Source organism: Pleurodeles waltl, chromosome 11 (assembly GCF_031143425.1).
Source record: "Pleurodeles waltl isolate 20211129_DDA chromosome 11, aPleWal1.hap1.20221129, whole genome shotgun sequence".
Lineage (NCBI taxonomy): Eukaryota > Metazoa > Chordata > Amphibia > Caudata > Salamandridae > Pleurodeles > Pleurodeles waltl.
Window position 1 is genome coordinate 869,905,247 of NC_090450.1, and position 1,153,433 is coordinate 871,058,679.

A 1,153,433-nucleotide genomic window follows, 5' to 3' on the forward strand; every position below is an offset into this window, starting at 1 on the left:
GGCAAGGTGCGCCTATGTATCAACAGGAGGCTACCAAACAAAGCCATCAAAAGAGAGAGACACCTAACACCAACCAAGGATGACATTATTGCTGACCTCAATGACATACAATGGTTTTCCAAGTTGGACCTGAAATACGGGTACCACCAGCTGCTCCTCCTCGCAGAAGAGAGCAGGAACATCACAACATTCTCAACTCACCTGGGGCTGCGCAGTACAAAAGATTAAACTTCTGAATCTCATTGCATGCCAAAGTATTCCAGGTGGCTATCAAGGAAACTCTCTAAGGGCTCCAAGGAGTTATGAACATAAGTGATGACATCCTAATATTCTCAACAACATCAGAGGTAGACCACAAGCATCTGTGGGTTACGGCGAAGCGCTCATGGGAACATGGGTTAACCTTACATAAAGACAAGTGCTCATTCTTCCAAAACTCCATCAAGTTTTTTGGGTATGTATTCGACCAAGAAGGCGTATAAGTGGACCTGAGGAAGTCACAAGCCATTAATCAAGCCCCAGCACCCAACACAGTATCGGAAGCCTGCAGCTTCCTAGAAATGGCTGTGTACTGTGGCCATTTCATTCTCAAACTGGCAACAATCGCTGAACCCCTGTGAGCCCTCAGGAAAGCTGATGTGGTGTGGAAGTGGGCAAGACCAAAAGAACATGCCTGCCAGAATGTCAAAGCTGCGCTATTTACCAAAGCAACTATGGCATATTTTTACCACAAACGACCGACAGAGCTACTGATAGATGCAAGGCCTGTGGGAGTCAGCACAATGTTGATGCAGGAAGTAGAACCCAGCAAGTGCGCACCACTGGCATTTGTCAGATGACCACTCAACGATATGGAGATGAGGTATGCACAGGTAGAAAGGGGGGCCCTCACGATCAAGTGGGCATGTACTCACTTCCACCTATACCTCTGTGTGAGAACATTCACTGTGGTGACAGATGATCAACCTCTCATGCCACTGTTTTGAGGCACAGCCCCTCATACGCCACTTTGAATAGAACGCTGTGCCATTTAACTGCAGCACTACAACTTCAGCACTGTGCACAGACAAGGAGCCAAGAACCCTGCTGGCTATCTCTCATGCCACCCTACAACGAAAGCGGGAGAGACAGAAGAGGATACCAAAGCATCCAATGAGTACATTCATCTAGTGACACGAAGCACGTGCTCAAGGGTGATGAGTCTAAATAAAATCTTGGAAACTCCGCAAAGTAACACCCCAATAGCCAAAGTAGCTGAGGGGACAGAGCAAGGATCATGGCGAAACTTCCTTCAAGACACCCAGCGTTGACAAGGAGAAAGTATGGAAGACCTAACACAGATATAGAGAGTACATGACAATCCCAGCACCTTTCCAGAGAGTTAGCGGTCATTAAATATTGATCCACGCAAGCCTGCAACACTGGGTGACATCCCTTGCACATGAAGGACACCAGGGCACTGAGAAAGTGAAGTCATGTCTACGAGCCAAAGTGTGGTTCCCAAACCTCCAGATGATAGTGGATGACCATAGTTCTGATAGACAGGTACTCCAGATACCCCATAGTTGACATTATAGATTTGACAGCATTTAGTAAGGTAGCAGCTGCAATGGAGAAGGTGTTTGCACTATTTGGGCTGCCAGATGAAATAAAGAATGATAACGGACCTCTGTTCCATGGGACTGAGTTTAAAGAATTCCTTGAGTGCTTGGGAATCAAGCATTGGTGCACCACCTCCCCAATGGCCATAAGCAAATGCGCACCATCAATAAAACCCTGAGGATTGCGGTGTTAGAAAAGATGGACCCCTAAGCTCAATCTCCATGGGCTCCTGAAGTAATACAGAGGAACACCGCATTGTACTACACAACACTCCATGGACCATAATGCTCCGTGGACCATAATGCTCCAAGGGAACAGGAGAGACCCAATCCCAGCTCATCCAGAGTTGAAACCCTAGAACAACCCAAAAGAACAATGCATGGGCAAGTGAAACGAGGCACTCTGTCACCCAAAAGCTGGAGTCGGGTGACAACGTAATATTGAAAGACAGGACGCCTGGCTGGAAATTCCAGACACCATTTGAGCCTGGGTTGTGGAAGGTAGTCAAAGTGGAAAGAACCACTGTGACAGCACGCAAAGGCCAGGACACTGCCACGCGAAACATCCTGGTTCCGCAAAGTGATGCGTCCTAGCACCCCAGTTGAGGAGAGACAGGCTGCGATGTGACGATGGATAGCTGGCCCATTGAAGAGGAAGAACGCCACCCGGCCCCAAGAGAGGACTCACCACCCCAAGACGAGAAGGGCAACTCAGGAGAGAGGGGGGGCAAATGGAAGCGCATGAAGCAGGAATAGCTGGGCCCGCAAACCACCCCCCTGATAAGGGTCGAGACCCAACCCTTCACCGGGCCAACGACTCAGAGACTATGTGAGCAGTATGAAAGTTTAAAGTTGATATTAAGTTGGGGAGGGATGTTGTGAGCCACACTGACACTATGCAACGGCTGTATAACCCGGATGTAGAACACACACCCTGTGGCCAGAGGCTAAAAATAAAAGTGTCGTAGACCGCTCGTGGTCTTTACGCCCATAAAATAATTGCAGAGTACTGTCCTATGTCAGATGCGCATTTCGTGCCATAGGTTTTAGCAAAAGAGTCTCAGCAGCGAGCCCATTTACAGTATGCAATGCTGCCTCTGTGACATACTCGTGAAGCTGTCAGCCGCTAGACGCAAATACATATTTAGGAAGAAATGCTTTGGTTGATGGCGGAATACTGCCATCTACAGGTGAAAAAAACAATGGAAATTCTAGTGTTTCAACTGAATCCCCTAATAAATTTAAAACGCATTTTTACATCGACTAAAGTGAAATGATTACATCAACGTTAATGTAAAAACAAACTATGTAGTCCAAAACAACCTCGAAATTAATCTCCTGAGTTTAATCTCTAAAGTAACAAATGGTCCCAAAAAAATAACATGTAAACATGGAACCCTCTTACATAGATTAATAGCGGTTTAACAGCATGTAACACAATTTGGCAGTTTTTAATACAAAACCTTTTGCGTGAGAACAATGTTTAATGCTGCCTTTTGCCCTGCTTTGTGCCCCGTAAAACTGCTTTTGTTCACGCAAGCGCAAAATTAAAGCGATTCTGGCTCATTGTGATGCGAAGGACACAATTCCCTCGGATCAGGAAGGAGTGAAATTGGCTGAGGTACTGTAGGAGGCTGGACTGGCTTGTAGTGAGTACCAAGGGGTACTTACACCTTGCACCAGGCCCAGGTATCCCTTATTAGTGTAGATGGGTGTCTAGCAGCTTAGGCTGATAGAAAAGGTAGCTTAGCAGAGCAGCTTAGGCTGAACTAGGAGACGAGTGAAGCTCCTACAGTACCACTAGTGTCATATGCACAATATCATAAGAAAACACAATACACAGATATACTAAAAATAAAGGTACTTTATTTTTACGACAATATGCCAAAGTATCTCAGTGAGTACCCTCAGTATGAGGATAGCAAATATACACAAGATATATGTACACAATACCAAAATATGCAGTAATAGCAATAGAAAACAGTACAAACAATGTATAGTCACAATAGAATGCAATGGGGGCACATAGGGACAGGGGCAACGCAAACCATATACTCTAGAAGTGGAATGCGAACCACGAATGGACCCCAAACCTATGTGACCTTGTAGAGGGTCGCTGGGACTGTAAGAAAACAGTGAGGGTTAGAAAAATAGCCCACCCCAAGACCCTGAAAAGTGGGTGCAAAGTGCACCTAAGTTCCCCTAAGAGCACAGAAGTCGTGATAGGGGAATTCTGCCAGAAACAACCACACCAGCAATGCAACAACGATGGATTTCCTGACGAGAGTACCTGTGGAACAAGGGGACCAAGTCCCAAGAGTCACGATCAAGTCGGGAGTGGGCAGATGCCCAGGAAATGCCAGCTGTGGGTGCAAAGAAGCTGCCACCAGATGGTAGAAGCTGAGGATTCTGCAGGAATGACAAGGGCTAGAAACTTCCCCTTTGGAGGATGGATGTCCCACGTCGTGAAGAGTCATGCAGAAGTGTTTCCGTGCAGAAAGACCGCCAACAAGCCTTGCTAGCTGCAAAGGTTGCGGTTAGGGTTTTGGGATGTTGCTGTGGCCCAGGAGGGACCAGGATGTCGCCAATTGCGTGAGACGACAGAGGGGGCACCCAGCAAGAGAAGGAGCCCACTCAGAAGCAAGCAGCACCCGCAGAAGTGCCGGAACAGGCACTACAAAGTGGAGTGAACTGGAGCTCACCCGAAGTTGCACAAGAGGGTCCCACGAAGCCGGAGGACAACTCAGGAGGTCGTGCAATGCAGGTTAGAGTGCTGGGGACCCAGGCTTGGCTGTGCACAAAGGAAATCCTCGGTGAGTGCACAGGAGCCGGCGTAGCTGCAAAACACACGGTTCCCAGCAATGCGGTCTAGCGTGGGGAGGCAAGGACTTACCTCCACCAAACTTGGACTGAAGAGTCACTGGACTGTGGGAGTCACTTGGACAGAGTTGCTGAGTTCAAGGGACCTCGCTCGTCGTGCTGAGAGGAGATCCAGAGGACCGGTGATGCAGTTCTTTGGTGCCTGCGGTTGCAGGGGGAAGATTCCGTCGACCCACGGGAGATTTCTTCGGAGCTTCTAGTGCAGAGAGGAGGCAGACTACCCCCACAGCATGCACCACCAGGAAAACAGTCAAGAAGGCGGTAGGATCAGCGTTACAAGGTCGCAGTAGTCGTCTTTGCTACTTTGTTGCAGTTTTGCAGGCTTCCAGCGTGGTCAGCAGTCGATTCCTTGGCAGAAGGTGAAGAGAGAGATGCAGAGGAACTCTGATGAGCTCTTGCATTCGTTATCTAAGGAATTCCCCAAAGCAGAGACCCTAAATAGCCAGAAAAGGAGGTTTGGCTACCTAGGAGAGAGGATAGGCTAGCAACACCTGAAGGAGCCTATCAGAAGGAGTCTCTGACGTCACCTGCTGGCCCTGGCCACTCAGAGCAGTCCAGTGTGCCAGCAGCACCTCTGTTTCCAAGATGGCAGAGGTCTGGAGCACACTGGAGGAGCTCTGGGCACCTCCCAGGGGAGGTGTAGGTCAGGGGAGTGGTCACTCCCCTTTCCTTTGTCCAGTTTCGCGCCAGAGCAGGGCTGGGGATCCCTGAACCGGTGTAGACTGGCTAATGCAGAGATGGGCACCATCTGTGCCCATCAAAGCATTTCCAGAGGCTGGGGGAGGCTACTCCTCCCCAGCCCTGGCACTTTATTCCAAAGGGAGAGGGTGTAACACCCTCTCTCTGAGGAAGTCCTTTGTTCTGCCTTCCTGGGCCAAGCCTGGCTGGACCCCAGGAGGGCAGAAACCTGTCTGAGGGGTTGGCAGCAGCAGCAGCTGCAGTGAAACCCCGGGAAAGGCAGTTTGGCTGTACCCGGGTCTGTGCTAGAGACCCAGGGAATCATGGGATTGTCTCCCCAATACCAGGATGGCATTGGTGGGGCAATTCCATGATCTCAGACATATTACATGGCCATATTCGGAGTTACCATTGTGAAGCTATACATAGGTAGTGACCTATGTATAGTGCACGCGTGAAATGGTGTCCCCGCACTCACAAAGTCGGGGGAATTGGCCCTGAACAATGTGGGGGTACCTTGGCTAGTGCAAGGGTGCCCACACACTAAGTAACTTAGCACCCAACCTTTACTAGGTAAAGGTTAGACATATAGGTGACTTATAAGTTACTTAAGTGCAGTGTAAAATGGCTGTGAAATAACGTGGACGTTATTTCACTCAGGCTGCAGTGGCAGGCCTGTGTAAGAATTGTCAGAGCTCCCTATGGGTGGCAAAAGAAATGCTGCAGCCCATAGGGATCTCCTGGAACCCCAATACCCTGGGTACCTCAGTACCATATACTAGGGATTTATAAGGGTGTTCCAGTATGCCAATGTAAATTGGTTAAATTGGTCACTAGCCTGTTAGTGACAATTTGGAAAGAAATGAGAGAGCATATCCACTGAGGTTCTGATTAGCAGAGCCTCAGTGAGACAGTTAGTCATAACACAGGTAACACATACAGGGCACACTTATGAGCACTGGGGCCCTGGCTGGCAGGGTCCCAGTGACACATACAACTAAAACAACATATATACAGTGAAATATGGGGGTAACATGCCAGGCAAGATGGTACTTTCCTACACAACCCCCCCCAAACGAAGGACAATAAGACTAGCCATGACCTGATGAGTCTTCATTGTCTAAGTGGAAATATCTGGAGAGTCCATCTGCATTGGAGTGGGTACTCCCAGGTCTATGTTCCACTGTATAATCCATTCCCTGTAGGGATATGAACCACCTCAATAATTTAGGGTTTTCACCTTTCATTTGTTTTAGCCAAAGTAGAGGTTTGTGGTCTGTCTGAACAATGAAGTGAGTGCCAAACAGGTATGGCCTCAACTTCTTCAGTGCCCAGACCACAGCAAAGGCCTCCCTCTCTATGGCAGACCAACGCTTTTCTCTAGGGGTCAACCTCCTGCTGATAAAAGCAACAGGTTTATCCTGGCCCTCAGAACTAAGTTGTGATAAGACTGCCCCTACCCCTAATTCAGATGCATCAGTTTGGACAATTAATTTTTTGGTGTAACAGGGGCTTTTCAGGACAGGTGCAGAGCACATGGCCTGCTTCAGCTCCTCAAAAGCTTTCTGACAGCTAGCTGTCCACAATACCTTTTTAGGCATTTTCTTAGATGTGAGGTCATTAAGAGGGGCTGCAATGGAGCCATAGTTCTTTATGAACCTCCTGTAATACCCAGTGAGGCCTAAGAAGGCTCTCACCTGGGTCTGAGTTGTAGGGGGAACCCCATCTATAATAGTTTGGATTTTCCCCTGAAGTGGTGCAATCTGTTCTCCACCTACCAGGTGTCCCAGATAAACCACTTTCCCCTGCCCTATCTGGCACTTTGAAGCCTTCATAGTGAGGCCTGCCTTCTGCAGGGCCTCCAAAACTTTCCATAGGTGGACCAGGTGATCATCCCAGCTGGAGCTAAAGACGGCTATATCATCTAGATATGCTGCACTAAAAGCTTCCAGCCCTTGCAGGACTGTGTTCACCAACCTTTGAAAAGTGGCAGGTGCATTTTTCAATCCAAAAGGCATTACTGTGAATTGGTAATGGCCTCCAATGGTTGAAAATGCAGTTTTTGCTTTTGCATCCTCTGATAACTTGATCTGCCAATACCCTGCAGTCAAATCAAAGGTGCTTAGATACTTGGCAGATGCCAGTGTATCTATTAGCTCATCTGCCCTGGGTATAGGGTGAGCATCAGTTTTGGTTACCTGGTTGAGACCTCTATAGTCTACACAAAACCGCATTTCCTTCTTTCCATCCTTGGAATGAGGTTTTGGTACAAGTACCACAGGAGAGGCCCATGGACTTTCAGAGTGCTCAACCACTCCCAGTTCAAGCATTTTCTGCACTTCTTGCTTTATGCAGTCTCTGACATGGTCAGGCTGCCTATAGATCTTACTTTTGACAGGCAAGCTGTCTCCAGTATCTATAGTGTGCTCACACCAAGAAGTGGTGCCTGGCACAGTAGAGAAGAGTTCAGAAAACTGACCCAGGAGATTTATGCAGTGGTCTTTCTGCTCAGCAGTAAGACAATCTGCCAAAACTACACCTTCCACTAGAGCATCTTGTTCTGTGGAAGAGAAGAGATCAGGGAGAGGGTCACTCTCTTCTTCCTGTCCTTCATATGTTGCCATGAGCAGGGTGAGATCAGCCCTGTCATAGTAGGGTTTCAGGCGATTGACATGGAGCACCCTAAGGGGACTCCTGGCAGTGCCTAAGTCAACTAAGTAGGTGACTTCTCCCTTCTTTTCAACAATTATGTGGGGTCCACTCCATTTGTCTTGGAATACTCTTGGGGCCACAGGCTCCAAGACCCACACTTTCTGCCCTGGTTGGTACTGAACCAAAACAGCCTTCTGGTCATGCCATTGCTTTTGGAGCTCTTGGCTGGCCTGAAGGTTTTTACTGGCCTTTTTCATGTACTCAGCCATCCTAGATTTTAGGCCAAGTACATAGTCCACTATGTCTTGCTTTGGAGCTTTTAAAGGTTGTTCCCAACCCTCCTTAACAAGTGTTAGGGGACCTCTTACAGGGTGTCCAAATAGGAGTTCAAAGGGGCTGAAGCCCACTCCTTTTTGGGGTACCTCCCTGTAAGCAAAAAGGAGGCTAGGTAACAGGATATCCCATCTCCTGCGAGTTTTTCAGGGAGTCCCATTATCATACCTTTGAGAGTTTTGTTAAATCTCTCCACCAGTCCATTTGTTTGTGGATGATAGGGTGTGGTGAACTTGTATGTCACACCACATTCCTTCCACATGGCCTTTAAGTAAGCAGACATGAAATTGCCACCTCTTTTGGGAAGCCCACCCTGGAAAAGATTCCCAGGAGGGCCTTTGCCACTGCATGAGCTGTAGTGGTCTTTAGAGGAATTGCTTCAGGGTATCTGGTGGCATGGTCCACTACCACCAAGATAAACCTGTTGCCTGAAGCAGTAGGAGGGTCAAGGGGGCCAACTATGTCAACCCCTACCCTTTCAAAGGGAACCCCAACCACAGGCAGTGGAAAAAGGGGTGCCTTTGGAGTGCCACCTGTTTTGCCACTGGCTTGACAGGTTTCACAGGACTTACAAAATTCTTTAGTGTCCTCTGACATTCTAGGCCAATGAAACAAGGGGACAAGTCTGTCCCAAGTTTTCATTTGCCCCAAATGTCCAGCTAAGGGAATGTCGTGGGCTAGAGTAAGGAGGAACTTTCTGTACTCCTGAGGAATCACCAATCTCCTGGCAGCTCCAGGTTTTGGATCCCTTGCTTGTCTGTGAGAGTCACTGACATTCCCTTTTGCTTGTTTGACAGCCTGCTGCCTTAGACCCTCTAGTGTGGGACAGGTATGCTGTGCCACACTCAGCTCCTCCCTGGCAGGCCCCCCTTCACCCAAAAGCTCAGCAGTGTCTGCTTCCAGCTCCTCTGGTGTAGGTTCTGCACAGGGTGGAAATTCTTCTTCCTCAGACATAGAATCCACTGTAGAGGGAGGGATAGTAGGTAGTGTTTTACCTTTACTAACCCTAGCTTTTGGGAGTTCTTGGTCCATTCTTCCAGGATCCAAGTCACCCTGTCCTTTTTGCTTTTTGGCCTGAGCCCTGGTTAAAGCAAAAATATGCCCTGGAATGCCCAGCATTGCTGCATGAGCCTCCAACTCCACATCTGACCAAGCTGATGTCTCTAAATCATTCCCTAGTAGACAGTCTACAGGTAAAACTGAGGCAACCACAACTTTCTTTGGACCAGTAACCCCTCCCCCCAGTTGAGATTTACAACAGCCATGGGGTGGCTAAGTGTGTTGTTATAAGCATCAGTCACTTGGTACTGGTGACCAAGTAGGTGTTGTTGAGGGTGGACCAGTTTCTCTATTACCATGGTAACACTGGCACCTGTGTCCCTGTAGGCCTGAACCTCAACACCATTTATTAGCGGTAGTTGCTTGTACTTATCCATATTAAGGGGACAAGCAACCAAGGTGGCTAAATCAATAGCCCCCTCAGAGACTAACACAGCCTCTGTGGTCTCCCTAACAAGACCAACCCCAACTAAGTTACCAAAAGTGAGCCCAGCTACTCCCTTGGATTGGCTATTAGTAGGTTTGCTCCCACCACCACTGCTAATACTAGGGGCACTAGGTGTAGCAGCAGGGGTTGTAGTGGTAGAAGGCTTGGTGCTTTTCTTTGGACAACTGGGATCTGTTGTCCAATGGCCTTTTATTTTACATAAATAGCACCATGGTTTCTTTTCTTTGTTTTGATTTGAAGAGGATTTGGGCCCACCACCCCCACCAGAATGTTTTTGTGGGCCTGATGAAGACTAATTTTTAGATTTGTCCCCACCCTTGTCAGAAGACTTACCATACTTCTTGCCATCCTTGTCACCCCCTGTATGAACTTTTCTGTTCACCCTTGTTCTGACCCATTTGTCTGCCTTCTTTCCCAATTCTTGGGGAGAGGTCCGATCAGAGTCTACCAGGTACTGGTGCAACAAATCAGACACACAATTATTAAGTATATGCTCTCTCAGGATTAAGTTATACAGGCTTTCATAGTCAGAAACTTTACTGCCATGTAACCACCCCTCCAAGGCCTTCACTGAATGGTCAACAAAGTCTACCCAGTCTTGTGAAGACTCCTTTTTGGTTTCTCTGAACTTCATCCTGTACTGTTCAGTGGTTAAGCCATAACCATCTAGGAGTGCATTCTTAAGAACTGTAAAATTATTGGCATCACTTTCCTTTACAGTAAGGAGCCTATCCCTACCCTTTCCACTGAAAGATAGCCATAGGATAGCAGCCCACTGCCTTTGAGGGACCTCCTGTACAACACAGACCCTCTCAAGTGCAGCAAACCACTTGTTAATGTCATCCCCCTCCTTGTAAGGGGGAACTATCTTGTGCAGATTCCTAGAATCATGCTCTTTTGCAGGATGACTATTGGGAATACTGCTGCTGCCACCATGGGGTCCTAACCCCAACCTCTGCCTTTCTTTTTCCAAATCTAAGGTCTGCCTATCTAAATCCAGCTGTTGCTTCTTGAGCTTCAGCCTGGATTCTTCCACTCTCAATCTATTGAGTTCCCTTTCTAACCTTCTGTCTTCAGGGAGGGTGGGTTGGGCATGCCTTGACACAGAAGAATGGTGTGAATGAACAGAGGGAGACCTGTCCCTAACAGATGGCACTCTAACATTCTGGCCTATAGAAGTCACACTCCTACTATGATGAGAGGTAACACTCTTACTGTGATGAGAAGTCACATTAGTACCAGCTATGCTAGGTGGCCTGCTAAGGGGCAGGTTGGGAAAGTTTCCTTCTAACTCTCTTACTAGGGGTGCCCCAGAATCAGAGTGGGAACCATCAGCTAATTTCTCACCAGAAGTGCCAACAAAGGTCTTATCTTGTTCAACTAGCATGTTAACTAATAGTTCTCTAGAGGGATTCTTCCCTACCCCTAAACCTCTTTCTACACAGAGACTCCTTGCTGCCTTCCAGCTAAGGTGGTCATAAGCAGTCTTGGCCAGATCCAGAGTTTGACCTGTACCAGACATAATAGAAAAGGTTTAAGGGACAGAAAAAGAAAGAAAAAGTTTTCAGAACTTTTTAAAGGACAGAAAAAAACTTTTAAAACGTTTTAAGAACTTTTTTGAAAGTTTAGAGGTACTTTTCAGCACTTAGTAAAGAAGTGAGAGAAGAAAAGCAAAACTTTTTGGTTAGGTGTACATACACTGAACTTGTTTTGTATATTTTTCTCTTATGAAAAGTACAATGACAAAAGTGGTAAGTAGTTGCAAAGTACTTATCCCACCGCTGCACAACCAATGTAGGAGGCTGGACTGGCTTGTAGTGAGTACCAAGGGGTACTTACACCTTGCACCAGGCCCAGGTATCCCTTATTAGTGTAGAGGGGTGTCTAGCAGCTTAGGCTGATAGAAAAGGTAGCTTAGCAGAGCAGCTTAGGCTGAACTAGGAGACGAGTGAAGCTCCTACAGTACCACTAGTGTCATATGCACAATATCATAAGAAAACACAATACACAGATATACTAAAAATAAAGGTACTTTATTTTTATGACAATATGCCAAAGTATCTCAGTGAGTACCCTCAGTATGAGGATAGCAAATATACACAAGATATATGTACACAATACCAAAATATGCAGTAATAGCAATAGAAAACAGTACAAACAATGTATAGTCACAATAGAATGCAATGGGGGCACATAGGGATAGGGGCAACACAAACCATATACTCTAGAAGTGGAATGCGAACCACAAATGGACCCCAAACCTATGTGACCTTGTAGAGGGTCGCTGGGACTGTAAGAAAACAGTGAGGGTTAGAAAAATAGCCCACCCCAAGACCCTGAAAAGTGGGTGCAAAGTGCACCTAAGTTCCCCAAAGAGCACAGAAGTCATGATAGGGGAATTCTGCCAGAAACAACAACACCAGCAATGCAACAACAATGGATTTCCTGACGAGAGTACCTGTGGAACAAGGGGACCAAGTCCAAGAGTCACGATCAAGTCGGGAGTGGGCAGATGCCCAGGAAATGCCAGCTGTGGGTGCAAAGAAGCTGCCACCAGATGGTAGAAGCTGAGGATTCTGCAGGAACGACAAGGGCTAGAAACTTCCCCTTTGGAGGATGGATGTCCCACGTCGTGAAGAGTCATGCAGAAGTGTGTCCGTGCAGAAAGACCGCCAACAAGACTTGCTAGCTGCAAAGGTTGCGGTTAGGGTTTTTGGATGTTGCTGTGGCCCAGGAGGGACCAGGATGTCGCCAATTGCGTGAGACGACAGAGGGGGCACCCAGCAAGAGAAGGAGCCCACTCAGAAGCAAGCAGCACCCGCAGAAGTGCCGGAACAGGCACTACAAAGTGGAGTGAACTGGAGCTCACCCGAAGTTGCACAAGAGGGTCCCACGAAGCCGGAGGACAACTCAGGAGGTCGTGCAATGCAGGTTAGAGTGCTGGGGACCCAGGCTTGGCTGTGCACAAAGGAAATCCTCGGTGAGTGCACAGGAGCCGGCGTAGCTGCAAAACACACGGTTCCCAGCAATGCAGTCTAGCGTGGGGAGGCAAGGACTTACCTCCACCAAACTTGGACTGAAGAGTCACTGGACTGTGGGAGTCACTTGGACAGAGTTGCTGAGTTCAAGGGACCTCGCTCGTCGTGCTGAGAGGAGACCCAGAGGACCGGTGATGCAGTTCTTTGGTGCCTGCGGTTGCAGGGGGAAGATTCCGTCGACCCACTGGAGATTTCTTCTGAGCTTCTAGTGCAGAGAGGAGGCAGACTACCCCCACAGCATGCACCACCAGGAAAACAGTCAAGAAGGCGGTAGGATCAGCGTTACAAGGTCGCAGTAGTCGTCTTTGCTACTTTGTTGCAGTTTTGCAGGCTTCCAGCGTGGTCAGCAGTCGATTCCTTGGCAGAAGGTGAAGAGAGAGATGCAGAGGAACTCTGATGAGCTCTTGCATTCGTTATCTAAGGAATTCCCCAAAGCAGAGACCCTAAATAGCCAGAAAAGGAGGTTTGGCTACCTAGGAGAGAGGATAGGCTAGCAACACCTGAAGGAGCCTATCAGAAGGAGTCTCTGACGTCACCTGCTGGCCCTGGCCACTCAGAGCAGTCCAGTGTGCCAGCAGCACCTCTGTTTCCAAGATGGCAGAGGTCTGGAGCACACTGGAGGAGCTCTGGGCACCTCCCAGGGGAGGTGTAGGTCAGGGGAGTGGTCACTCCCCTTTCCTTTGTCCAGTTTCGCGCCAGAGCAGGGCTGGGGATCCCTGAACCGGTGTAGACTGGCTTATGCAGAGATGGGCACCATCTGGGCCCATCAAAGCATTTCCAGAGGCTGGGGGAGGCTACTCCTCCCCAGCCCTGACACTTTATTCCAAAGGGAGAGGGTGTAACACCCTCTCTCTGAGGAAGTCCTTTGTTCTGCCTTCCTGGGCCAAGCCTGGCTGGACCCCAGGAGGGCAGAAACCTGTCTTAGGGGTTGGCAGCAGCAGCAGCTGCAGTGAAACCCCGGGAAAGGCAGTTTGGCTGTACCCGGGTCTGTGCTAGAGACCCGGGGAATCATGGGATTGTCTCCCCAATACCAGGATGGCATTGGTGGGGCAATTCCATGATCTCAGACATATTACATGGCCATATTCGGAGTTACCATTGTGAAGCTATACATAGGTAGTGACCTATGTATAGTGCACGCGTGAAATGGTGTCCCCGCACTCACAAAGTCCGGGGAATTGGCCCTGAACAATGTGGGGGTACCTTGGCTAGTGCCAGGGTGCCCACACACTAAGTAACTTAGCACCCAACCTTTACTAGGTAAAGGTTAGACATATAGGTGACTTATAAGTTACTTAAGTGCAGTGTAAAATGGCTGTGAAATAACGTGGACGTTATTTCACTCAGGCTGCAGTGGCAGGCCTGTGTAAGAATTGTCAGAGCTCCCTATGGGTGGCAAAAGAAATGCTGCAGCCCATAGGGATCTCCTGGAACCCCAATACCCTGGGTACCTCAGTACCATATACTAGGGATTTATAAGGGTGTTCCAGTATGCCAATGTAAATTGGTTAAATTGGTCACTAGCCTGTTAGTGACAATTTGGAAAGAAATGAGAGAGCATAACCACTGAGGTTCTGATTAGCAGAGCCTCAGTGAGACAGTTAGTCATAACACAGGTAACACATACAGGGCACACTTATGAGCACTGGGGCCCTGGCTGGCAGGGTCCCAGTGACACATACAACTAAAACAACATATATACAGTGAAATATGGGGGTAACATGCCAGGCAAGATGGTACTTTCCTACACAACCCCCCCAAACGAAGGACAATAAGACTAGCCATGACCTGATGAGTCTTCATTGTCTAAGTGGAAATATCTGGAGAGTCCATCTGCATTGGAGTGGGTACTCCCAGGTCTATGTTCCACTGTATAATCTATTCCCTGTAGGGATATGAACCACCTCAATAATTTAGGGTTTTCACCTTTCATTTGTTTTAGCCAAAGTAGAGGTTTGTGGTCTGTCTGAACAATGAAGTGAGTGCCAAACAGGTATGGCCTCAACTTCTTCAGTGCCCAGACCACAGCAAAGGCCTCCCTCTCTATGGCAGACCAACGCTTTTCTCTAGGGGTCAACCTCCTGCTGATAAAAGCAACAGGTTGATCCTGGCCCTCAGAACTAAGTTGTGATAAGACTGCCCCTACCCCTAATTCAGATGCATCAGTTTGGACAATTAATTTTTGGGAGTAACAGGGGCTTTTCAGGACAGGTGCAGAGCACATGGCCTGCTTCAGCTCCTCAAAAGCTTTCTGACAGCTAGCTGTCCACAATACCTTTTTAGGCATTTTCTTAGATGTGAGGTCATTAAGAGGGGCTGCAATGGAGCCATAGTTCTTTATGAACCTCCTGTAATACCCAGTGAGGCCTAAGAAGGCTCTCACCTGGGTCTGAGTTGTAGGGGGAACCCCATCTATAATAGTTTGGATTTTCCCCTGAAGTGGTGCAATCTGTTCTCCACCTACGAGGTGTCCCAGATAAACCACTTTCCCCTGCCCTATCTGGCACTTTGAAGCCTTCATAGTGAGGCCTGCCTTCTGCAGGGCCTCCAAAACTTTCCATAGGTGGACCAGGTGATCATCCCAGCTGGAGCTAAAGACAGCTATATCATCTAGATATGCTGCACTAAAAGCTTCCAGCCCTTGCAGGACTGTGTTCACCAACCTTTGAAAAGTGGCAGGTGCATTTTTCAATCCAAAAGGCATTACTGTGAATTGGTAATGGCCTCCAATGGTTGAAAATGCAGTTTTTGCTTTTGCATCCTCTGATAACTTGATCTGCCAATACCCTGCAGTCAAATCAAAGGTGCTTAGATACTTGGCAGATGCCAGTGTATCTATTAGCTCATCTGCCCTGGGTATAGGGTGAGCATCAGTTTTGGTTACCTGGTTGAGACCTCTATAGTCTACACAAAACCGCATTTCCTTCTTTCCATCCTTGGAATGAGGTTTTGGTACAAGTACCACAGGAGAGGCCCATGGACTTTCAGAGTGCTCAACCACTCCCAGTTCAAGCATTTTCTGCACTTCTTGCTTTATGCAGTCTCTGACATGGTCAGGCTGCCTATAGATCTTACTTTTGACAGGCAAGCTGTCTCCAGTATCTATAGTGTGCTCACACCAAGAAGTGGTGCCTGGCACAGCAGAGAAGAGTTCAGAAAACTGACCCAGGAGATTTATGCAGTGGTCTTTCTGCTCAGCAGTAAGACAATCTGCCAAAACTACACCTTCCACTAGAGCATCTTGTTCTGTGGAAGAGAAGAGATCAGGGAGAGGGTCACTCTCTTCTTCCTGTCCTTCATATGTTGCCATGAGCAGGGTGAGATCAGCCCTGTCATAGTAGGGTTTCAGGCGATTGACATGGAGCACCCTAAGGGGACTCCTGGCAGTGCCTAAGTCAACTAAGTAGGTGACTTCTCCCTTCTTTTCAACAATTATGTGGGGTCCACTCCATTTGTCTTGGAATACTCTTGGGGCCACAGGCTCCAAGACCCACACTTTCTGCCCTGGTTGGTACTGAACCAAAACAGCCTTCTGGTCATGCCATTGCTTTTGGAGCTCTTGGCTGGCCTGAAGGTTTTTACTGGCCTTTTTCATGTACTCAGCCATCCTAGATTTTAGGCCAAGTACATAGTCCACTATGTCTTCCTTTGGAGCTTTTAAAGGTTGTTCCCAACCCTCCTTAACAAGTGTTAGGGGACCTCTTACAGGGTGTCCAAATAGGAGTTCAAAGGGGCTGAAGCCCACTCCTTTTTGGGTTACCTCCCTGTAAGCAAAAAGGAGGCAAGGTAACAGGATATCCCATCTCCTGCGGAGTTTTTCAGGGAGTCCCATTATCATACCTTTGAGAGTTTTGTTAAATCTCTCCACCAGTCCATTTGTTTGTGGATGATAGGGTGTGGTGAACTTGTATGTCACACCACATTCCTTCCAGATGGCCTTTAAGTAAGCAGACATGAAATTGCCACCTCTTTTGGGAAGCCCACCCTAGAAAAGATTCCCAGGAGGGCCTTTGCCACTGCAGGAGCTGTAGTGGTCCTTAGAGGAATTGCTTCAGGGTATCTGGTGGCATGGTCCACTACCACCAAGATAAACCTATTGCCTGAAGCAGTAGGAGGGTCAAGGGGGCCAACTATGTCAACCCCTACCCTTTCAAAGGGAACCCCAACCACAGGCAGTGGAAAAAGGGGTGCCTTTGGAGTGCCACCTGTTTTGCCACTGGCTTGACAGGTTTCACAGGACTTACAAAATTCTTTTGTGTCCTCTGACATTCTAGGCCAATGAAACAAGGGGACAAGTCTGTCCCAAGTTTTCATTTGCCCCAAATGTCCAGCTAAGGGAATGTCGTGGGCTAGAGTAAGGAGGAACTTTCTGTACTCCTGAGGAATCACCAATCTCCTGGCAGCTCCAGGTTTTGGATCCCTTGCTTGTCTGTGAGAGTCACTGACATCCCCTTTTGCTTGTTTGACAGCCTGCTGCCTTAGACCCTCTAGTGTGGGACAGGTATGCTGTGCCACACTCAGCTCCTCCCTGGCAGGCCCCCCTTCACCCAAAAGCTCAGCAGTGTCTTCTTCCAGCTCCTCTGGTGTAGGTTCTGCACAGGGTGGAAATTCTTCTTCCTCAGACATAGAATCCACTGTAGAGGGAGGGATAGTAGGTAGTGTTTTACCTTTACTAACCCTAGCTTTTGGGAGTACTTGGTCCATTCTTCCAGGATCCAAGTCACCCTGTCCTTTTTGCTTTTTGGCCTGAGCCCTGGTTAAAGCAAAAATATGCCCTGGAATGCCCAGCATTGCTGCATGAGCCTCCAACTCCACATCTGACCAAGCTGATGTCTCTAAATCATTCCCTAGTAGACAGTCTACAGGTAAAACTGAGGCAACCACAACTTTCTTTGGACCAGTAACCCCTCCCCCCAGTTGAGATTTACAACAGCCATGGGGTGGCTAAGTGTGTTGTTATAAGCATCAGTCACTTGGTACTGGTGACCAAGTAGGTGTTGTTGAGGGTGGACCAGTTTCTCTATTACCATGGTAACACTGGCACCTGTGTCCCTGTAGGCCTGAACCTCAACACCATTTATTAGCGGTAGTTGCTTGTACTTATCCATATTAAGGGGACAAGCAACCAAGGTGGCTAAATCAATAGCCCCCTCAGAGACTAACACAGCCTCTGTGGTCTCCCTAACAAGACCAACCCCAACTAAGTTACCAAAAGTGAGCCCACCTACTCCCTTGGATTGGCTATTAGTAGGTTTGCTCCCACCACCACTGCTAATACTAGGGGCACTAGGTGTAGCAGCAGGGGTTGTAGTGGTAGGAGGCTTGGTGCTTTTCTTTGGACAACTGGGATCTGTTGTCCAATGGCCTTTTATTTTACATAAATAGCACCATGGTTTCATTTCTTTGTTTTGATTTGAAGAGGATTTGGGCCCACCACCCCCACCAGAATGTTTTTGTGGGCCTGATGAAGACTCATTTTTAGATTTGTCCCCACCCTTGTCAGAAGACTTACCATACTTCTTCTTGCCATCCTTGTCACCCCCTGTATGAACTTTTCTGTTCACCCTTGTTCTGACCCATTTGTCTGCCTTCTTTCCGAGTTCTTGGGGAGAGGTCCGATCAGAGTCTACCAGGTACTGGTGCAACAAATCAGACACACAATTATTAAGTATATGCTCTCTCAGGATTAAGTTATACAGGCTTTCATAGTCAGAAACTTTACTGCCATGTAACCACCCCTCCAAGGCCTTCACTGAATGGTCAACAAAGTCTACCCAGTCTTGTGAAGACTCCTTTTTGGTTTCTCTGAACTTCATCCTGTACTGTTCAGTGGTTAAGCCATAACCATCTAGGAGTGCATTCTTAAGAACTGTAAAATTATTGGCATCACTTTCCTTTACAGTAAGGAGCCTATCCCTACCCTTTCCACTGAAAGATAGCCATAGGATAGCAGCCCACTGCCTTTGAGGGACCTCCTGTACAACACAGACCCTCTCAAGTGCAGCAAACCACTTGTTAATGTCATCCCCCTCCTTGTAAGGGGGAACTATCTTGTGCAGATTCCTAGAATCATGCTCTTTTGCAGGATGACTATTGGGAATACTGCTGCTGCCACCATGGGGTCCTAACCCCAACCTCTGCCTTTCTTTTTCCAAATCTAAGGTCTGCCTATCTAAATCCAGCTGTTGCTTCTTGAGCTTCAGCCTGGATTCTTCCACTCTCAATCTATTGAGTTCCCTTTCTAACATTCTGTCTTCAGGGAGGGTGGGTTGGGCATGCCTTGACACAAGAATGGTGTGAATGAACAGAGGGAGACCTGTCCCTAACAGATGGCACTCTAACATTCTGGCCTATAGAAGTCACACTCCTACTATGATGAGAGGTAACACTCTTACTGTGATGAGATGTCACATTAGTACCAGCTATGCTAGGTGGCCTGCTAAGGGGCAGGTTGGGAAAGTTTCCTTCTAACTCTCTTACTAGGGGTGCCCCAGAATCAGAGTGGGAACCATCAGCTAATTTCTCACCAGAAGTGCCAACAAAGGTCTTATCTTGTTCAACTAGCATGTTAACTAATAGTTCTCTAGAGGGATTCTTCCCTACCCCTAAACCTCTTTCTACACAGAGACTCCTTGCTGCCTTCCAGCTAAGGCGGTCATAAGCAGTCTTGGCCAGATCCAGAGTTTGACCTGTACCAGACATAATAGAAAAGGTTTAAGGGACAGAAAAAGAAAGAAAAAGTTTTCAGAACTTTTTAAAGGACAGAAAAAAACTTTTAAAACGTTTTAAGAACTTTTTTGAAAGTTTAGAGGTACTTTTCAGCACTTAGTAAAGAAGTGAGAGAAGAAAAGCAAAACTTTTTGGTTAGGTGTACATACACTGAACTTGTTTTGTATATTTTTCTCTTATGAAAAGTACAATGACAAAAGTGGTAAGTAGTTGCAAAGTACTTATCCCACCGCTGCACAACCAATGTAGGAGGCTGGACTGGCTTGTAGTGAGTACCAAGGGGTACTTACACCTTGCACCAGGCCCAGGTATCCCTTATTAGTGTAGAGGGGTGTCTAGCAGCTTAGGCTGATAGAAAAGGTAGCTTAGCAGAGCAGCTTAGGCTGAACTAGGAGACGAGTGAAGCTCCTACAGTACCACTAGTGTCATATGCACAATATCATAAGAAAACACAATACACAGATATACTAAAAATAAAGGTACTTTATTTTTATGACAATATGCCAAAGTATCTCAGTGAGTACCCTCAGTATGAGGATAGCAAATATACACAAGATATATGTACACAATACCAAAATATGCAGTAATAGCAATAGAAAACAGTACAAACAATGTATAGTCACAATAGAATGCAATGGGGGCACATAGGGATAGGGGCAACACAAACCATATACTCTAGAAGTGGAATGCGAACCACAAATGGACCCCAAACCTATGTGACCTTGTAGAGGGTCGCTGGGACTGTAAGAAAACAGTGAGGGTTAGAAAAATAGCCCACCCCAAGACCCTGAAAAGTGGGTGCAAAGTGCACCTAAGTTCCCCAAAGAGCACAGAAGTCATGATAGGGGAATTCTGCCAGAAACAACAACACCAGCAATGCAACAACGATGGATTTCCTGATGAGAGTACCTGTGGAACAAGGGGAACAAGTCCAAGAGTCACGATCAAGTCGGGAGTGGGCAAATGCCCAGGAAATGCCAGCTGTGGGTGCAAAGAAGCTGCCACCAGATGGTAGAAGCTGAGGATTCTGCAGGAACGACAAGGGCTAGAAACTTCCCCTTTGGAGGATGGATGTCCCACGTCGTGAAGAGTCATGCAGAAGTGTGTCCGTGCAGAAAGACCGCCAACAAGCCTTGCTAGCTGCAAAGGTTGCGGTTAGGGTTTTTGGATGTTGCTGTGGCCCAGGAGGGACCAGGATGTCGCCAATTGCGTGAGACGACAGAGGGGGCACCCAGCAAGAGAAGAAGCCCACTCAGAAGCAAGCAGCACCCGCAGAAGTGCCGGAACAGGCACTACAAAGTAGAGTGAACTGGAGCTCACCCGAAGTTGCACAAGAGGGTCCCACGAAGCCGGAGGACAACTCAGGAGGTCGTGCAATGCAGGTTAGAGTGCTGGGGACCCAGGCTTGGCTGTGCACAAAGGAAATCCTCGGTGAGTGCACAGGAGCCGGCGTAGCTGCAAAACACACGGTTCCCAGCAATGCAGTCTAGCATGGGGAGGCAAGGACTTACCTCCACCAAACTTGGACTGAAGAGTCACTGGACTGTGGGAGTCACTTGGACAGAGTTGCTGAGTTCAAGGGACCTCGCTCGTTGTGCTGAGAGGAGACCCAGAGGACCGGTGATGCAGTTCTTTGGTGCCTGCGGTTGCAGGGGGAAGATTCCGTCGACCCACTGGAGATTTCTTCGGAGCTTCTAGTGCAGAGAGGAGGCAGACTACCCCCACAGCATGCACCACCAGGAAAACAGTCAAGAAGGCGGTAGGATCAGCGTTACAAGGTCGCAGTAGTCGTCTTTGCTAGTTTGTTGCAGTTTTGCAGGCTTCCAGCGTGGTCAGCAGTCGATTCCTTGGCAGAAGGTGAAGAGAGAGATGCAGAGGAACTCTGATGAGCTCTTGCATTCGTTATCTAAGGAATTCCCCAAAGCAGAGACCCTAAATAGCCAGAAAAGGAGGTTTGGCTACCTAGGAGAGAGGATAGGCTAGCAACACCTGAAGGAGCCTATCAGAAGGAGTCTCTGACGTCACCTGCTGGCCCTGGCCACTCAGAGCAGTCCAGTGTGCCAGCAGCACCTCTGTTTCCAAGATGGCAGAGGTCTGGAGCACACTGGAGGAGCTCTGGGCACCTCCCAGGGGAGGTGTAGGTCAGGGGAGTGGTCACTCCCCTTTCCTTTGTCCAGTTTCGCGCCAGAGCAGGGCTGGGGATCCCTGAACCGGTGTAGACTGGCTTATGCAGAGATGGGCACCATCTGTGCCCATCAAAGCATTTCCAGAGGCTGGGGGAGGCTACTCCTCCCCAGCCCTGACACTTTATTCCAAAGGGAGAGGGTGTAACACCCTCTCTCTGAGGAAGTCCTTTGTTCTGCCTTCCTGGGCCAAGCCTGGCTGGACCCCAGGAGGGCAGAAACCTGTCTGAGGGGTTGGCAGCAGCAGCAGCTGCAGTGAAACCCCGGGAAAGGCAGTTTGGCTGTACCCGGGTCTGTGCTAGAGACCTGGGGAATCATGGGATTGTCTCCCCAATACCAGGATGGCATTGGTGGGGCAATTCCATGATCTCAGACATATTACATGGCCATATTCGGAGTTACCATTGTGAAGCTATACATAGGTAGTGACCTATGTATAGTGCACGCGTGAAATGGTGTCCCCGCACTCACAAAGTCCGGGGAATTGGCCCTGAACAATGTGGGGGTACCTTGGCTAGTGCAAGGGTGCCCACACACTAAGTAACTTAGCACCCAACCTTTACTAGGTAAAGGTTAGACATATAGGTGACTTATAAGTTACTTAAGTGCAGTGTAAAATGGCTGTGAAATAACGTGGACGTTATTTCACTCAGGCTGCAGTGGCAGGCCTGTGTAAGAATTGTCAGAGCTCCCTATGGGTGGCAAAATAAATGCTGCAGCCCATAGGGATCTCCTGGAACCCCAATACCCTGGGTACCTCAGTACCATATACTAGGGATTTATAAGGGTGTTCCAGTATGCCAATGTAAATTGGTTAAATTGGTCACTAGCCTGTTAGTGACAATTTGGAAAGAAATGAGAGAGCATAACCACTGAGGTTCTGATTAGCAGAGCCTCAGTGAGACAGTTAGTCATAACACAGGTAACACATACAGGGCACACTTATGAGCACTGGGGCCCTGGCTGGCAGGGTCCCAGTGACACATACAACTAAAACAACATATATACAGTGAAATATGGGGGTAACATGCCAGGCAAGATGGTACTTTCCTACACAACCCCCCCCAAACGAAGGACAATAAGACTAGCCATGACCTGATGTGTCTTCATTGTCTAAGTGGAAATATCTGGAGAGTCCATCTGCATTGGAGTGGGTACTCCCAGGTCTATGTTCCACTGTATAATCCATTCCCTGTAGGGATATGAACCACCTCAATAATTTAGGGTTTTCACCTTTCATTTGTTTTAGCCAAAGTAGAGGTTTGTGGTCTGTCTGAACAATGAAGTGAGTGCCAAACAGGTATGGCCTCAACTTCTTCAGTGCCCAGACCACAGCAAAGGCCTCCCTCTCTATGGCAGACCAACGCTTTTCTCTAGGGGTCAACCTCCTGCTGATAAAAGCAACAGGTTGATCCTGGCCCTCAGAACTAAGTTGTGATAAGACTGCCCCTACCCCTAATTCAGATGCATCAGTTTGGACAATGAATTTTTGGGAGTAACAGGGGCTTTTCAGGACAGGTGCAGAGCACATGGCCTGCTTCAGCTCCTCAAAAGCTTTCTGACAGCTAGCTGTCCACAATACCTTTTTAGGCATTTTCTTAGATGTGAGGTCATTAAGAGGGGCTGCAATGGAGCCATAGTTCTTTATGAACCTCCTGTAATACCCAGTGAAGCCTAAGAAGGCTCTCACCCGGGTCTGAGTTGTAGGGGGAACCCCATCTATAATAGTTTGGATTTTCCCCTGAAGTGGTGCAATCTGTTCTCCACCTACCAGGTGTCCCAGATAAACCACTTTCCCCTGCCCTATCTGGCACTTTGAAGCCTTCATAGTGAGGCCTGCCTTCTGCAGGGCCTCCAAAACTTTCCATAGGTGGACCAGGTGATCATCCCAGCTGGAGCTAAAGACAGCTATATCATCTAGATATGCTGCACTAAAAGCTTCCAGCCCTTGCAGGACTGTGTTCACCAACCTTTGAAAAGTGGCAGGTGCATTTTTCAATCCAAAAGGCATTACTGTGAATTGGTAATGGCCTCCAATGGTTGAAAATGCAGTTTTTGCTTTTGCATCCTCTGATAACTTGATCTGCCAATACCCTGCAGTCAAATCAAAGGTGCTTAGATACTTGGCAGATGCCAGTGTATCTATTAGCTCATCTGCCCTGGGTATAGGGTGAGCATCAGTTTTGGTTACCTGGTTGAGACCTCTATAGTCTACACAAAACCGCATTTCCTTCTTTCCATCCTTGGAATGAGGTTTTGGTACAAGTACCACAGGAGAGGCCCATGGACTTTCAGAGTGCTCAACCACTCCCAGTTCAAGCATTTTCTGCACTTCTTGCTTTATGCAGTCTCTGACATGGTCAGGCTGCCTATAGATCTTACTTTTGACAGGCAAGCTGTCTCCAGTATCTATAGTGTGCTCACACCAAGAAGTGGTGCCTGGCACAGTAGAGAAGAGTTCAGAAAACTGACCCAGGAGATTCATGCAGTGGTCTTTCTGCTCAGCAGTAAGACAATCTGCCAAAACTACACCTTCCACTAGAGCATCTTGTTCTGTGGAAGAGAAGAGATCAGGGAGAGGGTCACTCTCTTCTTCCTGTCCTTCATATGTTGCCATGAGCAGGGTGAGATCAGCCCTGTCATAGTAGGGTTTCAGGCGATTGACATGGAGCACCCTAAGGGGACTCCTGGCAGTGCCTAAGTCAACTAAGTAGGTGACTTCTCCCTTCTTTTCAACAATTATGTGGGGTCCACTCCATTTGTCTTGGAATACTCTTGGGGCCACAGGCTCCAAGACCCACACTTTCTGCCCTGGTTGGTACTGAACCAAAACAGCCTTCTGGTCATGCCATTGCTTTTGGAGCTCTTGGCTGGCCTGAAGGTTTTTACTGGCCTTTTTCATGTACTCAGCCATCCTAGATTTTAGGCCAAGTACATAGTCCACTATGTCTTGCTTTGGAGCTTTTAAAGGTTGTTCCCAACCCTCCTTAACAAGTGTTAGGGGACCTCTTACAGGGTGTCCAAATAGGAGTTCAAAGGGGCTGAAGCCCACTCCTTTTTGGGGTACCTCCCTGTAAGCAAAAAGGAGGCAAGGTAACAGGATATCCCATCTCCTGCGGAGTTTTTCAGGGAGTCCCATTATCATACCTTTGAGAGTTTTGTTAAATCTCTCCACCAGTCCATTTGTTTGTGGATGATAGGGTGTGGTGAACTTGTATGTCACACCACATTCCTTCCACATGGCCTTTAAGTAAGCAGACATAAAATTGCCACCTCTTTTGGGAAGCCCACCCTAGAAAAGATTCCCAGGAGGGCCTTTGCCACTGCAGGAGCTGTAGTGGTCCTTAGAGGAATTGCTTCAGGGTATCTGGTGGCATGGTCCACTACCACCAAGATAAACCTATTGCCTGAAGCAGTAGGAGGGTCAAGGGGGCCAACTATGTCAACCCCTACCCTTTCAAAGGGAACCCCAACCACAGGCAGTGGAAAAAGGGGTGCCTTTGGAGTGCCACATGTTTTGCCACTGGCTTGACAGGTTTCACAGGACTTACAAAATTATTTTGTGTCCTCTGACATTCTAGGCCAATGAAACAAGGGGACAAGTCTGTCCCAAGTTTTCATTTGCCCCAAATGTCCAGCTAAGGGAATGTCGTGGGCTAGAGTAAGGAGGAACTTTCTGTACTCCTGAGGAATCACCAATCTCCTGGCAGCTCCAGGTTTTGGATCCCTTGCTTGTCTGTGAGAGTCACTGACATCCCCTTTTGCTTGTTTGACAGCCTGCTGCCTTAGACCCTCTAGTGTGGGACAGGTATGCTGTGCCACACTCAGCTCCTCCCTGGCAGGCCCCCCTTCACCCAAAAGCTCAGCAGTGTCTGCTTCCAGCTCCTCTGGTGTAGGTTCTGCACAGGGTGGAAATTCTTCTTCCTCAGACATAGAATCCACTGTAGAGGGAGGGATAGTAGGTAGTGTTTTACCTTTACTAACCCTAGCTTTTGGGAGTACTTGGTCCATTCTTCCAGGATCCAAGTCACCCTGTCCTTTTTGCTTTTTGGCCTGAGCCCTGGTTAAAGCAAAAATATGCCCTGGAATGCCCAGCATTGCTGCATGAGCCTCCAACTCCACATCTGACCAAGCTGATGTCTCTAAATCATTCCCTAGTAGACAGTCTACAGGTAAAACTGAGGCAACCACAACTTTCTTTGGACCAGTAACCCCTCCCCCCAGTTGAGATTTACAACAGCCATGGGGTGGCTAAGTGTGTTGTTATAAGCATCAGTCACTTGGTACTGGTGACCAAGTAGGTGTTGTTGAGGGTGGACCAGTTTCTCTATTACCATGGTAACACTGGCACATGTGTCCCTGTAGGCCTGAACCTCAACACCATTTATTAGTGGTAGTTGCTTCTACTTATCCATATTAAGGGGACAAGCAACCAAGGTGGCTAAATCAATAGCCCCCTCAGAGACTAACACAGCCTCTGTGGTCTCCCTAACAAGACCAACCCCAACTAAGTTACCAAACGTGAGCCCATCTACTCCCTTGGATTGGCTATTAGTAGGTTTGCTCCCACCACCACTGCTAATACTAGGGGCACTAGGTGTAGCAGCAGGGGTTGTAGTGGTAGGAGGCTTGGTGCTTTTCTTTGGACAACTGGGATCTGTTGTCCAATGGCCTTTTATTTTACATAAATAGCACCATGGTTTCTTTTCTTTGTTTTGATTTGAAGAGGATTTGGGCCCACCACCCCCACCAGAATGTTTTTGTGGGCCTGATGAAGACTCATTTTTAGATTTGTCCCCACCCTTGTCAGAAGACTTACCATACTTCTTCTTGCCATCCTTGTCACCCCCTGTATGAACTTTTCTGTTCACCCTTGTTCTGACCCATTTGTCTGCCTTCTTTCCCAATTCTTGGGGAGAGGTCCGATCAGAGTCTACCAGGTACTGGTGCAACAAATCAGACACACAATTATTAAGTATATGCTCTCTCAGGATTAAGTTATACAGGCTTTCATAGTCAGAAACTTTACTGCCATGTAACCACCCCTCCAAGGCCTTCACTGAATGGTCAACAAAGTCTACCCAGTCTTGTGAAGACTCCTTTTTGGTTTCTCTGAACTTCATCCTGTACTGTTCAGTGGTTAAGCCATAACCATCTAGGAGTGCATTCTTAAGAACTGTAAAATTATTGGCATCACTTTCCTTTACAGTAAGGAGCCTATCCCTACCCTTTCCACTGAAAGATAGCCATAGGATAGCAGCCCACTGCCTTTGAGGGACCTCCTGTACAACACAGACCCTCTCAAGTGCAGCAAACCACTTGTTAATGTCATCCCCCTCCTTGTAAGGGGGAACTATCTTGTGCAGATTCCTAGAATCATGCTCTTTTGCAGGATGACTATTGGGAATACTGCTGCTGCCACCATGGGGTCCTAACCCCAACCTCTGCCTTTCTTTTTCCAAATCTAAGGTCTGCCTATCTAAATCCAGCTGTTGCTTCTTGAGCTTCAGCCTGGATTCTTCCACTCTCAATCTATTGTGTTCCCTTTCTAACCTTCTGTCTTCAGGGAGGGTGGGTTGGGCATGCCTTGACACAGAAGAATGGTGTGAATGAACAGAGGGAGACCTGTCCCTAACAGATGGCACTCTAACATTCTGGCCTATAGAAGTCACACTCCTACTATGATGAGAGGTAACACTCTTACTGTGATGAGAAGTCACATTAGTACCAGCTATGCTAGGTGGCCTGCTAAGGGGCAGGTTGGGAAAGTTTCCTTCTAACTCTCTTACTAGGGGTGCCCCAGAATCAGAGTGGGAACCATCAGCTAATTTCTCACCAGAAGTGCCAACAAAGGTCTTATCTTGTTCAACTAGCATGTTAACTAATAGTTCTCTAGAGGGATTCTTCCCTACCCCTAAACCTCTTTCTACACAGAGACTCCTTGCTGCCTTCCAGCTAAGGTGGTCATAAGCAGTCTTGGCCAGATCCAGAGTTTGACCTGTACCAGACATAATAGAAAAGGTTTAGGGGACAGAAAAAGAAAGAACAAGTTTTCAGAACTTTTTAAAGGACAGAAAAAAACTTTTAAAACGTTTTAAGAACTTTTTTGAAAGTTTAGAGGTACTTTTCAGCACTTAGTAAAGAAGTGAGAGAAGAAAAGCAAAACTTTTTGGTTAGGTGTACATACACTGAACTTGTTTTGTATATTTTTCTCTTATGAAAAGTACAATGACAAAAGTGGTAAGTAGTTGCAAAGTACTTATCCCACCGCTGCACAACCAATGTAGGAGGCTGGACTGGCTTGTAGTGAGTACCAAGGGGTACTTACACCTTGCACCAGGCCCAGGTATCCCTTATGAGTGTAGAGGGGTGTCTAGCAGCTTAGGCTGATAGAAAAGGTAGCTTAGCAGAGCAGCTTAGGCTGAACTAGGAGACGAGTGAAGCTCCTACAGTACCACTAGTGTCATATGCACAATATCATAAGAAAACACAATACACAGATATACTAAAAATAAAGGTACTTTATTTTTATGACAATATGCCAAAGTATCTCAGTGAGTACCTTCAGTATGAGGATAGCAAATATACACAAGATATATGTACACAATACCAAAATATGCAGTAATAGCAATAGAAAACAGTACAAACAATGTATAGTCACAATAGAATGCAATGGGGGCACATAGGGATAGGGGCAACACAAACCATATACTCTAGAAGTGGAATGCGAACCACAAATGGACCCCAAACCTATGTGACCTTGTAGAGGGTCGCTGGGACTGTAAGAAAACAGTGAGGGTTAGAAAAATAGCCCACCCCAAGACCCTGAAAAGTGGGTGCAAAGTGCACCTAAGTTCCCCAAAGAGCACAGAAGTCATGATAGGGGAATTCTGCCAGAAACAACAACACCAGCAATGCAACAACGATGGATTTCCTGACGAGAGTACCTGTGGAACAAGGGGACCAAGTCCAAGAGTCACGATCAAGTCGGGAGTGGGCAGATGCCCAGGAAATGCCAGCTGTGGGTGCTAAGAAGCTGCCACCAGATGGTAGAAGCTGAGGATTCTGCAGGAACGACAAGGGCTAGAAACGTCCCCTTTGGAGGATGGATGTCCCACGTCGTGAAGAGTCATGCAGAAGTGTTTCCGTGCAGAAAGACCGCCAACAAGCCTTGCTAGCTGCAAAGGTTGCGGTTAGGGTTTTTGGATGTTGCTGTGGCCCAGGAGGGACCAGGATGTCGCCAATTGCGTGAGACGACAGAGGGGGCACCCAGCAAGAGAAGAAGCCCACTCAGAAGCAAGCAGCACCCGCAGAAGTGCCGGAACAGGCACTACAAAGTGGAGTGAACCGGAGCTCACCCGAAGTTGCACAAGAGGGTCCCACGAAGCCGGAGGACAACTCAGGAGGTCGTGCAATGCAGGTTAGAGTGCCGGGGACCCAGGTTTGGCTGTGCACAAAGGAAATCCTCGGTGAGTGCACAGGAGCCGGAGTAGCTGCAAAACACGCGGTTCCCAGCAATGCAGTCTAGGGTGGGGAGGCAAGGACTTACCTCCAACAAACTTGGACTGAAGAGTCACTGGACTGTGGGAGCCACTTGGACAGAGTTGCTGAGTTCAAGGACCTCGCTCGTCATGCTGAGAGGAGACCCAGAGGACCGGTGATGCAGTTCTTTGGTGCCTGTGGTTGCAGGGGGAAGATTCTGTCGACCCACGGGAGATTTCTTCAGAGCTTCTAGTGCAGAGAGGAGGCAGACTACCCCCACAGCATGCACCACCAGGAAAACAGTCGAGAAGGCGGCAGGATCAGCGTTACAAGGTCGCAGTAGTCGTCTTTGCTACTTTGTTGCAGTTTTGCAGGCTTCCAGTGCGGTCAGCAGTCGATTCCTTGGCAGAAGGTGAAGAGAGAGATGCAGAGGAACTCTGATGAGCTCTTGCATTCGTTATCTAAGGCTGAGGGATCCCTGAACCGGTGTAGACTGGCTTATGCAGAGATGGGCACCATCTGTGCCCATCAAAGCATTTCCAGAGGCTGGGGGAGGCTACTTCTCCCCAGCCCTGACACCTTATTCCAAAGGGACTGGCTGGACCCCAGGAGGGCAGAAACCTGTCTGAGGGGTTGGCAGCAGCAGCAGCTGCAGTGAAACCCCGGGAAAGGCAGTTTGGCAGTACCCAGGTCTGTGCTAGAGATCCGGGGAATCATGGGATTGTCTCCCCAATACCAGGATGGCATTGGTGGGGCAATTCCATGATCTTAGACATGTTACATGGCCATATTCGGAGTTACCATTGTGAAGCTATACATAGGTAGTGACCTATGTATAGTGCACGTGTGAAATGGTGTCCCCGCACTCACAAAGTCCGGGGAATTGACCCTGAACAATGTGGGGGTACCTTGGCTAGTGCCAGGGTGCCCACACACTAAGTAACGTAGCACCCAACCTTTACTAGGTAAAGGTTAGACATATAGGTGACTTATAAGTTACTTAAGTGCAGTGTTAAATGGCTGTGAAATAACGTGGATGTTATTTCACTCAGGCTGCAGTGGCAGGCCTGTGTAAGAATTGTCAGAGCTCCCTATGGGTGGCAAAAGAAATGCTGCAGCCCATAGGGATCTCCTGGAACCCCAATACCCTGGGTACCTCAGTACCATATACTAGGGATTTATAAGGGTGTTCCAGTATGCCAATGTAAATTGGTTAAATTGGTCACTAGCCTGTTAGTGACAATTTGGAAAGAAATGAGAGAGCATAACCACTGAGGTTCTGATTAGCAGAGCCTCAGTGAGACAGTTAGTCATAACACAGGTAACACATACAGGGCACACTTATGAGCACTGGGGCCTTGGCTGGCAGGGTCCCAGTGACACATACAACTAAAACAACATATATACAGTGAAATATGGGGGTAACATGCCAGGCAAGATAGTACTTTCCTACAGGTACTGTGAGCCAGGCGACACTTCACAATTGCTCACAATAAAGTGCAACATTTGCACAAAATCACGTTACTGCAACACTACGAATTCCACTTAAACGCGCACAGAGTATGAAGGCAGACACTGTGTGATTGATGTTACTAATTACTGAGTTTTTTTTATTAAATTAAATGGATGAAGGACCCCTTCTTAGGCGACATGTGTTCCTTGTGTCTCAGAGGCTTGGTCCTGACCTCCGAGTCCTTATATCAATCATCTATATGCAGGGCCACTGGAATTATGCGATTGTGTGGCCGCAGCACTTTTTACATAATTATAGATTTGCCACTTTTGCCGCATAATCCACCATCTGGTGCATAACGTGCAGATTTGAACTTAAGAAAAAGGTTTCTAGCTCAATTCTTCCAAACGTTAACAAAAATACAGCAACAGGTGTTGCCGTGCAGTGAAAAGCCCTTTGCAAACCTGGACTTGTCACCTTTTTTGTTGCTTAGTGCAATATTTGGGTATTAGCCTGGTACTAAGAAGGTGCAACCAATGCCCAGAGAAGGATTACCAAATTTAAAAAAAATGAAATAATGAATACTACTACAAAATGTGCTGCATTGTGCAGCATAATTTGCCTTTATCGCTGCTTAATTTACTCAACCCTGCTGCATAATTTAGGACTCGATGGTTATGAGAAAAGCCATCAACAAATTTGGAATTTCAATTCCTGTCAAAACAAGATGAAAGGCAGTCCAGATCCATGTTACCTAGAAACTATAGGATAAGGATTAAAAGCCCTATCAGAACTACCAATTACAAATTAACATCGATTGAGAAAAGCCTGGTTGACACATACACTTTATGGCCTGGACAATGCGTTTGGTGTTTTTGTAATCAAGTTGTACAGATATCTAAATTGCTAGATACTTCCTTGTCTACCAGAACAGAAATAACACAAATCTCCTGGTTCAAAACAATATAAATAGGCAACAAATATGCTCAATGATCAATAAACATGCCTAAGATAGAATGAGTACTGACAGACACACATGGCACAACCACAAATGAGATCAACCTTAGCACTTTGACGTCTGTGCTGATGTGTGAAGTAAGCTTTGAGATTAGGCCCTGCTTGTTTTGGCCTCTGATGAGCCACAGTTATTGCAGCAGCCAGGCTCCACCTGAGCTGATCTGACCCCATGGATTTGCAGTGCTGCATGCTTTAATAGAGATTTTGATCATAACGTCTTCTTTCTTGCCCACCACCATCTTGCTTTCAGCAAGGGTCATGCTAGCCGAGAACAAGGTGCTACCAGGGCAAGAGGGTGGCAACAGGTGTTCTTGGCTGAGCAGGCATCATTAGGGTTGTGGGACACGAATCCCCAAATAATGCAGTGTTGCTCCTGATCAGCCCTTAGTGCAATGCTTCAGGGAGGCATGGTGGGTAGCCCAAGGATGACTCTGACTCCCCCTATATATTAACTTCTTGACCTGTGACATAGGACGTTCTGCCCGACCATAAAGCACAAAGTTTTTGCAGTTTAATATTGACACTTCTCTTTTTCAACACAGTTGTATGTAAGCTCTCTCATATATTGACAGCGGTGGCAATGTAGTATTCTGAAGCTCTGAAACTGACAATAGTATACCTGGGAGGGTAAACTCTAAAGGGGATACCGCTGAGATGCCACTGGAAATGGTGAAGACTTTTAGATGAACACCATGTCCTTCAGGTTTTATCTTTCTTCCAATTCCTTTAGTGTGTCTTGCTTTGTAGGACTGTTGCTGTTTTTTAGCAGGCCTGAAGTTGCGTCGTGTTTCAGAGATAACTTTTGTGGTTTATCTTAGGAAGAAAAAAAATAATTGTGCAAGCCCTTGAAGACATTCGTTATGCAGTGACCTCTTTCTGGATGACCTGGCATTTAATTGATTAACTTTTTTTGGTATTAGTCTTCACGACCTTAGTTTTCTGACAGTCATTGTGAAATAAGTAGGTAGCTCACTACTGGAGACAGGGGTTTGAATAGATCAGAGTACTTCTAGAGTAATAAATAAATAGATAAGTAAATACATAGTCAGGGATTATATGTGCAAGGAATATAGTAATGGGTATAAGAATATGAGAAGAAAATTTGTATTGTATAAACACAGACTTTCAGCACTTCCCTGCTCTACTGCATCTAGCTCACCCCAAACCTCAGTTTACTACTAGGATTACCCAAACAACCCTGCTAAATTCTCCCTCATTTATCTCCCCTTTGACTCATCCAAAACCCTGTCTACTAGTATGATCCCACTAACCACTTTCCACAGACTCTTCCCTCCTCCATCTCTCCTTTACTCATCCCAAGCCTCATCCTATTACTATAAACTCCCAATTAACACTTCTGGATTCTTCCCTCCTCTATCCCTCCCTTACTCTAGTCAATCCAACTAACAAACTCACATATCCTCAGTTCAAATTAACTCATACTAATACTGCACTCATATTTCCCTATACTAAAACACCACTAATTCCTCTTGGTTTCTAGAGTAGCGTGCTACTCGCTGAAAAGCGCTTCGATTCCTCGTCAGGGGTAGTATGTGCTATATAAATACAATTACAATAGTGATTCAGACTTTCTTTTTTAAAAATGTGGCAAGTTTAAGCAGCTATTTTATGGGATGGACCCCTTCAAACCCTTTCCTTCACTGCATCATCTAGGTAGGTTTTTTGCTCCAGTGTTTATTCTGAATGGGACTAATTATATTGTCTGATATATGTTTGTGAAACATACTGATCATTGGGACGTGCTATGGCTCAATAGACTTTTTGAGCACTTTATGCTATTGCGCTTTTAGCCTTATGGAGCTATAGCATGAAGTGGTATAGGGATTTGTTGTTTTTTGTGCTACACTGTAAACTACCTTTTCCCTGAAGAAGGCCCAATAATGTATGTTCTGAGCTGAAATGTATGCTGACTAATCAGAGACTATAAATCAAGATTAAGGGGGTCATTCTGACCCCCGCCGGCGGCGGAAGCCGCCGGCCTGGCAGGAACCGGCAGAAGACCGTACCGCGGTCAAAAGACCGCGGCAGTCATTCTGACTTTCCCGCTGGGCTGGCGGGCGACCGCCAAAAGGCCGCCCGCCCGCCCACCGGGAAAGCACAAGCAACGAGGATGCCGGCTCCGAATGGAGCCGGCGGAGTTGCTGGTGTGCGACGGGTGCAGTTGCACCCGTCGCGATTTTCAGTGTCTGCCAAGCAGACACTGAAAATCTCAATGGGGCCCTGTTAGGGGGCCCCTGCAGTGCCCATGCCAGTGGCATGGGCACTGCAGGGGCCCCCAGGGGCCCCACGACACCCGTTCCCGCCATCCTGTTTCTGGCGGTGAAAACCGCCAGAAACAGGATGGCAGGAAGGGGGTCGGAATCCCCATGGCGGCGCTGCTTGCAGCACCGCCGTGGAGGATTCCCTGGGGCAGCGGGAAGCCGGCGGGAAACCGCCGGCTTCCCTTTTCTGACCGCGGCTTTACCGCCGCGGTCAGAATGCCCCCGGAAGCACCGCCAGCCTGTTGGCGGTGCTTCCGCGGTCGTTGGCCCTGTCGGTCCATGACCGCCAGGTTCAGAATGACCCCCTAAATGGCTTAAACCATTTGGAACTAATTAGACCTGAGTATACCAGATTAGATGATTAACGATTAGACTTTTCAGCTTGTTTGAATTGGCACATTCATTGTAACTTATTATAAGAATAGTTACACGGCGCCCGTGAGCTTGTTGTTATTGTTTTTGTACGTTTGATTTAATGTTTCGCCACCTTTTTTCTTGCGTTTTCTTTCTTTCTAGTTGACTTTTTCTTCCCCTTTTGCTATTTTGACCATTTGGGTCCAGTGGCTTTGCCTTAGACTTCAATTAGTTATGGGCATCTATAGAATTATAGGAAATAGTTTATGTACTGCCAACTCCATTTGTTTTATTGCTGATTTAGATGCAAGTTAGTAGCGAAAATGTGAATTAACTGAATAAATGCATCCTCTCTTACAGGCGTGATGTTATATTTTGGTTCGTTAATCAAAATAAAGGGACAGCTTCTATAAAAACTTGAAAAAAGAATTATGATTAATCAGAATGCGACGAAGAAGAGTTTGTTGTATTGAGAAGAGGGTGTAATTTTTGATACACTGAATGTCCCCGTGTTTTTGAGCGGACAATATTTGAGGCATATCGTATACCACTAATTACATAGTTCCCGAGTCTGGTGTTGGTGGATTTCGTTACATGACTCATCGTTCTTCAAAACCACAATGGCAGCAACCTGCTGTATTCGCACATGGGCCATCCACGCAGACAATCCACAAAGCGTCGATTTCTTCCACAAAAGAACACGCGGCAGCCCTGCGATGGTGTCCAAATAGTGCCCTGTTAACTTTTGTCCAAAATCTTTTTTCCCTCCATTAGAATTTTGTAATCTGCATTGTAATCTGCAAAATGAATCATTTGCGATTTCAAATTCAAATGCACTGCAACATTTTTCAGTGATATTTACGTGTCCCCAATTAATGTAGTGTGCGACCCAGCAGAACTCTTTTTCTCTCAGGGACCAATTGAGGTGTTAAAACGTTTCCCACTGGAATGCGCAGGAGAAATGTATCCCGCTGCCCGCCTCTTTTCTGCGCCTTGGCTTCTCGGTATCACACTTCCCGCTGCCGCTCAATGGCGGCCGCTCGGGTTACAGCCGAGGAGGACGAAGGCTTCCGGCTTCCTTCTCACGGAGGAGGAACGGGCGGCGGGTGTGAGTGAGAGACCCCTCCAGCAGGTGAGTAGGGTAGGAGTGACGGGAGGAAGGGTCTGTTTCCCCGGAAGGAAGGGTTGATGCCTGGCGGATGGATCTGAGGAGACAGGTGAGTGATGGCTACGACGGAGAGCTTGTCCCCCAGGTAGGACGGGGTGATGATGGAGTGTGCGTGCTGGAGGGACCGGAGAAGAGCGACGAGGTTGACCTATAGGGTGGTCGGAAAACGGAGCACAATGGGTGAGAGAGTACCGGGGCAACCAAGCAGTAGTGGTGTGAGGTGGAAGTTGCCCCACAGAAAGAAAATGGGTCTAAGGCCCATGTTTATACTTTTTTTGTGCCGCATTTGCGTCATTTTTTGGCGCAAAAGCGCAAACACAAAGGCACATATTTATACTTTTTTAGTGCTGCAATTGTGCCCCTTTTTGATGCAAAAACTGCGCAAACGTACAAAATATAATAGTATTTTGCAAGTTTGTGCCGTTTTTGGTCAAAAGCGGCACAAATGCGGCACTAAAAAGTATAAATATGGGCCAAAATACAATTATGGTCCCTATTTATAATTTTTTTGCACCTCATTTGTGTTTTTTTTGACGCAAAAGCGGGGCAAACGTACAAAATACTACTATAATTTGCAAGTTTCCGTCAAAAAATTACACAAATGCAGCGCAAAAAATGTATAAATATGGGCCCATATTTTGTAAGCTTGTGCCGCTTTTGCGTCAAGAAATGGCGCAAATGCGGCGCAAAAAAAGTATAAATATAGCCCTAAGTGTATCCTCATTCCCGAAGCGCAACAATACCATTAGACACTGCTTCAAGGCAGGTGTCGGGTATGTTGCCATGGAGGCAAATTCAGGACGGGGCTGTTAAAAATTCAGGGCAAAGTGTAAAAGTTGAGGGAAACATTCAGGAAAAGAGGAAAAAAAATCAGGACAAATATTCAGGATAAAAAGAGGACCCACTGGTTTAGCAATGCAAGTATTTACTAGTTTTTATATTGCATTACTTATCCACTGTGCCGTGTATGAGATTGCCTCTAGCTATGCTACAGTCGAATGGCGCATTATGCCCTTCTTCAGGAATGAATTGATGCCCTTGGCACAGTGTCACGTGCATCACGCCTATCAAAATATACACAGTATTTCTTGGAGAAACAAGAAACAGCAACATTTTCATTATGTTTCTAAACATTTCAGTACCCATGGCAAACAGTTTGGGAATCATCAAGGCAAGTGACTTTTTGCAGAGCAGAAGGTGTGGGTGACAATCTCATCCCAAATGTCAGACTGTGAGGCACCCACAACGTGTCTGTAGTCTCACAGCACCAAGAAGGCCCAACAATTGCGTTAGAATGTGCATCAAGAAATCTATATTTATCTTAGAACTGGGAGCCCGATCATCAGCGAGAGAATTACAGAGCAGGATGAAGTGAAGATCAGATGGAAAATCCAGTGAAGATCAGATGGGAAATCCACAGCAACTGTTTTAAATAGTCATTGCTAAGAATCGGATTAATAAGAAAGAGAACAAGAAGGCAGGACAATTCCTAAAATCAGATGGGCCCTCCAGGAGTACTAGTACGTGTTGCATACCTGGAGAGTAGTCTCAGCAGAGAGGCCAGAAACTGAAGAGGCATTGTCAAGTGGTTGAATAAGCAGCACCTTCTCACCCTGGCAAACTCACCTGATGCGATGGTCCCTTGGTGGTGCTTGTGGAGAGCGGGCAGGGGCCAGGCCCCTTCGAATGTTGGGCCCTGGACAATTGCCCACTGTGTCATTGTCTTAAAATGGGTCTGCGGTTAAGCCAAGACTGAGCCAGTGGTCTGGCTTATCCCTAAGTGCCAAAGAGCACGCAGAACCTTCAAAAAATTTTGGATACAAATTACGCAACAAACAAAATACAAGAACATGATAAAGACTTTAAAATGTAGGATGGGTTTCTTTAACACATGGAAGTGTTTCAGGATCACAACATTGTATTGACATTTATTTGAATTGGAAGTTTCTAAACATGACCTTTAAAACATTTAATAAGCCTGCCTTCTGACAATCCCATGAGTGAATAAAAGTGTACCAATTGTCAGGTGTCCCTTCTGCCATGGGCAATATTATTTTTATGGATGGAGGAACATTACAGGATATTGAAGCATATACAAGTGAGACTTTTACACAGGATCCATCTTGAACTGAAATACTCAAATGTGTTCTCAGATGTCATTATCAAGTAAACTGGACACATGAAGTAAATTGATTTGACTTAAATCACACACTTTACTCATGCGGTAGAGCTGGGATTGGAACCCAGGTTTCCTGGTCATATGTACTGCAATTAAGCAACTGACTGGATTACTTTCTTTTTCTCAATTCCCTTTAGCACCAGATGACAGTGGTTTTGTACAATCCTGTCAGATGAATAGTATACCGTGTATTAAGTAAATACAGATCACAGGTTAATTTGACACAATGTCTAAAATAAAAGGTGCATAGTGAAGGTGAGGGATTGCGGGACAACATATGCTAACATCTCTGACTGTCGAATTGCATACAAAAATTATGCATATTGTGATCCTTAGTAGAGTGAGGATGTGGACAGTGAGCGTGGGGGTGGAATCGAAGGCATAGCTAAAATGAACAACATATTCTGTGACTATTTTTTGATCTTTCACCATCAGGTAACTGCATATAAAATAATGCACACTTTAAATGAAAAATAAATGCATGTTTAAACAAATCAGTGGAAATACACCATTTTATGTTATGAAAACTGTTGGTTAATGTGATCACTGCAGATGTATGTGTGTGCAACCAGAAACCCAAAGGTCTGACTTCTATTTGGTTCAGCAGGGAATACTAACTTGAGTATTTTTAGTGCTAGGAGATCCCTGCCCATCACCGAAAGTACTGTGAATGTGTAAGTCATTATTTAAATTTACATTTAAAACAGTAAAAGATAGGCTGCTGCAAAATGTGGACATAGATTTAGGTTAAAATCAAAATGTGTTGTTTCAAAGTGTACATTTTAGTAATATGGGGCTTGCACCTAGTGGAAACAGTTTCATAACTGTCCATTAAAAAACACACTCCACATCTCAGCTTGGAACACCCCCTACAATACCTCTCAAAAAGAATGAACCTGTCTTCAGGAAGCTCAAAGTGTCTCCATCAATTAATGCCACCTCTGCTGGATCCCAAGCTGCTGTTCCATTAACCATCTGCACATATCTACATTTATTTTCAGGCAGCTGACACCTTGGTGAGAATGCTTGTTTCTTGTTTATGTGTCTGCCTCGCCTCAGTAACACAGGAGACCTTCCACTTCTGCTGAGGCATTTAAAAAAGAAGATAGGTCTTTTGGCACAAATTGGTGGTATTTTATGGACATTCTGTGAAAATTACAGAAGGGTGGTCACCCTTGAGTCGGGTGGGTGAGTAGAATGGATGTGAGTCACACCCATCAGTCCTTAGTACAGAGATGGTGGACTGGCCATAAGGGACACATGGAAAATCCCTGTAGGCTGATGATCTTCAGGGCTGCTTTTAGGAGTGTCAGAGGGAGGGATCATCAGCACCCCATCCCAGCAAGCAGTCCAGAGGGAATGCACACTCATTTCTTGGAGGAATGTGTCTCTTGGAGATAACCTACTCACTAAGAACACTAGGTGCTGGTATGAGCACATTTCCCAGGGCTGTTCTTAGCTCCCAACTCTCCAATGACAGGGCGTGTGTGAGGGAGTGACTTGAAGAGGAAGGAGGGGAATCAGAAACATGTGAGGACTTCGTCTGGTGCTAAAGAGGAGTAAGTTTGGAGTAGCATCAGAGAGAGCGAGTCGAGTGGTGGTGTACATGGGGGGAGTAGGCAGAGAAAAGTACAGGTCCATGGGGCTTCAGGGTGAGACAGAGGAGGGTAGCGTGGGCTGCACAGGAGTGTCTATTGTAGAGTTAGGATGAGAGGAATGGTTGTTCCCATGTGGTACAGAGGTGAGTGATAGGCATGAGGAATTACTCCACAGAGGGATTAAAGTCTGACAGAGAGTGACCCTACGCGGCAGATGTGAGTTCACGCCTATTAGCTCTGGTTAGTGCCTATTTTATTAATAGAATCTGTCTGATACACACCTGTTAGAACAATACTGTCAAATCCAAAAACCCACAGTTCTCACCTGGATCCTGTAGGTGTCACTTGTAGTTGCTTAACTCAAGTGTCCACCAAGACGAAGATACACAGGGTAAGAATCCAGGTGGAATGGCCTATCTGCTTAGGGAAAAAGTCGAACATGTCTCTGAATGAGGGCTACCAGGATGGAGGCATGAGGAGAGTGGGGTCAGATGCCAGGTGGTAGTATTTCAACCTGGAAAAGAGGAGATGGTGTCAGCGAGGTTAGAGATGGGGCCGGTCTTTTGACTGTTGGCCAGGTGCTTTGGGGTTGGTGAGTGGAGTTGGAAGCCACTAGCTGGTGAAATGCTTTGCTGACGACTTCCCACCTCATAATTCTGTAGTACACATATTCGCTGGTGAATTGTTATGTTTTTGGTATTTGTATAGCTTACGATCTGTTATTGTTATGGCATTGCAGCACATTCTGTGTCTGGAGTGACTTTCCAAATAGTTAACAGGTTTCCATTGCACACCAAATTTAGATTGGGTTTGTGAAGAAATGCAGTCAACAGGGTGAATTAGCGTGTTTGTAGGTGAAGTTAATGTGTGAACTCCAGTGATTTATGTGGGGTGTGTTTCTGGTTTCTGCTGGGAGAGATGGAAGGGCTATATTGTGTCACTCACACGACTTCTAGGATGGTTAGCAGGCCTATTTCCTAACAGAATATGTGTGTTTAAGACAGTGGCATATTACGACTGTGTTTGATGTATGGAGTACATAGTGTGACCTGATGGAGTATGCTGTAGTATTATTCAGATGCACTAATTGTAATATGCTATTTATTACGATTGTTGAGTGTGGGTCAATACCTAAAAGAGGCCTTCTGATGACATACACAAACCTCATAGCTTTTGGGCTGGTGCCTAATGACATCACCAGAACAGCAATATGGCAATATTCATTGGATTATATTACACATTTCCCATTATGTGTACTCTCTCTCTTTAAATACATACATATTTTTTATGTATAAATTGATGTTTTAATAATGGTTGCATATTTTTATGTATCATAGGTATACACTGTTACGCATCTAACCTAAGTATGATAATCTTTAGCTCTTTTGCAAAAAAAGTTAATAATCTGAAAATAAATTTGAATATTAGTATTAAGATATTAAAGATGCATCTTATATGCATTGCATCTTCTCTTTGAGTATACTACCACGTTTTATGTGTATGTAGTCATAGTGTCATGTTTGGGGGGAAAGAAAATTGTGGACAAAAACGTGCAGCACTGTATAAATGTGCAAGTTCTAAGATGTTATGTACTTAATTTAATTTTCTGGTGAAATATGACTGTAGTGTTCCACACAAACTGTATATTTTCCATATCATATTGCTTTTATGTATTTATATATTATAGAGTTGCTTTGATTATTTATTTTTTTGCATTGTTTGATGTGCGCTCACCTCCAAAGGTTTGAGAAGGACCAAGTGAGCTACACATCAGTCGTGTAGCCTTTTATTGAGAGTGTGTGTGGGGGATTTCTTCCCTGCTTGGCTTTGCCTAAAGTCCAGGGGGCTTTAATTCTTTTGTACTGCCACCTCACATTGCCTAGGGGTGGCGCCTTTTCAGCACTTTGTCCAGTGACAGGGGAATTAGCCCTAAACCATCCCACATTGCCAAGAGGGGTGACAAGGTGGACATTTTTTGCACTTTCTTCCCACGTTGCCCAAGGGGCGGGCCACGGAGAAGCAGGGCATTTCACACCTGCCCTTACTCCCTGATCTCAGTTCCAAACACAGGCTGAGGAAGCTGTTCTCCAGTGCCCTGCAGCCAGTGACAGCTGGTTCATAATGGGTGAGAGGGCTCTGCCCTACCAGTTATGAACTGCCAGCTAGAGCAGTATTATAAAAAACATTCAGATAAACAGAATTGTTAAGTGTGAGGAAACAGTGCGAGGGAAGATCACCTCTCTCCCGCTGTTTAGCAAGATATGATGATGACCAGTTGGTACAATTCGCAACCTGGACTTCTTAGATGAGTGTGTGTATCATGTGGCACAAAGGAGGAGAATTAGTGGGTTAATTTTGTAACCATTGGTCCTGGGTCTAATAACTGCTTCCCCTCTTGAACAAATTGTGTGATCCTAGGCAAGTCACTTTAAAGCCCCAGCACCTATTATCTAATTGGAAACAAATGTGTGCCTACAAACAACCTAAACATCAGAGTTAATCTATGTATATAGACTAGATGTTGGTTATGCTGCTGCTGATTTGCTGTAGTTAAGATTGTATGACAACTTTGAGAGAGTCAATGGCCAGTGTCTTTTACTTTACAGACATTCACCTAGTACAGCCACTAGCCAACAACATATTGTTTTCTGAGACCTGCAGTTCTCTTCTTTGATGTCCCCTCTTTAACCCCAGCATGCAAAGTGCAATTGGCTCAAAAGTGTCACAAACGATGTGGGGTCTCTTGACAACCCACACGTACAAGGCCATACACAACGCAGGACCAGCCTACCTGAACCACTGCGTCGCCTTCCACACCCCGGCCAGATCCCTCCGCTCCACCCAGATGGCCCTAGCCACCGCCCCTCGCATCCGCAAAACCACCGCCAGAGGACGATCCCTCAGCTACACTGCAGCATAGAGCTGGAACAACCTCCCCCTGCACCTCAGACAAAGCCCTTTGCTCACCAGCTTCAGGAACAACCTCAAGACATGGCTCTTTAGATGAAGCCAATCTCCCCCCCCAGCGCCTTGAGACCCTGCCGGGTGAGTAGCCGTGCTTTACAAATATTGATTGATTGACTATGCCTCTGTAACATTACTTTATAGTATTCCACAAAAACACAGTGCAGCCAAACTGCTTTAATCATAGCCTGCCTGAAAGGTACTTGAAATTCATACAGCCATTGCAAATGTCCTTCAAACCGACTGGCACCAACGAATCCGTAATATGGCTCCTTCATAATAAAAGGCGGGTTACATGTTTTAATCATCTCAGCGTTGCTGACTGTTACCATCGCACAAAAATGAAAGGGCGAGTCAGTCAAACCATGAGTGACTCTGTAAAGAAAATGCCTTAAAATCCTGCAGTGGCAACCTTTCACCTGGCGACTACACGTTTAAACAAATCTCACTGTCGTAGGTGCATTGACACCCCACTCTGTATCACTTGATTGTAAAAATCAACTTTTGCAACAGATGTATGCAGCAAGTGCATTAACCACCTGAGTTGTGTTTGAGTATAATCTCTCATTCATACTTAAAGGTACAATGATCCCATGAAACATTTCATTTGTGACTCCTAAAATGCAACAAACAGTGTACATTTTAATAGCGTTTTAGAATGTGTGTGTTCAAGTCGAGCCTAGTCACTGTGCAACCACTATCTCTCAACATGTTGTAATCTACATCTGTAGGCTTGCAACATGCTATTTTTATTATGCTGTCCTCTATGAGCTGTTCTGATCATTAGATACAAGATACTACAATATTCGCTGCACTTGGAAACTTGCCCCATAATGCTTTGAGGGGCATTCCTTTTACAAAACATTTTTGCCCATAACTCACCGCGTGGTGGTCCTAGGGCAATGCAACAACCAACAAAACGTTCAGCACAACGTCTCTTTCTGTGTAGGTCATCTTTAGATCCCCACACTAGGTTGGGGGTGGGAGGGAATAGTAGCCTCTCCCACCATTCAATGTTTTTTTAAGCTTTCTCATGGCTTTAACTTTTGTTTTACAGCTGGGAGCAGTTTGTGCTTTAAGTGCCTTGTTTGTAATAGTATTGCAGTTGGCCTGCTAGGCCTGAAAATGTATAAGGCACTATGGGGGTCATTATGACCCCGGCGTTCTGCTGTAATATGGAGGAAGCTACTGCCAACAGGCTGGCGGTAGTTTCCTCCATATTATGACATTGCCAATGTACCACACCAACCGCCACGGCGGTAACAGCCGCCGGGCTGGAGACTTCACTCTCCAGTCTGGCGGCTGTCCCTTGCCCGCCTGCGGGTTATGACCCCGCCTACCCCGCCTACCGCCATGGTTTTCATGGCATCCTTACCGCCACGAAAACCATGGCGGTAGGCACTATCAGTGACAGGGAACCCCTTCACTGTCACTGATAGGGGTCTTCCCCGCCCCCCTAGCCCTCCATAGGTTTCCTCCCCACTTCCCCTTCCCCTCCAGACCCCCTCTTTATACACGCCCCTCCCTTCACACACGCATACACACACATACACACATCCATTCCCACATTTATCCATGCATGCATACATCCATTCACACACACATCCACACACACTTACATACATACACCCAGACACGCATTCACACAACTCAACATACACACACTCACACCCCCCAAACATGCACACACATACAACACGCAACGCACATCCGCATACACGCACGTACAGTCATACACACGCCCCCTCCCCACACACGTGCACACAACACCCCCTCCCCTGTCAGAGCACCCACTTTCCTGGATCCAGGGGGTCCTCCGGCAGGAGACGGGACGAGGCGCTGCCAGCAGCAGCGTCTGCCAGCAGAACACTGCCAGGCCGTATTAATTCTCATGGCATGGCCACAGCCGGATTTCCGCCATCCTTCTGGTGGAAATCCGGCTCTAGTCATGATACGGCAGATGGCTGGTAACCGTGGCGTCGCGGCGGTAGGCGGTATATACCGCCAAGGTCCAAATGAGGGCCTATGTCCTCTAGGGCAGTGTTGTCCAACCTTTTTATCGCCGCGGACCGGTAAATGTTTGATAATTTTTCCGTGGCCCGCTTGTCCCATTGTGTGACAAGCGGGCCACGGAAAAATGATCAAACATTTACCGCCCGCCACAGTGGGGCGGCCCGGTGCCGATTGATCCACGGACCGGCACCGGTCCGCGGCCCGGGGGTTGGGGAACACTGCTCTAGGGGCTACATATATGGTTACACTGCATTACTTTCTGTCATTCTGTTTTCATGTCATTATGCCCTACGGGGACTGCCTACATGGTTGAATGACCATGTTTCTTACAAGTGCTATTTTTATTATGGTCTCCTCTAAGGGCTGTTCTGAATATTACAATCAAGATACTACAATATTTGCTAGACTCACAAAACATTTTTACCCATAACTCACTGTATGCTGGTCCTAGAGCAAAGAGACCACCATCAAAATGTTCAGCATGACACATTCTTTCTGTCTGGGGCAACTCTGGGTCCCCACCCTACTCTTGGTTTGGGGAAACACAAAATAATAACCCCTCCCAACCATCAATGTCTTTTTAAGTTCTCTCATGGCTGGAACTTTTGTTTCACAGCTGGGAGTAGTTTATGTTTTAAGGGTCTTGTTTTCAATATTATTTTAGTAGGCCTGTTAGGCCTGAAAATGTGTAATGACTACACCCTGTAGGGGCTAAATATATGATTACACTGCATGACGTTTTGTCAATCTGTTTTCATGTGGTTATGCTCTTTAGGGGCTGGCTATATGGCTACATGACCATGTTTCTTACAAACGTTATTTTTATAGTGGTGCTCTCTAGGAGATGTTCTGAGCATTACAGTCAAGATACTACAATATTTGCTGCACTTGAAACTTGCCCTATAAAGCTTTGAGGGGCATTCCTTCTACAAAACACTTTTGCCCATAACTCACCAGGGACCCCAAAATAATAATGTAACAAATATAATAAATAACAGCAATATTTTCATTTTTTGCTGGAGCTAGAGGAAGAAGGTAAATGAAAGGGCTTTAATTATATGCAGGGCCACTAGAATTATGTGGAAGAGAGGACCAAATTATGAAGTAGGGTTGATCAATTTATGTGGCAAGAAAAGTCCAGTTATGCATTTACAAAGCCAGTAGCTCTAACTCAAGCAAATGTGAGAACTATGGCTTTAGAAATGCTTGTTTGTTTTAATAGTTTTATTTACCTACTGAAACACCTTTTTTCACAACAGAAAGTCATAGTTCATGCTCAGGTTTGCAGTGTGTAGCAGTAACTGTATTTTCCCGCAAGGAATCAGCATCTTCACTAAACCACAGAGTAGAAACTAAGGTCCTCATTTATAAGGAACTGGTGCATCGGCTCTGATGCGTCAGTTTCCTTCTGTTCCCCTGTGCCCCCCCCCCAACGACACCATGGGAGCGCTGTATTTACAATACAGCGCACCATGGCGCTCATTAGCACAACTGTGTCAAACGTTTTGAAAATGTTGACGCTAGTCAAGCAAAGCACGAGGAGGGCCATTGAAACGAGACAAGTGTCAGTTTAACACCTGTCTCGGGCAAACGTTAAAAAATTGCATTAGAAAGGGAGAGTGAAATCATGTAGCTTTCACTGTGCCATGTTTTCTGGGCCTCATTGCGGGGGAACTCCTCCCTTGCATACATTATACGTGGAACAGGTCTAATGTGGCGCAAAGGGTACAAAGTGGCGCAATGCTGACATTGTACAAGTTTGTAAATACGCCGTGGGGTGGGGGATATTTTTGCCCCACCATAGCATCAAAAAATGTGATTCGACAGTGGCACAAGTGACTTGTAAATGAGCGCCTAAAATGTTCTAAAGTTGGTAGGAAAACACAGTGGGCCAGTGCTCCTACTCTCATGCACAGAATTCCACCATCAGGTAATTGCTGTAATCCTGGCGGGTGTAATCAAGTGTTCCTTATTGAGGGGGTGATCAAATGAGTACCACAGAGGTAGTGTTAAATGACAAGTCTCACCTGCAGCAACATAGTTGTAAGACTGCGAGCACAAGTTGTATCTGAAACTATTCTATATTACTTAAAATGCGAATTTCTTGCTAGGGCGCTCAACTGAGGCTTGTGCCTCATTTTAGTTCAAAGGTGACACGTGCAAGTAGTCTTTTTGCTGGGTACAAGTGAAACCTCGCCCAGGCATTGTGCAAAGACCGGCCTGTTAGTGTGCAGGCTTACTCGTATCTGCATGTTCTGGTCAGATATTAGAGCATGCACCGCTTACAGCGGGCAGGGACTGTCCGGTATTGATTACCTGCAGTTGTTGAATTTGAAAGGGAGAGTAGCTGCACTTATCTGCACTGTAGCAATGCATTTAACAGGAGAGTACCAGTACTTCTCTGAAGCAGGTGCTCTAAGGAGTGAGTGCCTGCACTGCTGTGTCTCCGTTTAAACCACAAAACATGGAGAGAAAAACAGCTTCAACATAGGGGTGCTGGCATAAAACAAGACAGGAAGGAACTTAAGGGCGCTACCCAGTTGATGGTACTGACTTGGTGTTGAAAGAGTATGGGGAGCATTCAGCGATGAAATTTCTATTTTGCCTGGAGCGCTAAAATTCATCACACTCTTCCTGTAAAGGCATGCCGTTCGAGGTTCTTCCCTTAAACATTTACTTTACTGCCGGGGTTTTAACAGGGTGAGGCTGTTTGCATGAAGCAGGGGGGCTCTTTACACTGGACACCCCATGCACTAATACCTGATTACAGGGTACACAATGTCGGCTTCCAATAAGAAGAGTGTGTCAAGGCTGCAGAGTAGCAAGGCCCCAGCTAGGTCAGCAGAAGTCTAGGATATAAGAAAGGCTGGACTGGGGTTACAGTGGTTACACATCTATGTAGTGAGCCTGACCATCCAGCAAGGTTGGGGGTGTCTCCCTTGCATAACCCCTCTGAGACTTGTAACTGTGGGGGAGGCAGCTTAATCAATAATGTTAGGGGAGTGTGACTCTAAGACTTCCCAGCAAACGACATGGGGCCTGATTACGAGTTTGGCGGTCAGACCACCATACCGCCAAGGCGGTGGTCCCAAAAAGACCGCCAAGTCGACGCTCGCCCACCCTATTACAATGTTACCTCTGGCCCAGCGGACGTGTTCTTGACGACGGTGGACCGGCGGGGGACGCAGTCAGCAATACAAGGTTTATTTTTACATTTGTGTCAATGCTGATGTGTATATTTCGACCAAAATGTACACATCTGCATGACACGTGTAAAAATACTTTGTACATGTACCATTCTATTGTTGGAGACTGGGCCATATATGCCCAGTCCAATCAATGGCAGCAAAATGCAAACTTACTTTATTTTTTGGTCATTTTTGGGGGGTAAAGTTGCTACTGTGAAGGGGGGCCTGGACGAAGGAGTCTATGTTGCAGACTGAAGAGAAAAGAAAGAAATGGGGAAGCAGGCAGTCTCCCCGCCACAGTGGGCTTGACGGAAAAGCATATCCTAATGTGGAGGGCGGTACCCTTGTCTATACTGACCTTTGACAGATGCTTTTTCCCAGACGCCAATGGCTCATACTGTTTCTAACTAAAAAGGGCATGGGGTGGCGAAGTTAGGGAAATTATTTTGGAGTCTGAAAAAAAGAAAGCATATTTTAGGTAGCATTAATATATAGATAGAATCATCCACAGGTGACAACAACTTTGCACACCCCTAAGTCATAACATACTACAAAGCCCAGTTGAATAATAACAAAATGCTAGATAATACAATAAGCAAATGGCAGTGTTGCATTCCAAAGTGGCACAATGCAATGCCCCATATACATGGCATACATCAGTATGTGTGAACATGAGGCATCACATTGTGCTATTTCAGTACTATGTTATGTGCTTAGCCTTGGTCACTGAACTGTGATTTTTCTTCAACTGGGTTTTTTAAATCCACCCCTAGTTAAAAAAAAAAAGCCAAATGCAAAGTTCCAGGCCAAACAACTATGCAGGGAACTTTCAGGATCCAGTTGAAAGAAACACAGCAAGTACACATGGCACCGTTTCTCTGTTGCCCTCACCCTACCACCACCAGCACTTTTAAAGATGGTAGGTATTGAGCCAGGTGTTCAGTCCTCCCTGATATTTATGGTAGTTGTATCTGGAGGCAGGACGGTGTACTGTTCTCTTGCCTTCACTAACACTGTTTATGGGCATTCCACACCCAAAATCAGAGTTTGATGGTGGAAGAGCCAGCCAGGAAAGCACCAGAGTGAAATGGTAGATGATAGTGGGCGATGACGGACAATGTTGTCCACTCGAGTCCTGTTCCTCGACACAGCATTGTAGCACAAAAAGGACAAGGAGAGCAGCCCTAGCACAAGTCCTGGTCTACCAAGAGTAGAACGACCTGAGGAAGTATAGAGGTATGGGCAGCAACAGCAGGTTTAGTACCAGCCCAAATCAGCAGCAGACCAGGCATTGAGACAGGGACCCAGGACAACAGGCCCAGCAATAGTGTCACACTTGGCTGATGCAGGGAAGACTTTCAATCACTAAATGAGAAATAACAGTTACAAACTCTGCTAGGTGAAAACTGTCAGATAGCAGGAAAAGCCGATGAATACCAGCAACATGAAACAATTAGTGTCTTACAAGTAGTTTAGCCAATAGTCTCCAGACATACATTGCACCCTCTACTATTCTAGTCTTTATTATCATTAGGCCTGGGTGAAATTTAAATCGCACAGACATAATTCGTGTAATTTTGGACATTTCATATTATGCTTATCACGTGAAATTCCTGAAACAAAACCATGATGCCATTTCATGTAATTACGCACCACTCACGGAAAAAAATACTACAAATGTGCTGTTCAGGCTAAAAATTTCGCACAAACCCATGCGAACAGAGCATGAGCAGCTGTTGTTCGAGATGCTCTTTTTGAGATGCTATTGATTTTTTACCATATTTTTTAGCACAAAATTGACAAGGGGCGCATTTAGTGTTAGAATGTAGGGCAAATGGTGGATATTTTAGTTCACATATTTTCGCCAGAATTTCAAGTAATTATGAAAAATCAAATTATGTGAATTTCGCAACCCCTAAATTTGACATACATACATGTACACTACCAGTGCACGTATCACCCAACTCGGAGAAGTCATTCATTTAGCTATTTGTGGCTGACACACTAATGTTTCTCACAATGCACTCAATTTGAAATGCTGGGTGCTGCTTCACCCACTGTTCACAAACCGACACAGACACTTGTGCACACACATACAGACGCAATGCTCATGTGTACACACCCACTCACATGTACACATAAAAAAAGCATGATACCCACTTGGGGTATCTCAGCACAGATCAACATATGTTTACTATTACCTAGCTCAATTATATTCATTTTATCGACCTCATAAGAATGAAAGGCTGAGTAGACGTACCCAGATTTGAACCCGTGACCACAAGGTGTAACTCAAATTCCTGCACTCACAGACTATAATGTGCATACACAGTTATGGGTACACTTGTTTATGTTCACACTCTCACATGCGCACACACTTGTGCACCCACATATGTAGATACATACATACTCACACATTGATGTGTACACACACTCAAGTGAACACACTAGAACTCATACACGCACATTTGTTTGCTTACTTTAGTGGTTAGGCTTTATCTATGGGAGCCGTCCCCAAGCACCCTTAGGCAGGCTCAAACTACTTGAAAGCAAAGGGACCTTCGGGAGGCAGACAACCGAGTGAATGCTGTCTCGATAGGCTGCAGGAAAGACTAAGCAGAACATATCAGTCTTCAACCCCTTAAATCCGATGCAGACAGGAGACAACCTTTCTGACTAGGGTTGGACTGGGACAGAAAATAGTCACAAGCACGAAAATAAAAGTGGCCCCCATTAGTGAAATAGAAAGCTAAAAAGCAGCCCATGTTTGCAAATTGGGTAAGTTTTGAACTTGTAAAGACATGCTGTATAACTGTTTTGTAAGGTGTAGAGGGCTGCATGGATTTGAGCTTGCTGCAGGCTACGATTGTTTAAATATTAGAATAATCAACAGTAAAAACTGACCCTGTTGACTATAAAACAAACCCACAATCAGCCAAAAAATAACCCACTCACTCATGTGTCTAACCAGCCCATTGGGCACTGCTGTTAGCCCTACAGTAGACTCCGACCCTGTTTCTGACTCCTGTCACTATAAAGCATCATGCAGGCCCGCCTCTTGAATCACAGTCAAAAGTATTGCAGTGAAGGTTAGAGTGAGAGTTAACCCTAATTAATGCTGTCATAGTGACAAAAGCAAACAAACACAAATGATGGACGAAATGTGGAACCAGTCCAACATTCACCCCTAGTCACAGATCTGTTGTTTTTGCCTTTGTCACCCTAAGTGGGAAGGGTATGCCAGACGTGGGTCGCGTGCTTGCTATGCCACCAGATTCAATCTGGCCTGGCTAATGAAGGGTGATACCCTGAAACCAGTCCCAGGATGCTTGTTTCTGATCCAGAGAGGACCTGGCCTGGCAGTTTGGGCTACACTGTTCCCATGGGGAACAGGGTCAAGACTGATTTGCATATGGCTGGGTCCAAACTGGAATGGTATGGCAAGCAAAACATCTGATGGATGTATCCCAGATCTGTGACTGGGGGTGAATGTTTGATTTGTGCTGCATTCTGTCCATCATCTGTTGGTTTTGCAGTCATAGGGACAGGGGCACCGTTTCAAAAAGAGCACACACAATATATTTTAAAGGCTCGAGAATTGGTGACATAAGACATCAAACATCATAATAGATTCCCGCTAGCCTTTTTAATTCTTACAGGGAATACATCTGCAATGACTGCTAACCCATCAATTATTTCAAAAAAGTTTCTTTTGTATTTAATTAATTACAGTTTTTCATGAAACATTCATATTTATAATATAAGAAACATCATTAATTAATACAGCCAACATTATTACTTAAAACAATATTTGGTCATAACAATTTTATCAGCACCAAATAAAATGACATAACATAAACCCCAATAAATTCTCAAATCCATACCAAGCATACACAATACCACACTCCCAAGACATCAAGACACTCCTCCCTTCTCCTCCCTCCTCTCCAATGTCTTCTTAGCAACACAACATTGAGACGATTCTTCATTCTTCCATCGCTGAGTGTTAGCCAGAGGGTTCAACTGATGCAAGTTTTTGTAGACTAGAAGACTCATACCCCTCTTCTCCAGGATCTCTCTTGTAATATCCTTTTTCTCATTAGGTTAGGTTGTCAAACACTGTAGTCCCTGTGCACAACACCAGGGGTGGCTCCTCTATTAGGGCAGAGGAGTGTTGCCTTCCGCCAGAAGCGGCAGCTGTAAAACCTTTAAAAGAAAATGGTAAGAAACTTTGTTTATTGTCATTTTCTTTTAAAGGGGTGGGGCCACGGGGGTGACGAGCAGTGAGAGGGAGTGCACAGCACTCTCCCTCACTGCGGATGTGTGTTTGGCCGGCCGTCTCGGGCCGGCCAAACACACATGCGCAGTAGGCTCTATCCAGCCCAGCAACATAGTTTCCGGGCTGGAGAGAGCCTGCACAGGCTCCCAGTCTGCCTGGGAGCACCCTGGCTGGGTGCTCCTAGCCAATCCTGATGCTGCTGTGAGCAGCATCAGGATTGGCCTCAGGGCAGGCTGGGATCCTGTGCCTGCAGCAGCGTCGGAGGAGCAGAGCAGTGCAGCGGTGAGAGAAGATGTTTTTAAAATAAAATAATTTATTTGAATGTTTATTCCCCCCCGTGTGCCACCCTGCCCCTTCTGTGTCCCACGAGCCACTCCCGCATAACACATATCATCAACTGATCACAATCTTCAAACTTTGCCAATAGTGCTCACAGCCCTCCTATCGAATGGTAGTAAATAAGACCTTGTGCGTTCCAAAGTCCTGTACATCAGAGATTCATAGAGCACATGTGGGCTTCACTCACATCCTTTCCAAGTGCCACAATCGGAGATTGGCAATGCATTTAGGGCCATATGTACGAACACATTTTCCCATAGACACAGAATGGGTAAGTTCCTTTCGTACATCTGACCCTTAGTCATTTAAACAGCGACCTAAAACGTCATTGTGTTGTCCTCGTTGGTAACAGTAGTTCTCCACTAATGATTTTGTAGATCATGGCAGAGTGACAGGGGCACGCAAGTGGAAAGTATATGCTTCGTCTGTTGGGAAAAGGCCTAAGACGGGGCCCTCCTATAACATCCTACTCTGTGGTCAGGGAAATAGACCACAGATTAGCTGATCTGACTAGCCAGTGAACTGTGCATGTTACCCAACTTAAAGTAAACATTGAGGGGTGTTCCACCCCACACTCCACCCCTGAGGATGCGCCTCTGGCATCCATACAGAAAGGAGAGTTAGACCCACCCATTGGTCAGTTGCAGTTGTCATTCACAATTAATGGGTTTTCCTTTTTGCACTTTGGCATATGGCCATTTCATTGAGGCAGCACATGACTTCACATTGGGAGGGTTAACTGAAAAAATCTATATCATGTCTTGGAGAGCTATAATAACGGATAATAATATTATATACCTAATAGGGTGCTTATTTTGATAGCAGGGTGACGACATTGTGTGTCAGCTCAGTCTCCTTTTGAGCCTGTGTCTGCAGAGTGTGCACAGAAATCTGCAGTTAATGCCCAGAAGCATTAGCAAAGCCAGTAGGTCTGGCTTTATTGTGATAATATATGCAAATATACCTATATACAAAAGCTTTATCCGTGCACCAGCATATGCAGACAGTCCTGTTGGCTTTGTCACTGGTAGTTATTGTAGATTCCCAAGCATGAGGTGCTGAATAAGCAACAGAATCCTATCTAGGTTACAAATACAATGTTTGATGAGTAACATGTAATTCCGACATTACACGTTTACATTTTCAGGGACATAAAGCGATTTCCGAGTATCACACGAGTGTTTGGGGGCAGGTATCGGAATTAGAATCTGGATCACTGACTACAAGTTCAGCATCTTATTTCTAGAATATGTGAAGAAAAACCCACAAGTCCTCTGAGGTGAGGTGGAGCGGTGCAAACTCGGGCAGGAGGGACAGACATTTACATTCCTAGGTGAGGGACTAGGCGTAGGTGCATTCTGCAGCAGAAGAGTATTCTTAAACTCCTGAACGGTCGCCATTAAAAAAAATAGGAGCGGTGAGGGCCAGACTCAAGATTAATATTAAAAAAAGATGCTTTTGTGTCAATAGACAAACAGCCCCTTCCTCCTCCCTAATATAAAATAGGCATTTATATTAACAGTGATGAGCAATCTTACCCCAAACACTCCCTCTCTCCCACACACTCTTGTACACCAATACAGGGTGCCACTCTGAAATGCACATACCTAGGACTTAGACTATAATCATGGGTTAAACGAAGGCTTATGGCTTGAATTAATTTAGATATTTTCGTTTGCAAAAGTCTTTTATTTGTCCTGGTTTACGATTAGCTGATGCGATGTATAACGTTCTGTAGCCTGCTTGTTGCCTTCCTTAGCAGTGATATTTTTTGATGTTACTAAATTAATCTCTTCCAAAATGCATTTCATGTTCACAGCCTCTTTGCACTTTGATTTAACATTTAGGGTAGGTGTTCCTAAAGCTTCCCACCTGCCTCTGGATGTGACGTCCACCCGTAAACTCTGGTTTTAAACATCTGTCCTTAACACATATGTTAAACCTTCATCTGCCTCCCTGTCAAGAAGCTTTCGTCCCAGTTGTAGAGCATCCAGAAAGGCCTGGAAGCCGCCTCTGACCTAGAACCAATGATGCACATATTTCTTGTCCGGTGATGGTTAAGCTTTCTTATATTCACAGCACTTATCATCTACCAAGCTTTATCTGGCCTGTATCCAATGATGTATCAATTTCTGACCAGATTCCGGTCACGTACTCATCTATGGTGAGTAACTAATCATGTTACCCCTTTCCGGCATGAACAATTCTTATCGCTCACCTGGCAAGCCATCTCTGGCCTGTATTCAGTAACCATTTAAATCCCAATCATACCCATGTAGAAGGATTCTTAACTTTATCCTGTTCAGTTCTCTACAGGCAGATGGAAAGACCATGTCCTGAAATGAAGGGATCTCAAAACACGGGAAGCCACAAGTTCTGAGATGTACGCTTTTAGCTTACCGGTGCCAATGCTTTCTTTGGAGCTCCTGTCATGATTCTGACTATCCCTGACAAAGTGCTAGAGGTTGACAAGCCAACAAATTTATAGGGAGAGAAGAGCCAGAGCCGAACAAAGGGTCTGACAAGGATCTTAGAGCCCATGCACGAGCTGAGCCCTGAAACTATTTTCTATATATATATCACACCACAAACATCTTGTAAATTATAATAAAGCCCTTCCAAGTTAAAAAGGTGGATTTCTTTAACATGCGAAGCTTTGACATTAATGTGGCACGTTATAGCGGTGCACTGAGAAGTACTTATTAAAAATGAAAGTGCACTAATGGTTTATGGTTAAAAACTAAAATGCAAATCACTTGTCATGTAAAGCATGTACGTGGCCCAGATTATTGTAGAGCAACATTACCTCACATTTTTAAGTGCTTTCTTAGGTGATAATGAAGAAAAATGAGTTTTAGTTAAAATAAAATATTTGTTTAAGATCGCACAATGTAAGTTGGAGAGCTGCAATTTATCAGGTTTTCTGGTTTTACTTTGTCTAAATCAGCCAGAAAATGGGAGTCTATTTTTCTTTCCTTATGTTAAGGCTCTGTTTTTACCTCTTTGTGCATTTTTCTGCAGTTTTTATATAGAGCTTTACATGAGCATCAATTGCATTACATAACATCCCATCCATTGCTTATAAGCATGGGGAAATTACGTGATTTGCCCAGAATAACAGAATGTTGAGCTGACTCCGTGACTCAAACCTGGTTCCCCAGTTCCAAAGACAGCTGCACTGGCCATAACACCACTTCCTGGTTAGAGAGTGGGAGTCAGGTTGAAGCCACATGAAAGCTCTGCTTGGAGCGACCCTTGACCCTGCTTCTGGCAGGCAGGTCGCTCCATACACCGCTGCCCCGTACCTCCTCCACTCAGCTGCCACTGTTCTTGCCCGTTCTCCTGAGTGCTTCCTGAGCGCTTCCGAGCAACCTGCAGCTGAGCCCCGCGGCCCCGCCACCCTCCCTCCTCCTCGAATCTCTGTCCATTTTGCCCATTCCCGCTGCTGAGCCCTGCAGCTTCACCCCCCTCCATCCTCCTCATATCTCTGTTCCTTTTGCCTATTCCCGCCGCTGAGCCCCGCGGCCCCGGCCCCTCCCTCCTCCTCGTATCTCTGTCCATTTTGCCCATCCCGCCGCTGAGCCCCGCGGCCCCGCACCCCTCCCTCCTCCTCCTATCTCTGTCCATTTTGCCCATTCCCGCCGTTGAGTGCCGCGGCCCCACCCCCACCCCCCCTCCCTCCTCCTCGTATCTCTGTCCATTTTGCCCATTCGTGCCGCTGAGCCCCACGGCCCGCCCCCCACACATTCCCATTAGCCGATCCCTCCCTCCTTCCAGCTGCCACTCCCACCAACCTCCCCAACGGCAAGCCCGTCTGTGCCCATCCACACCTGGACCGCGCCCAGTGCCACTTCCCCTGGCCCGCAAGGCCCCCACACCTCCCCATGCCGCTATACTGCCAGTGACCTCCACGCCCTCAATCCAGGGCGCCCCCCCCACCTGCTTTCAGTCCTCCCCAAAGAACACCAAGGGACCTTTCTCCTGCCAAGCCTGCCGCTTCACCTGCACCCTAAAGCACCGCAACAGACCTGCCAACAACCACCTCAGCTGCATCCTACTCAACACCCGCTCTATCCACAAACACGCAATTGAACTACGGACATCGCCTTCCTCACCGAAACCTGGACAAACTCAGGCTCAGAACCCGACATAGCCATAGCCATCCCTGAAAGCTACATAATCACCAAGAAACCAGGAGGAGGAATCGCCATAGTCCACAAAAGAACCATCAAAGTCTCGAGCAGCACCCTCAACCTCGCCGAGCACGTCCACTTCAAAATCCACATCAATGCCAACACCACCCTCAAAGGAACTCTGATCTACAGACCCCCAGGCCCTGTTCTCAATTCTGCGACGCCATCGCCGACATCGTAAGTGCCAACGCCCTCGACTCCACAGAATACATCCCCCTCGTCGACCTGAACTTCCACCTAGAAAACAACGACACGAACACCACCAACCAGCTGGACAACCTCGCCAACCTCGGCCTCAAACAACTCGTCACCACACCCACCCACTCCGCAGGCCACACACTCGATCCCATCTTCTCAGCCAGCAACCACATCTCCTTCAGCCACACCACTGAACTCAGCTGGACAGACCACCGCTGCATCCACTTCTCCTACCAGAAACCAGTCACTCACCACCACCGCACACAACCCCCCGACGCACCTGGAGCAAAATATCAACGGATCAACTGATTTCCACCCTCGCCCGGGCCCCACCCCCTGGGACCGCGGACCCCAACACAGCTGCCACCAACCTGCATCGCTGGATAGAAGACTGCACCAACACCCTCGCACCGCTCAAAAAAAAACCAAACACCCTCCACAGAATCAAGGCCAGCTGATTCACCCCAGACCTACAGGAATCCAAACGGCTATGTTGCAGAATGGAAAAAACCTGGCACCTTGAACCTACCAACTCCAACCACAACGTTTTCAAGGATGCCATACGCAAACATCACCAACTGATCCGCACCACCAAAAGGACCCACTTCAAAAACAGCATTGACACCAACGCTCACAACAGTAAAGAGCTCTTCGGCATCATCAAAGAGCTCTCCACTCACAGGACCTGCTCCAATGAACCCCCGCCATCACAGGAGTTCTGCAACTCACTCGCAACCCACTTCCATCGAAAGATAGAAGAAATGCACAACAGCTTCAACCCCCAGACCCACCAGCTGACTACAAACACCCAAGAACCCAACGCCCCAAGCAACACCCACCTCCTCAGCATGGAATGACTCCTGGTGGCCCACCTCCCTAGGATCCACACCCTCACCCACCACCCACGCACGCAACATGGGATTCATCTTGGACTCCACAGTCAGCATGACTCAGCAGGTCAATGCCGTCTCCTCTTCCTGCTACAACACTCTCCCCATGCTCCGCAAGATCTTCAAGTGGATCCCCGTCGAAACCAGGAAAACCGTCACCCACGCCCTGGTCAGCAGCCGGTTGGACTACGGAAATGCCCTATATGGAGGAACAACAACCAAACTCCAAACAAAGCTGCAAAGAATCCAGAACACATCCGCCCGCCTCATTCTTGACATCCCACGCCGCAACCACATCTCCCCCCACCTCAGAGACCTACACTGGCTACCAGTATCAAAGAGGATCACCTTCAAACTCCTCATCCACGCACACAAAGCCCTCCACGACACAGGTCCAGCCTACCTCCATGACAGACTCACCTTCCACATCCCCACCCGCAATCTTCACTCTGCCAGCCTCGCCCTCGCCTCCGTCCCCTGCATCCGCCGCACCACCGCCGGAGGACGATCCTTCTCTCACCTAGCCACCCAGACCTGGAACTCCCTACCGCTCCACCTTCGCCAGACCGAAGACCTCTTGACGTTCAGGAAAAGCCTCAAGACATGGCTTTATGACCAGTAGCTCCCCCACCCCTCCAGCGCCTTGAGACCCTAACGGGTTAGTAGTGCGCTTTATATATCCTTTGATTGATTGATTGATTATGGACTTGATGTTTCAAGAGGACCTCGAGCTGAGCCAGGCTTCAGGCTCGAGCTTTGCTCGAGCTTTTATTGGCTCGCCCACCTCTACGAAGTGCTGGTGGAAATCCCTGCCACATGTGATTAAAAATGAGCATGAAAGACAGAATCTGGCCATGGGTGACAGTAAAACATGAGAGTACTTGGTTCAAAATGGTGCGCTGGTGTTTTGAAAACAGGCTTGTATTCTCTAAAAAACATGAAAAGCCGGTATTTTGGGAAACAATGTTTTTTCTATTGTTTAGGTTTATTGGGCTTACTTATTGTAATACGTGTAATAGCACTATGTGGGAACTTAAAGAAATGGGCAGGCTCATATTGGAGACAAATTTACAGCTTTATCATGATGTGTTTTGTAGACTTATTGCTGGTCTTGGTCATTTATGAGCTATGTTTGTATTTTCATTTCAAGTGTGGTTTATTGTATCATCTTTATTGATAGCCTGTTTTTACATTAGTATTACTTTTAATTGAGGTCTGAGCATGTAAAATTTGTGTACCCTTTCTGATCCTGGAAGACTAATCTAATTAAGCTGAAGCACTGATTTATTGCTGTCTGTTGCATGTAATGATGAGAAGTGCTTATGTTCTAATTTTACATCCTGACTTGTCCAAATAGATTCTCATGCATAACATACTAAGAAACTACTTGGAAGTGGCATTCTTTGAAAATGAACAAAAGTATAACACAGAAGTGAATATAAATTCTGCATTTTGAAAAATAACAGCTGAAGTGAAATTTCATACTCAGACTTTTTAAAATTCCTCTAATAACAGTAGATCTTTTGTTTATGGAATGTGCTGAATAATGGATTTTTTTGCCACTATTTTTCCCAAGATTAACTTGGGAGAGTGAACCATCAACACTCCTGATAATGATAGAAACATTAGTTCCCGTTTAGAATGTCTAGATTGTAAGTAAGTTTGTATGCAAATCATTTGGAGAAATAAGACCTAACCATGCATTTAGGGCTTTAAGTGGGCAGGGTCCTTCTGGGTCTCAGACTTTGTAGCAATTAAAAATAGATATTCAAATATGTCCCTATCCGGTCTTATATTGATGTCCTTAACTTTACTACAAAAACAGTGATTGACTTCTGAACAATTAAGGTAAAAATAAATGAAAGGTTATTCATGTCAGCTACTTAGGTCCTGTTTATAGTTCACATGCTTTGTTTTCTTAGAGAACGCAAGATTAAGTAAGCTATTTCCAGTAGGTTGTGTTTCTGATTTTTTTTCTGTGTAGCATATCACTCTTATATGGTGTATACTTTGAACTTAGTCTCCTCCGGGTGTTTACAACGGGCCACGATTGAGATCTCTGGAGTAGAGGCTGAAGGCAGCAAGATTTTCTCACAGTGCATGGCAGTGGGTCAAAAAGTTGTTTAGAATACATGGGCATCCAATCATTGGCCTCTCCGCAAAGCACACCGAGCAATAGTGACATATTCAAGTTACAGCTGTGATTCTGTGCAAATATGTCTGGAGGAGGTACACAGTTGTTGAAATATTTACAAGGAAATAGTAAAAGAAAATGCGGTGCTTACAGGTGAGTGGGCGTGTTATGTGTTTAGGAGGTGGTAACTTGAAGGAGATGCTAGAAAGTACACTCAGGACAGGGCGAAAACAGGGTGCTGAAGGGGAAAGAGATTAGGTGTAAAACAGATGGATTAGATTTGTAGAGAAAAAGGGTGTACAGGTCTAACAGTGAATGGAACTGGAGTGATGAAATACTCTGAAGGCCTCAGTAATTATTAATTTATAGGCTCAATTTCAGAACTGAAACATTTTCAGTTTTATTTACAACAGAATAATTGTTGTTAACCATTATCTTAAACAGCTAACCACCACTGACTAAGTCAATAATCTTAGCAGGTTTTAGATGTATGTCAGTTGTTGTGATATGCACCTGGAAGCAACAGTTGAAGTTCATTAAAAAAAAAAGCATGAGAACTGTCATCCTTGATGTAATGGGGTGGGTCTAGTAAGTGTTGGGGCGGGATCAAAAGCATGGCTAAAAAGAACAAAATATTCTGTAGCTATTTTGTTGATCTTCCACCATCAGGTAACTGTATATAAAATAACCCACACCTTAAATGAAAAATAAATGAATGTTAAACTAATCAGTGAGAGATGCACTATTTTACGTTATGAAACCTCTGTTGGTTAAGGTGATGACTGCAGATATTTGTGTGTGTTACTAGAGAGACACAGAATTGAATTCTGGTTGGTGTAGTGGGGAATTGTGATGTGTGTTTTTAGTGTGATGAGTGTCCAGATTTTGTCAGAAAGCACTGTAAATATGCAAGTCATTATTTTAAGCTTGCATTACACACAGTATAAGATAGGCTGCCACAGAATGCGCAAAAAATGATTGAGGTATAATATTTAAAAAAGTGCTTTCAGAATAAAGATTTTAGAACCCACTGTGCACATTTTATGATGGTATATTCCAAGCACGCACTCCACAGATCAGTTGGTAACACCCTTGCAGAATTACTCAAAAGACTACATCTTTTCCCTTAGGAAGCTTCAGGTAAACTCAGCCACCTAAAGCCAATGTTGACTTCCAAGAACCCTTTACATTTGTAGATTAACTAAGTGTACACATTTACATTTCTTTCATCTACACCAATTAAGGAAGCCCTTATAACCCACTTAAAAATAATTGGTATACAGTGGGGATAAATACATGTACATTTCATATCAAAGTGAAAATATTACTTAATCACTAAACACATATTAATCATTTAATCATCATTCTTAATGCAAAATAACGTCAGTCTCCATTTGTCTCACTCTATTGTTACAAAAACATATAACCAATCAGACATACATTTAACATATCACATATATACAACATCTACAGATAAATATATATATACATCTAATCACACAGCACATAATAGCTTGACATATATTACTCGATAATGTGTGCTCAAAAAGTCTCTTGCACTAAAAGCTTCCAAACTAGTTTTTTTATATATCTATGGGCTGCTGAACCTTTTTCCAAGCAAGCAGTCTTCCAACTGAGGTAGTAGTGATTAATACCCTCACTCGTGGACACATATTCCTGTAAATTATATGCGGTATAATCCCATATCATAGTCTCATAAATCAAAAATTTGCATTAAGAATGATGATTAATTATTAATTAATTATATTTCTTTCAGGCAGCGGACACCCTGGCAAGAAGGCTTGTTCCTTGTTTAGCTGTCCGTCCAATCCTCAACTTCACAGCACTGGAGACTTCTTCGTGTTAGCTGAGACATCTCAACTTTAGGAATGAATCATCCAGGAACAGTTGCCTTCTAAGAAAAAGAAGGGGAACTGTTTTGTCAAGTTAAAAAACTATGGCCACATTGTGCCTCTCAGATCACTCCTACTTCTACCTCTGTCTGGAAGCAACAACAGGAAGCTCATAGAAGAACCAAAATACCAGTCAGGTGGCACACTTTGGAAATAACAGAGATGTGGTTTATTGCATTTACGCCACAGCCTTAAATACATAAGCCACGCTCCCTTTAAAGACCTCCTACACACTTTTTTCATCCCAATTAGAAGCCCTGCACTTTGTGCACAACTGCAAAGAGGGTGCAAGGGCAGCGAGTAGCTGCTTTACTACATCATGACATGTAGCATGGTGCAGGTGACAGAGGACCTGCAGTTTACAGGTGTTCCAGTGCTATGTTTCAAGTTGAGAAAAGAGTGGTGGACAGGTGTGAACTGCTCTGCTTCTCAATAGCCCGCAAAAAGGCTTAAAGCCAATGTGAAGTGTGAGAAAGCTCTGCCAGCACTCAGGTAAGAGCTGTCATCTGACCACAGACCTAGGAGGACAGATGCCATCTGACAGGTTCCTCTTTTGCCTGAAAAATGCTAGATATGGGTGAGCTGCTGAAAGCTCGAGACAGGCTCAAGCCTGAAGCATGGTTTGGTTTAGCTTGAGGTTTTGCTGGTATCTTGAGCCAATAATAAGCTGAGCTTTCATGTGCTTTCTGCCTGCCACCCCTCCTCTACCCAAGATGTGGAGTAATGGCCAGAGCTGCCGACTCAGGAACTAGGGAACCAGGTTTGAGTATCAGTGTCTGCTCAAAATCCTGTGACTCTGGGCAAATCACTTTGGCCCCCTTTTACAACTTTGGCAGTCTTTTCTGAAGACTGCTGTGGTGGTGGCCTCCAAAAGACCACCAGTGTTGGTGGTCTCACGACCGCCGTGTTACGAGTCACAGGCAGAAGACCGCCCAAAAACAGGCACAAATCTGACACCGCCAGGCTGGCCGAGGGCCAGGTGGCGTGGTGGTCCCACTACCAGCACTGCCACGCCGACAACATTCCGCCCTCCATATTATGACCCACAAATCAGCACAGCAGTCCTTCAACGGCAGTTAATTATTGGTGGTGTGAACCTCTGCACTCAAAAAGTCACATCTAAAAGAACCCAAAGCCACACTGGACTGTACAAACACCCCACACCTGAGACACATACATACATCAGACACACCCACACACACCAATATAAAACACACTCCCACACATCCCACAATACTTTGCAAAAGGAACGATTCACAGAAAGACCAAGAAACTGCATATACACCATTGGCACACTCACCCGTCACACCCAGCACCACTGTACACAAATACCACAACACACTACCACACCAACCGAACCACCCACACACACCATCAAGCACCAAACACACCACCATTGCGCACAACACCCCCCACCTCATTCCACTCCACTACCACCATGTCCCCTCAAAAGCACCCACAATTCACTGATGAAGAGTTGAGGGTCATGGCCGATGAAATCATCAGGGTAGAGCCACAGTTGCTTGGAACACAGGTCCAGCAAACATCCATAGCCAGGAAGATGGAGTTATAGTGGAGGATCGTCGACAGGGTCAATTCAGTGGGAAACCATCCACACACAACGGAGAATATCAGGAAGAGGTGGAATGACCTGTGGGGGGAGGTGGGTTCCATGGCATCACTACACCACGTTGCCATCAACAAGACTGGCGGTGGGCCCCCAGAGTTTACATCATGGGGGGAGACGGTCTTGGCCATCCTGCATCCTGAGGGCCTGACTGGAATAACCGGAGGACCGGAGTCTGGTAAGTCACTAACACCCACCTGGCACCAACGACTCCTGTACAGCATGCGTCCCCACCACCCTATCACTCCCCAATTCAACCCACCTCTCACTTCCTCCTCCCACCCAATCACCCAATGGCCCTCCCCTGCAAGCCGCACCACCCCACTAACACCATCCCCACACAGTCCTCCCCTATTTCACAAATAGCACTCACAATCGCAAGCACCACAACTCCCACAATGCATCACTCCCTACACATGAAAAGCTACTAGCTCCACTTCACTGTGGAACACCTGCACCTAAAACCATCGCACCAGCTACAACAACTGGATGGTTTGACTGCATACCACTACATGGCAATGACAGCAATGCTATCCACAATCCGCAACCCACCATCGAACATGGAACCAATTCCTCAATCCATCACCCAAAACAATATCTGCAGTGCCGCATCTGTCATTGCCATTACGGGGAAGCAAGTGAAGCCACTGTTTTCACCAGAATATGACAGGAACAAGTACATCTCCACAATGTAACTCTCCCCCTCTCTATCCACATGTACCCCTGCCAGTGCCACCCTGCAGAGAATGCCAGAAACAGACAGCACTCCCCAGGATGAAGGTCCCAGTGAGGACTACAGCTGCTCTGGATGTCTGGACATTGATGACTTTCCAGGCCCATCTGGGACAACTGGCCAGACCACCACCACCAGCCTCACCCTGCCCACATCTGAGACCCCCACCCCTTTGGCAACAACAACAACACAGCCAACCCCTTGTCCCCAAACCTGTGTCCCAAGGACTGGCCAATCAGCCATGTACCCCACAGTACAGGGACCTGAGTCTACCTCTCACACCCAGGACGATGAAGGACCTGGTGTAACTGGGAGTGGGCACACTGTGCCAGGGGCACAGGCACAGGGGACCAGGGGCAGTGGGGGGGCACATGTGGGCCGAAGGATGGGGCCCCCAAGGGAGAGGACTGCCAGGAGGCCATCTCCCAAGTCCTAGGAGCATACCAGCAAACCCCGAGGACAAGATGGACCAGATACTCTCCACCTTGCAGGAGAACCAGAGGCTGCAGAGGGAATCCCACCAGGAGGCCATGCAGCAGTGGCAGGCTCACAATGCAACCATGGCCTCCATTGCAGGGGTGCTAAAAGAACTCACTACAATCCTGATTGCGTCCTCCTCCCACCAGCAGGCCCCTTCCACTAGCCACATACCATCTGTGCCATCCACTTCTGCCTCAGCTAGTGGAATGGAGGCCCAGCCTGAGGACCCACAGGCCACTAGCACCCCTCCCTCTGTAACTGAGGAATCCCCTGCAAACAAGGTCATCCATCCAGACATCCTGCAGGAGCTGATACCAAGACCATTGCCTGGGAGTGAGACTCTCCTGAACATTTTCCCTTGTGTGCCGCTGACACACCCTGTTGACTGTCCACTGTCATCTCTCCATTTTCCCAATGCCCTTGGATACTGGACCTGTACTACCTACCACAGGGCCAACTGCTCTGATGATTTCATCCACCATGACCCCACTCATCACCCACTGCACTTGTAAATCACAATAAACACCATTGAGCACAGCTAATGCTTTTGTGTTTTTATTGTAACATGTATGAATTAACTGTTGTACAATATGTCAGCTTACTTAAACCATTGACCTGTAAGAGTCAGTAAGATGGACAGAAGGGGAGCCAAGTGTAGCAAGTGTGGTTGGAGAACAGACTCATCCTCAAATCCAGTGTCGAGGGAGCCACTAATCAAGGCAGGAACCAGAGCAGCACCACCCAAACTACCCGCAAATACATCTAGGTAGGGACAACCATCAAGATAGGAGTCAATGTTGCCCAGTGAACACACATGCAGTACATTGTTGTCCTCCCTAGTGCGATGACCCAAGTGGCATGTGAACACAAGATGCCATAGCAGACTCACATTTTCAATAAATAAATTCCCAATGATCCATACCTCACAGTTCACAGTACCCAACTAAAGCCAAGTTCCACTGTCAACATGAGTCAGCTTCCATATCCATCCATTGTGTACAGTGAGGATTAGTTGCTATACGGTTAACACAACTGTGCTTGCCAGTCCTTTTGCAGTTGACACTCTATTACTGGGACCATACAACATGGCCAATCCCTTGCAGATGTGATGACAGCCAACAGCACAGTAAACATATCACTGACACATGAACAGTAACACCTCCCCTGATGGGCAATATGTTATTGCCACAAACCCACACAGAGGGATAGCTGCACTTAACAGCTCCACTGATGGCACACACCAGGAGGAGCTATGCCACAAGGCACACAGGAGTACAGTTCAGATACATGACACTTAACACATACCTGTAGGTCATTGGAAGTATTGTTGGATCAACTCTGTCCTAGAGTCAGCTACATCCTCTGCCTCTTCATCAGTGTCCATGTCACCATCATCAGCCACAGGGCCGGCTGCCCTCTCCTCAACATCCAGTAATGGTATGTGACGTCTCAGAGCCAGATTGTGTAGCATGCAGCTGGCAACTACGATCTGGCAGATCTTCAGTGGTCTGCAGAGCAGGGCATCTCCTGAGACGTGTAAACACCAATATCTGGCCTTTAGTAGCCCAAAGGTCCTCTCAATGACACGCCTCATCCTGCCATAGGCCTCATTGAACTGGTTTTCTCGATCTGTTGTTGAATATATCACTGGTGTCAGCAGCCACGGAAGGTTCGGATAGCCAGAGTCCCCTGTGCTCACAAAGATTGGACCTATCACAATACCGGTAGGGACACAGGGTAGAATGTGAAGAGGGGTGTCATTACAGTTGCACATATACTTTTGGATACATATCAAAGAGCCAGGCCCTCTCTCACTGTAGTTGCGCCATCATGTGTGACATTGCTGTTCCTCAAGGTGTACGAGTCATACACATATCCAGGAAACTTGACCTTCACTTGGGAGATGTATCGGTGAGCGAGACACACCACCTGGATATTGATGGAGTAAAAGCTTTTCTTGTTCCTGTACACTTGCTCATTGGCCCTAGTAGGTAACAGAGCAATGTGGGTGCCACCTATGGCCCCTATCACATGAGGGACATGTGCCACAGCATAGAAGTCAGATTTAACAATGGCCAAATCTACACATTGGGGGAAGCTGATGTAGCTGTCCAGGTGTTCGAGTGAAGCACACAGTACATCATTCAACACAATACTGAACATAGGCTGTGACATCCCTACTGCTAAGCCCACTGTCATCTGGAACGAGCCTGAGGTAAGGAAGTGTAGTACAGATAGACCTGTACTGTGGGAGGGATGGCATAGGGATTACGGCTGGCTGGCAAGAGATCCGGCTCCAACTGGGTACACAGTTCCATGATGGTCTGACGGTTCAGACGATAGGTCTGAATGATGTGTCTCCCAGGGTAGCAAGGTCGACTAGCGGCCGGTACACGGGTGCATGTCTCATTCTCCCCATTGCACGATATCTAAATATGAGAGAGAGGAAAAGCCACATGTTGATGTCGACATTTCAAATGCCACCTAACACTATACATGTAGCTTGGTTACACACATTTGGTTAGGCCGTCTATGAGGCAGCAAGTGACTGCACATGTTGTGTCATAATTATCATACACTAACTACACTATCCATGACTGTCACATGTGTGAAGCTTGCTTTGATATGTGTACATGGCTAATCTATGCACCTCACTAAAAATCATACATGACGTACTTAGTAGTCACCTACAATCCACTAGCTACATGTAAAATGGCAGCCGCCTGTTCTGGAAGCACAGGACAGATGGAACTGACATAATTCTGCCGGCGTTAGTCATCATGGCAGTAGGCAGTTGCAACCGCCGTGCAACTCCGCGTTAACTGTCATGTACTCAGCGGCTGTGACTACCATTTTATGTTACATAGCTCACTTGACTCCGGACACTTGTGCAGGCAAGACCTCCACTGCATGAGCTGCTGTGTTCTGTCTCTGGAAGCCATTATGCCATGTCCTGCAGGAGATAGGGCCCCTGCCTTCACCCAGTAGGAACTGGGGAAGCTTGTGGATGGGGTCCTACGCCTGTATGGACAGTTGTATGGGGCACCAGAGCAGCAGGTGAGTCCAATGTTCCTGTCTTGCCTGATGGTGATGTGTGTGGGGTTGAAAGGCGTGGAGACGATGCACACAGAGTGGATGCATGAAGATGGCAAAGGAGTAGGTGCGGAAATGATGTAAAGACATGTTTGTGTGGTCATGAGATGTGTCTGATGTGTGAAGTCCACTGCTGTTGCTGTGATGCCACTCTACATGACTTTCTCCTTCTGTCTGTGTCACCCATGCAGATCAGCGCCCATCAGAAGAAGGGGATTTGGAGTGCCATTGCCAAGCAAGTGCAGACCCTTGGGGGTGACGCCCCGTGAAGCACCCACTGCAGAAAGCAGTGGGAGGACCTCAGACGCTGGGCCCGGAAGACTGCGGAGGCCCAGCTGGGGACGTCCTCCCAATGAGGGAGGGGTGCCAGTCAAACCCTGACCCCCCCAATGGCCTGCATTTTGGTGGTGGCCTACCCTGGGGTGGATGGGCGCTTGAGGGCAGCACAGCAGCAACAAGGGGGTAAGTACACACTCATACCTCCCTAATGGTAGGCATGGATGGGTTTTGGTAGCCTACTCGTGGGTAGATGTAGTGTAGATCATTGGTAGTTGCATATCGGATAGGGGTATGAGCCACCATGGCTGGATTTGTATTGTTATGTGTGCCAGAACCATGCAGACAGTGACTCATGATGGTCGGAACTTCAGTATTGGATATTGCCTCCTGACATTTGTCATCTTTTGAGTAACCAGCACCTTTCATCAGCATCAGTATACCTAAGGTGTCAGGGCATTGCCAACAGAAATACTCAGCCACTATGACAGTGGTAATTGGTGTGATCTTAATCAGCTGCCTCAGACTGTAGGTGTAGATTGATGCAGGGGACAAAATGTTACTGGCCACATTGTTTATGGATTACTTGGCATGCTACCTTGCCATGCAGGAATTGGTAATGTAAGGAGTACAGGGTAGGTCTGTGTAAATGACCAGTACTGTGCTTACTGCGTATTTTCTGACCCTTCATGTAGTCAAAGGTGCTAATGCTCCCACATTAGTTGGATTAGTGTGCATAGCTTCTGTTTCCCCTCTGATTTCCCAAAGTTGAGCATTTCAGTGTAAAGGCATGCAATGACATGGCATACCAACAGATTTTTTAGGTTGTCAGTCTGTGTGAATGATGTGTAGGTATTGACCCGTGGCACTGTTTCTTTCTCTCCCACTCTCTCTCCCTCTCCCTCTCCGTCTTTGTGTGCATCAGCATCATCAGGCAAAGGAGAAGGGGCACTGGCAAGTGAGGAAGCAGCAGCCCACGGGACCGAGGAGGCTGACACCAGTGGAGCTGAGGGGACCAGTGGGACGGAGGGTGAAGGGAGTGCCACGGGGGAGACCAGATCTACAACATCCTCTTCGGATTTCTCCTTTGATGGACACTCCCTGGCGGTAGCAGACCCATCTGGGACCATCCCAGCACCATCCTTGTCTGCCACACCCCTTACCAGCACCACCCTCCCTGTAGCTCCCCACCCAGTTGCCTGTGCACATTCGCCCAGGAGAGTGGGCGTTTCCTTCGCCGCAGGCACCTCTGCCCCAGTCAGATCTACTGCCCTCAGTGAGGAGGCTATTGACCTCCTGAGGTCCATCTCTGTGGGACTGTCAATCATCGTGAATGCCATCCAGGGTCTGGCATCACAGATGCAGCAGACCAATGCCTTCCTTGGAGGCATTCACAGTGTGCTGACTGGCCTGCCTCATTGACGGTAGCCAGTGTCCCTTCGTCTTCCGTCCCCCCTCCAGCTGCTTATTCCCAATCACACACCCTTCTCCCCACACCCACCCAGAGCACACAGTCAGACCAGCATTCATCCACGTCATCAGACACAGTTCACAAAGACAAACACAGGCACCACAATTCCCACCACTGCCATGCACACAGACAACCGATACATGCAGACACAACAATATACACTCCTTACACAGACTCCCCCACTACCTCCTCCCTCACGGACATGACACCACTCACACCTGCCTTCACCACATCAACACTCCCAGATCCATCCACAAGTCCCCCCATGCCCACCATCACCACAATAGCAGACCTGCATACATCCACCCTATTCACCACATGCGCACTCACCACAGCTACCAACACCCCCACATGCAGTACAACCACCTTACCTGCAGGAACCACCCCAACAGACACTCACACATCCACTCTGTCATCTCCCTGCATTTCTTCCCCCCCTCCTCCCAAGACACCTAAATGCCCGCACTCACCCACCCAACATACACCTAGCACACACATGGCTTCCACCACGCACCTGCACCCAAGGCACCTATCAAGACACACCTCTCAACCACTCACTGTCCCTCCACTCCCACCCTTTTTTCCCATGACCACCCTTGTGTCCCTAAAAAATGATTCCTTTATGAGTTTTCCCTGTTCCCTCCCACTAACCATGTCCCTGTTTCTCCCAAGCACCCTCAGCCCTCCCCAAACCCAGTCTTTCCTCCTCCCACTCCTTCCATGGCACCCCTGGTACTGCCCATGCCCCTCCCCCTCTCCCAACAATGACTGCCACCCCTCCAAAAGGCAAGGACGCTCCTCCAAAGGGCCATATGAAGGGGAAAGTCCCCCTCCAAATCAAGATCTAAAGAACCCCCTCCCAATTCCAAACCAATGGACCCCCCAAATCCAAACCTAAGGAGCCCCTCCCAAACCCAAAACAAAGGACCCCCCTCCAAAACCCAATCCCCCCATCTCACCCCCCCATCGCCCCTGAGGTGCCTGAATGCCCCGTTGATGCCCTGCCATGTGGAGACCACTTTGCAGTCAGGAGTCAAGTTGGGGCCAGAAACTCAGCCCAGTGTGTCTCGGGCAATGGATACTTTTGGACTGGCCAGTAGGTCTATGATGTATATACTTTATTTATATTTACATGAAGAGATGAGTTGAATATATCTGCACCAGTCACCCGTTGGTGTTGAGGTTTACATACTTGTCCTGCCTTTCCTTCCAGGTGTATGTGTTGTATATCTGTGATTTAGTGTGTGTCTTCTGTGTATGTGATGTGTTTGTGTAGCAGCATGAGTTGTGTGGGTGAGTTGTGCTATAGACTTGTTGTGATGTGTTGTGTGGCATTGTGTGGTAGTGGTGTGTGTGTTGTGATGCATCTGTGATGTAGCTTGTGTGTTGAGTGGATGTGGCGTGTGATGTGACATGTTGTGTGGCAGTGTTATTGTTTGTATTGGTTGTGTGCTGTTGTTATGTGTTGCTGCCAGTATATGTTTTCCTGTGGAGGTGTGTGTTGTGCCTCTCTGCCGATGTGTCTATGTGGTTACGATGGTGTTGTGGTTGTGTGACTCGGTGGTGTTGTGTGTGGATGTGTCTGACAGTGGCGGTGATGTGTGTGGCAGTGTGGAGTGTGTATGACACGTGTATGTTTGATGTGGTATTTGTTGTTTGTGCGTATGTATGTAGATGTGTTTGTGTCTTGGTACGGGTGTATGTTTACGTGTGTGTGGGGGCGTGGCTCACTGTGGCGGGGTTGTTTGTTGTGTGGGGGTGTGTACTAATGGCCTTCCCTCCATTGTGTGCTAGGTGTGTATACTTACAGGTGTTTTACTTGTCGCTGGTTCTGGAGTTGTATGGCCAGCAGGAGCAGTGGGAAGATTTACAATTTTGGTTCCATGGCGGCTGCGGACCTGTCTGTGTTCCTGAAGGTGAGTGTCTCCTTTTATGTTGCTTGTTTCCGCTAGGCTTTTCATGGCGGTGAGCCCGCCCCGGAGATCGTGGTGGTGTACTGGGTTGTAATATGGTCGGTGGAAACATGCTCCCCGCCGGCCTGGAGATGCCTACCCCCAGCCGTTGATGTCCACCCGCAGTGGTGGTACTGATGATTTTGGCTGTGTTCTGTTGGGAACATCGCCATGGTCATAATATGGCAGTCTTCTCCGCCGGCCCAGCGGCAGTGCAACCGCCATCGCCACTGCGGTGGTCCTCGGACCGCCAAAGTTGTAATGAGGGCCTTAATCTCCCCATGCCTATAAATAATTAATGTGTCCTTGTGTACTGTAACTGGTGCTCATTTTAAGCCCTCCGATATCCTTGTATTGGGTCCACACTACATAAAAACTGAAGAAAAAATGCACAAAGAGGCAAGAAGAATGGGTTACTTAAGGAAAGGCAAATAGATACCCATTTACTGGCTGATTTGTAAATCCTACTTAAATTGTGTGATCTTAAGCAAATATTGTATTTACCAAACCTCTTTTATCTTCATTTTTGTGTATTAAATCACTTTTAAATATGTAAATTCAGAATACCAGCTGTACAAAACCTTTTATGCTTGATTTAATAGACTACATAATGTTACTTTTTAATAATCTGATCCATGTGCATGGGCAATATGACAACAGTCTTACCTCTTAATTCACCAATGGTTCATTTTTAGCAATTATTATTTTTAGTAAATACGTCTCAGTGCAGTAGTATAAAATTATGTATTAATGTCAAAGTGTCCACGTTAAAGAAATACACTTTGAATTTTGAAGAGACTTCATATTTTACGTGATGTTTGTTGCATAATGTTCATAGCTTGCATTTTCAGGGCTCAGTTCGTGTACTCAGTTCGGCCCGGCTTGACTCTTTCTGTTAATGTGTTGGCTCGCCCACCTCTACAAAGTGCTGCCACCCACGGAGCAGCTCATAGTTCTTCAGTTGTGAACTGAGCTCCGGAGAAAGCTGTGAGCTGACCCACTGGTCTCCGTCCTGCAGCATTATCAGCTTTTTACGGGCCATGGAGGGCAGGGCATCTGGCAGCAGCCACTTCCTTTTTAGGTTTTGAGGCGCTGCTTTTCCGACGTGTTGGCATGGGTCTGTGCTTTTAACGACACCCACCTAGGGTGACCAGACGTCCCGTATTTCCCCAGATTTCCCCGACAGTCCTGGTTTTCAGAGGACTGTCCCGGGGTCCTGACGCTTTTGTTCATTTTAAATAAATGCCCCGGTTTTTGGGGCAAAGGTAAAGTTAATCTGTGAACGCTATGTTAATTTTAAATAAATGTCCTGGTTTTTGAGACAAAGGTCAGGTGTGCCTGCGAGGCAGAAGTGAAAGGCGTTCTCTCCTTTCACATGCAGCTCTTAAGTCTTAAATAACTGACAAAGTAATTTATTGGCTTCTGCCTGTCTGCTGCTGCCTGCTCACATATACACACACACATTTACAGGACAGTTCATAAATAAAAGTAAGACTAAGGGCTTAAGTCCTACTTTTATGTCTGACCTGTCCTGGTTTTTCCTTGTCAAAATCTGGTCACCCTACGTCCACTGCATGCCCATTACTATCACTGGTTTGTGAGGTTGCCTTTCAAAAATACTTTCTTTTTGTTGGGTAACTGCTTTATGTTTGTCCCTTGTTAGGGCGGTTTTGTTACCGCCTTGACGATCGACCCTGTTACATGGATAATTGCATGTTTGCCAATAACTTTGACTACGAGCGAACTTCTTTTTCCTTTTGTGTGTCTCCTGCACGCTCATGGCGGAGGTTTGAATCAGCTTGCTTATGTGAAACTGTTTTACTTTTTAGGGTCGAGCCTGCGTTGCATGAGCTCGCGCATGCGTATCGCAGCGAGACGCTTTAGTTCTTAGAAAAGGGCTCGGAGCCCTGTCGGCATCACGTCAGTGTGTTTCATTGCTTCGTGGGCTTGCCTAGTAAAATCTGCTTGCTTTCATTAGTGGAAGGCATGCACACGTCATGCCTTTTCCGGTGGTTAACCCTCCTCGAGCGCAGCGACCAAGTACAGAAAACATGCGAGGCTCGCTGTTTTCTGTCGGATCGTGGACTACTTTTTCCTCTATTTTCCTAGCGCGATTTCGCTTGGCAGAAGTCGAGCACTTTACACAGTTAATTTCACTTTTTTGGGTTACGTACATAAAAGCACTTTTGCCGATAGATGAAAAGTCGGGTTAGGAGTTTACAATGCGATCAGCTCTAATATGAGCAAACGTGAGACCCGTTGCATTGCAAATGCTTGTTATATTCAGTTTGTGTGGCAAGAAAAGTCCAGTTAGTAATTTATAACACTAATAGCTTTAACTCGAGCAAAAGCGAGACCCATTGCATTGCACATGCTTGTTTTCATTTTTTAACTCCACTGCGCGCTTTGGGCAAGGTGAGGGTGGGAGTTGGGGGAAATCTATCCCTTGTCATCCTTGGGTGCAATAGGGCACAGAAGATAACCGCCCTTGGCGATCCGGAAGTAGTTAGAAAATGGTGTCCCCTTGCGTAGGACAAGGTGGGGTGCTTTATTCCCCTAATGACCCTCTCGCCATTGAGCAATATGAGGAGTGGCTAAAAATACCCCTGCCAATTGTTTTATTTGCGGGCATCAGGAGAGATAAAAAAAAACGTTACACCCCCACCCTACGTCCTTATGTAAATGGAAGTGGGGGAAACGGGCCTTCACTCCTGTGCAGTTTGGGCAGCATTTCTTTTCCAAAGAAAGTGGAGGTTTGAAAATACAGTATGTTGGGGGGCGTGGCCAAGATGGCGACCGGAGCGGCAGCATAAACTGCAGCTCCGATCCCTGGCCCGGTAAATTATCCTGTTGGAGGCGCCCGGGCCCCCCCGAGAGCGGGTCCGACTGCCGCTAAGAGGGCTGCCCGGGGGCGGCATCGTTAATCGCGGCCGGAGACGCGCTACTTGCATGGCTGGCGATCGGCTGGATTGAGGCCGTGATCGCGCTGCAGACAACGCGCTCGCGGCGAGCGCTACATGGAACCACCCGCGACCCGGTCCCAGAACACGGGTTCGCGTTATGCTGAGGCGACATAGCACCTTCGTTTTTACCCGGTGGTGAGAGGCGCCGGGGTGCGCGCTCTGGAGGGGCGGTGCCGTCCAGACCACCTACGGTACAGCGCCATCTTAGCGAGATAAGCCCTGCCGGAGCAGGCTTACCTGTTTTACTCCCGGTGAATGGGGCTTCCCGTACTGTGACTCTCCTGCTGTTCTGCGGTAACACACCGTTCCGCGGCCGTCCTGGAGGTCGGACCGCACGGAACACGCCTCCTGTTGGTGTGGCCTGGGGATTGCGCCGCATGCACGGAAGGCGCCATCGTGAACTTTACGCGGAACTGTGCTGGCTGGAATTTATTTTATTCACTGCGGCGAAGCCCCTCGGGGGCCGAATCCTGTCAAGGTAGGCCCTCCCCGCACCATAATCATCGAGATGAGAAGCCGGTGTGGATGTTCTGGTTTCCTCTGCCCACCCACAGCTGCATAGCGCCCCGCGCTCTGGCTACTGATTAATCCATCGCATCAATAGGCCCAACAGGCGGCGGCCAATACGTAACACCTCTGCATCCTTTGCAAACAATAGTGCCTAACTCTGCCATAAAAGGCCCGCTGGCGCGTGGGTGGCGCTGTGCAATAGCGCGTCGCATCGGGGCACGCACCCCGTAAACTCACTCTGTGTTGTCGCTGTGGGGCGGCATCGACCTGTGGCATCCCTGCTCCCTGCACGGAGCAGTCCGGGAAAACAGGCTCACTAAATAACTGGCTCCAGTGTCGCAGGCCACGTTGGATGATAAATTGTGGCCAACTAAACGTACTGAATCAATGCGGATTGCTACACCAGCACAGGGGACCACAGCCGCAGCCCCTACTGTACGTATCCTTGTCCTGCATTGGCCCGTGCTTCACTTCTGGGAGACCGAGGCATTAGGAAGTCAGCTATCTGGGAGAGGGGTAAACACATAATGGACCTGGCTGTTTATAAGGGAAGTGCCTATTGATGACAGTTACCGTGTGGTAGTGCGCACACGCATGAATCATCCCTCTTGGGACACTAGTTCCCATGTGCTGCTGTAACTTCTGTCACAATGCACAGCGTATTGCTCCCTATTCCACCAGTCTTATAAATTCATACCAGCCCTGTCATTATTAAGTGACACAAGTGATAGCAAAAATACCATCCAAAGCCTTGCTTGTTCCTGGCCTTGCTCCTTTTCAACGTCTAGGCTCGAACTGGCGCGACACTTGACTAGATCGTGCATACTGCTTCGCGTTTTCTCAGCACGCTAACGTCTAAGAGCTCCTGTACTTGCCAAATGGTCAAACCAAAAATCCCACGTGCACCTCTGGGCAAGATGGAACACGCCACCTCATCCTCCTCAGAGCCCTACGCCAACACACAAGTGGCACTTCAGAAACTAGAATTGACCCTACAATCACACACATCACAATTCGAAAAGATACTACAAGCCATTCTAGACACTAAAATTACTCTGGAAGCTAAAATAGGTTCGGTAACAGAAGATCTTAACATACTTCGCACTGACCAACACGCATTGGCAGATAGGGTATCGGAACTTGAAAGAGATACTGTGGCTATCCCCCGCTCTGTGAAAGATCTCCAATTGCAACTAGTTCACTTATCGACAGAGGTGGACTCTTTAAAACGCAGAGCTGAGGATGCAGAAGGCAGATCTCGCCGCAACAATATCCGTATGGTGGGATTCCCCGAGCGTGCCGAGGGCCTCAGTGCTGAACTATTTATAGAGAAATGGCTTACTGATACTATTCTGAAGGATAATATCCCGAAGTTCTTTTCTGTCGAAAGAGCACACAGGATCCCTGCCAGGCCTCCCCCTCCTGGCTCACAACCACGTCCGCTTATAGTAAGACTCCTTAATTACCGTGACAGAGATCTTATCCTACAGGTATTCCGCAAATCTGGCCCGGTAAGCTTCGAAGATGGTGTGATTACAGCCTACCCAGATTTTACAGCAGAAGTACAGAAGAAACGCAACTCTTTCTACCATGTTAAGGCGTGTCTCCGAAAACACAACATCAAGTATGCGCTGTTGTTCCCTGCCAGACTCCGGATACAAGATGACACTCGCACACTCTTTTTTACCTCTCCAGAGGACGCCTGGACCTGGCTACATGCCAAGGGGCTAGCCGATCCGTTAGACACAAATGCTCTGGGAGCCGATAGACCCTCCTCCACGTCAGGTCGCAGACAGCGCAAGAAACAAGGCGCGAAGCCCTCGCCTGAACAAGCGCAAACTGAACGCTCCCGACTTCTGCGAGCCACATCCAGATTTGTTAACGCGTCACCTACTGCCTCCTCTACACAAGCGGACGTTGAGCAGGAACAGGATGCAAACTCTGACTCAGCTGAATCCACACGTGGCCCTACCCTCACACCACGCACAGCAGATGATGTCTGCTAAACAGCTGGGCCCTACTGGTTCTTACAGATCGTGGACAGTATCACAATACTATTACACCTCCTTCTGAGCGCCATCGGCATCCACCTGCTATGCCGCGTGATTCGATTGTGCCCCTGGGCGGCACACTCTTCACCACAAGTGAACAGGGCAAGGTAAACCCTAGACTCTGTATCAATGCTGCCCGACACCCCCCTGCTCCATATGGACCATTCTCTCATGCCAGCAAATGCTGGAATAGATTTCTATTTTTCAATTCAGTTGTTATTGTGTGTTGTTTTAGTGTGCTCCCTTTTATTTAATCGTTGGTTTTATCACATGTTAGTTAATTGCAAATGCAGCAGCAAATGTACATGTCATGATTATCATAGCAATAGGACTGCAGCTCGCAATGTCGCTGGTGTGGGTCGCCCAACCTTAGTGTGCGCATGTCACAATGTTTTTATGTCATGGTCAGCAGACAATCATTCCCTTGGGCATACGAAGACCACAACAATATCATGGCCACTCAAACTCATCAGAGTATAGCAAAATACAAAGTGCTCACATGGAATATTAGAGGCATGGCAACCCCACGGAAGCGTCAGAGGGTTTACGCCTTTCTTAACAGACATCAGATACATATAGCATTATTGCAAGAAACACATCTCTCTAAAGCTACGCTAGAAAACACACGCTCAAAATGGAAGGGGCAATTGCATGGCACAACTTCTTCATCATTTGCCCGTGGGGTAGCGATTTGGATCGCCCCCGGGGTTCCATTCACTGTGTCTCGCACACAATGTGACTCAAATGGTCGCCACGTGATAGTTGAGGGCATACTAGATGGATCCCCTTTAGCCCTAGTTGCACTGTACTCCCCAAATGCAGACCAGCGAGATTTCCTATCTACACTTTCAACCGGCAACCTTAATGACCCTACGTTGGAATGCGTTTGGGGAGGAGACTTTAACAGTGTCTTAGACACTCAAAAGGACCGCTCGTTCCCCCCGCTTACCTCAGCTCCTTCCAATCGTGCCTCTCAAGCACTAGCAAGCTGGACTTTAAACAATGGCCTGAGCGAAGTATGGAGGACGGCCCATCCTGCCCAACGGGAATACTCTTATTATTCCCCTGTACATAAGCTGTATACCAGAATAGATATGGTTTTTGTATCTGCAACAGTGATTCAGAAGGTGTGCGGATCTGAATACTTAGCGCGCACTATATCAGATCATAATCCTTTATGTGTAACAATAGCTTGGGGTCACATGCACACCCGCATACCAACGTGGCGTTTACAGCCGGAAGCCCTTTTAGATCCCCCCTTTCAAACAGAGATAGCTAAAATATTAGCTGATTATTTCCTGCTAAATAAAAACTCGTCATCATCCCGCTCTATAGAGTGGGATGCCCACAAAGTGGTGATAAGGGGACACTGCCTTGCAGCCACGGTAGGGGTGAGAAAAGTACTCACTAAAGAGCTACAAACATTAGAGGTAAAAATCCGTAATGCGGAGGCTGCGGTTGTTGGGGACGAGTCCATACTAACAACACTGAATTCGCTCAGGGCCGCTCATAACGAAGCAGATACTATGCTAGGCAAACATGACTACAGACATTATATAACAAGACAGCACGCTGAAGGAGACAGATCCGGTAGATTGTTAGCTTGGCTGACTCGACAGCCCTCACAGCCAACGCCTATCGGCGCGATACGTTTAAACCCCAACGTTATCGTTAACACTCAGTCTGGCATTAATGAAGCCTTTTTCACATATTATCGTACACTTTATACGTCTCCTCCCCCTCCGCCGGAATCACACCTAACTGATACACTACAACTTGTCTCTCGAAACCAACTTATCCTCGATAACACCCATATTCTAGATGGCCCCATTACCATTGAAGAACTGCGCTCAGCTTTGGCACAAATGGCGCGCAGTAAAACCCCCGGATCGGATGGACTCCCGGTGGAATATTTTAACTCTCATGCGAGTCATCTCCTGCCCCCGCTCGTAGAAGTGTTCAATGAGGCGTACCATAATTTGCAAATGCCAGACTCTTTGCGCGAAGCTTTAATAGTGGTCCTTCCAAAAGCTGGTCGAGACCCACTTGATGTTAAATCATACAGACCGCTCTCCCTCCTAAACACAGACTGCAAATTACTAGGGAAAATATTAGCGAATAGGCTCCTCCCCTACCTACCGAGTCTGATACATCAAGACCAGTCCGGCTTTATCCCCGGCAGGAGCACCTTCCTAAATATTAGGAGACTGCTTCATATAATGCATAACAACACAAACACCGAAGCGGTCGCCCTCTCCCTAGATATTGAAAAAGCGTTTGACACACTAAGCTGGAATTATCTTATTTGCACACTCAGGGCGTTCGGCTTCGGACCTGGCTTCATAAACTGGATCAGGACGCTGTACTCTAAACCCACAGCACGTGTAAAAAATGGTCGCATTATCTCCGAAGCATTTGCCATAAGTAGAGGCACCAGACAGGGTTGCCCATTATCCCCCTTGCTGTTTGCCATTGCCATGGAGCCACTGGCAATCAAACTGCGTAGCTTCGCGCATATGTGGGGTATCCCACATATCTAACACCTATCATATCATATCTCTATATGCAGATGATGCCCTGATTTATCTGCGTAATCATTCTACCTCCATGTCAGAGGTGCTGAAATTGCTGGACTCCTTCGCCCTCGCCTCTGGACTTCACGTCAACTGGTCCAAATCCAGTATTTTTCCTCTTATCTCCATTCCGACTGATGCGCATATAACACTTCCGCAATATAAACTACCGTGGTCATATACAACCATTAAGTACCTCGGGTGCAGATTTACCACTCTGTTACAGATTTAAAAGAGGGCAATATTGACAGAGTGGTGAGATCCACTCGCGGCTCGATACCATTCTGGAGCTCACTCCCTTTATCCCCGTTGGGCCGGGTAGCAATAACCAAGATGATTATCCTCCCGAGGTTCCTATATTATTTTACTGCCCTGCCAGTGTGCCTGCCACGCTCCTTCTTTAATAAATTACATTCAATATTAACCGACCTACTCTGGGGCAAAGATAGACGTAGAGTAGCGTTGACCATAACACAACATCCGCAGGAAATGGGCGGGTTGGGCATGCCTAACCTCGAAAGATACTACGCGGCCGCTCAACTGTCGTGGCTGGCTGGATGGCTGCATGATGCCCCTTCCGCTGAGGGCGCACTGCTGCAGTCATGTATGGCCCCCAAGGGGCTGCTGCTCACATTGTTATCTACCCCTCACTCCTTACCCTCGAAACACATACTGATGGAAGCAGCTCGCTTTTGCTGGTACAGATATGTCCATGGCAAGTCCCCCTCCCCCCCTTACTCACCCTTGATACCGCTGTTTCAATTGCCGGGCACCCAAATTATTTCAATACATCATAACACACGGGATATAAATACACTGAAGGTGGGCGATCTATACTCCCATTCCGCGCTGTACTCCTTTACGGAACTGGTGTCTGCCGGGGTGATGCACAATGGGGCCTTTTTGACATACAGCGCCATTAAACGACTGCTAAACAAGACCTGGGGCCTCGGCAATAATGTACCCCCTGAGTCCCCATTATTCACTACTATCCTTACAGTAGGTAGCGCAAAAGGTACCATAACTAAAATATACAAAATACTATTAGCAGCAGTTTGCACTACCCTGCCGCACGCTAAAGCACGCTGGGACATGGTCCTTCCTACGCCATTACCACTAAGAACCTGGACCGCAGCTCTTGCAACAATCAAATCAATATCCCGTAATCCTCGCTTACGCTATACCCAATTTAATTATATTCACCATGCTTATTTATCCCCAGCCCGCATTCTAAGAATATACCCGAACACAACTCCGTCGTGCCCAAGATGTGCTACCCCGGCAGCTGACTTTTACCACATGGTTTGGAGTTGTCACTCAATAAACTCAGCCTGGCACCGAGTTACAAACGTTACAGCAGACATCTCATCCCTCGCATTATCCCCCATACCAGAGTCCTGCTTACTGGGCATACGTCACCGCACTAAGGGAGATAAACAGACACACAGATTCATAGACTTAGCGTTTGTTGTCTTCAAACGTCTGATTGCAACACATTGGAAGGCTCCACATGTTCCGTCCCTTTCGGTTTGGCTGCGCGACTTACATAGTCGCTCGCAGGCCGAGGCGCAGACACTTAATCTATTGCAACGTAAAGGTCTCATCGAAGTGGGCCCTGAAGTCTGGAATACCTTTGTGGTGGCAATAGAAGTGCGTGATGACCTTCACCCCCTGTGAATAGTGCAACATACACAAATCTTACAGCAAGGTGGATACGATCAGCAGGATACTTGAACTGCCTCAATCTTAATTATAGACATTGCTGACACTCTCATTCTAATCCTCAAAGTATTAACCTAACAAACCAGGCTGTTTCCACTGCGTACAAGACTCTACGCAGGTCAAACCCAGTTCGATCAATGCCAATTAGGCTCAGCATCCAGCTGAACCCCACAAAACACAATCCTTGCCCCACCTCTGTCCTTCGATCTAAACACACTTACATATATTAGCTGCATTCCTTCCTCTAGCCTCTCCCTACCTCGGCTTGAGGTTGCAAATATTATCAATGACATTGGTCGTGCTTAGCTGCATTGATATTCGGCAAGTAGTTGCCGCACAGTATTTAAGCTGTATGTTTCCTTTTTTCTTGCTCTGTTGGCATTATCCTATGTTTGTTTATAATTTGATTTTTCTCTTTCTCTTTCATACCAGTTAATATGCAAAGAGGCTGTGCAAGATTATTTATGCAAGCAAATAATTCGATAAATTGTAAACAGCCAATGTACTGGTATGTGAATGTTATGTTTAATAAACAGATTTTTTAAAAAAAAAAAAAGAAAATACAGTATGTTTTCAAACCAAAATTGCCAATTCTGCAAAAATGTTACCATTGGTGGTAGAGGGACCACGACAAACACAGAGATTTGGGCAGGAAAAAAGAGATAGGGGCAGGAGGACAGGGACATTAGGTCAGGCAGGGGCATGTGGTCAGAGATGGACGGAGATAAAAGCATGGGGACAAAGGCACATGCAGAAGGTGCGAGAGAAATATGAACAGAAGCATTCAGGGGAGGTGTGGAGAGACAGGCAGAGGGAAAATGGGCAGAGAGAGACAAGGGCATGGGGCGCGTACAGAAAGACGGAAGGGACAGGGACAGCGCGACAGGTAAGGACAGGGAGAGCCACAAGCGGTGGGACACAGGGTCGGAAGTCGGGACAGAGAAAGGGTTCCTGGAGAGCGAGAGACCTAACAGTACGCCCTGTTACTGGGTGGGTGTTTCAGGAGGGTTTTCTGAGGGATGTGGATTCAGCAGGTGGTGTGTGGACGGGTCACGTGACACAGGGGAGCAGTATCACCTAGAGAGAAGTGTCAGGGTGGGGACTCTGCCTGCGTGTGGGGATGCGGTGGGAAGGCGGTTGACCCGTGGGACCCTATTTGCTAAGAGTAGTCACCGTGGGAGAGGCAGGCGCTTCCTGCTGGCTGGGGCTCTGCTCTGGAGACAGGCCTGTGTTTGTCGGGGGTCTGTCTGCCTCTGAAGGCGTGGTGTGTTTGCTCAGGAAGCAGGAGGTGGTCTGCCGGTGGTGGGGTGAGGGAAGGGAAGTTTAGCAGTAGGTCGGCGGACTGAGGCACGTTACAGACGGACTGAAGGGAGCTCCCAGGGCACGGCAGCGGCATCAGAGCCTCCTCCCCTGACACACCACAGGCCGGCAGTGTGCCAGCCTGAGCCGGCGGAGCTCCCCACCAAGTCTCGGCTCACCGAGGAGCAGCATCGAGCCAGCCTGGCGTCCGGGGGTAGATGGTCAGGACTCCGGAGCCCGCAGCACCGGTAAGGAGCAGCTATTGGAGGTGTGGGTACCGGGTAACCAGGCGGGCCAGCCGGCGAGCGCTCTAGTGAAGTGAATGCTTTGTTTTCAGCTGCTTATAGCTTGGCCCTTGGGATGCAGGTGTTCTTTGGATCAGTGACTCCGTTTCCAATGTCTGATTTCACGTGGTGTGTCTGCCTTTTCAGCGGTCCCAAGCCAGGATAGTTTGTCGCTCCATCTCGTTGGCGAGTCAGGGATTTGGACGCAGCGTGCACTACAAGTGGCCGGGGAGCTGTCCTTCTCACCCAGTTATTGTGTTCTGTGCCCAGCCCTGCAGGCTTGGCACTGGTTGGACTTTTACTCACGTCTCTCTCTGGCTGCTGCTGCGATGTCAGTCGTTCGTGTGTTGAACCGTGACAGCTTCTAAGCCGTGCAGAACGGTAGAGAGTTTGTACATGTTCTGCTGTAGTGTATGTTTTATAAATACCCCGAGGAGCTCTGCACCCCTTGCGCGGTTTCAGCCCCTGAGGGGAAGTGGGAAGCAGGTTTCAACAAGTGCCGGAGTGGGGAGGGGGAGGCTGCTTAGCTCACGGTGACTGTGCTGAAGATTATTCCGCCTGTGTGAACCCCGCACTGTTTGGCCAACACATGATTTCCCCGGTAGTGGGTGGCGCGTGTCCTCATAGGGCGAGAGCGTGGACCGCTTGCACGCGCGTTTATTTATTAATTGTGCATTCTGTTGCGCCGGTGTTAAACTTTTCTAGACTCCTAACTAGAGGTGGCCAAGCTAACAAAAAAGAGAAGGAGAACCGAGCCCGGGGGGAGGGGGAGGGGGGGAGATTCTGACTTGGCTCTAAGAGCCTTTGCACGAGCCGAACACTGAAATGTAAATTACTTAACAAACATCATGTACAAATGTCACAAAGCCCCTTCGAAATTAAATTACGAGGACCCGTTTCACCTTAGTACATAACATGAAATCACTTCAGTGAGAGGTATTTACGAAAAGTTATAGTTTTTAAAAATGCGCTTAGAAGAATTCATTCCTCCCTGTCGTCCCCGTCTTGATGGCCTTGTCATTAGTGAAGAAGCAGTTCAGTTGTCACGTATACCCTAAATGAGGCCTAGATTTACTTATTATATATGGAGCAACGTTATAGTCTATTACATCACGCACGAGCAGTGAAACAAGCCCCAGCGAATGAAGTTCGCCGCAGAGGGCTCCCTCACGAGGTGTGAGTGGTATCCCTTAGAGGAAACAGCCCCAGACAACTAAAGTGTCACAGGGGCCGAACTTACAATTATTATGCCCACATGAGGGCAGCAGAAGAAAGCTCCTCCAGTTGAAGTAAAAGGGGAATTGCCCATCCAAACCCCGACAGGCAAAATAAATATCCCCCCCAACCGTTCACCACCTGCTCCAAACAGGGGCAGATTGGACCTGTTGTTTCCCCTGGAACTGAGAAAAACGTGCAGAACCTGACCTGGTATTCTAGGGTCTGCATATGATCACCCACTCCGGGGAAGCAGCTTGTAATTCTCGTTACCTGCTAGGAAGACTCCTGACCGGTATTGTAATTCTGGCCCCGGTATTTTCCAGCTGAGATAACACTGATCTTGTAACTGAGGCCCTAATGTACTTCAGCTTTATATTTGGGATACAAAACATAAACTTTTTCATTTAAATCATGCCGATTAAAGTGTGCAACTGAGATTTTCAGATCAAAACACGTGCTAAACACCAACTTTTCTAGTACAAGGTTTTCATTTCACAATTCAATGTGGTCCGGCAGTTGCTGTTGGACCCAATAGAACTAAAACATTTCATAAAAGTAATTGTGATAGGAAATCTCACTGCTAGGTAGTGCTGCTAGTTGTGCATAGAACATTCTAGTAGTCCTAACTTTGGCATGCATTAGTCACAAAGACATGCAGGAGCTGGATTCAAATAGGCATGTAAAGTGCACTATATAGTCAAAGAAGCCAAGGATGGAATGGGAGTTCAAAGTGCACTTCATTGTGAACTATGAACATAGATGGTATGGTGATCAAAATCCTCCACCAGCGAGTGTAACTCTTTTCTCCAAGGAGATGCCAGAGTCTAAATGGGTATTGGTACCCCCTTATTTTCTCCACCTTAAATGTGCCCCCCCCACCCGCAGAGGGGTTTGATATCAAGTGACACAAAGCATGAATCCCACCACAACTAATTAAGTAGACCCTCTTCAGTCCAAAGTTCAGCTGTCTGTACTTTCAAGTCAAATATGTATTTCTTAAAAATTAAATTACAACTATGCCAAGGGCCTGTAGTGTGGAATGTGACAGAAGGTAAACCCTTGTAGATCCATCAATTTCTGTCTGCTCTTGACTCATTGGCTTTGCATGGTCTTGAGATTTGCCTTTGTTGCCTCAGTACTATTTTTCCCACATAAGTGTATAGAGGCACCTTCAAAAATAATCATTTTTATTCTTCTTCTCATTCCTTTCCCATTCAGTACAAACAAGTTTCACAGTAAGACCTGAGGCTTCTGTTCCTATTGTTTTGCCTGGTTCTAGTACACTACTAGTAAAAATACAGCAAACATAGCATAACATAAAATAACATTTATTTGCAAAGTGCACGTTCACCCTTAAAGGTACCTTGGCACTGTCAATGGTTACCCAACTCACTAGTGTGCGTACATTCTCACTTGTAGAGCGACTGTCTCCGGTCTGTACTCACCCCTTACTATTCCTCATGGCATGACAAGATTTGCCTCTGTCTCTTAGTCCCTGGGTGTGCTTGGATTTTCCGCCCATCACTTGGTAACGGTACAAGTGCGAGAGCATCTAGTGAGTAAGAACTGACATGTGAAATGTAGTGACTGCAGCGTTTTCTGGATAATTATGGATGTTCTGCATTTGCCACATAATCGTGCAGCATATTTAGCAGATTTTAACAAAAAATGATTTAAGATCAAACTGATTACAAGTTACTAATAAAAATGCAGTGACACCTGTAACAGCACAGTGAAAGGCCATTTGCAACCCTTCATTGGCCCCCTTCGTGTTCCTTTGTGCTGTATTTGGGAGTTAAATTGGCAGTAATGACGTGAAACCTTTGCCAGAAAATGTTAACCTGTACAAAAATGACAAAATAAGGAACCAATATGCGCTACACTATGCAGTATACCTTGCAGCATACCTTGCCGTTTCTTGATACAGAATTTAGTAAACCCTGCTACTTAATCTGGTCCTCCTCTACCGCATAATTCGTGGCCCTGACTATGACGTAGTGCTACCAGTCTACTTCCTCAGGGACTTGTTTTGTTGACGTCACCTGCTTTCTTTTCATACTTCGATGAGTGAATGGGTATCCAGTCCTAAGAATTCCAACCCTCAAGAAGTGACCAGGGTTTGAATAGTGATTGACACTTTACGCTCGCTGGTTTACATCCGAAATATTGTATTTTCTGCACAAGGTGAATTACGTGGACATGAAGCATGTGTCCAAATGTCCTCCCATACTCTTTTTCAGCAGACATGTGACCCTGGTACCAGCCTCCCTAGGACACGTGTTTGTGTGAATGCATGGTGGCCTGTAGAGTTGTGGGTATGGGTACCCCTTTCTCTGGTGATTTGTGTGGGGCCGGTGTCTGTAAGGCTGCTAGGTTGTGCCTGCATGGATATCTGTAAGTGTGCTGTTGTTTGTGTGGCCATGTCTGTAAGTCTGCTTAATGTGTGTGCATGGATGTTTGTAAGTGTGTGCTATATATGTGCATAGATGCCTGTATCTGTGGTGCTGTGTGTATTCACGTAGATGCATGTATGATCTGTGTCAATGAATGAAAGCATGTTGTGTGTATCTCGGTGCATATTCCCTACAAAAACAAATCTGCTTCTTTAATGCAGGTGGAGGGGGACACAATTTACTGTCCATCAACAAACAGATATTTAGTCACAGACTACAGAAAATCTTGCGGTGCTCCATGCTGAGCTCTTCTTGTAGCGCCCTGAAGCACTGACCTCCAGGTGCATATCCTTTTGCTCGTTGGTGGGCCTGGACCGTAAGACCTTGCAGGCCTTTAGAGGTTTTGGCTGTCATTCATGCAAAGTGGTTTTACAGGGTACGTTTTGCATCCCAGGGATTTGATCTGGCAACTATTTGCATGTTTGGTACTCCTGAGATCAAGACTGGTTAATAGGTTCGCAGGGTTGGGTTTCTGCCCCCAGGGCGAGTTAGCAATGCTCTGCAGCAAGGCTGCGCCCAGTACTGCAAATCTGAAGTATTTAGTAATTTACTCTGCTAACCTACAAGTGGGGGGTGGGGTGATTAAAGCAAGAAGAGGCCGCGTCACGAAGCACCGTCGATGCCAGTCGGTCTTTGTTCCAGTCAGTACGTATAAAGTGTGACATTAAAGCTGTTACAACTTACCTTTTTGGTGTCATATAGACCAGGTTGGCTGTTAAGATGCTTGCTGCAGAGACCTTTGCATAGCTATCAATTTTCTAGGTTTAATATTTATAAGATAACTTACTGGGTTAATGGGCCGGCAGCAGATGACTGTGTGTGATCTTCTTCTTACTGGTTTCAGCAATCTTAAAAAAGCTGTTGCAGAGATCCTTAAGTAACTTGCAGGTTATAAGATCACATCCTGGTCCAGTGGCCTAGTGGGCGATGAGGCCGCTGCAAACAAATGCATGCACCTTTCAGCAGCATGAATTCGAATGATTGTGTGTTTAATTCACTCGATCTATTGGCCTCATAATATTGGGTAGTAACTAAAATCACATTCTAAATGAAAGCAACAATTTACTTTTTTATTATCCTATGTTTGTATTGTATTTATTTTTATTGTGTGCTACTTGGCCTGCCATTTTAAGTGTAATTACTTTGTATACCTTACGTATAGACCATCAGAACTTAAAATCCTTACATACATTACTTTATCTTTAGACCAGTTACTGCAGCAGGGTACATCTTTAGTAACTGCAGAGTACTTATTTGCTCCCCCGGTGGGCTGCTCAGTCTGGAGGCAAGCATAGCAGTGTTCACCTGCGCTACATTTGACTTCAGACAGTTGGTTAGGCCCAAAACCAAATTCAGACCAAATACATATTTGGAGTGAAGTATGTGGTGCTGGTTGCACTGTTAGGTGATGGACTGCTGGTGGGATAGAGATGAGGAGAGGTGGGGAAGAGCCAAGTATCACCCCCCACATCCACCCCCTCGGTCCCTTTGCAGTCTGAAGCGCCTGCAGATGGGCAAGACCAGAGTCTGGAAGCTCTCTCTGCTTTAACCCCTCGCTATGACACAGGAGGAGGGCTGCTCCATGATGATCTTGATGACTGCTGATGTTCATGAACCTCTACGAAAGCCCTCCAGGTACCTCACTAGCGACAGGATGTTTAATGATCAACTGCTTCATGAACAGTTGAGACTGAACGGTGTTTGCCAGGCAAGCCTACACCTGACTGCCACATTGGCACTCATCTCTGTGAGCCCTGGCCCTGGCATTGTGCACCTTGACACACTTGGGGTGAGTTTTTGGAATCAGAACCTGGCTGGTATCCATCTAATCCTATGGGCTGCAGCTTCGTTGAGTGTAGTAGTATTTCCACATCATTATTAGAAATTGCAATTGCAACAAAGTACATATTTAATACATGCCATCATATTTGTAGACAAAATGATTTGGTGGATCCAGAAGAAAAAAGGTTGTTAATACATTTTCACAACCTAGCACTGGGTCTAAAGCTGGGCAATCACTTGTCAATACATATTGAATATACAGCTTGCTTTGAAAGCAGTAAAACAGCTAACAATATTGGAAAGTGACACCTTCACTAGACAGGCACTATTTTTGTACTCGTTTTTTAGGGCACCATATGTCCTTTCCTACACACAAATAACAGTTCTCAATTTTACAGAACCTGAGAGGTCTCTATTTTGGTTTATTGTTGGCAGCGAGATTGTACTTTTAAAGTACGCCTTTCAGGAAGGAAAGAGACAGAGGTAGAAAATGTAATGAAGCAGGTTAGAGGAGCGTGTGGGAGAGTGGACATTGCTAGTAGAGCTAGAAGAACGGGTGATGTGCTTTAAACATGTTCTTTGGAGGTATTTCTTAGTGGGTAGCGGTAATCCATAACAGCTGTTGGTTTCGGAGGGGACTGAGAGGTTGTGGTCAGAGACAAAAGCATAAAAATGGGATGGTGCCAAAAGGAAATATCTTTATCGTTGGGTACCACGGATATAATTAAATAGAAAATGAGAGAGCGAATGAATAGGGTATATTGCCCCATTGCACAGAGAACCACTATAATAAAAGAGTGATCAGGAGTGGCCAGTGGTAGATCAGACTGCAGAAGCGAGATGGTAGGATAGTATTGCTGGAAAAGCTTTGGAGTAAGGGTGTTACAAGAGTGCCTTGACTATACTTTCCATGGTGGTGATATATGATTTGAGATGCTTGTAGTTTACGTTGTGAAAAAGCAAACTTCTTTGTGTGTTAGAAAACTTCTGTGATAGTATGGGCTCTTCCTTTCACCTGAGTGCCACTAGTTAAAATGACAAAATCCATAAATAATGCAGTCAGAGAAAAGGATAGACAAAGCTCTCCGTGATACAAAAAAACTAGTATCACAAATGCCTCTTGTGATCCAGTAACGCACAGCGAATACTTCACAAGTAATAAATAAAGGTCTCTTTATTGTTAACACTCCATCTGAACTCCATCAAGGAAATATTAGGTGCTGCAGCAGCTGGAGGTAGGAGCGATTTAATGTTGTGGCTGAAAGGGGTAATGCAAAGCAGGGTATGCTGCAGGCTAACATTTTTCATGGGATTAGGAGATGGAAAATGGCATGCAAACAGGAAATGGAGAAGTAGGGCCTTTGGAAGAGAAGGGGAGGGCTAGAGCGGGGTCGGGATACATATGTGGTGTTGAAAGTGAATGGTTAGCACTGTGTTGACATTTGGCCTTGTGGTGGCTGTGGTTAGGTTCAGTCAGGGGTCATGTGGGGTTTGGGAATGAGGGTGTTCATAATTTACTTGCAGACGGTAGGGATGTCCAAGAAGAATGCAGTGCTGTGGGAGATGTTGAAAAGCAAGAAGAGTCAAGAAAGCCAGAGACCATATTCAAGTCACTGAGCCGTAGGGGTGGAAATTTGGGGGCTGATGAAGGATGTTCCAAGACTGCACATCTTTGAAGGACAGACAGCCCGAAGGGTACTTATGGCACCATATCATCCAATGGAATTTTGAGGAGAGGACTACCAATGGAACAGGCTGGAAACAAGAGAGGCAATGATTCAGGGGTGTACTAAAACAATAATCTGGATGGATTAGATGGCTTGTCCCAGGGCCAGGCACTTACTCAAGAAGTAGCAGTAAGAGGCCTAGGAAGTGTATCGGAGCCCACACCACAAGAGAACAGATACGTGATGTTTGCAGGTAGGATATAGGACCTTAGCTGGCAGTAATCACTAGAGTAGGGTTGGTGCAACCAATGTGGTAATTGTGCAGTGGAAGTAAATTCTATTGCCAGGAGGAAGTGTAGCAGAGCCAACTCATAATGTCATCCTTTAGGGGGGCAATATTAGGGGTGCCATTGAGACAGGTAACAATACCTATCACTAAGTGCATATTGGCATTGTTGCCATAAAGGACATGAGTAGGGGTTGCATAGCAGGCTGTTAAGTATAATGCACAAAGAAGAGGTGCCCTGTTCACCCTCACCCCCAGGGATGCAAGGGCTGCAACTCAGAGGAGAAGCAGAGGCAGTAGTTTTTAACCCCTTTATAGAAAATTCTTGAATATCAATAATTGTGAAGATGCTGTGGGATGGAATTCCACAGTTTGGACCGTGGTACGTGAGAGGACCGCCTACTGAAATGAAAAGGTTGACTGTTTGGGGAGGTTGACCACAAGCTTCTGCGATTGTGGATAAAAAAGTTTGGAAGATTCCAGAACAAACATCATGCACTTTTATTCATATTGTAACCAAAGGCATAATTCTCTTTACGCCACAGGAAATTGTGTATATTTTTCTTTATGCCCCTGATTGTTCCTCTGAATATCAACACCAACTATATAGGGGTATAAGAATATCGAGGACAGAATATCAAGGAACAAAATATTGATGGATAAGTGCATATAGGGAAGTATAGATTTACTAATTCTAACCCCACATCTACATACCTTGAAGATACATGTACTGCATAGGCACATGTGTGTGGAGGAAGGTCAAGAAGATCTACACTTAGGGCCTGCTTTAGATATTGGTGAACGGGTTACGCCGTCACAAAGGTGATGGATATTCCGTCCCCCGAAATCTAAATCCCATAGGAAATAATAGGATTGAGATTTTGGCGGATGGGATGTCTGTCAAGGATATATGAGGTGCCTCAGCAGCCCGAGGTAACATGGCCACCAATATCTAAATCAGGCCCCTGGTTACTTGATGTTTTTTCCTTGATAGTCTACCCCACCCATAGTGTAGGTTCGCTTTTTAGCGGCATACTTACGCCAGCCTCTGATCCTTGATAGGGGCTCGGTCCTTGCCTTTGATGTGTGCACGTCTGTAGTTTCTTTTACGATTTTAACTGAACAGTGCGCCGTTTAGGCGCATTCGGAAATCATTTGTTATTCCCCACAGATAGGGTTACAACCTTTCTTTAAAAAATTACCAGTCACTTGTTTATGTTTGGCTACTTTGGCAGAACCAACCGGCCAAGAGCTGGTTTGTGAGAAATAAAATGTGTATAACTTTAATTCTTCTTTTGTGCCATGACAATGATCTCTTTTTGCTTTATTGAATAAACAACTCTCAAATACTTTTCATTAAGTTCTTCATGTGTTTGCCGTTTTGGGTTTATATTTAAAAAAGGGAAAGATACCGGAGTTCGCTGCTTTTGATAAAGTCCAGGCTGGTAAAATACAGGCCAGATGGAAACCATAGCAGTTTTATCTTTTAACTTAAATTTCGATTCATACGCAGCTGGGTGAACATGCAGAGCCAACATGAATGGATTGCGGTAGATGTGTGTGGGTGGGGGTGTAAACATATTGACCTTGGAATTAAAGGTGTCTCGCACTGTGAATTAGTTATGGTAAGGCACAGGCACTGTGGTGCGCGTGGTACGTGACCTGTCTGCCCTTCCTGCACGACTGCATGAAATAACTCCACATTCCTCTGACTTCACACCGCCTAGGGATACTTTTGTGGGAGATGAACTCCAATGTTGTTGTTTCATTTCAGGACACTCCCCTCCAACGCGAAGAATTTCGAGGACGGGGCAGTCCTCGCGACCATAAGTCCTGCCCCCTTCGCAGGGGCGTAGCTTGGTTAGCAAGATTGGGGGGTGTAAGCTTCAGATTTCCCAACAATAACGCTAGTAAATAATGTTTAAATACTTTATAGGACAAACAGGGTGCATGAGAGAGACTTGAGGGGCAGCAAGGGATTGGTAGGGGTACCAAGTGAGAAAAGCAGATTAGTTTGTGAAATAATCAACCTTTTTGAAGCCTTTCCAAGCACCGAGAGGGAGAGACTTTTTGTCTGTGTTTTGGTGAAATCTGACCGACCCCTAACTATACCGATTGAAAGCACCTGCATGCATCCAACTATCACAAAATACTTTTATCATGGGGGTGTAACACTCCAAACACCCCCCACTGAATTAACACCTTCGTAGACCCTTTGCAATTATTTCAAGCATTCAGCACTAGAGTACTTTTATAATTACAACTTTCAAAATGCTTGACTCCATCGTGCGTCTGCAAACACATTTACTTGTTCACGAACAGGTACCTTCATTTTTTAGCCAAACACGGAGTGGAGGGTAAGCGAGATTGCAAAATATTTTCCTCACATAACAGGCAACTTTTTGTGCACGTTAGGTATATTAATGCAAAATACATTTCATCAGTGGATTGCTTGAGAATTGTATGCAGGGGCACAGGCAGAGCATGTCTTGACTTTGCAGGTTCCTGGTGCTCAGTCCAGATGTAAATCAACTGTCGATGTTATCTCAGGAAACTAGTACAGCATGGGCATTTCTCCCGGGATAGGCTCAGAACACACTGTTTAATCAGTTAGTATTACTTTTTGTTCAACTAATTTTCTCGTCCTGGCAATGGCTGTACTACAGGTTAAACTTATTTAGACTCGAATCCTCCTAATTTTTGACCGTCGCCACTGTTTTCTCCTAATTATATATATTTGGTCCTAAACTGTTTCCCGCCTCTTCCACTAAATCTAGTGTTCACTCAGACTTCCTGTATGTGTTTTACAGACCACAATGAAATCCCAGAGGCCCAAGCCTCTTTCATTAAGTTTGATGGAGCTCCAGAAAATGTTGCCACTGCAGTGCCCTAAGTTTAGATAAATGCTTGTTGTACGTTTCTCAAAGAGCTCTTCCCCTCAGACCAGAACTGGAGATTCGGATAAAGAGACTTTCATCATTCTGGGGGGTCCATACTCTCAGTGCCATAAAACTGGGTAATACTAACAATTGCTATTTTGCAGCACCTAAAAAAAGACTGTACGTAAATAAAATCAGTTTTGACTTTCAGCAGTATGAATGATTATACCAGGACTTGGCATTGTTTAAGTTAGTGGTTATTATGAATGCTTTTTACAGTTTTTCAGTAAATATATTTAGTGAATTTTTCACGAGCAGTGGGGATAAAATTATTATTCTGTTTGCTTGACTGGGAATATTATAATAACATACAAGCTATATTTGTATTGCAAACGATTGCCATGACAGAGATGGATCGAGCAATGCTGGGTTTGTGAATTGTTTTATATGCATATACCAAGAGAAAGGCTCATAGTGCAGGCGCATCAATAAATCGAATACTCGCTAGTGACACAGGTGTGTGATCAGGGTGTTAAAAGTTAGAACTCTGGCAGTTCTGACTACTCTCTTCAGCCTTCCAAGATTGATACAGTGTAACACGCATTCATCCATTCACACTGTGTTGCTTTAGCGTTGTGTCTTGTTTGAAGTCTAGAATGCATTAATAATTTTCTTGTTTCTGTCAAGTACTTCCTTTGTTACTTTCAGGGCCTTTTCTAAGACATAGCAACTTTAGGTCCTAATATGGAGCCCCTTCCAGAAGGGCCTTAGTTTGGTCTCACAAAGCAGCAATATGGCCCCATTGCTGCTGGAGAGGCTGCAACATTTCACTTCATGTAGAGTGGCAAAACTCCTTTTGTTACTGGCGGGTTTGGGTTGGGGGCGGTCACCTGCCAGGAGAGGAGAAAGATGAAAAATGCTGAACTGTGGGTGCACACCTTTAAAAAATGGGTCAGTACATTTGGGAGGTAGGCCTGATTACGAATCACTTGGGATGTAGACCAGGTCATTTGAGAGATTTGTCAGGTTTATTGAGAGATAAGTGAAATCACGTGGGATGTTTGTCTTATATAACTCTGGAGACAGTCAGATCAGTGAAGACTTAAGTGGATGAAAGGACACTTTACAAATAGTTTTAAACACTTGGCGGATAGGTCAGAACACTTGAGAGATAGATTAGATCAGGACTCTTGGGCGATAGGACAGGTCAGTGCGCTTGGGAGATAGGATAAGTCAGGGCACTTGGGAGATAGGATAAGTCAGGGCACTTGGGAGGTAGGATAAGTCAGGGCACTTGAGAGATAGGATAAGTCCGGGCACTTAGGAGATAGGATAGTCTACAGCACTTGGGAGATAGGATAGGCCAGGGCACTTGGAGATAGATCAGGATACTTTGGGGGCACCTGGCAATAAGTTGGGGCACTTTAGAATTTTATCAGGACACTCTGAAGATAGGTCAGGGCACTTTGGAGGTAGAACAGGAGACCAGGTAGACACCAGCATAGCAATCCTCTATGCTTTATTATGGATGACCTCTTTATTACATCTGTTCATTTATTTCTAGAAGTGCTTGTCTGCAACCATGCAATCCCTGCACTACCCTAATCTGGGAAGACCTGCTCCTTCCCACAGGAGTGGTATTGGAATAGACAATAATGTTGTGTCCTATGTACTTCTCCTATTTTCTAAATTGGTGTTTTTTTGTTTTATTTCCTTTTATGATATTTTATGAAGTTAATAATTTGCGTTGTTTTGTGGGGGGTTGAATGCGGGTATTGATTTTTATTAAAAATCTTTTAATTTGAATGAAACATTTGAACCAATGTGTTCAGAAACTGGTTGTGTATTAAAGGAAGTGTTTCTATTTCCTACATCTAAACGGTTGTCATCCTAATATTGTTGTGGTACTACTGGTTGATATCTCACTAGGTGGAGTGGTTATGTGGTTTTATGTGTAAGGTGGATTTGGTGCGTATGATTGTAACGAGAACACTCAAAGGGAAAACAACTTTTCCTTAATAATTACGGTGCTATGTCCCATTGTAGTGAGGGGCCCACTCTCTGTCTTGACAAAAACTCATGAGCCAAATACATTTTAGGGAGCACGTTTTCATATGAGAAAGTGTCTCTCGTCTGTCACCCAGAGAGCATTGGGAAGTTCACAGTGTTCCAGAAGTGACAGAGAAGTAAAAGTTTTGATACGAAATTTTGCATACTTCTTGCTGCTTTAGTGCAAAAGTCCATGGTCTGCTCCAAAACCCTTGAGTGCAGGAGGCAGAGACGTGAATCTAGTAAGAACAGGTTAGCAGCAGAATTTGTAGTTGAATTTATTTGAAGGCATATTAGGGGCAACAATGGGTGAAAAAGATTTATCAAAGGAAAGAAACAGAGTTGTGTGGGGGTAAAGAGATACATTGGTGACATCTGATAACTCGCTTTAAGTGAGGGAGAGAGGCAAATCCAACTCAGCATCAAGGTTAGAGAGCATCAAAAAACGGGCCCCGTTTCTTGGTTATGTTATACTATGGTATGAAAGGCTGTGCATGCACATATAATGTGCACTGCTTTGCTTTTGTGCTATTCTCGCAGGTTGCATTCCTAATTTGGACTGCTATGTTTTGCTACATCATTGAGAAATTCTTTAATAAGTTATACCTTGCATATTATCATGTATGTGCTTATCGGCATACTGTATACTACACTGTTGTGCTATGCTGCTGTGATGATTCTTTCTTGTGTTGTTCTACTGTGTTGCTATTTTATGTTTTTTGTTACGGTACCCCATAACTAATGAAATTACACTACACCATTGGTGTGTGTTTTGTATCGTATATTACAAATTACGTTTATGGTGTGTGTTAATTTGTGCTGCTGTTGGCCAGTCATGAAATGCTGGATTGCACTATGGACCCCCAGCCCTAGCAGCCAGAGGGCAGCCTTGAGGGAGCCAATCAACTTCTTTTTAGGTGGAGTGCGCAAGCAGTCTCACCTGTTATCTATCTGTGGGCTTTTAGCCACTCCCACCGAACGCCCATCACTATCACTCGTTCATGGGCTTCCCTTTTAAAAATCCTTTATCATTGGTGAATACTTTACCTTTGTCCGTCATTGGGGCAGTTTTGTTACCGTCCTGGCCATCAACCCTGTTGCATGATAATTGCACGTTTGCTGATACGTTTGAGTGCGAGCAAACTTCTTTTTCCTTTTGTGTCTCTCCTTTGCACTCAGGCTCATGGCAGCTATGGCGCTTTATCTCGGCTTGCTTATCTCAACTGTTTTACTTTTCATTTTTAATTTATGTGGCAAGAAAGGTCCTGTTAGGAATTTACAATGCCAATAGCTCTAAATCAAGCAAACGTGAGACCCATTGCATTGCAAATGCTTGTTATAAACATTTATAGGGTTTGCTGCTGCTTAGAAATGACACTCCTGAGTTTTGGGGCAGGTTCTGAAGCATTAAACAATTTCACTCTCTGGAGCATTAAACTATTTTCCTTGTGTCCCTTCAGAATTGCCTGCAAGCCCTACTGCTTTTTATCATATATATATATATATATATATATATATATATATATATATATATATATATATATATATATATATATATATATATATATATATATGGGAAGTGAACCGGTAAATGTAACTACTTGAACCCATTTTGTTATTAAAAATAGTTTTGGGGGGAGTGTGGGCAACCTTAACACACTTCCTGACCTTCCTAGAGGGTGTCAGACTTGTCTCCTATGCTCAATCACTCGGTGGGGCTGAGGCCTGCTATTACAGCCTAATCTGAAGTGTTTTTCACAATCGCAGTCCAGCCTTTTACTGGATTATTGCTCTAATATACTGCAGTAGACCCCCGATGAGACCCTAAATCTTTCTGAGGGGAGAGGTAAAATGCTACTTCGTTTGCTGTGGGTGGCTGGTAGAAGTGGTTGTATACACTGGCCTGTGTGGGAAGAGTTCCGGTGTGATGTGCGTGGTTCGGTGGCATGCTTCAAGAGTATCTCTTAAACCTGTAAATGCCTGTAAGCATGGAGCGAAGCACAGAGGTGTAAGAGATACAGTTGCATTTTGTGCGGCCTTCACCGCCTATCAGTAAAAAGTTACTGTATTCACCGTGCATGCATTTTTATGTGGCCTTGCAAAAAAACAATGGGGCCAAACGCAAGGAAGGAAGAGGTGCTGTCTATCCCCTTCTTGGGTAATAAGTCAGTCATAATTGGGGGCACTAAGGGAGGCTCTTTTACTTCTAGTACCTGGCAGGCCTGCCAACGCAGCCGATGATGTCCCTGTGTGACGCACCGTGGCTTCACTCGCTACACGGCAGCCCGGAGAAGGGCCGCTCTCACAGAGTGAGACGGAAACCCTTGCACAGAATAGGTTTCCAGCTCGGGTGTGAGCGCCATTTCCAATTACAACCTCCCAGGATAGAGGTGGTGGCTCCAGACGAGTTTGGTCGTACTGCGGGGAGGGCAGGTGTGAATGCAGCGCGGGGGGGGGGAGGGGGGGAGGTCAAAACACCATTCTCTAGGACCCAGTCCCTTCTCAAAGTCCTCCCTCGCTTTTCCCAGTGCGATCAACTGTGAAGGTTTATTCAACGGTTAGGAGGGAGGTCTGCCTGATGCCACTGTACCTTCTGCCCTAACATAGCTAATCCTCAGGGTTTAACTGCTGGAAGTGAACCAGGCGCAGTGACAATGTGTGAAGAGTTTTTGATTTTTTTTTTGTCTCATAATTATTTATTTCGGTTTTGCAATTAAAGAAAACATAACAGGAAATATGGTATGGCACATGATACAATGCTGCAGTAGCTCAGCAAACCCAGGACACGTGGGCATTATAGGAGCGCAGTTGGAATGTTCCTTTGTTGGACCCAGTGATGCACATGGCAATGATGGTGCTTGCCGTTAGGTGACCTGGTAGTGGCATGAGTCCTCCATCTCTTCTCTGTGTGATCTTCTGCTCTTGCACATCTGTGGTCGTCAGGTCTCCCAGTGTAACAGGTCTTGTCACACCGTCTTCTCTTCCTTTCCTTCCTTTGCAGTGTGGCGTCACACCATGCTCTCAATTTGCTTGATGTAGTGTGGTGTTCGACCACATGTCTTCTTTTTGCGCAGTTTTGTAGTGGAACAAGCTTGCCACTTAGGATGTGCCACTCTCCTCTTGCCTGCTTTGGGTCCCTGGCAACTCCATCTTGAAGCAGTGTGAGGGAGGACACTCCCTGATCAGTCTCTGGCCCACTGCGGGGCAGTGATGGTGGGTCACTTCCTTTCCGCCTTCTCTTTGCTTGAGGACGCAATGCTTGTACTTCAGGGTTGCCCTGTCATGGTGTCTGGTCCTTCCTGGTATTATGCTGGCTTGGCAGGGTTGGCACTCCTTGTGACAATCTTATTGATGGGCCAGCGGTGACCATTTGGTGCTGAGGCGGCCACTTGATACGGTCTTCTAGACCTTGTCCCTTTTCTTGCAGTGATGAGGTAGTGGCCATTGGGGCAACAGCAGTATAGAGTCACTGAGCGTTCAAAGGCAGCACAGCTGCTGTGGGAAACGGTCCTCGCTCCTCCCCAAGTATCAGCACGCATTCTTGAGGGAGTGGGGGGTGCATCACAGTCACAGTCTCTCTTTTGTTTTCCCCATGCCTTGGGTACACCTTCGGCTCTGGTGTCAGTGTGGGAGCATGGGAGATGGGGAGTTGTGCTATTACTTCCCGTCTCTGGTGGGTCTGTGCAGGTGGAAAATGTGGCCACAATACAGGTTTGCAGTTTATATTAATTTCATTACACTCTTTCAGTGTCAGCCATTCTGGGCAGAGATATGGGTTGGAAGCCTCCTGGCCGGAACTCTCTCTTTCTGCCAACTACAGCAGTGTGTTATAGTACCTCGGGCCTTTTAATGTGTTGGCTGCCAGGGGTGAAATCATGGGGCACTGTTGGCTCATTGGTGACGGGCGGCATGTCTTGTACAAATGTATACTCTCGTTGAGGCCGCCTCAAAACCTTTTTGGACTAGTGCAGGTGCGGCGTACCGGATGGCCACCGGGTGGTGCTGGTGACACCTCTCTGGTGACACCTCTCTTCATGGGCCATGGCAGTCTTTCCTCAGACCCTGGGCCCAGTCTGTCTTTAGAGATGTCGGTGTGGGGCAGCACTCAAATGCAGATGTGGTAGGGCGCTTGATCTTGCAGCCAAGTGTTCCTTTCTTTCATTTTTTTCTTTCAAAATGGGGATTTTCCCTTACAAAGTTACTTCACATCTCCCAGGCCAGGGTGCAGTGCAGGGAAACTAGCTGTAGTCTCTTGCTGCACAGGCGCACGTCTCTCACCGGCTCTCTCAGCGTAGCCACAGCAGGATTCTCAGAAGGGCACACCACACCACATGGGCCCAGACACAGCAGCTCACCCTGGCAGCCAGTCAGTAAGGCAGGCAGCACGAACGGATGAGGGTCCCCCTCACCAGCAAGTAAGGAATCATGGTATCGGCCATTTGCTGGAGGACGCCATGGCTTCTTGGTTCTTTTCCTTATGCCGGACAGCAAGGCTGTTTGTCCTCTATTAGCATTGGTTCATGGGTTTCACACATGCAGGGGTGGCTGGCGTGCCCCCCTCCAACTTTAGTCCTGGCCTGGGCCATCACGGTTTAGTTCTTTACAGGACACAACAGCTCCCTTAACAATGGGGGTCGTGCTGCTCTTGTTTCTCCTACGGGCGACAGTCTTTGCAGTGGAGCATCAGTGCCGCCAGGAATGCATCAGGGGTGTAGGCTCTTCCCTCACTGCAGCATCCCCTCCTCCTAATATGACTGGTGGCAGTTGGATCGGGCACCTTACGGGCACCTGTTTTGCTAAGGGGCATGGAATCTTGAACACCCTGCCATACCTTGAGGTGTGTCCAGAGCATGTACTGTTTTTGTCACCGACTCCTTTTATCTTGCTGCCCATCAGTTCTTGCGGTCCCTCAGCAGGTGAATGGTAGCAAGGGCATCAGACTGTTGACGAACAGTCTCTTCTCTCTCCTGGCACCACAGATGGTTCTGCCTCTTCTTGGGTTGATGTGCCCGCTACACCGGGCTGGCTACAGCAGCAATGTTGATACTTTTCTCCCCAGCACGGCAGAGGAGGCAGCATAGCTCGTGGGGTCAGGCCCCTCATCACCTTGTAGGGTTATGGGCCCTTGGCCCACATGCTACTTAGAATGAAGACACGGACACCAGTATGCATGGTTACTGAACTGGCCTCAAGCACATGCACTTGGGCCCCTTTATTGGCAGGGTCACCTGACCGGTGACACCTGTGTTGGATGGGTGTGGGTGTAAAGTCCAGCCCTCAGGGAGTGGCTGGCAAAATACTATGTGCAGTGGTGCATGTGTGCCCAGCAGGGCATTATAGGGTGTTGACTGAAATGACATAGCAAAAGAAGAAGAAGAAGAAAGGGGGAGGGTAATGAGCAGATAGGGGAGGGATGGAAGGATGCAGTGGGAGAGAACAGGTGGGTGAAAAGAGGTCCTGGGACCATGCAAGGATGATCCTTTCTATCCTGTGACTGCTGCTGCGGGGTAGAAGGGACCAAAAAAAGAGTCAGGCTGCGGGGGCCAGAGCAGTCCAGAAGAGCCACAGTGGCCCCTTGGGAGGGGGGGCAAACACCCGGCAGGCGGCAGGCGGCACTGACTGCTCAAAAGCCATCATCCTGAAAGAAAGGCGTCCAGATTAAGAGGAAGGTTTCAGCTTTCTCCTGTATGTTATAAATGATACGTTTGCTTGAGGCTGTCTGGTACATTGCCGAAAGCCACTCCTCATGCGTTGGGGGGGGGGGGGGGGGGCACCTGTGCCAGAGGACACCGTTCTTGCCTGTAGCGAGTGCCATGTGGAGCAGCTGGCCCTCACTGTAAAGTGACTAATAATCGAGTGAAACTTGGCAAGAGCTTTGGTGGTATAAAAGTAGTTCTCACAGCAATTCTTGTTCTCCGTCTTGGTGTCTGTGCTGGGGAGTAACCAAGGATTTTATCCTCAGGCTGTCAGGCAACTCTCTCTCCAAGTGACCGCCACATTTAGCACTTAGGTGGTATATTTTCTATCAAACAAAAGCAGTAGCAAAAAGTAATGTTCATCCTCACTTCTATTTGAAGAACCTGCTTTAGGAATGTGGAGCTAACCTGTGTGTTATAGCATGCAGTACGTCATTTCTCTGTCTGTTGTATTTTCTCATATATATATATATATACATATATATACATACATATATATATATATATATATATATATATATATACAGGAATGTTATAGTTAGGCTTACATTTGGAACGTACAAAACCACAGAAATTATACTGTTATAGTTGGAGTTATCAATCAATCAATCAATCAATCAATCACGATATTTATGTGCTACCTACCCGTTAGGGTTTCAAGGCGCTGAGCGGGGTGGGGAGGTGCTGCTATTGGTCGAAGAGCCAGGTCTTGAGGAGTCTCCTGAAGGTGAGAAGGTCCTGGGTCTGCCGCAGGGGGGTCGGGAGGGTGTTAGGCGAGGTAGGTAGGTATCTCAAGTAACTATAACTTGTGTCCTAAGGTAATTATAACTCGCACCCCCGCCATGCACAGTTTTTTCATCAAACATTTTACTGCAAATATTACATTGATATTATCAAAGATGTCACGAGTGTCGTAATTTGTGGGGTAATTAGCAGTGCATGGTCAGGGCTTGAGTTATAGTTACCTTAGGGCATGAGTTATAGTTACTTGAGATAATGCTAACTATAACAGGTACATTTCTGTGGCTTTGTTCTTTTAAAAATGAGCATAACTATAACCTTCCTGTAATCTTTTTTTTTTTGGAGTGAATTTCTATGTTTTTTTAAATAGCATTTTCTAACTATACCGTCTCTGTAACCTTTGTTTTTTTTTTTCAGTGGATTTCTAAGTTTTTGTTTTTTAACGTAAAGTAATTTTTATTACTATATGTTAATCCAACCTTTGCCGATCCACAGCGACAGTTGACTGCAGGACCTGGCCTGTGGCCAGGCCCTGCAGGCAACCCCCTATAACTACCCAACCTAGTGCCACACACGGCCTTTGGCTGTGCTTGGTGTGGTTGGCTGCAGGTCCTGGCCTGCAGCCAGCCCCTGTGGCCAACCCCCCTAACCATTCAGCCTCACGCTGCGCACAGCATTTGGCCATGGACAACAGGAGTTGACTGCAGGTCTGCGTGCCCCCCCCTCTCCCGGCCAATTTCAGCCCCTGGGACTCCATTTCCTGGGGCCCACTAGAATTCCATTGTGGGGCTCTCTGCCCACCCCTGGCTGATTTCGACCCCGTGGACCCCATTACCCAGGGCCCAGCTTTCATATATTATTTCATTTTTTGGGACGGGGAGCGTGCTGCCCCCCACCCCAGGCCAATCCCCCATTCCCCGGGGCCCGGCTTAAGCATTTAATTTTTTGGGGTGGAGGGGAGTCATGCGGCCCCACTCACCAGGTTGATCTCATCCCATCCCCCAGGGCCCAGCCATGTTAACTGGGTGCCCCCCAGGGCACCCTTTCAAAATGAAATGGTTGGGGACCATGCGGGGAGCCTGAAGGCCCACACGGTCCCAGCTGGCTCCCTGTCTCCAGCAGGAACCAGCATTGCAGTCACATAGAGGGAGCTACTAAAGATGCAGCTCCCTCTCTGCGAGAGCAATGGTTCTCAGAGGGGCCCTCCCTGGGGCTGCATTTAAGTGCAGAAGCCAGCACTTGTTTTTTTTTTTTTTTTTTGGCAGATCCCGCTGAAAAATTTAAAGAAAATAGTTTTTGCCCTGGGGGGTCCCTCTGGGACTCCAGCACCAGAGCTAATGGGGCAGGATGTTCCTACCCTGGTCCCTTTATTTTTTTAAAATATTTTTTTCTGGAACTCGGCTTGGCTGCCAACACTTGCATGTTGAAGTTTTGTCAGCCAGTCAGACCTTGGCACAAGATCGGGAGAGTACACAAAGCCTTTTCGTCCCTATATATACAAATTAGTTTTTTCTTTAATTACTCAAAAAATATTGAAACTGATTCACACCAAATAACAAAAAGGTCACTTTCTGGACCAAGAGCTACCTTTCTGCCAAATTTAGTGTAATTCACTCCAGTGGTTTGAGCGCTATCCCTAAAGAAAAATGCACATGGGTACAAACATTTTGGGACCCTCCCCTTTTTCTTGGTCCCCACTTGAAGGATCACCCGATAATTTCCAGACAGAAGCTAAAGTGAGCGTCACATTTTTGGGGGAAATTGTGTTAAGATTCATCAAATGGCACAAAAATTATTAGCCAAAAAAACCAAAACCGTTTTCTAGGTCCTAACTATAACTATCTTGTGGCAACCATATAATATATACATATAAACACACACACACACACACACGTATGTATATGTGTGTTTGGGGTGGACTGCGTTTTTTTAGCTTAGCTGCACATGAAAGGTACTGAGTTGGAAGGGCAGCCACTGCTTACTTTGTGACAGTTATTTAGTGGCGTGGATAGCAGCATCGATTTGTAGGTCCCAGGGCTTACATTTTACCATCGGACCCAGAGTAAGAGAGTGAATAAAAGACAAAAAACAGCCACCAAGGGTAGAAAGCAGGGGTGAAAAACAGCCTGCAAGAGTAAGATAAGGGGACATGTAGTGTAAGAAAGAGGCATAAGCTACAACCAAAACTAGATAGTGGCATTCCGTAACCCCGGCATTCTGGAAACCATGGCATTTGTCATAACTGGTGTCTGATTTCTAAGAAAAGCTTTGGGCATTTGCACTATTTTGAAGCTCTGATTTCCATGCTCAGCGTACGCAAGAGCTGTTCTCATTGTCTGTGGTTCAAAAGAGCACTTAGTTGCAGTTTGACTTTCACGCTAAATCTGTTTGCAGTTCTGGTTGTTTTTCACAGCTCCTTTTATGATGGAAACCTTTAGAAATGTGATGTTTGCTCTGAATTCCTTGGTTGTAGGTCATAATACCTACACTGCTATGCCTAAAAACAGTTATATAGGAAAAATAGTGAATTTAAATCCAGAAACGAAATGCAATGCCTGTAACTAACCCCGTAAACATAATCACACAATGAAACAAATCTAATCAATCAAAGGTGTACCTAAGCCTGTAAAGGCCCATCTTTAACCTAAGCCAAATGTACTTTTAAACCCAAGCCTTACCCTAAGCCGAAATCTAATGCTCAACCTCTACTTTTCTTTTTAGGTTGTGCCTTACAGAGGGTTGATATTTCTTAGTTTCTTTGTCACTCTCATTTGCATCCTTCTTATTGGTCAGCTGCCCTAGGCTTCCTTCCTCTTCATGTGTTTTTTTTGTCCCTCCCAGGGTTTATTGACACATTACTTGTGTCCTTCCACTGCCTTTGTTTTAGACACTACTTTTTTCTTTGTGTTTAAGCTCTGTACCAGAGTATGCCTCTTTTTTTAGCTGGCTCCCTTGTTTACTTCATCATGTCTGTTCCTCCATCCCTCCCTGTGTGTTACTTGCCCCCAAAATGTAGCTTTTCCCCACGAACCCCAAAAACCCTCTCTCCCTCACTAAACGGTGTTGCTTGACCCCACATACCTTCTCTCATGTTGCTTACTTCCACCTTCCCTCCCCTGCGTTGTATGCCCTCAATAATGTACCCACCGATGTGTGGCTTGCTTCCTACTGCTCTCCCATTTCCGTGCTGATTTCCCCACCCGCCTTCTGCCTGTGTTGCTTGTCAACTCCTACCTCTAAACTCCTATGTTGCTTGACTTTGCACATCCTCAGGCATTCACATTGCTTGCCTCCATCTGCCCTGTGTTGCTTGCCCTAACAATGTTTCTTGTCCCCACCTACCCACCAGACTCTGTGTTGCTTGCCTTTAACCTGCCCACCCGTGTTGCTTGCTGGCAGCTGTCCTCCCTCTCCTGTACTGCTTACCCACACCTTCTCTTCCTCCGTTGTCTATGTTGTTTCATGCCCCCCTCTCACAGTGCTGGCCGCTTCATAATGCTTTTTTAAAGTTTCAGCCTTTCAACAAGGCAGCCATGCTCCTGTACAACATGGCTAAAAACATTGACATATCCAATGGCTTTTGTCTCATAAGTGAGACCAATTGGCTTTAGCAATGCTTGTTTCTTGTAGTTATGATCTTCCTTTACCCTCCTTCTGACGTTTTCCAATACTGTGTCCCAGTAGTCCAAGCTTGTACCTACAAATTGTCCTAGCCTTCTATGTCCTTTTGTCTTATTCTTATTGAGCATCGCATCCCACATACCCACTTAAAATTACTCTTAACATGTTTGAGCCACATCATATATTTCTATGCACGTGTATATGAACATGCCTGACCTGCCTTGTAACATAAGTCCATGTGTATATCAATTTTCTACTGTATCTTCAGATCCACTGTGAAGCCTAACTAAGTTTGTATGATGCTCATCCTGTAGTCTTGGTCACAGGTATATAGCCGCACTTTCCATACCTTGCAACAGCAAATATTCGTTCCATAACTATTGATATTATTATTTAAGTATTATTTTATCCTACATAGCTACTTTCAAATATTCCTGTTTTACCTATTTTTGTTTCTGTAAATGTTGATGGACATACCTGCCTTGCTTCAACAGTAATCAACATCTGTATATAAATTATATATTTTTGAAATGCTACTGTCAATGTACAATTACATTTTGGTGTTATTGTGCAGTGTACATCTGTCAAGGACAGGGGTGTGAGAATGTCTGCTGAACGCCCATTCTGATTTCCCAAGGAAAAGGTAACTGTACGGGATTCCACAGTGCCATTCAGCACAGAATAATATTTGTGAAAGGTGTGTCGAGTAACTCATTTAGAGGGTCACAACTGGAAGGAAACACACACAAAGGGTAAAAACCTATTCTGGCAAATTCTTAGTTGAAGATGAAGATATCTTAGAAGAAATCATTAAGGCGCCAAATTCCTCTTGGCAACAGTAAGGAGAAAGGATCAACCTACATTAGGAGTGAAATCCAGTAGGAAAATGATACAGCCTGTTAAAAAGAAAAACCCACAAATAAATTAAAAAGAAATGAGCAGACAGTGTGGCCATGAATCCAAGCATGGTGGCAACTCTTTGCTGAGCTCCCCCAACACCTTAACAAATCCAAGAACGAGCCACGGGAGATAGTTCAGGTGGCCAATCTATTCTTGCAGCCTTAGTCTGTAATGGTAAGGTTAAACCCTCATTAGAACTCTGTCATAATATGCCAGATGTCTTTTAGGACAAAGTAAAAAAATCTACAAGACTATATATACCTGGATCTCTCAATAGTCACAATTTCTAAAAGTAATAATTCTTTGTCAGATTTTAAGGAACTCAGCCTGCTGCAAACAGAATGGGCAGTCAAAAACGGTAAGACGTGATCTCAGACAGATCCATGTCTTCCTAGCATGTTGGCCAGAGCCATTGGTGTTCTAAATTCTGTGGTCAATGCACTGTTTAACTCATTGAGTATAGGGACTGTCCAACTCCTTGGAAACAAGCAAGGATCAAACCTTTGTTAAAAAAAAAACCCTCTGCTAAGTGCATGGTGGTTACAGGACACTGAATCTCTCATGCATTACCTGACAGACAATGCGAACTCAGTCCCCTTCCCTGGACACTCTGGGAGGTACTCAAAGCCTCATTCCATGGCGAACATCATCAGCCATATATTGCATAGATGTAGGCGGAGACAGCATTGAGTGCAACTCTTAGAAGTGCATATCCTGGAACTAGAAAGAGAAGCAGTGGCATCATACTCGGCTGTTCCTCTGAGATTCACTACACACAGACCCTCTAGTCAGAAGCAAGAACAGCATGGCTGGTCATGCAGAGCCATATTTATCAGTGGGGTGACAAATCCAGCAAGACCCTACACTGGCTTTATGTGAACACCTCCCGCTATGAGCCAATCACCTACTTCTTAGATGCAAAAGGAAACAAGAGAAGCGGAGGCGCTATTATAGCTAACTGCTTCGCACCTATTATGCAGACCCCTTCTCACCAATAGATGTGGCAGACATAACTATGCTGTGGGGGTTTGTGGCAGTACTACAAACCTGAACCCTGACATAGGAAGACAAACAATTCCTTGAGGAAGATGAAACGGGGAACTGGCAGAGGTCCTGGGACATATGCAGATCAGCAAGGCGCGGGCCATAACGGATTCCTGGTGGAATTCTTCAAAACATAAAAGACCTAACTACTAGAACCACCGTCTGCAGCCTTTGCGGAAACCCAGAAAACAGGACGATTCCCCCACATCTCAGACTGGCGGAGATAGTCGTTCTCCTCAAGCCTAGTGGCCTACTCGAGAGCTGCTTCTCCTACAGTCCCATCTCGCTTCTAAATATTGAGATAAAGATATGGCCAAGGTACTAGCTGCGTGCCTCCTAAAGGTCATAAGCTTCGTGGTACACTTGGATCAGTCTGGCTTTTTGCCCTAGCATGCCACCAGGCACACCATATGTCACGTTCACTATGTGCAGTCCCTATTTGAAAAACGGCCTGTAGCCCACACACTTCTGTCGGAGGATTTCCATAAGGTCTTTGACTCAATTAACAGAGAATATCTATTTTTCCTCTTGTCCCCCCAAAAATTTGGCCAGACGTTCCTCAGTGGTGTCCGACTATTGACTTGGTGGCATGAGTGCGAGTAGGTACCACTTTCGGTTCAATGTCCGGTGTATGGGGGAGCAAGGCAGGGATGTCTTTTGTTACCTTTACAAATTGCCAGTCCAATCAAACCTGTGGTGGCATGGATAAGGGTGGATGCTCTGATCTGGGGGCTGAAGTGGACACTGGGTATAGCGAACAGAAACACACTATGGCCCTCATTATGACTTTGATGTGCGACGGAGGCCGCCCACCAATGCCACACCATCTGTGTGGCCTGAGCCCGCCAGCCCTATTATGGTTTCCCTGCTGGGCCGCCGGCCCAGTGGGGAACAGGGCCAAGTGCATGGACAGCGCAGGGGCCCCCATTTCCCCAGCCTTTCCATGCCGGTGTTTACCTCCATGGACAGGCTGGTGGATGGGGACTCGTAATCCCCAGGGCAGCACTGCTTGCAGATTCCAACCGCCAGGATGCAGGCTGGCGGCAGCCTGGTGTGGTCTGCGGTTGGACCGTGGTGGCTCCGCCACGGTCATAATGTGGCAGTTGGACCGCAATGACTGCGGCGGTCCGACCGCCACTGTGACCTAGTGACTGCCAGGGTCATAATGAACCCCTATATGCTCATCTTTCGGGATGACTCATGGGAGTCCGGACCTAGGTCCCTTCACATATTTTGGTAGTTTCTCAGGGCTCACAGTAAACAGGGCCAGATCTTCAATATACCCAATAAAGTGCCCGACATTGGCCCTAGAATGGGCTGTCAGCCTACAGGTACTCACAAATGTTTTTCTAAATCTAGGGGTCTATGTGACAGATAATCCTCAGAGGGCATGGAACAGGAACATACATCCTGAGTTAGACTGCCTTTCGTGTGAACTAGAAATCTGGTCGACTTTCCTGTTGTCCCTCTTGGGCAGGTCATGAATGTATAAGATGGTAGCCTTGCTCCCTCTCTTATACCAACTGCAAAACTATCCCTTCCCCTGCCACATACCTTAGTTAAAAGACAGATGTGATGCTGTAGAAATTATTATGGAACCATCAAACCCCTTGGATCGCCCTGGCCAACTGCTTCAATTTGCATTATGAGGGTGGAATAGCACTGCTGGACCTCTGGTCATACTATCGGGCTTCTCACCTAACCATCATCAACAAATGGTGGTTTGACTCCCTAGGAGAGCTGTCATTCGCAACAGAAAGGTGGGCGATGAAAGACACATCATAGCAATAGCCACTACACGAGGAAGCATCTCCAAAGCTTCTCCCCCGGCTACAGAAGTGGTGCTCCAGGTCTGGAAAGATACAAATAGAACCTTACAATGGCAGAGGTGGTTGACCAAAAAGCCACCCCTGTGGTCCAGGACTGTACTGACACAGGTAGCAGTGCTACAGGGCTTTAAATCCAGGGACACCATAGGTATTACTAAGTTGAGTGATGTCACATCCGGAGTGACAATGACGCCCTTTACAGATCTCCAAACAGAATTTGACCTGCATCACAGGAAATTCTATAGATATCTACAGCTCTGACATGCTCTCACACCATATATAAAGGACTTGGGGATGTTACCTGACTTCAGCCTCATTGAGGCCAAGGTTCTTTTAGACTAGTTGACCCACAAGATATCAAATATATACCGCTCATTAGTAAAGAATTCCGAAGATACGTTTGACTACCTGAGAAAGGCATGGGCCAGGGACTTGTGAGAGTTTGAACTGGAGAGAGGTATGGGGCTTCCCCTAAGAGGCACCAATTGCCACGCAGTTCTGACTCATCCAACTGAAATATATGCATCAAATATATTACACATGGGACAGACTGTGGAAAATGGAAGGATAGACAGACACACTGACCTGTCTGAGATGTGGAGCTCTGAGAGGTGACTGACTGCACAGTGTACAGGCATGTCATTGATTGGTGCCCTTCTGGGAGGGAGTGCTTGCATGCATGGGGCAAGTCGTGGGTCGGACAATCCCCAGGGATTCCAGGTTTGTCCTACTACATGTGACTGTTGTCATGGACTGCACTAGATATCAAACCATGCTACTAAGGTTGGGGTTGGTTTTGGCAAAAAGGGACATAGCCAAGAAATGGAAAAGGGTTGATCCTCCATCGCTGGAGGGGTGGAAGAGAGGCCTGAACCATTTCATGAGTTTAGAGATTCCTGCCCAGAGAAACACAACAAAATATGGTCTGAATGGTGCCAGTACAGGGGTAATCATCATTTTCCTGAGGGGGACACCATCACAAACTCTGGATGAAGAAGTCAGAGCATTCGGCAGATAGACTACTGTTTCAGTGGGGATGGTGGAATAAGGAGACTGCTGGTGGAGTAAAGGTTTGCTTTGATGTTAACAAATGCCCATCCTTGTTGTTCTATCATGTTTAACTGCCGGGTTTTATAAGCATTGGTGTATTGATGGCTGAAATGTCTGAAACAGCAGTCAATAATATGTGTTATAAAAAAATAGCAAAGCTGTATCTCTAATCCTGTGTCTAATCCTAAACGTGACCGTAAAATCAAAAATAACCATTAAGGTAACCTCAGCCCTTTGCCTGTTCCAAAGATGAATAGTAACCTAAGGCCGTGAACCTCGGCCTGCTGGCAACCATATGCTAAAGTCTAACTCCAACTCTGAGCCAAAAGTTAATGGTAACCCTGTATCTAACTTAGCCGTGACACTTAGGATATGATTCATTAAGGTAACCCTACACTTTTATGTAAGTTTATCACTTTTCAGTATTCAGAACCAGTGCAGAGTTGTATGATTCCGCACTCTCTATACTTATGTGTGTGGAGTTCTCCACCCCAATTGTTGAGTCTTCGGATGCCGAGAAATCTGCACATATAAGGATAGGGAGTGCAGAATTGTAAATCTCTGCACTCAGCTTGTGAGTATTAGAAAGCTGTAAATTTACATAAAAGTGTATGTTTACCTCTGTGAATCAGGCCGTAAGCGAGATGTTATCCCCAAAAGAAAATCCTAAATTCACCCTAAACATAATGTTAAGCCTAATACTAATCTTTTAAAATTGTAGCAATATTATTTAAAAAAAGACTACATGTTTAAAATTGATTAATTTCCGCTTCTACCTCTACAGCTTCAATATTTGTGTTTTAGGTGTTTTCTGTTATCTATTATAACCGCATACTGAATGCCACATGGAAAGTATGGGCCTGATTTCAACCTTTGTGGATGGGATACTACGACACAAAAGTGACGGATATCCCACCTGCTGTTTTACAAGTTCCATAGGACATAATGGAACTTGTAATACGGCGGGCAGGATATCCCGCCCGCCAATGTCATAATAAGACCATATTTTCCCTGGGATCAACATTTAAAGAACTTTTCTGTGCCACCCCCTTCCATTAGAAAGTGTAATATTGCCATTATAATTTTCTCACAGTTGAGCATAAAAGTATAAAACTAAACAATTGAGAGCTGCTTGAGGGTATTTTATGGGAAGGGGTGGCATCTCGAAAGCTGGTGTAGTCCAGATTTTGAGCTGTACTAGCTTGCTTCCCTGCATGGACATTTTTATGGACTCTTTTAGTTTTTTCTAGCACATGGATATTTAAGGGCTAACACCTGGCACAATCAGTAAACTTAGCTGGCCCTCCTGAACAGTGACGTCACTTGTGGGCTGGTACGTCGAACATTATCTTATGAGATACCTTGAAATATTTGATCAAGATCTCAGATATATAATCGGAGGGAATCTGATGTTAGTGCTCTTTCAAATAAACAGCACCAGTCGTGATGATTTACCATTTTCTGGATCAGTAACTATGATTGGCTTTTAACTAGCAACATAGACATTGATAGGGATGACCTTTTCTGGCACAGTTTTTAATAGTGATGTAATTTTTCCTTTAGGGTTGCCATTTGCTTCGTGGTGGCAATTGCACTGGTACCGGCCACATGATTTGGCAGAAATATATGTCTGCTGTGTGACCAATGTTTCTTTGGGACACACGATTTTCTACCACAAAGACACAACAATTCTTGATTCCTTGCCAGACACTGAAGTGAAGGAATATTTTATGGTTTCCTCTTCATAATTGCTTGTGACATTTTTGGAATTATATATTTTTTTTAATCCGATGTGAATATGCACCCATTTTTTCAAACATAAAATTCACTTGGGTGTGGCAGGGTATCGACTAGCAACCACGTTTGACGCGAGCACAGATTTAGTGGTTATGCTCAGTGACCTATGGGACAGGCATTTACAGCCAATCTGTTTCAAAGTTCGATAGAGACCTCTGCAGGGCATTACATCATTCCTTGAGAGATCTGCTGATTTTATAAGAACTTGGAATTAGTTATGAAAAAAGTAAGACCGGCATTGAAAACGTATTACTTGTCATCAGAAAGATTTAAAAAATACTTGGCTGTCCTCCGCCGACAGATGAGGAAATAAAAAGATGTAATAACATTCTTTCGTTATTACTCGGTTTCATTGTTCGACTTCCTGACTGCTTTATATTAGCAGGGTTAAATTCCGTAATCTCAGAGCGTTTCGCATTGTCTGCTGGAAACCATCTTTCCCGGACAGCAAGCAGAGATTTGGAACACTTTGAGTATGCAATACATGCGCTGTCAGCAAAAACTGGAATAAAAACTTTAACTGTTCGTGCTTCCAGCGTTTTCATTCATACAGAGTTCAGAGTTTAATGGCAGCATGTAATGTTAGAACTCGGCCCTTTGAAAGGAACGTGTCAATAATTTTGTAGACAATAATCGCTTCCCGCCTAGCCTTCCCATAATATTTTTGCATTCGTTTTTGTATAGTGAGATTCATACACAGCTTTGAAAGTTACTTCCCCGTACCACATTTCAGCCACATTACATTAAAGTTTGTCTAGGGTAGTGCTTCCCAAACTCTTCAGAACACAAACTTTCTCGAACTTTCTAGCTTTAATAGACAGGGCCAACTAATGAATTGTAACGTACCAATAGTATTGGTACGAAAAACAGGGTATTCAGAGTAATGAGACTTACCAGTAAGTAACGATTCATTACAGCCTCAACTCTTTTTCTCCTCCCAAGACTTACTTATATGAGGATATACCAAAGCAAGCATAGACCAACCGGACTCCAAAGAAAGAATCTGCAAACCTCTGGATAATGCGTAACAAATGTATTGAAAACCAGAAGGACCACAGACAGGAGACCAAGCTGATCACTGAACAACAGCAGCCAATACACAAGAGTTGAAGGCCACAGAATCATGTACATCCAACCTGTAATGTGAAACAAAAGTAGAGGGAGTGGCCCAAGTGGCAGCCTGACAAATGTCTGGAATGGAAATGCCCTGAGCTTCCACCCAAGATACTGCCATGCCAGTCGTGGAGCACCCCTGGATACCACCAGGGAGACTAGCATGTTGGGAATCATAAGCCAGTGTAATCAAGGAGCAAATCCATCTGCTTAATGTGGGAGTAGAAGCTTTCAGTCCATGGTGAAAGACACCAAAGTTCACAAAAAGGGATTCACATTGATAAAAATCCCTTGTTCGAGAAAGATAGACACCGCTCTCACCACATTCAAAATATGTAAGGCCTCCTCCTCAGGACTAGCAGGCTCTGGAAAAAAAAAAGAGAGAAAAGTTATCTCCTGGTGTTGGTGAAAAAAGAAGTAACAAGCTTGGGAAGAAAGCCAGGACCCAATTGTAAAACATGTCTGTCAGAAAAAAGCTATAAATGGGGGGGTCTGATAGACAAAGAGCCCAGTTTGCCTAACCTTTGGGTGGAAGTTATGGCCACCAAGAAGAACACCTTCAAAGAAAGAAATTTCAGGCACACACTATCCAGGGGTTCAAAAGGAGCAGCCTGAAGGGTCCAGAGTACCAAAGGCAATTCCCAGGCAGTAACCAGGGAACAAACTTGAGATTTCATCAAAGAAAAACCCCTATGTAGGCAGGATCCCAAAAGAAGCAACTCAGGAATGCCAAAAGGGGAACTAATTGCCCTAGTAGCAGCCGATTGGACCCTCAATGTACAGCCTGCCGGATCCTTCTGAAACCCCCCCTGCAGAAACTGAAAAACCTGAGAGGCGGGACAAGATGCAGGATCCAATGATCTACCCATGTACCATCAAACATAGGAAGGCCAGTGATGAGCATATGCCTTGCTAGTGGGCCCCTTTCAAGAGTACTGAATGAAGGCTGCCACCAGAGTGGAAAGACCCTGCAGCATCAAACCCCTCCTCTCAAGAGCCAAACCATCAGAAGCATCCTCTGACAAGTGGCAGGGGGAAAAATGGGTGTTTGGAGGGGACACGGATGGAACAAAAAGTATCCATTCTGGTGCAGTCTCCATTAACCTCAACAGAGGAGACCAACCCATCTAAGGCCAAAATTGGGCCACCAGCATGAGACATGCCTGCTCTCTCTGAGCATAGCCAAGAGCTTGGGAAGAACAGAGAATGGAGGGAAGGCATACAGAAGAACAGGAGGCCAGGGAAGGGACCGAGCATCCGTCCCCCAACACATGGGTTCTGGTGACCTGGAGAAGAAGCAGGGAAGGCGGGTATTCTCTGTTGAGGCAAATGGGTCCACCAGGGGAGTTCCTGTGACATAGTTGGGCGAAAATAGAAGGAGCCAGACAGAAGTCGAGGGAAGAAGGAAAAGCCCTACTTAGTCTGTCGGCTACAACATTGTCCTTCCCACGAATGTAAGATGCTGACAGGGAAAGGAATTCTGCCCAACACCCCACATGAAAAGCAAGAAAGGCCAGAGAGCAAGACCCCATGTCTGACTGCCGGTTGATATAAGACTTGGCGACCGTGTTGTCCGTCCTCACGAGAACCACCTGATTGCTGAGGCTGAGGAACGCTTAGACAGACTGGAAAAATCCAGAAAAACCCCAAGATCATTTCTTAGAAGGAACATTCTGTGAAGGGTCAACCCAGTGAGGAGACTGAAACAGCTGGGCATGTTTGTTATTCTTGAAGGCCTTATGAAGCATTGCCACTAAGTCATCACCAAAGAGCTGGCTGCCAATAAAGGGGATATGCAATAACCCTCACTTCTGAACAGAGTTCACCTTCCACTCACGAAGATACACATGGAGTCGAGCAGGCAGAGACAGAAGAAGCCATAGCGGAGGCGGAAGCCTTCAAAACATCACATGGCACATCTGCCAGAAATTTTGCCTGAGTCTCCATAGTAGAAAACAAAGATGAACAGTCGACACCCTCTTAAAGAGCCATAGTCAGGGACTGGAAGTATTTAACCAAGGCCTGAAAGGTATACACTGCATAAACAGCGGCTCAAAGGACCAGGTTGAGGCCAAAAAAGCATTTCTTCACGGATACCTCTGCTGGACGATCCACAAAATCTGAGATGGGACCCTCTTCAGACATAATGGATGGATGACCAGCTAAATGAGAAAGCAGAGGATCAACCTTGAAAGAAGAGTGGAACTTTTAGCCAGAGGATATAGGTGAGTCAGAAAACCTTTGGTAGGTCTGCCTTTTCTGGATCCTTCCACTCATATAGGAGAAGATCCAACACCTCTTTGTTGATTGCCAAACAAGTAAGCAGGTGAGAATGAAACTGTCGGAAAAGGCAAGAACTCGTACCAGGAACATTGTCCTCCATAGGGATACCCAGGTTGTCCCCCAAGTATCTGAACAGGGCCAAAAGATATGATTTTTGAAGAAATTTGGATCTGGGCAGTGCTTCTGACACTGGAGAGTCGACATCCTCATCATAGTCTGGTGAAGGCCATGAAGAAGAAGAGGAAGGAGAGGACACCACTAAAGAGGAGACTGAAGAGGTGAGAGAGGAGGGAGAAAAATGTGATCCCTCAGAATCCTGAGACTTCAAAAAAGCTTCAGAGAGGGAGGCCAAGAGAAGCTAAAATTGATCTTTGGAGCGACTCAAGCCGTGAGAGGATCTGTCATAGTTGGACTCTTGCCCTAGGCAAGCCTGCTGGTTTAAGGATGACAGTACTTAAATTTGTAGGCGACTATGCCAGTCTTAGAAAAAGTCGCAACTGTCGTCCCAACCCTCCTGGCTCACAAGCAGCACCTCACCAGAAACCCAAACAGTAAAAGGTGATTTGTGGCAGCCTTTACGCATGGATTCAAGAGTGTGACATCTCAGGGAGTGTCATGGTTAAACAGCGATTACCCCTTTCTCACATTAACAACATGTCTCAATCACACACCAGCAATGAAGAAGATGCAGTAAAGTTCCAATAGGTTTTATTTTAGCAAAACTGCAACCTGCGATAAGTTGCATGGGCTGCAATGATTAAGAATGAGCAGTGCAAGAAATAGAATGGTAAAGACAAGAGTCATTTATACAAAGACCCCCACCATCTTGCAATATCATGAAATAACATGAAGTGTGTAATATGTCTTAATACCCTAGCATGATAGGCCTAACCTCTAACCTAAAGGAGAGCTAGGTATGTTAAACCTTAATCTGCCAATGGCATGTCCATGGGAAGAGCTCCCAACCCTCTTTACCTTGGAATGAGGTCTCTAGCTCAGATTCCGTAGTCTCTAGCTCAGACTCCGTAGGGACACAAAGACAGGGTCAGCATCAAGGCGACGTGCAGCATCGATAGCAGCGATGGCATCTGGTCGGAATCCCTCTGACTATCTGTTTAAGTGAGGAGTATTTATACAGATCTACTTGGACCCCTGATGTAGGTTTGTTCCCAAACAATAGATAACAAGGCGTGCTTGGGACGGTAAAATATAAACAATTCCCTCGAAAGCATGAAGAGGGAAAGTACCTAAAGTGAACACCTACAGTTTGTTTATCTTTGTCGCTTGATCTTGACGGCTTAGCGCGGTGACACTGATAAAGCAAACTAAAACATGGGCCTAACTCAAAACAAGGCAGCCATATTAAAAGATTTAATTAAATAAATGCGCTAAAACAGAGCAAGCTAAATAGTGTAAAAGCCACTGGGTGACAGGGCACAAGTCTGCAAGCCAAAGGGTAAGCTTACTCCTATATCTCATTAAAACAATCTAGGATTCACTATAGATCCAGGAAAAACCTCCTCTGCCCTAGGAGGCTTCCACTCTTCCTGTGCATCACTCGAGCAATGATGGTGCTTTGCAGCCCTCTTCCTGTGTTCCATTCCATGTTGAATGAAGCCAAAAGGAGGGGTGCCCTGAATATCTGGACAAAAATGACCTCAAGTACACCAAGCAAAAGCCTGAAAAGAAAAAACACACAAAAAGACACCATTCCAGAAGCAGTGCAACACAGAAGTAGCGTAAAAAGGGAATCATGCTTTATTAATGCATCATTGTTTTTCATACCCTGGTGTGTGTGTGTGTATGTGTGTGTATATATATAATATTTTTTGTTTTTTCTAAAATTACATCCCATCTTACATGAAAAATAGGAAAAGAAGGACATAAATGACAACAGATGCCAAGAGGAAACGTGTGTGTGAAATGGAAACAAAGAATAGTATTTCTCCCAAGCAAAATGTCAAGGTGAATCTGAACCTGCAAATCGCCAAGAAAAATGCAGCACAACGAGAAAGGGGAGCCCCTTTATATGGCAATTGGAAACAATTATCCTCCATCCTCCCACCACACGAAGGAGCTAAGAACAGGAAAAAGCCTTGATGGGCTCAAAGACACCAGAGTGTCATATGCCGGAAGCTCGCATCGCCGAAAGGCGGTACAGGAACACATTGAGGGATGATGGGAGTCGGGCCCACCCAAGACTGCCAAAGACACCCTTCCTACCAAAACTGCGCTCCCCCCGAATGCTGAAACACCGCGAAAAAAGAACATGCACACGCCAATTATTGTGCAAGAGTACAGTGCAGCAAGCGGTCAGAGCGCTCAGCCGACCACTGGGATCTGGCAGGAACTGACAGACAGAGACAAGACAGGTTAGCCTAGCCAACCCCAGCACCTTCAGGTCCCAGGGCCCTAGCCACAAGCACACTGCCCAACACAACGCCAAACGGGAAAAGGGGAATACAATTAACCCCAATAAGCACAGCCCTTTATGGCTTACCTGAAAGGAATGGCTCACGGACCGACGTGAGAAATGAGCAGACAAAACAAACAGGTTGTTTCCTGGGCTCTTTGCCTTTCTTTTACTAAATTGGTACAGAGGGAGGAGAAGAGACTACGTGGAACTTTCTGATTAGTTGTGGCAAGGGCACGTTGGCCTGGGTAGAGGTGAAACACCTCATGTAAGTAAGTATTGGTACGAGAAATAGGGTTGAGGAGGTTATGTGTCTTAATTTGCTTTGTTCCTATTAAGGTTTTTGCTTCCTTCGTGCTTTAGAATTACCAAAAAATTGCTTCACTTTTGCTTTCTTAACTATTAAATGTGTACATTTCCTTTACAGATTTTTACAGTCTGTTATGTGTTACAAAAATGACACCCTACAGCCTTTCCTTTCTCGCCCTCTGTACTCCAGCAATATTGTCGCATAATTCATTTTCCTTTCCTTTCTCTGACTGCAAAGGGAGAGGACTTTGTAAACACCAATCACCATGGTAAACAAGCATTGGCAAAAGCATTGGTAAAGCATTGGTCTCGCCTGTACAAGAGCTATTGGCTTTGGCAATGTATTTTTGCCATGTTGTACACCAGTGTGGCTGCTATTAAGCATGGTTAATAATTAGTGGTGTAGAGTGGAGTGAGGGAGTAGAGTGTCGTAGAGTGCATTTGTTGGTGTAGAGTGCAGTATGGGGAGCTGAGTGTTGTTGAGTAGTGGGGAGCAGAGATCAGTGGCAGAGAGCGCCGTAGAGTGTAATGTCATAGAGTGGAGTAGCATTCAGTGGGGTGGAGTATGATGGAGTGGATTGTAGTGGATTGAGGTAGTGGGGTGGATTGGAGGAGAGTGGGAAGATTGAGTAGAGGCAGGTTGATTGGAGTGGGTGGACTGGATGGGTGTCGATTGGAGTGTGGTCAATTGAATTAGTGTGAGGTGGATTGGCTTGGAGTGGCTTGTAGTTGCAGTGGCTTGGAGTGGGATGGATTGAACTGGAATGGGGTGGGATGGATTGGAGTGGGTGGATTGAATTGGAATGGGGTGGAATGGATTGGAGTGGGTGGATTGAATTGGAGTGGGTTGGATTGTAGTGGTGGTAGGTTGGAAAGGGGTGGAGTGTGGGGGGTTGGATTGTAATGGGGTGGTTTGTACTGGGGTGGGCTGGAGTGGGATGGTTTGGATTTGTGTGGGGTGGATTGGACTGTAGTGGGGTGGTTTGTGGTGTGGTGGATTGGATTGGGGTGGAGTTGGGTGACTTGGGGTGGACTGGACTGGGATGAGGTGGATTGGATTGGAGTAGGGTAGATTGGACTGGGCAGGATTGGAGTGAAATGGATTGGATTGGTGTGGAGTGGATTGTGGTGGACTGAAGTAGGGTGAATTTAGATGGAGTGGTGCAGATTGGAGTGGGGCAGATTGTTTTGGACTGGAGTGGGGCGGATTGTTTTGAATTGGAGTGGGGCATATTGTTTTGAATTGGACTGGGGCAAACTGTTTTGGATTGGACTGGGGCAGTTTGGAGTGAGGCAGAATGCTTTGGATTGGAGTGGGGCAGACTGGTGTGGGGCAGATTGTTTTGGATTGGATAGGGGCAGATTGGATCAGGTCAGCTTGTTTTGAGCTGGAGTGGGATGGGTTGTGGTGGATTGGAGTGGAATGGAGTGGAGTGAATTGGGGTGGATTGGATTGGTGGGTGGATTGGATTGGTGTGGGGTGGATCGGATTAGAGTAGGGTGAATTGGGATGGATGGGCAGATTGGGTTGCAGTGATGTGGATTGGATTGAAGTAGTGCAGACTGGAGTGGGGCAGACTGTTTTGGACTGGAGTGGGGCAGATTGTTTTGGACTGAAGTAGGGCAGATTGTTTTAGATTTGCATGGTCTGGATTGGCGTAGGGTGGATTGGCATGGGGCCGATTATTTTGGGTTGGAGTGGAGCAGATTGAAGTGGAGCAAATTGTTTTGGATTGAGTGGGGCAGATTGGAGTGGGCAGATTGGAGTAGATTTGTTTGGATTGGAGCGGGGCAGATTGGAGTAGGGCAGATTGGAGTGGGCTTATCGGAGTGTGGTTAATTGTTTTGGATTGAAGAGTGGCAGATTGAAGTGGGACAAATTGTTTTGGATTGGAGTGGGGCAAATTGTTTTGGATGGGAGTGTGGGAGACTGTTTTGGATTGGAGTGGGGCAGACTGTGTTTGATTGGAGTGGGGCAGACTGTGTTTGATTGGAGTGGGGCAGACTGTGTTTGATTGGACTGGGGCAGATTGGTTTGGATTTGAGTGGGACAGACTGGTTTGGATTGAAGTGGGGAAGACTGGTTTGGATTGGAGTGGGGCAGACTGTTTTGGATTGAAGTGGGCAGACTGTTTTGGATTGAAGTGGGACAGACTGTTTTGGATTGGAGTGGGACAGATTGTTTTGGATTGGAGTGGCGCGGACTGGAGTGGGGTAGACTGTTTTGGATTGGAATAGGGCCGATTGGCGTGGGTCACAAAGTTTTGGAGTGGGGTGGATTGTGGGGGATTGGATTGGAATGGAGTGGATTTGTGTGGGGTGGGGTGGATTGGGATGGATTGGATTGGGTGGATTGGGGTGGATTGGATTGTGTGGGGTGGATTGGAGTTTGGTGAGATGGGATGGAGTGGGTGGATTGGATTGGGATGAGGTGGATTGGATTGGAGTGGGGCATATCGGAGTAGGGCATATCAGAGTTGGGCAAATTGTTTTGGATTGGGGGGAGGCCGATTTTTTTGGATTTGGGGTGGGTGAGATTGTTTTGGACTGGAGTAGGGCATATTGTTTTGGACTGGAGTGGGCTAGATTGTTTTGGACTGGAAGGGGACAGAATTGTTTTGGACTGGAACGGTGCAGATTGTTTTGGACTGGAGTGGGGCAGATTGAAGTGGGGTGGGTTGGGAAAGAATGGTGCATTGGAGTGAACTGGATTGGAGTGAGTGGTTTGGGTTGAGTTGTGGTAGATTGGAGTGGGGTGGATTGCTATGGGGTGAGGTGGAGTGGATTGGTGTGGATTGGAGTTGGGCAGATTTGATTGGATTGGGGTGGACTGGGGTGCCCTGCACAAATATGTATTAAAGCATACATTCCGAAATTACACATAAGAAAGAAACAATGTTGCTTTAATAGTCCTTATCTTTTGAAAACAGTGCCCATGAGCAAAAACTCAAAAACAAAAAACATGAGTGCAAAGTGAGAAAAGAAGGCTCAGCAAAATAAAAGAAAGTTAACTATAGAAAATAGAACTTTGTAATTTTGTTTTGTTTTGTGGACAGCAGTGTCTCGCAAGCGAAACGCATGGGCTAACACATGCTCTTGCAGGCTGGACTCTAAAAATAAGCAGCCATTTGTCAGAAGACATAGCCTGACATTTAACACGAGTCATCAAAGGACATCAAATATGACAAGAAAAGTACAGAATTTAATGGCATTTTTATTTATTGCTTCGACTTTCGAAACTGACCAAACATCAGCTCGCAACCCACATGTGTTTGAACCCACAGTTTGGGAAACACTAGTCTAGGGGTTCATGTTAAAAGTATGTGAAGGGTTTAGAAGCAAGAATAGGAAATTTTAACATTTGGCACATCACCCTCATAGAATGAAGTCAACGTTTACTCTTGAAGTTCCAAGGAAGAAAAGTGCTTCGAACAGAATCTGATTGTTGCCTACCTTTAAATTATATTTTTCCTACAATGGATGAATAGAGAAGTCTAAACAAAAGGAGCCAAGGATGTCGATGGGGGGTGAAAATCCCGTAGTGCAAAGCCATTGTTCCGTGGGAGGGTTCTTTAATTTTGTTTCCACAGTGATGCAGCCTTGCAGTACCAAACAAGGACACGAGGAAGGAGAATCCTTCTGGAGGAGACCAGCAACACATCAAGCTGAGTCCACAAGCCTCCTGAGGAAGGGCTCAGACTAGAGGCTCATTCTAGAAGAGGATCGATATGATGGCCTGGACAAGGTAATCAGAAAGCAGCTCATCGCAGGCACCTCAGTATGGAAAAGTGCTATAAGCCCTTTCAGGCTATAAAGACATATTGCAGCACAAGTAACAGTCCACTTACAGAATCAGTGGGCTTGGAAACTATAAACAGAAAAGACACTTGAAGAACCAGATAAGCCTATGGAAATTGAAGTTTGAAATCCACTTTGCAAGCTACACCCATGTGGATAAACTCTACTCACATAGCAGCCAAACTACAGGAAATATGCATAAAGGACCTTATTTGTCCAGCAGAGGGAAGGGCAGGGTCTTAGACAGAGAACACTCAGTTGACAAAGGGTGGTGAACAGAAAAAAGCTATGGTGACAGCCTTACAGAAGAAGTGAGGAAAAGAAAAGGCGAATCCACAGTATGTGATAGAGGTAGAGGGCATGCAGAGAGACTATCACCTTAGACAATTGGAAAATCAAAACAGGATTATTCAACTGCAGTGAGTAGAAGTAGATTATCCTGTGCAGCTTCTGTGGATGTATCACTAACTCTTTCAGCTCCTCAAATGTTGACAGTATCCACAAAAACAGAGCAATAGAAAGATAATGAAGTATGCCCGCTGTTTTTTAAAAAGTCATGCGCTCCCACCATGAAAGGCTAATCTAACAAGTAGAACAACTGTGAAGATGGCACCATCCAGCTATCGACCAGTGAAACAAGAGCTACTATTTCCACGAGATTTAAGGAGAAACAGCCAAATAAAACAGGAGACCTGGAAAAAGGCAGTAATCCTGTTTCATATGCTGGTTCTTCTAGTAAATGCTCTGAAATAAAGGGAAGAGCTTTAGAACAGTGTCAAATGGAGAAACAGATGCAAAGTCCTTACCTCCATACCCATTGAAAACACAAATTCACCAGGAAGTAGGAAAGAAGTGTTCAATGTAGTTGCTCTCGCAACTTTATAACCTCTAGAAGAAACCAGTAGTAGCAGGATGAATACATCCTCAGTGCTAGGTTCATCAGAAGAGAGTGGCGTGTAGCACAAAAGACGGAGGTTACCCCTGCTCCCGGCAAGAAAGATATAGATCATTAATCCTGAAATATGGGAGGAAAAAATTAAATCAGATAAAGACCTTTAATGGAGCAGAAGAAGTTAAAGACACTCACAAAATATAAAAGAGCTTTCACTAAAAGATGTTTGTAGTCTACTACAAGCATTTAAGCAAGGATCACTATGATGTAGTAAGGGACGATGAAAGGCGATGCCAAAGTTCCTAAAGGGGCAAGTAGTAAAGTAGCCCACCATTAACTTAGACCCAAACTAATTATGATTCCTGGGAGGAGGGGATTCAAGAACTAGGATACTGAGTATCATCTAGTGTAGATAAGAAAGATGCTGACTTTGACAGCTCTTCCACATTACAAGATACTGATGAAGATAATGAAAAATTAAAAACTGGAACAGAGGGAAGAAGTTCTGTACACCCAGTACCAAATGCTTAAAACTATTCTGAAAGAATTAAACAAATAAATGAGCGACAGTAATATTTTAAATGAACTTGGAGAGATAAAGTCACACTAAGGGAAGATAGATCTACAAATACGGTGGTTCTCTCTGAAGATAATGATAGTTCACAAAGAGATAAATACAATGGAAAACGTCTGCTCCACCCAAAATGAAAAAAATGATGCTTCTCTATAGAAGCTACAGTGCAAAACAAGATCTAAAAAAATGTGTTCTCACTTGTCAGACCTGAGGCGTCTTGGCATCCCTGAAAGATCTGAAGACAAATCCACAATGAAAGATGTTCAAAACTGAAAAATGAAACTCCATTTGCAGATACCTGTTGTGACCCCGGTGGACTTAATTATAGCCAGTGCTATTAAAAATTAATAAAGGATTAAGTAAATGGAGGCAGTGTCAACAAAGTCAGGGTGATGAGGAGTGAAACAGGACAAGTTGAGCCTGAGAAAAAGTAGAAGTGAATCTGTTGCTGGAAATATGGAGGAACGGGACTTGGGGAAGTTCATGGTGAAGTGCTGAGGCTGTTAACACTAACTATGAACGGTTTACCAGAATCCAGGAAATGGAACATGATTAGGATCTTCCTTAAGAAGACTAAAGCACAAGTTTAAGATAGGAGCTCACATTTCTATAAAAAATAACAGATTTTAAACAGATACTGTTTGGTGCAAGAAATCAGACAATTAAGTACCTCTGCCACTATCCATGGAATAGCACTTCTGATTAGGAAAAGCAGAGGATTAACAATCACCAATGAAAAAAAGAGATAAGTCGGGTAAATAGTCCCGATGATAGAACAAAGATCAGATTGTCTGTGGTTAGTATGGTCCACACCCATTGGAGAAACCTTAGCTTCTATTGCCCACATTTTCTAACCCATCAAGAGTAGAAGCGGACTTAAATGTTGCTTTAAAAACTATAGACAGACAGCAGAATCTCTAATCTACTGAGAAACCCCCATATGACAGAGACCCCACAGCTGCTGTAATCTGGGTCTGATTGATGTCTAGCGCAAAGCCTACCCGAGCTCCCAGGGGTTGACATATATTATGCCCAGATATCAAAGAAACACCTGATTGGATTATTTTTTCTGCTTTCATAATCGCTAAATAGTATGGACAGAAATGTTTCCCCTGGCCCTCTCGGTTCATGGTCAAGTAAGCATCATAATTGTATTGTAGACGTTTGGCAGCGGCTGCTGCTGGCGGGGGAGAGGCGACGCACCACCACCCCTGGTCATCTTTAGGGGATGCATAAAGTGTGTTGCCTCCAGTTCTAGATATTACTTCTGGAGTGTTCTTTCCAGCCTTGTGGAGCTCCTCTCGAGCATTATCTAATCTGTTTATATTCCCATGTTCTGAATCTAATTTTATATACCAAGTCTTGTGATTGATTTTGAATAAAGCACAAGCAACCACAATAAAGGAAATCTAGTAAGGAAATATAAATTCGCCATCATGTGCTTCTTTGCAGCTTCACAATTATCACCTAATGGAAAGAAAACGTTGACCCACCCAAATCTCTCTTCACTCAACATGGTTTAATAGGCCAGCTTCTAGACTTTACCTGAAACTATTATTAATTTTTCTTTCTTCTCAATACAATAAAAAGAACCCCAGCATACAAAAAAGAAACATTACCTCATTACTTACTGTCCTTAAGCCCTTACCATGCAAGCATCAGGTGCATCGCTCTTACTGGAGTAAATTCATCACTATCTAATTCGGTGGGTATTCTGAATTCAGAAGCTCCTAGGACATTTCATTAAACAGCAAATTTCATGTTCTCTTAAAATTCATGTGCCTCCCATTTAAATTGTTACACAGATGTTCCAATGTGAATAGGGACCCACGCCTATGGTACCAACAGGTCATCATAGGTGCCAGAGACAGCGCATGTTTGCAAGATGTTTGTTATTTAAAAGGGGCTTAGGGCCTGTCTACTGCTTACCATTTGCTGACTTCATTGTCTCATTTTCTTGCTTCTCAATAGTCAGAGCATGCTGGTTGCACTTTTCCTTTGTGTGCTTGTCCCTTGTCGGGAGCATGGACTAAGTACTGATCAAACATTGCTTTATTAGTGCCCTTTTACTGCTCGCACCTTGAACTGAGGTACTTTTTATCTGGTTTTATTCCCCATAGTTGTTGCTTCTTCATCGCCCTTGTTTGCACCTGTTTACCTAACATCGTTGCTGTTTTACCCCCTTGCGCTGTTGCTGCTTGCCATCCAGTCATTGTTGTTTCCACACCCTCCCCTCATTGTTCCTTGCATCCACCCTCTCCATTTGACATTGTTGTTGCTGGACTTGCTGTTGTTGTTTGCAACCCCTCCCCTGTTGTCATTGTTACTTGCCTCCCCTCCTTCACCTTCCCATCATTGCTGCTTTCCCTACTGTTGTTGATGTGTGTTCCCTTTCTGTTGTTGCTTGTCTCCTCCCCTCCTCCTGTCATTGTTCATTCAATCAATCATTATTTATAAAGTACAGCTTATCACCCATGGGTCTCAAGGTGCTAGCTGGGGATGGGGGTCAGTCGAAGAGCCAGGTCTTGAGGTCTGTCTTGAACTGAGCCAGCGATGGGGACTGCCTGAGTTGGAGCCACATCATGTTCCATGTGTGCATGGCAAGGTAGGAAAAGGATCTTCCTCCAGCTGTGTTCTTCTGGATCCTGGGGATGGTGGTGAGGGCCAGTTGAGCTGAACGGAGTTGCTTGGAAGGAGTGTAGAAGGAGAGGCGATGGTTGTGGTAGGCATGTCCGATGTTGTGGAGGGCCTTGTATGTGTGGGTCAGGTGTTTGAAAGTGATGCGTTTGTTGCCAGGGAGCCAGTGTAGGTCTCTCAGGTGGACAGAGATATGGCTGTGGTGGGGTTGTCCAGGAGCACTCTGGCAGTGGTGTTCTGTATTCTTTGGCATCTTGATTTGAGTTTCTTGTTGATTCCGGCATAGAATGTGTTGCCGTAGTCGAGTTTACTGCTGATGAGTTCCTGGATGACTGTTCTTCTTGCGTTGATGAGGATCCACTTGAAGATCTTCCAGAGCAGGCAAAGAGTGTGGAAGCATTAGGATTAGACGCCGTTGACTTTACTAGTAGTCGAGTTTACTGCTGATGAGTGCCTTGGTGACTGTTCTTCTTGCGTCAATGGGGATCCACTTAAAGATCTTCCAGAGCAGGCCAAGTGTGTGCAAGCATGAGGATGAGACAGCGTTGACTTGGCGGGCCATGGACAATAATGAGTCGAGAATGAAGCCAAGGTTGCGTATGTGGTCAGTTGGAGGAGATGGGGCAGTTCCGAGGGCACTGGGCCACCAGGAGTTGTCCCAGGCGGTAGTGGTGGAGCCGAGGATGAGGAGCTCTGTCTTGTCCGGGTTGAACTTGAGACAGCTGTCCCGCATCCAGTCGGCGACTGCCTTCATTAAGTTGTGAAAGTTATTTTTGGCTGTTGATAGTTTGTCGGTGAGGGAGACAATGAGCTGTGTGTCGTCAGTGTATGAGACGATGTTGAGCCCGTGGTGTCTGACAATCTCGGAAAGTGGGGTCATGTAGACATTGAAGTGGGTGGGGCTCAGTTAGGAGCCCTGGGGAACTCCGCATCTGGTTTCCGTCGGCTTTGAGGTGAAAGGTGGGAGCCTGATTGGGAGCCTGATTCTCTCTGGGTTCGACCGGTGAGGAAGGAGCAGATCCACTCCAGGGGTTTGCCGCAGATGCTGGCATTGTGTAGTCTGATGCACAAGGTGGTGTTCGAGTCGGTGTCGAAGGCAGCGGAGAGTTCGAAGAGGGTGAGGGCAGCTGTCTTGCCACCATCCAGTAGGGTGAGGATGTCATCCGTGGCTGCTAGGAGTGCGGTTTTAGTGCTGTGGGTGCTCCTGAATCTCGATTGCTGCTGCCCCCCCTTACTGCCTGGCAGAACAAAATAGGCAAAGATCTGGCCAGTGCCCGCCGCATCTTAGCACTTGTGATGTCACTGCCCTCCCTCTCATTGTTGTTGCTTGACCACTCCCTTCCACCAGACAAAAGGCAATGTTAAAAGGCTATATTACACAGCCAGTGCTGCTTGTGTCATAGGACTTATTCTTCTATTTTTTAGCCATGTTGCATAGCACCCAATCTGCTGTACAACATGGCTAAAATACATTGACACTGCCAGTAGCTCTTGCTTAGGCAACATCTATTGGTTTTGTCATTGCGTGAAAAATTAAATGCTATGGTTGTCCTGTGTCTAATTTTTGATGCTTCACCTAGAGCGAGCTTTACCAACAAGTAGCTTGTGAGCTACTGGTAGCTCTCCAGCTACCTGTACATAGCTCTCCTGTGCTCATTCCAGCCTACTAAATTACAGGCATTTTCTTGTTTGAATTAATACGTGTATACCCAAACTGAAAAGTTTATTTGAGATCAAATTTGTGTTTTTCAGAACTCTTAAGCTGATCTTTGGAGAAAAAGTGGTTGAATCAAAACTAATTTAAAACTAGTATTTGAGGGATGAATCATGCAGCGTTGGGGAGACGTATTACTAATACTATTGCCTTAATGTCCAGGGCATTGCAGCTAGCTAGCTGTTATGCAATATCCATGTAGAGGCCTTTCACATTAACAGAGCCTTTTTTATATTATCACTGGCAGAAATGCCTGATGCACTGAGGTGACCTCTAACGGCAATTTTCTATATGGTGGCCACTAATGTATGATGTGATAATTTTTACAACACTAGCATTCAGAGCTTGGGATGATTTTCATTGAACATAAGTAGCTCTTACTTCAGAAAAGGTTTGAGATTCTTGACTTAGAGCTTCATTCCTAATTTTCAAGACCACATCTTGCATGTTTTTATTCCTATCTGGATGCCATCTCTGCCTTGTATGTGCCCGGTTTCAGAGGCCACGTCTGTGTATTTTATCTAGTTCTGAAGGCCTTGTCTGACATGTTGTGTTCAGTTCTAGAGGACCTTCTGATGTACTGCTTCTAGTTCTAGAAGTGTTTTTTTTGGCATGGTATGTTCAGCTCTGGAGAGCAGTTATAATGTATTATGTCCAACCCTGAATTCAGAACTGGAGTGCTCTGTCGGGTTTTGGAGACATTAATATCAGCACTAATATTCAAACTCATTAAATAGTGGTATTACACATGTGATATAGCCTTCCCTTGACAGCACAGATCTGCGTTATTTTCTGAGTTGTCACATGATATTGTTGCCATGTAGGAGGAGCAGCATGTCGTTCTTTAGTTTAACAAGTGTTTACAATTGGTACCCACATCAGTAGAGCCTAAAACTGTTATTAATCTTGACACAGAGACTGTGGATATGGATCTCCCCCTAACGTGTTGTTTTGAAACATTATGATTATCCTCCAAAATATACCAAAAAAATGGCTTGTGTCAAAAACGAGTCATTTTGCAAGAAAATGTGTGAGTTTTGACCTAGTAGAAAATGAAGTAGTGGGTCAAATTTCATATTAAACCTTACATGCAAAGCATCCTGAGTCAGTAAACAGTAATAGGCATGGAACTAGCGGGTGAGGTGAAATAGGGTGGGGGTGGGGCAGTTAGGGCAAGGCAACAGAGGAGGAACAAAGAAGAGTGAGTTTGAAGTGATCTTGAGGTTAGATGGGTCTGAAGTAACAGATGAGGTGAAGCTAGGTTGAGGAGGCAGAGTTGAGATGAGGGTTGGAGTGGGGTGAGGCTGAAGAAAGACCAGTTTAATGCGAGGTTGAGGGATGTCAGGTGAAATGTGATGACGCTGAGATAAGATAGAGGTTGAAATGTTTTTGAGGAGACATCCGCTGAAGTAAAGCTAGGGTGAGGTGCGATTAAAGTTGTTATGCCTCCGTGCTCTCCATGGGTCTGTGGACACTTGGCGGACAGTGTGTTTTTCTAATGCAAAGTTTGCTCTTTCATGCAGGAGATGTTTGTTGGCTTTTCTTTCAGTGCATCTGCTTGGGTAAGGATGCTGCAAGGCGAGTTCAGTCTTTAACATATTCAGACCCTCACATTAACACGTTTCTTTTAGAGACTTGTCCGGGGAGATGGCCTTGATGTTCCACTTCCAACTCTGTGTCTGTGCTCTGAAATAGCTCACTTACCAAGCATCTTTCATCTAACACCATTCCTGAAGTTTCTTTTGATTCATGGACTCAACACAAAATGGCCTCTATCCCAGTTCTCTATTTTTCTAGAACGGGAGGTTACGTATTTTGTTTTGCCCAATCCTTCATGGCTTTCAAACTTTCATGATGCAACAGTCCTTTCCCCAATCAATCATGAATGAGTAAACTCCTACGTAACTTGCTGCTGCTTCTTCTCCATTTTTCCTGTCTATATAAGAAACTGAAGTCACCAGCAACATATGTCACAAATGCTCCAGCAACTCCAGCTCACTAGTGCTCCTTGCTTCTTCTTTTTCCTTTCCATAAGAGTCGAATACTCTTGAGGAACGCTGAATTGAAATTCCTTCAGCTGCATCTCCTGAAATCTTGCTTCAGTTGGATCCAGTCCTCATCGAGTCTGATCTGGGGTTTTGAACAGCCAGGTTCCTTTACCATTGTCTTTCTTGCATTCTCCGGCATGCCTGGAGGTTTTTATGATGCTTGGCTGTTTCTTCTATCAATGGCCCTTCTGAGAATTACCTGTTGCTTCCATGTGATAGTCATAAGGGTTAAGGAATAGATCTGTAGTATTAGTGCAAGAGGCGCCACATCTCTTACAGTAAGATTTGCCAGATTACTCCATGTTGATAGGACAGCATTTTCTGTTACATGCTTTCTCTTTACAACTCCTAAGGGTAGAGCAGCAAAGATCCCATACTTGACACACACATAGGAACTTGCTGTAATAGAGGCACCGTGCATAGTAACACTTGTGCCAGCACTGTTCACTGCATAGCTTTCAAATCTTCGGAGTCCATGCATGAATATACTCTCCTAGCCAGGATTTTTCTTTGCATTCTGGAACTTGCATCCCAATTTTCTAATGAGATTTTAAAAATCACATTGATTTGTATTGTAACAGTATTTGCATTTTTATAGCGCTTACTACCCCGGTGAGGCAAGCAGCATTTTACATGGGAACTCAAGATTATTGGTTAATCCAGTAGCTATTGTTGGTTATTGTTCACTGTGATTAGCATTTGTCTATAAAGAAAACCTTGAGGTGCATTCACTCCAGTTTCTTTGTGGTTGATGAAATTAATAGGAGTTAGTGTGATCATTAGTTGCGGGTATATGAGTCCACATTAGTTCATCTAATGGTTGGTGGATGAAAGGATAGGCAAGAGATTCGGTTTTGTTGCAGGGTAATATTTCAAAGAAGGAGATTGTGATCTATAAGGAGTGATGTAGGCACATTATAGAATCACAATAAAAGAAACAAGCATTTGCAATGCAATGGTTCTTGCATTTGCTCAAGTTAGAGCTATAAGCATTGTAAACTAGAGGACACATGGCAATGCATATGTGCAGCGGCGGCCACCACAAATCTCAAGGGGAGGGCGGGTAGGAGGGGTGGATGGGGACAGGGGAAATTTATTTTAAAATATTTTAGAAAAAACTAGCATGATCTCGCTGAGTAAAACCCAGCGAGATCGCACTGTGTAGGAAATAAAAAGAAAAAGTAGTCCTGAAACCGTGCGGAAAACAAGGAGCCTCATATGTTTTTAGTAGCTAGCCGGTGCGCTCAAGTAGGGCTAAACACCGGAAAAGGCATGACGTATGCATGCCTTTCACAAATGAAATCAAACTATTTTTAAAGGCCAAGCTCATGAACCAATGAAAGTAACGGACGTGACATGGGCGTGGTTAAAAGCCCACAAAGAGATAACAACAAAGACCAGAGCTTGCTCGATCCTAAAAAGGCAGACAAGCATGGTTTGGGAGACCCGATGACTCCATATCTACGGGACACCAGTTTTCCAGTCCTGTAATTTAATTTAACAAACTGGTGCTTTCTGGGAAGTAGAGGAATAATTTGATTCCCTCAAGCCAACTACACCAAGGCACATGGAAGTAATTGCTTGTAAATGGAAAGTGCTTGGCTGGAAAACTGGTGCCCTGGAGTCATCTGGTCACCCTAGGCATGCGGCTTACAGTAGACTACATTCAGAGAGAGCAAGGTATGTAGAGAATGAGGAGTAAGTAAATGGTTAATTGATAGACAGGAAGCAGAGAGATACAGTAGCTAGTTTTAAGTGAAGGTCACTTTTTAGGTCAAGCTAACTATACAGTCTGTTGATAGGCATATGGTGGCTTACCAAGAACGTAGATGGATTTGGTACCTCCCAGTTGCTCACTGTTGGTTGACTTTTCTCGTCACTCTCATTTGCCTGCTTCTTATTCATGTTCCAGCTTTTCAATCTTGTGTTTGTCACTCCCATGGAGTATTGCCTCTTTACAGTTGTCTGATTGGCTGACATTGCTGCTTCCACTGCTTGCTTGCTTCACACTGATAAGTATTTTTAAGGTCCCCACTTTGCTTCTGCTCCCCACGCACTTTAAAAAAATGCTTTTGTGCATTATATTTTCTCAGATCGGTAACCAAAAATAAAAAAAAAGTATTAGCATCATTTTGTAGGCGCGTGCTTGTGTGGTGCATGTGCCTATAAACGATGTGGGCTTTTTTTAAAAGCACTTTAGCCAGGCTTTACAGCATTGTGGACTCAGTGCAGCAGGAATACAAACTATTGGTGAAGCCAGTGGGTCACAAAGGCGAGACCTATTGGCTTTACCAAGGCTTGTGCATGTACGGTTTTCGAAATGTAGAAGAGCCTCTTGCATATCAACACCACCTTATCTTCTAAGAAACCTATTTCCTGCCTGGATGATTTTGTTTCCTTAGTTTTCCCAATGTACATTTCCCTGGACATTGCAATTTTTTACCAAGGTTTCAGGCTAGCATTATCTCTGTTTTAAAGTGTTTGATTTTAACAGGGCTTTAAGTGGGCTGGGTCCTGTCTGGTCTCTCTCAGGTCTGAACACCTGCAGTAATTAAAAAGTGCAAATGATTCAGGTCCCTTTTGGGCTCTATATTTAGCCGGTTAATTTACTCAGCTGAAAAACGGCGGAAAACGCACACTGAAGATGGGTAGGACAAACAAACAAAACCTTTCCCTACGTGACTGGCGGCAGTTATCTGGTTCATTGTTGCACTTCACAGGCCTGCACTGAAAAGAAATAAAAACAGGAGGGAGACGCCCGGGATGCTTCTTTTATGTTCTTGTTGAAGACAGGGATGTTCTTCATCCCAAGAGACTCACCTCTTGGGCCTTTGTATTCCACACAGTACTGGAGGACCCTGTCATCTTATGGTCTTGTATCAGCTCCTCACTGAGTGAACATCTCGTTCTGCACGCACACTGCGATAGTAAATGGTGAGCCATGGAGCCTGCTGGGAGTCCGACTGATAAATATTTTTAGGTTTCGCCTGCAAAGCAATGTGCTTGCGAAGTCTTATGTTACTAAAAAAAAATGCTTTAACTGGACTTAAAACCCGCCCCTACTTCGCCCCATACTTACCTGAACTTCCTGTTTGTTCACTCAAACGTCGCTTGAATTTACTTTCTTTTTATTGGCTAGCAGGTCACTTCCTGCTCTTCTGCTTTCGTTCTTCTTTTGCTGCTGCGTGGAGCATGGCCGAAGTACACTTTCTGGGTTTTGGTGATTGGTTACTTGTTAGTGTTTGTACTCGAAAAGATGAACTGAATGCAAGTCAATTTACGATGAAATGTGTGTAAACATGTTGGCCATCTTGCAGTGGAGTACGGAGTGCAGATGTAAAGCAAGCAGCGAGTGGGCTCATTATGTTGTGTTTTTCATTGCTTAATAATTATATTTCTGATGAATAATACTGGTAAATATTACAATTATTTGTGTGTTCCTTTCTTAAATTACCACTCACTGATTTTTAAAGAAAAGTCATTTGTATAATTGGGTGACATTTTATTTCAAATTGTTATTCTCTCAGTGACTTATTAACAGGCAGCCACAAGTGCTGTTATCTTGCAAGCACTAAGGTCATCATTTGAATGGTGCAACAGGTGCAGTGGCACTGGAGCCAAAAGCTTTATATACCTCACTAAACACAAGTGCGGTTATCTTGCAAGCTCTCCATGATTTTAATGGTGCAGCAGGTGCAGTGGCACTGGTGCCACAAGGTGTCAGAACCCCTTTAGGCACAGATTATTGCTCAATTTCACTACTAAACAGGCAGTCACAAGTGCAGTTACCTCCCAGGCATTAGAGTCATGATTTGAATGATGCAGCAGGTGCAGTGGCACCATGCCCAAAAGCTCTAGGAACCCCACTGAACACAAATTATTACTAAATTTTACTTCTAAACAGGCACTCAAAAGTGTAGTTATCTTGCTGGTCATGATTTAAATGGTGCTGCAGGTGCCATGGCACCAGGGCCATAAGTTGTCGTAGCTCCTTTAAACACTAAATAAAGCTATATTTTACTACTAAACAGGCAGTCATGATTGTTTCTTGTGGTTAAAAAGGGCATGATTTGAATGGTGTAGCAGGTGCAGTGGCACTTTACTAACTACACATCACTATACTCTGATACAATGCCATACTAAATAAGGTACAAATTACGAGATTGGAAACCTGGGATATTATTTCAACATACATCACAACATAAACAACTATTAACAGTTTATGAAATTTAGAACAAACATTATTATAAACTTTTTCTAATATTTATAATCCAATTACTAAAATAGAATACAAAAGAAAAAATAAAGGTGAAACCTATTGGCTTTGCCAATGCTTGTTTCATTATTTGTTTGCAGCTACAGGGGCAGTTAGCCCTTTAGCCATTCTGGTCCCTGCATTGGGTGGGAGGGAACTAATAATGTATTTTTGAAAGAAAGAGCAATGCCGGGTCCCATACAAAGATGCGATAATGGGTTTAAAAAGGAAAGAGCAAAATGTGAATATGATTCTCTCAAATGGGACAAGGGACATTTCCTCTGTGATCGCTTGATGTGTTTTTTCAATCCGCCTTATAATTAGTGTCTTTTTTTTCATTTATTATTATTATTATTTTTTTTTTTTGTTTTTTTTGCTCGGCTGAGACGTGGTATTCTTGCACCTTCCACTCAGGTAAATGCTCACTTTGGAATTTATGAGACAGAAAATTCGAAATTCACTAGATTTAAACCACGCCCTGAATTGCATAGGACACGCCCCTTGCAAATGACTCCTTGTCAGCCTCTTTGCCCATGCTGCATTTAGAGGCACTTCTTATTATTCCACTAAAAGCCCTTGATTTAAATGACAATGCGATAGAAAAAATATAAACTGGGTGAGCCGCTCCAGGTGCACCTGGAAAACTTGTTTACTGTGCATCACAGTTGTCTGCTGTTAGTAAACCTGGGTGGGAGAGTGGGAGGAGAGCAGAGCAGTTTGTAGGAAGCCCTTAAAGCGCTACGAGAAATGCATTTGCACCGAGACACTTAATTTTTCTTCTCAGCATGCCGTAGAAATGATGGGACTCGAGCGCTTTTTGGTTTGTAACTTTGGTGGGACAGTAGACGTTTCATTGAAAGCTACGTGCCGGCCCACAAGTACCAGAATTCACCAGCCGTCCTGATTCACAACTTGCGCTCCGTGTGTGTGTGTGTGTCACCCGTAACGCAAATGGCGTTGGCTGAAGCAGCACGCGCAACAAAGCATGGGTAAGTAGAAAGAAATACGCTTAAAATGTATATTTACTTTATGCCGACATCAGTAGAGCCCATATGTACCTCTACTTATATTCAGGGATGACTCCAATGACGCCGTATTTTCACTTTCCTGTTTTCTTGTAGGCCTCTCCACTCGACGCGAAATACTTTGTCACCGAGTTATCAACTACGAAGGCCTACTCCAATTGGCACACTGGTGATGCAAAAATAGATACGCACACACATCTCATTACTTCGCCAAAGAATGCTTTGGTGCAATCGTTGTAATGGCAAAAATGTGCAGTATTCTTTGTAGATGGAAGATTTTTGTTGCGCGATGAATTCCGATAAAGTTCCTTTGATAATCACGTTAGAACTGAAAATAAAAACCAGTGACGTGATTGCGTTTGGAGTAGCGCATTATCATTTCAAACCACAGCTGTACTCGTGGAAGGCTGTTGTGGGGGTAACTGGACACCACCACTCCCCCTTTCTCAGAACTGGGAGGCGGCGATGACGCTCTCACCTGTTCTGCGAGTTTCTTGTGTGGTGTTTTTTTTAATTAGGTTTGAGAGGATTGCACTATTTTCTTTCCTGCAGCCTCAACGCTGAACTGTAGTCCTAAAATCAAAGTTCATATGCGTATATCCCCTTGGCCCTGCCTTTGCAAACAACCCCTTATTTAAAAACAAAACAAACGTGCACTTAACCTGTAGCCGTTTCTTAGCAGTTCACTTTTTGTATTAAATGAGAAGCCATGTGGTCTGCACTGCCTGTGTCTTACTCTCTCACCTTCTAATTGAACTTCAGTGCTGGTAACAGTAAAACAACCAGGTTACTTGAAAGAACATAAGTTAGAAAATTAGAGCATTTTGTCCATCGTCTATAATGTCAGATACTAACCTTCTATTTAAATGCATTGAGAAAACATATATTGCCCCTCAGTACGGTCATCAGCGTAGGCAGAGTTAATTGCATGGTGTCAAAAATCACTAAATCCACATCAAAGGAAAATGTGTCTCTTGCAGTCTGCTCTGTGTTGAATATAGGTTGTTGATTCTTAGTTTATTTAAACAAATGGTTCTCTGGAAAACAACATATTGGACAGCACATGCTGCTTTTAGGTCTGGATTGACATTTTGTGCTCACCACGAAACAAATTTAAGAAGCAGTACTGAGAGAGGCACTTAAGTTCTGCCAATATGTTGATAAACTTTAGGTCAAGTCTACTAGATGACACGTGCTGCCTATTGCTTGCATATTGTGGCTGACAGAGTGCATAAAGGGGCTTTGAGCCTGCTCATTGCCTATCAATGGTAGCCTTCTTGTCACTCAGATTTGCCTCATTTTTATTTGTGTCCCAGTTTGTCCGTCTTGTGTCTCTCTCTCCCATGGAGCATTGCCTCTTTAGTCTCTTTGGGCTGGCTCGCATGTCTGCTTACACTGCTTTTGAAACTCTATATATATTTCTTTTGCGTAAGGCATTCAATGAGAGTGCCTGTTTCGTCGATTTGTCTCCTCCGTGTACTTCTTTTCCTCTGCACTCCATGATGCTTTCTATCATCTGTGTGCTTCTCCCTACTGGACTCGATCATGTGCTTCCTCTCTCCCCTACCCTCCTTCTCTCACTTTTTTTATTGCTTCCCCCTGACACCGAGCCCCATGCTGCTTCCATCTCTCGTTGTTCCACTATATCTACTTAAAAAAAAACAAAAAACGTTTTTGTGCATTTTCTTTTGTTTATAGTTACTGATCACATCATTTTGTATTGTTTAAACAACAAGGAGAACCCTATCTGCCCTTGTGGACCAGGGTAGGTATATATTATTATAACAATTGCCCAGTGGGACTCTTTCAAAAGTGGTACCTTCTTATGTGCCTTAGAAGGAACCCAAAATAACTCATACTTACTCATTGGGCCAAAATTAGTTACAAAGAAGACCAAACACAGGACTGATAGTTTGCATCTTGTCACGTTTTGACTCCAGTGTCAAAACATGACAATGCCAATGTGACAATCAAAAAACATGTGATCATAGTGCAGACAACGCAGTGCTCCAATGCTGATTATATATGCACACAAAGAACATAGATAAGACGCTGTACATCTCACAATAGTTGTATGCATTGATTGATAAAATTTATAACCGGTTTTGCATATGTCAGTGTGGAAGATCTTGAGGTTAAATTACAAGTACAACCAAGAGGGTGGGGGGTCGTCGACGTTTGGCCCTCTGTGACTGTTAGAGTCTCTTCAGGATGTAGTCATCTGACTACCAGGCCTATCACTGTCAAGTGTTGCAGTGCTGGGGCATTTACTTCAAGAACCAGTACCAATACTTTTCATACCAAATGCAACGAAGCTGGTCCCAAACAGATCGAACACATATCAGTATTGGGGCAAAATTGCCCAAATGGTAATTTCACTTTATTCTTCAACAAGAACGCAGTTGAACTAATCTCACTCCTTTAGGCACCATTTAAGTGTGGAGACTCTCCACATAGTGAGATTAGATCCACAGTGTTCATTTGAAGAATAAATTGAAATGACAATTTGAGCAATTTTGCCTTTATATTGGGACTGGTTCGAGGTACCACTTTTGAATGAGTACCCTGGGACAATTGTTATATTCATGCACGTCATTTGGAGGCGTTTGCAGACATCGTTTAAAAACATTAACTTTGCCGCACAGCTTCGGGATGCAGTGCACCGTAGCTAAAAAAGACATTGGCAAAGCAAATAGGTTGCAAAAGCACGACCCATTGGCTAGTTTCTAAAACATTTGATTAGTCCGAAGGTGCATGCCTGTGTGCTGAAGGAGACTGCTTGCGTTGGAGGGATTATGTTCAAACAGTAGGCTTGAGTTGGCTTTGGTGGCACACGAATGATGAAGTCTATAGCATAATAGGTGTACTCTGAAAAGATAGGTCAGAGGTCATATGCCAAGTCTTTTTAGGCAACGTTATATATTGTTTTACTAACTGTAATTTCGAATAGATTTGTTATTGTATGACTGGAGTGCTGATAGTTACCTTGCAGGAAGGCATTTACTCAATACAGAAGGCCTGAATTGGTTATTTTTGTGAGCAATTTACCTGATTGGTTCTTTGCAGAACACATGACCTGATCTTTTAATTTCGAAACGTTATGACAATAGACCTGACTTATGTATTCTGAAAAGCATATGTTGAAGCCAATATGCATTAAAAGGTGTATTGTTGCTGCACTTTGGTAAAGGTGACAGGTTTTTGTTACATCGCATCTCAAAGATTACCATATTATGTAAGGGTTTTGGTGTTGGATTCACCTATTGACTAATCCTGGGAGAAGAAAATTTGCACTGTAAAAAATGCTTGGTAAGTCTTCCTAGGATGGGCTGTATATTGCTTCCCAACTGAAATTCTAAACATATTTGTAATTTAACTATATGTGTACATTAAATAACATTTAGATATGGCATGAAAGCTTTAGATGTCTGGCAAGCATTTGTAATTAAAATTAAATCTTAAAGTGCAAGGGTATACACAGAAGGGCAGTGTTTCCTATTTTCTATTGTTATTTTTTATTTTACCTGGAATATACTTGTTGATTCAGTGTGTTTGTTTTACTGTATTTAGTTGGTGGGAGGATGAATGTATGCATGACTGCAAAGATGAGTAACAGAAAGTAAATCTCAGTGACTGAGCGGCTTAACTCCCCAGTGACTGAAGAGGCACTTTCATTTAGAGGTTTCACCTTTTATCGCTGCAAGTGCTTGTTTGGTATAATATGTCTATGCGCTCAGTCAACTGTACTGCTACCTTAGCACTTAAGAGGTGATTTGTTATTTAGTGCTACTCCAATTAAAAGGTTTCCCTGTTAGAAATCCACCATTCTTATTTGAAGAAGAGGTGACTGTGTGGTGCACCTCCACAATTTCAGTCATACAAATTAATGTATCAAGAAGTCCGTCCGTATATAGGTAAGGTGTTTAGGTTAGGGTTATATGTGTGTTAATATATATGTATATATGTGTATGTATGCATTGTATGTATTAGTATTTGTAGAGCGCATTCCGGCCGTAGCATCGAAGCATTGAATCGCAAAAAGTGAGAGTGACAGAAGCACAAAAAATATGGCAGACAGCTGCCAGGAACTAAAGAGAATAAATTGGGGAAAAGACAAGTTTTTAGCTTATTCGTAAAGGACAGGAAGTTATCGTCCTTCCTAATGGACAGAGGAAGAGTTCCAGCATTTGGCCGCTACCACTGTGAAAGCTTTGTTACCCCACTTAGCCTTGCGGCTGCGGGGGACAAAAATCAAGCGGAAACCCAATGATCTGAGCCGACGGCTTGGCACGTACCATTGTAAAGAAGAACAAAGGTACTCGGAGCCTTCAGAGTGAAGTGCCTTATGAGCCATTCAAAGAGCCTTAAACGTAATGCGCATCTCGACAGGTAGCTAATGCAATTGTCTCAGGCTGCCGTTAGCCGGAACTGAGCGTGGAAGATCTAATATCAAGCGGACAGCAGTGTTCTGAATCAGTTGCAACTTGACGAGAGAACCTTTATCGATAGTCAACATCAGCGCGTTGCAGTAGTCTAGTTTAGAGATCGCCAGAGTCACCGAAATTCTAAGTTCCTTCTGGAAATAGGGGAATATTTTCTTCAGGGTTTTTGGAATCCAATAACAAGCTTTAGTGGTTGAATTTACTTGGAACTTGAAGGATAGAGAATTGTCAAAAGCAATCCCAAGGTTTCTAGTTGATGCTATGGGGACACCAACCAGAGCTCCACAAATCACTGCTGGAGCCAAAGAATAGGATCTCCGTTTTGTCGCCATTCATTTTAAGCCAGTTATGGCCCATCCATTTATTAATTTCGCTCATGCAGTGATGGAATTTTCTATCTGCTACCTCCTCCCAGTTTTTGTTAACAGGAATGATGAGCTGATTGTCATCCACATAGCATAGGAGGCGGCTAAAAAGCAGAAAGAGCAGATAAGTCTAGCCAGTGGGGCCAAATAAAGATTAAGCAGAGTGGGGCTAAGAGAGGAGCCCTGAGGAACCCCACAAGGTAGTTGGAACTGGGCAGCTCTGAAGTCACCCCAACTTACTATGGTGGATCTCTCACATAGAAAGGACTTTAGAATACTCAAGGCTTTCTCTCTGACTCTCACTTGGTGAAGATGTACCATCAGATGCGACAAAATGGTACAAACGCGGTAGACAAATCCAATAGCGCTAAAACTGCTCCATTCCCTTTATCAACCAGTCCACGAATAGAATCTGAGGTGGTGATGAGGGCAGATTCCGTGCTATGAGCTTTCCAAAAGCCGTCCTGAGAGGGATCTAGGCAGCCTGTTTCTTGTAAGAATTGTGCCAATTTTGCATTGAGATGCTTTTAAAAAACATTTGCCTGAAAGGGCAGCAAACCTATAGGATGGAGATTCTTGAGATCATTAGGGGCACCACTTTGTTATTGCTCTGAAAAAAAAAAAAAAATCACTTTCTTCCACGAGGGTGGAAGCACTCCAGTGTTCAAAATCTCCTGATACACAGGCACAAGGGCCGAGGACACCAAATCCGGAGTGAGCTTCAGTATATGGTGAGGACAGGGATCGCTGGAGGAACTAGACTTAACTCTCCCCAGCAGTTTCCTAATCTGCTCCATCTGCAAAGACTAGAAATTAGTGAGAGTAGGGGTATCATTATTTACTGAGACATTTAAGTGCTCAAAAGGGTCCAGCACCCTGGAATGCTGTACACAATTAGCTTGAATTTGGATGACTTTATTTTCCAAAAAGTCGGCAACCTTGTTACAAAATGCTTATGAATTTACAATTCCAGGGGGGAGGAGGGGGGGGGGGGCAGTTGGAGCAGTGAGGGAGCACAACCCTCTAAAAAGTTCTCTGGGGGCATTTTTTGCTTCCTTGTTTTTCACAAATAAAAGTCAGTTTTGGCTTTATTAATCGCGAGTTTGTAATCATTGAGCACATATCTAAGCTTCTCTTTTTCCACAAAGTTCTGATTTAATTTCCACCTGCTTTCCTGACGTCATTATATTCTCTGTAAGTCTTTAATTTCCATAGTATACCAGGGTAAGGATGATTTCTTCTTGGCCAGGGGATGGGATATCCTTAGGTGGGGAAGATGATCAATAGCCGATTTGACCCCATAATCAAATCTTTCAATGGCTGAAAGAAACTGTAACCTGGCTTGCTCCCAGCCTAACATCCAGGCCGGGATGAGATTCTGCTCCTTTATTCTATTCCATTGTCTAGTTCGCTTTAGGGGAAAGGAAGAGTGGGTCAAAGCCAAAATGTCTGTCACCCTAAAAGTAAGAAGGTGATGATCCGTTCACTCGAGTGCCCTATTCTCCAGAACAGCGCAACTGTTGTGACGAACAAATATTCCATCTAATAATGTCCGGCATGATGGCTGGCTGATGTGAACTTCAGGTGCCAGTCGAGATTTGCCATGAGATTAAGGAACTCACCAGTATCGGGGTCCTGAGTGTACTCAAAATGAATATTAAAATCTCCCAATACAATAAACTTGGAGTCTGTGGTAATAGGCTCAATAATGGCCAGCCAGTGTTGGGGAAAATAGTTTTTTTAGGCCTGGAGGGCGATAAGTCAAAAGATCCTCAACACACACAATATTTTTCAGGGACCTTAAAAAAGGCACATTCACAGATATCTGGTCTAACATTTATGGGTTCCAAATGACAACAGTATTTCGACTTGAAAATAATAGCCAACCCACCTTCTCTGCCACCAGTTCTGTCAAGCCTAGAGAAAGTGTAGCCACGTGGAGAGGCTGCTATAAAATTGGGGCTAGAATGTTCTCTGGCCCAAGTCTCAGTGATGAATAAGCAGTCCAAGCTCAAGCACTCAATCATGTCTTCAATTTCAATCCTGTGTTTAATCAGAGAGCGGGCAATAACAAGGCCACATGTAAACTGTTTCGCGCTAGCATCCCCTTTCCCATTCAAACTCCGCAAGAAGTCTTTCTGAGGGACACAGATACAGCTTGTGCAAGGCATAATCCCGGGATCCCAAGATCACAAACTGCAACTCCACCCCTCTATCTGATCAGGGGAGACTAGAACACCGCTCCTACAACTCTGTCTCCCAGAGATATATATATATATATATATAAGTGCGAAAAGAGAGATGTAGCCATCTGATAACTGGAATATATATATATATATATATATATATATATATATACTGTACTGTGTGGTGTACCTCCACAATTTCGGACATACAAATTCATCTATCAAAAAAAATAAGAAAAAATATATATATATATATATATATATATATATATATATATATATATATATATCAAAAACGAAGTTGTCCTCTTGTGAAAGCGCACTCTCAACAGGTTAATATAAACGGGAAGAAAAAGCAAAGCCAGAAACTCACAGTGAATTCTTTAAGCAGTTTCATTATTCCAGGCCTTAAGTTATAAAATCATCTCTGGACACGTGTTTCAAGGTCAATCCTTTCTTCAGCAGAGAAAAATATAAAAGTGTTTCACCCTCGTAGGTGAAGCCAGTGCTGGAGGTGTTCCAGGCATCTCTTTCTTACTGCAAAGAACGGCATGGCTTCAGCTTGTCTAATTACAGGCACCTGATTAGTCTCTTTAAATACTAGTCCGCCCCAGTGGGCCTCTCAAGTGAGCAGTGCATGCTGGTTGTGGTGGTCCTGCAATTTTTTCATTTTGCCCCAAGTGGGTTGCTGGAGCCAAACAAAATAATGACCCAAAGTGCAAAACCTTTGTAGGCGAATCCAAAGTAAAATTGTCAGATTTGCTGTGAATAACCCAACCTGATTGCTCTTATGTGACAATCCATTTTTAGTCACACAGACCTGCTTCGATGTGCAGTGGTGCTGCCTTCCCGGCTGTACAGGCCGGTTAATTATCAAAAACGAAGTTGTCCTCTTGTGAAAGCGCACTCCCAACAAGTTAATATAAACGGGAAGAAAAAGCAAAGCCAGCAACTCACAGTGAATTCTTTAAGCAGTTTCATTATTCCAGGCCTTAAGTTATAAAATCATCTCTGGACACGATTTGCTTTTTCTTCCCGTTTAATTAATCAGGTTGGGCTATTCACAGCAAATCTGACAATTTTACTTTGGATTCGCCTACATAGGTTTTGCACTTGGGTTCATTATTTCGTTTGGCTTCAGCAACCCACTTGGGGCAAAATTAAAAAAATGCAGGACCACCATAACCAGCATGCACTGTACTCACTTGAGAGGCCCACTGGGGCGGACTGGCAATTAAAGAGATTAATCAGGTGCCTGCAATTAGACAAGCTGAAGCCATGCCGGTCTTTTCAACAAGAAAGAAATGCCTGGAACACCCAGCACTGGCTGCACCTACGAGGGTGAAACACTTCTATATATTTCTCTGCTGAAGAAAGGATTGACCTAGAAACACGTGTCCAGAGATGATTGTATAACCAAAGGCCTGGAATAATGAAACTGCTTAAAGAAATTCACTGTGAGTTGCTGGCTTTGCTTTTTCTTCCCGTTTAATTAACCTGTTGGGAATGCGCTTTCACATGAGGACAACTTCGTTTTGGATAACTAACCGGCCCGTCCAGTCAGGAAAGCAGCACCACTGCACATCGAAGCAGGTCTGTGTGACTAAAAATGGATTATCACATAAGAGCAATCAGGTTGGGCTATTCACAGCAAATCTGACAATTTTACTTTGGATTCGCCTACATAGGTTTTGCACTTGGGTTCATTATTTCGTTTGGCTTCAGCAACCCACTTGGGGCAAAATTTTAAAAAATGCAGGACCACCATAACCAGCATGCACTGTACTCACTTGAGAGGCCCACTGGGGCGGACTGGCAATTAAAGAGATTAATCAGGTGCCTGCAATTAGACAAGCTGAAGCCATGCCGGTCTTTTCAACAAGAAAGAAATGCCTGGAACACCCAGCACTGGCTGCACCTACGAGGGTGAAACACTTCTATATTTTTCTCTGCTGAAGAAAGGATTGACCTAGAAACACGTGTCCAGAGATGATTTTATAACCAAAGGCCTGGAATAATGAAACTGCTTAAAGAAATTCACTGTGAGTTGCTGGCTTTGCTTTTTCTTCCCGTTTAATTAACCTGTTGGGAGTGCGCTTTCACATGAGGACAACTTCGTTTTGGATATATATATATATATATATATATATATATATATATATATATATATATATATATATATATTTTCTTAGTCTCAGCTTGATGGATCAACACAAAAGGTTCCATGAAGAATAGTCATGACTGTGTTGTTTATAGTTAGGTCAGAATTTCCATATGAAAGGCATTTTTTGTTTTATTAACATTGGTGCAGGTTGACAAATTTGCATGAAGCGTTTCAAGAAACAGTTAATCCACTTTGGCTCCTTCATGGAACGTTTTGTGCTGATCCAGAGACCAAGGAGTATGGGGTAGGGCAAAAGTGCTATTTCACATGTTCATTTTCAGAGGAAAGGTTGCTCTTTTATACAAAAATGGATGAACCGATGTATATCAAATTTTGGCAGAAAGTTAGAACTTTATTCAGAAAACATGTTTTCTGTTATTTGGTGTAAATTCGTCCCACCGTTATTTGGGAACTTTAAAAAGATGCTTGGGTGGCATGAGGGGATTAACACTGGTATAAAGTTACAGATATCAGCACCATTGGTGCCTAAATATGCTCTGACTGGTTCAATTCAAAGTGGCTGGGCAGATCCTGATGTGCTGGCAACAACATGGAGAATATGTTGTAGTAGCCATTAAAGGACTTAAACACTCAGTTCCTGACTCCAGAATAGGTTTCATGCTGTTCAGGTTGCAAGGCCATGCAGGTTACAAAAGTGACCCAAAAATCTATTGCCCTATTTTTTTAACAGGCATCATGGACCAGTAGACTAGTATTCTAAGAGTTGTTCCTGGTTTTATGCAGTATCCTTTGAATAGCAACCTACCCTTTCCCCCCTACCCCCCCATGCAATGCTACCTGTTTTGTTTAGCCTCATAAGGGAAAAAACCTCAGGTGGAGGGGGTGGGGGCTGGAAGAGGGGATGGGTTTGGGGTGCCGCAGAGGGTTTAGAAAAAAAGGTTTGTTTTCTTGTTTAGTGCTCCTATGAACATTTTACTTGCAGGTACATCAAAAACGATTTACAGCATTAAAAAAAAGGAATGGAAAATAAAATCATAAAGAAGATATATATAGTTATAGTTAACACTTAAATATTACTAGGTAAATAAAATATTTCATTTTGAAAAAGATAACATTTTGGATGTGAAAAATTGGATTATTATTTGTAGTAGGTGATGACTCGCCTCAAAGAACAGACACAAACCTTGTCAGGGTGATACCTCAAAGTCACTAAATTACCTGAGCTCAACTCCCTGGGGGCTACGGCACCTAGGAGACAGACTAAACTTAGGGCAATCTGTACAGTATTTGTGCAGTATCAAAACAGCTCTAAAGTAAAAATGCAAAACAATACAAATCCCAAACTGAATTAGATAAAAGAGTAAAATTTAATAAATGACGTGACACCAAAATGACAGAAATCCAATAAGCGGAACTAAAGCTATGAACATTTAATATTTTAAGTAGAAATGGCAGCCCAAATCACCAATGATAGTCATTGATCTTTGTAGATCTAGGCGAAAGTTAAGACTGACAGCGATTGAGCATGGGTCAGATATATCAATCAGGTTCGCCCTGCTCAACGAGTTTACCTTGTGACTTAGTCTTTTTAGTCCCAATCCAGCACAGGAGTATACTTCTAAAGCCTCCTAAGACCTAAGGGGAGGCACTTAGAGACTCACCGTGTCAGGCGCAGGCCAACTCAGAGTGGCAGGCAAGTTGCTATTGGTAGCTGGGTCCTTTCAAATAAAGGCCTCTTGCAGCTTGTTGTCTCCCTGTAGCCACACAGTAAATCAGCCAACTGACCCTTGATTCTACTTTTTTGTCCTGGATAAAGGAGGCAGCAGGTCCAGTCCTTTAGGCTCCTCTTAGATCACATACAGCAGGTCCAGTCCTCTAATGATCTTCTGCAGGTCCAAAAAGTGTACTGAAATGGGCATCTGGAGATACCACGTTTATGCATGGCTTGAGCTAGTGAGTGGGGTGACTCCTACCACTGTCCTAGCCAAAAAGTTCCTAGGCCCTGGCCTTCCTACGTTTGCAGTAGTCCATGTTTGCCTTACTTTAAAGAGGCCTAAAATGCAATGTGTCAGGGCACATCCAAGATGGTGAAAGTCTTCTGGCACACTCAACTTGGGCTCTGAGGGCCAGTGATGTTAGAGGGAAGTGTGCTATTGTAATCCTAATGTCCTCACACATCTAACACTAAAGTTCAGTTGGAGACGGGCATTGTACCCACAACAAACCGAAAGGCTGAGGTCTGGTAGGACACAAGCAGCAGCCAGAAAGACAATACAGAAGAATTGTCTTGGCACCCTGCTCTCTCCCATTCATGTGCACCCCAAGTGTTACATGTGGCTCAACAGACCTGCCAAGCAGGAGTTGATGCTGTGCTTTCAAAAGGAAGCCCGCGGCTAATTGCTCTGCATATTCTACTGAACTCAGGTGTGTCGTGTCCTCTCTGACCATTGAGGTCAGCTTATTGTTTGCTTCTGGGAGGCTTTTCATATCTTTGTCACACCTATTCACTTGTTGGGAGAAACTGGAGAGACTATTTAAATTGGCATCCAAGAATTTCAGGCAGCGAAAAGATAACTTTTAAAAAGTTACTTTTGCTTAGTATTTATCAAGACTCCGACTTCACGGTTGACTTGGATTTTTAATAACTTTTAAAAGTAGTTATATTTTTCTAGAAGGTCCAATTGCCGACATACAGTATTTTGATTTAATACTGCTTCCAAGTGTTTCTTTATGGGCAAGCCAGCCTTCCTACGTGAAAATAGCTTTTGGGTTTTAGAAACTGTATGGACAAGTAAGATTACATTTCTACATGTTCGACTTTTAAAATACCCTGTGCCCTGCTTTCAAGGGTACAATGACTGATTGGGGGATATTGTTTAACATTAAAAAGGGACGTTTTAACTTGTCAAATGGGTTTATTTTGACAGGTTGAATTGCAATTTTTACACTGCTGCATTCAGACTACAATAGCAGGCCTGAAACCATACTTGGAGTCAGCAGCACCATAGGTTCTGCAGTCCACTAGTGTTATTTACCTTCCAGGCCCTGGGTGGTTTTTTTTTTTTACCATGTACTAGGATCTTCGAGGCAAGATAGATATACCAGTTAAGAGTATACACATTTGACGAAGTGTATGGGCAAACACAGGCACTTTACCACTGGTTGGCAGGGTTAAAGTGCATAGAGTTGCAAAGCTAGCAAAAATATAGAGTCCAGCAAAAGGTGAAAAATCTGGGGTGACCCCACACAAAGAGTATTTCCTACTTTGTCTTTCTTCCAGATCATCTATATCCTTAACACTGTGCTGGACATAACATCTGAGCCCGCCAGCTGTTGACCTCCAGGTCCCCTTCTGCTCCACAGTGCTAGTGAAAAAAAGATTGTGCTCAAACTGACAAATGATTACCATCACTCCATATCTACACTCCTGTTACTTCCATAAATATTCCCTCAGTCTGGTAATCCCTGTGACAGACTCAAGATACATGTCTGGCTTTTAAAGCCGAAACGTCATTGAATTACCTCTTTTCGTAATCTTTCTGATTATGATCCCTGCTAACTCTGACCCAGTAATGTGCCGCCACTTCACTCAGCTTTAGCTGTATACATAACTTTCTGTATAGTCTTTCCTGGCGTTTATTCACAGATCTGCTCCTAGTTTGATATGTGGCTTTTTCTCATCCCGATAAGCAGCCATCTTTTTTGGCCATCATGTGGGTGGTATACAACTGTTTCATTTCTTTCACAACTCTTCATCCCTCCTTCTCTCCCTCCCTCATTCTTTATATATACTGCTTCTAACTTGTTTTTGGAAAACAAGAAAGTTTACAGATCGTGGCCAAAATCACCCAAGGTCTACTCTGCAAAGTGCTCTGTCTACACTTCAGCTACTGCACAGGTGGTTGCATTGAAAGCAGTAAGATACATGATAGGCAGGCAGGGCTCTTATCGTAAAGTGGGTGGTCCTCCACTAGGATAGATGAGACCAGAGCCTGTGCTGACTTGACTGGCTTTTGTGCAGCCCATCAAACTGTAAATGACACAGAAAATCTTTCACCACTCAATGCTATCTCTACAAAGGGAGAAAAAAAGCTACTGGAAACTTCAAGTTTTGAAGGATGCTGACTGTGGGAAGGAGCATGGACATCAAGGGTCATAAATTAACCAACTCACATTGAACTAGATGAGATTGACATGCCATGTCATTCACATCATTTTCAACCATATGACTAGGTGACGAGCATGTTTTAAGTCACAAAGAAGACCTGCTGAAGACACTTCGTAGGTTGGTGTATAGCCACAAAGCTTATCCCTTCTCCTTTTAAGATATCCACTGGGGAAAAACACAACTTTGAAACAAGGATTTTTGAAACTTTGAAACTGTTGCGTAGTTAATTGAAATTACATGGTAGGGGGATTCTCTATCCCATCCTACGTGATTTCTGTATAATGCAGGTGCTTGTGCTAAAGCCCATTAAATGGAATAGGATTCAACGAGTTCCTCTGGAACAACAGGCGAGAAGGAAGGCTTAATGACATCTTCTCCATATGGGCAGGTACGGACAAAGTCAGGCGGCCAATCTTGTTTGGCCAACAAGACATCATATACTTTTACTATGCGATCCCAAAAGATTGCGTCTATTGTGCGTTCAGTGTCTCCTTCTAACTGTAGCGTTACTTTGTACACCCTATCAGGCGTGGAGACGCGCATGTCCGCAGTTTCTACTTGTATAAAGTCATCAGTTGCTTTCACCTCCAGATGCTCTAGAAGATTCCGGCGAACTATTGTGACCTCTGCCGCGCTGTCTAGCAAGGCTAGGGCCCAATTCTTGTTCTTCAAGAGGACCCTCTTCCTGTGTGGTATGCCAGACTGCGACTGCTGCCACTTTTTTCTTTTTAAATTGTTGTTTTTGTTGGGCGGGTTTCTCTTCCTTTTTTATCAGAAACCTCCGAAGAGCGTTGTTATTCCTGTCTCGGTTTCACGTACTCTGTTCTTCGCTCTGATCGCCCACCTCTCTCATTTCTTTTTTCCGATGAGTCCTGAAAGGAACGAGATTGGCGTGTATCAGTATATTGATATCTATCAGGCGTTTTTATATTATCTCTGTTTCTGAGATGATACCTATTTTGTGGGGTCTCCATACGCGGAGATTCTCCCCTCTCTTTCTTTTCTCCGGACTTTGTTGCTTTTTATCCCCGCGTTTCTTATTACCCTCAGGTGCTTGCTTGGGGGTATCTTTGTTTGATTTACCCTGAAATTTAGTTTTTTTTGGTCTGGCCCCTAAGCTATCTCGACCAATACTTGAATAGGTCTCCGCTATTATTTTAGGCAGCTCTCGTTCTTGATCCTGCTGTGGAACGTCACAAAGCTGCATGCGCACTGCAAGTGCGACTACTTCCCCTTTAAGGTTACTTAAAATGATTGAGGACACTGTGGCAAAATAGCCTATCAATTGCATCCACAAATCCAGGGTCGGGGCAGCCCCATATTCATCTTAAATTTGTTTTAGTACTTCTGGTAAATTGGCAAGTGCTGGTGTACCATGTGCGGTAGTGTAGAGCGCGGCAAATACCGTGTCCCAAGTATTACAGTTTTCTACTGTAGGGACCATCCCAAAGGGCAAGCACATCGTTAGTATTCTATGTTTATCCTGATGTCCCGTATGGGGAAACACTGCCTCCAGCGTATTAATTTTCTGTGCTAACCAAAACGGAGTTCCTTCTCGTTTGGCGGGTACTTTACCCATAATCGAATGTACAGTCGCATGATTAATACCTGGCATTACTGCATATGCATGTGCTGGAGCATCATGCGCTGGGTTAGTATTTAGTGTTTGCATCACAAATTGTACTAGTCGTCTATATATTGCTATTAATTCAATATATAAGTGACGAACCTCAGCTACTGCTAAATTTGCAACCGCAGGATGTGGTGTATAGGTGGCCAATAAAGGCCAGGTAGGACCGTCGTTACTTAGTGGACCTAACCTTACTTGTAATATTGTGTGGGGTAGGGCGCCATCAAGCCAATTATTATGTTCTTGATAAGATAGCGGTATCTCTAAATATGCGTATGCTCTGTATTGTCCAGGCGCATTCGCAGATATATATTGGTGAAATGTATTTGTGTTCCCATCAACTGCTGGAAATGTGACCCAAGAGTGAAAAAATTCTGTTCTATAAGCTGCATGGACATCCACCACAAATGTGACTGGACCTCCATGGGCCGTTAGGCAATTTGCTAGTGAGTGTGCTGTTAGAGGTTGTCTCATATTAACAGCTATTTGTACCTGTTGGGGATTCGCCATAATAGTAACACTATGAGTTTAGAGAAGGCACACCAAAATGGTGTTTCCTTTTAAAGTTCAAGCTTGAACAACCGCCAGTTGTAGTAGGATTACTTACGCAGCTGTGGTGGAAATCCTCAGCACCACGGACGTCTTCGCATACGGCATTGAGGTGTCATTATATATAATGAGACAGAGATACTCCGGAGGACCCGAAAATTAGAGCCTGACCAAACGTTGGTGACGCCATGTCGCAGAGGCTATCATTATTCCAATGAGACTACTGGATTTTGAGCAGCAAGATCGTCCACGGCGTGGGAGACTGAGTCTGACCCACTGTGGATGACACCTGTCGCTCTAAATCTGAGTTTTGCTCTGGCTAACTAGCAGTGCCTCATCTCTACCAAGAGATAGGGATGAATGGGCAGCCGAGCGCATTACATATTAGGCTTCTCAGGGAAGTCGTGGTCGCTCAGGTGGCATCCGGTTCTCTCATTCACAATTCGGTCTCATAAATGACAGACAGAAGCAGTATATGTTCTAATAATTGGTTTAATAAAACAACTGCAAAGCGTGAGCTGCAATAACCAGGACGACACAACATGACAATATTAAAATTGTGACTAGGAGAGTGAAGCACAAGGATAACGCTATCATATTGTCAGTAGAAATGTATGGATTATTTCCTTTCTAAATCATAATCTGAGCACAGCATGTTAATCTTTAATTCTGCCTTTCAGGTTCCCCCGGGAAGACATCGACCCTCAAACCTGAGCAATGGCCTGTATTCTGCGTTAGCATCTGCAGCGAAGCAGTCAGCAATCAGCATACAGTCGTGGTTCCCTGGCTGGAATCTCCTTAACGTGTAATGGAACTAGGAAGTGTTTTTATAATAACACAGCTGATGTTCTAAGAAAATGTCCATACGTAAGGCTGTGTGTTTTCTACGAATGTTGGAGACTAAACTTCTACCACGTTCACCGGCAATGTACCAAACTGTAGCCTTGACTGAAGCACAAAGTGATCAAGAATGTCTTGTTTGAGAACACAGTGCTGGGCTAAGCAAAAACAGTTAGATAGATGAAAATAAAACAAGACCGTAAAAGTGGTTATTGTAAAAATAACAATGCGAAGACGAATAAAATATATCTGGGTCAAAGTGCACAGCTGACTAGTGTGTTAATCTAACGTGCATGGAGCTATAACTAAAATGGCTACGCAACAAAACAAGCCTTGAGAGTGAATATCACCCCCATGGTGCCCTGGCCCTGGTGATGTATATCTCCAGACAGGTGCTGTAGCGCTTCTAAAGTTTAGAGAAGTAAAAAGAACTGCCTGTTTGTGTCCATTTCAGGGGCACTAGTAGGAAGCCATAGACAGTTCAAAAGTGTGTCTTGTGCAAAAGCCATACGTCTTCTCAACCAGAGATGAGCGTGGACTGTCTCCCTAAAGGAGGCATGGAAGTAAGCAGTAACTGGTCAAAGGAATGTGTATTGTTGAGACATCATGTAGACTTTCTAAGTGTGATCTCTGTGATTTCCAGACAAGGCAAGGTCACAGATGGTCTCCAGGTCATTAATCCAAGGGGGCACAGACCATTTTAGGAAAGGGTATGCTCTTCTCTGGGAACATCTGCAGGCATTGCTGGCAAGTAGAAAACCAGCATTGGCAAAACTGATAGGTTTTGCCAATGCTTGTTTTTGTTTTTTATAATGTTTCTGAAACATTACTGTTGGACAAGCTGTTGGTTCCTCACATTATTAAAAAACAAATTGCTGAAAGCAAAAATTTGTATTCCTAAAAACGCAAGCATTGTCATAGCAGTATCAGGTATTGAACCGAACCCCTGTATGTGTTCCTTCTGAAAAAGCAGAATGCCATCAGAAACACTGAAGTTATCCAGTGGATAAAGTGTGCTGACCTTTTGACCCATGAAATGTGCTGTAGTGGTCTGAAGATAAATGTGAACAACAACACAACAACAGACAAAGACCTGGGGCTGGCTGAAAGTCTCTTCTAAAGGTTTATTTTGTATATCATTTAGTAAAAGCAAAAGGCTAATAGGGACTACTGGGCACTTCAAGTGGAAACTACATGAAGCACGTCATGTCTTCGAAAGGAACATGGGACTGTTCCTCCGGTTTATGCTTCAGTCAGGAAACAGTGATGGATGGAATGCTTGAATTAATCTCAGCTACTGGTAATTACTCGGGGCCCCATCCCAATCCATTGTTATTTTGCACACCATATCGCCTCAGTTTGGGTCCAGCTATATACAAATCAGTCTATACCCAGCCTAACCTGACAAACCAGATTCTTCCAGAACACAAGCACTCAGGGCTGGTTTCTAATTCATCTGAAACGAAGGCATCCACACAACATGTTTATACCCAGCCCCATGAAAGTTAAAGACGCCATTAATGGAGGCCTTCATAATGTTTTCTCTTAAACTAACCAAAAATATATAAGTACAGGGACCTAAAGTTTTTCCTCTGGAACCCTAAGCTGATGAATACCAGTGCTTGCCCAATGCCCAGGGTGCCTAGTCTTTTCTCCATCTCGTGACTTGCTTTCACCACCCTGCATTTCCTTCTTCATTAGTTCACATTTGCAAGCTTAATCCCTGCATTCTCCTCTTGTCTTCAATTCTCACCGACTTCCTGTCGTTCTCTTCATTCCCAAAGTCTGATAATGAAAAGTAAGAAATGAGTACTGGTACCCGCAGACACCCTCACAAATTAAGCACTAGTGCATGTATTGTACTTGCCTCCCTTTGAGTTACGTTCGTTGAACCTGATTTCAGTTCAACTGACATTTTGCACATCATTTCCACACCCTTTGTCATGTCAGCAACAGGCCCTCATTGTAGCACAGTTCTCTGTGAGGGGCGCCTTCTGTTGCCTAGTTCCCTTCTGAGATGCTGCGTGCTGCTGCCCACAAAATCACAGGGTTGCTCCGGTGACATATGGCAGTACAAAACCACGGAGAACGGGCTCTTTTTGGTAACTGTTCGTATAGTAAATGTTTATTGTAATTACAAAGTTCCACGCTTCTTCAAAGTCTGGAATTCGTACCAGTGGACGCCATTGCAGAGAAGGCCTCGCATTAAACCGGGTGCCTGTAGTTTCACGGAGTACAAAATTGCAGGTTGAAGCGCTCCTTCTTGTATTTATAGTAGCAATGAAAGGCGGGCCTGTTATATTCGCCGCGCCGAGCCCTGCCCTTGAAACCACATCTGGGCTGTACATGGTTTGTGGATTTCGGAGCACTCCATCACAAAGAGGCCTTGAAATGCAAACTGAAAGGCAACACCGCTCTGCGGAATAGCTGTCCATGTGAATATTGCTCTACTCTGGGCAGCGAGCAGTCGCTGCCTATCTCCATGAAGGCGCTTATTATGGCAGCATTTCTACTAAAATCGTGTTTATTTAGGGTTTTTGTTCCTGTGCACGCTTGCGTGTGGCAACTGGGAGCTTCACCAGAAATATCTGGGCTGTCCCCTAACAAGCCAAGGAGCTATTTTTGGTCACTACTTCTGCTTTTAATAGAATATAATCAAAATGGTGGCAGTGTGTTTAAGCAGGAGCAGAGCATCTTCCACTTAGAGTGGGGGAGATGTGCAGTTTGCTGCTATTAGTCTAGTTTGTGGGGCTCCCTACTGATCATGTTAGCCTTCACCGGCAGCTGTAACATTAGAAAACTGACTACAAGGGGGTTTAGAACTTGCCTTACCTATCCCCCTTGGCATGTGGTCTGAGGAAGGTAAATGTAAGGATGTGTATTGCAACATCCGTATATCAGGTAGCATTATTATTCGCACCAGCCACACGTTTGGCCTCAGATGGAGCCTGCAGATACACTCTGAGAGGTATTATGGTTTAGACAAGGTTTTGAGTTGATAGCAGATGCAGATGATAGACACTTGTGCAGTGGTTTCAGAGATCCATGACAGGTCATCATTGTGGTGCCCTTATCGAGGGACATTGACCCCATAGCCATCAAACACTGTTTTTTGCAGTGCATGGGGGATATTTGATTCCCTCTCTTGCTCTCTCTTATTGATGCTACAACTCCTTCCTCCTTTGTGTCCCCTCTCTATTTTTCTGCTTTTCCACCCCCAGCCCACATGTTCACTCTATGCCGCTGCCCTTCTTCCCTGCTGTCCCAATAAGACCCATACTTTTGTCTATCATACCCAACTCTGTGTGCCCCCCCTCACTTTTTCGTTTCCCTGACCCCTTTGGCTTTATTCTGCCACATACATCTTGCAGAGATTACAAAAGCCTATGCAAAGGTAGTGGCAGTGGGTGGTCATCTTAAAATTGTACTTAAAAAAAAAAAAAAAAACACTAGTACCACACTTTGATGGTTGTCTTGTGATGTGTAAACGTAGTAGGCAACCATCTACTAATGCAATTCTTTTGGTATAGTTGTAGCATTTCAAGACGTTTGTCATGTTGCGTCTGACCGTGGTATGGACTCTCAATGGGACAGCCATCTTGGAATGGTATAAGCATACAAACTGCTACCTCAAGGTAGCAACTCATTGCACTGCTAGCTTTGCCAATGCTTGCGCCGTAATTGGACAAGCATTGGTGAAGGTAACACCAGAGTACAGCTGGCAACCTAAGTAAAGACCAAAAAAAAAGCATTGACAAAGCTAATTCGCCAGGCAAGACCTATTGTGTTTGACAATTCTTATGCTGAGGAGGTGTTTACGATTGCGGAAATATTCCAAGGAGATGGTATATGTACACGTTTGTTTATCTCACCTTGTGTGCTGCTGCCTTTTTTTTTTTTTTTTTGCACAAGTAAATAGTGGAAGGTTGTGATCCTTTAAGTCACATGCTTGTTGTAGCATTCATCTTCACTCCGGGCTGTTTAATAGTGTCCAGTTACTGTGTAAAATTGATTGTGGTGTCATAAGCGTAGCCCACCCTAATTTTCCCCATCCAGTCACAGTATTGGTATGCTATTTTGGATGTTGATAATATCGATGGTAGTACAAGAATGTTTGCTACCTCAACTGAAGGACATGATCAGCTTCTTCCCTGCCACAATTTGAGGGTAAAATTGGATGCTGCTGGGACATTAAGGATCCTCCTGGAGAAAACACCCTCCATTGCTGCCTACTGTAGTCTCACCCTCCAGTTGTCTCAGAATATTCCTGTCTTTGGGTGTCTGTGTACTCTACAAGGACATAGATCAGTGGTTCTAAACTTGTGGTCCTGGGATCCCTGAGGGTCTGCAGCACCCACTCAAGAGGTTTGTGACTGCTTTGAAAAGTAAAAAATATTAACATATTAATAAAGTGAATATAAAAAAAGCGAAATGTATAATTAAAAAATGTAAAATGTTCTGCAAACGTGAGGTAATTTAAAGTTGGGGGCTAAAAATTAAGTTGGTAATCGTCTCAGATTGATTTGTGGGAGCAATGCAATTGCCTCGAACAGAATAACACATGGAAGATGTGTGGCCTCATTTGAATTTAGAAAACTCCCAAACTAAAATGACAATTGTATTTTTTAAACATTTTTTCTGAATTAAATAAAATATTTAATCATTTTTGTATTTGTTTGATAAATGCTTGTTTCTGAAATTCTGTGTATTCTTTTGAGGTTCAAATACTCATAATTTCTTAAGCCAGGGTCACCAGCTTCCACTAATGAGGGCAGAACAATTTTTTTTAACTTTTTTTTTTATCATAAAGGTGATGGTCTTTGAAAAGTGTGTTACTTTCTGATTAGCAACATATGTATTTATGTATCGCTTCTTGTTTTATAGAATCAAACTCTTTGTTACTCGATGACTCTCTTAACTCTTGCGAGTTCCTGATATAATTTATTTTCTCACCGAGTCTGAATAGATAAACGTTTTTAACACTATAGATGTAAAATCTAACATGCCATTTTGAGGAGGTTTCGGAGTGCCCTGGAGCACTAAATATACAGAGGTGCATAAACAATAAGAAAAGAATATGATGTAGGCACACAGAGTGTTTAAGGCATGTGAGGACAAGAAGACTGGGGGAGGGGGACATGGACTTTGGGACCGGTGGACAGAGCCGGGGACTGGAATAGGAAAAGGGGAAACTTGGAGAAAGAGACACTGGTAGCTGGTGAGGACAGGCCCAGGTAGACGTCTGGGTGGAGACAGTGACGATGAGACATGGACAAAGAGTTCTTGGGACAGATGGGTACAGTAACTGCCAATGGGACAGGTGGACACTGACGCTGGAAGAAGGAGAACCAGGAAGCCTGTGACATGGAGAGCTAGTTAACAGGACAGGTGGACGTATGAATATCTGATCAAGAGAAGTCAAATGACGAGGAGAAAGAGAAGCCTTAGAGGCATGGAAAAATGCTCACTCAGACAGGTATACAGAAACAGACTGGGTCTAGGAGACTCCAGCTTGGAACACTAAGACAAACACACAAGGGATATGGAGACCTCTGAGCAAGGAGACAATGATTTCCAACACCGTATAATTGAGACCCCCTTAATTTCCAAGGGACTTAGGGCCAGATGTAGCAAAGGGTTTTTCCCATTCTGTGTCAATTGGAAAATGTGTTCGTACATATGGCCCAAAATGTTGGCAGATGTTTTCTAGAACCAAAGCTATGGTCAAACCTGAAGTGCTCCCTTTTAATCGATAATGATAGAAGAGGTAGCCCACCTGGTCCTTCGTCTGGTCTTTTCCGCTCCAATTTTACCACCTACATTGATCTGTTTTTATAAACTGCATTTCAACTTTGATCCCAACCTAACATGAAGTATTAAAGGCAAAACTAAGAGTAACATTGTGAAGTGACCTCCATAAGCCGTTAAAATGTGCATCATTCATTGATATTCCTATTTTCAGTACTTAATACCTGGCCTTTTCGTTGAAGAAATGAGAGTTGAAAGCTGCTGCTGGCGTGAACAATTCCTTATTGCAGGTATCATTGGTGGAGTGAAAGTTGTTCAAAGTAATATGGTCCAGTGTGCGCGCACCTATGTTTCTATATTTTGAATGAAAATTCTATTTAATATTTAAATCTGCCCTGTTTGGTGGGAAAAAGTGATCTGTGTTGCCTGGGGAAATTCAAGAAGGCCACACTGAAGGGCAGTATTGCTTTTAAAAGAATCATATTCAGTGTGTAAACCGTTTATGTCACACACATGTACAAAATACAACGGACCCTAATCAACGGACGCAGCATGGCTCGGGTTATGATTCGTGGAGAAACTATGAAACTGTTATCTTTTAAATACTTTTTATCCAGTGCTCCATATGTCATTTTGAGGAATTTGATATTCTCTTCAGTTGGATAAGGTTATGTTAAGTTGCATTTCTATAACTGCCGGTCTAAATGACTCGAGCATTAAAATATTCACTTGCAGGTCCTTGAGGAATGTGTTTAGCAAAAAATGACTATTCCATGTAATAAATAGGATTTATATTTTAGATCTGGCCTAAAGAGAACAGAGCTGTTCTATCAGCCACATTTAGTAATGAAAAACGTGCACAAATATAAGCATGCATAGAGGAGGTGTGGTACAGCTCTAATCATACATTGGAGTAATCAGCTATCATTAACATTTTGGTTTAACCTATTATAGCATGCAGAATGTGGCAGTGGGTGTCAGCCCACTTAAGCCATTGGCTATATTGTTCTGAGTGATGGCATTGTCACTGATCACATATGCAAATCTGCAGATGTAGACTCGAACGCTAGAGCTTTGGGTCAATACTTTAATTTCACAATAACTTTCTGTACCGGCTGTATTTATTTTTACTTTATTTTTGTAGTCATTGTTGTGTGTTTAAACTGTCTCCAGTTTACTACAATGTAAAGACAGTGTCTTTTCTTGGTGTCAGTAAAACTAGAAATAGTTTATGTACCTGTTCGAGGTGTCCTTGCCTGCTTGGAAGCACTTATTCATGTGTATTTAATTTACACGAGGTGTTCATTTTTTCCTTAAATTAACGTTTTATTGCAGACGTTTATCTGAAGCATTTAGGTTCTACCACGTTTTCTTTTTCTTGTTTCCTTTCCTCTTATTTTTTGTCACGCGTGCAGAAAGAGTAACCATCACGCCAGCTTGCTAAGGCCAGATCTAGGGGCTTTTCAGTGCTCATTTGCAGTGAAATCCCAAGTAACCAAAACTGTCTGGAGCCTTGTGAAGCATACGCAAATCCCATTTTAGTACATGATTGTAGCAATATGTTTGCATCATGCACAAAACCACGCAGAGGAGCAGGGCACTTTGTACATCTTTCAGTACAATTAATGTCAACAGACTGTTCTGTCCATACGCGATGGTAAATCCACACCTATTAGAGTCGAACCTGTGATCTTCAGGTTAATACAGGACCAGACATGTTAACTAGCTGAGCTATACTTTCGTGATGCGTGACGCACGTAGGCCTGACCTGTAGAGCTACTTTGAGGTCAACCGAGGTGTAATCCAGTGGCAGGATGTATAGAAAGTGACCGTTGGGTGGAAGGCTCATGTGCCCTTGAATCGACTTTTTATTGAGTTTTTGTTTAGTATAGAAAACCTATAAAGTTTTCTGATCTTAACTTTATCTACGAATAGACTTGTTTAATAAATTTATAAATGGATTGTGTTCTACAGGAGCCCCGCAAGCGCAATTCTTTATTTTCACATTTATAGAGTGCTTGACTGAAGCAAGGGCCTTAGTGCATTTTCCCTCTGTGCATTTCAGGAATTTCAGGAACTGTGGGAGCTTCATTGTGATTTTCCTGGGGCAGTTCTGCTATTTAATGGATGGCGAAAATTGCTAAGTAGCCTTTTGGAAACCATGTGAAGTGTTTTTTTTAATCTTTCGTGTAAATCTAGCACATGAAACGTCCCATGAAGTCTAAGATTTGCTGGAAAAAAGAGACACACGCATTCTTATTTCTCTGCAGAAAAATGGTCCTAGAGGAAAGGATTTTGTGGGCAGAATCTCCCTTAGAACCTTTAATTTCACTCGCACACGAAATTTTCAACCAGTTTGTAGTTGCATAATGTTTATAATCTTCTCAAAAGTTTGTGGGTGAAATCATAGTTTTACTCACATCCTGCTTTTAGTGTGAATGTTGTTTGCTCCTTATCAACTCACCCCTTATGTTAGGAATTCATGACATTCTCTACTATTGTTATCATTATTATTATGATGTTTTGGTCTTGCCTACTGTCAAATGTAGCTGTTTGTTGACAACAGATCTATTGTATTCAAATGTAGACTTCAAGCAGGCTTGTGTCCGCCCCTTGCTCATGATTCACTGGCTGTCTTGTCTATGATAATTCCCTGATATTGATTCAATGGTTTTCCTCTCTATTCTTGAGATTGTCCCTCCGAAGGAGCATTTTGGTCTCACATTGTTTTGACCGGGTGAGTTTTAGCCTTCTGCTGCTTGAGACCTTTCATTGAAGTGCATGATCTGCTATTTTCTTTCCCTCTGTCTGTCAGAGCCTGCTCCCCAGCTCATTTTCCACCCCCAAAGACTGTTATTGAAAAATTAGGCCCCCAAGGCACCTGCTTGGTCCCAAGTCCACTTACCTGTTGCAATATTGTTTGGCGGCAATCTTTAAATGTTTTTGAAACCATTCTAAGATGACTGCCTGCGGGACCCCGTCTTGGAATGATATTAATTGCAGTGTAAGAAAAAACATCCCAAGATGACTGCTGTGAATCCATGTGTGCGTTAGCGCCTTCTTAATGCAAAGAAAAAGCACTGCACAATTTCTGAGATGCCCATATATGCGGCAGCCATGGTCCAATGTTTTTTTTTTTTTTAAGGAAAAGAAAAACCATTCCAAGATGGCGACAGCGCATGTTCATACGCGCACGACTGCCACGAGGAGGTGGGGGGTGGGTTGCATAGAATTGAGCTTTGTCAACGCCAAAATGGTGCACCCTGATGTCAAGAGTGAGACCCATTGGCTTTGCCAATACTTGTTTGAACATGTTTTTAGAACACCGTTTTGCACCCTGTGCCCCTCTTAAACTAGGTGAAACATGTTTTGAATTTATTCATTAAAAATAATAACCAATCTGAGTGAGAAGTTCCAAAGTGGGACTGCAGTATCTGTACTTTAAAGCCTTACAAACTTCAATTGATAATAGTAAAAACATGTTTCCTAATTGTTAGATGTGTTTCAGGCTCTCAAGAACACAGTCTGTGTGTAACCTTGGGTGTCCAAAGTTGTGAAGGTTTTTTCAAACTTTGCAATCCTTTTTCCTTTCACAAACGTAGAGTAGTTTAACAAAAAGAAATAACACGAGTAAACTTTATTTTACATAGGGTTGAGTGTGAAAAACCCAGCAAGAATTTATACTTCACTGTTTTGAGTAGGAGCCTGCAATTTTTGCCATTTCTTAGCGCTGCCTGGCCTTCATGTCTGGGTGTTTATATTATGAGGGATTTTCACTGACTGCCATTCAGTGCACAATCTTGCATGTTATCTTAATGAGCTAGTGTTTTGCAGCAGCCACGCTATATCGCAACAGAAGTTCATTAGGTTTTCCAGTCCAGATATAATGCCTGTGCCTCCTGCATTTCTACACCTCTGGCCAGATTGTTGTTTTTTTAACCTCTCAGATGGGAAAGAAAATGTGTCTTTCCTGTGATGGAATCCTAATCCATTTTTGCTACTTATGATCCCTTATTTTTTGGGAGATTAATGCTAATTGTGTTTTCATCTCTTTCAGGCAAGACTCAAAAATTCGTGGAATTTACAGAGTCGTCATGGCGGATTCCGATGAGCCAGCAAAATTCAACAGCTCCATTGATGTGAACGATTCTCCAAATGATGATGGGAATCCCTCAAATGAATCCTTCCCTCTGTCCTCTTTGGCCAACTTGTTTGAGAATGATGACGGTACGCCGGCCATTGAGACAACAAAAACTCCCCATGCTGCGGGGGACAACAAGCAGAACTTCAGAACCAAGTTCCAAGGGGCCTTCAAAAAGGGCATGCCCAACCCGATGGACCTCCTAGAATCCACCATTTATGATTCTGCGGTGGCTCCAGCTGCCAGGAAAGCACCCATGGATTCACTGTTTGACTATGAGACATATCATCACCACCCCACAGAGAACAAACGAAGAAGGAAAAAGATCAATGCAGAGTGAGTATTGTTTAGATATTTCCTTCTGTGTAGTGCCATATCAGCAATGCAAATCATTGTGTAAAAGAGTACTTTGTTTAGTGTATATATAACTTATGTAACCACAATGATGCTGCTCCTAGTAAACTAAAGTGCTAAAGGTGCACACAACCTTTTTATTTAAAAATAGTGTTGATGTGCCAACTGTGTACTTCAACACCCAAAACAACTACCAAGGTGTGACTACAAATGAAACTAGGAATTAAGTACTCAAAAAAACATGAAAATAGAGAAACCAAACAAGGGAAAGTAACATTGAAATAGTATAGGCAGAAATCTTTTATTCCACTACACTAAATTTCATCCAACGTTTTTAGGCTTCCTTTCAATGTAGAATCAATTTAATTCAGGGATTTCATTGATTAAAATCCAGTATATGTATCAGGTTTGCGTAAATTCCCAGAGAACGTGAACTGTTGTCATAATGCATGTTTCGATACCATGGTCTACTTTGCTGATAATACATTGTGTATGGCCATTTTAAATGCTTGGTGGTGTTATGGAAATACACCTTTCTAATGTGGTGCTCTTGTACTCTGGGCCTAATTTCAGGAGGTGGTTACCAGTGGGGGGGGGAAGGGGCTCCTGAAATTAATTTTGGGGCGCAGCACTTATTTTTCTGCACTGAGAGCAAGAGACAGGAAAACAGGCAAAGCGGGAAGACAGAGAACGAAAAAAACAGAAAAATTGTCATAAAAGGAGAAAGCAGGAGGGAGCCTGTAAGAGTGAGATAAAGGAGCAGAGAGTGTCTGGTATTGGATTAAAGAGGGCTGAGGTAAATTCAAGATTTTGTAACCTTGGAATTCGGTGCGTCTACATTTGATTGCACCGACTGTGGGTATCAGAGCTGAGCTTTCGGCACAGGCACTCATTCCATTACAAATTAAGCACTGCTTGTACTCAAAAGCAGCAAACATACAGTATGGTTTAATCAGAAAAGGATATTTAGCTATAATGTAAGTTTACAACCAAAAATACCCCTTTTATGACTGCTATGAATTCACAAAGGGTCTCTGGGAGGCATAAATGCCTTTAGTACTGAGGGTTTCTCTGTCATGTGTGCCGAGACGTTTGCAGCAGTAAATCCCACTTAATTATTTTCATCCAAAAAATGGTGAGATATTTACTCCAGCCAAGCGCTTTGGCCAAAGTCCCACTTACCATCCTGAAAAGTAACTCACTTTCTAGGCTGTAAAGGGAAATATAGCCTATTTTTATTTAATTCTGGTACAGAATACCAAAACTTTTAGTGTCTGATACAGTTGAGCAACAGCAGCATATAGTTCACATGAAATATAATATTTATATATCTTAAAATTGCACGAGGTATGTTTGTAGTAGCTAATGAGTCCATAGATGCTACTAATATAGTAAGCATTTAAAATGTAGTTCGAGGACAGGACCTTTACACAAGGGTCAGGAGCCATTGAGGTAGGAAGTAATTTTGTCATATTCTGTGTTAGGCTCTTAGGTTACAACTACAGCTTGTTGGACCCTGTTAGGGCTTCATTCTCCTGCTATCTATAACCAGCTGAAAGGCGTCACATGTCACACTCGCCATCATCACATTCTCACAACATCTACATATGACAGGACGCCCAATCAGCCCATGCATGCACAGACACATCATTTTACTACATTAACCTCTTTTCTTAAACACAGGACAAGCCAGACATGCCATGTCATTACATTTTTGTAATACATAATGAACTAAACACAATATTAGGACAGTAAGCGTTTCTTCAATAATAAGCAGTCATACTGCCCAACCCTATTAATAGATTTATGTGATGGAATAAATATAGGTTCTGTTTTTGCTAATGATCTATTCTCCCTACTAAGTTTAATTATTGGCAGAGTGTGCCAAAAAGTGTTCCCAGATGTACTTCGGTCTGGATGCTGATGGGAGCGTTGCTTCATATATTATCAATTGCTCATTCCAGTAAACTTTGTCTTTTATCCAGTTTTGTAGTTGGTGCTGGACCTTGTTCCCTCTGCAAGCTATCTTTATGCTGACAGTAGTGTGAGTGCTGTATATTTCTTGGAATTCATAGTAAAAGCTTTCATACAAACAAGAAGAGCTAGTTTAAGTAATTGTGGGATGGTCTGGTTTTTCATGTTAGAAATGCCTGTGAACACTGTCTACCACTATGTGTTCTCCAGAGGGCAAGACCAAGCCAGGTGAAAGAATCCTGCAGCCGAGGCACCACATCTGTTACAGGAGGAGACCCCCTTTAAGCCATGTTTCTTTCAGCCTCTCAGGGGTAAAATTTGCCAGCAGTCTGTGTCAGTTGGAGATAGTGTGTCTATTTGACCACAGCAGTATCTCTACTCATCACCAGGCGTCTAGGAATATAGGTCTGTATTCCATTTATCCCTGGCACATGGACAAATGGGTGCTTCTTCTTGCTTGGAGTTACATAATTGGAATATTAATCATCTCAAAGCAGGGAATCTCCCGTGAATGGATCCTCATTACATTTGATGGCCGCATATGGGAAGAACCTTTTCTTCACAAACAATTTTTTTTCCCTAGGTAGAAAATAAAAAGAAAGAACATCCTGTGTATTTGTACAGGAAGCTCTGTTATCCCTGAGCAAAGTTTTACTTTATGTAGAGATCTGCAGAGAGAATAGGAGCTCTTGGAAATTGTCATATGCCATTCCTAGTGTTATTCCTGGAAAACTGTAGCAGATGCTGCTTTCCAGGCGTTCAACTAGGAATGTTTGTGAATAACAAGAAGTAATACATTTTCACCCAAAAGTAGGAGTACTTTTAGGGGTTGAGATTTACAGATTTTTTTTGTGAATAGAGCTCTTTCTGTAGACTGCTAAATTCTGCTTTTTAATTCATCATAAGTATTCTGATTTCTAAGTCGGTCATCCATTTTGATGTGGAGGCTGAGGATTTCTTAACCATCTTGTCATTGAATCCCAAGGGATCACTGTTAATTCATGGTATAATGAAGTAGCAGATCACATTATTAAGCGTGCATAGAGATTTGAAGAGATCCGTTCAGAGCTGCTGCATCTTGGCATTGGAATCAGGGGGCTTGTTTCACAAAGCTTTTCCCCAGATGTAGGTTTAATTTATAAGTATGCATGTGTACTCTAAGCAGGATTCAAAGAAGCATCTGTGAGTTCCATGGGCATGATGTACACAATGCATGACTCTCGTGTTTGTCCTCCTTGTCTCTAGCAATGTTCTTATACGATTGGAAAACTAGGCATTCTTGTTGCAGGTTTGAGGAGTGGCAAATGCAAATCAGATACAAACCTACAAAGTGGCAACGTTTCTGTATTAACTAAGCTTAAGGCATGCATATTCACTGAGCTGCACAGAAAGGGCACATAAATACACCATTCCCTTCAACCATTTCAAAGATGGTAAGCATGGCGTGGCATGCTTCCATTGTGCTCACTTTGTCAATGAGTGTATGTAAGGTAACAAAATGGCGTCTCCGTACTTCTGCATCAGACTTTAACAGTCTGTATAAGTAAATTAATATTCTGTAGTGGGGCAGAGTAGACCGCTGCTGCGGCCAAGTCTCGGGAGGGTTGTGTTTTGCATGTTGTACATTAAACGGATTCTTAAAATGGAGCCTTTTTTATTTTGTTTTGGGAAGTGTAGACTGCTGCTAGATAAACAGCACCTACCTTAAACAGCTCTATTAGGTTTGAAAGAGGCTGTTCAGGAGCTCGCTTTTTTATCGTAGTAACTTTGTGCCAGGAAAGTTTGTATTACGAAAAAAAACAGGGCTCAGCCCAGTATATGTTGGGAGTGTCTGTGAGGGGCCCCACATATTAAGACAAGGAACGTCAGTTTTCAGGCAGAGCACTGAAACTAGTAATCTGTAAATGCTTTAGTCTAAGCTCGGAATACGTAAATGCTTTATTTTAAAATTGCAGTATGATCTATATCCCTGTTTTAAAGCAGCCCTTTTTACATGTTGCACTCTTGGTTCTTAATGCAAGTTTCTGCCATGAACTACTACAATGCTTCTATTACTTACCGGTAATTGCATTACTCCGTGTCCTTCTCTAGTTTATCTCCATTACATAACGAGGCCCCCATGCCTCGTCCACACCTCCCTACCAATATAAAAAGCGCCCATGCCCATCATACCTCCTGGACCCACCGTAGACACAGTTGGCTTGAAAACCGGGAGGGAGGGCTGTAATGGCAATAAGTGAGAGTAGGACATGGGGTAATGCAATTACTGGTAAGTAATAAAAGCATTACTTCCTCGTCCCTCTCACCTGTCTCCATTGCATAATGAGACATAACAAACCAAAAAAGACCAGGCCAACTGAACAAGTCTCTGCCTAGACATAACTAAACAAAGCTGCATAGTCATGGACAAATAAACAGTAAAGAAAGCCCAGCTCCAACACAGCAGACAGAACTTTGAAGCCAAAACCCAACCCCCCAAAACACAAAATAAAGTAGACAGATAAGACAAAGAACAGAGTTCCCCCAGCCTTCAAGCAGACAGTACCGCCAACCGTAATAAAAAAACAAAAAAAAACATGCCAAGTCAGAAGGAGTAACTCCCACTGATGACAGACACAGTCGGGGTACACTGGATGTAAAAACCCAGAATACACACACAACCGTAGGAAACAGACATAGAACGGACAACCCCTCAAAGAACTGGAGACTAGATTGACTACTAGATGCCTTCCAGGTGTCTGGAAAGCCTGAACAAGCCCACCCTGAAGGAAATCCAGCACTAGAGGCGTAGAAACAGAAATCAGAAGCACAGGCACACCGAGCCTGAAACAACACCCAAAACCAAGCAGAAGTCCTGGCAGACACCCTCCAGATGCCAGCCCAAAAGAGGAGACCTTGCAACATGAAGCCCCTCCACTCAATCGCCAAGCCACCAACTTGGGAATCGCCAGGGATGGCTCCTCCATCAATAGAGGAAACAAACAGTACTGGCCACCCTGGAGACACCAGAACAACCAACCAGATCCCTTAGTAACAAGGCAAGCAAACAGTAGGCCCACAGGCCAAGGACCCGTCAGGGCATCCAACCTCAAAACCGATCCTTCCCCTACCCTGTAAACAAACATCAGGGAAGAAGTGTAATGCCAGAGCATGAAAACAGGCCCATCCAGGGGTGGACCACAACCAACCACCTTGGCAAACACTGGAGGCAAAAGACACAAGTCCTGAGAGGACGAAACCCCCGCATAGGTGAATGGCCTGACAATCCAGAACATTGTGAGCAAGAAGGGCCTGATGTAACCACTGGCGACTGAGCCCAATGAAACAACAGCCTTGCAAATACCAAAAAGCCCTTAGATGCCAGAACAGCCATCAGGGGAGCCCACACCAAGGCAAAAATCAGTAGACCAGCCCACAGCCTGAAGGGCAGGACCTGGAAAAGCCTTGACCCCACTGCAAGCCCCAGAAACATTAGACGACATGCACAAATGGGAATGTGTAGGAACGGAACCTGCAAAATGATCACAGTCACGAAGACCCCAGGAGACCTCAGGGGAAGTAGCCGCTGTAAGGAAAACAGGAGAAAGGAACAGACGACACCCAGTAGATTAATCACCAGAGACCCCAACTGAAAAACCCCAGAAACCTACATGACCAGGAGAAGGACCGCATACACCCCTCTGACTGACCTGAATTAGCAGGGCCGGGATCATATGCCTCGGGACGGGAGCAGGGTGGTACCCCGTAATTGGAGGAAGGAAGAAGATGATAAGAAGGCAGCTCCAATGAAGCTAGACGGAAAGGCAAGCACCCATGCAGGAAGGAACAACATCTGTTACCACCCACAGGTCATGTGCCCACCAGAAAACCCAAGGTAGGAACGCCGCCTGAGGGACCTGCATCGGGGAGGAGATCCTGCTGTGTAACCCACCTGGGCAGAGATTGCCCCTACGGAAACACAGGAATGGGGGACTGCAGGTAGGAAACCCCTTGGCCTGCTGCAGCTGCGCTAGAAGCAGCACTGTGAGAGGACCAGGCATGCAACTAATCCACGAAGAACAGCTGGGTAAATCACCCAACCGCTCACTGAACAGCCAGGCACTACCAACAACAATCTAAAATATGAAGAAAGGACAGCCAGGGCCGCTAACAGTCCCACAACCAGAGGAACTGGCAGACCACGATAGCTGAGGAGAACACCACAGACACCGGTAACAAGAACAGCCAACATAACTAGGAAGGCAATATGGTGATGCATATGAACCCAATCAGGCAACACGCGCTCCCTCTGGAATAGCCCCTGTCAGAGCCCCAAAAAATCAGTCACCAGAGAGTACACTGGCAATGCCCCATATGATGCTGTCCTTGGCACCAAACTAGAGACTGTGAAAGAGTCCACCAGGCCACCATCCACCCAGCGAACTACAGGAACCAAAGGCCCTGTCCCCAGTGAATGAATGAATGAAGCTGTGGAGACAAAAGGGGCCAAGAAGGAACCTATCAGGAGGAATGCGGCTATGGCCGACCCCTTCCTACAATGTACAGGTGAATCAGGAGACAGAGACCACCTCCTCAACACGTGGCAGAAAGTGCTGTAAGCCCTAACCTAACCTTAGAAAGCCCCAAAACTCCATACACCAGTAGCAAACATAGAACACCATAATACAAGGGCATAATTAGCGGCCCATACACAACAAGACGAAACACAATCAGTCATGTAATGGCTGGAGCGAGGTGTCACAGACCCCGGGCCAGAGAGCAGTGGACTAGGAAAAGCCAGCCGCACCCCGTGCCCATGCCGCTCCACTTGCTGGCCCGAGGAAAATCAGCACTAACACACTGCCAAAAACTATAATGCCGATATCTGCACCACTATGGGTGAATGCACCAAAAAAACTAACCTTGACCAGCAAGAAAACTACACATACCCAGACAGGTTGAAGTCACCAAACCACGAGGTTCGCCTCAACACAGAGAGCCCTGCAGGCCAATCAGCTGGTAACCGAGGAGACACCGCCACCCCAGCAACCCAGAAATTTCCACCCCTGACTGGAGGAAGGCACCGCAGCCCACGGTCTGGATGCAAGCAGCATAAACCTAATCCTCAGAGTGAGATCGTAAGACCATTCTACGAGGCCCCACTTAACCAACACCAGGAATGGGGCTGCATAAACACCAAGGCACAAACACTTATCACCACCTTGAGAATTGAAGACCTTAACCACTAGGTCACAATGACCAAACCAAAGGATCTGATCTAAATATGCCGGAAGTTTGACAGAGTTGATCAGTCATCAGACAGACTGGCGAAGGAATGCTTCGACCTCACCAGCAAAGAGACCAAACCCCGTATCTAACAATTTCATTAGCTTTTGATAGTGCAGTTAACAGAGAGAGAAAACACAGCCTAAGGGCATGGAAGTGCCAACCAGGAGCTCCAGACCACACGACACGAGGCCAGACCCATGTACTGTAACCACAGGGAAAGCATAGATGCACCCAGTATCATTGTAAGTCAAGCAGATGTCATGTAACATCAGTCCAGAGGAAAAAAATCAGCAGACCCGAACAACAGGCCTCAACACTGTCTGATATAAAAAAAAAAACAACAGGAGCCCCCAAATGCCCCATGAGAGTACAGACAGGAACGAACCCTCGCAAAAAGTAGGAAATGCCAAAACAAGTTCCCAAGACCATGACCCGTACATACCCACCCTAGCTGGAGGAAGGCACACCAGCCTTCTGGCCGGACAAAAGCAGATCAAAGAAGCTATGCTCGAGGCTGCCGTACAGCATTCAGCCTAACAACTATTCCCATCTCTGACCGCACATAATGGAAAGATGCCGGCTCCCACTGTAAACATACTACTTAATGCCACGGAGCAAGCAAGGAGAGTGCCAGTAAAAACATAAGCCCACCAGCAACCACACAATCGTAAAAATGCCACCTTTCAGTGAGAGCACATCCCCACCTCCCCTGCAGTAGAACCAAAAGAAGCCAGAAGCATGTCAATCCAGCAACATATCCACAGCCCAGTGACACCTCCTTGGGTGGAGAAAGGCCCCTCCGACCCCTGGCCAGAGGAACTCGGCCCACAGTCAGAAGGCCACACCCACCCTGGCCGGAGGAAAGCACAGCAGACCTCTAGCTGGGAGAAATAGCAGATAAGCAGGGAAAAGTCTGCTGCACTGTGAGCAGATGCAGCTCCCCATGCGAGTCACAGGAGACGCACCACACCAACCCAGGCACTGGGTTACGGATTTCATAACAATCCTGCCCCTTGACATGCAGAAATCCTCCAGCCGTAAAATACTGCTAAACCAGAAGAGACGGAAAGACTAGCTGAGAGCGCTGCAACACAGCCACCCACACCCCAGCCAAAGAAAGTCACAGCAAACCTCCGGCCGGTGGAATACAGCCCCAGCAACAGGCCATACCCACCCCAACTGGAGGGAGGCACTACTGACCTCCAACCTGGTGCATGCAAACATCTCAAGGGATAGAAGAACTCACTGCAACAATTGGAACAACAGTTGCCTGCATCCCACCAGGACCAACACCAACATGCACGTGGTGAAAAGGAAGCCGCCATCACTGCCACCATCACACTCACCCTTCAGTGTCCACAGACACAAATGAACAGGAGGTGTGGTGGGTATAGGCACAGGGGCCTCATTATGTAAGGGAGATAAGTGAGAGGGACGAGGAGGTAATGTTAATACCTTTGCCAGTTTTGTATTCCTGGAATTGTAGCCAGTTCAGTTTTTGGGATGTGTGTAATTTGCTTTTGGATAATTATGTGAATTGTTGCAAAAATTATGCGAAATGCAAAACCAACACTCAGTGCTGTATGTTAGCGCAAATGCATCCTTGTATCCATTTTGGAGATAAGGACTCAATTTGTGCAAAAAACTGTAGCACAAAAAACTCAAGTGCTGTGAGCAAGAACCACAAGCATTTTTTGTTGTTTGCATTGTTCCTTTGCCAAATAAAATTACTCTACATGGCATAGTAGTGTAATTTCCGGAATTTCGCATAGGAGTCGTGAAATGAAAGTCCTGAAATTAGCAGGGTTATGTCAGTGTACCAGAAATTTTACCCGGGCATAGTCATTTACATTAAAGGTCACATTTCCACCAAGGGGTTCTGGTTGACCTCATAGAAAACACCCATCTTGTTAATTATTATACATAATAATATTGACTTTCAGTCTGATGCAGCCTTCCTCAGTGAACTGAGTCTACCTGTGGGTACTGCCTGCCCACACCAAGCTTCCTTTGGCAGCCTTTGAATTACAGGATGGGCGTAGGGAGTAGCCTTGCAGCACCTACTAGCACTGCTGTATATATACATATTACTGTTACCACTCATGCACTTACTAATAGTACTTCACTTATTTTTTTGCTATTATTGAGCTAAACATACATTTAAATAGGCATATGTTATGAACGTCAGAAGAGAGGAACAAGCTTTCATAATTTGCTTTAGGAATGTAGTAATTCTTATCAAGACCTTCTATGAAATGCTAGTATTAGCACAGCAAACTAGAAAGTTTGGTATGCGGTCTTTGACTACTGCTGTTTTCCTGCTTTATAAATTCACAGTGTAAAGAAGCGACATAAATACACACAGCGGATGGGGGTGAGAAAGATCAAATTTTACTAATAAATTAGTGGCATACGAGTTAGCATATGGTGATGAATTAACCTACATTTAAGGGCCTAACAGAGAAAATAACATGAGTTGTAAAATGTGCACGTTTGAATTATGGTGAACCATGTGGCCACCATTCATATTGTGCAATATGTTTTAACATTAGAGTTTTGTATTTTATTAAAGTACTAAATTGAGTTAATGTTAAAGAATGTTAATTAAAATATAGATAAAGAACTGAAAGTATTAAGTTAATATAAATGACCCATACTTATTTTGAATTAAATGAATTTTATTATTGCAAGTTACATGTGTGCAGAAAAATAAATGTACGTTTAAATAAGTACTACCCTGTCTTGAGTAACATTTGCATTTAAAAAAAAGTGAAATCATTCAATGACAGTGTACTTTTGCTGAGAAGGTTCAGAATAGTAACAGATTTCTTTGGTGCCATCTTCAATGATTGGATGCTGAAATTGACGCCCGAAGTGCACCCACCTGAGGGACCAATGAATGGATTGTGCATACTTCTAATTATTGAGGAACTTTGGAAATTGAGAGTTAGTTTGTGTGGGTTTGAGTTGGTCCTGACATACTGAAGATGTCCAGCTGCTCTCTGCTTCTTCTGGATCATTTTTAACCCCTAGCTGTCTCCTCATGAATAAAGTTTTAGTCTTAAATGTGCTATTCTGTTACGTGGATCAGTACTAATAAGGCCACATAATTCTGAACTGCTGATCTGTCTTATGTGCAGCCCGTGTTCTGCACTATCCTGATGCAGCTATCAACTGACACTGGAAGAAGGCGGCTGTCCTGCCTGATGAACTACTGCTGTCTGTTGTCCCACTAGATGTGTTTTCTTGTTTCCCTTTCAATTAGTTATTTACACCAGCATATTTTTATATAGTAAGTTACCCTAGTTAGATGTTTCAAATTATTTTTGTCCTTCTTTTATCTTCATGTTAGCCCATTCCCACACATGCAAGTCCAAATTTATGTTCGAGTTGGGAATGGTCCAGTTCTGAAACCTGAAATCTGAAATTGAATGTTAATTGTATTTCGATGATTTACTGATGTCACCATCATCTGCTTTGAATTCTAACAATAATGTGTATATTGTATTGTTGCTAATATATATTATTCTTTTGGAGTGTCTAACAGTATTGGTGTTTAGTAGGCTAAGTCTTTCCGATATTTTGATCAGCCTATGGTTTTCATGTATGTTTATAACTCTGGGCCTTACTACAACCTTGACAGAGGGATGTCCTCCATCACAAATGTGACGGATATCCCGTCTGCCATATTATGATCTCCATTGAATAATATGGGATCATAATACGGCAGGCGGGATATCTGTCAAATTCGTGATATAGGAAACCCCTCCAACAAGGCCGAAATAAGGCCCTTAGTCTTGCGCACTATATATGTGACATTGGTTTTGGAATTGTAATAAAGCTTTGAAACGTTATTCTGTTAGGAGTTTGTTTTAGTGTTTAAATTGTTTATGTAGTTTGGTATTGTTTATGGTATAATGTAAATGATTTGTGACGGAGTGATTCTGACCACTACACTCTTCGCCAAGTCCAAAGGTTCATTTGACAACTATCAGTGCGACTGGTAATGGTATCCCACCGCAGCGCTAGTGGTTGTTGAACCTGGAACCCGGGAGAAGCAATTCCTACTCTGGGGCCCCAGTGCTCCATTAGTTTTGCTTGCAGAGTTATGGTTTTGTCTTGTGAGGAGGAGAGCCAGAATTTCCCCACATTGTAAGTGGTTCTTGATGTAGTGTAAAGGTTGATGGAATTCTTTGTGTTACAGGTGAACTGTATGTGTTTTGAGTAGGGTTTGTACTTGTGTGAAGTATGAAGTGAAGTAAGGAGCAGGGGTACTCCAATGTAACTGAGTAGGGAGTTTGCGTACTCCAAGTAAGAGAGTGGGGAGTTGGCGTGCTCCAAGTGAATGTTGTGATTTGTGCCAAAAAGTGCCCATGTAGTTGTCGTTGCTAACGGGTCCTGCGAGGCCTAAGACTCCGGAGAATTGTTCAGTGTACGGAGACCCTTGGTTAATTTATTGTCTGCAGGTAAGGTGTTGGTCGATTGAGCGCTGTCAACAATACCAGTAGTATTTCCCTTGACTGTGTGAGTTGGTTGATATTAGGTGAATCCTGAGTGCACATGAAGGATCCATACCAATCAGAGTGAGGTTTGTGGGTCAAATCTTTCTTGCGTTTATGAGAAAGCCACAGCCGGAAGAGTATCTGTTTGTGCGAAAGGCCACAGTAAAAATTTCCTTACAGCTTTCAAAGCGTTTGAGTCCTATCCATAGTGAGCAGACAGATTTTGTTTTTTTTGTGCTCGCAATATTTGCATTGAGGTTCTGTGTGAGAGGTGTATGAGGTGGCTCTGAAGCAAGTCGCAGCTGTTGCGTGAAGTGAGTGTGACATCATTTGGTTCGCGCTGGGATAGGTCAGTTGCTGAGAAGAGCCCTGCACAGATTAGTGGACAAGACTGCACCGCTAAAGGTTGAGAACAGCTTGTGAAAAGGATTGGGATTGAAAATTACTTCCTGGTTTTGTAGACTTTGTGTTTGTGAATTAGATTTGTGTCAAAATGAAGTTTTTTTAAAGCTTTAAGGAGAGCGTTGCATGTTTATTCTAGTTAGGGATGGTGAGTCTACTCCACTTGAAGGTACACCAGTATTCGAAGTAATGGAAGAGAGAGGAGATTCAGTGGTGTTTGGGCAAAACAGTGGTGTCAAATAACTGAGAAGGAAGGTACCTCTAGCTTTTCCCTGTTATGGTTATTTTAATTTGAGAATTTTGGAGAATCTGAGGAGGGTGATGTATGAGTCAAAGCCTTTTCCTAGACCTGCACAATCTGAAGCAATTGCTATTTGGCAATTAGTTGTGAGATAGCAAGAAGCTCAGAAATTCGATAGGCGAGTGAGGAAAGCAGAAAAGATGCTAGGTGGGATGCAGAACAGAGAATTTGGAGAGCAGGTACGTTGCATGCAGTGAAATTGTTTCCAGCAATTACACAGGAAGGTGATGGAAGGGTTAAGCCGAATGCCAAAAATAAATCTAAGGAAGATTCAGAAAAGAAATTGGGTGAAATTGAAAGGGTAGCAGACGTTGAGTGATTCAGATGATGAATTTGTAACTCAGTTGTTGCAGAGTCGTCTCACACTGTATAATGCAGTTAAATCTGTAAACCAGAACGGAGTGTTGCCATGGTCCCAGTTGCACAAAGTCCGGTTCAGATGATTCCAAATGTACCTACTGCAAATGTTGCAGAGATGCAAACGGTTTATCCGACAGTTCCAAATGTTTCTACGGTTCAGAATGTTGCAGCCCAAGTTATACCACAGCCAATTCAGAATACAGGAATGACTCAGTTTGAGTCCACACCTAATGTACAAACACCTGCACTGTTGTGAACCACAGACAGACCATGCCAAAGTATTCCCCAGTAACTACACCACAGAATATTGCCTCAAATCAGTAACATCAAGCTTTTGGTACAGTATTGACTGGCCCAGTTAGAGGATTGATGTTCCTGCAAAGTCAGTCAAATTTGTCAGGTCCAGAAGCTTTAACAGTTCCTGTAACAATAGGTCCCGTAGTAGTCCAATTGTATGCCCAGGGTAATAATGAGAGTGGTCCCCAGATTCCAAATCCAGTATCAGCAGTGAATTCACCTTTTGGAACTAATACAGAAACGGAGAGATTCAACACTGTTGTGCCAGCTATGACCCCTGTGAATTCCTTTGGTTCGAACCAGATACATAATGGAATTGATCGACTGATTGATGTGACATGTCCCCTACACACCATGGGATTATCTGTGATGGCTGAAGAGCAGGTTATGAGAGCCCCGTGCAATATGCCACACTTTATGCCCTAGGATAGAGGAAATAACATTCATTTTCAAGGATTATCAGCACAACAATTGACCAAATGGTTAGACAATTTCAGCAGAGCATCTATTCCAGGAAACCTGCCTGAGGGAGAAAAGACGTTGAACATGGCTATATTAAAATTGGAATTATTTAATGAAGTGATTGAGGGAACCCTTGAATTGAATAGATAAGATTCTTACAATGAAAATGAATTGCACTTCATGTGCAAGGATGTCACTCTTAGAGCAGGACGTTTATGAGAAATTAGCTAATTTGGCTGGGAAGTATGAAAATGAGATGAATAAATCCAAACAGTTGAAGAAGAGTTACAGATTAGAATTTGATGTGAGAAACATTGCAAACAAGATCATCTGGAATGAAAATTCACATGAAGGAGTTGATTCAAAGCATCCAAGCATGGGGAGCATTAGATAAATGGGAAGGCAGATGGGCAAAGAAAAGAGTGAAATGAGAGAAAAGAAATGATGTACAGCAGGCTGAAGGAACTGTAAAAACTATGCAATGAGAGACATTTTTCAAGTGAATTTTGTTCATGTTTCTTGGAACAGATGTGACAATCTGTCATTTGCAAATGAATACCCACAGTTGAGGGAGAAACCAGTGGAATTGCACCAGCAAAAACATAGGTTTGTCAAGTTTGTGAAGTGTTTGTGGGAATATCTGAACACTTTGTTTGAAATTGTGGGTCTAGCAGATTTATGGGTAGAGTGTAAGAGGAGTATTGATTGGACAACATGTGAGCTACAGAGAGATGCAGTAACAGGTGAGCTGTCTGAGGAGGTGATGAAAGCTCATTACAAGGTGACTGAGTTTCTGAAAACTAGAGTTTCCCGTAAAGATATTGATTGGCAAATGAATGACAGGATATCTCAGGAGATAAAGCAGTCTGTTCATGCTTATTATGAGTGACTGCGGAAAGCATTCAGACGGTACAGTGGCACAGAAATTATTGAGCCGAGAGACGTGATTCATTTACTGTTTAGATTTGTACAAGGATTGAAACCTGAAATTAGCAATATGATTAAGAATAATTTGATTTTGCTGACAAGGAAAGCCGATTGATGAGGTGTTGCAATACGCAAAATACTGTAGTGATGAGATTGATTTGAAGCAGAAAATGTTGAAGGAAAAGGCAGTGGTGATGCAAATTAAGTCTGCCCAAGCAGCAGTTATGCAGAGTCTGCAGGGAATGGTGAATGTAGGAGGAATGCAGGGAACTCAACAGCAAGGCAACATGGTGCCTCAGTGAAGCAGTTGGGTTATGAAATTAGAGTAGATCCAAATGCAGATGTGGCTGCAGAAAATGCTTTCTTGTCATGCGTGTGTAATGTATAATGTGATGCAAGGTGGTGGTGCTGTGCAGATGGGTTGACAGGAGTCGATTTCAAAATCAGAGACTTCAAAGGTCCGAAATCAAAACATGAATGTTCCTACTGGAGCAGTCCAAATGCAGGTTCCACAGCAACAAGTGAAATTTCTCCAACACCAAACCCAAGTCCCACAGCAAATGAAGATACCACAATCTCTGATGGCACAATAACCGGTGATGGTTTCTCAGCAGAATGTGAACGAAAAAGCAAATGTAAATCAGTTATTCACACAATACCCATTGATTGATTTCAGTGACAGTGAGATGAGTGAAGAATGCATGGGCGAGAGTTCAGAAGAGAAAGTGTGTGTGTGTGTTGGCTGTCTCATCGGAAGTAGATCAGCTTGGTACGTATGTGAATGCAAGTGTTCTAGGTCATGATGTTTAATTCCTGGTTGACACTGGAGCAAATTGTTCCACTGTCAAATCTACAGAAGTCCCTAATTTGCCCGTTACAGGAAGGGCAGTCAGTTTGTAGGAGTAGCAAATCAGCATTAGGTAAACCTTGTTACAGAGCCCATTCCAGTTAAGATACGTACATTTGAGGGTTTGCACCAATTTCTAGTTTGCCATTCAAGTCCTCTGAGTCTGTTAGGAAGAGACTTGTTATGCAAATTAAAATGTTCTGTCACGTGCACAGGAAGGGATAGCAATGCACACCAATAGCGATGATGAAACTTCCAGTCAAACTGATGAGATGTGTCCTCTCATTGCATTGTTTCCTGCCAAGACTTGAGTGATGAATTACAAGAGACAGTAACGCTGAAAGTTTGGGATCTCTCTGGAAATATTGGATTCATTGAATGTGTTGATCCAGTCAAAGTGACTGTTAAATCAAATGCAGTTTCCCCTGAACAGCAAAGTATCACATGGCCCCAGAAGTGTTTGGAGGTATTACCCCAGTAACTGCAGACTTTGGTGAGCAGGGGATTCCAAAAGAAGTGATTGGCAGCCCATGTAATTCACCAATTATGGGTCTGCGAAAGCCAGTTGGAAATATTGCATAGTACAGGATTTGAGAAAGGTGAATGGAATTGTGGTATCCTCTTGTCCCATAGTGTCAAATCCAGCAAATTTTATTTCAGATTCCATGTGAAGCAGAATGGTTTACAGTTATTGATTTGTCACAAGCATTTTTCTCAGTGCCCTTGCATGAGGATAGTCAGTTCCTCTTTTCATTCTGATTCGGCAACAGAGTGTGTTCATGGTGTCGTAGTCCACAGGGATTTTTGGAATATCCGCCTATTTTTAATCAGATCCTGAAGAAGAATTTATAGACCTTGAACATGCTGTTTCAGTCTGCTTTAGTGCAGTACATTGATGAACTGATGGTTGCATCCAATACACGAGAAACGTGCAGACAAGATACCATAGCGTTATTGAAACATTTGGGAGAAAACAGATATAAATTACAGTATTGTCAGAAAGAAGTAAATACTTGGATCACCAAATTGAGAAAGGTGCGAGGAAAGTATCCCCAGAGAGCGTTACAGTAATAATGCAAATGAATCCCCCAGTTACACGGAGAGATGTCAGAATGTTTTTGGGCACGGTGAGCTATTGTGCCAATAGACCCCATATTTTTCAGTAATTTCCAAACCATTGCAGAAGTTGACACATAAAGAAGTCACAGACCCAGTCCCCTTCAATGGAGAATCCATACAAACTTTCATTGACTTGAGAGAAAGTTTGTGCAGAGATCCAGCTTTGGGAATGCCTGATTACATGAAACGTTTTGCACTGTTTTGTTATGAACGTGATGGTTGTGCTCTTTCTGTTTTGATGCTGATGCATAGAGGACTGAATGGACCAGTGGTATATTTTTCTGCCACATTGGATCCTGCCGCCGCTGCTTTGCCCGGCTGTTTGAAAGCCATGGCTAGTGCTGGTGTGAGCATTAGTCAATGCAAAGGCATTGTGATGGGATACCCTGTAACTGTTTATGTCCCACAGTCATTTGAAGTTCACGTCCAAGACCCAATATTTGACCAATGCCCCTCTTAACGGTTATGAGATATTGATCCTTGAATCTGCAAATGTAACAGTCAAGAGGTGTGCAGTTTTAAATCCTGTCACATGAATGCTTGTAAATGTTGATGATTCAAATGATGTTATGAAATAGAGGGTGACTGATGCAATGTCACTGAACTGTGCACCAAACCCAGACCTGATATTCAGAATACTCTTTTAGAGGAGAATGACCAACTTGTATTTGTTGATGGCTCCTGTTTAAGAGACAGTGAAGGTACTCTGAGAGCAGGTTATGCAGTTTGCACCCTCTCTGCGTATCAGAACAGTTCAAAGTGACCATATTTGCAGATAGTCAATAAGGATTTGGTGTTGTCCATGATTTCGGAAAGTTATGGCAGCAGAAGGGTTTCATGACTTTGTCTGGGTCACCCATCAGAAATTGTGAGATAATTCATAGCCTGTTGAACACATAACAATTACCTGAGAAGATTGCCATTGATAAGTTGTAGCCCACCAGAAGTCTAATGACTTTGTAATGTTGGGCAATGCCAATGCTGCCCAAATTACCAGATATTGTGCACTTCGTTGTGTCACCTTCTATGAAGAGTAGAGTAATGAAACTGACAAATCAAATCTGATGTCATTGGTTGATACCTGGGATTAAGAGATTGCAGAAAGATGCAACAGAGGAAGAACACAGAGGTTGGATAAAAGCAGGTTGTGCTCAAAGAGAGGGAGATGATATCTGGATTTCAAATGAAGGGACGTTTGTGTTGCCAGGTTGTTTATTGAACTTGTTGGCTAGATATTATCATGATCAGGTCCATCTGGGCATAGATGCAATGATTTGCACTTTCAAACAGAGGTGATACAACCCTAGATTTAGGTTGGTTGCAGAAGTGATTTGTCAAAGATGTGTTACATGCCAACAAATGAATCTAGAGAAGCGTACAGTGGTGAATTTGAGCCACATAAGTAGATCAGGAGGTCTATTTCACAGAATGCAACTTGATTTCATTGAAATGCCTGCCTGTAATAGATTGAAGTATGTATTGGTCATTGTGTGTGTGTGTCCCTATTGGGTTGAGGCTTATTCAACACATAGAAATGATAGTGTCACTGTAACTAAGCTGCTGCTCGGGGAACTAATACCAATGTATTGATTCCCAGCTTCATTGGAATCAGATTGAGGAACTCATTTTAATAATGAGATCATAAAGTTGTTGTGTGCAGTGCTGAACATTGAGCAAAAAGTGTACTGCAGTTACAGACTAGAGGCATTTGGATTGGTAGAACAGATGAATGGAACACTGAAAGCTCGATTGGCAAAGGTTTGTGCCGCTACAGCATTGAAATGGCGTGATACATTAACACTTGTCCTGATGAGCATGAGTAGCACACCTGACAAGACTGTCTCCCCACAAAATTCTGATGGGTCATGCAATGAGGCTCCTAGCAGTACCTGCAAATGCACTTGTGACCATAACTGATGACTTGGTGCTGGATTATTGCAATGGTCTGGCGGATGTGGTTTGCTCTTTGTCTCATCAAGTTGAAGCAGCAACAGTTCAAATGGCCCAGGAACAGTGTCACAGCTTGAAATCTGAAGAATGGGTTGTGGTAAAGAAACATGCGGAAGACTTGCTTAGAGCCAATGTGGAAAGGACTGTTTCAAGTTATCTTGGTGACAACAACAGCTATGATGTGTGCTGGTCTTCCAAACTGGATACATGCAAGCCACACACGCAAAGTTCTGTGTCCTCTTGAAAACAGAGTCTGATCCCGCAAATGCTGATGAAGGGGTTCGGCTTGACCAAGCTGTGTGGACGGAACCGGTGGCTGAAGCAGAATACGTGCAAAGTGGTGAAGGTACAAGCGACCTGCATACAGACAAAAAGTGTAGGAGAGCAAAGTCAAAGTCAACTGATTCCTGCCAGTACAGTAAACGTTGTGAAAACAGTTGCACCAGGAAAGAGAACGGTAAAAGGAGACAAATAGCCTGCAGCTGCACATGAACTGGTTGCTGATAAACTCCCATAAATAACAGAAGCAGTCGAAGAGTCAAATCTAAGTGAAGATGAAGATGGTGCTGTAAGGAGAACGAAAAGGAAACGAGTGGCAAGTTGCATATATTCTTCACCTGAATGGATCTATCTTGTCACAAATGAATGGGAGAGTGAGTTTATGGCCTTTTGTTTTGACTGTGAGAATTCAGTTGAACATTCTGGATCTTGAAATCACATTTGAACTGAGCTTTGAATTAAGCTTGACAATTGATCAATAAAGACATTAAACACTGGAAGTAATAATCATCAGACTATGCTCTATAGAAACTGGACGGTGAACTAATTTGAAAGCTTTTAGTTGAATCTTGAAGAACTGTCTTGAAGATCTAGAACTGCTGGAAATAGTGCAAATACTTTGAAAGTCACTTTATTTTTCGATTGTTGCTCGCTTTTGTTTTTATATTTTTCTTCTTCTTTTCTCCTCTGATTCTACAGAAGCCATGAGTCCGGGGCAGGGCAAGCGCAGTAGGTGTAAATATGTGTGCAATGGTTTGATGACATGTATGATTGTGTGCATTTTGTTAATTGCAAGAATGAGTGTCTCAATGAAAGGAAAGGTGCAAAGTACAGCAACTCCAGTGCTGAGAATGACAGCATCCAAACAGGGTAAGTTCTATAAAGATGAGGGATTGCTTCATGTAGATGACACAAAGGGAGATTTGTCTTCCAATATATATTATAGTTTGCTGTATGAGTACATGCACACAGTGAATGTGTGTGATTGTTATGTGTGTACACAAATTCCTTAGTCAGTACAAGAATCACTTATAACAGCTTACCACTAAGTTATGGGATTAGTTACAATCTTTTATTAACACGGTGATCCTACAAAGAAAAGTGAGGAAAACGTGCTTTATTAAGCATATTTTGAGGTTTGCAGAGGCGTGTGGGTAAGAAAATGTTGGGGGATCCACACCTCCCTGGACTCCACCGGGTGTCTGTTTTTTGAAAATGTCTGGGTTTGGTAGGTTTCCCTAGATGACCGTCGCACCCAGGACCAAAAGCACAGGTATCCCCACTCCACAAAAACAGGTAGTTCTGTAATAGAAAATGTTGATGTGTCCACATCCTTTTGTGATGTTCCAAACATTCAAATTATGAAAAGAAACACCCTTAAGTTATGGGAAAATAAAACCCTCACCCACCAACCTAGTTGGTGGCAAGCTTCATCATCAGGGTCGCACCAAGAAACTTAGCATGTCACGGTTGTGCTCCAACGCCTGATTACAGCGGAGCGTGTTTTTTAATTTTTAATTTTACCACACATACTGGTTGGATTTGGCACGAGGGTGAGTGATGGTTCAGTAGTTCAAATTTTATTAACAAGAGATTTCACAAAAAATGAAATGCACTGTTGATCACTGAAAGGCCAAAAAACTGAACCAGTGACTCACAGCTTGTGAGCTGTAAAGCCATGACAAGGCACCAACTGCTTTACAGTCCATTCACACACCTTTCATACATGAAATGCACAAGACCATTCACGCCGCCAGCCGCGGGCCCAGCACTTTACAACACCCGCATCAACAGACAGCGCCATTCAAGGGCCCATCACTTTCATATGCCCATATGCCTGACACAGCAGTCACACCAGCTGACGTAGTCTGTGCACTGGCGTTTGGCTAGCAGTGTCACTATTTACACTGCTAGCCAAGCACCACACCACGCACACTGCCATCACTTTTGTTTTTCTTTTTTTTACAAAAAAGAAAACACTAACTAATTATAAGTAAGTACAAAACTACAAACACAAAGGCTGTAACTAAATACATGACAGTAATGCCTATTGTGAAACTGAACAAAAAATATGCAACAATATAGAACAGGCAGTTCACCCTCACAGTAGTTCCTAATAATTCTTTTGGGTGTGGTAACTCCTGAAACAGCCGGCCAAACACAGCCCAGGCTTAGAAGGACAATCTGGGCAGGACATACTAGTCTCCCTTCGGATAGCTCTTCGGACACAGACTTTACATTTCTTAGTGAGAAAGTCTTTTTTTGGGAGTGGGAGGAATCTGATCAGGAAAGTGGCGATCTTTCAATCTAGGCACATCCTCCACCACTGCTACTCTAGGAACTCTTGCCTGTTCCACCACAACTAGGCTCTCTATCACTGACTCCTGAAATTTAATAAATTTCATCCTTGACTCAGGGGAACAATCCTTGAACACATTAAAAGCATTAAAAGTTGCTAAATGGAACAAATGTATAGCCAACTTTTTATACCAAACGTAAGACTTATGAACAGCAGTGTAAAGTTCCAACCTCTGATCTACTTTATCAATACCACCTATGTGCTTATTGTAGTCCAAAATGCATGAAGGTTTGCGCATTTTGGCAGCCTGTCCCCAAACAGTCACAGGGGAAGTATGCTCATCATGGATGTTAGTCAGCATGTACACATCCCTCTTGTCTGCAAATTTCAGAGCTAGCATCTCATCATTACGCAGAGAGGGGGCAGATGAGCCTAAAAAAACTAGGCTATTCTGCCCCGGAGGGGGTCAGAAATGGCCAAATGTTGTGTCCCCTTTGAGGGGGGGGGTCAACCCTTTGCCAAGGGACTGCCCCCTACACAAAAAAAACGAAACAAAAACAATCCCTGGTGCCTTATTGGATTCTGGCAAAAATAGGCAGATCTGCCCCCAAGGGGGGCAGAAATGGCCAACAATGGTGTGCCCCCTTTGGGAAATGACCCTTGTCGATGGGGTTGCCCCCCCCCCCCCCCACAAAAAAATTAAATAAAAAATATAAAAACTCTGGCGTCTTTGTGGCTTCTGCCCTTGGGGGCAGATGGGCCTTTATAAAAATACGCCAAGGGTTTGCTGCCCTAAAACATAATTATAATTTCATAACTGGTGTCTATAGGGTTTCAACACGCCCTCGCTGAGGGGGCAGAGCGACAAATAAACGGCTGATATAGCCCCCAGGGGGTCCAAAACATCGATCGGATATTACCCCCCTGGGAATGACCCTTGCCTAAAGGGTCGCTTGCCAAAATAAATAAAAAAACATCCCTGATGTCTAAGTGGGTGGATTCCTGCTCGGAGCATTTCTGTGTTTATTATGTAATAAAGGTGCTCGCTGATTCGCCGCTCATTAAAACCTAAGTTCCTGTCCCTTAATTTACAAATGCAGAAAATCCACCATGCAGGCGAAGGTTCTGTAAATGCATTTTGTGAACAAGATTTTCCAGTAATCCTGTCTTTGTGACTGGAGATGCAATTCTTTGTTAGCAAACTTAATTTTTTTGTGCACTTGGGCGTGTTCAACTTAGGTACTTGAAAACTATGGTGAATCGGGCTGAAGACTTTAGAAAATTAAACAGTATTAGTAGCTTGCAATGATCTAAGTTTTTCTCTGAAGGTATGTAGCCATTTGATTTGAAGTCCAAGCCTAACGATTTCTCTTGAAGTGGCCATGTTTTTTTCCAATCTGAAAAGTCTGGCCGATCATTTTAATGCAAGCTTTTTCAATTCTGGCTAAGTTACAGCTTTCTTTTAGGTCCATTAATAGTTAAATAATGCATGTTTTTTTTTTTTAGACAAGCAGCAAAGGCTTTCCAGCTAGCATGACCCCAAACCAGCTAGTCCATTTGAAGCAGCGGGTTGGTAGCTGGTTGTCAGAAAAGCGTTAAGTCATCTGTATAGAAAGAAGCTGGATTATTATTTTGGGCAGCCCAGCCACTGCCACTGCTGCCAAATGTCAGTCACAGCAGTAATGGTCTGCTAGATTTAAAAAAAATATTTTTTAATGACCAGTGAGGAATTGTGGTAAAAACAAATAGGCACACGGCACCATATGGTGAAAAAATGTGTGTCAGTGTTTAGAAAAAGGTGATGAGGCTGAGCCTGGCAAACACTGTCACAAATTATGCACTGGACTGTCCATCTGAAAAAATAATCACAGACCTTGTCAAGGTGAACCTTCAAAATCACTAAATTAATCTGAGTACAACCCCTTGATCGCTATGGCACAGTGCAGACAGGCCTACCTTAGGGTAATGTGTAAACTGTATTTATGCAGAATCAAAAGTTATAAAGTCAAAATGCAAAACAATAAAAATACCAAACATAATAAAAAAAATAATAGTAAAATGTATTACACAAAACGACAAAAATCCAATTGGGGGAACCTGAAATATGAATTGTTATAGTTTTAGGCAGAAATAGTGCCAAAAAGCACAAAATGCCAAATTTAGTCAATGGCACTATATATGGGTACATAGGTGCAATTTGAGGCTCACCACGTTGCAGAGCAGATCTGATAATCCAACCAAGCTCATTCTGTTCAAAGATTTTACCTTCTGATTTAGGGCCTGATTTAGAGTTTGGCAGATGGGTTTCTCTGTCACAAACATGATGGATATCCTGCCCTCCATATTACAATTGCCATTAGATATAATGCACTCATCATATAGTGGACAGGATATATGCCACATTTGTGACGGACTAATCCATTTGTCGAACTCTAAATAAAGTCCTTAGTTCCTTAAGTCCCAATCCATCACAGGACTTCTAAAGCCTCCCCCAAGGCTGCAGAAGAGGCACTTACAGACTCACTGGGTGTCAGACAGAGGCCAACAGCAGGGTCCTGTTCAGGGGCCACTGGTCAGCCAGTTACTTCCAAGAAAAGGCCTCCTGTAGCTTGTTGTGCCCCTGAAGCTTGAGAGGGAGATTAGCCATATGACCTTTGGAGTACATTTCTTTGTTCTGAGTACAAGAGCGGGCAGGTTCAACCCTTCAGGGCTTCTCTCTGGTCACAGACAACAGGTCCATATGTCTGATATTCCGCAGATCCAGGACGTGCTTTGAAGTGGATGCTACATTTATGCCTGCCACTATCTAGTGGGTGAGAATGATTAATAGGAACATCCTAACCAATGGGGCAAGAGTTCCCTTGGCCAGTCCTCTATGCCTTGGCAATTTTCAAGATGGCATATTTCTTGGGCCACACAAAACGTGGGCTTTAGGGGCCGGTGTTGGGAACTAGAACATGGTAATCCTAGTGTCCTCCCACATTAACACTTAATTCAGGTTTGAGGCAGCCACTGTATCCACCATACATCCAGAGAGGGAATTCTGGCAGGGCAAAAGTAGAGTCCTTCATCAGCCAAACAGTGGATCCACAAGAAATGTCTTGGCATCCTGTTCTCTCCCATTTCAAAAGTGAACCCAGCATTCTTGTCCAGCAGGAGTTGACACTTATGCAGGATTTGAATCTGTAGTGTCATAAAGGATGCTGTTGGTCCCCATCCTGTATATTCTGTGGAGTTCTGATGAGTCATGTCTATCCATTTAGGTCAGCCTGTTGTTTGCTCCTGGAAGGCATTTCACAATTATTCCCACATATTCAAGGCTAGTTAATGACTGGGAGGAACTAGAGAGGTGAAACAACTTAGGAACATCAGGAAGGGAAATGGTAACTTTCTAAAATTTACTTTTCCTTAATATTTATTAAAACTCAGGCTTTTGTAAATGTTTTTTTCAATTGTCACAAGATATCTAACAACTGAATTTGATTATGTTTTTAGTCTTTTGATGATCCTCTGTGTGTCTGGCAAGGTTATGAAGGGCTTTCTTAAATATTTCTCTAGTTGCGGCCATCCAAGACATCTCTCTACAGCTTCAACTGCTTCAAAATGAGATCTTCCTAATAATTACTAAAGTTGAAAATCTCCAACTTCTCCATCTTTGCAGTTTACTAAGGGCAATTAGTTTTACACCTGCCTACAGCACTTTTGTACAGAGTTTTGAAAAATGTGCCTGGGAAGTCTGTGGTAACATGGATGGAGCATAACTGGCCTGAAGTGCATTTACAAAGATTTGTAGCTGCTTCCGCAGTAAAGTACACTATGCCCCATCTTCTTATGTGTTCCCTCTCTAGCATCACCTCATCATTATTCATAATTTCTGAAGGAGGGTTCTTGAAAATGTAACACACAACATTTCAGTGTATCTTGATTAAGGAATAGTTGAAATTGAGTCATTTCTGGTCAAGGTGCAGTATTACAAATCAAAATCCTGATTAATATTCAAGAGCGCCTGGAAATGGATGAGTACAATATCTGACAAGGCTAGAATTGAGCATTTAGACTCAGATGGAAACAAAATGATATAATTAGTTTAGGCCACATATGGGTTTTCTTTACTATGTCTAATTATTCTAGTAAGCATTACTCTAGGCCTAATTTTTTACAGTTTAGAACATATGATGAACGATATTGAAGGTGGCAGATATTCGTTCTTTGTACCACATTGTAGGTGGAAGTATTTGGATTAAATCCCACTTGTGTAAATATGGCACCTACTTGGGCTTCACAGCACTAACATTTTCAGTAAATCTGACATATATCCAAGTTCAAAAGCCTTAAACAAATACCACTGCTTCAGTTGGCCAAAAGCCTTTTGCAGATCCAGACTAGCTGAAACCGGATATTGACCATTCCTCAACAGAGTCTGATATTGGTAGTGCCACAATGGCCTTTGTTAACAAACACTGGCAAACCAATAGGCCTTTACTACCAGTACAAGAACAAGTAGGCAAGACCTTTTAGCTTTACAAATGCTTGTTGTTACGTATACGGTTATTTTCGTTTGGCAAGTCTGGAATGTATTCATATAGTGCAATGTATTTCAATGAGAAATTGAAGGTAAGAGTGGATTAAATGCTGCAGGACACCCATTGCAACAGTAAATGGGAACCATATTGCTGCATACTCTGTCCCCGGAGGTGATGGTGTGGTTGCAATATGGGTCTGCCGTATCGCTATCTAGTGAAACAAGTTATAAGAGCTCAACAGCAGAATATGATTATTGAGGAGCAAGGCAGAACCGAAAGCAAGTCACTTAATGGTGACACAGTGCAGAAAACGTGGAATGGTCAGTTTAGCTCCCTTGCATCCACGAATCCACCACTAAGTAGCTAAGTTGGTTAACAGTGAACAATGTGCCGTCACCCGAAAGGGGTGTCTAGTCATTTTCTACATCTTTTCAGGTGACACAGTTGCTTTCAGGGGAGGGTGAACATAGTGGAATACCAAACAGCACATCAACATCTTTCCAACCGGTGTGAAGATGCAGCCCTGAAATACTCTTGATTAAGAATTGAATTGGGTAAGTGTTAGCAAGCATGTGAAAGCACCCATGCAGAATAATGATTGTGAGGTGAGCAAGCAGATAAACAGGGGAGCATTGAAGGGAGGGAGGACAGGGAGCAAGCACACGGACAAGGTGGGGATGCTCTGGTGGCAAGCAGGCTGACAACTTAAGGTTGCAGGATGGGGCTGGAGGCCAGCAGATGAACAGTAGATGGAGTAAGCAGCAACACAGAGGGCAGGAGGGGGGAAAGCAGCAACATGGAGGGGGTGACTTGGAAGGGGAAGGGTGGGAAGAGAAGCATATGAGGCAGATGGCCCGGAAACACATGCGCTCCTGAGGAGTACAATGACAAAATTAAAAAAGTGGCTCTCAATTACTTGGGACATGCTCTAGGGGAGGGAAAAACACATGAAGAGAAAATTAAGCTGGCACTCACTGACCAAAGATAAGTAAGCAAACGAGAGTGACTGATAAGAGTCCATCCGTTGCTTAGAATTGGTTTGCTTCAAGCCCACATTAAGCTAGCAAATGTCTTACAAGTGACTGTGCATGTGCAGTCCTAGACGAGACATAAAAATGGTCTTATCTTATTTTCTGTATCAGTTTAAATTCCATATTGATTAGAGATACATGTCTGTCTCTCCAGCTTGTCAGGAGTTCATTGTTGACACAGGGAATTAAAATATCCTGTAAATCCGGTGAGGTTCTGGCTTACATGGCATTACATTGGACTGAGTTTATAGAAAAGCACAAAATGAATGAACTCTGTTAGCAGTTTGTTGATTTCAGATTCAGAGGTCAGTGCTTCCAGATTCTCGGGTAAGTAACACCTGTCTATTCAGAATGTAGGATTTTGGCCCCAGCTATTTCATGATTTTAGCCTATTCTTGTTTATACCGAATAAGAGGGAGTTTCATTCCTCTAAGTTTGTACAACACGATGATTCTGGTTTCATTCATAGTTTCTTGTTTTGTTATCTTGTAGCGAAGAGGGTATGAAGGGAGATGAATATAGATTTACTATACTTAAGTCCACATGGATGTAACAATGATTTTATATATTTTACTTACTTCCAGTATTTTCTGGTAGACAAAACTCCGGGTACATTATTTTGGAGCACAACAGTTTTGTGCTTGATATTGTGGCATCTGTAGATATTAAGCTCACCACCGTAAGCTAGTTTCTTTTAACAACCAGCAAATACATGTATTACAATGTTTAAACACAAGATGATAAGCTTTATAGCCCAGAACAATATCTTTATGAAGAACAAACTCATTTTATTTTCATATTAACTAAAATGTGACAACTAGAGATTGAACAAATCCCTACAAACCACAAATACCTAAATACAACCAATTGAAAAGGTTGCTCAGACTGTGAAAGTGGTATTTGAATGATATAAGGCACTTTGCAAATGTTGGCAACATTTGATTCCATATAAAGCAAATAACATCATATGAAAAACCCTTGTAAACTTGGTAAAATAAGAATAAGAGACCAGAAAAACAAAGAGTTACACTATAGCTAGTAGAAAAAATTAAAATGATGTAAGAAAGTGGGTTAGTGTTTGAGGGGAGTGAAACCCTTCTTAAACAGCAGCCACAATTCTTCTCAGGCTGAAGTCATAAGCAAAAATTAACCTGTGCTCAACCCTCGGGAAGTTTGACACTGAGCAGTCAGGCGTAACTCAAAGGCAATGTGTAAAGTATTTGTGCAACACTTCAAACAGAAACACAGTGAAAACACACCACAAAAGGCACCCACAACAAAGTTAGGATAATAGAATAATTTTCTAATGAATACAAGAAAACCACAACAACAAAAATCGAATCTGAAAGACTGAAGATATTCAACTGTAAAGATTTAAGTAAAAATAGTGCCAAAAGGTGTACATTGCCAACCGTAAATAGGTTGTCGTGCTGGACCAGGCAAAGTCACAAGTTCAGGCTGACCACGACGGAGCACGGGCCAGCTACAGGGACCCAGTTAAGCCTGCTGACCAAATTACCTTAGATCCTGGGGTGTGGAGCATTGTGAGGATCTGCATCAAGGATGCGCTGCACAGCTGAAATGATGCATCAATTCCAAGATGCCGCAAGGTTGTATTGCGAGGTCCTGATACGTCATCGTCGAAGATTCTGTTGACGAGGGCTTGCAATGCGATGTCCAGAGTCAAGGATGTGTTGGGCAGTTGGGGCAATGCATCTGTTTCGATGAGCTACGATGAGGAAACTGGCATCATCTACAAGACTGCATTTGACGAGCGATGCGAGGACATGTGCTAAAGATACGTTGTGCAGCGGCGCTTCTGAAGGCAGTGCAAGTTTTTACTACAGGTCCAATCTACAAAGCAGCTGAATGTGTTTGTTCTGCTTGGAGTTGCGCAGCACAGCTGACGAGATGCATCAGCTTTGTTAGATCCACAGAGGCTGGCAGAGCACCTTAAGCCTGCTCCCAAGGGTCCAGGTCTAGAGTGGCACCACATGGCACAGAAGACTCACAGAAGGTAGAGTCCAGCTGCCGATGCTAGGTTGTTGGAAGCCTGTTGTGTCTTTGAGTCTTCAGATTAGGAGTCCAGCCAACTAGACTTTGGAAGCCCTCTTGATTTCTAGGTTCAAGAGATGCAGTCCCAGGCCTTCTCAGCCAAGCAAGAGGGTAACGGGTCAGCACAGCCGGGTAGCAGTTCCTTCAGAGCAGCAGTTCAGCAGAGTGGCAAGACTTGTAGCAGCACAGGAGTCCTTCTTCCTGGCAGAGGCACAGGTCCAGAAGTATACTCATGTGGTGGTGTCTGAGATCCAGTATTTATAGCCTGTTGTGCATTTAAAGTGTGGTAGATGCTTATATAAGTTTCCCTTTGAAGTTCCCAGGCATCCTGTCTTCCCTGTCTTGGTTCCAGACTAACTACAGGGGGTATGGAGCCCTTTGTGTGGAGGCAGGTCAAATCTTTTTCAGGTGTAAAGGTGTGGCTGTGCCAAGCTCCTACCACCCATCCTGCCAGTAATAGCCCATCCAGGCACACCTAAGCTCCCTTTTGTGTATGGCTGTGCAGGAGGAATACACAAAGCTCAACTGTCAGCTATACCCACTGGTTAGCAGTTGCAAAGTATGCAGAGTCCTAAGGCCAGCAAAGAAGAAGAAGGAAGGCAAAAACATTTTGGGGAAGACCACCCCAAGGCTCACAAGTTTAACAATAGAATTATGCAAACACGCTGCCGATTAAGTTTAGTTATAATCTTCAAAATATGGATTCGAAAATATGCAAAGACACGCAATACAGGTCTACTCTACCAGTAGCCCTAGTAAAAATGATTTTCCACGTTTAAGTAATTCAAGCACTCTAAAATTGTATATTTGAACTCCCAAATATTATGCTCAAGGTCGCCACTAAGATCTATTCTATGGCAGGGTGAACGTCCGGGACTAGTTGCAGAAATTATTCTATAGATCTCAATGTTGTTCTGCAGTGCTGTTCTTGTAAGATGACATTTCTACTGAGTTTTTTTTTATTATTTATTAAGAATAGTTGACAGATGTCTTCGCTCTTTGGCTGGCCTTTCGTCCTGACTTGGATCTGACTTGGATCTGGAAGAAGCATAAGCTGAATGCATGCCAGGATGTTGCAGTGTAGCCAAGTTTCAAATGCATTCAAACACTTTTGGCTGACAGCCATTGGTGTCACAGAACACATGTCAAATACCAAAAACATGAAACTCACATAATAATAAACGTTATCACATGGTTTACTGACTGTGATTAGAAGTACAGAAGGGTAAATAGTTTGGTAAGGAGTGGCATAGTTTGTGCATTTCTTTGCAGAAGGAATTGATACAATCAGTGATCAGAGTTTATAGATACCAACATAGGCACTGTTTGGGATAAATTTAAAAAAATGAAGTGGGGGAGTCAGGGGGGCTGATGAGCAGGTAAGGCAGAGTGACCTGCAGCTGTTCATCATCGTTTTGTCACAAAACCATTTTTAGCGTCACAGGCTAATTTTTCAAGAGCGTGTTAATGAATCGCGTTTTTGTAACACTCGTGGGCCACATGCCTAGACATTGGCATGGATTCTTACATTTCTGGCCAGTTGAACCTGTCGATCTATTCATACGAACAAAGCGAGACCCTTTCTTGAGGTCTTGGGGCAGTATGGTGTGTGGGTGCTGTTATTTGCGACCGGTGTCCCAACCGAGGTGCTGTCTCTGGGCACATAACCCTATCGCAGCCTTGCTTTCTGCCCCCACCCTATAACTACCATGTGCTCTTTCATCAGTGTAGTGATGTATTCGGTACCTCCCGTGTTTGATGATGGGTTGAATGTTGGTACTGTTTCTAGACGTCTGTTTCCGATCTAGAAAAGCAATAGTTTGCATTTGGACTTTTTATTTTAAACTTCCCTTTAAGCGAACCAGACGTACAGTTGGGCTTGTGATTGATGACAAGCGGGGTAACCCTGGCTGTATTCTAACTTTCCTGGCTTTCCAAATAATGAAATTCTGAAACATTATTTGACAGCACACGAAGGTGCCGAAGGGAGTTGCACATTTATTTAAAAAACAAAAAAAACAAAAAACTTTTGAAGGCAAAAGCAATTTTCAGTGAAAATTGGAGATTATATTTTGCCTTTGTTACTGAGGTCAGTGGTGATATAAAGTAAATTCCCCCTAAAGCGCCTTCTATTTGAGTACATCTCCATCTCAGGAAAAGATGGTCCTAGCTGGAGGACGTCTTTGCTAGTTTACCTGAATATTAGTCAATACCATTCTAATTTTGAAAGTATTTTAATACCTGAAGAATGGTATTGAAGGTACAACATTGTAAAAACCCTATTGTTGCCAGAATAAACGTTTCCCTTTCCCTGCCAAGAACAGAAATGTTAAGTAAATTAAGATTAAAAGGGATGAAGAGATTATGGAGGTGGTTCTTTCTTTTTAAGCTCTTGAAGGATGTAGCTGCGTTACTGGGATGTTTTTTACCAACTGTGGTGCAACCTCTGCCTGTGTTATTATTTTCCTATATCCAGGTGCAGTCATATAGCCTTAGAACCCGCCGTAGCGGGCTCTACCGGCTATTAAAGGCCTGCTTCCCGCGTCGGCGAGGGCATTTAACAAGGGAAAAGGACTTTAATAGCCGGTAGAGCCCGCTACGGCGGGTTCTAAGGCTATTAGAACATTCTGCCACTCAGGGCAGAATGTTCTATTAAAAAAAAAAATGTTCACAGATCCCGAGGGGATTAAAATCCCCTCGGGCTCCGTGAGGCTTTGTTCACAGCTGCTGCTGTGAACAAAGCGAACATTGGAATGTTGGTGCCGCGGGCTTTTACCGGCCAGTAAAAGCCTGCAGGACTCCATTGTTTTCAATGGAGCCCCCAGCATTCCAATGTTCTAATAGTTGTTACACCCTGTACTTGGAAATTCATTTCGGAGTTTAATTACGGTTTCTACACCTGTGCAGTATTTCCGAGAATGAAGTCGTCATGTGTAGAAACTGCAACATTTATTAGTTACTCGGAATAGCAAATGAATGCAACGACGTCCGAGAAATAGCTGTTCACAACAGATATACCAAGATTTCATAACACAACTTCATGTATTATAATTATTTAATGTGAGGCTCTTATCAGGGCAGTACCGACGGACCAACGAAGCAGGCTGCACTGGTATATAGAGTTCCATCATGCGGAAGTACGTAGAAACGTAACTGGCCTCCAGTAGTTGCCGTTAGCGGCATCTTCCCTGTGCATTTTTGGTAGGAGGGCTGTCACATGTTCTATGACATCACAGTAAGTGTGTCATCCTTCAGTCACTAACTAAAAGGCAGCGTCTGAACATGCGTAAATGGATACTTCTTTTTTGAAAAGAGGAAGTAAAGTCTTGGTGAAGTGTGGCGTAACATAAAATGATGGTGACTCCCTGCAGAATGTGAAGAGAGACCCTTAGTCTTCCATATCCCATAAATATTTAATAGCCTTGGACGGAATGGCCCCCAGGACCCTCCTAATGGGTTTGAGGGCCCCTGAATGGGGGAGACCCTGCAAGCGCTCTGTAGATGACTGCATTATGCTGCTCTCTTTTGTCGCCATAAGCTTTCTCCCCCAAATCGGCATCCTTTTATTCAAACATGCTAGAGATTCTAAAGGTACCAGCAGATTTCGGATTTCCCCTGGAAGGAAGAGATAAATAAGCCAAAATATAGCTAAATTGTGTTTCTTTTCGTAGAAATGTTTTTGTCCCACAAATGGTATTAACGAAAGGTTTGAGGTGCTAAATTCACTATCTTCCCAGCTTTCAGGAACAGGCAGACCATTCAGAAAACCCCATGTTCTAACCCAGTTTTGGCATTTTACTGTGAGGCAGCCCATTTTTCCTAATTTATGTGCTTTCAACTTCCTACCAGTTTGTGGTGAAATGGGTGTGAACCCCTTAGTGGATCCTGGAAAGCTATACATTTCTGTAAACTAGACAACATTCTGAATTCAGCATGGGGTCGTTTGTGTAGATCCTTCAAAGTTTTCCCTAAGAAACCAAATTGGTAGGAATAAATGGGCATTTGTGATGTTTTCATTTGCAACGTCTCATCGAGGTGGCTGATTCACAAAAGCTATAGACCATTGCATCTACTAGACCCTTCTGGTTGTGGGGATATATTGGGTTTGTGGGTTTTCCAAGAACTCAGGGTACCTAGAGCCAATAACTGAGTTGCGCCTTGCAATGGTTTTTCATTGTCTACTGGGTATAGAGCAATTCATATGGTAAAATATAAATAGTGAAAATTAGGTATCAAGGAAACCTTTTCTTTCCAAAATAGGCACAAGTTATGGAGTTTAGAAGAAGGGGTTATTTGCACGTCATTGAGATTTTGGATACCTATACTTTCATGCCAATTAGAGGGTATTTTTCTAAATTACATCTTTCTTACATTTCTTGCATTTGAAAGGTGCAAATGAAGAGAAATGCAATTAGTAATAGTCGTTGTTCTACTATTCTGTGTTTCCCTAAGTCTCGCAATAAAATTGATACTTCACTTGTGTGGGTAGGCCTAGTGCCCGCAACAGGAAATGGCCCAAAATGGAACATGGATACATCAAATTTTTCTATGCATAACTGATTCGTTTTTTGCTAAGTGTGTAGCTGTGGTTTTTGGGTCTTAGCTTACCTGACATCTAGGAAAAACTAGCAAACTTGTTTTTTAAAATTCTTTTTATTGCAAGTGAACAACCAGAAAAACAAGAACAAAGGTGCACCGTGACATAAACCTATTATGTTGTTTACATCTAGTAATTAGAAACTGTGCAGAAGAACCCCTCTTCCCATCCCTCGCCCCATTAAAGGCCACCTCTGTTGTTGTTTCACTTCCCCCAGATCTTAGTCCATTTGTGGGGGCAGCACCTTCTCTCATAGACTGACCTTTTGGCCAGCATGGACCAGTCCATATTCTTCAAATCCCGCAGCTGGGGCGCTTGTTCGACATACCACATTCACACTATATTGCACTTTGCAACTGTCAGTCCCAGGTCATCCACAGGTGGTTCACCTTGGAAAGGTTGGACGCCTCCCACACACTTAACAGTCACCACTTTGCAGATGCCACCTGGTTGCCACCACATACCCCATTCAAACAGGTGACCATTGTTGCCCAGTTCTGCTGGACAACTGGCTAACTCTAAAACGTGTTGACGAATGTCCTCTCTTGACCACATTTCCTCAAGCAGAGAGGGGAGGTGGATTTGCCCATCTTGGCCAGGGTAGAATGGGCATAGTATTGTCTGTGTAAAAGTTTCAATTGAATAAGGCAGAATCTGAAACGAATGGCCACCTCCTGGGGTGGTTGGGTGGGGGGAGCCAGTGCCTCAAGCCACTCATCATCATCCAGTCCCTCCAGGTCCTGATCCCTTTTTCCCCTCAGGTGTAGGAGTATATCAGGGGAGTTGTTAATCAGCTTACAATATGTAGGGGAGATTGACTATTTGGTCATCCGATTATCTAATAGCTTGTCCTCGAGAGGCGAGGAAGCAGGGAGTTCCTCACCCTTGGGTATTGCCTGTTGTAATGTATGGTGACTTTGCAATTCACAAAAGACCTTGGTGTGTGCTAGTTAGTACTCATTTTGGAGGTTGGTAAATGGGACACCCCATCCGGAGTCCACAGGTCTCCACCCTGGAGAGACCGATGAGGTCCCACTTGTCAAATCCAGGCTCTGTACCTAGTGTGCGCTAAGAAGACTTACCTCAAAGGGGTGTGTCCTGTGTGATCCTCCCCTGCCATCCCAAGGCCCTAAGTGTTGTGTGCCAGATTGAAAGAGTGATCAACATTGGACCAACATTGGAATAGGCAAGGCAGAAGTGTGTGGCTTTCCACATATGGCCATAATGTAGTCTCCGGGTCCCATGGCCTACCTATCCATACGGTAGGCAGGCTCCCCTGGGTAGATAGGCCCAGTGATTCAGGACAATGAGTTGTGCCTCCCAGTAATACCTTTGCACATCGGGAAGTGCAATGCCCCCATCGTACCAGCTCAGAGTCACACTTTTAAGGGCTATCCGGGGTGGACATATGTCCCAGAGTGATGTCTGAAGTTCCGAATCAATCGCTTGGAAGTATAAGTGTGTGACTGGGTATAGTGTGTTTTGTAGGACGTGCAGGAATCAACGAAGGGCCATTGTTTTATAAAGGGCAGCCTTTCCGAGCATTGACAGGGGTAATGTTCTCTAGTGGCTGACATCTTGGCAGAGGCGCCCAAGACCCAGCGTGGATGGATCAAATTTTTCAGCGCAAAACTGACCCGTTTCTTGCAAAGTGGGAAGCTGTGGTCTTTGGGCCCTAGTGTAGCTGGCACCTAGGGAAACCCAGCAACCCTGTACATTTTTTAGAACTAGACACCTAGGGGAATCCAGGATGGGGTGACTTCCATGGCTCTCACCAGGTTGTTTTACCCATAATCCCTTGCAGACCTCAAGCTTTGACTAAAAAACATATTTTTCCTCACATTTCTATGATGGAAAGTTCTGGAATCTGCACAGAGCCACAATCCTCCTTTCACCTTCCACTGAGCATTCTCTCAAGTCTCCCAATGAAAATGGTACCCCACTTGTATGGGGAGGCCTAGTCCCTGAGGCAGAAAATGGCCCAAGTTGCAACATGGATACAATACATTTTTCCATGCAAAGCTGTCACATTTTTGCAACATGGGTAGCTGTGGTTTTTGGGCCCTACCTCAGTTGGCAGCTAGGGAAACCTAGCAAACCTGTGTATATATATTTTTTAACTATATGCCTCGTGGAGTCCAAGATGGGGTGACTGCAACTATACAAGTGGCCAAGCATTTTTATTGGCAAAGGTGGGGCAATGCTGGGTGGTGGGAATTTAGCAGATTCCTGCGGATTCTGCAGTTTACCATCAGAGGAATGTGAGGAAAAATGTGTGTTTTTAGTCAACATTTGAGGTTTGCTGGACATTATGGGTAAGAAAATGGTGTAGAATGGATGCGAAGTACACCACCCTGGACTCCCCCAGATGTCTAGTTTTAAGAACTGTCTGGGTCTGGTAAGTTTTTCCAGTGGCAGCGTACCCAAGCCCATTTTACCATTGCAAGTGGGATGATACTTGGGGTTAGCCAAACTCTCCTGGTCCATTTGTAAAAACAACACCCAATAGAGTCATATATCCTCTTGTTTTGAGATGTTTTCATCTGCAGGGCAGCACAAAGGCTGGTTACCTATTTCTGAGGGGGTGGGGGCATGGCCATGCCCATTCAGGGCAGCCCCCACCCCTACAAAAAAGTAGTCCCTGGTGTCTAGTGGGCATTCTGCCCCCCCCCCCCCACCAAGGGCACATGGGTATAATTGCCCCAAACTGCCCCCCAAGGGGGAAGGGGGCAGAAGGACTTTACTTTTTTGAAGGGGGCATGGCAATGCCCATGCTTGGCAGCTCCCACCTATACAAAAAAAAAAGTAACCCATTGTGTCTAGTGGTTTTTCTTCTCCCCCCTCCAGGGGGAAAGATAGGGTAATGGAGGGCGGGTGAAATTCTCCCCTTTCCAATGATACCTCTCACGTTGGTGCTCTGGGTCTGGCCCCATGAACACCGAAGCAGTGAAAGTGAAATAAGCTCATTGGTCATGCTCGCCGATCATCATTACACTGAGAAAAGAAAAACAAAATACCTCAGGCGGTAGGGGAAGCTCTTCCCCTGCTCCAGAGGCTAAAAGATAAAAAAAGGAAATCTCTGCTGTGAACAGCAGAGGGATGTCCTACGTATGTGCACAGGACAGAATGGTTCTCTCCTCAGTACATGCCTACTGTGGCTGCTTACGGAACCATTCTGTCCTCAGCACCAAAGTGGTTAATCCCCCAAGGGGCTGTTAACTTTTATACATATGGAAAATGACTTCACACCCTATCAATGAGCACTCCACTGCTCACTGTACATTTAATGATGGACCAGACAGACAAGTGTCACTTTGAGCTCTTTGAAATGACCTTTAATTATGGGGACCGTAGAAGGCCTCTATATTATTTTTTGAAATAGTTGATAAAATATATTGAGCCTGTGTGGTGCCAAACTTCCATTATCACTTTTCAGGACACTGTTAGAAGGCATTTGTTGGCTAGTTGTAAACAACCATTTGCACACCAAGGGCAGTGACTTGACCCCACAATATGTATACCAATAACAAACAAGACCTAAAGGCACAACATAATTAAGTAGCAGCACATACTCAAATCACTAAATTTCTCAACAGTTATAGTTGTCTCTTTTATAGTGTTAAGGGTAATGTGATTTTTAATCTTACTTCTAAGGTTTGTAAGGTTAATTGTGATATTTATAATTGCATCTCATGTCAAGGGTGAGGTTATGCACATTTTATTTGGCGTGCGAGTTATGATTTGCTGTCTGTTGTGTGAGTTATGGATTGTGAAGCTAACCATAACTTGCAAATTTCAGTAGTTTTTCGATTTTAATTCCTAACTTTACCTCTTTTTTTATATGTATGTATGGATATGGTATTTCTATAGTGCAGACTGTGCCAAATGAAAGAGGAGTATCGTAGCATAAAAGGCCAGATAAAGTCAAGGAGTCGTAGGATATGTTGTTGGATTGTCAACCGTTAATGCATTAAGATGTAGTGTTCTTTAACAATTATTGTTTTTGTTTTTTTCCTAACTTGGAGTAGAGCTGGGGCAGTCCTGATGGGTACGGGTTGTTGTTCCAGATTCCGAGTGCACAGATGGAAAAGGCCTGCTCCCCTTTTTCATTTTTTATATTTCTTAGTCTGCAGTCTGATAGTGTCCTGCCTGCGGGTGTGCCAAGAGCCACCAGACATGATGAGATTTTCTGCAAGACCAGAGTGGATGCTGGTCATGATGGCTTTGTACATGATGCAGCTGATTTTGAAGATGGTAGGGGCTGGCAAGATGGTGTGGGTGATGTCATAATTCCTCGGGCCTGGGTGAAATGTGCAGCTGCATGTGCCTAAAATATGCCAGTGTGGCGTCTGAGTGGGTGTGGAGCAGGCATTACCACCATTCAAGTGCAAGAGTATGAAATCTTGAACAGCAGTTCCTGAAGTAGCTTTCTGGAGGAAACTGTTTCACTTTGTTTAGAAGAGAGAGCGGTTACCAAACCATCTTTGTGTTTTTGGCATTGTGTTACTTGAGATTGAGGATGGTATCCATAGTAATTCCAAGTGACTAGGCCTTTGGTAAAAGTTTGGGTTTGAAGTGTCAAGCTTCATCATTTAGTCAAGTGTGAACATTTTCTTGGTTGGTGTTAATTGACAAATAACAAAAAATCTGTCATGGCTGGGTTAAGCTTCAGCTAGGTGCTCGACCTGCACATTTGGGTGATGTGCAAGCAGTGTTTGAAGCGTTGGAAGCAGAGAAGAATTTGAAGTAGAGTTGTGTAGTCAAAAACATATTGGTGGATCTTGATGCTGGTATCTGTGAGTAGTTCGAAAGGAAGCGCACTACTCTGTAGATGCATTTGTGCAGTAGAAGAATATCGATCTGCAATATACCACCATCGTGCAGCCACTGGCTATAATTGATTGCAATGCATGCCTTCCTTCACTGCGGTACAATCATTCTGGGAGTGAGGTATGGGTGAAGAAATGTAATCTGAGACCAAGTGGGAGTGGCAACTGTCTTCAATCACACCAGTGGATTCTAGCTAATACTTTTGTTGAAGCTTTAATCTTTTCTGAATTCATATGCGGCTCATTAGTCCACCACCTAGTGTTCGGAATTCTCCCATACAGTAGTAATCCTCCTTCTTTCTCCTGCTTTTTTGATTTTTTTTTTTTTTTATGTTGGGCATCGACGGTCCCACCATTTGGTGTCTCATTCAGTCTCCTCTGATGTCATATGCCCTCCCTGGAATCTCCCCCTCATGGTTGCTATCTTCAGATTCTTTTTTCTGCCTTTGGTTTTGGAAGCATAGCTGAACGCTCTCCAATCACTGAAAAAAATATTTTTTCATGAAATTCGTATAGGAAAATGTGAGTGAGACACCAAAGAGAGCTACTGGAGATGGTTACTATCTACAGCCGGATAATTAGAGACCACATCAGACAATACCCAGACAGGGGGGGACTTGTTCTGCATGATGGAGAAGACTCCTTTCTAATTCTGCTCGAAGTGCTGCCACAAATGTGCGCAGAAGGATTAACATCAGGTGTGTAACCTCTCTGTTACTTGACCATAGGAGCGACAACTGTGTAGCCTGTGGGGGGTCCAAGTCAAAAATGTTGAGGGCAAGAGACAGAGGCAGGCACATTACGACATGCAGGGACAAAAAACAAACTCCATCACTTAAAATCCTGGGTTTGTCAAGCGAAGAGGAAAATAACATTTCTGAAATGCTGAAGGAGAAGGATTGGATGTTGAGATGAGGATCTGCGACATCAAGAGGAAACTGCACAAGAACAAGGAAAAATGAGCTCAGGTAACTCTGAAAAACCTTTCAGGGGCAGAAACTCTGACACCAGACAGTAAAACACAGAAGGCTGCCTCAACATTGAAAAGGTCGATCATCAAAGAAAAGCAAATAATGAAAGAATCCCTAGGATCCGATGGCAGGTACACTGCATGCGACCATACCCCCGAAAACATGACATCAATCAATCAGGAATTTGTAAAGCGCACTACTCACCCGTGAGGGTCTCAAGGCGCTGAGGAGGGGAGGGGGGAGAAGAAGGGAAGGTGCTGCTACTGCTCGAATAGCCAGGTCATGAGAAGTTTCCTGACGGTAAGGAGGTCTTTGGTCTGGCACAGGTGGGTGGGAAGAGTGTTACACGTTTTGGCGGCAAGGTGCAAGAATGATCTACCGCCAGTTGTAGTTCTGTGGACGCGTGGGACAGTTGCGAGGGCGGCGGAGCGGAGATGCCAGGTCTGGGTGTAGAAGGAGAGTCGTCTGTTAAGGTATTCTGGTGCGGTGTTGTGCAGTGCTTTGTGAGCGTGGGTGAGGAGTTTGAAGGTGATTCTCTTGTTGACAGGGAGCCAGTGCAGGTCTTTTAGGTGGTCTTTAGGGGATGTCCAGGATGAGACATGTGGAGGCACTCTGGAAGCGTTACAGCCTCTTCTGGAGTTTGGCCGTGGTTCCTGCGTAGAGTGCATTGCCGTAGTCCAGCTTGCTGCTTATGAGGGCTTGGGTGACTGTTCTTCTGGTTTCAGTGGGTATCCATTTGTAGATCTTTCAGAGCATGCAGAGAGTATTGGAGGAGGAGATGGCGTTGACTTGCTGGGTCATGGATAGTGAGGGGTCCAAGATGAATCCTAGGTTGCGTGCGTGGTCGGTGGGAGTCTGAGTGGTTCAGAGAGTGGCAGGCCACCAGGAGTCCTCCCATGTGGTGGGGGTGGAGCCAAAGATGAGGACTTCCGTCTTGTCGGAATTGAGTTTGAGGCAGTTGCTCTTCATCCATTCGGCGATGGCCTTCATTCCTTCGTGGAGGTAGGTCTTGGCGGAGTCCTTGGTGATGGAGAGGATCAGCTAGGTGTTGTTAGCGTATGAGATGATGTTGAGGTTGTGGGATCAGGTAATGTTAGTGAGTGGGGCCATGTAGACGTTGAAGAGGGTCGGGCTGAGGGACGAACCCTGGGGTACGCCGCAGATGATTTTGGTGGCGTCCGAGCGGAATGGGGGGGGAGTCAGACTCTCTGGGTTCTGCCGGTGAGAAAGGAGGTGGCCCAGTCCAGGGCCACTGTCACAGATTCCAGCATTGCTGAGGCGTGAGCGGGGGTGTGGTGGTAGGCGGTGTTGAACGCGGCCGAGAGGTCCAGGAGGCTGAAGGTCACGGTTTTGTTGCTGTCCAGTATGGTTCTGATGTCGTCGTGGCAGCGATGAGGGTGGTTTAGGTGCTGTGGTTTACCATGGAATCCGGATTGGGAAGTGTCCAGGGTGCGGATCTCCTCGAAGGCTGTTGAGGGCCTTCTCAATGACTTTTGCCGGGAAGGGGAGCAGGGAGATAGGCCGAAGGTTCTTGAGGTCCTTTAGGTCTGCCTTGGGTTTTATGAGGAGGGCGTTGATCTTGGCATGTTTCCAGCTCTCTCGGAATGTGGCGGACTCGAAGGAGCTGTTGATGATCTTCCGTAGTTGGGGTGCGATGACGGAGCTTTCTTTTCGGAGGATGTGGTAAGGGCAGGGTCAGATGGAGAGTCGGAGTGGATTGTGTCATGATTTCAATGTTGATGGGGGTCCAGGAGAGCAGGAGGTTGGTCGGAGGTGAATCTGTGGTGTTGGTGGTTGCCGGGGGGGGGTCTGGGTGCTGAAGCTGTCATGAATGTCTGCAATCTTGCGGTGGAAGTAGGAGGATAGGGAGTCGTAGAGGTCTTGGGATGGCGGGATGTTGTTGGCATTGGAGCTGGGTTTGGAGAGTTCTTTCAAGACGTTGAAGAGCTCCTTGTGGCTGTTTGTGTTGTTGTTGATTCGGTCTTTGAAGGCGGTTCAAAAGACATCAAAAGACTATTGAAGTTGAAATGTTTCAACAACGAAAGAAGAAAGAATTTGAGAGGTGTAGAAGATAACAGTGATCGATAATTTGTCAAAAGAGAAAATCAACGCTAATGCTCGATCCCGAAGAGTGTTTGGCAGAAATCAAGAGGAAAAAAAGATGTCTTGAGGCAAAAATGTCAGCTTTAATCCAAAAGATATGGGATTTTGATGCATCCCTTTGGAAAGTCCAAATCCCTCAAAAGACTTTGACACCAAAAGAGCAAGTCAAGAAGGAGGTTGAAGAATTAGACCCTCCGATGACATCAGAGCCCCACAAAGAAGATGACCCAGAGTACATAGGTGTGTTTTAGGAGTCTAAAAATCAGAGTGCACCAAAACGCAGTGGCAGGAATTGGAAACAGCTTCCCCTAAGGAGGGGATTGACACTGATCCATCAAGGGGTTCGCCTATGGTGGATAATGCGATGTATGGCCAAATCATCAAATAAGCAGCAGAAAAATATGGAGTGCAACTGGAAGAGGAAAAACCCAATCCTGCTTCCTTTGGAAATGTTTATGCATTCACAGACAAAGAATCAGTTCAACCTAATGCTGCCCAGTACCTGAGAACAAGGAAGAGAGGCAATCAAAGAGCCTGAAACATGCAGAGCTGAGACACAGAGGGCAGAGAAAAAGTTCAAAAACATGTCTAAGGACCCTCTATGCATAAGGGGTCCCTCTATGCATAAGGGGTACAGTCCCAGCTGATTCCATTATTGCATCCACAGCCAGAAAAAGGGCAAACATTCCTTCAACGTCTGGACCCCCGCCAGACAAGGAAAGTAAGAAAATGGATTTGAAGGGCAGAAAATTTGATAGAGGCACAGCAAATCAATGGAGAATGGCCATCTGTAATGCTCTCCTAAATAGAGATGCTTACAATAACACTGGGAAGAGATGGCAGAGCTAATGAAACACTTGGCAGATCAGTATAAAAAAAGAGTGGCAAATCTGGCAGAAGAGGGCAAGAACATCGCCAATACATGCTTCAAGGCTGCTTTAGATGCAGCAGACACTGTAAGTCACCAATTGACGGCCGGAACAACACTAAGGCATCATGACTAGATAAGGGTGTCTGGTTTCAAACCAGCATGGTGAATGAAACCCTGCATCATCTCAAAACCGATAATGAATCTGCTCAATCATTGGGAGCACTGCAATTCAGAGGAAACGTGGAGAGGAACAGCACCAGTCCTATGGCTGGCAGGAAGAGGTAGTTTACTTAGTACCACCTCACATCAAGGGTTTCAAGGTACAAGTCAAACACAGACACCCCCACAGCACTGACAATCCTTTTGAGGATGTGCATGAGGAAGAGCACAGCCTCACAGAGGTGGTGTAGCCCTTTACCAGTAAGTGACTTTTCATCCATTAAAACCTTTTTCACACAACACTAGTGGGAGGCAGAATAAAACACTTCCTTCAGGAGTGGAGTAAGGTGATGTCAGACAGTTGGATATTAAGCATCATAAAATTTGATTATGAATAGATCTTACCGCAACACCAACACCAAGGGTGTCTACCAAGTGCGTAGCAGCAGTGGCTGCACATTTGAGAAGACAAGAAATACATGTTTATTCCCACCTAGATGGCTGGCTACTAAGAGCAAACTCTTTAAGCAAATGCAAAGCAGACATACAAAAGGTGATAACACTTTTCAACTTGATATTCTCAATAAATATAGAAAAATCATCAGCTAAACCAGAAGAAAAGATCTTTCTGAGAGCAAGCATCAAACCAATAGAGGCAAAGGCGTATCCCAGTGAGAAGAGGATAACGTCAATACTTCAAGAAACTCACCTTTACCAGAAGGGGCAGTCTCTGCTAGTGAGTACCAGGGGAAATTTCTGGAGAAGATGCCCTCATGCATCCCTTTCATTCCATATACAAGTCAACATATGAGACCAATTGAGGAATGGCTACAAAACCACGGGTCACAAGCTACACAGAGTTGGGAAAATCTAGTGGTTGTCACATAGAAAATACAGGAGGAAATGGCATGGTGGAACAGATCACATTTAGCAGGTTGAAGACCATTCAGACAACCAGCTCTAACAGATGCCTCAAATATGGGTGGGTGTGGTCATATGTGCTCACTCAGGGTCAAAGGGTTATGGAAGGAACGAGAAGCGGTCCAGTATATCAATGTCTTGGAACTCAAAAAGTGTTCCTAGCCTTGAAAGTCTTTCAGAAAAATCTATGGGGAAATAAATAATAATTCAAACAGACAACACTACTACAATGTTTGTATATCAACAAGTAGGGAAGCACACAATCCTTTGTTCTATCAAGATTAGGTCTGGAAATCTGGAAGTGGGCCAGTTGGAGGTAGATATACATAATTCATTTTCCAGGGAAGGACAAACTATACAGGCAAGCATCATCCTCCCACGTATGGGAACGTAATCAAGCAGTACTCAAACAGGTATTCAAACAATGGGAAACACCAGAAATAAATATACTTGCAACGTCATCAAATGAAAAACGTGCCCAGGCATCCCACCACCCATCCCTAGGGAACGCTATGTTGATTTATTGCTCGAGGATATTTGCTCACGCTTTACCTCCGATACCACTGCTACACAGAGTAATCAACAAACGCAAGCAGGACAAAATGACGCTAATTCTTATTGCCACTCAGTGGGCAAGACAGACGTGCTCAGAACTAGTGGAAATGGCACAGGGCAACATTCAGAAATTAACAAGACCTACTGTCAGTAGAGGGAGGGAGAGTTATCCATTTGGAATCAGAGAGGTTCAATTTGGCAGCATGTTCCTGGAGACTTAGAATTTGGACACCTGGGTTTACTGGAAAATGCAGTGTCGGTAATCAGAGAAGCAAAAAGGCGAACAAAAAGAAAGTGATGCAAGAAGAGTGATCATGTACTACATAGAAAGAACAAAGACAAGAAGAAAAAGAAAGCAATTATTTGTGTCTTTTGCAGACAACAACACGGGTAAACCAGTCAAAAGGGACAATCTCTTTAATGGATCTCACAAACGATTCAGCTGTGTCACTCAAGTGCAGGAATACAGTTATATTACAAACCAAAATCGCACTCAACACTCTAATGGAGCTGCAGTAGCTTTTCTAGAAAATATACCTTTGCAAAATATTTGCATGGCAGGTACTAGGTCATCAGTCCACACGTTTACAAAACATTATTGCATTGGTAGTCAAATGAATAAGGAAGCTCAGGTCGGACAAAAAGTATTAAAACATTTATTTACAAATTTAAGCTTCCATCCACCTCCACATTAAAAAAAAAAAAAAAAAAAAAAGCTGCAAAATCAATGCACAGCTAGTGAATTCATAAAAGATTCACACTTCAAAATGAAATGGTTGATTACCTGTAGGTGTAGTTTCACAGTTGAATCACCCACCTCCCCATGGCGATAGACATTGAAAAAAAAGAATCTGAAGATGGCAACCATGAGTGGTAGCTTCTGTGGAGGGCGTATGGCATCAGAAGAGGCTGGATAAGACACCAAATGGTAGGGTTCTTAATAGCCAACAATACAAAAAGAGAAGAAGGACTCTGACTATATTGGAGCATTCTTGACCCAACAACTAGATGGCGGAATAATGCACATGTGAAGGTAGACATTTTTTAAGCTGCAAAACGACTCCTTTAGGTAAGAATACATTTCAACATTCTCTGCCTGCTTTTTTCATAGGCATCCTTATAATATGCACTTAGAAGGCCTAAACTGATGAGGCTGAATTGCACTTACTTTTTTTCAAAAGTACTTTACTGTTTTAATCACAACAAACGATATGCTTGGTTTAAGCTAAGAAAGAGAGATAAGTTGCTAAAAAAGATGTGCTGCAGCATTGCTTTTTTACACCTGGAACTACCACTACCAAAATTATGTGATGACACTTATAGGAAAAAAAGTTAAATGACAAAGGCTGTGTATTGCCTTCTGGGAATACAAACTGAGGCCCTCATTATGAGTGTGGTGTCTAAAGGCCGCCACACTCGCAGTGGTGGTTGGACCGCTGCCATAATACGATTGTGGCAGAGCTGCCACCGTCCGACCGCCAGCACTGCCATGCAAGGGCTGTTGGAAAGGGGGCATTAGGGGCCCCTGGACTGCCCATGCACTTGGCATGGGCAGTGCGGGGGCCCCATGGAGATTCCCATCACGCTTTTCACTGCCTGAATTATGGGCAGTGAAAAGCGCGATGGGTGCTGTCACACCCAATGCATCTCAACATTGCAGCTGGCTTGATTGGTGAGTTTCCCGCTGGGCCAGCGGGACACTCGTAATAGGGCTTGCAGAGGGACAGCTATATAGGTGGGCATCGCGACTCAGGACTCTGGTGGGCGGCTTCTGCCGCCCGCCAAAGTCGAAATGAGCCCCTGAGTGTTTCATGCAGTAACAACCAGATGACTTACCTATGCGATCTGTAAAGTAAAATGTGTTCTTGATTGATTCTAACAGATTCACAATCCTGTACTTTGGCTATATTGTATAAAAGAGTGGTGCTATTAATGTTTTACAGAGTGGTTGCTGTAACTTAAGTACCTTCTGAGTCTATTCCTTCTTTTTAGCGAACCCTCTTTTCCGTAACCTTTCTACTAGATCCCAGGTTCCTGAAGGTTATTTAGTCTAACCCTGATAACCGTTATTTGCGAGTAGAGCATCAAGCGACTCCATGTAGAGGTTGAAGATGAAAGGAGAATTCTGGAGGACTCCGCAAATGATCAGGATCTTTTGAGACCTGGAGGTGCCCAGATTAACAAACTGGTGTCAGAAAGGTAGGAGAGAACCAGTGACGGACATTGTGGTAAATCCCGTTAAAGATTCTGGGATGCATATGAGAGTGAGAGGGTCGACTGTACAGAAAGCAGCTGAGAGATCTAGCAATATTAGTAGGCAGAAGTGGTCTTTGTCTATGGTGACAAGAGCATTGTCTTTGATATGTATGGTAGCGGTCTGTAATGAAGAAGTAATCATTTGCAGGTCATGTTTTAGTAGAGGGTATTTATTTCAAGTGCCAGGGATCACACCTCACACAGCTCCCCCTTCCACCTTCAGCTGCATTCTCATCTACATTATTAGAATCCACCAACCTTTCATAGAATACTACTATTACCTAGGTTCCATGCGCATGCATGGAACATCAACAAGATACCACACCCTCTTAGTAATACAAATCAAAACTATATACAATACTTATACGTAAGTGCTATACAGCAACATATAAACTAAATATTGCATCACATTTACTATAATTTTCATCCTTCAATCAGTGAGAGTGTGGGAAAGCCCCAAATTTAATGAATTTGTCACAAAGTCCTTCAAATAGGTTGGTACAACAACTTTTCTTGAGCTCCTCCTTGTACCATCCATGACAGCCTCACTTTTCATCTTTGTGGGATGCTTCGCTTGGTCCAGTTCCACATTCTTTTCACTCCACTATGCTACTCCATTCAATTTCTTTTGTCTTAATCGGATTTTTAAACAATTTTATCACTTTCATTGGCACACTGTATTTAGATCCATCTGACCCTCCCCCACCCCACCCCCACCCCCACCGGAGAATCAGATTTTTACCTAATCTCCCACTTTTACAAGTGTTGCTTTTACTCTTATCAAGCTCTGTTCTCATCTTTGCCATTTTGCCATCAACTCTTACTTTCCACGCCGACTTGTTCACCATATTTCCTTTACCATCATCTTTTTTTGCTCTCACCCAACTGGGACACATCAAACTATTGGGTCTCCTTCCCCTAAATAGTTTAAACAATGTCACACCAGTGGTGTAATTAGGGGTTAATTTATACACCTTTACTTTGTTGCTCATTTCTTTCAAAACATTATTGAATCTTTCAGTAATGCCATTGAGTTCAGCACTATATCATGCAGATTTTTTTATGCACTAAAGCCATCTTTAAGAAAAGTCTCCATCTCTCTTGAAGTTAACTGCACTCCATTGTTGTTAAGAAGAGCAGATAGATATCCTTCATGATCAAAGTCTTTAAAAATAGTATCACCACTCATGACTCTACCAATTTCACAATTGCTACTTTGGGCCACCTAGAGTAAAGATCCATACAACTCATCAAGAAATGATCTACAATCGATATGCAGATTGGACCACTATATCCAATATAATCTCCTTCCAGGAACCATTCGGCAATTTCCCTATGATCAGTGGCTGAGTCCTACACTTCAATATTTTATCACTTTTCAGACACTCAACACACTCCCTCACCTTTCTCTCCACCATCAAATCACCTCCGGGCCACTAATAATCTGACCTAACTCACATTTTTGTCTTTGAAATCTCAGGTGACTCTCGTTGAGTTAGAGAGAGAATACGGACTCAAAGCAACAGGAGTAATTCACCTACTCCCTCTTGGCAGTAGACCATCCATCACCATTAATTCTCCTCTCACTTCCCAGTAATCACTTGTTAAACCATAATGATCTTGCTTGCTCCACCATCCAGAATTAACTAACCTCATTACTTGTTGCAACTCTATATCTTTCCCTAGCTTTTACATCCACTCATCCTTCAGAATAGCTCCACCTGCCACATTGCATACTTTGATCTCATCAAACGTTTCACCTCCAAACATATCTCCTGCAACTTCACTCATATCTTCTTCACAGCATAAATGAGACACAGCCAAAATGTTCTTAATCCTAGGATCATGAATCATCTTATAGTCAAATGCTTGCAATGCAATCACCCATTTACATATTCAGCTGGAAATGGTGTTTACACCCTAATGCATAAGGCTTCTGATCGTTCCTAATCACAAAGTTAGAACCCTAGAGAAACTTACTCAATTTTCTTACAGCCCAGTACCCACCCAATGCTTTGTTTTCAATGATAGAATATTTCATTTTTTGCTCCTTTTAAACTCCTAAAGGTGAACAAAATGATTTTTTTCTTGTCCATCTAGCACTTGTATAAGCACCGCACCTAAACCTTAGGAGCTGGCATCCGTCATCAAGAGTGGTTTCTCACCTGGCTCAAAACGTGACAGACTAGGGTCCTCCCTCAGCACTGCTTTTAATGGATTAAACGCTTAATCTAATTCTTTAGATCACACATACTCCATTCCTTTTTTAGTACATGCGCATACTTTTGCTTTTCTCCATGAAATTTGCTATAAATTTTCCAAACTATTCAGCCATGCCAAGAAATGTCACTAGCTCAGCCTCAATTGTAGAAGCAGGCACATCATTAATGGCAGCTACCAAGACCTTTTTCAGGTTGAATGCCTCGTGCATAGATTTGATGCCCCAAGTAATGTATGCGGTCAATCAAGAGCTAGCATTTGTCCAATTTTGGGGAAAGTCCACATAAGTTTAAGTTTTTCTAACACCGCACTCAATCGTTCATCATGCTGTACAACCGAGCTCCCAAACACCAATACATCATCCTAAGATATATAGACTCCTGGAACACCTTTTAAAACATGTTCCATCATCCTTTGAAAAACTGAAGAGGCCAAAATTTGTCCAAATGGCATTCTTGCATACTTGAATGTGCTATTAGGAGTAATAAGGGCCATCAGATCCTGAGACAAAGTATGTAATTTAATTTGATGATATGCGGAGGTCAAGTCCAATGAAGAAAAATACTTGGCATCTCCCAATGAACTCAGCATTTCAATGGATATCTGTCTACTACCACAAGTTGATTCAGTGTTCTCAAATGGATACAGAGTCTTACACCTCCATTCACCTTCTTTGCCGTAACCATTGGAGACAACCGCTCTGATCCTTCCACTGTCTGAATTATCCCCTCATATTCTAGTCTTTCCAACTCACAGTCCATTTTATCTCTTACCCTTAATAGACATTCCTCACTTTCCAAGTTTTTGGTATTGATCCCGGTTTGATAAAATGAGAATAATGGTTAGAGGCAAATAAGTATGACAAATGGGTAGCAACAAATTTTGCGGTTAATATGGAAAAAGCTTTTGATAGGCTAGTATGGGCCTACTTCTATAAGGTAATGACGCATTTTGGCCTTGGAACAGACTTTGTATCTTGGACCCGATTATTGTACATGGATCCATAGGCCAGAGTTCCCACAGGTCGGGGTATATCTGACGGTTATGGAGTGGAATGGGGTCTGTAACAGGGTTGCCCTCTGTCGCTTCCGTTCTATGCCCTGGCCATGGAACTGTTGGCTTGTCAAGCCAGGATGGGAAAGGCATACAGAGGTATAGTGGTGGAAACACTGAATTATGATAAATTGATGACATTTCTTGCGTTGGCCTCTAGAGAGCCTCCGATGGAGTTGGGTGGTTACAGTCAGAGCTCCACTGTTTGCCCTGTGTAGGAGTCTTTATCTATTGTGAACCAGGTGACCTAATCGAGAGGAATGCAGGTAAGCTCACGAAATGCTTTTTTTTCATTGGTGAGATTTGGAAAACACTGCCCGTCTTGGTGGCAGGCTGAGGGGCCTGGTAGAAAATGGTGGCCCTTCCTCAGTTGCCATACTTTTTTGTAGTATTACTGATATGGATCCCTAAAGCCTTTTTTGGGAAACTCAACAGGTCAGTAACCGGGTTTTTGTGGGCATCTAGTCATCGGAGAGTGGCACTAACTACACTTCAAAGACTGAGGGTGAGTTGGCTATTCCCGACTTCAAAACCTATTATTTAGTGGGCCAGATGCAGTGGCTGACTTAGTGGATAGCGGGCAGGCTCACGCCTGACAGACAGGTGGACCCTTTTGTCCTTGATATCCACAAACTTGCAAAATACTTCTTTAGCTACACTGCCACGGTGGGGAAGATGCCACCAAGCTTAAAGTGCAAAGCCGGTGCTGGACCTGAAGCCTGAGGAGGCCTCAGGTGACAGTACCATATTCCCCTGACATCCCGTTAAGATTTCTGGAAGAACACCCGCATGGCAGAGACTAGTGGAGGTTAACGGACTGGGTGACAGTGGGGGCGATGACCCTGGGTGTTCTATTTTAGGTCGAGGGGCTCCTCCCGTTTGATGAGTTCTGCTTGAAATATGACTTATTCCAAAGGCACTTCCTCCTTCATGGAGCAGTGACAGAGGCCATCCATGGGCACTAGGGACAAGGACTGACCGAACTTTGTCAGACCAAAGGCTGCCAATACTTGGGCACATCATCTGGAACCTTTAAAGTGGTCACTTGCCTGTAAGGAGTTCACGGGGAGACATGATGTTGCCCTTAACTGCCCTTAAAGCCTGTTGGGAGAAGGACTTCGGGGTCCATATCTCAGAGGAGCACTGGGAGCACATGCTGGAGTGAGGTATCCAGGAAAGCCAGGTTTAAACTCCTTAATCTCTACCTTGCACTGAGCCATTCTCACCCCGGGAAACTTAATAGATATTTTGCAATGGAGAGCGCCAAACGTCCGAGGTGTGGCGAGGTGGGAGTTGAGTTACTTAACATGTTTTGGACTTGAGGGGGTATTAGTTGATTACTGGAGGAGCATTGCAGACATAATGGTTGAGGTTACGAGGTAGGACATACTATGTACTCCGGGATCATGTTTTTTAAGCTGGTCCCCACGTACAGCTAAAGCTAAAATAGCAAACCAGTTCTTGTACTTTACATTCATCATGGCTGAGAGAGAAATCTCAAGAAACTGCTAAGATCCAAGGGCACCCCGGATATCAGTGTGGCGGAGGGAATAATTAAGATGGGCGGGCTATAAGGGTGCAATAAAGTTTCGAGATGCCAGGTGAGGTCAGGGGTGGCTGGCTGGGGCTAAGACCTGGGAGACATTGTTGGGGGGTATTACAGAAGATGGACCCTAATACCCCTGAGGAACAGCAACTGCTCACCACCTAGATGTGGGATATAAATAGTGAGCAAGCAGTCCCCCCACAGAGCCTGTGCATATGAGAATAGGAGGAGCAGACATTTATGAGGAACCAAGTGTAGCACGCAGGTATAAATGAGACCACTTCTACATGGCATGGCACATACTGTTTTGAGTCTTGAGAACACACAAGGCATGTAAACAGGGAGGGAGGGGTTTGAGAGGATGGCATGTTCTAATATAGTTTTGTTATGAGTTTAGGGTGGACTAGACTGTGAGACCTCGAAAGCTCAGGGATAACGCACTGCTGTCGTAGAACATTCTTGTACCATTCCACTGAATACTGTAATGTGCTGGTTGATTTTGTGAACTTCTGATGATAAGGTACTTGCTGTATACATGGAGTAGTGTGACACCCTGACTGTTGAAGTTTATGTCAATGGAAAACCTAATAAAATATGTTTGAAAAATAAAATGAGAATTATGCTTTAAATAACCTAACTCTTTCCCAAATACATTAGTACAAGTAAAAAACATACATTAGAATACAATTCTTGTATTTATTTCTGCAGCCATGTGACACCTGAATCGGTGACCCTATTTTAAGAACACCCTCACTTGAATCATTTGTCTTTACTTCATCAATAGTTTCCTTCAACCTGACCATTGGAGATTCATTAGGGTCAAGATATACTCCAAACTCCTTCTGATAAATCCAGCTAATGAGGGAGAGTCACTCCTTAGAGAAATATGTCTTTTCAGCAGTAAACCTCCCACCAAACTCAATTACACCCTCAAAATATCTGAGGAGTTTAATGGGTTCACCACATAATCTCTTGCTCTAGCGTCGGGTTTAAACAAGTTTACCTTTCCACTTATTTCTTTATCATGATATAACTTTGGTATAAGTGTACATTTAGCACCTGAATCAAAAGTAATTCTCACCCTTGACACCCCTACGGACACTTCTTCCATTGGCTCATCATCATTTGTGGCTCTTGCTTGTAAAATAACATATCACAATCATCTTCTTATTCATACCCCACCCCTCTCACTTTTCCTTTACCGTTCCTAGATCTGCAATTTGTTGTATAATGACCCTTTTTACCACTTAATTTACAAATTTACTTCCATGCTGGACAGTCTTTACAACGGATTAAGGGCAAAGTACAAATGCATCAAAGATGTGTTTCAAATTATTTACAATCATCTTCCTTTATTGAACTTATAGCACCATCCGTTCTTAACAACTTTATCTTCACATTCCTAAGTTTGTCATCATCCCCTTTCTCTTGTAAGACAGAAACCTTTTTAAAGTGTCTAAAGATGCCCTAGAATGCTCTACAGTTTTTGCAATGCTAAACACGTCATCTAAAGACGGATTGTCTTTTTGCTATAGCAATTCTCTTGCTTTGTCACAGCTACCTTTAATTGACCTCTTAAAAGTGAAGCCCCAAAATTACATGTAGATGCTAATTTACGTAACAGTGTTATGTAATACTCTACAGATTCCATTGCCTTCTGTATCCATCTTCCAAAGTGATAATGATCAAGTACTGTAAAGATTTTGGGCAATAATTTAGATCAAGTTTTCTCTTACAAATTTTGAATTTATTTAAATTAGCTACCTCGCTATCTGCTAAATTCGGTAAATGGTCCTACACGTCTTGTCATTCAGGACCTAAACAATGCAATAGTAGAGAAGTTTTTCTTTTGGCCCTCTGAGGTGCCACAAACCCTTGAATAATGATTGAACACTTTTTTCCATTTTGACATATATCAAATCGTTTCACCACGGGTTGATAGAAAAAACGGGGGAGGACTTATGTTCTGCATTACGGCAAAAACTGGTGGTACTAGCTAATTTATGAGTTAGAATTCTATTCATTTATGTGTGACACCGGTATATAATGAATACCTTTTAAGCAAATTGCTGCAGGCACACAGTGACACTGCTATACAGGTTCTTGCTCAAATTAAAATGGAATACACAGCCAGCATCTTGTCTGAACAAGATAACCTCCTCCCGCGAATGAAGCAGAGAGCTGCAGGAACCCACTGACAACACAAGCTGATGCTTCGGGTGGATGCAGGAAGAGGGTCCCGCTGAGACCACGCCTGAGAGCAACGACTTCCGCTGCATAGCCTCGCACTGATGTAGCCGTCTCAGTAGACAGCGCTCCTTGCGCTGAAATCATCAGTCACACCAGTCAGCATGGGCTTTACTGACAGAGCACATTCAGTTAAAGATCTTCCCATAATAACTGACCTGAACCACGTTGTCCACAATGCATAAAAGCAACATAGAGTTCAAACATCATGAAGTGGTCACAGAAAGTATGTTTTTGACAAAAATTGCTGATCTTTGCTAAATGAATTGCTGTTGAGGTGAATCCATTGTAGGTAGTTTCCACTCATCACCAGTGAATTGAAGCAGGAATCATACTCAGGTCTTGTTTTAGTAGAGGATATTTATTTACAATACAAGGGATTACATCTTCCCAGCTCCTTCTCTCACCTTCAACTGTCTTCTCCCCCCCAAATTCTTAGAAGCCACCAACCTTTTATAGAATACTACTCTTACCTGAGTTCCACGTACATGCATGAAACATCCATAAGATACCACAGTCTCTGTGCAGCGTCATTATCTGAAGTAAGACTGCTAGTCTTAAAGGAGATGGCTAACACTGATATGAGCCTGGAGTTTAACATTGTTTACTTTTTCAATGATCTTATCGATGAGTGGCCGATAAATGACAGGGCTGTATTTGTTGAGATTATCGGGGTCTAATGTATGTTTCTGGCCTGTCTCGAGAGCTTCTGGTAAGATGCATTGAGTGAAGGAGGCATTGACTCTGGTTAGTAGGGTTGAGCAAGAATCTTCAAATACAGCTTTGATGAAGGACAGGGATAAGACATTATCTTCATAAGAAGTTGCTTTGAGGGAGTTAAGTGTGTTGGTGGGATCTGCTGGAGATATGGCTTTGAAGGCTGGCCACTGTGGGATTCTAAAGGGAGATGGTGGGCATAAGAGTTAAAGCAGGCTTGGTGTTATCGATGTGCTGTGGAGTTTACTGTATTTTTGTTTCACTGAAGAGGTTCATGATATTGTTGTGGAGTGATGAATAGGTGGGCCTGGTAGGGGGTTGATGCAGTGAGTGATTGTCCTGAAAAGTGTTGTGCTTCTGTTAGTGGCTTTATTGATAGTGTTATCAGGAGCGTCAACACTCTCCCTCCCAAACGCCCCCCCCCCGGAGCCAAAAGATAAAACACTATTTAATCAGGGAGGGGTGGGGCTGGGCCAAGGTAGATGGTGGAAGGAGGGATGAGGAGAGGATGCACCTGAGTGCACATGTGTGTTTGGCTGGCCGTCTCAGGCACTTAGGTTTTTCCAGCCCGGCTGTGTTGAACAGCCAGGCTGAAGAAACTGCACTGGCCCCAGGGTTGTGTCTGAGCGGCAATCCAAGCCGCTCAGACCGATTGCTGGGGATCCTGTACCACTGAATGGTGGGACAGCAGAAGGAGAGGAATTACGAGCAAGACGGCAATGACAGAAGAGGTAATTTTTTTTTTTACATTTTATTATTTTTATTATTGATATCATTTTCAGGTTCCACTACATTGTTCAGTTTTTATTGCAAAGTATGTTAACTAAGGTTACCTTTTAATAGTATAATAGATGTGTCTTGCCTAAAATTGCACCATGAAGTAACAGAGGAACTACTGCTCCTGAAATATCTCTCCTTCATACATAATGGCACTTGCAATCATTAAAAATGTATATTAATGTTTCTGGGGGGAGGAGCCAAGATGGCTACCGGGATGGACGCCTAGTACGAGCGCTCCATCCCGGCCCTGCTACAAATATCCTGCAGGACGCCCCCGGGGAGACGGGGGCGCGGTGGCGGCCTTGATTTGATTGCCGCACCCCGACTGTGCTTGGAATCGACGGGAGGAGCCTCCAATTCGAGCTCTCCTCCCGGACTGGGTGCCGAGGCGTGGAGCGCCCGCCATTTTGTCTTGGCGGAGGTGCAGAGCGCGGTCCGGGGCCGCGAGCCGCGAGTGTTCGGCCCGCGACCTGGAGTGCTGCCGCGAGACCTCCCGCACCCGTGCGGCACGGTAGAACGCGGCACATTGCGAGGCCGGGGAGCGCCTCTCGCCCGGACTGGCTGCCAGCGAGCCCATCGCGGCCTGCCCCCTCCCTCTGCAACGGGGACAGGGGGCACCATCCCGGGGCCGAAAAAGTAACAGGCGGCGCCCAGAGTCCAGGGGCGCTGGTGGCCAGCCTGCGGGAGGAGGGATCGCCGCGGGGAAAATGAAAAAAACAACAACTTAAAAACAAAACAAAAACTAAAGTAAGCGCTGCTCTGGACTCGAGGGGTGCTCCCCCCCACCGCCTGGACCCGTGGGGGACGCTGCAACTGCGGAGGCACCATATTTGTATGGGCAGAACTGCCTGGCGCAGGCGGGCACAGACGCCTAAAGACTTGCTCCCCTCCAGGCTGACGGACTGCCCTGCATAACGCGGTGCGGCAGAAAGAGAGGGCTTGGGGAAAAATTGCTGTGGCCTGCCAACCACGGGTGAGGCGGAGAGGCTGGGCCCGCGCCTCCCCTCTCCCATCTCCTCCCCCCCCCCTGCCCCCGCACCCCCCTGGAGGGCCGCCCCACCTGACGCCGGACCCGCCTTGGATGTGCGCTGGTGAGGGGGGACCGGCGGGAGCGGACTAGGGCATTGCAGGTACAAAGGCTGGCATAATTAGCCTCCACCCAGTCTGGATCAACTGAGACCGGACGGCCCCCCCCTCAGCGCCCCGATAGTCAACAGGGGAAGGCCATGAACATTAGGCTTGCAAACTAGGTCCAACTAAAGCCTGCCCTCTGTCATGAGATCTGGCGACAAGGAATCATAATTTGAGCCAGCGAAGAGGGACAAAAGGGGGGGGAAACACGCCACAATTCAACACCGAGGAGTGCCTTGCCGTGACCCGCGGAGCCCCCCGCCGGGCGTGCACGATGGCAGGCAGACTGAAATCAGCCAAGAATCAAGATCGAACCACGCAAAGGCCAGCGGCCACCGACCAACAGCCAAGCCCGACTCTACAAACGTTGGAGAGTACGCTTGCGTCACAATCCGTGCAATTGGAGAGGGTACTACAAGCGATAATGGACACTAAAACCTCCCTGGAAGGTAGAATAGATGCGGTATCGCAAGACTTGAACCTTCTTCGAGTGGATCACCGCAAGCTATCGGAAAGAGTCAAAACAGTGGAGGAGGGACTGACCGAGCTATCTCCCACGACCCAGGATAACCAAAAACAGATTCAACGCACGGATGCGGAATTGAAGGCGCTATGGAAACGAGCGGAAGAAGCTGAGAGTAGAACGCGCCGGAATAACATTCGCTTTCTGGGATTTCCCGAAAATATGCAACAACAAAGCATGGAAATATCCCTAGAACAATGGCTAATCAACGAGGTGCTAGGCGGGCCCCATCTAAGTTTATTTACTGTGGAAAGGGTGTACAGAATACCGGGCAGGCCCCCGCTCCCTGGGCAACCACCCAGACCATTGATCGCCAGATTCTTAAACTTCCGGGACCGTGACGCAATTCTACAACAATTCTGCAACAAAGGCCCATTCAACTATGAGGAAGCAACCATCAATGCATACCCAGATTTCACCCAAGAGGTGCAAAGAAAACGCAACTCATACGTCAAGGTCAAACAACGCCTGCGTGAAACCAACATTAAATATGCATTACTCTTTCCCGCCAAGCTGAGAGTGATAGCAGATGATCGTACCCACATATTTAACTCCCCGGAAGACGCCTGGACGTGGTTACATGCCAAAGGCCTGGCGCGCATGACCGACGAAGCGGAGGAGGGAGAAGAATGGTTGCCCTCGACAACAAGGAAACGATCCAAAAGGCATACTAGGGTTCAGCCATCTGCCCAACAGGTAGCGGAAGAAAGAGCAAAAGTGAAAGAAACCCCCCTGCTGACACGAAATAACTTTGAAGTAATCAGGGAACTACCTGAGATCAACTCGGACACGACCAGCTCCGCTTCTACTATAATAGATGACTCAAAAGGGCCGAGGGTCATCCCCAGAGCGGCGGATGATCTCTGACCACTCCCAAAGGCACCATCTTTGTTCTGTTACTCTGGGAGATGTGCCCGGGCGTTTCGGAGGTCCTAGGCGTGCATTGATCCCCGGAGAAGCAGCATCCTATTCAACAAATGTGTATCTTTTGCATAATCTTATCCTTGCTTGGCGGGGCTGCGGGCTGGGGGGTGGCGGGGCACGGTGGGGGGACCAGGGGTGGAGACACACACTCCAGGGGCGCCCACCAGTATTAGCAGACAAAGTCCACGGTCCGATGTGAGCCCCACAAATGAGCCACATTAGACCGTCATGACAACACCACCATGGTTATCCAGCAGGATACAGGTTTTTTTATACATATACGAGTTAAGTAGTTCCATATCAATAGATAAGAGTGAGAGGGGATTAGTTGGGGGGGAGGGTAGTAGTAAATCAATAGAAACACACACCATAGATCCATCACAAATATGCAAACGCTGCTGGGATAGGCAAACATACTCAATGGCCCAATCGGAGGGGCAACCCAGTGGTAGACAAACTAGCAAGACTGAGGCACAGAAGTAGACCCACCCCACGCTTTCTCATGTCACCACAAAATAACCGCAACAGTAATCAATACGACATATTGACATGGAATGTGAGGGGTATGGGCACAAGAAATAAAAGAGCACGCATCCACGCACGCCTCAAGCGACTGGGAACACACATTGCTATCCTCCAAGAGACACACTTATTGGAACCAGACTTGCAGGAGCTCCGTGCGAAATGGGGCGGACAACTGGTAGGCACAACATACTCCGCGTTCGCACGGGGAGTATTGATATGTATTGCAGGTAGAGTCCCATTTCACCAAACAGCACATAGAGTAGACTCGGGAGGTAGATTTGTGGTGATGGAGGGCCAGCTAGACGGTAGACAACTTTCAATAATAGGTATAAATGCCCCAAATGGTGGCACAGCGGGATTTTTGGGCACCCTCACACCGGCATTACTAACAAACCCATCAGCTCCGGCAGTTTGGGGCGGGGATATCAATAGTATACTAGACACCACTATGGACAGATCCAGCGCCCAAGCGAGCGCTGTAGCAAGGAGAAACATCATAACCCCACTGCAACATTGGGCGGGTGACCTGAGGCTTTACGATATATGGCGTACAAGACACCCCCTCCAAAGGGATTATTCATTCTACTCAGCCCCTCACAGAACACATACTAGAATAGATATGATGTGGGGCACCCAGGACATAGTTGCCTTAGTAACTGGAACGGAATACCTAGCGAAAACACTTTCAGACCACTCACCGTTGAGAATATCATTAGGCTGGGGCAGGAGTCGACGGGAGATTCCAAACTGGAGATTACAAATAGATGCGCTTCAGGACACGGCTTTTGTGGATACGTTAAACACCACACTACGACAGTATTGGGAAACAAACGATCTAACTGCAAACTCACGCGCCGTGGAATGGGACGCACATAAAGCAGTGATCAGAGGACAGTGCATCAATACAAGCTGGGGAGTAAGGCGCACACTTCACTCGGAAATTAATAAAATTGAAAAAGATCTAAGATCGGCGGAAATAGCAACTGCACGGGGGGAAACCCCCTACACAACATTAAAAGCAATCCGCATAAAATATAACGAAGCAGACAGCAGACTCCTGTGTCACGACTACAACTATCACTTAATGCGCTTGCAAACGGAGGGCGACAGGTCGGGCAGAATGCTGGCTTGGTTACTCCGTGAGGATAGACAGCATTCTCCCATAGGAGCTATCTGGGTGGATGCCCACACCATGGCCACCACACAAGTAGAGATAAATGAAAAATTCAGGGACTACTACATGAAGTTATACACCAAGTGCACCTCGTGCACAGTCACACAATTTGAGTCTTTCTTATGGGGCTCCCCTCTACCGCAACTATCCCAAGTAGACAGGGACACACTAGAAGCCCCCATCACAGCGGGGGAAATAGACCTAGCTCTATCACAGATGCCCAGGAATAAATCGCCCGGAATAGACGGCCTCCCAATAGAGTATTACTCCACATTCTCGCCCCGCTTGAAACCCCAACTACTGAAGGTGTTAGAGGAAGCCTGGACCACTGAATTGCTGCCCCCTTCCCAGACGGAGGCCATGATAGTGGTACTTCCTAAACCGGGCCGTGACCCTACGGACGTCAAATCCTATAGACCACTCTCACTTCTGAATTTAGACTGTAAGATATTGGGTAAAATACTGGCCAATAGACTCGCTCCCATCATCCATACCCTAATCCATGAAGACCAGAACGGCTTCATCCCGAAGAGAAACACTTTTTTAAATATCCGAAGACTCTTGAGTGTAATAGGGGATACCCCCCCTGAAGCATATAACGAAATGGTGATGTCATTAGATATTGAAAAGGCGTTCGATACGTTGGAGTGGGATTTCCTTTTGACTACAATGAGACAGATGGGAATAGGTCCTAACTATGTGCCCTGGGTCCGTACACTATACTCCAACCCGCAAGCCAGAGTGAAAACGGGTACAGTGATTTCTGACAGCTTTTCCGTATCAAGAGGCACGAGACAGGGCTGCCCTCTCTCCCCGTTATTATTTGCGATCGCAATGGAGCCACTAGCAGCCAAAGTGCGCTCCATGGCAGATAAATGGGGAATAATCAGGAACAGAACATACCACGCAATCTCGCTATACACAGACGATGCTCTTATATATACCCGGAAGGGCACGGAGTCGTTATCCTCTATAATGGCACTCCTAGCGGAGTTCGTAGGATATCTGGCCTAGCAGTAAACTGGGACAAATCGTGCGTGTTCCTACTATCAAGATGGCCACTAGTAAGGCAGGAGGTGGCACCACGTGGGCGCCTGATATGGTGCTTTGAAACATTTAAATACCTGGGGGTCCACATATACCACAGCTCGGAAGACCTCAGAGATGGTAACCTGGGGAGAGCACTAGCCTCCATGAAAGGATCCTTACGCTTCTGGAATAAACTACCGCTCTCCCCACCGGGCAGGGTAGCGATCGCAAATATGCTGATTCTGCCTAGGTTATTATATTACTTTGCAGCACTACCAATCATCCTCCCACACAGCTTTTTTAGTAACCTAAACACAACGCTGCTACAGCTCATATGGGGGGGGTAGCAGAGCGCGGGTGGCACTATCTACATTGCAGCTACCGGTGGACATGGGCGGACTGGGGGCCCCCAACTTCGAGCTTTATTACGCAGCGGCGCAACTACAGTGGCTGCAGTTATGGCTCCACAGACCGTTGGCTGCTGAGTCTGTATGGATGCAGAATCAGATCAAAGGAGCTCACCTGTTAACATGGCTGGCAAATAAATACCCCAAAAATGAATCCACCAACCCACTACTGGCTGTGCACATACATGCTGGGCGAGGTATGTCCAGAAAGGGCACGGGGCGGTCCCATACACACCATATGTCCCACTGGAGTATCTCCTAGACCAACAGACACCAACGTTGCACCCATCTCGGGTGTGGTCAAATGCGGGAATACGGCTGGTGGGTGACTGTTTTGAAGATGGCAAACTAATGCCATTTGAGGCCATCCAAGCCCTTACGGATGTGAACCCTGGTCAATTCTTATCGTATCACACAATATGCCACGTAATAAAAAAAACTTGGGGAACAGGAGCCCTAGAACCAGAGACGTCCCCCACAATACACCACATACTACAGGATGACGCCCAAATAAAAGCAGTCTCTAGGCTATACAAAATCCTAAGCAAATCTTCAAAACCCTGCCTAGAAAGAGCCAGGGAGAGGTGGAACAATGTTCTTCCCGTCCCGATACCTCCAGAAGACTGGCAGAAAGTACTGAGTCACGCCCGGGGGATATCGAGGAACCCCAGATTCCGGTATACCCAGTTCAACTACATACACCAAACTTATCTGTCACCGGCCAGACTGAAACGCATGTTCCCCGACACAGCACCGACATGCCCAAGATGCACGGAATCAGCTGCCCACTTTTACCACATGGTCTGGGAATGCCCCCGGGTGCAAATAGAATGGAAAAGGGTGGTGGAGCTACTATCAGACTGGACGGGACTGGTGCTGGAAGCGGACCCCAGATCTTGCTTATTGGGAATGAGGACAAGGGCAAAAAAACATAGACATCTACACAAATTTGTAGACTTAGCCTACGTGATGTATAAAAGGCTGATAGCAATGCACTGGAAAGCACCTAACGCCCCAGACCAGAAATTCTGGCATACCCTCACATTGAAGTGGGCCCGCACAGAACACCAAGTGCTCATAAAACTGACACAAGAAGGTCAGACACACACGGGATGCGACACCTGGGAAACACTGGTATTCAAACTTGAAGCAAAAAACGACGACAAACCTCCATGATGGGGCCCCACACTCACAGGAACATAACCAGTTGTAATAGTAAAGGTAATGACTAAGACAAGCACACCGTATTGAAGAGCTCATCCCCACTCCCCTAAAAAGGGGTCAAACCTTATATGCACACCGACATAGGAGTAATAGTAAAAACACAGGACACACCAGGTGCTCCCACTGATAACGTGTGCAAAAAGGTACACCTCAGGTCCCCACTGGGGAGCGACCATAAACAGCAGATGTCCCATAGCAATCATAGGGGGAGCCTTTCCGATAACCAGCTCAAGCCTAACATCATGTGCAACGCAGCAGAAAACAATAATATTGTAAATGATACATGGTTAGTTAAGTGTGTAAATAGGGAGGTTTGGTTGTTTAAACGAAAATTTAATTCAGATAAATGTGATCCTGTAGTATTTCTGACTAATGCTTGTACTGTTATCTGTTATGTAAAACCAATAAAAAATGTATAACAAAAATAAATATTAATGTTTCTGCAGCCTTATTCCATTGTACATCAACTAGCATGAAACAATAAACAATATACAGATAGACACCCACTGTCTCACATGCCCTCTCGAACACACCACAAAGCAGTCAGAATAACTATATACGCATTCGCTATAAATCATGAAACACTCACTATCCAATTACAACAAGCCTCACAAAATTGTGTAACATAACAATATGAACAGCGCCACAGAAGAAATAATTTCAAAAATTGAACCCTGAATAAAAGTAGAACAAGCATGAAAAATCAAATCCTGTTATTTTTTAACATAAGTAACACATACACCACGATATGGATCCAATTGATTTGTCAAAAACCTACACACCTACCTCAGTATTTAGGCAATATATAGACATGCAATTACTATTCTTAAACTAGAAACATTAATTAAAAACACGAATATCAAATGCAGATATATCCAGCACTTAAAAAATACTGAAGCAAAACATTAATTCCAAAGCAGTTCATTGTAAAAAATATTCTAATACAAGAGAGAATGTGAAATAAAATAATAATTTACATCTGCGCAGAAAACAAAACTGTGTTCAGCAATATCACAGATAATGTCATCATTGCTGTAATCAATGATGTCATTTTATCCGTTTTTTTATCTGTCAGTTACAATAATTTGTCTTCAAACCTTAAATTCACTAACTGTGGCTTTTTACAGTGAATTCATTTTTTAACTGTAAGATATAGTATTTTATATGACTTCTAACCATAACAGTGTTTTTAGTGAATTTCTTTTTTTATGTAAGTTGTAATATTTCGTAAGAGATCCAATCATAACTTTGTTTTAATTGTGATTTTTCTTTCAGCTAGTATATATTATATTCAAAATTGTCTTGAAATATTTCATACCCTGTTAAAATTGTGTCAAGCTGTCATCAAAGAGGTAAAATGTCTATATATCTTGATTCCTAAGAAGATGTTTTTTTGATTTGCTTATGAATTTGCCACCATTTGACGAAAATTATTGAAATACGGCAAATATTCAGCATATTAAGCTAACTCTTCCAAATTTTACCTGCATGAAGATCTAGCAAGGAGGGGGCACTTTTTATTAAAAAGTTAAAACCAGTCTATGAATCCTAGGTTTCACTCACATCAGTCAGGAGAGGCAAAAAGAGATTTAAAAAAATCTTTAATTTGCTAATAACTTATGTGCAATTTCATTAATCTGTTTTAACCTTTGAAGACACTTACCATGTTTGGCTTACTCTTCATATTTTTTGTTTCATTGCTATTTAATGAGTCTGCATGACTTTTAGAAGATTGTTAGCCAGTTAAGTCCCGAGCAAGGCTCTCTGGTTTCAGCAAAATCAGGCAAGCCACAAAAAGATAAATGGGTTGCAAAGGGGGTTAAAAACGAATTAATCAATGTGCAATGGTGGCTGGCCACAGGGTCTAACCTGAGGCCAAACTCTGTTGTGAGCCTGCTGAAGGCAGCCAACCACTTTTGTGCCGCAGAGACTGGTTCCTTTTATATTTTATTATATCTATTTTGTATTACTATGTTTTTTTTTAAATGTTTTGGAATATTAATGTGTGTTTGCAAACCCTTAAGGACTCATAGGCCTTGGTTGGACTTCCCGCTTCCGTGCTGGATTTTCAAGCCTGGAACCAGAGACTAGTATGGGTCCATCACCTGAGGAGCAGAGTTTATGAATCTCAGAGTCTCACTCAGCAGTTTGAGAACCCTGGCCAAAGCTCCAGAAACCCCATTGCAAAATTTCCTTAGTTTAGATTTCATTTTAAACAGTTATACCACCCCACATGAGCCAATAATAATAATAATAATCAGTTAGAGCCTTTGGATCCATTGACCAAACTTTGGGACATCAGACAAAAAATAAATGACAATAAGATGGGGTAAGGTATTGGGAGGGGTGTTGTCCAGTTGGCAAACTTTTATTTTCTGATGCAGCGATCACTAACTTCTGACCCGTCTGACACATCTGGTAACTCTAAGCTCTCAAAACCTACTGAAAACCTACTGACATAGAAATTCAGCTGTTATAGTTGGAGTTCTTTTAAGTAACTATAGCTCGCGCTCTAAGGTAACTATAACTTGAGTCCTTGCCATGCACAGTTTTCTTATCAATATTTTTATTGCAAATGTTGCAGTGATAATATCTAAGATGACATACAAGATCTCATCAATGACATAATATGTGGAGTAATTAGCACTACCTGGCAAAGGCGTGAGTTATAGTTACCTTAGGGCAGAGGTCTTCAAACTGGGGGGCGGGCCCCCCTTGGGGGGCCTCAAGTGATCCCAGGGGGGGCGCCAAACTCTGGCCAAAAGAAATATTATGCAGATAACATGCCTTTGTTTTAAGCAGAAGCCTGTTATTGCAGTTTTAGAAAGGTAACAGTACTTAACTGCAATGTTTAAATAGGTTTAGACCTATTTAAACATTGCCATCTTTTTAAAATAATTGTGAAAAATTCTGAGAGGGGGGCCCAAGGATTTTTATTTTTCAACTGGGGGGGCGCTGCATTAAAAAGTTTGAGGACCACTGCCTTAGGGTGTGAGTTATAGTTACTTGAAAGAACTCAAACTGACGAATTTCTATGGTTTTGTACGAGTAAATTCAGAACCTAACTATAACGTCCCTGTAACATTTGTTTGTTTGAGTGAATATCTACGTTTTTTTAACGTAAGATCATTTTAATTACTATAAGTTATTTCAACCCAGCTAGGCCTTGCACCCAAGCCTTTATAACCATCGAACCGCATGCCACGCACGGCCTTTGGCCATGCACAGCACAGTTTGGCCACAGGGCCTGTCTGTCAGTGGATCTGTGAGTGAGTGTGTGAATGTCTGAGTGGGTCCGAAAGTGGGTGTGAGAGTCTGATTGGTGGGTGTGTGAGTGGGCACATGAGTCTTTGAGTACATGTATAAGTGAATAAATTATTGTATGAACAAGTCAGTAGGGATTTTTTCAATTTTTTTCACGTCCGCGAATATTTTGCAAATAGTTTGTGAAAATTTATTAATTTCTGTGAATACCATGCGTGGTGATGCAAAATTATTTTAAACCCATAATTTGCCTATAAAACACACCTATATCACAATCCTGGGGGCAGGGTGTCTTTACCCTGACCCCTTATGCCACTTTCAATGAGGATTTTCACCCCAGGGAACCACGCCTTGTGAAATAAAATGTCGACTGCAACTTTCTAGTCATGTTGTGGTCTGCTAATTACAACACTTCTTTTTGCATGTGCATTCATGAAAATTCGCAAACGTTTGTGATTTATTCATGAAATAATTGCAAAGTTGCAGCGGCCAGAGATATACAAATTTGTTTTCCCTTTAATTTCTCAAAAACTACTGAACGGATTTACACCAAATAAACAAAAGCACAGTCTGCGTACTGAAAGATAGCTTTCTGCCACATTTGGTGTAAATCCGTCTAGTGGTTCAGCTGTAGTCGTGTTCAAAGGTCCTGTGGGAATTAACATGGGAAACGCATGTTTTTTTTTTCACTCCCTCTTTTTCTCAGCCGCTTCTTGACGGATTATCCCGAAACTTTCTGTGTGCAGCAAAAATTACCAGAACACTTTTTTGGGAGGGAAATTTTGTGAAGATTCGTCAAATAGTGCCAAATATATAGGCAAGTCAAAAATGCTTTTACTTTGGAAACATGGTCCTAACTATAACTACCTCACTGGCTACGTAACTACTGACAACGGTTCCAGGTACAGGGCCGCAGCAACCTCCTAGGATACTTATCCATGCGTGGTGCACTATACACAGAAAGACTGACTTTCAAGTACGCTTTAGTGGCAAGCAGCCTGAAAGAACCAGTTTTTAAGCAATGGTCTGGCTCTTACTTAATGTTCCTAGGAGGTCATTGCGGCTCTGTCCCTGGAACCTCTTTCAGTAGTTATGGGGCCCGTGAGTTGGTAAAGACGTAAACTTTTAAATATATTACAGTCGCCTTTGTGAGAGCAGAGTCTGGGAGTGTTTAAAAGCCTGAATGAGAAATAATACAAGCCGGGTATGACATGGATTGAAATGTATTCTGGAAATGGCAGGCATTGAGCCGAGTGAAAGTACCAGCATGATCAGAACCGGGTATTAAGAAGGCTAGACTTTAGAAAGCAAAAGTTGCCATGAGATTATGCCCAGCATGTTACATCAGGGAAATAGGATGTTACCACAACTCCTAGAGGGCTTGGCAATAACTATAAATAGCACAGCACAATTGAAGGACTGATCTGACTTACTTTGAAATCCTCTTGCAAAAGACGTATTGTCGAAACGCGTTGTAGACAAAGATGTGATGCAGATGGTGACTGTTCTGAATAAATGGAAGAATTGTCAACTCCTGGAAGTGCAGCAGAATTTTTGCATTGACAAATCGAGTAGGAAAGGTTTTACATTGTAAACTCTGTGGCAAGTGGCAAATGGCACAGAACGGAAGATTACATTGTGACCTCTGTGACAAACATTATGAAGTATTGGACAAATACAATAGGAATGGGTTTTACATTGTCTGCTATGCAACTGCAACCCTATCGGCCCTTTGTCCTGCCAGGACGGAAAGATCCTTGTATTTGGAGAGCGTTAGGGTGCAAGTAAGACTGATAACATTATCTGACCACGTTAAATGTTTTATTAGATCTCACCCATAACATTTCTCAATATAATACTTTTCAGCCAATGAATATCTTTAAAACTTTATTTAATCGGTGTTGGAAATAAACATTCTGTTTCAAGTTTGGTTACATGAATCATTTGTTTTCGCATTTTGGAACATTCATGGAAAGCTGCATTAGTCACCTAATTAGCAAAGTGATTGCAGTTGTCGTTTTGCAACTGCGTCGAGGAAAAGTCCAAGCAAGAAATGCGTGCTTGCGTAGAAAATGTGTTCCCTCGATAAAGGTCAATGAGTTAGGTTTTAGTCTAGTCACGCATATCCTGTAAAACAAGTTTGGTTGGTTTGAATTTACTGCCTATTTAAACTACTCAAACATTGTACTTTATTAGACTGCTGGAATGCAGTATGGTTTCCATCCCTCAAATCAGACGGCAGATACCCGTCTAGTAAACACTTACAGGATTTTCATGTATTTGCCATTGTTGAAGGTTGCATTCCACTGAAGATTCTTAAATTGGTTCCCCGAGTTCAGTCTCAAAGGATTTGTTTTTGACAGTCGCCTGGAGAGGTAGGAGTTAAAACATAATGCCCTGGGTGCCCATTCACGAACATGTTCGCAAATATTCAGTGCACACATAGTAACATTTATTAGCGAGATGCCAATTCACAAAGCATAATTTAAAATTCTCAGAAAGCTAGCTTCCTTCAGTGTTGTGCTGGCCCTCTGATGAATATTCGTGGCCTGGAGAAGCACATGGCTTTTGCAAATTTATGGAATTACCCTCCACCATGCTGGTACAGGGGCAAAGGCTTTCTAGGCGCAGAAGGCATGCATTCCTCTGGGCCTTGTCCTAGGTTATTGATCATGTCCCTTAAATGGTCCATCCGAGGGATTTCCTTGGATGTATTGTTTATGCTGCTTTCACGTGGAAAAAATCTAGCTAGCTGCCTTCATACATGACAAAACCACAGCTTAATTTCACGAGCTAGGTGGCCGCTACCCCCAGTGTTCAATAGTGTGTGTCTGGATCACCATGAAATAGTGACAAGTGCTTTGGGCCACATATCAACGGACAACAGTGTTTCCATTTGTGAATGATGGATGTGCTGATACTACCCCAGTCAGTGCCATCAAAATGCCTCTATTTTATGCAAGTGCACACACCTCGTATGTGCACACGTCCTTGGAAACATTTGTCCAAGGATTGGTTGTGAATGTTTAGTTTGCACTGCATATGTCTTGTGAGTCATCAGAAGTTAAAGGGAAGATTTAACATTCGGTGATTTAAACTGCAGCTCCACTCTAGTGATTAGGTTTATTTGTTTTTAGAAAGTATGAAATAATTTGGGATACAGATATGGAATTAAACATTTTAAAACAAATTACATATCGCAAAATGTACCAAATTCTGTACGCTATTGAAGGCCTCTTTGGCTGATTCACGACTGTGTTTTCTAAGTGTGTCCTGGTCGGTTGATATAACAAAACCCTCATCATTTTACAGCAAACAGAACCAAAGTCCAAAATCCCAAGCGCCGGACCCGCCTCTGGTCATCAAGGTGTTCAACCGGCACATCCTCTTTGACGTTGTGTCGCGAGGGTCAACGGCTGACCTGGACGGATTGCTTACTTACCTGCTGACTCAGAAGAAGCGTCTGACCGATGAGGAATTTCGAGGTGAGTTGAGAGCCTAGCATGAGCAGAAGGAACACAGACTATATATATATGCAAAGGTCCAGAAGGAAATTCCAAAATAGTTATCATATTTATGGCAGCAGGGATGAGCTTTTACAAGGGCAACTTTCCTTTCACTGGGTGCAGTGCTTAATTTGAGCTGGTGGTTATTTTTGAGGGCCGGCACTTATTCTTCTGCCTCAAGTCTTTCCTGCGAGCAAAAGACACATATGGGAAAGACGGAGGAAGAAACAAACGAAAAATCGTCACAAAGGGAGAAAGCAGAAGGCCGCAAGAGTGTAAATGAATTAAAGAGGCCCTGCATGGCTTCAGGATTACCTGCCTCAGTATTAATTGCTCGTACACTTTAATTGCGGCAGCAACGAGTTTCGGAGGAGGGCTGTGGGCACGGGCACGTTTTTATTTACAAATTAAGCAGTGACAGGGTGTATTTGGGGAGGGGGGGTATAAGTGGTTTAGAAAGTAGCAAATTATGCTGTGTTCTAAAGAACATTGATGACCTGTTTCTGAAAGTAGTCTTGAATATGTAATAAATAGTATGACACATTTAAACATCAAATTGATGATTATTTAAATATCTGCATGCAGCCCTTGTAATTGTGTAGCACAATGCTGATCTGCCTGTGCATCACACAGCAATATATACACCATTTATGTCTAAAATGTGGTACCTTATTAGTCGTACTTTCCTCACCTTCATATTTTCGTTTCTCTCTAATGACTACGTTTAGAACCCAAGTATGTGGGATACGACCTTAATCATGCAAGAGGTCGTATCTTGCATAACTAAAACAACCATTGCAGTTTTGTGCTGACCTTGAATTCGCGTTATTGCTTTGACAGTTTCATGTTTCATCTGTAGAGATGGTGAAATGCTTAAATGTATAAACCCGTTGTACTACTTACAGTTTTTGTGTCTGTGTATTTTTGTTGATGTGGTAACAATCACGGTTTGCTATGTATTCTAGTTTTTATTTTCCATTCGAATCTTTTAACTGTTACAATTTAGTAGCGTGCTAGTCATTGTTTTTTATTCAAACACCATTAGTATTGCCGTAAATGATGTCTATACCTATGTGAATAATAATCAAATCTATCAAATTCTCCATAAATTGAGTTCCATTTAATTGGGTAGTAACACGTTATTTAAAGCTATTTTAAGTAGCTGTGTTAAGTACTACATCAAAAAAGTTTTATAATTATTGTTGCTTTATAGTTTTGATAGCCACTCCAGTTTATAGAAATTGCTACCCCTTCTTCCGAGATTGATAAAGTGAGTACCATTCTATCGGGTGATATATTGGAGATGGCAGGGGTCAGTTTACTTTGCTGTGAGCTCTATATAGAGACAATATTCCTGAATATTACATGAAGTAAATACTTGCATACAAGCAGGTCACAAATGAAGTGTCCAGGGATTGCTTTTAGAAGTCACATCAGTGGGGCAGTGCTTAAGGAAGGGAGGGGAATTTGCACAATTAGTGTGAATTGTAGGTCATGGTGAAAGCCGCAGCGGTAGCCTGACAGTAGGATTGGTGAACATTTGACCTATGCTGATGTGATACAGTGGACTCTGGGCTGGTTTCCTATTTACTCAAAAGTTGGATTCGCCCTTGACCCACTGATGATATGGGATCCCGGACTCCAGGAGGAGAACAGTACGTGAGCAGGTATGCTGGGTCAGCACATATGGCCACTGACTCTGTATGCGCATCTTGGTTTCTGAGCGCTAGAAAGTTCTGTATGTAAATCTTAGGTGCCTGTTTAGATAGAATCCTAGTTTAACAGTCCCTTAGACAGGCAGCTTGTGTGCTCTATGAGGTCTCACTTTAGACCCACAGACCCTGCACTCTGAACTGTCCAGACAATAGAGTGCCCTTCATTTCTTCTAGTCCAGGGAGGTGTCCCAAATTAGGGACGCTACAGGGCCCTGGGCTCAGAAGCCCAGAGCAAGAACATTGACAATCCAGATGCTAACTTGATATCACAACTGTATCTTCTGAGCATATACATTGCTGCTAACATGAGCTAGTGTAAATGCAGCCTCCTCATATGAGCGTGCAGAATGCTTGAATTCAGACTTGATCGAAATGTCTTCTCCTCCGAACGAATGGACTCCTCATATGGAGTGTCTCCATAGGAGCTGTTGACACCCACATCCATGTAACCTTCTAATATAGAACTGTGATTTCATTAGTCCGATATATGCAACACAAGCTCCTCCCATAAAAGAAGGACCAGAACACCTTTAAAGTGCTGAAAAAAATTATTTACTCAAGGATCACAGGCTCTCACACCAATGTGTTTTGGCCGTAGCCTCACCAGAGTTAATGGGTCAGGATGTCCCCACCCTGTCCCCTTTTTTTTTTTATGATGTTTTTTTTCTGTAACTCGGCTGAAGTCAAGTCCCAACACGGCTGCCAACATTTCCTTGTTGAAGTGTTGGCAGCCAATCAGATCGCAGCACGAGATCGGGAGGGGTCACGGATCCTTCGCGTCCCTATATATTTTCTTTAGTTTCTCTAAAACTACTGAAGGGATTTAAAGCAAACATTAAAAAGGTTCTTTTATGGACCACAAGCTACCTTTCTGCCAAATTTGGTGTAATTACATCCAGTGGTTTCAGCGCTATCGCTATTCAAAATCCCTATGGAAAAATGAACAGGGTAAACTTATCTTGGGACCCCTCCTTTTTCTCTACCCCTGTTTGACGGATCACCCCAAATTTTCCAGCCATTCAAAAGGCGTGATTTTTTTTTTCTTTCTGCCAACTAAACATTTTTGGATTAAAGATTTAAATTAGGAGTTTGGTTACTCCTTTGGAGCAACAGAATGTTTTACTGCATCCCCCTTACGGAATAATAACTGTACTCAAACCTCACTCCCCTTCATGTGGAACCCTGGGACAACACAATTGGCAACTTTCAGTGAGCACAGGGGAAATGTGAGGATAGGGAAAAACAATACATGATTTGGATATAAGCAGTGCATGGTTTTATCTTTGAAAGGGTTAAGCTGAAGGGGACGTATGCAGATGTTGAGCAGGTTGGATGAGCTGCAGCATGATGAATCAAAGAGATACAGTTTGCTGCTAAAGTGGACTTCTGATTTCTTTTTCTCACAATGACATCTGCTTTATAGAGGCTGGTGACTCCTGTCAGTAACAGTATCTCCAACAGTACCATTGACATTTGCATATGCCGTGATACACTCATGCGAATGCTCGATGTCCTCCACATATTTAAATCCTTTAATACCACAGCATCAGTGTCAAAATATGATTCAGGTTTCTTTTTATCATTCGAGTTGGAACCAATTCCTCAAACTCTCCCAAGCAGTTACGGACAGGAGAGATGCAGGAAAGTTAATGATCCAATGTGGAATAGACACAACAGGCTCACTGGGGAGAGTGTTTGCTTCGACGGTGCCCCCAGGCGCAACGCCTGGTTGAATACCTCTGGCTTTTTGGGGGTGTTCAAGCAAATCTTTTGGACATACCCTTTAATGGCACCCATCTCTTTGGAGAGAAAGCAGACTCTGCGCTTGAAGGATTCTCCTGCTATGGCCAGGTCCCTGGGCCTTGTGACAGCCCCTTGTCCCCCCTCAATCTAGTTTTGGCCTGTTTCATGGCTACAGAAGGGGTGCCCAGCCACGCCTGAAGCCACTGTTGCTCAAGCTGCCCAGCTTCTGTACAGCCAAGGATGTGAGATCCAACGACCTTGTGGGTCAGGGAGCCAGCGTTCCACCTCTCCCTCCTGCAACTGCCACCAAACCATCCTAGTCTGATTCTTCCCCACCAGTGTCCAGTTGAATGCAGGATATGCCATCATCTGTTCCGCTAGCAGTCCATCACGTCAGACAGGTGGGTTTTCAGGTAGTCCGAAGGGACTACATCCTCCCCTTCGAGACTGCCTCCTCCATCCATGCCACCATCTTACGATTGGATGGCAGAGGATCACCAAGGGAGCTATAAAGAGGGTTCCTGTGCCAGAAGTAAGTCGTGGTTTCTATACCCACTACTTTCTGGTACCCAAAAAGAACAAGGACCTCCGCCATTTCCTGGCCCTGCATCCCTCAATCTCCTCCTCAGGAAGGAGACATTCTAAATGCTCACTCTGGCTCAGACCTTATCTACCTCAGAAACAGGATGGTAGCGTTGGACTTGCAGGACACTTATTTCCATATTCCCATCCTGCCTGACCACAGACATTACCTGCGGTTCACGGTAAGGCATGAGAACGTTCAGTTCACCGTGCTCCCGTTTGGCCTTACCAGCTCCCCTCGGTGATCACCAAGGTGATGGTGGTGGTTGCAGCCCACCTGTGCAGGTCAGGGGTTTCACTCTTTCCCTACCTCAACGACTGGCTGTTGAGAGTGAGCATGCCTCAGCCTCTATCCTGGATTTCAGTGAGAATGACACTAAAGCTGCTTGGCCTCATGGCCTCCTACATCCTACTAGTGACACATGCCAGATGACATATGAGGGCTCTTCCAGTGGGCGCAGCATCAGTGGAATCTCTCCATCATGGTCCAGATCTCGAAGGGAACTATGCAAGATCAGCAATGGTGGTTAATGAACCGCGATTAGGTCAGAGGCAGATCCCTCTCCCTTCCCCAACCATAAGTGAGAATACCACCGATGCGTCACTCCTGGGATGGGGTGGCCACCTGGGAGAGGTGGCGATCGGAAGCATTTGGTCTTTGGAAGAATCCAGACTTCATATCAACCTGATGGAGCTCCAGGCGGTCAGACTGGCATCAAAAGCATTTCTTCCCACTCTCAAGAGGAAGGTAGTGCAGATGTTCACGGACAACACCACCCCTATTTGGTATTGCAACAAGCAGGGCGGAGTGGGGTTGTGGCCCGTTGTCAGGAGGCTCTGTGCCTATGATGATGGCTGGAACATCAGGGCATTTCCCTGGTGGTTCAACATCTGGCAGGCTTTCTGATTGCCAGAGCAGACAAACTCAGCTGAAAATGTTTAGTCGATCACTAATGGCATCTCCATCTAGAAGAGGTGCAAAGTCTGTTTCTGCAGTGGGGAGAACCTTGGCTAGATTTGTTCACCTCAGCAGAGAACGTACAATGTCAGCAGTACTGCGTGTTGGAGTTTCCACAGCAGCACTCGCTCTGTGACTCTTCATCTCGAGTAATGCTCAGGCCTCCGGTACACCTTTCTGCTCATTCCACTTCTGCTCAGAGTTCTCAGGAAGATCAAGCACAACCAGCCCCAAGAAATCCTTGTGGCTGTGGACTGGGCGCAAAGAGTTTGGTATCCCGAGCTATTGAGCATGGACATCGATCCTATGATCAGACTATCCCTTCGGGAGGATCTTCTGTTACAACAGCAGGGGAGGGTTCTGCACCCAAGCCTGTCCAGTCTCCTCCTTGCATGGGAATTGAGCAGCTGTAGTTGAATTTTTTTGGCCCAGCAGGGCTCTGCCGTGGGCACTCCAGAAGGTTATTTATCTGCTATTTCTGGGATTACCTGATCAACCTTCTTTGTTTAAGTCTCCTATTGATAGTAGGTTATTTAAAGGTCTTACCCACATGTTTTCTTCATCCTCATTCATCTTGCCCTAGTGGGATTTGAATCTGGTTCTGACATTCCTGATGTGTGCTCCTTTGGAGCCTCCTCTCAATTGTCCTCTCGGGCTTCTGACATTAAAAACAGCCTTTCTTGTGGCCATTACCTTTGCCGGCAGGGTGAATGAGCTCCAAGCATTGTCACCTAAGCCGTTCTACCCTTCCATCTATCCTGACAAAGTTTATGCTTTGCACTAGAGCTTCCTTTTTGCCTAAAGTGGTCACATCCTTTCATGTAGGCCAATCCATCACCTTGCCTACATTTATGAACCCCCACATCCTTCTAAGGAAGAGGAAAGACTCCACCGCCTGGACCCAATAAGAGAGTTAGCATTCTACCTTGATCATACCACAGAGTTCTGGGTGGATTATCAACTCTTTGTTGGTTATGTGGGTGCGAAGAATGGTCAGGCAGTGCAGACGAGAACCATCTCCAGATAGGTTGTTCTCTGCATTAAAATGTACTATTCATTGGCTAAATAAGCAACCCCCTGAGGGTTTGCAGGCTCTTTCTACCAGAGCTATCTACGCAAGAAAAGGGTCCCTGAAGCTAATACTGTAGCTCTCCCAGGGAATTGGAAGCTACAGCTGAAATAGACATAAGAGCTACCCTAGAACTACACTTTGTGTATTAATATACTACAAAGAATCACAGTTTCAACGATATTTGCCTTATAATGTATGCCAACAATAAAAACTTGATGGCTATATGTCTAATCCAAAACTATAATAATATGACAACCTCCGTAATGATACATTTCATAACATCAAAGGATACAATAATTTCATCCATATTTTATTAAATCTTCTCTGATATGTTATGTGACGAAGAGTCATATTTGGAGTTTGCCAGATGTGGAACATCTGCCAAAAAGTGGCAGATATTCGTCCACCTGTTTAAAAATGCATTGATGACAGACGTATTCCACATACGTCTGGTTGGACATTCACCCCTTTTATGGTGGATGTTCTGCATCTACCAAACTCTGAATAAGGTACCCCAAGTCCTTTTGAGTTACGTTTTTCCCTCCGCCTCCTTATTGCCAGAGCTTCACAAGACAGCAAACTTGAGGGGGGACCTGTTGTTGAATTGCTACTATGCGTAACTGCTGCAAACAATACTTTTCCCACCAAGAATGCATCATGGAAAAGTAATGCCCGAAACAAAATCACGTGAAGCAGGCAGGTGAGGAAGACATGCATTGTTTTCCAAAACACAGGACCTTTCAAATGAAAGAATTATTTTAAAGGCCACCACAATAGATGCGCTTAAGGTGTTAAGACTGACTACAGCTACGGGGCTCGAATTGCCTCTGTCTTGTAGTTGTAACCAGGTCAGTTGGAGACCCAATTGTGTTAGCTTTTCTGAGTACTTTGAGAGTACACATTAATTCTACATTATAATGGGGACATCAAGTGAGAAGGACTCGTTCTTTCTGTAGTGTAAACGGACAACATTTGAACCATAAGTTTTATTTATTTTAGTTCTGTGATGTATTATGCACCTAGCTTCATTGAGCAATGTAGCGATGTATCGAGCACATTTTCATTGTACGATAAGCATTTCAAGTAATGTGATTTACTCAGTGTGGTGGGTAGTGTCCAACTAAAAACAGATCACACAAAAAAATGATTCGATTGGAAAGGAGAACACATGCAACTGGTTCTGTGTTACGTAGCACACAAAACTTTTTGTCCTTTCCTTACAAGACCAACCACAGCCTCTTGTGCACAACATCACAACTTATCTATCTACCTGGCAGGGAGTGTTTTCTAGAAAACAATCTACAAAGTCTGATCTATGGACAAAAGGCCACCTAGCTCAGTGAAAGTGGCCTTTATCGCGCCCATCCATGCACATAAAACTCTACAAATATTTTGAGCAGGCTCAGCATAATTTTCACTTTGACATAGACCAACACAAAACATTAAAATGTCTCTTTTACCCATACACAACCGATTAATGGATAACCTAAAACCTTATGAAATTGGCACCTCCAGAAAGGTTAAGAAGGATGAAGAAAGCACTACAGAGCCACATTAGTGGTAGAACTTCTACATAAAAGATAATACCAGAACAAAACATAACTTATTTTGGTTATAACAGCAGGAATTCAGGTATTACCTTTAACAGGTAACTATTCAGAATATCGGTATTATGAACACATTGATATTTCCTCACCTCACTTCCAGAATAGAGCTGTTAATGACGTTTACATATGTCTGCATTTTGTATTTCTGCAATTTATGATTTTGATTCTTGTCATTGTTTTCATAAGAACGACTCCTACTTGTCTCACTGATGATTTGCTCTTCACAGAGGCATCAACAGGGAAAACATGTTTGCCAAAAGCATTGATGAACCTAAGTGGAGGGAAGAATGATACCATCCCCATGCTCGCGGATATTGCAGAAAAAACAGGAAACCTACGGGAGTTCATCAATGCACCATTCCGAGATGTTTACTATCGAGGTAGGTATCAGATTTATTTGTCTGGCATTGAGTAAAAGATTCCAGAGCGAATATGTAGAAGAAGAAATTCTAATCCCTGATGCCTTTTTCAATTAATCTCTTTCATCATGTGTTATCCTTACTTTGGTATATGGTTGGTAAACACATTCAGCAATAAATTACATAGATCTGTTGTAGCAAATGTAATGGTTTTGCATAGTTGTAACCTGTAGACGCTTGTCTCTCATCCTGATCGCAGTTCATTAGCTCACTCCTCTGGCCTGCATCATCTTCAATTCAAGATACATCCAATAAGGCAAAAACTACCAATGCCTCAGCCTTGCTGGTATTAGGAATAGGCCACTGTAAAAACGAACGTAAAGCAAGGAATCAAAGTCAGATACGATCAACCAAGAAAAAAATAAAGTATTGGCATATCCAAAATCTCTGGCTGGTGCAAAGGTTAATTAAAAAAAAACGATTGCAAGCATATCCATAAAAATATGCTGCTACATAATATGGCCATCATATACATGCAATAGTTATTGAAATGACCAAAAATATGTACTAGTAATGTTTTTAAACAATTAGCTTTTCAGTTGTGTCATGCATTGTATTCTTCTTATTATTTGTGGAGGATACAAGAATAAACACATAAAAATCTAACATAACATTAAAGTCACAGCTAGCTACCATGTCACTTAAACAATTTGTATGAGCAGCTTTAAAAAGGAACAAACAGTAAATCTCCGTTTAAGAAAAAATAAATTGCTGCTATTTATATATAACCAAAAATAAATAAAAATCGCATTTGAACCAGGTTTGTCACATACGAGAAAGGGACTATTTTTAAGTTGATGTCAGGAGTGTGCACAGACTTTATAGAGTCACTGAAAGTGAAGGAAACATATGGATAAAGTGGGTTGATCCAATGCTCTGTACTTTAGGCTGTGGTGGATGAAAGCACAAGGTGAATGACAGTTTACCACAACAAAGATAAAGCCTGCTGACTAAAAGCTGCTTAATGTTTGTATATTAGCAGAGGCAGCCCCCAGCTAATATGCCCCCCAAAATGCCCATAGGACAGAAAAATAAAATAGCAAACTTTATTTATTACCATTTTACTTTTCAGCGCCCCATTCTGAAGCGAGTGTCAGGACGGGGCAATTGCTGCAGAGCGGCAGCAGGGAGCTGTGCACTTGTTTAAAGTGCACATGTCTGAAGACAGCTGGGTTAGAGAAGGCACAGGTCTCCAGCGCTCTGGTGAGCGCTCAGAGAGCCCTCTCCCACCAATCCTGATGCTGCTTTCATGCTGGTTAACCAGCATGAAAGCAGCACCAGGATTGGCTAGTGCAGTTTCCTGGGTCCCATCGCGCGTTGGACCCAGGAGAGAAGGAGAGACTTCGAGAGGAGGATGTCCGTCCTAAGATAAGTACCTTTTTTTTTTTTATTTTTTTATTTTTTTATTATTGTACTCTCTTCCTGGCCCCCAATACAAATAAGATCCAGCCGCTGCTGTATGTTAAGCATGAATGTTTTGGAAAACTATAGTCTGGTAAAACAGCTGAGGCTATCTCAAAGGCCAAACCTAAAAAAACAATTAATACAACAAGAGACAAGTCATCTTCTCCCCTTCATCCCTTTGTCTTTGCAGGCAAAATTCAATTATTTCATACTAGTCTGTAGAGTTCATGGCACAGTGCTCACTCCCTTCTTTTCTAGCGGTGGTCGCGCATCAGGCATCCTATAAAATACACACTTAATAGTAGCTGGCCACACCAAATCTGTCTGAGAGGCAGATGTTAGAGCTTTGTGAAGGGCAGATTAGATGGTTGCCTTCAACAATTTAAATACAAAGACACTAAGTCGGAGAAGAATTTAATACAGTAAAATGAGAGAATTTAGCTTGTAACTGATAGAAAAAGCACGTTGCCACGTAAAAGTCAGAATTGTCTCTTTACGCTCTTTGGGAAATAGGCAGCTCATAAAGAATTCTGAATACATGAGAAGATGCCCCAATTTATTTATTTTGAAGTTTTGTATAGCGCAAACTTGACCCAAAGGTATTGGAGTGCATTAAATGAGCATCACTTGGTTACACAAGGACACATTTATTCTTTTGAAAGGTACGTGGAGATAAAGTGATTTGCCCAGAATAACAGGATGTTGAGCCAACGCTGAGACTCAAACCTGATTCCCCAGTTCCAAAGTCTGCAGCTATGGCCGTTATGCCACACCCTCTCTTCTCCTTATGTCTTAGCTTTAATAGATTTCTTGTTTGACCTCATGCTGGACAGAGGTTAGAGTTTGAGGGAGTAACTTTTAGGGACATGTGTTATTAACTGTGTGCTTTGGGAAATTAATTCATCGATTCACATAAAAAGCGTTAGGAGTTTAACTCATCATTTTTGTTAAAAGAAAATCACACTAGAAAACACTTAAACATGTTTTCTGTCTGAAAGAACATGGCCTGCAGCTGCACGTTGGCGGTTGACTTTTAAGCCAACTCCGCGGCCCATGATCCTGAATACATTGCTGCCGTTCATGCCCAGCGAGCCCCAACCTCTGCGGGATATTGATGTGGTACCCGAACGGCAGTTGGGGAGCTGCTCCCTGGCCACGGAGGTTCCATTTTACCCAGCACACCGTCAAGAATGTGGCCTGCTGTTAACGTGCGGACCCACGGCCCATGGCGGTGCATTCAAGACCTCGATTGGTCTGAGGACGTTGGTGGGGGATTGGGAATAGACCCCAGTGGCACCATCTTGGGCCTGATGGATGGTGCTCCTGGAACAGGGAGCCCCCTTTTATGCAAAACAGTGGGGGAGCGGCCTAACAATTGGACCACAGCGCACATCTCGGTGTGAGTAACCCTGCTGATGCGGACTGTAACAAGGGCCCTGATAGGCTCCCACATGGATTCCTGCCTTAAATGCCGAGACTTTATGCCCCCTTCCTGAGCCTCCGATCCTACCCAGGTATGCGGATCAGCCATAGACAGTGCTCCTCTGGAGGCATACCTATTCGACCCCATCTTCTCACTGCTTCCTCTCTGGGGCCGACTTAGCCGGTGGCTCAGTACCCCTGATTGCCCGCAAGTCATGGGTGGCCCATACTCGCAGTGGTTAGGGACGCGGGCTCCCCTTTGCCCCAACCACTCTGTAATATAACATGGGATGGATACAGCTTAGTGCGGTCAAAACTGGATGGAGGGGATGACGGTGACAGAGCCCCTGTTCCTCCTTGCCTCAGGAGGCTCCTGGTACCCACTCATCCCACTTAATTGATATAGTCCGTGTATGTAAAACTGTTGAAGATAGAGATGATTGTGTGATGCACCTCATGGAGCCCTGTTTGCTGCCCACTGTTTCTTGTTGAATGCCTGCATGCTGATGAATGCTCCCCCACCCTTGGATGTATTGTTAAAAACACTTTACCTCCTCCTTCACTGGCCTCGGCGGCGACACTGAAGTGTGTCCTGGGCTGCTCGTGCCCCTGTTGGTTCCTGGTACTCATAGATTCAGGGGTGTGGTGGGCCCATTCACACTGCCATTTACAGCGGCCTTGGGTTTCGCGGAGGACCTGGGCAGGACAATGCCACCAGATGTTATCACCCCCTTTTTTTCCTCCCTGTAAGTCTACAATCTCATTGAGTTAGGACACCGACCTTCTGTAGATGTCTCGGCTGCCCCGAGCCCTACCCTCTGGCAATTGCTCGTGCTGCCCCATAAAGCAGATTCAGCAGGTAATACGGGGGACTGGCGAGTCTGCTGAGAGCCATGCATGACTGGATGCATGATGTTAACCACCAATTGAGGACAGTGCACCAGCCTGCCTAGTTGTACCCCCACTTACTCCACTGCCTGCGAGAGCCTCATCATGGGGAAGAAGGGGGATGTGGCTCTCCATCTTCAGGGCACCCGCTAATGACGTAATAGAACGCCTATCCCCCGATCCACCCCTGGATGCATTGACTTCGGCTCTCTTTGATACGAAAATGGACAAAATCCTTGAAGCCATTGCGGATACAAGACAAGACCTACGTCATAGAGTTGACACCATGGTAATTGGGGTGGGACTTCAAAGGGACAGTCAGAGAAAGCTTTCCACCCATGTTGTGCACATGTAGAGTGAACTCAGTGACTTCCGTCTGACATTGTCAGGCCTGGAGGAACAGGTTTAATCTCTCACTGCGAAGGTCCGGGAGGTGGAGAACAGAGTGGAGGATTCAGAAGGTCATTATTGAAGGAACAACCTTCATATTGTGTGTTTCTTGGAGGGCCAGAGGGTTCCGAACCTGCGTCGTTCATTAAAACATGGCTGGCGCAGGTGGCAGGTTCATTTGGCCTCTTCCCCCAATATGTAGTGGAACGGGCACATTAAGTACCAGTGAGGAGCGCTCCTCAGACCAGTGGTGGTCTGGCTCCTCAACTATAGGGACAGAGTCCATACTGCACTCGACGCATAGCGCAGAACCACTCATGTATGGAAACGCTCACACGTATTTAATCCCAGAATACACCCTAGAGGTGCAGCGCCGCAGAGCATCAGAGTGAAGAAGCACCTCTGACAGGCTGGTCTAAAATACTCGCTACTGATCCTGGCCATTCTTAAGGTAATGTTCAACAAAACAAGCTATTTCTTCACAGAACCAGGTGGCACCTGGTACTGGGTGGAACAGCGGCGGTATGGGACCTCGGCCTCTATATCCCCAACCCTGTGGCCTTGTCAGGATAAGATAAAACAATGTGGGAAGATCAAAATCCAACAAGCTAAATCCACCAGACTGCAGGGCGAGCCCGGCCTGGCTCTGGCTAGAGAGGAACAGATGTAGACACTCTGCTGCAACTTTGTTGTGGACTGACAGGCGCACACCGCCCTCCCAAGCCTGAAAGATATGCCCTCGTAGTCTGAATCGGACACGGGTGCCAGCGGGACTTTGTCCACGATCCTCCTGGATGTGACCCTCCAAACAGCGGGCACTTTACTGTAATTTGCACCTCCAGTACTGCTTCGGTGATAGAGACTACGATATACCCAACGAGGCCAGCACCGTCCGCTGGTCGCCATTGGTCATGTATTTAGAACACAGAATGCAACAATGATAATGCAGAAATGGGTAGAACAGTTCATCTAACACACACCATCATCGCAGATCTTCACCTGCTCCAGACTGTGTCCTCCACACTGAACCTCACATCCCTCATCCTACTCCTGGGCAGCCACCGTCTTTGCTGAAGAACACACAGGAGGACCCCATATTTGGGATTGCTTGTTTACAGTTTGGCAGCACTCGACCATTGACTGCTGTGGGTTGGGAGTTGGGGTTTATTGTTATTTTGTTTACAGAGGTCGTACATCAGACTTTGTCTCCTCTTTCTGCAATGCATGTCCCGCAGTCCACTACTCATGATGCCCGCCACACCGTGCACTTCCCCCCTTCCACATCTCATATTCTTTTTGACAGGTCCACTATTCAGGTTTAAAGTTTTGACATGGAATGTCCAAGGGCTGGGTTCAGCACGCAAGCAACATGCTGTACAACACTACATTAGGCTTAGGGGCACCCAGATGATGTTTCTACAGGAAACGCGTATAGCTGGAGGGGAGAATGACAAACTGCACTCATGAGGGGGGGGGTCAGTGTTATTGTACAACATATTCTTGCTTTGCCCGGGGGGCCTTTATCTGGATCCGTCCTGGAGTTCCTACCACAGCACTGCTGTAGAGGTTGACACGGAGGGGCGTTGTGTGCTGACAGAGAGACTGGTAGAAGATAGGCTTGTCCTGTTAGAAAGTATATATGCCCTCAATGTCTCACAATTAGCCTTATTTTACACATCTTTCGACTATCCTGACAAGGAGGGCACACTTTCCATGGATGTTTGGAGGTTACTTTAATAGTGTATTCAACCCACAACTAAATCGCTCACACGTCCCCCCGCGAACCTCCCCTCTTTTAACAAGTGCTGCTCATTTCACAGAATGGTTAGTGCATTGATCACTGCAGGATAGCTGACGCACGCTCCACCCAGATACTAGAGAATACTCCTTTTATTCATCCCCACTAGACTTACATGTGAGGGTTGACTACATATTCTGTCACTCTTACTTACACCTGCGGATCACTACAGCTGAATATTTAGGGAAAACCCACCCACTCTTGATACAGTTTGATTGGGGAGGAGTGCATCCACATGGCGTTTATAGCCCTTCATGCTGGAGGACCAAGTGTTCAGGGATACTACACTCAAATCTTTTAACACGTTACCTAACTGAGAACTGGGGCACTGTGCCTTCTCACACTGTTAAATGGGAAGCCTTAAAGGATATGCTACAGGTCCACTGTATCTGTACCATGGTTTGCGTGAGAATGTAGCTGCATAGGGAAATGACAAGTATGGAATCCACACTTAGAACTTCTAAAGTCACTGCTCTCATTGACCTGGAGCGACATTTTGCATTCCCCACGGCTTCAGAGGCTCGCGCCCGATTGGTGGAACAGCTGCATTGTCTAGATTTCAGGACATACCAAATTCGAATGCATGCAGAAGGGAACAAGTCAGGTAACTTACTGGCATGGCTCCTATGCAGTGCTCTCCGCAGGATGCCTATTACCATTATTAGGCACACTTCGACTCAGCTACTCAGTAACCAAGTAGACATATAAGAGGGATTCACCTCCCACCACCAAACCTTATATGATCCCCCTCCTGTCCACAGGACACAACATAGTTACGCTTTCCTTAGGGGACATCACATTGCCCATCATTGAGCCCCTGGCCAGGGAGGAACTCAACACCCCCATCATGATCAAGGAAATTCGGGGTGTGATTAGAGATGCGGCTTCCTGCAGGACCCCTGGGCTGGGTGTTTATCCTATAGCACTGGTTCATCCAGGCCGGAACGGCTTTATCCTTATTAGGTCCACCACCCTTAATAACCGGCATTTACACAAAGTGATGGAGACCACTCCTTCCCAGTTGCCATACACTACCTGCATGGTGTTAGATGTAGAAAAAGCATTTGACACCTTGGACTGGGAATACCTGTCAATGCTCCAGGTATATCGAGCCACCATCAGTGACTGATACGCCTTGTATGGAGACCTCAAGGCCAAGATGAAGATTGGAGTATGTATCCTCCATCCTTTTTTGTTGAGTTGAGGGACTCTCTGCCCTAGCATGGAGGCACTGGCTCAAAGGCCCCTGCAACAGGGTGAGGTTTGGCCCATACTACAAAATGGAGAAAGTCATGCAGCCTCACTGTATGCAGATGATGTTTTAATTTACATACTACACATCAGGGACATGATATCTGACATTACAGCTATACTCTCGGAATTCCATGCAGCTTCTGGCCTGGGCGTAAACTGGGCTAAGTCTTGTCTGGTTCTCATTACTGCCCAGCACAGCGCTTGCTTATAAGCACCCATTTGCTCCATTGAGAGTCCCACACACTCTGCTATTTAGAGATACACATTTATCACACCACCCAGAATCTCATAGATGGGAACCCAGGGCCTTAGCTAGGGGCATAGGTTGTGGGGGCCCGTAGGGGGCCTGGCCGCGTGAAGAAAACAACATAAAAGAAGTAAAGAAAGGGTTCTAAAGCAGCCTTGATTGGGGTCCCATGGATGGGGTCTTCAAAATGCAGGGACATTTTTAAGATCTACTGCGAAGCACTGCATTTTCTACTGTATATATCAATTGTGATCTTAATATCCTGAGGACATGACTTACAAAATTCGCAGACATTGTGACTAAATTTTAACACACATCTATTATTTGCAGTTGGACTTATAGATTTAGATATGTTTCTCCCCAGCAGATATTTGGGTAAATGCATGCAACTTGTTGCATTTTAAGCACATTTGTCAAATATGAATGGCATGCATCTTAAACAAAATGGTTGTATTATTGTGGTTTTGGGCTTTTTTATTCTCAGCTTGACCAACACACTGTTCTGGACAAATCACTTTTTTTTTATTCCAATTGCTTAAATTGTTAATATATACAAGTGGATAATACAAAATGTGAAAATAAGAGCTGAACATGGTATTGTCCAAATCACAATGCCCTCTTTCCTCTCCCACTCAAAACATTCTGGTCTCTGTATTCTGGCCTTCTCTTGACCCCCATCACGTGTACAAGACCTAATTTTTTTAGATGCACCAACTTTGTAAAAACATGTTCATTGCAAAGCCCTCTACTGCTTCCTGCAGTTATATCTGGGCTCCATCAAATATCTAAAAAAAAAACTCAATTTATTTGTCATCTCCCTCTGACATTCTTCGTCACCCCAGTGGAACTCACTGAACAGATACAGACTCACCCTCTCTCACTCAAACACTCTCTCTTGAGATTTACAAAATGGAATATATTTTGTCTCCAAACGTCTTGTTCGTTGGCCTGTTAAGACAGGCCAATAGCACTCTGGGCATACAGATGACCGAGTTGGTGTCACTGGATGGGTCTCGTGCTGTAACTCCATTAATCTGCGCAGTTTGTGCTGGCTATGCAGTCAAAAATGCATATTATGCAGCAAGGTCTTTAGTACGTGAACGGTATGCATGCTGCGGATTTATGGAAGTGTGTACAGCCTCTGGCAAATAAACTGTTTACAGCTTTCAGTATAAGTCCAGTATATTCAGGAGGTCTCTGATATATGCAAAGGGTGCACAGCTTCTGGCCTATAGACAGTATGCAGGGCTTTAATATTTATCAGTTGTGTGATAAATGTGTTGTTCGTGCCTCAGATCATTTCTGCATATTATACATATAGCAACTAACAGGTTATAGTGAGTTAACACTCACCCCGACATCTGTTGTGATCTGCTGATGACAAATTTGAATTTAGCAGTGCCAATTCAGCCTCCAATCTTTCCTAGGTCAAGCAAGTAACTACCAGTAACTTGGGTAACAGGATTACCTGTTAATTATAGTAAGTAACCTCTATAGCAATGGGGTATGAAACGCTATATAAGAGTAAGATATTATTAGTATTATCCATCAGATATGTGGGCACTATCAATATATCATAGGCATTCATATTGTTTTGTATCTAAGGTTTACATATCATAATTACTTCAGATGTCTGCATACTGTGCATAAATGTAAGACTGGTTCACTATACACAGACACGTATCTTACGTACAAGAATATGCTGGCATATTGTCTGAATATCCGAATCAGGATTCCAATATATACACATTCCATACACACATTAATCTGTAGGAAAAACGTATTAGAAATAACAGCAAGAAAAGGTTCTTCCCTAAAAAGAGGGAAGAAGTCCTTCGGGCAGAAATATTGGAACAAGTACTACATACATTCATTGTCTAGAAAGCACATTGAATTAGAGTCTGGATTTTGTTAACCTGATATTTCAGTTGCACCTTTTAAATGCTTGCCATTTGAATCTGCAGATGATTGTGTCACAATCTAATGCAGGCACCAACAGTAGGCATCTCTACCAATGTCTTCATGGCCGCTTACATCAAGTTGATCACTAGCAACCAATCTGCAACAGGCCATTCTTGGCAAACTCATCGACAAAAGGCTTGGACATCCTCTCTGGTTCTCATGCACAATACCAAAACTGTTTCCACTTAGGCAACACTATAATCCCAAACTCTGTCATTTTGTACAACAAATGGAAGAGGAGTGATAAGTTCAAATTCAAGGAAGACCGACTCAGTCTTCCAGCATTCAGAGGTCAGTAAGTTGAGTACTTAATTGTAAAGACCTCCTATTTACAGTGCTTAGAACCAGTGCTGTATGAATTGCTATCTAGAAACGAATTTTTAGTATTTATTATTGAGGGACAATATATGTCTAACACCGGGTTAAAAATGAAGTTACACATCACTACCCCTTTCAGGTAGGTTAATATATTTCCCCTCTTTGATATGGCCCCATGGATCCCCCACCTCTGTACAGACCTGGCACCTGATTCATATGCACAAGTATTGGGTTTTTATGCTGCTGCTGCCGCCACTGAGATGTTCTTCATTTGTTTTCATGAGGAACAGTTTTCAGAAACATTCAGTGTACCAATACCATTCAAAGGGCCTTTTAAGTTCAAAGCTAATAGGGTAAGGTTTTTGTAGAGAAAGCAGCAACATAATGTAGGATCCAATGTAGTCACCAATCAAATGACTATCCATCCAAAGGGATGCATGTTTTTTTGGGTCCCTATATCATACTCGACAACCTTCTTATTTTGGGTAAATACTGAAGTCTTACAACATATCATAGTGCCGCCTCCTTTAACTCTGCTTGATACTCATAGGTTACTGAGCAGACAGTCCACCTAACTCAAGGTGTTCCATGGACAATGAAACGATGACCAGGCATGTAATGATGAACATTATCTCCTCCAGGAACACGAGGATCAACTTCAGAGTTGCAATTGGGGCACATATGCTTGCACATTAACTCACAAACATAGCAAATATCAGTCCGCTGTTTCCTGAAATGTTCAATGGCACAGGGCTATGTCGAGACGACACTGGCCTTGGCAGGTATATCTCAAAAGATCCTTCGACTGGGTCAGGGATTTACTTGCATGGTTGCTGAAAAGGTACACATATGGCTTTGCAAGTTTGTCAGGTCTTCATCAGAATATTTGAAGTTCCTTCAGTTGCCATTTTCTGGGGCTGCCATCGTCTGTAATATTTTAGAGATAGTCTTCATCTCTTTACTGAGGATGAAGTAGAGGATGCCATAGGATGATAGAAGTTTGCTCTCCTCTCAAATGACAGTGTTAATCAGGGTCGGTCTTTCTAACAGTTTTGTTCATATTATTCCTTTGATTGGCAATGGAGCAAAACGTGACCTTGTGACACCCGAGCTCACTTGTGTTATTTCGTTTCATTTCCGGCTGATGTTGATTTGCTTATTCCTGAGCATAATATTCATCTGAAAAAAGTGGTGATTTTACCACTTTTTTCAGATGAATATTATTTGGTTATGCACCACAACCATATTTTTGGACACTTGCGCTAAAACCATCCAGCTGTACCACATGTACAAACATGGATAGTGTGGTGGTTATGAAAATCCTTAAGCCAGCCCAGGTGGGAAAAAGGCGCAAAAGAAAGGGCCCATTTCCCACACACTAAAGCTAATTTTGTTATAATATAAATAAGGCCCAAGTATTAAGGTAACATTGCCTGGCAGTTCCATACTTTGTCGCACACTTGCAAGGTGCCCAAGTGCCTTTTAGATTGTGATGGAAAAGAACTGTGGAGTACCATGTACAACGGAGGGGAAAATCCTTGGTGTGTTCCAGTAAAGATGGGATAGCCCTGTGAAGTACACTGCATGACCAAATAGGATGATAGGTCCTTTGGCTACCTGGTATTGAGATAGGATACTGCCAAAGGGCACTCTAAATTGTGAGCAGCCAGATCAGTATGCTAATCCACATGGTGATGGAATAAAACTTTGGGCTACCAAGTGTAGTGACAGGCTACAACTGCTGGGTATTCCATCCGGTGCTAGGATACTGCAGTCCGTGTGACACTTATGATCTTTATTTAACTGAACATTAAGCTCTCAAATGAGAAACAAAAGAGCTTTGGGGTTCTCAATCTGGAAATAGGAAAATACTGTGTACAAAGTCTTTAAGCATTTTGTTCTGAGATAAGATATAGGCTTAGAGTGCTCTGCTTAAAATTCAGTTGAGACTTGGGCTATTCTATTGTTATAGGAAAGTGCCTTGGCATATTCTGCACTCATAATTGACACAGCCTTTGTGTACTTTGTATTGAGGTACGATTGAGACTCGGGGTACTCAGTATTTTCATAAATAGGTGCTTCAGGTACTCAGCATTAAGATGTATTGGGGGCTTGATGTATTACGTCTTTGAGTAAACACTTCAATATCCTTAGCCTCTGTGCACTTGACTGTAATGATGTCACAGATGGTGGCACTCAGAAGTAAGTGAGTCTGCAAGTAAGGCAATGCAATGTGACAAAACTTAGACAGATGAATAAGCTGAAACTGCCAAAGTCTTTTGGTTGCACAAGAGTTCCTGAAGATGGTTAGCTAAATTCAACCCATTACCTGTCTTCCTGATTACAGAAGCATACTTTGATATGTTCTAAGGACAAATCATGATTCAAAGTTTGAAAACTTTAAAGTTTGAAACTAAAAGTGAGAACACTTTACCTGAAAAGTAATGAAAACTGTGCAACTATGGTTTTAGTTGAAAGGATGTAGTTCAGTTTTTTCAAATATTTTTTCAATGGTGGTCAGTTGATGTCTGCACTCTACCATACAGTAAACCTTTCTGCTCTACTCAGATTGCTGCTGCTCATGAAGGGCACTCCCTGAATCTGTGGGTTTCAGAATTTCCCTTGTATTAGTCAATTCAGATGCTAATGGAAGTACCGTCTCCCCTTCTTCTCATCTGTTCTGATACTAACTTTCAAGAAAACCAAATATTACTGTTATAAAACTCCCCCTACAATCCACTCGACTTCCCAACCCATCCCTCACCCTGCTGCACCGCTATATGGCAGAAAAGCAAGTGTAGAAAAGAAAGGTAAGGTAGCCCCTCCATTGTGTTTGTTTGCTTTTGTTTGTTAAAAGTATCTGTGATTTTTTTTTTTTCTTATTCTAGTAATGCAATGAGGGGCAGACCTTTATGCCTAAAACTTGAGCAAACAGGGGTAAACAGAAAAGTGGCTTCTTCTGAATATATTTTAAACTGATTTAATTAGTTATGTAGTGCATTAGACATACACACTAAAGGGTATGTAGGCTATGCCAGCAAGCCGTGTAAAACATAACACTGCCACTATTAGTAAAAGAGTGTGTTTATGAGTACAGACAATAAGACATTGTGCTTTTCAATACAAATGTTTCCAAACAACAATGGAAGTGCTACATTGAGTAAACTATAGTGAAGGCACAGAACTCATTATTAGTTCATGTGGAAGATGACAACTGAGAACCAACAGACAACTTCAAGAGTTGTTTTGGGCATAATGCGTTTGGCTTAACACATATCAAAACGTGTTTGTTTTGAAAAAAGAATCTGCTTGTCTGATTGAATGATGAGAAAAAGTCAGCTCAAAACATTAATAGTTGTCGATACATATTTCAACCCCAACTGAACCATTAAGAGGGGCCTTCATCATGACTTGAGGCAGTGCCAATGGGCAGTAGCATCCCAGTTCAAATGAACGTGCATAGTTCAGGTTTGAATAGAATCATGAAGTGGGAGGAAAGATGACACAGAAGTGAAAGGTATCCACTAGTGTGTGTGGGGGGATGGAGAAACAGGATAAAGCATCCCTGTCAGCAAATGCCTGAAGCAGCAGGATGAACAGTCCATATTTCTTTATATTCTAACCCACTTTAACAATATATCAAATTCTTAATGTGAATTACCATTCTAACTTGTATCAAACTTGAAGTTTTTTCTTAACTTTTATGCTTGTAAACTAAAGGATTTTCAAATTTCAAATAAGATGTCTTTCAAGTTATTTGTTTTAAACTTTTGATCCCTCGGAGTTCTCTGCACTATGGATAGAGTTGCATGCTATTCTCCCCAAAGAATAAGACTTTGCACTTAATACTATAGACAGGCAGAGGTTACACCAGAGTACAAAAGTATAATAGAGTTGCACAACATAACGAAACACTGGCAAGGCAATTAGACATCATGATTATACTCTTTTTTCGTACCAGAAAGGCACACATTAGCAATCTTTTAAATTATCAAAAATGGCTGTGGCCTAGGGCACACTCAAGAGTAAGAACTGAAACTGAGTTGACCTTTCCCAAAATCATTAGCAAGCAAAAAATCAATGGCTACATGCAACAACAACAATAGATGACTTCCAGCCATGAGCACAACTGGACCGAATTGCATGTTACACCTTCAGCCAATCCTAGCCTTTAATCACTTTGCATTCAGAGGCTTGAAATGCCATCTATAGAATGGCAAAAAGTAAACTCCAGCTCCCAGAAATACTTTGGTTTTGGGCAAAAAGCCAGGACTGGCCGATGGTGCCGCTCATGACTTGGGCACCAGCAGTTAAGAACAAACATATCTTGGCACATCACCAAAATACGAGTGAAAGAAAGTTCAGCAACAGTGCTGCTGCTGTGTTCATAGCATGTCCTGGACTGTCACCCTCCACTCCACAGCAGACCTATCAAGTGGTAAGTATAGTACACCTCACAGACAGCTGCACCGTTAGCCTAAGCAAGGAGGAGACACTTCAATAACACAACATCAATTACATTCAGTTCTGCATCTGGGGTTTAAGTGCCAATGCCCATTTTCTGGTCTGGTATTGTATTGAGGACCTTGTAGTAGTACACTTTGTGTTGGGTTGACACCTACTTTCAACATAATACGATTATATCACTAAAATACTTTTTAAAAGGTGCTTTTGAAGGTAACAGTGGTTATACTTGCAGACGGATCTTCTGTAGAAGCCTTGTAGTCATATTTCAGTGGGCCAACAATGCATACCCAGAGATCACTGACATCAAAATCATGACCCTGCTAGATCTTAGACCTGGCAGTATTTAAATACTGACTTTGAAACAGAACCATTTCGTGCCATATACTCATGTCCTTAACTTTATAGGCAAAAATACTGATTGATTTTTCAATGACTGGAAAAACCCCTTAAGGTTATCCTTGTCAGAAAAGCAGTCTCTGTTTACATTTGACATTTTGTAATTCATGTTACAGCCCCCGAGTTCTTTCATTTTTCAGATGTTGTGTTTCATGTATAAGGTTTTTTTTTTATCAAGCGACATATAACTTTGGTATAGTGCATAGTGTGAGCTGAGTTGCCTCCAGTTTCCTGCTGAATTCAGGTTGTGGGCGGGTGTTTGACAGGGCATGATTTAGAGCTGTGCTGCTGAAGCTGAAGGCAGTGGAATTTCTCATGGTGGATGTCAGTACCTCATAAAGGTGCACAAACAATATTTGGCCTCTCAACAGAGCGCGCATAGCGATGGTCAGATATGTGCCAATTGTATTTGTGTTTCTATGGCAAAGTGTATGAAGGGGTGTTCAACTGTGGAAATATTGACAGCACCAAAGAAAACTAAACTACAGTCCTTACAGGTGAGTGGGTAGCTTATATTTGTGGGCGAGAGGGTGAAGTGCGGAAGATAAATGGAATTACAACCAGGAGAGTGCGGAATGGTGCTGAAAAAAAAGAGACTGCATGTTTGATATGTAGATGGAGGATTTCACATAGATGGAAGTAGAAAAGGGTGTTGGTGCTTAATAGAATGAGAGCCTGCAGAGGAAAGTACAAGGGCTCTGTGGCAAGTTTGTTTGTAGATCTCTGCTGCTCGGAACACAACACTCACATCCTAAAAAAGAATTGGTTAAAGGAAAAAAAGAAAAGCAATATTTAAGAGTCACGTAGATATGGGGCCCTCTGTCCTAAATTGATCCTTTGGGACATTCTTCCCCTCACGGTCCAGGGTAGAATTTCATTGTCTTAAATGTTCAAGCTTCCTGGGTTATTGTGTTTTTTTCACTATCGCCCAGTACACAATCCCCTGAAAAGTCTTTCACATGCTCTATGCCTCCCAGGGTAGTTTTATCTGGATTAAAGGTAGATGCTGTGTCACCATGCGTAGACCCTAAATTTCGACCATTATTACTTAGCTGCACAGCTTCAGTGCACATTGGCTTTTATGGCGCTTGCTGGAAGAGGCCTTACCTGAAAGTGCACAACGGATGGTACAAGAAGCATTTCCCCCCCAAGCAGCGGCCCCCCTTCATACCAATGACTTGATGCGTGTTGCCTATGATCCCTGCAGACGAAGTCAGCGACTCCTGCCTCCATCCCACAATATTTTTCTGAAATAAGGCTTTCCTCTATTAGCCCATTTCATACAATGTTTAGACAGGAGTGCCTTCACTTATGGGAGACAGCTGGTGTGTGCACACTTGGGGATCTGTTTGATGATGCAGCCCTCATACCCTTTGCATAACTGCAGGCTGACAGTGGCATCCCAGCTGGACATTTCCTAGCATATGGTCAACATCTAGCTGCTCTAGCACAAATATGGTACATCACTGACATGGAGCCAGATCCGAATCCGCTGGTGCATATGCTCCACGCAATTGGTAGTGGCCATCACTAAATCACATGGTTTACCCGGGCTCTCACATACACCACCGGAGATCCCCTAGTAACAACTCAGATGTTGGGGGCGAGATGTAGGTATGGAATTCAGAAATAAGGAATGGGAGAGACCGCTATTATATCCCAGGAAAGTATCGCGCATACTGCATAGTGCCATGCATCCCTCCATAAAATGTTTGGTTCTTCACCTGCATGCCCCCGATGCCAGATCCCTCATGCAGACCTGGCCCATATGTTCTGGAACTGCCCGGTGGTGCAACAGTTTTTGAATGGTATTGCTGGAGCAATAACAGAAGTGACAGAGCAGACCAGTGTATACCCTATTGAGGGCTCCTTGCTTGGCCTTTAAAAACACCCAAAGAGCGAAAAGGCATCTAATCGCTTTATCGATCTTGCCGTATTACTAGTCCGCAGAACTAGTGCCGTGCACTGGAAAGACCCGTCTCTTCCACGTATGCAATATTGGTGCACCGCGTTGCTGATGTGGGGCAAGGCAGAGTCAGTGACGCTCAGGCTAGAGAAGCGTGAGGTTTGCGCACGGTTCCCCTGGCAGCGGTCTGGGAGGTTCTACTGCAAGACCTCCATACTTCCAAAGAAGAGCTCTCCAGCTACGCTCATATTCCACCATATCTGTTACACGCCAGTAAGCTCCCTCAGTATAATAATATGGGAACTCCCTGGCTACCTTGGTCTTCAGGCGGAGGGACTGGACATCCATGATTATAACACTGTTGTAGTATCTAGTTTCCAACAAAGGGTTAGCGGTGTGGAAGGCTGCAAAGAAGGGGAATACCACCATCAACTACTGTGCATATATATTTTTCCTTTATGTTTTATCATTGTGTAGAAATATAGCTGATCTTTTTTTACTTCTATGTTTTGGTATGACTGTTCAAATATTGCACTGAACCGATAGCTCCGGACACAATTATAATGTTTATGCATGTATATGCCTTGAACGCACAGACTGTGTACCTGCTGTCTTTGGTCTGTGTACCTTGTCTAATAAAAACAAAAAAAATGGCTGAAAAAAATGGTTTCCATCTGAAAAATGTAGACAATTTTTGCTAAAGATCTGTGTTGTGCTTAATATAAGTTGTACAATACTAAAATACAGTATTGATCGCACTTATATGTATTTTACATATATGTATTTTACATACACTAAGGGTGCGCTGGCAATGAGATCAACGGAGTGAGGATACTTTTTCACTTGGCGGAGGCCATGTAGTGTTCTTTTTAATTATATAGCACAATGGGGTGTGGGCCAAGGTTATTTATACGCTGTTGAGAATTTTGCCAAAATCTGAGTGGGTCAGGAGTGGAAATCTGCTGATGTAGGCCAGACGTTTCTGAAATTTGTCTTATAATGGTGAGTACCCAACCCGTGAAAAAAACGAATCTGAACATTTTGCCTGGAAGTCGTATTGTCTTTAGGTTTGGCACAGAAATACTTTGAAACCTACCAACAATGTGTCTAGACATGGATCACATATAAAATAAAAGTCGTATGGCTCAAATAAACATAGATAATGGTAAGAAAATATGCTAAATTTGTGGAATCTGTGGTGTATCTTCGGAAAAGGACGAACTCTGTGCCGATTCACAAAGGTAAACTTACACTTTTGTGTAAAACTAACTGGATTTTAGGATTAACAAGCTACCTGTGGAGTTTTAGGACACCTCACTGCCTGTACTTGTTTCTACAGAGTTCTCCTCCCCGACTGTGGAGTCTCCGGGCGCGGAGAACTCCTCACGAATAAGTATAGGGTGTGGAGTAATACAACTCAGTACGTATTTTGTGAATACTAACAAGTAGTAAACTTTCACAAAAGTTTATGTTTACCTTTGTAAATCAGGCCCTGGAAGTACTCTTTGTAGGTTTCACAAAAACATGCGAACGCACATTTCGACATCCTGGCACATAAGATACATTGGGCCTCTTGGGGCCGAGTTAGCACCAGGGGCAGATATTTAGCTGAAGTGAATTCCAGGGTCTTCAGTAAAATGCAGAGTGCATCATACCTTGGTCTCAAAAAGAATAGAGCCATTTTCCTGCTCATACTGGTTGTTCCTTGCAGTTTCTCTCTTTCAAAGCAGGAATGCATTCTTCTAGATTTCGAATAGGAGGAAAGCGAATACAGTTTCACTCTTTTTGGAAATGTTCTAGTCTTTCAACCAATCCCTGGAAAGGCCACATGGGTATTTGGGGGAAGCGTGGAGGAATATGCAAAAAACCTACATTTATCTTAAATCATATTTTTACAGGTTTTTACACTTTTTTGGTGTTTGGGGAGGGGAAAAGAGTTAGAGATGCCAGTCTGTCTTTTAAAATAGATCACTCTAGCCGACTGTTATTGATGTAGGTGAAGACACAGCCTGAGGCCTATTCCCATGACTGTCCATTTTCTTCCCCTTTTATGTAATTAGGAAAATAGCCCCTCTTCATCCTTGGCTGTCTGTGTAAAAATATCAAGCAATAACCAGGGCTCAGATTTCCAGTGTTTTAAAAGCTCATGATTGGGAATGGGATGAGTAATACAGTCTTTGAAAGACCAGACCATCGACTGCACCCTCCTGACCTGATGCAGGCACACTGCACCAGGCACCTGTAATCAGCAGATCTACAAGTTTTCCTCATGCTTCCTCCCCTTACAAACACAACTCTTCACCTAATTGTCTTGTACGGCAAAGCTCCTCTCTGTCAAGTCAAAAACTCGATTTCATTCAGTGGTAAAAAAAATACATACAGAGTTGAAGTCCAGCCTCCCCCACAATCCTTTAGTATCACTCTAGCAGCTACATATTGAGACAAGTTATATGTCACATCCGCACCAGACCGCCTGGCATGCCACAGATTGCCTGTTCTCATTCCTTTCACTTCTTCCTTTCATTTCTTTGCGAACCACTTATATATTTTCATTATCTCACTATAAAGTGTCTTCACACATTTATGTTAGCATCTAACTGTACACTTTAGACCTTAGGATATGTACCCATTTTCATTAAGTTTGAAAACAGTTAAAAAAAGGTGGATTGAAAACATATCAAGCTTATGGTCTGATATGATTACCCTGTTTGTTAACCAGTATAATGCCCAAATGTGTGCATAAAATGTTTTTCCAACTGCGACTTTCCTGTGAATACTTTCATCTTTCAATGCGACACAATTATGTTACCATTCTTCGGTTATCACTCTTGTAGCCCACCCAGCCTGCTGCTCTCCACACCGCCCTTCACCAGCTGCCCTCCTTCACAGACTTGCTACGGAGGGCCAAGCAGACCCCCTGACTTGCACCAGCCTTTCAGTTGCTTCTTGTGCACCTACACACAGCCTCAGACCGTCCTTTCTTTAGGGCCCAGGACTATCACCAGCAAACCAGCTCACCATCAGCAGCCTGGTATTTTCACATTGCCACTGGGCTCTAAGGCATTCTCTCAGGCCACACACTTCTCTGTCTAGTGGGGGCTGCTGGACTACCACTCATCCAGTCTCCAGCTGTCCGTGCTGGCCTCAGCACTGTACCACCTAACACCACACTTCCTTTCCCAGGGACTCTGGGGAGACAGGTTCTTTTCAAGTGGAGCTCTGATGGCAAGTTTCCTATTTTCCAAGCACAGATCCCCCCCCACCCCTCATTGGCAAATACTGTTCATGCCCAGTGCCGGCCCCGTGTGCTTATAGAATAGAAAGCGTAATGAGGGTCTTACCTTGGTCTGGCTCCCAGGGTTCACGTTGCCGGCGGCCTGGCTCTCTGCTTCCCTCTGCACCCTGATCCTGGGCTGCTGATGACCGCGAAAGGAGGGAGGCCTGGGTCAGAGCTGACACTGGTGCAGCCCCGCAGCTTGCAGCAGTTCCACGCTGCCGACGTTTGGCTCGGTGCGCACTGCAGCCCAGTTATGGGCCACGCAGCGCAAGCGCAGACTGTTGGGTCTTGTGCTCTGTGGCCTATTGACTTTGCCAGTGCTTGTTAATTTCTTAAACTCATTAGTGGTTTCCACATTAACACATTTCTTTATTATATACCTGGTTGATCCCACCTGGTGACAGTAGACACGAAAAAGGTATAAGCAGCTCTTTGGTTTAACGTATCATCATTGAGTCCTAATGACTCTCACAATTTTAAGGTGCTCAGCACACCAGCTATTGTTTTCGGTTTCAGATAAGTAACACCTTACCCTGCGATCACGTTGTGCTTTATGGATGTTTTAACTCTTAGTAGGTAGGTGTTTGATATGACGGAAGGTCTGGGTCTTTTCTGGTAAACTTGTCAGATTTACACTGCATTGGAGTCGATAATACTGGTATTACTCTTAGTTATCCACCTCTGCAGCTTTCAGGAACATTATCCATAGTATTTTCAGTAATTGGCTCCTTGTAGGGGGCTCAGTGGTACCTCACTTGTCTTGTTCAAGCTTTTTTCAGATAGCACCAGTGCTTAATGTGTAAAAGAATGAGTCCAGGTGCCTAAACCTCTGATGAGAAGCCTGCGACTGGTGCTATTAAATGTCAGTGCGCTGTTAGACCTGACAGCCTAAGGGTGGTCACCCCTAACTTTTTGCCTTCCTCCCTCCACTTTTTAGATACTGTTTTTGCTGGTTTTAAGACTATGCACACTTTACCACTGCTAACCAGTGCTAAAGTGCATATGCGCTCTCCCTTTAAACATGGTAACATTGGATCATACCCAATTGGACTATTTAATTTACTTATAAGTCCCTAGTAGAGTGCACTATATGTGCCCAGGGCCTGTAGATTAAATGCTACCAGTGGGCCTGCAGCACTGATTGTGCCACCCACTTAAGTAGCCCTTTAACCTTGTCTCAGGCCTGCCATTGCAAGGCTTGTGTGTGCAGTTTCACTGCTAATTCGACTTGGCATTTAAAAGTACTTGCCAAGCCTAAAACTCCCCTTTTTCTACATATAAGACACCCCTAAGGTATGCCCTAGTTAACCCATAGGGCAGGGTGCTGTGTAGGCAAAAGGCAGGACATGTATCTGTGTAGTTTACATGTCCTGGTAGTGTAAAACCTATAAATTAGTTTTTAAACTGCTGTGAGTCCTGCTCCCTTCATAGGCTAACATTGGGGCTGCCCTCATACATTGTTTGAGTGGTAGCTGCTGATCTGAAAGGAGTAGGAATGTCATATTTAGTATGGCCAGAATGGTGATATAAAATCCTGCTGAATGGTGAAGTTGGATTTAATATCACTATTTTAGAGATGCCACTTTTAGAAAGTAAGTATTTCTCTGCACTTAAATCTTTCTGTGCCTTACAATCCACGTCTGGCTGGGTTTAGTTGACAGCTCCCTTGTGCATTTACTCAGACACACCCCAAACACAGGATACGTAGCCTCACTTGCATACATCTGCATTTTGAATGGGGCTGGGAGGGTGGAGGGCCTGACACTTGCATGTTAAAGGACAGTAGCCTGCCCTCACACAAAGGACTGCCACACCCCCTACTGGGACCCTGGCAGACAAGATTGAACTGAAAGGGGACCTTGTGCATTTCTAAGCCACTCTTTGATTTCTCCCCCACTTCAAAGGCACATTTGGGTATTTAAACAGGGCCTCTGCCCCTACCAACTCAGACACTTCCTGGAGAAGAAACGTGAACCAGAACCTGCATCCTGCCAAGAAGAACTGCCTGACTGCCCAAAGGACTCACCTGTCTGCTTTCTGTGAAGGACTGCTGCCTTGCTGTTGCCTTGCTGCTCTCTGGCTGAGGTGAAGAAGTGCTCTCCAAGGGCTTGTATAGAGCTTGCCTCGTGTTCCCTGAAGTCTCAGGACCAAAAAGACTTCATCTCTACAAGAAGGACTCCTTGTGCGGTGAAATTCGACGCACAGCCTGCCAGAAATGATGCACAGCCTGCACCGTAGTGAAACTTTCACGCACGCTGAACCGGAACGACGCAGCCCGACTTCGCAACGAGAAGATTGACGCAGCGCCAGCGTAGCAACCAGAAATTAGACGCACAGCCCACTGGATCGACACACAGTCAAGCCAGAAAGACGCAGCCTGACTTCCAGAGAGAAATCGACGCAGCGCCTGCCGTGCGGTAGAAAATTCAGCACAACGCCCACTGGATCAACGCAACTCCTGTGACTTCATCCTGCCAGCCCAGGAAATCCACGCATCATCCCTGGGTCGTCTGAAAACCCCGCAACCCGAAGAGGATCCACGACTGAACGCGGTAAATCAATGCACAGCCTTCCCTGTGTGAAAACTAAATGACGCATCGCTGTGTGCGGCCCAAGAAATCGACGCACACCCCTTTGTTTCCACGCATCTCCTCCTTGGCGGTTCTTTGTGGAGATTGTTTACGCGAACCAGGTACTTTGTGCTTGAAAGAGACTTTGTTTGCTTTTAAAAGACTTAAGACACTTTATATCACTTTTCAGTGATATCTCAACATTTACTTATTGCATTTTAATCGTTTTGACCCTCATCTTATCAGATAAATATATTTTTCTAAACACTGTGTGGTGTATTGTTTTGGTGCTATATGGTGTTATTGTACGATTTATTGCACAAATACTTTACACATTGCCTTCTAAGTTAAGCCTGACTGCTCAGTGCCAAGCTACCAGAGGGTGGGCACAAGATAATTTGGATTGTGTGTGACTTACCCTGACTAGAGTGAGGGTCCTTGCTTGGACAGGGGGTAACCTGACCGCCAACCAAAGACCCCATTTCTAACATGCGCCAAATACTGAGGCAGAGTTGTCTTAAAACCACCTCAGTCCTATTCATTCCACTACCAGACACATCCTGCCCCCTTATCTCAATATTGTAGGTTCCTGCTTTCTTCTTTCGTAAAGTTTTTACTTCTTTCTCTTCTTCCTTTTTTATGCTTTGTGTTTGTTTTTCTCTCTTGCTCTCAGAAAATGTCTGCTGTGGAAAAATAGGTACTGGCCCTCAAAAATATGCTGGTGCCCCCCCACTGATAACCACCAGTTCAAATTAAGCACTGGATAACACCAGGTTTAGTTTCTTCCTTCATAGTTGTTATAAAGCGTTATGGAGTGCCTTGTAGATTTTTTCCTTTTTATTATCATGTTTAACATTTATGTGAAATCTTTGCTACTGTATTAGGTGAAATGAGCACAGACAGACAACTAACCCTCTTCTTATTTGTGAAAAAGGCTGCTTTATTAAAACTGGTGTGCATCACAATAAAATCCTGGGCATACTGCCTTACAAAATTACATACCTCACTAGACATTGAATAACCCCCTAACATCTATCTCCCCACGCCTAAAGTTCCACCTCCCCTATAACCTTGCAAAACCATACATCATGATCTACTGACTTCTGATAATCAAAGCACTTGAACTCCCCCTGCTTAACATTAAAGATGTGAACATGACTACATATAACTTCTTGTGATATAACCTTAAGTCCTGCTCTCTTTTTGTTTTGAACTTGTTGTGGTCCTCTCTTAGAGCCTGGTTCCCTCCTGTCAAGTACAATAACCTTCTTTAAAGCCCTGCAAACTTTATGGCCACCCACCACCAGAAAAATGCATCAGTATTTTTTTCTGTCCTTGCCAACCCCCTATTTCTACAATCCAGACTTAACCCGTAACGTATGTGCTAAGAATTCCTTAATCTCCAGTTGGTATAGCCTCATACGGAACCTGGACAAATGCACTCCGTAACTACAAAAGAGCCCCACAGTCTCATAACACAAATTTGGGTAAGCTATACAACTGATAGCTATGTCCCCTGCAAAATCGCCTCACCTCCCTATTTATTTTTTGTTGAGTCCTATCTATAGCCACTGGCTTAAAAGCACCTCTCCATTCTCTCCAGGGTACAAATTATGTCCGGACCAAAAAAAAGAGAAGCACTGTTCCTTAACCTCCCTTAAGTCCCGCTTCATGACATGTAGCAATGACAAACCTTTTTCCTGCACTAAGTCATTTTCACCTAGGTGAATCAGTAATATGTCCGGGCACAATGATCTCCGTTTCATCTTATTCTTTGTCAAAAAGAGTTCCCTCCATTTCATGACCCCTTTACCATGCCAGAACACCACACAAATGTACTGTCCAGCCTCAAGTTGGCAGCTTAGCTGCCCATTTGATGAATGAATGTCCTATAATCCACACATTAAGCTTGGAGTACAATAGGTCTGGCACCGAACCTGCAAGAAAAAAGGGGGTTAGCATTAAACCATGAATTATATCCTCTCTATCTCCGCACTTGCCTGCCTGACATGTCTCTGAAAACAATCTTAAGACAACCTCCCCAACTCCTTGATACCCTCCTGTGACCTCCCTCTCTGACCTGTCTATGCAGCCACCCCAGTCCTAAAAGAGTGGGTGCCATACTCCTTCCCTGATAGTTACTGGCCTGCCATTCATATGTACAGAAATCAGTCCACTCACTCATAAGACAAACCCCTTAAGTCTTTTTCCCAACTCCAAAGGTCAAATCTCCCCCTTGTTTTTTGCAGGGAGCAACACAGTTGATCCTCAAGACCCCTGGTCTGTTTTGGAAGTACGTAAAAAGATTAATACTCCTTGAGGCTTCAGCGAAACATTCTCCCACAACAACCCTTTTCCCTGTTTAGACTCTATTAACTCTAAAAGTTCCAAAAAACACCCATGCCATTAGTGTAGAGCATAGCACCATCTCAGGAGGGGAATGATAAACTTTTAGTAATGATATTACCACTCTCCATAATAATCCCAGTATCAAAGGCTTCCTTGAGGATCTCCCTTGTTCGCTGGCCCAACCTTCCAATATACGTGCCCCTAACTCTCCTGCAGGTGGCGTATAACCAAATAAGAGGTTGCCCAGAAAAGCCACACCTGCTTGCTTGCCCGCTATTGTCAGTCGTTAAAGACCCCTGTCTGTGATTCCCAATATAAAGTGCACAGCATCCTCCACCCTTTCCCAGTCTGAACTTCTCTTTTGTGCCCCTGAATTGTTGAAATCCACCCAGGCCTGTTCGTATGACCTCCTTGTTGACCCTGCCAAAGACCTAACCGCCAGCTGCAGCATCCTTTCTCTCCTGTTGTCCAAAACCGTTATGACAGGTGGGTCTGTCGCCATTTAGCCTCCATGGCATACCTATGGAACCCCTCCCACTGTGAATGGGACAAAGCATCTGCAAGGCCATTGTCCACACTGGGTACATGTCCATCCTTAAATAATATGTCATGCCGCAAACATGCCAAGACATATAATCTTAGTAGCTTAATTACCTGTGGATCTCTCTCAGACTTTGATGACCTACACCTTTGCCTCGTTATCAACTTGAAATAGTACCTTCTTATGTTGTAACAAATGACTCCACAGATGCAACGCCACCACCAAAGGGAAAAGTTCCAAAAATACAATGCTACAGCCCCCTCCTTTTCTCTCTTGGGGCCATTCCTTAGCACACCACTTCCCTTGCCAGTATATACCGAAACCTATCACCCCCGACGCATCAGGAAAAACTTGCATCTCCCCCTCCATCTCCACAGCGGTATGTATAGGAATACCATTTAAAGATTCCAAAAATACACACCACATTCGCAAATCCTCCTTCACACCAACGGATAATCTTAAATAATGATGAGGCAATGAAAGACCTGACAATGCTAAGCTCAAACGTCTACAAAAGGTCATCTCAGTCTTCACTATTTCACAAGCGAAATTCAGATGACCCAAAAGCACTTGTACCTCCCTGACCATCACCTTAAGCTTTGCCATCATGGCATCCAATAGCACTTGCATTGCCGCTTTCGTCTCCACTGGCAGACAAGCATCAATTTTTTGTGAGTTGAGCTCAATACCTTGGATTGAAATAGATGTACTTGGACCTACTTTTTTTAACGGAGCCAAAGGCACCCCCAAGTCTTTCATGAGCTCCAGAAAACTTACCGGTAACTCCTGGCAGTCCACGGAACCCGAGGTTGTGACAAAGATAAAGTCATCTAAGTAATGTGTCACCTGTGCACCGTGTGAATAACCATTGAAGAAATGAGGTGAAGCACGTGAAAGGCCATATGAAATGCAGCAACCCATTGGCAAAGCCTTATTGACATACCATTGTCCTGGCTCCTTCTTTGGGACCACCCCGATTGGGGATACAATCAATTTATCCATAGGCCAGTCATGAAACTGTCCTGCCATCTTCCCCTCCTTAACTTCTTTTGTAAGATTTTCCCTCACTACCTGTGTATGTGCTTTGGCTGATTTTAAATTCTCAGCCCAATGCCTCGCCTTTGGCCCCTCGTAGCCTAGTCTGAAGCTTTGAGTGAAACCCTCGGACAAGAGCGTGACATCACCCTCTTTAGGGCATAGCTTAGCCAAGTCAATAATCTGTCCACTTTAACCAGCTCTTGAGGCTTTTCCTCCAGCCCCTTGTCTTCCCCTGCCCGCCCTTTAACCGGTTTTTGATGCCAGCCCTGACTCCCTGATTGCTGCGGCCCTGCACCAGCATTGTACCCCGGTGGGATAGGCCTGAAAGGGCTGGTATTCATTTGGTAGGCTGCTAGCCATGAAGATTGTCTTGTCAATTTTTGCTGGGTCCAGGGTCTGCTACCATAGATCAGTGTCTATTTCCCCTTATTTTGCCTCTGGTTCCACTGCCATGCACGCTCTGAACTCATCATCATATTCTGCCTGAGGGCTACAGCTGAAGCAGAGCTGAGCCTTCTTTATCACATCTATGTACTTGAATAAGGCCACTTTTCTCTCCAGATACTTTTCACAGAGTACGCTTGCATAGATGATGAAAGCAGACGTCCAATTCTCAATAGTTACTGGCACCTGTGGGCGTTTTGCAAGCCTACATTCCTCCTCCTTCGACCCCTCTTTAGCCCTCAATTCCCTGTGAAACATCTTCAATATTTCAGTGTACTTCCCTTTCCATAGTCTATCCTTTGTGGCTAACATCAAATGAGCTCCCAAGGGCTTAGTCACCCCTATGTATTCTTTACTTTCCTTACTATCTGCTCCAGCCTTACCTTTGTCCTCTTCACTCACCTTCTCATTTCCTCCTGCCTCCTTTGACTACCCCCATGAAGATCCCCTTCCCTCCTCGGTGCAATGCTTTCCCTCGTCTTTCCGTATCAGGTTAACCTCTTCTGTACCGATCTTACTTTCTGTCCCCACCACAGTATCTTTAACATACCTGCCTTTTACAAGGTGTAATTTGTCTATGCTGTTACCGCAGCCTGTGTCGACCCCCTGCGAAACCAAATTAGAACCCATGTACTCCTGTGTGTATGCTTACCTGGCGTTAAGTTTGGCGCCCACACCAAAGCTTGCCGCCTTGCCAGTGTTTGCAATGACATCTGCGCCTTGCTCCCATGCTGAGGCTCCAGTTTCCCCCGCAAGATATTACTACAAGAACCATTAGCTGTCCCTCCTCCCACACCCTGCTCCTCAAAGGTGACCCCCACCCAGCAGCCCTTCAACTTTCACAATCTCCCCCTCCTCTGGACTGTCTTTGTTGTAATCCAGTTCCATGTCCTCCAACCAGCACTCCAGGGCTGACCTCTTATTACCCGCCATCCGTTGTGGCACTCCACAGTGCCTCCCTCAGAGTCCCTTAGACATGTTTTCTGCCTGCTTATACCCACCACACCATGTGGCGCCTCATACCCCACCAGAAGGGTTACCAACTGACTAAGCTAGAGGGGCTGTACCATACCCACTCGAGCCCCCATTGTGCGCTGTCCTTGTGGTTTCTGCAGAATGTGTTCTGTGCCGACCGCTTGTCCCCACCAGTGAGGATGGTCCCAATCTACGTGGGGTGCTTACTGCAGTTTCCCACAATGGTACCCGGTTGGCTGTCCCATACCATGACTCTTCTCCCGGGGGTAGGTGAGCCGCCCACTGCTCTCCCGAGGAAGTGACTCCCTCAGTGCAGTGGACCTGCAAAGGTGTAGGTGAGACTGGTTTGCAGCACCCCTTGTCCCCCTAAAATCCTGTTTACCATCTCCTTCAAGACCCACTTGTTTGAACTGTCTGGAAGCCCTGGACTCTTTCTTATGAGACTACACCTGCTTTGCCCGGAATCTCACACCCCTGGCAAGAGGTAGAACATCCTCCTCATCACTCCACGCTAGGTTGCTGATGTGAGACGCCATGAGAATACATGACATCTCCTTCGCACCTTGATACCCTTGCACTACCATCAGTAGTGGACCCCTGACTCCCAATAGCCCCCTGTTGTTGCCCATGCTGTCCTTCCTACAAAAAAACACACCTGACATTTGGTCCCACATTGCCCGGGGATCCCTGTCCAACCACCCCCACTCACCCAGGGATATGCACATCTCCTGGCCCCCAAAGTGGTTAGGTTTCCTCCAAAAGAATTGCCCAGGGGCTTCCACCCCTGCCCTTTCATGCTTCCATGGTTCCTCCCTAAAGGAGTGGGGCACCACTGACCCCCACCTGCCTGAGGCCTCCTCTTCTGCCATCACGTAGGAAGCTGGCTCTCTATATGGTGTACTAAAAAGTAGTACACTGTGCAGAGAGTCCATTTAATCCCCAGTTGGTTTACAGAGGCAAAAGTAGAAAGGACTAATGCTCTATTTTGTGGTAGTGTGGTCGTACAGGCTTATCAAAGGGTAGTGCTAAGCATTTGTTTTACTCACAGAGGCAATAAATGAGACACACACTCAAAAAATTTATCTGAGGTCAATTTAGAAAAATAACACTTCTTTTTATACAAGTTTCAAACCCAAGAACTTTGTAATCAGGTAAGTAGACTTTTAAGCATAAATACTTTGCAGTTTCCGAAATCAGCACTTAGAGTTCTTCAGTGTTCACCTATGGAGGAAAACAATGTTCAGCAAACACAGGGTTTGACAACCACTTACGAGGCCAATCTCATGGAGTTAAGGTAAATACTGGGCACTGAACAGAACCAAACCAGCAGGTTACTCCGGGCAACACTGGGTCAGCCGGGTGCAGGGGTGCAGTAAGGCATCGGCTGCCCAATGATTTTCTATGGGCGTTTTATCCTAGTGAAGACACCTGCAGGCTCTGGCTAGGAAATCAGTCGGGGATAATAATCAGGTAGGTGATAGGTTTGGGGTGCTTGGGGGCTTTGTCCGGGAGCACTTGCGGTCAGTGGGTCGTGCGTGTTGAGGCTGCAGGCGTCATCGGGGATCCAGGGTGGACTTGAGCTCAGAGCAGCTGGGGGACTTTGTAGGCACCAGTGACCCACCTCAGACGGGGTCAGAGGGACGGGTGCAGTGGTTGCTGGAGGTGTTAGATTTTCTCTCACCACAAGATTGCGGGAGAGGGGGCCTGCGTGCAGAGGCTGCAGGGGTCTTGGGTGAGTCCAAGATGGGTAAGACCACACTGGACTCAGTCTGTGGGCAGCTGTGGAACTATGTTGACACCGTTGGTTGGCTTCACCTTGGGTCGTGAACTTCGGGTACAGTGGTCACTTCAGGTGTCAGGTCTTTGGGGGTTTCAGCAGTTGCAGAGTCCTTTTCTTGAAGTTTTTGTTGCAGAGCAGGTCCGCTGCTCAGGGGAGACTTGAGTCTTTATAGAAGGCAGGATGAGTCTGCTTTTTGGGTAAACTCCTTTGAGGTCAGCGGGCAGTCCGGCGTGGCCAGCTCCTTCTTTTCCTCTTCTGCAGGTGCAAATCTTCTTTGTCCTTGTTTTCTGAGGTTGTGAGTGTAGGAAAGTGCCATCTTGCCTGGCATGTTACCCCCATATTTCACTGTATGTATGTTGTTTTAGCCCTTGTGTCACTGGGATCCTGCCAGGCAGGACCCCAGTGCTCATAGTATGTGCCATGTATGTGTTCCCTGTGTGGTGCCTAACTGTATCACTGAGGCTCTGCTAACCAGAACCTCAGTGTTTATGCTCTCTCTGCTTTCCAAATTTGTCACTGCAGGCTAGTGACTAAATTTACCAATTCTCATTGGCACACTGGTACACCCATATAATTCCTTTGTATATGGTACTGAGGTACCCAGGGTATTGGGGTTCCAGGAGATCCCTATGGGCTGCAGCATTTCTTTTGCCACCCATAGGGAGCTCAGACAATTCTTACACAGGCCTGCCACTGCAGCCGGCGTGAAATAACATCCACGTTATTTCACAGCCATTTTTCACTTCACATAAGTAACTTATAAGTCACCTATATGGCTAACCTTCACCTGGTGAAGGTTAGGTGCCAAGTTACATAGTGTGTGGGCACCCTGGCACTAGCCAAGGTGCCCCCACACCGTTCAGGACAAATTCCCCGGACTTTGTGAGTGCGGGGACACCATTACACGCGTGCACTATACATAGGTCACTACCTATGTATAGCGTCACAATGGTAACTCCAAACATGGCCATGTAACATGTCTAAGATTATGGAATTGTCACCCCAATACCATTCTGGTATTAGGGGGACAATTCCATGATCCCCCGGGTCTCTAGCACAGAACCCGGGTACTGCCAAACTGCCTTTCCGGGGTTTCCACTGCAGCTGCTGCTGCTGCCAACCCCTCAGACAGGATTCTGCCCTCCTGGGGTCCATGCAGTCCTGGCCCAGGAAGGCAGAACAAATGATTTCCTCTGAGAGGGTGTTACACCCTCTCCCTTTGGAAATAGGTGTGAAGGGCTGGGGAGGAGTAGCCTCCCCCAGCCTCTGGAAATGCTTTGATGGGCACAGATGGTGCCCATCTGTGCATAAGCCAGTCTATACCGATTCAGGGATCCCCCAGCCCTGCTCTGGCACGAAACTGGACAAAGGAAAGGGGAGTGACTACCAGCAACATTGTAGCGCCTCATCCTGCCGGCTTTCTCGACTGTTTCCTGGTGGTGCATGCTCTGGGGGTCGCCTGCCTTCACCCTGCACCAGAAGCCAAAAAGAAATCTCCTGTGGGTCGACGGAATCTTCCCCCTGCTAACGCAGGCACCAAAAGACTGCAACACCGGTCCTCTGGGGCCCCTCTCATCCTGACAAGCGTGGTCCCTGGAACACAGGAACTCTATCCAAGTGACTCCCACAGTCCAGTCATCCTTCAATCCAAGTTTGGTGGAGGTAAGTCCTTGCCTCCCCATGCTAGACTGCAAACCTGTGTACTGCGTGATTTACAGCTGCTCCGGCTTCTGTGCACTCTTCCAGGATTTCCTTCGTGCACAGCCTAGCCTGGGTCCCCAGCACTCCGTCCTGCAGTGCTCAACCCACTGAGTTGGCCTCCGACATCGTGGGACCCTCTTTTGTAACTCTGCATGGACTCCGGTTCACATATCTTCCAAGTGCCTGTTTAGGTACTTCTGTGGGTGCTGCCTGCTTCAAGTTGCTGAGCACCCCCTCTGTCTCCTCCTCCAAGGGGCGACATCCTGGTCCTTCCTGGTCCTCAGCAGCACCCAAAAACCTCTACCGCGACCCTTGCTGCTAGCAAGGCTTGTTTGCGGTATTTCTGCGTGGGAACACTTCTGCAACCTTCATCGCGACGTGGGACATCTTCCATCCAAAGGAGAAGTTCCTAGTCCTCTTCGTTCTTGCAGAATTCCAAGCTTCTTCCATCCGGAGGCAGCTTCCTTGCACCTTCATCCGGGGTTTTCTGTGCTCCTGCGTCAGGTCCAGGAATCCGTTTTCAGTGCACTGCTGGTGTTTGTTGTTCTTGCAGAATCCCCCTATCACGACTGTTGTGCTCTTTTGGGGTGGTAGGTGTACTTTACTCCTACTTTTCAGGGTCTTGGGGTGGGGTATCTTGGACACCCTGACTGTTTTCTTACAGTCCCAGCGACCCTCTACAAGCTCCCATAGGTCTGGGGTCCATTCATGATTCGCATTCCACTTTTGGAGTATATGGTTTGTGTTGCCCCTAAACCTATGTCTGCCTTTTGCAATCTATTGTAATTCTACACTGTTTGCATTACTTTTCTGACTCTTACTTACCTGTTTTGGGTTTGTGTACACATAACTTGTGTATATTACTTACCTTCTTACCGAGGGTACTCACTGAGATACTTGTGGCACATTGTCATAAAAATAAAGTACCTTTATTTTTAGTAACTCTGTGTATTGTGTTTTCTTATGATATTGTGCATATAATATAAGTGGTATAGTAGGAGCTTTGCATGTCTCCTAGTTCAGCCTAAGCTGCTTTGCCATAGCTACCTTCTATCAGACACTTACTGTGTCTGAGAATTGACAAAGATATAGCAGTGGCATATCTGCTCATGCCAATATGCCTTCACATGTAATATAATGCACCCTGCCTTCGGGCTGGAAGGCCTGCTAGAGGGGTGACTTACATATATTACATGCAGTGTTAAGGGACATGGCACACAGACTGTGTGCCATGATGTTTTTTCAATTTTGGGAGCACCTTGTCACGCAGCCTGCAATAGCAGTCTGCATAAGGTTAGTGTTCCAGGAGCAAGAACCCTCATGCATCACAATGGATGACTGGCATCATCATTGGGAAAGCTCCTCATCAGGATGGTGCTGCAATGCCTGACGGGCTCCCCCGACGGGGTGCTCTTAACCAGAATGCTCAGATAGTAGCAAAAATGAAAACAATAAATAAATTAGTTTTCAAATGGGTACCTATTCTTTGGCACCCAAGTATTAATGGAGAGAGAGGGAAATTTTTTTTAATTAAAATTGGTTCACCATCACAAACCATGAGTCATTATTTTAATCAGCAATTGATATGATGGGGACCAAGATTAAAAACACAAAAGAGGAGTACTGGGTGAATATAATGTTCACCTACTCACACTATATGAAGGAGGAGAAAACCAATTATGGAACCTCACTCTACTTAGTCTACATGTTTCGCGTCTGGGTGGTCCAGCCGGATCCAGTGACGCTTCATCAGGACAAAAACTTCTCCAGAGTGAGGTTCCATAATTGGTTTTCTCCTCCTTCATATATTCACTTCAGTCGAAGTTGCATCTAAGAAACAGGCACAAAATGTGTGTGTGTGGGGGGGTGGGGGTAACTGCAACCAGAACCCATCTTCCTACACATCTCTTTGTTCCTCTTGTAAGCTATGGGACCTGGTGTTTCAGAAATACTGTTGCCTGGAGGATCATCTCCCCGCTGCCCTTCCACCCTTCCCCCCCCATTGACTGACGTTGTCTATCGCCTTGGATAGAGAGAAGGCCCAGGACCCTCCCTCCCCCTCATCTCCCTCAGCTCCTACCCCGCCCCTCCCATATTCCCCTTGTCCTCATCATCCTTCGCCTCCCATGCCGCTTATGTCCCACGGCCCAGACCGCAGCCGACCTCTCGCCCCTACCTGAGACACTGTCAAAGCTCCAGCATGGGTCTGAGGTGGAGAGCACCTGCTACACTTCTGGAAGCGTGCCTCGCTGGGCAAGTAGGTGCACCCACTACCAGGTCCATGCGGCTGGCTTCGGCCAATACCTGCAGGGCCTCCTGCACTTTGAAGTCTGCGTTGGACATGGTAAGTGCACTCCGCGGAAGCAATGCAGCCGAAATCACTAAATGCTGACTAAGATCACGCAAAAGGGGGGAAACTACTGAAAACTTACAGCACAGTGCCTACGTAGCGAGGGGCTGCCACGGGAGTGTGCTCACCATAAAATAGAGACCAGCACTCTTAAATGGCCGCTTAAATACCCATGCACTACATCCTTTAACAGATGTAGCCTAAAAGTAGCCCAGTCTTCTAGACTGCACTACCTTCCCCCAACAATTCCCCCCCCCACCTGAACAGACCGACCTCTCGGTCGGCTGTTCCCCAGAACCTTATTCGCTAATTCAGATCACATTTTTATTATAGCTGATGTATGGTATTTTAATGCTTATCACTACCTTCATACGGTCTCTTAGCACTGGTCTTAAATAATCAGCTAGCCAATAAACTGTATATTAATTTCTGTTTAGCAGATTATGACAATGTCGTACATATGGGGATGCCGAGTGGAAATGCAGCTCTAGTGGAAAGCGGCAGCTCCTCTGTTTTGACGTCAGAAGGTCAGCCACATTTTGAAAGCACGCGGTTTCCCTCATTGGCTCCCTGTGCAGCAGGGAAACCTAAGGCCTATGTCTGGCCCATCTGCCTTTTTATCATACTCTTTCTCCATCGAAACTAGCAAACCTGGGACCTTACCTCACATAGCGTTTTTTATAGTCTATCAAGAGCTTTCTCATTTAAGGCCATCCTTTTAAGAACAAACATAATTTGGTTCATGATAGACCTTCGTGGCCCTCTTCTTTCTGTCTGGTCTATTTTAAACCACTCAGCGTTCTGGAAGGTAGTAGGCCCAGCCCTTTCTGGGTCTTTTGACACTAGCCTACGTGCTTGCTTTCTCAGGTGTGAGTGCCTCTGGCAAATATACAATCTGTGTGGAGAGTAAGTACTTTTCCTTTACAGCTCTCTACTCTTCCCTACGTCAGTTCCGCCTCGTGGCATTTAAAAGACACAGAGAGGATTTAGTTAAAAAGTGCTAGTATTTCACCGTTATTTGTCTTGGTGCTGCACGTGTGTCCATGAAACAAAATAATGTAAAACGAAAGTTTCATATCTGTATTATTAATTTTACGTGTTTCTTGCTCATAGTCTGCAGAACTTTAGCGCACCTACATCCTCTACAATGCCGAGTATCCAGTTTTCAAGTATTCCGTTGCGCAAGAGCAGTGCTTCTGAGGAAGTGCAGCTGCGTGACAGCGACGAGAGACAGACGTGCATCACGTGGTTCACCACAGCAGAAAACAGTCTGGGTTTGAGCAACCTAGTTTCATTTTTAGAGAAGCAGCCTCTCGCCTCCGGTTTCGGTGTGGTGAAAACATGCGTATCATTCTACAGATGTATTAACTCGCTTCCAAGCAGAAGGCAAATCAAGTTAAATGGAATGAGATGTGGAAGTTTAACTTTTATTTTTTGTCAACAAACGCGAGGTCCCCCTTTCGCCATTATTCAGAATTTAAGTTGCTCATTTCGTTTTGCAGTGGTCATCAACCTTTTGACTTCTGTGGACGCCCGCTTTATCATTACTGGAATTCGGGGCCCCCACGTAATCATTGGGCTCAGGGAACCCCCACTAAGTCATTACTGAAAGCTGGGGACCTAATCTGTTAATATTATGTAATTTTCTAAGCAGTCTCGCCCCCCCTGAGAATTCTTTACGGACCCCCAGGGGTCCCCGGACCACAGGTTGGGAGCCACTGGTTTAGAGGGCAGTGTCAGGCACCGCCAGAGGTGTCTGCACTTACGAAGTCTGCTCAGTAGGACGCAAAATCGAAAATCAAGACGGACTTCACCATTTTCGATGCTAAATTACTCCTTTACTATCTTTATGTAGTTGCTTTTTCGTTTTTGTCTTTCCACGAATCGACCTGAATTCCAGATGGTTGTTGGTACCATTTTTTCCAAAATTATATTTCAAGCCCTTTAAATTTCTTTGTAAATGATAACATCCCGTATTTTTGACGTCTTAACAAATATGTGCATTATTTTATTTTTTCCCCAACACCCTTCGTGTTTGTAGATTGTGCACTGGTTTGTAATTTATTATGACCCTTCTGCGGCCTTTGGTGGCGTATTCAGATATTCGGTATGCTTATGATAATGCGCCCATTACAGGATATGTCATTCGCACTACAAAACGGTGTCCAAACTTAATGAAATATAAACAAAAACATGGTGAGATCAGGTTGGAGCGACCTGGCTTGTAAAGGGGACCTAAAAATGCAAGATTATGTAGCCTGTGCTTACATTGTGCAGGTCTCTACACGTGCTGGTCGCGGGCACCCATTTATAGGCCTGGCCTCTGTCTCACCAGACCCGATTTTCCACAGAATTCTTACATAATATATACACATAAAAAGACCTTGTGGTCAGTGGGCTTCAGCCATTTGTTAGTTCTCATTCAGATTTTGTTTCCGTTCTCTAAGCATGCGGTCTGGGCAGTGAGTCAGCCCACTATACCTAGTGGCTCCTTTCACTTTGAGTGACTGCGCAAAGCCTATGCACATTATTCACACGCATGTAAAAATAGTTGCTTTTTTTCAGTGTCAACGCTAGTTCAAAGTGGGCTCTTGTTTGTATTATGTTAGTTATTATGTTGCCATAAATATTAACTATTTATTTTATATGCTTTTTGGGTGCTGTTAGAAATGGGGTCTTTGGTTGACAGTCAGGTTACCCCCTGTTCAAGCAAGGACCCTCACTCTAGTCGGGATAAAAGGGAATCACCCTCAGCTAACCCCTGCTTACCCCCTTGGTAGCTTGGCAGAGCAGTAGGCTTAACTTCAGAGTGCTAGGTGTAAAGTATTTATACCAACACACACAGTATCTTAATGAAAACACTACAAAATGACACAGCACCAGTTTAGAACAATAGGAAATATTTATCTAAACAAAACAAGACCAAAACGACAAAAATCCACAATACACAAGTCTAGTTATCAATAAAAATGCAAAAAGAGTCTTTAAGTAGTTTTAAACACACACTAGCGCTTCTAGAGTGAAAATGTACCTGGTGTGCGTCAAAAATAACCCCGCACGGGCAGGTGTGCGTCAAGAATAACTCCGCACGGCGGTACGTGAGTCGAAAATCCAGCCGCACGATGATCCGAAATCCCCGCAGCGCAGGTTGTGATCTCCCAGCCTCTGTCAGCGAAGCTGCGCGTCATTTCTCCTGCTCCGTGCGTCGATTCTTCGGTCGTGTTTCCAGTGAGTGTCGTTTTCTCAGCTGCGGAGCCGGCGGTGCATTGTTTTTTCAGCCGCAGATTGGAGTTGCGTCAATCTTTTCCCCGCACAGTGCTGTGTGCGTGGATTTCCTTATCTTTAGGCTGCCAGCTTCTCCTTTCAGGGTCCCAGGAACTGGATGGGCACCACAGGGCAGCGTAGGAGTCTCTCCAGAGACTCCAGGTGCTGGCAGAGAGAAGTCTTTGCTGTCCCTGAGACTTCAAACAACAGGAGGCAAGCTCTAGATCAAGCCCTCGGAGATTTCTTCTCAAGATGGAAGGCACACAAAGTCCAGACTTTGCTCTCTTACTCTGGCAGAAGCAGCAACTGCAGGATAGCTCCACAAAGCACAGTCACAGGCAGGACAGCTCTTCTTCCTCAGCTATTCAGCTCTCCTCCAGGCAGAGGTTCCTCTTGGTTCCAGAAGTGTTTCTAAAGTCTGTGGTTTTGGGTGCCCTTCTTATACCCAATTTCTCCTTTGAAGTAGGCCTACTTCAAAGTAAAGTCTCTTTTGAATGTGAAATCCTGCCTTGCCCAGGCCAGGCCCCAGACACTCACCAGGGGGAGGAGACTGCATTGTGTGAGGGCAGGCACAGCCCTTTCAGGTGTGAGTGACCACTCCTCCCCTCCCTCCTAGCACAGATGGCTCATCAGGATATGCAGGCTACACCCCAGCTCCCTTTGTGTCACTGTCTAGTGTGAGGGGCAACCAGCCCAACTGTCAAACTGACCCAGACAGGGAATTCACACACAGGCAGAGTCACAGAAATGGTATAAGCAAGAAAATGCACACTTTGTAAAAGTGGCATTTTCAAACACACAATCTTAAAATTAACTTTACTAAAAGATGTATTTTTAAATTGTGAGCTCAGAGATCCCAAACTCCACATGTCCATCCGCTCCCAAAGGGAATCTACACTTTAATCAGATTTAAAGGTAGCCCCCATGTTAACCTATGAGAGGGACAGGCCTTGCAACAGTGAAAAACGAATTTAGCAATATTTCACTGTCAGGACATATAAAACACATTACTATATGTCCTACCTTAACCATACACTGCACCCTGCCCTTGGGGCTACCTAGGGCCTACCTTAGGGGTGTCTGACATGTAATAAAAGGGAAGGATTAGGCATGGCAAGTGGGTACACTTGCCAAGTCGAATTTACAGTTAAAACTGCACACACAGACACTTCAGTGGCAGGTCTGAGACATGATTACAGAGCTACTTGTGTGGGTGGCACAACCAGTGCTGCAGGCCCACTAGTAGCATTTGATTTACAGGCCCTGGCACCTCTAGTGCACCTTACTAGGGACTTACTAGTAAATCAAATATGGCAATCATGGATAAACCAATCAACATTACAATTTAGACAGAGAGCATATGCACTTTAGCACTGGTTAGCAGTGGTAAAGGGCTCAGAGTTCAAAAGCCAACGGCAACAGGTCAGAAAAAATAGGAGGTAGGAGGCAAAAAGACTGGGGATGACCCTGCATAAGCAAAAAAGTCCAACAGGTGCCTAGTTAGATTGTGATTTATTTTCTGTCTCCTTTTCGGTCTGGCGTTAGCCAAGCCCCTTTGATTTTATTAAGAATATATTTATAGGGTACTTTTTTATGGCACTTCATTAAGGGGGTTTTCAGCCAGCTCTCTTAATTCATTGGTCTTTTGTTGCCATTCACTGTTTTTGCTGCTGCCCAGTACAGCATAAAGCATGGGGCAGTAGGTCAGCCTACTTAAGCCACTGGCTAACTTTACTTTGACTGCATTCAGCCCTTGTACAAGAAGCACATCCACACCCCGGTAGTTACCTTCAGTATCACTGTTTTTTGTTTTTACTTTGTTATTACTTTATTGTTGGGTTTGTTTGTAGAGCTTCATGTGATAGCAGGATGCTTTCTGCCAATAAAAGTACACAGCACATTACAGCTTCCCAGTTCTTGTCTCCTGCCAGTGCTGGTGTAATTTCCCTTTGAACTGGCCTTCGTGTGACTGCTGCTTCTTCACTCCATGCCAGAAGCTCACATGAACTCTGAATATAGGCTCATGAGGGTGCTCTCTTTGCACCCTGTCAGCTGTCATTCTTTTTTCTGTCTTTTCTTTGTGCTCTTTCTTTCTTGCTGCCATCATTTTTTCTTTCTCAACTCTCTCTTTGCCTCTTTCGTTCTTGCCTCTTTCTTTGTGTATTTGTCTTTCTTCACTTCTTTTCTTCCTTTCTTGTTTTTTCCTTCATTATTGACCTCCTTTTATTCCCTCTTTACTTCTTTCCTTCTTTTGCTTTTCATCTTTCTTTCTTACCTTCTTTCCCTGAGGCAATAGGCTGGCAGCCAATGCCAGACTGATGTTAGCCAAGATCTTTTTTTCACTATAATTATGGTCCTCATTATGATCATGGCGGTCCAAACAGTGGACCGCCGAGATCACCGCCGCGGCAGGACCACCAGTGCTGGCGGTCCTATGACTGCCATATGACACCTGGTGGCACACCGCCATTGATGGTGGTGTGAACAGCCAGACGCCATATTGGCGGTCGATGGCCGAGGTGGATGCTGCTCCACCCTCACCGCCACGTCAGCCAGACACCGCCACGACTATTATGACGCAATAATAGGCGCAGCGTTGTATGGAGACGAATCGCTGCCGGCGGAGCAGCATCCAAGGAGCTCGTTCCCTCCCAGAGCAACACCACGGAAAAGGTAAGTTCTGTCCGAGAGGGAAGGGGGTAGAGAGGGGCCCTGAACGGAGGTGGGGGGATGGTGAGGGGGGAGTTAGAGAGAGAGAGCCTACAGGGAAATAAGGGGGATGAGGGGGTTTGATTTTTTAGGTTTGGGGGGGTAGGAGGGGTCTAGGGGCTTGGTGGGTAGGTTTTGTTGCTGAGGGGGGGAGGCTGGCGTGTCACATACTGGTGACAGGAATGACAATTCCTGTCAACAGTATGCTTTCCGCCAGGGATTACTTGGTGGGGTATCCCGCCAGGAAATCCCTGGTGGAAATAGGATCATTATCCCACGGCGGTCTTCGGTCGACCGCCGGGTCGAATATGTTTACCTTCGGCCCGGTGGTCGACTCAGCCCTGGCGGTGGGTGATAGTGAACTGGCTGTTCACTACTTGCATCATTATATGGCGGTCAAGCACTGCCATGCCGTCGGCGGTTATACCGCCACCGCCGGTGTGGCGGTGCTCGACCGCCAAGATCATATTGAGGGCATGTGTGTATAACATAGTTATCTCTAGGGTTTTTCAGACAAACTTCGTCAGTTAGTCTGTGGTTCTGTCATTCACATTGTTCTACCGATTCCATCACAATGTATCAGCCCACTTTAGCCACTGGCTTACTTCATTAGGTGTTATGGCTTTCAGAAGGAGCACATCAACCCACGAAGTAGTTCTCTTCAGTGTCAGGGAGTGCTAAGGCAATGTGTGCTTTTCTGTTATAGACCAAAACAACATTTATGGCTTTAACAAATGTTTTTGGTTTAGATTGATGAGGGCCTGGCAGCAACCTGAACAAAAAAGTTTTGATAATAAACCCATGGCAAAATAAAAATTGCCAAAAGGCTGGTGGCCAAAGCCTGACCCATTTGCTTTTCCAATGCTTGCTGAAAGGTCTACTTGTAATGTGTTAAATGACATAACTTTAAAGTTGGCTATGATTTGAGCACTTTGGTGGTGATTATTCTTGTTTCCTTCAAAAATGATGTTAAAATGCATTGCAGAACTGAGAGAGTTATTACTTAAAAATACATCACTAGTAAAATATCCACATCTGGACTGTTTTTTCATTTTACATTTTAATGCAAGCATATGTCAGCCAGGTTTAGGTGGTGACACATGTTTTTTCTTTTTATGTTGCATGCGTGCAGTAAAAAAAACTGCTGCAATGATTGGCCAAGGCCAGATCTATTGGCTTAACTTTGCCAATTCTTATTGGAGAATTGGACTTACTTTTCATCATCAGAACATTAGTGAGTAAGGCAGAAAAGAGAGAAGGAAGTGAAAGATAAGACAACTGTAGAAGAGAGGGATGAGAAAGATCCTGCAAGAGTGAAATGATGAGATAGGAAGTGTTTGATTGTGGAATCTAGACGTGGAAGCTTTAATATACAGCAGCTCTGACATTGGATAGCACTGGTAATGAGCTTCTAGGAAACATTATGTGCCTCTGCACTTAAGTTTCTTTTTTTTTAATTTATAAATTCAGCACTAATTATAATTGCCACAACCAGTACATGACGATCCAGTCTTCCTTCACCAGGAGTCAGTGAACAGCATTGAGAACTGGAGCATCTGATGCACTAACGGTGCTTGTGATCACAAATACAGATGGCTGCGAGCAAAGTGAAAAGTTGCTCTAGAGTGTAAATTAGGGATTTCTTATAATATAAATAAGAGAAAAATATTGATGAGATCCACTGCAGGTTAATCTGCTGGGGTCAGGGAGGAGAGGATCCACCCTTGCAACCTTAGATGCTGATGATTTGTTTGAGTGGAGATAAGGTTCAGCCAAGACAGATTCCAAGGCTTTCAAAAATGTCTTTTAAAGGATGGATTGTGTCCGAAACGTCTCTGGCTTGTATTTGCCTCTTTGGCTGGAGAAATGCAATAATCTTACCTAGGGCCGGCTTTACTGCTAGTGGTTCCCTGTTCGACAGTCTCATTTGGCGGCCCCCACCTCATGACCACCTCCACAGATTCTCTCACTACCACCTGGCAAATGTGCCCCATATCTCTCCATAGTCTCCCTTTCACATACATTCATTTGTTTTAAAAGTGCCTGTAAATGCTGGCTTTACTAATCCACTCAGCTTTCCACATAAAATATAGTTCTGTTTTTTGCAGTAGGCTTATTAACCCTTTACGCTACTTTATAGCGAGTCAAAGCTGCCACTAGACAAAACTCCCATCTCTCTCCCAGCAGGAACATTAATCACAAGAGGTATCTTGACATTTTAATTGCTTCCTGAAGGCAGAACGCACAAGGAACTTTTTAGGAGGTGCTTTTAAATCACAACCTTCTATCTTATTGCTAAACACAATGCCCCCTGAGGTCCGCGCCCCCAATCCAGGTCAGCTTCCTGTGTGGATGCACCACTCGCACCGCCCTAAAGCAGCTCTGATCTTACCTACCTCTAACTTCACTGCACCATCCAGTATGCACCATAAAGATTTATCATATCAGGGTGCCAGACCTGGTTGCCCTCTAGATCTCGAAATTGTTTAAGTCCTCTTGCAGCCAGCTTCCTGTTCCCTGGAGTCTCATGCCTTATGGCTGTATGAAGATATTCAACAGAATTAATCTGCGCGGGGGAGATTTTCTTTTAGTATTTTGAAGTATGTGCTTTTATGTGGATTTGAATGAAAAGTGTTAGCCAACTGCCTCATCAAAAAGCTTTAGTGCCCCTTCAAAGTGAGCTGATTTAACATTTACAGTATTATATGGTGACACTGTATTCTTTTTCCAGGTCAGACGGCGCTGCACATTGCGATTGAGAGGCGCTGTAAGCATTACGTTGAACTGTTGGTGGAAAAAGGGGCAGATGTACATGCGCAGGCCCGTGGCCGCTTTTTCCAGCCGAAGGACGAGGGGGGATACTTCTATTTTGGTAAGGATGAATGCCTGCTGACTTGTGACCCTAGGCACTTTTTTAGCCCACATTGTGGAGTTAGTAGTACTTGATGTAAAAATGAACAGAAGTAAGTAATACAAAAAACAAAAAATGTACTAGACAGCGAGACCAAACCCAAGCATTGTGATACCTTGTTACTTAATAGAATGTGTTCCTCTGACGAGAATTGGTGTTTTACACACCCAAAAAAACAATTTAGGTACTGCTGTTACTGCAACTGTAAAAGCTACATAATGCAACTGAACCACTATCTTAAGGATCATTGCCTTCGCATCTTCAGAAAACATCCCTTTCATCGAGACACTGGATACTGTCTTCTTAGAATTCTGTAAGGAAATAAAGATGTGTACTTTTAACTTGCGATAAATGCTGACATTTAGACAGTACAATGCACTCTAAAGCATGAGACAAGCCTATGGTTGTGCAAAATTGCAAACCTTCTTGGTGAAATACATGTAATTTTAATGATGATTACATTCAATTATATGTATTACACAAAATGTACATGGCTCGGATCTCGCGTGGAAATTTGCCGCAAGGGCACACCTCATGTTAAAGTAGTTACTACCAGATACTGACAGGAGACGGGTTTGAGCGGAGAATGCCAGTTTTACAGTTCCAGTGAGATACCCATGAGATACTTTCTGCTTAAACTAGTCTGCAGCAGCCAAGAATTTATCAAAATTCACAAACACAAAATGGAAGAAAATAGCCGTGGAGAGTTAGAGCAATCTCTCAATATTTTGTATGCCTAGACAAAATTTCATCCATGCTTAACTATGTCATGCATTCAAATTATTCCTCAGACATGCATCCGTTCCCCCATCATTCCCGAAAGGGAGGGGGCTGACTGGGCTAACGCCCTAGCAGGGTGCCTCCAAAGGTAGAACAAGAATTACATAAAATGACAGGCATTTTGCCTCTTCTTTTTGAAGGATGTACCTGCATCATCAGAGGCAGGGCAAGCAAAGTTTTTTTAACCCCTTTGTTGCCTTGTGCTACTCCTCTCAGCAAGTTCAGACTGACTGTGCTGAGCGAGCTGTTGTTGTGTTAACACATCGCAGCTCGTCTGCCAAGAATGACATAGTGTTGACTATATCTACATAATTTCTTAGTACAGAGCTCATAAAGGGTCACACATTTGCCCGGGAACCTTCGTGTGTCTGTTGTAAATCTCAAGATTTAGACTTCTTGTTTTTTTTTGTCACTAAATTAGACTTCTTGTAAAGGACTTCTTCGCTGTTAATCAAGTACCAGTTTGCACATGATGGAGCCTTGAGCCTCAGAACGGCCTCTCGAAATGTCTCACCTCTATGCTTCTGCTGACTGCCCCCTAGCTGATAGGATGGGAGAGTTGGTACTGGGATCTCTGTAACTTAAGAGCCTTTTGTTTGGGCTCCAAATGTTCGACTGAGTCTTTCAGTCTATCATGGTTGATAAAATGCCTCCGCTAGTAGTGTGTTAGTTCATTTTTAAAGTATTCATTTTTATTGGATTTTATGTAGCACCTCATAGAGAAAATTCCCCCTTTAAGGCGCTTTCCAGTAAAGATAATAAACTAAAAATAAAGAGCAAGTCCTGCCGTGCATCATGCACTCTATTCAGATGTTGACATTTTGGGTATTAGACGTTAGGAAATCCCGAGACTTTTCATCACTCACGTGCTACAGATTCATTTGCATTAACATGGTTCGAAGTTGGAAGCTACTTCCTTTTATATCATGGCTACTTACCCCAAGGGCTTGTATTTAGCAAGAAGTATGCGTAAATAAAATTAGCTTGTGAATCTGTAGCATCTAGCTGGAATGTGCTATTGGAAGAGTTTGCACTATTATTGCGAGGCCTTTATTGTATATCCTTTATGTATTCAGCACACAGTATTAAGTTAGTAGAAAAGGTAAAAACAAAAAAGAGACATTTACAACTGCGAATTTTTATTTGATTTGTGAGTTAAACTTCTAAAGCTTTATTTCTAAGAATGGAGTGATCTATATATAAAGATGCGTGGAGCTACTGCACAATAAGTAGGGTTGTGACACAGAAATGCTATGAAATCCATAAAAATGAATGGAGTAATGAAGTTGTTTCAGGTTAGCGTCACTCAACACTACACATTGGCCATTGTTAGGTTAGCAAATGATCAAATTCCACCTGGGCTTGTGGGTCCACTGGTCAAACACATAGAGCGCAGTGTGGAAATATGGAAAGGAAAGCAGTGTTGACATCTGTTTCTTTCCTTTTCCTAGGCAGAGATGTACAATCTGCTGGCCAAATACCACAGCAGAAACCATTATAATCTGACATTATGTTAAGAAATGCCTACCCGGCATCTCAGTTGTAATTATTTGTACACTTGGGCACTTGTACTTCCTTAGCAGATCAAGAGAACATGCTGAAAAGATCCTAAAAGTCCACAAATATATTTTATGATTAAAGCTCTTCTTTTCCATTACTTGTTATGTCTAATGCTGTTCACAGAATGAGCAAATATTTAAGTCGCTGAGCATCTAGAAATAGCATATTTACTCTCTGATTTTTGTTATAATTCGTATGCACAGTATCTAAAGTGGTACATATTATAAGGAGTAAACTACTCCCCCATGATGGTGATAGAACAAGTCGCTTCAGAATTCTCTTCCCTTCTTTAGCCACGTGGTCTCCAGTTTTGTGCCACTTGATGGTCATGGAACTCCTCTGTGATTTGCAGTCTCTTGAATACATACAATAGAGGGAACCTTATCATGTATATTTTATACTTCTCACTGTATTCAGCAACTTGCAAACCAGCCTGTATTGGTATGTCTGTTGAAGGTTGTCTTTCATCAGGGGATGACACAGTTCCTCCACTTCTGAGCCCCATGTGGTTGTGAATATCTCAAAGTTAGTTTTACGTATACCTTAGACGTGAGCATTTTCTTTAATATTGCCCATTTCTTATGCCCTCTGTTCTTCTATTCACAAATGTTTTTCTACAATTTCATTGCGGTCACCTCTTTCTAGTTTTTTTATGTCGTGAATTTCCATGAAAGTATATTGAGTTCCACGTTTAAATGAAGACTAAAAACAATATAGTTCGCACAAAGTCTCATAAATGTTGATTTAAAAAATAAAGACCATACAAAAATATCGTCTTTCAGAAATGTCAACTTGTCAAAAATTCTAATTCCAAGAAAACTCGATTCTCATCTCTGTAGGAATGAAGTGGTGCACTCTGGTCCCTCCCGCCCCCCCCCGTCCATATTTCTATTGTGATTCCCACCTGTTAGCTGTATCTGCTACATCGGACTGTGGCACAGTTTTGTACATCATAAATTCCATCATGAACGTATTCATATGTTTATAAGACTAACGTGGATAGTTCTTCATCCATGGATACTATTATTGTCTTCTTTGGTTCTTTGGGAGGACAATGGATGTGGCTAAGTGTCTTCATTAACAGTGGCTTTATTATTTTTATACACAGCCAAAGACACACAATATTTTAATCTTCAGGAGACTTCTTTTATACTGACTGGTTGAGTTTCCCCATAAGTTGGTGTCATATCTTACATCACATACATTTGTGTGCAAATCACCTGTTAACCATTATGTCTACAGCCCCTTCCTCTGTTAGCATCAATAGCATGGCCAATGTGCAACATAGCGGAAAGTAAAGAAAAATATAAGCACTATGACGCAGTCAATGCTTGTGGCGTCATATTGTTTTTTTCTTTACTGTCAGCCATGCTGCACAGAGGCAGCACTGCTCTGCAACATGACTAAAAACCACATTGGCAATGCCAGTATATCCTATGTAGATGAGACAGACCTGTTGACGATGTCAGTGCTTGTTTTTGATTTGGCAGGGGAGTGTTCCCTCGGCAATGGTCAGCTGAATGTCCGCACAATATTAAGAAGAAACTAATATTTGGCTCCTCAGTTAGCAAAGAAAGATAATGATAAATAGAGAGACAACAGAGATGATATCTACCAGAGTCATAGACAGGGTGGAAACCTATATCCAGTAAGAATAAAACAAGTGATTATTGAAATTGCTGTCTACTAGGCTTGCTTTTAATACCAAGAAAAACAAATCTATGCACTCAAAACAAATTCCTTTCTTTAAGATTATTTCATTTGGGCCATGGCTCTGTCTATGCACCTGTAAATAAACTTATTTCCTTCCAGTGGTTAAAATTGGCTGAATCGATACCCTGGTGAGCCATGACTCTAGTTGCTTGTGGTCACCACAGGACCACAGTGAGGAGGCTGGGCTGCAGGCAGGGAGTGTATCGGAATGATGTGCATCAGGCTGAGCTTTAAACAGTAGAGAGATGTGCCAAAGTTATTGTGACCTCCACAGGCCATTATGCTGTTTAGGTGCGATAGAGATTGAATAAGACCCTGACACTGTGCATTCCCCTTCAAGATGGTGGCAGGGATGATTTGGCGATTTGTAGGGCCTGACTAAAGGATGGCGAGGAGATTGCTATTGGCCCTCTGTTGCCTGGACTTCCTCTCACAGGTAAGGAGAGTAGTCATCCCGTGGCCAGAGGTGTTGCAGCACATTGTTTTCTCCCCACTTCGTGGTTGTAGGCAGTCTGGGTCTGACTTGCTGAAGATCCCTGCCAGCTACAGTGCAAGGAAACGTTTGGTGTTCCAACAGCACCACATTGCGAGCATGCTTATTGCCCTGGCACCAGATATCTGACTGCTTATGCTCTCTGTCAGGGAATCTAGCAATGAAAGGCCATTTTGATTAACTGCTAGTCTCTTGTGGGACCTGGGTCTACTGGTGCTGGAAGTGTCTGCAACACAAATTCTGCGGGGCTGCCTAACATGGACATGATCCTCCCACACATTCCCGGAACCACTAACTCAGAAAAAGAAAAGGCCTAATCAGTGGCCCCTCTTATTCACTGGCAAGGATTTTGAAGCTGCCCTAAGAGATGCTGAATACCGGATCCACCCCGCGGGTAGGACTGGTGTCCTGAATCTGGCGAGTGTGGTGAGGGCATCACCTTTTGTGTGCTTGAGAGACGGAGCAGGATGGTGTTTACTTTCTGTCAATGGTGTCCCATGACACGTGTAACTGGTCACCCCTTCCTAGCACAGCTAATCCCTGAAAATATCCGGGTGCTGCTCTGAATAAGTCTTCCCATCTCCCCAAATATCTAGGTGGAAGAAACCTAAATAGATATCAAGATGGGGAGTTGCAATGGCCAAGGACTATATGTTGTATCCCTAATCAAGGGAACGTGCCAAATGTGCGACTCCTTGGGGCTGGATATACCCTATGATTCCCGGATGGGCCCTTGATCCTCCACCAATGCCAGTTCTTTTGATTTGCTGTGTATAGAATACATAGCAATACAATTATTTGTGTTTTAAAAATATTATCTATCTGTTACTCAGATAGGATGCATTTGAATTCACCAACCCAGACTTTAGAAAATCTGAAAATGTGCCACAAGACCAGCACATAGGTGCACTAGTGGGATAGGCTCATATGTCAATAATGTGATAAGGAATCAGTTAAATGGTCACATTTAAAGGGTCATAGTGAATGTATCAAGTTGTCACTGAGAGAATGGAACAAGACAAATTACACTAAAACAGACTAAGATGAGCTCGGGTTGATACCAATTAAGTTATTTTTACTCAAAAAATATCTGAAACCATTGCATGTAGGACGTGGCATGCTCAAATATAATAAAACTGTGATATTACATGGATGAAATGTATACCTTGGAAACGTTTTTGCTGTAATTCGGACAAAAATGTTATTACGAACCCAAAGTCCGCATGAGTCAGAAACAAAAACCATCTAATGTATTTCTAGTTATGTAAAAGAGGAATTGTGAGTATAAAAAGAGAAGTTATAATTTCCAATTTTGATGATAAAACCACGTTTAAGACACCACGTTAATTTTTTTTGTTACCACGATAAAAAAATAATTTCAAAAGTGACAAAAATGTACAGAAACCAAGAAGCTTGCGGAAATAGTAAAGTCGTTGCCTTGAAGGCCTAAAACAAATTAGTAACATTGTACAACTTTGTGCAAAACGAAATCTAGAAAGAGAGACAAACTCCAGTTGGTGCTAGTAACCAAGATATAAAAAAATATTTAAACAGTACTCAGACTTCAAAAAAATTTGTCTATTGGCTACATTTTCATGAACACAAAATTAGTTAGCACTAAAATCAACGTATTATCAAACCGCCCCCCATTTAGAGCTCAGTGCGTGATCATGGCTGAAATCCTGATACCTAAATTACTTAACCGCAGATGGGATGGGTGGTGCCCCTTTTTTGTAGTTAGATTTTTTGACGCATGTCCTGGGAATAACTAGTGGTAATCATTTGAATTGCTACGTTTCTTAATTTAGGTGGCGAGCAGTTACCTCTATCCCTTTGCTGGTAGGAATGTGGTATTGCCCTATTTACAGAATGCACGAAATAAGCGGATTGTGTCAACTGTTCAATGATTTTAATCACCACACATTTACCACGTTTTCTGTCACTTTAATTGATTCTGACTCTCAAAAGATAAGGATTACTGGATTGTGAAACAGAATATTGGAAAGCCATGTTAAAATATACCTCGGAATTCAGAGTAGCTAAATGCCCAACAGGTGTGGCAGAGTGTTAGAGAGCTTTTCCTCTTTGGCTCAAGTGTTCAAAATGGGGTTGGCTGGTAGAGACCGTGCCTGTTAGACAGGTGCCCACCTTCACACATGAAACCAGCCAGCACAATTTAGTCACGTGGTGATGGACTCGCCTGTTAGGCTTATTGAGTAAGCAATGTTTCCTCCACTTCTGAAGACACTTCACCTATTGTTTCTAAGAATACACAGTCTTTTTTGATGAAACAAAGTTCAGAATCGATATTCATCCAATGCTTCTTTCAAAAGGAAAGTATAGTATAACAGTTTCTTGTTCTCCAAATATTTGTTCTTATTGATCTTATATTGTTTTTTAGAAGAATAACTGGACTTAGTTTTTGTAGTGAATTTTATCACATGGTATTAAATTTGGTATGTTTTGATCTACTTTATTTTATTTATATTATATGGATGTCGATTGGTGCTATCCTGTATATTTTACTTGCTCTTATGATTGTGAGTTACAGTCGAATAAAGTATTTTTGATTGAAAGTATGGTAACACACAACTAAATATGGGAGGTAAATGTCTTTGTTTGCAACTAAACCTTTTTTCGTGAAACAGAGGAGAAGCTGTTTCCATCATTGCACTTTTGAACAGATGACTCTCTTTTGTCAGGGTACCATGTTTCCAGTGCTGGAGCCAGCATTTAAAAAGCCATACATGCAATTTTGGTTCACTTCAGTTGACCTAAATGTACTGACCCAGCATTTATCTGTATTATCGAAAAATAGAAGAGGCTTGGACTGGAAACTGTGGTTCCTATTGAGGAGTGAAAAACTGTAAAATTACAAATGATAAGCTTCCATGTGCATCAGATTCAAGAAGTCAATTTAAGGAATCCAGCCCGTCCTTGCATATTGGTTTACTATTGGCTTTTTATTAATAATAGTTATATTAACTTTAACAAGAGTTATTTTTAATATTCATTTCAAGTTAGCATTTTAAAATTTTAGATTAGAAAAGTATATATGGCAAAAAACCTTTGGTGCTATTGCCAGAAAAAATGTCCACCTTTCAAACATCATCCATCTTGTATTGAATTCCAAGAAGTTAAAGCTCTTGATTTATGATATTAAGTAGAAGTACTTCATCTGAAATCATATTACACATCCTGTATGCAGTTAATGCAGTCTAATTTGCTCATACCTTCGTCATGTGTATTGAAGTAAATGTGTCCTTAATATTGGTGTGATTCAGAAGAGTTTATTGTGAGCTGTAGCTTTAAACTCGCACATTGGATTCACTGGAAAAGCTTCTTATTTTGGGGGCAGATTGACGAGAGCTTACTTATTGTGGGGGTTAGTTCTCAACTCCATGTGCAACATCGTTCATTCATTTTACTTTGGGCTACAACAAAGGCAAGTTTAAAGACACTGCGACCCCCACCCCCAGCCAGGTGTTACTGCCAGCACAAACAGCATGACAGACTGGCAAGGGTGCAGTAGGCCTGAAAGTCTACTTCAAGAGAATATGAAAATTAGAGACAGTCTGGTCCTGGCTGTGATTCTGTACACTGAATCCTTTGAAGTATACAAAAAGTGATGGAATGCTTGAATTAATCTAATCCACATTAATTACTCGGGCCACATCTTAATCCATTGTTATTTTGCACAGCATCCCACCTCAGCTTGGACCCAGCCATATGCAAATCAGCCTTGCCTCTGCTCCAGAGGGAACTTTCCACCCGAGCTGCCAGGCCCTCCTTGAACTGGAACACAAGCAACCCAAGAACGCTTTTTTCCCCGATTGGTTGTCTTCAAGTGGGTACAGCTAGGTTCCAGTGGCATAGTGAGCATGAGACCTTCATTGGCCATACCCATCGCATTTAGAGCATTGTCCTGAAGTGTACAAAAAAGGGAGGGAGGAGGATCTAGTTTAGTTAAAAAACATCAAAAAATCTGGAAAGCCCAAAATTCAAGAGGTGTTATCCCAATCAGTTTCAGAATTATATACTCCTGCCTGGATCTTCCTAACTTAAGTATAAGAGATTCTTTCCTTTGTAATGTTCTTCCGGAAATAATTCAAATATGTGAAATAGCCTGAAATATATCCTTGCCATACTGAAATTGCAGTGCTCACCATGGACATAGATTCATCAAAATGGCAGGGGTAGTGGAAGTGACATTGCATACCCTATGACCATAATGACATCACAGGAAGCAACATCATATGACCCCACTATCACACTAACACTCTTACAACTGTTACACTCACTCTCATTCATCTCTCTCGCTCACTTACATTCACTCTAAATCTTACTCATACTCACTCATACTTACTGTCTTTCAGACCCAGGTTTACTTACTAGTGCTTTGCACTGTTTGTGTCACTTTTGTTATGCAAACATGGTGCAAACTGTTGGTGTGGGATTTACTATCCAACACACATCCTAATTTGCGTTGCATACTATACCAAAGTAATGCAAATTGAGCTATGTGCTGCTTTGCATTATTTTGCATTAAGGGGCTCATTTCATGGGTGGTGATGGGCATTCCCAAGCAACCACCTATGGGTTTTTGGTGGGAATCCCAACCTACAAACATTAGTAGACCGTAATCAAGGTAGGCGAAACGGGGACAAATGTTTTCATTTCGCCTTCTTTTTCCAACTTTGCATGCGTTCTCCGTCGTACTGTACACAAACAAAGTAAGAAATGCCTTAAAGCATAGTTTTTATACTGACCTCTTCAAATACAAAAGCCAGGCTTCGGAGAACGAACACACTGTTGCACTACAACGCAAGGGTGTGTGCATTGTCTGCCAAAAGTGCACCAGTGCACATGAAGAGAAAAATGTACCATATCGTAGCAGCATTTTTTCTCTTTCCCTTTGGTACAAGGCAGCGCAGCAACCTTGGTTCAGCATTACCTTACCACAAAGAATAGTAAAGGTAGGCCTCAATATAACACAATCGCACTCATTACCTGCCACTGACTCACATTCACCTTCACATGCTTTCACGTACAGATGCATGATCACACATAAGCAAACTCTCACCTGCAAGCAGGCTCACAACATACATTTGAAACCTTATTTAGTGAATAATAGAGTAATATAGAGTAGTATAATAAAAGTGGACAGCAAATAAGGAATGCGGAGTTCTCGGCACTGATTTTGCTACCTCTGAGGCCAGAGGTTGCAAAGGCAGTGCCAGGTAGGGCCGGCTTCAGTGCTAGTGGGGCCCTGTGCAATAGTATTTTTTTGGGCATCCCCACCCCATGAGAACCACCTCAGATTCACTCACTACCACCCGGCAAATGTGCCCCTCATCTCTCTATAGCCCCCTCCCCTTCACATACATTTGTTTTCAAGCGCTTGTAAAGCCTAGCTGTACTAATCCACTCAGCTATTCATATAAAATATAGTTCTGTTTTTTGTAGCAGGCATCTTAACCCTCTGTGCTACTTTATGGCGAGTCAAAGCTGCTGCTGGTCAAAATCGCTGATCTCTCTCCCCAGCAGAAACATTAATCACAAGAGATATCTTGACATTTCAAATGTTTCCTGAAGGCTGGATGCACAAGGAACTTTTCAGCAGGTGCTTTTAAAACGCAAGTTTCGTAAGTCATTGCTAAACACAGCACCCCCCTGAGGTCAGAACCCCCCAATCCAGCTCAGCACCTGGTGCAGCCGCACCGCTCGCACCACCCTCATGCTGGCCCTGGTACCAGGGTTAACCAGGGAGAAGAGAGGAGCCGCTCATGCGACCCCTAAATAATGTCCATGGTGTTTACTGAACTCCCCCATACTGTTTTGACTCTTTAGCCTTTCTCCTTACTTCTACCTGTTTTTTGTATATATATTTGAATCTGTTTGTTGACTCGTATTTTGATTAGCTGTTTTCCTTCTACATTTATCCCTGTACGAGCCATGATGCTCATCTCCCTTTCTCACACTGTTCCTTGTAAAGCTCTCTGGTGCTGTCTTGCCCAGCTTGAACAATAAGACATTAGTGATCTAGTAGTGTCTCTAGTCAATGATCTTTTTTTGCTTTATAGAAGATAAAATAACTTTTCAGTTGACTAATATAACAAAGCCTCTGCCTGAGCTTGGCGTCAGGCCAGCAGTGGGGAGTGGTGCAGATGAGGGTATGGAGCGGAGTTCCTTCGGTCCTTTGTAATGCCATGGTGGCTGGTTCTGTATTCATAACAAAGACTTGGGTCACTGAAACAAGGCCATCCACTCCAGTTCTCCTATCTTGAAGCTGAGCTGGGTTACCATGCTTTTTCATTCACCTTGCTTCTAGTTGTGCCAAATGTCTTTTGCTTGCATGCTTCATCTCCAGTTAGTACAGCCTGCAAGCCTTTCAAGGGTAAATATACAGCTAGGGCCTTTTTAGACAAATGTAACCAGAACATGTGCACATCCATTGTTAAAAACTGTTCTGTTAAACCATTACTATTACCAACTGAGACGTGTGTGTGTTGGTAGAAGGGGGATGGTGGTCTGGGTATTGACATTGGGCATTGCATGTCCCCTGAAAGGTCAGGCATTTAGTATTGCTAAAGAACTTTTAGAATCAGTAATACTATTTAGGTTGTAATAATTGTGGGTAGTCTGGTGTGAGCTGGAATTATGTCCAGACACAGCCCACAATTTCAGGGCAATGCATGATAGCTACCTCATTAGATGAGGTCATCTCATTAAATAAATAAAAAAACTAGAATTGTTTTTGGAAGTACCAATATCATTATTAAATGGAAATAAACACATTGCTAAATTAATTCTAAGTCATTCTAAAAAGTGCCCCTAGTTTGAATTGGAAAGACTCAATATAGGACTTTCTTTGAACTAAACAGAGACGACTTGGCAATCTGAATTACTTAAGAAGGTCATTGGAACCTCCGCACACTGAAAATAATTTGAAGGAAGTTGATAAAACCTGTGAGTAGAGTTATTATAGTATCAAAGCCCTTGGTTCTAAAAAAATACTTTGTGATTCATGAACATGACGTGATGAAGAGGCAGCAGCTTGTTCCTCTGGAGTTATCACTGAGCGATCTTTATATGTGATGAGCAAAATTTCATCTATCATGATTATGCAACGTTATCTATTGTTACTGCCAACTTTCTAATTATGCCTCAAACATTCTCTTAGGCTTATTTTGTTCTGGAACCCAAAAGCTGTTTGCGCACTTATTTTATTAAATAGCTCTTTAAGGCGAACTTCATGTCTCTTGAGCTAAACATAAAGAAAACAAACAATATGTTAACTAAACACGCAACCCTTGCTTTATTCCCTAGAGACCAGGCACCTTAGGCCATGCCTGATTGTGTAAAGGCACCCTGATGAGTGAGTACCCTCCCCACCCTGGATGCCCGACCCCGTGGGCCAGAAAAATCCAGTGGCAACCCTGCGGTAGACTCTGCCCATAAGCACAATACACTTGACATTGTTTTGTGTGGATCTTCCCCCGTCAATACTGTCTGCTGTATCAACTAAGGGGAGGTCAAGTTTGAGTCCCCAGGAGTAACCAATGAATCTGTAGTTAAGGTGGCCTATGGTTAAATCCTGCATCTAATTTAAAAATAAATGCGTCCCAAACAACTATTTCCATTGTCTGCCCCTTCTGTCTGCGTGAACTGTGAATAGATGATTGCTCAGCCATTGCCCACTTTTTGAGATCCCTTAGCCATTATGTCACCAGCGGGGGCACTTGTGCCTTCCAGGTCATCGCAGTGCCGAGTCTAACACTAGTGCCAGGCCGATAATTGTACACTCCAGTTTATACTTTTTGGCCCGGGCATCCATCTCCATAAGCAGAAACCAGGATCTAGACACAGATACCATTGAAGTTGTCTGGTCTGGTAAAAAAATAAGGTATTTCTCACCAAGCCTGTGCTGCTTTGAGGTGCTCCCACACCGTGTGGTAAAGGTTAGCCTCTGGCTCACCACACCTGGAAAATTGAGAGGATGCATTCAGGAACAGGCGTCCAATTAGCTTCAGAGAGAGGTAGGTTTGATGGAAGTAATTAAACGGAATACATTTGAACCTGGAGTTGCAAGGGTCTTGCTTAATATATGCCTTAGACATGACCTACAGTTTATCCAAGATCACTTGATTTAGGTATTGTGCCCATTTGATTTGTCCTTGACATCCTCGAAGCGGTGTGACAGTTTTGACTGCAGAGCAGGGTGCGGTGTCATGACAGCCTTACACCCACCTCCATGCATCAGTGGGCAGTGTACCATTACTGGGTGGCTCAGGCTGGCCCCACAGAGAGTGTGTTCCGTGCACCAGTGCATCATATATCATAAACTGGCCCCGCCTAAGACCAGATCTTTCAATTATGGTAAAAAATGGGCAGTTTACCCAGTTCGTATAGATCCACAACTTGGGAAATTCCAGCGTCTGTCCACAGTCACCATTGTTACAATCTCCCTAAGTTCTGGCAGCAATGACAGTGGTAAATGTGCAGCATATGGGCACAGACCGCCTCATAGCTATACATATCTGTTCCAATAGGACTTTGCAAGTCTGTGGAGCCTGCTCATCCCCAGTGCACTTAGCCTGGATGCAAACAACCATTCAAGGATCTGGTTGAGTCCTAATGTATTCACCAATTTCATCCTTTCCTATTTAATCCCTTCTCCCAGACACCTCATGGGCCACTGGATCTGTGCCCCCATGTAATACCACTCAAAATTCAGGGTGCTAAGGCCACCCTCTTCCAGTGGGAGTTGCATTTTGTACTCTTCTGCTTCCTGCCCCAGAGTCGTTCTGAGAGCATGACATGCACTTCTACAAAGAAGAGCCTTTTAAGCACCGTGGGGATGAGAACAAATAGACTAACTGTAGGAAAATCCGCATCTTAGCTACAGCCATCCGGCATGATGAAGATAGTGGGAGAGTGCACCAGAAAGCCACAGACTATTACCTATAGCACCCTTCCCAGTTTTCCCCCTCACCAGATCATCCTTATTGTGATTACCCCTAGATATTTGAAGATATCGGCAAGTCTGATGAGAAGGAGCTCTGCCTGCTTTAGAGTCAGGCACTTTTTAACTGAAAAGGGCACAATTTGTCCAAATTTATCTTGAGCCCTGAGAACATTCTATATCTGTCAAGCTGAGACATTAGCTCAGATAAGGACTTACTTGGACTGCAGGGATATACAAGAGCATCATCCTCATACAACTAGAGCACATACCACACTCTCCCAAAAGGAGTCCCCCAGTCTGGCGCTCTCTGGTAAACAGACATGCCAAAGGCTCCAATGCCAAGGTAAATGTAATGGGAGAGGAAGCGCAACACTGCTGTGTGCCGCATGTGAGCTCGAATCCCTTCAATATAACCTTACCAATTCATAGTCTGATAGTGGACTTGTATACAAGAGCTGCACCCATCATGGTAACTCCGGCCCCAGTCCCCACCTCAGAAGTACCATCTGGAGATCGGGCCACCCAAGAGTGCTGAAGGCCTTTCAGTGTCTAAAGACACCGCTACAGCAGTCTTCCCGTTAGTTCCCACTGCATATCCTTGCTGTAGAGACACCACCTTGATCCGCTCTCTTTCTAACATAGATTATCTCTGTATTAGATTATCATTGATACATATCTATTCGTTTACTTATTGTGTATTGTCTTCATATGTGTGTATTTATTGTACCGTTCAAGTATTAGTATATTAATGTTGTCATATGTGTAAGAAACTAAAATATATATATTTTTTTGATTTGATTATATTATTAATTGTTGTCTAGTCTGATTGTGGTGTGTTTGTACTAGAATATTAATGTTGTATTAATTTACATTGTTATATTTCATTATTATTATTTGTTTATTATTGTATTCTATTAAAGCTTTCTTTGTTGTGATCTTGTCCCCAGTGTCCCCCTGTCATTATTTGATTCTGCTTAGCAGTCCGGCATCACTTTCCTTAATGATTTTAACTCATCAGTTTCTACTTATCAGTCCCTATAGGGTTCTATTTCTGAAGATTAATTGATCTTCAGTCAATATATCATTATTGTAGCTCACGCTGTAGTTTTTTCCTTCCCCTCAACCCAATCTGCATCCATCAGGCCGAATAGTCTCCAAACATTCATGAAGGTTTTGTAGGAGGAAATACATCCATTTAATTTACATGGATCACCATTGGTAATGTTGGCAGGAATCTGTTGGCCAGAATGAGGCTCAGGACTTCATAGTCATCATTCAAGAGGGGACCTCTTTGCATACTTAGCAACTGCTCTATCAGCACGGACACCTTCCCAGAGAACTGGAAACATGCCGAAATATGCCTTCTCCTGAAGTTACCTTTGGCGTGCCCATCAGAACTAAAGAATTTCTGGCCCATCTCGCTGCTACCCTACCCTGCCAAAGTACTAGAGAAAGCAATCAACGCACAACTACAGAATTTCATTGAGGCCAACAACTTCCTGGACAGCTCCCAGTCCGGCAGCGATCACAGCACTGAGACAGCACTCCTGACAGCCACCAATGACATCTGATTACTCCTAGACCGCGGCCACACCGCAGCACTCATACTCCTTGACCTCTCAGCATTCGACATGGTCTCCCACAGCACTCTGTGCACCTGACTCCACGACATAGGAATCGACAGAAGAGCCTGGAATGGATCCACTCCTTCCTCTCCGGGAGGATGCAGAGGGTCAGACTCCTGCCCTACATAGTTGACTCTTGTGGGTCTGGGAGTCCCCCAAGGATCCTTAATGAGTCCCACACTGTTCAACAAATACATGGCCCCTCTTGCTGCTATCGTCAGAAGCCACGGTATGAACATTGTGTCATATGCTGATGACACACAAATCATCATTCCCCTCACCGAAGACCCAGACACGGCCAAAAGGAACTTTCACTCAGGAATGGAAGCCATCGCCACCTGGATGAGAGAAAGCTGCCTCAAGCTCAACTCCGACAAGACGGAGCTCATCATCTTCAGAAACGCCACCTCCGCTTGGGACAACTCCTGGTGGCCCACATCCACATCCCTCAGCGCTTCCTTGCACTGAGCATGCCAGCAACTTAGGAATCATCCTTGACTCCTCCCTATCCATGACCCGCCAGGTAAACTCTGTCGCCTCCTCGTGCTGCCACACACTTTGCAAACTACGGAAGTTCTTCAGATGGATCCCAGCAGACTGTCACAGGACAGTCACCCGCGCTTTAGTCACTAGCAAGCTCTACTACAGCATCGCCCTCTACACTGGAACCTCAACTAAGAACATCAAAAAACTTCAGTCACCCAGAACGCCACCGCCAGACTCATTCGGGACCTCTCTGGCCGAGAATACATCTCGCAACACTTGAGGACCCTCCACTCACACATATAGTTGTCTAATGCTCTTCTAGCAGTTTAAAGACTACCAAGTGACACTGGAATACTACACTGTAGTAGTACTGATACAGTTCAGGTTTTACTTTCAAGGAGCAGATCTCAAGCAACCATTTATCTTATAATCTCATGGAAGGCTCTTTGTTGACCTTGCACATGAAATTAAAAACTGACTTTCACACCAGATGATGCAAAAACAACCCATTTTAGAGTCCATTACAGAAGACATAAAAAATGTTTTGACCATGGCCCCATAAGAGTATAATATAAAGCCACCTTCACACAAAGACCTTCTTAGCATTTCCCAGGGTCCTACCAGTCTTAGTTATTGACTTATTTTGGATTTTTAAAAAGTGCTGCTTGTCCCTTTTCAAGAATTCTATAAGCTGCAATTGAGAAAGTCTGATCGGTGAGTTGGTGAAGAAAGACCAAGTGAATTCAGCATTAGGGAGACTCCTGTCCTGCAGCCTTCAAGTGGTCCACTCATTTATGAGGAGTTTAGAGAAACATAGTCCAGAACAGATCGTTTTTCAGACCTTCTCTGAAATTGTTAGGTTGGCTTTGCCATCGTTAGGCATAGGGTTCGGTGCATTCCACAGCTTCGGGTTCTGCATGACTGGCGATATTTCTATACGTTGAAGATGTTTTTAACATTCTTTGCATGATGTGTTTTGCTGTGGTTGTGTAGATTTTCAAGGTTTTCTGTTGTTTGCTTCATTGGGCCTTGACGAGGGAATGGATGATTTTTAACTTCGTGTTTGCCTCCACAAAGAGTCAGTGTAGGACGTTCAATACCGGTTTGATGTGCTTAAGTGTTTTCAAGTTCAGGCGTAATATGGCTGCCTGATTTTGGATCATTTTTGGCAACTCAGTCTTTTTGGTGAACCCAGTTTTGATGATGGGGCACTAGACCAGCCATACTATTACCAGGTCTCTTGTTACCCCTGACCAATGTTTGTTTAGGGATCATGGGAGGAATTTCCAGAGAATGGAGACTTATTGTCAAGACGCCCTTCATCACTGCTTTGCCTGGATAATTGAAAGGCATCTCTTCGCTTCTAAGTATTATGACTTCCAGGTTAATTACTGTGTGGTGCAAAGTGTCATACCAGGGCTGGGCGGGCCATTTGAATGGGACAGAAGTCGATTACGTTCTGCATCAGGACCATGATTTTAACTCCATTCAAGCAAATGCAAAATCTCTTTTACTGCCAGAAATGGATTTGATAGTCATCAGCATTTATTTTAAGGCTCATCTGATAATGCAGGAATTGTCCTGGGTGCAGACACTCATATTGAAGTCAGGTAGGTTAAGGTGGTGGTATTTAGGATGTCATGGCGCACAATGAGGATTCTATAGACCCTTTGTAAACTACTTTGCTGGGTAGAAGTATGTTATCCACCCCGACCCCCCAAGTGCACGCCCCTCAACTCCATCTGAATCTTTGTGTCTTCTCTGCAGGCTTTCATGGTTTATGGTGTTGTAGACCGCTGAAAGGTCAAATATTATCAGAGCTGAGTTTCTGTTTTTATCTAAAGACAGGAGGAATTTCTCCTTTTTCTCCTGAGACCCAAACCATTGTCAGATGGCACACTCTCCTTTGAATACTGCTGTTAATGGACATGAAAGGTGAGACATAGTGGTTAGAGGTCACCAGTCTTTAGTAAATTGAATCATCTGATGATTATGCTGCCAGGCTTGCCACTTGATTAACATATGACACTGGACATTTTGTATTTGTATAATTTGTGCCTGACAAACTTAGCAATGCCTTCCAATTTACGATCAGGGAAATTCTATAATACAATACATCGTGTAGGCAAGCAACTAAAGATGTGTAAGATTTGCCATTCCAGTTTTTTTTTTTAGCAAACTCTTTAGCTGACACTGTTAAGTGTTTGAGACTTAGGGGGTGATTCTGATTCTGGCGGGCGGCGGAGGCCGCCCGCCAGAATTCCGCCCCCATTATACCGCTCCGCGGTCAGAAGACCGCGGAGGGTATTATGAGTTTTTCCCTGGGCTGGCGGGCGGTCTCCAAAAGACCGCCCACCAGCCCAGGGAAAAACTCCCTTCCCACGAGGATGCCGGCTCGTAATCGAGCCGGCGGAGTGGGAAGGTGCGACGGGTGCAGTGGCACCCGTCGCGTATTTCAGTCTCTGCAAGGCAGACACTGAAATACTTTGCGGGGCCCTCTTACGGGGGCCCCTGCCGTGCCCATGCCATTGGCATGGGCACGGCAGGGGCCCCCAGGGGCCCCGCGACCCCCCCTACTGCCATCCTGTTCATGGCGGCTTTCCCGCCATGAACAGGATGGCGGTAGGGGGGGTCAGAATCCTCATGGCTGCGGAGCGCGCTCCGCAGCCATGGAGGATTCAAACGAGCAGCGGAAAGTCAGCGGGAGACCGCTGACTTTCCGCTTCTGACCGCGGCTGAACCGCTGCGGTCAGAATGCTCGTTGGAGCACCGCCAGCCTGTTGGCGGTGCTCCCGTGGTCGGTGGCCCTGGCGGCCATCGGCCGCCAGGGTCAGAATGACCCCCTTAGTGCCTGATTACAACTTTGGCGGAGGGGGTTAATCTGTCCCAAATGAGACAGATATCCCGCCCGAGGTATTACGAGTCCATTATATCCTATGGAACTCGTAATACGGTGGGTGGGATATCCGTCACATTTGGGACGGATTAACCCCCTCGGCCAAGGTTGTAATCAGGCCCTTAGTCACATGTTCTCCAGCACCATTTTGACGGCTTCAACAAATTATATAGATTCTTTTGCTCCAAAGTAAGAGAGCGACTGTAAGGATACTCCTATTAATATTTGGAGATGTCAGCAATGCTTATGCAGACATTAGAAGTGTTGGTACAAAGGACTGAACATCAGCAGAAAGTAGCACCTCACCTTATTTGGACCTGGCACCTGTATTTGGTGATAGCACTCTTTGTTCCCAACAAGCCTTTAACTGGGTGAAGCATGGAATCAGAATCCTGGAAGTCCAGGGCTCCAAGTGGGTAAGTGCACGAACACCTACACTAAGGGCAGTATCAAATTAGTTAAGATTAGTGAAAAGTCTTAAAATAGAACTGTTTTGTCTTTTAAACAACCAACCTCCATGTGAATAACACTGAATAAGGCTACCCCTGTCTCTCAAAATACAGACTAATATAATTCTAGCTTAATGAAGTGGTAAGGGATGGTTTGCAGCACTCTAAATCTATTCAATAATTAAACAAGTACATGCATATACCCTGGTTATTATATCTATGAGATAAGAAGCTTAGCCACCTTGTTCACTCCTTGGTTTCTGCACGACTACGTTTATAGGTGTTGAGATCAAGAGCCTCCATCAAATCGAACTAGATCAAAAGCGAGCACAAAGTTTAGTATCAAGATTGAAAATGTCAAATCACATTAACATGGACTTTTTAAAGGGAACACTGTCCCATCACAGAGGGGGTGCTCTTCATCATGCTTTGCATTACTCTCAGAGCACACTGATCTTGAGGCCTAACTATCTAGCTAAACTGTTCATTTACAACAGCCCCCTTGCCTCCCACCTAACTTTTAGAAACAGCTTATCCCTCTCCTCTTTGACAACAGCAAGACCTTCTCAAAACCAGAAGAAACCTGAGCACGATCTTCTTCTGACAGCTTTCCCAGGTACCATATCCCATTCTCTCTCCCACTGGACGCAGAAGCAATTTGATCACCTACCTATTACCTACACAATTATTGTCTCTTTTGACCAGGTTAGAACAGCCTTTTCCTAGATTGGCATTAATTGAACTACTGGCAACAAAGACTCTTAGAAAAGTACCCTCACTGTATTGCAGGAGCTTAAATGCTTACTTCTGGATGCTGCACTTCCTCCTCTGCTCCCTTCCATTCCCCCCCCCATCAAACCTACTTGGCACTCAGAATTGGCCTCCATGTGGCATGTAGCACCTTGTAAATCACCACTTAATAAATAGGTTTGTGGTGACAGAAAAATTGCTATTATTCACCAGTTATTTTAGTCTGAAATAGGCGTTATCTTGCTGACAACCGTCCATGTTCTACAATTGGGTCTCAACAGCAAGAGTTTGAAATAACTTACCTTTGTTTCCACTGACCCTTTGAATCTCCCTCCTGACTTTACAGTTTTTTTAGAGATAGAAAGTGATCTTGGCCGGCTGTATATCTTCCTGTAATCTAGCAGTGACAGGCATTGGCACAAATGACTGTAATATTTACAAAATGTGACTGAATTGTCTAATAAACGACCAGTTACATATGAGTTGCTGTCACTGAGTTAGTTCCTTCCGGAGTTCATGACTGAGATACAGGGGCAGGTCCTCTGCAATGGTGAAGGAGTGTCACCCCACTGGCTAAGAGCCAGCAGCTGAAAAATTAAACAATATTTTACCGTTGTTTTATTTTTTAGCTGTTGGCTCAGCCAGCATGTGCAGAGAGGGGTGAGGCTGGAACGTGGGAGGTGGGAGGAGGAGTGGCGTGCATGTAAGTGTGCATGTCAGTTTGGCCGGCCATCTTGACACCTCGGCTATCTTGCACAGCTGGGTTGGAGAAACAGCACAGACTCCAATGCACTGTCTGAGCGGTAGATGAAGGTGCTCAGACCAATCCTGGTGCAGCTCTGATGCTAGGTTTAGCATGAGAGCAGAGCGAGGATTTCTTGGGGAGCCTGAGTTGGTGTCACAGGGACTGCTGGAACACCATTAGGAGAGAAGAGCAACGAGTTGGCTGGTGGCAAGCAGCAGTACAAGTAAATAAAATAAAAAAAGTTTTATTAATATTTAACCCCCAATCCCCCCCCCCCCCCTCCCCTTGAGATTTGCAGTGGCTGCTGATGAGATATTGGAATGTTGGTTTTTTAACAAACCAATTACCTAACATAATACAAGATAGCCCTAGTTTTACGGTCTCTTTTGTAACCCTAAAAAGGTACTCAAGTAAATCTCCATTTGTGTGCAAAGTAAATTAAACAAAACAAAACTGATTTTTAAGGATCAAACACTCAATAACTGAGACAGTCGTTTTGGCTTTTGTTTAGTGAAAATATTTTTTATCAAGGGTTACTAATGCAAAACTGGGTGCTGCGTGGGCAAAAACAGTGCAAGTTTCCTTAACCAAACAACAGTTACAGGACGCTACAGATGACAGCTCTACAAGGCCCTCTTCCTTCCGGTCACTCACTTTCACATTCACAAAAACTCAGTCGCACAAAATATTACACAGGCTTTTGCTAGTCCATGCTTCTTGACACGTTCAGATCATAGGCAGCTCCAGTGCAAGCTTCATTCACTTAAGCAGAACAGTCACTCACCAGTGCCTCTTCGTCACATGTAGAGCAGATAGAGACAACAGTCCAAGTTTCACTCATATATAGTGCATTTCTGTGCACAGTCAACTGCAGAGTAAGCTTCTTTTACATCCTGTGTGTGTATGTGATCGGCTGGTGGTTTAGGATTTGATGGGTGCAGTTTTTTGTTGTGTGTGTGTCTGTGTCTCAGAGGTGTTCCCTTTCTAGTTACTATAAAAAGCCTTTCCCTGATCTACAAATGTCCTACACTGTCCCCCAATCCTTGAAGTGAGAAGCAAATAGAGTGGGGGATGCAGGGCAGTGAGCTTGGCATCAGGTGTATTTCAATCTTCATGCCAGGGATTTAGTCAAATTATAGGTGCTTTTCACACCATATTGTGATAGTTCAATTCAATTGTTCTTGTACTACATCACAGGTGAAGATTGCTAAGATTATTTTACATAAGGAGATCACTCAGGTTTCTTGTGCACCTTGTATTTACAGAAAACAAACAGCTTACTCTGCATGAAATGGAGAAAAAAAAAACGTTTCTCCAGTTGCTCAACCACGATAACGCTCCACATTTCGGGTCATTGTAAATAATTTCTGGTAGCACTGAGAGAAAAGTAAACAACATTTGAAAATGTCAATAATTCTGGCTTTAAGCATACGGATACAGCTAGGCACAATTGTTCTTTGCACATGTTGCATGCATAAATGTTACTTTGCATATTTAAGTCAGATATTTTGGCTGGGGAAAAGTAGCAAAAAATTATTGCTTTCTTTTTAGAATGTGTAGCCTATAAAGGAACTGACTGTAGCAAACAGTGTGACTATTGAATGTACTTTTAAGATGTAAAATAGTCCCTAATGCATTCCAGTGGAAGCAATTCCTAGGAGGTGGAATGATTCACCAAACAGCCAGTAGAATGTGGTGAAAGGGAAATAATCCCCTTGTTGGAGCTAAGGCCTGCTCTATGTATATCTAAAATAAGTAGTAACAATAGGTCTTATAGTTGTCAAGCCAAACTAAAAAAAAAAATGTGAACAGGTGTTCCATCTGTTGATGATTCACTTCCACCCCACAGCCTCTGGTGCACATTTGAACATTGTGTGTATGTGCACTAGCATACCCATTTTGTAACCTACTGTGCTTTCCAAGAGGTACAGCAAAGCTCCCAAAATACTCTTTTCCTAAAAATTTGAGGAGTAGAGATGGAAAAGTAAATCTTTCTCTGTGTTTCTATGCCTCACCACTGATTTTGAGGGAAACCAAGAAATATGTCTAGTTCGGCGTGGTACAGTCAAATGGGTGACCCTCAGCGGCTTCAACACCAACCCTGGCAGTGTGCTTCCAGTGGCATAGAATGGGCACACTTGGACCAGCAGGGTTGCCCTGTTAAGTGCTAGGAAGAAACTTGCCAAACTGCACATGATTTACACGTTTAACATTTCCATGTATTGAACATTAACCTCTTGAGTGTGGGCATCGGCCCGATGCCCACACTACCTCCATGGTGCAGGTCACGACTAGTTGCCGACACCAGGGAGGGGGTTAAAAAAATCCTCTGGTGCGTTGCACGGGAGGATTTTTTTAAATTGAATTACCCATGGGGAGACATGGAAGAGGTTCTGAATCTCCCCCTGAAGCCCCCCCCCCCCACCCGGCCCTTTGCGACGTCAGCGCACTGCGAGGTGCGCTGACGTCACAATCTGTTTTCCCCACCGGTGCAGGGAGCGGAGGTAAGGCGGCTTCCGGCTCCAGTTTTGGCCTCCCCACCATTCAGGAAGGCCTCATTTGCAAGGGGAGATTCTCCCCTTTCAAACGAGGCCTTCCTGAAAAGGTTTCCTGGACCTCAATCGTAGCACAGCAAACCCCACTAGACACCAGCCAGGGGTTTCACAAGGGGTGGTCGGCCCTCTCTGGAAATGCCGCCCCCCACCCCCTCACTCTCTTGGGGGCATTTCTTTTTTTTTTTTTTTTTAAAGTTTACCCCTGGGGTAAAAATAAAATGAAATTGACAGGGGGTCGCCCGTGAGCAGGGCAACACCTAGTGGGGGCAATTATTTTTTTAATAGCATTATGGCCCCCAGGGAAACCATACAGCTATTAAAAAAACATATAGATATATATATGTATATATCTATATATAGATACGAATATCTATATATAGCTAGATATATGGCTCTATATATATATATATATATATATATATGTATATATCTATATATGTAGATATATACGTATCCATATATATAGATACGTATATCTGTATATAGATATGTATGTTTTTTTTTTTTTTTTACAGCTGCATGGTTGTCCCGAGGGCCATAGAGTCCCCCAGGGAAACCATACAACTATAAAAAAAAAAAAATATTGCTCCCTGCTCTCTTGTGAGTTTCCCAATTTAGTTCAGCCCCAAATTCCACCGCTCAAATCGTATTGTGGAGACATCAAAATTATATATCACAAAACAACCTGATTTTGTAAGGCAGGCATCTACGTTTTTGGTCCCGGGCTTGGCTTCCATATAGGGAAACCTACCAAATCCAGGCATTTCTATAAACTAGACACCCGGGGGAGTCCACTGAGGTGTGACTTGTGTGGAGTCCCCAAAGTTTTCTTACCCAGAATACCCTGCAAAGGTGAAATGTTGAATGGAAACTTTTTCTTGCATTTCTGTCAGAATAACTACAGGAGTATTCTGGGATCCTACCTAGTGTTTCTCTACCGGTTCTGATAAAAACGCTACCCCGCTTGAGTGCCTGTACCTAGTGCCTGTGTCAGGAATGGATCACCCCAGGGTCAACAGTTGCCTTCATGTAAGGACTAACATTGACCGTTGTGTGAACCATTTTTGACTTGGGCACTAGGCCTACCCACACAAGTGAGGTACCATTTTTATCGGGAGACTTGAGGGAATGCTGGGCGGAAGGAAATTTGTGGCTCCTCTCAGATTCCAGAACTTTCTATCAACGAAATGTGAGGAAAGGGTGTTTTTTTTGCCAAATGTTGATGTTTGCAAAGGATTGTGGGTAACAGAACCAGGTGAGACCGCAACAAGTTACCACATCCTGGGTTCCCCTAGGTGTCTAGTTTTTTTTTTTTTTTAAATGCACAGGTTTAGTAGGTTTTCCTATATACCGGCTAAGCTAGAGACCAAAATCCACAGCTAGGCACTTTCCCAAAAAACACATCAGTTTCAATGTAAAAATGTGATGTGTCCATATTGCATTTTGGGGTGTTTCCTGACACAGGCACTAGGCCTACCAACACGAGTGAGGTACCATTTTTATCGGGAGACTTGGAGGAATTCTGGGTGGAAGGAAATGTGTGGCTCCTCTCAGATTCCAGAACTTTCTATCACCGAAATGTGAGGAAAAAGTGTTTTATTTCCCAAATTTTTAGGTTTGCAAAGGATTCTGGGTAACAGAACCTGGTGAGAGCCCCACAGGTCATCCCATTCTGAATTCCCCTAGGTGTCTAGTTTCCAAAAATGTATAGGTTTCTTGGTTCCCCTTGGTGCCGGCTGAGCTAGAGGCCAAAATCCACAGCTAGGCACTTTGCAAAAAAAGAGGTCAGTTTTCTTTGGGAAAATGTTGTGTGTCCACATTGTGTTTTGGGGTATTTCCTGTCGTAAGCAGTAGGCCTACCCACACAAGTGATGTACCATTTTTATCGGGAGACTTGGCGAAATGCTGGGTGGAAGGAAATTTGTGGCTCCTCTCATATTCCAGAACTTTCTATCACTGAAATCTGGGGAAAAAGTGTTTTATTTGCCAAATTTTTAGGTGTGCTAAGGATTGTGGGTAACAGAACCTGTAGAGAGCTCCACAAGTCACACTCTAGGTGTCTAGTTTTCAAAAATGCACAGGTTTGGTAGGTTTCCCTAGGTGCCGGCTGAGCTAGAGGCCAAAATCCACAGCAAGGCACTTTCCAAAAAACACGTCAGATTTCAATGAAAACATTTGATGTGACCATGTTGCGTTTCCTGTCGCGTGCAGCAGGCCTAGCCACAAAAGTGAGGTACCATTTGTATAAGGAGTCCTGGGGGAATACAAACTAGAAGAACAAGTGTTATTGCCCCTTGTTTTTCTCTAAATTGTTTCTTTCCAAATGTAAGGCAATATGTGAAAAAGATGTCTATTTGATAAATGCCCTGTAATTCACATGCTAGTATGGGGACCCCGGAATTCAGAGATGTGCAAATAACCACTGCTTCTCAACACCCTATCTTGTGCCCATTTTGGAAATACAAAGGTTTCCTTGATACCTATTTTTGACTCTTTATATGCCACCAAATGAATTGCTGTATACCCGGTATACAATAAAAACCCATTACAAGGTGCAGCTCATTTATTGGCTCGGAGTACCAGGGGGTTTTTGATGAACCTACAAGCCCTATAAGCCCCGCAACCAAAAGAGTCCAGCAGACATAACGATATATTGCTTTCAAAAGTCTGCCATAGCTGGAAAAAGTTATTGAACAAAACGTGGACAGAAATGGCTCTTTTTTTCACCTCAGTTTAGCTGTTACTTTCTGTAGGAAACCTTGAAGGATCTACACAAATAAACCCTTGCTGAATTCAGAATTTTATCTACTTTTCAGACATGTTTAGTTGTCTGGGACCCAGCATTGGTTTCACACGCATTTCTGCCGCTAACTGGAAGGAGGCTGAAAGCACAAAACATTGTAAAAATGGGGTATGTCCCAGTAAAATGCCAAAATTGTGTTGAAAATGTGGTTTCTGATTCAAGTCTGCCTGTTCCTGAAAGCTGAGAAGATGGTGATTTTAGCACTGCAAACCCTTTGTTGATGCCATTTTCAGGGGAAAAAACACATGCTTTCGTCTGCAGCCCTTTTTCCCATTTTTTTGAAAAAAACTAAATTGTAGCTGTATTTTGGCGAATTTCTTGGTCTCCTCCAGGGGAACCCACAAACTCTATGTACCTTTAGAATCCCTAGGATGTTGGAAAAAAGGATGCAAATTTGGTGTGGATAGCATATGTGGACAAAAAGTTATGAAGGCATAATCGCGAACTACCCCAAATAGCGAAAAAAGGGCTCAGCAGTGGGGGAGGCAAGGGGCAAGGCTCAGCAGCTAAGAGGTTAAGAAGTGGCTGTCGTGCTTACCACTTAAAAAGACACACAGGTTGATATAGACATTGGTTAGTTTAACAAGAATTGGGAGAGCCAGTGGATTTGACCTTGGCAAGCTGGTGTGTTTATTTTTTATTTTAAGCATATCCAACGAGTAACAAGGAAGACAAAAGATATTGATGCTCACACGTGGCAGGCATATTTCAATGGATTTTTAAATTACAATTTAGCTGTCACGTCTATTTTTTTATAAAATGATCAGGGTTGGAAGGGGAAGGGTTTACATTATTCCTAAAAATGTGTTCCATACTAATTAGTTGGGTACAAGTGCTTTAAGTTGGGTAATGCAAAGTGTTTGTCGGATTTCACGTGTGATTTTCCTCATGTCCCTAAAATTGTATTCTGTACTAAATAGTTGGGTATAACAAGTGCTTTTAGTGGGGTAATGTGAAGTGTTTGTCGGATTTCACCTGTGATTTTTTTACATGTCCTCACTGACGAAAATACACACTCTCTCTCCTATATTTTGAAGGCCTTAAAAATGTTTTTTAGTTTGAAAAATATTGTGTTTTAAATATCCCTAACAATCCACACTCTTTCCACTGCCTCCTAAACCCCCATCGTGTTCTGCTTCTCATATAATGTGTTTTAACAATATGTCCCAGCGTGATTGCTGGGAAATCTTAAGCTCTTCCATCATCCAGCCCCCATTCTTACTGACCACGCCACACCCATGAGAATGATAAAGCTGCGTTAGCACGTTTGTGGATGTAGAATAGGTATAGAAACACTTTATAATTTAAATGAACACCAACAGAAAATGTGATTGATGGAAAGAAAATGTACTTTTGGCTTAGTATTACTGTAAATAAAAAGGGATAAAAAAAGAAAATTGCGAATGTAAGGTATTGGCCCATCTGCCCCAGACTCTTCTTTTTAGGCAGATGTGGAGGTAATCAGGCAAATGCCATCACTCCCAGTGCAAGAGAGCCAGTGTCTGAATTGGCTGACACTGCCCTATGTTGCATGTAATGAGCGGAAGCAAAATGTGAATGACAGTTCAACAGACCAATGGATAAGAGTGTTGACCCAAGCCAATGTTGTGTCTGTATACATATATGCTTTACTTATGAATGTCTTTGATGCATGAGACAAAAAAAAACAGTCCTTTAGCCATACAAAAAAGTTATTTCTTAGTACCAGGTTTCCTTTGCATGGCACAGAGACGTGAAATACCCTCTTATGCTATTAAAAAGAAATATACAGCCTCACTTAAATTGTGTAAGATTGTCTGTTGGAATTAGTCACAAAACATTGAGTAGTGGCTATATAATTCTGATGTTGCCCATACAATTCAATTTTGGGAAATCTGGAAAGTGTATGAAGAAATTTAGCCTTCTCTGTAGCACAACATCCAAGTGAAAATGAAGTATCTTTTAAAACAGAGCCAAATGTGAAATTGTAGGCATTCTGGGCTCAAGCACAGAGTCTGGTCACAGCACAGTTCTTGGCATTGTGTTGCGATCAGTTTTATTTTTTGTGGTTTTATGGTTTCTCAAATCCCTTGCGGACAAAGGGACTCCTTGCAGTGAAGTACAAACTGCCTGCCTTTTAAAGTTGAGCATAGCAGCAAGCAAGCGATGATCGTCTTGATATGTTGTAATCTATTCTGTGGGCTTTAACCACGCCCATTTCACACCCATCACTTTCATTTGTTCCTGGGCCTGCCTTTCAAAAATCCCTTCATGTCGTTGGGAAATGCCTTTGTTTCTCCTGCCTTGTTGCAGTTTTGTTACCGCCTTGGAGGCTGACCCTGTTACATGGATTATTGCACAATCGGTGAGATATCTTAGTGTGGCACACTATTTATTTTTTTTCCCCTCACTGTGCTCATGGCGGTATGTTGTTTCTTCCTTGGTTTCGGTTATCTTGCTGTTTCTTTGCGATGTCTGTGGGGTCTTTTTTATTCATTTTTATTTTTGTTATTTTATATAGCACAAACTCGACATGAAGGGATTGGAGTGCTTTATTTTTTTGCAGTTTTATATAGTGAAAGCTCGATACAAAGGTATTACAACGCTTTACATGAGCACCAGTTACATTACACAAGGACACATAAATTTTTGGTTGCAAGGGGAGATTAAGTGATTTGCCCAGAATCACAGGATGTTGAGCCAGCGCTGAGACTCGAACCGTGTTCCCCAGCAACAAAGTCGACAGCTCTGGCCATTACGCCACATCTTCTACCCTAGGGTTCTTTGTCTTGTGCTTCTTGGGGCAGTCTGGGAATAACTCATTTTTATATATATCGCTTCGTCATACAGGTTCTGCCATTTCATAGCACTGCAAAGCAGGTGCCATTCTTACCAAAATCTTTATAATTAATTTGCATCGACCTTGTAGATATGAAAAAGCCATATCAGGATTGTAATCTGTGATATTCGCGTTCTGTCAAGACCTCTGTAGTGGATGCATTAACTAACTGGCTTGAGTAAAGCTTACCACTAGGGGATAGCACGTGCTCTTGATAACGTCCGGAGGGTCACCAACCAAGCACATAGTTTAGTTCCAGGCAATAGCATGGCGGAAGGTGTTGTCTCCAAAATGGAGGAAAAGAAGTTGTGACTCCAGAACCAAGCACTTCACGGCTTCAAAGTTGATAGCAAAAACATCTACCCTTTGGATGTAAAATTGGGCCTCTTCAAAAAGAGTTCAGTTAGCGTGACCTCGATACAAAGGTATTTCAGTGCTTTACATGAGCACTGATTGCATTACAGAAAAACACATTCATTTTTGGTAGCAAGGGTAGATTAAGTGATTTGCCCAGAATCACAGGATGTTGAGCCAGCACAGAGACTCAAACCGTGTTCCCCAGCTCCAAAGTCGACAGCTCTGTCCCTTAGGCCACATCCTCTCCCCTGGGGTTTTTTAACTGGTGCATGATGGGAATAACAATAGCTAATAGCTCTAGCTCTCACAAATGCGAGACCTGTTGCATTGCAAATGCTTGTTAATACTAATAGGAAAGAAATCCGCTTGCAACTCGATGCAAATACTGGAATGAGGGGGCGTGTGACTGCAGGACTCCACCTCACATTTGCTATGTCCTGAGATAGCAACCCCTATGGTCTCTGAAGGGAAAGCAGTCACAATACCACATTCACTAGGTCACTATGAGTTTGAAGTTAGCAAGAACATCCAGAGCCCGTGGGCCGTAATGTTTGGACCTTAATAGCATGCACAAGTACAGTGCAAGTGCAGGTTGTCAAATATTGAGGCCTTACTCTTTCTGAATTGTTTATGTCTGCCATTGGCAGTCGTTAACCAGTCTTTTTCTAACATCTCTTTAGGAAAATAATGGAACCACAAATGATTTGTGCATTCTATTACGACTTTCAATGGATAACAAAGTTTGCATTGCAATTTGTAAAGGCAAATACGATTTCCAAAACATATTTGTGCATGCAAAGTGGAACTTTGCATTCACTAAGTTAGTTGCACTGGCTTTGTGAATGTATATTCATTTGTGCATAAAGTCCCTCGTCTGTTATGAAAACAGAATGCAACCAAATTAAATTGCCTGGAAGGAGGGTAGCAGGACAGCTTACATACCAGGTCTGTAGTACCTAGGGTGGTTTATGGACACAAACATTAGTGTTAAGTGCCCAATGCAGAAACGTACTCATAAGTTGATAGAAAGTCACAGCATTGAATTCCATTCCAGCATGCAGGAAGTATTTGCATACAAAAGACTGTGCCATACTACAACGTGTTGCGCTGCAATTAAGAAAATAGGACTACTTTCTGAGAGTGCTAATTTTACTGGAGGACAAGAACAATGGATGGTTCATTTAGGTGCCTGCTGTCACCTGTAAATCGTACTCCAATGCATTATATCTCTGACGTTTAGCTGCTGCACCACCAGATGCCTAAACATAAAAAGTGTGAAAATAAAGCCAACAATTATTTGAGAGGTGGGTCGCCTAAGAAGATGAATCGCACTGGCTCATTTTGGTGCTTGGATCCTAAAACGCAAACTATGTCCCGTATGCCTGCCTAGCCAGCAGACAGAGAAATCACAATTTTCAGTCATATATTCAAATTTAAAAGCTCACACCTCTGTCTTTGAGGAGTTGTGCTTAATATTACCCCTTTCCCTTGAGGCAAGGCCTCAAAGGAATGTGTAAAATCATCGGTTAATGATTGGATACCAATAGATCCTATTAAGCATGGCTCTATTAGGCCCCTGTTCTTACTGAAAACTGGCAATGTTGTCCTGAAACGTGAAAAGCTCCACGTGTCATCATTGGGCCTTATTTTAACAAGCATTTTCATTGCCAGTAGTTCTGGGTTTATATGCTAATGCGGACATCCAGGAGGGAATTGCAGGAGCAAACAGACAGGGCTATAGTTATGAATGAATCCCACATGTATTTCAGTGCAAACACTTGAGTGGAGGTGGAATGGTACCTCCAAACATCCAGTAGTATTTGGTGAGAGATGAATACCCCATTGGCCTGAGCTAGGATGCGACTGACAAAGTCTAAAGTCATTGCCTTTAAAGAGGCTGGTTGAAGTAAGCCTGTGGCTGAAAGGGGTAGACCCTAACCCTTTCTATATATATTGTTACAGTTGTTCTGTTTGACAGCTGTGCTGTCAAAACCCATTCTTAAAAATGGAGACACTGGGTTATTCATAAATTATCCCCAATATCTCATTTGGATACAGTAGGGAACATGCCAAGCATATGTTGATGCCACTCAGCTGCTACTTAAATTGGATGGTAGCTCAGTACAACATAAGTTATTAAATCCATGCCTTCCTCTAATTGAATAATATACTGGCTAGTCAATTCCAGCTGGATTTGGGTAAAATACTCAACAGCTGAAGCCCCAAAGCAAGAACTTACAGCTTTTTATTAATCTGGACTATTCACGCTGTCTTTTTCTAGACAATCAAAGGAAAGCTTGGTTGAAAGCTTAGGCATCTATGGTGTGTTCATGGAGTCCCAGATGCCGTACCTCTGTAAAGCACTACTTTCCTGTTGTCAAGTGCATATGGATTATACTGGCCATCTAAAGTCATCTTTGGCCTATTTTAGTTGGATCCATCATGAACCTATGCCCATCCTCTGCTTGTGCACTTTATTTCAGGCTAGAGAAAGCACACAAAGGAGGTCCAAGTTCTGCAAAATCAAAGGGCACTGTTGGCCCTCCGATTACACTTGGGATTGTCCTTAAAATTCTTAAATTAAGCACAAGGATTTAAATTTGAGAAGTGGGTGTAATTGTAGTAACTGTTTGATACCTCAACTTTCCCTCATTGCCTTTGAAGAAGTTTCACGTGTCCTCCTATGGCAAAGCTCTTAGTTCTTCTGACAGAGCTGTCTTACCCAATGGTGGTTAAATTTTCCTATGGAGACGAAACCGAATCTGCGTCTCAGGATCAAAGGTCTGGGACATTCTATTAGTGGCTATTTAGGAGGCATTGTAGTGACCGAAATGTAAGCAGTTAAACCCTAACCTTTCTCAACCTCAAGCAGAGGGTTTAACTTCTTTCCTAAGTATACATTTTCAGGCAATAAGTAGCGCAGCACTTAGAGACTCGTTCTGATTAGGGCTCCATCCAAGTGCTTTTATCATTTAATTCATTATTTTAGGTGGTACTAAACTGCCAGAAGCCCAGTGAGATAAAAAAAAAATTGCTACTTCTGTAAACAACGACTTACTGCATCCTCTTCCTCTTTTTCTTTAACTAGCTTCAAACTTCAGAAAAGTCCCTATCTGAATGGTTTACCGTGCTGATGAAGGCTCGTATGGCGTACAACACCGAATTTTTTAGACAAGCTTACAAAATAGTATAGTGTTTAAATCATGAGACCTTAGAGGACCGGTTAATGAATTTAAATATATATTCAAAAGGAGAACTGAGTTTAGAACAGAGACCACTAAATTCCAAAATAGAAACAGGCAGAATAAGCAGGAAACACTCAGTAGAAGTCAAATCTGTTTTTTAATAACAAAATATTTTTACTTTTCGGATAGAAAAGAACAAAAGTTATTAAACATGTATAGCCAGTGTTGCAACTAGTCGCATTGCACTCGTACGTAGAATACCAAAGTGTGGAAGATGTTGTACAGCCACAATTGTCACCTCACTCCCATCCCCCTACAACTTACACTTACCCACTGTTGGTGACTATTAGCCCAGTCCAAAGAGCTTAAGCCAGGGTCCCATATTTTCTCATGTTCATCGATGTAGCCCGAACTCTGTATAGTTCTTGCTCTAATTTCGCACATCTATCCGTCCCACTGAGAATGGTGGTATATTCTTGCACAGCCAACAACGGGCAACGTTTCTTTTCGGAATTAAACAACCTAACCCGATCAGCATCTGCTTATTTTGACTATGTGCCCTCTCACCTGTGAGCCCCAGCAGCCCTCTCTGTGTGTAAGTGTGACCGGGACCAAGAAGCAATAGCGGCTCGCGGGGCGCTGAAGGGGCGGGGCGACCTGTGGGAGAAAGGGGGGAATAAACATTAATTTCATTTAATAAAAAAAAAAACGTACCTTTCCTCACCGCCGCGCTGTTCCTCTCCGTCGCCGGATGCTGCAGGCACAGGCTCCCAGCCTGCCCTGCGCCAATCCTGACGTTGCTCAGGGCAGCGTCAGGATTGGCTGGGAGCGCCCAGCCTACTGCGCATGTGTGTTTGGCCGGCCCGAGTTGGCCGGCCGAACATACATGCGTAGTGAGAGGGAGTGCTGAGCACTCCCCCTCACTGCTCTTCATCCCCGTGGCCCCGCCCCCTGTACCAGAAAATGATCATAAACAAAGTTTATGATCGTTTTCTGGTAAAGGTTTTGCTGCTGCCGCTGCTGGCGGGAGCTACACTCCTCCATCCAAATGGAGGAGCCGCCACTGCCAAGAAGCCCTGAGTAACTGTTGCATGAGGTTGGCCCAGTATTTCTTAATGTGTGCGTAGTCCCAAACAACATGGAGAAAGTTACAAGACTCTACATTACATCTCCGGCACTGTGCATTTGATAACTTCCCTATTTTATAGTGGTGTGTTGTCGTCTAGTTATGTGTCTGGGAGATCTTGAACTGTATCAGCCTCAAGCGTGCAGAAGTAACTGGCTCGCTGGGTGCCATTTTCTCCTCAAGCCATTCTTGGTTCTCTTTGTAGAAGACCTTCTTAGAATACAGGGCATATTATGAGACTGGAGCAGGGGTGTAGCTACCAATAGTGCAGCGGGTGCAGGGACACTGAGGCTCAATAATCGGGTGGGTCAACTGCAACCAAATTTACCTTTTTTGGTAACAAACCAGGGAAGGGAGGCCCATTTTCCTTGCTTGTGTCTATTTCACCCTTGATACTGCACTGGACTGAATGTGATGTGATGTCTGGGGTATCTGTGGTAGGAGGCGATGCAAGGAATGCCTGGAAACCCTCTAAAATGATAAAGTGTGACTGGCACACAGGAGGAAGCTTACTTAGTAGGCATGGGTAAAAGCTAGCAGCCACATAAAACATGGGGTAGGAAATGGGCAGTGTAGGTGGGCCTGGTCTTCGTTATCTACAGGCAGCATATGTTTCTGTGTTGAATGTACAATTATGTGTTTGAGTTCAGCTGCCCTAAATATGATTTATTGCTCTGCTGAGTGGTGACTGCACTGCTTATTCTTAGTTTTCCAATGTTGGACATTTCCTAACAATGAATGATTCGTTATCTGATGACATCACAACGAGGAACAGTCACACCAATCGGTAGTTTTAGAAAGATAACAAGACAATTTGAATCTTGAAGCTTGGATGCAGGGTCAACTTTTAAATATCAGAACTTCCAAGTCCCAGAGTATGCATGATAAGATAACCATTGACTCTTCCAGTACTGCAAACAAGAAGAAAGCAAGAACTCTTAGTTTACATAAGCCTTTTTATTTTGTACCTTGACGATAAGGCCTGTGCTGTCGCTTTTTAGCCAAAAGGCTAAACCATCTTACTCTTAGCATTTGGAGCCCTAATCATAAAGGTAGAGTTCTGCTCATGGAGAACCCCTTATGGATGGCATTCACAATTTCCAGGCGGAGCTCCCCGCCTAGATTTAGATCTGGGGACCAAGATCTCTTGAATGTGGGCCTGGAAATGTTTATGACATAATTTATTGTCATAAATTTGTTAGTTACATTCAGGCTTTTTGTGGGGATCTCAACACCGGGCAGTGATATCACGGTGTAGAAAGGTGAATATGTTAGTAATAACACAAACATTTTGAGCTAAAAATACCACATAAATTCACCAGTTATAGTTAGCAAACCTAACTATAACTTGTGTCTTCACCATGCACTGCTTATGACCTCACGTTTTACACGACTAAGGATATGTTCTATGAAATCATGTATATCACTGATGATATCTCAAGTTATACCGTTGATGACATCACTGTTGACATCATCGAGGCTTTTGTTCACATTGGTATTGCATTACAGCTATGAAAGTAAAAACCGAGAAAAATTGGCCAGAGCACACAGAATATTGTGTCCAATAGTGTTGCAAGGATGAAAATCCCTGATGGTGTGTTGAAGGTAAGAGAAAGTATAAGGTTGAAGAAAAAGTCCAGAATCTTGTTAGTAGATGATGCCTTTATTCGTGGGTGTTGTAGAGCATGATAATCATCATAGATAAACAGCCAACACGTGTTTCGTCACACAAGTGACTTCATCAAGGCTGGGCCGTCCGGCCAGAGGAGTCAATGTTATTTAGATCTGTGGGCTAGAATAGGTGATATTGATCTTAATGGATTAGTGAAAATCAGAGTAGTAAGGCTGCCCGAGCAGCAGCAGGGTGGTTGAGTAGTTTGAGCACGTAGGTAAAGACAGGTATGGCAGGCCCTGATAAGCCGTGAGACAAGACCTTAAAGAGTCAGGCCGGAGAGGCGCGGTGAGCAGTCAAGGAGCTATGAAAGTAAGTTCAAAATAGTTTAGAATAATTTGAAGCATCATTACTGCTATCATATATACAACCCCCATAGGTAAAGCCAGCTTGAGTTATGTGCAACATTAAACCAGCACCATATGCGTCATGGATAGCTGAGTTCACGTTGACTATAAACCACATATGAAAGGGTAACCTACCCTGCACACGGTTAAACAGAAACAGATCTTTTTATCATACCTAACTATGTTAATTTAATCTATGGGTTTTCCAGTGAATTTCTAGTTTTTGTTTTTGTTTTTTAAAGGGTAGGTGGACTATGTGGCCCCCCCTTCCTGAGTCTTATTAAGCCCTGGTGACTCCATCCCCAGGTCCCTCTGTAATAGAAGGGTGGCTGTGCACCCCCACCCCTGAGCCTTGTTAGGCCCTGGGGACCCAATCCCCCAGGGCTGTGTTTTTTTTGTTGTTGTTTAAATTAAAGAGGAAGGGCCACTACTAAAATGAAAGTGAACAGCCTCTCTCCCGCAAGACTTTTCCAGCCACGGGCAAAGCATCCCCTGGCTCCAGCACTGTTAAAGGTGGGTACCCACTGAGGGCACCCATTATATACCAGCTGGGAGCCAACAGAGGAGCCCCAAGGCCCCCGCTGCCCAGCTGGCTCCCCGCATGCAGTAGGAGCTGACCTTGCTCCCACCCGCAGGGAGCAGCTACTAATGCCGCTCCCTCCAGGCAGGAGCAATATTTTGATCTGTTTCCCTACCAGCTTGAGTGCGGGCAGGGAAACAGATCAGAAGTCTGCTCCCAGTCGACTGGAGCATTTTTTAAAGCTCCTGCTGACTGGGAGCAGACTTTGTGTTTGCTCCCGCTTAGTGGGAGATTCAAAAATGCTCCTGCCAACCGAGACACACACATTTCCATGCTTGCGCCAGTGCGGGCAGGAAAACAGCTATGTGCTTTTGGCGGGCTCCCTGTAACAGGGCATGTGAGCTGGTGCTGGGGGATGGGTTGCCTGGGGCCATTAATGGGTCAGGGAGCGTGACCACACAGACCACCTCCCCAGTTTTTACATTTTCGGCCCTGGGGGTGGGCTTCCTGGGCCTGTCTTGGTTTGGGGAGCGGCCCCCCCTGCACTTGTTTGATTATTTTGACTCCGAAGGTAGACTCCCTGGGGCTTCAGATGGCTCAGGGAGGGGAGTTGTGCACCCTCTCTCCCCATATACAATGTTTTCAACCCTGGGGTGGATTCCCCTGGGCGCCTGATAGCTTGGGGAGGGAGGCTGTGCATCGCTCCTCCCAATATACAGGTTTTAGCCCTGGGGTGGGCTCCACAGGCCCTCTGATAGCCCAGAGAGGAGAACCACGCTTCCTCCTCCCCATATATAAGTTCGACCCAAAGGGGTGCATTCTCCTATTTAAAAAAAAAAAAAAAAAAAAAGCAGGCCTAGCTGCCATTTTTTTTTGTCAGGATCGTGGTCATTAGTTGCCTTTTTTTGGCCCAGGGTGCTCCCTATGGGTATTCTCATGGGGCATAGCGGGTCAGGCCATCCCTACCTTTTCCCCCCTTATATATGTTTTTTTTTTTTTTTTTTTAACATTTTCAGGACAGGGGGCTAAGTCCTGAATCCTGTAATGACTGCCAGCAACATTTTTCTCATGTTGCTTGCAGTCAATCGGAGCGCTCACTCCCACAGGAGTCTGACTCCTGAGGAAGCAAGATGGCCCAAGGATAAAACTTCCTGAGCCAACTGGAATGCTTTGTTTTTAAATTGGCTCTCCTGTGAGAGTCTCTCAAGACTCTCACAGAACCAACCGTCCGGATATACAATTATTTTTTAATCTTAATTTCTCATAAACTATTGAACAGATTTACACCAAATCACTAAAAGCATAATCTGTGGACTAAGATCTAGTTTCCTGCCAAATATGGTGTATTCGCGTTCAGCAATTGTTGCTGTAGCCTTGTCTAAAGAATTCTGTGGAAAATGAATGCAGATTTTGTGTTTTGGGCCCCCCCTTTTTTCTCAGCCCCCACTCGATGGATCACCCCGAAAATTTTCATGCACAAACTAGTCCACAAATAGCACATATTTGGAAATTTTTAGAGACATTTGTGTAATGGCGCTAAAGTTATTAGCAATATGAAAAACGCTTTTCCTGTGGAACCTCTGACCTAATTATAACTAACCATTGGCAACCACCACTTGGTAATTTATTTATATTAAATTATATATTTCCTGAAAAAAACAAAGATTAAAGTATTGTTATAGATAGGTGAGAATATCAGTGACAACATAACATTGTAATCAAACAAAATGACAGAAATTGACCAGTTGTCTCTGGCAACTATAACTCATGCTCTAAAGTAGCTATACTTTGCCCCCGCCAGAGACCGTTTTCTTTTCAATAATTTCATTGTAAGTGTTGCATTGATGTTATCAATGATATCATAGAAGATGCCATGAGTGACGTCTGTGGAATAGACTGTAGTAAAGTGGCATACACTGGAGTGGCATACAGTGGAATAGTGTACACTGGAGTGGGATAGAGTGGCGTGGCAGATTGGGGTGGCATACAAAAGAATAGCATACAGTGGAGTAGCATACAGTAGAGTAGCATAGAATGGACTGGGGTACAGCAAGGTGTGGTAGAGTGGAATAATGTAGACTGGAATGGCACGGAGTGGTGTACAATGTAGTGCGTAGAGTGGAGTGAGGTAGAGTGTAGTGGGATAGACTGTAGTGGCCTATAATATAACAGTGTTCTGTGGAGTGGCATAGAGTGGAATGGTGTATAGTGGAGTGGTGTAGAGTGGAATAATGTTGAGTGTTACTGGTGTACAGTCAATTGGTGTAGAGTAAAATGGCATACAGTGGAATTGCAACCAGTGCAGTGGTGTATACTGAAGTGGCGTATGGTGGAGTGGCATAGAGTGGAATGGCATAGAGTGGAGTCGCATTCAGTAGAATAGTGTACAGTGGTGTAGCATAGAGTGGAGTGGTTACAGTGTGGAGGCAAACACTGGAGTGTCACAAAATAGACTGGCATAGTGTGTAATAACATACAGCGTAGTGGCATGTAGTGGGGTAGAGTGGAGTGGCATACAGTGGAATAGCACAGAAGTGGAATGGTGTATTGTGGAGTGACGTGACATACAGTGGTGTGCAGTGTAATAGTGTGGAGTGGAGTGGCGTGGAGTGTGGTAATTGAAACAGATGTAGCATGAAAGTGTGTGAACAGATGTAATGTGGCAAGAAAATACATTATTAGGTGTAAATGGTCATTTTTGGTAGTATGTGTGAATAGTGTAAGTAGTGTTAAAGTTATATGTTTTAAAATTATTCATTTTATATTGTACCTCTGTTTACAGCCATAAGTTTGTGGTATGACGCAGTACATGCCATGATAAGGTAGTATGTGATTGGCTAATGTATGTGTTCGATCAAACAATGAAAAGTTTTAAATCACCTTGAGACAATTTTAAGTCACCTTTTCTCACTTGATTTTCCTAAACACAAACCTGTTCTGCTGTAATCCAGGTGTTGTAGCACACCCAGATGCATCAGGCGTGTGGTGTGGGAGCCCTGTGATGATGCATGCCACAAACTAGTGTTGGTGGGTGAGAGTTCCTTTTAAAAATGCTTATGGTTCCTCTCTTTCTTTGAGCAAGGGACATCCCATGAGGTAGGGAGATTGTTTTCATTGTTTGATCATATTTAGATAGGGAAGACAATCAAGTTCTCTTCTCACTTTCTAATTGTGTTATTCAGTTAATGTCTGTGTTTACCAAATGTAAAATGAGGCGAAGTCATTTTCAGTCCAGTTTGGCTACATTCTTCATTCATCATTTAGCTGTGTTTTGGATTAGGTTCTTACATATAAGCAAGTAGTAGGTTTTATTGTTGTTCCCTACCTATTGCCACTTTATTAAAGTGAGAGAAATGTATTTATAATTGTCTATGCATATTCTTACAGCAGTTTAGGGAGAGCTGTACATATTTTTGAGTAGCCTGCTAATAGGCTTTTTTGTGAAGATTTGAATATGTTAAAAATAGAAAATACATTGTAGAATGCTATATTTTTATACTCTAGGGTAGCACAGGGTGTTTTAGTTGTTAAACATATATTTTATTTTCATTTATTTTTGGTACTGTGTTTCTCCTGAGGCCGTGCCACAGCACTCCATACTTTTTGTTTTTAAATATATAGAAACCCATGAATATTCTTCCCTATTACCACTTTAATTATGTGCTAATGGTAGGGGAAATATATCAAACCTACAACTTACTACAGGGAGTGCAGAATTATTAGGCAAGTTGTATTTTTGAGGATTAATTTTATTATTGAACAACAACCATGTTCTCAATGAACCCAAAAAACTCATTAATATCAAAGCTGAATATTTTTGGAAGTAGTTTTTAGTTTGTTTTTAGTTTTAGCTATGTTAGGGGGATATCTGTGTGTGCAGGTGACTATTACTGTGCATAATTATTAGGCAACTTAACAAAAAAAAATATATACCCATTTCAATTATTAATTATTACCAGTGAAACCAATATAACATTTCAACATTCACAAATATACATTTCTGACATTCAAAAACAAAACAAAAACAAATCAGTGACCAATATAGCCACCTTTCTTTGCAAGGACACTCAAAAGCCTGCCATCCATGGATTCTGTCAGTGTTTTGATCTGTTCACCATCAACATTGCGTGCAGCAGCAACCACAGCCTCCCAGACACTGTTCAGAGAGGTGTACTGTTTTCCCTCCTTGTAAATCTCACATTTGATGATGGACCACAGGTTCTCAAAGGGGTTCAGATCAGGTGAACAAGGAGGCCATGTCATTAGATTTCCTTCTTTTATACCCTTTCTTGCCAGCCACGCTGTGGAGTACTTGGACGCGTGTGATGGAGCATTGTCCTGCATGAAAATCATGTTTTTCTTGAAGGATGCAGACTTCTTCCTGTACCACTGCTTGAAGAAGGTGTCTTCCAGGAACTGGCAGTAGGACAGGGAGTTGAGCTTGACTCCATCCTCAACCCGAAAAGGCCCCACAAGCTCATCTTTGATGATACCAGCCCAAACCAGTACTCCACCTCCACCTTGCTGGCGTCTGAGTCGGACTGGAGCTCTCTGCCCTTTACCAATCCAGCCACGGGCCCATCCATCTGGCCCATCAAGACTCACTCTCATTTCATCAGTCCATAAAACCTTAGAAAAATCAGTCTTGAGATATTTCTTGGCCCAGTCTTGACGTTTCAGCTTGTGTGTCTTGTTCAGTGGTGGTCGTCTTTCAGCCTTTCTTACCTTGGCCATGTCTCTGAGTATTGCACACCTTGTGCTTTTGGGCACTCCAGTGATGTTGCAGCTCTGAAATATGGCCAAACTGGTGGCAAGTGGCATCGTGGCAGCTGCACGCTTGACTTTTCTCAGTTCATGGGCAGTTATTTTGCGCCTTGGTTTTTCCACACGCTTCTTGCGACCCTGTTGACTATTTTGAAGGAAACGCTTGATTGTTCGATGATCACGCTTCAGAAGCTTTGCAATTTTAAGAGTGCTGCATCCCTCTGCAAGATATCTCACTATTTTTGACTTTTCTGAGCCTGTCAAGTCCTTCTTTTGACCCATTTTGCCAAAGGAAAGGAAGTTGCCTAATAATTATGCACACCTGATATAGGGTGTTGATGTCATTAGACCACACCCCTTCTCATTACAGAGATGCACATCACCTAATATGCTTAATTGGTAGTAGGCTTTCGAGCCTATACAGCTTGGAGTAAGACAACATGCATAAAGAGGATGATGTGGTCAAAATACTCATTTGCCTAATAATTCTGCACTCCCTGTATATGTAAGAGTGAACCGCAGAACACAGCCAAAGTGTACCTAAAAACAACATGGCTGCCTTTAACTTTGTAAAGGCAGTCATTAGCCAGTACAAAAACAAGGTATACACAGTTCCACAACGTAAGTATAATCAGGAAAACCACATTGGGTCCTGATCTAAGGAAAAGATCGTAAAAAAGAGAGAAGAAAGAAGAAAGAAAGCCAGGTCCCTGGGAAATTAATTATTTTGGAACAAGAGCCCTCACTCACCAAAGGTGACATGCTTCATCCTCGGGCTTTGCTCCACGTCAGGCCGGCGCTGCAATGCCTGACGGGCCCCTCAAGGGGGGCTCTTTGCCGGAGATCTTTTGAGATATATGCCCGGTTTAGAAAGAATAGGGTATAGGATTGGAAAAATTCTATTTAAAAATAACTAGAGGTTAGGCAAATTTTATTAAATAATCCAACCACTGTCATGATTAAAACCAAAGAGCGGGGAGAGAAAAGAACAAGGTCTACGCTCCCCAAAATATTATTCACTTCCTCACTCAATTTGAGGTTAGGAATTGTACGCACAGGATCCCCTGTACGATTCACCAGAAGGTCAACATGTTTCTCGCTATTGATGTCCTATGGATCTAACGCGATTCTTCAGGACCTAAACTACCTAATCCTATGTGTAAATATAACCTATAATAAGGAATATTAGTACAATGCAGGGACCCTCCTCATACTAGTGGATGGGCCGCATCAGGTAAAGCACCAAGTAACGGAGGTCCTACTGAGTTGGGACCTGTCCGAAGTTTGCGGCATCACCTGCCCCGTCTCGGTGTTCCTGGAATAGCCAGTCACATAATGCCTTGTCATCGCTATGTACTGCAGTACCTTCTCGAAATTTGGCAAAAATACAGCAACAACAGATATAACTAAGCTCAAATGCCTTCAGACTTACAAAACATCCTACTTACCTGAATTTTCCTAAAAGGATGATCTGTGCATCATAATCTCAACCTCACAAATGTCATGTAAAGCTGTTCAGCTGTTTTCACGCTACACTAGATACAAAAGTCTGTGAAAAATGCATTGGCTGCAAAACGTGTTTCAACCGCCCTCTCTTTATTTGCACCACGTTGACCAATCATCTGCCAATGCTGAAAAAGCTATAAATCTGGAAAGTTTTGTGGAGATTCATCAAATGGGGGCAAAGGTATTAGCAATAAAAATTCCAAGGAATTCTGGGAATCCCAACTATAACTACATAATGGCTTCTGTATGTATGTGTGTATATATATATATATATATATATATATATATATAAAGAAAGTGAGAACTCTAGATTTTCTCACCTCAAATGTCTGTTCATCTAGCAAAGTTTTTAAGCATAGGATAAGTACAGTGACAAAAGCCATTTACCATTTGTTTTGACTTATACTGGGTGCTCCCTTGTGTCTGGACAAAGCTAAACCTCTCTGATGAGCTTTAATGAGAGCGAAACATGTGTCAAGGGTTGCTTTTACTCATTCCAGGTTGGTTTGGATGGTATTTTACCAGTCCAAAGCTGTAATACTGTGCCTGAAGTGGTAAATGGCTTTTGTCATTTTACAGCTCCACAAGGTTGACATTGGGTTAAACCTATACTTAAAGACTTTGCTGTACAAATGGCAAAAGACTTTGTCACTATCTATCTTGGCGTGGATAGCACTGTACTTAACCTATGCTTAACAACTTTGCTAGATAAACAGACATTTGAGGTGAGCAAATCTAGAGTGTCGCTGGTGTTGCAGGGTGCTCCTTACTGGAGCTTCTCTCCACCTAAACTTGGGAACTACCCAGAGTTCTCTCTTTCTTTTTGCATAATTTATGCGTCACACTAACCCTGAAAGGGATTTGTTTTGAGATATATATATATATACTCATTCATTCATTTAAATAAAAATTTACAAAAACATGCTTCCCTACCTTCACCTGTGACTATCAGACTACTAAGTCTAATTATCTTTTAAATTAATGTTAACATTTTATTTCAACACATTACAGGGATCTCTCCTTTAAAGTATCACTTGTATGTATTACAAGCTTATTTTCAAGTTATGTTAATATTATTTTATTGAAGTTGCCATTAAAATTAAATTCAAATGCAATTAAATGGGGGAAAATAAATAATTTAAATTACAGTGAAACAATTTAAAACACATTTTCTAACTTTTAAAATATTATAGAAATGAAATATAAATGTAAATTTATGTTATAGGTATTCTTATATTTTGTTGTTCCCTGTCTCCATTGTTTCCAATAGTGGTATTTTGTAATGCCAGTGGCTGGCCACGTGCGGTGAGTGGTTTATTTCAAGGTGCGACTGCGATGCGTTTAACCATGTTTGTCAGTAGCACTTAAGAAATAGATGTAGGTGTGCCTTTTGTGAATGAGGTTTGCCATACTCATTTGTGGGTGTAATTAGTTTTTACATGTCCCTCCCTAAATCCTCCTTTTATTTTTGCAAATCCCCAGCCATTTTTGCAGCAATGTTTCCCCAGTTCCCAACGCCTCTGCTACATATGCAACTAAAACCTAAACCTTCACGTGTGGAGATCGTTGCCACCGAAGCAGAGATCTCCATACAGAACAGACATGATCCAGAGGCGGATGTGTAGATAAATCTCCGACCGTAGGTTTCCGCAACCGCTTTTGTGAACGTCAGTCAGGACTGTGCAATACGTGCATACATATAGATTTCAGTATTTGAAAAAAGCATACGCCTGGCTATGCGGTCCCTATGACAGACGTAGAAAGGTGAACATTCTTGGAAGCCGACCGAGTATGTTCCCTGAAATTCAGCGTGTTCCTGAAGAGCGTCCAATGTTTTCAATATTCGTCATCACACCACTAGTTTGAGGGACAAGTCCTCCTTTGTGCGCGCCGCAGTGGTGACGCCTTCTTGAACTGGTGCCAGCCTGTTTGTGTTGGTTTTCAATCGTTTGACGTTCAGGGCGTGCTTTAAAAATAATTACCGGCAACAGCCAGTAACTAAACCTCACCAAACAACTGACGCTCCCATCTGAAGCCTGCCAATAGTCTTTCTGCAGCGAATTATGGAGTAAATAATGCAGCCTTCTGGGGTCTGGTTACTAGGAAATCTGGGCGTAGGTGTCATGTCAATACAGCAGCGCGTTCTTTCTTCACCAGAATAAAAACTGGTTTTATAAATTTAGTCTGCAGTTTATTTTTTGTGTTACTTGTTTAAACATTTCTCTTTTGTGTAGTGTTTTTAGAGCTAGTGAAATTATTGTGCACTTCATTTCAATCGATATTATCCTGCATCGACAGCGTTAGTGTAAGCTTGCCCAAGCTCTCTTCTGACGATGTGCGCCTCAAGAGAATGCAAGGGTTGTTTTTTTTTATTATTGCAGAACCATTCATTTCTTGGCCTCTTTGCAGGGGCTGCCAATAAACACAGGAACAACTGACGATTGTGGCCCGAGCTTCAGTGGACATCTGGTCGCTGTAAACTGGGTTGCCACTACTTAAAATCGTAATGCCGTTCTGTTGGGTGAAAAATTATGCCCAGCCTTCATTAACTTGGGCTGTGCAAAAGCCAGTATCTTCGAGATAAAAGATACTCTAACTGACGCAAATTGATTGATCTGCCAGTTACCCAACTAGGACTCTTGCATGTGTAAAGCCAGTGGTGACCTACATAGGTGTGGACAAGTCGGATCTATGACAGATGTTCAGGATAACTTCACACTATGTGCACGATCCATTTCATTTCAATGAATTGTATGGAAGTGTGTCTTGTGTGGAAATGCTAAAACTCGGGAATGAATCTGGCCCTTTTGGACCAGCAATGGGCCCTGTATTGAGCGCTTGATTCATCAAGCACCCTAATCAGTATACCTCCGTGCCAGAGACAACAAGATCCCCAAACAGGAAGCTTATATAAATGTTTTCATCTTTATGCATTTGTACCAAACCATAGATCCAGGTAGCCCTCTGATTAGGACCCATTTATAAGTGGAGCTTTCATCCTATATGTGTGTCTCTGATGAGGAAGCTTACACATCGGAAAGCATCACTATACACTATGACAGTCTTTGATGAGCGGGCAATCGTACTCGTATGATTGTTTTTTGTAAAGCTCAACTTTACCATATTTTATGCAGGACTTGAATACTCGACCACCCTACCCAAAGTGAGAACCTGGTGCCCAGGATTTATTTTGTTCAGTATGTCTTTGCTGTACCTCCAGCTGAGCCATGACGTTGCTTAACAGGGATAATGTACCCTTACGAACATAAAATTAGGTTATTTTTCACCGTGCTGCAGTGTGACTTTCCATACACGAAAACAAGATTAACCGATTTTGAAATGAAATATTGTGTATTTATAGTTTTTGAATCAACTGTATTGAGTTGAAACACATGCTGGTTGCTCTTTCTGAAACTTCGGATATCAACTTTGGAAATACATCACCGATTACAAAAACTGCCCCATCAAAACACCTTTGATCGAAAGCAAGCACTTCTGTTTGTCGTTAATACTATGTGCACACAGTCAGCCTCTCTGGCTGGTGTCAAGTAATGGACAGAGTACATTGGTATTCTGTGGCAAGGGTGGGCGGGACTTGACGATTATGGAGAAAACGTGTTTTTGTTGCTTTAACATTTTACACTTTACTAAATTGCTTCATAGCAGCAGAAATTAAATCAGCACAAGTCACGTCTTATAGCGCTTTTTTGTATCACAGCAGCATCCTCATGGCACACTGGCGGTTAGCTGAGCATTTTGTGATTACACTTACAGTCAACATTTACCTTTTGTTACCCACGCGCTTCTTATCAGCTGCATTCGCTTGTCTTTGTTTTAATGGCAGTGAGTGGTGCCTGTGGCTTGCATTGAATGTTTAATTTACATTTTGAGTCATGACAAATCTGGCTTATCAGAGTAATGGAGTATATGAAGTGGGTAAATATTTAAACGTAGATTACACAATTTAATGTGTCCTTGTGAACACAGCTGTAACATTTCAGTAACTATGGTGTCATGATAAAATTACTCTGACCAAAAGGCGTCAAAGTTAGACTTTTTTTTAATTCAATATTGTCTTTTAATTGATTTCTCTTATTTCTGACCATAGGCAATTTCTTTAAATCTCTGATGTTTTTTTCCATACGATTGTGATGCCGTCTAGCCATGTTACAGTGACGACTGTCATACTGTAGCTGTCAGCTCGACCTATTGTTACCAGTAACATATACATAGAGTGGGGTTTGACTTCTTGGAGAAGACTGAATCACCTCACGCTACTATCTGTTTGGTGTGTCAGTTTCACTTTATGCACTGCTTGTTATGCAGTTCACGATGGACTATTTTTCATCAAGAAGTATGCTTGATTGTCACACATTAAACTATTTGATTCCAGTCCGGCACTGAACACAGAAAGAAATGGTTTATTTTTATTTGACCCCAGCAGGCTCTTTTGGCTGGACAGCACATTTGCCTTCTTACCTTATGTGAACATAAAAATAGCCTCCAGGGTGACTACAGAGAAGACCTGTGGTTCTGCTTAGATCTTGGTTTGTCTGTGAACAGCTTTTGATTTGTCAAAAGCTGTGTACTTCCACAAAAAGTGCTTACCTTCCAAACAGCTGTGAGTATTTTGTTTATCCAGCTGCATGAGCCAGGCTCTTTATCAAGCAAAGCTATTGTGTTTGACCTATCAGTTAGACACACAACACAGTGATGGATAGAGCTTGTCTTTTGCAGTCATACAAATACCACTGCAATGCTATTAAACAACTACTAGACAGTTAGGTACATATGGTGTTTGTTGTTCTCTGGTTGCCATTTGTAAAAGCTTATGCACAATACAGTAGGACTTTGTTGGTTATGGTGGCCAGACAATAACAAGGCTAGAAGCAGGGACACTGGAATTATGTGGCAGAAGAGGACCAAATAATATGGCAGAGTTGACTAACGTGGCCCAGAAAAACAAGTTATGCAGCTAAATGTGTAGTACATTCTGTGACCGTATTACTTCTGTATTGTGTATTTCTTACTCGTTTTAACACTGTCTTAACAAATGTTTTACTGCATTAGTAGCACTTGATCACTCAAATACAGCATTAATCTACTGAAAAGTAATCATTCAACCTTCAAAATTACCTAATTCCAGTGGGCTTTGCTATAAACTAAATCTGTTTATTATAAAGTGAGTAGGCCTGACTTATTTATTGTGAAAAGGATCTGCTAGAGTCAGTAGTCATTTAAGGGTTGATTGTTGTTACTATGTTAAAATTTGCAGACAGGTATTTGTTATATGGAATCCTACAATTTGCCATAACAGGCAGGAATGCCAGTGTTGGTTGGCACCTCTCATAAACAATGGGAATACATTTGTACTGTGATAATCCTTGTTAGGTTCTCTTAGGAGACTTAGGGCCTGATTCTGAGTTTAACGGACAGAAACATCTGTCCGCCAAACCCCCGATGGGGAGGTCGCCTGGGTGCTGGCGACTTCCCTGCCGGCCCCCTCGTGAGTTTCCCATTGGGCTGACTGGCGGAAACCAATGATTCCACTGGTCAGCCCAGTGGGAAAGGTGCAGCAGCCTTGTTGATGGCTCATAATTGAGCCGGCCGCAATGCTGGTGCACACAGGGGGCACCAGTACCCTCGAAATGCGCACTGTCTGCACAGCATACTGTGCGCATTTCAAGGATGCTGTGCAGGGGCCCACCTACAGCCCCCCTGCACTGATTCTCTGCCACCGTTTTTATGGCAGTGAAACCGCCATGAAAAGGCTGGCGGGAGAACAAGATCATAATCAGCAGTGCGCTGAATACAACCAGCACCGGCCTCAGCCCGTCAGGATCACTGATTCTGGCGGAGACGGCAGTAGGTTGGCGGATCTGCCCACCAACCTCGTAATGTGGCGGCCGGACCACCACAGCCACGGCAGACTGACTGCCATCACGAGGCTGGAGGTCTTCAGACTGCCAGCCCCGTAATAAGGCCCTTAGTATTTTTACTTGCTAATTGTATTGTTGTTTACATTTTTTATTATGTGACTGTTTGCCTTATGGATTTCTGTATTGGAATGCTTAAACTCAATACAGTAGGCCAGTTTATGGTTAGAAGGGTGCAGTCCTGGTTTATTCGCTGGTAAAAGTTATGGCTGAAGTCATAGCTCTTTATTATAAAATATTATAGCAAAGGCAGAAGGCTTGGTTATTTATTGTGAAAAGCATTTGTTATAGCCAGTAGACCTCTAGAGTGGATTGTTATCACACTGTTACAGGCTGTAGACAGGTATTTTATTATAAGTTATCTCACAAATTACTTTAGTAGGTAAGGGGTTTGCTGTTGGTAAACTACTCAAACAAGCTGTAGGGGTAAAAGACTTGTATTGTGTCAATTCTTATTAAGACCTTTTAGAGGGTTTTCATATGGTTTTGACTATTGTAATTTTATACATGTACATTTTTGTAATGTTATTGCATGTGTACCTGGTGGCTGTCGTGTGAGAGAAAGCTTAAGTGCAATGCAGGTCTGTAGACCTGCTTGGTTTCATTAAAAAAGTTATGCATTCTGGCATAGTTCTGACCTGTTTTTATAAAAGTTAAAAAGAAAGGAAATAGTCCTAATTTATTATGACTCGTCTGTTAAAGCCAATAAGCTCTGAAGGGTTGATTACTATTGTACTATTTTAAGCTTGAAGACATGTATTTTGTTACATTAAAACTCACATATTGCCTTTGTAGGCACGGATTTTTATGTTGATAACCCCCTCTGACAAACCCTAGGAGGTAGAAGATTTGCACTGTGATAATCCTTGACCTGGGTTTGACAAGGTACATGTGTAACAATATAAATAGTGTGATAATAAGAAATGCAAACATACTGGCTTATAGCTATTGGCATAAGTCACCATTAGCTATAATCAAAGTAAATGAATGTCATAAAATATTTTAAATAAAGCTTTTTTTAAAAAAAAGACAGTAACCTGTCTTTGATTCTTTTGTTTTAACGTTTTTCATGGCACCAAGTGCAACCATAGTACCAACCTCTAAAGTTCCCCGCACTTCAGCTGCAGAGCATACAGCTTGGAATGCGTGAAAAATATGGTAAGCTCTCCTAGGGTTATGGATTCAATTACCCAGGAGTCCTATTGTGTTTTTTAAATGTTGCTGGGCACTCCCTGCACTCCCTGAAGCCTGTCGCAGTATTACAAAAATGTCTGGTGATGCTCCTGCCGCTTCTAGCATTGCCACCTGCAAGAAAGTGTGTCCTTTAAAAAAGCCCTAGAGCACTATGGGTTGCTCCTTGCTGGAGCAGTGATTGATATTTTAGTATTCATTTGTTTTAAAAACAATTTTGGGGTAATCTGGTGCCCACCCAAGGGGGTGTGGGGGAGGGGAGTGGGAATTAGTGTCTGAGGGCCTCCCTGGCCCCAGCCGACTTCCAGCCTGCAGTCATCATGGGTGCTGGCTGGAGCCGGAATATTTATAACTGACAGCTCTATTTTTTATTTTTGTTGGGGTCCCCAATGGAGCCCAGTGGTCCTGCAGCCCCAGCTGCCTCCTCTGACAGGAGCTGGTGTCTTCAACTGTTAGTGGGTGCCCCAGACTCAATGTTGTTGGCTGAGGGTAGAGCCCTTGCGACCCCTGCCGGCACCATACTGGATGGTGGAGGAAGGCAGTACAATTCCTTTGCTCTCTTCTTGACAGTTTTGTTCCCTGCCCAGGAGAACATGGGCAGGTTATGGCTGCACTCTCCCTGGCAGGGAATAGCATTGTCTTATGGGGTGGAGTCCCCAGAACACTGCGATTGTGCCCCGGCGGGTGGGGTCCCAGAGCTGATCTTGGGGAAGGCAAGGTCCTGTGCTAACTCCTCCTCCCAGCAAAAATGCACTGGACCTGGGTAATGGGGGCCCTAGGGCCTCTTCAAGACTTGGGGAGGGGACCCGCAAGTTATAGGTAATGGACTGAACTGTAAATGGTGTAACATCTGTGTCACCACCTGCCGACAAGCATCATCCCGCCTATATATGCATCACTGCCTTGCAGAGCTCCGGTACATGTAAAGCCCTGACATGTACAGGAGAGATGTTAATACCAGACATTATTTAGCTCCCCCTCTCCCTGCACCATTGAACTGTTCATGAACAGTAGCTGCGCACAACAGTGGGTCCTAGTCAGAAGCTGCAAGGTGTTGAGGTCTCTGAGGAGGATGAGGGAGCTGGAGTCGAGGACCAGGTGCGGTGGAGCCAGAGATGCAGTTGCCAAAGTTGGATTGTAGGCCTGGAGGTGAATAAATGAGGGTTGAATGAGCAGTAGTGCAGAGAGTGAGAGGAAAAATGTGCAGAGGCAAAAAAAAGTTGAGTGAGAGGAAAGATGGATAAAGAGGCAAAAGAGAGTTAAGAGAACAAGTTGAAAGAGCTGAAAAGGATAAGTTCCAGCCTGAGAAGAGAAACAAAAGCATCAGGCTTGGAGCGTCAGGATCAGTGCTCAATTTGATCCGGTGGTGGGGATGGCACTAATGTTTTTCAACAGATATTTGCCAGGGAAAAACAGAAAGATTTGAAAGACAAAAGAAAAGAAAGAGAGTAAAACCTTCAAAAAGGGAAAAAGCAGGTACCTGTATGAGTGAGGTTAAGGGGCAGGGAGTCTGGCAGGGGATTAAAGAGGCATGAGGTGGATTTAAGACTACCATCTTTGGTATTCAGCACTCTGACGGTTGGTAAACAGACCTTCGGGGACCTACTTTGTTTACGAATCAAGCACTGCTCAGGACAGCGTTGGCGCTGGGTCCAGCCTGGTGGGAGGACAGCATACATGTGAAGCAGGTAGGCAGGGCCAGGCTATGTTGATTAACGTCGAGGAATGATGTTTAAAATCTTTGTAATGTTCAGGCACGGCTCCTCCGCTAGGACGGATGAGCGCCACCCCTCCCCCTCTACCAGCAGCAGCAGCTGCAAACCTTTTATTACAAAACGATAATAAACTATGTTTATTATCGTTTTGTAGTAAAAGGGGCGGGGGATTGATGACGAGCACTGAGGGGGAGTGCACAGCACTTCTCCTCATTGCGCATGTATGTTTGGCCGGCCGTCTCGGACCGTCCAAACACATATGCGCACTGTGCTCTCACCAGCCTGGCACTGTTTTGCCAGGCTGGAGAAAGCAGGCACAGGCTCCACAGTCTGTCAGGCAGTCTCAGCCAATCCTAACGCAGCATCAGGATTGGCCGCAGGGCAGGCTGGGGACATGTGCCTGCAGCAGAGGAGTGGCGCAATGGTGGCAGCTGCGACAACGATGAAGGTAAGTGTACTTTAAAAAAAAAAAAAAAAACTACCACTTCCTTCTTACTCGCCCCTCACGATGCGATGCCCTGCCCCTCAAAAGTACCGCGAGCCACTCCTGGTAATTTTCACATGAAACATCCAACTACAGTAGGGTGACTATCATACCTTTTTGAAATTCTTACCCAACTTTTTAAAGCCATAAAAGGCAGCACCCCTCACATAGCCTCACCTACCACATGCTTGAAATCCCTACTCCGGGGTACCCCAAGCATTTTCCCTGCCTGAAAACCACCACCTTCAAAGTCCAGGTTTCAGAGAAGTAGGTCTCCTGCACTAGAACATACTCCCTGCTGACCTTCAAGCCGCCACCATCCTCGAACATTATGAAGTCACCCTAGCAACCCACATGCTTTGCTTCCTCTCCCATCTCTCCGGGTTACTATACACATTGAAAATACAGCACCATAAGTGTAGCTTTACATTTATTGATATGGCTTCTCACTCTGTTTAGTGTCCTTTCAATTATTGTAATTGTTTTGTTTTTTATATGTAAAATATTTTTCATGAAATGGTCAGTTTTCTCCTTCCTTTCGCAGAAGATAATAGTAATTTAATTTATTTACGATTGGTAGTTTACTTTCTCGTAGAATGTCATTGTGCTTGTGCTGATCCTGCACTACTTGCATATGTCACTGTGATGGCACAGTGAGATGAGACGATGTCCCACAGTGACGTCAAATAGAGATACTTTCCATTAAGAGCTGCCATAAAACCAGTCTCAGCACAGAGGCTGTTAATGGAGGTGGACACGTTGATCATTTAAAAATTTTGGTTGTAGCTTTTTTTCCATATTTAAGATGTTCACTTATATCTTGCTGGCACCACCCATGTTAACTTCATTGACGCAACATCAAGTCTTGCTAACTTTCAGTATCAGTCAAATCAAGTTTCTGAAATGTCATTGGCAGAGCAAGGCTTCTCTCTTCAATAATTGTCACTCCTTTTCTAAGGTTACATCTGCAGAGGCAGGTTGTTTTGCGTGCAAAATGTTATGTTCGGGTATGCTTTTATCAAATATGGCGGCAGAACAAACACCAGTGATACAGGAGATGAAAATGAAACACAAGTAGAATTCAGGAGATCTTCTGAAACTTAACACAGCATCGAGCTTTCAAACCCATTAAAAAATTGTCCTTATCATTTCAGGAATACTAGGCTGTATCTAATGTTTTGTTCAGCTAGTTGAAAGCTGAGACAATATACAGTATGTTTAGCAGAGTTTTCACCATTGCAAAAATGACAGAATGTTTCCCTAAGGGAAATTTTATGGGGAAGACATGTTTTGGGAATTCCTCTTTTTCTCACACCCCCCCCTCTCCCCCCCCCCACCACACACACTTGATGGATCACCCAAAACTTTCCAGACAGCAGCTTAAGTGACTGGCAAACTAGTTTTGAAATTCGTGAAGATTTGTCAAACTGAGGTAAAAAACTCTTCATATGGAAACGAAGTCCTAACTATATCTAACTATTGGTGACTGCCAGTAGTAGGTAATGTGTGTGTGAGCGTATATATATATATATATATATATATATATATATACACACATATATATATATATATCTCAAACCAAGGCCCTTTCAGGGTTAGAGTGACACATAAATTATGCAAAAAACAAAGAAGAACTCTGGGAAGTTCCAAATTTTAAGTGGAGAGCTGCTCTAGTAAGGAGCACCCTGCAACACCAGCGACACTCTAAATTTGCTCACCTCAAATGTCTGCTTATCTAGCAAAGTTTTTAAGCATAGGATTAGCACAGTGCTATCCTCGCCGAGCTAGATAGTGACAAAGTCTTTTGCCCTTTGTACAGCAAAGTCTTTAAGCATAGGATTAACAAAGTGTCATCCTCGCCGAGCTGTAAAATGACAAAAGCCATTTACCACTTCAGGCACAGTATTACAGCTTTGGACTGGTCAAATACCGTCCAAGCCAACCTGGAATGAGTAAAGCAATCCCTGACACGTGTTTCGCTCTCATTAGAGCTCTTCAGAGGGGTTTAGCTTTGTCCAGACACAAGGGAGCACCCAGTATAAGTCAAATCTTCAACAGATGGAACGATAACCATCTGACGGCTGCACCAATCCCATTAGTTAACTCCTGACCATTTGAACAGAGTTATAGTCAACAATGCCGGATTCAATTGCATCGAATTTATTTCTTGTAATGGTTTCACAGAGTCCTGCAATGAAATGTCAACCCGTTTCGGCAGAACGCCTTCTACTGGACAAATCCGGCCAACAAGCCGGCACCATATATATACTAGTTAAAATCCATCATTTGTTTTCATAGCATTCTAATGTGATCTACTACAGCGGCCATCTTAAAACATGCAAAAACCTAAAGTTTTAAAAGTTTTTAACTCTACAATCTTAACATAAATTGCTTTCAGTGGTTTAGACATAGAGGCATCATATGTACCATATACATTTCATGAATACATAATACATATCCTTAATTAGATGTGATAAAAATAATAATAATAGTAATACAATTATATGTTAATATATAATTATTTAGACCAGTATCATCAATCTTTCTGATCAACAACCATCACTCTAATTAATCAAGTATCTGTAGGATATATTCTCCAATGTGGGTTTTTGTATATAAATATAAATATTTCAAACATTGCAATTATTATAACTATTACAAAATGCTATAAAATGTTATAAATAATTAGTTATAAATAATTAATTAGTACATATGAACCAATCAGCAAAATAGCTATTGTTCTATGATTCAATGTACAAATGACATCCAATGTGGTTACAATTTACAATAAATGAGATCTTATTCATTATTAAATTCAAAAATTTGAAACCAGTTGTAAAGTGTCAAATGTATCACATATAAATAACTAATTACAATATCAAGCTAGACCCCATTGGAATTCGATCTTCTGTATAGTTTACATCTTAAATGTCAACCTATACTTTAACCCCTATGTGCAATCAGTAAGTTCATTGAACCATAATTTTACCTTGTTCTATCATGATATATTGCATGAATATCCAAAAGGCAATACATTTATTTTATAGATTAAGTCTTCTTTGTTTAGATCTGTATTGTAGGTTTCCTAATTTTTGCATGTATTCGAAATAGAATTAGAAAGAGGCCACAGACCAAAGTGCAAAGTGCTAATTGGACAAGGATATTTCTCTATTAAGTAAAGTGTCTATAACGAGTGCAAAAAAGTGATAAAAATTCATTTATATGTTTCCACTCTTTTATAAGTATTGGTTTCTAAGGAAAGAAAAAAACTAAAAAGATGTAAAGGATAAAAAGTTTTTTTCTGAAAAATTCAATGAATATCAATTAGAGACAAATACATATTCCTACAGTTTCTGCAAAATCGCTTATATCATTTATAACGTTAAAATCACCCCTTGTAAATGGCAGTTATGAAGATAGTGTTATAAAGATAGTGTTATATCCACAGTTATATATGAACAAAGTTTCACAACACTCTAGATCCCTCTACTATTCTTAGATGAATGCAATAAACGTTCTGTGTTTTATCTAAGATGGACATGTAGTTCAGCATCAAGATTATGTCCCCAGGGAGAGTCAGAACCCAATAATAGGATCATCTTCGATTCCATTTGTCTAAGCTCCAATGTTCTCTCACCAGCTCTGGGGTTATTTTTAATAGATTTAATACCATAAAATGATAATGTGCTGGAATCCCCTTTATGTATGTCCCAAAAATGTTTAGCCAGGGGATATGTTCTATCTTGATTTTTAATGGCTCTAAAATGTTGTACAAATCTGACTTTTAACTTGTGGATAGTGCTGCCAATGTGTGTGTGTGTGTGTGTGTATATATATATATATATATATATATACACTACCTAGTGGTGGTCGCCCTAAGTAGTTATAGTTAGGTCTGTTTTTCTATAGGACGAATGTATTTTTATTGCTAATATCTTTGGCTTCGTTTGATGAATCTCCACAGAACTTTAAAAAAAAGTGAATTCTTTTTACTAAGTTGTGCATGGAAAGTTTTGGGGTGATCCGTCAAGTGGGGCTGAGATAAAAGGGGGGTCCCCATGCATTTTTTTATAGACTTCTTTAGGCAGGGCTGCAACAAAAGCTGCTGAACAGAATAACATCAAATCCATCAGGAAACTAGATCTTGGTCCACAAACTGCTTTTTTGATTTGCTGTAAATCAATTCAGTATGTTTCTTAATTGTGCCAGGGGTGAAATCTGGAGGGGGACCACGTGCTACCCCCTCCTCCCCCTCCCCCCCCCATTTCATGCACTGAATCAGCCCAGGGAGGTAGGCTCTGTGTTCCCTTCAAAATTGTGCCATGCCCCATGGGTCACCCCAGATTTTTGCTTTCCTTTGCTGAACCCATTTTTTTGCTGTTTAGGAATATGTGCTCTTTCTCCTTGCTAATCAGTGGTAAAGTGTTTGTGATCTCACTTGGAAACATTGTAAACATTGATCTACAGCTGATTGAGACATTTAATTTACATATAAGTCCCTAGCTGTAGTAGTGTATGTATCCAGTGGCTGTAAATTAAATGCCACCAGTGGGCTGCAGCACACATTGTGCCATCCACCAAAGTAGCCTTTTAAAACATGTCCCAAGGCTCCATTTCAGATTGTAGTGCAGTTTTAACCTGCAGTTTATACCTGGCAAAATAAACGTTTTCCCAGGCCTGAACATTCTTTTTTAATGCTTACAAGCCAACCTTAATGTTGGCTTTAAAGGGTCATAGAGCAGGGTGCATGGTGTTTAAAAAGTGTAACATGAATGTTTAAGTTTTACATGTCCTGACAGAGGAAAAACTCTTATTTGTTTTTCACTGCTGTAAGGCAGTGTAGTCTATCACTGGGTTACCTTATTCCACATAATAAGTGACAACTTCAGTTTGAGACCAGATAGAGAAAATATGTTTATTCTCAAATGAATTGTAATTTAAAACGTTCCTTAGTGGTAAAATTAGATGTTAAGTTACAATATTGATAATGCCACTTATAGAAAGTTAGCATTTGTCGGCCCAAACCAGCTGTACCTTAATGCCAATACCCTGTTTCATAAATTGTGAATGGCTCTACGTTTGTTGGCTCTCTATTGGGTCCAGACTTTGAGACAAAAGAGGCCTAGATGTGAGGAGAGAGGATTTTCCTGACAGGATGGCTGGGGAGGAGTTGTACCCTGCCCTGATTACACTTTATAGGAGCCTGCCTGCAGCTTACACACAGGAACCTGACTCCAGGCCTGCCCTTGCCTTTGTCACACTAGACAGTTTGGAGCCAATCCCAGGGAAGGGGAAGAACTGACAATAGCCAGTTTTCGGGCTAGTCCAGGAAGTTTCCAACACAGAGGCTGGGATCAGGTATAAAAGTGGCATCTTCAGCCCCTCTCATCACAGTGCTCTTAGCCATGTGACAGATTCAAAAGGATTGCCCTGCTTTCTAAAGAAAGAATGTACTTGCTTGACTTGAACTCAGGCTCTCCAAAAGTGAATCATTTTATCAGTTGGCTGACCTCCTGTTTGAGCTACAGGGCCACAACAAGCTTCCAGAGGCCTGCCTGCGCAGCTGACTAGCACCAACTGGACCTGCCTGGACCCTGTTGCTGGTCTCTGCTGGAGTGAGTCTTGATCCTCAAACAGTGCCGCCAGGTCCTCAAATCTTGGCTGGCACTAGAGTATACTTTGCCTGAAGAAAAGGTGAAGATACAAGGATTTGGGCTCCTTGCGATCGCAAAGTGACCGCTTCCTGGGGAGAAATGACCACCAACGATGACCGCCAAAATTGAAACAACCTCCTTGCAGCCCGCACCAGTATGGACAGAAGTTCCTCGCCCAGTCTTGAGAAGGTAACTCTTCAGCAGGACAAACCTTGTTTCTTTATCAGACCTGTTCTCCATTACAGTCAGCCTGAACTTGTGACATTCCCCCCACTCCAGGGTGACCAGATAACCGTGAGGGGCACCTTGTGATTTTTGGTGCTATGTTCATCAGAAAATGTTAAAATCCTGAAGTCTGTTTCTACTGATTGGAATTTTGTCATTTTTATATCATTTTATTGATTAAATTATACTCTATTTTACTAAATTGGTTTGGGTTTTTTCTTGTGTTTTGTTTTCACTTTATTGCTATTTGCATGCTGCATAAATACTTGCCACAGTAAGTCTGACTGCTTTTGTGCCAAGCTACCAGAGGATTAAGCACAGGTTTATTTAGTGACTTTTGTAGTTCACTTGACAAGGACTGTGTTTATAACTTGAGTGGGGCTTGCAGTGCTCTTAACTAATAACCCGCTTTCTTATACCCCATCACAGAGTGATTAAATGCTTGTTGTTTTAATCTTGGAACAAATACTTATATTCACCATTAAATTGGATGAACTAGCCCATTTGGCTATACAAGTGATTGGAAAATGCTACACAAACACTAGCGTAATGAAATACCAGCAAGTTCAGCTGTACATACTCCCCACACTTCGAACTTACTTATCTCCGTCCCTCACTAGATGTACGTTGTTTTGGTTTCTAGTGACTATTTGCACAATTAGGCAGGCGATTAAGTTGGTTTGCCCAGCAGGGTACATCTGCACCACACCTAATAAGGTATTCTATAGTAGGAATTTCAAACATTATGTATCACAGACTGCTCCATTGCTTTAAAAATAACGAACAAGGGCAGACTGCATTCCTCATTTATGAAGAACAATGAATTGATTGCCTCCTTGGAAAATGTTTATAAAAACACCGCATGTTGCGCGACCACTGGGTCATAATAAATTATGCGGCAAGAAAAGGCACATTATGGCCATAATGTGGCACATTTACTTCATTATTTTGTCATTTTTACATCTTGCTACATTATCGGAGAAAAGAGTTCACCTTAATTAGTACAATTTTAACACCCAAATACCGCAATTAGCAACTGAAAGACAACCACTCAACCTTAGCTAAAAGCCTTCCGGTGCACAGGAACTCGAGTCGGCATATTTTTTGTAACTTTGATCCTTTTGAGCCAGACACAATCTTTTTTGTTGTTAAAACATGTGGGTTATGCGGCAGATAGTGTATCATGTGGCAAATCCATAATTATGTGAAAAATCGCCGCAGATTCGCATAAATCCAGCTTTGCACTTAGCTGCTGTAGCACACATATTCTGCATTGACCTTATTATGCTTTAGTTTATGCCCTCTTCTGGAGTCAGATATCCCAATTTTCTTTGCGATTGAGTTGTGCCTGCCTCTGCAGCTTTTTCAACCACTTCTAACACCTGGCCTGTGCCCACCAGTATCGCCCATTCATCCATCCCTTATGAAAAATGAACATATCCACATCTTTGTCATCCCACAGTAGTACACGATTTATAATCTATGTAATACCCTCTCCATCAAACGCTGTATAGTTGGCTGCTTCTGCGATCTTACTGAATGGAATAGTAATTCTGCGGTGCATTGGTGGGCACATGGGTGATGTTCAACAATCCTTGACAAGTATCTGTTTTACTGATCTTTAGAACTGGATTGGAAGGTCGAGAGTCTAAAGTCTCAACATTGAATAAGTTGTTCTGCGATGGTCAATGATCCATAGGGCAGTGAAGAGTCTCCCACAGCCAAGTGTCTCCAGAAACCCTAGAGCCTCTGAGGCACATCTATCTGCTTTGAGGGGAAGTACCCTCTTATAATGGGAGCGGTAATGATTTTGAGGGGGTGGATTCTGGTTAAGGTAATTTTTCCACACAGTTGTGCGCCAAATGAAAGGATGCATTCTCCTTCATACGGTGTGAAGGAGCTGGATGTCTGGGCATTTTGAGTCCCAGAATTTAGAAAAATTACGTGGTGTTTCCACAACTGGAGAGCAGTGTTTTAGTAAATACTAATGTGTGTGCGCATTAAGTGCTAAGGAAATGAGGATTACCTTGAAGTAATTGGTTGGAATGCCCACTACCTGTGGAAAAGTCAAGTCAGTGAAAGCGTTTGTGGTGTGAGTGGTCATACTCTGGCTTCGAGTCCATTGCCTGGGCAGGTGAATAGTGTTATTCATGGGGTGCCAGGAGAGGCTTCGAGATGCTCACAGTGGGTGAGGGGAATGCTGTAATTCATGGATAAACAGAACCCCACCCTACACATTTTCCTACGTTGTTGATTCTTGAGTCCGTGAATGTTTTGCAACAGTCAATGAAATACTTTTTTCCACATATTTTGCTGCACCCATCCGTGTGTTTCGTTCGACAGAAGACTTGTTGAATGTTCGTGTTTAACTGCCAGTCACAGGGTATGGAGTTCCTGCAACTACCACAGTTAATAAAGAAAGGAAACCAGCAATGGGCAAGTTGGTTCTCACATTCTGTGTTTCACTGTCACAATGTCTACTTCATACTCTCCCTTAGCAAGTAGGGTAATATAGTACAGGTTATCTGCACCGCATGAGAAAGAAGTCATTCCAGGGCTACAGAGAGGTTTTTTTTCTTTCATCTGTTTTATGTACTTGTTTGTATTTCCATGAGAAGAGAACCTTTCTGATCCTTGTGGTCATGGGATACTATAGTCATGTTTACATAATGTTGTGATCAAATACACCTCACTTACACTTGTCAGGAATTCCCACTGGGGTTCCTGGGAGGGGTAAAGCCCTGTTACATATGTTGAGATCTCTACCACAAATGTGGAGTCCTCCTCGCCCTTAGATCCAACATTCAAAGAATTGCATTGAGGGTGTTCCTCAGTGGTCCAAGCCTTGTCTTGGAAGTCTGTGAACTCCCACAAACGAATACATTTGTGGGCATTGACATACTCCTATAATTCCCATTTCCAGACTGAAAGGTGTCTTGATCTTACTCCAGTCAGATGCTGGTTTAAATTCCCTGCTTGGGTGGAAAGGGCAATGGATCATGACCACATTTGGTGGAAGTGTGCAGAAAGGGGTTTCTTCTTGGTCTCTGCTAGGAAAACGGAAACAAAACAAACATTGGCAAAGCCAAAAGGTCTCTGCGATGCAAGAGCTAATGGCTTTGTCAATGTTAATTTCTTTTAGCCATGTAGCCCAAGAGTGCACAGTTTAAACAGGGAACCCTTGATTTATCCCCGTTTACTGTTCTGCCTCTTTATTTTTGTGCATTTATTGTTTCGTACAGATCTCATTAAGGCAGCTGTAAAAACACAAGTAGACATCATCAAAATACATATTAATTTAATGTGGACTGTCAGCTACAGCAAAAGTATCACTAAAATGATCTCATAAGACTTTCCCTCTGCTTTTAGCCTTCTCTCTCCTGCTCCCACAATTCTTGTCATAAAGGTCTGGAGGACGGCCCAATTTCAAAATATTTTGATTTAGAGGGACTCAAAGCAAAATAGTTTGAATACCTCTGCCATACACTCACAGGCTATAATGACTGATGGGTGATAGACAGAATGTGTGGCCCAAGCTCTGCCTCTGGTAATTACCTGGGACGCACTGTACTCCATCTTTTTTCCCGCTGCGATGCTTCAGAGACAAGCCATCTGCATGTCATGTTTGGTCCTGCTTGAAATAGAAACCATCTAACCAAAAACTGCCAGGCCATGTTGCCTGAGAACAGGAAAACAAGCAACCGCAGAGTGGTTTCATCCTGTTGGACATCGTGAGGTGCAACTATATGCCTTAAATCACAGTGACCACAGGACCCCCATCTGGTCATAATAGTTGCACTAAGGAAAATAAGAAAGTGAAAAGTAGAAGGCTCGAATCAATCTCAGTCACTAGTAATGGTAAATAGTTTGTCTGATTACTTAAAATCTTTACAATATTGTACAATATTAACAAATAAAAAGCGTTGCAACGCCACCAATTTTAAAAAGCATACATCTACAAGTTGGGTTGCTATTTCACTCTGGGTAGAAGGGCCCAATATTCTGTTGCTATGGTCGCACTGCTAAACCTTATATGTTTCTGGAGCTGCAGACTCAGTTTTCTTCCATTTGAATAACATCATTGTCTCTCCCAGCCTTAGTTGTTATGCAGCTACATGTGTGTGACGTCTTTAGCCAATTCTGGCTTTCGAGTCAACAGCACTTTGCAGGGTGGGATGTTTGCACAGCTAAAAATGTTAATAGCAAAACTGAACATTCTAGAAAACAAAAACTGAGTGTATAAAAAAGCCACCACTAGATGAAACATCACACACGGTATGACTGCAATTAAAACTGCAAATAACCAAGAGATAGGCAACTGAGAAAAGAACCTAGTCACTGAGTTACATTTGTAAATCTCTGTATATACAATAATCACATGGGTGAATAATAAAAACGTACACGATATGCGAAAACGCTCAACTGTAAACAGCAAGATGTGCTGATTAATGCTAACATTAAACAAATCCGCACCGGAGAGAGGATTCGAGAGAGAGCAGTTTGGGATAGCAGTGCTTGCTGCCTCAAAAGATTCTCTAACTGTCCGCGAGGAGGTCGCCCAGAAAAATGCGCACTAGAGGGAAAAGAGAGGCGAAAGCCGTATTGGCTCCAACTGTGGGACTCCAACGACCACACGTGATGAACCCCTAAAACCAACTTCAAATGGCCAGAACAATCCCAAGACTGGGGCGGCAGCAATGACACTCAACATGCAAGGCTTGTGACCCTGAGATCAGCAACTAGGATTTAAGCAAACCAAAAGAGGGCTTCGTTTATTGGAAAACTTCAAAACAACTTCAGATACAGATCTTGGCGCTTTGCTCACCTCGGCTTATGCACTGATGCCATGTAGTGCAGACACAGGATTTTTCCAGCCCCGCATGCACTGGAGTGCCAGGAAGATGGCGGCGCTTGTACTACGTTCAGATGCGAGGGCAATCTGGCTGGGGATGAGGCAGGTGGGAAGGGTAAGGAATCAACCGTGTACAGAGCGAATGAAAACACGAGCACTCGTGTGGAGTGCTCAATAACAGAGGAAAAAAGTAGCTACTAAAACAGGAGCATGGATGCACACAAGTAACTTGGTCCATGCTGCAGGGGGCTAAGCAGGAGAAGAAGCATGACACATGCATGCCATGGACAAAAGGGCACGTAGGATATGAGAACGACGATACAGTGAGCAAATGCTAGACTTATGGGCGGGCTGAAACCCACAGATTGAACACAGCATGTCTCTTCCAAGCAGTTAATGCACTGAGTAGCCGAAACCTAAAAATTTGCATTTGCACCAAAGAATCAATTTCCTGTGTTCAGTTCTGCTCTCTGGAGAACTTCACTTAATGGGAATGGATTCCAGGCTTGGAACTCAAAACGAATCCATATGTAAATCTGCACCAAGAACAGCTTGCAAGTTGGATTCTAGTCAGGGTTCGTAAATTATAAAAAGTAGTAAAACTTCTCAAACATTGAATATGAAATATGTTTTTGGCTTAAAATTACACCTTATTGTTAATTCGTTTGATTTATGTTTGTTTGTAAGGCATTATCACTCTTTTTAAGCACAGAGTTGTTCTTCAAGTTACTGTATATCTTCTGCCCTCGAGACGGTTTTTGCCACCTCTAAGGCCAGGGGTCTCAAAGGCAGTGCCTGAGACTGCAGAAGGCAAGCCAGGGGTTCACAGCTGCAACCCCTAAATTAGTTCATGCTTCCTTCAGTAAAGCTGCAATTTTTTTACTTTTTTGGAATACTGATATTCCTATCAAAATAAAAATGAAAAAAGTCACACTTTCCTCCTCCCTCCCTGGCCCCACCCCTTTGACATATACACAAAACTTGCCAAGCTGAATCTAAACGTTGGAAACCTTTTTTCTATTTTTTTGGAACTTTTTGCAGATTTGTTGAGACGGCATCAAAATTATTAGGGTTACAAAAATGCTTTTTCAATCAAAACTATAACTACAGAGGGACTATTGCTTGCCGCTACTCTAACATCAGGCAACCTGCAGAGGAACTTCGGTTATATTGTATGAGATTTGACATAGAACATTACTTGTAAGTGTGAACAGGTTACAAAAACTGCACAATCGTAGCAGTTGTGGCTTGGAATATTTGCCTGTAACCCGAGGCTCTTCTGTTTTTCCTGAGAGTGCTGGCTCCAGGGAAATGAGATAAGTGCAGCAGACTGTGTTCCCTTGGCAGCCACCGAGTGACATCCCATCGGATGCAGCTTGTGTCTTAAATAGCAGCTAATTACTGTAGCAGGGAGGCCAGTGCTGCTAATACATTCAGCTCAGCGACTAGAACTTCTTGCTATATGTAGAATGGCATTGTGGCACATAATAAAATAGATCTTCTTTTCACACATCCTCAGAAACATGCAATGGGATATGTGGCACTACACCCGTGATCTCACAATGCTGCGCTTGGTCAGGTAGCCCTCTTCACCTCCTAGCAACAAGGAGTACTCGGAGCTGCAGACACAACAGTCTTGGCCACCAGTAGCCAGATACAAGTATTTTTGTTTGCACAGCGCATGCGTGTGAATAATCAAGATCTCCTTCCTCTTAATTCTTCTTGCACTCCCTTTAGCTCCCTACAATACCACTGCCACATTTGTTATACCCTCCCCAGGGCTATTGCATGGTGAGAGCAGGTTGAACACTTTGGCTGGCCTTATCAGACAATTGTTTTTTGGATTTTCTCTCTTTATTTTAAGTAGTGCAGGTGAGAGCAGTGTTTGAAGATGAAGGGTTGGGGCAGTAGTTAAGAAGTGTATGCATCCAATCTATGCAATGCTGCCAAATTTAGTCATGCCCAGAAAATGTTTTCTTTGCATTTGGTACGTATTCTAGTGCATTTAGGAAGGAAAACTGCAAGTACGAGAAAGCATGGAAATCGAGGACAGAATGACCTAGGTATAAGTGGACACAGGAATGTTGGGATTCCCACATTCTGGCACACTCACTCATGCTTAATCTTCTCGCTCGTTCAATGACAGGAAATGCTAAAGTGATCTCACAATATTTCATGTCGGATAGAAAAGCTTATCTAATCATTGCTTTGTTCATTAAGTTACTTGTGGTTCTGCTGCTTTAAAGGTTCAACTAAAACTGAAAGTGCAAAGTAATTTTACTAAAATTAACCAATCAGGGGGTACTACGCTCAGCTATCGTGAAGTTAATCTTGACCTGCTGCCATCTGCATTGCCTCTGCTATGTATCAATGAAGCATTTGTGGACTTAAGACTGTCCCTATGTCAGTGTGTTTCAAAGGGACCTGCACAGCATATGTTTGTGTTGTAATTGTTCTGTGAACGAGAAAGCCTTATGCTGATGGCTCCTTGTGAACTGCATACCTCAGTCAATCAAATTTGCTCAGAGGTCTCCAAGAGGAGTCCACGTTCCAAGTCCATTCAAAGATTCGTAATCTGTATTAACCGTGCTCAGAGGTTTTTACACTGCCAAATTAAGCAGAAGTTCCGAAACTGTTACTCAGAAGTTCCGAAACTGTTTTCATGAGAATATAGCATCTCTGCTGAGATGGTCTAACAGTGTCAGTATAAAGGTTTAGCAGCCACACTGGGGCGTTCTGATACATACATGCATATTAGGGCAGCCAGTGGTTGTTGGTAATGCCTCGATAAAAGTACATCAGTTTCGTTTTCCAGCTTTCTCCTTGCTTATTAGGAAATGAACCTACTTTCTTGCAAAATATTGCATTGGATCAAATGGAGTAAGTGAATTAAAAAAAATATATATATATAGGAAACACTATCCACTGCAAAGGCATGATAAACAGAGAAAAAGTGTAAGTACTTTGTAAACCTGGTAACGGGCAGCTGAAGCATCAGCTGCCTTAGGATGGCATAAAGAGCTATTCGTCAAACTCGAACAAAAAGGAGATCCTATTATATAGGTGCACAGGTAGCACAGTGTAAGTGAAAAGGTCCTTGAAAATTGAGGACTCCCTGTTTTTTCCACCTTTCCCTGTGGATTTCTGCAGTAGTCACTGTAGTATTCATCCATTTATGCAGCAATTATGGATATTGGGGCTCCACAAGGGGGTACTTTCTGGTCCCTCGTTTGATATTGTCTAAGCAGTACTGCCCACTACCTGTTTTAGTCACTTAATCTGCAGCTTTTCAGGAGGCCCAGATCAGCCTGTACAAATCACTGCCTTTCCTCTATTTAAATAGAAAATGTAGTGCTCAGGGAAAGCACTTCCAGAGAAGAGCAGTCCCTAGAAAGTGTAACTAAATTTATCTTCATGTTTAAGAGGAAAGCGGGCAGTGAAGGGCTACGCATCTTTAAAGTGAAAGCTCACTCATTTTTGGATCTTGCCTGAGACTGCACACCACTGTCTCTTGCCAGATTTATTGGTTACACACAAAAAAAACTTAAAGGGCTTGGAGTCAGTTCATTACTTACCATTGGTTGCCTTCATCGTCACTCTCATATCTTTGCTTCTCATTGGTCAGTGCGTGCTGGTCTCACTTTCTTCTCTTTGTGTGCATTTCCCATCGATGGAGCATTGACCAAGTACCAATATATTTCTTTATAGGTGTCGTTCTGGGGTCAGATTCAGGTACTTTTTTCTACCAGTCACCCCCCTTGTTGCTTTCATCTTCTGGGCCCTTCGTCCCTCCCCCTCCTGCCCGGTCCTTGTTCACCCGTCTGTTTCATCCTCCCTCCAGCCTGTGGTTTGTTTCTCCACCCCTCCCGCCCCTTTGCTTTGCTGGAGAATTCCATGTCAGCTTGGACTGGTTGGAGCAGATGGAATAATTTTTCTGGTCTTATGAGGAAAATTATAGCCGATTGTTCAATTATCTTGAAATTATTAATTTTTCTTTGCAAGTAGATGGCCGCAGCATTTAAGCATTAGCATGTTTTCTCTCTAGTCTGCTCTGTAGTATTACTACGTATATCTGTAGTAACAAAATGAAAAAAATCTTATCACTGGACCAGCTTGCAAAGGCCAAAACTATTGTTTTTTTCTGGGCGCGGCTATGACAAGGTTTTTTAGAAAGGTATGTGATGCCGGCCACCACCGTCTGCCTCATGTGAAGGGCCACAAGGGCTCCTTCCTCAGTGTCATGATGTATCTTACATTGATGTCATTACTGTTGGAAAAAACGCACACATATGATATCATTTGCAGTGTTGTTCACATTAGGCTAATAATCAGTTTCTAAACGTGAAACATCCTGCCTCTTTTAGTTCACATACAGTTGGCAAGTACATCAGCAAAGGGCAGCTGGAGCAGTCCAGGTTTTAAGATTGAAATTATACGACTATATTGCAAGTGGAACCTCATGAAACCCTGCATCACCAGTGTGCTTAGCACATGCAGCTATGGCTCCATTATAGCTGTTGTACACATGCAGTGAGCACAGGTGTAGGGCTGGAGGAGGTTGAATGGAAATAGATGCTCAGGGGAATACTTGTAATTATGGTCTGTTGGAGGAAAATTTCCATTGTGCGTTTATTTTCTACACTAGCCTTCTCCCTCCACACTGCCCCCACCCACACCTGCATTTTTGATGAGACCGAGAACCATTAGGAAGGAATTAATTAAATGCATTCTTTTGGGTCCCACAGCAACCAATCTAAATAACTGTGTTAATCTGTACTAGTTCATTGTTAAATAATTAAATTGACATTTTTTGATGCAATAATGAGAAAAAAAAAAAAAAAATGCCTTTTTTCACTGCTTTGATATCATACCATAGAAGAACCAGGCCAGTGAAGGTGCTCTGACAGATGTTGATTGGCATTATCCGCCAGTCTCTAGAGGAGGGGTGTAGTAAAAATGGTGGTATAGTCTGCTCTCTCATTTGCCTCTCTTGGCTCATTGTCTGGACTCAAGCAAACGCTGCATACGTTGGGACCAGTAGTTTACATTTCTTTAAAATCATGCAGGTGTTGGAGCCTACATTTTAGTAGTGCTTTTAGTGACCCAGAGGTCAGCAAAAGGTGACAAATTATGTGTCATGTCTAGCAGCCTAAAGTAGGAAGCTGTACTGACACATATTTTAAAAAGTGCTCATGTTTTCATTTGTATCAGTCACAGTTGTGCCCACTTGATTTAATAGTATGCTAACAAGATTTAATTGATGACAAAGTATATTTTAGACTCTAGATTAACTGCTAGTTAACAAATTTGTATTCCCAATGTTTAATGTGTGATGTATGAGTTTAAATAGACATGCACATAAATTAAATGCACTTCTACCATATCTAACGTGATGCCTTAACAAGTTTTGTAATTTATAATGAAATATTTTATTCTTTCTGATGGTATATTATTAATGTTGAATTGATAAGTTTGCATATTATGTGTGTGTGTGTGTATATATATATATATATATATATTTTATAATACTTGTATTTATTAAATGTTCAGCCACAGACAAAACATACATAATACAGAACCAAAGACATTCTCCAAAAAAATCACCAATATACTTGTGTGTGTCACAAGACCTAGGTACAATACACCAAAAAAGGGAAAATCACATTTGATGGGTGGGAGAAAAAGCAAGAAAGAGCAAGGCCACCCACATTAACAAACACACAAAGCAAAAGTATTGTTGACTTAATGGTACTCCATTTACCAAACTTGGAAGGATTTAAGCCTCAGTCGCCTTTGCAGGGATTGGAACATGTGACCTGAAGATCCTTCATGCTAGTTCTAGCCCTCTAGGTTTGTGATTGACACACTGCAAGGTAAAGAGCTGTGTAGCTATGCATGGGCTCTATGCGAAGAAATGGAAAGTATTACCATAAAATCTGCTATGATCATAGCCAGTTTACAAAAGGCCTCAACTCGGTACTTGCTTGTTGCCATCGTTTATTTTTAATAGTGTTGAAAATGCTTTCACTGGTAGGCAGTTATGGAGACAATCACTCACTTGTGTTGCCTGTTTTCTTTTCAGGTGAATTGCCTCTCTCTTTGGCTGCCTGCACCAACCAACCCGACATTGTACACTACCTCACTGAAAATGCCCACAAAAATGCTGACCTGCGTCGTCAGGACTCCCGCGGCAACACTGTCCTTCATGCACTTGTCGCCATTGCTGACAACACCAAGGAAAACACTAAATTTGTCACAAAAATGTATGATCTGTTGGTGATCAAATGTGTCAAACTTTTCCCGGACTGTAGTCTGGAATCTTTCCTCAACAATGATGGACTCTCTCCTCTGATGATGGCGGCCAAACTGGGCAAAATCGGGGTAAAAATGGTTTATGTTATTTTGTCATTTGAAATTTATATTACCTTTTGTTGCTATTCTCTAATTGACACTTTCTTTGCTTTCTATAGCTGTAACACTCAGTGAGACTTTTTTTTAGCCATGTCTTGCTGATGGAATCTTTACTTGCTACCAAACATATATAGCATAAGCCCTTCCCACCATGCTGCTGGACCCTTGCTTGATTATGAAAACAAGATTCCTTCTGCTGTGTTTATGAAGCATCTACCCTCCTACCTTGCTGATGAGGCCTATGCCCCTCCTTTCAATTGATCCTCTCCCCTTCATCCTGCTGATGAAGCCTCTGTCCTTCCACCTGTTTTGATAGAATTCATGCCCTTCTGTCCCTCCCGTCCCTCTTATGACGCCTCTGTTCTTTAGAATCCGTGCCACTTGTGATGCCTCTGTTCTCTCTTCTTAGAAGTCGTTCATCTTTCCTAATAAGCTGATTGAGGCTTTATCAGGCTTGTTCTGACAGTGAGGCTTCTATTGCTTGTGTTCTGCTAACAAAGCTCTATCTCTTCTGCAGGCCAAAAAAAACTCCCTCCCGACTGGTATTTTGCTGATTTGCCCTTTATCCTTCCAACTATGTTGATGAAGGTTGTATTTCCCCTACCCTCTTGAATCTTCCACAATCATTCTTGTCAAACTGGTCAGCCCTTTATCCCGCGGATACAGACTCTTCTGCTCCTTCCCTGCTGATGAGCTCCTGTCCCTTCTGCTCTGTGGATGATATATCTATCCCCCTGCTATATTGATGAAGCCTTTTACATCCCTGTGATACTTTAGATATCACTATCCATTTTGCCCTGCTGATGAATCCTTTATACCTACTGACCTGCAAATGAAATGTCTGTCCTTCCTGCGTTTGAAGGCTGTATCCTTCCTACCTTGATAATGAAACCTCTGTTCCTCTTGCCCAGCTGATTATATTTATATCCATTGTACCCACTGCCTCTGTCCTCTCGCTTCTGATGAAAACCTTTGCTTCCTGGCGTGTGAATAAAACCACTATTCCTCTAATCCTGCTGGAGCCTCTAATTCTCTTGCAGCTCTGATGAAGGCATATTCCACCCAGTAGCCAGGAATCGAGAACCGATTGGATAGTGACTGAATATGGTTGGTCTGACAAGGATAGGAACTCCTGTCAGGATACGATTGAAAAGTACCCTTTGAGGTGGATATATGAGTTATCCCTTGGGATATTTATGTGTAACATAGTGGGAATGTTGGAATTTAGAGGTCATTTGGACACTATCCTCGGTCATTAATACAGGTTTGTTGTATAAACGTATAGGGACTAGAGGGGGCTTTGAGTTTTTGCTCAAGGGTTTCTTAGGAATGTATTGCAAATGGATTGTTTTAAAGCATAGTGTGCCTGTAATGTAGGGGGAAACTGGATAAGCTTTTAAAATAGTTTTACAAGGATATTCCCCCCCCATTGTATTTTTAGAAATCATATATGCCACAGTATATTTAACGCACATTAACATAGGTTGATCTTGTATATGCTTCAAAAGTGATTTTGTAAGTGAGGTGAGTTTTTGTCTTACCCCCAAAAGATTATTTAGGCAGTGTGTATGGCATATGTGCACACTGAGCCTGTAACATTGATCATGAAGGGACTCACATCACTACTTGGCTGTAGCAGCGATGACCTCCATAGACACCTCTGCCAGTGCTATGTGGCCCTTACCCAGAGTATTCCTTTGATTCTACACACACTGGGATTCACTCAAAACCCATGATGCACCTTAACCCTAAGAAGCACTAGCCCCTTGCTGTCTCAGTAGTAGAGCCCATAGCTATGTCTGCCAATGACACTCAATCCTGACCTGGGATACCACCAGCTCTTTCAGTACTGGGAATCACTGATCACAGAAACAGCTGTGCCAAGTATTCCTAGTCCAGATCTGCAAGACACTGTTCTTCTCACCAAAATGGGACCCATGAACTCCCCTTGTAATGCTCAGCTGCGTTGACCTGCGTCACCAACCCTATCTCCCAAAATTCACAAACTGGTTTGCCACTGGTTTGGAGCTGTTGCAGTCCTTGCTATGCCAAAGCTTCTTACTAAGTTCCAAACACCTCTCTGCCAAAGATCCCCCAGCCTTCATCTGCTGTACTCCTTTGCTGCAGGTACTGGTACACGCAGACAGCTCTGCTGCTGCACCTCAGCCCGGTACTGCAGCATTGTCATCATAATACTGGGGTACATAACACCTGTGCCAACCTGTTGCAGAGGAGACCAAGACCCCTCAGCTGGTCTCCTCTGCAACCAATGGGACATGATATCTCGCATTCTGCACTCCCCGATCCATGTGTCTATGAGGTGGGGGGGGGGGTTGTCTCTTGGCCTGCAGACTTGAGCAAGCACGCCACCCTCCCTAACCCTGTCCACTGCTCATTTGGTGTACTGCTTCTGCCTACCATAAGTTAAAGGGTGTCTGACAATATAGTGTTATATAACGTGTTCTTGCACGTGGGACTCAGGTCAGTGTGGTTGGCAGCATGGGGGTGCGATGCTCGTTCCTATGTGTTTCGGTGTGCGCTGAGGCCACTGCTTAATTTGTAAATAAAAACGTGCCGGTGCCCGAAGCCCTCTTCTTTTTTTTTTTTTTTTTTTTTTTTTGATAAACAAGGTTTATTGTTTTGAGAAAAATAATAAACCAGCAACAATGAACAAAAACAGAGATAGGTCAGGCAGAGCGCAATTACAGTTCCATATGACATTGTATACGAGGTTAAGGACATTAGTGATTATCAAACAGATAGATACCATACGGGAAGTCAAAGTTTAGAACTGTGGGATTTGTCCATTGCCTTGTTTCCAGTACTGCCGTCTTGGCCAGGTTCCCATCTTCTATTATAGTAGCAGGTCTACCCATCTCCCCCATATCTTTTCATATTTCCGGGGACACCCTCTAGAATCATAGACCACCTTTTCTTGGGTCGCACACCAGTCTACCCCTTTCTTCCATTTATGGAGTTTTGGGCCCTTGGGGGAGATCCATGTTGCTGCTATGTCCCTTTTAGCTATCAACAGGGCTGTGGCTACCAGTGCTCGGTGAGCCCGTGTTCCTCTCATGCCCTCCATCACGCCCAGCAGGACTAATTTGGCAGTTCTTTGTATTTCACCATTTAAGACTTTCTCCAGCACTCGAAACACTGATTCCCAATAGGACTGAATCACTTGACATGACCAGACCATGTGGAAAAAATCCGCAGGTTCAAGCAAGCATCTTGGGCATTGGGCCGAGGGCCGTAGACCTGCGCGGTATAGCCTAGCAGGAGATAAGTACGCACTGTGCAGGTAATAGAATTGCACTGTGCGGAGCTTGGCCGACACTACTAAGGACCTGGGTGCCATCAGTGCTTCCCTCCATTCTGTGTCTTCTAGGGCTCCCACCCATGCTTCCCATCTGGGTCTAATGAGGTTCACGTCTCCAGGGGCATTGTTAACTAACATTTTATAGAGTTGGGAAACCCCTTTTCCTCCCAGGTTTCCCATGAGTAGTTTGGCTTCTAGCGGGTTAGATTCTGGTAGAGAACTTGCCGTCGGTATGTGGGTTTTTAAAGCATGCCTGAGTTGGAGATATCAGAAGAATTGTGTTGGGGCTAGTTGAAAATCTCTCCTTAAGTCTTGAAAAGATTTCATGGAGTCCCCTGCCCACACGTCACCAACCAGGGAGATGCCCACCAGATCCCATTCCCGGAATCCCTCTAGAGCTGCAGTTGCGCTTAACCATTTCCCTCTCCACAGTGGTGTTTGGTGTGTAACAGTGGTATTCCAGTGGGTGTATCTCAGGGCAGCTCGCCATGTCTGGAAAATCACTTTGGTAACTTCTCCCATCTCTCGGGGCAGGGGATTCCCGTACATGATGTCTAGAAGGCGGGGAAACCCTAGGGTCTCCAATTCTACTCGGTAGGCTGGGTCTCCCCATCCCCCATTAAACCAGTCGTGTATCACTATTAATTGGGAGGCTAAGTAGTAAAGGTAGGGGTCTGAGGCACCCAGGCCTCCATCGTAAATCCCTCTTCGGCAGTGGTGGGCCCCTACGCGGTGTCTGGTACCCCTCCAGAAGAACAACCCTGTAGCTCTTTCAAGGGCCTTGAACCTTGAGCGGGGGATGGGTAGGGGGAAGTTTTGAAAGGTGTAGAGGAGCCTTGGCAAAATCATCATCTTGTATAAAGCTACTCGGCCCATTATGTTTAGTGGTAGAGTTTGCCATTTCTGGAGATCCGTTTTTATGCGTGACAGTAAGGGGGTCAAATTTTTAGCCCAGGTCAGTTCTGGCAGCAGTGATACCCAGATGCTCAGATATTTAAAGCTCAGTCGACGCAATGGTATATGTTCCTGCCAGTCAAAACAGTCTTGTGAGTGTGCCAACGGAATTAGTATGGATTTAGCAGGGTTCATTTTCAGACCTGAAGCCGCTTCATAGCGTTCCAGTAGTCTGAGGCATCTCGGGCCTGTTACACTAGGTTCCTCCATGTATAGCAAGATATCGTCTGCATAGAGTCCTTCCATCTCCAGCCGCTATATATTGGGTCGGATCTCACCATCTGCGCCAGAGGCTCAATGGCTAAGGTGAATAAAAGGGGGGATAGAGGACAACCCTGTCGTGTGCCCCTGTGAATCTCTAATGTTGACGACAGAGAACCGTTATCCTGCACCCGGGCAGTGGGGTTGGTGTATAGTGCCTGAACCAAGCGGCAGAATCTAGGGCCCAGGCCCGCGCGTCGGAGTACCAACCGGAGAAAACCCCAATCAACAGAATAGAAGGCTTTTTCAAAGTCAATGAGTAAAAGGGCAAGGTCTCGGGTCAAACGGCCGCGTTCGGCTAATGCTATGTGTAACCGGCGGATGCAATGCCGAGTGCTGCGAGTGGCCATAAAGCCGCATTGATCTGGGTTTATAAGTAGAGGAAGGATCTTTTTAAGACGGGTGGCAAGGATGGTTGCAATTTTTTTTATCTCTGTATTGATTAGTGAATTTGGCCTCTAGTCGGCACAGAGTATTGAGGGGGGTTGAGTCTTAGGTAGCACCACAATGGTAGCTGTGTCTAGTTCTCTGGGGAAGACACCACTGTTGTCCACCTCCGCGAAGAGGTTCAACAGGTGTGGTATTAACTCCACTCTAAAGACCTTGTAGTATTCTGCAGGGAGTCCGTCGGGTCCCGGTGTTTTCCCCGCGCCCAGGGCCGAAATGGCCATTTGGATTTCTTCTGTGTCGACAGGTTCGTCTAAGGCCTTTGCTTCTGTCTCTGACAACCGCGGGAGGGGAGTTTCGTCTAGTAACTGTCTGGCTACATTCATATTGACCCATCCCGACGCTTGATAAAGAGTTTGGTAATATGTGGCAAAGGCATTTGCGATTTCTGTGTGTTGAACGACAGTGTTTCCCTCGCCATCCCGAATTTCGGGGACTATCCTGGAGGCTTGGTGGTGAGATACCAGCCAATGTAGCATTTTACCGGTCTTGTCTCCCCAGCCGTAGATTTTTGCAGTACTAGCTCTCCATATGTATTTAGCCGATTCTAGGGATTGGTCTCTTATTTCCTCTCGGAGCAAGCTTATTTGTCTTGTCATTTTATCTGTCGGGCTTACATCATTCTTACTTTCCAGGGCCACGACTCTCAGCTCCAACTTTTCAATGTGTTGGGTTCGAGTACGTTCTTGGATCCGTATCAGGTGTTTGGCCCTTCTTCTTAGCACCGCCTTACCCGCCGCCCACAAAGTACCTGTGGATGACACCGACCCTTCGTTCAGCTCAAAATATTCTTTTATCTCCTCACGCAACTGTTCCACATAACCTTGGTCTTGGAGGTACCATGCATTTAGTCGCCACATTGGACGAATCTGGGATTGAGTGTGACCTATACTGAATCGGAGTGGAGCGTGGTCAGAGATTCCCCTCGGCAGTAGTTCAATGTTGGAGAGAGCTGCGCAGTCAGTGCCCGGAAGAAGGACCAGGTCTATCCTGGATTGTGAACCGTGAGCGGCTGACTTGTGGGTAAACTGACGCCGTCTTGGGTGCCATACTCGCCAGGCATCACAGAGCCCCGTCGCCGAGAGCCACCCCCTGAGCCCTGTTGCCATTGTGTGTCTATGCGTGGAGATTGGGCCTGTCACATCCATTGTTGGGTCTGGGGTGGAGTTAAAGTCCCCTCCTATCATTGTGAGCCCTGGTGGTAGATTTAGAAGCAGTTGGGAGATATCATCTAAAGTTTTCCGGACCAAAGTGGGGGGGACATAGGTGCTGACCATATTGATCGTATTCCCTTCAATTTTCCCTGTAATAGCTATGAATCGCCCATGTTGATCTCTTCGTGTTTGAATATTTGTCATGGGGAAGGATCTATGAAGAAGAATAGCCACTCCCCTAGAGCCACGGGTGAACCCGGCGTGATAAATTCTGTCAAAACCCCTACGAGCCAGGAAGGGACATTTGTCTCCCTGAAGATGAGTCTCTTGTAAGAGAAGCACATCTGGCCTGTGTCTATGTACGTACGTGAGTACGGCGGTGCGTTTTATTTTATCTAGGAGCCCGTTGACGTTCCATGAGAGAACCTGTGTTTGTCTCATGGGGGGTGTGTATCTAAAAGGTGTTCATCATATTCGCTTGGGCCTATCTCCAGTGGACCCTGAAACATGGGAGAGCCCTCGCCTAGTCTCTGGCTTTGTGGAGTGTGTGTTTTCCCATGGTCAGTTGAGTCCTTATGGTTTTTCTTCTGTCTGCTAGACCTAAAAATTAAACGTGTTGGTGACCTAAACGCGGCACCGGTGACCTGTACATCTCGGCCTGAACTTCCTGGCCCCCCAACTACCTCCCCACCCCATACTTCCCCCAGAAGCATCTGTCGCCCATATAACCACCTCCCGTCTAGAACTGGTGAGGTGTACTCTAAACTGATGAGGTAGCGGTAACTGTAGTGATGGTGGACCCCTCCACTTTCGGATTGATTCTAAAAATGTGATAATATTAATAATAAGATTGTCTTGATTTCTGTGCCCCGCTAGTCTGTTAAAGACTCCCCTCCAAGTGTCTCTCAGCACTAGCGGCTTCATAGCACCGGGCTGTGCGACAAGTCTGAGTCCCCCAGGGGCCCAGGCCTGGTCCGCCTCTCGCCCACAGAAACTGGGCTGTTTCCGGAGCCCCCAGGGCTGTGGTCAGTACGTAGATCTCGCTGTTCTGCCCGGTGGGATCCGGGCGGTGATTTTGCAGGGGACCCCGTCGGTGCCCCACGCCGCCGAGATCTTGTGCGGCGACGTCGGTCCAGCCGCCGTCCCCCGGGCCGGCCTGGCCCCGGATCCCGGGAGGGGCGCACGCCTCCCCCGGAGAGGCCCAGGGGGATCTCCTCTGTCAGCCAAGTCCAGGCAGCAGTCGGACGGTCAAAGAATTGGGTTTGGTTGTGATATACCACACGGAGTCGCGCTGGGAACAGGAGTCGATATTGGATATCCATGGCTTTAAATTTTTGTTTCACCTCCGTGAATGAGCGGCGTTGTTGTTGAACTTCTCGCGTATAGTCCGGGAACAGAAGGACCTTAGCACCGTTGCAGGTGAGGTCTCCTTTTGTACGTGCCTCTTGTAGAATCACATCCCTGTCTTTGAAGTTAAAGAGGCGTAGTATCACTGACCTGGGTGAGGCACCCGGCGGGGGTTTAACTTGTACGGCCCTGTGGGCTCGTTCAACAGCGAACCATGGTGTGAGACGGTCGGTGGGGATCCAGGAGTGGAGCCAGTCTTCTAGATATTGGACAAGAGAGTTTTTTTCTGTGTTTTCAGGAAGGCCCACCAGGCGAAGGTTGTTTCGTCTTGACCTGTTCTCAGCGTCTTCGGCTCTCCTATGCAACTCTGAGGTACGAGCGGTCAGCGTGGAGACCTGGGCCTTGAGGGCGGCCACATCGTCCTCTACCGTGGAGATCCTAGATTCGGCCTCTGTGATACGAGCTGTGGCATTGCAGAGGTCTTGTCTGACCAGGGCCACGTCCACTCTAACTTCCCCAATTTTAGATTCGACGGCTGCTTGGGAAGCCTGGATTGCCTGGAGTATTGTTGCTAAGTCCCTGGATGCCACCTGATGTTCGTTGCCTCCACCCGGGGTCCGGTCCTCCGACCGAGGCCCGGCGGCACCCGTGGTGAACTGGTCCATGCGGGTCTGGGCCGTCGTTTGTCGCGCAGGTCTGTCTTTGCCCATGCTGAGTCCGGTGTGGCCCCGGTTTGAGGTTTCAATATCTGGGTACGCTGGTTTTTTTTGTGGGGTTCCTCCGTGAAATTTAGCAGGATCTAAGGCTATCTCTCTAAGGGGGCTCCGACTTTTGCCGACCCGTTGTCTCTGGCCCCGGCCCTGGCCCCAAGCATTCCCGGGATGTCGGACCCAGGTTCTCGGGCGTGCCGAAGAGAAGGTGGAGGAGGCGGTCTCAGCTGTCCCCCTTCAGCAGCCACTAGGCCCAAAGCATTTCCAAGCAGTAGGCCAGGCCCCGATCTTCCTCCCTGGGCCCAGTTTGTGTCACTGCCTCCCGATGTTCCGGCCTCGTGTACCGCTGGTCGGGGGACCATCTGTTCGCCCCTCAACGGGCCTTTCCCACCTATGTCATTCCTCAAAGCGGGAAGGGGGAGAGAAGAAGGATTCTGGTTCAATGGTCTCTGGATGACATTCTCTGGCCTCACACACAGATCCGGGCGGAAGGTAGGGGCGAGCGCGGGCCGGCGTCCTCAGCGGCTTTGGCCTTAATTATTGCTGGCCGGGCCGGCCCAAGACTCACCGTTTGTCTCTCGACGGGGTTCCCCCCTAGATGTCACGTTCCACAGGAGAGGGGGGGGAACGAAGGAGGGCTCCGGTCTCTACGGTGTTCTTCCAGGCTGCGAGGGCTACCCCCGGAGGGGCTGCACGCCCGACCGGGTCCCAGGGCGCATCAGGAGGCGCGTCCACAGCGCTCATCCAGGCGGGGGAGAAGTCCCCCGAGGAGCACCGGCTCACCTCCGATCCAGCTGTAGAGGGGGGGTAGGGGTCTAGCGCCCCAAGCCACGGGGGTCGCCCCAGATGATGCGGGCCCCCGGCCCCAACTCCGGGCTCGCCGCCGATCCGCAGCGAGCGGTCACCGCCGCTCGTCTCTTCCCCTGAAGGCCCAGGAACGCGGCCTCAGCAGTCCTCTGCCATTTTGGGTCCCTCCAGCCTGGGTCTCGCGGCCCGCAAAAATCGGCCCACAAAGCCCCTCGACCCCACAAGGGGAGCGGCGACAGTGTTTCAAAAAGACCACAGGGCCAAGAGGGTCATCCGACGGGGCTGGATGGTGTGTCAGTTAGAGGCGGATGATGGAGGGGTCCGGAGCACAACAGAAGTGCGTCCGCCATCTTGACGCCTCGGCCACGCCCCCCCGAAGCCCTCTTCTTAAACACACAACTGCTGCATTTAAATGTGCGAGCACGAAGTAGTGAGGCAGCGAAATCCTGAAGTCATCTCGGACCTCTTCAATCCATTTAAAGACACTCCCTGTCCTTCAGCTTTCTGCATTCTCCCTTTGTGACGCTTTTTCGTTTTTCTCTTTCTCCGTTGTCCCCATATGTGTTTTTTTGCTCGCAGCAAATGCTTGACGCAGAAGAATAAGCCCCGGCCTTCAAAAATAAGTGCCGGTGCTCAGCACCGGAAACAACAACCACAAATTAAGCACTGGCTGAGGCACCAGCTGTGTCTTAGAAAAAATGAGTTCCTGAAATCCCAGGCTGTTGCGTGATGATGCACCATGCTGGTGCCGCCCCTATCTGAGTTCTAGTCTGTATCAGTCCTGCGAAGTGTGGGCGAAGGTTCTGGAACTGCTCCCAAGCAGCCCATGTCGCTGCCGTCGTTGCCTGTCAGCATCAGGCTCTGTAATTGGCCAATAACGATAACTAAGCTGGGCTGATCAATATGTGGGAACAGCCCAGTCCCCCCTCGCCATCTATGTGTCGATGACACAGCAAATGAGTATTGCATAGGGGAATGTTTATCAGCAGTGGGGTAGCTAGTGAACCCATGCCATGTCTGACTCGGAGCCAGTCCGGGTTCTTTATCCGACAGCGTCGTACATGCTGGGTTTCTTGGCCTGGACAGGGTGAAACATGAACCTTGCTAAAAGGCCAGGAAGGCTGACCGTGTCACATGAGGAATGAGGCTGCCTTGTGAGGAGATTGTGTAGTGAGTGCTGTCGGTTACATTTACTGAGAGTCGTCATACTATTAGCAAGATGCACATATTGTAGCATTTGTGCAGAGTAACTTAGTGTGCGATTTCAGTGAGAGAATTTGCAGCTAGGAAGCACTCGACCTCTATACATGGCCCTTGAAGTGTTCATAACACGAGGGGAGCAGGGTTCTAGCTGTCTTGAATTACTCAAGTTGTCCTGAGCTCATTCTTTAATGGTGTAATGGATATATAATACCCCACAGTGCAAATGAATACTGGAGTGACTCACTTAGAACAATGTGCAGTTCCTTTTCTTAATACCTCACATACGAGGTGTAGTGTCTACACCCTGTCAAATTACCTTTTGTTTCTTCACCATGTATTTTGGGGGGTGGCATTGTACGTATTTACTAACCGAAGATAAAAATCTCATTAATTCCACAGACTGGGTCACCTCTCAAACCACAAGCTTCTGTGCTCTTATGAAATCTGTGACATACAATTAATTTATTTGAGCAATCATCAGATAAAAGTCGTGAGTTTAAATAAAATAAGTGTCTCATCAGTAGATTGTTTGTTAGCATGTATCAAGTTATCTTTGTGGCTATTAAAACCAGGCAGGGTTCACCTCCTCAAGCTTTTGGCAAACTACGCTGATGCGTTATCCTTCAAAGCAAACACATACTAAAACATATTGGTTGTAGAAACGTCATTATTCTCTAAAGCAGAATGTTTTTGTCACGTGGGAGAGAGTTTCTAGAGAATGCTTGCTTTTTGCGGTGTGTGTCCAAAACTTACTTCAACAAAGACTAAGAAGAACATGAGGGGAGGACACTAAGAGGGTCATAAGCGGTTGAGGAGGAAAGGAGGCCCATCTGTGTATGTAAGGTCACTTAGTCAAGGTGGCTAGTAAAGTTAGAGGTGGCGATTTTGTAGAGATCGAGGGACAGTGTGGAAGGAGAAAGTTAACCAAGGACTGTAGGCTACATTTTAAGCAGTGACTTTAGTGCTTTGAGAACTTGGAGTCAGTGTATACGGGCGTTGCATTTTTATATATATATATATATATATATATATATATCTCGGAACATGACTATTCTAGTGCTACACAGACATAATTGCAACTAAGAGTAACCTATTTTTGTTAGGCCAATCTGCCCCCAAAGGGGGCAGAAACCTCTAGACACCATGGATTGGTGTGTGTGTTGTGTTTGGGGGAGGGGGGGCAGCTCCTTGGGCAAGGGTCGCTCCCCATGGGGGCACATTACTGTTGGCCATAACTGGCCTATTTTTGGAAGGCCCATCTGCCCCAAAGGGGGACAGAAAGCCCACCAGAGACCAGGGAAGATTTCTTTTTTCAAAATAAGAGGTTGGGATATGGCCATAACCCCACCCCAAATAAATGGGGTCAAAGTTGTTCTGCCCACCAGTGGGCAGATTGGGCAATTACCCCCGATCCACACCCCCGGGGGGAAAGAAAGTCTGCTAGATGCCAGGGAGTAAAAAAAATAAAAGAAAATAGTGGGATGGTGTCTCCCAACCAGTATGGGCCTGGTTATGCCCCCACCCGAACTGAAGGGGCTAACAGTCTTTCAGCTCTCCCCGAACACTAAAACATCTTATCCCATGGCAAGCAAGAGGACATTTGATTATTTTAGTTTTTTGTTTTACATTTGGGCCATGAGAGCTTGGTAACTATCAAAATCGTCCCACTTGGAATGGTAAGGGCTGCACTTTTTTTTTTTTTTTTTTACTTTGGGACGCTGCCATGTAGAAAAATCCACAAGACCTAGATACATCTGAAAACTAAACATCTAGTTGATTCCAGGGTGGTGTGCTTCACATGTACCCCGCACCATTTCCTTACCCACAATGCCCTGCAAACCTGCAACTTTGCTGGAAAGCACACATTTTTCCCACATTTTTGTGATGGAACCTTCCGGAATCTGCAGGAATCCACAAAATTCCTACCACCCAGCATTGTCTCATCTATACCGATAAAAATTTCTGCTGCACTCGTGGGCCTAAAAATGTTTTTTTTCAAACTGCCCTTTTGGACCCACTTTGGTTCCCCCTCAATTTTGACGTGTTTTTGGCTCTTCCTTGTCACAAACACTTGGCCCACCTACACAAGTGAGGTATCATTTTTACCAGGAAACTGAGGGGATCGTTGGGTGGTAGGAAATTTGTCCCGGTGCAGTGATCCCACACAGAAATGTGGGAAAAATTAGATTTTTTTTAGCTAAATTTGAGGTTTGCTGAGGAGTCCGGGTAAGAAAGCATTGGGGGATCCACGCAAGTCACACCTCCCTTGACTCCCTCGGGTGTCTAGTTTTCAGAAATGTCTGGGTTTGGTAGGTTTCCCTAGATGGCTCCTGAGCCCAGGACCAAAAACGCAGGTGCCCCCCGCTAAAACAGGCAGTTTTCCATTTGATAATTTTGATGTGTCCAGATAGCATTTTGGGGCATTTCCTGTTGCGAGCAGAAGGCCTACCCACACAAGTGAGGTAACATTTTTATCGGGAGACTTGGGGGAACACTGGGTGGAAGGAAAATTGTGGCTCCTCTCAGATTCCAGAACTTTTGTCACTGAAAAACGAGGAAAAAGTGTTTTTTTTTTAGCCAAATTCTGAGGTTTGCAAAGGATTCTGGGTAACAGAACCTAGTGAGAGCCCCACTAGTCACCCAGTCTTAGATTCCCCTAGGTCTCTAGTTTTCAAAAATGCACAGGTTTGGTAGGTTTCCCTAGGTGCCGGCTGAGCTAGAGGCCAAAATCCACAGATAGGCACTTTGCAAAAAAACACCTCTGTTTTCTTTGGGAAAATGTGATAGTGTCACGTTGTGTTTTGGGGCATTTCCTGTCGCGGGCGCTAGGCCTTCCCACACAAGTGAGGTACCATTTTTATCGGGAGATTTGGGGGAAACATAGAATAGCAAACAAGTGTTATTGCCCCTTGCCTTTCTCTATATTATTTCCTTCCAAATATAACACAGTGTGTAAAAAAGACATCTATTTGAGAAATGCCCTGTAATTCACATGCTAGTATGGGCACCCCAGAATTCAGAGATGTGCAAATAACCACTGCTCCTCAACACCTTATCTTGTGCCCATTTTGGAAATACAAAGGTTTTCTTGATTCCTATTTTTCACTCTTTGTTTCAGCAAATGAATTGCTGTATACCCGGTATAGAACGAAAACCCACTGCAAGGTGCAGCTCATTTCTTGGCTCTGGGTACCTAGGGTTCTTGATGAACCTACAAGCCCTATGTATCCCCGCATCAAGAAGAGTCCAGCGGACGTAACAGTATATTGGTTTCAAAAATCTGACATTGCAGGAAAAAGTTACAGTAAAACGTAGAGAAAAATTGCAGATTTTTTCACCTCAATTTCAATCTTTTTTTATTTCAGTTGTTATTTTCTGTAGGAAACCCTTGTAGGATCTACACATTACCCATTGCTGAATTCAGAATTGTGTCTACTTTTCAGAAATGTTTAGGTTTCTGGGATTCAGCATTGGTTTTACACCCATTTCTGTCACTGACTGGAAGGAGGCTGAAAGCACAAAAAATCATAAAAATGGGGTATGTCCCAGTAAAGTGCCAAAATTGTGTTGAAAAATTGGGTTTTTTTGTGATTCATGTCTGCCTGTTCCTGAAAGCTGGGAAGCTGGTGATTTTAGCATCGCAAACCCTTTGTTGATTCCAATTTCAGGGGAAAAACCACAAGCCTTCTTCTGCAGCCCTTTTTTCCATTTAAAAAAAAAAAAAAAAGTCTGGGTACCTCTAGAATCCCTAGGATGTTGGAAAAAAAGGATGCAAATTTGGTGTGGGTAGCTTATGTGGACAAAAAGTTATGAGGGCCTAAGTGCGCCCTGCCCCAATTAGCCAAAAAAAGGCCTGGCACCTGAGGGGGTAAAAGGCCTGGCAGCGAAGGGGTTAAAGAGAAAACTTGAACTCTTTGTAAGTGATTTGCCAAGCATTGGGTGATCGATGCAAGAGCATGGTCGTCGATTTTGATTTTAGAAAGTTGGTACAGCAAAATCTCATATGGCAAGACATCAAATATGGCAAACAAGTCGAGGAGGATAAGGGCAGCAGTGCCTTCCTGATCCACTATTAGTCTAAGGGTTGTCCGAGGTCATGACTAGAGCAGGTTCCACTGCTGTGTTGGGGTCGGACCAGATTGGTAGGAGTCTTAAATGTTGGGCATACATTCAGTGTGTTCAAGGTTTTGTATGAGGTGAGTGGAAGAAGTTGTCTACAGTCATTAATGGTGCGTATGTCTTTTAAGGTATGGTGCAGTGGCCAGTGTAGTGCACACAATCGGGGATTCTCTGCAGTCAGTGAGCAAGTGAGTACACTGAAGTTGAGATTGAGGTAGGTCATGTAAACAGTCACACTTCATATGAGTGTGTGCAGTGAACAAAAGCTTGTGCATTCAGAAGGTCTCAATGTCCGATTCAGTGATGGACAGCACCAGTGATGGAGCGTTAGTCCATTTGGGGCGTGTGTGCTAGTAGGGAATGTGCAAAACCATACAGGTGCTGAAGATGGTGCACAAAGATAGTGAGTACCTGCAAATAGTCTGTGGTTGTGATGGTGGACGAATGTTGTTTAATCAACCACATGTGTACGTCCATTGTGGCTTTCTTTGAGTTAAAGTATTACGTCACAGTAGATTTCTTGTTGTAACCCGGCAGCTCTTAACCCAGTAGTTTTTTTTAAGTATATACACATAGCTAAAGTGTATTACTTTCTGTAAATGTGAAGGGATTTGAAATTGGAGGCCAAAAATTGAGTTGATTTCTTGGAAAACCGCAAATACAGCAAACAGTAGTATGGAGATTGGCGGTCTCACTGAAGCGCTAGTTTACTTCCATAAAAATAGGCTGTGTTAGGAGTACAGAAGACAAACCGATATGTGAGAGTTTAGTAGATCATTTTGTCTTATAAAAATAAAAGCACACTTGAAAAAGCTACAATTTTCCATTAAAATTAGGGCTCCCAGTTTGTCATTTTTACAGATAAATATAGACAGAAAACTATTTTCCTGTCTGTATTTATTTTTAAATACAGAAAAAATATGGAAAATAGGCCTTCTTTTATTTTATTTTTTACCGTCAAACACGAGTTCCAGGTCTGTGGGTGTACAGATTGAGAGTAGCGGAGGTGAAAAACGTCAATAGATATCCTAAATTAGCTTATTTAATTGCTGATTAATTTATTACAGATATACAGTTGTTTAATGCTATTCAGATTGCAAGTGTTTTCAGATAAAGCTATTGCACTGTATACTTCTGAATCCTTTTGAAAATTTAAATGAGTGTACACACTTATTAGTTAAATAAATATTGGAAAATAACTTGTAGCTTCATTTATACAGTAAGCACAATATAAAAATGGATAAATACAGAAAAAAATAACAAAAAATAAAAATGGATATATACAGACAAATGTAGAAAAAAAGAATACCATAAAACTGGGAACCCTAATTAAATTAACATTTCATATTTTGTTTGTATAATAAAAAAACATATTTTTTTTGGTTTAATGTATTTTTGTTTTTGTAGTTGTGGGTATTTTTGAGTTTAATTTCGTAGAAATGGTTTCGGTGGGGGTTCCGCGACTTTCAGTCGTGATTTAGTGGGAGTTCACAAAGTCAAGGTTAAGAACAGCTGTCAAAACTGAAGCAAAGGCACTTGGAGCTGTACCTTTATGTCACAGTCAAACGTTGAAAAATATGCTGGCTGGTTTGTAAATCTACTTTCCAATAACAAGAGGAACTATGTCAAAGATAAATAGGTTATATTGACAAACACGGTGCTTATCTAGAGAGCCGGTATGATTGTCTTGTCCTTTGTGATGTCTAAGGTTTAATATTTTGTTTTTTTTTATGTGAGTGGAGTGCTTCTGCCATCTTGTGGTCAAAGCAGTGCTCCAACATAACATTGATGCATCGGTCTGAGTCCTGTTTTTGTTAGAAAGTAATTTTAGCTTTCCACCTCTTGGTATCCAGTACAGGGCTAAGAATATTCTTTATCATTATTTCCGCTAAGTTTTATGCTGCAAAGTTTCATCCCTTTAAAAAACATTATCCCGCCATTATTAGTTGCATGAAAAAATATAGTTTATCAATTTTGATGAGCGCGGTTGTGGAAGGAGGTGCAGCCACTCATGCTTCTTACATTGTTTTGCTGCTCAGGCGTCCAGAATTTACAAGGTCAGGCAGGGCTTGTGCACAGTGAGCAGTGGCTAGTCTGCTGTCGCTTACCAGCAATTATTTTATATACTGATAAAGGCTGCTAAAACAGGACCTGTTTTGTAGGTATTCCCTTGTTGTTTTTCTCTGGCGCACTTTAAATAATTGATTTAAAAAAAAAAAAAGAAATTTGAAGATTTCACGTTGCATTATGCCGAAGACCGTATGAGCTCTTTGCGTATAACAACAGTAAAAAGCGTAAATTATAGTTGCTATTGCATATGAAATCAAAAGGCAAATGGACACCGACAAGTTCATTGATCGAAAATGACAAGTATTATGAATATTATGAAACGAAGTGACTAGAAATGAAAGCGGAGCAAAGGGGAAGTTCATTAATACTGGAGATTAAGTTTGGAGTTTATTTATTTGAGTAGCCGTTTTTTTTGTTCAAAATCATTCACTGAGTTTTGAAGTTGCATGGTATCAAAAAGTACAGACAAAGTATGGGGAGAGAGGGATACACAGAAGAGAAAAATTCTTGACCAGACATGTACGTTGTAAACCTAAGTTTGTGTGATGAGAGATCGTATCGTCAAGATGAGCAATTATAGCAATCAGGTATATCACTATTAGTGCGGTGCCACTGTGGTTAGGGTAGGTGAAGTGTACGTGCCGTCGTAGATGCAAACAGATTTTCTGTATAGAGACAGGTGGGATGGGGGAAGGGCCGTGCCATGTTTTGGAGGGGGAGGGTACTGACCATCACTTAGGGGCAGAGGGTGTTGAGGTGGCATCTGGGTTACATAAAGAAAGGATTTCCTCAAGCAGGTTGGTTCTGCATAAAGAAGTCAAGCTTTTTTCAGATACGATGCAGTGTGGTTGGTTGGGTTCTGACCTCTGATTGTGTAATGTGGGTGCTTATTAGATAAGTATCCCAGGCCCACCAGATGTGTCGTATGAGACATTTTTTATTGGATTTGCATTCTAATAGAATTACTTTATTGGCGATGGTGAGCAGAAGGTCTAAGAGCGAGAGATCCGTGTCTGTAAGTTCAGTGGAGGGCTTTGCCAAGAGTGGGTTCAGAACAATAACTGGGAAAGAAAGGTGTATAGGCTGTTTAAAAATCATTTGAAGTTGTGTCGTTATGGCTTGCCAGAATTCTTGCAAATTCGGACGGGAGAAAAACATATGTTCGACATCACTGTTGGGTAGATCACATGACCAACATGCATTAGTGCTTTTAAGTTTAAGTCCGAACAGTTTCTTTGGGGTCCAGTACATGAAGTGCATCGCGAAGAATTTAGTTTGGGTGAGAGGTGGTATTAGTTTATTCTTGAATAAGTCAGGTCCTACTTTTGACCAGAAATCAGCATTGGGAGGGATTAGGTTCTTGGATGAAAAATAGATGGACCATTTTTGTGCGAACGGTGATTGGCGTGTTTTTTTTATTCGAGGTGAGTAGTTTGTACACTTTTGAAGTGGTGTGGGCACTCTGGAGGAGTACTTGGAACTTGGGTATTATGGGTGAGATATGAACAGGTCAGAGTTTTAAGATTTTAGCTTTAATTTTTAGAAAAGCATAAAAGTCCCTGTTAGAGAGGTTGTGTTTATGCTGAAGAACAGCAAATGGTAGTGCTCTGAATTGTAGTAGAGGTCAGCTATCGTGGAGATCCATTTGGTGGCCCAAGATGGACCTACCTCTAGTGATTTGGGATTTGGAGTTTCTTATTGAACCATAGTGATGTGGAAAAGTATTTGTGAATATTGGGATCCAGAGACGAATCTAGTGATAAGAGGGCTGAGACAGTGTCCTTAATGTTTTTCTGGGAGTGCTTGCGGGGAACATGAGTCATCGTGAGGATGGACGTCGGTGGGGAAGAATGACAAATGTAGATTTCAAAAGGTAACCAGTTAGGAGCGTTTAATGAATTGGTATGAAACCAACGGACTGGGTGGGTGGCCAAAAAGCTGTCTGATGAGCTGTACATAGAAAGTAGGAAACTATTTGTCAATGTTATGAAAGAATTTTAGTGATATGCGTGTTGGGATCATGCTGGCTAGGAAGTTTATTAGCGGTGAGATCATCATTTTGATGGTCTCCGGTCTACCCCACCATGATATGTGTTTCGGGGACCATGCTGCTAGCAGGTCTTTTATTTTATTTAGAGTTTTGTGTTGATTGGAGGAGAACAATTCAGCAACATTATTGGAAAGTCAGATACCAAGATATTTAATGGAGTACCTCCATTGGAAGTTGGAGGAGGCGAGCATGGAGGGGTGGCAATGGACGTTAGGGGGAAGTGTTAGACTTTTCATCCTTGGCGTGGTCTCACTTAACTTTTTTCCTCTGTTCCCCAGGTTGTTGATGTGTGCTGGACTCTGATTTTACTGTTTTTGTTACTCTGGGCACTTTACCACTGCTAACCAGTGCTAAAGTGCAAGTGCTCCTGTTTAAAATGTTTACGTAATTGGTTCTCCATGATTGGTTTATTTGTTTTACTGTTAAGTCCCTAGTAAAGTGCACTAGAGGTGCCCAGGGCCTGTAAATCAAATGTTACTAGTGGGCCTGCAGCACTGGTTGTGCCACCCACACAAGTAACCCTGTAATCATGTCTCAGACCTGCCACTGCAGTGTCTGCAAGTGTATTTTTACACTGTAAATTCGACTGTACCCACTTGCCAGGCCTAAACCTTCCCTTTTCTTACATGTAAGGCACCCCTAAGGTAGGCCCTAGGTAGCCCCAAGGGCAGGGTGCAGTGTATGGATAAGGTAGGACATATAGTAATGTGGTTTATATGTCCTGACAGTGAAATACTGCAAATTTCGTTTTTCACTGTTGCAAGGCCTGTTTCTCTCATAGGATAATATGGGGGCTACCTTTAAATATGATTAAAGTGTAGATTCCCCTAGAGAGTAAATGGACATGTGGAGTTTGGGGTCCCTGAACTCACAATTTAAAAATACATCTTTTAATAAAGTTGATTTTAAGATTGTGTGTTTGAAAATGCCACTTTTAGAAAGTGAGCATTTTCTTGCTTAAACCATTCTGTGACTCTGCCTTGTTTGTGGATTCCCTGTCTGGGTCAGTTTGACAGTTGGGTTGTTTTTCACCTCGCACTAGACAGTGACACAAAGGGGGCTGGGGTGTAACCTGCATTTCCTGATTAGCCATCTCTGCTAGGAGGGAGGGGTGGAGTGGTCACTCTCATCTGAAAGGACTGTGCCTGCCTCTGACAATGCCGGCTCCAACCCCCTGCTGTGTGTCTGAGGCCTTGCCTGGGCAAGGCAGGATTTCACAAGTAGGTGTGAGTCCCCTTTGAAGAAAGGTGACTTCAAAGACTAAAATGGGTTTAAGAAGGGCACCCAAATCTACAGACTTTAGAAACACTTCTGAAACCAAGAGGAACCTCTGCCTGGAGAAGAGCTGATAGCTGAGGAAGAAGTGCTGCCCTGCCTATGACTGTGCTTTGTGGAGCTTTCCTGCAGTGCTGCTTCTGCCAGAGTAAGAGGGCAAAGACTGGACTTTGTGTGCCTTCCATCTTGTGAAGAAATCTCCAAGGGCTTGATTTAGAGCTTGCCTTCTGTTGTTTGAAGTCTCAGGGACAGCAAAGACTTCTCTCTGCCAGCACCTGGAGTCTCTGGAAAGACTTCTGCTTTGACAAGTGGTGCCCTATCCAGTTCCTGGGCCCTTGAAAGGAAAGCTGGTGGAAATCCAAGGAAATCGACTTCGGCCGACTTCGGACCGACGCCGTTGCTGAATCCGGTAACGCCGCCTGCACCTGACGCGTGACCTTCGCTGGAACGCGACGCTCTTCGCAGGCCCGACGCCGCAGCAGTCCCGCTGAAGTCCGCGACTCCGTGGAAGTCGCCGCACCATGTCGTGACCGACGCCGCTCGAAGTGCACGGATTCAATGTTTTGCACAGACGCCGCGATTCCCGACTTCGCGCATCGGCTTGTTTTCACCCTTCACCAAAGGTACTGTACTTGGGGGTCTACACAACTCCGTGTCCGGCGCCGCTGGTGTCGGCTTGTTGGGAACGACTCCGTCACGACGCCGTGTTATCATCTCATCAAAGCATTTCCTAAGCGCTATTTTTGAGTTTAATCTTTAAAAATTCATAACTTGACTTGTGTATGTCGGATTTTTGTCGTTTTGGTCGTTTTGTTTAGATAAATATTTCCTATTTTTCTAAACCGGTGTTGTCATTTTTTAGTGTTTACATGAAGTTACTGTGTGTGTTGGTACAAATACTTTACACCTAGCGCTCTGAAGTTAAGCCTACTGCTCTGCCAAGCTACCAAGGGGGTAAGCAGGGGTTAGCTGAGGGTGATTCTCTTTTACCCTGACTAGAGTGAGGGTCCTTGCTTGAAGAGGGGGTAACCTGACTGTCAACCAAAGACCCCATTTTTAACAGGAAGGATTTCTGTTTTATCTTTGTTCAGTGAATAGCCAGAGTATTAGGCAAAGCTATTGATGTTAGACAGAATTGCTGATGTGGCAGAACCAGGGGAATCTGTGAATATCAAAATGTTATTGGCCTAGGCAGCTGTTTTATAGCGCAGATTGTTGGAGATGCCAGGGATATTGGATGCTCCATTGAGCATTAGGAGGAGGGGGTCAATTGCAAGCAAGAACAGGTGTGGGGATAGGGGGCAGCCTAGGCATGCCTCTTGTTGTAGGGGGAACAGTTCAGAGAGTAATTTGTTGATCCTCATTCTGTCTGTGGGGTTCTGGTATAGGGCCACAGTAATGAATTCTGGTCCTAAGTCGTGTTTAACAAGAACAGCTTCAAGGTAAGGCCAGGAGACCTTAATTAAGGTCTTCCCAGCATCCAGGGCAATAGCTGCAGCCACAGGAGAAAGTGGGTTAGAAGTCTTTTCAATAATATGCAAAGAGAGACGAATGCCGTTGCTTGCTAAACAACCTTTGATGAAACCGGTTTGTGTGTACTATTTTAGGAATCATGAGAGCAAGACGTGCAGCAAGTCTTTTTTCATATATCTTTGCCTCCATATTAATGGGCGACATAGGCCTGTGCATTTTGGGATCTGAGTGGTCCTTTCCATCTTTGGGAATGACTACAATAATGGCTTTGGCAGCTGATCCTTTGACCGTGCCCTTGTTAGCAAAATGGGATAGTGTCTGATTTAGGGTCTCAAGAATGGTGTCTGTAAATGTTTTATAAAATTCAATAGATAAGCCGTCTGGGCCTGGGACTTTCCCCAAGGGAATGGATTTAATTATGCCGCAAATGTTGTCTCCTGAGTTTGGTTCTGCTAGCTTTTGCTGTTCGGTTTTGGATATTTTCTTGATTGTTAAGGAGTTCAAAACTTCTAAGCAGTCGGGGTGGTATCAGACGATGAATACAGTTTGGTGTAAAAGCGTTGGAAAGCTTTGAGAATCTCAGCAGTAGGTGATTGTAGTTTGTTTTGTTCATCTTTGATCGAATGGATAAGATTACTGTTGTGTTTGTATTTAGGTAAGTTCCCAGTGATTTGCCAGCTTTGTTAAGGTAGAACTAGCTGCGTCTGTTTACTTCCCATGGTATTAAACTCATACTTAAGGAGCTTTAAAAGTGCCAAGGTGGTGGGCTCATTTTTTTGACGGTAAAGTATTTCATTGGATTCTGTTGATAACTGATCAAGTTTTAGTTTGATGAGTTTGTTTTTCCGAGCCATACGGGTAATGAATTGGCCTCTCATATAACATTTGAGGGAGTCCCAAAGAGTAATCCATGAGGTTACTGAGTTTTTGTTTATTCTAATAAATGGAGAGAGCCCTTCTTGAAGTTCCTTTCCTTGTCTCTGGGTCTTCCAGAACTTCCAAATTCATACATCAAGTCTTAGATTTTGGGGCACAGGGAGGATTTGAAGGCACTGTGTTACAGCTGCATGGTACAAAATTATAAAATTGAGGTTGATGCGGTGTAGCGTAGAAGTGTGGATTCAACTAAAAGATAGTCAGTTCTGGAGAACGAGTTATGCGGGGGAGAAGAAAGTACAATCACTACCTTTGAGGTTATTAATTCTCCAGACGTCAATTAGTTTATGCACTGAGCATGCATCACTTTATGTGAATTTGGTATTCCGTATTTAAAGGCAGATTGTCTATCTAATAACGGGTCCAGAGGCAGGTTGAAGTTGCCCCCTAATATAATCTCCAAATCTGATGGGAGGAGAGCTAATTTGACTGATAGAGAGTTCCAGAATGACGGATTATCTGAGTTGGGTGCATAAATATTGACTGTGTAAATGTTTGTAGAGGGGAGTTTGTAGAGGCCTGATTAGCCCTCTACCTTCATTGTCAGGGATAGACTTAATAATGGAGATTTTAAAGGATTTTGAAATCAGGGTAAGGACCCCATTCTTTTTCGAGGTAGCAGGGGGGCAGGCAATGTCTGAAATCCAACCTGTACGGAGAGATAGGGCTGCTTTTTATCCAGTTATGGTTTCTTGTAAGAAGACGAGATCACCCACAATACTCGCGACAATACTCAGAGAAGTTTCTCCGTTTCACTAGTTGATTAAGACCCGCAGCATTAAGGGGAATTACTTTCATCAAACTCGTGTTTGGGTTAGTCATTGCTGTGGACTGAGAGAGTAGTTGGTTTAGTGTCTCTGTAGATAGGGAGGTGCGACCTGTCCCGGGTCAGTCTGCAGGCAGTATATAGCACAAGGTAGGAGAGTTCGAAATTGATTTTACATGTAGCGGGATAGAGGTTAGGGGTCATAGGTGGGGACAGACAGCACCTATGAAGTAGAGTAATGGATGAAAAGATGAGGTATATCGAGTGGGCAATGGGTGTCACATGCAGGACACAACAACCAATCAGCATGCACAGTTCAACCATATAGAATGAGTTTGAAAAACTGGAGGGCAGAAGACCGCCGCAGCTTGCAATTGGCATAATTTCTCATAAGGCCATTGTCAACGTTGGCGTGGAACAAAACTTTGGTTCACATTTTTAACTCTTTGTTGTTACTAAGTCTGAGCAGTTAGGAATCACAGTCATAGTTATTATTATTTTTTTAATTATTTTTTATTATGCTTTTACATATACAAATGAAGCAGTACAGTAAGATTATATATTTGCAAACTAATACAGTTCAAGCATCATACTACATTTTATCTGTAGACATTTTCTCTTTCTGAAGTGCTTCAGCATTGAGTTTCGTTGTTATGGTTACAGGTCCCCAGCGGTCTCGAACCCCTCCTCCATTTATGATCACACTTTGCTTATTCATCAGTAGTCTCGCCCTCCGCCTCCCCCGTTTCCTTCCCTATAAGGTACTGTTTGTATATTTCCCAAAATTTCGCTGGCTTGTTTGTGGGAGAGAGTAATTCATTATAATCTGTTTGTGTGGTGCAATAAGTCATATCTCTGTGCCATTCATCTATTTTAGGGATCGGTCCCCGGTCCCACCTCATTGCAATTCTACGCTTAGCTAATAGCAGACCCATCACCACCAATTTTCGAATAGTTTTTGGCAAGTGTGCATCCCAGCCCACGAGTGCCAAAAGTGGCTCAGCGTCTATTTGTGTACTAGTTATGGCTGTCAGCTCATTGCTTTCCAGAAAGTTTGCACACTTTCACACTCCCATGCCATATGCAAAAAATCGGCTTGTTCTACTCCACATCTGGGGCAGTCTGAATTTTCACGCAAACCATATCTGTGTAGACTGGTTGGGGTGTAGTAGATTCTATTAAGGAATTTAAAGTGAATGAGAATCACAGTCATAGTTGCAATGAAAAATCAGGTCCCAAACCTGTGTACTAAAGTATCTAAGAGCGTGCATAGGAGAATGTTTCCATTTGTATGTTTGGGTGGTCTAGATGTCTATATCTGCATGCATGCGCAGGCAAGCATCAACCAAGGGTTGGGTGTAAAGGAATGTGCAGGAAAGCACATAGTCCCGTGTAAGTATTTCTTTATGTTTGCTCACACTCCCCAAGTTCACAAGGAGTTGTATGCGTCCCCGTGTATGTGGTGGTGAATGAATTTATAAAAGGGGGCGGGGTGAGCCTAAAATTTTGAGACAAGACACAAGGGAGGGGTTAGGGGTGATTGGAGAAGTCAACAGGCATTTATAAGGTAGGCCCGTATATGGATGCATGTATACATACCTGCTCATACAGACAAGCATTAACAGAGGTCCAGCTGTACCCGCACATGCAGGTAAACACACATCTTTGTGCATGTTTTCTCAATTACCGTTCCGAACTGCCCCTGTCTGTGCCCACCAATGTACTCAGTGATCAAGGCGCTAAAGGTGCTCAGTGTGTGTGGGTGAGCGGGGAGGTCATTATACAGGTCAATAACATACATGTGTGATAGTGTTAACAATATACATATGTGATAGTGTTTAACAAGATATTAAGGGCATTACAATACACCAAGAGCCCCTTAAGAACCTAATCTGACACAAACAGTAGAGATAAAAGTAATATAGTCTGTCAGTAAAAAGTAAGGTAAGCTTGGGGTTGTGTCACATCATAAAGACTAGTAAGGATAATGGCATCTGTGAGTATTGATAAAAGATCATCATTCAAGTATGGGTATTTGAAGAATCATCCATCTGGGTATTATTTGTGCTGTCCAAGAATACGCGTAGGTCCGAGGGCTCTGAAAAAACATGCGTATTTCCTTGATGAATTATCTTGAATTTGGCTTGGCCAATGGAAGAGTGCTGAATTGCTCTGTCTAGCAGGGAGCGTTTTAGGGCCAGGCAGCCCTTCCTTCTTATGACTGTATGTCTGGCATAGTTCTGGGTTATCCTAATCCTTGCTCCCTGCCAAATGAGGGATTTCATCTTCTTCATGTGGTTAATGGCTAGTTCAGAATGTTGAAAGCGCAAGGGTCGAAAAATTAGCGCTCGTGTCAAGTGTTTGGGTTTGTGAGTTTTCGACCCTTGCGCTTTCGAATCGATTTCGAAGCCCTTAACAAAGTTGATGCCCAGGGTTGACGGAATCCAGGATTCGAGGAAAGCCACTCTTGGAGGGTGATTTATCCTCTATTCCTTCTGGTAGTCCAAAAAATTCTCAGACTCTCTGTCCTGTTGTGACCCTCCAATTCTGTAGTTCGCGCTTGAGAGTTTGACTGACATTGTTTTGAGGAGAGTTTTGTCTTGTGTTAGTAGGCGATCTTCAGCCAAGCTTATCCGGTTTTCGGCATTTGTAACCCTCAAACGCAGGTCCTTGAGACCTTGTCTGATAGCTGAGACCTCTGTTTGTAACATGTTGGTCTTGGTGCGTTGCACTATATCATGAACGTCATTAAGCTGTTTAAGGATCATTTCAAGGGTGGACTGATTTTCTTGTTTTTCCTTGACAAGAGAGTCTGGGACCAGTGCTTTGTGTTTCGATCTCTTAAGAGTAGTTTTGGTTTCTCTGTCTATGGGTTGTTTGCTTTCCCTCTGTTCTGCCATTTTGCCGTGAGTTTGATGAGTAAGGTCGGCGGAAAAGGGAGGCCAAACCAACAGTGCAGATGGGTGCTGGTTCACATTATAGAAATTTCCGACAGTCACAAATAAACACAGATAGTCACAAGTTAGTGCTGCGTGATTATGTGATGTTACATAGTCTGACCTTCTTGTAGACCAATATTAGAAGGTGAGAGGCAGCGACACCTTGGGTCTTAGTTGTAGAGACTTGGACGTCCTGTTAGGTTGACTGTATTCTATAAAGAATTAGGGAGCCCTCTCTAGATTTGTAGAGAAGCACAGGCAAGACCCTAGCATCGGATTAAGGAACTCTGGGTGCTCCGGGTAATCTTGATAAGAGTGGTAAATCACCAAGTACTCATAAGACGTGAGGCCTGCAGGGTCACATATGGGGTTGGATGACCACGAACAACGCAGTATGTTTGGCACTTTGAGAAGGGTGGGCATAAATGGCTACCATTCCGCGTTGAGGAACATTGCTGGAATTGAGGGAGGGCTAGCCTTGCCTTCATCAGCTATATCATTTCTCAGACCCATCATAACAGTCATTGTGTGGAAAAACAGAGCAGGCTCCATAAACATTCATTCTTCGAAGCGCACGTGCTTTCAGGAGTGCACACAGAATTAACAGTGTACCTGTTTTTTTTTTTTTGTGGGTTGTATGATTCCTTTATGATGCAGGGTAATTCATTGGTGGCAGTGCGGCTGAAAATTCAGCTCCGATCCGTCTGGGAGCTCTGAGCGTTTTCAGTGCGCTGCCATCTTGGATGCCGAGGTGGTGTGTGTTCTCGGGTAAAAAGTGGCTTTCCCGATCGACCGTAACTTGTGTAGTGGGCCGGCTTCTAGGAATAACGGGACACACACACAGTGGTTGAGGGTACTGTGGAAAACTGCGTCAGCGCTGCCCCGTCTATATTTTATAGCCTCTGTTCTGCGCTCCGCCCGGACGTGTGGAATAGGATACAATGTATGGGAGAGTCCGGATGGCTCTCTACATCCCTCCTATGTTTTACTTCACACAGAAAAGCAAGGGATTACATAAAATAAAACGTAACAAACTGAGAGTATCCAATACCGGATTGGTTGAGACCGAAACGAAAATAAAAGAGAACGGAAGCATAGAGAGTAGAAGAAGAACGAACAGAGAACAGAAGAATATCAGTGTTCACATGAGCACCAGAGTGGCGCGCACCCGGCTTGCTCACAGTAGTCAACTGGTCACTCCAGGTCCCTGGAGTAATTCTCTGGTCGCTGACTCGTGACGCCACAGGGGTCCAGCAGATAGGTAGTGATGTTGAGATATAGTTCATGACTGATCTAGATTACAGACAAAGTCCTTTAGCTGACTTTTGGCGCTGGGTTGGGACGCAGATGATACTTTCCACTTCGGGTGAGCAATCCTTCATGGCTGGTGTCTCCAGACGGCGGGTCACGCGCACAGGGCACCGCTACCGGAGCACTCCCTGTCCCTTCATCGCCGCTCTTAGACACACCCGTCGCTTCGTCTATCTCTCCTTCCTCTTCAGAAGGGGCCGAGACTCCCGCTTTCCTGAAGGGTGACGCGTTCCTGGTAACCCTGTGCCTGCCTTAGGCTGCTGTTATCATAGCGCCTTGAATGCTGATGACCTGCCATGCTTCAGGCTCAAATGGTGTTTGGAACTTTCCTACTGCCCGACGACTCTTCACTACCACCCTATCACCTTCCTGAAAGTCCCTATGTCTACTTAGCTGTTTTTCATTGGCCTTCTGATTAGTGAGTTCTCAGCGTCGCTGGGTGGCTTCTACATCTAGTTCTGGTGACACCCAGTGAGGACCAGCCATAATGCAATCTTGTGGTGGGGCTTTGAACATCAACGCTGCGGGTGCACACCCGGTGGTACTATGTGGTGTCTGGCGATAAGCGCTCAGGAACTGCTTTAGCCATTGTTCCCCATCTTCTCTTTGTTCCACACCTATCCTGAGGGCTCGGTTCAGAGTTCGCATAAATCTTTCAATGTCACCATTTGCCTGAGGCCAGTATGGCATGATCTTGCGATGACGTATGGCCAACCCATCCAGGTAGGATCGAAACTTTTGTCCATGAAACGGGGGCCCCTTGTCTGTCCTGATCTCGTCAGGGAGCCCAAACATTGCAAATGTCTTTTGAAGTACTGGTTGTACATTCTCAAATGAAGTAGATGATATGACCTCAACAACAGGAAACTTAGTACATGAGTCCATAAGGATGACTGTCAGCCGCCCATCTGGGAAACTTCAGAAATCCATGCTCACTTTCGCCCATGGCTTCTGACTGGCAGGTTCGGTGATGATGGGGCAGCTGGGTGGTTCTCCAGATGGGATGACGCATGAATGACACTTCCCCACCAATTCGTCAACCCGGCTGTCCATGCCGGGGAACCACACCTTGGCGCGCAGCCTCGCCTTGGTTTTTGCATTACCTTGATGACCCTGGTGTGCTAGCTCCACCACTCAAGCCCACAAGCTCTGAGGCAGTACAATTCTCCTTCCCCGAAGAATCAGTCCTTGACTATCCGTGGACAGCTCATCTTGCACCCTCCACATCCCCTGCATCCCCATCTTGTTTTCATGGTTGGACACTTTCGTCTTTTCTAGGAAGTGCTTCCATTTCCTGTGATCTAATGCTTCCTTGACCTGGTTCAGTACCACATCCGCCTTGGTGGCATTCACAATGTCTGCTACAACAAGGGCCTTGGGACATGCTGTTTGTACGACCATGCTGACGAACACTTCGGTGCTCTCCTCATCTTGCTCTTGGTATTCATCTGTTGTTATCGGGGATGGGTGATGAGATAAGTAATCAGCTGGGTTGTTGCCCCCCACCCTCCGGTCGATAGACAACTGTGAACCGGTAGGGTTGAAGCAAGACGGTCCAACGTTCTATTCGGGGAGGCGCCAGACGCGGGCTTCCGGCGAACAGTGACACTAAAGGCTTATGATCAGTCACCACTTGAAATTCTTGCCCATAGATATACAAGTGAAAGTGTTTGCATGCCCATCGGATCGCTCAGGCCTCCCGCTCAATCTGGGCGTAGATAGTGCCCTGCTGGCGTACATAACCGGAACCCACTCCTGATGGTTTTGCTCCTGGAGAAGAATGGCACCAAGACCCACTGGGCTGGCATCTACCACCACCTCCGTCCATTGGTGAGGGTTGAAGTAGGCCATGGTTGACTTATCCAGTAGCGCTGCTTTGATGTCCGCAAATGCCTTGTCTGCGGCCGGGCTCCACTCCCAGCGGTACGCTCCTTTGGTGAGCTGTCGGAGGGGTTCCGCCATTGTGGCAAGCTGCGGAATGAACCTTCCGCAATATGTCGCCATGCCCAAGAAACTTCTTACTTCAGTGGGGTTTTTGGGAATCGGGGCTTGACGAATGGCATCAGCTTTGCGTGGGTCCACCTCTAGACCATCCTTCGAGAAAACATAACCAATGAACTCCACCGATGTTTGATAAAATGCACATTTTTTCGTGTGGAGTGTCAGCCCCGCATCCGCTAGTCTCTGCAGTGTGGCCCTCAGATGGCGATGATGTTCGTCTCTAGTCCTGGAGTGTATGAGGATGTCATCACTCAAGTTGATCATCCCCGGCAGCCCTGACAAAGTCTCTCTGATGGCGTTCTGGAACACTTCAGCTGCCGAAGATACCCCGAAGCTCAGTCTCTTATACCGCCGGAGCCCCACATGTGTTGAGAAAGTGGTGATGTTTCTGCTATCAGGGTCCAGTTCCAGCTGATGATAACCAGCATTAAGATCCAGTTTCGAGAACCATTGCGCCCCATTCAGGTCTGCTATGATGTCATCCATCGTAGGTGTTATATGTCTCTCTCTTCGGATGGCTTTGTTGGGTATGCACATGTCGACACAGAGGCGAATTGGTTTCGGCGCTATCACCAAAGGCGAAATCCACGGTGTTGACCCATCTACCTTTTCTATTACTTCCTTGTCTTCGAGCAACTGCAGTTCTTTTTCCACCATTGGTCGTAGGTGGAACGGTACACAGCGGTGTCTTAGGGCGACTGGAGTGACACCTGGGTCTATGTGGAGTTTGATGCGTTTCCCTTTTAGCCGTCCCAACCCTTCGAAGAGCTGCGGAAACTCACTAATGAGATGTTCAACATGGGAGTCGTATACTTGGCGTGTGATACCCCAACAGAGTGCCTCGGTCTCCAGTTACCACATAACATTTTGCTTGTGTCGAGAATTTTCCACTGGTTACTGACACCTCCACCGTGCCGTTCAGAGGAAGCGGCTCTCGACCCCCATAGTTGTGTATTTTGGTGGTGGTTGGGGTAAGAGATGGTGTAGGGGTTAACTGTTGGAACAGGGTGTCATCCATTACGTTGACTGACGCCCCCGTGTGTGAGTACTGTTGCTGATGTGCCGTTGACCTGTATGTTGCTCATGGGGGGCGGTCGCTTCTTCTGTTGTCTCCCGCCGGTGAATGAGATTACAAAGATGTCTTCATCCTCATCTTCTTCAAAGATGGGCATTCCTGGAGCTGTGTTTTCTCTAGAGTCGTCATTTTCTTTGATTACGCTCCTGACCTTGGCGTCCTTTCCCTTTTGGTCTCCTTGCCTGTTTCTTCCTGACTTGCACACTTTTGCAAAAATGATTATTTTTGCCACACCGGTTACATGTTTTCCCTTTCACCGGGCACCCCGTCGTTAGTTTGTGTTCATACCCGCAGCTTCCGCAGGTGCGTTCACTGGGTCTAAGAGAGTTTGGTCTGCATCCTGGTGATTGACAGGTTTCAATGGCATCTATCTGCTCTTCTTTCACCTGGACTGGATGTGTGGTAGAAGCAGCTGCCAACGATTGTCCTCTCACCGCCGCCATGGCATCCGCCCGGACCGCTGATAGTTCGTGTGAGCGTGCCAGGACCAGGATTTAGTCGAGGGAGATGCCTTGCTGGCGTAGGATGAGTTTTCTCAGAGCATTGGACCGGCATCCCTGAATAATCTGGGCTCTAATCTCCTCTTGCTGACTGAGTCCTACGCATGAGATTGCTAGCTTTCTCGGTCGTGCGTAAAACATGTCCACTGACTCGACATCCGTTTGTTGTGCCTGGCGAAGTTTGAAGCGTTCATAGTCTGGATTCAGTTGGGGATCAAAGTGTTTGTTCAGGGCTGCAACTGCCGCATCAAAGTCTGATTTGTCGCCTGTGTCTGGGAGTGAATCAAATAATTCTTGTAGCTCGTCTCCGCCTATCAGCAACATGAGGGACCTGCGCACCGCTCCATCTGTTTCTCTTGTGGCGCAGAAGTAGTTATCTAGTCGATTTAACCATAGGCGCCATCTTGGCACTGCTGTGGCCGGGTCAATCAGGTGGCTGAACGAAGGCAGTGCAGTAATTGAGGAGTGAGCACTGGTGTTCAGTTCTGAAGGCAGCTGGGGATTTTCTTGCAGTGGTGCACTCATTTTGTCACCCCTTGTGTGTTCACTTTTTTTTTCCTTGCTGCTAGGATATAGGTTTATTATTTTTCTCCTTCTCTTTGTTTTTGTGTTTTTCAGTGTTCTTGTTGTGTGTATGTATACTTTTCTGACTATTTATGTCCTTATATATGCGTTTTCTTCTCTTTTTTTTTCTTTCTCTCTCTGGGAGCTCCCCGAGGGTATATCTTTTAATTACACTGGGCACTTGCGCCTTCAGCTCTGCTCTGCACGCTCCCTCCTCCAGGGAACCCGATCTAGGCCTTTTGTTGCCGTTGCTTGGCAACAGGGTGTGCGCGAGTCTCTCAGCACGCACCCCTCCCCCACGTGGTGTTGACACGCCTCTGACGGGAGCGCAGGGCTGGGCTCACCGCCGGAGGCAGGACGGCCTCTTCGTTCCTCCAGGCCACACCTGGGGAAACCACGAGACGCCGAGCAGCACTGACGGCTCAGGTGAGGAGGCAGCTGCGAGCGCGCGGCAGCTCTCACCGATGGAGACACGAGGCGCGCTTCTTCCGGTGGAGACGCGAGGCAGGCTTCTTCCTGTCCCTCGGCTGGCGCAGACCGGGGGAGTGTGGGTCCGCCGCAGGTTCATTCAGTGTGGCTCCAGATGGATGTCGTCTCCTTGCCCCTTCCGCACGACACCATTCACTAGTGCTTGACGATGCGCAGCGCGGGTGTTCATAGGCCCACTCGTCGCCAATGTAGTGGGCCGGCTTCTAGGAATAACGGGACACACACACAGTGGTTGAGGGTACTGGGGAAAACTGCATCAGCGCAGCCCGGTCTTTATTTTATAGCCTCTGTGCCGCGCTCCGCCCGGATGCGCGGAACAGGATACAATGTATGGGAGAGTCCGGATGGCTCTCTACAACTTGTAGTGCTGATAGACTTGTTCGGCCCAGCTTGCGATTGCGTCTTGTGGAGGGCTCACAGGAGCTCAAGGAGAAGCCCCCATCCTGTGTGAACGCTGGCTACGTGCACCAACCATTTGAGAAGCCTTGTAAAAACATGTGGAACAACAGAACATTTTCAGCTTGGAAGGCTTGGTAGAGTGGTAAAGGTGAGACAGTAAAGTGTGATGCGTGAGACATAATCCTTTCAGATACATACATATTTTGCTTCTGTGACAATATTTGGACCCAGAAAGAGGTATATTTTGGAAAACATCAGGGAATGTCATTTCACCATTAAATTGCATTGAAGTGGGAGACATTTGTTGTGAAAGACCAAAGTAAAGCTGTGTTTTGTACTTCAAAAAGCACATATTTACCGCTGAATCAGTAGTATTGCGATGCATGTTATGCATGGCATGTTATTTGAGCCTGTATGTCAGGCTAGTATGAGCAGTGGGCTGTGATTTAAAGTGAGATAGTAACCCGTTTTGTATACTCTTCAAACTCTCAATTCAAATAAGCAAGTGAAGTCTGGCATTTAAAAGGGTGAACCCTGTAATCTAAATGGAGATTAAACACTTTGTATTTGTTTTTAACTCACATTATCTCAATTAAATTCTGTGGAGTTATTTTGTTTATCACACGGGTGGATAGAGGTATAAAGAGGGTTAGGTTATAGGTGCTACATGCGGGTGTGCTCACAATTGATTTTGGTGTTCGACCTACAGAAGGCTGGGTTTTTAGGAGCATTTTAAATGATGGTATGGAGGCTCACAGGGGGTGAGTGCCAGTGAAAGGGTCGCAAAAGAGTGGACTGTTCTTTGCTTCACAAGGAGGTTCACATTTGAGGATTGTAGATTGCCGACAGGAGTGTATCTAGCTAATGTTCGTGAGCAGTACGTCGGGTAGCACCATGGATCACTTCAAAGACCAAAGACAGTTCAGGGATTAGCAGACAATCAGTCAGCTTGGTGATTCTGAGCTGTCTGCTTGTCTGGGGTGGTTAAAGAAATTGTGAACAACAAAGTTAAAAATATTATCTGGGGAGATGGATGAATGTATTTTTATTTGTAGAGTGCAAGCATAGCTCAAGAACAAGAGTGCTAAACAGGAGGCATGCCCCGCTGGCAAAATACAATCATGGGGGAAGGTCAAGGGTAGACCATCAGGTTAGGTATAGTGATCCTTGCAGCTTTTCTATGCCCCAAGTGGGCTTCAGCCTTGTTGGACCCCATCAGCGACCTACAAATTGAGTTAAATGGCACAGTGAGCACTGGACCAAGGCCTGGCCACACCCATTACACTTAGGATGCTTCACTGAGAAGACAAAATGATGGTAGGTGGAATGCTTAAATTAAACTCAGCCACCGCTAATTGATCACGGTGGCATTCCAGTCTACATAAGGGTGGTAAAAATGAAGATATCATTTTGCCATGGGAGGTGGATTGTAGGGGAAGATGAGGCCCCAAGACTGACTGGACCTTCTGGTACACCCCTGATATAGAAGGTGGGTGTTGAAAAAGAGGACGTTTGGGATTGGGAAGGATGGGTTGGAGAGATAAGGTGAGAACCAGCCCAGTGCAGATCCATTCCCGAAATGACACAGATGTTGTAACTGATTCAGGATGGTCGACCATGTTAAAAGCAGCAGAGCTCAGGAGAATTTAAATGTAGCATACATGACTCTGGTGGGCAGAAGTGAAAAAGTTGAGGTACATGTGTTATGTGTGTTTGGTTTCTGTGAAGTAAAGTGTCTGGTAACCATAATGGAGTAGGTTTAAGGCATTTGTAGGTCTAAAGAGCAGATTTGGAAATATTGTGGGTGGGATTGGGATAGAAGAGAGTGATTGAATGATGAGGTCCGACAGTTGAGTAACATTGGAGACCTGTCCCAGATGATTCATAATTTCGGAACTGAATGCACCTGACCGGTGAAAGGAAAGGGTTGCTGACTTGAATATGAGTAGGAGTTCTGCAGGAGAGAGGTGTAAGATGTGAAGTTGAACATTATCGGTGATGGCTTGTAAATGAGTGTGTGGTTGCAGCGGGAAGTAAAGAGGCAACTTCATCCCTGTTAATAGATTCCTTTTAAGAAAAAAGGCAAAGCCAAAGGTGCTAAAGGAGGACTGGGTAGTGGCTAAACATTGTACATGACTTAATTAGGAGGGGATTAAAGTAGAAGTCTTTGTCAATATGTAGAACAATTGTAAGAGTACTGACTGCCAATCTGTATTCCTCCCAGTGTTCATGCATTCTGAATTTCTGCCATCTTTGGTGGTGTAAATGTGTGTGCGCCTTAAAGGGGTGGACTGTGGGAGGGAGCTGGAGCTGTGAGTAGCATGCAGCAAGATAGGGGTTTGTACCATGAAGATGTACAAAAAGTCGTTTTGAAAAACTAATATCAATAAACCCATCTCAGGCCGCCGCTAAGTAGTAGCATTGAGGTGAAATCTACAAAAAAAAAAGGTCCCCTTTCTTGGAGTATTTGAGAAACATCTTGGCCTAGCTCAGGTGAACTACACTATCTCCTTGTATGCGTGAATAGATGTAATCCTCTTGTGAGCTTGCCCGTCCTCCGCACCTACCATTCCCCAAGAGCAACAAACACATCACACAACTAAACAATTACCAACCTTTGTGTTTCATCTTGTACCTAGTGCGTCCACCATGTCACACCTTGAACTGTCTGTTCATGTGTATGCTTTTTCGATTTAGGCTGTTGTAAGTTTATATTTTTTGTGGTCCAGTTTCAGACGTGGACTTGCCTCAAGTTCAATTTTATCTTTTTGATATTCCAGTTCGTCCAGTGTGCAGGTAAAGCGATCGGAGACTGAACCACACATCGGCTGAACTTAAAAGGTGGCTTAGTTTGCTCGAGCTTTCCTAGCCTTTTAGAGGCATCAGCACATCGGGCAGTCTCCCTCGTCTGCTGGAAGCTAGCCAGCATCTTAATTGGACGACATGCTAAATAAAAGTGCATTAAGTGTTCTTGGAAAGCACCGTTCATCTTATGAAAAGGAGGTTCGAACCGAGCGTGCCAATTGGCATCTGTGCTCCATACAAATAAGTAACAAAATCAATCATTGGTCAGTGCTGGCAAGCGGATAAACCAAATAACAATAGGGTGGATCATGTATTATATTATGCAAGTATTTTTCAAAATGCCAGTTTTTAATTTCCATACTGAGTCACCTGTTAAATGACTTTTACATAACACTGGATCACACGGACCCTCTTCGTGATGAAACATGGTTTTGCTGTCTACAGAAACCTTCCTCCAGCACTAGAGAGGAATGTCACTCTGCACTGGTTATGGCAGTCTGCGCCTGCAACAGCTCAGCATATCCTAACTCACAAAGCCACATTCCCTCCTCCTCCACTTCTCAAGTGGTCCAGCTAGTAACCCACCTCTCTAGTAGAGCTTAAACTTTCTTATCCTAGTGTGTACTGTGTAAGCCGCATGCCTAATCACCTGACATGGTTTTCTTTTTGATACAGGTATTTCAGCACATCATACGTCGGGAGATAAAGGACGAGGATGCGCGACATTTGTCGCGAAAGTTTCGTGATTGGGCCTATGGGCCAGTCTACTCTTCTCTGTATGACCTCTCATCATTGGACACCTGTGGAGAGGAAGTGTCTGTACTGGAGATTTTGGTGTACAACAGCAAGATAGAGGTAAGGGTGCGGATGGGTTCTAGTTTAATCTCATGTTTGATTTGTGTCAACAGAAATTTACGTTGGAGTGGAAACGTGCTCAGTATGAATGATGTATTTGTATAGTGCCCACCAATAACCATAGACTGAGAATAGATCACCGCACTGAAGCGCTGCAACGCTGGCATTTTTCTGTTCGCTAATACGATTCTGAGAAAATCAGGGGGGCATTAGCCACCGATGTACTGGGAAGCCTCGGCCAATCTGACAGGATGTGACCGGCCACCTTGAAGCATGTGCCTCGAGCAGCTCTGCACATGCCAGTGGGGGCTGTGAGGAGATTCCAGTGAGTGGCCAGCATCTGTTTACCTCGTGCCTTGAAAGAAGGAGATGGAGCATGAGAGGAGTCCTGCAAAACATAACTTTAAGAACACATTTTAGCTTAAGAAATGTTGTTTTACATCAGTTGGGGAGCAACCCCAAAGCCTTTAAATGAAGCTGCATTCTAGGCATTTCCCAGATTAGGTTATTGGTCAGTTGGCTTCTGACCTCTGTGGAGTGTCCGGTTACACGATGCCTTGTGAGTCGTATTGCACCTCATCTCATTTGATTTCTAGCAGTCTGAGACTTTGTCATGACATACCCGTGTGTAATCAGTTGGGGAGCATCTCTTACTCTAGCCACAGCATGTCGACTAATGCTTAGCCTTGTGCTCCTTATAGTGGTAATTAGAGTTGACTAGGTGACGTCCGCAATCATCCATGGATGTGGCCTAGGATAAGGATGACTGGTGTTGGCATATACATGCACCCTGAAATACTCTTGGTTGGCAAAGTGTGCAGGTTCATCCACACTGGCGCTATTGATTGAAAATGAAAACCAAACGTCTGGGTCAGACATCCGTGACGTCTGCCTCATTGAAGCTCATCTATCTGCCACATCCCTCCTTGGGAATATGTTGTCCTGATCAGCAGAGATCCTAGCCTGTGGATTGATGACATGCAGCCTCTGCTGTTTAGCACCAGCTTTTTTCAAATGGACTAATGAACAATGGCCCTCGCTGCCACAAACCAACTGCGAGAGTATTTCCAGCTTGGGGAATACTGGAAGCTTTAATTGCTTGAAGCTCAGTTGTAGTCTGCAACGAACAGAATGTGCACATTATCTATTTCCCAGCATTTTACACCCATTATGGAGCTTGAGATAATAGAAGTGGCCAATGGTGGTTCTCTTCAAGGTTTACACCAAGCAGTGAGCCTGGAAGAAAGTGTGGAAGTCTGTGCAGAGCGCAGAGTGGGAAGGAGAGCAGGGTTGCCTCTGTGCCAGGAGGTAAGATCAACCCTCCAGCATAGCACTCCTCTTTCCCCGGGCACAGCTGGTGGACAATAACAACATACAACAGTATGGAAAGCCTACCTTACCTTCCATGTGGCAGGCAAGAATTCTGGGCACCCACTATTCCTCTCACCTGTACACTGCTAATGTGGGCAAAGGAAGCAAAGCTCCTACCCTTTGTTCTTACCCAAGTTTTTCTGAAGCGGGAATGTGCTTGCTTCTGCCTTAACCAACTCAAGACCACCACTTGCTTGTGGAGTATTGAGAGAGAATGATTTGGAAGTACTGAAAGAGATCATTTGTTTTGAAGTCCTCTGCTCACTTTCTATTCCTAACCCTAAACGTGCAGCCTCTGAACCAGAGATTGTAAGGGCGCCATATGGGATTGCAAAGGGCAAACCAGCAGGTACCCATGATGGCTTCTAATTGTGGCCTGTGGTGGAGCTCTTTAATTTGCTTTACCTTATAATGTGGAGAACTACAGTGCCAGGCTCTGCTCAAATAGAACTTTCTTTCCATGCAAATAATTGGATACAGACTTTTGCAGATGCTTAGATGACAGTTATTTAAATCACTCCTCTTTATATTGTAACCCTCCAGTTCAGTACCACTCCCTCCAGGGGTAAGCCCATCCTCCCTTTCTCATGGCATTCTCCTCTCCTTTTGTCTTCTTTATCTACATCCCCACCCATACAGCACTGAATCCTCTCTTCCTTGCACCCTCCCACTGCAATGACTGTAAAGTCCCTTCTCTTTCAAAGTGCTTTCTTTGTAGCTAGGCGTGCGCTTTATATACCACATGCCTGCATAGATACATACTGTAATGGCACAGTGTTTAACATAGAGCAATGAGATGGTTTTCCTAAAAAAATACCCATGTTATTCGATGTTGAAGATGATGTCGTAAACTAGGATTACTGTTGCATTCACCATTCTTTGTAACTATTTGACAAGATTTTGTCTTGATTCTGATAGAGTATCTTCAGTCCGGTGAGTACCAGCGTTTTCTTGCAGTGTTGTCTGGCTGGACCTTCTCAGCGACATCCATTACTAGAATAGAGCCCCTTAATTCTCCATCAAATTGGACTTTTCATAAATTCTGACCACATAGACACATTGATTTCCATACAACATATTTGAATCAAGGGCCCTACATTCTGTCCCATCTCTAGACTAATGTGTCTCTTCTCATTGCACTCTCTTTGACTCTCACAAACCTCTCTGTACTTTCTCCCTCGTGGTTATCAATCTTACCTTGTATAACTCAGATTATCTACAGACTAAAATCTTTGCCTGCACACTAGCCCTAAAAAGCTTCACATCTGTTCTTGGTGTGGTTAAACCCTCCAGATTCCAAGACCTATGTCCTCGTTTGAATCTAAACCTCACTGCATAACCAGCGCCATTAACTATTTATTGAACCTGTTATCCCTGTTAGATAAGATAATCAGTTTAGCTTCATCAACCGTCGCTATCTTCCACAAAGATATTTCCACCTATTCCTGTCAACACCAAGCTGAGTAGATGGCAGTGAAATATTGGACCCTAAATTACTTACTTTGATATTTAAAGCCATCCACAGCAACTCTACAACAGTCAAAATGTTATGCAGAATTGCCCAAACGTTTAGTGCTGCGGAAACATTTCAAAATATGCATGAGTTGTGCAGTGAGATATTACATTGACTAGATCGAGAAGTTTAGTTTTAAACAGGGCTGCTGGGGACTTGATGCTTTATGCAAGAAAGATTGTAAGCATTCCATTTTCCATTGGAATATACTCTGTGTCCCTTACAGTTGCTATAGGGGCCATGTCCACTCAAATAAAAGCAGAGTTCATCACCAGTTCACATGTTCCCCATGAGCGCAGCTATGCTTAGCCGGGCCCTGCCTGCTCAAATGAACATCCAGCACACAGCCACCATACCTTCTATGACTTCTGCTTAAGGTACATTTTCTTAATTTACTCTTGATTGAGCCATAATCTAAACAGGATGTGTTACTTGGGAAGAAAATTATTTTTTCCTGATGTCTGTTTTTTGAGTAGGCCAATCTGGGTATTTTTATATTGTTAAAGGGATCAGCTTCTCTTTTAAAAACAAACAAACTATTGTTCTAACTATTAAAGTCTTAACCTCTGTAGGTATTTAAATTGACCACGTTTCTGTTAATTTTATCTTTATTGTAAGCATTAGGATATACTTCATCTTGTGAATGGTCTCCAGTGCCTGAAATAATAACTTTGAGTGAATCATATGACTTTTTCAAAGCTATTTGCAACAAATAAATGAAACAGCATGATAAATATATGCAGGATTGACAAAGAATAAAAGAGATGATAGAATTTAGAACCAGAAGAAAAACACAGTAACAACAAAGAACGAAACCCATGTCATGCTGATAATTAATATTTGGTAGTCTTAAAAGAAAGGCATAAAAAGTCACAATCTCAAGCCCCATAAGTCCTCCCAGATGGATGATGATAAACGTGGTAGATGTAAATCTTTATCAATGTCGATGTTTGAATATTAATTAATATCTAACCAGGTGTAGTCGACAACCAGCTAAGATTTCATAGCAAATCTGGTGGACAAAACCGGATGCCCATGAAAGGGGACCTGTTGGCACATTCTACCTCATACTTGTTTAGATATTTCATTTATAAGGGGACACGTAAGGGTAGACAACCATCTACCCTCATGAGGTTGAATGAACCTTTAGACTCAGATAAGTGTGAGTGTTTGGCTCTGAATAAAACCAAGTCAACGGTAAACAAAACCAAACAATTTAATCATTAATCAACATTAGAGTCAGTCATTTAAAGACACCGTGACCTATTTGGCCATGAATCACCACACCAGTTTAGTAAAGTTCAAATATTAATTGCCCTTCAGATTAATAACGCTAAGATCACGTAAATCAAGCGCAAAACCAGTTTATAAAGATACATGAATAACACAGGTTGACCAAACCTTCTAAACAATCTCATCTTTGACTGACTATGAATTAGTAGGCACTCAAGAATCACCATACAGAATAAAAATAATATCAAATGCACAGTTGAGATTGAATGCATTGAGTTAACACAAATGTATTATTCACAAGCAGTTAGTGTGCGCAGCCAAATTCAGAATGTCACATTCTAACTGTTACATTAATTAGATTAAGCCTGTTGGGATTCATGCAAAAAGAGAAAAAGAAGACAAAAACTAATTTGGAAAATCTATGGCGCTAACAAAAATAGCAGTTTGGTTTCTAAAAGAGAAAAAAACATGTAAACCTGCAAGAAAGACAAATTCACAAAATGTTGGTTATACCTCTCCTTAATGGGTTCAGCAGACAGCAAAATATTAACCAGTCGAGCGTCTTCTGGTCATCTTCAGTGAACAGTGACATATAGGGAACAATTCAGTAATATTTGGCCTTAATGCATCTGAACTGTAAGTGGCACATAGCACATTATTTCAGTGCTTCAGCTAGAAAAAAGAAACAGTCTGCGCTTGAACAAGAGAGAATAAATCTTCTTCAGCAAAAGAATAAATCTGAATCTCGAGCAAGGGAGCATAAATCTGAACTGACATCACCTAAAACATTGCTGTATTAAAGCCCCAGAAAATGACTAGCCACTCTACTATTGGTCAGGCTATGTGGTGATTAGGACAGGACCAATTACATTAAAAGAACGTTTCTTCCTTGCATTCTTGTTCTCTTTATTCTCTCTCATTGGTTCAGCTTCTTCTACCGTCATAGCCAGTTCCCGTTGCACAGATAACAAATTTGTGAGCTGCAAAAAACTACTGAAAGTCTTTATTTTCTGTGGTACATAATCTATTTGGAAGTTATATAAAATGTTATAAATGTTACAGCACAATAACATTTCTCTCGGACATTAGATCATCACACATGATGTTTCAGAAAGGGGAGGAAACTTTCCACTGTTATCAGCATTTCCAAGCATCACATTTCATTCTGAATTAGCTTAACACAGACCTGTTTAAAAATGCAGTTAAATGTACAGTACAATATTTCATAAAACTCAACTATTTATTTTCTGAACAGGTAATTATTATTTTTCATTGCTCTCAGTTAGTAGAACATAAAATACACTTAATTAGACAATGATTTATTTTCATTTTCGAAATATCTGTGTTAATTATCAGTGTAGGCCTCATTTTCATTTCAGCCTTGCACTTTTAAACACACATTTTTATTTCAGTTAATCATGCAATTTTATTAGCTTTTTTTTACACTCTAACAGACTCAAATGGTCCTTCACGTGGTCCTGGGAAAATCTACCTATGCCCCCTCCAACAAATGTCCAGAGATGACAGTGAATTTTGTTCAGTACACCGCACTCCTTAGGATGACGTGAGAAAGAAGAATATATCTCCAGGACATTACCCAAGGTTGCTACAGCGCTTCACGGGAGAAACATTTTGTTACATCATGTTACAGATGATGTAACATACGTAATACAGCTATAGTGATTAAAAGGCTGAAAGTACAGCAAGTAGATCATTACATTGAACACAATATACTAAAGCCATAAGAAGGTTGAGGGAGTATACAGAGTGTACAAAAGGTATTTATGTCCGTAAACAGGTTGAGGTAGTATTCAGCCTTTCAAAGATTGAGGTAGTACGGAGGTGTGTGTCAAGGTTTGATTACAGTGTCCTAGCTAAAATACAGTTGCGTGAGAACGGCTTTAGGTCCTCTTTGAAAGTCATCAGCGAGGTAGTTGTGCACAGATTCGTAAGTAGTGAATACCAGATTCTAGATGCACTTCCAGCGGAATGTGCCATCACTCGTTCACTTTTAAAAGATGGGGGTTAAAGGAGCAGTGCTCTGCTGTTTCGTAGTGATCTAGAGCCACCTGATAGCTTGATTGTGTATGCCAGGTAACAGGGAGTGGATGTGAAGAGTTTTTTATGGGTGATGCAGACAGTCTTGTAGTTAGCTCTGCTTCAACTGACAACCATCAGAGTAATCAGCATGGGGGTAATATGGTAATTTCTTTTGGCCCTGTAGACAAACCGTGCTGCTGAGTGCAGAATAGTTTTCCAGAGAGTGAGATGGGTTTTGGGGAGACCAGTAAGGAAAGAGTTACATTAGTCTATTTTGGAGAGCACCAGCATATGAGCAAGAGGATGCTCTCGGATTTAGCAGGGGATTCCCTAGAGAAGACATTGCTGATAGCTAGCGTTTTTGGCCATGGTGCTGATTTGAGAATGCAGATAGAGTTTTTAGTCTAGGATGACTCCCAGAGACCTCGCACTGTCAACAGTGGTGGATTTACTGTTGAGGATGTTGTGTATGTCTAGCTAGGATGTTTATTTTGAAGGGGAGATGAGGAGAAATTCAGTTGTTGGGAGGTTCAGCTGTAGGTTATGAGAGGTCATCCAGGCATGAACAACAGTTTAGAGTGGTGGCGAGCTGCAAGAAGATGTTGTGAGGAGACATTTAGATACAGCTGTGTGTCATCTGATTGTTGATGATCAAGGATGCCTGACTTCCTAATAGGGACCCTGAGTGGTTGATGTATAGTTTAAACTATGTTGGCAGGAGGACGGATCCCTGGGGGACTCCTTGGTCAACTGCAGTCGGTGAACAGAGATAGTCATCAATTTTTACTCCCTGTACCCAGTTCTGTTGGTGATGGATGAGGCAGAACAGCTACTAGAGCCAGAGGCAGAACTCTCTTGCTATACCTCACAGGCCTCCACATCAATAACAAGAGCCACTAGAATTTGCAGCACAGGAGGGCCAAATTGTTGAGTAAATTATACGGCAAGAAAAGGCAAATTATGCAACATTATACAGCACAATTTGTGGTACTGTAACTGGTTAATGCTGTCTGGGCATTACTTGCACATCATTAGTACCAGTTTAATACCAAAATATTGCAGAAGCTACAGAAAGGCGAACAGTCAATTTTTGCAAAGGGCCTTCCACTGTGCTGCAACAGGCATGGTGTCATTTTTAATATTTTTTTAACCGTTTGAGATAGAAACTACTTTTTTTTTTAATCTGCAGATTATGCGGCAGATGATGGATTATAAAGCAAACGCGGCACATCTATAATTATGTGAAAATCGCTGCAGACTCGCAATTGCATAATTCCAGGTGCTGACAGTCCCCAAATGACCTGGCTGCAGACATTGACCCATTCCTTCCCTGCTCCAGGCAGGAATATTTGATGTCAGCAGGACTCAAACCAAAGAACACAGGACCCAGTAACAGTATAAAATCTTGCAAGCAGGCCAACATGCCACACACCACCGCACCTTTCTTTGGCCAGAGCTGAAGAAAATAGGAAATTGGAAACATAAAGAAGGGAGCCCATATCACAGTGGACAGCAAAATGTGCATTCTTCCTATGTATTACATCAACAAAAGTGAATTGTTTTTTTCTTTCATGCACAAAGCAACAAAATAATGGAGTGCTGTACGATTCTGGCAATGTGATGCAATGCAAAAAAGGTTTAGACAACAGGATAGTGGATGCTGGAGAACCCAAAACAGGAAGTCACATGTTTATGTTCCTGGTTATCCTTGTTCTCCCTTTGCAGACTTCTGTACAAACATGTGGGAACAGAGCGAAAGCATTTATGATTGTGAAATTGACTAGAAAATAACACATAATTTTATGTATTTTTTTTTTTTTAACCCAAAACAAAGTCTTGTCTTGACATCATTGAAGGTGAGCAAGCTTGTAACTATGTTTACCAAGTTTGTAGTGTGTAAACATCTTCAACAAGCGGTTGCTCATGACCGTATTGATTGAACATTGAGCATTAGCCATGAGAATTCATCATTTTAAGGCTTGGCTTACTCATCTTTGGTACCCAGCATCTCTGTGAGACATGCGAGTTGAAAATATATGAGAACCTCCAATCTAAAAGAAAGTGCCTTTCATCATTTATCTGCATTGTGCCTCTTGATTTATGAAGGTAGCAGGTATTAATAGGATCTTGCCTTCCTAGTACTGGAATCAAAATATAGCTTGCGGGTACATCTATGTTCGTTCTTTTTAGTAATATCAGAAAGACTCATTATCCACAGACTATGTGCGTGTATAAGAGCTGCAGCCTTTCCCTTCCCAGAAGGTCATTGTAACCTGATCGTGAAAAGAGACGATTTAGCACTGAATGTTCCTCTGCTGATTGCCAGAAAGCACTGTACTTCAGGACAGAGCTGAAGAACCACAGACCATCAAGTAAAAGCAGTATCTGCCCCCAAAGTGTATTAATCTTGACATTGGGAACAATTACACAGGGCTGGCAGTTTCATCTTCTTCCTCGACGCTTTTTATGAAGCGCAATCTCTCGCGAGGCCATGATTTAACAGGACACGGAGCCCTCCGCTTGCACCGGGTTTGCCTCTCTTTCCTTTTCTCACAGCCTCTGTGGTAGTAAATCAGGACCCTCTGATGCTAATGGCAGTGTTCCTGTCCCCTTCAGTGCTAAGGGCACAAAAGATGCAGCCAGAAGTTTGGCATCTCTTCAAGCCACGTTGGGGTAGGCAACTTTTTTTGGATTGCGATAAAAGAGAAACATTAATGGTGCAGTTTGTTTTTCCTGTCTCCAGTTCCAATCTGTGTAATGTTCAAGCGACATGCACAATAAAACTAATTGCACTGGTCAGTCTTTTTGCAGTTCATTAGCTCGCTTCTCCGAGTGTGTCCATCCTGCTTCCTGTCTGTTCAATGGTCTATTGATCTGTCTAGTGGTATCTTTTCTGTCTCTCTGTCCATCATTCTCTCTGTCTCTTGATAGCGCTGTCATCTGTTTATCGGCCTATCCATGAGTGTCTATCAGTCTGTGCAACTAGCATCAGTCCTTTGGTATGCTGTCTGTCTGTCAGACTGTTGTCTTTCAGTCAGTGTGTCTGCCCACTGCTCTGTATTCTGCTACTGGTTTGTGGATCAAGCCATTGGTCAGTCAATCTCTCGTCCTGCTCATAAGTCTGTGTATTTATCTGTTTGTTTGACTGTTCGCCTGTCTATCCAGATATTTGTTTCAGAACTAAAATGTACATATTATAAAGACAATGTACTATGTAGACCTATAGCCCTTTTATTGATTCTGTCTTGGTATAGTTTTATAGCTTAAAACGGCACACTATTCCATTCAGCATGAATGAATGAATGAATATAAATGAATATGTGCAAATTGCACAGCCACCATCTAAAATTCCTCTCACTACTACATGATTTGTCACGTATCACTTCAATAATAGTTTCTACACTGTTGGAATTTGGCGGCAGGGACAATAAGAAATGCATCAACTGCATTGTTAAGCTATCCCACAATTTCTTGCTAGCTAAACAGCCCTCTGTAAGCGAACCGCCCAAAAGAACGTCTTCTGAATATCTTGAGTTAAAGTTAATGCAAGAGATGACACTGTCCCAGAAAATAGACTTCGACTTTTCCAAGAGTTGACCTGCCTTGCCCAATTCAGCGAAGGCATTACCTCTCCATTATAATATACTTCCCACTTGGACTGTGCCCAGGACAGACCTCTTGAGGCCCTGGAGCTCAATACGGTTTCAGAGCCCACATCAAGGGAAAGTAAGATCTTGTGCTCCAAAAGGAAATCTAATTGTTTATCGTTGCTGGATTAGATCTGATCTTTAAGGCTCATAATCTGTTAAATGCAGTATAGAAAGATTTCATCTAGGGTCTGTAGCAGGCCCTCACCAACTTCTGTGAGTGAGCCACTTTTTCCACATAGTGTACTATAGATGTGGCATAAAACTGGTAATCTCTAAACACATTTGCACATCAGACTGTGGTTGGCTTATCATTTAAATCTCTAGTGGCCCCACCACATCTTTCTCTTCCCATCAGCTATCAGTTTGCATCTCCCTTGTTGAGACATTCCAGCTACACCTTCTAATGGTTCATACATTTTCACCTGTTTATATGAGGCCTTCCAAGTAGCACTGATATACTTTTCCCCTTTGTGTCCTGCCCTTACAGTCTGTTTTGCAAAGTTTGTTCCCTCTTGTCTCAGGAATGTCTAGGAGATAGCACAACCATTCTCTTGCCTGACACAGATCAATCTCCCAGATGAAACTTAATTCCCGTTTGTTGTTATAAATCTCTGCATCTTTCACTGTGGAAAGGAGAAGTTTGGTTCAAAAATTGACTGGGTAAAGCTGGATCCTGTCGCAAAGCAGGACTCCATGAGGCCGGATAGGATACTTTCTCCTTGCTCTCCTGTGGTCACACTGCACTTCTCTCCCATAAGCTTTATGTTTTCCTTTCCTTACAGCCCTGATCTTCTGCTAGCCAGCTCCTTCTTTAACCATTGAGTTCCTCAAGCAAAAAAACACTACAATACGTTGTCAGCACTTTAGCGGTATGCTTGCAGTCCCAATTCGCTTTTCTTTTTAAATTTGCTTGTTCTGTTCCATTATTATATCTGATCCCAGGAGAGCTACAAAGATTTGTACTATGTTGGGACATAAGCTCAAGCTTCCATCTTGCTCATCTGTTTTCGGCAGAGGCATTGAGTGAACACAACTTATTGTGGACTTAAAAGCAGGACAAGGGGAGAATATCCAGATAATATTTCAGCAAACAAGCACACTTTTCCACTTGCTCAATAAAGGTTGTAACCTTCAAAATGTGTACTTCTTATTTTAGAAAATCCATACCTTTGTTATTTCACGTTATTGCAGGAAGGAGACCCTACCTATGTAGATGTTGTCAAGGATTTCCCTTTACCACCCCTTTTCTTCCTTCCTTCCTATGTAGGAACTGCACCAGGCTATAGCCACCCCATCTACACAGTAAAGGACCTCTTCCTGGATGTGCAGGTGGACACACTCAAAACAAATAGTGTTTACAGATACAAAAACATGGCTGAGCTAGAAACTGCTGTTTGTGTGAACCTACCAGGGCATATACAAACCACATAGATGTAAGTCTTTAGCCCAGAACAGATGCAGTCTCCATTTGTGCAAGGATGTTTAATGCACAAAAGCACAGTGTCACACTGCTCCATGTGAAGGCATGGTGGACTTAAAAAAGTCATCCTCCCAGGAAAAGCCCAAGCAGTAAAATTATGATAGACATGAACGGCGAAATCTGATGCTAGGCTAGGTCCCTGAAGAGAGGAAGATCACCCGCCATCATTACAATGCTAGCACAAAGCGGCCCACTAGAGGAGTCACTTCCCCTGTGACAGTCACACTTCATAAAATCAAAAATTGTAGACCAGCCTTGAAATTATCCCCATGACCAGCTCATAAAATCCAGACAGCCCATTGAGCAAAGTCTCTCGTTCATAGGGAAGCTTCCTTCTTTGATTGAAAAAGCAGCGTGATCATAGGTGTCCACAGTAAACACTTTCCAAAACTCCATGGTGGATTAGTGGAATAAAACGTCACCAAGACTTCATATGCTGGCAGCAGCAGGCTCTAACTTCTACTATCCAACTCTGCTCATGATGCCATAAGCCATGGTTCGACCCCAGCTTCTTGTGAAAAAGATTGAAGTTTTTAACTTTGCTATATAAATATTGTAATGGAGATCTTGCTTCTGTAGTGCTAAGAGATTGTGTTACAAGATAGTTTGCATTGGCCCCTTGCCAGGCTCAATGTACTTGGTGTGAAAGGTCCAGATATTTAATCTTCACTCATTTGGGTATTGGGGCACTGAGAGATGAGGAGGCATACGACAGGCAGGGATAAACGATGGTCTACATGCTGTTGGATCGTTGTTCTTCAACTGTGGATGCAGGAAGCAATGATTTCATTCTGGTCAACAAGCAAAGGTGTAGATCACAGAACCATAACGGTTAGTTTTGATTTGGATCACTGAGTGGACATATTTTCTACAGCTTTCCGGCTTGGCCCAGTGTGCAATTGGCTTCTTAGCAAGTGGGCAATATGTCTGATTTTCCTGCCTTTTGCACAGCTAGTAGAATGTCTGGAAATACCTCATATGATGAAGGACATTGCTGGTAACCTAGTAAATTGTCATACCAGTTGTAAGAGAAAACAATTAGTGCTAAAATCCAATGCAATGTGACACTTGTTGTTTTATTTAAAACATTGATGTATCTGGAATAGAAAGGAAATAACATGGTACAAAATGACTTCTTTCAGAACCGGCACGAGATGCTTGCTGTGGAGCCGATTAATGAACTTCTAAGGGACAAGTGGAGAAAGTTTGGTGCAGTTTCTTTCTACATAAGTGTTATTTCCTATCTCATTGCTATGATCATTTTCACGTTAACTGCATATTACAGACCACTGGATGGCATTGTAAGTAACAACAGATGTACCAATTGTAAAATCTTTATCACTATTTGTTTACTGAGGTAAAAGATGTTTATATTTACAGCAACTGGCTAAACAACATCTCTGCCAACACCGATATCTCTTTGATCGCACAGCATGCTCTTTTAAGGAACCACTCAACTAAATTTGGAAATTCATAGTTGTGGGAGTAAGAAGAGAATTTGATAAGAATTGGAAATTAGTACTGCTTCTTTTAGAGCTGAAACATATTTACGCAAGGTAAAAGCTGCAAGACTTAACAGACATTGCGGTCAGTAGAGTGCCTGAACTAAGGTCCACTGCAATTATGCAGCAGGGGAGGACCGAATTATGCAGCAGGGTTGACCAAATTATGCGGCAAGAAATGGCAGCACGTTTAGTGATAGTTTTGACTCCTTATTTTGTCATTTGTGCTCATGAAACACTGTGGTTAAGTGCTGTGTCGAGTCTGTAGTCTGAGCTAGAAACGGAAATTGTGATTCTTGGTTTTTACTTCAGTGCCAAGATACCCCTGAGATATTGCAGAGTCTAACCTAGTATAGTGCAGATCAACCTCCAGAGAGCAATGGAGTATTTTAGAGAGGACCTTGTTATTGCAGAGGAGCATCGGGAACATGAGATGGTGCACAGGCACAGAGATCAGTATGGCGTGTTGGGCTCAGTAGAGGATATATTAACACACCCCGATTGTGATGAGTATGATTTTTCACATATTTGCATGACATGTTTACGATTTGAAGCAGAGTATGATTAAGCAATTTTCCTTGAATTTCTAGCTTTTTTGTCACATGTCTAAGCCTGGATTGAGATTCCGGTCTCCAAATTTCTAGATTGGCAATTTAGCTCAAAACCCAGTTCTACTCATTAGACCATGAAGACAATGAAGCTGGGCGCAACAACTTTTATACTTACATATAGGTAGCATTTTTGATCCTGGTTATTCACTGTTCAACAATAATGTTTCTTATGGATCTTTCGAAGGCCATCACATCACCCTCTTACAGGCGTGCAGCATATATAAGGTTTTGATTACTAGAGCCTGCTGTGCTCTAGGCCAAAAACAACATTCATGTTTTCACAGCTTCCACTTTGGAAAACCAAGAGCCTGTGTGTTGCTCTGTCGCTGATAAGAGTCATACATTTTAATTGAATGTTATATTCGCCCCACTTTTCATAGAAAACAATAGACTCATATCCGAATTTGATCTTTCAGTGGTAACCATTATACAGTGAATCAAAGGTATTTTTAAGACATGATTGAGGAGGACACTAATGTGTTGGCACAGAATTCTAACACTAGCACCTGCCGACAAAGCTGGCCTCATCTTGCTCTGGGATTCCTATGTCAGTGGGGCCTGAAAAAAATCAATTAAGTTTACGGTTTGCAAACAATAGTAGATGGATGAGAGGAGAGGTTTCTGTTCGAAGGCGTTGGAAAATGTTAGACTTGGCATCTTTGGCGTGGTCTCCCCTAACTTTTTTCCTCTGTTTCCTAGATTGTTGATGTGTGCTGGACTCTTTTTTGCTGTTTTTGTTACTCTGGGCACTTTACCACTGCTATCCAGTGCTAAAGTGCAAGTGCTCCTGTATAACATGTGTATGTAATTGGCTTTCCATAACTGGCATATTTGATTAACTGCTAAGTCCCTAGTACAGTGCACTAGAGGTTCCCAGGGCCTGTAAATCAAATGCTACTAGTGGGCCTGCAGCACTGGTTGTGCCACCCACATTAGTAGCCCTGTAAACATGGCTCAGACCTGCCACTGCAGTGTCTGTGTGTGCAGATTTTAACTGCCAATTCGACTTGGCAAGTGTACCCACTTGCTAGGCCTAAACCTTCCCTTTTCGTACATGTAAGACACCCCTAAGGTAGGCCCTCGGTAGCCCCATGGGCAGGGTGCAGTGTATGTTTAAGGTAAGACATATACTAATGTCATATGTCGTGACAGTGAAATACTGCCAAATTCGGTTTTTACTGTTGCAAAGCCTATCTCTCTCATAGGTTAACATGGGGGCTACCTTTAAATATAATAATTAAAGCGTATATTCCGTTTGGGAGCAGATAGACATATGGAGTTTGGGGTCTCTGAGCTCACAATTTAAAAATACATTTTTAGTAAAGTTGGTTTTGAGATTGTGTGTTTGAAAATGCCACTTTTAGAAAGTGGGCATTTTCTTGCTTAAACCATTCTGTGAGTCTGCCTGTTTGTGGATTCCCTGTCTGGGTCAGTTTGACAGTTGGGCTGTTTGCACCTCCTTGTAGACAGTGACACAAAGGGATCTGGGGTGTAGCCTGCATATCCCGATGAGCCATCTGTGCTAGGAGGGAGAGGAGGAGTGGTCACTTACACCTGAAAGGGCTGTGCCTGCCTTCACACAATGCAGTCTCCAACCCCCTGGTGTGTGTCTGGGGCCTGGTCTGGGCAAGGCAGGATTTCATAAACAAGAGAGACTTCCCTTTGAAGTAGACCTACTTCAAAGGCCAAAATGGGTATAAGAAGGGCACCCAAAACCACAGACTTTAGATCACTTCTGGACATCAAGAGGAACCTCTGCCTGGAAAAGAGCCGAGGAGAAGTGCTGCCCTGCCTGTGACTGTGCTTTGTGGAGCTATCCTGCAGTTGCTGCTTCTGCCTGTGCAAGGGGACAAAGACTGGACTTTGTTGTGCGTTCCTGCTTGTGAAGAAATCTCCAAGGGCTTGTCCTGAGCTTGCCTCCTGTTGTTGAAGTCTCAGGGCCATCAAAGACTTCTCCTGCCAGTACCTGGACTTTCTGCTGAGACTCCTGCCCTGCCAAGTGGCGCCCTTTCCAGTTCCTGGGGCCTTGACAGGTGAAGCTGGCAGACCAAGACTGAAAATCCATGCACAGACCGCCGTGCGGGGAAAATATTGACGCAGCTTCTGAGACATGGCTAAAAAACGGCGCGTCGCAGGCTTTGCGGCAGAAATCGACGGTCCACCGGCATCGCGGCTGGAAGATCGATGCACGCAGCTGGAGAAACGGCATGCAACATCCGCTGATGGAGGCTGGTAACGTCGCAAACCATATAGCGCAGTTTTGCTGATACCGTGCAGCAAGATTTTCGACGCAAACCTTGCTGGGTGCGGAAAAACGACGCAAGGCCTGCCTGGACCAGAGTGCTTGCCGGATCGACGCATCGCAGTCCTGCGGAGAGGAAAAACAATGCACGCCGACCCGACTGGAGGAGAGGAACTACACACGGTCTCGCTTGATTGACGCATTGCTAGCCTTTTTCGATGCACGAGTGTGCGCGTCATTTTTGACGCTACCAAGGTACTTTTCAACACCGACAGTGTTTTTATTGTTTACCAAAGGATTTAAGACTCTTTTGCTTGTAAAATTCATAACTTGACTTGTGTATGTTGGATTTTTGTTGTTTTGGTCTTGTTTTGTTTAGATAAATATTGCCTGTTTTTTTAAACCTGTGTTGTCATTTTGTAGTGTTTTCACTGAGTTACTTTGTGTGTTTGTACTAATACTTTTCACCGAGACTCTGAAGTTAAGCCTGCCTGCTTTTGCCAAGCTACCAAGGGAGTGAGCAGGGGTTAACTGAGGGTGATTCTCCTTTACCCTGACTAGAGTGAGGGTCCTAGCTTGGACAGGGGGTAACCTGACTGCCAACCAAAGACCCCATTTCTAACAGAAAGAATCGGGTTAGATTGGCCTTTAAGCCAATCAGGCAGTGCCTGGAGGGCTGTCATAACAGGTTAGTTTGTGGGCCAGTTTTTAGGGTTGAGGTGGTTTGGATTTTCAGGGTCGAGGGCGCGCAAGCGCTCTAGCCCCTGTTGTAGTCTCTCTGTGGGCGTTTAACCACGCCCATCAGTTTGGTTGGTTCGTGGTCTTGCCCTTTAAAATTCGGTTGATTTCATTAGTGAAAGGCATGCATACGTCATGCCTTTTCCGGTGTTTATCCCACCTCGAGCGTACTGGTAAACTACTGAAAACATACGAGCCTCCATGTTTTCAGTATGGTTTCTGCACTATTTTTTCTCTTTATTTCGTAGGTAGCATGATCTTGCTGGGCAGCAGTAGAGCGCTTTGCATGACATCGACCCTGTTACATGGATTATTGCACTTTTGCTGGTAACATGGATAATTGCACTTTTGCCGGTTACATGGATAATTGCACTTTTGCTGATACGTTTCACTATGAGCGAAGTTCTGGTTTCTTTTGTGTGTTTGCTTTGTGCTCATGGTGGTCGTTGGCTCGCTTATGTGAAACTGTTTTACTTTTCAGTTTGTGTCAAGAAAAGTCCGGTTAGGAGTTTACAAAGCTAATAGCTTTAACTCGAGTAAACGCGAGACCCATTGCATTGCAAATGCTTTTTTTTACTTTCCCATGCCATTATTTTATTTTTTTCACCTCCCACTCCACTCATCTGCCTTGGATTTGTATTGTGTTTTTGTTTTTTATTTGCCTCGTTTTTATTCTGGGGAAAAAATAACCTCTGTTTCCCCTTTTTCTTCTTCCTTTACATTTTTGCCTAGTTCTCTTCTATTTGCTCGATTTTTTCTTAACGTATGTTTGTTTTCTTTTGAATTATTGAGTATTTTTAATTATTTCGAGAAACAAAACTTAACAAGTACTAAATTGAGAAGTACAAATATGGAGGTTTTGAGGTATTATCACAGAGATATGGAAATCCTGGGTACAAGCAATAGACTTCAACGTGGCTGATGCTGATTTATGACAACTGAATAAGCCCTAATTGATGTGTTCATACATTTGATGTTTCCTTTGTCATATGTATACTTGGCAGAATTCTACCATAGGATATTGTGTCACAGCTTTACCTCTAATACTGAAGTCAACAGAAGTAGAAAAAATAATGTAACCAGTGAGAAGACTTGCTCTGCCGAACTGTTTATTCCAAGTTTGCCCCAGTGTAGGTTCAGGAGGGCTGAGTCCACATCAGATTTTAAGGATCTTCATATAGTGTAAATGTACTTGTAATAGGTCTAAATGGAAATTATTTGCATAATTGATGGTCATCCTGAAAAAGTGTCATGGATTCAGCCCCTCCTGCGCGTGTGTTTTATAATTTTGTTTTAGTGTATTCATTCCAGAATTTGGGGGAATCGTTAAGAACCTGATCTGAGTCATCTGAATGTTTACTAAATTAATCTTTTACTTTTCCTCTCTTTTAGCCTCCCTATCCCTACACCACTACCATAGATTACTTGCGCCTGGCTGGAGAAATCATAACTTTGTTCACTGGCATTTTATTCTTTTTTACTAATGTGAGTACACAAATCATGGCTGATAATGCATGCTTCTTCTCTACTGAATTACTATTTGACTTCCAGGATGTGTGGTTCTCAAGGTTACACTCCTCTGACTGCATGCCCAGTAAGTTGCTTCTCTCTTTTTGAAGACACCATGTGTATCTAAGGTGCTCTTAGATGGTCACTTAAGGTACCAGAGAAATAGTCTCTGATTCCCTGCAAGCAGACTACTTTTTGTCATTCTACCAAATTAATAGGCAGTATAGCAGGAATGGTTATCACACATTCTAGATCCCCTGATGATATACAGCTCTTTAACCTGACGACATCACAGGACAGTTGTGCTACACAGTCTTCAACCCTGATGAATCCACAGGAAGTAAATTAAAACACAAAGTAGCCTAGGCTAGTCCTAAAGTAGGAGGACGGAGGTTTTCGGTACAGGTATCTAATACTGGAATTCTATCCTGATGTACATCCAATCACTTACATCAATGGAAACTTTCAGACAAGTATTGAAAACTTGGCTGTTTGAGAAAGATTTTGGCTCTGGTACATAGGAATTCTCCTGGAGCATCTCTGTTGTCTCCCTTGCGTTTCAGTGCCATGATAACTTTAGGTGAACGTGCGATCTATAAATGTAACTGACCATAGAGTAAGTCTGCTGTTGAATTTTACAGTCTGTTATAGTTATGTAGTCTGGGACATAGTTACTGTCTATGTCCAGGCCTTAATGCGTCTACATCCCCAACATCCACCCACACTGGCTGGTGGTGGTTATTGCCCTAGATTACAGGGATAGCCAACACATTACTAGTGGATAATGGAGTAGTGTCAGATAGCAGCCTGGTAATATGAGCACCACTATGCTATTTTTGCTGTTCATCCTGGTAGGAATGGTGCCCAAGCACAGATAGTGGGCTTTGGAAAATGTCTCACACATCCTTTGGCAGACCCTGACGTGTACACAATATCAGCAGGACTGTGTCCAGGCACTCCACTCCCATTGGCCTGGGTGGCCCAAGGAACACTCGTTATTCCAGGGATTACATTCCCAGTGTATGCACGCAAACCCCTGACAAATGGGTAAAAGAAGAATCCCAGTGTCTCCCTTTTCTATAACTGCATGCAAGTGTCGTACAGAAGTTCCCTTATGTAGAAGAGACATCCACTTTATTATTACACGTGTGCGGTGTCTGCTAGCAAGTAGATGTGATTCCCCTTTTGCCAGGAGTTTGTGGGCAAACCAGGAGAGGTAATCCCAGCTATTACTATTGTGCGTCAATGTGCAGGGGTGATGGAAGCTGTCTCCCACACTCTGCAGCTAAGTAAATCTCCTGTAAATTCTCTCCCCATGGCCTACCGCATAAGAGCCGCAGATAGTGAGGGAGTCTCCAGGGAGGGAATCTTCAGAAATTTTCTGAACCCGGAGACAAGGAAGACTTTGGGTTACTGCCACTTATGATTTGGCAGCCCCATCATCACTCCTCCAACCATCCTTCCATTATGCCAGGCTATATCAGAATCAGGTGGTGAATGCCACCATCTGATACTGGCATGGCGAAGGTTAGGTCACTGATGTGGGGGAAACCTATCTGATGGGTGGTATCCCTACCTGCACCACTGTCTTGAAATTTGCAGCAGGGAGCCGGAACCTAGGGTAGAAGGCAGCAGCCTTCTGCTGTCAATGCTGAAGTGACTTAAACTGTATTCGTTTTCTGTGTACTGAGTGCAGTTTTCAAAGCCTGTGTGATGGCTGATCTGAAAACTAAGAATTTCACGACATGGGTTAATAATTTTGTGCATTGTCTAAATCAGTTGTGTGGCCCACAGAGGAACCCTTGCTGTTGGGCAGTAGAATTTCTCATTACCTAGGGGGACAACTAGAGCTCTCTTCCTAGTCTTTTTCCTATGTGACAATGTTGGGGATGACTCTACTGAGCTAGCTCATGACTGGGGAGAAGGTGTGACCCCTTTAGCTCCCTGTTCTGCATTGTTTCCCTGGGCAAGGTTATTAAATAATGGTCTCCTTTTGTGTGGCTGAATGATGGGTGTATGATAACAGTGTTTAAGAGTGTTTCACTGAAGTCAGGTGAATCATGGAGCGCTGATACATGAGTCTATCATTGAATGTCATTGCCTTGGTGCTGCAACTGTCTGACTAGTTGCCTTGGTACTTCGCTATTTAAGAAGCAAGATTTCATTTAACACTGCAAAAGGTATTTATAAACTATAATACTTTTAAACTATTGCTTTTCTCACATTTCCTTTTTTTGTTTTGCTTAGATCAAAGACCTGTTTATGAAGAAGTGTCCAGGAGTGAATTCACTGTTTATTGACGGTTCATTTCAGTTACTATAGTAAGTACAAGCTCTTATTCCAAGCCTTCCTGCCTATCCTTGACACTTTCTTGGAAACTGTGACTATTTTAAGGTTATGAAATCATGTTAGCATACGTGGCCCTGTTTGCTATCCATATGACCTGTGCACGTCTCACTTGTACTTCCACAGGTGAAACCCAGTTACTGCCTCTCTGATGATTGGCAGTAAGGTTGCCATGCCATGTATGCTCAGTATGCTTCAGTGCGGTTCTGTATGTGAACTTGCTTGCCTTTCCTATTGAAAGAAAGACTACAGCTAGAGAATAAACTTTAAGGTTTCCGGTTTATTGTTTATTATTTTTTTCATATAATCTTTATAACACGTAATTACAGATCGTATGGTAGGAATGTGCTTTCCAGTCTACAGTTACTTTTGAAAATTGAAAAATACACAAAGCGGGTCTTCTTTTACTCCATGCCTGCAATCATGCCTTCAAGCCAATATCTGTGCAGTTTGATAGCATAGCAAGTTAAAAAACATAAATATCTGTAAATGTGCACGTGTTTGTACTACAAGGTGAATGTTTTTCAAACAGTCTTTTGTTGTAATATATGTCTCTCTAGTGCTAAAAACCGACAAATTGCCTGCAAGTGTGAGTGTACATTTATCTGTTAATTAAATGTAAAACACACATGGAAAAAATATTGAAAACATTGCAAGAATAAAATATGGCTATATATATATATATATATATATATATATATATATATATATATATATATATATATATATATATATATAAAAACTTACAGGCTGTGTAAGGTGAAATTACTGAGCTACCTGTAACCTGGAGCCCCATGATGCACTGCTTATGGCCTCACATATTACATCACTCATGACATGTTCAATGATATCATAGAGGACATTGCTGATGACATCTCAAGTACATCATTGATTACATTGCTGATGGCATCATCCAAGCTTTGACACTGTCTGCCACCAAACACTTACACGCCTCCACAGCTATGGGATTCGACACAAAGCCCTAGGCTGTATCTCCTCCTTCCTCACCAAGAGAACCCAAAAAGTCCGCCTCCCACCCTTCCAATCCACTGCCACCAAAATCATCTGCGGAGTCCCACAAAGACTCATCCCTCAGCCCCACCCTTTTCAACATCTACATGATCCCATTAGCCAACATCCTCCAACCACACGACATCACCATCCTCTCCTACGCAGACGACACCCAACTCATCTTCTCCCTCTCCTGCAACCCCAATACCGCTAAAAGCAACCCCCACACTGCACTCCTTGACACCACCGCCTGGATGACAGCCAACCATCTCAAGCTCAACTCCAACAAGACCGAGATCATCCTTTTCGGCCCCCACAAATCCATATGTGACACCTCCTGGTGGCCCACCGCCCTAGGCCCCGCACCTACCCCAGCACCCCACGCACGCAACCTTGGCATCATCCTGGCCCCCTCCCTCACCATGACCCAGCAAATCAACGCCGTCACCTCCTCCTTTTTCAACACACTGCGCATGCTGAAAAAAACTTTCACATGGATTCCCACAGAGACCAGAAAAACCGTCACTCACGCACTAATCAGTAGCAGGCTAGACTACGGCAATGCCCTATACGCTGCACCACACTCAAACTCAAGCGCAAACTCCAGAGAATCCAGAACACAGCCGCACGACTCATCATGAACCTCCCCCGCCACAAACACATCTCACCACACCTCAAATCCCTTCACTGGCTCCCCATAGACAAAAGGATCACCTTCAAATCCGTGTCCACGCACACAAATCCCTCCACAACACTGGCCCATCCTACCTCAATGATAGAATACACTTCCACACCCCCTCGCCACCTCTGATCCACCAAACTTGCACTCGCCACAATCCTACACACCACCACAAGGAGCAGATCCTTCTCATATCTCGCCCCAAAGGCCTGGAACTCCCTCCCCATCAACCTCCGCAGACCCAAGACCTCCTCCTCTTCTGAAAAAACCTCGAACAGTGATCGTCCAACCCCCCTCCACCCCACCCCCTCCCCCTGCCTTGAGACCCTCATGGGTGAGTAGCGCGCTTTACAAATTTCTTTGATTGATTGATTGATTGAAGCTTGTGCTGCTTTTGAAAAATATTTTGGTGTTCTGATCCTTGGCAAAGTCAGTAAGTCTGCCTTACTTAAAATTAATCCCAGGCCCTGCGCTCAATGCCTCACTGCCACAGGCTCCCACACAGAAAGGGTGAATGATTGGGCATTAGTGGGTGTTTGGCGCAGGGCCTGATCTGCAGCCAACCTTGGACAGAGTGGGGTTTGCTGCCATTGAGCAGTTGGACATAGGGCCTGACCGTAGGCCAGACTGTCTGGCCAACCCCCACATAGAGTACAGGTGGAGGATGATCGCATCATGGGGTTGATTGTATACAAGGGGTTAGATGCAGGGCCTTGCCACAGGCCAAGGGGTTGGCTTTACGTGTGGTCAAAAAATAAAACATGTGTAAAAAAAAAAGAACCCTGTAATTCACTGAAAATAAAGGCTAAAGTGGTGTTATATTTATGTGTGGTAATGATATCTTACTTTGCATTAAAACAACTTTTACAATTTGCTGAAAAAAAACTGATTAAAGGGCCATTAGAGTTAGGTGGAAACGTCAGTTAAAACATACAGTTTTAAATGAACAAAACCACTGAAATTCACCAGTTACAGTTATATCTAGCAACTGTAATTAGAGCCAGAAAGTAACTATAACTAACGCCCTTGCCATGTACTGCTAATTACTTCCCTTTTTATATCACTCATGACATATTCTATGACATCATTAATAATATGACTTTAACATCTTAAATAACATCATTGATGACAAGACTATGTATGGCGAGGTTGCAAGTGGATAGTTTAATCTCGGGGCTATCTTGAAAGCTATGGGCTCAGAGGATGGTTTGTTACACCTGCTGCGGTCTATACATTAAAATCTTTTTTCTGTTGTGAGATATGACACAAGTGGGGTGTGCACTAAGCGGTTTCAGATAGCCCAGGGTGTCCAACAAGATTTTATAGCAGCACCGGTTTTGTATTCCTAACATACTAACTATTTGAAGAGTTATTGCAGGTATAGAGTGTTCTGTTCAAAATTAGTGATAGATTATTGTCACTCTTGCTTTACGCTGCTGACACATTCTGATATTATTTGTTATGTAAATATGTAGCTTATATGATATATTGAGGCTGAAAGCTAATGTACTGATTTCAAAGTAGAAGGCTGTAGACCCTATGTCCACCAAAAGAAGAACTATAGTAAGAGGAAACTTCAAACCTCATACTAAGGTTTAATTTGCAAAAAGTGGTTGCATATTGTGCACTTCCTTTTTGTCAATCAGTTCTGATTTTGCGAGCTGACCTACGTACAAATAGATCAGTTGACAAAATACTGAATCGTAGAGGGACGCAGAAATACCTTCCCTAATGATTATTCATTTGGCTGGTTGTAATTTGCGACCACCTACAACTGGTTACAAACACAGAGATGGTGGCCTGCAAGGGTCAGCAGACCAACATATCTTATAGAGACTTCTAGTTGCAGATTCCTTACCTTAGAATTTCCCCCAGGCGTCAGACTGAATCCAGAGATTTTTCTTTGAGCAATACCCTTGCACGTCGGCAGGTGGCGTTGGTCGACTCTTCGGGCGTCGTAGGCGTAGTAGTCGCTGTTATGACATTCGGAGTAGTATATAGATGCCGCCCTCGCGCAGTGACATCAGTTCTTTTCTTTCCGCGCCCGCGCTGATCCAGAGAAGAGATACCCTGGTCTATTTTTGACTGACTTTGACCGTTTTTTTGAGTTTTTGTGTGAAACTTGGTGCGTTGAGGATGCCCCCGAAGACCGGTTTCAAGCCATGCGAGGACTGTCATCGTACGATGTCAGTGACTGATCCTCTTTGGGTTTGTCTGTGGTATTTGAGCGCGGCCACAACCCAAAGTCGTGCTCCGAGTGCCGGGCCATGCACCCGAAGGCTTTGAGGGAGCGGTCCCTAAAGCTCATGGTGGCCCAGCACTTGATTCCACGTAGGTCCCGGTCTCACTCGAGAGGAAGGTCTTGAGACTGGTCGCGGAGCCATCACCACTTGTCTTCTTTCAAATCCTCGGGTCAAGGTAAGAAAAAGACGAAGAGATACCATCGCTCTCCGAATTCACCCCATCGCTCGGCTGACACGATGTGGGAGGAGCGTCCACGCACAAGGCCTCCGTCCTCGGAGCCTGCGTCTGGGTCGGCTCCGCGCTTCCCTGAGTTTCCCAAAGCCAGAGTGACCCTGGCCCAGCTTAAAGAGTTTTATGAGTCCATGCGCCTCATCTTTGGGCGGTCCGACCTCGATACGGTGCCTTTGGGCCCAAGGGGTTCGGCTGAGGGGCGTTCGGGTTCCACACTGGCGGCTTTGGCTCCGGCCACTGAGGTCACCTTCGGATCCACAGGCAGATCTGCACCGACGCCGGTCACACCCTCGAGAGCTTGCCCGGTGCTGGGTCGCTTGTTGACACTCCCGACGTCTGTAGTGCCTACTATCAACGTCGACCCAATTCTTATCCCCGACGACTCAGACTCTGAGTCGGAGCGGTGTCAGCCGACGCCACCTTTGACTTTGATGGGACCAGGTTGGTTTTGGACCCTTTTTCTTAACGGTACGAATATGGGGAGGGATTGGAGGAGTCCCTGGACCCTTATTAATACCAGGATGACCCTTCTATGGACTGGACGCAACACCAGTGGTCTGGACACATCTTCTGACGCTGGCATGCTGTCTCCTCCTACCATGGCTAAGGCGGAGGGAGCGACATATGGGATGGTGGTCTACTGGCAGCTGAGGTCCTTGGTCTTGAGCTTCCCATTGTTGAGGTCAGGTCTAATCTCCTGACGGAGGTGCTTCAGCCTGGGGCTTCTACTTCAGAACCCCTTTTGCTGTTTAATGAAGCCCTCACCGATGTCCTTTTGGGTACCTGCTCCAAACCCAACACAAGGGCTCCTGTGAATAGGACTATTGCACGTCGCCATCGGCCCGCTCCGAACGATCCTAAATTCCTGTCCCAACACCCCATGCCTGAGAGTCTTGTTGTCCAGGCTTCCTCTTCTTCTGGCGCATTCCCTTCTGCACCCCTGGACAGGGAATCAAAAAGGCTGGAACAGTTTGGCAAGAAGTTATTTTCTTCCTCCAGTCTCGCGCTGCGGTCTGTGAACACCACATGCCTTTTGGGTCGCTATACCCACTCTTTGTGGGATACGGTTGCGCAAGTCCTACCGCAGATACCGGAGGAGGCCCGTGCTGTTGTCTCCCAAGCTGTGAACGATGGGAGAGATGCAGCAAAGTTCCCAATCCGTTGTGGGCTGGACACGACCGACTCTCTGAGCAGATCGGTTGCTACGACGGTAGCCTTACGACGGCACGCCTGGTTGCGTACCTCTGGTTTTTCTGGGGATGTTCAACAGTCACTCGTGGACATGTCCTTTGATGGCTCCCGTCTCTTCGGAGTCAAAGCGGACTCGGCCTTGGAGAGATTCAAGGATTCCCGGGCTACGGCTCGGTCCATTGGTCTTTCCTCTGCCCCTCACCCCCCACAGCCTGCTTTTCGCCCCTTTCATGGCCACGGAAGGGGCTCCCTGTCACGTCCTCCATCCATCCAGCCACCGTGCCACCCATGCCGTTCAGCCTCTGCGTGGCTGGGGAATCAGAATCCCACGTGGTGGTGGGACAGGGAACCAGTGGTCTGCCCAGTCCACCTCTGCCCCTGCTGCAGCCTCCAAACCCTCCTAGTCCGTCCCCTCATCCCGTCCAGTCGGTGGTAGGATTTGCCATCACCTGCCCCACTGGGAAAACATCACCACCGACAGGTGGGTTTTGCAGATAGTTTGAAAGGGCTACTCCCTCCCTTTCAAATCTGCTCCACCAACCATGCCTACATACTTCAGTCACCTTCCAGAGGATAATTTGGCACTTCTCCGCCAGGAAGTCGCAGCTTTCTTGGCAGAGGGAGCTAAAGAAAAGGTCCCTGTGCCTGAAGTAGGTCGTGGTTGTTATGCCCACTACTTTCTGATACCAAAAAAGAACAAGGGCTTACGTTCTTTCCTAGACCTTCAGGACCTAAACTACTTCCTCAAGAAGGAGAAATTGAAAATGCCCACCCTGGCGCAGGTTCTGTCTGCCTTGGACCCAGGAGACTGGATGGTAGCGTTGGACTTGCAGGACGCTTATTTTCACATCCCCATCCTGCCTGCCCACAGACGTTACCTACGATTCGTGGTAGGTCACGAGCACTTTCAGTTTATCTTGCTCCCCTTCGGCCTTACCATCGCCCCTTAGGTGTTCACAAAAGTGATGGCGGTGGTTGCAGCTCATCTGCACAGGTTAGGGGTTTCAGTCTTCCCCTACCTCAACCACTGGCTGTTGAAGGCGGACTCGCCCCAGAAAGTCGTCTCTCACCTTCAGACTTCAGCGAACCTCCTGCACATGCTGGGGTTCACTATAAACACGCCGAAGTCACTCCTGACTCCCTCTCAGATGCTCCCTTTCATCTGAGCTGTTCTGGACACATTGCAGTTTCGGGCTTATCCTCCTGAAAGGCGAGTCCAAGACATTCAGGGTATGATTCCAGTCTTTCAGTCTCTGTCTTGGTTTTCGGTGAGATTGACTCTGAGGCTGCTGGGCCTCATGGGCTCCTGCATCCTCCGAGTAACACATGCCAGATGGCATACGCGTGCTCTGCAGTTCCTGAAGTTCCAGTGGGCGCAGCATCAGGGGAATCTCTCCGACATGGTCCAGATCTCGGAGGGGACTGAAAAAGACCTGCAGTGGTGGGTTTAGAATCCGCATTGGGTCCACGGCAGATCCCTCTCCCTTTCCCAACCAGATCTCTCTATAGTGACAGATGCGTCACTTCTAGGTTGGGGCGGCCACATAGGAGAGGCGGAGATCAGAGGGCTCTGGTCTCCGGCGTAGTCTGGGCTCCATATCAATCTTCTGGAGCTCCGGGCGATCAGGCTTGCATTGAAAGCATTCCTTCCCTCTCTCAAAGGGAAGGTGGTGTAGGTGTTCATGGACAATGCTACCGCCATGTGGTACTGCAACAAACAGGGCAAGTAGGGTCCTGGATCCTTTGTCAGGAGGCACTACTCCTCTGGACATGGTTGGAACATCAGGGCATTACCCTGATGGTTCAACATCTGTCGGGTTCCCTCTACGCCAGAGCGGACGATCTCAGCCGTTGATGCACAGCTGATCACGAATGGTGTCTCTATCCGGAGGTGGCCCATTGTCTCTTTCACCAGTGGGGAGAACCTTGGTTAGATCTGTTCGCCTCTGTAGAGAACGCGCAATGTCAGCAGTTTTGCGCGTTGGAGTTTCCAAGGTGGCACTTGCTTGGAGACGCTTTTCGTCTCGAGTGGAACTCTGGCCTCCTTTACACCTTTCCACCTATACCTCTTCTGCCCAGAGTTCTCAAGAAGATCAGGAACGAAGGGGCCCAAGTCATCTTGGTGACTCCGGACTGGGCACAGAGAGTATGGTATCCAGAGCTATTGAGCATGTCCATCGATCCTCCACTCATACTGCCTCTTGGGGTGGATCTTCTGTCGCAGCAACAGGGGACGGTTCTTCACCCGAACCTGTCCAACCTCCGCTTTCATGCGTGGGAATTGAGCGGCGACAGTTGACGGCGTTTGAACTTCCACCCGAAGGCGTTTGAACTTCCACCCGAAGTCTGCGCTGTTATCTTGGCAGCCAGGCGTCCATCAACTAAATCTGTTTACACCTGTCATTGGAAGAAATTTGTGGCATGGTGTACCAACAAATTCTGTTGATCCCCTTTCTGCCCCTCTATCTGAGGTTCTTCTGTTCATTCTTTCTTTGGCCCAGCAGGGCTCTGCTTTGGGCACCCTTAAAGGGTATTTATCTGCCATTTTGGCCTTTCTTAAGCTACCTGATGAGCCCTCACTCGTTAAATCTCCTATTGTGAGTAGATTCCTAAAAGGACTCACCCATCTATTTCCTCCCACTCCATTTATCATGCCTCAGTGGGACTTCAATCTTGTACTTACTTATTTGATGTATACTCCCTTTGAGCCAATGCATAATTGTCCCCTGCGGCTCCTCACCTTCAAAACTGCCTTTCTTGTTGTTATCACTTCTGCTCGCAGGGTGAGCGAGCTTCAGGCCCTTTCCTCAAAACCTCCATGCTTGTCTGTGCACCTTGACAAAGTAGTGTTGCGCACTAAGGCTTCCTTCCTTCCTAAGGTGGTCACGCCTTTTTATGTAGGCCAGTCCATCACTCTTCCTACTTTCTACGCACCCCCACATCCTTCCCATGAGGAGGAGAGACTCCACCGTCTGGACCCAAAAAGAGCGTTGGCGTTCTACCTCAATCGTACTAAAGATTTCTGGGTGGACGATCAACTCTTTGTTGGGTATGTGGGTGTGAAAAAAGGGAAGGCGGTGCAAAAGCGTACCATCTCTCGATGGGTGTTTCTTTGCGACAAAATGTACCACGCTTTGGCCAAGAAGCAACCTCCTGAATGCTTGCGTGCTCATTCCACCAGAGCATCTGCTTCTTCCACTGCGTTAGCACGCGGAGTTCCTGTCCTGGATATCTGCCAGGCAGGTACGTGGGTGTCCCTGCACACGTTTGCTAAACACTACTGTTTGGACAGTCAGGTCCTTCGGGACGGGTACTTTGGTCGTTAGGTTCTGCAGGACTTCCTAGTATGATCTTGGTTCGCAGCTCACCACCGAGGATGGCATTGCTTGGGTATCTATTCTAAGGTAATGAATCTGCAACTAGAAGTCTCTTTCAGATGTACAAGTTACTTACCTTTGGTAACGAAATATCTGGTAGAGACATTTTCTAGTTGCAGATTTCTTACTGTCCACCCATCCTCCCCGCTTGCGATCTGATTTCTGGGGACAGGGATTCCCCCTTTCAGGTCCTTAGCTCTGGCGAACCAACCTCAGTGTTCTTAGCGGCTCTGCGCTTTGGCGTGGAAAGTCATTAAAAGAAACTGACATCACTGCACGAGGGCGGCGTCTATATACTACTCCTGACGTCATCACGGCGACTACGACGCCAACGGTGCCCGCGGAGTCAACCGACACCACCTGCCGATGCGCAAGGGTATTGCTCAAAGAAAAGTCTCCGGATCCAGTCTGACGCCTGGGGGAAATTCTAAGGTAAGGAATCTGCAACTAGAATATGTCTCTACCAGATATTTCGTTACCGAAAGTAAGTAACTTGTACGTCTGTGATTGTGTTTATAGAAAACTTCTTTAAATGCATCTTGTTTTCCCTAAAGAAAACAGAACTTGGTTTAAAAACAAAAGTTTTCTTTTTTTCTGAATGTTGGACCATGGGCAAATACCAAATTGCTCTGAATCTTTCTTAAGGTTCACAAAGAGGAAGAATTCTGAAGGGACCCCATTCCCATTCCAAATCAGTTACTAGCAGGGTCATAGTAGGACAGAAAATAGGCCCAAGCACCAGGATTGGACTGGTACAGAAAATAGCCCAGAAGACCAAAATAAAAGTGATAATTAGTGAACTTGATACTTTAAAAAAAAAGTGATCTTGTTTTCATATTGAGGCAATTTTGAACTTGTAAAAACATGCTTGTTTATGCGTTTTCCACGGTATGTTAGACTGCATGCATTTGTGCTTGCTGCAGGCAATGTTTGTGGTAATATCAAGGAAATAAACAGTAATAGTCATTGGCAAAGCCAACAGGTCTTGCCTATGCAAGAGCCAGTGGCTTTGGCAATGTTTTTTGCCATGTGGCTGTTGTTCACCATGGCTAAACTTTAGTGGTGTTGAGTGCCAGAGAAAAGTGGGGGAGTAGAGTGTCATAGAGTTGAGTAGAGGGAAGTAGAGTTCAGTGGCAGAGTGGGGTGGCATAGGTTGGAGTGGATTGAGGTAGTGGGGTGGATTAGATTGGAGTGCAGTGGGGTGATCTGAATTGGGATAGAATGGGGTGGATTGAGTGGGGTGGATTTGCATGGGATGGACTGGATTGGAGTGCTGTTGATTTAAATTGGGTGAGGGGGTTTGGATTGGGGTAGACTCAAGTGGGTTGGATTACATTGGATGGGGTAGGTGGTTTGGATTAGAGTGATAGGGCTTGCTGGGTGGGTTGTATTGAGGTGGGGGTAGATAGGACTGGACTGGATTGTGTGAGGTGGACTGGATTGTAGTGGCGTTAATTGTGGTGTTTGGAGTGGGGTGAATTGAGATGAAGTGGGGTGGATTGTATTGGGGTGAAGTGGATTGGAGTGAGGTGAATTGGAGCATTGCAGATTGTTTTGATTGGAGTGGGGATAGGGTGGAGTGGGGTTGGTTGGAGTGGGGCAGTTTGTTTTGGATTAAAGTGGGGCAATGTTGGAGTGGGACAGATTGTTTTGGATTAGAGTGCTGCAGATTGCAGTGGGGCAGATTGGAGTGGGGTATATGGGAATGGGGCTTATTGTTTTGCATTGGAGTGGGGCAGATTGTTTTGAAGTGGTGCAGGTTGTTTTAGAATGGAGTGGGGCAGATTAGATAGGATGGATTGGGCTGATTGAAGTGGATTGGATTGAGGTGAGTGTTTTGGAGTGAAGTAGATTGGGCTTGGGGTGAGATTGGGTGGATTGTAGTGGTGTGGATTGTGGTGTACAGCACGATTATGTGTTAAAAGCATCATTTCAGAAATTACACATGATAAAGAAACAATGTCGCTTTGCAATATTTAGAATAAAATAATCATAATTTTTTTAAAACAGTGCCCATGAGCAAATACAAAAGGAAACCTGAATGTAAAGTTAGAAAAAACAACATGGCAAAATAAAAGAAAGTTAGCTATAAAAAAAGTAAATCTTTGCGATTTTGTGTGTCCTGCTGGACACATTTTTACCAGTCACAAGCCTTCTGTTTGCAGGGCACTAGAAGGTAACAAAAAAAAACAAAATAGTATCTCACTCACGTTGGCAGCAGCGGAGAGGAACTGATTAAGTTGAATCAAACAGTGCTTGGTTTCTGCCCCACACAGAGGAACGGAAATGATGCTTGCCCTTCATTGATGAATTACGAGGCTGTAAAGAAGCCAACAAAAAGGGTAAGCAACAGGCGGGCTCCAAGCCCTTTACTGTACACAACAGTGTCTCGCAAGCAAGATGCGTGTGCTAGCGCATGCACTCACAGACTCAAACCTAGAAACCAGCCCTTCCACCAGGCCATAAAACAGGCCCACAAACAGCCAAAGGAATGGCCACACACTGACTCACGGATTGCCCTCTATGCCAGTCCGACCCTAATTACCACTGCAATTTGTGAGTCAGTAACTTTTTAGTGTTTTGCGACCGGATTACTATTGCAAAACATTGATATGTCAGGGTCAGAATTATTTGGAAGGAGCCATTGTACATGTGGTTCTCCTACCCTGGGTGGAATGTGATTCTAACTTAAATTAGTCCCCACTTCCAACCACCAAGAGATGGAGGTAGCAAGTGTGAATTGTGATATTTTCAAACTCGCCTGTAACAAAGGAGGCCCACATTTGCCTTGTATGATTAAAATTTAGATATCAAGCTCTGTTCTGTTTGTTTTGTATGGTGGAAGAATATGCGGCTAGACACTTCCTGACTGCCAGTAGGAAGAAGATAATACATTTCCTTCTCACCTGCTGCTTTTGCCTCAATCAGAACCTAGTGTTGCTTTTACCGGGGCTTTATTTTTTGGTTATCAGTGTAGGCCAAGGCCAATTCTACATTCTGTCGGATGATCCTACCATACTGCTGAATGACGACAATGGCACTGCCGGGGTGAAGTATGTGGCAAAATGATTAGGCCATCCATAAATTATGTCACATCAAGGGAGTTTGATGGCATTCAAAAGGTGGAAAATATCCACAATTACTTTTCCAGCTCTGGATTTCGAGAGGGGAACAATGAAAGTTCTGAAACCAGGTTTCAGTTTTCTTTTTTACTTGATTACTTTAATTGATTTATGCAGCTGAATGCAGCTGAAAATTATTTGTATTAATAATGAACTTTAATGCTTTCATAATGCATTTTTATGAGGCAGTATGCATCAAAAGAAACTATTGAATCACTGCTTCAATCTTCCTCTTTGGAGACTGTTTGATCCAAATTATCCCCACCAAAGATTTTAAGTTTGGCATCTATTATTTTTCCTTATTCTATTTAAGTATATTGGCATTTAAATGATGAAGCACTTTTAGACTTGAAGTAATCGGGTCTTCTCCTTTACAAGAATAAAAATCTGTCTCAAGCTCCGATCATTTACTGTTATGTAATGGGCTGCCATGTGTAGAATCATGAATGCTCTTGGTGCTCGAAGTGCTGATGATGCTGCACGCTGTGGAGATATTTGTTCATTGACAGAGCTCTCGACAGCTCTGCCTGGCTTACTGTTAAATCGTCTTCATTATTGAGCAGAAGGTCCAAGACTGGGGTTGATGTACATGCCATCAATTTGGTTTGAGTCCCCATGCTTGATTTGGATTGCTGGTTTAGCATTCTCCACCGGACTTCTAGTATTACTGTTGGACTCCAAGCCTGATTTATTGATAGGTATTGCTGTTGATGACTTTTCTTGGAAAGTGATTTGAGGGTCTGCAGCAAGGTTGGCGGCTGGCCCTTTGTTTGTGGTGGATACACATTCGGAATTACCTCAGTACCTACTTTGGTGATAATGTTGGGAGTTCCTGTCAGGCTGCATGCCTAATTCTAACAGTTACTCACCTGTTGGCTGCAGAAAGGTTGCAAGCGCACTCTGCTCACTCCACCATCCCCCACTCTACTGCACAATAAATATTAACTAACTGGTTAAGAGGAGGAGTCTCCCGGACGGTAGCATAGCATCAGCCGCAAAGCTAACACCAAAGGTCTTAAAAGATCTGGTGACATCTGAACAGCAGCTAGCTATTTTAATTCCTAAGCACCAGGACCCAGAGACTTGAAAACCTCCCCCTAGTTGTGGCCCAGCATGCTTTTGTTTCTCTTGCTTGCTGAAGTTTTGGCTTTATTGATGTGCCGCTTGTGTAGGCAGGAGAGACTGAGATATGTGTTTCCCCCATGGTGGAAGGGATATCTTGGTTGAGACCACGATGAAGGTGGCATCATGCATGTCTTGCATATGAGAATGTAGAGCTTGATGACATTACTGAGTGATTTAACTGACGAGGCCAGAAGTACAGCAGGATAGCAGGGAGAAACGTTTGGATTAATTCTAACACAAACTGACTGACCAAATTGAAAAGGCTGTATCTTAAACTCTTGCTACCTCTGTTTTCAGGTCATTGGGCACTGACTCCTATGGTGATTGTGGATATACAGTCAGTTTTACTCCCATAGGACTTAATTCAACTACTACAATTTATCAGACAAAAAGGAAGCAGAAGAGAATGCTACAAGAGCAGTACAAGGAGCTGACAGTGTACACTTGATACCTTCACTTCATGTGTGGGTGATCTTCTTGCATATAGGGAATATGGAAATTCAGTGGTTGCTAACATGAACAGCCCTGCTTTAATTACAACCAAGTAAACTCATTGGTACCTTCTAAGATGGCCGCATATGATACAAAATAAACTATTTCCATAAGTGCTGTTGTTGGTACACCAGCTGAGCAACAATCAGCTGTTCGATGATGAGCAGTCACCCCCTTGAGGGAATGCTGTAGCAAGTGCACTTGACTTTATTCATGGCAGCAAGTGCCCCCTGTATTACCAGAATGGAAACAAATTGCTGCAAAATCCAGCTATAGCTCAGCTCGCCAACTTTATTAAAATGCATATGATGTGAGTTAGGCTTAGTACACATTATTACAGGCATTTAACATGCGTGTATGTATATGCGTTTATGACGTGGAAACCTAACTATAAAGCAGTGAAGAAAGGAAAGGCTGGTTTACAAAATATGGGCAGTAAGACTTGGTAACAGTCTAAAGAACTTTCTTCTGTACTATTCGAAAAGGCAAGAAGTCAATGTGTTTAATTCCAGATGTGATGTCCACTGTTTTCCTGATTTGGAGCAGCAGCAAGGATTGTTGGATCTGTTTTTCCAGAATGGAATTCTAGTACCTTCGTCCATAGCAGGAGAAGGACTGCCTTTTATGTTTTTTAATCTTGCGTTGTTTGAGTCATTCAGCCATGGTGATGTTATGGTTGTGTGTGTTGTAATCACCACCAGTAATCTTAACTTTGTCTAAAATGCTTGGTGGTGTAGAAAAGGCAACCGACTTGAATATGGTGTAGCAATTTCTGAAAGCTATACAGCTTATCTTGGGGCTCAACATAGTCCCTGGATTTTTAAGGAAATATTTTTCTTGCTAGTGGATGCATGCACTGGGGGGGGGGGGGAGGAATGTCTGTGATCAGGGTATTGCTGCTATCCAGGTAAAATTGGACCAGTTCTTGAACAATTGTTCTAAAGTTTTACACTGGGGTAAAACATAATTCTTTAGCAAAGTTGGGTACTGGTGCTCTCCTGATTTAGATGTCTTCATGATGTAAGTCTTAATGCACGGATTCTTGTTGACCTGGAGTTGTGAGCACTTGGTGCAGTTGGTAAGTTAGAGGATTGAAACACCAAGATTCTGTGTGGTGAGCTAATCTGGTACTTGCTCTTGTCTGATGTCGTTGGTTATCTGGACAAATTCTGTTTTCCAGGGGCTCACACAGAGTTGTATTTCATTGTCTTGGTGGTAAATCTTGATGTTTTGCCTGTCAGATTTCATGTAGAGGTTGAACATGGTTGATGAAAGGATGGAGTCTTGGTATATGTCACAGGTCATGGCATGGCATTCAGATATAAAATTGTTAATTTGATGGGATGTGTTGGTCATGTTGTATGTGAACTGTTTGAAGATGAGGTCATCAACGCTTATTCTTGAGGTGAGGGTGTTTGACAGCGTGGATGGGGAGGCCTTATCAAATGCTCAAGAGTCCATTATGTCTTTATAGTCAGTGTTGTGGATGGCATCATCCACCACATGAAAAGTGACTTTCTCTTTGCTTCATTGTAGTGTGAATCCTGACTGTCAACATTGGAGGAGGGGGTTAATCCTAATTTCCTTGTGATGCTGAATTACGACGACCTTCTTGATAATTTTGCTGAGAAAGTGGTTGTGGGCCTTAGTTGGAGAAATTGGCAGGGTTGAGGTTTGATTTCTTCTTTGGAGGCAAGACGTGTCCAGTTGTCATTTTCTATGCTAGGTGTATTTCATGAGGACAGTGTTCACAGTGTAAAGCAGAGACTTGAGAGCTTATTCTTGATTATTTGAAAATGTTGAGGAAATGGTCCTGTGCATGTTGGAGGGGCTGATCAGGTCCTTAATGTCGAGAGGGCAAATTATTTTCATTTGGATTTATTACAGCATTGAATGTGTGAGTGTAAGTGCCTTTCTGTCATTGATGAATTTCCTAGTCTGTTTTTTCTTTGATGGAAGTGGTTGATTGGATTGCACTTGTTTGTGAAGCAGTGCAGTTGAGGGTCCATAGAGGTACTGCTCCTTTGACTGGATGATTTTTTTAAATGTGGTTCTATTAGTAGATGCACCGATGGTGTCAAGAGTAGTCTGTTTGTTTTTTTTGCCCAACACTCATGCGCTTCAGTGTACCCAGCAGAGAGTTTTCAAGACCTGTAGGTTTTTCTGGAGATGTCTTGTACCACTTCACTTCTCACATCTGAATACTGTGTTGTCTGTAACATAAAAGTTGACCTCACATTCACATCCAAGAGATGTCTTGACTGATAATTTGTATTATTACAGTTTTCAATTGCACTTTTCTTATCAACTCAGAAGAATGAAAGGCTCAGTGAACTCTCTGGGATTAGAAAATGTAACCATGAAATCAAATACATGTACCTGCAGTGGATCAATTAGTTTACTGATTCACTAGAACCATTTGTGAATTGTTTTATGTGCACCAGCATGTTTGTAGCTCACCTCAAGATGAGCAGGTTTTCAATGAAGTGGTGCAGAATGCGTGATTAAGACTGTCGATTTGTGAGTTTATGTATCTGTAATGGTTGGATGATGTTGCTACTTTGATCAGGTTTTGCTGCAGGTTGTCAATGGAGTAGTCGGTGAAAGAGCAGAATTGTTGTTTGTAAGAGTTTTCTGTTGGTTTTGATAATCTGGTTTGGAATAGGCAACACCAAAAGCGGATGAAGGTTTCATATGTCCAGGTGAGAGAGGTAGCAGTGAGTGGCAAGTATGGATGGGTATTGACCTAAAGATGAGGTGAGACCTTTGAAAAGTATGGGGTGAGATGCTTTGTTTAATGCTGATAATGTTCAAGAGACTGAGGAGTACTTTATCTGTCCCTAACTACTGATGCTCTGCTGTGGTAGAAAAGGAGGTGGAGACAGGAAACTGGGAGAGGCCAGTGATTGTTGATTGAGATGGGGCCAGTTAAGGAGCTGACCAGTGCAGAACCCAGCTTGTTCTGGTGTGTTTTTCAAAGTTTTTGAGGAACTACACTGTAGTCTGTGGGCAGTGATTAGCTTAGCAAATTGAGCCTATACTGGACTTTCAGTGGCTCTAAAATAGAAGTTGTAAAACAGAAATATCATCTGGAAATTGCGTTTGCACACTAAGGTACGTGATCATTCATAGCTTGCGTTTTTAAATTAAAGCCCAACAAAACATTGTCAGTTTGACTGTTTCAATCGCGTATTTTGTATTGTAATTGCATTTTTTAGGTTAGTGGTTAGTTCACTGGTTATTAGTTATTAGGATTAGTCATGTGCTCCCAAGAAAAGCATTCCATGCATTTACTTCCTTTCTTCGTCATAGATTAGACTAATAGCAGCTAAGTTGGGTCATCGGTGTCTGTTTTTGGAAGTTGATTGGTGGGTTGAACAGATAGGCTAGAGGTCAGTAGTTCTTGACACTAGTAATTATAAAGAAGGAGAGATTGTGATCTATGAAATTAGGTGCAGGCAATTTCAAAGCTACATTAATAGAGAGTAAAGAAGAAAGGCATGCGACTTAGTGTAGGCTGCACTCAGAGATAGTAAGGTTTGAAGAGGACAGAGGGTAACAAGCGGGTAATTCGAGTGAACAATCAATAGGTTTAGGTTTAGATAATTTTTTCATGAAGGATTTTGGGTACAAAGTGGGAGGAAGCGTTTTTTAGAGGTAGGTTGCAAATTGAGGATGTAATATTGCAGCAAGTCACACATATGGCCGCCATCTTGTTATTCAACTGTAAGACTCCTCAGATTGAAGTACAATCTAGGAACATGAACAATGAACAGTCAAATCTAATTGAGACTGCTCAAAACATGTTTCTTGTAACCATTGAAGTGTCCCCAGGTTCACACCTTATGCTCTTGGAATCGAGTCACCCCAAGCATCAAAGTCAGCTTGTGTCTACATACATCCTGAAATTTACTACCTGGAGAGGGTTTTCCTAAGTGTAAAATCAAAACTTTGACAATTGTTATGTATGAATTAAGTACCTAAAATGCAGAAAAAGATTCTGCGTTCCAAAAATCTTTTAAAATGTTGGGACATACACTTCCAAGTGACGCACCTGCCACTAGAATAAGGGAGCTCAATCAGAAGTTCTATTTAAAAAAAAATAAGCCTGAGATCTATGTACCGGTTATTTGTAATGCATCACACACGGAAAACCAACCCTTGGTCAGAGAAAGCTTCGGTTTACATATTAAATTTGATGAGTTGATGCTGCCTGATAGATTTGCAGAAAGGGTTAAAAGGTCCATGTAAATTTGAGTGAAAAATATGAATTCTTTGGTAAATTCCCAGTCAATATGACAGTACACTTCAGCTAATTCATGACGGGCTTTAAGAAGGCATGGGTAATCCTTGATTACATACTGTAAGCTGTCGAGCAGACAATGAGCAGCAATGGTAGCAATAGCTACTTATGTGAGTAAGGCTCTGAAGAACTCTGCTGTCCTCACTTTATGGACATTATTAGTGTGTAAGGTGAACGAAGTAGTAAATCATCAGTGCTGGAATCTTAGGTAATACACTCTTTTATTTTGTTATTAATTGAAAGATCCAAATTAATTATTCTAATATATCTCTTATGCTGTTTGGAAATAAGTATTTTTTATCACCATAGATGCATATGAACAAAACACAGAACAGATTGTATCCTACCCAAGAAAGCTGTTTTCTCTAAACACAAAGCCAGACCTATTGTCCTTGTCATCATTTGTTGTGCTTGGCATGCTTCTTTTACTTAGTGTTTTCCCCCGCTGGTGTTAACAGAGTGCTTCTTTCATTGACAATAATATATTCTCTTGCAGCTTCATCTATTCAGTGCTGGTGATTGTGTCAGCTGCATTATATTTATCTGGCATCGAAGCATACTTGGCTGTCATGGTGTTTGCCCTGGTGCTTGGATGGATGAACACGCTTTATTTTACCAGAGGGCTGAAGCTGACTGGGACATACAGCATCATGATCCAGAAGGTTGGTTTGTGTCTTGTTTCCGACTTTGACTTGGCATTGAAAGTGGAAACGTCTTATCTGAAAGAGGATGTAAATGTAATTCAACATGGTCTATACCCCCACAAGAACATTAAATACCATCATCATTAAATAGGTCCTTGTTACACAACTGTCAGGTGAAAGTAGCCTGTTTTAAAGTGGTAGGACCTAGCTAGATTCAAGTGTATCTCATACCAATTTTTACCATGCAGATTCACATTTATCCAGCGTGGCCTAGTCCATAATGCAGAAAGCCAGTGCCGATCACGCACAGTACGGCATTGTAAAATTAGGTTAGTAGTTGAGGGGTGTGAAACTCAACTCAAGCAGGAACCACAAACCTTGTCAAGGTGAAATCACAAGCAAACCCTAAATTAACCTGTGCTCAGCCCTCTGGTAGCTTGGCACAGATCAGTCTGGCGTAGGGCAGTGTGTAAAGTATTTGTGCCACACTGCAAATAGTGATGAAATGAAAACACTTCACAAAAAGATTCCCACACCAAATTAGAAAAGTAGAGACCATTTTCATAAATGAAACAAGACCAAAATGACAAAAATCCAGTCAACAGATGCAGAGTTATACAATTTTAAATATTTAAGTGAATATAGTGCCAAAAAGCCCAAAGTGCCACTTGCAGCCATCTGGTCCTGCAAGACCGTTAGAAAGTCACAGGTTTAGGCTGACCATGATGGAGCACACCTCAGATACAGGGACCAGGTTATTCCAGCTGAGAAGGTCCCTTCTCAGTCTATTGCAAAGAATCCCGTTTGCGGTGGAGGGGGCCGCAATGAGCAGAGAAGTGTCACGGATGCTTGTCGATGTAGCCCAAACAGCAGTCCAGGCGTTGCTGTAGCCTGAAGATCCTGTTGTTGCTGCGAACAGTCAGGCCAGGACAGCTGTGCGGGTGACAAGATTATGGCGCCAGCAGGCCCATTCACAGTTGTGAAGAGCTCACACACTTCAATTCAGCCTCTCTGAGGTCACTATCAGGGTCCAGAATCTGAGGGGAACCACCTGGGTTCAAGGGTAGGCTCCAGCTGGATCTGGGTGTTGGATTAGGGGGTTGGTAGCCTGTTATGTCCCTGCAGATGCCACACAGATGCTTGATAGAGGCACTAAATTATCTGCATCACTGAGCTTTATTAATTACCCTACACTGCTGACAGACTCGTAAGAAAGAGACTAACGTGCAGTGTTTTGTGTTGGATTCCGCAGCACAGAGGATCTGGAACATACTTCTGCTGTTGGGGGTCAGGGTCCATGTTCTATCACCCCAATCAGGGAAGTCCATCAAGGTATTGATTGACCTTACCTGGCTTTAGTCTGGGTGGGGGGTTGTGGTGGACCTGGCCCTTTTTGCAATGTCATCCCCAAACATTTAGCGTCTTTCCTCCTATTTTTTCTGACCAGTTTTTGTTGGCTTTAGGACTCTGGGCACTTTACCACTGCTAACCAGATTGTATTGGTGATTGGTTTATCCATCATTGGCACATTTGATTTACTAGTAAGTCCATAGCACTGTGGCATTGATTGGCAGTGTCACAGCGCTCTGCCCTAATATCAGTGAAAATAGTGTCCAGAAAAGGCAAGAAATCCAGGGGGACTATTCAGAAAACGTGACTTTGATATGGCCCCTCACAAGCTTAACAGGCACAGGTGCGTTGTGTACCCTCCAAGTGCAGACCCCTGGGGGTTGTGAAGTATATTGTCCTGAGCCTGTTGATATTTTGTTTATGGTGCTGAAGGCAAGACATGGGCATGAAGGACCAATCAAAAGGCAAGAATTTCTATTGTTTCCATTGCAGTGTTACTACCACTTTGCTTTTGATTTGTAACTTTTGCTTCCCCAGACATTGTTTGACATTTCAGAACAAGTATCAATTTTACTTTGTCCTCATATTCACTATGAAAATGTATAAGTCTGGCGAGAAAAAAAGAAGTTCGGTTTTGCTGTACTATTTTATATTATTGATCTTTTCTGTAGTACATTTACACCTGAATGGTTCTTGCCACTTGGCAAGGAACGACCTAATTGGCCAATTGTTTAGTTTTAGTATTGATGTCAACTACAGTGACAGTGTAACAATGATAAAATGCAGCTCTGATTATCCATGTGTGAAACCCTCTTGGATGGTTTACACGCTGTGGAGAATAGATCACTGAGCAACGGTATAATTAACAATCTTAACTACAGAATCCTGTCTGGGGAAATGGGACAACTGTTTCGACAAAATTACAAAACTCTTGAAAAATAAAATGTCTCCTTTGCTTTGCAGATCCTCTTTAAAGACCTCTTCCGCTTCCTGTTGGTCTACCTGCTGTTCATGATTGGATATGCTTCAGGTATGTAGGCAGAGTGCATCATGGGTGGGAACCCCTTCCAAAGGTGGCGAGAACAATTTGAATGCATCAATGATAAAAAATAATGTGGAGGAACTATACACTCTAAGCGCAGGAGAGAGACAGATCCAAAATATCACCTGCATACATTCTTTTTCCCTAACAGGAGGGGAAAGCATGAAGATGCAGAAGCGCTGCTGATTATGTGGAATATTTATTTTCAAATTCATTGCATGGCGATTAATCACTGCAAATTACTAAGTGCACACATTTTAAAATACCCGAATTTAAATTACAAATTGAAACTTCAAATCATCCTAATTTACAGCACGGAATAAATTTGCCTGACTAATGACTATAATGAAAACAGGAGAGACTAGTCAAACTTAATGAGCATGGTTTTATAAAATACAAAACATATGTGGACATCTACAAATAAGGAAACATACTCATATTAGGGGTCATATGAGCTACGTGAATAAATATACTTAGCTGTTATGCACAGAGTTCTCCACAATGAACATGCTTGGTAAAGCACTTTGCAGCATCCTCAGTTGCTTATTTGGGCGTTTGGTTGCAACTAGCATGGCAATAGTAGCACATTCTGGGGGTCATTCCGACCCCGGCGGTCGCCGGCGATGCAGGAGCACCGCCAACAGGCTGGCGGTGCCCCGCAGGGCATTCTGACCGCAGCGCTTTGGCCGCGGTCAGACCAGCTTGCTGCGCCGCCATGGGGGATTCCGACCCCCTCACCGCCATCCTGTTCCTGGCGGCTCCGACCGCCAGGAACAGGATGGCGGTGAGGGGTGTCGTGGGGCCCCTGGGGGCCCCTGCAGTGCCCATGCCAATGGCATGGGCACTGCAGGGGCCCCCGTAAGAGGGGCCCACTTTGTATTTCAGTGTCTGCCTTGCAGACACTGAAATACGCGACGGGTGCCACTGCACCCGTCGCACCTACCCACTCCGCCGGCTCCATTCGGAGCCGGCTTCCTCGTGGGGAGGGGTTTCCCGCTGGGCTGGCGGGCGGCCTTCTGGCAGTCGCCCGCCAGCCCAGCGGGAAAGCCAGAATGGCCTCCGCGGTCTTTCGACCGCGGAGCGGCCATATGGCGGCTCCCTCCAGGCGGGCGGCTCCCGCCGCCTGCGGGGGTCAGAATGACCCCCTCTGTGTCTACATTTTGCCAGTGTTTGGGTATATTTCTGGTACCCACTTGCTGCAGTGGGTCATTTGAACATGACATGTCTGATAACTCCTGAAGGCTGAAGTATTTGTGGAGTACAGTAGGACTCTCGTTTTTCAGCCACACTTAGGTCCCCAAATTGTACTACTGATAGTAAAGGGCAGTGTAATCTCTGCTTCTCTAGATTTAATGGTAAATGCATCTGCTAGCTGTTTCTCTCTCTCTCCGTAGCAGTGCGGCAGCTCTACCTGCAGTTGTTTTCAATAAGAAACATCCACCAATATTATGATATTTCTCCTGGGCCAAAAAACTGGGACACAAGATGTTTTGCAAGGTTGTACCCCTATTGTAGGTTTGTTAGAGACATAGGTGCTCATTCCGAGTCGCCGCTGTAGTGGCGTCCGATCTGCCACATTCCGACTGCGGCCGAAACGCTGCAGTAATACCGCCGATACTGCCACGCCGTAGAAGGCCTCCAGCCTGGCGGTCCCGGCGGTTGTAATCCGCCAGGGCAGCACTGCAAACAGCACTGCCCGTCGGATTAAGAGTTACACTCTGCCAGCCTTTCCATGGCGATTCACACCGCTGTGGAAAAGCTGGCGGAATGGGGGTGCCTGGGACCCTCATGCACAGCCCCATCGTGCATTTCAGTGCCCGAGTTACGGGCAGTGAAATGCACGACGGGTGCCGCTACACCGCCACATTGGTGCCGGCTCGATTCTGAGCCGGCGTCAATGTTAAAGTCCACTTCACCGCAGGGCTGGGAGGCGAAAACACTGTTTCCGCCCACCAGCCCTGCGGTGAAGTCAGAATACGGCACCAGCGGTCAGGTGGCGGGTTGAGTTTGGCGGGCGGCCTCTTCCGCATGCCAAACTCAGAATGAGCACCATAGTCTCTCAAAGATGTTTCTAAATTTAAAGCATGGCAATACCAATATGGATTCTTATACAGTTTATTACTAGAGCTATAGTATGGAGTAATGTGCGCCAACCTAGAGGTATGCTTGGTTGGTTTGGGTTTGTTCCTAAGTAAGCTGTCAGGTGTGTAATTGCAGTTTAGGTTATTTTGTATTTTATCAAGAATAAATTTGTTTTTACAATTATGACCATAATACAGGCCAGTTCAACATTTTTATGACAGTTTGAACACTCTTGATATATTTTGGTGACTCTTCTAGTTTATTTCTCCTTTGTGGCTGCCTTGTGTCTTTTTCTAGCTCAAGCAAATGCGAGACCTATTGCATTGCAAATGCTTTTCGTAATTCCTGCACTGTTGTCTTTTCCTGTATGCCCTCTCTGGCAGGAGGCTTTGTTTAATGTTCTTGCTGCCATTTTATCTATGTATGCCGTTCTCCAGTTGTTAACCTAAATTTCACATGTCTACACAACCTCTACCCTGCCTTAAAATAGTGTTAAACCGTTCTGAACACAGTTATTAGGTACATTTATATAAACCAAATAGGTTCTTTATATTTTTTTTTACATTTTCATGTTGTCAGTGTACCTTCTAAGTGAAGTCGCGTTTGGCAGTGGGGCTTGAACAATTTTTAGAGCGGGGGTGCTGCCATTAATGTTATACCACTGAAGTCATAGGGAGTGTGAAAGATCCAAGCGTCATACAAAAAACAAGTATATAAAATGTCCCACGCCCATTCAGCTGGAGAGTAGCAAGTGTGTGTATATGGGCAGTGGTGGATTTTGGAGCACTGATGAGATAGCACGCTGTCTTTTACAGATATCACATTTTCCTTTGAAACGGGCGCTAAATTTGCATAGACATGCGTTTTTACTGGTAAAAATATATAGTGCAAAAACAAATGTGTTGAAACTGTATTTTTTCGAATACTTAGTTGTGCATCACAAAGTGTTTTGATTTCTTTTCATCTTATTAAAATCTTTGTTTTCATCACACTTTAGAATTACAAAAAAGTGCTTCATTTGTGCTTTCCTAATTGCTGATATAGTTTGAAAAATGTGTATAGTTCATTTCCAGTGTCAGGAAAACAATCGTCACAGCCTTCCCTTTCCTGTATCCCATCAGGATTGTCACCTAGATTACTTTTACAAAATCCTCTTACTTTGCAGTCGGAGAAGTAATAGTACACTTCAGTTCCCAAATAAGCAGCAGTTTGTCAGAAGATATAGCCTGATATTTGACGTTTGTCTTTCAACGTGCAGCAAATGTGACAGGATACACACAAAATTGAAAGTAATCCTTATTGCTCATTTACCTTCTGATCTCCTGCCTGATTATTTCTGAGGATGCTGCAGCACACCGAGTACTCCTACTTGTAGCGTCTATGGCATATTGTGTAACATATGCCAAGGTTAAATAAATGGCCTTCGGTATATCATTCCTGGAGTGTGATGTGTCCTCAGTTTCTTTAGCTCCCCTCGCAGCAAAGCATGTCTCTGAATCAGTTTAGACAACAGCCTACTTTAATATGTGGTGAATATTTATAAACTTGCTCATACAACCCTCCCCTAACGCTTGCTCTCATCCTCCCTGCACAGTGCCAGAACAAGGTCAGAGGGTGGCTATTTTAAAATGTAGGGCAGGAAGGCCAATAATCCACATGCTAGCTATGCCCTCTGTCTAGCCGGTGTAACCACTGGTACACAAGCTGATTGTTTCTGTTGTGGGTGCTATATAAATGATTATCACTGACGGCCCTCGTGGGGCAGCACCGGCAGTACATGCTGCACCATTTCATGGCTGGGCGCAAATCATTGCAGGCACTCTACTTAAATCACACCAACCTGTAGGTCAAGGATGAGCCCAAAAAGAGGAGTAGCAGCACATTGTTTTATTTTTCTCAGTGTCTTTTCAGGTTGCTGCTTGTATTATTCTGGTAAATCATGTTCTTTTAAAGGTCGAGCGCGCAAGTGCTCTAGCCTGCTGTAATCTCTCTGTGCACTTCTAGCCACGCCCATGTCACGCCCATCAGTTTCGTTGGTTTGTGGGCTTGTCTTTTAAAAATCGCTTGATTTTATTTGTGAAAACCATGACTTTTCCGGTGTTTAGCCCTCCTTGAGCACACCAGTAAACTACTGAAAACATACAAGCCTCTGTGGTTATAGCATGGTTTCTGGACTACTTTTTCGTTTTAGTTCCTGTGCAGCGCGATCTCGCTGGACAGTAATCGAGCATTTTGCATGAAATCAACACTGTTGCGTGGATAATTGCACTTTTGGCAAAATTAGCTAAAATTCCAAAATTAGCGAAAATCATATACAAGACAGTGCCATTTGTCAACTTTATTTTAAAAATTTACAAATTCTAGTCTAGTCCATTAAAAAAAAATCGTGTTTTACACATATACCAAGCTTCAAAACCTAGCATAGGTAGAATATGAACAGCAGGAGCAGAATCTTGTATAATACAAATAATAAGGGACCAGTAACTGTAGGAATAAGAACATCACATGATTCACTCACATACAGGGCATGTACATCAGAGGTAGCTAACACTCTAAGGAGGGAAAGAAAAGACTTAAAGGATTGTTGTACGCTGTCTGTAAACCAGCACAGGGAGTAGAACATTCCTGAAATAACTAACCAAAGCTCTTTTAGAATGACCACACATAATGCACTTACATAGGAGAAGAACCATTGCATACCTAGTGTGCAATGATTGAACACTGGGTTTCACATAGAGAACTGAGAAGTATCCAGGAGCAGTGTTGTTCATTGGTTGTGCAGTCACCTAGATAGGGATTCCCTAGTTGGGTGAGGTTATGTCACCATTTATGTTTGTTAAACTGCCAGACCTCTATTACAGTTGTGTGTGGGTGAGCTACAAATATATTTTGCTGTTGTCTCCCTTCCACAAGATTAAAAATAGGAGGGTCATGCACCAAACTAGGCGTTTCTTTTGGCATGTTTCGGCACTCAAAATATGGTTAGGCATCTTCTTCATGAATATAGTCTCAGTATTTTACTTCAAATATTATGAAACAATCTCTGGATCATAGGGCATGTTATGCAAGTGCAATAAGGACATAGTTTACTTTTTCATAAAGTTGGACAGCAGGTGTGGAAACACTCCTTCATAGAACAGATACACATTGGGCAGAAAGAGTATAATCGTCCCTTCATCTGAGGACAGATAAAGCTACAGCAGCAGCAATGCAAGCTTTTCCCATCACAGTACATATACAAAAAAGCAACAGTAGTGCAAGCTTAGCTCCCCCACACAAGTACAGCATGGCAGTAGCAAAGCAAACTTCCCTATCTGAAAGAAAGCAGCAAATGTACACGTCCATTCCCTGCAGAACGGTTTCATGAGGTCAGAATAATATAAACTTTCATTGCTTACAGAACATGCACGGGTAAATCAGGAGTGACATGTAGGCTGCAGAAAGATCTTCCGGAGTGCTTAGCTTACTGAGAACAAATAGATGGATGAGTGAGTGCATATGCAAGTTATGACACCATTCTCACTTAATTGATATTCCACGTCTGCATCCTGATGGTCATGTTAAATATTCCTCATCAGTATTCTGATGGCCTTGCTGCTGTCACTCATAGACCTGCTGTTTGTGTTAATTCTTTGGTTTAACACATATTGAGACATATAATTACCTAATACCCCATCATTATTTAGAGCATCCCAGCCACATTCTAAGTAACCGTGTTCTGGACAGGCACCCAGGTGTCAGCCAAGATTTTGAATGCGCATGAGGCTCTGTGCAATCCCAGCCTCGGTGCTGCGCCTGTTCAAAATGTTGAAGGCCACCAGTGATTATCATGCTTAAGTTATTAGAGAAGCGTGCTGTGTGCTTCTGATAGCTAATCTGTTCAGCTTGGTGTTACTGCTACTTACATATCCCATAAATGGCAAGATGGAGCAGTGAGATAAATGCTTCCAAATGAATGGCGGTAATATAAAGAATACAAATGAAGGTAAGGCGGACTCAGCCTTTTATCTTTCGTATGTCGGTGCCCATTAAATGGGGCAGTGTTAAAATTTGCTACTAACATTACCCAGAAAGGACACAAGTGCAGTAGGATATGTTACATAATGACACATTATTATTAGTGTGACCTCGTCGTGCCCTCTATCTTTGTGCTTGGTGCATGGTCGTGATAAATGGTGTTACAAGCGGCAGCTTACACATTTAATTCTACATGGATATATCGACCCAGTAATGCCTCTCCACCGGCGTTCCTGCCCGGGCCTCCACCACGCAGAGATGTGATCTTTTCTTGAAACTCCTTGCATCAGCCAAGGGAATCAATACCAAATCTGCGCAGAGCTTCAGGGTAAAAAACATCAAAGAAAATAATCTATGCAGTCTGGGCGGGTGAACTGGCGCTGTGAATACACACATACCAACAACTCCACCAGCTGTTCCCTGCCAGGAACGTTCTCCACAGCACTAAATCTTATTTGTAATGTTTCTGTTAAGGAATGGAGTGCCATGACACTGCCGCAGTAATTCAGTACTTTGGGTATTTTTTTAAATTTGTTTTATTTTATTTTTGCAGTTTTATGCAGAGCAAGCTTGACCGAGGACATTAGAGTGCTTCACATGAGTTCAAAAATTACGTTGCACAAGCTCAGATTCATTTTTATAGGTTTTGCCTGGACTCCACATGCATTGTCTCCTCGAGACGGATTATTTTCTAACAGTGGCTTGGAGGCTGCCCATTATGTAGCTTTGGTTGACTTCTTTGTCACACTCATTTCCTTGTTTCTTAATTGGTTCTTATTGGCCAGCTGTTGTAGGCTTCCTTCCTGTTTGTTCCTTCCCTAGAGCATGGACGCATTACTTGTCCTTCCACTGCTCATATTTTTAGGCACTACTTTATTTGTGTTTAAGTTCGCAACCAGGGTGCATCTTTTTATGGCATGTCCCTTATGTGCTTGTCCACCCTCTGGGTTCCTCCAGCCTGTTGATCCTACACGTTCTGCCTGTCTCCCTGCCCCCGGTGCCTCTCTCCCATCCTTTGTCAGCTTAGCCCAGCCCATCCCTCCCGCCCTCTGTTATCACTCACATGCCCTAGCCCTCCTCCCTCTCGCCTCCTGTTGTGGCCTGCTTGCCCCAGCCCCTCCGTCTTACTCTCTGTTTTTGTCAGCTTCCTCCAGCCACTCCCTCTCACCCTCTGTTGTCTTTAGCCTGCCCCCAACCCCACCTTCGCACTCTCTATTGTCATTTGATTGCCTTCAGCACCTCTCTCCCACCCTCAATTATTGTCAGCTTGCCTCCAGCCCCTTCCTCCCACCATCTCTTATCGTCTGCTTGCCCACGACCCCTCCCACCCTCTGTTATCATCAGCTTGCCCATAGCCCTCTTGTCCCACCCTCTTTTGTTATCAGTTTGCCCTCAAGACCTCCGCCTGTTGTCTCTGTTCCAACACCCTCAGCTTACCACCACCCCTACACACACACAATGCCTCCCCTCCCACAATAAACAAAAAAAAACTATGACTCAGCCTGCGACGTCCCAGTCACAGTCTTTTTATCCACATCCCTCTGTGTTAGCCCTCCCACACACCCTCCCTCTGTGTTGCTTCCTGCCCCCCAATTTCCATTCCACCCACGGCCAGAAAATGAAAACGACTATAATGCGTCCAGAGCTGGTCACATCATAGCACTTTTATTTTAATGTCAGTCATGCAGCTTAACAGTCGCACTTCTGTACAACATCGCTAAAAACATTGTCAAAACCAATAGTTCTCTGGCAGGCGAGAACTGTTTGCTTTGACATTGCTTGTTTTGTAAGCACAAGCAGATTAAAGGATTTTCCAAAAATCACAGAAAGTTGAGTGGATGCCAGAACTTGAACCTAGTTCGACAGTTTCAAAGCCATCAGCTCTGGCCATAATTAATTCTGGCTGTCCTTATTCGGGGCTACCTAATGGCAGCACTAGTTAACCCAGTGCCTCTGCTTACAATGCCTGTGGACTACTTTGCAGCTCCCTTGATGTAGCCAACCTGACCAATTATTAGGGTCGAGTGAGCAAGCGCTCCGGCCCCTGTTGTAATCTCTCTGTGGGCTTTTAACCACGCCCAGGTCATGCCCAACAGTTTTGTTGGTTCGTGGGCTTTCCTTTTAAAGTTTGCTTGATTTCATTTGTGAAAGGAATGGATACGTCACGCCTTTTCCGGTGTTTAGCCCTCCTCAACAGCACCGGTAAACTACTGAAAACATGCAAAGCTCCATATTTTCTGCATGGCTTCTGGATTACTTTTTCTTTTTATTGCCTACGCAGCGCAATCTCGCTGGGCAGTAGTCAAGCACCTTTCATGACATTGCCCCTGTTACATGGTTAATTGCATAACTGCTGATATGTTTGACTGCGAGCGAACTTCTGTTTATGCTCGTGGCGTGGCACGTTAAATCGACTCGCTTGTGTAAAACTGTATTACTTTTCATTTTCAATTTATGTGGCAAGAAAAGTTTTGGTAGGACTTTACAACGCTAATAGCTCTAAGATGAACAAATGTGTGACCCATTGCATTGCAAATGCTTGTTTTTTAATTGCTTTGGGTTTCATTGTGCTACTTTCAATAACTGGCTGTTGTGATTGTTATCCATGATGGTTTTATTAAGTCACTTTTATTAAGTCACTGCAGCGTCAGGTTTTAAATAACGCTCATACTGCCAGTCATAGGGCATGGGAAGTTAGTTGCTGTGCAGTGACAGAGCGCCAGTGGGCCTAGCCTCTCACTCTGCAACTCCAAGTGATTGTGGGGAGAAGAAGTCACTAAATTCTACATTGTGATTAGCAACCTATTGCATACCATCCAACTTGCATGGTGTCGCCATGTGTCACTTTTTGGCCTACGCGTATTTTACGCTTTTTCTTTGTATACTTTTTGTTTTGCTTATGCTTTTCTCATACGTTTTTCTCGTGGGAGTCTGTTTTGAGTTGCACATTTGTGCATGACGTGTGAAACTGGATGTGTGCTGTGGCTGCATGAGCTTCTCAAACGTTCACCGCGTGAAAACAGAAACTGTACGGTAAATACATTAAGCATGTCTCTTGTGTGACTGTTGTTTGCTGAGGCATACCTCACGTACAAATTGGACACAAGGCATAACTTTTAGGGCCGCATCACGGTGGGCTTTGCTGGCTCAGACCCTCGTGAGTGCCTGCTTTATGCGCCTGCAGGGCATAAAGTGAATTAATTTAACTTGACATTTCTTTTGAATTATTGCTTTTTTTATATAGTACAGCTCCGAAACAGTGAGCAAAGTTTGTCTCTTTCTGAGCAGGTCTGTCTGAAAATAGAGAACTAGCTCTGAGAAAAATTGGGTCAAATTAATTTAGTTATGCAGCCACAGATGGACAGCGAACGTCTGTGTACGTGAAGGGGCGTGCAGACATGGGGAAGGGAGGGGCACAATGCCTCTGGCCGTTCTGAGGACTGTTGCAGAAACGACAGCGGCACTGGGCGGGGTTCTGTTTGCCTGAATACATTGCCTGCATAAAGTAAAATGTATTTTACCCCTTGACATAATTTGCATTGGTGATCAGTGGTTTTGAGTCAACAGTCATTACAGGCATGTTTGCGGTGACTGAAAAGTGCATTTGTTCGGGAAACCTTATTTTAAGTTTTGAGACTAGATAGTTCAGCCATGCCAAATACCACACATCAGGGGTTAGACTAAGGCATTTTAGTGCATGCGTCTGCATCACTGCATTAAAATGCATTGTCATGTATTCTAGTGTCCCACGAGGCACACTGATGGAGAAGCTCCATTTAAATGCCCATTGCGCTGGAAAGGAGTGCACTGTGTAGAGAGCAACGTTGTCCCTCTTGGGGGGGAGGGTGTGCAGTACTGACCACTGACACCAGGTTTGTGTGACAAAAAGGCCACTTTATTGAAACAGGTGCACATCACATAAAACAATCCTGGGCCTTTCCCTTTACAATACTGTCAACCTCACTCTACAGAGAGTTCACCTATAGTACCCGCACCCCTGAAATTCCCCTCCCGCTGCAACACTTAAATAATGCAATACTGTATTTACTCCAGTGCTTATTTCTGTCCCTGCTAACTTTAAACTCCTTTTCAGTTTAGTGTAACTATTAACCTCTAACCTAACTTCCTGATGGATCTTTAAAGTCCTGGCTTGTGGCTTGTTGGCTTGTGGCTTGTTGAGGGGTGATCTTGTCTACCTGTTCCCTTCCCGCCTGGACTGCTGCTGTCAACAAACATAAACTTCTGCAAACCACGCTAACTTCATGGCCACCCACTTGTGCACCCGCCTCACAGCGACAACCACACATGCATAACCATCCCCTGCAAACTGTTCCATACAAAGCAAGACCAGCTGTTCAAACAGAGCTGAAACATTAACCCCAAACAAGCTGCTATCTTAAGGAGTGTGCAAAAAATCTACTCCGCCTAATACCAGCCACCGTGTCACCCAGACAAAATGGTGGGTGGACCTGAAAAAATGCCCAGTTATATGCCTGTGGGCTATCAAAATAGCCCAACACAGCCAAAATCCCTGAGCAGTTGTCGAACTGCTCCACTCCTCCAATCATCCCAGGGGGAGACCTATTGCTGGTCGGCTGCTCTCCCAAAACCCCATTGTTTACTAGACAGTGTCACTGTACATAAAATGATGTAAGTAAACTGTGTTGCTGCGTGGGCAAATTTGATTCACTAGAAGCAGAGCCTGAGCGCCTACCATGTGTCTCTGTCAAGATAAAAATGCTGGACCCATGAGAGTACCCCATGTGGATCTGTGGTGTGAAGCCTTGCCTGTTGTGACGACACAGGGTCTGATTGGCCAGAGGCAGACACTCAGAACTGAAGCTTTGAGTGGCAGTGAGGATGTGAGACGCATTCAATGTGGCACATTGTCTGCAGGCAGCCCTGCATCCCCCGCCCACCTCAGTAACCCACAGCGCTGGCAGACAATCACTGCCCCCGCCCCACTAGCACTCCACGTGCATTGTGAATTGGAGCAGCAGAGGAGGCACACATAGCGCTGCTACCCCCAGCCCTTTGGGTTGAGTACCCCTGGCGTTTTATCACATTCGCATGCATGCAACATAATAAATGCCAGGACAATGTTTTTTGTGGGTATAATATGTCGCAAGTTTATTGATTACACAGGTAGGGTTAGCTTACGGGCGATCCCGGTGTCGGAGATGAGTTTAGGAATAAGGCCGACACCCATCCTGAGAAAGCTAGAGCTGTTCCGTGTGGTGCTCTCTGCACCTGCGTACTTCGCATCTTACAGCTCGTTCCTTTATCGTGGTTTACCACTTTGTTATTTTAGTCATGCTCCTGACAAGTCAGAGCGAGACCCCGGTCAGTCTCCACAGTTGCTCAGGATTCCAACTGCCCCCTTTGCGGGGGTTAAGGAGCGCCGTCACATCATCCCGGGCCCCGCCGTAAAGGCTCCCAGTGGCCCGAGGAATAGCTTTGGCTCCAGGAATCACCATCTGGAGGCCTTTTAGTCAACCTTAAAGCTTTAGGATCGCCCTGTAACTCCGCTTTGCGGCGATTCTTACGTTTCCTGTAAAGAAAGTCATGTTATGCCTATGCTCCCTCTCTGCCCTTCAATCCTTCTATTTCCTTTTGTTGTTTGGGTGGGTGGGTGGGAGGTTTGAGCGCAGTTCACCTAAAGAGGCCCAGCCCTGTCCAGTCGCCCCTTAAGAGGCCTTATGGCCTCACTCCTCCTTCCTCACACCTTGGGGGGGCCATAAACGCGAGGTGGCCCACCCTCCCAGTACGGAGGCCCCTCAAGCTCATTTCTACCCGGCGGGGGAGCGACGCTAGGATGCTGTCCACCTTAAAGACGCCCTACGTGCGTCGTGGCCATCCACATTCTGACTTCAATGGCAGGATGTTTTCAAGGCCGTGCAACCTGCATCAGCAGCCCACGCTGGATCAGGGAGCCAATTAGGCCCCTCACCCACCAGTGAATCCTCACTAGCAGCAGGTCTGTTCCTCATCAGAGCTATAATTAACCTTCAGCAGTGACATGGCCTGCTGCAGCCTGGTTCCCCACCACCTCTGGCCAGTCCTGGCCGAAGAAGATGCTCTCTAGCTCCTCAGCGGCCTCACTCAACCTTTGGCAGAATTATCCTGTCAGGAGGCATTTTTAGGCACACAATCAAGTGAGTGAAACCAGCACAAACCCTGATAATTATAAAAATATAATCTGCTTTTTATCTCTTCATTAACACCTGGCAAAGGGTTGTTTGGTCTCTAAAACACACTGCAGCTGTTGCTTAGTATGGCTTCATGATCTTGTCAAGTCAACGCGTCTCCACAGGCCACCTTCTTAGGGAGTAGGTATGTATTACCTGAACACAGCCACTATGAAACAGCAGTCCATTTTTGTTTTGAAATAGAAAGATTCTGTTTTCATAAATGCCAAAAATAAAACGTTTTTAGAACAACAGTATGAAAGCAGAAAAGGGACCACTTCTCCCTTGAAAACATCTGTCTTGGACCTTACAATTCACATTTAATAATGATAAATTGTATGTCCTAATTTTGATGAAAGGTCACCTGTGTGACAACTTCCAGCTTCATGCAGACCTAAAAGCCAAGTCTTATGCCATCATGAAGTAGGATATGGTGCTGCTTGAATGCCCTTCCTGTAATGATCATCTCAGAAAAGGGCATACGTTTAGTGACCTTTCAATTCAGGATTTTTTGCAGCAGCTTCAAAATATTTTTTGAGCTTTTTATTGCTTAAAAGTATAATGTTGGCTATTAATCTGTTTCCGTGGACTGAGTTTCTTCGATTTTTTTAGTGAGAAAGTGTCACTCTTAAGTGTCACATGTTTGGCAGTTGAATGTCACTCTTAGTGCACTGAAACTATGGAAATGTCACATAACCAATCTGAAAACTTGGCAGCTATGGTAATTGTAGCATTATGGCAGCTGATAATGGCACCCACTATTGTTGCAATTGTACTACTTACAAAAATATATTGACTTTTTACATTTATAATCCTCAGTAATAGAATGGACATACATTTTCACTTTGCTTACTCATCTTGCAAGGACAAAAAATGTTCCTTACTGCTCCAGACGTAGATGTTGTGATATATTGGATTACCGGCCACTAACTCCAATTACGATAGTAAGATTTTAAAAGTGTGCTGATGTACTTATGGAATCACAAGCACAAAAATATTGAGTGTAATTACCCCTTTATGTTAAAGACATTATGAATACTGTCAGCTGTGATATACCACGGAATATAAAATGGGAAAATATCAGCTCATGCTAATCTCTCCAGAGGGTTACTGGTGGTGATGAAGCAAATTTGTGATTTGTTTTCACTGCCACCAGCAGGTCTTGCATTACCGCATGGGTTATATTCGGGGCCACTTAGAATTATGCGATTGTGTTGCTGCGGTGATTTTCGAATTATTATAGATTTGCCACATAATCCATCATTGCTGCATAAACTGCAGATTTAAACAAAACAAATTTGTTTCAAGCTCAAACGGTTCAAAAGTTAGTAAAAATGCAGCAACGTGTTGCCGTGCAGTGGAAGGCCATTTACAGAGTTTGACTGGCCACCTTTCTGTAGCTCAAACAGTGTTAATAAGTTTAACAAACATTCACAATGCAATGGGTCTCACATTTTCTTGAGTTAGAGTTATTGATGTTGTAAATTAATTATTGGACTTTTCTTGCCTCATAAATTGGTCATGCCTGCCTCCTAATTTGGCCTTTTTCTGTCACATAATTCCAGTGGCCCTACATGTAACTAAAACACTTCCATTTACCTTCTCCCTCTATCTGCAGCCAAAAATAAAAATGTTGCCATTTAGCACCCTAATTTAAATCTGCCAGGCTAATTCCAATAGAATACTTCTTTCACCCCCGCCATTAGAGTAGCTGGCTGGCTAACACAATGGTCTCAAAAAAAGACACAAGACAGCCACAGAGGAGTAACAAAAGAAATAAACTAGAAGGGTCACCCAAATATATCAAGAGTGATCATAAAAACCCAATAAAAACTTTTATCACAAATACAATTTTGGCATTAGACTGTAATGCTCAGAACAGCCCCTAGAGGACACCACAATGAAAACAGCATTTGTAAGAAACACGGTCATGTAACCATATAGTTAGCCCCTAGAGGACATAACCACATGTAAAGCAAATAACCAGGAGTACTGCAGTATAACCATATATTTAGCCCCTAGAGGGCATAATACATTACACATTTTCAGGGCTAGCGGGCCTGCTACAATGATATCACAAACGAGGCCCTTAAAACACAAATTACTCTCCACTGTAAAACAAAAGTTCCAGCCAAGAGAGAGGTTGAAAAGACAATGAATGGTAGGCTATGCCATTATTTTAGGATTCCTACTAATGTAGTGTGAGGACCCCGCGAAGATCTAGACAGAAGGAGCATGTTGTGATGAACGTTTTAAAGGTGGTCCCATTGTCCTAGGACCACCACAGGCTGAGTTATGAGCAAAAATGTTTTGTAAAAGAATGCCCTTCAAAGCATTATGGGACAACCGAGTGCAGCAAATATTGTAATAAGTTGACTGTAATGCTCAGAACAGCCCCTAAAGGACACCATGGTCACATAACCATATAGTCAATCCCTAGAGAACATAGCCACATGAAAACAAAGTGGAAGAAAGTAATGCAGTGTGGCCATATCCCCCAGAGGGTGTAGTGTCATACACATTTTCAGGTGTAGCATGCCTACTGCAGTACTAAGACCCTTCTAACACAAACTACTCACAGCTGTAACACAAAGGTTTCAACCATGATAGAGATTAAAAAGACACTGAATGGTGGGAGTGGTTATTATTTTGTAGTCCTAAATAACATAGTTTGGGAACCCAGAGATGATATAGACAGAAGGAGCAGTTTGTGGCAAATGTTTTGAAGGTAGTCCCGTTGTCCTAGGACCACCACAGGCTGAGTTATGAGCCAATATGTTTTGTAAAAGAAAGGCCTGCATAACATTATTGGACGACTGAGTGCAGTGAATATTGTAGCATGTTGACTGTAATGCTCAGAATAGCCCCTAGTGGACACCACAATAAAAATATCATTTGTATGAAACATGGTCATGTAACCAGATAGTTAGCTCCTAGAGGACATAACCACATGGAAGCAAAATGGCAAAAAGTAATGCAGTGCAATCATATATTTAGCCCGTAGAGAATGTACTCCATTACATATTTGCATGGATAACTGGCCTACTGCAATACTAAGTCCCTATGAACACAAACTACTCCCAGCTGTAAAACAAAAGTTCAATCCATAGGAGAGCTCAAAAAGGGACTGAATGGTGGGAAGGGTTATTTTGGGGTTCCCACTGACCTAGTGTGGGAACCCAGAAATGACCTAAACAGAGTGTTGTGCTGAACGTTTTGGTGGTGGTCCTGTTGTCCTAGGCTGAGTATTATGGGTCGAGTTTTCCCGGGTGCAGTGAATATTGTAGTATCAGCTCTCCCGCTGTGCCGGGAGAGCTGTGTTGTGGATTTCTATGTTTTTTAGTAAAGCACCTATCAGTTATAAGTGTTTTGGGGAAAGCTAGGCAGCGCGAAGAGGAGAGCCAAAAGAAATGACTGATTATGTATCAGTGTGAACAATGTGACCAGCATTTCAATACTGCAGATGGAGTTTGCGCTGTTGGCACTGTGAACGCTGTGAGGGCCATGGCTGCCATAGGGTACGAAGGGGAGAGACAAAAGTAAATAAGCATTTGCAATGCAATGGGTCTCGTATTTGCTCGAGTTAGAGCTATTAGCGTTGTAAACTCCTCACCAGACTTTTCTTGCCACATAAGTTGAAAATTAAAAGTGAAACAGTTGACATAAGTGAGTGATTGAAAGCCCTATGGCCGCCAGGAGCGCGAAGAAGACACAAAAGGAAAAATAACTTTGCTCGCAGTCAAACGTGTCAGCAATCGTGTAATTATCCATGTAACAGGGGCAGTCGGCAAGGCGCTAACAAAAACCTCCCCAAGGAGGGACAAACATAAAGCATTTACCAAGGATAACAAATGAGTTTTGAAGGGCAAGCCCACGAACGAGTGAAAGTGATGCAAGTAAGGTGGGCATGGTTAATAGTCCAACTAGATGACTACAAGTCGGAAAAAGCAGCATTTGACCTAAAAAAGAAGTAACTAAACATTTCCTTCTAAAGAGCTTTTTTCACGAGTAGGGACTTTCCAGGAAAACATTAGTCGCAATGGCCCGTTCACAGCAATGAAGACATCTCACCTGACATGATGGGAGGCCTCCAGCCCATGGCACAGAATTAAACACTGCTGCCATGGGCAGTATGCTCACTGTTAACAGCCAATAGCGCTAGGCGAGGGACTATAACTCTACTGAAATGAGCCGAGCTAAGACATGAATGACATTTCAAGCCAATGGCGGCAAGAAGCTGGTCAAAGAAAGATACAGCTTGAAGGGGTCAGATCCAAGCTCATTCCATGTATATTTGTACCAATATGTATATTTCACAATTGCTCTGTCAAGACCCAGACCTAAAGTAGAACTTTGTGTGGAAGTTATTCAATTTGCCCCCAAGTAGTTAGACTGAATTTTCAAAGTTTAACCTACAGAGTTTTATAAATGGATCACACGAGGCTGCTTTGCTGCACCCATCTCCGCAGTTAGGTGTGCCCACCAGTAAGGCCAGGGCTGGAGAGTGCAGGGCTTTTCTTCAAAGAGTCCTTGCCTACACAGCTCAAATGATGATATGGTTTGTGTCCCGCTAACATGCTTAATGTAAAACACTGATGAGAAAATACTTAAAGTGAGCATCTGGGGATGGGAGTGTGCCAGAAGAATGAAACTACCTTCAAGTAGATACAATACACCTACATTTTATGAGGGAGTAAGGCACTCACTACAAATTTGGAAAAAAAGGTTTGGAACCATCAAAGGTTACAAAAATTGTCAGCACATTCTTGGGAAAATTTTATTAATATGCCTAACCCACCAATCAGTGCTAGGACCCCTAATAACAACCTGACATGTGAAAACATATTCCTGTTTGAAAATAAAATTAGGTGTCAAAGGGAATATCCCGCAACCCTCAAGAGTTCATAAAACGTCCTGGAGTTTTTTGGCGGCATTGAACTACACTGGAAGTCTTACCAGCAACCAATGAAAATAAGCATTTTGTGGTACTTCACCTTGGAAAGTGTTGCTGTTCAGCAGGCGAGGTGTCTGAATCTGTGCCGTACAGCAGTTCACAAGCCGAGGGGCTCACAATGATGAGGTATGAAGTTCTTTATAAGGCACCAGCTAGGCAAACTTTGTGCCCCTCTAATATCAAAGAGTAGCCCCATAAAGAACAATCACAATTCTTCATTTTATTGGACAACTCAACGTACAGCCACAAGCCGGAGTGCCTCAGTCAGGCTCGCCATATGCATCCCATGCACATTTCACTGGAGGAATGAGCTGTGCAGTTTAATAGTCCGGGGTTTATTGTGTGTAATTAAACCTTCACAGTACCAAAGCCAGATAACTCCATTACCCTAATACAGATCAGCACTCGGGTCAGGAAATGTTCCAGTCCTAGCACAGACAAGGAAAGTCATGTAACTCAAATTACAGGAAAGCCAAAAGCTACCATTAGAAGAGCCACCAACTACAACGACAAAAGAATAGAGAAAGTAACGCATAACTAGTATTCGTGTAAAAAAATAAAAATATATGTAAACACAAGCCATCTTCAAACTGCCTACACGTCTTCAACTGACGAGGCGAGTGGCAGTGCTTATCATCAGATGTGTGATACTCTTAAGGGGTGTGCACTGGCACTCCTCTGGGACTGCACTTCTCCATTTCAATTCTTGAGAAACGGAGGCGATTGCGTGTGTGCTCTTTGTCCATTGTGTAAGTGGTGCCAGTGCACTGCTGGTTCGGGTTAAGAGCACTTTTCATCAAGGGTACAGCACCGGACACAGGCTCTGGGGTTGTGCTGTAAGACTAGCGTGCAGTGTGGTGCCACGGCCACCCCAAGGTTACAGGTAGAATCCGGACACAGGATCCTGTCTGAACACTCAAGGACACGCAAGCATGCCCCAGGCCTCATATTACATGTACCAGCAGTAACTGCAGTTGCTCCTACAATAAGGGGGAGAGGGGTTGGGGTTAAGGACAGCGCCCCCCCGCAGGCAGCAGCCTGGCGAGCATACAAGAGCTGCCTTTAGGGCCAGAGATGCAGCCCAGCCCTGTACACGGCCGGGCCCGAGACTTAACCAGTACCGCGGAAAGGCTTTTTTTGCCATAGTTCAGTGCATCTCCAAAATGCTAAAACAACATTACCTGCCCATTGTAGTTAATGGAATCAACATCCTCCCAACCACACACCCTACGTGGTATAGCATGCCACCGATGTACTCAAGTAACTGATGTACAAATACAAAGTATAAGAGCTTCTGCATACCCACTTTTTTGCCACGTAAATTGAAAATGAAAAGTGAAACAGTTTCACATAAGCGAGCAGATGGCCAGCATGAGCATAAAGGAGTTACACAAAAGGAAAAAGAAGTTTGCTCGCAGCCAAACGTATCAACAAAAGTGCAATTAACCATGTAACCAAACCGCCCTAAGCAGGGACAAACGTAAAGCATTTGCCAGCGATGACAAAGGATTTTTAAAGGGCAAGCCAACGAACAAGTGAATATGATGGGCGTGAGGTGGGCGTGGTTAAAAGCCCAAATAGATAACTACACGTCTGGAAAAGCAGCACCTGCACGCTGCTATGCTCGACCTAAAAGTAGTTTGCCCATGCTGAAGTATATTGGCAATCGTGCAATTATCCATGTAAGAGGGTCAGTTTGCGAGACAATAAGAAAACCACCCCAAGACGTGACAAACTTAAAGCATTTACCAATGACATCACAGGATTTTGGAAAGGCAAGCCCACGAACGAGTGAAAGGGATGGGCATGAGATGGGTGTGGTTTAAAGCCCACAGATAGATAACCACAGGCCAGAAAGCGCGTGTGTGCTCAACCTAAAAATGACTAAATAATAAACTATTACTGTCACAAAAAGTGCTGTGCAATGCTGCATAATTTGCCTTTTCTTGATTCAAAATTCTCTCAACCCTGCTGCATAATTTTACCCTCCCATGCCACATCCCTGACTATAGTGGGCTTGCAGCCTGTCCATTGCTTACCATTGGTTGGCTTTATTGTCACACTCTTGATTCCTATTTCATGCCTTTCCTTCCTGTTCCTGTGTTTATTCCTCCCTTGGAGCACAACCTCTTTACCTCTTGCTCCATTGAGCCTTCCCATCATGTTCTTTATTTAAAACTGATTTTTGTTTTCTTTTTTTGGTGGGCTCAGAAGCTGGAATTTGTTACAGGGTTGCTTCTTTCACTTCGGTGCACTTTTGTACATATTATTTTATTTCCTGCTGCTAGATGTATTTGTTTATTCTGCTCCTAAATCGCCAATCCCTCTTTGGAATGGTGCATGAAATGCAATTTTTAAAAATTGCCGCCTCATCATGATGCTTGTGTGGGCCCATGGGTGGTGAAGCATAAGTGCTTGTACGTCATTAAGATGCTTTTTATTTTGTTTTTTACCATAATCCTGTTCAACAGGGTGCAAACAGGCACCTTTTTGTCAGTAGGGAACAGCATCAGCAAAAAAAACACTGGCCAGCAGTGGCCAGGCCAAAAGGTCGGGTAACTGCAGTGAAAGGCAAGACCTACTGGCTTTTCTCGATGCTTGTGTTATTTATTTACCCCAACCTACTCCCTCTTGCTTTCTCCACTCGTCCCTCATCCCCTGCTCCCCAACTCCTTGCATTTCATAGAAGTAAACTATTTTATCATATTACATTTTTGAAGGAGCCAGTAGTTGCCATTTGCACACAGCTTTCAAAAGAAGTGATTGTGCCATCTTGGATCAATAAATAAAATAAGTACAATGGTACCTGTGATGCATTCTTGTAGCTCCTCTCGCTATGGAGTCTTTTGTACCAGGAGAGCCAAAATAAAGAATGCAGTGAAAAAAATACATAGGAATGGCTTTTCTGTCTCACGCTTCGATGGCCTCTGGACAATTCACAATACTGAAAAACAGAAAAGGCTACAACAACGTCACATCACAGTTTCAGCCTAGTCTTCGCAGTCCCACTAAAGTGGAATAGCTTTTTCTGAAACACATCGTGGTCTTTTTGTTGAAATAACATGTTTCTTTCCGTGTAAAAGCTCTCCTTTGTCTCCTTCCTCCTTTGCTCTCTTGTACAGTGCATTTTGACAAGGTGATCTCTTCTTATTCAAATCACATATCTATTTATTTTATTGGTAGCAGTCTTACTGTCATGTCCAGGGATTGTTGCAGGGTGCCACTTCCACAGATCTAGTTTTTAATATCCATGGCTAAAATATGTTGTTGTTTTATATAGTACTGTCAGATCACTTGGCCGCCATTTAATTATTTGAGGAATTTCGGAGTTAGCTCCAAGAGCATTGGGCTCAGTAAACAGAACAATTCATACTTCATTGCAGAAAGTGATAGAGACTCCGAGAGAGTACGTCCAGTCCTCAATGTGTAAATTATAGGGAAAAAACATGGATATGTGCTCAAATGCTTTTTAGGTCTAGCGTGCAAGCACTTTGACCTGTTGTAAGTCTTGTGGGCTTTTAACCAGGCCCACTGTTGGCCCATCATTTTCACTCGTTCATGGGCTTGCCTTTCAAAAATCCTTTATTATCATTGGTAAATGGTTAGCGTTTGTCCATCCTTGGGGCAGTTTTGTTACCGCCTTGCAGACTGCCCCTCTTACATGGATAATTGCACGATTGTCAATACGTTTGACTGCTTTTTTTTTTGTCTCTCCTTCGCGATCAGGCTCATGGCGGCCATGGCTCTTTGAATCATCTCATTTATGTCAACTGTTTTACTTTTCATTTTCAGTTTAAGTGGCAAGAAAAGTCCATTTAGGAATTTACAACACTAATAGCTCTAACTTGAGCAAGCACGAGACCCATTGCATTGAAATGCTTTTTTTAGGTTACCACTGATGACACCCACTGGTAGCTCAGCCCAAAGCCATATATTTTCAATGTTAAATCTGAAAACCCACTGCAGATTCATATTAATAATAAATATAATTTAGTTCTTCATTTCCTGTCTCTTGCCAGGCACAATTTTACCTTAATGTCTGGGTCAGAAAAGTAGTGGGATAGGAGAAGGATGATGGCTTATGGCACAGTGCCGTAATCAAGGTCTATAAGTGGCATTCTTCCAGTTAGAGCAGTTCTGCATCCAAGAACCTCAGGGCCTTCAAAGAGTGTGTAGGTTTATTTCTCCGGATTATGCTTTAGCTCTGGAGAATATTACTTAACAAAACACTTCTGCTAATGTGCAGCTATAAACACCTACCAAACACAACAGCAAGCTTACATCAGGCTGTTTGCAGTGTATATGGGTTTGCACAAGTACCATAACGTGGAGGGTAAGAATTGCTGCCAATGGAGGTGTCAGCTTCACATGTTAGTTTCCTGCCAAATTAGTGACGTGCAGCTGCTCATCTGGGAAAAACAGCACAAGGGACACTCTTGAGCTTGTATTCGCTACATGACCTAATGCCTCAATCCTGAATATATAGGCGTGGTCTCTGTCACTTTTCGTAAATAGAAGCAAAACCAATTGCCCTTGCAAGCTTCTCTGTCCAAGCAGAAGGTTTCTCAAACTATCCAGAGAATTGTTACATTAGGCGTCAACACTCAACCAGTCCTCATCGAACAAAGAAAAATTATAAAATTCCGGTTGGTGGTGATTGTTGATGGTGCACGGTTGGTTAAATAGAACTAGATTTTCTGTTTCACTAGATGAACCCTTGAGATCCACAAGCTCACAGAGCTCCCTTGTGGAGAGGTAGGAAATGTTCATCCCCCAATAGGAAAACCGTTCTAATCGAGAGCGTATGTGGTAGAAAACAGGACCAGGATCTTAGTTAAGATGGTTACCTTTCTCAGACGTTAAGTATCTTACTTCGAAGGTAGCAAGGAAAACTGGAAGATTAATACATTTTCATAGCAGCCAGTCTGTGCAGCTTGAGAACACCAGTTATATTTGGCCTTAGATTGGCCAATGGAAACCCTCCTGTCATGGCTTATAACGCTGCACCACGTATACACGTATTCACTGTTTGTAGCTGTAACTGTTGTCTGTCATCTTTTGAGGTACTGGCAGCTCAGGGGTTGATCCTGTGGGAAGATTCGGTATTACTTTAGAGTGGGTGGTTTGTGACTCAGAGATGTTTGCTTGTTCCCTGACAGTCCTTTCAGTATTTTGTTGGATGTATTCCTTCTACCAGGTTTGGCTTTAGCTATCTGAATCCCATTTCACAGCTACAATGGATGTAGCTAAGAAATCTAGAAATGGCAACAAATAGAAATAGTTCTGCAGGAATTGGGGTGTTGTATTTGAGTTTGAGTCTGAATTAATTGTTTTTTTTGGGTGGGGGGCGGTTTGACAGGATTTGCTGATAGTACTCAAATCTATTGAATGAATAAAAATGAAAGGAATTTATGCTGCAGCTATTTTTGTTTATTGGAAACAACTTTACGTCTGTTCATTCTGAAAATAGCAAGCGATCACTAGCCGCGTGACCGATGTTACACTAAGGCCGGTGCAGGTAGCTGTCTCATTGTTACACCACAGACGGCTACAAGACGGTGCCAGATAACAATACATAGACTAAACACAACCGTTGCTGCTAGGATCAAGTGAGCACCCAAATGGCAAAATGTGATTTTGCATTGGGCTTCGAAAATCCAACCCTGGTGTAAATTATTAAATCGTAATGGAAACTAAATACAGCGCTATTCATGCACACGTCAGACCCTCTTTTTATCACTGGCCCTGGAAGCATTTTCCCTCACATCAGTCTTCTTTTTCGCAATATTTCAGCGAGGATAAGCAGACACAAGATATATTTGCTGGACAACATCATACTATCTTTTTCTTTTTTTGTTTTTTGTTTTTTACTGAGGAAATACTTGAATGTGCGCTATTGTTTTGTGCTACACGATTATTTGAACCATGAGAGCTTTAACCTTTATTGTTTTCCTAGGTCTCATGACGTCCTGGTCTTTGTAAGCCAGAAATATACAGAAAACATGATGGGAAGAATGCTTGCCCATAGTCTAAAACACTGGCAATCGCCCTGGGTAGCATTCCAACCCATGTTTCCCCCACTGTGCCCCTCTAGGCAGAGGTCCACCTTACGTAAATCAGTATTGAGCCTCCTGCACATGGGAACAGCACTTCCTGAGCTAGAAATATAGGAGAAGCGATTTCTCATTGTAGTTGCCACAATCTCTTTAAGTGTTTTTTCGGTAGGGCAATCCTGAAAGTATCTCTATCACTACATCTGGTAGTTTATAGCAGTTTTTGTCATTGATCGCCTTTTATGATGGGTTTATCATCATGCTTTTGGGGCAAGGCCATTACTACTTCATATTTAGCACACGTCTCTTATGGAGACCCGCAGAACTTGAATCCAGCTGTCCATCCATGCTGGCTCCAAGACGATTGTACTGACGTTAATCCCGGGAATGAAGTGATGTTTGTTAGGCAGGTTTTGCAAAACCGCTTTATCTATTGAGATGTTTTCCTGAGCGTCTCCCATAGTTAGGTTAGTGACCAGGTGACATTATAATAATCAAAACTGATGAAGAGAGAGCTCTTCTTTATAGGCGAGTGTATGAGGGTGGCAGGATGACAATTCTCTACATGCAGATGAGCATGTGCACTTTCAGCATCCTGAGGAGCCTATGAGGGCATGCCAAAAAATCTGTGTCTGTGGAGGAGCAAACATTGTCAGGAGCAGCAGTAGGTGTGTCAACAGCATGTTCAGGGAGGAGGCCGGGGTAAATGCTGGCACCTGTAGAAGACCAGTAGTCTGCAGGGAAGAGTCTGAGGTGCTCATTTTGTTCAATGTGAAGTGCAATTCATTGAAGTTTAATGTTATTTATGAACCTATTTTAAAGGTTCAAATTAAGTCATCGTTATGGAGTTGCTGTTCAGTCGATAATTCAGAAGAGTTTGCATAGAAACCATTAGAAATAGTCACACGTGTTGGAGTTGGATTTGTGGAGTTAAAAGCAAAGCGTGCCAATGGAGTTTAAATTTGTGTACGTTGACAAACAGGCCTGTGAACTTTGCTGCCAAGAATTAATTCAAATATGGCTGCTGCTGGAAAAGCCTGATTGGGAAAGAAGCTAACAGAAACATTTTCAGAGGATTGTTTGGCAGATCAGTTCTCAGATAAAAGGCTACTGCCTCCAAGGTAATCTATTTGCAAACATGGCCATTTGAAATGTAGTTAGAAAACTGAAGGCTACATTTTCTGATCAGTCTTTGGAGCTGCTTGTTGACTCTGTCCAGCAAACTATGAAGTTTTGTTTGGTGCACAGTCCCATCGTACATCTTTGCACTTTAAAAACGGTACATGGGGCAGTATCCTACAAAAGATAAATACCATATCAACTACCAAACGCCTGGTAACAGATATTAAAAAGAGATGGTATGACCTGTGCAAGAAAGTGTGCCAAGATTACAGCAAACCAGCACGCTAAAGGAGCAGGTCATGGGTGTTCCTTAGAGTTTAACTTTTGTAATGGTGAATTAAAAGTGTTGGAAACTATGGATCCCACTAGTCTGGAAGGACTGGATGGAATTGATACCATTCTGGAATGAATAGAAAATGAAATGAACAGCCTGGTAACCTTTTTCTCTTCTTCTTTTATTAAAATAACTTTAGACCCTAATGAAATTTCCATTACAAGATCCTAATCTTGCATAATTTTGGTAATTTTTACATTGCGCATGTTAACAAAAGTTTTAAAAATTAGGGCCAAATTTATCAAACTTTCATGCAGCACAACGCAGCAAGATATCTTGCTGGGCTGCTGTGCTGCATGAAAGAGGGAGAGCAGGAATGCTCCATATCTATCAACATATGGCTCATTCCAGTCCTCTGCCTGTGCTGGCACACAATTAGCCTAGCAGCAATGCAGGAACCCTTGCACCGTGGCGCAACGGTGCCTGCATTACAGGCAGGATTGTTTTTGTGCAGTAAGGGACACCTCCCTGCATAAGTACAATCCTGAGATGCATTTTCATCTTTCTAAGTGTGCTGCGGAAAGCAGTACACATAGAAAAATTAGAAATAAACCTATTTCACCTAATTATGCCTCCCCCGGGGAAATATAGGATTATGACACATTTCCATGGCACTGTGATTTCTATTGCAGTAATTATTTGAACACAGAATTGAGTAATTCAGCCTGTGAAATGGAAAAAAGAGCTAAGGGGAGTAGAGAAAGGTAAAGGAAAGGCGTTAAACATTCTTTTTCCAGAAAATAAGTGTGCAGAATACCCCAGCAACAATTAAAAAACAATGATGGAAAAACATTGATGGCCCTTGGCAGCAGTGTTTTGCTACTAGGAAATACAAAAAATGTTGAATTAAGTTGAAACGTCCTTAATTGTCATGTAAGTAGCATGATGTCATGTTGTATCTTGTTGTTACAGATGTTACCATTAACTAGGCTCACTCAGAAGTTCGAAAGAAATCTTTATTTCAGCCACAAGTGTGACCATTAAAGTGAACACAACAAAAATCACAGTATCAAGTAATAAATAGATGAAAAAGCATATACAAGTACCAAGTGCAGATTGCAAACATTGAGGTTAATAATCAAGTACACAGAAGTCCATCAACAAATAAAACCACTGTAGTAGGACACATCTCAAGAAAGAACAGCTATTAATACAGTTGGTGGGGAATCCAATTGTTGTAAATATACCAAAACCACTCCAGAAGATCCGATCCACTTTCTCCTGATATTCGATATTAAAAACTGCATTGACAAATCGTTAAAACTTGCAAAAGAAAACAAAGTGCAAGAGGGTTTGCGGAGAGATTTCATCTTATGGGCATAAGAGAACTTTTGTGGATTCGAACTGGCCCAGAGGAAACCCCAGATTCCACCTCAAGAAACCCAACCTGAACCTAGTGACAGACACCTATCCCAGGAGTTACCCACCCGCTCAAGACAGGCTCCGCAATGGGAGAGAGGTGGACCTCTGCATAATCTCTGACAGACCGCTTTTCAAACTCGTAACCCTCCCTCAATGACCTTGACCTGTCCCTGAAGTCAGTTTAAACCCACAATAAATCTGATTTATGAATGGTGCAGGACTGGTGAAAAGGGAGGGCCTGCCCAATTTAGTTAATTTTGGTTAAAATATAACCTAGCCACTGGATTTTCATACCTTTCTCACACCCCAGGCAATCAGAGATAATTTCCTTATTTAGTACAGCAAGAGAGTTGGCCCAGATGGAAACCAGAGGAGCAAGCTTAGCAGCATCCTCTGCGTATCCCATCCCAAGTTCCTGGTGAGCAATGAAAGTGAAGCTTGCAGGTGGGACTTCCAAATGTCGTGTCAAAACTAGTCTCGCTCAGGGTTACAAACCACCGATATTAAACGACAGAAGAAGATGTGTGATGATAATTAAATAGGGCTGCCAACTTAAAAGGGAAGGGGTAAGCCTTGGCAACATACTGTGGGAAGGTTAATATGCTCTCACATATCCAACATACACAATAATTATTGAAAGAAAAAGAAAAAAAATCACAAAATTAAAAAATAGGTATTTGGTTCAGACTCCTTACAAGGACTACAAAGATCATTTTTTTAATCCATCCAGATTTAATTCCCAAAAGTAGATTATTTCATAAATGAGGCCAATTTTATCACATGCAGACACTAACTGGAAGTTTTTTTCTGTTTTTCACAGCTTTGGTGTCTTTGTTGAACCCTTGTCCCAGCGCAGTAAACTGCACCGAAAACTCAACTAACTGCACAACCCCTGAATACCCATCATGTCGTGACAGCAGCACCTTCAGCAAATTCCTGCTAGACCTCTTCAAGTTGACCATCGGCATGGGCGACCTGGAGATGATCAACAGTGCCAAATACCCCGCAGTCTTCATCATTCTGCTAGTGACCTACATAATCTTGACATTTGTGCTGCTTCTCAACATGTTAATCGCTCTGATGGGAGAAACTGTTGGGCAGGTGTCAAAGGAGAGCAAGCAAATCTGGAAATTGCAGGTAAGGAACCATAAGTAAGAGTAGTTTCTAATTTACATGTACGTGCCTAGTTCGATCTATTTCTGTCCCACGACAGCAAACAGAAAGACAAGCTGTGGGTCTCTGGTTAAGAGGGGAACCAAAAATTCCCCGAAAATCATATTGCAACTCGGCTGCTTTATCACTGATGAGATCTCATAGAACTGACTTCATGCTCATTGTGCTCCTCTTTAGCACAATCATTTATTAAATATCCTTTCCTTTATATGTGTGTGTGTGTATATATGTATATGTGTGTGTGTGTATATATATGTTCGATGGCATGTGTAGCTGCAGATACACATGCTGTGCATTATCCTGCCATCTAGTGTTGGGCTTGGAGTGTTACAAGTTGATTTTCTTCGAAGAAGTCTTTTCGAGTCACGAGACTGAGGGACTCCTCCCTTTCGGCTCCATTGCGCATAGGTGTCGACTCCATCTTAGATTGTTTTCTTTCCGCCATCGGGTTCGAACGTGTTTCTCTTCGCTCTGTATTTCGAATCGGAAAAGTTAGCTAATCATCGAAAAATCGACGGTATTGTTCGCGCTCGGTACCGGTTTAGTGTTAGGACATCGACACCGATAGAAGAAGCGCTCCTGCGGCCCTTCGGGGCTTCCACTCTTCAGCGGGGCCTGGTCGGCCCGACCGCGTCCATCGTCGAAACTCATGGACCGGACCCCCTTCCGCTTCTGCCCGAATTGCCACGCCAAGTATCCTTATACAGACCAACACTTGGTCTGTAATCTGTGTCTATCACCGGAACACAGGGAGGATACTTGCGAGGCCTGTCTGGCATTTCGATCAAAAAAGACCCTATGCGATCGAAGAGCCAGAAGACTTCAAATGGCGTCGACACCGGCCGAACCGATCGACGTCGAGGAGGAGGAAAGAATTTCCTTTCAAGAATCGGACTCGGACGACTCCAAAAGTGAGCTACCGACGGCACAACAAAAAACTGTGAGTAAAACTGCCCTGGCAAAGACTGACTCCAAAATAATAAAGGCCAAGGGGATGCCACCGCCAACAGGCCATGGCTTAACCCGAAAACACAGTGACCAACCGTTGGCATCGAAAAAGGCCTCACAACAGCCGAAGACATCCGACTCCGGTCGAGATACCGGCTCCGAACCATCTCGGCACCGAGAGTTCAACACACCCAAGGTGAAAAAGGTTTCCTCGGAGCCGAAAAAGACTGTACCGAAACCTTCGGTGTCGAAAAAGGCAGCCTCGGAGCCGAAAATAGGCTCCTACACAGAAGAGCACGGACTTTCCAGCCAAATGCAAGAGCACAGATTTGAGCAGGAATTAAGTATAGGAGAACCAGACCATACTCAAAGGAGGCTGCACATCCAGAAAGAGACTGGTAAAATACAAACTCTTCCTCCTATTAAAATAAAAAGAAAGCTAGCATTTCAGGAGTCGGAAATGCAGCCAAAGGTGGCAAGAGACAAAACACCACCACCAAGATTTTCGCCACAGCCTTCTCCACTGCATTCACCACAGCTGTCCCCGGTAACAACACCCCCAATGCAGTCACCAACACACACAGGGATGACACAGGATGACCCGGATGCATGGGACTTATATGATGCACCGGTCTCCGACAACAGTCCCGATTGTTACCCGGCAAGGCCGTCACCTCCAGAGGACAGCACTGCATATATGCAGGTGTTATCAAGGGCAGCTACTTTCCACAATGTAGCAATGCATGCAGAGCCAATAGAAGATGACTTCTTATTTAACACCTTGGCATCCACCCACAGCTCTTATCAAAGTTTGCCAGTGCTCCCAGGCATGCTTAAGCACGCCAAACAGGTGTTCCAGGACCTAGTGAAAGGTTGAGCTATCACGCCTAGGGTGGAGAAAAATATAAACCTCCCCACCGGACCCTGTGTTTATAACACAGCAACTGACACCAGATTCGGTGGTCGTGGGTGCGGCCAGAAAGAGGGCAAACTCCCAATCATCAGGAGACGCACCACCACCTGACAAGGAAAGTCGGAAGTTCGATGCTGCAGGCAAACAGGTGGCAGCACAGGCAGCCAATCAATGGCGGATTGCCAATTCACAGGCTCTACTGGCTCCCTACGACAGGGCACACTGGGACGAGATGCAGCATATAATACAGCACTTGCCCAAGGAACACCAGAAACGTGCCCAACAAGTTGTTGAGGAAGGACAAGCAATTTCCAACAACCAAATAAGGTCAGCACTGGACTCGGCAGACACAGCAGCACAGACAGTGAACACTGCGGTAACCATTCGCAGGCATGCATGGTTACGGAGCTCAGGTTTTAAACCGGTAATCCAGCAAGCTGTGTTAAATATGCCGTTTAACCAGGAACAATTGTTTGGGCCGGAAGTGGACACGGCAATCGAGAAACTAAAGAAGGACACAGACACGGCCAAGGCCATGGGCGCGCTCTACTCCCCACAAAGCAGAGGCACTTTTAGAAGACCACAATTTAGAGGGGGGTTTCGTACCCAAACCCCAGAGCCTTCCACCTCACAAGCCAGACCCACCTATCAGGGGCAGTACCAGAGAGGAGGGTTTCGAGGATCATACAGGGGTGGTCAATTCCCAAAAGCAAGGGGGAAATTCCAAAGCTCTAAAACAACTCAAGCCAAACAGTGACTTCATTGTCACAAACCCCCAACACTTAACACCAGTGGGGGGGAGACTTACTGCATACTACAAAAACTGGACAAACATAACTACGGACGCATGGGTCCTAGCCATTATCCAACATGGTTATTGCATAGAATTCATAAATTACCCACCAGATGTGCCCCCAAAAGCACACAATATGTCCAAACAACACTTAGACCTGTTACAGCTAGAAGTCCAAGCATTGTTACAAAAACAAGCAATAGAACTAGTACCCAACCATCAAAAAGGAACAGGTGTCTACTCCCTGTATTTCCTAATTCCAAAGAAAGACAAAACGTTGAGACCTTTATTAGACCTCAGAACGCTGAATCTCTACATCAAATCAGATCACTTCCACATGGTAACACTTCAAGACGTGATTCCCTTGCTCAAAAAACAGGACTACATGTCAACGTTAGATCTCAAGGATGCATATTTCCACATACCCATACATCCTTTTCACAGGAAATACTTAAGGTTTGTAATCCAGGGCGTGCATTACCAATTTAAGGTGTTACCATTCGGGATAACAACAGCCCCAAGGGTATTCACAAAATGCCTTGCAGTAGTAGCCGCTCACATAAGGAGACAGCACATGAACGTATTCCCATACTTAGACGATTGGTCAATAAAAACCAGCACTCAGCAACAGTGTCTTCTTCACACACAATACGTTATAGAAACTCTACACAAACTAGGGTTTTCTATAAACTACCAAAAATCACACCTACAATCATCCCAAATACAACAATACTTGGGAGCAATACTCAACACGCAAAAGGCGATTGCCACTCCAAGTCCGCAAAGGGTACAAGCGTTCCAGAATATAATTATAAACATGCAGCCAAACCAACACTACCAGGTGAAGTTTGTAATGAAACTTCTAGGCATGATGTCTTCCTGCATAGCCATTGTCCCAAACGCAAGACTACACGTGCGGCTCTTACAACAGTGCCTAGCAAGACACTGGACACAAGCACAGGGTCAACTCCAAGATCTAGTGTTGATAGACCGCCAGACACACTTCTCGCTTCAATGGTGGAACTCTATAAATTTAAACCAAGGGCTGCCATTCCAAGACCAAGTGCCTCAATACGTGATCACAACAGATGCTTCCATGATGGGGTGGGGAGCACACCTCAACCAGCACAGTATACAGGGACAATGAGACATTCAACAAAAACAACTGCACATAAATCATCTAGAACTGTTGGCAGTGTTTCTAGCATTGAAAGCATTTCAACCACTGATAGCCCACAAACACATTCTTGTCAAAACAGACAACATGACAACAATGTATTACCTCAACAAACAAGGAGGGACACAGTCGTCACAACTGTGTCTCTTAGCATAAAAAATTTGGCATTGGGTGATTCACAATCACATTCGCCTAATAGCACAATACATCCCAGGCATTCAAAACCAGTTAGCCGACAATCTCAGTCGAGATCACCAACAAACACACGAATGGGAAATTCATCCCCAGATCCTCCAAGATTACTTTCAATGCTGGGGAACACCAAAAATAGACCTTTTCGCAACAAAAGAAAACGCAAAATGCCAAAACTTCACGTCCAGGTACCCACACCCTCAGTCCAAGGGCAATGCGTTATGGATCAGTTGGTCGGGGATATTTGCTTATGCTTTTCCCCCTCTCCCACTCATTCCTTATCTGGTAAACAAACTGAGTCAAAACAGACTCAAACTAATACTCATAGCACCAACCTGGGCTCACCAACCGTGGTACACAACACTGCTGGACCTATCAGTAGTACCTCCCATCAAATTACCAAACAAGCCAGATCTGTTAACTCAACACAAACAACAGATCAGACACCCGAATCCAGCATCGCTCAATCTAGCAATCTGGCTCCTGAAGTCTTAGAATTTGGACACTTAGACCTTACACAAGATTGTATGGAGGTCATTAAACAAGCTAGGAAACCTACTACAAGACATTGGCCCTCATTCTGACCCTGGCGGTCCTAAACCGCCAGGGCCACGGGCAACGGAAGCACCGCCAACAGGCTGGCGGTGCTTTAGTGCCCATTCTGACCGCAGCGGTAAAGCCGCGGTCAGAAAAGGGGATCCGGCAGTTTCCCGCCGGATTTCCCCTGGCTGGGCTGAACCTCCATGGCGGCGCTGCAAGCAGCACCGCCATGGAGATTCCGACCCCCTTCCCGCCACCCTGTTTCTGGCGGTTTTGACCTCCAGGAACAGGATGGCGGGAACGGGTGTCGTGGGGCCCCTGGGGGCCCCTGCACTGCCCATGCCACTGGCATGGGCAGTGCAGGGGCCCCCTAACAGGGCCCCAGCATGATTTTCACTGTCTGCATAGCAGACAGTGAAAATCGCGACGGGTGCAACTGCACCCGTCGCACCCCTGCAACACCGCCGGCTCCATTCGGAGCCGGCCTCTGTGTTGCAGGGCCTTTCCCGCTGGGCCGGCGGGCGCTCCCTTGGCGGGCGCCCGCCGGCCCAGCGGGAAAGTCAGAATGGCCTCCGCGATCTTCTGACCGCGGAGCGGCCATTTGGCGGTTCCCGCCAGGCGGGGGGCTTCCGCCGCCCGCCCGGGTCAGAATGACCCCCATTGTTATGCAAACAAATGGAAAAAGTTTGTTTACTACTGCCACAATAATCAAATTCAACCACTACATGCTTCCGCAAAGGACATTGTAAGTTACCTACTACACTTACAAAAGTCTAAACTAGCATTTTCTTCTATTAAAATACATCTCACAGCAATATCTGCCTATCTGCAGATTACACATTCAACATCACTTTTTAGAATCCCAGTCATCAAAGCATTTATGGAGGGACTAAAAAGAATTATACCCCCGAGAACACCACCAGTACCTTCGTGGAACCTTAATATTGTATTAACACGACTCATGGGACCACCATTTGAACCCATGCACTTTTGTGAAATGCAATACTTAACCTGGAAGGTAGCCTTCCTAATAGCTGTCACATCTCTTAGGAGAGTAAGTGAGATACAAGCATTCACTATACAAGAACCCTTTATACAAATACATAAACATAAAGTGGTTCTCCGTACAAATCCCAAATTCTTACCAAAAGTTATATCACCATTCCACCTAAACCAAACAGTGGAACTCCCAGTCTTCTTTCCACAACCAGACTCAGTAGCCGAAAGAGCCTTACATACATTAGATATTAAAAGAGCACTAATGTATTACATTGACAGAACAAAACAGTTTCGCAAAACAAAACAATTGTTTGTAGCCTTCCAAAAACCTCATGCAGGAAATCCAATATATCCTATATCCAAGCAAGGCATTGCCAGATGGATAGTGAAATCTATACAAACCTGCTATATTAAAGCAAAAAGAGATCTACCTATTACACCAAAGGCGCATTCCACTAGGAAAAAAGGTGCCACAATGGCTTTTCTAGGGAATATACCTATAACAGAAATTTGTAAGGCAGCCACATGGTCTTTGCCTCATACATTCACAAAACATTACTGTGTAGATGTGTTAACAACACAACAAGCCACAGTAGGACAGGCTGTATTGCGAACATTATTTCAGACAACTTCAACTCCTACAGGCTAAGCCACCGCTTTTGGGGAGATTACTGCTTACTAGTCTATTCAAAGCATGTGTATCTGCAGCTACACATGCCATCGAATGGAAAATGTCACTTACCCAGTGTACATCTGTTCGTGGCATGAGACGCTGCAGATTCACATGCGCCCTCCCACCTCCCCGGGAGCCTGTAGCCATTATAAGTTGAATGGAAATTGTAAATTTGTAAATAAATACTATTTTAATACACATTATGTACATACATACTTACTCCATTGCATGGGCACATTTACTATATTCACAACTCCTACCTCACCCTCTGCGGGGAAAACAATCTAAGATGGAGCCGACGCCCATGCGCAATGGAGCCGAAAGGGAGGAGTCCCTCGGTCTCGTGACTCGAAAAGACTTCTTCGAAGAAAAACAACTTGTAACACTCCGAGCCCAACACTAGATGGCAGGATAATGCACAGCATGTGAATCTGCAGCGTCTCATGCCACGAACAGATGTACACTGGGTAAGTGGATTTTCCATATATATATATATATATATGTGCATACACTTTTTTTAATGTATTTTTTTTGCCTATTCTTGTGCTCATCTTGTCTCTTCATCATTGACGTATGTGTCATGGAAGTCATTCACAATGATGGAATTGGCAATTTGTCTTTGATCACATCCAAATAACACTCTAAAAAACCAAGAGCAGCACAGGTTAAGCTATACATGCTCTGAGTACGGGCCCATTGCAGAATCCGTACACAGTGGTGACAGAGAAGAGTTTAACAAGTGTATTTGCTATCCCACTTTCCCCACCATACTTTATACCTCCCTAGCTACAAGCTCATTGGTTCCATAAGCACTATTGAGCGGCCTGGGCAGTATGATAAGAGGAAACTAACCTTTTGAGAAAGCTATAGCTATGGATCCAGCCTGTGTGGTCTTTAGGAAGTTGATATGGGACTTCTCACACATTTTAAGGCAGCAGATGTCTTGTGCATTGCCTTAAATCGGGGTATTCACAGAGAGCCAAAAGATTCACTTGTCTTCCATGATTGTGATTGAAGCACTGAATTCACTCCCTCGTAGAATGACTAAGGGATGTTAACTCAATATCGAATTTGCAAAGGAAAGTTTCAAGCTGTTACCGACCATAGAGCCAAGGTGTCTTCTTTCTCACATCATTGCAGTATAGTTAGTGAAATCATGCTCTTTGTTTTAGTAACTGCATAAAAATGATTTAAAGTGCTTGACCGTCGCGGATATAAGTATGTTTGAAAGGGACATTATAGAATACTGTTTTACTGACTGCTTATATAGATGTTCAAACAACGTACCATCCTATCATTTCTATGCCAGGTTGTTTTTGTTTGCTTTAGCCAGTTTATTGCTGTTGTATAGAAAAAGCATTTTCATCTCAATCCTGAATACTTTAAATTTTTTGGAAGGCGAAAACAGGCCCACGATATTTTACTGCAGAGCTTTCATGTTCCAATCATTAGCTGAATATATTTGAATTTCAAGTAAGGTACAGACATGGTTATAGCTTTGTTAGATCTCACTTTGTACAGAGATAAAGAAAAGCAGATCTTCATCAATGAATTTGTAGCTATCACACAGTTGCTGAAGTTGGTCACCACCAAATGAAATTTCAAAAACTACAAAAGTGTGTGGCAAAGCTGAGAAGACTATAACAAGGCTTGGGCACTCTGACTTGAACAAGTATTAAAGCCTGCTTTATTTAGATAATCAGTATACCTTGCATACATATTGTGGAGTTTGGAGCATGTTTGTTCACAGTGTAATTTCTTTGGTTCAGCCGAAGGATGACAGTCAAAACTACGGTTTGCATATGGGACTAAGCAAATGATAATCACACAAAAGTGAGTTGTGCAAATTTGTAGCCAATGTCATCTTTAATGCATGAACTCGTAGTATATTTATGTGTAGAAAGTTCAAACTGTATGCTGATAGAGTGGCCTGGTAATATGGGTTACTGTAGACCCAAAACTATTATTACCAACACTCTTCACCTTCAACTGAAAGGCTAGAGTGGCATAGTCCTAAATTTGATCAACGTGTGGCATTGTCTATGAGACCTCCTGTGGTAGGAATTGCAGACCCAGAGTCTAAAGCATTTTAGAATTCCCTATGGCTGTTCTCTAAGATCAGGGTCGGCTCCTCCATTAGGACGGAGGAGCGTTACCCCTCCGCCAGCAGCGACAGCTGCAAACCTTCTACCAAAAGACGATAATAAACTATTGTTGGACTTTTGCTTATGCAGGGTCATCCCCAGTCTTTTTGCCTCCTGCCTCCTATTTTATTCTGACCTGTTGCTGTTGGCTTTTCAACTCTGAGCCCTTTACCACTGCTAACCAATACTAAAGTGCATATGCTCTCCGTGTAAATTGTATGTAATTGGTTTATCCATGATTGGCATATTTGATTTACTAGTAAGTCCCTAGTAAGGTGCACTAGAGGTGCCAGGGCCTGTAAATCAAATGCTACTAGTGGGCCTGCAGCGCTGGTTGTGCCACCCACATCAGTAGCTCTGTAATCATGTCCCAGACCTGCCACTGTAGTGTCTGTGTGTGTATTTTTACACTGTAAATTCGACTTGGCAAGTGTACCCACTTGCCAGGCCTAAACCTTCCCTTTTCTTACATGTAAGGCACCCCTAAGGTAGGCCCTAGGTATCCCCAAGGGCAGGGTGCAGTGTATGGATAAGGTAGGACATATACTAATGTGGTTTATATGTCCTGACAGTGAAATACTGCCAACTTCGTTTTTCACTATTGCAAGGCCTGTCTCTCTCATAGGATAACATGGGGGCTACCTTTAAATATTGTTAGAAATGGGGTTTTTTGGTTGGCAGTTAGGTTGCCCTCTGTCCAAGCAAGAACCCTCACTCTAGTCAGGGTAAGTCACACACAATCCAAAATCAGCCTGTGCTCACCCTCCGGTAGCTTGGCACGAGCAGTCAGGCTTAACTTAGAAGGCAATGTGTAAAGCATTTGTGCAATAAATCATACAACACCATAGCATAACACCACAAAAATACACCACACAGTATTTAGAAAAATATATAATATTTATCTGGGTATCTTCAGGTCAAAACGATCAAAGATGCAATATGAATTTGTAAAGATATCACTGAAAAGTGATATAAAGTGTCTTAAGTCTTTAGAAAGTAAACAGAGTCTCTTTCAAACACAAAGTACCTGGTTTCTGGTGGAAAATCTCCTCAGAGGGCCACAAAGGAAGAGGTGCGTGGAAAAAGGGTGTGTGCGTCGATTTCTCCCCAGCACACACGGACTTGCGTCGTTATTTTCCACGCGGGGACAGTTTCTTTCTGTGGGTCGCGGGGATTACCAGATGTCCCAGGTCTGTGCGTGGATTTTCCTGCTTGTTTTCCGGCTGCGCGTCGTTCTGCGGGTCTGCGTGTCGAAGTTTCGATCTCACGGCAGGCGTTGCGTCGATTTCTCCTGCGGAGTCGGGCGGCGTTGTCCTTGCGAGGCCGTGCGTCAAAGTTTTGATCTCACGGCAGGCGTCGCGTCGATTTCTCCTGCGGAGTCGGGCGGCGTTGTCCTTGCGAGCCCGTGCGTCAAAGTTTTGATCTCACGGCAGGCGTCGCGTCGATTTCTCCTGCGGAGTCGGGCGGCGTTGTCCTTGCGAGCCCGTGCGTCAAAGTTTTGATCTCACGGCAGGCGTCGCGTCGATTTCTCCCGGGAAGTCGGGCGGCGTTGTCCTTGCGAGGCCTGCGTCAAAGTTTCGGTCGTCCCGAAGGCGTCGCGTTGATCAGCGTCGGTGTGCGGCGTTTTTCTTGCCGCGGAACAAGCTGTGCGTCGAAAAGTTCGGCGCACGGAGCGTCCAAGAGGAAGAGTGAAGTCTTTTTGGTCCTGAGACTTCAGGGAACAGGAGGCAAGCTCTATCCAAGCCCTTGGAGAGCACTTTTACAGCCAGGCAAGAGTTCAGCAAGGCAGCAGGCCAACAGCAAGGCAGCAGTCCTTTGTAGAAAAGCAGACAGGTGAGTCCTTTGAGCAGCCAGGCAGTTCTTCTTGGCAGGATGTAGTTTCTGGTTCAGGTTTCTTCTCCAGCAAGTGTCTGATGAGGTAGGGCAGAGGCCCTGTTTTATACTAAGTTGTGCCTTTGAAGTGGGGGTGACTTCAAAGAGTCTCTAAGAAATGCACCAAGTTCCCTTTCAGCTCAATCCTGTCTGCCAGAGTCCCAGTAGGGGGTGTGGCAGTCCTTTGTGTGAGGGCAGGCCCTCCACCCTCCCAGCCCAGGAAGACCCATTCAAAATGCAGATGTATGCAAGTGAGGCTGAGTACCCTGTGTTTGGGGTGTGTCTGAGTGAATGCACAAGGAGCTGTCAACTAAACCTAGCCAGACGTGGATTGAAGGGCACAACAAGTTTTTAGTGCAAAGGAATGCTCACTTTCTAAAAGTGGCATTTCTAGAATAGTAATATTAAATCCGACTTCACCAGTCAGCAGGATTTTGTATTACCATTCTGGCCATACTAAGTATGACCTCCCTGCTCCTTTTAGATCAGCAGCTGCCACTTCAACAGTGTATGAGGGCAGCCCCAATGTTAGCCTATGAAAGGAGCAGGCCTCACAGTAGTGTAAAAACGAATTTAGGAGTTTCACACTACCAGGACATATAACTACACAGGTACATGTCCTGCCTTTTACCTACACAGCACCCTGCTCTAGGGGTTACCTAGGGCACACATTAGGGATGACTTATATGTAGTAAAAGGGAAGTTCTAGGCTTGGCAAGTACTTTTAAATGCCAAGTCGAAGTGGCAGTGAAACTGCACACACAGGCCTTGCAATGGCAGGCCTGAGACAGGTTTAAGGGGCTACTGAGGTGGGTGGCACAACCAGTGCTGCAGGCCCACTAGTAGCATTTAATCTACCTGCCCTAGGCACATGTAGTGCACTCTACCAGGGACTTACAAGTAAATTAAATAGTCAATCATGGATAAACCAATCAGTAGTACAATTTACCCAGAGAGCATATGCACTTTAGCACTGGTTAGCAGTGGTAAAGTGCCCAGAGGTCAAAAGCCAACAACAACAGGTCAGAAAAAATAGGAGGAAGGAGGCAAAAAGTTTGGGGATGTCCCCGTCAAAAAGCCAGGTCCAACAAATATGATTATAGTGTAGATTCCCCTAGAGAGTAGATGGACATGTGGCGTTTGGGGTCCCTGAACTCACAATTTAAAAATACATCTTTTAGTAAAGTTGATTTTAAGATTGTGCGTTTGAAAATGCCACTTTTAGAAAGTGAGCATTTTCTTGCTTAAACCATTCTGTGACTCTGCCTTGTTTGTGGATTCCCTGTCTGGGTCAGTTTGACAGTTGGGTTGTTTTTCACCTCGCACTAGACAGTGACACAAAGGGGGCTGGGGTGTAACCTGCATTTCCTGATTAGCCATCTCTGCTAGGAGGGAGGGGTGGAGTGGTCACTCTCATCTGAAAGGACTGTGCCTGCCTCTGACAATGCCGGCTCCAACCCCCTGGTGTGTGTCTGAGGCCTTGCCTGGGCAAGGCAGGATTTCACAAGTAGGTGTGAGTCCCCTTTGAAGAAAGGTGACTTCAAAGACTAAAATGGGTATAAGAAGGGCACCCAAATCTACAGACTTTAGAAACCCTTCTGGAACCAAGAGGAACCTCTGCCTGGAGAAGAGCTGATAGCTGAGGAAGAAGTGCTGCCCTGCCTGTGACTGTGCTTTGTGGAGCTTTCCTGCAGTGCTGCTTCTGCCAGAGTAAGAGGGCAAAGACTGGACTTTGTGTGCCTTCCATCTTGTGAAGAAATCTCCAAGGGCTTGAGTTAGAGCTTGCCTCCTGTTGTTTGAAGTCTCAGGGACAGCAAAGACTTCTCTCTGCAAGCACCTGGAGTCTCTGGAGAGACTCCTGCCCCGACAAGTGGTGCCCTATCCAGTCCCTGGGCCCTTGAAAGAAAAGCTGGTGGAATCCAAGGAAATCGACTTCGGACCGACGCCGCTGCTGAATCCGGTAACGCCGCCTGCACCTGACGCCGTGACCTTCGCTGGAACGCGACGCTCTTCGCAGGCCCGACGCCGCAGCAGCCCCGCTGAAGTCCGCGACTCCGTGGAAGTCACCGCACTACGTCGTGACCCACGTCGCTCGAAGTGCACGGATTCAACGTTTCGCACAGACGCCGCGATTCCCGACTTCTCGCATTAGCTTGTTTTCACTCTTCACCAAAGGTACTGTACTTGGGGGTCGACACGACTCCGTGTCCGGCACCGCTGGTGTCGGCTTGTTGGGAACGACTCCGTCACGACGCCGTGTTAACATCTCATCGAAGCATTTTTGTTTCTAAGTGCTATTTTTGAGTTTAATCTTTAAAAATTCATAACTTGACTTGTGTATGTCGGATTTTTGTCGTTTTGGTCTTGTTTTGTTTAGATAAATATTTCCTATTTTTCTAAACCGGTGTTGTGTCATTTTGTAGTGTTTTCATGAAGTTACTGTGTGTGTTGGTACAAATACTTTACACCTAGCGCTCTGAAGTTAAGCCTACTGCTCTGCCAAGCTACCAAGGGGGTAAACAGGGGTTAGCTGAGGGTGATTCTCTTTTACCCTGACTAGAGTGAGGGTCCTTGCTTGAACAGGGGGTAACCTGACTGTCAACCAAAGACCCCATTTCTAACAACTATGTTTATTATTGTTTTTTGGTAAAAGGGCGGGGCCACGGGGGTGACGAGCACTGAGGCTCAGAATGTATGTGTGTTTGGCTGGCCATCTCGGGCCGGCCAAACACATATGCGCAGTAGGCTCTCTCCAGCCCAGCAACACAGTTACCTGTTTTGAGCAGCATCAGGATTGGCTGCAGGGCAGGCTGGGAGCCTGTGCCTGCAGCGATGAGGCAGAGGAGACTGAGGAGCAGAGCGGCGCGCGGCGTTCAGGTAAGTGGGGGTTCTCAAAATTATTTTTAATATAGCCTTAGAACCCGCCGTAGTGGGCTCTACGGCTATTAAAGGCCTGCTCCTGCGTTAAAGGCCTGAGCCGAAGGCGAGGGCCTTTAACTAGGGAGAGGGCCTTTAATAGCCGGTAGAGCCCGCTACGGCGGGTTTTAAGGCTATTAGAACATTCTGCCATTAGAGGGCAGAATGTTCTCCTAAATAAAACAAAGGCTTCACGGAACGGGAGGGGATTAAAATCCCCTCAGGCTCCGTGAGGCTTTGTTCACAGCTGCTGCTGTGAACAAAGAAGATTGGAACGTTGGCGCTGCGCTTTTACCGGCCAGTAAAAGCCCGAAGCACTCCATTGTTTTCAATGGAGCTGCCAACGTTCCAATGTTCTAATTTAATTTTTATTCCCCCCTGCGCACCGCCCCGCCCCTTCTGCTTGCTGCGAGCTGCGACTGTCTAAGATGCAACTGATTTGAAATAAGTGACTGTCATCTGTTAGGAATCCTGTTGGACCGGTCTTTGGTTTAACAAGGGTTGTTTTTCAATATATATTTTATATGGAAATTTGTCACAGGTTTGCGTTCTTAAAATTGTAAAGTCTAATGGTGGCAATAAGGGTGTTTTTCTACGACAAATAATTGACACAAAGAAAACGGCAAAAATCATGATGTGTAAATGGTTAATGCGGTAAAAAGAAATAGTTTGTAGCTGAAATGGATAACATTTAAAAAAAAAAATGCTATACATCAGGTGCAATAGGCAACTGTATTCACTTTGCAAACGTTACCCGCCCTCCTTTCAGCTGTTAGTCCTGTGATATTAATATGCCTGTGTATAAACTGGGAAAGGAATTTTGTCTGCATAGATAATAAAAACCCTACAGTACAGAAATAATCTATCCTTTTTTTCATAGAAATGTTTTCTTTCACTCTTCATGCAAGTTCATATTTAAAACCACAGTCAACACTAAATAATTTTTCAAGAGTACGCAGCGGTTTGAAAAATCCCAGTCCTTTTGTATTTTTAAGGTATGAAGCCTCATCTGTAATGTACCTCCTAGTGAGATACTTTCATAACTGATACGCAACTACGAACACTGTTCTGCAGGGCTGTTTCTTAATGTAAGGCGCATCTAGACACCCATAGCTCAGGCATAGGGTGACGATTAGGGCAAAATCTAAAACATATCTGGAATGAGCAGATAAAAAGACGTCCATTCTCTACAGCTCGTTTTCTACCAAGTGCACTGCTGCATATTTATTTACACAAATGACGTCCATGTTCTTCTATGCCAGGCAAATTAATTCTTGGTTAATATTATTTTGAATAGAATCTGCTGAATGTACAATGTTTTTGTTGTGTAGCTAGGGACCCATTATGTATATTCATTGTGAGAAAAATGTCATAATGTCTATCGAACACTACCACAAAATGTGCAGCATAATTTGTCTGTAATTGTATCACATGAGGAACAATTTACCTTTTTGTTGTATAATTTGCCTTTTCTGATTAATATATTCAACCATGTCGCATAATTTGTCCCTCTTCTGCAATGTAATTGCCGTGGCCCATCCTAATGAATTTTACAATTTTCATAGAAACTCCATTCTAGTGTGTGGGTGGTCTAGTGTGCATTCGTGGTGACCTTGGTTTCACAAGCTGAGGTGTTCATTGGTGCTTTTCTGTCAACAGTGGGCCACCACCATTCTGGACATCGAGCGGTCTTTCCCTGTGTTCATACGAAAAGCGTTCCGGTCAGGAGAAATCGTCACCGTGGGGAAGAATTCAGATGGCACCCCGGACCGCAGATGGTGTTTCAGGTACAGTTGTAGAAAATTATCCTTTTTTGTGATGTCATTTGAAATGTAATTAAACGGGAAGCAGTGGAAGCCTTTTGTGTCAGAAAATGGGTTGTGTTCACTAAGGATGCCCCTTCAATTAACGCGCTCACAGACACAAAACTCTCTTCAGTTTTCATAGTTTCAAAATGCATTATAGTTGATTGGTTCCCAGGGCAGCAATGATAAGTGTTTAGAGGGCACAGCGGAACTGCATACTAATTTGCATATTAATGAAGTCACAAGTAATACAGGGGGCACAGCATGAAATACCAGATGGTATTTAGGCCTCCTAGTAAATATGAAAGACAGGCAGTGCCTACCAATTATGACAGTGTTTCGTGGAATATCTGTTATTGATTCATAATTAGGCCTCATTAGACCACATGCCTTTTTCTCTAATGCGGATCCGCTGAATTCCTTTTGTCATTTATATGCGTGGCTGAATAGTTGGCTGTCTGTGAATAGAATGTGTGTCAACACTACCGCTTAGTCTTAAGTACGCAGGTCATCTTATTACATGCAGTTCTTCCCGTGAATGTAATTTGCCAGACTGAAGAACAAATCTGTTGAAAACCTGTAGCCTCAAGAATTATCATCTGCTTTTGAGATGTCATCGTTTTGAAGACGATGGGCAATCTCAAGTGGAACAAAAGAAAGTGCCCCTCTCTTCCCAGGCTTAGTGTTCAACATTCTGAAAGCCTGTCAAAACCTTGCTGTGGTAAATTTCTTTTCATTGCTTGCAGTATCCAGAGGTAGGTGGAAAGAAGTTACCTGGACGACAGTCATGGTTTTCTTAAAGGGGCATGGCCTCCACTCTAACTCGCGTGACCATATTTACCTCAGTTGATAGTGTGGACACTGGGATAGGTGAGACAGTACTGTAGAATTTACAGGGATGCTCGAGGTGCTGCAGCTCTTATGTAAGTAATGAAACACCCCCACATGACACCTCATTCTTGAGCTTGATAGGGGTGCTAACATCAGGTTAACAAGCATAGGCAAAGCCATTAGGTTCCATCTATGGAAGAGCTAGTGGCTTTGCCAATGTGTTTTAGCCATGTTGTACACCAGTGTTGCTGCTGTTCAGCATGGCTAAAGGTTTGTGGCATAGAGGAGAGTGGCGAGTGGAGTGGCATAAAGTGGAGTGCTGTAGAGTGGCATAGAGCGGAGTGATGTAGAGTGCATAGAGTGTTGTAGAGTGGATTGTTGTCTATTGAACCTTATAGAAGTCTATTCCGGAGACTCCTAAAGACTTGGCTGTTCGAGCAGCGATAACCCCCCCTTTCCCCCCTAGCGCCTTGAGACCCGCACGGGTGAGTAGCGCGCTTTATAAATGTTAATGATTTGATTTGATTTGATTTGATTGGAGTAGAGTGTTGTGTAGTAGAGATTGAGAGGCGTAGAGTGGCATAGCATGGAGTTGAGTAAAGTTTCATCGAGTGGAGTGAAGTGTTGTGGAATGTAGTAAAGTGTCGTAGAGTGGAGCAAAGTGTCAGGGTGGAATGGAGTGCAATAGTAGGGAAGACAGACTTGAGGATGGAATGCCGTGTGGATAACGTGGGTGAACTTGAACTGCATTCTCTTGGTTCACGAAAGACAGTGAGAAAAAGGTTATTTCTGAGAAACACTCCCCCCCCCCCCCCCCAAAGTATCTGAAGAGCTGTGTTTTGAAGTTGCTGAAATACATAAAGTAGAGCCCGATGTGCACAAACGTTAAGATTCTTCCTGTAACCTATCCAGGAAGGCAGAACGGAAGGATACACTTCAAAGAGGGAAATTTTGGATTTCTATGGAGAGTATATTTTGCAGCCAATTACTGTCGCATTTTTAAAACACTGTACAGGGGATTAAGACAGAGAATGTTTACCCTGAGGTCGTCAGAGAGGTCTGAGTGGACCACATGTAAGGTTGTGATGAGCATAACATACCTGCCATTGCAAAAAACATGGGGGTGTCTTTTGAATTAGTAACATCAAATCAAATACACAAAAAGTAGGTAAATTTCTGAAAGTAGCCATTACTGATGTAGGCATGGACTGAGAGAACAAAAATGTTCAAACAGCGCGGTGCTGGATAAAAAGGTGCACACATTTTGAGTGTATTTATATAGAACCTGCATTTTTAGTTTGAAAAAAAAACTGTTCATTACAGACTCTGAGAAGCTAATAAACAGATATTTATCATTTTCATGTAGCAGTTCGGTTTTATCATCAGCCTTGCAAACAACCTGGTATCTGACCACTTGCAAAACTTCCTGTGACAGTCCTACTAGCACCCTGTTGAAATAAATGGTTTGTTGACAGCAAAGGTAAAGGAGATCATGTGTTCTGAATTAGTCTGAATCTCCATGCCAGGCTTTAGATAAAAGAAGTGTTCTGCTAAGTGCTGAAGACGACTTGTCACAAAAGGACACGTTTCTATCAGGGTTTTATTTTAATACGGGGAAGCCCACAGATAAATGGAGCCATTCACCGGATACATTATGAATCACAGAAAGATGTATTTATCCCCACAAACTAACCTGTCAGAAAGTCAGCCCCCATTTATGCATGGAACATAAAATGATCCCCTAGTGCAGCCTGGAGAAGGTGACTGTCCCTACACATATTACAGGAGCAGGTGTCAAGCTCCAAGGTCATTGTGTAGAAGATGTTAGTTTTGTCTCCTGCTGATGTCTTTCCTGTCATACATATCTAGGTGGGCAGGTGGCAAAAGGCATAGTAAAATCATCTCTCCAGCAACCTACAAAACCCTACAGACCTGATATATATATATTTTGTTAAGAGAATCATGTCATGTCCTCCCAAGCAACCAGTGGAAAGTGTCAGCTCTTTAAGCTTTGTTATGAAATTAAAAAGGCACCCTGTTTCACCACATCAGCCTGTACAAGGTCCTAGTCACTGCACACAAATACTTTAAAGATGGGAGGGCAATAGTCTCCAAGACAACCCTGGGTACACTGGTTTCACAGGGATGGAAAGACACTGTCTCTCAAGAGCACAAAATATGTTGTTACGTTGAAGTGGCAGGTCGATGGCCACCTCTGTAAACAGAGCACAAGGGGAGATATGAGGGATGAGCTGACTAACTACACTTTCTCACAGGGCACACTGAGTGAGGCAGGGGCATCCATGCAGAAGCGCTGCACAGTGTAAGTTCATACACTACTAAAAGGTGTGTTACTTGGGAAGGGCACTGAAACAACAATGTAAGGACTGTATATGGGTAAGATGTCGGAATCACATCTCGGACAGGCTAAGTAGGGCAAGAGAAAATTCTCTGTGTAAGCATGCTATAGAAGTTAAATCCAAGGGCATTCTATAGTGATCTTGGATGAAGACAAATCTCACCTGGCTTGCCAAATACACCTAAGCTGGAACATTATATGAGCGGATGCCCCAGAGTAGGTGTAGTGTAGAGAGGCTGGAAGAAAGAAGCAGTCCACAGAGATGTTAAAGTGACTAGTGAACAGACAGAAAATACCCACTGAAGTGGGAGAGATACCATAGAACAGCATGATGGGCTAGAGAGCATCACTATTCACACAAAAAGAGGGGGTGAAGGCAGCTACACATCTCTTGGTAAGCTAAAGAGAGGAAAAGGCAGAATACCTCTGCAGACACATTCCAGGGAGTATACTCAGTTGTGCACTGCAGAGAAAACATTCCTGCAGGTGCCCTATAGTGAGCTTGGAAGCAAACACACACCTCCAGGCGATCTGAAGAAGATTGGCAGGAGAAGGGCTAGCTCCACAGGTTTCTGCATGATATCGGTGTGCTATAGGTGAAATGGGGGACTAGAGGCACATGCCGGGGAAAAAGGATGGATGTCAGCCCCCTCGAAACATTACAGAAATGGGTGGACAAACACATACCATCTCATGCAAGCTACAGGAGAGATTAGAGAGCAAGGCACCCCAGAATGTGTGCCATATGGGAACTGCGCAGCAGCTGGTGCACTGGATAAAGTTGTCGGTTAGATGGACAATTGTGTGACTCCATGGAAGGGCTGGTACTAGAATAATTTCAGTAAGCACACTTGAGATTAGCTGAAGGGAATACTTTCCCACATGTGCACACACTAGAGTGGTAGGAGGACTAAGCCAGTGCCACCAGTAAATTGTAGAGAAGCAAGAAGAGTGAGCCTCTATTTCTTTCACACAACAGCATGGCTGAAGGAAAAACGCACTAGGAGGCATTGGGCACCACCTGCAGACAAGCTATAGAGGAATAGGAATGCAGGATCACTTCTGCATGGCCTGGTGATCGCAGAGAGCTGCCGCAGGAGTCATTACTCACTTGCTTGACCAAAAACTGCCGGCTGTGGCTCGCATTGTTCTGCAGCAGCAGGAAGGCCTTGGTGAGGTGGCGGGCTGCCATGTTGAAGGGTGGAGGAAAGAGGATAATCAGCCTGATAGATGGGGCCACCCACGGGTGCTTATACCATTACAGTGGAAGGGCTGAGGGCCGGTAACCCAGACCTGCCTCCTACAGGGACTGGTTAAGGCCACAGTGCATGCCACAGAAACCAGCTCTGCAGAGACACAGAGCCAGAGGTTCAGTGAGCTGTCAGGCATAGTGTAAAAGTTAAATCCAAAAGGAAATGGTTCAAGTGGATTCTTGATTAGAAATATCCCATCCACAAAAGTACATCAATAAGGTTTCTCCTCCTCCAACAGCTTTCTGTCTCTCTTCAAGCACCGCCTGAGGAATAAGAATCCTCTTACATTCTACAGCTCCTATGATGTAATACATTCCAGATACCACACACCTTCCCCCCAAAACATATGATTGAAAATACAGAACAAGCAGAACTGTAAACTTCACTACAAAAAAATAAAAAAAAATAATGAGAACACACAAACATTAAAGTTCATTAAATTTTCTTCTTTGAAATCACAACACGATTGAGATTTCATATCCTCCCATCATTAATGTTGACTGCTTTCCTGAAAAGTTTGATGACTACAAAAGGACCCAAGAATTTACTTCCACTTTTACATAGTGTGTTTTTTTTAAATTAAAACGTCATCACCAACATTCACACTGGCAGTACAAGCACTCTTCTTCTTGTCGAAATACTCTTTCCTTTTTCTTATACATTTCTTTTCACACTCACTTTCATATCCTCCCTTGTCGGACCAGGAAACAGTGCTATTTTTATTCCATGACACCCAACCCGGAACTAACAGTGTTCCCCTTCCTACCTCTGAATGATTCAAAAGGGACTGCACCCGTAGTAGAATGTGGCGTGAATCTGTATGCAAGGAGGAATTTTTTCAAACCTTCTTTCCAATTCCTGCCAGCTGCCACCTCCAGTTGCACACATTCCTTTACACACTTATTGAATCTTTCCACAGTCCCATTTCCTTCAGGGTGATACAGGGAACACAATCTATGCTTAATCCCTCTACGCTTAAGATATTCTTCCATCTCATTAGATACAAATTGCGGGCCATTATCAGTCAAAATTTAATTTGGTAACCCCTCTCGGCTGAAAATCTCATCTAACAATCCAATTACTCTCCCTGTTTCAATACTGCGGACAATCCCTATTTCAGCCCACCTGGAGAATTGATCCACCAAGACCAAAATGTAACTAGCCCCACCCTTCGCATGAATAGGTCCCACAATGTCCATCCAAACTACATCCCACGGTTTGCTAGCCAAATCTCTGACACACATAGATGGAACTCTAGTTTTGTATATTTTGTCACTGTTGCAGCAATCAGGACATCTCCTGACTGCCCTTTCAATCATCAAATCCATGCCTGGCCACCAATAGTTAAGGCGGATTCTGGCCTTTGTCTTACTCATGCCTTGGTGTCCTGAGTGTCCCAGCTCAATAATTCTGTCCGTCAGTGCACTCGTAACAACTAATCTTAATCTACGGAATAACAAGCCTTCTGCCGCAGACAACTCATCTTTCACACTCCAAAAACCTTTCAATGCTTCATCACACTTCACATCTGAATGCCAATGACTCCTGAGCGATTTGCAGACACGTTGTAACACAGAATCTTCAGCTACAGCTCTTACCCATTCATCTTGTTCATTTATCCCTTCCGTAACACTGCACACACTAAATTCATACTCATGATTTATCCCTAAACCTCCTTCAGATTCAGAAGTAAGTCTCGATAAACAATCAGCAGTTTTGTTACACGCCCCTGGTACATAAAACATATTAAAATTATAATCTTGAAGGTTACCAATCCATCTGCTGATCCTACTAGAAATCAAATCAAGTCCCTTCTTCATAAAAACTTCAACAAGAGGCTTATGATCAATGTAAACATGGAATTCCCTTCCCCACACAAAATTCCTGAATTTGTTGATTGCCCAAAATATACTCAAAGCTTCTCTCTCAATAGTAGAATAGTTGATCTCTGCTCCTCATAACGTCCTTGAATTGTACACCACTGGTTTAAGTATATCACCACCATCAGATTTCTGTAACAAAACTGCTCCCAGACCTTTAGCATCCGTCATGATCACACACATTTTTCCGGGATCAAACAAATTCAAGCTTTCCACAGTGGACAATTCTCTTTTAATGCTCTCAAATTCTTTTTACACTCTCCGTCCCACAAAAATCCAACGCCTTTCTTAAGCAACTTCCTCATATGCTCCGTCTTGGAGGCTAAGTTAGGTAAAAACGTAGCGTGGAATTCCACCATTCCTAGAAAAGACAATAGTTCCTCTTTCTTTTCTGGATGACGCAAACTTAAAATGTTACTAACAAGATCACTCTTTGGAAACAAACCCCTAGCAGTGATTTTATGACAGAGATACTCAATTTCTGTCTTACTGAAGGAACATTTCTTCAACTGAAGCGTCAAACCATGATCTCTCATAATAGTTAGTACCTTCACTCTCATCTCATGCTCCTTCTCTGTCTGTCCATAAATCAAAATGTCATCCTGGAAGTACTTTATTCCAGGTTCAGAACCAAATAAATTGTACATTATACGCTGGAATACAGCAGCAGCTGACACCAAACCGAAACGCATTCTAACGTATCTAAAAGTGCCAAACGGCGTAATAAAAGTAGTATAATCTCTCGACTCAACATGCAAAACGACCTGATGGTATGCAGAGGCTAAATCTAACGTGCTGAAAAACTTTGCCCCATGTAACAAAGATACCATTTCAGTTATGTTTTGTAACGGAAACTGGTCACTAATAACACACTTGTTGAAATTCCTCAAATCAACACACAACCTGATTTCTCCAGAAGATTTACGTGCAATGACAATTGGAGAAACCCATTCAGAGCACTCTACTGGTTCAATTATGCCTTCTTTGCATAACCTCTGTATCTCCTTCTCAACATCGTCCTTCATTGATATAGGAATAAGTCGTACCTTGGACACCACTGGCACAGACCCTTCCTTAATCTTAATGCAATGCACATATTTCGTCAAACACCCCAACTTGTCACTAAACACATCTTTGAATTCATCAACAAAATCAGGCAAGGACACAACATTCCCATTCTCAATTTTTCCAGAGACCTCACATATATCACGCAACATTTGGACATACTCACTCTTAATCATGACAGGTGTAGGCGCATTTGGATCCAAAATAACATTCAGTTCTTTTTGGTGTGGCCAACTCAAAACACTGTCACCCTTTACAGGCACATACATTTTACCAAAAGTTATATTAGTCTTGAAAGTAATCTCAAATTTGAAATAACCCCTCAAATCTATTACTTGTCCACCATATGCTCCAGGAATCACATCTGGATCTTTCAATTCAACACTCTGACTTAAATGTTTGTCAGATAAGTCATTGGACAATAATGTTAACCATGCACCTGAGTCAAACAACACTTCACTTTCAATACCCAAAATAGTGTCAAAATCCTTTGGATGTTTTTTCTTCTTATCTTGTGTACAAACAGTTAAAATACAATCTTCCACAACTTTCACAGAAGGAGAATTTTTGCTTGACTTGCAACACTTTGCAAAATGCCCCCTTTTGTTGCATATCTTACAAGTCACATTAATAGCTGGACACTTTTTGTAAGAAGCATAATGTCCAATATTGCCACAACGGAAACATTTAGTGTCTTTGAATCTAGACCATTGCGCTTGATTAACTTTACCATCTTCTTTATCTCCATCACCTTCTTTGCATACATTTTGTTGTTCCTTTTTCTGAATGATCTTGTTAATAGCAGGACTCTTGTTCTTCTCTAACTCTTCCACGCAAGCTAGAGTGTGTTCCACACCCTTAGCTAGAATTACAACTTCCTGCAGGGAAGGATCATCTTTACTCCATAGTTCCTGTCTTATCTTATCACTGGAGCATTTCAACATTTACTGATCTCTTATGCGTTCATCAATGGTTGCTCCAAACTTGCATGTTGCTGCTAATTTCCTTAAGGCAGTAATATATTCCTCAATAGTTTCACCAGGTTTTCGCTCTCTCATTCCAAAATGATAACGCTCCAAAATCATGCTAATTTTTGGTAAATAATGTAAATCTAATTTCTTCAGGCAAGTTTCAAACTCATTTAAGTCAGCTTCTTCATCTTCAGGCTTTGGTAAGGATTCAAAAACTTCTTGCCCTTCACTACACAAACAGTGCATGAGTAAAGACGTCTTCCTTTCATTGGATAAATGTGTGCCACAAACTCTAGAATAATGCAAGAAAGATTTTTTCCATTTGGACCAAGTTATGGGTGCTTCTCCTGGCATGGTTAAAAAGAAAGGAGGAGGAGGTATATTTTGCATTGTTTAGATAAAAGTAAGTAATCCAAAAGAAATATATATATTTTTTTTTTTTCTTCAATGTAAATATTTTTCTCCTTTTAAGGTTTAATTAAACCCATCAATCGTTATAGCCAAATTCCATCGTTATGTGCACACACGGAGAGGTTGTTTTTTAAAGGAAGTTCCGTCTTTTTTTTTTTCTTGTACACGCGTACGCGTGTACTTTCTGGTTGTGTAGACGCTGCGGTAGGAAAGCAGCCGATTAAATCAAGAACAGAAAGCGGTTTCAACTTACAAGATACCGTTTCCGCATAAGAAATCTAAAAGGTGAGAAAGATTTATTTTCCGTCTTTTCTGGTGTCGGCAACGCGGAGGAGTCTTACACGTGCACAATTGGAAGAATGCTGGCACGAGAGAGAAGAATGCCGGCTCGAGAGCAGCGCGATTTGAAATATCTTATTTAACGATCACTTGGCGCTTGATCGCTTGTAGTATTTTTAAGTAAACACTATGAATACAGTGCTTACCCAGATTAAGTGTACATTATTAAAGCTGTTTAAATTCAGATGCTGAGTAGGATGTTGATGAAAGTCTTCAATGAGCCAAACACGGTTAAAGTCTTTGACGTGTTAGGATATTTCTTACGCCAATCGCTCGTCGCCAGTGTAAAAGTTCAATCCAAAAGGAAATGGTTCAAGTGGATTCTTTATTAGAAATATCCCATCCACAAAAGTACATCCATAAGGTCTCTCCTCCTCCAACAGCTTTCTGTCTCTCTCCAAGCACCGCCTGAGGAATAAGAATCCTCTTACATTCTACAGCTCCTATGATGTAATACATTCCAGCTACCACACGTAGGGACATAGAAGAAGGACTAGGTATTTCACCGCCGGCCCTGGACAGAGAGCTGGGCGGCCATCTTCTAATGATGATTTCCGGTAGATAACCGTCAGAGGTCTTTAGTGTCTGCTTAAATATTCTGCAGTTAGCAAGATTTCTATTAGTTAACGGTCAAGAGCGCACCTTAAAGGTAAATAAATTTGAATTTGCTTGAGAAAATTGCACTGTACTGCTGGCAGGGGCAACTGACTTTGAAGCTGGGCAATAGAGTTTTAGTTTCAGTGGGAGGCTCAAGATCCTATGATTCTGGGCAAATCACTAACTCACTCTGTGCCTAAAAAAATGAATGTGTCCAAATGAATGCAACTGGTACTCATGTTAAGTGCTCAATACCTTTGGGTTGAACGTGTGCTCTTTACAAGCAACACCCTACGATGGTTGAAAAGGACGGGGCAAGTAGCTACAGGGGCACGGGAGTGAGCAAGCAACATTGAGAGGAAGGTGATTGGGGGATGGGAGAAGCAAGAATGCGGAGTGAGGAGGTAGTGCAATCTAAATTCCTACATAGGCTTTGGATGGAGCATCAGGAAGAGAGAGTGGGAGGGGACAAGAAAAAGTACATCCCAGGAGCAGTGGATGGGCATAGATTAAGTTGAATCAATCTATGCTTGGTCGCTGCTCCTGTGGTACGGTTCCTATGTTTTTTTAGTCTAGGGTGGCAGCCCCACCGAATGTGGACAACTGACTCTGTCCCACACCATCTGTAAGCTGTCGGCCTTACTTCCGGCTAGCTCGCAGTGACTCACCAAACCCTAGAAGGTGAAGGTGATTTCTGGCAACCTAAACATAACACTCTAACTTCTCAGGGAAGTCATGGTGAATAGATCATACCCCTTTCTCTCAGGTACACAGAGACTCACACTTGCCAAGGCAAATGAGGAAATGTGAAATAAGTTTCAATATATTTATTGAAGCAATTGCATCTGATTATAAAAAGCAAGGGCTGCAATAACTAGGAAGATGAAACATAATACAGTGATCATTGTTACCATCAGAGTGAAGAAGATAAACACCCCCACCATCTTGGTATGATTTAAAGCCTAGTGATTCCTATCTACATCCTAATGTCTAAAACCTGTGAGCATAGAGGTGGTAACCCTTCTTCCCATCCCGGTCAATGGGACGGACTCCGACCCCATACCTGAAATGCGGGCAAGGGTCTGCCTATTGTCTGCTGGCAATCCTCCCGGTTGGCTGAAGAGTCAGTGCCAGGATGAGGGAATCTGTCAGTGAAATGGTGTACATTACAGGACGGCCATGACTGGAATGCCCTCTGCTCTCTTGAGCCTACGTCGTTTTTATATAGCAAATCTTATAATGTTCTAAGAATAGGCCTGATGTGATAATATGCCTAGAAAATGGGGGCTGGCTCCCGAACTCCTGGAGCGGTAATACTAGTTAGAATATCATGTACCGAACATGAAAGCCTTGAGCAGGGCGCAAAGTGAAATGCTTGCGAAGGGCTGACAAAATATGCAAGACGAGCAACTGTGTCTTCTCAGAAAAGGCAGCTTATTAAAATAAACACAATGAGCTAAAAGGTAGCTGTGCAAAAAACTATGAAGTGAATAAAACATGTCTGTATGTTCAAAGGCATAGACTACCGGCCGAAAGCTAGAACAAGGGTGTCCAACCCAGGTACAAAGGGAAACCCACAACACCTTTCTCATTGTCAGTACAGGAGTGTAGGATCCAGGACCTAAAATAAATTTTAATAAAGGCCAACTACCTAAAAGCAAACTAAAAACATATACCTAAAAGAGATAAAATGTCGAAGTTGACAAGCAGATCAGGCCAAAGCACAAGGCAGAATTAAAACTAGTCAATTGAAAAGATGCCAATTTAAAAATCATTGGGATCCCGCAGGAGGTCACCAAGCACATCCGTAGAGATGGAATCCAAGATAGACCCCACTTTGGCAGACGATAAAACCACCAGCTTGTCAGTCAAAAGGTGGAAGGAGCACACATGATCCATTGTCTCAGCCATAGTCCCAGCCAACGGGGCCGTGGTCCATACCGTGCCAGATGTTGAGACACCAAGAGCCAATAGATCCACAAAAGGTGGCTCATAGAAGGTGTCGTGTAGCAAAGGCAATCTCATTGGTCAGGTCCAGCAATGAACCCTCATCGTCAACATCATCAGATTTATGTCCACAGAAAGTATGTCGCAACAAGACACACTTACAGTGCACATTCGAAAGAGCACCATTAGCAACAGAAACGGGCTGCACACAGTTTAGAACTGGTTGAAATGATAATGACAAATTCTTGTCAAGTTCCTCCAGTAGTGATGCTCCAATATACTGCACCATGCGTTCATGACACAGATGGGCTCGTGGAAGCTCCATCACTTCTATTAGTTGAGATGGGGCAGCCATTGGGAATCAAAAATTGCAACAGCAGGATACCACCAGTTAATGCCAAACCTATTGTCAATCCTCAGAAAACATTTGAAGTGAGTGGATGGTTGCAGGTATAACTCCAATCACAATCTGGAAAGTGCTGACAAATTCAGACACTACAGCCCTAGTAAAGTGTACAACCCCAGCGGTGTTAAATGCATTGAAGATACGACTGACTAATTCACCAAAATGTTTTGGAAAGTTGGTATTTAAAAGGGATTTTATCTCTGAGGATGACCTGGCCACCTGCAGGTCTTAGGTCTTGTGGGCAGATCTGAGGGCCATGTGTTTTTTAAATAAGTGCTTTCAGTTTGCTAAGCTTCTCATAATTAACATTATAAGTAGCAGTGTGTGCCCACAAATCAGCTATTTTATCTATGTATACGGAAAGCACATTTCCACAGCAAGTCACTACTTAAGAACCAAAATAACATAAATGACACCTGCTCTCATCCCACAACAGCCTTGATCACTCAGCATCAAGTAATGTCCATTCAAAAGTAACTAGAACACTGAGTGATTCAAAGAGAGGGAAATACCCTTCAATAAGCAAGCTAAATTTACTACAGATGTGTTACATGCGCTGTGCAAGGCCACCTGTTTACAAATCCTAGAATGTCTTACAGATGTTTGACAGTCAATTCTGCTAGGAAAGACCTCCTTGTCGCCGTTCAGGCATTTGAAATCAAAGGATAACTACCACACCTCATGGATGTAACTATCCCCTAAGTGCTCAACAGGAAAATGTTTCAAACACAAAGTGAATTGAAACGTTGATATTGGCAGTGAGACCACTCCATGTATTAACTACACTGATAATGGTGTTTCAGCTACAGTAAAGGACAGCTTTTCTAATTTCTCAGTATTAAGCATGATGTATCTAGCTTCCATCATAGCCATTATCTGTTGTTTATGTGTGAGGTTAAACACAGCAAATAAGTCTTTAGAGTTAACGTGCTTCCAAGGCATGCGGCCACTTTTCAGAACTTGTAAAGCCCAACTCCACTGCATAGTTAAACTAAGCTGACTTTGTCCATGGGCTAAAAATGACATATAGTTTTGAATAATGTCAATTGCACAAGACACAATGTTGTTTAATGTGTAAATGCAAGTAAACAATGTGTTCATACCATTAGCGACAACAGCTAGGGCTTTCTCTAAATTTTCCTTATCTAACTGCCTTAAATGTGCAGCAGCTTCCATCTACGAAAGCTTCCAAATTTCATTATTTTTTGCATATAAGCAGTGTTGCGAGTGTGGTTTTTGGGACTTAACAAGAAATCTTGTAAGTTGATATCCTCAGGAAGGATAGAAATGTGTTTTTTACAGCTGTTAATGTAGGAGATTGTAATCATTGCTGACAAAGTTTACCCACGCTGTTTGTGGTGACCATACCCGAGTGCTGCGTGATGACATAACCAGGGCCTGGTCTGCTTACTCTAAAACTCTGTGTAGAGTTGATAAAATGTGACAACCATTTGTGTCCACTAGCCACAATACCCACCTGTTGGGACCTGAAATTGATTAATTAAAGGTACTGTTCTGAAACCAACCAATGATCTGTTCTTCAGTGACATGCAGATTCTCAAATCTAACCACAGAGGGAATACTGGGCATATTATTATTTTTTTTACTTTTGCTTACTCTAGGCAAGTTGTTTGCTGTGCAGTACCATTCAGAAAAATCATTTGCAACAGAATTAAAAATGCTCTAAATAAGGCCTCTGTGCCTTCTATTTGCAAATCTTTCAATCCCCAAACACTTCAAATCAATCAGTTTCCTCCAATATTCATAACCTTCTATGGCCAACTAGGAAACAAAGGACTGTGAATAAGTTAATTTAGTGTTGGTTAACAATATCTTCCTTGCTTTCAAATTTGGTAATTTGAAATATTAGGACTTAGCATTTTTAACATCATGCTCAGAAAAATAATCAAACTTTTCTACATGTTTTAGAACTCCCCACTTGTGGAGTAGGATGATGTTCCCACTGTGTATCATTAAAAACTATTCTTGGAGTATTAGCTCGATGGGAGGAAAAAAAGATGGTGTCTGTAATAATAACAGGACATTTCCCCATAATTTGCGGTATTCATATATACATCTTCACTTTCAAACATTATGTAATATTCAAGCTCATAAATCATAGAATCAACTATTTTCACATCCCAGTTATCAGAAACAACCCCAGGTGTATTAATACAATCCATTGATATTTTAAATACATATGGAATTTGAATAATTGCTGTAGAACCAGAAATATCAAACAGTACCAAACCATCCCATCAGGACCTGGAACAGCTGAAATGTTCACAATGGCAAGTCTCTTTGCACTGCATGTGAGGATAACTAAGGCTTTTAAACCTTAGCCAGGAAAACAGGATGACACACAACAAACAGATGACCTACAAGGAATGTCATGAAATACTTTGAAACAGGAAAACAACAAAATATCAGAACCCTTAGAGCGAGTCATGATAATGCTTGCTGCCCTAAGTTAAAATGAAACATGAACAAAATACAAGGATTTGGGGACGTGACCAGACATCATGGCTGCTTGGATGCGATCCAGAGAGGCTCCACAGCATTCCCCAAAACAGAAATAGTGTTGGGTGCTTGGGCCCCATAACTATGACCTATTTTCACCACGGGGATATGAAATAGTGGCCAGCCCACCTGGACAGTCACCTAGATCCAGCACCAGCTGTGGAGGACTGATACAGCACCAGCAGCCTCCATCACGACAACAGCCAGTGGGAGACTTACAGGCCATGCCCGCAACGCCTCACCGGACGGTGAAGTGGAGGACAACAGTAAGCACATTCTCCCCGGAGATAGGGGACCCTGCAACAGTGATTTTAATTACAACGCTATCTAATGCAGCGCAATCCCCGCCTACCCGACAGGTGCCTTTGGAACCTTGCCTGGGGCCCCACTCAGTACCTCTGGCCATGATCCACTCACCTTCGCCTGCCTGCTATCAGCTCCCTGCTCCATGATGCAGCACCTACTGAACTGTTGGGATGAACCGAGCTAGGCGGATACGCACGCTGATTCCGGTGCTTGGGTCCAGCTCCCCTGTCTGACTTTAAGATGGTGCATGAGGTCCTAAATGCAGCAGGCTTTTACCACTGTTCATGTCTCGCAGCTTGGAGCGACCTTCTAGCTCTTTGGTAATAAGAATTACTGGTGGGAGAGTGAGCAGAATAAAAGCCAAATAATTCCACCAAGTGTATATGCTTTCCCCTACTAAATGTTTAGCACGCTTTATGTAGTGCGCTTCCTTCTTCAGCTTCCCCCCAAAGGATGGATTGAAGAGGTGTCATATTTCACAACATGAGACTCCAACAGTATGGAGAGCTTGGAAGCCACATATAGCCCACTAGTCCACTGCCAATTGCAATAGTTGTGAAGAGTACTCCTATGGCCTAAGCTTGTTCCAATGATCCTTTTACAAGGGCTGACCACGTCTACACAGCCTATTGAAGGACCTTAGTCCCCTGCCAGGGAAGCCTCCATAAGCCCAGTAGCCACTGCTAGTGAATTTATCAAGAGGGTACAACTTGGCGAAAGAAATACCCACTGAGCCACCGCTTGGTCTCACCAAACCACTTGTGCCCCCTGAGTGGGCTTCATGGCATCCCAGTGCTGAGGTCCCCTGCTGCATGGCCTTGTTCATTTATTACATGCCACTGAAAAAAAATCACAGACAGACAGGGTGTTGAGATACTTTCAACCAGCTGAAGGACATTAAGACCCACGGGAGATCGTTACTGCAGAAAGAGGCATGGCCTCTTTGGAAGACATACTGTGCTCTCTAGAAGAGACAAGGAACTACGTGAAGAACTTAAAACAGATCCAATGCCTCCCTGGAAACGCTACAGTCTGATCTTAACTCCAAACTTCTAACGTTACAACAGGATGTAGACTCCAGTTGGCACTTGAACTTTAGACCTGGAAACCAAATGCCAAACCCTTGAGCAAAAGGTGACTAAATTGAATATTTCATCTGCCCACCTTAGAACCACAACGCTTAAATGTGAGCATTTGGAGAATCCCTCTTGACACAATAACATTCTTCTGCAGAATCTAGAAGGGAGAGCGGTGGGTCCTGATTTAGAGGCATTTATAGTTGTCTTGTTTTCAGAACTCTTGGGAGACAACAGTCGCGAGGTTAAGATAGACCGAGTACATTGAGTTGGCCCATCAGCACCTGGGGAAGAAAGATGGCCTAGAGACATACTGGTGAAACTATACCCCTGCAAGGTTAAATAAGTGATCCTGCAGGCTTTGAGCCAGATGGAGAAAGTGACCTTCCAGGGGCGACATGCTCAGCCTTCCAAGACATAGCCCCAGCTGCTCCGGCCCAACTTTTACACTTCAGACCTGTGCCAGACAAACTACGCTAAGAGCTAATTAAATATAGGTGGGCATGCCCTTTTGGTCTAGCCTTCGACTATCAAAATAAGTCACACCACTTCACAGATCTGGAGGAAGCAGCGAATTTGCTTGGGGTAACAATCGCCACGTGGCATAGCCATAAACTCATGTGCAACCTTTCACAAGCTGTACGTTAAATGCAGATAAAGGCAATGACTATCACAACGACGACAAAGTCGACTGGGGAAAAAGAAACTCTCTTGGTTAAGACTCTGGTTCATTCCTTCATGTCCAGAAAACAATCCTCACCCATGCAGCTTTTAGCTTCTTTGCAAACTAAGCTATGAATAGCTCCTTGCTCCATAGGCCGATAGATAGGGTTGGACAACACTATTTCTTATCTGTTAGCTATTCTGGGCTCGATTGATACAATGGGACATCAGCCAAGCATTCCCCGGCCCCTACAAAACAACGGTGTTGCTCTCCTTTTTCATATGTCCCTTAAACTTTAGTCTAAAGACAGTAAGGCCGACAAGGAGAGTAGGATAATAATGCTCAAGGGGGAAATCCTGACAGACTGTGTATGGTTGCATGAATTTATGTCCCCAACACCACACAGGCCACCTTTCTTCACTCATTTCTCACCCTCCTAGGTGGTTTTGCAGAAGGAGATGTCATCCTCATGGGAGACTTTAACCCCATCTGGGACTCTATATTAGATAGCACTCCTCCACACTGCTCAACCATGGGAGTCTTCCCTAATTCCTTAAAACAAGCGATATGCACAATAGGCTTGATAGACACCTGGAGGACAGTGCACACCACTGCTAGAGACTAGTTTTTCTCCCATTCCAACTGCTTTTATTCCAGACTAGACTTCATTTTTCTCAGTCAAGCCTTAGAACATTCCATTCTGACCCACCTTCCACCCAGTTGTCATCTCAGACCATGCTCCTGTGAGCTTACACTAGATTGGGTACCATCCACACCCAAATTTCGTAGGTGGTTCTTCCCTGGATCTCTTGCTAGGGATCGTCTCTTTCAAGACAAAATATGTACTACCATTAAAGAATTTTTCCAGCTAAATAACCTTCAAACTACCAACTTAGCTAAATACATGGGGCACCTTTAAGGTAGTTAAAAGGGGGAAATGTATTTCCCTATTGGCCACACTTACTAAACTGAAATCCTACAGTAGATTAACCCTTGAGGCGGCCCTCCAAAAGGCAGAGAATACTCATAAAATTACTCTCTCATTGTTACAGCATATGAAGGTTACAGACCTAGGAGGGAACACAATATACTCCAGTAGAGCCGAATATACACTACTATGACTTAAACACAAGACATACAGCCGTGGACATAAAGTAGGCACACTTCCAGCCTGATTACTGAGAATCCGACATGAGAGGGAATATATAGTGTACATAAGCAAAGAAATTGGAGACATTGCCCCAATGAAGGGGATAAAGCAAAAGCCTTTCATGACTTTTACAAGACCTTATACACAGCTGAGACACCCAGGATAGGGCCACAACAAGAATATCTAAGGAAAGTTGACCTACCTCAAGTAGCAGAAGACCAAAATGAGGAACTGGGCAGTTAAATTAGAGATGAAGAGGTTCAGTTGGCTATAATGTCACTGAAGCTGCACAAATCACTGGGACCCAGCGGGTTTACAGCCCAATTCTGTGAAATCTTTAGTTCTGACCTCGTACACACCTCACACGCCTCTTTCATTGCATAACGTCAGCTTGCGCTATCACACTTTCTATGGGCGAGGCACTGATCACGGTCATTGCAAGACCAGGGAAAGACCCCAATTATTGTGCTTCTTATAGTACAATTGCTCCACTCAATCTGGATTCAAAACTGTACACCAAAATTCTTGCCACAAGGCTAGAAAGCATTATGCCTAACCTGATCCACCCAGATCAATCGAGCTTTATCAAAGGGAGACAAACCCACGACAATTTGAGAAGGGTAGTTCATCTGATCAAAAAGGTAACCAAAAAAACAACTCCCGGCAATCCTGTTAGTGTTACATGCAGAAAAAGGCTCTTGAACGGGTGGACTGGCCCTTTTTTTTCTATAGCCTTTATAAATTTCGCTTTACCAAAAACTTCATTGCCATGGTTCAAGCAAACTATGTGCGGCCTCGCTCATGAATATTGGTTAATGTGGTGGGCTCCAACTTCTTTGAACTAGGGCGGGGTACACGGCTGGACTCTCCCCTTTCACCTCTTTTATTTGCCTTAAGTATAGATCCCCTCACAGCTAGAATACGGGCTAAACAAGAGATTCAGGGTATCCCCTTTGGCCAATGGTGAGCATAAAATGTCTCTTTTGCAGAGGACGTACCGATATCCCTTAACTCACCTACATTCTCCCTAGTGACCTTACAAAAGGACTAAACTTGATATGAAGAGGTAGCAGGCTACCATATAAACCTTCATAAATCCTTCCTCCTAAACTTGACTTTAAACACTTTCGAAATAGAGACACTAGCAAACTCTACTCCCTTTCAATGGACAAAGAGATCATTTACTTAGGCATTAAAATGACACCTAAAGTGTCTTGATCTATATCATGCTAACTTTCCCCCACTTCTGCACCAATTGAAATCAGATCTTAAATGGTGGGCCCCTATATACTTATTGTGGCTAGGTCGAATAAAGACAGCTAAGATGTCAGTCTTACCATGACTCCTATATTTATTTCAAGTGCTACCTGTGGAAATGCAGCACAGGGTTGTTGTATTTGTGCAGCATGTATCCTGGGAGTCGACATTGGGTGGCAGTGCTACATTGTTGTTCGTGGCAGTGGGTATGGGGTCAGGTCTGGTCTGGTGCTGGGTGCTGTGTGGGTTGGACCATTGGGTTGGTATGTGTTGTTTTTGTGTGTTTGTACTGGTCATGTGGTTGTGGACCTGACTGGCATACCTGCCTTGGATTCCTGTTTCTACAGTGCATTTGTGTGGAGTTGGCATCTGTGACTCCTGCAGTGATTGTAGCCTCTGTCTTGCTCTACTTTCAGGACAATGTTGAGGTGTACTGTGGTCCCTGCCTGGGGTGTTGCCTTCATTGACACATATGTCCAGCCACTGCCTGCTACACGATCGACCTCCTGAGATTTTGCCCCACCCAGTCAAACTCCAATGAATGTGCTGGGCGATGGGTTGCCAGTTGTACACGTATTGGCAGTTCCATGCATTCTCATGACAAATAAATAGGTGGACATGAACTGTGCTCAATTGTCATTTATTTGGGATGTACAAGTGTATGGGGGTGATGAGTAGGGTTATGGCGGCGGAGATCATCAGAGTGGTGTGGCCAGCTGTAGGTAGTCCGGGTCCAGTCTGCTGGCTATGGGTAGATGGAAATATGGGAGTGGACAGTCAACAGTTTGTCACAGTCACACACAATGGAGAATGTTCAGGGGAGGGTCACTTCCTGGTGGTGGTTGTGGTCTGGCCATTATGTCCGGCTGGATGTCTACTTGGACGTCCTCACTTGCGTGGGGGGTTCCTCAGCTACAGGGGTCGGGTGCTGGTGTTTTGGGAGTCCTGTGGCGGAGTCTCCATGCCACTGGCTGCCGCTGAGGTGGAGGGCTGTGATGGGATGTGGCCAGTGGTAGGGGCCTGCTGGTGGGTGGTAGACACACACATGACAGTGGTCAGGTCCCTGAGCATCCCTATTGTGGAGGCCATGGTGGTATTGTGGTCCTGTCACTGCTGAATGGCCTCCTGATGGTATTGCCCCTGCTGCTGCTGGGTCTCTTGCACAGTAGCGAGGATCTGGGCCACTGTCCTGGGTGTGCTGGTTTACACCCAGGACTCGGTTGAGGCCCTCCTGGGCAGTTAGTTGCTGTGGCTGTCCCGACCCTTGGCCCATGGGTCCCCTCTCACTACCCCTATCCCCCTGTGCCGCTGGCACAGTGGGCCCACTGCCAGTAGCAGCAGGGCCTTCATTGTCTACGGTGTGTGCCCTTGACTCTGGCCACTGTACTATGGGACACACCTCTGATTGATGGGTCCTTGGGGCACGGGTTTGGGGCTCAGGGCCTGGCTGTGGTGTTGTTGCAACATGGGCAGGGGTGTCTGGTGTGTCCAGAGTGGGTGTGGCGTTGCTGGACTGTCCAGTGGCCACAGATGGCCCAGGCAAGTCGTCCTCATCCTGACATCCAGTGGGGCCTTCATCTTGGGGAGGGCTGTCTGGGCCTGGGATCCTCTGCAGGGTGTCTGTGGCAGGGGTAGCTGTGGATGGATACGGTAGATGTTAGTTGTGTGTCTGTAGTTGTTATGTCCCTGTAGTGATGCATGTGGTGGCTCGACTTCCTTCTCAGTGATGGCAATGATAGCTGCTGCAGTGCAGACATTGATTTGGTTTGGATTGTGGGAGCTGTGGTTCTTCACATTGTGGTTGACATCCGTGCATTAGGGGTGTGTGTAGGGATGGTGGGAGTGGGGTGGTGTGGCATGCAGATGAGGGGCGTGGGGTATTTGGGACGGGGCAAGAGGGGTGGTTGAAGAGTGCTGGGAAGCTCTGCTGGGCATAGGTGTTTGGTGTTTGGGGGGTATTGCTGACTTACCAGAGTCAAGCCCTCATCTGATGGCAGTCAGGCCCTCGGGGTGCCAGATGTCCCAGACATTCTCCTCCCAGGATGTCAACTGAAGGGGAGGAGGTGGGGGCCCACCGCCGGTCTTGTTTCTGGCTATCCTCTGCGTGGATGCCATGGATCGGACCTTCCCCCTGAGGTCGTTCCACATCTTTCTGATGTCCTCCCTTGTGCGTGGGTATATGCTGACTGAGTTGACCCTGTTGATGATCCTCTGCCATAATGACGTATTTTTGGCTATGGATGTTTGCTGTACCTGGACTCCCATAAGCTGTGGTTGGACTCTGATGATCTCATCCACCCTGGCCTGCAAAGTCATTGTCGGTGAACCGTGGGTGCTTCTGGCGTGACATGTTAATGGGATGGGTATGTGCTGTGCGTGTCGGGTGCAGTGCTGGGTGTGTGGTGATGTAGGGGTGTTTGTGTGTGCTGGTGAGCTGTGGTGTTGATTTGTGCAATGTGTGCTGTGTGATATTTGTTTGCTCTGTTTGGGGTGCTGCTTGTATTTGTCGCAAGGGTTTGTTGGTGTGAGGGGGTGTTATACAGTGGTGTGTTCAGGTGTGCGTGGTGTGTGTATGGTTATCATGTGTAGAATATTTGAAAGAGCCAATGTGGTGTTGGCTACTTTCCGCTGTGCATTTTTGTTCCGCCGCTGTGGAAAAATGCCAACGGTTTCTGCCTTGCATGTTCCTCTGTGCTGGAGGTTGCCTCATTTTATGACGGTCGGAATAGTCTCGGCATGGCGGGACTGGCAGTTGATCAGTCACTCTTTTGCCGTGGATTGGCCTAGCAGTGTTGGTTTTGTGTCTGTATTTGGGTGGTTTGTGTTTTGTGACTCGTAATCCGGCGGTCTCTATACCACCACCACTGTCGGTATGGTGGCGCCATTTCGCATGGCGGTCTTGCCTGATGACCGCCAAACTCGTAATATGGGACACGATGTGTAACATTGCCTGCTGTGCTAATGCTTGCATTAACCATATTTGCCAGAGGTTTATGGTAGGAGTCCATGCTGGTTGTGAATAGATAATGGTGGGTGTTTGGTGGCAGGGGTTTCACTGGCATAGGCTCTTGTAGGGGGGCAAAGAAGAAAAGGGTGCATTGCACAATAATCATAGCTTCCAGTAATACTTTTGGAGAGGGAGTAATGTAATACTTTTCTTAGAATTTTTGAATGCGTTCCACTTTTCTTGGAGTTTTAAGATTTTGGGATTAAATTAGTTTCATGGAGAACAAGCATTGGCAACACCAGTAGGTCTCACTTTAAAAAAGAAATTAGCTGACCTTTTAGCTTTGTCAGAGCTTGATAATGAACAACATCTACAATAAGAAAAAGAAGGCTGTTTTGCATCAGCAACAAGGCAAATTAGCGATGGCCAACTCAAAAGGTTCACTGTTTCATAAAAGGAAGTGATTGTTGAATGCCTGCCAAATTTATGCATATGGCTGGATGAGTGAGTTAATGTGAGAATAAAGCAGTAGTGTGAGTTCATGGATGGGCAATTAGGGTGTCTGAGTGCATGGTTAATAGGGAGTAAGTGAGTGAATGAATGAATAAATGGATGAGTGCATTGATGATTTTTTGAGTGAGAGTATACACATAATTCCAATTTTATGGGTTAGGATTGAAACAGCAGTAGTGATAACGTTATGAAATGCCAAGAATTACCTATATTAAGACAATGTAAACATTATCACAGTCTTTATTACATTATATATCAAGAATTTCAACCATTATGCCCGTGCAAGTGATTATGCATGAGTGGGTAATGTGTTAAATATCCCAAATATGTCAATATTTTCACTCATTGTACGTCTTCATCTTTGCACCATCACTCAGTAATTCTAACTACGTGCTAAGATTTGTCCCATTACTCAGTAATCCATAGCACATGATTACGTGCCCCATCAATCAATGATACTTGTTGAATGTCAACTGTGCATTTTAACTTATAAACATCAAGGTGTCTACTCCTTCCCATATTTGAGTAAGATTATTGGGTAAACATTGTTTCCTTTTTTATTGCAGGGGAGAGACTTTGGATGTGGGTAGCAAATTGAATATTTCTATCAATAGCGAAATATTGTGTGCCTTTTAATGAGGTTTAGTATCATATAGCTTAATTCTAACTACCAAAGTTTGCATGTCAATTACGATAGACAAAGTATCAAGAATGAAAACACAGAACAGAGGAAGCAATGTTGTGGACAATGAGTTTAATTCTTAATCCATTTTTGAAAATATACTCAATATGTATTAAAAAGATTCTTTGCGGGTCAGTAAAATGAGCCAATTTCTAAGTAATGCATTAACAAATAGTGGTAATTTCTGCACAAAATTACCTTGCACAGGTAAAACAAACAATTGCAAACCCCACTAAGTGGACGGAGCTAGCATACGGTTTACAAAGATACCGTGTGTGATGCCTAAAAGTAAAGAGTAATAAGAAATGCTCTTAGGAGAATGAAGTTGATATCTCAAAGAGTCACGTTGATTGTTTCTTTTATACATGCCTCAGATACACTTTTCTGTAGCCCAGAAAGCAGATTATTTTGCCCTGGCCTACTTCTCTCAGTGAAACGGGACAAGGGAGTGCATATTTCATTCTTAGTCCCTAGTAGGGGCTTTGAGAAGCTGTGCCAAATGAGGAAGAGATACAGCACTGGTCTCTTTATTGGGAGTCCTGGCAGCAGCAACTCTCCTAGCAAAGTGGCATTACTCTAAAATAAACTGTAGCTGGGTGGACACGGCTCACTTAATAAAGCTTGCATGAACGTGCAAAGAAAACAATCAGACAATTACTGCCGGCTGCCAGGTGTTCCGGTTGTCAAATATCTGCCTAACAGCAGGAAAGAAACAGCAGGGAAGGCCCAGGGCTCTCAGTGAGTAAAGTGAGCTCGTGCTTCAGTTTATCACATGGGCTCCTATTACATGAGAGCTGCCTGAGTATAGTCAACTCCACCCGGCAGTATGAGCAACGGAGGCGATGGGCTTGTGGGAATCAATATACAAGCTGTAGGGAAAATATGAAAAGCACAGAGGGCATGTACGGGAAAGCAGCACAAACATAGGAAGAGATTAGGAAAACACATTAACTCCCTGGTAGTGAAGAAACAAAAGGATAGAGTAGACCCCTGACGTCAGCTGGGTCCATCCAATCAAAAATGGTAAAGAGGCCAAGCAGTGGGAGAGAGCCAGCAGCAGAAGAGGAAGGCAAGCTATTGAATAAGAAATAAGCAAACGACAGTGACAGTAAAGCAAAGCATTGGTAAGCAAAGGGTCAGCTCTAAGCCCAGTGTAAGTTTCGGTAAGCCCACAATAAGTTTTTCACATCCAGCCTTTCAGGCTTGGAGGCAAGACCTAACAATTAAAATGCGAAGTCAGTACTTAGAAAAGGTACCATGCCCGATTCTTCTCATGTAAGGTTTTGACTTCTGAAAGATAAATGGGAGAAAACAAAACAAATGCGATTTGTAATAGTCCCAAATTTAGCAGAAGGAATGAACAGGACCACTGTGATTGATAAATAATGGCGGGGGGAAATGGACTTCTGCCATTTATAGCCCAAGGTTTCAAATCTGGAAGTCGAAATTTAAACAGAAAGACAAATTCTTTTGGTTTTCTGGCTCATGTTTTTGTAGTTTTATTTAGTTCCTTTTTTTAAGGACCTGAAAACTCAAAGGGATTTTCTGAGATACTGCATCCTCAGGTCCATTTTGTACACAAGGGTGGATTTTACTCCAAGAAAATAGCACTAAATGCTGGGTTATGCTCCTCATGTAATTCTGCTTAATATCACATAATCTTGCTGTAAGTTTGCACATTACTTGTGTTACACCCACCCCACTGCTGACCAATTTAAATAGTAAGGATGGGCATAATTTCCTTAAATTGCCATAGCATAATTGAGCAAAATTACAAGAAATAATGCAGAGTTTTGCAAGTAAACAGGCCTAATCTTGTAATTTTTGATAATTTCTCTTCAGGGTAACACAAAATTTCTCCAATTATTCCGGAGCTTAATGTAGACAGCTCATGTGTAACAAATCAGTCTTCTGTCCTTGAAAGGCTTATATCATTACTGTCGTATATCACAGTAGGGCTTATTCCGTTCATAGTCAGTAACCAGCACCACTTCTGCACTTTTGTCCCAAATGCCATATTATTCAGAAGAAACGCATGGTTTTCACATTTTATTGTTAATAACACAGATACATTCTCAGAAATAGCTAATCTCTTTAACATATTATAGGCGCCCCCCACCAAATATTTCAACCTAACACTGCAGCCCACCTTTGTATCACTGGGTGGCCATCTTTAAATGGATTACTGTAATCCTTTCCACGATGGCAACCTGTGTGTGCAGCAGTGATCTTGGAATAGGTTTTCCAAATGCAAATGCGTCCTGATGATAAAATATTGTATGCAATACAAGCCTGTTCTTGCAAGCAGTAGAACACCTCTATGAAACTGCAGTAAGGGTTGTCCTCAAACCACAGTCCAGCTCTGCAGATGTGACTTTGACTTGAAAATGGCTAAGCATTTGATGAAACAAAAGAATATGCCCCCAACATGTGGGCACCAATCACACCAGTGAAAAAAGTGAGGTACAAGCACAAATGCAGGGGAAGGCAAGATACAAGAGAGAACATGCAGACAGAGAGAAGACCCAAAGCACGTAGGCCATTTAAATAACATGATGTTTGGAAGGAAAAAACTCACGCTACCTGAGCCACACATGCTAAAACCTTTAACACTACACTCTCCAAAGTAAGTTGAAGAAAAAGAAAGGGCCAATGCTCACAACTCATGGAAAACAGCAGACATCATGTTGTCACACTTGGAATTACCACAAATCAAACACTTTGACAGGTTAGAAGATCACACTGGACTTTCTCCTAGAAGGAGGGAAAGGATATCTAGGTCAGAAAAACGCCAACCAGGACCAGTTCTATAAAGACAGAGACCCAAGTGCTCTTTGATATGTTGAAAACAGTAGATATGAACAATTATCACAGGCAACACATGTGACCAAAGCTACTCAATTGAGGAGTCAAGATAGATCCATTGTTCTAAAATGGGTATTCTCTGCAACTATTCATCACAACCATCATTAGGTCATAGTTAAAGTTTTTGTAATGGAGCTGAGGTCACACACTGTCTGAGCTGCAAATCAGCATAATTTATTAATCTAATTGGAAATGTGAATCTAGAAAGCAAACTGGACAAACTGTTACAGCCTTTATTCTTACATAAAGTTTTTCACATCGATTATTCCTTCCAACTAGCTGTGATCAGAAACCTCTGAGCAGCCTTCCATGTGTGGCAGAAGGTGGAGGAAGGGCTCTTTTCTCTCAAAGTTAAAAAATAATCAAGAGGTCTTTGGGCCCATTCACTGAATGCTGCCAATAGTGGTCACCAGTGAGCCCAAGCAGTCAAATGTGGTTTGCCTTTGTATCCACGTGTGTGCTTACTTAATAAAGAGATTTGCTTCAAGCTAAGAGGAAAATGATGCCAAGGATTGCAGCGCTCCTAGTTTGAGTAATTAATTTATTAAGGCACTTCCCAGATTTCAAATGAAATCACATGAAAATATAAACATGAGCATTTAACTTGAATGCAAAAAAACATGTGTAAATGCTAGTATAAAGCAGTTACACAATGACAGGCATAAAAAAATAAGTGTGTGTGTGTATATAAAAATGCATCACCATGGGGATCAAATCCAACAGCATCATCCTGGTGCCAACATCAATCTGTGGAACCCTGGAAGGCTGACACAGGAGAAGCTTCCCTGACGGGACTTTGTTCTGGGCAGTGCATCCACCGTCAAAATGAGTTGCTTCCCCACCTTATATACCTTAAACCCAAGAGGAAGGTTCTGGCAACCTCCCGCACCCTTTAAGTAAGTTATGTAATACAAGCTCTGACTGTATTCGGTCTGTGTCGAAAACACGCAAAGGAACATGTCTTGCCCCAATGCGCATTGCAGCTGCAGAGGAGCAGTACTTTTCCGTAATGAAAACATTCCCAAGCTGAAACTGTCTTATCACGTCTACTGTCCACATCCCCCATGTTATGTTCCTGCACAGTGCAAACCGGTGCTGGTGAGAAGAATTGAGAAGAATCGAAAACATGTTCAGTGTAGAAATTAAGCTTTGTGGAAAAATACCTGGGCCACCGATGTGATGGCATCTGAAGCTAAGCTAAGCAAAAAATGGAGTCAGAAGTCAAGCTGGAGTTGGTGGTTAAATACAGATATCGTTACAGAGATCAAAATGGAAAGACTCATCACTCCAGCCCTTGACTTGGTAGCTGATGTCAATGGCTTGAAAAATGTCTCCAAAATTCACCTACACTCATAATACCATTAAATAATATTTGCTCCTGAATCACATTACAGCTCCACTTTTTGATTACATGTGAAACTCTGAAGCTATGAGAAGCTGAACGTTGGCAACGTTAAGAAATTACCGAAGTCCTTGCTGGTCTACATTGCTTTTGAGTCCTCTGCAACTATATGCTGGTATGTGCAATCAATGAGCACAAAGTTTTGTCTGAGAGCTATGTGAAAGACTCAAGGATACGAGGCTTTACGCTATACTAAACCAAGGTTGCCAAGATATTACATTCTTTGGATATAACTTTCCCGACACTAGTCGACACAGATTGTGCCAAAGTCAGGGCTGCACTTGTAGCTCACACTGTCAGAAGTACGGAGCTTCATTGGCAGGGTCTAATAGTGCTGCAATTTCAACAAATACCGGGTCACCCTACATTAACTTTTACAAAATCGACACCATTTGGAAATGAGATTTGGAGCAAAACCATGCCTTCCACAAAACAAAAATGCTCTTGTCAGCCTTAATCACAGGAGGGGCACTGTGACATGAAGAATCCAGTCAGACTAGCTTTTAACACTATCCAAAAGAGATGAAAGCAGTTCTTTTCCAAGAAGAAGAAAATGATGAGTTGGCTGAGTTAGCCTATACCCGTCACGCAGTAGCAGACCCTGTAAAAAGTATTCATACATGAAAAGGGAAGCTACGGATATCCTCTCGGAATACATACACTTTGATGTCTACTTACACATTGGACAGTTCTACATTACTACAGATCATAAACCTCTGCTCCCAGAATTTTAACTATTGCAATTGAGGCCTCACCATAAATTATATAGTGGATGTTCCAAGTCTAGAATGCTTCTTTAACATTGCATACGGCTTAACTTACTCTGAAGGCATTTTTGACTGGCCAGAGATAAAGAAAAACGTGATGCAACTGAAAGAGACGCCTGTGTGAGAATAATCATCGAAGACACACCCAATGTCTTTCTAAAGGGTGTGCACAGGAAGTAGCAAGAGATGGATGGCTCATGCGTACCATAGAGGTGAGCTGGAGACATTTGTCTCTTCTTCATCACACCTGAAAGCCTGGAAATCCCTGGTACGGAGCCCGTTGTCATGCCCAGAGAAATGCCATAGCACACACTGTGCTAGTTCAAGTGCATGTGAACTTGTCAGTATCCTCTGGTTGCTTGTTAGGAAGATGTACATTCCGTGCATCGGCCTCATCTCACATAGACAGGGCTCTGATGTTAGCTCACGCTGGACACTAAGGAATGGTAACAGTAAATCTATAATCCACAGCACATTTTAGTTCCTTGTGCAAGCGAGGCACTTGTACCATTTCGCACAGAAAGAATACTGACAGTTTTATAGGTAATGGGCTTAGATTATGACTGGCTCCTTAATTGTGTGTGTTTACAGGGTACTTCTCCATACCATCCGCCTTGTGTCATTGACTTACCTTGTATTTATACCTTGAAGTGTAACATGTTGATTATGCAATTCCTCCTTGTGTCTCCCAGGGTAGATGAGGTGAACTGGTCACACTGGAATCAGAATCTGGGAATTATTAACGAGGATCCTGGGAAGAACGAGACCTATCAGTATTATGGCATCTCGCAGACTGTGGGCCGTCTGAGGAGAGGTATGATTGGCTGAGAGCATCATGTGTTCATTTTACAGTTTCTGATCGTGTCCTTAGTTTCTAAAGATATTCACCTGTTATCGCAAGTGTACATCACGCTTCAGTCATAACTGTTTGTTGTTTTATGTTATTGAGACTTCTTATGGTCAGCTGTGCTATGTTATATTGTTGTTAAGGTGCATCATTGTCGAATCAGATACGTTTTCTCAGGATGAAGCATTCAAAGTATAACAGGTTCAGGTTACAGGATCGGAATGTTTTGTGAACGTCCAGCAAGAGCTGTTATTGTGTACTCAGCCCTTTTGTATCTGAGCTCTCCCCCTCCAAAGCTAGAATTCTAAAACCTATATTCTCTAGTAGCATCATACCTTCTACAAAAGACTGACATCATGACCTACTACAGTACACAGAGTCAGGATATCCCTTATCCCTTGCTCATCTTAAGAAGGCGCCAGACTGAAGAACTGCTTCTCATCTGACCCACTTGTTGAGAGTTGGTACAGAATCCACGTCTCCTCTTTATGGGATTTACTTCACACTTGAAGTCAGCAGTACCAGCAAAATCCCAAATGATTCTTGGCATCATGTTGTAAAGTACGTCTGGTGCGGTACTTCAGGGACCAGGGAGTGAACAAAGACACAGGCAATAGCAATACTCACTTGGTTTCCATTAGTAACATCAACCTGCAGTGGTGAGATTAAGAGAAGACGTTTAAAGGAAATTAATCCTTATTAATGTAAAGGTGTAATGCGTAGATATGATAAACCATCTTTGTACCCTAGATGATGCCCAGAACCATAACAGGACTCCTTGTCTTCCACTGTGTTTACTCAGCAGGTCTAATTTCACGACTGTGCATTAGAAAAACACAGGAGGCCATCTGTGACTTTGTCCTGCATGCATACAGGAAGATAACAGGTCTTTCACAATTACCTTGTTCTGACAGAATTAAACCACCTTGCCCTCTCCAGCCGCTCCCTTCATTGAAGAATAACAGCTCAGCTAGGACACTTTGCAGCTTTGAAAGTGTAGGGCACTACTGTGCAGGCCGAGGTCACAGCATCTTATAGCGTAAGAAACATCACATGGGGGCAAAGATATCCTTAACCTTTTTCCCCAAAAGGAGAATTGCCATCGTGTGATTTTCTGTAATCATCTTCTTTCGAATAGATTACTCGTATTTTAATAGCTCCCAGAGGCACTCTAGAAACCCTCAGACACACATTCGGCCCCAGTCGCTGCCCTTGTTTGCCTCGCATTCTCCCTACCTCCCCCATCCACACATCCAATGCCTTTCCCCTTGTGGCAATTAAATAAAGATTGCCACGGGTTGAAACAGCCTACTCATTGCAGATCAGCAAGAACGCATGAGAAAAATATTTCTGCAGTTTTGATGTTCTTTTGCACAACTATCTCATTGGGTGACTTCTGTCTTATTCTGTGTAGTTCTCTCATTTAAATGAATAGAGGCTTGTCGGACCCTGTGCATATGTGAGTCAGCGTGTAAATATGTACATGCATGAATTATTCTGCCACGTGTGGTTCCTGGGGTTACGTTTTTTAGGCTGTTCAGAATCCATGCACTGAAGCACTGTTTAGTAGAACTGCATGTAAGACACACAGGGACCAAGTCACCACATTCTCACAAAATACTTTACTATAAAGAATCTTTGGTTTCCGGGTAGAGAAGCCCCTTCTGTTACACTGACCGATAATATGAGGAAGTGCCATTTACATTCGAATTGCACATGTACTCCTGCAGTGGAGGGACTAAAGTTAAGTCTTCATATCTATGTAAAAAAAAAAAGTTAGTATTTGTAGTTACAACCTGTTTATCATCTTCCTTAACCACGCCCTCCTAGAAACACTCTGTTCTCTCCCTTATGTCTTAGGACTAGAGAAGTGCTGCCATATTTGCTGATTGTTTTGCTTTCAGATATGCCATCTGTGAGTTGGAATGTTGAAACCTTGTTTATATGAACTAGGATCTGCTGTTGGTGCCATGAATGACAATGTTTGTGTATCCAAGGTGAAGTTATGTGGAGTGTAAACTCTTATGTGCTTCTTGCCCACAGATGCTATAGCAAGTGCAGTCTTTAAAGCTTAGGTTTACTGTATTATGTTTCAGATATATCTACTATTTCTGCTGTCTGTTCTGGTCAGTGGTATTTATTTGTAGTCATTACTGAGTTTGACGAGATCATATCTGGCTAGAGCTGTCATATACTATACTGTGCGTTCTTCCAAGCAGGAAAGATTAATGAGTGTCTTATCTTTACCCGTATGCAGATCGCTGGTCGAGTGTGGTCCCACGGGCTGTGGAACAACACAAGAACCCTCATTCAGATGAGGTGGTGGTATCACTCGATCAAATGAGACCCTCCAACACTGCCTATCCAAGGCAGGGATACCCTCAGAACTGGAAGAAGGACGAAACTCATATCTAACAGGCAGCACAAAAGTACATTAAAAAGGGAAGAATATAAACGTCAGAGTTCCATGATGTCTCTGCCTCCCTTGCACCGACCGCTTCTTGGTGCGGCATTGCACTTTTGCACATTACAGGATGACAGGAACAAAGGCTTCTTTATATTTCAACCAAACAGACATGGATAAATATTTTATACTGTTTTGCATCCATTTTTCAGGAGCATTGAAGGTCTGGTTATAGCTTTGACACATGCATCATTCCCGGACCAATCTTAACAGTGCCTGGGAGTGGATGTAGCCTTAATCTGAACATCCCTCATGCGTGCTCTTCGTTGAGAACATAGACCAAATGCAGGTTTGCATGTGATATTCAAACCATGGATCCTCTACTTCTGGACAGTCAGTTAGCTACAATCAGTGTAACCTGTCTTGGAGTTGAAGCACATTGAGAAAAGTAGCATTGATCTTTATGGGTCAGAACATTCCACAGGTCCCATGCAAAGGACACTTTCCTGCGGCATCAGTTTTTATGGATCATTTGTGTGCTGTAGTCAATGGAAGAATCTGAACATTCTCAACTAAGCACTGCCAGATTCTGATCACTGGTGCTCCATTTCCTAGTACTTGTTTTTACTTTGTTTCGATTATGGTATCGTAGATGTTTACATCTTGGGAGCAACACCCATGTCTCTTGAACTATAGTCACCAGTGTTCATCTCATCAAACTTCAGTATGTTACACTTCGTTGTTGCATTATGTAGGTTATCTTCTTTTTATTAGATTGCTTAGATTTTTAATAATATCTTTGCTGTCAGAGGCACTGTAGAAACCCTCTGACACACCTCCCTGAAATGGCAATGATGATTCATCCCCTACCCCAACTCTGCCTTCGTTTGCTTCTTCTTCTCACTACCTCCCTCACCCGCAGAGCAAATGCCTTTTTCCCTGTGGCAATTAAATCAGGATTGCTATGAAGGAAGCACAACCTATTTGCAGACCAGTAAAACATAGGAGAAAAATATTTCGTTCTTTCTGCAGTTTTATTGTTATTTTACATTCTATCATATTTTATTTAACGACCAGAAACATTGCTGTGCAATACGAATGTGTGAGATTTTCTACTTAGCACTATCAATATACTGTTGCTTATTTTTTATAAACCTATCAATAGCAATGGGACACCACATGTAGACCAAAATTCTGCAGGACCAAAGGCAAAAATATGCATCTCACACAAAAACACAATTTGAGCTCGTGGTAGACAATGCTGTTTTAACTTTTTAATAAAATGCTATTTTTTTACATTTGTTACAATAAAGATTCATGTCTTGTCCTCTGTTTTATGACTTTATACATGATAGCAGTCTGTTTATTATCATTGATACAACATCTATCGGTTGTGAAAATTGTATCTAAATTCACAGCCAGAACACTTTGACCTAACCCTCTGACACAAACTACGGCTCATTAAATTTTTTGCAGAATTTGCACACTTTTTAGCCATATAAATTTTAATCCGTAAACATAATGTGCAGAATGAGTGATATGAGCTGTAAAAGCACAGGATGTTACATCAAGGAAAGACAATACTCCATTTTTGCTTTTGCACATTGCATTGCCATTGACATTGCAGACAAACAATACTGCATCCGAGATGGCACACTGTATGATTTTATACAATTCTAGTAATACCCATTAGTATATACACATATAATAAGACAACACCCTGCACATCAGAATGTAAAAATCATGCAACTGGAAAGCATTGTGCAGAAAACAACATTCCACCAGAATAAAAATGAATATCCTTTATGTTAGTGCTCAAATGTACCACCATTGTCTTGCAGTGGGAGTTGTTGGTTTATTGCACTCTAAAACCTTTTGAGACTGTGTACCAAAGTCTTTTAACTTTATTCCTATATAATGCCCTCGCTTTCATGTTTTCTAGGGGTTGATTTCTAATGGGTCTTGTTCCTGCTGGTCGAATGTGAAGGGGACGAACGCAGGGAAGGGAATTTGCTATTTCAGTACTTCAAAGCAACTATCAGCTTTTATTAATGTAATTAAAAAATGAATAAGAATACTGTTGTGTACGTCACGTCACTCAACTTGTCTTTTAATTTGTAACCCTATTGCCTTTGAGATTGTGGCACAGCTTTGCATTGGTAGTGCACAAACTGCAAGACAAAAGTGTAATCTTTATGGAAAAAAGCCATTTATTGACTCTAGTGGCACTCAGTTTGCACCCAAACAAACAACAGTTTTGCTACTGTGGTTGTCAATAAGATGTCTTTGTGGATATAAGCAGTGGTACCAATCCAGTAGTACCCCACATTGTTGTACTTTTGAATCAAAGTACTATGAAAAGAATTCAAATTTCCAGAATTCCAACCTTCTGAAGTCATAATCTGCTAATATACATAATTTTGTATGAATCTTAGCCCAGAATTTTCACAGATGATAACACTAAAATCAATCTTTTTGTATCATGATGTTCTTTGATTCGTCATCTCTTCTACCAGGGTCATGCTTTTTACATACGTACTTTCATAAGATGAGTTGGAGGGAAAATTTAAGCATTATGTAACAACATATTTACTGTTGATTTGCTCCTACAGCTCTAAATTCTCAGGTCTTGGATAGATAGGAAAATTGTAATCTAGTAGAGGATGTAGTTACATTTTATATGCAAGTGTTAGGGTTTGGGAAAGTGTCACATTTGTGATAAGATGGCCCAAATTTGCATTTCTTTCATATGTATTTGCAAGGTCCTGTCTATTCAGTAATTTCACTCCTTTTTTGTATTAAAGAAGACAGCATCTGACTTTGTCTAGAATTTCCTAATGTGTAGAAAAGGGGAACGCTCACAGAGAGGAAGAGGTTTGCAAAAACCTTTTTGTGAGGCACTGATGTTGTCAAAAATGTAAACATTTGTTAGACTGAATTTTTCATGACAAATGTATACACAATTCATAGATAAAAATATTTTTATAGACAACAGTTTATTTAAACACATTAACAGTATGAATGAATTGTTTTTTAAAATTTAAAGTTTACTCTATTTCAGGTAGTAAAATGTGTTTCTTTTAGATTATGTTGAAAATAAAAAAGAGCGTGTATTGCTGTTACAGTAGTCCTCATTTAAAACCTATTTTCGATTCTTTAAGTTTAAAAGAAACATTTGAATGCTAAAAAATCCAAGTAATATATGACTTAAACTATGAGATAACACAACAAACATTTTCATTAATGTACCAGATTAAGTGGTGCATCATCTGCCTTTAAAACATAAGGAAAGTTCATATTATAATTAATCATTTCATGAAAAACAATGGCCTTTCCATCTCTGTGCACATGTGATACTAATCAAATTTAGACATTTTATTTCTGTACCTTTTTTACTTAAATTATTCAACAATTCATTATCTCATACTGAGATGACAGTGCTGGTGTCAATGTATTCATATATTTAAAAAATCAACATGCCTAAAAAGAGATTTTCTTATTATTTGCATTTGTTTAGAAGAACCCTGTGTACTTGAAGGAATCCATATTTTACAAAACACTAGTTGTAGTTAGTGTAATTCTTTTTTAAGGTCAAAGCCTCATGTTTTAATCTTTGGGCAGTAGAACTCCCTCATGATATATAAAACTATACCACAAACATTTGTCCTTTCTGTGTATTCATTTTATTCTACTTTTCAAAACAGTGCCATTCATAGTATGTATTTTAGGAAGGATGTGTCACTTATATGTTTCATTGGATAGCACACAAACAGTGGACACAAAGAGCTCTTCATCTTTGTAGGTAACTTAGTGCTTAATGATCTATGGCACAATAGTTAATTCAATACACATGCACAGATAATCCACATACAAGGGGCAAACACACCCCTAACAAATATGAGCTAAAATAAAATTTATAATTGAGGAACTGGGGGGACAGTTACTTTCTTGTTGATCTTTTTTTTAGTGTCTCTTTTGCTACCACTGGAATAAGAGAGGGGGGCAGAACGCCATTCTGCACACAGAGTGACCCACCACATGAGCATTTTGGGTGGAAGTTGTAAGGCTGGCTCCTACTCACATGACATGAAATCCCTTTCAGGTCGCAATTCTAAGAAATATACACCAAACATTGGTATTATGTATCTGGAATAATAACAGATAAACATCAAGCATGCAGTATTAAATATCTGTAATGTCTAAGCACATTTGACTGGTAGCTCAGTGAGGATGCTTTAAATTGTTCACTGCTAGGGTGCTCACAGGTACCTGTATGAACAGGTCAATTAGATCAAATATATAAATGTTTTTGCTCTTCCAATAAGAACTTGCATCACCCTGCCTTTGCATGACTCTGTTGACCTGAAAGCGTAGCTCTGTAGAGTCAGACTTTTGTGTGGCTTGAGGAGGTAGGCCTCTGGCTGAACTCATGTATGTGAATGGAACTACCACCTTGGGACTTTCAAAAGCCCATACAAAGCCTGACGAATTGTAAACATCTTGAATTTTTCTTAGGTCAAGCAACATTGAGTGACAAAATGAAAAAGTTAATGTATGACAATTACAACATGGAATATTATCGTATTACCTCAAGGTCAAGAAAATACATAACTATGTGTTGCATGGATAATTGCACTGTTTCTCCACAGTGAACCAGCAAGACTAACTTTGCTGCTAAAAACAGTGCCTTCTCCTACTGCTCCATGTATAAAACACATAGACGTGTTACAAAACAAGTTTGCCTTACCAAACAGTTAAATAAATCACAGTGCAAACATCAAATAAAATCACTTCTTATGCCTAAATTATCAAGTTGAGCTATAGCTTTAGAACAAAATTACATATTCTCAAAATCTTGCGGTCTGATACCAAAACTTGACAGTCAACCTAGGACGCCAGTGGTAAAGGGAGCTCAACCAAACTATTCAGTGGTTTAAGAGGGCTGACCCAAACCGGCTTTATAGCTGCTATATGTTGTGTGGTGTGGGTGTTGTGCTAACGTAGGCATACCCAACATGAAAGGCTGTGTGTTGCCACTGCTAAAATGGCCTTCACTCTGTTGTACAGTGGATATAGTGAGCCAAGAAAGCCCTTGTCTGTTCTCAAATGTCCTCAAATTAATAATTAATGGTTGAGGGTCCACATACTTATACATCATAATCATAAATATTCTGTTCCAACCTCTACAGTCTTGATCTCCCTACATTTTTCTACCCTAAGGAATAAGGACATAATGAAAGATTACCAGGTATATCACTTTCCGTGTGAAAATACTGTTCATGAAGAGGCTGCAGGAGAATCCTGAGCCTAAAAAGCTTGCCAGTTTTGTAATCTCCTTATTCTGATCAAAGTATGATGACAAATAAGACATGGTCCCAAAAAATGAGTTCTTATTCCAACCCCTGCAACCACAAAAAACTGGAAGCACTAAGTGACTTGTCAGGTACGTTTCCTTTCACTTGAGGTCTTCATCAGAGTTTCGTGGTTAATGGGTCCAGCAGCAAAGCAATGCTGTTCCCACCCATGCTATAATACTCAGCTCTCTGACATATCTCTGGGTGATCTCACTGCCTTGATCACTCTTAAACTCTGTTTATTTCCTAAAAGGGTGTACATGAGGGGCATACCTGGGTCTCAAGATATCCGTGTATTGCCTATGCTTCCATTCCCCTACCCCCCCCCCCCCAAGGGGTACCCTAGAGCATGCCTTGGTGACCTTGTGAGGGAGGACAAAATAGAGCCTCATACATAATAGCAGAAGCAAGACCAGAATCCTCGTTCTAATGGATGAAATGTCCTGGCCAGCAATCAGAGTGCGCTTGTTCAATTGGCACAGGTGGTGAGAACCTCACCTGTGCTTCCCTCATAGAGTTGGGGCCCAACCAGCAGGCAGCATCGACCTAATCTGAGGTACTGGGTTATCGATATGAGTGGCCTGTTGATTTCTGTGTGTTATGGCTTACCTGGGGCTGCAGACTCTCAGTGGTCTCACAGGAGGAGTGCTAGGCCTTGAACTGGTAACTCCAAAACTGCAGAGCTTCAGCACAAATCACTGTCCTTGCTAAAACCCACCTCCCACACAGAAGATGAGGAGGGCTGGCATAATATCAAGTGGGAAACCTGCACTTGTTCTATTTTAACCCTGACTGTCAAATGTCTGAGTAAGCACTAGAAAGAAGATTTATTTTACCCCAAAAGAAGAAACCCAAAGAGTGAATGGATTATCCTATGGAAGAGGTTGGACTACTGGCATTTTCTTAAGAGGTTTTGCAGTGCACTGATTTGCAAAACAGATGGGGTGGAAAACAGTGAAATCAATGGAACAAAAAATCAAAGAACTAGTGGGAAGGATGTAACCATTGGAAAATGGACAAGAAAGTATGATTTACACGTTGCAAACATTGACAAAGAGGCAAAAGCAAATAGAACCTTGTGTCTTGGGCTTTACTTCCTTCAAAAATGAGGCCAAACAAAACTGGTTATTAGAATTAAGTCCCTGCATAATCTGTGGAATGGCACTCTTCTGAGAGTCCCTTGTATCTCGCCACAAAGCAGCTACTCAAGGAGATGTCAAAATTGAGAGATCTTCAGGTGTTTGAGCTGGAGGTATAACAAAATCCATTCAGGAAAGAATTTAGACTATCTTCCAGAGTGTAAAGCGAATCTAGGGATAGGGGTCACTGTAATGCCTTAGCCACTTGCAGCAACAAGGATAGTAAACATTTTGAGAGCAGCAATAAAGCAAAATACGATGTCCCTAGAGCCTACCCGATTATTGATTTTCCTGACCTTAATCCTTATGTTCTTGCACGGAAGAAGGCATACCCGAAAATCAGAAAGGAACTGGTATCTAAATCAGTGGGATTTCCAGCTAAACTCAGGTTGGAGCAAGAGTGAAAGCGTTTTATGTTGTCTCAGCTGGACTCAGCTAGATCCCTTTTGGAAATTTGAAATAAGACTGTGAGACTGTGAAACAGGTTGAAGCTTAAGCACATGCATGTAAAATATTAAAAGTCACATTCTTGATCTTTTTAAATAATCATGAGCAGTTTAGTTACACTGCCTCTAGAAGGGGAGGGACAGAAAGAGACTGAGAGGACTGTGGCAGTCCAGTAGTGGTTTCTCCATTACACATTTTGTCTCTATATTTCTCCTTCCCCTTCTCTAGCCCCTCAAGACCATCGGAGTACTACAATGTGTAAATATTTATAGGTGGAGCTCATTGTCCCCCAAACCGGTTTTGTCTTTGCACCCGGCCTCTCCGGCATAGACCCATTCAGTCTCTCACCCAGTTCGTAGGCATGTTGTTGGGTTGCGTTTGTCCCACCTGCGGCAGCAGGATCTCACCAATTGCAAGAAGCTTCCAGGTGGCACATGACAATCTCCCTGAGAATTGTACAGCAGCCTACTATCCAGCAGGTCGCTTGAAGGGTCGCATCAGGACCAGAGGCTCTGGTCAATTACCCTCTTTCGTGTGGATGGCTGTAGGTTGCAGCTGACTCCGACAGGTTCTTGATGTGCAACTCACTCAGACCCTTTGGTGGGTCCTTAACTCATTGCGTTACTCACTCCACCAGGTCCATGAATACTTCCCTGTTCTTCTCGAGCTCAGTGACCACACACCAGTAGATGATTCTTGAGTGCTGCGGACAACAGGCACTATCATCAGCACACAGTGCCTTTGTATTGAATCCTAACTTGTTTTAATGGGAAGCAGCAGTTAGCTTAGCCTTCTGGCTTGCAGACTTGTGCTCCATCACCCAGTGACTTTTACCCTACTTAGCTTGCTCTGTTTTAGCACAAATATTTAATTATATCTTTCCAAGATGGCCACATTGTTTTTAGTTAGGACAATGTTTTAGTTTCATGCTATTAGTGCCACTCTGGTAAAGCGTCACTATCAGCGCCAGAGATAGATAAGATGTAGGTATTCACATTAGGTACTTTCGCACTTTGTGCTTTCGAGGGAATTGGTTGTAAACAGGCCTACGTCAGCGGTCTGATCAGATCTGAACCTTACACAGACCGATAATCAGAGGGATTCTTACCAGATGCCATTGACGCTATCTATGCTACACGTCACCTTGACGCTGACCCAGTCTTCGTGACCCCACGGAGTCTGATCTAGAGACCTCATTCCAAGGTAACGAGGGTTGAGGGGGCTCTTCTCAGGGACATGCTACTGGCAGCTTAGGTTTAACACACCTAGCTCTCTCTAGGTTAGAGATTTGGTTCATCATGTTAGGGTATTAGGACATATTTCATATCTCATGTAATTTTATGTTATTGCAAGATGCTGGGGGTCTTTGTATTAATGACTCTCATGTTCACTAGTCTGCTTTTTGCATTATTCATTATCCTGATCATTGCAGAACATGCAACTTATCGTAGATTGCAGTTTTGCTAATAAAACCTATTGACAACTTTACTGCATCTACTTCATTGCCTTTGTTAGACTGAGACATGTTGTTCATGTGAGAACGGGGTAATCTACGTTTGACCACGACTCTCCGAGATGTCACACTCTTGAGTCCATGCGTAAAGGCTGAAACAAATCACCTTTTGCTGTTTGGGTTTTTGGTGAGGTACTGCTTGTGAGCTGGTAGGGTTGGGACAACAGTTGCGACTTGTAGGACTGGCATAGTCACCTGCAAACATAAGTACTGTCATCCCTAAACCAGAAGTCTTGCCTAGAGCAGGAGTCAAACTATGACACCTTGAAGCTATGACCTTGATTCCTCACAAGGCATTCCAAGGGCACCTCTCTGGTCACTTTGTCTTCCAGATTGATCATGATCCACTGACACATCTACAGTACCCCAGTCATACAGTCCAATTATAGGGCTCATCAGACACAAGGCACTTATCCCATCTTCATTTGGGCCTACCACTATGGCACAAAGGTCCAAGTGCCTAAGTAGCTATGACTGGCATAAGATTGCACTGCCCCATCTGGCAGTACCAAGATTCTTGTGGTGACTGAGCCAGTGGTTTCCAGTGCTCATCACTGGTTCCTAATTGTCAGCACTGGCATTTATGACAGTCTGTCACATGGCGGTGCTGTTTGTCTAATTTAGAGATGAGCAAAACAGCAGTTCTTTAATAATTAAATACACATTAAAATGATTACATGATACCGAAGCCATTCTTATTGCACTAGGGGCCTGTAATTGTCTGAATTGTCACACTTGTAGGAGTGTGATGTTGCTACTTGTGTTGGTACTGTCATTGTCGGTGCTGATAGAGGCCAGGGGTAGCACAAGTTGTAGTGGCTTCCTTACTAGGTCCCTGGCACTTATGTTTTTTTTGTTGCAAATTAACCATTGGCCCATGCTTAGCCAGTCCCTGTTGAACAGACCATACACCAGGTTTGATTACAGAAGTCCCTTCCGCAAATAGCTCCTCCTTCAGGGTTGGCTTCCTTCTGTTGCTCACAGGCATGACGTCTTAGCACCCAGGACAGCCCAGTAATTCCTGCTTCAGATTGGATTCCAAGCGGTGTTCCGTCACTTCTGGGGATTTGGCTGTCCGTGCAATAACAATCCTTGGCTGTGTAGTAGATCCTGAGTAGTCTGTGGAGTACATCCTTCCCAGTAGAAAGGATCACAGCAACAATCAATGATTGGACTTGGGATTCTATCTTTTTATCAAGTTTGCAGAAGGAGGATGTATGTTCCAGGTCTGCTTTCTTGGAGCATGTTTAGGTCCATTCCTATTTCATGCGTGCTGGCAAAGTCACCTTCCAGGCCTGACCTTTGTCTATAAGGCAGCTCTTCCCAGCACGGTTGTCTCCAGTTGAGGTGCCTACCACAGAAATGCAGGCTGCACCCAGCTATTCACAGCCCCTTCTCGCAGAGATCAGGAAGAGAGATGGAAATCTGTGTCTTTCCATTCCCTAACAACAGGTACTGAAGGCCTCACATTGCAACCACTGTATCCTCTGCCATCTACGTAACAGTATTTGCAGGCAGAGTAACTTACAGCCCAATGCATCAGGAATGGCCCTGGTACTGCTAAAGAAACCCTGTCTCCTCTTTCCTTAATATAGCGTCTTGTGTCACTCTCTCCCATCTTGGAGATTCCAGCATAACATATATGCTGTCTGGCGAAAACAAGCTCTCGTCCATCTTGCACTGTGGTCCAGGCTGTGTGCTTCCAGTCACTCGTCCATGGCATACTATCAATTGTAGCACACTTGCATATGTATAATGCACTTGATGATGATGGATCCCGTTTTCATTTTGAGCAGTGGAACTTTTTAGATGAATTGGCCAGTAGGTGCACATTCATGTCTCACAGGTAAAAAGACCTTTTACTATAATTCATTTATCATGGTATGCTGCCACCACTGCATTCCTCGCATGAAAGCCTCAATAAGGGTGGTAGTCTTCTGTTATTATGTGGGTGCAAACCTTCCACTTAAGAATAAGGTCCAGAAACAGTCATTGCCTAAGAACGGTCATTGGTCAATGCGCACACATGGAAGCTTAACCAAAAATCAAAAAACAGAATCACAGGTATATGCAGCTCAGGCACGTAGGGGTCATAACTGTAGTTCATGCAGGGGACATTCCTGACCCAACAGATCAAAAACCGGGATCACAAGCAAATGCAGTTTGGGCATGCAAGGCAGGGATCAAGACTGTACATCATGCAGGCAACATTCCCATCCCAGCAAATTGCTGACAACTACAGGCTGATTGTTTCTGGGAAAACTGATAGAATGGTGTTCTCACAGATGTCCACATTTGTTGAGAAGTATAATCTACTCTGGGACTGGTAGTCTTTGGTCAACCCAAGTGGATGCTGAGAGACAACAGTGATATCCATCTGAGACGATCTTAAACTAATGGTATCAAAATATTTAGTGTCAACACCCCTACTTCTGGGCCTATCCATAGCATTTGTCACACTCCAATATCAAACATGCTATGAAAGCAAGATTAGCTTGGCAGAAGGAAAGACTAACATGGATCTCTTGTTTCAAAGACAAACAAAACCTGGTATCTATGCCACCTCAGCTTCTCACATTCTCCACTGTGGTGTCCCACAAGGTGCAATCAATTCTCCACTCTTATTCAATTTCTACATCATCCCTTACTGGACCTGATCAAATTACTGAAGCTTACATTACAGCTATGCATGTCACATATAGATTATCTTAAAAGTGGAAACCCGGTGGGCATAAATAAATATATTTTTGAGTGCTTCCTAGGTGCACTATTCAAGATTAATTGATGATGACCAACCATTTTAAGGTGAAATCCTCATATTGACCTGTGGATAATGGAACAACCACCAGCCTACAACAATGTGGTCAAACTAACCAGAGCCAGCAACAGCAAGCAAAGTAGACAACCCTGTAGTAATCATGTATACACATATATCCATGAAATTACCTGAAGCACCTTCTACAGGATGCAGAAGCAAAGGCACATTGTCCCTCACCTATAATATCTTTAGAAACTGAAAATTTCAGAACATCAAAAACTCTACAGCCAGACTGCTACTGTATCTTCACCTACGGGTGCACAAGACAGAAGTGCTTCAAGCACCACACTAACTGCTGATAGGCAGATGTAAGTTCAAGGCATTTTGTTTTGTCCACAGTACCATCCAAGGAAAGAGCCCATGGTATCTACAAGTCCCAGTAAAGGAAACATTGATAAAGGCTAGCATATTGATTCATTGTTCCCTCCTATAACAAAAAAGATCAATAGGAGAAACTGGGTCACAATATTTAAAATCATATAAAATTTAGGAACAAGTTAAAAACTTGAGGAGAGGAAGATCAGAACAACTTCGTCCCTTGACTTTGTAACATAAAGACACCTGGATTCAGAACATATTATACTTCCCAAAAAAGCCCAAAGTCCCTGACATTCTAAAATCTGATTCTGATAATCACCTGTTTGGGCGTTCAGGCTAAGATGACATGTAATAAGGCAGTAACATCTACTACCCTCAGAGGACAACTCCTCTTTTGACTCAGATAGGAGTGTGAGATCATACGATCAGCAATCTAAACCAAAAATCATCAAATATAACATCAAATAATTGACATATTCCATATGGAGTCAGTAAGTTATACACACCATGACTTATGTGGCTATGAATCACCACACCAGTGTAGCAAAGTTTAAACTTTTATTGCACTCAAATTAACAATGCTAAAGTCATGTCAATAATACACAAAACCAAACGATAGAAATACAGAACACCACAGGCTGTCCAAAGCGTCTGAAGAAACTTAATCTTGCAAATGCAATTACTATTAAACACTCCAAAAGAACAGCACAGAACAACAGAATTAAGTAAATAATAGAAACCGCATACATTTAGTTTGTGCAGTTGAATTAAGCACAATCAATTAATATAGATTCAAAATCAAATGTTAGGACAGGCCTCCCTAGCTAACACTCTAATTTGAAATGCATGTGTGAGCTTCATGCAAAAATAAAAATATGACAAAAATTAATTTGGAAACCATCTAACTATGGTGCTAACCAAAATAAGCGGTCAGATTTTCTAAAGAGAAAACCTGCAAAGTAAAACAAATTCACATTGGTTATACCTCTCCTAAATGGGTCAGCAGTAGCTTTATCAGTAGAGCGCAGGAGCATCAGTTCTTCATTAATCAGCATCAGGACATGAAGTGGAAACAGTTCAGCAAGGTTGGGCCTAGTATAACTGAGCTGTTAGAATCATAGACCAGAGCTAAATAACATAACTGAACAGAATCACTAAAAATGCAGAGCTGGAAAGAAGTTCACATTGTCACTCCATTCTTCTTTCAAAATTTACAATTTAAAATGACACAGAAAACATGACATGTTGCTTCCTGCCAAAGACTAAGGCCCATTGTTAAATTTTACAACTATTAACTTGAGTCAATACAAGTAATAAACCATAAGCTCAAGACAGAAAAACATAAGTCACACAGGATGTTTGATGAAGTATTATTTGCAAAGTTAGCACAACATGTAAACATCATATTTCTGGAAAAATACTAAAACGTGGGCCTCTTAACTAATGCTAAACGTGAAGAATAAAACATTTCTAATAATTCTAAACCATTAGCTTTGTAGTACATATTAATAATCATATTTTGTCAGTACATGTAATTATGTTTTAATAAAATACATTTCCATTAGCATTTATTATTTCACATGGAACTTCATTGCGGCTGACACCATTACAATCACTTTTCAAAGTAAGCCACGTTTATTTTTCTAGCACACATTTTTCAATTAGGCATTTCAATACACATTATTACACATCATGTTTTAGTGACACATTTTTATTAATAATGTTTATCTCTAACAATCCCTCTGACGACTATATGTGTTGTCACAAAAGAACATATATTAATACTAGTGTGACAATTCAAAACTTAGGCCCTCATTATGACATTGCTTGTAAATCCCACTTGCCGCCATGCTGACTGCTGCCAACATACCGTGGAGGCGGTTGATATCCATTCACCATATTATGACACACACACACACACACCATTCTGTCACTATTGAGCCATAGACACAAGTCCGCCACACCTAAGGTCAGTGATAAACTGGCGGTATCCAAACCCACACCGTTACTCCAACAGAACAACGCCCATCACATTATGACCCACAAATCATCATAGCGGACATTCAACCGTGGTAAACCATTGGCGGTACATACAGCCGCACTCAAAATACGCACACTACATTGATCAATTTAAATAACACACACCTGACACCCATACACACACCACACCACTATAAAACGCACACCCACACTACCCACAACCCTTTACGACTACAAATAATTGCCACCAGAGAGAGACAGCAAGAGCACTCACACAACCAGAGCCACATACCATTCACACCTATACACCACACATGCACCCCACATCACACACCCCAAAACATTACCCTACACACCCTCACCTACAAATCTTACACAACAACCATGGCACCACAAAGACACCCCCGAGGAGGGGCTAAGGGTCACGGTGGAGGAAATCATGAGGGTGGAGCAACAGCTATTTTCTCCATTCTTCAGAATTTCTCAAATCATGAAAGTATTTGCTTCTCATCTTTTCCATTTTTATTTTTTTCCTCCTTTGTTCATGCTATGTCTTTGTATGAAACTATACAATTTGTAAAGTCCGATTATACAAACGAGACATACAACCACTAATAATAATGGTTTCAGTATCATTCTCACAATACCCTGACCAATATTTCCTAACCAATTTTTCACTTCAGCAAAACTTTTCCCTATATTTTCCCCCACAACTGGCTCTTTCAGGTCTTTCAAAGTCAGAGTTTAGATTTGTCAAATTCTTAGTGAAGTTTCTTTTTTGGTTTACTTTTTTTTATTTATTTTTTTTTATTTTTTTTTAAATACAACATACAAAAAAAACTTTCTTCAATTGGGGGGATACATATATTTCAACCATTTGTCCCTATACAGGAGATCATAACAAAAAAAGGGAATATCATTTTGATGCATCAGTCATTAGCCATGAGCCAGTTCCGAAATTGACCCCAGACCATGCTCCCTTTTCTTCTGGCCAGTCTTCCCTTCCGCTCGTACAGGGAGATCTCCAGATAATATACTGATATTAACCTGCCCAGCCACTGTTGCCAGGATGGTGGTACCCTGCTCAACCATACGGAGGAAATACATAAACGATACACTACCATAGCGAGAAAAATAAAAGCCCTCTGTCGTCCCCTTGTTTGTTCTGCAGTCCCCAGAACCAGGATTTCTGGGGTAAGGGCCACCTCCTACCCCACAATTTCTTTTATTACAGATTGCATCCCTTCTATCAATGTCTTTAATTCTCTACAGGTGGCAAACATATGTATTACATCTGTTGCATGATCCCCACACCTTGGGCAATTGATTCCTCGTGATCCCCCCCACTTAGCAAGGTGGGCTGGTGTATAATACAGATTAAACACAGTTTTATAGTGTTGTGCCTGTAAAGACGAGGATAATAGCACAGTGTGACCTAACTCAAGTGAATTAAAAAAAAATACGTTTCCATCAGTCAATTTTCCGCTCCAACTTTCACCATGCTTCTCCAGATCGTCGAGTTGCTCTGCCATTAACAAGGAGTAAATTACTTTGATAGTTACATTCGATTCTCCCAAAATGTGTTTTAACAATTGGTTACTTTTAAACCCCTGTGACCCACCCGTCTTCCTGCTCAGAAAGTCTCGTACCTGCAAGAATTTAAAGAAGTCCCTTTGTTCTAAAGCAAACCGTTCTTGGAGACTCGTGAATGTTTTGATTCCAACCTCATCAAAGAAATCCCCTAACCTTGCTGTCCCTTTGGAAGCCCAATTTCTCATATAACCGTCTTTAAAGATATCGGGGAGCGACAGGTTATTCTTAATTAAAGTGTAGTAGTTAAATCTCCCAAGCCCGTTCTTTGTTCGCCAAGGCCGCCAGCATTTGAAAGCCCCCTCTAGTACGTTGTACCATGTTTTCTTGTAGTACCCCGGCTCATGAAATGTTAGCAAGCACCCCATTGAGGCAGAGCCCACAAGTAATTCGTATATATTAGGGATATAAGGGGTACTTCCCCCCTTCCTCTCCCCTGGCCTTTCCCCCCAAAGTGGGCGCATGTATTGAAAAGCAGCTGCCAGCTGATATAGCTTCAAGTTAGGCAAAGCCCACCCCCCCCATTCACGAGGTAAGGACATAAGCTTGGCCGACCTTCTGCACTTGCCATATGCCCAGATAAATCTCATGATCATACGTTCTAAGTCTTCAAAGCAAGTTTTTGTAAAGATCAGAGGTATAGTCCGGAATAGGTATAGTAACTTGGGGAGAAGAATCATTTTGACCATATTACACCTCCCTATTATGGTCATGTGCAAGTTGTTCCATCTGAGCATATCGTTTCTAGCTTTAACCATTATTGGATCCAAATTCATGCTTACAATTTCTCCCACCCTTGGTGAGATACTAATACCAAGGTATATTGCCTGCTCAACCCTCCGATTATCCTGTGATTTCGCAAATTGATTAACCAATAGCTGGATTTTGGTCCTATTTAAAAAATACCCAGAGAATGATCCAAACGTAGTAGTAATCGCTTCAATTTCTTTCAGTGCTGTATCTGGATTGGAAGTTATAACAGCAATATCATCTGCATAGGCCAGGACTTTTGTGTCCCACCCGAACCTTTGTACCGGAGTTATCTCCCTATTTTCTTTGAGCTGTCTGAGCAGAGGGTCTATATATAGAGCAAACAGCAGCGGAGAACAAGGGCATCCCTGCCTAGTGCCTCTCCCCACTTGGATGCAATCGGACTGCCCTCCCATTAGTTGGATTCTTACTGCCGGTGATTTATACATGGCCTTTATTGCCACTATAAATTGATCTTGGAAGCCATATTTCCCCATAACCTCCCAGAGGTATCTCCAACTAACTCAATCAAATGCTTTCTCTGCATCCAGTAGGGCCACCGCCATTGGTTCCTCTGCTACCCCTGTTGCATCAAACAGCGCAATAAGTCTTTGAATATGCTCTGCCGTATCTCTACCAGGGACAAATCCGTGTTGCCGGGGCGTTACCAATTTCTTGATTACCAGAGGTAAACGTGCCGCCAATATTTTAGAATATAATTTGATATCACTATTAATTAATGTTATTGGCCGGTAGGAAGCCGGATTCTGCGGGGCCTTCCCTTTCTTCAGGAAAACTACCATATTAGCCATTCCCCAAGAGGGCGGAGTCTTCCCACTACTCTGTACCTGAATAAACAGCTTGAGCATCAGTGCATGTACCTCTAATTTAAAAGTTTTGTAAAACTCTAATGGGATAGCATCGGGACCGGATGCTTTGCCGGCGGCTAGATCACTAAGTGCCTTATCTATTTCCAAGCTGCCAATCTGACCCTCCAATTGCGAGTACTCTTCTTCTGAGATTGTATTAAACCTGATGGGGCGGAGAAATTCCTGCATCTCTATTGCCGAGAACCCAGCTGTGTCCTTATACAGATCGGTATAATACTCCTGGAACACTTTCCTAATACCCTCATTATCTATCACCATTTGTCCGTGTTGGTCTTGAACCTCTCGAATAGCCCCTGCTGCGGCCTTATGACTTTCCCTTACTGCCAGCAGGTGACCGGTTCTTTCACCATACTCGTACCTCTCAGATTGTTGCGCGAGATATTTTCCAGCCATTCTATCTGCATTACCCTAGTTTATTGCTGCCATTGCTATAGCAATTCGCTCCTGAATATTCTTTGTGTCTTCCCCCTTTTCTATAGCTATAATCAGTTGCAATTCTAAATCTCTAAGCTTCAGATGAGAATCTCTAATTTTCTTTCCGGTCTTTCCTTGTTTACTCAGACTGAAACTTAGGGTTGCTCCCCGTACCCCTGCTTTCAAAGTATCCCATACTATTTCTATGGGAGCAGAGCCTCTATTAACCTCTAGAAATTCCACTATCCAATTCCTCATATATTCCAGATATTCAGAGTCACTGAGGAGCCCCCTTTCAAAAGTCCATCTCCTGGTTTTATGTTCTAGACCATTTAACTCCAAGTCCAATACCAATGGGTTATGATCCGACATGACTCGTGGATATATCGCCATGCTAGCCTGCGATAACCATTCAGATGATATCAGAAAAAAGTCTAGTCGGGCCAGTTTCACATGAGGGGCAGAGAAGTAAGTATACCCCGGATCTGGATCACACAGCTTGGCCCAAGCATCCACCAGTCCTAGTTCTTTTTGCAATCCTACCATGGCCTTAAAAACTCGAGGCTTCCGCCCCTGATATCTCTTTACTACGGGCACTGAAAGATCCTGAAGCCCTCCCATGATCCATTAAAATTAAAGTCTCCACACATAATATACAGGGTTGGCCAGCCAGTTAATTCTACAGCCATAGTATTAATTACCGTTGTATCGTCTACTACTGCCCCATATATAGAGCACAGCGTAAAGCTACCTTCTCTATATAGGCATTCTACAATTACCCATCTTCCATTGTCCACCTTCTGCCTCGCAAATTTCACTTTATTACTCTGGTCCAATACCGCCACCCCTTTTGTTTTCACCTCTTGTGTTGAACAGGCTATTACTCTCATACCAAGTGATCCTAGTATCCCTCGATTCCTATGTTCTACATGCGTTTCCTGCGAGCAGCAGATATCTGCCCTGAGAGTTTTTAGCTCTTCCATGATTCTCCTTCTTTTCCTAGGATCGTTTAGACCACAGATATTAATAGAGGCAATACGGAGTCTGGTCATTTTAAGTTCTTTCTACTCTCCCCCCGCCTTCTCCATCTCCCATTCTTCCTGTTTGGCCTTTTTACTCCAATTGTATATACTCTTGCGTAATGCTTACTTTCTCTGTGCTCCCTGGTTTTTTTGTTCTGTTTTTTTCCCAATCTTTTCGTCCCTCCCTTACCCTTCCCCTACTTCCCCCCCTCCTTCCTACCTCTCATCCCCTCCAGGCCCCCCCGTCCCACCACGCACCCGACTACCCCCCTCCCTCCCCTTCCTCCCCCCAAGGGGTGGCTGGGGGCCCTCCCTCTCAGCCATCCCCCCCCTTTCTTGTAGAGCAATCGAGCCTCTGGGCTCGAGTGTTGGCGAAGTGTAGATGCAGAGTGCCCACCACCGAAACCCTTTAAATCTAGACGTAAAGAGAAAGAAAGAACATCATTATTTCAGCTCCGTCAGGTATTCCTTTGCCTGAATCTGACGAAAACCATCTCACTTTCCCATTAACCACCGTTTTCAGTCGAGCAGGGGAAATCAAGTAAGCCTCTCCTCCCTTATCGAAAAAGGGCTTGATCAGCTGTCGAAGCCGCCATCTCCGCTCCACCGTTGTATGACAGAAATCTGGTCGCGTGAAAAAGGTGACCCCTTCCACCTGTCGCGGGGTATTAGGGCGTGCTTTATCAAAAATTGCCCGACGCAGTAAAAAATTCCCAAAAAACACCAAAATGGCTCTAGGATATTTTGAAGGAGCTGGGTGCGCCCCCTCCCTCCTGGTCGGGGGGAATCTATGCACCCGCTGTATCTCATTGTTCCAGTCCCAATGGTTCAATTCGGGAAAGGCTCTCTGCAAAAGCTTGATCATGTAGTCCCGAATGTCATTTCCTTCCAGCCCTTCCTCTATACCCAAGAAGCGTAGATTATTCCTCCTATGCCTGTTCTCCAAATCTTCCAGTTTCCACATCACGTCCGTCATTTGGCTTTCCTGTAAGACATTCTGTTGTTTCAGCAAATCGACATCCTCTTCGATTGCTACAATCCTCTCTTCCATTGTGCCTAACTTAGTTTCTATCTCAGTACATGATTTGGCCACCTTATGTACTGATCCTTGCAGCCGTTTTGTAGCCAGTCTGGCTCGGCGACTTTCCACCCGAGTTTCCGTTTGGAATTCTTTGATTGAGTTAAATATTGATTGTAGCATCCCAGAATCAGTGCTCGCCACGCACGTATCGGTCTTTGAAGCCTTGATATTATCTCCTCTGACGTTACACCCTGGTGACTGCTGGTCGCTCATATTTGGTTTATTCGTTGTGCAAGCTATATCTGTTAGATTGATACTGGAGTAATCCCACTTCAAAGTCCTGCTCCCACTAGAGGCGGTAAATTCAGAACCCTCCTGTAGATCAGATCTTGTTTTGATGCACTTAGGCTGACGATGCCTCTGACGATGCCTCTGCCGCACTGTGAGTTCATTATTCGATGAAGCGTTCCCCTCCCCCGAAGATATGCTGCTGCTGCCAGAGTCATAAAGGCTGTGCCCCTCGGTACTGCTGAGTTCTGACTCCTCTGTTAATGAGTAGAATTTATCCCTAGTATCTTTTGACCAGTCCAAGTTCTTAATCTCCTTCCCATTGCTCTTATCACTTTCTCCTAAGCTCTGCAGCCTGCCCTGCTCTCCTGCGCTGCCCTGTGTTTGCCTTATATTACTCCAATCCTTTCCTTGTACTTCGGGCACATGTTGCAATCTCAAGGGAGTTTCCTGCCATTTTTCCATTGTGCCACTATCAGACCTTATAGATTGGGATAATCTTTCCTTTCCGGACTTTTCGCTGGAGGCCCCCTCACATGCTCCTTCTGTAGAGGTTTGTCCCCCTCCCAGCATGGTAGTTAACAGTGTAGTTTCAATCTCTTGTACCCCTCCTGTCAAAAAAGAGGTAATAGTGGCCTGAGTTTTGCTTTTCCCCTTATTTTCCGCCGGGGGAGTTATGTTATCGCTCACTTTGAGATCTTTACTTTGTGTTTTTCACGAGTTGCCTCCCCACCATTGAGGTGGGCCATCTGTTTACCCCGGCCAGGTCCCCTTTATCTCTTCCTGAGCGCAATGATTTAGCATTGTCAGTCTTATCTCCAGGGTTCCGGGGTATTTTAGGCGCCATCCTTTTTTTTTTTTTAAATGGGGGAATAGTTTCACCCAGCTGGTTACCTCTACTATTACTGTTATCAGATCCTGTGCTATGCCATATATCGCACTACTAATAATACCCTTAGTGGTCCAGGGATAAGCACATAAGTGAATAGTATCCGCCTCAGTAGTTAATAACATTGGGGGAGCCCTGGTTGCAAATGCGGCTCACCATAGACCCTTCATAAATACCTTAAGGTCTGATAAAGTTCTCTCGCCCTTTAAAAAAAAAAAAAAAAAAAAAAAAAAGTTTGCATGAAAAAAAACAAGGGGGGGAGGAGTGTGAGTCTAAACTAATGTGTTCTCTGGTATTTCAGTCAGTCATCAGACCGCTTTCCCCCCCTTCGCTTACTTGGAATTACTTGGAATTGCTGCTCCTCCTTCTTGCAGAGTCCATAGTTGAAAGCGCAGAGCAGGCAGGCAGGCAAAGATGAAAGACTGCTTCCTCCTCTCTTTTCCTAGGTATTTCTTTCCTTTACCTAGGTATGTGGCATGTCTTGAAGCTGCAGGGAGCAATTAACTGGAAATAGTCGTCAGGGCTGCTTCCATGTGTCTCCCCATGCTTTCCCAAAAATTTTCTGGGGAGGCCGATGCTTCCCCTTCACGCTGTTCTCCCTCAGCGCGCTTGGCTACTTCCCAGGATTGAAGCCAGCCGCTGAAGAACGGAGACGTCCTTCGGTTCTCAAGATGCCCTCGGGGGCCGCCCCGGCGTGTTCATCTCGGTCATACCAGGCTGAAAGCACATCAAAGGGGGGCCTCCCCTCTCGCAGCTCCTGCGTTCAGAGACGCGTCCGCACTCCTCGGCGTCCGGAGTCGGGGTGGGCGTGGCCATCTTGCTCTCATCTTCCTTTAAGTCTTAGTGAAGTTTCTAATTTCTTTATTTTTGTCATGGATAAAAGTGCAACAATGTTGCACTTTCAGCATCCTACAGACTCTGCCTTCCTTTGCTAAAAGGATGACTAATGCAAAAAGGTGCTGAAGAACCATTGAACCTACCGCATCATTTCAGTATCCATCAGTATAATTGCTTCAGAAAAATCTGTTAGCATTTTATCTACAATGGTAGGCAGCTTTCTAATTCTCATGTCCTTCAAACAACTCCTACAGAAGGAATAATTCTTCCAAACATATCTCCAACTATTTCCGAATAACTTGCCCTTTTGATCTTGGTCTCAAGTGCTCATGTGTATTATCTATGTTATCAATATGATAAATTTGAGGAAAAAATGCTCCAAGGTAGCAAGTCCCATACCATCCCCTAGGGAGACGATAATAGGCATTTCTTCCACAAATGTAATAAATCCCAGGAATCACAGGATCTAGTCTATTCAACATAAAGTCCAATGTATTCACTCACTCACACAAACGGAGTATCAGTTCTGGATTGTGGTCTGTATATATAAAGCTTTCTTACTTGTTGGTAGTCTAAAGAAAGCTTTCCTTGTGAGTTAGTTACACTATATGCATAGTTATTCTTAAAAGTGTGTTTCAGTAAACCCGTCTGTATTTTCTCCTTCATTGCCTTTCGTCTATTATCAGTCTGATCCAGGAAAGTTTTCTCAACTGGTAAAAGTGTACATGTTAGCTTATTGTTATGAGCATAAGCAGTTCCAAATTTTAGTGTAGGCTCAAAGAAACCTCTTACAATGTCTATGTTCCTAGCTTTAGCAATACTACTCAAATGTTGGTTAACTGGAACAAAAGAAAAGCTCAGCTCGAAATTAGAATAGAAATATTTTATGTATTCCTGATTATAATGTCTTGTTAAAAGAAGACTGCAACTAATCCCATATTTTAGTGGTAAGCTATGATATGTAATTCCTTCTTGCACTGATGAAGGAATTTGCGTACATACATAACATTCTATCTCATCCATTGTCTCAACATTTTCATACAACAAGCGATAGAAAAGATTAGAAGAAAGATCTTGAGAAAGTATTTCATCTTTATCAAACTTGTCTAATTTAGAATGAGTAGTAGTCTCTGAAAATAATTAGTTTCAGCTTTATTCAGAAACACCCATACTTACAATCAACAACAAACTTATCAACACACATACGTCTGCCAATCCAACACACATACATTTACAACACCTACTGTTTCTATTACGATTCGTATCCATGACCTGTAAAGAATCAAAAAGCGAAAGAAAAATAAATGTAACTATGGAGCCAAACAAAAGTCAAAAATAATCTTTAGTCTTCTTTGTGATTATTCACAGCAGCTGTCAGGCTTCCTCCAGAACTTGTCAAAAATCGGTTTAGCAGCTCTGTCAAAATCAGTTTTCAATGTCTTTTGTTGGTTCTTAATCTGCTGATCACTAACTATTACTTTCAGTGTATAATGTCTCTCTTGTTCAATTGGCAACGTGTTTTCAAAACAGAGTTCAAGTTCCAAAATATAGAACTGTTTTCTCATGGCCAAAACAAAAGGAAACACATTTGTATTCCCATTCATCAGCTGCAAGGTATGTCCATTCAGTACCTGAGTATCTCTAACCTGCAACTCTTTTTCTAATTGATCTTCGATTTGCCCTTGTTTTTTATTCACTAAGATCTGTTCCTTCTGTTGGTTCTGCTTCCTCATTTATGCTCTGCTTCCTCATTTATGCTCGATAGTACATCAGGAACCTTTTCAGTTGTGTGCAAAGTAGGCCATTAATCTTCTTTCACACTTTTTCTAGACAGTGATGGTAAAACTGGACTTACTATTCTTAGTTCAGCAGGGTTTGACAAGCACTTCTTTGACTTGCTTTACCTGCACCATCAGCCACTTCAGGAAGAGTCAAATCTGCATGACTTTGATTCAACTCAACTGCACTTTTGGCTTCTTCATGAAATGAGATCTGCTTAATCTCTTTTTCCCAGTCGTCTGTTTCTGGGAGAGTCCTTCTTAGACTTGACTCTCCTGCTGCATCCATTTCTGATATATCTGAGTATCAGGATTGTCCTCTATTTCATCTCTCAGAGGAATACCTGGATCTGGATCTTCACCAGTTTGCACTGTCCTTGCTTTTGCTGTCACATGCTCTTCTTGAGACTCTAATACTTCTGGTACTGTCAGAAATACTATCCAGAGGATATAACACTTTGTGAGCATGGCTCACGTGGACCCAATTCTGAACTCCAGCACACTTCACAGCTGGATTTGTTACCAGGATAACCTGGTACGGGCCCTTCCACCTAGGCTCCAAGCGAGTCTTCCACACAGCTTTTTGATCACCACCCAGTCACCAGCCCAAAGACCGTGACACTGGTCATGGGATGGTGACACAGCTGTTGCTTCCACCTAGTGAGACAAAGAGTGAACCACACCAGCTAGACCCTTGCAGTAATCCAGCACCAAGCCATCTGTTATGTTTACAAGTGTATTTGCAGGAACAGCAGGCAATTTCATTGCTCTGCCCATCAAAACTTCATGAGGGGAGAGTCTGGTCTTTCTGTCAGGTGCACTTTGCATGCTCATCAAAACCAAAGGTAAAGCATAAGGTCATTTCAGATTTGTAGATGCACACATTTTTGCCAGTCAAGTTTTCAGAGTTCCATTCATTTGTTCTACTAATCCAGAAGGTAGCTACAATGCGACTTCTGCTCAATGTTTAAGGCTGAACAATGTAATCACCTTGTTATTGACGTGACTTCCCCTGTCTGATTCTAAAGAGCCTGGAAAACCAAATCTAGGTATCAACTCTCTAAGTAACAGCTTTTCTACTGTGAGGCTATCATTTCTACGAGTCATTTAGGCTTTAATCCAGTGACTAAATATACAGACAATCACCAACACGTATCCTAAACCACACACACAGGTGTCTCAATGAAAGCCATTCACATTCTGGTAAATGGACCACCTGCTCGTCCAGTGTGACTCAAATTGACAACAGTTCTCTTTCCCACGTTCTTGGGCTGACATGTAATGCATCTGTGACAAATTGCTTCAGAAACCTGTCTAAACTTTGGATTGAACCAGGATTGCTTAAATGTTCGAATCATTGCTTCTCTGCCAATGTGAGTTTGACCATGATAATATCTAGTCATTTGTGTAGGTAGACAGTTTGCCAAAATCACCTACCCTTCATTTGAAACCCTAATGTTATCAATTTCTCTTTGAGTGCAACCTAATTTTATCCTGTTTTTCTTTTCATCTTCTGGAACATCGTATTGCAGTATTTTAATTTCTTCCCAAGTGTCAATTACTGTCAGAATAAAACTTTTACTTGTCTCATCAGTATTTGTTACATTGACATGTTTCTGGTCTTCATTGAAAGTGACACAGTTAAATGCACAGAATCTTATGATCTAATCTGGATAGGAGTTACCCATGGAGATGAAATCACCAATCTTCTGATGAGCACTACATTTCACTACAGCTGTTTTTTCAGGTAATCTCAAAACGTGTAGTAAATCATGAATTCTGTCACCATTTCTAACTGGTGAGCCAGAAGAGGTCATGAAACCTCTATGTGACCATTACTGCCCAAAGCCATGCTCAACACCAAATCTGTACTGGCTGTCTGCAAAAATTGTAATTTTAAACTGTGCAGAAATACAGCATACTCTAGTAAGAGCCACCAGTTCAGCAGAAAATACTCCTTGAAGCCATGAAGCTTTGAGCATGCCAGAATTCGTGCATTTAGCATAACCAGATCTCAATGTTCCCGTATTGTCTCTTAGAAAGGAATCATCAACAAAAATAATTTGATAATTTTTCTTTAATGGTGTGCCCTCAATATCAGGTCTGGGTTTGGTGCACACTTGAGTAACGTCTAGGCATGTATGTTCAACTTCTTTCACATTTTCAGATTCAGCAATGTCCATAGGTTGCAAGGTTGCAATATTAACTACATTACACCTTTTGAGGGTAATATTCAGGAAACCTAAAATCCGAAGTTTGTACTTTGTCAAACAAGCATTGTCAGTTATTGAGTTTTGATCCTGGTAAGCAAGACCTCAACCGTGTGAGGGACCAGAACACTTAAAGGATGTCCCATCACAATGCTCTCACACTGAGAAATGCTCACTCAACCGCAGCCACATTTTTTAAACAGCTGGGGCAAAGCTGCAGCTACAGGACCCAAAGTAGCAGAAAAATATGCTACTGGGCGATTTACACCACCATGTATGTTAGGTCAGAAAGAGCACAATAATCACGTTCATGACAAAACAATAAAAATGTTTTTGTGTAATCAAGTATTCCCAGAGCTGGTGCTGTGCACAGACTCTCTCTCAGCTCAATGAAAGCTTTCTTACAAGCTTCATCAAAAGGGACCGGATCAGTAATGTCTTTGTGGGTCAATCTCTGTAATGATTTGGAAATAACAGAAAAATTGGGAATCCGTTGGGCACAGTAACTCACCATTACCAAAAACATTCTGACATCTCTTTGAGTAACAGGAGGGTTCATTTGTAAAATAGCTGTAACCCTTTCTCTGGACGCCTTCCTTGCGCTTTTTTCTATTTCATGTCCCAAGTATTTCACTTCTTCCTGACAATACTACAATTTTACTGGGGACACTTTATGTCCATTTTCACCCAAATGATTGAATAAGGCAATAATATCTTGCCTGCATGCTTTCCGTAGTCTTTGAACCAACCAATAAATCATCAATGTACTGAAGTAAGGTTGGTTGTAAAGGCATTTCCAATGGTTCCAAATTATTTTTCAACACTTGATTAAAAATCGACAGAGATTCTGAAAAGCCTTGTGGGATCCTACTCAAAAAATACACACAATTGCAGAACTTGAAACAGAAGAGAAACTGGCTATCCTCATGTAGAGGCACTGAGAAAAATGCTTGTGAGAAGTCCACTACTGTGAACCATTCTGCATCACATGGAATTTGGAACAAAATCACTGCTGGATTGGGTACCACTGGACAACACTTGACCACAATTTAATTCGTTTTTTTCAAATCTTGAACTATGCGAAATTTCCCACTTCGTTTTTGCAATCCCATAATTGGTGAATTACATTGGCTGCTCAGCACTTCTTTCAAAACTCCTTGGTTAGGAAAATCTGCAATTACAGGAGTAACTCCTTGAATTACATCTGGTTGCCATGTGATACTGAGGAGTCTGTAGGAAAATTGCATTAGGTTTTAAAGTTACTTTGACTGGTTCAACTCCTTCTTTTCCAGAAGGATCCCAAACTTTCAAAATAACTGTAACTCATAAATCAGTTGTCGGGTCCTGTACTGTAAATACAGGATAAAGAGTAATCAATAAAAACTCTTCATTAACTAGATTACAGTCAATTGGTGTGGATGATTCCTCATCGTCACTATTTGTTTGGAAGGCAATTCCATCAATTGTGCAAGTAGTCAAACATCTTGTTTTGCATAACAAATCTCTTCCCAATAGGCATACTGGACTTGAGTCACAGACTACGATCTGTGCATGCATTCAAAAGTACCAATTTTAACAGGAATCAGCTCAGTAATCGGATTTCCAAGTGCTGATTCGCTACTCTTACAACCTGTACTGTTTTCCCAGAAAGTGTCACACTAGGAAATTTGGTAGTTCTGACAGTAGGGCATGTAGCTCCTATGTCAACCAAGAATGAGACATTGTGACCCATTACTGTTCCATTTATATAGGGACCACTCTGATCCACGTCGTCTAATGAAGCTGCTAGCACACATTCTTCTTCATTCGAACTTTCTCACAATTTCATCACTCAATTCATCCTCACTGTGTAGGGGGAACTGTGTAATGAGTGGTTAACTGTTTTGACTTAACCTTTGACCCATATTCTGCTGAGGAACCACGATCTGCTTCTGTGCCATTGGAGCTTGAGGTATTTGCATTTTCTGCTGTGGCATCATTTGCATCTGCTCTTGCATTTGCAGTGTGGTACCTGAAAACGTGGCACCTGCTATTGGGAAATTTGCATTTGTGGAATCCTCATTTGATTATTCATATTCTGAACATTTACATTAGGATTCCGACTTCTCAGTCCTCTCAAATTTTGAAAATGATTATGTTCATTCATCTGCACAATACCTTCCTGCACCATCATTGGACACTCCCGCTTCCAATGTCCAAAAATACAGCAAGAGTGTCAAGGTAGCATCTTCTTCATTATCTGCATCTCACCTAGTGTGAGAAAACAGGGCTGATTGCAGAGGCCCCCTAACTTTTTGCCCCCATTTTCCACTTTATGCTGGTGTTTTCCTGACTCTGATGGTGCCCTGGGTACTGCTAACCAGTCCCAGGGCCTGTGCTCTGTGTAAAATCAATATGCAAATTAGGCTAATTATAATTGGCTAAGTTAACCTACCTATAAGTCCCTAGTATATGGTAGGGCATGTAGGTTTAGGGACCACAGCATAGGTAGTGCACCCATAGGTGCACTGCTGAGGTGCCCAGTGTCATTTTAAAGGCAGGCCTGCCTTGCTGGCTGCTTTTAAATTAAAGTTATATGCAAATTCGACTTTGGAATTAAAAGTAGTTCCAAAGTCTTAAACTACCTTATTTTTACATATAAGTCACCCCTAAGGTGTGCCCTATGTGCCCCTAGGGTTGGGTGCCATGTAACTATAAGCAGGGACTTTATAAAAATAGTTTTATAAGCCCTGGTGAGGTAAAAACAGCCAAATTCGTTTTTCCCTCATTGTAGTAAATGGCCTTCATAGGCTAGAATGGGGAGACTTTGTTTTAAATTTTAAAGTCTCCTTAAAAGATGCATACCAAGAATTTGGTATCAAATTAATTGTTGTAATAAATCCCACAACTTCCAGTTGTTGGATTTAATATAACTTGTTCAGGTAAAAAGTTTTAGACTTTACCTAAAAAGTTGCCAATTTCAGCCCTGCATTGTTTTTGCTGCTGTGCTCTGATTGGCCAGCCTGCAGCAGCTTAGCCAAGCTGCCTTGATGAGGTGTGAAGTGGCCTGGCTTCACACAAAGGAATGTGCTTGTGGGAGAGAATCTCCCCTCAGCAGATGGTGAGGCAGGAAGGGGGAGGGCTGCCAAACTGGTCTTCAAAGGCAGAGAAAGACATTTGGAGCAACCAGCAACACCCCCACATCCTGCAACCCCAGACAACTAGGTGCCCCCTTGATTAGATTAGGAGAGGGCAGGAGAGGGGTGTGTTTATGATTTTTAGCCACACCAGTGGGTGGGCTCAGCCAGATGTAACCTCCAAAAATCAGATTCAGCCATGTTGGATTTTTAGAGAATGTTGCCTTCTGGGATGGATTTTTGCCACACTTCCCAGGAAGTGGTCATCACAGGGGGACGACCCTGTACCTGATTGGAGAACCAGGACCCCCCTGCTTTTCACCCAGGAGCATGGATAAAACTGGCAGACCTGCACCCACACCTCAGATCCCCACCAGATTTCAACAAGAAAAGAACTAAAGGAGAAGCAGGACTGCCCTGCTGGACCCCTGGCCTGCACCTGGAACCTGCTCTCAGAAGGACTGCACCAGCTGCACACTTGGGCTTCACCACAAGAAGGACTTTGCCTGGCTTCAACTGGTTCAAGGAGGGACTCCCTGTTTGCTACAGGTGAAAAATTGCTATCCAGAGTCCCCTGCACCAACTCCTGAAGAAAGTGACCAGCTGACCACTGTCCAGTGGCCAAAAAGGAGTTTGCGCCAGGTGCATTCTGGGAGTGGTAGTCCGCACCCCCCAAGGACCATCTCAGAACTTCTGGACCCTTGGGGTGAGCTGTGTACCCCAAAAGAACTTTAAAAGAACATCTGGGTGAAGCCCCAGAAGTTTGGAGAAGATTTGAGAATTTTTGTAAAAAAGCTCCATAGAGGGACCGACCCGCCGCGGAAATTCTAGCCAGCTTGCCTCAACCGCGACCCGGCCTGATTTGGTGGTTCGTCCCAGTAAAGAAAAATCTCCGAAAAAGAGACTAAGTCCGAAGGTAAAAAGTTGACCGGGACCTCCCAGCCATCGTATCCGAGAAGGGCTCCATGGACGTCGGATCAAGATCCAGGTTTACCCCGGTCGAAGGATTTTCACCTCGAAAAAACGACTAAGTCCGAAGGTAAAAATCTCCACCGAGGATTCCAGCATCGCCTATCCGGAGAAGGGCTCCAGGAGGTCGGACAGGACTGGCAGGTTCGTCCCGCTGAAGAAAATCTTCAAAATAAAGACTAAGTGTGAAGGTAAACTTTTAACCGAGACCTCCCGCGACCTGTAGCCGAGCAGGGCTCCATCGCGGTCGGCCTGAAACTTTGACTTTGCCCCGGTCGAGGTGCAACCAGATGACCCGATTGCCGCATTTTGTTTCTAAGCGCTAGAAAAATAATAATTCTTTAAAAATTCATATCTCCGGTTCCCTTTATCCGATTTTATTCGTTTTTGTGTCATTTTAAAGATAAAAATACTGACTATTTTTATAAATTGGTTTTGGATTTTTAAACTGTTTCCTGTGTTTTATTTAATTACTGTTTTGTGATATTTGAATGCTTTACACACTGTCTCCTAAGTTAAGCCTTGACGCTCGTTGCCAAGCTACCAAGGGTTGAGCTGGGGTTAATTTACTGAGACCTAACTGGACCTAAGTGGAGGTTAGTGGCTTGTTGCTAGGTGTAGGTACCTACCTGCCCTTACCAATAACCCATTTTCCAACATTTTTGGTGGCAGCGGTGGGATCCTGTACTTGTGTTCAGTATCACGTTACAGTTTTAAGTAAAACAAATTAAAAATCCTTTAAATTGTCTTAGTGCAAAAATTGTTTAAAAAAAAAAAAAAAAAAAATACTTTTTTTAAACATTTTTAATTTGGATTAATTTCTATTATTGAATTTTTGTAATTTTTCTAAATTATTGTTTCCAATTTTTGCAAAAAGTTTTGGTTGACACAAAACCAGGGAACCATGGAGCTTGATCTGGCTAGCCTACCCACACTGACAGTAGTCCAGCTTAGGGGGTTGTGTACTGAAAGAGGGTTGCCTGCAACCGCTGACCTCAGGAAGCAAGTCCTGATCAAATCCCTGACAGCATGGGCTGAGGCCCAAGAGGTAGACCTAGGGGAAGCTCCAGAGGAGGAAGAAACAGGGGAGGGTGCTAGCTCTAACCACTCAGGGGAGGGAGGGCATCTGAGCCTAAGTGAGGATGAGGAAGAACGGTCCTCAGTACATACAGTCACTAGGGGCAGACCCAAAGCTAGTGGTGGGAAAGGGGTCCTTTCAGGAGGAGAGAACCCATCCATCAGGGAAAGAGAGCTGGAGGCCCAGATAGCATATATAGCTTTGGAAGCAGACAATCTGGCACTAGAAAAGAAAAAGTGGGCAAACAAGGAGAAAAGAGATGGTGGCAGCGATAAAGAAGCTGAGGTGTCCATGGGTGGGGGAGTTTGCCCCAGATTACCCAAGGGGGTGGTTCCTGCTTATGTAGAGGGGGATGATATAGACAAGTGGTTGGAGGCCTTTGAGAGGGCACTCCAAATGAGAAGGGTTAGGCCTCAATACTGGGGTTCCCTTTTGTGGGAGTTGGTCCCCAACTCAGGGAGGGATAGGCTTCTGACCTTAAGGGGGGAGGAGGCAGATTCATACCCTAGTATGAAGAGGTGCTTAGCCAAGAAGTTTGGTCTGACCCCAGAGCAGTATGGAATGAAGTTCAGGGACACCCAGAAGGTCAGTACCCAGTCTTGGGTTGACTTTGTAGACACCTCACTAAAGGCACTAGAGGGCTGGATTATTGGTAACAAAGTAAATACTTATGAGGGGTTATACAATCTGATCATGAGAGAGCACATCTTGACCAATTGTACCCAAGAAAGGTTACGCCAGCATCTAGTGGACTCTAAGCAGACCAACCCTAGAGAGCTAGGGGAGGCAGCTGATGAGTGGTTGAGAACCAGGGTGGTTGTCAAGTCCCAGGTGGGAGACTCCAAGAAGGGGGGGTCAGGTCCCCAAAAACCTAAGGAGGGAGGTGGTAAGCCCACCACAGAGACTCCCTCTGTACCCCAGAACCCAAAGAAGGAGGAGAGTAAATCCCACTCCCACTCTGACAAGCAGAGACAGGGAGACCCAGGGTTAAAAAAGCTCTTGGACAGTAGGGCTTGCTTTGACTGTCAGCAGACAGGTCACTTCAGAGGGGATGCAGCCTGTCCAAAGAAGGTGGTTAGCACTGGGCTGTCCATTGTAGCCATGGAGGAGGACTCCTCAGATGATGAAGTCCTCCTAGCATTGAGCTGGGAGACAGGACCAGATGGTAAGCTGGTGATCCCTGAGGGTGGAAGTAGGCACTTCCACCCCATTCAGGTGAATGGGATCCCTACCACGGGCCTGAGAGACACCTGTGCCAGTCACACTATAGTGAGTGACCGGTTAGTGACCCCAGACATGTATGTCCCAGGAGAGACAAGGAAAGTCAGGATAGCCACAGGGGAGGTCACCACCAAACCTGTAGCCATATTGCCCCTAGAGAGGGAGGGTATCCTTGACTGGTTTAGGGTGGTAGTCAGTGCTGACCTCCCCCTAGATTGTATCCTGGGCAATGACCTCCCAGAGGTGGGTCTGGTCCCAGATGGGGCGGTCGCCCAGGGCGCCCCCCCAAACCAAAGTCCTGGGGAGTCAGTCCCTACAGTTAGGAGACAGGGGTCCCCAAGAAAAGGAAAGAAGAAAACGAAGGGTAGGCCACTCTTAAAGAGAGTTCCAGGGAGCCAAAGGCCTTCTGCCCCAGTAGGGGGGGAGCCCAGAGTTGGCACTGGTGAGGCCTCCCCTGACCCCAAGGAAGTCCTGAGTAGTCAGGCAGCTGTCCAGATGCAGGGTGTTGCCCCTGCACTGACAGAAGGGAGAGTGGACGAAGGGTGTCTGCCACAGGAGGTGGGAGCCCCCCACTCTAGACAGCAAGAGGGGTGCCAGGACCCCAAAGTTGCCCCTAAAGCAGCTCAGCCACCTGTCAGTGGAGAGCTTAGGGTGTGGTTCTGGGTACTGACAGCTGTCAGTAGCCTCTGCTGGGTGCTAGCCTTCCTGGCAGCACTGTACTTGGCCTGGGAGGCAGACCCCAAGGCCAATAGCAAAGTAGGCCCCCTGACCCTGTTGGTCATGGTGGGGTTGCTCAAGTGTTGGGTGACCTCTTTGGGTAAGCTAGGTGTTGCCCTAGCAAAGTTAGGAGTAGGGGAGGTGGGCACCTCACTACCCAAGTTGGCAGAGAGAGAGGAGGAAGACCCCCCTAGAGGGAAGTTTCAGTTTGAGATGGGTCCTTTCACTGTTGGGATGGCTTCACTACCCAGAGGGAGTGACCATGACAGGAGGATGTAAGGCAGAGTAGGCCCTGCAAAGGGACAGCCAGTTTTCTTCACTGTCTTCCTCGCCTAACAAGCTAGGAAGACTCTCCCAGGGTTGGGCTGAGTCTCCTGGGCGTGTGGGCTGGGGGGGGCTTGTGTGAGAAAACAGGGCTGATTGCAGAGGCCCCCTAACTTTTTGCCCCCATTTTCCACTTTATGCTGGTGTTTTCCTGACTCTGATGGTGCCCTGGATACTGCTAACCAGTCCCAGGGCCTGTGCTCTGTGTAAAATCAATATGCAAATTAGGCTAATTATAATTGGCTAAGTTAACCTACCTATAAGTCCCTAGTATACGGTAGGGCATGTAGGTTTAGGGACCACAGCATAGATAGTGCACCCATAGGTGCACTGCTGAGGTGCCCAGTGTCATTTTAAAGGCCGGCCTGCCTTGCTGGCTGCTTTTAAATTAAAGTTATATGCAAATTCGACTTTGGAATTAAAAGTAGTTCCAAAGTCTTAAACTACCTTATTTTTACATATAGGTCACCCCTAAGGTGTGCCCTATGTGCCCCTAGGGCTGGGTGCCATGTAACTATAAGCAGGGACTTTATAAAAATAGTTTTATAAGCCCTGGTGAGGTAAAAACAGCCAAATTCGTTTTCCCCTCATTGTAGTAAATGGCCTTCATAGGCTAGAATGGGGAGACTTTGTTTTAAATTTTAAAGTCTCCTTAAAAGATGCATACCAAGAATTTGGTATCAAATTAATTGTTGTAATAAATCCCACAACTTCCAGTTGTTGGATTTAATATAACTTGTTCAGGTAAAAAGTTTTAGACTTTACCTAAAAAGTTGCCAATTTCAGCCCTGCATTGTTTTTGCTGCTGTGCTCTGATTGGCCAGCCTGCAGCAGCTTAGCCAAGCTGCCTTGATGAGGTGTGAAGTGGCCTGGCTTCACACAAAGGAATGTGCTTGTGGGAGAGAATCTCCCCTCAGCAGATGGTGAGGCAGGAAGGGGGAGGGCTGCCAAACTGGTCTTCAAAGGCAGAGAAAGACATTTGGAGCAACCAGCAACACCCCCACATCCTGCAACCCCAGACAACTAGGTGCCCCCTTGATTAGATTAGGAGAGGGCAGGAGAGGGGTGTGTTTATGATTTTTAGCCACACCAGTGGGTGGGCTCAGCCAGATGTAACCTCCAAAAATCAGATTCAGCCATGTTGGATTTTTAGAGAATGTTGCCTTCTGGGATGGATTTTTGCCACACTTCCCAGGAAGTGGTCATCACAGGGGGACGACCCTGTACCTGATTGGAGAACCAGGACCCCCCTGCTTTTCACCCATGAGCAAGGATAAAACTGGCAGACCTGCACCCACACATCAGATCCCCACCAGATTTCAACAAGAAAAGAACTAAAGGAGAAGAAGGACTGCCCTGCTGGACCCCTGGCCTGCACCTGGAACCTGCACTCAGAAGGACTGCACCAGCTGCACACTTGGGCTTCACCACAAGAAGGACTTTGCCTGGCTTCAACTGGTTCAAGGAGGGACTCCCTGTTTGCTACAGGTGAAAAATTGCTATCCAGAGTCCCCTGCACCAACTCCTGAAGAAAGTGACCAGCTGACCACTGTCCAGTGGCCAAAAAGGAGTTTGTGCCAGGTGCATTCTGTGAGTGGTAGTCCGCACCCCCCAAGGACCATCTCAGAACTTCTGGACCCTTGGGGTGAGCTGTGGACCCCAAAAGAACCTTAAAAGAACATCTGGGTGAAGCCCCAGAAGTTTGGAGAAGATTTGAGAATTTTTGTAAAAAAGCTCCATAGAGGGACCGACCCGCCGAGGAAATTCTAGCCGGCTTGCCTCAACCGCGACCCGGCCTGATTTGGTGGTTTGTCCCGGTAAAGAAAAATCTCCAAAAAAGAGACTAAGTCCGAAGGTAAAAAGTTGACCGGGACCTCCCAGCCATCGTATCCGAGAAGGGCTCCATGGACGTCGGATCAAGATCCAGGTTTACCCCGGTCGAAGGATTTTCACCTCGAAAAAACGACTAAGTCCGAAGGTAAAAATCTCCACCGAGGATTCCAGCATCGCGTATCCGGAGAAGGGCTCTTGGAGGTCGGACAGGACTGGCAGGTTCGTCCCGCTGAAGAAAATCTTAAAAATAAAGACTAAGTGTGAAGGTAAACGTTTAACCGAGGCCTCCCGTGACCTGTAGCTGAGCAGGGCTCCATCGCGGTTGGCCTGAAACTTTGACTTTGCCCCGGTCGAGGTGCAACCAGAGGACCCGATTGGCGCTTTTTGTTTCTAAGCGCTAGAAAAATAATAATTCTTTAAAAATTCATATCTCCGGTTCCCTTTATCCGATTTTATTAGTTGTTGTGTCATTTTAAAGATAAAAATATAAACTATTTTTATGAATTGGTTTTGGATTTTTAAACTGTTTCCTGTGTTTTATTTAATTACTGTTTTGTGATATTTGAATGCTTTACACACTGTCTCCTAAGTTAAGCCTTGACGCTCGTTGCCAAGCTACCAAGGGTTGAGCTGGGCTTAATTTACTGAGACCTAACTGGACCTAAGTGGAGGTTAGTGGCTTGTTGCTAGGTGTAGGTACCTACCTGCACTTACCAATAACCCATTTTCCAACACCTAGATTAACATTAGAATTCAGATTAACACCAATACCATTTCCATTTTCAACACCACCACGTCCTCTGCTTCTCACCTGTCCTCGACTCTGGACAATTTTAATGTTTCCCTGTTGTTGTGGAATTCCCTGCATTTCTGATTGTGCTGCTTTAATCTGCATCACCATTGCCTTTTCTATCAGTCTTTTTGGCTTCATTTCAATTTTTTGCCTGCAATATTTAGCAAACTTCAATACTTCATCGACCGGTTTTGCTTACCACCAAATCAAATGACTCTTAATCATGCTACTAATTTCAGGTCTCAACCCTTCAACAAACCTGGAACACAAAATGAATCATATCTTTAGGTTCAATTGCCTCTGTACAACTGTAATGCTTGAATGCCTGAAACAACCTTTCATAATATGCATGTATTGACTCCTTTGCTTCCTGAGCTGTCCATCCTATCAATTTTCTGCCAAATTCAATCACTTTGTAATAACTTTTCATTAATTCAGGAGATGGTGCACCTGTAACTTGTTCTCTTAGAGGTTCCCTTGTCAGCCAGTCAACGCTCCTTTTGCATTCAATTCATAAATCAGCTGGGACTACTACTTCTAAAAGAGAATTTAAATCCTCCCACAGGCACTTCAGGAGTTTCACAAACCTATCTGTCTGCTGGTACCATTCCACTGGTTTCTCTTTCGGTCTTGGGTAATCATTTGTGAATGACAAAATATCACTCCTGCTCCAAGGGACATGAACATAATTCCCTCCTGGAATTTCTCTCATTGGTAATATCTTTACTGGACTATCAGTCTACTGTGTATCAGTAGAGTTCAGATTTGCAGACTCTCTTTTATTCTGCTCTATTTTCTTTACCCATCTGCCTTCCCATTTATCTAATGCTCCCCATACTTTAAATTAATTCTCTAATGTGAATTTCCATTCGAGGAGATCTTATGTTCTCAATGTATTTTAAATCAAATTCTAATCTGTAACTCCTTTTCAAAGGTTTAGATTTCTCTATATCCACTTCATATTGTTCTGCAAGTTTTGATAATTTCCGATGTGCCAATCCTGCTCTGCTTGTGACATCTTTACATGTGAAGCATAACTCATCTTCTTTATATGTCAGTTCTATTTCATTCAAGTGTTCCCTCAATCATTTCGTTTAATTCTAATTTGAATCTTGCTAGATTCAGTGTTCTTTCCCCTTCAACAACTATTTTCAATCCACCCACTTCTTCCAACTATTCTGTTAACTGTTGATCTGTCAAGCCTCGAAAAGAAACATTATTATACACATTGTGGAATATTACAATGCAGACCTATTACTTTCTCAGGTATCATCAGAATAGAATTTGGATTTAGTGTTGGATTTGAATTTGGATTTAGTGTCTCCAAATTTTGTGACATCTTGAAATAAGTTAAATCTATAAGCGGACCTGTTTTTCAAAGGTTTGATTTATTGGAATCTTAACTCTCGCAATAGCACTGAGTTTCTCCATTTCTGCATTTGAATTAAAAAGATTCTGCCCATTGCTTTCATTATTACTCTGAACATACAATGGAACAACAGGACCAATTGTGACTAGAACTGTTAATGCTTCTGGCCTTAATGAAACATTCTGATTTCTCGAGTAAATTACTCCAGAATTCTGACCTGTAAGTACTGAGGAACTTAATTATGGTATTGTTACTGGAGTATACCTTGACATTGTCTGAGCTTAACTAGCAACTTGCGCAGGAGTCATTGAACTAGGTGTAGACTCCACCTGAAACATTATTGTTTTTTGGAAAATATGTGGTGCCACTGGTACTGCACTACTCGGTGCAGGAACTGTAGAAAAAGCTACAGGCTGTGCTACAGTTTGAATCACAGGAGTTTGAGTAACTGTAATAGCAGGAACATTAGTTGCAACCTGTACTTGACTCTGTGTTACCACAACTGGAAGTGGTGCAGTTGGACTAATACTAGTACTTGGACTTGCCTCTTGTGCTACATGTGGTGGGGGATTATTTCTCATTAATTGTATTATAAATTCATCATCATCTGAGTCACTATCATAAGTGAGCGATCGCTTAGTCACATCTGGCTTTGACTCAATATCTTCAAGATCCTTATTCTTTTCTAATTTTCTTTGGTCTAACATTGTCTTCTTTCTCTTGTGATATTGCAGGAAACAGTCTAGTACCCTGTAAGGTGTCTGTCCTCCAAAATTTCTACTCATTATCCCATCTTGTTTCTAGCAATGTTTTTTCAGCTTTTCTCATTCATCTCTCAAATTTTAATTTCTCTTCTTGTCTGGCTACAAACTCCCAAATAGCTAAAGCTTCAAATTGTGCTGGTCTGAGAAGTGGCTTTAATTCATAAAGTACTTTTAAATTCTCTCATTAAAACTTCCATGAGCAGGAAACGCTAAACTCCCCTTTCCTTGTCTGTTATTTTGCTCCATTGTTTTAACCAAATATACGCTGATGGACCCTTCTCTTCAATTGCTAGGTATGCAAGCGTACCTTCTGGTGGCCAATTTCTCCTGTTCTGATTGGAATTAAAGCATCTCCTCCTATCACAATCTTTAACGCTTTGAAAAATTTCATTTTTACCTTTAATTAACTCAAACTAAGAATTTAATTAAAAATAGGAAGTAATTAAATCCCAAAATCCTTTTCTCTTGCTACTCTCAACCAATAGTTGTTCACAGTTGTTGTCCAATCCATTTGTGGCTTCTTTCACCACCCAATCTATCCCAGCGCGAACCCAGTGACGTCACACTCGCTCACACAGTAGCTGACAAAGCCTTGCGACTCGTCCTTTAATCTCGAGTCACACAGAAACTAAATGCAAAATTATTGCAAGCACAAAAAAAAAAATCAACAAGCCAACTTGTCTGCTTACTATAGGTAGGGGCTCAATTACTTCAAAGCTTTACGGAATTTTCAACTGCGGCTTTAAGCTCTAGCAGCTACTCCTTCGACTTATAGCTTTCTCTCATGCGCAAGTAAAATTCAACCTGCAAATTACACCCTTAACTAATACCGGTTCCACCCTGCGTACTCAGGAATCATCTAGAACCTGTAAACTAGCACTTCCTTAACACACCCTAAGAATACTATTTGTCAACCACGCCTTATTGACCAAACGCAGGAAACAAGTTATAACAACAAGCAAGTGTCCCATGCACTTGTACAATACCCCAGAGTCTGAGACCATGCAGGGTCCATACATCAACAACCAGGTGAACAACTTTTGAGCACAAAGCACCACAATCATTTGAAGTATGACTACTTCCCTTCACTCCCCCTTTTGAGTATGCAAACTCCCTACTCATCTATGTTGGAGTATGAAAGCTCCCTACTTCTCATACCTCATAATTCACCTCCAATTTGCCACAGCATTGCAAGCGCAAAATCCTACTCAGAACTCAAACAACACTAGGAACATACCAAATTTCATCTATATAAGCATTGGCAAAACCAAATGTCTCCAAACCAGGATGATGATGATTCCCTCCTATTGTGATGTAACCATCCTCTGCTGCCAAATTATGTGGGTGTGTGACCTCCTATATCAGACTAAGGTGACACGTAATATGGCAGTGACATCTACTACCCTCAGAGGTTGACTCAAATCTTTTGACTCAGGAATGTGAGATCATCTGATCAGACAATATAAACATCAAATATAACATCAAATAATCAACATATTCAATATGGAGTCAGTACGTTATACACACCATGACCTATGTTTCTATGAATCACCACACAAGTTTAATGCCCTCAAATTAACAATGTTAAAGTCCTGTAAATAATACGCAAGACCAAATGATAGAAATACAGAAACAACAGAGGCTGTCCAAAACACCTGAAGAATCTCAATCTTGCCAATGCATTTACTATTAAACACTCCAAAAGGGCAACACAGCACAACAACAGAATTAAGTGAATAATAGAGACAGCCTACATTTAGTTTGTGCAGTTGAATTAATCACAATCAATTAATACATTAAAAATCAAATGTTAGGTCAGGCATCCCTAGCTAACACACTAATTCGAAATACATGTGTGGGCTTCATGCAAAATAAAAATATGACAAAAATTCGGAAAACATCTAACTATGGTTGTAACTAAAATAAGTGGTTGGATTTTCTAAAGAGAAAACCTGCAAAGGAAAACAAATGCACCTTGGTTATCCCTCTCCTAAATGGGTCAGCAGTATTTACATCAGTAGAGCGCAGGAGCATTAGGTCTTCATTAATCAGGACATGAAGGGGAAACAGTTCACTAAAGTTGGGCCTAGTATAACTGACCTGTTAGAATCATAGATAAGAGCTGAATAACAAAACTGAACAGAATCACTAAAAATGCAGAACTGAAAAGAAGCTCAGAAAATGGAGAACTAACTTACATCACCTAAAGCTTTGCTGTATTAAAGTCCTAAAAGTTACTAGTTAAGCTTCTATTGGACAAGACTATTAGGTGGGTTAGTGCACATCCAAACTGGCTATATTTGCACCTCAGATGCAACTCTTCTCTAATCCTTTGTCCAGGATTGGTATGTGTTGTCACTCCATTCTTCTCTCTGGTCAGCAGTCCCCGTACAGAAATGATCATTTAAAATGACACAGAAACATGACATGTTGCTTCCTGTCAAAGACCAAGGTCTATTGTGCAATGTTACAACTATTAACTCGAGGAGGTACAAGAAATGCACCAAAAGCTCAAGACAGAAAAATTCAAGTCACACACAATGTTTGATGAAACATTATTTGCAAAGTTAGTGCAACATTTAAATATCTTATTTCTGGAAAAATACTAAAACGTGGACCTTTTAACTAATGCTGAACATGAAGAATAAAACATTTCTAATAATTTCAAACCATTAGCGTTGTAGTACATATTATTAGTCATCTTTTGTCAGTACATGTAATTATGATTAATTAAAATACATTTCCATTAGCATTTATTATTTCACATAGAACTTCATTGTGGTTGACATCATGGCAATCATTTTTCAAAGCAAGCCACACATATTTTTCTAGCACACATTTTTCAGCTAGGCCTTTCAATACAAGATATTACACATCATGTTTTAGTGACACATTTTTATTAACAATGTTTGCTCTCTAACGCCTGTGACAACTAGTGTAGGTTAGAAGACAGTGGTGTCCAAATATCTAAGGAATTGTTGTGATTAGACTACCAAGGCTGACTGTAATCAGTGCTAGCTGGTCTGATAAGGCTCTGTAAGCCTACTGGCTATTAACAGCCCACTGTTGTCAAAGTGCATGCTTACATTAGCAAATAAACAATGTAAACCAACCTAGTTTAGGCTACTCTGTAACAGAGAAAACAGGCAAAGCATGAAGAGATACATAGCAGTTAGCTTGTGTTAAGAAAATAGGTCATAACCTGTGAAAACTGAGTTTTTTGCTTTTTGACCTGGTATTTGGCCCTCTGCTGTTGATTGAGCCTTTGTAATGGAGTTCCTTCCTCTCTTAACTAATAAAATTAGATTATGAGTCACAGCCTTAAAGTATGTTTTTTCATTTTAAATAAGACCAGCTGCCTTTGAAGAGCTATAGTAAGGAGCTCTAGGTAGGCTGTAGGTGACATGTATAGAAAGTGTGTGTGTACTGTGCATGTTGTGTGTGTGGATTAGGTTGAACAAGGGAGTATGTCTGATGTCTTTGGGCATAGTGACTGGAGTGCAGTTTGCATTTCCTGTGTGTGAATGTTTACTCTGAAAGGAGGAAAGCAGATTATGAAGTGAAGAGGCAGTTCCTGCTCCATTCTTCTGCATGACTTTTAATGTAGAGAGTTTTGTGTAGTAGGTAAGACTGCTCTCTTGTTTTTCAGCCTTCGTCTCAGATTCCCCTGCCACAATCCAGCTCTGCACCCCTCTACCTGCTGAATTTGAGTGGCAAAGACTTTAGCCTGACCATTCTTCAGTTTGTAAACATTCAGGAGCTGCCTAAAAACAAGTCGTCCAGGGACGGATCTCTGGGATACACATCCTCATCTACAAAACTAGGATACATACTGGATAAAAATCCAAGTTAGTGAAGCTGAATTACTGTTGACAACTGTGCAATCTACACAGCAGTGTGGGCTATTAGTACTTAGCTTGAGAGCCAGGATCTGTGATTGCTGACTCCTTCCTAGGTGGGGACTTTCTGGACATGACTCCTACAAGGAGAGTTTTAGACTGTCTGTAAAAGGAGGAACTGCCCGCTGTATTGAATCCCTAATAGGTCAGCTGCCCTAGTGCAGTCATCGGCCGAACTACCTGGTGACTAGGGGCCGCATGTACGTACATTTTCTGATTCAGTAATTGGTCTTATTGCTATTTGTGACCACGGAAATGGCAAAATGGTATGTACAAATGCCATTTCACAATTCCAAACAGTGATGCAACCAATTACCGAATTGCAACATTTTGCAACTGCATTTTGCGAGTTGCAAATAAGAAATTGCAATTTGCGACTTGCAAACCATATGCTCAAGGCAGTCGCAACTAGCAACTAGTCGCAAAAAGGCTAGTTAGCACATCTAGACTAGCACTGATTCCATACAGGTGGTAATCAGGTATACACTATAAAAGCAGACCCAGAATGCATCTGGATTTTCCACAGTGACTGCACTGTACATGACTGGATAAAGAAGGTGATTCTAGGCTGCCCAGGGGAGGAGAAGGATGCAGAGTCAAGAGAGGGTATACAGAACTAGGTTGTCCATATTTCAACTGACAGAGGAGGAAATATATGAGAAATACAGGCTGAGTAGCGCAGTGATCTAAGAGCTGATCGAACTGCTGAAACGTCAGCTAGGACCCGTACTCTGCACTGCTGCTCCATCCCCATTCATGTGCAAGTGCTGTGCTCACTGCACCTTTTGCCCTTGGGTATCTACCAGGGGATGATTGCTGTTGCAGGTGGGTTGTCCCAAAGTGCCTTGTCACACTTCCTCATATGGTTCTTAGATGCCATACTCTCACACATGTCCAACTACATTTACCTTCCCAGGAATGCTGAGAAAATACACAACACCAAACTTAACTTTTATAGCATAGCCAACTTCCCCCATGTATTAGGGTATGTGAATGGGGCACATACACCCATCTGTCCTCCAGCACATCTAGAATATGTATTCTGCAGTAGGAAAAGTACTCATTCACTGAACATCCAGGTGGTGTGCAATGCCCACAATATCATCACAGATATAGTGACAAAATACCCAGGAATCACACATGACGCATATATTTTCAGGCACAGTGGAATACACCAATGCATGGAGCGTGGGGAGTTTTATGTTGGATATTTACTAGGTGATGTGTTGTTGTAAACCTAAATTGCAAATATATAACAGTGCATAACCTGGTAATACCATGCTCACAATCACATTTTTGTTACACGGGTGACAGTGCATATGAATTGGGTTTGAGGCCATGGATACTGAACCCCAAACCTATCCCACGCAGATCAGAATGAGAGATGCTACAACATAGCACATCTGTGTACCAGAGCCCTCATCGAAAGGACCTGTGGCATGCTAAAACCACATTTCCGATGCCTGCACAAAAGGGGAGGTGCACTCCAGTATACCCCTGAGATTGCATGCAAAATTGTGGCTCCCTGTGTCACCTTACATAACAGCAACCAGACGTGGGTTACATTTCTACATAGATGACACAGATTCAGAGGATGAGGAGCAATAGCCACCACTACAACAGCCTGGGGATGGTAGCATAGCAGTGGAGGGTAGATGGCGATGGGATCACATTGCAAACCATTACTTTTCTAGGTAAGTTAAGACTGACACTGTCCTCACAAATATTAAGCACACATAGCCAATTTGTCCAAATCAAACACCCTTTAATATCAGGATATCTTTGTGTGAATGTGAATCAAATGGCAAGTACAAATAATGTAAAAGATATGGGGTTACATCACCCAACTCATTTTAGCCATATGCATTAGCAGAAATCAAAATGTTGGTTCCTCACACCCTCCTGCGGCTACGACCACCATGTCCTGTGCCTGGTTGGTCTACAGATGTGTGGCAGGCAGTGCTACGTTGCAGGACGCAGGCATCAGAGCCTAAAATACTGCTCACACTTTACATATCCTCACTGTCCTGAGATGTGTGTCCATTGCCTCCTGCTGCTTGGGAGGTCTGTAGCAGCTCAATAGCTGTGGTAATGCGGCCTAATCCCCTGGCCACATCACCAGCAAAATCACCCAAATCCACCTGGAGTGCGCCACGAAAGGCATGTTGCTGTTGTGGCCAAAGTCCTATGGACTGACGCAAGTGGTTCATCTGTGCAGCAACGCTGTGCACATGGTGCCTTACATAGGAATGGCTCACCACTATTTCCCTACATACAATAGTGGCAGTGGAAAGGCTATGTTGCCTTTCATGGTGGCTATATGCGTCCCCATAAGCTCAAAGCCCTGTGTCAGGGTCTGCTGCATGTGATGTAGGTTTCTGTTCATCATGCGCAACTGTTTGTTTTGTAGGCATTGATGTGGAGAAGGGATTCCTCCAGATCCAGGAACAGATGTGGGCTGCCTTCCTCCTCACCCATCATGCACCTGACGAAGCCTTCAACAGCCACGCCCTGCATGTCCCTGTGGTTGTATCACACTTGTCTGTGTTTGTGGACTAGGAGGCAGAGTTACATCCTTGTGGTCCATTTCTGTGGGTTATGGGTCAGTGCAAACGTGGGGTGGTGTGTTGCACTCCTCTGTATCATTGGGAACTGACTCCTCTGCTGCCATGTTGGCATCATCCACTCCCTCTGCACTGGGGTTCTCAATGGGTACCTGACGCTGTGGGACATAGGAGATAAATTGTGAATACCTATAGAATGTATAGCTCAATAAAGTCACATTTCATCCCCAAGCTGACTACTGGACTACATTACCCTTAATGCACGGTACTTGCACTGGACTTGTAAGCTTAGAAATTTCTGACTACAGCATGCTTTTTCAATCTGTGGTTGTGTGCATGGTACCCTGAGATGTGTGAAAAGGTAATATATGCCACTTACTTTTGGAGGTTCCATGTACTGAACTGTCAAGGTCCTCAATTCGCCTGACAACATCCGGCCCCAGTGTGGTCTCTACCATGCTTTCTATTGCTGTAGGTGGCGGTACTGTGGATAGTCTGCCACCTGTTCCATGTGACTCCTTAAGTCACTCTGCAACCTTTTCTTTGGAAGAACATGCACACCAACTCAAGGGACCCCAAGACTGGCAGCATCACACCTCAGATGCAGTGGCGGGCAGCTCGTATTTATAATGGGGGGGGGGGCAGGCAATAAAAATAAAAGTTTAAAAAAAGGCAACTAGTTGGTGAAGATCTTCTCTCCTCGTATCGCGTCATCTCTCACAGCTCCGACGCGCGATGTCACGGGAACCAGGAAACAGCACAAGCCAATTCTGATGCTGGTTTCATGCTGGAAACCAGCATCAGGAATGGTGGGAGCGGGTTCTCTCAGCACTCACCAGAGCGCTGAAGGTCGTTGCCTTCTCTAACCCAGCTCTCTCAAGAGATATTTAAAGTTGCCATGCGTGGCTGGCCGTTGCAAGACTCCAGCTCCTATTGCTGTCTATCTTCCCGATCCCTCCTTCTCTTTTTCTCTCCTATAGCATTCCTGTGCTTTTTGTGATAAATTTTTGGGCAGCTGGGGAAAGTGAAAGAGGCACCAGAAGTGGCCCTGGGCTTTCAAAACCAGTCTCCAACTGCTAAAGCCCACCGGGGTACTGCCCTGTGGAATAAAATACTTGTCCAGGCCTGGTCACATAGTAGGTGAGCATCTTCATGCATTGTTTGCCAAGGTCTAACTTTAGTCAAGGCCCTTTGGCAGAGGACATCTGCATCTGTAGTCCAGTCTGGAAGGGCTGCTAAGCAACTGGTAAACTAAGCACCAGCACTGAAGAGATTGCTGCCCAATTAGAAGGAAAATTGAGTCTAGCTGTAATTATGATTTGTATCTCGAGGAAGAGGCACATTGTTAAAGCAGTCATGTATGTTTAAGTCTGGCCAGAACAATGTAGCTCTTTTTCAGAGTACCTTGAGTGAATGTAAAGTTAGGTCTAATTAAAGTATGGTTTGTCTCTCTAGGGGGAGACCTAATGTTAATTTGTGTGTTAATACCAATTTCTGTATTTTATTCGTTGTTAGGGTGTAATGAAGGTTGTAGGCCTTCATTGTAAATCATTGAAAACTGGTTACAAAGTGTGAATGCCTAACATTTATATGGGAAAAAACAAATGATAATATCATTGCCCTCCTTATTCAAGGGGTACTGCTGGTTTTGCATGATGGAACTCACAGACTTGCACTGTCACTAGGTACCTTGCAGGCAACAGAAATAGACTGGGCTAAGGTCTTAGTTCCCCTCTCTGATGAATTCTTCTGGTAGTAGATTTTATATTGGTTATCTGTGAACCCTCTTTAAGAGGGATTTAAAATTATTATTCCCTCCAGTAACTTGTTCACTGTTTTGCTACTTGTTTATTCTGCAAGCATTATATTTTAATCATATGTATCAGTGTGCTCATTAAAGTATGTTTCCTTCTTAAATGTAAAGCTTGTGCTGCACAATGATTTAGTGGTTTTATTCATGTGTGTGACTGCTGGCATCCTGAATGTCTTTAATGTAGTCAATTCTATCAGGCCCCATCCTCATTTTGCAACATAATCAAAACTTAGAGATCCATAAAGGAGATGACTGTTATGCAGGCCATCCAGGTAGATCTCTGACTGTCCCCCCCTTTATCCATGTTTCCCCGTCCTAGACCAACAGAACTGTGGTTGGCCCAATTTCTACATACAACATAGGAAATGGATTGCATTTTTTAAACAATGATTTCTGTAATCACTTCAGTCTCAATGCTAGACCTGCACCACAACTAAATCACCCTTGCCAGTTAATTCAATAATAATGTGAGCACGGCTATTGCTCTCCCATCTTTCCTTCTTCTCACCAATAATCACTGCTCCCCAAGACAAGATAAGAGTTCCTCTGCGAACAGTTGTGTACAACACCAAAATGATGGCCGTGTAGGCTTACAAAAATATAACACATCCAAAAAAGAATTCCCAAATGGTGTAGTGTGCTACCCATCTGATAAAATGCATTTGCACCCCACAATGGATATAAATGCAATTACAGTTGTAATAACAGTATATATGTCATGTCACACTGTCAATTGCAATTTCTTGATCCTCCGTCATTAACCTACTCATATATCCATCCCCACCAATGGTACTTTTTCTGTTTCCAAATAAATATGAACAAGTATTAATTGGGTCAACAGGTAAAGTTCATCCATTCTACCTATCTATATGTAACCTCCTGTACATAATCTCTTACTCAGAACTTGGAGTGTCAAAAGGCACATAGGGGGTTATTACAACTTTGGAGGAGGTGTTAATCCATCCCAAAAGTGACGGTAAAGTGACGGATATGCCACCAGCCGTATTACGAGTTCCATAGGATATAATGGATTCGTAATACGGCTGGTGGTATATCCGTCACTTTACCGTCACTTTTGGGACGGATGAACACCTCCTCCAAAGTTGTAATAACCCCCATAATCTCCATACCAATTGCAGCCATAGAAGAGAGCAGTGGCTGCATACATTTAGGAATGTATCACTTTTTCCAGCAGCACTGGAAGAGTACCTTTCATTGGCCGTTGTGTTAAAACAACTTCAACTAGTATGTGAAAATTCCTCAGTGACAGACCATTTTTCAATTTCTATCTATCACTAGTCTAGCAGCTAACAGAAATTGGTGCACCAGTTCATGTTTCTCATATTAATTACATGTTCTCAGGCCCATGGCAGCCTGGCAGGAGTTAAAGAATGGGAATGTGGGCAAATGCCCATGGCCCCCATTTTCCAAGAGGCCCCCTGGTAAAGTAGACATACCAGTCGGAAGGTTCTCTCTTCTGTATCTCACTTCTCTATATCTCACTAACCAATAAATCCCTACCTGTTTGCGCTACCTTTCTCCACATCTGTATGTGCCTAGACCCTGTTTCTCTACCTCACCTCTCTTTAATACTCCCATGTACACTGTGTTAATACCTACTACTCACAGCTTTACCTCTATTCCACTCTCTACTTCTCCCCTCACCTCCAACCTCTCCGCATCTCACTGCTTCATTCCCATCTCACCTCCCTGAATCACTGTTCCATCTACTCTACTTCTTTCACAGCTAAATTTTCAGTTCATCTCAACCTCTCTCCATTTATACCTCACCTATCTATTTCTCTCACCCATCTCTCTACCTCACCTCTCACTACCTCACATCACACTACCTCATATCTATCTATCCCGCCTCTATCTCACTAAGTAAACACTCAATTTAGCTCACCATTCATTTGGTCCTTCACCTCTCAGCTTCGCTCTTTCTAACTCCACTGCCTTTGCCTAATTTTCTTGATTATCTTACTCCTTTTGATTTGCATTTCTGTATCTCTTGTTCTTTGGCTATCATTATCTCCTCTTTCTTTCTGTACTTCCTTTACTAGTTCACCGACTACCTCACCCCTACTATCAACCACTGTCATTTCACACTTGTCTACCTCACCTTCCTATCTCTACCTCTCTCTACATCACCACGGACTCTACCTCACCCTCTATCTCTACCACTGTATCAAATTCACAACTCTATTTCTACCTCACCCACCCTATCACTCTGCCTCTTTTCTCTATACCACATCTTGCTGTTTATGCCTCACCTCTGTCTACAGCTTCCTCTGCCTTACTACTCTTTACCCGACCTGCCTTTCCTGTCTCATTTTGCCTCCTCTACCTTGCCAGACTCTCACTTGCATATCTATATACTTCTCTTACTACTTCACCTATCTCTTTCACTCACCTTTTGATACCTTACTTCTCTATACCTCATCACCAAATGTAACCCACTACTGTCTCTGTCTCCTCCCTCTCTCTAGCTATCTATTCCTCACTCTAAAACCCTATATTTTACTTTAGCTATGTTTTTCTCTTTCAGGCTTTTTTTTCAACTGTCTGCGCAGCATGCACTGAATGAATCTTTCTTTCTATAACTAGTGAATTTCTTAGTTTTGTTGTGACACAGTATCTCCTGACAACTTTGCAGATATAGGCCCTCATTACGAGGCTGGCGGTCATGAGACCACCAGCTTTGCCGTGGCGGTCCTACCGCCGCAGAGCCATCAGTAAGGACCACCACATTAAGAGATGCTCCACAACCCCACCTGGCCCGCTGGTGCAGTCGCACCACCGCAGCCGGCGGTGAGCACCTCCAACCCAGCGGCAGGCCTCAGCCTGCCGTCTGGATTATGATGCTGCAAACTGCCTGACTTTCTGTGGCGGTCAATCCCGCCACAAAAACTCTGGTGGTCACGCACCTGGCACACACATGCACACTTGTCCCCACACATGCACACATCCCCCCCAACCATCCACACACTCACAAACACCCCTGCACCCCTTCACACATGCATGCATTCACATACACACCCATTCAGCATACGAATACATGCACTCAGACACCCATACTCACTCACATTCATCAACACAGACACCCCCACTCACATTCATCTACACAGACACCCCATAAATATGCACACGCACACACACATTCACATTCACGCACATACACACACACATTGACCACCACCCTCCGCAGACACGCACCCACACACACAGGCCCCCTTCCCACCCTTTTGGATGCCCACTTACCTTCACAATTGAGGAGGATGTCCGGGAGGGGCTGGGTCCTGGTGGTCCCCGTATTACAGCTTGTAATATAGCCAGCAGAGTCCTGCTGCTGTGGCGGTGCTGGAAATGCACCCGCCTCTGCACCGCCGACCACCAGCACTGGTGCTGGTGACTTTACACCCCAAATATGGCAGACAACTGCCAGCACTCATAGTATGGCGGTCTGCAGACTGCCGCCACTGGTGGTCTACTGGCGGATTTGGCTTTTTCAGTCAGGGAAATTGACCGCCAAAGTCAAAATGAGGGCCAAAGTCTTTGAGGCATTTTAGGTAAAATCGAACATGTGGCATATCTATTCTTCTGATGAGAATCTGAAGAAAATTCCAGTTGTCAAATAAAATATTTGGCATTCCGGACATTTAGACTGCTTGGGGCCTGTTGACAAACCGCATTTAGGTAGTCAACATAGACACACAAAAGAGTAAGCCTATTGGTATTCACAAATTACAATTCTAAACTAAATACAGCCCTGCAAGTGTCAATATAGGTGTAAACTGGTGCAGCTCCTCCGCTATGGAAGAAGAGCATAGCTCCCACCACCAGTAGCAGTTGCAAACCTTTAACCCCCTCGGTGCCTTGGACGAGCTGGTCTCATCCAGGCACACGGTACTCGTGCCTGCGATCGTGGACCAGGAATCCCCACTAGGCACCAGGGATTTTTTTTCAAGTTTATTTTTGGGAGCGACCCCTTGGGCAAGGGTCGCTCCCATGGGAGGCTATTATTTATCCTATTTCGGCCCCCCTGGGGGCAGATCTGCAGTTTTTTCGGCCGATCTGCCCCCGGGGGGAGGAGAGGGGGTCAAAAACCACTAGACACCAGGGATTGTATTTTCCTTAAGTTTTTGGGGAGCGACCCCTTGGGCAAGGTTCGCTCCCCCTGGGGGGGCCATAACTAATCCTATTTCGGCCCCCCCGGGGGCAGATCGGCCATTTTTTCAGCCGATCTGCCCCCGGGGGGGGGGGGGGGTCGAAAACCACTAGACCACCAGGGATTTTATTTTTCTTTATGATTTTAGGGAGCGACCCCTTGGGCAAGGGTCGCTCCCCTGGGGGGCCATAACTAATCCTATTTCGGCCCCCCTGGAGGCAGATCGGCCGTTCTGATGAGAATCTGAAGAAAATGTCAGTTGTCAAATAAAATAATTGCCATTCCGGACATTTAGACTGCTTGGGGCCTGTTGACAAACCGCATTTAGGTAGTCAACATAGACACACAAAAGAGTAAGCCTATTGGTATTCACAAATTACAATTCTAAACTAAATACAGCCCTGCAAGTGTCAATATAGGTGTAAACTGGTGCAGCTCCTCCGCTATGGCAGAAGAGCATCGCTCCCACCACCAGTAGCAGTTGCAAACCTTTAACCCCCTCGGTGCCTTGGACGAGCTGGTCTCATCCAGGCACACGGTGCTCGTGCCTGCGATCGTGGACCAGGAATCCCCACTAGGCACCAGGGATTTTTTTTCAAGTTTATTTTTGGGAGCGACCCCTTGAGCAAGGGTGGCTCCCATGGGAGGCTATTATTTATCCTATTTCGGCCCCCCGGGGGCAGATCTGCCGTTTTTTCAGCCGATCTGCCCCCGGGAGGGGGGGGGGGGATCTAAAACCACTAGACCACCAGGGATTTTATTTTCCTTATGTTTTTGGGCAGCGACCCCTTAGGCAAGGGTCGTTGCCCCGGGGGCAATAATTTTTTATAAGTTTCGGCCCCCCTGGGGCTAGATCGGCCGTTCTTTTGGCAGATCTTGCCCCCGGGTGGGTCGAAACCCAATAGGTACTAGGGATTGTGTGGTGTGTGTGTTTTGTGTGTTTGGGGGGAAAGTCAGTATTGGCCAGGGATTTTTTTTTTCTCCTTTTTTTGTTTTGTGCTGGGGGTGCCCCACTTTGCCCCCTTTGGCAAGGGTCGCCCCCTAAAGGGGACACAGAGCTGTTGGCCATTTTTGCCAATTTTGTTTACGCCCATCTGCCCCCAAGGGGGGGCAGAATCCACTTAGGCACCAGGGATCCTGTGTGTGTGTGTGTGTTTTGTGTGGGGGCGGCACCTTTGGCAAGTGTCGCCCCCCCAAAGGGGGCACGTTACTGATGGCCATTTCTGCCCACCTTGGAGGCAGATCGGCCTATATATTTTAGGCCCATCTTCCCCCAAGGGGGGCAGAAGGCACCAAGATGTCAGAGATTTTTTTTTTGGTTCCCTTTGTTTTTTTGTGTGCTGGGGGTGCCCCCTTTGACAAGGGTCGTTCCCCCCCCTGAAGGGGGCACAGAGCTGTTGGCTATTTCTGCCCCCTTTGGGGGCAGATTCGCCTTTCTTTTTTTAGGCCCATCGGCCCCCAAGGGGGGCAGAATCCACTTAGGCACCAGGGATCTTGTGTGTGTGTTTGTTTTGTGTGGGTGGGGAGGCAACCCCTTTGGCAAGCGTTGATCCCCAAATGGGGGCACATTACTGATGACCATTTCTGCTCCCCTTGGGGGCAGATCGGGCTATTTTTTTAAGCCCGGGCAGAAGCCACTTAGGCACCAGGTACAATTTCTAAGTTCTTGGTGGCGGGGTGTTTGTTAACTGGCGAAGTATTTGTATTTGTGATTATAACAGTTTATTTCTTCTTTTTGTTCTAGTTCAAAGCTTTTGCTTCCTTTGCTGTGGATCCTTGCGGTTTTGGCAGTAGTTGTCCTGCGGTTTGCATAGTTGCATGTTTTAGGTAAGTGAAAGCAATTTACTCCAAAGGAGTATTGTTGACATGCATGAATGACATGTTTGTAGGTGGTGTACTAAATGCAGTATTGTGTGTGAAATTGTCCTTAGAATTGAGCACAATGATATTTGTGTTGTCGTATGTCTAATTTTCTTTTTTCTTTTTAGTGGGATATGATTGGTGATTGCTGTGTCTGTGCAGAGTAGTTGCTGGTGAGTAGCTTTTTCAGGCAGGTGAGTGGTATAGTTTTTTAGTACATAACTCTTTGTGTTAAAGCTACACTTTGTTTATTACTTATTTTACTGCTGGTTGTTGTTGGCAATCCATTTGTTATTAGTGAGGATCATGGCTAGCCTCAGAGTGACAGCTCAGCAGGTTGTTGGCATGCTTTTTGAGTTGTCTTCAGATCATGATTACGAGACTGACTCTGCATCTGAGGCAGAGGAGGAAGTGAGAGATTCTGGCAGTGAGTTTTCTGTCCGAGAGGATTCTTCTGATGAGGAAGCCACTTTCAGTTCAGATGAAGGGCCTGTTTTAGAGGAGGACATTGATGTGCCAAGAGTCCAGCAGCCTGGGGCGGAAGGGTTTCCCATTAGAAGACCTGACACCTGGATTGCCCCAAACATGGAGCAGACACAGTTACCTGCATTTACTGGTCTCCCAGGGTGTTGAGTCAATACGGAAAAGTTTTTGCCTGTCAATTTCTTTCACTTGTTTATGGACGATGTATTTTTGGAAGAAATTGTGGAGCAGACTAATGTGTAGCGGAGCAATATTTGAGGGACAGCGCTGCCAGACTAGGCCTCAGGCTACAGCTACTCAGTGGGTTCCCACATATCTGGAAGATTAGATTTGACTATTTTGATGGGGTTGATAAGGAAGCCGTCATTGGCTTCTTATTGGTCTACTAGTCCCTTGATGGCAACGGCTATATTTCCTGCAACTATGACTCATAATCGCTATTTGCTTCTTCTTCGTATGCTGCATTTTGTAGACAATGCTTTAGCCTTGCCACAAGATCACCCTGATTGAGACCGTCTTTTTAAGATTAGGCCTGTCCTTGATCATTTTGTAGATCGTTTTTCAGAAGTCTATGTTCCAGGCAAAGAGATAAGTGTGAACGAGTCTTTGGTCCTTTTCAAGGGGGGTTTAGTTTTTAAGCAGTACATTCCTGGAAAGAGAGCTTGGTAGGGGATTAAATTGTATATGCTGTCAGAAAGCAGTACAGGATACATGTATAATTTCCGGCTCTACACTGGTAGGGATTCCAGTATTGACCCTCCTGGTTGTCCGGCCACTTTTGGAGTTAGCAAAAGAATTGTGTGGGAACTTGGTAGACGACTGTTTAACAAAGGTCACCATGTGTATGTAGATAATTTCTACACTGGAGTGTAGTTGTTTAGAGTGGACACTGTTGCTTGTGGCACAATCCGTTCTAACCGGAAAGGCTATCCAAGGGAGCTTGTCTGTAAAAAACTTCAGAGGGGACAGTGAAGTGCCTTGCAGAATACTGAGATGCTAGCTCTAAAATTTTCAGACAGGAGGGATGTGTACATGCTTTCTACCATCCATGATGAGAGTACCTCCCCTGTGACTGTTTGGGGTCAGGTTGCCGAAATGTGCAAACCTGCGTGCATTTAGCACTACAATAGGCACATGGGTGGTGTTGATAGAGTAGATCAGAGGTTGGAACCTTACACTGCTCTTCGTACGTCTTACGTGTGGTATAAAAAGTTGGCCCTGCATTTATTTCATTTGGCAACTTTTAATGCCTTTATTGTGTTCAAGGATTGTTCACCTGAGTCAAGGATGACATTTGTTAAATTTCAGGAGTCGGTGATAGAGAGCCTTATTGTGGTGGAACAGGCAAGAGTTCCTAGAGTAGCAGTGGTGGAGGATGTGGCTAGATTGAAAAATCACCACTTTCTAGATCACATTCCTCCCACTCCCAAAAAAGACTTACCCACTAAGAAATGTAGAGTATGTGCCCGAAGAGGTATCTGGAGGGAGAGCCGGATATACTGCCCTGATTGCCCTTCAAAACCTGGGCTGTGTGTGCCCAGCTGTTTCAGAAATTACCACACAAAGAAATTTTTTGAGGAAATACCGTGAGCGTAAACTGCCTATTTTATATTTTCATATGTTCAGTTTCACGGTTGGCATTACTGTCATGTATTTAGTTAGAGCTTTTGTGTTTGTAGTTTTCTACTTATTTTATAATTAGTTAGTAGTTTCTTTGTTGTTTATAAATGAAAAAAAGTGATGGCGGTGTGCGTGGGGTGGCAGTTGGCTGGCAGTGTGTATGGGGTGACGCTTGGCTGGTGGTGTGCTTGGGGTGGTGCTTGGCTGGTGTTGTGCATGGGGTGGTGCTTGGCTGGCGGTGTGCGTGGGGTGGCGCTTGGCTGGCGGTGTGCTTGGGGTGGCGCTTTGTTGGCAGTGTGCGTGAGATGGCGCTTGGCTAGCAGTGTGCATGGGGTGGCGCTTGGCTGGCGGTGTGGTTGGGGTGGTGCCTGGATGGCCGTGTGCGTGGGGTGGCGCTTGGCTGGCAGTGCCAGCCAAACGTCAGTCCACACACTCACAACAGCTAGTGTGATTGCTGTATCAGGTATGTGGGCGTATGTAAGTGATGGGCCCTGGAGTGGCGCTGTCTGTTGATGCGAGTGTTGTAATGTGCTGGGCCCGTGGCTGGCAGCGTGAATGGTCTTGTGCATGTCATCTATGAAAGGTGTGTCAATGGACTGTAAAACGGTTGGTGCCTTGACGCGGCTTTTCAGCTCACATGCTGTGAGTCATTGGTTCAGTTTTTTGGTCTTTCAGTTATTAACGGTGCATTTCACTTTTGTGAAATCTCTTGTTAATGAAATTTGATCTACTGAACCATCACTCACCCTCGTGCCAAGTCCAACCAGTATGTGTGGTACAAATGACAAAACCTGCTCCGCTGTAATCAGGCGTCGCAGCACACTTGTGACACGCTAGGTGTCTCAGGTGGGACCCCGATGATGAAGCATGCCACCAACTTGGTTGGTGGGTGAGGGGTCTTTTTCACATAACCTAAGTGTGTTTCTTTTCATTTAGTTTAATTTAGTGTTTGGCACATCACGGACGTATGTGGACACATCAAAATGATATATTGCAAAACTACCTGTGTTTGGGAGGCAGGGGGCACCTAAGTTTTTGGTCGTGGGTGCGGCCTTCATCTAGGGAAACCTACCAAACCCAGACATTTTTTTAAACTAGACACTCCAAGGAGTCCAGGGAGGTGTGGTTTGCATGGATCCCCCAACATTTTCTTACCCAGACTCCTCTGCACACCTCAAAATTTGCTTAACAAAACATATTTTCCTGACTTTTCTTAGTAGGATCACCGCTCCAGCACAAAATTCCTACTCCCCAGCGTTCCCCTCCGTCTCCCAAGTAAAATGACACCTCACTTGTGTGGGTCCCCAAAGCAGAGTCGGCCTAATAATGTATAAAATAAGAATATGTCCTTATCAACTCGCTGTGCTATCCCCTCTATATCTACAAGTTTTTGGCCTTATTTAGTTGTAGGCACCTGGTCCACCCACACAAGTGAGGTATCATTTTTATCAGGAGACTTGGGGGAACACTGGGTGGAAGATTCACCGAAATGTGAGGAAAAAGTGTTTTTTTAGCCAAATTTTGAGGTTTGCAAAGGATTCTGGGTAACAGAACCTGGTGAGAGCCCCACAAGTCACCCCGTCTTGGATTCCCCTAGGTCTCTAGTTTTCAAAAATGCACAGGTTTTGTAGGTTTCCTTAGGTGCCGGCTCAGCTAGAGACCAAAATCTACAGGTAGGCACTTTGCAAAAAACACCTCTGTTTTCTTTGAGAAAATGTGATGTGTCCACTTTGTGTTTTGGGTCATTTCCTGTCGCGGGCACTAGGCCTACCCACACGAGTGAGGTACCATTTTTATCGGGAGACTTGGGGGAACGCTGGGTGGAAGGAAATTTGTGGCTCCTCTGAGATTACAGAACTCCCTGTCACCGAAATGTGTGTAAAAAGTGTTTTTTAGCCAAATTTTGAGGTTTGCAAAGTATTCTGGTTAAGAGAACCTGATGAGAACCCCACAAGTCACCCCGTCTTGGATTTCCCTAGGTCTCTAGTTTTCAAAAATGCACAGGTTTGGTAGGTTCTCTAGGTGCCGGCTGAGCTAGAGGCCAAAATCCACAGGTAGGCACTTTTAAAAAAACACCTCTGTTTTCTGTGGAAAAATGTGATGTGTCCACGTTGAGTTGTGGGACATTTCCTGTCGTGGGCACTAGGCCTACCCACACAAGTGAGGGTACCATTTTTATAGGACATTTGGGGGAACATAGAATAGCAAAACAAGTGTTACTGCCCCTTGTCTTCCTCTACATTTTTTCCTTCCAAATATAAGACAGTGTGTAAAAAAGACATCTATTTGAGAAATGCCCTGTAATTCACATGCTAGTATGGGCACCCCAGAATTCAGAGATGTGCAAATAACCACTGCTCCTCAACACCTTATCTTGTGCCCATTTCGGAAATACAAAGGTTTTCTTGATACCTATTTTTGACTCTTTGTATTTCGGCAAATGAATTGCTGTATACCCGGAATAGAATAAAAACCCACTGCAAGGTGCAGCTCATTTATTGGCTCTGGGTACTTAGGGTTCTTGATGAACCTACAAGCCCTATGTATTCCCGCAACCAGAAGAGTCCAGCAGACGTAACGGTTGTAGGAGGCTGGACTGGCTTGTAGTGAGTACCAAGGGGTACTTGCACCTTGCACCAGGCCCAGTTATCCCTTATTAGTGTATAGGGTGTCTAGCAGCTTAGGCTGATAGATAATGGTAGCTTAGCAGAGCAGCTTAGGCTGAACTAGGAGACGTGTGAAGCTACTACAGTACCACCTAGTGTCATATGCACAATATCATAAGAAAACACAATACACAGTTATACTAAAAATAAAGGTACTTTATTTTTATGACAATATGCCAAAGTATCTTAGAGTGTACCCTCAGTGAGAGGATAGGAAATATACACAAGATATATATACACAATAGCAAAAATATGCAGTATAGTCTTAGAAAACAGTGCAAACAATGTATAGTTACAATAGGATGCAATGGGGAAACATAGGGATAGGGGCAACACAAACCATATACTCCAAAAGTGGAATGTGAACCACGAATGGACCCCAAACCTATGTGACCTTGTAGAGGGTCGCTGGGACTATTAGAAAATAGTGAGAGTTAGAAAAATAACCCTCCCCAAGACCCTGAAAAGTGAGTGCAAAGTGCACTAAAGTTCCCCTAAGGACAAAGAAGTCGTGTTAGAGGAATAATGCAGGAAAGACACAAACCAGCAATGCAACAACTGTGGATTTCCAATCTAGAGTACCTGTGGAACAAGGGGACCAAGTCCAAAAGTCACAAGCAAGTCGGAGATGGGCAAATGCCCAGGAAATGCCAGCTGCGGGTGCAAAGAAGCTTCTACTGGACAGAAGAAGCTGAGGTTTCTGCAGGAACGAAAAGGGCTAGAGACTTCCCCTTTGGTGGACGGATCCCCCTCGCCGTGGAGAGTCGTGCAGAAGTGTTTTCCCGCCGAAAGAACGCCAACAAGCCTTGCTAGCTGCAAATCGTGCGGTTAGCGTTTTTGGACGCTGCTGAGGCCCAGGAGGGACCAGGAGGTCGCAAATTGGACCAGCAGAGAGAGAGGACGTCCAGCAAGACAAGGAGCCCTCTCTGAAGCAGGTAGCACCCGGAGAAGTGCCAGAAACAGGCACTACGAGGATGCGTGAAACAGTGCTCACCCGAAGTCGCACAAAGGAGTCCCACATCGCCGGAGACCAACTTAGAAAGTCGTGCAATGCAGGTTAGAGTGCCGTGGACCCAGGCTTGGCTGTGCACAAAGGATTTCCGCCGGAAGTGCACAGGGGCCGGATTAGCTGCAAAAGTTGCGGTTCCCAGCAATGCAGCCCAGCGAGGTGAGGCAAGGACTTACCTCCACCAAACTTGGACTGAAGAGTCACTGGACTGTGGGGGTCACTTGGACAGAGTCGCTGGATTCGAGGGACCTCGCTCGTCATGCTGAGAGGAGACCCAAGGGACTGGCAATGCAGCTTTTTGGTGCCTGTGGTTGCAGGGGGAAGATTCTGTCGACCCACGGGAGATTTCTTCGGAGCTTCTGGTGCAGAGAGGAGTCAGACTACCCCCACAGCATGCACAAGCAGGAAAACAGTCGAGAAGGCGGCAGGATCAGCGTTACAGAGTTGCAGTAGTCGTCTTTGCTACTATGTTGCAGGTTTGCAGGCTTCCAGCGCGGTCAGCAGTCGATTCCTTGGCAGAAGGTGAAGAGAGAGATGCAGAGGAACTCGGATGAGCTCTTGCATTCGTTATCTAAAGTTTCCCCAGAGACAGAGACCCTAAATAGCCAGAAAAGAGGGTTTGGCTACCTAGGAGAGAGGATAGGCTAGCAACACCTGAAGGAGCCTATCAGAAGGAGTCTCTGACGTCACCTGGTGGCACTGGCCACTCAGAGCAGTCCAGTGTGCCAGCAGCACCTCTGTTTCCAAGATGGCAGAGGTCTGGAGCACACTGGAGGAGCTCTGGACACCTCCCAGGGGAGGTGCAGGTCAGGGGAGTGGTCACTCCCCTTTCCTTTGTCCAGTTTTGCGCCAGAGCAGGGCTAAGGGGTCCCCTGAACCGGTGTAGACTGGCTTATGCAGAATTGGGCACATCTGTGCCCAACAAAGCATTTCCAGAGGCTGGGGAGGCTACTCCTCCCCTGCCTTCACACCATTTTCCAAAGGGAGAGGGTGTCACACCCTCTCTCAGAGGAAGTTCTTTGTTCTGCCATCCTGGGCCAGGCCTGGCTGGACCCCAGGAGGGCAGATGCCTGTCTGAGGGGTTGGCAGCAGCAGCAGCTGCAGTGAAACCCCAGGAAGGGCAGTTTGGCAGTACCAGGGTCTGTGCTACAGACCACTGGGATCATGGGATTGTGCCAACTATGCCAGGATGGCATAGAGGGGGCAATTCCATGATCATAGACATGTTACATGGCCATATTCGGAGTTACCATTGTGAAGCTACATATAGGTAGTGACCTATATGTAGTGCACGCGTGTAATGGTGTCCCCGCACTCACAAAGTTCAGGGAATTGGCTCTGAACAATGTGGGGGCACCTTGGCTAGTGCCAGGGTGCCCTCACACTAAGTAACTTTGCACCTAACCTTTACCAGGTAAAGGTTAGACATATAGGTGACTTATAAGTTACTTAAGTGCCGTGTAAAATGGCTGTGAAATAACGTGGACGTTATTTCACTCAGGCTGCAGTGGCAGGCCTGTGTAAGAATTGTCAGAGCTCCCTATGGGTGGCAAAAGAAATGCTGCAGCCCATAGGAATCTCCTGGAACCCCAATACCCTGGGTACCTCAGTACCATATACTAGGGAATTATAAGGGTGTTCCAGTAAGCCAATGTAAATTGGTAAAAATGGTCACTAGCCTGTTAGTGACAATTTGGAAAGAAATGAGAGAGCATAACCACTGGGGTTCTGATTAGCAGAGCCTCAGTGAGACAGTTAGTCACTACACAGGTAACACATTCAGGCACACTTATGAGCACTGGGGCCCTGGGTTACCAGGGTCCCAGTGACACATACAACTAAAACAACATATATACAGTGAAAAATGGGGGTAACATGCCAGGCAAGATGGTACTTTCCTACACAACCCCCCCCCCAAACGAAGGACAATAAGACTAGCCATGACCTGATGAGTCTTCATTGTCTAAGTGGAAATATCTGGAGAGTCCATCTGCATTGGAGTGGCTACTCCCAGGTCTATGTTCCACTGTATAGTCCATTCCCTGTAGGGATATGGACCACCTCAACAATTTAGGATTTTCACCTTTCATTTGTTTTAGCCAAAGTAGAGGTTTGTGGTCTGTCTGAACAATGAAGTGAGTGCCAAACAGGTATGGCCTCAACTTCTTCAGAGCCCAGACCACAGCAAAGGCCTCCCTCTCAATGGCAGACCAACGCTTTTCTCTAGGGGTCAACCTCCTACTAATAAAAGCAACAGGTTGATCCTGGCCCTCAGAATTAAGTTGTGATAGGACTGCCCCTACTCCTAATTCAGATGCATCAGTTTGGACATAGAATTTTTTAGAGTAACAAGGGCTTTTCAGGACAGGTGCAGAGCACATGGCCTGCTTCAGCTCCTCAAAAGCTTTCTGACAGTTTGCTGTCCATAATACCTTTTTAGGCATTTTTTTGGAAGTGAGGTCATTAAGAGGGGCTGCAATGGAGCCATAATTCTTAATGAACCTCCTGTAATACCCAGTGAGGCCTAGGAAGGCTCTCACCTGAGTCTGTGTAGTAGGGGGAACCCAATCAATAATTGTTTGGATTTTCCCCTGTAGTGGTGCAATCTGTTCCCCACCAACAAGGTGACCAGATAAACCACCTTACCCTGCCCTATCTGGCACTTTGAAGCCTTGATAGTGAGGCCTGCCTTTTGCAGGGCCTCCAAAACTTTCCATAGGTGGACCAGGTGATCATCCCAGCTGGAGCTAAAGACAGCTATATCGTCCAAATATGCTGCACTGAAAGCTTCCAGCCCTTGCAGGACTGTGTTCACCAACCTCTGAAAAGTGGCAGGTGCATTTTTCAAACCAAAAGGCATTACAGTAAACTGGTAATGTCCTCCAATGGTTGAAAATGCAGTCTTAGGTTTAGCATCTTCTGATAATTTGATCTGCCAATACCCTGCAGTCAAATCAAAAGTGCTTAGATACTTGGCAGATGCCAGTGTATCTATGAGCTCATCTGCCCTGGGTATAGGGTGAGCATCAGTTTTGGTTACCAAGTTGAGACCTCTATAGTCTACACAAAACCGCATTTCCTTCTTTCCATCTTTGGAATTTGGTTTTGGTACCAGTACCACAGGAGAAGCCCATGGACTGTCAGAGTGCTCAACCACTCCTAGTTCTAACATTTTCTGGACCTCTTGCTTTATGCAGTCCCTGACATGGTCAGGCTACCTATAGATTTTACTTTTGACAGGTAAACTGTCTCCAGTATCTATAGTGTGCTCACACCAAGAAGTGGTACCTGGCACAGTAGAGAAGAGTTCAGAGAATTGATCTAGGAGGTTTATGCAATTGTCTTTCTGCTCAGCAGTAAGACAATCAGCCAAAACTACACCTTCCACAAGAGCATCTTGTTCTGTGGAAGAGAAGAGATCAGGTAGAGGATCACTGTCTTCTTCCTGTCCCTCATCTGTTGCCATGAGCAGGGTGAGATCAGCCCTGTCATAGTAGGGTTTCAGGCGGTTTACATGGAGTACCCTAAGGGGACTCCTTGCAGTACCTAAGTCAACTAAATAGGTGACTTCACCCTTTTTCTCAACAATTGTGTGTGGACCACTCCATTTATCTTGGAGTGCTCTTGGGGCCACAGGCTCCAAGACCCACTCTTTCTGCCCTGGTTGGTACTGAACCAAAACAGCCTTCTGATCATGCCATTGCTTCTGGAGATCTTGGCTGGCCTGAAGGTTTTTACTGGCCTTTTTCATGTACTCAGCCATTCTTGATCTGAGGCCAAGTACATAATCCACAATATCCTGCTTAGGAGCTTTTAAAGGTTGTTCCCAACCCTCCTTTACAAGTGTGAGTGGACCCCTAACAGGGTGTCCAAAAAGAAGTTCAAAGGGGCTGAAGCCCACTCCTTTCTGGGGTACCTCCCTGTAGGAAAAAAGGAGGCATGGTAGAAGGATATCCCATCTCCTGCGGAGTTTTTCAGGGAGACCCATAATCATGCCTTTGAGAGTTTTATTAAATCTCTCCACCAGTCCATTTGTTTGTGGATGATAGGGTGTTGTGAACTTGTACGTTACACCACACTCCTTCCACATGGCCTTTAAGTATGCAGACATGAAATTGCTTCCCCTGTCTGATACCACTTCCTTTGGGAAGCCCACCCTGGAAAATATTCCCAGGAGGGCCTTTGCCACTGCAGGTGCTGTAGTGGTCCTTAAAGGAATAGCTTCAGGATATCTTGTGGCATGGTCCACTACCACCAAGATAAACCTATTGCCTGAAGCAGTAGGAGGGTTAAGGGGGCCAACTATGTCAACCCCTACCCTTTCAAAGGGAACCCCAACCACAGGCAGTGGAATAAGGGGTGCCACCTGTCTTGCCACTGGCTTGACAGGTTTCACAGGACTTACAAAATTCCTTTGTGTCCTCAGACATCCTTGGCCAATGAAACAATGGAACCAATCTGTCCCAAGTTTTCATTTGACCCAGGTGCCCAGCTAGGGGAATGTCATGTGCCAGGGTTAGGAGGAACTTTCTGTACTCCTGAGGAATCACTAATCTCCTGGCAGCTCCAGGTTTAGGATCCCTATGCTCAGTGTACAAGAGGTTGTCCTCCCAGTAAACTCTGTGAGAGTCACTGACATCCCCATTAGCCTGTTTGACAGCTTGCTGTCTGAGACCCTCTAATGTGGGACAGGTTTGCTGTGCCACACTCAGCTCCTCTCTGGCAGGCCCCCCTTCACCCAAAAGCTCCGCAGTGTCTGCTTCCAGTTCCTCTGGTGTAGGTTCTGCACAGGGAGGGAATTCTTCTTCCTCAGAAGTAGAATCCACTGTAGAGGGAGGGATAGTAGGAAGTGGTTTGCTTCTACTAGCCCTAGCTTTAGGGAGCACTTGGTCCATTGTTCCAGGATCCAAGCTTCCCTGTCCTTTTTGCTTTTTGGCCTGAGCCCTTGTCAAAGCAAAAATATGCCCTGGGATGCCCAGCATTGCTGCATGGGCCTCCAACTCCACATCTGACCAAGCTGATGTCTCCAAATCATTTCCTAGTAGACAGTCTACAGGTAAATCTGTGGCTACCACAACTTTCTTTGGACCAGTAACCCCCCCCAGTTGAGATTAACAACAGCCATGGGGTGGCTAAGTGTGTTGTTGTGAGCATCGGTTACTTGGTACTGGTGACCAAGTAGGTGTTGTTCAGGGTGGACCAGTTTCTCTATGACCATAGTCACACTGGCACCAGTGTCCCTGTAGGCCTGAACCTCAACACCATTTATTAGGGGTAGCTGCTTGTACTTATCCATATTAAGGGGACAAGCAACTAAGGTGGCTAAATCAATAGCCCCCTCAGAGACTAACACAGCCTCTGTGGCCTCCCTAACAAGGCCAACCCCAACTAAGTTACCAATAGTGAGCCCAGCTACTCCCTTGGATTGGCTATTAGTAGGTTTGCTCCCACCACCACTGCTATTTGTAGGGACACTAGGGGTAGCAGTAGGGGTTGTAGTTGTAGGAGCATTGGTGCTTTTCTTTGGACAACTGGGATCTGTTGTCCAATGGCCTTTTATTTTACCTAAATAGCACCATGGTTTCTTTTCCTTGTTCTGATTAAAAGAGGATTTGGGCCCACCACCCCCACCAGAGTGTTTTTGTGTGCCTGATGAAGACTCATTTTTAGATTTGTCCCCACCCTTGTCAGAAGACTTACCATCCTTCTTTTTGTTGCCATCTTTGTCACCCCCTGTATGAACTTTTCTGTTCACCCTTGTTCTGACCCATTTGTCTGCCTTCTTTCCCAATTCTTGGGGAGAGGTCAGATCAGAGTCCACCAAGTACTGGTGCAACAAATCAGACACACAATTATTTAGAATATGCTCTCTCAGGATCAAGTTATACAGGCTGTCATAATCAGTAACTTTACTGCCATGTAACCACCCTTCCAAGGCCTTCACTGAATGGTCAATGAAATCAACCCAGTCTTGTGAAGACTCCTTTTTGGTCTCTCTGAACTTTATCCTGTACTGTTCAGTGGTTAAGCCATAACCATCCAGGAGTGCATTCTTAAGAACTTGGAAATTATTAGCATCATTTTCTTTCACAGTAAGGAGCCTATCCCTACCTTTTCCACTAAATGATAGCCATAGGATAGCAGCCCACTGCCTTTGAGGGACATCCTGTACAACACAGGCCCTCTCAAGTGCAGCAAACCACTTGTTAATGTCATCCCCCTCCTTATAAGGGGGAACTATCTTGTGCAGATTCCTGGAATCATGCTCTTTTGCAGGATGACTATGGGGAATACTGCTGCTGCCACCATGGGTTTCTAAACCCAACTTCTGTCTTTCCTTCTCTAGTTCAAAAGACTGTCTATCCAAATCCAGCTGTTGCTTTTTAAGCTTCAGTCTGGTTTGTTCCACCCTCAACTTATTGAGTTCCCTCTCTAACATTCTGTCATCAGGGTTGGTGGGAGGGAAGTTTCTTTCCTGAATCTTTTCCTGGGGGAGTCCCTGAATCAGATTGGGAACTATTAGGTACTTTTTCAACAGATGGGGCACCTATAGCCTTATCTTGTTCTCTAAGCATGTTAATTAACAGTTCCAAGGAAGGATTCTTCCCTACACTCAAACCTCTCTCTATGCAGAGACTCCTTGCTCCTTTCCAGCTAAGGTGGTCATATGCAAGTTTGGACAGATCAACATTTTGGCCTGTGCCAGACATTTTAGAGAGAGTTAAAGTGATAGAAAAAGAGAAAAAAGTTTTCAGAACTTTTTAGAAAGACAGAAAAAAACTTTTTAAACTTTTAAGAACTTTTTGAAAGTTTAGAAGTACTTTTCAGCACTTAGAAAAGAGTGAAAAGAGGAAATGCAAAACTTTTTGGCTATGTGTATATACACTGACCTTGTTTTGTATATTTTTCTCTTATGAAAAGTACAATGACAAGAGTGGTAAGTAGTCTCAAAGCACTTATCCCACCGCTGCACAACCAATGTAGGAGGCTGGACTGGCTTGTAGTGAGTACCAAGGGGTACTTGCACCTTGCACCAGGCCCAGTTATCCCTTATTAGTGTATAGGGTGTCTAGCAGCTTAGGCTGATAGATAATGGAGCTTAGCAGAGCAGCTTAGGCTGAACTAGGAGACGTGTGAAGCTACTACAGTACCACCTAGTGTCATATGCACAATATCATAAGAAAACACAATACACAGTTATACTAAAAATAAAGGTACTTTATTTTTATGACAATATGCCAAAGTATCTTAGAGTGTACCCTCAGTGAGAGGATAGGAAATATACACAAGATATATATACACAATAGCAAAAATATGCAGTATAGTCTTAGAAAACAGTGCAAACAATGTATAGTTACAATAGGATGCAATGGGGAAACATAGGGATAGGGGCAACACAAACCATATACTCCAAAAGTGGAATGTGAACCACGAATGGACCCCAAACCTATGTGACCTTGTAGAGGGTCGCTGGGACTATTAGAAAATAGTGAGAGTTAGGAAAATAACCCTCCCCAAGACCCTGAAAAGTGAGTGCAAAGTGCACTAAAGTTCCCCTAAGGACAAAGAAGTTGTGTTAGAGGAATAATGCAGGAAAGACACAAACCAGCAATGCAACAACTGTGGATTTCCAATCTAGGGTACCTGTGGAACAAGGGGACCAAGTCCAAAAGTCACAAGCAAGTCGGAGATGGGCAAATGCCCAGGAAATGCCAGCTGCGGGTGCAAAGAAGCTTCTACTGGACAGAAGAAGCTGAGGTTTTTGCAGGAACAAAAAGGGCTAGAGACTTCCCCTTTGGTGGACAGATCCCTCTCGCCGTGGAGAGTCGTACAGAAGTGTTTTTCCGCCGATAGAATGCCAACAAGCCTTGCTATCTGCAAATCGTGCGGTTAACGTTTTTGGACGCTGCTGAGGCCCAGGAGGGACCAGGAGGTCGCAAATTGGACCAGCAGAGAGAGGCGACGTCCAGCAAGACAAGGAGCCCTCTCTGAAGCAGGTAGCACCCGGAGAAGTGCCAGAAACAGGCACTACAAGGATGTGTGAAACGGTGCTCACCTGAAGTCGCACAAAGGAGTCCCACGTCGTCGGAGACCAACTTAGAAAGTCGTGCAATGCAGGTTAGAGTGCCGTGGACCCAGGCTTGGCTGTGCACAAAGGATTTCTGCCGGAAGTGCACAGGGGCCGGAGTAGCTGCAAAAGTCGCGTTTCCCAACAATGCAGCCCAGCGAGGTGAGGCAAGGACTTACCTCCACCAAACTTGGACTGAAGAGTCACTGGACTGTGGGGGTCACTTGGACAGAGTCGCTGGATTCGAGGGACCTCGCTCGTCGTGCTGAGAGGAGACCCAAGAGACCGGTAATGCAGCTTTTTGGTGCCTGCGGTTGCAGGGGGAAGATTCCGTCGACCCACAGGAGATTTCTAAGGAGCTTCTGGTGCAGAGAGGAGGCAGACTACCCCCACAGCATGCACAAGCAGGAAAACAGTCGAGAAGGCGGCAGGATCAGCGTTACAGAGTTGCAGTAGTCGTCTTTGCTACTATGTTGCAGGTTTGCAGGCTTCCAGCGCTGTCAGCAGTTGATTCCTTAGCAGAAGGTGAAGAGAGAGATGCAGAGGAACTCGGATGAGCTCTTGCATTCGTTATCTAAAGTTTCCCCAGAGACAGAGGCCCTAAATAGCCAGAAAAGAGGGTTTGGCTACCTAGGAGAGAGGATAGGCTAGCAAAACCTGAAGGAGGCTATCAGAAGGAGTCTCTGACGTCACCTGGTGGCACTGGCCACTCAGAGCAGTCCAGTGTGCCAGCAGCACCTCTGTTTCCAAGATGGCAGAGGTCTGGAGCACACTGGAGGAGCTCTGGACACCTCCCAGGGGAGGTGCAGGTCAGGGGAGTGGTCACTCCCCTTTCCTTTGTCCAGTTTCGCACCAGAGCAGGGGTAAGGGGTCCCCTGAACCGGTGTAGACTGGCTTATGCAGAATTGGGCACATCTGTGCCCAACAAAGCATTTCCAGAGGCTGGGGGAGGCTACTCCTCCCCTGCCTTCACACCATTTTCCAAAGGGAGAGGGTGTCACACCCTCTCTCAGAGGACGTTCTTTGTTCTGCCATCCTGGGCCAGGCCTGGCTGGACCCCAGGAGGGCAGATGCCTGTCTGAGGGGTTGGCAGCAGCAGCAGCTGCAGTGAAACCCCAGGAAGGGCAGTTTGGCAGTACCGGGGTCTGTGCTACAGACCACTGGGATCATGGGATTGTGCCAACTATGCCAGGATGGCATAGAGGGGGCAATTCCATGATCATAGACATGTTACATGGCCATATTCGGAGTTACCATTGTGAAGCTACATATAGGTAGTGACCTATATGTAGTGCACGCGTGTAATGGTGTCCCCGCACTCACAAAGTTCAGGGAATTGGCTCTGAACAATGTGGGGGCACCTTGGCTAGTGCCAGGGTGCCCTCACACTAAGTAACTTTGCACCTAACCTTTACCAGGTAAAGGTTAGACATATAGGTGACTTATAAGTTACTTAAGTGCAGTGTAAAATGGCTGTGAAATAACGTGGACGTTATTTCACTCAGGCTGCAGTGGCAGGCCTGTGTAAGAATTGTCAGAGCTCCCTATGGGTGGCAAAAGAAATGCTGCAGCCCATAGGGATCTCCTGGAACCCCAATACCCTGGGTACCTCAGTACCATATACTAGGGAATTATAAGGGTGTTCCAGTAAGCCAATGTAAATTGGTAAAAATGGTCACTAGCCTGTTAGTGACAATTTGGAAAGAAATGAGAGAGCATAACCACTGAGGTTCTGATTAGCAGAGCCTCAGTGAGACAGTTAGTCACTACACAGGTAACACATTCAGGCACACTTATGAGCACTGGGGCCCTGGGTTACCAGGGTCCCAGTGACACATACAACTAAAACAACATATATACAGTGAAAAATGGGGGTAACATGCCAGGCAAGGGTACTTTCCTACAACGGTATATTGCTTTAAAAAATCTGACATTGCAGGAAAAAGTTACAGAGTAAAATGTAGAGAACTATTGCGGTTTTTTTCACCTCAATTTCAATATTTTTTTTATTTCAGCTGTTATTTTCTGCAGGAAACCCTTGTAGGATCTACACAAATTACCCATTGCTGAATTCAGAATTTTGTCTACTTTTCAGAAAGATTGAGGTTTCTGGGATCCAGCATTGGTTTCACACCTATTTCTGTCACTGACTGGAAGGAGGCTGAAAGCACAAAAAATCTAAAAATGGGGTATGTCCCAGTAAAATGCGAAAATTGTGTTGAAAAATTGGGTTTTCTGATTCAAGTCTGCCTGTTCCTGAAAGCTGGGAAGCTGGAGATTGTGGCACCGCAAACCCTTTGTTGATGCCATTTTCAGCCCTTTTACCCATTTAAAAAAAATCTAACGAAATCTTCACTGTATTTTGGCTCATTTCTTGGTCTCGTTCAGGGGAACCTACAAAGTCTGGGTACCTCTAGAATCCCTAGGATGTTGGGAAAAAAAGGACGCAAACTTGGCGTGAGTAGCTTATGTGGACAAAAAGCTATGAGGGCCTAAGCACGCCCTGCCCCAAATAGCCAAAAAAAGGCCTGGCACCTGAGGGGGAAAAGGCCTGGCAGCGAAGGGGTTAAAAATAAAACGATAGTAAAAAATGTTATATTATTGATTTATTTTTAAAGGGACGGGGCCATAGATGATGACATGCATGTATATTTTGCTGGCCGTCTCTGGCCAGCCAAACACACATGCACAGAGGGCTCGCTCCAACCCCGCACTGTGTTGCTAGGTTGGAGAGAGCAGGCAGAGTGTTGTGTTTTAAATTAGCTCGACTGGTAGAATGCTGGGTTAGCCAGTATTCATAGAATGCATATGTTTAAGATGTGAGGGTGGCTTGGTGGACAGTTGAAGAGAGGGCATACATCTGTGCAGCTGTGTCCTTCCATGCTCCCCAGCTACTAAAGAAATTCTACATTTAAATACCTTGCAGTCTACTTCTCTACACTGGCCACAAGCGCTGATGAGCTGTCAGATGTACGCTACTGTTGCTACTGCTGTTTTGCTGCATAAGAGGATTTTTCTTTTATTCAAGCGATTCCATTCATGGTGCATTGCTGGCGCTTGTGTGCTGATTACTTTCTGGACATTGGAGCGGTGTTGGTGTGCCACTCTTTGTTTTTCCAGTTTGCTTGGTGTATAGATTCTCACATTGCGCTGGATTTGGATAAGAAATCATCACCGTGTAGAGCATCATCGCTGGAATGTTGGGATCAACGTTCTTCCTCAGAGTGCATTGCAACCTTGCTCGCTGTGAAGCGATTTTCGCATCAACGTCAGAGCGTTGGGTCATGTTACGTGACCTTACTTGTGGCAGCCATTTTGGATTGGATTACAACGTACAAACTTTGTTACAGTTATTGGAATATATTATTGAATTTCGTGCTGAAGTACGCATTTGAATGTTAATTACGCCTCTTCTGCAATAATTTATCACGCGTTCTCCTGTGAATTCTTTTTTTTACTACATTCTTTGGGACCCTTTGGGTTAAAAGTGTATAACCAAATGACTACAGTAATTATCTCTGGCGATATGAATGTGTATGATTTAGCACTGCTAAAATTAGATAATTACTTTGCGCCGAAAGTATGTATAGGAATTACAAGGTTCAAATATTTCCAGTGGAAGCAGAATAAGTTGGAGTCGATTGAAAATTATGTGGCTGAGCTAAATAAACTAGTGTTGGATTGCAAATTTGGCAATTTGTGTGTGGAACTGTTTAGGGATCAAGTTGTCAAGCATACGTGCAATCCAGCCATTCAAGACCGGCTTTGGGTTAACGGAGATGCATCTTTAGAGGAGGTTCTTGCCATTGTGCGCAAGGCAGAAATTTCTAGCAGGTGTCCGGTGGCTCTCAAACAGGGAGCGCAAGAGTCTTATGTAGTTTGTGAGGGTAATACAAATAAGGATAGGAATATGACCCCGAAATTTATTTTGGATAAGAGCAAAACCAGAGAACTTACAAGGTGTTATGGATGGGGTAGTGTAGATCACTTAGCATGTAGCAAGAACTGTCCTGCGGCCAAACAAATGTGTAATAATTGTGGAATATTAGGTCATTGTGCTAAAGTCTATTGTAAAAGGAGGAAAAAAGTTAAATATGTGTCTGACTGTAAAGAACAGGAGGATGATGATGAAGGAAGTTCAGTTAGTGATCTGGTCCTGAATATCAGAGGTAATTTAGTGTTAAACGTTAAGGGTGAGACCACCAAAAACAAACCAGAATATTTAATGGAAATTGGTGGGGTCATGGTAAAAAATGTTGCTGACTCAAGTTCACCTTACACAATAATTAGTGAGAACCTTTGGAAAGGTTCCTTTGTACAGAAGGTTGGAGAGCAACTACTAAGTCTGGATATACACCCTGAAGGGTACAATGGAGATAAAATTTAACTTTTAGGTTACAGATGGTTTACTTTTAAGTTTAAAGATAAAGAAACTAGGGCTAAATTATATGTCGAAAAGAAGGGTCCACCTGTGTTGGGATGGCATGATCAAAAATTGTTGCATATCATACTGGATCCTAATAGTGAAGACCAAGTTTTAGTGGTGGATGAAGGCATCACAGTTAGTAAGGAAATGTTAAGGCAATTTCCATCTGTGTTTGATTAAAAAAACTAGGCAACCTACAAGGTTTTGAGCATAAGATAATACTCAAGGAAGGTGCAGTACCAACGGTGCATAAATGTCACAATATACCAATTTTATTGAAGGAAGAAGTTTCCAAGGAGTTAGACAAACTAGTTGCCACTCAGGTGATAGAACCTATAGAAGCGTCAGAGTGGATTTCTCCGGTGGTGATTGCCAGACGTAGCAATAACAGAATAAGGTTATGTGTGGAATTGTGCTGTTTGAATAATAATATTCTTATAGATAGATTTTCTTTACCGAAAATTTATGAAATTATCACATGTTTAAAAGGTGCAAAATGGTTTTCGACCATTGATTTATCCTCTGCTTATCATCAGGTCTCCTTATCACCTGAGTCAATGAAATTAACATCATTAATTACTCCTTTCGGTAGCTTCTAGTTCAAGCAAATGCCATTTGGTCTGGCATCTGCTGCTGCAGTGTTCCTGAGTTTAATGTTTCATCTTTTTAGCAAAGAACAAGGTGTAACCTTTTTTTCAAGATGATATTCTGGTATTTGGATCTAGTAGGGAAGGACATAGGAAGAGACTTTTGAAATTCTTAGGGATTCTGGAGCAAAAAGGGCTTACTGTAGAACATTCTGAATGTAAATTTGCATGAAAAAGTGTTACGTATTTGGGGCATGTCATTAGCAAATCTGTTGTCAATCCAAAACCTTCGTTAGTCTCTGCTATAAAGCATGCTCCGATTTCTAATAGAAAAAAGGGATGTAAGGTCATTTTTGGGGATGGCAGAATTCTGTGCGAAATTCATTCCTAATTTTGCAGAAAAATCTCATAATATTCATCAGCTACTTAAAAAGGATTGTGTTTTTCTGTGGAACCAGGATTGTTCTAATGATTTAAAATCATTAAAACAGCTATTGATAATGCTACAGCTTTGAGGAGCTTTGACCCTTTAACTGAATGTATAATTACAACGGATGCCTGTAATAAAGGATTAGAAGCTCTAGTGTCACAGAAAGATGCTAAAGAAGGAGAGCATATTATTGCATATGCTTCTAGATCTTTGTCACCGAGTGAGAAGTATCCTATAATTGAAAAAGAAGTTTTGTCCTGTGCGTGGGCATTGGACAATTTTATGTCTTTTTTTGGGGGGAAGGCGTGCACGATCCAATGTGATCACAAGCCTTTAGTCAAAATTTTAACAACAGAAGGGTCAGCCACTGCTTCTTCAAGATTGGCCAGAATCTCAAAGAGAATGCAAAAATGTATTTACAACAATGTGTATACGCCTAGGAAAAATAACATGGTAGCAGATTTTCTGTCAAGAATGCCAGTTATGTTGGAATGGTGTGAGGATGAAGCGTGGAATGGTTTTCAAGTGACCTTAATTCACGACCAAGGTTACTCTGCCATTAATGAATGTGAATGGCAGATGGAGTATTTGAAGGATCACATTTTACAGGAAGATTTAGTGAATGTCAAAAATGGATGGCCTAAGAAAGTAGCAATTAATTCTGTAATCAAAACATTTTGGGAAGTCAGAGAAAAGTTGTCAATTACGTATGAGGGCATCTTGTCAAGAGGGGACAAAATAATTCCTCCAGAAATGTTACGCAATACAATTGTAAAGTTATGTCATGAAGGACATTCGGGCATTGTCAGAACTAAATCTGTACTGAAGAAGTTATTCTGGTGGCCTAGAATGGATCTGACTGCTGAACGTACAGTGAGAGAATGTGTTGCATGTTCTACTTCTGATAAGTCGTTACAAACGTTCAGATTGCCCATGTCGGATGGATTTGTTCCCACAGAATGATGGTAGCAGTGGCAATTGACATTATGGGCCCAGTGGGGAATTCAGAAAAAAAAAAGTTTTGGTGTTGATTGATTGGTTTTCTCTTTGGCCTGTGGTGAAAGAAGTAGATAAGGCTGATACAGATGCAGTTCTAGAATTTTCAGAGGAGGTGTTAATGGTTGAGGGCATTCCCTTATCTATTGTGAGTGACAATGGTGTACAGTTTCTTTCTAACAAAACTAAGGTATACTTTGGGAAACTTGATATTAAACATAGAACAACGTCCTTGTACAATCCTAGTGGTAATGGAATGGTTGAAAGATTTAACTGTGTTTTGAAAGGTACCATCCAAATAGCTAATAAAAATAAAGAAGATTGGATTACTCAAGTGGGGAAAATGATTTGGGCCTGTTGAGTCACATGCAATGATGCTACGGGGCTACTACCTTTTGTAATCATGAGAGGGTGAAAACCAGGATCCAAGTATAATCCAGGATGGTTATTTGCCACAGGATGGAGCCATGGTCAAGAGATCAGATGAGGAACAAAATGCAAGGTAGTCATGACAAAAGTAAAAGATATTTTGATGCTAAACACAGCATTAAGGTGGTTAAAATTGAGGTGAGGGACTGGGTATATGTTAAGAAACCTGGTTTGGTGTGTAAAGGAGAACGTCGTTTTTATGATCCTGAGGAGGTTGTTGAAGTGCTCCAGAATGCTGTTAAATTAAGGAATGGCAAAGTGTGGAATTTGAATAGGATTGCAAGAAGTAGGAGAGGGTTGGACACTATAGGAAGGGAGTTTGAATGGCTTCAGGATGAAGTCAAGGATTTTGAACAGGGGAATGAACCGAGTACAAGTGGTTTAACTGTGGGTCCTGGTACAAGTGGGATAACCAGTGAAACAAACCTTACACAGGAATCCATGATTGACGAGTGTAACGTAGATTGGTCAAATGACAGTACTGGGAAGCAGGGCGGGTGTGCTGGTCTATCAGAGTGCATCGAGATATTCGGAGGATGGTCCTGTTTTAGAAAGAAGGGAAGGTGGAGAAAGGAAAGCACCGGGTTGGTTTAGAGACTATATTGGCAGCCATGTGTAAAATTATTCAGCCATGGGTAAAATTATTTAGTTTGTGGCTTCCAGTACTGGTTATTACTATGGGTATGTAATTTTATTTTGCATTGTATTTTACTTAGAAATGTTTTTTTTTTGTTATGTTTTTTTTTTGTGGGTTGTTTTTTTGTATCAAGGGGGGAAGTGTTGTGCTTTAAATGAGTTCGACTGGTAGAATGCTGGGTTCGCCAGCATTCATAGAATGTATATGTTTAAGATGTGAGGGTGGCTTAATGGACAGTTGAAGAGAGGACATACATCTGTTCAGCTGTGTCCTTCCGTGCTCCTCAGCTAATAAAGGAATTTTATATTTAAATACCTTGGAGTCTACTTCTCTACACAGAGGCTCCCAGTTTGCCTTGGCCGCAGGGCAGGCTGGGAGCCTGTGTCTGAAGTGCAGTGGAGAGCGGCGATGCGGTCAAGGTAAGTTTCTTTTTTTATATATTTTTTTACTTTTGTTCCCCCTGCCCCGCCACTTTGCCCTGTCACCAGCCATGACTGGGTGTACATGTACTCTAGTCCGGCCTTGGAATAATTCAAGCAATAAACATGGCCTACCACTGGTACTGCAATACACACCTAAAGAAGTTAATGGAGGCAGGATATTAAACTAACTAGGAACTAATGTTAAAATAATTTACTTTACACTCCTAATTCATGTAAAAGGCTCCACTACCTAATTTGAGGGTATGGAGAGATATACATCTATACCTAGGTATATATCCACAGTCATAAATGGTGCATGGCAAGAAAGTGTAGAGTTAAGCTTTGCTGTATTAGTAAATATACAGATCAGTAAATATACATGTATATATTTACCTTTTGTGAATATTATATTTAAATATGATGAGGTGAGAATTGCAACCGAAGAAAGGGTAGTGAGCTTGTTGAACATTGTAAGAACAGATATTGTGAAAGTAAATAGCATTCATTGGGTGAAGGGTTAAGGCCCTTGGTACATGGGGAACCTTTACGTCGGTGAGTGTTGAGTACATCTATAAACTGGGACAGAGTAAGACAGTGCTTCCCAGTCAAGAGGCAAGAAGAATGAAGGGCTGGGAATCCACCCTGAACATAGAGATAAGTCCATAGATGACAAGAAGATTTTGCAATAGGGATGGTTTGGACAGGCGTGAGGAGGTGATGCCAATAATTAATTTGAGATGAGTAATTTGTATAAGGCACTGTTTCATGGTGCTATATACTGAACTGGGGAGCCTGCATTTTTAAGTCTAGCTTGACAGTGCACCTGCCTGTGGAATATTCAGTTGATATACAGTTCCCAATTCTTTAAATATAGATAGAATGGAGTTTGGCTCCATTCAGAGGAGAACTACTCTCTCACTGCACGCAGTTGACTATTTGAAGTATTGTGGGCGTGTCCAGCATTATATTGCTTTTGATATTTTATTTATAAGATGACACACATAGAGTAACCATCAATTACCCTTAGAGGTCGACACAAATCTTTGGGTCACATAGGAGTGAGATACCATCCTAACAAACAGCATTGACAATATCAAACCAAATAAATATCACTTTCAATATCGGAGTCAGTAATTTATACGCACCATGACCTATGTGGCCATGAATCACCACACCAGTTTAGTAAGGTTCAAACATTTATTACCCTTTCGATTAACAATGCTAAGATCAAGTAAATCAAATGCAAGACCAAATGATATAAGAATAGAAACAATACACTCTGACCAAATCTACGGAAGAATCTTAACCTTGACAGAATATTTATCATTAAGCATTCAAGAACCAACATGCAGAATAATAACAGTAACAAATAAATGATAGACACAGAATACATTTAGTTATCCCAGAGGAATCATTTACAATCAATTTATATGAAACAGTCAAATGTAGAATGTGGCATCCTTAACTTATTCTCTAATTACATAAGCATGTTTGGGCTTAATGCAAAAAGAAAAGAATACAAAGATTAATTTTGAAAGCATTTGACTATCAAAAATAGCGGTTGGGTTTCTAAAGAGAGAAAACATAAAAATCTGCAAGAAGGACAAATTCACATTTGGTTATACCTCTCCTAAATGGATCAGCACGCAGCAATGTCTTCATCAGTGGAGCATCTTCTGTTCTTCACTGGGCAATGGCACAATAGGGAACAGTTCAGTAATGTTTGGCCTTGATGAACTGACAGAATCATAGGCAAAGAACTAATAAAACAGGAACACATCTTTTCACTGGCAGAGTAATAGAAATCTGCAGACAACTGAGAACAGCAAGGCACTGAGAAGAACTATTGGGTGGTTCAGGTCTGAGCCAAATAACATTTCTCCATGTTTCAGAAGTATCTTTTCTTCATTTTCTGCATTCACGATTGGCTCATCATCTCCCATTGCAGTCACCAGTTTCCAGAATGGAATACAATTGTTAAAGGTTATACATAAGCACTGAAAACTATTGTTGCTGGGTACACACTATCTCTCCATGAAGACAAACAAATGTTACAACATAAGAACATAGGTTTTCCACAATGAGCAAGTCACACAGGTTGCTTAGAATCTACTTCTCTAAAATATTTATAATATTATATGAGGTCAGCAGTATGTGAACTATGAGCATTGTGCTTCTAAAAACTTCTGAGACAGAAAAACATTGCACAAGCCTTTTGAAACATAGAATTAGCTTTAGGCCTCTTCATGTTGACCCTATTTTATAAACATTTAATTTTCACATTTAAATGGAATAGTACTTATAGTACATATTAATATTAATCTTTCAGTGGATTTCATTATGTATGAACCAAATACATTTTCATTAGACAGTTATTTTATTACTATGTCAAACCGCGTTATGGCTTACACCAAAGTGATCACATTTCCCAAAACACATGTTTTCATTTTAATTCTTAATGTATGTTATTTAATTATGTTTCAGTGACATAATTTTTATTAATAATGTTTGTGATCTAACAATCCCTCCTCTGACAACTATATATGTTGTCACAAAATATACTTATTAAGACTTGTATTAATACTTTTGAGTCAAATTAGTTTGTCTAAAATATCTATTGTTTCTCGGTTTTCTCCAGTTTTCAGTTTTTCTCAAATCATGAAAGTATCTGCTTCTCATTTTCTTTAGTTTAATTTCTTCCCTCCTCTGTTAATTTTTCACTCTTTGTCTTTTTATCAGTATGTACAGTTTGTAAAATCTGATTATACGCATGACACATACAACCACAATTAATAATGGTTTCAATATTTTTCCCACAATATCCTGACCAAGATTACCCAAACAATTTTTCACTTTTGTAACACTTTTGCCAATATTTTCCCATACCCCTGGTTCTTTCAGATCTTTTAGATCAGAATTTGAATCTGTCAGGTTCTTAATAAAATGTCTAATTCCTTTACTATAGTCAGCTATGTATGTACAACAATGTTTCATTTTCAGTATGTGGCAGACTCCGCCTTCCTTTGCTAAAAGGGTGTATTAACGCAAGGCGGTTCTGAAGAACCACTGAACGTACCGCAGCCATTTCAGTATTCAATAAAATAACAGCTCCAGAAAAATCAGTTAGCATGTTATACACAACAGTAGACAACTTTCTAATTTTCAAAGCATTCAGAAGGAATAATTGCTCCAAATATATCCCCAATTATTTCAGAATAGGTTGCTCTTTTTGATCTTGGTCTTTGCAATTCATTTGTATCATGTGTGCCATCAATCTAGTAAAACTTCGGGAACACAACTCCTAAATAACATGTCCCATACCATATCCTTAGGAGATGATAATTAGCATTCTTTCCACAGATGTAATATATCCCAGGAATCGCAGGATCTTGTCCATTTAACATAAAGTCCCATGCATTCTGAAAAAGAAATACATGTCTTCATTCACTTGTTCCCACAAACTCAGTATCAATTCCGGATTGAGGTCTGTAAATACAAAGTTTTCCTATATGTTGAAAATCTAAAGCAAGCTTCCCTTGTGTCTGAGTTTCACTAAATGCGTAATTATTCCTAAATGTCCTCGTTTGCTAACCCTTTCTCTATTTTCTCTTTTAATACTTTTCTCCTGGTATCAGTCTCATCTAAAAAATATGTTTCTACTGGCGAAAGCAAGCATGTTAGGTTATTCCTATGAGTGTAAGCAGTGCCAAATGTTAGTGTAGGCTCAAAGAAATCTCCTACAATATCAATATTTCTCTCTCTATGCTATGTTACTCAAAGCAAAAGAAAAAACTACATCACAATTAGAGTAGACATATTGTACGTACTCTTGATTATAAAGCCTTGTTAGTAAAAGACTGCAACTAATTCCATATGTTAATGGCAAGCTATGGTAAGTAATTCCTTACTGCACTGATGAAGGAATCTACGTGCAAATATAACATTCCATCCCATTCATCGTTTCAACATAGTCATACAGCAAGCAATAGAAAATTTTAGAAGAAAGATCTTGTGAGTTGTCTAGGTGCAAATATTTCTTAACCCTGTTAAACATATCTAACTTCAAAAGTGTAGTAGTCTCTAAAGAAGTTGTGTAATTAGTTTCAGCTTTACTATGAATGCTCATACTCACAATCAACATCAAACATACTAACACACCTACAATTGCTAAACCAATACATATACATTTGCAATACCTGTTGTTTTTAATGTGATTGTGATTGCTATTCATGATCTGTAAAATATCAGAAAGTACAAGAAAAATTGAAATATTTAACTATACAGCCAAAAATCAAAAACAAAAATAATCTTCTTTGTAGTTATTTACAGCAGCGTTCAGACTTTTCTCCAGAACTTTGTCAAAAATCAGTTTAGCAGCTTGACAAATATCAGTTTTCAAAGTCTCTTCCAGTAGATCATAGTCTATTGAACAGTGATTATCACTTGTATCATGTAATGTCTATCTTGTTCAGCTGGGAATGTAGTTTCAAACTTCAGTTCAAAACCAACTTCAAGTTCCAAAATATTAATCTGGAAATTCACGGTCAAAACAAAAAGACAAAAATTCACATTGCCAATCTGTTGTAAAATACGCCCATTCAGGACCTGAGTATCTTCGACTTGCAACTTTATTTCTTTTTGATCTCCTATTTACACTTATTTCTCCTTCACTCAGATCTTCATCTGTATCTGCTCTTGTTGTTGTGTCTGGCACCTCATTTATAGTTGAACATCTGGAACCTTTTCATTTGTCTGCAGTCTGGGCCACTTGTCTGCTTTCACAACTTTCTTTGACAGTGTTGTTTGCAAAACTGGACTTACAGCTTTTCTTGTTTCAGCAGGATTAGGACTTTGACTTGATATACTTGCAAAATTAGCTAATTCAGGAGGAGTCAAATCTGCATGACTTTGAGCTCAACACCCTCCTCAGCTGCTTTAGGAAACATGATTTGTTTCAACTGATCTTCTCAATCGTCTACTTCTGGGAGAGTCCTCCTCTGACTTGTCTCTCCTTCTATGTTTGTTGATGCTTGATCAACTTCAGGAACCTCTATTTCATCTCTCAGAGGTGTACCTGGATCTTCACCAGTTTGCACTGTCTCTGTTTCTGTCTCCTCAGTCTCTCTTCTTGATCCATGAGACTGTATATTAGTTGTTGGAGCCCTCACCAACTCTTCTTCATCTTCCATAGGACACATTTTTCGAATGAATCCACTTTGGAATCCCAGCACACTTCACAGTAGTTGTAACCAGTAAAACCTGGGTGGGGCCCTTCCACCTAGGTTCCAGACAAGTCTTCCGCATGTGCTTCTTGACGACCACCCAATCACCAGCTCAAGACTGTGACATTGTTTTTAGGATGGCGGCATGGCTGTGGCTTCCACCTGGTGAGAGAAAGAGCAAACCACATCAGCCAGACTCTTGCAGTAATTCAGCACCATATCATCTGTTATATTCACAAGAGCATTTGCCGGAACAGCTGGCAATCTCATTGTTCTGCCCATAAGGATTTTATGGTGAGAAAGTCCAGTCTTTCTGTCAGGTGTGTTTCTCATGCTCATCAGAACCATCAGAATCTGTCCACTTCAAATTTGTAGAGGCACGCATTTTAGCAACTTGTGCTTTCAGAGATTCAGGGCGATAGCTACAGTGCAACTTCTGCTCAATGTTTAAGGCAGAACATAGTCATTTTATCACCTCGTTACTGAAGTGACTTCCTCTGTCTGATTATAAAGAGGCCAGGAAACTGAAGCGAGGTATTAACTCTCTAAGTAAAAGCTTTGCTACATTTCTACATAATCTTAATCCAGTGACTAAAAATACAGACAATCACCAACACGTATCTCAGACCACCACATAGACGGCATCTCAATGCAATCCATTTGCATTCTGTGAATGGACCTCCTGCTCTTCCAATGTGACTCAAATTGACAACTGTTCTTTTCCCCACATTAATTTGTTGATATGTAGCACATCTGTGACAAATTGCTTCAGCAACCTGTCTAAATATCGGATTGAACCAGGGCTATTTAAATGTGCTAATCATTGCATCTCTGACAAGGTGTGCTTGGCCATGATAGTATCAGTAAACAGCTTGGCACAACCACTTGACCTTCATTTGAAACCTAAATTTCATCAGCATCCCTTTGAAAACATTTCAATTTTATCCAACCTTTCTTTTCATCTTCAGAAACATTTTCTTGCAAACTTTTGATTTCCTGCCATGTATCAATCACCGTTAACATGTAATTTGCATTTACTTTATCAGCTTTTAGTTCTTGCCATTCCTCATTAAAACAGAAGCAGTTCAATGCTCAAAACCTTGTTACTTGATCTGCATAAGCATTTCCCATTGAAAGAAAATCAGTTGATGTCTGGTGTGCACTGCATTTAACCACAGCAATCCTTTCATGTAATTGTAGGGCTCGTAACAGATCATGAATTCTATCACCATTTCTGAGTGATGAGCCAGAAGATGCTATGAAGCCTCTCTGTGATCACAGCTGACCAAAGTAATGGACAACACCATATCCATGTTGACTGTGAAAATTGTAACTTTAGAGCTGTGCTGATATACAGCAGGCTAAGTGCCACCAATTCAGCCACTTGTGCAGAAAATTCTCTTTGAAGCCATGAAGCTTCGAGTATACCAGAAATTGTGCACACAACATATCCAGATTTTAATGTTCCCACATTATCTCTTAGACAGGAACCATAGACAAAAACAATTTGATCATTTTCTTCTAACAGGGTATCCTGAATATCAGGTCTGGGTTTCGCGCACAGTTCAGTAACTTCCACACAATCATGATCAACTTTCAATTTCCCAATTTCAACATTGTCTACTGGGAGCAAGATTATTGGGTTAAGCACTGTACACCTCCTCAAGGTAACATTTGGAGAGCCTAAAATTAACATTTCGTACCTAGTAAGCCTTGCATTTGTCAAGCATTGTGTATTTGTTTGGATGAGCAAAACCTCTATGAAGTGAGGGACCAGAACAGTTAAAGGATCTCCCATCACAATGCTCACACTGAGTGAGTGACAAACCAACTGCTGCCACAGTCCGCAAACAGGCAGATAAAGCTGCTGCGACCAGGTCCATAGTAGCAGAAAAATATGCTACAGGGTGATTTACACCACCAAGTACCTGTACCAAAACAGCAGGAGCACAGAAATCACGTTCATGACAAAACAACATAAATGGGTTCGTGTAGTCAGGCATTCCCAAAGTTGATGCTTTGCACAGACTCTCTCTCAACTCAATAAAGGCTTTTATACAAGCTTCATCAAAGGGCACTAGGTCATTTATCTCTTTGTGGGTCAGTCTTTCTAATGGCTTTGAAATAACAGACAAATTGGGAATCCTTTGGTTACAGTAGCTCACCATTCCTAAAAGCATCCTGACATCTCTTTGTGTAACTAGAGGATTCATCTGCAAAATGGATGTAACTTTCTCTCTGAAAACTTTCCTTGCACCTTTTTCTATTTGGTGTCCCAAATATTTCACTTCTTTCTGATAGTATTGTAATTTCACTCACCTAACTTATCCAATAAGGCAATAGTATCTTGCCTGCATCCTTCCTTTGTCTCTGAAGCAACCAAAAGATCATTAATGTACTGACCTAATTCTGATTGGAAAGGCATTTCAAATGATTCCAAATTATTTTTCAACACCTGATTAAATATTGACGGAGACTCTGAAAAGCCTTGTGGGATTCTACACCAACAATAAACATGATTGCAGAATTTAAAACAGAAAGGGAACTGGCTATCCTCATGAAGAGGCATTGAGAACGAAGCTTGTGATATGTTCACAAGCGTGAACCATTCTGCATCATATAGGATCTGAAACAAAATCACTGTTGGATTTGGTACTACTGGACAACATTTGACCACTATATCATTAATTTCCCTCAAATCTTGAACAATTCTAAATTTCTCACTTGGTTTTCGCAAACCCAAAATAAGTGAATTACATGGGCTGCTCAGCACTTCTTTCAGAACTCCCTGTTTCACAAAAGCTGCAATTGCAGGCATTACGCCTTCAATTACATCTGTTGCCATATTATATTGAGGAGTCTGTGGAAAAACTGTATTACGTTTAACTGTGACTTAAACTGGATCAACCCCTTTGATCAGACCAATGTCTTTCCCAGAAAGATCCCAAACTTTTAAATTAACTGTACCTTGTAGGTCAATTGGTTGGTCTTGTACTGTAAATGCCGGGTAGAAACTAATCAGTGGAAATTCTTCATTTACTGAATCACATTCAATTTTCATAAATGATTCGTCATCATAATCACTATTCATCTGAATAGCAATTCCATCATTTTAAAAGGTAATCGAACACTTTGTTTTGCACAACAGATCTCTTCCCAGTAAGCAAACTGGACTTGAGTCACAGACTACAAATTTGTGTAAGCCTTCAAAATTGCCAATTTTTACAGGAAACGGTTTAGTAATCGGGTTTGTCAGGAATTGATTTGCAACTCCTACAATCTGCACTGTTTTCACAGAAAGTGGCAAATTAGGGACTTCTGCAGTTCTTACTATAGAGTGTGTAGCTCCTGTACCAACTAGGAATGAAATATCATGACCCATTACTTTTCCATTTACATAAATACCATTTTGACCCACTTCTAATGAAGCCGCTAACGCACATTCTTCATCATCTTAATTCTCACTCATCCCTTCCTCATTCGATTCATCCTCACTATGTAGTGTGGACTGCTGTACTGTCTGGTTACATACTTTTGGCCTGTGTTCTGCTTAGGAAGCATCACATGCTGCTGTCCCATTGGAGCTTGAGGTATCTGCATGTGTTGCTTTGGTATCATTTGTAGTTGGGGCTTAATTTGCTGTGACTGAGGGACCTGAAAATGGGGCACCTATATCTGTTGCATCAGTTGGGGACTTTGCTGAGGAATCTGTATCTGATTACTACTATTCTGGGTGTTTAAAGTAGAGCCCCTTATTCTGGGCCCTCTCCAATTTGTAAAAAGATTGTTTTCATTCATCTGCACAGCAACACCTTCCTGTACCATCATTGGCCAATGCCCGAGGCCCCCACAAGCGTAACAAGGTAACATCCTGTTCATTGTCTGCATATCACCTGGAATAACAATAGTATTCAAATCAATGCCACGATCCACCAGTTGCCTGTTGACTGGTTCTGAAACACTTGCATGTTTCCTTGCTGCTGTGGAAAAACTCCCTGCATTCCTGATTGTGCTGTTTTAATCTGCATCACCATTGCCTTTTCCTTCAAATTCTTCTGAATCATTTCAATCTCATCACCTCAATATTTAGCAAACTGTAATACTTCATCAACTGGTTTTGCTTGCCAGCAAATCAAATGACTCTTCAACATCTGGCTAATTTCAGTTCTCAACCCTTCAACAAATCTGACCACAAAATGAATCATTTCTTTGGGCTCAATTGTTTCTGTACCACTGTAAACTTTAATGCTTGTAACAATCTCTCATAGTACGTATGTATGGACTCTTTTGCTTCCTGTGCTATCCTATCGATTCTCTGCCAATCAATATTTTTAGGAGAAATTCTCGTTTTCCAAGATTCAATCACTATGTAATAGTATTTCATTACATCAGGAGATGGTGCACATGTAACTGATTCTCGTGGATGCTCTTTTGTTGGCCAATCAACACCCCTTTTGCATTCCACCCACAAATCAGCTGGAACCACTTTTTCTGACAAGATATTCAAATCCTCCCACAGGCATTTTGCGAGCTTCACAAACCTATCTGTTTGTTGGTACCATTCTACTGGTTTCTCCCTCTCTATCTCGGGTAGTCATTTGTAAATGAAAAAAATATCACTTCTGCTCCAAGGGCCATGTACATAATTCCCTCCAAGAATTTCTCTCATTGGTAATATCTTTCCTGGATTATCAGTCTGCTGCACAACAGGATTTGAATTTTCAGACTCCTTTTTCTTCTGATCTCTTTTCTTCATCCATCTGCCTTCCCATTTATCTAATGCTCCCAATGAATTCCTTTATATGAATTTTCATTCCCGATATTCTCATGGTCTCAATATTTTTTTAATCAAATTCAGATCTGTAGCTTGTTTTTAGTGGCTTTGATTTCTCAATTTCTATCTCATATTTCTCTGCAAGGTCTGCTAACCTCTGGCGTACCAATCCTGCTCGGTTTGTAACATTTTTACACATAAAGCGTAACTCATCTTCATTATACTAGTCAATTATTTTTAATTCAAGTGTGCCTTCAATTATTTCATTTAATTCTAACTTACGTCTTGACAGGTTCAATGAATTACCCCTTCAGCATTTGTTTTCGATCCACTATTTTTTTCTAGCCAGTCTGTTAAATGCTGAGCTGTCAAACTTTGTAATGTGACATTATTATTTACATTGGGCCAATTCTATGGAGTAATACATGTAGTCTCTGGAGTCCTCAAAAACAAATTTAAATTCAACTCTGACTTTCCTAAATTCTGTGAAATCCTAGGATAATTTAAGTCAGTCAGTGGACCTATCTTGTCAAAAGACTGAATCATTGGAGTCATGACTCCTGAAGGAACATTGAACCTCTCCATTTCTGTATTTGAATTACAAATATTCTGTACACTACTCTCATTATTTCCCTGGGAAAACAATGGTACAACAGGACCAATAGTAACAGGTAATGTTTATGCTTCTGGACTTGATTGAACATTCTGATTTCTCGAGTAAATTACTCCAGAATTCTGATCTGACACCATTGAAGAATTTGACTGTGACATTGTCACAAGTGTATAACTCGGCATTGTCTGAACTTTCACTGGAGCCATTGAATTAGGTGTAGACTCCATCTGAACCGTCATTGGTTTCTGGTAAATCTGCAATATCTGTGATGATTGCACCACTGATATTGTCATGCTCAATGCAGAACTTACAACAGGAATTGTAGGATAGACTACAGGTAGCTCAACCTGAGTCATAGGTGTCTGAGTTACAGAAATAGTAGGAACATGAGTTGCAACTTGTGCTTGACTCTGTGTTACTACAACTGGTACTTGTGCATTAGGGCCAGTACTGGACTTGCCTCTTGTGCTGCATATGGTGGAGGACGACTTCTTAATAACTGCACTATAAATTCATCATCATCAGAGTCATCATCATAAGTCAATGATTTCCCAGCCTCATCTGACTTCGACTCATCTTCTTCAGAAGAGTCCTTTTTTTTTTTCTTTGTCTTTTGTCTGACACTGCTCTCCTTTTCTTGTGTAATTGCAGGAAACATCCCAATTCCCTGTAAGGTTTCAGTTCTATAAAATTTGTGTTCATTGTCCCACTTTGCCTTGAATAATGTCTTCTCACCTTTTCTCATTCTTCTCTCAAATCTTTTATTTCTCTTGTTTTCTGGCCACTAACTCTCAAATGGCTAAAGCTTCAAATTGTGCTGGTCTCGAAGGAGGTTTTAATTGGTTCAGCACTCTCCTCATATTTTCTAAATTCTCATGTGAAAAGTTCCATAGGCAGGAAACGCTAAGCTCCCTTCCTTCTCTGTAATTTTACACCATTGTTTTAACCAAATACATGCTGCGGTACCTTTCTCTTCAATTACGATATATGCAGGTGTACCTTCTAGTGGGCAATTTCTCTTACTCTAACTGGAATGAAAGCATCTCCCTCAAGCGCACTCTTTAACGCTTTGAAAAGTTTTATTTTCTTTTAAAAAAAAATAAACAATTCAGGCTTAAAACTACAATTTAAGTTCAAAAAAAGAAGTAATTGAATTCCAAAATCCTTTTCCCTTTTCATCTTTCAGAATATTTAATTATGGATAAACCAAATACATTTTCATTAGACAGTTATTTTATTGATCTGTCAAACGCGTTGTGGCTGGCACCAAAGCGATCACATTTCCCAAAACACACGTTTTCATTTTAATTCTTAATGCATGTTATTTCGTTATGTTTAAGTGACATAATTGTTATTAATAATGTTTGTGCTCTAACAGTATAATGTCACTTTCCAGGTAGTGCTTCCATGGAAATGCATGAGGGACTCTATAATGCATCTGAAAAGTACAGTCAGTCATCACATTGGTGTGTCCCATTCAATTCCTTATCTCCTACACACATCCTATAGAGAAAGTGATTGTTTACTTTATTCCCAGCACTAGCAAAGGCAGCAGGGCAGGCTTTAATGTAATGAACAGCATTTGTGCATGTAACCAGCATTTGGAAATGTCTGAGTTTACATGTGCTGGATTTGCTCGGTTGTGCTTAGCCAATGCTTGTTAGTGCTGACGTGACACGCTATAAAATATACATGGAAAGGGATTCGATTTCATTCTTAGGAGTATCTCTCTCTTGCCTTGTGCTATTTAATATATTATTTCACTTTCTATGGAGTGCTTGCATTGCAATGCATGAGGGACTCTAACGTCACAAAAGTACACTGAATCATCACATACTAAATATTTTATCCCATTACAGAATACATTTTTTCATTTAGTTCCTTTTTTCTCTTTTACCTTTTCCACAGTTGCAGCTTTTCCTTGTTTTTTAGTCAGGACTTACAAAGTGCAAGTCAGACTCATTGGCGTTGGCAATGTTTGTCTTTGTGAAGCTGTGAAATATTTTTTGGTAATACTCGCTCAAAAACGTGGGTCCCTCTTGGCTAACTCGGTCACCCAAAGTGATTTCATTGGACAGTTGTAAGTGTACAGTTATGAATAAAGGACTTTTATATTTCCGGTTTCAATTCATTTTCTCTCCACTTTTGGCAGGTGGGGAAACGAGCACTTGTGATTTACACGAGGTCTCACAGTGTGTCGAAGCAGAGGAGATGGGCCTAAAACCCTGTTATTTTGGACACGTAGTCAGGAAATTAACCGCAAGGATACCTGTTGTTTACATTACCGAAAAGCTGCAGGGCAGAAACGTTAAAGTATATTAAAATCGTCCTGCTTCTTGAGTCTGCTGTAGCAAGATTTTAAAACCGTGATGTTAAATGGAAACTTTTAGGCATTCAGAAAATACAAAGATAAATGGCTCGTGCCGAGTCTGTTTCCTGGACCCAGCACAATCCGTTATGGTGATGAATTGATAGCTACATTTAGTATCAAGTTTAAACACTGAATAGCCAGGAGTTTGTTCCTTTTCTAAAAGAGAATGTGAAATCGTTGACGAAAGGACGCCATACAGCCTCAAAACACACATTGGCACGAGCAGATCCAGCGTCAACGCAACATTAAAAGAAAACGCTTCTAAAAGTCGACGCATACAAATTGCCCCCCAAGGGTGTGACCAAATATATAAAAAAAAAGGGCGTAAATGGATGGAAACTCCCCATCAAACAGACGCTGGACGGTGCAAGGCTTCTTCACAAGAGATAAAGCCGCGGATTGGATTGATTTTATGACAGACTCTGTGGTGAGTTTACTGCAAATCAATTGGAAGGATGATGCAGTCGGTCTGGGGTGATGATAGACAGTCCCCTGGTGTAGAGGAAAAGGCCAGGCTGAAGCGAAGGCGGCAGCATCATTAGTGTAACATGGCCGGACCTGTGGGACCAGAGGGCCTGCTGGGACTACTTCTAACTAGGTTGTGCAGTCTGGAAGCCGATTCACACGCTACACAGCCCTAGACCACGTGACTCAGAGCAAAAGAAAACTGCATGTGATCAATTAGGTTTATCAGCTGGGTGATATCAGTGGCAATGACAGCTGGTGATATAGCTCAAAAGGTGAAGCATCCCTTGCAGAGATCCGCATGTGTCCTGAAAGTCACTGGGGCTTACCCTGACACTCTGACTCAAGCAGCTTTGTTGATCAAATGAGTAGCAATGTCTTATGTCTTAATGTCATCTTATATTTGACATCAAGAGGGAATACCGGTTTGCAAAAAAAGTATTTTGCAAACTCCGGAGATTTCGCAGTGGTTGCTACACAAGGGTAACCAAACATTTCGCAAATGGAACTACTTAGTACAACAGGTCTGGTACAAGGATCTTTGACAACCGAGGCACCGTAATTTTTAAGCACCTCTTCAGTGACAATGTAGTCACATTAGCAGCTTTTAAAGTCCCTTTGACGCCGGCCTTACCACTGAAGGAGTCTGCAGCTGTATACTGGATGAGTGCTGCAATAACAATAGCATGCATGGTTGATTTCTAATGGTTAAGATGGACTAATGTGGATATTGCTGATGTTAGTGATGACAAAGTGACTGATAACTTGTTGCACTTACTTTTGAATCAACCAGAGTGTAACACAAGATCCCCGACTTAAGAATGAAAATACAGCCACATTGGGATTGTCTCTTCTGGTTTCTTTTGCTTAAGCGTGAGGTGTATGTTGTTCTGGATACGATCATTGTTCACTTTTACTAGGGGGAAACAGTATTAGCCATCAAATCTATGTACCCTCAGAGATGATTTATCTGTATGCCACGCCCTCGGTTCACTTGTCTTATGAGGTAAGCCTTGTCCTCAGTCCACAACCTTTAAGGAATACGATTCTGCCACATTTACAGTCCCATTCCGGAGTTTCTGTATCACCCTCTGGTGCCAACATTTTGGGAGAGTTGGTACGTCATCAGCTGTCACGGTTTTGGAGTAGTTCTCACCTGGCACTAAATACAGAGCTTTGAGGTTGCCAACATCCATTCCTATTTGTTATTTTGGTGAGGCTGCACCTTGATTGTCAATCCATAACCCATGTGATGTTTATATAACACGTCTCCACTGTTCAGGGACATTCAGCTATGTCTTGGATCTGAGCCACATAAGTTTGTTCAACAGAAGCCATCCCAAAAGGGTGTAGCATGACATAGTCACCTGAAATATTCTTCTCACTTCCTGCGGTGCATTACTTCTCCAAATATTTTTTGAGCGGGATCAGCTCACAGTACATGACCCACCAGAGGTCACCATGATCCAATAGTTCTAGTCATTGAGTTTCCAAAGTGCTCAATCCTGAAGTCTGTTAATCCTTGGGTTTGCTCAAGAGTATAACTTTGCTTTTGTTGTTTCCAAACCGTACAGATTGAACAAACTGAATGTCTCAGTACAGTTTTCCTAACTCTATATCTGTGCATTACAGATTGTAGGGTTCAGTTGTTATCCTAACCGAATCCCCGCCCCACTACGTTACACGTTGAAACTCCCACGGAATCAGCTCAAGCTAGACCTTACTCCTACTTGTATGACATCATCATGTTTGACAGCCTGTGACGAATGCCAGCTGTTTGAGAATGTGCGGGGACCGCCTGAATATTTGTTCATAGAAACTGTGATTAAATAATTACAGGATTTCGATCATCTAAAATGCCACCTGGCATTCATGACTATCTAGCAAGAGATAGCTGGAGTGCAAATAGGAAATGTTCCATCTTGGATGCAATACGCTATAAAGGTGATTTGTCTGGAACCTCTGTCCTCATGCCAGAGTGTGGAAGGCAACATTTATCGTGAGCTTCAGATCATTAGCACTCAATCCACCACATTCCTATATCCAGCAATTGCATCGAACATGTTCAAATAAGTCTCTGGCTAGTCCCCGAGACAGTGATGCTCATTGAAACTGATCAGATGTGTTAATTGATTGTGTAAGCAGTTGTCATGAAGAAAAGCTCTTATCCCTACGTTAAAGAATAATGGGGTCATTTAGGAGATGGCAGATGTAGGGAATCTGCCAGAATATGACAGATAACCTGTCCACCAGCAGCGTGGTTCCTCCATCCTATTAAGACTTAGAGGAGCCACGGGTTTCTGCTAGTGGAGCCTCAGCAGACTCTGTTAGAGGAAAACCCTTGACCTAGCAGTCTGTCTGCTACAGGTCTGATGAATCACAGTAGTGGTACCCCTGATTCCTGCCAGCAACTGCATGTAATGCATAGCAATACGGGGCAGGGAAAATAATCAGTGGCCCTGACAAGAAAGAAAAGAAAGAAAGCTATCTATTGATATGGTGAGTGATCTTCTGGTCCAGGGTGGGGAAGCTCATCTGGCCTGGTGTGCTAGTAGTAGCCAAGCCATGTTCTAAATAACTATGTAAATCACTGTTAAAAATTGGGTTTCTGATTGGCTAAGGTTTGCACCCAAGCCAGGCAGAACCCAATCACTCTAGTCTGGGAGAGGGAGTTACACATCCAAGAAAACCCGTGCTCACCCCCTTGTTAGCTTGGCACGATCAGTCAGGCCTATCCCAGAGGCAATGTGTAAAGCGGTTGCACAACACACACAGCACAGGTGATGCACTAGCCCCACCACAAAGGAAACACAACACCAAATTATATAAAAATAAACTGTATTGTACACAACATCATTAGACCAAACACAACATGTCAGTAATACCCTGCTACCCAAGCAGTTGTCAGAACGTTGCACAATACTGTTACTCTGCAGAATCAGCAGTAGTCACATATAACACACAGGTTACTTATTATTCTGCAACATAAGCAGTAGTCAGGAAAAGCAATCCTACAGAAATGCATTTGTCAAAAAAGTATCATAAATGCCCATACCAGGAGCATTAGATAGCATATGGCAAGTCATGAAACCATGTTAGCATAGAATGCCAATTACCAGGAACATTAGCAACACGTATGGCAAGTCATTGGAAGCATAACATCATAAATGCACAGATCAGGATGAATCAAAAATGCCCCAATGAACATTTGCCACCACAAGTACCTGCTTTGTATATGAAAGGCACCTCCCATGCCACGAGGAAAGACAAGGGTAACCCCGGTGCTCCTCTGTGCTAAATGGGGCCCACTCTGGTGATTGGGGTAATGGGGGTAGCAAGCACCCCTCTGATTTTATGCAGGGGCCCCTCCTGGGGCCTGAGATCTCTGCCAGCCCGTAATCTCAGTGGCCCCCTTGGGCCACAACTGGCCCTCCCGGAGGGGGGGGGACAAAGCCAAAACCCCGACAAGGGCCAAAAGGAAGGGGCTTCTATATGCCTGCAGGGACCTTGATGGAACAAGAGGGCTTCCGGTGAGGCCTCCTCCTCGCTCTGATGTTCACTGGGGACCTTGCGGGACCGGGAGCCTCCGATGAAGCTTTATCCCCGCCTGCAGCGCACTCAGCAGAAAATGGGGCCAGGTGGAGTGGGGTGGCTTCCGATAAGGCCTCCACCCCTCCCTTCCAAGGGCTCCTGCACCCGACGTGCTGCATGAGCCTCTGTAAGCCCTCCCGGGCTGCAGTGGTGATCTGGCTGGAGTTGGGTCCAGTGGGTGCTCCGGAGGCACCATTTAGAGCACGCTCACTCCCTTCCTCACTTTAAGGTGCCCCGGGGGAACTTCAAGGAGCACGCTTTCAATGCACTGGGATTTTTGAAAATGTCTGGGTCGTGGCGGTGACTTCAGCGATCAGATTTAGCGCTTCCCAAAGCGTGAAGCAAGACGAAACTAAAGCGCTCTCAAGGTACCTGAAGATAATTAAAACAGACCGTATTCCCGGCACTGTGCAATTTTGAAACAAAAGTGCTCTAAAGGCGCTTTAGGACAATTAACGCAGAGCGCTCTACAGGCGATTTACAGTTAAAATGAAGCGCTCCTCCTGCGCTTGAAGCAGACAATGACAGGGGCCACAGCACCCAGCTCCTGGGGGACACAGAAGATGGAGCACAGGGCAGCAGGGCCCAGCAACAGGCCAGCACGGAGGGGATGCAGACAGTGGCAGTTACTCCAAGTGACCAAGCAGGTCACAGGTCAGCACAGCAGCAGCTGTCCAAGACGCGTCCTGGTGAGTCCCTCCAGCAGCATTTTGTGTCCAGATTCCAGCATGTTGAAAGTCCAAAGTATTCCAAATTGTGGGGAATAATTCCCAGTACTTATACTCAGTTTCGCAAAGGTTTAACCAAGAAGGGGAAAGAAGGGGAAAGGAGATTCTAGTCAGTTACAACTGGTTCTGGGAGTGCACCTCTCTCCTCCAGCACAGGCTCCATACATCAGTTGGAGGTAATTGAGCCCTCAGATACATGTGTGCCCCGTCTCACACTTCTCTCAGCCCAGGAAGACCAATCAAAATACAGATGCACCTCTGTGACACCTCCCCCCTCCCTGTGTACAGGCTGTCTGAAAGGTTTACACAAAGCCCAACTGTCTCCCTGCCCAGACATGGATTGGAGTCAAGCTGCAAAACTCCAGTCATAAGCACAGAGAAATGCTCACTTTCTAGAAGGTGCATTTCTGTAATGATAATAAGAAATCCACACACACCAGCAATCAGCATTTCTCATTACCATTACAACCATATCAAATATGCCTATGCTACACCTCATAAATTAGACAATACCCCCTAGACATAAGGCAGGGCATTTCCAATGGAATCCTGTGAGAAGGCAGTACTCACAGCAGTGAGAAACCAAATGGGCTGCTTGTCACTACAAGGACAGGCCACGCAAAAAGGCATATGTCCTGCCTTCTACAACATAGCACCGTGCCCATAGGGCTAGCTAGGGCCTACCTTAGGGGTGAGTTACATGTAGTAAAAGGGGAGTTCTGGGCCTGGCAAGTCAATTTAGATGCCAGGTCCCTGTGGCAGTAAATTGTGCAGGCAGGCTCTGCACTAGCAGGCCTGAGAGAGGTTTGAAAGGCTACTTCTCTGGGTGTCGTTAGCAGTGCTGCAGGCACACTAGTAGCATTTAATTTACAGGCCCTGGGTATATGGGTACCACTGTACAAGGAACTTACAGGTAAATTAAATTTGCCAATTAGGTATAATTCAATCATAACAACTCTAGAAGGGAAAGCACCTACAATTTAGCACTGATTAGCAGTGATAAAGTGCTCAGAGTCCAAGAGCCACAGCAAGAGGACAGAAAAAATAGCAGGAAGTAGCCAAAAGGTCTGGGGATGAACCCACAAAACGGGCCAGGTCCAACAATCACAAAAATCCAAAAATATTAGAAGCCATTAATGAGACAACAACATAATCGGAAAGGTATTTAAAGACTAAGGCCCTCATTATGTCCCTGGGGGACGGCGGTATTTTGGAGAAAGCTACTGCCAACAGGTTGGCGGTACCTTTCCCCAAAATATGACATTGGCACCACTCTGTCCGCCAGGGCGGTAACAACCGCCGGGCTGGAGACTTCAGTCTCCAGCCAGGCCGCCGTTACTGTCCCACCCCTGGGATTATGACCCTGCCTACTGCCATGGTTTTCGTGGCAATCTTACCACCACAAAAACCATGGCGGTAGGCACTATTAGTGCCAGGGAATTCCTTCCCTGACACTGATAGGGGTCACCCCTGCCCCCACCCCAGAACTCTCCCCCACCCCCTCCCGACCCCCACAACATACACACACATTTACGCACCAACATACACACGCATACACACACCCATACCCACATTCACCCACGCATGCACACATTCATTCACACACACATCAACACACACTGACAACGCATTCCCACCACACAACATACACGCACTCTCACACCCACACACATACCACATGCACCGCACACCCACATTCATGCACACACAAACATACACACACACCCCACACACACACACACACACAACCCCCACCCCCTTCCCCTGTCGGAGCACCCAACTTACCTGCTTGCAGGGGGCCCTCCGGCAGGAGAAAACTGCCAGGCCGTATCATGAATCATGATACGGTCGTCGACGGTCTACTGGCGTGGGGCTGGTTCTGGCAGCAGCACCACTTTACCGGCGTCTGCTGCCATGACCGTAGCTGGAATTCTGCCAGCCTTCGGTCATAACATGGCGGACGGTAGGTTGCCAAGGTGAAGGTCTTTTGGCGGCATTCGCCATGGCGGTAGGCGGCATTTACCACCTATGTCATAATGAGGGCCTAAATCCTATTCAGGGTGGATAGGTAAGGTTCTACTTTTATTGTCCATCACAACAAATGTGTGATGACACCTACACCATGGGAGAAAAATCCCACAGTGTGGGGGTCATTAGTTTGGGAATTCAAGGTCAAGAGACGATGCTGGGCTGGTGGGAATCTCTAAAATTGACAGCTTGTGTACCATTGGGATGACAGAGGTAATGTGCTTCAGCAACCCTGATAGACACTACTCTTTTACAAAGTCTAAATGAGGCCCATAATCATCAAACGGTCAACAGATTATTATGTATACTGTGGTGGAAAACAAAACTGTAATATTCCTTTTTATCTTAATATTATAATTGTCTTATCATTCGAGATTAGATTTTTAAAAACACTTGTCACACATTATGATTCATACTGAAATTCATGATAGAAGAGGGAAGAATAGAATGTCTCTTTACATAGGGCCCATTCCCTGATTTGATCTTATCTTCTTTAGTGGTGGTGCCCAGAAAACACTAAGGTGGGTACAAGCTCCTAAATCATTTGTCTTGACCAGAAGACAGCTCTTTGAAGAACTTCATTTCAGCAGAAGACACAGTGTTAAATTTTGCACCAGTCGATGATGTTATTGCATTGGAGAGGAAGATTGGGGGAAAATCTGGGCTAGCAAAGTCACCTATAAATTCGAAATTCAGATTGTCACTGTCCCTCTGGTGGATTTCTCATTACAGGATTTGCTATTTGATGTAATATTTTTGTAGGTATAGTATTGCCAATAAGTATCTTTGAGCTTTTTTAGTGTCTTTTTTGTCGACGGTTTTCTATTTATAAACTTGTTTTGTTCAGAATACTTATTATTTGGATGATTTTTGGTTTGTCGATCAGGCATAATCCTTCATTTGCGGAAATGCTTTAGAATCTTTCTAAATAGTGGTGCAGGACTTGGAGGTGCCTTTGGCATGGGAAAAGACCAAAGGACCAATGGCAGTTTTGGAATTAAGTTAGATACTATGAAAATGAAGGTGTGAGTGCAGGATAAAGTGAAAAAGTTGTTGGAGTTATTGAAAGAGGCTGCGGGGCAAAGAAATGGTAACAGAAGTTGTGGCAAGTTCTATAAGGCCTCTTGAATTATTTTGCTTATGAAGTAGTTAGAGCAGGTAAGGCATGTGGCAGGATAGTACAGTTTTCAATGGCAGGTGCAGTTTTCCGACATCCCAAAGTTCAATTGAACCTAGCCTTGATACAAAACTTGATGGTATGTGTTAGAAATGAGATCTCTAGTTGGCAGAGCTAAGATAACCCCTGCTCTCCCCTTGGTAGCTTAGCATGAGCAGTCAGGCTTATCTTAGAGGCAATGTGTAAAGTATTTGTACACACACACACACAGTAACACAGTGAAAATAACACAAAAGTACTCCACACCAGTTTAGAGAAATAGGCTATATTATCTGAATAAAACAAGACCAAAACGGCAAACATCCAGCATACACAAGCAAAGATATGAATTTTTAAAGATTAAATCTCAGGAAAGTGATAAAAAACACGATAGCTCCAACGGGGGCTATCACATCGTCATTGATGGTGTCGTTCCCAACAGTACGATGCCACCGGTAAGGCAGTGCAGGCCGGTCACGGAGTTGCACACAGCATCAGGTACAGTACCTTGGAAAACGATGAGGAAGCAAACATGTTGCACAGAGTTGGGTGTGAGGTGTTGCTGGAGGTGGTGCGGCACCGATTCCTTACTACTACCCTGGAGGTGAGGTGTAAGTTTCTTGCTGCAGGTGAGGCATCAGGTTGTAACGATTGCAGAGGAGGTGATGCGGCATCGGTGGCGAGGCGTCTGTTCCTTACGATCCGGCATTGTCGATGAATCCAGTAGGTCAAGATGTGCAGCATCGACTTCACAGTGTCACGATCACACCACGGGGCCACAGGTGCTGCAGTGGGGTCAGAGTTAGGTATCCTGGACATCGGGGACATGGCACTCAGGACTCACACTGTAGCTGGAGTTCGAAGTCACTGAAACGGCACTGAGCCTGAAACGTTGGTCACTGTCATTGCACTCGGTAGGGACCATGCCTCCTGGTTAGTGGCGCGGAGTCAGACAGTGGCACCGGTTCCGAGGTCACCCTGGAGTGATGGACTTGGTTTCTTCTTGGTTTCACCAGAACTCACTTCCAAGGGTTCAGGGACAGGATTTGGCAGCACTTGGTAAGTCAGGACTCTCAGCAAGAAAGTCCAAGTGCTGGCAGATGAAGTCTTTGATATCCCTGGGACTTCTAAAAGGAGACAAGCTTAGTTCAAGCCCTTGGAGAACCTTGGAGAGCAGGATGTAGAAACCAAAGTCCAGCACTTTCACCCACAGGACAGAAGCAGCAAACACCAGGCCATCACAGCAAAGCAACAGGCAGAGTGGCAGTCCGTCCTACCGCATCCAGCTCTAGAATGATTAAGATAGAAAATGCCCACTTTCTAAAAGTTGCCATGCCAGTCAGACTTTTTTGCCATGCCGGTCAGGCTTTTTAAAAGTGAGACCCTGCTCTGATCTGTTACTACTTCATTTGGGAGAAAACAATCTGGTTCAACTACTTGAACTAGGGTTACTGAAAGACATGTGAAGCAGAGTCTCAAATAACTAAAGGCTGCTGTGGTCCAGAAAAGGCATTCTGTGATAGTGTGGGTACCGCAAAGCATGTGGCAAGGGCCCAGAATGTATAGTGCGATTGAGAAACAATGGCACAAGGTGAATGGAGAGATGAGATGATTTTGTGTAGAACAAGGTTGAGGGGTAGTCAAATACAAGGAACTTGTACAGGGGGACCATACACTGTTTAGGCCAGGGGTAATGCATCTTTAATATTTTCGGGAACAAATATTACCTTTGGAGATGAGGTCCAAAACTGCGAAAGCAGCTGCGTGATTAGTTAGGAGTTTAATCCCAATTAACAGGGTCACTAGTTTAGAACAGGAGAGATTTGACAAGTAATCACTTTGGCATGGTGTTCTTGGGAGGCTGGAGAAAAGGCAAGGGCATAAGGACATAGTGATGTTTGAGGCTGTTGCAGTGCAGATGATTCCAACTTGGTGGAGTGGGATCTGGTCAGTGAATAAGGTGGTTTGGTATCATTTATTTATTGATTTATAGAGAATGAACAAAGCTCGGGGCTTTATAGTACTTTACAAGGAAAAAAGTTCAACCGATTGTCACAAATATACATACAAGCATTCAATTAGTTACATAGCTTGTAGACATTGAAACACTTAACAAGAACAGCTTTGGACAATCATCCGAGGAGCCCCTAAGCAAAAACAGTAAGAGAGTGTCAAAAACATAGATATGGAATGGTCTAGGAGACAGTTAAATTTAAGTAACTGGTTGATCATAAACCTATCCAAAGTGTCCAATAGTAGGGATACAAGTTCCTTTCTAATCGAGGCTTGGCTGGGATTCATGCGGAGGGCTACAGGAAGTGAGTTCCATATCCGTTTTTTCCCCTTTTTAACATTTTATTTAATTGCACATTAACTTATACAACACCATTTGTAAAATCACCTTGCCAGGAGCAAGTACAATTCCGATTGCAGATCAATATCGTTGAAAGCCTTTCTCTTCAAATGGGTCTGTCAATTTCAAAAACGAAACCTTCTACTTCCCACCAGAGATCGAAGTGACAGCCATTCCCAAGCTTTACTAAATTGATCGAAACAGTTCCCATACTTTTTACTTAAAAAAGCAAACAACAACAAAAAAAAACATTCCTGGGTTGTTCAGTTGCATTGAAAAGGGAGGTAACAGAGAGAAGGAAGAGGGGGCTAAAGAAGAAACAAGCCTTTTTGTGAATGTGCCTGCAACCTGAAAGAAATGTAAGTACGTGCAATTGATTAATTAGCAAATCAGTGACCATCCGGGTACACATACCAATATCTGAAGTGATGGCATTAACAAACTGAGCTGTTCTTACGAGAAAAATGCATTTCTCACAAATAAATATAAGTTGCATTTATTTTTCATTTATGGTGTCTGAATTCTATTTTACATGCATTTACCCATAGGAGAAAGGTTCCAAAATATGTTGCAGAATATGTTGTTCTGTTTTTACCACATCTCTGACAGGGCTCCCATACTTGCTTACCATGCGCCCATTGTACTAAAGATCACAATTCCCATACTCTTCTTTTCCACTTCGACCGCTGTACCCACCGTGGGAACGCGCTCCTTTGAAATAAATTCTGAAAAAACAAACGAGAGTTCAGTGTTATCCTATACAAAGTGCACTAGTCCCCTCTTTCAAGAGACATTAAGAGATTTTATGTGACCTGACAGTCATCAGGATTATTTCGATTCTGTTCCCTCACTGCTTCTATCTGTCTCCATTGGCTTGGGGTGCCACGTCAGCCAGACCCTTGCAGTAGTCTAACACCATATCATCTGTAATATTCAAAAGCGCATTTGCGGGAACTGCAGGAAGTCTCATAGCCCTGCCCATGAGAATTTCGTGCGGAGACAATCCAGTCTTTCTATCAGGGGTGTTTCTCATTGACATTAGCACTAAGGGCAATGCGTCAGGCCATTTCAAATTTGTCGATGCACATATTTTCGCCATTCTTGATTTCAGTGTACCATTCATTTGCTCCACCAGTCCTGAGGCTTCAGGGCGATAGCTACAATGTAGTTTTTGCTCAATGTTCAGCGCTTCGCAAAGTAACTTTATCACCTCGTTATTGAAGTGACTTCCCCTATCTGATTCTAAAGAGATCGGGAATCCGAAACGTGGTATTAACTCTCTCAACAATAGCTTTGCAACTGTAAGGCTGTCATTTCTACGTGTGGGGTATGCCTCAATCCAATGACTAAAAATGCACACAATCACCAACACATACTTCAGACCCCCATGCACAGGCATCTCAATGAAGTCTATCTGCATCCTACTAAATGGCCCACTGGCCCTGCCAATGTGGCTGGCGTTCACGACTGTTCCCTTTCCTGGGTTCATCTGCTGGCAAGTGACACATCGATGGCAAACTGCTTCTGCAGCTTGACGAAATCTGGGGTTAAACCAATCAGTTTTGAACAATCGTATCATGGCATCTCTCCCTAGGTGAGCTTGCCCATGATAGAACCGCGCAAGCTGTGATAAGAGACTGTTTGGCAAAACAAATTTTCCCTCATTTGAAACCCATAACTCGTCTGGTCTCTTTATACATTGTGATTTAATCCAGGAATCTCTCTCATCTTCCCTGACGTTATTCTGCAGTGCTTTTAGTTCATCTATTGTATCTACAACTTTCAAGGCGAATGCTTCAGCTGGTTCGAGTTCTGGCTCACTTATCGAATTCCATTCATCCCTGAGTAATATACAGTTCAAGGCACAAAATCTTGCGACTTGATCCGCATATGCATTTCCCAGAGAAACATAGTCCTGTCCTTTCGTGTGAGCACTGCACTTTACCACTGCAACTTCGGCTGGCACTTGAATGGCGTGTAACAATTCCCTTATCCTCTCCCCGTTCTTCACTGGGGATCCTGAAGAAGTCAGGAAACCTCTCTGTGACCATAGTTGTCCAAAGTCGTGCACAATCCCAAACCCGTACTGACTATCAGTGTAAATGGTGACTTTCATCAATGCAGACAGTTGACATGCTCTGGTAAGGGCTACAAGTTCTGCTACTTGTGCAGAATAGACTCCTTGAAGCCATCCCGCTTCCAAGACACCTGTTACAGTATATACAGCATATCCTGCTTTCAAAATCCCCATCCCGTCTCTTAGACATGAACCATCAACAAAAAGAATTTGGTCATTTTCATCAAGCTTAGTATCCTTAATGTCCGGTCGAGGTTTTGTGCAAAATTCAGTCACCTGAAGGCAGTCATGCTCGACGTCTTCAGCGTTCTCAATTTCAGCATTTTCTCCAGGGAGCAAGGTTGCTGGATTCAACGTAGTGCACCTTTTCAGCTGCACATTCGGTGAGCCCAGAATTATCGTTTCATACCTTGTGAGTCTCGCTCCAGTCATGTGCTGCGTTCGGGAGCTGGTCAAAAGTATCTCAACTGAGTGAGGGACCATGACTGTTACTGGGTGTCCCATCACTATTCCTTCACTCTGAGTGAGGCTGATACCAACTGCTGCTACGGCGCGCAAACACCCTGGGAGTGCTGCTGCGACCGGATCCAAAGTAGCTGAAAAATACGCTACTGGTCTGTTTACGCCACCATGGGCTTGAGTCAAGACAGACAGGGAACATGCATCACGTTCATGACAAAACAATGTGAAAGGCTTTGTGTAGTCAGGCATACCTAAAGCTGGAGCCCTGCAAATGCATTCTTTCAGTTCAACAAAAGCATCCATCTCATCTCCTTTCAGCTCAATTTGATCCAAGGCATCCTTCTGGGTCAATTTCAGTAAAGGCTTTGCTAGAGTCGAGAAGTTGGGAATCCACTGGCGACAATAACCCACCATTCCCAAAAACTTCCTCACCTCCCTCCTTGTCTTTGGTGGACTCATTTGAAGTACGCTTGTTATTCTTTCCTTCATTATTCTCCGTGACCCTTTCTCTATCTGGTGACCCAAGTATTTCACTTTCTTCTGACAGAACTGCAATTTGGAAGGAGACACTTTATGTCCATTCCTTCCCAAATGATTCAACAGAGCAATGGTATCGGCTGTGCAGCCACTTTCTGTCTTTGATGCAACCAGTAAGTCATCAATGTACTGTACTAGGGTTGACTCGAATGGCAATTCTAATGCTTCCAAATCTTTCTTTAGAATCTGATTGAAGATTGACGGTGACTCAGAAAACCCTTGAGGAATTCGACACCAACTGTACACTCTGTCTAGGAATTTGAAACAAAAGAGAAATTGGCTGTCCTCATGAAGAGGCACCGAGAAGAATGCTTGTGACAAATCGATGACTGAGAACCACTCAGCATCGCAAGGGACCTGGAACATTATCACAGCTGGATTCGGTACTACTGGGCAGCATTTGACTATGATGTCATTTATTTTCCTCAAGTCCTGCACGAGTCGGACCTTTCCACTCGGCTTTATTAGTCCCATGATTGGTGAATTACATGGACTGCTTAACACTTCTTTCAGTACTCCCTGTTTTACAAATTCGTCAATAAGTTGGGCAACTTTCATGAGGGTGTCTTGTGCCATGTGGTATTGTGGGGTCTGGGGAAAGATTGCATTGGGCTTTACAGTCACTTTCACTGGTTCCACTCCTTTCATCAATCCCACCTCTTTCCCTGTCATGTCCCACACTTCCTTTCCGACTGTCTCCCGTAATTCGGCTGGAATATCTTCTTCAGTTATCATCGGGAAAAGACAAATCAGAGGATACTCTTCATCTACAGTTTCCATCTCATCCCCCTCTACACTGTCCTCTTCTTCCCCATCACTGCTCGTCTGTATTGTTATTCCTTCGTTCGAACACATGATCGAACAACCCAATTTGCACAATAGGTCTCTCCCTAATAGTGCTATCGGGCTTGAGTCACATACCACAAACTGATGTACCCCTTGATAGTTACCGATGCTGACTGGTACCGGATCTGTTATTGGGTTCGTCAGATGTCTGTTTGCTACTCCCACCACTTGAACTGTCCTCCCTGAGAGTGGCAAATTTGGTACTTCACTGCTCTTAACAGTTGAACGTGTTGCTCCTGTGTCAACCAGGAATGAGACACGATGACCCATTACTCTTCCCTCCACGTACGGACCCTTTTGATCAACTTCCAAGGATGCTGCAAGCACACAATCTCCTTCTTCTTCTGAACTTTCACTCTCCCATACATTGTTTATTCCACTCTCACTGTGTAGTGGGAACTGTTGCACGGTGCCATTTGTACTCATTACCTGACCCGAGACCTGTGGAGGAACCATCACTTGCTGCTGACTCATTGGTGCCAAGGGTATTTGCATTTGCTGATTAGGTACCATAGGTAACTGCTGTTGCATTGGCTGCTTTTGCGTCATCTGCATACGAGGCATCTGCATCTGCTGCGGCTGCATAGGTTGTAATCCCTGCAACTGATTTATGGTCTGAAAATTTGGGTTTGGACCTCTCATTTTCGGTCCCCTCATTGTCTGAAATGCATTGACATCATTGTTTTGCTGACCAATACCTGCACCTGCACCTTCCTGCACCACCATCGGGCACTCGCGTTTCCAATGACCTACGATTCCGCACGCGTGACACGGCATCACTTTCTTCATTGCCTGCACACCCGTCACAACAGTGTTCAAATCCGGACCATTATTCGCAAAACCTCCTCTGCCTCTGGCCTGTGGCTGAAACTCCGTGTTTCCCTGTAACTGCGGCTGCGGTTGCGGTATCTGCTGTTGGAACCCTTGCAACCCTTGCAGACCTTGCAAACCTGTCTGAGCTGCCTTAAGCTGCATCATCATCACCTTCTCTTTCAACTTTTTCTGTTTCGCTTCAATTTCGTCGCTACAGTATTTCGCATAATTCAAGACTTCGTCAATCGGTTTAGACTGCCAGCAAATCAAATGCGACTTTATCATCTGACTTATCTCTGGCCTCAGCCCTTCCACAAATCTAAACACAAAATGAAGCATGTCCTTCGCCTCTATTGTTTCCGTGCCACTGTAGTTCTTAAACGCCTTCAACAACCTCTCATAGTAACTATGAATCGATTCTTTAGCCTCTTGGGCAGTTCGATCAATCTTCTGCCAATCCACATTTTTCGCGGCAACCTTCGTCTTCAAATGCTCAATCACCTTATAGTACAAGCTCATCACCATAGGTGATGGTGTACCCGTCTCCCTGTCTCTCTCTGGTTCACTTGTCGGCCAACCTACAGCTCTTTTGCAATCCTCCCACAAATCTGCCGGAACCACAATCTCAAAGAGAGTGTTCAGGTCTTCCCAGAGACATTTTGCAAGCTTCACAAACCTATCAGTCTGTTGATACCATTCGATCGTTTTCTCTCTCAGTTTGGGAAAATCGTCCGTAAAAGACTGAATATCGCTTCTGTGCCATGGTACATGTATTAATTTTCCCCCTGCTGTCTCCCTCATTGGTAACATGGTTACTGTCTCGCTGCTTTGTGGTCTTTTCTCATTATGCTCTGTAGCACTGTCCCTCCTCTTTTCCTTTCTCTTTACCCACCTGCTTTCCCACTTGTCTAAGCACCTCCACACTTGTGCACTCTGCAGCAATTCTCTAAGGTGCGCCTTCATGCCTGCTGACCTCATGTGTTCAAAATCTGTGGCCCCAAAATCCAGCCTGTAGCTCCTGCTCAAATGTTTTGTCTTGTCTATGTCAACCCCATTTTTGTCGGCTATTTCCTGCAAGCTTTTATGTACCTTGTTCACTTCCTTCGTAATCTTTGGACATAGATACCTCAACTCTTCTTCCGAGTAGGACTCTAACCTATTCACACCCATAGTCCCTTCCACCAATTCTTGTGCTTCCATGTTTAACCTCATCCTATTCAGATAATCTTCTCCTTTCCCACTGGCTGAGCCCTGTGTGGAATTCAAACTGTTGAACCACTGTGTCAGCTGTTGCGCATTCACCCCCATCAGTGTAGCGTTCACATCGACTGCCATTCATGGTTGCGGCAACTTTTCAGTGTTCGATGTTAGAGGTATTATCAGGGGGGGCTCGACCTCACCAGTGTTGACTGAGCACAAATGGGACTAAACTCCATCAAGGACCCAGATCCATTTGGCTGAGCCGCTATCGGAGTTATCCCTGGAGTGTTTTCTATGCATCTCCTTTCGGTCCCATTCTGCAGCATTGATCCCTGACCGCTCATACCTAAGTTAGGCTGACTATACAAAGGTACGGGTGGACCTACAGTAATGGGTAGTGATATCGCATCTGGGTTTTGTCCATTTCCCATGTTCTGAGGCATGTTCATTCCCACACCATGGGTCATCATTGCCGGCATGCCCATCTGACTCCCCGTCATTTGAGCATGTGCGTTTCCCCCCTGCATCTGCTTTTGGGGCATCAAAAACTGAGTTGATTCAGCTTGTGCCAATGTCTGGTTGTGACCATTCTGTACTCCCCTTACGGTTTGTTCTAGAATCATTCCTCCACTGTTGTCACTGCTGTAGTACACTGGCATCTGCGGCTGATAATTTTCTGCTGGTTTCAACATGGGCACATCTGGATATATTCTCCTAACCTGCGGTATCTGCGGGGTGAACAATAAACTCGGGTCCTTAGATCCCGATGACGCTCCTGAACTCTGGGTTTCACTGTTCCGTACCGGTGTCGGAGGGGCAGAACTGGTACTTGGACCTTGTCCATTCTCCGCATAAGGTGGTGGACGGTCGTTCAGCAATTGCATTATTAACTCCTCATCCTCTAACTCCTCTTCTCTTCTCAACTTTTCCTCGTCCTCTCTATCCTTGGAACACTTCCTGTCTGTCTTACAGGTAGCTTTCTTACCTGCCTCCCCTTCTTCCTTAGTAATTGCGGGAAACAATTTTATCCCCTGCAATACATCTGACCTCCACACCTTCTGTGCATTATCCCACCTAGCATCCGCTAGTGTCTTTTCTACCTTTCTCATCCTGGTCTCAAACTTCTTCTGCTGTTGCTGTCTGGCCATTAGTTCCCAAATCGCTAGAGCCTCAAACTGGGCTGGCCTTGGAGGCACCTTCATGTCGTACATCGTGAATCTCAAATTCTCTAGGATCCTTATATTGAATGTCCCATGTATCGGGAACGCTACGCTCCCATGTTTCTCTGTCAGTTTGTGCCATTGCTTTAGCCAAAGACACGGAGCTACCCCCTTCTCTTCCATTACAATGTAAGCTGGTGTGCCCTCGGGCGGCGTCTCCTCTCCTACGCTCGCTTTAATGTAAGACTCCCCCTTCATCGCACTCCTAAATGCTTTAAAGAATTTCATTTTCTCGTCTTTTATTTCACAAAGTTTGTAATCAATAGGTGACTTTAATTCCCGGAATACTCTTCGCTTGCCTTTCCCCTTCCAATCGAGTCCCACAGACTGCGTCCAATCCGTGCGCGACCCTTCTCTGCAACCAACCTATCCCAGCGCGGCTCCTAGTGACGTCACACTCACACACACTGCGGCTGACAAAGCCTCGCGGCTAGTCTTCCTTCACTCAGCTCCTCTCGTAACAACTTCTTGCATGTATCGCGAGCTACAAAAAACTAAAACAGATCTGTCGGTTTACTACAGGAAGGGTAACACAATCGCTTCAGGACCTTAGGGATTTTTCACTAGCCTCGGCAGTTATTCCATCTTTCTCGGTCCCCACGTTCGCAAGCAAATCTGACCCGCAGACCTACTCTCAACTTGTCAATGATCTGTTCTAGTGCACTTAGAATCTTGTCAAAGCCCGAAGTCGAAGTTTCTTTCACTCCCTTACACACGTACCGACTCGTTGACCACGCCCGATCAACCTACTAAACCGCCCAGACCACAACATAAAACAACATACTCCGGAGTCTCTTGACCTCGCAAGGCCCGTCTCAACAACAACAACCACGTGGACCTTTTTATGCACAAAGCGCCACACGCACATGAAGTTCGACGACTTCCCTACTCTCACACTCGGAGTCGCACCTCCGCTATTTCTATGAAGTTCAACGACTTCTCTACTTCTACACTCGGAGTCGCACCTCCGCTATCTTCTAAAAGAAAAATCCTCGCAACCTTTTCACACACCCTGCGGCAATAAGCTGTGCAAGCGCAAAACCCTAACTTCACTCATACCATCACTAGTACCGCCAACGCCGAATCCACACCTCCATTCTCTCCATTCGCAAGCTCCGAGATCCCGGGAAAGTCGCGGTGGACCTAGCCCATCATCATTCTGTCAATCTATTTTATCCAAGGAAAAATCTAATTCAACTTCTCGAGTGGGATCTCAAAATGCGTAACCGTTAATTCAACACCATGTACTTTAAGAGTACAGGGTCCCAAAAGACGAAACCGTCCTCTGCTACCATCTACTGTTAGAGCGGTCCGTACTAGTAATTTTACCTGTGTTCGGACGCTCTTTAGGCCGATGAATCTTTTGACTAAGTGGGACTCTCTGTACTCTATATCGATCAACTTCCTTAAATCAATAATTAATAACGAACATAAGCAATACCTTGATCAACATAACACTTGACAATTAATCCAGAATACATTTCGGCGAACCCTGACCTTTCAGTCAGGAATAACCACACCAGTTTATTCAAAGTTAGTGAATTTTATTTCCCTATATTAACAAAGCTAGCACAATATAGATGTGTCTCAACACCAAATGATAAACATATATGGACATTAATAGCTGTCCATCACGGCGAAACAGGTGCAATCTATGTAGCATTTGAATCACAAGGCATTCGATAATAGCAGTGCAAATCACTAATATGATAATCTGTAACGAACTAATTGCATACATTTAGTCAGCATAACAAGATCTCAAATTGCATCGTGCGACATATGGAATCCTCGTCTAACCTCAAATTAGCATCGGCATGTGGGACTTCATGCAAAAACAATTTAGCAACATTAATTTAGAAAACTCCTAACTAGGGCTCTTATCAAAATCAGCAGTTGGTTACCTAAAGGAAACACAATGCAATTTTACAATTTCCTTTCATATTTACCAATTACGATCAGCAATCAAGGAAGTCTTCGTCTCACAGGTACCGTTTCTCGATCAGCATGGGACGGGGCAAAAGGGGCAGGGGTGGACGGGGCAATTGCCTCACGGCGGCAAGGTAAAACTACTACTTCATGCAAGGGATCAAAGTTAAAGTCTCTAGGGCAAGAATCATTAAAGTCTCTTTCTCTCGATTAGAGAAAGCATCAAAGTCTCTTTCAAAATGGCGTCGCAGCGAAGTGGGCCATAATAGCTACGAAGTCTGCAAAATGGCGGGATGTCCAATAATGGATACTTTCCTCTCGTGCACCTGGGTTTTATAGACAACAGTTCAAGTTCAGTAGGGTCTTCCATTGGAGGGTTCATAGGTTAGCTTCAAATTGTCCAATCAAAAATGACAGTTCTCAAGCTTTTACTTAAGCATACATTATCCTTGGAGATGGGTACGCAAGTTGCAACATTTTATACCAATTAACTCACTTTCAGAGCTTCCATTGTCCGCACCTGCAGATCGACCTTGGAGTAAAGAGAAAATATGCCAGGCTGGCACAAAACCTTAAGATAAGCATGTGAACGGTCTCAGTGGAAAAGTACAGCTTCAAGCAAAAGTACACGTTTAATAGCACATTGGAAAAATACGAGCATCTAAACCGTGAGACCAGGCCACTAGGCCGAAGCCCGCACTAAAGTAATGCTAAGCTAAAACATTTCAAACAAGCAAATCATAGCACACGTTTACGATTATGTCGGATTAGTGCAATTCTAATACATCACGTTATATAAAGCACGCTTATAAATGTTAGCAAACTACTCTGAGGGCACATTTTGTCCCCGTACAATCTTTATTAGTTCGGTTAAAATCACACATGATTATTTCACACTACGTTTACGCGTTAATAAATGTAAAACCTTCATTTTCTGCTTCATCACTAGTCCCCTCTTTCAAGAGACATTAAGAGATTTTATGTGACCTGACAGTCATCAGGATTATTTCGATTCTGTTCCCTCACTGCTTCTATCTGTCTCCATTGGCTTGGGGTGTAGCTCCATGGGAGGTAATTGGGGTGTGACACCCATAATAAATGGATTCGGATTGCGTAGCTGGGTCCAGGGGCCTCCAGTCAGGCTAGCAGTGTCTATAGTTGGGGTTTCTCTTGGATTAGCACCCCTCATAGCACAGACAAACATCTCTATGAAACTTTGCAGTTTGTTTACACCCATCCCTCTTCGCAAAACAGGCCAGGAATAAACAAATGACTATATGGATCTTATATGGTGCAGAGACGCCTTTTAAATGTAATATTTTTTTCATCCATTTTGCTATTTTAATTGCAATAATAGTTGGGAAAGCTTTGTTCCAGACCTCCGTAATCTAACTAACTAAACTATGCCCCTGGGCTTGGAGAATGAACTTATCATTTAGTATCCACTGTGCAATATCTTTATATGCTTTTTTGTCTGTTCTGACCTCTTATAGCATGTGTTCGTCAGCGAGCGCCCACTTGGTCATATCCTTCCCCCATGCTGAGATTGTCTGAGCTCTAGTAGAGTTCCAATGTATTGCTATGCCCTTTTACTCAGCACCAGTCTCAACTATGGGTTGAGTTTTTATTGTGTCATCCTGCCCATTCACACCTGTCCTTCATTTTTTAAGGCTTCATTTTGCACTAATATAGTTAGGAACTTAAAACACTTGTGGAATAAAAACATTTTTCGATTAGTTCAATGTAATCATTAAAAACATATTTTGTTATATTAGAGACATATGAAAACATAGACTGGACTGTATTGTCATGAGTATCGCAGACCCAGTGCTTAATTTGTGCTTGTTGTTTCCGGTGCAGGGCACCAGTACCTATTTTTGAGGGCCGGCACTTCTTTTTCTGCCTCAAGCATTTACTGCGAGCAAAAGACACATGGGAAAGACGGAGGAAGAGAAAAACAAGTAAGGGTGACAAAGGGAGAAAGCAAAAAGCTGCAAGAGTAAGCTGAAGGGGCAGGGAGTGGCTGTAAATGTATTGAAGAGGCTAGAGATGGCTTCAGGATTACGGCACCTCAGTATTCGGTGCTCCCACATTCAATTGCAGCAGCTGTGTGTTTAAAAGGAGGGATTTGTGCACCGGCATGTTTTTATTTACAAATTAAGCACTGCGCAGACCCATCTCTTCAAAGAGTATCTCAACAACCATTGATAAATATCCTCTCTTGTCCTGGGCTTGCAGTGCTGCTGCCATGTTGTACCTGTTCTGCTGGTTTGGGACATTTGCACTGCCGCTCCCTTATAGATACACTCATCATTAATGCTTATTTTCCACCAGGCACTGCACTGGTTCCCTCAGAGCCTGTGCTTCTCTCTCAATTGTCCTACCCTGTGCCTCCACATCCTGGCTCTGCACTTCTCTCTACCACCTGGGTCCTGTGCTGCGCTCCTATCCCCGTGGCCCCGGTGCAGCTTAACCCTGGCCCCTGTGCTGCTCTCCACATAGGGCCTTATTATGAGTGTAGGTGTTATGTATCACTCATGATAAATAACAATAAAATGGAGTACATTATTTATAGAGTGTGATAAATAACCCCTAGTAAGAGTTGTTGGGGAATAATGCTGATTTTAGTGTGTAATGCACCAAAATATGCATGATACAGTAAATACAGTATGGTTTTCCCCTGTTAAATTTAGACGGTTTTACCTGCTGAAATGTAGATTTTCCTAGTAATTTATGACGGAAAGTCTTAATTTTATTAAAGACACGGAGGCGAATATTATGCGTTCTTTTCTTACTTTAATTTAAATAGCAGCAGTCAAGAAACTACAACTCCCAAGAGGTTTAGCCATCGTCTAACCAATGGGAGTAAAACAAGAACCAGAACTGAACCAATCGGAAGAGGCCATAAACCATAGAGAGCACCCTTGACTGCAAGCAGCCCTCTTTTCTTGAACGAGCAAGTCAAATAGAGTCATAAAACAAAGGGTAAATAAGTCCAACAATTGCCAGCGATAAAGAAATGGAACACAAGTCTTGAACCATAGCAATGAGCCGAGAGGGCGATGGTTGAGGAAGATGATCCGGGACAGGTTGCGATGACGCCTCCCGAGGTCTCTTCTTGAAGAAGGAACTGATTGAGCCAACGGCGTTATCCGGAAGCTGGAGGCAATGCTGGAGTCGCTGGGAGGGAAAGAGAAAGTACATATTAATAGAAGTACTGTGGTGGGATAATATTCGCCTCCGTGTCTTTAATAAAATGAAGACTTTCCGTCATAAATTACTAGGAAAATCTACATTTTATGACAAGACCGGAGGCTCTATTATGCGCGTTTAAAGCTTGTCAATAACTAAGGAAGAAGCAGTTCTAACTGGTTTACAATAGAAGGTTTTGAAAACATTATTGTTTGACCAATCTGCCGACCTGAGAATGTCCTCTAAACTGGACCCAAGGGCAAAAGCTTTGGAGGCCATAGCCCCCCTGGAGGAATGTGCTCCAAAAACGGAAATATCTATTCCCGCTAGGGACATAATCCATTTAATCCAGCGGGCTAAAGATGCCGAAGTCACTGGATTGTGGGGTTTGCGAAAAGAGATCAATAATTGATTGGAAGAGGACGTTCTCAGGTTAACAGTTCTTTTTTCATATTCTTTTAAACAAAGACCCACACATAACTTTGGCTTGTCAGGAAAGAAAGGGTAGAAAACGGAATGTAAGTTAGCTTTGGTGCGTTTGGAAATGTGAAATAGGACCCCTGAAGGTAAGAACTGCCGGGCAGAGACATCTAAGGACCTAACGTCCGAAGTTCTTTTAATAGAAATTAAGCATAGCAACATAGTAAGTTTAGCGGAGAGCATTTTGAGAGAAAGACTTGGATTATCTGGCCAGGAAAGGAATAGATTCAAAACAAGAGAGACGTCCCAGATATGTGAATACTTGGCAGAAGGGGGTCTGGAGAGCTTGACACCTTTCAGGAGATGACACATCAAAGGATGGGTCCCAATAGGATTGCCATCAATATTTGAGTGGTTCATGGATATAGCAGATCTGTAAAGATTTATTGTGCGATATGACTTACCTAAGCCCGCCTGGGCGGCTAGGAAATTAATAGTTAAATTTAGATCTGCTGAAAAGAGATTGGAACATTTTCCCAGACACCAGCTTGACCAAAGAGCCCAAGCTGATTTGTAGGCTCGCCTAGTGCCGGGTGCCCATGCGTTATTAATGAACTCTGCAGCTTCTGACGAAATAGCAAGGGGCTGTTGGGTAGACCGGAAATGAGCCAGGTTGAGAGTGTTAAAGATTGGTCGAGAATCAGATTGTGAGGGCAACCAAAAGGATCTAGAATGAGGGACGGAAAGGTCGGGAGTAAGATAGGGTAATCCACTGCCAGCTCGAGTAGGGGTGGGAACCAAACCTGAGATTGCCAAAAGGGAGTCAACAGGACGAGGGACGCCTTCTGACGTCTGACCTGGTTTAGGACTCTGTTGATTAGGATAAAGGGAGGAAAGGCATAATTGAGGGATCCGAACCAATCTTGTAGGAAAGCGTCTGTAGCTAAAGCCAGCGGATCCGGGCGCAAGCTGAAAAAGAGGGGAAGCTGAGTGTTGAGTCTGGACGCAAAGAGGTCCACCTGAAAAGGACCCCATTTCCTTTCTATCTGACGAAAGACTGACTGGTGTAATTTCCAATCGCTGGAGTCCGAGAGGTGGCGTGAATGCCAGTCTGCATTGGAATTCAATGATCCTGGTAGATATTCTGCGAAGAGGGAAAATTTGTGGGACAGGCAAAAATCCCAGAGGCTCTTGGCCAGCAGAGCCAGAGGTCTGGATCTGGTGCCCCCTAAATGGTTGATGTAACGCACCGCTGATATATTGTCCATACGGAGCAGAATGGAGCATCGTGCTCTGTTTTTTGTGAAGCTTCTGATCGCAAAAGAGCCTGCAAGAAGCTCTAAACAATTTATGTGCAATCTGGACTCCTCTGCGGATCATGTACCGCCAGTCGATATCGAACCACAGCGGGCGCCCCAACCCGTGAGACTTTCATCAGATTCTAACACAAGATCGGGCACAGAGGGGAAGATGGATCTGCCGTTCCAAGCCCCCAAATGGGATATCCACCATTGGATTTCCATTTGGGATTCTTGATCTAAGGAGACGAGGTCGGAAAAGGCTAACCCTCGACGAAGATGAAGGATTTTGAGGCACTGGAGGGCGCGGTAGTGAAGGGGTCCCGGAAAGATGGCCTGGATAGAGGAAGAAAGAAGGCCGACGACCCTTGCGAGGGCTCTAAGTGAAATAGTGTATTTTTGAAGAGTTAGGATTAGCTCTTTTTTGATTGCAGAAACCTTGGAACGGGAAAGGAACAGAGCGGCCGAAACGGAATCTATTTGGAAGCCCAGAAATTCTATTTGTTGAGAGGGCAAAAGTACAGACTTTTCGTGATTTATCAGGAAACCGAGATCTGAGAGGAGGGTGGATGTTATCTGTAGATGGGTCAGCAAAGAGGATTTGTTCTGGTGCATGATCAGAATGTCGTCGAGATAGATAATCAGTCTGATGCCTAGGGATCGAAGGTAGGTCACGACCGGTTTCAATAGTTTTGTGAAGCACCAGGGTGCGGAGGATAGGCCGAAAGGAAGAGAGGAAAAGTGATATGTTTTTGAATTCCAATGAAATTGCAAAAACTTTCTGTGAGAAAGATGAATAGAAACGGTCAGGTATGCGTCCTGCAAATCTAGTCTGACTAGCCAATCGAATTGGAGCAAAATATCCCTGAGATGGATGATGGTTTCCATCTTGAAGTGTCGATAGATGACGAACTGGTTGAAAGATTTCAGGTTGATTACGGGCCTCAGTTTTTTGTTCTTTTTGTGGACGTGGAATATAGAGCTGATGAATCTGGACGGATCTGGAGTGCAATGGTGGATGGCGTCTTTTTCTAAGAGGGATTGAATCTCTAAAGAAATTAGAGAGGACATGTCTAGAGAAAACTTTGGAAGAGGAGGAAGACAGTATTGGTGGGGAGGAGAAAGAAGTTCGATCTGATATCCCTGAACAGTGGAAAGGACCCAAGGGTCTGCTGAGATTGACTTCCATTTTTGAAGAAAGAAACGAAGGCGACCTCCCACGGGAGGGCCAGAAAGTTGGCTTACCTTGATTATTGGGCGGTCTGGAGAAGCGCTAACCATGGTTGGGGAAACCCCTAGATCTTTGTGGGTAAAAATGGGGTTTGAATTCGTGGGAATAGGTATTGAAGGAATTGGCATATCCTCTTGAGCGTTGATTCCTATATGTGCGGCCGGTAAAGCGGCTCCTACCTCTACCGGCCCGGGAAAAAACACGTTGGTTAAAAACTTTCATCAGATTTTGTTGGGCTTTGTCCAAAGATGAAAAGGTCAAAACGAAACGGCTGAGGTCTTTAATGAAATTGTCACCAAAGAGTTTTCCGTCGGCCTGAATGCCGGGGTCCCGAGTGGCCAAGTTAGCCAACTTGGGATCCATTCTGAGCAAAAGGCCCTTGCGTCTCTCGTGAATAATAGCAGAGTTCGCATTGCCCAGCAGGCAAAAGGCTCTCTGAGTCCAAAGGGAAAGATCTAAGGGATCAATAGACGATTCCTCTAACCTGGCTGATTCAGCTAGATCAAAGATCCTTGCCAGAGGACCTACCACATCCATGAGTTTGTCCTGACACGTGGTCCAGGCCTTGTCCACTCCTTTACGGGGATCCTTACCAAATTTGGTAAAGAAAGTGATGAGAGAGTCATCAATGGCTGGTGTTACCGTAATATTGGAGTCCAACGACTGTCTGGGACATTCCGATTTTAATTTGGATCTCGTCTGTTTGTCTAAAGGAAGACGTAAACGGGAAGCGATGTAATCGCCTAAGTGGTCCAACGGGAGCCATTCTGTTGAGTTAGGATGGTGGATGAGGGACGGATCAAACATGGGAACACCCTCTGAGTCGACCACACTGGTAGAGGGGCCACCTGCCGCAATTTTGATATGTTTGGGGGAAGGAGAGGATGGGGATAACGTATCGTCAGGATTATCGGACTGAGATAAATCGTCCATGTCCTCATCGTCCGTGTCCAATATTTTTGAAATCACAATCTTTTTAGGCGCAGTGATATGTTTTGATTTTGATTTACATTTCGATTGAGATGCCGTATTTTTGGCGGAAATCCCCTCCTTAGTAGGAGGCCTGGGAGGAATCAAGTCCTCAGTCTGGTGTGAGGCAAGCTCACTTCCTGTCTGTGCGCCTTTACCTGATTTGAAAGAGGATAATTTCCGTTTTCTGCTTTCCCCTGCAGAATGGGCCATAGACTTGGACACCATGGACATGACTGAATTCTCAATTTTTTTGACATTTTGTCCATAGGTGCTTTCATAGCATGTTTCACAGATGACTGGATAAACTTATTCAAATCCTGTCTGAAGGATTCCTCATCCTCCTCAGAGGCAGACCTTGAGGGAGAACTCCCCAGCTCCATGGGAATAATGAAGTTACTATGGTCAGAAACACCAGAAAAAATAAGCCCAAGAAGTGTGCTTTAAGCAGAAACCAAAGAGCGGTGAGTTAGGGGTTAATAGGAGCAGCACGCTCCCTGAACTGTTAGTTGGCTCCTCCCTGAGGCGGAGACCCAAAGAAAAACGAGTGGGACCAAGAGGCACTAGGGAGAGGCAGCGATATGAAAGCTGTCCTCTGTGTGCAGCCGGAGACCCACGAAGCCGCTTCAAGAAGAGCTGCAGCGGGCGTGAAGACCGGTAAGGGTTTCCCTGTCAGACGCGCGTTGGAATAAGATGCGCGCTGACTAAACGGGAAGAGAAATGCGCGATAGAACGCTCGGCGGAGCGCGCGCTGAAACGACGGTTGTTGGAAGGTGGGGGGGGGGAGGGGAAAGGAAAAACGGGATAATAACAGCCGCAAAGCGGTGAAAATAGTAAAAGTATTACCCCCCAACTTGAGAACAATAAAATTACATCAAAAGGATAATTAGTGTCTAAAACAACATCTGAGAAAACCATTAAATACATAGAAGACCAAAGGAGAGTACTTATCTTGACTGCGAGCAGCAAGAAAAGAGGGCTGCTTGCAGTCAAGGGTGCTCTCTATGGTTTATGGCCTCTTCCGATTGGTTCAGTTCTGGTTCTTGTTTTACTCCCATTGGTTAGACGATGGCTAAACCTCTTGGGAGTTGTAGTTTCTTGACTGCTGCTATTTAAATTAAAGTAAGAAAAGAACGCATAATAGAGCGTTCGGTCTTGTCATAAAATTTAACAATTGAGTTATTTACTGCATCTGATCACTATCAGATGTGCTAAGTAACTAACAACTCGTAATACCAACCCGTGCTGATACAGGTGATTATGCAGGGATAGGACCCACTCATAATCAGGCCCTTAAATGTTGTGGTGCATTCTTAACCCAAGCCCTGCATTTCTCCCTTGCTGTTCAACCCTACACTGTGCAAATCGTACTCCCTGGTAATTCCAATTCTCTTAGTTTTATATGGTGAATAGATATTCAACAATAATCACTAACATACAACCCAGGAACAGCGCAGGCAGCAGCAGTGCAGCCTTCCCTTAGACTTTCATCACAAGTGGCCGGATTTCTCATGGACTGATAACACCTCCCACAGTTCCAAGTGTCTCCTAACCCAGAATGATTGGGTACATACAAAGAAAAAAAAAGCCTGAAAGGATATTTTTTGTACAAGAATTACTACTAGTGCACTAAACTATCCTAACCATAATACAGGCACCCCATCACTGTGGTGCAAGGGTGTGTGCATTGGATTAGAAGAGAGCAGACTACACAATTGTGTTGAAAATATGGTGCAGTTCTGCTCTTCACGCAATGCGGTGCAGCAACTTTTGTTGTTGAACTGTGCTGAAATGTTTGTTAATCCAGGCACTAGCATTTGCTTCACATATAGGTACGTTCCACTCGTTTGACCTGTGGCTGTTTTCAGGTAAGGGGCTGAACTGGAATGTGTCGATGGGGTACAAAATCCTATATGCAACGCTACTTGTTTGCCTTTGTGCTATTTTGTAAGGCTGTGTGTTGTGATGGACAGCCTTTTTATTGCAAGAGTGCTGCCGATGACATAATCTTCGGATGACTCTGCAGATCTGGTGCTGCGCTGCTTTTTTCATGCAGCCAGTACTTAATTTGTAAATAAAAACGTGCCGGTGCCCAAAGCCTTCCTCTTAAACACGCGGCTGCTGCAATTAAATGTAGGAACACGGAATACTGAGGCAGCGTAATCCCGAAGCCATCTCGGGCCCCTTTAATTAATTTAAAGCCACTCCCTGCCCCTTCAGCTCACTCGTTCAGCTTTCTACTTTCTCCCATTGTGACGCTTTTTCGCTTTTTTCTTCCTCCATCTTTCCATATGTGTCTTTTGCCCGCAGCAAATGCTTGAGGCAGAAGAATAAGCGCCGGCCCTCAAACATAAGTGTCGGTGCTCCGCACCGGAAACAACAAGTACAAATTAAGCACTGCATGTAGCGCTCCTTTTCGTGACGCACAGTAAATCAAGGTCTGCATTTGAAATTATTCCTAAATCTTTCATGCTGATTCCTCATCACCATGGTCCGCACAGTATATGAAATCGACTAGTTTTCTATTACATTGATACACAATGGTACGTTATAGGAGCGCGTGGCTGCTATGAACCACACATCAATACACACGATTTTGAACATTAATCCCCTCCAGCTCTTTCATTTCTATTTCCTAAGCTGCACACCAGCGCCATGTGTCTTATTCACGTCACAGATTGTGCTTCATCGGGGTTCAGATCTGCTATTGTCTTTTATAGCTATATCAATCTGAGACGCAGGCATCCACTGTGGCAATCTTAATGTCGTCTCTCTTGTTTCCCTGATCCAAGAGTTTCACTATAGAAATATTCACTGACCCCAGACGTCTGCAGCTCGCCACTGAGAAATATCTGTCGCTGATGGATAACAAGAGTGTCAGGGCTTTCATCAAGGGCAGCGCTAATGATTTTCATGGCAGGTCGGCTGTCCTTCCAGATGTTAATAAATGTTATCAACAATCTCACTTTTTCTTCTGGTCATAGTCAGAATATTGATTTTCTTGTGTCTAGGTATTTTCAATTTCTCTCTCCATCTGCAAGTTAACCAAAGCACGTTTAATCGATATATACATTTCACCTTGCCTGTGAATGTGTTATACACTGGACGCGACGAGATCTTGGTTGAAGGGAGACCCTGATAGTGGGTCCTGTGAGCAGGAGGAGATCCCAGTGACCCTGGCTGGTTATAAACATTTCGGGACATATCTATCAAGGTTTCGCATCGCCCTTACGCCATGCAGCAGTACGCAAAAGTGACGCAAGACCTAAATGAGATTTGTTAAACCCGTGTGCAAGTACTAACAATACGTATTCTCACGCCAAAACATTTTGAATTAATTCATATTGCACAAGTATTTTGTTGCCTTTAGTACCTTGGAAACCTAGGGCCCAATTCACAATGAGTCTCCGCAGTCATGGCGGAGGCTGCGCACTCGTGGCGTAATCTCCGCATTGTGCACTCTACGCAGTGCACCATGTGGAGATTCCGCCGCAAGGGCAGAGCCTCCACCACGACTGTGGAGGCTCTTTGTGATTTGGGGCCATATGTACGAACACATTGCCCATAGACACACTATGGGTAAAACCCTTTTCTACATCTGGCCCTTGGTCCCTAAAATTAAAAAATGGCGGCGTCCTACTGACGAAAAGTAATGTTGCGATACCTAAACGAGTTTAGTGAAAAACACATCATGTAAACAGCATTCCTAGTTACACTCATACTTTCATGGTATACTTTAGAATAGCGATACTATCCAAGATGTAGCACATGTATTTTTGCGATTCTATAGGGGCCTCTAGTGCAATTATTTTTATTCTCATAATTGTATTGCCCTTTTCAAGTGATTATTCATTATTCTGACTCTAATTGGTTAATCTACGCAGTACCTCTGTAATGTATGTGTCTGTGTCAGTTGCATGCATCAGTAGAAAGTTAGCAAACAGAGGCATGATCAAATTAGGTGACATCAGTAACCATAACAGATAGTTCACAAAAAGGAACAGTGTGAGGATAAAATTAAAAAGAAACATATTCAATATGGAGTGGATTATCAGTAAAAGTAATGTCTCTCTTCACTGACACCCTTGGTTTCAACTCCTCGACCTCCCTGATCTTTTTTATTTTCTTCTATCTATTGTCCTCACTTCCCTTACGTTTGTTTTTGATAATGTCAAAAGTTAGTTGCCAAAATTGTGTTTTTCTCTTGTTAAATGAATTCATTGAGACAAGGCTCTCTCCACTTGTTTACATTTATTTTATTTAAAAATACTTTATTTAGACAATCAAGCTCCTTAAAGTGACAGCAGCATAAAATAATATCGTAAAAAATTACATCAGTAAACAAATAAACAGTTTCACAATGTACATCATGAATCAATTCCTGAGAGGTTAAAGTGACTGTAGCACATAACGTACAATTATAAAAACACCTGTCTCATGTCTAGAAGTTTAACAGTAAATTTGCATCAAATGCTAAAATCAAACTAGGCCTCGCTGAATATGCACACAAGAGATTCCAATAACTGTACATGAGGTTAAAAAAGCTAAAGATAGGCTGTTATACTAACATTGTCGGTGATGCGACTGTTTTTGATTTATTTGATTTATAGCTTCTGAGCTTAATGTCCTCAATATGAGTTTGACATTCCCAACGCTGGACTGTCAAACCCGCGGGGAGGATGTCACAGCCATGACTGTGGCATCCCCTTGCCCAATTGTAATGTTCCCACTTGACTGACTGCTGGAAACATTGCAATAGAGAGTTCCTGCTGGTCAGACCTGTGGGAACAGTGCTACGAGATAGCAGTCGGCTCCACTAAAAGAGCCAAGTGCTATCTCGTAGCGCAGAGGGGGCCGTCCAGCACCCTCAGAATGGGCACTGTCTGCAGAGCAGACTGTGCATTCAGATGATGCTGAGGAGCAGGGCCCGCTCTGCCTATGCCCTTGTTGTCCCCTGCACCATGGAACCACCATGAAAATGCTGGTGGAGATCAAGGTTGCAATCAGCCAGGTGATGCGGAGTTTAGTGCTGCCCTGGCTGACTGCAACCAAGACTGCCGTCAACCCATCAGGGAACAATGCTCCCAGCGTCAACAGCAGTCCCCTGGTGGGTCCGCCTGCCAGGGTGGTAATTGGCCAGTTGGACCACCCGGAGTGTGGTCCGACCATCAACATGAGTGTGGCGGTCCTCGGACTGCCACACTTGTAATGAGGCCATAAGTGTAGTGGCATTTCATTGCTGTTAATGCATTTTATAAAAAAAGAAAATTGATCAGGGAACAGAAGTTATTATTAAAGTGCAGAATTATAAATAGCCATGCGCTAAATACTATTAAAATGCAAAATAATCAGTAGCAACTGTTCTAAAAATATTTTACTAACATCACAATCTGAGCAGTGAATTTCTAAAGTGACAGGATAGGTGAAATCCAACAGAGGGTAAAAGAGAGATGATAGTAGACTTCAAAATAAACCCATGTAATATTGACAGATTTCACTTACCGACAAGCACGCTGCCAGATAAACTATGTTAGTTATGATAGTAGATTACGGGGGGCTATGGAGGCTACAGCGAGGGAACACAAGCAAAGTTAGCTTGCTTGGGTATGGGCTTGAAAACAGGCAGTTAACAGAGAACAGAGGGACAATTTGATGAAAGACCCCATGAGGAGTCCGGCAGGATGGGAAGTCAAAACAGCAAAGGCTGGCAAAGAGTTGTTTCAATTTAAAGCACAGTGAAACCACTTGAGGTAGAGTCGATTTCTTCTAAAATCTTAAATAAGGAAATACATAAACACTGCAGTAAATCATAGAGCCATCAATTGCAATGTTTCAGAAAAAAGCTCCAAAGAGCAATGGTTTCAGGCATGCACATTTCTAAGAATTATTTGCATAGACTTAGTTCCAACAAGGCAACCATTAGACCCCAGCAGTCTAAAACAAATGGAAAGCAGGACATCTAATGGGGAGGCAGGTACTCATCATTCCAGGAAAAAAACATGGACTTTCCCCCTTCCTGTACGGATTCTAAATGCTGTAATATTCCACTTTGGCTACTATTCCCAATATTCTGTTCCTCTGTGGGAACCAATGCAATTAAATAAGTCATGCTCAAGGTGTACTACATGTTCAATTCATGGATACCATGTTGAATTCCCGGAAAAGTGTTTTTGTGGAGTTTTATTTATATGTGCCATGAAACATTTTTAAAACATTGAAAATTAATGCAATGGTGCAGAATTAACATGTGGGCCCTAGATGAAAAGTAATGTTTTTAATGCATTAGGATGCCACATTTACATGTGTTAGGCTTAAATACCTGAAGCAGCATTCTCTGCAAAGCTGAATGTGAAATGTTTAATTTCACATTGTTAATAGTCTGTGGACTATTGTTTCCCCAGTGAGAAGACAGCAAAATGTTCCTGTTCCCGTTTAGATATTGAAAGCTGATTGGCTGGTACGAGGAAGAAGAAACAATGTTACAAAAGCTTAGATAATGCTGTTTATATTAGTGCTTGCTCTTAGGTAAGGGAGGACCCTCTTTCTTGCTCAGATTCATTTTGCTTCATTGCACTTTCCCTGCCCAAACCTCTGCTGCTCAGAGACTGTACTGAATTTCTTCAACCTCTCTTTGTGGGAAGTTCTACTGTGATTGATAATTGATATTTAACTTTGAAGCATTATGCTTTAACCTCTCTTTTTGGGAGCTCTCGTTCTCCCCAAATCCATTCTTAATCTTAGAATAGGGACTCTCTCCTTCATGTAATGCTCTTGATGCACTTATTCTAAAATATTGATTGCTTTATTTTGCTTTATTGATTAATGATTTATATTGATGATATCATATGCTGATTTCAATACAGATGAGCTATTAAGACAACTGGCAAAACATTTGAACTCACACCAACTCTCATTATTGACTGAAAACAATACTCACAATTGTGATGATTATTTAATTGATGTGCAGCTCCTAGTTAATCTCAACTTGCATCAAAGGCCCATTGTTTTGAGACACTGGGGTCTCTCCCTGATGAGTTGGTAAGTAGATGAAATGATTCTTGAATGGTGTAATCTTTTTTTCTCATGTCAAGTTTAGAAAGTCCTAGATCATGCACAGAAACAAGGAAGTAGGTGTTTAGCTTGTGAGGAACACTAGAGGTATACAATAATACTATATAACATGATACAAAAATAATAAACCATCAACAGAAATGGTCTTGTAATGCTCTATTCAGACACAAAATGTCTTTTAAGTGGTATATTGAGTGATGTCATTGTTTGATGAGTTTAAAATAACCTACCCCTCAGTAACATTCTTTTACAGCTCATCTTGGGGAAGTGGGACCTTTTGTGTTTTTTCCACTTGGCGGATTCCCCGTGATACTATGCTGCCTTCTCAGGACCTTATTTTTCTTGTTTTTTTCATTTTATGTTATTGTATAATTGTTTGCACTACTGACATTATCTGGGGACCACTTCACATAGCTGTATGTCCTCTGGGGGAGGGAGGGCTTAATACTGCTGAAGTTCAGGACAGTCCTTTGTGATGAGGACCAAAATCCTGCACAAACAGATGCATTTTCATGGTTTTGTTGAGTTTCAAAGTCTGTCTAAATGGGAAGACTAAGAAAAAGCAAAAAAGAATTTGAGAGTGAGGATCCTTCTTTTTTTGCATTTTAAAAAATATTTTTATTGTGAACATAATCCAACAGTATAATAATTGCATACAGTATATAAAAAAAACCTCATATAATCATTTGTCAACTGACAGAATCGGCAATCGAGAAGGAAAAAAATAAAAACAAAAAAACACCAAAATTCATTGATAACTATTTCCCTGATTATACATCATACATAGCAAACCCTACAGCATTGAATCCCGCCCCCTAAGCAAACTGTAGGGTAACAAAAAAGGCTCTATTTTTTCTTGTTCAAAGTCCCGAAGCTATGCTGCTGCACCCATGAACCTCAGCCAACCAATCGGTCAAAGGGGAACCAGATCTTCAAACTACGCTTCCTCGCATCTTTCCCTTTACATTTATACAAAACCATCTCAATATTGTGCATGCTAATTAATCAAGCAAACCATTGCTGTGTACTCGGCAGGTCCTTATCCTACCAGGTAGTAGCTATTAACAAGTGTGCCACCGCCAGGGAGACAAACATGAAATAAGCCTGTCCTGTATCCCCCATAGTCAAAGAGACAACCTCGGAGAGCATCATAGCCATAGTAAGACTAGTCTTCTTCCTAAATCACTTTCTCTGTCAAGTCTTTATGCCCTCCCTTAATGAGATCAGCTTGACACACTTGAAAAACATGTGCTCCATGTCTGCCGGGCCACACCGACATCGTGGACTTACTATCTACCCTTCTCCCTCATTTAAACAATTTGTTCAGGGTGTAATACAGCTGAAAGATTGTTTTGTAATGCTGGGCTCTGAGGGAGCAAGCAGAAACACTTTCCTTGCTACTTCTAAAGATGCCTCAACATCAAAATCCAAACTCCTCCATTTTATTGCCTACATCTACTCTCAAAATTCTCAAGATTGTCTTCAGCCTGGTTGTTTAAAGTTGTGTATATCTGACCAATGGTAACTCCCAGGCGCAAACTCCCTTCTATCAATGCATTCTTCTCAAGCCCAACACAACTACCAGGAAGTTTTATCAAACCATTGCTATTCTGCAGATTTTTAAAAAATGATCCTTTCTCCAAGCCATAATCTCTTGCAAGTGGCCTAGTGGAAAACTACCGGAAATAACGGGGAACGCCACGGGGCGGTATATGGATTATGTTTAGTTATTTTAAGTATTCTCTTGACCTTAAAAAAGATCTTGGCCACTGCTCCAACCACCTCAAATTTCAGCCTTCTGTAGTAGCAGGGCTCAATCTCTTGTAGAAGACAGTCTATTGCAGCTCCACCCAGCTCCAACTCAAATATACTCAGAGGATTATCAAGGGACCTACTTACAGAGGTCTGGTCTTTAAATGTTTAAATGCCAGTAAAACTCCCATGTGCTGTGACAGTGCAGCCCAATAATAAAGTCTAAAACATGGAACTTTCCAGCCTCCCTGCTACCTTGGGAGAACCATATATCTAGGAGCCCGTCTAGCCCCGGAATACTGCTATAAAAAATTGGTACTCAGACATCTAGCTTCCTTAATCACTGGTCTTCCTGCTCTAGAGGAATTGTTCTAAATAGGTAGAGAATTTTTGGCAACACACTCATCTTCAGCACATTACATCGTTCCTGAAAGTCAGCTGTAGCCCATTGATCCTTCTTAAGTCCTGACTAATTTTCCCTAGCAGAGGTTCAAGATTAAGGCCTGCATGCACCACCCTGGGGATTACGACTCCCCTTTCCGCCAGCCTTTTCATGGCGGTTGGACAGTATGGAGGCATGGGGGTGTCGGGGCATGGGCAGTGCAGGGACCCCCATGCACAGCCCCGTCGTGCTTTCCACTGCCCAAATTATAGGCAGTGGAAAGCACCTCAGGTGCTGCTGCACCCGTCGCACTGCCACATGTGGCAGGCTCGATTATGAGCCGGTGTCAATGTTAAGGCCCTGTTTCCCGCTGGGTTGGCCGTTGGCCCAGCAGGAAACTTGTAATAGGGCCAGCGGTGTTCTGGCTGCACTGGCGGTCAGATGGTGGTACGAGTTTGGCAGGCAGCCTCCGCTGCTTGCCAAACTCATAAGAAGGGCCAATAGAGGCTACTATCGCCGAGATCCTAACACCAAGATAGAGGGCAGTATCCACCAAATGATTATCTACCAATTCCACATTACTGGTGAAGATCAGCTGCGTCTTCTCCCTATTCAGAAGATATTATGAAAATATTCCAAAATCAGAAGCTCATTTTTTCATCTCATGTATCTCAACTTTCTCAGACCGCTGCCCCATAATCTGGAGTTGTGCATAGGGATGCTGACATAAAACCTACAGTGCCTTAACCATGAGAGACCTAAACCCTTGATGTTCCAGAAGCCTCCAAAGGTACCCCCAGGCCACCCAAATGCATGCCTTCTCAGCATCTAAAAGGATCATTGCCAAGGGAGCCCCTGTAATGGCTGCACTGTCAAACAAGGCCATAGCACGCTTCACATGATCTGTTGTACCCCTTTTGGGGATAAGCCTATGCTGCCAGGGTGAAACAAGCCTGGTTATAACTTTCCCTAAGAGTATTGTTAAAACCTTGAAATATATATAGTATCTGAATTCATTAAAGATATTAGCCGATAAGACCTGGGGCTTTCAGGAGGCTTCCCTTTTTTCCTAAATATGGCAATGTAAGTACCCTGCCATGAACCAGGAGGAGCTCCTTTTTGTTCAACCCAGAAAACTAACTCCCATAGGATTTTCACAAGCAGCGATGCAAAAACTTTATAGAACTCTACCAGGATTTGCTCTGGACCTGCCTCCTTTCCAGAAGGCAACCACAATAGTGCATTCTATAACTCTTCCCTTGGATTACCCATTTCAAGGAGTTCTGCCTCGCTGTTAACCGGGTAACCAAACCCCCTGCCTGTAGGAAATTGTACACTTGGGCCCATATTTATACTTTTTTAGCACCGCATTTGCACCGCCTTGTAACGCAAAAGCGGCGCAAACTTACAAAATACAATTGTATTTTGTAAGTTTGCATCGCTTTTGCGTCAAAAAGCAGTGCAAATGCTGCGCTAAAAAGTATAAATATGGGCCTTGATCTCCAGCGGGTTGGGCATCAGCTTTGTAAAGCTTTGTATAGTAGTCCTTAAATATCTTAATAATACCTCCAGGTGCAGTGGCCTTTGTACCATCGCCCTGTTCAGTTGCCTCAATAGCCTGGCCACCTCTGAGTGCGAACAACCAAAACCCTCCCCACTGACTCACTAAAGTCATTTACTTCAGCCTTATGCACCTCAAACTTCCTAGCCAGAATTTCCAAGTAATACCGATTGGGATGGGCGGGAAGAACCTGTTCTGGTACCAACCTAAGTGTCTGCGTAAAAACTAGACTAGGGAATTTATTGGACTTCAAATCTTTTTGCGACAATCAGGTGGTGAAATGCTTTCAGGAGAGAAGGGTCCCAGCATGGAGGAGGAGGTTACAGGGGAGGAGGAGATGGGATGAGTTAGGGATTTTTTTTTGTAGTTGTAATGCTGCGGAAACGCCAGCCAATGGCTGGGCAGAGCATTTTGTTAAACTGTTTTGCTGGAATAGTTTTTTCAGAGTGATGTTTGCTCGTGGATAAAAGAACCTTAATAAACAAATTTTTTAAAGAAGTAATACCGATTGATCATGCCTTTCTTAATAGTAATCGCCTTTCCCATCTTTCCCTGCATGCATCCAGGCTAGTGGCTGCACCTCTAACTGCATTAGGTCTGCATTTAGTTCCCTTATTTCCTTCTCATGTGTCTACGAGTACTAATTGCCTCCCCTCTGACCGCCACCTCAAATGCATACTAAACCACCTCTTTAGAAGCACTATACCTATTGATACTCATTAATTCAGCTATCCATTTCTTCATGTGTTCCACATATATCAGATCCAAGCGAAGACTTCTGTCAAATGACCACTGCCCCTTAGGGGATCCACGCCCTGTAATTTCCATTGCTAACAGATTGTGGTCCGAGAAAACCTTTGGAAAATTCCTAACACCTGCATTAGCTGCCACTCCCGCAGAAGCCAATAAATAATCGAGCCATGCAAACTTGGTATACTGTAGTATGTATAGCCAGGATCCAGAGGATTCGCTCACGCCTAGACATCCACTAACCTGTGGCATTTCATCATGTGGGTGATTGCTCCAAAAACCTGTGGCATCCTCCCCCATAGCTTTTTATGCACCCGGTAAGTACCCCTACCTCCAAGTTAATGTTAAAAGCCCTGCAGACTAATAATGGCGTCGGCCACCCTGCAAGCTCTATGGTCAATTCCTCCCAGATCTTGGCTTCATCAAAATTGGAGCTATAGATTGAGCAAACAGTACATTTAGTTTCAGCTACCTGACACGCAAAAGTTGCCCATAGCCCGTGTTTATTTCCCAAGGATCGAGTGAACATGACCCAGGCTCTTCTCACCAATATCGCCATCCCCACGGTAGTGACGCTTTGCGAAGTACAGGTGGCAAAGGAGTACCCTCTTACTTGAAGCAGTTCCTTCTTTGCCCATGGTATATGAGTCTCCTGCAGACACATAATAGCCGGCCCCCAAGCTCCGAGCATCTCAGCCACTCTGGCCCTCTTATTCTTATCGTTCAACCCAAACACATTTATTGAACAAATACTCAAATCAACCTTCTGCATTGAAAGAGAATCGTACCATCCTGCTTGGCCGGCCCAGGCACGAATCAAGTCCTAGCATTCCTCCACCAAGACAACCCGACTGTCGTGATGAGTATGCTCATGACTGGGGATCCTTCTGTAGGAGATTTCTGCCTCAAAATGTTTGTATCTTGATGTGTGATAAGAATTTAAAAGAGAAAGTGTGTGATGTCTTTCTTCATGACATGGAACCATTTAGACACCAGATTTAGGGGCATAATTATGAGCCCCTAGTGCCACCTTGCGCCACATTTACGGCATTTATTTCAATGCAAATGTTGCGTTAAGGTGGCATTTCCCACGTGCCATATTTACAAGTGGTGCAATGCTTGCATTGCGCACTTTGAAAACCTTTGTGCCACATTATGCCTGCGCCAGTCATAATGTATGCAAGGAGGGCGTTCCCCCATTAGGGGGGCTTAAAAAATGGCACCAGGAAATCTACAAGATTTCCTGGCGACATTTTTTTCAGCACTTTAAACGCCTGCTCAGAGCAGGCGTTAAAAGAGGGTTTCCATTATTTAGAATGGGCCCCTATGTACTCTGCAGGAGTAGCGCCAACAGTTTGGTGCTACTCCTGCAGAGTACATAATTAGCATCATATAGAATGACGCTATTGCCCCCTACCTGCACCATGGTGCGCCAAATTTTAAATACGGCGCACACATGGAGGTGGTAGGGGAGCGCTAAGGGGTGCAGGGAAGTGGCGCTGCACTCGGTGCAGCACCACTTTCCATAAATGTGCCCCCTAATGTAGAGAAGAATCAAATTCTGTATTAGAAGGGAAGATTCTAAGTGTGAATGAAGACCAGAGCTTTGATGTTGGTGGCTAGGCTCCTGTTTGGAATAATCTTGATGTACTATGCATCCCTTCATTTATTGCAGGATTTAAAATTTCACACCTGACAAAGTGCAGAGTTTGAATAATACCTATAAGAAAATGGGCCACTAATTGTGTGGCCTGCACAAGTAATGGGTTCACATTTGTCCTCCAATGGGAACCAAATACACCATTGTAGCGCTTGACTCTCTCAGGATAGCGAAGCAGAGCAGTCCATGGTCTACTCAAGGGAGGTGTTGAGGGCTAGTAATCACAATTTGCAGACACACTATAATGAAACTCAATAAATGATTGTCCAGTCTGTGCTTTTTCTTTTGAAAATGGAAAAAAGTATATTAATTAACACACGCACACACACATACACACACAATACTATGCAGTAATTTGCAAAAGTACATAAGTTGATGGAAATATCTCTGAGTGACATTGTGTAATCACCTACCCCCCAAAGGGTGTCTAGTTCAACAAATCACACATCAACACATTCTCTTGCACTTAAATGCTATAATTGAATATAATTTTGAATGAACACACTTAATACTGGCAATAAAGCATGTATAACGTTGAACAGGAGTGACTGTCAGCGTCATTATTTCAATAAAGCATTTACAAGAAAAATGTATATGCAGGTCTGGATGATTTTGGAACTAGCAGATTTGCGTCAAAATGTTTAACGCGGGGTACCGCCATTCCAGCGTGCCAGCCAGGTGCCTTATTTATGGAATGACGGTAGCCGGCGCTGCGGCCTGGTTAGCATCTAAAATAAATGACGGTAATCGGGCGGCGAAGGGAAGAATGGGGGTTTTGCGCCAAAGGATGGTGCAAGTCAGGTTAGAGTAAAAAATATTGTCTCTAACCTGCCTAGCGTCATTGTTTGATGCACAACCCCCATGGAAATGACTCCTGTGTTAGCAAATACAGGAGTCATGCCTCCCTGCCCAATGGCCATGCCCAGGGGACTTCTGTCTCCTGGGCATGGCCATTGGGCACAGTGGCATGTAGGGGGGCCCAAGTTAGGCCCCCCTATGCCACTTCTATGTAAATAAAATAATACTTACCTCTACTTACCGTAGATGGTACCCCCCATCCATGGGTGTCCTCCAGGGGTGGGTGAGGTTGCCAGGTGTCCCTGGGGGCAAGGAAGGGCACCTGTGGACTGCTTCCATGGTTAGAGACCACGGAAATGAGCCCACAGGTCCCTTAACGCTTGCCCTGACCCAGGTGTTAAAAAATGACTTTAAACCGGTTTAGAGTAATTTTTTAAGGCCCTCCCCCTCCTGTCCGTCATTTTTGCACGGGAGTATAAATAAGGCGCAAAAGCCTTAGAGTAATTTTTTACCCTGGAACTCCTACCCTGCATCTCATTAACGCAAGGTAGGTTTCCACGGTAAAAACATGACTCAAACTCCATAAATTTGGTGCTAGACGGGTCTAGCGCCAAAGTATAAATATGGAGTTAGGTTTGCGCCGGATTTGCGAAAAAAAAAAATGACACAAATTTGGCGCAAACAGAGTATAAATATGCCCCTTAGTATGAAAAGCGCAATAAAAACATAGTCCCTAGAGGGCATCACATTGTCTTGCAATTACAGACTTTTGACCTTAGTGGGTGCTACACAGCATGAACTCTCATGATAAGCACCTTCAGGCCACAGAAACTGCAGCCATAGACCTTGCCCCTAGAGAGCACTCCTAACTGAAGAGCACGCCCCAGCCTGAGGAATGCTTGAACATGCTTTGAAAACATGGGATGTTATTCTTTTGGAGTCCCACACAGCTTAGGGCGGGCACTACTAAAATCCTCTTGAGGGGAGGTTGCGCTGCTCTTCCAGGTCACCCTGCACTTTGCAATTCCTTTGGTGGTGACCATACTGGGGTCGCAACAGATCAAAAATAAGTTGTTTTAGTGGAAAAATAGGCAAGCACTGAAGGGCATTCTAGGGGCACTCCTCAGGAGCTTCATGCACCCTTTATGAGCGATTCTCATGCTGAGTCAGGAGAACAACTGCCTTTATTCGTTTTTGTTTTCCTCATCACACAGCCTCTTCCTTTACTGGTGGGGATGTGTGGGTGCCTGGTCTCACCTAGGCACCTCGAATACCTCACTTCTGTGGGACAGCCTTGGGAGCCCACCCCAGGCTGGCCACAGCAAGCTCTCCACACAGACTGTATTCCTAGGTGTGGCAGCAGGTGCCCTCAGTCCTTTCTTCCCTGCCTGCTACAGAAGGAAGTATTTGTTGCTGTGTGACAGCCACTCACTCCCCCCAGACATGGGCACGGGGATTAGGGACAGGCCTGCCACAGTTGAGGGAGCCCCCTTTCCTCTATGATAGGTCAAGACCTGGAGTTGGAGATTCCGGGCCTCTAAGTTACTTCTCAGGGTGCACCCTGAATCTGTGATAGGTCGTGGCCTGCAGTTGAGGAGCCTTGGCCCCTAAGTTACTTTTCAGGGGTGCAATGGTGCTCCCCACATCTGTGATAGGTTGGACCCAGAGTTGGGGATCCCGGGCCTTTCAGTTACTTTTCAGGATGCTCCCTGAATCTCTGTGGTAGTGCCGGGCCTGGAGTTGGGGAATCCCAGGCCCCTAGCTGAATAAAACGGCCTGGGGTTGGGGTCCCCAGACCCCTCAGACACTTGGTGGGTGCCCCATGCATGCCCTCACCCGGCTGAATACATAGGCCTCACTTCTGGCAGATACCCCTGAGCTCTGGCCCACCCTTGGGGCTTAGAAAGGCTCTGGCAGCAGATCACCTCACTCTCTGGACCATGCAGGAGGGGGTCAAAGGTCAAATCCTTTGTAGGCTCATATCTTGGGTCCCGTTGGGCCGTTTTACTTGGTTTTGGTCTTGTTTGGATCCTGGTGGCAAATCCTTGCTACCTGGAGCACTTTCTACAGGGTGACAAGCAAGGTGACAAACTTTTTTCAGGGAGCAGCTTCCACTGGCCCCCTGCGCCAGTCTTCCTCCTTGTTTTTCCTCTGGGCTTCTCTCTTCCTTGGGGCAGAAAGCCAGTCTTTCCCCCAACTAGTCCTCAGGAGGTGTAAGGGGACCAGCTTCCATGGTCCTGAGTTCAATTAGGGTCACAATCCTTAGAGCAGATGGCCATGAGGGGGTTCTACTTTCCAACTGCCCAGGGCGGCTGCCTCCAGTTGAATTGCCCAGCAGAAAAGCACACCCAAGAGAGCTCTCTCCCCTGTGCAAGACCTTTTAAGTGGCAGCAGAAAGTTCCAGCAGGGATGCACCTCTGGCCTATCCTGAGGTGCCAAATCACCTCTCTGCCCCGTCCCAACCTTTTAGCACAGCCTGCTGGGATATTTCAAAATGGCATCACCCAGAGTCATTTGCTAAATCTGCTCTGGCGGTTTCAGCTCTACCACTTGCGGCCATCACTGGGAAGGCCTTCACCAATAAATCTCCAAAGAGAGCCCCTGCTGGTTTGGCTCAGAGGTCTAGGCTCCCTTTTTTAGTTTAGTGAGCTTGGGCAGGCCCCCGTCCAGGCACAATGTGACAGCTGGCTCACTGATGCAGAGCATTCTGCCCCACCCCTTCTCTCCCTAGGAGTTGACTTAATCACTGTTAATTGCTCCTTTGTGTTGTGTGGCCTTCGTTCTTGCTGCTGGAGAGAAAAGTATTTAACCCAGCCCAGCAGGGTGACAAAAGGCCTTGCCTCTGATCCTGAGCTGAGCTAGAGAAATATTACTTTCCTGGATGACCTATAAGCTGAACAGATGTGTCTTTGGACTTTGCAGAATTGATCTTTTTATACAGGTTAGGCCCTAAATCGGCACAACACTGTCGTCTGCAAACCAAGGGGAAGCGAGCTGCACTCTAAGGCAGCCTTTCCATAAATGTATAATGGAATGTCAATGCAGACAAGACAGTAAACTACAATGACTTTTCCTATGTGTGTACACCAACATTATAAGGCCTACTGCAGGTCAATACCCAATCCTGCAGAATCACCTCTGCACCAGGCTACCTGTGCGCAGTTACTGGGCTGCACGATAGAAGTATCTAATGCACAGCCCTCACACGTGTGCATACATGTGTGCACACATGTTCATGTGTAACCAGACAAGTGCCTTTTACCCTTGCTGCACCGCAGCGACCATGTCTTAAAAGGCGGGCACTAGTGCTAAACATGTGCAGTCCATGTATCATGAGTTTACTGTGGATAATTCCAATCCAAGTTGTGAGACTCCCCCACAGAAAAAAGTCTAAAACCAGGTGATTAAAAATCAAAAAATCCAGGTGAATTAGATGGACAGAACCCATCTTCCAATTGTACCTCAAAACCTAAAAAAGTTGCCTTTTGGGTGTGTCTCCAGGAGGGAAGAATCTAAAAGTCTGACGAACACTATCATAACACAAAATAGGGTTGCTGACACTGGAAAACAGATAAGTACATTTTATGTTTAGTTCAATCGTCAGTTGGCACAACCTCACTATGTTTTTAATGTAACTTGCATCATGCTAGCATAAAGAAAGATTGTGTCACATGGAGTGCCGTTGCATCAGTTGCACCAAGCAGGAGGTCTGTGAGACAGTGACCTGGCCAGCAAGCAGATGAGAGCACAAGCGATCTCAAGGACATCAAGTTAAAAGGAGCGTTTGAAAAGCAAAGGTGTGTGTAAGAGGTCCTCACAACATCAAATGAGTGAAGTATGTGACATGTTGGTAAATGGGTATTCTGGGTTCTCTGTACCAATGCGTTTGTGGCATGTGTATCATATGAGAAACAGAAACATCAAGTGGGGGTCTGTGTATGAGCATAGCATAGAGAGTAGAGCAGAGGTTAAAATACTCTTACTGTATCAAAGTGGATAATGAAGGACATATGTTTAATGTTTATAAAGCTGAATTCTCTGTGATGTGTGCAATGGGCTGTAAGGGTGTGAGGAGGAGTGAACAAGAATGAAATGGGTCTGGAATGAGTATGAGCAGGGAGTCCCAGATATTGACAAAGGATAATCAAGTGGAAGCAAAAGAAGTGGACCTTTTGTTCATACATGCATGTGGAATGAGGACAAAAGAACAGCTAAATTTCATAATATTGCACTAAAAAACATAAAGATTTTGTGGAAAATAGTCATATAATCCTCCAAATTGACTAGCTGAAAACATTTTCATATTATTGATATTTAATTGATAATCAGTGACAATTAGACGTAGGTGATAGGTTAACACACAAATTATTTATATTCTACAAATATATCTTTCAATTAAATGTTCTATTTACAAATTCCAGGACAGACTCAGGTACCAGATTGTATGCCAGTGTGAACATAAGTTCAGACTTTAGGACTTGGGTATCAAATCAATACTTCTGCTTTCTTGTCTATTGTGTGTGTTTGTCTGTTTTTCTGTGTAATTAGATGGTTATATCTACTTTGGAAAATGCAGCATGTAACTGTTCCACCAATTTTCTTACTCACCCTAGGTGATGCACATAAAACAAGAGCAGAAAGAAATGTGGGGTGATATACACAAATTCTTCGAACAAAGCAGTGCAGCAAGCAAAGTTGCTGGGCTGTGTTACATGAAAGGGAGGCAGCAGAAATGTGCCATATCTACTAAGATATGGTGTATTTATACTGTCTCCTAGCACTGGCTCACTGAGTGCCCGCTGGTGCCAACTCACGCACCTTTGCACCATGGTGCAAGGGTGCTGTGTTACAGTCAGGATTGGTTTTGTGTAGGAAGGAATGCCTTCCTGCACAAAAACAGTCCTTAAAGGCATTTTCCTTGTTACTCCTGATTCAGGGAGGTGTAGCACTTTAGTGCAATCCCAGATTTATTCATCTTTGCAAATCTGGGATTGCATCAAAATTCAAGGGTAGATGCATGGGTGTTCCCATGCATCCACCTTTGGAACAACTCCCTGATGCAAAGTAACACAAGGCAGTGCTGTTTGTAGGAAAAATCCCATGCAAAGCCAGATAAATCTGATTTATGGTGTCTTGTAAATCACAAATGCCATTTTTCATTGTTGCTACCTCAATAAAAGTGGAAAAATCCATGGTGCAAAATGTTAGTAAATCTGGGCCAAAGATTTTAAACATTGTTGCAGGTTGTTTGGGGCAAACATGAGTACAGAGAGGAAAATGACATTATGAATCCATTTCTTTGGCAGAATAGGAGAACACAGGAAATTTTAAGATTGCTTCACTAGAGGTTTACACTAATATGACAAATCTGAAAAAAAAATGATTTACATTATCATCCAAGAGTAAGCACAACACTTGAAATATGCAATTTTTGGAATGAGAGTATAAAAAATGGAGGAGAGTCACAAAAAACATGTTGAACTGTTGTGATGACTTGAGAAAGGAGGAGTTGTAGTTGAAAGATGACCGTCCTCTCACTGATGTACGGATGGTTGCTAAAAGTATAGAAAATAGTCCAGTTTATGAACTAACAATGAACAAAAGCAAGATTTTAAGATGAATAGTACCTGGAAGGCTGTTTATGCCAAGAAGCATGTAAACGAGAAGGAAATCAACAATACGAGCAGTAAGGAATTGTGCTTCAAAAGTGAAAAACATTAGGGGTTATGTGCAGGAACTGTGGGTATGGAAGGACATTTTGCAAGAGTGGAAGACCTAGAAAAGATGTGAAAAAAATAATGGATGAATCCAATATAAGTGTTTTACAAGTTGGAAGTAAAAGTGCCTCAAGTCCCAAAGACATGGTGACAGTCAAAGGGGTGGATGTAGAAATGTTGTTTGACTCACCTTTCAGGTTAACCACCATTTCATGGTTGGTATTTCAAGAGAATTTCAAAGGCAAAACCATGTTGAAAAAAGTAGATAAAGCGTGGGAAGTAGGGTGGTGCGCTGAATAAAACAAAGGTGTACTACTGAAGTATGTATTGAGAGAGAATGATTTTGGATGGTCATATAAATAATTGTTATGTATAAATGGGATCCTTTCGCAAATTCTCTCATCATTATCAGTGAGGTCGGTGAGAGTAACATAAATTTCACAGCTCAGTTTTCAAAACTGCTCAAAGATAAGTTGGCATATTTGAAGAATTATGTTCACCACATAGGCCCATATTTATACTTTTCGCCACAAAACTGCGCAAGCGCAGTTTTGCGTCCAAAAATATAGTGCTGGCTTGCATCATTCCAAAGCCCCAGCCGGGTACCAAATTAATGGAATCCCGCAAGCCGGCGCAAAGGGTGGGCTAGGATTTGGGAAAATGACATTAGCTGGGTGGGGGTGGCGGTATGGGGAAGGGGGGTTTTCACCAAAAAAGTACGTTAGGCTCCTTAGAGGCAAAAAAAATGCCTTTAACCAGCCTAGCGTCATTTCCTGATGCAAAACCATCCATACCACATGACTCCTGTCTTATAAAAGACAGGAGTCATGCCCAGCACCCCAATGGCCAGCACAGGAGACAAGAGTCCCCTGGGCATGGCCATTGCACCCAGTGCCATGTAGGGGGCCCATTTCAGGGCCCCTAATGGCACTTTGAAAAGATTTTTAGAATACTTACCTCTACTTACCCTACTTACCTGGTATGGGGTCCTCCCATCCTCTGGTGTCCCTCTGGTGTGGGTGGGGGGTGGTCCTAGGGCTTGGGCTGGGCACCTGTGGGCTCTTTCCATGGTGTATGACCATGGAAATGGGTCCATGGGTCTCCTAACACCTGCCCTGACCCAGGCATTAAATAATGGTGCTAAGGAGACTTAGTGCCATTGTTTAAGCCCACCTCCCCCGTGCAGCTTTTTTTTCAGGGGCCTAGAAGCTTTGAGTCATTTTTTGGACGGGAACGCAACACCTACCTTGCATCTCATTGATGCAAGGTGTTTTCACACATCCAAAAATGACTTTAACTCCAATATTTTGACGCTATATGGGTCTAGAATTTAAAATATTAATATGGAGTTAAGTTTGCACTGAATTTGCGTAAAATAAATGACACCAATTCAGTGCAAAGAAAGTATAAATATGCCCCATAACATTCAAAATGGTATCTACTCCTGTGCCCAATTGTGTTCACAACTCCACATCGGTATGAGAGAAGCAATTAGAGATCAACTTGAAAGGTTATGCAAATCCATGTTTATTAAGAGGTTGGCACCAGTTGTTATAGCAATAATATAGTGGGGGTAATTGTTGAGACTGTACATTGAGAAGGACTGTCAGGTCCCCTTCTTGATGACAAAATACAAAGCGATGACTTCTAGTAGCCCCTCTGTCATCTTGCATTTATTAGAGCAGGAAAGGATAAAAGTGTCTCCTTAAGAGTGCTCCAGTTAGGAGTAATAAATCACAAAGGGGAAGATCAATCTAGAAACTCTTGATTGAAGATGAAGATTAGTACTCCAGAGATTAACAAGGCTCCAAACTCCTCCTGACATCAGGAAGAAAAAGACAGTCAGGTGATGGTACCAAGAAGTAGAATACAGAAGAGACATCTATCTGCCAATAGCAATAATCAAAGACAAAACTTATAGCAAAGATGCGATGAATATGATGAAAAATAAGAGAAGGAACACACTGTGATGTACCCTTCACTTGGAGAGTATTACCAGGAACTGAGATCACTGGTAAAAGACTCTGCCTCATCTATATTAACATGCTATGAGCAAATCACAACCTTATAGAAGACAGGATATAAAGTTGTGCATGCCCTTTTCTGAAATTCATGGCAGTTACACTATAAACCAAGAAGAATCCCAAGTTTCACATCTTTCAGCGGATCCTGCAGCTGCTGTATGCACCCAGTACTCGAGGCAGCTTGAGGAGGACCCATCGGGTGTATAAAAGCACACAGACACCACATGGTTCAGGTGGCATGAGCATACAGCACATGTATAGCAGTAACATGCACTCATGCATTGACTTGAGAGAACTTAATGGATGTGTACTAGTCGATATATTCTCTTTACTTTCTAAAGGAGAATTGGTAACTATCTTGCATGGTTAGAAATATTTCACAACTATCAACTTGACTTACAGGAGGATTCAAGAAATAGAACAGCCTTCATAACTAGGGTTATGAGTCAACTACGGAAATAAAAAGCAGATGTTTCTAGTGGAGTGAAGAATGTACAAATAATTTAATACCATAAAATAAGATGTATCTAAGGACACAACTTGCAGTTCTATAATCCGAAATAATTGCAGCAGTGTAATTGATACACGCAGTAGTCAATAAAGCAATTGAAGGTGTTGATGAAGAGAACACAATTGCTTCTGCTGATAGGGCCTACACGTATACGCAATGAACTAGTCAACAACTTTAGCTATTGTTTGGGTAAGCTTACATATTTTATTTTTGGGATAACTGTATGATTAAGACTTACCACAAACCTCTTAGGAATGTCTTTTTTTTCCAAAAAACAGTGTCCTGTTTCTTATCTGCAATTCAGTTATTAAATTACAGGATTATGCTGTTATAAATCAATCAATCAATCACAGTACTTATAAAGCGCACTACATAACAGTTAGGGTTTCAAGGCGCTGGGGGGGGGGGTTGCTGCTATTGGTCGAAGAGCTAGGCCTTGAGGAGTCTCCTGAAGGTGAGAAGGTCCTGGGTCTGTCGCAGGGGGGTCGGGAGGGAGTTCCAGGTCTTGGCGGCGAGGTAGGAGAAGGATCTGCTGCCGGATGTCTTGCGTTGGAAGCGGGGGACGATGGGGAGGGAGAGGTTGGCAGAGCGTAGTTGGCGGGAGGGAACGTAGAAGTTGAGTCTGTCGTTCAGGTAGGCGGGTCCGGTGTTGTAGAGTGCCTTGTGAGCGTGGGTGAGGAGCTTGAAGGTGATCCTCTTGTCCACGGGGAGCCAGTGGAGGTCCCTCAGGTGGTGGGAGATGTGGCATCGGCGGGGTATGTCGAGGACCAGTCGGGCGGAGGCGTTTTGGATGCGTTGGAGTCGTCCGATGTCTTTAGCTGGGATGCCTGTGTAGAGTGCGTTGCCGTAGTCTAGTCTACTGCTGACGAGGGCCTGGGTCACCGTTTTTCTGGTTTCCGTCGGGATCCATTTGTAGATTCTACGGAGCATGCGGAGGGTGTTGTAGCAGGAGGAGGAAACTGTGTTGACCTGTTTGGACATGGTGAGGGCGGAGTCGAGGACGAAACCCAGGTTGCGCGCGTGGTTGGCTGGCGTTGGAGGGGGTCCCAGCGCGGTGGGCCACCAGGAGTCGTCCCAGGCCGAGGGGGTGTGTCCGAGGATGAGGACCTCCGTCTTGTCGGAGTTTAATTTCAGACGGCTATTTCTCATCCACTCGGCAATGGACTTCATTCCCTCGTGGAGGTTGGCTTTGGCGGTGTGAGGGTCTTTAGTGAGGGAGAGGATGAGCTGGGTGTCGTCGGCGTAGGAGAGAATGCTGAGGTTGTGCTGACGGGACAGTTGTGCGAGGGGGGCCATGTAGACGTTGAAAAGCGTCGGGCTCAGTGAGGAGCCTTGGGGTACGCTGCAGATGATGTTGGTGGCTTTGGAGCGGAAGGGTGAGAGTCGGACTCTCTGGGTTCTGCCGGAGAGGAATGAGGAGAACCAGTTGAGGGCTTTTTCTTGTATTCCGGCTTTGTGGAGGCGTGTTAGTAGGGTGCGGTGGCAGACCGTGTCGAAGGCAGCGGAAAGGTCCAGGAGGATGAGGGCAGATGTTTTGCCGTTGTCCATTTGTAGTCTGATGTCGTCTGTGGCGGCGAGGAGAGCAGTCTCGGTGCTGTGGTTACATCTGAACCCGGACTGGGAGGGGTCCAGGATGGAGTTGTCCTCGAGGTGGTGGGTGAGCTGAGCGTTGACGATCTTCTCGATGATCTTCGCCAGGAAGGGGAGGAGGGAGATCGGGCGGACGTTTTTGAGGTCGTTGGGGTCAGCCTTGGGTTTCTTGAGGAGGTCGTGGACTTCTGCGTGCTTCCAGCTGTCTGGGAAAGTCGCGGTTTCGAAGGATAAGTTGATGACCTTTCGAAGTTGGGGGGCGATGGTAGAGTCGGCTTTGTTGTAGACGTGGTGTGGGCAAGGGTCTGAAGGGGATCCTGAGTGGATGGAGTTCATGATCTTGCAAGTTTCGGCGTCGTCTACAAGGGTCCAGGCGGTAAGGAGGTTAGCGTAGGAGGAGTTGTCGGGGGTGGGGTCTGCCGGAGGCGTGGTGTTAAGGCTGTCGTGGATGTCGGCGATCTTCTGATAGAAGAAGGTGGACAGGGCGTCGCAGAGTTCTTGGGATGGTGGGATGTCGTTGACGTTGGCGCTGGGGTTGGCGAGCTCTTTCACGATGCAGAAGAGTTCTTTGCTGTCGTGTGCGTTGTTGTTTAGGTGTTCTGTGTGGGTCTACGTCTGGGGCAGTGGTGTCGAGCAGGTCCCAGAGCTCGATGGCGTGCTTTCATGCGGAGCGTGTGTTGAGGAGTATGCAGTGGAGGTGGTTGGTGTTGGTTGTTGCAGGCTTCTTTGTACTGTTGCAGGTGAAGTTGCAGGCGCGGTAGGAGAAGGGACCTTTGGTGTTCTTCGGCGTGGCCTGGAAGCAAGCTGTGGCGGGCCCGGGGTTGAGGGCGAAAAGTTCGCTGGCTAAGTAGCGACGTCTGGTGGTGCGGGGGCGTGCGGACCATGGGGAGTGGCGCTGGGTGCGGTCCAGGCGCGGTCGGGCGCAGACGGGCTTGCCTCTGGTGCGCCTCTGGCGCGCCAGCGGCGCGCCCGCTGTGCGGACGTGCAGCGCCAGCTATTAAGAAGGGAGGGAGGAGGGGGGAGGGAGGAGCAGCTGGGAGGTGGGAGGTGGGAGGGAGCGGCGAATGGGGGTGCGAGGGGGCCCTGGCCGCAGAGAGGCAGCGGCAGGGGAAAGCGGCAAGGGGGAGCGCCCAAGGGCCGAAAAAAAGGCACAAATGGAAGCAAAACGCAGATAGAGGCAAAATGGAGCAAAAGGTACAAATAAGCAAGGCACAGAATACAGTCACATATACGGCGAAAACTGCACAATGCACACGTGTCTAGCGACGCAAAAGGGGCCAAAAGGTGGATTTAAGCAGGGATCAGAATAGAGTCACAGAATACAAAAAACGGCACAAAGCTTACCAGAAGCCCACTAGACGGGCCTTGAACATGCTAGCAGCAGCGTGGGCGGGGTCAGGGACACGGACACAGCAGGGTGGTGCTGCGGACGTGGGGGAGCGAGTTCTTGACCGAAATCAGGTCAGAGGTCGCTCACCCTCGACGCGCAGCGCCAGCCATTAAGAAGGGAGGGGGGAGGGAGGAGCAGCTGAGAGGCGGGAGGTGGGAGGGAGCGGCGAATGGGGGCGAAAGGGGGGCGGGCCGCAGGGAGGCAGCGGCAGGGGAAAGCGGCAAGGGGGAGCGCCCAAGGGGCGAAAAAAAGGCACAAATGGAAGCAAAACGCAGATAGAGGCAAAATGGAGCAAAAGGTACAAATAAGCAAGACACAGAATACAGTCACATATACGGTGAAAACGTCACAATGCACACGCATCTAGCGACGCAAATGGGGCCAAAAGGTGGATTTAAGCAGGGATCAGAATACAGTCACAGAATACGAAAAACGGCACATAGCTTACCAGAAGCCCACTAGACGGGCCTCAAACACGCTAGCAGCAGCGTGGGCGGGGGTCAGGGACACGGACACAGCAGGGTGGTGCTGCGGACGTGGGGGAGCGAGTTCTTGACCGAAATCAGGTTAATTGACCAGATTTTGCCTGGAGTTTAAAGCAAAGCAGCTGGCTATCTATCCAGACTAGAAAAGATAATTAACAGCATTTTTGCACAGGGCGATCTGATAAGAGCTTATTTTCTTACACTTGGAACCATTTTGCAGGAAGCAAGGTTAGAAGAGGTTAGTAAGTACCAGGTTTATGTAAGAGGTCAAACATAATTATGGGCGAAAACGCAAATAAAAGTGGTTGAAAGCAGTAAACTTTTTTGGATCATTAAAGATGAATTATGCTGTGACAATGGTGTGATTTTCAGAGATGCTAGACCTATTCTTCCAAGGAGTCCTAGAAGTATAATATATCGTCTGGCATGGTAAGGCCATTTGGACATAAATAAAGCAAGAGCATCTGAGGTCAGATTTTTTGTGGCCAGGATTATATCATGTGCTGACAGGTTAATAAAGGAGTGTTCTGAGTGCTGTTCTAGCAACAAAGTGTGCAAGTTTAAAACTTGTACATTTCGGAGAAGTGAAATTGGATAATAATTAGACCCTTAAATGTCATACATTTTAATTAATACGTTTGAAAGATGGCAGGAGATTACTTGTGTGAGTGATGTTACCATTAAAATGTTACTAAAAAATGTTAAAGACATTTTTGACAGAAAGGGTTTCCCTTTATCAATTTTGACTGATATTGGCCTTCAACTCACTTAGAATGAGATGAAAAGATTTTTAGATGATAGTGTATTAAAGTAAATAAAACTTTTGTAGATCACACAATTGCCGAGGCGTCTGAGAGCTAGCGTTTTCTAGGTGGCGAACCATTTAATAATTACTAAGCTTGAAAAAGAGCCATGTTTTAAGCATTTTCCTAAAAGATGCTCTATTTGATTGAGATCTGGGGGCAAAAGGCAAGGTGTTCCAGAGTCTACATACTAGAAAGGAGAAGTTTCTCCCCATCTAGCTCTTTTTACTTTAGGAACAGCCACCAATCAGGCAGTTCTCGATCTTAAATTACGAGAGCGTAGATGCCAAGAAATCATCTTATGGAAGTAGGAGGGACCTTTGCCATGCAAAGCCTTATGGGCTATGCACTCGTTCACTGATAGGTAACCAGTGTAGGTTTCTCAAGCCTTAAGATATGCAATTGCAAACGAGCAGCTGAATTTTGAACAGATTGGAGCTTCAACTGAAATATTTTCGGGGTCCCCAAATAAAGTGCATTACAGTAGTCTATTCTAGATAGCACTAAAGGAACAATAACCTTTTTTGCACTTTCCTTAGAACTCTAAGTTGATGGAAACAGGAAGATGTGTCCTGATTTATTTGGTTGGAAAAACAAAGCTGTTCATCAAACAGCACTCCTAATTTTTTTACTTTCTGCACCAGACATGAAAGAGGTCTGATGTTGGAGGGTCGACAGAAAGTATTTTTCAAAACGAGGTATCAGAACCAACTAAATTAAAATAACCTCTGTCTTTTCTGAGTTTAGTTTTAAACAGTTATTTTACATCCAAAGGGCAATATTAGCCAGGCAACTTCTGAATTTAGTGGCTACTTCAGCAACATTGAATGAGAAAGACACCACTACTTGTGTGTCGTCAGCTTAGGCCACTGCCTCAAAGCTGTAGGACCTGATAAGTTTGGCCAGTGGGATGACATAGACATTAAATAATGTGGGGGACAATGACGAGCCCTGAGGCAAAAAGAAGGGATTACTGACAAATATCCAAACGGCAGCCTTTGTTCTCTTCCCAAGAGAAAAGAACTGAGTATGTTAAGGGCTGCACCCCAAATCCCGATACTCTCTAGACGGTTGACAAGCAAAGAATGGTTCACTGTCTCATATGTGGCAAAGAGATTGATGAGAAGCAGCGCAGCCCTACCTCCTGAGTTTACCTGCCTACGTATCTCTTCAGTGGCCACTACTAATGCAGGTTCCATGCAATGTAGCAGCCTAAAACCATGCTGAGAAGAATCAAAGTTATTATTAGTATCTAAAAAAGGTATAAGATCTTCATTAAGTGCCTTCTCCAGAACTTAAGGAGGCAAAGGCAGTCTGGATATAGGGTGATAGCTTTTAGTGTTCTCAGGCTCCAAAGAAGATTTTTTCAGTACTGGGCAGATAGATGTCCTCTTCCATTCTGCTGGAAATTGCCCTATGGACAGTACCCTATTAGGAAGTGCAGTGAGTTGCCATGTGACTGTCTTAGAGACCATATTTAAAACAAAAAGTGGACAGGGGCCGGCTAGTGAACCTGAATTAGTTGTCTCAAGAAGTCTGATGGTTCTATCCTCTGTTAAAGATGCAAAGCTGTCTAACATCTTCTGATTAACTACACGCTCCTTCTGTGGTTTCTGAGATGATGATAAAATGGGAGAGATATTACTCAGACTATTAATCTTACAATTTAAAGACAATTCATCATGGACACTATTCACCTTTTCCTGAAAGAACTCGGCCAGCTTATTACAAAATAATTGAGTAGGAACAAACAATTGCGTATTATTGAGATTAACAAGAGAGATGATGGTGTTAAAAAGTTCTTTAGTTGAGTCTTTAGCAGCACATTTTGTTTCTGTAAAATATCTCGATTTTCCCCTGATAATAAATGTTTTATATTCATCAATAATTGATTTATATTTGATTTTTTCTCATTGCTGTAGGCTATTCTCCACCTCTGTTCTTGGGCTCTGATTTTTGCTTAAGTGTTTAAGTTCTGGCGTATACCAAGGAGCTGAGGGAGTTTTCCTAAGTCCTTTCATATTTATTTTCACGCACTAACTCTTCGGTCGCATTAACTAACCAACTCCTAAAGTTAGCTGTGGCCTCTTCCATATGGCAATCGAAAATCGGCGTATTACTGCCCTGCAGCTCTTCCAGTTTCGAACTATGTTTTTTCTGCCAAGAACGAGTTTTAATGACTTAAGGCAAATTATAGCACTCATGATTCACAACAGGAACATTAAGGCCAAGGAACATTGCCTTGTGATCGGTCCAAATTAGAGGGATGATTTTTTTGAAACAGAGTACAGAATTATTAGTGAAAATGCCATCTAATGTGTGATTGGCAATATGAGTAGGTCAAAACTACAGACAATCACTAAGGTGTACATATTCGAATTATCACTGAACTCCAAATGGAAATTATAATCCCCTTGGAGAGTAAAAGTAGCAAACTCAACACTAGACTCCATAAATGTCCGAATAGATAATACAAAATTGGCCCTGGGGCCAGGTGGGCTGTATAGTAGAGAACCGTTAAAAACAGTAGCATTATTAAATGTAAAAGTAAATAACAAGGCACAATAAAGCACAAGGGGGTGCTTTATATCACTCAGAACCTAATGGAATGGTTGAGAGATTTAACATAACAATCAAGTAAAATATACATGGCTAGAAGTAGTGCGACAGGTTGAAAAGAAGAACCGCATATGAAAATAGTTACTTATTAACTTTCGCACCATGCCACTCCACACAAGTTACCAGTTGAGTTGTTTAAAATGAGAAATGCTAATACCTATATTTGTCCCCTTCGGATAAGGTGGAAGAATGTACTGATGATTGTTAGCACAAATGGTATGTGAAAGTGAGATAGCTGAAGAGACAATGGTGAGGAGTTTGATCTCAGAAAAGCAATAAAGTCTACACTTTCTGGGAACTGGATTGTGTTGAAGATCCTTTTTGGAAAAATGAAGTGTTCCAAATATTCAGAACCACAGACAGTAATAAACATATTAAGAATGCTGTTAAAAGCCACAGTGGTCACATATAGAATCTTGACTGCACTTCTTTATGTCATAAGGAGAACAAGGATGTACCTGATGGAAACACCAAGGGTTTAACTAATTAATGCTTTTCCAAATTATAGTTTTATTTGCATAATCCACAATGTCAAGTACCATTAAGAGATTATCAAATCAAGTTGCTCATTTTAATGATTATATTAGATATTGATATTTGCCACATTTTACATTATTGTAGTTATGTAATGGTAACATTTTGTTTATATTACTGAATATTGAAAAGAAAAGTATTGTGTGACAAAAACATTGTTGCAAAAACATTGAGGACCAAAATATTGAGGAGGTAAGTGCAAATAGGTAATATAGATTTGATATTCTTAACTCCACCCTCTTCATCCCTTGAAAATATGTATATATGGTCAAGGTACATATGTGTGGGATTAATTATGGTAAAACCTTTCTTACCCATGGAACCATACCGCCACAAAATGTTTTTTTTTATATTTCTGCAACAATATTTCTGTCAAACTATATTTTTCCTTTGATATTCTGATCAGACACCACCATCTTATTTGTGTTGAAATTATTATTTTTACTCATTTGTATATATCCTGGTTAATCCTGTTTGGTGTTTAATTTAGGGAGGGAGGGAGATATCAGCCAATAACATCAATGCATGGCGTTAATGGTCAGCAGAGAGAGCGGGAGCATTCTATAAGGCTGTGGTATAAAACCCGAAACATTCATTGACTGTGCATCCTCATAACAGAATTGCATTCTGCGAGCTACTTAACACACTGAAACCTCTCATGTTCTAAAATATATTTGAGCAGTTAACTTAGGTGTCCTTTAAGGTTAGATCAACACTCAATCTTCTTTAAAGCGATCTCAGTCAACTAATGGACCTCATCAGGTATTTCAACTGAATCTACAACTCCACCGATGATACCCTGATCATCCTGAAGCTAGAAAACCCAAAAGTCACTCAAGATTGGTCCAGAGCCTTTTAGCCTTCTAACAATAGATGCTGAGGAAACCCTGAATCTGTTTTAGTAGTCTCCAGAGATTAAAGTTTTTCTTCCATCTGGGCTAAGGAGATGTTGAATTCCAGACTTGAGTCACTAGATGGGAGAAGGACCTCCCTCATTTACAAGAATTTTACATGTTTGATACTTTACGCGGGCAAATGTAACACATGATAAATCAATTAGCTCATCAACAGAATGGAGTTAGACACTGGGTTAGTGAAAATAAATTACATTTATTATATATTGCTCTCCATCTAGCTCATTATTATCTCTCTTAATACTCAATATGAGAAAACAGAGTTCAAGGACAGTCTCACAGATCCACTGGTTCCCAGATACCTTGAAGAACAGTCAGGCCCTTGTTCAGTTATGTAATGATGAGCGTAAGGCAAATGTTTTTTGATGAAAGGATGTTCCTTCTTTATTACCCTTCACCAACTGCTGGAACCACAGTCCCTCAAGAAAATCACTAGATTAGTATAGTAACAAGGAATGGAAGAAATCAAAAGAAATATTTTTGGGCCACAATAACCATGGGCCTTGGGGGTCTTTCAGTGCTCTTCCTCTATAGCAGGGTAATTACCTACCTCACAAAGCCACATTTCGTCCCTAGTGTGACATCACTGGAATGAGTGAATCCCACCACTCTTCACTACAATTCTCCTATCCTTCTTCTTCTTCTTAGTCCCAAGCTGCTAATGTGTCCAGTGCCCACTCCATAACACTGCACATCTCTCCTCGGTTTCCATTGCCCAGTGATCCACCCCTTCCAAATCCACCTCTTGTGTCTCTTCCTTTCCTATTCTCCCTCTTCCTAATCTTTCCTTCCTCTCAAGCTTTCCCTGTTCTAATCCGTTTTCTCTTTTCACAGGTGGAGCACGGAAGCCAGAACGTGGAAACTGACATGGATGTCCAGGTAAGTATACATCTTTCCTCTGACAGTATATTTAAAAAAAAGTAAATGTTGGCATTAAGCCTTTGTGTTACCCCTGAGTTGTTTTGTTTACTGCCTGCATTGCATGAAGTTTATAAATATGCCCGACATGTCTGTATGGATGTTTAAATATATGAACTGCTAACACGTCCCTTTATGATAAATTATTACACATTGGGACACGTTTAGGCCAATGAATCTTTTGACCCTGTTGAGAGACACCTTAGGACGAGATAGCTAATCAACATGTCAATTAATACATCAATAATATCATCAATATTTATCACAATAATGCATTTCACTTTAGTCAAAGACATTAATCAAACTCAAGACACCACCATGACCTTGCAGTCATGAATAACCACACCAGTTTAGTATGAATTTAGTGGTATTTATTCCCTATTGGTTACAATACTACTAGCAAGTTTATTAGTCTCAAAACCAAGAAACACAATAGCATAGTCACAATATGGCAACTCTGATAAGATTTAATCAGGCTAGAATCACAAACATTAGAATATAACACACCGTCAGCATAGATTATTCTAAGCAGAGTCTATTAGCGCATTGTTCAACAAAACATAGATTCAGTCATTTGTCTATTTACGTCAGTTCAGTGAACCACTCACCTAACCTTAAATTAACATTGGCATGTTGGGCTTCATGCAAAACAATTTTGTAACACCAATTTAGAAAACATCTAGCTATGGCTCCTGTCAAAAGAAAAGAGGTTGGTAACTAGAAAGAAAAGCAAACAGACAATCACAATTTCATTGTCATATAGTTACCCTCCAAGTTTGGTCAGCACTCAGGCTCTGTCTTCGTCTTCAGGACATCAGTTGATTCGCCATCAAAAGAGATTTAGCTCCTGCAAAAGGAAAAATGGGGCACTTCCCTTAGAAAGAGGTAAAGTGTAAATGGGCAATCTAAGGACAGAATGGTTTTAACAACCAAACAGCAAAGTCTCTATGCAGAGTGACAAAGTGTCTGGGTCATAGCAAATAGCATCAGCATCTCCCCCTCTCCTAGTCTCCTGCTCCCTAATACTTAATTCACTTCCTAGTGACAAGGGTTTTATCCCCTTTTCGTGGTACATTCCCCTAAAATCTAATTGGACAAGGGGTTGCACCCCACTATCTTTAACCAATTAAAAACACATTAGCTCATCAAATTTGTTACCCCACAAAAGTTCTCACGTATTTTATTGGTGCTTATGATTGACGTCTTTAGCGGGTGGAATGTCCGGTATGATTTCATCGTCTTGTGGTCCTTTGCACATCTTCGGTCAGTGGCTCCATTGTCCTTACCGGTTCAGGCGACATTGTATAAGTATTAATCTACACTGTTGCATTTAGCTAAAAACATTTATTATAGGCAGGGTGAATTTCATGAGACGATCTACTACAGTTACATTCAGCTTCTAACTTTTGGAAAAAAACAAGAGTTCATGTCCTTTAGCAAGTCAGCACACTGCACGTTAGAAAAATACATTTAATATGAGAGTCAGGCAGCTAGGCCTCGACTCAAGCTAACTAAGGCCTACTGCTTTATTAGCAAGAATCGAATACATTCAGCCTTTCAACATTAATGTAAAATTACAATTTAATAAACATTTCACTATTATTAGTCAGTTTCATTAGTCCCCGTATTCTTTGGCGGCCACTCCCCGTTGTCACATTTCAAGTGCACGTTTTAGCAAAACATGTTAATACAATTTCTACACAGCATTAATATACATTAATTCATAAACATTTCATGTTAATATAGATTATATAAGCTACGCTCTCTCAGTACTTTTGCATACTGTCGACCGAGCTAGCCTACAACACAATTGAGGCCTTTTACTGAAATAAGGTGTACAATGCTTAGGTTGCTAGGCTGTGGTACTTTTAGTAGTAGGTGAGAGGCATGAGGGAGTGGTGGAGGTGGATTAACAAAACAGATGGTAGTGGGGGACAATGCATAAGGTGTCAGAGGCTGGAAGTTTGGTATGGGGGTATAGATGTGGGGACGGGATCAACATTACACGGGAGTCATGGGCTGCAGCTAGTAAGGAAGGGACAGATGGGGAGAGGGGGAGGGAAAAGGAATTATCAGATATCCTTGGGCGGGAGTGCACTGGCACATCTGTGGATGGAGAAGGTCAAAGATAAAAGTAATCAGGACACTGCAAGGACTCTCGTCGAATCTTTCTCGCCAGGCTGTCAATGTGGCATTAAACCTTGTTCATCATTGTCGAAAGGGGTATAATTCCTTTTTAGAACTGACAGCAGGCGAAGCGCATGGAACACTAACGAAGACGTGGCTCTGTCGCGCGTGCTGACTTTCCAGAACGCCAAAGAGGCCCCATTTGCACCTTCTAGGAGCCCGTAGGCTCTGTTTGGCCGATTTACCAAACCTTTTACAAGACATGAGTGTGAATTACAATAAAACCTCACTTGTGGCGTCATCTACATATCGATATATAAACCATGCAAAATAGAATGTAAAAATGTAAACGTCATGCGTAGCATGTGTATTAGCAGAAGCCGGCATGCACAACGAAGTTTCAGAGTGATTAGTGGTCGGTGAAATACTTCGAAAATGAGGTGCACACTTTACAGGCAAACTCCTGTCTGGGCTTACATAAGTGTTTGTAAATGAGGCCCTATGCATCTCTATAAGTCTCTTTGTACGCCCACCTAATGCATGTTTACACTATTGTTGCTATGCTTTGTAGCGTGTGCTGAAGAAAACCTTGGCTGCATAAACGTATCACTAACTCAAAACGAACTAAAGACATTCTGTGTCACATACTATATGAAATCAATAACCTATATGTGACATTTGGCACTAAAAATGTGACACAATTTCAAGTATGCTGCTCAGGAGTTTAGTATTGAATACGGTATAGTACTGGACTTGCATTTACATAACCACTGGTGACGCACTGAGGCAGCAGGCTTTCTCTAGATTGTGCCTAGATAAAAGGGAGAGGATTTTTAGTATGGCCCATGTGGGAAATGTGTTGGTGTTGTGTGTGTGGGATGTTGTGTGAGTGGGAATGTTATCATGCATAAGTTGCTGCACCTGAGCGTGTGGGGAGAGATGAGAAATCAGAGACAGCTGTGCATCGCTGGCATCCTCATGAGGTAGAATTAGATGTAGGCCCTCATTATGACTCCGCCACCCGCCAAAGTCCTGCGTCGGGATGACCGCATATGCATCCGTCCCTCCACGATAACTATTACCCTGGATAAACCATTTATTTATTTGTTGTCAGCCTATCCGGCCATAACAATGACACACAATAAATACCAATCCATCATACTCGGTAAAAAGTCACATTAAATAAAACGTCTCATTAAAGAAACTGTACTTTAATTTTTGGTTTAACATGTGCCAAAATGTACCCAGTTTACCCTGCATTATCATAAAACGTGATCTATAACCATAATTTACATGACACTCTTAACTTATTCTAGAAAGACATTATAAATCTAAAATTTAGATATCTTATTCTGGCACTAATCATTTGGGACCTTACGGTGCCAACCATCAGTTTAATAGTGACCCAGGACCTGGCCCCGTTTTACAGCAACCTGCACCGGTTTCCCAAGCTAATAATAGCTATGGAACAGCAAAAGCAATTATACTTGTGCCAGCTGCAGGTGCATTGATAGACGTAACTTCCAAGCTTCCAGTATATAAGTTGAGACCTTTGTCACAATATGTTTCTCGTCTGATCGCATACATAACACTTCCGCCTCTTTACACTTCCTGACTCCGTATGATCTAAAAAGTGGACGTAAATACAATTTGCGGAGTTTGAGTGTGAAGTGGCATAATAAAAGAAAGTGGGATAGTGTTTCTTGGCCACCATGAAGACATGGACAACATTCTAATCTACCCGAAGGGACGGGTTGCCATCTGTTGGTCACCGCCATCACTGGTAGTGTGCCCATACGAAATTTAAAATAGAGAACCCTTTTTTCTTCCGGATAAATACTGTCTATGAAAAAAGCTGGTTTGAGCTCTTGATTAAACAAAATGTAACGCTTACATAAAGGGCTATGTGTCTCACACATGCTCTGAGTCTTTTGGTCCCAGTATGCCTTTTTTATGACAGATAAACTAGGCCTTCTGATTTTTCCTGGATGGAGCCAGAGGTCTTCCTGGCCGATAGCAGCCAGGATGGTTGAGATGTGTTTGAACCAGGGCAATTTCCAATGACTTTGTAACTTCATGATGTCCATGAGTACATCTCTATATGGTTTGAGTTCCTCTTTTGCCCAAATACGGATCCAGTATCTTATTGGAGCCAATGCAATGTAGTCCTCAACCTTTCTCATTTGTAGATCAATTCTTATTGCATTCATTGGTGTGGTATTGCCTAAACAAAGTAATCGGCGTAAAAATGTATTCTCGGTTACTTGTATTGATGGAGTCTTTCTAAATCCCCAAATCTCTGCGCCATATAGTGCTGCGGCCCTTGCTTTTGTTTTATATGCAAGCAGTGCAGAACTCACAGAATGATTGCCTGTAGCTTTTGCGATTCTGAGTACCGCTCCAGCTTGCTGGACCAAGGAGATGTTACTTTTATAAATTTGCGGTTTCCATGTCAGTTTTTCGTCCAGTCTGCAGCCCAGGTAGTCATAAGTAGCCACTCGGGCCAGAGGCTTATTGTTTACCCTAAAAGTCGATTGCATCATCTGTTTTTGGTTAACCCCTTCCCCGCCACGGATGTAATGGTTACGTCCATGGCAGCGCCCGTGTGGCGCCATGGACGTAACCATTACGTCCAGGGACTGGCAGTCGGGGGAAGCGCTAACGCTTCCCCCGAGGGCCGCCCCCCAACACCCCCAGGCCAGGGCTGAAAGGGGAATCCCTTCCCCTTTCACGCCCACCCCCCCCCCCACCCCCCCCCATGACGTCAGCGCGCGATCGCGCGCTGATTTCATGGAAAGGGGGAATGACGCGCTGGAAGCCATTTGCTTCCAGCGCGTCAAGGGAGAAGGTGAGTATTTCACCTTCCTGCGGGGTGGGGGTGCTCTCAGAGAGGCATCGAGGGAAAGGAAAGGGTTTTCCTTTCCCTCGATGTCTCTTTGAGCATTCCTGCTGCCCGATCGCGATGCGATCGGGCAGCAGGAATGCCCACTAGACACCAGGGATTTCTGTATGTGTGTGTGTGTGTGTGAATATTAGTGTAGGGGAGCGACCCCTTGGGCAAGGGTCGCTCCCCTTTGGGGGCACATGCATTTAACGTCGTTTCTGCCCCCCCTGGGGGCAGATTGGCCCTATTTTTAGGCCGATCTGCCCCCAAGGGGGGCAGAAAGCCACTAGACACCAGGGATTTTATTGTTGCTTTGTATTTTTTGTGTTGGGGGGCGGCCCCTTGGGCAAGGGTCGCTTCCCTTTGGGGGCACATGTATTTTACGTCGTTTCTGCCCCCCCTGGGGGCAGATTGGCCCTATTTTTAGGCCGATCTGCCCCCAAGGGGGGCAGAAAGCCACTAGACACCAGGGATTTTATTGTTGATTTGTATTTTTTGTGTTGGGGGGCGGCCCCTTGGGCAAGGGTCGCTCCCCTTTGGGGGCAAATGTATTTTACGTCGTTTCTGCCCCCCCTGGGGGCAGATTGGCCCTATTTTTAGGCCGATCTGCCCCCAAGGGGGGCAGAAAGCCACTAGACACCAGGGATTTTATTGTTGATGTGTATTTTTTGTGTTGGGGGGCGGCCCCTTGGGCAAGGGTCGCCCCCAGGGGCCCTCATGTATTTTTGGGCAGTTCTGCCCCCCTTGGGGGCAGAGAGGCCTATTTTTTTTAGGCCTTTCTGCCCCCAAGGGGGGCAGAATCCCAATAGCGCCAGAAATAGTATGTATGTATGTGTGCTTTGTGTTGGGGGGTGGCCCCTTGGGCAAGGGTCGCTCCCCCCAGGGGCGCAATGTATTTATTGTCGTTTCTGCCCCCCTTGGGGGCAGATTGGCCCTATTTTTAGGCCGATCTGCCCCCAAGGGGGGCAGAAAGCCACTAGACACCAGGGATTTTATTGTTGATTTTTATTTTTTGTGTTGGGGGGTGGCCCCTTGGGCAAGGGTCGCCCCCAGGGGCCCACATGTATTTTTGGGCAGTTCTGCCCCCCTAGGGGGCAGATATGCCTATTTTTTAGGCCTTTCTGTCCCCAAGGGGGGCAGAATCCCCATAGCGCCAGGGATACTATGTATGTGTGTGTGTGCTTTGTGTGGGGGTGTGGCACCTTGGGCAAGGGTCGCCCCCCCCAAAGGGTGCAATGTAATCTGGGCGATTTCTGCCCCCTCCCCTTGGGGGTAGATTGGCCTATTTTTTTTTAGGCCCATCTTCCCCCAAGCAGAGAAGACTAGACACGGGAAAATGAAAAAATGGTTAGTGGCGGAGTGTTTGTCAACTGGCGAAGTATTTACTTTTATGATAATAACAGTTTTTCTCCTTTTTGTTTTAGTTCAAAGCTTTTGCTGACTTTGCTGTGGCTTGTTGCAGTTTTGGCAGTAGTTGTCCTGCGGTTTGCGTAGTTGCATGTTTTAGGTAAGTAAATAAATTTACTCCAAGTGAGTATTGTTGCAATGCATGAATGACATGTTTGTAGGTGGTGTACTGAATGCAGGATTGTGTGTGAAATTGTCCTTAGAGTTATGCACAATGATTATTGTGTTGTCTTATGTCTAATTTGCTTTTTTTTTTCTCTTTTTAGTGGGATATCGTTGGTGATTGCTGTGGCTGTGCAGAGTAGTTGCTGGTGAGTCAAGCTTTTTCAGGCAAGTGAGCAGTATAGTTTTTGAGTTTATAATTCTTAGTGATAAACCTATACTTTGTTACTTATCTTACACAGTGCTGGTTGTTGGTGGTGTATTTGTCCAGTTAATTTTAGTAGGAAGGATCATGGCCAGCCGTAGGATGACCGCTCAGCAGGTTGTTAGTGTGCTTTTTGAGTCATCTTCTGACCATGAATATGAGACTGACTCTGCATCTGAGGCAGAGGAGGAAGTGCAGGATTCTGGAAGTGAATTTTCTGTCAGAGATGAATCATCTGATGATGAAGCCACTCTCAGTGCTGATGAAGGGCCTGTTTTAGAGGAGGACAGTGATGTGCCAATGGTGCAGGAGCCAGCGGCTGAAAGGCTTCCCATTGGAAGACCTGACGCATGGGTTGCACCAAACATGGAGCAGCCACAGTTGCCTGCGTTTACTGGTTTTCCAGGGTGTCGAGTTAATACGGAAAACTTTTTGCCCGTCAACTTTTTTGAGTTGTTTATGGACGATATATTTTTGGAAGAGATTGTTGAGCAGACTAATTTGTATGCAGAGCAGTTTTTGAGGGACAACGCTGCCAGACTTAGGCCACACTCTAGAGCTAGCCGGTGGATTCCCACAAATCTGGAAGAGTTGAAAAAGTTCTTGGGTTTAACTTTTTTGATGGGGCTGATAAGGAAGCCGTTGCTGTCTTCATATTGGTCTACTAGTCCCTTGATGGCAACTGCTATATTTCCTGCCATCATGAGTCGTAACCGGTATGAGCTTCTTCTTCGGATGTTGCATTTTGTAGATAATGCTTTAGCCTTGCCACGAGATCATCCTGATTCTGACCGTCTTTTTAAGATTAGACCTGTCCTTGATCATTTGGTAGATCGGTTTTCAGAGATCTATGTTCCAGGGAAAGAAATATCTGTAGATGAGTCTTTGGTCCTGTTCAAGGGTCGTTTGGTTTTTAGGCAGTACATTCCTAGCAAGAGGGCACGGTATGGAATTAAATTGTATATGCTGTCAGAAAGTAGTACAGGATATGTTTATAATTTCCGGGTCTACACTGGTAGGGATTCCAATATTGACCCCCCTGGTTGTCCTCCCACTTTTGGAGTTAGTGAGAAAATTGTGTGGGAACTTGGTAGACGACTGTTTAACAAAGGTCACCATTTATATGTAGATAACTTCTACACTGGAGTTCGGTTGTTCAAGGAGTTGTTCAGAGTGGACACTGTTGCTTGTGGCACAATCCGCTCTAATTGGAAAGGCTATCCAAAAGAGCTTGTCTGTAAAAAACTTGAGAAGGGACAGTGCAGTGCCTTGCGGAATGATGAGCTGCTAGCTCTGAAATTTGTAGACAAGAGGGATGTATACATGCTAAGCACCATCCATGATGAGAGTACTTCACCTGTGGCTGTTTGGGGTCAGGTTGCCGAAGTGCGCAAACCTGTGTGCATCTTAGACTATAATAAGCACATGGGTGGTGTTGATAGAGTAGATCAGAGGTTAGAACCTTACACTGCTGCTCGTAAGTCTTATGTGTGGTATAAGAAATTAGCGCTTCACTTGTTCCACTTGGCAACTTTTAATGCTTTTGTTGTGTTTAAGGATAGTTCTCCAGAGTCAAGGATGACATTTGTGAAATTTCAGGAGTCTCTCATAGCTAGCCTTGTTGTGCTGGAACAGGCAAGAGTTCCTAGAGAAGCAGTGGTGGAGGATGTGGCTAGATTGAAAGATCGTCACTTTGCTGAGCACATTCCTCCCACGGCCAAAAAAAACTTTCCTGCTAAGAGATGTAGAGTCTGTGCTCGAAGAGGTATCAGGAAGGAGACTAGGATGTACTTCCCTGATTGTCCTTCAAAGCCTGGGCTGTGTGTGGGTGGCTGTTTCAGGAGCTACCACACACAGAAGAATTATTGGGAAATTCCGTGAGCGTAAACTGGTGTTTTATATTTTTATATGTTCGGTTTCACGGTTGGCATTAGTCATGTATTCAGTTAGAGCTTTTGTGTTTGTAGTTTTGTACTAATTTATGATTAGTGGTTTCTTTGTTGTTTAAAAACAAAAAAAAGGGGATGGCATGTGTAGAGTGGCGCTTGGCTGGCGGCGTGGGTGTGGTGGCGCTTGGCTGGCGGTGTGTGTGGGGTGGCGCTTGGCTGGCGGTGTGTGTGGGGTGGCGCTTGGCTGGCGGTGTGTGTGGGGTGGCGCTGGGCTGGCGGTGTGTGTGGGGTGGCGCTGGGCTGGCGGTGTGTGTGGGGTGGCGCTTGGCTGGTGGTGTGGGTGGGGTGGCGCTTGGCTGGTGGTGTGGCGCTTGGCTGGCAGTGCCGGCCAAACGCCAGTCCACACACTCATGAGCTGGTGTGATTGCTGTATCAGGCATGTGGGCGTATGAAAATGATGGGCCCTTGACTGGCGCTGTCTGTGGATGCGAGTCTTGTAATGTGCTGGGCCCGTGGCTGGCGGCGTGAATGGTCTAGTGCATGTCATGTATGAAAGGTGTGTGAATGGACTGTAAAGCGGTTGGTGCCTTGTCGTGGCTTTACAGCTCACGAGCTGTGAGTCATTGGTTCAGTTTTTTGGCCTTTCAGTTATTACCAGTGCATTTCACTTTTGTGAAATCTCTTGTTAATAAAATTTGATCTACTGAACCATCACTCACCCTCGTGCCAAATCCAACCAGTATGTGTGGTGCAAATGACAAAACCTGCTCCGCTGTAATCAGGCGTCGCAGCACACTTGAGACACGCTAGGTGCCTCAGGTGGGACCCCGATGATGAAGCATGCCACCAACTTGGTTGGTGGGTGAGGGGTCTTCTTCACATAACCTAAGTGTGTTTCTTTTCACAATTTTAGTGTTTGGCACATCACGGACGTATGTGCACACATCAAAGTGATATATTCCAAAAATACCTGTGTTTGGGGGGGAGGGCCCACCTATGTTTTTGGTCCTGGGTGCGGCCGTCATGTAGGGAAACCTACAAAACCCAGAAACTTTTTAAAACTAGGCACCCCAAGGAGTCTAGGGAGGTGTGGCTTGTGTGGCTCCCCCAACATTTTCTTACCCAGACTCCTCTGTAAACCTCACAATTTGCATAAAAAAGCATATTTTCCTGATTTTTCTTAGTAGGATCACCGCTCCAGCACAAAATTCCTACTCCCCAGTTTTCCCCTCAGTCTCCCAAGTAAAATGACACCTCACTTATGTGGGTCCCCAAAGCAGAGTCCGTCTAAAGATGTATAAAAGAATATGCCCTTATAAACTTGCTGTGCTATCCCTTCTATCCCTTCAGGTTTTGGGCCTTATTATGTTGCAGGCACCTGGGCCACCCACACAAGTGAGGTATCATTTTTATCGGGAGACTTGGGGGAACGCTGGGTGGAAGGAAATTTGTGGCTCCTATCACATTCCAGAACTTTCTGCCACAGAAATGTGAGGAACATGTGTTTTTTTAGCCAAATTTTGAGGTTTGCAAAGGATTCTGGGTAACAGAACCTGGTCCGAGCCCCGCAAGTCACCCCTCCTTGGATTCCCCTAGGTCTCTAGTTTTCAGAAATGCACTGGTTTGGTAGGTTTCCCTAGGCGCCGGGTGAGCTACAGGCCAAAATCCGCAGGTAGGCACTGTTTTCTCCCAAAATTGTGGATGTGTCCACGTTGCGCTTTGGGGTGTTTCCTGTCGCAGGCGCTAGGCCTACCCACGCAAGTGAGGTATCATTTTTATCGGGAGACTTGGGGGAACGCTGGGTGGAAGGAAATTTGTAGCTCCTCTCAGATTCCAGAACTTTCTGCCACAGAAATGTGAGGAACATGTGTTTTTTTAGCCAAATTTTGAGGTTTGCAAAGGATTCTGGGTAACAGAACCTGGTCCGAGCCCCGCAAGTCACCCCTCCTTGGATCCCCCTAGGTCTCTAGTTTTCAGAAATGCACAGGTTTGGTAGGTTTCCCTAGGTGGCGGCTGAGCTAGAGGCCAAAATCTACAGGTAGTCACTTTGCTAAAAACAGCTCTGTTTTCTGTGATATGTCCACGTTGTGTTTTGGGGCATATCCTGTCGCGGGAGCTAGGCCTACCCACACAAGTGAGGTATCATTTTTATCGGGAGACGTGGGGGAACACTGGGTGGAAGGAAATTTGTGGCTCCTCTCAGATTCCAGAACTTTCTGCCACAGAAATGTGAGGAACATGTGTTTTTTTAGCCAAATTTTGAGGTTTGCAAAGGATTCTGGGTAACAGAACCTGGTCCGAGCCCCGCAAGTCACCCCTCCTTGGATCTCCCTAGGTCTCTAGTTTTCAGAAATGCACAGGTTTGGTAGGTTTCCCTAGGTGGCGGCTGAGCTAGAGGCCAAAATCTACAGGTAGTCACTTTGCTAAAAACAGCTCTGTTTTCTGTGATATGTCCACGTTGTGTTTTGGGGCATATCCTGTCGCGGGCGCTAGGCCTACCCACACAAGTGAGGTATCATTTTTATCGGGAGACGTGGGGGAACGCTGGGTGGAAGGAAATTTGTAGCTCCTCTCAGATTCCAGAACTTTCTGCCACAGAAATGTGAGGAACATGTGTTATTTTAGCCAAATTTTGAGGTTTGCAAAGGATTCTGGGTAACAGAACCTGGTCCGAGCCCCGCAAGTCACCCCTCCTTGGATTCCCCTAGGTCTCTAGTTTTCAGAAATGCACAGGTTTGGTAGGTTTCCCTAGGTGCCGGCTGAGCTAGAGGCCAAAATCTACAGGTAGGCACTTCGCAAAAAACACCTCTGTTTTTTTCCAAAATTTAGGATGTGTCCACGTTGCGCTTTGGGGTGTTTCCTGTCGCCGGCGCTAGGCCTACCCACGCAAGTGAGGTATCATTTTTATCGGGAGACTTGGGGGAACGCTGGGTGGAAGGAAATTTGTAGCTCCTCTCAGATTCCAGAACTTTCTGCCACAGAAATGTGAGGGACATGTGTTTTTTTAGCCAAATTTTGAGGTTTGCAAAGGATTCTGGGTAACAGAACCTGGTCCGAGCCCCGCAAGTCACCCTTCCTTGGATCCCCCTAGGTCTCTAGTTGTCAGAAATGCACAGGTTTGGTAGGTTTCCCTAGGTGGCGGCTGAGCTAGAGGCCAAAATCTACAGGTAGTCACTTTGCTAAAAACAGCTCTGTTTTCTGTGATATGTCCACGTTGTGTTTTGGGGCATATCCTGTCGCGGGCGCTAGGCCTACCCACACAAGTGAGGTATCATTTTTATCGGGAGACGTGGGGGAACGCTGGGTGGAAGGAAATTTGTGGCTCCTCTCAGATTCCAGAACTTTCTGCCACAGAAATGTGAGGAACATGTGTTTTTTTAGCCAAATTTTGAGGTTTGCAAAGGATTCTGGGTAACAGAACCTGGTCCGAGCCCCGCAAGTCACCCCTCCTTGGATTCCCCTAGGTCTCTAGTTTTCAGAAATGCACAGGTTTGGTAGGTTTCCCTAGGTGCCGGCTGAGCTAGAGGCCAAAATCTACAGGTAGGCACTTCGCAAAAAACACCTCTGTTTTTTCCCAAAATTTAGGATGTGTCCACGTTGCGCTTTGGGGTGTTTCCTGTCGCCGGCGCTAGGCCTACCCACGCAAGTGAGGTATCATTTTTATTGGGAGACTTGGGGGAACGCTGGGTGGAAGGAAATTTGTAGCTCCTCTCAGATTCTAGAACTTTCTGCCACAGAAATGTGAGGAACATGTGTTTTTTTAGCCAAATTTTGAGGTTTGCAAAGGATTCTGGGTAACAGAACCTCGTCCGAGCCACACAAGTCACCCCTCCTTGGATTCCCCTAGGTCTCTAGTTTTCAGAAATGCATAGGTTTGGTAGGTTTCCCTAGGTGGCGGCTGAGCTAGAGGCCAAAATCTACAGGTAGTCACTTTGCTAAAAACAGCTCTGTTTTCTGTGATATGTCCACGTTGTGTTTTGGGGCATATCCTGTCGCGGGCGCTAGGCCTACCCACACAAGTGAGGTATCATTTTTATCGGGAGACGTGGGGTAACGCTGGGTGGAAGGAAATTTGTAGCTCCTCTCAGATTCCAGAACTTTCTGCCACAGAAATGTGAGGAACATGTGTTTTTTTAGCCAAATTTTGAGGTTTGCAAAGGATTCTGGGTAACAGAACCTAGTCCGAGCCCCGCAAGTCACCCCTCCTTGGATTCCCCTAGGTCTCTAGTTTTCAGAAATGCACAGGTTTGGTAGGTTTCCCTAGGTGCCGGCTGAGCTAGAGGCCAAAATCTACAGGTAGGCACTTCGCAAAAAACACCTCTGTTTTTTTCCAAAATTTAGGATGTGTCCACGTTGCGCTTTGGGGTGTTTCCTGTCGCCGGCGCTAGGCCTACCCACGCAAGTGAGGTATCATTTTTATCGGGAGACTTGGAGGAACACTGGGTGGAAGGAAATTTGTAGCTTCTCTCAGATTCCAGAACTTTCTGCCACAGAAATGTGAGGAACATGTGTTTTTTTAGCCAAATTTTGAGGTTTGCAAAGGATTCTGGGTAACAGAACCTCGTCCGAGCCACACAAGTCACCCCTCCTTGGATTCCCCTAGGTCTCTAGTTTTCAGAAATGCATAGGTTTGGTAGGTTTCCCTAGGTGGCGGCTGAGCTAGAGGCCAAAATCTACAGGTAGTCACTTTGCTAAAAACAGCTCTGTTTTCTGTGATATGTCCACGTTGTGTTTTGGGGCATATCCTGTCGCGGGCGCTAGGCCTACCCACACAAGTGAGGTATCATTTTTATCGGGAGACGTGGGGGAACGCTGGGTGGAAGGAAATTTGTGGCTCCTCTCAGATTCCAGAACTTTCTGCCACAGAAATGTGAGGGACATGTGTTTTTTTAGCCAAATTATGAGGTTTGCAAAGGATTCTGGGTAACAGAACCTGGTCCGAGCCCCGCAAGTCACCCCTCCTTGGATCCCCCTAGGTCTCTAGTTTTCAGAAATGCACAGGTTTGGTAGGTTTCCCTAGGTGGCGGCTGAGCTAGAGGCCAAAATCTACAGGTAGTCACTTTGCTAAAAACAGCTCTGTTTTCTGTGATATGTCCACGTTGTGTTTTGGGGCATATCCTGTCGCGGGCGCTAGGCCTACCCACACAAGTGAGGTATCATTTTTATCGGGATACGTGGGGGAACGCTAGGTGGAAGGAAATTTGTGGCTCCTCTCAGATTCCAGAACTTTCTGCCACAGAAATGTGAGGAACATGTGTTTTTTTAGCCAAATTTTGAGGTTTGCAAAGGATTCTGGGTAACCGAACCTGGTCCGAGCCACACAAGTCACCCCTCCTTGGATTCCCCTAGGTCTCTAGTTTTCAGAAATGCACAGGTTTGGTAGGTTTCCCTAGGTGGCGGCTGAGCTAGACGCCAAAATCTACAGGTAGTCACTATGCTAAAAACAGCTCTGTTTTCTGTGATGTGTCCAGGTTGTGTTTTGGGGCATATCCTGTCGCGGGCGCTAGGCCTACCCACACAAGTGAGGTATCATTTTTATCGGGAGACGTGGGGGAATGCTGGGTGGAAGGAAATTTGTCGCTCCTCTCAGATTCCAGAACTTTCTGCCACAGAAATGTGAGGAACATGTGTTTTTTTAGCCAAATTTTGAGGTTTGCAAAGGATTCTGGGTAACAGAACCTGGTCCGAGCCACACAAGTCACCCCTCCTTGGATTCCCCTAGGTCTCTAGTTGTCAGAAATGCACAGGTTTGGTAGGTTTACTTAGGTGCCGGCTGAGCTAGAGGCCAAAATCTACAGGTAGTCACTTTGCTAAAAACAGCTCTGTTTTCTGTGATGTGTCCACGTTGTGTTTTGGGGCATATCCTGTCGCGGGCGCTAGGCCTACCCAAACAAGTGAGGTATCATTTTTATCGGGAGACTTGGGGGAACATAGAATAGCAAAACAAGTGTTATTGCCCCTTGTCTTTCTCTACATTTATTCCTTCCAAATATAGGGGTGTGTGTAAAAAAGACATCTATTTGAGAAATTCCATGTAATTCACGTGCTACTATGGTCACCCCGGAATTCAGAGATGTGCAAATAACCACTGCTCCTCAACACCTTATCTTGTGCCCTTTTTGGAAATGCAAAGGTTTTCTTGATAGCTATTTTTTACTCCTTATATTTCAGCAAATGAATTACTGTATACCCGGTATAGAATGAAAACGCACTGCAGGGTGCAGCTCATTTATTGGCTCTGGGTTCCTCGGGTTCTTGATGAACCTACAAACCCTATATATCCCCGCAACCAGAGGAGTCCAGCAGACGTAACGGTATATTGCTTTCGATAATCTGACATTGCAGGGAAAAGTTACAGAGTAAAAAGTAGAGAAAAATTGATGTTTTTTTCACCTCAATTTCAATATTTTTCTTTTTCAGCTGTTATTTTCTGTAGGAAACCCTTGTAGGATCTACACAAATGACCCCTTGCTGAATTCAGAATTTTGTCTACTTTTCAGAAATGTTTAGGTTTCTGGGATCCAGCATTGGTTTCATGACCATTCCGGTCACTGACTGGAAGGAGGCTGAAAGCACAAAAAATTGCACAAATGGGGTATGCCCCAGTAAAATGCCAAAATTGTGTTGAAAAATTGGGTTTTCGGATTCAAGTCTGCCTGTTCCTGAAAGCTGGGAAGCTGCTGAGTTTAGCACCGCAAACCCTTTGTTGATGCTATTTTCAGGGGAAAAACCACAAGCCTTCTTCTGCAGCCCCTTTTTCCAATTTTTTTGAAAAAAACGAAATTTTCACTGTATTTTGGCCAATTTCTTGGCCTCCTTCAGGGGAACCCACAAAGTCTGGGTACCTTTAGAATCGCTAGGATGTTGGAAAAAAAGGACGCAAATTTGGCTTGCTTAGCTTATGTGGACAAAAAGTTATGAGGGCCTAAGCGCGAACTGCCCCAAATAGGCAAAAAAAGGCCTGGCACAGGAGGGGGAAAAGGCCTGGCAGCGAAGTGGTTAAGAATCATAAACTTTGTTTTCCCCTCATTGATTACCATACTCCTTGAGTTGCAAAATGATTCAAAACTCCTAAGTAGTCGATGCATAGCTATCTCCGTTCTTGCCAGTAATACAGCGTCATCAGAAAAAAGCAAGATAGGTATACTTTCGTTGGCTAGTTTTGGCACATCCAGAGTTAATTTCCTCAGGTCTTGACTTACTTCATTTATGTAGCAATTGAATAAGGTTAGGGCCAAAATGCAGCCTTGTTTTATGCCTCGCTGGATTGGAATTTCTGCTGTATAATCATTTCTCGTACTATATCTGACCCTGGCAGTATTTCCTGTATGCAGTAGAATTAACAGCCTTCACATTTTTCCCTGTATACCCATTTCCGACAATAACTGCCATAGTGTTAGGCGATTTACTCTGTCAAAGGCTGTTTGAAGATCCACAAAGACCAGATATAATGGACAATCTTTTAGGGCGACATATTTAGCGCAGATCATGTTCAACTCAAAAAGTTGATCTTTTGTGCTTTGGCCTCTCCTAAAACCAGCTTGATGTGTCGATAATAAATCTCCATCCACTAGCCGTTGGTCTAGGCGCGACTGAATCAGTTTGGCAAAAATGTTTTCCAACACTATCAAACAACCATATCCCGAGGCCCTTTTTTGTGAATTGGAACAATTATTGATTTCTTCCAAGAAGTGGGGATTACCTCGGGGGGCCAAACACTGTTGAATAAACGGGTGAGAGCAGGTAGCCATAACATTAGCTGATTACTATAAACGTCTGAGGGGATGCCATCTGGGCCTGCAGCCTTGTACGGCTTTTGGAGGAGAATAGCTTGTTTAATTTCTTTCTCACTGACTTCCGGTGTTAACTCCATTGGGGATGGAATAGCATGGATTGCTTGCATGGAATTTGTGCTAGGGAATTTGTTAGGGACTAGTTCGTTCTGTGTTTCATATATCGATCTAACAGGCCATTTTGATGGTACTACATAGGACTCTTGAAGTGGAAATGCCTTACTTGATCTTTGATTACTACCTTCCGGCCCTTGAGTAAAACTATTTAAGTTATTGGTACTCCCGGGTACCATCTTGACCTCTTCCTGATACAAGGTGGTGAAGTGCTTTACCCAGAGTTGTGGGTTGATATTCAGTTCTAGGTTTTTCGGAGGGCCTTCGCATCCCCACCTGACTACCTCCCAGAACTTTTTGCAGTTTCCTGCTGAAATTGCATGCAGGAGAATTTTCCAGAGCTTATGTGGGAATATCTTTCTTTTGTATCTCAGTAATTTCTTGTACTGTTGCCTGCATTCGTAAAAATGTTGCTCATTAAGGTCATTCACATGCCGATTCTTTAGTGCTTGCGATAGCGTCTTTTTTAGTTTTAAGCACTCTTCATCAAACCAGCCCTCCGTCGTATTAGGATTAGTTTGAAGATGCTTGGTCCTTTCCTTTGTTGTTTGTAATAACAGATTATTAAAATTATGCAGGAGGGGTAAAGCTTCGTTAACTGGTAGATTTAGGAACGTACTGAGTGATAACAACCAGGTTTGACTAGGTACACTCATAAAGGATTCATCCACATTTGACCTTAATATGTTTTTCCTATTTGGTGATAGAGCGTTCCGTACCAATAATTTACCTGTATTTGGACGCTCTTTAGGCCGATGAATCTTTTGGCTAAGTGGGACTCTCTTCACCCGAGATCAGTCAATTTAATCAGACCAATAATCAATAAAAAAACATAAGCAATACCCTGATCAACATAACACTTAACAATTAATCCAGAATACATTTCGGCGAACCCTGACCTTTCGGTCAGGAATGACCACACCAGTTTATTCAAAGTTAATGAATTTATTTCCCTATATTAACAAAGCTAGCACAATATAAATGTGTCTCAACACCAAATGATAAACGTAAATGAACATTAATAGCTGTCCATAACGACGAAACAGATGCAATCTATGCAGCATTTGAATAACAAGGCATTCGATAATAGCAATGCAAATCACTAAAACTATAATCTGTAATGAGCTAATTGCATACATTAGTCAGCATAACAAGGTCTCAAATTGCATCGTGCAACAAAAGGAATCCTCATCTAACCTCAAATTAGCATCGGCATGTGGGACTTCATGCAAAAACAATTTAGCAACATTAATTTGGAAAACTCCTAGGTAGGACTCTTATCAAAAATCAGCAGTTGGTTACCTAAAAGAAACACAATGCAATTGTACAATTTCCTTTCATATTTACCAATTACAATCAGCATTCAAGGAAGTCTTCGTCCAACAGGTACCGTTTCTCGATCAGCATGGGACGGGGCAAAAGGGCAAGGTGGACGGGGCAATTGCCTCACGGCGGCAAAGGGACAAAACTATTACTTCATGCAAAAGGGACGAATCAAAGTTAAAGTCTCTAGGGCGAGAATTTCTTAAAGTCTCTTTCTCTCGATTAGAGAAAGCATCAGAGTCTCTTTCAAAATGGCGTCGCAGCAAGGTGGGCCATAATAGCTGCAATGTCCTGCAAAATGGCGGGATGTCCAATAATGGCCACTTTCCTCTCGTGCACCTGGTTTAAATAGACAACAGTTCAAATCCAGTAGGGTCTTCCATTGGAGGGTTCATAGGTTGGCTCCAAATTGTCCAATCAAAAACAACAGTTCTCAAGCTTTTACTTAAGCATACATTATCCTTGGAGACGGGTACGCAAGTTGCAACATTTTATACCAATTAACTCACTTTCAGAGCTTCCATTGTCCGCACCTGCAGATTGACCTTGGAGCAAAGAGAAAAATGCCAGGCTGGCACGAAACCTTAAGATAAGCATGTGAACGATCTCAGTGGAAAAGTACAGCTTCAAGCAAAAATACACGTTTAATAGCACATTGGAAAAATACGAGCATCTAAACCGTGAGACCAGGCAACTAGGCCAAAGCCTCCACTAAAGTTATGCTAAGCTAAAGCATTTCAAACAAGCAAATCCTAGCACACGTTTACGATTATGTCGGATTCGTGCAGTTCTAATACATCACGTTATATAAAGCACGCTTATAAATGTTGGCGAACTACTCTACGGGCACATTTTGTCCCCGTACAATCTTTATTAGTTCGGTTAAAGTCACACATGATTATTGCAGTACTACGTTTAAGCGCTAATAAATGTAAAACCTTCATTTCTGCGTCATCAATCCCTCCTCTGATGACTACTTGTCATCACACAAACTATTCCCACAAATTTTATTCCATTAAAATTCTGTCAGTTCTCTTTTCCTTTTAGTTCCCCTAGTTCTTGCTTTATATTCTTCTGCCATTCTTTTCATAATTTTCTCTTCCTTCCTTCTTTTAATTCTTTCCATGATCATTATTATTCCCCTTTTTATTCCCCAAATTCCAAATATGCAAATCAGTACTATTAATATTCCCTGTATTATTTTTAGTAATATTCCATTCTAAATGCCACCAAGCCAATTTCCCACTGAAGCAAGTCCTTTTCCAACCTTCTCCCACACTCCTGGTTCTTTCAATTCCTTCAAATCTGCACTCTCTTTTGTTAGATTAGCAAGCATAGTTTTAATTTTCACACTGTTGTCGGGAATATACGTGCAACAGTGGCGCGCACCAAGCATTTAGCAAACGCCGCCATCCTTTGCTAAAAGAGTGTCTAAGGCAAGCCTATTTTGAAGAGTCATAGCTCTTTCCGCTGCAAGTTCAGCATCTATCAGGATTATAGCACCTGAAAACTTTGTCAACATGTTATCCACTATAGTAGACAACTTTCTTATTTTGATGGAATTCAACACAACTCCCAATGAAGGAATCATGGCTCCAAATATATCTCCTACCACAGCAGCTGCGGTCTCTCTTTTCTTGATACGATGGGATCCAGATGTCTTTGAAATCATCGATAGGTCATCCAGTTGATAAACTTTTGGGAACACTATACCCAAATAACATCTCCCCCACCATCCTTTCGGAAGACGATAATAGGCATTATACCCACAAATGTAATATACACCTGGTATGACAGGGTCAAGTCCGTTCATCATGAATGTCCATTTGGCCTTAAAGATAAACGTATGTTTACACTCACTCGCTCCTACGAAAATGTTATCATAATAAGATTCACCTCGATATATACAAAATTTCCCTACATGCCAAGCATCTAAAGCTATTCTCCCTTGTGTCTTTATTGCGGCAAAATCATAATGATCTACTGAAGTCCTCTTACTTAGCTCCTTTTCTAATTTCGCATTCATTTGTGCCCTTCTATCATCTGTGCGATCTAAAAAGCTTATTTCTACTGCAGAGAGCGAGCAGGTAAGATTTTCCCTATGAGCGTGAGCCGTTTCAAAAGGTTGCATTGGCTCGAAAAATTCCCTCATTATTTTAGCATCCCAATCTTTAGCAATCTGGCTTAGCTGCGCTATTATAGGAACATATGCAAAGGTAACGTCATAATTTGAGTAAAAATACTGTATGTTTGTCTGACCATAAAATCTAGAAGTTACTATACTACATGTAATCCCGTATGTAAGAGGCATGTGGTGATAAGTCACCCCTTCCTTTACTGATGTCGGTATCTGTGTACACACATAACAATCTTTCGCATCCATAGTCTCAACATATTCTGTTAGCAAGCGATAGAAAACATTATACGAAAGTTCCTTCTTATCATGCAAGTGTCTCTCATCTAATTCTAGTCTTTTCAATGCGGTTAGTTCAGTGACAGTAACAGGAGCAAAAGTAGAAGCATCAATTTTCTCATTCTCACCCTTTCCACGTGTAGCAAGCACTATTCCCATTATTATTAGTACACATGCAATTATCAAGCCTATACACACATATTTACAATATTTCACTCTACTGTTTTGTGTAGCCATGATCTGTATAGAATCAGAGAGCTAGAAGCACCTATAAAGAAACTATTTAGCAATTCAGTTACAAAGCTGAACGACGCAATGTTCACACAGTTTTCTTCAAGAGGCCAGTCACTTATCGGTTAGCAGCATTTGTCTCAATTTGGCAATAACTCAGTTCGGCAATAACTCAGTCCTTTTTTTTTTTTTTCAAAGTTCAATCAATAACTCAGTCTTTTATCGGTTCAGCAAATGTCTCATCCGGTTTAGCAATGTCTCAGCTGGTTGTATCACGTTAAATTGTAGCAAGCAATGTCATTTATCACCCTTTCAATCAACAGTGTCCATAAAACTTTTCTTTTCTATTGGTATCTCTTCTTCTTCGTTCTCGAGGCTTAGAGATACAAATTCGTCAGTCCAATCGTCATTGACTGCATATGCCCATTCTGGACCGGAATATCTCCTGTTTGGTATCCTTTTCCTTTTCAATTTTGCTTCCCTTTTCGATTCTGCCTCACTGGTACTTTCCTCTTTGGCCAAGTCTTTTCCTTCACTTGAGGTTGGTACCACGACAGACACTTCCTTTCTTTTCTCTTTCACTTTTGGCCTTTCTCCGTCGTTCAAATTTTCTTTAGTTCTTAGTTTTATTGGTGATATACTTAGTCTCCTCTTTGCACCGTGTCCATTTGACGGACATGCGATCTTTTCTGTGGAAGCTTGAACTGTTTCGTTCTGTTCTGCCTTGTCCCCTCCTTCTGGGGAATCAATCACGTTCTCTTTTTCTTTTTCTGTATCGTCTGCTTCTGGGAAAGCCCTCCTCTGATCAGGCTCTCCTGCCTTTTCACCTCTTTCGAGCCTTTCGTCACCGTTACTTTCGTCAGGCTCTTTATCACTTTCAGCTGCTTCAGGCTCTTTGTCACCTTCAGCTGCTTCAGGCTCTTTGCTACCCTCAGCTGCTTCAGGCTCTTTGTCACCTTCAGCTGCTTCGTCGCTGTCTGAGGTTTCTCCTTGGTCTTCCCCAAGTGAGTCTGTTGCTTCGTCCTCAGAGAATATTTCTCTCTCTTCTGTTCCTGCCTGTTCGCTTTCAGTTCTGTTTTGCTCTGTCTCAGCGCTCAGCACTGTTTTATCAGGCACTGGCAGTTTCAGCGCTTCTACTTCCTCATCTGTGGGACACAACACCTTCTTTGTGTGACTGGCGTGAATCCAGTTGGGAACTCCCGCACACTTCACAGCGGTAGTTGTCGTCAGGATCACTTGGAAAGGGCCTTTCCAACGGGGTTCCAGACACGACTTCCTCACGTGCTTCTTTACCACGACTCAGTCACCTGCTTTCAGTGTGTGTCCTGGACCTTGTATCGGTGGCAAGGTGGTTGCTTCCACCTGGTGAGAGAAAGAGCGAACCACGTCAGCCAGACCTTTGCAGTAGTCTAACACCATATCATCTGTAATATTCAAAAGCGTATTTGCGGGAACTGCAGGAAGTCTCATGGCCCTGCCCATGAGAATTTCGTGCGGAGACAATCCAGTCTTTCTGTCAGGGGTGTTTCTCATTGACATTAACACCAAAGGCAACGCGTCAGGCCATTTCAAATTTGTCGATGCACATATTTTCGCCATTCTTGATTTCAATGTACCATTCATCTGCTCCACCAGTCCTGATGCTTCAGGGCGATAGCTACAATGCAGTTTTTGCTCAATGTTCAGCGCTTCGCAAAGTAACTTTATCACCTCGTTATTGAAGTGACTTCCTCTATCTGATTCTAAAGAGATCGGGAATCCGAAACGTGGTATTAACTCCCTCAGCAATAGCTTTGCAACTGTAAGGCTGTCATTTCTACGTGTGGGGTATGCTTCAATCCAGTGACTAAAAATGCACACAATCACCAACACATACTTCAAACCTCCATGCACAGGCATCTCAATGAAATCCATCTGCATTCTACTGAAAGGGCCGCTCGCCCTACCAATGTGGCTCGCGTTCACAACCGTTCCCTTCCCCGGGTTCATCTGCTGGCAAGTGACACATCGATGGCAAAGTGCTTCTGCAGCTTGATGGAATCTGGGGTTAAACCAATCAGTTTTGAACAATCTTATCATGGCATCTCTCCCTAGGTGAGCCTGCCCATGATAGAACCGCGCAAGCTGCGATAAGAGACTATTTGGCAAAACAAATTTTACCTCATTTGAAACCCATAATTCATCTGGTCTCTTTATACATTGTGACTTAATCCAGGAATCTCTTTCATCCTCCCTGACGTTATTCTGTAATGCTTTTAGTTCATCTATTGTATCTACGACCTTCAAGGCAAATGCTTCAGCTGGTTCGAGTTCTGGTTCACTTATTGAATTCCATTCATCCCTGAGTAATATACAGTTCAAGGCACAAAATCTTGCGACTTGATCCGCATATGCATTTCCCAGAGAAACATAGTCCTGTCCTTTTGTATGAGCACTACACTTTACCACTGCAACTTCGGCTGGCATTTGAATGGCGTGTAACAATTCCTTTATTCTCTCCCCGTTTTTCACTGGGGATCCTGAAGAAGTCAGGAAACCTCTCTGTGACCATAGTTGGCCAAAGTCGTGCACAATTCCAAACCCGTACTGACTATCAGTATAAATGGTGACTTTCATCAATGCAGACAGTTGACATGCTCTTGTAAGGGCTACAAGTTCTGCTACTTGTGCAGAATAGACTCCTTGAAGCCAGGACGCTTCCAAGACACCTGTTACAGTACATACAGCATATCCTGCTTTCAAAATTCCCATCCCATCTCTTAGACATGAACCATCAACAAAAACAATTTGGTCATTTTCATCAAGCTTAGTATCCTTAATGTCAGGTCGAGGTTTTGTGCAAAATTCAGTCACCTGAAGGCAGTCATGCTCGACGTCTTCAGCGTTCTCAACTTCAGCATTTTCACCAGGAAGCAAGGTTGCTGGATTCAACGTAGTGCACCTTTTCAGCTGCACATTCGGTGAGCCCAGAATTATCGTTTCATACCTTGTGAGTCTTGCTCCAGTCATGTGTTGCGTTCGGGAGCGGGTCAAAAGTATCTCAACTGAGTGAGGGACCATGACTGTTACTGGGTGTCCCATCACTATTCCTTCACTCTGAGTGAGGCTGATACCAACTGCTGCTACGGCGCGCAAACACCCTGGAAGTGCTGCTGCGACCGGATCCAAAGTAGCTGAAAAATACGCTACTGGTCTATTTATGCCACCATGGGCTTGAGTCAGGACAGACAAGGAACATGCATCACGTTCATGACAAAACAATGTGAAAGGCTTTGTGTAATCAGGCATACCTAAAGCTGGAGCCCTGCACATGCATTCTTTCAATTCAATAAAAGCATCCATCTCATCTCCTTTCAGCTCAATTTGATCCAAGGCATCCTTCTGGGTCAGTTTCAGTAAAGGCTTGGCTAGAGTTGAAAAGTTGGGAATCCACTGGCGACAGTAGCTCACCATTCCCAAAAACTTCCTCACCTCCCTCCTCGTCTTTGGTGGACTCATTTGAAGTACACTTGTTATTCTTTCTTTCATTATTCTCCGTGACCCTTTCTCTATTTGGTGACCCAAGTATTTCACTTTCTTCTGACAGAACTGTAACTTGGAAGGAGACACCTTGTGTCCATTCCTTCCCAAATGGTTCAGTAGGGCAATGGTGTCGGCTGTGCAGCCACTTTCTGTCTTTGATGCAATCAGTAAGTCATCGATGTACTGTACTAGGGTTGACTCGGATGGCAATTCTAACGCTTCCAAGTCTTTCTTTAGAATCTGATTGAAAATTGACGGTGACTCAGAAAACCCTTGAGGAATTCGACACCAACTGTAGACTCTGTCTAAGAATTTGAAGCAAAAGAGAAATTGTCTGTCCTCATGAAGAGGCACCGAGAAGAATGCTTGTGACAAGTCGATGACTGAGAACCACTCGGCATCGCAAGGGACTTGAAACATTATCACAGCTGGATTCGGTACGACAGGGCAGCATTTAATTATGATGTCATTTATTTTCCTCAAGTCCTGTACAATTCGGACCTTTCCACTCGGCTTTATTAGTCCCATGATTGGTGAATTACATGGACTGCTTAACACTTCTTTCAGTACTCCCTGCTTTACAAACTCGTCAATGAGTTGGGCAACTTTCATGAGGGTGTCTTGTGCCATGTGGTATTGTGGGGTCTGGGGAAAGATTGCATTGGGTTTTACGGTCACTTTCACTGGTTCCACTCCTTTCATCAATCCCACCTCTTTCCCTGTCATATCCCACACTTCCTTTCCGACTGTTTCTCGTAATTCAGCTGGAATATCTTCTTCAGTTATCATCGGGAAAAGGCAAATCAGAGGATACTCTTCATCGACAGTTTCCATCTCGTCCCCTTCTACACTGTCCTCTTCTTCCCCATCACTGCTCGTCTGAATTTTAATTCCCTCGTTCGAACACATAATCGAACATCCCAATTTGCACAGTAGGTCTCTCCCTAACAGTGCTATCGGGCTTGAGTCACATACCACAAATTTATGTAACCCTTGATAGTTACCAATGCTGACTGGTACTGGATCTGTGATTGGGTTCGTCAGGTGCCTGTTTGCTACTCCCACTACTTGAACTGTTCTCCCTGAGAGTGGCAAATTTGGTACTTCAATGCTCTTAACAGTTGAACGTGTGGCTCCTGTGTCAACCAAGAATAAGACACGATGACCCATTACTCTTCCCTCCACGTACGGACCCTTTTGATCAACTTCCAAGGACGCTGCAAGCACACAATCTCCCTCCTCTCCTGAACTTTCACTCTCCCATACATTGTTTATTCCACTCTCACTGTGTAATGGGAACTGTTGTACGGTGCCATTTGTATTCATTACCTGACCCGAGACCTGTGGAGGAACCATCACTTGCTGCTGACTCATTGGTGCCAAAGGTATTTGCATTTGCTGATTAGGTACCATGGGAAACTGCTGTTGCATTGGCTGCATTTGCGTCATCTGCATACGGGGCATCTGCATCTGCTGCGGCTGCATAGGTTGTAATCCCTGCAACTGATTTATGGTCTGAAAATTTGGGTTTGGACCTCTCATTTTCGGTCCCCTCATTGTTTGAAATGCATTGACATCATTGTTTTGCTGACCAACACCTGCACCTTCCTGCACCACCATCGGGCACTCGCGTTTCCAATGACCAACGATTCCGCACACGTGACACGGCATCACCTTTTTCAATGCCTGCACACCATTTGGAGTCACCACAGTGCTCAAATCCGGACCATTATTCCCAAAACCTCCTCTGCCTCTGCCTCTCGCCTGTGGCTGAAACATCATATTTCCCTGCAACTGCGGCTGCGGTTGCGGTACCTGCTGTTGGAACCCTTGCAACCCTTGCAAACCTTGCAGACCTGTCTGAGCTGCTTTAAGTTGCATCATCATCACTTTCTCTTTCAACTTTTTCTGTTTCACTTCAATTTCGTCGCTACAGTATTTCGCATAATTCAACACCTCATCAATAGGTTTCGACTGCCAACAAATCAAATGCGACTTTATCATCTGACTTATCTCTGGTCTCAGCCCTTCCACAAATCTAAACACAAAATGAAGCATGTCCTTCGCCTCTATTGTTTCCGTGCCACTGTAGTTCTTGAACGCCTTCAACAACCTCTCATAGTAACTATGAATCGACTCTTTAGCCTCTTGGGCAGTTCGATCAATCTTCTGCCAATCCACATTTTTCGCGGCCACCTTCGTCTTCAAATGCTCAATCACCTTATAGTACAAGCTCATCACCATAGGTGATGGTGCACCCGTATCCCTGTCTCTCTCTGGTTCACTTGTCGGCCAACCTACAGCTCTTTTGCAATCCTCCCACAAATCTGCCGGAACCACAATCTCAAAGAGAGTGTTCAGGTCTTCCCAAAGGCATTTTGCAAGCTTCACAAACCTATCAGTCTGTTGATACCATTCAATCGGTTTCTCTCTCAGTTTGGGAAAATCATCCGTAAAAGACTGAATGTCGCTTCTGTGCCACGGTACATGTATTAATTTTCCCCCTGCTGTCTCCCTCATTGGTAACATGGTTACTGCATCACTACTCTGCGGTCTTTTCTCGTTGAGCTCTGGGACACTGTCTTTCCTCTTTTCCTTTCTCTTTACCCATCTGCTTTCCCATTTGTCTAAGCACCTCCACACTTGTGCACTCTGCAGCAATTCTCTAAGGTGCGCCTTCATGCCTGCTGACCTCATGTGTTCAAAATCTGTGGTTCCAAAATCCAACCTGTAGCTCCTGCTCAAGTGTTTCGTCTTGTCTATATCAACCCCGTTTTTGTCAGCTATTTCTTGCAAGCTTCTATGTACCTTGTTCACTTCCCTCGTAATCCTGGGACATAGATACCTCAGCTCTTCTTATGAGTAGGACTCTAACCTATTCACACCCATAGTCCCTTCCACCAATTCTTGTGCTTCCATGTTCAACCTGACCCTATTCAGATAGTCTTCTCCCTTCCCACTGCCTGAGCTTTGTGTGGAATTCAGACTGTTGAACCACTGTGTCAGCTGTTGCGCGTTCAACCCCATCAGTGTAGCATTCACATCACTGCCATTGATGGTTGCGGCAGCTTTTCAGTGTTCGATGATAGCGGTATCATTAGTGGGGGACTCGATCTCACCACTGTTGACTGAGCACATATGGGACTAAACTCCATCAAGGACCCAGATCCAGTTGGCAGAGCCGCTATCGGAGTTGTCTCTGGAGTGTTTTGTATGCACCTCCTTTCCATCCCACTCTGCACCATTGATCCTTGACTGCTCATACCTGAATTAGGCTGAATGTATAAAGGTACCGGTGGACCTACAGTAATGGGTAGGGATATCGCATCTGCGTTCTGTCCATTCCCCATGTTCTGAGACATGTTCATTCCCACACTATGGGTCATCATTGCCGGCATGCCCATCTGACTCCCCGTCATCTGAGCATGTGCGGTTCCCCCTTGCATTTGCTTTTGAGGCATCAAAAACTGGGTTGATTCAGCTTGTGCCAATGTTGGGTTGTGACCATTCTGTACTCCCATTACTGTTGGATCTATAATCATTCCCGTACTGTTATCACTGCTGTAGTACCTTGGGACCTGCGGCTGATAATTTTCTGCTGGTTTCAATATGGGCACATCTGGATATATTCTCCTAACCTGCGGTATCTGCGGGGTGAACAGTAAACTCGGGTCCTTGGATCCCGATGATGCTCCTGGACTCTGAGTTTCACTGTTCTGTACCGGTGCCGGAGGGGCAGAACTGGTACTTGGACCTTGTCCACTCTCTGCATAAGGTGGTGGACGGTCGTTCAGCAATTGCATGATTAACTCCTCATCCTCTAACTTCTCTTCTCTCCTCAACTTTTCCTCGTCCTCTCTATCTTTGGAACACCTCCTGTTTGTCTTACAGGTAGCCTTCTTGCCTGTCGTCTCTTCTTCCTTAGTGATTGCGGGAAACAGTTTTATTCCCTGCAATACATCTGACCTCCACACCTTCTGTGCATTATCCCACCTAGCGTCCGCTAGTGTCTTTTCTACCTTCCTTATCCTGGTCTCGAACTTATTTTGCTGTTGTTGTCTAGCCATTAGTTCCCAAATCGCTAGAGCCTCAAACTGTGCTGGCCTTGGGGGTACCTTCATGTCGTACATCGCAAATCTCAAATTCTCTAGGATCCTTATATTGAATGTCCCATGGATCGGGAACGCTACGCTCCCATGTTTCTCTGTCAGCTTGTGCCATTGCTTTAGCCAAAGGCACGGAGCTACCCCTTTTTCCTCCATTACAATGTAAGCTGGTGTACCTTCGGGCGGCGTTTCCTCTCCTACGCTCGCTTTAATGTAAGACTCCCCCTTCATCGCACTCTTTAATGCTTTAAAAAATTTCATTTTCTCATCTTTTATTTCACAAAGTTTATAATCAATAAGTGACTTTAATTCCCGGAATACTCTTCGCTTGCCTTTCCCCTTCCAATCGAGCCCCACGGACTGCGTCCAATCCGTGCGCGACCCTTCTTTGCAACCAACCTATCCCAGCGCGGCTCCTAGTGACGTCTCACTCACACACACTGCGGCTGACAAAGCCTCGCGGCTAGTCCTCCTTCACTCAGCTCCTCTCGTAACAACTTCTTGCATGTATCGCGAGCTACCAAAAAAATAATAATAATAAAACAGATCTGTCGTTTACTACAGGAAGGGTAACACAATCGCTTCAGGACCTTAGGGATTTTTCACTAGCCTCGGCAGTTATTCCATCTTTCTCAGTCCCCACGTTCGCAAGCAAGTCTGACCCGCAGACTGCTCTCAACTTGTCAGTGATCTATTCTAGTGCACTTAGAATTTTGTCAAAGCCCGAAGTCGAAGTTTTCTTTCACTCCCTTAACACACGTACCGACTCGTTGACCACGCCCGATCAACCTATTAAACCGACCAGACCACAACATAAAACAAGTGTCTCATACACTTTTCAACATACTCCGGAGTCTCTTGACCTCGCAGGGCCCGTCTCAACAACAACAACCACGTGGACCTTTTTCTGCACAAAGCGCCACACGCACATGAAGTTCGACGACTTCCCTACTCTCACACTCGGAGTCGCACCTCCGCTATTTCTATGAAGTTCGACGACTTCCCTACTCCTACACTCGGAGTTGCACCTCCGCTATTCTCTAAAAAAAAATCCTCGCAACCTTTTCAAACAATCTGCGGCAATAAGCTGTGCAAGCGCAAAACCCTAACTTCACTCATACCATCACTAGTACCGCCAACGCTGATTCCACACCTCCATTCTCTCCATTCGCAAGCTCCGAGATCCCGGGAAAGTCGCGGTGGACCTAGCCCATCATCATTCTCTCAATCTGTTTTACCCAAGAAAATCTAATTCAACACCATATACCTCTCGAGCGGGGTCTCAAAAGTCTAAACCGTTAATTCAACACCATGTATGTCTCGAGTGGGGTCCCAAAAGTCTAAACCGTTAATTCAACACCATGTATGTCTCGAGTGGGGTCCCAAAAGTCTAAACCGTCCTCTGCTACCATCTACTGATAGAGCGTTCCGTACCAATAATTTACCTGTATTTGGACGCTCTTTAGGCCGATGAATCTTTTGGCTAAGTGGGACTCTCTTCACCCGAGATCAGTCAATTTAATCAGACCAATAATCAATAAAAAAACATAAGCAATACCCTGATCAACATAACACTTAACAATTAATCCAGAATACATTTCGGCGAACCCTGACCTTTCGGTCAGGAATGACCACACCAGTTTATTCAAAGTTAATGAATTTATTTCCCTATATTAACAAAGCTAGCACAATATAAATGTGTCTCAACACCAAATGATAAACGTAAATGAACATTAATAGCTGTTCATAACGACGAAACAGATGCAATCTATGCAGCATTTGAATAACAAGGCATTCGATAATAGCAATGCAAATCACTAAAACTATAATCTGTAATGAGCTAATTGCATACATTAGTCAGCATAACAAGGTCTCAAATTGCATCGTGCAACAAAAGGAATCCTCATCTAACCTCAAATTAGCATCGGCATGTGGGACTTCATGCAAAAACAATTTAGCAACATTAATTTGGAAAACTCCTAGCTAGGACTCTTATCAAAAATCAGCAGTTGGTTACCTAAAAGAAACACAATGCAATTGTACAATTTCCTTTCATATTTACCAATTACAATCAGCATTCAAGGAAGTCTTCGTCCAACAGGTACCGTTTCTCGATCAGCATGGGACGGGGCAAAAGGGCAAGGTGGACGGGGCAATTGCCTCACGGCGGCAAAGGGACAAAACTATTACTTCATGCAAAAGGGACGAATCAAAGTTAAAGTCTCTAGGGTGAGAATTTCTTAAAGTCTCTTTCTCTCGATTAGAGAAAGCATCAGAGTCTCTTTCAAAATGGCGTCGCAGCAAGGTGGGCCATAATAGCTGCAATGTCCTGCAAAATGGCGGGATGTCCAATAATGGCCACTTTCCTCTCGTGCACCTGGTTTAAATAGACAACAGTTCAAATCCAGTAGGGTCTTCCATTGGAGGGTTCATAGGTTGGCTCCAAATTGTCCAATCAAAAACAACAGTTCTCAAGCTTTTACTTATGCATACATTATCCTTGGAGACGGGTGCGCAAGTTGCAACATTTTATACCAATTAACTCACTTTCAGAGCTTCCATTGTCCGCACCTGCAGATTGACCTTGGAGCAAAGAGAAAAATGCCAGGCTGGCACGAAACCTTAAGATAAGCATGTGAACGATCTCAGTGGAAAAGTACAGCTTCAAGCAAAAATACACGTTTAATAGCACATTGGAAAAATACGAGCATCTAAACCGTGAGACCAGGCAACTAGGCCAAAGCCTCCACTAAAGTTATGCTGAGCTAAAGCATTTCAAACAAGCAAATCCTAGCACACGTTTACGATTATGTCGGATTCGTGCATTTCTAATACATCACGTTATATAAAGCACGCTTATAAATGTTGGCGAACTACTCTAAGGGCACATTTTGTCCCCGTACAATCTTTATTAGTTCGGTTAAAGTCACACATGATTATTGCAGTACTACGTTTAAGCGCTAATAAATGTAAAACCCTCATTTCTGCGTCATCATTGGTCTCATAGTTATTGTTAAACTATTTCCGTTAAATGGAGACTCAGGGGGTCATTCTGACCCCGGCGGTCTCAGACCGCCGGGGCCAGGGTCAGCGGGAGCACCGCCGACAGACCGGCGGTGCCCCGCAGGGCATTCTGACCGCGGCGCTTTGGCCGCGGTCAGTGCAGGAAAACCGGCGGTCTCCCGCCGGTTTTCCGCTGCCCGTCAGAATCCTGCGCCGCCTTGGGGATTCTGACACACCCTACCGCCATCCTGTTCGCCCGCCAGGAACAGGATGGCGGTAGGGGGTGTCACGGGGCCCCTGGGCATGGGCACTGCAGGGGCCCCAGTAAGAGGGCCCCACTTGTATTTCACTGTCTGCATAGCAGACAGTGAAATACGCGACGGGTGCAGTAGTCGATTACGAACCGGCTTCATGGTGGGAAGGTCGTTTTCCCCTGGGCTGGCGGGCGGCCTTTTGAAGGCCGCCCGCCAGCCCAGGGGAAAACTCAAAATACCCGCCGCGGTCTTCCGACCGCGGTACGGTATTTTGGCGGCTCCCGCCGGGCGCGCGGTGACCGCGCCCGGCGGGAGTCAGAATTACCCCCTCAGTCTTCCCTGAGCTCGTGTCCGGATGGACCATCTCCATTAGCAATGGGTCATGGTCACTCTCGATCCTGTCCCTTATTTCCATGTTGATGACATAATGCCAGGCTTCGATGTTTATTGCCATGTAATCGATTATACTTTGCCTTTTTCCAGTTCGAAAGGTAGATTTGAAAGTTCTATCTGAATTTGTTCTTCCGTTTAATGTACGGATTCCTCCTTCTATTAGTGCTTCAAACATTAATTCTCCTTTCTTGGAGTCTTGGCAATGTTGGATAAGGGGCGTCGGGATGTTCCAAACATGATCTTCCTCTGCTACTTGTTCATCCCCAAGGATAGAATGGGGTTTAATGTTGAAATCACCGCATATCAGTAAAAAGGTTTTACAAAGCTCAGGGGAGCGGTCGTTCGTGTGACCTAATGCTGGGTTCCTCCAGCCTTTAGTTCTTTTGTTTAAGAAGTGTTCCTTGAGGAGCCGCACACCAGGCATGACTTGGACCCAGCTAATAGGAGGGAAATACACATTTACTATTTCGAGTGACTACTCCTCACATTTTACTACAAGCGTCTGGATTTCCATGCTTAATACAGCATGGGTTACTGCGGAGTTTCCCAGCAGTGAAGTTCTGATCCAAATGATCAGGCCTCCCGATGGTCTTCCTTTTTTTTGTTTAATAGCAGGTGAATGGAAAGTGGAGAACCCATCTAGGCCAATGGCATTAGTAGACCAAGTTTCCTGGAAGCAGCTGATGTCTTGTTGTTTGATGAATTCAACCCAGTCCTTATCCTCAATTTAGCTTTTTAAGCTTGCAGTGTTCCAGCTTAAAATTTTTAATGTTGAACTAGTTCAGTCTTTTGTGTTCAAGCCGTCCATTTTTTGCTACAAGCTTCTAGATGGCTGATCTTTGTAATTCTGCAACTGTGGGGGATTGCCCATGCTGTTTCTAGGGGAATTGACCAACAGACAGAACCTCATATTTCTCTGATTTATTCGTTCAGGGAGTTGTTGTTTGGAGCTAATTGCTCCCTGCAGTATCGAGCCAGAATTGCCTTTTACCTCATGCCTACCCGACACGTTTTGCTTTGGAGCTTTTTCAAGAAATATTGTTGGATACGGTTCCTTTTGTGGGATAGCAGTAGATATTCCCCAGATCTTCATCAAGTTAGAACATTTTAGGATATGTTCTGCTATCCAAGGTGAAGCCCAGACTGTTTCTGTTGATTCCCCGTTCTCTAATCATTTTCTTTGTATGAATCTTACTGAGAGGAGGTCTTTAGTTGTTACGTTCTGCAAGGCTGGCAGAGAGTTGACCGGATGTAGGATATTAGTCCTATTTAGGATGTCATGGCTTCCTCTTGAGGAGTACTCGGGGATAAACGTGATCGTGACTTCAAGCTCTTTAGTTATTTCAGTGCGGATCTCAGTATGCCCGCCACCTCCCTGCGACCGTCTTCCTTGAAGTTGATTATCTTCCTTTTCTTTGTTATAAGTGGTAACTGCCCAACTGGTCAATGTCCGTTCTTCCTGGCCCTTTTCCCTCCCGACTTGCAACTCTTTGTTCCTATGTCCTTCGTATGGTTGCCTTTTTGGAGGCCAATTATCAGTTTTTTCTTTGGTTTCCAAGTCAAGCACTGGGCGCGATAGGGCAGGCGGATCAGTAACCCACCCGGGCTGGCTACTGAGATTGTAGTTTCCTGGGCTAGCCTGAGAGCAGTATTTTACTTTTGTCCGAGGTGCGGGAACCGGAGCTATTGAATTGTCCACGCACATGGTTGTTCTTATACTTTGTTCACTTCCTGTGAACTCGGGGCTCTCTGTCCTTCTGCTTTCACTATTTTCTTGTAATACTCCCTCAGTAATGGAGCTCGGAGGCTGCTGGCATTTTCCATTGTGGTCTCCCACTGTATTTAAGTAATGTACCTGAGCTAAATGTTCTATTTTTGTAGCTGGGAGGTATTTGTCAATGCCAGTACTTAATTTTGATGTCTCTAGGCTCCGTTTGGGTTGTCCATTGACTAGGGTGTCATTTGCCTCGTTTGTCCCATGATTTGCACCTGGATCTTTTTCTGACCTCCTTCCTTTATCTGTGTCATGCCCAGATGCTTGGTTTCCCCTGGGGCCAGTGGGTATACGGTTTATGTGGGAATGATGAGTGCAGCTTTTGTCGCACAATAATCCAGGATTTTTATTTATAAAGTTGGTGTCTTTGTCGGTTGGTTTCTCGAGACTCTCTGGCTTAATATTTTGATTTCAGTGCTGCTGTTGGGCAGACTGGTCACCTGTGTTCCTAGTTTGCCCTGCTGGGCTTGCCTGTCGTGGCATATTTAGAGCCTTTTTTGCTGGTACTTTTTTATTTCCTCTAGCTTTTTTCCATGTGTTTTTCCATCTACCTATTTGTTGAGGCCTTTTGCTCGAGGTCCTTTTTCCTACTGTGTTTGAGGCTTTGATTCCAGGTACAAGACTTCCGTTGATTCCCTCAGTCTTGTCTATGTGGGTATTTGCATCTGGGCAATCCTCTCGTCCTGGGCCAGAGGGCCCTTCTCTATCTTCTCTGTCTGTTAGCCTTTCAGTTAATTTGGATTCTGTTTCTGCTGACTCATGATTGCACACCTGTGTGCTTTTAAGGCTATATTTGCAATCTTCGATTATGTCTTTGATTACTTTCGGGACTTCCAGTAGTTTTTCCAGCAGTGGGCCACAAGCTTGCCTGTCCATTGTGTCCATTTTGTCGGCCTCTGCCTGGTGCAACAGATTTTCCCTCATGACGCCCTCTACTAGGGCCATCCTGTAATCTATGGTCTGTTTGGAGGTTGTAAATTGTTTAGTCAGCTCAAGTTGATCATCAAATGTTTGAGCCTGGACCATGATCGTTGTTGCAATTGAGTCCAATGTTGTACATATAACTTTCATAATGCTAAGAATTGGTTGGTCTAGTGAGAGATCATCTCTGTTTCCCCAGGTTTGCCCATTTTGCTCGTTAATTGTTTGGCCTTCTGAGTTCTTATCGTCCTCTCCCCTATGGCGTTGTATTATACTGCCTTCCAGGAAATTTATATCTTCCGATGTGATACTGTTTAATTGGGGCTCTATATTGCCAATTACGGAGTTATCAAAAGAGGAAAGCTCCAGACTAAAGGAACTACTATCGTGTCTACGCAGTATTGAATTAGATTTTACAGTTTGGCTTTCTCGATGAAGCTGTGACGCTGGAAGCTTATGGGTCTGCTTTGTTGGTAATTGTTCTATTTCAGGCCCCTTTATGTTTTAGAGTACTATAGGTTTTGCTTGGGCACATCGTGGAGGGAATATTAGTGGGGAGCTCCCGGGATTTTATGGTCCCATTTGGGCTTCGGGATAAGGTAGTTCATGGCTTTTTCTTTGCTCCCCCGGAGAATTGCCCCACTCTGGGAAGTTGTTTGACTCCACTTCGCCATCCCTGAAGGAGTTATTCACTGGACGAGGTGGTCGAGATGATCGAGCAGATCGCTGCTTGGATAGGGGAATATCCAGATGCCCGGTCTCTGAATGCTCCAGTTCACCCTCCCCCAAATTATTGCCACCTTTTTTCCCCAATAACTGTACTGGGGGGTCACTAGCTTTGGAGCTTTGCATCTGCGGCCGATCAGTGTTTAAATTCACTTGATTATAGTAGTTGGTGATGGTGTTTGTCTTTGGTTTAGTTTTCCTTACTCACCTGGTCCCACCTGGACCCGGGTGCGTCGGTGTATACTGTTGTTTCCTATTCGGAGGACTTTCAAGGCCCCCCTCAGTTTCTCCTGCATTTAGTATTACACACCCCATATCATCGGGTCAGTATAGGCTAGCAGCAGAGGTCCTGGCGCCACTTCGAGTGTTCCACCCAACTCCTCTCCTGATTCACTTTCATCGCTGGAAATCCTGATTCGGACACCCTCTGCTGTGACCTCTCCTTGATTTGCAAATTCCCCTTGGGATAACTGAGTGGTTCCAGGGTCCTGATCTAACCCCAGATCTTGCGGACTGTTGGATTCCTGCTCTGATCTTTGGGATTTCGCTAGGTGAGCAAGTACCTCATTGGCCTCCCTGGCCCTCTTTGTTTTTCCTCTTGTTCCAACCATCTTGGGGGACTTCACCGTGCCCCCCCTCAGTTCCTTGCTGGATCTTTAGAGAATGACTTTTATTATTATTGTTATTTTATTATTGTTGCTAATGTCTTGTAATATCTTTTTTCTTTTGAACTCTTACTGTGTGGATGGACCAGTAACTTCAGCAGTTTTTAATCTCAGTAGATTGTTCTCTAGGGTGTAGGATGCTTTTGCAAAGGCACACAATATGCGGCACACAGAACAGAACGCAGTACACAGATGGTGCCTATCCCTCCGGCACCATTAACATCAGCTCCTCTGGTCCTCCTCTGGTCCTCTCCTCTCCTCCCCCCTCAATTACTGCTTCACTCCACGTCTCAAATGTCTTTAGCTAATTTAGCAAAAAAAAATAGCAGGTAAATAGCAGGTAGTTAACAGGTTGGTAGGGCCGCTTACTTGCGTTGGTTTATGCGTTGGTTTACGCAATCCACTCGCGCCCACCGGGTCCACCTGGATCTAGCATCGCCTCTTTCCAGTTCTTCACTTTTTTCCTGTCTCCAATCTCCTGTCTCTTGCCACCTCTTGACGCCTCGAGATGACCTCAGATAACCTACTCCCCCCCAGGGAGCCACGTAGACCGGGCAGCCACTGGACCACCAACAGCAACTAAGTCTGAGTCTGAGGCTGGGGCTGGGCTGGGCTGGGGCAAGGGCGAGGGCGACAAAACACCAGCACCAGCACCGGAGCTGGAGCTGAGGGCAGGAAGCAGGAGGTGGCCAGGAGCCCAAAAGTGTCCTAAAGGTGTCTCAAGGTGCCTCAGCAAGTCAGGAACTGGCCAGGGCACGGTGGGAGCAGCAGGAGCTTAACAGCAACCAAACTGCCAAACCAGCGCTGGTAAGGGAGTGGGGGGGCTGCCTCAGCCGGAATACAGCCGGTGACCCCCAAACCGCTGCAGCAGCGCGTCTCCGCAGCTCCGCGGCTCACTCTCCGCGACCGGAGCTGAGCCAAGCCAAGACGCGAGCCACCCGGCACCAGCGTCTCAGTGCGTTCACAGCGTTCACTTCGGGCACTCTCTCCTTCTCTCTCTGGGTTCAGCTTCTGAAATAAACAGTGACCGTGGGATTTGAGATAACTATTACAAGTTTTCTGCTGGGCTGGCGGGCAGAAACAGCATTTCCTCCCGCCCCACCAGCTGGAAACACACCACAACATTGACGCACCTTGTAATAGAGATGGCAGCAATGTTAAGGTGCGTTGGGTGCAACAGCATCCGTCACGCTTTTCACTGCCCGTAATTCGGGCTGTGAAAAGTGCAACTGGACTGTCCATGGTGGCCCCTGCTCTGCCTATGTGAAGGCTGGCGGAAATGTGGGTCATAATCCAGAGGCAGGTTGAGACTGCTAGGCCGTCGGCTGGTGGCAACCTAGCAGTGCTGGCGGTTGTCCTGTGGCAGCTCTGCCACAGTTATAATATGGTGGTCGGACCGCCCCTGTCTGCGCCGGTCAGGGAGCGACCACGAGTGTTGCAGTCGATGGACCGCCAGACTTGTAATGAAACCCTAGTCTTTGGGCTGGTGTGATCCTAATTACTCTGCTGTCTCTGACTTTCTTGCTTTGAAGCAGTGGCTGCCCATCATTAAGGGTGAAGGGACCCCTCCCCCCACCCTTTTGCATGGTCAGGTGAGGCAGCCAGGCACTGTACATGTGCTAAATATGCAGGTGCCTGGCAGCCTGAGCCAAAGTTTCTCGGGCTGAAGATCACACACCTCTGAAGAAGTGAACTCTTCAGCCCAGAAAAGCTTATTGAGGTCCTCCCTCTCATACGAGGGTGCATGTCACCATAGATTCAGACCTGTGCGCTTCACTTTTAGATCCTGAGGTGCCCAGGGCTGAAAGTCAATCAATGATGCTTTATCAGAAAGTGGGATGGGGTCTGCAACTCTCAATGACCCAATCTTCCTCTGTGACGAGGTAGGGAAGGTCCATGGCAAGGTCCGCCAATAAGAGGAGTTGGCAGAATCTTCCTGCAGTCCCTTCCTTATCAAAGCCTCCAGGAACCACTAAGGCTTCTCTCTCCTGCTAAAGCAGGTAAGTTCTTATTGAATGTTGGAGTATTGTGTGTATGTATGAATGTATGTGTATGTGCACATACATAATGTAAATCGGTGTGTGCATGTGTATGTGTTTGTGAATAGTGGGTGTATCTGTGCGTGGTTGTGAATGGATGGGAGTCATTGAGCATACACGTGGATGAGTGTAAGTGTGTGTGTGTACCTGCCCTGCCCTACTGCACTTTACGGGCCGCCACTATGTGAACAGTTGTTTTTGACTTACAGTCGTAAGAATTTTTCATTTGATTAGGAAGTGCTAGGCCTTTTTGCCTACCTGAATTCCAGGTGGAGTTGAATGGTGCATGTTTTTTCCAGGAGGGAGTTCCATAATTTGTTGCCTTTATAGAGAAGGCTAGTCTACAGATGTACCTCTTATAGGCTGAGAAGGGCTGCAGAGGTGTTAGTCTAGAGCAAATGGTTCTGTTCAGCAAAATACCTTTGAGGTTTTACTTGAATGCCATAGATGACCCTGTGGTTAGGCCAGGTGCAATGAAGGAGTGGCATCTCGCAATGGCTACTCAATGATGTGCCTGAAGGACTGTTTTCATTTGGTCAGGTCACACAGACATATTAGTGAGTCTTGTCTTACTGCTGAAGTTTGGATTCCTTTTAGTCTTTGGAGTAGTAAGAATAGACCCCCTAAGGCAAGATTCTGTTTGTCAATCTAAGCGACACAGGACATGGAGGATGGTAATCAGAAGTTTCTGTGGGAAACATGGACATGGGAAGGTGTGTCAAATAGTCTGAATGGTGAAGGAAGTGTTAATTTTGACTTGGGTCATGTTGAAAATTGGGTTCATGGTTGAGGGAACTGAATCCCTACTCAAGCAGCAAGCACAATTCTTGTCAGGGTAAAACACAAGCAAACCTCAAATTAACCTGTGCTTGACCCTCTGGTAGCTTGACACAAAAGCAGTCAGGCTTAACTTAAAGCAAATCCGTGCATGTATGTATGCAGCAATTCAAACATTAATAAGCAGTGATAAAGTGAAAACACAACACAGAAACAATGGAACAATTCAACACGAATTTAGGAAAATAGAGTAAGATTTAACATAGCAATTGAGACCAAAATGACAAAAATCCAATTGGTAGAACTTGAGATATGGAATTGTAAAAATTTAACTGAAAACAGTGCTCAAAAGCACAAAGCACCAACATTGGTCATCTGGTTGCGCAAGACTGGGACAAAGTCACAATTTCAGGCAGATGGCAATGAAGTGCGATCTCAGTACAGGGACCACGTTAGGCCTGCTGAACAGAGTACCTTAAATCCTGGTTTGTGACGTGTGGCAAAATCCCACCTCAAGTATGCATTTCTTAGCAGCGGTTCTGAGCAGGGCAATAGAGCTCTTGCAGAGCAGCACAGCAGTCTCTCTGAGTTTTCCACAGGTCCAGTGGTATACTGAAGAGTTGAGTTTGAGGGTCCATTATTTATACCTGGTGCTCACTTTGAAGTAGGAGACGTTTCCACTTCTGGAGGTTTCCACCCTAACCTTGAGGTGTTTGGAATTTGCTGCATCCCTGCCTTGGCCCCAGCTTGTCTGGGGGCACAAAAAACTAGTATCAAATCCTTTGTGAGTGTGCTCATGCAGGGGTTCTGTGATGTGCAAGTGTGGTAGATGACAGATCCTCCCCCCATCAAGTCAGGGATGGCCCATTCCACCAATACCTATTCCCTCTTTGTCTCATTGTCTGGGAGCAATACAAAAAGACCAACTGCCAGCTGCACCTATTATTGTGATCCAGGAAACCTGCACCAAATGGTTGGGACACGAAAATAGCAACTTTCTAAATGTGGCATTTTCAGAATTGTAACTTGAAATCTTTCTTAACAACTGAAGTGGGTTTTAAAGTACAATTCTTTGGACACCAAACTTGATGATCCTACTTGCTATCAACTGAAAGTTAGTACCTTACTAAATGTAGTAAGGTAACTCATTGTTATCCAATGGGAGTGGTAGGCCTTGCGGTAGTGAAAAACAAATTTAAGAATTTTTCACTACCAGGACATGTAAAACATAGAAGTACATTCCCATCTTTTTAAATACACTGCACCCTGCATATGGGCTACTTAGCACCAACCTTAAGGGTGACATATGTATTGATAAGGAAGGTTTAGACCTGGAAAAAGGTTTATTTGGCCTGGTTTAAAACACACAGGTTTCAATGGCAGGCCTGAGACATGTTTGGAGGGTTAAATAAGTTTGTGGCACAATTATTGGTGCAAGCCCATTAGCAGCATTTCATTTTACAGGCCCTAGGTACATGTACTATTACTTTAATAGGGACTTACAAGTAAATAAAATGTGCTAATTGGGTGCAAACCAGTTTCACCATGTTTAATGAGAGAGCACAAGCATGTAAGAACTGATTGGCAGTGGAAAGTGTGCAGAGTCCTAAGGCCAGCAAAAACAATATCAGTACAAAATAGAGAAGTAGGGCAAAGGGTTTAGGGGAAGACCACCCTAGAGCTGACATGTCTAACAGTTCACATGTCTAACACAAAATACACCTATTAAAATAAGCACACTTGATGAACAAGGAACTGTGACTAATGGGAAAAGGAACCCTACTAATCCCACTCCTTATCACGTGATTTGGGCTCCCGATCAATTAGTTTAAGCAAAACCTGTGATTATTTCAAAGTTTTAGCTTCCTTAGCTTGCTTGATCTTTAATGTGTGTGATTTTTTCTTTGTTTGAATGCTGGTGCCATTTACTGTTCTGTTTTTTTGCTGTCAGGGAAATGGGAAATACTGTTACTTTTGGTGTTATTTTTCACTACAGACTGTTCAAGGTTTAAGTTGTTCTTAGAAATTATGAGGCGACCGGGACCTACCAGAAGTTCTTTTTTTAACATCAAGAGGCTGAGGGACATATTTATCATTCTTTCTCGTAGTGCAATGCAGCAAGCCACCTTGCTGTGTTCCGTATAAAGGGAAAGTGCAGGAATGTGCCATATTTATCGTTGTACGGTGTATTCCTGTCCTTTCCTAGTGCTCACTTTTGGCTGCCTAGAGCCAAGGCAGGCATCCTTGCGTCATGGTGCAAGGGTGCCTGCTTTGTAGGCAATATTGTTTTTGTGCTGGAAGGGACACCTTCCTGCACCAAACAATCCAGAGACGCATTTTTCTCTTTTTTCATGTTCTGCAGAATGCAGCACATGTAGAAAGAGGAGAACCATGGAGAAATAAGCATATTTCCCCTTGTTATGCCTCACCTGGGTAAGAGTAGCATTTTGATGCATTCCCAGGTCTACCACTAATGGTAAATCTGGGAATGTGCCAAAATCCATAGGTGGAGTGCCTGGGAACCCCCACACTCTGCCTATTGAAAGCCTCCCTGCTGTAGACTAACGAAAGGCAGCAATTTGCACTGCTTTGCATTACTCTAGATTTTTCAAGCCATGCAGGGCCACCAAGGTGGCCTTGCATGGCTTGATAAGTCTCACTTAAGTTTTGAGTCCTCTTGTGCCCTCTTCTGTGGCGCTAGGGCAACACACAACGTTTATAAATCTGGCCCTAAGTGTTTAAGTGGAGGTATAGAAAATCTCATTGGCACATCTAAGTAGTGCAATGTCAGATACTGCTATTACCCAAGTCATTCTATTGACATTAGAAGGATGAACTTGGTGTTGGCCAGGTGGGAATTTAAAACAGTATAATGATGGTATAGCCAGATTCCAGCCTATTCAAGCTAACCCACTGAACAATCATTTAGTTCACTATGCTTCATACTGCAGACTTCTTTTCCAGTGTTAATGAGCATCTGTGACACTGGGGTGTGGTCGGCTTCCAGCCACCACCATGGGGCTGCCAGGGATACAACATCCCCAAGTCCACTGGAGTTATGTAATTCTGTGGCTGCAGCTCCTTCTGCAAAAGTATGTATTTACTGCATTTGGCACATGATCCACCCTCTTCTGAATAACTTTCAGGTTTCAACAATAGGAAGTTTCTAACTCAAACATATCAAAAGTTACTAGAACAAAGAGTTGCAATAGTGCATCGAAGAGACAGACCTATTGCAAAAAAATCACTGGTCTCATTTTATTTGTTGATTGCTGTATTATGACAGTATTATCCAGTATTAATACATGGGATCCCAATAGTCTAAAGTGATCCCAGGGCACGCCAGAAGGAATAGTGTAAAGGTTAGGAAATTGGTACTTGTGAAAATAGGGTAAGAACTTGCTTTAACTGCCAAGGTTACCCAGACGTTCAGAGTGAGGTCATCTTAGACTACTGAACCATGAGCTGTGCATTGCTGTGTTTCAAGAGCACCCTAAAGACCACATATCACAGTAGCAGTATCAATGTGAATGATATTGCAGTGGCTGTATTAATACGAATGACAGCTTTGACTCCCAAAACTCATGCTTGTTGCCAGTCATAACAGTCATCACCCTAACCTTAAGGATACGTTTCAATTAGAAAGTATATTATAATGCAACGTTACAAAACCAATTCACACAAAATTTAAAAGTACATTTGAAGATTTATTCTCATGCTTTTAAAAAATATATATGTTTATTCATTTTTTCCGGAGCGCAGGTGCAGTCAAATATTTCACAATAGTACAGTGGCACACTTTTATTCTTTTTCCTCCTCAAGTAAACCATTTTTCCAATGGACAATTTACTTCCCCTACATGCCCACAACATTTTGGAATATTCCTGTCCCTTTCCCGCCCTGGAATAAGCTTGAACACAATCATAATATTTCTAAACATTTTTTTTATTAATGACAATACAACAATGAATACAAATTTCCACTGTCTCATACATCAATTGCAGCATGTGTAAAAAACTTTGCACACACTTGTATAGTGCACTACTCACCCGTTAGGGTGTCAAGGCGCTGTACACAATCCGCTGTGGAACCCCTCCTGGCTTTTCCCTGTGAGGTGCCCATTCCTGGACAACCCCAGGGTGAAGCCAGGCATCCAAGCGCTGTCAGGGCCGTTGTGGAGTTTAAGTAAGCTATTGCCCAGAGTTACTGAATGGGACCCATTAATTAGATTAGGCACTGTGTAGCGCCACTTTTCGTGCATTCCTTAGTGCCCCCCTACTGCCACCATGTGTGCATCGTATTTCAAATACGGCACACCATGGTGCAGGGTAGGAGGCAATAGCATCAAAAAATTTGCCGCTATTGATGTACTGTTTAGGGTATTTTAGGCCCATTGTAACCAATGGTGTGCCCCCTTTTAAAGCCTGCTCTGAGCAGGTGTTAAAAATGCTGCAAAAGTGGCTCATGGAAATCTTTTAGATTTCTTTCCGCCATTTTTGCAGCCAACCTAACAGAGGAACACCCCCTTTCATACATTGTTCCTGGTGCAGGCATAATGTGGCGCAAAGGGTTACAAAGTGGTGCAATGCATGCACTGAGCCACTTTTAAATATGGTGTGGCAATTTTTGAAGCCTAACGCCACATTAGTGTAAAAACAATGACGCTAATATGGTGCTAAAGCTTCTTAAACCTGGGTCCCTGTATCCTCTCTTCCTTAGTCTACAGTCGCCACTTTGACAGCCAATGTTGCACTAGTCTTCTAGCTCTCTGCTAAGTGTACTCCTTTAAGCTCGTTGAGTTCATAGCGTGCACAGTGTAAGAAATAGTTGTATTAAAATAAAACAGAAACCCACTTGGAGCAATGCTGTTACGTCCCCTATCTGTCCTTGAAACTAGCATCAACAGTCACACTCAAGTCAAAGAGACTTGGGGATTGTTGTGTCATGAACCTATTTTCTGTTGTGACATGGGGCCATATGTAGCAAATTAAAAATTTGCGAGGTGCAAAGTGCGAGTCCATGCGACTCGCACTTTGCACCTCGCAAATTGGTATGCAGTACGGTGTCTCAGACACCGACTGCAACTCGCTATGGGGTCGCAATGACCCACCTCATGAATATTCATGAGGTGGGTCGCAAATTGCAGCCCCATAGCGAGTATAGGCACTCGCAAACATGGAGGCCTACTGTCGTCAGCAGACCTCCATGTTCGTGAGTGCTTTTAAATAAAGCAGTTTTTTTTTTTTAAGTGTAGCCCGTTTTCCTTACAGGAAAACGAGCTGCACTTAAAAAAAAAACGAAACCTTTCGTTTCGGTATTTTTTCAGGGCAGGGAGTGGTCCCTTGGACCACTCCCTGCCCTGAAAAAATATTTGTGGGTCCAGTCACAAACTGGAAGGGGTCCCATGGGGACCCCTTCCAATTTGCGAGTGGGTTACCATCCACTTGAAGTGGATGGTAACTGCGATGCCATTTGCGACCGCGTACGCGGTCGCAAATGGTATTGCATACCACTCAGACTCGCAAATAGGAAGGGAACACCCCTTCCTATTTGCGAGTCGGAAATGCATATTGCGAGTCGGTACCGACTCGCAATATGCATTTCTGCATAGCAAAGAGGCATTTGCACCTCGCAAACGGCGATTTTCGCCGTTTGCGACGTGCAAATACTTTGCTACATCTGGCCCATATTCACTCCTGAACAGGGTTGAGGCTAATGTGTCCAACATTTCTCAGTCAAGCGATGCTCCTGTGACCAATCACATGAAAAATTTTGGCGATATTGACAAATTCTCCAGTTTTTAGGGCAAATGCTTAGAGAAGAATCCACCAGAAGAATAAACTTCACTTTAGAGATTGTATTTTGGGAAAAAAGTGCCCAGTGCTTTCACATTCAGATTTAGAATTTCCTCTACTCTCCTTCTCCAAATAAGGTCATTAAACCTAATAACAATGAGGAATTTGATCGTCATGGAAATGGGTCTATTCAACTTCATGGTAAAGGGTGACGATCTGAAAAATTATCCCACCAACATACTTCTTGCTCACTTATTTTAAAAGGAAATATTGTGAATAATGTCTAATGGTGGTGCACAAGTCTGTGATTGCACATTCGTTATAACCACCATTTTCAGTTTTACTACAGGCAATGGAACCAAACTATGTGGGTGAGCTGACTGAATTATATGGCAAGGAAAAGTAAACTATCTAGCAAGGGAAGGTAAAGTATGTATATATAGGGGGTCATTTTGACCCCGGCGGGCGGCGGTCGCCGCCCGCCTGGAGGGAACCGCCATATGGCCGCTCCGCGGTCGAAAGACCGCGGAGGCCATTCTGGCTTTCCCGCTGGGCTGGCGGGCGACCGCCAGAAGGCCGCCCGCCAGCCCAGCGGGAAACCCCTCCCCACGAGGAAGCCGGCTCCGAATGGAGCCGGCGGAGTGGGCATGTGCAGTTTGCACCCGTCGCGTATTTCAGTGTCTGCTAGGCAGACACTGAAATACACAGTGGGGCCCTCTTACGGGGGCCCCTGCCGTGCCCATGCCATTGGCATGGGCACGGCAGGGGCCCCCAGGGGCCCCGCGGCACCCCCTACCGCCATCCTGTTCCTGGCGGGCGAACCGCCAGGAACAGGATGGCGGTAGGGGGTGTCAGAATCCCCCATGGCGGCGCAGCAAGCTGCGCCGCCATGGGGGATTCCAAGGGCAGCAGTAAACCGGCGGGAGACCGCCGGTTTACCCTTTCTGGCCGCGGCAGAACCGCCGCGGTCAGAATGCCCTTCGGAGCACCGCCGGTCTGTCGGCGGTGCTCCCGTGGCCGGTGACCCTGGCGGTCACCGGCCGCCAGGGTCAGAATCAGGCCCATAGTATCTAGTGTGTGGAGATATCGCCTGCAGTTCTACACGATACATTTTACTAGTAAGGAGATATCGTCTGCAGTTCTACGCAATACATTTTACTAGCGTGTGGGAGGAATCACAAGTGATTCCAGGACCATAGTAACTGTTACTTTGTGGACAATAGAAGTGCCACGCGGTGGATGATAGAAGTCACAACACTGTTTATTTATTTCTTCAATCTTTTGTTAATTAACTCTTCTCTTCCTAGGTGTTTTTTGAAGAAATAACAAATAGAGGGGGGGGGGGTTGTATAAGTCATAATTTGCTTGAAAAAAGGAAATTTACCAATTATGCAGAATGTTACAGCCCCACCGTTTTTTTGGCTTTTCCATGTGAGCCGCCCATAAAGAGGCAGAAATGGAAAAATGTGTTTGAAAGATATGCAAAAGTTTGTGGTGAGTCTTTGAGTGCAGAAAGGAAATCTGCATTACTCTTGCAATGTTTGGGTTCAGAGGGACAGGATGTTTTTGATAATCTGCCAGAAGTGGTTGATGAGAATCTAAATGAGTATGAGAAATGCATAGAGAAATTAGATAGGCATTATTTGCCAAAGGTTAGCACCATTTTAGAGAGATATCATTTTGGAAGGAGATGTCAAAAAGAGGGTGAGAGTGTGGAAAAATATACCACTGCATTGAGGAAATTAGCTTCCTCATGCAAGTTTGGCGGTTTGGTGGAAGAGCGTATTAGAGACCAGTTCATGCTTGGTGCAACATAGAAAAAATAAGGGAAGACATTTGGCAAAAGGATAAACCTTCATTAGATGATGTTTTGATAATTTCAAAAAAAATTGAACATTCTTTACAATCTGTGGAAACCTTAAAAAGAGAAGTGAGTGTTGACAGTGTGCTTGTGGTCAAAGGTAAAATTGGAAACTTAGAAGCTACCAACTGTAAGAAGAAAGAGAAAGTTTTCTTTCAAGGAAAGTGCTTTCGGTGTGGCAAACAAGGTCATATGGCCAATGACAAAAGTTGCCCAGCTGCAAAAGCTTCATGTAGTCTTTGTAAGAAAAGAGGTCATTTTGCTGCTGTGTGTTGGGCTAAAGGTAAAGTGTATGAAGTGATGGACAACTCAACTCCAGAGGATGCAGGTGTGACTGATTTTGAATGTGGTAAAATTATTCTTCAAGTGGAAGGAGGAAGAAGGAAGATTACCCTGGATGATATAATGGTGGATGGCGAGAGAACCAAAGTTTTATTTCACTCAGGAGCGAAGATAACTATTGTTTCAAAAGAGTTTTATCTAGGAAAACTTAAGAATAAGGTCAAATTGTTCAAACCTGACATCAATTTGTATGCTTATGGTGGTGAGCCAATTAAGCTATATGGATATTTTTGGGGTTTAATAGAATTTAAGAGTAAGTATGTCAATGCAAAAATGTAGGTCTCGAAAAAAGGGGACAGCATTTTAAGTTGGTGTCATCAGAAGGTTTTGGGAGTGATACTGGATCCTAATAGTGATCTGCCCGTGAAGCTGAGGGAATAATTTCTGGTGAATACAGTACAGGATGGAGAATATGAGAAGCATGAGGTGTTGGTGGATGATTATATTGAAAATTTGAAAGTCAAATTTCCAGAAGTGTTCAAAGCACAGTTAGGGTGTCTCCGGCATTATTCTCACCACATTTGTTTAATTCAAGGAGCTAAACCTGTGTGTAGCAAAGTTTGTGGTGTTCCTCTAACAATACGAGAGGAAATGAAAGTAGAACTGGAGAAATTGATGAAAGATGGCATAATTGAGGAAATAGAAGGAACTGAATGGCTCGCCACAGTGATTGCAGCCAGGAAGGCTAATGGTAGTCTTCGTCTGTGCATAGACCTGAGGGAGCTAAATAAGAAAATAGTTGTGGACAGATATCCCTTGCCCAACTTTGCTGACATGTTGATGTTGCTTCATGGTGCCAAGGTATTTTCAACCATAGACTTAACATCTGCCTATCATCAGATTAGCCTGGATGAAGACTCAAGAGATCTCACCGTCTTCATCACACCCTTTGGCACTTTTAGGTATGTTAGGCTGCCGTTTGGATTAATCTCTGCGGCATCTGTTTTTCAAAGAGCTTTAGAGAAAGTTTTAAAGAATCTGGATGGGATTAAGATATATCAGGATGATGTTCTTGTATTTTGGAAAAATGACTCTGAACATGATGAGAGGTTACAAAGTGTTTTGGGGAGACTGAAAGAGTTTGGTTTAACAGTTAAACTAGAAAAATGCAAATTTAAGAGGAAGTCTATAGAGTATTTAGGTAATCCCATTACGAGTGATGGTATCACTCCAAAGAAAGAGTTGGTTGATACCATACTAAAATTGAAGTCCCCCTCACACTCGGAGGAAATAATTAGATTTATTGGTATGGCAAAACATTATAACAAATTTGTGATGGGGTTTGCTGAAAGATGTATGAACATGAGTAAACTACTACACAAGGGTGAAGAATTTGTTTGGAATTCTGAATGTGAATCAGAATTCACCGAAATCAAAGAGATGTTGGGAAAGGCCCCGGAGTTGAAAAGTTTTGACCCTAATTGCAGTTCGGTGTTAACCACTGACGCAAGTATCAAAGGGTTAGGTGCTGTGTTACAACAAGAGAAAAGTGGTGCTGAGCGGGTCGTGTTGTTTTTGTCTTGGGCCTTGAAAGGGAGCAGAAGTGAATTATTCAGTGATACAGAGGGAGGGTCTTGCAGTTCAATGGGCCATTAAGAAGTTGAGGAAATTACTGTGGGGTGCTAAGTTCGTGGTGAGGACAGATCATAAGCCTCTTTATGAGATATTTTCACAGAAAGGGATTGATGCTATTTCAAGCAGAATCACCAAGTGGGTAGTATCCCTGCAGGATTATGATTTTGTGGTTAAGTATATTCCTGGAGCACAGAATGTGGTAGCTGACACTTTGTCAAGGTTGGTGTGTTTTGGCGATAGTAACCAGGGAGGAGACTGTGAGAGTGGGGATCAGGATGATGAGGTGGTGTTTGAAGTTGATTATGGTACCGTAACTGAGGAGAAGTGGCGATAGGTTTGTGATTCTGACAAAACTATGTCTGAGGTGTTATCATTGCTGAAGGGTGGATGGAAGAATAGAAAGGAGGGGAGTTTGGAGTCTCAAAAATACTGGCATGTTAAAGATGAGCTGTCTGAGAGGAATGGACTACTGTTCCGGGGGTCAAGGTTAGTGCCACCTGTAGTACTTAGGGACATTTTAATTACCCTGGCACACAGTGGTCATCAAGGCATCTCGAAAACCAAAGGGATGCTGCGCTTAACATATTGGTGGCCAGGAATGGATGGTAAAGTGGAGAGAGCTGTGAGGGATTGTATGAAGTGCATTAAGTGAGAAGTCTGCCAAACCCAAGGTTCAACCGATGGTTATTAGGGATCTTCCCACACATCCGTGGGAAGAGATTGCCCTTGACATTTTAGGCCCAGTTAGTGGTGATGGATGTGACACGTATCTCATTGTTTTGTTGATTTGTTTTCAAGATGGCCAGAAGTAGTTTTCACAAGAAAGATTGAGATGAAGCATGTGATTTCTTTTCTAAAAGACATTTTTGGAAGAGAGGGTGTGCCTAAATCTATTCTTACAGACAATGGGGTATAATTGGTCTCCAAAGAGATGGAGTTGTTCTTGAGTGATCTTGCCATTCAACATAAGAAGTGCTCCCTGTATCATCCTGAGACCAATGGTATGGTGGAACGCTTTAACAGGGTGCTTAAAGAGACACTAGTTATAGCCAAAGACAGTGGTTTAGACTGGAGGAAGAAGGTAGTCGTAAGGATCGAGGCGTACAGATTTTTGCCTCACTCTGTGACTGGGAAGACTCTGTTTGAGTTGTTTAAAGGGAGACATCCCAACACTCGTGTAGCACCTGGTTGGGTGAATGATATGGAGCTAAGAATGGGAAAGGTTGTACCAGACACTGATTGGAGAGTGAGAGAAGAAGAGAAAATACTGGCTCGCAAAGTAAATTTTGATGTTTGGAAATCAGCACGTTCAACAAAGGCTCAGGTAGGAGATTGGGTGATGATTAGAAAACCTATTAAGAAAGGAGGATTTCCTGGGAGACCTAAACTGGTGAGAGTGGTAAAATTATTCACTAATGCTGTTAAGAAAGAAGACTCCAGAATTTGGAACCTTCATCGTGTTGTGGTGATCAATAAGGACGCTGTTGGGAAAGGACAAGAATTTATGAAGAAGGACTCAGCAATTGGAGTTAGAAAATCTGAAAGAAAAATTGTAACTCCAAAGTACCTGGAAGAGTACATCACATAAATGTTTTGGTTCCTCTACATTGTATAATTCCAAGTTTTCATTATTGGTATTCTTGTTAACTCTGTTTGTATAAGGAAGGGAGGTGTGTAGTATCTAGTGTGTGTTCTTTGGTGGGACCAGAACCCTAGTCATGTGTTCTGCTATAGAATATACCTAGGGGAGTGGAGAATGTTGAGGGGATGAGAGAGACGGACGGGACCTTCATTCTTCCAATAAACTCAACCTCCTCTATTTCTTGGATTTATTGGACCTTTGTTACAGTATATCCGTGCAATTATAAGCACCATGAATTACCTACACACATTCTGCTTACAACATTCAAAATGTTGTTTAAAAAAATTAAATATATTGGTTTAAAATATTAAAATAACGGGATTGACAGGCAGTGTATCTTAAGAATGGAAGAAACACGCATCCTTTGCATAGGTAAGGGTGCACTCTTAGGTGCCAAGGCATAGAGGAGTGGGCATCACAGTCTGCAGTGTAACAGGTGAAAAAGAATAAGTCGCAATATCCAGGGGCGAAGGAGACACCAAATTTCTGGGGGGGGGGGTGGACATGGACAACCTTGAGGTGGGCCCCCTGCACAAAGTTTGCACCCAGAAGGTTTGCCGTGGAGAGGCGGGGAGATGGGAGGAGGCGGTCGCTTCCAGTAGAGTCCTGTGCAGCCTGCAATTCCCTGTCTGCTGGGTCCTTTGCTGCCTGTAAGGCAGCAACAGGCTCTGTGCTGCTGTTCACCTGTTTGAAGTCCTAAGAGGCCTGTACTGCCTGCTGGGCGCAGTACTTCCTGTCGATTCCTGTGCTGCCTGCTATGCACTGTGCTGCCTGTTGGGAGCTTTCTTTCTAGTCAGGCTGTGTCAGTCTCTGGGCCCCCGCCTGCCTATGAAGGCCAGTAAGGCCTATAATTGCTGCTAGGTCCTTGTCTGACTGGCAGTCTCTGTGCTGCCGTCTTCCTGTGAACTGCTGTGCTGTCTGATAGGGCCGGCCTTAGTGCTGGTGGCGCCCTGTGCGACATTGTTTGTTGGCGCCCCCCAGTGACCACCTCCGCCACGGATTCCCTCACTACTATCCATCACCACTCTCTCTCAGATGCATTTCATTAGTTTTATGGCACCACTCATACCAGGAAATATCCCTTACAATGCGATCAATGCAATGCAGTGCATTGACCACACTGCCATTACCACAAATATGGGTCTAGCACGCATGCCTTTACCACACATGTCTTTACCATGCATATGCGTGGTTACAGCATAGAGAGCGGTCTAGCTGTCCGGGTGGAACAGGACGAAGCAGAGGAGAGAGATGTAAGTAGGGCTGTGGCTAGGTTTAGGGTTGGAGGTTGGGGTCATTTTTAGGACAGGGTAGGGTAGTTGTAGTTATTAGGACAGGGTGGGGTAGGTTTTAGGGTTCAGGAGAAGGGCGTGGGAGTCAAGTAACTTTTAGTTTAGTTTAGTTTTAAGGATTTGTAGTGCTCATGGCTACCCGAAGGCCTCCCAGTGCTGAGGAAGATCACTAGGTATGAGGAACAGACCTAAACAGGGAACAATATCGTTTTCAATTTTCTACGAAAAGAAGATTCTGACATATCATGACGAAGTCCCAAAGGGAGGGAGTTCCAGATCTTAGCTGCTCTACAGGCGAAGGATCTACCCCCATCTAACTTTCATAGCACGAAAGGAGTTAATTAAAAAAGATGAAGAAGATCTGAGTTTTCTCTGGGGAGTATAGGGAGTGATCATTCGTCTGAGGAAGGCTGGACCCTTGTTTCGAAGGGCTTGGTGAATAAAACACATAGCTTTAAAAATAAGGTGTTGTTCAATCGTAAGCCAATGGAGGGAAGCCAAGACTGGAGTGGCAGATGAATGTCTGGGGGTGTCTGTGAGTAGGCGAGCAGCAGCGTTCTGCACCACCTAAAGTCTCTTTAGAACATGAGAAGGAGAGCTCAGGAGCAGTACGTTCCCAGAGTAAGAAGTCTTTTGGCTGAAAATGGAAGTAATTTAAAGATTTTCCTAAGGGTTCTTAGAAAACCAAAACAGGTAGCTGCCAGTTTCTTAGAATGGCATTCCATTGTAAGGTGCGGGTCTAGCCAAAAGACCAAGCTTTTTATGGAATCTTTAGGTGGAGGTAGATCATTAGGCAAGTTCACTGCTAAGGATGGGGACTTAAGTAAGGAAGGATTCCCGACGATCATTACTTCTGTTTTCCCATTGTTAAGCTTAAGCTTGCTCTCTATCATCCATCTGGCGATAGCTGAGAGACAGGAAGATAAGGGTAGCCTGTTCTTGGGTATTCTTAGCAGAGAAGGAGTAGACCAACTGAGTATCATCCGCATAAAATACTAGATATAGTCCATGTGGCTCAATAATTCTTGCCAGGGAGGACATATAAATGTAAAAAGAGTAGGGCTCAAAGAGGAGCTCTGCGGCACCCCACAACTGAGTGGCAGAGGTTTCGAAAAAAAAGATTGATCAAGGACTTGAAAGGTCCTGTCCTTCAGGAAGTCAGAGAGCCACTGAAATGGGGTCCCTGAAAAACCCATCCAAGAGATTCTATGAAGGAGAATATTATGATCTACAGTATTGAATGCAGCACTCAGATCCAAAAGGATAATTGCTGCATAGCAACCTGAATCCAAGCGTTGACGGGTGTCTTCGGTAAGCGCCAACATGGCAGATTCTGTGCTATGCAAAAGTCTAAAACCCATCTGAGTGTGATGTAGAAGATTGTAATCCTCGAGAAAGGCTGAAATTTCTTTGTAGGACTGTGTGGGGTAGGTTTTAGGGTACAGGGTGGGAGTCATATAGTATTTAGGACAGAGCGGGTAGGTTTTAGGATTCAGGGTGGGGCAGGGGCATCAAGGTAGTTTTTAGGGCAGTTCAGGGTAGGTTTTAGGGTTCAGAGTGTAGGTCGGGGTAGTTTTTGGGACAGGGCAGAGTTACTTTTAGGACTCAGGGCGGGTGGGTTTAGGGCTCAGGGCAGGGGCAGTGTTAAGTGCTTGGGCGGGGTGGAGTATGGTATCAGGTGTAAGGGGCAGGTAGAATTTACCACTCATGTTCCTTTACCAAACATGCTTCTACAACAACATTTGTTGTAAAGGCATGCGTAGTAAAGACATGGTCATTGTTGAGGCCGCGATGTTAAGGCATGCATGATATATGCATGTGTTGTTCCATCATTCATCCCTCATACCAGTCTAGGATGTCAAAGCACTTTACATCACACAGACATTACGCAGAGACAATCATCATATATGTGTAAATCAGTGTATATGAAATGTTACATAAGACAGAGGACTACAAGGTGTAGGTGTCACATATCCCCAATACTGGTAGCAGGTATAGTTTAAGAGTGCTTTATCTGGAGAAGTGCAAACTCAGAATTTAAAACATAACACCATGTTTGGGGGCTCTCTTTAATAGCAAAAATTGATTTGCGCTCAAATTAACTTGTTTTGCAACATAAAGTTAATGAAAAAGTGGGGGGAAATCATAACGCTCTAATCTATACCTTGATGTTTGCATGCATCTCTTTGAAGAGTTAATTGCTCACTGTTCTATATTCAGTTTTACTTTATAAATTGCAAGGGACAAAAAAGGAGCTCTCTGATGTAGGAAGTTGGCCTGGTGTGTGGTAAGTACCTATGGTATTATCACCTTATACCAGGTCCAGGTATACCCTTATTAGTGAAGTGTAGGCAGTGTCTAGAAGCCAGGCTCTCTAGAGATAGCTGTGGATGAGCAGCCAAGACTTATCTTAGACACATGCAAAGATCATGCAATACCACTGTAGTCACACAACACTTACACACATGAAAGAAACACGTGTTATGAAAATAAAGGTTTCTTATTCAAGTAACACAAAGACTAAAACACTAGTTAGGCAATTTTCCAACAGAATGTAAGTAAAACGCTATTATATGTACAGTAGCAATCAGAAACTGGTATAAAAAGCAATAGAAAACAGTGAAAAGCAATAGGCAATACTGAAGACCTAGAGGGGAGCAGACCATATACTAAAAAAGTAGGAAGTGGAATCGGTACAGGGGAGCTGGAGGAACTAGGAAACCCCAAAGGTAAATACCAGAGTGACCCACAGCGACTAGGTGAAAAGAGGTAAGTTACTGGTTTTTCCCCAACCCACCAAAAGGACTTCAGAGAAAGATATTGCAAAACGCAGACAAGACTGCAAGAAACTAGAGGTGGATCCTGGAAGAGGAAGACCTGGAAAGAAGGGGACCAAGTCCAGTTTACCGGTTGTGGCAGGAGCTACTACCCACCCATCTGTGGATGCAGGAGTTGGTCGACGGGGAGACGAAGACGGTCGGCAATGCAGCACTGGAGCAGAAGAAGTGTTCCTAGGTGATGCAGTTGACTTCCCATGCCGGATGAAGAAATGCAGTCAGTCTGTGGTGTGGAAAACCCACCAACAAGCCTTGGGGGACTCAACCCATGTAGGGACTCCCAGGTGACCCTCAGCAAGGCAGAAAGTCTGTAGAAGGAGAGGCAGCCCCCACAGAAGACCTACAGGCAAGGAACGTAGGAGCTGCAGAGAGGCCCATAAAGCACACCTGAAGAGAGATCCCATGTCGCAGGCGAAGCACGTTGAGGGCTGTGCTTCAAAGAGAAGAGTTCTGGGGGCTGGGGCTACACAGAGCCAGAAGATCCCTTGGAGGAGATCACAACAAGCCTTGGTAGCTGCAAGAGACGCAATGCATGGGGGTACTGTCCTGCATGGGAAGGCAAGGACCTACCTACTCCAAAGTTGGACAACTGGTAGAGAGGACCAAGGAGACCACTCCAGACTACCACTCCTGTTGCAGGATCCACGGAGCTCAGGAGAGGAGATACACGCAGCCGGTCGTTGTTGCAGTTGGTGCCTGTAGGTGCAGGTAAGTGACTCCTTCACTCCAAGGAATTTTCCTTCTTTCTTCTCATGCAGACTGAAGACTTCCTGCCCTCAGAGGAAGCACAGCTGGGCAAATGTTGCAGTTACTGGAAGGAGCCGGAGAAACAATGTTGCAGGGCAAAGTCGTCGCTGGAGCAGCAGATTGTAGGTTTGTGTGAAGTCCAGTTGCAGTTCTAGTGGACAGAAGTCAAAGTAAACTTTGCAGAGGAGTCCTGCTGGAATCTTGCACGTCGAATCTGAGGACCCACCCAAGAGGGAGACCCTAAATAGCCCAGAACGGGGGATTGGTCACCTAGCTGGGTGACCACCTAGGAGGGGGCTGTGACATCACCTGCCTGAACTGGCCACTCAGATGCTCACAGAGGCCTCTGCCCACCTTGGATTCAAGATGGCAGAATCAAGCGGCCACCTGGAGGAGCTCCAGGCACCCTCCCTGGGGTGGTGATGGACAGGGGAGTGGTTATGCCCATTTCCATTGTCCAGTTTCACGCCAGAGTAGGGGCTGAGGTCCCTGAACTGGTGCAGACTGGTTTATGCAAGGAGGGCACCAAATGTGCCCTTCAGAGCAAACCAGTAGCTTGGTGAGGCTACCCCTCCCAAGCCTTGTAACACCTATTTCCAAAGGGAGAGGGTGTTGCCTCCCTCTTCCAAAGGAAATCCTTTGTTCTGCCTTCCTGGGAATGAGCTGCTCAAGTAGCAGAAGGAGGGCAGTAATCTGCCTGAGTGGTGGCAGCAACATGGGCTGCCTGGAAAACCCCAGAAATCTGGTAGGAGCAATGCTGGGGATTCTCTATGGAGCCCCCAAAGTGCATAGAATCATACAATCAAAACTGACAATAGTATTGGGGTATGAATCTGACATGTTTGTTACCAATCATGCCCAGGTTCACAGTTACCATTATGTAGCTGGACATAGGTAGTGACCTATGTTCAGTACAGCCGTAAAATTGCGTCCCCGCACTCATGAGGTCCAGGAAAATGGAGCTGGAGTTCGTGGGGGCACGTCTGCTCCTGCATAGGTGCCCTCACACACAGGTACTTGCACCCTGCCCTCTGGGCTAGGAGGGCCCACCATTGGGGTGACTTACAGTGGCCTGGTGCAGTGACCTGAAATGAAAGGGTGCATGCACCTTTGCACGCAGGCTATAATGGCAGGCCTGCAGACACAGTGGCATGAGGTGGCATAATACATAATACATGCTGCAGCACATGTGTGGGGGGTGTGGTCCAAGCAACCATATTTAATGGGAGAGAGCACTGGGGTCCTGGGTAGCAGAATTCCAGTGAACACAGTCAAAACATACTGACAACAGGCAAAAAGTGGGGTAACCATGCCAAAAAAGGCTACTTTCCTGCATCTGACAAAAGCAGTAACTCACTGACCTATTCACATTATATACACTTTGTGATCTGCATGTAGACGTTCTTTGTAGCAGGCATAGTAACCCTGTACGCTATGATGAGTCAAAACGTCAACTAGACAAAACTTCAATCTCTCTCCAGGAAGACCATTAATCACCGGAATTATCTTGAGATTTATATTGTTGCCTGAAAACTGTTGGTGACAAGGAACACCCAGCAGGTGCTTTTAAAGTCACAATATACTTGCAAACGCAGCACCCCCATCCTAAGTCGGCACCGGTTGCATCGCCCTAGAGCCGGCCCTGCTGCCTTACCTAGCCCTGTCCATCTCTCAGGCCATCTGGTTCTTCCTGGGACCCGTGCTGTGTACTGGTCTCTCCGCTGTCTATCCAGCAGTGTCAGGCTCTGTTCCACCACAGCTTGTGAAGTCCTGTAAAGCCTGTGGGCTACCACAGTGCTGGTTTAGCATCCATAGGCCATTAGCAGGAAATGAGATTTACAGACAGCCCTTGGCCTTCAGAGCGGGCTGTCACAGATACCAGGAAGGCTGAGGGAGAGACAGGGAACCAAACGTTTTGGGGGGCTGGGTGTCAACTAAGGAGACAATAATTAGCATTGGGGCAGGCAAGCTGGAGACAGAGGAGAGAAGAGAGTGAGAGAGAGGCGACAGAAACGGGGGCCCTAACAAACATTGTTGCACAGGGTGCCACTAGTGCACTAAAGCCTGCCCTGCTCATATCTCACAGTAACTCAACAATTCTGTTTTTAGAAAGGGAGATACTCTGCAACACAGCACTGTATTTCAAAAGAAAGGGAGGTTCTTGGCAATACTTTATTTAATTACCCAAACCTCCTTACCTTCTCAAATCTTGCTGCTGTCTTCGGGGTTTGATTTTCATGGGAAGGGAAGGGTAGGACTCAGGAGGGATGGGATGTATACAGCAATTAACAAAGAGCCTTTTGTCTTCTTCTTGTCAGCTGTGGCGGCAAGGCGAGAAAGAATCCCTTGTGTGCTGGAGCACAACAAAAGGGCAGAGGGCGAGTGTCCTGGAAGCAGGCCACAGGTCAAGTGCAGGGCCAGTATAGGTAGCGCTTTCATGCGCCAATGGGCCTGCCAATTAAATTCTTCTATCCCCTCATCCCCCCACCCTTGTCCCCCGTGTCCTCCCCACTCCAAAATCTGGGGGAGACATATCCCCCGCGTCCCCCACATTTCCTACGCCCATGGCAATATCACAGTTATATTATAGATCACATTCTGCTTGTTGCCTTTCTAACACTTCATAAACATAACTGATTTCAACTATAAAAACAAACGGGACAGATTTAAGAAAAGTGGTGCTGCACCTAGTGCAGTGGCACTTTCCTTACGGCCCCTAGAGCCACCCCTACCTCCACCATGTGTGCGGCGTAATTAAAATACGGCGCACCATGGCACAGGGTAGGGGGCAATATCGTCATTTTTTACACTAGTGAAGTTCTCTGCATGAGTAGCACCAACAATTTGGTGTTACTCCTGTAGACTACATAGGGGCCCATTATAAATAATGGAAGCCCCCTCTTAACGCCTTCTCTGAGTAGGCATTAAACGTGCCAAAAAGAATGGCGCAAGGAAATCTGTCAGATTTCCTTGTGCCATTTTTTCAGCCCCCCTAATGGGGGAACGCCCCCCTTGCATATATTATGCCTGGCACAGGCATAATGTGGTGCAAGGGTTTAGAAAGTGGCTCAATGTATGCATTTCACCACTTTGTAAATATGGCACATGGAAAATGCCACTTTAGCGCCACCTTAATGTCAAAACTGATGCTACTGCAGCTACAAGGTGGAGGTAGGGGCTCTTAAATCTGTCCCAACATATCTGAGGCATGTTAGCACCCATCCTCAAAGGGAGAGAGGTGGAGGGGGGAGAGAAAAGGAAGATAAGGAGGCAGGTTGGGGGGAATCCATGAAATCGACTAATGAGGGGAATCTGGCAGGAGTGTCTCTCACACACTGCGTAGTTAGTGCAGATATGATGGCCACGGCGCCATCCCACCCAAGCTGTGTGGGGTCACTGGTTAAGGCCCAGTGGCCTTTTGAGTCGATCGCATCCTGATAAGTATTCAAGGTGGTCTATCATCCGACTTAGCCTCTACATTCTCCAAGTACGGGTTCAAGTCAGGAGGACTGGTGGTGCTAAGCACCCACCTATGCCTCTATTTAACACCTGTTGCTCTGCCAGTATACCAGATCTTAAGTCTGCCATTCACCGCTGAATGAGGGGAGGATATGGTGCCTTCCAGCACATGGCAATCCTGTGTTTAGCCACTATCAACGGTAAGTCAATTAATTTATTCACATATTTTTGGGCTGCCTACTGGGGAGTGACACCAAATGAACAATGAAGGCGTCCCTCCAGAGTAAGGAGCTTGTTGTCTCCGAGAGAAACTCTAGCACTTCATCCTAGTATGTTACCAATGGTTGACAAGTCCAGATCATGTGTAAAACATTTGCAGGGGAGGCCTGGCAGCGCATACAGGTGTCAGGTACCCTCAGATACATGAGTACGAGTCTCTATGGGGTAAGATATGTTTGATGAAGATAATTAAATTGGGTGTAGTCTGTCATTTGTGGAAATTATTTTGGGGCCTTCTAGACATTGTGTCCATTGTTTGTATGTGAGTGTGATGTTAAGCGTGGCATCCCAATATTCACATAGTGAGTGGAGTGGTGTCATTCTATCCGTACGTAGGGAGTTATATAGGTGTGTGACAGCCCAACACTCGCTCCCATGGTGTTAGTAATATTTGCAGGGTGAGTGAAGTCACAGGTTTGTCATGTGTTTTCTGCCAGGTCTTATGGAAATAACTGTGCAAGAGTGACATAAATAAGGAAAGAACCCTTCGGTATGCCATAGTCGTCCACCAAATTTCCAAATGTACTAAGGATTTTAGCTGTGAAAAGATATACTCCAGATGCCAAGGCCTGCCTCTGACCATGCGACTGCATCTAACCACATCTGGAGGATGGAGCAGTCTGAGAGTGCCCATACCAGCAGCTCCAGTGTATTCGAGGGATAAGGAAGATGTTTGGATGTATATGTGAGTCAGCATGTTTCCACTGTGCGCATTAATATATTCCCACCTCCTTTAGGAACATTCTTGTGTGAACCGATTAGCCAGTGCAGTATGGAGTCTGGTGTTTGGTTACCCAACCAGTGCCCCATTTCAGTCTTATTCTGTCCATTCAGCCATCTGGCAGGCCATTGCACCTGGGCTGAGGCATAATAAAATTTGTAATTTCGAGCACCTAAGCCTCCTTTATCCAGTGGAATATATAATTTCATGAGGGCCACACGTCTTCTTCCCCTGCCCCATATTAGAGCAAGTAATATCGAGAGTAGCTTCAAGAACAGTTTACGAGGTACTAGAACGGGGATGGTGGAAAAGAAATATAACAGATGGGGCAGTATCAACATCTTAGATATGGTTATCCGGCCTGATTGTGAGAGCAGCAGAGATGTTCATAATGGAAGGGAGGGTCTTATCCCAATGAGAGCCCTGCCCAAGTTGCCGTCCACTGGGTCTGGATCGGAATGATACATTTGTACCGCTAGGTACTTTATGGGTGCGCAAGACGAGGGAGGAAGGGATCGTGGAAAGGCTCGCTGTTGTGCCTCAGTCAAAGATGTGAAGGGAAACAATTGGGATTTGTTCCAGTTCACCCGAAGCCCTGACACATCACCAAACTGTTGCAAGAGTTCCATAAGATCAGGGAGTACTGTGGCACCTTCCCTGGGATATATCAATGCATCATCCACTTAAAGGGAGATTATGTGCCATCTGTGATCTGCCAGAATCTTGAGTCTGCAGCCTGCAGCCGGAGCGTGCATGTCAGAGGCTCAATTTCCAGTGCAAAGAGTATTGGGGACAATGGGCAACCCTGGCGAGTACCACGTTCAGTGTTAAAAGGGCTTGATTTTACTCAAACGGTTTTGACCCTGGTGGTGGGGGCGATGTGTAACGTAGCTATTCACTGGAGTAATTTGGGGCCTATCCCAAAGTGTGCAAGAACCTCCTTAAGATAGTCCCATCCCAGGTTGTCAAACTCCTTCTCTGTATCAAGCAATGCCTCCCATTCTGGCCACCCTCGCCTTCCGCACCCAATCCATCAACATGATTAATCTACGGATATTCCGGATCATATTCCTGCCAGGTATAAACCCGTTTTGGTTGGGATGTACCACTTGTTGAACTACAGGTATCAGCCGATTGGCCAACACCAGTGCAAGGATTTTATAGTCCGAATTTAGTAAGGAAAGGGGTCGATATGAATCCAGCTGTAGGGCATTTCTGTCTGGTTTTGGCAGGACCGCCAACACCGCCTCGCAAAGGAAGGGAAGTACTATTCCTGTATCATACAATGAGTTAATAATGTTGAGCAATCGTGGGGCGAGTTGGTACTGAAAGGCAGCGTAAAACTCAATCAGCCAGCCATTCGCACCTGGTGCCTTACTCTGTTCCATTTGCTTAATTGCTTTGTTAATTATGTAATCTGTCATGGGTGCCTCCTGTTCTGCCCACTGTGAGGCCCATAACTGGGGAAGTCATATTCTGTCTAAGAATCAACCTATCAGTGTGGGTCTGCCAGCTGTGGGGAGATATGGAACTTAGAACTAAAGGTGCCATTGATGGCATCTTAAGTATTTTGTAAGTGACCGAACTCATCATAAATGGCAGTTATAGGGATCCTAGGTGGGACTGAGTGAAAGAGCCATGCCAATAGCCATCCTGCTTTACCATCAGATTTTTTTTGTCATGTATTCCCTGTAATCTAGTGTGCCTAGTTCTTCTAGGGTTGCATGGTGTTAGTGTCTCAATTGCACCAATGGTGCAGTGGCGGCACGGTCTATAGGAAGCAACCATTCACCTTGCAGAATAACAGTTTCCAGTTCGGTAAGTTTGCTATACAGCGCTATTTTGGAACCATATACAGATTTAAGTGTAAGCCCGCGTACAACTGTTTTAAAAGCATCCTCTTCAATGCAATTGCTTGATGCTGTGCCTTCATTGTCTTCAAAATCTGAATTAATGTGATCTGAAATGGTGGTGCTGAATGCTGTGTTGTGTAAAGCTTCTACAGGAAGTTGCCATGTGGGAATACTAGGACGGGCCCACCTCCACATCATCTGGATTTGTAAAGGGTCATGGTCTGATATAGTGCGCCCTAGGAATTCCGCTCTGGAAATCTTCAATCTTCAATAGTGCTTCTGACTGCAGTTGAAGATGTCTATTCTTCTGCGAAGGTCATATGAACCGGAGTGAAAGGAGTATTCCCTGGCAGTGGGATGGAGGCAGCACCATATTTCCACCACTTGCATATTGGAAGCTCAGCTACGTAAGTGATGCGCAAGAGTTATGGATTGTTCGCCCTATTTCAGTGGGCGAGAGGAATCAAAGTCAAGATCGGAGTGCAATTAAAGTCTATGCCCCAATAACAAGGGGCTAGAGCATTGTGTAATAGCACAGGAGTGAGGGATATGAGGAACGTTGCTTGGTTGGCATTGGGAGAATAAGTGAGAGAAATGTTATAGGGAGGCCATCCAATGTGTCCTCATAATGGCATATCACCCCTCAGGGTCAGTCTTAGTGTGTGTGACCTCCAGTGGCACCTCAGGAGCCACCCGTATAAGGGCGCCCATTGCTTATCGGCAATACCCAGTCCCCACCAATATACCTCACCAGCACTTCTACATGCCTTCCAGATCTGGGGTAGTGAGGTGGGTCTCCTGCAGGAGTGTTATCTGTATCTTGCACCTGCGCAGATATTGATATACCCTATATTTCTTAACGTGTCTGACCAATCCTCTGACATTACAGGTAAGTATAGCTGACCAGTTATAATGCCTAGAGTTAGGATTGACAAGAGGATCAGCAGAAATACACCTCACCATCCCTGCAGTAATCCTACACCCCCCTAAAACCTCCCCCGCCCCACCCAAACATATGCCTCTTTTAACATCAACTGAAAATAAACAAAGAAGAAAAAGAATTAAGCTGAACCAAGTAGCAATCATCCCCGAACACCCTTTCCCCGCGCTGACACACCAACTGATGTATGTCAAATGTCACTCTGATGCAATGCTGAACATTAGAAAGTAATGGTCAATCACGGAATCACTAATGATGTGTGAGTTGGTGGCCGTGGCTACATAATCGTACTCTAAAAAGAAGAGTGCCCGCAACTCTCAGCCTACATATCAGTATCATGCCCCTCCGCCATCCCATTCGCACAGAGTAGTCACAATGGCCTTGTAAGAGTTAAGGGTGACCTTGGTCTAGACGGGTAATTATATCATGTCCTCTGCAGTTTGTGGGGTAACCATTGGGCCCTCTTCAGTAGTGCATCCATCAGGGCCAGGTCCAAATCATGTGGTTCAGTACCATACTGCTCCCCACCGGATTCAGTGGGTGAGGGAGTCGCCTCACATTGCTCCACCTTGACAACCACCTGGGCCCTTTCTCTTGCCGCCTGCTCCTTTGTTGGACCCAGCACTCAATTCTTGCTGTGGGGCCTGCGGGGCTGCTGCGTCTTCCATTCTGAGGGGTGTTCCGCTGTCTCCCCTGGTGGGTCAGCCAGTTCCCTGTGTTCTATCTATGACCATGCCTCATCAGGGGATGCACATAATGTTGTGGTCTCCTCGTGCACCATTCAAAGTGTGGCTCTGACATTATGTGCTGTTAAATATCTCTTTACAGGCAGAAAGGATGACCTACGACTTTGCATCTCCACAGTGTAATCAGGGAAATTGTGAACCTGTGCGTTCTCGACTGTCCAGGGACCTCTTGCTCGAGTGACCTATAGGATATAGGGGGTCATTCCGACCCTGGCGGGCGGCGGGCGCCGCCCGCCGGGCGGAGACCGCCAAAAGACCGCACCGCGGTCAAATGACCGCAGCGGTCATTCTGACTTTCCCGCTGGGCCGGTGGGCGACCGCCAAAAGGCCGCCCGCCGGCCCAGCGGGAAAGACCCAGCAACGATGAAGCCGGCTCCGAATGGAGCCGGCGGAGTTGCTGTGGTGCGACGGGTGCAGTGCTTTGCAGACACTGAAAATCATTATGGGGCCCTGTTAGGGGGCCCCTGCACTGCCCATGCCAGTGGCATGGGCAGTGCAGGGGCCCCCAGGGGCCCCACGACACCCGTTCCCGCCATCCTGTTCCTGGCGGTAGAAACCGCCACGAACAGGGTGGCGGGAAGGGGGTCGGAATCCCCATGGCGGCGCTGCAAGCAGCGCCGCCATGGCGGATTCCCTGGGCCAGGGGAAAACCAGCGGGAATCCGCCGGTTCCCCTTTTCTGACCGCGGCTTTACTGTCGCGGTCAGAATGGCCCAGGAAGCACCGCCAGCCTGTTGGCGGTGCTTCTGCGGTCGTTGGCCGCCAGGGTCAGAATGACCCCCATAGTCTATATCCCTATAGCTGGTCGAGGAGAGGCTCCAGTTGGAGGGGGTCTGCCCAGGACCTCTTAAGCTGCTTGCTGGTGTCCGAGATGGTAGGTCTGAGGGTGGTCAAAGTAAACTGCTCAGCTTCTACTCTTCCTTTCAGCGTTTTGTGTTCTTCCCGCATAAGGCCCATATCTATCCTGAGAGCGATGATTTTTGGTTCCACAGAAGTTTTGACATCAATGATTGCGGATAGTATTTCATCTAACTTTCAAGAGTGGGTGTTCAGTGTGCTTCTGTGTACCCCCTCAACTGTGCGCATTGTCGCTCCCTCTGCTCTGCCCCCACGGGTCATAGGGGCCTCCGCTGTTATTCTGTTGTGCTTTGTGCGCACCATGCTGGTTATAATACAGTAAATCCACCTTCACAATACTATTTTGGGGGGGGGACTCCAGCACCAATTGCTCCTGAATCATAATAAAGTGTGCCAGCTAACTTGGAAGAGAAGGGATTTCAAAAGAAGTGGGGACTAGGTCACAATGGCCCCCTTAGAGCTGGCACCTCCAAAGGACTCCACAGTGCACCACTCATCCTGTCACTGAATATATTGCCCTGTAGTGCTGGATACCTGGACTAATTCAAAACAGCTTTGCTGGGGGAGGCAACCTTGCTGTGACGTTGCCTCATGATGTACTGGTGGTCGGGTGCAGAGGTACTGAGACCCAGAAACGGGGAGGAGGGAAGCCCCCACTTGTCAGTTCACATGTATAGTGAGCTGTTGACGTATGCAAAGTGAGAAGTTGTTTCCAGTAGGATTGCAGTTCTGGTGTCCCAGGGCAACAGAGCAGTGGACTTATCTGTGCAACCAAGTTAGCAACTCACTGGGGCACTGTGCACATCGTTATTAGTCTCTTCAGGTGGGTGGGGGTGTCAGTCCTCAGTCCCACCAAGCCCCTGTGTGGTGCACTCACCACAGGACGGTCAAGTTCTGTTGGTTGTCTGGTGCGCTTATCACTCGGTTGTCACTGGTGCAGTTACTTCGTGTCTGCTGCCTCCAATCACAGTGCAGCAGACACGAGCGCAAGTATGTTCTCCGCCTCGGGGGATAGAGAAGGGCCAGTCCCGCCAACCATGGACAACTCCTGTGGAGCTGGCAGGTAATGAGCTGCCAGGTAGAGTGTGCTCCCGGCCCGCTCCACTCCTCCTGATAATGGGCAGTCTGGCACCATGATACCGCTGCTTGGCGACGTGCAGGCCGCAGCCAGGAGCAGGATGAAAGACCATGGCCTCTAAAGTCATTAGATGCCCCCCTCATTCCCCACTGTCAGTCGTGGTGGAGAGCCCTCGATTGGCCTCAGGATAATAGATTGCAGGCAGAGAGTCACGGAGCAAAACTCCGAGCGACTCACTCGACTGACATCTTGGCCACACCCTAACATTTAAAATGTTGTTAGCCACAAACAATATTTTGCTTGCCAGGGAAGCAGAGGAATAGTCATCTTATCAATGCTGTAATTTATACAACGTAGAATGAAAGAGATTGTGCAACACATAAATAGTAGGTTGTTCAGCAGAAAAAGAACCAACTCAAACACGCTACTTTAAAAAATAGTGTTCTTCTTTTATTTGGTACAACTATAATGGTCTAAAACGTTTCTTCAGGTACTGAATTCTCTCATGTTCACCCCACAGGGCCACCGGAAGTACTACTTTCATCTGAGAAACTACCTTCAAAACAGTATTGAATATTTATCTTTATTGCATTTTTTGTTTCAATAGGCGGCAATGTTTGATTGAAGACATTGGACAATACAAAACGATGCAACGTTTGAGATTCCCGTAAACCTCGAGTGTTCACTTGACCTACCTGCAATTTTGAGAACAGTTTCTGTCAGATATTCACACGTTTTGGGGTATATTAAAATATAACATTCTCATGAAAAATAAAATAAGTATTTTTTTTCCACTTTGAATTCTTTCAGTTTTTTTGTTTCCTGCAGAAGGCCCCTCTGCAACAAATGAAGTTTATTCATTCAATACAAATTGGTTAGCCCTTTAAATGGCTACAAATAAGCAATCAATGCGAAGAAGGTGACCACTTAACTTTTGCAGAGATTGAGACGTGAACTTGCACCCTTTGGGAAGGGGGAGCCAAGATGGCGGCCGGGACGGTCGCTTGATTTGAGCGCTCCGTCTCCGGCCACTCCGAGACATCCTGTTAGGCGCCCCCCCATCGGCCTGGCAGTGACGGCCGGGACGGCGAATTGGCCGGGGAGGATCGGAGTACCCGTCGGACTCCGCGAGTGCTCCTCGGACTACGCATGAGGCGAGACTGGGACTTGCCGGTCTACGACGGGAGCAGCGCGGAACGAGGGGAGCTGCGGCTGCATCCCGGGTCGCGCGCTCGCCGGCCCCGGCCGCCCCCTGCCTCCCCGCCAGCCCGCGGCGGGGAGAAAAGGAGAGACGCGGCCAGCAGTGAATCGGGCAGTCTATCCTGCTAGGCGCCCCGGCCCACTGACTCGAAGGACTGGGGCGCCATTTTGGATCTCGGCGACCGGCACGGGGGAAAACAGCAGAGGGTCAGTAAAGAGGCCCGGTAAAGCAGGCATGTAGCGGCGGCGGCCCAGCGGGCAGCGGAGATTCCAGGTGCAGACAGACTTTAATCTTAAAAAAAAAAAAAAAAAAAAAAAAAAAAAAAAGGAAAAGAAAATTCAAGAAAGAGGTGTAGAGGGCGACTATGTGGAGTGGAACACCAAAATTACACGGAGGAGGTAAACCTTGGGAAAGGCAAGCGCCCCACCTCTCCACCCCACAGCTCCATCTTCGCAATTGGGCAAGTCAGAAGCGGATCGCATGCTCCTGGGAGCACAGCATATTCAATAAACGCAGAATGGATGGCTGGGCTGGACTGTGGATGTGAGGCCTACCCTGGACTCCCTGGAGGTGGGTCCCTGCCACAAATGCTTTTAGCGGCGCAGGGCATATCCGCGGCGCCTTGCGAGCACCTCAACCTGTGATTTCTCCCGTGCCACGGCGCCTCGCCCGACCGTCCAGCACTTCTCCCCTCTATCCGAGGGAAACCTCTGGCACCAAGCCCCGCCGCCGCACAAGAAGAAACAAGTGTTCTTCCCTAACGATTGCACCCTCTGCACACCTCAGTGGGCTCGGTGGGCAACCCCACTAGAACGTATAGTTGGATCAAAGAATTCATCAATGACTGCAGTATTAGTCACTGAACACACAGGCCATAACAAGCCAAACTAAGACTAACTGTTCCTTTACCTTGCGGCCTAACTGCAAGCCCACCAGTGCGAAGTCTCTGCAGATTGGGAGGCAATCGCACAACAGCCAAAATGGCCGGTAGAGTCAAGTCAACCAAGAACCCAGATCGAACCACCCAAGTGATAACGCCCACAGATCAACAATCTGGCCCATCCCTACAATCCCTGGAAAGCACACTTCTAGCGCATTCTGCCCAGTTCGAGAAAGTATTGCAGGCAATACTGGACACTAAGTCGTCCCTGGAGGGCAGAATCGATGCAGTGGCGCAAGACTTGAATCTTCTACGAGTGGATCACCGTAACCTAGCCGAAAAAGTAAAAACAACTGAAGCTGAGATAGCGGAACTAACTCCAATAGCGCAAGGGAACCAAAAACAAATCCAGCGCACGGATGAAGAGCTGAAGATACTCTGGAGAAGATCCGAGGAAATGGAGAGCAGGGCGCGCCGAAACAACGTGAGATTTCTGGGTTTTCTGGAAAGTATGCGTCAACCGGAAACAGAAATTTCCCTAGAACAGTGGCTAATTAAGGAGGTGTTAAATGGGGCTCCATCCAAGTTTTTCTCGATTGAAAGGGCTTACAGAGTCCCGGGCAGGCCTCCAGCTCCCGGCCAGTCCCCCAGACCATTGATTGCCAGGTTCTTGAATTACAGAGACCGAGACGCATTACTGCAACACTTTCGCAATAAGGGCCCGTTCAAGTATGAAGACTCGAACATTAATGCCTACCCAGACTTCACGCAAGAAGTGCAAAATCAGCGTAATTCTTTTGTTAAAATTAATCAACGCCTGCGAGAACAGAACATAAAATATGCCCTACTCTTCCCAGCCAAGTTAAGGGTAGTGATGGAGGACCGCACCCATATATTCACCAGCACCGAGGATGCCTGGACATGGCTCCATGCCAAGGGCCTTGCACATTCCCGGGAAGACGCAGAAGAGGACGAGAAACGACACAGACCCACTGCAGGGAAGCGATCCAAACGGCGTGCCAGAGGTCAGCCCAACGACTGGCAAGCAGCAGAGGAAAGAGCAAAAGTGCTTAAAGAGACGCCGCTACACATGCAAAGCAGCAGTATAACTCCTGGCGGGTTCGTGGAGCTGGAACCGGACTCAGACACAGCCAGTTCCGCATCCACGGTAACAAGAGAACTAGAAGGGCCGAAGGTCACCCCAAGATCTGCTGATGAACTATAAAGCATCTGCTCAGGTCCAGAGTATATACTAGGGATGGCGATAGCTACTGGAAAATTTATGGAGACTCCACGACACAGCCGAGATGTGGGGATAAAGTGCTTCCGCCAATATACATCTTTGATATAAATACTAAGCTAAGTGATCTGGGGTACGAATAGGTGGCATGTGGCGGGTGAGTGGGGCCAGAGGGAACGGAAATATGCCAAGGGGGGGCGCCTGTAGATATTGGCAGACTCAGTCAGCGGCATGATGTGAGCCCTTTATAAGAGCCACATCTGCAAGGTATGAGAATCCCACTATGCAAATCCAACTGGATAAAAGTTATGTTACACATTTTTAAGTTCTGTAGTTTCACTGTAGTTGTAAGTAGTATAGGGGGATCAATTAGGGGGGAGGGGATAAGTAGTTTAGTAGAAATGCAGCGATCGGAATCACTTTATGCACAAAAGATGAACCTGCACTCGCTATATCTAAATATTAGCAGCAGTAAGGCAGTGACCAGGTGGGCCAATATTAAACCCAGGCCCGCAATACAGCAACATACCCCCCTGCGCCCTACAAGATGTCTTCTAGAAGCAACATGGGGAACCAGTATATCATTTTAACATGGAATGTCAGGGGCCTTGAGACGCCGAGCAAACGGGCTAGAGTGCATGCTCGACTTAAGAGACTGGGAGTGCATATCGCTATTTTGCAAGAGACACATATGCTAGAGGGGGATTTACGGGATCTGCGCGTGAAATGGGGGGGCCAGTTAATAGGCACAACATATTCGTCCTTTGCGAGAGGGGTGCTGATTTGGATAGCAGCGGGAGTCCCATTCCTCATGTCAACACACAATATAGACCAGGGAGGGAGGTACGTAGTAATGGAGGGCAGATTAGATGGCAGACAACTGGCGGTGGTCGGGGTATACGCCCCCAACAGTAACATCACAGGCTTTCTTACCACTCTCACCCCAACGCTGCTGTCCCATCCCATGCCCCTAACCATTTGGGGAGGTGATTTTAATAGTACCCCAGTAGCAGCATTAGACAGAAACAGCGCCCACCGGAGTGCATCAATCAGCAGGAAGCTTACAAGCCCCCTACAAGAATGGGCAAACGTTATGGGCCTATATGATGTTTGGCGGTTAGGCCATCCAGAGCAAAGAGAATATTCATTCTACTCGGTCCCACACAACACTCACACTAGAATTGACATAGTATGGGGCACCCGCGAAATAGGGGCGCTGACCACCGAATCCGAATACTTGGCAAAGACAGTCTCAGACCATGCGCCTCTGCGGGTAATCCTGAACTGGGGCAGGGCACGTCAGGTAATCCCCACTTGGAGATTCCAGGCGGAGGCTCTACAAGATCAAGCATTCGCTGCAACACTGGGGAAATCTATAGTCCAATATTGGGAAATAAACGCTATGTCTGCAACAACCAGGGCGATAGAATGGGATGCCCACAAGGTAGTGGTCCGCGGAGTATGCATGTCCACTACGTGGGGGGTGAGACGCTCCTTACAGACGGAAATTAGCAAACTTGAGAAGGAGCTGAGAATAGCGGAGAAAACGGTAGCACAGGGGGAAATTGCCAGCACTGTCCTTAAAGACAAGCGCTTAAAATACAATGAGGCAGATAGCAGGCTCCGCTGCCTCGACTATAAATATTACTTAACCAGGTTGCAAACGGAAGGAGATAGGTCGAGCAGAATGCTAGCGTGGCTACTCCGCGAGGATAGACAGCAGGCTCCAATAGGGGCCATCCGGGTGGGCGCGCAAGAGATGGCTACTACACAAGCAGAAATAAACGAGACGTTTAGGAATTACTACTCTAACTTATACACTAAACGTAATTCGTGCACAGCTACACAACTAGAGGCCTTTCTGGCGGACTCCTTCCTACCCCAACTACCACAAATAGACAGAGATGGAATTGAAACCCCTATAACAGCAGCAGAAATAGAATTAGCCCTTGCACAGCTGCCCAGGAACAAAGCGCCCGGCGCGGATGGCCTCCCCTCGGAATATTACAAAGCCTATTTACCCAGCCTGAAATCTCATCTGCTAGAAGTGTTCCAGGAGGCGTGGACTAAAGAAAGCTTACCCATATCTCAAAGGGAAGCTATGATAGTGGTACTCCGGATGGCCTCCCCTCGGAATATTACAAAGCCTATTTACCCAGCCTGAAATCTCATCTGCTAGAAGTGTTCCAGGAGGCGTGGACTAAAGAAAGCTTACCCATATCTCAAAGGGAAGCTATGATAGTGGTACTCCCTAAACAGGGTCGTGACCACACGGATGTGAAATCTTACAGACCACTATCGCTGTTAAACACAGACTGCAAAATATTAGGCAAAATACTGGCCAACAGGTTAGCCCCCCTCATGCACTTATTGATACATGCAGATCAAAGCGGCTTCATCCCTAAGCGTAACACCTTCCTAAATATTCGTAGGTTGCTGAGTATAATAGGAGATACCCCCAAGAATGCACAGGAGGAAATGGTGCTCTCATTAGACATAGAAAAGGCCTTTGATACGCTCGAGTGGGACTTCCTGCTGGCCACGATGGCTCGCATGGGAATAGGCCCAAATTACATTCGCTGGGTTCGGGCATTGTACTCTAGCCCGAGCGCGAGGGTGAAGTCAGGTGGGGTGATTTCTGATAGTTTCCCGATTTCTAGGGGGACACGGCAGGGTTGTCCCTTATCCCCGCTATTGTTTGCCATAGCAATGGAACCGCTAGCGGCAAAAGTTCGCCTCATGGAGCATAAATGGGGAATAATTAGACATGGGTTACACCACACGATCTCACTATGGGGGTCATTCTGACCTCGGCGGTAAAAGGCCCTTACCGATGGTCAGAAGACCGCCATAACACCGCCGCGGCCGCGGTTAACCGCCACGGTCATTCTGACCCACAACGGCCAAACCTCCAAAATTCCGTCCTCCACTGCAGGCCGCCACATCAGCGGGCAGCGATAAACTGGAGATGGCCAAACCTCCACCGTCACGCCAACAGAAATACGCCCATGCCATTACGACCCACGAATCCACGCGGCGGTCATTCAACCGCGGTATTCCATTGGCGGTACACACCGCCGCGGTCAGAATACACACACATCACCAAAACCCAGCCACATTGGACAATTTGAAATACACACACCTGATACACATACACACACCACTCCCACACAATCAAGCAACTATAAAACACACACCCACATCACCCACAAACCCCTGCAACCAGAATTACTGAGAGAAGGAGAGAGAGACACAGCAGACAATTCAAAGCAAGACACACTGAGGCACACTACACCATCACACACACCACATAGTAGCACAAAGCACCACTCACCAACATACTTATCATCACATACACCACCCCACACCTCACCCACACCACCCCATGGCACCCCAAAGGCACCCACGCTTTTCTGACCAAGAACTCCGGGTCATGGTGGAGGAAATCCTAAGAGTGGAACCCCAGCTCTTCGGCTCGCAGGTGCAGCACACCAGTATAGCTAGGAAGGCGGAGCTATGGCAGCGGATCGTGGACAGGGTCAACGCGGTGGGACAGCATCCCAGGAATAGGGAGGACATACGCAAAAGATGGAACGACCTACGGGGGAAGGTCCGATCGATGGTCTCCCGGCACAACATCGCGGTCCAGAAGACTGGCGGCGGACCCCCACCCACCCCTCCCGAATTCACATCGTGGGAGCAAGACGTCTTGAACATCCTGCATCCTCAGGGCCTCGCAGGAGTATCCGGAGGAATGGACTCTGGTAAGTCCAATCTCAACTACTATATCCCCCCCCACCCCACCAGCATGCCAACCCACACCCCCACCCTCACCCCCAACCCCCCAGCACACATCCTCCCTGACAATGTCTCACCAGCACAACCCACCCATCCCAACACCAACTCCTGCATGCCAACACAAATCATGGGCACCCATCACCTAAGCATGACCACTGCACTAACCCCCCCCCCTAACTACCCTCACAACACCTCCCTCAAGGGAATGCCTGCACTGGGGGACAAGGGCACCCATAACACGCACGCTATTGCACACACAGAAACAATAACCAAACTCTCTTACCCCATGCAGGACCCGAACGACAACACACCAGCCAGGAGGGTCCAGAAGTGTCCATCCCACCCCCGGAACAGGCCCACACTGAGGATAGCAGCTCTGTCGACAGTGAACCTGATAACCAGCCCGGACCATCGGGGACCTCTGGGCAGTCGGTTCCCCTCAGGCAGCCACAGGCCACACCAGACCCGACCCCCTCTGCCAACACCAGCACAGCTCCCACCCAGCGGGCCCATGCCTCTGTCTCTAGGACAGCTCAATCAGCGGTGTGTCCGCCACTACAGGGCACCCAGGCTAACCCAACACCCCAACAACAACAGGGACCTGGGGGCAGTGGTAGCGGGCACACCGGCCAGGGGACAGAGGCCGGGGGAAACCGGGCAGCTCGGAGGGCTGCTGTGCGACAGGGGGGGGAGGAGAGGCCCAGGGAACCCACTCTCCAAGAGGCCCTCACCACCATCATGGGGGCATACCACCACTCCCAAGAAACGATGGCGACGGTACTGGCCAGGTTCACTGAGATCCAGGCACAGCAGGAAGAACGCTACATGGGGTTCAGGGAGGAGCTGAGAATCATCGGGACCGCAATGGGGACCATCGTCCTGGCCCTCCACAGGATAGAGGACGCGTTGCGGGACCATGGTGCACCACACAGGGCCCCTGTCAGTAGGCCAGACCAGGAACAGCCTACCACCTCCGCCGGCGCTAGTGGACAGGAGGTCCCAATACCTCGACAGCCCCCCAGAACCCCACCTCCTGCTGAAGAACAACCACCCCGTAAGAGGAGCCTGAGACCAAAAAAAAAGACAGAGTAGGATGTCAAGACCCCCGCCAGCAGGACATACCCCCTCAAGTCTTCCCACTGTCCCACATTGCCACCCTGTCCAACCATGAACTGCCTATGCTCCATCCTTCCACAGGCAAAAGAACAATGCACCTGTGAGACTGAGAACTGGACTCTGCCATGGATATTCCTCCACCCCCACCCATCACCCTTAGAATCACATGTACCGATATCTAGCACTGTAAATAAATCACATTTTGCACACAAATCTGTTTTGAGTCATGCTGTATTATTAACAAATGTATTACATATTACTGTTCAATTTCTGTTCTGTCAATTAGTCATGACAACATACCAATGTCAATACGCTGTATTTCATGGGCGAACCAAGCAGAAGTCAGGTACTGAGTCAGACAGCACTGAGAAGGGAAGGGAAAGGCAAAAATTAATGAAAAACATCTGTGGGGAACTACAGAATGTACAGATGCAGGAGGCTATAAGCAATTGTGAAATGGCGTGGGTGATTCTTACCTGGGTGTTACTGGAAATACTGTTGTATCGCTCTGTCCCTATTGTCTGTGTCGTCCTCAGAGTCTTCCTCCTCTTCACTCTCAACAGGCTCCACGGCTTCTACAACTCCACCATCTGGACCATCCTCCTGCAGGAAAGGCACCTGGCGTCGCAAAGCCAGGTTGTGGAGCATACACCACGCCACAATGATATGGCACACCTTCTTTGGTGAGTACATTAGGGATCCACCTGTCATATGCAGGCACCTAAATCTGGCCTTCAGGAGCCCAAAGGTTCGCTCAATCACCCTCCTAGTACGCCCATGGGCCTCATTGTACCGTTCCTCTGCCCTGGTCCTGGGATTCCTCACTGGGGTCAATAGCCACGGCAGGTTGGGGTAACCAGAGTCACCTATTAGCCACACACGCTGTCTCTGTAGCTGTTCCATCACATAGGGAATGCTGCTATTTCGCATCACATACGCGTCATGCACTGACCCAGGGAACTTGGCCTTCACATGGGAGATGTACTGGTCAGACAAACAGACCACCTGGATATTCATTGAATGGTAATTCTTCCTGTTCCTGTACACCTGTTCATCGTCATTTGGGGGGACTAAAGCCACATGGGTTCCATCAATTGCACCAATGATGTTGGGGATGTGTCCAAGGGCATAGAAATCAGCTTTCACTGTAGGCAAATCACCCTCCTCTGGGAAAATGATGTAGCTCCGCATGAGTTTCATCAGGGCAGACAACACTCTGGATAAGATCTTGGAAAACATAGGCTGAGACATCCCAGATGACATGGCCACTGTTGTCTAGAATGAGCCAGTTGCAAAGAAATGGAGGACAGACAGAACCTGCACTAGAGGGGGAATTCCTGTGGGTTGGCGGATGGGGGACATCAGGGCTGGCTCCAGCTGGGCACACAGTTCATGGATAGTGTCACGGTCAAGTCGGTATCATAGTATTATATGGCGTTCTTCCATTGTCGACAGGTCCACCAGCGGCCGGTACACACGAGGATTCCTCCTTCTCATCGCTAGTCCCAGCGGACGGTGCCTAGGAAGGAGAATATGGAGTACAGAGTCAATCCACTCACAGGTACGTACAACACAGCTTGCACAGTACAGGTAAATGTATGGTTTGATATGTTTGTATGTGTGCCATTGCAATGCCTAGACCTGTGTGATGCATTAGAAATTAAGCCATGTGGGCCCTTGAAATGGCCGATGCCTGACCTGTGAAGTGGGACAATGGGATGTGAGGTCACTGCGCTGGCGGGGCGCACCGTGGCGGTAGGCGGTCGAAGACCGCTGTGCGAAGACGCATTGGTTAACATTGAAGCCTATGGGTTTCAGGAGCCAATGACGATGTGCGCTGGTGGTCGCGGGACGCACCGCCGCGGTACGCACCGCCGCGGGCGTGACCGCCATTTTCTATCAGCTCAATCATTCGAGACCTGATCATCCACAGGAGAGGACCTATACTGCAAGTGCTGCTGTGAACTCGGTCTGGAAGTGACAATGGCTGCTGCGACTGGGGAAAGGGCCCCCGCCTTCAGTTCAGAAGAGTTGGAGAAACTCGTGGACGGGGTCCTCCCCCAGTATGCGCAACTGTACGGTCCTCCAGACCAACAGGTGAGTACACTCAGTGCACATTGAATGGGTTATGCCTGTGTGGAGGGGGGGGGATGTAAGTTGGTGGGGTGTGGAGGGAATGGGGAGTGCAACGCACGACAGATGAGAGAATGGGAACCATGACAAGGTTGGGGAGGGGGGGGCATGTACTCCAAACATGCAGATATGTGACGGTTTCTCTTTCCCACCCTGTACATGTCAAACAGGTGAGCGCCCACCAGAAGATCGATATTTGGCGTGCCATCGCCGAGGAAGTCCGGAACTTGGGGGTCCACAACAGACGGGGCACCCACTGCCGCAAGAGGTGGGAGGACATCCGCCGCGGAACGAGGAAGACCGCAGAAACACTGCTGGGGATGGCCTCCCGACCTAGGAGGGGTGCCAGTCGCACCATGACCCCCCTGATGTCCCGGATCCTGGCGGAGGCCTACCCTAATTTGGATGGGCGCTTGAGGACAGCACAGCAGACACAAGGGGGTGAGTATCCGCACATTCTCCCATCTGTATGCGCATTGGAGGCGTCTGGGGGGGGAGGAGGGCTGTGGGTGACATTAGGCCCGGGCGCTCTCTGTAGTGTAGTCTGCTCCCTTAGGCATGGCCCTGTGCCCCCGCCCCCCACCTCTGTAGGGTGCCAAGTGCAGCTACCCATGCTCCAGCATCACCCATGTGCGCGTGTGTTGTCCCTAGACCTGTTTGCCTAGTCAGAGGTACTGAGTAGTGTACCCCAAGTTCGCGACTTAGTGCACGAGGCACCTGTGTCTGTCCTCTCCGCAAAGGGTATTGCTAAGGCATGCACTCAACTTTGTTTAATTTCTCCCACCACCCTAAATCTTTGTCTTCTTGTGTTTTAGCATCATCCGGCGGAGGAGATTTGGCGTCGGAGCAGGAGGGAGCTGCAGGTCACCAGGCCCCGGTGGGCACTGACACAGACACCGAGGGCACCAGTGATCCGGAGGGCGAGGGGAGCACCACAACGGGGGCCGGTGGTGACACCAGCGACACAAACACGTCCTCGTTTGGGAGCTCCCTGGCGGGGGCGGCACCATCTGTGCCCCCCGCAACAACAGGTACAGCCGCCACCCAGCGCACCAGCACCGCCCTCCCAGCAGCCCCTCAGTCTTCGCTCCGTGGCCGCTCGGCCAGGAAGGCGCGCGTCTCCTTCGCCCCAGGCACCTCAGCCCCTGCCTCTGTTACCCCTGCTGCCCTCAGTGCGGAGCTCATTGACCTGGTGAGGACGCTCATTGTTGGGCAGACTACCCTTCTGAATGCCATCCAGGGGGTGGAAAGGGAGGTGCATCGGAGCAATGCCTACCTGGAGGGCATTCATTCGGGTCAGGCTGCCCATCAACGAGCGTTCACTGCTCTGGCCTCAGCACTGACGGCAGCCATTGTCCCTGTCTCCAGTCTCCCTCTTCTATCTGCCTCCACCCTTTCTCTGTCTCCTGTACCTCAACCTATCCCATCCACACCATCAGACCAGCCTGCACACACCTCAACACCCAAGGCCAGCTCATCCAAACATAAGCACCACAGAAAACACAAGCATTCACCCAAGCAACACACAGATGCAGACATATCAACAGTCACTACCACCTCTGTGTCCCCGTCCTCCTCGTCTCCCTCCTCCCTCCCTGTGACGTCTACACTCACACCTGCATGCACCCCAACATCAGCCAGTTCTTCCACCACCAGCAAACCCTCCACTACAGTCCGCACACCTGCAGTCACCACCCCCACTGGCATTTACACGTCCCCTGTGTCCTCTCCGACTGTGTCTGTCACCCCCTCTTCCAAGACACATAAACGCAGGCAGACACCCAAACAACAGCCAACCACCTCACCACAGCCTACGTCCCAGTCACCTGCACCCAAGGACAGCACACCTGGCTCTCATACAACCACATCCTCTTCCTCCACTTCTCTCACCACTACTCCTACCCCTTACCTTGGTCCCAAGAAAAATTACCTCTCCAGTTTTGACCTCTTTCCCTCCCCCGACCCACCCCTTCCAACTGGGAAAAGTCCCAAGGGCACCTCAGCCACCACCAGCCCAACTACTACAGTGCAAGTGGTGCATGGCATGTGGAGTCCACCCTTTGGCGGCAGTAACACTTCGGTGAGCAGCAAGGGGACAGCCAGCCCCCCCCCCAGGCAAGAGGACCCGGAAATTGAAGGGCCGCCGTGAGCGGACAGAGACGGCTGCCCCCAAGGAGGTGACTCCGGCCACTTCACCGGCCACAGCAGCCAGGGGAGGCAAGGGCCCGAGAGCCCCATCTAAGGAGCGGAAGGACAGCAGGGCGGAGAGGACAACCACCAGGTGCGCGGAGCAGGAGGGCCCCACAAGCCCCATCCCGGCTGCAATGGACAACACCAAAGGGCCCAGGACTCACTCCCCGAAGGGGCCTGACACAGCACGGTCGGAGGGCGACTGAGCATGGTGTCCAGGCCAGGTATGACTCCCTTGACATACTGCAAGAGCACCGCTGAAGAGGGCCCCGCCGTGCAGAAGAGCACCGCTGAAGAGGGCCCCGCCGTGAAGACAGGTACCGCTGAAGAGGGCCCCGCCGTGAATACAGGTACCGCTGAAGAGGGCCCCGCCGTGAAGACAGGTACCGCTGAAGAGGGCCCCGCCGTGCAGAAGAGCACCGCTGAAGAGGGCCCCGCCGTGAAGACAGGTACCGCTGAAGAGGGCCCCGCCGTGAAGACAGGTACCGCTGAAGAGGGCCCCGCCGTGAAGACAGGTACCGCTGAAGAGGGCCCCGCCGTGCAGAAGAGCACCGCTGAAGAGGGCCCCGCCGTGAAGACAGGTACCGCTGAAGAGGGCCCCGCCGTGCAGAAGAGCACCGCTGAAGAGGGCCCCGCCGTGAAGACAGGTACCGCTGAAGAGGGCCCCGCCGTGAAGACAGGTACCGCTGAAGAGGGCCCCGCCGTCTCAAGCACCGCTCCGCTGGGCCCTTCCTGTCAAGCACCGCTCCGCTGGGCCCCGCCGTCTCAAGCACCGCTCCGCTGGGCCCTTCCTGTCAAGCACCGCTCCGCTGGGCCCCGCCGTCTCAAGCACCGCTCCGCTGGGCCCCGCCGTCTCAAGCACCGCTCCGCTGGGCCCTTCCTGTCAAGCACCGCTCCGCTGGGCCCCGCCGTCTCAAGCACCGCTCCGCTGGGCCCCGCCGTCTCAAGCACCGCTCCGCTGGGCCCTTCCTGTCAAGCACCGCTCCGCTGGACATCGCCATGTCATGCACCGCTGCGCTGGGTCCCGCCGTCTCAGGCACTGTTTATGGTTCACTGTGCCCACCATGCCTCCTCCTTGACCAGTGGACTCTGTAATCCACCTGAGAGACTGTGGCTTTGCACTCCCCAGGATGGTACAGTGGGCAACCCACCCACTGTAGAGACATTGAGAGACTGTGGCTTTGCACTCCCCAGGATGGTCCAGTGGGCAACCCACCCACTGCAGAGACTTGAGAGACTGTGGCTTTGCACTCCCCAGGATGGTACAGTGGGCAACCCACCCACTGCAGAGACTTGAGAGACTGTGGCTTTGCACTCCCCAGGATGGTACAGTGGGCATGGTGGCTCCTCGTGGATCTGGCGTCGTGGACTCATGTGGCTGTGGTGGCCCCCCTTCCCCCTGAGGTGCCTGTAGTTTTGACATCGGATGCCCCTGCAGTGTTCTCTCCAAAGGACTCAGGTCTCGTGTGTGGGCTTTGCCCTTGTTTCGCAGAACCTTGGCCCACGGACATGTTAGATTCGTAGGATGTGCAGGACTTGTTACTTCAGTGATACACTGATGTGTATATATTTTTGGTTGTTGTAAATATTTTTCACGGTTGCTCAATTATTTCCAGGTGCTTTTTTTGAACATGAAAATTTATTCAAAATTTGGTTGTGTCATTGTATTTTTTATGGGTGTTTGTGTGGTGTCACTGTGACTTCCTGCTCTGCATTGGTGTGTACATATTGGGGGGGGTGGGGGGGTCGCATATGTATATGCCTGTAACCTTTCTTCCTCCCCCCTCCCGTGTGTCGTAGGTGCAGTACTCACCGTTGACGTCTGCGCCGGAGTTCGTACTCGTGGTAGATGAGCAGGTAGACGAGAGCAGGTATGATGTTCAATTCGGGTTCCATGCTGTCCGGATTCCGCGTGGAGTGTCTCGAGGTGAGCGTTTTCCATTGGAAATGTCTGTTTCCGCCGTGTTTTTATCGGCGGTGCTCCCGCCCCGGAAAAGGTGGCGGATTGGTGGGTCGTGATAGGGTGGGCGGTACATTGTCTGCCGCCTGGCTGTTGGCGGTGACCGCCGCGCTGTTTGTTTGTTCCGCTGTGGCGGTCGGAGTGTTAATGCGGCGGGCTGTGTTGGCGGTTCCCGCCAGGGTCAGAATTGCCTTTTTTTGACCGCCGGCCTGTTGGCGGGTTGGCCGCCGCTTTATCACCGACCGCCAGGGTTAGAATCACCCCCTATATGCTGACGACGCTTTGATATATATCAAGAACGGCTGTGCAGCTATTCCACCCGTAATATCCTTATTGGCTGAATTCGGAGGCCTGTCTGGACTTGTGGTAAACTGGGAGAAGTCGTGTGTCTTTCCCCTGGTAAAAAGGGCTCCCAACAACCATGATCCTCCAGAGGTAGGACACCTTAAGTGGTGCCCTACAACATTTAAATACCTAGGGATAAACATATACCATGCCACGGAAGATTTAAGAGATGGCAACCTGGGGAAGGCGCTAACTTCCATAAAAGGCTCCTTGCAATTCTGGAACAAGCTCCCCCTCTCGCCGCCCGGCAAGGTGGCGATTGCTAAGATGTTGATTTTACCTAGGTTACTATATTACTTTGCGGCCCTGCCGATAAGCATCCCCAAAAGCTTCTTTAGCAATCTAAACATAGCATTACTGCAGCTCATCTGGGGAGGTGGTAGAGCGCGAGTGGCGCTATCCACATTACAACATCCGCTGGATAACGGTGGCCTAGGCACTCCGAATTTTGAAAAATACTACGCAGCCGCACAACTTCAATGGGTCCAACATTGGATCCACAGACCAGAGCAAGCGGAACCTATGAGCCTAGAGCCTCGGCGGAACGGGACCCCCCTTTTAAATTGGCTATCGTCAAAGCCCGCTAGAGTGGCATTGGTCAACCCCTTGCTTGCAGCCGCGTATGCTTGCTGGGCCAGGTACGTGCAAAAAAGAGCGGATAAGCTTCCATACTCTCCACACGTACCGCTGAATTCCCCATTGGCGGGAAAGGCAGCTGGGATGCAAGCTGTGAAGCTGTGGAATGAAGCAGGAATACTGACTGTAGGGGATTGCTATGAAGACGGTAAATTAATGACGTTCGAGGCTCTCCAGGCCCTCACGGAGATAAATCCGGGGCAGTTCCTGACATATCATGCCGTATGTCACAAAATTAGGAAAATATGGGGAATGGGCACCTCGGAACCAGAGATCTCCCCTGTGCTCCACCAGCTTCTACAATATAGTGACCAAACAAAAATAATTTCCAATCTGTATAAAACCCTCAACAGGACCCCAGATACGCAGACGGGGAAAGCATGGGGTAGATGGAATGCAGTACTCCCAACTCCGATCCCACTGGATGATTGGCCCAAGGCCCTATCCCACATCAGAGGGGTATCAAGGAATCCCAGATTTAGATACACCCAATTTAACTACACGCATCAAACATATCTTTCCCCAGCCAGAATAAAGCACATGTTCCCTGATGCAGTATCAATATGCCCCAGGTGTAGATCAACGTCAGCACCCTTCTATCATATGGTATGGGATTGCCCGAATATACAAACGGCCTGGGCGCAGGTGGTAGAGGAGGTATCTGGGCTAACGGGACTTGTACTGGTTGCAGACCCCGGGTCCTGTCTGCTGGGACTTAGGAAGAGACCAAAAAAACAAAGACATTTACATAAATTCATAGACCTGGCCTTTTTAATGTACAAAAGGTTAATAGCAATGCATTGGAAAGCCTCTAAGGCTCCTGATCTGAAATCCTGGCACTCTCTAATCATATGCTGGGCCCGTACTGAATACCAGGTACTAAAAAGAATGGTGCGCGAAGGGCGACAACACACAGGATGCTCTACATGGGAGGATATGGTGACAAAGTTGGAGGCCAAAAACGATGAGAAGCCGCCTTGAATTGGGGCACGCGTAATCGCAACAAACACAGCACAAGTTCCCTTGCAACCCTCAATCTCGGAAACAAAATTCATAGGATACCCAGGCACCACAGAATGGGCACATCATCTCCCCCCATCTGTCTAATAATAAATCGACCACTAAATCTATGTCACCACAGTTTTAGCGATGTGCGGGGAGCAGAAAAACAGGGGAGCCACCCGCATACACCAATCAAGTTGAGGCCTCCCTTAGACATTTAGGGAACCCATACACGCAAAGCAAGGTCCACACTGGTCTCAAGCGGATGCCTATGTAAAATAAACAATGTAGGATAAACCCATGGAGGGTACAGCCAGAAATGATACTGCAAGATTAGAAGTATTCCGGGAAGTGCATATTAGGGGGGGGTGTAATTGTTACACGACGTAGATAATTAGTCAATGTTTTGGTTTATCCTGTGGTTGCAAATTGAACAATTTGTATCATATTTTGAAAAATAAAACCAATAAATATATTTAAAAAAAACAACAACAAAAAAAAAAACTTGCACCCTTTGGCAAAAATCTTAACAACCTTTGGTTCCATGAGCTTTAAAAAAATGGTTTCCTTAAATCTGCAAATTATGCAGGAGGTAGGGGGTTATGTGTCAAGTGCCTCAAACACATGCTTATTCAGGAATAGCTACAACCTTAGGTTTGCGTTTTTCCAGTGGCTTTGTGTTTTTCCAGTGGCCCTGATCAGCCTTTTTTAAACAAGTGCCTGTTGAATCTCATTCTATTCACACATGCTTCAGCCAAGATAAAACTTCCTAAAATAACTACTTTGCTCTGACAAATACCTAAAACCTCTATAGAAATTTTGGGTACTGCATGCTTCAGAATCTGAGTCCAGTTTGATTGAATTATTCATTTCATATTAAATGTGTACGTTGTTATGGGCTGACTTGACAACCCAGTTGTCGCCAGACAATTATGAAAGATTCACCAGGAGAGGGGCTTTGGCTCTGCCCACATGTTAGGAGTCAGGAGTACATCTTTTGACAGAAGGTTTGTGCTTCCTCAAAAAACAAGCATTTGCAATGCAACGGGTCTCGCATTTCTCCGAGTTAGAGCTATTAGCAGTTGTAAACTCCCAACCCTTCTTGCCTCATTAAAAAAATGAGCAATATTGCGCTGCTACAGTTCACTCGTAGTGAAACCTATTGGCAAAAGTGCAATTATCTACGTAACCGGCAAAAGTGCAATTAACTATGTAACAGGGTCAATGTCATGCAAAGCGCTCGACTTCTGCCAAGCGCGATCGCGCTGTGAAAAAAGAGAGAAAGTAGTCCACAAACCGGACGGAAAACAGTGAGCCTCGTATGTTTTCAGTACTTGGTCGCTGCGCTCGAGGACGACTAACCACCAGAAAAGGCATCACGTTTGCATGCCTTCCACTGATGAAAGCAAGCAGATTTTAAAAGGCAAGCCCACAAACTAATGAAAGACACTGACGTGACATGGACTGGGCTCCGAGCCCTTTTCTAACTACTACACCGTCTCACAAGCAATACACATGCGCAGGCGCATGCTTGCGCAGGCTCAACCCTAAAGAGCTTGCCCTCCACACAGATGTGATCATGTTTCCTATTTATCTAGCTGCCTGAGATTGAACTTTCAGGGCACACAGATGATGTAATTCTACTAAAGTATTTTAGGTAGGTAGATAATATACATTGTTTTTCTCAGACAGTAGCACAGATGGCAGGAGGGCAACCATTAACCGACATGGATCTTTAGGGCTGGCTTGACAGAGCAACTTTCACCTGACTTTTTAACTACACCAAGAAATTCTACAGTTGGTTTCTACCACACAAATATATATACATTCCCATGCTACTTGTATTGCTTCCCATTACCATACAACATTATTTTTAAAGACAGACCTATTGGCAATAGTAGACCCCCATTTCCAGGCCACTGTCTTCTGAAGTCACACGTGCTGCTGCGGCGTCATTCCAGTTCATGGGCAAATGCTATGGGGCTTAATCTGCACTGCTCAACTCCAGCTTCGGTGGGAAGCGCCATTTCACTTGGAGGTTTAGCACAGACCCACAATAATCTGCATGTCAAGGGAAATGGCCGCCGGCTTCCTGTCACACTGAATCGGGTCAATTTGACTTTGAGAGGCAGTTACAGAAGTAGTTAAATAGCTTGTGCCTGGAAATGACAACTCCTTTCTGAGCTGTTAAATTGCCTTCTAGCCCACAGCCATGCTTATATTTCAAGGACATTGCTTCCATTCCCTGACTGCACACCGCCGCTGCCTCTGACAAAAGCGTGGCTGTGTTTGCATTCCTTGTCAGAGACCTCACAACTACCAGCCAGCATGTTACTCTGCCTTATTTTCACTTCCTCAGTTACCATTTCACCATAGGATTAGAGGCCCCTCTCATTTGTGGTGTCACTCAGTCCTGTGGAAGTGTGTTTTTACTGTCAATACATCTTTTATGTGCCTATATCTTCTCAGAACTTTATTCTTAACGTACTAAAATTGCATGTTTTTGACAAATCGTATGTATTTTTGTATTTGTTTAATAGAAGTAGCGTGTCAATATTGTGCAGAGGTTCATTCATGAAAAGCAGATAAACGTATTTCTGGAGGTCAGTGTACTTTTTTGTCCTTGGCATTTAATATCTGATCCCTTCAGGTCATGTCCTACTGTGTTTTCCTTATAATTTTTAATGCAATGGGCATGTGATCACCCTGTCTACTCTACCCTTTGCCGTAGTTTTCAGACACTGGCACGTCGACTAGCACATGGGTTCTTGAAAACAGTTTCCCAGGGACCACAAAGTTTGGGTTGTGATAGGACTGAAGGCCGCATTGATGCTATCAGGGTGGGGGTCAGAGGGAGGGGGGCAGTGGCAGTATGATAGGTGTAGGAGAAGCAAAGCATATACATCTAGTAGCTGAATTGAACAATGCAAAACCAGAAAATCTGGGATTCATTCTGGATTCTTCACTGTACCACATTGTGTGATCCTAGGCAATTGTTTTATTTCATTTACACCCCTTTTCTTCCTTTTTGCATATTAGAGAACACAAAATACATGACTTAAGGTTGTGAGCTGTACAAAACCTTCTTCTGTGTTTGATTTAATCACCTATGATTTTGTTCATGAATAATAGTAATCCAGGCCACCCAAAGATTGCATATAACAACTGACTTCAAAACAAATCCCTTTCATGGTTAGAGTGACGCATGAATTATGCAAAAAAGAATAGAGAACCCTGGGTTGTTCCCAAGTTTAGGTGGGATAATGTGCTTGGAGTGGTAAATGGCTTTTGTCATTTTACAGCTCGGCAAGGTTGACACTGTGTCAAACCTATGCTTAAAGACTTTGCTGTATAAATGGTAAAAGACTTTGTCACTATCTAGCTCGGCGTGGATAGCACTGTGCTGATCCAATGCTTAAAAACTTTGCTAGATAAACAGACATTTGAGGTGAGCAAATCTAGAGTGTCACTGGTGTTGTAGAGTGCTCCCTACTAGAGCTGCTCTCCACCTAAACTTGGGAACTACCCCGGGTTCTCTATACTTCTTTTGCATAATTTATGCGTCACCCTAACCCTCAAAGGGAATTTTTTGACTTATACTGGGTGCTCCCTTGTGTCTGGACAAAGCTAAACCTCTCTGATGATCTCTAATGAGAGCGAAACACATGTCAGGGGTTGCTTTTACTCATTCCAGGTTGGCTTGGACGGTATTTTACCAGTCCAAAGCTGTAATACTGTGCCTGGAGTGGTAAATGGCTTTTGTCATTTTACAGCTCGGTAAGGTTGACACTGTGTTAACCCTATGCTTAATGACTTTGCTGCATAAATAGCAAAAGTATTTGTCACTATCTAGCTCCGCATGGATAGTACTGTGCTGATCCAATGCTTAAAAACTTGGCTAGATAAACAGACATTTGAGGTGAGCAAATCTAGAGTGTCACTGGTGTTGCGGAGTGCTTCTTACTAGAGCTGCTCTCCACCTAAACTTGGGAACTACCCAGGGTTCTCTATTCTTTTTTGCATAACAACTGACTTGCCTATTATTTCACTATTGTTTTCAGGGTAACAGGGAGGAGTGAGTGTTTCTGAATTTATGTTTGAAAACTGTCACTTAAAAAGAGAATACTTCTCAATGCAGTGATGTAATCTGATGTACTAAGGTGAAACGTATCTGCATGTTAATGAAATACACATTTTGTTTTTTGAAGAGGCCATATCATATTTTTACACTTTTGCTGCAATATGTCTTTCAAAATTAAGGTGTTCCTAAAGTTAAAGGTGCATAACAACCTAGCTACTTCCTTTCTTTACCTTCAATTAAATTTCAACGAAGTCTTACCTGTTTATTTAACATCTTTTTAATCATAGTGCTGAGCTGAGTCAACAGCATCTCAGTCTTGCCATTCACCAGGGGGCTATAGGAGGTTAGGAGGGCCACATGTGCCCCCCGGGCCACCACTTCTTCCTACCCAACTTCTCCACCTCCTGGATTAGTGCTTGTCACTGGTCCTCTCCCACCAGGTCCCTGTCTTTGCCCTTCTTCACTGGCCATCTACTGTCATCGATCACCTTCCTGGCTGACTCCACTCAGACAGCCTGGTGCTCCGCAAGGAGCTAGGGATTCATTCTGCCCAATATGTCTAGTGTAGGTAATGGCAAATAGGGCAAGTCAGGAGTTCTGCTTGATGTGCCAGTGTTGCTACTCTGCTCCTCATTGTTTCATTGATCATGCAAGAAGACAAACATTCCAAGAGCAAAAGTGGGCAGCTGGCACTTGAAGGGTTCCTACCATTAGTATCTGTCCTGCAACATTCTTAGCCCAGCTGGTTTCTGTTCACCTAGTGGCTGCTTTTTCAAACCGCCTAGCCAAACAGCCATGACCTTAGCTTTTTCCTGATGACGATAAGATTAGTGAATGGTAGAGCTTTTTCCAGTTGATTTGCATTGGTAGGGAAAAGGACCGTCCACTGTGGCGGGTAATATGATATTTGGGGACTGACAACAAAGCTTTGCTTTTGGATTGTACTAGTAAATATCGTCACCAACAATACTGTGGTACAAAATTATTGAGGACAGAATATTGAGGGACTAAATATCAAAAGGTAAGTATATATTGGGAAGTATGAATTTACTATTCCTACCTACACATCTGTGTAACTTGAGGATATATTTACAGCATAGATATGTATAAGTGAAGTAAGTACAGAAAATCTATGCTTACTTACCTGCTGATATGTTATTTTCGATATTCTTGATAATGTGCTCATTGATATAGTGGTACTCATGGGGCACTCTTTTTCTTGATGATTTTCACTGTGATTGTGAAATACATACATTCTCTTGACTCGCATGCATGGGCACGTGATTAGGTGAGGATGATTGCCGGCATTATCCATTTATGCAATTTATTTGTTTTTTAAATGACACTTTTAATCTTGGGCCCTGTTTTTCATTACTTTCAGAGACAGGTGCCATATCCGCTACTAGAGCACCGAGAGAACATTATAGACCCCCCTGTACTTTTACAGTGTGCTGGATTCGATCCAGCTGCGCCCTGATGAAGGTGGCTTCTATGGCGGTGAGACACCAAAACTCGCACCAATGCTAATACCACCCCTGTCAACTATGGGAGTTATATTTAGAAGAATTAGCTTTGGTGCTCAGACCATTTTTTCAACTATAGGATGAGCATCAAGGAGAAAAAGCCTTTGATCTTTCTGAGAGGTAGATAACACGTCCTGTGCTATTATAGGATATGTGTTAACTAGTGTTTATGTTTTATAAATGCATATGTATATAATCTGCTGGCAATCATATACCTTGGATATTGCAAAGACTACATGTTGTTATAATAGCAGGGCTATGACTTAGAATGGATGAAAGGTACTTGGATATTAGTGTAAGATTGATTAAATGGGTGTGAGTGCTAGTTAGGTGTGATTATAGAGTATGAATGTAAGGTGTGACTGATTGAACCAGTGGGGTGCTTAGTCTCTCTGAATTCCTTTTTATTATGTTTTTCCTTATTCTTTATTTCTTTGTTTTATTTTCTGATTGGATATGCATCATGGTTGGTATGTAAATGTAGAGTAGGAGAAAGTAATACTCATGTTTCTAATTAATGAGATGTAAATCATTTGTAATAAAAGAGAAACATTTTGTATATCTATGGGTTCTATGTATACGATGTATGAATTTTGTAAAAGTACAGCCCTTTTTTAGTATAGATATACTCATGGGGGACACCTTGCTTTTGCTGTGAAAGTGCTACTCAAGTAGATAAAGGCTGATCCTAGAAATCAAGGACCGTGTAACTCTCCAGAAAATATGATCTTCTTTGCCCAGACCAGTGGCGGCCGGCAGATTTAGGAGGGAGGGGGGCGGGCGGGGCACACACTCACACACACTCATTCTTTCACACACAGACATGCACGCACATCCATTAACAACACTCATACCATTCAAACATGCACGCACGCACCAAACATTCATTTTAAAACATCACACACACTCATTCTTTCACACACGCACCCACGCACATCCATTAACAACATTCATACCATTCAAACATGCACGCACGCACCAAACATTCAATTTGAAACATCACACACATACACACACACACACACTTACCATCGGCCTCCAGGTCCCAAGAGGTTTGGGACTGCTGCCTTCCCTCATTGGCTGACCTTAGGTCAGCCAATGAGGGAAGGCAGCAGTCCCATCCTTGTCACAGAGTGAGATGGGGTCAGTGAGACTGCTGACCCCACCCCACTCTGTAACGAAGTGTCACTGATTGACACTCACCCTGGGCACTTCAGGGCTTAAACTGAAGCGCCCAGGGAGAGTGTCAATTGGTGACGCTTTCCTCGTCACCCAGGGGAGGGCCTCGAGGCACCTTTGCTGGGCTGAGGAGGTCACACCCATAGGAGCTGTGATCTCCTCAGCCCAGCAAAGTTCAGCTCAGGCAGCCAGGAGTCTGCGCAAATCGCGCTTGTCTGCTCCTGGCTGCCTTACCTGAACATGAAGAGTGTCTGTCAGGCTGACCTTTGTTCAGCCTGACAGACACTCTTCATGGGGGGCAAAAGAAGGACGGGCCGCCACTGGCCCAGACCCATATTATCCCTCATTAAGGCATTTGGTGCTTGTGGACGGCGTCAGAGAAGAGTTGTGGATGGACCACAGTAGAGGGTATTACAAGTGTCCAGATGTGAATTAATGGCTTCACCTATCCGAACCGCCTGATTCTACTTAGTAAAAGTTGCAGAAATGGTTGTTTACACAGATGGTGGAAACAATTTAGTACCAAGGTATTGATTTGTGGACTCAAGGACACCTCTGTATCAAACATTCCTAGGTTTTGAATGTTTTCTGCTGTTTCTAATTTAAGACCAAAGATGTTGGGCGATTCGAGATAAGAAATGGATGACTTGCTTCATGAGTGGGAGATCATCATCACTAATTTCGTGCTTTTTTGCTGGAGATAGTGTTTATCAAAATCAAAATTTCCCAAAAAGCATCTTGCCTTGATTTCATATCTCATATTAGTATTTCTATTTTACATCTTGACGTTTTATATATGTTGTTCCCTAAGAATCATCCAAAGGTGTAATCGCTCACCCTGAACCTTTCTATATATCAGTCTTAAACACTCCTTCATTTTTCTATGGATCCAACTTTCACCCTTGCCCCCTGAGCTAATAACCAGCAGCATGTGCAGGCTGTCAGAGAATTGGCAGATTCAGTTCAAGCAGAAGCCCTTGTTAACACATCAACTGCTGGGCCGTTGTGCTCTACTTTTCCCCAAGTTGAAAGAGCAGAGGCCGAGCTAGTGGTTTGGACATTCGGGAGCCAGAGCCTTAAAACAGCTAAGAGCCTGACGGGTTCTTGGTGACGAAAGTAGTGTGCAAGTACAGAACTGAAGGACGTACTAAACCCCCACTACTTGCAATGACGCAAAAATGCCTTCAAAAAGTGAAGGGGTGAGAAACCAAGAGAGCACAAAAAAGCAGAGATTCAAATGAGTCTATGAGGTGCGTAGTTGGGCAAATTGAAGGCCCCCTAGTTGATCAGCATTTTGACACAAAGGCCTATATTTATACTTTTTTAGCACGGCATTTTTGACGCTTTTTGCTGCAAAAGCGGCGCAAACTTACAAAATACAATTGTATTTTGTAACTTTGTGCCGCTTTTGCATCAAATAAGACGCAAATGCGGCGCTAAAAAAGTATAAATATGGCCCAAAGTCTGACCCACCCTCGCCAAACCATTGACTTAGGCAGAGGGTGCTGATTCATCAGTGAGGTGGGTGGGAGGAACAAAGATCAGGCTTACAAAAGGACCACCCCAGTCACAAGTGCAACCAAATGGGGAGTTGGTTCCTTACCCCACTAAGCTAGGACTGTAAAACGGCGGGCCAAAGGGGAAAGACTGAAAGCTTCTAATGGGGGATGGCAGCTGGGCAGGTACAGTACTTCAAATCCAAGTGTGGTGGGAGCTGGCTGAACAACATTTTAAGGTTAGCAGGCCACCATAAATGGTCATGCTGAAACTCTGGGCAACTAGCAAAAACTGCGTAACAACAGCAAATGATCCTGGAATATCGTTATTACCATTTAATAATAAACATGATTGTGAGTATGCATGATGACCCGCCGGCTAGAACATGAATATTATTGCAGCCTTCTAACTCCAGCAAGCTACTCCGCAGAATTATTAACTTTAGAGGTTTATGTCATGAAAATGGTCTGAATAGCTTGAGTACCTGGGTTAAACTTCATTACATTAGAAAAACCAACCATCAGGGTGAGTGGTAATATTTGCTATAGGGCAGATGGATCATTGGTCCACCTTGCTCGCCTTCATTGCCTATCAGTCAACTGGACACCAAAAAAGAGAGAAGGCATGCATGTGGTGCATTGCTCACAGGGGATTTCCATAATCCTCCATAAAGGTGTTTGGTACTCTTGGAGCCTTCTTCTTTACTTGGTGGGAGGTCCCTAAAAGACGTCCCCATGGCCCTTGAATACGTATTTCAAATTTAGTACAACAAAACACTGGAATAATGTCTGGAAAGTATGAAAACCTCAACAAGCGGATCTGTAATGGTGGCAGTGAGAGGGAGCACGCTACAATTTGGCTTACCTTACAAATGTAACATCCAGCTGGCTGGCCGAAAGCAGTGCTTGATGAAAACTTCTGTTGTTGGAATCTGTCACCTGTCACTATAGTGCTTTCCATGACGGGCTATTGTTTCCGTCTGCCAGTACCCTCAATGTTTGTTGTTATGTAATTAGGGTTATTGATAATTTATTGGGATCAAGAATGGTGGATGATTTCATAGTGCCCAACAGGAATTTTCTTCTCATTTCAAGGAGCCAACTGTAGGAAAACGTTTGCAGTACTAGTGTTCTTCCTAGTTTGCATTAAAAGGATATCTGGAACCAGATTCCATTTCCATTTTCTTTTTAGCTCTTTTCTTCCTAACAATTGAATCAAGTCAAAAACCCTGGGTTCTTTAAATAGGCTTGCAGAAAATTATATATTTTAGATATGGCTCTCCAAGGGAGGTCTTGTGCAGTTGTGAGCCATGAGACCACCAGTAGTATATTTGAATTGCTACATATCCTGGTATTGAAGTGGAGTTTCTCAAAACAGAAACATGATTCGCATGTTTTAATGCATTTGTACTTATCACATACTGCATGTCCCATAATAGCTTTACAATCTTGTCCCACTTTCCCTCCTCCCTTTCCATTACCTTTTCCTTTCCGAATCCCAATTGGATAATGGGCACGAGTCCCGAATGTTGACGGCTCTAGAGTTCAAGGAGGTGACAGTTATGATGACAGTTAATTTTATTGTGTGGGAAGGCCCTGAGAAGAGACAGAAATAGATATGCTCCTGACAAGCAGTTGAATTCTACTAGCACCTTCATTTATTACCTGAATTACAATGATCTCATGACTTTTGCTCTGATGGATTGCCCCGTGTTATTTTTTATTAATGAGAGGTGCCCTCGCCATACCCTTGCTGGCTTTTCCCACCCTGCTGAAGGGCATTTTGCCACATTTTACCACCTGCATCTGGTACATTGCTTGTCTATGCAATGGTGAAATGTCCGGCACAAAGCCATCCACTATAGACTTGTGTCCGCAACTATTTTCAGTGCATCATTTCTGTGCAAAACTGTCATGTAAACTATGGCGGTCATGCACAGACTTGCAAACTAGGGTCCCTGATGTGCTGACACATCACCGCATGTAAGGGGTATTTGTTATGTAGATACTAATATCATACCCAGGACTTAGTGTTACATTCTCAATATCTACATGTTGTGACAACAACTCTACCAAGCTTCCTGGACATTGTGAAAAAGCAGTCAATAAGGCCCAGATTCACGTATACTTCACTCAACACAGAGCAACAAGTAAAGTTGGTGCATTGCTTGAATTAGAAAGAGCGGGGCTGTGCCATATCTACTTAAATACCAAGATTCTCGATCATAGCTCACTGTGGGTAAACCCCGACAAATCCTCTTAGGTAAGTTTATGTAAAATCTCAGCATATTGGTCCCAATGTAGTGTCTTGGCTGATTTGCCTTTTCTCTCAATGCCCCTTCTCTGTCAGTGCCATTTAGGATTTTCCTGCAAACAAGTTCAGAGGAATGGATACTATTTTTTCCAAATTTGTTTTACACAGCCTTTCAACCAATTGGTTGTGGTGCAGAAGAAATAAAAAAATACAAAACTCACAATTTAAAAAGTGAATATACTATCAGGTACGAAAATATACTATCATTAATTTGGATTTTGTCTACAGTTTAAAAAGAGCAGTGATTACTGGATTCAAAGTTTGCGCAGCATTGGAATTGCAAAACCGTACGACAGAGCCGTGGAACAGAATTACACAAATATACAGATAAATATGCATACAAAAATTATCACGATTCAGATTTCATGGAGTGTTCGGAGGAAACATGTTCAGCTTCAGTTGACCTGGCAAACCTTATAAGAAACTTGAACCTGACATAACTTAACAGATAGGTAAGCTACAGCCACCCCCTAGGGTATTTGCTTTCATACTTTTCTCATGTGGGAGAGAGAGACCTACGTCTATAGATCACTAAGGAACATCCTTAGCATCATTCGATTAACCTTGATAGATCTTGTTGTCCCATTTGACAGCAGGAAGGTCAATACCAGTTTTAGGATAGATTATTTTTTCTTTAACTCTTTGATGAGCGAAAGATGAGAGGGTAGATTTCCCTGGCCACTTCCTTGTACTATACAATCGTTTGTTTCTGACTACTATTTCAATTTCACCATATAACCTAAATACAGATATTGAGGTTTTAGCAAGTTAGACGCGGTTTGTTTAAGTGTCTCTTAGTTCTCTTCAACATGGTCACTGCTTGTCAACGCCTTTGCCCAGGAAGCCTTAATCATTGGCATTTCAACTGCTTGTCTCACTAGCCTCTTTCTGCTCTGACCGTAGAGGTGCTCATCCTTTAAAAATTGGTCTTGCAGGACCTAAGATAGGCGTTGAGAATCTCCAGTCTGCTGGTTTAGATGTTTTCTAGTGGTGTGCATTTTTACTACTTTCTTGCCTGTCTATGTAGGACACATGTAGGTCTGATTGTTAGGACTTTGAACACTAGCGGGGTTTTCTGCACTGCTGCTTTTTAACCCATTCCCCTGTATGTTTCTCTTTAAGTTCTCTAGAAATGCACCTAGGGATTCACATTGTTTGGCCTCAGTCTATTTAATCAATGGGAATTATATTCTGGTCAATTGGGCATTTCCATGTTGATTTTTAGTCCACCCAAGTTGATCTCTTAGCAACATTATATTATATATGCATGCACACACACACACACACACACACACACACACACACACACACACACACACACCCACATACACAGATACTTATTTATTTATATGTATATGTTCACTGAAAAAGCTAAAGACAGTGGTGTAACAAAGGCTCCTGCAGCCCCTGCAGTGCAGGGGGGACCAAGCTCGAAGGCACCCCTTCAGCTCAGTATCCTAGCCTGAGAGCTCCTGAGTGAGTCCAGAAGGGGGCGGGGGCTTTGTAGGAAGCTGGCTCTTTATATAGTGGACCAAAAAGAGGTACACTGTGCAAAGACTACAGGCAAACCCTAGAGGTATCACAGAGGCACCAATGACATCCCAAATGCTCTCTTTTATGGTACTGTGGGTGAGCAGTCCGGGTGAACCACAAAGGGGATTCAAGTCTTGCAAGGCTTGGGGATGTAGGGACACCAGTGGTCCTGTTCTTCTAGATCCAGGGAATCTGGGTGCCGAGGTGGTTTGGATGGCCGGGTTTACCATCACCGGGGGCAGTCATGGTAGAGAGGGCACACAGAAACAGGCTGCAGGCATGGACTGTGGGGTACAGTCCAACTGAAAGTGGGCTCGGGTCTCGCGAGCCTGGGGGACATAGGGGCAGCAGTGGTCCTCTTCTCCTCGGTCTGGGCATCTGGGTGCAGAAGTGCAGTGGACCATCGGGTTTCCATCACCAGAGACGGTCGAGGTTGAGGGTGCCTGCAGACAGAGGCTGTAAGTACTATCAGGAAGTCCACAGTGGGCGAACTTACGGTGGACTTAATCTCTGGAGGGCCTGAGAACCACGTTGACACCGTAGGCTCTCTTCAGCTCAGGCTAGGTGACTCAGGTACAGTGGTGATGTCCGGCATCAAATTGTTGGTGGTCCTGGTCCTCATAGTTCTTTGTTGGGTTGCCTGCAGATGCAGGGAAGTAGTTCCTCTGCTCCAAGGAAGTTCTTCTTCGTGATTTGTGAAGCACTAGCAGCTCTCCCAGTTTCTTGGATGCTTCAGCAGCAGGACAGGTCAGTTGTGCCTCGAGAGTTGGGTGCAGCAAGCAGGCTAGCAAGGTTGGCGTCAAGTCCGTTGTACTCCTCACTTCTGGGGTTCAGCAGGCTTCTTGTCCACTCTTTTTTTTGTATCCAAGCGAAGTTCTGAGGTACTGATATCGGGGGTCCCCTAAATACTCAATTAGGGGGTGTTAAGGGGAGTGAAGGGTTGTAGACAATGGACTACTTACCCTTGGGGTTACTACACCCCCTAGATGCCCATTTCCTTTGGAGGGTGGGCATCAACTTTTCCCAGAATGTCTAATTACATCACACACAAGATGGCAGAATTCATAAGGCTGTGTTCATTTCAGACTGGTCACCCTAGGGGTGTGTCCAGCCTGGAAAAGCAAATGACCTCTGGCATAGCTAATTTTCCTTCCGGTCCAGGTGCCAGATGGGCCCTGGGGCTGGGGTGTAGGCATCTTGCTCTGAGGAAGGTCAGATCTGCATACCAATGGATGTTGGCTTCTTTGAAGTCTCCTGCCATGGAATGCAGATTTGCAGGTCATTCTGTTGGGAGGTGTGTGTAGTACCCCTGCTAGAGAAGGCTTTGTTTCTGACCTCCAAGGAGCAAAGTCTCTCACCCTTGGAGGTCGGAATCTCGACTGTTGGTGGCAGGCTGGCTAGAACTAGTCAGTGAATCCACCACCAGCAGGTAGGTATGGTAGGTTTTCAAGGAGCACCTCTATGGTGCCCTCTAGATGCATGTACTAAGAGGTCCGTCACTGGAATCAGTGAGGGTTTGTTAATATGAGATGTTTGGTACCAAACGACCCTATTTTCATTAAAGCTGTCATGGCCCTGGAGATCTTGTACTGACTAGTGTCCAGCAAATGTATTTAAAATGGCTTTCCTGTTTACTTACTATATCTAAAAATCAACAAAGACATTGTGGGGCATTTCTGCTCTTGCAGATATGTCCGACATGTAGTAAAATGCACCCTGCCTTAGGGCTGCAAGGCCTGCTGTAGGAATGACTTGCAGATATTACATGCAGTGTTTAGGGGACATGGCACACAGGCTGTGCGCCATGCCGTATTTTCACTTTTGGGAGCACCTTGTCATGCAGCCTGCGATGGAAGTCTGTGTGCGTTTGGTGCTGGGTCCCTTAGAGTGGCACAAGTTGTGCTGCAGCTCTTAGGGGCCCTATTCAGTACCCATGCCCTGGGTACCAGGGGTGCCATTTACTAGGGACTTAGAGAGGTGCTAAAGAGCCTGGCCACTTGGGAATCAAGTGACAAGGTGTCTTGTTTTGGGGAAGAAACACTGGCACTGGGAAACTGGTTCAAAGGAACCCAGTGCACTTCAGTCAAAGTTGCATAACAAAACAGGCAAAAGGTGTGTGTGTGGGGGGGGTACTGCAACCGGAAAGCAGCTCCCCCCTCAAGTTTTGTTTTCCACAGGCCAAAGGTTAAAGTAACATTATAGTTAGGTGAAATGCTCAGTAATAGCTTAACATTTCAAACTCTAAAAAGCACAGAAATTTACTAGTTATAGTTAAATGTATCTCAAGCATTTACAAATTGTGCTCTAAGTAACTATAACTTGTGCACCCGCCATGCACCGCTAACCCCATATATTTGCATTGGATTATTTGTGATGTTGAAAACACAAAGTTGAGCATGTGGCATTTCGAGTTTGTTGGTTGGGTGACACGCTGTACTATGTTGAATGAGTCAATGAGGTTAAAGAGGATGACACTTTTATGAAGCTTGCATTATCTTGAACATTGAATTCACCCATAAGGGTGGTATGGGTCGAATGGATGAAGAAGTCTGAGAATTCATCAATGTCATCATCAACTAAGCCTTTGTTCTGTCTGGGGGGACTGCAGATGAAGTGAAAGGTGGTGGAGAGTGGAAAGTGGCATCTGAAGAGCTCCATGGAATTGTCACTTGCTTGCCTAGGATGCAGGACCAGGAGGACATATGAATGGGTGTGAGGGTGATGGGAGATTAACCATCAGATATTCCAGGACATATGTGCCTTTCAACAGTCATTGTAGTATTCTTCTTCTTTGAGCTTGGGGGTAGAAAAGGTTTGGTGAGTAAATCTTCATCTCGATGTCTAGATCAGTAGGATACTTGTGTGTGGGGATTTCTATTTTTGGCTAATAGAAATAACAGTGCTGGCTTCAGGTAGATTTTGAAAACGTGGAGAGCTCTAGTAAAGGGAGTTCCTGTGTTGGACCGCTACACATGGGAAGGGGAAGTCTGTGAATATTAGTGCTATTTGCTAGAAGGGCATCACCAATAGCTGAATTGTTTTACTTTTAAGAAATTCTGCTTGACCTGACCTAGGAGAGAGCTCTCTGAGAAAGAAGAAGAAAGAGAAGGCATCCCTGCCTGCAGTATTGAAGATTCCTGCCTGCTGCACAAAGGCCTGCAGAAAGAGATAGCTTAGCCTTGAAACTTTTATCCCAAAACACTGCCTCCAGGACTAGTGGTGCTGATGTCTTACTCATCCAGAAAGACACAGGAGTCCCATTCTTTCTAAAAATGCCTGTTTGCAGCTGTGAAACGTCTCCCCTGTGGTTGGAGATTGCATACGTCTTGAAGAAAGCTATTGCCTGCCTGGAAGAAAACCATTTGCCCAGTAACAATTGGATATTTCTCCTGCCCTTCCCTGGAAACATGTCCATGTGGCAAAGGAAATTAGAACTGCAGCAGAGAAATCCCCAGGACCATTTGGGACTGGTAAATTTATTGAGGACCTCAAATTGAGTCTGAACCTGAAAACCCCGGACTGACATCGGAGAAGCCAGTTCTTAAGATCTGGACACAATTTACCAAGGTAAGATTTGTCTAGAACATTTTCAGTAATGATTAGCACATTGTTGCAATTGATCAAAACGTTTCCTTTTAATATATATCTGTTCTAAAAGTATTTTCCTTTATATCTATCTGTATGGAGAAGTTTGTTGGTTGGTTGGTTGTTCATATAGTTTCGCCAGGTGTATCTCTTTTGTGGAGTATCCCGGAACCTTGCTCTCAGCCCTTCCACATTTATTTCACTCCTGTAACTCAGCCGATTAGGACGTTTTGGCTGAAGTATTATTCATATGTAGATGATAAGTATTTTTTCTTGTTTTTTTTAAATAAGTTACCCATGGGTTGCCCTTTTTTAAGGTCCTATAGGTACCTGTCCATCAATAGATGCAAAGTGATGCCTTAAAGTTGAGCAATAGCAAAATTAAGCTTCTTGTATATGGGAGCAACTCATTCTGGACCTTTATCTGCTGCTCTTTATGTGCATCACCAGCCCTGTCGGTCTTGGCACACAATCTTGTGTCACACCCTATTGAAGATTGTTCTCTCAAATGCTTCTCTGGGAGTGCCGAAGACTATGCAGACACTTAGCTGCAGAGATTTTGATTGCAATCACCACTTGCAGCATTCTTGTTACTCGCAGCTCTATGCTGGCTTTGCCTGCTACAGCTGCATAGGTCTCGCTGGCAACTCGTGGCTAGCAGCTTTCAATTCCTGGCATTTTTGCCTTGGGGGCATTCTTTTATTCATGCAGCATACAAAATGTGTGCCTTGCCAGTAATAAGGTGATCATAGGGCTTGTCAGTTACGTTTTCATTGCTGGTATCTTTGTATCCCTCACACCGTCACTTCATCTGTTAAACTCAGTAGTCATTAAAATAATCATATAATACAAGGAATTCGACAAACCCTGTGTAAACACTGTCCCTAATTTCTTTATAATATATGAGATTGTGCAAATCCTGTAGAGAATTCTGCCTCTAATTCCCTTTTGAGACACAGCCAGTGCCTATTATAAAGAAATGGCGTCTGACCTCAACTGTTATAACTTATTACAGTTGAGTTCTGGCATCCCAATCCCTGCTGCCAGCATCCAAGGGGAAAGGCCTGTTAGTTCACAGAACATAATAAGATAAAATAAAAAGAACAAAAACACAATGTTGCTTTTCTTTCTTCTGCTTTGTTTTTCTAGCAGTACAGTGACGAGCAGAAAGTAGATATTTATAGCAATATGTGTATTGTTTTCACTCCTTATGTAAATATAGTAAAGATAGAATCTTTCTGATTGTTCCTATTGTGTTTTTTTTTATTTCTATAAAAAAGTACTTGTATTAAACTGATTGTGATGTCTTATCGCAACAAAACTCTAACATCTTTTTTTTGCTGAGTTTAACTTTGACATTCTTTTTTTATTATTCAAATTTGCAAACATACTTTCTCTTTAATATGAAACAGCTACACACCTAAGACATAAGTGGCTTGTGTGAAAGATGATGGTGTGACTACGTATTACAAGGAATAAAGTACCTCCAGGAGTACATCTGAAGGATATTCAAATGACCCGTTGGTCGCTTCCCTCTATATGCTCATGGTACTCCTTGATGACCTGCAATATCCTTACAATATATGGCAGGGGTTGTTTTCTGTCCATGGAGGACATGGCCTGGCAGTTCGGGCTGGACTGTTCGCAAGGGGAACATGGTCAAGACTGATTTGCCTATGGCTGGGTCCAAACTGGGGTGTTAAGGTAAGCAAAAAAACAGTGGATTAAACATAGATCTGTGACTAGAGGTCAGTATTTGAAAAGTTTCAGCACTCCGTCCATCATCCTTTTGTGCTGCTAAAGTCGCTCTAAGTGGGAAGGGTATTCCCAGAAGTGCGTCCAGAGCTCACTGTGCCAGTGGATTTAAGCTAGCCTGACTGATGAAGTGTGATACCCGAAACCGGTCCCAGGATGCTTGTTTCCAGTCCAGGGAGGACCTGGCTTGGAAGTTTGGGCTGGACTGTTCCCATGGGAGCAAGATCAATACTGATTTGCATATGCCTGGGTCCAAACTGGTGTGCCACATTGAGCAAAAGAAGGATGGATTAAACCCAGATCTGTGACTGGGGGTGAGTGTTTGAAATTATTTTAGCACTCCGTCCATCATCCTTTTTTGTTGCTAAAAGGGATAGTTTAACCCATATATAATATGAGAACTGTGTCATAGCTATACCTATTATAAAGAAATTATGTAGCCGCTCAACTGTAATAACTTGCTACAGTCAAGTGCAGACATCACAAAGTATGCTGCCAGAGCCATCAGCCAAGGAAGGTCATGTTATGGAGCCTAATTAAAGCAGCGGTTTAAATATGGAAAATAAAACATGGCTTTTCTTTCTTCTGCTCTGTTTTTTTAGCTGTACAGTGACAAGCCATAAGGAGATATTTATGGCAACATGGCTATGGTTTGCACTCTTTAGGTAATTATAGAAAAGTTAGAATCGTTCTGCTTGTTTCTACCATTCCAATTTACTGCACCTTTTTAAAAATCACTGACTTGTATTAAACTTATTCTACTGTTGTAATACATTTTGATGTGTTAGCTTTGCACTAGAGATTTTACTTTTCTTCTTCATGTTCGCAGACATGCTGTCCCTTTCACATGAAAGAGCTAAGTACAAAGAGTTCAAGTGGTTTGAGGGAGACATGATAGTGTGACCACGTATTATAAGGAACAAAATACTCACTGTCATACATTAGAAGGACATTGGAAGTCACCTCAGAGTTCCATGACCTCATTAACGATCTCGGCCTTCGGTCTCATTCCTTTATATGGTCATATAACTCCTCAGTTACAAAAAATGTATGTCAGATGGTATTTTATCCCTTATATATTGCACTGACTGTGAAATACATGTGGTGTAGCAGTGCCATGCTGCAAGGGTGGATAATTGTCTGTAAGCTGTAGACATCAGCTTCCCAAACAGAGTCAAAGTGCCCCACCTCTACAGTGATGGATTGCTTAGAGAACTTACATGGCATTTTCCGGTCCCATTCCTGCAACATGGAGGGTACAGGCCTGCTTTTAAGAGTGCATTCTACCTGCTTTCTTGTTTTGGGGATATAGGTGCATACCTGGATGTGTAGGGCATTCCACCATATATTCTAAAGTGTTATGGTTTGACACTGCAGTATAACATGCAGTGATGACCTTCCTCATGCATGAGGCACACTAGTTGTGGTCCCCTGCACCTCTGTTAGGAACAGCCATGAGTGTACCAGTAAAGTTGTATCAATCAGTACTGCCTGTTGAATGTAAGCTTGAAGACCTTTGCTGAGCTGCTCCCCTTAAGTGAAAAAGATTTTAAAATTATGTGTGCATGGCTAACGTTTTTCACCAATGGCACCTGACCTGTTATTTTGGTTCACTTATATGAATCTGGAAGATGTATGCTGTTGTCCATTGCACACAGTCGTTGTTCTATGGCCTACTTTATCAACACGTGACAACCACCACTGTAACATGTTGCAACAGATGGGATGCTGCCTTCCTGCTGGGTGCTTCTATTGTCTGATTTGGTTTGTTTATTTTATGTTTTCTGGTGAATGGAATCCTCTGTGCGTTGGTTGTAATATTTTTGCCTTTCAAGCCAAGGACAATTCAAATTGTTGAGCAACTTTCAGAAGAAGAAAGGCGAGAAGACACAACAGTTGCTTTGAATTCTGGGATAAGACACTTTATTGTTTTAAAATATAGGTTAGAAAGTGACTGCAAAGTGCTGCCCCTGAAGCACGTGAATATCTAAGCAAAATCGAAAAAAGAAAGAACTGCTTTCTTGCCGCCTGTGCGCCTTGGAAGGTGCACATGAAAAATGAAAGACAGGGTCAGCTTGTCTGTCCTTGCAAGATTGGTCCTCAAAGGAGGTGCTTTAAATATTCATTGCTGCTATAAAATCTAATGAGATTGCGAATATATTTGAAATATGCCCGCTCTACGGGTCATATTTCAAGCACTCTTTGTACACTACTTCTTGGGCAGGAATCCATTTTCAACAGGATATCCTCATATTTGTTGTGTATTTGCTTATGTATAGGCCCTAACAGGCGGAGGGCAAAGGGGGCATTATGCCTCATGTCTAATGGTTATTTAGTGCACCACGCTCCCACAGTAAAAAAGACAATAAACATCTTCAAAAAGAAGCCTGCCTATTTATTATAGAAGAGGCGCATAACACAGTCATATCAATAGATGGCGCCAGATGATGGAGCTGCTGTGATTTCTCTTTACATGAAGGATTCATTTTTAACACTTAAAAGAGAGTTGACCCAGGACCACACAACATTTTAACAGGCCTGTGTATTGTGTATGTTTCACGGTGATAACAGCAACAGCAATACAACATAAAACATATATTTTCAGGTTCTTTTGTATTGCGGTCACTTTTATTGTTTATTTCTTCACAAGATATTCCTAAGGAAAAACGACGAATTAGTGCAAATACTCTTGGAGATGTTGATTCTCACAGACCAGTGTACCGCAAGAAAGTACATATCCTGAGAGTTAGAGCCCTTGCCCCTGGAACAATGTGTCAGTTTAGCACAGAGAGGCAGGCCATCATATTCCATCCAAAACCCCTGTCTCCAACAGTGGGGGTTACATGGGGTGGCACACGTTTCACTTTCATCTGGGGTGCAGTTCTATGCATACTTTAATGACACATTATTATAATTTTAAATCATTGTACTGGATTTTATCATAATCATCAGCAAAGGTGTTTCTTAGCATAATCTTCATAAAGTGTACACATAGCAATGGCCATGCATTGATGAAATTAAAAAAGAAACGAAGAACAAATAAAGAAACAGGGATTTCAGCAGGTCCAGACTGTCTTCCATTATATAGCTAAAATTAATGGCAAAAAATAGAGATTGTAAGACAACGCATGAGAAGTATTCAGCTCCATCATATTATACTGGTACGTGTACTTTTTGTGATGTGGTGTCCTTATATGAATGAACACCTCCGCCCCCCTTTACTCATCCCAAGCCTTTGGGTTGAGTAAATGAAGGATATACTCCCAATTAACACTTCTGGATTTCTTTCCTCCTCCATCCCTCCATTACTCCAGTCAATCTAACTAACAAACTCTCATATCCGCGGCTCAAATTAACTCATAATAATACTAAAACTGTACCCATTATTTAACGATACTAATCCATCACTAATTCTTGTTGGGTTCCAGAGTAGCGTGCTACTCATCGAAAAGCGCTTCGACGCCTCGTCAGGGGTAGTAAGCGCTATATAAATACGATTACAATACAATACAATACAATATCTCTTCGAAGAAGGCAGTCGATCCTATGTGGGTGGTGTATTTTGTTCCCATCGTCTAAGTAAACAGAGGTTTGCCACTCCCAATGCTGAGTCTGACCGTATTTCTTGTGATCAGGTTATTCCTTGCCTTTCTAGGATGTCATGCTGCCATAATGGTGAAGTCCATGCAATTTTGAAAGTGCCTCCAGATCTACTTACAGTAATCCTGTATTGTTGAACAACCTTATAGGATGTGTAGAATACTCTCCACCAGCAGCGAGGTGACTATATATTTTGGCCCTGTTTAAACTGCATGGAAGGACTGGGAATCCAAACCAGCCCTGGCAACCCTGGCTATTATGTTAGACCGGTACCCTGGTCGTGTGGGGGAGGGCAGGGCTTGTCGGGTGTGATTAGCAAGTGCAAAGCACTACTGCTTTTGTTACTGAAGTTCGCAGCACTAGTGCAAAACTGCCCCACAGAAACAGAAGCGGACCCCACTGCTGCAAAACCTGCCCGCATCCTTTCAGCCTCCTGGGGAAATGCCTGATGACCGCAACGGCCTGTCCGGCCCTGTCAAATTGAAGGGGGACCAGAGCCAATCATATAATATGGTATCTTGAAAAAACTAAACTGAAGACATGACTCTCGGAGTCCCTTTTCATGTATTTCAAGTAGTTCCTGCCACTCTGCTTCGTATGTTTTTGCCAAATTTGCTTCAGGAATCTCCCTGTGACTTTTGATTGTTACTCTGTAATCAGGATGGTGTATAAGCCCGAGATTAACTTGGTGATGGCAAATTTTTCTAGGGGATAACATAGAGGAGTTTACTGTAATCTGATAGCATCAACGGTGAGCTCATGTAAGATGCAGTGTCGCAATTGTAAGTATCGCCAGAACTGATTGTGAAGTAAGTGGAATTCCACCTGTACATCAGCTAAGGATCTCATGGAGCCTACAACAAAGAGATGGATCAAACATCCCATTCCTTTAGTTGCCCATTGGGGCCAAGAAAAGCTTGCTCCAATGAGCAATTTTGCATTGTTCCAGGTAGATGGACTTGGATATTATGAGTCATCTAAGTCCAGCTTCTTATGTACTTTGGACCACAAATCTTTCTTACCTTTTAGAATAGGGTTGTCCGGATCTATGACATCATTCTGCCATGTATAGAGAACTTGAGCCACTGACTCCATCCTGGAGCTGTCAGTCAATTAGCATCCAGTCTGGAATATCCAGTTTTTTGTTAAGCTGATGAGTCATCTGTGAAAGATGTTATGTGCTTGATATATCTTAATATGTGGCATACGTAACCCACCTGACGAAGTGGATGTATGTAACCTTCTCATGATGAGTCGAGGTGTCACCTTACCACAAATATATTTTCATGGTTTTATCAATCAATTTCGCTTGGGAAGCTGGGCCTACCAGTGGCAACATACTGAACACATGATTAAATCATAGTGCAACCACCATTTTTATTGTTTGGACTTTGACCCTCAAAGACATTTATAATTTTTCCAGTTTAAGTAAGTCACTTTCATTTGGTCCATTAGGGGCAATGTATTATAGTGTAGAATTGCATTCTATTGACAGGAGTGCTGAACCATGTCAATCCGAATGGCACCCACTGGAACTGAAAGTTAGATACTGCATATTTATCTGTGTTAGGAGTCATTGGCATAGCCTCGATCTTTCGCCAGTTTATTTTACATCCTGACGCCTCTGAAGGAAGAAATGGGATGTATTAACATTGATATTGAGATCTCAGCTTTACTCAATGCCACTCGTATGTCATCTGCATAAAGCATTATTTTAAGTTCTCCTACATAGCTCTTTAATGAACTGCACTTTTTCGGGAAGAGGGCTAAAACACTTCACAAGCTCTCTGATTGGTGTGGATCTCTGGATGTGTAGCAAGGGCCTGAACAATCAAACCCTTTAAAGTTGAGAATCTGGCTTTCAAATTTAGGAAATTCAAAAGTTGAAGACTGTGGTGAATAATGGATGCAAATTTCTCGCTACTCTCACAAATTGCCAATGTGTTAGGGATATTTCCCCAGCTCTGCTCTATCATCAGAATATTCTGATTCTTGAACCTTCCAGATGAGCAAGCCTACCTCTAAGATTGTTCACATCCTTGAGAAGGAATGCTTTTCCATCTCTTTCTACAGCAATGCACCCAAATTTGCTGGTTGTAGGAGTGATCTGGCTCCCACCTTCTGATGGCATCATGGGTAGCTGTTTAGACTCGCCTTGCCGTAGAACTGTATTACACTCTCCTTTGTCCTTTTAATTACTCTTTAAATTATCGGGGGGAAATTCCCTGCTCTTATGTATTATTTGTTTGTTTGCACGTACAAATTCTCCTTGCCTACTTTATGCTAGTTAACATAACTGGGGCTGTAACTGTAAACGACTGAATGTGTCCCAGTGAGTCATTTGCACATTTACAATACTGCATAAATAAATTGTGCAGAAATGTACATTTGCACATGTAACACTACACATGGAAAACTACCTGCTTGCGAATACCCATGACATACAAGTTTGGCGATTTACACTATATTATTCCGGGCAACCTCATTCAATGCCCTTACTTAACTCTAAATTAACAATGATGGATTATCCATCCTATGGGTAGATTCTGGCAGTATGCACCACTCCTGATAGACAAAAGAATATATTTTCAATATAATTTGAAGAATTACAATACAGAGCACCAAAGCGCTTGATCATAGGATTTAGTGGAATATTATTTTCTACCTAATCTACAAGAAGAAGGGAAAAACACAATTCCCTATGCTGAACAACTGGTGGCTAAGATAAGAAATTTATAAGTTCTTATAATTTGCTCATCACATTTTTTAAATGAATGTTAATGAGTAAATACATTGAGATCTTTAGTGGCTGTGACTCTCAGGAAGTTGACTCTTACAGTAACTAATAGTGAAAGGAGATATTGTATGACCAAATATCAACCACAAAAATACAGTGAAACAAAATTGGACTATCATTTAGAATCTTTATAGTGAGGGTAAATTAGAAAAACACTTGCATTTTCTTCTTAATTACAATTCAAATCATTTTATATCTCAATTAGTTACCAAACCGATGCGCACAGCTAGACATATCATTAACTTAATAATCACCCTCAAACATTCTCAGCATATTGACCCTGAGCTAATATCAGTTCTTCCGATCTTGCTTCCACAATGGAAAGCACTGCTCCTGTCCCTTCCTGGGACATAAATTCTCTATTAGACCACCTGGGTCACTAAAGCACTTTATGCAATTCCTTGTAAAATTAGAACCTATTTCACGTCACAAAATTCTGGTCCTTGACACACCAAGGTATTCTCAGTACCCAAGAAACACTTCAAGAAATTCAAAAGGCAATGAAGATCCTCTTTCCAACTGACCGATAAAGCTGCATAAAGAAGGGAGTTCCACATCTATAAAATACTGGTTCAGGACACCAAAGTCAACTGATATTAAGTTTTATCTGGTAAAAACCCTTCTAATGAGATCTCTTTAAAATATCCCGATGCTATATCCATGGCTGTTCATTGTACCCAATAGCTCTGCTATGATTTCTCTGATTTCTTATTTCAAGATAAAATTTAAAAATACTACTTAGCTCTTTCCTCCTGATAGCACTCTCAACTGCACCCCTTTCCTGTTCTCTCCTACTCCCTCATCACACACCTCAGTTTCTGATTGGTCATCTTGTGACTTTTTAACCACTTACAACATTTCTTTGATTATTCCTGCTATTTCTTTCGGATCTCCCTAAGATCTGTGCCCTGCCCTTGGCTCTATTTCTGACCCAGGTTTACAACACGTCATTCAACTCTGGCAAAGTTCCTGGTGACTGGAAAATGTGCTCATTATTCCCCTTTTGAGAAAGCCTTTGCTTGTCTCTTTGAACTTATCCAACTGCAGGCCCATCTCTCTGCTAACAAAACTGCTAAATGCTGTGTACACTATCAACTGTCTAAGTATATTGAGGCTTATGACTTATCAATCGACTTTCAGTTTGTCTTCTACCTTCAACACCGGTACTGAGACTGCTGTAGTGGCTGCAACCTATGGCATCACACTGCTTCTAGACTGGGAAGATTGACTGCCCTAACTATCTGAGACCTTTTCACTGAATTCTATATGGTCTCTGTTGTTATGTTATTTGGACTTGTATAGCGCAGCTAATCACCCGTGGGGGTATCTAGGTGTTGAGTAGGGCAGGCCTGAGGGGGGAGGAGGAGATCATGCCTGTGTCATCTGGAAGAGCCATGTCTTGAGGTTTCTTCAGCAGTCCATGAGGGAGGGGGAGGTTCTGAGATGTTGTGGGAGATCAGTCTTGGTTTTACCTGCGAGGTATGAGAAGCAATGTCCTTCGCTTCTGGTCTTCTTGATCAAAGGTTTCTGGTGGATTAGTAGAAGTTGAGGTGGTGGTTAAGGTATGCTTGACCGGTGTTGTGGAGAGCTTTGTAGGCATGGGTGAATAGCTTGAACTTACATCTTTCCTGGACTGGGAGCCAGTGGAGATTGTTGAGGTGTGGAGAGACGTGGTTATTTTGTAGGATGTTCAAGATGAGTATGGCGGTGGTATTCTGGGTGGTTTGGAGTCGCCGTAGAACATGGGCTGGGATTCCGAAGTAGAGAGCACTTCTGTAGTCCAGTCTACTTATGATTAGATCCTGGGTGTCTGTTCATCTGGTGTTAAGTGGGATCCACTTGAAAACCTAGCGTAGCATTCGCAGAATGCAGATGCATGATGAGATGACAGCATTGATCTGTCCAGGATGATCCTGAGGTTATTGGCATGGTCCCCAGGAGTGCGTGGGGTGCCACATTTGGAGGGCCACCAAGAGGTGTCCCAAGGGGAGGGGTTGTTGTCGAAGATAAGGAATTCAGTTTTGTCTGCGTTGAGCTGTAGACAGTTGTTTTTCATCCGAGCAGCGACATTGCTTTAGTGGTACTGGTTGAGTCAGTAAGGGAGAGGATGAGCTGTGGGTCATCAACATAGGATCCTATGTTGAAGATGTGGGCTCAGACGATGTCCGTGAGGGGTGTCATGTAATAATTGAAGGGGGTTGGGATGAGTGTCAATCCTTGAGGTACTCCGCAGATGAGTTTCTTGGGTTCTGAGGTGTAGAGGAGGGGAGTCTAACTCACTGAGTTCTGTCTGTGAGGAAGGAGGATACCCACTTGAGGGCAGGTCTGCAGATACCCAAGTGCTTAAGCTTTCTGATGAGTGAGTTGTGTCAAAGCCTGAAGAGACGGTGAGGAGGAAGTATGGGGCTGTTTCTCCTTGGTTGTGGATGCTTCTGATGTCATGGGTGGCCATAATGAAGACTGTTTCTGTGCTGTGATTGGTGCGCAAGCCAGATTGAGAGCTGTCCAGGAGTTGATGGAGTTAAAAGTGGTCTGCAAGTTGGGTATTTATAACTTTCTCCATGACTTGAATAAGGTACGAGCAAGATTGGTCTGTAGCTACTGAGGGTTTTGGGGTCTGCTGTTGGTTTCTTCAATAGGGCATTGACTTCTGCATTTTTCCAGCAAGACAGGAAGATGGCAGTGGTTTTGGAGGAGTTGATGGTAATGATAAATATGTGGGAAATTATGGTTCCTCCAAGGTTGTATTTGCAGTGGGGGCATGGGTCAGAGGGGGCTCCTAAGTGGATAGTGTTCATCAGGATGGTGGTGTCTCCTTTCAAGAGGGGCTTCCATTTGCTTAGCTGCTGTTTGTGTTCTGTTCGAAGCATTTTGAGAGGTCGTTGCAGAGTGCTTGAGATGAGATGATGTTGTTGGCAGCCGCGGGGTTGGAGAGATGTGGTTATTTCGTGGGATGTTCAAGATGAGTATGGCGGTGGTATTCTGGGTGGTTTGGAGTCGCCGTAGAACATGGGCTGGGATTCCGAAGTAGAGAGCATTTCTGTAGTCCAGTCTACTTGTGATTAGATCCTTGGTGTCTGTTCATCTGGTGTTAAGTGGGATCTACTTGAAAACCTTGCGTAGCATTCGCATAATGCAGACGCATGATGAGATGACAGCATTGATCTGTCCAGGATAATCCTGAGGTTCTTGCCATGGTCCCCTGGGGTGTGTGGGGTGCCACATTTGGAGGGCCACCAAGAGGTGTCCCAAGGGGAGGGGTTGTTGTCGAAGATAAGGAATTCAGTTTTGTCTGCATTGAGCTGTAGACAGTTGTTTTTCATCCGAGCAGTGACATTGCTTTAGTGGTGCTGGTTGAGTCAGTAAGGGAGAGGATAGGCTGTGGGTCATCAACATAGGATCCTATGTTGATGATGTGGGCTCTGACGATGTTCGTGAGGGTTGTCATGTAAAAATTGAAAGGGGTTGGGATGAGTGGCAATCCTTGAGGGACTCCACAGATGAGCTTCTTGGGTTCTGAGGTGTAGAGGAGGGGAGTCTAACTCACTGAGTTCTGTCTGTGAGGAAGGAGGATACCCACTTGAGGGCAGGTCTGCAGATACCCAAGTGCTTAAGCTTTCTGATGAGTGAGTTTTGTCAAAGCCTGGAGAGAGGGTAAGGAGGAAATATGGGGCTGTTTCTCCTTGGTTGAGGAAGCTTCTGATGTCATGGGTGGCCGCAATGAAGGCTGTTTCTGTGCTGTGATTAGTGCGCAAGTCAGATTGAGAGCTGTCTAGGAGTTGATGGAGTTCTAGGTGGTCTGCAAGTTGGGTATTTCTCCATGACTTGAATAAGGTACGAGCAAGATTGGTCTGTAGCTACTGAGGGTTTTGGGGTCCGCTGTTGGTTTCTTCAATAGGGCATTGACTTCTGCATTTTTTCAGCAAGACAGGAAGATGCCAGTGGTTTTGGAGGAGTTGATGGTAATGATAAATATGTGGGAAATTATGGTTCCTCCAAGGTTGTATTTACAGTGGGGCATGGGTCTGAGGGGGCTCCTAAGTGGATAGTATTCATCAGGATGGTGGTGTCTTCAATCAAGAGGGGCTTCCATTTGCTTAGCTGCTGTTTGTGTTCTGTTCGAAGCATTTTGAGAGGTCGTTGCAGAGTGCTTGAGATGAGATGATGTTGTTGGCAGCTGCGGGGTTGGAGAACTCCTTAGTGATGGTGAAGAGTTCTTTGGCATTGTTGGAGCTGGCTTTGAGTCTAAGAGTCAGGGCCTTTTTCTTTGCATCTCGTAGTTGTTGGTGGTATAGGTTGGCAGCATTGTGGTGGTGTTTTTGTCAAGTTTCCATTTTCTCTCAAGTGGTTTGCAGTGGTGCTTGGACTCTCTGAAGTTTCATGTACCAGCTAGGTCATTTGTTGTTTTAGGAGGTCTTGTTTCTGGTGGGAACGGTGCATTTGGCACAGTTAGTGAGCCATTTGTTGAAGAACCTGGTGTTGACATTGAGGTTCCCGGTGCGTTTAGGTGGGCAGGTTCTTGGTCCAGTTTTCTTCAGGTATTTTGTTCCAGTGTCATGATGGATTCTTTGTTTTTTTCTGGTGGGGTGGCTTGGTGGGCAGTTTTCTTTGTATATATGATGTAGTGGTCAGACCATGTGAGCAGGGTTGTGTGGGAGGTGGTGATCCTGTAGTGGAGGAGAAAATAGGGTCAAAGTTGTGGTCTGCTGTGTTTTGGTTCTTGGATGAGTCAGGTGAGTCAGAGGTTGCTTAGGCTTTCGAGGAGGACCATGGAGTTGGTGTTTGTGGTGTCCACCAGGTTGAAACTGAGGTCCCCGAGGAGGATGTAGTTGGTTGATCTCATGGAGAGGGGAGTAATGAAGTCTGCGATGTGGTTTAAGAATTCTGCTTTGCGGTGGAAGGTGAGGGTTCCCTTCAGGGTGGCATTGTAGTCCGTTTATATTTGAATTGGAGGTGTTCCATGATGTTGGTGTCTGAGTCCTTGGAGGTGGGGCAGTCAATCGTGGTTTTGCAGATGTTCACTAGCCCTCCAACTCGTTTGTGGGTTTGGTCCCGATGTGTGATTTTGTAGGTGGGCAGAATGCCTGTGGCAAAGTTTCAGTCAGGCAGAGAGGGTCGGGTGTGTTGATATGAAGTGTTTCCGGGGGGATTGGATGTTGAGGAGCATGGTGGACAGCTAGTGTGAAGTGGTGGTGGTAACATGCATCAGTTGTTTGGAGGTAGTGGTGTTGGTTGTCGCTAAGCCCTATGGCTTTTACCTTCTGTGTGGCTCTTTTGGCCATTCTTATTTCAATTTTTGGTCTTTGCTTTTATTCTTCTGCTGATGACACTCAACCGATCCTCCACTTTGATGGAGACGTTGATTTTTCACAAAACTAATTCAAGGAATGCCTGTGCATGGTTGACAAATGGATGTTTTCAAACTCCCTCAGGCTAAATACTGATAAAACTGAGCTCCTTGTTTTCAGCTGGTGGCTTGATGTCCATGGCAAAGCTCCCATCCCAACTTCTTTTGAGTGGAACCTGGCGTTATAGTTGTTACCTATTTATAGTATGTGACTTATTGAGTCTCCTTTTATGATATTATTTCATTATGTTGATAGTTTTACACATTTTACCACTGTCTTGGCAAAGATTTTACCTCATTAGTACCAGTTTGTTGCTTAGGTGCAGCAATAAGTAGCTGAAATGTGACCAGTCACCCTTTACAAAGGGCCTTCTACTGCCTGGAAACAAGTGTAGATACTTTTTTTAATGAACTTTTGATTCATTTTAGTTAGAAGTCTTTTCTTTCTGAAAGTCTACAAATTATGCGACAGATAATTTATTAATTGGCAAATGCAGCAAACTCATAATTTTGTGGAAACTGCCACAAAATCACAAATTTTCAGTGGCCCTGTATAAGACTTCATTAAACATGTACTCTTTATCTTTACCAAGTTTTTTTAACAAATGAATATACTTAGTCCAAAAGGATGTTCTTTAGCACTGTACTATTATATTAGCCCTTGCTATGTCTAACAATGTGCAATTTGTGGTTGTAATACTTGAAAACACAATAATACATTAATTTAAAATACTTTTAAAATGTTTTAGAAAGATTTAACAATTTAAAACCTAAAGAAAATGTTTACAGATATTTGAAAATTCCAAACCATTTTCCATGAAATGAAAGATGTGCATCTTCCTTGGAAAGCGCAATGTGAAAATGTGGTCAAGTATACTTGAAAAGTATATAAAAACATCCCCACCCACAAAACAAAGTACTTAAAAAACTCTAGTTAAACTAATGAAGTCTTTCCAATTTACTAGTCTCTTCTTATAACATTAATGTACTAAAACAAATCTAATTAAACCTTTGCTGTCAGGCCTGCACGTAAAAACAAAAGACACACTTAGAATCTACCCATCCAAACTCACCAACTCACTAATTACAAACTCAACCCCCTAAACTGACTATACAATACACCTACACCAACCCAGTAGTAATACAGTAAACAAAATGTAGTTTTTCGCACCTGAAATAGAGACATAAATATCTGCAAATGCCATCCTCGACCACTGCTTTACAGTAGCAAATAGAAAGGAATATGTAAAAGATTTAATTGTAAAGCAAAATGACATCAAAATGAAAAATTAAATGTAATGAATGCGATAAATGGAAAAACTGATTGAATTTATTATTGAAACTGACTGCAAATGTGTTAATAGTTTTCTATAGATATTATTAATTATCTTCAATGCCTTCGAATGTCTTTTAAATGTTATGAAAGAATTGATAATTTAATTTCTATTTAAAAAAATTGTAAACTAAACACAATTCTTCAAAGTATTTATTCCATTTCTTTTAAATGTGAACATATATTTGAGTTTCATTAACCTTTACAACTATGCATGGTGAAGTAAAACAGTGTTTACATTTGATTTAAAATGTTTAACTTCCTTGCCACATTATTGAGATTAATGTTGTACATAAAGCTAATATACATGAATACAAATTGCAAATTTTATATCAAATATGATTCATGGCGATCTGACCGTCATGAAAAGGCTGGCAGAAAACAAGTGCAGGGGGCAACAGGGCCCCATTGCCCAGGACCCTTGAAATGCGCACTGTCTGTGGTGCAGACAGTGCGAATTTCAAGGGTGCTGACACCACCTGTGTGCTGCCTTGCCGCAGGCTCTATTAGGAGCCAGCGACAATGCTACCGCACTTTTCCCACTTGACCGACAGAAACCTTGGTTTCACCGGTCAGCCCAGTGAGAAAGTCATGATGGGGCCAGAGACGAGCTCACCAGCACCGCAGCAACATCCCCATCAGGAGTTTGGCAGATGGATGTTTCCTTCCCCCAAACTCATAATCAAACCCTTAATTTAAATTTAGTAAACAAATTGCATATTTTCTTTTGTAACTGTTTATTTATTCAATCTAAAATAAAGGGGAGGAGAGTGGTAGTCAGATTTATTGCTCTAACTACAGTCTAGTAAATATTGGGGAAAGGGCATATATCTATAGGTGGTGGGGTCATATTTAGTATTCTATCACCAATTCCACAAATATTAGTGGGAGCGCATCTATGTCAGGAGATGGTATTTCACTTCTACACCTTCAACAAATATTTCTAAACTTTATATATATTTGAGTGTCTGATCTATCACAGTAGCTCATATCTGAGTGACATATTTAAAAATATGATAAATATTAAGAACATGTAAAGATCTAATCAAGTTCCTAATTAAATAAAAAATGATCTAATTATTCAAACATTTAATTTAAATTATAATCTTTAAAACTGTAAATGCCTCATGAAATAGTAAATTAAAACCATCACAATATATTAAAGAATTAGTGCTGCTGCATTGTCTTTTGTTACTGTGGTAATCCTAGGTGAATAGGAATTAGGGAAATCTGTTTCATTATTTTTAATGAAAATTATTTTTTTAATTTAAAGATTTTTTTTGTAAAATTCCCTATTCATTTTTATACACTTGAGGGAGGGAGTTGAAGATCCACACATTTAAATCAAGGTGTAAATTTGTGAATTCCATCAATGAGGAGATCTACACCTAGGTGTAGATCTATGGAGATCTACACATCAAAATGAGGAAATATACACATAAATATTTACCTTTGTGAATAAGGTCCAGTACGCTTCAATTAATTTTCTTAAAAATAACTGATTGATGTCATGGCTATTTACAAATAAAATGTTACAGCCTCATCACAGAATCTCTAAGAAAAACACTAGTCACAGGTCATCTACAATGCTTAATGCAATTGTAAAAATGTAACAACTTAAGGGATGATTTATATGTTTTCCGAGAGGGAGCTCAGTGGCAATGGCAATGGAGTTTTCTCTCCGACAACATAATGGTATGCGAGTTTAGATGCATATGAACCATAGTTTGTCGACGGCGGAGAGTACTCACAATGGCCAAACGGTAAGGGGCAACAAAAAAAGAAAAATACACAAAAAAAAATTGCATTTTTTTTTTATTTTCAAAAAGTAAGTCCCTCTTCAGGATTTTCTTTTCGAAAAAAAAAATTGTAATGTTGACAGACAGCTCCATCATATTTTACAGAGCCTTCTGTCAAACGTACAATGTATTGAAAGGAACCGCCGAGACGGCAGTTCCTGCCAATGCTAGGAATGCCTGCAGCCCTGACAGGCATTTTTCAATCTGACAGACAGTATCTCTGTCAGTGTGATGGAGCAATTTGCTTCAGAGAAGTGGTTTGTCCTCCAGGATATAAATTAATTTTCACAAAGCCGATCTAATGAAAGAAAGTTTTAAGTACCTTCTCCATTCAATCTGCAATGATTTACATAACGAATAACATGTGCAAGTGTGTTCTTGTTATAATTATAGGCTCTGCAGTGATTCAGTGGTGTAACTTTTGGCCAAGTTATCCATTGCTTCCTCAGAACAAAAAAGGCCAAAGCTTTTCCTAAAAAAATAAACCAAAGGAAAATGGATCTAGCAAATACATTTGCAGCTTATTATTGACATATCTGTTTATTACGAGGTTTGTATATTTTTTTAAGAGTGAAGAGTTTTGAAACTGGCTTTCAGCTGATTGGACAAAATCTTTTTAAACACATGGTGTGCCAATCCCCCATAGACATATTCCCCTCAATGCACTTTACTTTATATTGAAATATATTTAAAGATATTACAAAAAATAGATATTATTTATTGCTTCTGCAAACGTTCAAAGAAGTTGTATTTTTGTTTATTTGTTTCCTTCATTTGATTATTTTGATTATCTTTTTTGAATTGTGAATTAAAATGTCTATTAACATAAGCAAGTTTTATTTCAATTAGCTTTTATTTATTTTAATGATTACAATAATACATTAAAATTTACAATAGGCCCAAAACGTTTACTCTGATTAAAATTCAATTATGTTTAACAATTATAGAAAATGCTAAATAAATTATCATTTACATTTTCCATACTTATGCAGGTTAACTAACTGCAGCAAAAAATAAGTTAAAAAGTTTAAAAAAAAATCATTTCCAATATTTTATTATTAATGTAATAAATATTATTAAATTCACTACTTAAATTTATTCATAAAATACTATTCACCCAATTCCTAATAAACTCCTCAATTTACAAAATACAATTGAATAATAGTGTTATACATTTTGAATGACCAATTAAATAAAAAATACTCTACTTAATTAGTGATATAATCAAAAAACAAATTACATATATGAGCATTGCACTCTCAAATGTTTGTCAAAGTGAGTACCTACCAATAAGTAGGTACTTGAGAGAGTGGGTTGCTTTAACATACATTTATATATAAATTTCAATACAAAATTACAAAATAAGAGTATACATAAACACAACATTCCATACAATTGTTATTTAAGTGTGCAATGTTTTCAACATCTGTAATTTTTGCATACAAGAAAAATGTTCTTAGTCTTGTCATTGTGTCGCACAATATTTTGGAAGCCCCAATATTTTGACCTCTATATTATTGCGCCACAATATTTCGGAGTTAATATTCAGGTGCAATACCTGACATATACAGTCCAGGTCATGAAAGAGATACCAATCCTGATGTGGGTCAAAGGGGCAACCACCCTCATGGGAAGTAAAAAAGGGGCATCTGCTCTTTTTGCTGTGTCTTCAAATGAAATGGCTGGGAAATAGCCTTGACCAATCTCTATTGTTTCTTCCTGTCCGAGTTCACTTGTTCTTAATCCAATTTATCTTTTTTTATACCTCATGTTCTGGCCAGCTGATACTGAGAGAGGTCTTATATGATCAGAAATGTATTAACCTTAGATCCTCAGCATTTGACTTGTCTAGTCATACCCAGGAAAAGCTTTTTAGTTTCACAATGACTTGCTAAATGTTGTGGATGACAATACTCCTTGAAATATTAATGTTCTAGCAAATGTGCTTTGGCCTCAAACAATGTGTCATTTATTCCAATTCCAGTTTACCTGCACCAAACCTTTGCACTTTGGTGTCAAATTCATATTGGCTCGCATAACTTTCAAGGCGTTAGACTGGTGGTGTGTCTACTTTTTCTTTGAAAATCCTTGACTCACATTTTTATATTTGTAAATTGAGGGTCTCATAGTGAGTTTGGCGCATGAGAAGACCACTCCGCCGAATGTCCCACTGGGAGGTTGCCGCCTTACTGACGACCTCCCGGCCAGACCAATTAAAGCTTTCCTGTTGGTCTGACGGGCAGCAACCAAGGTTTCCGCCATCAGCCCAGTGGGAAGGGGCGGCTGCATTGTTGCTGGCTCATAATAGAGCCAGTGGCAATGCTGCCGCCCGCAGGGGGCACCAGCACCCTCGTAATGTACACTGTCTGCACTGTACTATTGTACTAGGGCATTTGTTTAACAAACCATAGAAGAAATAGGCATTGCCGAATAGTTCATAACACAAGAGATGTAAACGAAGTGTGTTTGTAGCTAAATATGGCTCAGTCATTCTGGGCTGATATCTGCAGTTTTCTTTGAGAGTAGTTGTGAAATAAGGACTCGATTTAATTTTTGCAGACTTACCATTTCACTCATTGTTGGAAGGTATGTTCAGCTGTTTTAAAGAAGATGAGTTTCGAAGCACTATTTTCATGAGATTAGACTCAAGAAGATTCTATATTATTGAGGCATTATTTGAGGCTGGGCCCTTTGGTTGTTGGTGTGTATGAATGAAATATCTTACAAGTAATGGTGTGAAAGGTATTGAGCCTTCGGAATCAATGGTTTGGGTAGCTCCAGTTGTTGTTAGTCTCAAAGGCATGCCAGGTTAGATTTATGTGTAAAGTTGAGAATTGATGACAGAAAAATGTTGGTGGGCAGTTTCCCTTTGTTGGAAATTTTCCCTTTCTGCAGGATTGCCTCAGGTTTTTGCCTCCTTTTCTGAACCTGTTCTTGTTGGACTCTGTACTCTACTCCTATTAACCAGTGGTAAGGTGGTCGTGCTTTCCCTTCCAGACATGGTAAAAATTTTCTATATCTGATATAATATATTGACATACTTAATGGTCCCTAACATATGGCACTACATGTACACAGGGCCCATAAATTAAATGCTACAAGTAGGCTGCAGCACTCATTGTGCCACCCACTAAAGTAACACAACACAGCATGACACAGGCCTGTCATTGCAGCCTGTGGGTGCAGTTTTAAAACTGCCATTTCGCCCTGGGAAAATAAACCTTTTGCCAGGCCTAAATCTTCCTTTTCAATACTCATAAGTGACCCATAAGGTAGGACCTAAATGCTGATAAGGCAGAGTGCTTGGGATTTAAAAAGTAGGACATGCATATTTAAAGTTGTACATGTCCTGGCGGTGAAAAATGACCAAAGTCGTTTTTCGCTGTGTCAAGGCTGGCCTCCCATATACTAACATTGATTTACCATGGTATATTACAAGTGCTAAATTCAGTTTGGTAACAGCTAGAGAAATACTTCTTACACTCATTTTAACTGTGATTCAAATTCCTCTTTAAGTGTGAAGTCAGATTGTCAATTAGTCTTTTGAAACTCCCACTTTAGAAAGTTGACATTTTTCTGCCTAAAAAAAATGTTCCTTTCTTCCAGTGTCTAGTGTCTCATGACTGTTAATGGCTCTCCTATCACGTGATGTGTATTCCTCCAAGCCGTGGACAAAAGGCCCTTGAGTGTTGGAAAGGGTATTCCTGAGCAGGATGACCTGGGGAGATTCACCCAGCCCCTTCCGAGCTTTTAAGGGTAGTTCCGTCCTGACTTCAGTAGATACCTATCTTGACACATGCAGCTCACACCTGGGTTTGTCTGTCCTTTGCTCCACAAGACAGACTTGAGCCAAAGACCGGAGAAAGAGAGGAAATGACTAAAAACAGTTTAGGGTTAGACAAAGAGCTTACCCCCCTTCCCTGGGCTGGCACTCTGTATAAAAGTGTTATTCCAGAATCTGAAATCAGAACACTCCTGGACCTGAAAAGATTCAGAAGAAGCACTGCCCTGCTATCTGAAGAAGGAAGTTTGGACCTGCTTGCCTTGAGGCCAGGACTCCAGAAGTGACTCTAAGGAACCGTTGGCTGACCTCCTGTTTGGGCTGCAGGGTCACAACAAGCTCCCACAGGCCTTTTCTGCTTTTCAGCTAACCAGACCTAATTGGATCTGACATTGTCCTGGCTGCTGGCCTATGCAGGAGTGAGTCCTGAACCCCAACCACTATCCTCAAGGTCATGGACCCTTTGCTGGTGTCAGAGTTTACTTCTCCTTGCTAAACAAAGGTTTCACGGGAACCAACACAGAGTGCAGCATTCTGCAACTCCTGATACGTGGCTTTACCAAATTCAAACAGAGCCCCTTAGAGCCATGCACCTCCTGACTGGACATCTCACCAGATCCATCGCATGGCTGCACTGTCTTCCCATCCAAGCCAGAAGGTCAAATTTCCTTCATGATCCTCTATTTTTCTAAATTGGTTTGGTTTTCTTGTTGTGTTTTGTGTTCAGTTTATTACTGTTTGAGTGCTGCATAAATACTTTACACATTGCCAAAAGCTAAACATGACTGCTTTTGTGCCAAGATACCAGTGGGTTAGGCACAGGTTTATTTGCAGACTTTTCTGGTTCACCCTCACAAGAATTGTGATTATTCTTTGAATTTGGTACCCCCTCAACAAATAATCCAATTTCTTACACCCAGCATAAATGAAAGGTTGCTGTATTTGGGGGGTGCAATATTTACATTTCAAATAAAATGTGTTTGCATGAGAACTCCAAAGGTTTCACTGCAATAAATAACTTATGAGAGTTTTTTTAGTATGTGAATTTGTCTTTTGAGCTAACTTTAGATGGGTTAATGTTTGAACATATGGAAACATTTTTTTTTAGAGTGGCATGAAAATGTATACCTTCAGGGTGACATATATTTCTTGGTAAGACTAGGAAAGTAGTATGAAAAACTTTGAATTCTGGCAATAGCATACTTATTCGATTGATGTGGGGTGACAGTATGCAGGGAAAATGTAAATTCTTTTTAAACAAATGATGTAAAATTTCTGATGTTGTCAGCTCAGTGATGGCTTTAATGGGAGTGATTTGTGTGACCCCCAAGGGAAAGGATGGTTTGAACTCCTTTGTGGAATTAGCAGGGTACTGTGCATTTTTCTGGGTATTTAAGTACTTAACTAAACAACAATGGGTAAGGGGACCATTTTCATTTGAAGCTGGAATGGGAGAATTTAAAGCAATGATACTGGTAATATGTGAAGCTTCTATCTTAAAGGAATATTTTATGCAGGAAATGATTATGCTATGCTGGCTGGCTGCAGTTCCTGGGTTGGTGGACTGTTGTGCAGTTTGATGATGTGGTGATGCAGCACGGATTGAAAAAAATTGAGGAAAGTTGACTGATGGGATACTTGGAAAGGGATTACAGTCTTATCATAGGTTGAGGAAAATCTTTTGATGGATTGGGGTTGTCAGTGTAGTGCCAAAAGTTGTGAGGTTGGATTTGATCAAATTGGATAATGAATGCCAAATGGCCATCTGGGGAAGACATGATCTAAGAATAGGCTCAGGGAGAAATATTAGTGAACAGGAATGAATAGGTACGTTTATGTATGGGATGAGAGAGTTGCAGATTTTAATTTATTTCAGAATGACTTGGTGACCAGAACTGCTCCAATGTTTTGAATACAGATGTTTAGTTAGGTGTAAGAGAAATATCATCATTGATTTCATTTGACTGATGTATATGCTACCAGTGGATAAGTGCTAAAGAGATGGTTTTGGTAGACTATTAGTCAAATTGATACAGATACATTTCACAAGTGAGTTTGCTTACAATTTGGGCCTCCCATGGCGGCAAACATATCTGTTGTAAAATTTGCATGGGGAACATTTCATAGCTTATTTCGGTAGATATTTCAGAAGTTGCCTTGCATTAAAAGAACAGTAAGAATTGCTTGGATATGACCATGGTAAAGTTAGGGATGAGTTAGGATTATAGATATATTAAAGCATGGGCAAAGTGGGCAACTAACAAAGGCCCCCTCCTTCCAAGTGACTTCCTGGGAAAGTGAACTTTCTCTCCATTTGACATCTGTCTATTCTTTTACTGTTTATCTACACTGATCGCCCTCTCTGCCTTACTCTACCACTGACTCTTCCTTTCTACCCAGTGTCATCTTATGAGTTTTTGGGGCTCAGGAAGACATGTTTCAGCTGTTATTGTGCAACCCCCTTAAAGTTAAACATTTACTTTAACATTCTTTGGCATCATGCGGGTTTGACTTAGTGGGGAATAAGTAATCAAATTTAAATTTGTGCTGAATATGGTCCCTATATGCCTTGAACAGGGCCCACAAAATCCTTAGGATGACACTGACCAGGATCTGATTAGGTTGTGGTAGATGATGTTGGTGATGAAAGGGCCAGAAGATGTTTCACAGCAATTGTTAGAAGGAGGTTTGTACTAAATGGTTATTTAAAGTGGACTGGAAAAGTAAGGTGTATTGAAAGAGTTGAGAAGGAGTTGAAGGTAACAGTAATGTGTGGGTTATTTGAGTGATATTTGCACCCAATTACAAACATGTTTGCATCTTTGGTGGGTAGCAATGTCTTGTATGTTTCTGTTTCTTGTTTAGGGTTAGTCTATTTTAGGAGTCATAGGGGTCTTTGGGTATACGCTGGATTGATACGGTGTGCAAGGTTTAGTTATGGGTAACTTATTGGGTGCATTCATACTAATTGATCTATAGACTGAGCCAATTCCAAAAGAAAGTTAATCGGGGGGTCAGTTATTTTATTAGTGACCCACTTTATGCTGGCTTTAGGACTCTAGGCACTTTAACACTGCTAATCAGTTGTGAAGTGCATGTGCTCTTTCCCCTAAAACAGTATGTTGTACTTACACCTGTTTGGGGTATTTATTTACCTGTAAGTACCTTGTAAAGTGGTATACCATACATCACAGGATCAGTAAATTAAATGCTAATAGTGGGCCTGCAGCTCTGATTGCACCACCCACAGAAGTAGCCTTTCAAACTTGTCTCAGGCCTGCCACTGCAGGACTTATGTGTGAAGTTTACTCCCACGTTGACTTGGCAATTCAAACTACTTGTCAAGGCCTAAACTCCCTTTTTACTACACCTAATTCACTCCTTAGGTAGACTCTAGATAGCCCTATGGGTAGGGTGCTGTGTATAAAAAAGGTAGGACATATACTTTTATGTTTCACATGTCTAATAGTGATAAACAGCCTATTTCATTTTTCACTACTGTGAGGGCTGCTCCTCTCATAAGCTAGCATGGGGAATTCCCTTATATATGTTTAAGTGGTAGTTTCTGATCTAAAAGAAGTTGCATGGGCATGTTTGGTAATGGTAGTGAGAGTTCCTGATGACTGGTGTAGTTGAATTTTACATTACTATCTTAGAAATGCCACTTTTAGAAAGTGGGCATTTCTCTGTGCTTATAATTCTAGTGTTTTGCAGCCTGACTCGAATCCACTTCTAGGGTTGAGTGACAGCTACACTTCGTACATACTTTCCAGGCAACACAAAAGGGACTGGGTGTCAGGAGGGGTATCTGCATCCATCTGCATACTGACAGTCTTCCTGGGGAGGGCGAAGGGAGGCAGGGCGCACTTACATTTCTATAAGCTGTGTCCCTGCCTCACCCAATGGGCTGATTTACCCGACTACTGATGTCTGGAGACAGGGCTGGTTTGAAAGGGGTTGTGTTACTCTTAAAAAGGCCCCTTTGAAGTCACCCCCTGAACAAAGAAATGTTGGGGTATAAGTACAGGGGCTCTGACCCCATGATTTTTAGAGCATTTTTCAAACTTGGACCGCATCTCTGTCAGAAGGACTGCAGCGCTGCACAAAGGACTCATCTGGACTTCTCTTCTGTTGTTACCCTGCTACTGGATGGGTGGCATAAAGGACTCACTGGATTGCTTTTCTGTTTTGCCCTGCTATTGGCTGCCCCCTGACTCTGGGTGGCCAGAGGACTGCTATTTACTGAAAGGAATCACCATCAGGACTATTTGCCTTATGTGCTGGCCTGCCACTTGAAAGCCCCCTCTGTGCCCTACACCTAGTGTTCTCCAATGGCTGGCTGGAGGACCTCTGCTCCCTAAGAGTCGGTTGGATTCTGAGGCTGACAACTCATATCTTTTTAAAAGTGGTGCACGAAAAGCGCTTCATTGTCTTCTTTCTTACCATAAGTGCAAAGTGACCGTGTTATCTTCCCCTAGTGCGTGTAAGCGCACACTGGTGCCAATACAGAACTGCCCATTAGAGCCCCCCTTCAGCGCGGCCCTCCTTAGGAAATAATCACAAGCCGTGCGAGAGAGAGGGTCTTGAATAGGGCCAGTAAGGAAGGGCTGCACCAGGACTGGTGTGCCACCAAACTGACTTGTGCCAGTGCAGGCGTAAGTCTTCAAGCCTCTGTTCTCAGTGAGGACGGACCCAGAAGGGTGCTCCGAGGCCCACCTTCCCATCTCGAGCCGTGAGTGATACGGTCCAGCAGTCAGAAACCCCCCTAGTGGGGCCCGCCACTACCAAAGACATGGCAAGTGGAGCCGGCGAATGGAAGAAGGCATCATCCCTGAGACTTGCGCGGCCAGGAGGGACTACACCGGGCAGCAAGTTGTATTCTTATTTTGGGGGATCGAGCAAGGTCTCCCGTGTGACCCTACAGTGGTGTCTCCCCCCCTTTTTCTCTGGGGGCATCGTCCGGAGCTCCCTGGAGTGGGAGCCCAGGAAGGGGAATCTGGAAGTGGCTGGGAGCTATTATGAGGGACACTACTGTCAGGGTAGGAAACCCCATAACGAGGCTGGACCGAGAGCAAGGGCTTCGGGCCCCATGGGTGACTGTATGTGAGTTTTATGTTTCCCCGCAAATAGGTGACCATTTCTACAGACGTTATGTTCTCTAGAAAGATATCTCTGTGTCACACGCATATGAAGGAATCGTTGGGAAATATCTACCCTTGGCTAGTCTAACCCTGTGCTCCAGGGTTCTTAACTTTTATCCTACAGCACCTACGCTATTCAGTCAAACTATTGCTGGCTGGAGTAAAACCATCCTAGCGATCCCAGAGAGAGGCATGGGATCACCTTTGTGTGAAGTCACAGAAGTTACCGTGCAATGCATAATAGGTGCGCAGAGTTTCCTGTGCTATACGTGTTGCTGGTAAATACAGTCCAATCAAGGAGATCCCTAATTACCCTATGACACCTAGACTCTCATTAAGAGTTTGGCGGTCTGAGTATTGCCACAGTGGAAGTAGCGATCGCACTGCCGAGCCCCTGGCAGAGTAGACCACCATATTATGAGCATGGCGGCGTTCCGACCAGAACACAGCCAAGTCACCACCAGTCCCACCAGTGCGTATGGGCCACCGTGGCCAGTGGTATACATCTCCAGGCTGTCGGGGAGCAAGTTTCCCCGACCATATTACGAGATTGCACACTGCCAGGATTTCCGCCACGGTTGCCCTGCTGTGAAAAGCCTGACGGAAACTAACAAAGTAAAAGGGGACACTCACCTTCAGGAACACAGCCACGTCCGCAGCTGCCATGGTACCCGAACTGGAAGGCTTCCCAATGTTCCTGCTAGCCATACAACTCCAGAACCAGCGACGAAGACACCAACCGTAAGTACACCCGCCTATCACACACTGGAGGGAAAGCCATTAGTACACACCCACACACAACACACACCCAGCACGGCTAGCTAAGCCCACACACCCATGCAAACAAGCACCCGTAGCAACACACACACATACACACACTCACACGCAAACCACACCCGACAAATTGCACATATGCAACACATACATGTGGAAGGAAAGCCAGGACAAGTTTGGTACCCTCAACACAAACGGGTCTCTGGTGCAGATATATTACATTGAAAAATGCAAAACATAAATAACTATGTACAAATAGGCCTACTGGCCAGTCCAACTGTATTGTGTGCCCCAGGCACACAGGGCAATGTCCATGGCCCCAACTTAACTCCTGACTGCAAAGTGGCCTCCACGTGGCAGGGGCATCAATGGGGCATGCAGGCACCTCAGGGTTTAGGGGGGGTTCCAAAGTGGGGGTTTGGGTTTTGAGGGGGTCCTTAGGTTTCGGTTTGGAGGCGGGGTCCTTTGGTTTGGGTTGGGGGGTTTAGGTTTGGACTTGTGTTTTGGGGGAGTGGGCTTGGGTTTGGGAGAGGTAATCTTGGGCTTTGTGGGAGTAGAAGTCTTAGGTGTGGGAGGGGCATCGTTTGTACCAGGGGGACCATGGGAGGACTGGGAGGTGGAAGACAGAGGTTTGGGGAGGGTAACAGGGCACTTGGGGGGAATAGGGAGTGGGACAGTGGGAGGGAATAGGCAAACTTCCTGCAGGAAACATTTTTTAGGGGTGCAAGGTTGGTCATGGGAGTGGAGGGAGAGGTAGTGGTTGGTAGATGTGTACGGTGAGGGGCCTTGGGTGCAGATGCGAGTGTGGATGCCACGTGTGGGTGGGTGAGTGTGGGTGTTTAGGTGTAGTGGGAGGAAGGGGGAGGAGATGCAGGAAGATGGCAGAGTGGATGTATGAATGTATGTTGTGGTGGTGTTTGCGGGTAGGGTGGATGTGCTGCATGTGGGCGTTTTGATAGTTGTGCTAAATAGGCATGTGGTGTATGGGGTGCATGTATGGGGGTCTGCTATTGTGGTGCCGGTGGGAATGAGGGCACTTGTGGCAGGATCTGAGAGTGACGATGTGGTGACTGCAGGTTTGAGAGGTGTTGTGTCTGCCAGGGGGTGGTTGTGGCGGAGTCCGTATAGGGAGTGGATGTTGTTGTATCTGCATGTGTCTGTTGTGTGTGTGCATGGCGGTGGTGGCTTTTGTGGTGCTTGTGTTTGTCCTCTTGAACCGTGTCTGTTGATGTGGATGCATGTTGGTATGAAAGTGTGCCTTGGATGGGTGAGGGGGAGAAGTGTGCCTTGGATGGGTGAGGGGGAGATGGCTGTGGGATTGGGAACAGGAAGTTGGAGGGGAAACAGAAGAAGAAGAGATACTGGCTGCTGTTAATGAGGAGGCCAGAGCCTGAAAGTATCTCTGAAGGGCAGCCAGGGCACTGTGAATGCCTTCCAGATAGGCATTGGACTGCTGCATCTGTGATGCCAGTCCTTGGATGGCATTCACAATGGTTGACTGCCCCACAGAGCTGGACCTCAGGAGGTCAATAGCCTCCTCATTGAGGGCAGCAGGGCTTGCTGGGGCAAGGGCAGAGGTGCCTGTGACGAATGAGATGCCCACCCTCCTGCGTGAGCGGGCACAGGCAACTGGGTGGGGAGCTATGGGGGGGTGGGCAAGGATGGTGCTGGGATGGTCCCAGATGGGTCCCCCACTGCCAGTGAGCGTCCATCGAAGGAGGAATCCAAAGATGTTGTCATTGAGCCTGTCTCCCCTGTGGCACTCCCCTCGCCCTCTGTCCCACTGGTCCCCTCAGCTCTGCTGGTATCAGCCTCCTGGGTCCTGTGTGCTGCAGCTTCCCCACTCGTTGGTGCTCCTTTAGGCAGAGGAGAGGGAGGGAGGGTGGTAGAGAAAGATAGGGGGCAATGGGTTAAAACCAACCCAACATTCACACGGAGTAACAACATCATTATCTGCTGCTATGCCATGACAGGCCATGCCGACACCTATACATGTTACAACAGTAGGACAGCATGGGGGAACTACAGCAATGCTGATGTAAACTGATGATGGTGGAACAATAACACTCATGTAGCTGATGAGGGTCATACTATTCACACTTGGCCAGTGCTGGCACATTCACATGGTCATGTATGGAGGCATCTTGTACTCCTTACTCAACAGAATCCTGCATGGGTAGGTATCATGCCTACTAATCCATTGACAAATAGCACAGTCACATCTGGGTCCACTGCGCCCATCTACACATACAGCACATTGCAGCTGATTGAGGACTCACTAATTACCTCTGTCACAGTGGTAGGCTGATACTGATGGCAATGCCCTGACACCTCAGGTGTACTGATGCTGATGGTAGGAGCTGGGCTCTTAAACTTTGTTGACGGTGAACACTCAAATCCCAAATTGGAAGTAAATGCCCTCATAAGTCACTCTCTGCATGGTATGGGCACACATCTGTAATACCAATCCTGCCAGGGTGGCTGATACCCATAGTTGGCGTGCATCTGCCAATGACCTATGCTACATCTTCCCACTAGTAGTCAACTCAAACCCATACATGGTTTAAATTATTGAGGAGTGAGTGTGTCCTTACCCCTGTGTGGCTTCTGTGTTGTCCTCAAGCGCCCATCCACCTCAGGGTAGACCACCTCCAAAATGTGGGCCATTATGGTGATCAGGGTCTGACGGGCACCCCTCCCTCATTAAGAGGACATCCCCAGCTGGGCTTCTACGGTCTTATGTGCCCAGTGTCTCAGGTCTTCCCACCACTTTCTGCAGTGGGTGCTCCGCCGGGTATGGAACCCTAAGGTCTGCACTTGCTTGGCAATGGCACACCAGATCCCCTTCTTCTGATGGGCACTCACCTGCAAGGGGGACACAGACAGAAGGACAAAGTCATGTAGAGGAGCATCACAGGAACTTCACACATTAGACACATTTCATGACCACAGTCATGTGTCATTATGCCACTAATGCTCTGACCCCTCACTCATCTCCATGCATCCAATCCGTCTGCCTCATCCCCACGCCTTTCATCCTTACACACAACACTATCAGACAGGAATGTGACATAAGACTCACCTGCTGGTCTGGTGCCCCATACAACTGTCCATACAGGGGTAGGACCCCGTGCACAAACTTCTCCACCTCCTCCTGGGTGAAGGCTGGGGCCCTATCTCCTGCAGGACGTGGCATATTGGGTTCCAGAGTTAGAACACACAGCACGCACAGTGGAGGTCTTGCTTGCATTGTGTTATGAGTCAAGTGAGCTATCCCACAGCCAATGGCGGTCACGCCTGCTGCGTAAATGACCGTGACCACTGGTGGTGATCACCATTGGCCCCAGTCTCCAATAGGCAACAATGTTACCCAATGAGGAGTTGCACAGTGCTTTAGACTGCCTACCGCCATGACAACTAACACCACCGGGAATGAGGTCACTTCCATCTGTCCTGTGCATGCAGGATAGGCAGCTGCCCTTTTCCATGTAATTTGTGATTAGTAGTTGAATTTTATGTGCGTCATGGATGAAATATAGTGACTACTGCATAGGTTGACTATGTGCACACATTGAATACATCAACTTTTGACTTCTCCTGTCTATAGTTCCCAGATACCATGCAATGGTGAGAATGAGACATACCCCTTTGTACCGGCCCCTAGTCGACCTTGCTACCCTGGGAGAGAGACACGTCATACAGCTGTATCGTCTGAACCGTCAGACCATCACGGAGCTGTGTACAAAGTTTGAGCAGGATTTGTTGCCTGCCATACATCATCCCTATGACACCCCCCCCCATAGTACAGGTGTTGTCAGTTCTCCACTTCCTTGCCTCAGGGTCGTTTCAGTTTACAGTGGGCTTGGCAGCAGGGATGTCACTTCTGATGTTCAGTAATGTGCTGAAGGATGTCCTATGTGCTTTGCTCAGACATCTGCCCTGCTACATCAGGTTCCCCAAAAGTGCAGATTTGGTCACTGTTAAAGCTGCCTTCTACGATTTGGCACATGCCCTTCATATGGTAGGGGCCATAGATGACACCCACTTTGCCTTGGTTCCACCCAGGACAAATGAACAAGTGCACAGGAACTGGAAAAACTTATATTCCATTAATGTCCAGGGGGTGTGTCTCGCTGACGAATATATCTCCCAGGTTACGGCTAAGTTCCTTGGTTCGGTGCATGACTAATTCATTCTGCGGAACAGCAACGTCCCACACATGATGGCACAACTACAGAGGGACTGGGCCTGGCTCATCGGTATATATCCAATAGCATGTGTGCCTCTGTATTCTCACCTCTCTTTACAATCTGCCCTGTGTCTCCACCGGTATTGAGATGGGTCCAACCTTTGCGCACACAGGTGACTCTGGCTACCCTAACCTTCCCTGGCTGCTGACACCTGTGAGATATCCTACTAGACATGGTGAAAACCGTTTCAGCGAGGCCCACGGCAGGGCGAGGCGTGTCATCGAGAGGACCTTTGGGCTACTGAAGGCCAGATTCCGGTGTCTACACGTCTCAGGAGGTTCCCTACTCTACAAGCCACTTAAGGTCTGCCAAATTGTTGTTGCCAGCTGCATGCAACATAATCTGGCCCAGGGACATCACATCCCATTGCTGGATGTAGAGGAGGTGGCAGCTGGATCAGTGGCTGATGAAGGGGACGTGGTGAGTTGTGAGGAGGAAGATGATGAGGATGCAGATGAGACTAGAGCAGAGTTGAATCAACAATACTTCCCTTGAGTAACAGGTATGTGTCAACTGTTTTGTATGTGACCTGTATGCCTGTCTGCCTTGTGACATTGCTCCTCCTGGTGTCTGTCATCAGTGGATGTGTTGAGTGCAGCTCCCCCTCTGGGTGGATTTGGGGGGGCATATTGCCCATCAGAGGAGGATTTACTGTTCAAATGTCAGTGCTGTTTTCACTCTGCTATTGTGTTGCATCACTTATGCAATGTATTGTCCATGTCCTATGTTCCCTGTACTGCTAGGTCAACTGCAATTGTTTTGCCAAACATAGTGGTGTCATCAGTATTGCTAATTATCCTCACAGTCCACAATGGGAGATTGTGGGGGTCATTACGACCCTGGCGGAACAAGTCCGCCAGGGCCGTGGGACGCGGTGGCACCGCCGACAGGCCGGCGGTGCCCCGCGGGGCATTCTGACCGCGGCGGCTCAGCCGCGGTCAGAGAAGGGAAACCGGCGGTCTCCTGCCGGTTTCCCGCTGCCCCAAAGGAATCCTCCAAGCCGGCGCAGCATGCTGCGCCGGCATGGGGATTCCGACTCCCCCTCCCGCCATCCAGTTCCTGGCGGTTCTCCCGCCGGGAACCGGATGGCGGGAGGGGGAGTCGCGGGGCCCCTGGGGGCCCCTGCCGTGCCCATGCCTATGGCATGGGCACGGCAGGGGCCCCCGTAAGAGGGCCCCTAAAAGTATTTCAGTGTCTGCAAAGCAGACACTGAAATACGCGACGGGTGCAACTGCACCCGTCGCACCTTCCCACTCCGCCGGCTCTATTACAAGCCGGCGTCATCGTGGGAAGGGAGTTTTCCCCTGGGCTGGCGGGCGGTCTTGTGAAGAGCGCCCGCCAGCCCAGGGGAAAACTCGGAATACCCTCCGCGGTCTTACGACCGCGGAACAGTATTTCGGAGGGGGGAAGCCTGGCGGGCGGCCTCCGCCGCCCGCCAGGCTCGGAATGAGGGCCTATGTAACCTAACTGTTACTGACTGTGAGGGAAGGACCATTGGGTATGGATGTATAGGAAATGTGGATCTGACCTGGCCATATGGTTAGAGATTCCACCTGCCAAATCACACAAGGGATTTCGACTTTGTACTGCATGTGTGTTGAGTGGCCAACATTGACTCCTATTGGGATTGCTGTCCCTGTCTTGGTCTTTTTGCAGGTCATTTGTGTGGTGCAACTCTGGTTCCTGCCTTGCCTATTGGCTCCCTTGACACATGTATCCTGAATATGTCTGCTCTACTACCATCCTTGATGCATATTGCTTCCCCTTCTGTCTGTCTCACAGACTTTTGCAGGACAATGGGTTGACTGTAATGATATGTTCAACAACAGAACATTTTATTTCTTACAAAAAGACATGTAGGCAGTAGCTGTGCTCAAAGGTGTTTAATGTGATTCACAGGTGCAATGGGTAATGAGTGAGGTCATGGTGGGTGAAGTCATCAGAGTAGTTGGCCCAGTTGTATGTAGTCCAGGTCCAGTATCCAACGGGCCATGGGAGAATGGAGTGATGACAGTGGACAGTCAACAGGGTGTGTCAGTGGCACACAAAGGAGAATGTTCAGGAGAGGGTCACTTCCTGGCAGTGGTCTTGGTCTTGGCATCAGGTCCTGCAGGATGTCTGGATGGACATCCTCACTTGTGTGGGGGTTCCACAACTACCAGGAGAGGGTCTGCGGGTCCTCTGGCAGTGCCTTCAATCCACTTGCTGCCGCAGAAGTGGAGGGCTTTGTTGCAATGTGGCTAGTGGAAGGGGCCTGCTGGTGGGTGGAGGACGCGCACAGGATGGTGGTGAGTACTGTGAGCACCCCTGCACTGGAGGCCATGGTGGCATTGAGCATCTGCCACTGCTGCATGGCCTCCTGGTGGTAACCGTTCTCCTGCACAATTGCAAGGATCTGGCCCAACCTGTCCTGGGAGTTGTGGCATGCTCCCAGGACTTGAGAGATGGCCTCCTGGCCAGTCGTTTGTTGTGGGTGCCCCACCCTTTCGCCCACAGATGCCCTCCTACTGCCCCTGTCCCTCTGTCCCCACTCCCAGTTGCACCAGGACCTTCATCGTCTTGGGTGTGTGGCCCTGACTCTGGTCCCTGTACTGTGGGGCACACTGCTGATTGACCTGTCCTTGGGGCACCGGTTTGGTGATGAAGGGTTGGCTGTGCTGTATTAGCCACATGGCTGGGGGACTCCAGTGTGTCCTGGGGGTGTGTGATGGTGGTGGACTGACCAGTTGTCCCAGATGGGCCAGGCAAGTCGTCACTATCCAGACAACCACTGGGGCCTTCATCCTGGGGAGGGCTGTCTGTCTCTGGCATCCACTGCTGGGTAGCAGTGTCAACGGGACCAGTGGATGGAAAGGGAGTGAGTTACATTGTTGAGATTTACTTGTTTGTATCATCGCCTGATTCATGGAGTAGGTCGACTTGCTTCCCAGTGTTGGCAGTAACAGATGCAGCACTGCAGACATTGCTTGCGGGTGACGGATTGTGCCATTGTTTCCATTTTCCATTGAGGGTTGAGGATAGTGGATAACATTGCTGTCACTGCCATGTGTGGAACGCAGTTGAAGCATCCAGTTGGTGTGGCATGTGCTATGGTTGTCCGTGCAGGTGTTCCACTGTGAAGTGGGACTGTGATCTTTTGATGTCTAGGAAGTGATGCATTGTGGGAGTTGTGGTGCCTGGTATTGTGATTGGTATCTGTGCATTAGGGAGGGACTGTGCAGGGATAGTGGCAGTGGGGTGGTGTGGCATGCAGGGGAGGGGTGTAAGGTGATTGGGGGCAGAAGTGCGAGATGGGGTGGATTAGGGACTGATGGGTGGTGGGGACGCATGTTGGACAGGAGTGGTTGGTGCCTGGGGGGTGTTGTTGACTTACCAGAGTCGAGTCATCCGATGATTCCAGTCAGACCCTTAGGATGCATGATGTCCAAGACCTTCTGATGATGTGAACTCAGAGGGAGGAGGTGGGGTCGCACCGCCAGTCTTGTTGATGGCAATCTGGTGACGTGATGCCATGGAATGATCTTCCCCTGTAGGTCGTTCCACTTCTTCCTCATGTCCTCCCTTGTGCGTGGATAGGTGCCCACTGAGTTGACCCTGTCAACTATCCCCCACCATAACTCCATTTTCATGGCTATTGAGATTTGCTGGACCTGAGCTCCATACAGTTGTGGCTCTACCCCGACGATTTCATCTACCATGACCCTCAACTCATCACCTGTGAAATGTGGGTGCTTCTGACGGGACATGGTGGTTATGTTGTGGGTGGGGGTGTGTGTAGGGTGCAGTGTATGGTGCTTGGTGGGGTGGGGGTGTTCGGTTGTGTGTGATGGTGGCATCTGGTGTTTGTGTGCAATGGTGATGTGTGTATTCTGTTGCTGGTGCAGTTGTGTAGTGTGTGATGCGTGGGAAGTGTGTAGGTGCCTTGGTATCGCCGTGCAGTGTCCTCTGTTGGTGTGCACCTCGCTGTCTTTGTCAGTAGTTGTGGTTGCAAAGGATTGTGGGGTGTGGGACGGTGTGTTATATACTGCAGTGAGCAGGTGTGTGTAATGTTGGTATGTGTGTCAGGTGTGGGGTATTCAGACTGTTCAATGTGGTGTCGGGTTCTGGTGGAGTTGATTTTTTGACTGTGGCGATTCGCACCGCCAATGGTTTTCAGCCGTGCAATGACAGCCGGGCTTATTTGTGGGTCGTAATATCAAGGGCGGGATGTTATCAGCGTGGTGGGGCTGGTGGTGGGCCCATCACTCTCCTGCCTCGGTCGATCTGTCGGTTTTGGATTTGTGGCTGTATTTGGACGGTCTTCAGTTAGTGACTCGTAATACGGCAGTCACTGTACCGCCATCACTGGTGGTCTTTTGGTGGCCGCCAGCATGGCAGTCTTGCAAAAAGACCGCCAAACTTGTAATGAGAGCCCTATTATGAGTACAGGTATGCTGCACTCTATGGCCTGGTGGGGACATTTTGTGATCCATGCATTGTGCTGCGATCTATGATGATTCATGTGGTTTCTTGCCGCATTTCATGCCCTGATGTTATTACCTATGCCCCAGCATTTATGAATGTATGTTAGTGTTACTTCACAGTTTCTAGGAGCACTAATACTGTCTGCTCATTTGCTTTAGTTGCACAGCAGTTACGATTCTTTCATAGGATGGGCTTTACTTATGGTATATGTTGTTTAACATTTGCATTACCAGGATAACACGTACTATGTCATTGATCACATGCTCTGTACAGTACTTAACAATTTATGTCATTTAGGTCATATGTGATATGTACAGTATAGAAATGTATTTTCATATAATCGGTGTGGAGTCTCTTTTGTGGTGTATTTATTGTGTCACTGGTGTGAGTGTGTTGCGCAAACGCTTTACACATTGCCTCTGGGTACAAACCTGACTGCTCTGTGGCAAGCTACCAGGGGGGTAAACACAGGTTATCTTTGGTGTGTAACTTACTTGCCCTGACTAGAGTGGTGGGATTTGCCTGGCTTGGAAGCAAACACTAGTCATTAAGAAAACCCATTTCTAACAGTACCTTAAATCACACTGGTGTGTATGTTCTCTACATTTCCAGTAGACCAACCCGCAAATGTATTTTCTACAAAGTATACAATTCCCAATACCGAACCACATGTTCTTGTACATGGGGACTCAGCAAAATCTCTTGGGTTGTTCTGCAGACATTTCTGGATTTTATGCTTTAATACTTATGAAATATTTTGTACTAAAAAAATTCAAAAAATTGCAATCATTAAAGTATACAAACCCAGGCTGAAGAAAATAAGAGATATCTGATGGATGAACACTAGAGGGCGCATTACACCATGGAACTAGGATAGACGGCCTTGACGTATACAACTCATGTTAATTACTCAAGTTGAAAAAAGATCTCCTTTGTGATTTGCCCTGTGCAGACATGATAAAGAATAGGTAAGACTATCAAAGGATGAAGCTTCTTTTCTCTATTTTCCATTTTCAAATTGGCTTTTTAAGAACCTTGTTTTTGTACGCTACTTAGAGAATGGAAAAATAATTATTTTAGTGCTGAAAAGCCAAGTATAGCTGCATTCAGGGGAATGCCATGCAGTCACATTTATCATTCAATCAATGTTGTACAAAGCAAAACTGGTTTCTTTATCGTTTTGTGTTGCAAGTAATTAGCTATAATAATTCCAAACAATTATGCAGAGTGAACGCTTTCTGACTGGGCTGGAGAGAGATTTAGAAACTTCTAAATTAAGATGCTGGGTGTGGTACGATGCCGAAGATTGCTTCATATTTAAAACATATTAAACTGCAGAAAATGTGTCATCTTATATTAATACGATTAAGACCGATCTTCTAAAGGAATTAAAAAGCTTATATTTCTGACCAAAGTTGCAGAAGAGACATCTTCACAAGTGTTCTATAATTATTTTGACTTTTTATAAAACACTAAATGCTGCCTTAGGGCCTCTTAGGGTACTTTGTGGAGGAGAGATGAAAGTTTCTGCATCACCACCAATACACCGTCTTCACTTTCCCTGTCGTTTTCACTTCCTCTGCCAGAGCGTAAGTCAGTAAGTCGGGCGCTGGCTATCATCCTTTTGGCTTTTCCAATGCTTCTTTTGTTTTGTCTTGATATTTGTAAAACTTTATTGCTGGAGGATTTGCTGAGCTCTCTCGCCAGTATAAAGAAGGCGTCTAAAACCAAATATATGATTTTGGTCTCCACACGTTGGCACAGTGATCCCGGGCTCTGAAGGGAACTACTTTGTGAGAGTATGTGCTCAAGGGCGTAGTTATCAATGGCGAACAAATTACAATGGCACCAAAATGAGAGGTCTGAGGGACCGACTGAGCCGTAATTCTTGCTGTATTTCACTACCCAAGCAGGAGCCAGGGGCCCGATTTCCTTTGTTTGCAGTAGGGCCCCTGCAGCCCATGCTACATCACTGGAGGTGCTCTTTGAGAAAGAACAGGATGTGGTCACTCTCAATGAAAGTATTAAATGGGATGTGTGAGTGTGTGTGTGACCTGAAAAATACAAAAATGTTGGGTGGAGAATGGGGAAACCCCCTGATAAAGTTAAATAAGCATTGGTGAAGCATATGGCTGTAAGGTGTCAAAACATGTAAACGTAGGCTTTCACAAATGCTGTATGAAAGCATTTACAACTGCATGCGGGTACACATGCTTTACCAGTGTTTGGTGTTTGGAAAAATGCAGCTAAAATGATTTCTGTTATCGAATGCACAAAGGAGATTATAAATTGAATGTGAAAATCACAAAAATCACCTTGATGATTGAAAGTACTTTTCATATGCACAATAGTTACATTGTAGTAGAAGCACTTCTTGGAAGACATAATGGCACACCAAGTGGCCACTACAGTGAGGCCAGAGAGTAATACTCTTCCTTGTTGAAGCCAAAGCCCTCTCACTGTATATTTTCAAGAATTGGTGAACATGGTAAAAATATGCTCATAAGCCGAACCTAAAAATAACAAACCCCCTTACAGCTTCCTTGCATGTGAGGCTGATAAAGTAATGTATACTTACTACAAAGTCAGAGGGTTTTTGGAAGGGCTAAAGAGGGTTTAGGGAAGGGGAAAGACCCCGGACAAAAGGGTGAGACCATTGCTATTCACAAACTGCCTTTCTAAAGTTACTACAGCCAAAAAGAACCCAACACAATAGTAAATGTACACAGCTCAGCCTTGGAGTAAATCCAGCACCACTCATTACCAACCACTGGTAACAACATACATACTGCAATTGAAAATAATGGAGCCAATAAACAACTACAGAAAAATGTTGCATGCCTTTTGGATGATCCTAGATACTGAAATTGCATGACATCCTGTGTAATGTTTTGTTTTCATCACCCATTCCTTTTATGTTTTCAAAGGAAATCCTATTGAAATTTATAACAAATCTATTTTTTATGATAATTTGTTTTCTTAAAAGTAAATCCTATTGGATGTTACAGCAATGCCATGTTTTCATATTTCACCTTAAAAGCAAATGCAGTTGGATTATTTAACAAAAAGTTGAACACCTGCAAACACACCTGGTAATTAAATGAGTGATTAGTCTGACCTTCTACACCCGTTCCCAGCTGAAACTCATTCCAACTTTGACCAATTACAGACAGGCTTACTGCATAAAAAATTAACTCACACATCAAACCCTTTTGCTGCATTCTCTGTGTGGATTAATGTGTTTGTTGGTTTGCCCCCATTTTGAGGGTCAGTTATCTGAGCAAGAGGGAAGAGAGAGATTTATATGTAAAGGACTAAGATCTTTGGGATGTCCAGGGAAGCTGCATTGCTAGATACTGCTTCTCACCTGATGTGATCCTTGACATGGTTGCAGTTTGGGAGCAGGACCTTGATTTACCTACTGCAGGCTCCCAGGCTATCCATCTCTATGTCTAAATATTGGCTGCACTCTGTTTCATGGCCATTGGATTATTCCAGCAGGTCACCTCTGAAAAAACTGACATCTCATAGGTAACCTGGTATCAATGCTTGCATTGGGAACTTAGAAACATCAACAGAAGAGTGCACCAGTTTCTCACTGTGCCATACTGACTGTTGAAAAGGTAAAAGGTGAAAAGGGTGTAGAGAGGTGGATTGGGTTATTCTATTCCTTTTCCACCTCCTCATGTAGTAGCTGCCAATAACTGCACCCACAAAACACTACAGCCACCCTACCAATCAGCACACCTTTTCCATAACAAGCAAAGGTGGCGCTCCATCAACATACAAGCTGTCTGTGATGCCAGTGTCACTGACGCATTTGCTGCCTTTCCTGGAAGCACACACAACAGCTACTTCTTCCAGCACTTACCTCATGTACGTCACTTGGTCACTGGGGATTTCGTGAAATGTGGCTTATTGTTAAGTAACAGCATCTCACACTGGAGTTATATGTGCATCTGGGGGTAGCTCCTGTAGCATCTCTAACATACTCAATATTTGAAAATCAGATATTACCACACACGCCAATACCATGTGGTAGGTTACAACATGTCGCACTTTTACAATGTGTGTATGTGTATTTCTTAATGTTTATTGGGGGGAATGCTCCAGTCCTATTGATATGCATAACCATAATCTTCAAGACTAACATCTGGTACCAATAAAGATTAAATCATTGAATGTGTAACCATGATCTTCAAGAATAACATTTTCCTATTTGAAGAATATGTTTTTCTTTAGTTTCTTCTGTTAAAGGGGACCAGTATGGGAACCACTAGTGCCCCTGGTTTAGCGTGCCTCTATTTTGGTGAATTTAAAAATAAATAGATCTATAATAAAGTGGCATCATTCTTCAAGAATGTAAATCACTGGTCCCGTTTTATTGATGATATATTTTTTATTGTGAGTGGCCTGGAAGATTTATTATATTACTATGTAATACTGTAGAATCTAGGAGATAGAAATTTGAGGTTCAAGTCAACTAAGAGTAATAACAAAGGTGAATATTTACATATTGCATACACAGATATTATAGTTAAAGAAGTGGCAGGCCACTTGCGAGAAGAATTATATGCAGAACCCACAAATAAGAACATGCTGTTGAACTATAAGAGTTATCACCCTAAGAGCCAAAGGGAAAACATTCCCCTTAGGCAATTCCGTAGGTTAAGGAAAAATTGTACCACAATGAAAGATTATGATAAACATTCAGAATATTTAAAAATTAAGGACCTGGTTTATATACTAGCGGTAAGCATACACAGTCGCAATAGAAACTGAGTATCCTTACCACCTAGATGATGATACGCCTACCAGGACTGTTTCAACTCAGGACAAATGTCTGTGACTACCCGATGGATTAAGAACCATCACAAAAATTACCTATTCCTAAATTAGATGCTCGGGCATATAGCTGCTTTTTATTGCTCATCTTCACCAGGCAAACCTGGGCAGTAAAGTATAGTAAAAAACTAAAAATGTCCCACTTGCCATGGGAGAGAACTCCCATGGCGATGAGGGGAATTGTTTTATTTTCAAAACAAAATCCTGCTTTGTAGTTTTGTACATGAAAATAAAAAAAATGATAAAGTTTGATGTAGGGCTCCATCTGTTGATGGAGCCATTTGTCAAACTTTGAATGCATTTCCAGGAACTGCATGATGGTGGTTCCTGGAAATGCTAGGTAGGTCCGCTGGCCCAATGGGCATATCTAAATACAGCAGGCTGAGTACCCTAGGCATGGTGGCCAAAATGTACTCCGCAATGCCGATAGCCCTTCTGCCTAGATATAAATCAGGCATGTGAGAGAGTATATACAAGTAAACCCATACAAGAGACCAAGATATTTTGACAGGGAAGAAAGTTTGGTGAGATAAAGGGCAAAAAGGAAACTGACTGGGTTGTTTGGTTTAGTAATTTCTCAGGGATAAACAACAGAGTAAACAAGCATTTTGAATGCAACGGATCTCGCATTTGCTCGAGTTAGAGCTATTAGTAGTATTGTAAACTCCTAACCGGCCTTTTCTTGCCACCTAAATTGAAAGGAAAAAAGCGAGCGTGATTGCGCTATGTAAAACCCAGCACGATCATGCTGCAATTGAAAATCAAAAGACCCAGCGCGATCGCGCTATGTAAAACTCAGCACGATTGCTCTATGTGGAAAATAAAAAGATAAAGTAGTGCAGAAACCGGGCTGAAAACATGGAGCCTCCTATGTTTTCAGTAGTTGGCCTGTGTGCTTGAGGAGGGCTAAACACCAGGAAAGGCATGATGTATGCATGCCTTTCACTAATAAAATCAAGCGGATTCTAAAAGGCAAGCCCACGAACCAATGAAAGTGACAGGCGTGACATGGGCGTGGTTAAAAGCCTAAAGAGAGAGATTACAACAGGAATGGAGCACTTGTGCGCTCGACCCTGAAAAACAGGGCTGTGCAATAATGTTTTATGAATGGAGCCTTAGGCTAACTAGTGGTGCAAAACTCTGAAGGGCTTAGGTTGCATTCCAAACAGCCCAAACTGACACAAGAAAAGTAACTATTCGATCACAAGCGTGAATAAAAGGCAAAGAACCAGTCAAAACAATCTACAGCTCTGACATCCTACGATCAACAGGAAGGACGGACTAAATACAGCTTCTCACTCCAGATAAGCTTTCCTTGCTTTATAAACACACCTGAACCACTAGAAGCTATGCTTCCTTAAAAACGAATAGTTGTTTCCCTACTTCAAGTAGTGGGTTACCCGCAGTTAATGCCGAGACATGTTGGCTGGTCTCCACCAGTCTGAGTGCACAATGTGAGTTTAACAGGGGGGGGGGCCTGATTAGATGCTGCAAGGAATGCATGTCCCAAAGGCGGCATCACCAGTTTGGGACCGTGCACAGACAATGCCAGCAATCACATCCCTTATTAGACATCGGCGGCACATGCCGGCCATCCCTTCAGTCTGTAAGACATTTTTTTCTGTCTTAATTCCTGAGATTTTTTTAAGCTTTCACGCTTTCGTGACCATTGCTTTCGTTCCTGAAATCACAGGAATGTGGCGTAACAAAGTTGTCTTGTCTCGATTTTTAAAAATAAAAGCCGGAGATCGAAAGACAAAACAGGCATTTTTTATTTTCTAAACATCATTTGGGTTCGACATCTGGTTGGTGCCTTGTTCACAGACACAGCTTACACTAAGGACACCTCATTGTTCCGTCTTCGGGTTCTACCAATCAAAACAAAAGTGCCCGCAGAGGGCATATCAGCCATCCAGCTGTAAATGATTCTAGGGATCCTGTTGGAACCATATCTAACTGGAACGTTGACAAGTCTTCTCTGTTTCTTTGGCATGTTGGCCTGCTGCATGGATTCTACTGGCCTTGGTTGCTGGTGTTGGCAGCGAGTCCCTGGCTGTTGTATTGTTGCTCTGGTCGCATCAAAGTTGGCTACTCCGGCCTTTCTTGGAGGTTCCTGAGGTGGTCGTAGCTCAGACGGTAAACTGCAGTTAATGTGAGGATGTGGGAGTCCACATGGGTAAATGGGCATCTGTGCCACCGACGTGAACACTGATGAGCCTCATAGTCTTTCTCATAACATCCTCTTCAGTTATTTTTGCAAACAAAGTTGAATGCCTCGGCCCAATCCACTGACATCACCCATCAAAAAAGGCACGGTGACACCCCTTTGGTGCACTCCAACGGGCCTCAGACACATCAAACAAGGGCCTAAAGAGCTGTGCGAGGTGTATCCTTAACAACGAGCACTGAGAGCCTATACCGCGTACAAAAATATTACAATGTTTCACCAACCTCAAGTTCACTACAAAACTCCCGGAGCAGCAACAGTGGGCTATCTTTCCAGCACGCCACACTACAAAAACACGTACTCTGCTAAGATGCTGAGTGCATCATTAGGAAGGCACAACCTGGATTCAAGCGGTCTCTGGCATACACTCTTAACGGTTGGGTGACACCACACCACCTGCCTCGATGCCACAAATCTATTTAACGCATTATGGGACTGGCAAGGAGGGCACGCGGGGTCGAAGAGTAATGCCATGTTCGGACAGTTGCACATTGGGGCCAAGAGGGCATGTACAACCACCTTAAACAAACGCTAAAAATCCAATCAAGGGAATTCGAAAATAAAAACCCAGGTGCAGCAGAAGAGAGCGGGATAGACAGTATATGCCCAGCCTTGGCCATTTTCAGGAGTTTTCAGTACTTGCAGGCCTACGTATGTTACATAAAACACCATGCAGATTTTGTTTGGTTGGAATTTCATTAACGTTCACAATTATCTTGCCTGTTTTCGTCCAAGGCCAATATTCACACACTAGTACGGTACAAAAACGCTGCTACAGTTCACATGTAATAATACCTATCGGCAAAAGTGCAATTATGAACGTAACCGGCAAAAGTACAATTAACTTTGTAACAAGGTCGATGGTATGCGAAGCGCTCGACTTCTGCCCAGCGAGATCGCGCTGCGAAAATAGAGAAAAAGTAGTCCACAAACCCAGCGAGCCTCGCATGTTTTCTGTACTTGGTTGCTGCGCTCGAGGAGGGCTAACCACCGGAAAAGGCATGACGTATGCGTGCCTTCCACTAATCAAAAGAAGCAGATTCTAACAGGCAAGCCAACTTGCCAATGAAAGACACTGACGTGATGTCAACGGGGCTCCGAGCCCTTTTCTAATACCTAAAGCGTCTCGCTAGCGATACGCATGCGCGGGCGCATGCAACACAGGCTGGACCCTAAAAATGTGATTAATTGAAGTAGGGGAATTCTGAATAGTGAGAAACCCATAAAAGTTTTGAAACCCCTGTTTACTTTCTGCAAGGATATGAACCTGAGGAATATCCTAATAAACACTTATTGTGACAGAAAACCTAATGTGCAGGTCAGTATAAATATGAAAGGAAAAATAATAGGTAATTGTACGTGTGGAGGTTACAGTGTCTTTCATCTATGCCTATGTGACACCTGGATTATAATTTACTATTAGGATGAGGGTAGTTAAATTAAACACAAAACATTAGGCATATACAAAGGAAAAAGAAGAAAGAATGATATTACTGCAGTTTGAATCATTTGCATTTTATTCAGCATTGCTTTGTTTTCTAGCACTAGCCACATTTGCAGTGTTGTTTTATTTTCTCTATCTGGTTGTTCTTTCACTTAGGAAAGCATTACTTTCTTAGCACAGCATTAATTTCACTTTGTGCTTTCCTCAAGGCTGCAGTCAGATAGGATTTCCCGCAAAAGTGGTACGCTGTGTCTCTGACATTCACAGAATCATACATATCCTTACGTGGGGACCTTTTCTTAGAACGTCAGTTGTTATTGCAGTACATGCCATTTTATCTCAAATGCTGTTATTTCAATAAACTTTATTGAACTATACTCTGCTTCTGTTTGTCTTTGCCTGTGTGAGACTAATGTAACTGAGAGAAAGGGATGAGATATGATCGATCATGATTCTCATGAAGAGTCCTCTCTGGCATGTGCCCAGTTGCAACAATCATCCCTGCTCTTGGGTGGAGATGAGGCATTGCTAGTTGGCCAGAAAACCTGGATTGAGTGGGCAGGTTTCACTTGGTGTGGAATTGTACTCAGTACCCCATGATTCAGGTGATTCTGCCGCCCAAATCTAGTAGTCTCATTAGGATAACCTATGCGACAATGTTACATGTGACTGATTTTTTAATATAGTCTTTATTACCAGTTTGTATGTGGAGAAGTACAGTATGATTGTATGTAAGGGATTAACCTTAGGAACCTAGCTTCTAATTGATGGAATCAGGTCCACAATTTAAATTGTATTAATGTTATTTATGTAGTAGAAATAAAACAGGATTGGAGGTACAAGAATAGTATGTTTTTATTAGTGAGCGATAGGATGTATGAGGAGAAATATTTTATGATTGAATTGTTGCGTAGGCTCTCATTATCTTAATGAGACTACTGGATTTTGAGCAACAAGGTCGTCCATGATGTGGGGGACTGAGTCTGGCCCACGGTAGATGACGCTTCTCACTCCAAATCTGGGTTTTGCTCCGGCTAACTAGCAGTGCCTCATCTCTCCCAAATGGTAGAGACAATTGGGCAGCCGAGTGCATGACATCTCAGTACTTCTCAGGGAAGTAGTGGTCACTCAGGTCACAACCGGTTCTCTCATACATAGTGCGGTCTCATATATAAATGACAATAGAAGCAGTATAAGTTTCAAAGATTGGTTTAATAAAAAATTGCACTAACCAGAACTACACAACACAATAATATTAAAATAGTAACAATGAGAGTGAAGCACAAGAATAAGGCTATCATACTGCCGCTAGATTATTCTCTCTCTAAGTTATATTTTGAGCACAGCATGTTATCTCTAAGCCTGCCTTTCAGGTTCCCCCGGGAGGATATCAACCCTCATACCTGAGCAAAGGCCTGTAATCTGCATCAGCATCTGCAATGGGGCATTCAGCATACAGTTGTGGTTCCCTGGCTGGAATCTCTTTCTTGACGTGTAGTAGGACTAGAAAGTGTTTTTATAACTAACACCCAGATGTTCCAAGAAAATGTCCCTACGTAAGGATGTGTGTTTTCTACAAATGCTGGAGACTAAACTTCTACCACGTTTACCGGCAATGTACCTGGCTGTAGCCTTGACTGAAGCACAGGACAATCAAGAATGCATTTTTTGAGAACACAGTGCTGAGCTAAGCTAAACAGTGCGATAGAAGAAATTAAAACAAGACTGTAAAAACTGGTTATTTTAAAATAACAATGCGAAGCTGAATAAAATATATCCATGGCAAAGTGCACAGCGGCCTAGTATGTTAAACTAACGTGCATGGAGCTATACTTGAAATGGCTACACAACACCCTCCCCTTGTCGGTAGAAAGTGGTTCAAGCCAAAGCTAAAATGCCCTAACCTAAAATATATCTAAAACCCTACTTAATTTTGACAAGTCAAGAGGACACGCAAGCATAATGGTAACTTCCTCCAGGAAGGGTAGCTCGTAATCAGCTTCTCTGAGCAAACGCAGCGCGCATGTCTGGTAATGAACCCTCAACGAGAACATCAACAGATCAGCATCAAATACTGAGGGGCGTTGCTGTGAAAGACAAACTTCCAGTGCATGTTCAAAAGAGCACCAATGGCACCGAAACACGGGCTGCACAAAATCCAAAACCGGTCTGAATGACAGAGACCAGTCACACCCCAAATGTTCCAGGAGTGTTGCTCCAAACTGCTGCATCATGCGTTCACGACACAGCTGCGCTGATAGGAGTGCCTTCTTTTGTCCTTGTTGCGGAGTTATTGTAAATCCCCCAAAAATGCTTCCGAAAATTGAGTGAATAGCCGAAGGTATCAAACCGAATATAGAGGATAAGGTGTGATCAAAACCAATACCAACAGCTTTGAAAAAATGTGCTAATCCAGCCGTGCTGGATGCATTAAATATACGTCCCACGAGTTCACCAAAGTGTCTCGGAAAGTTCGTATTTAACAGGGACTGTATTTCTGCTGACGACTTTGCCACTTCAAGTGCGTAGGTCCACGTGCAGATGTAAGGGCCACATGCTTCTGAAACAATAAAGCCTTCAGTCTACTTAACTTGTCAAGATTCACCTTGGAAGTAGCAATGTGAGGCCAGATATCAGCTACCTCCCTAAATTTAGTGGGGGGAAACAACACGTTCCTGCAGCATGTAATGACCTTAGAGACAGAGACAACGTAAACTATTCCGGCCCGCATGCCACAACAGTCTTCACTATTGAGAAGGACGTAGCTGCCGTTTGAAAGCACCTGGAACGTTTGTTTAATCAAGGGGACTGGAACTCCCTTTAGATAGCAAGCCAAGTTTGCAACCGAAGCATTACATGCCCCATGCAAGGACAGCTGCTTACAAATCATCGAATGGCTGACTGAAGTCTTGCATTCACTACCGGTAAGAAAGACCTCTTTCATGCCACTGAGGCATTCGTACGAGAAGGGAAGCTCCCACACCTCATGGATGTAACTATCTCCCAACTTTTCATATCTGCCTACTGGAATGTGTTTCAAACAAGAAGTGAATTGTAATGTAGAAATAGGCAGATTAATAACCCTGTGTATCAACCACTCTGCTGAAGGAATCTCGGCCACGGTAAAAGGCAGTCTTTCTATCTTTTTAATGTTAAGCATGACATATGTTGCCTCCTTTTTAGCGATTAGTTGTTGTTGTCGCGTCAAATTAAAGGAAAAAAATATTTCCCTGGCACTGATGTGCTGCCACGGAACGCGACCCGCCTTCAATGTCTGAAGTGTACAACCCAACTGCATAATGGACTGGTCTGACTCTATCTATGATATAAAGAAGACATATCAGATTGTATAATGTCTATAGTAGAAGAAACAATATTGTTAATTGTATATATCCGGTCGGACAAGGTGTGAATCCCATTATCCACAACAGCTAATGCCTTTTTCAAATTTTCCTGATCTATCTGCCTTAACCGGGCTGCAGCCTCTTGTTGGGAAAGTTTCCATATTTCATTGTATACCTCATACAGGAAACGCTTCCTACGTGGTATGTTTGGGCCTGACAAGAAATCTTGTAAGTCAGTGTTGTTAGACAGGAGACTGAGGTGTGTCTTAACCGTGTCTAGTGAGGATGATTTTAGCCACTGTTGGCACAATTTTCCTACACTATATGTTGTAATCATGTCAGCATGTTCTGGTGAAATATAGCGAGGGTCTGACCTACTCATTCAGAAACCCCCCAAGGAGGTGACAAAACATTGTAGACACCCGTTGGTATCTATTGGCCACAATAACCACCCGCCTGGATGTGTCCATGAAGCATTAAACGTACCATTCTGGAACCACTCATTGAGCTCATTTATAGTTGCATTCATGTACTTTTGCTGGGGCAAATATACTGGGAATGTTTAATTCTCTAATTGTGGCTAAGCTTAAACAACTTGTTTGTTGTACTGTTTCATTTAAAAAGATAATTTGAACAGAGATGACACATGCTCTAAACAATGTTTCTCTACCCTTGGTCTGCCAATTTTTTGTTCCCCAAACGCTTTTCAAATCAACATATTTTGACCAATATTCATAACCTTCAATTGATAACCGGGAAACAAAGGAGTCCGAATATATACGTTTTGTGTTGTCAATAACATATGTATATCCTTAGTAGGAGTTACCTTAAAATAATATGATTCAGCATTTTTTTGACAATGCCCAGAAAAATACACAAACTTTTCAGTAGACGTTTTTGAACTCCCTTGCGGGGGAGTTGGACAATGTTCCCATTGCGTGTAATTAAATATCTTTTTTGGACTGCTCGCTCTATGTATGAAGTGGTGCCCATAATAATTATAGCAAAAAATATCACCATAATTTTCTTTAAACTGGTAAACATCTTCGTTTTCATAGAAAGTATAATATTGCAATTATGTCATCATAGAATCAACTGTTTTCACATCCCAATCATCAGATACAATGCCTGGTATGACTATATCGTTCATTGATAATTTTAACACATACGGTACTTGAATAATTTCAGTGGGACCATATATATCAAACATTACTTTGTCCCACACAATCCCATCAGGAATTTGTACTGCAGAACTGTTCCCAAAATACAAGTCTCTTCAAATCTTATGTGATGAAAAATGTGGTTTCAAAACCTCCTCCACCTGTTCAACCGCTGATCTCTCGGGAAGAAAATGACCATGTATTAACAAGAAAAAAGTAATGACAAAACCAGTCCAAAGCCGAAAGGCTAGGATAGTCAAAGAAAGCCATACATAGTTCCATGGAAAAATGAAATATGTTTCTTTAAGCCAATGTAACAGCTTACGTGCACCTGACAGATCAGCTGTCGAAGAGGTAAACGAGTCCGATAGACCGTCATTGTAGTCGGCAAAGTAACCAGAGGCTGTTCGTGCAAATAGGGTAGCCGTGGCCAACGGTGGAGTTGGTGTTTCCTGTGGTGGTAAACTATAGACAGCACCATCCGTCTGGCTAGTAGTCGTAGTGACTTGATCAAATGTTTCTAAATTGCTTGTTGTTAGTGGAACTAATGCAAGATCATCATCCACCCTCCCCACGCTCGGAGAGGTATCAGCATTGGTATAAACAACTTGAAGCAGAACTTCTTCTCCAGTAGTGAGAGGGATTTGGTAACTACTGGACGTTCCTCTTGGTCAGCAGTGCAGAATCGGCCACATGTTGTAGTTTGACATTGTCAATGGAAACAAAACGATTTTGTTTGGCACCTGGCAACGGTGGTAGAATAACAGTTCTGTACTGTGTATCCCCAAGAAGGCGACTGGTGCTCGATAAGAAGGGCCAAATTCTTTTTTCACTGCGACCTTTTCACGTACAAGATCCCCAACCCTGGGAATCCAGCTGGTAGATGTTACTGGCCAATCCTTAATTCCTGTGGAGGCAGCACTTTTAGAAGAGTTATCTTCACGGAACTGCTGTAATTCCTGTAAAACAGTGACACGATCATTTATGTCAAAGGGTGTTTCTGCTGCCTCCATGCCAGGACCATCAAGATCCGGAACAAACATTTGTGTTCCAAACAGGCACTCATATGAAGTACGACCCCCCAGGGACCTTCTAGGCAGGTTATTCAGTGCTCTCTGAACTCCATATAGGTGGGTTAGCCAACTACGACCCGTACCTAAGACTCTGGCCGTTAAGGATTGCTTTAAATCTCGGTTTAACCGCTCCACAACACTATTTCCCTCTGGATGAAATGGAGACGAGTACTGGAGTTGGACCCCAAACGAAGCCATGGTGTACCTGAATGCCCTTGAGGCAAAAGCAGGGCCCTGGTCCGAATGGAATGCCGCAATTGTATATGTACCGACAAAGACTCGCAAATTTTTAATCATAGTATGAGCATCAGCCGAGCGTGTGGCCACACCCACACAAATCTGGAGCAGGAATCAACAGCGACTAATATGTATTTGTATGCAATCAGGTGTTAATGGGCCGCAATGGTCCAAGTACACACATTGTAATGGTCTATTGGAAATTAAGAGAGGTGTCTGCGGCGGGCGCTTGGCTGTGGAAACTTTAATTTGTTGACAGATGTCACAACAAAGGACATACTGCTTAGTCTCATTATAGAGACCGGGCCACCAATAACTGGCTTGTAAGAGTGAAATTGTAGCCGCCACACCAGCATGTGCAGATGCCACCCCCTCATGCGCTGCTTTAATCAATTGAGGTCTTACATCTTTATTAGGGATGTCGCGTACGCCTACGCCTGAAATTTTAACTTCAGCGTTCAGCATACCTCCCATCGAGTATTGATATTTATCAGGAAATCCTTTAGGATAAGGCGTGCCATCAACCGTAGCTTTTATGGCAGCCATAATGTCTGTGTCCGGTTTGGAACTCAAACGAGTCACTTCAGCTACAGTGGCAACTGCCACTGCTGACTTTGCGGCTTCATCAGCCAAAGTATTTCCAGCAATGTGTATTCCAACGCACTGGTGTCCAAGTGTATGCACAACATGGACTTTGGGTAGCGTCTCTTTCAGGTCTGCTACCTTCCCCCACAGGAGTCTGTGTTTTATGGTGTTGCCTTTTGAATCTCTGAACCCATTCAAACGCCAGTAATGCAGGTATTCATTAAAAGACTGGACGCAATAATATGAATCACAAACAATCAGTGTGAACTGTGTCGGATCCGTGTGTTCTAGTGCCATCGGTAGAGCTTTTAGCTCAGCCAATTGTGCTGTACAATCCCCTAATGTCTGTGTATAGGTATGTTGGGGACAGAATTTCTCCCCCTCCATATAGCCGCTTACGACTGCACATGCAGCAGAATATTGATGTATAGTTCCAATCGCTGGTTGCGCAGAGCCATCGGTGTACATGACTGCATGATATTGATCAATAGGCAAGGTGTCTGCTGGAACTGGATATTCTACTTCATATTGTAGAAATTCAGGAGTTTGTAATTTTGGGTCGAAAATGTAGTCTACATCAGTGGCTGTTAGAGACGTAGCCCATTGTATCCATCGTGGATGAAGTGCTTTCGCGTTCAGAACACTAGCTTTTGTAACAGCCTCTAGGGCTGGAATAGGAGAAACAACAATAATGCGTTTTCCCTGGGCAAGAGGTCTTTCTTTAATAACAGCCATCTGCACAGCAGTGAGAATTTTCTCCGTGGGTGCAAAGCGTTGTTCAGCAGCTGAATACAAATGTGATTTGTATGCTATCGGGACTGTCTCACCTTCATTAAATGTTACATAAGTGAAACCGATGGCCCCAAATGTGTTTTATTGGCCCTTGTGTGTAAATGTTTTGCTGCTAGCATATCTGTCTGTAAATCTCGAAGAGTGTGTGTATGTTCAACCGTTGAAGTTTTTTAATCGTATTTGGTTGTTGCAATTATGCACATTTTTCTAAAAATTGTGGCGCTAGGCTCTTCCCTTCACTCGACAGCTCATATCCCAGAAACAGGACGCTGAGGAGGGCAATTTTTGACTTTTTAAAGTTAAATTTGTAGCCGACTTCGGCAAACCCTACAACAATGCGGGCTACCCGTCTTAAATGTTGAAGTAACTCGTCATCCGTGAGATATATATCGTCCACATATGGCAATGCTTCAGGGTCTATCTCGTGTAAAATAGCAGTCACACAAGCCGCAAACAGTCCTGGGCTGTTCTTATACACCTGGGGCAAACAACAGAATTTTTTCTGGGAGCCTAATGCGCTAAAGCTTGCTAAATCGCTGCATTCAGGCGCTAAATTCTGGAAGAAGAACCCATTCGAGATATCTAAAGTTGTTTTGTATTTTTTCCGCACCATGTTGCTCATTAGTGCAGTGCTATGTGAGTTTTGTATAGCATATGTACGTGTATGTCCGTTTAAATGTCTGTAGTCTAAGACTATTCTGTATGAATGGTCCGGCTTAGATACAGGGAATAAGGGGTTATTCATTGGTGAGACACAGGGTTCAATCACACCCTGGTATTCTAATTGCGTAAGTATCTCTCTCACCGGTGCCCTTGCTTCATGTTTTATGTGATACTGCGGTTGTGGCTGAGGTTCACTTTTAATGGGAATGACATGGTATGGAGAGTCCCTATCCCACCCTACGTGATTTCTATATAATGCAGGTGCTTGTGCTAGAGCTCATTCTATAGAATAGGACTCAGTGAGTTCCCCTGGAACAAGGGGCGAGAAGGAAGGTTTAATAACCTCTTCTCCATATGGGCAAGTGCGGACAAAATCAGGCGGACAATCTTGTTCGGCCAACAAGATGTCATATACTTTGACTACACGGTCCCAAAAGATTGCGTGTATAGTGCGTTCAATGTCTCCTTCCAGTTGTAGTGTTACTTTATACACCCTATCGGGTTCGGAGATACGCCTGTCCGCTGTTTCTACTTGTATAAGGTCATCAGTTGCTTTCACCTTCAGATGCTCTAGAAGATTCCGGCGAACTATTGTGACCTCTGCCACACTGTCTAGCAGTGCTAGAGCCCAGTTCTTGTTCTTCAAGCGAACCCTCTTCCTGAGTGGCATGTCGAACTGAGACAGCTGCCACTTTTTTTCTTTTTAAATTGTTGTTTTTGTTGTACAGGTTTCTCTTCCTTTTTAACAGAAACCTCCGAAGAGTGTTCTGATTCCTGTCTCGGTTTCACGTACTCTGTTCTTCGCTCTGATCGCCCACCTCTCTCATTTCTCTTTTCCGATGAGTCCTGAAAGGAACGAGATTGGCGTGTATCAGTATATTGATATCTATCAGGCGTTTTTATATTCTCTCTGTTCCTGAGATTATATCTATTCTGTGGGGTCTCCACTCGTGGAGATTCTCCCCTTTCTTTTTTAGGTGTTTGTTGTTTTTTCTCCCAGCGTTTCTTAGTAACCTCAGGTAGCTGTTTAGTATTATCTTTATTAATTTTACCCTGAATTTGAGGTTTTTGTGGTCTAGCCCCTAAGCTATCTCGACCGATACTTGAATAAGTTTCCGCTATTATTTTAGGCAGCTCTCGCTCCTGATCTTGTTGCGGAACGTCACGGAGCCGCATGCGCACTGCGAGTGCAACTGCTTCCCCTTTAAGGTTACTTAGGATGATTGAAGAAACTGTGGCAAAATTACCCATCAATTGCATTCCCAAATCTAGGGCCGGAGCAGCCCCGTATTCATCTTGAATTTGTTTAAGCACTTCCAGTAGGTTGGCTAGTGTCGGTGTACCGTGTGCCGTTGTGTAGAGTGCGGCAAATACCGTGCCCCATGTGTTACAGTGTTCAACTGTAGGGACCATCCCAAAGGGCAAGCACATAGTTAATATTCTATGTTCATCCTGAGGTCCCATATGGGGAAATACTGCCTCCAGTGTATTAATTTTTTGTGCTAGCCAAAACGGAGTCTCCTCTCGTTTGGCCGGGACCTTACCCATAATTGAATGTACAGTCACCAGATTTATACCTGGTGTTACTGCATGTGATTGTGCTGGAGCAGCACGCTCTGGGTTTGTATTTAAAGTTTGCATCACAATTTGTACTAATCGTCTGTATATTGCTGTTAACTCAATGTATAAGCGTCGAACCTCAGCTACTGCCAAATTCGCAACCGCAGGATGTGGTGTATATGTTGCCAATAAAGGCCAGGTGGGACCGTCATTACTTAGTTGACCTAACCTTACTGGTAATATTGTATGGGGTATGGCACTATCAAGCCAATTATTATGTTCTTGATAAGATAGAGGTATCTCTAAGTAGGCGTACGCCCTGTATTGCCCAGGTGCGTTCACAGCTGTATATGTATGAAATGTATTTGTGTTCCGATCAACTGCTGGAAATGTGACCCATGAGTAAAAAAGCTCTGTTCTATAGGCTGTGTGGGCATCCACCACAAACGTGACTGGACCTCCCTGGGCCATAAGGCCATGTGCTAGTAAGTGTGTTTTGAGAGGTTGTCTCATGTTAAGAGCTATTTGTACAACCTGGGGATTTGCCATCATAGAAGCACTAAGAGTTCAAAAAAGGCACACCAAGATGGGGTTTTTTCCTTTTAAAGTTCAAGCTTGAACAACCACCAGCTAAAATAGGATTACCTATGCAGCTGTGGTGGAAATCCTCAGCACCACGGACGTTTCCGTATACGGAACTGAGGTGTCATTATATATAATGAGACTGAGATATTCTGGTGAACCCGAAAATTAGAGCCTGACCAAACGTTGGCTGCGTCATGTCGCGTAGGCTCTCATTATCTTAATGAGACTACTGGATTTTGAGCAATAAGATCGTCCACGATGTGGGGGACTGAGTTTGGCCCACGGTAGATGACGCTTGTCACTCCAAATCTGGGTTTTGCTCCGGCTAACTAGCAGTGCCTCATCTCTCCCAAATGGTAGAGACAATTGGGCAGCCGAGCGCATGACATCTTAGTACTTCTCAGGGAAGTCGTGGTCACTCAGGTCACAACCGGTTCTCTCATACATAGTGCGGTCTCATGTATAAATGACAATAGAAGCAGTATAAGTTTTAAAGATTGGTTTAATAAAACAACTGCATTTTGGATAACAAAGCGTGAGCTGCAATAACCAGAACTACACAACACAATAATATTAAAATAGTAACGATGAGAGTGAAACACAAGAATAAGGCTATCATAGTGCTGCTAGATTATTCTCTCTCTAAGTTATATTTCGAGCACAGCATGTTAAGCTCTAAGCCTGCCTTTCAGGTTTCCCTAGGAGGACATCAACCCTCATACCTGAGCAAAGGCCTGTAATCTGCATCAGCATCTGCAACGGGGCATTCAGCATACAGTTGTGGTTCCCTGGCTGGAATCTCCCTCTTGACGTGTACTAGGACCAGAAAGTGTTTTTATAACTAACACCCAGATGTTCTAAGAAAATGTCCCCAACGTAAGGATGTGTGTTTTCTACGAATGCTGGAAACTAAACTTCTACCACGTTTACCGGCAATGTACCAGACTGTAACCTTGACTGAAGCACAGGACGGTCAAGAATGCATTATTTGAGAACACAGTGCTGAGCTAAGCTAAACAGTGCGATAGAAGAAATTAAAACAAGACCGTAAAAACTGGTTATTGTAAAATACCAATGCAAAGCTGAATAAAATATATCTAGGGCAAAGTGCACAGCGGCCTAGTATTTTAAACTAACGTGTATGGAGCTATACTTGAAATGGCTACACAACAGCATACAGGGTAGCTCGTAAGTAAATTAAAAGCGGCACAGGGTAATGTATTAAAAATTAACAAACTTTTCACTGGCGGTTGGAGGAACCGCTAGAGACACAACTCGTGGCTGGAGGTTTGTTTGCAGAGATGCACTGGTTTCCATGGGTAACAGCATGCAGGTGTGCACGAGTCGTCTTAGCGTGCTGTAGCAGCGCACAAAAGAGGATACATGCATGACGGCATAGCGTACAGTGGCAGTGCCAGTATTTTTAATAAAGCAGGAACTCCTGGGAGAGAAGACTGCCATTTTGGAGTGAGAAGTGGTAGGTAGGGCTTAAAGTAATACACATCACCATTAAATTCAGTTGAGGAATCATTAGTTATAACAAACTCAACAGGAGTCGTTTTAGAAACGGAGGAAGGTTGGTTGGCAATTTGATTGAAAAAGTAGAATAGTGTTTTTGGAAGCTTATGGATCCGGAGAAGGGTAGTAGTTTTGAGGTAACTGCCACTATGATCAATGAAGAATTGGTCAAGAGATTAATTCATCATGAAATGAGATAGCAGGTAGAAGAGACAGTAGACAGTATTTTGAAGAAAAGAAAAAGAAAGGATTTGGAGTCTGGATTAGAATTATGGTGGTCATTACAACCCTGGCGGTCGGTGTTAAAGCGGTGGTAAGACCGCTAACAGGCGCGCGATAAAAAAATTGGAATTACAACCGTGGCGGGAACCGCCAACAAAGACAGACACTTTAACACTCTGACTGCCATGGCGGTACAGACAAACAGCTTATCGGTCACCGCCAACAGACAGGCGGAAGACAAAGTAACGCCCACAGTATCACAACCTACCAATCCGCCACCTTTTCCGGGGCGGATTCACCGCGGATAAAAACACGGCGGAAACAGGACTTCGAAGGGAAAACGCTCACCTCTACACACCCCACGAGGAACCAGGACACCATGGAGCCGGAACTCCAAATTCTCCCTGCGTTAGTCTTCCTGCTCCTCTACCAGGAGCAGGAATGCCGGCGGCGAAGACCACAGTGAATACTTCACCTACGACACAGGGGAGGGGGGAGGGAAAAAACAGGGACACACACATGCAACACCCCCACCCCCACCCTCACCCACTACAGCACACACACTAATACATATTTATACATGATAGTTACACTCCCCAACCCCCCTGGAAGAATAGAAAGACAAAAGAAAATTAGTGTAACCATTGTAATATATTAAAATCAAGTACGCAAAAATATATATATACACCATAAACAAAATTTACACCAAGCTTAGTAGTCCAGGTAGTGCTTCAATGAAGTCCGTGGAACACTGGGCCCACACGGTATGGGCGAGGCCCACACAATATCCCCGACCATGACGGAGAGAAAACTGCAGGGGCATCAGAGAGCAAGAAAACAGGCACCTCAGGGGGAGGGAAAGGGGGGGCACCCCAGCCGGTTGAGTGCACAACGCCAAATCCACGAGAGGGCCACATGGCCACTGTTCAATCCTGGGGAGTGCAAAGCCACAGTCTCTCAAGTCTCTACAGTGGGTGGGTTGCCCACTGTTCCATCCTGGGGAGTGCAAAGCCACAGTCTCTCAAGTCTCTACAGTGGGTGGGTTGCCCACTGTTCCATCCTGGGGAGTGCAAAGCCACAGTCTCTCAAGTCTCTACAGTGGGTGGGTTGCCCATTGTTCCATCCTGGGGAGTGCAAAGCCACAGTCTCTCAAGTCTCTACAGTGGGTGGGTTGCCCACTGTTCAATCCTGGGGAGTGCAAAGCCACAGTCTCTCAAGTCTCTACAGTGGGTGGGTTGCCCACTGTTCCATCCTGGGGAGTGCAAAGCCACAGTCTCTCAAGTGGATGACAGTCTCCACTGGTTCTGGAGGGGGCTCTGTGCCCAGTGTGCTTCATCCTGCTAAGGACAGAGGTAGTGGATGTATCTCTCCACTGGTTCTGGAGGGGGCCTTGTGCCCAGAGTGCTTCATCCTGCTAAGGACAGAGGTAGTAGATGTATCTCTCCACTGGTTCTGGAGGGGGCCTTGTGCCCAGAGTGCTTCATCCTGCTAAGGACAGAGGTAGTGGATGACAGTCATCACTGGTTCTGGAGGGGGCTCTGTGCCCAGAGTGCTTCATCCTGCTAAGGACAGAGGTAGTGGATGCATCTCTCCACTGGTTCTGGAGGGGGCCTTGTGCCCAGAGTGGTTCATCCTGCTAAGGACAGAGGTAGTGGATGTATCTCTCCACTGGTTCTGGAGGGGGCCTTGTGCCCAGAGTGCTTCATCCTGCTAAGGAAAGAGGTAGAGGATGTAGCTCTCCACTGGTTCTGGAGGAGGCCTTGTGCCCAGAGTGCTTCATCCTGCTAAGGACAGAGGTAGTGGATGTATCTCTCCACTGGTTCTGGAGGGGGCATGGTGCCCAGAGTGCTTCATCCTGCTCGTGACAGACTCAGTAGCGTCAGTGCCCCTGGCGCTCATGAGCCAGTGGTGCTTGAGGCGGTGGTGCCCTGTTCAGCGGTGCTTGAGGCGGCGGTGCCCTGTTCAGTGGTGCTTGGCGTGGCGGTGCCCTGTTCAGCGGTGCTTGGAGCGGCGGTGCCCTGTTCAGCGGTGCTTGAGGCGACGGTGCCCTGTTCAGCGGTGCTTGGGGCGGCAGTGCGCTGTTCAGCAGTGCTTGGAGCGGCAGTGCCCTGTTCGGCGGTGCTTGAGGCGGCGATGCCCTGTTCAGCAGTGCTTGAGGTGGCGGTGCCCTGTTCAGCGGTGCTTGGAGCAGGGGAGCCCTGTTCAGCGGTGCTTGAGGTGGCGTGCTCCTTTGCAGGTACTCAGCTGCTGGCGGTTCTCTCTGTGCCAGCGGGGCTTGTGCTGGCGGCCCTCTCTAGCCCAGCGAGGCTTGTGCTGGCGGTCCTCTCTGTCCCAGCGGGGCTTGTGCTGGCGGTCCTCTCTGTCCCACTGGGGCTTGTGCTGGCGGTCCTCTCTGTCCCAGCGGGGCTTGTGCTGGTGGTCCTCTCTAGCCCAGCGGGACTTGTGCTGGTGGTCCTCTCTGTTCCAGCAGAGCTTGTGCTGGCGGTCCCCTCTGTCCCAGCGGGGCTTGTGCTGGCGGTCCTCTCTAGCCCAGCGGGGCTTGTGCTGGCGGTCCTCTCTGTCCCAGCGGGGCTTGTGCTGGTGGTCCTCTCTAGCCCAGCGGGGCTTGTGCTGGCGGTCCTCTCTACCCCAGCGGGGATGATGGCGGTGGCCTCCTGGGCAGCGGGGATGATGGCGGTGGCCTCCTGGGCAGCGGGGATGATGGCTGTGGCCTCCTGGGCAGCGGGGATGATGGCGGTGGCCTCCTGGGCAGAGGGGATGATGGCGGTCTTCTCCGCCGTGCTGCTCTTCCCAGACTTTCCTGGTTTCTTGTGGCCCTTCCCCACCTTGGAAGGTGTCGCAGATGACTCCACACTCCCGCCGGGACCCCTGGGAGCGGCTTTGGTGGCTGGAGTCTTCCCCCTCTCCTGCCGGGCACTGGCCAACTTTTGATGCTTCACAGGTGGGGGACTGTCCGTGCTGTGGCTCCGTGCCACACTGGCTGTCCTGGTGGCCGGTGCACTCCAGATTCCGGTGACTACAGGCACCACTGGTCCCAGAGATGTTGTGGCTGAGGTGCAAGTTCGGGACCTAGGAGACGGACGGGGTGGGGGAGGTGTGGGAAAGAGGTCAAAGTTGGACAGGAAAAGTTTTTGGGAGACCCTGGGACGGGTAGCTGGAGGGGGTTTGGGAGTGGAGGAAGAGGTTGTGGTTGTAGGAGGTGTTCGTTTGCTGACTTTGGGTGAAGGTGCATGGGCTGGAGGCTGTCGTGAGGAGGATGGCTGTTGGGTGGGTGTGTGCCCGTGTTTGTGTATCTTGGGAGGTGGCGTCACAGACACACTGGGAGAGGACACAGGGGACGTGTGAATGGTAGTGGGGGTGGTGACTGCACGTGAACGGGGTGTGGTGGTGGGTGTGCTGGTGATGGCAGTAGTGGCTGTAGATGTAGTGCATGCAGGTGTGAGTGTAGACGAGACTGGGAGGGAGGAGGGAGATGAGGAGGAGGGGGACACAGTGGAGGCAGTGGATGTTGGTGTGTCTGCATGTGTGTGATGCTTGTGTGAGTGCCTGTGGGATATGTGGTGCTTATGTTTGCCAGAGCTTCCCTTGTGTGTTGACGTGTGTGCATGCTGGTCTGTAGGTGTGCTTGTGATAGGCTGGGGTACAGGGGATTGGGTCTGGGTGGAGGAAGTTGGAGGGGGGAGGCTAGAGACAGGGACAATGGCTGCCATCAGTTGTGAGGCCAGAGTCTGAAAAGCTTGCTGAAGGGCCGCCTGACCAGAATGAAATCCCTCCAGGAATACATTTGTTTGTTGCAACTGCCTTTCTACACCCTGGATGGCATTCAAAATGGTAGACTGCCCAACCGTGAAGGACCTGAGGAGGTCAATGGCCTCCTCAATGAGGGCAGCAGGGGTGACTGGGGCAGGGGCTGAGGTGCCTGGGGCGAAGGTGATGCCCACCCACCGGGTGAGTGGGCAAGGGGCAAAGCTGAGGGGCTGCTGGGAGGGTGGTGCTGGTAGGGGGGGTGGCGGCTGTACCTGTAGATGGGGGGGCACAGATGTTGCCGTCACCACAAGGGAGCTCCCATCAGAGGACAAGTCCGTGTCGCGGGTCTCAGCCGTGGAGCTCCCTTCGCCCTCCATCCCACTGGTGAAGTCCGAGCCCGTAGTGTGGCCCTCCATGGCCATGTGGGATGCAGCCCCCTCATGCTCCGGTGCCACTGCTCCTCCGCCTGATGATGCTAATGCACACAAGAACAGGGAGACCACAAAAAAGGGGGGCAACAGAAGAAAAAGATGTTGAGTGCATGCATTACCGCTACAGTTGGTGGACACAACAGACACAGAAGCCCCCTGCACTACGCCGCGCTCTTGGGCTCCACTGTTCGATCCCTGGGAAATGGCCTACAAGGCTATGGACGACATCTGCACACATGGATGACACAAGGGCATGACTAGGTGTACTTGGCACTCTACAGAGGTGGGGTGGGATGCCACATGGCCTGCCTTACGGAGGGACCTTGCCTATGAAACTCGTCCTGGCACAGGGAAACCCACAGCCCACCTCCACAGACCCCTCCACTGCGCGCAAAATCAGCAGGATGAGAGTGTACTCACCCCCTTGTGGCTGCTGTGATGCCCTCAAGCGCCCATCCAACTCCGGGTATGCCACCGCCAGGATCCTGAACATCAGGGGGTCATGGTGCGATGGGCACCCCTCCTACGTTGGGAGGCCATCTCCAGCTGAGCCTCCGCCGTATTCTTGCTCCAGCGGCGAATGTCCTCCCATCTTTTCCGGCAGTGGGTGCTCCGTCTGTGGTAGACCCCCAGGGTCCGGACGTCCTTGGCGATGGCACGCCAAATATCTTTTTTCTGGTGGGTGCTGACCTACATGAATTGTACAGGGGGAAGAGAAACTTATTACCAACTGCACCGTCACAGTCATTGGCCCCCATCCCTACCCTTGCCATGTGGCACTCACCGTCGTTTCATGCACACCACAATCTCCCCCCGCTTCTTACATCCACCCCACTCCACACAGGCATAGCCCATACAGCATGCTCCCAGTATACTTACCTGTTTGTCTGGAGGACCGTAGAGTAGCGTGTACTGGGGGAGGACCCCGTCCACGAGTTTCTCCAACTCCTCCGATGTGAAGGCAGGGGCCATTTCCCCAGACACTCGAGCCATTGTCTCTTCCAGACCGAGGTCACAGCAGCACTTGCAGTGTAGGTCCTCTCCTGTCAAAGATCAGGTATCGAGTGATTGAACAGATAGAAAATGGCGGTCACGTCCGCGGCGGTGCGTACCGTCACCGCCGGCGTACATCGTCATTGGCTCATGGGACCCATAGGGTCCAATGTTAACCAATGCAGCATTGCGCCGTGGTCTTCGACCGCCTACCGCGGCGGTGTACAACGCCAGCGCAGTTACCTCACATGCCATTGTCCCACCTTAGAGGTCAGGCAGCCGCTATTTCAGGGGCCCACATGGCTTCATTTTTAACTGCGTCACACATACCTATGCCCAGACTCAACACACATACAGGCCACTTTTTGGATTATGATTCGTGTTCTGTGTCAGCTGTGGGTACGTACTTCTTAGTTGGTTGACTCTGTGCTCGCTCTTGTCCTTCATAGGCACCGTCCGCTGGGACATGTGAGGAGATGGCGGCATCCTCCGGTGTACTGACAGCTGGTGGACCTGTCGACAATGGAGGAAAGACATGTGATCATTACCTACAGGCTTGACCATGCCACAATCCAGGAACTGTGTACCCAACTGGAGCCAGACCTGATGTCAGCAATCCGCCATCCCACAGGAATCCCCCCTCAAGTGCAGATGCTGTCAGTGCTCCATTTCCTTGCAAGTGGGTCATTTCAAACAACTGTGGCCATTGCATCAGGGATGTCCCAGCCTACGTTTTCCAACGTGTTGTCCAGAGTGTTGTCTGCCCTGCTGAAACACATGTGGAGCTACATCGTTTTCCCTCAGGTGGAGGATTTACCTACAGTGAAAGGTGATTTCTATGCCCTGGGACATATCCCCAACATCATAGGTGCCATTGATGGGTCCCATGTGGCTTTGGTCCCCCCGCAGGAGTGAACAGGTGTACAGAAACCGGAAGAGTTACCATTCCATGAATGTACAGATGGTATGTTTGGCAGACCAGTACATCTCCCATGTTAATGCCAAGTTCCCTGGCTCAGTGCATGACGCCTACATCCTGCGGAATAGCAGCATCCCTTATGTGATGGGTCAACTCCAGAGGCACCATGTGGGGCTATTAGGTGAGCACCTGGAAGCAAGACAGTGGGAATGGTTGTCTGGGTCTGGGGTTATCCCTACAGGTTAGTGTGTGTCTAACTGTTGTCCCTCACCATTTGCAGGTGACTCTGGTTACCCCAACCTGTCATGGCTGCTGACCCCAGTGAGGAATCTCAGGACAAGGGCAGAGGAATGCTACAATGAGGCCCATGGGCGAACACGGCGGATAATCGAGCGGACCTTCGGCCTCCTGAAGGGCAGGTTCAGGTGCCTCCATACGACAGGTGGATCCCTATTCTACTCACCAAAGAAGGTGTGCCAGATCATCGTGGCCTGCTGTATGCTTCACGACTTAGCTTTACTATGACAGGTGCCTTTTCTGCAGGAGGATGGTCCAGATGGCGGTGTTGTTGCAGCTGTGGAGCCTGTGGACAGTGAAGACGAGGAAGCAGAAGAAGAAGACATGGACAACAGGGACTCCGTGATCCAGCAATATTTCCAGTGAAACACAGGTAAGAATACAAACCTGCCTACTACATGTACTTTAACACTACTACCTCTCTACTGTCTGTCGTTTTCACCCAGTGTATGGTCACTGAGTTGTCACTTTCCCTTACGATTTCACAGATGTGGGTCCCACTGTGTGACATCTGCTTTGATTCCTCATGGACTAGACCTGTGTGACATAGGTATGTTGACATTACAAATGAAAGAGCTTTTTGACACTGTAATTGCTAATACACTATTCCGAAATCACAGACTGACTCCAGATTGTTTTGTGCTTTAAGGGTGTTTATTTTAGTGCTCAATCTTGGAAGGGGTAGCAAAATGGTGAGGGGTGATGGCAGAGGAATGTCCATGGCAGAGGCCAGTCTATTAGTCTCACAGGTGCATTGCCCAAATGGGCATAGGAAGTGGAGCTGGGGCAGTTTAAGGATGGACAGGGTGACAAAGTGGGACAGAAGGATGACATTCAGGGTGGTCTCATTTCTTGGCGGGGTCATTCTCTGTCTTTGTCCTGGATCTCAGGGACCGTTTGCGGGGTGGTTCTCCCTCTGCAGGGGGTGGGGTGCTGGTGTGGTGGTCCTGTGGTGGTGCCTCCTGTCCACTAGCGCCGGCAGAGGTGGTGGACAGTTCATCGTCCAGGCTAGTGTCAGGGGCCCCTTGTAGTGCCACAGTGTCCCTCCTGGTGTTGAGTACTTCCTTCAGCACCCCTACGATGGTGCCCAGGGTGGAATTGATGGCTTTGAGTTCCTCCCTGAAGCCCAAATACTGTTCCTCTTGCAGACGCTGGGTCTCCTGAAACTTGGCCAGTACCGTTGCCATCGTCTCCTGGGAGTGGTGGTAGGCTCCCATGATGTTAGAGAGGGCCTCTTGGAGAGTGGGTTCCCTTGGCCTGTCCTCCCCCTGTCGCACAGCAGCCCTCCCAGTTCCCCTGTGTTCCTGGGCCTCCGTCCCCTGGACCGTGTGCCCACTGCCACTGCCCCAGGTCCCTGTTGTTGTTGGGGTGGTGGGTTATCCTGGGTTCCATGTAGTGGGGGACACACTGCTGATTGACGTGTCCTGGGGACGGAGGTATGGGCCCGCTGGGTGGGTGCAGTGCTCGTGTTTCCAGAGGGGGGAAGCTCTGTAGTGGCCTGTGACTGTGTGATGGGAACCGACTGTCCTAAGGTCCCCGATGGGCCGGGCTGGTCATCTAGATCCAGTTGGACAGAGGTGCTGTCATCACTGTGGGCCTCTTCTGTTGGTGGTGTGGACATGTGTGGACCCTCCTGTCCGGTGACGTTGGGTAGGGGTCCTGCAGGGGTATAAAAGGATGTTTATACACATCTGTGTGTGCCATGGTGTGCAATGGGTGGGTGACCATGTACCCCAGTGCTTGCATTCCTGTGTGGGACCTTGTGTGATGATGGTTTAGGGGGTGTATGGGTATGTGCAGTGGGCAAGCTTTAGTGATGGGTGTCCATGCTTTGTTGTTGCATGCAGGGCTTGGTGTTGGGGTGTGTGGTTTGTGATGTTGGGACATTTGTGAGGAGGTGGAGTGATGGGGGTGAGTGTGGGGGTATGTGATGGCATGCAGGTAGGGTGGGGGATGTAATAGTTAAGATTTGACGTACCAGAGTCCATTCCTCCACCTACTCCTGCGAGGCCCTCAGGATGCAGAATCGCCAAGACCTGCTCCTCCCATGTTGTTAGTTGTGGGGGAGGAGGTGGGGGTCCGCCGCCAGTCCGCTGAACCGCAAGGTGGTGTCTTGAGACCACGGAACGCACCTTCCCCAGGAGGTCATTCCACCTCTTCCAGATGTCATCCCGATTTCTTGGGTGCTGTCCCACTGCGTTGACCCTGTCCACTATTCTGCGCCATAGCTCCATCTTCCTTGCAATGGAGGTGTCCTGCACCTGTGGCTCGAATAGCTGTGGCTCTACCCGGACGATTTCCTCCACCATGACCCTGAGCTCCTCCTCCGAGAACCTGGGGTGTCTTTGCCGTGCCATGGGGTGGTGTGGGTGATGTGTGGGGTGGGGTGTGTGGTGATAAGTGTGCTGATATGTAGTGGGGTGTTGTGTGAGGTGCATGGAAGTTATGTGGGTGATGGTGTTGTGTGCCTGTGGATGCTAGTATTGGTGATGGTGGTGTCTCTCTCTGTGCTTCTTTCTCAATTGTGGTCGTAGGGGTTTGTGGGTGATGTGGGTGTGTGTTTTATATTGTATTGGGTGTGTGGGAGTGGTGTGTGTATGTGTATCAGGTGTGTGCATTTGGAATTGTCCAATGTGGTAGTGTTTTGTATATGTGTGTGTATTTTGAGCGCAGTGGTGTGTAACACCAATGGAATACTGTGGTTGAAAGACCGCCGCGTGGATTTGCGTGTCGTGATAGTGTGGCCGTATTTCTGTTGGCGTGATGGTGTCGGTTTTGTTTTCGCCAGTTTATCACTGACCTTTGGTGTGGCGGACTTGTGTGGGTGTCTGAATATTAGTGGATTCCATGCTGTGGGTCATAATAGCTGTGGCGGAATGCCGCGGCAGTGCGTTGGCAGTCTTCTGCATGGCAGTAAGCGGCTTTTCACCGCCAATGTTGTAATGACCACCTATATTCTTTATCTGAGGAAGAGGGTAGGAGTGGTGAAATAGGAAATAGGAAAAAAGAAAACTAACAAGACAGGACAGGTGGAGGACATTGTTATGCCATTACTCAGAAAGGTGTCCTTGGCAGCATGCAAAGAACAGGTGTGCTTAGCGAAATGCAGAGAAAGAGTGTCTGTGGCAGCACACAGGAGGAAGAGGACTTTGAAGGAGAACTGGGTCTAATGTCTTGCTCAGAAAAAGAAAATGAATACAACGAGGATGTATTTGATATACATCATTATGACAACCTCAATGAAGAGTTTAACAATCTTGAAGTGACATGCTTTCAGGGGCAATTAGAGATCCATCTGGAGGAGAGATGTATTTTCCATTTGACTTCAGGTATCCACAAAGTGGTGACTGGTGGCCTATGAACCAAGTAGAGAAATGCATTAAAGAATGGATTCCAAAACTCTTAGATAGGGCGGGTCGGCGAGTGATGAGGGCAGAGTGCTCAAGACTGGTCATTGAGGAAAAGGTGTGCAATATACCAAGTTTAGATCTGGAATTAATACATGTTTTGTTCCATTTAGATAGGGATCCCAGAAAGGGTTTGGAATGCTCCTTGAACATTTCTCAAGATAAGGTTTTGGACGTCATGGGCCTCTTGACCAGGATTTTGGACATGGCCAAGGAGACATATGTCAATGAGAAGCCAGTTGACTTGGAGTTGCTTAGAGGATGGAGCCAGAGGGCTGTGTTTATGTTAGGGATTGCTAATGACGGGTTGCTGGCAGAGAGAAGAAGGGTGATCCTGATTATGATAAGTACCAAGTTGGGAGACGTGGCTCAGAGGAAACTAGCAAAGATGCAAAAAGGTTACTCTTCAGTGATGTCTAGTAAAGCGTATTGGGAAATATGCAACACTTTTACTGGTTTGATAAGTCACAGAGCAGCATGAGGAAGGTGGTTGGAAGTGGTGTTTTTGGCAGAGCCAGTAGGAGGAGACTAACTACTGGCCAAGGGATACAAAGGTCCCCGTACAATAACCAATATGGTAACTACTATAAAGGAAGACATTTCCAGTCTACCTCAGTTTTTGAGGATCTCAAGTGGACGAAGTCAGTCTCAAACTGGAAGTCAAGGTCAGTAAGGAGATTATGTTTGGTTTTACCCTAGGAAATGTAGGAGGACGTTTGAGACATTTCAAAGGGAAATGGGAAAAGATAATGCAGGATCCCTGGGTGTTAGAAACAATACATGGGTATGCAATAGAGTTTGAGGATTTTCCTCATCAGGAGCAAGAGGAAAGGGAGATAGAGGTCTTAGCGGAACAGGGGCTGATTGTGTATTCAGAGATAGAGTCATTGATTCACAAAGGTGCAATAAAATGCATAGAAGAGTCAATAATATACTTTGTAAGCAATACATTTTTAGTCAAGAAGAAGGACAGAGGATGGAGACCAGATTTAAATCTAAAAGCTAAACAGATATTTGACCTACAAACATTTTTAAATGGAGGAAATCCATTGTCTGAGGGATATACTGATGGAGAAATATTGGCTAGTGAAATTAGATCTAAAGGATGCTTATTTCGCAGTTTCAATGAAAAAAGAGATTAAAAAATATTTACAATTCAGGAGGAAAAATAATGCTTATCATTTTCAGTGTCTTCTGTTTGGCCTATCTACGGCACCATGGTGTTTTACGAAGGTAATGAGAGTAGTTGTGGCATAGTTCCAAAAGAGGGGAATACAGATTATAATTTACTTGGAAGACATTCTTATAATGTCAGAGATATGGAAAAACTGAGAAAGGAATTGACAGAGGTGTTGGGGATTTTGAGGAGTATAGGTTTTTTGGTGAACAAAGAGAAATCTGTTTTAGTACCTTCACAGACAATGGAAGTTTTAGGTTTCCAGGTGGATATAGTGGAGAGTATGTTACAGCTACCAGAAAGGACAATGAGGATGATAAAGAAGGAGATCCCTCAGATTCTGAAGAGAGAATCTTTTACACTGAAAGACCTGGCAAGGATAGTGGGTTTGCAGCCATACTGAATACAGTTAATTTTTTCAGGACCCCTTCATTATTGTGCAATGCAAATCAAATCAAATCAAATCATTAACATTTATAAAGCGCGCTACTCACCCGTGCGGGTCTCAAGGCGCTAGGGGAAAGGGGGGGGGGTTACTGCTGCTCGAAAAGCCAGGTTTTTAGGAGTCTCCGGAATGCGGAGTGGTCCTGGGTGGCCCTGAGGCTGGTGGGGAGGGAGTTCCAGGTCTTGGCTGCCAGGAAGGAGAAAGACCTCCCACCCGCCGTGGAGCGGTGGATGCGAGGGACGTCAGCGAGCGCGAGGCCAGAGGAACAGAGGAGGCGGGTGGGGACGTAGAAGCTGAGGCGTCGGTTGAGGTATTCCAGTCCCTTGTTGTGGAGGGCTTTGTGTGCGTGGGTGAGAAGTCGAAAGGTGATCCTTTTGCTGACTGGGAGCCAATGCAGGTGTCTCAGGTGTGCGGAGATGTGGCTGTTGTGGGGTACGTCGAGGATGAGGCGGGCCGAGGCGTTTTGAATGCGTTGCAGGCGATTTTGGAGTTTGGCGGTGGTCCCAGCGTAGAGGGTGTTGCCGTAGTCCAGGCGGCTCGCGACGAGGGCGTGGGTCATGGTTTTTCTAGTGTCGGCGGGGATCCAGCGGAAGATCTTGCGGAGCATGCGGAGGGTGAGGAAGCAGGCGGAGGACACGGCGTTGACTTGCTTGGTCATGGTGAGAAGGGGGTCCAAGATGAAGCCGAGGTTGCGGGCATGGTCTGTGGGGGTCGGTGCGGTGCCGAGGGCCGTGGGCCACCAGGAGTCGTCCCAGGCGGACGGGGTGTTGCCGAGGATGAGGACTTCCATTTTGTCAGAGTTCAGCTTTAGGCGGCTGAGCCTCATCCAATCTGTGACGTCCTTCATCCCCTCTTGTAGGTTGGTCTTGGCGCTGGCGGGGTCCTTGGTGAGGGAGAGTATAAGAATAATGCAGAGGTTGAAGGGGGAAGCACTGAGGAAAGGGTTATGGTACGGAAACAGAATTTTGTTGAGTGCAGATGTGAAGGAAGAGTTAGATTGGTGGATGAACAATATGGAGCCCTGGAATGGTCAGGCAATTTTTGGATGTGCTCCAAATGTTGTTCTTGAGACTGATGCAAATCTGAGCGGCTAGGGAGCATGTTTAGGAGAAAGGCAGACAGATGGAGCTTGGACAAAGGAAGAGAAGCTAAGCCACATAAATTGCTTAGAGTTGACAGCTGGGTAGTATGCACTGAAAGGTTTCAGGAGGAGCGCAGAAGGGCAGTCTATGTTGATGGACAATGTATCAGCTGTTGCTTATATCAACGGATTGAGTTACCAGATCCCCTGGATTGGCAGATTTAGGAAAGGAGTTTTGGGATTTTTGTCTAGGACACAGGATATAACAGTAAAGGCAGAGTACCTACCAGGGGTTTTGAATTTGACAGCAGATTGGAATTCGAGACATTTGAGGGATTACAGCAACTGGAAGTTAGATCAGACTTGTTTTTACAGGATGGGTGAAATTTGGGGTCCACTGGAGGTGGATCTGTTTGCGAGTTGAATGGCTTACCAGATAGAGATTGTTTTCAGCTGGATGCCGGACCCAGAAGCATCAGCCATAGATGCATTTCAACACAAATGGAAGGAGAGGAGAACCTATGTATTTCCCCCTTTCGCGATGATTCAGACAGTGATTTTGAAGTGGAGACAAGAGATAGGTCAGATAGTGTTGATGACACTGTTTTGGGTTTCACAGGTTTGGTTCCCAAAGGTGATGGAGTAAGGACATGTGATACCTTTTTTTATTCCAGCAAGAAAAGGTTTACTAATCAATGGTGAGTGAGAAGATCATCTTTTGATTCAGAGCAAGGTGCTGAACCTTCTTGTTTGGAGAGTGTCAGGGGGTCTAGATGTTTAAAGGGACTTTCCAGCAGGGCTGCAGAGTTGCTTGAGGAGTCCTGGGTTCCAGGAACTAGGAGACGATATAAGGGAATATGAAGTGTTAGGGCAGGTTGGTGCATGAAACAGAGTCTGGGTCCCATTGAGTCTTCTATAGTGGAAGTGATACATTGTTTAGTTGAAAAATTGGAGGAATGTTTGGGATACAGGACTATGAACTGTTACAGGTCAGCAATTTCAGCAGGATATGCACATGTGGATGTAAGTTCAGTAGGTAGGCATATTATGGTGTGCAGAATTCGTAAAGTATGAGCTTAAGAAGACCACCAAGGGCATGTGTGCTGCGGGATGTCAACGTGGTGTAGTCATTGTTTTTGACATGGTCTGTAAATAACTACTTGAATTTGAAGAGACTTTCAGGTAAATTAGCACCTTCACTTTGTTCAATTTAATGCAGAAGAGTTTCATATGTAAAATCATTAGAGGTAACTAAGAAGGGTATCTGTCCAGTATCTGTCCAGACTGAGGGCCTCATTTCGAGTTTGGCAGACGGGAAAGCCCATCTGCCAAACTCCTGGCAGAGTGGCCACTGCCTTCATGGTGACCCTCGCAATGTTTACTGTTTCCACAAAGCAGAAAGTGAACATTGCGAGGGTGCTGGGCAGGTGCAGGGGCCCCCATGTGGTACCCTGCACATGTTCTCCACCAGACCTTTCATGGCGGTGTAACCTTCATTAGAAGGCTGGCAGAGAACAAGGTTCTAATGGTGGATTATAATCTCCGCCGCCAGGCCTCCGGGATCATGGTTCCTGGCAGAGCTGGCGGTTCCCTGGTGGTCTGACTGCCAGGGTTGTAATGTGGTGGTCGGACGGTCCTGAACTCCACCGCGAGTGTAGCGGTCTGTAGACCGTCACACTCATAGTGAGGCCCTGAGTGTATTTTAAGATCTGGAAAAGAACAAAAACATCAGAGTCATTTTTTTATCCAAGATTTCCAGATGAAAAAAGTTGTGTGTTGTGGATTGTATGACAAAGTACTGAAATTTAGGAATCATGGAGAAAGTCAATTATTGATATCTTATGTGAAACCCTATGGTGCAGTAAGTACCTCAACAACTACAAAATAGGTGAACGATATCATGAAAGAAAGAGATATTGACGTGAGCATGTTTAAGTCACATTCAGTGTGAGGGGCTATGGTGAAAACGTTGTATTTGTCTGATGGTTGTTTGGAGGAAACTCTTACAGCAGCTGACTGGACTAATGTTGAAACTTTGCAAAGCATTATTTCAGACCAATAAAGCATGTGCCAAATGTAGTGTTCAAGGGCTTTCAACATGCAACTTGGTAGCCTCTGGTCTCAAAAGGAAATGGTGATTCTCCTAGAGTAATGAATAGAGAATCAAGATTTCATTAAAGACACGGAGGCTAACATTATATATATAAAAATAACAAGAAGAATGTGGGGGAGTGCGGGGTTTTTAGTTTGAAGATCTAGCAATATGAGTTTTTGATGTAGATAGATGCGAAATGTGTAGTTTTACTAAAATGTTGATTATAGATGTTATAAGATGGTGGAAAGGAGAAATGTATTGACTGGTACAAAGTTTAATGTAGAAAGTATAATATTGTTTCCCACAGAGTAACCAGGAAGGAAGAGGATTGAGACGAGGACATGGCAGATAGCAGAAAGATGACGTTGCATAGTAGGAAAGCTGTTTTGCTGCATTAAAAGAGGAGGACTGTTCAATGAAGGGGAAAATTATGGACTTCATGGTCCTAGTTCTAGATTTATTTGATTGTTGTAAGGTTCTTTGAAGGTGCCGTAGGAGTGGCATTAGAGGAAGTAATGCATAATGGTAGGCTCTATAGGGGTCATTTTGACCATGGCGGTCCCCCCACCAAGAGGCTGGCGGTGAAGACCACCACATCTTCACTCATACCACCATGGCTGTCGGAACCGCCGGGCCACAGATGATCATCTCCGACCCGGCGGTCCACAAAAGACCGCCAGCAGTATTAGAAGCTGACTTCCCACCATGGTTTCCGTGGCAGTAGCACCGCAATGAAAACCATGGCGGAAAGGCTACCCGTGACATCCACTCATGCACTCACAGGCATCCATGCAAGCATTCACAACAACGTTCATACATGCATTCAAGCACGCATCTATACACGCATCCAAACATGCATACTCAAACACATATACACTTACATGCAGACAAACACTCACTTCAACATTCTGACATGCATACAACCACGCATACATACATACATGCACACACGCAGACACCACATACTCATACACGCACACACAACACCCCCCACCCTCCAACCCCCTCCCCTGTTGGACGATCACCTTTACCTGTTCTGAGGAGAATGTTATCTGGCAGGGAAATGGAGGGGTTTGCTTCCATGGCCGGCAGCGCCCCGCCAGCAGGACACTGCTGTATTATGGCCCATAATGTGGTGGGCGGTGTCCTACTGGCGTGGCTGGTGGTGGAACCGCCAGAGCGCCTCCGCCTGCCAGCATGACTACTGCTGGATTTTGGCCCAAAGTGTGGCGATCTGGCAGTACTCATGATATGGTGGGTGGGAGACCGCCATCACTGGTGGTCTCTTGGCACCCCCGGCTTTGGCGTTCTTCATGGAAGACCGCCAAAGTCGTAATGAGGGCCTATGTCTTCAATTAAATCTTGATTCTCTATTCATTACACTAGGACAATTGTGATTCTCAGAACAAGTTTGCATGAAATAGAAAATATTTGTATTTGACATCACTTTCATTTGTACAATCCCTTTAGATATACGTATGAGTCAAAAACCAAGAGATTCCAGATCTCCTATTAGCATAATTAATACTTAAACAACATAAATAAAGTTCAACAGGCTTCAATCACAAAGCAATCCTGCAAAGAGCCAACACATGTTTCGCGGTTGTTCTTCCACTTCTTCAGAACTCTAGGAAACACAGTCATATTTATTGGCCCGCGACAAACCACTTGGTACACACATAGCAAGAATGGCACATGATTTGGAAGTAAACCCATTGTTTGTCACGGATGTGGAAAAATGCATATGTTGCAAACATGTGACTCACAAAATGTTCATGTTTTTCAACCATGACCTTACTAAAATGCTAAAATTAAGGCTTTCATTAACTGTAATACAACTTTTTGTGTCTATATGGTGATATATATTTTTTCTTTACAATACACTGCTTCCACTATCAGATCGCTGAAGGAAAGATAGAAAGAGCACCTCAATGCTATGCAAACTTGTGATAGAAAGTCACCCAAGACGTTACATTCACTAAACATATATATATATATATATATATATATATATATATATATATATATATATAGGCGCACACATGCCTTGGTTTACAGTCATTTTGCAATGAGAAAGCAAGAAGGCCAGACCAGAGGTGAGTGTGGCAGGACAGGTAAGCCCTAAGAATATCTTATAGCTGTAGCTTGACATATTCAGATATGGCTACATAATTTTATAAATCTTTTAAAACCTTTTTATCTTTAGTTTTTTATAGCTTTCCTTATGAAAAGTTAAGGAAGTGAATATTATCAAATTGAGATTGCCTCCATACACATGGTCTCAAAAAACCTGGGAGATGGACAAGTTGCTTATCAATCAAGCAACAACCCATAAAGGGAGGGGAATAAAGGAAACCTTGTGTGGAGCACCATTTGACAATTAAGTAAGTACGGATATGGAATAAATTGTGATAGGGATCTAATTTAAAGTTAATATCAAACTCTAATAATTAGTGGGGTCCTTCTTCTTTCTTTAAGGAAAAAATTTCACCATTAACGCTAAGGACACAAAATTGTGGGGAATTATGAAGTACTCTTAAGAGATGCGTCCTGATAACAGGGTTGAAATAGCAGTTGAATATTGATGTTTTAATTCAAATGACTAAGGTGCGGATAAAGTTTAAAAAAATACCCCCTTCATATGCTTACATGATGGGGACTTGTTATAACTTCTGTATCATGTGGGAGGATCACAATTTACCTCTAAAATAAGATAGTTTTAAACAATTAAGGTCCGCCAAGCTTTAAGTGTAATTTAGTTTATAAAACATTCAGATGGACCAGTCAATATGATCAAGGAGGCAAGCCCCTTTAATCTTTGAGTGGTATGAAATGCCACATGGAAACAGGGACTTTAAAAGCATCTCTATAAATGATGAAAAGAAAGGGTAGGAATAAGGTGAAAGACACACACGATATAATATCATAAAATGCTGAATTCAGAGATTCTTTACTTCGAATCATAAAAGGATACACTCTAAGCATCTTAGAGATAATTTCTGAATGTGGTTGGTTTAGATGAGTGAATTAAAGGGTTCGATGTGGAGAATATATTGATGCCATTGAGAGTAAACAAAATAAATAATAATGTTTGTTGTTTAATTAGGGTAATATTTGTTGTATACATTGGTCATTATCTAATAGTTTTTTATTATTTTAGATTGTTTCTGTATACCATATGTTAATATAGCTAATGGAAGATCAAAATATTTTAATGTTCTGAAGAAGGTGGGAAGTATAAGATTACCCCACCGAAACACATTGACAAACTAGATTTCACAATCTACATGCACTGAACAATTTTACATGAAAAAGTGTTTCATAATTGTACAGTGATGTACACTGGAAGATGTGATTGTTTTAAAGACTGAAGAAATAGTTTTTTGTTCTTCTGTGTTTATGTTTTGCTGTGTTTTTGTATGCATTTTAATATTGAATAGTATAAACATTTAATAAAGCATGATATTTGGAGGAGTATTCTTGTGAATTTGATGGTATTTTGTTATTTCAGCACTACAAAAGGGGGGATTTGTTGCTGTTTCTAGAAATTAATATAACCCCAACCAAAGACTCAGGGGCATATTTATACTCTGCGCCGAATGTGCGTCAAAAAGTTTGACGCACTTTTGTTGCAAACCATGCACCATATTTAAACTTAGACGCCCGAGCCCGCGGATGTCAAAATTCCTCTGTGTGAGTCATTCTTTGGATGCGGGAAACTGCCTTGCGTTAATGACATGCAAGGTGGGCGTTCCCACCCAAAACATGACTTTAATGCCTGTGCGCCTTATTTATACTCCTGCGTCATTTTAATGCACAGGATAGGGCGGGCCTTAAAAAAACATCGCACAGCCTGATGTGCACCGTTTTTTAACGCCTGGGTCAGGGCAGGCGTTAAGGGACCTGTGGGCTCACTTCCATGGTCTCTGACCATGGAAACAGCCCACAGGTGCCCTTCCCTGCACCCAGGGACACCCCTACCACCTTCGCCCACCCCTGGAGGACACCCGTGGATGGGGGGGACCCATCCCAGGTAAGTATAGGTAAGTACTTTTTTTTTTTTTAAGTGGCATGGGGGGCCTAATTTGGGCCCCCCTACATGCCACTGTGCCCAATGACCATGCCCAGGGGACAGAAGTCCCCTGGGCATGTCCATTGGGCAAAGGGGCATGACTCCTGTCTTTGCAAAGACAGAAGTCATTTCAAAGGGGGTTGTGCGTCATAAAATGGCGCAAGTCCGGTTTGAGGCATGATTTTTGCCTCAAACCTGACTTGCACCATTTTTTGACGCACAACCCCCATTTTCCCCTACGCCGGCGCTGCCTGGTTTGAGTCTTTTTTTTTTTACTCTGACCAGTCCGCAGCGCCGGCTAACATAATTCCTTAAATAAAGTGCCCACATGGCGCATAGGAATGGCGTTAGCCGGGTGTAATATTTTTGACGCAAATCAGCCCCGGCGCTGGTTTGCGTCAAAAAGTATAAATATGGGCCTCAGTCTCTGGAAAACTGCATTGATCTCACATTACTGGTGCAAGAAGGGAGATTGAATGCCCGACATCCGCCCCATGAGACATCTGGCATTTCTATTACTCCATGCCTCTACCCTCCTTCCTCTGAAATGTCAGTTTGATGTCCTTGACTGCGTGTATAGTACACCAGTATCAACAGAAACCCTTCAGGGCTATAGCAACAATAGCATGCCTACACCTCAGCCCGCATTACTAGGCCAAGACATGAATCCTTGCTGCATACCATGGGCTCTGCTTTTTCAACTATTGATGCAGAACAAGATGATTTTTCCAGTGTCACCAGAACTAAGGCTGCAATCCAGTGAGTTCTGTCTGAATATGTAACATTTAAAAATACTAACCAATTTGTGTGAAAAATGTGGAGATTGTGTGTTGTTTATTTATTGAAATGTAGTCAGGAAAATGTTACCTTTATCTATGTGCTCTTTACCATTGCTTCTTCCTGCAGCTTATTGAGAATGCCATGAAGTACTGATGTGACAGTGAAATGCATCTTAAGAAGCATACAAACTGAGGAGATTCAAAGACGTGCACCATTCTATGCCTTTTTTTGGAACCCTTTATGGTGCATGAGTTTTATTAGTCTTATCAAAATAACAGTTCGTCACTTGGTAGTTCACTCTCATCTATCAATAAGGTCATTTTTCCTAACTGAGTGCGCTTTTGGGGCCTCTTGGAGGTCACTATTTGAGGTAATGATTTTAGTGCTCACAGTTGAGTAACTGACAATAGTGAAGTACATACAAAATAATAATCATAATAACATCTAATTCTCCAGCATGTCTCTATATGTTAACAACTTGATGTTTCTGAAGCTTCTAGATGATCTGGTATTATCTGTCAACAAATTGACGTATTGTTGAATCGATTAAATGGATAAGCTAATCTTGAAAGATTTCATGGTGGAAAACTGACCCAATCGGTATCAGTTTAGAAATGAATCTAAAGAAGCTGGGATAATTGTCTAATACTCTCAAGAATAAATGGTGATATTGTAGTAGTAAATTAAAATACTGTTCATTTGTTTAATAATGGATTAAATAGGTCACTGAAAATGAGAGAAAAAGAACAACTGTTGGCCTCATTTACAATGCTGTGGCACAGGGCAGTATCGCAGGACTTCTTGGTACGGTGCCATGCGTAAAAAAAAGGGCAGGAATGTGCTGCATCTATGAGATACAGCACATTTCTGTTTTCTCCCACTGGACTGGGACAAAATTGGCTGCCTTGTGCCAATGCAGACATCCTTGCACCATGGTGCAAGGTTGTCTGCATTATAGGCATGATTGTTTTTGTGCAGGAAGAAGCCCTTTCCTGTACAAAAACAATCAGTGGGGGCATTTTCCTCCTATGTGTGCTGCAGGATGCAGCACACATAGAAAGAGTGAACTATGAGGAGAAATTAAGTTATTTCTTCTTGTTGCGCCTCCCCGGGAAGGCGTAGGCTTTTGATGCATTCCTAGGTTTACAAATTCTTGTAAATCTGGGAATGCGTAAAAGAACATGAGTGTTGCGTTGGAACACTCACCACAGCACCCAAAGAACGCCTCTTTAATGCAGAGTAAGGCAACGCTGTGATTTAAGCTGCGTTGCCTTACTCCATGTCTACAAGGCCATGAAAAGCTATGCATTGTGGCTTTGCATGGCCTTGTAGACATGGGTCTGCAGCCTGCGCCATGGTGCATGACTAAAAAAGATGCACCTGGGACCCAAGCTGCTCGTAAGTAAGCCCCTGTGTTTTTTGTATTGTGAAGTCAATATTTACAATATTGAACCTCCCAAAGAACTGACTTCTTCAATTCTTCTTCTTCTTTAAAAAAGGCTGATGAGTTGTGGAATTTTGAATAATTTACATCAACATCTACCAAAAGATATCCTAAATATTACCTGTTCTGTAAGATTGTGTACCACAGAACAATCAAAAGTCAAAACACAACACAATAAAATCTCCCAAAATATTTCTAACAATCTAGAAAAATGAACTAATAAAAATGAATAAAACATGATTAAATTCAAATAAGGGGACCCAGAGATTTGAATTTATAAAAGCTTTAGGGGAAAAGTGCCAAGAAAAAGTCAAGCTAAAATCAACAGTGACTATTCATAGTTTGACCAGGACCTAGGTGTGATTTCATTCTGACTGCAATAGAGCAAAGGTCAGCTACACTAAGGAGGCAGATGCATCCCAGTCTAAATGTATTATTTTCTGACTTTGTCTTTTTTATGAAAGTCAAAACAATTCAGCGGGACAAGATTGAGAGCTGTATCCAATTAAGTTCCCTCAAAGTTGGATAGCCATTGGATGAGGTCCCTTTGAAGCAGTTGGTTATGGCATGAAAAGCTCACAGCATGAAAATTCTAATTTCTTACCTGCTGATTTTCTCTCATCAGCAGGATGCTTTTTGAACCTTTGCCCTGTCAAGATTTCTACACTGCAACTTAAAGCCTGACTTAGAGTTTAGCATGCAGCCTGCCATCTGTCAGGGTGGCAGAGGACATTAAGTCTACCACCTGATGAACCACCCACAATGTTTAGAGATCACTGAAGGAACAATTGTGATCTCTGTGTCTTCAGAGGCCCTGTGAAAACACTACAAGTTTGTGGGTCACCTTTAGCCCATTAGGTGGCTGTTCACCAAACTTTTTTGTTTTTCAGAAACAAACTCCAAAAGTGTTTCTGAAAAACAACACCTAATGACCCCATTTATTGGGATCTTGAAAACCTCCAGTGAGGCAAACTTGGAAGCCAATTACCTTTCTTCAGATAGTCTACTGAAGTCTTCTTTCAGCTAGCATAAAGCTTTGAGTGGGACAAGCCTGATTTTTTTGTCCGTTGAGGTTGCACCTTGAGTGGATATCCGTGGGTGGGGGTCACCAATGACCAGGTGTTGCCAAAAATATCAGCTTTGGGGTGATTTTCTTCATTTTCGAAATAGCCAGGACATTAAAATACCGCTCATGCTGGTAATTAACCGGCTAGGTGGCAGCCCAAGCCAGATCAGTGGTTGTGGTTCAGAGACCATTTTATTCCACCTTGCCAGCCAAACTGCAGTGCTTCTAGTTTTCACCAATGCAACAGTCTCTATAAGCTTTAAAATGCCTAATTTAACAAACATTTCTATAAAAATGAGTCCAATGAGACTTAGCAAATGGCGATCCATGAAAGAATCGATACTGGAATGTGGGAGACTTCTTCTGGGAGTGCCCGGGCCTAATTGTGATCCCAAGCCGACCCTGCAAATTCCCCATTAAAAATACCACCATTTATTTCAATAGTGGTCTGTTTCATACTTTGAGGCAGATGCGTGAGGAAGTACTGGTGTTCCAGGAAATTGTGAAACTGACAAATTACACTTGTATCTGGTACATAGCATGCATGGTTTATTAAGTCTTCATAATATTTGCATGGGATGGAACCTGTGCCTGTTGCAAAAGTCCCATGGAAATGTTTGTGATTCACACTGACAGTTTTCATACCAGCAGGGAAATGTTCATGGACCAGACCCATGAGAAAAAACCCTGCACAGCAACAAATGAATACCTAGAGCAAAAATGAAGGAAAGACTCCTTTGTAAGGCCATACTAGAATAAATGTAAACAAGTTTTTCATGTGTGCCTCTTCATAATTTCTGACTTACACCAGGTTGTGCCCAAAAGAAATATGTGAAATGGGCTCTAGGACTGGAAAAATATTGGCGCTGCAGTATTTATATGCAGAGCCCTATATTTCCTTTACCGAAAGTCTATGCAGTTGGTCAATATCAGCCAAAGGCATGATGTCAATTTACCTATGTAAAAGGTACTAGAATAGTGTGTAGCTCTTTTGCATGCTAAAACACAGATTTACTAAAACTCATTTTTGCAACATTGTGCAAAAATCAGTAGCGCTGCCTTGCGCAAATGGTAAAAAGTATTTAGCAAATTATTTAAAACAGTTGCCCTTCCATCATGTCATTAAAACAGTTGCCCTTCCATCATGTCATTGATGTCACTTGTTCAAAAGGCTGCTTTGCATGACATAAGTGTTTCTCCTAGGGGTGGGCAGTGAGCTCTGCTCTGCTGGCAGAGTTAACAGAGTTTTTGGCACTCTGCAGTCTGCTTGGAGTGTGGAGTTTGGCCAAAAACTCTGCTAGCCACTGCAGCGGAGCTCACCATGTGCGCACTGCAGCACAGTTATCGCCACACAGCGCAAGCACAGACAGTCTGGGCTTGCACTGTGTGGCCCATAGCAGGGCTGTAGTGGGCACTCAGCCCAAAGAATACATCGGCGGCACCCGGGCATGGCTGCAGAACCGCTGCAAGCTGCTGCTGAGGGGGTGCACTGGTGCCAACACCGGATCCAGGCCTCCCTCCTTTCACTGTCTTTAGCTGCCTGGGAGCAGGGGGCAGAGGGAGGCAGAGAGCCTGGCACTGGATACAAGGCCCCTGGACGGACCCATGTAAGATCCTTATTTCACTTTCTCTTCCATGTGCACATGGGGGCTGGCACTGGGCATGGACAGTATTTGCATATGAGGGGGTCTGTTCTTGGTAAAAAGAAACTTGCAGTCAGAACTCCACTTGAAGAGAACCTGTCTCCCCAAAGTTCCTGGGAAAGGAAGTGGTGTTATGGGGTATGGTGCTGAGGCCAGCAGGGAGAGGTGGAGACTGGGGGAGTATCAGCTGCTGAGTGGTAGCCGGGCAGTCCCTACCAGATTGAGATGTGTGTGGCCTCAGAAAGTGCCTTATAGCCCAGTGGAGTGCAAGACTAGGCACTTTTGTGAAAATACCAGGCTGCTGGTGGTGAGCTGGTTTGCTGCTACTAGTGCTTGGCCCTCTGAAGAAAGTTTGTGACGGAGGGCAGTTGGTGAAGGGTGGTGTGCAGGGGTGGCTCCTCCATTTGGGCAGAGGAGTGTTGCTTTGTCCACCAGCAGCGGCAGCTGCAAAACCTGTTCAAGAAAACGATAACAAACTGTGTTGGGGGTGACGAGCACTTGAGGGGAGTGCACAGAGCACTCCCCTCAGAGCGCATGTGTGTTTGGCCGACCGTCTCGGGCCGGCCAAACACATATGTGCATTAGGCTCTCTCCAGCTCAGCAACACAGTTGCCGGGCTGGAGAGAGCCTGCACAGGCTCCCAGTCTGCCTGGTGCTGCTTTGAGCATGAAGTCCATCTCGGATGAGTGTGGAGAGACTTCTCTGCAAACTATCACCCGCAAAAAACGGGCTTGGGGAGAGATTCAACAAGACAATTAAAGACATGATAATGGGACTACCAGAGCCCATAAGGCGTATGTGAGACATCCTCCTGTCATGCCTACTATTTGCCTATGCAGAGGTGTCACAGAATGGGGCTGGGTTTAGACCATTTGAGCTCCTCTATTGACACACTTTTAGGGGACCTCTCAGCCTTTTAAGAGAGGGGTGGGAGCAAGCTACCAGGAAATTCCCTTCAGGATGTGGTTAGCGGACCAAAAGGACACTCTGGTACAGATTCAACCTGGCCAGAAGGAGTGGTTTATTGAACCTGTGGAGTCCAGAGCTCTCCAGGACTGCTGGACAGGCCCATAAGAGAACAATGTGCAGAAGGGGGTGTCCACTTACTTGGTGGATCACAAGATCCCTAAAAAACCCTTAAGAGTGCTCCATAACAACTACCTCAAACTCCACTTTGAGAGGTCTGAAGTTAACATCCTCCTGGTGACAGATCAAGGGTGGAAGAGGAGAGTGAACCCCTCCCTGATCTCCTGTCTGCTCAAGAGCATGAAGGGTCAATATAGGGTGTTAACCTCTCTCCTACTTTGATCCCAGAGCACCAGAGTGACTGTTGCCAGAGAGGAACAGTTTTCCTCTCTGTTTTCTCTGTCGTCCCTGGGCTTACACACTTGTGTACCAATAACATACATCCTGGTGACAGCATGGTGGCCAAAAACAAGATTTACAGGCTGAAGATATGGTGAGGACCAGTATCAAGGAGGAGGTCTCCAAGATGCTGGTGGCCTGGCCCAGCCCTGCGGGGCTGGTACCCAAGGCTGCCCCACTGGGCACCACTACAGAACTTAGGTTCTGTGTAGACTACTGAGTACTCAATTCAGTCATGCATGCATCAGTAACGAAGACTGATGCATACTCCACCTCCCAAGCTGATGAGCTCATAGAAAGGCTGGGTGCTGCCAAGTTCCATAGTACCTTTGATCTTACACCTTAGTCCGGGCACATTATAATGACTGAGGAGGCAAAGTAGATGTCTGCATTCTTGACCACAGAGGGCCACTTCTAGTTTAGGGTGACACCCTTTAGCTTATAGAATACCCCTGCCACCTTTCAGAGGTTGGTCAACAGGGACTTAGCGGGGAAGGAGGCATTCTGTGCGACCTACCTAAATGGAATAGCTGTCTTTATGTCCATCTGGTAGGAACACCTGTGCGACCTGCAAGAGGTGCTTCAGGCCCTGCAGCAGGTGGTGTGACTATCAAGGCCAGTAAGTGCCAGATAGGGAAGGGTTATGCGGTATGTCTGGGCCATAAGGTGGGCTGGGGCAAGGTGCAGCCCCTCCAGTCCAAGACTGAGACTATCTTGGCCTGGCAGCCCAGTAAAAATCAGACTGAAGTGAGGGCCTTTCTGGGCCTCACAGGATATTTTAGGAGGTTTGTTAAGACATATGGCACCATTGTTGCCCTCTTAACAGAGTTGACTTCTAAGAAGCAGCTCAGAAAGGTGATCTGGACAGAGGCCTCCTAGAAAGCACTTGACACTCACAAGGAGGCCATGTGTACTGTACATCACCTGTACTCAAGGATCCTGACTTATCCCAGGAGCTTATTGTACAGACAGATGCCACAGACCATGGCATAGGGGCTGTTTTACCACAGTTAAAAGAGAAGGGTCTAGACCAACCGGTAATCTTCATTAGCAGGAGGTTACTTTCCCAGGAACACAGGCGAAGTGTGATTGATAGGAAGGCATTTGCTGTGGTCTGTGCAGTGAAGAAGATGAGACCATACCTGTTTAGAAGTTACTTCCGGGTTCAGGCAGACCACAGGCCCCTCCGATGGCTCATGCAAATGAAGCATGAAAATCCAAAATTCCCTACAGGGAATTAACTTTATGGTGGAACACCATCATGGGTCAGACCACACCAATGCTTAGTGATGGGAACTCCCAAGTAGTTCTTCAAAAATTCAGCTGGAGGGACAGATGTTAGACCTGTCAGGCTCTTCCATTTGTGATGATCTCGTTTTTTGCTGGCCTCAGGACCCTGTGCACTCTGTGCCTACTTCTCCCATAGGATAACATTGGAGTTACCTTATTACATTTATTAAGCTGTAAGGTCCAAATGGGAACAGGTAACCAGTTCCTGTTTTATGTCTTTGGAATTGTAATGGAAATCCTCTCTTATGGTAAAGTTGGATTTTAAATTACAGTTTTGAAAATGCCACTTTTAGAAAGTTGGCATTTTTCTCCCTGAGCCATTAAGAGTCATAAGTACAAAAATAGGAATCGTGATTTCCTAATTGTGATTTGTACCAAATTGTTATTAGGAAATCACAATTTCTAATGTAAGAAAACCTACAAACTTAAAATATCTATTCCTAACGGGGGCCGCAAATAGACCTACCTCATGAATATTGATTAGGTAGATCGCAAATTGGGACCCTTTAGGAACTGCAGCCATCACAGGGATGGTGGCCTGCTGGGGTCAGCAGACCACTATGTCTGTGATTGCTTTAATAAATCGGTCTTATTTTTTTTTAAATGCAGCCCATTTGCCTTAATGGAAAACGGGATGTGTTTCAAAAAAGAAAATGAAATGCTTAAGTTTCATTTTTTTAAGAGTGCCTGCTCTTAACAAATATATGTTTCATCATTCACAAAGGAGAAGAGGGCCAGTGAGGACCCCTTCCCATTTGTGAATGGTTACCACTACCCTTGAGGTGTCGTAAAAAGTGAATGTTTTGCAACTGTAATTTGGTCACAAAACATTCATACATAGCACTGCAATATGGTATTCGAAAGGTATGCCCTAAACACACCCCTTCCAAATACAAAATCACTAAACACCAATTGCGATTCAGTAACATATTAACAACATTTGTGTTTTGTTCATGTGAAAAAGCATTTTTGCTGTCAGAAACGGTCCGATTAATTTTCAACTGCAAAAATGCTTTTGCACATATGGCCTTTAGAGCCTGCAGTCTGTCTCTGGGTCACATGACTTGGTGTAGCTGACAGCTGGGCTTTGTGTATTTCTCCTAGACAGCTACACACAATAGAAAGCTTAGGTGTGCCTGAATGGGTCGTCACTGGCAGAAATGGAAGGCCAAGCCAGGCACAGCCCTACTTTCACTTGGATAAGCTGAGCTCTGCCTCCACACAAAGTGCATACCTTCTGTAGTTAGTTTGGAGCCAGGGCTGGGAATGCAAGAAACCTGTGCTCTTCAAAGGGAAAACTGTAGAAGCTTTTCACACATCAAAGGAGGCACCTGGTATAAATATTGGACCTCAGCCACCATCTCTTCAGTACACTTCGGGACATGTGGAAACTCTGCCAGGCTAGGGAGAAGAACTGCTGTGCTGCTGAAAGGACTGCCACTCTGCTGGATTGCTGCCCTGCTGGACTAGTGCCTTGTTAGACTGCTGCCTTTGCTGCTCTGCTGTCCTGTTGCCCCTCTGCCTCAGTCAGAGGGATTTGACTTGCACCTGAACCTAGGACTCCGGAGTGACTCCAAGGGCTAGTATGCTGGTCTCTTATTCAGACCCAGAAGGACATGGCAGGCTTGCAACCACCTGAACCAGGACCCAGAGCCAGATGAAACCAGCCCTTGACCCCAAGTGGCATTTTCAAAGGTCCTGTACCCTTGGTGTGGTCTCAGTAGATCTGAATTGAAGTATTTAGGCTTTTCATGACCACAAATGGGCCCATTGGTGCCACAACCTTGTTGCTCTCTCTGCCCACCAACATAACTTTGTGTAAGCTTAGCATGGTGCAATAATGACATTTCGATGCAAGCCAGTAGTCCTCCATAATATTGATGACTAGAAACAGTTGTCTGGGGCTTGGGTTGATGAAGCAAGTGAGTCGCCTATTGTAGTATGTTTCCAGGGGCATGCATTAGTGTTGAGACATTAGTGCACATTATGGCCATCTAGGACTGATCCCTATGAAAATGAACTCTACTTTGGCTAGTCTTATCTTCTCAGTTGCAACACACTTTGCTGAGTGCTATGCACAGAACTTTGTTAATTAGTAGATATTTGGATTTTCTGAGAAGAGACCAAGGCTGTACCAGGCATTGGGTGTTTCCCTGGAAAGCAGGAAGGATGGGGGGTGGCTTTTGTAATGGGAGCTGTGTTGTAGCAGTGCAGCAATTTTAAAAGCACTGCAGAGTTCCTTGTATATTCAACAGTTTTCAGGCAGTAATAAAAGTTTTTATATAATTCTGGTGATTAATGTATCTGCTGGAGAGAGATCTGAGTGGCAGTTTTCACTCATCTAAGGTAGTGCAGAGGATTAATATGTCTGCTGCAAAGAATGTGTACTATGCAGATCACAGAACAGCATTTTATGTGCAATAATTAGTGGGATACTGTTTTTTCATTTATACTGTGCAGTTTATCAATTACAATAATAATCTAGCACAATGAGCTATGAATTGCCTCCAAAGAGCTGCATGCAAACTGCATGGTACAGGTTAGAAAGTTATGTTTTTCCCAATCTTTCATTGTACTGATTGTGCTAAAAAGTGTTTAGTTTGGGTGAAACTAAATTGTTATTAGTATAGTCAAATGCTACCACTGTGTTACGTTCTTAATCCTGAGTTTATGCTTCCCCATGCCAGGCACTCTTAAAATGCCTACCAGTGGGATGACATGTGAATCCTACACCTTGTAGTGCCCTTTCTCTTATGTAACATTTTATAGACACTGATTTACACACATATGATTGATTGTCTCTGTATGGGTATCTGGCGTAAAGTGCTCCTACACCCTATCCTGGTAAGAGAGAGGTTATAAAACAAACAAAATACATGTGATAGAGGAGCTATGGGGAGATGAAAGGCACTGTTGAAAGGCGATGGTAGAGGAATCATTGAGAAGCCCCAATAAAGATTGCTGTGACCTGGTGCACTGTAGGGTCTTCATTTACTATGCTTTAATAAAAACTAATACAAGTGAATATATAATAAAAATTGTATAGTATAATGCACCGTTATTGCTCTTTTTTACCTACATTTTCTTGGGAGGGAGACTTCCCCCACCCCAGCCCCATTTTAGTGGTCAGGCGTCCTTGCTATACACACTATGGGGGCTGAACTGACAAAATTACCCAGGGCTTCTTTTGGTTCCCAGACCAGCCTTGGAAGAAACATGGGTTGTGTCAACAGGCTTTAAGGTACGGAACGAAAATATCATAGACTAAACAGTGTCTAAGAAAAATATTTGGTCCTAAATATCGTTTACAAAAAAAAATCCCCATTGGAGTTAATAATATAAAATTATACGCTGATGATGGAAAATTATCTATGAAATAGTTAGAAGGTGACATCTAGAACATGTATGTGGTGGTCCTTTCATAACCGATCAACACGAGGCCTTTTAGTTTATAACATGGCATTTGCAAAACATGGAAAATACAATTATAGCGACCTGATAATGGAAATATTGCGAATCAGGGGGAAAAACTAAAACAGATTAATGGGCAGTTAGTAAATTCTATATTTTATTTCACAGTCCAAATTACATTTTATTGTACAGCTGCGAGAAACAAGGTAATGCTTGGGTGTGTATGCCAGCTTTCATGCAAATAAGTGCCGAATCACTCTTTTATACCTAGTTAAGTGAGCCGCAGTGACTGGATTCAGTGTGTGCCATTTTAATAACAAAGCTCATTGCTGTTCTGTATTCTTCTACATTGTAGCTGTTAAGAAATGGTTTCAGGCCTGTCCTTGTTGATAAACTAATTTGGCGTTCTTGCAAACAAAGTTTTCATAGTCACATACCGGCAGTTTAGTGAGGTTTTCAGCTGGTGACTGGTTGATAGATACCATACAGAGTTGTTTCAAATCTTCACAATTCCACTGCCATGCTATCATTGCACTAAGAACTACACGCGCGGTTAAAAAGTAATTTGAGAGATTGCAACGAGACGTCTGCACTTCTCGGCATGGAGTCACCTGACATTAAAGATGGCTGACTCCACAGGTCTGACGCCCTCTATTCTCCACAAAGTCACAGCCACCCATTAACTTCTAACTCAGAGAAGCCCCATTGTGAGCTACAGGGATTTGATGAAAAGTGCATCACTTTGCAGTTCCAGGCTTCAAAACGTGTCCATTATCAGTAACCACACCACCTGCCGTGTTCAAAATGTGCTCTAAACAGGCTGCTGGACAGGTCGCCTGGTTCAAAGTCCGTTTAGTGAGTGATGACTGAACCTCGGCCTCTTCTGCCCGGCAGGTGACAGGCGCATCCTTCACACCTTCTGATGGTCCGAGAAGATAGCTGTCTGTAATAATTGATACCGAGCTGTATGATTGCGCCGCTGCACAGTCCGCTACTGTGGGAGTTGCCAGTGGAATTTGTGAGAGCAACGACTGCCAGCGGGGAGCGAATTCTTCCCAAGGCAAGACCTGGGAAATCCGACAGCATCAGTCTCTTCTGAGATTCGGAACAATGGACAAAAAATATGCTTTTTCTCCACTCAGTTTGTGCCTGTATTAAAGCCCGATATTTATCAACTTATTTGTTTTTCAGTGAGCAGCTACAGCTTAGCACTTTTCATTTGGAGAGAAAGTTGGCTCAGCATGTTAACGTTCGCCGCTAACATCTGTTGTGGTCTGCAGGCCTCGTGTTTGATTTCCTGCAAAGACAACCTTTCATCCTTCCAAGTTTGGTACATTGAGGACGAATAAATTAGATAATGGTAGTAGTTAGTATTTACGTAAATTGGAAAAGGCAGAAGTGGGGTTTAACGTTCTGTATAAAAAAAAATATATATTATCAGCATTAAAGATTGCCCAGTTCGGTTATACTAATTACGCAGGTATAAACGTGCCCACGATAGTACTAATTCACACCACTACCACACGACATCCCATATAACATGTCAAAACTGACAGCATACACCCACAGTCCAGATAGCTCAGTAGATGGATATCAGTAAATTACGCAGATGTTTTTCTCCAAGGGGATCTTAGTGACAATGATAGCGAAGCTTCAGTTATCTACGATGTCACTTAGAACCCAAAGGTGAAAATCTTCTCCCTAATTCACTTTTTACCCATCTGTAATTTTTTTCTCTGTGTGGCCTCAAAATCATCTGCTCCTGCTTTAAACTGCTAAACAGTGGCAGAGGAGTACTGTGGGGGCATACATTTCCTGATCTGTTCTGTACCCTGTCCCAAAGGTTAAAAAACGTAGGTGCCATCCTTGACCAATCCCCTCCACCTTCCCTGTCTTCCTTCGCCCTCCTGCAGCTGTGTTTTCGGCTTTCAGTCAAAGCAGCCACGCAGAGCTGTGCTGACAGACTCTCACGGGGTCTGTCAGTTTGGCCTGGAAGGCCTTAATGACATCACACCAGTTGTAATCAACTGTTGCTATGTCACAGTGGTGGGTTATGAGATTCAGAAACTAAAATAATAGATAAAGGCTCTCTATTAGACCGAAACATAACAAAACATGAAACATATTCAATTGGACCTCCAAATTACGATCACAAAGAAGACCATACTTTGGTTTGGGACAGGAGCCTTGAAACTAAGGTGACGAAGTATTGAATAGCACAAGTACTGAGAGGTCATATGAATGAAACAATATGCACTATATAAATATGATGAACATAAAATAAGTTGCTTAGGACGAATATGTCAAGCTACAAAGTCACATTTAGTATGGGAGAACTTCTGGTATGTTGCCTGGATGGAAGTGGTCAAGAAAATCAATGGAGACAGCCTATGGTTTTTCTTTCAGGTTCATCTTGTGAAAGGGCACACACTTTAAAAACTGTGGATGGCAGAAGGACTAGTAATGAAAAGGGCTTTGATGCAGGATGCGGCAAAATGAGTGGCAGTGGAGCATATAAGCATAATTGTAAGGAGGACCACATTGGGCAAAACAGGGCATAAAATGGACAAAAGAGGGGGTGAAGGGTGAATGCAAATTATAGATATATTAAAATACTGTACAGTGGAAACTGACGCTTAGGTGAAAGAGGAAGCTGAGCCATGACTACATCATCCTTTGAGAAATTATGAACAGTGGAGCTGTCCACAAGAATCTGAAACTGTGGTGCATGGGTTACACTCATGTAACTAATATGTATGTTTGGAGGGCACGCTTTACTGACATTTTTGTAAGTCTCTGCATTGGATGACACCAATAACTGCACAACAACCCTCATGTTATAACAGAAAGAGCAGTCCAATCTTGAAGAAAGGAGAAGCATGTGAACAAGCTGGCCGCTGGAGAACATTGTGACCAGTGTCTCAGGCAACATTGAGCAGTAATACCAAGTAGTTACTATAGTAATATAGCAAATAGCTAATACACTGGAAAGAATTAACAATAGATGTAAGAAAGGGTTGTTATGTTAGGTCCAAACCTATGCCAGACTTTTAGGATTCTACCATTTTCTATACCTTTGGCATACAATGGATTGAAATGGAATTACTTTACATTGTCAGTGGGTATTCTGAAAATCTAGCATGGGTCTTGGACTTACATTTGATTTGACACCGTGAGTGTAAGATAACTAACAATAGCAGACCGTTTATGTCATGATGTACAAAGTTCATCACAGAATGTATCATGCAAAACAATCATGTCATATATATTCCACATAGTGCATGCTGATATAAGATTTATGCCCTTTTAAAGAAAGACCCATCACCTTTTATAAGTGGACAGTGTATGTTTCAGAAAAGATAGGGTGTCAACTAATTTAGATCCACATGGCTTTCAGAAAGGGTAGGCTCTAAACATGCTAGGTGCCATAGGCAAAGTTATACTTTATCAGCCATCCTCCATTAATGACCACATTTTATGTTTGTGAGGACAATGTAGGACCACTCAGATGATGGCACCATCGGTTACTGCATGATTATACCTTGCTCTAGAAACAGACTAAGGTATAAAGCATCTGGATGGCTGTAGTATCTGAGGATTGGCATTAAAATAGTTTTTCCTATGAGAAAGAAGCTTTCAGGTGAAACTTGGTATTTATTTGTCAAAATTGAAGCTCCTAAGTTGTGATGTGCCTCAAGGGTAGGTGCTATCGCCTTTATTATTCAACCTCTACATGGCATCATTGGCCCAGCTGATTTAATCTAGTGGACTCAAGGCACTCATGTATGCAGATCATGCCAGCCCCATTTTGTGGTGGACTGTGAGCTGGGTGAAACATCTGTTGTTCTACAAGCTGCTTGGGCACAGTCTATCAAGGGATGGGACAAAATCATTTAAAGTTGAATGGCTGAAAAAATGAAGATCCTTGTTCTCTTTCATCGTTTAATGCTTGGAACCAGGCTTTCTGGCCTTCTTCATTGGGCCAAAACCCATCACTGTGGATTGTGTAAACATCCATAGATCACATTGGATGCTGTATTATCAATGACTTAACATGTAGACTAAAATGTGCCTTTTCCAAATAAGGCTTTTGAAGAGAATCATTTATATGTTTTCAGGCCAGTTGAGTAAAGCAGTCAGACTTTCAAAGCATGCATGCCTTCTAGTTTAGACTATTGTAACTCAATGTATTTAATTTACGACTTTCAATCAAATCGATTATAAAGTTACAGGTGGGTCAAAATGCAGCAGCTAGACTGATATTAAACATCTGCAAATTTAATTCCATTCCAGGAGCACTAGCTAAGCTCCATTGGCTACCTGTGCAGCAAAGGGTCAATTTCAAAGCTTTGTATCTAGTTCATAAATGTCCGTATAAGGAACAACATAGCTCTCTAACAAAGCATTTCTCTTTTTCCTCTCCGAATTGCAATCTGGAATCAAACCAAGTGTTGCTACTAAATGCACCTAGATTTTGCAGACCAACAGTGGGAGGCAGGTTGTGAAATGCAGGTAAATAAATCTAGGAGAAGATCAAGGCAGAAATGTGTTCTTTATGTGACCCTCTGAGGAGGAACTAATCTGTCTCCTCGCATTAGAAGCTTTTCACAAATGGAAAATTCATTTGTGACTTTCATAACCACCCAAATGTTTCCCAACATGTGTCTCTTCCTTCCACTATTGACAATCTCCATCAATTCCTTGAGTACATCGTCTTTCTCTCCTTCTTCAATTCATTCAACTTCTGAAACACAACCAACATTAATCTTACAAACTTTAAACTCATCTTCCCTCCACCCGATGCATTCATTTTCCATAGAACATTGAACGTCTTTGACTAACCTAGACAGGCAATCTGCAGCCTTATTCTCCACACCACGAATATACAAAACTGTAAAATGATAGTCTTGCAACGCAACTTAACATTTGGTGATGCACAAAGAAATGTAACCCAACCTATTCCCACCCAAAACATCCTGAAGTTCTTTGTGATCCATTTGTACAATAAAGTTAACCACCCACAAAAACTGTTTGAAGTTCTTTTTTTAAAAATGTACAAATCCTTTATTATATGAAAGTATGAGCAAAAAGGAACAATAACTTACAGAAAAATGATCAAACTTATTCCAAAAAGCAATACATGAAAATGTAATACATACAGAGATAAAGAATAAAGCATGAATATAGTACTGGCTATAAATACTGAATAATGAGCTAAAAGAAACGAATGAACCACTTCTAGACTCGCATTTTATGTTTTTTTTGTTTCAGAAAAGAAAGGAGAGGATATAAGATAGATACAGCAAAGAGAAATAAGAAGGAAAAAGATATAGAAAGAAGAAAAGGAAAAAGAGAGAAATGAATAGACGAAAAAATTAAAATACATGACCAGAACCAGTAATTATCATAGAACATCAAACAAATGAAATTGAGATGGTGGGAGACATAAATAAGTCGTAAGAGGTGACCAAAATGAGTCATTTTGAAGAAGTTGTTTCGTAGAAATGGCAGATGCTCTGTGATGATGACAAAGTAAGTTCCACCATCCATTAAAAGTGATCTTAGTAGCATCCTTCCAGTTTGACGTGATAACTTGTAATGCTAAAGCAATGAGCAAATCCAGAAAACGGCCCACTTTACGGGCCCCAATCCAAATAGGAGAGGAACTTCCCAAAAAGATGTTGACAATGTCAAAAGGAAAATTAACTTTGCATATCTGTGCAATTTTATTACCAATTTTTCACCAAAAAGAAGCAATAGCTGGGCTTTGGAAGAAAGAGTGTAAGTAGGTGCCTGGTGTATCAGAGCAGGTCCAACAAAAATCCAGAATGCTTGGGTTATACTTAGAGAGACAGAGAGAGAGGAGTTAAAAAAAAGGCTTTGATAAAAATAATAAGTGGTCTGTGTAGTGCTGGCATTACAGGATGTATGATGTATTTTGGACCAAATGCAATTCCATGATTGAACAGAGAGAGAGCAATTGAGGTCAGATTCTCAAGTAAGCTCTATTTTATTTTTAACACGCCTTGGGAAGTGATAGTGTAGGTATTTATATATGTTAGAGGCTTTAATAGGGGTGCAGGGAGAAAGCTGCATAGGAACTAAGGTTGGAGTGGGGGTTGGATTTAGCAATAAGATATTTAGTTGTTGTGCCAGAAGGGTTATTAAGCTTTGATATGTTGGCATGTGGGTGGCTGATATATTAAATTTAATTTGGAGTTCGGAAAAAAAGAGCGGTAGCATATGCTCAAACAATTGTTTGACTTGTAAAATTCCTTTAATTACCCTCTCTCTCCAGAAGAGAGTATGATTAAATAACTTGATATTTCTATCATGTCAGATAGAAGAGTCCAGGAATGTATGTAAGGATGATAATGGTTTAGTAAAGAATGGATAAACATTTGAGATGGAATGCTTAAGACAAGGAGATGAGAACCCTCTAGGAAAGTACAAAAAATATGATATTGATTGAAATGGAAAGGAAACATAATTGCCTCCTCCAATTTATACCAAATCGATGGAGGAATTTCTTGAGGAGAATAGATATAAGGTAAAACTTGTTTCAATATAAAGGAGGAATGATATTGATGAAGATTCGGAAAATTAACTCCACCTATATCCTTAGGTTTGTACAGTGAGGAAAGAGCTATGCGTGCTTTGCGTCCTTTCCATAGAACGTTTCTCAATATGCTATTAAGCAATTTAAAACATTTAAAAGGTATTTTGACCGGTAATATAGACAGATAAAAAGTGATCGCTGGGATTATTTTTATGGATTCCAACCTACCCCACCAGGATAAATACAGAGGAGACCACTTGTCCAATATGCTATGAAGTTTTTGAACAAGATCTGCCAAATTAAGCTGAATAGTAGCCGGAGCTGAAGGGGTATGCTTAATCCCTAGACATTTTATATGTGTGGGGGTCCATTAAAAATCTGTTTCCGCAAACAAATGTTTTAAACAAAATTTATTCAAAGAAAGGACTTCAGATTTGTTTAAGTTTAATTTATAGCCTGAGAGGCTAGAGTATGAGTTCAATAGCTCAATAAATACAGGTAACGATGTCTGTGGATTAGAAACATACAAGATAACATCATCAGCATAGGCAGTAAATTTGATTTGCAAATCTTTATGCACAAACCCAGTAAACAAATTAGATTGCTTCAAGGAATATAAGAAAGGCTCCATAGATAAAATGAATAGCATGGGGGATAATGGATACCCTTGCCTAGTACCTCGATAAAGGGAAAAATAGGAAGATTTAACTCCATTTAAAAAGATAGATGGGGAAGAATATAATATATTAATATATTTTAAAATTACATATCCAAAACTGTGCCATTTCAGGGCTCGCATCATAAAAAGCCAATTAATATGGTCAAAAGCTTTTTTTGCATCCAAAGTAATGGCAGCCATTGGAATAGTACTTGTAGAAGCAAGATGTAAAATATTAGTAAGGCTCTTGAATAATCAGTAATATATCTGCCTTTAACAAAGCCAGTTTGTTTGAAACCAATTAAATCCTGTATGAACTGATTTACCCGAAGAGCTAATGTCTTAGCAAATACCTTACAGTCTAAATTAATGAGATAAATTGGCCTATAATTAGAACACAGAGAAAGGTCCTAATCTTGTTTAGGGATGAGGCAAAGCATTGCTTCAGAAAACGTATCCTGAGCCCTATCATTTTGAACAAATTGATAATAAAGAGAATGCAAAGTGGAAGAAGAATGTGTGAAAAACAAAGGTAAAATTCAACTGTAAAGCCATCCGGGCCCAGAGCTTTATCTTTTGGTAATTTTGCCAAAGCAGTCTTAATGTCCTGCACAGATTTTTCTTTATGTAGACAAGAAAGGTCTTGAGACTGATTTGGTCGAGGTGGGAGAGATTTAAAAAAGGATTCAAGAGCTGCCTCAGAGGGGGATGATTCAGGCTTATAGAGATTTTGATAAAAAACAGAAAAACCTTACAAAATATCCTCATTTTTAAAATTATTATTCCCCTTGTCATCTATAAAATGTGAAATCTTGGATTTTTGGGATTTAACTTTAATATAATTTGCAAGCATCTTTCCAGCTTTATTACACCCACCATAAAATTTAGAATTAATTTTTAAAAGCGTGCCTGAGGCTTGTTCAGTGGACTTCTTATTAAAATCCAGTTTGGATTGAATAAGGAGTTTAAGAGTATCATTATCATTTGAGGTAAAGTATTTATGCACCAGAGTTTTAATAGATGATAAAAGAAGAGCCAACTCTGAGATAAACTTTTTCTTCTTTGTATCCACATAGTCAATAATGAAGCCTGTGGCCGAGGCTTTGAAAGTGTCCCAGACAATATGGAATTGCAAATAAGGCGTCAGATTAAGATCAAAATATTCCTTAAGAAATATTTCAAATTTATCTACAAAAACCTGATCCTTCAGCAAATAGGTATTCAAGCGCCATCTTCTTGACCCACAAGATTCAGTTGTTATATCAATATCTATAAACATAGGTGCATGATCCGATATTAGTATAGTGCCTATTTCAGCGTGCACTAGACCAGTAAGCAAGCGAGGGGTCAACAAAATATAATCAATTCTAGATTTTGAATTGTGCATGGAAGAATGAAAGGTAAATTCTAAACTATCTGGATTGTACATTCTCCAAGCATCTTTCAAGCCACCGGAATGAATGGCATTCTAGAATGTTTTTTGCATTTTATTAGGGATATATTTGGAAAGGGAGTGCCTGTCCCTAAAGGGGTCCAGAACTTGATTACAATCTCCACCCAATATAAGATTATTGTTTGGACAGGAACGTAAAACCCGTGAAATATTTTCCCTAAATTTTAGATCAATACCTGTAGGGCCATAACTGTTGAGTAAGGTGTATGAGACATTATTGATAGTGAGGTGAAGAAGAAGCCACCTCCCTTCATCATCTCTCTCTCTCCTCTCTCTCTATCTGTTTGGAGAGTGATTTATGAAATAAAATAAGAACCCCATTTTTATTATGAAGCGCCAGACAACAAAAAATATGACCCACCCACTGACGCCTCAAATAATTAATATCCTTATCCGAGGTATGGGTTTCTTGTCACATTGCAACCTTGCAATTTAGCTTGGAAAGATGTGAAAAGACTCTCTGCTTTTTAATGGGATTGCGTAAACCTTTCACATTCCAAGAAATAACACGCATGACTTTAACCATTTTGCAGAACAACAAAAATATATATCTGTTGCAACATTATCAATATAAAATAATTTGTATAACAGTTAATTAAAAACCACTGGATCTTATAATAACAAAAACTATGTAGAATGAGCAACCAAATCTCAGTCAAATAAGAAAAAAGGAAGGAAGAAAAGAGAAAAGAAGGAAGAAAAAGAGAGCAAATGGTGATAAAAACAGAGTAGATGGCAAGGAGCCTAATGGCTTGAGCCATAGTAAGACAGGGTAAAAACAATACAATGACAATAAAGTGGGAGAGTGGGGAAGCACGGAAAAAGCTAAGATGATCCACAACCGGAACTACACACGAGAAGAAACAAAAGGCCACGAAGACATTATTATCAGAAGAAATATATAATACTGCATAAATATGAACAATATTGTATTATACAAAACACTTACCGACAGCTGAGAATAAATGAAGACAATGGGTCTGGAACATGACACAGGAAAGGGACACATATTGGATTTAAGGAAACAAATGAAGCATGAGGTATCTGTAAGAAGAAATAAAATTATTAAAAAAATAAAATAAAAATAAAAGTGGTCAGTAACGTAGGACAATATATCAGCTGAGAACTTCATAAGAACCAACAATGAATAATCAAGATTTGCCACATTCCATTTGTTCACCCTTGCATCGGCTAATAAAAGTTTTCAGATCAGCAGGAGAGGCAAATGAAAAAGTATGATCTTTATATGTTACTTCAAAGAAGCAAGAATGAACCAGTCCATAACGAGTGTTTAGTGACCTCAACCCTGGACGCAGTGAAAGAAACTCTTTGCGACGAGCAGCCGTAGCACGTGCCACATCCTGTGAGAAGAAAATCCTGTGACCAGACCACAGCATCTGTTTCTTTTGCTTGGCTGCTTCCAAAACCATGAGTAACTCAGTATACTCCAAAAAAAGAACAATTATGCCTCTCGGTCGATCAGGTGATGAGGCACCTGAATATCTGGGCCGAACACAATGTGCACGTTGTATATTATGAGCAGTACCATCCTTGAGCCCAATCATTTTTGGAATATTAGTTTTCAGGAAAGAGATAATGTAATTGCCTTCCGCCTCCTCAGGAATGCCATAAATTCTCAGATTGTTACGCCGGTTACGATTTTTCAAGTCCTCAATTTGCTGCTTCAGAAGCGAAATTTCTTTAGACATGGCATCAATCTTAGTAACCTCATCCTGCATATTACTGATCCTTTGCTCAGCCTCTGAGACCCTGGATTCCAGACTTGACCACTTTTCTTCAATCCTTTGAAGGGTAGCATTAGTTTCCATCACAAAGGGCATCAGGTGTTTTATTTCATCCAGGAGGTCTTCCAGGGTCAGAGGCAAAGGAGATTTTGTCAGAGAAGAGGGATCCTTCTTTTGTTGTTTAGAGGTATTATTATAATCCTTCCGTGATGAGGACATGGCTCCAGAAACCGCTACAACCGTTGGAGAAGAAGAGTAGGGAGGCTCAATATAAAATAAGTGTGAAGAGAATAAACTCAAAACTGGTAGATAATATAAAAATTATCTTAAATGCAGCACTGCAGTCTGAAAAACGCACAATACAGAAAATCTCTTGACTGGAAAAATTATTAATGACACATATAGCTCCTGAGTCTGAAAAAAAAATATATATATAACAGTCCAGCACCAACAATTAGGTAAAAGAAAAAAATATAACTACTGGATAAGAGTAATCCATTTTTAAAGAAGAAAAAATGAGCTTCATAAAATACCTGCGTCCTACAACCTTAAAGTATGTAGTCATTTTTACCTTCCTTTCTTTTTCTCTTTAAAAAAAAAAATCAAAATGGCGGCCACCAAAGCTGAGGAGGGGCCATAAGAGCCAAAAACCACAACAAAACACGCTCCAAAATTATTCCAGCGGTAAAATACCTGTTGCCCTCATATTCCCATCTCTGCGCCTCTAATTATTTCTGTCCATAGTGCCCAAATGCTGCCAAACGAAGCGAAAACGTCTCCGTGATGACGCGGAGCTTCAACAGAGAGCGGCCATCTTGTGGGCATCTCGGCCACGTCCCCCCACTGTTTGAAGTTCTTGATGTCCCAATGCACTATCAATGCCTCTTTTTTATGGTGGAGTAGAGCTGCTTTTCAGTCCCTTGAGTGATCTAGAGGCAAAAGCTATGGTGACCTTTCCATCCTGCCTCTGTTTGAAAACTGCACCCAGACCTTTCTCACTGGCATTAGTAACAATACAACATGACAAAACCGGGATAAAACTCTTGAGAAATTGGGCTGAAGATAAGTTTGCTTTAATGTCAGTGAACTCTCTTTGATATGTCTCATCGCACACAAATGCACTCCTTTCCTAAGCAAATTGTGAAATGCATATGCATGTCTGGCAAAATTAGGAACACACTACTATAAAATTCAGCCATACCCAAAAAGGCTTGTACAACTTCTTTTTTGTTAGGATGAAGTAAATCGGAAATTGTCTTAACAAGATCTTCCCCCTCAGCTGAAATAACATGTCCCAGATTTCTAACACCATTACTCGTTCATTCATCTGCTCCAACTTCAAACACTTTCTCCTTGAGCCCATTTGAGTTACATCTCTTCGTGCAGTGACCCTTCTTAACTAGTTTACAGATGTGTTTCAAAGATGTATATTCTTCGAAAATAGAAACGTGATTAGGGATCCCACACTTGCAGCAAACATTTCTAGTTTTAGAGACAGCAGAAAATGATTTTTTCAGAATGAAAGAAACAATGAATTATTTATGAACAATGTATCTTTGTGCTTCTGTAACTTATACAAAATACTGAATGTTGAACCCACTAAGCAAAAATGAGGACCTCATTAAAATTAGGGTATTTCTTGGTCCACAATCCCTCATAAACTTTGTCACACTTCCATTCCAACATGAATTGTTCTCTAATTTTTTCATCAATACTTTCCCCAACATTACAAAAAGAAGCCAATTTACTAAAAGCTGTGTCAAAATCCTTAACAGATTCATCAACACCCTGTTTTCTCTTGCCACATTAATTACAATGTAGAATAATAGATACTTTGGCGAGAAAATGAATATGCAAACATTTGATAGACTTCTCAAATTCATTAAGAGACTGAGTGACATCACCTTCAGAGTCTCAGTCAGGCACATTTTCAAAAAATTCCTGGTCTTCAGCCCCCTAAACAGTGCAACTACATGGAAGCGTTTTTATCGTGAGACATATTCGGGCCACAAACCTTTAAATATTTTATAAAATACTTTATTCCACTTGGCCAATGGAAAAAGAGGTTCTCCAGGAGAAGGTACAAAATGGAGGTGGAGAGGTATTTTGCATCATGGAAAATGAAAATATGGAAGAAAAGTAAAGAGAAGAAGAAAAGAAGCACAGAGAAAAATGAGTCACCAGCACATGAATATGTGCCTGAAATCCTCTGAAAAGGAAGAGGTTCACATTATTACAATTTAAAATGCTAAACAGTCTTTCTTTAAGGACTGGATACCACATGTCTGCTCACAGTTTCAATGATGAAAGTCGGAGGAGCCGGAAACAATCTCGACTGTAACACCAGAAGCACTAATTGCTATGCATCCCTGAGGAGGAGAGAAGGATGAAGATTCTGAAGGTATGAAGGGAGAAGGGTTCTCGCAGGGTAAGAAGACCATTGAAGTCTATGGTAAGTGCTCTCTGCATACACTGCAGATAGATGCGTACAGTAGCTGTTTTATTGGTACTCTGGTCAGAGCATGCAAGGCTAAATACAAGTGAGAGGAGAAACCTTGAAAAGTCTCTTTGTATACAGTCCCAGATCACTGCCTCTGCTCCCTCTACAGTGCCTGTTCTGCTCTGGTCTCACCAGTGCTCCGGTTATTGCTTGAGGGTCTGTGGATGAGGGGAGAAGCACAATGATTTCAGGAAGACAGCTTCCAAGTGCAGGTAAGGCTTCAACCCAGCTGCGGAGAATCCTCACTGGAGTGCTGGTGAGGCTCCAATGCAGGATTACTTAAAAAAAATAACAGCCTTTACACAAGCCAGTGTTATGTAGAAAATAGCTTTTGGTATGGCGGGCTTGTGACAATTCATCCACCAGCCCAAAAAAGCCACAGTAGTAGGATGCGTGAGCAGAAGCAGGGTTCCAGGAAACCAGCCAAAGTGAATTCCAAAATTAAAGTACAGAACATTTGGATAACAAGCAAGCAGGAGAAGAGTAGAAGAGTTTTACCGAAGTCCAAAGAGAATGTGTTGAAGTTTTTCTTAAAAGTGAAGTCTTGAACAAAGGTAAGTACCACTAATCGTCGCCAACGTGAAACGCAGGTAGAGATGTAGATACATTCAAGAGAAGACAAACGTAAAAATATGTTCTTTATTAAAATGAAGAGAAAATCCATCCACAGCTGTGCAGTCCCAGAATATCTCCCAGCAATTGTCTTCACTGCTCCTCTTCAAGCCATTACATCATCAACATTCCAAGTAGAACAAAACAACAATAGTTCAATCCGTAACGAATTGGCAGATACCAATTATACTATAACACACACTACAACACCACATAGGTCTTTCTCAGTAGTTGCCGTGAAACTATGGACATACCTTTCCATCCCAAATTAAAACTGAAAGGTCATGAGTGAAGTTTAAGAAGCTGATCGAGACCTGGCTTTTTGTTGAATACGATCTGGCTTATTTGTGCATTGTACTTTCAAATGCTTTACTCAGACCATAACTACAAATAAAAAAATGAAATAAATCATGAAAATTGTGACATCTTATCAATGGGTGCAGAATATTCAAGAGCTCCGTAGTTATTCAATTGTTCGTTGCACATGGGAGTCGATTGTTCATTACTGTACAACCTCAGATCAGAGGTTGCCCATAGCTCCATTGACTATAATGTTGCAGTGTATGAAAGTGTACAAAACCACAGCACAACTTCTTTGTGCCAACACCACAACTTTACCTGGATCCAATTTCACATGAAGGTGGAGTGTTTTACTGACCAATGTCTGCATCCAATCATCATGCCAATGAGAATCAGCTAATCAGCACTGCTAGCATTACTCAAACTATAAAAAGTGTGCATCTATATCCCACACTTCCTCATCCATTTCACCACCAAGTGCTGTATACCTTATCACAATAATCACATCTGTATTGTCATCACACATATCATGGAAACACTTCTCACAACAAAGGCAAAGCACTTCCAACCACACACCTGCAAGGCATAGCATGCTATATGTGTATGAGTAACTGCTGTGGCTCACCTATTAGGGTTAGTAAACACAATGCAAATGGTACAATACAATACATCATATGTGAATAATGTTGTTTCTCTCTACATAGTCCTACAATCTTGCATGAAAATTGATTTGACATACAACTATTACCTCTCCTTTCGTTGTCTTCAATGATCCTCTCCTTACCTTCCATCCTCTGCATTAATCCTTTCTCTATTATTGTATTTCCGCAAATTGTTTACACTTCATTTTAGAACTTCACCTTCTTTGAAACCAAATCCTTGTAATCTAACGCTACCTACTCTCCTACTGCCTCTCTGTTCACCCCATCAACCATAGGCATGAACTTGCATACCCCCATACTAATGATCTCACCTAACTGTTAATCTAAACAACCAGAAAAAACTGGAGTAAATGCATGCAATGGTTTCTTTAGAGAACAAGACTAATCCGAATTACCAACAATAACCAATAACCACCAGATAAACTTCTAAGTTTGAGTTCTGGGGAAGCAGGCTACTCACCACAAAACACTTCAGTGCCTCATATGGGTTACCTAGGGCCTGATTTATGAAAAGTTAGTGCTGCCTTTCTGTCATTTTTTGATGCAAAAGCAGCACAAATTTACAAAATATATTTGGAAATGACGGCAAGGCAGCACTAACTTGACATATATCAGGCCCTTAGTGTTACAAAAATGCAATTTCAATATAGTGCAATGCACTAAAATCCATTCTGAGAAGTTAACATTTTGGGCTAAATAACAAAGACAACTTTTTAATGTAGGTTAAAATAAGTCTGAGTGAGAAAAGGGGTGAATTAAAGTAGTCTGGGCACGCTTTGGATAATGCTTTGGCTTAATGTTCTTGTTTCCGTTCCTTGATGGACCTCTTTAGGAGTCTCGAGGGGTAAAGAGCAGTTTAAATCAACAGTTTACGTCAATTAACTGCCTAACCTATTTGGACACACATTAAGTCTCAGAAACAGGGCTAAACATTTTTAAGATTTATTACAAGTTTAGAGCCAAACTGATAAATAAATCTCAAAAACATGCTGTACAAGTACAAAATCACCAAAGATGAAATAACACGTAACACAAAATTAAATCTTACAATCATAAGGCAAGAAGAATTTCAGTTGATGCAATAGAAAAGATGAGAAATACAATATGATGATCTGAGTACAGATCATGGTCCTCTTGTCTATTCATTGAGGAACTAAGTTTTACCTAAATGTCCTAAACTAAACTAATAATGAGATGCCCTAATCAGTTCTTGAAAGTTTGGAAACTGTCAGCATAGCAGAAACTTCAATAGACGTTCTACAAGATAGATGGTGTATTGCACAAATCCACACAAATCAAAAAAGGAGAGAGGTCTGTAGTTGTCCAAGTCTCTAAAGAATCTGCTGTCGTCGAACGAGGTGAATACCAATTTAACCCCACAGAACCTTTGAGAAACCCATGTCATCATGACCAGTAGTTATCTATCGTCTTTGTACAGTTGAAACTTACCACTCCCTTCAAGTCTATTATCCCACAATTGAAACGTCAGGTCAACCTTGAACCCCAACTTAAAGCCTAATACAGAAACAGAAGTCCATTCTTCTCAGCTTGTTAGAGCTCTCTGTCCTTGGCAAGGTATCTTCTCACATCCTGCACTGTCTCCAATACACAACATGCCTTTCATTAACTGTAGACTTGCACAACGCACCTGCAGGGGAAAATAAACATTGCAATGCAAGCAAAATTCCACATTAAAGACTAAACACAGAAAGCCAAATGATCCAGGCTTTCTATTATGCTAACTTTACCAACATTAATGCACATTTGAAACACAAGACTATAAGTGCGTCCTACAACTGTGAGCGAGAACCATTATAAACTTAAGGTGGTTATACATCATTATATCATCAAAACCATGATCAAAATTCACAAATATAAAAAAAATATATAACTACTATTATTCAGCATGTTAAAGATGAACATTAGAACACACATGTATGTACATGAACTACTAGGTTTATACTGTGAATACACCTTCAAAAATACAATTTAGATGCTCCATATCACATTAGTAACTTTAGAACACACAATATATGTATTGTCGATTACAGTATTAAGTCGCTTCTGTAATGCATGATGGTGGAACCAAATTCTATGTCACCACTTTCATCAGTTTCTAATACAACCTACAACAGAGACATGGAGTCTGTCTTTCAGCTGTATCCCATAGCAGAGCTGTATGGGCTTTTCTCTCTTTCTACAATAGTCAAGCTGAGGTCGAAGCAGTAGGTACAAATGGCCAGCACAGAAAAAGAGCACAGCACTGGATGGGTACATCATGATATCCTAAGTGCAGTTCAATGGTTGGACTGGGAGTATAGTGGGCGGGGAGTTGTCAACGAAATGATGGTGAAGGGAGGAGAAGGGGGGCATAGAGGCTTTCATAGAGGGGATCATAGAGCCCATCATAACGCCGTAAGGAAGAGCCAGCGTAGAGGCTTTAAAACCTCAGAAAACAAGCTCGATTTCTCTGCCCATAAGCACATAAATAGGCTGCAAAATATGGGTTGGCATCTTGATAAATCGTCCTTACAATAATCGGCTTAATTAGGCTCAAACTTTTGCACTCAGGCTCATTAGCCTTGTGTTATTTACATAAATGTGTCTGTTTTTTTAAATATCACCTACACGGAAATCGGAGGTCCATACCAGACTGCATTTAGGATGATTTTCTGAGGTTTTATTTGAGATAATTGAAAACTCCTCTCCAGCTGGATAGGTGATTGAGTGCATGAATAAGTGGATGAATGTTACAGTGAGAACATGAATGAAAAAATGGGTGAGTGTATGACTTACCTCACAGTGAGTGAGATACAAAGTCGATAAATATAGAAATATTTACAATTACCAAAGGCAGTTACTTTTTCCAAGACTTATATTTGAATATCACAAGAGCGCTTTAACTTAAGAATACCCATTTCTAACCGAAGAGCTGGGAGCTGCATCTGCATAGGAGAGAACCTGCCAACCAGAGAGGTGTGTCCCCAGGTAGCAGTCAGTGCTGGCAGCGCTGGCCACCCCCGATGGAGCTGTAATGCTTGTGAGGTAGCTATAGGATGTAACGTGGGTGTGATGTGTGTGCAGGTCCAGTGGTTTTCAGTGGTGGATGGTACCACAAAGGCCGTTGCTGCAGGAGTGAAGGACCTTGGCGAAGGGCCCAATCAAAAACTGTAATCCTGTGAGCACAAGGCAGCTGCTTCATGACTGGCCAAAGGCTCATTACAGTGAGTTGTAAAGTTGCCCAGTCAAATGTCGGAGAGCACACCCACTAATGGAAGGCAGACGAATGTAAGCTCTAGATCACCACAACCAATCATCAGCCAGAAAGCATTTGCTTAGCCAAACTCAAGCTATATTGAAGAATCTGGAGCCCAATTGCCAATTGGCAAAAAAGACTTCCCTAGCCAATCACTGACAAGAGCTCCCTAACTAATCCAAGTTCCTCATTTTTCTCATGCCTAACGGAATATGTTTCCTGCTGTTTAATTAATTGCAAGCACGTCGGTGCCCCATGCTCCACCCCTTGCCATAATAACAGGACAAAGACATAATTTACACATCAAATAACTGACAGTAGATTTTCGACCGCTCAGAGCCATTCTGCATAGTGGTCCGTGGTCATTCTTTTTCCCAAGTTTGGTGTACACTATGAAGGAAAAATAGTGTACGTCGTGCTCTGTGGCCTCAGCTTGCTTCTACACCAATCATATGGTTGGAATCCGACACCATAAATTATACAATCTCTTGTGGGATAACTAAGCTTTTGTGTAGCCAGATCCTAAAATGATAAATCTCAGAGTTGCTTTTTGGCACAACAAACTGAAAACAAGTTGAAGGACATTGAAGAAGGGAAAGGAGTATAAAAGTATGTAAATACGCTGTCATTTAGTGTTTGTACAAGAAAACAGGACAATGTTAGTTCAAGAATATTCATATCTGGGTCTCTCGGATTTATGTAAAGAATGGCGACCTGTTGAGGTCACAAATCCTCCATTTCAACAAAGATTGGCAAAGCCAATAGATCTTGCTTAAACAAGGTATTGACTTTGTCAAAAATGTTTTAACCATTTTGTACACCAGCACAGACACTGTGCATCGTGGCTGACAATTACAAAAAAGTGGCATCACGCAACCAGCTCTGGGGGCGTCATAATGTTTTTTTTATCGGTGGTGGGAGGGTGGAACATAGCAGGAGATTACACGGAGGGAGTGGGGAGGCAACAAAGGAAAGTATGAGAAAAAATTAAAAGTGCTATGAAGTGGCCAGCAGAGTTTGTGTCAGCATCTTTATAAGGAGGAAAGGTGGAAGGGCGGGGATAAGCCACCCTAGACACCGAAATGAGGGATGGAAGGAGGGTGTCAACAGACCAACACAGACAATGAATGAATGGAGGGTGGGAGAGGGGGTCAGGCCACCAAGGAAAACGAACAGAGGGAGGGAGGGTGCCAACAGACAACATAGAAAAAAGAAGGAAGGTGAGGGCAAACCAACACAGATAACGAATAGGGGGTGGGGGGGGGGGGGGAACCAAAAACATACAATGGATGGTGGAAGGTGCAAGCAAACAGTTGTTTATGACACACACACAAACCACTGAATATTATGCATTAACTTAGGATACAAATACCTTTGGTGACATTCTGAAATCACATTTGACTTCTAATGGCACCTATCGCAGATAGACCATCACACTATAACAGGGGTATCACTTTAAATAAAGCAGACATATTGGCTTTGTCCAAGGTCACCACATCCATATATAAGGCAAGCATATTGACTTTATCAAGAGGTCACCACATTAAAAGACCAATAATCATGTTAAAAAAATAAAAATCACCATTCTATCACTGAAACCATTTGCTATGTTTGAATACAAAAATTGCTGTCAATATAGCTTTGCAACATTTATCTAAAACAACTGTCGACATTATACTGTCAATAAAACCTTGAAAATCAATGTGTGAGTCTTTCCTTTGCACAGCCACATAACATCCAGCCATTAAACTAACCACTGGAAGTCCCTGCACTCGCAAACTGTAATACAAACGTTCCAACCTGGGAAATGCCTACAAGTCAAGCATTCTGTGACCTGGGAGACACAAGGTTAGTTTTTAAATCAACCTTCATGGGGTTTCTGTGCTCCCTCCAGCCCCCACAGTACTTGAAATTTATGTTGGTGGTGCCCCTGCCCTCCTGGGTCCACCATAAGCAGAGCAAAACATATGCACATTAAGCCCTGCTATGGAGTAGTGCATATTCTAGTAGCAGCTGTTGCTATGTATTCATGTGTGTGGCCTCACACCACATGCCTTTTTTTCTTTCTTTATTTTCTTAAGTTCCAGAGTCTGTGCACACCGGACACCCGGGGGTTCCTTACATTGGGGGCAGCGTAGGGATCCCACTCCCAGTTGTCTTAGCAGGATCCCTGCCCAGTTAACACTGCTAGTTGCCGCTGTTGCAGTCCAAATCCAAAAACATTCTCTCCTTCATGTTCTGGAGATGCAGTTTGTATGCCCAGTCCAGCCTATGAGTGGGGCACTTCTTTGTCTGACCTTAAAACAGGTTCTGGTATGTTCTCCCTTTTTCTCTGGGCTTGTCTCCAACCTGCCTATTGACACAAAAGGCTGGTGTTAGGTCTCTTTGTGTATGCTGGAGAAAGTCCCTTAAAAGTGTAATCAGGGCAGAGCCTACCTTCTCTCCAGCCATCCTATCATAAAGAATTAGTCCCGTCTACACCCTGGCATTTTTGTGCACTGCCTGGCTCCAATGCACATTTACCAGTGGGGAAACCATCACCACTCAGTGGGGAAACCATCGCCTCTAAATGAGGCATTTCAAAAATGATATTTTAAAATCCAACTTCACCATTAAAGAGTACTTTAAATTACAATGCAAAAGAGCCTAAGAAGTTATGGGGCAGATTTATGAAAAGTGGTGCTGCACCTAGTGCTGCACCACTTTTCTTTCCCCCCTTAGTGCCCCCCTAACGCCACCATGTGTGTGCCATATTTAAAATACATTGCACCACGGCATCATCATTTTTTACATTAGTCTGCCGGTTTGCAGGATTAGCATACATTTTTTTGAAGCTTATCCTGCAAAGCACCCAGTGGCCCATTGAAAACTACGGGAGCCTCCCTTTAACGCCTGCTCTTAGGAGGCGTTAAAAATGCCAATTAAAACGACGCAAAGAAATCTCTTAGATTTCTTTGTGCCTTTTTTCAGCCCCCCCAGCACTGGAACGCCCCCCCTTGCATACATTATGCCTGGCACAAGCATAATGTGGCACAAGGGGTTAGGAAGTGGTGCAATGCAAGCATTGAGCCACTTTGTAAATATGGTGCTGCGCTTTTGGCCTTTCAACACCACATTAGCATAAAATATATACGGCTAATGTGGCATTGGAATATTGCTAGGCCCTCTTAAATCTGGGCCTATGTTTCTAGCTCTTACCAATCAGAAATTAGCATTTACTAAATGTAACAATCTAGCCCAACTATGACAGCATCTTGCCTTGCTACAGTGAAAATCGTTTTGGGAATATTTAACTGTAAGGACATGCTCAATGTTAATTTCTACGTGCCCTGCCCTACTTTTAAATATCTGCATCCTGCCTTTATGGGCAATAAGGCTTACACAGGGGTAACATTAATATTTAAAAGGAAGGTTAGACTTGTCAAAAGGAGTATGTTGACAGATTAAATTTGCAATTTAAAACTGCCACTGACAGGTTACCTGTGTACTGCTACCAGGCAACGCATGACTACAATTACTCATGTGCAGCCTGCACCAGTGCACACACGGATGTGTGCACATGTTTAGGTGCAACCAGCCCAGTGCACCTTAACCTAACTTCGAATCTCAACCTCATCTGAAAAGGCGGAGACTCAATAAGGTACAAAACCAAGCTATCAAAAAGCAAAAAATCTGGCATTCTAAAGGGCAAACACCATATGCAACATACCCATGCTTCAAACAAGGGATAAACACATGACAGGAAGGAAGCCTGCGGCAGCTGATAATAGGAAGCAAGGGAATGAGGGTGATTAATCGGTGATTAATCGGTGGGCTCTAAACAAAAGGTCTCAAAAAGACAGCTCTGTGTAGGCGAGACATAAAATTGGAATTTTCCTGACCCCTTCCTCTGAACTATACTAAAGATGAGATTAGTTAAGAATAGGCTCTCAACTATTCAGATGTAAGATTGGGAGAGTTTGGGTTTAAGGATTATCTGAATTACGGGCAAAATAACATTTTACTGATATTTGGATTCACTTTCTCCTTCTTTGGCCATAAATTCCAATGCTGCACCTTCTTGTGCACTTGTGGTTTTGCTACAAGGCGACTTCTTTCAGTATCTTTGGTGTAACACCAAGGTTAGATGGGGTTACAGTTATTTTCTTCTGTGTAAGAAAAGACTTAAAAGAGAATTTCTGTGACATTTGCCCTTTAACCGCAATCCTTCGTTCAACTGTCTCATCTCTCAGGCAATAGGCTGACCAGTTGGAGCTGGCTTCAGCTAAGGACGATAGGCACAAAGAAACCGATGTAGTCTATTGGAAGTAAAGTGAGTCTAAACTTGGCATATACAGTCAGCTATAAAATAGCTGCAGAGGGGATGCTGTAAAGAGTGCAGTAATGGCAGTCATGCAGGAAATGGGAGACAGCAGACCACTAATTCAAGAAGTAACCTACAACCTCAGGGGCACAAACCTCAGAGGAACCTACAAACCCTTTATGTATCCAAGCACTACCTAACATGCCTCTTACACTGATGGGAATTAACTTGCACAGTCCTGACACACTACATGGATTTACACAAGGAGAACCAGTAGGCAGTCTCCCAATGGGTTTACAACTAAAAGCATGTACCCGCTGCTTTAGATCAGATGTTACCAATGGTTTGTCATGACACAGCTTTGTCCAGGGGAAATTAGTCCTCCATGGAAAAGAAGAGCAACTGGTAAAGTTTAGCATTCGTTTTTGAGAGAAACATCCTGTAGCAAATTGGGTTGCTGGTTGAGGGGGTTGATACCCTACTCAAGTAGAAACCACAATCTCTGTCAGTGTGAAAGACAAACTCCAAAGAACCTATTCTTAACCCCTTGGTAACTTGGCAAAAAAGCAGTTAGAAGCAATATGTAAAGTATTTATGTAGCACTTGAGTCAGTAATAAAGTGAAAACACAACACAAGAAAAATCCCACAGCAATTCAGAAAAATAAAGCAAAATGTAATAAATCGCTTGAGATCAAAATAACAAAAATCCAGTCAGTAAAGTTATGAAATTTCAAATTGTTCAGTACAAGTAGTGACTAGAAGCAGAAAGTGACAATTGTGGTTATCTGGTCAAGCCGGACTGGGATAAAGTCACAAGTTCAGGCCGACAACTACGGAGCACGGCTCGAATACAGGGAGAAAATTAGGCCCACTGAACAAAGTACCTGAAATCCAGGTTGTGAAGTGTTGTGCAATCTCGTGTTGAGGATGCATTGTGCAGTGATGATTTCCGTGGAAGCTGTGGGGCACAATGCAGCGTCCTGTGTCTTTGTCTAGGATGCTATTGACAAGGGGCTTGTGATGTGACGCCCAGCACTAAGAATGTATTGCGCAGCAGCAGTTCTGAGGAGATTCTGCGATGCGAGGTCCTGCATCTGGGATGCATTTCACAACAGTGGTTCCTATGCAGAGTTGCATCGGTTCTGCCCATCGGACCACAGCTGGGAGGGCAGAGTGCTTTCAGGCCACTTCCAACAGTCCAGAACTGGAGTGGCAAGACTCACAACAGTCAGAGTCCAGGTGCTGTGGTTCCAGGTGGTTGGAGCATTTTCTGTCCCTGAGTCTTTGATTAGGAGTCCATACAAGTAGCAGTTGGAGTCCTTCTGGTGGTCCTGGATTTAGGATATAGGTCCAGTCATTTTCAACTCTGGCAGAAGGGTAGCAGTCCTTCTTGTGGAGAAGCACAGCAGTCCTTCTTAGTTTTCCACAGGTCCAGATCTGTACTGAAGAGTTGGGTCTGAGAGTCCAATATTTGAAGTAGGAGAAGGTTCTGTAGGTTTCCACCCTCCGAAGTGTTAGAGCTCCCTGCCCCGTCCCCAGCTTGTTTGGATACATAAAAAGATAAGTGTCAAACCCTTTGTGAGTGTGCTCAGCTATTCCCCCTTTGTCTAACTGTCATAGAGCAATACACAAAGACCAACTGCCAGCTCCACCTAGTCATGTGACCAAGGATACAGGCTGCAGGCACCAAATGGTTGGAACAAAAAATGCAACTTTCTAAAAGTAGTATTTTCATAATTGTGACTTTAAATCCAGCTTTACGATGAAAGAGAGTTTTAAATTACAATTCCTTAGACATCAAACTCAGCATTACTACTTTGTCCCAGTTGGGGGTTAACACTTATTAAAAGTAATAAGATAGCTCAATGTTATTGTTAGAAATTGGGTTTCTGGTCAGCAGAGGTATACAGCCGATCCAAACAAGAACCACAATCCTAGTCAGGGTAAGTCAAATACACACCATAAATTAACCTCTGCTCACCCTATGGTAGCTTGACACAAAGCAGCCAGGCTTAACATAAAAGGCAATGTGTAAAGTATTTGTGCAATACTTCAAAAAGTAAAACAGTGAAAGCACCACACACAAAATACTACACCTGGTTTGAAACACATAGCTGAATTTTAAGATTTAAACAAGACCAAAACAACAAAAATTCAATAAGTAGAAGTAAATATATGAATTTTTAAAGATTAAAATGCAAAATAGTGCTTAAAAACATAAAGCGCCAACCAGCAAATATATGTGGTTGTGCTAGACTGGGATAAAACCAAAGGTTTTGTAGGCCGACCGTGATGGGACATGGGTCAGATACATTTCCAGACAAGTCTGCTGAAGTTTTAACTTCTCAAGAATTGAGCCAAGTATCCCGTTTGCAGGGAAGAAGTTCGCCGGGAGCAGGGAGCACGTCGCTGGTCTGCGGGCGAGAAGAGTCAGCTGTGTGTCATGAACAGGCAGACTGTAGACTCACAGGCACGAGTGACGATGCTTGCGGTGTGTGGAGACAAACTTGTGGTGGCTCATGCTGATTCTTTGGGTGAGTGGCACGGTTCCAGTGTGAGTGGGCCCGTTTGCTGTTGCAAAGAGCCCAAAAGCTTGATTTCAGGAGCCAAAAAACCACTTCCAAGGACCCCGGACCACAAAGGCACATCTTGGGGGTCAGGAGCTAGTTGAAGATGGGTCTAGGAGTTGTAGCAGGTTTGTTGGAAGTCTTTTGTGTCCATGAGACTACAGAAGATCAGGAGGCAAGGCAGCAAGCTCTTGGAGTCACTTTGGTTCTGGGTTGGAGAGATTCAGCCCAGTCCTTCTCACTACCAGGCAAGGAAGGCAGCAAGTCAGCACATCAGGCCAGGAGTACAGCAGAGTCCACCAGAGTGACAGTACTTTCAGCAGCACAGCAGTCCTTCTTTCTGGCAGAGTATTCTCTGGTCCAGAAGTGTACTGTGTTGGTGGTGTCTGAAGTCAAGTTCTTATACCCAGTGGTGCCTTTGGAATAGGGGGGACTTCAAAGAGAGGCCTTTCACGTGCACAGAGTCCTTGGCCTTCCTGGCCTGGCTCCAGACTTACTACAGGTGGTTGTGCAGCCCTTTGTGAGGGATCTGAATACAGACCATTCAGGTGTGTCAACTCTTCCCTCCCATCTTGCCCAGAATGGCCCACTAGGCTGTGGATGGCTCATCAGTCACACCTAGGCTCCCTTTGTATGTGGCTGTCTGGAGGGAATGTGCAAGAGCCCAGCTGCATTTCCACCCAGATGTATATTCAGAGACAGGCAGAAAGCACCAGATGGTTAAAGTATGAAAATGCCAAATTCTAAAAGTGGCATTTTCAGAATTACAATTTAAAACCCAACTTCACCATAAGTTATGATTTTAAATTGCGGTTCCAGAGACACCAAACTTGGGGGTCCCATCTCTTCCCAACTGGAACTTACATGTCTAAAATGAATTAAGGCAAACCCAATGTCATCCTAAGGGAGAGATAGGCTGTGCAGTAGTGAAAAACAAATTGAAGACTTTTTCACTACTAGGAGATGTAAAACTTAAACATGCATGTCCTACTTATTAAATACACTGTGCCCTGCCCTTGGGCTGCCTTGGGCCTACCTTTGGGTGACTTATATATATTAAAATAGAAGGTTTGGGCCTGGCAAGAGGGTTAACTTGCCAGGTAGACATGACAGTTTAAAGTGTACACACTCTGCAATGGCAGGCCTAAAACATTTGGAAGGGCTACTGAAGTGGGTGGCACAAGTAGTGCTGCAGGTTCACCAGCAGCATTTACTTTACAGGCCCTGGGTATAGGTAGTGCACTTTACTAGGGACTTATAAGGTAATGCACTTTACTAGGAAGTAAATTAAATATGTCAGTAGTTGACAAGCCAATGTTACCATGTTTCAAGCAGAGAGTGCATACACTTTAGCACTGGTTAGTGCCCAGAGTCCTAAAGCCAGCATAAACGAGGTCAGAAAAACAGGAGGTCTGAAGGCAAAACAGTTAGGGGAACCTATGCAGAGTATGCAAGGTCTCAAAGTTATACTATGGGAGAGGTGGGCCTTTCAGCAGTGAAAAATGAAATTAAGAGTTATTCACAACCAAGACATGTAAAATTTAAAAGTACATATCCAAATGTTTTAATACACTGCACCCTGGCTTTTTTGCTGTTTAGGGCCTACCCGAGTGGTCACTCATATGTATTAAAAAGGACACTGAAGCCCTGGCAAAAGGTTTATTTTGCCATGTCGAACTGCCAGTTTAAACTGCACAGGCTGCAATGGTAGGCCTGAGACATATTTAAATGCTTCTTAAGTGGGTGGCACTGTCAGTGCTGCAGGCCTACTAGTAGCATTTCATTTACAGGCCCTGGGTACATATTGTATCACTTTATTAGAACTTAAAAGTAAATTAAATATGCCAATTGGATGGAAGCCAATTCACCACGTTTAAAGGAGAGACCCCAGGCACTTTAGCACTGGATAACTGTGTTAAAGTGCTCAGAGTTGTAAAAGCCAATAAAACCAGGTTCAGAAAACAGGAGGTTGAAAGTTCAAAGTCTGGAGATGATCCTGCAGAAAGGGTCAAGTCCAACACATTTATTGACATGTAGCCACCTGTCAGGGAACTTGTGACATATGCCTCCTGCTGAAAAAGAAAACATACTGGGTCTGCAAAATAATAAAATGTGGAGCAACATGACAAATTACATCTGCACTAGGGAGGTTTGGCCCTTCATCTCATGAAGAAACCTGAACTACGAAGTCAGTTTAACTGACGGCCACCACATATTTTAGAGGTACAAGTAACTGACCTCTGATCTAAATCCAACCTACCCATTCTGCAAAATGATGTAGAGGATGTCAGACTAAAGCCTTCTTACTTGTATCTACTGAATTAGCAGTAAGTAGTCCGTTTATAAAATATGTAGCAATTTAGCAGTAACAATTCATACCTGCACTACCTGTCACTGTAAAACCCGAAATGGCTTTCATAGCATTGCATAAATGCCAATATGCCCAGGCCTTAATCTGCTCTAAGCCTCTGTGCATCTGACTGTGACTCTACTGTATATAGTGCACATTCACCATTAGTGAAATGCAGGGATCCTCCAAGTGGATCCCAGAAAAGACTCTGAATGACAGACACCATTTGGCTCAATAAGAAGATGGTTATAATCCCAGGGCCCACTTCACTTACAGTGTTGAATACCTTTAGAATGCAGCACAGATTATCATAATATCACTAATTTCTGATGGCCCGCTGGTATCTGCACTCCAATCTCTTGGTAAAGTCATCAAATATATTTCCACATTGGTCATATGCACCTTTGTTAGTTGTCTTGAAGCGCTTTAAGGCAGTTAACATCAGAAGTAACTTTACAATTTGTGAAGGCAATGTGACTCTACAATAAAGGGCAAGAATCAATGATTTCGATTAAATGGGTTTATTTAGAATATTAATCCATCCAGTATATATGTAGAGCAAAACTAAATTCACAAGATACAGCAATATAGTTTGAAGGCTGAAATGTGCCAGTAATTTATTTTGTCATGAAATGAGATACGGAATACTAACGGCCTCAAAGCAAATAAAGGAAATTGTCACAATAAGGTGTTCCATAAAAAGTCCCTTTTCTATTCTAAGCAAGGGTTGAGAACAGAAGTAGCCAACAGGGAGTTCTTCTCAGGGAGCATAGACGGTGTCAGCATAGAAAAGTATTTCTGGAGAAGTTCAGGAAAATAGAAAAAGTGTTCAGCATGAAGCTTAACACTCAGGCAAGCCCAGCAAACAGAGATCTGTTTCCTCTCAAGGGAAGCTCTACTTCACTAGCTATGGAAATAGCAATTTAATTTAACATTAGCTTCAAAAACATCCATGTCTGTTTCTTGCCAGCAATAACCAACCAAGTTACTAAATGTGACGGGAGTCAACATACTCCCCAAATTCCCATCTCCTTGAATCTAGGTCTGCAGCTGTCATCCTTGAACACTCCATCCTCCTGGTACACAGTAAAAAGAAGGCCTCTCCTGACCATTATTTCTCTGAGTTTGTTGCCAATGTCCTCCCCTCAGGCCTCACTATCAGTTGTCAAACAAAACAAACAAAACAACAATAAGTATTTCTCTAGCTCTTGAGAAACATAACGCACCTGCAGAAGCAAAAGTTAAATCGAAATGGATACAGGTTACAATATATAGTTTAAGTAAAGTGAAAGCAATAATCGATGTTAAATGTGAATATGTATAACATGATTTTAACAGTCAATTGATCAACTTAATGCACTTGCATGTAAATCTTTAATATTTGCAATAAATATACTTTATTGGTTCATGTAAATGTAACACACAAATTATTAAAGTAAAGTCACACACTGAGTACAAATGTCCTATATAAGTATATAAATGTATATTCATGACGTATAAAAGGTGGAGCCTAAATTATGGTACTTCATTTCCAATGAGTTGGCTTCGATTTTCTGGTGTTCCAGTTTTTCTTTTGTATCAAGCCCATAGATGGCTCATTGCCGGGAATTTTTAAAACTAGCTTCACCGGCAGGATTACTCCTGCCTTTCCTTTTTTATTGTTCGTGGGTGGGGCCCATATGTGGTAATGAATAGATCTCCTGTTACTCTGTCTAGCCATTAGCAGAATAGCCTGACAAATAGTTTAGGTGGCCTGCCATAAATGGTAATCTTATCTGTGAATCCCAGAAAGTAGGTTTCCCCTAAAAACCAGGGAGATGAACTCTATAAAGTGAAGTAATGATGAGACATCTGTGTGTGCTGTTTATTGTTGAACTGCAATTGTAGTTTTCAGTCCTGTAGTCAGGTTTGGATTTCCTTGTCCTAGATTTACTAAGGCTGTATACTGGCGGAAAGTGACATAAAGCAAAGTAAAGAGGCACATAGGGGTCATTCCGACCCCGGTGGGTGGCGGGCGGCGGGCGCCGCCCGCCGAGCAGCGGGCACCGCCCGCCGGGCGGAGACCGTCAGAAGACCGCCCTGCGGTCATTCTGACCGCAGCGGTCATTCTGACTTTCCCGCTGGGCCGGCGGGCGACCGCCAAAAGGCCGCACGCCGGCCCAGCGGGAAAGACCCAGCAACGATGAAGCCGGCTCCGAATGGAGCCGGTGGAGTTGCTGGGGTGCGACGGGTGCAGTGGCACCCGTCGCGATTTTCAGTGTCTGCCAAGCAGACACTGAAAATCTTGCTGGGGCCCTGATAGGGGGCCCCTGCACTGCTCATGCCAGTGGCATGGGCAGTGCAGGGGCCCCCAGGGGCCCCACGACACCCGTTCCCGCCAGCCTCTTCCTGGCGGTGTAAACCACCAGGAACAGGCTGGCAGGAAGGGGGTCGGAATGGAGGATTCCTTTGGCCAGGGGAAAACCGGCGGGAAACCGCTGGTTTTCCTTTTCTGACCGCGGCTTTACTGCCGCTGTCAGAATTGGCCAGGAAGCACCGCCAGCCTGTTGGCGGTGCTTCCGTGGTCGTTGGCCCTGGCGGTCAATGACCGCCAGGGTCAGAATGACCCCCATGGTGTTTGCTAACACAAAAGGTGCTGCCAACGGGGAATTACATATGCAGATCAGCGCAAACACCCATAGGTTTTAGTGCAGAGCTTGATCCTCCAAAATAGCTAGACCAGGCTTTGTGTCACAAGTAAACTCATACTTGGAGGTGCAAACCAGGAGAAATGTGTGTATTTCCAAAACAAACAAAAAAACTAATTTACTGCATGCACAGATACAGTGCATGGGACTCTCCTAGGGTTGTATAGGTGCCAGAATTTGTACTGAAAGATTATGCACCCAGGACAAATCTTATGCTGAACAGTAAACACTCACACCTGCAACATGGTAAGAAGTTGTGTGTCACGCAAAGCAGCCTATTGAGATCAGCAGAGCCAGGGATCACAGCATCAGCGACCCAATGCTAGCAGATTTGGCTCTGTTATTCCCTTTGTGCTACATAGCGCAGCAAATTTGGGGCCATATTTATAATTTTTTCACACAACGCAACTCGGCAAGTATCCTTGTTGCTATGTGCTGTGCAAAAGGAGGAGAGAAGGAATGCACCATATCTATCAAGATATGGCACAATCCTGTTCTTTCCTTGCACTAGTGCACTTTTGACTGCCTTGCATAGTGTAAGGGAGCCTGTATCGTAGACATGATTGCTTATGCGCAGGAAGGGCCACTTTCAACGTGTGCTACAGAGGGTAGCACACATAGGAAGAGGAAAAAACATAGCGCCTCCCCTTGGAAGGTTTAGCATTTTGACACCTTCCTAGATCTACCACTCATGATAAATCTGGGAATGTACCAAAATGTAAAGCTGTATGCATGGGAGCACCCATGCTCCACCCATGCAACACCTCGACGGGCAGCGTGATAATACTTTTGTGAATGCAAAGTACTTTCAGGAATTGTATTCATAATACAATGAACTGTAATAACTTGATGTGTAAAATCTAAGGGGCATATTTATACTTTTTGAGGCAAAACTGCACTAATGGAGTTTTGCATGAAAAAGTTTAGCACCGGCTTACACAAGCCGGTGCACAGGGTGGGCTTGCATAAAAAATGAAAGGACATTAGCCGGGTGGGGGTGGCGGCATGGGAGTAGGTGTTTTTGCACCAAAAAATTACTGGATTTTTAGAGGCAAAAGAAAATGGCTCTAACCGGCCTAGCATCATTTTCTGGTTCAAAACAATCCATGCCACATGACTCCTGTCTTAGAAAATACAGGAGTCATGCCACCACCCCAATGGCCAGCACAGGGGACCAGTGTCACCTGGCCATGGCCATTGCACCCTGTGCCATGCAGCGGGCCCCAAGTTGGGGCCCCGATGGCATTTTAATTTATAACAAAAAAGACTTACCTCTACTTACCCTACTTACCTGGGATGGGGTCCCCCCATCCTCCAGTGTCCCTCTGATGTGGATGGGGGTGTTCCTGGGGCTTGAGGAGGGCACCTGTGGACCCATTCCATGGTGTTTAACCATTGAATGGGTCCACAGGTCCCCCACCAGCTGGTCTGACCCAGGCGTTAAATAATGTTGCGAAGTAAGCTTTGCACCATTATTTAGCCCCTCCTCCCACCTGTGCGTCATTTTAGCACAGGGGGATAAATATGGGTCCATGGGGTTAGCACAATTTTTTAGAAGGGAACACCTACCTTCTATCTCATTGACGCATGGTAGGTTCACGCATCTAAAAAATGGTGCACATGCCAATATTTTGATGTTAGACGTGTCTAAGGTCAAAATATAAATATGGAGTTAGTTTTGTGCCAAATTTGCGTAAAATGATGACACAAATTTGGCACAAATGGATTATTAATATGCCCCTAAACACTTTAAATGCTTTACTTTTCTCAGTTCCTGCAATTTTGTGATGTGTCTTTCATGGCCAAGGTTTAAAACCTTTTAGCCCTAGATATCCTTTAAGCTGTTTGACATTGAATGACCCTCACATATGATTTACTGAATATTAGGCTCTGCGCTTTAAATTCTTTAAAGTCTGCCTCTGTCTCACTTCTAAACAAGTAAGAGATCAGTGTTCTGGTAGTACGTTTTGGCTGGAACAGGATATATGAATATCTTTTCTGTAAAAAGAATACCCAAGTCAAAATTCCATATGATGATTGATGCCTTTTAAAATACTCCTGTCTCGTTTTACTCCTATTAACATTATCTTTAAAGCTGGGTTTCTTCTAAGAAGCCCTAAGTCTGAGGTATATTATTTGCAGTTTCTTGTGGACAAAACCTGGCAGAACCACACACCTGGACGTCAATTCACCAAAATGCCGGGGGTAGCGGAACAGATGTCACACGACATTTCATCTTTACTTTCACTTACACACCTATGCTAACACAAACACACATTCACTCATGCACACACTCTCTTATACATACGCACACTTTCACCTACAAGCATGCACACAACATACACTTAAGAGTATGTTTTATTTACCTCAGTTACCAAGGAGGGTCTTATTCCATCTACCTGTACGAAATGTTTTATTACACTAATTGTGAATAATATACTATTCACTGTTAGTGAAATAAAAAAAACTGATTAAAACAAGTAAGTTGAGCCCCAAGCAAGGTCCATAGGGATGAGCTGCCCCTGTGTTCCTAGCACCGATTTTGCAACCTCGGAGGCCAGGGCTCGCAGAGGCAGGGCCAGCGGTCACAAGGGCAAGCTGGGGGCGCAGCTGCGACTCCTGGCGACCCCAAAATTACGCTCATGACCATACTACAGTAACACAGTACCTCTGATCTGCCTGGGGGCGAGGCCCAATCATTTTTTCACACCTGGGCCCAAATGTATCAATGGCTTGTACAAAGGTACACAAACTCAAAAGTGTGCTGCGTCACATGGGTTTCAACTCAAACGTGTACATTTGAGCCCCAACTTTAACTAAGGTGCACAAAAAGCATCACCTGAGCAAATAGCAGGTCCTGACTCGAAGAATAAGGATCTACCAAAATGTACTCCTTCATGTGGAATTTATGAATGTCTAAAATATACAAGTAAAGCATATTTTCTGCAGTCGGATTCAGTGCAAGAGATGGGAACGTATGTACTCAGGAGCAGGGCCAGGAGAGCGGTCACTGGAAGGCAGTGAACACTCACAGAGATGTAAGTCTACAAGCTTTCACAAACCTGCCCATTGGTTTTTCACCTACACTCACAATCAAAAATGCTGATGCAAGTGCGCAAACTGCATCTAGGAAATACCCAAACGTCCATCATTTTTTCGGGGAATGGGGATACTAAGGTAGTTCTGCTTGGAAAATTATTGTCGTGGTGTCACACTGAAGAAAACATGTTATGTTGCATTTACAAATTGACCTTAACTTTAAAGTGGCAGATATTATCTCTCTGGAAAATCAGCTGTTTCAGGGTTATACACTTGAAAATAAATCGATGGTTTTCGCAGTTTTCAATGCATTTGCTATGGGACTTCTGTAAATGGAAAAATGAATGACTCTGTAAGAAGCACCAATATTAGTTTTTTACCCTTAGTTACTTATTTCTTTTTGAACTAGCCCTTTGGTGCAGAAGGCAAACACAGAGACGTGAAAAGAGGTTTAAAAGAGGAAACGTGCCGGCCAGCTGGGTGGTGTGGGCAAGGTGAAGAATCAAGTGACCAAGGCCGTTCTATTTTCCACTGTTCTGTTTACAAGCACTTGCAAATCACTCAACAATACATTCTTGCATGTGTTTTAAAATATTTAGTGAATGCAAGATGCATGGGTAGCACTGTCTTAGAGGCCTTTACTCTGGATTGACAGCACGGGTGTCTCCTGTCCTATTTTTGCCAATTCTGTAAATATATATATATATAGAGTGTGCTTTGGATTCATACAGAGAAATAACTCTTTCATCCAATGCTACTGGATGTCTGATATATCATTCCACCTTCCTGGAAGTGCGTCCATAGGAATGCATGAGCATCTACTTTATGTCTGAAATTTTCATCCAACTGTTTGTCACATTCACTTGTTTATATCCAGTATGTATAATTTGTAGAAAGCAACCCTTTTTGCTACTTTTGTCCCAGCACTAGTAAGGCTGAAAGTTCTGGTTTTAATGTGATAAGCAACATTTGTGTATGCAGCATTGACTTGTGAATGCCCTTTTTTTAAAAAGGATCGACACATTAAAACCAGACCTATTGGCTTTGCCAATTCTTCTTTATGTTTGCAGATCTGCAATTTGCCATAGCTAAGGCTTTCTATTGCTATTTGTCCTGTAAATTATAAGCCCTTATTTGTTGTGAATTCCAATTACCATATAACATACTGAGCTCACGTGCTCTGGTGGTGAAGATGCTGAAGATCACGAAAGTCCACCTACAATTGGTCATGGATGAAACACAGATTAAGCATTTGAATTACCAGGTATTATTCAGTTATCCAATGACAATTCATTTAGTGCATAAAATCCTTTTTGTATTTTACCTATTTAGATTCTTACTGGACGTTGAATCCCAATCTTCAATAATATGTTTTATGTTATATATCTTTTGTTTTAATTTGGCAATTACAATGTTATTTACATTGTTCACACACTTGCTAAAATTGCATTTCATTGTGGATCCTTTGATACTAGCTATCACTACCTGGGTACTCAAAAAGCACTTGTCTGATTTTTCATATATTCTGGATAAATTAAAAACATTCAATAAAATGCTATTCTCATAGTTGGAGGACCATCTTAGATCTTAGATGAGTCACTGCAAAAGTCCAGTTTTGAAGTGTCTTCACTCAGGTGATGATTTTTTTCCCTATCTTCCCACATGAAGAGGTCCTGCAGTTGATCAGGACTAGCAGGCTCATTCACACTGTGGCACGTGGCCCAGCTGGGGCCTCCACTGCAGATCACCCTTCATACTTAAAAAAATTCTGCCTGTCTGGCAGGGATCTCTATGACTTCAGTGCATCCACTAGTGCAGTAGATTCACTGAAAACATACTTTTTAGCCCGCTTTGCATTCTTTTTTGTTTTCTTAACTTTGGGCCAGATTTACGAATATTTAGAATAGTGATTTCCAAAGAGCGATGTTTACCTAACCACTGTCTGGTAATTTCTTGTCTTAATGTACTAAACTTTAAACTTTAAATTAGTGATTCCTAGTGGTTCACAAATTGACCTACATCATGAATAGTAATGGGTTAGGTTGCTATTTGAAGTGGCCTGCTGGGGTCAGCAGAACACCATGTCTGTGATTGCTTTTAAATAAAGCAATATTTTTTCCTTTGAAATGATTCCTAATTTCCTAAAAAGTTGGCAGTGATTAATACATATTACTGTGAATTGGTATTTGAAAGGGACACTCAAAACACGCCCCTTCCAAAGACTGAATTGTAAACCCAAATACTAAATTGCAATTTGGATTTTGTACATTGGAAAGTTCATTTTTGTGATTACATTTCTGCGAATCAGGTAATTTGCGAACTCAAAAACAGGCTTTCTACATATGGCCCCAAACTTCCAAAACTGGAGTTTATTTCAGAAGACCAAACTCAATGGCCAAGATGCACAGGGACTTTTCAGGGCCATTGAGTGTTTTTCCTGCCTCTCATCGCGGTCCTGGTAGTGATTTTGTGCTTCAAATCGTGGAACAAAGCAGTTTCTTCATAACTAAACGGGTAGTGGGAAGCGTGAAGTTGGAGGATTGGACATTTCTTGTCTTTTGAAGGATGCTATGGAGTCACAAACTCCTAAATTAGCTTGTAAAAGATACCCACGCACTCCTGTGGTGCGTCTGGGGACTTATAAATGTTGGTGTCAACTTATAATAAAGAGGGACTGCATTCTTAACTCTGGCACCTGGGACCTCCACGAGGAAAGAGTAGTCCTCGCCACTGTTCTACATATATCAACGTCTCTGCTTGTTTCTGTGGTTCGGAAAGCCATGGTGTACAACATGTCTAAAAGAAGGCCCCCACACAATGGGCTTTGGTCTACAAGTTCATTGTTATTAAGCTTAGTGGCTGATACAGATGGATTGCACAGGCTGCATCACTGTCCCCCACTAAAATCAACATATTTGTACCGTGGGGTTCCAGCGATCTGGATAGCAGGGTGGGGAGAAAAACAATCAGTCACTGACTGTGAATCACTCACTCCTCATTCAGTGTAACCCTAAAGTCTCTATGATACAAAAATATCTTTATTCGCTTCTTTTTCCAGCCACTTATTAACTGGGGGAAAGCAAACTCTCTGTGCATGCAAGGGACCTCTTTCAATTGATAGATTAGTACTAGAAAGCCATGTAAGTTTTCCTGGATGCTTGAGGCTGACAAGTAAGATGAGGATGCAGGCAGAGTCAGTGAGCTGTGTGGGAGTGAAAGGAGGTTGTCTAAAATGTCCCTATACACTCCATGAATACTACCAATAACGAGGCTTTCCAGATCCTCTATTAGGGAACCGAAGATCCGTTCCAACTTGTTATGAGAGCAAAGATTACGCCTACACTCTCAGGATAGGGATAGAGCCCAGTGTGACTGTCCTCAACCAACCCAATTTGGCAGCTTTACAGTGGTAGAACACAGTGCTGGTATACAAACAGACTGCTTGGCACTACACACGGATCTTTGCACCATTGTGCAAATGTGTGTTTGTGATGTCTAGCACAGTATTTTGTGCTGGAAGGTCACCCTTCAAGTACAAAATAGCATGGTTAGACTTATTTTGACCCTTTTCACGCACTGGATGTGTGCTGTTGAGTGCAGCACACTTACAATGTGAAAAGAGTCAGTTAAATAAAAGCATGTTTCCATGTTATTCCCTGCCTCAAAGAGGCATTATTTTTGGGTGAAAAGCCACGCCTACCAACTTTGGCACATATGCCTTTGTTTAAAAAACCATAGGAGGTATTAGAGGAATGCTCATGTACCACCATGTGATGTCACTTGACAGAAAGCAGTACAAAGCAGAGGAAAGTGCTATTTGCATTACTTTTAGGTCTTCTTTCTGGCACACATAAAGTTGTGTGCTGGAAAGCAAATATTGCATCAATACTTTGTGCTCCTTTGCGTCACTCTGTGTGACTTTGAGGCGGTGCTGTGTTGAAAAATCTGCCACAAGTGTCCCCCACTTACTTTCTGACCTAGAGCCAAATAAATCCAGGTTTCCTTGGCTTTACAGGACATCCAGGTGTTTCTTACAAACTTGAAAGATGCCAAGGGACCAGGCTGGGCCAAGAGATGCGTCTCCTGGCTCCTCAAATTAATCTGTTGTTGGTCTGTCCAGCTCTTCTGTCCTTCTGTCATTGATAGCAAGTCCCACCTCCAAAGTTAGGCTTCTTCCTTCAAAGAGGTTCCTCTCGGAGCAGCATCCTCAAGCCACCCTCTGAGTGAGTCCACTGGTCCATGGTCTCGCTCTGTGCTGTGTGGGTAGTGTCTCCCACACACAAGTACAAGCAGAACATTATTGATGCTATAATACACTCTTGCTGCCTGACAGACTATCAAACAGTCAGCCTCTGGCACTACTTCTCCCTCACACACACCATCAACATTCCCCTTGCCACACTGGGCACTCCACTTTGGCTACCCCTAAGAGGTTCACAGAGGTGCTGCACTTGCACATAAACCAAAGTTGCAGCAAACCTGGTGACCAGGCACTCCCACAAGGTTAAGAGCAAGGATGACGTCCCTACACTACTCTTGCACCATTCACTCAGGGCCAGCCCATTGGACCATTAGCCAGGCACGGTGCTCAAATACGGCTGAATGAACACTTTCGCTGCCCTCAGTTGTGGGAAAAAAGAATGAACGTGACATTTAATAGACTCTGCCAGGCCAATTACACGGCAGGCATCAGGCGAAGAAATGTCAAGGCCCCTCCTCGCACTCAGTTTCTGGCACTTGAACTGGTCACCAGGAGTCTACACTCTGAATCCACAAACGAGTACAACATTAGCCCAGTTCCTGTCGACTTTTGATCCCAAGCAAAAAAATACAAGGTGAGCAAGAACACTTCCTGACAGATACTTCATCACAACAGGAAGATATATTTTACTCCACACCTTAGAATGCACTTTAAAGCTTTTTAGTCCTACTGTTCCTGCAAACTTGATAACTCTTTAAACTGGTTTGTGTTGGCTCTCATAGGCGATTATCACATTCATTTGATATGCGTCATTCAAATGAAATTGTCCAATTAATGGATCACAAATGCTCAATGCGTTTCGTTCTCAGAGTGACACCTCATGAGGACAATGCTCAAATTTAAAAACAAACTGTTCTTTGAACTTTATGTGTCTAGTAAACAAAAACAGAGAGAGGACATCAAGTCATCTGAATATTAATAAAACAATGGGACTAAAGTTCTTACATGCAAAGGTGCAGAGCACCAACATAGCATTTCTCTTCTCACAGCTCGCGTCACAGCGCTTTGCCAGCGGTTCTTGTGCTTGCTTCACCTCGATGGATCAGGGGTGCTACCTCTTGCACAAAACAAACATATACTAAATTACATTTTGACTAACACCAGTGCTTTATTTGAGACGCAGTTTTCCAGTGTTTCGCAATCGCACTTAATAGTCAATACATGGTGGTGCTGTTTGACTAATTTAGAGATAAGCACAACTACACTTATTTAATAATTCAATATATGACAAAATGACCAATACCTACCACCCAAGCCATTCTTATAGCTTTAGTTGTCTGGAATAGTCTTTTCTTAAAAAAATGTTTTATTGAGAGGAGATTATGTACATTCTGCAGTTCAGAATAAATAGAAACAAATAATTACATTAAACATTCCGAATCTCTAGTCAGACTTTACCATTGACAAACTCGATCAGTGCACCGTAGTTATAGCAGTATGGAAAACATATCTCATAGGAAATTTCTAGAGTGCATTATCTCCAGGTGCAGAAAAAGTGCACTAAGATCCCTGGTTCTAAAATCCCAAGATTAAGTAAAGTGAACATGTGCTAAAGTGAACATGCGTTTAAGTGAGCAGGAACAAAAGCGTTTGATAAGCTAATACTAAAGTGCAGATGTGCTAAAGGACATAGACCTTATATCACCTGGGGGACAATAACACTCGAAATGAGGTATGACAAGAAGTTCATATGAAATCCCTGACCTAAGATACCAGAGCCTAGACAAAAGTAGCATCTGGAAAGAGTACAGAGCAAGGCAAAAACCAGACTGAGGGATCCTATAGACTCCCCTTGCTTCCCAGACATGACAAGTTGCTGAGTAATTCCGTAAGAAGATCCCATATAGGACCCTATGGTGCCTATCACTGTGCTCCTAAAGTGAACCTGTGCTAAAGTGCCAACAAAATAAGGAACAATAATACCTAATACTTTGGGCATTGCCATTCTGTACAGCTCCGGTATCCCATATTCACTAGTAAAGCACCGCCCCCAGAAATTATATTAAGTTGAAATAGTGCCAGGAATCTCTTAACGCCCCCCAACCTCTTGGCATACGCTTCTTGGAACCTTCTTGTTCTGGACATTTTTTTAGCCAACCTTTATATAATGGGACACTTTCTGTGCACCAAAATTGTAAAATCAGCAAACGGGCTACAGAAAGTGCACTTGACAGAAATATTTGTGCAGGTTTACTTACTTGACAGCCCTGAGCCTATCTAATAAAACCGTAGAGAACCAAAGGTGGCTCCCATTCTATACCAACTCCCAGAACCTGGTTCAGAGCTGTGGAAAGATGGTGTTAGAAAGGCACCAGTGTTGGGCAAGAATAAAAAATATGAAGCCACTCCCCAACACCCTCCTTCTTATACCGAAGACTCCAGTCCTCTACCGAGTACTAGAAAGGTACTAATTTCTAACGTGAGAAGGAGAGAATAACAGGCCCACATACCTGGCCTCATGAAGATTCAGGAGTGTATAACCTGGTGCAATATGATTAGAACGATAAAATACTGACAGATGGGCGCCCCAGTCCTGTATTAGCTTGTATCTAGTTTTTTTTGGTAGTTTTGAGATCTTGATAATAACCGTAAGCCGGATTCCAGCATCCCGCATCACTGCATCTAGAAAGAATGAATCAAGCATTGCTTCCTTAGCAAGTATTCTGACCAGGATATCTAGAAGGGCTGCCTCATAGTAAGTCTGAATATTGGGGAGGTCCAATCTGCCCTGTGTAGTCTCGAGCTGGAGTGCTGAATACTTCACCCTAGGTGCTTTTCAGTTCCGCACAAACTGTCGAAACATTGCATCAAGATCGCTGAAACATCTCTCATTTATTTTAATGGGAATATTAGAAAATAAAAATAGTAATAATGGGTGAACAGACATTTTAATAAAGGCCACCCTTCCTATCAAAGTCAATGGGATAAGTGTTCATCTATCTAAGAGCATGAACCATTGGGACATAATTTAATTGAAACAGCTGAGAAAAGTTGTTGGTCATATAAATCCAGAAATATCGAATAGGGGCTTGGAACTGAGGAAGACTACTAACAGGAGTGTTAAAATGAAGCAATTCTGTCTTTTTTTAAATTAATTTTGTAAACTGTTCAAAGTCAGCCAGAGCTCTCTGGATGTTCTCACTGTCGGGCTTGAAATAGAGAATTACATCATCAGGAAACGTTTCAATTTTTGCATTCCGGAGATAGGAGCTTCAATAGCCAGATTGGCCCTGATCCTGAGTGCAAGAGGTTCTAGAGAAAAAGTGAATGGGATAGGGGAAAGGGGGCATCCCCACCCAGTCCACCTATTGATGTCGACTAATCCCATTAACCGAGAACTGACGATTACCTTAGCTTGGGCACCTTGCTATAGCTTTGCAAGCATATCAATTAACTGAAGTGGAAAATCAAATTTAGCAAGAGAGAAAAGGAGGGTGTGCCAATTAACCAAATAAAAGGCTTTCTCTGCATCAACCATTATAATCGTCGCATTAGTATGATTAGCTGAGAAATAGTCCAATGCTTGTACTAAAAAACCTGTAGTAGCAGCCATTAACTGACCAGCCACAAAACCAGTCTTATCCCTATGAATTAGAGCTTGAGCAAGGGGAGTAGTACAGATGGCCCATATCTTCATTAATAACTTATAATCCTCGTTAAGTAAACTAATGGGGTAGTATGAATTTACATCACAAGGATTCTTCCCTTTCTTTAAGAACTAATTATTGTGGGTTCTTTAAATGAACAGGCTATCTCACCCCCTTCTTTAACAGAATTAAACAAGTCAGTCAAAAAAGGTAAAAGATCCTTGGCAAAGATTTTATAAAATTCAGTTGGAAAGACATCATTGCCAGCTGCCTTCCCATTTTGCATAGTGGCAAGAGCTTCCTGTACTTCCCTAATGGATACAGTAGAAAAAAGATTTTCAGCCTGGGAGCTCGACATTCACGGGAGGCAGATTGATTCAAATATTCTAATAGCTGGAGTTGCAGAGTCTGATAATTAGACTCATACAAAGCTTTATATTGCTGTAAGAGCAATTCAGACACCTTATCTTTACCCAAAACTATTTCACCCATAGTCAAATTTACTAAGTCCCTGACCAATGAGACTTCCTGCCTGATCCGAGTGGACCAGGCCAGAAATTTACCAATTTATTGGCTCTCTTCATTCAATCTCTGCTGATATGCCCTTGAGCTCTCAATGTCCTGTAGGGGAAAATAATCCTACAGCTTTTGTTTAGCTTTTGCAAGATTCTCATCTGTGGGAAGGGACACACGAAACCCCATATTGGGTCTGTGAAACCAGGTCTACAGCCTCTTGAAGCAAGATGATTTGCTTTCTACGTTTCTTATGTTGTCAAACCTATCGGGCAATTACATGGCCCCTGCAACATCTTTAAAAGCCTCCCAAACAAAGAAAATCGAAGCCGGGCCCTTATTTGACAAAAAGAAATCCTGAATAAATTGACATATATCAGTGAGCCATGCCTCGTCAGATAATAGTTACCGGTCAGTTGACACCTAGGCCCCTCGCCCCTTAGTGCCTGAACCTTGATTGTGATGGAGACCAGAGAGTGGTCAGAAAAAAGAATTGGCCCAGATGTCGGAATCAAACCTCTCAATACAGCGAGAAGCCAAAACAATCGATATGGGATGCAGTATGTTATCGGTGTGAAACAAAAGTATATTGAGTGACACAGGGATGATCATGCCTCCAGGGATCTAGCAAAGCAAAATAATGCTTGATTACATCTAAAGCCTGTTCAGTATTTGGTTTAAGTTCTTTTTTTTATGTATTTGAAGTGTCCAAGGCTAAATCCTGAACAAAATGAAAGTCTCTCCCCCAAAGCCAGAGGTCCGACAGCTCCCATTGCAATCTTATAAATCTATGACAATGCGTCTGAGACATCAGGCACTGGAGTGCCTTAAGACCCTCTGGGTGATTACCAAGCTTTACAAATCCATGACTGATTTGATTGATTGAGCATAGTAATTGACCAAATGTAACGGAACTCCATTAACTTCAGCCTTCAACCATAGCCACCTGCCATGAGGGTCTCTAATCACATCGCTGACCCCTTCCCTATAGGATTGCCACCCCCCTTACAACAAAACCTGCAGAAGCAAATAAGGCTTGCAAGTACTTTTTGGGAGCATGGATTTTTGAGCAGTTGGTCTTGAGATGAGTTTCCTGCAAAAATATAACATCCGTGCGAAAGTGCCCAAACCACCTCATTTCTGTCTATTTGACATATCATTTTTATTACTAGATCAAAATCTGATTTCATATCCCATTGCAAACAACATCCTGCATTTTAAAGGCGAATTTGCACTGTTCCTTGCTCATGCAAATAATAACTGTATTCCTGGCTCCCCTTACATCAATTACCCCCACTAATTCAAACCTGCACTTAAATCTTCTCTTTTTTATTATGCATGAGCCCCACCTCCCGTGAACCTACCCAGCCTCCCCAAAAGAGAATCAAACAAAAAAAGAAAAAAAGAAACAAAACCCTCTAGCAGAAGTTGAATTGCCCACACTACTCCTCCTGCAGTGTAGCACCTTACACTGGGTGCCATGACATTGCACCCTGTGGTGACTGTGATCCACAACCCCCATACCCTAGATAAAAATAAAACAATTAAACAGTCAGACAATTGGCCTTCAGATATCCACGTTTGCTAAAGAAGATGTGTTAATTAGAAATGTTAATGAGTGTTTATGCATTTTGAACAATAAAAAAATGTCGAAATAAATAACGTAGAAAATGAATGTGCATGTTTGAAAATGTGCCCACGGAGAGTGGTCACCAAGATTCACAAATTATATTAAAAAGTGACAAAAAATATATGAAATGTTGAAAATGCGTAATAATGATGTAGTAATATATCATATTGAGATATATAACGTATGTTTTGCATTATATTGTAGAGCTAACTTAGCCAAAGTTGTGGCCTAGTTTTGCCAGGCCTCATGCAGAAGCTGAATAATAACGTAATGTAGAGAAGCTAATGTGCTGAACTGACCATGAACCGCTCATTGTTTAATAAAGCCTGCTTAGTTAGAATTCTCTGCTTTACACAGTCCTTGGATGGAATCAGAACTGTATCAAGGACTGTGTAAAGAAAACGGGATGTACTTTCCCAGGACTCGAACAATGGAGACACTGACTGGAGAAGAAGATGCAACATTTTCGATACCTGATGAGACGGATAATGAGACCATCGTACAGTGAACCAATCAACACCTTGAGAACTGTGTAACATTAGAATTCATATATTTGAAAAACTAAGATTATTGGATAAAGTCATAACTGGTGATTAACTGACCAATTGGGAATTGGGGGATAGTCTGGGTGACTTGATATAATGTCGTGACAAAGGGAGAAAACTTCAGATGTGGATGAAAGAGGGAGATGTTAGGGGCAAATGTCGGAGGAGAGACCTTATTCCGAAAGATGCGATATTGGGGGAGAAGAGTTTCGAGATTCATGCTCTTGAGAGCCGGATGCAATGATGATCGATTGATGACCTGAAGACAAAGACTGACTTTGTTGCTGATCCATACCATGGATAGGTAGCTATGACAATGTGACTGAATTACCTTTTGTGCCTTTTCTTTCCAGGTACCAACTGCGCTGTTTTTATATAGTTTCTCTTAGCTAGATGTTTTCCAAATTCATGTTCTAAACTGTTTTCGCATGAAGTCCCACATGCTAATGCTAATCTGGGTTAGGTAAAGTTTCTATTCTGAAACGTTGGCATATATAGTGACAAATGATTGACGGACTGATTTGCTGAACTCTGCTACTGATGTTGGCATATTCATCTTTGTGGGCTTATGCTGAAGCATTAGAATGTATGTTTTCTCAAGTTCTGATTAGATTATGTTATTGGTGGTCACTAATTAATTAATCTTGAGTTGATTGAATAAAGTGGAATTAATCCCATGAATTAGTATTGTAACCAAAAGGGAAATAAAATTGCTAAAACGTATATTGAGTTGTGGTTAGTCATGAAATATTGACGTTATTAACAGCTGATTAATGATTTCCTTAATGGTTATTGATTTGTATATTGATTATTGATGACATTGGTTACTACATGGCTAGGATACTCCATGTGAATCAAAAGGTTCATCGATATACGCGTCCCCTTGTAAGTTTACTTATTAAGGACTGGGCGCTACCAGTTTTTGGTAGCAGCTTGATGGTTAGTTTCCTTGGAGAACTAGTTATGTGGTGACGGATGGCAATTGTAGCAAGAATGAGGTCCCCTTAAACCCAGAAATGACTTTCCCAGATCCTGGATCCTGTTAGTAAAAATTGGGTATGTTCTTGGCGTTCTAATGATAATATGAAAGTGAGAGGTTGCGCTTGCAAAGGCTTATGCAAAATGCAGGTGAATTGTGACATAGGTGAGGGAAGTAGGGAGTGTGCATACTCCAGTTAAGGTTTAATAGGAGTATGCATACTCTGCAGAATGAGAGTAGGGAATTCATAGAACTTCAAATATGTGTGCGCTTTGTGCTCAAAAACTGTCCATGTGGTTGTTGGTGATGTACGGACCCTGCGTGGTCTAAGACTCCGGAGTATATTGACAAGTGTAGGAGACACTTGGTTATATGTTATAATCTGTCTGGTTTAGTCGGTTGATCGGGCGTGGTCAACAAGTCGGTGTGTAAGTTAAGAGAGTAAGAGAATTTTTTGACTGAGATTTGGCGAGTCCTATGTGCACCAGGAGAGACCCATTGAATCAGTTGAGAGTGAAATTCACGGATCGAATTTTGCTTGCAAATGTGGGAGACTGAGAAAGAGGAATAGCTGCATGAGTGAAAGGGACATCAGTGAAAATCCGTAAGGTCTCTGAAGCTATTGAGGACCTTCCTGTAGTAAACCGGCTGATTTGTTTTGGTTATTGGTTTTTTGGTTAGTGCTCGCAATAATTTGCATTAGTTTTGGGTGAGTTGGAGTCCAGGAGGACAAGCCGCAAGATTTTGTCAGCCGCAGAGTGTGAGTGTGGCGTCAGAGTGAGCCACGCTGGGATAGGTTGGTTAGTGAGAAGAGTCGCGAACGGATTGCCAGCCATCTGTGAGTGGCAATAGGTTGAGAAAGCGGGTGAAGGGAATCTTGGGAGTAAAAGTCATTTCCTTATTGAATCGAATAAATGCAACAGAAGAAAGATGAAGTTTTTCAAAGCGTTTAGGAGTGCCATGAAGCGTAATACATACATTAAGGCGACAGTGGGGCAATCTACCCCAAATGAAAATTGTCCGGCATATATTGTGATGGAGGAGTGAGGTGTCGCGCCATATCTTTGGTTAAAACAGTGGTGCAAATTGACAGAGAAACAGGGAGCTTTAGCATTTCCAGAGCATGGAACATTTAATTTGAGAATTTTGGATCAGTTGCGGATGACGTTGTATGAGACAAAGCCTCTTCTGAGACCAGAACAGTTCGAGGCATTAGCAGTTTGGGAGCTCATAGCGAGACAGCAGCAAGAAATCAAATTCCAGAGGAGAATAAGGAAGGTAGAGAAGTTCCTAGCAGAAGAAAGATGGGATTGGGAACAGAAGAGGTGGAGAACAGCGACATTGCAGGATGTTAAGTTGTTTCCTGTTATCACAGAGGAAGATGAGGCAGAAGGGAAAGAGGAGACTAGTAAAGGTGACATATGCGGTGCATGAAGGGGGTCCAAGTACTAGTTCTGCTCCAACTGCCCCAGCCCAAGTGTCGGGGACAGTGGGACCAGTGCAAACAGATAATGGACAGGTACAAGGGGTAGTACAGAGTACTCCTAATGCAGTAACTACTTCGGTAGTGCAAACGCAGATACACCCGCCACTGGTACAGAGACTTTATCCAAAGATACAGATTCTTGAGACAACCTCGAACTTAGTGGTTCTTACGGAGCAAGTGGTTCCGAGGCCGATGCTACTTCAGACTAAGCCGACTCCAATGTTGATGCCTCAGGCACAGCCAAAGGGTTTGCTGAAGTTCACTCCAATGACAAGGACACAGTCAGATGTGACATCAGTGATGTATCAGAGTATGGGAGTAGCCCTTCCACAAAATGCGGGTGTCAGAGCGACACCAGATGCAATCTTGTTGCCAATTACTGTTGGTCCAGTGGTACCATTGTTTGCACAAAAGAAGCCGATTTCAGGAGAACAGGGTGAATTGTCACAGAGCCTCATGAGGAGGGAGGTGAGAGACCATGTGCAGGTAATATCATCTATGGGGCAGACCTGTGATGGAACTAGGCCATTAATGGACGTTAGTCCACTTGTTGCACTTACAGATGCCGTAAATGGCCTGAGTGTAAGTCAGAGCTTGAAGCTTTTGACCCTGCAAACTGCAGGTGCCGTGGTACAACAGGTGCTATTGCCGAACGCAAGTAATGCCTCATTACAGGGATTGACAGCACAGCAGTTAAATGAGTGGTTAGACAGTCTGAATACCCCACAGATCACATCTAAGAGTGAAGAGCAGATTGATTGTGTAAAGCTGGCTACCGAAATAACTGAACTAGTTGAGGGATCAATGGGAGTGAATAGGTTAGAATCTTATACTGAAGAAGAGATGAGATACTTGTGTCTGAGAATTACGAGAGAAGTGGGCAAGATCCATCGGAAATTGGCAGATCTGGCAGATAAACATGACATAGAAATTGAGAAAACAAAGCATTTAAAAAGAAGTTACAGATTAGATTCTGAGGCAAAAGATTTTGAACATATGAGATCAACAGGGATGAAAGCGCATCTCAAAGAATTATTTCAGAGTGCTCAGATTTGGGGAGTATTAGAAAAGTGGGACGGCAACTGGGCAAAGAAGAAGGACAAACAGAAACGAGGGTCTGAAAGTGTGCAGAAAGAAAAAGATCCAGTCAAAATTTTACCAATGAGGGAAATTCCAGGAGGGCAGTTTGTTCATGTTCCCTGGCACGGGAGCGATATTCTTTCATTCACAAATGATTATCCAAAGTTGAGGGAGAAACTGGTTGCAGACAGATTTGTGAAACTTTCGAAATGTTTGTGGGAAGAGTGGTTCCAGCTGACTTGTGGGTTGAGTTCAAGAGAGAAGTGGATTGGCCGACGAGTGAACCAGAAAGGGATAGAGTAACAGGTGCACCATCACCCGAAGTGATGAAACATTATTATAAGGTGATTGAGTTCCTGAAGACCAGAATCTCACCCAAAAATATTGATTGGCAGAGAATTGACAGGACAGTGCAGCAAGTAAAGGAGTCGATACATACCAACTATGAGAGATTATTGAAGGTGTTCAAAGAGAACAGTGGTAAGGAAGCAATCGAGCCGAAAGACATATTGCACTTTGTGTTCAGGTTTGGGGAAGGATTGAGACCTGAAGTAGGTCAGATGATTAAGAGTAATTTGATTTGCTGGCAAGCGAAGCCGATTGATGAGGAACTACAGTATGCAAAATACTGTAGTGATGAGAATGAGTTGAAGCGGAAAAAGTTGAAGGAAAAAGCAGTGGTAATGCAAATTAAGGCAGCTCAAACAGGAGTGCAGGGAGCTTTAGTGCAACAGATACCGCAGCAGCAGGGAACTGTTATGTTCCAACCCCAGGTGAGAGGTAGGGGTCACGGATTAATATGAATCGTGGTCCAGATTTTAATACGGTAGTGGTTCAAAATGATGTGCAAGGGATGAAAAAGATGTTACAGTGTAATCTTTGCAGAAACGTGGGACGCTGGAAGCGGGAGTGTCCAATGATGGTGCAAGATGGTGGTGTTCAGCAAAGTGGTGATGTCAATAAGTTTCAAACTGTGAAAGTCCCTAGAATGAGAGGACTTAATCCAAATTTCCAGAATAACATGAATCAAGTGCAGAATTTTCAACCCATGCTGCAGGTGCAAATACCTTGTGCACAAATGACACAGTTGCAACCAATGCAGCAGCAGGTTCCTATGGTAACTAGACAGCAAATGCAGATACCTCAAGCCCTGATGGAACAGCAACAGATGATGCTTACTCAGCAGGTCACAGGTCAGAGACAAGACAGAAGCAGTGGCACAGTGCACCAATTCCCATTACATAGTGAGAATGAAATGAACGGTGAATGGGTGTGTGATAGTTCGGACGAGGAGTCATGTATGCTTGCAGCTTCATTAGAGGTAGATCAACGGGGAATCTTTGTGAGAGGAAAGGTGATGGACCATAGGGTTTCATTCGTAGGGGACACAGGAGCTACATGCTCTACAGTTAGAAGTGCATAAGTTCCAAACTTACCTCTTTCAGGCAGAACAGTTCAGGTTGTAGGCATAGCGAATAGACAATTGATAAATCCGATCACAGATCCAGTACAGGTTGAGATTGGCAACTTCCAGGGACTGCATAACTTTTTGTAGTCTGTGACTTAAAGCTAAGTATCCGTAGTGTGAAGGGACTTATTATGCAAGACCAGATGTTAAATTAATTGTTCAACTGCTGGAATAGAAGTCCAAACGAATAGTGATGATGAGGAAGAACAAACTCCTGAAATTGAGAATGAAATCACTAATGAAGAATACCCATTGATTGAGTTTTTCCCGATGTTTACTGTGAAGGAATTGCTTGCAGTCTTGCAGGGAACAGTACAGGAGAATGTGTGGGACCTGACAGGTAAAGAGGTGGGTTTGAATAAGGGATTGGAGCCGATTAAGATCACTTTAAAACCAAATGTAGTGTTTCTGCAGCTTCCACAGTATGACATGGCACAAGATGTTCTGATGAAAGTAGCGCAGATAATTGGAGATTTCCTGAAACAAGGGGTTTTGAAAGAAGTGTTGAGCAGTCTATGTAATTCACCGATAATGAGCTAGAAGAAGCCTTGTGGAAAAGTATGCATTGTGCAAGATTTGCAAAAAGTAAATGACATGGTGGTCAATTGTTGTCCTGTAGTGCCACACCCAGCAGTAATATTGTTTCAGATTCCATGCAATGCAGAATGGTTCACAGTGGTTGACTTATCACAAGATTTCTTTTCTGTGCCTCTTCATGAGGATAGTCAGTTTCTCTTTAGTTTCAAATTCCTAGACAGAGTCTACAGCTGGTAAAGGCTTCCTCAAGGTTACACGGAGTCACCGTCTCTGTTCAATCAGATCTTGAAAAATAATCTGGAGTCATTTGAGTTACCGTACCAATCGACTCTAGTGCAGTACATTGATGACTTGCTGATTGCATCCAAAATGAGGGATGAGTGTAAGTGCAACTCGATTGCCCTGTTGAATCATTTGGGAAAATCTGGACATAAAGTGTCACCTTTGAAATTGCAGTATTGTCAGAAATCAGTGAAATACTTGGGACACCAAATTGAGAAAGGGTCAAGGAGAATTTCCAGAGAAAGGATTACAATTAAATTGCAGAGAATTCCCCTGACTTCACAGAGAAATGTCAGAATGTTTCTGGGAATGGTAGGTTATTGTTGTCAGTGGATACCAAATTTTACTGAGATTGCCAAACCATTGCAGCAGCTGACACATAAAGATGTTATAGATCCCGTTACATTAGATTAGGACCAAATGAAAGCGTTTACTGAGTTGAGAGAGAGTTTGTGCAGGGCTCCAGTGTTGGGAATGCCTGACTACACAAAGCCATTCATATTGTTTTGTCATGAACGTGATGATTGTTCCTTGTCTGTCTTGACACAGGTCCATGGGCTGCTTATGCCCCAGTAGCTTATTTTTCAGCTTCTTTGGACCCAGTTGCAGCAGCCTTACCAGGTTGTTTGCGTGCAGTTGCCGCAGTTGGTGAAAGGCTTTCTCAATGTGAGGGAGAAGTGATGGGATACCCTCTGACGGTAATGGTACCTCATTCTGTTGAGATTCTACTGACAAGGACAGAAACGCAGTATTTGACTGGTGCCAGACTGACAAGGTGTGAGGCGAGCATTCTAGGCGCTCCAAATAAACATTAAAAAGATGTACAGTGCTGAAGCCGGCAACATTACTTCCAAGTGATACTGTTGAAATTGAAAAAGAAGAAGACATTGAGCATGATTGTCTTGAGGTAAACGAGTTGTGCACAAAACCAAGACCCAATATCAGAGATACACGATTGGAAGAAAATGATCCAATTGTCTTTGTTGATGGCTCATTTCTCAGAGATGGTACAGGAACATTGAGAGCAGGATATGCTGTGTGCACAATTGCAGATACATTAGAAGCTTCTTAGGTTCGAGGTGTATATTCTGCACACGTAGCAGAATTGGTAGCTCTTACTAGAGCGTTCCATGTATCTGCTAGACTGAGAGTTACTATCTATACAGGTAGCCAATATGGATTTGGAATTGTTCATGATTTTGGTCAATTGTGGTCACAAAGAGGTTTCCTGACCTCTACTGGTACACCAGTAAGAAATGGCAGCAGAATAAAGGAGCTGTTGTATGCAATACAGTTTCCTGAAGAAGTTGCCGTGATGAAATGCAGTGCACATCTAAAGTCACAGTACTACATTGCACTAGGAAATGGATATGCGGATCAATTTGCAAGGTTTTGCGCATTGAACTGTATATCATTCAAAGTCGAGTGGGAACTGATGTCAGAAGAAGATAATACATGCACAAGTTTTGCATTGAAAGTGATCGATACTTTAGAAGAGTTGAAAACACTGCAGAGTAATGTTGACAAGGAAGAGAACGACTTTGGTCCAAATCAAAATGTGTTCAAAGGCCTGATGAGATATGGGTTTCTGAGGAAGGTCAGATTGTCCTGCCAAATAGTTTATTGTCACAAATGGGCAGGTATTATCATGGTCAGGCACACACTGGGAGGGGTGCCATGGTTCAGTTGTACAAGATTGACTGGTTCAATCCCAAGTTTAGGCAGGCAGCAAAGACAGTATGTCATCGCTGTATAATCTGTTGGCAGCTAAACGTGGGAAAAGGAACAGTGGTGAATTTGAGCCATATTAGAAGAGCATGAGGTCCATTCAGCAGAATGCAATTGGATTTCATTGAGATGCCTGCATGTGGAGGTTTGAAGTACTTGTTGATGATTGTGTGCATTCTTAGTCACTGGATTGAAGCATACCCCACCAGAAGGAATGACAGTCTCACCGTCACAAAGTTGTTGCTTAGGGAATTGATACCACGTTTTGGGTTTCCAATCTCTTTAGAATCAGATAGGGGAACTCACTTCAACAATGAGGTGATTAAACTCTTGTGTGCAGCACTGAACATTGAGCAGAAGTTGCATTGTAGCTATTGCCCTGACGCATCAGGACTAGTGAAACAAATGAATGGTACCTTGAAATCAAGAATTGCTAAGGTGTGTGCAGCTACGAATTTGAAATGGCGTGATGCATTGCCTTTGGTGTTGATGTTGATGAGAAATACACCTGACAGGAAGACAGGGCTGTCGCCCCACAAGATCCTCTTGGGCAGAGCTATGAGATTACCAGCAGTTCCAGCCAATGCACTTGTGAATATTACAGATGATATGGTGTTGGACTACTGAAAGGGTCTGGCTGATGTGGTTCGTTCTTTTTCTCAGCAGGTGTAGGCCACTACTCTGCCACCCATCCACGATCCAGGGCACAATCTGAGAGCTGGCGACTGGGCCGTGGTCCCAAAACATGTTGGCAAGATGTGTTTAGAGCCATGCTGGAGAGGGCCTTACCAGGTGGTCCTATCGACTTTGACAGCTGTGCAGTGTGCAGGACTCCCAAACTGGATTCACGCAAGTCATACGAAGAAAGATCCCTAATCTCATTGAGTATCATATTAAGCATACTTTGGCGACCATTTGCATAGTTACTACCTTATCTGAGGAAGCTAGCTTACATCTGCACCTCCAGCTGGTCAATTCCCATAGTGACAGGCACGGACACCTGAGAGATTGTAGCTTGGGGGGCCAGCAAGTTGTATTTTCACTGCAACAGGGCTTAGGGTAGAAGCCAATTCAAGCGAGGCTTTCTGGAGGGTAGCTGGCTGTATGGATTCTATGGCACAGAACCTGATTTACCCCTAGAGAACAGAGGATAGTGCTTAGCCTTACCAGGTTCCACCTCCAGAGCCAGATTAGGCCTGCTGAAGAAAAATATCCCAGAGGCTGAGAAAGACAAAGAGGCAACAAACTCCAGAGGAGTATTGAAAGAGCATATAGTTCCAGTCACTACCTCTGCAACCAAGGAGACCTGCGGGGAGCCGGGCACAATCTGAGAGCCGGCTACTGGGTCATTGTCCGAAAACATGTTTGCAAGACGTGTTTAGAGCCACGCTGGAGAGGGCCTTACCAGGTGGTCCTAACGACCACAACAGCTGTGAAGTGTGCAGGACTCCCGAACTGGATTCATGCAAGTCATACGAAGAAAGTGGCATGTCCACTTGATCATGAAGAAGCGTTGTTGAGAGCACCAACAACGGTAAAATAGGTTGCCGCACCTGAACCAGAAAAAGAACCAAGAGAGCCTGAAATTGAACAAGAGCTTGTGGAAGATGGTTCTGTTACCCCTGTAAGAGACGAAAGTGAAGAATTACAGGAGGGTGTGGAAGAATCAATCTCAACGGAGACATCAGGAGAGTCTAGCTCAGTAGGGGTTCTCCCTGAAGCAGACGTTGCTGAGAAGCAAACAGAGCAAGTGCCAGACCAAGAGGGAGAAAGAGTTGAGACGGATCATCCGACTCCTCCTGAGCCCGTTGCAGGTCCATAAAGAGAAAACACCACAGCGAAGGAGAAGGAAAAGAGTCTATTCCTGAAAAGAATACTAACAGAAGGATCAAGAAAAGGAGATAATTGGCCTGAGTCGCAATTTGAGAAAAGGAAAGAAGTGGTCATAAATAAAACAATAGAGGAAGAGGTAGATACCACGAGAAAAGAAGAATTAAGTGAAGGAGAACTAAGTGGTGATCGAAAGTTGAAAAGAAAGAGAATAGAAAGTTGTTGTTACGCAGGTCCTGAATGGGCGTATGCAACTACTAATGAATCGTTTACTTATTAAGGACCGGGCGCGCTAGCACGTGCTAGTCAGGCTAAACCACTGAGCAGAACATGACAATTTGAAACATGATTTAGTAAATAATCATGATTCCTGAAACCTAAATTAACCAGCCTGTAAAAACCCAGGGCACTAGCCACCACCAATCCTCTAATTAACACCTTATATTACACACTGGGCACATTATAAAACTCGTGCAGAAGCTGCTGAGCCTCTGTGACACTGGTAACATGATGGAATTGCCCCCTAGCCAAAACCTTCAATTTAGATTGTTGCACGATTGATGCTTGTAAACCCCGGGACTTAAATAAATGTATCAGTTTCACAAAGTCTTTCCTCCAGCGAGCAGCAGTCATATCAGAAACAAATTTGGCACTGGGGGATCTCTGGTGTGGAAAATTGTTTACGATCTGTCAGCACCTTTTCTTTAATCTGATAAGCCATAAAGTTCAACATAACTGTGCGCTGAAACTTTGTGCTAGGGGGGCATTGGGCCGGTACACGGTGGGGCCTTGTTATCGATAGTTCTCCTGCGTAATCTGGAAGGACTTGAGATCTAATGAAGGAATCAACCCATTGAAGAACTTGCTGGCCTTCACAGCCCTCCAGGACCCCAACAATGTGCAAACTAGAACAATGAGATTGGTTTTGAAGCTCCTTGAGCTTAGCTTCAAGAGGGAAATTCTGTTTCTTAAGCAGGGTAACACGCTTTTGGATGAATTAAACTTCTTCCAATTGTGACACTCTGGCCTCTATCTCCTTAAACCTTTCTGGAAACTGGGCCAATGTCTCCTCAATTTCTGTAAGCTTTGCATGCAAAGCTATCACTTCAAAGGCATCAAAGCCTGGGATGCCTTGAGATCCCTAATCTCATTGAATATCGTATTAAGCATACTTTGGTGACCATTTGCATAGTTACTACCTTATCTGAGGAAGCTAGCTAACATCTGCACCTCCAGCTGGTCACTTCCCATAGTGACAGGAACGGACACGTGAGAGATTGTAGCTTGGGGACCAGCAAGTTGTATTTTCACTGGAACAGGGCTTAGGGTAGAAGCCAATTTAGGCGAGGCTGTCTGGAGGGTAGCTTGCTGTATGGATTCTGTGGCACAAAACCTGATTTACCCCTAGAGAACAGAGCATAGTCCTTAGCCTTACGAGGTTTTACCTCTAGAGCCAGATTAGGCCCGCTGGAGGATAATAGCCCAGAGGCTGAGACAGACAAAGAGGCAACAAACTCCAGAGGAGTATTGGAAGAGTCTATAGTTCCAGTCACTACCTCTGCAACCAAGGAGACCTGCGGGGAGCCCTCCCCCTGTTCTGCAGCTCTGACACTTTCTGCCACATCCTGATGCCTCAACAGCTGAAGAGCATCCTCAGGTCTGGAAAGGTTAGAGAACATCCTGATCTCCTTACGAGAATGTGGGCGATGATTTGCTCGTGCAAGAAGCTGCCCTGCATGTTTTTTAACCCTTTGTGTCAGAGTGGACGTATCCAAGTTTCCTTCAGTGCCCCAGACTTAAAGTGTTTCCTTCAGTGTCCCAGACTTAAAGTATTTCCTCATTTTTCTATTAACTGCGGACTGATTTTATTTTATACGCTCATAGGTGGACAGGCAAAATGACATGGGTAGTAACAGAGGCAGTTAGAGACGAGCGTCAGACACCTTCCCCAGGAAACTGAGCACATTAATTCAGGTACAGTTACCAAATGATGATTGCCGGAAGGAGCCCTGCTGCTGCTTTCTGAAAAAAAGAAACAAAGACCTCCCCTGGGAATACGGCCAAGTAGAGCACCTTCAGTAGAACAGGTTCAAAGGAGCGGGTTCAGTGCCCAAACAATATTTGCCCCAGGGGATCGCTTTTTGCGGCTTGCGCAGGTCTGAAATAGCTGCCCTGGTGCAGAGATCCTGAGGAGACCTTGCTCCTGTCACTGCTGACTTCCCTTGCCTGCCGGTTACTGCTCTAGTGATTCCGAGCCGATACAATGGCGGCCCACGTCAGGCACTTTGGCGCTGCTTCCCCAGCAAGAAACCGGCACTTTGGCGCCTGCCTCCAACCACGCTGGCACTTCCTCCATTCAAAGCGACATCTATGGGAAGTTTTAGACAGGGCTCCTCTGCATCTCCCTGCGTCTCTGTTCATGCACCAGAAGTGAGTAAGGCATGTCCAGGGGGAGGGCCCCGGCTCAGCAGCGGAACATGCGGGATCTGCCCACTGCCTCCACCTGTGTCCGACCAAGAGCAGTGATCAAGTCGGATCCAGCCTGGAATAGTGTTGATTGTTACACTTATAGGAATGTGATGGTTAGAAGTTGTGTTGGCACTATCGTTGGCAGTGCTGGCAGGGGTGATGAAGCAGAAAATTAAGGTTTTGATTTATTAACGCATAAACGTAGTGCTGAAATAATCATGTGTGACATTTACCGAACTAATAAAGATTGTACGGGGACAAAATGTGCCCTCAGAGTAGTCTGCCGACATTTATACGCGTGCTTTATATAACGTGGTGTATTAGAATTGCACTAATCCGACATAATCATAAACGTATGCTACGATTTTGCTTATTTGAAATGCCTTAGCTTAGCATTACTTTAGCGGAGGCTTTGGCCTAGTTGCCTGGTCTCACGGTTTAGATGTTCGTATTTTTTCACTGTGCTATTAAACGTGTATTTCTGCTTGAAGCTGTACTTTTCCACAGAAACTGTTCACATGCTTATCTTAAAGTTGGTGCCAGCATGGCATATTTTCTCCTTAATTCAAGGTCGACTTGCAGGTGCGGACAATGGAGGCTCTGAGAGTAAGCTAATCGAGAGACAATGTTGCAAATTACGTACCCATCTCCAAGGATAATGTATGCTTAAGTAAAAGCTTGAGAACTGTCGCTTTTGATTGGTCAATTTGAAGCTAACCTATGAACCCACCAATGGAGACCCTACTGGACTTGAACTGTTGTCTATAAAACCCAGGTGCACGAGAGGAAAGCTCTCTCTCTATCTTCGGACAACCCGCCATTTTGACTTCATAGCTATTATGACCCATTTTGCTGCGACGCCATTTTGAGAGACTTTGATGTTTTCTCTAGTCGAGAGAAAGAGACTTTAATGATTCTTGCCCTAGAGACTTTAACTTTGATTTGTCCCTTTGCATGAAGTAGTAGCCTTACTCTGCCGCCGTGAGGAAATTGCCCCGTTCACCCCTGCCCCTTTGTCCCGACCCATGCTGATCGAGAAACGATACCTGTGAGACGAAGAATTCATTGATTGCTGATTGGAATTGGTAATTATGAAAGGAAATTGTAAAATTGCATTGTGTTTCTTTTAGGTAACCAACTGCTGATTTTGATAAGGACCCTAGCTAGGAGTTTTCTAAATTGATGTTGCCAAATTGTTTTTGCATGAAGTCCCACATGCTGATGCTAATTTGAGGTTAGACGAGGATTCCATATGTCGCACGATGCAATTTGAGATCTTGTTATGCTGACTAAATGTACGCAATTAGCCCATTGCAGATTATCGTGTTAGTGCTTTGCATTGCCACTATCGAATGCCTTGTGATTCAAATGCTTCATAGATTACACTTGTTCCGACGATATGGACAGCTATTAATGTTCATTAATGTTTATCATTTGGTGTTGAGACACATTTATATTGTGCTAGCTTTGTTAATATAGGGAAATAAATTCACTAACTTTGCAATAAACTGGTGTGGTTATTCCTGGCTGAAAGGTCAGGGTTCGCCGAAATGTATTCTGGATTAATTGTTAAGTGTTATGTTGTTCAAGGTGTTGCTTATGTTCGTTATTGATTATCGATATAAGGTGATTGATCGATTAAGAGTACAGAGAGTTCCCACTTAGTCAAAAGATTCATCGACCTAAAGAGCGTCCGAACGCAGGTAAATTGTTACCACGTTCCGCTCTATCAGTAGATGGTAGCAGAGGACGGTTACGTCTTTTGGGACCCTGTATCAGTAGAGTACATGGTGTTGAATTAACGGTTACGCATTTTGAGGCCTTATTCGGGAAGTTGAATTAGATTTTTCTTGGATGAAAACAATTGACAAGATGATGATGGGCTAGGTCCACCGCGACTTTCCCGGGATCTCGGAGCTTGCGAATGGAGAGAACGGAGATGTGGAATCAGCGCTGGCGGTACTAGTGATGGTATGAGTGAAGTTAGGGTTTTGCGCTTGCATAGCTTATTGCCGCAGGGTGTGTGAAAAGGTTGCGAGGACTTTCTTTTTAAGGATAGCGGAGGTGCGACTCCGAGTGTAGAAGTAGAGAAGTCGTCGAACTTCATAGAGTTAGCAGAGGTGCGGCTCCGAGTGTGAGAGTAGGGAAGTCGTCGAACTTCATGTGCGTCTGGCGCTTTGTGCATAAAAAGGTCCACGTGGTTGTTGTTGTTGAGACGGGCCCTGCGAGGTCAAGAGACTCCGGAGTATGTTGATCCATGTTGTGGTCTGGGCGGTTTAGTAGGTTGATCGGGCGTGGTCAACGAGTGGGTAAGTGTGTTAGGGAGTGAAAGAAACTTCGACTTCGGGCTTTGACAAGATTCTAAGTGCACTAGAACAGATCATTGACAAGTTGAGAGTAGGTCTGCGGGTCAGATTTGCTTGCGAATGTGGGGACTGAGAAAGACGGAATAGCGGCCGAGGCTGGTGAAAGAGATCGAATAGTGGCCGAGGTTAGTGAAAGGTCCCTAAGGTCCTGAAGCGACTGTGTTACCCTTCCTGTAGTAAACCGACAGATCTGTTTTTGTTTTGGTAGCTCGCGATATATGCAAAAAGTTGTTACGGGAGGAACTGAGTGAAGGAGGATTAGCCGCGAGGCTTTGTCAGCCGCAGTGTGTGTGAGTGTGACGTCACTAAGAGCCGCGCTGGGATAGGTTGGTTGGAGAGAAGGGTCGCGCACGGATTGGACGCAGTCCGTGGCACTCGATTGGAAGGGGAAAGGCAGGTGAAGAGTATTCCGGGAATTAAAGTCACCTATTGATTACAAATATAGTGGAATAACAGCGATCTATTGATTATAAACTTTGTGAATTAAAAGACGAGAAAATGAAATTCCTTAAAGCATTTAGGAGTGCGATGAAGGGGGAGACTTACATTAAAGCGAGCGTAGGAGAGGAGACGCCGCCCGAGGGTACACCAGCTTACATTGTAATGGAGGAAAAAGGGGTAGCTCCGTGTCTTTGGCTAAAGCAATGGCACAAGTGGACAGAAAAACATGGGAGCGTAGCATTCCCGATACATGGGACATTCAATATAAGGGTCCTAGAAAATTTGAGATTCACGATGTATGACATGAAGGTACCTCCAAGGCCAGCACAGTTTGAGGCTCTAGCAATTTGGGAACTCATGGCTAGACAGCAACAGAAAAACAAGTTTGAAACAAGGATGAGGAAGGTAGAAAAGACACTAGCGGATGCTAGGTGGGATAATGCGCAGAAGGTGTGGAGGTCAGATGTATTGCAGGGAATAAAATTGTTCCCCGCAATTACTAAGGATGAAGAGGAGACAGGTAAGAAAGCTACCTGTAAGACAGACAGGAAGTGTTCCAAGGACAGAGAGGACGAGGAAAAGTTGAGAAGAGAAGAGGAGTTAGAGGATGAGGAGTTGATAATGCAATTGCTGAACGACCGTCCACCACCTTATGCAGAGAATGGACAAGGTCCAAGTACCAGTTCTGCCTCTCCGGCATCGGTACAGAACAGTGAAACGCAGAATCCAGGAGCACCATCGGGATCTAAGGATCCGAGCTTACTGCTCACCCCACAGATACCACAGGTCAGGAGAATGTATCCAAATGTGCCCGTGTTGAAACCAGCAGAACACTATCAGCCGCAGATGCCAGGGTACTACAGCAGTGACAACAATGGAGGGATGATTCTAGATCCAACCGTAAGGGGCGTACAGAATGGTTACAACCCAACAATGGCACAAGCTGAATCAACTCAGTTTATGATGCCTCAAAAGCAAATGCAGGGAGGAAATGTTCATGCTCAAATGACGGGGAGTCAGATGGGCATGCCGGCAATGATGGCCCATAATATGGGGATGAACATGCCTCAAAATATGGGAAATGGACAAAATCCAGATGCGATATCACTGCCCATTACCGTAGGTCCAGTGGTACCTCTGTATAGTCAGCCTAACTTAGGCATGAGCAGTCAGGGACCAATGCTGCAGAATGGGACAGAAAGAAGGTGCATAGAAAACACTCCAGGGATAGCCCCGATAGCGACTCAGCCAACTGGGTCTGGGTCCCTGATGGAATTTAGTCCCATATGTGCTCAGTCAACACTGGTGAGGTCGAGCCCCCCACTGATAATACCATTAACATCAAACACTGAAAAGTTGCCGCAACCATCGATGGCAGTCGATGTGAATGCTACACTGATGGGGGTAAATGCGCAACAGCTGACACAGTGGTTCAACAGCCTAAATTCCACACAGAGTTCAGACAGTGGGAAAGGAGACGATTACTTGAGCAGGATGAGGCTGAACATGGAAGCACAAGAATTGGTGGAAGGGAATATGGGTGTGAACAGGTTAGAATCCTACACGGAAGAGGAGTTGAGGTATCTATGTCCAAAGATCACGAAAGAGGTAAACAAGGTACATAAAAGTTTGCAGGAAGTAGCAGACAGGAACGGGATTGACATAGGCAAGACGAAACACTTGAGCAGGAGCTATAGGTTGGATTTTGGGACCACAGATTTTGAACACATGAGATCAGCAGGCATGAAGGCACACCTTAGAGAATTGTTGCAGAGTGCCCAAGTGTGGAGGTGCTTAGACAAGTGGGAAAGCAGATGGGTAAAGAGGAAGGATAAGAGGAGGGACAGTGCCACAGAGCACAATGAGAAAAGACCGCAGAGCAGCGAGACCGTAACAATGTTACCCATGAGGGAGACAGCAGGGGGAAAATTAGTACATGTACCATGGCACAGGAGTGATATTCAGTCCTTTACGAATGATTTTCCCAAACTGAGAGAGAAGCCGATCGAATGGTATCAACAGACTGATAGGTTTGTGAAGCTTGCAAAATGTCTCTGGGAAGACCTGAACACTTTATTCGAGATTGTGGTTCCGGCAGATTTGTGGGAGGATTGCAAAAGAGCTGTACGTTGGCCGACAAGTGAACCAGAGAGAGACAGAGAGACAGGTGCACCATCACCTATGGTGATGTGTCTGTACTATAAGGTGATTGAACATTTGAAGACGAAGGTTGCCGCGAAAAATGTGGATTGGCAGAAAATTGATCGAACTGCCCAAGAGGCTAAAGAATCGATTCATAGTTACTATGAGAGGTTGTTGAAGGCGTTCAAGAATTACAGTGACACAGAAGCAATCGAGGCGAAAGATATGCTTCATTTTGTGTTCAGATTTGTGGAAGGGCTGAGACCAGAGATAAGTCAGATGATAAAATCACATTTGATCTGCTGGCAGTCGAAACCGATTGATGAAGTCTTAACTTATGCGAAATACTGTAGCGACGAAATTGAGGTGAAACAGAAAAAGCTGAAAGAGAAGGTGATGATGATGCAGCTTAAGGCGGCTCAGACAGGCTTGCAAGGTCTGCAGGGATTGCAAGGGTTGCCAGGGATGCAAGGGTTCCAACAGCAGGTACCGCAACCGCAGCCGCAGTTGCAGGGAAACATGGTGTTTCAGCAACAGCAGCCGCAGTTGCAAGGAAACATGGCGTTTCAGCCACAGGGCAGAGGCAGAGGAGGTTTTGTGAATAATGGTCCGGATTTGAACACTGTTGTGACGGGTGTGCAGGCAATGAAAAAGGTGATGCCGTGTCACGCGTGCGGAAACGTAGGTCATTGGAAACGCGAGTGCCCGATGGTGGTGCAGGAAGGTGCAGGTGCAGGGGTAGGTGTTGGTCAGCAAAACAATGATGTCAATGCATTTCAGACAATGAGAGGACCAAAAATGAGAGGTCTAAACCCAAATTTTCAGACCATAAACCAATTGCAGGGATTACAACCTATGCAGCCGCAGCAGATGCAGATGCCCCGTGTGCAGATGACGCAAATGCAGCCGATGCAACAGCAGTTACCTTTGGTACCTAATCAGCAAATGCAAATACCTTTGGCACCAATGAGTCAGCAGCAAGTGATGGTTCCTCCACAGGTAACGGGTCAGGTAATGAGTACGAACGGCACAGTACAACAGTTCCCATTACACAGTGAGAGTGGAATAAACAATGTATGGGAGAGTGAAAGCTCAGAAGAGGAAGGAGATTGTGTGCTTGCGGCATCTCTAGAAGTTGATCAAAGGGGTCCATACGTGGAAGGAAGAGTAATGGGTCATCGTGTCTCATTTCTGGTTGACACGGGAGCCACACGTTCAACTGTTAAGAGCAGTGAAGTACCAAATTTGCCACTCTCAGGGAGGACAGTTCAAGTGGTGGGAGTAGCAAACAGGCATCTGACGAACCAAATAACAGATCCGATACCAGTCAACATTGGTAACTATCAAGGGGTACATCAGTTTGTGGTATGTGACTCAAGCCCGATAGCACTGTTAGGAAGAGACCTATTGTGCAAATTGGGTTGTTCGATAATGTGTTCGAACGAGGGAATAACAATACAGACGAGCAGTGATGGGGAAGAAGAGGACAGTGTAGAGGGTGATGAGATAGAAACAGTCGACGAAGAGTATCCTCTGATTTGTCTTTTACCAATGATAACTGAAGAAGATATCCCAGCAGAACTACGGGAAACAGTCGGAAAGAAAGTGTGGGACATGACAGGGAAAGAGGTGGGATTGATGAAAGGAGTAGAACCAGTAAAAGTGATGGTAAAGCCCAATGCGATCTTTCCCCAGACCCCACAATACCACATGCCACAAGATACCCTCATGAAAGTTGCCCAACTTATTGACGAATTCGTGAAGCAGGGCGTACTGAAAGAAGTATTAAGCAGCCCATGTAATTCACCGATAATGGGACTAATAAAGCCAAGTGGGAAAGTCCGACTTGTACAGGATTTGAGAAAAATAAATGACATCATAATCAAGTGCTGCCCTGTCGTACCGAATCCGGCTGTGATAATGTTTCAGATCCCTTGTGAAGCTGAGTGGTTCTCAGTCATCGATTTGTCACAAGCATTCTTTTCTGTGCCTCTTCATGAGGACAGCCAATTCCTTTTTTGTTTCAAATTCCTAGACAGAGTATACAGTTGGTGTCGAATTCCTCAAGGGTTCTCTGAGTCACCGTCGATATTCAATCAGGTTCTAAAGAAAGACTTGGAAGAGTTAGAGTTGCCATTCGAGTCAACCTTAGTACAGTACATTGATGACTTACTGGTTGCATCAAAGACAGAAAGTGGCTGCACAGCCGATACCATTGATCTGTTGAACCATTTGGGAGAGAATGGACATAAAGTGTCTCCTTCCAAACTGCAGTTCTGTCAGAAGAAAGTGAAATACTTGGGTCACCAGATAGAGAAAGGATCACGGAAAATAATGAAGGAAAGAATCACAAGTGTACTTCAAATGAGTCCACCGAAGACAAGGAAGGAGGTGAGGAAGTTTTTGGGAATGGTGGGATACTGTCGCCAGTGGATTCCCAACTTCTCGTCTCTAGCAAAGCCTTTACTGAAATTGACCCAGAAGGATGCCTTGGATCAGATCGAACTGAAAGGGGATGAGATGGATGCTTTTGTTGAATTAAAGGAATGCATGTGCAGGGCTCCAGCTTTAGGTATGCCTGATTACACGAAGCCTTTCACATTGTTTTGTCATGAACGTGATGCATGTTCTTTGTCTGTCTTGACTCAAGCCCATGGTGGCGTAAACAGACCGGTAGCGTATTTTTCAGCTACTCTGGATCCGGTTGCAGCAGCACTCCCAGGGTGTTTGCGCGCCGTAGCAGCAGTTGGTATCAGCCTCACTCAGAATGAAGGAATAGTGATGGGACACCCAGTAACAGTCATGGTCCCTCACTCAGTTGAGATACTTTTGACCCGCTCCCGAACGCAGCACATGACTGGAGCAAGACTCACAAGGTATGAAACGACTATTCTGGGCTCACCGAATGTGCAGCTGAAAAGGTGCACTACGTTGAATCCAGCTACCTTGCTTCCTGGAGAAAATGCTGAAATTGAGAACGCTGAAGACGTCGAGCATGACTGCCTTCAGGTGACTGAATTTTGCACAAAACCCCGACCGGACATCAAGGATACAAAACTTGATGAAAATGACCAAATTCTTTTTGTTGATGGTTCATGTCTAAGAGATGGGGTGGGAATTTTGAAAGCAGGATATGCTGTATGTACTGTAACAGGGGTCTTGGAAGCGGGATGGCTCCAAGGAGTCTATTCTGCACAAGTAGCAGAACTTGTAGCCCTTACTAGAGCATGTCAATTGTCTGCATTGATGAAAGTCACCATTTACACGGATAGTCAATACGGGTTTGGGATTGTGCATGACTTTGGACAACTGTGGTCACAGAGAGGTTTCCTGACTTCTTCAGGATCCCCAGTGAAAAATGGGGAGAGAATAAGGGAGTTGTTACATGCCATTCAAGTGCCAGCTGAAGTTGCAGTGGTAAAGTGCAGTGCTCACACGAAAGGACAGGACTATGTGTCTCTGGGAAATGCCTATGCAGATCAAGTCGCAAGATTTTGTGCCTTGAACTGTATATTGTTAAGGGATGATTGGAATACAATAAGTGAACCAGAACTCGAACCAGCTGAAGCATTTGCCTTGAAGGTCGTAGATACCATAGAAGAACTAAAAGCACTACAGAATAATGTCAGGGAGGATGAAAGAGATTCCTGGATTAAATCACAATGTATAAAGAGACAAGACGAGCTATGGGTTTCACATGAGGGAAAATTTGTTCTGCCAAATAGTCTCTTATCACAGCTTGCGCGGTTCTATCATGGGCAAGCTCACCTAGGGAGAGATGCCATGATAAGATTGTTCAAAACTGATTGGTTTAACCCCAGATTTCGTCAAGCTGCAGAAGCAGTTTGCCATCGATGTGTCACTTGCCAACAGATGAACCCAGGAAAGGGAACAGTTGTGAACGCGAGCCACATTGGTAGGGCAAGCGGTCCTTTTAGTCGTATGCAGATGGACTTCATTGAGATGCCTGCGCATGGAGGTTTAAGATATGTGTTGGTGATTGTGTGCATTTTTAGTCATTGGATTGAGGCATACCCCACACGTAGAAACGACAGCCTTACAGTTGCCAAGCTATTATTGAGGGAGTTAATACCACGTTTCGGATTCCCGATCTCTTTAGAATCAGATAGGGGAAGTCACTTCAATAACGAGGTGATGAAGTTACTTTGCGAAGCACTGAACATTGAGCAAAAGCTGCACTGTAGCTATCGCCCTGAGGCATCAGGACTGGTGGAGCAGATGAATGGTACGCTGAAATCGAGAATGGCAAAAATATGTGCATCAACAAATTTGAAATGGCCTGACGCATTGCCCTTAGTGCTAATGTCAATGAGAAACACTCCGGATAGAAAAACTGGATTGTCTCCGCACGAAATTCTCATGGGCAGGGCTATGAGACTTCCTGCAGTTCCCGCAAACATGCTTTTGAATATTACAGATGATATGGTGTTAGACTACTGCAAAGGTCTGGCTGACGTGGTTCGCTCTTTCTCTCACCACGTGGAAGCGACCACCTTGCCACCGATCCAAGGTCCAGGACACGCACTGAAAGCAGGTGACTGGGTCGTGATAAAGAAGCACGTGAGGAAGTCGTGTCTGGAACCCCGTTGGAAAGGCCCTTTCCAAGTGATCCTGACGACAACTACCGCTGTGAAGTGCGCGGGGGTTCCCAACTGGATTCACGCCAGTCATACAAAGAAGGTGTTGTGCCCCACAGATGAGGAAGTTGAAGCGCTGAAACTACCAGTGCCTGATAAAACGGTGCCAAGTGCTGAGACAGGACAAAAGCGAACTGAAAGCGAACAAGCAACAGCAGGAGAAAAAGAGATATTATTGGAGAACGAAGAGTCCGACTCACTTGGGGAAGACCAAGGAGAAAGTTCAGACAGCGACGACGAAGCTGCAGGTGACAAAGAACTTGAGGCAGCTGAGGGTAGCAAAAAGCCTGAAGCAGCTGAAGGTGACAAGGAACCTGAAGCAGCTGAAAGTGATACAGAGCCTGAAGAAAGTAACGGTGACGAAGGGCTCGAAGAGAGTGAGAAGGCAGGAGAGCCTGAGCAGAAGGGGGCTTTCCCAGAAACAGACGATACAGAAAAAGAAAAGGAAAACGTGACTGATTCCCCTGAAGGTGGGGACAAAGAAGAGCAGAACGAAAGAGCTCAAACCTCTACAGAAAGGATCGCAGGTCCATCAAACGGACACGGTGCAAAAAGAAGACTAAGTATCTCACCGATAAAAGAAAAGGGTAAAGAAGGTTTGAACGAAGGAGGAAGGCCGAAAGTGAAAGAGAAAAGAAAGGAAGTGACTGTCGTGGAACAATCGTCAAGTGAGGAAAAGGACTTGGCGAAGGAGGAGAGTGCCAGCGAAGCAGAATCAAAGAGAGAAGCAAAATTGAAAAGGAAAAGGATACCAAACAAGAGGTATTCCGGTCCTGAATGGGCATATGCAGTCAATGATGATTGGACTGATGAGTTTGTATCTCTAAGCATCGAGAACGAAGAAGAAGAAGAGATACCAATAGAAAAGAAAAGTTTCATAGACTCTGTTGATTGAAAAGGTAGTAAATGGTATTGCTTGCTGCAATCTAACGTGAGATAAACAACCAGCTGAGACATTGCTAATCCGAATTGAGACAAATGCTGCTAACCGATAAGTGACTGGCCTTTTGAAGAAGACGGTGTGAACATTGTGCTCGTTCAAGCTTTGTAACTGAATTGCTAAGTGGTTTCATTTATAAGTGCTTCTAGCTTTCTGATTCTATACAGATCATGCCTGGGTACGCTATGCAGAATAATAGAAAGAAATATTGTAAATACGTGTGTATAGGCTTGGTACTAACATGTGTACTAATAATAATGGCAATTGTGTTTGGAATACATGGGAAAGGTGAGAAGGAAACTATTGCTGCTTCCACTATTGCTCCTGTTACTGTCACTGAACTAACACCATTGAAAAGACTAGCAATGGATGAGAGGCTCTTGCATGATGAGAAAGAGCTTTCGTATAACGTTTTCTATCGCTTACTAACAGAGTATGTTGAGACTATGGATGCGAAGGATTGTTATGTGTGTACACAGATACCGACATCGGTAAAGGAAGGGGTGACTTATCACCACATGCCTCTTACATATGGGATTACATGTAGTATAGTAATGTCTAGGTTTTATGGTCAATCTAATATACAGTATTTTTTCTCAAATTATGATGTTACCTTTGCTTATGTTCCTATAATAGCACAGCTAAGCGAGACTGCAAAATATTGGGATTACAAAATTATGAGGGATTTTTTCGAGCCAATGCAACCTTTTGAAACGGCTCATGCTCATAGGGAGAACCTTACTTGCTCCGTCTCTGCTGTAGAAATAAGCTTTTTAGATCGCACAGATGATAGAAGGGCACAAATGAATGCGAAATTAGAACAGGAGTTACATAAGAGGACTTCAGTAGATAACTATGACTTTGCTGCTATAAAGACACAAGGGAAAATTGCGTTAGATGCTTGGCATGTAGGGAAATTTTGTATATATCGAGGTGAATCTTACTATGACAATATTTTTGTAGGAGCAAGTGAATGCAAACATACGTTTATCTTTAAGGCCAAATGGACATTCATGATGGACGGACTTGACCCTGTCATTCCAGGGGTGTATTACATTTGTGGGCATAATGCCTATTATCGTCTTCCAAAGGGATGGTGGGGAAGATGTTATTTGGGTATAGTGTTTCCAAAGGTTTATCAACTGGATGACATATCGATGATTGAAAAGACACCTGGATCCCATCGTATCCAGAAAAGAGAGACCGCAGCTGCTGTGGTAGGTGATATATTTGGAGCCATGATTCCTTCATTAGGAGTTGTGCTGAATTCCATCAAAATAAGAAAGTTGTCTACTATAGTGGATAACATGCTGACAAAGTTTTCAGGTGCTATAATCCTGATGGATGCTGAACTTGCAGCGGAAAGAGCTATGACTCTTCAAAATAGGCTTGCTTTAGACATTCTTTTAGCAAAGGATGGAGGCGTTTGCAAAATGATTGGTGCACGTCACTGCTGCACCTATATACCTGATAATAGTGTGAAGATTAAAACTATGCTTGCTAATCTAACAAAAGAAAGTGCAGATTTGAAAGAACTGAAAGAACCAGGAGTGTGGGAAAAGGTTGGAAAGGGACTTGCTTCAGTGGGACATTGGATTGGGGGAATTTGGAATGGAATATTATTGAAAATAATAGAAGGGATATTAATAGTGATAATATGTGTATTTGGAATTTGGGGAATAAAAAGGGGAATAATAATGATTATGGAAGGAATTAAAAGGAGAAAAGAGGAGAAAATTATGAAAAGAATGGCAGAAGAATACAAAGCGCAAACTAGGGGAACTAAAAGGAAAAGGGAGCTGACAGAATTTTAATGGGATAAAATTTGTGGGCTAAATTTGTGTGATGACAAGTAGTCATCAGAGGAGGGATTGATGAAGCAGAAAATGAAGGTTTTGATTTATTAACGCATAAACGTAGTGCTGAAATAATCATGTGTGACATTTACCGAACTAATAAAGATTGTACGGGGACAAAATGTGCCCTCAGAGTAGTCTGCCGACATTTATACGCGTGCTTTATATAACGTGGTGTATTAGAATTGCACTAATCCGACATAATCATAAACGTATGCTACGATTTTGCTTATTGGAAATGCCTTAGCTTAGCATTACTTTAGCGGAGGCTTTGGCCTAGTTGCCTGGTCTCACAGTTTAGATGTTCTTATTTTTTCACTGTGCTATTAAACGTGTATTTCTGCTTGAAGCTGTACTTTTCCACAGAAACTGTTCACATGCTTATCTTAAAGTTGGTGCCAGCATGGCATATTTTCTCCTTAATTCAAGGTCGACTTGCAGGTGCGGACAATGGAGGCTCTGAGAGTAAGCTAATCGAGAGACAATGTTGCAAATTACGTACCCATCTCCAAGGATAATGTATGCTTAAGTAAAAGCTTGAGAACTGTCGCTTTTGATTGGTCAATTTGAAGCTAACCTATGAACCCACCAATGGAGACCCTACTGGACTTGAACTGTTGTCTATAAAACCCAGGTGCACGAGAGGAAAGCTCTCTCTCTATCTTCGGACATCCCGCCATTTTGACTTCATAGCTATTATGACCCATTTTGCTGCGACGCCATTTTGAGAGACTTTGATGTTTTCTCTAATCGAGAGAAAGAGACTTTAATGATTCTTGCCCTAGAGACTTTAACTTTGATTTGTCCCTTTGCATGAAGTAGTAGCCTTACTCTGCCGCCGTGAGGAAATTGCCCCGTTCACCCCTGCCCCTTTGTCCCGACCCATGCTGATCGAGAAACGATACCTGTGAGACGAAGAATTCATTGATTGCTGATTGGAATTGGTAATTATGAAAGGAAATTGTAAAATTGCATTGTGTTTCTTTTAGGTAACCAACTGCTGATTTTGATAAGGACCCTAGCTAGGAGTTTTCTAAATTGATGTTGCCAAATTGTTTTTGCATGAAGTCCCACATGCTGATGCTAATTTGAGGTTAGACGAGGATTCCATATGTCGCACGATGCAATTTGAGATCTTGTTATGCTGACTAAATGTACGCAATTAGCCCATTGCAGATTATCGTGTTAGTGCTTTGCATTGCCACTATCGAATGCCTTGTGATTCAAATGCTTCATAGATTACACTTGTTCCGACGATATGGACAGCTATTAATGTTCATTTATGTTTATCATTTGGTGTTGAGACACATTTATATTGTGCTAGCTTTGTTAATATAGGGAAATAAATTCACTAACTTTGCAATAAACTGGTGTGGTTATTCCTGGCTGAAAGGTCAGGGTTCGCCGAAATGTATTCTGGATTAATTGTTAAGTGTTATGTTGTTCAAGGTGTTGCTTATGTTCGTTATTGATTATCGATATAAGGTGATTGATCGATTAAGAGTACAGAGAGTTCCCACTTAGTCAAAAGATTCATCGACCTAAAGAGCGTCCGAACGCAGGTAAATTGTTACCACGTTCCGCTCTATCAGGGGCAATTGGTGTTGCAAGCTGCAGTGGCCTTCTGACGAGAACTTTGTCATTTTTTTAAATTATAAATGAAGCACTGACTAAAACTAAGATGTATGCAGGTAGTTAAATGTTTTGTCATATTAAAATCCGATGCCAATCATGTTTTCCACCAAAAGTATGCCAGTAAGCATCCACAGATGCATTCCTTTGAAAACACTCACAACCACATGCTACAATCCGAAACACATACTGCACAAGAAATCCAATAATCTCTCAAGCACTGAATGTTCATAAAAGCTTTTACAAATTCTGCAGGGTGCACCACGAGGACAGCAATTCTGTTTGCTAGCGCCACCTACTGACTGCTCACCTCAATGGTTGTGTCAAGGTACTCATGTTCTCTAGATCAGTGCTTCTTAACTTGTGGTCCTAGGACCGCTGGGGGTCCCGATGCCTCTCAGAGGGCCCGCAACACTTTTAAAAATTAAATAATATTAAAACGAATCAATTATAATTAATAAAGTATAGAGAATTAAGGAAGCAACATTGAAAATGTAAAAACTTTTCCTTGATTTAATTATTTGAGCATTTGTTTGGTGTATAATTGTTTTTGTACTTTTGAGCATAGTTTTGACGTCCAAATCATAGAAATTGTTCAGACAGGGGGTCCTCAACTTCCAATTTGGACTCAGTGGAGGCCCCAGCTCCAGTAATGATTCAGTGGGGTCCACAGAAGACAAAAAGTTAAGAACCGTTGCTCTAAATCTCCCTCGGAGTCTGACAGACTCCTTCACCACATGACGGATCAAGGTGTACACTGCTGAGGCCCTGCTAGAGAGTAACCAGTGCTTAATTTGTAAATAAAAAGGTGCTGGTGCTGAAAGCTCTCCTCTTAAACATGCGGCTGCTGCAATTAAATGTGGGAGCATGGAATACTGAGGAGATATAATCCTGAAGCCACCTCTGATCTCTTCAATCCATTTTCAGCCACTCCCTGCCCCTTCAGCTCACGCTTGCAGCTTCCTGCTTTTCCCCTTTCTGACGCGTTTTCGTTTTTCTCTTACTCCATCTTTCTCACATGTCTTTTGCTCGCAGTAAATGCTTGAGACAGAAAACTAAGCACTGGCCCTCAGGAATAAGCGCCGGTGCTCCTCACCGGAAACAACAAGCACAAATTAAGCACTGAGAGTAACCCTACCAACAGACCATGCCCTCTTCTTGGGCCAGCTGACTGGCTGAGCATATCCACACTTCTCTCTGAGTCAGCATATTTAGCTTTTGATACTCTTCAGTGCACTTCAATTCTTAGACTGTTAATGATTGGGCATCTGGTATCTGACGGAGAAGGCTCTCCACTCTGGAACCATTCGTAAAGATTTTAATCTAACACAAAAATCGAATTCATGGATGGGTCCCCTTAATATTTTTTAAAATAAATTCTCTAGGAGCATGATATTAAATGACCATAGTAATTTATTTACTATCGACTCGGACTAGTCCCATAAAATTCCCTTCTGTGAGGGGTGTCTCTGTGAAGGACAGATGCTTTCCCGCATCCTTCAAAAGCATCTTGATACATCTGTTTATGTTTCTTAGCACCTTGGCATTGTTGTTACATGGCCCTCTTGTTCAGCCCCTGGTTGTGAAAGGATCTTCCACTCCTAGAGTCTTGCCAACAGCATTTTGCATGATGCTGAGGTTTTTGAACTCAAACTTTCAGTGGTAACATTGAAACCCCACGTCATGCACTGCAAACTGTTGTTGGTTGCAAAGTCAGGATTAGTAACTGGTGTTAGGATCACTTAAATGACTGAATAAAATAGCTTGACCACCTCCATGTAAGCATGTGAAACTTTATCTGCTTTCTCTTTTTCTGCCTTTAACCTTCTAACTGCGATGCCCTCTTTCTGATGTGCTCAGGATGTTCGGGCCCTTTTCTGAGCTACCTATGTCACCCTCACTCACTTTTGCTATGACATTCTCGTACAGTCTTAATATTTATTTTTCTTTCACTCTCCCTCTTGCTTGATCCCATGGTCTTTCCCTCATTGTAGCATTCTCTCTCGCCCTCACTGGTAGGCCAGCACCTGCAGCACATGCTGCACCTCCTCAAAGTGAGGCACATCACAGATAGGCGCTCTACGTAATTGATAGCGCCCTGTGGGTTGAGGATGGGCTTGAAAATAGCAGAATGGAGCCGACAATTACTTTTCCTTTCTCATTGTCTCTTCAGACATGTCCAGCAACTGCTGCTGGCACTTTGAGTTTAACACTGTCATTATGGCCATAAAAACTCCAGCATGTATAGTGGTGTTGCATAAAATGAGAGAACTGGCCAAAGGTCTTATTCACAATGTAGAGCCACTTGCCAGCAATATTTTAAAGTTTTACAAAGCTACCATGCCCATTTAGAAAACAGCTTGCTCCACATGTAAAACCAAAAGTAAACTCTGCTCACATACTTTGTGAGAGTTAGGGCTTTCATTTACATCATACATGAAAAAAAGCACAGGTAATGCGAAACTATTGGGCAGATTTAAGAAAAGTGGTGCTGCATCCAATGCAGCACCACTTTTCTTGCGTCCCTTATGGTCCACCTACCGCCACCATGTGTCTGCCATATTTAAGATACGGCGCACCATGGCGGTAGTTAGGGAACTAGTGTCAACATTTTTTACACTAGTTTGGTGCTTTGCAGGATTAGTGTAAAAAATGTTGACGCTAATCCTGCAAAGCACATTGAGGCCCATTACAAGTAATAGTGTGCCTCATTTTAATGTCTGCTCTGTGCAGCCGTTAAAAATGCCACAACATTTTTTTTCACCACCCCCCCAATAGGAGAACGCCCCTCTTGCATACATTATGTCTGGCTCAAGCATAATCTCGTGCAAGGGGTTACAAAGTGACGCAAGGCATGCATTGTGCCACTTTGTAAATCTGGTGAGGTGATTTTGGCTTCGTTAGGTCACATTAGTGTAAAAAAAATTATGTTAATGTGGCACAAGGAGGCGCTAGGCCCTCTTAAATCTGGGCCTAAATGTTTTGTACTTTGTGTAGTGAAAAGTTTTTTACCTTGCTTCACAACAAAAGTATAACATGGACATCAGCAACACAATCTTCACTAGCACAAAGAACAAAGAAAGGGCAGGTGGCATTAGCAGGAGGAACACCACATGATTCTCTCATAGATCAGGTACAACGCAAAGTACAACACAAGTAGCTAACACATAAATGAAGGCGCAAGAGAACTTAAAGGTCAACTTAACATTTTCTGTAAACTGACAAAACATACAAGAAGTGCAGAACTCTGGGATAAAACAGCCAAACCTCTTATGATATTTAACATTCATCATATGCTCTCAAAAGATAATGAACCCTCACCTAATTAGCGTAATATTCTTCAGCATTGGGTTCAACATCCAGCACTGAGAGGCATCTAAGAGTACTACTGTTAACTGTATGAACAGTCTCCTAGTAAAGGGTTCCTCTAGTTTGGGTAAGGTAATGTCCCTCGTGTTCACATTTATATTTTCCTTTGTTAAACTGTCAGATATCTACAAAGTTATGTGTACATGAGCTGAAGATGGTTTCTACAGGTGTCTCCCTAAACCCAATCAAAATCAGGAGGGTTAAGCAGCGGCATTTGCTTCTTTTTACTAGTGACATGTTTCAGCACTGAAATATTGTCATTATGTGGTCAGGCACCTTTCTAAGGACTATCTTGGTATTTCACATCAAATATTGTGAAACAGTCTATGGTACATAGGGCATATGATGCAAATGCATTTAATATATCCTTTCTTTTTTCATACAATGGGGCATCTCATTGGAATGACCCATTTTTCACAGTATAGGTATGCCTTAGGCAGCATCATTGCAAACTTCCCTCCTTCAGACTCAGTGGCAACACAAGATTTCAGCATCTCAGAACATGGAAAAATCATACAGCAACAGTGTAAACTTTACTTCTTCAGAGAACAGGTTCAGCATTGCAGTAGCATGCCAGTAGCAAAGCCCACTTCCCTCAGTCACAAAAAGTAGCCAGTGCAATCTTCCATTCCCTGTAGAACTAGTGCAGAGAGCAAGGCAGACTAGAGCAAGGTTTCATCTCCCCTCGAACATGTACAGTTAAGGCATGACTGGAATGTAGGTTACACACAAGTTTCTAGAGTGGGTGCTTATCTGATTGGCATGAAGGTATAGGCTGATAAGTGAGCGAATATGCAAGTTCTTACACCATTTTCACTTGGGTATATTCACATTATCATTGTGAAAGTCATGTTGCTGGCTCTTGGAGCTGCTTATGTTGATTCTCCACATATTGAGAAGTAGCCATTATTTAATAGGTTTTTGTTATTTTGGAGAAGTTGAGCCACAGTTGAAGTAACTTTACGCTAGATAGACACACAGGTGCCAGGTTTTGAATGCACGTGCACCAGGTGCTATGCACTATTATCCTCAGTGATGCACCTATCAAACTGTTGAGGACCTCAACTGCTCATCTGCTTTCTTTCTCTTTGTCTCCTTTTTGTGGTCCTTTATGCCTCTCCTAGTTTCTCTTTCTACTCCTTTTTTCCACAGCTCCCTCTGTCAAACGTTTTTGCATGCTTCTCTTTTTTCTTTGATCTATTTGTATATTGGGAATGAAATAGGTGTGTTGCAAAGACCATGAGTGACATCGTCACCCCGGGTATTTGCCCGGTGGGGCATGTCTTCAAAGATGCCTGCCAGCCAGCACCACCGCAAAACCAGCTGCATCATTTACAAAGCCTTTATAACTAGCACCCCTGCTTACCTTCATGACAAGCACGCTATCTGTTGGTTCTTGGCAGACCAGCAGCTGGGACACCATCAGACTACAGACTAAGAAATGCAAAAGAGAAAAACAAGGCTGCAGGCCTTTTCCTTCTATGCATTCAGGATCTAGAACAACATGCCCATATCCATCATGACCATCTCAATGCTGGTCCAGTTTAGGAAAGAGTTGAAGACTGTAAAGAAGCCTACATCGCAATGCACTAACTGTCCACAATCCAGTTCTACCTCTATGACTTGTTGATTTTATGGTTGTTGTAGATCCTGTACAGCATTCCGCTGCCTTTTGGCTATGTTCATGCTATAGAAATACCACAAACATACATAAATACATAGGGATGATCTTCTGGCAACCCCTGAGGATGCTATGTTCTGAGCTTTTTGTGCCCTGAAGTTTCCACATTGGGGTTTCTTGGGAGACTTGTTTTACCTTCTGTGGGACTCTATTTTCATTTCTGAGTTTCTGTCTCCATGTGCAAAGACTGCAGAGAACCAGCTGCATGGATTTGACCTGCCAGCGGAAGTGGTGAATGTGATTTCAGCTGTGATTCGCTCATATAACAAGTTGATCTACGCAATCAATTCTGATCACTTGGCAAGGTTTGTTGCCAGGTGCGAGGATTGACGGATCGATCCACTTCAAGGTACGCTTTCTCATGAACATCTATTTGTTCTGTCCTTCACCTGCCAAGGCTTTGTCAAGGCAGCCCTTTTGGCATTTCTGCCCTCCTGGTGTTTTTTTAAAAGATTTACAAATGTTTCTTCCTGTGCCTTTTCCATGCCACACTGGGAACTGTAGGCCAGATATATCAAACTGTCACACAATGCAATGCAGCAAGAAAACTAGGTGCGCAGTGCTGTGTGACAGGGAGAGAGCAGGAATGCACTATATCTACTAGGATATGATGCATTGCTGCTCTCTCCCTGCTCTGGCACACTGAATGCTGCCTACTGTGAGTGCAGGCACCCTTGTGCCATGGTGGAAGGATTTCTGTATTACAAGCAGGATTGTTATTGTGCAGGAAGCGAACACCTTCCTGCCACAGACAGTCCTTTGAGACATTTTCCTCTTTCCACATGTGCTGCAGAAGACCTTCAGGCTCATTCCACCTGAGACATGGTCACCACTGCCACTTTGACTTAGAATGTTCTGGTTCTGCAGGATTTCCCAGTCCACTCACAAATCAACGACCGTATGGGAAGGTTCTGCTTTGTCATCTATTCAAAAGAGAACGAATCTGCAATCAGAAGTATCCATCAGAAGAACAAGTTACTTACCTTTGATAGCACTCTTTCTGGTGAATACCCTAGCTAACCCCCGAATCCTCACCAGACCACCTTCTTGCGTGGTCTGTGGAGTGGATTTTCAATAGGTCACAAGGTTCCATTTTACATTCAGCGCAATGTTCATTTATTGCTCTACCTATAAAGATATGGTAGTTACCTTTGTAAACAGATGTCACTGTGCACAGGTGTCACCTATATATGGCTCTGTGCCTTCGTTTCAAGCGGTGGAGCAAAGATCCTGTGGAGTCTGATTGTTCCACCTATGGGTGTGCTGGAGCTATTGCAGAAACGTTTCCTAATCCAGGCTGGGGGAATTGATAAGGTGAGAAACCTGCAGTTAGATAGAGTATTCACTAGAAGGACTCTTACCGAAGGTAAGTACCTTGTTCATGTGCATTTTACTGTGAATACTCTTTTAATAACAACTACAGTTCATAGTGCCCAGTAAAATGGAGACAGATTATTCTTTTTGTGTAAAGAACAATAGCTGTGCAAAAAATAAGCACACTGACTTAAATAGCTCCCTACTGCCAAGGCCTGTTAAATTCAGGAAAACAATTCAGAAAAGCTGAAGGCTAATCTTGTTTTCACTGTTTAAATAACAATTGTAATTCTTCCCCTTGACCTGCCCTTCACACCATCTGCTGGATCTGGCAACAGGCAATGTAACATCACAACCAAACTGTAATACCATATTACAGTTGAAAAGCTACAAAATGTCCCTATTACAAATGATTAGAGACATGGTTAATAGAGGGTTTGCAGGCTCAGATGTACTATAGCAATAGCTCAAATGCTGTAAATAAAACTCACATCTATCCTGACAGATATTGTGCCAAATATTGTGCCAAGGGACTGTCATAGAACCGACATGCTCGTTTTACTCACCAGCAAAGACAATGCGGGTGCAAAGGAGAGAGTAAAAGACCAATGGCAGTAGAAAACAAGATCATAGAAAAAATTATCAAAATCAATGTTGTTTTCCTGATCTCAGTAGAATACCAAAGGGATCTAGGAGACATAGGAGTCAGTAAAAAGGGAGAGGATAAGCGAGGAGGCATTGTGGAGTACATGCACATCATTAATAACAGTGCAACGCTATTGACAGCTACTGTACATCAATGAAACAATCAGAGGCCAGTGCACTTTTTATAGTATGACGCCTCACTCCATTAGAAAATCAGTTTTTGCTTCCTTTATAACTTTTGTGCCTTGATCAATTTACACCAAACATAGGAGGGAATTCTACTTTTCAGGTTGCCAATTTTGGTCCAGACTGGCCAAAGATGTCGAAAGGTACCAGGGGGAGTCCCACAGCAGTTTTCATATAACAAGAAAATAGGCTAGCGGTTTCAAAACTAGTGAATTAATACATGCAAAATTTCGAAGGTCTTTCTGTCATTCTGTGCCATTACTCTGGAACAAGATGAACGATCTCACTTACTTCTTTGATCCTAATCATCAAAGTCAACACATCAACAAACTCAGCTTGGGTCGAACACTTGCCCTGGCAGTACGAACTACAACACATACTTCCCCCAACATAGGATATAGCTTATGCATTTCTGGAGACTCTTCCATCCTCCCTAAGCTTGAGTAGCACCCGCCAAGTCTCCTTTTCTCCCAGAGTTTTTTTCAGGATGGCAAAATTGCAATTTTCGCCTCAAAATGTTAATTTCAAGGTGGTGGAAGCATGTCAGCAATCAATCACATTTACAAATTCTAGAGTTCCCTTCCATCTTATTGCCTTTTCTGCCTGAGACACGTCCCTTCGCCATGGCGGGAGTCTCTTTGGTGTACAAATGTGACAGTGACCGAAGTGCTGCTTTTGGGTTTTCCCCAAAGCAGGGATCTGCCTTAAGAAAAAGCACACTGGGAGATTTCGCCCGACATCTTAGCACTTTCCTTGTTGGGGACCTCCATGGTGTACAAACTCAAACAGGAAAAAAAAGCTGCAGTTGTTCCGAAAGATAGGGGTTTTCGGGTGCCAGAACCTGGAGTGGCTCTGCTCTGCTTAGTAAATGAGCCAATAGATGCAAAACGGAGCACAGTGGTCATCCACCAATTTTTGGAAGACTGGACATCCATCAGTGGTTGGCATTTATTATTATGTTAGTATCCAACTCTAAACAAGATCCTGAGTCTTCCCCCATAGAAGACAGTGGTTCTGATTTAAGGTGTTGGCTCAAAAAACCTCAAGACAGCCAGCCTACACCTTCCAGCACAGGGCCCTGTTCACTTACATCTAAATCAAATTAATCATACAGAGGATAGTGAGTACATTTTGGACTTATCTGAGATGTCCACGTTTAGAAGGCCTTACATTTGCTAAAGGGTGGAAACGTACTGTGTTGCAAACTCCTAAACAACATCTAGAGATTGAATTGCACAACACAAAACTACAAAACCTGGGATGAGTCCCTGTAATCCCACTTTACCAAACTCTGTGATCCTAGGCAATTGTTTTGAACTCAAATGCATGACTTCAGGGTATGTGTTTTACAAAAACCTTATCCTGTGTTTGAGTTAAAAATTATAATGTTGTTCATGTATATTAGGAATCCAGGCCACCCAAAGAATGCACATTAAAGACTTGCCTCATAGTTCACTATTGGCATTGTTTTCAGGGTGGGTGTGAAGAATGAATGTTTCTAAATTGATTTTTGAAAACTATCACTTTTACAAAAAACACTTCCCAATGAGCCAATATAATAAGATGTTCTAAGGTGAAAAGGTTCTGCGTGTTAATGAAATACTCTTTTTAAATTTTGAGTAGACGTTTTTATATTTTTATACTTTTGCTCAAGATGTCTTTGAAAATGAATGTGTTCCTAATATTAAGTGGTGCAGGACACTATATTTACTTCCTTTCCCTAACTTCAATTAAACATTAAATGAATGCTTGCCTGTGTATGCCTGTTTATGTAATATATTTTTAATGGTAGTGTTTCCTCAGTAAACAACAGCCCAGTGCTGCTGAGGAGTAGGGGGCACTTATAGAGCTCAGGAGGGCTGCAGGCTGCCCCCTGACTGTACTTTGAGTATCACTGCCCTACGCCCACCTTACCACCAATCCTCCCCCTACTACAACCCGCCCCCCACTGGTATTAGTGCAGCCCTCGGTCAAATCACATAACAAACTTCATGGCCCCTGAGAAAATGTTTGTGAGTATCCATGTCGTAGCACATGCCTGCAGTCCCTGCAACTGCACTTTCTTTTGGCACATAACTGTGTATGTCATTGGCTGCGATTTTCCTTGGTATAGTCATGGATGCAAATTCCCCATGCACACTTTGTGACTGCCGCCTCTCAGGTGTATCACAGTGCTGCACAGCTGAACATTAGAACACACTTCCTACTACAGGCGGTCCCATTTGAGGGAGGCGGTTGTCTGCCTTCAGCCTGCACTGCGTGCATCTTGGCGTATTTGCCTGACAAAATGTTTTTTTTTATTAGTTACTATAATGTTGGCCCTGAAGCCATGCCTTTTCCCAGATTTCCTGTGACAACACTTCATGGCCATTTGCTTTTCTTTTTTCAAATTTTTTACAACTTGTATCATTTATGGTCTCCCTTTCACTAGTCCTTTAATTACCCTTATCCCGTGCATTGACTATGTTGGCCCGCCCTAGTTGCCAATGGCAGGAGTTGTTCCAATCCTTTTGTGACCTTGTTCATCCACTTGTCACTGCACCACATAGCGCAGTGCACTTGTGCATGATATGTGTGATATGACTGCACATGTATTTATGCTCTTAGTGGTGCACAGGTGTGAGCCACCTGAATGGGTTATGTCATTGCGCCACAGCGCGTACACCAAAACGTGAGTGCCTTCATCTTAGAATAAACACAGCAGCAGTTTTCTATGTTACATTCCTCAGAATGGGGAATTCTGCTCAAGCAAGTAGGAAAGTGTGCACAGATACTTCAGGTGCAGGTCACGTGCGGTTATTCAGCCATGCTTAGTGAGAAAACATCAGTTTTCATCCAGGAAAAAGCTGTTTCTGATTGGATCTAAACCTGAATGCTCAATTCAATACAATTCATTTCAATTTGATTCAATTCAACTCAATAATGCTTTACTGGCATGACTTATAGGCCTACAGATGTGGCCAATGGAGTATAGCGTCTCAGGTGTTGTAGTAATTGTGCATATGATTGTTTTATTCTCTAGTTCTGTGAAAAACAGATACGTATCATGCTGCCTTTTCTGCCAACTATTTACCTCATTATGAGGTTACCAATTGAGGTCTCAAAACAGTACTCCCTGGAGTTATCAATACTGGAGTTACCAGTAACTCCATGGATTGGATTTAACTGAGATTAGAAGTGGGACCCTGGGGTCCCCTTGTGTAGCTGGAATAAACGATTCCCCAGGTCCTGTTCCTACTACTAACTCCTCATTTCTCCCAGAAGTTTCACCCAGAAACATTGACTTCTTTCAATAGTTGTAAACTCTGTGTCAAAGTCCACTGAGCTACTGTGATCCTTGTAATTTGATCCTTGTAATTGCAATGGGAACCTTACTAGCATCACCTGCCCCATTGCGATTACCAGGCACCTCGTAAGGTAGGCCTGTGTGTTTCTTACAAAGGGAGACCCTACTTGTGGGCAGAATGGGAGTTGAAGGATGGGGACAACCAGGACCACACGCAGCAGGTTATGCATATTTGTGGGATTGGGGAGGGAAATTTGTTGAGAGGTAGAGAAATAGGAGAGTATACAAATAGATGAGAAGAAGTATTTCTACAGGTTTTATCAAATTTTCAGTCTCTCTACTATTCCTCTTCCATTTCCCCCACTCCATCTGAATGGGAATTATCTGGGTTTATTATGATTAATTATTAATATGAGCCTCATAATGAAAATATATATGCTTGGAGTAGGCAGGATGCATTCACATTCACGATTCTATTTGCAATTAATGATTGGTCAACTTACGCTGCTTCTCATGATGTGTTAACCATTGACATTATAAATATTCTTATAGAAGGAAGCCGGGAAAGGATGGGGGATTCATGTTCAAAGTGAAACTAAACAGTGGCAAACCAGAGTGATGCTTTTATAGCTTTTCCGCCATCATACTCTAAGATGAACCAGGGATCAGAAGAGGACGTTGCTTCCACTGGGATTCCGGCCATTGTAGGTTAAACTGACAAGGCAGGCGTGCAGGGACTAAGGCCGCCAAGGAGAAGAGGAACCAGCAGAGCTGCGGGGTACATCTGTGGTGGGTGGGGGGGGGGGGCTGGAAGGGGAGGTGGGGGTCGGCTCTGTGCATCGCCTTGCCGGATTGCATCGGGAACTGAAGTAGATAATGAAGTTCATGATCCCTTGCCTGTGATTAGACAGAATAAATTACCACCAGTCGTGCATAATGTAGCCTTATTAACATAATGTATGCTGCTAGAAAGTAATAAATGCATTTATGGAACAAGACACCTAAAAACCTAATTCTTTTGCAGGGCCCATCTGCCAGATCACAGGCCTTCCCCCTATTATAAATTCCTTTGAATGCTCTTGTTATGTGGTTTTCGGTCTGTTTTCTCGTTCATATTTACAAAATAGGTGTTCCAATCTGTGTTGCCGGTAATGTTTGTGTCACTTTGATCTGGTGCTCAAACCCTCTAAGTGTACAGGAGAAAGGGAACAACAAAGGGCCCTAAAAGCCGACTCAAAAGCCTAGAGAGGTATTGTGAAGTATTTGAATACAGTGACTGGCTGTTCCTTTGAAATCCAGTAGTCCACAAATCCTTTGATAACGCACAGCTGTAAAATTGATGGCTGATAATCAGGGGTGTGTTGCCTATGACATGCCTATATCGCAGAAAAGCCAAATAAAAAATCAGTGGCCACCCAGTGGTTTTAGTAGCCATGCCACAGCAACGATTTTTTTTTTTTTGGGGGCAATTAAATCTGCCTGAAGACATTTCTCTGAGGTGTATTTAAAAAAAGAATCCATAGTGTGATAAAAGTCAAACACACACCAAACAAGCTTGATGCTTCTTTAGTGGTCTTATATCTGATAGTGTCTAGGTCCTGCGTGTCCTTGGCATGAGAGGCAACTGTGTTTGCTGCCCTACACACCATTAAATAAATCAGTGGCTGTTTTCAGGACCAAGTGCCCTTTACCTTGCTATGCTAAGTGCAGGGTCAGTGTAGAAACTTTGATGCACACTTGCACTGTGCACAATATTACACAAAGCACACCCTAATTGGGTGTGTAGGTGCACCCTTTAGTAGGTTGTACCACTACTTCTCACTAAACTACCAACATGGCTGCATCACTTTGCCACGTGCTTCTCTCTGATGCCATTGATGAATACCCATACCTTCTGAAGGAGTCCTGGTGACCTTTGTGATGGCCATTATTGTCTCTGGGTCCCCTGATCATATTTTAACAGGTAGGCCAGGGGTAATGCCTGACTTGGCAGTATATCCCGGTGTGGCTTTAGAAAAGGGCTCTGCAACACCCTTTTGCTGTTGCTTATTGGAATCTTATTGCCCCCTTCTCAAAGGACCTGATGTTGAAGGGGTTCGAAATGTACTCCCTTCTAGCATACATCAAGCTGGGAAGTACTGGCACAGAACACGAAGGGGCATATTTATGATGCCCCTAGCGCCACCTTGAGCCACATTTGCGCCGTTATTTTTGATGCAAATATTGTGTTAAGGTGGCATTTCCCACGTGCCACATTTACAAAGTGGCATAATGCAAGTATTGTGCCACTTTGTAAACCTTTCTGCCACATTATGCCTGCGCAAGGCATAATGTATGCAGGGTCTGGGGTTCCCACTTAGGGAGGCCTAGAAAAATGGCACGGTGAAACTTACTAGATTTCAGTATGGCATTTTTAGCGTACTTATTAAAGCCTGCCTAAAGCAGGCATTAAGATGACACTCCCATTCAACACAATGGACCGCTTTTGTGCTTTGCTGCATTAGTGCGATAATTCGTGGCGCTAATCCTGCAAAGTGCCACATTAGCACCATAAATTATTACACTAATGTGGACACAACCGCCATGGTGCGCGGTATAGTAAATACGGCGCACATATGGTGTCGTTAGGAGGAAGCAATGGGGACGCTAGAAAAAGTGGCGCATCACGAATGATGTGCCACTTTTCCATAAATATGCCCCGAAGTGTATTTCTAAAGAGCACATTCAACCCATGAGACATAGGCCCTCATTCTGACCTTGGCGGGCGGCGGAGGCCGCCCGCCAAAGTCCCGCCGTCAGGTTACCGTTCCGCGGTCGAAAGACCGCGGCGGTAATTCTGACTTTCCCGCTGGGCTGGCGGGCGGTCGCCTTCAGACCGCCCGCCAGCCCAGCGGGAAAGAGGCTTCCACGATGAAGCCGGCTCGGAATCGAGCCGGCGGAGTGGAAGCTGTGCGACGGGTGCAGTTGCACCCGTCGCGTATTTCACTGTCTGCGCAGCAGACAGTGAAATACATGTAGGGGCCCTCTTACGGGGGCCCCTGCAATGCCCATGCCAGTGGCATGGGCACTGCAGGGGCCCCCAGGGGCCCCGCGACCCCCCCTACCGCCATCCGGATCCCGGCGGTCGGACCGCCGGGATCTGGATGGCGGTAGGGGGGGTCGGAATCCCCGCGGCGGTGCAGCAAGCTGCGCCGCCGTGGAGGATTCAATGGGGCGGCGGTACACTGGCGGGAGCCCGCCAGTGGTGCCGGTCCGACCGCGGCTTTACCGCCGCGGTCGGAATCCCCATTGGAGCACCGCCGGCCTGTCGGCGGTGCTCCCGCGGTCCTCCGCCCTGGCGGTCTTTGACCGCCAGGGTCAGAATGACCGCCATAATGTTGTTGATTAAAAGATATTTATTATTATCCAACTGAATTATACTTCTTTTATTGACTCGTACCGAAGAAATGCTTAGTGGCTCGACTAAGGTTCGAACCTGCGAACATGAGTTCAGATGCAGATCCCTAGAGTGTGGTGATATACCCTGATGTAGCTGGTGTACTCTATCTGTAATACCAAAAGTGCTAATAATAATTCTGTAATATCTGACCCGTTTTACACTTGTGCGGGTCAGGCTCTTTATGTAACATGGATTTTGGAAGTAAGAGCCTCATTTAGAAACGATCGATAATTGAAATTCCTCAAATTTATTGAAGGATTGATAAGTACGGAGCAGAAACCGCTGGCTGAATATTATTCACCATAATATCCCCAAAATGAAGCAAATTCAGTAAATGGGTTAAAGCCATATTTAGAATTTCCTCCACAGCCAGTCACGATTAATCTCTAAAACTGGCCTTAAACGCTGACGTCGACTGTTGGCGTCCACTCGTGTGTTGTATTACAGCGCTGCGAGGCGGAAGAAACTTTCTGCGCAGGAGAGTGAAATTATAACTAAACACAACATGCGCCCGATAATTGTTTTCTAAGAGAAGCGAAGCTCCAAGCTCACGAGCCGAGAGCAAACTAGTATAATGCTCCTTTCTCATATGCAGCTGATAATGGTGCGCTTCGTTTTTCCTATTTACTTGCAAAAAGTCACCACAGCCACTCGTGTTCGGGTGTAAGGCTTGCCAGTCTGCAGCTGTTGGTGGTGGCACAGTGTGTAGAGCCGTTCATTGTGACCATCTCGCAGTGCTTAATTTGTGCTTGTTGTCGAGGGCATGCGCTTATTCTTCTGCCTCAAGCACTTGCTGCGAGCAAAAGACACACACATATGGGAAACACAGAGGAAGTGAGCTGAAGGTGCAGGGAACGGCTTTAAATCGATTGAGGAGGCCCGAGATGGCTTTAGGATTACCTGCCTTAGTATTCTGTGTCCACACATTTAATTGCTGCATCCATGTGTTTCAGAGGAGTTCTTTGGGCACTGGCATGTTTTTATTTACAAATTAAGCACTGACACCTCGTGTGCGTGCGCTAAGTGAATCGTCTCCTGTGTGTAGCTGCTCTGCTTTCACCACTCCCTCGCTCCATGCTGGATGTCCCCAGGCTGTTTAACCCAAGGGAGGTGCCCAGTAACCCTCTAGAGCAGTGGCTTTCAAACTTTTTAAAGCTGTGAAGCCCTAGAGTGAAACCAAAATCATTGCCCTCCCCAGCAATGTCAGCAATGTCACAATGTTCTCTTTGCAGACAGTGAACATTGCAAGGGTGGTGGTGCACCCTTCAGGCTACAGCATTGCCACCAGCTCAATTACGAGCCAGAGACAATGCTGTAGCCTGTTTCCCACTAGGCCGGTGGGTGGAAACTGAGATTTCCACCTGCCGACCTAGCAGATAACTCTTAATACCTCCGGCGGGGTGGTTGACACAAAGGTGGCAGCCACCTTGTTGGGAGTTTGGTGGTCGGGCTTTCCCATCTGCCAAACTCGAAATGAGGCCCTAAATCTCTTTGCCAGTTTGGGTGAAGCCCTAAATAGACTTCACTGTCCATGGTAGTTGATGTAAATGATAGCTCCTTATCATCTTTCCCTGTTGCCTAGCAAAGGTCGATTCAACCAATGGCGGGGGTTATTTGATGATCATACTTGAAGATTAAGATATAAGAATGCCTGCTCTGGGAGACAAGTATAGAAATTTACTTTGAAAACACTCATGTTGAGGAGGGTTTATTTTTACTCATCTACTCCTGGCAGGTGAAATTCTCCATTAAAAGGTGGCATTATGTATGGAGCTTTTTCACTTCAACAAGTAAAAATTGTCTCTCTGCTACTGCATTTGAATGCAAACTTAATCTTTGGGGATGTTGTATCTGGGACTGCTCACTGTTCAGTGCTGTCATATTTAATTCACAGCACAAATATATATATTATATATATAAAACTGAGATCAACTGAGGATATTTTTGACTATCAATGCCCTCTGCTTTTTCATCGTTGAGACCTCCCAAGTCTCTGACATTGCACACTTATTGTGACCTGCCATAACTTGTAAAAGGAAGAGTGCTGGCGCCCAGGACTCTGCTCAGAAGTCAGCTGCCAGTGTAATTGAATGTTGGCATGCTAAACAGCAATGATGCATAGTCTTAAATCCACCTTGAGCCACTTTAATCCAATACTAGATACTCTCTGCCCATTTATCTCACTCTTGCAGTTTCCTGCATTCTCCCGTTGAGACGGTTTGTATGCCTCTCTCTTCCTCCATCTTTCTGTTTAGTGTTTTTTTTTCTCTCCTGCTCTATGATGTGAAAAAGTAAGTACCGGTCATCACAAATGAGTGCTGGTGGCCCCCACTGGCAAACAGCAGCTCAAATTAAGCACTGACCATAGTCCCTGCAATTCTAGTATTGTACAAATACTAAAATGCTATTACTCGTTGTAAGCAAAACTCGGCACCATTTAGTCTGCTTTTCTAGTTGCACCTTGATCCCTTCCATATCGTTTAAAGATTAACTTAAAGTGTCTGTCACTTATACTGAGGGCCTCAATATGACCCTGGCGGTCACCAGACTGCCGGGGTCACAGTCTGACCGCAACATTACAACTGTGGCGAAAGTGCCACGGTCAGAAAGCCGGCACTGCCACTTTTCGGCTGCCAGATGGCCTGGTGGTGGCAGCAGTCCCAATCTGCGAGGGGAGCGCTGGCCTGGGAATTACGACCCAGGACTTGGCATGGGCAGAGCGGGGGCCCCCAGGCCAACCCCGCCATGCAAATCACTGCCTGCTTTGCAGACAGTGATTTGCACGACGGGTGCTGGTGCACCTGATGCACAACAGCATTGCCGCCAGCCGTATTACTGTATTTCTGCCCGCTGGCACATTGGGAAACTCATAATAGGGCCAGCGGGAAGGAGACAGCACTGGAGGTCTCCTGATCTGCAGGTTTTTAGCGGGCGGCCTTCTCTGCCCACCAAACTCCTAATGAGGGCCTGAGTCTCTAACTTTGTTTAAGGGCACATCAAGTAAATGTGTTTGCATTACGTCTTATTTAATGCATTTTCTTTATGTTCATCTGTAAACATCATTCCTTTGTTGTGTTTTATTCAGTTACAAACTGTGAGTCATTCAAATTCATGTGCTTTCCCAACGCTTTTCCAAATGTGTTTCCCATCTTCAGGGAAGATGTTTGCCTACTAGAATGCAAAATTAGGGACTCACATTAAAAAACCAAGATAGTTTACCAAAACAATTATATGAAAGGTGAACACTGTTTCTAGTTCCATCACATACTTTAATCTAGGAGTCCGTTCTCTAATTCACATCCACTTGTGTCAAAAAATATGGCCTCTAAGCGTCCTCTGGCAACTGTTATAAGAGAAATAATCCTACATTTATGTTTATCACTTTGAAGCTTTCTTTTATGTGCATTGCAGTTCCCTTCTTTAGGGACAAATGTTGCAAATATTTAAGTTGCCACCCTTGCTAGAAATTTGCTGTAGCATAGTAACATCCCTAGAGGAATAAAACACCTCAGAAGTCTTTCTTTTATTTCTATTGAGAGTCATCCATACTGTTGTTATGGTATGACCTATGTGTTAATTATTGTTTTGCTGTTCAATAAATAAGAGCATTCACTGAAAAAACAATATTATAGAACATATAAGGAAGTTTGAAACTCCTAATTAGTTTTTCATAGGTCACTATTAATTGACAAATCTGAATTCAGACATCCTGCTTCTGTTTCTTTGCATGATAATTTACGACATCCACTTGGGGTGTGCTCATAAAATATATATTATGAGCTTCCTTGCTACAACTAAGATGGGATATAGAAGCATGCCTTATGGGAATGTAAATCTCACCCAAACAGAATAAACACATTAAGACCCGGACCTATACACATTTATGATTTACATTTAAGCATTTATGATCTTTTTATTTTATCTCTGAAGTGCATAATATACACTTCTAATACTGTGACGAGACACAGCTCTGCGGGGAAGAAAACAACTCAAACACTGCATCACCTCTCGCAGCCTATTGCGTCTCAGTTCAATTTGACGTAAACAGAAAACCTCAGTACTGAACTCATTTGCATATGTGTACCAGTCAGTGTTTGAATTACTGCATGTCTTCATGATCAAATTTGCAGTTGGTTGAACATACTGCAAGCTTATGCCATAGCAAGCCAAATGATGAAGATTTGCAGACAAGATTAAAAGTTAAAAGTTATTAACATTAATTTACATTTTTAATAAATTGTATTATTACAATCATTTTAAAATGCAAAAAACGTTATTAAAATATATAATAAATAAAAATGTGTACTATGTATATATATTTTTAACATTAAGTTATATTTATTTATATTTTTAACTATTTGAGACATCTTCATTTAAATTAACATTATTTCTTATGGGGTTTATTTTAAGGTCACTGCTTCCATTATTTTCTATGGGAGGATATTGTTGAACAGGGTTTAGTCATTGTTAGTGCTAGATTTACTACTTTTTTTTAGTATTATCTTCCACTAAGTGAGGCTCAACCTCCATTTTCAACAGGTGGCAATGTTTGTTTACACTTTTGAGCAACTTTGCAATTGGATTTTGTGAATTAGCCAAAAGTTATAAAGTTACTCAAACATGTAAAAGTAAATGTACATGTGTAAATTACTCTGAGTGTAACTTCCCTTTGGGAACAGCCCTGATTATCGTTTGACCTTTGTGCTGGGTCAAGGGAGTAGTGCCAGTTCTCAGATGACTGTCGTAGACAATTCAAATATTGATTTTGAGCTTTCACCTGCCCACGTTACATGTGAAAACTCTAGATCAGTTCTCCCTTTTTAATTTGAAAACAAATCTTCTGCTTCCTGCTCATTCTAAACGCATGCTTTAAATATTATTTGGCCCCATTCACCTTGCTGGCAAACCTACTATCCCTCTCTAGCACCCTGATTTGGCAATTCTGCCTACCATTTTCCAATACATTATTAAGAATATTATATCTTTTAACGTAGAAGATGTCTGCTGTCTAGTGGTTGAGTTTAGGAGGTTGAATGGTTGTTTGTATTTCTAGCGAAATATATACTTAACAAAAGTGTTTCTGGTATACCTTTCGTGAACAAACCATTTTGACAACCTGTTCTTTATTAATGGTTTCGTCCAGTTTGACAAACCCGAATTTGAAATAACATTTTGATAGGAATAGTTATTTCTTCATTTTGTTCGTTATTTTCTCTTCTCAAAGCCTCACTTACCATTTCCTTTCTTTAATACACATTCATCTTTTACCTTCCTGGTTCCCTTTTTTATTTTACTACTTCCTATACCCATTTCCATTTTCCCATTGTGTACACCCTCACCATTACCTTTCCACGTTTACTCCCTCATATTCTTTTACATGCCACTCCCCCTTTCTGTAATGCCCACATGTCTTCTCCTCTCCTGGTTTACTCTATTTTTAGTTTAACATTTACTATTTCCTTCTACCTCTTCATAGTTTCCTCATCCTGTACCCTCTCCTTCCCATACCTTTTCCCCTTTCACTTCCTCTTTCTTTTCGTTGATACCTATGTCTTGTATCTTCACGCTTTACTTCTTTTCTACTTGTATTATCTCCCTTTTAATCTATTTATGTTTTCCCCATCCTATACCCCCTTTTGCCTTTCCCCTTTTACTCACTTCTATTCTTTTACCGTCATTTCCCTATCTTTAATACCCATCCATCTTTTCCTCTCCAGCTGTATTCCTTTTTTAAATTAAACTTTAATCATTTACCCTCCCCAACCACGATTTCTCTCATTCTGTGCACCCCCCCTCTTACCCTTCACTCAACTGACTAAACAGTCTGCAGAGATAGTGTTCTACCAGTATACTCTCATTTTGACTTTTCAACATGAGGGAAGCCAGCCTGATGAAATAGCACTAAATAGAGAATTCTTCTTCTTGCGTAATGCAAGCAACATCTCTACAACGAATTACACGTTACGGCCACCCCTAGTATTTTACCCCATACTCATTGCCGCCTTCAGCTCTGGTCTCCTGCATTCCGACTTCCAAATGGCCCCATTTTATGTGGACCCTGTTGCGAGTGCAACATTGCACCATTGCTGTTACACTCCCCTGTTATTGATGTATTCAAGTTACTATTACAACACCCACTAGTACACTCCTACTTTTTCCTTTGGGTTTTTATTCATGCTGTTTTAATCCAGTATTGACTTGTTTGAAAACTTTATGAAAATGAATAAACAAACATTGCATAATTTATTGAAGAGGCAATGCTCTTAATATATATAGGGGCAGATTTAGGAGCCCTTAGGGCCTCCTTGCTCCAGATTAGTGTAATTTGTTTTATGCTAATGTGGCCCAACAAGGCCAAAATCGCCACGTCAAATTTACAAAGTAGCACAATGCATGCATTGTACCACTGTGTAACCCTTTGCGCTACATAATGCCTGCACCTGGCATAATGTATGCAAAGGGGGTGTTCCCCCTGAGGGGGACTGAAAAAATGGATCAAAGAAATCTAAGATTCCCTTGCATCATTTTCTTTAGCAGTTTTAAAGCCTGCTTCGGGCAGGCGTTAAAAGGAGGCCCACCATTGTTTACAGTGGGCCTCAATGGGCTTTGCAGGATTAGCATCAACAATTTTTACGATAATCCTGCAAAGCTCCGAACTACCCTCAAAAACTTTAAAGCTAGTTGCCTAACTACCACCGTGGTGCAGTATCTTAGATATGGCTCACACATGGTGGTGTTAGGGGGCGCTTAGGACACACTTTTCTTAAATGAAGCCCATAGTTTCCAGAAAACACTCATCTCAGTTATACTAACTTCAATAACAACTACGTCTTTGTACTCCTGCCTTAAAAATTAGGCAGTGACTTTAATGAGGAGTACTCAGTTCTTTTGACTGAGTGCTTGGTGATGCAGAATCCTGTCAAAAAGAATGAATCCTTACCTGAAATCATAACAGTAGGCTGCAGATTATACTGATATTAATTTAAAGGACAAATGAATCAGCGCAGTGTCTAATGTGGTCACATTAATGAGACTAAGGGATAGCTATTTTGGATCAAAGCAATCTACCTCCCTTTAAAGTATTCCAAAAATATTTGGCTTTTGAAACATTTCTTCTTCCTGGTCCCGGCACGCTGGCGTTTTATTCCTTTAATTCATTGAGTCACTGGAAAGGTTCCCATCCCACACCAACTGAGCAAATTCTCATACAGGTACCACCCACCCCTGATTATTGGTATGAATGACAAGATTAGTAACTTGACCAGTGTCTAGTGAATACAGAGGTAATTGGTAGAGTCTCCCAGAGATAGAGTTCCATTTAAAGGCTGCCAGTGCCCACACCCTTGGAGGCATTCTGGTTCAAATACGATTTTTCGTTACATAAGAGAGAATTGCCTAGGCGAACTGGCAGCACAGATCCACAGTGGATAGGCACCAACTGGCATGTAAAAGAGAGTAGGAAGTTCCCATTTTGAAATCCCTGCTTTTGTTTTGAGGGTCTGCTTTATCTTTTACTTTTACAAGTATTTCTCCAATTAGAGCAAGACCATGAGGTAACCTAAGGCTTGGGAACCACTGGGTGCTCTTTAATGATTTGCTGCAGGCATGAAAGGTCTTTTTAGGCAATCAGCCAACGTATCTGGCAGGGTTCTTGTGGTGTGCTTAGGTGGTCTTCGTGCTCATGTCCTAATGCTCCTATCCTAGCATAAAATATGCTCTTATTCTAGATCTCTGAGGCACGTGGCTTCTTCTCCTCCTACAAACAAACCAAACATGCTCTTATTTTTTTTCTTGTGTTGTGCTAATATTGTTTTATATTATTCCTTGTCCTGTTGTGTTGTTGTTGTGTTCTGCTGTGTTATGTGATTTATTTGCAAGCTCTAACAAATGCCGCTATTTCACAGCCAAAAGCAGTACATTCCATTAGATTCCCAGTGAAAAACAGCGACTCAGGACAGGGCCATCAACGATTGTAACATATCACTATAGTTACAGCTCTATCCACCACATTATGTGGCCTGTAGCAACAGCACAGACTATGGCTAGAATTAGCCATTCCCATGCTCACTACACATGATCCAACCTCAAACGTGTAGGTCTAATGCAAGAGCGTAATTGCCCGATTAATAAACATTTGGTAAAGGCGAGGGACAGAAAATCAGCTGAATGGCGCCAACATCTGTATATTCCCAGCAAACATTATTAGAGTAACCATATGGGCATAATGCCAACAAAGTAGTATAATATATGTATGCCTACAAAGTCACCGAAAAATGTGTCAGCATGTAACCGTCACAATATATACCTGTGCTGCAAATACAGTGCAAGATGTGGCAAGACCTAGGGCCAGATGTACGTATTTTCTGAATTGCGAGTCGCAAATTGCGAGTCAGAGAGACTCGTAATTTGCGAGTCGCAATTCAGAATGCAGGATGGTGTCCCTGACACCATCTGTGACTCGCAAGGGGGTTACAAAGGCCCACCTCATTAATATTAATGAGGTGGGTCGCAATTTGCGACCCCCTTGAGACTCGCAGCACTCACAAGGATGGTGGCCTGCTGGAGACAGCAGACCACAATGTCTGTGACTGCTTTTAAATAAGGCAGTTTCTTTTTTTTTTTTGTAATGCAGCCCGTTTTCCTGAAAGGAAAATGAGCTGCATTACAAAACGAAAAAATGAAACGATTTCGTTTCATTTTTTCAGAGCAGGCAGTGGTCCACAGGACCACTGCCTGCTCTGAAAACATGTTTTCCATGCCATTCACAAAGGGGAAGGGGACCCCTTCCCTTTTGCGAATGGGTTACCACCAGTGTGACACTGTTACTGTTGGTAACTGCGATTGCTTTGCGACCGTGTTCGCGGTCACAAAGCAATGCAGCATCGCGCTGTGACTCGCAATTAGGAAGGGGAACACCCCTTCCTAATTGCGACTCACTGTCCCGTTTTGCGAGTCGGTAACCAGGTTACCGACTCGCAAAACGGGGATTGGGCATCGCGATGTGCTTTTTGCATGTTGCAAACAGCAAAATTAGCTTTTTGCAACGTGCAAAAAGTTTGCTACATCTGGCCCCTAATGTTATATCTTTACCGCTTACACTACTGCCCTTTCCTTTCCATTTACATGATAACCGTTCAATAACTCTAAAGGGGAATACAAAAAAAGCAAAAAACAGCACTCAAGATGATGGACAGGAAGAAAGTCTTTTGGTGAGTTTGCGTTGTTAGACATGCAATAAAAATGGATTTTGATTGTTTTCTTCTCCGACCCTGACAGCCGGTCCTGATGACACACGAATGCGCACACAAGTCAGGTATATGTAGATGGAGACTGGGGGAATTTTCTTGCTTGCTCAACAGTGGCAGCCCGTCCTTTAGGGCGGAGGGGACACGCCCCCCCACCTTTTGCCCCCTATGAAGACTGTCTGTCAGGCTGAAAAAAGGTCAGCCTGACAGACACTCTTCATGTTCAGGTCAGGCAGCCAGGAGCAGACATGCGCGATTTGCGCAGACTCCTGGCTGCCTGAGCTGAACTTTGCTGGGCTGAGGAGATCACAGCTCCTATGGGGTGACCTCCTCGGCCCAGCAAAGGTGCCTCGAGGCCCTCCCTTGGGTGATGAGGAAAGCGTCACCAATTGACACTCTCCCTGGGCGCTTCAGTTTAAGCCCTGAAGTGCCCAGGGCGAGTGTCAATCAGTGACACTTCGTCACAGAGTGGGGTGGGGTCAGCAGTCTCACTGACCCCATCTCACTCTGTGATAAGGCTGGGACTGCTGCCTACCCTCATTGGCTGACCTAAGGCAGCAGTCCCAACCCTCCTGGGACCTGGAGGCCGAAGGTAAATGTGTGTGTGTGTGTGTGTGTGTGTATGTGTGTGATGTTTCAAACTGAATGTTTGGTGCGTGCGTGCATGTTTGAATGGTATGAATATTGTTAATGGATGTGCATGCGTGCGTGTGTGAAAGAATGAGTGTGTGTGATGTTTTAAAATTAAAGTTTGGTGCGTGCGTGCATGTTTGAATGGTATGTGTGTTGTTAATGGATGTGCGTGCGTGCGTGCATGTCTGTGTGCGAAAGAATGAGTGTGTGTGTGTGTGTGTGTGCCCCGCCCGCCTCCCTCCCTCCTAAAGCTGCCGGCCGCCACTGCTGCTCAACATTGCGGACGTAATCCACAAAGATGCAAAGCTACATCCATATTTTTTCTTCTACGTTTGAAGTAGATTTACACAGATGAGAATTTTTTCGAAATTACAAAGAATTCTAGGAAGGTGGAGTTTCTGCTTAAGGACACTGGGGCTGTTCCCCTCTGAAAGTTCTACATCTTTTCTGTAAAAAAAATATGAAATACATTGATTGATTTAGCGAAACAATCTCAGCTCATATCTCTAAATACACTGACATTTAAGCTTAGGCTGCCTGGCCCAGGCCACCTGCCCTATTTCGCTCTGAACCAGGAGCCGAAAGCGAGGCAGTAATGAAATCAACTTTCTGCAATGTGGAGCACAACGCAGGGCTTACCTTTCTAAAGCACTTCAGTGCCATGGGTGTCTTTGGTGATATCCACTGTAGGCCAGTGACGCTGCTGCTGGTTTTGCAGTTTTGGGCACTGCAGGCTGGCTCTATGTATGAGGTTGGATGTCATGCACAGTCATAGATCCCACCCTTTCCCATTCGTCATAGGGTCGGTAGGTAGGATTGGATGCGAGAACTGTAAGTGAGATTTTACACCTTGTCCTCAGAAATGGAAAGTGTTAATGTTAATCCTGTATTAGGTATGTGGTGGTGAGATGCCTGGCCACGCTGACCCCCCTCACTGTGACACCCAAGCCAGAGCTGTAGGCCGCTGGCATCTTTAAAAGTAGAGCTGCTGTACTTATTCCCTGATGAATTTGATCCTAAAGTTGTGCAGGTCTTTTGCTCCTTGTCAAAGTTGATCCAAATATCCTCAGCTTTTGAGGGAGTCAAGCTCAAAGGGAGAAATAAGCGCATATAGGCCCATATTTATACTCCCTTTGTGCCGGATTAGCGTCATTTTTTTTACGCTAATCCGGTGCAAACTTAACACCATATATATATTTTGACGCTAGACCTGTCTAACGTCAAAATATCCTAGTGTGCACCATTTTCTGGATGCGTGAAACCGCCTTGCGTCAATGAGATGCAAGGTAGGCGTTCCCGTCCAAAAAATGACTTAAACACCCGTGCACATATTCATCCAACTGCCCAAAAATGGCGCACATCTGGTAGGAGGAGACGGAAAATGGCGCAAATCAGGATTTGTGCCAAATTTTAACGCCTGGGTCAGGGCTGGCGTTAAAATGGGGCAAACACACCACTACTTAAGGAAAACTCACACAAGCAACATCATTGCTCAAAAAGGAAGACATGGAGGTGATACTCATGCAGCATGCACGAAGACGCAGAGCACAGGAGCAACAGCAGCAGCTACCATCACACCAATATGGACCCCAAAGGCAACGCAGAAGGCAGGAGAGGATATTCAGGACCAGGACAACCCTTCAGGGCCTCAGGGAACATGACATTATCCAGAGGTACAGACTAAACTGGCAAGCCATACAACAGCTGCACATTGAGCCACAGTTGGCAGCCAGCTTGCAGACACCCCACATCATTCCTCCGGAGACCAAGCTGCTAGCTGTCCTGCACATGTTGGCAAGTGGCTCTTTTCAAACCACTGGTGCCCTGGTTGCCAGGATCTCACAGTCCTCATTCTCTGCCTTCATTCCCAAGGTACTTGATGCCATCATCTCCCTCACACCCACCACATCAGCTTCCCCAACACACAGCAGAAGCAGCAGGAGACCAAACAGAGGTTTTATCAAATTCATGGCTTCCCACACGTGCTTGGTGCCATTGACTGCACACATGTCCGGATTGTGCCACCTGCTGCAACTGAGCACCTATACCGCAACATGAAGCACACACACTCCATTACTGTGCAGGCCATTGTGGATCACCGTGGATTGTTCGCCAACATCATGGCAAAGTATCCTGGGAGTGTACATGATTTATTCATCTTCCACCACAGCACCATCAATCAGCACTTCCAGGATGGGCGATGTGGCAATGGCCCACTTGTTGGTAAGTACAGAAACCTAGTAATTTACACACAGCACAGCAACCCTGTAGGACACCCAACACATACACCACTACATTGACACGTGGCCAGGAAGACACTGAGGTGTGACACTGGTAGTCATGTTTGATATCCTGACCCAATGGGATACACACCTATGGACAAATGACAGATGCAAATCACTCTAGAGCCACATGGGACCAATTTAAAACCACACAGTGACAATGGCATGGCCTTAACTAGCGGTACAATTTGGAAGATGAACCTTTAAAAATCACATCAATAAAACTCAATCCCACACCCTTCCAAGCAATATGTCCTGTGTAAGGGGTGTGTAAAGTGTGTTGATGCAGGTCAAACACCATGAGACACATAGCATGATGATGCTGACTCAAATGAAGGTGACATGGAATTATTGAGGCAGTACCAACATCTCACATCACTCCTGGGGTGACATTGCCAGCTAGCAATAAGGAAGTGGACTGTGCTATGAAAACATGTGGATGTGACACTAATGCAAAGTGCACACTGCTACACATACGGATTGAGACAATTCCCCATATACATAACAGATGTACAGGCAGATGGACCTTCCTACACTAAAACCTTCACCCCCACAACCAAGTTAGCCAGCTTACCTGGAGCAAGTTCAGTAGTGTAGCTACATGTTTGCACATGAGCCAACTCGGTGAGAGGCACAAAAATAGGTTTGCATAGAACTTGTCACACATGGGATAGTTGTGCATTGTCAATTGTGAACACTTCAGTGCTGCCAATTTATGGAGATGTGTTGTGCATTGTCACCTAGCCAAATCAAAGGGCCTCACTGTTGCATTTCACCTGCAATTATATATGTCAAATTGGATGGGATGTTCAGGCCATATAGTGCAACCATGTTACCACCACAGTGGAATTGATTGTGTGTGTGGAAGTATCATGCCACCTCCAGTGTATGCACATGGACACTTCTTTCACATTACCTAACGCAATGGAGATACATACTGAACAACAAGTTTCAAAATATACCACTGATATCATGTCAACCAGCCAAACACCTGTTTTGATAGTCCAACAACCCAATGCAGAAAGAACACCACAGAAGCCTAGGATCCCACACAATACCACAAACACATATGAGTCACAGACGACACAAGAAAACAACTGCCATGCAAAGTGCCAATCACGGTGCAACCAACAATCAAATACTTACCCTCATTTTCTCTTTCAGCTGATCAGGGTTACGGGATCCAGCCATGGATCATGACCCCAATTGCCAACCCAAGCACAGCAGCAGAGCGTGCCTATAATGAGGCACATCATAGGACACGCACCATAGTTGAGCAGACTTTTGGCATCACGAAGTCCAGATTCAGGTGCCTGGACATCATCAGAGGCAGCCTCCTATATTCCCCTGAAATGGTCTGCAAGATCATTCTGACCTGTGCCATCCTGCACAACATTTGTGTGAGGAGAAACATTCCCCTCTATGAACCAGATCAACAAATGCCCGAAGAGGAGGAAGCTGTCCATGAAAACGAGGGGGAACATCCAAACACAGCTGCAGGATTGCGTCGGAGACAATTTACTTATCGTATTCTGTTCGGGGACATGTATTCAAATGGCCTAATCCAGCCCCCATCCGTTGTCTGGTTTTGCATGTATTTATTAGTGCCAAACAGTGACAGTGTGCTAAGGCTGTATGCATAGATTTGGTACAGTGCCTCCAGCACAACAAACAAGGGTTGGTATTGTGTATGCAAGGACAAAAATGTTTGTGCCCTGACGGTCCAGACACAGATTCACTTACGCCGCCACCTTTGATGGGGCTTGCGTAGTGACTAGCTGTAAGATTAATCAGCACAGAGGCACTGATGTTCCCTGTTGCAGTGGGACTTTTAGAGCCCACCCTGTGTACAAATGTTGTGATGAAACCTGCCTGTTTCCTATTAATGATCCATGACGTATTTGAGCACACCAAGGTTGCTCTGTCGTCAGCCTTCTAAAGGTTCTGCTGTGCCATAGCTGGACTGTCTCCATGTGTGTTGTTAGTTGATCTTTGGCTTTTGGTCAAATCTGCTTTGAAGGATACTCTGTTAATTCAAGGGTTGGCTCCACAGACTTATGACTAGACCTGCACGTATCTGTGACAACATGGAGGCCAATACTGACACAGGGTACACATGGCCACACACTTGAACTGGACTCCTATGTGCAATGAACCACTGGAAATATGTGAACACATGCAGCATGGTCTGCTGGTCCTCCACAGCCACAGGAGAAACAAAGGTCATTTACATGACTCAAACTGTGGTGTACATAACAATTTTAGGATTGGATTTGAGACTCTGTGTCACAAACACTGTACCTACCTAGCATGTTCAAATGATTGACTCATGGGTAGTATACACACAAGTGACCATGAAGTAGTATCCAACATTTCATTACATGTGAGGGGTAACATATCTGACATAGCCATTATCAACCGTCCTCGATCTATCCTGTGTATAGTTAGTCATGGGAAATGTTTTGTCCCCAAAGTCAAGGAAGTACACACAGCATACGACGCAACAGATATAACAAACACATTTCATGACTGATGTACCTCAATGAATGGCATCTGATGGTTATACACATTTAAAACACATTCATACATGCACATTACGCAAACATTTTCTCGTAACGTTCCCACAGAGGCACAACAATAATTTGAACAGCCTATTCACAGACATAAACACACAGGCCATGAGTCTATTTGCTTAGTTGCGTAGTCTTGCTGTCCTCTATTGATGCAACACCTGCTCAAACTAGAAAATACCTATTTTATTTCCAAAGTTTGTGTTGCTGTTGCGTCAGTTAAGAGAGCTAATCCTGCACAACAACATGAGTATTATGTGCCACATGTGCACATAATGCATATGCGTTAAAGAATGACGCTCACACACATTATACATCAATTGGTCCCTAGCGTTAATTCCAACACCACATCCCAGGAAAGCGTTCAGCCATTTAAAATTTATTGATCCTTGAATGCGGGGGAATTTATATGCATCAAAAAATATTGACGCAAACCCTGTAAGCGTCATAAAATTACACGCAAGACAAAAAAAAAACAGCCTGCAATTGAGACAGGAAGTGATGTAATAGGATATCCTGTCTACAGAAATTGTACAGTGGGTGTACTTTCATTTGCACTTTGCAGTCTATGATTATGCTAGACTGTGTGGCGCTGTCTTGAGTTGTCTCTGTGAATATTGTGAATTTGTCTCCTGTGTGCTATTGATATTGTATTTTGGTGTTTTGTAAGTGTCTGTGGTAACCTGTGTAAGTGTTTTTTTGTCATTTATTGTAATTAGATTTGTCTTTGTACTGTTGGGAGTCTGTTTGTGGCTATTGTTAGTTGGGGTATTGTTGGGCTGTCTGTGGGTTAGTTAAGTTTCCTTTACCAACCTCCTTTCTCTGTTTTTCCCTCTTTACCATTTTCTCTCCAATTTTTGTTGATATGTTGGGAAGGCCACGTCTGGGGCGAATGGGTGAGGAGGAGCTAGGGGCATTTGTGTGGCTGGTGTGCCACTTCCTCCCCCTGATGTTCGAGGTTGGGTGATACAGGGGTATTACACGGAGGCAAGAAGGCTCAGGTAGGCAAAGGTGCTGTTCCACCTGCGGCGCATATTCGACAGCCAGCGCAACGACCACCAGCTGAAGCATCGCTGGGCTGACCTGGTGGCCGTGAGCAGGACCTGTTGGACCACCTGGGTGTGGCGATTGGTGGCCCTGTTGGTGAGTACAAATTTGACTGATGTGTACAGTACAATGCTCTGGAGTGACAGTAGCAGATTTTGTGACACGCTGCATGCAATGTTTGTGGACATGTGGAATGCAAGTTGAACAAACTGTGGCCCTGATTTATAAAAATTTTGCAACGCATTACCGTCATTTGTTGACGCAAAGGCTGCGCAAACTTACAAAAGACACATTTATCTTGTAAATTAGTGCCGCTTTTGCATCAATAGATGATGGTAATGCGTCACAAACAAAATTATGAATCAGAGGCTGTGAGTGTACCAGGAATGGGATGTATTTTACATGCTAATACAAGGAACCAATGTAGTCCCCAGTTTTTTTAAACCATGTCTGAACAGTATTCATGGCCATACGTACAAAGCTCTTCCTAACCTCTGCTAATATCTTAGGCTGATATTTCTACTTTGCTTGTGCTGCATTTGCGTTATTTCTGGATGCAAAAGTATAGCACACTTGCTACAATCAAATTTATTTTGCTAATTTCCATAGCTGTAGCGTAAACAAATGAAGCAAATGCAATACAAAAAAAATGACACATCTGGCCCTAAGTTAATTGTTTCTGTGTGTTTACGTCTGGACAGAAAATCTTTCACATGGCCAAACTCAAATATGCCAGGATGCTACCAGATTGCAGTAGCACAAAACAGGTTCATCTCGTGGCTTTTCAGAGTAGGCATTGAAATCCTATCATTCAGTAGCAGGGTCCAACAACATTTTTGGCTTGGACGCAATTGCTGGTACTGAGCTAGTGCAGTTACCATCTGTGTCACTTTATAGCCAAACTATTTTGTAAAGTGAATGGCTCATCATGGGATCCCTGCTCTTTGTGAATGCATGGTCACAAACTATTTATTAGCATGATGTTGTGCAAGGGACCACTGACTGCTTCCATTATACCATTTAAGTGACGAATTAGGTTGTTATTTTACTTTTAGTACACCCCTGCTGATATAGTGCAGCATCTGTACAATTATTAACTTCTCATTATGAAGGCTGTCACAGACATGGTGGTATGCTAAGATAAGCAGGCCAGCATTCCTGTGAGTGTCGCCATTCCCAAGGTGCTTTCAAATAGAGACCTACCTCATCATGATTGCAGAAGTAGGACATTTGCTTACACATGTTTTAATTAGCGGACAGTGTCAGTTCGGTTGTACTGCCACTGATCACCCAACTTGGCAATTCTAAGTTAATGAATCTGGCAAAGTACACAGGGCCCAGATAATGGTACACAGGGCCCAGAGTAACAAATATCATGTGCAATGACAACACCTGTGCCCATGCATTCTGTCAGGGATGATCAAATTAGACACTTTCAGCATACATCTTTTTGTTGTTTTGAATCAGAAAAGTGACCAATCGATGTTTAGCGTAACATTGTCATGAAGTAACACACAGGATCCCTGCCATCATTTTGTCATAGGGGGCATACACGGCTCAGGGTACACTGCCAATGTGGCATATGTAACCTACATACAACACTGGCACACATATAATGGACTACTGAAAGCACAATAATTCCTGAACGCAAATCAACCCACATGAGCATCACACAGTTACCTATTATCCCTTGATGCACAAGCCACAATACCTGAGTCACTGGTATTGCAGTGCACCAGGAATGTGGCATTGCATGTGTCTCTCAATTACAAATGATGAAATGGAGTACCCTCTGGAATGAATTAAGCACAAAATTGAGTAATCATGTTTGGCACCACATGATTGTTAGCGATAGTGCATGTGTGCATATGTGTGTCTATCACTCACTGGAGTGACAGTGTCAATGCATGTTTGCAGTAGTATGTCTGTTGGGGTGTCTACATGCCTGATGTGCAGCTCTATCATATAAAATGTCACACACAGTGATTTGTTGTTCCAAGTTTTGGACAGTGAGGAGACATTGAGCACATATCACCCTTCCATGTTTTACAGGTGGACCAGCTCCCTGCACAATTGGTGAAGTGGCCTGATTTGTGGACCCAGACGTATCCAGTAAGTGTTAATATGTTTGTCCTGTGTTGTGTTTGCAGCTGTTGTGTGATTGACTCCTGTGTGTTGGACTCATTGCAAGGTATGATGTGCTGGCACGTGATTTGATATGTGACTTGACTCTAGGTTAACATTTTGTTCCATGGTAGAGTTAGACATTCGGCGGCAGAGAGTCATATATTGGGAGTTGAGTGCTGCGCAATAGGCATGGGCAGGTGAACAAGGTGATTTGTTGCTGGATGCATGCCAATAATTAATTTGGAGGTGGCCAGTGTCATAATTTAGTCAGCAAGTCATATCCTAATTCACTCAGACTAGTGATGCATATGTTTTACACACAGACTTGCGCATCCCTGTTAAGTAATGAACATGTAGGACTGTATGGGTGACTGTCCTGCAGCATCTAGCTCCACATGTTGTACTCCATTTACGTGGCACTTGAGTGAAATGTCATAGGCGTGCATGCAGGTCAAGGCCACATGGGTGCTTGCATCAATGTGCTTGATTTTGGAAAGGTGTCAGTGAGATCTAATGATGTTGACAATTGTCCGCAATTAGAAAAATAAATGTAGATGTGATTGTCCAATGGATGACTCAGTCCTAGTTGGCAGGCCTCCTTACCTGTGGTGGACTGACTAAACCCATGTACAGATGTCGAAAGCTTCATGGTTGTCCTTGATGTTTGAAAGTATGTGTTGCATGCCCATCCCCCCCCGAGGCACAGGGAAAGGGCCAGAAAATATGTGTTCCTAGGTGTGATGATCACAGTGTAGATGACAGACATGTAATTCAAGCTTTCATGTGTTCCAAACTACAATGCCCCCTCATGATTACCAATTGCATAACGTCCTGGCAGTTCCATATACAAATCACAGGTCTTGTGTGCCTTGATTTTGATCCTGAAGATAGGTATTAGTCGGCCTGGCACATGTTGAGTACTTGCAGCATTTGTTATGTGACTAATAGTACAAATATGCACAGATCATTTAATTACGTACACACCTTGGTGTGCATTGCTGTGCTGTTAGTTGATGGGTAGACTGCGTTGGCATGTCATTTCTCAGGGACATTCTATAATCTGTACTGTGATTTTGACTGTATGTTCTATTTTTGAGGAAGTGTTAGAATATCATCTGTAGATGTATCACACAATGATGTCACTAATCTTTGCCTGTCTCTATTTTTACAGCGGCCAATATGAATGCCCAGGAGATACGGGAATTTCAGAGGCGGGCAGTGCGCTACCGCCACACACTCGATGTGGAGGCTGGGTTCCGCAATATGGCATGGAGCTATCGACATGAGAGAGCCACAGGGGTATGGAGGGCATCTAGCCAAGGGGGGCCAGCATTGCCCACAATTGCCACCACCACCACAGCTCAGACCACAGTGGCCCCAGGGATGACAGCCACTCCAGCAGGTCCCTCGACCTTGTCAGTTCAGGGTCCACAAGCAGCACCTCCTGCACCTCCCCCTCCAACCACGGCACCAGCACCAGCAACAGGTTCTATAAGTGGTACCCAGACAACCCCAGCTGCTGTATTGGACATGACAGAATTCCAGACAATAAAACGTGACATGCAACGTATGTTGCGCCAGATGGACAGGCTGCAGCAGGAGGTGGCCCGCAATAGCAGGAGACTGCAGGGGATTAAGAAGTTCCTGCGGAGGGCCAATTTGTGACTGTTTGATCCTCACCCATAATTCCCTCCTCGCCCTACTCTTTCCTCATTCTTTTCTTTAGTGGGTTTAGGGGGCTTAGTGTTAGGTTAGAGTAGGCTGTTAGTTTAGTTAGTATAAGTGGGTTGGGGGTGGTGGGTGTTATATTATTACATGTTTTTTTGTGGTTCGGGCAGGTGGGGGATGATGTTAAGGTTTATGTGTATAAAAAATATATATATAAAATAAAAAATACCCAAAAATGTATATTTGTTTAGGATAAGTTAGTATGTGTTTAGGTTAGTATATGCTGTCCTACACGTGTCCCGTCATAAAAGGGGGGTGGGGGGGTTGATGTTTAGAGTGTTTAGTTAAATGTGGTAAGTAAGTTTAGCTTAGGGTAGTTAGGGCCAGTTGTGGGTAATGTATAGTTAGGATAGATTAGGTTAGTTTAGGTGTTTCCCATAGTTTAGGTTTCCTTTCATACTGATATAATAAGGTTTCATGTACTCCTTTACAGTATGTGTCATATGCTTGGGGATCAGGGCCTTTGCATGAGTGTACAGTGTCAATGTAGTATTTGCATTTGTGTTCCATCCTGCATCCAATCCCATTCTTGACATGGTTATTCCCACTTCCAAATGAGCTGTCACATTGGCAGCTACAACAAAGCTACTTATCTATGCATCTGCCATCCATTGCACCCACCAATCAAGGTAACTATGGTTCCCAATGTGTTGTAAAGGTTCGTGTGATTTTAAATCTGTCATCGTTTGAGTCCTGTGTTGGAATCTTGGGCACTGTGGGAAGTCTGCCTGCAGCCTGATGTTCATGTGAACGCTGATAAGCTGAGTGATGTCATAATCTTATGAAGTTCTGTATACATGACTCACACCTATCATTTCTTACATTGTACTCCCAGGTTACATAATTGTCCGTACACTCATACACATCCATTCCTGCTGTATGGTGTGTGTGTGTGATTAAAGTTTAGAGTCAGATGTCACATACATAATGATTGTCTTGAAGGGAATGTGGGTCACATTGAGTTTCATCTTGTACATACTTTGGACCTGACATATTCAGTTCTACACAGCATTATACTGTTTGTGATCTTTTAACTTCAGATATAAGCCTAAGGGAGCTCATATGATTATAAAATCCAGACCCCTGTGCATAGTTATCAGCCCACATTCTTTCTACACTGTTGTATTGACATTCTGTGGTCAATGACATGTTACATACATCACAAATCTTCTACACAGTTAATGTGTCACATTACACAGAGACAAAGTGGTTGTGTAAGTGCTATTTATTTTATAGTGCTGTAGTGTAATATTTACATAGTCCAGGATTGTAAGTCCATTAGTGTGACGCCTTCTATTGTGACGCAACACACGTGTAATGGTGAGTGACATGTCATTGGACATGCTGTGGTGAAGTGTCATTCAGTGCAGAGGAACATGAATTGCCAATGAAGTAGTGAGAGACCATTGCAGTGCACAGTGGTAAGGTAAACAGTGTGCTGGAGAACAGTGTATGTTACCAACTGTAGCAAGACTGGCATGTTAACAAGTACAGGACATAGGAAATCAGTGCCCATGTGACATGGACTGATACTACTGGTTACTCCTACGGGTGTAGGTGATCTGTTCCACGTCAACATCTTCTCATGTGTGTGTTGTCTCCTCTTCCCTTGGTGGTAGTGGGTTTGAAGGGGCAACACACACTTCAGTGTTTGAAGACGTGGAGTCAGAATTCCCGGTAGCTGCCAACTGTGGGGCTATTAAGGGCATTACTGCAGCAAGGAGGAGCTGCTGGTTCTTGAGTATAGCAGCTACATTGCTGTGGTAGGCATCTAGGTCGGTCCTGAGGGGGTCATGATTGCATTTATGCACGCAGTGGAAGGTTTGGGATGCCAGGTGTTGTGACAACCCCCTAACTGCTGTGGTGAAATCCCTCACACATCGTTGTAGTCCTTGCAATAGGGATTGTTGCACTTGCATGGCTGCTGATTGTTCTGCAGATGACATCATGCACATGTGCATCCCCTCAAGGCTAGCTGCTATATTTTGCATCCCCACCCACACCTCCTTGGCCACCTCCTGCTGTACTCCCACTACTGTCCTCTCAAAGGTGGTACCAGTGTCATCAGAGTCCTCAGCTGGGTTGGAGCTGGCAGGTTGTACTATTGGGGTGGTGGGTGGGTCCTCTGTGATGCTGCTGCATCTGTGCTCCTCCTTGAGACTGAAGGTGGGGTCTGGAGGGTTCCAAGGACATCTTGGAGGGTTTGCTAGCTAATGGTTGTCAGCTCGTCATCCATGTCATCAGGGAAGTCCAGGAAAGGCATATCCACAGGAGAGCCGTCGTCCTCCGCAATGAGATATTGTACAATTAGTGTGTCTGTGTTGTGGCAGTTGTAATGTGACATCACTGACTTCCTATTAGTTAGACATTGTAATCTTGGTTCCTGTTCATTGTTCCTGTCATTAATATTAGCATTCTCACAGGCTTATGCCCCACCTGCATGTCACATGTAGTGTGGGCAGTTTGGGGAATTGTCTGCGTCACATCCTCTAGGTGTAGGTTCTGTCCAAATTGTGTGTTGCTACCTTCTTGTCCTACTCAACCCTCCCTCTACTTTCATTAGCATGGTGAGGCCTTCCAATGGCTGTGGGTGTTCTGATGCCACTTGCATCTGACCCAGTCTCTAATATTTCACATACACCTATATGTTGCTGAGATCAAGCATATACTATGTATAGCATTGGCATGGCACAATACAGGTGTCAGCATTGGTAGTGTGTCATGTTGATGTTTGCGAATGTGTGCTACATTGCATTACAGTGATGGGCCTGGCAGTGTCCCATTTCCTCATATGACTGTGCGGGTGTGTTTAACTAGCTAGACACATATGTCCTCCCCCTCAATGCTGTTGTCTTAGCAGTATGACAGTTGGGATGTTGCAAGGTGGCATTGCAGCTATTGTAACACAGTCACAGGGTGGACCCTGGAATGGGCAGCATGGGTATGACATTACTGCTGTGTACTTCATAATGTAAGTAACAATACCTGATGCCTATTGCACCTACAGACATGAGCATTTGACAGGATTTACACTTTGGTAGGAATTAAAGGGGATTGATAACGTTGTCATCCTGAACCCTCTATTTTGGGTGTGTTTGATCCATGGGCACCTAACTGCCATTTGCTACTTGACCAGCACACACAGCACAGGTGGTAGTGGCAACTGTTGTCAGTGGTACATGCCACTTGTGGATATGGCCTGAGACTGGAAATTGAGCCCTTGTTCATGTTGTGACAATACCAGCTGTCCTGTGACAGCAGGCCAGTTTTACGTTCTACCCTACCCTCCTGGACTGGCTTTGCCTTTCCAACAGCCTTGGCATGGCAGAGTACCCCCATGCAAAGGTTGTTGGTGTAGTGTTGTGCTCCTGGTTTCCCCTGCACAGCCCATGCATCCGTGCCGTGCCCCTTTGTCCTTTCCACTGCCTGATTTCCATGGCTGACATGCATTGTGTAGTAGGTATCTACCTCCCCCTGCTTGCAGTTAACATTTAGGCATTTTTGTCCCCCATGCAACTTACCCTGCATCTGTGTTGTTTCCTGGTAGTTTCTGCTTTCCTGTCCTTGAATTCCTATGAAGATCTCCTGCGGGATGACGGCTGCCACCATCTCCTCCATCTGGTCCAGGGCCTCCTGCGGTGCTGGACTCCGACCTCCAGCCTGCAGTGCTGCCTTCCTGTTCCTTGCCATTTTTTCCTTAGTCCTGCGCTTGCAGTCATGCCAGCGTTTATTGCACTCAGTGACTGTTCTCCGTACCTCTGCCACCCTGTTTATCTTGATGACAATTTGTTGCCAAATTCCCTCTCTCCTCCAATTGGCAATTTTGAGGTGACAAAAAGTTGATGCTGGTGTTCCGTCAACTCTCTGACCAGTATTTCCTGCTCCTCTGCACTGAAAAAACACTTCCTTTTCTTCTTCTCCCTCTCCTGGGTCTTGTCTGGGTCCTCCTGGCTGGTTCCTGGTCGATTGGGGCCTCCCTGGGGTCTCTCCTGGCTTCTGGGATCCATTTTGGGGCTCCTTAGCACTGTTTGCTGCGTTTTCCCCCCTTTTTGTCACTATTGCGGGGAAAAATGGCTTGTATCCGGTTTGCAATGTCGTAAACCGTTTCTCCACGTTAACGTCATTTTGCTTCATGACGTGGCGCAATGGTTAGAGTAAAAAAAAAATGACTCTAACCCGTGGTTTGCGCCATGGTGCATAAATTTGATGCCTGGGTGGAGCAAAGAAATGGAGTTAACTGGTGTTAAACTTTTTGACGCAAAACTTCGTTGTTGGAGAGAAAAGGGACATAGATGTCTAATATTAAGTGCACATAACCAATAGTCCTTTCACTGGCCTCAATAATATTTAATTTACAGTCTTACAATTTCAGAATGTAAACATTTTATTTATTAATTATTTGCAACAAAATCATTGCTGTTATTAATTTTGTCTTAAACAGCTAATACCACTGACAAAGCCAATAGTCTTGGAAGGTTTGAGATGGATGTCAGTTATTAAGTTATACATTTGGATGCAATAATAGAAAGCTCAGAGGGAAACCTAAATACTGTTCGGGTGGCACACTACGGAAAATCACAGAAATTTAGATAACATGTTTAAGCCATGCCTCTTTTAGAGACACCCCAATTTTTCTTCACACTTACAGCCCAGTCTAAACATATTTTTATATGAATGATTACAGCTAGAAGCTGTAGGTATTTCCCCAAACCTGGTTACAGCATTTTCTTCCAAATTCGATGCCACACGCTGTGCAAAACACTGGGCAAGCTTACACTTTTGCACTGTATTTGTTGCACTGTACAATTTGCACACTATAATAACTATTGAACACTTTAATACAGTAAGGTATGGAGCAGTTATTTTAATGTGTTTAAATATTTCATAACTACACGTTTATAAACCTTGCTTTCTCGTTACATTCTTTATTAAAATGTGCTTTAAAATACACCATTTGCTATATCTTTTTGTTGTGGGGAGGCTCCCACCCCCGAACTCTGTGTTTCTCCATCGAGCTGGTCACTACATAAAAGTTATAACCTAGTTTTACTCACCGCCACTTTCAAATGTCAATAGCTGCCACTGATTCTATGAGCACAATCTGGAATTTGCTACAGTCACAGCTTTGAAGGTATACTCCCAGGCTTACATAGTCACTCATGAGTAATTGTAAATGAGCACGTCCTGCAAGATGGCGGCACCCAGCAGAGCGCAGGAGCTGTCCCTGTACAAGGCACTGGTGCAGCAGAGCTCTGGCTTCAGTGCCTACAATTATACATAGACTTATGTTATCAGAAGAATCAGAGATGCCTTCCGAGTTCAGAAGTCCCTCAGATATTCAGGAAGTGCAAAAGCTGGTCAATCAAGCCATAGAAGACCTGTCACTCAGGTCGCTATTGGCCATCTTTAGGCTGCAGAGAAGATATTTATTGAGAATCAAGAAATAAATGTCGCCTAATGCCATAGCACTGAATGTTTGCAGAGGACTCCACCACTGTCAGCTCTTCAATTGCTACTGGAAGGATACAACACAACATTCCTATTTATTATGCCTGCCTGTTCATGTTTTAAATCTCTATATATAAGTTTCACCTACGTTCAACATATATTGGTGTCTCTTTACTTAAAGCCAAGTTATGATGAATGGATCAGGCTGTAGAGTGGTGTAGTTTAAATATCTTTTATTTCAATGATTTTCGGGGTGTGTTTTCCTGCATTATACAATACACCTGGAGAACTTGCTTCATCGTTTGCCTTGCAATAAATGCTTTTCAGAAGTATTCTGAAAATAAATTGTAAAATTGTAAATGGTATTCAATTATTCTAGTGTTAAAACTAATCGAATTTACACTAACACATACTGACATTTAGGCCCATATTTATGGAGTTTGCCGCACAACAGCACTAACGCAGTTTTGTGTCAAAATCCATAGCGCCTACTAGCGACATTCCATAGTGCTAGCCGGGCACCATATTTATGGAATGGGAGGGGGATGGCGGGAGGGGAAAAGGCATTAGGCTGGTTACCAGCAATAAATATGCCGCTAACCAGCCTAGTTTCATTTTGTAACGCACTACCACCCAAACATGACTCCTGTCTTGGTGAAGACAGGAGTCATGCCCACCACCCCAATGGCCAGCCCAGGGGACCAGTGTCCCCTGGGCATGCCATAATACCCAGTGCCAGACAGGGGGCCCCTTGTAAAGGGCCCCCAATGGCACAGAAAAAATATAACTTACCTGTACTTTCCCAGAATGGGGTTCCCCCATCCTGTGGCTTCCCTCTGGTGTGGATAGGGGTGTTCCTGAGGCTTGGGGCGGGCACCTATGGGCCCATTCCAAGGTGTTTAGCCATGGTCCTACTAACACCTGGTCAGATCCAAGCATTAAATAATGGCGCTAAGCAGGCTTAGATCCATTATTTTGGTCTGCCTCATCAGTGTGTCATTTTTGCACCGGAGTATAAATGAGGCAGTAGGGGGTTAGAGTGATATTGTGGATGGGATCACCTACCTTGCATCTAATTAGCGTAAGATAGTTTGCTTCATCCACAACATGACGCTAACCAATTTATTTTGACGCTAGATGAGTCTAGCGTCAAAATATAAATATGGCGTTAGCTATTCGCTGTTTTAGCATCAAATATTTGACGCTAAAACGGCGCAAGCCAAGTATAAATATGCACCTTATTTTCTCAAAAGGAAACTATTTTTCAAACGCGTTCTCCTCAGCCCCCACCAATTCAGGGGGACTTTTACTTTTCTCTCCAAGTCCACACTGGACACGAATTTTCACTTGCATTTGACAAGATTAACTCAATTCAGGAAGGGAATGTGCCTTGGAGGACTTTGTGAGTATTCTCAATATAAAAGAGTTTCTGGGTTAGTGGTGTAATATTACATATTAGTAAACAGCATTAAGAGTTCAGTTCAGTGACTTGCAAAAGTGAATTTGCACTTGTAAATCAGGACATCGAAGGCAAGGTTCATCTGCAAGAATTTTGCATTTGAATGACAATGGATCTGCATTAGGTCTAAAGTTGGAATTCAGAGTTTCTAACGTGTTGCCAAAGTAATGGGTGGGGCAAAAAATGTTTTTTTGTTTAGGTTCTATTGAGGGCAGACACATTGTTTTCTTAACTGTAATGTAGAACTGACGTAGTGTGCAGACAATAATAGCCTTCTTTAATGAATGAAAATAAATTAACAAAAGCAAACACACCTGTTTCACATACAGAAAGGCTTTAGAGAGAATTACCCCAGGCATTACTAGAAACTACTTGTTTAGGTTGTTAGAAGCAGATCTGCAAAATACAGTCGCTTCAAGTTAATTGAAATAGAGCCAATAAGGCAAACTACAGCAGCTGAGAAGAAAGGTAAAAGACATTCAATAAAAAGCATTGACAAAGCCTTCATTATGGTGCATACAAAGAAGCATACAGCACACATTCACACATACTTCCAAGAAGCGTGGCGTACAGGCGCGTATGCACGAAGCATGCACACATACAGCACACACAAAGATGCATGCTCACAGACAACACACATACAGGCATAAACGTCCACAATGGATGGATGGATAGATACGCGACTGTGCGGTTTAATTGATCAAATATTTGTGATTATGGGTGGAAATCAAGATAAATAAAATTAATGGATGGGTGTGGGTGCACCCAAGGATAAATGGCCAGTATTAAGAACCATTCAGGGTCTATTCAGAAACTGCATTTTTTAGTATGTTTAGTGTCCTAAAATAGTACTACTCACATACTACAAAATGCTATTCACAAACCTACAAGCTAAAGCCCAATCCTCCACTCTGCTGTCTTTTATGTGTGGAGTTCTCTACCCCAACTCTGGAGATCTCCTCGCTTATAAGTATTTTAGTAGCAAATGCGGGAGGGACAGGGGGGTGTCTGAACAATATGGAATACTTGCTATTAAAGGTGAAGGGCTCAGAGGTGGTGTTAAGGGGATGTAGAAGGGGTTAAGAGAGGGCTTGGTAGTGGTTTAGGGATATACAGGAACACACCTGCAAAAGAGTAAACACGCTGCACTTCTATAGTCTGTGCAGCCAAAAAGGACCCAAAACTGTTGTAAATTTACTGCAGCCCAGAGCTGGAGTAAGTCCTGAACAGCACATGGCCAACTGGTGGTACTGCCACACCCTCCGATAGAAATGAATGGAGGCAGGGAGTTAAAAATAAAAGGCCACAAGAACTAATGCTGATTTAAATTGAAATATTTTAACTGTTTAAAAATATAAAAACGTTTATTTCATATTTAAAAAGTATATATAAATAAAACATAATCATTAGTTAATTATAAAATATGTTAACCTTTTTACATTTAAATCTTAATGTAACTTTAGTTTTTTCACAATATAATTAAAAAAATGTAAATAATTTTGTAAAACACTGTAATGTTTCACCACATAAATTAATATAATTATTATACTTTAAGTGTTATTATTTACATTTAAGGAAAAACACATTAAATTTAATTTAATACATTAAAAATAATTTAACATTAAAAATCAATGTCTATTTAAAAATGCTGTAGCATATTTAGTTTGTTCTACATTTAAAATAATGATTACAGTTAATTTACATTAATATTGATCTTATAAATATGTTTACTATTTTTAATTTTTAATAAACCTTTAAACATTTTTATATGGTTTATAATAGGGAGAGAGATGTGCGCCTATGTGTTACATGCAGTAACTTTTCACTCATAAATTAGGCTCCACCCCTAAACATGTGTAAGTTTACATTTGTAAATAGTCCCTTCAGTAACAACTACAAGTCCTTCTTTTGTCCAGGGCACATAAAGATAATTTGCAATGCAGTATTGAGACATCAATGTATCAGTAATTTCACATAAATTGAATGCCTATCATCTTTTCAAAATACCATATTCAAATAGGCATGGTTAAAGCTGTTTGTAAAGGTTATTATAAATACACATTTCGTCCTCAATCTAAGTATTAGAACAGTAGCATAAATTAAGGTTCTCCTGCGACCCTCTTGTTGTGAAATAGTGTTACGTCAAAATGCCAAAATTAAACCAAAATAAAATGATCACCTATGTGCAGAAAGCATGTGATTCTGCTAGGGGTTTCTACCAGGAAAGGATCTATGAGAAAGCCAAATCAATCCTAAGGAGCTAGATAAGATTGTATTTGTAGTATCATATTTCAGCTTCTACAAATAGCTCACTTTAACATAGCTGACTTGGTGCAAGAAATAGTGTCTGCTGGAATGAATTCAAAGTAAGGATGATGAAAATACAGTTCACTTGGGCCACCCATTGAAGTGCAGCAGCATGACTACTTTTCAGAAGATCTAGTAATGAACCCTGTTCAATTAATCAATCAATCAGGAATTTGTAAAGTGCACTACTCACCTGTGAGGGTGTCAAGGTGCTGAGGAGGGAAGGGGGGAAGGAGGGAGGAGGTGCTGCTACTGCTTGAACAGCCAGGTCTTGAGAAGTTTCCTGAAGGTAAGGAGGTCTTTGGTCTTGCGCAGGTGGGTGGGAAGAGTGTTCCACGTTTTGGCGGCGAGGTGCGAGAATGATCTACCGCCGGTTGTAGTTCTGCGGACGGTGGGACGGTTGCGAGGGCAAGGTCAGCGGAGCAGAGATGCCGGTTCGGGGTGTAGAAGAAGAGTCGTCTGTTGAGGTATTCTGGTCCGGTGTTGTGCAGTGATTTGGGAGTGTGGGTGAGGAGTTTAAAGGTGATTCTCTGGGAGCAAGTGCAGGTTTTTCAGGTGGTCTGTGATGTAGCAGTGGTGGGGGATGTCTAGGATGAGGCATGCAGAGGCGTTCTGGATGTGTTGCAGCCTCTTCTGGAGTTTGGCCGTGTTTCCTGCGTAGAGGGCATTGCAATAGTCCAGATTGCTGCTTACCAGGGCTTGGGTGACTGTTCTTCTGGTTTCGGTGTGTATCCATTGGTAGATCTTTCAGAGCATGCAGAGGGTGTTGAAGCAGGAAGAGGAGATGGCGTTGACTTGCTGGGTCATGGATAGTGAGGGGTCCAAGGTGAATCTTAGGCTGGGTGAGTGGTCGGTGGGAGTCAGAGCGGTTCCAAGAGTGGCAGGCCACCAGGAGTCATCCCATGTGGAGGGGGTGGAGCCGAAGATGATGACTTCAGTCTTGTTGGAATTGAGTTTGAGGCAGCTGCTCTTCATCCATTCTGCGATGGCCTTCCTTCCTTCCTGGAGGTAGGTCCTGGCGGAGTCCTTGGTGAGGAAGAGGATCAGCTGGGTGTCTTAAGCATATGAGATGATGTTGAGGTTGTGGGGTCGGGTGATGTTAGTGAGCGGGCCATGTAGACGTTGAAGAGGTTCGGGCTGAAGGACGAACCCTGGGGTACGCCGCAGTTGATTTCGGTGGCCTTCAAGCGGAATGGGGAGGTGGATTCTCTGGGTTCTGCCGGTGAGAAAGGAGGTGGTCCAGGGCTCTGTCGCGGATTCCAGCAATGCTGAGGCTTGAGTGTAGGGTGTGGTGGCAGACGGTGTTGAACACGGCCGAGAGGTCCAGGAGGACGAGGACCACGGTTTTGCCGCTGTCCAGTATGGTTCTCTTGTCGTTGGTGGCGGCGATGATGGCGGTTTCGGTGCTGTGGTTGCTGCGGAAACCAGATTGGGAAGGGTCCAGGGTGTGGTTCTCCACAAGAAAGCAGGTTAGTTGTCTGTTGACAGCCTTCTTGATGACTTTTGCCAGGAAGGGGAGCAGGGAGGTAGGCCGGAAGTTCTTGAGGTCCTTTGGGTCTGCCTTAGGTTTTCTGAGGAGGACATTGATCTCAGCATGTTTCCAGCTTTCCAGGAAGGTGATGGACTCAAAGGAGCTGTTGATGATCTTCCATAGTTGGGGTGCGATGACGGAGCTTGCTTTGTTGAGGATGTGGAGAGGGCAGGGGTCAGATGGAGAGCCGGAGTGGATGGTGTTCATGATTTCAAGGGTGTCGTTGTTGTTGACGGTGGTCCAGGAGAGCAGGTTGGTGGGAGGTGAATCTGTGGTGTTGGTGGTTGCCGCGGGGGTCTGGGTGCTGAAGCTGTCGTGGATGTCTGCAATCTTGTGTGGAAGTAGGAGGTTAGGGAGTAGCAGAGGTCTTGGGATAGCGGGATGTCGTTGGCGTTGGAGCTGGAGTTAGAAAGTTCCTTCACAACGTTGAAGAGGTCCTTGTGGCTGTGTGCATTGCTGTTGATTCGGTCTTTGAAGGCGTTTCTCTTGGCAGCTCGGATGAGTTGGTGGTTTCTGTGGATGGCGTTTTTGAAGGCTGTGAGGTTGTCCAGAGTCTGATCTTGGCATCACTTTCTTTCGAGTCTTCGGCAGCTTTGCTTAGATTCGTGGAGGTCGCGGTAAACCAGAAGGCCTTTCTGTCGGTGCGTCTGTTGGAGGGAGTCTTGATTGCGGTTAGTGTATTGGCACAGGTGTTGACCCACTACCTCAAGTTGCGGGCAGCTGCATCAGTGTCTGTGGTGTCGATGGGTGGGTTAAGCATTAGCTTCCTCATTGGACCAAATCCTTCATTATGCAATTGTGGGTTTAACAGGAGTCACAAGTATTATGTTAATAAGTCTCAGTTCCATAATAAGTAGATTCATTTGAGTCAATTGCCCAAGTCTTTATAATTTTCTCAATAATATATGTTGGGCTAAAGACAAACATTTAGTACTGAAATGGCCCAATGCTGTGTGTGGGCTGCAGATTGCACATAAAGTGTAATACAGGGCTGATAAGGGACCACCTCCAAGTTTAAGGTCTAAAGCTATCATTATCTAGCCATAATTACTAAAAGTATCCATACTTTTCCTCATTTTTGAGTGAAAACCGTATTTAAACAGAACACATTTTCCTCTAAACTATCATCACTTTGCAAGTTGTCTCACTGGCATTTAGGTAAAAAACCCATAGTTCTGACATTAGAAGAGATGGTTAGAAGGAACATTCTCAGTAGGCACCAGTGGAATATTGTTTGTGTGAAACATGCACCATGGACATACCGTTATCTCCAGATGCTGAATTACATGTGTAAAGTAAAAAGATGGCATCTGTCAAAATTTAAGGTGTTGAGCACAGCTACAGAGTTTGCTTTTCAAATTGTTCTGCTACATTATCAAAAGTTGCCTTTAGGATGAACAAGGTCAGAAAATGCCTCCTGTTATCAGGATGACAGATTTATTATACAGCGCTAGGAGTCTAGCCCTTGTTAGATGGGCCTAACACTGATCCAAAGCCAAAGATGTAAACCCATATAGAAAAACATGTTGCTATAAGAACAGCCTCTCAACAAATGGCTAAAAGCTCTCTGTTTGGAGATAGAAACGGGTCTTGCCTCATGTAAATGATGTATCAAAAAGAGTCAGCCATATTGGTATTATGTGTCTGGGGGTAGAAATAAGTTTCTCAGCTTTAGAGTGTCCTCTATACTTGCTAAAACAAATGAAAAAAGCGCCTCCTTGTGCCACACTAGCATCATTTTTTTTTAATGCTAATGTGGCTTAAGGAGGCAATTTTCTCCACGCCATATTTACAAAGTGGCACAATGTGTGCATTGCGCCTCTTTACTACCCCTAGCACCACATTATGCCTGCTTCAGGCATAATGTATGCAAGGCAGCGTTCCAGCCTTAGGAGGCCCGCAAAAATGGCTTAGTGAAATCTACAGGATTTCACTGCTCCATTTTTGGCATTATTTTTAATGAGTGCTCAAAGCAGGCGTTAAAGTGATGCACTCATTTTAAACAATGGGCCTCATTGCAATTTGCTGCACTAGTGTCAAAATGTTTGAAGCTAGTGCAGCAAAGTTCCACAATAGCGTAAAAAATGTTGACGCTATTGGCCTAACGTGCACCATGGTGCACAGTATTGTAAATACGGTGCGTCCATGGTGTCGCTAAGTGGGGCATGGGCAACCCAAGAAAACTGGAGCAACAGCACTGATGCAGCAGTTTCTTGTATATATGTCCCTAGGTATTTGACCATGTTGATAATCCTAGGTAAATGGGTTCCAGACATATTGACATGGATGTGTCTGATTTACAACGGAACATGTGTACCCATAATACCATTATGTGGTGCCAAACTGAAAACAAATACTCCCAGGATTAAACATGAGCACATAATAACAAATCATAGGAAACAACTGTATTCAATGACGTCATTAAGACTTTTCAATATCTCAGTTTGTAGTTTCCTGATCCAGTAAAGGTGTTTTTGTAGCAGTAATTTTCTATTGTCAGTCCCAGATTTCAATGACACTATGTCCAGTACTGTATATTTCAACTGGCTGATGTTGTGTCAAATGTAGGAGGCTGGCCCTCTATGTAGGGTGCAAAACTAGGCACACTGAGCAGGGGGTCCAGGCAACCACACCTTGGTTTCCAGAGGTTAAAACTTGGGCCCATATTTATGCTTTTTGCTGCAAAACTGCACAAACGCATGTTTTTAGCGCCGGCTTGCATCATTTAACAATGCCAGCCGGGCGCCGTATTTACTGAATGGCGCAAGCCGGCACAAAACTTGGGCTAGCATCTTCAAAAAAGATGCTAGCCGGGTGGGGGTGGTGGTAGGGAAGGAGGGGGTTGCATGTCAGAAAACGAAGCTAGCTTGGTTGGAGGAAAAAAAATGCCTCTAACCAGACTAGCGCCATTTCCTGGTGCACAACAACCAAAAACATGACTCCTGTCTTAGGAAAGACAGGAGTCATGTCCACCACCCCAAGTGTCCCCTGGCATGGCCATTGCACCCTGTGCCATGTAAGGGGCCCCAAACTGTAAAAATACTCACCAAAATACTTACCCTACTTACCCGGGATGGGTCCCACACCCTCTGGTGTCCCTCTGGTGTGTGTGGGGGTGTTCCTGGGGCTTGGGGAGGGCACCTGTGGAACCATTCTATGATGTTTAACCATGGAAATGGGCCCACAGGTCCCCTAACGCCTGGTCTGACCCAGGCGTTAAATAATGGTGCAAAGCAAGCTTTGCGCCATTATTTAGCCCCTCCTCCTACCCATGCGTCATTTTAGGACAGGGGAAAAATATGGGGCTGTGGCGATAGCACAATTTTTTAGATTGGAACACCTACCTTGCATCTCATTGACGCAAGGTAGGTGCACGCATCCAAAAAATGGTGCAAACTCCTATATTTTTACGTTAGACGTATCTAACGTCAAAATATAAATATGGAGTTAGGTTTGCACTGAATTTGCATTGAAAAAATGATGCAAATTTGGCGCTAAAAGAGTATAAATATGCCCCTTGATCCTCTAACGCTCTAATTTTTATGGTAACTTGGTCTAGCAGTTAGGCTAATCCCGGAGAAGTGCAAAGCATTTGTTCTACTCACAGCATCAATCATGCAACTCACACATTCAAGGGTATAACTCGAGACCAATTTATAAACATACTCCAGATTTTTATATACATTTTAAGACCACAATTATCAACATTGGTTAAGTACTTTTGAAGATATGGATTTTTGAAGTTTTAATAAATGCAGTCTTTCTGTGCGTGATTATGCATCATGGGAATCAATAGGAAGACACCTTTAAAAATGCATACAAAATCACACAGTTGCTTTACCAAGTTCCACTTTTGCAGGTTGTTTGAGGTCGCCGGTGGGCATGCTGTGCCAGCTGGAGAAGTTCAGACGGCTCTCGGTTCCAGCAGGAGCAGCGGTGAAATGTCTCTTGGAACTGGTGCAGGGCCACTGAGGGGGACCACTTGGAAAAGGTCTGCTCTTGCAGATTTAAAGGTGGTGCCTTGGGGTCCCCTCAGACTGTCGAGGTTGCAAGGGGTGAGGGGCCCTTGGGGCACAGCTGGTTCTTCGTTGCAGGGCACAGGGTGGCCATGTGCAGAGCGAATCGGTGAGCCAGAGGCTGTACGCAAAGGAGCCCTTTGGATCTGAAGGTAGGTCTCTTTGAAGGTCCCTTATAGGGCAACCGGGGCACTCTGGCGGGGGTCCAGGGTGTTCCTGAAGTCCCTCAACTAGTGCTTCTAACTGGTCCTTTTTTAGCTCTGGGTGAGCTGGTTTTCATGGTGCCTGATGTCAGCTGACCAGTATCCAGTGTATTGGTACAGTACGGCCATTGGAGAGGGCAGGGCCACTAAACTTATCACACTTGCAGGGTTTGTCCTTGTGGTTGTTGGTGTGTTGTCAGGTCTGGCTGTGACTTCCGGTTCAGGAGTTATTGGCTGGGCAGTAAAGTGACCCTCACCCTGGGTTTCTGGTTCTTTAGTTGTTGCAGAGTGGTACCTCCACTCTGGAGGGCATTCTTGGGTGATTAGTAAAGCCTTGCGGTCCTCTGGGTTTCTTGAGATCAGTCCAGCGTTGGGCTTCTCTGCAGCAGCGATTGTCGGGCCCTTGGTGCAGCAGGCAGGGTTTGGCGCTATTTCTTGCTGCAGGAGGTCTACAGTTCTCCTGCCTTGGATCTTCTTTGTGCTGGTCTTCTTTGTGCCCTTCAAATCCGATTTCTTGGCCTAGGGATGCCCATTAAATACTGAATTTAGTGGGAGTTTTAGGGGGAACCTGGAGAGAGGGAGTGTTAGCTCCTCCACCCAGGAAGGGCATCTTTTTACAAACCAGAGAGACAGGGCTCTCCCCCAAGGTTTGTATATTGGCTGCTGGAGGTGGCAGGCTCGCTAGGACCAGTCAGCAACCGTGCCAGGGTAGTTAGCTTTTGCGGGGGGCACCTCTAAAGTGACCCCTGGGTATATTTAGGGATAAATCCAAAACTGGTACCAGTTTGGACTTATCATTCTGAGTTGTTTGATACCAAACAACCCAGGGTTCAGAGTGGCCATCATGTAGCTGGGAAACTCATGTTGACCAGTGTCCAGCACATGTATTACAATGGCTGCTCTGTTCATTCACTATGTCCCAGGTTTGGCAAGGACACAGTGGGGGCATATTGCTCATGCAGCTATGCCCTCACATATAATATCGAGCACTGTGCCTTAGGGCTCTAAGGCCTGCCAGAGGGGTGTCTTACCCATAGTAAATGCAGTGTATGGTGGACAGGGCACACAGGCAGTGTGCCGTGTCGAGTTTGTGTTTTAGGTTTGCACCAGGACACCCAGCCTGCAATGACAGTGCTGTGTGCATCTGGATGCATGGCCCTAAAGGGTGGCACAATTAGTGCAGCTGCCCTCAGGGGCCTACCCTTCGTACGCCATGCCCTGGGTACCTAAGTAAATTTTACTAGGGACTTATAGTGGTAGCTAAAGGTGTATCCAATTACCTTTACAATATTTTAGGGAAAGAACACTGGCACTGGGAACCTGGTTAGCAGGATCCCAGTGCACTTCAGTCCAAGTTGCACCCAGAAGCCAGGCAAAAAGTGGAGGGGGCAGTGAAACAAGGTGCCAGCATCCCACAGTTGTGTTGTATTAAAAATGTACCGCTACAGTAGATGAAGGGTTCTTAGTTCTGATATCACTCTTGTGTTTAATTTACCTGTTTTGATTTTCCTTTCTGTTTTTTCTACATAAGCAAGCCCACATGGGCATTTCAACAGGTACACAACATTCTTGGTATTACAAGTGACCGAAGTATGTAAGATGATCTGTCTGTCAATCAATGGGTGTGAGATCTTGGTACCGTTAATAATGGTGTTACTATTGCCACAATTACTACAAGGTTTGGTGCCATAATGTGTAGTTAACTATGCTGTTAACTTTGTTTTTAAAATTTCATTAATGTTTTGTGAACGATCATAGACAAATAATGGTGGGTTGCTGAAAATTTGGTTCTGCTGTGGTTCATTACTCAAAAACGGCCAGTTTTTCAGTATGATCCATTTAATTTTGTAGCGGCTGTTTGAGTATTTCGAAACAAATATACATTGTTTGGATGAGGTCCTTAGAAAATATTCTATCTTTTGCTTCTCTTAGTTTATGATTAGAATAACCCCTTTTAAAGAATTTGTCAAACATCTGTTCTTTGTGTCAATTAAAAGGCATCATTATCTGAACATATTCTTTTCAATGTCAATAATTCAGACTAGTTAAATGATTTAGTAAGGAGGGTTGATGAAAGCTTTAATAATATACCAAATTATTCAGATCAGTCTCCTTGACATACACCTCAGTCTAAGTGTTTCCATTATTCTTTGTAACTAATACAAATATGATATTTTATTTGAATCTATCTCATATGTGAACTGCAATCTAGTATCCATCTGGTTCTAGCATGGTATGGCTTCCTCAAGTGTATCCCGGGATCCTCACCATATCAAAAATATGTCATTACCCCAGGGTGAAGAATTTCCCTGTGCGATGAATAATTCCTATTCGGTGTACTAAAGAGAAAAATGAGGCATGACATGCAGATTTGTTTTTGAACACCACATGTGTTGGCTTTTTTCTGGTGATTATTTCAGCAAGTTCGATATGCCAGAAGATATTAGGGGGAAATTGTGAGGATGTTATAACTATCACAGAACTTGTAATATCTAGCTCTGTGCAAACTCTTGTTTGAACGGGGATTTGGATGGAGCCCTTAACTCGTAATGATGGCCTAAGTAGGTTATTTACCAAGGTTTTGTTATGGCGTCCACGTGACACAAACCGACGCAAAGCATTGCATCAAATTACTTACCATTATAAAAGCCTGGGGGCGTAGTGCAAAACCTCACAGCGCCAAGCAAATACCTGCTCATGTTTTAATAAAATTAGGCCTGAGTGTTAGACACTGTATTCGCATTATGTTGTCTTTGACACTTTTATATTACTCTGTTACAGATGGAGCGGAGGCTGAAAACTCCTCCCCATCAAATATGCATCATGAGCTAATACAATTGAAGTTCCGAAGTTGTGTGTGTTCCAATGGAAAGTGTGTGAGGCTTTGCAATTAGGATGTACTCATTTTTTAATGTTTTGTCAAGAATGATTGCGTAAGGTTACTACCCTTTTGTGATTGTAATGGAAGAGATGAAGTAGCTAACTAAAGGAATTTGCGGCAGTGATAAAGCTTTAGATTAAACATTTTTATGGTCACTTTTTGTTCGTTCTTGCATTAACAAACTGAATCAATGCTTTTTGCTCAAATGGAGCTCACACCCTGGAAAATTCTGAAGCACTCCATGCATAAAACCTGCTCAAGGGGTAGAATGCTCCATCAGCTGAAGTTCATTAAGAGGCTCATTCCGAGTCCGGCGGGCGCCGCCCGCCGGGCGGAAACCGCCCAAAGACCACACTGCGGTCAAATGACTGCGGGGGTCATTTTGACTTTCCCGCTGGGCCGGCGGGCGATCTCCAGAAGATAGCCCGCCGGCCCAGCGGGAAAGACCCTGCAACAATGAAGCCGGCTCCGAATGGAGCCGGCGGAGTTGCAGGGGTGCGATGGGTGCAGTAGCACCCGTCGCGATTTTCACTGTCTGCATAGCAGACAGTGAAAATCTTTGTGGGGCCCTGTTAGGGGGCCCCTGCACTGCCCATGCCAGTGGCATGGGCAGTGCAGGGGCCCCCAGGGGCCCCACGACACCCGTTCCCACCATCCTGTTCCTGGCGGGTTTTACCGCCAGGAACAGGCTGGCGGGAAGGGGGTCGGAATCCCCATGGCGGCGCTGCAAGCAGCGCCGCCATGGAGGATTCCCTGGGCCAGGAGAAAACCGGCGGGAAACCGCCGGTTCCCCTTTTCTGTCAGAATAGCCCTGGAAGCACCGCCAGCCTGTTGGCGGTGCTTCCGTTGCCCTCCACCCTGGCGCTTTCAAACCGCCAGGGTCGGAATGAGGGCCTAAGTGACTTGAATTCACACAATACTTCATTTTTAAAATTCATCATTGATATTTGCACAATTCTGTAAATTCCTTATGACAGTCAGCAGACGAAACTGATAATAAATGAAAGGTAGTTAGTGAGTTTGATTATATAAGCTAACCTTCCTTGCTGGTAGTAGTTTTCAATTGTTGTATGACAAAATATAAGATTGAAAAATACTGAGATAGAAAAATCTCACCAAAAAATATAAAGCACAAAAATATTGACTTTAAATACTTTGGGCTTGTTTATGAAAATGACGGTCTGACCTGCGGTTGGGAGGATGCTGCCAAGCCAGTGGCTTCCCCACTGCGGTATTGCAACACTACCACTGGGATGGCAGTAGTGTCTGTGGCTGTGTAACTCCGGTGGTATGCCTCAGCCCAGAAAGTGAGCCAGCAGCACATGCCGCCGCAGTGCAGTGCCACATGCATGGCACACAGTGTGCACCAACAGTGCAGGCATAGGGGGCACAACATGTCCCCCCAGCCTCACTGCCCAATAGGCAAAATCGTCCTAGTGCCCTGCTTGGGGCCCCTTCCCTGCCTTTCTGCTGAGCTTTTCATGGCGGGGTCCCTGCCATGAAAAGCATGGTGGACAGGCAGGTTGTGATCAGCACAGGGGTACTGGCATCAGGACCGCCACCATTGATCATAGCTCCCGCCACCACCGCAGGATCCATAATCCTGGTGGTTCTGCAGACTTGCGGTGGTCCAACCACCATCTTCCTAATTTGGTGGTCAGATTACCAAGGAAGTGGCAGTGGGACTGCCACCGAGGGTACAGTGGTCCCAGAACTGCCGTACTCATAATCAGCTCCTTTGTTTTCAAAGTACAAAATACAGACTGCAAAAATTTTATAAAACCAAAATGTTAAATATTGACCAGTATATTAACTTTGAGAAAAATTAACTTAAAAAAGCACATCTAAAAATTATATCATAACATAAAAAATGTAAAAATGCAAGTCAGAACTTACAAAACATAACAAATACTTTAAAATAGATGTTAAAATAATAAACAAAATATATAAACAATCCAAATTATAACAGAAACATGAATAATTAAATAATTATATAACAATACTGATAATATTTAACAATAATTAAAGCACTATATATTAAAACATAAAAATGTCCCTACAAAAATGATTAAACACAAACAAAAATAATATTTTTTTTTACTCAAAAAATAGAAATTAATATTTCAAACAAATTAAAACAACTTTTAAAATTAAATCAATAAAAAACTTTAGAAATTAAAGCAAACAAATCTCCCAAATTAGACTTGTAGTGATTAGCGGCCAGATGTAGGAAAGGGTTTTTCCTATTCTTTGTCAATGGGAAAATGTGTTCGTACATATGGCCCTAAATATCTTATTTCCACTTTAATCTAAGCAATAGTAAGTAAAGTGTTGGACTTTGCAGGAAGTCATGTTTACTGTTTCCACTCCATCATAAACAAAAGTTGGGAAAGTGGTGGTCTTTGGAAGGGTGACATTTTTCCACTCCAAATGGAGCAACAGGAGGGAAAGTGTTGGACTTTGAAGGAGTAAGATCTACAATCCCCACTCGAAAGTAAACAACAATGTGGAAAGTGATAGACTTTGAAGGGGTCAGATTTACTATTCCCACTCCAATAGATGATCAATAACCTAATTAACCAAATAAAATGACAAAACATTATCACTGTTTTATTTTAAATTATGTAGTAAATACTTTACAGACAAAATAGTTTATGTTGTTAATAATTAAAATAAGATATTAAAATTAAAAATATATGTATATAAACATTTAAAATAAATATTAAACCCACCCTATTCCCCCACATTAATTAAAAAACAGTATTACACATAACTATATATTTCTTTTAAAACGGTGAACAGTACTTTAAAAAATGATACTCTTACCTTCCGTGCTCTGTCACACAATATTCTTGACGTCACAATATTTTTACACAATATTTGTGTCGGTTGATATTTTAGAAACAATGAAAAAATATTATGGTGGAACAACATCCTCAGTATCGGTACAGCCTAAATAACACTACCTACCAGCAAAACTATGATTGGTTAATCCCATCCATTTGACAATAACAAAGCAAACGTGGACAGGGAGGCTGAATGCCCTGTTGCTTAGTTGATGGTGCTGGTGAGTACAATGCTGATCATACCAACAACCTTGTACTTTGGTTCAATAATAAACCCTCTGTCCCATCTCCCTATTCTTTCATTTATGTTGCAAGTTGTTAATTGATTTCTTTTCTCATGAATCCTACTAAAAAAGCAGAAATTTGAACAGAATTTAAAATTAGTCTGATATCTCATATTAAGACCGATGGCGAAGTACAGAACAATGTTGATGTGATGTTTGAATATAGATGTTAATTTACGTAATTTTCTGTAACAAATTGGTGATAGATGCTGGACATTACTTGCATATGCTAAGAAAAGCATAATAAAGTTGTGAAAGGGAAATTTGGATAATTTATTTTCCCTTTGAAAACATGCACTTTGTCACACACACTGGGGTCAGATTTACCAACATGCAAACCAGCAGGAAACTTTTTTTGTTACTTTCTTTCCAGTCCAAAACTTGTTTTGCACTGGAAATTGCCTAAAACTAGTGCAAAGGAGCACAAAGGGCCGCTGGGATGAGTAACATGAGAATTTAGAATCTGGCCCTGGGGATGTAATGTCCATGTCTCAATAAATCAATCAATCAAGTAGTACTTGTATACCACGGCTAATCACCCCAGGGAGTATTCAGGCACTCTGCTGCAGGCATCAGTTGAAGAGCCAGGTCTTGAGTCCCTTCCTGAAGTAGTTCAGCAAGGGTGCAGTGAAGAGTTGGAGGAGGTTCCAGGCTTTGGCGGCGAGGTGGGAGAAGGAGCATCCTCTGGACAGGCTGTGGCAGATATGTGGTGTCTGAATGAGGGTGAGGTGTGCGGAGCGAAGGTTTCTGGTCAACTGCTGGAAGATCAGGTAGTGGTTCATGTAGTCAGGTCCTTGTTTGTGGAGGGCTTTGTAGGTGTGGGTGAGGAGCTTGAACTGGCATCTCTTCTGGATGGGGAGCCATGGAGGACTTTCAGGTGCTGGGTGACATGTGTCCTCCTGGGGAGGTTGAGGATCAGTTTGGCTGCTGCGTTCTGGATTATCTGGAGTCTTTGCATGAGTTTGGTGGTGTTGTCGGCATAGAGTGTGTTTCCATAGTCGAGCCGGCTGGTGATGAGGGCCTGCGTCACAGATTTCTGTGTGTTGATGGGAAGCCATCTAAAGATTGTGTGGAAGCAGGCTGAGGTGACGGCGTTGACCTGATGTTTCATGGAGACTTCACTGTCCAGTATGATGCAGAGGTTGCATGCGTGGTCTTTTGGCATGGAGATAGGTCCGAACTCCGCTGGCCACCAAGAGTTGTTCCATAGGGCAGTGTATCTTCCAAAGATCAGAACTTCTGTTTTGTTTATGTTGACTGTAAGGTGGTTGTCTGTCATCCATGTTGTCTTCCATGTCTTCATGAAGTTGTGGAAGTTGGTCTTTCTCAGATTGGGTTTTGCTGAAAGTGAGAGGATGAGCTGAGTGTCGTCTGCGTAGGTGATGGTATTGATGTTGTGAGATCTGACGATGTCTGCAAGTGGTGTCATGTACCAGGGTAGAGCTGAGGGATGAGCCTTGGGGTACTCCGCAGATGAGATGCTTGGGTTGCGAGGTAAAGGGGAAAAGTGGACTCTCTGGATGTGTCCCTTGAGAAAAGGCGCCATCCATCTGAGCACATTTTCTGTGATTACAATCGGGCGTAGTCGATCAATGAGTGTGTGTTGAGAGGTGGTGTCAAAAGCTGCAGAGAGGTCAAGGAGGATGAAGGTGGTTTATTCTCCTTTGTAATGTAAGGCTCAGATGTCATCTGTTGCTACAATCAGCGCTGTCTTGGTGCTGTGGTTGGCTCTGAAACCTGATTGGAAAGGGTCCAATAGTTTGTTTCTTTCCAGATGATCTGTGAGTTGGCGGATGATGGCTCTCTCCAGGACTTTGGTGGGGAACGGGATGAGGGAGATGGGATGGTGGTTCTGGAGCTCTCTGAGGTCTGCTAAAAATTTCTTGAGCAGGGGTTCCCCCTCTGCATGTTTCCATGCATCGGGAAAGATGGCCGTTGATAAGAAGTTGATGAGGATAGTGGTGAGCTGGTGGCTGATCTCATTGCTTCAGAGGTTGAAGAGTCAGTGGGGGCATGGGTCTGTGGGTGCTCCTGAGTGGATGAAGTTTATCAGGGTGGTAGCTGCCAGTGTGCTAAGTTGTTCCCATGCAGTGAGCGGGTGGTTGGTGGTCGTGGTTGTTGGGTTGCAGAGGATGTCGGAAGGTTGGGGATCGAAATTTCTGTAGAAAGTTGTTATCTTGTTGTGGAAGTGGTCGGCGAGGGAGTCGCAAAAGTTGTTGTGAGGGAGGCATCAAGTTTATTCAAATGGTGTCCGACCAGAATTTGTGGCACTAATTAGATATGCTGTTATCTTGTTGCCCAAGAAAGTGTCCCAGAGAGCGGGGAAACTAAACTTCGAAGTCAACCACTTATAATTTGGTTGGGAGCAAGGTCAGAGTAGAGGTAATAACTCTTTGGGCCCCGTCTGATGTCAGCTGTGTGCAGAGTGAGAGACTGGAGAGACAAGCAAGATTGGTTGTTCCTAGTGGTTTAGTATGTATGGCAAGGGATCAAAAAGTTAAGATTTTGTGCGCTTAAATCCTTCAAACACATTTTTTTTTAAGCGAGCCAGCAAGCGCGTCATAAAACCTATTTCGACCGACATCTCCAACAGACTGGTCGAAAATTTTGTTATATGGAGTCCTCCTAATGATCTGCAAAGCTGCGTTTCACGGGACTACAAATTAGACGCCGAGCCAAAGAACATGCCAATCACAGCCATTAATAAATGGAAATAAAGTTGGCACGCTGGCGCACAAAGTCGTTTCGCCGGCTACCACCGAGCACCGGAGAACAGAGACGCCCGTGCAATTCCCGCTCTCAGCAGCAGCACACTTTGAGCTCCAGAATGGCTAGGTATGTTTTTTTAAATCTGCTGCGAAACCCGCAGTGCCTCTGTTTAAAACGTTCTTAATACACTAATAATGATGAAGCAGTTGTATGTCATCTTTGACGGGAGGCCCTTTTTTCTAGTTTAATGTACAACTGGGAAATAATTAACACCGCTGAAGTCAAAAACAAAGCCAATACATCAGAGGAGACAGCCTCATAAATTCCAAGGTCTTAATTGAACAATTACCTCTTACGCTCATGAATAGTTCATTATTACTGCTGTTATTATTAACTGTTATTATTATTTTATATGTATGCATGGAATTTTGTCAAAAGCAATTTTAAATGCAGCAGCTAATCCACCCAGAGTGCTTTTAGCATGCGGCTTTTTATGGGATCAGAAGCAACATTGTTTTCACAGACATCACACCCCACTAATGACTAGCACAGGGATTATTTTAGCAGAAAGCCTATTTAAAGAGGCCTTTATATTTTCTTTTTTTATGCAGGTCAGATTAGAGGTTGAAAAACTGTTGTCTGGACTTGTTTTGCTCTTTAATATGAACACTAAAACTTTATAATTTTCTTTTGCAGTAGAAACGCCTGAGCCCTTTTAAATTTGTTGAAACTTCTTATTTTAGTGAGATTCTGTATTCCATTTTCCCTAACTGTCTTTCACAGTCTTTCCTGGCTCCTGATCCCTCAGATCCCTCCCGCAGTTAAAGGGGCACAAAGGTCTCTTTCAAAGGACTTGCTAAAGTTTAACCGCGGGGGTGGGGGGCGGGTGGGGGTGGAACCGCCCACACCACGCTGGAGTTTGGGAGGAGAACCTTGAGGTGCAGATTGAGGATGTCTAGAAGCCGCCGTACACCTGCCCCATCTCCGAATGACCGCGCATGTGCAGAAGATATTATACTTTATTTCCGAGTGCAGGAGGTTCCGTGTCATGAGAGTGCAGGCCACAATGGGAGAATAAGATGCAGCTGAGCATCCCAGCAAAGAGCCTGCCCCTTACTGTGAAGGGCAAGGCAGAGTTCCCAAAAAAGGTCAGCTTCCGAGGTGGTACACGCAGTAGCGGCAGGTTGCTTGATGCCTCCGAGGAGAAGCAGAAGTGGTGGCCCTCCTCTTAACACAGAGACCCCCTCAGGAAAAAGAAAAGAGTTGGGCTCTAAAAAGCAGAGGCACAACGTTCCGTGGAAGGAAAGGAAGAGAGCAGACTAGACCATGGGAATGTGGGACCACGACCTTTACTTGATGAACTTGGTGAACCAAGAGACCATGTAGCACAGGCGGCAGAGGAGTCAACCGAGAGGGGCAAAGAGAATGCAGACAGACAAGAGGGTGGAGCTGGACATGCCAGATGAGGGATGCGGTAACAGAACGGTTAGCTCAAGTTTAGAGTGCACCAGAGGGAGATCTAGGGTACTGATCTGGAGGGGGTTGTCTGGCAGAGAAGGTGGGAGCAACCTTGGCAAGAAGCAAGGGAGCTGGAGGGAAGAGCACCATCTATGGCAGCGTGGTTCGCAGTGGAGGACTAGATAGCCAAGCAGGTGGGGTGTGTAGTTAGGCAAAGAGTGGAGCCAGAAGGTTCACTCATGAGTACTGTTAGGGCCATAGAAGTACATGAGGGATAGGGGGCAGAGAGAGAAAGCAAGTACTTTGGGATATCTGTAGGGTAGGCTTGTGAGAAGAGTGGGTGAGACCACCCCAAGCGGTCTCTTCACAGTTACAGGAAGCCAGGTGAAGGAATAGGAGATCTACAGCTCTGGGCAACATAGACAAGGGAATGGAGGGGCCAATAGGCGGACGTCAATGGGAAGGTGTGAAGAATGGATTACTGCTAAGGATAAGAGTAGGAGGAGGTTGATCCTTCTGCAAACCAAGGTAGAAGATTCAGAGAGTGTATATGGCAATAGAAAAGTTCAGTGCGGAAGGAGCGGAGAGTTGTAGGAGAGCAGAGGGCAGGCGTAGGGGAGTGATTTACAGAGTGGTGATAGACAAATTATGGGTTTGGTACAGAAAGAAGGGGTGAGGAAGGAGGTGATTACTACACAGGATTTGATGGCACAGGTGAGAAAGAAAGCCTGGAAGGATGGGTGCAGAAAGATTGTAGAGTGATGAAAATGTGAGTGGAGGGACAAATGGGGGTGACAGGAGTGGTGGAATGGCCTATACAGACAGCGGGTAGACAGACAAAAATGAGGTGAAGGTAGAACTGCTAGGAAAAAAGGAGAGGGGAAGGGAAACCTTATATGGGGATTATGGCACCATGGGGCACTCACTTGAAAACGAGTACATAAAAGAAGGTATAGGCCAAGAGGTATTTGGAAATTTACAAATTACTGCACAGAGAAAGGAGAAGTAAAGAAGGATCAACAGTAGAGGAAAAAGAATTGGATAAAAGGCCCCAGGTACCCTCTTACACTGACATATCATTATCAGCATTTATGTTTTATGTTAGCAATAATACACGAGAAATACCCTGAATGCAGCGTGACATTATTTAAGGGCATGGTCTTGATAAGGACAGCAAACATAAGTGTTATGGTCTGCTGTGACTTTGCTTGGGTGAAGAGTTCAGAGTGAGAAGGGGATTGAATCCAACAAAAACATGGGAATAGGTGGACTATGAGGCATGCCTACAATACATGACTCTGATGACAGGAGTACCTTCAGTGCACACAACACAGCAAGTGGTTGGACATTGCTACATATACTCTTTCAGACAAAATCCATCCCAGGACACAGGAAAAGGGGTGGATGGGTGGGGACACACACAAAAACAGTTAAAGGAGGCCATGATGGAACTAAAACAAATGGGCCCGAAACAGAACCCCATGCAGGTTCAGGCATGAGTGTTCCCAATGCAGTACTTGGGCAGGGGGGATCACAAGGCAAAAGCAGAATCCAGAGGAGGACAGAAAGGGCTTGTGGGAAGGGTCTTTATGGCAATTAAGATGAAGGCAATAGGCAATTGAATGGAAAAATACCCAAAGAGGGCAGCTACTGCAACTCTGGAAAGGGAAGGGGATTCACAGCCTGTTTCAGGATCCCATTCCATGGGCCATAGGCCCAGCCCTGGGCAGACAATGTGAGATTCACAAGAAGGCTAGATGGAATAGTGGAATAGTGTAGGCAGAAGTGAGAAATGAAGGTGCAGCGGGCAGGACTTGCCTATTTTATGCATGATGATCTGTACCAGGACAGGTAATTCCGAAAAATATGGCTAGGAAATTCAGGTTAATTCATTATTTGTCCTGCCTACAGGGGGTGTCAGTGAACGACTACATTGAAAACAAAGACTGCACAGTTAATTCTACTGGGCTGGATAAGGTGGTGTCCCCAGTATGAAGTTGTGACAGGGGTGTTGGGATGGGAAGAATGACATATATTTGGCATTTGTTCTGGAACTGGGGCGCCTGGCTGACTTGCTCCTTTTGGGAATACAATTTGGAGGACAGTACTACATTGAAAAGGCACTGCCCATTGGGTGCTCAGTAGCATGTGTAGCATTTGAGTGTTTTGCACATTACATAATGGGTGGGTCAATGGCTGACTCAGAGCAGGTGATCCACCATTTGTATAATTTCCTGTTTGTGGGGAGGACAGGGGGTCAGGGAGGATGTGCAAGGTTAATGACAGTGATGTAGGAAGTGGCCAGACATTTAGGGGTGGGTACTCCTGGTTGGGGGGGTCAAACTTGAGTCACAACTCTGACCTTCCTATTGATAGAGGTTTACTCAGTTGCAATGGTGTTCAGACTGGTTAAAAAGAAGACTGGGACCCTGCTGGGCTTGCTGAGATGGATGGTGGATATGAACTCTGACAAATATAGCAGGTTTTGGGACCCTTAAACTGTGCTTGAAGGGTCATGGATCCATGGAGAGATTTTTGCAGAAGCACTGCACTATCAATGGGACAGGGGTAAGGGGAGGTTAAAGTTCCATCATATGCTAGAGATAAGAGAAGGGTTGAGGCAGGATCTGAGAATTTGGACAACAGTTTTGGAGGGCTACAATGGGGGAAATGATGTGGATGACTCCTAAACAGTATGAGTGGGACATCAGAATATTTTCTGATACTTTGAAGGCTGGAGGATTTAGTTTGTACTGGAATGGCAGAAGTGTGTAGCGAGATGACTGGATGACAGAAGGAGAAGGAAACACAACACAGCATTCCAAGATTTTTCTCCAGTGCTGTTGGCAGGTGAACTATGGACAGGGATGGATAGAGTTTGTATAAAAAGGTGCAGTGTGGAGGAAAAAATGATAGGGAGGGGATTGAGTGTCGTAATGAGGATGCGTTGCAGTTTTCAATGAGGTCGGTGGAAAAAGAGGAATCCACAGTAATAATGTCTGGGAAACTGGAAGGTATAGTCTTTCAAGGGAAGTGGTTTGGGGATATAAACCACATAGGGTTGAATTTATAAGGGGACTATTAGAAGACTGGGCTAGGAAGAGGGGACCAAAGGTAGAATGCTAGAGGACCATTCTGGTAAAGATGTTGGAGGATGTTCTGACCCAGGTGAGATATGTGGGCATGTCTGCTTCAGATGCAGGCTTAGTTCGGGCATTCTCTTCTGTGATGTTTCTGGGACCTTCAGAGTTTCGAAAGTGGTGGGAGCAATGAGGTATGAGGGCTTGGAACTGGGGATTTGAGCAGGGAAGCTTTTGAGCATCAAGGTGGCCAGGTGCAGGATGGATTAGAAAGGAAGAGATAGCAAGGCAATTTGTTCTGTTAAGGCATGGGGATTACCTGGAGGTGAGAGGGGCTAGGCCTGGAAAACTGTTTAGGCACAAAGGAAGAGAAAACATGCCTGACAGGGAGGTGCTGGAAATGCTCAGAAAGTTCCTGAGGTTGAGTGGTTGTTCAAGTTGTGAGTTTGGGACCACTCATTTAGGATGTGTGTGGTTTAGAGGCCTTTGGGTTGGAGATATGATAAACTACAGAAAATGGGAAGGCAGAAATCAGCGAACATGTGGGGGTATGTGAAGCTTGAAGGTCTTAGGCTGCTTATATCTCCTCCCCAGGATTGTCCCTAAAGGAGGTGAGGAAGAGAGAAATATTGATCTGTGTCCATTTAACCCCTTCGCTGCCAGGCCTTTTCCCCCTCCTGTGCTGGGCCTTTTTTTGCCTATTTGGAGCAGTTCGCGCTTAGGCCCTCATAACTTTTTGTCCACATAAGCTAACCAAGCCAAATTTGCGTCCTTTTTTTCCAACATCCTAGGGATTCTAGAGGTACCCAGACTTTGTGGGTTCCCTTGAAGGAGGCCAAGAAATTGGCCAAAATACAGTGAAAATTTCGTTTTTTTAAAAAAAAATTGGAAAAAGTGGCTGCAGAAAAAGGCTTGTGGTTTTTCCCCTGAAAATGGCATCAACAAAGGGTTTGCGGTGCTAAACTCAGCAGCTTCCCAGCTTTCAGGAACAGGCAGACTTGAATCAGAAAACCCAATTTTTCAACACAATTTTGGCATTTTACTGGGGCATACCCCATTTTTGCAGTTTTTTGTGCTTTCAGCCTCCTTCCAGTCAGTGACAGAAATGGGCATGAAACCAATGCTGGATCCCAGAGACCTAAACATTTCTGAAAAGTAGACAAAATTCTGAATTCAGCAAGGGGTCATTTGTGTAGATCCTACAAGGGTTTCCTAAAGAAAATAACAACTGAAAAAGAAAAATATTGAAATTGAGGTGAAAAAAACATAAATGTTTCTCTACGTTTTACTCTGTAACTTTTCCCTGCAATGTCAGATTATCGAAAGCAATATACCGTTACGTCTGCTGGACTCCTCTGGTTGCGGGGATATATAGGGCTTGTAGGTTCATCAAGAACCCAAGGAACCCAGAGCCAATAAATGAGCTGCACCTTGACGTGCGTTTTCATTCTCTACCGGGTATACAGCAATTCATTTGCTGAAATATAAAGAGTAAAAAATTGCTATCAAGAAAACCTTTGTATTTCCAAAAAGGGCACAAGATAAGGTGTTGAGGAGCAGTGGTTATTTGCACATATCTGAATTCCGGGGTGACCAAACTAGCATGTGAATTACAGGGCATTTCTCAAATAGATGTCTTTTTTACACACTCTCCTATATTTGGAAGGAAAAAATGTAGAGAAAGACAAGGGGCAATAACACTTGTTTTGCTAATCTATGTTCCCCCAAGTCTCCCGATAAAAAAGATATCTCACTTGTGTGGGTAGGACTAGCGCCCGCGACAGGAAACGCCCCAAAGCGCAACGTGGACACATCCACATTTTTGGAAGAAAACAGAGGTGTTTTTTGCGAAGTGCCTACCTGTAGATTTTGGCCTCTAGCTCAGCCGGCACCTAGGGAAACCTACCAAACCTGTGCATTTCTGAAAACTAGAGACCTAGGGGAATCCAAGGAGGGGTGACTTGCGGGGCTCGGACCAGGTTCTGTTACCCAGAATCCTTTGCAAACCTCAAAATTTGGCTAAACAAACACATGTCCCTCACATTTTTGTGGCAGAAAGTTCTGGAATCTGAGAGGAGCTACAAATTTCCTTCCACCCAGCGTTCCCCCAAGTCTCCCGATAAAAATGATACCTCACTTGCGTGGGTAGGCCTAGCGCCGGCGACAGGAAACACCCCAAAGCGCAACGTGGACACATCCTAAATTTTGGAAAAAAACAGAGGTGTTTTTTGCGAAGTGCCTACCTGTAGATTTTGGCCTCTAGCTCAGCCGGCACCTAGGGAAACCTACCAAACCTGTGCATTTCTGAAAACTAGAGACCTAGGGGAATCCAAGGAGGGGTGACTTGCGGGGCTCGGACCAGGTTCTGTTACCCAGAATCCTTTGCAAACCTCAAAATTTGGCTAAAAAAACACATGTCCCTCACATTTTTGTGGCAGAAAGTTCTGGAATCTGAGAGGAGCTACAAATTTCCTTCCGCCCAGCGTTCCCCCAAGTCTCCCGATAAAAATGATACCTCACTTGCGTGTGTAGGCCCAGCGCCGGCGACAGGAAACACCCCAAAGCGCAACGTGGACACATCCTAAATTTTGGAAAAAAACAGAGGTGTTTTTTGCGAAGTGCCTACCTGTAGATTTTGGCCTCTAGCTCAGCCGGCACCTAGGGAAACCTACCAAACCTGTGCATTTCTGAAAACTAGAGACCTAGGGGAATCTAAGGAGGGGTGACTTGCGGGGCTCGGACCAGGTTCTGTTACCCAGAATCCTTTGCAAACCTCAAAATTTGGCTAAAAAAACACATGTCCCTCATATTTCTGTGGCAGAAAGTTCTGGAATCTGAGAGGAGCTACAAATTTCCTTCCACCCAGCGTTCCCCCAAGTCTCCCGATAAAAATGACACCTCACTTGCGTGGGTAGGCCTAGCGCCGGCGACAGGAAACACCCCAAAGCGCAACGTGGACACATCCTAAATTTTGGAAAAAAACAGATGTGTTTTTTGCGAAGTGCCTACCTGTAGATTTTGGCCTCTAGCTCAGCCGGCACCTAGGGAAACCTACCAAACCTGTGCATTTCTGAAAACTAGAGACCTAGGGGAATCCAAGGAGGGGTGACTTGCGGGGCTCAGACCAGGTTCTGTTACCCAGAATCCTTTGCAAACCTCAAAATTTGGCCAAAAAAAACACATGTCCCTCACATTTCTGTGGCAGAAAGTTCTGGAATCTGAGAGGAGCTACAAATTTCCTTCCACCCAGCGTTCCCCCAAGTCTCCCGATAAAAATGATACCTCACTTGCGTGGGTAGGCCTAGCGCCGGCGACAGGAAACACCCCAAAGCGCAACGTGGACACATCCTAAATTTTGGAAAAAAACAGAGGTGTTTTTTGCGAAGTGCCTACCTGTAGATTTTGGCCTCTAGCTCAGCCGGCACCTAGGGAAACCTACCAAACCTGTGCATTTCTGAAAACTAGAGACCTAGGGGAATCCAAGGAGGGGTGACTTGCCGGGCTCGGACCAGGTTCTATTACCCAGAATCCTTTGCAAACCTCAAAATTTGGCTAAAAAAACACATGTCCCTCACATTTTTGTGGCAGAAAGTTCTGGAATTTGAGAGGAGCTACAAATTTCCTTCCACCCAGCGTTCCCCCAAGTCTCCCGATAAAAATGATACCTCACTTGCGTGGGTAGGCCTAGCGCCGGAGACAGGAAACACCCCAAAGCGCAACGTGGACACATCCTAAATTTTGGAAAAAAACAGAGGTGTTTTTTGCGAAGTGCCTACCTGTAGATTTTGGCCTCTAGCTCAGCCGGCACCTAGGGAAACCTAACAAACCTGTGTATTTCTGAAAACTAGAGACCTAGGGGAATCCAAGGAGGGGTGACTTGCGGGGCTCGGACCAGGTTCTGTTACCCAGAATCCTTTGCAAACCTCAAAATTTGGCTAAAAAAACACATGTCCCTCACATTTCTGTGGCAGAAAGTTCTGGAATCTGAGAGGAGCTACAAATTTCCTTCCACCCAGCGTTCCCCCAAGTCTCCCGATAAAAATGATACCTCACTTGCGTGGGTAGGCCTAGCGCCGGCGACAGGAAACACCCCAAAGCGCAACGTGGACACATCCTAAATTTTGGGAAAAAACAGAGGTGTTTTTTGCGAAGTGCCTACCTGTAGATTTTGGCCTCTAGCTCAGCCGGCACCTAGGGAAACCTACCAAACCTGTGCATTTCTGAAAACTAGAGACCTAGGGGAATCCAAGGAGGGGTGACTTGCGGGGCTCGGACCAGGTTCTGTTACCCAGAATCCTTTGCAAACCTCAAAATTTGGCTAAAAAAACACATGTCCCTCACATTTCTGTGGCAGAAAGTTCTGGAATCTGAGAGGAGCTACAAATTTCCTTCCACCCAGCGTTCCCCCAAGTCTCCCGATAAAAATGATACCTCACTTGCGTGGGTAGACCTAGCGCCGGCGACAGGAAACACCCCAAAGCGCAACGTGGACACATCCTAAATTTTGGAAAAAAACAGAGGTGTTTTTTGCGAAGTGCCTACCTGTAGATTTTGGCCTCTAGCTCAGCCGGCACCTAGGGAAACCTACCAAACCTGTGCATTTCTGAAAACTAGAGACCTAGGGGAATCCAAGGAGGGGTGACTTGTGGGGCTCGGACCAGGTTCTGTTACCCAGAATCCTTTGCAAACCTCAAAATTTGGCTAAAAAAACACATGTCCCTCACATTTTTGTGGCAGAAAGTTCTGGAATCTGAGAGGAGCTACAAATTTCCTTCCACCCAGCGTTCCACCAAGTCTCCTGATAAAAATGATACCTCACTTGCGTGGGTAGGCCTAGCGCCGGCGACAGGAAACACCCCAAAGCGCAACGTGGACACATCCTAAATTTTGGAAAAAAACAGAGGTGTTTTTTGCGAAGTGCCTACCTGTAGATTTTGGCCTCTAGCTCAGCCGGCACCTAGGGAAACCTACCAAACCTGTGCATTTCTGAAAACTAGAGACCTAGGGGAATCCAAGGAGGGGTGACTTGTGGGGCTCGGACCAGGTTCTGTTACCCAGAATCCTTTGCAAACCTCAAAATTTGGCTAAAAAAACACATGTCCCTCACATTTTTGTGGCAGAAAGTTCTGGAATCTGAGAGGAGCTACAAATTTCCTTCCACCCAGCGTTCCACCAAGTCTCCCGATAAAAATGATACCTCACTTGCGTGGGTAGGCCTAGCGCCGGCGACAGGAAACACCCCAAATCGCAACGTGGACACATCCTAAATTTTGGAAAAAAACAGAGGTGTTTTTTGCGAAGTGCCTACCTGTAGATTTTGGCCTCTAGCTCAGCCGGCACCTAGGGAAACCTACCAAACCTGTGCATTTCTGAAAACTAGAGACCTAGGGGAATCCAAGGAGGGGTGACTTGCGGGGCTCGGACCAGGTTCTGTTACCCAGAATCCTTTGCAAACCTCAAAATTTGGCTAAAAAAACACATGTCCCTCACATTTCTGTGGCAGAAAGTTCTGGAATCTGAGAGGAGCTACAAATTTCCTTCCACCCAGCGTTCCCCCAAGTCTCCCGATAAAAATGACACCTCACTTGCGTGGGTAGGCCTAGCGCCGGCGACAGGAAACACCCCAAAGCGCAACGTGGACACATCCTAAATTTTGGAAAAAAACAGAGGTGTTTTTTGCGAAGTGCCTACCTGTAGATTTTGGCCTCTAGCTCAGCCGGCACCCAGGGAAACCTACCAAACCTGTGCATTTCTGAAAACTAGAGACCTAGGGGAATCCAAGGAGGGGTGACTTGCGGGGCTCGGACCAGGTTCTGTTACCCAGAATCCTTTGCAAACCTCAAAATTTGGCTAAAAAAACACATGTCCCTCACATTTCCTTGGCAGAAAGTTCTGGAATCTGAGAGGAGCTACAAATTTCCTTCCACCCAGCGTTCCCCCAAGTCTCCCGATAAAAATGATACCTCACTTGTGTGGGTAGGCCTAGCGCCCGCAACAGGAAACACCCCAAAGCGCAACGTGGACACATCACAGAAAACAGACCTGTTTTTAGCAAAGTGCCTACCTGTAGATTTTGGCCTGTAGCTCAGCCGCCACCTAGGGAAACCTACCAAACCTGTGCATTTCTGAAAACTAGAGACCTAGGGGAATCCAAGATGGGGTGACTTGTGTGGCTCGGACCAGGTTCTGTCACCCAGAATCCTTTGCAAACCTCAAAATTTGGCTAAAAAAACACATGTTCCTCACATTTCTGTGGCAGAAAGTTCTACAATCTGAGAGGAGCCACAAATTTCCTTCCACCCAGCGTTCCCCCACGTCTCCTGATAAAAATGATACCTCACTTGTGTGGGTAGGCCTAGCGCTCGCGACAGGAAATGGCCCAAAACACAACGTGGACACATCACATTTTTTCATAGAAAACAGTGCCTACGTGTGGATTTTGGCCTCTAGCTCAGCCGGCACCTGGGGAAACCTAGCAAACCAGCGTATTTTTGAAAACTAGAGACCTAGGGGAATCCAAGATGGGGTGATTTGCGGGGCTCTGACCAGGTTCTGTTACCCAGAATTCTTTGCAAACATCAAAATCTGGCTAAAAAACACTTTTTCCTCTCATTTCGGTGACAGAAAGTTCTGGAATCTGAGAGGAGCCACAAATTTCCTTCCACCCAGCGTTCCCCTAAGTCTCTCCATAAAAATGGTACCTCACTTGTGTGGGTAGGCCTAGCGCCCACAAAAGGAAATGGCCCAAAACACAACATATTTTTTCACAGAAAACAGAGGTGTTTTTTGCAAAGTGCCTACCTGTGGATTTTGGCCTCTAGCTCAGCCGGCCCCGGGGGGGAGGGGGGGGGGGAAATGCCCTAAAATAAATTTGACCCCCCACCCCCCCAAACCCCCCCTGCCCAGGTGCGACCCTTGCCTACGGGGTCGCTACTCCTGCGTGACATTGGCGCCAAAAAACAAATTCCCGGTGCCTAGTGGTTTCTGCCCCCTTGGGGGCAGATTGACCTAAAATCGACCAATCTGCCCCCAAGGGGGGCAGAAATGGTCTAAACACAGTTTGCCCCCCAGGGGAGCGACCCTTGCCTGATGGGTCGCTCCCCATCTCTAAAAAAACAAACATACAAAAAAAAAAAACACCCAAAAAAAATTTGCCCTGGCGCCTAGAGGTTTCTGCCCCCCCTGGTGGCAGATCGGCCTAATAATAGGCCGATCTGCCCCCAGGGGGGGCAGAAATGGCCTAAAATAAATTTGCCCCCCGAACACCCACTCCCCCCCCCCCCCCGGAGGGACCCTTGCCTACGGGGTCGCTCCCCCTGCGTGACATTGGCGCCAAAAAACAAATCCCCGCTGCCTAGTGGTTTCTGCCCCCTTGGGGCAGATTGACCTAAAATCTACCAATCTGCCCCCAAGGGGGGCAGAAATGGTCTAAACACAATTTGCCCCCCAGGGGAGCGACCCTTGCCTGATGGGTCGCTCCCCATCTCTAAAAAAAACCAAACAAACAAAAAAAAAACACACCATTTTTTTTTGCCCTGGCAACAAGAGGTTTCTGCCTCCCCTGGGGGCAGATCGGCCTAATAATAGGCCGATCTGCCCCCAGGGGGGGCAGAAATGGCCTAAAATAAATTTGCCCCCTGAACCCCCACCCCGCCCCCCGGAGCGACCCTTGCCTACGGGGTCGCTCCCCCTGCGTGACATTGGCGCCAAAAAACAAATCCCCGGTGCCTAGTGGTTTCTGCCCCCTTGGGGCAGATTGACCTAAAATCGACCAATCTGCCCCCAAGGGGGGCAGAAATGGTCTAAACACAGTTTGCCCCCCAGGGGAGCGACCCTTGCCTGATGGGTCGCTCCCCATCTCTAAAAAAACAAACATACAAAAAAAAAAAACACACAAAAAAAATTTGCCCTGGCGCCTAGAGGTTTCTGCCCCCCCCCCTGGTGGCAGATCGGCCTAATAATAGGCCGATCTGCCCCCAGGGGGGGCAGAAATGGCCTAAAATAAATTTGCCCCCCGAACACTCACTCCCCCCCCCCCCCGGAGGGACCCTTGCCTACGGGGTCGCTCCCCCTGCGTGACATTGGCGCCAAAAAACAAATCCCCGGTGCCTAGTGGTTTCTGCCCCCTTGGGGCAGATTGACCTAAAATCTACCAATCTGCCCCCAAGGGGGGCAGAAATGGTCTAAACACAATTTGCCCCCCAGGGGAGCGACCCTTGCCTGATGGGTCGCTCCCCATCTCTAAAAAAAACCAAACAAACAAAAACAAAAAGACAGAAAAAAAATTTGCCCTGGCAACAAGAGGTTTCTGCCCCCCCTGGGGGCAGATCGGCCTAATAATAGGCCGATCTGCCCCCAGGGGGGGCAGAACTGGCCTAAAATAAATTTGCCCCCCGAACACCCCCCCCCCCGGAGCGACCCTTGCCTACGGGGTCGCTCCCCCTGCGTGACATTGGCGCCAAAAAACAAATCCCCGGTGCCTAGTGGTTTCTGCCCCCTTGGGGCAGATTGACCTAAAATCGACCAATCTGCCCCCAAGGGGGGCAGAAATGGTCTAAACACAATTTGCCCCCCAGGGGAGCGACCCTTGCCTGATGGGTCGCTCCCCATCTCTAAAAAAAACCAAACAAACAAAAAAAAAAACACAAAAAAAAATTGTGCCCTGGCAACAAGAGGTTTCTGCCCCCCCTGGGGGCAGATCGGCCTAATAATAGGCCGATCTGCCCCCAGGGGGGGCAGAAATGGCCTAAAATAAATTTGCCCCCCGAACACCCATCCCCCCCACCCCCCGGAGCGACCCTTGCCTACGGGGTCGCTCCCCCTGCGTGACATTGGCGCCAAAAAACAAATCCCCGGTGCCTAGTGGTTTCTGCCCCCTTGGGGCAGATTGACCTAAAATCGACCAATCTGCCCCCAAGGGGGGCAGAAATGGTCTAAACACAATTTGCCCCCCAGGGGAGCGACCCTTGCCTGATGGGTCGCTCCCCATCTCTAAAAAAAACCAAACAAACAAAAAAAAAACACACATTTTTTTTTTGCCCTGGCAACGAGAGGTTTCTGCCTCCCCTGGGGGCAGATCGGCCTAATAATAGGCCGATCTGCCCCCAGGGGGGGCAGAAATGGCCTAAAATAAATTTGCCCCCTGAACCCCCACCCCGCCCCCCGGAGCGACCATTGCCTACGGGGTCGCTCCCCCTGCGTGACATTGGCGCCAAAAAACAAATCCCCGGTGCCTAGTGGTTTCTGCCCCCTTGGGGCAGATTGACCTAAAATCGACCAATCTGCCCCCAAGGGGGGCAGAAATGGGCTAAACACAATTTGCCCCACAGGGGAGCGACCCTTGCCTGATGGGTCGCTCCCCTTCTCTAAAAAAAACACCAAACCAATAAAAAAAACACAAAAAAAAAATTTGCCCTGGCGCCTAGAGGTTTCTGCCCCCCCTGGGGGTAGACCGGCCTAATACCAATAGGCCGATCTGCCCCCGGGGGGGCAGAGATGGCCTAAAATAATTTTGCCCCCCCCTCCCTTACCCCCCCCCCGGGGAGCGACCCTTGACTACAAGGTCGCTCCCCTTGTGTGACGGCGCAAAAAAAAGATCCCTGGTGCCTAGTGGTTTCTGCCCCCCTTGGGGGCAGATTGACCTAAAATCGGCCGATCTGCCCCCAAAGCGGGCAGAAATGGCCTAAATACATTTTGCCCCTCCAGGGGAGCGACCCTTGTCCAAGGGGGTCGCTCCCCATCTGTAAAACAGAAAAACAAAAAAATCCCTGGTGCCTAGTGGTTTCTGCCCCCCTTGGGGGCAGATCAGCTGAATCAAAATAGGCTGATCTACCCCCCCCAGGGGGGCAGAAATGGCCTAAAATAATCCCCCCCCACCCCCCCACAGGGAGCGACCCTTGCCTAAGGGGTCGCTCCCCTTGCGTGAAATTCACGCAAAAAAAAACAACTCCCTGGTGTCTAATGGTTTCTGCCCCCCTTGGGGGCAGATTGGCCTCATCAAAATAGGCCAATCTGCCCCCAAGGGGGGCAGAAATGGCCTAAATATAATTTGCCCCCTAGGGGAGCGACCCTTGCCTAAGGGGTCGCTCCCCACCTAAAAAAAAAAGAAAACATAACAAAAAGAAAAAAAAAAAAAAAAAGATCCCTGGTGCCTAGAGGTTTCTGCCCCCCCTGGGGGCAGATCGGCCTAATAATAGGCCGATCTGTCCCCAGGGGGGGCAGAAAAGGCCTTCCCAAAAAATTGCCCCCCCTGGGAGCGACCCTTGCCAAAGGGGTCGCTTTGTTGCGTGACATACGCGCGCAAAAACAAACTCCCTGGTGTCTAATGGTTTCTGCCCCCCTTGGGGGCAGATTGGCCTTATCAAAATAGGCCAATCTGCCCCCAAGGGGGGCAGAAATGGCCTAAATATATATTGCCCCGTAGGGGAGCGACCCTTGCCTAAGGGATCGCTCCCCACCTAAAAAAAAAGAAATCATCACAAAAAAAAAAAAAAAAAAAAAAAGGTCCCTGGTGCCTAGAAGTTTCTGCCCCCCCTGGGGGCAGATCGGCCTAATAATAGGCCAATCTGCCCCCAGGGGGGGCAGAAAAGGCCTTCCTAAAAAAATGCCCCCCTGGGAGCGACCCTTGCCCAAGGGGTCGCTCCCTTTTGCCAATTTCAAGGAAAAAAAAAAAAATCCCTGGTGTCTAGTGGGGTTTCAAAAGCCGGATTGCAAGCAATCCGGCTTTTGAAACCTGTGAGAGACTTCAAAGGGAAGGAAATACATTTCCTTCCCTTTGAAGCCTCTCGGGGCCTCCCCCATGGGATTGAAAAAGAAATGCAAAAGCATTTCTTTTTCAATCGCGCTGGAAGCTCTGCTTCCAGCGCGATGGGGGAGACCCTGTGACTAATCAGCGCGCGCTCGCGCGCTGACGTCAGAGGGGGGGTTGGGGGGGGGTCGGGGGTGGGAGGGGAAGGGCTTCCCCTTCCATCCCTGACTTGGGGGGGTGGGGGGGAACCCCACAGAGGGAGCGAGAGCGCTCCCTCTGGGCTCTGTGCACAGGAAGTAATGGTTACATCCTGGGCACAGCAGCACTGTGCCTCAGGACGTAACCATTACATCCTGGGCACAGAAGGGGTTAATTGTCAAATGAATTGGGGAGCATGTGAAGAAGCAATGTTGCGGTCAGCAGTTGGGCCTGGACTGCAGCAAGGTGGTAGTAGTGTAGAAAGGAATTGGAGGAAAGAGATGGGAGCAGCTACTGCCAATGTTGGGGGTCGAAAAGGGAAGCACACCAAGGCCCAATGTCATAATTGTTCATTTGGTGATGAATGGTCTAGTGCAACTGTCCAAGTTGGAGCTGGTGAAAATCGTAAAGAAAAAGATGTTGGCAGTGAGCAATAGATGGGGAGCAGCAGATTCGATGTAGACAAGGATATTACCAATGAATGGGGATTGAGTGTAGGAAGCCGTCCCTCTATATGATGTAGTAAAAAGAATGACTCCATGCAGAGAGTCCAGTGGATCCCCAATTGGTTTTCAGAGGCAAAAGTAGATGATACTAACACTCTATTTTGTGGTAGTGTGGGTGAGCAGTTAGGCTTATCAGAGGGTAGTGCTAAGCATTTCTTGTACTCACAGATGCAAAAATGAGATACGCACTCAAAGAATAAATCCGAGACCAAATTAGAAAAATAACACTTCTTTTTAAATATACTTTGAAACCAAGAACTTGATTATGAAGTAAGCACGAGTTTAAAAATAAGTAATTTTCACTTACAAAAATGGACACAATGCAATTTTTAAATTAAAGAGTTCTTTAATGTTAACCTATGGGAAGAAAACAAAGTCAGCAAACAGGTTGGGTACAGCGACTTACAGGACAAATCTCCTGGGTTTAAGGTGAGTATGGGATAAGGTCCAAGGCAGCACCCACAGTACACCCTCAGTGGCACGGAGGTGGCCGGGTGCAGGGCGCAAGACAGCATAGGGTGCCTAGTGCGCTCCTATGGAGATTGATCACTGTGAAATGGATCTGAAGGTTAGGACTGGGCTTCCTGTGTTGGCGAGCCACCACGTGGGCTCAGGTCTTGCGATGCTTGGGGACATAGGGTCACCAGTGGTCCTTGTCTCCTTGGTCCATGACAGCCAGGGGCAGAGGGTTCTTTGACTGTCGAGTGGCAATCACAGTGGAGGGGGCCCACAGAACAGACTTCAGGCGTGGACTGGAGAGCTAGTCCGGGTGTACCAACAAGTGGGCTAAAGTCTCTTGAGTCTGGGGGTTGCGGTGACACCAGTGGTCCTCTTCTTCTCAGTCCGGGGCATCCAGGTGCAGCGGTGCAGTGGACCGCTGGGGTTGCCATCACCGGGGGCAGTTGCAGGTGAGGGGACCTGCACAAAGAGGCTACAGGCATCGGTGTGAAGGTCGCAGCAGGGAAACCCACAATGGACTTGGTCTCTGGAGAGGCTGGGGACCACATTGGCACTGTTGGACTACTTCAACATGGGCTACGGGGCTCGGTGCAGTGGTGCTGTCTGGTGGGGGCTTGGGTGGTTAGGAGTCCTCTTCAACAATGCTTTGGTGCCTGCAGATGCAGTGGAGCTGCTTTGCTGCTCCATGGGAGTTCCTTGTGCTGGGGTGAAGGCTGGCAGTCTTCCCAGGCTTTTTGAAATTTCAGCAGCTGGAGGATGAAGCATCTTTCTCATAACTGTCAAAGTCCACAGGCATGCTGGCAGGGTTGGCACAGAGTCCATCACGGATTTTCAGTTTTAGCCTTTTGCATCTCTGGAGTGTCCTTGTTCTCCAGGTCAGCAGGGATTTGATTTCTTGGGTTCAGGGTGGCACCTAAATACTCAATGTGTGGGTGTTACAGGGAGTGACAAGTGGCAGCCAATGGGTTGCCCACCTTTAGGGTGACTACACCCTCTTTAAGACTACTTCTGTTGGGAAGTGGGTATAACCCTGACCCTAGAGGTCTAATTCCACCCAAAACAAGATGGAGGAATTTAAAAAGTGGTGTATACTTCAGCTCATTCACCTTAGGGGTGGGACTGGCATACAGTAGGTACACCTTCTAATCTGACTAATGTTCCATACTGTTTTGCCGCCAAAAAGTGGGGTCAGGACAGGGGGTTTGTCATCTCCATTTTCTGAAGAGACAAAGTGGCTGGGACTTTGAAGCTTCCCTCCCTGCAACGTCCGTCTTGCCTGGAGGAGATGTCAACACCCCAACATAGCAAGCTTTTGTCTCTGGACCATGAGAGCACTGGCTCTCACCTTGGGGGCAAGAAACATGGCTAAGGGTGCTGAACTGGTCAGAACCAGTCGGTTAACACACTAGTAGCAGGTAGGTTTTCAGGGGGCACCTCTAAGGTGCCCTCTGGGTGCCTGTATTGGTATATCCAACACTGGCATCAGGGTAGGTTTACCAATATGAGATGTTTGACACCAAACATCCCTATTGTCAGTGTAGGAAAGTACCATCTTGCCTGGCATGTTACCCCAATATTTCACTGTATATATGTTGTTTTAGTCTATGTGTCACTGGGACCCTGCCAGACAGGGCCCCAGTGCTCATAAGTATGTGCCCTGTATGTGTTCCCTGTGTGATGCCTAACTGTCTCATTGAGGTTCTGCAAACCAGAACCTCAGTGGTTATGCCCTCTCTGCTTTCCAAATTTGTCACTAACAGGCTAGTGACTAAATTTACCAATTCACAATGGCATACTGGTACACCCATATAATTCCCTAGTATATGGTACTGAGGTACCCAGGATATTGGGGTTCCAGGAGATCCTTATGGGCTGCAGCATTTCTTTTGCCACCCATAGGGAGCTCTGACAATTCTTACACAGGCCTGCCACTGCAGCCTGCGTGAAATAACGTCCACGTTATTTCACAGCCATTTACCACTGCACTTCAGTAACTTATAAGTCACCTATATGTCTAACCTTCACCTGGTGAAGTTTGGGTGCAAAGTTACTTAGTGTGTGGGCACCCTGGCACTAGCCAAGGTGCCCCCACATCGTTCAGGGCAAATTTCCCGGACTTTGTGAGTGCGGGGACACCATTACACGCGTGCACTGCACATGGGTCACTACCTATGTACAGAGTCACAATGGTATTCTGAACATGGCCATGTAACATGTATAAGATCATAGAATTGTCCCCACAATGCCATTCTGGCATTGGGGGGACAATTCCATGATCCCCCAGGTCTCTAGCATGGTACCCGGGTACTGGCAAACTGCCTTTCCGGGGTCTCCACTGCAGCTACTGCTGCTGCCAACCCCTCAGACAGGTTTCTGCCCTCCTGGGGTCCAGGCAGCCCTGGCCCAGGAAGGCAGAACAAAGGACTTCCTCTGAGAGAGGGTGTAACACCCTCTCCCTATGGAAATAGGTGTGAGGGCTGGGGAGGAGTAGCCTCCCCCAGCCTCTGGAAATGCTTTGATGGGCACAGATGGTGCCCATCTCTGCATAAGCCAGTCTACACCGGTTCAGGGATCCCCCAGCCCTGCTCTTGCGCGAAACTGGACAAAGGAAAGGGGAGTGACCACTCCCCTGACCTGCATCTCACACGGGGAGGTGCCCAGAGCTCCTCCAGTGTGTCCCAGACCTCTGCCATCTTGAAACAGAGGTGTTTGTGGAACACTGGACTGCTCAGAGTGGCCAGTGCCAGCAGGTGACGTCAGAGGCTCCTTCTGATACGCTCTTACCTCTCTTGGTAGCCAATCCTCCTTCCTAGGTAGCCAAACCTCCTTTTCTGGCTATTTAGGGTCTCTGCTTTGGGGATCTCACCAGATAACGAATGCAAGAGCTCACCAGAGTTCCTCTGCATCTCCCTCTTCACCTTCTACCAAAGGATCGACCGCTGACTGATCAGGACGCCTGCAAAACCGCAACAAAGTAGCAAGACAACTACTAGCAACCTTGCATTGCCTCATCCTGCCGGCTTTCTCGACTGTTTCCAGGTGGTGCATGCTCTGGGGGTAGCCTGCCTCCTCCCTGCACCAGGAGCTCTGAAGAAATCTCCTGTGGGTCGACGGAATCTTCCCCCTGCTAACGCAGGCACCAAAAGACTGCATCACTGGTCCTCTGGGTCCCCTCTCATCCCGACGAGCGTGGTCCCTGGAACTCAGCAACTCTGTCCAAGTGACTCCCACAGTCCAGTGACTCTTCAGTCCACGTTTGGTGGAGGTAAGTCCTTGCCTCCCCACGCTAGACTGCATTGCTGGGTACCGCGTGATTTGCAGCTGCTCCGGCTCCTGTGCACTCTTCCAGGATTTCCTTCATGCACACCCAAGCCTGGGTCCCCGACACTCCTTCTTGCAGTGCACAACCTTCTGAGTTGTCCTCCGGCGTCATGGGACTCCCTGCTTCTGTGAGGGCTCCCTGAGTTGCTGGGCGCCCCCTCTGTCTCCTCCTCCAAGTGGCGACCTCCTGGTACCTCCTGGGCCACAGCAGCACCCAAAAACCTCTACTGCGACCCTTGCAGCTAGGAAGGCTTGTTTGCGGTCTTTCTGCATGGGAACACCTCTGCAAGCTTCACCGCGACGTGGGACATCCGTCTTCCAAAGGAGAAGACCCTAGCTCTCTTCTTTCTTGCATAACTCCAAGCTTCTTCCAACAGGTGGCAGCTTCCTTACACCCTCAGCTGGCATTTCCTGGGCTCCTGCCCACTCTCGACACTGTCGCGACTATTGGACTTGGTCCCCTTGTCTTACAGGTACTCAGGTCTGGAAATCCACTGTTGTTGCATTGCTGGTGTTTGTTCTTCCTGCAGAAACCCCCTATCATGACTTCTGTGCTATCTGGGGGTAGTAGGTGCACTTTACACCTACCTTTCAGGGTCTTGGGTTGGGCTATTTTCTTAACCCTCACTGTTTTCTTACAGTCCCAGCGACCCTCTACAAGCTCACATAGGTTTGGGGTCCATTCGTGGTTCGCATTCCACTTTTGGAGTATATGGTTTGTGTTGCCCCTATACCTATGTGCTCCTATTGCAATCTACTGTAATTTTACACTGCTTGCATTACTTTTCTTGCTATTACCTGCATAATTTTGGTTTGTGTACATATATCTTGTGTATATAACTTATCCTCATACTGAAGGTACTCACTGAGATACTTTTGGCATATTGTCATAAAAATAAAGTACCTTTATTTTTAGTACTTCTGTGTATTGTGTTTTCTTATGATATTGTGCATATGACACCAGTGGAATAGTAGGAGCTTTACATGTCTCCTAGTTCAGCCTAAGCTGCTTTGCCATAGCTACCTTCTATTAGCCTTAGCTGCTAGAAACACCTCTTCTACACTAATTAGGGATAACTGGACCTGGCACAAGGTGTAAGTACCTCTGGTACCCACTACAAGCCAGGCCAGCCTCCTACAGTCAGTGAAGCCATCATGTAGCAGAGGAACTCATAGCGACCAGTGTCCAGCACATGTATTTGAAATGGCTTTCCTCGTTACTTACTATGAGGGTCATTCTGACCTCGGCGGTAAAAGGCGCTTACCGCCGGTCAGAAGACCGCCATAACACCGCTGCGGTCGCGGTAAACCGCCACAGTCATTCTGACCCACAACTGGCAAACCGCCAAAAACCCGACACCAACAAAAGTCCGCCACACCAAAGGTCAGCGGGAAACTGGCGATGACCAAACCTCCACCGTCACGCCAACAGAAATACGCCCATACCATTCCGACCCACAAATCCCCGCAGCGGTCTTTCAACCGCGGTATTCCATTGGCGGTACACCCCGCCGTGCTCAAAATACACACACCTTTACAAAACACTACCACATTGGACAAATCAAAATATACACACCTGAGACACATTCACACACCACTCCCACACACCCAATTAAATATAAAACACACACCCACATCACCCACAAACCCTTACGACCACAATTGCGACTGAAGGACAGAGAGAGACAGCACAGCATAGAGTAGACCATCACACAGAGGCAAATCACAACATCACCCACACAATTTCCACGCACAAAACACCATACACCACCACACTCACCACACTCTACAACACATACACCACCCCTCACCTCATCCACACCACCCCATGGCACCCCAAAGACACCCCAGGTTCTCTGACGCAGAACTCAGGGTCATGGTGGAGGAAATAGTTTGTGTAGAGCCCCAGCTCTTCGGGGCACAGGTGCAGCACACCACCATTGCCAGGAAGATGGAGCTATGGAGCAGAATAGTAGACAGGGTCAACGCTGTGGGACAGCATCCACGCAATCGGGACGACATCAGGAAGCGGTGGAACGACCTACGGGGGAAGGTGCGTTCCATGGTATCAAGGCACAACATCGCGGTACAGCGGACTGGCGGCGGACCCCCACCTACTCCCCCAGAATTCACAGCATGGGAGGAGGAAGTCTTGCACATCCTGCATCCTGAGGGCCTCGCAGGAGTAGGCGGAGGAATGGACTCTGGTAAGGCAAATCTCCACTACTTCATTCCCCCCACCTGCATGCCAAATCATACCCCCACCCTCACCCCCACCCCCATCACACCAACTCCTTGCAAATGGCTCACCATCACATCCCACCCATCCCAAAACCTATCCCTGCATGCGTCCCCAAAGCATGGACACCCATCCCCAAAGCATGCCCACTGCACACACCCATCACCCCCACAAGCCACCGTCACAAAAGCCCCCACAAGGGAATGCCAGCACTGGGGTACACGGCCACCCACCCATTACACGAAATGCCACACACAGAAGCAATAACCATACTCTTATACCCCTGCAGGACCCGAACGCCACCACACCGCCACGGAGGGTCCAGAGATGTCCATCCCACCCCCAGAAGAGGCCCCCAGTGATGACAGCAGCTCTGTCTCCCTGGACCCAGATGACCAGCCCGGCCAATCGGGGACCTCAGGACAGTCGGTTTCCCACAGACAGCCACAGGCTACACCTGACCTAACCCCCTCTGGGAACACCAGCACAGCTCCCACCCAGCGGGCCCATGCCTCTGTCTCCAGGACACGTCAATCAGCGGTGTGTCCACCACTACAGGGCACCCAGGTTGACCCACCACCCCAACAACAACAGGGACCTGGGGGCAGTGGTAGTGGGCACACCGTCCAGGGGACAGAGGCCCAGGGAAACAGGGGAACTGGGAGGGCTGCTGTGCGACAGGGGGGGGGACAGGCCCAGGGAACCGACTCTCCAAGAGGCCCTCTCCTCCATCATGGGAGCATACCACCACTCCCAGGAGACGATGGCTATGGTACTGGCCAGGTTCCAGGAGATCCAGGTACTGCAGGAGGAACAGTACATGGGGTTCAGAGAGGAACTGAGGAACATTAGTTCCGCAATGGGGACCATCGTTGTGGCCCTTAACCAGATAGTCACCACATTGTGGGACCATGTGGCACCACAAAGGGCCCCTGTCACTAGCCTGGACCAGGAACAGCCTACCACCTCCGCTGGCGCTAGTGGACAGGAGGCCCCCACACAACGACAGGCCACCAGAACCCCACCTCCTGCAGAAGAAGAACCACCCCGCAAGCGGAACCTGAGATCTCACAAGAAGACAGAGTAGGATGCCAAGACCCCCGCCAGCAAACGATACCCCCTGATGTCATCCCACTGTCCCACATTGTCACCCTGTCCAACCTTGAACTGCCCCTGCTCCATCCTTCCACAGGCATATGGACAATGCACCTGTGAGACTGAGAACTGGACTCTGCCATGGACATTACTCCACCATCACCCATCACTGTTTTACAATCATGTTCCTAAATGTAGCACTTTAATTAAATCACTTATTGCACTTAAAAAATCTGGAGTCTGCTTGTATTTTGAACAAATGTATTAGAAATAACGGTGCAAAAATGTTCAGTTACATTGTGATGACAACATACCACTGTCACACAGCTGTAGTCCATGGGCAAACAAAGCAGAGGTCACGCAGTGGGGCCCACAGTTCTGAAAACGGAAGGGAAAGTCACAACTCAGTTAACAGGAACTGGGGGGAACTCAGACAGTAGAGAGGCAGGAGACTTTAAGTAAATGTAAAATGGCGTGGTTGATTCGTACCTGTGTGCTACTGAAAATACTGTTGTATCACTGTGTCCCTGTTGTCTGTGTCGTCCCGTCGTCTTCCTCCTCTTCACTCTCCACAGGCTCCACAGCTGCTACAACACCACCATCTGGACCATCCTCCTGCAGGAAAGGCACCTGGCGTCGCAAAGCCTGGTTGTGAAGCAAACAGCAGGCCACGATGATATGGCACACCTTCTTTGGTGAGTACATTAGGGATCCACCTGTCATATGTAGGCACCTAAACCTGGCCTTCAGGAGGCCGAAGGTTCTTTCTATAATCCTCCTAGTTCGCCCATGGGCCTCATTGTAGCGTTCCTCTGCCCTTGTCCTGGGATTCCTCACTGGGGTAAGTAGCCACCACAGGTTGGGGTAACCAGAGTCACCTATTAGCCACACACGGTGTCTCTGTAGCTGTTCCATCACATAAGGGATGCTGCTATTTCGCATGATGTACGCGTCATGCACTGACCCAGGGAACTTGGCATTTACATGGGAGATGTACTGGTCAGCCAAACAGACCACCTGGACATTCATCGAATGATAACTTTTTCTGTTCCTGTACACCTGCTCACTTCCAATGGGGGGAACCAAAGCCACATGGGTCCCATCAATGGCACCAATGATGTTGGGGATATGTCCAAGGGCATAGAAATCACCCTTCACTGTAGCCAAATCACCCACCTCAGGGAAAACAATGTAGCTCCGCATGTATTTCATCAGGGCAGACAACACTCTGGACAAAACCTTAGAAAACATAGGCTGAGACATCCCTGATGATATGGCCACTGTTGTTTGGAATGATCCACTTGCCAAAAAATGGAGTACTGACAGTACCTGCACCAGAGGGGGAATCCCTGTGGGCTGGCCAATGGGGGACATCAGGTCTGGCTCCAGCTGGGCACACATTTCCTGTATAGTGGCTCGGTCAAGTCTGTATGTCAGTATGACATGTCTTTCTTCCATTGTCGACAGGTCCACCAGCGGTCTGTACACGGGAGAATTCCTCCATCTCCTCGCAAGTCCCAGCGGACGGTGCCTAGGAAGGACAACATGGAGCACAGAGTCAAGCAACCCACAGGTACGTAACCATAGCTTGCACAGTACACGATTCGCTATGCATTGAATGGCTTGTATGAGTGGCAATGCAAGGCCTAGGCCTGTGTGACGCAGTTGAAATTAAGCCATGTGGGCCCTTGAAATGGCGGCTGCCTGACCTGTAAAGTGTGACAATGGGATGTGAGGTCAATGCGCTGGCGTGGCACACCGTGGCGGTAGGCGGTCGAAGACCGCGGCGCAAAGCAGCATTGGTTAACATTGAACCCTATGGGTCTCAGGAGCCAATGACGATGTGCGCCGGCGATCGCGGTACGCACCGCCGCGGGCGTGACCGCCATTTTCTAACTGCTTAATCACTCGAGACCTGATCATCCACAGGAGAGGACCTATACTGCAAGTGCTGCTGCGACCTCGGTCTGGAAGATACAATGGCTGCTGCGACTGGGGAAAGGGCCCCTGCCTTCACATCTGAGGAATTGGAGAAACTTGTTGATGGGGTCCTCCCCCAGTATGCGCTACTCTACGGTCCTCCAGACCAACAGGTAAGTACACAGGGAGCACGTAGTATGGGCTATGCCTGTGTTGAGTGGGGTGGATGTAAGATGGTGGGGAGGGGAGCGAATGAGGAGTGCAACGCACGACAGATGAGAGCATGTGCCACATGGCAAGGTTGGGGAGGGGGGCCACTCACATCGACCATGCAGAGAAGTGATGATATTTCTTTTTCCACCCTGTACATGTCACATAGGTCAGCGCCCATCAGAAGATCGACATTTGGCGTGCCATCGCCAAGGACGTCCGGGCCCTGGGGGTCCACAACAGACGGGGCACCCACTGCCGCAAGAGGTGGGAGGACATCCGCCGCGGGAGCAGAAAGACCGCTGAGGCTCTGCTGGGGATGGCCTCCCAACCTAGGAGGGGTGCCACACGGCAATTGACCCCCCTGATGTCCCGGATCCTGGCGGTGGCCTACCCCGATTTGGATGGGCGCGTGAGGACATCACAGCAGACACAAGGGGGTGAGTATCAGCACATTCTGCTATATTAGCGCACAGTGGAGGTGTCTGGGTGGGGGAGGAGGGCTGTGGCTATCTCTAGGCCAGGGCGGTTTCTGTAGGCTAGGCCCCTCCGTTAGGCATGGCCCTGTGCCCCCGCCCCCCACCTCTGTAGGGTGCTAAGTACAGCTATCCATGGTCCGGGCTCACCTATGTGTGCATTTGTCGTCCATAGACTTGTAGGCCAAGTCACAATAATTGAGTAGTGTACCCCGAGTGCGCGGCGTAGTGCAGGGGGCTTCTGTGTCTGTCCTCTCCGCCAACGGTGCCGCCAATGCATGCACTCAACATGTCTTTCTTTCTTCTCCCCCCCCTTTTTTTTGGGTTTTCCTGTTCATGTGTGCATTAGCATCATCAGGCGGAGGAGAAGTGGCATCGGCGCACGAGGGAGCTGCATCTCACATGGCCCCGGAGGGCCATGCAACCCACTCCGAATACACCAGTGAGACGGAGGGCGAGGGGAGCTCCACAACGGGGACCCGTGGAGACGTCAGCGACACCGACACGTCCTCGGAAGGGAGCTCCCTTGTGGTGGCGGCAACATCCGTGCCCACCGCAACAACAGGTACAGCCGCCACCCAGCGCACCAGCTCCGCCCTCCCAGCAGCCCCTCAGCTTTCGCCCCGTGCCCGCTCGGCCAGGAAGCCGGGCATCTCCTTCGCCCCTGGCACCTCAGGTCCTGCCCCAGTTACCCCTGCTGCCCTCAGTGTGGAGATCATTGACCTCCTCCAGACGCTCATTGTTGGGCAGTCTACCCTTTTGAATGCCATCCAGGGGGTAGAAAGGGAGGTGCATCGGAGCAATGCATACCTGGAGGGCATTCATTCGGGTCAGGCTGCCCATCAGCGATCGTTCAAAGCTCTGGCCTCAGCACTGACGGCAGCAATTGTCCCTGTGTCTAGCCTCCCCCCTCCAACTTCCTCAACCCAGTCCCACTCCCCTGTTCCTCTGCCTATCCCAGACACACCTACAGACCAGCCTGCACACACCTCAACACCCAAGGGCAGCTCATCCAGACATAAGCACCACAGATCACACAAGCATTCACCCAAGCAACATCCACATGCAGACATGCCAACAGCCACTGCCTCCTCTGTGTCCCCCTCCTCCTCGTCTCCCTCCTCCCTCCCTGTGACGTCTACACTCACACCTGCATGCACACCACCATCAGCCAGTACGTCCATCACCACCACACCCACCAGAACAGTCCGCACACGTGCAGTCACCACCCCCACTGCCATTTACACGTCCCCTGTGTCCTCTCCCAGTGTGTCTGTCACCCCCTCTTCCAAACCACACAAACGCAGGCAGTCACCCACCCAACAGCCATCCACCTCACGACAGCCTCCAGCACAAGCACCTGCACCCAAAGACACCAGACTTCACTCTCCTACAACCACATCCTCTTCCTCCACTCCCATACCCACTACAACTACCCGTCCCTGTCTTTCTAAATTGATTTTCCTTTCCAACCTTGACCTCTTTCCAACAACTGACCCACCCCCTCCATCTCATAAGACTCCAATCAGCACCTCAGCCACCACAAGCCCTGCACCTACTAGGACCATCGTTCAGGGCTATTGGAGTCCACCAGCTCCTAGGGCAGGAACATCGGCCAGCAGCAACCCCCTGGGAAAAGAACCAAAAAAGGGAAGGGCCGGCGCGACAGGCCTGAGACGGCTGCCCCCAAGGACACCACCCTTGCACCGTCACCTGGCCCATCCACAAAGGGAGGCAAGGGCCCCAGAGTTTCTGCCAAGGAGGGCAAGGGCAGCAGGGCGGACAAGTCCGGCAGCAGGCGAGCTGCCCAGGAGGGCCCCACCAGCCCCATTTGGGGTGTGACGGAGGACACCCACGGGCCCAGGACTCCAGCACAGGAGGGCCCCGCAAGCGAAAGGTCGGATGGCGACTGAGCGGGAATTATTGGCCAGATCTGGTTCCCTAGGAACACAAGACAAGCACCGCTGAACAGGGCCCCGCCGTGAGAAGCACTGCTGAACAGGGCCCGCCAAGACAAGCACCGCTGAACAGGGCCCCGCCGTGAGAAGCACCGCTGAACAGGGCCCCGCCAAGACAAGCACCGCTGAACAGGGCCCCGCCGTGAGAAGCACCGCTGAACAGGGCCCCACCGTGAGAAGCACCGCTGAACAGGGCCCCGCCTAGACAAGCACCGCTGAACAGGGCCCCGCCGTGAGAAGCACCGCTGAACAGGGCCCGCCGTGAGAAGCACCGCTGAACTGGGCCCCGCCGTTAGAAGCACCGCTGAACAGGGCTCCGCCAAGACAAGCACCGCTCAACAGGGCCCCGCCGTGAGAAGCACCGCTGAACAGGGCCCCGCCGTGAGAAGCACCGCTGAACAGGGCCCGCCGTGAGAAGCACCGCTGAACAGGGCCCCGCCAAGACAAGCACCACTGAACAGGGCCCCGCTGTGAGAAGCACTGCTGAACAGGGCCCCGCCGTGAGAGACAAGCACCGCTGAACAGGGCCCCGCCAAGACAAGCACTGCTGAACTGGGCCCCGCCATGAGAAGCACCGCTGAACAGGGCCCCGCCGTGAGAAGCACCGCTGAACAGGGCCCGCCGTGAGAAGCACTGCTGAACAGGGCCCCGCCAAGACAAGCACCGCTGAACAGGGCCCCGCCGTGAGAAGCACCGCTGAACAGGGCCCCGCCGTGAGAAGCACCGCTGAACAGGGCCCCGCCGTGAGAAGCACCGCTGAACAGGGACCCGCTGTGAGAAGCACCGCTGAACAGGGCCCCGCCAAGACAAGCACCGCTGAACAGGGCCCCGCCGTGAGAAGCACCGCTGAACAGGGCCCCACCAAGACAAGCACCGCTGAACAGGGCCGCGCCATGAGAAGCACCGCTGAACAGGGCCCCGCCGTGAGAAGCACCGCTCCGCTGGGCCCTTCCTGTCAAGCACCGCTCCGCTGGGCACCGCCGGGCACCGCCGTGTCTGAACTGCTCCACTGGGCCCTTCCTGTCAAGCACCGCTCCGCTGGGCACCGCCGTCTCTGAACTGCTCCGCTGGGCCCTTCATCTCAAGCACCGCTCCGCTGGGCACCGCCGTCTCTGAACTGCTCCGCTGGGCCCTTCATCTCAAGCACCGCTCCGCTGGGCACCGCCGTCTCTGAACTGCTCCGCTGGGCCCTTCATCTCAAGTACCGCTCCGCTGGGCACCGCCGTCTCTGAACTGCTCCGCTGGGCCCTTCCTGTCAAGCACCGCTCCGCTGGGCACCGCCGTCTCTGAACTGCTCCGCTGGGCCCTTCCTGTCAAGCACCGCTCCGCTGGGCACCGCCGTCTCTGAACTGCTCCGCTGGGCCCTTCATCTCAAGCACCGCTCCGCTGGGCACCGCCGTCTCTGAACTGCTCCGCTGGGCCCTTCATCTCAAGTACCGCTCCGCTGGGCACCGCCGTCTCTGAACTGCTCCGCTGGGCCCTTCCTGTCAAGCACCGCTCCGCTGGGCACCGCCGTCTCTGAACTGCTCCGCTGGGCCCTTCCTGTCAAGCACCGCTCCGCTGGGCACCGCCGTCTCTGAACTGCTCCGCTGGGCCCTTCATCTCAAGCACCGCTCCGCTGGGCACCGCCGTCTCTGAGCTGCTCCGCTGGGCCCTTCCTGTCAAGCACCGCTCCGCTGGGCACCGCCGTCTCTGAACTGCTCCGCTGGGCCCTTCCTGTCAAGCACCTCTCCGCTGGGCACCGCCGTCTCTGAACTGCTCCGCTGGGCCCTTCATCTCAAGCACCGCTCCGCTGGGCACCGCCGTCTCTGAACTGCTCCGCTGGGCCCTTCATCTCAAGCACCGCTGGCCCATTGGCAGGGCCGGATCTGTGTCTGGCAGGGCTTCACGAAGCACTCTGGCCAACATGCCTCCTCCATAACCAGTGGAGTCTGTAATCCACCTGATGGACTGTGGCTTTGCACTCCCCCGGATGGTACAGTGGGCAATCCACCCACTGTAGAGACTTGGAAAACTGTGGCTTTGCACTCCCCAGGATGGTACAATGGGCAATCCACCCACTGTAGAGACTTGAGAGACTGTGGCTTTGCACTCCCCAGGATGGTACACTGGGCATGGAGGCCCCTCGTGGATCTGGCATCGTGGACTCATGTGGCTGAGGTGCCCCCCCTTCCTTTCCCCCTGAGGTGCCTGTGGTTTTATTATCTGATGCCCCAGCAGTGTTCTCTCCAATGGAATCGGGTCTCGTGTGTGGGCTTTGCCCATGTGTTTATGCACATTGGCCCACGAACAATGGAATGTAGCCAATATGTGCCGGACTTTTGGACTATGTATATATTGTTCATGTTGTAATATATTTATTTGATAAATTTCATATTTCACTTAAGTTCAAATATGCTTTAATATTCTTCAATTTTAATGAACATTTTATTTTGTCTTTGCATTATTCCGGGGGGGTGGGGGGGTGTCACTCTGACTTGTTGCTCTGCATTGGTGTGTAGGGATTTGGGGGGGGGGTGGGAGGGTGTCACGTATGTGTGTGCCCGTAACCTTTTCTCCTCCCCCCTCCCCTGTGTCGTAGGTGCAGTACTCACCGTTGTCTTCTGCGCCGGCGTTCGTGCTCCTGGTAGAGGAGCAGGAAGACAATGGCTGGTAGGATGTTTAATTCGGGTTCCATACTGTCCAGATTCCTCGTGGAGTGTGTATAGGTGAGCGTTTTCCCGTTCGTAGTCTGTTTCCGCCGTGTTTTTATCAGCGGGGCGCCCGCCCCGGAAAAGGTGGCGGATTGGTGGGTCGTGATAGTGTGGGCGGTACATTGTCTGCCGCCTGTCTGTTGGCGGTGACCGCCGCGCTGTTTGTTTGTCCCGCCGTGGCGGTCGGAGTGTTAAAGTGGCGGCCTGTGTTGGCGGTTCCCGCCAGGGTCAGAATTCCATTTTTATTACCGCCTGCCTGTTGGCGGCTTGGCTGCCGCTTTAACACCGACCGCCAGGGTTGGAATGACCCCCTATGTCTGAGAATCGACAAAGACGTAGCAAGGGCACATCTGCTCGTGCAGATATGACCTGACATGTAATATAATGCACACTGCCTTAGGGCTCGAAGGGTGACATACATATATTGCATGCAGTGTGAGAGGACATGGCACAGAGGATGTATGCCATGTTGTGTTTTCACTTTGGTCAACATCAAAACACGCAGCCTGTCCTGTGCTTGGTGAGGGGTCCCTTAGGGTGGCTCAATTCGTACTGCAGCCCTTAAGGACCCTATTTAGTACGCCAGCCCCAACGTACTAGGGGTACCATGTAGTGAGAACTTAGGAGGTTTTGCCAATTAGGGAAACAACTGTGAAGTTTTGGGGAAAGAGATCTGGCACTGGGGACGTGGTTAGCGGAACCCAGTGCACTTTTGGTCAAATTCAGATACCAGGCAAAAAGTGGGGGCTAACCATGCCAAAAAAGGTGCTTACCTACTGTGAGGAAACCAGTGGCCGCTGACAAAGCAAAGAAGGAGAAAAAAAAGGAGATGACTGGCTTTTGTAAAGCAAGGGGCTTGAAGTTGATGAACGTGGTGGAGGAATGATGGAAAGAAGGGGGTGAGTATAAGGTGACGTACGTACAGAAAGAACACCTCGGATTAGCACTGGTGGCAGAAAGGAGAGCTCAGGAGAAGTCAGGGAAAGGGATGACCAAAGTTAGCTCCTTTGCTATGGCGAATGAGCTTCGCTCCACTGGCTGTGCCAGAAGCAGACAAATAAAACAATAGATCGTTTAATTTGTCTGCTTTTGGCACAGCCAGCAGTGCAGGGAGTGGTGGGGCTGGGCCACGGGAAGTGGGAGGGTGAGAAGGGGAGAGTGCACTTACATGCTCATGTGTATTTGTCCAGCCGTCTCAGGCCGGCCAAATGCAAATGCTTACTTATATTTCTCCTGCCTGGCTGTATACACAGACGGGCTGGAGAAACTGCACAGACGCCAGGGCTGTGTCTCAGCGGCAGTCACTGCTGCTCAGACCAATCCTGGTGCAGCTTTCATGCAAAGTTTTGAATGAAAGTAGTGCCAGGATTGCTGGGGAACCTGTGCTGGTGTCCCAGCAGTGAATGCTGGGACACCAGAAGAAGAGGAGCACGAGGCGGCAGGATGCGGCAGGGACAAAGGCAAGGTACGTTTTTTTATTTTTTTATTTTTACCTTGTCTCTGTGCCCTCAATTCCCCCCCACCCCTTCTGTTATGCGGCGGTCACTATTGGGGATGTCAAGTTTAAAAAGAAAAGAAAAGAGACATATTATGGCAATGCAAGGTTATGGCGGCCTGTGCCTCTGCGAGGAAGAGAGAATGAAGTTGAAGTCAAACAAGATAATTTTATATTGCAGAAGGGGGAGGGATATAATATGGGTGAATAATGGTTAGGGGCAGAGGCAGGGGTTAGGAAGTTATTGTACAAATTACGTGTTACACTGATTAGAGTGTATGGTTAAGCTGAAGTTTAGGTTTTGTTGAGCTCTGCCTGCGCTTAATAAAGCAGTCTTTCTCACAAGAATTGAGACATAATAAGCAGTCCTTTCTGAATGCAGGTCTTGCTGGGCCTGCCCAGGCTTCACTTCTGCTGGTTCTTTCACCACTGGGTCCAAAATGTGGAATCTTTTTCATTTTCGCAAAACCTGTGTGTGCTATGCAAATTGGCAGAAGTTACAAGGGTAAAGAACCACATTTCAAAGTATTAAAATTGTATTGTGACTCACAGTGTCACCACTGTGATTCAATACTAATTGCAAAGAAATTAACCATTGGTTTCGGACTGCCCCACAAATCTCAAAGCATTCATATGTTACTGACTGCCCATGTAATTTGGTAATCCTGTGCGCAGTGGGATTTTCCCATAAGGCATTGTTTCTACTGTACAAATGGTAGCTGTGGACCACATGGGGAGCAAACAATTTCCTGTAGACTGCAGCCTGCTCCCTGATAGCCTCTTGACAAAGTACCACTTTGTTTTTGCATTACGGCCCCATCTCCTTAAGTGACCAGGTTGCATTATTAATACTTTGTGCATAGAAATGCAGGCCATTGCCTTGCTGTCCACTGCTCACCCCACCTCCGCATTCACACCTGGATGCAGGGTCCAAGGAAGGCTTTTCATTGAGTGAGGAGACAACAGTTGATTTCAGGTGGCCAGAATTTGCACCTGGTTAGGAGCAAGTGATTTACCAATTGCAAGAGAAACAATGCAATGAAAGTAAATATAAACGTTGATTTAAAAAGTACCTCAGGGCAACAATTGTTAGGCACACCCGAATAATGGAGATATTTCTCACAAAGTGGCTCTAAAAGTCATCCGATAGACAACAGGAGCAAATAAAAACCCCTCTTCCAACACAGTTACTCATTTAAAGTTTTATGTTACATATGGTCTTCGCATTTCATCTCCACAGCTCTCATCAGCTGTGCAGAAAGGATCATGGGTCAGACATGCAGAAACATAGCTTCACCTGCCTTAGCCCCCTACCTCATCTTACACCTTCTGTCCTACTCGTTACCCTCCAAGGGCAGACATCATTCCCTTCCCTGACCGAGATTTTATAGAACCATACTTGACATTATGCCACTCTCCCACGTCATCGACGGCATTTCTCTGCCCCTACAAATCTTAAAATACTTACAGCCCTGTAAAGGTTTTGGTGGGTGAGCCTGCCATCCTCCAGAGGAGAAGGCGTATTGACATCCACTGCCCAGGTTTACAACTGTCCACCATACATAGAGATCTTCACCTGCCATGTTTCATGCAGCCACTGAGAAAAATGTAAAACAAAAACAATTACCTTGCAAACTTGGGAGTTTTCTCCTAGGATGTGGAGGTCATTTTTGTTTTTCTCTTCGGGACTGCCAGCTGTCCTGAAGCAAAAATAAAGTGCATCAAATATCTACTCTTAATAGGGTGGACGGTCTGATGTATTAACACTGATAGACCCAAGTCCGTCCAGCTATCATGTAAGGTTTTCACTGGCAGAGCCAGCTAGGGTTCAGTCGGTGGAAACATGACGGTTCACATGACTCTAAACAGAGTGGGTGGAGGTCAGGTTGATCGGTGGGGTACTCCACAACATTTGTGGCTGAGGATATCTATCTGCCATTACTTTGGCAACAAATACTTCAAAAGCTAAAGTATTTGAATTAATGTATCACTGCACCAATCCAATAAATCAGCCACACATCTATATTGAGCCTAACGTTGTATCTATCCCTAACCTTCAATTAATTTAATTAAATTAAGTTACATTAAATTTAATTCAACAAGTAATCATGACCTAACCCAATTAATTTAAGCATAATTATAAATAATAAGTTAAGTGTAATTATATTAACAAAAATATTTCTCCTTCATTTTACCTTAATTATTACTACTTTCGGTTAGGTATTTTTAACATAGCCTTTAGCCTAAATTAAATAAAATTAAAATAATTTATATCAGAAACTTTGGCTTAACCCTAATGCTAACTCTTGAAGTGAGGTGGTGCTGTCAGGTGTGGCAATTTTCTTGTTGTGCTTCCGTTGTAGTTGTGAATCATTATAATGGTCTTGAGGTGGTGCGTATGCAACCCTTCTCCTGCAAACAAACTAAGGGCCTGATTTAGATTTTGGTGGCAACAGTCTTGCCGTCAACTTTTTGACTGGAAACCCATCAGTCGATGTTAAGGTCCACCCACTGTTCTTAGATGTTGGCTCTCCCTTAGACGAAAGCCCACATTCAAACTGCCATCTCCGCTAAGACATACCATCCACGTCGGCAGTGGGAGAGGAAAAAGGGGATGCTGGTGGGAACCCAGGCACCGTTTCCGCCATGCCAGGTAAAGAGTGGCGGTGTGACATCCATGTCTGAGTTGGCGAATTGTGGAGGAGGGGTAAAACTCACCTTTTTTTCCCCATTCCTCACCTGTCTTCAACTGGACATTACTGGACAATACTGTCGTCACTGCTGCTCCTGACCCACAGAGAAAACGTGACCCCCCGTCACCAGACTCGAAGATAGGGATGCCGCTTAACCAGGGTATGTTGGGTGGGCACTGCACAGGAGGTCGGGACCACTGCAGACATATGCATGTCACAGTAATTTTTTAAAGATACTGTGACATGCATATGTGGGGGACACAAGTAGATCAGACATGGATGGGGACACACAGGTACACAACACATATCAAACACATAGCCCACTGTCATCATGGTGGCAGTATTCATTGACAAATGAATGCTGGGACCACAATGACGGTACATTCACACTTGTCAACAATGTCCATGTGTACACAGTGCTAGGGGAGCTGCACCTGTCATGTTGTGCTTTGAGTTGTGTGTGTGAGTCAGTTAGTGTAGGTGTATATGCAATGTGATTTGCTGGGTAAAGGGGTGGGAGCTGTAGTGGGTGCTGTGGTTGTGTCAGAATGTGTGCCACCTGCATATGGCTTCAATGTTGTTATGTATGTTGTGTTTCTGTGTGCAACATTCAGGTGAGTGGTGTGTGGTTGTCATTGTCCTGATGGGTGTAGTTGTGCTTGTGTGGGAGTGTGTTTGTGTAGCTGAGTGTGTAGTTGTGTTGGTCATGGTTGTGTTGTGTGTGGGTGCAGTGTCAATGGTGCATGAATTTTGCGGCATGTACATGTTGTTTGGAATGGCAATGAATGTGGGTGTGTATGTGTTGTGTTGTGTAAATTGTTGTGCAGGGGTATACCTATGGCTAAGGTACATTCTGTGTGTGTCACTTACCTCTATTCCATAGTCCCTGCCATTGTACGAGGTCCAATGGATCCCGCCTCCGTCTCCCTCCATCAGAGAACCGCCGCTTGTCCTCCACTTGCAGAACTGTAACTCTAAATATGACAGGTGGAAGACCGTCAACTTGACGGTCTTTTTGGGTCTGTGGCCGACTCGGCTTGGCAGTGAGACTGCCAACATCTAAATCAGGCCCTTAATCTTCTAACCAAAGCTGACTGCCGGCTAAGGGATCAGCATGACTAAGAAGCCATTCCTCAAGCATATACTCATGCCTCAGGACAGATATCACTCAAGACTGGGTGGTGACATCAGCTTTATCATAAAAGATAGTTTCCTTATCTTCTCTGTATCTAATGAGTCTTTTATGTGTTTATTTTTAGATGAGCAAATGAAGGTGAACTTTGTGTTGTTTTTTTTTATAAATCTTCTTTTGTGACAGGATTGAAACTTTAGCAGTCCATTTTCAGAGTTAACAACTCAAACTGCCCTGACATGTAGCCAAAATATTGACTTTGGTAATTGTAACTTGCAAGTTGATACACCTTCAGCTACCACTTTGCCGGAATTCATATCACACCTTTTATTACAAGCATGTACCAAAATATTTATTAGGCTCTACACAGCATGGATTATTTTATTTCAGTTCCTACTGTCCTGTTACTATTCAGTGATAAAAAAACTCCCTAATTTTTGAATGACCCTGATATCTTTTAAAATATTCTTAATGTGCAAATCGCTGCTCGATTAGAGAAATAAAATGTGAAACTCTTTGCTTACTGCTGAGCTAGGAGTGACTGGCAGACTTTTAACTAGGGGTGGGCAGAACTCACGGAATTTGATTCTGCGGTGTAGCACAAAACCTTCATGAAATTCAGTGGAGTACCACCAATATAGGCATGTCGTGCTACTTGCGTTGTGATTTAGCACCGGTAGCAAATTCCTCACAGAAAAATCAATGCGAACGGCACCATGCAGTGTTCCAGAGGGTGCAGCTACTCAAGTTAATTTTACTTCCACTTGAGTAGATCTTCTACTCGTGCAGCAGCCTTCTGACCAGGAACGGTCGCAACCTCCCACCGTTGAAAACTCTCACCAGATGTCATCCTGGCAACTGACAATCATGTTAGGGTATGCCAAATCTCACTCGCAAAGTTATCACTCTGGAGCCACATGCAAAAAAATTCTGCCGCACTGCGATTGGTGGAATTTAAACAGAACTCCACGTTATAAGAGAAACACAGAGTTCCAAAATTCTGCCAATTCCCGAAAAGGCATGGAAATTTCTACCCATCCCTTCAAGTCTTAACAACCAGATGGAGATCAGACAACCCTAACCATGCAACCTGGTTGTATATTTAATGGTTCTTCAATGCTTTTAACAACTTGAGCTGAATCAAAACTTATAAAAACCCTTGAACAATATAATATGATTCAGCATTAGTGCTCTTTCAAGGTGCCATGTCCCAGATATCACTTTGAACTCATCAATGCTGCTCATTGATTTATTGATGTATTGATTTAGTGAAACCAGCTTCAGAAGCTGACAGCTTTAAATCAAGATCACTTCTAGGCTGCTGTATGGTGGCAGTGTTAATATCCCTGTCATATCTTCTCACACCTTACTTTCTGTCTATGTTATATCAATCTCTCTGCATTGGTCTGGTTAACAAACTGTTCAAGCATGTAATTGTCAACTGCCGTTCAAGAGAAGCCATCAGTGAGTCCTGCAGTTAATCCAGCTTTTGACTCAGTCTTCTTTTCTAAGCGGCTTCTTTGATCTGGAAAGTGTTTGACTCAGTACAGCTGCACAGTTGCCTCAGGGCATTGCCTTCGCTAGCCAACAGATGGGTTTCTGTACCACTTCATGTGGGAAGAACAGGCATCTCTCTTTGTTGGATGATTAGTGTTTGGTGGGCTCCTTAAGAAGGGCAGCAATGAGTGTCCTATTATTTTTTCCCTAGACACTATTAAACAAGCTTTGTAGACACTATTATGGTTTGAGTTATTATTGATCCCAAGCATTCCATGTCAATATGTATGCTGATGACACAGAGATCCTCCTCAAGTTAAACAGAGATCTGTGTAATTCATATACATTGGTCTTAAAATAAATAAAGAAGATCACAGGTTTTATAGCCATCAATTGAATCACACCCAACACCATTAAAACCAACATCATGTACATTGACAGGAGGGAGGATATCTGGTAACTGAGATTTTAGACCCAGAATATGGGTACTTGTCACGCACCTGCAAATCTGATCAAAAAATGGTTTAAACCCTGTCCTTTCATTGATATGGCTTGTTCCAGCCATTAATTTGTCTTTCTTCTATCAACTCAAAGTGTGGTATCTAGTTCTTCCACTCTCTGACCCCATTCCGCAAAAGTGCCTGCATTTAGTATAAATTTGGGCTCATGGCTAAATTATGACAATGTCCTTTATAATGTGATAGACAAACGTCTCTTCTCGCTCCTTCAGGTTGTCCAGAATGAAGCTGCCCATCTTTTTTCAAGCGGTTTTAGATTTTATCATACCACAGATTTGCTGAGGACTCTGCATTATCTTCTTCTAATGGCTATGAACCTTTACTTTAATGTGTTAAACACTATGGGGGTCATTCTGACCCCGGCGGTCGGCGATAATGTGGCAGTAGTATCACCAACAGGCTGGCGGTATGTAGTAGTCCCAACAGTACAGACACTCAGTAGAGGCAGCTTGGGTTATTAAGGTAAGTATTTATTTGTTATTTCAAATAAAGGATGTATAGGATTAGGTAAAGGGGTTTAGAGACTATTGCTTCTTTGGGTGGTGAGCTTCGTCTTCCAAGCGTGCTTCTCTTCCTCTTTTCCTTTTAGGTGGCGATTTGGATCTTCCTCATGATCCCGGGCAGCATACAGGGGAAAAAAGGATAAATACCGATGGTGAGTGGAATGAAGACCGTTACATACGTCCTTTTACTTAGCTGCAATACTGGGGAATGGGTTCAGGAAGGGGAGTGCCAGTGAGGACTGTGGGCTGTGACTCTATTGCCTTATCTCCTAACCGTACTTATTTTTGGTGCTCGTTATGTGCCCCCCCTTTTTTGGTGCCCTCTGACTCCCTCCCTGTCCTCCCCTCACCCCGCCTCCCTCCCTTCCCCAGCTTGTCTCTCTTTAAGGTGCCCCTCTGGTTGTCCACAAGGACCGTACCTTCCAGAGCCACGACCCTCCGGGGCCGTGGCTGGCTCTGTGGAGGTCCTCTCGTTGGTCTCCGGTCCCGCTGTCGTCTGGTCTGGTCCCCGTGGGCTCCGGCACCACTCTGGCGTCGTCTCCACAAGTTCCCGGCCAGTGGGACTGCCCTCCGTCCTCGGGGTTGCCTTCCGGATTGTGTGGCTGTCCTCTCCGACCGCCGCCGCCGCCGCCGCCCTTCTCCTCACTCGCCGTTCCTTCGTCCTTGCTCGTCGCTCCTCCGTCCTCGCTCGCCGCTCCTCTGTCCTCGCTCGCCGCTCTCCCGTCCTCGCTCGCCGCTCTCTCCTCCTTCTGGGGAATCCCTGGCCTTTGGCCTCCTGCTGGCCAATCCGCTGTGCCCTCGTCATCGGAGGTTGTCGAGGCAACCTCGAAATGCCGGCCTCGCCGTGAAAGCGTTCCCATGGCAACATGGGAACGCGAAAACAACTCTTGTCCTGCTGGTGCCTTGCTTACGATCGGGCTGACCCGGTCACACACCCTTCCCCAAGAGCTGTCCTGCTCTAGGACAGTGGCAGACAGGGGAAACCGAGACAGATAATCCGCGGGGGCCTGGCGAGATCCGGGCACGTGGCGTACCTGAAAAGAGAAGGGTTGGAGTTCAAGGAACCAGCGGAGTATCCTGGAGTTCGAGTCCTTATGTGCAGCTAACCACGTAAGGGGAGCGTGATCCGTGAATAATATAAAAGGTCGGCCCAGGAGGTAGTATTGTAGACAGTCTATGGCCCATTTGATAGCCAAACATTCCCTCTCAATAATTGGGTAATTGCGCTCCCGAGGAAATAACTTCCTGCTGATGTAGACTACGGGGTGGTCAAGCCCTTCTGCATCAGGTTGCGTTAGAACCCCTCCAAGCCCAACATCCGAGGCATCGGTGTAAAGGTGGAAGGGTTTTGTAAAATCCGGACAGCGCAGGATGGGGTTGGAGGTTAAGGAGTCCCTTAGTCGTTCAAAACTCGCATTTTGCGTCTCCGAGAAAGGCAAAAGCCGATTGGGATGGTGTTTAGCGAGGAGGTCCGTAAGGGGGGCTGCTATGGAGGAATAATGCGGAATGAAACGTCGATAATAGCCCACTAATCCTAAAAATGAACGTAAATCCTTTTTAGTGTGTGGAAGAGGGGCATGCAAGATAGCCTCCACTTTTGGGTTTTGAGGTTGTAGGGTACCCTGATTAATCCGATAACCCAGGTAGGAGATGTCTGTCTTACCTATGATACATTTCTTGGGATTGGCTGTTAAGCCGGCTGATTTGAGGGCGTGGAATATCTTCTGTATGTGTACCAAATGTTCTTCCCATGATTCGCTAAAAACGACTACATCGTCTAGGTATGCGGCAGAGAATGTAGGAAAGGGTTTTAAAATCCTATCCATCAACCTCTGAAAGGTTGCGGGTGCCCCGTGAAGCCCAAAAGGTAGTACGGTGAACTGATACAACCCTGACTGGGTGGAAAAGGCTGTTTTCTCCTTATCCTGAGCGGCTAGGGGAATCTGCCAGTATCCTTTTGTTAAGTCGATAGTGGACATGTATTTTGCTCTTCCTAGTTTTTCGAGAACGTCGTCTACTCTCGGGATGGGGTAAGTGTCAAAGAGGGAGCTTGCGTTAAGTTTGCGGAAATCGATACAAAACCTGACACTACCGTCAGGTTTTGGTACTAGGACCACCAGTGAACACTAGGGACTATTGGAGGGTTCGATGACTCCTAAGGATAACATCTTTTTGATTTCTTCCTCAATTATTTGTTTTCTAGCTTCTGGAATGCGATATGGACGCTCTCTAGTGATTGTATCGGGATTTGTTCGTATGTTGTGGTGGATTAGGGAAGTTTTTCCTGGCTTCTCTGAAAACAGCGGTTTCCACTGTTTCAATATTGTACGTGCTTGTTGTTTTTGCCCCTCAGATAAAGTATCGTTCACCGAGGGTAAAATAACCTCCGTGGATGGGGTGGTGGGGTAGAACTCGATATCTAGTGTCTTCTTGGGGCACATGAAGTGACCCATTTCTATGGTTTGGTTAGGCTGTTCGGGTGTTTCCCATTTTTTTAGCAAGTTTACATGGTATATTTGTGTTTTTCTCGGATGGGAGGATATTTCAATAAGGTAGGTGACGGGGGAAACTGCCTTGATAATGCGATATGGTCCTTGCCATTTGGCAAGGAGTTTGTGTTCGGAGGTGGGCCTCATTATTAGGACCTGGTCTTCGGGTTGGAAAACCCGTAGTTTGCTTCCTTTGTCATATTGGAGTTTCTGAGTTCGTTGGGCCTCTTCCATGTTTGCATGCACGTCAGCCCATAAGCTGTGTAGGTGTTTTGTCAATTTTTTTGCATATTCTAATAACGGAGTCCCCCCTTCCTCCGCCTCAGCCTCCCAGGCTTCTATCGCCATGTCTAGTAGGGAGCGAGGTTGGCGTCCAAACACCAACTCAAATGGGCTATGCCCCGTGGATGCTTGTTCGTGGGTTCGTAGGGCGTACAGAACTAGTGGCAACTTTTGATCCCAATCTTTCCCTTTCTCATTGATAATCTTTCTAAGTAGCGTTTTAATGGTTCGGTTATATCGTTCTACCAGTCCGTCTGTTTGAGGATGGTAAACGGATGTTCTGATCTGAGCTATCCCCAACGTTTTGCACACTTGTTTCATTAGGGTGGACATAAAAGGGGTACCCTGGTCTGTAAGAATGTCATGGGGAAACCCAAGTCGAGTGAAGACATTAATCATGGCTTGGGCGACTGTCTTGGTCGTCATACTCGTCAGGGGAATAGCCTCTGGGTATCGTGTGGCATAGTCCACAATGACCAGGATGTAGGTGTGTCCTTTTGATGAAGGAATTAAGGGCCCGACCAGGTCCATCCCTATTCTTTTAAAGGGAATATCTATAATGGGAAGGGGTAAAAGAGGTGCCTTCCTAGGCCTACCAGGTTCGGTTAACTGACATCGGGGACATTGGGCGCAATACCTTCGTATGTGGGCGTATACCCCAGGCCAGTAAAATTTCCTGAGCAAATATTCTTCGGTTTTTTCTCTCCCCAAGTGTCCTCCCCCTGGGTGATTATGTGCTAGTGCAAGAACATGATCCCGATAGTCGGTAGGTACTAGAAGTTGGTGTTTACGTATACCCAACCGTGTGGTAGTTACTCGATACAATAAGTTTTTTTGTACTACAAAGTAGGGACCCACCTCCTCGGTCTCTTCTGGTACGGCTGACCTCCAAGCGTGGGTAAGGGAGGGGTCCTCTCTCTGTTGTTGACTAAAACTACTAGGGGCTTCTTGAAGTTCTGCCACTATTTCTCCGCAAGATTTTTCACCTGCAGTCTTCCGATATTCCTCCCTCTCATGTCGTTTTTCCTTTCGTGACAATTTTCTACGATCAGCTGGACACTCTATACCACTCTCTGCAAAAGGAGCCTCTCTCCACCAATCTTTGACTACCTTGTTATCTCTGACGTGGTCCAACAACTCTTGGAAGTGGATATAGTCTGTCCCAATGATACACTCCTCAATTAATTGGGGCATTATTCCTACGGGTAGGAAATCCTGATAGGGTCCCAACACGATTGGAAGCATCTTTATAGGATACTGGGCCTTGTCTCCGTGTATACAACATATCGTTACCCATTGTTTCTCTTCTGCGTCGTCATGCGTCACGTCTTTTCTGATTACCGATTGGCTACAGCCAGAATCCACCAGGGCATACACCCTTTTCCCATTAACGGTTATCATTAGTTTAAATTTGAGAGCACCCTTTCCTGTACATAGTACCCTCCGTCTTGTCATTCCTATCTCCATTGGTTCCCCGGTATCCTGTTTTTGCAGACACATACGTGCGATGTGTCCCCATTCGCCACAATTATAACATTGGGGTCCCATTGTAGGTGGGCCTTCCGGAAATCTTCGTGGTACTAGGTGGTCGGGTGGACTTTTTAACAAGGTCTTTGGGTTCGGAAGGACCGGTTTAAGGATGTTTCGTGTCGGAGGGTTCCTAACATCGGTAGACCGATGAAAAGCACAGGCGAGATCAATGGCCGTCTCCGTGTCCACTTTTGGGTGTTGCCTGATCCAGTGTTTTGTAGACGGTGGCAGACCGTCTAGGTATTGCTCTAGTATGATGGTCTTGAGAACCTCCTCCCGACTATTTCCTACGTGGCCTAACCACTTCAATGCCAAATCCTTCACTCGAAAATAAAAGGTTCTAGGATCTTCATTGACTCCCCATTTGATTTTACGAAATTTAACTCGGTAATATTCTGCATCGTGGCCCACCCTTTCCAGTATACTAGTTTTTATGTCTTGATAAGGGGTATCACCACCCGGGTTGGCGGCCTGATACGCTGATTGTAGGATACCTGTGAGCAAGGGAGCAACGTACTGTCCCCACTTATCTTCCGGCCACAGGGCGGAGGAAGCCACTCTTTCAAAATTGGTAAAAAAGGACGCTGGATCCTCTCCCTCCTGATATTTCTGTAGTACCGAACTAGGTACGTTCGGATGTACCTTACTCGCGGCAATAGTCTCAGTTAGTTTTTTCATCGCGCTTTCATGGACTAGCTGATTATTAGCCAGTATGGTCGCCTGACTCTTCAGAGCAGATTGCAGAGCCTCCCGATCCTCTTTAGCTTCTCGCTGTTGGGCTTCCCATACCAGCTGTAAGTGTCTTTGCCCCTCCGCTAGCTGCTTGACCATGGTCTCTAAGGACGGGCTTTCACTCATTGTGTATACTGTTTGGACTGCCAAGAGGAGGGGTTTTAAAAAAATCCCACTTCTGACACCACTGTAGTAGTCCCAACAGTACAGACACTCAGTAGAGGCAGCTTGGGTTATTAAGGTAAGTATTTATTTGTTATTTCAAATAAAGGATGTATAGGATTAGGTAAAGGGGTTTAGAGACTATTGCTTCTTTGGGTGGTGAGCTTCGTCTTCCTAGCGTGCTTCTCTTCCTCTTTTCCTTTTAGGTGGCGATTTGGATCTTCCTCATGATCCCGGGCAGCATACAGGTGAAAAAAGGATAAATACCGATGGTGAGTGGAATGAAGACCGTTACATACGTCCTTTTACTTAGCTGCAATACTGGGGAATGGGTTCAGGAAGGGGAGTGCCAGTGAGGACTGTGGGCTGTGACTCTATTGCCTTATCTCCTAACCGTACTTATTTTTGGTGCTCGTTATGTGCCCCCCCTTTTTTGGTGCCCTCTGACTCCCTCCCTGTCCTCCCCTCACCCCGCCTCCCTCCCTTCCCCAGCTTGTCTCTCTTTAAGGTGCCCCTCTGGTTGTCCACAAGGACCGTACCTTCCAGAGCCACGACCCTCCAGGGCCGTGGCTGGCTCTGTGGAGGTCCTCTCGTTGGTCTCCGGTCCCGCTGTCGTCTGGTCTGGTCCCCGTGGGCTCCGGCACCACTCTGGCGTCGTCTCCACAAGTTCCCGGCCAGTGGGACTGCCCTCCGTCCTCGGGGTTGCCTTCCGGATTGTGTGGCTGTCCTCTCCGACCGCCGCCGCCGCCGCCGCCCTTCTCCTCACTCGCCGTTCCTTCGTCCTTGCTCGTCGCTCCTCCGTCCTCGCTCGCCGCTCCTCCGTCCTCGCTCGCCGCTCTCCCGTCCTCGCTCGCCGCTCTCTCCTCCTTCTGGGGAATCCCTGGCCTTTGGCCTCCCGCTGGCCAATCCGCTGTGCCCTCGTCATCGGAGGTTGTCGAGGCAACCTCGAAATGCCGGCCTCGCCGTGAAAGCGTTCCCATGGCAACATGGGAACGCGAAAACAACTCTTGTCCTGCTGGTGCCTTGCTTACGATCGGGCTGACCCGGTCACACGGTACTTACCACCACATTATGACATTGGCTGGTTGGCTGAAGCCAATCTGCCAATGTACCACTCCAACCGCAATGGCGGCCACCATTGTGCTGCCTGCGGGATTATGACCCCACCTACCGCCATGGTTTTCGTGGCATTCGTAACGCCCGAAAACCATGGTTGTACGCCCTATCAGTGACAGGGAATTCGTTCCCTGTCACTGATAGGTGCCCCCTAACCCCCTACCTTTCAAATGCCCCCACCCCCTACATCCCCACCCCCTTCACACACACACAGACACACACTCATTTACACATACATACACGCATGCATACATCCAATCACACACACATCTGCACACACTTCCAAACATACACGCAGACACGTGTTACAATTTCAAACATACACATACTCACACTGCACTCATGCAATCAACACTGAACACGCACCCGCATTCACACGCACCCATACATGCACACACCCCCACACACAAACAGCACCCCCCATCGGAGACCTGACTTACCTGGATCCAGAGGGTCTTCCGGCAGGAGAAAGGACAGGGTGCTGCTACCACCAGCAGCGCCTGCCAGCAGCACCGCTAGGCCGTATTATTTGTCATAATACGGCTGGCAGCGGTCTACTGGCGTGGAGCTGCTGGTGGTAGCAGCACCACCTTACCGCCATCCACCAGGATGGCCACAGCCGGAATTCCGCCCTTCTTGTGGCGGAATCCCGGCTGTGGTCATAATTTGGCAGATGACTGGTAGCCGTGGCGACGGTCTTTTGGCGGCTGTTGCTACGGCGGTAGGTGATGTTTACCGCTGATGTTATAATGAGGACCTATGTATAGATTCATCAACATAGTGCTGTATATTTATTTGTATAGAGCATATTCCACAACTAAATTGACTCTAGCCTCTAGATGGAGTATAGTAACAAAACTGCAGATACATGAGAGAAAACAGAGAAATAAACAACTGTCGATAGGTTAATGTAGGTGTTTCCAGATGATATACATATATTGACAGATGCATTTACTAAACAAGTAGCACACTCAGTGAGCATTTAAATATGGAACTTAAAGTCATAGGCATACTAAGGTAGAACAAATATGTAGTTTTCTTCTAAAGAGATTGAGAGGTGGGACATTGCGGATATCTCAGGGAAGGTTGATGCAAAGGTGTGGAGCCAGCACAGAGAATCTCTGGTTGCCTCTGCTCTTCTGGGCCTTGGTATAAGTAGAAAGTTTTCTTCTGCGGAAAGGATAATATAGAGTAGTTTGCACTTTTCTATCTTAATTTGTGAGAATGTTGAGATGAATTATTCTATGCACTTATAGGTAAGACATCTTGTACTAGGAGCCTGTGAAGCTTTTTATTTAATTTGCCCCAGGTTCATGCTTTTCAAAACCAAATATGAACCAGAAGCATTTTGGACTTTTTGAAGTCTCTAGATCTGATCTCCATATCCAAAGCCATGAGTTAAGCATAGGATCTACAATTATTTGTTGGGCTTCTGATGATAAGAAGGGTAGTGTTTTTAGTAGTTTCAGCTTCAAGAATAGGACTTTAACTACAGCTCCATTGTGTGAGTTTAGGCTGTGGTTTGACTTACAATACATTCCCAGGTTTCTAACTTTATATTTGATGAGAACAATTTAGCCAAAAAAGAGAGCGCTGGGGCATAGTGAATCCATTTGCTTAAGGGGATGATAAGGGCCTAGGATGAGGATTTTTGTTTTGGAATCATTGAGTAGAAGGCTATTTTGTCCCATACAGGTTTTGATGGCTGGAAAGCTGTTGTAGTGGAGGTAAAGGTCATGGAGGGTGCCGGTTAGCAGTTTAATGTATATTTTGAATAGTACAGATGATAGTTGGAAGCCTTGTGGTGTCTTGGTTTGTCAACACCATCCTTTACTAAGAGACTTTTTCAAGCTTCAGTAAAACATATAGAACAAACACTACATGGTCCGCAGCAGGGCAAGCTCCCCTCACAGACAGAATGTATGCATTACTAGTGGTGCACTACATAAACACACATAAACACACACACACACACACACATATATATATATATACAAGCTTCCTAATTAACACATATAGCTTCTAAGTTATCTCAATGTGCATGTCTGATATTGAAGGCAAAAATATAGTGTGGACACAATACCAGGAACAAAATATTGAGTAGGTAAGTGCAAATAGGTAAGTATAGATTTACTATTTTTACTCCACATGTATGGTCCTTGAAAATATATATATTGTCAAGGTACGCATATGTGGAGGTATAGTAAACCTTTGCTTTCCCATGGAAAAATACATTTATAGTATTTTTGTCCTCGATATTCTTGACACAGTATTTTTGTCCACACAATATTTTCTCCTCAATATTTTATGAAAACACCCTCAATACTGCCTGTTCCCTGTACATACATTATTACCAGCTCTTGGTTAGCTCATTTTTACCATTTGCCAGTTTTTATTTATAGAATCATTGTTTATTTCCTAGAAACTCGTAATTGACAATTTGCTTTAAGCAAATTATAGCTATGTGTCAGTAGCTAGACACTTGCCAGCTGGCTCACTTGCATCAATTATTAACCAACACACATTCCCAATCACCAGTAAGCATATCACTTCCAGTTCCCAGCTAACTCATCATTCCCAGCTCCTAGTTAGGCAGTCATTGATCTTTTCAGTAAGCCCATCATTTCCACTTTCCAGAATGCACATTGGCTAATGTGCCTTGGCTTTCACTGGGGGTTGGGGGGGGGGGGGGTCGGAGGCGGAGCTGTGGCAGTGTTTCGGCTGAATAAAGCACCCATCCTAGGAGTAGGATCAGCCGTAGCCCTGGCCAGAGGGGGCAATTACTGCTGTACATTTAGGTGTCTCTTAGAGTCCGGCACTCATCCCATAACAGGTGAGCGTTCAACAGGCTGGGAGGACGGGTCTGTGGCCTTGAGCTGCTCGTGAGTAGTTCATGTGACCCGCACATGTGGAGTGGCAGGTCAGGCAACGCTTGCAGGCAGCTCATTGCATATGTGTTCCAGTCCATGTAAGGAATGTTGGAGTTGCTGTGTCTCCTAAATTATAAGCCAGGAGAGAGAACCGCGAGCAAACAGGTTTCACAACAAAATTCCAAGGCCGCATCTGGCCATTCTAGAGTCCAACTAGCAGATGTCGGCAGTAGTGGAGGACATGCGTGGTGAAAAGAAAAAAAGGCACAGTGGTATGAAGGAGAAGAATGAGATCTAAAAGAGTTTGTGCAGACTCTCTGAGTATGCACCACCCACTTGCTCATGCATAGGAGAACGAGGAAAATCTCACCCGTTTCTTATGCCAGTTTCCCTAAACCCCTATCCCTGACAAAAAACGATCACATTCTTGTTCAACTTTAACCTTGACCCCAGTCTTCTCATGCTCTGCAGTATATGACAGAGGGTAGCACTTATGTTCATAGGAGGGATGGTGTACCATACTCGCATCAATATATGTGTTTATTTTCACCATCCACAAAACAAATATAAACATCTGAGCAATGAACCACAGTATTGTAAGTGCATGAAGAACTTTAACACAGATCTATTTCTCATCACTGTCTGAAGTGAGATTGTGATTCTTTTACTTATTAATTGAACTAAAATTTGATTTTTTTCAATTACTCCTATGTACACAAACCTAATTGGTTGTTTATTATTTTTTTGAGTTATCTTGGGTGAATCATTGCCCATGCCTTGCTGGCAGCTGTTTATTGTATTTACTGTTGTGGCTGCTTCTCTGGTGTTAATTGGTGTTGCAGGAGCTGTGGTTCCTGCAGTTGTGAGAGCAGTTGCTGTTGTTTTCTTTATCTTTAAAGGGTGTCTCATCACTATGGTCCCTGCTGTGATTGCAACTAATATTCAGATGTTGTTGCTACCTTTACTGGGGCTATGGTCACAGTTGTTGCTTCTGCCATCGACCCTGCTGTCATAAAAGCTACTGCTGCTGCTGTTGTGCTGCTGGTATTACAGATATTGTTGCTGTTGTATCTTCTTTCATGACAACTATTGATCCTGCTGTTATTGTTACTGTCCTTGCTGTAGTTACAAATGTGGCCACGTCCCTGACTTACCAGCAGCTGATATTGCTGCTGTTTATCTTGCCATGGTGTCAGGTTTTTAAAGGAACATTATGAGACTGCAGTAGCTACAGGTCGATTTTCAGGGTCCAAATACAGTCAAATTCCGTGAGGGTAGAAGTGGCATAAAACACCCTCACTTCTCAAAGGCACTGGATATGAACTTGGCACCATTCCCCAGATATTTTGCTTTCTCTGCTTCTAAAACAGTTTGTCACTTAATATTGCATTCCTGCACTTTTCTTCTCTTATTGGAATCCCTGTCTTACCCACCCAACTTCGGCTAATATTTATACTTTTTTTGCACCGCATTTGCGTCATTTTTGTTTACGCAAATGCGGTGCAAACTTAACTCCATATTTATATTTTGATGCTAGACACTTCTATCATCAAAATATTGGAGTTTGCGCCATTTTTTGATCGAGTGAGCCAACCATGTGTCAATGAGATGCAACGTAGGCATTCCCATCCAAAAAATTGTGCTATCCCCATAGCGCCATAACTATCCACCAGTGCAAATATGATGCACAGGTGGGAGGCGGGCCTAAATAATTTGCTAAGCTTGCTTAGCTCCATTATTTAACGCCTGGGTCTGACAAGGCGTTAAGGTACCAGTGGAAATGGGTCCACAGGTGCCCTCCCCAAGCCCCAGGAACAACCTTATCTCTACCAGAGGGACACTGGAGGATGGAGGACCCCATCCCAGGTAAGTTCAGGTAGGTATTCTTAAAAAAAGATTTTTTGCCATCGAGGGCCCTAACTTGGGGCCCCTTGAATGGCACAGGGTGCAATGGCCAAGTCATGCCAAATACAGCACACCTAGAAAGAGGAAGAAACAAGGAGAAATAAGCATATTTCTCCTTGTTACGCCTCCCTTAGCAAGGTGTAGGTTTTTGGTGCATTCCCAGCTTTACAAGTTCCTGTAAATCTGGGGATGTGTCAAAATAAATGGGAGTTGAGTGGGAACACACATGCAATGCCCATGGAACACCTTTCTATGGCAGAATAATGCAATATAGCTATTTTCACTGCTTAGCGTTACTCCAGATTTTTGAAGCCACTTAGAGCTACGCAAAGTGGCTTTGTGTGGCTTAAAAAAATCTGACTTACAGGTTTGGGTCATACATGTACCACATTGCATGGTGCAAACGTTGCACAACCCTCTCATAAATTTGCCCCATAGTCTTTAGATAGATACTATTTTCAAATTCTTGTGTATTAAGCAAACCTTATTTTTCCACACTGAATAACTATCAGCCAGTATCTATACCAATGGTAATTATTATTGAAGCACAAAATGGTTTGCATCACCAATCATTAAATTAGTTATTGAAGACCAAATCACTAAATATATTCAGGTTCCAAATTAACATCAATGAGGCTAATAATTTTAATGATGATTTGCCATTCTTTATTTAAATAGTCTTTCAAATACTGACAATTAAAAATTGTACATGACAAGGTCCTACATGGGAACCACAATGCCAATGTAGTGTAGCCATTTTTAATATAGCTTTATGCATGTTAGGTTAACATATTAGGCCTCCCTTTGCCCTAGATACATTTTATTCAGCCTCGCACTGTTATTTTAAAAGAGCCAGTTTTACGGTCTTGTTTTATTTCTTTCTATCACACTGTTTAGCTTAGTTCAGCACTGTGTTCTCAAACAATGCATTCTTGCTCACCCTGTGCTTCAGTCAAGGCTACTGTCTGGTACATTGCCGGTACACGTGGTAGAAGTTTAGTCTTTAGTGTTTGTAGGCAATACGCATCCTTACGTAGGGACATTTTCTTAAAACATCTGCGTGTTAGTTATAAAATCACTTTCTAGTCCTAGTACAGGTCAGAGGGAGATTTCGACCAGGAACCTACAACTAGATGCTGACTGCCCCGTTGCAGATGCTGATGCAGCTTACAGGCCTTTGCTCAGGTATGAGGGTTGATGTCCTCCCCGGGGAACCTGAAAGGCAGGCTTAGAGCTTCACATCTGTGCTCATAATATAACTTAGAGAGAACTTAATATAGTTGCTCTATGATAGCCTTATTCTTGTGCTTCACTCTCATCATTACTATTTTAATCCTACTGTGTTGTTTCGTTCTGGTTAGTGCAGCTCATGCCTTACTATACAAAATGCGTTTATTTAAACCAATCTTTAAAACTTAAACTGCCTTTGTCATTTTTAGGGTGGTCCAGTCACATTTGTGGTGGACGCCCACGCAGCCTATAGAATAGAACTTTTTTACTCTTGGGTCACATTTCCAGCAGTTGATGGAAACACACACACATTCCATACATATACAGTAGCGTACGCACCTGGACAATACAGAGCGTACGCATATTTGGAAATACCTCTATCTTATCAAGACCACAATAATTGGCTTGATGGCACCCTACCCCATACAATGTTACCAGGAAGGTTAGGTCCACTAAGTAATGAAGGTCCGACCTGGCCTTTATTGGCCACATATACACCACATCCTGTGGCTGCAAATATGGCGGTGGCTGAGGTTCGACGCTTATATACTGACTTGACGGCAATATATAGACGCTTAGTACAATTTGTAATGCAGACACTAAATACAAACCCAGCGCGTGCTTCTCCAGCACAACCACATGCAGTAACACCAGGTATCAATCCAGTGACTGTACACTCTATTATGGGTAAAGTCCCAGCAAAACGAGAGAAGACTCTGTTTTGGCTGGCACAAACAATTAATACGCTGGAGGCGGTATTTCCCCATACAGGACCTCAGGACAAACATAGGATATTAACCATGTGTTTACCCTTTGGGATGGTTCCCACAGTGGAACATTGTAATACATGGGGCACGGTGTTTGCCGTGCTCTATACCACAGCACACAGTATGCCGACACTAGCCAACCTACCGGAAGTGCTTAAGCAAATTCCGGATGAATATGGGGCTGCCCTGGCATTAGATTTGGGAATGCAACTGATAGGCAATTTTGCTGCGGTTTCTTCAATAATCCTAAGCAATCTTAAAGGGGAAGCAGTTGCGCTTCCAGTGCGCATGCGTCTTCGTCACATTCCGCAACTAGATCAGGAGCGGGAACTGCCTAAAATAATAGCGGAAACATATTCCAGTATTGGTCGAGATAGCCTGGGGACTAGACCACAAAAACCTCAATTTCAGGGGAAAATTAATAAAGATGATACGAAACAGCAACCTGAGGGTAATAAGAAGCGCTGGGAGAAAAAACAACAAACACCTAAAAAGGAAAGGGGAGAATCTCCGCGTACGGAGACCCAGCAGAATAGGTATAATCTCAGAAATAGGGATGATATTAAAACGCCTGATAGATATCAATATACTGATACACGCCAATCTCGTTCCTTTCAGGACTCATCGGAAAAGAGAAATGAGAGAGGTGGGCGGTCAGAGCGGAGACAAGAGTACGTGAAACCGAGACAGGAATCACAACGCTCTTCAGAGGTTTCTGTCAAGAAGGAAGAGAAACCAGTACAACAAAAACAACAGTTTAAAAAGAAAAAAGTGGCAGCAGTCTCAGTTAGACATGCCACTCAGGAAGACGGTTCTCTTGAAGAATAAGACATGGGCTCTAGCACTGCTAGACAGCGTGGCAGAGGTCACAATTGTTCGCCGGAATCTTCTAGAGCATCTGGAGGTGAAAGCAACTGATGACTTCATACAGGTAGAAACAGCAGACATGCGTGTCTCCGAACCCAATAGGGTGTATACAGTGACTTTACAATTGGAAGGAGACCTTGAACGCACTATACACGCAATCTTTTGGGATAGTATTGTTAAGATATATGACATTTTTCTGGCTGAACAGGATTGGCCGCCAGATTTTGTCCGCACCTGCCCACCTTCCTTCTCGCCACTTGTTCCGGAGGAACTCGCTAAATTCTATTCTATGAAATGGGCTCTCGCACAGGCACCTGCGTTATATAGAAATCACGTAGGGTGGGATAGGGATTCTCCATATCATGGAATTCCTATTAAAGGTGAGCCTCAGCCACAACCGCAGTATCCCATAAAACATGAAGCAAGGGCACCGATGTGAGAAATACTTACACAATTAGAATACCAGGGGGTAATTGAACCCTGTGTCTCACCGATGAATAATCCCTTATTCCCTGTAGCTAAACCGGACCATTCATATAGAATAGTCTTAGACTACAGACATTTGAATGGACATACACGCACATATGCTATACAAAATTCACATAGCACTGCACTAATGAGCAACATTGTGCCGAAGAAATATAAAACGACTTAGGATATCTCGAATGGATTCTTCTGCCAGAATATAGCACCTGAAAGCAGGGATTTAACCAGCTTTAGCACACTGGGCTCCCAGAAAAAATTCTGTTGTTTGCCTCAGGGGTATAAGAACAGCCCAGGACTGTTTACAGCTCGTGTGACTGATATTTTGCACGAGCTCGACCCTGAAGCGTTGTCATATGTGGATGATATATATCTCACGGATGACGAGTTGCTACAACATTAAAGACGGGTAGCCCGCGTTGTTGTAGGGTTTGCTGAAATCGGCTACAAATTTAACTTCAAAAAATAAAAAATTGCCTTCCTCAGCGTCATATTCCTGGGATATGAGCTGTCGAGGAGGGTAAGAGCCTAGCACCACAATTTTTAGAAAAATGTGCACAATTGCAACCACCAAATACGATTAAGAAACTCCAATCATTGTTGGGCTTTCTAAATTTTGGCAGAACATACATTCCTGATTATGCTACATGCATAAAACCTTTATATGAATTAATATGTCCTGATTTTTCGACAAATTCTGGACAATTGAACATACACATACTCTTCGGGAGTTACAAGCAGATATGCTAGCAGCGAAACATCTACACACACGGGACAATAGGACACATTTGATCATCAGGGTGATAGCTGGGGCCATTGGATTTACTTATGTCACATTTAATGAAGGTGAGACAGTCCCCATAGCATACAAGTCACACTTGTATTCCGCTGCCGAGCAACGATTTGCACCCGCAGAGAAAATTCTCACTGCTGTACAGATGTCTGTTCTTAAAGAAAGACCTCTGGCCCAGGGAAAACGCATTATTGTCATTTCTCCTATTCCGGCCCTTGAGGCTGTTACAAAAGCTAGCGTCCCGAACGCAAAAGCACTCCACCCAAGATGGATACAATGGGCGACGTCCTTGACAGCCACTGATGTAGACTACATTTTTGACCCAAAGTTACAAACCCAGGAATTTCTACAATATGAGGTTGAATATCCAGTTCCCACTGACACATTGCCTATTGCCCAATATGAGGTGACCATGTACACCGATGGCTCTGCGCAACCAGCGAAAGGAACAAAACATCAATATTCTGCTGCATGTGCAGTTGTGAGTGGCTATATGGAGGGGGAGAAATTCTGCCCTCAACATACTTATACCCAGACCTTAGGGGATTGTACTGCAAAATTGGCTGAGCTAAAAGCTCTACTAATGGCACTGGAACATACGGATCCGACGCAGTACACACTGATAGTTTGTGACTCGTATTATTGCGTCCAGTCTTTTAACGAATACTTACATTACTGGCGCTTGAATGGGTTCAGAGATTCAAAAGGCAACACCATTAAACGCAAGACTTCTGTGGGGGAAGATAGCAGACCTGAAAGAGACGCTACCCAAAGTCCATGTTGTGCATACACTTGGACACCAGCGCGTTGGCATACACGTTGCTGGTAATACTTTGGCTGATGAAGCCGCAAAGTCGGCAGTGGCAGTTGCCACTGTAGCTGCAGTGACTCGTTCGAGTACCAAACCAGACACGGAGATTATGGCTGCCATAAGAGCTACAATTGATGGCAAGCCTTATCCAAAAGGATTTCCGAATAAATATCAATATTTTATGGGAAGTATGCTGAACGCTGAAGTTACCATTCCTAGCGTAGGCGTATGCGACATCCCCAATAAAGATGTAAGACCACAATTGATTAAAGCAGCGCATGAGGGGGTGGCACATGCTGGCGTGGCAGCTACAATTTCCCTATTACAGGCCCGCTATTGGTGGCCTGGTCTCTATAAAGAGGCCAAGCAGTATGTACTTTGTTGTGACATCTGTCAACAAATTAAAGTTTCAACAGCTAAGCGCCCGCCACAGACACCCCTCTTAATCTCAAACAGACCATTACAATGTGTGTACCTGGACCATTGTGGTCCATTAACACTGGATAGAGCATACAAATATGTCCTAGTCGCTGTTGATTCCTGCTTCAGATTGGTGTGGGTGTGGCCACAACGCTTGGCTGACGCTCGGACTGTTATTAAAGATTTGTGAGTCTTTGTCTGTACATATGCAGTTGCAGCATTCCATTCGGACCAGGGCCCTGCTTTCGCCTCAAGGGCATTCAGGGACACCATGGCTTTGTTGGGGGTCCAGCTCCAGTACTCGTCTCCATTTCATCCAGAGTGAAATTCTGTTGTGGAGCAATTAAACAGCGATTTAAAGCAATCCTTAACAGCCAGAGTTTTAGGTACGGGTCGTAGTTGGCTAACCCACCTGTATGGAGTTCAGAGAGCACTAAATAACCTGCCTAGAAGGTCCCTGGGGGGTTGTACTGCATATGAGTGCCTGTTGAGAACACGTATGTTTGTTCCGGATCTTGATGGTCCTGGTGTGGAGGTGGCGGAAACACCTTTTGACATAAATGATCGTGTCACTGTTTTACAGGAATTACAGCAGTTCAGTGAAGATAACTCTTCTAAAAGTGCTGCCTCCACGGCAATTAAGGATGTGCCAGTAACACCTACCGGCTGGATTCCCACGGTTGGGGATCTTGTGCGTGAAAAGGTTGCAGTAAAAAAATAATTTGGACCTTCTTATCAAGCACCAGTCCCTGTGTTGGGGATACACGGAACGAGAACTGTTATTCTGCCACCGTTGCCAGGTGCCAAAGAAAATTGCTTTGTTTCTATTGACAATATCAAGTTACAACATGTGGCCGATTCTACACAGCCGACCAAGAGGAACGTCCAGAAGTTCCGCTTCAAGTTGTCTATACCAACACTGTTGCCTCTTCGAGCTTGGGGAGGGTGAATGATGATCTTGCATTAGTTCCATTAACAACGACCAATTTAGAAACATTTGATCGAGTCACCATGCATTCGGACGTGACGGATGGTGCTGTCTACACTATACCGCCGCGAGAAACACCAACTCCTCCATTGACTACGGCAACGCCTTTTGCACGAACTGCCTCTGGTTATTTTGCCGACAACAGCGATGGTCTATCGGACTCGTTTGCCTCTTTGACTACTGACCTGACAGGTCCACGTAAGCTGATGCGTTGGCTTAAAGATACGTATTTTGTTTTTCCTTAGTACTATCTATGGCTTTTATTGACTATGCTAGCGTTTTTTCTTTGGATTGGGTTTATCATTACCTTTTTTCTGTTGATACATGGTCATTTTCTTCCTGAGAGATCAGCGGTTGAACAGGTGGAGGAGGTGTTGAAACCACATTTTTCATCACATAGGGTTCGAAGAGACTTGCCCTTTGTGAACATTTCTGCAGTGCCAATTCCTGATGGGATTGTGTGGGATAAATTAATGTTTGATATATACGGTCCCGCTTAGATAATTCAAATACCGTATGTGCTAAAGTTATCTATGAATGATATAGCAATACCAGGCATTGTATCTGATGATTGGGATGTGAAAACAGTTGACTCAATGATGACAGAATTGCAATACTACACTGTCTATGAAAACGAAGATGTTTACCAGTTTAGAGACAATTATGGTGACATGTTTTGCTATAATTATTATGGGCACCATTTCATACATAAAGCAAGTATTCCCAAAATGATATTTGAGTATATGCAATGGGAACATTGCCCGACTCCCCCGCAAGGGAGTTCCAAAACTTATTTTGATAAATTTACGTATTTTTCTGGGCACCATCAAATGAATGCTGAGTCATATTACTTTAAGTTAACTCCGACTAAGGATAAACAAATGTTATTGACCGACACAAAATTTATATATTCGGATTCCTTTGTTTCCCGGTTGTCAATTGAAAGTTATGAATATTGGTCAGCACATGTTGATTTGAAAAGTGTTTGGGGAACAAAATGTTGGCAAACTAAGGGTAGAGAAACACTGTTTAGAGCATGTCTCATTCCCGTTCAAATGATTTTTCTGAATGAAACAGTACAGCAGACCAGCTGCTTAGGTTTAGCTACAATCAAAGAACTAAACATGCCCAGTATACCTGTCCCTGCAAAATTTAATAACTGGAAAAAGTACACAAATGCAACTTTTAGTGAGCTTAGTGAATGGGTCCAGAATGGTACATTTAACACTTCACTGACACGTCCGGGTGGGTGGTTATTGTGGCCAATAGATACCAACGGATGTTATCAACGTTTTGTCACCTCCTCAGGGGGTTTCCGAACGAGTAGGTCAGACCCTCGCTATATCTCACCAGAACATGCTGAAATAATTACGACATATAGTGTGGGAAAACTGTGCCAGCAATGGCTAAATCATCCTCGCTAGATGCAGTTAAGACACATCTCACTCTCCTGTCTAATGACACTGACTTACAAGATTTGTTTGTCAGGCCCGAAGATGCCACGTAGGAAGCGTTTCTTGTATGAAGTATACAATGAGATTTGGTAACTTTCACAACAAGAAGCTGCAGCCCGGTTACGGCAGATAGATCAGGAAAATCTGATAAAAGCATTAGCTTTTGTGGATAATGGAATTCACACCTTGTCTGACCGAATTTATACAATTAACAACATTTTTTCTTTTGCTATAGACATTATACGATCTGATATGTCTTCTTTATATTATGGACAGAGTCAGACCAGGTCCATTATGCAGTTGGGTTGGACGCTTCAGACATTGAAGGCGGGTCGCGCTCCGTGGCAGCACATCAGTGCCAGGGAAATATTTTTTTCCTTTAATCTGATACGACAACAACAACTAATGGCTAAGAAGGAGGCGACTTATGTCATGCTTCACATTGAAAAGTTAGAAAGATTGCCTTTTACCGTGGCGTGATTCCCTCTGCAGAGTGGTTGATTCACGGGGTTATTAATCTGCCTGTTTCTACATTACAATTCACTTCTTGTTTGAAACATGTTCCGGTAGGCAGATATGAGAAGCTGGGAGATAGTTACATCCATGAGGTGTGAGAGCTTCCCTTCTTGTACAAATGCCTCAATGGCATGAAAGAGGTCTTTCTTAGCGGCAGTGAATGTGAGACTTCAGTCAGCCATTCGATGATTTGTAAGCATCTGTCCTTGCATGGGGCATGTAATGCCTCGGTTGCGAATTTGGCTTGCTATCTGAAGGGAGTTACAGTCCCCTTGATTAAATGCACGTTACAGGTGCTTTCAAACAGCAGCTACGTCCTCCTCAATAGTGAAGACTGTTGTGGTATGCGGGCCGGAATAGTTTACGTTGTTTCGGTCAATAAGGTCGTTACTTGCTGCGGGAACGTGTTGTTTCCCCCCACTAAAATTAGGGAGGTAGCAGATATTTGGCCTCACATTGCTACTTCCAAGGTGAATTTTGACAAGTAAAGCAGACTGAAGGCTTTGTTGTTTCAGAAGCATGTGGCCCTTCCATCTGCACGCAAGACCTACGCACTTCAAGTGGCAAGGTCATCGGCGGAAATACAGTCCCTGTTAAATACCAACTTTCTGAGCCACTTTGGTGAACTCATGGGGCGTATATTTAGTGCGTCCAGCACGGCTCGATTAGCACATTTTTTCAAAGCTGTTGGTGTTGGTTTCGTTCATACCTTCTCTTCCATATTCAGTTTAATACCTTCGGCTATTCAATTTTCGGAAGCATTTTTGGGGGATTTCTGATAACTTTTGCTTTAATTAGCCGGCATTTTACTGTTGCTGTTGTTTTTACACAATGGCTGTCCCGCCGTAACAAGGACGAATGTGGGCACTCCCATCAGCGCAGCTGTGTCGTGAACGCATGATACAGTACTTTGGAGCAACACTCCTGGAAGATTTGGGGTGTGGCTGGTCTCTGTCATTCAGACCGGTTTTGGATTGTGTGCAGCCCGTGTTTCGGTGCCGTTGGTGCTCTTTTGAACATGCACTGGACGTCTGTCTCTCACAGCAACGCCCCCCAGTGGTTGATGCTGATCTGTTGATGTTCTCGATGAGGGCTCACTACCAGACATGCGCGCTGCGGCTGCGTTTGCTTAGAGAAGCTGAATACGAGATACCCTTCCTGGAGGAAGTTGATGTTAACTCGTTCATAGGCACTACACAGGATGCCGCCTTGGTTGCTACTGGGGCTTTGGAACACACCTGCTCCTTGCTAGTCTTTGGCGTGGATTTTCTGGTTTTGTCATCTGCCGAAGTGGAGAATCTCCTGCTTTCCATGACCAATGCTTGAATTGGACTTATTCTAAATTGACATTATCCTTTGAATTCGGCATTTGGCCGCATGCTCATTTTTTAAATTGAAAATCACCATGCTTGTGTGTCCTCTTAACTTGTTGAAATTGAATAGGGTTTTACTTATATTTTAGCATTGGGGCATTTTTAGCTTCTACTTAAACCACTTTCTACCGACAAGGGGAGGGTGTAGTGTAGCCATTTTTAATATAGCTTTATGCACGTTAGGTTAACATATTAGGCCTCTGTGCACTTTGCCCTAGATACATTTTATTCAGCCTTGCACTGTTATTTTACAATAACCAGTTTTACTGTCTTGTTTTATTTCTTTCTATCACACTGTTTCGCTTAGTTTAGCACTATGATAGCCTTATTCTTGTGCTTCACTCTCATCGTTACTATTTTAATCCTGCTGTGTTGTTTCGTTCTGGTTATTGCAGCTCACGCCTTACTTTACAAAATGCAGTCATTTTATTAAACCAATCTTTAAAACTTAAACTGCCTTTGTCATTTTTATATGAGACCATACTGTGTATGAGAGCACCGGTTGTGACCTGAGTGACCACGACTTCCCTGGGAAGTACTAAGATGTCATGGGCTCGGCTGCCCAATTGTCTCTTCCCTTCGGGAGAGATAAGGCACTGCTAGTTAGCTGGAGCATAACCCTGATTTGGGGTGACAAGGGTCCTTCACCGTGGGTCAGACTTAGTCCCCCACACTGCGAATGATCTTGCCGCCCAAAAATCCAGTAGTCTCATTAGGATAATGAGAGCCTACGCGACACCAACAAAAGGATCCACCTACAACCAAAGCATTCAAATGCAATGGAGTCCACAACAAATGATTATGAAAGCGAAGAAAGACTGTCTTACAATAGCGTAAATATACAACTTTTAACATCATGCCATTTAGAGGTTACTGTTGAGGTTGTCTCAACCTCTTCCAAAATCCCTCTTTTATTAAGTTATACATTTGTGAAACTTTATTGACGTTTAGGAATCTAATAGAGTGTTAGTAGAGGCCAATTGTAAACTACCTTTACTATCTCTCTCAGATTGCACCACTACATCAAATTCTGAACTTAAGTTGTGAAATAATAGGATGTGATTGTCAATAGTGTATTGATCCAGAGAAAAAGATAACTGCAGTTTTCTAGGTAGGCAGTTCAGCACACTATTGATCCAGGTAAGCTCATTGTTTGACAAGATTGAGCCTCTGAAACCCCTTCTCACCAGGGTACTATATTGTAAAATTATTCTTAACAATCTTGCAGAAAAATTTCAGAGTCATTTTTAATTCATACGTCCAGGATTTATACACAGCAATAAACACAGAGGTATGGGTGAAGCTTTTGTTCTTTGGTTTTCCTTTGCTATCTGAAGGAAACCAGTTTTTAGATTTCAGAAAGGTAAAGGTGCATGGTATTTGTTGACTATCTGGAGATTCATTCTATCCATACATTTATCTCTTTTCAAATGTCACTGTCAATCGATCAGTTTTTGTCAAGCGCAACCCTCACCCGTGAGGGTCTCAAGGCGCTGGCCGTGGGTCTGGGCCTCATTCGAAGAGCAATGTTTTGAGGTTCTTCCTGAAGATGGTGAGAAATGGGCTTTGTCTAAGGTGCGTTGGCAGCTTGTTCCAGCTCTTAGCTGCAAGGTATGCGAAAGATCTTCCTCCAGCGTATTTTTTCCAGGTACTTGGGATGGTAGTTAGTGCCTGCTGGGTGGACCGGAGGGTGTCTGATGGGGTTGTGGAAGGAGATGCGATGGTTCATGTAGGCTGGTCCAATGTTGTGCAGGGCCTTGTAGGTGTGGGTGAGTAGTTTAAAGTTGATTCGATTCTCTACTGGGAGCCAATGAAGGGTCCTCAGGTTTTGGGGGATGCGTTCTCGGGGGGGAGGTTCAGGATGAGTCTTGCAACTGCGTTTTGGATGATTTGTAGTTTCCTGATGTTCTTTGTTGTGGTGCCGGCATAGAGTGTGTTGCTGTAGTCGAGCTTTCTAGTGACTAGGGCATGGGGCGGCTGTGGGTTTTTTCAGGAGGGGGAGGACTTTGGTGTGTTTCCAATCTTCGGGGAAGGTGGCTGTTGTGATGGAGCAGTTCAGTGTATTGCAGCGTTCTGGGGCGATGGATGCACTGGCTTTGTTGTAAATGTGGTGAGGACAGGGGTCTGTTGGAGCTCCGGAGTGAATGCTGTTCATGATAATTTCAGTCTCTTCTGTGGTGAGTGTGAACCAGCTGTGGATGGTTTGGGTGGGTTCTGGGGGGGCTGGGTCAGTAGTAGGTTCTGATGCTGGGTGAGTTCTGATGGGGAAAGCTATCATAGATGTCCCTAATATCGTGGTGAAAGAAAGTGGCCAGGTTGTCGCAGAGGTCTTGCGATGGGGGGATGTTGGCTTCAGAGGGAGGATTGGAGAATTTGTTGATTACCGTGAAGGGTTCTCTTGTGTTGTGCAGGGATGTGTTGATGTGTTCACAGAGTGTGGCTTTTTTTGCGTTCTTGTTGCGTTGGGGATGGGTTGCAATGGCAGCTCTGAAAGAGGCAAGGTCTTCTCTGATTTTGCTGTTTCTCCATTTCTTCTCTAGGCACTTGCAGATGTGTTTGGATCCTTGGAGTTTGGCGGTGAACCACCTGTTTTTTTTGGGATGCTCTTGATCAAAGTTGACTGGTGTGGGAGTTAAGGAGTTGGCTCATTCGGTGATCCGGTAGTTGAGGTTGTGTGCTTTGGTGTTGGAGTCTTCGGTGGAGGGCCGAGATGATTTGGCGAGGGTCGTGGTGAGTTGCTCGTCGCTGATTCCATTCCATTTCCTGTGGGGGGTCCCAGGGATGCGGAGGCGGCTGTTGGGTGCGGTGATGACGAAATGTATGCAGTGATGGTCAGTCCAGTCAGGAGTGGAGGTTTTCTTGATGGTGGTCTAGTGTGTGTCCTGCGGCATGCGTGGGCACGGTGATCAGTTGCTTGAGGCTGAGGGTGGCAAGATTGTCAAGTAGGGAAGTGGTGTTTCAGTCACTGCGGTCCGTGAGGTGGAAATTCAAGTCGCCCAGGAGGAGGTATTCGGTGGATACCCAGAATGGCATTGATGAAGGCTGGGCAGGGGCCAGGTGGTCTGTAGACCAGAATGCTGTGGAGGGAGGAGTTGTGAGGGGCATGGATCAGGAAGTTTTGGTGTTCCATTGTGGTGCAGTGTTTGACCATGATGTGGAGTAATGACTTGTGTATGATGGCCAGTCCTCCTCCTAGACGGGAGGGTCGGACCTTCCTTAGGAAGTTGTAGCTGTCTGGGATTGCGATGGCGATGTGTGGTCTGGAGGTAGGGCTGGTCCAGTTCTCGGTTAGGAAGGCGATGTCTGGACAGGTGGAGTTGATCAGGTTGCAGAGTTCGGTGGTGTGCTTGTGGAGGGAGTTTATATTCAGAAGGAGGCAGTTGATGAGGTTGTGGCTGACGTCAGTGGTTTCAGGTTTGGGGTGTTCTCATTGTCTGTTGTGGCTGAAACTGAGGTTGCAGTTCCAGCACGATAAAGGTCCGTGGGTGTCCTTAGGAGACGCAGTGCAGCAGGCGCTGAGACGTCCAGTGTTAAGGTGGTGGAGGGTCTTGGCGTCGTAATGGAGGGTGGCCAGGGAATGGCTTGTCGGAGAACCAGGGTGCTGGGTGCAGTCCAGGCGCAGATGGGCGCATACTGGCTTGCCTTTGGCACACCTTCGGGCATCCACGTTGCAGCTGTAATTAAGAAGGGGAGGGAGGTGGGGGGTCCAGTCAGCTCCGAGGCGGGAGAGCGGGAAAAAGCACTTCACAAGGGGGGGGGGGGCGGCCGCAGGGGCAGCACGAGGGGAATGGGGGAGGGAGAAGGAGGAAGAGGGACAAAAAATAAAAAGAGCCAGAAAAAGTTAAAAACAAAGTAAAAGAAGAAAGGCAGGAGTAAAAGGCAGAGTACGAAGAGACAGAGAACACGTACTTGCAGGTACCCACTAGGCCCACAAGGATGAGGCGCAGGCAGGAGCCTGCAGGTGGAGGAGGGGCTCGAACTGAGAATGAGGCAGACTCTCAGTTTGTTCCCTGTGGCAGAGGCAGGAGCAGTAGCAGCAGGAGGAGGAACTGGGGTGGGCAACAGATGCTGGCCAGGAGGTCAGTGGAGTCACCTATCAACTTCATGGTTTCAAGATGACCACAACAAATCAAATTTGATAGTGACCACCCTTAAAGCACTCAACTAATGTCTGTGACCAATCCATATTCAATTGATAATTTTAATTTAGAGAGCTAGCAAATGGAATTACTAGTCATTTTATGCCATATTGTGGCCACCTTAGTCTATTACTTTCAATATGAAGTTTACTAAACTTTAATAGCAAATGAGCTCAGATTTTTAAATATTTTATGTATAGACAACTACACATGAGCATACTTAAGTAACATAACAACCTCCAGTATATCTAGCAAAGAGGACTCAGGATAAATCCTAGCATATGTTCATAGAACATCATCAACAGTTACCTTAAGAAAAATATTTTCCTAGAAATCACCAAACATCCTTCAAAACTTGTCAATGTCGGAGTTAAGAAAACATTCTAGTACCAATGCAAACAACAAAGAAGTCAGAGACCACGTCTGTTTCATTATCAATCACACATCCTCTGTACTAAAACCCAAACATAGAAGTATGAAAACTGATAGTTCTAACAAAACTTTCATGTCGATAGGCATAGCCTTCAAATGGCAATACTGTCAAATGACACGTGTAGAAAACCTTGACATTTTAACCAATAACATATTGCTTCTGTAGGTAAATACTGATACAAGAACCCAAAGCATGAACAGTGTTGCTGGCAAAGAAGTTTGGACTGGCAGAAAGTGTCACACATGACATTGGACCACATTCCTGATATAACTATTGAAATTTTGTTATGCTGGTGTGTGGATATGTGTCATACTTTTACAAAAGCTTTTACCACTTTCAAAGTATGCTGCTAACGCTTCCCTTGGGTATTGGTCCCTCTACCACTCACTGCTTGACTAAAACATTGCATGTTAGGTATGTGTCCTACTATATATAGCGACCTGTGAGTCAATTTTTATTTTGCCAGACAGCTTTTTTTCAATCGCTTACAGAACAAAACTCTTCCAAAAAAGCAAATACAATTGTTATTCCCTTAAATTCTCCCCTTTATAAAAAGTAATAATATCAAATGTGTATACATGCTTGTATCCACATGTTGCTACTTTTGCACCAATCCAACAGGGAAGAGAAGTGAGAAAGGCAAAATGTTTTATTGATAGCCCCAAGCAAAGACTGTCTTTTTACAGTACTACATTGTTCTGAGCACTTGAGTGAAAAATCAAAGGTACATTTCTTGGGGTTCTTCCAGTGTTAATGGGTTTGAACTGAAACAGGAAAGCATACATGGAACTGGACATAGTGACTCATAGACCATTTGCAAATTCATTAAAAGAGAGATTATGAAGGCAGTGGTGGCCTACAATCAGGAGAATGTATATGTATAGACAGTCCCTTTCTACCTCCATTTCATTGACTACTTCCTCAAGCTGGCAGGTTCGGCTGCCATAGATAGGTGGTCAAGCATAAGGCCCTTGCTACCACAGGGTGCTTGGACATGAGTAGACTATGCTCACTCCTCACACTGAAGCCTGATATGATTAAGAAACTGATCAAGTTTAGGAATCATTGTAGAGGCTTTGAATTCTAGGTTCCCATTATGAACAAGAACCTGTGGACATTAAACTGTCTTTACTCCCAGCTCATCTCGAGATCTCTTTTTTGATGACTATGAACCGTAAGAAGTGTGCTTCAACCTAGTAGTGCCTGAATCTGTGGGTGTTTAATTTGATCTGTTAAAGAATTGAAATGTGTAATCTTATTCCTTTCCAATTTCAAGAACCTTCTACCTGACTATAGGTGGCCAGGACACCACATCTGTTGGGTTGGGGTGTATATTATCTCTACTTCCCTGGCTAGAGGACCACATTGGTATGGTTTTTCTATTTTTGCAGTGATGTCTATGGTCCGGGACAAAGTCATCAGGGAGAGGATGAAGATTTTTCTTGAAACTTGGTAGTCAAGAAGACCCTGGGTTTCCTACTGTTGTCAATGATAATCACTCAGAGTGTTGTCTCCCTCCTTAGCCGTCAATGCTGAAGTGCCCATCTATGTTCCCCTCTCACTGTGGTACATGTAACTGAGAGTTTGGCTTGTGATAGGGATGGTCACCAGTTAAGAAGTGTTTCTGATGCTGTTGCCTCCTCACAACCTACAACCTGGAGACTTTCCACTTTCAGGGCTAGTCCCCGGGATTCTTCTGCGGTTGTTGGACTGAGAAAGAGTTGGCTTATCTCTCTTGTGAACCCACTAGACTCCTAGACCTTTCTAATGTAATCTCTAGATTGCAGCTGACTGCTAACAGGATACTGTGGGGTATGATTTGTATTTTCTCCATAACTGTTACCTAGCTGTACAATGTGATAAGTCTATTACTAGACCCTCCCTCAGATCCTCCCATTGTTCTTAAGGCCACCCATTTCAATCCTTTCTAGCCCCGCAAGGAACCTTTCTTCAGTTTACTGACATTGTTTTTTTTTTTTATAGATTTCCAAAAGTAAATGGAAGCTCAATGATTCACAAGCAGCAATTGCAATTGGAGATGACCCATACAGTCTACATAGTTGCCAATTTAAAAGAACATGCATAGCATGAAGCATAACCAACTGGCTCCAGTGTGATATATGATAGATCGGCATCATGATGGTGGTGAGATACAAGGGATTGAAGGGAAGGGGATGGGGATGTGGCGGCCCCTTAACAGATATAGCACCTTACCAAGAGCATGTTTTATTTGAGCCGACCTATCCACATGGTTTACTAGCAGTACACGTCAATTAGTAGGAAATCATGTAAGGAATGTGTATTGTTCAGTGTGGATGAGTGTTGTTTTTGGCCTCGATACTCACTATGTAGATGTCCAGTTTCCCCTCTGAGCCATGCCTTTAGCTCGCAATTTGCACAGCACGGTAGCTTCTGCTCATGCCCATTGTAATAGTATAGTCAACCATTTGTCCGTGTCTGGGGTCGTGGCTGATTTCCATTGCATGGCAATTTGTCTCTTAAACAGGACAAACGTAGATCAATAAATCTGTGAAGGTGTTTATCGCCCTTGGCTTTTGGGTCGAATGCCCAGGAGGCAGGACTCGGGAGTAGGCATGACCAGTTACATCTGCTGTGATGGTAGCAGTCTCCATACAAGTTAATTTCAGGGGCGGACATTCCCAAACCATGTGATAAAAACTGGCCTCAGTCATCCTGCGTCTCTGGCATTCGGGTGTTGTCAATGGGAATATGTGTTTAATCTATTGGGGATGAAGTATGTTTGGTGTGTGTAATTAAGTTGTGTGAAGCAGAACATAGGGTTCCTGGAGATCGCTTATAAATTCTGTAAGGCTATTGTCCATGCCTTGTGTGCTAACGGTTATCGGAGAACTGTTTTCCATTGGATGAGTACTTTCTCTGTTTCTGGTGGTTCTGTAGCCATCCATGCCACATGTAAAATAGTTATAGCTCTGCGCATTCCGCCACCTATGAGGAGCACATTCAGGACAGTAGACTGAGGAAGTTCTATCTCCCCCATGGTTGCCACAGCATGTTGACCGACGGGATAAGCCATAAAGTGACCTGTGCCCAGATCACAATTGTCCAGAATGTTAGCAAAGGACAAGAGGGTTCCCTCTTGAAATAGGATTCCAATGGTGTCCAATTCTGCCATTTTCCACCGTGCCAAATCATGTTGGATAGCTATATCCCTCATTGCTGGTAACTGGTCAGGTGGGATCTGTGGGGAGTAGGTAATCATGGGGCTATGCCCTTGTACAAACTGCAGCTAACACACATGTGCTATCATCATCAGGTTCTAGCCCTTTTGGGGAGGACAGGTGCGATCTGTGAGCTCATTTCCCTGAGTCGGGCTCCAACTGCCGACCATCCTGCATTTGGTGCAGTTCATAACAAGTGAATTATCCACTGAAGCTGGGCCACCACGTGGTATAATTCAAAATTAGGTACTCCTATACCACCATCAAGTAAGTGTCACCATGCCGTGGTTAAAGCCACTTGTCGATGACGTGTTCCCCAGATCAGAGTCAGCAATATTCCATTCAATTCACAAAAAACCCTTTAGAAGTATGATCTGCAGAGAGGCAAAAAAGTACAATAGTTGAGGGAGCACCAAAATCTTGGCCACAGTTACCCATCCCATTGGGGCTAAGTGTAGAGATCCCCAGAAGGAGAGCGACCCTCTCACTTATCGCACTGCTCAGTCGAGATTGCCCTCTTTGATAACCTTATCAGTGTGGTAGATTTGCACATCCAGATATTTAAATTTGTCATAGCTCCATTTGAGTCGGTGTGCTGACGAAGTGGTCCTGTGGGGCTTAGAAATCAGGGCTATGGGATATGGACAAGACTTGGGCCAGTTCACTTGTAACCCTCAGGCAGTAAGGAGTCGCATCAGTGCTGGCAATGAGGCACCCACTTCACGCAGGAAAACCAGTGCGTCGTCTGCATGTAGAGACACCATGTGGTGGGAATTAAGTTCCAGAATCCCCCAGGCAGTAGCTTGTTTCCGTAGTCAACAAGAGAGCGGTTACATCACAATTGCAAAACGAAACGGTGAGAGTGGACACCCTTGCCTGGTGCCCCTAGAGATGGGGAATCTATTCGATATTAACTTACCTGTCCGAACGCTAGCCTTTGGGTGGAATACAGCGCACGTATCCAGCTCATAAACCCTGCCCCAAATCCCATGAGTTGTAGCATCATAAATAAGAACTCCCAATTCAGGGTATCGAAGGCCTTTTCGATGTCAAGTGATACTGCAATCCTGTATTGTGTCCCCAGGGGTTGGTCTTGTATGATCCATATGAGTCGCCTTATACTGATAAAAGTACTGCTGCCAGGTATAAATCCAGACTGTTCATCATGAAACAGTGTCCTGATCACTTGGAGAAGTCAGTTAGCTCGTATATCCCAAGTATTTAACAGTGGAGATTAAGAAGGGACAGTGCTTGATATGATCGAATGTCTAGGGGGTCTCGACCCAGTTTGGGGAGAACCACTATCAAGGCTTCACATTGTGAGTCTGGGAGCTGGCCATGTGTCTTGGCTTCCTGAAATACCTCTAAAAGGGGTTGAGTGAGTAAGGCTGAGCATGTGGCATAGTGTTCTACTGGCAGCCTGTCTGTGCCCGGAGATTTATTGCGGGCCATTTGGCTACTGCAGTTCTCACCTCTTTGAAATGTATGAGGGCATCCAATTTGGCTCTGTGAAGTGAAGAAAGATGTGGAAGAGAAATCCCTTCCATAAAACTGGATATTTGCATGGTAGATTGATCATGCCTTGCTCCATATCAGGTATGATAGTAATCATAGAAGACCTTGTTAATGTCAGCCTGCGTGGTGGCCGTCGAGTCATCATCACACCATATGGCAATAATTGGGAAGCGCTATTGGTCTTCTTTGACCAACCACGCTAGCAGTCGTCTCGATCTGCATGTAGTGTATGCAGTCGCCGTTTATAGTCATACGTCTTTAATGACAGTGTGTGACCAGGTAGTCCGATAGGGTGATCAGTGGCCCCAATTGGTCAGTGCAGAGGATCAGGATCAAATTTAGTCTTGTGTGAAGGTCATGGACTAGTGAATAAAATAAGTATTCTTGGTCTGTCAGGTGCCCTAGTTGACACAGATTGTGTAGGCGCATTTACATCAACCATGTATGAAAATGTTGTGATCTTCTAGTGTCTATTGCACCTTGCAGTCGGGGTGCAGAGCAGTCCAATTTAGTGTCAGGTACAGAGTTAAAGTCCCCTCCACAGAGGGCTGGCACCACAGGGTTGTGGAGAAGGGCAGAGGTGATTGTCTCGAAAGATTCTGTTTGGTGAGAATTAGGTGCATAAATTCCAATGAATGTTCATTGTTTTCCATCAAGTTGGCATTCTAATATCACACATCTTCCTCCATCATCTATATGGTGGCTATGTACTGTGTATAGAACTCCAGGTGCTATCCATATGATGACACCAAGGGCCAGTGCCGATGATGACATGCCAAATATCTGCCTCCTCAATTTGGTCTGAACCTTCTGGAGATCTGCAGCCATGAGGTGTGTTTCCTGCAGTGTGACTTTGGGGGTCATTATGAACATGGCGGTACCACCACCGGCATGGAGGTCTGGACCGCCATATTACGAACACAGGGGGACCGCCAGAGATGGCCCTCTGCCACCACCAGGCTACCGCCACCAGGCAGCCTGACGATGGCAGAGTTCTCTATCTGACAGGGCAGCATGGCAAGCAGCGCTGCCCTCCGGATAAAGAACCCATGTTCCTCCAGCCTTTCCCTGGTGGTTTCCCCCGCCAGGGGAAGGCTGGTGGAAGGAGTGCTCCAGGACCTCCCTGCACTGCCCATGCAGTTGGCATGGGCAGTGTAGGGGCCCCCGTGCACAGCCCCATCACGCAGGTCACTGCCCGATTTACAGGCAGTAATATGCGCAACAGGTGCTGCTGCACCCGCTGTACTGCAGCATTGATGACAGCTCCATGTGGAGCCGTCGGGAATGTCCAGGCCCAGCATTCCGCTGGGCCAGCTCACGGAAACACTGTTTCCAACTGCCGGCCCAGCAGAATGTTGTTAATACGGCAGGTGGGGTCTTCAACGGGCTGGTGGTCTGTGTTCAGACCGCCACCATGAACACGGCGGGGATTCCCGCCGTGTTCATAATGAACCCCTATGTGTGTGTGATGGAGTTTCAGGTATGCATGAACACGATAATGTTTGGCCAGTGTAGCAATGCAGTGCACATTCCATGTCAGTACTTTATAGAGAGGAGTATGTGTCTCCGTGCATGTCTCTATGGTGGTTCATTAGTACGCATGTGTTAACAATAAGACTCTCAGCACAGAGTAGTCTAGGAGCTTTGTGTGTGATGTACAGTTCCCACGGGATGCTCCCTCCTCCCCCTCTCAGTATATCCCCAGTGATCGACGTGTGTTCAATGGACTTCTAAGAACAAACTTAAAACAATAACCATCCCAAAACAAAGAACCCCCGTCCTCCCACAGGTCAGGCACTTCATAGGTCCCAGGCCAGTAGCCTATTGCAAGGGCCAAATTATACCAGTCTCTGCCCAGTATGTCCAATGTGTGCAGTTTACCAGTGACATGACCAGGCTTATCAATATACCGAATTTACAGGAGAGCCCCTGACTCATGTTTCACAAGTCACCAGCAGATTGTGGCTCGATCTGTGGGCCCTGGAAAACATCAATAAGTGATAGAGTTGAGTTCCCAGCTGCAGTTGCAAAGGGCAATGAGCTGTCTGTGCATAGTAGTGTGAATGACACTGCTCACGTCTGTTCTCCCGCTAGTTGATACCGGGGTGGTTTTGAGATGATGGACCGACGATTGCGTCGTTGAGGCCTGGGTACCTGCAGGTCTCCAGCAGCTGACTCTTCCTTTGTGGGTTGCATCAGTCCTTTGGCATGTAACCAGGTCAATATATCTTCTGGTGAGAAGAACTTAAGGGTTTTTTCACCATCTAGAACCCGCAGCTTTGCTGGAAAGAGCATATCATCTTTGATGTTCAGTCTGCCGAGGCATTGTTTAACTTTCTGATAAGAGCTCTGCTGATGTTGTACCTCCATCGCGAAGTCGGGATATGCTGTGGTTTGTGTGTTCTCATATTTCCAGAGATCTTTGGCACGGAATTGGTGAAACAGTAAGTCGCAGTCCCGATGATTGCGCAGACATGCTATGATAAAATGTGGCAGAGCACCTGGTGGAGGTGGTTTGCCAGGGACTACTCGGTGTTCCCTCTCTATAGAGAAAAAAATCAGTATTTTATCTGCCAGCACTGTCACCAACCATTCTTCAAGGAACAATTCCATGTGGGGACCTTCAGAATGCTCTGGGAAAGCCACTAGGTGAATGTTATTGCACCAGGAGTGACCTGCTGCATCTTCTGCTCTGTGGTGGAGGCTGGATATTTTGTCACCCATCTTTTGTAGCTGCTCTTGCAGCTCCTTCATGGTTGGTTTCATTCCGGCAATAGAAGATTCTGTTTCATCTACCCTATCCATCAATCTGCGGTGGTTTGCATTCAGTAGATTCACATCCAATGATACAGCATCTATCTGAGGTTCTAGCAAGGTTTTAGTGTCTAAGATTGCTTGTAAAACATCAAATTGTGTGGAATTAGTGCGCAGTGTGACTTCCAGGTGATGTAGTGTGTCCAGGTTGCGGTCTGTTGATTTATCTGTGGTTGATGAATCACCGCCGTCAAGCAGGAGTGATTTGCTAGGCTTCAGTTTCACCATGTTGACTGTTGAGTTTGTGTGGTCCTGCAAAGCACTGGTGAGACAGCAAAGTGATTCGGCACCCCTCAGGAGCGTGTACGGTCTGGCAGAAGAGTCTTAGGGACCAGCTAGTAAAGGGGCATCTCAGAGAAGTTGGAAGAGCTGCAGTTTGCATATATACGTGTAGGCCAGAGGTCCTAAAGGTTTCAAGATTCATTCAACGTGAATGAGGCGGTATAGCTTCAAATGACAATCAGATGTTCGGGTCATTCTGTGTTGAGCAGGCGATGCTCCTCAGCAGTTTGTATTACTATGTCTCAGCAATCAGAAGGTAGTCACCATCCGAATAAATCTTCAGGTAAATGTTGCAGTTTGTGGTAGGGGGCATGCGTCGCAGGTTGTCTCTGCAATCCATCAATTGCCACTAAGGCTGTGCTCTCCGTGTTCTCTTGCCCCAATTCATTGGAGACAATGGGCCTTCTAATTATTAGGTTAAGAAGTCCCTTGGCGTCGCAACCCTTTTGCACCTCTTAGGGGCCAATACTGGGCACTTAGATTAGTGAGCGGTGTAGTGGCGGGGCACTCTTCTGGGCATCTAGTGCACCGATTTTTAATCAGTAGGGCCTGCAGGAAGTATATTTGATTTATGCTGCATTGTGAGTAATTTGCCCCGCAGGTGCTTGGGCAACCGGGTGAATTGAGAGAAGCAATCAGGCTTCAGGTCCGGATTAATGTTTATAGGGAATATTTGTTTGCAGGCCGCAGGGTGTATTTACCACCCTGTTAGTGGTGAGAGGGGCCCAGGAGAAGAGGACTGGTCTGGGCTTTGCAGCAGGGCTCCATCAAGCTAGGAGCTCACCGCAGGATGAGCAGCACACTGGCTGCTCAGTGAGGGGCAGTGAGGGAGGCTCTCGGGCAGCCTCACCTCATCTCCCAGTGCCAGGAGATTCTTCCTTGCCCTCCAATCATCTGGACAAAGTGGAGTAGTGTGATGATCCTGCTGAGGCTATGTCAGTGCTGTCTTTCCCCTTAAGGCTTCCCCGGTGCGGGCAGCAGTCTGTCACAGTCTGTGTCAGTCCATCACAGCTCGTCCCAGGTATTTCGTAGGGCACCTAAGAAGGGAGGGGGAGGTGGCCACCCCTATGGCACACGTTGCCGCACCATCATTGCTGGTTTTCTCTTCTTGGGGGGCGCCGAATGAATCAATCCCACTTGGGCTGTGACTTGCCAGCATTAATCACCTCAGGCCCAGTTTCAAGTGCTGCAGTGCTTTTGCTGCTCAGACTCCACACACAGTTTTAGTTTTTGGCTCCTTTACCGCTAATGCAGCCAATTTCGTCCTGAGAAAAGGTTTTGATGGTTTATGGCGAGGGCGCTGGTAGATATCCTTCAGTAGTTTAGATGGGATGGGTGAGTTTATTGCAGGACTAATGACGGCCTGCCTCTGAGCTTTTCAGAGAACTTCCAATGCGTCTTCCATCTTTGCCATGCCCCCCCTCAGTTTACTGAACTTTAATGCTGTCATCCTAGTTGCAGTCACATCTGGAAGATGGGCAGAAGATCTTCAGGTTCTCCTATGTAAAGCATTCTTTTCTACATCCAGCCTGAGTGTACTACTTATGGGGGATTTTCTTCTCAGGAAACTATGAGATTTTCATCTTCATCCATAGGTCGTCCATAGGTGTTGGATCTTTGAGTAATGAAACTCAAAGAGGATTTCTGCCCTTTGTTGGTGTTAGTCCATTATTATTATATGGATTTTTACAGCATAAATATCACACTGTTCATGATATGCTAGCTGTAGTAGACTACTGGACTATCCTGAGATGCAGAAGAAGATCAGGAAAGAGCAGGTGGATCATAGTGTAAGAGCAGGTAGGTTGCAGTGCTTCGCTGCCAAGTAGGAAAAAGAGCATACCTCCCCTCATTTGTGAATAGCAGTTGAAAGGCTAGTAGGCGAAACAGAGAGAGTTGTAGCTAAGGAGCCTTGTGTGATTGAGAAAAGAAAATGTTTTGAGATAGCTGGGGATTATGTTGTTGAGGGCTTTGAAGGTATGACGGAGAAGCTTGAAAAGAGCACATTTGTGCACTGGGAGCCAATGAAGAATATGCGTAATCAATGAGCATACAGGCAGGCTCCAGCCTAACTGTGGTATTTTGTACTACTGGTAGTCTTTTGACCAGGTACACTAGTACACCTACATAGAAGGCATTAACATAGTCCAATCTATTGGTGATAAGGTCTTGTGTAACAGTCTTGCTAATGTAAATGTGCAGCCAAGAGAAGGCTTTACAATGTGGCAGTAAACAGTTCTCCAGGCCACTAGTCTCTGTACTAGTGGGAAATGGTATTTATGAACAGAACCACCTTGGTCTTATCACTATTAAGTTTTCAGCAGCTTTTGTATATCCAGCTGCAAACTTAGAAATAGGAAGTTAGATTGTGTGGTACCTGTGTTGTTTGATATAGAGATGTCGAGTGGCGTATCATCTGCATAAAATATGACCTCTGTTAGACTTAGCATCCTTGGCGTGGTCTCCCCTAACATTTTGCCTCTGTTCCCCAGGTTGTTGATGTGTGCTGGACTCTGTTTTGCTGTTTTTGTTACTCTGGACACTTTACCACTGATATCCAGTGCTAAAGTGCAAGTGCTCCTATGCAAAATGTATGTGTAATTGGATTTCCATGATTGGCATATTTGATTTACTCGTAAGCCCCTAGTACAGTGCACTAGATGTGCCCAGGGCCTGTAAATCAAATGCTACTAATGGGCCTGCAGCACTGATTGTGCCACCCACATAAGTAGCTCTGTAAACCTGGCTCAGACCTGCCACTGCAGTGTCTGTGTGTGCAGTTTTAAACTGCCAATTCGACTTGGCAAGTGTACCCACTTGCCAGGCCTAGACCTTCCCTTTTCTTACAAGTAAGGCACCCCTAAGGTAGGCCCTAGGTAGCTCCATGGGCAGGGTACAGTTTATGTTTAAGGTAGGTGAAACAATGAGGCAAATACCCTCTAACCCTTATGACCAGGGTAATAAATGTAGTAACATTAAAGGTCAATGCAAGGGGGAAGTAACCTAGACTTCCGCGGAGTATAAACGGTTTAGGAATTTTCTGTGTACCATAAATGTAATACAAAAAGAAATGTATTACTTCATATATTACTTTTGATCATATTAATCCAGACGTTTTTCATGTAAATATCGGTTGAACATGTAATTTTGTTCGCAAAAGAGTATTATATTTTTACATTTGTCTCAGTAGGTGCTCCTAAAAAAACAGTGAAAGTACTGAAGTGCAGGTAAGTGAAGGTGATATATACCGTCAGTGCAGAGTGTGGTTTTGAGAAAGTTATTAACTTCGAGTGGCTCCTTCAATCCAGGAATCCCTGAAGTTTCGACCCCGTAATAAGGTGAGTCAAGGAGGGGTCATCATCAGGACAAAGATAATCCAATTGGTAGCACCTAAATTCCAGTGTAATGAACTAATCATGTGAACAGGGACATCTTCCTGGGAGGTATTTCGTGCCGGAATAAACCTGTTTTGATCTTTGTGTATTAGATTGGGGATATGGCGGAGAAGCCGATTGGTCATGAGTTTACTGAGAATTTTAAAGTCACAATTCAACAATGATAATGGCCGAAAGTCTGTCACCGAGACCTCGCCGGTATCTCGCTTGGGCAAGGGGACCACCAGAGCCTCCCTCATTGAGTCAGGAAGAAGACCCAGTCGGAATGCCTCTGGGAACGTTTCCACCAGTCTGGGAGCCAGGAGTGCAGAGTACTTTTTATAGAAATCCATCGGTAGACCATCAGTGCCTGGGGTCTTCCCGGCCGCCAGTCGCGATATGGCGTCCTACACTTCCTTTAAAGTCACCGGGCCACCCAAACTGTTCCTGTCGCCATCCGTCAGAGTAGTCAGTGGTAGTGGGTGTAAATATGCCTGGAACTGCTCAGACCCCAAAGTGTTCGGTTGCCTATAAAGAAAGGTATAGTACTCTCTGAAGGCTCCATTAACCTCTTTGGGTGTACATCTAAGCACCCCCGCCATATCTCACACATTCACAATAGGTGATCCTTCCCTTCCCGGCCTCACCAACCATGCCAGCATTTTCCCAGACCTGCCCTCCTCCACTTGCACTGAGGCAAAGTATCTCTGCATGCTATGGCACCTCAACTGCTCCTCAATGCGGGAGTGTAAAGTCTTTGCCTCTTTAAGTCTATCCCCCATCATTCCTGCTCCATTCTCATCTCTTTCTTCATCATGAATAATCTTTTCTAGTTCTATCAGCTCCTGTTCTAGTGTACGCTTGATCCCAGCTGACTGACTCATGCAGTGGCCTCTCACTGCCACCTTAAGGGTTTCCCACCCTACGCTTCTGGATGATGCAGACCCTGTATTGAAAGTGATAGGGTCTGCAAGATTGGAGCGGAGTGTCTCTCTATAAGCCTGATCCTCTAAGGTAGCTGGTCTTAGTCTCCATAACGGAATGGGGGGGGCCTGTCCTCAGTTGCCTTCCATATAAGTGAGAATGGATTATGGTCGGACAGGGTACGCCCCAAGTATTCAGTGTGAGTTACATTCTGTACAACATTTGCGGAACAAAGTATCCTGTCTATCCTGGTGTGTAACCGGTGCAGGCTGGATTAATATGAGTAGTCCCTGTCTATTGGATGTTGAGCAAGCCAGGTATCAATCAGGCTCCAACCCTGCATCCATTCCAGTGAGTATTTAGCTATTTTATGTGTTACTGAGCCCATAAGTGGTGGAGTGGAGCAGTCCAGGTCTATATCCACTACACTATTAAAGTCCCCCCAAGGAACAGCTTCCCCCCGCAATGACGCATGAGATGACCAGACAAACGCTGCATGAAGGGGATCTGGTCCTGATTAGGGGCGTATACACTGCATAAGATAATTGGGACTCCATGAAGTCGACCCTCCACTATCACAAATCTGCCCTCTTGGTCAATGTCAGTAGTTTTAACCTCAAAGGGGACTCCCGCTCTTACCCACACTAGCGCTTCCCTTGGCATAAGCAGAATACTTGGTGGCGAATACCTTTCCCCTCCATCTGCGTCTCAGTTTATCTATTTCAGTGGCAGTGAGATGAGTTTCCTGCAATAGAGCAACATGTACAACCCGCTGTTTCAAATACGAGAGCACCCTATGTCTTTTAGAGGGCGAACCCATACCCCTAATATTCCAAGTCAGGAAAGTATAATCAACCATCTCGGGGTGAAAAAAACAGGCCAAATCCCCCACATCCCCAGGCACCCGGCCTCCTCCACCCGCTCACTGAACTCTATGTGGATAATTCGTAACCCCCGTGTCACCATCAAAGAACGCAATTGTAAACCCCAACGCCCAATCCCCAGGGCACCTCTCAAACTGTAGGTTGCCCAGTAAACATTGCAACAGTGCAGTAATAACAACAAGTTAATTAGAGTTCTTGCCATTCCGCTTCGAGTGGTCGAGAAACCAGTAGAGGGGGTGTTTGTAAGTCCGTCGAGGCCTCGCCAGCTAAGTTCTCCATTCCTTGTGGCCAAATTGGAAGTTATTTATGCCAGGTCATCAGCCGTTTAGGGAGTGACCCTACGGGCCTCTCTGGAATAGCTGGAGCCCTCTTCAGAGGACACAGACGCATGATCTGAATCTTTCACACTGTTGTCTGTTGAGAGCGCACCCCCGCACACGGAGGCCGCTGCGACCAGAGCCTCCTTTTTTGCCAACTCTTTTTGGGCCATGGTTGGTCCCGCTGGTGATCGATCTCTATTGCGTTGCCTCTCTCGTCCTCTGTGGGTTGCCCGACCAACCTGTCCGCCCTGGTTATGTTGACACTCTGTTAGGCCTCTCGTCTCTAACCATTCCCATTCTTCCTCCGGTGTCTGTAGGAACGTAGTTTTGCCATCTAGAATCACTTTTAATTTAGCCGTAAAGAGGAGTGAGTACTGAATCCCTGCCTCCCTGAGGGTCTTCTCACAGCCAGGAATGAAGCGCGTTTCATCTGGACTTCCAAGGTAAAGTCAGAGAACAACGTCACCGCTTCATTCTCCGCCTCGAAGTGCCCGGTCTCCCTGGCTCTCCGGAGCAGGGAGTCTCTATCCCTATAGTGCATTAACTTCGCCACCACCACCCGAGGCGGCCTTCCTGGTGCCAAGGGTCTCGAGGGGACTCGATGCGCCCTATCCAAAGAGAAAAAGGGCGTAAGGTGATCTGGCGCCACGACTGTGCGCAGCCATCCCTCAAGGAACTCCACCATGTTTGACCCCTCCGCACCCTCTGGGAGGCCCACTACCCATATGTTGTTCCTGCGGTTCTTCCCTTCCGCATCTTCTACCCGACGTTCCAGGCGCTGTACCCGGTCAGACAGATGTGAGACCATGGCTGCGAGGCTATCATGTTTCAGAGTAAGTTCTGATATTGTTGCTTCTCTTTCCTTCACCCTGTCCACCAGTTTGTGGTGATCTGCCCTCAGGGGTTTTACTTCTGGTCTTGCCCTTGGAAGACATCCGGGACCTACAGTGCTATGAGCAAGACGTCAGATAGGGCGGTGGGCTACCCGCCACTGCGGTGTAAGTGTACCCGATCTCTCCCCTGAGTGCAATTCGGTCTAAGGTACAACGTCTGTCCTCGTGTTCTTTGGGTTAGGTTAACCCTACTTCATGAGCCTCAGCGCCGTCCAAGCCAGGCACGGGTCACCCGTTCTGCTTCAATGGGTCCGTCCCCAGTTGGGCTAGAATAAGGTACTTTCCGAGGGCAAGCACCCAGGAAGACACGCAAATGCGAGGCAGTGGACAATGTTGTGTTGAGCTATAGAAGATTTGGCTCTGGTCAATACACACGGGCAGTGGAACTCATGCAGTCATTTGGAGAGCGGACAGTCCCTGCGATAAGCACTGATATGCAGGACTCCTCACGGTTCCCCCCAGGTTCCAACCAAACTTTATGCCCAAAAGATTCACAGTGCTCACTTCCCCCTCAGGTTCCTTCTTATGTGCCGGGGCTTCTCCGGGGACAGCTCCCAGGTCTGGTGGCTATAAGGCAGGCAGTTATTGCAGCAGTCTCTGCCGCTGTCACCATTGAGAGCATCACTACTCCCTCACTAACCATAGAGCGCTCAGTGACCACAAAAAAGTGACAGGTACTCACATGCAGAAAACCAAGCAAGTCCGCGTCCCATAGTCCACTTCAGTACACCAGCTTATGTATCTGATTGCCCAGCCTCAGAGCCCCGATCCGGCCGGGGCAATAGTGAGTTCCATTAATACGGGAGGCGGCCCCACAGCTCTATTCAGGGTAAATTCCAGCAGTCGGCCGCAGCTACAGGGACTCAGCACAACGAGCGGTTGATGCGTCACAGCCGTCGCCCCCCCAGAGGGCCGGCAACCGGTATTCTTCTGGGCCGTGATTCCCCTCCTCGTCCAAGAGCTTCCGCCCAAGCCACACTCCACCAGCAGGCGAAGAGGCAGGGGAGGCCAGCCCACCTCAGTCCCGCAGTCGCTGCAGGGCCGGTCTTCGCTACTCGTCCGCAGAGCTGCGACTCCGCTCCTCCCCACTGGGCCGCCTGCGGAGCTACGGCTGGTCGGCAAAAATATAAGCAGGGCGAGCCTCCCCAGCACAGCAGCCCCTCACGACAGGTCAGCGGTGCCCTTGGGGTCCGACCTGCTCCCTGTCCAGGCCACGGCATTATCCATCAGCGAAGCACTCCGGCGCTCCGCAGCCCCGCCCGGGCCAGGGCTCGGCCAACGCCCGAGCTGCCTCGACAGGCCTCCGCCCAAAGTCTCCACAGAGGCGGGCTGTTATTAGCTGAAGGGAGCGGAGAGAGCTCTCCACCGCCCCGGGAGCCCGCAGCGCTGGCAATGCTCCAGGGGCTCGAACCACTCCCCGCCGCCAGGCCCTCCTTACTTCAGCGAAGCGCTTCTCACGTAGCGCAGTCCCATCCTGACCGGGCCTAGATCCTCACCCGGACCGGCTCCCGGAAGCTATCCGGCTTCGTTCCTCGGCTCATAAAAACCAAGTCAGGTGTTCTCCGCCGGATATTCCAGGTCCTCTGCACCTGGATTGTGTTCTTGGTCCGCGAGGGAAGTCAATTATAACAGGTTTAATTAGGGCCTTGACGGAGCTCTTGAGTTAAGCGTCCGCCATTATGGCTCAGCTAGCCACGCCCCCGGGTGATCTGACTTACCATGATAAGGATTGTGGTTCTTGCTTAAGCAGGGTGCATACCGATGCCAACCAGAACCCCAGTTTCTAACAGAGTGGCTTGGGTGAAAGTTGATTCATATGTTTTTGGTTGTGGTTGGAAAGAAGTCAGTAAGAGAGACACAAGATTGTCTGAGGGGCGAGTGGTTTGCAAGCTGGCAGCCTGTTGGGAGAATTCTTTGAAATTGGCAACAATCTCTTTAGAAGAGTTAGAACTTGAATGGATTCGGTCTGCAGATTTGGGTCCACTGATTCCTTTTATGCCAAATTTGGTCACCAAGGTAGAGTAGGAATTGACACATCCAGGCCAAGCAGAAGGGTTCATTCTAACATTCCAGCATTTACATCAGGGTACCTGCTTCTCTACCATCATCAATTCATGGGTGGCCGACAGTAGGGATGACAGCAAATTAGATAAAGAATATTGGACTTTTCCTGTGGAGCCTTTGTATGGTAACCACTTTGGCCTTCATTGACATGTGTATCTCACACTATAAGTTAGATGTATGCCCCTTTCATACTTGGTTTGGTAAGTTTGGATTGGATCACTGGCACAATTTTGTGGTAAACAATAATGTTGACAAACATGTTTTGTCAAAAATATTGTTTACCACATTATCGTTCTTGTATACTTTTAATGGTAGGTACAAAAATACTGGGAAAAAATATTGTTGACACTAATAATCGTCCAAAAATGAACAAAAATATCCATTTGTGTAATATACATAGAATTTAAAGTAGTAATTGTTAAACATTTTACATATATATACATATAATAATGTAAATTTTATTAGACTCCTAATGTAAAATACATATTTATATTAATTGTTACTATATATATAGATATATATATATATAGTACACAACACAATAAAACCATGAAAAATATAAACAATTGAATAAAAAAATATAATAATTATTGTGGACAATAATTAAAATATTATAACTTGGAAAATTAAAAAAACACATGTTAAAAAATTTTAAGCATTCAAATAAATGCAAAAATAAAATCAAACAATCTAAAATATTCGGACAATTAAACAATCAATGCCATAAACTCTATTTAATCAAAATTATAAAAACTATTGGTGTCTAAGAATATTAAATATACTAATCCCATTCTTGTGTTCCCAACCCAGACTGTGCAATAATAGGCAAAACATTGGATTTTGGAGGGGTGAAATTTACTACTTCCACTCCTATCAGTGCTACAGTAGGGAAAGTGTTGAGCTTTGGAGGGGTAAAATGTACTATTCCCACTTCAACACAACAGTGGGGAAAGTGTTGAAGTGCAAATACAGTAATTTTACAGTTCATACTGCAGTCTAAGCAAGAATAGGGAAAACACTTCACTTCAAACATTACATATATTGGAAACCACATGAATGTAAACAAATATTAAACTCTCAATAAAAAATATTAATCAATATAAGAAAAATATATATCCATTTAACAAATTGAAAACTATGAATCAAATTACATGGTACCTATTCAATTAAAAACGAATCAATTATTATTATTTTTAATTTGATTATTAATTAATTAACTTCCTACCTTGCACCCTCTATAAACCTAGCAGTCCACACCTAAAATATTACTACAAAATGAGTATTGTGTAATTTACATATTTAAAATAAAATAAATAAATAATGACCAATTAATAATCAATTACTTAATTAACCTGCCATCCTAGACCCCTACATACCTAGTATTCTACAACTAAAATTAAATTAAATTAAATTACATCAGTATTCCACAATTTCAATATTTAATTTCAATGAAATAATTAATTTACAAATAATTAATAGTTAATTCATTATTACCCAATTAACATCCCACCCTAACCCTGTGCAACTGTAGCATCCTGCATTTAAAATATTGTAATTGTAATAGTATTTATATAGCGCTTACTACCCCTTATGAGGCATTGAAATGCTTTTCAGTGAGTAGCACACTACTCCGGAACCCAAAAGGATTAGTGGTGGATTAGTATAGGGAAATAGGAGTACGGTATTAGTATTAGTAGAGGGAGGTATAAGTTAATTTGGGCAGAGGACGTGTGAGTCTGTTAGTTGATTTGAATAGCAGGGATAGAAGAGGGAAGAATCCATTGATGTTAACTGGGAGCTCCTAGTAGTAAGGTGAGATTTGGGATGAGTAAAGGAAAGTTGGAGGATGTTAAAGTCTGCAGAAAGGTATTAGGGAGATCATAGTAGTTAAATGGGGCTTGGGACGAGTCAAAGGAAAGATAGTTTAAGGAGAATTTAGTAGGGTTGTTTGGGAGTTCAAAGTCATAAAATTAGCTTTGGGGTAAGCCAGGAGGGGTAGAGAAGGGAAGAGTCTGGGAAGGGTTATTTGGAGGTCTTAGTAGTAGAATGGTTATAGGATGAGTCAGAGAGTGGAGATAGTGGATAGATAGATAGTAATATAGGGTGATGGTCAGACAGAGTAAAACTTTCGGGAGAGTAACATTTTTTTTTCTTTTTCTCTTCTACAGTAGGACTAGGGTAGTGTATATATATATATGATTACATAATCAAGGCAATTCATGTGTAAGGAATATAGGGGGTCATTCTGACTTTGACGGGCGGCGGAGGCCGCCCGCCAAAGTCCCGCCGGCAGAATACCGCTGCGCGGTCAAAAGACCGCCGCGGTAATTCTGAGTTTCCCGCTGGGCTGGCGGGCGATCGCCAAAAGGCCGCCCGCCAGCCCAGTGGGAAACACCCTTCCACGAGGAAGCCGGCTCTGAATGGAGCCGGCGGAGTGGAAGGTGTGCGACGGGTGCAGTAGCACCCGTCGCGAATTTCAGTGTCTGCTAAGCAGACACTGAAATTCAAAGTGGGGCCCTCTTACGGGGGCCCCTGCAGTGCCCATGCCATTGGCATGGGCACTGCAGAGGCCCCCAGGGGCCCCACGACACCCCTCACCGCCATCCTGTTCCTGGCGGTCGAAACCGCCAGGAACAGGATGGCGGTGAGGGGGTCGGAATCCCCCATGGCGGCGCAGCAAGCTGCGCTGCCATGGGGGATTCCTCAGGGCAGCGGAAAACCGGCGGGACACCGCCGGTTTTCCGGTTCTGACCGCGGCCATACCGCCGCGGTCAGAATGCCCTCAGGAGCACCGCCAGCCTGTTGGCGGTGCTCCCGCCGACCCCGGCGGTCAAGGACCGCCGGGGTCGGAATGACCCCCATAATACTTTGAGATATACAGTTGTGTTGTATAAACAGATTCTTTTTAGAGTTCCAGTATTTGAAGTTAATATATGTGTGTACTTTTATGACAATATTTTCTCTTTACTCAATATTTTAATAGTGAAATGCTTGTAGATAAATAGTTATGATAATAATTATCTATTGTGATAGATAAAATAAAAACAGACTCATCAGCATCTTAATCAAGCAACATATATAGAAATTATGCAATGACCTATGAACATGTCTACACATAAAAACATACACATATCCATAATCTACATACACAAACATACACCTACAAATACAAATACATACATATATACATTTAATTGAAGTAAAATATACGTTTGTTAAAGAGGCCTAAATGAGTATGTATATATTTTAAGATAAAAGAGTTATTATACATAATTGTACAAATATATACACCTATCTAGATATTTAAACATAATCAAATTATAACATGTTTATGTACACAGAGACATGCAGTCCATTGCTGTTTGAGTATTGTGGTTACGTCGGAAAGAGCCAACTATTGACTAGTCTTCTGAAGGTTAGATAGTTATCAGTGGGTCTTTTATTTGGGGGTAATGAATTACATAGTTTGGCCACTTGAACAGAGAAAGATGTACCACCTATTGTCTTTTTCTTGTATGGTGGTGTTTTGAGGCGGGGTGCCAACCTTGAGCGGAGGTTTCTTTGTTGAATGTATTTGGTGATTTTATTCCTGATGAAAAGCGGTCCTGTTCCATGTATTGTTTTTTATGTGATACTGAGCAGCTTGAAGGTGGATCTTCTGGCAGCCATTTACCAATGTAGGGCCCTCAAGTCAGGGGAGAATTGGGCTAGTGGCTTTACATGTAGGAGTAGCCTGGCTGACGAGTTCTGAATGAGTTGTCATTTTTTCGTAGTAGATAGAGATGATCCATGATTGAGGCCATTGGCATAGCCCATTTTAGATATTACAAGAGAGATAGTAGCTTCCACCTTGTGTGGAAATCCAAGGTGGGGGAAGATGCGTTGCAGAGGTTTCACTGTAATGAAGCTTGATCTTGCTAATTTGTTCACTTGAGCATTAACTGTTAACTTGGAATCCATGGTAATTCCAAGGTTTCTTACTTCCTTAGATAGTTTAGGAGGGGGCCCTAGATCGTCAGGGCACCAGCAGAGTGGGTCATAATTTTTCCAATTGCCACATGTGAGTATTTCTGTTCGGGAAGCATTCAGTTTGAGATGGCTCCATGTCATCCACTGATCAATGGCCCTGAGGCAATGGAATATGTGTGAGTTTGCGAAGTCTTTGGGGCATTCCAGTTTAAGGACTATTTGTATGTCATATGCATAGTTGTAGCATGTGAGTTGAATTTCATTGACATCATGTAGATGTTGAAAAGCATGGGGGAGATGATAGAGCCTTGAGGAAACCCTGCTTTGGTGAAGCAGGGTTTGGAACGGAAATGGGGATTTTGGATGATATCTGTTCTGTTTTGAAGGTAAGATGTGATCCAGTCCCAATCAGTTCCCTCTTTGCTGGCTTTGCAGAGTCTTTGTGTTAGAGTGTCATGGTCAGATGTGTCAAAGGCAGCTGAGTCGTCCAGGCGAACTAGTGCAGCCCTCCATTTCGGTCTATTGTGTTTTTGAGATCATCCCAGATGGTGATGGGGATTGATTCAGTGCATTTTCCTGGGCAAAATCCAGTTTTGTAGTCTGAAAGTATGGCATTATCTTCAACGAATTCTAGCATCTGGGGAAAATCTGCTCTTTCTATCAGTTTGCCCAGGAAAGGACTATTTGTAATTGGTCTGTAATTGTTGGGGTCCTGTGGGTCCCGGTTTGTTTTCTTTAATAATGGGGGTATGCAAGCCTTTTTAAGATCTTCAGGTAAGATTCCCATAGATAAAAAAACTATTGATGATTCTTCTTACTGATGTGGCAGCAGAGGTAGAGAAAAGATTATTCCTGAAGATGTGCGGTGGACAAGGGTCAGAAGGGCAGCCAGAAGGCCTGCCTGCTTTGAACAGATCCCTAAATTCACTTTGTGATATTTGCTTGAAGCAGTGCAGGGGCTGGGTTGGCTTACTCTTGGAGGGAATTTTTGGAAATGGGTTTAGTGCTGGTGGTTTTTGTTTGTTTTGAATAGGAGTCCAAAACTAAATCAGTATTCCATATTTTAAATAAATAAAAAAACAATCCAACAATTAATTAACAATCATTAATAAATTGTTAACTTCAACCCTACAGACCTAGCAACTCCCATCTAAAATATAATAAAAATAAATAATAATTCTGTAAATTACATAAATACAAATCAATAAAATAATTCAGTAACTATTATTTATTAATTATTACTGAAATATTACTTCATCAATATTCCACTCTATAACCCCACAAACCTAACAACCCACAAATAACATGTAACAAAGATAAATCAGTTTTACATATTTACTTAATAATTATCAATCATACAATTTTATAAAAATGTATTAAATAATTCTTAATTAGATATTACCTAATTAGCTTCCCGCTCTGTGCCCCTACAAACTCAAAAACCCGCTATAACACAATACATTACTATTCAAAATTAATAAAACATTCTAAATCAACTAAAATTACGAGCTATATTTAAAAACAATTAATAACATATATATAAACAATAGTAACAACATTAATATATCAACTAAAACACAATAAAATAACAAAAAACTATATTTTAACCACTAAATTAGTTAAAATCATATGAAAAACATTTGATAATAGTTACAACAAAATTACTTACCTCAAAAAATGATATTCTTGTCAACGATATCTCTGCATAGTGATATTTGTGACTCACAGTATTTACTTTCTCATATTTTTGTCTCACAATATAGATATTTTGTATAAACACTGGTCAGTTTTTTGGTGCAGCAATGATATCATAGTTTGCTTGTACTTGTTTGTTCTCTGTGTGAACAAATGTAGAAGTCAATCCCAGAGTTAGCTTGGTGTTTGTGATTTGCTTAATGAAAAAGTAGTCAGGCACATATATATCTTGTATATATATACATACATGTATATGTACATGCACATATATATGTGTATGCACATGTATATCTTCAGATTTTCAGGACTTCAACAGGCACTGGTTTGTGGTAACACAGAAGTAGCTTTGAAGTCTGGATCAATTTATAGGTTTTTGGAGACGGGAAGGGTGTTCAAAAACTGCTTAATGATAATAAATAAAAGATAGATGATAATGGTTATGAAGCGTGTGGTTGCCCAGAGGTGTCTTGGCACTGATGTTGGCTAGGTGTAACGATGTGTAAAAACGAAATGACTAATGTAGATGAAAAAAGCCAGTTTTTAAGTTGTTTCTAAAACAGACATAACTTGACTGAGCTTCGAGATGCAGAAGCATTTTGTCCCGCATTTTGTACGTAAGGGAAATTAAGCTTCTGCCACCCCACACCACTTGTGCTTGAGGAAGCTGAATGAAGGGATCTCCTGGGTGTGTATCATTTAAATTTCTTCTTAAGGTAATCAGGACCTATGTCATAAGGGGATTTGTGAGCTGTACATACAAGGCCTCATTACGACCCTGGCAGTCTTCAGACTCCACAGGAGGGACTGGCGGTGCTAGCAGTCTGAATCCCTAGGGCAGCGCTGCAAGCAGCATTGCCCTGGGGATTATGACCCCCCTCTCCACCAAATTTTACATGGCAGTAGCACCGTCCTGTAAAGGCTGGCAGAAACAGGGTGCAGGGGGCACCATGGGGGCCCATGCACTTGGCATGGGTAGTGCTGGGGGCCCCATAGCCAGCCCGGCTGCGCTGCTCACTGTCTGCTTTGTAGAGAGTAAACAGCGCAACATTGTAGATGCACCATACTCACTGCAGCATTGTGCCAGCTCAGTTTTGCGCCAGCGTCAATGTTGTGGGCTGTTTCCCACTCGAAACAATTTTTCTGCGTGCTGACCCAGTGGGAAACTCCTAAGGGGAGCCCACTGGAAGGCAGCCACACTGGCTGCAACCTGTTCGCGGGAGTTTGGCCTTTTCCATCTGCCAAACTCGTAATGACCCCAGAGTCTTGAAAGCTACTTGCCTCCTGATAGGAAGCCAGTGTGGGTCCAACAATACATGCGAGGCAGGTTTGAACTTTTACATTTTTATTGAGACAGGATGCGGTATTTTGTAAAATTTGTAGTTTATTCAGAGATCATTGATGGATGCCCATATATAGGGCATTGCAATATCTAACCTGGCAAGGACCTGGGCAATGATTACCGATTTCTATAGACCAAACAGTATGAATGGGAGAATCTTACTCTGACATCTTAAAAGAAAGAAATAGGACGAGGTAAGTTTATTTATCTGATCTGAGAAGGTAAGTGTTGCATCAAAGGTTACTCCAGATTTCTGACTTTGTTAACTGGCGTCGGGAGGGAGCCCAGATGCTGGGGCCACCAGGACAAATTCCAAAATGTAGTTCCTTTCCCAAACAGGAGGACCTCAGTGTTCTCTGAATTTAATTTGAAGCAGTTTTCTCTCATTCATCAAACTACTACGGTCATGCAGTTATTAAAGCATTTCTCTGTGTCATCAACATCAGATCAGTGTGACACCATGATTTGTGTGCCATCTGCATATGAGACTGTAGAGAAACTGATGGAGCGATACAGCCTGGCCAGGGGCACAACGTAAATATTAATAAAAAGGGTGGAACCCAAGGATAACCCCTGAGGAACGCTCCAAGGCAGTGAGAAGGGTTTCGATGTAAATTAACCAAGAGAGCCAGACCTTTTGCTATCTGAGAGAAAGGAGCTCAACAGCTTGAGAGCCGACCCTCTAATGCCCATGTCATCTAGACGATCTACTAGCAGCATGTGACTTATGGTAACAAAGACTGTGGATAGATCCAACAAGATAACCACACCCTTTTCTCCGGTATCAACAAGTGATCTGACCTCTTCAGTAGCGACTATCAGAGCTGACTCAGTACAATAGTTTCTCCTAAACCTATAGTGTGCGCCATCCAGTATTTAGTTTTTTTCTAAAAAGATTGACAATTCAGAAATGAGGTGCTTTTCTAAGATTTGAAGTGGCACTGGAAGACGTGAGACAGGGAGGTAGCTTTAGGGTCTCATTGGGGTTGAGAGAGGGTTTTTGGAAGACTAGATGCCTTTTTTCCAAGCCTTCGGAAACAGTCCCATGAGAATGATACCGTTAAATAATTTGGTAAGAGGGACTGCTACTGTAGATGCTATCTCATGAAGAATTTTAGGGGGACATGAATTAAAAAGGGTGTCAGACTTGGTGATTTCAAATAATATAGTCACTCTCTCTTCCTTCAGAAGAAGAAACTCACTAAACTGACTCTTCCTAGTTCCTAGGGGTTCGATTTTTGACCCAACCGGAAAGACATTGTGACTGTAATCAAATTTGCAGTACACTTCCTGTACTTTACTTTGGAAAAATGTCACCAGTTTATTGTGTAGAAATTGACTTTGGGTCATGGACTTAGGGTCTAATTACGAGTCTGGCAGTCACTAGGCCACCAGATTTGTGGCAGCTGTCCGGACCGCCGCAGCTTTGATGGGCCGGCCATCAAATTAAGAGCTGAAGTCAGTGCTGCCCTGCTGATTACATCTGTGTTCTCCTCCAGCTTTTTCAGGGCGATCTGACCACCATGAAAAGGCTGGTAGAGAACAAGTGCCGAGGCCATGGTGTGGCAGCCTGCACTGCCCATGCAAATGGCATGGGCAGTGCAGGGGTCCCCCTGACCAACACCCTTGAAATGCACTCTGTCTACTGTGCAGACAGTTTGCATTTCAAGGGTGCTGATGCACCCTGCATGCAGCAGCATTTCTGCTGGCACAGTTATGAGCCAGGAGCAATGCTGCTGCACCTTTCCCACTGGGCTGACTGGTGGAAACCTTGGTTTCCAGGGGTCATCCCAGTGGGAAAGTTGTAATGGGGCCAGTGGGGAGACTGCCAGCACTGTGGCGGTCTACTTGTTGGAAGTTTGGCGGACGGATGTTTCCGTCCACCAAACTCCTAATGACCCCCTTAGTGATGTTGGGATTGGAGAGACTTTTAACCTTCTTGAATATTTCTTTAGTAGAATTTTTGGCTAAAATGATCTAAGTAAAATAGTTTGATTTCTCTGAGATAATTAGATATTTTTATATGGTTTGATGAATTGCTTATATATGCTTCTTTCATCAAGGCACTAGTTTTTCCTCTACTTTCTCTCCTGCTTTCAGCATTTTTGTTTTAATGATCTTAACTTAGATTAAAACCAAGGAGCAGTTGGTTGATTTCTATGAACTTTAGAGGCTTTAATGAGAGCTTATTTTGTAACTGGTGAATTGATCTAATCAGAATAATTGACTGTAGCTAGGTTGGGGTCATCGGAGATGGAGTTTTTCAATGCTTTTGAGGTAGCAATGAGTTCTATTTTATAAATTCTGTTCCAAGCTCGAGTTTTAATGACCAGTGTGGTTGTACTTCATAAGTCACTTAAAGTGGGGAGATGTAGGGAGAATATGATCGCATTATGATCTGACCACGTTAGTGGGAGCACAGCATCCAGCTGTTGGTCCTGGTTACTTGTAAAAATGCCATCCAATATCTGATCCACTTCTAGTGTGGTGGTGTTTACTATTTGTTTGATGTTGAAGCAGCTCAAACGTTCCACAAGTTGTTCTGTACTTTATTTGATAAATCCTCTAAGTGTAAGTTAAAATCACCGAAAATTGTGAAATTGGAAAAAAAATGATTCAAGGAAATTATTAACCAACCTTAAAAATGTAATTAATGGGCCCGGCAGCCAATAGATTAAAAGTCCAATAAAAGCATAATTATTAGTGAGTCTACATTTGAAAATGAGGGCTTCACAATCTAATTGAGTTATTGGCTCACAAAGAATTTCCAGGTGCTCACAATAAACTACCACTAGAACACTACCATTTTTCAAGACGCGATCCAACTTGAAGATATTGTAGCCGGCAGGGCCTGCTGCCACAAAATCAGTATCAGACACCTCGTGTGCTCATGTCTCTGTGAGAAAAGCTACCTTTGGCTCATATGTGTCAATGTATTCAAAGACTCATATTTATGTTTAACTACTGTGAGGGGTACTGAATCAGGACACAGCTGATATTAGTGTTACAATCTGGAGTAGTAACAGAGAAGGCAGCTTGCTCATAGTTAAGTGTGCTAAATTTTGGTAGAGGTTTCGAACTACATAACAGATGGCAGTTAGCACATAGATAACATTCCATGATTTTGCAAAAATCTAACATGTTGCACAAAGTGTTCCTACCTGAGTTGCTTAACAAAAGGAGCTGGTTCCATGTATACTTCTGAGGGAAGAATTGGTATGGGGTTCTGGCACAAGGCTCAATTTGGGTGCGGACAGGCGCAGACGCGCTTGCCTTTGGCACACCTTTAGCGCATCGGCTGTGCATCCACACATTGGTCCGATTTTTATGGGGAGTTGGCACAATGGCAGCATCAGCACTATGCAGCTGACCTGATTCTCACCGCGGCCTCGCAAAAATGGCCGTCAGAGGAGGAAAATTACACTAAGCTCTACCTCCAATGAGGTGTCTTAAGAGAAAGGGGCAAGCTCTAACAGACTCTGCGTAATGCCCCAAAGTGTGTGCAAACAGTGCAGGGTAATTAAAGTGCAACAATTAGCAGCAGTATACAGAAGTTAAGCAATTGGTTAAAATTGCATTAAAAGTGCCCCTGAAGCAAATAACAGCGCAAAAGGTATGTTAGTAAGATTTACATTATTTTAAAAGATATTTCAGTGTGCCTGTGAATGGTACAATACATGGAGGGCTAAGGATTCCATTTTAGGAGACCCAGGCCTGGATGGCGAAACATGGAAAGGAGGTAGAGGAATCACCCCAGACAGATCTATGTACTGCTGCACCCTGTAAGCTGTGTGGGACACACTCTGGGGAGGGGAGAGACAGGCTTCCCCTGTACACTTCAAAGAATGCTCTTTGATTCAGTGAGAAGTTGAGAACTAAGGACCTGGGCCCATCTCAGAAAAGAGATTGGGCTGATAGGAGGATCATAAAGAGCAGGAATGGGGCACTGGGCTAACCTTTTGATGCACATATCACTGTGGCTGACATCCAGGTGTGAAATCGAGGTTTCCCATGGCCTGTGTTGTGGGGCTATCACTCCAACTGTGACAGACTGGGTTTAGGAGGGCAGAGGAGTGGGACCTTAAAAATAAGCAGACCCTCTACCTAAAATTCAAACTCTAAATCACATTTGGGCCCATATTATATATCAGGTGCTGTTCATGTTTGCACCAAGGTGCACCTTTAAACAGGTGCGCCTGGCACAACCATGAACAGTGTACCAGATTACAATGAATTTGCTGCCTATAGGACAGCTGCAAACTCGGGCAGTTCGTTCAGGGAAATACAGAGCTGCTGCTTTAGTCAGCAGCTTTGTTTTTCACTGTGCAGGCAGCACCTGTCTGGACTTAGATAGACTACAGAGATCCCCCAGCAGGTGGATGTAGTGAGTGACTGCACCCACTTGCAGGGGGGTGCCTGGTGGGTCCATAAGACCCCCTTTGTTGCCTCCAGAGAGCTTCCCTTGGGGGCGCACCATCTTTTTGTGCACACTGTCAATGCACCTTCTGACAACTTCTTTGCCTTTGTGCCCACATCCATAATAATAGTGCTAGCACAGAGACAAAGATATTCCCTCATTTGCATGAGTCCATGCACCCATGCAAATGAGCGACAGAGCACTCGAGATCGCACTGCACGTGTACCTGCACTATCAGTATTACAGAAGGGACTGCACAAGCATCGGCAACCCCTTCAGTAATACCAAAATGCTCTGGAGGCGTGCAAAGCAGGTGCACATGCCCTTTTATGCCATTCACCTCAGTCTTGTTTGTGGAGACGATACTGGACCACCTATCTCTCCTATGGTGGCACCTGATCAAGGAACTGAAACCTTAAATCAAACACCTCCCCAGAAGGGAAGGAGAGTTGGGATAAAATAATAAACAGAAAGATTTGTGTGTCTTCGACGTCAGCTACTGTCTTCTTGAAGCCTTGTGTACGTCTCTTTAGTCCTGGAGAGCGGTCTCATGGTATGTGCATAGTAGTAGTGCACGGTGAGTTGTACTGCAAATACAAGTAGAAATGCTATGCACCAAGAGAATAGTGGTGTAAAATTCCCTCCCAACTACACAATATGTGTGAGCAACCAGTTACATAGAAATAATCTATTGCTGCATAGACTTCCTAATCAACAATGTCCTGTGGAGTTACTGCACTCCTAGAGGATTCACCAAAATCACTTCTTTGCAGGAACCATACCTTTGTCTTAATACACAATAACTTACTTGTCATAGTGCACCATTCACACTGGTCACATGTGGTTTCTGAGCAGTAGGTGCATGTAAGAGCATGCATTTAATGTCTCTCAATGCGCTACACAGTACACAGTTCGCACTATAGAGAATGACGTAAGAAGTTCACAAGGCACTAACAAAGATGTCTCAGTATACGCCACAACAATGCCAACAATGTCTTAATGTTAAAGATATAGGGCCTAATTACGAGTAAGGGGGTCTATAGGATCACCGTACCCACTGTAGCAGTCGGACCGCCGCTATCACCAAGATCATGGTTCTCACCTGGGTGGCAGCGGTCGGAGTCGTGTCAGGCACAGCGGTGCTGAGTTCAGCATCACCATGATGATCACAACTCCTCTTTCTGCCAGCCTTTTCATAGCGGGGTCCCCAACATCAAAAAGGCTGGCAGAAAGGCAGTGCTTATCAATGCCTTCCTATTCCGGTATGTGGGCCTCATCATTGTAGTGCCTATGCCTTTCTATTTCGAGGACCAGGCATGCCTACCTCAGTGTTTGCATCTCCTAGTTCATGTCCCACTGTCTCAGGGTCTGTGTATTCCTGTGACAAGGTCCATGTATCCATATCTCAGTGTCTGTATCTTCCAGATCACTTCGCAATCCTCCAGTGTACTTGAATCCATGCCATATTGCCCCTGTCTCCCTGTCATAATGTTTGTATCTCCCTCTTCGATTGTCTCTGTCTTGCTGTCTCTGTTAGCATCTTTCTCTCCCAGGGTCCATGTATCCCTGTCCCAGTTTCTGGATCTCTGTGTTCTAGAGTTTATTGGTGTAGCAGCATCCACGTATGTGTTTCCCTGTCTGCTGTCTTTGTGTCTCCCTAACCCCAGTCTTTGTATATCCTTACCCCACTGTTTGTGTTTAGCTATTCCTGGAGTTTGTGTACATGTTTCAATGAACATGTGCTCCATTGCTAATTTCCTTGTCTCTCTGACCTAATGTCTTTCTTCCTATCTCATTGTACTTGTTTGTGTCTCTGCGTTCCAGTGTCCATAGCATTAGTGTTCGCTCCATGTGCACACATCTGTTTTGAACAGACATTCAACATGGCCGACGATCGATTCAATTTCTCCGTTTGAAGTAATGTAGTTACATTGTATCAAGGGGTCTCTAAATAACTGGCTGATTTACTGTTGGAACCTTTAACAGTTAACCGTAGTTGTGATTATAAGGGTGTTTGATTTTTCATTATCATTAAAGATAGTGTTGCTGTGTTTGCAAAAACTCTAACTTCAGCTCAATGATTTTGTCCAGGTTGATGAAAAGGTTCTGCAATCTAACTAGAAAACCACATGCGTTTTCATAAACACCTAAAAGATTTAATATTTTGCTGGACTGAACATTTAGGTCTTGACAGTGCCTCTCAAAATGGAGTCAAACAAGGTTTATAATAGACGGGCCTATATCCTCATTAGCTTTTACTGATTATGGCAGACTGAACCACCCAACCGTGCTATTCCGTTCATTAAAGCCAGCCGTATGTTTTCCATAATTACGTTTCATTGGCCGCGTGTTATAGACGACAATTAACTAAATATTTTAACAATCTATCAACACAGCTGGCGGAAACGTGCGTGGATTAATCTTCATCAATACAACCAATAAAAGCAGCCATTTTTCCCTTGGCCGCTTGTCCTCAGGCAGAGAATCAGAAATTGTAAATAAACAATTAGTGTTATTTAACATTTTTGGTTCGCAGACATCAAGGCCACAACCATCCATAATTTGTGGGACTCCTTGAGCCCCGGGGAGACTAAAACTACTCAGATGGAGAAACGTCGGGTCTGTATATCATTTAATAAATGGGCGCATTCGAGCGAACGGAGACATTGCTGATCTGCTCATGTAGTCATTAAAGGGAGAAACTAATGTGTTTTTTACTGACTGACCGCGGAAAGCAACAACTGCTTTTGTAGTCAAAACATATTTTATATGAGGTAATCCCACGGTTTCGAGAGCTGAAGACAGAGTGTCGTAGCAAGGATGTCATGGGCTGATCCAAACAAGAACAAGCATTGGCAAATACAAAATATCTCTCTTATAACAAACTAGTATCTGTGGGGCTCTAGAAACATATTCAGCCTGTTATTACCCTTAAATAGGTATCTAGGGTTTTATCTGGAGCTCTAGTCTAGTTACTCTCCAAACATATATATTAGGGAAGATTCTAAAAAAAAATATTTTACAATACAACAATATAACCAAAACAGTGAATCTGAAACACATTGACTCCCTGAACACATCTGGGTTGAATACATTTCCCCATTGCTTTTTTAATCCTAACCCTTGAGGAATCAATAAAGTCTATCCTAGTTCCTCCAAAAGGTAGTTTTGATTTTCAGTTTATCCTCCATTGTACTCTGCTCCCAACTCCACTCGCTCACATATGTACTATCTATCCAAAGACTGCCTTTCCTGCAGAGGAGTCGTAGCCCACACCATAAACCATGATTATTGTGTGCGGAAGAACCTTATGATGGAGTATGCCACCGACAGGGAGTTGAGGGTTTTCGTCCTAATAATAAATATTTTTCTAGAGCTACACAGATATAGTTGGTATTATTTAGACACCTGTATTTTCAGACGTCCAGTATCATGTTTTACGTACAAAATCACCCCAGCCCACAGTTAAAGCTGCAGACCAAGAATAGTGTGTGGTAGGTTACTGTGCTGGGGCAAGAGACCGAGATTCATAGTTATGGGAGTCCTGGTGATCAATGTAAGCATTACCTACTCATCTGTCTTTCTGTCCACGTCCTTGCATGTATGGGGCAAACTCAGTTGACGAATGCAGAGTTAGAAAATCTCTCCAGAATCTCAAGCAACAAAGAGACCAGTGAAACTCCATGTACAAGAAACAAACTCCCAAGCCTGCTGAAGGGTAAATACTGAGGACACTTGCATCTAAGCAAAATAGATTCCGCACATCCCCAACCAATAAGCAGAGGGAGAGGAAAGTCAAGGGCGTAACTCACAAGTTGTTCACAAATACAAAAAATGGTGGTCCTAACTCTTCCATCCAGAGAACAAATGTGCCACCTATGGAAGGATCTACAACACACCACAGACATCCTCTCCTCTCGAAAGGTTTCAGGTAGGAGGTCCAGAACACCAGGGACCCCAATGCATACAATCCCCAGGCCGAGGCAATAGCTACCAGATGGGTGAAAAAGATAACTGCCTAACATGCACACTTGTAATAGATTCTAAAAGTAGCAGAAAAGAAGGCTGAGAATGCTAAAGGGATTGCCAAGAAAAGCATAATTTTGGACCACCAGTTGTGCCATAGAAAAATCTCTGAGGGACGTGGAAAAGAATTAGACCACAGTCTCAAAATCCCACACAGATTTAGAAAAGCCATAACAGCTGTCCATTAAAAAAACACGGCGCAATAGGCAAATTCATGCTATTAAACTGGGAAGCAGTAACAAGCAATGTCCTGGAAACCTAAAGGACCACCCTCAACACAGCCCACCACATCCACTGGAAGCTTAGGTAAATGGCTAGTAAGAACATAGGCAAAAAAGGCCCACACCACGTGCCCCACAAACGAGATCCTATGGTGAACTATGCATTCGCCACACCAAGTGATGCAATCACCAAGAAGAAGATGATGCCATGAGACAGTGGGCGTTCAGAAGGAGAGAAGGAAGAGTCCATTTTAGACTCCTCTTTAGAGAACCACAACTGCAATGATCAACATGTAACAACCACCACAGCCTTTCCCACCGTATAAAGGACAATCACTGGAAACCGATCAGGAATGGAGTAATCAAAATAGGAGGTCCCCTCTCAGCCTTTCCCAAGACCCCACGACAGAAACTGAAAGCAGAACAACAGAAATGAGGCATGACCTGGGCATGTAATGTGACCACCACTGCGATACAGAGTCTGAAGAGTCAGAAGATCTGGAAGAAGGGGTTTTCTAGACAGAAAGCCCCAAGTATCCCTCACATTGCAGACATGAACCACTGCCAGGGACAATCAAGGTTCCATCTCCAACAGCAGAGACCTGACTAACCAGGCTCTGCACCGTAGCACCCTTTGGGGAACATCGCTGTAACAGTATAGATGTGCTACTGCAGTACCATATCCTGACACCAGGCACACCCCACAAAGGCTCTGATAGCCAGCTCGACCACTGACGGACTCATCCATGAGGGAGAGTAAAGCAAACCCACCAACAACCAAAGGTCTTGAGCTGCAAGCAAGTTGAGAGAGAAGCGCCTAAGTGAGCCCAGGAAATCTGAGGGTAAACCCACTGTCTCAGAATTCTGGAAGGTACATTACTGTACTGCATTGTCAGGAGCCAAGACTCCAGAAAAAACGTATCCTACCTAATGACTGCTTGGATGCTGGATTTAACCACTGTAGAAAGCATCAGGAAACGGAGCCCATCTGGTGACCAGTTAAGTGCCAAATGGTCTCCAGGTCTGACTGAATGGTCAAGTGAGGAAATAGGAGTGGCTAGATGCCAGTGTCTGCATTTGAAACAAAAACACACTGCCGCTAACCCTTCCCAAACGGGCATTCATAAACAGCATATCAAAGCACACATCCAACCATGCAGGGCAGCTGAGATCAGTAGACCCAGGGACCCCAACAGGAAACTCCCTCCCAGAGTGCCTAACTGCAGAAGCACCTGAGAAGGGGTTGATGCAGTCACAGTAAGGGAGGTGTTACATCTATAGTGGTAGCTTACCTGAGGTCGTGAGTGCTCCGAGATGGCGTACGTACTGCGCATCCTGACAGAGCATCTCTTGACTCTACAATCGGTCTAGGTGTAGTGTAGCAGAGATAGACTGTGGTTTGGTTACAGAGTCCTTCATTGGAAGAAAGATGTCGAGCTTGGGTTACTTCTTCACATGCCTTGTTGATGCCATGTGATAGAAGATTTGAGCATAGCTATGCCATCTGAAAGTCCCTTTCCAAGATGGTGGTCAATCCAAGTCTTGCTACCTAATGCTCCAATTTAAGGCAAAGATTTTTTTCTGCGTGATGCCAGTTACTGGAAAGGAGGCAATAATGAGTAATGGATGCATCACAACACAGTTTCTCCGTTCTTTTTTATTGCATTCAAGGCCCATTTGCTTCTGTCTTAGTCTCTGGCTATTGCTCCTTTCAGTCAGAGTTTCCTTTGCATTTTCCTCTAGAAAGACCATGCTTGACAGTTTCTCCCTTACCTGATTTCATGGAGTCTTTGTTGCCTTTCTCATCTTGTTGGGCATACATCTTCACCTTTTATCAAGAACTACAAGGTTGCCAAGTCCTTTTTGGCTTTTGTGAATTTTTCCTCCTGTTTAGGACTTTTTAAGGAGATACGTGACACCTTTGGAATATACATATAAGCGCAAGGTGGCACTATATCTACTCAGAGGAATCACCCTTCCTTAAGGCAATCAAGAAGGAAACTTGATAAACCTTCACAGCATTAATTTGCTGACACGGGCAGACCCCCAGACAAGCAGCACCCAAACAACCACAAAATGTCATAGATCAAGCTACAGACCAGGGAGGGAGAAAAACTGAACAGAAGAGTGAGGCAGGTACTATAAAGCCCAATGTCTGATGAGGAGACAAAAGATGCAAGGCAAAATGGCTTCTACAGATGGGACCCTCATAAACATACATGAAAGGCCAGGTAATGAAGCTTCCAAGGGTGTCCATTCAGTAGAGGATCATCAGCACAACTGAAAACACTATCTGAAAGCCTATGTGGAATCACAATCCACCTGTCACCTGCAGAACACAGGAGAACTGGGAAAAGATTAGTAGACTCCACGCCTTCAAGAGAAGAGATGAACAGAAGAAGAGCCACGATTCTATGTCAAAGAGAGACATGCCCCTTGAGGACCAATATCGACAGGGAAAACAATGCACTGAAACTGAAAGGAGGGGATGAGAACACAAACCAACACATATCTGAGACAATGGACAAATGCCTGAGAATAAATGTAACCAGCAAGACATGTATCATGGAATCGTGCTACACATAGGGCCCATAGAAATGGCAAAAGTTGAGTCTGAAGCCCTGAAAAGGATATGGATGAAGAGGACACTCTGTAGAAGATACAGAAGGCCAACTTAATAATAATCTTTGGACGCACAGGCATCACCAGAATGCTGTGCTAGGCGAGTAACATGGAAGGGCATCTGCAATAGCTCGACGGGAGAACAAGAACAATGGCCAACAAGCAGCAAACCAGCCAGGGAGAGTAGGAGCAGAAGTCTGAAAATGGTCCTCCATATATTTGGGACTAAGAAGCAGCAACTCACCATCACTGCTGTAGAACACAGGACAGCAAATTAGGAATCAACTAGCAGGTCCAACCCAGCCAGCAATCACAAAGAAAGCACAGTCATGTACCAGTAACAGAGAGGCATAGATTCAGTACAAAGACATGATCCAGGTCAAATCCAGGCCTGTATGAGTTCAAAGGAAGGTGCCAAACTACTGAGCCAATAACAGGAATTTGGGCAGCAGCAACCTCTAACACCAGCAGGGTAGGCACAGAAAACCAATGCTGGTGTCCTAGAAAGTAGTGTATAACCTTATAACCCTTAGGTGTGGCCCATGATTATGGGTAGAAGGGGCTTTCCCCCTCCTTTTACAGAGTGTGATGAGTGTCTGCAAGACTAGGCGAAGCTAAGCCTGCCAGCCACTCACCATGCTATGATCAGGCAGTCACGAGCTTTAAATATACTATTTCACAGGCATCTTACAGCCGAGCCAAGTCTTGCTGGGATGAAGATTTCACAGCCCTGAGGGCAATGACTTCATCAGGCCAACAAAGCACTGCACGGTCCTTCATCTCATGACAAGATTGAGTGGCACCAACAGAGTCAAGTGCCCAGAGATGGCTATCTATCAGTGATATGTTGTGCAAAGTCAGTAAGTCTTACTGACCCGATACCATTCTGTGAAGAGTTTGGGAATTTCCTACTCCTAGTTGCTGACCCATGAACACGCTATCAATGGGAGCAAGTAGCAGGATCTTACATTTTTTTTCCTTTCCTCCAGAAAGCCTCACGTCCTGGTACCTTTGTGCTTCTGCCTTCTGCCACACGCTGGTCCTGCGATAAAAGCAGTGGCTTGCTAAGGCACAAATGTAAGAAAAATTATGCACAACTGCGCTAGCGCAGTTCAGCACCAAAAAATATAACGCTGCACAACGACATTCCTTAGCTCCATCCACACATCTCTATGGTGCTAAGGAAAGGTTAGTGCTGAAAACAATTACACTAACCATTGCGATAGTCATAAAGAAAAATTAAGTTAATCGTGCTAGCTCAATTTTTGCGACAAAAACATAAAAAAAAGCCTGCGAGAATGCAAAAAAGCCACAAGGACCCAAGATGGAGAATGCAGGATAGGAGAGACCCCAGAGAGACCCCAATCAGCCCAGTACAAGCCAGGATGGACAAACAACATCACAAGAGAAGGGGAAAAGGAAGAGGAAGTTTAGCTTCAGTAAGAAGGAGAATAACATCTTGGTTAGAGATGTGACAGAGAACGGACACCAGCTCTTTGTTGCCTCTAAATTTCCAATAGGTAGGAAGGAGGCCATATGGAAGTCCATAGTCAATAAAGTCAACAGTGTGGCAGAGGTGAAGAGGACTGTCACCGACTGTAAGAAGAGCAGGCACGATTGCAAGTGGAGAACTAAAGAGAAATTTTCCAGGAACCCAAAGGAAGCTCTGTAGACTGGAGGTGGAAATCTGGCACCTCAGGAGCACCGGGATGAGCTGGAGGAGATGGTGGCAGCGGGTCATCCCGGAGGAGCTGGTAACTAGAGTTTCAGGACTGGATATTGCAGATTTCCAAGACCTACCACAAATGTAGGGTAAGTTGCAGTGCGGTAAATCTTGAAACTAACAAATGGCAGAAGATGGAGTCACAGGACAGAATGAATGCATGCAAAAGAGTCGCATGGCGACACAATAATGGCCAAACACTTCTAATGCTCTCACACCTTCCCCTCTATGTGCACAGACCATTTCTCAACTCTCACATCAATCCCTTCACTCTTGCAACTTAACCACCCGCCCATGTGTAACACTCATTGGGCAACATGTACTAGACTTGTTGCACAGAGTTAGCCCACAAAAACTGCAAGATGTCTCCATGTACCATTGGGAATGGGCACAAAAGTGATCATACACTATATATGGGGCATATCTGTGATTATGATCTGCGCTGCTGTATAAGTAGCTTCCATGTCACCATGCAGTAAGGTTGCCAATGTAGTGAGAATGGTTGGTGTCGTGCACAAAGGTACACCTTCATGCATAATGTCAGCTACCTACAAGTGGTCTCATTGTCTCACTAGGAGCACCAATTTAAAATCCCTTACTGCAACATTAGCATCATATTGATTGACACCAATGTGGACTGAAGCCATCCAGTCCCCTTGTGCTACATTAACAAAGCCACACAATGCATGCATAGATCCATTTTGTACATCTTTGCACCGCAATATGCCTATGCCAGATATGATGTATACAGGGAAATATTTCTTACGCATGGTTGGAGGAACAAATGGGGCAGACAATCCATAAAGATTGCACTGTGCTATCTGTTAACCTTATTTGTGAGGCCTGCCAAAGGCAGATGTGAAAGTGACACAAGCATTGTAAGCAATGGACATCCCTGTGCTTTGCTGCACTAGTGCCATGATTTATGGTGGCAATGCAGTAAAGCACCACTATAGTTCAAAAAATCATAAGGCTACTGTGGAAAGGAGGAAGGGAAGAAGACTTTAACCCAACAAAATGAACATTTACTATGTACAGTCTGTTTAGGGGAATGTCAGAGACTCACAAGAAAAAGCAAGGCATGAAACAGTCTTTCACCAAACCAACAGGCACAGCACTCAACTCGGAGGCAAAATGGCACACATTGACTCACCTCCTTGTGAGCTAAGATGCTCTGGAAACAACCACCCAAGCCACAGGGATGCAGCAGCGGTGAACATTTGCTATTGATAGAGACATATGCCTTCTCAACCAAAAAGAGGACACTGCCATCAGGCCTGGCAAAGCACCAGCTTCACACCCACCTCCTAGAGCTATCTACCCATACCCACAATCCTGTGGGCTTTCCTAAATGCAAAGAGCTCAACCCCCTTTGACACCAAGCCAAGTAAGAGTTGTAGCAAGTCTCTTGGGAGGGACCGATTATGCTCTGTCTGACCCTGTCACAAAGATGGTAGAGAAGGAAACCAAAAGCTTTCAGCCTTAACATCATGATGCTCATGAAGCAGAAGATAGCCTCAGCATCAGCAGCATGTGTGCATACAGAATGTCAGCACAGTCAAACAGCAAAAAACGGAATGTTATGGATAGTGTGTCCTCATATTGAGAAATGCAAGTAGGATAGTTCAGTAAAGGAAAAAGTATTGTGCTTTTCAGCAGGGTGGCCTCCTCACACATGACGATGGGGACATAGAAGGGAGATGAGGAGGCAGTGATAGGTATATTCCTGGCGGATGAGTGTGACTTTATGGCAGAATCTCAAGTTCAGAATGCTATCACTTACTGTCAACCACAACAAACACCTCAGGTAGGAGTCCTGTTGGGGTCAAATTTAGGGCAAGCCCAGTTACATGCTTTTCTAAATGAAACACTGTTGACTACAGGTATCAACAGCTTTCCTATTAAGACAGATTTGTAAGAGGGATCTGGCAGGGGTACAAGCAACTTTTGTTGATGAAAATCATCCAGAGCTACGAATATTATTAGAATTTTAATACTGACCACCTCAGAGACGTTTACATGTTTGTTTTAAATATAAACGTTTCAGTTTTTGTAGGTTGGGCTACACACAGGAGAGCCGCTTATGGGTAGCTTGAGAGCTACTAGTAGCTCATGAGCTACTTGTTGGAGACCCCTGAATTATAGACCTATGAATGAGTAGCTGTCAACAGTGAGGATGCCTTTCACTGTCAGGTTCTGAATGGCATCATGGACAAGAAATGCTAAGCTCGAATTGTCCATGATGAATCCCAAAGTGAAAAGAATTCTTCAACAATATTATGAAGAACATGGGTCCGCACATGACTGTTAAAGGCAATACTATGTTCTTAAAGATAAGTAAGGTTTAGAACAATGTGTGTAAATTAATTAAAATGGGCTTACTTTAATTATTATGAGTGTCATTGTGGCAACTGCTAATTGTTCTTTATTTTGTAATAACAATTTTATCATCATTTGTCATCATTTACTTTTGCTGGCAGTTCAAAAGCACAATATTCTTTTGCAATATCTCAGTGTTGCATCGCTTGTTTTGCTATTTATTTTATGTCTTATGCGGAACAAAATGTATGTTCATCCAGGGCGTCATAGCCTTTTGGCATGAACATGGCGAGGCCTTATTTGTTCTTAGCAGAGCCTGGTGAGGTATTTTTTATCAGGACTATCATAATGTCAAAGCAGCAAAAATCAGCTAAATGTTACTTCTGTAACAACAGAGCAGTGAATAATTGGATCAACAGACGGGTTTTCATTTTACAGAATCTGATTCTGAGAGCAGGAAATAGGTGCAGGATTCCCAGTAATCTACTGCCCCTTCCTCCAGGAGTGGAACTATCCATGTTAAAAATAGGAAACTGAGTAACCTGACTTTTAGAATCATTGAAGCATTAAGAAGGCTCTTGTTACTTCCACCTGATGGTTGATTTGGAGTGGAGGGAGGATTTTACAAAGTAGTTATTGCTGGATATTGATTGTCCTGACCACAGTGTCTACTTCTGGGGCAAACAACAACTCAGAGTAAAATACAGAATCAAAGCTTATCTACAGATTTCTGCCCTTGCGAGTGGTAGAGGGAGTGGGACCAGATATTGGGGCCAGTTGAAGGGTATTGAGCAGGGTCACCATCTACCTTACCAATGAGCTCAGTCTCGATTCTATTTATACAGAGAACGCTTTCCTTCATCCCGTGGAGGATGTGGTCTAGGCAAAAGATAATGCCGTTGTCTCGCTATAAATCAATTTGCATGTTATCTGCTTATAGTTGAAGTTTACTTGATGTTGCCCAAGGAGATGTGCCACTAGGTGTACTTCAGTGTTGAACTGGAGGCAGGATAGGCATGATGCTTGTAGACACCACACAATATTAGGCTTATAGTTGATTTCGTTGTTTTGATCCTGATGTTTTGAGTGCATAGAAAAGAAAAGATTAGCTAAGGTGAGGCCCAATATGCTTACCCGTTGATCGAGCTTGGCCAGCAATATGGTGGAGTAAATGGTGGAGCAGAAGAGTAGCAAGTATGCCATGGGTCACAATGCAAGCTTGGGAAATGTCTCCCCTAACAGTTGTATGCAGATTAAAATGCTGCTGTAACCAGGGTTCAGTGGGCCTATCAGGCCTCTGAGCTCCAGATGACACTGAATCCACTGCGCCTTCGACAGCTGCACTCCAATTAAGCAGTACAAGGGCTGTTTTTTTAGTTAATCCAGTGAGCGGAAGAGCGCCTCATGGAAGAAATGGTGTAGCTCCACATTCTCTAGGATTCGTGTCAGCACCTCTATGATTCCAATATCCTTATTGACATTGGTCCAATCAAATTCCTTATATGTGGCAATACATTCATTTTAATGCATTAAATTTTGCTTGCAAAGACTGGTTCCGAAGTTTCCACCTCTTCATATCCTATGCCACTATTTTTAGAAGCCTATAAAATAGCTCCTTTATTGTTATTCGAGATTCCATAGGACAAGTATATTAATTCATTAGTGTCATTTATCATAATCCATTTTGAAAAATGTGCACTCCAACATTCCTGGGTGGAGGTGGAAGCTGCCTTTTTCCAGTTGATGTTATACCCTGGCAGCTTCATGAGGCCTTTGGAGCACGAGGGTGCTGATGGCTTATACATGTGTGTTTTTGTTGGTACATCAATGGTTGGATGGTTTTTGGAATAATGAGTTGAAGTTCTTCAGAAGGATATTACGCTTGGACATTAGGGACATGGTGACAGGACATGAGATAAGATCGAGCTCTATATTGTGAAAGCACTAACAGGATCTAAAAGTTTTCTGTTCTCTTTTGGGGTGACCTTGATGTGTTAGTTGGGCATGAAGTGACTGCCAAATGGCAAGTCTGGTTAAGGGCTATGGGTGGTATGCCTTTGATGGCTGGTGATGCTCAGAATATTGGTCACATATGTGGCATTAGGAGTCATGTGGTGCTTTGTTGAGGGTCTTGTCATTGAAATCAGCCGGGTCTGTCAGGTGTGGTAAATGAATAAGGTGGCACAGTCTTGAAGTCTTTGTTTTTTATAGGAGGTTTGTACATTAGGTGGAAGATGGTAGATTGGGTTGCAGAAATTACAGAGATTTGGTAGTGACATGTGAGAGGTATCTGAAGCTGAGCATTGCTTGATTGCCTAAGCTGCAGGGCCCTGAGAATATGTAGATGATGGTGATGCCTCCCTCTTTCTTTTGTATGTGGTTAACGCACAGAGCGAAGTAGCCTGCAGTACAGCGATATCTGGGATGTGTGCTGATGTGAGGAATAGAGCATCAAGGTTGTGATATGTGCATGTGATCTGGAATGTAGAGTGCTGCAGAGCACACACTGATGAGCATGAGCTGGGGTCTCTGGTATCTTGAAAGTGCGTAATGGATGTGTGTTTAAGGTTAAATATATGTGCTGGATGGGTGGAGTGTGAGCGGATTTGTGATCTCAGTGTGATTGTAGGAGTGAGTATTTTTAGATGGTGAGTGAGACAAATAAGACAGGATTGCCTCGCAGGTGCTTGCTGTGTTGCAGTAGAGAATTGTCTCTGGCCCATGCTCCTTCCAGGCCCTAAAAGGTGATGCCCAACTTTGCCAAGGACGCCCTGGTGATGAGAAGCCCTAGGGTGATTCTAAAGTGGTCCCGTGGAGGAAGACTGAAGGATGCGCTGCAGAGCTCAAGTAACATTTTAGTGTTTCTGACAGGGCGCCTCCATGCTTAATGCAACACTACATAAATTATATTATATCTTTCTTCACATGTGCTGTACAAATCAAGGAACCATGTTAAAAGTGTGACTCAAGATTCATTATTCTGTTTCATTTTGTGTTAAATATTTCCCCTCCTCGCTTTGTGCAAGTCTTCCTTCCTAATCCATGTATTCAGGCATTCTGTTCCTGGACGCCTCTAGATGCCTCTAAGTCCTGTGTTCACCTACCCTGACAGGGATTCAGGCTTAAGCGATGGCAAAGATGAAACAGTCAATCAAGCATGCAGTGCACTTGCACACCTGGCTTCATCATGATTAAAGTCAATCTGTTCAAGTGTCGGCAGATGTGAATGAGTGGCTGCTTTGTGGCTTGCAGAGCAGAGATAAAGATATACGGTTGAGCCTGGGGCGTGATGGGGAAGCATCAGAGTCAAAGTTAATATCATTAATTATTCAGCTTTTAAACTATTCTCAAGCAACTGAAGAGAACATGGCAGCAGAATGAAGGTCTTTCTGAGCCACAATGCAAAAGATCGCCTGATTTGTTTTACTCAGGTGCACTGATTGACGGGGGGTAGTCATCTGAGAATAAAACAGTAGTGATGAGAACGCAGGTTGGCAAACAAAAGAAGTTCTTATTGTAGGCACACCGCTATAAAATGAAGAAAAATAAAAAAAGGAAAGGCAATACTGTTTTAGATACCAGCGAAGAACTACTTATTTTTCAACTTACCTGTCCTCACTTTTCTACCATGACCTTTTGTGCTGTGTGCATTGGACCAGATGCCCTTGAATTTTATGCCCAAATTAAAGAGGGCCTATCGCCTCCTTGCGCCACAGTAGCGTGATTTTTTTTACGCTAATGTGGCCCAACAAGGCCAAAATCGCTGAGCCAGATTTATAAAGTGCACTTGGCATGGGCAGTGCAGTGCAGGCCTCCTCGGCCAGCCCCGTTGCAAAGTTCACTGTCTGCTTTGCAGACAGTAAACTTTGCGGCGGGTGCTGGTGCACCCTACGCCCTACAGCATTGCCACCGGCTCTATTACGAGCCGGAGACAATGTGGTAGGCCATTTCCCGCTGGCCAAGCGGGAAACTCGTAATGGGGCCTGCGGGGAGGCGGCCGCACTAGCAGTAACCTACCCGTCGGGACTTCGGCAGACGGGCTTTCCCGTCTAGCGAAGTCGCAATGATCCCCTAAGACATGTCTTTTATTAGGTTTTTTCTTCTTTTTGTGAAAACCAATAAAGAATATATAAAGAAACACTAACACATGTTTATTACTGCTAGAAGGGAAGAAACTAGGTAAGGCCCGGTTCACTGTTGGTCTTTTCAAATTTTTTCTTTAGATTAACATTTTATTGTGTGTTTTTGTCATCTTGCCAATCAAATTGGCAGTTAAAAAAATAATTTACATTAATACTTAGCATAAAAATATTTTTACATGTTTTGAAAGTAAATAAATTGCTTTACCTTTCCCTATACTTTACCACAGGGACACTCAACAGACAGTCTTGCGCTCTCTCTGTGGTAAAGTATAGGGAAAATTAAAAGGTTTATTGCCTCAATAATAAGTTGGTAAAAATATTTTTATACCAATTAATTTTATGTATGTATTTTACATGTAGAACAAAAGAAAAAATGTTTCAGCACTATTAGTACATTTTGACTGAAATCTTTAATTAATTTGAATATTTTTATTTAATTAAAGTTATTTTTCCGAAGTTGAAATTAAAAATTCGATGTTCACATTATGCATTTTGCATTAATTATTATGCATTAATAATAATTAAACATGATGCATGGAATTGTGTAAAAGTAGTTAGAAGTAGGTAAACTACATTTATTTAAATAATGTTACATTAAAGTATTTTAAAAATATGTTATAATTGAATATGTTTAAATTGTTATAGTTTTATGCATAAATCATGTTTGTTTATATTTCAAACTACTTAAAATAATGTATTCTTTAACGTTATTTCCTATGAGGTTTAATTTTAAGTCACTGTCATCATTATTTTCTTAGGAAGGATTTTTGCAGTACCAATGGTTGGCCACGTGCGGTGCTGGACTTGCTACTGTTTATTTTTGTAGTAGTAAATTACACTCAAATTTGGTTCACTCTCTTTTTTCGGGGTGTGGAGATGTATGAGTAACTTTACACTTGGATGTTGTTAATAGCCAAAAGTGATATAGTTACTTAAAAGTGTGAAAGCAAATTGTACATGTAGGTTATTCACATGTATAACTTACCATTGTGATAGCTCTGATAGTCTGTAGTTTACCTACTAGTCAGCATGTTTGTAGTGAGATGGATGGTCTTGACCACACTCTCCTCAAATGAAACAGCAACAAATCCTAGTATTTGATTGGGCAGCTGTGGCACAGAAAAGTTGAGAATAGATTTCTCTTGGACCTTTCATGTTGGACAAATGCTGCACACATTTCAGGAACCCTCTTTTTCATCAAAGAAAATTGAAGGATGCCAAGAGCCTACATTTTGGCCTGCTTCCCACCTATAGGAAGGACCAGATAGTGGCCTACTATATGTCATCATCATCTCAAGAGGGGTTTGGAGAAAATGGGGATGTTAGCCTGCTTTCTGTTGAAGGAAAAGTTGGTGAAGATGATACCTACATTGAAAGAGCAGGCCCAACAACCTCCTTTGCAGCATGTGCAGCATCCTGCTATGCAGCAGGCACAGTTTCCTCCTCTGCTCATAGTTCAGGAGGATCATGTGTAGTGAATTCCTATTTATGCTCTGTTTACCAGAAAGATTATGTTTGCTGGCATAGTGTCATTTCTAAGTCACTTGTGTTGTGTATAATTGCATTCAATTCAACTCTGAGAGACATAGGCTTTGGTTGTGGTACTAATGACCAATGAGCGATCCCAATGTTTCCTTATACAGAAGAGGGTAGATAGTGTTGTATACCTTGTGGATAAGGGAAAGTGATTTGATACAAGTGCTATTTCCACGGATGGAAGACCTCTACATGGCCACTTTCTTAGTAAGAGCCAACCAGTTTCTGGGGTGTGATCTTCTTGACTGCTCATTGTTTAGCACTTAATAGTGCTGTTGATGGACTCCTGTGTCTGGAAATTCACAGACGTGTCTCTATCTTAGCTTTTTTTGCCTAAGGCAATAGAAAATAAGAAGGAAGTCTGTTAGATTCGGTCATTCTAGGGAATGCAATACATGTCACTAAAACACATATCAATAATACAATTTGTAAGCTAATTGGTAGTCTTGAACATCAGGTAGACAATAATCCTTGAAAAAACGCAGATATTACAGATATATTAAAACATTTTTAATACTTAAAGCACCCTCGATATTGATAGTTGACACAATGAGTATGGTAAAATATCCTTACAACTTCCATAGTGACGTGATAAAGAGATAATGTATGATGTTCCTTCACAGCCCATATGACACATACGAGAGCTTGACAGAAGGTAGAAGCATTAATTAAATGAACTAGAGATGATAACCATGACCTAAAGTTTACAATCAGTCTAAAAGCTTAATAACAGAAATTTTAGGCAAAAAACAGAAAAATTAGCAAACAAATCAGTGGACTCCAAAAGATCTCTAAGATACAGTGCTCCAAGTACAAGAGGGCATATTTACCTTGTTGCACTGCCGTGCGCCACATGGAAAGAGCAGAAATGCACTGTATTTACAAAATACGCTGCATTTCTGTCCTTTCCTCCCAGTGCTGGGACACAAATTGCTGCCCAGCGTCAACACAGGCACCCTGTTTGCGTTGTAGGCAGGATTGTAAAATGCAGCACACACAGAGGAAACAATGAGGAGAAATAAACATATTTCTCCTCGCTTCTTCTGCTATCTGGAGGAGTACAGTTTTGACACATTCCTTGGGCTACAGATTCTTCTAAATCTGGGGATGCATCAAAACCTATGGATGTTGCGATGGAACACTCACCGCAATGCCAATGGTGGGCCTTGCTAATGCAGTGTAAGGCAACACAGTGACTTGCTCAGCATTGCCATACACCACATCTTCAAGGCCATGAAAAGTGACACAAAGTGGCTTTCTATGGCCTTGTAGATATGAGCCTGCACTATGCACTGCAGGTGCACCACAAAAAGTAACTCACCAGAGGCGCAAGGGGCTTCTAAATTTTCAACCAGTGCATATTTGTAATTGTATTTATATAGCGCTTAACACCCCTGATGAGGCATCGAAGTATGTGCACTTGCACAATAACACATAGATTCACACACACACACACAACACACACAAACGTTTCACAAAAGGTGGAAGGGCACATAACTTCCCTAAGGAAGGAGAAGGCATGTAGAAATATGATAAAATGACAAGCGTCTAGCTAACAAACACAGAAACTGGATTCACAAAATGGCGTGACTTGTTAAAGAAGGAGAAGGCACGAAAAATAAATGGAGAATGGCTACCTTAGACACAATGGTTAGGCAAAATGGCAAACAAGTACATGGGTTTCATTGGCGGGTGAAATATGGAAAATGAAAAGGAAATGTTCACCCTCTGATGCTCACAGAGTTCACTAAATGGAGGACAGAACATAGCATGGGAAATGGAGGCAAAAGAGAACATGGCTGCCTGACTTGGAGTCTGTGAATCCCCTCCCCCGCCACAAATATACACATATAGCATTGCTGGGCAATGATTGCATACATTAATGTACCCAAAATATGTCTAGACGAAGTCACAGGCCTCAAGCCACTCTCTCAACTGCTAGTAGAATGTGAAGAATCAATTACAATGAAAAATGATTATACATATCTCATTGTATGTGTGTTAATGTTAGAACTTAGTTTCCATAGGAAAAGTGTTTTTTGTTTTGTCAATAACTTTGGCACCATTTGGTGAATCTTCACAAAATCTTCCAAACTAGTATGCCACTCACTTCAGCTTTTGTCTTGAAAGTTTTGGAGTGATTTTGTCAAGCGAGGGCCGAGACAAAGGGGGTGGAGGGGTCCCAAAACCTGTTTTCCCCATCCAATTTCCCATATGGATTTTAGACACAACTACAGCCCAAACTGCTGGACTGAATTACACCAAATTAGGCAGAAAGCTAGCTCTTGATCCAGAAAGAGCCCTTTTTAGGGCCGAGTCTGCATCGAGCGCTTTGCATAATATCGACCCTGTTAATATTAATTGCACTTTTTCCGGTTACGTACATAATTGCACTTTTGCCGATAGGTTTCATTACGAGTGATAAGTCCGGTTAGGAGTTTACAACGCTATTAGCTCTAGCATGAGCAAATGCGAGACCCGTTGCATTGCAAATGCTTGTTGTTATTTGGTGCAACTCCATGCAATAGTTTCGGAGTTATTAAAGAAAAAATAAATTTGTATCTGTAGGTACGTGGATCCACCGTGGATCCACTGCGGTGGATCTGTGAACTTACATGCCAAATCACTGACTGGCTGGCCACAACCTGAGAGAAAAGTAGCTGCCGCCATTTTGTTTATCGGCTTAGTGCAGGGGGGATAAAGCTGAAAGTGACATAAGGGGTCAGGATAGAGGTATCCTGAGCCCATAGGACAGATAGAGCGGTCCCTGAGGGACCCCTCATGGGCAAAACTTTGACGAAATTTTTTTTCTTGGCCAGGCAGCGAATCTGCTGATCCAATGTGGGTCTCAGTTCAGCACCACAGTGTAAATTTGCGACTGATCCACGGATCCAGAGCCCACTTAAAAAAATACATCCATTCACACACTCACTCACCAAACCTGGTGTTACTTCGGGGGTTGGCTGCAAGCCAAAAGGTGTGCACAGCTGGGGATGGCTGCACGCAGGGGGTTGGGCGCAGAGCTGTCACAGTGGCTTTGTTGTTTATGTTTTAGTCTATCCCTGTGGCAACAGTATGTGGAGAGCACCATTTTTCCTATGAAAAAGAGGATGTTAGAACACTATTGTGCAATTAAGTATAAGAATCCCAGTTACGTGGTGCCATGATATTGGCATCGGGTACATGAGCCTAGAACTGATAAGATCTCAGTTTTTTTTAATATCAACAGGGTACCATTGAGTGCAAGAGGAGGTGACAGAGAGGGGACCTTGAGGGAGATTGAATCAGAATACATAATCAAGCTCTACAGCAAACAACCTGGAGGTCTCAACTTAGATGTGGAACTTCATGTACATATTGATTGAGTTTTAAGCTGTACAATCTGTTTACTATTTATTGTGTCCTGATGATTTGAGAGTCGGTGGGAGATTATGCCCACTGTTGATCTACGTTTCACATCTCATCGACTGATGGGAGAGGTATTTTTCTTTCCCTTAATATTTTTCTCTCATATTTTTAATTTAATTTATATGCTATTGAAATTGAATGTTGCATGTTGTTGCCCTACTCTTTGAAACATGTAATGACTTATTATGATATGTTGATAATGCTGGGAAATATCCTCATCAGATAATGTGTGGGTCTTTAGGAATTGCTTGCACGCTATGACGTTACATTTATCTTTTTCAACCCATGTGGATTATTATTCTTAAGTCACTAGACATTGACACTATTCATTATATATTTTTGGTAGCTTGCCTTTAAGGGGGACAATTGTGATGTTTTCAGTCTCTCATTTTCTTGTGATGTATTATATCATACAGATTTAACCTGCAGTATTGTATGAAAATGCTACTTGGTTATAATATTTATGTATATTTCTTTACAGCAGCAGACCACTTGGAATTTACAATTTTTTTCTATTGATGTTTGTATATTTCATATATGTTTGCAGCCTCTCCAGAAAATATGTAATTGAAAATTATTTATTATTTCCTGGATACTGCTTATGTACTGGGCAGGGGGATCAGCATGCTAGCAATTATACCTCCCAACGGTAATAGAGGTGAAGCATTTGTAGTATTTTTACTATATCTATATCACTTGGTGTGTATTTTAAGGTCTATGGAGCTTGTTTTGCACTATGATGTGGCTCTGACGAGGACCGTGAGGTTGATACGTGTGAGCCAAATAAACTTTCATTGAGAAGCAACATCCTGGATTGTGGGCTTTTCTTTGACTGTGTTGAGGAGTGTTTTGAAAATTATAGTGGATCCTGTGCCCATTGTCTTGCACCAGCCCTGCATGGTGGATGTGATCATAGCAGCAGCAGGACAGCAGTCTCCTCTCTCTCTCTCTGTATATATATATATGTGTATATATATATATATATATATATATATATATATATATATATATATATATACACACACACACACACACACACATGTATATATATGTATATATATATATATATATGTATATAGATATATGTTCACTTAAAAAAACAAACGTTGCAAATTCATTATAGTAAGACTCACATTTTAAATATACAAAACCATCGAATTTCACCTGTTATAGTTAGAGTTATTTCAAGTAATTAAAACGTGTGCCCTAAGGTAACTGTAACTCGTGCCCCTGCCATGCACAATGTTTTCGTCAAAGAATTTGCTCCAAATATTACATTGATATTATCAATGATGTTATCAAAGATGTAATGAGTGGCGTAAATTGTGGGATTATTAGCAGTGCATGGACAGGGCGCAAATTTTAGTTACCTTTGGGCACGAGTTATAGTGACTTGAGATAACTATAACAGGTGAATTTCTATGATTTTGTACATTTAAAATGAGAGCCTAACTATAATCTCTTTGTAACCTTTGGTTTTTAAGTGAATTTCAATGTTTTTTAAATTCTATTTGCTATCTCTCATGTCCCTGTAATCCTTGTTTTTTTCAGTGAAGTTCTATGTTTTTTTTAATGTAAAGCAATTTTCTTTACTACACATTAATCCAACCACAGCTGTGCATGGCCTTTGGCCGTGCACAGCAGTGATTGGCAGCAGAGCCTGACCTGTGGCCAGGCCCTGTGGCCAACCCCCATAACTACCCAACATTGTACTGTGCATGGGGGTTGGTCCCAGGGTCTGGCCGGCGGTCAGTCCCCGTGGCCAACCACCCAACCCTGGAAGAGAGAGAGAGAGTCAGAGAGACAGGGAGATTTAGAGAAAGATTTCACACACTGAAATTGAGAGAGAGACAGAGAGATACAGTTTTTTTAGGCTTTGATGAGTGATATCCTTAGAAAGAGATATTTCGGGATAAATTGAAAACAATTTTTTTTGTTGTCTATTAAAAAGAGTGAGATCATCTTTCAGTATGTAACTTAAATATTTATACTTGAAAAGAAGCTAAAGCAGGAAATGTTCACAGACTCACCTACACTGGAGCCCTTAACTTTCAGTGTGCAGACTTAGCTATGACATTCAACCCACAGATTTTGAGGGGAAAAAGTCTTCAATGTTACATCACTAGGAATGTTTAACAGTCAAATCACTGGAAAATAAACAGACACACTGCGATGAGATACAATAATTGGAACCTTCAGCCTAATGAGTGACAGTCCAAGAGCTTTACCATTAGGCCAGAATTGACCATGGTCGGCTGTTCATCAAAATGTTACTATAACGTTCGAACCAAACATCTTGCGAGTTTGACGCTTTGAATTTATTGGATGAAGTGACCATTGCAATGACAATCTCTTTCTCTCTCTTCCATCCCATTATGGAATGAGAGAGAGAGAGAGACAGGACCACGGGGGAGACTCAAGACCCCTGCGGTCCTAGCCACCTCCCGGGGTCCTGCAGGAGCCAGCATTGCTCCTATAAGCAGGGAGCTGCTTTAAATAGCAGTCCCGTGCTTGTAGGAGCTATGTTTTCATCTGTTTCCCTGCACGCATATTTGCACGTAGGGAAAAAGATGAAAACTTCAGTTTCTGCAAGTGAGAGTTGTGTGATAGCCCTCACTTGCAGAAAGTGGAGAGTTTGCTCTGATTTGGCAGGAGCTGTCAAAGCTCTCGCCAAGTCAAAGCAAACAACTATGTCCTTGGGGTGGGCACATTGGGACATAGAAGGAGCCAGCACTGGGGGTGGTGGTCCCCAGGGCCATCTTTGGCTCTTCGAGGGGAGCCACACAGCCCTCCCCCAATGTAAAATAGCCCTGCCACATTATTTATGATCAATGCGCATGACCCCCCCACATACATTATTGGTTTAGCCCTGCTGTGGTGGTGGTCCCAAGGGCTACAGGGGGGCTGTGCGGCCACCCACCTTAAAAATGTCTTTAGCCCCAGGGAGGTGGCATGTTGCAAGGCTATCCAACAGCCCCTAAAACCACTGTAGCACAGCATGACTGAAAATGGGAGAAATGATAGTTGATAAAAAAATCCATAGCCAAAATAGTACAGCAGGCTTCAAACATTAAAACACTGCAAGACAATAACAATATATATGGAGGAAATCTAGGCAACAAACAAAAGAAAACATATTCCAAACCTAGACCTTACTCCGCAGGTGAACCTGTTCTGTATTCCTTAGTTTAGGCCCTCCAGCAACAAATACACAAAATGAATTAAATAAAAAAGCAAATTGATGCAGCCTGCCCTGCCTCAAACATTGGTCCATCAAAAAGAAATATTTTGCACAAAAATATACTCATTTGATTTCCCCAAAAATACAAGGGAGGATGATGCAGCCAACATTTCATAAACATGATGAGTAATGCTCTCCTCCAGTACCCAAATCCAAATGAATAACGAGTCATGAAAATACAGGGAACAGACTTCAGGGCAGTAAGACAAAGTTCCTATTGTATGTACCGTGACCTCACTTTTTACGGCATTTACCCTGTAAAAAACAATGATTGTGTGCTTTTGAACAAAACAATTCCACTTTAAATTAATTTTACTCAATAAATTAAATCAACACAAAAAAGACATGTGTATCCATCCCCTCTATTGCCAGCACAGTTCCTGTGATTACATTTCTCCCCAAATGAGGTTCTTCATTGCATGAAGTGACATAATGGCATAATATTGGGAATTTCACATCACAGACACAAACGCGAAATGCCCAGTGTTATGCAACATTAAGCCATGCGGTAAAAATTATAGCCAGGCTTCATCTATAGTAATGATTGCTATTATGGTAATTAATACATGTAGGACACTTCTAGAAAGGGAACATTTATTGACAGAAGAGATTTATTTGATTTTGTTAACCCTTGAAAACACTTAATAAGGTTGTTTTTAAGGAGGGGTGGGGATGCCGTTTTTAGAAACAACATGGGTTTAAAAAGCTTCTGCTGCAGAGTTCCTTGTGTGTTTAATAGCTTTCAGACAACAATAAAAATGGCAAGCTAACTCTGGTGATTATTGTTCCTGCTGGAGAGAGATTGGAGTTTTGTGTAGTAGCAGATTCATCATAAAGTAGTGTAGAGGGTTAATATGCCTGCTGCAAACAACGTGTACCATGCAAATTGCCGAGCTCTAGTTTATGTGGATGTCTCTGTAGTTTACTACTTTAGTCACAGAGAACATTTGTTACTTGCAATTCACGTTACAATCCTTGTTTAGTACAGTGAGCTATGAACTGTCATCAAAGAGACAAATGTAAACTGCATGGTATAGGTGAGAACGTTCTGCTTTTTCTGCAGTCTTTCATTATCATAGTGTGCTAGGGTTCAATTGGGTAGAAATAGATTCTTATTAGTAAAGCCAACCACTGAGGTATGCTTCAAATCCTGAGTTTGTGCTTCTCCAGACCAAACACTCTTCAAATATACTGCCTACTGGTATTGGTGATATGTGACTGATACACTGTGTAATCCACATTGTTTTATGTAACATGTCCTATAAACTGAATTACGCACATAAGATTCATTGGCCCTGTATAATGTGTGTGTGATGCAAAGTGCTCTGACTCCCTACACTGGTATGAGTCTAACCCACAAGAAATGCATGTTAGAGCGGGGCTATGGAGAGATGTGGGATGAGAGATGTGGGACACTGGTGGAGCATGGTAGTCAGAGATTTTGTGGAGAAGGAGGTTTTGTGGGACGCCAATACAGATTGTCGCACTGGGTGCCCACATTGCTAAAGTCGGCCCTGCTGTGGATTGCAGCCTAATTGAACTAGCCTTTCAAGGGTTTACTTTTACTGTTTATATCCTTTCTTAGGAGCCAAAATAAATTAATCAAGACCCCCCCCCCCCCAACTGATGTAGCTAGGTAGCTGAGTGGGAGCTCTAAAAACAACAAATAAAAACAAACGCCCTATATAAATGGAGCAGTGTTGTCTCTAGTTCGACAGCCCATAATACTCCCATCGGCATAATGCTATTTATTTGAATGAAAGAAAACATATGACTGGCCGAACAAAAGTAATGAACATTTTTTTCTTTAAACATGCAGATCTTTGATATTCAAAAAGAAAAGCAAACTCCCCTTCCTGCTCCCCATAACTGAAAAGCCAGCCAAGCTGATAAAGCCCTTCCTCGCCACTGAAGAGCTGATTTGTGTATTATCATCTTCAAAAGTTAATTACTAGCCTTCAGCTTTACTTGAACTTTTAGAGTTGAAATGTGATTTCCATATATCTCACATGCTGTGTGCAAGGATCTCCCCAGGCTCAGAGCATGAATAAGTTTCATTATCACTACTTAAGAACGCCTGCAGTCCCTAATCCCTCCCAGGTTTGCAACTTTCCTGTATAATAAGATCGAGAAATTAACATTTGACATGTTTTCAAGTGCAGTGATATTAAAGTATGAAGCTTCACTAGTAGAAATCCAAACATAATGTCAAGATTGCAGGTAAGAAGGACATTTAGGATCGTTTTTATTACTGTTTTCTCTGTACTTTTTTAAATCACTGTTCAGATATGCGTTAAAAAAAGAGAAATATTGGATTTGTTTATACAGAAACATTAAATCGTGAGTTTGAGTTACATATACAAATAAGTATATATTTGCTTACCTACACTACAGATAGCGTGGCTCTCATTTATTAAAGCTATTAACGTTTTGAACCGGTGCTCGTGCAACATTCTGTTATGCTATTGATAATGTCAATTTATAGACCATTTTGAAAGCCGCTGTGTGCAATGGGAAATCGTGCTGCATCACGCGTGTTGTTTTGCATCAGAATGTAGCAAATGATGACCCATGTTTTGAAACCAAATTTGTAAGTAGTCATGTACTGCCTTCAGGACAGCAAGAAATTGAAATTGTGACAAATATAGGAAGATATTGCAGTTTCCTTCTCTCTCCCTAGCACTGGCCACAGTTAGACTGCCTAGCTACACACACACACACACACACACACACCTGTGTGCCAGTGTGACCTTCCAGTGGAAAATACCATGCCTAGGTAAACTTGAAAACTTTCCCCACTTTGAATGTATGCTATATGGTACAGCACACATGCAAAGTTTGAAACGGTTAGAGAAATAAAAGCATTTTTCCAAGTTAAGGCCACTCTTAAAAAAGGCTTTGTTTTTTTGTGGAAAACCTTGTATACAATTGTTAATTGATAGGGTTTTGTGGCAAAACTGATGGGTGGTTGCATTGCAATACCCATGTGACACCCCTGAAATGCTATCCTGATTGAAAGTAATGAAAAGCAGCTCAAAGCACTGCTTTGTGTTACTTTCAGGTAACTTTCAGCTCAAAGCAGTTCAAAATAAGGTTTGCATCACTTTTGTGACACAAACCTATCTCAAAATGTTAGTAATTCTGTCACATTGTTTCCTGACATGTTTGCCTTTTCAGAGCATCACAAACATTTTCAAACGTTACCATGAGCTGTTATCCAAGGTCTGCAGACCCTGATGCAGCATGTTTCTGGTGTAGAACAGTTTGTGAAATGACTGGAGGAAACATTGTTTGTACAGGTTGCTCTTCAATTTTCAAGATACATTTTCAAAATCGCCAAGTGCCTTCATGAAATGTTAACACCTGCACAACCTGTTCTGCCATAACTAATAGGGATTTTCTAACTGGACCCAAGGTGTATTCCATCATTTGACTAGTTCAATCATGAACATATTGCCTCTTTGATAGTTATTTATTTTTTTGCATTTTGGGGTTTTCAATTTCTTTTTCATGCAATACTATAATAACAATTTAAATATTTGTGCTTTGTGTGATGCTAATTTGCCACTTCAGAGCTGTCAATTCCAACATCCTCCTCCCCTGTTGTCCTTCCACCTGAGTTAAATCCTTTTTTTGGCTGTTTTGTTCAGTTTGTATTCATATCTTCATACCTTTTTTCACAAAAAGTTTCCAGGACAAAATTGCATCCCTTTTTCTAACATCCTGGGGGTTCTAAAGGTATCCAGGATTTGTAGATTACCCTGGAGGAAATAGAGAAAATAGCCAAAATATAGCAAACCTTTGTTTTTTGGGGGAAAATGGGAAAAAGTGCTTTGTAAGAAACTGTGTTTTTTTTCTAAAAGTGGCACCAACTAAAGATTTGCTGTGACAGGACCACCATCTCCCTGGCTTTCAGGAGCAAGCAGAGCTCTATCAAAATGTTTTCTTGCCACCGTTTTAGCATTTTCCTAAGAGGTAGTCCATTGTTCCTGGTTTTTGTGGTTCAACCTACCTTCAGCTAATAGAAACAGGAATGAACCCCATGGATGATCCCAGAAAGCTATATATTTCTGAAAAGTAGACAACATTCTGAATTCAGCAAAAGGTCATTTGAGTAGATGTTTTTCCAAAGAAACTAATTGTTGAAATAAAAATTGGTGACAACGTTTTCATCACTGGTATTTAGTCACAATGGCCGATTTACTAAAGCAAAATATCATTGCATCAGATAGACATTCTGGTCACTGGGGTAGTGGGTTTGTACGTTCTCCAAAAACAGGTGATATCCAGAGGCAAAAACAGAGACACAGCTTACACCAGTTTTTTATTGTGTACTGAACGTACAGCAATTTACATGGTAAAATATAATGAATGAAAAGTGGATATGAAGAAAACACACGTATTTCTGAATTGTCATAAGATACTAAGTTTAGGAACATTGAATATTTTATACCTCTGAACCTGGGGTACATATATTAGCATGTGATTCAGAGGGCATTTTGCAAAATGTCATCTTTCTTGCACACTGGCTTACATTTGGAAGTAAAAAAATAGCAGAAAAATCCAATTGACAGTAGATATTCTATGATTCTGTGTTTCCACACATCTCCGCTTAAAAGCATTACCTCACTTGTATTGCTAGGCCTAGCGCCTGCAACACAAAACACCCCAAATTGTGACCTAGAGGCATCACAGTTCTTCCTGCAAAACACTTTTTTTTTCAATATGGGTATCTGTGGAATTTATGCCATAGCTCAGCTGCCAACCAGGGAAGCCTACCAAACCCAGACCTTTCTGAAAACTGGACACCCAGTGGAGTCCAGGATGGTGTAACTCATGTGGATCATGCGACTTTTTTTTATCTAGAAAGCTTTACCTAAACATCGGCAAATACACCCATTATCTTCATATTCATGTGAGCCAAAGTTCCAGAAGCTATGGTGATCAACGCAATTCCTTCTACCCAACGTTCCGACACCTTTCCTGATGAAAGTGGTACCCCACTTGTGTAGCTGGGCCTAGTGCCTACAACATAAAACTCTCCAAAACAAAACATAGAGACATCAAAAAATCTGTGAGAAAAATGTCCTGATTAGTCGATAATGATTTTGGATCCTGGCTCACTTGCCACCTAGGGGAACCTACCAAACCCAGACATTTCTGGCAACGAGGCACTAAGGGGATTCGGGATGGTGTGCCTTGTGGCTTATGCTTAAATTTTTTTATTGGTTGGGTCTCCACAGATTTCCTGGTGGCATCACAACAATTGGAAACCACCTTTGTTCACCCTAATGCTGTCCAGTGAAAGCCATATATAATAATCAAGTTCTCCACTTTCACACCACAGTCAGTCGCACCCAGATTGTATGCGTTACAATTGCCAGTCACACTCCTGCCAGATCCTTGGTCTCTTAAGCATGCTCACTAACGCATGCTCTGCATTTCTCCACGTAGCAGGCATAGCAGGTACCATAACTTCACACAAACGAGATGACCTCTTCACCACAAAACATACTTTACCCACATCAACCTACTACAATTCACAACTGCAGTACTGTTTAAAACTACCAACTACCAAAACAAGAAATGCGTCACAGCTGTTAATCACAAACCACCCTGGGCATGCACATGACTTCATAGGCAACATTTGCGCTTTCAAGGTTCTCTCTTTTCATGTCCTTCATCAAATGCTCTTTCATTCCATTTGGTGCAGAGTGCCAAAACACACTCACAGGGTACAAGCATTACAAGTGATATTAAACAAATACACTCAGCTCACCTCGCCACCTTAAAACCTTCATTGAAAATCTCATCGAATTCATAAATGCCATGTTTTATTTAGTTCAATTAAGTTTATTTCAGAATAATCATCCATAGATCAGTTAAATTTTAATAAAAGCTCAGATGTGATTAACAGAGTGCATTGTTTGTGAAAAATAGTTTTGGTATCTGTTAAGGTCCAAATATATAATGTGGAATGCCATTTCTGTAAAAGCATAAAAACTGTCACAAATGTGTTTGTGAAGAAACTACTAATTTATGTTTCACTGTGGCCGTTCCCATTCTCCCAAATGGATACCAGAAACTATCAGTGGTAGTCATAAGAACCATTAATGCCTCACAATATTTCATTACTAGAGATTGAAGATTTACAGAATTAGGCTTCTTCTTTGACATTTCCTTACAAAAAGTTGAATTCAAAGATTTTTTTACCTCAGTAAGAGTTTCTCCGGGGGCAAATAATCCCTCCAAATTTAAGACACAATATGATATGGAGTTCTCATCAATTTTTTGGTTCAGCCCAAAAGAATCATTTACCACAATCTAGCCTGAAATCTCATTAGATGTGAAAGTAGCCACTTCTAGATTTTTCATGGATACGTTTGGTTTTCCATAGAGGAAAATATGTTTCCTTTCAGCCTGTTCTGAGCAGTTGTGAACAAAATTGCATGTGGATAATGTACTGGGTAGAAAAACGCGAGCTGGTAGGAAAAGGGAAGTGAGAATGTGGTGGGCTACTGCAGAATCCTTAGCAAGATCCATATTCATTGTGACAAGTGTTGTAACAGACAGGGCTGATCACATTAGTCCAACCAGATCTTCTGATAATGATTGCACAGGAGTTAGTTAATGCTGAGACACACAGCCACTACTTTGCCTTTGCATAGCAGGTTGTTATGGTCCACGGAGTCACTGACTGCTAATAAGTCAATAAATCTACATGGGTGCCCTTCGTCAAGGATATTAAGGCGATACCATGGTTTTGGTCATTCTCAGGTGTAAACTAGATTATGTGTGTGCACTAGACGACGCTGGCCCATATGTTGTGTGAAGTTGTACCACTTCACTATCCACTGTTTAGTTGGGAGTAAATGTATTGGTTGGTTGTTGAATGCAAAGTCGGAGGTTAAGGCTAGATGGCTTCAATTTATGGAAAGTATTGGGAAAAATGTAGTTTTATGATTTAATGGGAAGTGCTCCTAAAACTAGATAATATGTTACATGGAGAAATGAGCATCCTTGCACCATTCGAGGTTGGGGAGAATTTCTGAATCAGAAATGTTCCTTTCCGAGCAGGATGATTATTGCTTAAGTGATCACCAGACTGGGAAGCATGGAGAATGGTTTCCATGACCATGTTCTGGAAAAGCTGTTTAGGCAGGAATCAAAACCTGGTTTTGTTGGCAAGTTGGAGGCTTTGATTGTGTTTGCTTGTTTGCACACCTGTTGCAAGAGTCCGAAGCTGGGCAGGGTTGTGTTCATTAAGTGATGCACATATATTCAGTTTATTACCCGATTTTAACTTGTCCCACCATGGAATACTGTGGAACCCCTAAGTGGAAATGAGGATCACCCACTCTTTCTAAAACACAATTTAACAAGCACCCCAGTAATTTGAGGGAGTGAGTACCTTAGCCTGGCTGCCCAATAATGTATTTCCTTCTTACTCCACTTGGCTTCCCTTTCTTTTCATTAACGGTATGTTGGGTCCCCACGTTCCCATTATACTTCATGTTGTTGATGAAGTTCTCAGCAGAGACAAACGATTTGCAGTCAGACACTGTTGGCAATTAGTTACTAACCACATTGCACAAAGTTTGCTGAGCACATATGATATTATTGGACTTAAGGTAATTGTAGTACCACAAAAAGTAGTAAGACGTAGGAGACAGGCAGTGTAATATGGGAGACCAGTGATGGTTATTGAAGGGAATCAGCAGATGATGGGAAAGACCTTCTGTTCTTTTTCTGTCCTCGTTAGAAATTAATCTTGAAAAATAAGTATTATATCTTAGTATCCCTTGGTATATGTGCTCCGCTCATGATGCTGTATATTTCATTAAATGCATGATGACCAATTTGTTTTTCTGGAAATGTCTGTGATTTGTGAATTTAATTGCTTTTTACATTTCTGAATGTTAGCAGGTTCTCAGGGTGGTCTCAAGCATCTATTGATTGTATTAACATTTATTGATGTTTATTGCTAGTTCTTAATTGGTATTTGAATATTTAATTGGATATTATTTTTATAAATTATTTAAATATTTAAATAGTATTTCATTTGTTTAGGTTTAATATGCTATCGATAATTACTTATGTTGATTTCTTAATTGATTATTTAGTATGTAATTTGTTTGTTTTATATAAAATAGTATTTTTATTAAGTGTAATATGTTTTTTAATGGACTTTTTTGCTACTCCGAATATTGTTTGTGTAGCTTTAAATATTGTTTTTATTTAAAAAAACATAATTTATATCTATGTTTTTATTTGTACATTTAGTTTGTAGTATTGAATAAATCCATTTTATTAGTTACATTTTCACAATTTTAATTTACTATAACATCTACGGCTGGTTATCATGACTTCAGGCTCTTTCTGTGTACTTCCAACTTATGAAAATAAGGGCACTGAAGTAAAAGCAAATAAAATGATGTTCCACAAAATGAAGAGACCGTACCAAGCACAAATACTTTCTTTTCAAGAGTTTGAAAGTAACCTGAAGTTAAGTATGTATAAGAAAGTGGGTTACTTGTTGAGGGGTGTGAACCCCTTCTCAAGCAGCAACCACAATTCTTCTCAGCGTAAAGTCACAAGCAAACCCTAAATTAACCTGTGCCAAACCAAACCTGGAGTAACTTGCCACAGATCAGTCAGGCTTAACTCAGAGGCAATGCTCAATGCATTTGTGAAACACTTAAAACAGTAACACAGTGAAAACACACTGCAAAATCATCCCACACCAGTTTAGAAAAATAGAGTAATTTGTAATAACTAAAACAAGATCAGACTGACAAAATGCCAATCAATAGAAACAGAGGTATGTAATTTAAAATATTTTAGTGAAAATAGAGCCAAGCAGTACAAAGCACCAACTTTGGATATTTGGTCGTGCTGGACCGGGACAAAGTCACAAAATTCAGGCTGGCTGCAATAGATTGCAGGCTGGCCATTGGGACCCAGTTAGGTCCCCTGAACAATGCACTTTTAATCTGGGTTTGATGAGAGTTGCTAGGATCCACGTCGAAGACGCATTGCTCATCCAAAGTGATGTGTTGGCTCTGAGTTGTGGCAAGGCTGCAATGCGAGGTCCTGCGATGATGTCGAGTATCCAGTCTACGAGGCCTCATGACGTGAGGTTCTGTGTCAAGGATGTGATGGGCAGTCAGGGCAATGTCTTGGTTCAGAGGAGCTGTGAGGCTGCAATGCAGAGTCCGGTGTTGTCATTGAGGCTGCTGTTGACAAGTGATGCGAGGGCATGTGCTGAAGATGCATCACACAGTTTCAGTTCTGTAGAGGTTGCCAAGTTGATGTAGGTCTTTGTGACAGGTCCAATCTATGCAGCAGTGGTGATGCATCAGTTCTACTCTGTGCTGCACCATCCAAAAGAGAAGTTGCGTTGGTTCTGCTGGGTCCACAGAGGCTGGCAGAGCACCCGAGGTCTCCTTCCAAGGGTCCTGGGCTTGGGTGGCACCACTTGGCAAGGTTGTTGGAGCCTTATGTCCTGAGGCTGTAGTCAGGAGGCCAGCTAACTAGCCCTTGCCGTCAATCTGGGGTCCAGGGTTCAACAGGTGAGGGTCCAGTCCATCTCACTTTGGCAAGAGGGCAGCAGGCAGCAGGTTAGCACATCAAGTCAGCAGTCTAGCAAGGCAGTAGTGCTGCAGGCCAGTAGTCCAGAAGAGTGGCAGTCCTTCAGCAGGACAGCAGTCCTTCATCCTGGCACAGTATACAGAGGTTCAGAAGTGTACTGAAGAGAGGGTGTCTGATGTCCAATATTTATATCTGGTGCCCTTCCTCTGGAAGGTGGGAGAAGCTACTACAAGTCCCTTTGAATTCCCTAAACATCCTGCCTTCCCTACCCTGGCTCCAGACTAACTACAGGGGGTATGCAGTCCTTTGTGTGGAGGCAGGACACAGCCTACTCAACTGTGAGGAGGGCTGGGCCCAGCTCCGCCCTCCCATCCTGCAAGTGATAGCTCCTCCAGGCTCACCTAAGGTCTCTATTATGTGTGGCTGCGTAGGAGGAATACACAAAGCCCTGCTGTCAGCTATCCCCAGTCATGTTATCTAGGGACAGGCTACTGGCACTAAAGGTTAAGGCAGGAAAGTGACAACTTTTTAAATGTAGGTAAGGCACAACAATGGCCACCTTATTAACTTAGAACCTGGGCCCTACAATATTTATCTAAGATAGTGGTTCTTGTCCAACAATGTATGTGTAATTAGTAAAAAAGCACAATAGTCTCAATAATGTATCCGCCGGGTAACTAAAAGGAAACCATTTTCACTGAGGGAAACACAGCATCCTTCGGAATTGCAAAAAAGATTTTTATATTTTATGAAAATGTATTGATTCAACACCATACATAAATCAAAACAGAAAAAATGTCTACCACAAACAAGAACCATCAAAACCCTATCGCAAAAATCAAACACATACAGCAGTTACAATCAAGGTTTCCTAGATTCACAACAGAAGTGACCTGAGTCAACCAATTGTTCATATTTATCACCCATATAAATCTCAAAGGGTTATATTATTAGGTTAACTTAATATAGTTGATAGCATTTCGAACCTCTAAATGATGAGGGGTCTCATAAGGGCCAACAAATAATTAGGACACCTGATGGAAAAAAGAAAACCAACACCTGCGTGAAATCACCACTGGTGTTTAGGTAAAAACATACAAGGGTCTTGAAACCCCCATTAATGTCTTCACAACACGATTCCTGTTCAGGGACGTAACCCGATATGGGCACTGTACAATTACTGTATAGGAAAAAATTGGCAATGAGGAGGGGTACCGTATCGTGGCACAAAGAAATCGCAACAATCTGTAAGAAGGAATGCTCACTGTTATTTGGATAAATCCAGAACCAGTAATCCGGATTATTGCTCAATGGGGGAAAATATTTGTAAGATCTAGGATGAAAGAATATGCAACTTAAGTTCTTTAGGATGACTAAAATATGCGTTAAAGTCATGTCAGGTTTAGGCTTATCTGAAAATAAGAATTGCTATCACTGCTCACAAATAAAGGCTAATGCCGAGTGCACGATCCACCCGGATTTCCAAGAAAGATCACAAGGATAACGGCGGGCTGTGATGCAGCTGCTGTAGTGAAGACGATCAAGGCATGCGGTGTCTGAACCACGGAATTAAGACAGGCGTTCAAGTCGAGGCTTGAAATGCACTGCCCATGACACGCACAGGAAGGGGCATGGCCAATAAGAGAAGGAAAGTTTAACAGAAGCTGGATCTTACTAGCACATTAATTATGCCAATTGGGGATACACCAATGTTACCATGTTTTAATTTGTAATTTGTCTTCTTCAAAAAAATTATTTTTATTGCGACCACAGAATACACATCATCACAAAATTCTCCAACATTGCGACCTGTGACAACGATAACTCAGTAAATGATCAGGCTTTTCCTACTAGAACAACTTCCAGTTACATTAAAAGCCTTTTGCCCTTGTTAGACTTTGCATTCTTGGCGTGGTCTTCCATAACTTTGTGCCTCTGTTCCCCAGGTTACTGATGTGTGCTGGACTCTGTTTTTGCTGTTTTTAATACTCTGGGCACTTTACCACTGCTATCCAGTGCCAAAGTGCAAGTGCTCCTATGTAAAATGTATGTGTAATTGGCTTTCCATGATTGGCATATATGATTTACTGGTAAGTCCCTAGTACAGTGCACTAGAGGTGCCCAGGGCCTGTAAATCACATGCTACTAGTGGGCCTGCAGCACTGATTGTGCCACCCACATAAGTAGCCCTGTATTCATGTCTCAGACCTGCAACTTCAGTGTCTGTGTGTGCAGTTTTAAACTGCCAATTCGACTTGGCAAGTCCCTTTTCTTACCTGTAAGGCACCCCTAAGGTAGGCCGTAGGTAGCCCCATGGGAAGGTTGCAGTGTATGTTTAAGGTAGGACATATACTAATGTGTGTTATATATCCTGACAGTGAAATACTGCCAAATTCGGTTTTCACTGTGCAAGGCCTATCTCTCTCATAGGTTAACATGGGGGCTGCCTTTAAATATTATCAAAGTGCAGATTCCCTTTGGGAGCAGATAGGAACATGGAGTTTAGGGTCTCTGAACTCACAATTTTAAAATACATTTTTTAGTATAGGTTGTTCTTAGATTGTGTGTTTGAAAATGCTACTTTTAGAAAGTAGGCATTTTCTTGCTTAAACCATTCTGTGACTCTGCCTGTTTGTGGATTCCCTGACTGGGTCAGTTTGACAGTTGGGCTGGTTGCACCTCTCCGCTAGACAGTGACACAAAGGGAGCTGGGGTGTAGCCTGCATATCCTTATGAGCCATCTGTGCTGGGAGGGAGAGGAGGAGTGGTCACACCTGAAAGGGCTGTGCCTGCCCTCACACAATGCAGTCTCTAACCCCCTGGTGTGTGTGTGTCTGGGGCCTGGCCTAGGCAAGGCAGGATCGTACAAACAAGAGAGACTTTCCTTTGAAGTTTCCCTACTTCAAAGGCAGAAAGGGGACTGAGTAGTGGACCCAAAACGCCTGAAAATTAGATCACTTCTGGAATCAAGAGGGACATCTGCCAAGGACAAGAGCTGAAGAGCCGCGGTTAAGTGCTGCCCCTGCCTGTGACTGTGCTTTGTTGGGCTATCCTGCAGTTGCTGCTTCTGCCTGTGAAGGGGCACAAAGACTGGACTTTGTTGTGCATTCTGGTTGAGCAGACTCTCCAAGGGCTTGAACTGAGCTTGCCTTCTGTTGTTGAAGTATCAGGGCCATCAAAGACTTCCCCTGCCAGGGCCTGGACTGCTGAGACTCCTGCCCTGCCAAGTGGTGCCCTAGCCAGTCCCTAGGCCCTTGAGAGGTGAAACTGCCAGCCAAGAACTGAAATTCCACGCACAGAACGCCGTGCGGGGAAATTTACAATGCACCTTCCACGACGTGGCTGCTAAACAACATGCTGCTGGCTTTGTGGCTGAATTGACGCTCCATCTGCATCGCAGCTGGGAGATCGACGCAGCGCGGGTGCAGAAACAACGTGCAACACCCGCTTACGGAGGCTGATAACGACACAAACCCCACACAGTGCGGTTTTCTAACACCGTGCAACTGGATTTTCCACGCATCATCCCTGGGTGTCCAAGTCAACCGAACTCTGCGTGGATGTGAGGTGCCCCATCCAGGAAATCGACGCATAGCTGTCTTGCAAGGGGGAAAAACTACGCATCACCGACCCAACCGGAGAAGGAAACGCCACACGGTCTCACTTGCAATAAGGAATCGACGCATTGCTGACTTTTCCGACACACGCTCGCCTGTGCAGCCTTATTTTTGACACTAATCAGGTACTTTGTGTAACAACAGCATTCTCTCTGTTTTCTGAGGATTAAGACTCTTATTCTATGGAAAATTCATATCTTGACTTGTGGATGTTGGATTTTTGTTGTTTTGTCTTGTTTTGTTTAGATAAATATTACCTATTTTTCTAAACCTTGGTTGTGTCATTTTGTAGTGGTTCACTATTACTACTATGTGTGTTGTAACAAACACTTTACACATTGCTTCTGAAGTTTAGCCTACCTGCTCGTGCCAAGCTACCAAGGGTGTTGAGCGTGGGTTAACTGAGTGTGATTCTCCTTTACCCTGACTAGAGTGAGGGTCCTTGCTTGGACAGGGGGTAACCTGACTGCCAACCAAAGACCCCATTTCTAACAGCCCTACAATGAACAGTAAGGCAACAACACACTTCCACCTTCAAAAACCACATAGAGAAATTCCTTTCAAAACGCATGGAAACAAAACAAAGTATACATACAGCAGTGGGGTTAGGTTCATGCTTTAACTAAGACACTCTGACAGACATATCCTCTAGCTTGAACAACCTGTGCCTCCAGATGGAAATCGAACAACAGGCTTTCCCAACTTAATTTCAGATAAATAAATTTTTCCATGCAGGCTCCCCCATCACAATGCAGGCAAAAATGGACGTGAGCTTACAGTTGATGTTAAAAGCAAACAAATGTCCATTCACTAGTATAAATTAGGAGGGGAAAGGACTGTGTTTTTGATTATATTTTATCTGAATAAGTAGCCTGACTGAGGAAGGGTTGAATTTGTGAGGTGGAGATTGGATTTCATTTATATTTACTCTGCCAAGCAATAGGAGAAATCAAGAAAGGGCTCTGGTTGATCAATATCTGGCACTGCTGTTGCTGTTCAGTGATCTTTTATTGAGTTAGAGGCCTGCAAATAATGAATAGTAAAAGAAAGATGTCTACACTATGGAAGTCCAGATTGAGCTAAGCTTTCTATTGATGGTTCCTATATCTGCCATGTACAATAAATGAAATTATTTTGAGCTTTGCTTATTTTTAAGCGGTTACTGTTGCAATAACACTTACTGGGGAAACCATTCATAACCATTCATAACTCCACTTATGTATTTGAGTTTGAGTTGTTCTAAAGCAGATAGCAACTAGGGGCCAAATTAAAAAAAATGATTAAAAATAAAAAAATAAAAAATATGAATGGGGCTTTGCTGTGTTGACTTGCAAGCTGTATAGGGTTTTGTCATATATTGAGATTCACAAACTTCAATGAAAAGCATGATAGAATTACGTGGATTTGTAGTCCTACACCTACTGGCCATTGTGCTGCAAACTGATCACAGTTCCTCAGTCGTGCAGGAACTTTCCTGACAAAAGTATCCTGGTTTTGTCATTCTTCAGAGAATTTGGTGCTCACATGATGCTTAGAAATCATTCCAGTGGAATAACAAATGTATGTATGTATGTTGCATTTATAAAGCGCATTCCGATTCACAAAGAGCATCGAAGCGCAAGCATAGGCAAAGACGACGCCAAACTCATCAGGAGACATCCCAACCAGCAGAAAAGAAAAAGAGGACTAACTAGGAAGGAGCCATGTTTTAATCAATTTCCTAAAGCGTAAATAACTAGTTTCTGACCTAATGTTTAGAGGGAGGGAGTTCCAGCACTTAGCAGCAGCTACAGAAAATGCTTAATCACCCCCACCTCACTCTGTTAGTCCGGGGTACCTGAATATTATAGGCTGTGGATGACTTAAGATGTCTCTTTGGTTTATACCAACATAATTTAGAGGTCAAATATTTGGGACCCTGGCCATGCACTGCTTTATAAAACAAGCAAAGAGATTTAAAAATAATCCGCTAAGCCACCGGAAGCCAGTGTAATTGTCTAAGACTACTTCTCACTGAGGTCCAACGAGAGAGATTAAGAACAGCTCTGGCTGCCGAATTCTGAACCAACTGCAGCCTATTGAGCAGGCCTTTCTCTAAATTGAGAAACAAGGCATTGCAATAGTCTACTTTAGACATTACCAAAGCTAAAGTGGCGGAAACCCTCCATTTATACTGGAGAAAAGGAAAAACTTTCCTTAACATTTTAATCAGCCACAGACAAGTTTTTACCATGTGGTTTACCTGATGTTTGAAAGACAGTTGGTCATCAAATATAATACCCAGGTTCTTACTGACATTTTTAGGGGTAGAAAGGGAGGCACAATTTGACGGCCACCAACGTGGATTCCGTTGTTTAATACCGGACCCGAAACAAAGAATTTCAGTTTTGGCAGCATTCAATTTAAGCCAGTTGGTCCCCATCCAATTACTGACTTACTTCATACAATGGTTAAAATGGTCCGCCACCTCCTCCCAGTTTTTATTAACTGGGATAATAAGCTGTGTATCATCCGCATATGAGATGGGGATAAAACCAAAGGATCGGACCAAATTAGCCAGCGGGGCAACATAGATATTAAACAAGGTAGGGCTCAGTGAGGAACCCTGTGGAGTCCCACACGGTAATAGATAAGGTGTAGAGTCAAAATTCCCACATCTTACAGTGGTCCATCTATTTGTTAAAAAGGACTCCAGAAGTTTCAAAGCCCTACCTCTGATGCCTACTTGATAAAGGCGAGTCATCAGAATCTGAGGAGATATAGTATCAAAAGCTGCCGACAAATCTAATAAGACTAAAACGGCGCCTTGTCCCTCATCCACCAGTCTTCGAATGGAGTCGGTGGATGAGATGAGAGCAGTCTCCGTACTGTGTGCTTTCCTGAAGCAGTGCTGAGAGGAATCTAAACCTTCCACTTCCCCAAGAAAATCTGCTAGTTCTCTATTCATAATTTTCTCCAGGATCTTAGCAAAGAAAGGGAGGAGCGAAATTGGCCATAAGTTGTCTAAATCCTTCCTATCCCCATCTAGCTTCTTTTTCAAGGGAACTACTATAGTCTCCTTCCATCTGGCAGGATGACATCCGGAACTAAGGATTTCCTGATAAATAGGAACTAAAGCCCGTGCCATAAAGTCGGGGGCCATTTGAATCACGGAGGGAGACAGGGATCCAGAGGGGAACCAGACTTGATACTGAGAATACGTTTTCTAATACAGTCTTGGGTCGGACATTGAAAATCAGACAGGATTAATCCACCTGCTGTGGGATCAGAACAGGTCAGAGAGAATGGCTCCCTAACTTCCTTGGGGGAAGCAAAGTTTGAACTGAGAATCTTAATTTCAAAGTGCTTCGCTGACTTATCACAGAACTCTTATCAATTTACTAGTTCAGGTGGCCTGGAGGGAGCAGATAATTCCTTGATCATCTTGAAAAGCTCCCTCTGAGCATTCAAGGCATCCTGAACCTTTGCCGTATAGAAGTTAGATTTGGCTTTGAAACGCGCCGCTTTATAGATTTTAAAAGTAGACTTAAGTAAGTCCCTTTCCTCTAGGCCAGGATTCAATTTCCAGCGTCGCTCAAGTTGGCGACATTTCCTCTGAAGAGATTTAAGTTCACTAGTAAACCAGGGTTGATTCAACTTATTCCAACTAGAGGGCCTAAGGGTCTTGGGAGGAGCCAATTGAATCATAACAGCTTCTAGACCCTGCTAGAAACTTTCTAGCAGGGGCAAGGACCGCCTGTTGTCCCTATCCCAGCCCTTTTCCAAAGCCGGTACCAGTTCTTCCTGTTTGATCTGTTTCCACTGTCTAATTACTTGATTCTCCCTATTACAAAAGGGGGGGAGCAGTTCATCACAATTTTAAACAACAGGAGATGATGGTCAGTCCAGCTTAATTGGAAGTTAGTTAACTCCATCCCTACCTCAGTACGTGCAAAAATCCCATCTAATATATGACCGGCTATGTGCGTGGCAGATGATACTTTAAGAATCCAAAGCTGCCATAAGATCAAGGAATTCCTGAACCATTGGATTAGAGGACTTGTCAAAATGAATATTAAAATCTCCTAGTATGATTGCCTTAGTAGACATAACCATAGGTTCCAAGAGGGACACCCAGGTTTGAATTTTTTTTACAAAAGGACCAGGTGGCCTGTAACTCAATAACCCCTCAAGAAACACCTGGTCATTCTGTGAAATCTTAAAAGCCATTACTTCACATGTTTCAGAAGGAATGCTCGTTCAAATACAGGAAAACATAAACTGGCAAATAATAGCCAGACCTCCTACCCGACCCACAGGCCTATCCAATCTATAGTACGTATACCCTGGGGGAGTTGCTTCAACAAAATCAGGATCAGACTCTAATTTACCCCGGGTTTCTGTCATAAAAAGACAATCAATATGCCAAGCTTCAATCATCTCCCTAATTTCTAATTTATGTTTAGGAAGAGACCGAACATTAACCAATACCTGACAAAACGGCTTAGAATAAGCCATCTTACACCCCTTATTTGTATTGCCTGACTTCACCATGCTACTACGCTCAGCTCTGACTTCCTTAGGGTCAGGGGAGCGCATAATTTCCAATTGCATACCTCACACACCTAATCTGACCTACAATCTAAAGGTGCTTTGTGTTTGCAAGATTTACCCAACCCCCTACCCTTAGATGTGTCAAGATAAGTAGCATTAAAAAAAGATCAGAGTTTCTAGCCCCTGGGCCCGTTCGTGCGCGGACGGGCGCAGACGGGCTTGCCTTAGGCATGCCTTCGGCACGCCAGCGGCACACCCTCTGCGCGGCCACCCTCCAGCTTTCATTTAAAGACACGTGGTTTAATGACCCGCGTCAACTAGAACACTGACTCTTCAGCGTCTGCAGACGGGGACCAGAAGAAGGGCTCTTACAGACCCTTACTTCCGCCTCGATTTGCCCAAAAAAGAAATCAAACGCAAAACGGGAATATTTTACAATAAAAGAAACCCGACCCCTGTGCCACTAAAAAAGCCTCAGCAGATTTAAAACATTTAAAAGGTGAGCGACTCTTACAAACTTGTATTTTTTATTTTTTTAAACAAAGTCTTCTCCTGAGTGGCACGCGCTTACCTACTGCTGTGCAGCCGCTCTCCAGCTTTCATTTAAAGACGCGTGGTCTAATGACCCGCGTCAACTAGAACATTGACTCTTCAGCGTCTGCAGACGGGAACCGGAAGAAGGGTTCTTACAGACCCTTACTTCCGCATCGATTTGCCCCAAAAAAAAATCAAACGCAAAATGGGAATATTTTCCAATAAAAGAAACCCCGCCCCTGTGCCACTAAATAAGCCTCAGCAGATTTAAAACATTTAAAAGGTGAGCGACTCTTAAAAACTTTTTTTATTTTTTTATAAATAAAGTCTCCTCCTGAGTGGCACCACTTACCTACTGCTGCGCGGCCGCTCTCCAGCTTTCATTTAAAGACGCGTGGTCTAATGACCCACGTCAACTAGAACGCTGACTCTTCAGCGTCTGCAGACGGGGAGCGGAAGAAGGGCTCTTACAGACCCTTACTTCCGCCTCACGAAATGCACACCACCAGCTCAAATAATCAGTATATTATCCCTTTCTGCTCAGATTGAGCCCTTTTAAACATTTCACCCCCTAAAAATATTGGTAGCTTTGGGGCACATGGCCACCCTACATTTTGCGAGTGTTTTATGAACAAACACATCCAACATTTCAGAGGGTGTCGTTTGCAGTCACTCATGTTGCACTAGACCTCCTGCATTGCGTCATGGTAGACCGTTATGACAGATGCAATATGGCGGAGCAAGCAACACTGTGGTCCACTTTTATAGATTTATTGATCAAAACTATTTCAGAAATTTTAGGATTAATGTCATGAAATAAAACAATGTTGTTGGTGGAGACGTACGCAATATATCAGGTGCATTTTATAGGCTTTTGCACCCTATATCATTAACGTGTCTAGAGGAGTTCCTGAGCATGCAAATAGATCAGCTGAATATTTGATTGAATTAAAGAGAATTGGTTAGTGATACTTACAGAATGCACAGTTATTTTGCCCTACACCACCATTTTTTGATGTACTTTGAAGTGAAAACCGTTGTTCAATCAATATCTATTCAGACCCCAACTGTGATCTAACAATGACCAACGTATGTACCTCTTTTGTAAATCAGAAAAATACAGTTAATATGTGATCACAAGAATGTAGAACAGCATTTAATGAAACGTTCTGGAATTTCTTCTAAAATCGAATGCCTAATTTACAATTCTGAGAGAATACGACAAAAGCAGCAAAGCCTTTTTCCTACGTCCTGGGAGTATGGCCCTTACCCCTCGGAGGAATGCAGCCAAAGATTGATTCTCTGGTCTAAGCATTCTCATATAAAGATGCGCAAAACTCCTTGAATTAAAAGGTGAGGATTGGGTAAACCAATACGGTTATTTTATGTGCAGTGTATTGGCAATTTTCCTGAACTCAGCTGTTAATTCAAAGCTATCCCTAAATATTTTATGGAATATACAGGAAGTTATAGTGCAATTTGTTTTAAGGTGCACCACACCTATGCTAGTGAGCAACAAACCAAAATCTAGCACAGCACTTGCCAAGAGACTTCTGACATGGGTCTCATGCACAGGAAAACATACATGGTCAAAGTTGTAAAATACAGAGGACGGAGGCATGTGCAGACAACAGCCATAAATTCAGACCTTCCAAATTGCTTATTTCTAAACTGCGAAAATATTTTCCTTATGGAGCTAACCCTCCTCACTACCACCACTAATGCTAGGGGTGTTCTCAGCCATCCTCGTCCTGGACTTTGACTTACTAGAGCCATTGACAGGGATACATAAATTACAATTTTCAGTTTGGGATGTACTAGTAAAATGTTTGTGAATTTGTAGGTATGCACAACCTTCCTAGTGCTTACCCACCCTGGAACGTCTATACCCCACCTCTGAAAGCAGATTTACTCCATGTAATATTACACAGTGTCAGTATAATAGTTTTTTGTGAGTAAATGAATTTACAAGTGTAAAACATTTTGCACATTTTGTTAACACGAAATGAAAAATTATATCCTAAGGCAAGCCATTTGTGTTTGTAAATTGAACCTTCAGACACACATAGCTTTGTGATACCTCACGCAGATAAGGGCTGAACAATCACCAAAATTATAATCTGTAAGAGTCCCCCATCTCTTCCACTGAAAAATATCTCCTCTTTTCATCAACTATTGCACCATCCATATTTGATCTCACTCATGGCAATGTATCAGGTGAAACTGCACAAGTGCAGCGTTAGTTGCCAAATTCCTAATTGCCATATGTGTGGTAACAGGAATTACCGCAAATTATGAAAGTAATCAAGTCACTCGTAATGAAGGCCTCAATGGTTTACCTTATTTACGATTATACTTATGAAACCGTTGTTCATACAAAGAAGTTTAAAAAAAATATTGGTTACCCACATCCTTTATGGACTGTGTTTGTTTAATAATAACTATGCCTTGTAAAATTAGAGTAAATTCCTTGTTCAGTTTGTCGCAATTTAAGGAAGACAAAGTTGAGGCATGTGTATAGAAACAATCAGTTTGGCAAGTTGAAAAATGCATTCAATAGGGCACAGCGATCAAATGCCAGACCACAACAACAAGCAAGGTCCTTCCCTTTTCATGAAGATTCTTAGTCATTTTATGTGGTGGAATGCAAAGGACAATGAAAGAAAAGACTATAGAAATGGCGAAACATGATTCACACTTTTATGAAATGTTAGCAGGTTCTGTAAAAAATTACATGTGCAGATCATCCGTAATTTTTGCCAATTGCATAGGGACATTGTCATGTGAAATGCACAGTGTGACCCTATATTTTAATAATTTTCTTCGTTTGAGTGCACCCTCCCCAACATCAAAGGAGACTATGAATTATTAGAGTATTTCAAGACAGATTCTTCAGAACTGCGTGTAAATGTTATAATTTTGTTCTACTTTTCCAGGGAAATGTCCTGTAACATTTACTATTTTTCTATTATTTTAAAAAGTTTCAGGGTTATCAAGCCCAAGTGCCGGGAGGTGGGATTTATGCTCCACCAATTCAAGTTTCACCTGCTGATAATGGTGAAGAATGGTCTCCGATGCTGTTGCAGTAAGCAGCTGTCTTGTCAGTGTATTCATTGGGTGTTGGACTAGACCAGAGCTGTGTGCACCAGGTTCAGCAGCATATGGTTCAGTGGCAGTAGGTCTGAGATGATGATGCAGAAGTAGGTCTAGAAAGCCGGGGGGTAGAGAGAATCGCCAAGGGACAGAGGTGGGGTGCATTCTCCTTGCTTCCTTTCTTTGAAACCTTTCTATTCTGATATAGGCCTAAAACACCGTTCCACCCGCTGACCCAGTGGGAAGCTCGTAATGGGGCCTGCAGGAAGCTGGCCACACTGGCGGCAACCTGCCCGTCTGGACTTCGGCTGACGGCTTTTCCATCTGCCAAAGTCATAATGACACCCTACGTCTGTACTCAACTATCCCTTAATTGTTAGTTTACAGTTGCTGTGACTAAACGTTTAATTTGCTTTCTACTTTTCCACTTTGGAGATTGTTATTTTACATTTATGGGTTTAGTGCACTGTATGAGGGTCAAGAGTGATGGTGTCATTATTTTGTTTGCTGTCTCATCTAAACTCGGGACCCTCTGGCATCCATGTCCAATGGTTACGGAAGATGGCTTAAATGTGCAGCCTTACAGCACCACTTAGTGGTGGCATTACATTACTTCAAACCCCCCACCCCAAAATGCATTTTTTTAAGGTGGAGCATAGCAACATGCAAGAGCTGCTTTTCGACCTGTTGTAGTCTATTCTTCGGGCTTTAAACACACCCATCTCACGCCCATCACTTTCATTAATTCCTGGGCTTGCCCTTAACAGTCCCTCGATGTCATTGGTAATTGCTTTATGTTTGTCCCGCCTTGAGGCTCTTTTGTTACGCCTTGCAGACTGAGCCTATTACATCGATTATTGCACAATTGCCGATATACTTTCGGGAGGGCAAACTACTTTTTAGGGTTGAGCCTGCGAGTGCGTGCATCTCGCTTGCAAGGCTCTGTTGTGTTTATTAAAGAACTTCGAGCCCGCCTGCCGATCACCATTTGTTGGTTTAGATGGGACTCTTCTTTACAGCCTCGCAATTCGGCGAGGCATACCTGGCATCATTTCCGTTCCTCTGTGGAGCAGGGATCCAACACTAATTGATGGAACCTAATTAGTGCCTGTCCGCTGCTCCTGATGTGGTCGAAGTACTATTTTGTTTTTTTTAAACTTCTAGTGCCCTGCAAACAGAAGGCTTGTGATTGCCAAAAACGTGCCCAACAGGACAAACTAAATTGCAAAGTTTTATTTTTCTTGAAGCTAACTTTCTTTTACTTTGCCAAGTTCTCTTTTCTCACTTTTCACTCATGTTTTCTTATGTTTTTGCTTGTGGGTGCTGTTCGTAAAAGATGACAATTAATTTGCTAGAAATATTACAAAGCAACAGTGTTTCTTTATTATGTGTAATCCCTGAAATTATGCTTAAACACATAGGTGCTCATTTCGACTTCGGCGGTCTTTTGTGAAGACTGCTGTCGAAGCGGACGGCAAAAGACCGCCAGAAGTGGGCTGCTGTGCGTGGAGAGTGTGTGTGATAGGTGCATGTGTGTGGTTGTGCGTGTATGTTTGCGAGCATGTGTGTGTTGGAATGGGTGTGCATGTGAGTGTGACTGTATGCATGTGTGGTGGTGGGGGTGTGTATGTATGCGGAGGGTAGGGGTGTGTGTGTGTGCATGTATGCGAAGGGTGGGGGTGTGTGTGTGCATGTATACAGAGGGGGGTGTATGAGTGTGAGCAAGTTGGGGTGCATGCCTGTGTGTGAGCGAGTGGGGGTGTTAGTATGTATGCGTGCGGACAGGTGGGGAGGTGTGTCTGCAAGTGTGTGGACATGTGGGGGTGGTTGTGCCGGTGACAGGATTGGGGATTCTTGTCAACTGGTGCATTACCGCCAGGGTTTTCGTGGCGGGGCGACCAGTGCGAAAAGCCTGGCGGTTTTCTGCCTCGTAATATGGCTGGCGGTTTTAGGCATGGCATGGTTTTAGGCTGGCCCAGAGGAGCACACTGTCGGCTGTGCCGGTCCGACCACACTGATGGGCCTAGTCATTGTGGCAGTTTGGCTTTGGCCAAACTCGTAATGCGGCGGTCTTTACCACCAGGACCGCAGCGGTAAGACCGCCACACTCGTGATGAGGGCCATAATTATGCTTTACACCCCAATCCACCCCACTCAAATCTGTCCCACTACCATCCACCCCAATCTAACCCACTTTACCCCCACACCAATCTACTGCACCCCAATCCAGTCCACTCCATCCCACCCTACTTCAATCCTCCCAATCCACCCCAATCTAATCTGCCCCAATCCAATTTCCCCCTTCGATCAAAAACAGTCTTTAACACTCTGAAAAAAACTACACCACCACAATCAAAACAATCTGCCCCACTCCAATCTGTCCCACTCTAATCCAAAACAATCTGCCCCACTCCATTCCAAAACAATCTGACCCACTGCAATCCAAAACAATCTGCCCCACTCCAATCCAAAACAATCTGCCCCACTCCATTCCAAAACAATCTGCCCCACTGCAATCCAAAACAATCTGCCCCACTTCAATCCAAAACAATCTGTCCCACTTGAATCTGCCCCACTCCAATCCAAAACAATCTGCCCCACTCCAATGTGCCACACTACAGTCTGCTCCACTCCAATCAAAAACAATATGCTCCACTCCAATCCAATCCACCTCATCCCAATCCAATCCAACCCACTCCATACCAATTCCTCCCACTCCAATCCACCCCAGTCCCATCCAATCAACCCCACACCAACCTAGTCCACCCCACTCCAATCCACCCTAATACAATCTGCCCCACTATAATCCAAAACAATCTGCCCATTCCAATCCAAAACAATCTGCCCCAATCCAAAACAATCTGTCCCACTGCAATCTGCTCCACTGCAATCCAAAACAATATGTCCCATTCCAATCAAATCCACCTCACTCCAATCCAATCCACCCCACTCAATCCCAATTCACCCCACTCCAATCCACTCCACTCCCATCTAATCAACCTACGCCAACCAAATCCACCCCACTCCAAACCACCCTATTAAATCCGCCCACTTCAATCCAAAACAATCTGTCCCACTCCAATCTGGCCCACTCCAGTCTGGTCCCTTCCAAACCAAAACAATCTGCCTCACTCCATACTAAAACAATCTGCCCCACTTCAAACTAAAACAACCTCACCCACTCCAATCCATTTCAATCGACCCCACTCCAATCTGCCCCACTCCAGTCTGTCCCACTTTAATCCAAAATAACCTGCACCATTCCAACCTGCCCCACTACAATGCCAAACAATACACTCCAATCCAAAACAGCCTGACCCACTCAAATCCAACCCACCTCACCTCATCCCAATCCAACCAATCAATCCCAATTCACCTCATTCCAATTCACCACAATCCCTCCACTACAACCCAGTCCACCCCACCACACATCAATCCAGTCCAAGCCACCCCAATGCAAACTACCCACTCCAATCCAATGTACCTCACCCAATCCACCACACCCCAATCCACTCCAGTCCATTCCACCTCACTCCAGGACACCCCACTCCAGTCCAATCCAACCCCCATACTCCAATCCAAACCAACCCAGCCCAATACATTCCAACCCACCCCACTCCAATCATCCAACCCACTCCAATCATCCCACCCCAGTCCAATCCAATCCACCCGACTCAAGTCAACCCCACCACACTCCAACCCACCCCACTTCAATCCAATCCACCCCACTCCAATCAAGTCCACTGCTACCTAATCCACGGAACTTTAGTACAATGCACCCCACTTAATACAATCCACTTTAATCCACCCCACTCAGTCCAATCCAGTCCACATTAATCCACACTACTCCAGTTGAATCCACCCCACTCCAAAACACCGTAGTCTACCCCACTTCAATCTAGTACACCACTCTCCAATCAACCCACCCCACACAAATTCAATTCACCCCACACCAGACCAATCCACCACAATCCACTTCACTCCAATCCACCCCAACCCAATCCAATCCACCCTACCTCTATCCAATCCACCCCACCCAATCCAGTCCACCCCAGTCCAATCCACCACACTCAGTACAATCCACCCCACTCAGTCTAATCCACCTCACCCCACTCCACCCCAATCCGATACACCCCACTCAAGTCCACCCCACTGCATTACAATTCACCCCATGCCAATCCAGTCTATCTCACCTCAATGCAATCCACCCCAGTACAGTCCATCAAAGTCCACCCCAACCCTCTCCAATCCACCCCACCCCAGTCCAGTCCCCCTACTCCAGCCCACCCCACCCCAATTCACCCCACCCCATTTCAGTTCACTGCACCCCACGCCAATCCACCCCATTCCAATCCACCTCATTCCACTTCAATCCACCACACTCTACCACAGTCCAGCCCACCCCATCCTAGTTCAGTCAACCATACTCCAATCCAATCCATCCAGACTACCCTACTCTAGTTCACCCCACTCCAACACAATCCACTCTACTCCAATCTACCCCACTGCAATCAACCCCAACCCAATACAATCCTCCCCACCCTATCCGTGTTCAGTCCACCCCACTCCTATCCAATCCATCCACCGCACTGAACTTAATCCACCCCACCTCCATGCAGTCAACCCCATCCCAATCCAATCCACCCTGTCCAATCCACAGCAATCTCATCCAACATACACCACCCAATCCAATTCACCCCACCTCAGTCCAGTGAACCCCACCCCGGCCCTATTACTCCAATCCATACCACCCACCCTATCCAATCTAATCCACCCCACTTGAATCCACCTCAGTCCAATCCACCTCACCCTATTTCAGTCCACCCCACTCTAATCCCATCCACCCCATACCTATCCACCACACTCCACTCAAGCCACCCCATCCAATCCACCCCATTTTATTCAAACCCAATCCACCCCACGTCCTCAACCCACTCCAACCCACTCTACCCTATTCCACCCCACTCCACTCCACTCTACAACACTCTCTGCTACTGAATCCTACTCCCTTCTATTCAACTCTACGACACTCTAATCCTCCCACTCCAACGTTCATAACAATCCACTCTATGACACTCTACTCCCCCACTCCACTCTCACATTGCATGACACTAACCTTTAGCCATGCTGAGCAGCACTCACACTGATGTACAACATGGCAAAACAAAGCCAATAGTGCTTGTATGGCGAGACCTATTGGCTTTGCCAATGCTTGTTTCTTTTTACTCTCCCCTTTGCACTCCATGAAGGCCATGGCGCTTTGAGTGTGAACTGTGCAAACTTGATTGGCGGTATTGGAGCACTGGTCACATTGTTCACATTGTCACCTAATCAGAGTCATTTCAATTTTGCTTTTGTTTCTCCCCTTCAGGCTCCATGGCTTTCAAAAAACCCTCGTAATTGGTAAATGCTTTACATAACTAAAAACACAATAATCATCAAAGTGGCCCTCCTGGCACAGCGGGAGAGCCGATACTACAATATTCACCTCACTTGGGGAAACTCACCCCTCATGCTTTGCAAGCATTCTTTTTAAAAACATTTTTGCCCGTAACTTAGCCTGTTGTGGTACTAGGACAATGGGACCACCACAAAAACGTTCAACACAACGCACTCTTTCTGTCTTTTTCATCTCTGGGCCCCCACACTAGGGGGCACACGTACGTACTATTTTTCCTGTCGCAAACGGCCTGATTCGCAGAATTGGACCGTTTGCGACAGGAAAAAAACATTTTGGTACGTACAGAGCCTATTTTGCGATTCCTTAATCTATTTACTGAATTGCAAAATAGCTTTGCGAGTTGCAATTAGGAAGGGGCGAGTCGCAGTGCGATGTAGCATTGTTTTGTGACCGCAAATGCGGTCACAAAACAATCGCAGTTAGCACCAGTTTCAAACTGGTGCTAACCCATTCGCAAACGGGAAGGTATTTGGCAGCAAAAATATTTTTTTAGAGCAGGCAGTGGTCCCATGACACTCTACTGAAAAATTGAAAATGAAACTTTTCATTTTTGTTTTTGAAATGCATCTCGCTTTCCTTTAAGGAAAACAGGCTGCATTAAAAAAAAAAACTGCTTTATTTAAAAACAGTCACAGACATGGTGGTCTGCTGTCTTCATCAGGCCACAATTCTTGTGAGGGAGGCCATTCCCAATGGGGTTGCAAATTGAGACCTACCTCATGAATATTCATGAGGTAGGTTTTTTGCGACCCCATTGGGAATCGCAAACAGTGTAACGTACACTGTTGAAAGCAGTTTTGCGACTGACAAATTGCGAGTCACTAAGACTCGCAGTTTGCGAGTCGCAAAGCCGGATCTTTGTACATGTAGCCCTAGGTTAATTGGGACTCCAAAATAATAACCCCTTCAAATATGTAATGCACTATACTCAATAGGTGCTAAATATATGGTTGCACTGCATTACATTCTGCCACTCTGTTTTTGCATGGTTATGCCGTCTAGGTACAAATGCTATTTTTTGTGGTGACCTCAAGGGGCTGTCCTCAGCCTTACAGTCAACATACTACAATATTTGCAGCACTCGCAAACTCACCCGATAATGCTTTGTAGGGCATTCTTTTTCCAAAACATCTTTGCTCATAACTCAGCCTGTGGTGTTCATTCGAAAATAGGACCACCTTCAAAATGTTCACCAGAACCTGCTCTTTCTGTCTAGATCATCTCTGGGTTCCCACAATACGTTAGTGGGGACCCCAAAATAATAACCCATCCCACCATCCAGTGTATTTTTAAGCTATCTTATGGGTGGAACTTTTGTTTTGCACCTGCGAATAGTCTGTGTTTTAATGGCCTTGTTTGAAAAAAGATTCCAGTAGGCCAACTGGCCCTTTAGTTATAGTCAGGGCCACTGGAATTATGTGGCAGAAAGGACCAAAATATGCAGCGGGGTTGATCAATTTATGTGGCAAAAAAGTCCAGTTATGCTTTACAACGACAAGAGCTCCAACTCAAGTAAATGAGAGACCTATTGCATTGCAAATGCTTCTTTCATATACAGGAGGTGTCCAGCTAGGTCATTCTGAGACCCCTTGCAAATGAGCATTTTGTGACCTGAGACTGGAGCCATTAATGCATATTTAGCTCACAAAATGATAGGCAGGACAAAAAAAGTTGATGCGCAGTCTATACCCATTATTCGTGACCTTCTTAATTTATACATCTGGCCATAGATGGTGACACATTTTTCAGTTCCTGCCTTGAGAGCTTGTAGGTGCAAAGTACATGGGACTTTTTTTCGTATTTTGGGAAGTCTTTAGTAGTGCATGTGGCCTTGAAGTACTAATACACTTGCTTTCCCCCAGAAAATGGAAGTGACTCTTCAGGTTTAACTTTTAAATTGCAAATCGTCACTACCTGTTAATTCTCACAACTCGTTGCGATGGTGGGGCCCACAGTGTCCGTTGCTTGTGCTTTACAACAAGCCACAGTGACACCATTACAAAATGCTAAATACAATTCTTGCATTTTATTTTCTTCCACTAAACTATCTGAAATGGGTAAAGATGGTTTTAACCAATGCAAATTAGTAGCAAACATTTACCAGAGTAGAACTACACATAGAATAAAATATGTTTGAACCCGTTATCTTTCACAAAAACATTCTCGGCGCTTCAGGCCACTTAACTGAAGCACAGTAAGTAAGACATGTCCAAGATCACAAAGCGTGTCACAGTGGATCTAGGGTCTGAACCCGTGACGGGTGAGGCCTTTCTGCAAAAAGCAGAAAATCTTTTGTTTTACATCTTACAAAGTGTTTCTGCTAATGCTGCCATGGTCAATTTCCGCAGCATCCCACGCAGGTACATCAATATATGTTTATTACCCAATCACTTATAACTGCAGGCTCATATTTACGGCTAATGCAGGCTCCGGAAGTAATTTACAAACTATTGACTAGACTCTTGCCGTTGAAACTTATTGGCTGCTTCATTTCTAACAGTTCTGACACAATTAGCAACTTGAAATGCTTTCTTGCAAAAGGAAATGTACTTCCCATTGGCAAGCGACTAAATTCTATTAATTCTGTAACATATGTGCCAACCACGCCGAATTTTGCATTCATATATTTTTTAGAGCAGCACATTAGGCTGACATCTAGAATGAATTATCTCTTGTATCCCATTCTGTCGACAAACCTCTTTTCTTTGAACAATTATTAGAAACAATCTGACAATTAGGTTTGGTGCTAACCAAGTCCTAATTTACTGAAATTATATGCATACACTGCTTATTTATAGGAGCTTCCAGCCAACTCTCTCCATCCATTCCTCTGTAGTTGTGTCATTCACATGTTTTTCTGCCCACTACAGCATATGGCATGAAGCAATAGGTTAGTCTACTTCAGGCATTGGCTAACTTCAAGATGAGTGATAGCATTCTGCACCTTCACAAGGAGCATATCCACGTACACTGTAGTTTCTGTATGTACCAGGGACTACTTTGGCATGGTGTGCATTTTTAGACCAAAAGCTATTTTCGCTTTTGACCAATTATTTTTTATGACTGAGGAGGGTCTGGCAGTTTCCCCAACAACATTTTTTTTCAAACATCCTGACAAAACAACACAAAGCCAAAAGACTGTCAGCCAAACCCCTGCCTAACTAATAATAAATAGGGGTATGTGAAGTTGCAAAGGTTTTCTTTTACAAACATCCTATAATTCTCATAAATGCTATGTTGTAGGTATTTCAGCGGCGTAACAAAAGCTCCCGCAGCCCCCCTGGTGCGGGGCTGGGGGAGGTGTCTCGAGCTCAAAGGGGCTCCATCAGCAAAACTGGCAGGTGGTGGGCCAGGAAGGAGTGGGCTCCCTCACTGTATTTTGCAAGGGTGGGGGGCGTTGGACTCCAGTTCCGTTATACCACTGATGTATTTAGCAGTGTTTTCTGCATGCGGAATTTCATGTTAAAATCATGATTTTCCACCACTTTTAAGAGGTGGTGAGGAAAAAAAGGGCAAGATAAAAAAATCCCCCCAAATACACCCACTTTGAAAGTCACAAGTAAAACTGCTGAAGTTAACTCACAAGAAAATTTGACTTTTATGTGCCAACTAGAAATTGCAAGAAAATATTGTCAGGCTGATATGCTTAGATGTAGGAAATTTAGGGAGTTCTCCAAACTACAGGAAAACTAATTATCCTCCAAACTACTGGTAAACCAATAATCCTCAAAACGAATGAACCTGTAATCGGGAACTCCTTCAGGATAAAATTGCATAATGCAATCTTTGCTTAAAACTAATGTTATGGTAACCAATTAGAGAGAAGTTAAACATAATAAAAGAAACGGAGCCTTATGTAATAATATTCCAAATTAAAAAATCATAAACTGAAAGTAATCATGATTCACAGCTTGTGATTTATTATTTGGAATGTACTAAAGTGTATTTGGTAGATGTGATCGCAAATTGTGCCAAATGCATTGGTATTTTGTGAACTTCAAGTAAGTGGCAAGTCAGTCGCAAACGGTAAAGGGTCCCCAGGGGACCACTTCCCCTTTGAGAGTGGTAGCAAAAACATTTTGTTTAGGAGCAGGCAGTGGTCCCAGTAGGCCACCATCCCTGTATTATTGCCCATTCCTAATGGGCCTCAAATTGCGACCTGCCTCATGAATGTTGATGAGGCAGGACAATTGCAACCCTATTGGGAATCCCTAAATGTGTCTGTGACACATTAGTACATTTCCTTTCGCGACTCGCAAATTGTGTTGCAGTAATTCACAATTTGCAAGTCGCAAAAGGAAATGATCGTACATCTGGTCCTAGATCATCTAGATAATTGTCAACCATACTAGCATTAAGCAGAAGTAGTCTGAGTATCCTTTTTGAAGTTTAGGAAGAGAGACTAAAGTGATGTGAATTTACCGTTTGGATAGGTTCCTGTAGGGGAATTGTAAGTGTGGGAGCTGAACCCCAATAATCATATGAACCCCAATATTTGGTTACCCTGATTTTGTACCAAAATAATTCAGCTATTGTTCCGCCAATTGATCTAGCAGCCCTCATCAGGAAAATCCAATTTAGCAGAATTCAAAAGGAATAAAATATCAAAGGGATAAAGAGTACTATATAAAAAATGGGGTAAAAGTGAATTTATATAGAATAGTTAGTAATACTGCACAGACAAAAATGCATGAAATGCCATCTAGGCCCAATTATAGAAGTATAAAAATAAAAAAATTCCTAGTTAAGCAAAACCTAAGTAAGAATTCAAAGTGTCAAACTCATAAAGAGTACTGACAACACCCGATTACCGAGTTTAAGAACAAAACAAGCAACATTTGCCATAAGGTTTTGTTCCACCATAACTTTGGGTTCAACCCGAGTGGAAATAGCTCTCAGCAATAGTATTGATTCAAACAGGCTTAGTAGCCTTGATCTATTCAATGGATTGAAAACATGTATGTCAGAAAAAAAGATCTATAAAGTTTAAATAGAAACTGATAATTGAGCACCTTCATGATAATATCTACTTTTCATTACTTCTGCGGTAATCTGAGGTGACTCTTGCCTCGTTGTGCCCAGAGAAGATGTTCCCAGATTAGAAACCTGCACAGTTTCAGTATCCTAAACACTAAATTAAACTTCAAACTGAAGTTTCAAAGTTTTATTACAATCCCAATATCAATGTAACTTATCTGGTGCGCAAAACTAAGTTATAAACATACATGAAAACCATAGGTTGACCAAAACGTCTAAAGAGATTAAGCCTGCTAAGCATCAATAGTGTTAGACACTCCAAAAGAATTACATAAATCAACAGAACTACAATATGCACCTTAATTTCAGATTTCAAAGCAGATGATGGTGACATCAGTAAATCATCAAAATACAATTTTAGCAATCAGTTTCAGAGCTGGAACATCCTTATCTCCAACGCAAATTTGGACTTGCATGTGTGGGAACATGCGGGCAAAACAAAAAAAAGGAAAAGACAAAAACAATTTTGAAAAATCATCTAACTATGGCAACTCTCTATAAACATATGCTGGTGTAATTATCTAAGCTGAAAATGAAACAAGAAACCACATTTAACTATACCTCTCCTCATGGGACAGCAGAAAGGAAAGTTTCATCGAGCAGACCAATCAGCTTCTCACAACATCAGTTGACAACAGCATCAGGACAATGCAGAACACGGACTGCACATGGGACAGATCAGCAGTTCAGAATTTTTGTGGGCATATTAGTACTGAACAGCATGAGCAAGTGGGGCAATTAGAAAGAATTACTTTATTCTTTCAGAAGATAGCTAAGGGTTAGTGGGATTCAGAAGAAGCAGATTTCAGTGCCATGTCCAGGATCATCAGCATGTCAAGACTGACTCTAGCAGGGTACTAGACAGACTATCTCAAAGTTTCCAAATCTCTTACTAATTAGAAATATCCATGGCCCTTTTGATTAGTCATCCAAGTGGGTTCATCTTACGTGCAAGATTCAGCATCCAATGGTAGCCGCTGATACCATCAAGTTTGCAACTATTCCAGATTTCCTCAGCGAAAGCATTTAGTCATTTCAATAATTTCATACAGTTCTGCCAAAATATTACATTTTCTAGTTGTTTGTTACTTCAGAATTCTTTCTCACGGTACACAGGCTGAACTAAACAATTTTCACATGAAGATTAACAACATTTCCCGTCTTATTCGACAGCTAGAACAAATATTGTTACATAGTTAAATGTTCTTCATCTTCAGTACAATAGGACATTCAACATCACGTCAGCAATCTAGGGAAAAATTCATGTCATAGAGAACAGAACAAGCAAATAATTTTCCTCTACTTCTGCAAGAATGAATCTTCAGGCCTAGTCTTGCTAAGAAAGCCTAAAAGCATATTAATACAATTAATAAACATAAATCCTATTGCGCACCTTACAATTGAATCATATATGAAAAGCAAAGTTTTACTGAAAAGATTCTTTACGACATATTAGAACACAATTCAAACGTGCATTTATTTTTATGCACACATGTAACTCACATTAATAAAATTCATTTAATTCAATAAAAGTACGATTAATTCACGATCATTTAATACTCATAATATACTTAATTTCTACTATTTCTTATTAAAAATAATACTTTCCATGTTAATTCTAAATAATAATTCACTCAAATATAAATGCACAGTGTCCTGGTGTTAAAATGTGAAGTCAAACACGAATGGAGGCCATATTGTTCACCATAATTCAAACATACATGTTTTACATTTTCACGTTAATTTCTCTGTTAGGCTTTTAAATGAAGGTATGCAAGTTACCATATGCTAACTTCTATGCCACTATTGTATTAGTAAAATTTGATCTCTATCACTATCGGAATCATATTGTTTTCTTTAACCACATCGCCCCGTCTGTTTCTTTGAAGACAGGTCTGTCAAGGTTTACCTGCTTGTCAGATTGTTGGCACCAATTGATGTTCACATAATCAAGTCTATCATCAAAACTTGTAATGGTGTTCGATGGAATGATAGGACTTGTCCTGCTGGGCTTACTGTACTCTGAGTTTTCCTCAATGTGATCATCGATCGGTTTCTCCTTAAGGTGTTTTTCGCTCTTACTTACTTGTAGTGTCTTGTATTATGACAGAACCTTTTTGGCTCTGAACGAACTCCGTAGCAGTGTAACATAGTTGTTAGAGTGGAATGCAATAAAAGCTTGGTTTAGAATGTTGCGTTAACAGTTGCATGCATAAGAATAAAGATGTTTAATATTCAGCTCTGTTTGTGGCGTAGTCATTGGTGGGTACTCAGGCTGGGGAGGACGCTACATTACTCCACATGGAAACTCTCTTGGCGACACCATCTGTGGTTCTGCAGCGGTTCTTGGGCTTGTATCCTTCGAAAATAATCTGTGAAGAGCTTAGGAGTCTGGTTATCCTGATCTGCTGTGCCTTAATTTAGATTAGTTATAGCCAATTTAATTGAATCAGGGGTATTGGTACTGTCAACACCAGCAAATGCTGGCTGCAGTCCAATCTCAGCTCTACAGGTGATGGCTGCAGCCTTCGAGTATAATGCCACAAGTCTGTTAGAATTCATAAGGATCTCCTCATCACCAGAGTCCTTGACCGTAGCTTGTGGACAGTTATTGTGCATTTTACAAATTTGATAGTAATTAGTTATTGAAGGTGGTAATGTATGCACATTGTTGTCTTTTCATCAATTGCATTGACCGCCATACCAGGTCTCTGTCGGTAATAAATCAGCACCAGCTTACACTGCTCAACTCCACTCCTATAACGTCACAAACTGTTGCAAGCTTCGCTGCTCACCAACTGCACCCCTGCAATCTATGCCCCTGTCACCCATCCAACACCAACCTGCCGCCTTGATGTAATTCGGTTATAGTACCTACCATAGAGGATGTTGTTGTCTATAGACCATTACACGGGTGGGGCTTTCATTGCTTTGTGCTGCTACATAGTTGCATTAATAAAGGCCACCAAGGGCACAGGGGTTACAGCAGGCACAGCAGCATCAAAACTGACCGTGTATCTTTTTTTTAAAATTATAATGCAATCTGGCACAACCTGCAATACTACAGGGCAGAGATAAATTGAGTCATAAACTACGTAAGACACAGGCAGTAAGAACAAGCAATAAGCAATAACTATAAACTATAGACTCGTCCACAGCCACTGGTACCAGTAGTTATTGATGGAAGCAGTAGCTGCAGTTACCATCAACTGCAGTAGCTATGAGAGATCCACCTGGGGCCGCCTGGGGTTGGGCAGCAAATGACTGAACAAACAACAAACCCCAGGAAGCTGACAAACAGAGATGGATCAGGTGACAGACAGGCAGAGAGCTAAGAAAGCACCGGTAACCCACAGGAAGAATCCTCCCAAAAGACAGAAACTCAAATGTTTTATAGACAAATCACACAACAAATTCAGCACGGTGTGGTCATGGTTAGGGTCACACTGGCAAATCAGAAACAGCATTGCAATTTTCTAAAATTGCAGTACTAATGCATTTCTTAAGGCAAGAGAAATCTTCCGCTTGCATCCTCATCTACCACGCTCTAGAGATGTTTAACATAAAATGAAATATTCTTTAAACAATGGCTTATAGAACTAGCACGTCTACACTAACTCTTCTAGGGGAAGTCCTTCAAAAATGATACTTTGGGTACAGGATGGAAGATTCATTCATCATGCACACTTTCTAACAATATTATTTATTGTTAATACATGTAAATCATTCACTTGGTGCTCAGCAGAAACAAAAGGAGAGATGGCTTGCAGCAGGCCACTGATTGGGAAGGGGAATGAGCAAGAGCAAGCTGTGTTAGAACATTAGAAACTGCATGTATTTTAAACATAATGGTGTATCACATGAAAATGTGGCAGAACTATTTATAACATTATTTTTGCTTCTAATTGACATAGGAAACACATTCTAATGACCCCATCATTAGTTTGCTGGTTATGATTGTGAGCATCATTAACATCACTAAATAATTTTCATAAGCTATTTGCACAATTTGCATATTTCGAAAAACGATGCAACATGAGAATAGAGTGTGGTTTTATGGTGTCAGCTCTCATATTTTCCTATGAATTGATGGATGGCAAGGAGAATTGAGTACCCAGCTCTGTGCTGAATGGTTCTTCATGATCAGGATTTCATTTTACCTGGAGGTATCACATTCTCAAGTTCAAAAACAATATTATATTAGTCATAACAGTAGATTAAAGCCTTGATCTTCTCCTAATCCTCTGTCCACTCTGGCCATGTTTCACTTACATTGTGCCGACAGACTGTTTGATCTCTACAGGTTTTGGTCTCACCTACAGCTCTGTGGGTTATCTACTGCAGTCTGATGGGGGTGGAGGGTGTTGGGGATGAGGGATTAGGCAAATTGTGATTGAGTGGCACTGCATGGCTTTCTCATATGGAGGGAGGAAAAAGAGGGTGTAGAGCTCGGGCAGCTGTTGTAAAGAAGATGGGCTTCTGGTAGCGCTGATTTTTCCTCCACCTCAGCTAAAACTTCCCTCCCTTATCAATGAAGATGAACCGTACATCTATTGAGGCCACATTCACCAGATACTCCAGAAAAATTACATTTGTCCACCTGTCAGCCTCTTTCATAGATGTTAACTAAGTGGCTCATCACTCACTGTAGATAGAATTATTTTAGGAAACGAATATTTAATGCTTTGCTCCCATCAAATGTTGCAATGTAAACAGGAAGTGCTACAATTCTGTAAAGCAGACAATGGAAATAGGTCACCCAATATACCCACAGGGATTAGGCAATGAACACAATAAAGACAAAGAATACCTCTGGGGTTTTGTTTTCAGCAGTGTTTTGAAATATTTCAAAATAGTTTTCAAAATATCTAATTGCAGCAAACCAGAAAATAGGTCTAGCTTTAAAAAAACAGACTAACCCATGAAAATAGTATGGGAAGTAGCTATAATTATTTTCATACATTGATTATCGAACTATAAATACCTTTATTTAATTTTTCATAGACAATGCGATTCAGTCTGCACCACACACACATATATACACATCACGTGTATGCAATACAGAATGTAGAACGTTAAAACTTTGTTGGACACTCAAGGACATCTCATAACAATGAAGATGCATAAGAGGACTTGTATGTCCAATTGATGTTTGAATGTTGATGCTTTGGTCACATTCGTCTATTGTTTAGGACTATCATCAGGAGAGATGTGGTAACTCAACAAATTAATCTTCAGTGCAACTGAAGGTCAGTCTGTTGTTAGGACCATGTCAATTTGCCAATTATTCATAATGAAGTAGTTTATATCTTCTGTGAAACCTTCAGTTCTTACTTTATTCCACAGGCCATTTCATCATGTGTTTCAAAATATCACACAAACCTTCTAATTAAACCCACACTACTCAGTAACACGGCTAAAATATATTTTTTGGTAAGTGGGAATGGCATGCAGTTTTGTTCCATATTATGTAGTTATTCAAGTGTGGTCTTTAACCATTTGAGAGACAAGCATCTGATAGTTATTTTGCAAGAACACATTGCATCAAATAAAACTCTGCTAATCTTAGCTGAGATCTACTTGAGGGTCCAATGATATTTTAACAGTTGGGGTTTCCGTATTGTATATATGTGATGTGTTTATGTGTGCCTGATGCATCCTGCTTCTCATTGTCTCTGACAAAAATACATAAAGTTATATCTATTTATTCATAATCAATGTATCCAATTAATTATTGACACTAAAATCTTTGTTTAAAAAAAAAAACACTTGAGCATCATTCTGTGTAAAAAAAGATAGGTTCAGGTTCTCTACTCATGACATTTAGACTAGGTGTTACCTTACAATGAACCTTACAGTCCACCAAAGACACCTGACGGTCACTGAAGACTATAAGTTATCAGTAAGAATGTGATGACCCCGAGGGAAGGGGGTTTAGGCACAAACAACACACTCACAAAATACATTTTAAAAGAACTAAAGAGAAACAGGTAAATTGGTACAGGTTCATGCCTTTGGAGAAAAACAAACGCTGAGTCACAGATCTTCTCTCGAAATAGATTTAGGCAGTCATTATGATCACGGCGGTCCGGACCGCCATTTAATGTTCATTGGGAAAGCGACACAGGCGGAACTCCGCCACCACCAGGCTACCGCCGCCAGGCAGCCTGACGATGGTGGAGTTCCTTATCCGACAGGGCAGCGCTACAAGCAGCGATGCCCGCCGGATAATGAACCTGTTTTCCCAAGCCTTTCCCTGCCGGTTTAGACCGCCAGGTAGAGGCTGGCGGAATGGGTGCACCGGAGCCCCCCTCCGGGCTCCTGCACTGCCCATGCACTTGGCATGGGCAGTGCAGGGGACCCCGTGCACAGCCCTGTCGCGCATGTCACTGCCAGATTTATGGGCAGTGATATGCGCGACGGGTGCTGCTGCACCTGCCGCACTGCTACATTGCCGACAGCTCCACGCCCAACGGCTGGCAGGGTCATCGACGGGCTGGCGGTTTGTGTTTAGACCCCCAGCTCAGAACTCAGTGGGATTTCCTGCAAGTTCATAATGAGTGTCTTTGTTTCTCAAACATTGCCGCCCCAACTTCCGCAGTACTCATAGTAAAGTGTACATAGATATGCAAGAAAATGTGAGTCCCTTCTTTTGACAAAAAACACAGGACCAGGCTTTGAACAAGGAAAAGGGAAGAATGTCATTTATTCTATAAACAAGTTGAGTAGTACTATAGATGTACTACTAACAAACTTCCACCTCACAAACAAACGTATTTAGTCACTCTTTAGCTCTAGTAATATCAGTTAGGCCCTCAGGAATATTGTCATGTCCAAACCCTAAAGCATCAAAGAAGATCACAGATGTTGGGTTATTCAAACAAAGGAGGCTTACATAAATATTGCTTGGTTAAACCCTAGAAGCACCAGGTTAAATGTTTGCATAAATCATCTCTTATCCAGATGTATCTTTTTTCAAACAAGGTAAAAGAAACTTCCACTCGGAACAATGCGCAAAGGTTGTGCCCGGGATACACATCAAACATTTAAATAACATTGAGACAGCACGGAAACATTATTATGGGCCTTCAGCATGACTTCGGAATAACGTAATGAGCTATCATAGATTAGTATAAACATATTTTTTCAAGACGATCACAAATATAATATGCAAATGGAATCATTCAACAAGCACAATCAGAAAATAGCTCTCTTTTGGTTTTAGGTTTGTTTTTATAGCAGTGGTTTTCAGAGTTACAGTGAATACTTGATTCCCAGAATCATCTTTAGTAAACAAGAAATAGGCCAATTGCCACATAGCTGACAGCATTTTTTCTTTAGCAGCTTGCTAAAAGCTGGGAGGTCTCGATCTTGGCCATCATCCGCCACAAAGTTACAAAGCAAAGCATCAAGACTTCCAGGGGAGTTGTTTAAGTAATCTCAGCCATCCAAGATGGCCACCAAGACATCAAAGATTCAGCAATACCTGTGAAGAAGTCCCAGCTACAAAGGACCTATAAAGGGAGGAAAAGACAGCCCCAGCACTGCAGACTACCACATAGCGCATCCCCAGCCACTGGCGGACCAACCTCTATAATTCTATCGTGTCTGAGGTTTTTTAGTTATCTGAATGAGTAGAAACAGCAAGGACACATCCCTATAGTATGGACCCAGCCTGGGAAGCCCTGACACACCACATCTCCATGGAGAATGGTGTATGCCAAAGTCTGGACTAAGAAGGTTTAATGACCGAGAAGCCCTAACTGCACACCTGTGATTCCTGCAACTAGATAGCAATACATTGTAACAAACGTTTTAAAGACAAATTGGTGGAAACAAAACCCTCAGGGGTATTCTCTGCTGTTAAGCAGTTATGTAAATGCTAAACTGACTGTGCCTATGCTTCAATTATGCAGTACTACAGATACAGCAAAGCAGCATGGCCTAGGGGTCTAGAAATTGTATGGTGTCTGAAACAGTTTCTTTTTCATGCCAGATTTATACCTTTGTCTATGTGCTATACAAATAATACTGCACCCTCTATTTTAAAGACTCGCCCGGCCTCACTGGGAAGTGACAATAGATTCATTGTGTTTTCACGAATGGAACAGCATCTGTCTCCTAAAGTCTCTCACCTGTGACTCCATCTCTAGTCCCCAAGCCTGTGTCCCAAGGACAGATCAAACTATTGTGTGTAAGATGTAAAAGTTTGTACAATGGCGTCTTAGTAGATTGTACAGTGTCTGTGCCAAAGTCATTCACACGTAGTGCTAAAACTCCTTCTGTGAGATTGAAAGTCAAAGCAGGCTTAAATAACATGCTCAATCGTTTACACACATACTAACACCCTAGAGATATCTTAAGAAGTTAACAAGAGGCCTTGAGGGTAGATTTATCAAGACTGCATCGCCTCAAATTAATGCAAAGTAATAGCATAAAGTTTTGAAAGGGTATTTAATTAGCTAGCGCATAACCCTTATCACACTGGAAAAGCGCCCTTTTTCCAACCAAGTGTTGATTTGCACTGCTTTGAGTCACTTTGTGTCAAGTGGCCTTTCATGTCTTGTATGTGGGCGTACCACTGCAAGAACCCATGGTTTTCGACACAAAGCCCTATTTAGCAACATTTTCAGACCTGACTTTGCATCAATAAATAGCACCTCCTTGCCATAGCTGTTCACATATAGCATGTGTCCTGCACTTTACAGCTTACATCCAGTGTGTGAAGTGTTTTAAAATGTGTCTAGGTATTGGAATTCGTACTGGAAGGATAACCTTTGCCAGACATCACGTCCACACCTTTGCACCATTGTGCAAAGATGTGTTAGTGGCACCAGGCAGCCTGTTAATACTTCAGTGAAGGGAAGAGACCAGCAGCTGTGCGTATTTAGAAAATATGGCTCTGCACTGCTATCGCCCCCTTGGGAAAATTAACGCAGTGTATCAACCTTGGTTGCTAAACTGCTTTTGGCTATATTTTAGCAAATCTGCCCGATGCAGACTAAGGAAAAGATAGGGTGATTGTTTCCTTCAGAAGCTTCCAAAGCAATTTATGTGCCTTTTAAAAGCGGACTGGTACATTGACGTTTTTGATATGCTACAAAGATGTTCTTGTCTCCGAAAGTACAAAGCCAGTCTTCGCCAATCCTCACACAGACAAGCGTAAACCCAACACGCATCCAAACACTGCGCCTCTGTTTCTCTCTAGCAAACGGAATGCAACCTCTTCTATCACAATGAGGGACGGGGACAGATTTAAAGTGAGAGGACTTTGTAGTTACCATTAACGTCTATGAAAGGGACTGATTGGGGATTCTCTGCCGACTTGTATTGAACTATATTGATTCATTTGAAAAAAGTGTTAAAATATACCCTAAGTTTGCTAAGCCTTAAAAAAAATCATGAGCCTGGCTTTAGAAGACTTAAGATGTATAACTACATGTGTTTATCGTCTCTACGTGGAGCCAAAACATTTTAAAGCCTAATAGTATTAAAAACGCCTTAATGGGCAAAAAATATACAAAGAAACATATTGCAGCATAACTTAAGCTTTAATGTAAAACTCCAATGATTTACAGATGGAGAACTCTGAGAACAATGTGAGACTTGCATAGGGGCAGTGGAAATTGATGACTTGTAGGAGATGTTATCAGCTCAGTTTAAAAACACTAGCATATTGACAGGAAGTGGAAAGAACTGTGAAGGATTTAGCATGGGGGTGGGAGAAATAAAGGTCTGTAACATTAGCAAGCAGATAAATAACATCTGTGTCAGCAGGAGCGCGAGAATAACAACTTGTGAAACTGAACACTGACGCTGGCCTGCCTCAGGTCATGCATGCGCCCCGCCCAAGAGTGATATCTGGATAATTATCAGAAGTTACACTGAATAATTGACAGCCTCGTGGCAGGAGTACTAACGGGCTGTCACCATCTTTCCATGATGGCTGCCATTCTTGTCATCTGCTGAAACGGAATAGGTTTCCAACCTGGAAATTCTACTCTATCGTGCCCATTTCCAAAGACGTTATGTCGACGAATTTGGTTTTACACTTCTGTCCCTCTGTGTCGAGTTAATACAGTGGTCAGAGTTTTAACGAGCTGCTCGATAGTCGAGAAGAGGACTTTGTCTGAACCTCTGGCTAAAGATGGTCACTGATCATAGCACTGACATTAAACGTCCATTGTGATGAGTGAGGAAGCACATATCAGGTCTCAGGGGGATCTGTACACTAGATTATGGGCCTCAATATAACGCTGGCATTCTTTTCGGAAGATCGCCATGGTGGCGGCCTGCCGAAAGACTGCCGTGTTGATGGTAATCCGACCACCGCATTACGACTCACACCGTGAAGACCGCCAAAAAACAGCAACAAATCTGACACCGCCAGGAGACTGGAAGGTGGGAAAGAGGCGGTTCCACCACCAGCATCGTCACACTGACACCTTGTCACCCACCAGATTACGAGCCACAAATCAGCACAGCGGTTCTTTATTGGTGGAAAACCATTGGCCTGCTGACACCACTGTCAGAACACACCACGACATTGGATAGTTTGAATATCCCACACCTGACACACATACACACACCATTCACACCCACTCACAGCACTATATAACACACCCCAACACAACCGACAATCCTTTGCTACAAAATTGATTTACACATACATAGAGAGCAGGCAAATACACACATATAACACAGTTACACCAGAGGCACAGATACACAACCTATCCAGCACACACAGCACAACTGCACTACTAACACAAAACACATATAGGGGGTTATTCCAACTTTGGAGGAGGTGGTAATCCGTCCCAAATGTGACGGATTTACCACCAGCCGTATTACGAGTTCCATAGGATATAATGGACTCGTAATACGGCTGGTGGTATATCCGTCACTTTACCGTCACTTTTGGGACGGATTACCACTTCCTCCAAAGTTGGAATAACCCCCATAATGACCACACACACCACAAGTGTCCATCACTCACTACACACCTCCCACACCCCAGCAATCACCCTACACTGCACCCTCACACACACACAACAACCCCCTCCCACCCACAACACAACCATTACCATTTCCCCACAAAAGCACCCGCTGTTCACAGACGAAGAGTTGATGGCCATGGTGGATAAAATCGTCAGCCACAGCCACAGCCACAACTGTTTGGAGCACAGGTCCAGCAAACCTCGATTGCCAGGAAAATGGAGTTGTGGCAGAGAATAGTCGACAGGGTCAACTCAGTAGGCAACCATCCACGACAAGGGAGGACATCATGAAGAGGTGAAACGACCTCAGGGGGAAGGTGCGTTCCATAGCATCACAACACCAGATCGCCGTGCACAAGACTCGTGGTGGGCCCCCACCTCCACCCCCACAGTTCACATCTTGGGAGGAGATGGTTTTGAACATCCTGCATCCCAAGGGCCTGACTGGAATACCTGGCGGACTGGACTCTGGCAAGTGCACACAACCGCCATGTCACACAATTGTCGTGCACTGCATGCTTTCTCACCACCCAAATACTCCACAATGTATTGCATGTCCCTCTACACATCCCACCTATCCACCTAATGCCCCTTTCCTGCATGCCACACTCAGCCCAACTGCCCACACAGCCCTTGACAAAGGCATGCCTAGCATGAGCTAATACTAACACTACGACTCCCACAATGCACAAGACCATCTACGTGAATACCATCGAATGTGCACATCACATCCCTTGCATGTACGCCTATTGGACTAGCTTTACAACTAGATGGCATGACTGAGGACCACAACATGGCAATGACATCAATACAATGGTACAACACAATTCCAAACAAAGTTTAACACAGCTGCAGTACTGTGACTAATCCAACTGGCCACTAATCAGGATCCACAACCCAAAAAGTCACCCACCATGGTATGGTATGTTAGATGGCGGACTCCATGCAGATGCACAGTATGCATAGACAGGAGATTTAACCTTGCATACTCCCATACCCTCCACCCACTGGGACACCAGGCTGCTATGTCCAGCCATCTACCACTAAACACTACCAAGGCTGAATAGCCACTAGCTAACAGTGCAGAACAGTCATGTGAACGATCAGTCTGTACTAGTACCCATCCACACAGGCAGAAGTACTAAACCTGAATGACACCAACCTAAATGTAGTATGGTACACATGTCACAGACCACTACCTAACACCAATGGTATGCTGTGCAGCAACTGTCATTGTCATTACTGGGAATCATATCAGGCCACTGTATGGATATGATGAAGAGTTAACCAAACACATCTTCAATATGTAACTCACTCTCTAACTCCATTCACAGGTATCCCTGCCAGTGCCACTATGGAGAGAATACCAGAGACTGCCAGGCCACCACATGATGAAGGCCCCAGTGAGGACAACACGCCTGGATGTCTGGACACTGGCGACTTACCTTGCCCATCTGGGACACCTGGTCAGTCTACCACTCCCTGCCTCACCCTGCCTACATCAATCCCCCCCAACCCTGTGGCCTCAACAACACAGTCTACCCTTCATCCCCAATCCTGTGTCCCAAGGACAGATCAAACTATTGTGTGTCCCACAATACAGGGACCAGAGTCGACCCCTCACACCCCAGACAATGAAGGTCCTGCGAACACTGGGAGAGGGCACAAAATGCCAGGGGCACAGGCACATGCGGTCAGGGGGCGTGGGAGGGAAGTTGTGGTCCAGAGGATGGGGCCACCAAGGGACTCTACGGACCAGGCTACAATCTCCCAAGCCCTGGGAGCATGACAGCAATCCCAGGACAGGATGGGCCAGATTATAACCATGTTGGGGGAAAACCAAAGGCAGGAGAAGGAATACCACCAGGAGGTCATGCAGCAGTGGCAGGTCCACAATGCCACCACGGCCTCCTCCCTTTGTAGCTGAAAACTCCCCCGCAAATGTAGGTGCCCATCCCGACATCTGGCTGGAGCAGATGCCAAGACCACACCATTGCTAGGAAGTGACCCTCACCTGATTTGTCTCCTTTGTGTGCCACAGAGACACCCTGTTAGCTGTTCAATGACATAACGCCATCTCCCTATAGGTAATTGAACACTGGACATGTGCAACCAAAAGTTGTACCACCTACTCTGATGATTCCATCTACCATGACCCCACTCATCACCTCTTGGACAATGCTTGCACCATTTTTTGTTTGTCACAATTCCAATATATGGAACACAGCTCCTGTTTACGTGTCTTCATTAAAACATCAACAAAAGTCATGATTGCTATATGTGAGATGGCTATGCACCCCTACATCCAACAGGCAGTGTAATGGACAGGAAAGGGAGGCATTCTCCGCAGGAGACACAATACAAAAGATATGTTACAGGACACATGTCAGACAGTCCAAAACCCAAACCTACACAAGAGTATAGTCAGCATGCAAATCTGCAAAAAGGCAATGACAGAGACTACCATCAAGATGGAAGGCATGGAGCCACACAAAGCACATATGCAGCACATAGAGGTCGCCCCCAGTGTAGATTACCTAACCAGGGTCCCCCAGAGATTACCTATACAACACCAGTCACAGAATATTCATCATTAAGCACTGTAGCTGCCATCTGTCATTTACAACTCTCAAATCTCAAATCATTCAGCAATGGCTAGTGACTATAAAAGCCTCAAGTCATATGTAGCAAAAGCACATGTTTTATGTTTTATTACCACAGTCAGTAGGTGGAATGATATGAGTACAGGAGAATGCAGCACAGATTGCTCATTACTGGTCTGTGCATTGGAGATTTGATTTAAGGAAACTTCAGTGGGTACATTTGTTAGATATGAGAATTGTTTCTGTGCACATGACATACAGTCTGCTCCCCCGCCACAAACATAGGGATAGGACCACATCGCACCACCACAGATGAGGCAACTCAGGATGACTATTGTCAGCAAATCATGTGGCTATACAACACTTGCCATCTCACATTCACCATACCTGTATGTCACTGGAAGTAGTGATTGATGAGCTCAGTCCTCGAGTCAGCAGCACCTTCCTCCTCTGCATCCTCATCACTTGCCATGTCAGCATTACCATCCACTGGTCCAGCTGCCTCACCCTCATCAGCTAGAAATGGAATCTGACATCTCAGAGCTACATTGTGGAGCATGCATCAGGCTACTACTTTCTGGCATACCTTTTGGGGTGAGTAGAAGATGGTACCTCCAGATAGGTCCAGACTCTTGAATCTGGCTTTCAGGAGGCCAAATGTCCTTTTGATTACACACTTCGTCCTCCCATGGGCCTCACTGAAACTGACTTTCCCATCTGTGGCAGGGTACCTCACTGGTGTGAACAACCAGGGAAGGTTAGGATACCCAGAGTCACCTGTGTGAAAAAATGTAGGACCAGTGACATAACAGGTACAGTGACAGGCAAGAAGTTGATGACAGATGTATTAACAGTGAACCACATTGAAATGCATACATACAAAGGAGCCAGGCCCTCTCTGTGTGTAGTCATGCCATCACGCCATCACGTGTGGGACATTGCTGTTCCTCAAAATGAAGGAGTCATGGACAGATCCAGGAAACCTGGCTGTGACCTGTGAAATTGACTGGTCTGCCAGACCCACCAGCTGAACATTAATGGAGTATTAGTTCTTCCTGTTCCTATACACTTGTTCATTGGCACTGGGAGCAACCAGAGCTATATGGGGGCCATCAGTGGCCCCATCACATGAGGGATGGGTCCCATATCATCAAAGTCTGCCTTCACATAAGCCAAATCCGCACATTGGAGGAACCTGATGTAGCTCTCCAGATGTTTCAACAATGCACACATTCCATCCTTCAACAGTAGACTGAATGTTGGCTGTGACAGCCCTGTTGTCAAGCCCACTGTACTCTGAAAGGAGCCTGTGGCAAGAAAGTGTAGCACTGACAGGACATCTACTGTGGGAGGGATGGCATAGGGATTGCGTATGGCTGGTAAAAAGATCTGGCTCCAACTGTGTACATAGATCCATGATGGTCTGACAATTCAGACGATAGGTTTGCATGATATGCCTGTCCTCCAGGGTTGCAAGGTCAACTAGCGGACAGTACACTGGTGGTTGTCTCAATCTCCTCATGGCAGGATATCTAGGTAGAGAGGAAAGAATGTACATTGAGAAATGCACTTGACACATGAAAGCTGAACATGTCAAAATAGCACACACCTAACACTGCTGGACATGGTTAGCACTGATGACATATACAAAAATGGTCATAAAGCAGCGCTTGCAGCACAATGCTGAACCTGTAAGTCGTTTAAGACACATGTCACACGTGTAATGTACCATATGTGGCAGACTGCACTGATCATTACAAAAGTAATGGGATACATCAAAAATGTGCCACCACTTATGTGCCACCGAGTAGCTAAGCAAGGCAATCAACAGATACACTGGCACATCACGTCACTGGTTCATGCATGTCTCATGTATCAGCAATACCATGATGGCACAACATGGGGTTGCTCCCCAATTTGTCTTAATATGTGTATGGCGCACTTAAATTGGCACATCAATGCATGGGATGTGCATAAAATGGCAGCAGTCTGTCCTGCAGCACTGGTCAGATGGAAGTGACGTACGTCCTCCGGTGTATGTTGTCATGGCGGTAGGTGGTCGCTACCGCTGTGCAAATTGTCATTGGTTAACATTACTGCCTATGGGAGATTGGGGCCAATGGCGATGACCACCAGTGGTGATGGTCCTGTACGTGGTTGCCATGACCGCCATTTTCTGCAGCCTTGCTCACTTGACTCCTGACACTGTTTCCAGCAAGACCTTCACGACCTGAGCTGCTGTGTACTTTCTCTGGGAGCCATCATGCCACGTCCTGCAGGTGATAGGGCCCCAGCCTTCACACCAGAAAAGCTGGAGAAGCTTGTGGACGGAGTCCTACCCCTGTATGGACAGCTATATGGGGCACCAGAGGAACAGGTGAGCCCAATTCCATGGTCATGTGTGATAGGAGTGCGTGTGATGTGAATAGGGTAAGTGTACCAGTCAGGGAGTATATATAGATGCATGCAGAGGGCATAACGTTTTTGTTTGTGTCATCCATGCAGGTGAACGCCCATCAGAAGGTGTGCTATCTCCAAGGAAGTGAAGACCGAGCCAGTGTACATGTCTTTCTCCTTTTGTTTGTGTCATCCATGCAGATGAACGCCCATCAGAAGAAAGGGATCTGGCGTGCAATCACAAGGAAGTGCAGACTGTGGGGGTCCATAGTCGGCAGAGAACCCATTGTGGCAAGTGGTGGGAGGACCTGAACCGCTGTGCCCGGAAGACTGCATAGTCTCAGATTGGGATGTCCTCCCTTTGAGGGAGGGGTGCCCGTCGGACCATGACGCCCCTAATGGCCCGCATTTTGGTGGTGGCCTATTCTGAGGTGGATGGGCGTTTGAGGGCAGCACAGGAGCCACAAGGGGTGAATATTGACTGTATTTTGATACTTGGCTCGTGTTGTATGGGATTAGCTGCCTCACTGGTGCTTATGTGAAAATGTAGTCAATGCAACATGTATGTAGACTTGGGAGGAATGGGTAGTAACTACTCGGCATGAGCATTACTTGTAGATGTGTCCTGATGGTTTGCTGTCAGTGGATGTACATCTCCCATATCCAGTATTCTACATGGCTGAATTGTGAAGATGGTCTAATCACATTGGCACATGTGTGACTTCATCCTGCCTTTACTATGGATGTGAGCTTGTGTACCACCCTACCCATTGAGTATGACCGGCTCCATCCATCTGCATTTGGGCATTTGTGACTTTATGGTGTCAGTCCATTCACATTTGTATGGCACACCTGTAAATGCAACTGTGTAACTCAGCTTTTATTGGGACAATAGAAATCAGGTACTGGTAATGGTGATGACTCCATGTAAGTCAGCCATTACATTTCCACCACAGATATGGCTTGTGTATGGCTGGAGTAAACGCTTGACAGTTGTATCCCCATATATTGGTAATCTGCTATTTATTGGCTATGTGAAGTTTGGTCAAGTAGGCTCATATGAAATGTAGCTATGAAATGGTCTGATGGCAAATTCCTCAGCGCTAAACTTGTGGGAATGAAGCCTTGAACACAATGGGATAATACTAGAGGTGGTAGGTGCCTAGACAGACCTCATCACTCAAGTTAATGTCATGTATGCCAATGCCCTAACAATTAAAGTCCTACATAGCTTATTGGCTGCCTACATCATGTTCCAATTGTTACTTGTGGGCACATCTGATGACATGCGAAAATGTCAGCTACCCTTGGCCTAGCTGAAGTGGGTGTTTAGGACAGGCTTGGATATTGTATGACTAATGATATGTTGATGTGAAATGAATGTTGCATTTCCTCTGCTGAGGCAGCCCTATGTGGTAGTGTGATGTGTTGTCAGTGCCAAGGCGGTAGTTTTGGACCATGTATGCATAATGCATACATGTACTGACCATCAGAGATGTGTGTTGTCAGGACTTAGGTGCAGGTATTCTCAAATCTGGAATGGTGTGATTGAGGGTAGTGTCATGATATTGTGAAGTCCTACTGCTGAAAATGTATGTGTGGTGGTTTTGTATGTGGACTGTTATGTCATGTGTGTGTTCCTGATGTTCATTAGCTGTGACACTGCACTCAGTGAATGGGTATGGATGTGTAATATGTGCAATATGGGCCATTTTAGATGCAATTAGATGTATTATTAGTTGTGATACATGTGTGTTTGGCGTCTGCAGAGTCTTCTTTGCGATTGGGTTAGACTAATCACATGCCTGTACCCATTACTTGTATTGTACACATCAGATGTCAGCTGTATGGCTGTCTAACTTGTGGTGGCTTAATCAGTTATTAATTACAAATTGCCATTATTGTACATAGTGTTATGTCAGCCATGTACTGTGACAGGCAGATGCTGTGTGGTGTGTGAGGCAATCACTGTCATGGCTATCTCACAAAGTACATAGACTGAAAAGCGGTTGTGACTGTACAGGCCTGATGTATTTGGTACAGTCAGCTGCCTGTCCAATGGGTAACAGGAGGAGGGAGAAGTATGATGTGAATTCAGGGAGACATTTGTACTTCCTCCAGGGCATGATGTGCATGCACACATGGCTATGGAGGTGATCATGTGAATGACTCCAGCTGTGCAGACTTACTTGGATGTAGATGTAGGTGGGAGGGTTGGCATACAGGGGGGGGGTAGTGGTGACATGTTGTGGCATATTGTGACATGATGTAGGACATATGTATTGGCACATGAGATAGCCTATGCAGCAAATGTATTCTCACAGATACATGTTTACAAGTGTGTATGTTAGGTATGTGTTAACCCTCTCTCTCTCTATCTCTCTTCCTCCTACTCTCCTTCTCTCTATTTCTGTGTCCTTCACCGCAGGCACCTCTGCTCCTTCCCCAGTCAGCCCTACTGCCCTCAGTGAGGAGGCTATTGATCTCTGAGTCAGTCGACCATCGTGAATGCCATCCAGGGACTGGCAGCTGAAGTCCAGCAGATCAATGCGTTCCTGGAGGGCATTCACGGTGCACTGGCTGGCCTACAGAGATCCTTTCAGGCTCTGGCCTCCACAATGATAGCAGCCAGTCACCCTTTGTCTACCGTTCCCCTTCCACCTACCTCTTCCCAAACCCAAGACCCTCTTCCCAAACCCATCCACCTCAACAGTCAACACCGGCATGCACACAAACAACACCCACCTGTAGACACACTAACATCCACTTCCTGCACCGATTCCCCCACCACCTCCTCTTTCAAAGAGACTACACCAGACACACCTGCAGCCACCACACCAACATTGACAGACTCAGCCACAACTCCTATCTTACCCACAGTCAGCACAATAGCAGACCTGCAGACATCCACCTCAGTCACCACATCCGCAGCCACCACAACCACTAACACACCCACATGCAGCCCATCTATCATATCACACCTGCAGACACCACCCCAACAGACAGTCACCCATCCAGCATGGCATCTCCCAGCACCTCCTCCCCTCCTACTCCCAAGACACATAAACACCCACACTCACCCACCCAAAAGACACCCAGCACCCACAAGCATACATCACAGGCACTTGCACCCAAGACATCCACACCAACACCTCCTACAACCACTCCCTCTGCCCCCACTCCCAAACCTTTTTGCCATGACTGCCCTGTGTGTCTAAAAAGCATTTCCTCTCAGAGTTTTCCCTGTTCCTTACTCATCTCCTACCCTGTGATACCCCAAAAAGGTCTGTGTCCCTCCCCAAGTCCCCCCTTCCACCTCCAAGTCCTACCCTGCACCCCGTGCTAGTACCCATGGCCCTCCCCCTGCCAAGATGTTGACCCCTCCCAAGCCCAAGCCCAAGGACCCCCTTCCCAAACCCAAGCCCAAAGACCCCCCTGCCAAACCTAAGCCCAACGCCCCTACAGGCCCCCAATCCCTGAGGTGCCTGCCTGCCCCCTTGATGCCCCTACCCTGTGGAGGTCATTCAGCAGTCAGGAGTCAAGTAGGGGCACACAGAGGTGCCATTTGTGCCTTTGGCACTTTGGACACTGGACTGGCCAATGGCCTGATTATTGCATATTTGTATGTATTTTCTTGCCTAAATAACTAATTTAATACACCTGGCCCAACCTGTTGTTGGATTCGATGATAACATACTTGTCTTGCCTTTCTTTCCACATGGCTGTATTTTATTTGGCGCCTTTGGTTTGTTTGTGTGTGACGTGTATGTGTGTGTTGGTTGTGCTAGCTGTAGTGTCTGGCCTGCATGTGTGTGTGTGTGTGTGTGTGTGGCCCTGGCATTTGTCCCACTGTGATGGCTGTGTATTGTGTGTAGGATATGTTTGTGTTTGGTACATGCATGTATGTGGATTAATTGTGTATTGTTTGTGTTGAGATGTGTGATGGTGGTGTTGTGTGCCCTTGTGTGGTTGTTCTGTGTGCGTACGGTGATGGATATGTCAGATGCATTGTGTATTAGCGTGGTATGATGTATGTTTCATTGCATGGCTGTGTAATTCTATATCTTGGTTGCCAGGTGTTGTTACTTGTTCTAGTATATATGTGGTGTCATGTGTAGGGGTGTACTGAAATTGGTTGACGAAGCATTTGTGTAGTTATAGTTGTAGAGTTGTTGTGTGATTTGCTGTTGTTGTGTATTGTTGTGTTCCACTCTGCTGGTGCTGTGTATCTGCAGGCTGTTGTGTGTATTGCACATGTGTGTTGGCCGTGGTGTGTGTAGTATGTGTGTGTGTGCATATGTGTGTGTAGTATGGGTGTGCGTATGTATATGTAGGTGTGTATGTATATGCTTATGGGTGTGTGGTTACATGTGTGTGTCGCCATCGGCCTGAGGTGGATGAGCCAACATTTAATTGCACTGGCCACTGGCTCCAATGCAGAGTTTTGGGCACTATCACTCATTCTTTTACAAATTAAGCACTGTTAGCTTTGCCAACATATAACTCATGTTGGACTTTATCTGGCCCATGGATTGATTACCATGTATATGTCATATTCTTAATGTGAGCTCTAGGTGGCAGGTTTTGGGGGTAATCGGAGGGTTCAATGTGTTGTGCTATCTCTGTGATTCTGTGTACTGACCAAGCTGCAGTCAGAAGACAAATACACAAAGCTTTCTATGCAAGTCTGTGTGTGGATCTGACATCAGAGGAAAAGTGTACATAGCCTCTGATTCCAGCACTGCACACAGGCTCACACATATAGTGCAACATGTGCGATCTGCCTGCCTAATCATCCGCAGAGCGCACAGTGTAAAAAAAGTAATTTTGTTCAAAAACCTGCTTGATAATACTGTAGAAATCAAGGTCCAGATTTGTTAATGCTGTGCGCTGAGTTTGTGTCACAAAGGTGATACAAACCCAGTTCAAAGTGTTTTGGTGTGATTTACTTTCCAGCACACATCATTATTTATTTTGGAAAGTTGCTTAAAATAACGCATGCAGGGCATATAATGGATAGTATATAGGCTTTACCACACAACCACACATGAATGTTGATGCAAATCCCTATCAACCTACATTGGTAGATAGGGATTTGTGTAAAAAATTATGCCTCCTCGAGGCAGACATAACAGTAGAACAACCTTTTAAAAGTCTTCAAATTGTTCCAACTTTGCTTGTGGGCTGCACTGTGCAGCACACATACAAAGTGATATAAGTATTAAAGCATAGTTTTTGTACTTGAAGTATCATCTTCCAATACAAAACTTATGTTTGAGAGAACATAAACACCATTGCAATGCGGTGCAAGGATGTTTGCATTGGCACATGGCATTCTAAAGGGCATCGGTTCTGTGGAAGAGAAAAACAGCACCACATGTTGATAGATATGGTGCTGTTTTTCTCTCTTCATTGACGCAGTGCAGTAACTTTCATTGCTGCAGTATGCTGTGCAAAAAATTTAGTATATCTTTCCCCAAGTGTTTATAAGGAGAGGGATGCCAAGGGTATTGTAATGCAGGTAAAAAATCGGAACTTCGGCTGCCTGCCCTACTTCTCTTTGACTCTCATAGTTAGTTGTGGTACAAGTAAATCTGTATGTAGTAGGAAAAGCACTTGATTTAAAAAGTTTCTGAACGAGAAAAAGATTTTGACCCTCATTACGGCTTTGGCACTCTTTTTTCAAGTGCTAGCGGTATGCTGGTCGCCCTATTAGGAGGTTCCCACTGGGCCAGCCACCGCTGGAAACTCACCACAACATTGACGCCGGCTCATAATCGAGCCGGTGGTAATGTGGTGCATCGGGTGTGACAGCATCCGTCGCACATTTCACTGCCCGTAATTCAGGCAGTGAAATGCGCAATGGGGCTGTCCATGGGGGCCCCTGCACTGCCAATGCCAAGTGCAGGGGCAATGTAGGGGCCCCCAGGGGGCTCCCGATACCCCCTTTCCACCAGCCTTTGCATGGCGGTGAGACCGTAATGCAAAGGCTGGCGGAAAGGGGACTCGTAATCCCCAGGGAAGTACTGCTTGCAGCGTGTTGGAAATGGGGCCTTTGGTTGGCAGTCATGTTACCCCCTGTCCAAGCAAGGACCCGCACTCTAGTAAGGGTAAGTCACACACAATCCAAATTATCCTGTGCCCACCCTCTGGTAACTTGGCACTGAGCAGTCAGGCTTAACTTAGAAGGCAATGTGTAACGTATTTGTGCAATAAATCATACAATACCACAATGTAGCACCACAAAAATACACCACACAGTGTTTAGAAAAATATATATTTATCTGGATAAATGCAGGTTAAAACGATTAAAATGCAATAAGTATATGTTGAGATATCACTGAAAAGTGATATAAAGTGCCTTAGGTCTTTTAAAAGCAAACAAAGTCTTTTTCAAGCACAAAGTACCTGGTTCGCGTGAAAAATCTCTGCAAGGAACTGCAGAGGAGGAGTTGCGTGGAAACAAAGCTGTGTGCGTCGATTTCTCGGGCCTCACACAGCGAAGCATCGTTTAGTTTTCACTCAGGGACGGCTGTGCGTTGATTTCCGGCGCTCGGTCGTGGATCCTCTTCGGGTTGCAGGGTTTTCAGACTTCCCAGAGACGATGCATGGATTTCTGGTGCTGGCAGGACAAAGTCACAGGAGCTGCATTGATCCAGTGGGCGTTGTGTTGAATTTTCTACCGCATGGCATGTGCTGCGTCGATACCTCTCTGGAAGTCGGGATGCATTGTTCCTGCTCGGCTGTGCGTTGATCCGGTAGGGCCGTGTGTCGAATTTCCTGTCGCTACCCTGGTGCTTCATCGATCTTCTCATTGCGCAGTCAGGCTGCGTCGTTCCGGTTTGGCGTGCAGTGAAATTTTCACCGCGGTGCAGGCTGTGCATCGTTTCTGGCAGGCTGTGCCGAATATCGCTGCACAAGGAGTCCTTCTTGTAGAGATGAAGTATTTTTGGTCCTGAGACTTCAGGGAACAGGAGGCAAGCTTGATCAAAGCCCTTGGAGAGCACTTCTTCGCCACAGCCAGAGAGCAGCAAGGCAGCAGGGCAACAGCAAGGCAGCAGTCCTTCACAGAAAGCAGACAGGTGAGTCCTTTGAGCAGCCAAGCAAGTCTTCCTGGCAGGATGCAGGTTCTGGTTCTCTTCTCCAGGAAGTGTCTGGTTTGGTAGGGGCAGAGGCACCGTTTAAATACCCAAATGTGCCTTTGAAGTGGGGGATACTTCAAAGAGTCGCTTAGAAGTGCACAATGTCCTGTTTCAGTTCAATCCTGTCTGACAAGGTCCCAGTAGGGGGTGTGGCAGTCCTTTGTGTGAGGGCAGGCAACTGTCCTTTGACATGCAAGTGTCAGGCCCTCCACCCTCCCAGCCCAGGAAGACCCATTAAAAATGCAGATGTATGCAAGTGAGGCTGAGTATCCCGTGTTTGGGGTATGTCTGAGTGAATGCACAAGGGAGCTTTCAACTAAGCCCAGCCAGATTTGGATTGTAAGGCACAGAAGGATTTAAGTGCAGAGAAATGCTAACTTTCTAAAAGTGGCATTTTCAAAATAGTAATATTAAATCCAGCTTCACCAGTCAACTGTTTTGTATCACAATTCTGGTCATACTGAATATGACCTTCCTACTCCTTTCAGATCAGCAGCTACCACTCAAACAATGTATGAGGGCAGCCCCAATGTTAGCCTATGAAGGCTAGCAGGCCTCACAGCGTGTAAAAACGAATTTAGGAGTTTTACACTACCAGGATATGTAAACTACACAGGTACATGTCCTGCCTTTTGTCTACACAGCATGGGTTACCGTATGGCTTACCTAGGGCACACCTTAGGGGTGTCTATGTAGAAAAAAGGGAGTTTAAGGTTTGGCAAGTACTTTTGAATGCCAATTCGAAATGGCAGTGTAACTGCACACACAGGCCTTGCAATGGCAGGCCTGAGGCATGGTTAAGGAACTACTTATATGGGTGGCACAATCAGTGCTGCAGGCGCACTAGTAGAATTTAATCTACATGCCCTATCACACGTAGTTCACTTTACTGGGTACTTATAAGTAGATTAAATAAGCCAATTGGGTGTGAACCAATGCTACCATGTTAGAAGGGATAGAGCACATGCACTTTAGCACTAGGTAGCAGTGGTAAAGTGCGCAGAGTCCAAAAACCAGCAAAAACAGTGTCCAAAAAGTGGAGCGAGGCAGGCAAAAAGTTAGGGGTGATCACCCTAAGGCTGTCAGGTCTAACACAGCACTGCCCTGGTGGATTGCGACTGCCGAGACCGCCAGGCTGTCGACAGGCGGCAACCTGGAGGTGCCATTGTAAGACCATGGCCTATCTGCCACGGCCATAATAAGGCGGTCAGACTGCCCTGTCTGCGGCGGTTGGACCGCCATTGCGAGTGTGGCGGTCTTGAGACTGCCACACTCGTAAGGAGGGCCTCTGTGTAGATCGTTAAACCGACTGGTGGCTTATGGGAAAAAAATTACTCTGTTAATGGATTCTCTTTGAAATCCAGAATAATGGATACCACATTTAGCAAAGAACATTTAATTGCCATAAGAGAGAAAACGGAGGCACTACCAAGGGAACCTTGAATGGGAAAGTGATTAGTTACGTTTCTAAAAGTGCTTCTCAAAATGAATTGCCTCTAGGGGCTAGCCATCTGGTGTCTGAGGTGAGCCACACCAATGATTCAGAGTGGAGTGGGACCAACAGACAACCTCCTGCTAGGTCTTTGGAGGAATCTAAGAAGGTCCCAGTACCTGACTTCTGAGCAGACAATTGGTTTAAATTAAAGTATAATCCAAGGGTTTAACTTCTTTTAAAACATTTAAATCAATACCAGATTCAGGTACAATCATTCCAATCTAGAACCTGGAGGGAATAATTCTTATTTTTGTAAAAAGGGATTCTAATATCACCTAGGAAGATTTTTTAAAAACTTGGGTTATGTGTATACAGGATGATGAAGTATGATTGTATTTAATATTGAAGCTTTTTTCGGATTTGAATAGTTGGAGCTAGACATGAATGTAGGTTATTTATGCTAGCTTCTCAGGCATGGCATGGTTTTTGCGGTTTGTTTCTGTGAGAAGAGTCTAATTCTGGGAGACTGTAATGATGGAATGGCTGGCTATAGTCCATGCAGTTAACCAGCAAATTTTATATACCAATAGTTAGTCACGGGTGCCATCAGGGCACAAAAGTAAAAGGATAGACTGTGTTTTGGCTACAAAAGGCTTGGGTGTATCCTGGCTTTCCCACTGTATAGTGTTTATATAAATGACCTGTAGAGCTACTTTTTGGAGAACGGCTGGGTGCTGCAAGGGGCCCAAACTGTAGTTTTTGTTTGCCGATAAACCTGCCATTTTACCAACTGAAGTAATGGCTGACTACTGATTGCTTATTGGCATCCGGGAATAGGTGCCATGAGAGGCGGCTAATTATAGGAAAAGGCAAAATAAAGGAGTTGTAAACAGAAACACATCTCTGGCAAAACAAAACTTCACTATTAGTATGAATTCCTTAGAGGTAGAAAATACTGTTGACCAGGGGCGGCTCCTCCATTTGGGCGGAGGAGCGTCAAACACCTCACCCCCTGCCAGCAGCGGCAGCTGCAAACTGTTTATTATCGTTTTTCAGTAAAAGGGGCGGGGCCACGGGGTGACGAGTAGTGAGGGGGAGTACACAGCACTCCCCCTCACTGCGCATGTATGTTTGGCCGGCCGTCTTGGGCCGGCCAAAAATACATGCGCACTAGGCTCTCTCCAACCCAGCAACACAGTTAATATTGATGCTTTTTAAATAAAAAGCCTTCCAGATGTGCCTTGCTTTTTATTATGGGCGAGCACAAAGCGCTCTGTCCCTTTCTGTAATCTCTCTTTGGGCTTCCAACCACGCCCATGTCACATCAGTTACTTTCATTGGTTCGTGGGCTTGCCTTTTAAAATCCGCTTGCTTTGATTTGTGAAAGGCATGCATACGTCATGCCTTTTCCGGTGTTTAGCCTACCGACACCAGCACCGGTAAACTACTAAAAACAAATGAGGCTTGATGTTTTCAGCATGGTGTCCGGACTACTTTATCTGTTTATTTTCAATGCAGTGTGATGCATTTTACATAGTGGGATCGGGCTGCGTTTTTTTCCTTTACAACGCTAATGGCTGTAACTCGAGCAAATGTGAGACCCGTTGCATTGAAGATGCTTGTTATTATTTGTGAAGGGAACTAAAAAGCAGAAACTAATCAATAATTCAAATCACAGGCAGCTACAGAGTTATGTCACTTAAACATTTAGTAATTAACTTAAAAGAAAGATGGAAAATAAATCACCATCGAATTGGGCCTCCAAAGTGCAATCAAAATAAATGGCTGTTTTTTTAAGTTAACATGCAAAAATAATAAAAACAAACCCGCTTTGAACCAAATTTTTCCCTGGAGAGCACGACTTTGTGCTGTCACTCAACTTGATGGGAGCCAATTGGTAAAGTGGACTGTCCTACTGCTTCATGTTGTATGCTGTGGTGGGTGGAAGTGGACATCTCTAGTTTTGGCAGCAACTGTCATCACAGGGGTTCCTTTAAATGCATTATAAGTATGACAGAGGGATCCTTCAACATTGTGAAACCCCATGGTAAACTTACAATTTTGTTTATTTTCTTGCTCAAAATCCAAAAGTTGTTTTGGAAAATTGAAAAAAAAACAATGCCTCCTCACCATGGGAGTTTCTTCCTATGACGATGAGGACATTTTGAAGCTTTCAGTGTAAAACCGGGTGTTGACGGACAGTGAAAACTGGCCATGTGCAGTCCAATGGAAATTGGGTGGGCAGACACATGGCTAAACATCCGATAGCCCTAACTCTCTCAGGCTGTCAAAGGTTTATGTCAGTGGCGGAGTGAAGGAGTGGTCTCTGTTGTCAACATAATGAAGGTCAACCCATCTCTGAATGAAGCAGGGAGACAATCATTTTGGCAGAGAGGGTACCCCGTCACCACTGTAATGGAGTATCCTCTCTGACAAATTCTAAATCGCTCCTTAGTCCTTTTCACAGAGCTCAAAATCCTCCAGTGGGACAAGCCTGAGACTGTGTTGGAGTGTAATTATAATCAAAATTAACATGAAATGTTTGCAAATTAATGCCTAATGATGCTGCATAGAAATTGTATTGCTGTGCTTTTACTAAACGCATGTTTGAAATGTGCCCACGGGGAGTGGCCACCAATGTATACAATGATTAAATGAAATTGACTAATGATGAATTATTAATGTACTAATGTATGATTTTGTACTAGCATTAAGAGTTATATGTTAAGATGTTGCTAAAAATTAATAGCTAGGCCTTAGTTAACATGAGTCGGGGCCTAGCTGCCGGTCTCATATTAAATGTGTTTTTCTAACGTGCAAGGTGCTGACTTGCTGAAGGACATGTAGCCGTATTTTTCCAGAAGCTAGAAGATGTGTGTAACCGTAGTAAATTATTTTCTCATGAGATTCGACTTGCTCAAGGAGACATTCTTGCCGAATGCAACAGTGTAAACTTGCAACAGGTACAAGGTCGCCTGAACTGGTAAAGACAATGGAGCTGCAGACTGGGACCGCGAGAATAAAGTTTGTACCTGACATTCTACCCGTTGGAGACGTCAATAATAGGAGCTAATAAACTACGTGAGAACTGTTCTAAAGTGACAATCCTAATGAGGTGACTACCTGATTATTGGATGGAGATAATGATGCACCAAAGTTGCCCAATTGGAAATTAGGGGACTGTACAGCAAGATTGATATAATCCTGTGTCACAAGGAGAAATCAGCTATTCCGAGCCACTGTTTGTCATTGCCATTACGTGTCTTTTTGTGCTATCACCTAGCCACTTTGTTACTCTGACTTTTGACTCTTCAAACCATCCTTACCCTTGCCTTGCCTGTTCTATACTTTTCCTCCTTATGAGGGAAGTGTCCCGTATTGCCTGTCTTGCTGAACTTCGCTGCGTTTCCTGGCTGATGGCGAATCACCTGATGTCCTGAGGACGAAGACTGACTCTGTATGCTGACCCATTATGGAGGGTAACTATATGATGATGAAATTGTAATTGTCTGTTTGCATTTCCTTTCTAGGTACCAACTGCTTCTTTTGATAGAGACCATAGATAGATGTTTTCTAAATTTGTGTTGCTAAATTGTTTTGCATGAAGCCCAACATGCCAATGCTAATTCGAGCTAGTTAAGGGGTTCACTAAACGGACTCAAATAGACAAATGACTGAATCGATGCTTTGTTGAATAATGCGCTAATGATACTCTGCTAAAGTTAATCCATGTTGACGTTGTGCTTTGTTCTAATGTTTATGAATTTTGCTTTGCTGAAATCTTATTCGAGTTGCCATATTGTGACAGTGCTAATGTGTTTTCTGGTTTTGAGATTAATAAACTTGCTAGTAGAGTGTAATCAGTAGGGAATAAATATCATAAATCTTACTAAATTCTGTGTGGTTATTCATGGCTGAAAGGTCATGGTATGTTCCGATTCTTATTAATGTCATTAACTAATTTGATTGATTTGCTATTGTGAATATTGATGAGGTTATTGATCTATGGATTGACATGTTGATTAGTTATCTTGTCTTAAGGAGTTTCCAATCAGGGTCAAAAGATTCATTGGCCTAAAACGAGTCCCAGACTAAGCAAATTATCTAGGGCGGGACGCGTTAGCAACTGTATCCGACAAAGTCACATTGAAGTTGGACACCTTTGTCAAGAGGTCCCGCTGACGGTCCAGAGGTTGTGAAAGTCCAAACTTTTTATAAGTACCAACTTTTTGGAGTTTCTGGAGCAGCTCCTCGTCATCACCTCTTAAGCTTCCAGGACACGAGGGAGAGCACTCCAGCAGAGGCCACCAAAAGGGTCCAATCGAGTTCCAGTTGGCACACGTCAGCGGGGAACTTCAGATTGTTGTTTCCATGTAGCCACACAGGAGGTTAACCAGCTGACCTTTAGAGTCCACTTCTTTGTCCTGTCTGCAAGTGGGAGCAGAAGGGCACTTTCTCACAATGTGCCACAGGTTACTCTTTCAGAATGTTCTGCTTCAGACTATATGCAGGGTGACCTTCTCCTACCTTCGTAACAACATACATACTTTGAGGATAAATAGAGATAAGCCAGTGCTTATTGACCTGCAATTAGTACTTATTTTGGAAAATAAATAAATGCTGGTGGCCAAAATCTTTTTAACAAGCCCACTGCCTGCTTACACCTTTGGCATGGCCCTCCTCCAATATGGAGGTGACCCCCAACTTCATAAACTCTCAAAAAACCTGCATAGTCAGTTTTTACAGGTCCCATTATTTGTGGTACTCGTGTCTTCCTCCCGGCCTTTGAGGGCAGCAGGAAGACATGAATCGTAATAGCCAATGCAAGCATGTGTTTGTATAGTCAGTGATGTAACATTGGGGGTTCTTCTATCGAGGGCCACTGTAACTATGCTTTGGTGAGCCTACAGTTTTTTTATTTTTTATGCATAACTACTATTTTCAGTACTTTCCAATGATTAACCCACCACCACCTGCATGTTGATGATAAAAAGGTTTTTAGTAGGCCTTGGTAAAAATGTTAATTATGCAACGTAATTTGCATAATCTCAAAATGTTTGTGTTCCTGATCTCACTCCATTATGTGGCTTTGTGTAATTATGCACCATTCTTGGTAAAATGTATGTCAAACCTGCCATTCACAGAAAAACATTTACTACAGAATACAAGGTCATGGCTAATGACCTCAGATCCAAAATCCAATGAAATACTACAGAAACTGACATCAGACAAGGAACCTTTGATCAGTTTCCACCCATCTGATTAACCAATGATCTTCCAAGAAAATAAAAAAGAGCCAGATGACATAGGGGGTGATTCTGACCTCGGCGGTAAAATGCCCTTACCGCCGGTCATAAGACCGCCATAACACCGCCGCGGCCGCGGTCAACCGCCACGGTCATTCTGACCCACAACGGCCAAACCTCCAAAAATCCGTCCTCCACTGCAGCCCGCCACATCGGCGGGCAGCGATAAACTGGAGATGACCAAACCTCCACCGTCACGCCAACAGAAATACGCCCATGCCATTACGACCCACGAATCCACACGGCGGTCATTCAAACGCGGTATTCCATTGGCGGTACACACCGCCGCGGTCAGAATACACACACATCACCAAAACACAGCCACATTGGACAATTTGAAATACACACACCTGATACACATACACACACCACTCCCACACAATCAACCAACTATAAAACACACACCCACATCACCCACAAACCCCTGCGACCAGAATTACTGAGAGAAGGAGAGAGAGACACAGCAGACAATCCCTAGCAAGACACACTGAGGCACACTACACCATCACACACACCACATAGTAGCACAAAGGACCACACACCAACATACTCATCATCACATACACCACCCCACACCTCACCCACACCACCCCATGGCACCCCAAAGGCACCCACGCTTTTCTGACCAAGAACTCCGGGTCATGGTGGAGGAAATCCTAAGAGTGGAACCCCAGCTCTTCGGCTCGCAGGTGCAGCACACCAGTATAGCCAGGAAGGCGGAGCTATGGCAGCGGATCGTGGACAGGGTCAACGCGGTGGGACAGCATCCCAGGAATAGGGAGGACATACGCAAAAGATGGAACGACCTACGGGGGAAGGTCCGATCGATGGTCTCCAGGCACAACATCGCGGTCCAGAAGACTGGCGGCGGACCCCCACCCACCCCTCCCGAATTTACATCGTGGGAGCAAGAGGTCTTGACCATCCTGCATCCTCAGGGCCTCGCTGGAGTAGCCGGAGGAATGGACTCTGGTAAGTCCCATCTCAACTACTATATCCCCCCCACCCCACCAGCATGCCAACCCACACCCCCACCCTCACCCCCAACCCCCCAGCACACATCATCCCTGATAATGTCTCACCAGCACAACCCACCCATCCCAACACCAACTCCTGCATGCCAACACAAATCATGGGCACCCATCACCTATGCATGACCACTGCACTAACCCCTCCCCCCCACTAAATACCCTCACAACACCTCCCTCAAGGGAATGCCTGCACTGGGGAACAAGGGCACCCATAACACGCACGCTATTGCACACACAGAAACAATAACCAAACTCTCTTACCCCATGCAGGACCCGAACGACAACACACCAGCCAGGAGGGTCCAGAAGTGTCCATCCCACCACCGGAACAGGCCCACACTGAGGATAGCAGCTCTGTCGACAGTGAACCTGATGACCAGCCCGGACCATCGGGGACCTCTGGGCAGTCGGTTCCCCTCAGGCAGCTACAGGCCACACCAGACCCGACCCCCTCTGCCGACACCAGCACAGCTCCCACCCAGCGGGCCCATGCCTCTGTCTCTAGGACAGCTCAATCAGCGGTGTGTCCGCCACTACAGGGCACCCAGGCTAACCCAACACCCCAACAACAACAGGGACCTGGGGGCAGTGGGAGCGGGCACACCGGCCAGGGGACAGAGGCCGGGGGAAACCGGGCAGCTCGGAGGGCTGCTGTGCGACAGGGGGGGGAGGAGAGGCCCAGGGAACCCACTCTCCAAGAGGCCCTCACCACCATCATGGCAGCCTACCACCACTCCCAAGAAACGATGGCGACGGTACTGGCCAGGTTCACTGAGATCCAGGCACAGCAGGAAGAACGCTACATGGGGTTCAGGGAGGAGCTGAGAATCATCGGGACCGCAATGGGGACCATCGTCCTGGCCCTCCACAGGATAGAGGACGCGTTGCGGGACCATGGTGCACCACACAGGGCCCCTGTCACTAGGCCGGACCAGGAACAGCCTACCACCTCCGCCGGCGCTAGTGGACAGGAGGTCCCAACACCTCGACAGCCCCCCAGAACCCCACCTCCTGCTGAAGAACAACCACCCCGTAAGAGGAGCCTGAGACCAAAGAAAAAGACAGAGTAGGATGTCAAGACCCCCGCCAGCAGGACATACCCCCTGAACTCTTCCCACTGTCCCACATTGCCACCCTGTCCAACCATGAACTGCCTATGCTCCATCCTTCCCCAGGCAAAAGAACAATGCACCTGTGAGACTGAGAACTGTACTCTGCCATGGATATTCCTCCACCCCCACCCATCACCCTTAGAATCACATGTACCGATATCTAGCACTGTAAATAAATCACATTTTGCACAATAATCTGTTTTGAGTCATGCTGTCTTATTAACAAATGTATTACATATTACTGTTCAATTTCTGTTCTGTCAATTAGTCATGACAACATACCAATGTCAATACGCTGTATTTCATGGGCGAACCAAGCAGAAGTCAGGTACTGAGTCAGACAGCACTGAGAAGGGAAGGGAAAGGCAAAAATTACTGAAAAACATCTGTGGGGAACTACAGAAAGTACAGATGCAGGAGGCTAGAAGCAATTGGGAAATGGCGTGGGTGATTCTTACCTGGGTGTCACTGGAAATACTGTTGTATCACTCTATCCCTATTGTCTGTGTCGTCCTCTGAGTCTTCCTCCTCTTCACTCTCCACAGGCTCCACGGCTTCTACAACACCACCATCTGGACCATCCTCCTGCAGGAAAGGCACCTGGCGTCGCAAAGCCAGGTTGTGAAGCATACAGCAGGCCACGATGATATGGCACACCTTCTTTGGTGAGTACATTAGGGATCCACCAGTCATATGCAGGCACCTAAACCTGGCCTTCAGGAGGCCAAAGGTTCGCTCAATCACCCTCCTAGTACGCCCATGGGCCTCATTGTAGCGTTCCTCTGCCCTTGTCCGGGGATTCCTTACTGGGGTCAGTAGCCACGGCAGGTTGGGGTAACCAGAGTCACCTATTAGCCACACACGTTGTCTCTGTAGCTGCTCCATCACATAGGGATGCTGCTATTTCGCATCACATACGCGTCATGCACTGACCCTGGGAACTTGGCATTTACATGGGAGATGTACTGGTCAGCCAAACAGACCACCTGGACATTCATCGAATGATAATTTTTTCTGTTTCGGAACACCTGCTCATCGTCTTTTGGGGGTACCAAAGCCACATGGGTCCCATCAATGGCACCAATGATGTTGGGGATGTGTCCAAGGGCATAGGAATCACCCTTCACTGTAGGCAAGTCACCCTCCTCGGGGAAAATGATGTAGCTCCGCATGAGTTTCATCAGGGCAGACAACACTCTGCTCAAAATCTTAGAAAACATAGGCTGAGACATTCCAGATGACATGGCCACTGTGGTCTGGAATGACCCACTGGCCAAAAAATGGAGGACTGACAAAACCTGCACCAGAGGGGAATCCCTGTGGGTTGGCGGATGGGGGACATCAGGGCTGGCTCCAGCTGGGCACACAGTTCATGGATAGTGGCACGGTCAAGTCTGTATCGAAGTATTATATGGCGTTCTTCCATTGTCGACAGGTCCACCAGCGGTCGGTACACGCGAGGATTCCTCCTTCTCATCGCAAGTCCCAGCGGACGGTGCCTAGGAAGGACAACATGGAGCACAGAGTCAGCCAAAACACAGGTACGTACAGACAGCTTGCACAGTTAAAGAATGGCAATGGGTTGAAAGGCGTGTATGTGTGGCAATGCAAGGCCTAGGCCTGTGTGTCGCAGTCAAAATTAAGCCATGTGGGCCCTTGAAATGGCGGCTGCCTGACCTGTGAAGTGGGACAATGGGATGTGAGGTCAATGCGCTGGCGGGGCACACCGTGGCGGTAGGCGGTCGCAGACCGCGGCGCAAAGCCGCATTGGTTAACATTGAAGCCTATGGGTTTCAGGAGCCAATAACGAAGTGCGCCGGCGGTCGCGGTACGCACCGCCGCGGTACGCACCGCCGCGGGCGTGACCGCCATTTTCTATCTGCTTAATCACTCGAGACCTGATCATCCACAGGAGAGGACCTATACTGCAAGTGCTGCTGTGACCTCGGTCTGGAAGATACAATGGCTGCTGCGCCTGGGGAAAGGGCCCCTGCCTTCACATCTGAAGAGTTGGACAAGCTCGTGGATGGGGTCCTCCCCCAGTATGCGCTACTCTACGGTCCTCCAGACCAACAAGTGAGTACACCGGGTGCTAATGGAATGGGCTATGCCTGTGTGGATTGGGGTGGATGGAAGTTGGTGGGGTGGGGGGCGAATGAGGAGTGCAACGCCCGACAGATGAGAGCATGTGCCATATGGCAAAGTGGGTGGGTGGGGGCCAATTACATCTAACATGCAGGTCATTGATGATTTCCTCCTTTCCACCCTGTACATGTCTAATAGGTCAGTGCCCATCAGAAGATCGAGATTTGGCGTGCCATCGCCAAGGAAGTCCGGACCTTGGGGGTCCACAACAGACGGGGCACCCACTGCCGCAAGAGGTGGGAGGACATCCGCCGCGGAACAAGGAAGACCGCAGAAACACTGCTGGGGATGGCCTCCCAACCTAGGAGGGGTGCCAGTCACACCATGACCCCCCTGATGTCCCGGATCCTGGCGGTGGCCTACCCTGAATTGGATGGGCACTTTAAGACATCACAGCAGACACAAGGGGGTGAGTATCAGCACATTCTCCTATCTTTCTGCGCAGTGGAGGCGTCTGGGTGGGGGAGGAGGGCTGTGGGTGACATTAGGCCAGGGCGCTTTCTGTAGTGTAGTCCTCTCCCTTAGGCATGGCCCTGTGCCCCCGGCCCCCACCTCTGTAGGGTGACAAGTACAGCCATTGAAGGTCCAGCATCTCCCATGTGCGCGTTTGACGTCTCTTGGCCTGTTGTCTTAGTCAGTAGTACTGAGTAGTGTACCCCGAATGCGCGGCTTAGTGCATTAGGCACCTGTGTCGGTCCTCTCCGCCAACGGTGTTGACATTGCATGCACTCAACCTGGTCTTCTTTTTTCTCCCCCCACCCTTTCTCTTCATCTTCTTGTGCATGTGTGCATTAGCATCATCAGGCGGAGGAGATATGGCATCGGAGCACGAGGGAGCTGCAGGACACAAGGCCCCGGTGGGCCCAGGAACAGACACCCAGGGCACCAGTGATCCGGAGGGCGAGGGGAGCACCACGACGGGGACCGCTGGTGAGAGCAGCGAAAGCGACACGTCCTCGGATGGGAGCTCCCTAGGGGTGGCGGCAACATCCGTGCCCCCCGCCTCTACAGGTACAGCCGCCACCCAGCGCACCAGCCCCGCCCTCCCAGCAGCCCCTCAGTCTTCGCTCCGTGCCGGTTCGCCCAGGAAGGCGCGCGTCTCCTTCGCCCCAGGCACCTCAGCCCCTGCCCCTGTTGCCCCTGCTGCCCTCAGTGCGGAGCTCATTGACCTGGTAAGGACGCTCATTGTTGGGCAGACGACCCATTTGAATGCCATCCAGGGTGTGCAGAGGGAGGTGCAACAGAGCAATGCGTACCTGGAGGGCATTCATTCGGGTCAGGCTGCCCATCAACGAGCGTTCACTGCTCTGGCCTCAGCACTGACGGCAGCCATTGTCCCTGTTTCCAGCCTCCCTCTTCTGACTGCCTCCAGCCTGTCTCTGTCTCCTGTTCCTCAGCCTATCCCATCCACACCATCAGACCAGCCTGCACACACCTCAACACCCAAGAGCAGCTCATCCAAACACAAGCACCACAGGTCCCGCAGACACTCACCCGAGCAACACCCAGATGCAGACATGCCAACAGCCACTGCCACCCCTGTGTCCCCCTCCTCCTCGTCTCCCTCCTCCCTCCCTGTGACGTCTACACTCACACCTGCATGCACCCCAACATCAGCCAGTGCTTCCATCACCACCTCACCCTCCAGTACAGTCCACACTCGTGCAGTCACCACCCCCACTGCCATGTACACGTCCCCTGTGTCCTCTCCCACTGTGTCTGTCACCCCCTCTTCCAAGACACACAAACGCAGGCAGCCACCCACCCAACAGCCATCCACCTCACGACAGCCTACAGCACCAGCACCTTCACCCAATGACAGCACACCTGACTCTCCTACAACCACCTCCTCTACCTCCACTTCCATCTCCACTTCTCCTACCCTTTACCTTGGCCCTAAAAAACTTTTCCTGGCTAACCTTAACCTCTTTCCCCCCGATGACCTCCCCCATCCATCTTCAAAGAGTCCCAAGAGCACCGCAGCCACCACCAGCCCCGCTTCGGGTGTCACTGTTGTGCCTGGGTTCTGGAGCCCACCCTTTGCCAGCAGTGACACATCGAGCTGCAGCAAGGACACGTACAGCCCCCCCCCCGGCAAGAGGACCCGCAAAACCAAGGACCGCCGTGCGAGGACCGACAGGGCTGCCCCCAAGGAGCAATGTGCGGCCACTTCACCACCCACACCATCTGGGGGAGGCAAGGGCCCGAGAGCCCCATCAAAGGAGCGGAAGGGCAGCAGGAGCGCGGAGAAGGTGGACCCCACATGCCACATCCCAGCTGGGAAGGAGGACACTAAGGAGGCCAGGAGTCCGTCCCCGAAGGGTCCAGAAACGTCACGGTCCGAGGGCGACTGAGCAGGGAGTCGAGGCCAGGTCTGGCTCCCTTGACCTGCTGGATGAGCACCGCTGAACAGGGACCCGCCGTGGAGATAGGCACCGCTGAACAGGGCCCCGCCGTGGAGATAGGCACCGCTGAATAGGGCCCGCGGTGGAGAAGAGCACCGCTGAACAGGGCCCCGCCGTGGAGATAGGCACCGCTGAACAGGGCCTGCGGTGGAGAAGAGCACCGCTGAACAGGGCCCCGCCGTGGAGATAGGCACCGCTGAACAGGGCCCGCGGTGGAGAAGAGCACCGCTGAACAGGGCCCCGCCGTGGAGATAGGCACCGCTGAACAGGGCCCGCGGTGGAGAAGAGCACCGCTGAACAGGGCCCTGCCGTCTCAAGCACCGCTCCGCTGGGCCCTTCTTCTCAAGCACCGCTCCGCTGGGCCCTTCTTCTCAAGCACCGCTCCGCTGGGCCCCGCCGTCTCAAGCACCGCTCCGCTGGGCCCTTCTTCTCAAGCACCGCTCCGCTGGGCCCCGCCGTCTCAAGCACCGCTCCGCTGGGCCCCGCCGTCTCAAGCACCGCTCCGCTGGGCCCTTCTTCTCAAGCACCGCTCCGCTGGGCCCCGCCATCTCAAGCACCGCTCCGCTGGGCCCTTCTTCTCAAGCACCGCTCCGCTGGGCCCTTCTTCTCAAGCACCGCTCCGCTGGGCCCTTCCTCTCAAGCACCGCTCCGCTGGGCCCTTCCTCTCAAGCACCGCTCCGCTGGGCCCTTCTTCTCAAGCACCGCTCCGCTGGGCCCCGCCGTCTCAAGCACCGCTCCGCTGGGCACCGCCGTCGCAAGCACAGTTTATGGTTCACTGTGCCCACCATGCCTCCTCCTTGACCAGTGGAGACTGTCATCCACCTGATGGACTGTGGCTTTGCACTCCCCAGGATGGCCCAGTGGGCAGCCCACCCACTGTAGAGACATTGAGAGACTGTGGCTTTGCACTCCCCAGGATGGCCCAGTGGGCAGCCCACCCACTGTAGAGACATTGAGAGACTGTGGCTTTGCACTCCCCAGGATGGCCCAGTGGGCAGCCCACCCACTGTAGAGACATTGAGAGACTGTGGCTTTGCACTCCCCAGGATGGCCCAGTGGGCAGCCCACCCACTGTAGAGACATTGAGAGACTGTGGCTTTGCACTCCCCAGGATGTCCAGTGGGCAATCCACCCACTGCAGAGACATTGAGAGACTGTGGCTTTGCACTCCCCAGGATGGCCCAGTGGGCAGCCCACCCACTGCAGAGACATTGAGAGACTGTGGCTTTGCACTCCCCAGGATGGCCCAGTGGGCAGCCCACCCACTGTAGAGACATTGAGAGACTGTGGCTTTGCACTCCCCAGGATGGCCCAGTGGGCAGCCCACCCACTGTAGAGACATTGAGAGACTGTGGCTTTGCACTCCCCAGGATGGTCCAGTGGGCAATCCACCCACTGCAGAGACTTGAGAGACTGTGGCTTTGCACTCCCCAGGATGGTCCAGTGGGCATGGTGGCTCCTCGTGGATCTGGCGTCATGGACTCATGTGGCTGTGGTGCCCCCCCCTTCCATTCCCCCTGAGGTGCCTGTAGTTTTTACATCTGATGCCCCTGCAGTGTTCTCTCCAAAGGACTCAGGTCTCCTGTGTGGGCTTTGCCCTTGTTTCTCAAGACTTTGGCCCACGGACATGCTGAAATCGTAGGTTGTGCAGGACTTGGTACTTCAGTTATACACTGATGTGTGTGTCATTAGTTTTGTTGTGGATATCTTTCATGGTTGTACGCTAATTTTCTGGAGCTTTTTGGAACATAAATATTTCTTCAAAATATGATTATGTCCTAGCATTTTTCAGGGGTGTTTGGGTGGTGTCACTGTGACTTGGTGCGCTGCATTGGTGAGTACATAGTTGGGGGGGGGGTCGCATATGTGTGTGGCCGTAACCTTTCGTCCTCCCCCTCCCGTGTGTCGTAGGTGCAGTACTCACCGTTGTCGTCTGCGCCGGACTTCGTACTTGTGGTAGATGAGAAGGTAGATGAGAGCAGGTAGGATGTTTACTTCGGGTTCCATGCTGTCCTCCTTCCTCCTGGAGTGCGTAGTGGTGAGCGTTTTCCCGTCCGTAGTCTGTTTCCGCCGTGTTTTTATCGGCGGTGCTCCCGCCCCGGAAAAGGTGGCGGATTGGTGAGTTGGAATAGTGTGGGCGGTACATTGTCTGCCGCCTGTCTGTTGGCGGTGACCGCCGCGCTGTTTGTTTGTACCGCCGTGGCGGTCGGAGTGTTAAGGTGGCTGTCTGTGTTGGCGGTTCCCGCCAGGCTCAGAATCCCATTTTTTTTACCGCCAGCCTGTTGGCGGGTTGGCCGCCGCTTTAACACCAACCGCCAGGGTTAGAATCACCCCCATAGTGTACTCAGCCCTTGACGTTAGAACACCCTTAACCCTAAATTGAGGTTAATCAATTAGAAGCAAAAAACTTCTCAAAACTGAACAATTTTTTGATAACGCTTTCTTTTGAACTTTTTAATGGAAAATGTGTTATGGCTGATCAATATTGAGCATGATTACTGACTCTATCTCATTGGACTCTAAAGCCCAGATTTAAGAGGGCCTATTACCACTTTAGCGCCGCCTTTACGTAATTTTTTTGATGCTAAGTGGCCTTTTCCTGGCGCCATATTAACAAAGTGGTGCAATCCATGCATTGTGCCACTTTGTAACCCTTTGCACTACATTATGCCGCCACGAGGCATAATGTATGCAAAGGGGCCGTTCCCCCGTTAGGAGGGCCGAAAAAATAGCGCAAAGAAATTTAAGAGATTTCTTTGCGTCATTATTTTTGTCACTTTTAAGGGCTGCTCAGAGCAGGTGTTAAAAGGGGGTGCACCGTTGTTTACAATGGGCCCCCATGTACTGTTCAGGGTTAGCGCCAACATTTTGGCACTAACCCTGAACAGTCCATCAACAGCGTCAAAAGTTTTGATGCTGTTGCCCCCTACCCTGCGCCATGGTGCACCGTGTCTTTGACACGGAGCACACATGGTTGCGGTGGAGGGTGGCGCTAAGGGGCGCAAGGAAAGTGGTGCTGTACTGTGTGCAGCTCTCCTTTTCTTAAATCTGCCCCTAAATAACTTTTTTATCATTTACTTTATTTTTGCCTTGTTGATCCGTGCTCTCCAGCAACCATCAGGCAATATGCAGAATTGACAAAGACAATAGGTCTTGCCTTTTGGCTGTACCAAAACAGTCCTTTTCCTTTGCGATTGCTTTTTGTTGTAGATGTTAATGCCAAATAGAGTCACCACAATAAACAAGCATTTGCAATGCAGTGGGTCTTGCATTTGCTTGAGTTAGAGCTATTAACGTTGTAAACTCCTAACCGGACTTTTCTTGCCACATAAATTGAAAATGAAAATTAAAACAGTTGACATAAGCAAGCTGATTCAAAGCGCCATGGCCCCCGTGAGCATCAGCGTGAAGAGACACACAAAAGGAAAAAGAAGTTCGCTCGTAGTCAAACTTATCGGCAAAAGTGCAATTAGCCATGTAACAAGGGCAATGACCAAGGTGATAACAAAACCTCCCCAAGGAGGGACAAACATGAACCATTTATGAACTCATCAAAGGATTTTTGAAGGGCAAGCCCACGAACGAGTGATAGTGATGGGCGTGCGGTGGGCATGGTTAAAATCCCAGATACATACCAACACATTGGAAAGGCAGCCCTTGCACGCTGCTATGCTCCACCTAAAAAGCAGTGATGTGTACTTCTGTCTGCATCATCACTTTATTTGTTATTTATTTGCCATCCCAAGACAGCAGATGTCACTCTTGAAGTAGTAAATAAAAATAAATAAATGAAATACGTGCAATAGCATATTCTAATAGGGGCAGCCTGGAAGCAAGTTGCTGATACTACTAGAACGGAGGGGGAGCAACGTTGGAGCTGGTGGAAGCTGAGGGGAAAGGTAACCGTTGCCAACCAGCAAGAGATTAAGGGCCAGATGTAGCAAGCCGTTTGCATGTCGCAAACTGCGAAAATCGCAGTTTGTGCCATGAAAACAGCCTAACGCGATGCTCATTCCCAAATTGCGAGTCGGTACCGACTTGCAATTTGGGAATGCGATTTGCAAATAGGAAGAGGTGTTCCCTTCCTATTTGCGACTCGCATCGCAATTCAGAATTGCTTTGTGACCGCGAATGCGGTCGCAAAGCAACTCGCAGTTACCACCAGTGTCACACTGGTGGTAACTCATTCGCAAATGGGAAGGGGTCCCCATGGGACCCCTTCCCCTTTGTGAATGTCGACAAAAATATTTTTTCAGAGCAGGCAGTGGTCCTATGGACCACTGCCTACCCTGAAAAAACGAAACCAAATGGTTTCGGTATTTTTTTCATTTTGCAACTCGTTTTCCTTTAAGGAAAACGGGCTGCAAAATGAAAAAAAAAACTGCTTTATTGAAAAAGCAGTCACAGACATGGAGGTCTGCTGACTTCAGCAGGCCACCATCCCTGTGAGTGCAGGGACTCGCTATGGGGTCGCAAAATGTGACCCACCTCATGAATATTGATGAGGTGGGTCTTTGCGACCCCATATCGAGTCGCAGATGGTGTCTGAGACACCGTTCTGCATCCGGGATTGCGACTCGGAAATTGCGAGTCGGACAGACTCGCAATTTCCGAGTCGCAATCTCGGACTTTCCTACATATGGCCCATAGTGAAGAAGGTGTGGGTGCAATAGAGGAGGTGATCTAAATACATTTTTTTAAAACTGACAAAAAAAGGCAGCACAGGTGATGGAGGAGCAGTGGTTGAGCTTTTAAGGAGAGCACGTGGAGTGGGAAAGCAACACACAAGGCCAGTGAGCAAAAAACATATATGTAAACATGTGGATGTCTAAGGGCAAAAGAAAAAAAAATAGTTTCCTGTATGTGAGTAGTGGAAGAATATGTCTTCCAATAAAAAGAACGGTACAGAAGATACGCTCCAGTGGAGGGACAAGCACAAGAAGAGGAAGGAAACCATCAAATAAGAACCAATCAAATGAGATTTACGAGATTGCCAACCAATGGTAAACAATCGACTGACTAAAGCCTGCTGTGAGTATTGGTACTTTCTACAATTGGTCTTTGACAACAGACACATAAAAGCTGCCTGTAGGTAATAAACACTTTGCTAACTGGATTTCACATTGTTATCTTCTTACTTACAAGGTTGGCACTAGGAAATTGTTTTTAGAATTCTTGCTACTGATGGTGACCAAGGCATCTTAAAACTGTTTATTCTGATTTAGGTCAATATTTGGGCATAGAGATGTCTGGCCACGGAGTACATTTAATTTGTCAGGTCACCGGGATTCCAAGATAGACACATGGTAACAAGGGGCCCTCTGCAGGGCTCGCCAGGCAAATGTTTATAAAATATCACAAAAACACAAGTGCCCGAGAGCAATAAGCAGGGAGAGCTGTCACCAAGAAGACAGAACACAGAATTTCGCTTATTTTAAATGCCTTGCAAACTTCATTTGGCAAGCGTATGTCAATCCAAACACGCCTTTTAACAGGTCTTTCGAAGTCGGTGCAATTTATATGCGCTGGTCCCTATGTTCGCAGGTAATAGGACGTTGCAGCCGCCTCGCCTATTGTTTCTGCGCACCCTCGGTTGACACTGGAATTTTTAATTAAAAAAATGAATATACTGCTAGTGAGAAATTATTAGCAGTTACCCGGCCATGGAAGTGCATGTTCCTCACTTCTTGCAAGGTTCGATGGATTACCGGAGCTCCTGCTGGAAGGATGCCACATGCTTGCTACGCTGGTCAGCATTGGATGCTTAATGGATCTTCCAATTACAGGGGCTGGTGGCCACACCTCAGGAGCTCACTGGGAGGTTGAGATTCGTTTAAATGGCCTTCTCTGTACCAGGTATAGGAGTAGCCAGAGGAGTCCTCTCTCAACTGCCCGCGCTTTTACAGCAGATCATAAACTGCCGGATTTCCAGGCATAGACGAGCCTTGTTTTTGTTCGAAAGCCTCACAACGAGCAATGTATTAATTAATGCAGGGGCATAGCTACCATTTATGCAGCAGGTACAGTGGCACCGGGGTCCAGAGCCCTGAAGTGGACTATTGAACCTTGATAATTGCAGTATTTTAAGTAAAAGTAGCTATTTGGCTTGCTTGCAGAGGGGCCCATGTCATTCTTGCTATGCTACTGGATTAATGTTAGTAGATGGTGCCATGTAAAGGCCTCACCGCTTAAAAAGTGTTGCTTTGTCAGGTATGATGGTCTGCAGGAATACTGCACTTACTGCAGGGATCTGTGTTGGTCCCCTCGGTGAAATATTCAAAGTCACTCCTCTCTTACCCACTGAGGTTGATGAAATGAGTACGGTTGTGTGCCAACGAGCATCTATCATGCACTGTCCAGAAAGCCCTGGGTGAATGTGTATGTTATGATGTACCGTGTTAGTTTAGACTGACGTGAACCACAAATATGAATCCCATACTTGGTTACATATTTTTATTGGTTGTTTTTGAATAGCGCTGATGTTGTCTAGGGGTGCATTCAAGGAGTCCTGGACGTGAGGAGTCTTGGAGGGAGAAGGGACACACTAATTGTTGATCATATGTTTACAGTTTGGCTGAAAGAAACCATTGGGCTGTGGACTGAGATGCAGGTCATATGTTTGTCACAGCAAATGCATTTTGGGAGCTTTCCTGAATTTCTGCAGATGTGTTTCAGTGCAAAGAGGCAGACAAAGCAAGTTCCAGATACAAGAATGCATGGGAAGTTTTTTGACCTCAATATTTTTCTTGCCAAGTGAAAAGAAAGTTTGAGCGCATATGTCTTTTTGACTGGTAAGAAGTAGTAAGGATTGAAAAATTGGAAGGTGTTTACCTGTGAAAAGTCTTATGGACTACATTATTACTCCAGGCAGCTACCACTAATATATATTGGATGGGGCAACTCACACAAGAAAGACAAATAACAACGTCAAAAGTACTATCTCTGCCCAATACAATATCTCCGGTAATAAACTACATATTTCATCAATGCCTAATTTTTATGGAAATATATATATTTTTTTGAAAATATCGTTTTGGATTGTTTTAAAAACCTGTTTTACAACAAATCATCTCTATACATATTTCCAATATGTAAGTCTCCGAAAGTTCATAAATCATGTCAGAAAAAGCTGCCCATTTCTCACTGCTCACTTATTTTTAAATTTTTGCACAAATGCCAAGTCACAAATATTTTTGTCATTGTACAATAAAGATTCCTTGTAAAACATTCAAAACTGCGTGATTATCATTTTGTTTTCTTCTCACACAGCCTGACGTTATCAGTAAAGATATAGTTGTGCCTACACAGCATTTTGTCCACAAAGTCTTAATTTAGCCTTCACTAGGCCTTGACACCTTCTTCTTTCTTTTATCTCATCAAACATAAACATAATAGCATTTCTTCACTGATTGCATACATAATTTTATTCACATCCTAATAAGAATATCAATCGAATACTCACTGTATTCTAAATAACTTACATTACCATATGTTGGTGAAGAGAACCTAGTGAATGTCTGCCATATCATTTCATATATACAAAACCATATTTCATACACATACCTGTATAGGAATTTCCTTAAATTACCTTTATCGGACCAAAAGATGGGAAAACAGGAGAGGCTGCCCAGTTCAAAGAATATAGCTCATGAGATTAAGGGATAGATCCAGAAAAGTTTAAATACGAAAAGACAAAGAAGTATCGTCAACCCAGGATGAGGGGATTGTCTCCTGAAGTGGTACAGAAATATCCACACTCTTTAATTCAGATAGATGTGGCTTTATTCTCAAAATTCAGAGGTACAAGGACACGTCTATTAGATAAAAGATATTCTCTTCTGGCGAAGTGTAGAGTTGGTGCATAGAAATGCAGAAAGATTGCACATGGGCCCTCATTACTTCCCTGGTGGTAGGTGATAAAGCAGCAGTTATACCGCCACCAGGCCGGCGGTAACAAAATTGGAATCATGACCAGGGCAGAAACCGCCAACACAAACAGCCACTTTAACACGCCGACCGCCATGGTGGTAGCAACAAACACTGTGGCGGTAACCGCCAACAGCCAGGCGGAAGACAATGTACCACTCACTGCATTACAATACGCCTATCCGCCATCTTTTCCGGGGCGGTACCAATGCCATCAAAAGCACGGCGGAAACACTACTCTGAAGGGAAACGACTCACCTCTCGACACTCACGGAAGAACCAGGACGCCATAGAGCCAGAACTGCAGTTGTTCCCCATGCTGGTCTACCTTCTCATACACCAGGAACACGAACGCTGGCGAAGACTACCACAGTGAGTACTGCACCTAGCACACAAGACAGGGGGGGAGAAAAAGAGAGTGACACACACACACGCAACACGCAACACCCCCACCCCCATAACCATACACACAAACACATGCGACAACATTACATATACACCCCATAACCCTCAGGAATAATGCAAGGACAAAAGGAATGGAGTAAAATGAGTGTAATATTAGAAATTTAGAGAAATACGTTCTTAAAGCAATAAACAGTATGTACAATATATACAATATATACAAAAGGAGGGACAATGCGCACTCAAAAATGTCCGTGGCACACTGGGCCAAAACACATAGGCCAAGGCCACACTTGACTTCTGCTTCAATACGGAGAGAACACTGCAGGGGCATCAGGTCGAAAACACATAGGCACCTCAGGGGATGGAGGGTACGGGGGGCACCTCACCCGGAAGATGGTACAACGCCACTGGCCTGGAGGGGGCTCATGCCCACTGCTTGGTCCTGGGGAGTGCAAAGCCACAGTCTCTCTAGTGGGTGGTTTGCCCATTGCTTGGTCCTGGGGAGTGCAAGGCCACAGTCTCTCAAGTGGGTGGTTTGCCCACTGCTTGGTCCTGGGGAGTGCAAGGCCACAGTCTCTCGAGTGGATGTTTTCTTCCACTGGTTCTGGAGGGGGCCTTGTGCTCAGTGTACTTCATCCTGGCAAGGAGGGGGTGAGTGGATGCCTTCTTCCACTGGTTCTGGAGGGGGCCTTGTGCCCAGTGTGATTCATCCTGGCAAGGATGCAGTGAGTGGATGGCTTCTTCTACTGGTTCTAGAGTAGGCCTTGTGCCCAGTGTGCTTCATCCTGCCAAGGATGTGGTGAATGTATGGCTTCTTCCACTGGTTCTGGAGCGGGGCTTGTACCCATTGTGCTTCATCCTGCCAAGGATGTGGTGAGTGGATGGCTTCTTCCACTGGTTCTGGAGGGGGCCTTGTGCCCAGTGTGCTTCATCCTTGCAAGGACGTGGTGAGTGGATGGCTTCTTCCACTGGTTCTGGAGGGAGCTTTGTGCCCAGTGTGCTTCATCCTGGATAGGGAAAGGTCACAGTCTCTCACCCGTGTGTCACACCGACAGCTGTTGCAGGGGCACTCACTGCAGCCCATGTAGTCACCACTACACACTGCACACCGGCGGTGACGGCTGCTCAGTGGATGCCAGTTGCGCTGCAGGTGGCAGTGCTGGCAGTGGTGGTGGTAGTCTCCAGGCCTTCACATGCAGCCTCGGACGGCTGTCCACTGGGGCTGCTGCTGCTGGCAGTGGTGCTGCTGGCGGCGGGACATGTGGCGGTGCTGGCTGCGTTGCAGGTGGCGGTGTTGGTCGCGGTGCAGGTGGCGGTGCTGGCAGTGGTGGTGGTAGCCTCCAGGCCTTCACCTGCAACCTCGGACAGCTGCCCACTAGGGCTGCTGTTGCTGGCAGTGGTGTTGCTGGCGGCGGGGCATGTGGGTGTGCTGGCGGCAGGGCATGTGGGTGTGCTAGCCACGGTGCAGGTGGCAGTGCTGGCAGTGGGGGTGGTAGCCTCTAGGCCTTCACCTGCAGCCTCGGACGGCTGCCCACTGGGGCTTCTGCTGCTGGCAGTGGTGCTGCTGACGGCGGGTCATGTGGCGGTGCTAGCCACGGTGCAGGTGGCGGTGCTGGCCGCGGTGCAGGTGGCGGTGCTGGCAGTGGTGGTGGTAGCCTTCAGGCCTTCACCTGCAGCCTCGGACGGCTGAAGTGCCATGGATGGTGTTGTGTGCCCCTTCCTACCCTTGGCAGATGGTGGTGCCTCCTTGCTTCTGCCAGCTGGTGTCTTTTTCTTGCCCTTGCTGGCTGGTTGTGCTTACTTCCCCTTGCTGGCTGGTGTCCCCTTCTTGCCCTTGCTAGGTGGCGGACCCTTCTTGGCCTTGGTAGGTGGTGCTGGCACACTGGCTGGGCTGACGGGTGCCTCCTTGGAGCCCCTCACACCTACAGTAGCTGCAGAAACCACAGTGGCCGTGGACTGGGTGGCTGAGGTACTGGGCTGGGTTCTGGCCACCCTGGTCCGAGGTGAAGGACAGGGGTTCAGGCGGGCAGGGGAAGGGAATAGGTCAATGTTGGCGAGGAAAAGCTTCTTAGGGATACTGGGGTGGGGTGGGAATAGGGTGAAGGTTTGGGAGTGGAGGAAGAGGGAGTGGTTGTAGGAGGTGTCAGTCTGCAGTGTTTGGGTGCAGGTGCATGGGCTGGATGCTGTTGTTAGTTGGAAGGATGTTGGGTGTCTGTGTGCTTGCGTCTGTGTACTTTGGGAGGAGGGGTCACAGACACAGAGGAAGAGGACACAGGGGACGTGTGCATGGATGTGGGGGTGGTGACTGCCAGTGAGGGGCCTGCAGTGATAGGTGTGATGGTGATGGAGGTAGTGGATGAGGATGTAGTGCATGCAGGTGTGAGTGGAGATGCTACTGGGAGGGAGGTGGATGACGAGGAGGAGGGGGACACAGTGGAGGCAGTGGATGTTGGTGTGTCTGCCTGTGGATGGTGCTTGTGTGAGTGCCTGTGAGATGAAGTGTGGTGCTTGTGTTTGCCTGAGCCACTTCTGTGCGTTGATTTGGGTGATTGTTGGTCTGAAGGTGTGCTTGGGATAGGCTGGGGTTGAGGGGTTTGGGACTGGGTAGAGGAAGTTGGAGGGGGGTGGCTGGAGACAGGGCCAATGGCTGCCATCAGTGTGTTGGACAGAGCCTGAAATGCTCTCTGTTGGGCCGCCACACCAGAGTGAATGCCCTCCAGGTATGCATTTGTTTATTGCAAATGCCCTACTACACCCTGGATGGCATTCAGTATGGTTGACTGCCCAACAGAGAGGGATCTCAGGAGGTCAATAGACTCCTCACTGAGGGCAGCAGGGCTGACTGGGGCAGGGCCTGAGGTGCCTAGGGCAAAGGAGAAGCCCACCCTCCTGGGTGAGCGGGCACGGGAAACACACTGAGGGCTACTAGGAGGGCTGTGCTGGTACGGGTGACAGCTGTACCTGTAGTTGGGGTGGGCACAGAGGTGTCCGCCACCGCCAGGGAGCTTCCATCGGAGGAGGTGTTGCTGTCAGAACTGTCCCCTCCTGTCTCCGTCTTGGTGCTCCCCTCGCCCTCCGTCCCACTGGTGCCCTCATCATCGGTGGATTCGGCCTCCAGGCCCATGTGTGATGCAGCTCCCTCCATCGCCGGTGCCTCTGCTCCTCCGCCAGATGATGCTAATGCACACAAGGACAGGGTGACAAAACAAAAAGGGGGGGGAGAGACAGAGGAAACACTTGGTCAATGCCAGCAACAACACTACCGTTGGCGTATACAACACAAAGGGAACAGCCCTATGCACTAGGCCATGCACTACCAGTTACACTGCTAGTCACCAGCCCATGGGGTACAATACCTAACGCCATTAGCTGCACACCTGAAACCCACAGGACCCTGCCCAGTAATAGATGCCCACTAACAATATTGGGGTTGGAGTGCATCTGATCTTGCCCATCATTGAACATATCCTGCCATGTTCGCCCTGGCCTAGGGGCACCCCCAGCCCACATCCCCCACCCAGGTAATACATTAATGCGCGCAAAGTCATGATTCTGAATCTGTACTCACCCCCTTGTGGCTGCTGTGATGCATTCAAGCACCCATCCAACTCCAGATAGGCCACCGCCAGGATGCGGAACATCAGGGGGGTTAGGGTATGACGGGCACCCCATCCTCATTGGGAGGCCAGCCCCAGCTGGACCTCTGCCGTCTTCCTTGCTCAGCGGCGCAGGTCCTCCCACCGTTTGCGGCAGTGGGTGCTCCGCCTGTCAAAGACCCCAGGGTCCGCACCTCCTTGCCGATGGCACGCCAAATACCCTTTTTCTGATGGGCGCTGACCTGCACAAAAAATACAGCAGAAAAGGTATTAGTCATACCGTCCGGACTGTTATACTCATGGCCCACCATATCCCCCCATCCACTTATGCACATACATTGCCCACCATATATGCAGCACTCTGCCCAGGACCCCTCAGATCCTCCCCCACATGGGGCTTACACACACAGCAATCCATACATTCATGGCCCACGCATCATGCTCACAGTGTACTCACCTGTTTGTCTGGAGGACCATAGAGTAAAGAGTACTGGGGTAGGACCCCGTCCACTAGTCTCCCCAACTCCTCAGAAGTGAAGGCAGGGGCCCTTTCGCCAGACACTCGAGCCATTGTCACTTCCAGACACAGGTCACAGCAGCACTTGCAGTGTAGGTCCTCTCCTGTTGAAGGTCAGGTAGCAAGTGAGTGCACAGATAGAAAATGGCTGTCACGTCCGTGGCGGTGCGTACCGTCACCGCCGGCGTACATCGCCATTGGCTCCTGGAACCCCTAGGGCCCAATGATAACCAACGCGATGTTGCGCGGCGGTCGTTGACCGCAACGGCGCACACCGCCAGCGGAATTATCTCATTTCCACTTGTCTCTCCTCACAGGTCAGGCAGCCGCCATTTCAGGGGGGCACATGCCATGGCACCTAACTGCGTCACAGCAGACATTGGCACATCAACTGACTTACGAGTTCACATACTGTTTCTGTAAAGGAAGAATTGCATATTAATTTTGTCATATGTGTGAATATGACCTTCTTCTCACTGTTTTTCACCCTAGAGTGAAACCGCTGAGGATGAATAGGAGATGGGGACATCCCCCTGTGTACAGACCCCTGGTTGACCTGGCGACAATGGAGGACAGGCACATTATCCTGACCTACAGACTTGATATGGCCACAATCCAAGAACTGTGTGCCCAATTGGGGCCAGACCTAATATCAGCTATCCGCCACCCCACAGGTATCCCCCCTCTAGCGCAGGTCCTGTCAGTGCTCCATTTCCTGGCAAGTGGTTCCTTCCAAGCGACAGTGGCCATGGCATCAGGGTTGTCCCAGCCTATGTTCCCAAATGTGCTGACCAGAGTGTTGTCTGCCCTGCTGAAACACATGCGCAGCTACATCGTATTCCCCCAGGTGGAGGATTTGGCCACAGTGAAGGCTGACTTGTATGCAATGGGACATATCCCCAACATCATTGGTGCCACTGATGGTACACATATATTGCATTTGTCCCGCCCCCCTCCGGAAAATTGAACAAGTGTTCAGAAATAGGAAATGGATTCACTCTCTGAATGTGCAGATGGTGTGTTTGGCGGACCAGTACATCTCCCATGTCAATGCCAAGTATCCTAGCTCTGTGCATGACGCCTTTATCTTGAGGAATAGCAGCATCCCATATGTGATGTCTCAACTCCAGAGGCACCAGGTGTGGCTCATAGGTGAGCCCATGGTCCCCACCCAGTTGATGTAGGTATATGGGTGTGGGTTTGACCCTAAGGGTGAGTGTGTGGCTAACTGGTATCCCTCGAATATTTGCAGGTGACTCTGGTTACCACATCCTCTCATGGCTATTGACCCCAGTGAGGAATGCCAGGACAAGGGCAGAGGAACGTTACAATGAGGCACATTGGTGAACGAGGAGGATCACTGAGAGAACCTTTGGCCTCTTGAAGGCCAAGTCCGGTGCCTCCATCTGACAGGTGGATCCCTGTACTACTCACCCAAGAAGGTGTGCCAGATCATCGTTGCATGTTGCATGTTGCACAGCCTGGCCTTGAGACGCCAGGTGCCTTTTCTGCAGGAGGATGAGCCTGGCGATGGTCGTGTGGCAGCGGTGGAGCCTGTGGACAGTGACGAAGAGGAGGCAGAGGAAGAAGATGTGGACATCAGAAGTACACTAGTTCAACAGTACTTCCAGTGATACACAGGTAAGACACTATAACTTCACCTTTCATTGCAGTTTTGTGTTTGACATTGAACATGGCAGCCTGATTTCCCTATTTCTATGGCCTCTTACTGTACCCTTTGGCATCTCTATTTTCAGATCTCAGTGCCCCACTCTGGCTCCTAGTGTGTTTACTGCTGCCCACTACAGGTCATACGTATGTAAATATTACAGTTCATTTGAATTACAATGTTTACAGTTTGTGAAACTAATACATTTGTCAAAGAATTGACAGACTCCATATTTGATTTTGTTCCAAGGGTGTTTATTTCTGTGATAATAAATGTAGGGGGTATTGCAATGGGCTGGGTTGCTGATGGAGGAAAGTACAGGGTAGAGTCCATTCTTTTTTGAAAATATCGTTTTGGATTGTTTTAAAAACCTGTTTTACAACAAATCATCTCTATACATATTTCCAATATGTAAGTCTCCGAAAGTTCATAAATCATGTCAGAAAAAGCTGCCCATTTCTCACTGCTCACTTATTTTTAAATTTTTGCACAAATGCCAAGTCACAAATATTTTTGTCATTGTACAATAAAGATTCCTTGTAAAACATTCAAAACTGCGTGATTATCATTTTGTTTTCTTCTCACACAGCCTGACGTTATCAGTAAAGATATAGTTGTGCCTACACAGCATTTTGTCCACAAAGTCTTAATTTAGCCTTCACTAGGCCTTGACACCTTCTTCTTTCTTTTATCTCATCAAACATAAACATAATAGCATTTCTTCACTGATTGCATACATAATTTTATTCACATCCTAATAAGAATATCAATCGAATACTCACTGTATTCTAAATAACTTACATTACCATATGTTGGTGAAGAGAACCTAGTGAATGTCTGCCATATCATTTCATATATACAAAACCATATTTCATACACATACCTGTATAGGAATTTCCTTAAATTACCTTTATCGGACCAAAAGATGGGAAAACAGGAGAGGCTGCCCAGTTCAAAGAATATAGCTCATGAGATTAAGGGATAGATCCAGAAAAGTTTAAATACGAAAAGACAAAGAAGTATCGTCAACCCAGGATGAGGGGATTGTCTCCTGAAGTGGTACAGAAATATCCACACTCTTTAATTCAGATAGATGTGGCTTTATTCTCAAAATTCAGAGGTACAAGGACACGTCTATTAGATAAAAGATATTCTCTTCTGGCGAAGTGTAGAGTTGGTGCATAGAAATGCAGAAAGATTGCACATGGGCCCTCATTACTTCCCTGGTGGTAGGTGATAAAGCAGCAGTTATACCGCCACCAGGCCGGCGGTAACAAAATTGGAATCATGACCAGGGCAGAAACCGCCAACACAAACAGCCACTTTAACACGCCGACCGCCATGGTGGTAGCAACAAACACTGTGGCGGTAACCGCCAACAGCCAGGCGGAAGACAATGTACCACTCACTGCATTACAATACGCCTATCCGCCATCTTTTCCGGGGCGGTACCAATGCCATCAAAAGCACGGCGGAAACACTACTCTGAAGGGAAACGACTCACCTCTCGACACTCACGGAAGAACCAGGACGCCATAGAGCCAGAACTGCAGTTGTTCCCCATGCTGGTCTACCTTCTCATACACCAGGAACACGAACGCTGGCGAAGACTACCACAGTGAGTACTGCACCTAGCACACAAGACAGGGGGGGAGAAAAAGAGAGTGACACACACACACGCAACACGCAACACCCCCACCCCCATAACCATACACACAAACACATGCGACAACATTACATATACACCCCATAACCCTCAGGAATAATGCAAGGACAAAAGGAATGGAGTAAAATGAGTGTAATATTAGAAATTTAGAGAAATACGTTCTTAAAGCAATAAACAGTATGTACAATATATACAATATATACAAAAGGAGGGACAATGCGCACTCAAAAATGTCCGTGGCACACTGGGCCAAAACACATAGGCCAAGGCCACACTTGACTTCTGCTTCAATACGGAGAGAACACTGCAGGGGCATCAGGTCGAAAACACATAGGCACCTCAGGGGATGGAGGGTACGGGGGGCACCTCACCCGGAAGATGGTACAACGCCACTGGCCTGGAGGGGGCTCATGCCCACTGCTTGGTCCTGGGGAGTGCAAAGCCACAGTCTCTCTAGTGGGTGGTTTGCCCATTGCTTGGTCCTGGGGAGTGCAAGGCCACAGTCTCTCAAGTGGGTGGTTTGCCCACTGCTTGGTCCTGGGGAGTGCAAGGCCACAGTCTCTCGAGTGGATGTTTTCTTCCACTGGTTCTGGAGGGGGCCTTGTGCTCAGTGTACTTCATCCTGGCAAGGAGGGGGTGAGTGGATGCCTTCTTCCACTGGTTCTGGAGGGGGCCTTGTGCCCAGTGTGATTCATCCTGGCAAGGATGCAGTGAGTGGATGGCTTCTTCTACTGGTTCTAGAGTAGGCCTTGTGCCCAGTGTGCTTCATCCTGCCAAGGATGTGGTGAATGTATGGCTTCTTCCACTGGTTCTGGAGCGGGGCTTGTACCCATTGTGCTTCATCCTGCCAAGGATGTGGTGAGTGGATGGCTTCTTCCACTGGTTCTGGAGGGGGCCTTGTGCCCAGTGTGCTTCATCCTTGCAAGGACGTGGTGAGTGGATGGCTTCTTCCACTGGTTCTGGAGGGAGCTTTGTGCCCAGTGTGCTTCATCCTGGATAGGGAAAGGTCACAGTCTCTCACCCGTGTGTCACACCGACAGCTGTTGCAGGGGCACTCACTGCAGCCCATGTAGTCACCACTACACACTGCACACCGGCGGTGACGGCTGCTCAGTGGATGCCAGTTGCGCTGCAGGTGGCAGTGCTGGCAGTGGTGGTGGTAGTCTCCAGGCCTTCACATGCAGCCTCGGACGGCTGTCCACTGGGGCTGCTGCTGCTGGCAGTGGTGCTGCTGGCGGCGGGACATGTGGCGGTGCTGGCTGCGTTGCAGGTGGCGGTGTTGGTCGCGGTGCAGGTGGCGGTGCTGGCAGTGGTGGTGGTAGCCTCCAGGCCTTCACCTGCAACCTCGGACAGCTGCCCACTAGGGCTGCTGTTGCTGGCAGTGGTGTTGCTGGCGGCGGGGCATGTGGGTGTGCTGGCGGCAGGGCATGTGGGTGTGCTAGCCACGGTGCAGGTGGCAGTGCTGGCAGTGGGGGTGGTAGCCTCTAGGCCTTCACCTGCAGCCTCGGACGGCTGCCCACTGGGGCTTCTGCTGCTGGCAGTGGTGCTGCTGACGGCGGGTCATGTGGCGGTGCTAGCCACGGTGCAGGTGGCGGTGCTGGCCGCGGTGCAGGTGGCGGTGCTGGCAGTGGTGGTGGTAGCCTTCAGGCCTTCACCTGCAGCCTCGGACGGCTGAAGTGCCATGGATGGTGTTGTGTGCCCCTTCCTACCCTTGGCAGATGGTGGTGCCTCCTTGCTTCTGCCAGCTGGTGTCTTTTTCTTGCCCTTGCTGGCTGGTTGTGCTTACTTCCCCTTGCTGGCTGGTGTCCCCTTCTTGCCCTTGCTAGGTGGCGGACCCTTCTTGGCCTTGGTAGGTGGTGCTGGCACACTGGCTGGGCTGACGGGTGCCTCCTTGGAGCCCCTCACACCTACAGTAGCTGCAGAAACCACAGTGGCCGTGGACTGGGTGGCTGAGGTACTGGGCTGGGTTCTGGCCACCCTGGTCCGAGGTGAAGGACAGGGGTTCAGGCGGGCAGGGGAAGGGAATAGGTCAATGTTGGCGAGGAAAAGCTTCTTAGGGATACTGGGGTGGGGTGGGAATAGGGTGAAGGTTTGGGAGTGGAGGAAGAGGGAGTGGTTGTAGGAGGTGTCAGTCTGCAGTGTTTGGGTGCAGGTGCATGGGCTGGATGCTGTTGTTAGTTGGAAGGATGTTGGGTGTCTGTGTGCTTGCGTCTGTGTACTTTGGGAGGAGGGGTCACAGACACAGAGGAAGAGGACACAGGGGACGTGTGCATGGATGTGGGGGTGGTGACTGCCAGTGAGGGGCCTGCAGTGATAGGTGTGATGGTGATGGAGGTAGTGGATGAGGATGTAGTGCATGCAGGTGTGAGTGGAGATGCTACTGGGAGGGAGGTGGATGACGAGGAGGAGGGGGACACAGTGGAGGCAGTGGATGTTGGTGTGTCTGCCTGTGGATGGTGCTTGTGTGAGTGCCTGTGAGATGAAGTGTGGTGCTTGTGTTTGCCTGAGCCACTTCTGTGCGTTGATTTGGGTGATTGTTGGTCTGAAGGTGTGCTTGGGATAGGCTGGGGTTGAGGGGTTTGGGACTGGGTAGAGGAAGTTGGAGGGGGGTGGCTGGAGACAGGGCCAATGGCTGCCATCAGTGTGTTGGACAGAGCCTGAAATGCTCTCTGTTGGGCCGCCACACCAGAGTGAATGCCCTCCAGGTATGCATTTGTTTATTGCAAATGCCCTACTACACCCTGGATGGCATTCAGTATGGTTGACTGCCCAACAGAGAGGGATCTCAGGAGGTCAATAGACTCCTCACTGAGGGCAGCAGGGCTGACTGGGGCAGGGCCTGAGGTGCCTAGGGCAAAGGAGAAGCCCACCCTCCTGGGTGAGCGGGCACGGGAAACACACTGAGGGCTACTAGGAGGGCTGTGCTGGTACGGGTGACAGCTGTACCTGTAGTTGGGGTGGGCACAGAGGTGTCCGCCACCGCCAGGGAGCTTCCATCGGAGGAGGTGTTGCTGTCAGAACTGTCCCCTCCTGTCTCCGTCTTGGTGCTCCCCTCGCCCTCCGTCCCACTGGTGCCCTCATCATCGGTGGATTCGGCCTCCAGGCCCATGTGTGATGCAGCTCCCTCCATCGCCGGTGCCTCTGCTCCTCCGCCAGATGATGCTAATGCACACAAGGACAGGGTGACAAAACAAAAAGGGGGGGGAGAGACAGAGGAAACACTTGGTCAATGCCAGCAACAACACTACCGTTGGCGTATACAACACAAAGGGAACAGCCCTATGCACTAGGCCATG

The 1,153,433-nt window shown here is 44.5% G+C and overlaps 1 protein-coding gene across 3 annotated transcripts; it reads left to right on the forward strand.

The window, feature by feature from the left end:
* The first annotated feature begins 35,179 nt into the window (after nucleotides 1-35,179).
* On the forward strand, nucleotides 35,180-502,314 carry TRPV4 (transient receptor potential cation channel subfamily V member 4). 3 transcript variants are annotated; one of them, XM_069214733.1, is made up of 16 exons: nucleotides 35,180-35,321; nucleotides 160,463-160,882; nucleotides 228,835-229,007; nucleotides 236,933-237,085; nucleotides 279,306-279,446; nucleotides 347,743-348,041; nucleotides 383,721-383,900; nucleotides 396,330-396,488; nucleotides 401,673-401,765; nucleotides 404,037-404,110; nucleotides 422,407-422,572; nucleotides 424,868-424,934; nucleotides 451,879-452,195; nucleotides 467,058-467,185; nucleotides 496,104-496,225; nucleotides 498,516-502,314. In XM_069214733.1, exons 2-16 carry the CDS (start codon nucleotides 160,500-160,502, stop codon nucleotides 498,671-498,673), a joined length of 2,613 nt encoding a protein of 870 aa, XP_069070834.1. In that variant the 5' UTR covers nucleotides 35,180-35,321; nucleotides 160,463-160,499; the 3' UTR covers nucleotides 498,674-502,314. The 3 variants fall into 3 exon arrangements, with proteins under 3 accessions (XP_069070834.1, XP_069070833.1, XP_069070832.1); XM_069214732.1 differs by lacking the exon at nucleotides 35,180-35,321 and adding an exon at nucleotides 81,829-82,243; XM_069214731.1 differs by lacking the exon at nucleotides 35,180-35,321 and adding an exon at nucleotides 133,868-134,316.
* The last annotated feature ends 651,119 nt before the right edge of the window (nucleotides 502,315-1,153,433 follow it).

Bases quoted from the DNA above. Each gene is read 5' to 3' on its own strand.
- TRPV4 (XM_069214731.1), top strand. From the start codon at position 134,279: ATGGCGTTGGCTGAAGCAGCACGCGCAACAAAGCATGG. The intron at 279,447-347,742 runs GTAAGGATGAAT...TTTTCTTTTCAG, and splicing joins GGGGGGATACTTCTATTTTG to GTGAATTGCCTCTCTCTTTG. The intron at 401,766-404,036 runs GTGAGTACACAA...TGTTTTGCTTAG, and splicing joins TTTTATTCTTTTTTACTAAT to ATCAAAGACCTGTTTATGAA.